The sequence below is a fragment of the Rhinolophus sinicus genome, linkage group LG05 (genome assembly GCF_036562045.2).
Source record: "Rhinolophus sinicus isolate RSC01 linkage group LG05, ASM3656204v1, whole genome shotgun sequence".
NCBI classification, from domain to species: Eukaryota; Metazoa; Chordata; class Mammalia; order Chiroptera; family Rhinolophidae; genus Rhinolophus; species Rhinolophus sinicus.
The window spans coordinates 28738096-29808146 of NC_133755.1; the positions used below are offsets into that span (position 1 = coordinate 28738096).

The 1070051-nt window shown below is 42.4% G+C and overlaps 8 protein-coding genes, 6 long non-coding RNA genes, 3 other non-coding genes and 4 pseudogenes across 40 annotated transcripts; 9 read left to right on the top strand and 12 right to left on the bottom strand.

Moving 5' to 3' along the window:
• Nucleotides 1-50295: 50295 nt before the first annotated feature.
• Nucleotides 50296-83185, bottom strand: KCNG3 (potassium voltage-gated channel modifier subfamily G member 3). 2 transcript variants are annotated; one of them, XM_019757059.2, is made up of 2 exons: nt 82542-83185; nt 50296-54276 (listed from the first exon to the last, which is right to left on the bottom strand). In XM_019757059.2, exons 1-2 carry the CDS (start codon nt 83171-83173, stop codon nt 53631-53633), a joined length of 1278 nt encoding a protein of 425 aa, XP_019612618.1. In that variant the 5' UTR covers nt 83174-83185; the 3' UTR covers nt 50296-53630. The 2 variants fall into 2 exon arrangements, with proteins under 2 accessions (XP_019612618.1, XP_019612617.1); XM_019757058.2 differs by having other exon boundaries at nt 82509-83185.
• Nucleotides 83186-84626: 1441 nt separating this feature from the next.
• On the top strand, nt 84627-109841 carry LOC141571529 (uncharacterized). Of its 2 annotated transcripts, none has more exons than XR_012496311.1 (2): nt 84627-84749; nt 109406-109841. It is a non-coding gene; the product is annotated as an uncharacterized LOC141571529 (long non-coding RNA). The 2 variants fall into 2 exon arrangements; XR_012496312.1 differs by lacking the exon at nt 84627-84749 and adding an exon at nt 105419-105579.
• Nucleotides 109842-120739: 10898 nt separating this feature from the next.
• On the top strand, nt 120740-262372 carry MTA3 (metastasis associated 1 family member 3). 4 transcript variants are annotated; one of them, XR_012496310.1, is made up of 18 exons: nt 120740-121239; nt 122900-122967; nt 129048-129141; nt 165905-166031; nt 180706-180769; nt 183774-183891; nt 193767-193869; nt 197624-197723; nt 212517-212705; nt 225192-225266; nt 227043-227101; nt 231932-232056; nt 234627-234778; nt 235638-235860; nt 242942-243028; nt 245746-245892; nt 257892-257965; nt 258726-262372. XR_012496310.1 is itself a non-coding variant. In XM_074331928.1 (17 exons), exons 1-17 carry the CDS (start codon nt 121212-121214, stop codon nt 258749-258751), a joined length of 1785 nt encoding a protein of 594 aa, XP_074188029.1. In that variant the 5' UTR covers nt 120742-121211; the 3' UTR covers nt 258752-262372. The 4 variants fall into 4 exon arrangements, 3 of the variants coding, with proteins under 3 accessions (XP_074188029.1, XP_074188030.1, XP_019604156.2); XM_074331928.1 differs by lacking the exon at nt 257892-257965 and having other exon boundaries at nt 120742-121239; XM_074331929.1 differs by lacking the exon at nt 257892-257965 and having other exon boundaries at nt 120742-121239; nt 231935-232056.
• A 1045-nt stretch (nt 262373-263417) lies between these two features.
• On the bottom strand, nt 263418-264306 carry LOC109456354 (large ribosomal subunit protein uL30; annotated as a pseudogene).
• Nucleotides 264307-269119: 4813 nt separating this feature from the next.
• Nucleotides 269120-270542, bottom strand: OXER1 (oxoeicosanoid receptor 1). The gene has a single exon (XM_019748650.2). It carries the CDS (start codon nt 270405-270407, stop codon nt 269259-269261), a length of 1149 nt encoding a protein of 382 aa, XP_019604209.2. The 5' UTR covers nt 270408-270542; the 3' UTR covers nt 269120-269258.
• Nucleotides 270543-272883: 2341 nt separating this feature from the next.
• HAAO (3-hydroxyanthranilate 3,4-dioxygenase) lies at nt 272884-286445 on the bottom strand. Its single transcript, XM_019748651.2, has 10 exons — nt 286288-286445; nt 283417-283495; nt 279304-279387; nt 278862-278968; nt 276404-276493; nt 275990-276033; nt 275559-275704; nt 273701-273769; nt 273452-273534; nt 272884-273345 (listed from the first exon to the last, which is right to left on the bottom strand). Exons 1-10 carry the CDS (start codon nt 286365-286367, stop codon nt 273267-273269), a joined length of 861 nt encoding a protein of 286 aa, XP_019604210.1. The 5' UTR covers nt 286368-286445; the 3' UTR covers nt 272884-273266.
• A 13663-nt stretch (nt 286446-300108) lies between these two features.
• Nucleotides 300109-300201, top strand: TRNAI-UAU (transfer RNA isoleucine (anticodon UAU)). Its single transcript is given in 2 exon segments — nt 300109-300146; nt 300166-300201. It is a non-coding gene; the product is annotated as a tRNA-Ile (tRNA).
• A 40135-nt stretch (nt 300202-340336) lies between these two features.
• LOC141571822 (uncharacterized) lies at nt 340337-356302 on the bottom strand. Its single transcript, XR_012496879.1, has 4 exons — nt 356184-356302; nt 354375-354482; nt 343057-343182; nt 340337-340512 (listed from the first exon to the last, which is right to left on the bottom strand). It is a non-coding gene; the product is annotated as an uncharacterized LOC141571822 (long non-coding RNA).
• On the bottom strand, nt 354118-354216 carry LOC141571964 (small nucleolar RNA SNORD16). The gene has a single exon (XR_012496998.1). It is a non-coding gene; the product is annotated as a small nucleolar RNA SNORD16 (small nucleolar RNA).
• Nucleotides 356303-429131: 72829 nt separating the features above from the next.
• LOC141571531 (uncharacterized) lies at nt 429132-544632 on the bottom strand. Its single transcript, XR_012496313.1, has 6 exons — nt 541390-544632; nt 540570-540639; nt 520425-522677; nt 439359-439459; nt 438326-438540; nt 429132-430615 (listed from the first exon to the last, which is right to left on the bottom strand). It is a non-coding gene; the product is annotated as an uncharacterized LOC141571531 (long non-coding RNA).
• Nucleotides 437660-452540, top strand: LOC141571533 (uncharacterized). Its single transcript, XR_012496315.1, has 4 exons — nt 437660-438502; nt 440392-440471; nt 449291-449395; nt 452299-452540. It is a non-coding gene; the product is annotated as an uncharacterized LOC141571533 (long non-coding RNA).
• On the top strand, nt 519566-534646 carry LOC141571532 (uncharacterized). Its single transcript, XR_012496314.1, has 4 exons — nt 519566-519745; nt 521831-521969; nt 529510-529674; nt 533898-534646. It is a non-coding gene; the product is annotated as an uncharacterized LOC141571532 (long non-coding RNA).
• Nucleotides 544633-556245: 11613 nt separating the features above from the next.
• Nucleotides 556246-610533, bottom strand: LOC109456339 (uncharacterized). Of its 12 annotated transcripts, none has more exons than XR_012496318.1 (10): nt 609421-610533; nt 608200-608457; nt 605360-605470; nt 598782-598884; nt 575390-575437; nt 572919-572999; nt 571070-571198; nt 558948-559035; nt 558689-558843; nt 556246-557308 (listed from the first exon to the last, which is right to left on the bottom strand). It is a non-coding gene; the product is annotated as an uncharacterized LOC109456339 (long non-coding RNA). The 12 variants fall into 12 exon arrangements; XR_012496319.1 differs by having other exon boundaries at nt 556247-557308; nt 571105-571198; nt 608331-608457; XR_012496316.1 differs by having other exon boundaries at nt 556247-557308; nt 571105-571198.
• LOC141572031 (U6 spliceosomal RNA) lies at nt 605193-605299 on the bottom strand. Its single transcript, XR_012497042.1, has one exon. It is a non-coding gene; the product is annotated as a U6 spliceosomal RNA (small nuclear RNA).
• Nucleotides 610534-610950: 417 nt separating the features above from the next.
• On the bottom strand, nt 610951-615225 carry ZFP36L2 (ZFP36 ring finger protein like 2). Its single transcript, XM_019748653.2, has 2 exons — nt 614869-615225; nt 610951-614342 (listed from the first exon to the last, which is right to left on the bottom strand). The coding sequence occupies exons 1-2, from the start codon at nt 614917-614919 to the stop codon at nt 612912-612914; spliced, it is 1482 nt and encodes a 493-aa protein (XP_019604212.1). The 5' UTR covers nt 614920-615225; the 3' UTR covers nt 610951-612911.
• A 2692-nt stretch (nt 615226-617917) lies between these two features.
• THADA (THADA armadillo repeat containing) lies at nt 617918-910322 on the bottom strand. 2 transcript variants are annotated; one of them, XM_019748640.2, is made up of 38 exons: nt 910102-910322; nt 906573-906668; nt 906184-906278; nt 905398-905528; nt 904185-904333; nt 904034-904066; nt 903750-903798; nt 900544-900731; nt 898469-898563; nt 897284-897504; nt 895385-896091; nt 893278-893429; nt 892251-892406; nt 891401-891523; nt 888667-888790; nt 881673-881824; nt 878505-878718; nt 874524-874659; nt 874132-874268; nt 871151-871309; nt 869606-869763; nt 861622-861731; nt 842407-842539; nt 839113-839226; nt 834119-834241; nt 822693-822784; nt 781572-781661; nt 780327-780458; nt 748973-749141; nt 707123-707238; nt 685602-685696; nt 667908-668287; nt 667497-667615; nt 667075-667147; nt 664130-664283; nt 661017-661148; nt 620777-620946; nt 617918-619719 (listed from the first exon to the last, which is right to left on the bottom strand). In XM_019748640.2, the coding sequence occupies exons 2-38, from the start codon at nt 906646-906648 to the stop codon at nt 619324-619326; spliced, it is 5853 nt and encodes a 1950-aa protein (XP_019604199.2). In that variant the 5' UTR covers nt 906649-906668; nt 910102-910322; the 3' UTR covers nt 617918-619323. The 2 variants fall into 2 exon arrangements, with proteins under 2 accessions (XP_019604199.2, XP_074188031.1); XM_074331930.1 differs by lacking the exons at nt 617918-619719; nt 620777-620946 and adding an exon at nt 644859-644998.
• LOC141571823 (small ribosomal subunit protein eS24 pseudogene) lies at nt 715609-716109 on the top strand (annotated as a pseudogene).
• LOC109456383 (large ribosomal subunit protein eL30) lies at nt 828339-828736 on the top strand (annotated as a pseudogene). Its single transcript, XR_002138847.2, has one exon. The product of XR_002138847.2 is annotated as a large ribosomal subunit protein eL30 (transcript).
• LOC109456342 (large ribosomal subunit protein uL3) lies at nt 844840-850269 on the bottom strand (annotated as a pseudogene).
• Nucleotides 910323-934880: 24558 nt separating the features above from the next.
• Nucleotides 934881-1026852, top strand: PLEKHH2 (pleckstrin homology, MyTH4 and FERM domain containing H2). 6 transcript variants are annotated; one of them, XM_074331932.1, is made up of 30 exons: nt 934881-934997; nt 940764-940893; nt 950809-950871; nt 962149-962298; nt 963436-963519; nt 964120-964201; nt 968489-968707; nt 970473-971434; nt 974065-974140; nt 975479-975573; nt 976176-976320; nt 977792-977928; nt 978049-978159; nt 978321-978407; nt 979194-979352; nt 986099-986179; nt 993696-993875; nt 997023-997131; nt 998076-998188; nt 1001792-1001971; nt 1002866-1002963; nt 1004876-1005053; nt 1005972-1006127; nt 1007964-1008061; nt 1013951-1014092; nt 1018612-1018757; nt 1019753-1019882; nt 1020634-1020720; nt 1023189-1023326; nt 1024698-1026852. In XM_074331932.1, exons 2-30 carry the CDS (start codon nt 940771-940773, stop codon nt 1024881-1024883), a joined length of 4515 nt encoding a protein of 1504 aa, XP_074188033.1. In that variant the 5' UTR covers nt 934881-934997; nt 940764-940770; the 3' UTR covers nt 1024884-1026852. The 6 variants fall into 6 exon arrangements, 5 of the variants coding, with proteins under 5 accessions (XP_074188033.1, XP_019604200.2, XP_074188035.1 ...); XM_019748641.2 differs by having other exon boundaries at nt 968522-968707; XM_074331933.1 differs by lacking the exon at nt 934881-934997 and adding an exon at nt 935803-935909.
• A 5140-nt stretch (nt 1026853-1031992) lies between these two features.
• DYNC2LI1 (dynein cytoplasmic 2 light intermediate chain 1) lies at nt 1031993-1064863 on the top strand. Its single transcript, XM_019748632.2, has 13 exons — nt 1031993-1032125; nt 1034326-1034443; nt 1036266-1036300; nt 1040748-1040817; nt 1043244-1043332; nt 1047468-1047654; nt 1048546-1048614; nt 1049246-1049323; nt 1051957-1052033; nt 1052660-1052730; nt 1055925-1056022; nt 1056439-1056531; nt 1064554-1064863. Exons 1-13 carry the CDS (start codon nt 1032118-1032120, stop codon nt 1064614-1064616), a joined length of 1056 nt encoding a protein of 351 aa, XP_019604191.2. The 5' UTR covers nt 1031993-1032117; the 3' UTR covers nt 1064617-1064863.
• The last annotated feature ends 5188 nt before the right edge of the window (nt 1064864-1070051 follow it).

A 1070051-nucleotide genomic window follows, 5' to 3' on the forward strand; every position in this document is an offset into this window, starting at 1 on the left:
GCCGAGCTCCTCCGGCAACCTGGGAGTTGGGAGCAAATAAGAAAGTTTGGAAGCCCCTGCTGAGAGCTGTGTGGTGCAAGGGCTGTTAGGGGTTTCGCCCCAATAATATAAATATACCCTCCTGGGCTTTGTGTACAAGAAGTATGTAGTGATCTAAACTTCAGGCACCAGGACATAAATGTTGCAGCTTCTCAGAACTAGTTTTTACTCTTACCTGAGTTGTATGCGTATTGGTTACTCATCCTTTTCCTGGCCTCTTCCCTTTGAGATTAATGAAGTGGGGATGTGAGGACAGTAAACTAGAAACACTTGAAAAATCTGAACCTTGAACCTGAAAGATTCAGGACTACAACTTTTAGTTCCGGTAGTGTTCAGTTCAGTTCAATTTAAAGATGTTTTTTGAGCCTTCACTATGTGCAAGATACTGTACAAAAGGAGGATACTAGCTTCCTACCTTCAGGGGTGGAGCAAGGCTTTTCTTAGCTTTATCATCTAACCGGAGGTTTTCACAAGCATATTATACATTCATTTATACGTGCATTTATGAAAGCATGTGACAAACTGATGGGTGATACTAATCCATATATAACATTTTCCACAAATAAACTCATTTAATCTTCACAACGGTCCTATAGGGTAGGTGCTATTATCATGTCCATCTTACAGTCCAGGAAAATGAGGCCCATAAAACTTAAGTATCTTGCCCAGGTCAGCTATTAGTTGGTGACAGAGCTCGTCATCTGCCTCAAGAGTCTGTACTCGTAAGCACTACATTATAGATAAGTAGATATAAATCCATTCCAAGCAGGGGAGGATGGAGGCTGAGTACACCAGAGCTGGGTGTACATCAGTATCCCGGCTTTGGCAGGTGTAAGCCCAAGAGCTCCACAGGTTCAGCACTACCAGTGCTCTGAAGAGCAAAGGTTTCAGCTTCTTCGTATGATCAGCCAATCCTAAGTCATTGCTTTTACAAAGCAGCATTGTGATACAATGGAAACAACATGAGATTTGGGTTTGATTGCCATTTCTTCAGGGCTGAGTGATCCACAACTAGTCATTTCCATTTTCTGAGCCTCACTTGCCTCTGCTGTAAAGTAAGAATTATCATCATCATAATATCGTCCCTCACTAGTGTTCTGAGAATCAACAGTTCAGTAGGTTACAAAGCTTTGCACAAATGTTACATTGCTGATCTTTGAGTCATTTTACTTTTTCATAGTTCTTGGCTATATGTAAGAACCTTAGTTAATTGTTCTTGGTTACTCTAATTTAAATTATTTAAATTAATTAATTAAATGACAGAATAACTCATACCAAGAAAGGGGAATGAGCTTGCTAGCAATTATTGGATGGAAGGAAAGATCTTTCATGCAGTTTAAATTGCAAAGAGAAATTAAATGACGTAGGACAGCTCCCGAGCTCCATCCCACTGTCTTCTAGACATTATTTTGTAAGAAGTAGAGACGTTACCTAACTTTTAGCACTAAGGTGTACCAGCTTCTAGAAGTATAAAGGTGCCTGTCAACACTGGTTATTTTCTTAAAGTTCCTGCCATCTGATTTTAGATCCTGCAAGACATAAATTAAGAATCCTGAAAATGTTACAACAGTCGGGCTGTTCAGTGGGAGATAAAATGTCAGTAGCAGAGTGTGGGTTGGGATGTCACATGGAGTGGCTCATCAGAAGATTTTGTCTCATTTCCCAAATAAAACGCAGCACACTCTGACAGCACTAAAGCATCCTATTCTCATTCTTATTTGCATATCCCACCTAACATCAAAGTATGATCTCCCTTTATATCATAATCCCTTCAAGTTGTTCCCTAGATCCTCATCCGAGGGAAAGTGATCACAATTCACAGTGCAGAGAAGCTTGTCAGTTGCCCGTGTGATCTGAGTGAATGCAAATGCCAGTCTGGCTCCGTGAATGCCAGTGTTGCTGCTTCTCTGTTTGTGAGGCTGGGTGCTAATGGCCTCTGGCAGGCCTCTTTGGGAAAGCACTCAGGAACGGACGGAAGGCCAATATAAATTTTAAATTGGGTTGTACAGAATGTAGATAGGAACTGCCTCCTTGTGAAATAGTTCTTAATTTTTTCTAATTCTCCAATTTTGTCAGAATTGATTTAAAAAAAATTTGATGTTTGGTGGGTCTGGCAGTTAAAAAGTGTAGGCCCTATAAGGAGGTGAGGTCACTGTGGGCTCCTCTTTCTGATTCCTTCAATCCTTTCCTGTCTTCAGAAGGGCTCATATATCACCTGGCTTTGGTGTCACCAGTTGGGAGCAGAAATATGAGTGATGAGCATTTGTCCTGAGCTGATTTACCATGTGGCAGGCATCTCCAGGATACAGGTCTCCAGGAGCCGTGCTTTCCCCCTCTTTACTGTTTCTTTGCTACCATATCTGAAAACTGAAGAAACTTTCTAACCTGAGGAAACACGTTTGTGCCCGTAGATTTTTCCCATTCTAATTTCCCTGATGGAAAACAGACTATAATAGTGTCAGGTTATACTGCAGTGTTACCTTTTTTATTCTGGATTATGTCTACCCTCTCTTTGGCAAAAAGGAAGGTAAAGGGAAAACATTTTTTCCAACATTTAAAACTGCTACTGATATCCCCAAGAAAAGCACCCCCAATAAATTATGAGAAAGCAGAATGGAGAGCTACACGCACTTTATGATTCTCAGAACAATGACACCTGTCATGCAATTATTCAGTAATTTTCATGTGGCAACATTAGAAATCTCAGCTGTCATTTCTTAGTCTTTATCTCAAATGAAGCCCTATCTGGTGTGGTAATTTTAAGTTTGTCTTTGAAACCTGCAATCTAGATTATATCAATATTACTGAAAAACAATTAAACCTTTGTTAAAGCATGGTATCTTCATAGCGAAGGAGTTGAGAGTCTGAATGGTGCATTTCTCACCCAAAGGAGGGGAAATGGCAGCTGGGACTGCAGTTTCTGGGACAGCTTTATTGCAGTACGGGATGAACATATTGACATCAACTCCCTGCTCTGACCTTCTCGTTGTTGAATGTCAATATGGTGTGTGAAGCTGCCTCACTTTTGCCTGCCTGCGTTTCATTATGTGCAAGTCAAAAGCACATCCACAAAGATTATGGATTTAACTCAATTTTGACACATCACATTTCATTTCACTGGTGAAGAAAGGCTGAGGTATGACTCATAATTTATTTTAAATCATTTCAAATACACTTAATTATGCTTTGAGAAAAGTCGAGATCCAGAACAAAAATCATGCAGTTTTACATTAACATCATGTATAAAAATATAGTATATACAATGTTGTCCTATATGTAGAATGAAAGGATAAGCAGTGGGTTTCTCCAGCGTGGGGTCAGCGGGTGGTTCCTCGTTACTGGAGAGTCTTACTCTCTGCAGTACTGGAATATTTTACAATGAGCACGTATGACTTCTGTAAGCCCATATACACACACACAAATAATATGAAATCCCCAAAAGGCATACAAATTAGAATTGTTAAAATGTTTCCACATACTTAGACCCAAAATTACCAATTAATTTAGAATATTCTTTAATTGTGCAGATGTGAGGATCCTACTGAGTGACGACGGTCTCCAAGTGTTAAGCCACAGAAAGGGTCACTCGAGGACACTTCTGCCCATTAAGAGTGAACACTATAGCAGTTCTTCACCAGGCTGTCGAATGAATGAGTGAATGAATGAATGAACAAATGAACAAATGACAAAGGAACATCATCTCTACACATTGCTGTGAGAAATGAGCAACCATCCTGGGTAGTTATTTACATGAGTGCCCTGATTACATGAAAATTGGTGATCAGGTGGAAAAGGAGACTAAGAACCATACATTTGGGTCTCAAGATGGTGAATGGTGATGGGTCATTTACTTTTGAGGTAGTAGAACTTTCTGTCTTTGGAAAAACCTAACTCTACCCAATACCAATACATGGGCTGCTCCATAGCCATTTAAAGTCATTAGACCCAGATCCCACCTCTGCACTAGATTTGTGACCTTAGACTACTTTCTTAACCTCTCTCGGCCACAGAACAAAAATTTCAACGTACCAGGGTGATTTAAGGATTAAATACGATACACGTTGAAAAGATAAAAGCAAATACACATAAATATATAGATGTCTACATGGAATAATGTTCACTGAAAATAGTACAATTGGGTCTATAGTCACTGATAGAAACCAAAAATTAATTTAGCATGGTATAAAGTATTAGAATGTTAAGTCTATTCAATTTTGTGTTTGTGTAATGTGAAGTGGTTATAATAAAAATTGTAACTTAAAAATCTTTCCATTTCCTCAGTCCCCACCCCTTTCTCCCTTTTGCTCTGCCCTCTTCCTGTCTCCTTTCCGCAAGAGTAGTAAATATTAGGCCAGAAGTGTCAGGTGGAACCCAGTATGAAAAGAGCCCCCAAAGACGTGGACTCTATCTTTAAAGCTCGAAGGTCAAAGAGAGGAGTTGAGTGTCCCACTAAAATCACAGCCAATCTTTCAGCATCCACATTAAAATAACAAATGCCATCATTTTCAAATGCCAAACCCGTAATTTTGCTGGCCTCTCCTTCCACCTCAGGTTCTTAAACAGGAGAGATTTAGCATTTCTTTAGTTCTGCCACATAGAAACCCAAAGTCATAGTCCTAACTTTAGATCACCTTCTGAAGACAATGACAGGTACGTGGGCTGTAACAACAGACCAGCCTGGATTTGAATCCCAGCTCTTCCTACCGACAAGCTCAGTTACCTTGGGAAAATACTTCCACATTCTGCGTCTTAGAGGTGAAATGAAGGTTCTAAATCACAGGATTATCAGTGTATTATCAGGTAGCAAAGTTCACTAGTACCTGGACTCAGCCTCCAGGTGATTCCACAATGGTGACTTGGGAAGGAGGGCAGGCAACATCAGCCTGCGTCCTGTTCTGAGAAATGGACAGGCCTGTGACTGCCACTGTTAGAGTCTGGGAAGCAAAGTCTTGGAAAAGAAGATAGGAGAAAGTTATAAATCTAGGGACAGTGTCTAATGGAAGGCAAATCTCCTCCCCCCTTTAAAGAAAGGGAACTGGAGACAGTATGACATTCTCAAAACCACAGCTGAGGAACTCAGAAAGCCCGAGTCAAGTGGCACTGGCCCAGAGCTTGGCACCCCACAGCCGAACCCTTGCCCTCCACCGACTCTGACTCAGGGAGGAATTTGCTACAGCACCAACCCAAATAACCCAAAGATATCCAGTAAGAGACTTATGCTGAAGCCCAGCTTTCTAACAGTGGGGTGAACTGCAAAAACCTATGATTATTTGTGTTTAATTATGTGATCGTCACATCTCATTCAACTCCCAAACTTCTAGGCTACCCTGTCCTCTTCCCTGGCACCCACTCTTATATCTTAACAGCTTACTGATGCATATTGGAGAATATGCCTCTGTTTTTATTTACATCATGGTAAAGGTAAAAATCAAAGCAAGGTGTTAGTGTTTTCTCCCCTGAGCAAAAGCAAGCGCTCTGCAAACACACATAGCCTTGTTTCGGCACAGATGCCAGGAACGTGGAACCTGTAAATCTGCCCAGGCAGTTCTGTTCTTGAATCATTTAAGAACAACCGAGTGGGTGGAACGAGAACATGAAATTGCTGTGTGCACTCATGTTTTGTTTATGGAGCAGTCATTTCTTGATGTGTTTTCTTTTTTGAAGAAGACTCTTTTCTGTTTGCCTTTTAATACTCCACCTTCCTTCCTATCCCCAGCTCTCCCACACCCAATAAAAAGAAACACTGAGAGCTTTACAAAAATCTCCACACATTTAAAGAATAGGTTATGTTAAGTGTCTCTACAAACCAATTCCATTTACTCAATTGAAATAAATTATTTAGTAATATAAATAACACAGGTAACAGTTGAACATGAACTTGTATTGTTTAACAAGCTCGTAACAACTGCTCCCAAATCATAAAAGTCCCTTCCCTTTTTCCATCATTGTGCAACAAGGACCTTGTAAGCCCAGTGAATTGAAAGTTCTGTGGTACAAGGAATGTAAAATACAGCACAAGGAATATGGTCAATAATAATGTAACAACTATGTATAGTGTCTGGTGGGTACTAGACTTACCAAGGATTGTAGGTTATATAAATGTCTAACCACTATATAGTACACCTGCAACTAATATAGTATTGAATGTCAATTTTAATTTAAAAAAATTTTTAAGGTTTTTTAAAAAAGAAATTTCAGTGGTGCTGACTATCAGCAGGATTTAATTAGTAGTTGTTTATGCACCTGCCACAGGATTCTTCACTTAACTTCACTGTGCCTCAGTTTCTTTATCTATAAAATAGGCATAATATCCACTTTGTGAGGATTCAGTGTCTAGAACATAGTAAATACTTATTAAGCTGTCGCAGTTACTGTTATTACTAACAGTTGTAACAACTGGGCAGACAGGATGGAGTAGGTTTTTGCCAAACACTTTTCTCTGATACATCCTTCCCCCAACTGTGGCACAGAGCCTGACACCCAAGAAATAGAGGCTCTCAGACTTCTCGTGGTGATAACATCTCCAGTTAGTGCCCCAGCTTGCCAGGACCCCCAGCAGTTTCTGTCCGTCTCTAACTTGACCTGCCTGGCTGCTCTGCTCTACATTCTCCCCACTCTAGGAGTGGGTGTGTTTGTTGAGCTGTGGTGCTGTGTTTACCATCTGGGCGATTCTTACTTTGTTTTTTCTCTCCTTGTTTTTGGCTTCTGGGCATGGTCCAGCCTGGCACACACCCCCGGACACGTTCTCTGTGGCACATTCCTCATTATTGGTAGCTGGCTTCCTGCTAGAGGCAAGAGAATGGTGGCATCAGGTGCTTTAAAAGAAGGAGCGATTGCATTAAATTTTCTCTCAGGAAAACGAGCTTACTTGGTTTTTAAAAAATGTTCCATGGAACGGATCTAATAACTTAGCTCCATAATAATTTCTCCTCTGTCTGCTCTACTTGCAAGGATTCTCTCAGAAACAACAGAATATTACTGCTTTTCAATAGGCTAATGAGACTGCATTTCCAGGGTGTTTTCATCCAGAGGAGGGCTGTGGGGACAGAGCCCCAGAAAGCAGTTTCCAGGCTCTCGGCCTCACATAGAAAGGTGCTGGTTCAGGTAGTAAATGGCCATCAACTGTGATTGGATGGCCATCAGCTGTGGCTAGTTGGCCATCAGCTGTAACCAGTGAGCCATTGGCCACTAATATAACTGCTGTGGCTACGCTAGCAAAAAAAAAAGGGGGGTTAACAAGAAGATGGTGGCTGGGCCTGCAAGCGGCGTAGTGAGGGTTGAGATTGTGTGGCTCCTGTTTCCTGTTTCTCCAACCCAGCTGCCAGCGAGAATAGAGTGGTATGACTCCCTTACTTATGGCTCCGTGGGTGTTCCTTTTTGGCCTCACCATGTCCTGCATTCTTATGTGGGGAGCGGGAGCAGAAACCCCGCCTGACTCCCCGCGTGACACATGGCGCAGTGAGCAGGGTCTTCTGCACGACAAGGGCTTTGCAGACTTTACCCACAAAACAGGTACAGGGAAGGCTTCCCAGCCTGGAAGTGGATGGCGGTTGGGGGTATGGCAAAGCAAGACCAGGGCCAGTCCTAGAGAAGGCCTCAGAGGCTCCTCAGGTGCCATGGGCCTCCAAATCCTTCCCTCCCTGGGAGGCTCCGTAGAAGTACTTTGCCTTTTGTTCTGAACGCCTGTCCAGCCAACATTCAGTGTCCAGGACAAGGTCTTGACTACAGGAATGCTAACCAGGCCAGCGGGCCTACTTCCTTTAAGTTCTGGGAGTGCTGGGAGCTGTCCATCCCCAGCCAAGCCCCCTCTAGGAGCTGATCAAATTAGAGAACTGAGAGCAGCAGCCACAGATTTTTTCCAAGAGAGCTGTAATGCTGTCAGTCAACTAGCACTTAATATCCGGTGGGTTGTAAAAGTGCCATTTATCCTGCAAGCTTCAGGGCCAGCAGCCCAGTAGGATTCTAAGTTAAATGATGCAAGAATAAACTACTCTCTATGAGGATTTTGTGCTTCAGAATTAAAAACAAAGCAAAAAAGGCCAAATCTACTTTTACATTGATTGCAAATATTGTAACAAAGGACTCACTTCCCATTAAATGTCCACGATGAGGCCATGTGTAACTGAGTAGGCCACTGGAGGCCCGCAGCCATTTAGCAGCACCGAGAGGGCACAAACGGAGTTTTGCCCTTATAACCCACGCAGGCTGCTCAGGCCAAGTTTTAGCCCCTTTGACAGTGTCCTGCCAAGAAGGGGGGAGTCCCCAGGAAAAATGGGTGGAGTCAGGCTAAGAAGGCTCTGCAGCGGCTCCCGGGGCAGTTGGAAGAAGGACAGCAGCAGTGGCCCTGACGCAATGAGATAGTTGGCTGAGGGATGGCCGGATGCTGGTCTGGTGCAGTTGGACATTTATACCTTCTCCTGGACTTGTAGACCTCTGACTTAGAAAACCACGGGGGAACTTTTCATTTCTAAGAAGGGCCACCTAAGAAAGAAACAACTGCACGTAGCCACACAGCTGGGCATTGCGTGATGGAGTCTGTGTGTGTATGTGTGTGTTAGGACTTGAGGAGGAGGAGATTTAGGGAAAAAAATAATACAGAGTGTTTCATTGACTTATTATTTAAATTACCTATAGGATACAGAAATGCTATTCAATAAGCTTTACCCCAACATGCACAATTAACTTTGCTAATAAAGGTAGATTAGCAGTGCAATAGAGCACTATGGTGATGGTAATATTCTATGTCTGCGCTGGTCATCAGTGGGTATTAAACACTGGGAATATGGCTATCATAACTGAGGACCTTAATTTGTAATTTTACGTCATTTTAATTTTAATTTAGATCGCCACACATGGGCTAGCGGCTTTGGTATTGCATAGCACAGGTTTAAGGGAACCAAGGGAAGAAAGAGAAAGGAGACATAAAAACAACTTCCCTGTTTTGTCCAAGTCCTGAAAGAAGGAAATCCAACTCATTTGCTAATGAATTCCGGCTGCAGGAGTAAAATAATAATTTCAATTTCTATTGAAAGTGCTTTAATGCCTTTCTAAATGTTAAACCATAATAGCTTTTCTTTTTCATAATTTCGGTGGGGAAAATACCATTTTATGCTTCTGGAAAACGGCAGTGTCATATTTGGCATGTGCCCACCATTAATTTCTCCATCTTCCAGCCACATAGAGCTTTGCCTCTGTAGGCTTCTAATGTCATGTTATGATTTTTACAGCCAGAAGCACATGCAAGTTCTTCTGTTGCTAATGACAGGTCAGGCTTCCCACCCTGAGTTAGACAACCACGCCACCCGAGAGTTCACTGCATTTAAACATTTGCGCTTGTGAAGTGACAACTTAGTCCTCTGAGAAACGTTTCACAAGAGGCTGATTGCAGTTCAGCATCCAGCTCATGGCCCAGATCTGAGCACCACCCCTGGGCCTGGGCAAATCCCCTGAGGATGAAATGGCCTCTGTACACAGACAGTGGGCATCAGGACAGTATATGGGCCTCACTGCTGTCCCCCTCCCTGCATGGCCCAAGCCCCCAACAGTCCCTTTAGAGCAGGCCCTGAAGCTCTTAGCCTCAATTCTTGCAATGGGCAAAGGTCAAGCAGAGGGGACATGAGTGAGGTGGAACGAAGGTATCTCAAGCAGGGCACAAGCTGGGAAGCCTGGGAGGAAAAGGGGGTGAGGCTCTTCTGGTTAAAAGCAAACAACTGAAAGATCCAGTAAGCTCGCAGCTTAGAGCCTCATGTCTGAGCCAGACAATAAGCTTTTAAAAATACATAAAGTGCAAACACTGCACAACACTCTCTGGTGTCAGAGCTCTGCCCTGGTCCTGTGCAAAGCACCCGGGCCCCTAAGTGGTGGGGAGGCATGAGGCGTGTCCCAGCCAGCTGTCTGGCGGGAAGAGCACAGACAGGCCAGCCCCTGAGATGCGGGCCTGGACAGGCAGCTCAGCCAGGCCTGCTTAACTGATACAGGCTCCTAATGAGCAGGATAAACACCATTTGGGACCATTTGCTGTGAAATGGACTGGGGTGAATGAAAAATCGGCCTCATAGCAACAGAAAACACACACGTTGGCAGAAAATAATGTGCTGGAAAAGTTTTAAATCGAAGACGTGCCGTTCTGAGTGTGTAGAGGCATTAATGCATATGTAATTAATCATTTCATATTTGAAAATTGGGATTCTTTTTCCTTTTAATTAATTAGCCGGTAGACTCATTGTAGTACATTTTTCATGTCAAAAAGGCAGTGGGTTCTAAGAGAAGGGAGGGGGGCCGTGAAGGCAGCACGAGTGATATCGTGTGCTGTGAAAAGTACAGGGAACCACCATCATCTCTGCCCAAAAATACCCTGTGGAGGCACTGGGAACCCAGAACTGGTCAAGATGCATGGGATTTACCCACATCCCATGAAAGCAAGACTCCACGGGTGCTCACTTTTTCAGAACCTGCATTTTACACCTTACCGAGAGTTGTGGCCTGCTCAGCCATGGATTTGTCTTTTACTAGAAAGAGGGTGTAGTGTGAGGGCCAAAGATTGGGCTCTGAAGCCAACAACTCTGGATTCCAGTCCTACCTGTACTTTCTTAGCTGGAGACTTTGGGCAAGTCACTTAAACCTCTTCATGCCCCAGTGTGCTGCTCTGTACAATGAGGATAATTGTAGTACCTACCTCAGGGTGTTGAGAGAAGGAAAAAATAATGCATATAAACTGCTTGCTTAGGTGCCAAGCACATACTGAAGATTCAAAACTGATTAGGCTTTATTACTAGAACGTCACCCTTGGCTACTCCTTCACAAAGTGTGTGTGTGTGTGTGTGTGTGTGTGTGTGTGTGTGTGTGTTGCGGTTAGGGTGACAGAAAAAAACACAAAACTAAATGTAAAACACCTATAATTCTACCCCCCTTATCTTCCCATTTCATGAAACATATAAAGTAAAACACAGCAGGAAAAACTCTTGACTACTAGTATGTCTGCCTTTCTGTTCAAAACCAGCCCGCACCCACCCCGGGGTCTGCTAGTGGGCCAAAGGGAAGACCACAGAAGTGGAAGATGTTTGCAGCCTTCTTGCAGCTCAGCTCATACAAAAGATGGTGGGGGCACCACAGAAGGCTTAACAACAGTATGACTGTGGCTGTGGATGTGATCTAGGTACTTTTGAGACAAGGCTGCCCAGAGTCTGCCTCAGTTTTCCAAGGGATGAGGACCCTGAGGAGGCTTGGGGACTCAGGCCTAATCCCTGATGGAGACACTGTCCAATCCAGCTACTGATAGGGTTGCCAGATTTAGCAAATAGTAATACAGGTCACTGTTAAATTTGAAGTTCAGATAAAAAACAAATAATTTCTCAGTATACTTATACCAAAAAATATATATATATTATTAAAAAATTATTGTCTATTTGAACTTCAAATGTAACTGGGTGTCAGGTTGGTACCCTTTCCAGATTCTCGAGGATGCCTCCATTCCTTAGTTCATGGCCCCTTACTCTGTCTTCAAAGCTAGCAGCGTAGCACCTTTAAATCTCTCTCTCTCTCTCTCTCTCTCTCTCTCTTTCTCTCTCTCTCTCCTCTAACATTTCTGCCTCTCTCTTATAAGGACCCTTGTGATTACATTGGGCCCACTTGGATAATCTCTCCATCTCAAGATCTGTAATTTAATCACATTAGATGACTCTTTTACCATGTGAAGTAACATATTTACAGATTCTGGGGATTAGGACATGGAGTTTGGGGGTGGGGGGTACTTTTCAACCTATTACACCTGCTGGCAACCATCATATATTACATTATTTCTATTACAAAAGGCATTCTGAGTTCTGGGCTCCAATACCAACCTTCTTCCCCAATCTGTATAATAGCACCTGGGATACTGTACTGTAACTATTTCACAAATGTCTGTCTCTGTCTCCCTACTCCCTTGCTTTGAGGCTAGAAACAAAAGCTATTCATCTCAGTCTGCCTACACTTGACACAATGATGATTGACTCGTGCTTGAGCAAACAATGATTGAATATACGAGTATACTGAATTGTAAATTAGGGTGTGCCTCTAAAATGTATTTACATTAATGGAAATAAACAAGAAAAGCTGTGTTGGGAGGGAATGTGACTCGATGGGAAGAGAGATGGGCCCTGGACCAGATTGCTGAGCAGCAAATGGAGCACATTAGTTATGAGAGGTTGGGTAGGAGAGAAAAGAATGAGGTGGAAGGGAAGGAGTACCCCGAACCGTGGCCCTTCCCTGGGTCTTGGGTGCAGACAGTATAAATCTAGGAGGTGGTTATGAGCGTGGTAGGGTTGCCCAAGCATACCCTGTGGCAAGTATTTGGGTGCAAGCACTTTATTTGGGAGATGATCCAGAAAGCACAAAGAGGGAGTGGAGTCATTAGGCTGGAAAGGAGACAGTGAACTAAGGCTGTGCTAATGGGCTCTTTGGGCACCTGGGGCTCCACCTCCTGGGGGGCCCTCAGAATTGCCCTACAGAGATGGATCTACAGGGACATTCTTTGCCCCTTGCTTGGGCTGTGCATATGAGACCTGTCTCAGGTGTCTTGGGGGGACCCCAAAGGGATAGGGTAGGATACCAACATTATCTGCTCCACATGGTTATAACTACGAGGTAGGGTTATATGGATGTACACTTTATTTACTTTTGTGATATTTTTAAAAGCTTATGACATTTTATGAAAGACAGGAATATTTCCATTTTGTAAAAAATACAGAAAATTACAGGAAATATATATTCTCTACCCCTTAAAGTCCTACTGTGTAGTTGCCCTCCTGCCCCGAATGACGGGTTTTCATCCTCCAAGGCAGCTGCCACCTTGACTCTGCTAGTCTGATGTAGACAGAAAGCCTCCCACTGGCACTTCTAACATTGGCTAACTAAAACGCTCCTCATTACCCCCGCCCCCACACCTCCCAGGATCTTTACAGTTTTCAGTTTCCAGTCACAGTTCATCAGAGTCCATCTCTGAAAATTAATTGTCTCTTCTGAAAAGAAAATAAATCTCAGTAATTATAAATTCATAGAGTTCATTCTGTTAGGATGAACTCTTTTTCTTTTATTTTCTTGTTATAATTAATTTTTTTTCAATCTGACTGTTTTCTGACAATGAACACCCCACACGGGGAATTGTCTATTTGAGTATCTGCAGTCACTCCTTGGTTCTTGATTGCAGGCCATGAAGAAAAAGGCCACTAGCTGGGATAAGTGACAGGACCCTTCTGAGTATGACAAGAGAAACACTGGAGTCATAGCCAACTGCTGACTGCTGGTGATGGACAAAGTTTAGAAACGTCTGGGATCGCATGCTATCTAAAACCTTAAGGAGCACAGTGTTTCCACAAATAAGCCACACACACACAGACACGCACACATTCCGCAACACTCTAAAAGCCTGTCACATACAGTGGCGAAGGAGCGATGCATCTTTGTTTACTCTGGCAAATCTAAATTTGGATCTGGAGTCTCATCACAAGGCCTGCCTCACAGACCCTGGTCCCTGTCAGGCATTGTCACTCACGCATCAGGCCCTGGCAGTAGGGGGAGCAGACCAACCCACTAACATGGTCTAGAGCCCAGGCCTGGGGTCCCCTGCCAGCTGTCCTCTGACTGTCCACCATTCTGCCCTTCAACTGCGCCATCTGTCTGTGCAAAAACAACTGGCATTCAGTTTTCAGGGGATGGGCACCAAATGCAAAATATTTACCATCCAGAAGTTAAGCTTTGGCACAATATTGGTTGCCTCCTCAGTGAATTAAATTCAATTAGCTGCCTCCTTATTTAGCTGTGCATTGTAATAATCAGCGACGCCCTCCCCCCTCCCCCCACCCATATCTATGTAAGGGAGTTCAAGGGAGGGCGAGATGGGCATTTGGTAGGATTCTCCACTGGCAGACTATTGCTGCTAGATGATCATTCTCTCAGAGGCAGAGGGATAGTTGGTTCTTCCTCCACATTTACTTCCACTAAGGATTTCTCTCCCCCTCGCCCTCGCAGCATCCACACCCAGCACTCTGAGAGCGGCAGGAAACCACTGGGCTCTGACAACTTTCTCTGCCACTGACATTATCTCCTAATTACTTTCTCAGCAGTGATGGCCTGGTACCAGTCCTCAAATGGTGCAAGATGATTATAATAACCGATCTGATTGGGCGGAAATGAAAGTGTGTTGTTCTTTGAGTTTCTTGGGGCCATTACCATTTTTCCAAAGGAGACTAAATATTCACAATTATCAGAAGGGGAAAAACACACACATTACTTAAACCGATCATTACTCAGAAAACAACTAACATACGTTTTTCAGCCAGATGAATAGACTCCCCTTAGTTTCATAAACCCAGAATCCTGGTCCCCAGTAAAGGGCTTGGAGTGGAGTTGCGCTTCCACACCAATGGAAGTGCCACCCAAAGAGTTTGCAGGCCTGATACCTTACCTGATACAGGGTAAGGACCACACACGGAGTTCCACTGCAGGTCAATAAGCTGTCCTCATGCACTTTCCTCCTCAGGGATTCCCTGGAGACAGTCCCAGGGAGGGGCAAAGGCCGGAGAATTCGGTATGAGGAACACCACAATGCTTTTTAGTTCTTAAATATATAACAATAGCTTTTAGACCTCCAGACCACAGCAGCCTCGAGAGTTTCCTGTAATAGCCTTGCTGTTGGATCTTCAATTCTGGTTTGAATCTGAGCCTCCTGTGCCGTTTGTCTAAACACCACCTAGTTCTGGGGGGCCATTTTCTTTCATTTTGCAAAAATAAAATGATTGGAACCACCTTCCAAGCTATCAGCTCCCTGGTCATTAAACCTCAGAACTGCTCAGGTGAAAGGGACTGTCCAAATGAAAAACTATCATTAATGATTCTATTACTGGCTTTATGAGAAGAAATGTCAGTGGAGTGTGTTGTAAAGCTTAAGCTGAAAAGCTCCCCTTCCCAAAATACAGCAGCTGGGTGCTTCTCCAGGCCTTCCATCCCCCTCCTGCCCACCTGCCCCCCTATCTCTGTAGGGTGCCAGCCTTGCCCGTGTCAGGAGCTTCTGGAGTGTGGTCCTTAGCAAGGCTGCTGCTGCTGTTGCAGAAAGCTGGGACACACGGGCCATCAGCTGGGCTGCCAGCTGTCATTTATAACTTCAGGCCTCTGCTATTTCTTGTAAATAATTGAGGGAACAAACGCCTCCCTAATGCTTGTCTTTCCTCATTCCTTCCTCAAATCAATTCCACAAAGATTTGTCAGCCAGTTACTAAGTGTCACACACAGTGGAGGAAAGAAAAATTTAATCCCAGTGAAGAAATATTTATCTTTACTGAGAATATGCAAAGCACGGAGGCTGGCCCTGAGGATGCCATAATGAACGTCATACCAGCTGCCTTTGCGATGCTGACAAAAGACACAGTCCTTACCCTCAAGGAATGTACAGCCCAAGGGACAAATGGTAGGTGCTAGTCAACAAGGTGGAACAAGGTGGCAACAAGGTGGAACCAGCCAGGCCATGGCCAAGTGCTGAGACACAGCAGAGGGAGCCCTTCCCAAGGCAGGAATTGGGAAAGCTTCATGGAGACTGAGGCATCTGAACTGGACTGAGAAAGATGCATGGTGTTTCAGCAGGAGAAAAGAGGTGACAAGGGAACGGGATGCAGAAAGGCCGCGTCAGCAGCATGCAGGACAGGAGGGTTTTAAGGAAGGCCAGCAGGGAGTGTGGAGAGGAGCAGGGAGAGACGGACTGTGTCTGCAGGTCAGGGAGGGCCAAGGACGCCTCGCTGAACATGATTCTGCCATATTGGGCAGCCATGGGGCGTTTTGGGGGGGGGGGCCTCCAGCAGATCATTCTTGCTTCCTCTGACTGAAGTCTCTCTCCCCGTCCTGCCTGAGGGCCCTCCTGCCTTCCAGGCATGAAAACTAAAGTAGGGAGGGGCCAGCTCTCTCCTCCCCTGTGGGAGCATGCAGGAGAGACAGAGGCACAGGTTCGGACATCTGGCTCAGTCCGGACTCTGATCACATTGCCCCACTGGGTAACACTAGGCCAGCCCCACTCTGATCTGAATTTCCTCCTCTGGAGAAAAGAGTACAGAGTAGGTTGACCTCTGAGGTTTGTCGCACTCCAAGGACTCCTCATGATTTAAGGACAGCCCATTTGGGGACAGGGATGAGGTATGGGTTCCAGCTCTGCCTCTTCTAATTCCCCAGTGGGAAGGAAGGTCAAGGGGGAAAGACCAGTACGGTCCTCTCGCAGCCACTAACACACCTGTGTGCCAAGACATGCCAATGTGCACATCTATGGTTAGTTTTATTGGCCAGCAGCTGGTAGAGGTAGCTACAGGAACTGATAAACCCAACGCCACAAACAATAACCACCACCATTTACTGGGCCTGTGCAATGTGTGCTGGGCATTTTACATACAGTATGTCTCCTTTAAGCCTTACAACAATTTGCATGCTAGGTGTTTTGCAGATGAGACAACCAAGGCCAAGAGAGGTAAAATAAAGCTTCCCAAAGTCACAGACCCCAGAAGTGGTGGAGCAGACTTCTCCACCTGGTCCCACACACTGCACCTGGATTCATCCTTCCTCAGCATGATTTTGCTCCTGTTCCTTCTCTTATTCGTGAACTTTCTTCTAGAGCCCACCCACTCCCCAGGAGATAAAATCCAAACTTCTTATTAATAGCATGGCACTTCAAGACTTATTGTATGTTCCCAATCTTACTTCCACTTCCCAAACCTTGAGCTATCTATCATTCTAAGACTATGTCCTGTGTGTTTTCCCTTCTGGCTTTGGCTCACCTTGCCCCTCCACATACAAAATCCTTGTGTGCCCCATCTGTGCCTGTCAGGACCCCACCCACCTACGGGCATCAGCTCAGCATCCTCTCCCAGAAGCTTCAGCCTCTCCGCCCGGCCCTGTGCTTCTCCTTTCTCTGGATCCTTACTCGAGACACTCGCAGCATTTTGAGCCAAACAAGTTTTGTCATGTGGAACTGTTTCCAAGATTGTAGAACGTTCAGCATCCCTGGACCTGCCCAAATGCCAGAGCTGACCCCCAGTGACTATGCCAATTCAAACAACTCCCCTCCCCTGAAACCATAAAACTCCTAGAAGAAAACATGGTCAGTAAGCTACTTTAATCAGCCTTGGCAATGATTTTTTGGATTTGACACCAAAAGCAAGGCAACAAAAGCAAAAATAAACAAGCGAGGCTACATCAAACTAAAAAGCTTCTACACAGCAAAGGAAATAATCAACAAAATGAAAAGGCAACCTACTGAATGGGAGAAAGTAATTGCAAATCATATATCTGACAAGGGATTATATCCAAAATATATACAGAACTTATACAACTCAAAAGCAAAACAAAACAACGAACAATCCAATTAAAAAATGGTCAGAGGATCTGAACAGACATTTTCCAAAGAGGACATACAGATGGGCAACAGGTACATGAAAAAGGTTTTCAACATCACTAATTATCAGAGAAATGCAAATTAAAACCACAATGAGATATCACCTCACACCTGTTAGAAGGGCTAATATCAAAAATTTACAAGTATTGGTAAGCATGTGGAGAAAAGGGAATCTTTGAAGTGCATTGTTTATGGGAATGTCAATTGGTATAGTCACTATGAAAAATGGTACGGCATTTCCTCAAAAAAAATAAAAATAGGACAATTCCACTTCTGGGTGTTTAGCTGAAGAAAATTTTAAAAAACTTTAAAAGATATATGCACCCCCATGTCCATTGAAGCATTATTTACAATAGCCAAATGTGAAAATAACCTAAGTGTCCATCAATGGGCAAATGGATATTTGTCCATGTGGCAAATATATGTGTGTGTGTGTGAATATACACAATGGAATATTACTCAGGCATAAAAAGAATGAAATTTTGCCATTTGGAACAAAATGGATGTAATGTGAGAACACTGTGCTACGTAAGTCAGAAAGACAAAGACAAATACCACATGACCTCACTTATATGTGAAATTTAACAAAACAAAGCACCCAGGCTCATACATACAGAGAACAGAGGCAGCGGGTGGAGGGTTGGCAGAATGGGTGAAGGTGGTCAAAGAGTACAAACTTCTAGATATACAATAAAATAAGTCCTGGAGATGTGATGTACAGCTTGGTGACTATAGCTAACAATACTCTACTGCACATTTGAAAGTTGCTATGAGAGTAATCAAAGTTATCACAAGAAAAAGTATTTGTAACTATGTATAGTGACTGATGTTAACTAGACCTACTGTGGTGACCATTTCACAATATATACAAATGAATCATTATGCTGTATATCTGAAATGAATATAATGTCACATGTCAATTATACCTCAAATTTTTTAAATCTCATTTAAAAAATAAATAAATCATTCCCCTCACTTTTCCAATCATCTTTTGGGATTGAAAACCTGACTGCCATGGGCAGCAATTATGTGTGAGTGTGTCCATCAGTGGACTGTATGCAGATAGCAGTATTATTTTTGCACTCAGCTTTGCGTCTCCTATGAGCTTATCACAGTACCTTGCACATGTCACGGGCCGATATGTCTGTTGAATCCACAAACAGTACATTGTTCTTTTTATTTTCCTACTTCATAAGTAAACTGATTTTTTTAAGTTCCATAGTCAAAGAGAGAAGTAGCAATCCCCATGCCAATACAAACTCTTCCTGGTCCTTCTGTGTAGTCACTTCAATTTTTACTTAACTCTCTGAACATTAAGAAATCTAGCAAATAGTGCTGATGTCTCCAACTGCTGTCATTCACTAATGCAGAAACTGCAAAATTCCTAAGAGAATTTAAAAATGTTTATCCAAGCTCATACTTGCCGATACCGAGCCAATGCATAAACAGATAGATCTCAAGCTAGATCCCAACACTGACAGATTCTGGCTTTTCTAGATCCAGCAGAGCCAGCTTCAGAAAGTGACACTTTCTTCTGGGACCCAGGGTCCAGGCTTCACCTTGCAGCCAGGTGGATGCCCAGGATAAGTCAAGGCTGGCTGCTCAAGACTCTTTCAAAGTCTGCACCGCCTTTGAGGTTCTGGAAAACACATGACCCAGAAATAGTTCGTGGCTCGCATGGAAGTGGGACGATGTAACATCCGTCTATTTCCAATATGAAATGTATGAGGACCAGAATTGGCCTGGGATAGGATTCTGGAGAACTGAGCCAGCTCCCTGAATCCTGCTAATGAGATAGGCCAGGACTGCTGCCAAAGAAAGAGCTAGACAAGCAGTAACTGATGGCAGAGACCAGCACTGTTCATGGAGTCATGACATCTGGTCCCTGGTCCTGGCTCCATCACCGCGAGGCACGTGACCTTAGGCAAGTCTCATAACCTCCTCTAACCGCGCTTATGAGGAGCGACATGACCTGCTTTGCTGACTACTTATGGCAGTCAGCTACGTTAGTATATACAGATGTACATTTTAAATGATAAGTCATGCACAAACTGAACTGTAAATTACCGGCCATGACAGGAATATAGGGCCCCATCCTGTCTCTGAGGACCTGGGGCACACGGAGGCTGACAGCCGGCTGACTCCATGAGGGAAATGATCTCTAGGGGATTTTACTCTCCCTTCTCAAAGGCTGTGCCCGAAGAAGACCTAGGGGTTTGTGTTTCTTTCTGTCCATAGTAAAGTGAAACTCTAAGAATAAAATTTTCACATTTATTGTTCTCCACATAATAAAGCAATTCATATTCACCACAGAAAAGCAAGACAGCAACACCAAGAAATTTTAGAATACCCACTGCCTTAGTCAGCTCAGGCTGTCATAACAAAATACCCCAGACTGGTGGCTTATAAAGAACAGAAATTTATTTCTCACAGTTCTGGAAGCCGAAGGTCTGAGATCAGGGCACAGTTGGGTTCTGGTGAGAGCCCTCTTCTTGGCTTGCAGATGGCTGTCTTCTAGCTGTGTGCTCACGCGGCCATTCCTGGATGCACATGCATGAAGAGAGAGCCCTCACTCTCTTTCTTCCTCTTCTTATAAGGACACCAATCCTATAGGCTTAAGATCCCATCTTTAGGATCTCATTTAACCTTAATGACCCCCTAAAGGCCCTGTCTCCAAATATAGTCACAGTGGGAGTTAGGGCCTCAACCTATGATTGGAGGGGGACACAATTCAATCCATAGCAACCACAATTTCACCCACCTAGAGAAAGCTACTCTTTATACTTTGGTATATCTTCTCCCATTCTTCTAAGCACATAGAGTTCAGAAAGAGAGAGAGAGAAAAAAAAGAGATCATACCATGAGGAATACTTTGCAACCTGATGTTTTCACTCAACAATATATGGGGACAGTCTTTCCACGTTATCAAATTTACTTCGCCGACATTGCTTTTAGTAACTTCATCAATGCCTCAGTGTGGGTACATCATGGCTCCTACGGTTCCTAATTTTGGCCTTGTACTTCGTAGCCAACTTTCCCAATTATAGAAGGAGCTGGGATGAGCACCGTTGACTATTTCCTTAGGACAAATTCCTGGGAGTGAAATTATAGGTCAGTGAGCACGCACGCTCCTAAAGCCTTTCACGAAAAGTGTCGAACATTTGTACCCATTTATAATCCCACAAATAGCAAATGAAAATGTGGCCTCACTTTTTAAAAAATAAGCTTTACTTTGGAATAAATTTATATCTACAGAAAAGTTGCAATATAATATCAAATACAGAGAGTGTCTAAACAGCCCTCACCCAATTTCTCCTAATGTTAACATATTACCCGACCGTGGTGCATTCATCAAAACTAAGAAATTAACAGTGGCACATCACTGTTAACTAAACTTCAGGCTTTACTCCAGGCATTTCACCAGTTTTTCCACTAAGGTCCTCTTACTATTCCAGGATTCAATCTAGGCCACCACGTTGTGTTTTGTGTGGCATCACTTTTAATTCTTACTTTTTATCCACCGCAGAAAAGTCCCTGGTGTTTGTGGGGGCTTGCCATCTCTCATGCTAACCAGCGGTTATTGCTCATTGCTTCAGGGTATGACATGTTCCAGGCTATGCTTGTTCCATCAGTGAAGATACTGTTGTACAAGGCAGTGAAGGTGATTTAGGGAAACTGGCCATTGTGGTTTATTCTCCCAAACTTTGCAAAGAGCCAAGGGGAGGGCTCTTGATGTGACAAAGGGCACACGTGTGTTTCCACAGGGTCTCTCGTGCCAGGGTTATGCAGGAACATAAACAGCCCCACAATTGGATTTTGCTCTATATTTGGAAAATTTGGCCCTTCATTACAAAGCAGGCTGATGCTATCTTATTTAGTTCATTCTTTTGCTCATCTCCTGTAATCATTAAATTATAAAGCCATATTTCCAAAGCTCTAGGGGAAAAAAATGGATTAGGAATAAAATCTTTTAAGCTCCTGTAGAAAGGCTCTGGATTCATTTATGAGTGGTGGGTGCAGAGCTCAGAGAATGATCTGTTCTGAGCCGTCCTAGGTGAATGATCTGCTTCATTTTCCGTGGCTCTACAATGTCCTCTCCTTAATGCGGAACAAGAATCTGTTTCTGGATGTATCCCTCATTGCTCCATGACCCTATCCCCGAGGGTAAAAGTGAATGAAGCAATGAGAAATCACAAAATACAGAATGATCAGGAGGGAGAAAATAAAAGCTGAGAAGAAAAGGCTGCTGGGTTGTTTATCATATTCCCCAGAATAAGGCCGTTTTGATCCAGTGGAGCAGCTAGCGTGCCTTTCTCAGAACTGCCTATTTGAAAATGTTTGTTCTTCCCTTAGGAAGGCCCGTTTCTCACAGGTGATTCAAAAACTAAACAAATATTTAGTGAGCTATTAAAGCAACTCTCGGACCAGCATTTGTAGGCCTAGTTATCTTCTAAGCACCAAATCTGTCTGAAAACATGATTGATTCACCTATATTTTCATTTTCTCTGAGAGTCCAATTGGACTCTCTTCGGCAAGGTTCCTTGGGGACACCTATTTGTTTCTCTGGGCAGTCCAGCTCTGGGTTAGGATTTCCCCCAGGCTGGTGCCATCCCCCTCATTCAGAGGGAAAATATTGTGGGCTGAGCTCATACCCCATGCTCCTGGGGAATCTTCTAGAATGACTCTTCTGGTGAGAGCTGCTACCACTCTTTTCTCCCAGGGCAGCTCTATCAGATATGGCTCTGCAGGCCAGATTTGCATTCCAAATGCAGGGCCTATTTGCTCCACTATATTTTGTGTCTTTATTAAGAATGAGGGAGAAATCAGAGTAGAAGAGCATCTCTAAGATGGAGTTATTGACCCTATACCCTCCTCATGGCGCCCCTCCACCCCCACCCCACCCCCACACATACACATAGGAAGCCTTCTCTCTTCAACTCTTCTCCTTTCTGTGAGCAGGATATACCACCTGAGAGCTGCCTAAGGACCCAGGAAAAACTGACTCACCTAACTCAGACCCCTCAACTCACAGCTAATCAGGTTGAGCTCACCTCAGCCCCAAGTACCCTCTAGATTGCACAGGTGTCCTTAAAGTTGGCCTCCTTGCAATCAGCTTGGGGATCTAGGACTGGAACTTATGCCCCCGAGTATAGGAAACTTCAGAGCTAAGGCAGCAATGCGAACAGCCCAAATTTCTCACTCCGTCTTCCTAAGAAAGCTGTGCCTCTGTGCCTCCTCATTAATCAAAGGAGTGAATGTCTCTGTTTAACACTTCACATCGCTTGTCTTTGATTAATTCAGTCAATAAAGATGGCTCTATGGGGCCAAGCGCTCTTATTACTATCTTGAAATTTTACCTACCAGGGCTAATATAGCAGAATCTGTGGGGATCTCTGCGTTCATAATGAGTACAGCATCTGAAATTGGCTAAAGAATTCTTTCGTCAATTCAATTCAAATGAAGTCAAGCTGTACCGAAGCTCACACCTGGGAATCAGTCCTGAGGAAATTATGCTAAATATTGGAAATGCTTTATAGGCACGAATGTTAGTGTCTCTCTGCCGCCTTCCTCTAATGTATTTGGGGAAATCTGCTGCAGCCCACATCTCCCTGCCCTTCCAGGTCACCTGGTTCCTTCCTGAAGTCTCTGCTTCTCCTTGGGCCTTTGCTCACACCACATGAGTCATAACATGCAACTCCAGGATCTCTTTCCTTCACGTCAGCCAGAGTCAGGGGCCAGGTGACTAGGGAGGTTGGGGTGGGGGAGGGGGATTGTGCTTACTGTCATGTGTCCTGTAAATCATTCACCAGAAGTCCTGGAATCCACTGATAACACGTGACTGTGGTAGGTGGCAGATTCACGGGTGGTACTGCACAACTCTAATGGCTGGTAGGGAATGGTCTCCAGATACACTGTTACATGAAAAAAAGCAAGGTACAGTACCGTATATATGTTATTTTTCATGTGGGAAGGAGGGGTAAGGACTAATATATATAAGCACTTGGAAAGACAAATCATAGACAAATAAAAATGACTACCTATAGGGGGAAGGAGGGAACAGGGTGGGAGAAGAAAGAGATAGATACACACACACACCTATTATGTATTTCCAACTTCGGAGTCATGGTTTACATAATCAAAAAATTAAATTGAAAAGGAAAAAATGGGTTTACAGAGAATGAAATAATGTGAGAATGTATTGTGATATAGGTGTAATGGTGACATACAACATCTTATGTTCCATCTGCTTACAACAATATGAAAAATAAGCCCAAGCCTTTGCGTAGAGTAACAAACGAAAGACGTACATTACAGTGTTCTGTGGTTGCTCTGAATCGCGGGACTCCTCTTTCTACTTGCTTGTATTTTCAAAACTCTCTCCCATGACTCTGAATTCATTTAATAATGGGGAAAACAAAGAGAATCTGTTTTTAAGAAGACATGGCCAACTACGCTATGTATTGGAAAACCTTGCATTTGTACGGCCTTTTTGGCGTCTGCAGTTCATTGGCATGCATATTCCATCATTTATTAATAATTCCCAGGACAACTCTAACAGGCAGATACTGTCTTTAAAATCAAGGTAAGAAAATAGCCCTTGGAGTTGGACTCTGAGAGCCGTGTTCTTTGCCATGGCTGCCTCCACCATGCTGGTGACCTTTGTTTTGCTCAGTCTAGTCTTGATGGTCCATCTCCATCTCTGGCTAAAGTGAGATGACAGCCCCCAGGAGAAGCCCTGGGAAAGAACTGAGACTTGGTTCCGCCACCCATAACAAATTTAAGTTCTACCATGAGTTTCTGAGACACACAACATTATGGAAGACTCAGACTGGTTTTGATAATTAGTATAACCTTCCAAATTAAACAAACAATCTTCCAGCAGAAGTCAATCCTTTAGAGACAAAGAACACAGAAAAACAGCAATGTAGCAGGTGCTTCCACAGGAAACCCCATTACAATTTAAAGCACGGGGTATTTTTGACACATGTAATCTGATTATTAATTCTGAAATGGCCTTGGAACAATACAATTTGGAACAGTAGGTTTATCCCCTCTGCTCTGCAAATGCATGAGTTACAAGATGCCCACAAGCTGCAGACGTGCTTACAAAGATGGGAGATAGAGGGATAAAGGTGCCCATGTGTCCTGGGGGCAGGAGAGGGGCCTCATTTTGGGGAGTCAGGGCCAACAGGACAGACCCTCAGGAATTCTGCTTGCACTAGGATCCCAGAGCTTCTCAGAAAAATGGGAAAGGCATTTCTGACACATGGCACCGTGAACAATACTTGTCCAAAGAGAAGAGACAAAGGCCTTCTTGGAGCTTTGTCTGGGCAGGAACTTTTTTTTTTTTCTTACAAGTTTTACAATTTGATGTTAAATGTATTGTTTTTCTTTTTTTGTATTTTTTCAAAGAAATATTTTCCTTTTAATAGTTGTAAAATTTTGTTTTTCATGCTCAGCTCTTTAATTCATCTGGAGTTTACTTTTTTTTGTATAGTATGGAATAGAGATTTGTTTTTATCTTTTTACAGAAAATCAATTTTCCTACTGCCATTTATTAAACAGCCATGCTTTGCCCCTGGTTAGTAAGACCACATCTATTATATACCAAGATCTCACAATACTCGAGCTCTCTGGTTATGGGCTCTGCGTTCTGTTCCATTCGTCTGTTTGCTTATTCCTACATTCATATCCACCATTTAAATTACATTAGACATATGTTCTGGTATTTATTCTTTCGGTATTTATTCTTCTTTTTCAGAATTGAGTTTGGAGTGTCATCACTATTCATTTTCCATATGAATTTAAGAAATACCTGTCAAAGGGCCACACAAAAATCTACTGGGAAGTTTTGTTAGGGTCACGTTGAATTTATAGATTAATTTGGGCAGAATTTCCATTTTGAGATTACTGAGTCTTTCCTGCCATAAAAATTATTTATTCAATTTTTCTTATGTCTTTTAAATGCATTTATATAGTTTTTAATAGGCGTTTGCATTTCATGTCTAACTATTTTATTTATCTTGCTAATGTTAATGGTGTCTCTCTTATTTATATTTTTTTACGTGTGTTCTAATTGGTTATTTCTCATGCAAAGAAATGTTATGGCTTTTTTTATGTTGAGCTTGAATTCAGCCAACGAGCAAAAAGGCTTCTGAAGTCTAACCACAGAGAAAGTTTGCTGTGAGCTTTTGGTAAATACCCTTTATCAAGTTAAGAAGGCCCCTTTGATTCCTAGATTGCCAAGAAATGTTATCGTGAATGGGTGTTGAAATTTGCTAACTGCCTCTTCTGAATCTATTTAAAGCATATGGTGTTTCCCCATAAGGAAGACATCGAGCGCGTGGTCCTGGAAGCTGAAGAGTAAAAGCTGAAGATCAGAAGCAGCAGGACAAAGTGTCTTCCAAGAATTCACTTAATCCTATATATTCAACATGAAAGCAACAGTTAAAGATGAAACACTTCAAGCAAGATCAAAAATGAAGACAAACAGAAAATTCTTGACAAGTGTAATGAAATCATCAACTGGCTTGATAAGAAGCAGACTGCAGAGAAGGAAGAATTTGAACATCAGCAGGAAGAGCTGGAGAAAGTCTGCAAGCCTTCATTACCAAGCTGTATCAGAGTGCAGGAGGCATGCCAGGAGGGATGCCTGGGGGCCTTCCTGGAGGTGGAGCCTCCCAGCTGGTGGTGCCTCTTCTGGGGCCACCATTGAAGAGGTTGATTAAGCCAACCTGAGCATAGAGGTAGCATTGCTCCACTCAATAAAACATTGAAGGCCCCAATTTTGTAGCAAATCCATGGCAGTTTTAAAGATGAGCTGCTCTAGTAAATAACTGGGCATTCCTGATACTTGAATATGGAATATGTGCACAGGGAAAGCAAAGAACATTGTCAGGAGGAAAATACAATGTCTTAAATAAAACTGTATTTAAAATTGGCAAAAAAAATTTTAAATAAATAAATTGGCACCAAAAAAAATCTGTTAATTTTAATATATTTTCCATTAATTTATTTAACATATTAATTAGTTTAACATGTTTTCTAATATTAGCCTGAAATAAACCTTGCATGGTCAGGAATTTTTTTTTAATACAATACTGGATTTAATGTGCTAATAATTTAATTTGAATTTTTGCATCTATGTTCTTGAAATTGGACTTTAATTTTCTTTTCTTGTCCTCTCCTTATTCAGTTTTGGTACTAAGGTTATACTATCTTCACAAAATGAGTTGAAGTTACTTTCCCTATTTTTCTTCTCTCTAGAACAATTTGTATGACACAAGGGTTATCTTTTTCTTGGAAAACTGGCCCATAAACTGTTTAGGCCTGGCAGCCTTTGTATGAGTTGGGAGGGGAGCTGGCAGTTTTGACTACCTATCCAGTTTATTATTGTCTATTCAGGTTTTCATTGTTTCTGGGGTCCATTTATGTAATTTATGTTTTCTAAGAAATTATCCATTCACACAAGTTTTCTAATTTCGTGGCATAGAATTATTGATAATACTCTTTTCATCAGTCATGTCTGAGTGCAAGGAATAGGAACCACTGATTTTACTACAGGGAACCAGGTGTTTACCCAATTGTTGAAAGGGCTGGGGGAATAAGCTCTGGGTGGGGCCCCAAGAAAAGACTCCCAGAACAGTCTAGAACTGACCCTTCAGAGGAACTGCAAACTATACCACCATCAGGAAGGTGGGGAGCCAGATATTGCCATAGGGACAATGGAATTCAAGACACATCAAAATAGGAGCAATCCAGGATCAGGGAGCCACGACTAAAACTGCCTCCCAACCCTCAAGGTGAGACTAGCTTGAGACAGCTGACTCCAGCTTCCACAGTTACAACTAACTCTGACACCTTCAAAGCTGGGTCCTGGACTTGGAATCTCCACCACCTTGTTTGGGGGGAAGGGGAAAGTGAATCAAAAGCTGCAGGATTACACTTCCCTTCGGCCAACCAAACATCTCACACAAGTGCAGCTATTGCAAACCCTAATTCTCATACAGAAACCAGTTTAAATGCAGTTTTCATTTTTCTAGCCTCTGTAGTCAAGAGACACACCAGAAGAAAGTGGAAATAACTGCTGAGTGCCAATCAACTAAATCAGTGAATCTCCTCGTGATTTTTTAAAATCGCCACTATTCACGCAGTTATGTGTACTCTGCTATCCTGACGTTGTTTATCTCTGCCTCCTCTCTTTTCTTTCTCAATCGGTTTGCTAGATATCTGCCTATTTTATCTTTTCAAAAACGCTGCTTTAGGTTTTATTGATCCTCTTTTTTATTTTCTGTTTCAATTTGTGCTTTTATCTGTAGCCTTTCATCTGTTTGCATTCGTTGGGTTCAGTCTCTAGCCTTTTCATTCTCTAGCCTTAAGCTGAACACTAAATAACGTTTTCAGCCTTTCTTGTTTCCTGATAAAGGCACTGCTTTAACTGCATCCCTCAATGTTTGATATATTGTTTGTGTGTTTTATAGGGTCCTGTTGTCATTCCATGTTTTTTCTTAGTTTCTCATTTGTCTTTTGACTTTGATTTGCTTATTATGGTGGCCTCTCTCGCTTTCTCTCTCTCTCTCTGCTATGCAGAACTTTGCAAAGTTATGAAGAGCTTCTTCACTCCACGGTTGAGATGGAATTTTCCTATGTTTCCTTCTAGTACTTTTATGGTTTTATGTTGTACATTTATCTTTAATCTTTTAACCATTTGGAGCTTTTCTGGTGTATGTTTTCTGGTAGGGACTCAACTATTTTTTTTTTTCTAGATGGCTCCCTGATTGTCTCAATACAATTTATTGAGTAATCTTTTTTTCTCACTGATTTGACACAGTTCTTGTAACATATATAAGTATTTTCTTATATTTTTAAATCTTTTAATTTTTTTATTCTGTTTCATTGCTTTGTGTCTATTCATTCATCAACACTCTATTATTCTCATTTTTGAGAGTGTGTGTGTTTTAAGATCTGGCAGGGCTAGTTTCCATTCACTGATCTACTTTTTCAGTTTTCCACCCTCTTCTTATTTGTTTAGTTTTCCAGGTGAATCATAGCATCGGCACTTTTAGTTCTAAATAAGAGTTAGCATTTTTATTGCTTCTGCATCACTTTTATAAATTAACTTACAGAATTGACCTCTTTATGGTGCTGAGTCTTCTCATCCAAGAACATGGAATGTTTTTCATTTGTTCGGGTCTCCTCTGAAGTCCTTCAGCAATATTTTAAAGTTTTCTCCATGAGGATCTTTGTGCGGACAGAGCCCCAGAAAGCAGTTTCCAGGCTCTCGGCCTCACATAGAAAGCTGCTGGCTCAGGTAGTAAATGGCCATCAACTGGGATTGGATGGCCATCAGCTGTGGCTAGTTGGCCGTCAGCTGTAACCAGTGAGCCATTGGCCACTAATATAAATGCTGTGGCTACACTAGCAGAAAAAATGGGTGCTAGCAAGAAGATGGTGGCTGGCAAGCGCGGATTGCAGTTAGGATGGCAGGTCGTGGACAGTGTGGATCCAGCCTCCAGCGAGAATATGGTAGTATGACTCCCCTACTTATGGCTCCGTGGGTATTCCTTTTTGGCCTAGCCTTATCCTGCGTTCTTGTGTGGGGAGCGGGAGCAGAGACCCTGCCAGATGCCCCGCACGACAAATGGCGCAGCGAGCAGGGTCTCCTGCATGAAAATCTTATACACTCTTATTGAGTTGATTCTTAGGTATATGTACTTAATACGGATCAATTGGCACTTGACATTCATTCTTATCTACTTCTTTGTTCCCCTCTGAATTACAAGGGCTGAAAGGCAAAAATAAAAATTTGCATTTCCCAGACTGTGACAGCTAGAATTCTGGGTGTGACTTAGCTTTGACCAATCACATGCAATGTATACAAGAGCAGAAAGGTGGAAGCCCAGGGGAAACCCTGCTGTTGCTGTGATGGCTGGCAGGTTAGCTTGGACTGACGCAAGTGTTCACAGCCCCTGGACTCAATATTCTGGTATCTATATAATCACCAACTATACGGACATGAGAAAATTGTGATGGCAGCAGCAGTGACAGCTTCCTGACCTCTGAGTTATGGCTAGGATGATTTGATTTTGAAATTATTAATCTCGTGACAGCCCTCAACTTTATATACCTTTTAAATTTTATTTACTACTCATATAACACATACTGTCTGCTAGAAACTGGTATAAGCAAATTTTTTAAATGGTATCTGTAATTACTTACACTACTTCCGTAGCTGGCAATGACTTTAGAAGCCCCTAATTGCTTGTGTTCCTTTGTGCTTGAAATACATGGGAGTGGTTTTTGTTTCTTGAACGGAACACTGACTGATTCCATATTTTGCCTTTTGTGTGACTAGTGAATAAGAGGGTGTCCTTCTGTCATTTTGTCTTCTGTTTGTGTTTGTGAACACAAAGATCTATCAATTCTTTGCATAGCTGTGTTAAAAATCTCCTGGTATGATTGTACATTTGTCAAACTCTATTAGGTCTGCTTTGTATATTTGTATTTTAACACTCTTTTGTGGCGGCATAAAGTACATGGTTATTATAGCTTCTTCATAATTTCTTTCAGTAGTATAAAATAACCTTTGTGCGTATTAATTCCTTTCTCCTTAAATGATATTTGGTCTAGCATTATTATGTTGTTACATAAGATATTATATTGTTATACAAAGCTTCTTTAGGCTAGCAACTGAGGGTTATTTTTTGCCTTTTTTTTTTTTTAAGCAAAACATTCATACAGTTCAAAATTTAAAAGGGTACTCAGTGATGTCTTCCATCCCTGACCTCAGCTACCTAGTTCTCCCCCCTCGTGGCATCTGGAAACTTTCCATTCTTTTATTTTTAACCTTTCCATGTCATGTTTTTCTTTTTCTTTTTCACCTTCTATTAAACTGATAACATTTTTATTCCTTTTCTTCTTCTAGTGATTAAGAAGTTATATATTCTATTTCTATTCTTCCAGTGAAGAATTACCAGCTTGCCCTTAAACACATACATACAAAAAATGTTGCAAAATAGTAATCATTACATTCAAGGCTTGGCAACATGGTTTACCGATTCCTTTTTCTCTCCTTTCCTTTCAAGATCATGCTCTTTTCCTTTGATTCATTTTTACTACTGCTGAAGCATAATTTTTAGCTGTTCTTATAGTGAGAGTCTGTAAATTCTCTGTTTTGGAAATAAGTTCTCGTAGTCTTTTCATGTCTTAAAATATCTCTGCTTTACACATACTATTGATAGGTTAGCTGGGTATAGAATTCTATGTCCAAATTATTTTCCCTCAGTAGTTTGAAGGTGTTATTTCATTGTCTTTTGACAACTATTTGTGCTAATAAGAAGCATACTGTTATAATTTATTCCTTTCTAGACAACCTGTCTTTTCCCTCTGGTAGCTTTTAAGATGGTTCTCTTTTCTCCTAATATTTTGTAGTTTAATTACAATGTTCTAAGTGTAATTTCTTTTTTTTCCCCTGTTATTCTTTTTGTAGTCTGCCTCAGCATTCAGTAAGCATTTTCAAGCTTATAACTTGTACGTATTTTGTCTTCAAATATTGCCTCTTCTTCACTCTTTCTATTCTTTCCTTCTGGAACTCCTAGTTCACATAAGCAGAAGCTTCTCAATCTTTCCTCCATGTCATTAACTATTGCCTTTCTTTTCTGTCCTCTAAGACAGTTCCACCTTCCAATGTACTCTCTTTAAATGTGTCTAGACTAGTAGTTTTTCATTCCAAAGGCTATCTTTTCCATATATGCCCATTCTTATGTCATAGCCTCTTGATCTTACTTCACTGATACTAGTCCCTCTATTATAGCTAAGCATTTTAAATATCTTTTTATTTTAAAGTCTTTTGGATTGGTCTAGTATTTCTATTTCCTGACAGAAATTCTCTCATTTGTTAGACTTCTTGATTCTTTTCCATAGGACTGGACCTTCTCAAGTGCCTTGTAATTTATGTTTGAGAGCTTATCTTAAAGGGAGTTTAATCCTGCTTGTGCCCCTTTCTGTCAAGTAGTTTTCTGGTGCTATGATCCAGCCCAAGCTGATGCAGGGATCTGAGCTAGAACGCACATTAGGACTCAGGGCTCTTGCCTCATTCGGGTAGTGGAATTCCAGAGCCTGCACCAGCTCAGTGAGGTCTCACATGTATAGGTGCCTTGCCTTCCTCCCATAGTCACAGACAAGTGCCAAATTCCTGGTTACAACCCTATATTAATTGTAATATTGCTCCCAAATATTCACTGCTTCTCCCTATAGAATTATATTTCCTCACCCGATAACATCAGGCTGGGTCACATAACTAGCTTTGTCATTAAATATAAATAAAAAGTGTGACACTTCCAAGTAGAAAATTTAAGAATCTGCATGCTTCCACCACCTTCTCTTTTTCCTCTGACACAAGAATAGCAACATCCCAGAATTTAGGGCTGTTGGTTATCACTGCATAACTTAGTCCAAGGTGACTAATATAAACTTCAAGCTGTCAAATATAACTACATTTAAAAAATACTTTTATCACGTATTTTATATTATTTCTAAGTGTTTAGAAGATGTGAAAGTTACATATTCACTGTGCTTTCCTTTTTTTATCATGGCAAAATATACATAAAATTTACCATTTTAGCCATTTTTAAGTATACAATTCAGTGGCATCAAGTACACTCAAAATGTTGTGCAACCATAACCACTATCCATTTCCAAAACATTTTCATCATTCCAAATAGAAACTTTACATCCATTAAACATTAATTCCTCATTCCTTCTCTCCCCCATTCCCAGACCCTGTTCTCATAGTCTTTTCATGTCTTAAAAAGACATTCTACTTTCTGTCTCTACACATTTGACTATTTTAGGTACACCTCATACAAGCGGAACTATACAATATCTGGCTTATTTCACTTAGTATAATGTTTTCAAGTTTCATCCATGCAGTAGCATGTATTAGAATTTCATTCCTTTTCAGGGATGAGTGATACTGTGTTTCCCCAAAAATAAGACCTAACCGGAAAATAAGTCCTAGCATGATTTTTCAGGATGACATCCCCTGAACATAAGCCCTAATGCGTCTTTTGTAACAAACCTTAATATAACACCTGGTCTTATTTTCGGGGAAACACCGTATTCCATTGTATGTACCACATTTTGTTTATCTATTCATCTGTTGATAGACATCGGTTTCCACCTTTCTGGCTTTTGTCACTGTGCTTTCTTGATCAAGTAGTAGCCACATACTCGCTATTATAGAAAAAGGCCTGAAATATTACACAATAAACCACTGTCAGTGGCTGCCTGTTGGGTTCAAGTTAAAACGGAGAAAACTTTTAATCTTCATTTTTTATATTCCTATATTATTAATATTTAAATTTGTTATAACAACTTTTACGCAATTTTTTAAACTAAGGAAGAGTTTTCAAAATAAATGCTTCCTTTTGATAAGAAGAGGTATGAACAAGAGACATAATGAATCTCTGCAAATGTGTTTTTAAAAATTATTAGTAGAAGCTTTGGGTGGTTCCCCTAATCGTCAGCCACAGAATCTTCATAAATGAAGAGCATTTATTAAAAATTAAAATCACACTGCTGGAAGCTGTGTATGACTAAATGAAGACTCTTGCACATAATACTATCACTTTTTTCTCCTTTAATTCTCCTATTCTTCTGTATCAGATTATTATGGCTCATAATTATTGTTATTAGTAATTAACAGTCCTTTTGAACAAAGCTTAACCTTATTAGAGTACCACATTCCCGAGTCTAAATGTGATTAACAATTCACTCAGTTTCAGCATCATCATTTGTAGTAAAATGCTACCCTTGTGTAACTGCCCTTGATTTTTAACTGAAAACACAACTGTGATTTTAGCTGTTCAAACTATGTAACAGCATTCCTAACAGGCCCAGGGGAAGTTCTCACATGCTGCGATTTTCCAGGTGATTAAAATAAAGTTCAAATGACGCTTTTCAGTAGGCCTTGGCAAAAAGGTAGACTCAAGGACGTGGAAACTATGAGCCAAGATTTGCTATATCAGAGTTGGAAAGCCTGACCTTAGCACTCGGCTACTTTCATCTTTCATTCAATACAACTTGAACTTTCAGCCCTTTGATTAAAAGGATCACCCATTTATTTCATGTTCTGGGCTTGTTGGACACAGCTACAACAGTATAAATAACTATTCATGACCAACCAACGGTAGCCCCGAGGGAACAACAGTCCTGAGCTTCAGGGCTACATCCCAGCACTGATTTCCAGGCCAGCACGAGTCACAAGAGCAGCGGCTGCCAGTCATGGTAACCAGAGATTTCCACACTGTGATGGGGCAGTGTGTATAAAACGAGGATTCAGGGTTAGAAGACCTAGTGTTGAATTTCAGCTAAGCCACAAAGAGCTAGTGTGCTTCTGAACAAGTTATCTAACTACCCTGAGACAGTTTCTGTATCAGTAAAAAGGGGCTAATAATGCCCACCTTACAGGATCACTGCAAAGTGTGGGGGCAGAGCCCCAGAAAGAAGTTTCCAGGCTCTCGGCCTCACATAGACAGGTGCTGGCTCAGGTAGTAAATGGCCAACTGTGATTGCATGGCCATCAGCTGTGGCTAGTTGGCCGTCAGCTGTAACCAGTGAGCCATTGGCCACTAATATAACTGCTGTGGCTACACTAGCAGAGAGAAGAAGGATGGGGGCTAGCAAGAAGATGGCGGCTGGGCTGACAAGCGTGGATGGCGGTTTGCGAACAGTGTGGATCCAGCCTCCAGTGAGAGTATAGTGCCGCCAGAGAGAATATAGTGGTATGACTCCCCTACCTATGGCTCCGTGGGTGTTCCTTTTTGGCCTCACCATATCCTGCGTTCTTGTATGGGGAGCGGGAGCAGAGACTCCGCAGGCCGCCCTGCATGACAAATGGCGCAGCAAGCAGGGTCCCCCACACGACAAAAGGCTAAGCAATATCATGTGTATGAAAGGGCACTGGAAAGGCTGGTCATCACTGTCCTTCCTCCTTGGTCACTTGATATGGGTCTCCATGGGGCCACCATCCACAGTGACAGATCATTCTGACCTTTCCAGCAACTAATCAGTATAGACGGTGTGACCTTTTTAAAAAAACTGAATGACCAATTATTTAAATCCCAGCTTGTATTTTTAACCCAGACCAGCCATTGCTCAAATGTATGTTATTAGAAGCAAAGAGAACTGTTTTATGAATGAGGGTGGATCATCACAAATCTATGGCTTTCCAGGCAAAAATGACTCGATGGGAGTGAAAAAACAAGTAACAAAACAGTGGTATACACTGATCTCATTTTTGGAAGGAAAAAACATCTTGGTAATAGACACATACACAGAGAATAAGCACAAAAGCAAATATGCCACGATAGTTTTGAAGAAGGATTATCTGAATCCATGCATTGAACAACTATCGAGCACCAGTTATGTATGTGCTGGCCTCTATGCTATGTATGGAGATACAGTAACTAATTACCCACAGAAGGTCACTGTTCTGATGAAACGCATATAATTCAGAAGTGATTATAATAAAGGAGGGCCAATGGGATAACAGTACATCTAATGAACCTAATCTATTACAGGGGTCAACAAGGCCCTCTGGGCAAGGGACATTTACACTAAGACCTGAAAGGTAAGTGGGAGTGAGCTGGAGAGCAGGGTAGAAGTACGGTAACAGCCATATAGATGATTTTTATTTTCTTCTTTCTGATTTTCTATAAGTTATCATTTTTCTCAATGAACATAATAGAGTCCTTATTGTTCTGTTGGTAATGTCTTCATACTCCAAGGCAGAATATGTTTTCTGATTATACCCAAAGTTTCAGTCAATTTCCTGGTGTTAAATTGAGGCCAGCTAGCGGCCCCACACTCGGAGGCACTGGAAGAGGCAAAAGGAGAACAGAGCTAAATAGTCCAGAATCTTAAAATTGGAAAAAACCTTGGAAAACATCAACAGATTCTCTTAGTCCAAAAACAGACCCAGCAAGATTAACCAGAGCATTTTAACCAGAACCACACTGAAAGCGTAGCCAGCCCCACAACACCCGTCAGAATGATTTGACAAGTTTGTTTTCTGTTTCATTTTAAAATCTGCAATGCTCCAATATGTAGTGTTTGATTTGGTTGACTAGAGACTAAAAGTGACTATGAGACATGGCAATTGGTAACCAAGGTATTATTGCATCTGACACAGTAAGAAGCTATTGCTCATTTATTACATTAGGAAAATTATTTAACGAGGTAAAATCCAGTGCTAATGAGGGTGTGGTGAAACTGACACCATCAGTTCATTGTTAAGAACACTGCAAATCAGTACACCCCAACTGAAAATCAGCATGGCAGTGTATTTCAAAAGCCATACAAATAGGACTCTTTGGTCCACTTATTCCATTTCTGGCAATCTTATCCTAAGGAAACAGTAAGTTCTGATACATCCATAAAGAGACATTAAAAGCAATGACTATGGAGATTGGATACTAACGGGAAAGTTTACAAACTAATGTTGCATCTGTGCCTTAAGCCACCAGCGTGGCTTTCTCCAAAGTCCCTAGAGCGCCTAGTTACTGAATCCAATGACTACATTTCACTCTTCCACTCACCTAACTGTTGGGAGGCATTGAACATCCCCCTTCTCCCTGCTGGACCCCTCAGTCTCCTTCCTCTCCTTTCCTCCTCTTGCCCCATTTGGTTGTCTCTTGCAGCTGAGCCCAGGTTATTTCACCTACTCCCTCGACACTCGTTTTTAGAGGAATTTCTTTCATATCCTATTCCAGACTTCTATTCCAGCTTCTATTTCCATTGACGTGCTGAGGAGCCCCACATCCTGACCATTTGGATAACTCTAAGTCAAAGCTGTCCCTCGGGCTCAAGGCACAGTCACTAGCCTGTTGGATATTTCCACTTGGAGGTTGCTCAGGCTCTTCCAATTTAGTAAGTCTCAAACGGAACTTACTCTTTTCCACCAAAAGCTGCTCACTCTCCCTATGTCTCTCATCTTCACCACAGGCTCCTCTCTCATCTTTTCCTGCTACCCAGATGCCAACCACAATAGTTTCCTAAATGGTCCCACTGTCTCCAGTCTGCACCCTTGACTTAGCTGAAAGAGTCAAGGAACAAACCTGTCTCCTTAGGAACAAACCCGTCTCCTTAGGAACAAACCCCTGCGAAGGTCATTCCCTCGCTTAGGTCCTTCAATGGCTCTCTACCTCCAGTGTAAAGCCCACCTCCTTGACCAACACACGAGGGGCTTTTCTTAATCTGGTCCCTGCTCCCCCACTAGCACCCCTCACACATTCTTCTCTGGGCGCTTGCCTGACCAAGTGCAATTGCCAGAACAAACCACGTTTGCTTGCTTTGGGAGTGTCCCAAATCCTTCAGGGCCTGTCACCCTAAACTAAATTTAGGAATCACTCCTCCAGGAAGCCTTCCTTGACTCCTGAGCTGAGTGAGATGACTGTGTTCTGGGATCCACAGCAGCCGTCTCATAACATTTACCCTCCCCCTAGACCTCTTTAATGTATTATTACTGATCTCTTTCCCTACCAGGAACCCTTTAAGGACAGAGAATGTGTCTTCCACATGTGTGTCTAGAGCCCAGCACTAGAGAGAAATGATGCGAGAGGAAGAAAATAATGCAAATGATGACAGTAACTTGTTACCCTGATAGGGAAGTGTGGGGACAGAGCCCCAAAGAGCAGTTTCCAGGCTCTCGGCCTCACGTGGAGGGGTGCTGGCTCGGGTGGTAGATGGCCGTCAGCTGTGGCTGGTTGGCCGTCAGCTGTAACCATTGAGCCATTGGCCACTAATATAACTGCTGTGGCTACGCTAGCAGAAAATGGGGGCTAGCAAGAAGATGGTGGCTAAGCTAGCAAGCGGAGCAGTGAGGGTTGCGCACAGTGTGGCTCCTGCTTCCTGTGTCTCCAACCCAGCCGCCAGCGAGATTATAGTAGTATGACTCCCCTACCTATGGCTCCATGGGTGTTCCTTTTTGGCCTCACCATGTCCTGTGTTCTTATGTGGGGAGCAGGACCACAGACCCTGCATGACAAATGGCGCAACGAGCAGGGTCTCCCACATGACTCCCCGCACGACAGGAAGTACATGCTTATTTTTTTCTCTTCCTGTTTTGTATATTCTCTGGTCTGTGGATTATATTATTATTTTTATGCATTTTAAAAAATCAGTTCATTTTAAAGATGTGTCCAATCTCTCCTACATAGCTCTAAGAGAAGAACTCGCTGCCTAAGGAAAGTCCAGTTCCTCTCTCCCCAGACCTCTCTGACTCCTCAAGACGTCACAAATTCTGCAGAACTTAGCAAATTAGAAACACTTACTTCAACACTTTTAGCAGACAGAAGGACCACCCACACACACACAAATTCCTTGGCCTTGGAAAGGTTACATTGCGATAGTAGCTGAGTGCCAAGACACATTTTTGGCCAAACATTCATCAGAACCTCATCGTATTCACAGCCCACCCCAAATGAAGAGGTGCTTTCACAGAACCCACCTAACATTTATAGAGGACAGAGATGATGGAACTTCTGAGCGACATATCTATCACCTTGTCAACTTGAGGCATCAATGAAAGCTGGGGGGGGGGGGAAGAATTCTCAAAATTCTCCCCTCTACTCTTTTCTTTTACCAAAATATTAATTATCTTTGGATATCAAAATTTTTCAATTAGGTACACTGGCTTGTAATTCTTTTAAATTTGTGGAAGATAATCTAACCATATAATGTTCAGTCTGACAATTCTTATTATTTTTCCTTAAAAGTAAACAAAAACCTGATGAGTTCCAAAAATAAAACAAAGAAAAACTCCGTGGAGAAGCAAACTGTGTGGCTCAGAAGTCATCACTCTGATTAACAGCACATAAGTGTTACCTGACGAATGGATTCCTATCTTCAACGCAATTATCACAAATCTCTTGTGATCCCCACTGTTTTTAGAATTTAGGTCCAACTCTTGAAGCAATAACTTTAATAGCAATCAATCAAAGGAAAGCTCGCCTTAGCACTAGGCTGTTTTCCACTCAGTCAGCAGAAACCCTGGAATGAAAGGGTTGGACCCTGGCTCAACAGCTGTCCAGGAAGGTATGTACTTGTCTGTCCTCAGAAGTCCTTGCATCTACTCCTGGAGGGATGTTTTCCACAACGAAGCCCATTGGCAGAGCCGACTGAGACAGTCAGGATAAGGAGGCCTCTGCCCTCCGGAAATCCCTGTCTGAGGCCCTGCTGGCCTCCATCCTGGGACGACTCCACCATGCTGTCGGCAGTGCCAGAGCAAGGCGCTTCAGACAGTGAGGATAAAACACCATCCTGATTAAAGGGCCACGGAAGTACAATAATGTCCAATCTGAACTCACTTCCTCCAGGAAGTCGGGGGTGTAGAGTGTGGAGAGAGAGGGTTGTGTGGCCTTTCCACTAGGAGAACTGAAAGCGTCTGGCAACCATGTGTGACACTGAGAATACACTGTAAACAGGCAGGAGCATTTTGAAGGTACCACGTCCAAGGTTTTTGATTCAATTCAACACATATTATGCACCAATAGGTACCCATCCATCATAGCCTAGAAACTTACCTCATGGAGATTATTTATGTTCTTACCACAGAGAACAGGAGTAGTTAAAACGGTAAAAAAGAGAATGTGAAATCAGGGCAGAGGAAGATCAAATGCTTGCTTCAAAGCCACATGACCATCAGAGGTACTGTCACAGCCAAGAGACACCTGTTGTGCTTCATCCACCATTAGTTTATTGCAAAGTGAAGTTTTGGCAGGAGAAAGAAGAAATAAGTCCACCAAGAATGAGTTACACTAATTAATGTAGTCAACTCAACAGATAGTAACATGTATTTAGTATCAGCTGTAGTTCTCAAAGTCAAAATTTATTAACTATTCAAACGTTCAAGCTGTACAGATTTTTTTTCAGATGTACATATAACATACTTGTATCAGAACAAAGTTAATTTTTTTATAAAATATCATTTCCTTAAGGACTAAAGATGCTAAGAAGCTTCAACCATCAATTAATTAAATATTTGATATGCATTTATAGGTACCATTAAAGCTCTGACATAAATATGTAAGTCACACAGCTGAGAAAGAAAAGCTATGACTCATATAATTGCACACTTGACCTATCCCATATTAAAGTAGAAAACAAAATTATGCCACATAAATTGAGCTGATTTTAAGAATCTTTTTATTAGAAGATAAAAGCTATGTCCATTTAAACCATCATTCCTAAAAGAGCTAGCAAACAATAAAATGACTACCTTAAGTCCCAAACTAGAATACAATCTTTACTGTTCAGATTATCTTCCCTGTTGGTTGATAAAGTACATCTGATCCTTCCATGATACGTGCAGTGGCGATGTCTGATGACAATTAGCAGTCGTTACGTGTACACAGTGGAATAGTAGAACTGCTCATACACACATTTGAATCACTACTCCCATTGAGAATAGGGTCAACAAAAATAATGGTTGAAAGCAATACACATTTCACCTGTTCAGTCACTTGCTCTCTTTAGCAGTAAATGCCACACAATATACATATTATTTGTTCCATAAAATCTTTACATGTTGAATACTTTTTAATCCAGGTTCAGATTATCAACAATGAAAAAACGTTCCTCGTCTTTCTTCCCTCTATGGACTTGGGCAGGCCTACATTCACTGGGCACGCTGAAAAATGAGTAACTGGATAGACAACTTGACCAAAGACTGTTTACAAAACAGAGATGCTCTATTTTAAGGCAAGTATCTTTATCATATATATACATAGCAATTTATCCATTGGTGAACTTTATCACATGACAGCACAAAATTAACAAAAAACTGAGGTATAACTTAACATAAATACAAATGTCAGAAAGTGTAAAGACATTCTCAATGTACTTAATATATTTTGCCCATAACTAAATAGAGAACTCTTCTCAAAGTTTTATATGTCCAGAAATACCCAAGATTCTGAATTCTAGAAAAAAAATATTAGAAATTAAATATTCTAAAATTCTTTGCAATAAGGCTCTTCACATAAGGTTACCTTTTGCTATAAGGCTACTTTAACTTGGTTCCTGAAAATAGCAAAAAACGTGTGCCAAAGTTCAAGCTATTCTGAACTAAAGAGAGAGGAAATGGTCTCATGAGAGATAGTAAAGTGATAAGTTTATTGAGTGAAATTAAACTTAGGAAATAAGCAAAGTTTAAAATGCATCAAATAAAACCTTTTCCTATCGTATTTCACCATAAAACTGATCTATTGTGACATAAAGATGGTTGAATGTGTAAAGTACTTTTTAGTGTACAACAGACATACATTTACCTTTACCTAAATAATTTAAATGGAATATAATCTATAACTTGGTATGTAAAATATATTTAAAAATCTACATTCTGTGACGTTTACAAAAGTAGATCTATTCTTTACTTTCAAGTTAGAAATGGTTTAACAGTTTATCTTTGGATGGATCTAGTCAATGGGTGTATAGAACCAAAGACAATACAAATCTCAGTCACAGGCCATTCAGTGCATTAAAATGCAAGCCATCAGTTTTGGGCCCTAAAAGTGAAAAATGATTGGTATTACATAAAGTGAAAAAAAATATACCCCAGATTTCTGCTCTGGTCCAAAAACTTATAGTCAATATGTATTTTTAATTATTGAATAGTTTCATGCAATGTCATTCAGTGAAAAAAATCTGATTACTAATTGTACTCACATTAAAAATGTTTGTCTTAAAATGAAAATAGCATTCATTATGCCTAAAGACAAGATAAAATACTGACAGGCAGATTTTCTTTTTAAAGTTTGATTATTACTGCACTCGTTTCCTCTGCTAAACTCCCAGTGACATTAAGAGGGAATAAAAATTCTAACTATGGCCACCTAATAATTTAATCAAGTACTCTAGAAAAATATTGTTCTGAGGGGAACTTACACAGGAATTGCCTATTAAATTTCCAAATTAGATCAAAATAAGGGAAACAAAATGGGATTCAAAAAGTTAAGACTGGATAGCTGAATAAATTATAACAATAGAGACAAATGATATCCAAAATTTGGAAAATTCAAGAGCAAACATTTTGGTCACCTCATTCTGAATTGTACATGATGAAAAGGAATTTCAGATTGTGGGTGGATAAATGGAAGTTTCCACTAAAACAGCTCCACACAGAGTAACCAGAAAGATCCACAAGCCAGATTCCACATCCTCACCAGTGTCAGCATCATGTGGTTTGGTTGTGGGGCCTCCTGCTGACTCCTACAGAAAAGGCACGAAGCACCCGCAAGTTTTCCCTGGCACCAAACCCAGACAGTTGCTCCTTTGCAAAAATGTCCTGATATTGGTTAATAGTGGGGGTGAGAAAAGAGACGCTGTAAGTGTCAATACCAAGTCAAGTGCTGCTTCATTTCAAGGGACCTAGAAATCTGCTTATTTAGTCATTAACCGAACAGGCCACTGACTTCAAACACCCGCCCTTCTAGAGATGGCCACAAATTAGCCACAGCTTCTGCCCACAGAATGAGTCACCTTGTTGTAATTGTGGCTAATCACAATAGCAATCTGTGCTCAGGGTAAAATCAGTTTTCTGCTTTGAGTACACCAGACATGGCCAGTCACGAAGTCCTTGCCACTGACTGCTCACCATGTGCAACCTGCTACGCCATAAACGTGGCGGCCCAGGGTGTGGTTCTGGGCAATATCTCTGCAGGCCACATGATGGCAATTCCAGCATCTCCTTCTAAAGGAAACCGCCCTGCTCACAACAATCTCCCCACCTCAAAAGACTGCACCCCAACCCAGGTGTCGGTAAGGTTAAGTTAATGCTACTCTGGAGTTTGAACAGGAAAGAAGAATCAACAAGCAGTGACCAAGTGGAGAAGACACCGGAAGAGGTGCAGAGATGCCACGCTGATGCCAGGGAGAGAAACATTAGATCCACAGGCTCAGTCTGGCAGCTGCTGCTGTGTCTTTACAATAAACACCCATTGTCTCTGATGCCCTACATGTTTCCTGTAACAAACGACCTACAAATACAGTAAGAATGGTACATCTTTGAGTTACTGCTAGTCATACATTGTTTTCCTCGGCAAATTTTGTTTTCTTAGGCTGACCAACTTGGGCCAAATTGATTTCCAGAATATTTAATGAAAGTATTAAACAAAAATAAAGGAATTATAAAACATCAGTACATTATTTTTTATGAAAAAGGTGCCATAATTTTCATTACTCTATAAATTTTAGGAATGGTAGCCATTATTTGAGCTTCCAATGACTATTAATTGGGAATCCTACTATTTCTAAGAATATTTGCGATGAATAACACTGCATACACTTATTTTACATTTGTAGCAAAGTATACGTCTCTTTAAAACCTTTTTTCCTAAATATTTTAGTAAAAATGTAACATTACAAATGTAGTGTACCCCAAATCTTAGATCATAACTCCATTAGGTTTGAAGATTATTAACATTTGAAGATTATTAACATTCACCCAGCATGTTCATGAGATTTATTTAAAATGTAGCCATTAGTCAAAGGCCTTTGGGGCATATGTACAAAATTAGAGAACTGTAACTATTTAGTCAGATACCACATTAGCAATATTACTCATGAAAAACAAAATGGGGGCCCGGCCCGGTGGCTCAGACGGTTAGAGCTCCATGCTCCTAACTCCGAAGGCTGCCGGTTCGATTCCCATATGGGCCACTGGGCTCTCAACCACACGGTTGCCAGTTCAATTCCTCGAGTTCCGCAAGGGATGGTGGGCTCTGCCTCCTGCAACTAAGATTGAACACGGCACCTTGAGCTGAGCTACCTCCCGGATGGCTCAGTTGGTTGGAGCGCATCCTTTCAACCACAAGGTTGCCGGTTCGACGCCTGCAAGGGATGGTGGGCTGTGCCCCCTGCAACTAGAAAACGGCAACTGGACCTTGAGCTGAGCTGCATCCCGGATGGCTCCTCTCAACCATAAGCGCGTCCTCTCAACCATAAGGTTGTGCCCCCTGCAACTAGAAACAACTGGACCTGGAGCTGAGCTGCGCCCTCCACAACTAAGACCGAAAGGACAACTTGAAGCTGAACGGCACCTTCCACAACTAAGATTGAAAGGACAACAACTTGAGTTGGAAAAAAGGCCTGGAAGTACACACTGTTACCCAATAAAGTCCTGCTCCCCTTCCCCAATAAAATCTTTAAAAAAAAAAAAGGGCTCTATGCATTAAAAGTTAGACTAGAAAACTCGATCTTGCAGGTGATCTTCTAAACCAGTTGGGGAAGTATTGTTTACAGATAACATTGAACTCTTCTCCAATTATTTTACTGACATTATTTCCTAGAGGAATTTTGGAATGATTATTTTCATGGTGAGAGATTACATTAAAAAATCTGGGCTTAGTATTTGTGTAAAGGACCCTCAAGGTTAAACCAAAGAATGGATCTTTTGCACAGAACAGGATGGGTTTTTCAAAGGGCATCTGCCAAGGTGAGACCAGCTGATGGTCATCTCGGTATACCCACAGGGTTTAGCACAGCAGTTACACTTTTTAGGCAAATGCTCCTACTATGTGCACACACAGGATTAAAAGAAACAAAAGCAAAAAACTTTTCCTACAGCAATGCCGCAGGTTAATTAACTATCTATCAAGTCTTATTTGTAAGATGACTTCTTCCCCATCACAGTAATGCAGTGATACTTGCACTTCCTGGAAAGACACAGACTTTAAAACACTAGGAAACCCAATTCCAGAAAGCTCAGATAGGCTCTCTGCTTCTCTAGCTTTTCTACCATGGTATTCCTAAAACAGGAGGAGAACTGCAGCAGCTCTAGCTCTGACTGTTCAGGGAGAGAGAGCATTCTCCTAGTGCTCCTGGCATATCTGAGTACGAGAAACACAAGGTCAGGTAATAAAGAGGAATTAAAATAAAGCAATCAACAGAAACAAATTATCTCTTTTGTGTCTGCATCTTTAGGCAAGTGAACACAAACTCAAATTAACTTGGGTTAATGAAAAGACTCAGTCAAATAGTCTTAGAATCCATTAAATGTATATCAAATGACAAACTGTAAAAACCATCAACAAGCACTACTATGGATTTAATCTGCTCAGTATCTTGTATAGATTTAGAAACTCACTTAAACAAAATTTATTTCCTGACACAGACAGCACAACAACTCAACTCACAGCAAAATCTGTCCATCTCTTCATTAAAACACATCATTAGAATCCAACAGCCCTTCATAACAAAAACACTCAACAAACTAGGAATACAAGGAAACTTCTTCAACCTGATCAAAGGCAACTATGAAAAACCCACAGCCAGCATCACACTTAATGGAGAAAGACTGGAAGTTTTACCCCTAAGATCAGAAATAAGACGAGGATGGCCACTCTCACCACTTCTATTTGACACGGAAGTTCTAGGTGGGGTAATTAGGCAAGAGAAAGACACTAAAAGAAGGAAGCAGTAAAACTATCTGTCTTTGCAGATGTCATCACCTTATACATAGAAAACCATAAAAAATTTTTCAAGAAACTATCAGAGCTAATAAATAAGTTCCACAAGGTTGTAGGATAAAAAATCAGTATACAAATATCAGTGTGCTTCTATACACTAGCAATGAACAATCTAAAAATAAAATTAAGAAAACAATTCCATTGACACTGAAAACTATAAAATACTGAAAAAAAATAAAGACTACTTAAATAAATGGAAACACATACTGTGTCCACGGAGTGGAAGGCTTAGTATTGTTAAGATGGCAATACTTCCCTAACTGATCTAGAATCCCTATCAAAATGCAATGCCATCCTTATCAAAATTCCAACTGCTTTTTTTTGTAGAAATGGACAAGCTGATACTAAAAGTCATATACCCGTAGTAATGCAAGGGACCCAGAATAGCCAAAACAATCTCATAAAAGAAGAAGAGGAAATCACACTTTATGATTTCCAAACTTACTACAAAGCTATAGTCTTCTGTGTGGTTCTGGCATAAGAATAGACATATAGATCAATAAAAAAGAACTGAGAGTGCAGAAATAACCCACATATGTATGGTCATTTGATTTTTGACAATTATACCAACACTGTTCAATGGTGGAAAGAACAGCCTTTTTAACAAATGGTACCACCTCCAAAAAAGAATGAAGTTGGATCCCTACTGCACACTATGTACAAAAAGTAACTCCAAATGGATCACAGACCTGAAAGAGCTAATAACTATAAGAAACTTTATAAGGGAACAGGAAGGAATAAATCTTCAGAACCTTGAGTTTCTTAGATACAACACCAAAAGCACAAAAGACAAGAGACAAAATAAATTAGACTGCATCGAAAATTAAAACCTGTGTGCTACAAATGATATCATTAAGGAAGTGAAAAGACAACCCTCAAACTGAGAGAAAATAGTTGCAAATCATGTGTCTGTTAGGGGTCTAATATCCAAAATATATAAAGACTCTTACAATTCAACAATGAAAAGATACATAACCCTTTTTTTTAAAATGGGCAAAGGACTTGAATAGACATTTCTCCCAAAAGGACACACAAAGAATAAAAAAACACATGAAAAGATGTGCTAGATCATCAGTCATTAAGGAAATGCAAATCAAAATCACAATAACATACTACTTCACACACACTAGGTTGGCTATTATTTTTAAAAGAGGAAGTAAGCGCTGGTGAGGACATGAAGAAATTGAAACCCTCATACATCACTAGTGAGAATGGTAAGTGGTTCAGCTGCTTTAGAAAACAATACGGTGGTTCCTCAAAAAATTGAATATAGTATTACCATATGACCCAGTAATTCATTCCCAGGTATATACACAGAGAATTGAAAACATATGTTCATACAAAAACTTGTACATGAATGTTCACAGCAGCATTGTTCGTAACATCTAAAGAATGAAAATAACCCAAATGTCCATCAACAGAGAAATAACAAACGTGATATATCCATACACTAGAATACTATTCAGCACTAAAATGAAGTACTGACACATGCTACAAAATGGATGAACCTTGAAAACATGGTAAGTGAAAAAAGCCAGACACAAAAGACCACATTTCCATTTCTACGCATTATTGCTGGTAAATCTATAGAGACACAATGGAGATCAGTGTTTACTGGGGGACGGTTGACGGGAATGGGGAGTGACTACTATTAATGAGAAAGGGGCACATGAAAATCTTCTGGAGTTAGACAGTGGTGATAGTTGCATGGCTCTATGAATACACTGAAAACCACAGAATTGTACACATGGAAATGATAAATTTTATGGTACATGAATTATATCTCAATTTTTAAAATGCATTGTTATGACCACCTCTTATTTGTTTAGTTCCACTTTTTAACTTCCCTAATTAGTCTTCCAAAATAGCCTAAAGCTTACACACACACACACACAAAACCACAACACTAACAAAAAAAATGCTTAACCTCACTTGTGTGGTTTTTTGCCTGACTAGGATGTGGGTCACTGATTTGAAAGAAAGGCAGAAAAAATTTAGAACAGTTAATAAAAAAGTAGGTATCCCATCTATCCCTTAGAAAACTTTTATGGGCACCAGAAAATCACACCTTTTTATTAGTTGATAAAAATCCTCATTATTAAGTCAAATGTCATAATTCCCCAAATCTGATTTTAGAAATAGCAACTTTCCAATAATTTGACCTGATTCTGATCCCCATCCAGGTATGGCCTTCTCAAGAGACCTCATCCTTATAAAACATGAAAAATCAAATCTAAAAAATCATATACTTTAGAGGATAATAACACAACAGAAGGATGACTCACGGGTTAAAAGGAATACCTAATTGAGTCCCTATACACACCCATATTGTGTATATGAAATACGATGTTTTCAAACCTTTTTTTTCATACAAATGTTTGGAAACATATTTATTACAAAAAGTGGGATGCACCTAATTATTTCCTGCGTACTACAGTGTCCCTATCTCTGCTTTGCACTACAGCACAGAAAGATCATAAATTTAAAAATGTATTGAAGAAAAGACACAAACATATATATGCTCGATTTCTATCTGACCTTTTTAAACTGTGTTGACTGGAAGAAGTAATAAAAGGTGATTTCCCTTAACACGTTGCGTACGGATCACGACAATCTTCACGAGGGATTTAAACCCTGCCGTACACAATGTGTTAAATTACTATAAGCCAGATGTTATCAAGAAGGGGACCATGACCCATTATTCTGATTTTACAACTATAATAATCGCATGTTTTATGTTATTTATTTTTTAAAAACCTCCCAAGTTGTAAGAATTACTGAATAAAAACACAGATTCGAAGAAGTTAGGCAATTTACCTCAAAAGCAAAATAACCTAAACTCTCCATTTCTGTCCTATGAACAAAATTAAACAGTTTTCATATGGCCTCGAGAGCTAAGCCTTATATCAATTTAATGATTTTGCATTTTACTTCCAAGTGTTTCGTATGAAAGAGTGGGTATAACTAAAAAAAAAAAAAATGAGATAAAATGATTATAACAATAGTGCGTGCTGGCACACACACACACACATACACTTCTCTTGTATCAGCGTTCAGGATTTATAACTCAAATGCTGCTCTCCACTAAGGAAGTGAAAATTCTCCTGACCTCTGTATTGTAGAAAAGGAAAGCACAGAATTCCATCAAACTTGCAAGATCAAGCTTGTAACATACAATTAAAAAGTAATATGCCATTATACTAAGTGAAATAAATCAGACGGAGAAAGACAAATATTATATGCTCTCACTTATATGTGGAATCTAAAGAATAGAATAAATGAGCAAACTAGTCAGAAACAGTTGCAAAGATATAGAGAAAAAACTGAGGGTTGCTAGATGTGGGAGAAGGTGAAGGGATTAGAAAGAACAAATTGGTAACTACAATATTGCCACCGGGGATACGAAAGACAGTTTGGGGATTATAATCAATAATGTTGTAAAGATTGTGTAGGGTGTCAGATGGGCACTTGTCTTATTAGGGAGACCACTTCATGGTGTAGATGCCTGATCACTGCACTGTACACCTGAAGCTGAAGCTGAATAATAATGAATGTCAACTATAATTTAATATATATATATATATATGGTCACAGGATGTGGAGTACAGCATAGGGAATAGAGTCAATGGAATTGTAGCAGCTATATACGATGTCAGAGGGGTAGTAGATTCAGGGAGGGGGCTTATCACTTTGTGAGGGGTGTAAATGTCTAACTAGTACATTGTTTTGTACACCTGAAACTAATAAAAATAAGTAATATGCAAGTTGAACAAATCATTGTATATTAACACAGCAAAAACACCTGTCATTACTTGTGCTTCCTTTCTTTAAAAAACAAAACACTTTAACAATACATCCTATAGATGGCCTCTACTCTGTCATAGGCAGAGCTATAGAATTATTTTAAAACAACTGAAATAACTGAAATCTATGGCGGGGAACCTACCTAATACAAAATTATGGGAAGTTTCAGTTTTAATACAAAGTTACATAAATAAAGCAAGAGCCATACTTCAGATACAAATGGCATATCAGTACTTAAGTCCTAGTAGGTGTAATCCAAATAATATTTATTCCCTCTGTCTTTCATCCACTAAATGTCATTATACTTTCACTATACATGATATAGTGCTGCTATTTTTAAATATAAATCAAAGGATTCTCATCAATGCAACATAAAATTAATTTGTTTAAATTACAGCATAAATGCAGATTGTCAACTGCAGCTTACCCTAAACAAATAATAAACTGGCTTGCGCTGACACTAACAGTCAAAAATTTAAGTGTTTATTGGGAAGGTCTGGTAGAATTGGAAAAACCTGAACATTTAGGCACAAGTGTAGAATTGCTAGAGGAAAAAAAGGTACTCAGAGAACTGGGCAGTGTAATCATGCTTGCAGATGACAGACACTTCACACGTCTTTAGAAGGCTCCACAGCCTGGGCTAGTAAATCATTAATTTCCTAATATGCCCAGTCCTCTAAGTGCAGATGGACCAGGAAAAGCAGGAAGCAAAACACCATATGAAAGCATGCTGAACAAACAGAGAAATGTATGCAACCTTCCCTGACCAAAATGGAACGTCTCCGGAACATTCCGTTAAGGCTCAAACCCATGTTACTTCCTATTCAGCTATGACAGGTCTCAACCTGTTCCTTGTAAATATTGCAATAACTGTGAACCGCACTTATCTGGATATATCCGAATGGGTGCACAGTTGTGAAGTTTTGCAATTTAAAAACTACTGAAAACCTGAGGTTTTTTACACACGGGTCCCAAGCCCTCCTTCCTGACATCTAGGGTGTCTAAAAGCGACATTTGCCTTTTATTTGACCTATTAAAAGGGGCCCCAAAGAAAATATTTTTAAAAGAAATCATTCACGCCTTCTGATGTTACAAATTTAAAAAGGTATGTCCAAAGAGTACTGAACTAGACGTCTGGAAACCAGGTTTCTGGGGCCTGATGTGACACTGGGATGCCAAGTCTCCAAATGTGCCTGAGACTAAGGATGGGGGTCTTTTAGTGCTACAACCAAGAAAGTCTCAGGCTAATCGGGACAAGTTGGTCTCCCTATGTGTGACGATGGCTAAATCACATCCCACTGGGGCCACAGTTTCCTGGTTGCTAACATCAGGATGAGAGATAAAGAGCATAGGAAGAGGACTAGAAAGTCTCCAGGGCCATTTAGTTCTAATTTCCGATGTACCTGTGAAATATTTACACTATATTTGATTATATTATATGTTATGTAACAAATAAATGTACTTTTTTCCCCCCTTCTTCCGCCTTCCCCACCCCCCCACCTACCCACTCCGGTTCAAGCCGTTGTTTCTCAGTCTAGTTGTGTGGGACACAGCTCCCTGGCCCATGCTGGTATTATGAGCCTTGCGCTCCCCAGCAGCTCTCGCTGGCTGCCAGCGGCTCACAGCAGCCCAGCTCCAGGGACAGCTGTTGTTCACAATCTTAGCTGTAGAGGGCGCAGCTCACTGGCCCACGTGGGAATCGAACCAGATACCTCTCTGCCTTAGAAGCACGGCTCTCCAACCACCTGAGCCACCGGGCCGGCCCTAAATGTACATTTATGTAGGGTTAGGGGGCTCTGGAAATACTTTGTGAAGCTATGCATTAAGTTTGGAGACATAGAAGCTTAACAATAAAACAGAGCTAGGAGTTTTCAGTTTTTTATTTCTATAGCAAAGAGGGAAAATAAGCTGCTTCTAGAAAATACCAAGCCAGCAAAGAAAATCCTTCCAACGCCAACATCCAACTTAACTCCATCTCCCCTCACTCCCAGATCATAGGAGACCAAGGCAAGACATCTGGACAAAAGTTTAAAAACAGGAAATACTACTCTGACTTACTGACAGCCACTATGAAGGAATATATTTTTACGTTTTTAAGGAAGAACTTACAAAGGTGTGGTTACAAGTAACTGCAAAACCCAAGAGCAAAGGAAACGCAACCGTTTCAACAAGCAAACCAGAATAAAAATCGTCATAAAAGAGAAAGGTAAGTAAGTCCTTGAGTTAGAGTATGTTCACTTTCAAATGTAGTCTCTAATTTGCATCTTTAATCCTGAAAAATCCCATGTGAACGGATACACAAAACCAGGTCTACATAAGATGAAGTCAAAATCTCAGGTGTGGTAAAATCAGAACAAAACATTCGGACTTCCTCTTTCTTCACTGGGCATTCTAATGAGGATAATATCTGACTCATGGCTACTAATTAATAGGCTCCTAATGAGAGCATTTGTGCCATGAAGATTGAATTATGAAAAATGTCTAAAAGCACAGCTAAGAAAAAAGTCCTAGGAAATGATCTTTAAAAGGCAGTAACTTTCAGGGAAAGTTAAAATAAAATGCTTCTGCTCTAAAAAAACTACAATATCCGTGATATTGTTTTTTCACTCATGACTGAACTACCCTATCATGTCTCATCACCATTCTTAGTAAGTGGGTAGCTGAATTGTCATTAGAATTTATACAACATGCTCCTTCATGAGAAGTCTGGCATCACCTTCAATGTTGATTCAAGGGCAGCCTCATTGTCTCTGTTTGTTGACACGTATAGCTATACATGTGCACATACAGGAGTTTGCTTCTCCTTGCCTCTTCACACAGAAGTTTCTCCCCCCAAATCAGTTAATAGTTTGTGCCCAAGTCTGCCGTAGATATTGCAGGGAAATGAAGGTGTGTACAAGAAACAGTCCCAGCCCTCAAGATAGATATAATTTACTTGGGGAGATGAGACATATTCCCATGCAGAGGTCCCACTGCCAGCAAAATGGATGGCTATGATATTTTAATTAGTAACATGAAGATGCTGTCATCTGCATATTATTTTCATGAATCACAAAGCCTTAATCTAAATAGGTAAGAAAAAATAAATCCATGCCATTTATTTGAAATTTAGTAAAACACAATAAATATACAATAAATAACAGGATTTATTTTGAGTATGTAATAAGCAGCATCCCAGTGTGCAGTTGTAGAGAAGATAGGGTAAGATTCTTAATGGCCAAAATATCACATAAACTCAGGAAAAGGAATTAGGGAAAAGGAACGGGTTTGCTACAATGACCAGCAATGGTGAAGAAGTGTGGCTTCTCAAAACCCAGAGGTTTGTTGAGAATCAGGGGCTGGGCTTGGTTTCTAAAGATCCCGTTTTTAGCCCCAACTCCACAATTGTACCCTCTTTTGCCCTAGTTTTTTACCTGTACTAGTTGAGGTTGGAACTAGATGATGGCTAATATTCCTTAATGAACACTTCTGGTAACCCCTTATTTGATAAATATATCAAGGTCCCAACCCCTCTCCACCCCTCTCCCCCCACTAAATTACAGTGACCAACATTAAATTATTCATGAATCTATGACTTTAATTTTTTGTGTTTATACACTGACTTCTTTATGGCAACTGGTTAACAAAGCAAAAATCTTAACTCATGTTGCTAAAATTTAGCACTATACAATTATCAGTTTTACATTATCTAGTTCTAATAATCTAGCAAGATTAATGTGGCATATTATTCACTATTGTAGCAAGAGGTTTGGTGTAGCCATAATTCAGGATGGTGAAGATCAGATCAAATAATTATGTATTCATTGCTTTTACCAGGCTTAAAATTGGTTTAGTTACACAGCAACCAAAAATAAGGATGTATTTCATTTCTTTTTTTATTATAATCCAGTGACATCTAAGTATGACTTTGGTATAAAATGGCTAAATATCCTTTCATCTGGTAAGACTTAAACCCACGTTGTTTGGGCAGGGGTGGGGGAGAGGAGAAGATAAATATGGGTTGCAATACCAAACTACTTCTATTATCATTTTTATGTGGAAATCTCATTTGGACATCTGAATGTTAGGACAAGTGTCACCTAGTAACAGCAATGAATTCAAATAAAATGAACTCTAATAAGATGCTAAACAATACACACTCTTTTCATTCTAAAATGCTTTTTTCAGTTATTTCAGTAAAGAGATAAAAGAAACCTAAAATGGAAAAGGAAGGACATACTCGAGCTTCCATGAAGCTCTGTGATAAAGTGATTAATAGAATCAAAAATAAATCAGAGAACTGAGAAATAGACTAGAAAACATATCCAAATACAATTCTTGCTTGTATCAAGCTCCATTACACAGTTTAAATTCAGCCAAGTTTTTTAAGTATTTGTTAAACAGTTCTTGCATGTGACATATGTTTCCAGGATACTTCTGACATTGATATGAGAGATTATAAAACATTTAGAAATGAAAATGTTGCTCTCCAACAAAAAACAACACTAACTTCCAAGCTTCTTCTGAATTCACAAGATGGGAAAACATTTGGAAAATACAGCTTCTCCATTTTAAAATGTTCAAATAATATACTTTAAAACGTGTAATTGTTCAAGGCAACAAGAGACAAGTCTAAATAAAATAAGATCCTAAAATTTACTCTAAGAGTCATTAATTTTCCTTTGCAGTCTCAATCTTATTTACTCCATAATAAGTAAATTGTTTTATCCCTTCAGCTGGGAAGGATAATTTTTACCCTACCAAGATAATAACAGAACCACTGCAGTGCTCACCGAATAAGAAATACATGAATATGAAGTAGCATCAACTCTTTCTATTGAGCAAAGTGTACGCAAGACTTGATTTGCAGTACATTAATTTAGGAACTCAGCAGAGAGGCTCCTACTGTATCTAGCTGATCTAAACTTAAGCTCATGATAACACTGCACAAAGCTATGGTAGATAAAAGTGATAGGTAACGCCAATAGAACAATTCCACTGACAACACAAACTCCTCCAAGAATTCTTCCAGGCATTGTGATAGGATACATATCTCCATAGCCAACTGTAGTCATAGAGATAATCACCCACCAGCAGGCAGCAGGGATGCTGGCGAAGTCCTTGTTGGATGCTTCCAGGTCCAACCCATGTTCAAGAAGCTGAGAAAGTGCACTAAAGATTGCCATGGCAACACAAATGAAGACAAGTAACATAACCATCTCTCGGTAACATCGTTTGAGAGTCAAACCAAGTGTCTGAAGACCAATGAAGTGACGGGCAAGCTTAATCACCCAAAAAATCCTCATCATTCTAAGCACCCTCAAGGTGACTCCAGCCCTCTGGAGTTGAGAGTTCTCGCCTGTAAATACTGTCATTAACACGGAGATGTAATACGGCGTGATTGCCAATAAATCAATGATGTTCAGGGGTCTCTTGACAAACTCACACTTGTTTTTGGAGATGATGAACCTCACGATGCACTCAGCAGTGAACCAACCTATGCAGATAGCTTCAATTATCCTGTCAAGAGAACAAAAGAAGAATTGATCATTTCATTTTTAAGCATTTTAATAGCTCTTAGAGTTCTTCAGACAGTACTACACTGACATATTAATGCAGTTACTTATTCCAGAAAACATAAAGAACAGATAGTATTACCAACATCACCGGGACGCAACGGGACAACAAATATTACAGTTCAAATGAAAACTGAACTTGATCAAGTTTTTATTTACATAATGTATGTACTACCATTAACATTGTTTTTGCTTGTCACTAATTCTTTTTTCAAAAATCTATTATCTTTTTTGGTGGTTTGAAATTAATTTGCATTCAGGTAGCCAGAATATGAAATGTTACTTACTCTGTGAGGACAGTGGTTCTCAACTGGGATGTCAGTTACGATATATAGGTCAGAGGACGTGGTCCCCAGACAGTGGACATACCCAAGTTTTCAATGATGTATTTCTTGGTAAGTAAGAGTGAACTCAAGATCATTACCTACAGTGTTAGTTATTCTGCCTTCTTTTCCTATAGGTTTTGTGTGGGATCCACTGATACTGAGCCAGCTTTTGGGGCTTTGCAGAAGTGCTAGTGTCTTCATCAGCAGAGTGCCACCATCCCCATGCGTGTCACGGTGGAAGAAAGGCTGAGGACGCCTACACTGGAGCAAAACAATCACCACCATTTTCCCAAAGACCCAACTACTTTGTGTTCCATAGCTATTTGTATGCAACATACAGTTTAAAAATATATGGCCACGTTTTAGCTAGAGCAGTATTTACCAACCTTTCCACATCACTACACACATTGCAAATAACAATTACATAGCATACTGGTGTCACGGGGTTAAATTCTGGAGGTGGAAGCCACCAGTCTGGGGCCTCTGGCTATCCTGGCCCTTGCCCGCACTCCCCAAGGCAGAGAAGATGAAATCTCAGCACGCCAGTCAGAAAGCCTTGACCCAGAGTGAGAGGTAATTCTGAGGTAATTTTTAATTAAATTACATTTTAAAATTCAAATTAAAAGTTGTAATTATTACAGCATCATTCATTTTTCTCCATATAATTCTTTCCCATCACTGAACAACACCCAAATATCAGAAGTACAAAGGAGAGAGAAGAAATTTGAGTAAGTGAATGGGAAGGCCCGTGGGCAACATTTTGAAGAGAATTACTCAAAGTGCATTACACAGAACACAAGTTGTATTGGATGTTACCCGGGGAAATGAATACATAAAATAAACCATGTTCCCCTACTATAGGGTTGCAGGGCTATAAAGATTAATTATATTTATTATTTGAATAGGTAGTACATTCATATGGTTCAAATTTCAAAGGTAAAAAAGGGGGGATATAAAGAAAATTCTCACTCACCCCTTTCCTCAGCCCCCCAGTTTCCCAGTCTTCACTGTAGTTACCAATCCTCAGGGCACTGGTTATAAGGGTGGCTGCCCACCAAGAAATTGGGAACCTAAGTACACATTAGTTTCCAGTGGCTGTTATAAAAAATTACCACAAACTTGGTGGCTCAAAACAACAGAAAATTATTTTCTCCAAATTCCAGAGGCCAGAGTGCAAAATCTGTACCAACGGGCCAATATCAAGTGTTCGGAGGGCCGAACGCCCTTAGAAGGTTCTAGAACAGCAGCCACTCCTTGCCTCGTCCAGCTTCTGGTGGCTGTTGGCATTCCTTGGTTTATAGCCATGTCATTCCAATCTCTGCCTCCATGGTCCCACTGCCTCCTTCTCTTCGGTCACTGTGTCAAATCTCCCTCTCCTTCCTTCTTACGAAGAAATGTGACAGCATTTAGGGCCCACTGGGATAATCCAGGATAATCCCTTCATCTCAAAACCCTTAATTTAAGCACATCTGTACCATCCCTTTTGCCGTGTATGATAACATCCACTGGTTCCAGGGATTAGGACCTGATGTCTTTGCAGGGAAAGGGTATTTTTCAGCCTACTACACAGTAACCACACAAAGTCAGCAGATGAAGTCACGGCTTCCCCCACTATTTCTCTACCGTGTTATCTGCTGCTCTGCTCATGGACCCCATGACCCTGGGGCTGGCAGCAGCTTCCCTGTCCCCACTAGACTATCAGTAAAAGCTGCTGCCGTGATAGCCTCTATGAACCTGGAGGCTTAGAAAACCGCGAGAGTAATGAAACTTGGTAGATCTACAGAATAGGAAGCTATATTTTTTTCAACATACACTTTAAACATACCTACTAGCATGTATCACTCCTCCCTGGTAATTCTCATCAAATATTCCATATGTTCTCCCATATTTCCATCCCCTTTGCAGTCAGACAGGGTCATATGACCAGTTCTGATAGATGAACGGTGAGCAAAATGACTCTGTCACTTCTGGGCAGAAGCACAGAAGAGTGAGGGTTAATTCTCTTCCCTGCTATGGCAACCTGGAAGGTATGTGTCCTAAATGGCTACAAGATGTCCCTGATAGCCCAAGTCTCTCAGTGTCTATGTAGAGGAGAACAGACATTCCCTACCCAGACTCTGATTGGACATGATATGTGAGCAACAAATAAATCTGTGTTGTATGAAGCCACTGAGATTTCTAAGTGGGTTGCTATCCTAGGTAATAAACCAATAACTATAGTAAGCAGTAAGATACACACTCAAAAGGGATTGCAGGAGCATACAGCAGTAATAGTAATAGTTTTCTTAGATTGGCTGTGGTTAACATGTCCCCGTTTTCCAGCGAAAGCACTAGGTCTCTTCTCTAGCCAGACATGAGCAAGAGGGCTGCACCTGATGCCGAAGGTCTGCTGCTGCTCCCGCTCTGAAGGAGGACCCTCACCTGTCAGGTGGCAGAACTGCACAGATCTCCTAAGGGCTCTCCCAGCAACAAAATCCTAAGATTCTATTAAATTAAAAAGAGTAAAAATTTTAATTGTGCCAAAAATACCGGAACAGTTTGTTTATTTCCACCAGCAGCCAAAGTTGTTCAGATTAAAAAGGAGAAAATCCAAATGGTGCAGAATTATCCCTCCACAAGGGAATTTCAAAGAAGTAAGCTCCTCTGTAATAAGGCCCTCTGGGCTCTTCCTGCCCACCCCCCAAGTCAGATACAGTTTATGCAGAATTCTGCACTAAAGGGATGAATCAGTGAGAAACCCCAGACATGCCTCTCACACTTAGGATTATGCCAAAGCAGTCTCCAACAGCAAAAACCACTAAGCCTGCCAAAATTCCCCATATTTCCAAATGGCACTCTTGCCAAAACTACCAACAACTGCTGGAAAACTGAGCACTGTTGTAACCGAACCTTATAGCCAACAATTGGGTACTCACGAAGATTATTTCCATGAAAAACAAATAGGGAAAAAGAATTAAAGAAGATACTGAGGGACAACATATTTTTCTGAAGCCCATTCTGATTTCTTTTGAGGCCCAAATATATAGAAATTCGTGAATTCATGGCTAATAAAAATATGTACCACTTATTGAGGCCTTTTATTTGGCCGAAGTGTTAAGCACTTTACAGACATCATTTAATCCTTTTCAAGAATTCTCTAACGTGTGTACTTTCCCTACTATCTCCATTTTACAGATGACAAAACTGAGGCTGCAAAGTTAAACATCTCTGCCAAGGTCACACAACTAAGAAATTACAGTGGCACATGTAATGAAATTTGGATTTATTGCGTTTGAAGCTCTAAGGAACATTTGAAAATGCTAATGATTTTTATGACAATGTTCACTGTTAATGTTAAATGATAGCTAGCTAGATAGATAGATAGATAGATAGATAGATAGATAGATAGATAGATAGATTTATATCTCTATCTAGATAGATCAATCGATCAATCTTTTGGTCTCCCTGGTTTACGTGTTAGAGTAGCATTTTTCAAACTGTCAGTTCTTAACCCATTAATGGATCAAAACTGACTTTTTTTTTCCAGAAATTAAATAGAAAATATCAGAGTACAGTGAAGCATAGTTTCATGAAACTTTTTCAGTTAGATATAATTGTATAGTAAGTTACAATGTAAAATGTATTCCTTTCTCTAGGTACTGGAGGACCCCAACAATGATATCAGTCATTCAAATTACTCTGGCTGACCCCTCATGACAGAAGGCACATGACTTAGTGGTTTAAAAACAGCCTCAAAAGGGGAGTAAATGCTTTTAGTGCTGACCAGATTCTACCTCCACACCCTCCCACCCCACCAAAAAGACTAGGACAGGACATAAGAGGCCATTGCCTATATGGTGTGAGGTAAGGATCAGTCTCCCTCTGGGTGCTAGTTTCTCATCTTGTTCCATCAGCAGTTTATTATATAAAATTTCAAACATCAAGCGTATTAATTCGTATTTTAAATATACATGCTTATCACCTGTTCACCCCTCTCTCCATCTGTGAACCTAATTTTTTGGATGCATTTTAAAGTAAGTTGCAGACATCAGTGTACTTTCCTCTAAAAACTTCAGAGTATATTAAAATTAACTAGAGTTGAATATTGGTTTCACTTTTTTTCTTTTGATGTAAACTTTGCATGCAATGAAATGGACAAATCTTAAGTACATTCTCTGAGTTTTGACAAATGCATAACCTCTAAAATCCAAACTCCTATCAAGATATTGAGCATTCATATCACTCCAGAGAGTTCCCTTCCTTATTCATCTTTGTATCTCCTGCCCTCACTTCCCAAACCCATCAGACACTTAGCAAGTGATCAACAGATGTTTGTTTAGCTCAATATAAGTGACTTTGCTAGAACTCAAAGACCTGGGATAGTCACTCCACAACCACAAGAAACCTGTTGGTTCTTTTGGGACCTTTATGAGATAAATGAAGACTACCATCAAAAATGGTGCAGAATTCAGTTATACCACATACAAGAATGAACGCAAAATGGATTAAAGATCTAAATGTAAGCCCTGAAACTACAAAACTCCTAGAAGAAAACATAAGGAAAATGCTTCATGACGTTGGATTTGGCAATGATTTCTTGGACGTGACCCCAAAAGGACAGACAACAAAATGGACAAATGGGACTACATCGAACTTAAAAACTTTTGTGCATCAAAGCACACAATCAACAGAGTTGAAACAGCAACCTACAGAGTGAGGGGAGCTATATGCAAATCTTATATCTGGCAAAGGGTTAATATGCAGGCTATATGAAGAACTCCTACAAGTCAACAACAACAAAATCAAATAACCCGATAAAAAATGACCAAAGGGGGGCCGGCCCGGTGGCTCATAAGGTTAGAGCTCCGTGCTCCTAACTCCGAAGGCTGCCGGTTCGATTCCCACATGGGCCAGTGGGCTCTCAACCACAAGGTTGCCAGTTCAATTCCTCGAGTCCCGCAAGGGATGGTGGGCTCTGCCCCCTGCAACTAAGATTGAACACGGCACCTTGAGCTGAGCTGCCTCCCGGATGGCTCAGTTGTTGGTTGGAGCGCGTCCTCTCAACCACAAGGTTGCCAGTTCAATTCCTCGAGTCCCGCAAGGGATGGTGGGCTGTGCCCCCTGCAACTAGCAACGGCAACTGGACCTGGAGCTGAGCTGCGCCCTCCACAACTAAGACTGAAAGAACAACAACTTGAAGCCGAACAGAACCCTCCACAACTAAGATTGAAAGGACAACAATTTGACCATTGTTCCCCAATAAAGTCCTGTTCCCGTAAAAAAAAAAAAAAAAATGACCAAAGGACTTGATAGACATTTCTCAAAGATGATATACAAATGGCCAACAAGCAAATGAAAAGATGTCTAACATCATTAATCATCTGAGAAATGTAAATCAAAACCATGACGAAGTATCCTTACACCCATTAATGACTACTATAAAATAAAATAAAAAAAACCAAAAGAACGAAAAACAGAAAATAACAAATGTTGGTTAGAATGTGGTGAAATTGGACCCTTTTTGCACTGTTGGTGGGATTATAAATAAAATGGTGCAGCCACTATAAAAAAACAGTATGGAAGTTTCCTAAAAGAGTAAAAATAGAAGGGCCATATGACCCAGCAACCCCACTTCTGGGTATATACCCAAAAGAACTAAAAGCAGGGTCTTGAAGAGAGATTTGCACAACCATGTTCATGGCAGCATTATTCACAATAGCCACGAGATGGACGCAACCCAAATGTCCATCAGAAGATGAATGAAAAAACAAAATGTGTTATTTACATAGAATGGAATATTATTCTGCCTTACGAAGGAAGAAAATCTGTCACATGCTACGAAATGGATGAACCTTGAGGATTTTATGTTAAGTGAAAGAAGCCAGTCACATACACACACAAAAAATACTTCATGATTCCACTTATATAAGGTATCTAACATAGTCAAATTCATAGAAATAGAAAGTAGAACAGAGGTTACCTGGGACTGTGGAACTTTGGATGAGCTATTTAGTCTCTCTCTTCCTGAATTTTCCTCACTTGGTTAAATGGTGATAATAATAGAACCTACCTCTCAAGTTGTCATAAGAATTAAATGAAGTAATATGACATGGTAGATGCTCAATAAATTATGGCTATAATTATCATTATTATAAACCATCTCTGGGCTCATAGTCCTCCCTTTAACACTCAAAAGGTGGTCAGTTCAGTGCCTTTCTGAATACAAAGAGAAGGCAAGCATGAAGGCCCCATCTTTTCGTTCTTTCTTCTCTCAAGAATTCTGCCTATATTCTCATCCACTGCTGGTTGCAGCATAAATTGGCAAAATCACTTAAAAGGGAAATTGGCAGGATCTATCAAGGTTAATACTACCATCCACTCTAGAAAGTTACCCTCCATCCACACCCGCATATGTACACAAGAACATGTACAATGAGGTCCACTGTTTGTAATACCCAAGGACAAAAAAGATATCTAAACATCTATCTATAGGAGATTTATTATATAAATTGTATTTGCCAAAGTTATTAGGTTGAATCATATGAAATTGATACTGGCAATTTTATGACTCTACCGTCTACTACACAGGCATAAAAAGGGGCGAGGTGAGTTACGTGCTTTGATGTGGAACATTCTTCAAGACATACAGGTGCAGAACAGTACATATATTATGCTATAATTGTGTGCCTGTGTGTGGTGTGCATGCACACGTTTGTGCTAGAAGGACACTCAAGAAACCGTTAACACCAGCTGTGGCCTCTATGGAGGGAGCCTGGGAGCCTGATGCAGGATGGAAAAATCACTTATTTTATTCCTTTTTGTACTGTTAAATGCTTTACCATGTCACATATTATTTTTCCAATTTAAAACGTATTTTAAGAAAAAGTAAAAAGCATGCCCAACTAGAAGAGTAATCGCCACGATGGAATTGTGAACAGCTTGAATCAACCGGCACAACTCCAGGAGTATGACCACAGGGAAAGTGACACCCTTCAACCCCAAGCTTTCAGACTTAAACGCACAAGGCATTTCCAAACACATTTCTAATAGGCACGTACAGTGTAATAATACACGGTGTGATAAAAATTCTCAACAAACTGCATACAAATGTCTACCACATTACCTACAGTCTCTTTCGTGTTCTTGCAAGTTTTCTCCACAATTAAGTTAAATGGAGGGAGAAAAGCAAAAAAAAAAAAAAAAAAAAAAAAGGAATATTTAACTTGATTTTTTTCTTCTGCACTTTAATTACCTCACCGAAACATAAATACACACCATTCATATCTTTTTATCTTCCAATCTAGACTAATAATGAAAATAAAAACACACATTAAACACTAATCAAGAACCAAGCATCTTTCTACAAATGTACACAATTCAATTCTCACAACAAATGTCTGCAATAGGTTTTGTTACTTTTCCCACTTTTACATGAGGAAAATGAAGCAAATACAAGTGGCCTGTTCATGCCACACAGTTAATAAATAGCAGATTAATAATATGTACTCATTGATTATGTAATACATTGAATCCTGGCTGGGATTTATGTATCTCCTTGTAGCTGTAATCAACGTATACTTGTTATTTTAAGTTTTGTCTACAAATGCCCCTATTTGGATGGCCATTTCCTTAGAATACATAACAGGATAAGAATACTGAGGAATAAGAAATGCCACTCTTCTACCATTGGGGATTGGCTCCAGAGGACAGGGATCCCCCTCAGAGTTTTTAAGGGACTGCCATTATTCTGCAGGGTCTCCTCTCCCTATAACCACCTCCACTGGGCTGCCCTTGCTTTTTTCGCCCTCCCCATAGCAGACAGAAACACGCAGCTTTCTCCCTTATCTGAGTAAACTGGGGCTCTACCTCCTAATTGCATAGCAGCTTCTCCTGTTATTCCTCTGGCCTCTGTTTTGGCAACAGAGGCACCAGATTCATATACTTTCTTTACAGATAAACAGAGAGCAATGACCCGCTACAAAGAAAGAACCAAGTTCTTGACTTACACATCGAAGGACCACAATATTTGCTCTGCTAAGACAGGGGGGCTACTCATTGCATATCAATCTCCATCAAAGATCAGAGTGTGTTTCCCTGAAAACTCACAAGTAATTACTACAAATAATCCTTACCTTCTTTGATTCCTTCTGGCATAATCAACTCCATTTTCACCCCAAATACATGAATTAAGTGCATTTCGGGTAGAACCTAAAGTACAGGCATACCTCGCAGATATTTCAGGTTATCTGCCCTGCTAATGTGACTGAGTAGAGATGGATTCTAAAACCTAAAAAAGAAGTGGTTATGATGTTTTGTCAATGTGGCAGTATTTTTTTTTTAACTGCTGAGATGGAGAATTAAGACCATTCAACCTACCAAAGAAGACAGAATGGTATCACAGACCTGCAAGTCCCCAGGCCCATCAACCATCAGCCTACAGCCAATTCCGCTTCCCTGTTCAAGTATTATTTTGAAATCTCAGGGGTGTGGGCATGTATTCTAGAATGCTTTCTCATCTTTCCTGCCCAATGGGTCAACCAAGTGTTCACAAACGGAGACAAGAAATGTCCCTAGCTTCAGTCTGGGTCTCATGAGACTGGTCAGTTCTAGCCAATACTGGAGTAAGGATGCGATGGCAATCTATTAACTTGGATGTGGTCCTAAGCTCACGGAGAACATTAATTCATTCATCAAGCAATAAGGCTTATGAGGACCTACTGCATGCCAGGCTCTACAGAGCAACCAGGAGATCTAGACAGAGGAATGAAAAATAGAACTTAACTGTAGTTATGTAAGATGTTATCATTGGGGGAAGCTGGAAGAAGGGTACACTGGAACTCACTATATTCTTTCTGCAACTTTTTATGAGTACAGATATTTCAAAATAAAAAATTTAGAACAAAAATTACAACTTAGCTTTTAAAAGTTCACAACTTAGTGAAAGATATCCCCTCTTCTACCACATCCCTATCCACATAAACTCAAATGTAAAATGTAGACAGTGACAAATGTTGTAATCAATGCACATTAAGTTCAGAAGAAGATAAGTTTTCCTTCATCTCCTTCATCGGGGGATGATGGAAAGCTTCTTTGAGAAAGTGGCAATTTAATTATTATGGAAAGACCAGCAAAAGCAAAGGCAGGAAAGTGCTGGGGAAATTTGGAGAAGTGAAAGCAATTACATTTAAACAGTAAAAAAAAGGGGGGCCGGCTCGGTGATTGGAGCTCCATGCACCTAACTCCGAAGGCTGCCAGTTCGATTCGCACAAGGTTGTCGGTCAATTCCTCGAGTCCCGCAAGGGATGGCAAGGGATGGTGGGCTCCGCCCCCTGTAACTAAGGTTGAACACAGCACCTTGAGCTGAGCTGCCTCCCAGATGGCTCAGTTGATTGGAGTGTAGGCTCTCAACCACAAGGTTGCCAGTTTGACTCCTGCAAGGGATGGTGGGCTGCGCCCCCTGCAACGAGGAACAGCAACTGGACCTGGAGCTGAGCTGCACCCTCCACAACTAAGATTGAAAGGACAACAACGTGACTTGGAAAAAAAAGTCCTGGAAGTACACACTGTTCCCCCAATAAAGTCCTGTTCCCCTTCCCCAATAAAATCTTTAAATGTATATCTATATGTATTATAAAAAGTAAAAAAAATAGGAAAACCTACGGGAGGTAGCAGGTGATATAGATGGAAAGGTAAATTGGAGCCTGAAGTTTGATGATAATCATGGGTACCATTTATTGAAATGACGGCTATGAGGCTGGCACTTTAAATATATATACCATGTCCTACTTACAGGTACATTCGTACCCAGAAAAGAAGCCAAGTTATCAAACTGTTCAGTGGTTATCCCAGAAGAAAGAGGGAGATTGGCAGGTAGAGGATTATAAATGTAGGAATCCTTTTTTTTTTGTTTTGTTTTTTTTAATATAAGCATCTGTAGTTTTTTTTTTTCACAATTAGAATGTAGTCAAGTATTTACTATGTGATTTTTAAAATAACTTAAGTTATTAGTATTACTATTAAGTATATAGTATTACTATTTTTCAGGGCCCACAGGTTTATCATTACTGTTGTATTATCCCTATTTTATAGATGAGGAAACAAGCTCCAGGCTCAGTCAGTGGTCTAGCTGGGGTCCTGGGTCTGCAGCATGAACCTTTCTGCGGGGGGAGAGACTGAAAACAGAATGTCTGGTTAAGGAACTACTAAAACACTAAAAAGCAAAATAAAGGCCAGAAATCAAGCAGTGATAGTGGGGAAAAGGTGAACAGAGTCCAGGTCAGAAAAGGCACGGAGGCAGCAAAGCATCATGGTGCTCAGAGAACATAGAGCCTGGCTTGGCAATAAAATAAGGAGTGCAGTGGGGTGAGGGGGTGACTGCAGGAATCCGGGTTGTGTGTGTGTGAGGACAGAGCCAGGAGTGCAGTTTCCAGGCTCTCGGACTCATGTGGAAAAGTGCTGGCTCAGGTAGTAAATGGCCATCAACTGTGATTGGATGGCCATCAGCTGTGGCTAGTTGGCCATCAGCTGTAACCAGTGAGCCATTGGCCACTAATATAACTGCAGTGGCTACACTAGCAGAAAATGGGGGCTAGCAAGAAGATGGTGACTGGCAAGCGCGGATTGCAGTTAGGACGGCGGGTTGCGGACAGTGTGGCTCCTGCTTCCTGTATCTCCAAACCAGCCGCCAGCGAGAATATAGTGGTATGACTCCCCTACCTATGGCTCCGTGGGTGTTCCTTTTTGGCTTCACCATGTCCTGCGTTCTTATGTGGGGAGCGGGAGCTGAGACCCCGCAGGCCACCCCGCGCGACTGTGTATGTACACTGAGGCCTTATGGCAAAGCTGATGCGTCTTGAAAGTCAACTTATAGTTTTAAAAGGAAAGGGAACCATTGAAGATTTGGCAACAGGTGGATTCATTAATTCAATAAGCATTTCTTAAGAGGTTACTATATGCCAGGCACACTGCCAGGCTCACAAGCTGGAAAGAGGCCAAGTATACTGTGGGAATAACCATCGGGCAGGAGTTTATGGGGTGACTGGAGGGCGCACACAGTCAGGAGACTAGGACGCAGGCAAGAGAAATGGAAGGCCCAAACTGGTGGGAGATACTGGAAATGAAATGATGGAGGATAGATGCCAGAAGGCTTCAAAAAGACCCTGCCACTGGCTGGCTGTCAGGGGTACAGAGAGTCATAGCTACGAGGACATGAGCAGACACCTAGCAGACATTCATCACCACCCCAGACCTCCCAGAGAGATATAAATGTCCGAGGGAACCAGGCAAAGCCCCTAAGGCTGTATCTAAACCAAAAGGCAAGTGAAGAAAGGAAAATCACCCAGAAAAACCTTATTACAAGAGATGGCCACTCTGAACCATTTTCTTTTCTTAACAGCTAAAAAGACAGAAATCTTTTCCGAGCAAAATTATGTAAAGAATTTCATCAGCACCATGCTTCAGCGTTCATTTCATTCCCCTATAATCCGTTCTAGGCTGCCTCTGTGAAGAAACCATCCGCGTTTCCGTGTGTGATTCACCGGAGGCTCTTAAAGTCAGGTCACCAGGATAGCTTCCCTTCACCAGATGCTAAGGAATGTGTTTTTAGAAGACTACCGTGCACTAGGTGGATGTACACATACGAGTGGAGAGTCCCAAAACCTGTGGCTCTGGTTCTCATTACTAAAAACTTCCCAGAGATAAGAGCAACAGAAACTCAGACCCCTCGGCACCTGTCCTCCCAGGCCGCCTGCATTCTCCATTCCAGGTGGCCCCTTCATCCTGCAGGTGCAATAATATCTCCCAGCACCTTCACAACCACCCCAAATAGACACACATGCATCTAAATAATGCTACTAGAAAATCGATCTCGTCATGATAATTAATCTGTTCCCATTCCACATATAACTACCAGATGGGTTCTACTCCCTTTTTATTTAATTGGTATTTTTGTTAGTAAAAGAATTAAGAAACTAGAAAATAGAAGGGATATCAAGAGACCATTCTTCTTTTAAGACAAGATCATCTTATAAAAACTGATACCAATTCTTTTTTCTTTAATAGCATTTTGTTATTTTGATGTCAAAATAGTTTTTACCTAAAGAGTCACTCAGAAAATTAATTTTAAAAGAGCGGTATTTTTTTAAATGAGGTATTTCATGCGAATATCATTATTGCAAAAGAGCATCATTATTGCTCTTTTTCTAACCATAGGTAAATAATATGCCCAGGGCTCAACTTGAGTTTTTTCTGCTTAATTACCATATACCAGGTACTCACATGCAAACATCACAACATAAATGACACTTCTTCCCAAATAATGTTTCCAAAATACACATAAAAACAAAGGATTTAATGAATTATAGGGTTAGTCTAAAATATCCAGATGTAAGGTCTTTTCAAACAAGTGTTTTTTCTACAGTTGTAGAATACAGAGCAGTCAAAGCACTAAAAGCAGCCATACTCAGCTCCCAATAATAAGTTACTGACTCCCAACTGTCATCAGATAAAAGCTGAATTCATGATCACGTCACACAAGGCTCCAGATGTGGCCACTCCTGCCTTTATACCACACACAAAAGTTAATGAGATGGAGTATAGTCCCAAAGGTAAAAACTAAAACCATAAAGATTTTAGAAGAAAACGTAGGAATCATCGCTGTGACCTAGCAGTGGGCAAACTTTCTTATGCAGGACACAAAAAGCAGTCATCACGAAAGAAAATATTGATAAATTAGACATCATCAAAATTTAAAACTTCAGCACAGCGAAAATAAATAGGTAAGCCAGAGACTTAGAGGAAAATAGTCACAAGACATTTATCGGACAAAGGACTGACATCTGGGCTGTATAAAGAACTCCTAAAACTCAATAATAAAGACAAAAAGCCCAATTTTTAAAATAGGCTAAGTATTTGACAAACACTTCACATAATAAAATACATATAAGGTCAAGAAGCACATGAAAAAGATGATCAACACGCTCATCATCAGGGAAATGAAAATTAAAATCATAGTAAGATATTACTACACATCCAACGGAATAACAAGATCGGTAACACCAAATATTGGTGAGGATGGGAAGCAAGTGAACCCCTTACACATTGGGGAGGAGGGTACGGAAATGTACGACCACTCTGGGAAGAGGTGTGGCAGTGACCCCAATGCCCTAGATGAACTTTTGATGTGCCGAAACATACGACACTATCAATGAGTTAAAAAAACTTTCCTGAAGTGTGTTTTCATTAAAGAAAATTTTGCTTGATTTAGCAACAGAACAACTGGTGGGGAGAAGTAAAAAGAAAGAAGAATCAAGAAAATCATGAAAATTTAAAAAATAATAAGAAGAAGAACACAGAGATACAAAAATGAGAACAAAACTATAAACTACCTGTATTTGCACACCATACCCCTCTGGAAGTACCAAAAGAAAAAGAGAAGGAAAAAGTTTCCACAGCTGTGTTATCTATTGCTGCCAAGGCTGAAAAGAAAGAAAAAGGAAAAGGAAAAGAAAAAAAAGAGGAGGAGAAAATGGAAGTAGATAAGGCAGAGGAAAAGGAAGAAAAGGAGAAGAAAAAAGAATCTGAGCCAAACTTCCAGTTATTGCATAACCCAGCCCGAGGTACACCTGCCCAGTTTAAGGTTCCGACCATGCCAGAGCCCTATAGATACCAGCCTTTCAAACAACCCTCCACTGGAGGCATCATCATTCCGAAGGAGACCAGTGATGACATGGAAGAGCTGGTGGAACCTGTGGCAGCCCACGGCCCGAAAACCAAGGAGCAGGAACAAGAGCGAGAACCCCCAGAACCATTTGAGTACAGTGATGATTCAGAACCAGAGGGTCTCATCGTTCATCTGAAGAAGACTGTCCAGGCGCATATTGCAAATGCTCTGAGGAAATTCCTCTGGAGACCTGCTGTTCACTGCATGTATCACTGCATCGGCGCTGACCAGAAGAACCATGTCATCAAGGTTTTGGGTGAAGAAAAGATGTATGACTATTTGGGGCATTCTTTCACAGAAACTGGTTTTCAAATAAATATATTACAATCTCCAGATGGACAAAAAAAAATTTTTATACATATGTAGTACTTCTATAGAGAAGGTCTGACTCTAATATAATTATGATGAAACCATTGGACAAGTTCAAATTAAGGGACACCTACAAAATAACTGGCCTAGAGTCGTCAAAAACATTAATGTTAAACAATACCGAGTGTGATCACTGTTATCGTTAGATGGGAAAATGTCCTAGTTTTAGAAGGTTAAGTGTTTAAGTACATAGGGATGAAGGGTCAAGATGTTTGCAACTCTCAGATTTTTCAGCAGGATAATAATAATCACAGATAGATAAATAGAACAAATTAATAATATTATAATAATTATATTATGAAAGATAGACGGTAGAACAAATGAGGCAAAATCTTCACAACTGGTGAACCTGGGTGAAAGTTCTGTTCATTGTATTTTTCTTGCAAAAAGAACACCTTCTCATCAAGGTTTGATATTTATAAAATTAAAAATTGGGAAATATTATTTTTAACGATTTATCTGCAGTGAAATCAATTATGTTCTTCAAACCTGTTACAAGCAAAAAGTGATAATCACCTAACTTGCGATAGGATTAATTGCCCATCACTAGAGTCATTCACTTTCTCACTTCCTAGAAGTAGTGAGTAAGAAAACACTTAGATCCCTATCCAGTGACAGCTAAATACACAGCTTACTCTTTTATATTTTGAGGCACCAATCCTAAATCTGGTAATATTAGAGGGTTGGAATATTAAAATATTACAGCACATCTTTGTCAATACAACATTTGTATTAAATATTTGTATCTTATCATGTGCTTTACATATATTTTCATCAAAACCTTGGAATTGTACACCTAGCTTATTCAGCTTATGGGAAATGCCCACCATGTAACTAAATTTGGAAAGTCAATCCTCACTGTCAAACTAATCATTCAAAACAGACGTACTTTCTTAAGGAATAGGCTGATTTATTTTTCAGTTCAAACGATGTATAAGTACATTTCCCTATGATAACCTTCTCACTTTTGAATTCTACCACATAGAGGGAAAAAGGAGGGAGGAAGGAAGGGAGGAGAAGGAGAAAGAGAGAGAGACAGAGAGACAGAGAGACAGAGAGAGAGAAGTGGGGGGGGGGAGAGAATTTAAAGAAAAAGAAAAGATGATTGATATTTTAAAAAAGAAAAAAATAATAAAGTGATATTGGATTGTAATTTTTTTGAGAAAAGAATGAAAAGATGATTGAGCATTGCCAGGAGTCTGCTGGCTGGATGAAATAAGGTACTTCTGGATACTTTTTCATGGATCTTACTGATTCTCTCAGTATTTCCTACCAATGTCCTCTTTGTTTTACTGTCAAATGATTCTTTTTCAGAGAATGGCAGAGGCAAGATTATTAAAAGAAAAATATTTTGAGTCATCTCTTTCATTGGCATCCATAGGTTTTTATACCCTAAGACAATGCACCTTAATACGCTTCAGGAAGGTAGGAGGAATGCTCTTTGTAAAATGGGAGAAGGGATTTTGAAAGAAGAACGATGCCTTTATCACAGGCACGTTCTCAACTAGACTGGGCTTATGAAAGTGTACATACTGAAGTTGAGGGCTTGGAAACCGGCAGCTTTAAAATTGTGATTCTCAAACTTTTTGGTCTCAGGACTCCTTTACACTTAAATATTACTGAAGACCCTAAAGAGCTTTTTGTTTTATGTAGGTTATCTCTATCAATATTTACCATATTATATATTAAAACTAGGAATTTAAAAAATATTCATTGATTCATTCAATTTAAAACAAAAATCTATTACATATAAATGACGTATTTTTATGAAAAATAAGCATATTTTCCAAAACCAAAACAAAACCAAAAAAAAGAGCAAGCAAACTGACATTCTTTCACCTTTCTGCAAATTTCATTCATGTCTGGCTTCATATAGGACAGCTGAATTATCCTGTTTCCACATAAAATGTGTTGTGCTGTTGTTTTAAAGTATATGAAGAGAATTTAGCCTCACAAAATAGGTAAAAGTACTCTAATACCTTTTTTCTGATAAATGTGGATGTACTTCTTTGATATTACACCAAAACTCAAAAAGTGGTAGTTTCTTAAAGGTGAGCTGCAATGTGGAAACTGAAATTGTATCACTGAACTTTTGGTAGTTGGTTACATTAAAACACACTAGTCCCTCTGACACTTAGAGTGGATCTTTTTGCCCACCCATAGTTTTGTAACATCAGGTATTATTCAGTTAGGATGTACCGGTTACTGAACGATGCAGATCTTCTAATGTTAACACATTTCATTCTACGATATTTTACAAATCACATTTATTAATATCACCACCAGTCTCATCAGAAAAGTTGTTAAGTATTGGAAAGCTGGCAAGCATGCACTGGCAGATTCAAGTTTTCTGAATGTCTAATTGTTACTTGAAAGCTCTAATTTTATCACTGGCAACAAATACTGTCCGTGTTTTCCTTGAAGTGACAGACTCACCTAATTCATTTATGAGAAAATGTCTGCTATATCAAGTCTGAATAACCACAGTTTATCATTCTTCTTTCAAATAAAAATGGTGTTTCGTGAAAAAAGCCGCTAGTTCAGCTTGCAACTTATCCAATTGCACCAGTGCTTTCCCTCCAGGCAGCCAGTAAAGTTTCAGGGTGCAGCAGAGCGCTTTCTGCAACTCCCCATTTCACCACATAGAATATTTTTTAAAAAATACTTAAGGATCAAGGTGTGATAAAAATTCATAATTCTGACTGCTTTGTCAAGGGCATTCTCTGGTGAACCTTTTTGTTTTAACTGTATGTGGTGGTGGAGAATACAACTCCTACTAACACAGTATGGTGCCACTGCCACCGTCTTCTCGTGCCTGGCATTCGGAGAATGCAGTGTAGACTTAAAATGAGGCTATCCCAAAAGCCGTTCCATGACACCCCAGGCTGCCCTCGCTTTGTCCCACACCTGTGTTTCCTTCTGCAGCAGCACCATCTTACCTCCTTCATCATCAATGACTCTGGCTCTTCCTCCCAGTGCACAGGAAGCTTCTGGACCAGGGCAAAGGCTGTCTTGGTTATGCCTCAAGGCCGACTGAGTTACTCCATATATTTATCAATATGACTCACTTCCTTTGTTGGAATGTACTTCCCATTTTATTTCTTATAAAAGTTTTAATACGATACAAAACTGCAGCCCCTGACTTAATAGAACCTATCTTGTGAATCCCAGTTTTGATCATCCATCCTTTCCCCAGCCACCGCCCACATTTACCAATTCAGAGTAAACTGGAAAATCTAAATCTAATCTGAAATCAATACGGACAGTCCCTCACTTGTTTTCCCACACCAACCATAAATACCAATAAAAGCCCCCACTCTACCAGAACGCCTATGATTAAATAATAAGCTCTGGTGAGGGAAAGTTCTTTGGGAAAACAGAATAATCTATGAGTCAGGGTGGGCCTCACTGAGATCCAAGGGCAGCATTTGGTATCAGGTGTCTTGTCCAGAAGATAAGAATCAGCAATCATATCCTCCACCTTCAATTCTCCAAACATATCCTTACTTTACAAATGGGGAAACTCAGACTTAGAGAAGGAATGTGCCTGAAGAAGCACAGCCGGGCAGGCCCAGGCCCTGTAACAGGCTACTGCAGACCAGGGGTTGGCAAACTTATTCTGTAAAGGGCCGAACAGTCAATGTTTTAAGCTTTGCAGGCCATATAGTCTCTGTTGCTACTACAGAGGGGGCTAAAAAAAAATGTATACACATTTTAAAACAGGAAAAAAACTATTAAAATTGTAATACTCAATACATACCAATAACAAAAGATAAATACAAGTCATGTGTATACATTTTTTTGGCTCCCCTGGTGTTCAACTCAGGTGAAGTCGCAGGAGAGCTGCCATAGACAATATGCAAATGAATGAGCCTGGCTACGCTCCAATAAAACTCTATTGTGGACACTAAAATTTGAATGTCAGATAATTTTCATGAGTCATAAAACAGTATTCTTCTTTTCGTTATTTTTCACCATCTAAAAATGTAAAAATCATTCATAGCTCAGGAGCTGCACAAAAACATGGAGTGGGTCTGAGTTGTCTGCAGTTTCCCCACCCCTTCTCCAGACCACCACCAGTCCTGCCACAGAGAGAGTGGGGGACAAGGAGAGAGTCTTTCCACAGAATGATCTCATAGGCACACTTGGCTGATTACAACAATATCTTTACCCAGAAAATGAAAAAAGAAACCCTGTCATCAGAGCCTGAACCAACATGGCCTGGACCTAGGACTAAGGCAGCCCCTGAGAGCTTCGAGGTGAAATGGTGGTCCCACCTGACCTCACTGGCTCCACCCTTTCCCCCTAGAGCCTGCGCTCTGCAGTGGGGCCAGAGTGATCTTTTAAAATTAAGTCAAATTATGTCTTCCGCTTAAAACCCACATGCAAATACAAAGTCCTTACCATTTTCTCTTTTCAAAAAGACAACTATCAAAAATAAATCCTTTTAGGTGGTGCATCTCCAAGGCTGTACAGGATCTACATTCCCCCACCTTCACCAATTCCCTACTGCTCTGCTTCCTTGCTGTTCCTCCAGCAGACCAAGGGCACACCCACCTCAAGGGCTTGCACTTACTGTGCTCTATGCTTGGGACTCTCTCACCCAGACATCTTTCCGCTTGCTCCCTGCATCCTTCCCAGTCCTTGCTCAGACGTCCATCATCTTATCAGAGAGAGCTTTCCTGACCATGGCTCATTCTTATTCGGTAAAACCCTTATCCTGCTTTATTTCTTCATAGCACTTATCACCATGTGTTATACATTTATTAGAATGGGTGGTTCTTAAGGGCAGGGACTGTTTTGCACTGCCATATCCCCAGCACCTAGAACAGTTCCAGCTACTTAGTAGTTGTTCAATACATGTTTGTTGAATATAATCGATAAATGACTGGGGAGCCATAACCAAAATGATTTCTTGAAATATGTAACCTACTCATAGATTGAAGACAATTTATAAATACACAGTCTCCTATCAAAAATGAAAATGCTGCTGTAGTTGTATGGTTATTTCACATTTATAATTCATCTAAATCATATATTGTCTACCCATGTGCAAGATGTTCAGATACATGTTGTGAAGCACAGAATTTCTGTTCTCAAAGCACTTCTACACTCAAAGGGAGTTACGACATGCTCACAAGCAACCTCAAGAAAAGATAAAGTGAAAAGAGGTCCAAGACAGGGAACGATAAAGAGCTAAAACAGTTTAGCTTCCTGTTGAAGGCTTGGTCTTCATTCTCTCATTTCACCTTCTGTGTGATATCCCACTTAAATGCACGTACAGGCCCAGAGTAGGGCAGTGAATTAACTGCCCAGGGTGGTTTCCTGAGTCCTTTCCACCATAGCCTTTTCCTTTTGACAGTTTTTGCCTGAGAAAGTCCAAGGACTGCCTCAATTACATACTTCCCTCTGCCAGTACAGGCAAAAGCTGAGGAGTCATTGCTATTTGCAGGCTAAGAAAATCATGTAAAATATACGTATCTATTTCAAACACTCCAACAGAACCCATCAGTTCGCAAATGGATTAATTCAAACACAAACGCTTTGTCTGATTCATTTGCTGAGCCAAAACTCCTGGGTCTCTTTCTTAACCACTGATGGACTCCAGTTTTCTAACACATTTTATACTCCTTAAAACATACCACCAAACCATAATGCTTAAAACAGTTGGATGGTGATGGTTGTACAACTCCATGAATACACTAAAAGTCATGAATTGTGCGCTTTAAAAGGTGAGTTCTATGATATGTGAATCATACCTCAATAAAGCTGTTACAGTTTTTAAAAAGAGGTTAATTCCAAATGTTTTTTATTAAAATATTAGTAATATTAGTATTCTAGTCATTATTTTTGCATTATTATAATGGCTATTATTAATAAAGAGTACCGCTGAATTTCATTCATATTTTAGACAGAAATTTGGCAATATCTAGCAAAAAACAATTTTTAAACACAATCCTTTGACCCAGCTATTTCCACTTTGGAATTTATCCAACATATACACTCAAACCAATTTGCAAAGACATATGAAAAAGATTGTGCTCTGCACCCCTGCTTGCCTTTTTCAAAAACTAGGGCTGGCCTGGTGGCTCAGGCAGTTAGAGCTCCATGCTTCTAAATCCGAAGGCTGCCAGTTCGATTCCCACATGGGCCAGTGGGCTCTCAACCACAAGGGTCCTGGAGTCCCGCAAGGGATGGTGGGCTCCGCACCCTGCAACTAAGATTGAACACGGCACCTTGAGCTGAGCTGCCGGATGGCTCAGTTGGTTGGAGCGTGTCCTCTCAACCACAAGGTTGCCGGTTGGACTCCCGCAAGGGATGGTGGGCTGCGCCCCCTGCAACTAAAAACGGCAACTGGACCTGGAGCTGACCTGCACCCTCCACAACTAAGACTGAAAGGACAACAACTTGAAGCTGAACGGCAAGCTCGACAACTAAGATTGAAAGGACAAGAACTTGACTTGGAAAAAAGGCCTGGAAGTTACACACTGTTCCCCAATAAAGTCCTGTTCCCCTTCCCCAATGAAATCTTTAAAAAAACAAACAAAACAAAACAAAACAAAAAACTAGAGTCAAACTAACCATTCCACAGCAGAATAGAGCAGGGACATGGGAATCAAATGCCAGGTGTCACCGCTTACCCACTTACATGGGTTTGGACCTACTATTTAACCTAATATCTAAATCTTAATCACAAAATGGGGATAACAACAGTACTGCTTCACAGGATTGTTATGAGACTTAGGTGACAAAATATCTGTATAAACTTAACAAGTGACTACTATATATTAAGTAGTCATTAATTATTGACTATTACATCTATTAATATTATCAACTGAACAGATACTTGTTGAACGAACTGTGGCCTATCCATACAATGGAATACTATACAGATTTTTAAAATAAGGAAAATTTATACACTGATATAGAAAGAGTGCCAAGATGTTAACTGAAAAAAGCAAATTGCTAAACAAGATTATAGAATGATCTCACTTATAAATTGTTTAAATCTATACAATATGTATATGTAATTATCTATGCATATATGTGTGAGTGTGTTTATGTTTAGACCTATGCATAGAAAATTTCTGGAAGAATACTCAAAAACTGGGTAATGGGATTGAAGAGAAAGGGGCATGTTTACTCTTCACTTCATAACACTTAAAACCATACTTTTTTCCAATGAGCAAAGTTTTCATTTAAAAATATATTTTAAAAAAATGTTAAAGATGACTTGCTTACTTCAAGGGAGGGGGAAAAAGCACTTGGTTAAAGAAAAAGAAAGTTTCCACTGAATTCTAAAATTGGCAGCAAGTAGAAAAACCCTATGCACATACTAAAAGAAACAGTCCACTATGAAAGAACAGAATTGAACTGAGGTTCTGGGTTATGTTCTGTCCTATCAGAGATCTATTAATTACTGGCTTCTGAAAATATCCACCTTATCTGCTCAGTAAAATCATTGAGACTTCCATCTTCACCTTCAAAGATTGCCTTTTATTTTTAAAGTACTTAAAAACCTATTGGATTTATATAATACTGACCCAAAAGGCAATAGAAATAATACAATTGATTTTTAAGTTTCCATCACCTGGTGTTTCATTGCGATTATTTCATTTTTTTAAACTTGGGCTTAAAATAACACTTCAAGAAATTTAAACATCTTTCCATCTCCTCCAACTCTCACCACCACAACACAAAGCAATACAAATTAAAGATCAAAGTTCCAACATGAAACAACTGTTAGAAATAATTTCTAAAGAACAGATTAAAACTGCAGCACGACTTTGCATGCCAACGAGATGCACAACTCAAAAGAGAACACTGCTGCTGAGACTGACTGAGGCACAGAAATTCAGAGGCAAAAGGGACCAAAAAGTCAAAGGGACAACTATTTCATACCTCACCCTCTTTCTCCAAGTTTTGACTAGGAAAGAACATCTTTTTATGAAACAGCCAGCAATGGTTAGTAATTTTAAAAGATGACTACATCGGTATGTTAAAAATACCAAAAGAACACTAATCCCCTTGGCAGTGTTGGAATGATACTCAGATGTTACTGGAAGGCAAACTGCCGGAAAAATCTTTGGTTTGTCTAATCAATCAGATATAACATTAAGAACATCATCTCATCATTCTAAGATTAGTTACCAGAACTGTTCATTACGAAAGGTTGTGAATGAATGTCTTCACCAAAGATGTTTAACAGAAGGGGCAGTCCTCTCAATGAGATGGTTTGGGTTATACAGAAAGAAAAATGGTATGTGATCCCTCTTCCATTGACCCTCAGAGATCCCTCTTTCAGAGCCTTCTCCTCACAATACCCCCAAACGGGAAGCAGACCCTGCAGCAAAAAACCTGGATTCCCAGCTCACTACATGTGGGCCAAGGCAGTGAAAACCAGAGGGACCCCAATGTCTGTGGGCCCTAGCACCACTTCTCTCAATAAACAGTACGTCACACACTGGCCTCGTACTGGCAGATGAATCATCATTAGTAACATAATAAAAATCCACATTTTTACCCAAATCCAATCACTTCTCACCATCTCCATGGCTACTCCCCTAGATGAAGCCCCACATTCTCTCATCTGCCGGGTCTTGACACTTCTACTGTGGCCCCGTCAGTCCATTCTTTACCCAACAGTCAGTGGTGTTTTTAAAACACATCCAGTTTGTTTCTTCTGCTTTAAAACCTTCCAAGGGCTTCACTGTCACACTTGGAATAAAAGCCAACTCATTCCCAGGGCACGCAGGCCCTGCCTCCCTCGAACCTCATCTGCCCATCTCTCACCTTTGGACTAAATGCTAGCCCACATAGGACTTTCTTCTGTTCTGTAGATAAGCCAAGCTCTGCCACCTCCGAGCCTCTGCATCAACCATTCCCTCCGTCCAGAACCTTCTTCCCTTCCTCTTCCAAGACTGGGTCTGTCTCGTCATTCAGGTCTCAACTTACACATCACCTTCTCACATCCCATACAAAGGAACACCCCTGCTGCACTCTATACTGTTTGATTTTCTTGAACTATTTGAAATTCGTATGTATTTGCTGACGTTATTGTCTGTCCCCTGCTCCTACTACTTCCATTAGTTCACCAGCTCCATGAGAGCAGAAACCATCTTACGTACCTCTGTATCTATAGAGCCTGGCAGTCACAAGAACCAAAAAACGGTTGATAAACGGTCAGAATTCACAATTAGTTTTTAATCATTATGCATTTTTTCTCAATATAGAGATATTAAAAGTACACTATGTTCTAGGCAATTGTGGTTTTCTTTCAGCGGCGTCCTAAACTAGAGTACAAAATATTTTAATCCATTTCATAAACAAAGGGCTAATGTCTTAATATTTTTAAATCTTCAAACTGAAAGTCATTGACAAATTGAGCAAAAGGTATAAACTGCTCACCAAAGAGAAAGATAAATGACTCCTAAATATATGTAAAGATGCACAATTTTCCTCAAAATAAGGCAATAATAAATTAAAGCTACTAGATATCATTTTTTACCTTTCAGCATGGTAAAGATCAAAAGTACAATTAACACTTTATGAATAATTCACAGATTATGAATCAGCATGCTCTCTCACACATTGCTGGTGGGAGTATAAACTGTTATAATCTTTTTGGAGAGTAATTTGGAATTATCTATGAAAATTAAAAGTACATGTGCCCTTTGACTTAACTTTCAGGAATTTATCCTATGGATATACTTTCATAATAGCAAAATAATGCATACTAAGCATATTCTACAGACAAGAAACAATGTAAATGTCCAGAAATTACGGGGCATCCATACAATGGAATATTGTATGGATGTCCCGTAATTTCTGGGAGCTCTTACAGACTCATATGGAACAATCTCCATGACATGTTGGTTAGTTAAGAAAACAAGTCTCAGGATAGCGTTATCACACTGTTTTTTGTAAATATATATATATATATATATATATATGCTTGTACATGTACAAAAAGTCTCTGAAATGACACAGAAAACTATAACTTTGGTTACATCTACGGAAAAAAACTGAATGGTTGGGGAATGGAGAAGGGCTTGCTTTTGTAGCTTTTGGCCTTTAAACTATTATCTACATGATGTTTACCCACCTAAAACAAATTAACTTAAATTATATTCACACAAAATGTTCTCAAATTATTGATTTGGAAAACCTCTCAAGATTTCTTCCAAAGTTCAGATTGTGTGCCATTCCAAAATTTCAGAAGTTAATGAAAAGAAATTATATTCTCTTATTTGTTTTTGTTTTGTTTTTAATTAAAGTTTATTGGGGTGACAATTGTTAGTAAAGTTACATAGATTTCAGGTGTAAGAAATTGTATTCTTATCTTTATTCCTTTTACACAGTAAGTAGGTGATAAATAGTTGTTCCTTGATTTAATGGACTTTTTTCTTATTCTAGCACAGGATCCCATCCTCAACTAAGAGTCCCACCACCTTAAGTCCACAGCCTTACCCCACACAGCTCTTCAATCTCTGCAAGAAAAGATATATTCCTGGAAGGTTATATTTTGAAATGTAATATAAACAGTAGATATTTATTTTGCCAGATTAATAATTTTGTTCTAAAAGCTATCATAATAAATAGTATAATAATTTAGCTGCCTTCTAGGGCTTTTCAAGTCATCTAATTTAGAAGCTAGGACATGTTTGTATGAAAAAATAACTACCATGCTAGGACGGATATTATAGATGTCAAATAAGTAGCACAAGTAAGCAATCCCTCAAGAAATTCAGGAAGAAAATCACATTTACCAGGGTAATCAGGCAAGGCTTCAAAAGAGAAATAGAATCTGAGTTGGGCTTGATGGATGATACAGTTTCCATAGGTAAGGGAATGCACACTAAGGGACATCTAGGTAGTTTGCGAACAAGTCAGCAGGCCAGCCTGGAAAAACGGAGCTTGCAGGTGGCAGAAGTGCTCTTAGCTCCTGGAAGTCTACTTACTCAATCCCTGAGCCTGTACCTTTCCAATGCCCTGGATTGTTTTGATTCTTTCTAACATTTCCCCAAGTTGTCATTACTTCTCCATTCTCACCACCTCAAAGCAATCCAAACTCTCATTTCCTCCCTCTGGAAAGATCTCCAAACTCATCCTCTTGTTTCCAATCCCCCCACCTCCAATTCACAATATACAACTCACAACATTACTTTATATGTATAACCCACTCACCTCAAACCCACCAACAGCTAACCATTCCTTGCAAAATAAAACAATTCTCCCACTCATTCCAGGTGTACTAATATCTGCTCTCTGTCCATCTCTCACTCTGTCACTGGACTCACATCCCCTAAACATAATATACAAATTTCAAGCCTGTGCCTAGGCTGTTTCTTTTACCTGGAAAATTCTCCTTATTTTGTCCCCAGATGGGGCACACATGGTTGCATATGTTGCAAACACGGTAGTTCATATGAATGATACCCCCTCCTTCTGTTGAGCAGTGTACAACCCCTGCAAGCTTCCATAGATGGCTTGTTTCCATCCTCCCCCACGTTGAAGGCCTTCCCAGAACTACGCAACTCAATTGTTGATCAATTGTGCCCGATTCCTCCATCACCAACTTGACTCCTTTTCTTTACAAATAAAAGTTACAATAGTTAGAACCCCAACAGTGCCTTGAACACAGCAGATACTCAAAAGATGTTTGCAAATTGCAATGGACTAAATCAAGAAAAGCAGATCGTGGCAGAAAGAATCTTAAAAGCTAAATATGGTCAAATGTTCAGAATGATGTTTCAGAAAGACTAATTTCAGAAACTATATGCAAGCAGAGGCTGCAAGTTTATACTCATAGTGCCAGCTTAGGGGCCCTCTTGGTTCCAGGAGGTCTGTGGGAGGCTCCCTCTGTAATGGACATCACTGTCATCAATCATTGTCATCCTTCAGTTTATCTGTTTGGGACTGCAGATACTGTTCTCATCTACCTACCCTCAGAGTGAGGCTTAAAACTGGGCCATTAAGCCAAGAAAAAGATGCTTTTGCCTGAAATATCTGTGTATCTAGGAAACAGCTCTGACTTGAATAACTATATACATACATAAACTACACATACACAAATTAAGCATTACTCTTACCTTCTTCCTTCACTTCTTTTGCATCTGTCTCTTCCCCTTTTCATTTCTTTCTCTCTCTCCCTAAAATTATTATTCATGTCTCTCATTTCCTTCCAAATGTTTTATATTAATGATCTCCAGACTGCCCCTCCCAAATTCCCTCCATCCCCCAAAAATTATTATTCAGGTTTATTGTTTTTGCTTATATACTGATTTAGCCAACTCCCCGCAGTATTTGTACTAGCAACTCAATTCTCCTGTTTTCTTTGCTAATGTACGAGTATTTTGAACCTACACTAATCTTAGCATACTACAATTACTAGTGAATCACTTCAAGGCCAATCACTCATGGCTCATTTTCCTATGCCCCTCTAAAAGAATCAAGGGCACTTGAATATTTAGGTATATAAATTAATTTCATTGTATTGCTGGAGTACCAAATAAGTAATTCTTATCTGTAAATTGAAAACTCAGAACCTAATACACTAAACAAAATGACTTTCCTAATGAATTTCCTTTCAAAGCATGTATTTTGGATTTCATGCCAAGATGGCATATCAGTAATGGACTCTGTGGTACTAGACAATTTCATTTACTTAGATTTATTTTAAAATCTTTAGTCTCCAAAGGAAGACTATTATGTGGAAGTAATCCACAGCAATATCAAGTCACCTAGCACCATCAGAAACTTGCACATGCTTATCAGGAAAAGATTACCAGGCACAATCTAATTTAAAAAAAATGAATGAAGGGGGAATCTTAAAACAGCACCAAAAGTAAAACAAAATATGCAATTCTATGTTTGTGCCCAAACAGGCTGTCTCCCTCGAAAGTCCAGCTTTCCTCTGCTTATTCATCTCACCAAACATGCAAAATAAACTCACCAGTACTAAAAACAGAAGTATATTATCACTATTAAAAGGTAAGAATGATCTAAGGAAAGATTTCAATATTTTCCATTCAGCCTAGTAAAGTGAAAAAAATATTAACTACTCAAATACTGTTTCTGGATTTAGGGCAGTTTTGACTTTTCTCCTCTCCCAAAGTAACAGTTTTTTTCCTCCACATATTGAAGATCCCTATGAATGAATGTCACACTGTGACTCTTTGGTGCCAAACGGTGGAGAAGTGTTTTGCTAACTCCATACTTTGTAGGAAAGGAGAGAAAAGGGCACAAACATCCATTATTTAGAGTTTATCGTTAAGTTAATCTCCTTTCTAATATAACAATTCCATTAAAGTACCTGTTATGTAAAGTGTATAGATTGTATAGCAATGTATACACAGCAGACCACATTCACGATAACAAGACTTCATCTTTTCAACCACCACCACAAATTGGCAAATTGGCTCTTAGCTCAATTTTAAATTGTTGAATACTAACAATAAAAAGTTTAAAGAAATCTAATTAACCAGTTGCTAATTGCTCAAAAGTAATCTACAACGATGGGAAGGATGCTTGTCTATATCTGCCCCTCCCCTTGCTCGGCGATTCGCCCACAAGAAAGGCGTCTACTGTATGGACCAGAGCAAGTTTGTGCCTGGGAAATAGGGGTGGGGAGTGAGGGCCAACCCGTCCTGGGGCCTCGCTGGGCTCGAAACCCAGAGTGGCTCGGCCGCCCAGAGGCATGCTGACATAGACGGGACCGACGGACGGTACGGACAGACGCGACAGGACGGACGCGACGGGCAAAGAAGCAGTGCGTCCTACCCGGAGGGTTCCCTCCCAGGGCCGTCAGAGTACCTGCTCCGGTCATCCAGGCTGCGGTTGTCGGCTGCCGCGGCGCGCCAATCAGGCAGTGTGCTAGCGCACAGCACCACCATGGACACGATCACGAACACGACAGACACGCTAGCCAGGATCTGCGCGGCCAGGGAGGACGTGGGCTCCTCGAATGTCCGCCGCATGCGCTCCAGCCAGCGCTTGGAAGGGGCCGCCTCGGGACTGCCGGGTCGCGCCTCGTCGCGGCCCTGCGCGCCCAGCTCGTCCGCAGAGTAGAAGGTGTAGGTGTCAGACATGCGGTCGTCGAGGCGCCGCTGGCAGCAGTATTCGAGGTGTGCGCCCTCCAGGCCCCAGTAGATCATCTCGTTGTAGAAGGAGAGCTCGCACATCCGTGGCGCGAAGCGCAGCTTGCCGTGGCCGCGCACATAGAGCAGGATGAATCCGAAGGCCTCCGAGTGCCGGTCGAAGAAGTACTCGTTGCGCTCACGGTCGTAGTCGTCGCACACCTCGAGCACGTCGCGCTCCGAGCGGCAGCCGTGCAGCCGGCTCACCCGGCGCAGTGGGAAGTCCTTCAGCAGCTCCCGGGACAGCGAGTACCGGGCGCCTCCCACGTTCAGCACCACCGAGGCCGCCCCACTGCGCCCGAAGGTCATGGCTGGCCGCCCCGAGGCCCCGTAAACCGAGGGCGCCGCCGCCGTCCCCCGGCCGCCGCGCGGGATCTGCCTGAGTTGGCCGACGCCGGAGCGCGCCGTCGGGGCCCGCGGGCTGTCTGGCCGGCTCTGCCTCGGGGCTCCGCTCTTGCCCTTCGCTGGCGCGGGGATCCCTCGGTTCTAGCTTCCTCCGCAGCCCAGCGTCACTCCTAGAGACGATTCCTCCGCGCCGCGGTACCTGCAGGTGGCCGGGGGATCCCCTCCGGCACCAGCTCTGCGCCCCACTGGCTAAGAATGAAGCTATCAGCACCGCTGCCGCTGGCGCCCGGAGGATGCCCCCAACGAGGCCTGGGTGCCCTTTTCAAGGCGGGGGCGCTGACCCCCCTGAGGGGCACGGGCGCCGAGAGGAGAGGCCGGTGCGGGATGGCTCCCAGTGCCCGGCGCTCCCTCCAGCCGCAGCTCTGGCAACCGCCCCGCCGCCGTCCAGAGGCGACAGGCAAAGTGAGCGGGTTCGGAGGCGACAAGGAGCGGGCTAGGAGAGGCAGGGGCGGGGCCTCCTCGGCTCCAGGCTCCGCTCGGCTCACCTCCCTCCGTGCGCCGCCCTCCTCTTCCCACTCGCGTCCGCACCTCCCGGGCTTGCTCCGGCTGGGATTCCCCGGCGCCTCGCCCTGGACCTCGGGCTCCCCGCCTCGTGACTCCGTCCTCCCCTTCCGCTCTCCCCCTCCACTCCCGCCTGCAGTGGCTGGGAGGGGTCCAAGGGGCGGGGAGGCGAGGAGGGGGAGCCCCTGGGTAGAGATGGGAGCCAAGCCCTGCAGCCGGGGTGCCTGCTCCCGCGTCCCGCCCGGGCCATCGGGAAGACTTGGACAGCCCCTAAGGGCCCTTTTAACAGCCCCCAAAGGGAGGTAACAAGATGGTAAGGAGGGGTAAAGACTGGGGTGCGGGATTTGAGGGGCGGGGACAGACAGCGTTTGGAGAGCTTTTTCCAGAAACTATCCAGAACCCAGCTCGATTTCTGAGACCGCCCAAAGGATTTCTCAGAGAAGGTACCCCAGCAACTGCTTTTCTTGCCGACTTTGCTCTTCCTCTCCTGGCTCGGAGATCACGTACCGCGTGCTCCGAAGGCGGCCACACACCCCATCACCCAGCCTCGGTGCCATCCTCCCGCGGAGGGGATCAGCCCCAGCCCCCGCTTTCTGGGACAGCGGTCCTAAGAGGGCGCCTACGTGTAGAGTGGCTGGACCCCATCTTGATGCTTCCTGTAGAGTGAGGTGAAAGTCTGAGGAGAATCGCCTTGCCACTGGCAAGTACAGAACTGCTCATTGCCTACATCTTCATCCTCCTTTTCATAAAGTCTTGATTTCCCCCGCCCACCACCAAGCCGACTGCAGCACCCGGCACCAGACCTTTAAGAGCCCCTTAAGACTCCGCAGAGCGAACTGCCCTGCACTCTGCTCTGGTCAATGCCCTGGCAATGGGTTCCACTTGGCAGGGATTATTTTAAACTGCTACCTACCACCAATTCACACGACACCCGACACCGGCAGCCCTGCCCGAGCAGTGCCAGCCAAAGGCGAAACAGGTGAGTCGTAAAGCAAACTATGTTAAATGCAAAACAAATACTGGAAGAAAAATTGAGGGTGGAGCAGGGTGGGATGCGGTCATCTGACCTGAGAGGAACCCAACCGGTTACTGGGAAGGGTTTTACTTTGTTCTTCACTTTTCATAATTTTGTATGATTGTCCCATGCCCACTAGAGGTCACCATAAAGAGTCATTTTGCTCTAGTTCTAGTATGGAAAAAGCAGACACCTAAAAATTGGAGTGCTCTCTCTCACAAAGTAAAATCACTCTATAAGTTGTTTACCTCTAGACTTGGAAAATTTATCTTAAAAGCACTTACTGTGATTAAAAGCTCAAAAGCAGGGAGTTGTTTCTTTGCTAAGTAGCAACTAAATCCGGAAAACATCCGGAAGGAAGTGAGTTTCAAGACAGAATTGAAGGAGGTGATGATGGTCTTGAGCTGGCACAGAGAAAGAGCAGAGCATTCCAAGGAGAAAACTCTCAGATGTGGAGGATTAAAGTCTAAAGAAAGTTAATCTATTTGCTTGGCTGAAAGGATGGGGATCTCAGTTGCAGAATTTAGGTTTCATCCTATAAGCAATGGGATCCCAGAAGGTTTTACTAATACAAATGTTTTGATGAAAGCCTTATTTCAGGAAGAGTCCTTTTCTTTTTGGGTTATTCTAGGGAGAAAGCTGTTTCTGCAACCCAGGAATGAGAACCCCACCCCCAAGCCTTTGTAAATGATAAAGGTTCAATTCTGAGAAACACTGAGACCAAGGGCTTAGCAGAGCTTGGAAATGGATTTGTAATAGGATATGAGGACGAAAAAGTTTGCAGATGAGTCTAGAGAAGAGCCTGGCTTCACACCAAAAGTCAATTCCTCAGGGAGTTGTTAAAAATACTTTCAAGAAGCATCACAAGCCTCAGAACAACTATTTTGTTGATTATTTGCTCCAACATTACTGTATTTCCTGTGTTCTCCATCTAAAATCCCTTTAAAGTCTGTTGATTGAACCAGTTAAAGAAATATCACAATTTAAATTAAATTTGAGCTAAGAAAACAAATTAATTTGATAGCAACACAATTTCTGCCTCCTAGGTATATTTTCAGAAAATTTCTTAGAGATGAGTTTAAATCATTTCATTTGTTTCAAGAGTGATATTCCAATGATTTTAATATCATCAACCACTGCTACAGCAGCAACACCCAAATCATTTTCTTAAACAAAGAAAACAGTAAGATGCAGAAACAATTGGCTTGTCTGGTTTAGAAAGCATTCTTAAAAACAATTTTACTCCTTGGTATTTGGAAAAGAAGACTGTGTTACGATTTATTATTATACATCTACATTCTTTTCTGGATTCTGGATGATATTTAGGGCCTTCATATATAAATTTTTAGCATGCATTAAAATTTAAAGGCATCGAGCAGAATTTTAGAGTTTGAAACAACCAAGAGATTTTCTCCTCTCAATTTATCAATCCATTATTTAGGGAGGAGTAAGGAGGCTTCAGAGATGTGCCTGCAACTTGCCTGAGGTTCCTCCGCCAGCAGCATTGTGGTAGAGACAAGGCTAGATCCAGGTTTCCTAGTTCCAAACTCTAGTCTCTCCATCTCCAGGGCCTGCATTGCTACTACAACCTCCTATCGGCTCTCTCTGCACTCCTGTTCTTTCCTCCCCCGTGTGAATCCTGTACTATGCTATCAGTCAGCTCTTCTTTCTGTTCATTTCCATCAAGTCATTCCCCAGTGGGAGAACCAAAAAGGACTATACATCTACAAAATTACAATATTATAGAATTACAATCTCCCAGTATTATTATCTGTACAATAAAGTCCAAACTGGTTATTAGGGTCCTCCCTGGATTGAAATCCTGGCTGCACAATTTGCTTGCTAAGTGACCTAGAGCAAGTTCCTTAACCTCTTTGAGCTTCCGTGTTTTCTCCTCCATAGATAATGGTAGTTCCATCAAAGGGGTGATGTGAGGATTAAATGAGATGATGTGAGGGTGGGCTATAGTTTAGTGCATTACTCTGGGAAATCTCACTTTCTATATGGTTCCACCAACCCAAACAGGCCATGCTCATTGTCATTCCTGGATTCCCAATACATAAAAATTGGACAAGTGAATTGATACATCTGAAAATGTGACCAATTGCAAATAAGTAACCTGAAATGTCAAATATTCAGTGAAAAGTTGTGACCCTTATACTGCTGACTCTCTGGATTGAACACAGATTCCTCCATCATTTTGCATTGCACGACTGGATGTGTTCAGGGATTCTGAATACCCTGTCCTGAAGTTTTATAAATCGAAATACGATGTTGGCACTACTGGTCCTTGCAGCATACTTATCGCTCTGCTGTTAAATCATATTTCCAAGTGTTTATGTTTATACCTCAGTTTATTTCTCAGCATCTGCAGAACCAGTGAATGACTTAAAAAGTCAGATTTTTGAATGGAAACATAGCCTGCCAATGTCTCTAGTTTTATATAAATAAAAGACTCTAATGACATCGCCCACTATGCACAATTACCCATGTAGAAGGTAAAGCTGTAACTTTCAATGAACTGCCCTTAGAACTATCCCACCACACAGACCCTATTCTCAAAGGTGAGAAGCCATCAGAGGGACATGTCACCCCACCCCACACCAATGTCCTTGCCTTTTTTTCTGCTCCAGGTCACTTTATGCTCTTACTCAAGGAAAAGGAACATTATCTTCCTCACATTTCCAGCTTTGAGAGGGTCACTGTATAATCATTATAAGGGAGACAAATTTTACCTCTACCCTTTTAGGGTTTTCAACTGGGCCTGAGAATTAGATTTACATAAAACATATTAGCAGGAGAAAAGCATGCAAATTTACTTAATATAAGTTTTACATTACATGGGAGCCCTCGTAAGGAAGACCCAAAGAAGTGGCAAAACCCAAAGCCTTTATACTACCTTGAACAAAGAGAGGCAATTGTAGAAAAGTAAAATATATGGGGAAGCTAACGGAAGATAAGAAATATCGTAACAAGATGTGTTTGTACAGAATTCTCGGCCTCAACTTGCTCTCCTTGATGATAAGAACGGTACTTTCCTCTTGATATCGGGAGGACATCTTCCATATGATGGTTTTACTTCCTGCTCTTAGGAAAGAAAGGGGGGTGGACCAGAGCACCCTTCTTGTACCTGATGAAGTTTTTTAAATGATTTCAGCTCAAAATAATTCTCATGCCAAAATTCCATGTTTTGGGGTGGCCTCATCATTAATAGCAAAAATATTTTTGATGCCATTACAGAATGGCCATTCTTCTCTGTCATCTTCACCCAAACCTCACTCCTATCCTGCTGCTCTGTTGGATTGGGACGGCCCTTCCCACCACCACTACATGTCCCTTGCTCCTTACTGTGACAAACAGCCCCTTTTATGTGTACACGAGCTCAGCTTTCCACAAAAGTGCTCTTACTATCACCCTCATTTTCCAGATGAGGAAACGAAGCTTCAAGAAGTTAAGACTTCCTCAAGGTCCCACAGCCACCTACTAAGTGCTGGACCTAATTCTGAAACACAAAATCCATGTAGGTTCTTTTGCTTCCCTTCTGGTTCACTGCCAACTCTCCACTCTACCCAGCATTAAACGCCCCTGGGGAGGGAGGAACAAGTTAGGTAATACCAGAGGAAGCAGTCTGACAAATCTTGAATGTGGGTCATTCTACAAGATAACTAATCTTCAAAAAGCCACTTTCATATCCTGAAATATTTGAGGAGATGATATAATGTCTGATACTTGTTTCAAAATAATCAAAGGCAGGAGCAAGTGGATGAGGACATAGATGAAACAAAATTGGCCCTGAGTTGGTAATTGTTGAAGCTGGGTAATGAGGGTTCATTACATTAATCTCTCTCCTTTTTTATTTATTTGAAATAGTCCATAATAAAAGAGTAAAAATAAAAATTTTAAAACTTGAACTTCAGTTAAGCTTATTTTTGAATGTTGACAGTTATTCCTCCAGATTGGACCAAAATGCACTCTTTCACAGTATCTATAATGAAGAGCCCCTTCAATTTCTCCGAAGTGTAAAAAAGCTCAGCGTACATTTGACCATGACTATTAAAATTCAATACGCACACACTTAGTGGTCCAGCAATTTTAGCACCAGGAATTTATCTTACAGATATTGTTGCATATTTCACAAAGAAGTACATTTAAGGATCTTTGCATTGTTTTCAATAGCAAAAGTCTAGAAACAACCTAAATGTCCATAATTAGGAGACTGGTTATTTAAATAATAGCATATCCATGAACCTAATACTGTTGTTCAGATAGGCTCATGGATAACCACTGCTAAGCCAGACTGCTAAACAAAAAAGCCTAGGTCCTGAGCGATGGCCTAAATTATTCCTTCTTTATAGTAAAGATGTATAGATATAAATATAGATATACGATAAGATTTCTGAAAGGATACGTACAATATAGTTACGCGTGACTGTTTCTTCGCTGAGGGACTGGGAAGGTTGGGGTAGATATGAGACCTACTTGTTATTGGTTATTGTAAACCTTTTGGCCTTTTTTTTTAACTGAGTGCAAAAATTATGTTTTCAGTTTTGAAAAAAAATAGTTTGAAAAAAAAAGGAAGAAAATCTCAGCATCTATCCTCCTACCAAATTTTCTCCTCTCCTTTTCCTCGGGCCCATCCTTGCTGGGTCCTCGGAAGATAAAACCTTGTGAGATGAAACCTGAATGCTTGTTACTCCTGGAACCTATTTTATTCCTTAAAACTTTTGAAGAGTTCTTGTTGGGTCTTATCAGAGTAATGTAGCACTATGGGGCAAAGACGCAGCCTAGTAATCCAGCTCTTGAAGCCAAAATAGAGATGTCCGTGGCCCATGACCTCGCCCTTGGTGCTATGGTAGACGGCGAGCAAGGGGACCCAAACACTGCAGCACATCAGCATGCTGGACATAGGGAACTTGGCCTCCTTCTCTGCTCAGTTACATCTGGGACTATGCACCTGCTGATCCCTCTGCCTAGAACACTCTGACCCCAGAGCATCACGTAGCTGACTTCTTGTCAGTCAAGTCTCATGTCCAATGTCACTTCCTCAGAGAAGCCTTCCCCAACCATCCATTCTTGCATGTCAACTTATTTTTGTATTCCCTTATTACTATAAAATAATCATCTTGTTCATCCACCTGTTTCTTGTTTATCGTCTGTCCCCCCTACCAGCCTCTGCTCGTCCCATACGAGAACAGGGACCCTGGGTCTAGTTCACAGCAGTGTTCCCAGCTCCTTGAACAGTGCCAGGCTCCGATAACTTTGTTGAAGGACTGAGTGACTATTACTATTGATTAAAATAATGTTCTCTGAGTGCTGAACTGGCAGTATTAGTGTATACATATAGTGAATCTGGAATTCACCAACTTGGGAAATCCAGGCTCTGTCTGAAAAACAACTTTAATTTTGTTAAATGGTTGTCATACTGGCAGAGAAGATCTTGGCACTGCTTTCCCTCTGTACCTACAGTGTATGCCAGCTTCCTGGCATTTAAGAGCACTGCAGAAGCCTACTCATATAGTGGGCCCCAATCCTAAATCAGTGAGTACCCCTATATTCCTTATCTGGCAAGTGTTTTAGTTAGAAAAGTTCATGGAATCAGCTTCAGTCATGTCTGGGTCCCATCATCCTTTCCTTCCTGTCCCTGGAGGAAGGAGATAATATGGAAACAGACCAGGGGCTACAAGGAAAGAACTGTCTGCCATTGAACTGAACACTGTAAAATTGTTTCAAAAAAAAAAAAAAACTGTCCAGAAGGTTTGGATGTGGATTCAGGAGGTTCTGTGTGTCTTGGCTCAGGAACTATAGGAAATATACAAAGAAATGTAAAAGGCTGTTGCCCTGACGGTAGATTGACATCTCAGAGACCCAACTACTTGACTGGGTGCTCAAGATCAAGAGGAGAAGCTTTCCAGCAAAGCAGGCCTTCAGCCCAGAACAGGAAGGGGGAGAGCCAAGCAGAGAGAGTGGGATTCCCCGACTCTGCCTCTTATCACATCACAGGGCATATTCAAACAGCCTGAGAGATGCTTCTACTCATAAAAATCAAAGACATTCTCAAAATAAATTCAAGTTCCCCACTGTGTTCTATTCCATTCTGCAAAGAGGACAGCTGCTTTTGTCAACATTAATGAACCAAAATTCACTACTTTAGGAGTCCATTTTCAAAAACACCTGCTGTTCTTATCCTTCTGTCCCTGTAACAATCTATTTCCCTGCCCCACAACCCCAGCCCTAACCCATTCCCATACCCAGTGCTGTTATTTCTGTCTGAGGAAAGATTGGGGCTGGGGTTGACTGAAGAGAAGCTTATGGTATTCCTGGAAATGATCTTATTGTAGATACAACCAAAATAGCACTGGCTCTGCACTTAATAATTGATGTACTCTTCAACAGCAATTGCATTTTTCTCCAAGGTACAGGATTTAAAATACAGACTATTTTTCTCCAGTTCTTAACTAGAGATCAAATAATCCAATTCTGGTGTGTGTGATCTCATTACCTTTCTATGGCAAAAACCCCAGGCATTTTGCCTCAGTTTTTCCTGAGACATACGTTGTTACAGGTTAGCAAAGAATATGTTCTTAGTGGAAAACTGAGAGCTACAGCAATCTGGAAGATTTGCAGTCTTTAAGGAGGTTTGGAGCAGAGACGGTTAGGTTGGTATAAGTCTGTCTCAGGCCTGCGACAGAGAACAGAGCCAATAGCTCAGCAGAAAATGCTGAAATGAGTGCCCGCTGTATATCTATGTGGTGGTATGGCCCAGAAACATCAGATCCTATCCCCAGGTAGGCCCTTCCTATGCCTGCAAGAGACCTTGCCTTCTGCTTCACATTTACTAGTACATTAAGTCTTCCAAGTAGGATTTTTTCTTTCCAGAGGAAAGTAATCACAAATAAAAATCTTATAGCAAAGGACACTGAGAAGCTTTTTATAGCCTTTCACTAGCTTCTAATGTGATGGATGAAACTGCAAGAATAATTAGAGCATATGTCAGTGTAAATCTCCAAAGAAAGAAGAAAATAGGCCTACCAAGTTTCCTTGGATGATGCCAAAGCATTCTCTCCTCTAGATACAGTGTGTATTTAACTTAGAGCAGACACTCAATGACTTTACCAGTGGTCTATCTCAATAGCGACAAATACAGAAAGGGAAAATTGTGAATATGAATTCCATTGAATCAGCAGTAGTCAGGGCTTGCAATTTATAATTCATTGTGATTTAACCCTAGTCACCACCTCAAGAGTGATATTTATATTCTATATAGATTAAACATTGCTGACACATCCCCTTACTTATAGGACCCTTAAAGAAACTCCAATTTTAATGGTGCCACTCAATCAATCAATTCTCTCAGACTATGAAAATGCAAGATATACAAGTAATAGTACCCATTCATCTGATTCCATCACTATGGGATTCCCTAGAAGAATGTTCACTCTGCTTTCCTAACTTGGTGCCATCCTTCCCGGAAAATAAGACCTAGCCGGACAATCAGCCCTAATGCTCCAAAATTTTTGCTCCAAAAGACGTATTAGGGCTGATTGTCCAGCTAGGTCTTACTGGCCGGGAAACACGGCAAATAATCGAACAGGCACATAGGAGAGGTTGGTGTTCGTTATCCCTTCAGTGGGCACCCCATTTCATCTCTGCCTTAGCAATCACCTTGTTAGTTGTTTAAGGTATTTTTTGGATGTTAAGTTGTAGTGATTTATACTGCAAAAACCAATTGGGGTCAGAGGGACTGTAAGGGATCAAATGAGAACTACTTGGAATAATTGGTCCCTGTTCAGAATTTGACTGAGAAAGGATTTTGCCATCATTGAATTTGAGGTCAGTCTTCTTGGTTTAACAAATACCGTTAGAACTGAACATTACAGGGGTGAACAAAGAAAAAAGAACCTTCCTGAGAGGGTCACTAGAAAATGTGGGAAGGAAAGAGCAGTGACTGCACCCTGGGGAAGGGGTGGACTCCAAGTGAAGAAGGCAGTGGCCTCCAGAAGCCAGCTGGCATTCATTGGTGACACTACACCTAAAGCTAGCAAGAGATCCAGCTCCATGGAAGAGTATAACCAGGTTTATCAGGGCCTTCAGAAGTATTCTTTGGAGAGTCATATAGAACAGAGAAAAAGGTAGAACTTCCAGGACAGAGAAAAAGGAACACCAGGAGGGACATTTGGAAAATTAGATGCAGCTGACTTGAAGCCCAGACAATGAGTGTGGAGTCAGTAAATTGGAAATTGAGGAGAACTTGAAAGGGCCAGAAAGCCACCAGGGTGGCCAGGCATCCCATGCTGGTCTGAGGGGCAAATGAGGGCTCATGCCCAGGAAGGTCCTGGAAGGATCTCAGATTCCCATCAGACCCAGCAATGCTGCCCACCCCCACCTCAGATTGAGGGATGGAAATGAGACCTTGAATAATCCCAGGTCTGCTGTAATGAAAACTGTGCAAATCGTGGTTATCTTAAGACAAGAAAACTGTGTTCTGTTACCTCACTTTGTCTATGCTGTTTGGAATAATCTATACTATTTTGTGTGTTTGTATGTGTTTTATTTAAAAGGTTTTTCTATAAAAGCTCAGTCTATGTTTGTTAAACTGAAGGGAAAGAGATTGTTGGCCATACTTGGGTTTCAGGGTGACAACAGCAGATATAAATTATTTTAAAAACACCATAAATACTACTCCCTTTTCCTTTGACCCAGGCTTTTTATTAAGCACAGAAAATGGACATATTTTTATGACATTCAAGCCTTTTCGGCTTTAGGTTTCCAACTTACTCCAGCTCCTTAGGTATTCTGGTGATTCCATCTTTCCTTCCCTAGCAATAGAATTCTCATTTTTACAAGCTCAGAAACTCAAGGCAAATGTCATAGTTTTATTTTATAAAATGGCAGTACTCTTGTATTTGGAAGGAAAGAAATGGCTGTAGGAGCTCAAGTCTAAAGATGAAACAGTAAATGTGATGAGGAATCTAGTGGTGACAACCCATGGACGTCAGTCCAGCCAAAGCCCATTTAAGCAGCATTAAATATAGAAAGCAGAAGAAAGAATGACCATCAAAGTATGCAAAGAAATTAGGAAGCCAACATGGAAACAAAAGTAGGCCGATGCAAAAGTATAGCACACTTTACCTTAGGTTAGGACATAGCAGAGGATGAAAATATATTTGAGCACACCCAGTGGTCAGATCTTGGTTTCTAATATCATTCTCCAATGAAAGGAACCAGGGCTCCTTAGAAAAATTGCTGATGCTAAGACTAGGGCAGGAAATATACACGATGAGCCTGGAGTCTCTTTTATTGCCAGAAAGTAAGTAAGTGCTAATAAAACAGGACCACCACAATGATGGCAGTATGTCAAAGGAACAGAGAAGCCAACTGAAAGAGTTTCCAATGGCTAAAGCTGAAATAAATTGAGCAAAACAATTAAGTCGTGTTGGATTAGAAACCAAAGTATAAAATACATACCCATGAGTGCATATTAATATAAATAAATGATTAAATAAATAAATGGGGAGGAAAAAACAAATCTCCCATGCAGAATAATTCTAAATAATTTGTGGTAGTGCTCCATCCTCAAGGAAGTGGAACGTAACTCCCCATGCCTGAGTGTAGGTTGCTTATAGTTACTTCCTCCCAAACAGTGCAGTATAGAAAGGTGGGGGCGGGGAGAGAAGAGTTACTCTATAAGGGAGGAAACTGGCAAATTACCTCAGCCAGATGATCAAGGTCAACATCACCAATGATGTATTAATGGTGATGAGAATGGCAGTTTACCTCTGTTTTCCTCCCCCAAACCCATAACACCAGTCTAATCACGAGAAAAACATCAGACAATTCCCAATAGAGGGTTATTCTCAGAAATACCTAACCAATACTCCTCTAAACTATCAAGGTCACAGAAAACAAGAAACTGTCCCAACCAAAAGAAACTGAAGGAGACATGACAGCTAAATGTTAATGTATCCTGGATGGGTGGCCAGGGACAGAAAAAGTTAAAAAAACAAACTAAAGAAATCTGAATAAACTATGAAGTTTAGTCAGTGACAAGGTATCAGTATTGGTTCATTAATTGTAACAAATGTACCACCCTAATGTAAGTTGTTAATAATGGGGAAACAGTGTGAGGCATATGGAAACTCTCTGTACTACTTTCTCAATTTTCCTGTAAATTGAAAACTGTTCTAAAAATAAAGTTTTATTATTTTCAAAATGCATTTGATTTCAAGAAAAAGGTAGACACAGATCAGGTTCATGACAGGTCTCAAAGAGGAAAGGTAAGTGTTAGAAACACGTTTAGTAGTAGTTGCCTGAGGATCTGACTGTTCTGCAATCGACAGGAATGGTCCCTGCGCCTGCCCCCGCCCCCGCCCCCATTCTAAGTGTTTATGCTCCCAAGCATGTACATGCTGCCCACTCTAAAGCTTCCATCCTTTTTCAGTTGCCCAGAGGACATTTCCACCTGGATGTTCCACAAACACCACAAAATGAACTTGTTCCAAAGCAAATCAATGACCATCTTTCTTTCTGGTCTTGTTTAACTGTACCACCACCCACCTGCATTACTTCTGCCCAGCTTTATGCCTCACAATGCTGTCCCATAAGCATTAGAGAACAGCTGTGTTTTAGGAGCAAGCTTCCCGAATTGATTCCTCAGTGCCCCATCAAAGCATGTGTACCTTTTCCTGTCTCAGGCCACTCTATTGTTGGCTCTCATTCATTCTTTGGTTCCTCTTCTGCCTGACCTCTCCACTCTGACATCCCAGCCCTTTAGATTTGCCTTTTGTCCTTGACTTTCATAAATATCTCACATTTCTCTGTCCTGGCATTTCCTACTGACAAACAAGTGACATTCCCCTGTTGGCATCCCATCTGCAGGACTTCCTGTGGTAGGCAGCCTGTAAGATGATTTCTTGGGTAATCCCCTCCTGTTGAGTGTAGACTGAACTTAATGACTCATGTCTAATGAAAAAAATACAGCAAAAGTGATGGGGTATTGTGGGGGCAGAGCCCCAGAAAGTAGTTTCCAGGCTGTCAGCCTCACATAGACAGGTGCTGGCTCAGGTAGTAAATGGCTATCAACTGTGATTGCATGGCCATCAGCTGTGGCTAGTTGGCCATCAGCTGTAACCAGTGAGCCATTGGCCACTAATATAACTGCTGTGGCTGTGCTAGCAAAGAGAGAGAGAATGGGGGCTAGCAAGAAGATGGCGGCTGGGCTGGCAAGCGTGGATGGCGGTTTGCGGACAGTGTGGATCCAGCCTCCAGTGAGAGTATAGTGCCGCCAGAGAGAATATAGTGGTATGACTCCCCTACCTATGGCTCCGTGGGTGTTCCTTTTTGGCCTCACCATATCCTGCGTTCTTGTATGGGGAGTGGGAGCAGAGACCCCGCAGGCCTCCCTGCATGACAGGTATCATTTCTAAGATTAGGTTACAAAAAGACTAACTTCCATCCTGGGTGTATTTTCTCTCTCTCTCTCTCTCTCTCTCTCTCTCTCATTTGCTTACTCTGAGAGAATCGAGCCTTATGCTGACTGCAGCCTCAGCCAGCGAATTGACTGTAGCCATGTGAGAGATCCTGAACCAGAGACAGCGAGCTAAGCTATGCCCAGATTCCTGACCACAGAAACTGAGATAATAACTGTTGTTTTATGTCACTAAGTTTTGGGGTCATTTGTTACACAGCAATGAATAATCAACATGCCTCCCAAACCCTTGTGCCACCTTCATGGGCAACTCAAATTGGGTGTAGCCAGTGTCACACATGGATGTCATTAAGCAGAGCCACAGATCCAGGGCCACACAAAGGAATGAATGGAGCTCATGAGTAGGCAGAACACTTTCCTGTCGTTAGTTCAGGTTAGTTTGGGAAGCCCTTTCTCAGACTGGCCAATCTAGGCTGGCTAGTTGCTATAATTGCATCTGATTCCTTCTAAGGCAGCCAGTCAAGCTGTGCAAATTCCTAATGGAAATACATCATTTCTTAACCTTTCCAGCTGTGTGATGGACGCTGACTGAGCAGTCTTCCTCATCTTAAACCCGAATAGGGAGACAGCATAGTTACAACCATCCTCCCTTCCTAACTCTGACGTGCAATAGGATCATAAGTGGTTATTCACTGCAGAATATAAGATACCTGTGTCAAGAGTACAGTCAGAGAGAGCACTGTGGCATCTTTGGGAAGTTTGGAGCAGGTGAGTTCTGGCTCTTGGTATGGCGCTTGCTCTGGAATAATGTTCTTTGCAACCACTTCCAGGAAGGAGTGGTCAGCCCCTCTGGAATGAGACACAGAGGCAAAACAAGTTGGCAGAGCTGGGGGCCCATGCTTCTGGTTTAGGGAAGGGCAGGAAGCCAAGTTGTGGTCCTCGTGGTGACACAGATACTGGACTGAGCCTCCATCTATCACTGGTTCCAAACACAGCCAGGAGAAGGCAGAAGATACAAGGCCTCCAGAAGGACAGAGATCCTACACTTATAGTGGGGATTCTTCACACTCTCAGGCTGCCTCCCAAAGCCTCCCGGGAAAGTGGGAAAGCACGCTGGGACGCTGCCAAGATTACCACTGCTTAGTGTGTATTCCAAGCTGTACTTAATTGCAAAATCACCTTCAAGACTCAGCTACTTTTGAATAGCATATCATACGTACTCTGGCTGCTCTATCTCCTCTTCTGGGCTCCAGGACCTAACAAACTACAGTTTGTAAGGCTTCCTGAATGAGGGTATGGTCAGGCATTTGGATAATAATTCATGTGACAATTTTCCCTTCTCTGGAAACAAGTCCAATACACTGGGGTGGCACCCAGGGGTCCTGTCTGTTTCTCCTTCCTGCTACTGGCTGGGGCTGAGTATTGGAGGTTGACCTTTGGCCCAGCCTGGAACAGCCACATTCTCCTGCCTGTAAATCTGGAGCATTCAATGAATCAGTATTGAGCCTGTAGGTTTAGGGAGCTGAATTCAGAGTATTTCCCTAGAGATAGTATCCATGACCTCTAGCTGCTGAGGCCCCTGTAGCTATGCTAGTTCCTGTTCCTTCCAAGACTTGATTGTTTTGCTCCTTTTTTTTCAATTCCAGAGAAGCTTCCACTAAACTCCCAATAATATTTTCTTGCAACTAAAAGAACCTTAACTAACACAAACTTCAACATGTATTTATTGGGCACCCTTCATATGAAGTCACTGTACCAGGTTCTAGGGATTTGGGATGCAAAGATGAATTTTTACTTTTTTTTATCCTAAAGAGTCTCATAGTTGAATCTATATTCCTTGAACTTGGTCTCAAAGTGCTAAATGTGGGCTGACACAGCGTCTCTTCCCTCCTCCCTGCTGCTGAAATCTGGACAAGGCAAATGGCCCAGCTTCAACCAGGGAGATAAGATAAACCGAGGGGATGAAGGAACTACAAGAGGAAGGCACCTAGCCCTTGCATGACTTCAAGAAGCAGAGTTACCTGCTGACCTCCACAGTAATCTCAGATATTGAGATGCAAGGGAGAAATCAGCTTCTTGGTTCTTTGAGCCACTGGATTTTGGGATTTGTTTTTGAACAGGAACTTAGAAATCCCCTCTCTCCACAACTAATACAATCACCTCTCCATTAACAGAGACACTGTGTTGTCACGGCCTAAGGTGGCTATCCAGGGTACAGTTTCAGCCGGGGCATGCTGATTCTAGCAAAGGCGACCGTGGTTCTAGATTGGAAACTCCTCAAGCCATCAAAGACCCAAACAGTTCCTGGATTTTACAGACTATTCCTCTGGTCTGATTTCTCCCTTTCCCATAAGTTCCCCTTGATTGACCTCCTGAAAAAAAAAAAAAAAAAAAGCTTTCTATTCAGCTGGACTGGTTGCAACCTTCATTTTCAGAAGTTTAAGGTCATCTTTCTTCCTGTGTCTATCTTCATGCAAGACTTGTGCTAAAGACAGATGCCTTCAATCTTGTGGTGGTGCTACTTTGTCTCAGAATCTGGAAACACTAAGGCCCTAAAATCCTGTATTTTGACACTGCTGGAAGAGAGGGGAAATGCTATATGGTTATTAAAAAGAAAAAAAAAATGGCACCTGTAGTAAAGCCTATCATCCAGGCCTAAAGGTCAACCTAAGGGGACCTAATACTCCATGACATACAATTGAATTACCAAAGCCTGAACCCCCTTGGGTCTCTTAAGGGTGAGGCATGGCAGATGCATTGAGTTCTATTACTTCTGCATTTCAATTTCAACCTCTCCTTTGCCAGAGAAAGAGCTACCATGTCAATCAATGCTTTCCCAGGAAGCCAGAGGACCCACAGACTCCAAATGCCACCTGAAGAAATCCACAGCCAGATAACCCCACACTGACCTAGAAATCAATGCCCACACCAATAATAATACCAGTATGATACCAAGGTGCTCCATCACCCAGACTCAGTTCCAGAGAAAGGCAGGTATAGGTGTGGCTGCCTACACTTATATGGTTGTTTGCCCTGCTGGGTAAGACCAAGAGTCATAGCACTGCTTCTGTCTGACACTTCTCTGGAGGCCTCCAGTTTCCTGACAAGATGATTAATGCATTCCTTGGAACTTCTATTCGCCCTGCCAATACTCAGTGTGCTCTGCCATGTGAACCCAGACAAATCACAGGCACCCTGACGACAGCTGCATTCACCCTCATCTCTGGGCACCCTGAAAGAAGGCCTGGGTAGAATTTGTTTCCAAACTCCCCGTATGTCTGGACTATAATTTGTTTATTTTGTTCATTCTTCCATTAAACATTTATTGAGAAATTCCTATGTGCCAGGCACTGTTCTATTACCTAAGGATATGGCAATGAACAAAACAAAGTCTCTGTAGCTTGGGAGCTTACATTCTAGTGGAGAAAGGGAAATGATATATTTAAAAGCAAATATAGACATTCTACAAAATACCTGCCAGTATTACTCAAAACTGTGAAATAAAATTTCATGATCATTTTTTAAAAGTAATTATACAGTATGTTAGAAGCTGATGAATGCTATGAAGAAAAAGTAGGGTCAAACTGGTGGGGTGCTCTTTTAGGTAGGGTTGTCAAGGAAGGCCTCTGCATTCAGCAAAGACCTCAGTGAAGGAAAGGAATGAGGTGCGAGGATTTCTAGAGAAGAGGGAAGGAGGAGTGTAAAGGTCCTGAGGTAGTAGCAACATGCTTGGAGGAATACTGAGGTTTGCTTGGCTTTGTCTCCCTCCCTCCCTTCCTCCTCCTCTTCCCACCCTTTTTTCTTCCCAGCCTCTTTCCTGTCTCCCTCCCTTTCTTCCTTCCTTCCCTTCTTTACTGAAAAAGTTTGTTTTAATGATCAGTTTGGAAGGAGAATGGCTAGATGTGGTCCTGAGACTATGCTCATAAGCAGCTATAAGCCCTTTCAGGCATAAGTCCTCTTGAGCTCCACTGTGTGACAGATAGAAAGATGGAGCTAATACAGGCTTGAAGAGTCCCAGGAAGGTATTTTGACTCAAACTTCAGTCCTCTCCCATATTTCTCTCCATTTTTCTTTTTCACACACACAAAAAATGCTGTTTCTTGATAAATAAAAATGTCAGAAATCTTTTGTGGAGTCCTAAGACTTCCTCTCCCCTGTTCATTGGGGCTACATTCTTAGTGGGAGTTCATTATGCAGAGATACTATTAATACATGATAAAGACTCATCCTTCCATGAGATACATGAGCTCCTTGGTCTCATGGCTCTCTAGGCAGCACTCATGTTTGCAGGACCCAAGGAAATTACCTAGTTCTCTTATAAAAAGGAGCTTAGCTTTAGGAGACAGACCTAGTCATGTCAATCCTGGCTTTACCACTAATTAGCTGTGTGATCTTAGGAAAATCACCTACCCTCTCTGAGCATCAGTTGTTTTCATCTATCTCAGCAATTTTCAGTCATTTTGTTTTGTTTTGTTTTCAGGTTGTAGAGCCATTTGAAAATAAAATAGTATGCAAAACCTTAATGTATAAATAGATAAATCACACCCTGCTCAGGCTGAGGGAGAGCTTGGGGAGCACAGAGCTCTCCCCACTAGGCTTCCCCTTTACTCCCCCTGCATCCTACCCCAGGCAGCCCCCAGAAGATCTCCACAAACTAGGTACTTCACAGGGCGCCGTGTGAAGATGACTGCTCACCCACAGGAATTGGCACAACTTCACCAGCCCCTGGTCTTAATCCTTCATGCTCCAGGTCCTCACCTTTCTTTAGGTGCCAAGGGACATATAGCAACCTCCCACTCTTTGGGAAATTGAGAGCCAAAAGAGGGAAAGCCCTTCTGCATCTGCCTTTGCCCTGTACCCCAGTTTCTATTGCCAGTCTGAGAACTTGCCAGTTTCCCAAGTGATTGTGATCAAGAATAACCTCACTCATCATATGATTCTGCCTCCCACTCTTTCTGTTTTCTTTTTACAAGACCTTAACTCTTGGCACGTGGGTACCACTGATGTGAAACTGCCTACACTGTATATGAAGCCATGTATTTAAGAAACACCTGAGGAACTTCACGCATCTGAACGTCCCCTTTAATCAACTGGGGTCGTCAGGCGAGTCACATAATGATTCTGTTTATATCGATTACATTGATTACATTGAAAATGATAATATTTTGTATATATTGGGTTAAGTAAACTATGTTATTAAAATTAATTTCACCTACTTTTTTTTAAATGTGGCTACTAGAAAATTTTAAATTGTATTACGTGGCTCGCATTATTGGGCAGCGGTTTTCTAGACTCTAGGCTCTAGAAAGACATCCTGAAGCAAGGAAACAAAAAAGCAGGGACATTTAGGGAACCTGAAGTCTTGCCCTCAATAAAGAGGCAAAGGTTAACAACACCCCTCTTAGCCTTCCTCCTCTCAGAAATAACTCAGATGAAGGCTCTCTACCCATTTGCTTGTTGGAAGGTCCTAACAAGTTCAGGAGGGTCCTGAAGATGGGAAGCTGATTCCCCTGGGGCAGTCCCCTTTACTCACAGCGGGCCTGGAACTGGCCCCACCATTACTGACTCCTCCAATATACTCTAGTGCCCACCCTAGGTTACTTGATGGATGATTAGGTTCAGTTACATATAATAGACAAAACCCTGTGAAAATCAATAAACAGAAACCTCATTTAAAATGATACATAGCATAGGGTAGAAAAGAGAACTTTCATGTGCATGTCACTCAACACACACTGCTGACCCCAACAGGAAGAGATGTACCTTGCATCTCTGACAGGAAGTGATACTGTTTTACTACTTTAGCAAGGTGAAGAAAAGATTTCTCCTTGCTCAGTAACAGTTCAGCCAATGGGAGACTGCCATAGTTCAGCCAATGAAAAGTCACTATACTTTGAACTTTCAGTTTCCTCCATTGGACTCTTTACAACAGCTTCTCCCAAGCCCATAAAAAGAAAGGTTTGTCTGGCCTTGGACTTGTGTGGTGTTTGCCATTAGACCTGCATGTCATAAACTACAATTCTTTGTTGTTCTGGAAGAAACCCATTTTGCTGGAGAAATATATGGCTGTCTATTTTTTTAAGGTCAACATCCCATAACAGTAGCATAAATAAGACAGAACTTAATTTCTCTCTTAAGGAGAAAAACAATTTGAGAGAAGTAAAGTTCTTTCTTATTTTGCTACTGTTTCGTGAACTTAGTCTATTATATGCAACTGACAGCCATCTTCATCCATGAGACAATGCACTAATTAGGGCCGGGAAGCAAGATAGAAGGAACCCAGGTCCTAGATGACAGTGGAGCTACCATTGGTTTAGAGTTTCATGGTTCAAGAAGGCTATTATAATTCCAGGATCTAGGGCAGGCGGAAAGAAGTAAGGTGAAAGGCAGGGCATAAGACCTTTTCCTTCTTTTAAAGGAGATTCCTCAGAAGTACTACACAACACTATTTGCATTTCATTGGCCCGGTTACATGGTTACAACTATCGTCAAAAGAGGATGGGAAATGCCTTTTAGATAGATGAATTGCTGCCTTGAATAAAATCTACCACTAAGAAGGAAGAGGAAAATGAATGCTGGAGGAAGCAACACATTTTTACCCCTTAGGTTCATGCTGATGACCTCCATGGCTCTGCAAGAACCCACAGAATGATACTGCAGCTTCTAGCCTGAGCACGTGGGTAAAAGATAAACCACAGAGCACTGACCCTCCAAAGATCTCCCCCTGGGTCTCAAATAAAGGGGGCATAGAGTTAATCAAGTCTGTGCACAGAGGCAGGTTGAAAACCATCTCTAAGGCAATCCTGCCTCAGTGGCAATTGGGTGTAATGGTCCCTTGTGCCCCACATTTGACCACAGCACAGCTGTCCCAATCGATGGCTTTATTTATTGGCTTATGTAACCAAACTGCAAGAAGAGCAGGGGCAGCTGGCCTCAGGAACAAATGGAGTCAGACACTCAAATGTCACCTCCTCTCTGCATCATCTACATCTTTCCTTCCTGCTGCAGACTGGCTTCTGCTCAGCTGGGAATTTGGCTGCCAAATCAGCCTCACATCTTCCACCAGAATGGAGCTGCACCTTCCTCCCTCTCTCTGGCTGGAAATTTTAAAATGCCAGGGGACAGCTCTGATTGGTCCAGCGTGCATCACGTACCCTGTCCAGACACGGGTTGAGTGAGGTGAACAGGGGGAGGAGGGGTCTGGCGGTGATGGACAAGATAATGCCCATTACAGTCAGTAGTGGGCGTTAGCTCTGTAGAAACCTTCACTAGAAGGAGAGGTGAAAGTATGTAGAAGAAGTATTTTCCCTTTGTTGTGAATTTCGCTCCAATTTGATGTTTTCCTTTTAGCCGTTCAATAAACACTGCAAAGCACCCATTTTGTGCTAGACTCCTGTACCTTTCAGAATTCTTTCTTCTGTCACAGTAACAGTTGATCAGGTCAGTTTTTACTAAATCCATTTCAGTCCTAAAGATATATTAATACTTCAGCCTCTTGATAGGATTTAAGTATTTCCCGAGTCTTCTCAGTAATACCTGCTAATCTAACCACTTCTCTCCTTGAGGCTCTTACTCAGATGGCTACTGTCAGTTAGTGAGGGCTCCTTGCTTGTAAATAGCGGAAGTCTGCTCAGATCAGCTTAGGCAAAAAGGATGATAGAACTTATGCGTCCAAAAAATGGCCTTGGAGGGACTGAGATATGGAAATGGAAGGCTGTGAGGTGCCAAGGCAGTCATTTTCTCAATTTTTCAGTGTGTTTTCTCTCTCTCTCCTACACTGATGTTCTCTGCTTTATTCTGCTTTCTCTGCCGATGAGCTTTCTGCTCATGAAGAAGATAGCTGCTCCCCACCTCACCATTCCAAAATGTGTTATGTACTTGTACATCAAGTACACCGACTCCCAAGTATCTGTGCCATCCCTAGATTCTTGAGTAACTGACCCACTTGAGTCAGGGGTCTTCCCCCGTTTTTATTTTTTTTTTAGGTTTACTAAATTTATTTTAAAAACCATAAAATGTTTATATGTTTTATTTAAAATTTTTTAATTAAAAAATTTTAATTTTATTTTAAGGGTCTTCCCCTATTCTGGTCAGCTATGGTCAGGGGAACAGGTTCTCAAATGATAAACACAGCCCTAGTCCCAACTATGTGCAGGGGGAGGGAATGCTGGTAGGTTCTCAGAGGATGCAGGTAGGTCCTGGCCTTATGCTGTTAGAATCTTCCTGAGAGCTTTCTGTTACAGATCCCCAAATGTGAAGAGAGTGTTACTGAACACCAAGGACCACCCTGTCCATTTCTTGCCTGGCTACTTGACAACCAACTAATAATTGACCTTGACTAGCCCATATTTTGATCAGCATAATGATTTATTTAGGGCTTACAGAGAGTAGAGGCCTCTAACACTCCAGGTCCAGGTGATGATAGAAGCAGAAAACAACTTTGTCATGAGATCATCAAGATTTTTAATCCCAAAGAATGCTGTCCTCAAAGTGAATTCTCAAGTGGATTAATGTCACTTGATTTATGGATTTGTGACATTATAACAAGAAGAGACATGTGGAAAAATGCTAGATTCTTATCTCACTCTACAATTTTCCCCTTAGTGATCCTCTCCACTTCTATTATTTTAACTGTCATCTCTATGGGAAAGACTCAGAAATCTATACTGTAGTCTTCCTCGCTACACTCAACTCTAGGTATATTTCCAACTACCTTGGATATTGCTATAAGTACACCTATAAGTACACAAATTCATTATGAACGAAATAAACTACCTTTCCCCACAAGCTTACCCTTCCCACATTACCAAACAAGCACTCAATGGCATTTCCTTTTAATTACTGCCAAGCTAGATGCCTCTCTGTATCCTCTCCATCTGTCCCCTTTCTCCAACCCCAGAACTGCCCCCTTTGGGTAACCACTCATGTTTTATCTGGACAATTGCAATGGCCTCCTCACTAACTTCCTTTCTTTTTATCTCTCTGTCCTCCCGTCCACTTTCTATGCTAGAATCAGATTATCTCATTAAAAACATCCACCTAGTGTTGCCCCCTGCACAAAACCTCCTGATCACCTACAGAGTCAAACCCAAAGCTTCTTAGCAATCAAAGCTTTTAAGATTTTTCTAGCTTTTGCTTGTCCAGCTTCATCTCCCATTATGTGCCAGGCATTACGCCTCACCTCCTCTTTACACCCTATTAATGTCAATTTCTCACCCTTCCTGAAACAAGTATTTTCCAACCTAGGTGCCAGAATGTATATTCCAGGGCACTGAACAGAAATGTGATATGCCATAATGGAGCTATGCATGAGTGCTAACGGAGCCCAGAGAAGGAACATCCATCAGCCTTCCTGCTTGGGGAAGAGAGGTACTTCCTAAACCCAGAGGAGGAATTGCCAGGTGGAGTCAAAGGGGAAGGCACCAGCAGATTCAAAGGCTAGGAGATGGAAAGAGCACTGGAGCAGCTTCCGGTGTTTAGCATGTCACTGTGGTGGTGCAGAGTGTGTGTGGTGGGGGAGGGTGGCAGGGGACTGGCAGTTCCAGCCCAGCTGAACTGTAGAGGAGGCAATGGAGCATGTTAGGGGAGTGGCTTTAAGAGATTTGCAGGACAAAGAGATCCCTCAGGAGTATAGAAAGAACCTAACAAAATGCAAGGCTTTGTCAGTAATTCAGGAGAGAAATGCTCTGGGAGAGAACTCCGCAATGTCCCTGGGATTGAGGGGCAAGTGGGGGATTCCAGAGAGAATCAATGAGTTGGAATAAAAATGAGGGAGGGGGCGCTCGTACACTGGGAGGGATGTCAAGGACGAATCTGGTTTCCTAAATGTAATAGTATGACATCGTTAAAAACCAAAATTCAACTGAGTAGATTTGAAGATCTAATTGACTTTATTAAGCAATTCATAAATCGAGCAGCATCCCATCTAGCAACTAAATGTGCGCTCTGAGGGGTTGTAGAAAATGGAAGGTTGTTTTAGGAAGAAGGGTGGGGCTTGGGAGCTATTAGCAGAAGAAAATATTATTTTTAGGCCAGGTCATCTACTTTTGGGGGGAAGGAAATAGCAAGGATTTTATCATGCAGATTGCCTCTTCTTCCTAAATGGGGATGAGGGTGGAGAGGGCCCACGTGACAGATTGCCTTAGTGGTGTTGACCAGAACATTCCAGACTGGTTGTTTAAGATTACCTTTCTGGTAAAGGTCAAAACTGCATTTAAGTCAGATATTAAGTCTAGGTTTGGTGTCATGAGCTTTAGCACAAGTGACACCATTGTGGGCCTGTATTTTTCTCTTTAACAATTTGATGCCTACCTCCCCAGATAAAATGTGGGAAGCCTCTAGTTTTGTACCTGGTACATGGCAGGCTTTCAAGAGGGTTTAAAGATTACAAACCATGTTCGATAGATTGTATGATATGATCCTCAGGGATACAAGGGCAGACAGCTTACAGATGTGAAAACTGAGGCCCACGGGTTCCAGCTCCCTGTCAGTGGGGGGTGGGGCTGAGATACCAGACCAGGCCTTGGACCTGAGACCTGGAGCCTTCCACAATGCCTGGCGGCCATTGTAAGAATTTCCAACTGGAAATTCTGGTTGTTGAAATTCCTTTAAACAGGGTATCTTGAATTACCCTCCCCAGAAAGAGTCCAAGAAATGAAAGAAGGGTAATCACAATTACAATGGTACATGGTGCCAATCCTAAAACGGTGATTGGCTGTTGAGAATACATTAGATAGATAACCTGGTGGGGTAGAGGAGGGAGGGCCTTAGGGTTTTAATTAAAAACCATTAACTTTAGCTAATAGCAATGACAATGGAAGCAGATGGTGATGGGGGCACTTAAATTGTAAATAGAAAACAGGAGGGTACCTTGGATGTCCATTGTTACATGCTAATGAGGTGGCGCCACACAAACAAAAGCCAAGGGAGAATTTGGAGGATGTGTAAGAAGTCAGCGTGGTTGCTGGCAGTACTGGGCCCAGAATTAGGATGTCTTCCTATGCTCTACTTGGTTTTGTGACCTGGAACAAGACCCTGTGCTTCCCAGGACCTCTGTGTTTTTTTGTTTTGTTTTTTTTTAAATAAAATGTATATAATCAACTCTAGGTTGGATGGCTGCCATCTACCATCCAACTTGGCAACCAGATTGTTGATCATCTTTTTTCCTAGTCAAACCAAAAAAGAATTGAAAATAATTACTTGTAGTTTCCTACATGCACTGCACTCTAGTTAGAGGCTTTTCCTGCTTTTATTCCTTATGCGTGTTGTAAGTCTTCCCCAAGCCTCCATATGCCTGGAATCTGTGGTGACACTTAATGAGGTCCCTGCCCTCAGGGCTCATGTTTAGGTAGGAGATAGGCCATCTGGGCAGACAAGAAGCTGGGTGGGATATGTAGGCAAATAACTATACAATATGGCGGAATGGGACACATGTCGCACAGATCTAACAAGAGCTGTACAGACATGGGAACAAAATACTAAGGGAGCCAGTGGGGTTGGTCCAGGAAGCTTCACAATGATGTGGTCTACAAGCTACAGATGGCCTCCCCTCCTGACTGATGACTACAAGTTAATGGAAAGCCTTATAAAATACAGATTCTTTTACCCCTTCCCCAGAGACACAGATTTTATAGGTCTAGGGTGGGGCCTGGGCGTCTAGTAAAACAACAACAAAACAAATTTTCGTGCCCGGTGTTTCTGTGATCAGCCAGGTTTGGAGCCCGTTGGAGCAATGGGAGGGACAGGCCCAAATAAATCATGCTATTACAATAGAGTGGTATGAAGGGGTGTTAGTGCTCTGGGGAGGAGGTTGTGTTTAAGCTGAGAGGTTCACCCAGTGGAAAAAGATGGCAGGCCAGTGTCACGCAGGGTCTCTGGTCTCGCTCCCTGCATAAGAATGCAGGACATGGTGAGGCCAAAAAGGAACACCAATGGATCCTTGGATAGGTAGTTCATACCACTATATTCTCTATGGCAGCTGGTCAAGACACAAAAACAAACATCTGCCAGTACCCCAACGAGTGGTCTTCCTACACCCCAGTCTTGCTGGCGGCCAGGTGAGACACAGGAAGTAGGAGCCACACAATCCGCAATCTGCCACCTGCTTGCTAACCATCCTTGCTAGCCGCAATCTGCCATCTGCTTCTCTGCCACCCAACCAACCCTTTGCTAACAGCAACCCACGCTTGCTAGATCAGCCACGGCAGTTATATCAGTGGCCGATGGCTAACTGGTTACAGCTGATGGCCAACTAATTCTAGCTGATGGCCATCTACTCCCCAAGTCAGCACCTTTCCACGTGAGGCCAAGAGCCTGGAAACTGCTCTCTGGGACTCTGTCCCCACAGCAAGATCCTGAGAATATAGGTGCAGAGGCTGAGGCCCAGGAAAGCCCATGCCCATTAAAGAGCTGACGGTGTCTCCAAGTTGGTGGCGTACATGAGGAGAAGGCTGGGATATGAGACAGAAGGGGAAGTTGGGGACAGATTGCAATGTTGTACTAAAGAGTCTGGACTTGACTGTGGACATACCAGAGAACCAGCAAAGATTATTTTTATGTGCACGATACCTTGATAGAGTAGTATAAGCTCTTGTAGCCATTGTAGGGATTTGGTTATTCCTTCCCTCTCTTGGATAAATCAATGAATAATTCAGAATGCAAGTGAATCTAAGTCAATCAGCAATTTTAGAGCAGAGTATGAAGATTCCTGTCTTAAAACCATCTCTCATTTGGACAATTGAAAAAGCTTTTTGTAACTGGACACCTTGCTTCAGTCCTGCCTTTCTCACATTTGTCTTTCTTGCTTGCTTCTCAGAGGTATTTCTAAAATGCTTGTCACATAGTTGCTTAAAACCCTTCTGTAGCTCCCTGTGGTCTCCACACAGTAAACCAGCCTCTTAACCTGGGGATTCAGGTGATTCTGGGGACACAAGCATTCATGATCTGGGGTCTTCTTAGAGTAGTTTTTTGAGTTTGTTTTTCTTTTTTTTTCTTTTGGTCTATGTAAACTACCTTAAGTTAATTGAAGCCAAAAAAGGGAAAATGTGTTGTTAAGGAGAGAAATGTTTCATGAACCTGGGGTGGAATGACACTATATCTCAGAAAGGGACAGGAATCTGAGGTGCACTGGAAAGTTGGGGAAGTTTTCTGCCTTTCTCCTCTGCCTTAATGTCTTCCCCCATCTCTTTCTGCCCAGCATCCTGTCTGGCTCCAGGATTGGTGCAAGGAAAAGGGCAAGCTGGACACTCAAGAGAAATTACAATCTCTGGACTGACACACTTAGCTTCAGAAAATTCTGCTCTGCGATTTTTGTGTCTATGTCTTTGTTCCCCCCTCCCTTAATTTAAAAAATGTTTTTGATGAAAATACATTCTCATTGTAAAAAATTTTGAATTATATGTAAGCACACCAAAGAAAATTGCGTAATTTTTCACATGCCTTCCACTTCTTGCCCTTAGAGGTCACTACTGTTGGGTGGCAAGATTCTAGCCAATCTTTTTACATTTATTTGCCTACGTATTTATACTACAAATATCTAATTTTGTTTTGTCCTATATGCAATTATACCATATGTAATTTAATCCAGCTTGTGCCTTTTCACTTAATACTATATTTTGTAACTTTTTTGGTCAGTCTTTTCCTCCATTTCTTAGACATTTAAATTCTTTCGCAAATGTTCAACCTTGTCTCTGTGAACAAATAAATTTTAAAATTGTGTTTCTGTACTTGATTCAGGAAAGAAGATTAGGGCTCCTCTACCTGGAGGTATAAACTCATGTATCTTTAGAGTCCAGAGAGAGATGGCAGAGGGAACACAAGGCCATATCCTTGGGACGCTTATAAATCTTGGTTAACCTTTACCCAACATTTCTTCTCAAGTTGCTTAATGTTTACTTTTTTCAGTTGTTACAATTTTGTTATCTGTTATCTCTTCAGTTAATCTTTCAAAGGCCTGGACAACCTCAGTCCTCAGATTTCTCACATTTGGATAATTTCAGGTTCCTACAAATCTCCAAGTTCCCATCATCTGGAAATCTCACAGGCCTGAATAATTACCTCTCTCAAGCTCTTCAGCCTAAATAATTGCCTCTCTTAGGAACCCCCAAATCTTCATCTGCTTGTCCTTGACTAGTATTCTCTAGGGCCTGGGTGACCTCATCCTCCAGGACCCCCAAGACCTCAGACATCTGGAATATCTGAAGTGGGGGCCTATACACAGGAGGAGTCCTCAGGTAATAATACTGCCTCTCTATGTATTTGGGTCATTTTTGCCTTTTCAAGTGCCTTAGACAATTCAGGCTGCTATAACAGAATACCATAGACTGGGTGACTTATAAACAACAGAAATTTATTTCTCACAGTTTTGGAGGCTGGAAGTCCAAGATCAGGGTACCAGCACTGTCAGGTTCTGGGGAGAGCCCTCTTCTGGACTGCAGACTGCCAAATTGTTGTATCCTCACATGGCAGAAAACACGAGAGCTCACCGGGGTCTCTTTTATAAAGCCACTAATCCCATTCTGGAAGTCTCCACTCTCATGTAATCATTGCCAAAGACCCCCACCTCCTAATACCATCATAATAGTACTAGAATTTCACATTAGGTTTTTAACATACAAATTTGGGGGGGGGGGTCACAAAAACACTCAGCCAATAACACCAAGATAAAAAAGAATGGAACTTGAGCAATGAGCTCTGATTTATCCCTTGTCTTCTCAAATACTTCTCTCTGTTGAATTTAAAGATATCTTATGGGAAGCCTGGCTCCTTTACCGGGTGGCAATATTTTATTTAATCCATGCTCTATTGTCAGCTCGGCAGGTCTAGAAACTTGATATATTGATGACAACCTAGCTCACAGGAGATTGTTGCATAAAACAAAATGCCAATTTATTACACTTTAGCCACCACTCTACTGCTTACTTAGATACAAATATAGTTGTTTTGGCTTCCCATTGCCTATAGGTCCTGTAGGTTAGGTCAAACTCCTTGGCTTGGCATTCAAGGCCTTTATAATCTGGCTTTGAACCAACTTCGCAGTTGGTTCTCATATGTCATGCATGTACTACCTCTATGCTGTTCCCTTTGTCTAGAATGTCCTTCCTGACTCTTTACCAGGCAAAGTCCTTATTTTAATTAAAGGTCCAGATCAAATATTACCTTCTGTCAAAGACTTCTCTGACCAGCTGTGCCCCTACAGCAGGCTATATTAACTGCTCCCAATTCAAGGCTCTTATGGCCCTTATTTGCATATAACTCATATATATTCCTGCCTCCCTCTTCCATTGTGTAGTGAATCCCAAGGACCAGAACGCTATTCCACCCATCAAGGTAACCCAGAGGATAGCAGCATATTGACTAAGCACAAGAATCTCAATAAATGTTGAACCGAATTGAACTTACACGTTTGTGTTTTCTGCAATTATTTCCTTTTATTTCCTAAGTTCTTATAAAAATTAATTTTGAAAATGTCAGCCTGTTTCAGCTGTCTTTAGAGGAAAGAAGGAAAAGGGCGCTTGCTTATGCTGAGACGAGAAAAACATCCCGGGGGACCAAGGAAAGTGCTGTTGAAATACAACTGAGGGACCCCACAGGGAGGGGGAAATGCAGCAGGAAAAGCCAGACTAATTAGCAACTGTTGCTTTGTACCAGGCAATTTCCTTTTGTGTGTTGTCTTTCATCAAATCTGGAGATTTCTGGGCACCACAAATGGAGGGCCAGGCTCCCTTGTGTCCTCTCTGTGTAGGTTCTCCTCTGTGATTGTGTGCAGTAGGTGGAGGTCATCTTCCTGACTGAGATCTGTCTCAGGGTGGGATAAGAGTAATCAAGACAAGAATGTTGGTTCATGGTTGCCCGGCATCCTACCACCCGCCTTCCAGCGAATCTAAAGGTAAGTGTGCTAATGGGAGTGAATGCAATAGAATAGATCTTGGGTGACCAGGAAATGGAGGTCTCTGGAGGAAGAAAAAGCAGCCAGAGGCATGAATCCAGCCTGACTTTTGTTCTGGTATCTCCTAATCTCATTCCCACAGTGGCTCAGACCATACCTCTGCTTCCCCATCTCCACTCCCCTACGGTGACTCCTCAGTCCTCTGCAAACTCTTTAGATCTCCTTCAGAGGGGGAGCTGGGAGCTGACTGGAGGAGAGCCCTAGACCAGGGTCCTCAGCGTTCCCTTATGATCTGTTTGGTGTTTACCCGGTCCTCTGTCTTGAAGGCATTTGTGGCGCTCTCTGCCTTACTGAAGAAAAATGCATTTTGCCTCAATTCCTGATTCCTGTTTAAATATTTAGTTTAATCAGCACAGGCCCAAGTGCCGTTTCCATTTCCCTTGGTGCCTGGGAGCCATGCTGACACCAGCATCATAAATAATACATCTTATCCCAGCAACATGCCACTGGCTGGGAGTCACTCCATCCCTCAAGTCTAGAGGCCTGCCCTCTGCTGCAGCTGCTCTGGGAGAAGCTGGACTAGAACAGAGATGTCAGTCTTGAGCCTTGAATGCTTTGCCTCAAAGCCACTCTTGAGAGAGGAATGGTAACAGGCAAGTAGTCCTGGTTCCAGCTCAGATGGGAGGGGCCTTGTGGGGGGTGTGAGGGTGGGTGTGTGGGTGGAGCAGAGTGGGAGGAAGTAGGAATACCAAGGCCGCAGTGTTCAAACTCTGCCTTCAGGGTTGCTCTGACCTGGTGGAGAGACTTTAGGGCCACGTAGAAAGATCCAACCCAGAGTCTGTGTGAATATGGAACAGAAGGCCAGGACACCAGATAGGAGGAGACAGCCAAGTTCAAGGGCAGAGAAATATAAAGACTCCATGAAATGCTGGAACCTTCTCTCCTCCCTCTGCCTCTAGAAGTCTAGCTTCTAATATGGGCTCCACTCTCTATTCCAAGAACACAGCCCAGAGTTCACCCCATTACACCAGAAGCCTGGGGGAAAAGTCAGGGCTTCCAAGGAATGGACGCTGTCTCCTATTATAGAAAGGAACCAATGACAGGATTTGGCTGGACAGGTCTTGGGCATCCTTTGCCAAAACCTCAAAAAGGTTACACTGCCTCCAGGTGCCTTCTCTTTGGAGCCAGCACCTCAGTGCTCTGATCTGTGCAATTAAACGGAAAACATTGTGTTGGTTGCCACTAATGATATGGTCCTGGCCGGGCTTTGTGAAAGAAGTTCCTTGGGGCAGCTCTGTAATACTCGTGCTTTTTTCTTCCAGAACTTTGCAGAGATAAATGGAGACATAAACAACGATTTATTTATCCAGGAGTTCAGAGTTTAGCTTTGAGTCCTCCAACATTTTCTGTCCTTTTTGAAATCAGGAGTGCAAATAAACTTCTCTGTCTCTTTGAAAGGGTAGCTGCTACAAACCTACAGATAAAGATAAAAGGAGCAAATTCTGGTCTCCATCCCTCTGTCTGGGGGGTGGGGGGTGTCATGAGCCTAACTGCCTGCCCTTGGAGTCATCCACACCGTAGAATATCTAGGGCCAGAACACTACAAATTTGTTTCGAGCTGCCTAGAACCTGGACAGTCAGGAACCACCAAAGGAAAGAGGCAAAAGGAGTTGGTCTCCAATGACCGGCACCTTGCCAAATCCAGTGGTTGATGTGTTGCTCTGGTTTGTCACAATTGGACTTGCCTTCTGGGACCTGTATTTCTCTGGTTTTTTCTTCTCCCTCTCTCATTTCTTCTTCAGTTTCCCTTTGTGGCTCTCCTCTTCCTGATCACTTCCTGATCCGGGCTGCACGTTACAATCGCCTGAGGTTTTTTTTTTGTTTTGTTTTGTTTTTCCAACTGAGAATCAGGGTCCACTCTATAATAATTAAATGAGGGTCTCTGGTGGGAACCAGGTGCAGCCAGAGTACAGAACCAACTTCTGCTCTCAGGGCTGATTTGCCCCAGGGACTCAGGCTTCTGCCCTCTTCGTCTACACCCTCTCTGTGGTGATCTGATCAGTCCTGAGCGTCATGGCCTGTTCACACAGCGCTGACTCCCAAGTTTGCATTTTTAGCCTGGGCCTCTGTGCTGAGCTCCAGAGCCCTGATCTAGTTGTCTATAGAACACCTCCAAACAGATATTTAGAAGCATCTGGAATCAATAGCCATTGATTTTGCCCTCTCATCTCCTACATCCAATCCTTCAGCAAGAGCTGTTGGCTCTACCTTGAAAATATATCTCTATTGGCCATGACAGCTACCATTCTATTCCAAACCTTTGTTTCTCTCTCTTCCTTGGACTATGTTACCCTCCTGACTAATCTCCCTGTTTCCGTTACCCACAGTCCATCCTCTGCACAGCAGCCTGTGACCTTTGTTGTTTTTTTGGTGGTGGTGATGGGGTGGGGGGATTTCAGAAAACTTTATTTCAGGCCATGATATTACACATAGCATCACTTATAACCAAGAAATTTTTTTTTAATATGAAAAAATGCTACAAGTAGCTCATACCCATGGAATTCACTTGTCTTCCCATGTGCCCATTACCAAGATGCAGTTCACCTGAAAAGGTGAATGGCCCATGAAAAGCTATTACAGTACCGGGGGTGAGGGAGAACAATGGCCTACATGATTAGGTGTTGCCCTATATGATTTGGTATAAGATTTTAAAAGGTGGCCAATATATGTTGCCATTTTTCCCACAGCCATTATGCTTAGGTCTCAGGACTACAGATAGATTTGGAAGTGGTCTCTTTCACTATTATACCAAATGAAACATAGGAGTTTGGGTTTTCTATCACCATGAATTTTGCATTGATGATTTTGAATTCCTAGTGTCCAAAGGAAGCTTGATGCCACCAGAGAACACAATCATGCTTTTTGAATTAAAATCAGGCCCCTTTTTATATCATGTTCCAACTGATCTTTTAAAAACATAAATGAGATCTTCATCACGCCCATGTTTAAAAGCTTCCAAAGACTTCCCATTACATTTAGAATAAACTCCAAACTCTTTACCATTGCCTACCAGGCCCTACCTGATCTGGACCCAGCTCACCTCCCTGATCTCATTTCCTACCCACACTGACCTTCCTAGGTCATGATCAGCTCAACTGAGTCTTGATTTGGGGAATTTGCACTTGCTATTCGCTTTTCCTGGGGTGTTGCTCCCCAGATATCTGAGTGACTCATTCCATCCCATCATTTATGTCTCTTCAGTTGTTACCGTGACCAAGAGGACTTTCCTGACTACCATTGTCACTTTTTATTCCCTCATTCTGATTTACTTTCTCTAGAACATTTATCATTCTATGTAGTATATCTACTGACTCATTTACTTGCTCAGAGTCTGTCTTCCCCACTAGACTCAATACATATTTGTTGAATGCAAAGGACATTTTTGAAGACAAGCTTTATATTCTTGGAGCCTCCCCTGCCCCGCCATAGACACATGGATTGGAATCTGAGGAACCAGAGTGCTTCCTGACAAAGGAACCCAATTAAGGGGTTAATATGCACCATTATATTGGTAATCTACTGCTACTCCTGGGGATGTGTGATACCCTTCAGGATGCTGCCACTGGCCCTTAGCTGAAGGGCATAACATCCAAGTGTTCTTTTAGCATGAAACCAACCAAGTCAGCTAGAAGGAGAGATAAACTGAGATAAGTTGAGCTCTGCCTTGAGGGTTTGAGACAGACTTAGATGGAGTGGTGCTGGGGCCCCTTCTTTCCCTGTGTATCTCTATTTTATTCTTTTATTGTTTCTGTGTCCCTTAGTCTCTGCATATAGTGCTCAGTGTTTTCTGGCTGATTCCATGTTTATCTAAAATTGAGGGGAGGATACCATCTGTATTAGTTTCCTAGAATTGCAGTAACAAATTACCACAAATTGATTCTCTCACAGTTCTGAAGGCCAGAAGTCAGAAATCAAGGTATTATCAGGGTTGTTCCTTCTGGGGACACTGAGGGAGAATCAATTCCTTATCTGGTGTTTGCTGGAGATCCTTGGCATTCCTTGGCTTATAGCCGTATCACTCCAATTTCTGCCTCCACCTTCACATGACCTTCTCTTCACTCTGCATCTTTTCTTTTGTCTCTTATGAGGTCACGTGTCATTGGATTTACGGCTCACCCTAATCCAGGATGATCTTCTCTCCAGATCCTTAATTTTATCTGCAAATACCCTTTTTCTAAATAAGGTCGCATTCACAGGTTCCAGGTAGGTATATCTTTTGGGGGACCACCGTTCAACCTACTACACCATCTTAGAGGCAAGAGAGAGAGGTAGGAAATAGTCAGATTTGCTTTTTCAAGCTGTGTCCTTTCCCTTCTCTTCCTGTTCTTTTCATCTTAACTCCTCCACCCCACCCGGGCTGCTTTTCTAGAATTGGGAGCAAAACTACCTCTGAGAAATTTGCTCCCTGGTCCTTGTGGGATCTTTAGCCTGGGACATTCTCCCTTGTCTTCAACCATCTGTCTCGGTCAGTGACTTGTGTGGCTCTCTGCCCATGCCCTGCATGTTTGCACATTTGGACCTGGACTCTGATCTTCTGAACCTAGACCTGCTAAACCTGTTTTCACCCAAGCTGAAGGACTCAAGGAACCTGCTTTTTCCCCTGGGGCCAGGGTTTGGCTTACTCCTTAGACCAGACAGGCTGGGCTCCTTGCTGATGGTAACACAGAAAAGGATATTTCCAGCCCGGATCTCTCGCTGAAGCTTCAAGCCTGTTCATCCATCTCTTTCCTAAAGAGGAAACATCTACCTGTTTCCAAAGGCATCTTGAACACAACCCATCCATCTAACACTGAACCTGTCAACTTTCCCCTTCCCCAACTTGCTTTCCCTCCCTTATTCTCTACTCACTAAATCGTACCTCTCTCCACCCAGTTGCTCATAACTTGGTACTACCTCTTCACTCCATGCCTCCCAAAGTCACCAGATCTTGAAACTCCTACCTCCTAAATCTCTCTCAAACTCAGACCCTACTTCTCTCACATTCCACTGACCCTACCCTAGGTCAAGACATCATCCTTTCTTACCAACCTCCCAGCCGATCTCCTGGCCTGGATTCTCTGCCCTCTGCACTCACTCTCTGCTGTAGCCTAGTCATTCCTATAAACACTGGCTGATATAGCCCTTTAGTACTTCCCACAGGATTCTGTTTCCTGCCCCACACCCTCTACTGCCCAACCATCTCTCAAATCCACAGCACTCCATAGACTAAAAAAAAAAGGAAGCACTAAGGTCAATTACATTAACCTTCTAGGGGTTCATCCCAGTCCCCACTGTGACTTCCAGTTCCTTTTCCATTACCTGGAGATGATGTTATTTCTAGAGAAGGAACCTCCTTGTGGATGCAACCAAATGGCTGAGCTAGCTCCTATTTGAGAACCTGAGGGAACCATGGAACCCTAAAATACACACTTCCAGAAAGTAAGACATTCTGGGATTGGTCCTGAGTTTCCTGTTTTTAGCACAGGGGATCAATGGAAGGAGGAGCGTCATGACTGGAGAAGCTACTGTAGTTTCCTTTCCTTTAGTGGCTCCCTTGCTTTGATTTTTGCTGTCACATACCTACCTTTCTCCTGGGATGCAATCATTCACCTTTAAAACCCAGGACCTTCTTGGAATAACTGAAACAGGCTAGCTGTTTTCCCAAAGAATTTTACTGTATAACAAAATAAGTTCATGAAAGAAAAAAAAGAGAGAAACAAATCACAGAAAACAAGCAAGATATAGCCCCTTATCTAAAGCCTGGCGTCTGGTTTCAGATTACTGTAATTACATTCTAGACCCCTAGGCTTTTTTCCTGAGTTCAATATCACAAAGCTCCCAGACTCTGGCCAGCCCCATCTTCTTTTTTTTGCATGTATAAAAACTCCATCCTGAAGTTGAAACAAAAACCAACTCTCTCTTTCTATAGCTCTCTTGCAGTGTCCACTTTTCTTCAGCTAAATGGTGGGACGCTGGAGACTGACATAGGAAAGTGTCCTCAGCTTTTAGGCAATCCCTTATCTGGCTCTTTAATCACATTAGTCATGCTAGGGAATTTTACCCATGGGAGGGCTGGATTTGCCCTGGGATTTCTGGCTTGGTCTGAGAGACACTTCTTCCTTTGTAATGAGGATGGCTGGATTAGAGAAAAGGGACCTAATAATTATGAAGCTGTTAATATGTGCTGAACACTTGTATACAGAGGGTGCCCAAAAAATGTATACACATTTTAAGAAAGGAAAAAAACTGTATTAAAATTGTAATACTCAATATATACCGATAAAAAAAGATGAGTACAAGTCATGTGTATACCTGTTTTTGGTACCCCCGGTGTTTAATGTTTGCACAAGCCTTTGCTGGAGGTGTCAATCACTATCCATATTTTGTAGAATTTGAGGCTCAGGGGGGTTAAGTAACTAGTTCAAGGTCTTCAAGCTAAACAGCCAAACTAAGAGTGAAGTTTGGGCTGGTTGATGACAAGTGTGTGATCTGAACCAGGCAGCATAAGGAGGCAGAGGTGCCTTTGCTTTCTTCGAAGGTGCCGGCTTCCACCTCTTTGTCCAGTGGGAGCGATTCTTTTAGTCTATAAACATTTGCTGAACTCCCTTATTGCATATTTCTTTGGTATTAAGAGGTATAAAAGTGTCATAGACAAAGTCCTTGCATTCAACTCTGCAATGGGTTCTCTAACTATATCAAGTCCATCATTCTCTGGCACATATTCTTTCTGATATTGAGCACTTACTACGTAGAAGACCCTGGTCCAGGAGCTTGAGGTGGAAGAAGCTAACTATGCAGAATCTAGAGGAAGGAAAGGGCCCGGGTTCTGTCACCATCACTACGTCCTGCTCTTCCCCACCAAGTCTCTGAGGCTTTGGGGGGGGGGGGGGGTTCTAGATAAGGTTGTTCCTAAGGGAAGAGGTCGGTATCCGCGGTATGGGGGGAGGGAGTTTTCTTGGCACCTTTTGTTCATTTATTGAAGTTAGTACAGTCATCACAAACACCTGGAAAGGATGCACAAAGCTGGGGAAATGAGACAGGCAGACAAGGGACTAACAGAAATGCAGGAATATTTTGATGGGGAGAAATTGCTCATTTATTTAAAACTAATAGGAAAACCCCTTAAAGCTTGTGATCTATCTTTTTTGCACTTTATGGATTCCAGGTAGACTTTTTATTTGGAGAAAGGCTTCCTGGGTTAGAGAATTCTAGGCCAGAGGAAAGGGCTGAATTATAATCCCAATATCGTTGCCAGTTGACTGGATGACTCCAGGTGAATTATTCAGCCTACTTATATGTCAGCTTAGAAATGCAGTGATGTCAGGTAAAGCACAACATGTTTTTGGTAGGATCTCAAATAAATGGATTTTAATAAATAACAACCATGCAGTGTGCATAAAAGAACACTTTTGCTTTTTTCTCTGGGTCAAAATAGCTGACCCAGGCTCACAATTTGACACATGGTGTAAAACCCTTGGGAATCTGAAACTTTCCGGAGTTTAAAAAAAAAAAAAGCAACGAACACCTGTTATTTGCATGGGGCTCTCTGCAGAATGGTTTACAAAGCATTTTCAGGTATCTTCACAACTGATCCTCATCCGACCTATGAAGTGGAATTAGTATCCTTATTTTATTCGAAGTTGAGAAATCTTGGGCCATAGTCAATAAAGGTAATTCAGGCAAAGGTGCTTTATTTTATTTTTTACTTTGCCTCAGCTAGCTAGAAAATTATTTTTTTCCTCTCAATAATTTGTAATCATGGACCATCACAAATGCCATCGCCAGACAAACAAAACACAGTCTGCTTTTCTGGGGACACCTCCCATCCCTGCGCAGACCCCAAACTCAGAGTCAACAACGCATAGCTGTATGTCACCAGAAACTTCCAACAATCCACAACAGTAAGGCATCATCTTCATGTTTATTATACAGCAATGCCTGGGAGTAGTTTGGAATGGACTGGCTTCTCTAAATAAAGTTGTTTGTGTTCATTTGGGGGATAGCCAGCTCCGATTCAACTCTTATTTGGTTTTCCATTTCTGTGAGGGTATGAAGGATGAGAAAACAGGGATTGTCTAGAGAATTAGCATGGGAAAATAACTATGTAAAAGCTTTAGGCACATAACTAAGTTCACTCCAACAGTCAACAGCAAGCTGATTGACACTGTCCCCTCCTTTGGGGGTGCTGGTGAAGAACTGTAGAGCTCTGCTCCCCTATGAACAAAGGAACACCCTGCCCCCATCCTCTTCTCCCAGCAGGGCAGCTCTGTATACAGGGGCTGTCTAGAGGCAAGTCTTCCCGATGTGTGTTCTGTTCAGCCCAGTTTTGGGGTGAACGTTGATAGACCTGCCACTGCAGTTAGGGTGGACTTGGAAGGGAGCCAGCTTTTCTAACCTTGTCCACAGCTGGGTCTCTGCCTGGGGAAGCTGGCAGCACCTGGTGTCCTTCTGGCCCTAGGGCCTACAAGCTCCAGGCCCGCCGCATTAACATCCGCACAAGGAAGGCGCCCTGCCGCGTGCACTTATTTGCATCCAAGTGTTTGCTTCGAGACAGGAACTCACGTGCTCGAGGTCACATTTACTGGGGCTCCCAGGGACGGAAGCAGAGGGGAAGACTGTCTCGGGGTGGGCAGGTGACAGGGTACGCTGGGTGGGGCGGTAGGGGCTCTGGGGAGGTCGAGCCCTTGCCCCCAGCCCAATTCTCCAATGGACCCTGGTCTGCATTTGCGAGTGCAAGCCTCCTGGGTCAGGACCCTTGCCCTAGGATCCTCGACTTTCATCAAGACCCCCCAAACCGGACCCCTCCCCAATTCCCTGCTGGCCCGGCTGCGCTCCAACCTCCCCTGGCCCGGCCCACTTGGCCTCGCTTGCCCGAGGCTGGGGGCGGGCACCTGCCCCCACCCGTCGGCGTCCCCTCCCCTTCACTTCCCCCTCCCCTCGTTCCCTCCTTCCCCTCCCCCCCGTGGCGAGGCGGCGGCGGCGGCGGAGGCGGTGGCGGACTAGGCTGAGGCGGCGGCGGCGGCAGCAGCGGCGGCGGGCGGGGCTCGGCTCGGGCTCCGCGGGCGGGCGGGCGGACATGGCGGCCAACATGTACCGGGTCGGAGGTAGGAAGGCTCGGCCCGACCCGGCCCGTCTGGGAGCGGGTTCCGGGAGTGGGGGGTCGGGGCGAGTTCACCCTAACCGCTGGGAGCCACGGGCGCCCGGACTGAGGGCGAAGGGGGTTGGGGGCGCCGGGGCCCGCAGAGGGGGCCGGGGCTCCCCACCCTACACCCTCCCCTTCCTCTACCCCCTCCCCCCACCGTGGCTCGTGAGGGGCCTAGGCCCACCTCCCCCACCCGCCCAATGTTTCAGGGCCGGGCCTGTACTTGGGGGTGTGAATTATCAGACGCCCCCTCCAAGAACTCCCATGGGGGTATGGGCTGTCGAGCCCCCTAATAGGGTGGTCTTTCCTCGCGTGCCTTCTAGGATGTGGGGGTTGGAGGGTGGGGGACATCCCCCATCTTCTACTTCTCTTCAGTGGGGTGGGGGTGGGGGCGATGGGGGCCCAGCCGGGGTCACAGCTGGACAGGCCTGTTAGCAGGGACAGGGCCCTGCACCTCTCCTCCCTCACATCCTCCGTTTCTTGTCCTGCTCCCCAAGAATGGGGCTTAGTGGGGCCAGGGCACCGCAGCCAGAGGTGGGGAGGTGATCTCTGCCTGGACGTTTGCTGTCCTGTCTGCCTCCTTCCCAGCCTTCTGCAGAAGAGAGAAATAAGGTCAAACAAACTTTCTCCCTACTCACGACGCCCTCCTCCCTCTTTCCTGGTAAAATAATAATTCAGATAAGTGGCGTGTTTGTGTGTGAGACTTGCTTGTGCTTCTGTGCTCATTAGCTGAACTCCTGATGGATGGTGTTGGGAATGGCCTGGCTAAATGAGGCCACTTTGCAGAAAAGAGACAGGAAAGAGCCACTAAGATAGACAATAACAATGCAGCCCAGCCTCTCAAATAAACACACAGTGGGAAATTTCCAGTGAGCCTATTAAATGAGAGGAAAAGCCACACTTGAAAATTTTTATTCTTTTTTGTTGAAAGGCTTCAGCAATTTTTTTATAACAGGACCCTAAATGGATCTGGATTACATATAGTAAAAGATGATAAAAAAGACTGATCCTACCTCGGAGAGCTCTGTCTCTCAGAAAGTGACATCCGCTCCTCTCCGTGTTTCCCCCTTATCTTCCTAGCTAGAGCTATGGAAAAGTTTTGTCAGTGTGCTTCCTCTTACCTGTTCTGCTCACCTGATGGTTTGTTTATTTTTTGTTTATGTTGATTGAAATGTACTTTGGGCTGCTGGGCCTTTCAGGATACGCGGAATTTGTCTTAGGTCAATAGTTTTATGTGAGAAGCATATTCCAGGGCAAATTGGATTAGAGGGAAAAGATGTTGAAGCAGTTATAGTATGAAAGACACATAGTTTAGTCATCCCTGACTACTCAATGATGACAAGAGGTGTTGTTTTGTTTTGTTACAAAAGAAATGACATGTGTGGGACAAGAGTGTAGGAGAACTTGATAAAACATTAATTGAAATGAAAATGTGGGAAAATCAGGGTCTGTGAATATAGTAGGCACATGAGAATACATTGAGGTTGCATTACTAAGTTTGTTTTTACCAGGGAATGAATTTACATGCTTCATTTTGAGTGTGAATTGCCTAACATAGAAAGTCATAGACTGACAAATGTGAACTTTCTGTTGAAAAGATTAAGCTCTTTCTTTAATTACAGATTACGTCTACTTTGAGAATTCCTCCAGCAACCCGTACCTAATCAGGAGGATAGAAGAACTCAACAAGGTATACACTTGGTGTTCTTGATTCTAATATTACAAAATAATTGTTTTCCATTGAAGGTAATTGGGTAAAGGGCATAAGAGGTGATTTTACTTTCAGTCCCAGACTCTCTGAAAGTAGAGATTTCAGATTAGAGAGCTAGTAGGGATTCTGAATATTCTTTTGCTTTTTATAATTACCTCTGATATTAAATGTTATTGAACATTTAATATCTGCAGATTTCTTCAAATTGCTTAGAACCTCTCAAGAGTCAGTCACTCCTCTAACTCAGTCCCTTTTTATATTTAGAGTCATAATTCGTGTTTCTACCTTTTTAGTGAATTAATTTTTTCCTCCTCTAGCTTTAGAAGAAGGACACTAGGAAATAGAATGTTGAAGGGAATTTGTAAAATCCTGGGCTAGGCTAACTAATAAGAATACGGTTTTGTACCTTAGGCCCAAGTAGCTTTGTACCTTAGGCCAAATAAGTAAAACTTTTACGTGAAGGTTTGTCCCTGATCACAGGTGTCTAGGACATCAGAAGCATTATGACTGTTTGCAGTAGATGAGCTTTCACAATGGAGGCTCACGAAAACAATCAAACTACACAAACCATAGATTTCAAATGATGCTCTGGTTTCCTCCAAATCACTTTGAGGGTTATTTGTGTAGCTTATGAGAATTCATAGTGTTAAAATGTTTGGGGCTGTCTGCTGATACCTTCCCCCCAAAATACCATCCTGGAGACTGAATCCCCTGGAGACTGAGTTCTGAGTCCCAGGAAGCCAGATCTGGCCACAGGCATTTCTAGCTTACCAGCCTGGAGGTCTTGGTTTGCTTCTGGGATTACCATAGGGGCCTTGCATTTTGAAAACTTCTGTAGTGTTTGAGACCACCACCAAATGAAGACGCTGGGCTGGAAGTGTCCCTCTTTGACTTTCCCACTTGCTGCTCTCCACCTCACTCATTTGTGTCCAAGCACAGTAGACGGCGCTGTTTCTCACATGTCCACCGTGGGATCGATTGATTGTTACCATTCCCTTTATCTTGCTCTTTTTTTGATATCTTTTATCACCTTCAAATATACTTAATTGTGTTTATTTTCATCGCCTGTTTTCCCAAATAGAATGTAAGCTGTCTGCGTGTAATGATCTTTTCTGTTCATTAATGCATCCCAAGTGTCTTAGAATAGTGGCTGGCATATAGTTACGGCATTCAGCAAATATTTGTTGAATTAGTGGATCTCTTAAAATGTCTGATATTAATACCTGTGCATAGTTTTCCTGTTTACGAAGTATTTTGATTGATTCATTTTGTAGATATTTCTGAGGACATTTCTGCCACTTGCCAGGCACTTTTAGATAGGCACTTGTAGGAATTCATGGGTGAACAAAAATAGGTCCAGTTGTGGAGTCAGACATCATCCAAACAATCCCACAAGTAGAAGGAAAATTGCAGCTGTGCTAAATTTACAAACATCAGAGCATGATGTTCTGAAAGCATGTAATCTGGGGATTCACATTTGTTACCTTTTTTGAGCCTCACAATAACCTTAAACCTTTAAGGTAGATGTATTATGAATTGTAACCATGAGGCACACAGTGGTTTAATGACTGGGTTACACATTGAGCTTAGACTTGGATCATTTCACACTCCTTTACCATTAAGTTACCATCACTTCAAAAGTACCCCCACTCCCCACCCCAGTCCTTACCTTCTCTCTGCCCCTCTGCTTTCAGTACAGAGTCATTAATATAATCATGGTCCTTTGGGGGCTGGGATGACTGAACTGTGAGAAATGGAATTTCAGGGAATAGCAGTTTGCCTGGATGGAGTACTGGTAAACAGGAACTGAGATTGGCTAAGTAAATCCTAAATATTTACATTGGGCCTTTATTTAGAAAGAATGGGAAAAAATATTTTAAATAAGTCATTAAACAAGTATTTATTGAGCACCTGTTATGTACTAGGCACCATGTTAGGTTTAGGACACAACCGTGAACAATATGGACATGGTCTTTGCACACACAGTCTACGTTCTGGTGAAAGAGATGAGGGAGACCCCTGGAAAGATAAGAGGCATAAAGAAAATAGTGAAAACTTCTAAGAAGGAAATAAGCAAGAACTTTGACAAAAGGAATAAAAGAAGTCACTTGCTTTGCATAGGGAAAGAAAGGACTTCTAGGATGTTGAGTTGAGGCCTATAGTATGAGCGAGGCAGCCGCGGGAGAGAGGCCACAATAGTGTTCTAGATGGTGGCCCGATGGCTCAGGTGGTTAGAGCGCGAGCTCTCAACAAGGTTGACAGTTCAATTCCCACATGGGATGGTGGGCTGCGCCCCCTGCAACTAAAGACTAAAAACGGTGACTGAACTTGGAGCTGAGCTGCGCCCTCCACAACTAGATTGAAGGACAACGACTTAGAGCTGATGGGCCCTGGAGAAACACACCGTCCCCCAATATTCCCTGATAAAATTTATATTAAAAAAAAAGAGTGTGCCAGAAAGGCCTTGAAAAGATCTGAGGTCAAGTTGGCAAAGTGGATTAGAAAATCCAAATAATTCTTTTAAGAACACTTGGTATATAATTGATAAGCAAGGAGAAGAAAGGACGTTATTATCTTCTAGATAGAAATTTTTTTAAGCCAAATTCTTAGGATAAGCTGTCAATCACCATTGTTACAGAAAATTCACTTTTACGGGATGGCTCCTGGTTTTTAAAAAAATCCTATTTGAAATGTTACTTGCTTAGTTTGAAATCTGGACTACAGTATTTCTTTTATAATTTCAGTAATATATTTTAGTCTCAATTTTTTCTGGAAAAGTTTTGGGAACTTTTAGGTGTAAAACTAAATACCAGTTGATGAATACAGTTAATATTTCTTATCTTATAGTCTCTCTTTTCCTCTCCTAATTTGTTCTCAGATATAGTGAAGATGATTTTTTGGAAGAAGAATATAAGGTTAAAATAGTAAACAACTTGGTAAATTTTATTTAGTCACTATCTAGGTTGGATGTTGCTCTTGTTTCTAAAGATTGAGTGCATATATGTTGAAAGAAATCTCTGTGCACATAATAATGAAGACGTAGTCTCAGGAAGTTTTGGAAGTTATGCTTGTGGATAAATTAGCATGTTATTTGCTATTGGGTTTTTTTGTTTGTATGTTGTATGATTTATCTGTATCTTCATATTCTGTGTATTTTAGTAGTCTTCTGACTTGCTCTGAGCTTCGTTTTAATGTTTAGGGTCTTATATTCTTGGTGGAGGAAGGGGAGTCGCTAACTTCTTTGACCATCTGATGAGTACCCCCTCCCGTCTACATTTGCACAAACAAGACTTTGCACATAATTTCAGGAGATTCCCTCAAAGCCCTTTTCATGGAACCCGAGTTAAGACTCCTCCTGCCATTTAGGATCTTTTGGGAACTAAGGACAGAAATTGAGTAAGTCCCTTTCCACTCATTCTTTGGGTAAACCATGGACTTTCTGAAATGGAAAGTGTTTTTTTAAAAAAATATTTTTTTAAATAATGTATTTTCTAAGTCTGGGATAGAAACAGACATGAGTATGAGGTTAACTAAAATGATTTTAGAGCTTAAGAAAAGCCTCTTATTGCTAGAGGTTATTTTAGTAAACGTGTTTGACAGAACAGAGATTTAAGAGGCTGCAAACTAAATGGAGAAAAGAACCCAGGAAAAACATTCGTGTTCCTCGTGGGTTCTTCTTTATTCGTGTCCCCATTTTTCCCACCTGTGTGTTTTTGCTCAGGGCATTCCTTTTTCTTAGACTAAGTCCTCCAGGCTTCATCTGTTGGACTCCTTTCCTTCTTTCCTAGCCACTCCATTTCCTCCTTTATGAAGCTTTTTTCTGCCCTTCCCCCAACAGGTTGTACTTCCTGCCTCCAAGAGTGAGAAGTGGAGTCTGGAAGGGAAAGGGGGAAGTAAAGGAAAATAGTGCTGGGAATATTGTCAGGGATAGTTTACCTTTATGCGTTAGTTGTGGGGAACCTGTGAAGGTTTCTGATCAGGTGAGGGACAAGATTACACCTGGTTTTTGGAAGGGTGGAGAGGAGATGACATGTGACCAGGCATCCTTGCCAGAGTGGGGGCTCAGTGAGGGCAGGCACCATGTATTTGCAGTGCTTAGCTCAGTGCTTGGGCACATAGGAAGGGTTCAAAAGAAACTTGGAGTCACCCCAATAAATTTAATAAAATAAAATTAAAAAAAAAAAAAAAAAGAAACTTGGTGAATAACCAAAGGGTGGTGGTGGGAGGTGGAATACATATACCAAATATTTAACCTACCTCTTAGAGCAGCACTTTTTAAACTGTTCATGGTGAAGGATTTTTAAGAATTTTCACTATCTAAGACTGCTTTTGTAAAATTAAAAAAGGTAGAAAAATGAAATTTAAAATATTCTTATAAAAATACGAGCCCCCATTTTTCATTGTTAGGTTCAATAGTATAAAACTTTCAAATACTATAATACTCTTATTCTCAATTCTGCACTTTCACTACAATCACTGTTGTGGACTGGGCCTTGGACCACAATTTGAGTAGCTTAGCTTTAGAGGGATGTCTGAGGTTTTGTGTGTGTGTGTGTGTGTGTGTGTGTGTGTGTGTGTGTGTTGTAGAGGCATACTATAGTTGTAAACTACCTCATGGCCAAGTGTATGCACAGTTCAGAAGAGAATATTTATTTTGAACTATGGCCTTCCACCCCAAGCAGGTTTAAATAAGAATTTTTTTTTTTTTTAAGGAGGGTGCAGCTCACAGTGGCCCATGTGGGGATTGAACCGGCAACCTTGGTGTTATTAGCCCCACACTTTAACCAACTGAGCTAACCGGCCGCCCCTAAGTAAGAATTTAATTAGCTTGTAGACTTTCCCTGTGGAAGGAACTCACTAGTGAGGCAGAAAAAGGATGCCTTGAAACTCTTGCTTTGGGTTTTCAACATATTTCTTTGTCAAGAAGACAATGATAAAGAGCTTATAATTGGAGTCATTGATAGATTTTATTTACATGGAAATATTGGCCTGTTCTTTTTGCAGATTGTTGGATCATTACTTCTGGAGGATGTATTTGATCACAATATTGTGAAACAGAGAAAGAAGCACTTTGGTTAGGATTTAATATTGTTTCAATTTTAAGGGGCAATATTTCTACAAGATGATTTTACACTCTAAAACATGCTAGACTTCATAAAATTGACAAATTTACTGTAGCACATACACTTATTTCTTTATATTTGAATATGTCTGTGAGCCCAGAAAAATTTTGAAAAGTTGTTTTCAATGTGTTTGAAATTGGAAATCACAATAGCATTTTTATCGTACTCTGTGTTTTTATAAGGAACTTTGTAATGAATGATTGACCTTCTTGAAAGCTCTCAGAATTCATAAAGGAGAGTTGGAGCCTGGGCCCAAGCTGCAGTAAATTACAACCTAACTGAATATTGATTTTTTTCTAGACTGTAGTCAGAAAGAAATAAGAGCGTCAGTGTTCATAACTCAAGGTTTTTAATACTTTCATATTTGAAGGTAAAGTAAGTACTCCTAAGATTATTGATTAGTATGGATTCATAGACTCCCTTGGGCTGGAGAATGCTTTTCCAGGTCATCTGGTCCCTTCTGCACGATGGCTGCACCACACCTACAGAGAGCTTCACCATCCGTCCAATATGGGGGTGTTCAAGAGAGGGCTGGATGATTCTACTCTTAACCTGCACCTCTGGGAGTGGTTTTGGAGGAGATACGTCTAACAGTCTTAAATAAGCTCTGTTGTGGCTGTTGAAGTTTTGGGGCTTAGTTCCTTAAGGCTAATCAGATTTAACCATGTCTGGCGTTAGTTATTAAAAGGGTCTGATCACTTTAGTTTAATTGATGCCAGTAAGTTATTTTATGTTGGACATTTCAGTTTCACTTGGAACCTGAACAAATGCTGCTCATCCTTATTTGAATTTTTCAGCTCTCTGATTATCCTGCAGTTGTGGTTGGCACAGTGTAAATGAGAGTGACCTTATAGTTGTGCTGTATCTAGTTTTGTTTTATAAACTATTTGAATCTAATATTCAGTACAGATGACTTTTATTTTTCTTATTTTTTAGACTGCGACTGGCAATGTGGAAGCAAAAGTAGTGTGCTTTTATAGACGACGAGATATTTCCAACACGCTTATAATGCTTGCAGACAAGCATGCTAGTAAGTTCATTGTTGTTGTTTTTTTGATTACCAAAAAAATGTTTTAAGTCTTTCATTTTCCATGATGTGAGAAAAAATACTTTTTTGTTATCTGTAGCTTTTTACTTTGCCATTTGTGTTCCTCTAGTTTAAATGGGAGTAATTTTTTGGGTAGTGCTTGGTGTTTTAGTATATATATTTTTTTAGGTTACATCATATGTTTATTAATTAGTCAAAATGCTGAAATAGAAGTCTTTGCAAGTAGGATTTAGCAGACAATTAGGGTAGTGTTTTGCCATCTCCTATTTTCGATGGTGGTTTGAGGATACACATATGAGGAGAGGAAATTTATACTTCACTGGTAATTTTTTGGAGGACTTTTTTCCCTTTCTAAACTGGGCAATGTTTACATTTAAAAAATTCTGAATAGTATATGTTTATAGTATTAGTATGTATGAAAAAATTGCTATGAAAAGAAGTGCAAAGTGATATTTAGATATGAATTCTTGTAGATGGTAACTCTGAGCACTTCTTTGTAGTATAATCTTTATTTTTTATTTTGTTCAATCAACAGCTTTGACATATTTTAGCACCTTTGACTTTTTTTTAAAACAACAATCATAAAGTGATTTAAATCTTAAGAATGAAGGAATATGTGGATTATAAGTACTCTATCTTGAAAGCTATTTTCATCCTGTGAAATACAAAAGGCCAGGATCATGCGTGTGTGTATTTTTCAGTTTGATACTGTGATCTGTAATAGTTTGGTCTTGGGGATCCTGAGGCTTTAGAAATCATTTGGTAATGAGTGAAGGGAGGCTATTGTGTTGCACAGATTGATCTGCGTCTGCTTGAGCAATCTTTCCCCATGTGTTGCCAGTTTAACCAGGTTGTCTTGTGAGTTAAAGTCCTACTGTATATTCTGCTATATAGTTCATAATGTTTTTCAATTTCTTTCTGTTTTTGTCTAGGAAGCATTCATTGTGATATGGGTTGTTGTATAATACTTAAAAATTATATATTGACAGATTCAGGGCATTCATATTTGTCCCTGATGTATGAGACCCAAATAAATCATTTTTTAAAATGACATACTAATCAGTTATTTTAACCATAGCCAAAATCTATAAATTTAATGTGTTGTGAACGCGTCTATGCAGAATTATTTGGATTTTATTCACTGTTAACAACATAAACTTAAGAAATATAAAATGTCTCATTTATATTCCTAAACTTTTGGATTTAATTTAGTTTCTAATGCAGCTTCTAAAGTTGTTGCTGCAAAGGTAGTGAGTGTAAAGATTGTCAGGGGATCTGCTGAGGTTTTAAGAGAGGATCAATGGAGAGAGTGTCCTATGTTAGAAAGATTTCAAATCTGGAGTCCAGGGTGTGGGTGACACTTAATTTTCCTGAGCCTTAGTTTATCCATTTAAGAAACTTTTCATTATGGACTCCTTTAAAGCTTTTATTACAGAATATTTCAGACATATAAAAGTGCAGAGAATAGTATAATACACCTGATGTTTCCATTACTCTGCTTTAACAGTTACCAATACATGACCAATTGATTCATCTAGACCCCTACTCACTTGTCCTATTATTTTGAAGCTCATCAGAGAAAGCTTACCATTTCATTTGTAAATATCTCATATGTATTTCTAAAAGATAATGGCATCATTCAAACTTAGAGTGCCAAGAATATACAAGGCACTTCCATATGCCCTTTACCTAGATTCTGCATTTAACATTTTGTTCTATTGACTTTATCATTCTTTATATATTTATATGTATAAATATGCATATTTTTTCCTGAACAATTTAAGAATAAATTGGAGACTTAAGTGAGTTTTTCCTACACACAAGGAAATTCTTTTACATATAACCATAGTATAGTAAACAAGTCAAGAAACCTAATATTTACTCAAAACTATTCTCATTCACAGTTTTTATTCAGATTTCATGTCCCAATAGTGTTCTTTATAGCTATGTATTTTTTCCTTAGTCTAGAATAAAATCCAGGCTTACACACTGTATTTTATTGTCACATCTTCTTTATAAGAAACCAGTTCCTCAGTCTTTGTTTTTTTGACCTTAACCTTTTTGAAGAAAACCTGCCAGTTATTTTGTGGAGTATGGCTCAAATTGTGTCTAATGTTTCCTCATGGTTAGATTCAGGTTATGTGTTTTTGTAGGTATGCCACAGAGGGACGATGTGTTCTCAGTGCATTGTGTTAGGAGGCGTGTAATTGGGTTTGTCCTAATGTTGGCAATGTTATGTTTTTGATGACTTGGTTAAGGTGGTGTCCCTTTGTCTTTTCTAAGTTATTTTGGGGGAAACACTTGGCAACTATATAAATATCTTGTTCTTGGTCAAACTTTAACCTACTTGTTTTAGCACCCATTAATCATTTAGGATTCTGTAAACATTAGTCTCGTTAATATCTAGTTAGCTGTCACATTTCTCCTCTTATGATATTTTTTCTTTTTTATGGTTTGTTTAAAATGGGATCCAAATAAGGTTAATAGATTATGATTGCTTGATAGGACTCTTAAGTCCCTGTTTTTCCTCCCATGGCCATCCATTTTTAAAAATTGAGATATATTCAGATAGCATAAAATCTTTTTTTTGTTTCAGTTTCAGGTGTACAAAACAATGCAATAATTAGACATTTCACCCCTCCCCCAATCTATTGCCACTCTGACATCATATATATCTATTACAATTCCATTGACTATTCCCTATGCTATACTCCATATCCCGTGACTATATATATATAATAAATTACAGTTGACATACAATATTATGCAGCTTCAGCTTCAGGTGTGCAGTGCAGTGGTCAGGCATTTACACTGTCCATGAAGTGGTCTCCCTAATAAGACATGTGCCCATCTGACACCCTGCAAAATCTTTGGTTATATTCCCCAAACTGTCTTTCATATCCCCGTGGCAATCTTGTGGTTACCAATTTATGCTAATTCCTTCCCCTTCTCCCTCATCTCCACCCCCTTCCCTTCTAGCAATCATCAGTTTTTCCTCTATATCTCTGAGATTATTTCTGTTTACTTTGCTCATTTATTCTGTTCTGTAGATTCCACATATAAGTGAGATCATATGGTATTTATCTTTCTCTGTCTGACTTATTTCACTTCTCATAATGTTCTCTAGGCTCATCCATATCGTTGCAAATGGTAAGATTTCATTCTTCTTTATAGATGAGTAATACTCCATTGTATAAATGTACCACAGTTTCTACTCCAGTCGTCTACTGATGGGCATTTCGGTTGTTCCCAAATTTGGGCTATTGTAAATAGCGCTGCAATAAACACAGGGGTGTATATATTTTTTCGAATTAGTGTCTTGGATTTCTCTGGATAGATACCTAAGAGTGGAATTGCTGGGTCATAAGGTAGTTCCATTTCTAGTTTTTTGTTTTATGGAACAGGTAGTTCCATGCTGTTTTCCATAGGGGTTACACCAATCTGCAATCCCACCTACAGTGTGCGAGGGTTCCCTTTTCTCCACAACCTCACCAGCACTTGTTGTTTGTTATTTATTGATGATAGCTGTTCTGACCGGAGTGAGGTGGTATCTCATTGTGGTTTTTATTTGCATTTCTCTAATGATTAGTGAGGTTGAGCATTTTTTCATATGTCTATTGGCCATCTGTATGTCCTTTTAGAGAAATGTCTCTTCATGTCCTCTAACCATTTTTTAATTGGGTTGCTTGCTTTTTTGGTGTTGAGTTGAATGTTTTATAATTTTTGGATATTAACCCATTATCAGATATAGACAAATATCTTCTCCCATTCAGTAGGATGCCTTTTTGTTTTATTGATGGTTTCCTTTGCTGTGAACAAACTTTTAATGTTGATATAATCCCCTATGTTTATTTTTTATTTTACTTCCCTTGCCCGAGGGGATATATCAGTAATAACATTACTCAGGGTAATGTCTGCACATTTACTCCCTGTATTTTCTTCTAGGAGTTTTATGGTTTCGGTTCTTACATTTAAGTCTTTAATCCATTTTGAATTTGTTCTCGTATGTGGCGTAAATGGTGGTTCAGTTTCATTTTTTTGCATGTATCTTCTTTTAAAGTGCACAATTCAGTGGTTTTTAGTATACTCACAAAGCTATATAACCAGCACCACTATTTAATTTGAGAATATTTTCATCATCCCCAAAAGAAACCAGTTACTCCCCATCTCCCCGTTCTCTCAGCCTCTGGCAACAGCTGTTCTACTTTCTGTCTCTATGGATTTGCTTATTCTGGACTTTTCATGTAAGTGGAATCATACAATATGTGTTTTTCTGTGTCTGGCTTTTTTTTGTTTTTCTGTGTTCTGGATATTTCATGTAAATAGAGTCAAACAATATGTTTTTCTGTGTTTGGCTTTTTTTTTTTTTTTTGGTTACTTAGCATAATGTTTTAAAGGTTCTTCCACGTTATAGCATGAATTCCTTTGTTCCTGTTTATAGCTGAATGATATACCATTGGATGGATATACCACATTTTATCTATTATTCATCAGTTGATGGACGTTTGCATTGTTTTCCACTTTCTGATTATTATGAATAATACTGTTGTGAACATTGATGTACAAGTTTTTGTGTCGACGTTACTAAGTCTTTTAATCTGTAGATACACATTCATTCATATCCTCTCTTTACCCTCCCCTCCTTTCCCCCTCCCCCTTCCGCCTCTCCCCTCCCTCTTAATATTTTGTTGAAGATACCAGGTCATTCATCCTGTAGAGTTTCCTCTAGTCTGGAGTTTGTTGATTGCATCTCTGTTGTGTCCTTTACCATGTTTCTCTGTAGATGAATAGTTAGATCCAGATTTTAGAGGACCTAATCCAGGATTTGTTTTGGGGGGTGGTGGTTAGGAGGTGCAGGATTACTTCATAGGTAGGATTGTGCTCTTCATGTACTACTTCATTATGTCTGTAATGTATTGTTTTCTGTCTTTTGTTTAACATTTTACTTTGAAATAATTTTAGATTTGTAGAAAAATTACTAAAAATATTACCAAAAATTCCCATATGCCCTTCACCCAGATTTCTCAAATGTTAAGATTTTGCTATATTAGCTCAATTATTCTGTCTATGTACATATTGTTAGTATTTTTGAACCATTTGAAAGTACACTGAAGACCTATTTCCCCTAGGCCCTAAAGATACTTCAGTGAATGTATTTTAAGAACAAGGACACTCTCTTATCTAACCTAAGCATTATGATACTATATAGGCTTATTCAGATTTTGCAGCATTTCCTACTAATGCCTTTTATAGCATAAAGTTTTAAAAAAAGATTCGTAAACTCTTTTTGTAATGTTTTCAACCACTGATTGATTGCCTTAATCTGTTAATTCATTACAGTTGCAAAAATTATGCTTTTAATTCTATCATGCCCTCATTTGCTGAGTGGAATATTTCTATGAAAAGAATATTTCCTCTGTCAATTATCAGGTTACTCCTCAGGTTCAGATCTTATAGGAAAGGTGTGTTAAATGCTTGATGTGGTTTTTCTTCTTGGTTAACAATTTTCAAAAATAATGAGGTGATTCCTGGTATCCTCCAAACATCATCAGTACATGTCTTTTTTAGTTTCATGGTGAACTTGAGGATTTGGACATACTTGATACTATCAATTATTATCCTTATTGATACTCAAGTTGTCCTATCTCCAACCACTGGAGCTTATGTAGGTTGGTTCTTGAGTCATTTTGAAAGAATCCCTGTAGTCTTTATTATCTTATTTATTTTGTGGTATGACAAGATATTCCAGGATTATCTTTTCCACTTCTTGCCCCAGACCTTGTCTCCATAGAGCCCTGGTTCCTTTTACTGGTAAGTGATCTTGACGACTACAATCTAATCAGGGATGGACTCTTTTTTGAGAGAGGGTGGTGCTATACCTAGATTGCCATTACTTCTAACAGGTTGGACTATCTTGTGGTGATTCTTTAGAATTAAAGAAACCTGACTTGAGTACTTGTTACTGATTCTTCTAAGGCAATTTTACCAAAGCCAGCGTACATACTTTGTGTTTTAATAGCAATCTTGGTTCTCTTAATCTATTGAAAATGGAATTTCAGATTTAAAAAGTGCTGCCAGTTTAAGATGAACGTGGTTCTCAGGACTGATGGACTCTTTGAGAATGTCATGGGTACTCTTTATGGCCTTTTTGCATTAGATGTTTTTGACATATTGTGTATTTTTATATTGTGATTCTTAAAATGTGACACTTTAGAATATTAAATTTTGTGTCGCCCCATCTTTAACCTGTTAGGCAAAAGGTAGTGTTTACTGTACTTACAGCTCATTTCCTTCCTTAGAATTTTCTTCCTAGCTTTTCAGTTTTTATGTCACTTACTGTGGGCTGAAGTTGGGACATAGGGAAAAATGGAATGAATAAGAATAATTTTTTTACTTACTAATGCTCATTTTCTTTGCCCTTGCTTTTCCGCTCCAACACTCACATAGTTGGAGCTTTGTGGAAGAAGTGGAAAGAAGATGGGAAAATTTATTTATACCTACTCAGAATTTTAAAACCAGAATTAGCTGTTGGAGAGGCTTGGGCATAAGCATATCCTGCCTATGTTAAGTCCTGTTCATATAGTTTACCAACTTAGTGATGATTCTGCCATTTTTATGTTCTTATAAGTAGAATCAGAAAATAGTGTTGACTCTTCTTAAAATTTTAAGTAATGAGACACTACAGGGTGTGGTAATATTATTAGGCAATAAGGTTATGATTTGTTTCAGGTAAAAGGTGAGGTGACTTCTGTACACAGTTCTTATCACATCCAGCTTTAAGTCGTGTACTTATAAAATGTTTTGGTGTCAAAGGGCATATTGGGAACTTTATATTTTGAGATTCATGCAGTATATGATTAAGCATTATTAAAAAGATGTGGAATGTTTAATATATTTCATGGGTTTTTGGTACTAAAATGGGATTTTATAAAAGAATTGACACCTTTTTAAAAAAGATTTAGAACCAGTAATCACATTCAAAGAACTGAAGTAGTTACCTCAAAGAACTGAAATTGGATGTTTTGAATACATCTGCTTTTCTGGCCTTGGCACATAATTTGTGCGTTCTGAGTGCTCAGTGTTAAATTTAATGTTGGGGTCATGGTCTTGATTATCTTTCCAGCCTTGACGTGTCATAGTTGCTCCAAAAATGTTTGTATCTTTAAGTTTGCCAGGGGGACAAATCTGAATAGTCAGGCTACCAGTTGTTTTGTTTTAGCATCTTGGTTGGTTGAAAAGAATCTCTGGTGGTTTTAAAATTGTGGTGCCCAGATTCTTTGACATTTCTTCCATTGATTGGTGGGGTCCCTTGGATTTGATCTGGGTGGGGTTGTAACCAATACAGCTTGGTAGACATAATGCTGTGTGACTCCCAGGGCGAGGTCATAAAAGGCCATGCAGCTTCCGCCTGGTTCTCTTGGAATGTTTGCTCTCTGTATATAACTGCTTGGAATTCAGCCACCATACTGGGACAAGGCTAAGGCACGTGGAGGGGCTATGTGTAGGTGCTGTGGTTGACAGTTGTTGCTGAGCCCAGTGCCAGATATGCGGCCGCAGGAGCCGCACTAGCTCATCCAGCCTCAGCCTTCTGAGTGAGTTCCTGTCGAGGCTCCCGTCATTGTGAAGCAAAGACAAGTCTTCTGTGCTTTGCTCTGTCGGGATTTCTTACCCACTGAACCTGTGAGCAAAATAAAATAGGTGCTGTTTTATGTCACTGAGTTTTGGGGTGATTTGTCACTGAACAATAGGTAACTACAACAGGAATCATAGTAGATTTTCTGTGTTTTTTTGTGTATTTTTAATGACAGTTTAGAATCAATATCTCAGCCTGTGACTATCTCCTAAAAATAACTAATGAAATACTATTTTTTAAAAAGTAAATCTCATTTTATTTTGACAGATTGACTAAATGCAGAGATCTTGCACTCATGCCTTAACCTGAATATTTTCCTTATAAATGATTTTTTCCCACAATGCGCCCAAGTCAGGAAAATTGCCCTCTTTATTCTGAAGTGAAATTTACCTGTAGCGTAACTTGTACATATAATGTAAAAAAACCCCACTAAAACATAATATTAGGTTCTTACTGAAACAAAAAAAGCTTATACTAGAATAACAATATTCTATAATAATAGAATGTATAATAAGATTATATGTACTGTATTTCAATATGTTTCAATTCTGGGGCATGACTAGTGAAAGATGTAATGAAATTGTGAAATGCTTGCATGTGTGCATATAATGACTATCAGTGCAGCAGTTATAAATTAGACTGATATGTTGTATTAGTACCACTAACATTTGTTGAGATTTTTCAGAATGGTACTCTTAGTAAGTTCTGAACAAAACAAAATGCAGCCTTTTCTCATTTTATGTGATGGCTGCATTCCTGGAAAATTCAGTTACGTTAAAACCATGCGCAAAATAGTTTGTGTTCCCATACATAAAATGGAATTAGCTCTAGTCGCAGATAACAAAATCATGTTTTTACCTAGATAAATGTCCAGAGGGACATTTGAAAGTCATTTGAATCAGTGCTTTGGTGCTGGACTGTCCTCCACTATATACCTATAGATCTATAGGATATCTAACATCCTCGTGTATGAAATGTTAGTACCATTCTCATTGTGGTCCCCCCACCCATCCTTTCCAAAGGACTCTTTAGGGTGGACTAGCACCCCTTCAAGAATCACTGTGTTAAACTCAATATCATAGAACAAATACTGTGTCTGTCTTGTTGACTAATATATTCACTAACATTCATCATAATGTTGGGAACATGGAAGTTATTCAGTGTGTTCAAATTAAAAAAGCTCTTACTGTTTCTCCTAATTTCCAAAAATCAGATTAAAGTTCCAAGCAAAAAATAAAAAAATAATAAAAATTAAAATTATTTATATTCGGCTGGAATTGATACTGTTTTCACCAGAGATAATTTTGGCAATACTTAGCAAAATTAAAACTCAATCTTTCCATTACTGCGCACTAATCTTGGTAATAGCAAAAAATAAGAGACACCTAAGTGTCCAGCAGTAATAGGGTGTTGAACTAAACAAAGTTTGTTTACTGCATGTATTCTGGATGTCTTATAGCCATTTAAATTAAAATAGATTTATACATATCAACATAGGTGGCACAATGTATGATTGAATTAAATAATTAGATAAAGATACAAGACATAATCCCCATTTTGAAACAAATATATGAAAAGTGAAATTTTATAGACATTTGTGTGAATTTCTATGTATATATGTGTATGTGGCATGTGTATACTTATTGATCCTACAAAATAAAAACAGTTCTTAAAGGACAATCAGAATAAGGAAGTGGGAAAATTAAAAATGGTTATTGAAATAAAATAATGAACAGAAGGACTGAATAGTAAAGACACTGATGGATTTAAGTAATAAAAATAAATGAGAGAAAAGGAGAAATTATTAAAAAGAACATTTCCCCAGAGACGAAGGACAAGATTGAATGGAAAAGACACAGATACTTCATTTCAGAACACCAAAGCGAAACTGAGGATCCTGTGAAGTTTTTAGATAGAAAGTTATCAATGAAGGAATAAGGATCAGATTTCTTAGATAGTAGAAGGACAAATTATTTTAAGTTGAGAATTCAGTAACACTATGAACAACCTAGTAAAGGTATTTTTCAACATATAAGAAGTGTGACATAAATTAATTTAGGAATAAAATTCCAGATTATCCAAACATTAGAATCAGGGAAGGGAATTAAAGCCTTTTAAAAAGTCTAATATTTTAAGGAAAGGGAAGGTTATAGGTTCTGTTCAATTTATTATGCCAGTAGAAAGTTCACCACATTGGTTATATCTCTTGGGATAGCCAATGGAAGGATACAGAGAAATCATTTGATTTTATGTCATCTACATTACTAGATTAATAAATTTAAAATGGTCCCAAGTAGACCCCAAATCAATACAAGAGAGAAGAACAATAAGGTAAATAGAAGAGGGTCATAATGAGTCCAGACATCTCAATAACAAAAAATGTGAATGGAATAAATTATCCTGTTAAAAGACAGACTGTTAATTCATAACATTTGTCTTTAAATGAGGCCCAAAGAAAACTTCAACAAATACCAAAAGCTGGAACTGCACAAGTAACATTCTGTCTACAAGGCAACGAAGTAAACAATTAACAAGCAAAGGAAAACCAGCCATATTACTATTCAACTTGTAAATTTAAAAAATATGCTTATAAGTAGCTTTTGTGCTAAAGGAGAAATAAAGTCTGCTATTGTGATTCCAAAAAGAATGACAATGAAAGTACTAGATCTTGAAAACATGTAGGATAAGGCCAGAGTGATACTCTTAAGAAAATTTAAAACCTTCAAAGCAACCCTTGAAAAAAATGAGTAAAAATAATTATTAAAGCCAGGCATTAAAGATACAAGAGAAAACAATAAAATCCAAAAGAAGGAAGGAATTCAATATAAAAGCAAAAATTAATGAATAGGGGAATTACAGGAGTTATAAAATCAGAGGCTGGTTGTTTAAAATGTTATTCAATATTGTAAATGTTTGAGTTTTCCCCAAATTAATCTTTAATGAAATTCCAATTAAAATCCTAATAGGACTTTATGTGGAACTTGATAGGGCGATTTTATCATAGGCCAGGAGGAAAAAAAAGGAGGGGAGGGTAAGTCATATTCATTTGTGTCTTTTTTTCCCTCTTACTTTCATGTTAAATGCTTTTAAGGTTACGTATTTATCTTTGAGAACCTGTGGTCATCTCCCATAGCTTTCACTGTGTAATGCTTTGTTATTCAAGAGCCCAATGAAACCCCCATTTAACCATCTCTCTTAGCTTCAACAGTTAATCAATGTAGTCTTATTTCATTTACACTTTGCTCCTGCTTCCTACAACTCAGATCCCAACTCAAATCACGGTCAGGACATACTTTCATCTTTTTTTTTTTTTTAACCTAGTGTGTGTTTACACAAATAGGCTTAGTTTGTCTGACATGTTGACTACTTCTGTTAAGTACATCAGTCCATTTTCCCTTGCATTTCTAACAGTGTTTGGTTTTGAAGTTATGATGTTATGATGTCAGGTACATAGAAGTTATTCTTCTAGATAGATTCCTTTTAAAAATAATAGAAAATGTCTTTCTCTAATGCTTTTCACTTTGAATTCTTTTTTTTTTTGCTGTTACTGTTGCTATTTCCATTTTTGTTGTTAGTATTTGTGTATTTATATATTTTTTTATTGTTTAGTTTTTAACCTTTTAGATTATTTTTTAGAGTGCAATGTCTCTAAACCACATACAGCTGCATTTCTTGTTTGCATTTTTTCATCTTTTTAAACCTATTCTAAGTGTCTTTAACTTCAGTAAGGATATTTAATTATTTTTTATTTAATCATATTTTAATTCTCGTGTGTGTGTGTTTCTCCTTTGTGTTGGTTTTATCAAGTTTTCTTTTTTCAAGGTATTCGTCCTAGTTATAGTCTTATAATGATTACCTCTACATTTTAATTTTATTGTTAAAAAATTTTGTGTTTTGAAAGGTAATATTTGAATATGAGTCAACACTTAAAAGGTACAAAAGTATACTCAGTGCAAAAACTCCCCAAACCAGGTCTCCAAAGACCCTGTTCTCTCCTACAGGTCACCATTGATTAGTTTCTGGTGTTTTTTCCTGAAGAAATCACTGTATATAGAAGGAAATCATACATACGAGTATGTGTATACACATATTTCCCTTCAATTTATTTGCTCTCAGATTTACCTTAATTTAAAAATCTTTTTTTTTAAATCAAAGTTTATTGGGCTGACAGTGGTTAATTTAAAAAACTTTAACTCCCATATACATTTTAAAGTTGCCATCTAAAATTTTTCATCAAAAACTTAAGTAGTTGCAAAGATATACCCCGTGTGTTATAAATACTGACACTTAAAAATTGCTGTATCACACTTTTAAGTATTCTCGTGGAAAAGAAATTAACAATTTGCCCATCACAGGTTAAAAAAATACATGAATAAGCTCTACTTTAACAATGTGAAATTGCACATGTTCCTTTTTTCCTCTTGAGCTTCTTTCCATTTTGCTTTCTCCACAGAATTTTTTAGCCTAATGTATTTTATGCTTGAAGTTTTATTGATCATCATATTCCCTGTTATAAAAATGCATATGTAAATTAAAATGTAAAAACTTATTTCCTGAATCCACAAGGCTCAAATTCTCAAATTTTTCTTTTGAATTTATTATAATTATAGTACAAATATTATTAAAATTTTGATAATTGCTAAACAGAAAAATACATTTTTACTGGAAATCATCTCAATGAACTCGATGGGGCTTCTTCTCATCCCAATTAGTTAATGAATCGTTGAATTAATGTAACTCATTGCTGGAATGAGACAGGTTTGACATTGATGCTTTTCTTGATTTTTGTGTTTATAAGTGTAAGTTCTGACAACGTATTTCCATCTAAGTAAGCAATGAGATGGAGTTTTGCTCATTAATTGATTTATCAAATATGTTTTGAGCTCCTGCTATGTTCTAGACACTCTTCTAAGCTCTGGTGATAAAGTGAACAAAGCAGCAGAAATCCCTGCCCTCAGTGCTTACAAATACCTCATTCTTTGTTCTTCTGAATTGTACGTGGAAAATCATATGGCAGTTTTTCACTGAAAGTGATTTTAAAATAATTTAGCAGCTGACAATTCAATTAGGTCCTCCTTCAGTTTTGCTGAAAGCAGAGAATTTGAAACTAGCAGAATTGGAAGAGGTTTGTTAGTCAGTCATTAGAGTCATTCATGGTCTCATTTTCTGAGAAGCACAGTAAAAAGGTTTTACCAAGACCTAACAAATGACTGTTAATTATACTTTTTACTGTTTCACCTATAGGGATTGTGTCTCTTAGGGTTCTACCAGAGAAACAATATATGTGTAAAACCACATATACATACACATGTATAATCTACAGAGAGAGAGAGAGAGAGAGAAACTCCAACTAGTTTATATAAATATATGAATAGATTTAGTGCAAGGAATTGGATATGATTGTGGGGGTTGGCCAGGCAGGTTAGGAAGTGGATTTTCTTCTTCCTCAGGTAAACCTCTATTTCCCTGGTGAGGCCTTTCAACTGAGTGGATGAGGCTCACCCAGATCACTGAGGATAATCTTTTTTACTTAACTACCTAGCTAATGCTAATCACATCTACAAAATACTTTCACAGTAGCACCTAGATTAGAGTTTGAATAACAATGAACTATAGCCTAGTCAATTTGACAAAACTATCATAGGTGTTGTGGCTGCTCACAGGTTGTGAAAGAATTCACAGGGCACAAAGGAATAGAAGTTAGAAAGTTTATCCAAGAAGAAAAGCGCTGACAGAGAAGCTGCCAGGGGCAGAGTCTATATAGAGCAGACAACTGCACTGAACTTCAGGTTAGCTTTTCTTATATAGGAAAGTATAGGTAATTTTCTTACAGCAGGGTATGTGACATAGAAACTCCGGACATTTGACATATAGACTGAGGTCATTTGACATGTGCAGGTTATATAACTGGTTTCTTTCCGCACATGCTTTTACCTAGAATGCATATAGAAAAACCCAGCGGGGTGGGGTCAAGCCATAATGTTCGTTTTATTTTAATTGTATTATAATGAGGCTGGAGTTCAGGCTAAGTGTAGACTCCAGCAGTCTGTGCAGGTGCCAAAAACTAGATAATTCTGTTTGGGGTCTTATCTCTCTTTTCTAGGGGTGTTTCGACAGAAAAATTTATCTCTAGGGGCTGAACCTGGGCGGTTCCCAGGAGTTGACTCTGACTTGGGTGCAAAGTACTGATCAAATTACCTTCTGCTAATTCCCCCGGGCTCACTTTTTGTTAACTCTTGTTCTGCCTCATCAATAGGGACCTTACTTAAACCAATATACTCAGAAAAGGTTTGGAAAAGTTGAAATAACACTCATTTAAGTATATCTTTGCATTTTAAATTTATATCTGATAAAATGTTCAAATCTTATGTATGTTCTTAAGTATATTTATTAATAAATATTTGATATGTAAAATGTAATATGAACTGTACTTAAATATATTTTCATCAGATTGTTGGAGCTGTGGATTTCATGTTTTTATTTATGGCAAAGGACCACCAATAAACCTTAATGGCAAAGCCAGTCCCTATCCACAAACCAGGCAGCTAAATCACACTGACTTTCTGGCAGAAAGTCTGACCTCTTTTTCCAATTTTAATAAATGAGTACTATGCCTCTCCAAGGCAACCATCTTCTTCTGAATTTCAAGATACACTGCTGGATAATGCTCAGTCTTGCTGTGATGGACGAAGGCCTTCTGTGCTTTTTTTTTTTTCCTTAACAGATGCTCTTTTTTTTTTGTTTTCTTGGGACTGTTGTTTTGGGAGCTATACATTTATTTATTTATTTATTTTTACCGTCATTCAGGGGTTGGAAAAAGTGAAGTCTTTTTATTTTTTATTTTTTATTATTTTTTTTAAGTGAAGGCTTTAAGTAAAAGTTGTTCATATATTTATCTATTGATTAATCAATAGGTAGAGATACCTGATGCCATAGTCTCAAATATTTTTTAATTCGTAATATCCCAACACTGGCCAAAATGCCTCAGTTCTAACACTACTTATCTATAACTGAAGTATGTGTAAGATGCAAAACCCTACTGTGAGTTTCTGATATCTTGGTTAGAGAGGCTTTTGTTTTGTCACCAATAGTCTCTTTGTTTGGTATCTGGAGATTTTTACTCCCCTAGGAGCCCCACTCTAAGATGTAGTGTGGTTGAGAGGTGAGGGAGACAAGGGCAGTGGACATGAGCCAGTTCTCAGGAAGATCAGTAGGGACTAGTGCATGTGGAAGTCGGTCTAAAAATTGATCTCCTTAAACCTGTGTTTCTGTGTACCCCATGGAATGTCTTCATGTATCCCTAAAGGGGTTCAGGTTGACCTTTTAAAGACTTTGGATATACTATACTACTTTTCCTGGGCTTTGTTTTTTTCTTGTTTTGCAGATTCTTGCATATCAATACTTTCTTTTAATGGCTGCATGGTATATTCCACAGTTTGATGTACTGTAGCAATTGAACTACTTTGTACTGGTGGAGGATGGGTCGGGTTTTTCATCTCTTGCTGTCACACATCTGCAGAGTACATCTCATTTAGCACATCTGTGAGTACAGCATCTATATTTAGGATAAATTCCTAGAATTGCAGTTGTGGAATCAAAAGGTTGTACACTGTAATTTTGATAGATATTGCCAAATTGCTTGCCTCAGATAGGGTACCAGTTTACACCTACCAGCAACGAATGAGTGTCTGTTTCCTCCCACCCTTCCCAATATAGTTTACTATCTGGCTTTTGAATTTTACGAATTTATTAGGTGAAAAATGATACCTTGGTATAGTTTTTTTTTTTACATTTCTTCTGAAAATGTGGTTTTCTTATAACTGCCACTTATAGTTAGTTCCTCTTCTGTAAACTGTTTCTATCCTTTGCCTATTTTATATTGAGTTTAACTTGCTAAATTAATTTTAGGGGAAAATCTTTAGTTAACGCAATAAAGGAAAAAAAGAAAATCAAATACCCTTATGTTTAAATAGACATGTTTAACTTCATATTTTTCTACCAGTAGTTCTCTCCTAAGCATAAGGATATCATCCGTTAAGCTCAACATTTTCTTCCTTCCTTGTACTCTACCTTCCCGTGTTGAAACTATACAGCATTTAGTTCTAGATTTTTACAATATAATAGTAATGATTTTAAAAATAACACAGAGCACCAGACACTATTTTAAGTGCTTTTACATACAGTAAGTTCACCTTACATTATGTAGCTACTCTGTAAGATTTATAGTTTCACTTATTTGTTGCCTCTCCACTGTTTTTTGTCATCTTTATGTTTGAATTACATTTGTGTTTTGCCTTGCTGAAATGTGTCCTCATCTAAAAAAAAAAAAAAAATTTTTCCCAGAAAGTATCTGTGGGTGGTGACTTTTTAAATCTTTGCATGCCTTAAAATGTCTTTATTTTACCATCACACTTGACTGCTAGCTTGGCTCTTTATAAAATTCTAGGTTCAAAACAAGTTCCTCTCAGAACTTTGAAGCTGTTGCTTCATTGTCTTATGGAATACAGTTTTGTTCATAAGAAGTCTGATGTCACTCTCATTCTCATTCTTTTGTAGGCAATATATGTTTTCCTCTGGAAGCTTTTCTCTTTCAGAATTGGCATTCTGAAATTACCTACATGTCTACATGTTAAACTTCAGTACACATTCTATGCATTTTTAGTGAATATATTGGTGTGAGGCAGGACTTTTGTTTTCAGCTCTGGGGTGTTTTCTTCTAAGATTTCTATTTCTGTGTTGTCCCTCTGTTCTCTCGTTCTCTTTATGGAGTTCCTAGTAACAAAAGTTTGTGACTTCTGTTAACTTGATCTCATTCTTTAATTTCTTAGACCTTTATGTGGGAGAATTCTTTGATATAATACTTGAGCTTACTTATTTGATCAGCAACTTGATTCTGAGATTTATTCAGCCCATTTGTTGAAATTTTAATACTTCCAAGAAGAACACTAAAGAGAAAAGGGAAAACAAAGCAACAACATAAAGTCACCCTGGCATTTGAAGAACTTTTTTATTTCTAATTTTTGTACTTTGACCACAAATTTTATTAGCAGGGATAAGGCAGAACACCGGGGGTGCCAGAAAGTACACATTTTAAAAGATGTTATCTATGTATTACTTTTCGAAGTTGAATTGAATTATGGTAGCAATGTGTAGTATCATGTTCACTCAAAAGATGGCGTTAATCAAATGAATGCTGGTGTCTCTCATTGTATTACAATTTTAATACAGTTTTTTTCCTTAAAATGTGTGTACATTTTTTTTGGCACCCTCTGTATATTTGATTTCTAGATGTCTGTTGTATTTTCTTATGAGACATTATGAGATCATAGCCCACAGTTCTGTTGTTTCTTAGTCTATAAAGTATATAGGTGCATAGATCTCAGCCTGGCACTCGCCTTTTCTGAATCCAGGGGCAAACTTAGCTTATCTGAGAGACTGAGCCCTAACTCTGACCCTGGAGACCCTTCTCAGTCCTTTCCAGTTGACTGGAGTTGGCACAGAAATTCATTTTCTGTCACAGTATTAAAACTAATAAACATTTTTTAATAGGGACGTTTTTGCTCTTGCTGTTTTATAATGTTTTTATTTTTGTGAATGACAGTTTATAATTAGCAGTTATGGCAGGTTTGTGTCCATTAACCACATTATTATCAACTGTAAATATTAAAGTTTTATTATTTGACAAGTTAATGATGTTTTGTGATACACATTTTCTTATTGATTTTTACTTTGATTGTTAATGATTATTATGCTTTTTCTAAACAAGCATGTACTATATTAGTACTTTAAAATTGATGTCACATTGTTTATTGATTAAACGAGGCATTCCAATAATTAGATATTCGTAAGCTTCTTTAAAGTTTTTTTTTTAAATAGACTTTATTTTATTTATTTGTTTATTTATTTAAGGAGGGTGCAGCTCACAGTGGCCCATGCGGGGATCGAACTGGCAACCTTGGTGCTATCAGCACTATGCTCCAACTAACTGAGCTAATCGGCCACCCCCTTAAGCTTCTTTAAAGGCTTTGTATTAGCTTTACTTAATTTGTGGTTTGGAAAGATGTAGATTAATATTTTATATTTTCATATGACTAGTTGAATAAAAATCATTTTTGTAGTCACAGTAGCTAATCTAAAAATTTCCAGAGGTTATCTTTTTAAAAGTCTTTGCATTAAAATGTTGTATGCCTACATACTGAATTCTGTAGTTTCCTCCTGCTGCCTCTGTTTCTACTAGTGCTTTTACCTTTATGTATTGTCTTTATTTAGAATAGTCCAAAGTATGTTTTCATTTAGCATTTCAAATTATAGAATTTTAGATTGGGAAAGACCTCAGTACAAAGTCTGTTTAGGTTCTCTGTATTTTATAGCTTGAGTCCTTTGCCTAAGGTTACCTAGATAGACTAATATTCTGTCCTTTCACTGCTGCTTTTCTATGTTTTGTTTTGTTTTTTTTTAATTTATTTTGGAGAAGTTAAATATGACTATGCACCATTTTGTGTTTGTCCAATTTGGCACTGGAAAAATGGGTTTTGGAGTCAGACTTGGGTATAAATGCTGGTTCTACCATTTAGTAGACAGTGGCCTTGGGCAGATTAATTAGCCTCGCTGAGCCTTAATTTCTTCATCTTTATAAGGGGCTTGCTAATACTTTCAACCCCCTATTACTCTCCCTGTCTTGAGGGTTGTCGTAGGAATAAAATGAGTAAAGTGTCTGGTAAAATGTGAGGTGTGCAGAAAATACCGTGTTTCCCCAAAAATAAGACTGGGACTTATATTAAGCTTTGCTCTAAAAGACGCATTAGGGCTTATATTCAGGGGATGTCATCCTGAAAAATCATGCTGGGGCTTGTTTTCCAGTTAGGTCTTATTTTCGGGGAAACACGGTAGTAGCTTTTTGTATTAGTCAGAGTCAGTGAAAGAAACAGAAACCAATCTGGATTTGATCTACTATTGGGAATTAGGTGCTTACGAAATGATGGAAACGGTTGATGGAACAGATCCTAGGCTGGGTTCCTGGAGGATTCCCAGAACAATACAGAGAACTGATCCACATGGGCAGCTGGTTCCTCTGAAGCCTTTTTTGGAGCTAAGCTAGCATCATGCTTTTTCAGTTGCCCCTCGTAGCCAGGAAGTTGGAAAATGGTCACCTGAAGTGTGACTCAGTCCGATGTTTTAGAAGTTATACCAAGAAGCTGCTGACGCTTGCCCCTTGACACCTAAGAACTTGGAGAATGGATACATTTCTGCATAAAAGCTTCACCTTTTTAGCTTTGTTTGCTAATGGCTAAGAGTCTCAGAAGATGGCCGCTGCCTCAGAGCCTCCCAGTGCGTCTCATACCGGTTCCCATGTGCAACTTGGAGACTAGAACTGGAAATCCCAAATCCAGTTATTTTCAATAGGGCACACTCATTCCAAACTTATTCTTTATTCATTTAAAACAATAATTCACTGATCATCTCAGTATGAGCAGTTGTCTGTTCTGGGTGCTGGGGACCGGACACTGTTCCTGCTCTTAGAAAGCCTGTAGCCCTGTGGGCCACAGACATGGTTCTATAGTAAGTGCTGTGGTAGAGGTGAGATACCCAGGAAGGACGCCTGACCTGTCAGGGCTTCTAAAGTGACTCTGAACACTTTTAGGAAGTGATCATTCACAAGTTTGAGTACCTCAGTTGCCTTTACATTTTATAAAAACAGTAAAGAGAATTGTTTCATGACAATTTTTGGTAAGAACAGGACAGTAGATGGGAAATTCTTTTTTCAGAGATGAATACTTAAGAGGACAAAATCCTCTTGGTTGGATCTGTTCTGTTGTATAGCTGAGGTGGGAGGTGTCTTTGATGGTTTCGGCCATCACCATGTATCATCACGTATAAGGCTTCCAAGGGCCATATTCCTTCCCTAAAGAGCCAAGCAGGCATTTATGGCAAGAGACAAATTATAGGCCCAGGGTCCAGATGTTCTCTGTCTTTTTTTCCGTATTGCCTTCGTTTTGTTTGTCCAACATAACAAGAATGGGCTCCTTACTTTTATTCTATGTGTGCAGTAAACCAAATTTTAAGGCACTGATGAGGGCCTTATTTGTTTGTTTTCCATTTTTCTTCACAGCCAGTTGTGATGTCTTCAGTCCTAGAGCACACAGGTGGAAAAAAAGATTATAGCTTGTGTCAAAATTGCTTCTGTATTGGAGAACAGATACAGATCATTTTTTAAAATAGAATTACAAATATCCTGGGAGCAATAATAAATGTACATTTTGTAAGATTACACCATTTTGTTTGTGCGGTCTTTAAGCTTACTTCAGATCTCTTTGCTCTGTGTGTTGGTTGTAGATCAGTAATATTTTATGTGGTCTTTTGTTCATAGGCTCTGCATTTCAGTAAATGTAATAATAATATTGTATAGCAAAAGAGATTTTACACTTTTAAGCCAAAAATAGTTTATCTTGGAGAGGAAGAAAAGCTAACACTTTTGAATTCTATTTCATCCTTTTAATCTTTACACCTAGAATTTGTTGATTTAGGTTATTATTATCTGTTTCTATAATGGCCGAAAGAGAAGTCAGTAACTTACCAAAAGTCACAGCAATATTAAGTCAAATCAGAAGATGAGCTTTTTGAGGTGGTGCCCCCCAGCCTTGAATCCTTCTGTTGCCATTGTCTCCACATTGTGGGCACTTAAATATTTGCTGATTAATGAATGTCAGGAGCCATTTCTGTCAGTCCAGCCTTTAGAAGTAACTTACAAATAAATAAGGTGCATTGCTTTGAATATGTTTGTACCTCTTCCATCAGTTCTTGTAGAGAGCTGTTGGGCTTAAAACATTTCCTCCTTTTCAAACGCATGTTCCCCTTTTCAGAGCCACAGTACTTTGGTCCCATTATATCAGAAAAACTATAAGACAGATAAAAGCATGGGGGTGTACTATGAAGTGTGCCCCTTGTGCCTTTGGGAAGCACAATGCCGCAAGCCTAGTTGGTGGCACTGCCTGTGCTTCTCCCCTGTGTGGGATTCTGAGTCCTCACAATGTGTCTTTCCTGGAGCACATTTCTATTCTACCACCACCACTTACCACCTCCACCACCACTACCACCACTACCACCACCCACCAGTTGGCAAGGGCAAGGAGTAAAGAGCTGTGGGTGGGCTGGAAGAGATGTTTTACTTTGTACATCAGCAGTTACTGCAGAGTTTAGCACATGGCAATTATGTGTTACACATTTCCTACTAAGGACGCTTATGTGGATCCTGAGAAAGAAGATAAGACACCTACCAAGAAGGGCTCCTGGTCGCTAACTGGGCTCCAGTTAAAACAACAACAGCAACAAAACAGAGCCTAGCAGCTGGTTCTAAACAGGGGCCTCTCACACAAGCCATGCTTCAGGGAGAAGCCTGCACTAAACTAACTGCCTGCCTGTGCTGTGTTTCTGTCATCTAAGCCAGCCTTATAAAGGAGTTCCTGGAATTGTATTTCAACCAATAGGATTGAAACTTTCTCCATCTAGTCAGAGCTTTGCAGCTGTATCCCCATTAGCATCTCTACTGACCAATCAGAGTGGCTTCATTCTGACCAATCAGGACAGTGCTTTTGGCTCCAATCAAACTGGGAGGATTTAGAGTCCTTATTTGCATGAGGACGGACCGGTCAGGAGCCAGGCGCAGGGACTTCTCTCTATATAAGTCAGCTAGTTCCCCTCTAGTTCAGGGAGCAAGACTTTCCCTTTCCACCAAAGACTGAAAACTGTTTCCTAGCTGGAGAGCTGAAATACTGAAGATGTCTCTCTGGAGCAGAGGGGAACAGAGCAGAGCAGAACTGAGCAGAGCAGAACTGTCTAGCCTGAGGTCTGCCTTGCCCCTGGGCTGCCTTGCACACATGCTGTTCCTCAGCCATGCTGTATCACAATTGAACTGTTCAATTGCAATGAATAGTTGTCTTCTTCACCACACCCCAAATTGGGGATTCCTGGTGCTATTGAATTGATGCCAACAATCATTGGTTGACCCATGTAAGGGGGAGTGGTGGTCATTCAGAAGCCCTCCTGGTGCTGTCTTTCCCTCAGATACCTCCCCTACTGCACTGTAAACTTTCTAAACTGATGCTCAGAATGATTGTTACAGAGCTCTGTACTGTAGCCTGTGAAAGGCCTCTTGTAAGTGCTCTTGGGCATAACATTAGTAGTAGTTTTAAATTTTTAACATTTCTTAGATGTAAACTTGTTTTGTAGTTTGAGTCTTTTTGGGGGGAGGGAAAGGCAGAAGTACTTAAATTGCAAAAATGCATATTTCCCAGTTGTTAGTGAGAGGACTTTCTCCTGCCCTATATCCTTTTGTTTTTTAATTGGTGAAAGAATGGGCAATAAAATCATCCCAGACTCATACTACTTTGGTAGAATAGGAATGATATTTTATGGGCTTTCATATTCTAATAGAAATAGCGTGATAAAAACTATTACTTTACGCGCTCACCCTAATCAGCAATTTTTTTGAATCCACACTAGAATGTGCATTAATTTATGGCATTAATTTTTGAAAGTTTCAAAGGATGTACCATATTTTCACTGGTGGAAGACCTTTAACTTTGAGGGCTAGATTGGTATATGATTTTGAAGGGAAATTAGAGGCTTAGTTTATTGTTTACTTTTATTTTGTGTGTTTTTCTGTCCTGTATTTGATACTGCATATCAGATCGACTCTTGTTGTTTGTTGTTTTAATTCCCTTTAATGAAAGAGTAGAAATTGTATTTTACCTGTAGGTCGAAGCAGAATAGTTTAGAGTTCTCACCTGGATGAAAGGGTTACCTTCCAACTATACCATAGTTGACTGGAATTCCTTTTGTTTTCACAGCCAAATTAAATTTTTCTGATGGCCAATATTTATAGATGGTGGAATAAAGTGTAACTTAAGACACCATCAGCTAGAATATCTTGGTAATATCCAGCATCTTTGCATAAATGTTTTTATAAATTCATCCTTCTTTACACACTTTCTTTCTCATGATCTCTTGCTTTGTTTTGTGTTCTCCCACCCCTGATCCAGTCTATAATACTTTCATTAGTCTTTCTTTGAAGCTGCATGAATATTTTCATATTGTGGGGATTTGTGAGTCTTTATGGCAAGATTGTAAAAATAACTGGTTAGCCAAACTTGCTTTACATTTAAGAGTATAGGTAATTCATGTGGGGGTGAAACTGCAATTCCTGATAGGAATTAATTTCAGCCTCTTAGAAAAATAATCGAAGATTGTTAGTGTGTTGGAAAAATGGTCCTAGAGATAACAAAATAAAATATTTTATTTTCTGTTTCTGTATAATTCTTTTTGCTTTTAAGGTGTAATGTGGTTGACTCCTTTGTTGGGTTTTTATAATTTAAGAAGCAAATCCATCTTCTTTTGTTGATGTTGTTTTCAGATTACTCAGCACTCCATACAGTTGGGGAAATGTTTTCCATACGTATTTTTTTCTTATTTGAAACTACTTTAAAAACTTGGTTATGCCTGTGTATCTTTTCATATAATTGACTATAAATAGGAAAGGAAAGGATGACAGGATTGTAAGAAATTTTTAGAAATGATGAAGCTTATTATTGAAAGGCTCCCAGAAAGAAATATACTGCAGAAAATATAAGAAATGTAGTTGTAATCCTGTACCCTGTGATTGATTCTTGTTTTTTATTTTGTCCACAGTAGACTGTAGATTTTCTGACCCTTGATTTCTAGACTGCATAAAGCTTTGAAAAAGATTATATCCTATAGTATGATACAGCTCATGTTTCTTATATTGAGAATTCATATATCACTTAACTCCAGCCTTAATTAGAATGTATTGTAGATTATTTAGTAGTTTATAGAAAATAAAGGAGTAGAAAAGTGCTTCAGTGAATATCCTAGTAGTTTCTCATGAATGTATCTGTCTTTTCTTTGGTGGAATGATTGGATCAGAGGGCATGTACAGTTTTTAAGGTTTTTAATATGTGTTCCCAAAGAGCCTTCCAGAAAGTATGAATCAATTTTATTTTCATACTTTGCTGTCATTTAGTCTTTTGCGTTTTCTTATAGAAGCTTTATCGTTTTAGATTTAACGTTTAAGTTACGACCCATTTTTATTTAGTTAATTTTTGTATATGGTGCAAGGTATGGATCCTAAAGTCTTCCTTTTCAGCATATGCATATCCAGTTGTTCTAGCACTGTTTGTTGAAAAGGCTATTCTATTACATTACTTTTGTGCCTGTGTCAAATCAGTTCATCATATATGTGTGGCTCTATTTCTGGACTTTTTTTTCTGTTCCATCGACCAACTTGTTTATTTTTTGTGGATAACGTGCTTTTGATTATTGTAGCTTTCTAGTACTTCTTGAAGTCAAGTAATGTTAGCCTTCTAACTTTGATTTCTCTTTTTCAGAATTGTTTTGGATATTCTAGGTCCTTTACACTTCTATATGAACTTTAGAATCAGTTTGTCAATTTGTACAAAAAAACCTGCTGGGATTTTGATTGGGATTGTGTTAAATCCATCAGTCAATTTGGGGAAATTTTGACATCTTAACAATATTGAGTCTTCTGATCTATGAACACAGTGTGTGTTTCAGTATCAGTAGTTTGTTCCTTTTTGTTATTGAGTAGTAGTCCATTGTATGGATGTACCACAATTTGTTTATCCATTCATCTGTTGATAGACATTTCAGTTGTTTCCAGTTTGGGCTATTACAAATAAAGTTGCTGTGAACATTTGTATACAGACATATTCGCTTGGTTTGGAGTGGAATGGCTTTATCATATGATGGGGTATTTTTAACTTTTTAAGAAACTGTAAACTGCGGGCCAGCCCGGTGGCTCAGGTGGTTGGAGCGCTGTGCTCCTAACACCAAGGTCACTGGTTCAAGTCCCACATGATCCAGTGAACTGCACCCTCTACAGTTAAGATTGTGAACAATAGCTCTCCCTGGAGCTGGGCTGCCGTGAGCAGCTGGAGGTCGGCGAGAGCTGCCGTGGGCTACCATATGCCACTGTGAGTGGCCAGCAGCCAGCGTGAGTGGCTGTGTGCTGCTGTATGCTGCCATGGGCTACCGTGTGCTGCCATGAGCAGCCGGTAGCCAGTGTGAGTGGCTGGTACCCATCGTGAGCAGCCGGCAGCCGGTGAGAGCTGCTGTGAGCGGCTGAACAATGACTGGCTACTGATTGCCTCAGCTGGGGAGAGCGCAAGGCTCATAATGCCAGCATGGACTAGGGAGCTGTGTCCTACAACCAGACTGAGAAACAGCAGCTTGAACCAGAGTGGGAGGGAGGCAAAAGCAGTGGGGAAAAAAAGAAACTGTAAACTGTTTGCGATTCCCATCAGCAGTTGTAGGAGAGTTCAGTTTCTTCACATCTTTGCCAACACACTTGGTATGGTCAGTCTTTTTAATTTTAGGCATTCTAATAGGTGTATAGCAGACATTGCAAATTGTACTTTTTTTCTTCCTATATATTTTTGCGTTCCTATAAATCTTGAGCTTAGCTCTGATACACTTAAGTAACTTGGAAATTGTTTGATCCTTTTGGTTGTGTTTATGACTTAGCATATGAGGTGTGATCAAACAATATGGTGAATGTTTAAATAAAATTATTACAGTAAAAGACACATTGCCATTAATCCCCCTCAAAATACTCCCCTTCGTTTCAAACACACTTATCCCATTGTTCTCGTCACTTTCTGAAGCAGTTCTGGAAGTCCTCTTTCGTGAGTGTCTTTAGTTGCGCTGTCATGGCTGCCTCAATGCCATGAATCATTTTGACTTTGGGGAAGAGCCAGAAGTTGCACGGTGCCAGATCCGGTGTATAAGGTGGATGAGGGCACACAGTAGTGTTTTTATTTGACAGTAGTGCTGTACCAGAAGCGATGTGTGACACGGAATATTGTCATGATGGAGGATGGAACCATTTGCCCATTTCATGTTAATGCATTGTCCGTTATCTGTGATTTACAGCACACTTTAAACCACACCTACTCTCAACCATAGCTCACACCCGACTGACTGCACTGAACAAGTTGAAACTTGTCACACACTGTTACTAAGTTTTGACATGCTGCTTCCTGTACTGAAGATCGATCCCTGCCTTTCCATTGGGTGACACTCAACAGCAGCATTCACCATATTTTTTATCACACCTCGTATATTTGTAAAGTGGGTATGGAGTAGTAAGTGCTTTGTCTAGGACTTAATTGTTCCCTATACTTAGACAAGACCTCTCTGGGTACTCTACCCAATATACTGTGAATTACGATTTTTGCAATGTGGCTCTTTGGGAAACAATCTGTTCACGGCCCCATGTGAGCGAGCACTGGGCATTGTTCCTTCCCCCCCCAGTGATTCTTTTCCTTGGCTTCTGGTAGTTTCCGTACATGCACTCACTGATTGGTACTGTGCTAAGGATCACCCTTTGCAATCTCCAGATTTTCTCTCTTCCCTGGTACTCTATCTTCTGAACTCTAGTTGCTTTGGTCTTCTTGGTCTCTCAGCTTTGTCTCCTCAACTCTAGGAGTCTGCAAGGCTTTGCCTCAGTTTCCCCTCTTTGCACTGTTTCCTGGAAATTCAAGACAGTAAGTAGGCCCAATGTTAGGACTCACCTTGTTTGTTTGCTGTCTCTCAGGGATCGTTGTTCTTCATTGCCTGGTGTCCAGTGGTCCAGTGTTGAGAAAACTGATGCTTTATGTATTCTGTCTGATTTTTAAGTTATTTATTAATTTTTAATTGTTTTGGTTTCAGGCAATAGGGTAGATCTGGTCCCTCTTCATTTGTCTGGAAGCAGAAGTCCTAGTTCTCTTTAAAAATTTTTAAATCAAGATATAAAATACAGTGGAATGGGTAAAGTGTGACGGTCAATAAGTTTTCATGCATGTGTGTGTTTCTATTACTACTCAGATGAAGATAGAGAAACTTTCTAATACCTTAGTAGGTTCCCTTGTGGCAATTCCTAGTCATTACCACCCTCTCCCTCCCTGAGTAATCACTGTTTTAATGTCTATCACCATCTGGTAGTTTTGCCTAATCTTTAATTTCATCTGAACAGAGTACCTATAGTATTTTCCCTTTTTTGCCTGACTTTTTTCATTCAACACCTTGTTTATGGGATCCAGCTAAATAACATTGCTTGTTATTTAATATTAGTTGTTTTCTTTCTGACCCAGTAGTATTCATTTTCCTATTGATGGACATTGAATGATTTCCAGTTTTTGGCTCCTGTGAAAAAAAGCTGCTATGAACATTCTAGTGCATGTCATTTGATGTGCTTAAGCTCTCATTGCTCTTAGTAAATACCCAGGGGTAGAATTAGTGGTTCATGGGGGCAGGTATGAATCCACTTCAGTATACATTGCCAAAAAGTATTCCAAAGTGATTGAACCAATTTTTACTTCCTCTGTTACTGTATGGGAATTCAAGTTGGTTCATATTCTTGATGAGAGTTGGTATTTTCGGCCTTTTAAGTGTTAGCCGTTATGGGACCAGGAGTGTTTTTAGTAGGCTAACGCGTAATCCTTAGGTTGTGTAATAGGAGGGCTAGGTGACCAGCCCTACTGGTTTGCCTGAATACCTTTCAGGGGGTCTGTGAGGACAAAACAATTTTCATACTAAGCTGTCATTTAATTATTTCATCAATTCTCTCATGACTGTAGTAGTTGAGTTTTTCCAGAGGCTGTATAACACATGATGACATCATCACTCTCGTGATAATGGATTGTGTGCTTGTGATATCCTGTGTTTTAAAAATTTCTCCGTTTTAAATTTGTATTGGTAGATATAACCCCTTATAAACCCAAAAAAAAGCCCTGTGAGGTCCTTAATAGGATTTAAGAGTAAAAAGAGGTCCTGGGACTAAATAGCATCACAACTGGCATAGGTGTTCTGCCAGAAAAACATTTTAAAAGTAGCGTTTTAAAATAATGGCTCTTAACTGAAGCTCCACTGGCCGGACTCTACCCCAGAGTTTCTAAATCAGGATCTCTATGGGTGGGGTCTGGATATCTTTGTTTATAAAAAGGTAAAACAAATTCTTAATTTGTTTTAATTTTACTATGATTTGTCCTCTTAATTTGGAACCGTTGTTTTAGGAGACAGGAATCGTGTTTCAGTTGTCAAAGAAAATCATTAAAATTCATTTAAAGAAAGTGATAGTGCTGTGTCAGTCACTGTGCTAAGCAATTTATGTGCATTCATCTTCACAATAACCTAATGAGGGAGGACTTATATACACATGTGATAGATGAAGAAACTGAGGCTTCCAAAGAATAATTTGCCCAAGGTCCCACAACTAGGTATGTGGGTGCGAGACTGAATTCACGTGTGACACTGAAGGCTAGTTTCCCATCCACCCTGTGTTAGATCTTGAAACAATTATGGAAAGCACTGGAGCGAAATGTGAAAAGGAGACCCCCTTGAACATTAGTAACTTTTTGATGGTTACTCTGTACAGTGTTTATGTCATAACTTTGTGAGTCTGCCTTTGAAGCCACTGACTTGAGCATTAGCTGATAATTCGTACCTGATCTGCTGTGAACACTTCTTGAGGTTCCAGCTCTTACCTCACAAGTAAAACAGCATGGATACAAAGATAAATGATCCATCTTTGTTCTCAAGGGACTCAGTGATTCCCATGACTGTATTGCAAGGCATACTGTGACACGTATGTCAAACTCGTGTGGGTGTTGCTTTGTAGCATAGAGGTGCGGACTCCTCCGCCTGGAGATTGGCGCAAGTTTCATGGATCAGGTGCCAAAATCTCAGGCTTCTTCCGACTACATTTGCTCTTCTTGCTACTGGTAACTTTTCGTCCACTCCAACAGTCTCCCTATTTATGTCATGCTTTTTTTATAGAAGCATTTGACTCTTAGTTCTTTTTGTAGTTTTTTTATCTCCCAAGATGGGCCACTTTTCTATTTTCCTCCCCGTCTTTTTTAATCTTTACAATTAAAACTTATTTATAAAGATGTATATTTGTATATATTTTAGAAATGGATTAATCTTATACATAATGCCAGTTGAAACTTGTGTTTTGGCATGATGATAGAAGGAGATGAAGAGAAGGGAGATAGAGGTAAAGAAATGATTATCAACTGTGGTGATTGTCCCCATTGAGGGAAAAATAACAGTTTAACATGGATTAGAGTTTAATTACAGGCAGAAGAAGTGTTTTCCTTCTGTTGGGTCCTATTCCCTTTTTATTTTGAAGTATTTTTAGGAAGCAGAAAAGAGAATAATGTAGTGCAAATTAGGAACCTACCAGCCAGCTTTGTCTTCTCTTAATATTTTGACGTATTTGCTTTAGATTCTTATAGTGCTGAGTGTATCCCTCCCAACCCTATTCGCTTCCTAGTTTCTCCATAGGCGAGTTGCTGTCATAACTTTGGTGTGTTTTTTTCCATTCATGATTTTATACCTCTGCTACATAGGTACGTATTTATATAAAGCACTGTTTTTGCATTAAAAATGTTATTGTACACGTGTCCTTCTGCAGATTGCTTTTTTTTTGCTCAAAATCAAGTTTTTGAGATCTGTAAATGTTTATATGTGGATTTGCTTGTTCATTTTTAGCTACTGAATAGAATTCCACTACACGACTATGCACTAGTCCCCTCTTATCCATGATTTCTCTTTTTACAATTTCAGTTACCTGTAGTCAACCATAGTCTGATAAATATTAAAGGGACAATTCCGGAAATAAACAATTCATAAATTTTAAATTTTGCACGGTTCTGAGTAGTATGATGAAACCTCACACTGTCCTGCTCAGGATGTGACTCATCCCTTTGTCCAACCATCCATGTTGTGTGTGCCACCTGCCCATTCATCACTCAGTAGCTATTTTGGTTATCAGATCAACTGTCACAGTATCTCAGTGTTTGTATTCACATAACCCTTAATTTACTTAATGCCACGTTCACATCACTTTTATTACAGTAAATTGTTATTCTATTTTATTGTTAATTTCTTACTGTGCCTAATTTATAAATTAAATTTTAGGTATGTATGTATAGGAAATAACAGTATAGATAGGGTTTGGTACTATATGAGGCTTCAGGCATCCACCGGGGGTCTTGGAACGTATCCCCCATCATGCGTAAGGGAAGGCGTACCACCGTACGAGAATTTATCTGTTCTTCTTTTGACCTTTTGCATTTCATTTGCTCCCCTCACCTTCACAGGTTTAGCTTTTTTCTTTTTGATACAATTTACACACCACATAATTTAAAAAGGTGAACAATTCAGTAGTTTTTAGTATATTCACAGATTTGTGCAACCATAACAATTATTTAATTCCAGGACATTTTCATCACTCCAAAAAGAAACCTGTCCCCAGTAGCAGTCAATCCCCCATTTTGCCTTGCACCCGTCCTCTGGCAACAACTGATCTACTTCCTATTTGTGTGGATTTGCCTATTCTGTACTTTTCGTATAAATGGAATCATACAGTATGTGGTCCTTTGTGACTTTCACTTTCATAATATTTCATTTAGTATGTCTCAAGGTTCATCCATTTGTAGCATGAATGAACACTTTATTTCTTTTTATGGCTGAGTAACATCCCATTGAATGGATATACTACATTTGTGTATCCATTATTCAGTCGATAAGACATTTGGGTTGTTTCTACTTTTTGGCTATTATGAATAATGCTGCTATGAACATTCATGTACAAGCTTTTGTGTTGACATTATTTTCACTTCTCTTGGATATATACCTAGGAATGTAATTGCTTGGTCATATACTAACTGTTTAGCAATTTAAGGAACTACTAAGTTGTTTTATAATCCACCAGCACCCTTTTACATTCTCACTGTTACTGAACTCAGGGGGTTCATTTTGCTTGCGTGCATCAAAGCCAAAGGAGACAGGAACAGGAGTTTGCAGCAATGAAAGTAAAGGTTTATTTAAGGAGATGGCGCCAAGCCTGGAGACAGGTGAGCTAACACTCAAAGACCCGGCTCTCTGATGATGTGTAGGTTACAGGTTATACAGGGCAAAATCACAAGACACTAGGTAAGGGGTTTAGAATCATGTTAGGAGCTGATTGGTTGGAGGTAAGGGTAATGAGTCATTTCTTCACATCTTGAGGACAGCTCTGAGGTCTTTTACGGAGTCCCTCTGTCTGGTCTCCTGGGAAAGTAGCCAGGGGGTCATTCCATCTTAAAACTCTGGAGCTGAAACATAACTTAGGTCAAGATGTTATCTTTAGCCAGCCGAGGTCCATATCATGTGACCATTAGGTTGGGCTAATGTCCTCTCCTGCCTTGGGGGTTACTGATTATCCAGGGGAAAGGCTAGATCTCTGAGGGGTATATATAGAGCGATATGATTTCTAGAGCTAGGATTTAAAACTAAATTTAGTCAAAAGTCATTAGGACTCGGTTTCACCACTAATAATGTACAGAGATGCCAATTTCTGCACATTTTGCCAACATTTGCTATCTTTTTTATTAAAATCATTCTAGTTGGTATGAAATATCTTATTGTAGTTTTGATTTGCATTTCCCCAGTGACTAATGATGTTGAATATCTTTTCATGTACTTATTGGTCATTTGCATATCTTGGGATACGTCTGTTCACATCCTTTGCCTATTATTGAATTGTCTTTTTATTCTCTTTTTTAAATGTTGCCAGATTCATTTATTGCATTAAAGCTGTTTTTTGAAAACAATTTTTTTCACTTAAAAGTTTTTTTTAAATTAGTTTCAGTTCTTATTCTTGAATTATAAGAGTTCTCTACATATTCTGGATACTAGACTCTTATCAGATACATGAGGTGTAAATATTTTCTCCCATTCTGTGGGTTATCTTTTTGCTTTCTTTTAAGCACCAAAATTTAAAAATTAATTCCAATTTATCTATTTTTCCTTTGGTTGCTTGTGCTTTAGGATGCCACAGTGAAGAAACCATTGCCTAGTCTAAGATCATGAAGATTTACACCTCTGTTTTATTGTAAGAGTTTTATAGTTTTAGCTCTCACATTTAGGTCTTTCTTTCATTTTGAATTGATTTTTGTATATGGTATGAGGTCCAACTTCATTCTTTACATGTGAATATCCAGTTGTTTGTAGCACCGTTTGTAGAAAAGACTATTCACTTCCCCAGTGAATTGTCTTGGCACTCTTATCCAAAATGAATTAACCATAAATGTGTGGGCTTATTTCTGGACTCTCAGTTATATTCCATTGATCTATATGTGTATCATTACATTATTAGTACCATATAGTTTTGGTTGCTATAGCTTTGAAATCTGGAAGTGTAAGTCTTCTTAAATTTGTTTTTTTTCCAAAATTATTTTGGCAATTATGGGTCGCTTATATGTCCATAGGAACTTTAGGATTAGTTTGTCAATTTTTACCAAAACAGTTCTAATTTTGGTAGGGATTGCATTAAATCTATAGATCAATTTAGGAAATATTGCCATCTTAATATTAAGTCTTCCAATCTGTGAACATAGTCTTTCCATTTATTTGGTGTTTTTTTTTAATTAAAGTTTAATGGGGGTGACAATGGTTAATAAAGTTACATAGGTTTCAGGTGTACAGTTCTGTAATACATCATCTATATAACACATTGTGTGTTCACCACCCAGAGTCAGTTCTCCTTCCATCACCATATATTTGATCCCTTTTACCATCATCTACCACCTCCTCCTCCCTTATATCTGGTAACCACTAAACTGTTGTCTGTGTCTATGAGTTTTTATTTCTTTATTTGTTTGTCTTGTTCCTTTGTTGTTTTCAGTTTTATATCCCACATTACCAGTGAAATCATACGGTTCTTGACTTTCTGTCTGACTTATTTCGCTTAGTTTAATAATCTCAAGATCCATCCATATTGTCGCAAATGGCACTATTTCATCTTTTCTTATGGCAGAATAGTGTTCCATTTTTTTCAATGATGTTGTGTGTTTTTAGTATACATGTTTTGTCTTTGGTTAAATATATTTCTAAGTATTTTTTTCCTTTAATGCTATTGTAAATGAAATTTTCTTAATTTCAGTTTTGGATTGTTCGTTGCTAGTAATAGAAATATAATTGATTTTTGTTTATTGATCATTTGCCTCTAGACCGCCAAACTGGTTCTTTCTTTTTATTCACATAGTTCCTTGAAATCTCAGTTGTCATAAATCCTTCTAATTTTACTCAGCTTGCTTATTCCTTTTTTGAGGATTTTTTTTTTTTTTTTAACCAGGCAGGCTTGAGTTGCACCAATCCTAAGCTATTTTCAGTCCAATATTATGCCTTCAAACATTTGGGTACTTGTTAAATGCATCTATAGACAGATTGTTAACCACTTGCTTTTCTGTATGGACTGCATCAGGTAACATCTTTTCACTGTGGGCTGATATTTCAGTAAAATAAAGATGAAAGGAATCTTGAGAATATCCTCTGGAGAACTCTGCTCCTGTCTGTTCCCCCCCTCCATTCCTCCTGACTAAACATGTAGGCATTACAATTCTGATCTGTTCTGAAAATACCCAGTTTCAAGTCAAGTACCTACCTAGAAATCAGTAATGGCACCTCCTTCCCTGCGTTCTGTCCCTTCTTCAGGTACCTACATTGATCAGTTGTGTACTCTGGTCTCATACATGTCACATGCCCAATCTCTAAAGCTTTGTCCGAGTTCCTGATTGCAACCTGCTACTGAGACTGGACTCCTGTACCTATAGCTGGATGCTCCGGCGCTCTGGACGGCTCAGCTAGTTGGACTTCCTTTCTCATCCTTGCTTCTTGGACATTATTTGTGCGAGTCTTATCCCATGCCCTCTCAGCCTGCATGTGTAATTAGCCTTACTGAGCTTTTTGGCCATGGCTGCTTCTCATCCTGCAGTCTAACTAAAACTTTGGAATTTGTGGAAAGTTCCACAAATGACCCATAATGCTGGGTCATGCATTATGTGGCACGTACTGCTAAAACAGAAGACATCAGTATTAAGTATAGTGATTTTAATAATGCTCCTTAAAACTTTATACAATCCCTTTGTATGGTTTACTTCTGTGGTCTTTCGCCCCTCTGTGCCCCAAGTGCCTTATTGCTAGTAAACTAAGTGTCCTGAAACTTTTCTAACTATAAAGAAACTACAGTAAATAATTGGGTGTCAAGTCTCTTCTGTCACTGTATATAGTATGGGACTTGTACTTGAATAACTTTTAGAAGGTAGCAAATGTGATGTTCCATCAAGCTTGGTAAAGTGGTTTCAGGAAGTTGTAATATAAATGTGTTATCATGCACATGATTTTTTATTTATTTAAGATTTTATTGGGGAAGGGGAACAGGACTTTATTGGGGAACAGTATGTACTTCCAGGACTTTTTTCCAAGTCAGGTTGTTGTCCTTTCAGTCTTAGTTGTGGAGGGCGCAGCTCAGCTCCAGGTCCAGTTGCCATTGCTAGTTGCAGGGGGCATAGCCCACCATCCCGCTGCGGGAGTCGAACCGGCAACCTTGTGGTTGAGAGGACGTGCTCCAACCAACTGAGCCATCCGGGAATTCAGCGGCAGCTCAGCTCAAGGTGCCGTGTTCAATCTTAGTTGCAGGGGGCACTGCCCACCATCCCTTGTGGGAGTTGAGGAATTGAACTGGCAACCTTATGGTTGAGCGCCCACTGGCCCACGTGGGAATCAAACCGGCAGCCTTCGGAGTTAGGAGCATGGAGCTCTAACCGCCTGAGGCACCGGCCGGCCCCATGTACATGATTTTTGATGAGGATAGTTATATTTGGCCGTGTCAAATTTTCATTCGCTAAATGCTGGTTTTTGCCATTGTGGTTGTTCAATGTTTTTAGGATGTTAGTGGCATGGGAGTCATTCCTGTTCAGAAGCCAATGTAAATTTATAGAACTATGTAAATGAAATTTAACTGTAAGTTTTAAAAAATGGGTTTCAGATGCTATTGTGATTTTTGTCTTTGGTTCGGTTGGATGTCAGAGATTTTCGTCGTTTTCACCCTGTACCAAGAGGTTGTATACAAAAATAAGAGTTGCTGCTGTTATTACTGTAGAGCTTGTTGCTGTGTAAGCTCTATAGGGTACGCATTAGAATTCAGTTAGCTGTGTTTTACAGGACAACAATTTATCAAATCCTAATTAGGTAAAGAGTATAATTTTATATGTGATACCAGTGCTAATAGCGCCAATGCAGCAATAACTTCATTGATCTCCACTGGTGAAGTGTTATTAGACTTGCAAGTAAATGACTCTTTTAGTGCTGTTTTTCTCTTTGAGTAGTTCATTAAAAAGAACATTCAGAGAATTTTAAATCACTTTATTCTTTTTTTCTGAGCTAGGTGAGTATTTTTCTAGGTCATTTTCTATTTAGGGTTTTCAAAATTTAAAAGTGGAAAAGACCTGACAGCCCATTCATGACCTTCACACAATTCAAAAGAACTGCTACAACTAGGGGATTGTATGTGATAAAAGCTCTCATGTGGTCCTAGGTCCATAAATAAGAATTTATAAGTATTGTGAGGAGCAGAAATGTGTTGTGTGTGTGTGTGTGTCTCCGTCCAATCAGTGTCCCCGAATTAAGGCTTTCAGCCTGAACTTGGGCTCTACTTGCTGTGTGAAGAGCCAGTCCTCCCAGCATTCCCCCCTCCACACACACACCTTAAAGCAAGCAGTCTTACTCTCTGAGTCTCAGAGCTCCCACTATTCTCATAGTCACATAGTCTGGTCCAGGTAAGGTTGCAGAGGATCTGTGAGCCCCTAGAGGTATTTAAAAAAAGTTTTGTATCTAAAATTATTTGCAATTATAGCTATAAATGAAATGTGGTCATTTTTTTCTTTAAAAAGAGTAATAAATACAGTTTTTAAAAAAATCCCATGTAAAACTTTGTCTCCTGTCTGTTCCATCCATTCCTTCCAAGTCTGCATCCCAAAGGCAGACACTTTGAATTGTTTCTTTTTAGTAACTTTTTTGCTCACTGCTTGTCTCCAATACCTTAAATAGTGCCTGTTTGGGCTCCTAATAAATCTTGGTTGAATGAATGAAAGGTTGTCCTTACTCTATTTTCAGACTTGGTAAATAGTTCACTATGCAAGTCTAGGTTGAATTTCATTTTTCCTCTAGGTTGGCATTGCTCTGCCATCTAAGCATTCAGTGTTGCTGTTCACATGTGATTCTACTCTGAGTCTTATTTCTTTGCATGTGACCTTTGTTTCCTTTCTGTAAACGTTTGTGATCTTTTCATGTTAGCAGTTAAAAATTAATTATGCTGGAAATTCAATCTGGACACTCATCTTGCTTAGTAAGGGGAAATTTTCTTGAATTATTTCTTTGGCAGGTCTTTTCTCACTCCCTCTCACCCCCCAAAAAGGTAAATAAATCTGTTTTCTCTGTTTCTTTCTGGAACTTTTATTATTGGGATGTTGGACTTCATGAATGTTCTTGAGTATTTTTTTATCTCTTGGGATTTTCAGTTGTTTCTTTCTTTGCCTTAGTGTCCTAATTTCTGGGAAATTTCCTTAACATTCCCTTCTAATCCTTCTGTTAGTTTATTTGTGTTATCAAATTTCAAATGTGTTATACTATTTCTTGTTTTTTGATTATTCTCTTTTTAAGTAGAGTATTTTTGTTATTGTTGTAGAGAGACTTTCAATTCTTTTCCTCTTATTTTTTATTTTTATTTTTTTTATAGCATTTCACCTCATTCCTCCTTCTACTTTTCTCAGTATCCTTCTCCATGTCATCCTTCTGTATGCACATCGATTGCCACTTCACTTGGCTAAATTTGTACTTTTTTTCTTTTAACATCTGCTTTCTGTCTTCTAAAACATTTTTTTTTTTTTTGGTTGAAAAAATCTTTCTTCCATTATTGCTTCATTTTTCATTGTCACTGAAATGCTAATACATTTTAATTGCCATTTTGGTGTGGTTTGATGGGGAAAGAGGAGATATATACATTATGTTCCATCTGCCATTTTTAAATTGGTGTTCTTCCTTTGAGGCCCTGGTAACTTAATATTATGGACGTAATTCAAATGAGAAGCTAAATATGTAAATTTAAAATTAGTATGAAGAAAATATTGAACGAAAGGTTGATTTGATCTATCTTAATATCCAGATAGATGATGTGCTTTGTAATAATAAATTCTCTGAATTTCATTTATGTAGAAGAAATTGAGGAAGAATCTGAAACAACTATTGAGGCCGACTTGACTGATAAACAGAAACATCAGTTGAAACATAGGGAACTCTTTTTGTCACGCCAATATGAATCTCTGCCTGCAACACATATCAGGTAAGAACTTTTTAGAAGTTAATTTGAAATGCTCAGTAATATTTGACAATTGAAAAAAACAAACCCTAAAATGCTTCTTTGAAGCATTTTCCAAACTCTCCTCATGATCTTGCTCAAATTAGTTTACTAAAAGCTTCATAGTGGAATTTGTCTTGGAAATTATGGTGTGTATTAGCATAGTGAAGCCCTGAAAATGTTCTGCAGTAAAGTAACCATTTTAACTTTATTTTCACCCAGATTTTCTCAATTTGTGTTTCTGTTAGCATCCTACAGAATAGTGTCCAACAGACACTATTTTGGGAAATGCTGAGCTTCCCAGATTCCTAGAACATTATAGAGTCATGAGAATCTAAGAGCTAGAACCCACAATCTGGTTCCCAGGCAGGTGACTCTTGACCTTGCAAAATATGTGGCGTTTTATTTTCTTTGGAGGACTTCTGGGATGAAAACTTTATATTCTTTTCTATTGACTTCCATCTGCTCTGTGCAATGATGGGATGCAAAAGTGAAAATGTTCAGTCCCTGGTTTGTAGTTTGGGGAATTGTGGAGGAAAGGTGGTGATCTTTTATGATCTGGTAGTGGTAAAATTTAAGCACAAACACAGTGGAGCAGTTTCTCATTGCTGTCTGTAATAGGTGTATCTTGGAGGTATAACAAAATGTTTGAACTCAGAGGATAGGCAGTTACTGACCTCATGGTCAGGAAAACTTCAGAAGAACCTGGCATATACTCAGCCTTTGAGAGACTGTGGGGCATGTTTCACGTAGAGGGAACAGGTGAGCATAGGTATGTACAGGAAGCAGCATATGGCCAAGGTGATGGGTATGAGGGAATGCAGTGTTTTTGTCTCCTCAGGTTAACGAAATTCCTTCAGCTCTTATTTACAATCTTTATTTCTTTCATTCAGCTCTCTATTAGTCATAATTATCTTTGAAAACAATTAATATACAGAAATAAAATATGTTAACTGTTTATTTCAATAGTTGCCCCTCCTCTTTAGCTCCCAATGTCACTACTGAATCTAAGTCTGCCGTTTTGGGCTCAGACGGACTTGGAGGCTTCCTAAAGCTGTGATTTGGTTCTTGTACGTTACACACCTGCTTACCCACCTGCCCCCACCTCACACCCCAACTCCAGGGACCTTTGTGTATACTTTTCAAAGTAGACATATAGATCTTTTAAGGCAGGAAGTGTATGACAGAGATAACTGTAATTCCTTTTTCTCCAAATCTTTTCGGAAATATCTTGATCCCCCACAATAATTAACATCATGTCATTGCTTTATTTGGGTTTTTTTAGGGGAGATGATGTTAAGATTGACTTGAGTTAGTAAATTCTGTGTGAATTAGGTCCTTTGCTAGAAAAGACATTCAGGCCAGGTAATTTGGGAACAGTCATTTAACCTACCAATAGGGATATTTCAAAAATTAGGAAAACTCAGTTTTTGCCCAAAAAGGTGGAACATGAAAACATTTTATAATTTTCTTAAAGACGTATGTAACTAATAAATGCTAAAGAGCCATATGCATCTATTATTTAATTGGAAGAAGCTAGAATATAAAGATTCATTTTAAGCTCAAGAAGTTAATGTGACCAGTTATAAGAATCTTGCCAGAACAAGAATCTGACAAATGGTTTTTAAAATGTATCCAAAACATGCAAGTATATTTTTAATTTACCCTTCTGATAGCTTGGAATCTGTTTACAAGTAATGCTGGTTTCCTTTAACAGATTGCTTGGAATGGAAAAAACTGGTGATGTTTTTCGTCCTCCATAAGGACTGAGAGAGTATATTGAAATGTAATTATCAAGACCTGTGTTGAGCATAGAAATTACATAGCATACATGATCAGTCACTGTTGAACACATTTCCTGAGTATATTCTAGATTAGGTAGCTTAGTAAGTGCTTGGGGAGTACGACAAGGTTCCTTCCTACCTTGTAAACTCAAGGAGTTTACCAGATAGCACTTTTTTTGAATTATGATGAAGAGACACAGACATTTGGGCTTTTTTTTTTTTTTTTGGAGAGGGAGAAGTACAGAGCCACACTGTCGCATCTGTGGCTCCCATTTTTAAACAGCTGAATGGGGTTAGGGGCAGTCTCTGGCCAAAGCATGGAGCCGTGCTGAGCAGCCCTCATGCTGATGTAGAACAAGGGCACGTTGGAGTGATTTTTGACATTTTGCTAATGTTGAAGTCATGCCCTATCTATTTCTGCTATAACAGGAGAAAATTACTGAAGCCCCATTGTTCTTTGGCAGCAAAGAGGGGTAATTTGGTGAATACTGGCTTTTTATTCTCAGGGACATTATCAAGTGCCCAGAATTTCCTTGTCCTATGTGGAACATGGGAGAAAACCTAACTGAGGCATTCCTGTGGTCCTTTGCAGTTTGTGAGCTCTAACACTCAATGGATACTATGAGTGTGAGTTTCTCCAAGTGTCGGGGAAGCAACTCTGTTTCTTCTGATTACATTGGAAGAGAGAGTGAACAGGGCTGGGACAGTTCTGGGTAGAGTTAGTGATTCACTTCTTGTTTGTGAGACAGATAGGACTTGAGTAATGAGAATGCAGTTGGAACATTTGGGGGGGGGTAGAGAGGGAGCATGCTTCATGCACAGTGCCTTAGGTCATTAATAATAATAGGTTATATGCTGCATACACTGTAAAGCATTGTAAAATTGATTGTTATGCCAGCTGCTGGACTTGTTATATGTATGAGGTACAGGGTGTGATCAAAAGATATGGTGAATGTTTGTAAATTTAAAAAAAATTATTACAGTGAAGACACATTGCCATTAATCCCTCTCAAAATACTCTCCCTTGCTTCGAACGCACTTATCCCATCGTTCTTGCCACTTTCTGAAGCAGTTCTGGAAGTCCTCTTTCATGAGTGTCTTTACTTCATCCTCCATCATGATAACGCTCTGTGTCACACATCACTTCTGGTATGGCAATTTCTGTCAAATAAAAACATTACCGTGTGTCCTCATCCACCTTATTTACCAGATCTGGCACCATGTGACTTCTGGCTCTTCCCCAAAGTCAATATGACCATGAAAGGTAAACATTTTGAATCGATTCAGGACATCGAGGCAGCCACGGCATGGCAACTAAAGACACTCACGAAAGAGGACTTCCAGAACTACTTCTGAAAGTGGCAAGAACAATGGGATAAGTGTGTTCGAAGCAAGAAGGAGTATTTTGAGGGGGATTAATGGCAATATGTCTTTTACTGTAATAAATTGTTTTTATTTAAACATTCACCGTATCTTTTGGTCATACCTTGTACATATAATACTGCACTCAGTCTTAAATATGGCCCATGTTTATTGAACTCAGCCTTTAAAAATTCTGACATTTATTAACCTTTATGATAGGTGCCATTCCAGTTGCTTTACATGTATCTCACTTAATTCTCACAATAACTTTATGAAGTAGGTCCTCTTATAACCTGCATTTTACAGATGAGGAGAGTGAAGCAAAGAAAGGTTAAGTAACTTGTCAGACTCACAGCTTTTACATGGCAGATTCAGAAATCGAACCCAGACTAACTGGCTGCAGACACACAATATTATGGTGTGTATATCACTGTACATATTAAATAAAGCATCAGAGACAGAAATAAAGCTAACTTGTCGAAAACCTAGGCTCTTTGATTTTCTGTGTTTTCACTTAATTTTCCGGTTTAGATGCTCAAGTCAAATGTGCAGAACTGAATTAAAAACTGAGTTAAGCAGATAAACTGTACTGTTATACTGAAAGATGTTACAATGCTAACTATATGGTAGCAACTGGGAGGCACCTACTTGGTTGGGTGCCTGAGTTTATGGATGTGTATTTTATATGATCCGTTGTCAGTTTTTCCACATCTGGAACACACAAAGCCTGGTTTTTTAAAAAGCTGCTAATTACTCCATTGTTTGTGTAATGAATGATTCCTCTTCCCAGCCTCTGGTGCAGCTAGTTAGTCATATTTAAAAAGAGCCAATCATTTCCTGCTGGCCAACCTCGGGATCTGGATCACAGCCTTTGAACTTATGCTTCAGTGTGTCTTAAAAGCATTTCCTTAGGTACCTATTGATAATTGGCTTAGTTACCCTACAGTAAGGAAGGGCTCTTGGACTGATGATTTGTTCTCTGAGAATGAGGAGTGAGGGGTGATAGAGAAACTATTACGTCCATGCTGGTCGACCTGGCCCTTGTTCAAAGCATCACTGGTGAAGATCCTGTCTACTTCATTGCTTAACCTTGAATATACTTTTGAAAAAGGCCAGAGAAGCCATTCCAGAACCTAAATTTGATGTCAGTGGTATGATAGGTCTTAGAGACATAGGTGCACATGGTGTTCAAGCAGTCTGTTAATGGCAGGTGCTTCATGGAAAACCTTACATTCTTTTCCTTTTAAACAGTTTTAGATTAGGATTCCAGAATACAAACATCATTATAATCATCTTTATTGCTCTACCAAAAACTGGCTATAACCACAATTTGTAGTGAACTTGTATCGTTTAAGTGATGCCATGTTGCTTCTAAAATGGTCTCCTTACTTCCAGAATGAGGAGCTTCCTTAATTTAGTTGAAAAAGTATCTTAGCTAATACAAATCTTGGGGCTTATATATAACTTGTCTAGATTGTTCTAGTCAGACATTGACTTTAGAGTTCAAGATCCTTGAATGTTGGTATCTTTTTTCCCTTCCCCCACCCACTGCAGCATAGTGAACAGTAGCCAGTCAGAACTTGAAGCTTACATAGTTTGCATTTCATTTTATTTTTGTTCTTTAAGGAAATAAAAGTCATCAACAGATAATACAATAATGTCGTTTCCATTACTACTGACCTTAAATGAAATTTTAGATTGTGTGTCTTTATGAAAATTAAAAGATTGGATATTTGGAATCACAGGTTGCTCAGGACTCTCAGGGAAAGAGCCACTTACTGAGAGTGAAAATCAAGCTTTTACCTAGAGGGTGATGCACAGGATAGCAAACCTTTTTTTGTGTACATATTGTCACGAAACAAAATAATTTTGTGAGCCGTATATATTATGGAAACCATGAGAAAGGAAAAAATAGAAAAGGTTTCTAGTCAACGAGAGTTATTTGAGGGATAGGATACTATAGTTCTTATCTTAATACCCAGTGTTGGTGAGGGTAGGGAAATAGGCAGCTCTTCTGTATTCTATCTGGTGTTAGTAGAATCAGAAAAGTCAGATTGTAATGTGTACATACCCTGGACCCACCAGTTCTACTTTTTGGATTTTATCTAACAGAAGTTCTTGTGCAACTTTGTAGAAGTATATATACTAATACTTTTACTGCAGAATTGTTTGTTTTATTTTTTTAGTTAATGATTTTTACTTTGTGGATAAGGGAGATGATTTTCATTAAATAAAAGCATATGTCTGTATCACAAATGTAGATAGGAACTTGGTATTTGATAGATTTCAAATTTATTTTAATATCAGAAAATGCAAGTAACTTTCATCTTTATGTTTTTCTATGTTTCTAACTTTTCTGAAATGAAAACACATTAGACATGTAATGGGGGAAAGTGATAATTTAAAATTTGGATATTAGAGAGGGAAAATGCCATTTTGTGTTCATTTTTATCCCCTTTCTTACCTGACAACATGGCTGGTCATGATGAAAACAGAATAGATGGAAATCGACTGAAACCTACTCTTTATATTCCCTTCCCCAGTAGTAGTAAAGTAGTAACATGAACTATTACCATTTGATAGCAGACCTGTTTCTAATTTAAGGGTACATTTTTCAAATGTTTTTGTTGCAAAATGGTAAATTTCCTTTAAGAATTATTCTGTCAGTTTATATTATATTTCCATCAGAGTATGTTATGAATATGCCATTTTGCCATTCTCTCATTAATACTGCATATTAAAATTTAAAAATAAGCTCTTATTTATTTTCTGATAATGAAAGAATTACAATTTATTGTTGAAATGTGGAAAATACAGAAAAAGACACCCGGCCCCTCCCTCTCTTCACGCGTCCCCCCCATAATTCCTCCACCCAGCAGCACTAATAATTTTAGTATATGATAAATATACTTTCTTTTCTAATCTTATGTGTATTTGTTGGATTTTGGCCGTACATTGCTGGAATTTACTTGAAATGGAAGGGGAGCTACATTACTTGTGTGTAACTTCCTCTCTTGTTAAGTGGTGCTTATTCTTCTGCGTCGCTATTGTCATCTTTGCTTTTGCTAGATTGGTTGGTTTCTTTTAAATATGTGAGAAATACAGTTGGAAAATGAATGATGGGACAGTAGAAGGAGGGGAGGATAGTTAAAGAAAGAGGACTCACTCAAAACTAATCCAAGTGCCACTGTCTTGGAATAGGCAAGGATTTCTTGAGATTTATCCCACATAGATTCTCCCTACTTTGTATATTACTTGTTTTTTCCCCCCCTCTCTTACATTTTCTTAAAATTCTCTTACCCATGTATCCTGAAATTTAAGTGATGCCTCAGTGGTGAGGATATTTGGTAGACAATTTCGGATACCTGTCTTCCTTTATTGCTGGGAATTCTTTTCCCTAATATTTCTTTCATGGTTTTTCCCCCACTCTCTTTCAAGTACTTCTATTGCTTATATGTTACATTTCCTTGATTGTCTTTGTCTACTGTCTTATATTTTCTGTTTTTTGTTCTGAGCTAAATCTTTGACTTTTATATTCCAGCCCATCTCGTTATATTTTAATTTTGCCTATCATATTTAAAAATTTTGGAAGCTCTTTTTTGTCTCCTGAATGTTATTTTCAGTGCATCCTATTTTTGCTATGAATGCAGTATCTTCACAAATCTTTTTAATAATTATAATTTGTATTTTTTAAGTTTTATTGCCTCAACCACCTGTTTCCTCCAGGTTCTGTTTTTGATCTTTGATTTATTTATTTATTTGTATTTATCTCTTGTGCTGTAGTCTTTCCTTAAATATTAGATGATTCAAAGCAGTCTGTTGTTATTTAAAATCAAGGGAATAATGGCAAAGCTGACCAGGAGCTCCCTTTCTGTGGGTGGACTTTGCTGGTTAGGCTGTCTGTTAGAATGGGGAGCTTGGTTTTCCGGGTCCCGTTCTTCCTGGAGCTTCTTTAGGGCTCTGCTCAATAAATCAGTTCCATTTTCCCCCCTAGCATCAGCTCTCTTTATGCATATTTTCAGCTTTGTTTTTGAATTATTTTCTCTTGTTTGATTGTATTAGCTAAAACCACCAGTGCCATGTTTAGTAATAAGGTATATGGTGGACACTTGTTCCTTGTTCTTTATCTTAGTGTTTCCCTGATGATGAAATGCTTATCTTGAACTTTGGTTTGCAATGCGCAGTCTCTCTTATCTGCCTTTGTCTTCCAGAATTTTCTGAACTCTTTCATATACTGATGACCCCCACTTTATAGTGATTTTAAGCTCTTTTATTTCTAATTCTCTTGCTATCACTTAAAGGAATCTTAGACGAGAGCAGATAAACACATGGGCTTTGCCCATCATTTAATTCATTATTATTCTGTTGAAACTGAAAAAATATTATCTTTCCTCCTTGCTATTGGAATGCTGTTAAACTTCTTTCAGTTAGGTCACTGAACAAAAGTACCTTACGATATAGGCATTTGTCTCGTTGTGAAATGGACTTATTAAACTGTTTGGGAAATGCATTGTAACTCGAACAAGATATTCAGTATTGAAAAAACATTGCTATCCATTTTCAAAAGCTGTAATTTGAAAAAAATTTGGTTCACATTTTACCTAGAACAATTAATATTTGAAGGTAGACCTTTTCTTCTTTAGATGGTCATACATATCAGAAACTAATAAATGAACAGAGAATGCCTGTCTATAAGCAGAGGTTTTGTTTTGTTTTGTTTTAATCAAAAAATGTTCCAAAGACTGCAAAGCTGTACTTAGAAGATGGGAGTTGATGGGACTAGATTGCCATACTGAATTTTTTGTGAATTACTGTGGTTGGGGGATGGTATAGCTGGTTTGGATGAAGGCTTGGAGTAACCTGGGGTCCAAAATCAGTGGGAAGTAGAGTCCTTTTTGTTGTCTGGATCAAAGAACACTGGTTCTCCCCTCAACATCCTTTTTTAAACATTTAAACTTTTTTTTTTGGGGGGGGGATATGTAATATATTGACATGGATCAGAAATAAAAATACGGGTTACACAATAAAATGCCTCACTCCTGTGCAGTCCCCCAGCCCATTAACTTTCTAGAATCTTATTTTTAAAGAACAAAAATTCAACTGAATAAATTTGAAGATCTAGTTGTCTTTATTAAATGGTTCATGAATTGGGCACCATTCCATCTAGCAAATAGAAGGGAGCTCTGAGGGGCTGTACAAAATGGAAGGTGTTTAGAGGCAGAAGGAGGGTGGGACATGGAGGTTATTTCAGGCAAGGTTACCTTATCTTCCTTAAGTCTGGGGGTTTTATTAGGCAGATTACCTTTTTAGTGTTGATCTGGAAATTCCAGACAGTTGGTTTAAAATTCTCCTTCTGGGAGAGACTGACACTGCAGTTAGATTAGGTAGTAAGCCTTGGTGGAGTATCACAAGTGACTCCATTTTGGGTCTGCTGTTTCTTCTTAATGCTATGGATACTTCTAGCAATTATATGAATACTACTTAGTATAAACTACATAACGTTTTATGTATATAGAAGCAATGAGATGTGTATGTGTTTGTGTCTGTAAGTAAATTGTGGAGTAGATTATAAATTAAGATGCTTCTATGTTGTACTTTTTAAATGAAATATCTTGGGCCTAGCTCCGTATCAGATCATAAAGATCTGCCTCATTCTTTTCTATGGCTGTTTTATATTTCTAATTTATTTAATCCTAATAGATAGAAATTTGTTTCATTTTAGTCTTTTGCTGTGAAAAATAATACTGTAAAAATAAACTTGTACATGGGTCCTTTTATATGTGTCATTGTGAGGATATGTACAAAATAAATTATACCAAGTAAAATAAATGAAAATATCCTAATTATGCTTTCTGAATTTTGTATTTCTTTCTTCATATTTCTGTATTAGTCAAAGCAGGGCGATACACCTGAAAGGATTTGTAATTTGTATATTTAATTTATGATAACGTCTGTTGAGACCTTTTTTGTTATCTTCAGAGAAGACTTATGTTTATTGAAAAGTAGGTAGTAATGCCAACTTTTAAGCATACATATAATAAATTAGAACTCCACTTGAATTAGTAGTCTCTCTTCAGTTGGCTAATAATGTCAAAGAAACTTACTTGGAATTGAATCTTTAAAAAATTTTTTTAATAAAGGCACTTTTCTTCCTTACATTTTATTATACCAATGTTTTTCTTTTAAGATGTTAGATTTTTGCAATTTTCTTGGTGTTTGTAATCAAAATTTGAATTAGCCTAAAGAGCACTTGATGACTATAAACAGTGCTACTTAAATGAATTTTACATAAGGAAGTTAATTACCCTGTATGCTTAGGTTCATAGGAGTGCTAGTAGAAGGAGAACTAGAGGGAAAATAACAGTAAGTGGAGAAAAATCATATTACAATTGAACATTTTAAAGTCTACATGTTTACCACACTTTTTCTTTCATGTTTTGTTTATACTATATGACTTTTTCTTTGAAATGATCGATTTAGTCCCTATGGGTTGAAATGTTTTCTTCTCCAGCCAAAATCACAATGCAGAAAAGAACTGGGTTAGATGAAAGTATATCCTACACATTGTTCTGAATACTGGTGTTCCACACGGTTGGGGAAAAGGCCTGAGATTTTCCTTGTAGTCAAAACAATTTGTCATCCTGTTCTGGAGAATAGGAACTTCCTAATCACCTAGTGCCTTTTGGACATTTCACTTCCTCCTAGCTATAAAAGGGAAAAGTGGCACCAAGAAAAGGATTTGTTTTGCCCCCTGAATTACTCTTTGACAGTTTCTTTCATATTTGTCAAATCTCCAGAATCATGGATTAAAGTCTTGTTCCTTTGGTAGCCTCCACGTGCCATAGACACAATGATCTTTCCAAAACACTGCTTGTCATTTTTCTTCACAAAATCCACATTAAGCCCAAACTTCTTTTCTTGGCTTTTCATTCCTCTCTACCTTATCTACTGAAACAGTTGTTACAGTTTTTTTGCTCCTCTTTTCATTTTTATCTCTTAAGACATGTTAAAACAATATTAACAACAGAAAACATATCTTTGAATAGAAATGTTTAAAGATTCCCAGAAACCTTTCACTTTGTCCTCCTTTTTATAATCTAAATATCCATAAAATTATATTCTTTTGATTGCATAGGCAGTCCTTAAATGTTTACTACTAAGATATAGTTAAGAAAACTATAGTTCAACAATTCTCTCATGTATAGTTCAATAACTCTGAATGCCCCTTAACCAGGGGCATTTTTGTCTCCTGCAGGACATTTGGCACAGTCTGGACAGTTTTGGTAGTCACACCTAGGTGTGGGGATGCTACTGTCATCAGTGGGTAGAGGCCAGGGATGCTCCTTAACGTCATGCGCGTCCAGGACGGGCCTCCACAACCAGGGAATTATCTGGCTCCAAATGTCAGTGATGCCAGGGTTGAGGACACCTGACAGTCATTGTAAATAATCCTTGCTCCCTTAATATATATTGTATTCATACAAATGTATGCACTTCATCTAATTAGGATCCCCTCTTTTACTTTAAATTTTATCTTTTAAAAGTAAAAAGTATGTATATAGCTGTATAATAATACTGAGCAATCGTATGACTGGTTTCCCCTCGGTAGTAATTTTCAATTTCTCCAACAGTGGCATCTTGATGTGTACACTCTTATACTGCTGCTCTTAAGTTTTCAACTTTAGAAATCTCTCTTTACTTTCTCTTGTGTTTCCAATATATCACAACTTTTGTTTAACTTAATCAGTCTTTATGTTTTATGAACATGTAAAAATATTCCCTCACATATTCTTTCTCATACAACCTTTTGTTTTCCTTGGAGTAATAATGATTGTTTTGACGTTCCTTTTTGATCAGTCATCTAAAATGTAAAAATTTTTCAGTCCTTGCTTATCTGAAAATATTTTTCACAGTTGGCTGGAGATTTGTTTAGGCAAATAAATCTGGTTTAGAAATGGTTTCCTCCAGAATTTTGAATCTTTCCTTTTGCCCTATCTTACAGTGTTGCTCTTGAGAGATGTAATTTTCTAAAAGCCTTTTGGATCTTTGAACTTGATTATTTTTTGATTTGGTTGTTCATTGTATTCACTGGATGAAATGCTGTATAAAACTGGTTTGGTGAATTTCCAACCACAGAACCTAGCATGGTTTTTTACCTGAAAAAATCTTCAGAATCTAGAACAAATATAAGACTCATAAGGCCAATAAGAAGAATGCCTTTTTTGATGAAGAAATAATGCCTCTGGTTGGAGAAGGACAGTTTAAAGTCAGACTTTGCATCTGTACTGGTGGTACCAAGTTCAGTGTGCCTAAGGATCACGTGGTGATGCTTGGTAACCATGTACATTCCTTTGTCCCCAAGAGACTTGGATTCAATGAGTCTGATGTGGCACTAAGAAATTTGCAGTTTTCCAGGGATGGTGGTCCTGACCCATTTTACAAGCTGCAGTTATTTGAAAGTGAAGGAAACTCTTCAGGAAGTGTGGAGATGGAGGCTAATGTAAACTTTCTCTTTTTTTCACTTACAAAAATTGGTACTATCTTTAGATAAAAGAAATATGTAACTTGTATATATATTTTTCATACGATTTTTGAGTCTATGGGATTATACTGGACATCCTCTTAAGCAAATAGTAGGCTGATCAGCACCTGCCATGAAACATGGGACCGTGTTGTTTAGTGATTATTTATTTACTTTCTCTCTGCCCCAGCATCCAGCACGGTCCTTCTGAAACAGTCTATTTTTAAGAACTTTTTGAATGATCTGTGGAAAAGTATATTATCTCTATAGAAATTCTTTGCTCTTGTGTGGTTCCCTGTATGAAAGCAGAATGAATAATTATAAGAGCCTGGAGCGATCTTTCTTTGTTATGTTCTTTGAAATGTTTTATAACATCATGTTTGGGTATCTTTGTTCCATAAAGATTATGTTGTGGAAGAGAACAATTAGGATCCTTGCTTGAGATTCAGCATAAATCAATCGGGTTATCTATATTCAGAGTTTAATAATGGTTCCCTTAGTTTGGGTTTAGTTTAAAATTTATCATGTGTTTATCTGTGAGCCAACATTTATTTGGCATAAAGGAAGCCAGCACTTTAAATCTGTTTTTAAACTACTTTTATCAACAACTCTTGGCATGTAGTACATGTGTTAATTACGTATTCATATTTACTTCATAAAATAATTCTGACTCAACCTCTTGCTTTGTTAGCTGTTAATATATGTACATAAAAATTTCAAGTGTTGGATTTTCATTTTTAATTTGGGGAAAAAGTACAATATAGTTATATAGTAAAGAAAATTTAAAAACTAAAATCACCTATTATCCTTTCATCTTTGCATAAAAATTCCATTCCCCCAAATAATTTATATTTTAGATTGGCTGGGGTATCCTATTGATTTTTTTTATTCCTGTGTCTCTAAAACAATATAATCAGTGTTTTCTTATCTCCTAATATAATTGTGAAAATAATGGTTTAATGATTCAGTTTAAATCCTCTTGTCATTTCAGACAGTATGGAGGAGACTTTAGGTATACTATAGTGTTTATAAGAATTTTCAGTGTCTGTTAACCCTTAAAATTCAAGTAGCTGTTAAAATGGTATCTATTAAAATAACATGTAGCTTCTTTTGCTCCTCCCATTAAAAAAGACTCAACTTTTGAGAACTTAAAAAAATTTTTTTTTAGTTCTTCTCAGTAATTCAGTATTAAATGTTAGAAATACTGCTTTGTCAGCTTTTATTGAAGTAAAGAAAAATCAATGGCATGTAATTTTGGAAGCCCCATTTAGTACTTAAGCATGCTGCATGTGTGAGCACATATTCACAGGTCATAGAAGTTCTGTGGCAGCTGTAGATATGCTAACAGCAACAGAGCCATTTCCCTGCTTATAATTCTGTTCTTCCGTGTTTGCCCAAAAATAAGGCTGAGCCAGGACAGTCAGATCTAATGTGTCTTTTGGAGCAAAAATTATATAAGACCCGGTATTATATACTTTATATTGTTATGTTATGTTATGTTATACCCGGTCTTACAGTAAAATAAGATTGGGTCTTATGTTAATTTTTGCTCTAAAAGACGCATTAGAGCTGATTGTCCGGCTGGGCCTTCTTTTCCGGGAAACATGGTATGTAAGAGCATGTCAGGTAATTGTTGACTTTTGAGTGTTGTTATGTGTGCTGAAGTAATAATGTTAAATTTTCTGCTTCAGTAATATGTATGAATAAAATATATTAGCAAAATGAAACCTTTGTAACTCTTGGTAACCAGAATAGAGATTTGATAGGATAATATGAAAATACCACACAGGCTGTCGGAGAAATCTTTTGAAGTGATGTTAACCTAAGATGATTACCAGAAAAAGATGTTTTTATGAGAAGAAATTTTTTTTAATTTAAGGACTATATTAATAGTATTGCAAAATGTTAGAGAACTAATTTTTTAAAAAACCTATTGAGCATTTTATTTTAGGTAATTTTTTCTTTGACGTGTTTTTCATTCTGATAATCCAACAGGCTGGGGAAGGCAGTTCCAAGGAGAAAGGACTGGCCCAGACAACCTGGCTCCTAATACTAATTCTTCTTCTTGATGTACTGGCATTTATTGAGTGCTTACCCCTAACTAGGCATTTTGTTGAACTCTTTACTTGAGTTATCTATGTAATGTGGTTGTTTTTGCTTGTTATTTTGTGGGGAGCAAGAAGTGACTTTTGTTTAGAAAAATCAAATGACATTATGACATTTAGAAAATTTTTTGTGAGCCCTGACCAATATCTATAACTTGAATAGTCTATTGAAATTCTCTTGTCAAATTTGTAGCTATATTGAATTCTTCAAGCTAGTGAGGATAATTTTAAAAGTGCTTGTCATAAGTGCCTCTACTTGGATAACCTTAATTTTTCTTAAATCTAGACAAGCCTTTTTTTTTTTTAAATAGACATTCATGTCCAAACTCACACCTAGGGCTTAGGATCAAAGGTAAATGCCATCAGACTTCAAGGTCTGTGAGCCTGTAGATCTTTATTTTGCCCCTTTGCTCTGTGGAATTTCCTTGTGTTTAAATTTTAACTAGTCTTTAGAACGATTTCAATAAAGGTAAGTTAGTTAATCCTGATATGAATGTGTATTGTTTTTGGTTCTCATATGCAGTGACTACTTTAAAAATCTGAACATTATTTTAGGCAAATCTAGGTTTCATTGTATTCTTCTTTTTTTTTCTTGAATAATTAGGAAATGCCTATAAAGTGTTTTATGTTATAAGGGTTTACTGCCTAATACAGTTTTCTTCCACGGATTAGCCTCCCAATAAATGTCTACAAAGACAGTCTTTTGTTTTAGGTTAGGCAACACCAGGATTGTAAAGCCAGTCTAAGTATATACATTCCTAACTGCCAGGTGGTTTCTTAATACCAACTTTTCGTTTTGAATATTCCTTACTTTGTATGTGTCATCACTGTGAAGGTGAAGTAGCCTTTGTTACATTTATTTATTCACTTTTTCCCTCTTTCAACAGGGGGAAATGCAGTGTTGCCCTTCTGAATGAGACAGAGTCAGTATTGTCATATCTTGATAAAGAGGTAATTCACAATTATACTTGTTTTGTGTTTTTTTCCCCCTTTGTTTCCCATGAAGCCCATACCTTTGAATTTATTACTTGTACCAAATTATTGCACCACAATAGCAGTATTATAGTAAAAGTGTAATGACTAGAATGCATTTGGGTAATTTGATTGTTTTTGGTTAACTGAAATGAGAGTTGGCAAAAACTCCCGTGTCTTGTGTGTCTGTCTCTTTTTTCAGTTGGTAATGAGAGGCTTTATAAAGTATAGCACATGATTTAGCTTGTAGTGGAAGAAACATTTTTGGCTTTATGAAAAAGTGACTTTACTTGGTGCTCCCTGGTTTTTTGTTTTGCTTCTACTATTTTGTTTTTTTAGTAAATAGTTTTCTTTTAAACTCTTTCCACATGATATTTTACCATTGGAGGTCTGCTTTCTTGTCTCGAACCTTAATAAACTTTGTCAACTAAAACTACTTCTTTCTGTAAATTTCAGCAAGAAACTTTTTAACATTTTTAACAAGTGCTTCAGTGAAGGGAGGAACTTCTTATAAACAGAATATTCCTCGTTATGCAGTTTTATGTGACGGATTGGCATTTGTATTATAGGGAAAATATTTTACTGTTGATGATGTTTTAGTATTTAACCTTTATAGTTTCATAGTGTTTTTGTTTTCCCCAAATCTTTATCACATATATGTATTTTTAAAAAAGAATTAAAGGGGCATTTTTTATCATATTCAAATATGACCCTCTTATCTGAAATGAAAAACATAATAAAAAAGATAGATAAAAATACGTAGAACTACTGTACATCAGAAACTAATAAACTAAAAGTAAATAAATATTCAAGGCAGAAAATGGCTAATAGACTTTATAACTTAGGAAGTTGTAAGTTATATGTGAAATTTAGAAAAGAAGGCAGTAGGGTTTGTCATCAGTCTGTCCAACAGAATGGTCGATAATAATGCTCAGAAATTAGCATTACTTCCCAGAAACAAATAAAAGGAGGAAACATTCAGTATGTTTCAGTGTATTTTATTGGTGTTTTTGGCTATCGAGAACGGATATTTTTTTTTAGTGGTAATTTTTGCCTTTTAATTTATTGTTAACCATTTGTATATGCTAAGGACTATAGTAAATGAAAATTTGCAAAGGTCTTTAGGAATTTTTTTCTATACTCCCCCCCGCCCCCCCTTCCCACACACACGCACACTAGTCCTTTATCAATCTTTGAATCTTTGGGCTGGGAACTGACCTTTGGCAGTGTATTTAAGGATTTTTTTTTTTTTTTTGCAGAGGAGGCAGTTTAGGAAAAATAAAACTGCTTACATTACATTTGTATATGCTAAGGACTGTATGTTGAATTTGAAATACAGTTTTGTGATGTATATTTGCTACTTTATCCATTATAAGACTGACCCTTGGGAAGTTTTCTTTAGTCATTAAAATACTGAGTTTGGCATATTTGAAGATGGTAACACTCAAAGGGCAGCTTTCCAGTCATCATTTTTTACTTGTTTTTTACTTCGTAATTCTCTGTGTTGTTGAAATTGACTGATTAAACAACTCTTAGAACACTTTCTTCCTCCTTTTTTACAACTTCTATTTTAACTAAACATATTTTGAATATATGCACATATCAGTACATACAAATCTAGAGTCTGAGCAGCTTATGTTGGCCCTAAATAATCATTTCATTTCATTTTACGGTAAAGTATGGCCAAACCTTGTTTTTATGGAATACTCTATTAAACATTTTACGACTAAAAGTGACCTGAAATATCTCTACTTGTAAAGCTGATGGTGAGCCAGTGGCAATAGCTTTAGTTACCTAGTAACAATCTTTGTTGCTCCTGTCTTATGAAAACAAAGAAACAACTCTGATTACATACTGCTCCCCTCCACCCCATCAAACTATTAAGCAGGTTGATTTATATATTCCTTTTCTTAGCATTTTTTCACATGCATAAGTGTCACATATTGGTGTGGCTTTTGAACAGTTTTACTGTTTAACCTTTTCTCCTGTCAGTGACCCATGATTAGAACACAGTGCAGAATTGCTCAGTGGATGGTATCTCCTCATCTGGTTTTCTCCTTGCCGGTTATCACACTCTGGAAGACATTGAAAGAAGAAAGAAAGCTTTATAATCTGACAGATTTTCTCTTATTTGCAGTTTGCTTGGTTGGGTCTTGGTAAAGAGCTGATGGTAAGGATAGGTCCTTCCAGGATATAATACAGAGTTGTGCAGTAAGTGACCCTCAGAATCATAGTGTGAAGCAGGGACAAGACTTTATGTTCAGATGACCTCCATTGGTTATGCAGAATTCAGCGACAGGTAGCCGTGTCATTTATCCATTAGGCTCAGAAACTAGGGCCTTTTGTGTTTCAAGGGACTCACAGTAGGTGTGCTGGTGGCATGTGTAGTGATGTTTATACACCTATGAATGCTTCAGAATTTAAAGGAGAACTGCAGAATTATAATTAATAGATATTTAATTAAATGTGTACAGTGTGACATTTTAATTAATAAACTGCATATAAGCTGAGTCTTCTATGGTTTATTTAATATGAATGTATGTGTTTTAATAGTTTGATAGAACGTGGGATGGGCACTCCAAAAGTAAGAGTGCCGGGTATCTACAAAGACATCCATACTGTGTAATGTGGGCTTTAGAGGGTTAAACAATGACTTGATTTTAGGTGTCTTACCTTCAACTTAGGGCTTAACTTTGCTAGCTTTTCAAAACCCTGTTTTAGAGCAGGCTTTTCTTTTAGACTAAATCAAATACATCTTTATAGCGTACTTTTATTGTAAACTCTTTGTTTTGGCCTGCTTTAATATTACACTGTTTTACATGATGACAGTAGCATCATGCTCTCCTTAAAGATTTATGAATTTATTCACTAAAATGAAATTTTATACACTGAAGTTTTATGATTTCATTATTGTGACATTAGATTTATTGCTTTATAAAAAGTTTACCTAGGTATTTTCTGCCTTCTTTTTTTTCTCCCCCAGGATACCTTTTTCTACTCATTGGTCTATGACCCCTCAGTGAAAACACTATTAGCTGACAAAGGTGAAATCAGAGTGGGACCTAGATATCAAGCAGACATTCCAGAAATGCTCTTAGAAGGTATGTTTTTCTTTGGGTTTCAAGTCCTATGAAAACATACACTATATCTTGAAAATCAAATATTCTTTTCCTCATATGGGAGAAACAACTTTTAGGCTAAAGTTTAAAAGTTATGAGTTCTTCCAATTTTAGAAATGCAAAAAATAGCAAGGGCATAATAATGTCATTAATTATTCATTTTCGATTTCATATTTTTATTTTCTGGCTGTGTTTTTCTTTTAAATACAACTTTAAGATTAATGTTAATGTTCTAGAACTTGTGTTTCAGTATGATCCTCAGTGCCTGTAAGCCATCTATCTGACAGGCCATGAAATCTAGAGAACAGTTACATTTTGGTGGGCGTTCTGGCTGATCTGGGTACTTTATGTACCAGAGAGATTCAATGCTTTGCATTTTAAAAACATCTTCCTAGCAAGACATAATTTATTTTTTCCTATTATAGTAAATGTACACTCAAAACCTTTATTTTCTGATTTCAAAAGTAAAATATTCGTACTATTAAAAAATAAAACACAAAATAAGAAAATGTATAACATAGGAAATGGATGCGATCCCCTTTCCTTCATTCCAAACCCATGTTTAATTACTGTGATTGTATAGAGTATGTTTGTTTTGTTCACACTTTGGCTTATATTCCATCCAGGAATGATTCCTGTGCAATGGCTAGTTGCACATGCTATTCTGCAACTGCTTCTTTCCGTTAATGGTATATCTTTAGCATCTTTACCCATGAATAGAGTGACTCTTTAGTGACTGTGCAGTTCTTATATCTGCACGGATGTGTCGTAATTTCCTTTTCCATTCACACTGATAGACTTTTAGGTGTTTGCATTTTTTGTTATTACAAATGATGCTACTGGAAAATCTATATATATATTACACAGTGTAAATACTTTTTGAGCATAATTTCTTGGAAATGAAATGGTATGTACATTTTAGATACTCAAAATGCTTCTTTGCCATTCAAAAAGACTATATTAAGTTATGAATGAAAGAACCAGATACCTTCACCAACACTGTGATTATCAGGGATTTTTTTTCTCCTCCATCTCCACCCTACGTTTTTATATCTCATTGTGTTCTTTTTTTTTTTTTTTTTTAGTTTTTAAAGTTGAGATTATGCTACCTTAGTTATCTTTAGCTCTTCTGTAAATTTCTTGTGCATTTTCTACTGGGTTTTTTATCTTTTCATGTATTGGCAAAAGTTCTTTGAATATTAAAGGTAAACAGATACAAAAGTATTTGCCTTTTGTCTACAAGTATACAATCCCCCAGTTTATTATTTGAGTTTTTTAAAATTTTAATAGTGGTTTCAAATTTAGATATATTTTATTTACTTTTTTATCATACAGAATTTATTTGTTTTTTTCCTTTAAGGCCTTTATGGTTTGCATTATTCACAGAAAGGTCTCCTCCACTTTTGTTTCTGCCCTCTGATTACTAAAACATACAAATTCTTCCATAGGTTCTTCTTTCTACCTTGCCTTACTTCTAGAAAATGTATGCAGAAAAGTTAAATCAACAGATACTCAGGATAGAGTTTGTGAACCATAGTCCACTTTCATGTTAGTGGTGGGAGGTGGTATTGGCTATGAATAATGCCAGGCTGCGGACTACTTCTGCATTTTCATGAACTTAAGTACCAGGAAAGGTCAGTCAATAATGATTAAGCTTGGAGACGAGAATGCTGTCTGTCTATGCTCAACTGTGTTTGGACAGTTTTTTTTTAACAGACTGTGAGTAGTAAATCAATTTATTACAGGCTGAGAGATTGCATTTATTGACATTCTGATCTGTGCAAATCAACTTGTCTTCCAAAAATAATTTTGGATGTTTATAGTCCTTAATGTTTGATGTTAGGCTTATATCACGGTACTTAAGCATCCACTGAATATTATTTTTAAAAACACACTTGATTTTTAAATTATACAAACAGTACTGCCATGAGTATAATGGGTAATTTTGTACTCTGGATGTAATTGGCAAGTATGTTCCTAAACGTGGAGTTGGCTATATCATAGGGCATGTGTGTTTGAAATTTTATACAAAATGCCAAATTGTCTTCCAGGTTGTCATTTACAGGTGGGTTTTTTTCCTTGTTTTAATTAAGGTATAATTTATATGTAGTACATACATTTCATCCTTTTTTGTGTACAGTTTTGTGAGTTTTTGACAGGTGTATATTGGCTTAGTGAGATAGTTCAGTAAGTCCATCTGCACAAGCCAAAAGCCAGGAACGCCCATGGTCTCATGTGTGACCGGCGCCCGGCCCAAGTCCTGTATCCCCTGACGGCCCAGAGGGGTGAAACAGCTCCTCCCTGGACTCTGATCTCTCCCTTCTTCAAACCATGCAGACCTGCTTTCATGTAATTTTTATGCTGATTTTATTATTTGACTTTAAAAATTTTGTACTGCCTGAGTCATTGATTGCGTGGTTCTCCCTTGAGCACTGAGCGTAAGTGTAGGCATATAGAAAGTCTAGAAATTTTTGTGTATTGCTCACCTAAAGATAAATGCTGAACCAAGTAGTGAAGTTGAGATGTTTTGAGTACCAGTGGGTAGAAAAGTCAGATCACAGAATCTCATGTGTTGCCATTCATCTGATAGTATCTGTCCCTGATAAGCAAAAGGCTAGAGTGGTGCAATTTGTGAAGCATACCTACCTACCTTAGAATTAAAAAAATAATAATAATAATTAAAAAATATATATATATATATTTTTTTTAATGAAACAATAATCCATAAAATGCATAATTTATCCTGTAATCCTTCTCACAATGGAATTGAGGTTCTTCTGGGTAAGAGGAAGGGTTCTTAACAGCTTGCAGCATTTAGGGAGTTATGCCAGTTACCTGACAAAGGCATTCTTTGTATTTAGAAAATGTGACTAGCTGTTCACTAATATAATAGATCTTACAGTTCATTAACAGTGTTAATTGCCTTTAACATAATATTTCTTCTGAGTGGTTTACAAACTTTCTTTAAATGAAATATAACACAACATGACCTTAAATAATATAAGAAAAATCAAGTTATTGTGGGTGAGGTGGGGTGAGAAGGCCCCATTGAATCTCTTGAGGTGCCCTAGGGAACCTTAGGATTCAGAGAATTACAAGTTGAAAGCTGCTGTTCACTATACCATACCTCTTACTGTGTTTCCCCAAATATAAGACCTAGCTGGACAATGAGCTCTACTGCATCTTTTGGAGCAAAAATTAATATAAGTCCCGGTCTTATATAAGACCTGGTGTTGTGTTGTGTTGTGTTGTGTTGTGTTGTGTTGTGTTGTGTTGTGATATGATATGATATATGATATGTTATGTTATGTTATGTTATGTTATGTTATGTTATGTTATGTTATGTTATGTTGTTATGTTATACCCGGTCTTATAGTACTGGGTCTTATATTAATTTTTGCTCCAAAAGACTCATTAGAGCTGATTGTCCGGCTAGGTCTTATTTTCGGGGAAACAGGGTAAATAAAAGCCCACCTTTTCATTACATAGTTGAAATTCCCAAATCAACTTTACTCAGTTAAAAGTGCTCATAATGAAACCCCTTTGTAATATAGCATGGCAAAGGGGCTCCACTATATTTTTCACTTCTTCCCATTTTTTAAATCTTAAAATTACTTAATTGCAAATAACAGGAATGTAGGAATGCAGTTATACTAGAAATATAAGTTGTAGTCCCTGAGATCATCCCTTCTAACCCTCTATTAACTGCTGTTACTAATTTAGCATATTCTCCCAGACTATTTGTTACACAAATATTGCATCGAGATCCATGAAATTATATTCTATGCAATGTTTTATTGTGTGATAGATCAAGTTCATTTTATCTTTTATTACAGGTTTTAGGTAGGGCAAGTTTTTCCTTATTGTTCTTTAAAATTTCTTAGCAGAGAGCTCCCATCTCATAGATTTTTCTTCTTACTGTTCAAGTTATTATCAATTTGTCAATTTCTTCCCTTCCAGATTTCATTAGGATTCTGATTGAAATTGTATTAATGTTACATATTACTTTGGGAGGAGGTGATTGATCATTTTATAATGTTGAGCAGTGTGTGTTTCTGAGGTTTCTATTCTGTTCCCAGGTCTGTTTTTCTGTTCCTATTCTAGTAACTCAATTTTAATTATAGAGGTTTTGTAGTATGTGCTAATACCTGGTGAGGCTAGCCCCCATCTCATTTTTCTAAACAAGTTTTATTATCAGCTTGACTAACACCAGGGGGAAAAAAAGCCAACTTTCCTATTTTTATTGGAGTTGCAGTTGATTTTTAAATTATTCTAAGGAGAACAGACGTTTTGATCATGTTGAAACATCTTAACCAGAAACAAGGGATGTCTTTCCCTTTATTCAAAGCTATTTTGGGTTCTTGTGGGAGTCTTTTGTTTTTTAATATAGATTTAGCCATATAGATTTTATGCAGCACTTGTTAAGCTTATTTTTAAGTTCAGAATTTATCTGCTTTATTTGTAAGTATTCGATTTTAACAAAGAAAGACATTTTTCATCATAATTGAAGAAGTCACTTTGGACTCTTATTTCAGCTTTTAAAGCATTTAGCATATCCACAGTGTTTCCTTTCAGTTGTCATCAGGTAATCAACTAGATGCAAGATTTAAAGAACCCATTTCCTTTTTCTAACATATTTTTGGGGGAGAAGGTGTAGGACTGCAGACAGGTAGGTATACCAACCGTGTCACCGCACTTGAAAAATGCGGACGTTGCCGTGCATACACAGCCAGTACCTGTTTGCAGGGAAGTTAAATGGTAGAAAACATGGTATTCAAGAACAGGTGTTTAGGACTTGCTGCAGCTGTCCTCATTAACCCTTTTGATATTCTCGAGTGGGTACGTTTTGACCAGTGGCCAGATTCCAGTTTGCACTGGCCTGGGATGCAGAACTTGAGTTAATATTCTGAGTAGGTGGTAGCATCAGCACCATGCCAGAATATATTAAAGGCTTGCTTTCTTTGTGAACGTGTCTGGATGAATTCTAAGAGACTGTTATGGCATTAGTCTTGCTAGTGAATAAATTTTTTTGTGACTTTAGAATTTTTAAATTCATTTATGACTGCCCACCCTCTAATGAGCTCTTGAGATCTGGAAAGATCAGTATGTAGTTTGCAAAGGAAGTTAAAGGTTTCTTTGAGATTTTAAATCTCTTATTGAATTTGAATAAAGCACCTAGGGAATTTTCCACAGAAAAAGATATCATAATGTGCGAAGTTTTGAATTATTAATTCACTGTATTTTAATACTGAAAATTTAAGAAAGAAATCTATTTACATATTAAATTAAAATTGTAACTTAAAAGTATAATAGTAACATTGAATTATTAAATTAAAATGACTGGATTCACAGGTTTGGTTGAAACCTGGCTGTGCTGTGTTTTAGCTGAGTAACCTTGGGAAAATGGTTTAACCCCTCTAGGTTCCCATTTCTTCCTCTTTAAAAAGGAAATAATAATGTATGTACATATATAATAGTGTGATGATCGAATGAAGTAGTTTATTTAGCATAGCACCCTACGCCCACTGTTAGCTATTACAGTTGCTTCTCCCCTGGTCACCATTGTCTGTTTGCTACTAATAATTAAATAACTCTTGTCAGTGTTTGGGAATTTCAGGAGGTCTCTATTTTTGAGAGTTAAAGAGCTGTTAGTATAATTTCTTCTGCTACGATACATGCGTTTTAAACCTGAATTAGCTCACATGCGGTTGGTGAATAGGAAAATGTGAGTATAGAGTAGAAGTCGGGTTGGTTAATCTGAGACTTTCTCCAGCTATCAGGGAAGCAAGTATACTCACAGATAGAGAGTTTAAGAAAAATAGATGGAAATTCTACAGAAATGTCTACCTCTGGTGTAAGCAATGGCTAATTTAGTGGCCTCAAAATCTGTGGCACTTTGTACCAGGTAAAGGCTCTATGGGGAAGCTTGGAGTTACAGATGAGGGGGCTATGAAGACATTTCCCCCAGTGTTCAAAAAACCCTGCACTCTGAATTCTATTTTTAATTTTGTTGAAACAGTGCACAATGACTTATGTCTCAGTGGAGGAAGCATGAATGAGTCCAGGGTTTAAGGAGATAAAAGATCGACTGACCTTTGTGCTTGGTGCAAACAAATGTCAGTGGAGCTTTAGCTGTGTTACTGTTTTTATTAATGATAATTACTTTTTTCTTTTTTTTTTTGACTGCTCTGGTTACCAAGTTCCATAGGTTTTCAAAGTTTTGTCCTATTTTTTTCATAAACCCTATTGTTTTCAGTGTGTAATTTTACGGAATGTGCTTTTCAACAATGTGGTGTTATCCAAATTTAAAACATCAGCCTATAACAATGAAGTGTAAGCAAGTAGTGACTGTAACTATCTAAACAGTTCATTCTCAAGCCGGGGCAATTTTGTTCCACGGGGGACATTAGACAATGTCTGTAGACATTTTTGGTTGTCACACTGGTGGTGGTGGCAGGGAGATGCTCCTTCCTGGCATCTAGTGAGTAGAGGCCTGGGATGCCACTTCAACATCCCTGTCCACAGGACAGCCCCACAGGCAAGCATGATTTGGCCCAAAATGTCGATGGTGCTGAGGTTGAGAAACCCTGTTGCAAAGGGTTCTTGGGACATAGTAAGCACCGAATAAATGTTAGTTAATATTTACATAATTATCGTAATACTTAAATTTTCAAATAAGTTATTTTTGATCTAGTGCTTTTGATTCTGTTGATTTTTGTGCCAGTACACCATTGTTTGATTGCTGTTGCTGTATATTTTAATCCATCCAGTTTAGCCAATCCTTTCTCTTACTATTCTTTTCATAATATTTGATTTGTAGAGATTAATATTTGGATCATTTTATTGGCTTCCAAGACTAAATTTGTTAAATTTAACCTATTGAGTTACTTGTAGAAAAATTATATCCTTAAGATTTTAAATCTTTTTTGCTCTTTATACTCAAGTCATCATGTAATTTCTTTTTACAAACATAACCTTCAATTTTATTTCTTAGTGTTTTATACTTTCGCCACAATGAATGTGATTTTTTAACATTATTTTCTTTTGTTTAGAGTACTGTTGAGTTTTTTATATTCATATTTCATAATTTAATACATTGGCCAGAACTTTCAGAACAATAGTAAATAAAAACAGTGATATATGGTATCTTTGTGTATTTGTGCATTAATTGTAACATAAACAGCATATAATATTCTGGTGGTTGGTGCAAAGAAAATTGTGTTTAGCACAAAGAATATTTCCAGTTGTCCAGGAAAGGGCCAATAGGATGACAGTTTGATATATTTAGCCTTAGCTCTTCAGAATCTTCGAACAACATGATGTGCTCTCAGAGGATATACTGAAGAAGTGCTTTGTCCATACTTTCTGGAAGTCTTAAAATATAGCTGGAAAGTTAAGGCTAATACATTTAAAATCATTGCTGAATCTGCATTTCTTCAAAATTATGGAAAAGAGCAGATGTAGCAAAAATAGGATGCTATATGCAATCATGCATTTAGCTGGGAAATATATTTTGTAGGAATTCGGATATTAGGAAGATCTTCATGAGCCGGGTTATTTAATGATATGAAACTTCAGCAGATTATAAATGGAGAATGGAAGTGATGAGATTATTGCAATGACTGGAATGAACATGACCAGGACATGGAATTAATCTTGGTCCAGTCTCTGACTCATAACACAGTTACCAAGACCATTCCAAGGATTACTGCTGGCTCAGCTGAGAATTCAGTTATAAGATTCTAAATAAGTTAATTCAAGAGCTTCTTAAAAGTCTTTCCACTGGGAAGAAGTGATCAAACTGTGATATAAATGTAATTATATGGGGAGTTCTCATCTAGTTTGAGTGACTGTTTGAAATGGAACATTTCTATATTTATTCTTTTTGTTGTTACGCTATTTTTGTTCTCATCCCGTGGTATTGTCTGTATCTCAGGTTTTAGTATAAGTGTATCCAGGAGTGTGTTTTTTTTGTTGTTTTTTTTTATTGCTTGCAGCGAATTTATACTAAATTCTACTGCAGTGTACTGCGGAATGGATGGATGGGATTGAAATATATCCATTTTATTAGAATTTGAAAATTAAATATCAGTTTTACCCTTACGTTCTGGAGTATATAAAATCATAACAAAGGGGATTAATACTGAATACTATTATCATTTCATCTGTCCTTTTTTACTATTACTATTTATCTTACTGAAACATATTATTTGAAGATACAGGGAAATTGTAATTGTGTCATTCTCCTTTCCTAAGTTTCACACAGTTCGCAAATTTTTCAGTTTTAGACTCTGAACCTAACCTAACATTGATGTGTTGGCTCAGCATGCGGAGAATTATAAACAGAAACAATGAAAAATGAAATCCTTTCAAACACTTAGAGCTCTTTGGCCTGGTACTCTTTCTGCTCTGCTTGTGCTGCTTTATGTTGGGGGTGGTGACCGCTCTCTGGTTACCTGCCTTTGAACAAGAGGCAGAGGATGGGCAAGTCCCCCACCTGTCGGCAGCGGCAGCGACTGACCTCAGAGACTGCAGGTAGAACAGCTGATTCTGCCTTCCCCTTTCTCCGTTTGCGCCATTGATACCTGCTTGTTCCTATACTAGGACTGAACACATTAGAAGCCGATAGCCTGGGTTTGTCAGTTAGGGGATGTTTAGCGTCAGAGTATGTTAGGAAGGCACTGCCTGATGTTAGAGATGGAGTGATTCAAAAGCAAAACAAGCCAAAACCAGTCCCTAGCCTAATAGGAAATCCATAGCTGTAAATCAAAATTCTAGTCAACTCCCAAGTCTGTTTTCCATTACTATACCTTGTCTTGACTTTGAGTCCTGCCTGATGGTTCTGTCTCCTTGTGAGGTATTCAGAAAACAAAGCATCCTGCATGATCGTCAGTCTTTTCCTCTGCCCTCACCACTTCATCTCGCACTTGTTTCCTTCTTGTTAATGCCAACATACCCATGCAGTTCCAGGGCTTGAAATCTACATGCTGCATCCGGGCTGTCACTGACATTCCTAAATCTTCTCTGTTTGCTCTCTATGGTCATTACCATGTCTGTCTGTCTTCATCCGGTATCTCTGTAGAGCAAATCATATACCATTGCTAAGTGTCAGATGTGAAGTCTGGTTCTGGTCTTGTCACTCCCCTACTAAAAAGGCAGGGGCTTCTCATTGCCTCCCTATTCAGAAAATCTGTGTGGCGTCTTCTGTAACATGTTCATAATCCACTTCTCTTAAATGTCTCTTCTCATCCCCCTTAATGTACTCCTGACAGAATGAGCTACTTTCCTCTGTCACATTTTAAAGCCCCATGACTTTTTTCATGTTCTCATTTCTTACTCCTAAGTCCTTTTCTTCTGCCAGTGCATTCATACCTTTCAGTTCTTAGCAGAAATGCCACCTCCTTCATGACATCTCTCCCTAGCTAGCCTAAAATAATTCCTTTAATCTTGGGAATCTTACAGTCGTATCTCTTCATTTCTTATACCATCTTTTTTTCCTGTTCGTATCATAGTTATTTATGGGTACGTTTTATCATAGTTTAAACATCTTGCAGCAGGAGTGCTTTCTTTTTTGTCTTTATCTCTCTTAGTCTGAGGCTTACTTAGGGCCTCACACATACAAGTACTCAGGAAATACATGCGAATGACTAAATGAAAATACTACATGGTTGGTTTACTTGTGTTGTTATCAGTGTTCACTTTACGAACTGTTCTACATCCGCCGTTGGAAAGAATGTACCAAAACTGCGAATATTTCCTTACATTTTTAATGCTGTGGTGACCACAGTCATCCATTGTATGTGACAGTGTGTGTGCTTTGTGTGTAACAAGACTCCATTTCCTTTGTTCTCGGACAGGAGAATCAGATGAGAGGGAACAGTCAAAATTGGAAGTTAAAGTTTGGGACCCAAATAGCCCACTTACAGATCGACAGATTGACCAGTTTTTAGTTGTAGCACGGTGAGTATGGCACTACTGAGTCAAAAACATCTTTTTATGAAACAATTTATACGTGTTTTCTTTGTAGTCTACTTTTTTCCATTGGTTACACTTTTCTTTTCCTAGTTAAGTAAAAAAGCCTAATAACATACCTTACCACTTCCTAAATAATATGGTTTATCATTAGTTTCTATTTGAAATATGAAAATAGATCTATTACATTTTGCTGATTAAGAAACTGAATACTTCTTGTAAAAATGTAAGCACTGCAGAAAAGTATAAAGAGGAAAATTCAGCACCTAAAATTCTGTATCTTTAATTAAAGCAGTGATTATTCAGGTGTCAATAATAACGCGTGCCTCAAATTCCTCTTACTGCAACCATGCAGGAGGAAGGCCTGTTGCCGAGTGTAGGACTTTCCTCTGAGAGCTCTAAGCCTGGCTGCCTGATTGGCTTGCTTCCTCTCTGCCTGCCCTCCTTTCCTCTTTTCTTGATAAAATGAATGGGGCAGAAATTTATTTTTCTGTTTTGCTTATAAAAGTAAATGATGTTCGTGGGGGAATTGCTGCAAACAGAAGGTAAATGATATCATAACATTGTAATAGAAAAATTGGAAAAACCTAAAAGTACATCAGCAAGCAATTAATGAATGCATTGAGATATATTTAATAATGGAATATTACTTCACAACAATCAAAATGAATGAGTTACAGTTATGTGTAGCAAAGAGATAAATCTCAAAAATAATATTGGGTGAGGATGCATACATTATGATCACATAAAAAGTTTTATAATGTAGTATCTTATTAATGGATATATATATACACATATATAAACTTTTATATATACAGAGGGTGCCAAAAGATGTATATACATCTTAACTCTTTTGCTGCTTTAATTGATTTCAAGTTTTTTTCCCAAAATGTGTCAGAAAGCCACAAAAAACAAAAAGTTGATATTTTTATTATTTTATGCATTTAATAATAACAATTTGAGCTGCTTTGTATATAAATAACATTATTTTTATGTATAAAAATTTCCTATTGCTATTCATTCTTGAAAAACACAAAAATATAGAAAAATATACATCTGGTTTCCTGAACTTTCTTTCTGGAAGTTTCCATCTGCAGTTAGTGGATGGAAACACTCATTTGGATATATTCAACCGTCATGGCAAAAGGGTTAAGAAAGGAAAATAGTATTAAAATTGTAATACTCAATATATACCGATAACAAAAGATGAATACAAGTCATGTTTGACTTCTGCAATCATAATTGGTGCTCAAAGTGGTTACATCAGCACCCAGACACTTATGATTATGGCGAACTACTGCTTGAGCAACGTTGACCAAAGTGTCCACTTGTATACATTTCTTTGGCACTCTCGGTATATAAAAGTTCTGGGACTCTGTGTAGGGGGCTCTAACAAAATTTATAATATTTATTTCCTTAAAGAATTAATCAAACATGGCAAAATATGAGGTGCGATCAAAAGATACAGTGAATGTTTAAATAAAAACATTTATTACAGTAAAAGACACATTGCCATTAATCCCCCTCAGAATATTCCCCCTCACTTCGAACACACTTATCCCATCGTTCTTGCCACTTTCTGAAGCAGTTCTGGAAGTCCTCTTTCATGAGTGTCTTTACTTCATCCTGCATCATGACAACAACGCTCCGTGTCACACATCCCTTCTGGTATACTGCAATATCTGTCAAATAAGAACATTACGGTGTGTCCTCATCAACCTTATTCACCGGATCTGGCACCATGCGACTTCTGGCTCTTCTCCAAAGTCAAAATAACTGTGAAAGGAAAATGTTTTGAATCAATTCAGGACATCGAGGCAGCCACAACATGGCAACTAAAGACACTCATGAAAGAAGACTTCCAGAACTACTTCCGAAAATGGCAAGAATGATGGGATAAGTGTGTTTGAAGATGGGGGGAGTATTTTGAGGGGGATTAATGGCAATGTGTCTTTTACTGTAATACATTTTTTAAAAATTTAAACATTGACCGTATTTTTTTATCACACCTCACATTAGAATCAGGTAGATTTAGACATGATTACGAAGGTCTTTATTATATTCTATAATTTTCTGTTGAACTTTTTCATAATGCAGTGGAAAAAGAGTCTTAACCCATCCTTAGCTCTGTTCATAGTGCCCGTCACAATGAAAGTCACACATCATATTGGTGGCTAGGCATTTGGACTCCAGAGCCCACGGGCCTAGCCACTGAGTGAGTAGATGAAGAGACTTGCTGTACATTGTTGGGGGAGGAGCCAGTAAGTGGAATGGACGAGATTGAAGATTCAGGAGTAGAAATGAATCTTTGCTGGAACCACTGGCCTAGAGACTCGGATAGGTTACCTGGATTTTGGTCTGTTTAGTAGACATTGCAATTTCAAGATATGAGTATCATTCTGTTTTTCCCTTGATTGCCAAGAGCCATCTGTTTCCTTTTTCCTTGAAGCCAGGATAAGAGGCACCGAGGAGATGCAACTAAGTATGTTTTTCAATTTTTGTTTTAAAAAGAAAAAATCTTCTAAATATAAATTAAGACCACAGCCAAATACCACTGCACATCCCACCAGAATGGTTAGAATGTAAAAACCCATAGTTTTTACACTAAGCGTTGGTGAAGAGGTGGAGCAACCAGCACTTATATCCTGCCTGGTGGGAGTATGAGTTGGTATAGCTGCTTCGGAAAACACCAGTATTCACAGTAGCCCCGAACTGGAAACACAGCCACAGCCAGCAGCCTGTGTGAATCCACAGGCGTAATTTTGAACAAAAGAAGATGAAAAGAATACATAGTGTGATTTTATTTGAGTTCTCAACTGAGCAAAATTAACCTGTAGTGTTAGAATCCAGGATGATGGTTCATTTGGGGCCAGAGGAAGGGAGTAATGATGGGGAAAGAGCACGAGGAGTCCTGGGCTTCAGTCACCTTCTGTTTCTTGACCTGGATGTTGATGACATGGATGCATCCCTTTGCCATAACTAAATAGCTGCACAATGTGTACTTTTCTGCACTTGTGTTATATTTTAATGAAAATGTTTATTTTATTTTAAAATTTATTGGGGTGACAATTGTTAGTAAAATTACATAGATTTCAGGTGTACAATTCTGTATTACATCATCTATAAATCCCATTGTGTGTTCACCACCCAGAGTCAGTATGAAAATGTTTTAAGAACTCCTCAGCTAACATGTTTAAAATACAGACAAGCAGCAAGTTTTGTCTTCATTTCATGCTTTATTTCTACATATCGGAAGTCCTTTTAAATCATTAAATGATAATCAGTGTTGTGGCAATTTTTTTTAAATGGGAATCTGTTAATATTAAGTCCTCATAGGACGAAGTTGATTTTCAAGGAAAAATGTGTATTGGGATTTTACAATTTGGGCTATGAAGAAAGGGTCAGAACTTATTTTGCCGTAATAGTCCAACTCCATGGTTAATTCTCGTTTGTGAGCACATTTGGATGCCAAATTGTTTACTCCATGGCGTTTCAAAATAGATCTTTCCCTTTATGCCTCACAGCCTTCTTTTTCTTAATTATAATGACTCATGGTAAATTGGCTTGTCAGTTCTTAAATCTTATAAAAAATACGTTTTATTTGATACTTGAGTGTCAAACATTCAAGAACTTGTTTGACTTTTACAATTTTACATTCACTGCCTAAATGTGTTTCTTTAAATATTAAAAGTAAATAAATAACAGAGCCTTGCTTTTCTCTTTGTTTCGGTGGTTTATTCAGTGCTGTTGGGACATTCGCTCGAGCCCTTGATTGCAGCAGTTCGGTAAGGCAGCCTAGTTTGCATATGAGCGCAGCTGCAGCTTCTCGAGACATCACCCTGGTAAGATGCTTTTGGAAATTTTGGAGTTATTTCTTCTGCTACTTGTTTAATTTTAAAGTCAAAATAGCAGTGTTGTAGACATGAGAGTTTTCTGGCTCTTAGCCCTGCTGACTGCTAGGTTGATTTGGCTTGGCTGGTTGGTTAACTGGGCTGTCTCATTCCTAAGTCACCTCTTGTGTTTGTGGGCTGAGACAATAAGAATGACTATTCACTGGAGTAAGTACAAAATGGTAAAAAAAGAATATTTTGGGGAACACAACTCAACATTCTGTCTCATCTGTTCTTACTTCTGTGTTTTTTTCATGTATTCCATCTATTACAGTTTTTTCAAGTGAAAGTGACCACATCTTGAAACCATGGTATTAGGAATTATTCCATTGTCATGACCATTATTCAGTATCAATATCTAAAGTTTTTCTGTCTGTTCATTAGAAAGAGGTTCTGTGTTCTTAACAGTATTTCATTACATTGTTGTTGCCATATTCTAAGACTATTTCTTTATTCTCTTGGTGATCACACGAAGCTTCCCATATTCAGTTTAATTACACTGCTAATGGCTGCTACGGTTGGGCATTGGGCTTGGTAGTTGCTTCTCTCTCTCTACCCTCCAGCAAAGTAGACCTGCAGGGTTTTTGCCAGTTGAAGTTAATTATTATATTCTGTTGCCATAATCCTTTGAGATAAGCATAAGTTATTCATTTTACAGATGAGAAAACTGAGGTTTGGTGAGGTTATTTGACCAATATTTATTACATGTAACAAAAGTTGCAGTTTCATTTTCTGATGGAACGGAATACAATAATATATTTATTACTTTTTATTCCAATTTGAAATGCTTTTCACAAAATATTTCTCATAATGTAAAAACTCATCCTGGAATGCACACCAGATTTGTTTCTTAGTATGCTTTCTTGTAGTTTTGTACAGTTATAGATGGTGATGAAAAAGCATTGATAGTCTATAGCCATTATGGAATCCCTTTCTTTATCCTTTCTCAAAGACTAGAATGTGTTTATAGAAGCAAATTTTGTTCTCTTCACTGGTACATTAATATTTCATATAAAAGTTTAGGGATTTCAAAATAAGTTTGTATTTTCGTTGTGTAGAACTTACAGAGTACTCTACCAAAGAAGCAAGAGTACAGTTGTCACATTTGTAAAAACCTTCAAAATCCTGTCGACATATTTATGGGAACCAGAACTACATGGAATCACCATCTGTATTTGTTTTTCTGTTCAAAAGATTTTTTCCCAATTCTAAAATTAATGTATGCTTATGAAAACTACAGTACAGCAGCAGCCAAAAAAAGTTTTGTTCCCATTACCCAGAGTAGAATGTTCTTTACCATTTTGTTTTTCTAGCCATTGTTTTGCATTATAAACAAAAATAATGGGGCAAATTACACAATAGTACAGAGGATAATGGCATAAAACTCCACGTAGTACCACTTAAAACAAGTACGAATAGTTTAGTTCTTTGGATTAAAAAATGTTTTAACCATCATGGTTAATGTGGAGGTCTCCAATATTTTCCCCCTAGTTCTACTCCCCATCTTCCATCTGTATTTCTTACCCCCACCACTCTTGCCTCCTGTCAAGAGATAGCCACTATAACAAATCTGCTATGTATCTAGTCTGTTTTTGTAGTTTTACTTGTGTATTTATGTATCCCAAAACAACATAAACATTTGTTTTGCATGTGTTTAAATTTACTCGAGCATTTTGCCATTTGCTTACTGAGATCCAGCTATATTAACAAATACATACCTACTTCACTCATTTTAACTGCTTTGTAGTATTCCTTTATGGAATACTATATACCACATTATTCATGTAGTCTCTTACCAGTGAACATCTGGAGTGCTTTAAAAACATTTTTCTTTTGCTGCATTGAAAATTACAACACATTTCCCTTTGTGAGAATGTGTGTGAATTTTCCAGGCTATAACTACAATCGAAATAGTAGTTCATAGAGCAGTGCTCACTTTGAATTTGACCACATGCAGCCAAATTATTCTTCATACCGTGGCTGAAATGTATAATCCCACAGCAGTTAATGAGTGTTCTCCTTTTTTCATCCATTTCCTTACATTATCTTCAACACTTGGTATTTTTAGACTTCAATTTTAGACTGAAAATGGAGTAACCTGATGCTCTGTCATTTTAATTTGTATTTACCTGATTACGTAGTGATGTTATTAAGCATGTTTTCATATATATGTTTATGGCTCTTCAGTTCTTTTTCTTCTTTGTAGTTTAGATTCATATCCTTTGTCTAATCTTCACTTACAATATTCTGTTTTTTCTAATAGTCTTAAAGTTTTAACATTTAGGACTATAAATACATCTGAAGTTTATTTTTAAGAATGGGGTGAAATAGGAGTCTGATTTTGTTTTTCTCCATATGAAGTATTAATAATACCATCACCTTTTATGGAATTTGTTGTTTTCCTCATAATTTTGTAATTCTCTTCTATCTTATTTTGAGGTTCTAGATATGCTTAGGTCTGCTTCTAGATTCCTAATCTGTTCTCTTCTGTTTTGTTAATCTATATGTCTATCCCTGCATAAGCACCTCATTATAATAAATTATGAGAGCTGATAAGACAAGTGCCCTGTGAACTTTGTTGTTTACACAGTTGACGTCATTTAGAACAGTTTTATTTCTTTGCTCCCACTGTCCCCCCACCCCATCCCCCACCATGGTTTCCTTAACAATCTGACATAAACACTATTACAAGAATCTGGAAAGTTTTTTTCTAATGTTGCATGATCTTGCCTTGTATAGATACACTGTTACTTACGAAGCCCAGTTTCTTGTGGTTTAATACTGTTCTAATGAGATAATGCTTCTCAGATTATAACTGGGGATTCTATCCCTGTTAGAGTACAGCAATTCCCTCTGTTTTGTCTGAGGAGTGAGAGTGGAAAGCCTGTTCCTGAGACGGTACAGAGCTATTATGACAGTTGGGACTGATTTGCCTGCCTGAAGATGAGTCTGCCAGGTGAGGAGCCCGTGAATGGGCTTTGGGTTTGCAGCCGCAATAACTCGCTGCTTCCCACTGCTGGTGACTGATGGGACAGCGGGTGAATTTCTTTGGGAAGAGGCAGTTTTTCCAGATTCACTCTCTGTTTCTGTCTGTGAAGACCATTTATAAAAGAAGCATTTTGAAGAGGACACAACCTATATACCTTAATTAGTTTAAATATCATTTTGTGTGTATCTTTTACAATACTTGGCTATTATGCTCCTTCTAGGCAGGTGCTTTCAGATCTGCCAGTGTTTTCAGCTCTTCTGTTTTGTTTTCTTTAGTATTTAGCAATTTGGAGGTCACTTTTGTATTACATCAGTTGTTAGCTTTCTAAGCAGAAGTGTCCAATTTCAGAAGCTCAGGAAATTATAGTTTGGCATGTTTGTACAACTGGTTTCAGAGGCAGGTTGGATCTGTTCGTGACTCCTACTGAGGCAGGCGTTCTCTCTACCAGATTATCTCTTCTGTTTCATTCTCATTACAGTGGCTTGGGTTTAAATACTATTGTCTGTCTTGGATTAGGTAGCACTGAAGAAGGGCTGCTCTTTTGTCTGCAACCTTTAAATGCCTTGGTTTTCTGGTCTTAACTACTCTAGGTTCAACTTTACTTGGACTCTTTCTATATGTTGTTCTTGTGTTGAAATTATATTTTCAGTGCCATAAAATTGACATCTTTCAAAAGTTGCAAAAGAAGGACTAAATCATGCCCTTGGTTGTATCAGATGTCATGACCTGCACCTTTCATCCTGTTTGCCTGGTATGGTATCCTGCCTTCCCCTTGGGTGTTAAAATAAAAGATCCTGAGGCATTTCTATAAAAATGAACGGGAGTGGTTAAAAATTGATAATCAATATGTTGATAATACGAGTTTTGCAGATTGTTTTCCAAAAAGAGCATGTGAAAGACTGATAAGTTGTTTCATGCCATTAAATGAAAACGGACTTACTCAGCTGAATTTGGAGAGTCAAGTTCTTATTTTCCGTTCAGTGTTTTCAGGCCTGTAACAAACACATCAGGTTAGTACTTTTCTCCATCAGGTGGCCAGACCATGGATCTGAAGACCTGCTGCAGAGAGGGCAGGGTTGGGGAACTGTCGGAACCTAAGAAGCCCGTCCGAGGGGACTTTCTTTGTGGCTTTTCCTGTGAGGACTGCATCGCACTTTCAGCATTCCTAACCCGATGCATCCGTTTATCCAGGACAATCAATGGATGCCACTTGTCAAATCACGAGAAATATTTTGGTAGCAGATAATGAAGCTGTTTGCAGACTGCTAGATCTAACTTCTTCATTTTGAGATGTTACAAACATAGCTGGACTGGGAATTTCAAGCACTGCTTGTCTAAGATATAGTAAAGTGTACTATGCACAATGTGCAAAGAAAAAACATCATTTAGCAACAATATCTGCATTGACCTTTCTTCCTTACCCCCTTTTGTGGAAACAAAATTCCTTAGAACAAAGTAATCCCTGAGGTGGTTAGTAAGTAGAAGTTAGTGGACATTCCAGCCTGTTTGCTGTCTGTACCCTCATGGCTAGAGGGGTGGAGTGCCGTGTACGTTGTTAGGGAGCTATTGATGGAGCAAAGCCTCAGTCTCTGAGAATGGGTAATTATATAGGTACTGGATTTCTCTTTTGCCTGGACTCCGAGGACTAAAGCAAGTTGTAGGGTAGTATCCCAGAAAAAAGAACTTTTTGTGGTGATTGGGGCTTTAGAAATCTAGGATAGACTATGTTAGACATAATGGTAAAGTAACTTATGTAAAGACTAACATTTAATTAGTGACAGAATCCGAACTAGAACCTTAGGCTACCTGATGCTAAGTCTGATTCTGAGAAAGGTCAGGCTATGTTGATTTAGTAGGGAGGAGATTTTATCCTGGAACATCTCTAATTCCTATATTATGTCTGATCTTTTTAAAATGCAGCTCTGATTTTGCTGTCTCCTATCTTATTTCCTTTTAGTGGCCTTGAATTGCATTTAGGGTAAAAACCCAGATCCTTAAACCAGTCAACAAAACTGTAGAGTTTTGCCTGGCCTGTCTCTCCAGTCTCTTGCCCATACACTCTCCTCTGTGTCCTCTGGGCTCCAGCAAGACTGTATCCTTCCTTTGGTTCCATAGTCTGCCTCCTGCCACAGGACCTTTGCACGCTCAGTTCCCTTTGCCTGGATACTCTCATAGCTCCACCGGGTCAACTCTTAGTCTTTTTTCAAATTTTGTCTAGTCCATCAGTTTAGGGCAGGTTACTTTGTGATGTCCTCATGCAGATAACCAATCACGTTCCTCCATGTGAGTTGTTTGTAATTAAACACCCGTTTTTGTGACTGTCTGATTAATGTCTATCTCCTTCCCATTCCCCACATGTTAGCTTGTAACATCCATTGATATAGTGACTATATCTGTCTTTCCTCGTTGTTGAATCCCTAGCACCAAACATAGTTCCTGTCATATATTCGAGGTTTTCACTGAACAAATCAATTTCTATCTTGGGGACAGATTCTTTTTAAAGTAGGTCATTGGAGTGTATTATTTCTATTCCATTGTTTCAAACATTTTAATATTTTACTGAGTGCATCACTAAAAGTAATGTGTATTTGAATTCTAATTTCATTGTATTACCAGAGCTATACACACAAGAGTTACAGAAAGATTTAGATATTGGATACACTTGTTTAAAAATTGTAGTAAATTCCATCCCCACTCCTATAAGCAAGTCTCCTGCTAGATGTTCATTGTCTCAATAAAAGGCAAAAAAATAAAATAAAAAATCTCAATAACTATGCATTAGATGGAGGACATTTCAGTACACTGAAATGCTATTAAACAAGATAATCCAAGATGAAAAAAAAATTGTAGTAAAATATACACAAGATAAAACTTACCATTTTAATCATTAGTAAATGTACTGTTCTGTTGCATTAAGTATTCACGTTGTTGTGCCACTATCACCACTGAACTTTTTCATTTTCCCCAACTGAAACTCTGTACTATTTAAATAATAACTCCCCGTTCCCTAGCCCTTGGCAACCACAGTGTTCTACTTTTTTGTCTCCATGAATTTGACTGCTTTAAATACTTCATATAAGTGGAACAATACAATATTTATATTATTGATTGTCTAAAGGGGGTTTTGTCATGCCATTTTTACTGTCATTATAGATTATCAGGTTTGAATGTGGTCATTTAGCTGTGATTAACCATGCATTTCTACATGATTGTCACAAGAAAATCACTATATGATTTCTCCTTAAAACAAGCTAAAATTTTTACACTAAAAATTTTTCCTTCAAGAAAAACTTTAAAAAGACAACTTATTTTCCTGATAATAGAAAGTTGATTTAACCAATAATAATTTTATTCTTCAGATATTAACTCTTTGTAAAAGTGCTAGCCATTAATTCTGCACTTCATTCTCTTAATGACTCCTGTTCAAATCACGCATTTCACTTAGGAGGTTGAGGGTACTGGCAATTTGAGGAGAGTTTGAAAATCACAGTCATTACATTGTTTAAACAAATTGTACTTAGCAGAATATATATGTCTTTTGGCTAACATTTTAGGCATCGACTTACACCAGAAAAGTAGTCTTTAAAATGAATATAAAATTGATAAAACGAGAATTCATATAATTTTTTAAAAGTCAATTTGCTTATGAGTAGTATCTATGTTTCCAAGGCTGTAAAATTAGATTAGCGCTAATGGACTACCACTGCAGTAAAAAATACAAAACATGAAATTTTCCTTCCTTCTCATATATCGTTAAGGCAATAATGTTCTACATTAGGCACACGTCTTTTTGTCTGATGCTCTATTATGGATAATAATTCTAAAATGATATTAAATGAGCTTAGAGACATTGCAAACTGTCCTAGGATAATTGTTTGTATGTGTTAAGGTCTATTTATCCACCTCTTTCTTTTAAATTTAAGCTTAGATTTTTTTTCTTTTTGTATATATAGCCTTTTACTTTACTTTTTCCCCCATGAATTTGATACCAATATAAGAAGCATCAGAAAATCACTGTAGATTTGAACTATGGGGAGATTGTTTTAACCTCTCTGTCTAGGGTTAATGGTGAAGAGATTTCTATTTACAAGTGTTACTGTGTTTCCCTGAAAATAAGACCTAGCCGGACAATCAGCTCTAATGCGTCTTTTGGAGCAAAAATTAATATAAGACCCGGTCTTATTTTACTATATTATAAGACCAGGTCTTATTTTACTATAATATAAGACCCGGTCTTATTTTACTATAAGACCAGGTGTTAGATAATATAAGACCAAGTCTTATATAAGTTTTTGCCCCAAAAGGCGCATTAGAGCTGATTGTCCGGCTAGGTCTTATTTTCGGGGAAACACAGTAATTAATGAAGGCTTGCAGTTATAGTTTCTTAAAACTTATCTTTGTGTTTCAACATAAAAAAAATAGTATTAAGACTTCCTATATTCCCTTCACCCAGATTCCCCTAATGTTAACATTTAGTACATTTCCTTTGTAATTCTCTCTCTATATATTATTATTTCTGAACAGTTTGAGAGTAAGTTTCAGAATGGATGTCCCATATTGCTAAATATTTGAGGAGGTATTTTCTAAAAGAATAAGGATATTGTCTTCTCTCACCACAGTATCATTGTCGGATGCAGGAAATGAGCATTGCTGTAGTACCATTATCTAATCTAGAGACTTCAGTCAGGTTTGCTAGTTGTCCCACTAATGTCCTTTATAACAAAAGAAAAAAATTTTTTTAATGGTTCAAGGTCTACTTGAGAATCACTTATTGTACCCATTGTAACTCTTTAATTTCCTTCAATTTTGAGCAGTTCTTTATTCTTTCTGTCTTGCATAACCATGGCATTTTGAAGAGTATAGGCTTTTTTTGGTTTGTTTTTGTTAAAGAATGTCCCTCAGTTTGGGTTGGTTATAAGTTTTTATTCCACTTAAATCCATTTGGGTCAATTATGTCAACCGAGGAGATGTTCCATTTTTTCCTAAGTTTTCAAATTTATCAACACAATTTTTTACCGTATTTTTTTGTTTGTTTGTTCATTTTGTTCTTTAGATTCCACATGTAAGATCATATGGTATTTGTCTTTCTCAGTCTAAACTTACTTCACTTAGCATAATACCCTCTAGGTCCATCCATGTTGGCGCAATGGTAAGATTTCATTCTTTTTTATGGCCAAGTAATATTTCATTGTATATATGTACCACACTTTCTTTATCCAGTTGTCTATTGATGAGCACTTGGGTTGCTTCCATATCTTGGCTATTGTAAATAATGCTGCAGTGAACATAGGGATACATATATCTTTTTAAATTATTGTTTTGGATTTCTTTGGATAAATACCCAGGAGTGGAATTGCTGGGTCATAAGCTAGTTCTGTTTTTAATTTTTTGAGGAACCTCCATACTGTTTTCCATAGTGGCTGCAACAATTTGCAATCCCTCCAGCAATGCACAAAGGTTCCCTTTTCTCCACAACCTTGCCAACACTTGTTGCTTTATTGATGATGGCCATTCTGATAGGAGTGAGGTAGTATCTCATTGTGGTTTTAATTTGCATTTCTCTGATGATTAGTGACATTGAGCATCTTTTCATACGTCTGTTGGCCATCTGTATGTCCTCTTTGGAGGAGTCTACTGAGTTCTGCCCATTTTTTCATTTGTTTTTTTTTTTTGTTTTTTTTTTTGGTTGAGTTGTATGAATTCTTTATAAATTTTGGATAACTCCTTATCAGATGTATCATTGGTGAATATCTTCTGCCATTCAGTAGGCTTTTTGTCTTGTTAGTGGTTTCCTTTGCTATGCAAAAACTTTTTAGTTTGATATAGTCCCATTTGTTTATTTTTTTTTCTTTTGTTTCCTTTGCCTGAGGAGACGAATCAGAAAAAATATTACTAAAAGCTATGTTACAGAGTTTACTGCCTATGTTTTCTTTTAGGAGTTTTATGGTTTGGTATCTTACATTTAAGTCTTTAATTCCTTTTGAGTTTATTCTTGATTATGCTGTAAGAAGGTAGTCCAGTTTCATTTTTTTGATATGTATTTGTCCAGTTTTCCCAGAACCGTTTATTGAATAGACTGTGTTTACTGTATATTCTTGCCTCCTTTGTCATAGATTAATTGACCATAAAGGTATGTGTTTATTTCTGGGCTCTCTTTTCTGTTCCATTGATCTATGTGTCTGTTTTTATGCCAGTACCATGCTGTTTTGATTACGATAGGCTTTTAGTATAGTTTGATGTCAGGTAGTGTGATACCTCCAATTTTGTTCTTCCTCAAGGTTGCCGTAGCCTTTAAGGTCTTTAGTGGTTCTGTATCAATTGTAAGATTATTTGTTCTAGTTGTGTGAAAATTGTATTTTGATATGGATTCCATTGAATCTATCGATTACTTTGGGCAATATGGACATTTTAATGATGTTAATTCTTCCTATCCATGAGCATGGTATATGCTTTCATTTATTTGTGTCTTCTTCAGTGTCTTACAGTTTTCTGAGTATAGATCTTTTGTCTCCTTGGTTAAATTTATTCCTAAATTAATTTCTTTGATGAAATTGTAAATAGAATTGTTTTCTTAATTTCTCTTTCTGATAGTTCATTATTGGTGTATAAAAATGCAACTGATTTCTGAATATTAATTTTGTATCCTGCTACGTTAGTGAATTAATTTATCAGTTCTAATAGTTTTTTGGTGGAATCTTCTAGGGTTCTCTGTATAGTATTTTTAATTAGAAAAATTTTCTGTCTGTAGCTATAAATAATTTTTCATTCCTGTTGCTTTCTGTGTTGTTTGCCATTTTTTTTCTTGATAGTTTCATCATATTTTTTATTGTCCCAAAAAATGAGATTTTAATTGATTTTCTTTAGTGTATGTTTTTCTGTTTAACTTATTTCTGTCCTTTATTATTTTCTTATATGTTTCTTTGCATTTACTCTGATATTCCTATTCCAGCTTTTTAAGACCAATTTTTAGTCCATTAATTTTGTCTACTTACTAGTATTTAAGAATGTCCCTCTAATTACCACTTTGGTTGTTTCTCACATATTTCGATATGTAGTATGTTCATTATCATTTGGTTCTAATTATAATTACTTTATAATTTTGTATTTGATTTTGAGTTAATTTCCTTGGAAATGAGGTTCATAAATGTATCTAAATTGCCTTGGGGGTTGTGGTCAGAAAGCAGGTATGCTACCAATCCTTTTAATATGTTGTGATTAATTTCCTTTAGGGCCTGGAATATAATCTCCCTAGAATTTTGTTCCCCAGGCCTTACCCACTTTCATCTCAGCCTAGTAAAAAGGAAGCTTTCTGTTTGGGTCTATTCTCCCTTATAAAGTCTAGAAAATGCCTTCAAGGTAAAAGTTGGGGTCAGTGTGGAAGCTCACCTCTCCTGCTCTCTCTTGCTGAATTATCTCAGTCTCTCCTTGCCTGTGTTGGTTGTTCTTTAGTGTCTTCACACAGTCCACAGTCATGGCATACGAGTATATTTGCCTGGTTTGTGTCTGGAGTCACAGCCAGGGGTGAAGGACCCATAGTTCTATTCTGCTCATGGTGAGTTTGGAAATGACTTTCAGGGCCAAGGAGCTGCCCCTGTGCTCTCTTGTGATAATGATCAAAAGAATGAATACACATAAGAACTTTGCTCAGGGTGTCTTATAGACTGATTTGAGTGAATAACAGTTAAGTCTTCACAAATGTAATGATGAATGAGGGATTTTGTTTTGAGTACTATGCATTGAAGCAAAAATTGGGAATGGATAGCATACTTCTCTTTCATATATAAGACATTTTGCCTTAATCATGGTTTGAGGTTTATTCATGCGAGCTTATATTCACCTTCTGCTTGGAAAAAGCCATATGGTCATTAATGTTCATTAATTTTTAAATAGATTTGATGTTCTGAATGCTGTAATTTGTGCTGGAGGTATACATATAAAGTTATTTGTAAAACTCTGAGCAAATCAATAGTATTGAATATATATGCGTATCAGTTAGCTGTTGTCAGAATAATGCTTCATGTTATAGGTTGGGTTCCTGGGAAACAGGCTCGAAGATGGAGATTTTCATGCAATAAATTTATTAGGGAGGACCCTTGGGATCAATACCTGTGGAAGAGAAGGGAAGGAAGCAGGATTGAACAGAGGGAGATGGTGGGCTGTAGTACAGTCTGAATGAAGGCCTCAGTTGACTCCATGGGATGCTCTGAAGAGTTGTCTCAAATCAGGGTGAAAGGCTGGGCCTTTACACTTCTGCATTATTGGATGCAGGCTGCCCCAGGAAGAAGGCATGGCCTTATGTGATGAATCTTTCTTAAATTAAGATTATTCCAAAGAGGAACAACAGCTGAGGGCTGTATGCTCACAGCACTTCCAGCAGTGGCTCAGTAAGTTCTTTATTCTCAAAGAGAAAAACACAGTATCCATTATACTGCTCAGAATTTCAGTGACTTATAACAGCAAGCATTAATTTCTTGTACAATCCTTTGCAGATTGTCTAGGATTTTGCTGAACTAGATTGGGCTGATTTAGTTCAGTAGAATCCTAGACACTCTGCAGGTTGTGTCCAGGTCTCCTTCGTGTGTATTTCATCTTCTGTTGACAAAAGTCAGTAGCCCAAGAGGGCAAGTTCAAATGCACAAACACATGTCAGGGCTCTGTTAAGTCATATATCTAAACATCCTATTGGCCAGTCAAGTCACATGTCTAGGCCCAGCATCAGTGGAGTGGAAGAATACCCTCCAATGGAGGTCCAGGGGAGGGAGGCAGGATTTGCTGAACAATAACCCAGCCTGCCATAGTGGGATTCTGCTTAATGAACAAAAAATGAGAATTCCACTGCCAAGATTTCATTGTCAGTCTTTCTCCTAAAATACTTCTGTTTGTCATCTCCATCTGTTATGAATGAGATAAAATGTGACAACAACTTCAGTGCTATTTGGCAAAGCGAACAGCTTGTGCTGAGTTCTTATGATTTTTAAAATTTAGATGTGAATGGATCTTGTGTGTATCTGTATAGCTATTGAAAAAAATGGTAACTTTGTAAGTATTTATCTGGAGGGAAGACTCAGTTTTTTTATGTTTAGTTTTTTAAATTCTTTTATCATATTTTAAATTGAGATATACATACAGTAAAGTATTACATTTTTACATATGTATACATTCGTGTAACCACCATCCGTTTCCAGATAAAGAACATTTTCCAAATACCGAAAAGGTTTCAAATGCCCCCCTGCAGTCAGTGGTCCCTTCTTCCAAAGTAATGACTATTCTGACTCTTCTTACCATCAGTTGTTATTCTTCTCAAAGTTTATATAAATGGAATCAGCCAGTGTGTTCTCTTACATCTAACTTTTCTAGTTTTTATTATCTTACTGATAAACCATAATCATTGGTTATCTGTGCCTTTCTTAGCTTATAGAAAGACTGTGACTCTTTATTGGCGGTTGTCTCTTCTGTTTGTAGAAAGAACCTTCAGTGTTTTACTTAAAGCTTTTTAGGGTAAGATTAGACTATAAAAAGTCCATTCAAGAGAAACTGCTAAGTATGTGTCAGAAAAATGGCATCAATACAGACTCCTAGCAAATAATGTGATCCTCTGGTTTCCTTTGTGAAGTTGGTCATTTATTTCAACCGAATTATTCCCTAGGAATTCCACAGTGCATGTACCTGATGGGATGTTTATTTTCTATACATATTATCACTGCACTCCTCTGAGCTATGGTATACATGTGGGTTTTGGAGGTTTCATAGCTCCTGGTCAGCTGTGAGTACAACCCATTCTCACCGTTTGATTTGTGGCACCATGCAAGAGCTAGTCTTCCCAAAGCAAATGCTTACTTCATTACTCAGTAATACAAACACATTCTGTAAAGAACAGACATTAAATCACTTGAGATTTTGGTCATAATCACTTACAAAAGCTAAGATATTACCCTGGTCTTTGAAGCCATAGTAGATAATAGCTCATCATCAATTTTAAAAGTGCCTGTATGAAAAGCATTTTCATTCATCCAACATGAACAAAAGACTGAAAATACATTCATACTTTGAGTGCTTGGTATAATATCAGCCGAGAAAAATTCATTTAGTTCTGTCACTTTTGGTTTCAGAGCACCTGTTAATTTATAAAAATTACGTCTACCTCCTATCAGCACAGTTAATGTATGTAATTATTGATTTTTGAATATTTAATCTTTTTAGTTTTGTTACCCATGGTAACAAAACTAAAATAATCATTTATGGAAATACATTATTAATTGAAGGGATCACTAAATGCTACTGAACTTCTCATTTTCATAGGTCAGATATTTAGAAACAATAATTACTTAGTTTCAGGGATGATATAAAAGTGTGTAACTGTGTATGTACCCGGCAGCTAAACTGCGGAGTCTGTCAAGTGAGAAGGTTGGCTAGAGAAGTGGAGTTTAATTCTGAAGTTTGCAGAGCACGAGCAAAGAATAAAGATTAATTCTACCATTTTTGTAACTCCTGGTGCAGAAGAGTGAGAAGAAAGTCACTTGAAAGTTGAAGTTGTTATTTGATGTTTGTGACACATAAAGGAAAAACCACACATGGTCAGTGGTCTTAGCTGTGATTATAACTAGGAAATTGATAGTGAGGTCTCTACTTGCTTTTACTTCGTGGAATCTAATTATGTATTTTAAGTGAGATGTGAACCCTTGTTAAAGCAGTTAGTTACTGTACCTAAACATGTCTACATGTCCTAATACCTGGCTTTAGCTCTGTCAACAAATTCATATTCTATACCTTTATTCAGTGTCTTGATGTAACTCAGTATAAATATGTATTTTAATGCATATATTTGCTAATTTTTTCTCTTTGCAGATTTTAGTTGATATTTGAGCTTGTTTTATGCTCTGTACAAATAGGGAACTGTCCACTGTCCCCACCAGATACTTAGGGATGACTCACAAACTAAATTTGTGAAAGACTTGTCACACAGATGTGACCCTTCCCCATTTGTGCAAAGTTTAATTAATATCAGAAGATTCTTTGTGTTAAAAAAATGTGCAAGACTTGACTTTCCTGTGTTAGAAAAGCCAACTTATATCATCCTAACCTATCTTTCCTCCTGTGAAATTATTCTTCAAATCATTCCCCTTTAAAAAATATAGGAAACTCCCACTTCTCTAGCTGTTTCAAGCAATCCTGTTCATCTCTTCTTGTTTTTAACATAATCTCAACCAAGTTACTCTTTTTAACATGAATAGATAACTTTTGTTTCTTAAACACTAATGTGTAATTTTGTTTTGTCTTACTATCATTCATAGTTTGTGTTTTCTTTCCTTTTCTCCTTAATAGTTCTTTCTCTTAATCCAACCTGATAATATTTTCTCACTCTCTGATACATAATCTATTTTTCCCTTGTCAAGGAAGGTTGTGCCAACCTTGTACCATAGCTGAAGTGACTTTAGCATTTTTAACAAAAAGGATGGTGAAACTTACTGGGTTCCCGGTTTAATGGCCAGAGGTCCTGGATCTTCATGGTTAGGTTGCTGTAACAAATGAATGCATGTTAAAAATACATACCTTAAAAAGCACAAGCCAACATTTTCTTAAATCAGTAAATGATTTTTTAAAATAAGTATTCAAATTTTTAAAAATTTTGTTAAAAAATAAATACTACCTAAGTGTATCATTGTTAACTAAGTACATAATTCATTTTGGTATTTCTGTTCTTAAATCGTGGAAGTTTGTATTTATGGCTGATCTTTTGTTTTATTTGTTTTCTTTAGTTTCATGCTATGGATACATTGTATAGACACAGCTATGACTTGAGCAGTGCAATTAGTGTCTTAGTGCCACTTGGAGGACCTGTTTTATGCAGAGATGAAATGGAAGAATGGTCAGCCTCTGAAGCTAGTTTATTTGAAGAGGCATTGGAAAAATATGGCAAAGACTTCAACGATATACGTCAAGACTTTGTAAGTAGACAATTGTGAATAAAATAAAAATGTTGAGGTGGGAATATTTTATTTGTTTAAGAAATCTGAGGGTGGCCGGTTCGCTCAGTGGGTTAGAGAGTGGTGCTGATAACACCCAGGTTGCTGGTTCAATCCCGCATGGGCCACTGTGAGCTGTGCCCTCCTTAAAAAAAAAAAAGAAATCTGGTAAACCTTGAAGTATTTATGTAGCAAGTCTATGACTTAGTGATTTTTATCTGCTCTGCATAGAATGAAGACCAGTCTTATGGAGGGAGGAACTGATATTTGTTCTGGGAAGTAATTGTGAGTAAGACCCAAGGTCAGGAGGCGCTGAGTTCTTGCGGTAAACCTTGGCAGTATGAACTCATCCGCTTCTCTGAGTTCCACATTTAAAATACAGACAGCTTGTCTAACCATTTGCACTAAACATGTCTGATCTCTGCTTTTTAAGCTTGTAGCCCTCCTTTAGACCTTTGATACTTTTCTAGTTGTCTGACTAATTGTTGAGCCTCGATTTGATGTGGGCCCTTAATACGGAAACAACCTGTTTCCTGATTTTGTTGAGTTGATTATCCATAATTTCTTATAGCTGAGTTTGCTTAAAACGATTACTTTGAATTCTTTTTCAGGTGAGTAGTAGATAATCCATTTCTTTGGATGGATTCATTTACTAGAAAATCACTGTGTTCCTTTCTTGCTGTCACGTTTCCTTAATTTTTCATGTTTCTCGTAGCCTTGAGTTGATGCCTGTATTTGATAGAGCAGTCACTTCTTCCATATTTTACAGACTGGGTTTAGAGGGGAAAGGCCTTTAGCAGCGGGTTGAGTGCACGGGCACAGGATGGTTGGGGTGAGATGGTTCCAGCTCCCAGGAAGGCCTGGCAGTGTAGTCTGTTTAGCTCCATCAGCTGAGGTCAGTGTTGGTCAAGATCGCAGGGGTCCTCCATGGCCAAGGCTGCAAGTGTCTGCAGTGGCAGCAGGGGCAGTTTTGGGTGGCAAAGGCTGCTGGGGACCTCCCGATCTTTTTTTTCTCCCATGGAGTGTGTTATGGCCATGGGGAACCCTCTTGGCAATGGGTCTCGCTTTGGAGTGCCCTTGCCATAACAGTGGTAACTGAGGCATTGGCATGCTTGGGTCAGCCGCAGAGCCAGGAGTAGGGCCTGTATGTGCAGAGAGTGACAGCAGTCTGGGGTCTGGGGTAGCGCCTGGCCTGCCATTTCAGTGGCTCTGGTGCCTGAGATGTGCATGTGTGTGGAGCAGCCAGAGCTGTGGGGTCCAGGGTGTGCGTGGAGTTGAAGGTAGGGGTTGGCAGCCCTGTTCCTGGGATGGTGGCACAACAGTGTCTCTGGGAGGGGCCCAGCAGCATCTCCCAGCGCAGCAGTGACAGTTGGTTACCTCAGTGGCAGAAGATGCTAGTTTCCTCTGCAGAGCAGGCTGCTGGGGTCCCTAGCAACAAACACACTGGAATCCTGGTCTTCTTCGTCCTCTCTCTTTTTTTTTTTTTTTTTTTTTAGATTTTTATTAAAATATAGCTAATATACAATATTATATTAGTTTCAGGTGTACACCATCGTTATTCAACACTTACATACCTAAAGAAGGGATCACCATGATAAGTCCAGCAACCATCTGACACTGTACCACGCTATCACAATATTATTGACTATATTCCCTATGCTGTACATTACATCCCCATGACTTGTTTTATACCTGAAAATGTTGACCTCTTATTCCCCTTCACCTTCCCCCACCTTTTTAATATTTCAATTACAGTTGACATTCAATATTTTATATTCATTTCAGGTGTACATCACAGTGGTTAGAGATTTATATAATTTAGAGGTGGTCCCCTGACTAGTCCAGTACTCACTGGGCACTTTACATCCCCAAGACTATTTTGTAACTACCAACTTGTACTTCTTAATGCCTTCTTCACCTTTTCTGTCCTGCCTCCTAACCACCCTCACATCTATCACCCTGATAAATCAAGTACCCATCTGACACCATAGTTCTTACCATATCGTTGACTGTATTCCTAGTACTATACCCTACATCCCCATAACTACTGTGTAATAACCAATTTGTACTTCTTAATCCCTTCCCCTTCTTCACCCACACTCTAACCCCCCTATCATCTGGCAACCACCAAAATGGGTCTATGAGTTTTTTTCTGTTTTGTTTATTTTGTACTGTAGATTCCACATATAAGTGAAATCACATTGCATCTGTCTTTCTCTGTCTGACACACTCCACTCAACACAGTACCCTCCAGGTCCATCCATCCTGCCACAGATGGCAAGAACCCATTCCCTTCCCTGGCTGAGCACCATTTCATCCGAGTCCTCTGCTCTGAAAGCTGCAGGGATTCTGTCATGGGGGCTGTTGAGGTCCTCGGTGGCAAAGGCTGCCAGCCTCCTCTGTAGAGCAGGCCACTGGGGCCCTCAGTGGCACCCACCTTGTGGCTTACACTGACACCCTCCACCCTTCTTTGTTCTCTCCATTTCCAGATTTCTCAGCTAAGCCGATCTCCACAGTGATCCTTTCTGAGCCGTTATTCATTATTTGCTACACAGTGTTGCTGTGGGTTCTTAATTTGACTCTTGCGCTATTTTCATTTGTCAATAGCTATCTGTTGGGTTTTATTTTTTTTGGGGGGAGGAGGAGACCAAGACTGGCATCTCCTATTCCTCTATCTTGCTGACATCTCTCTCCCTGTCCATTTCATCCTGTCTAGTTTGTTGTCATAAAGTTGTTCATAATAGTCTCCTATTTTCCTTTTAGGCCTGTCGGATGGATCTGTAGTGGTGACCCCTCTTACATTCCTGATAATGGCAATTTAGGTCTTCTCTCTTCTTTCCGCATCAGTCTGGCTTAGGGGTTGATCAGTTTTATTAATCTTTGCAAAGAACCAGCTTTTGGTTTGATTGACTCTCCTGTTTAATTAATTTCTGCTTTTATTTTTATTATTTCCTTCCTTCAGCTTGCTTTGGGTGAATGTGCTTTGTCTTTTCCTAGTGTCTTTTGTTTGTTTGTTTCTTTCTTATTTTTCAGTTGCAGTTGACATTCAATATTATATTAGTTTCAGGTATACAGCATAGTGGTTAGACATTTATATCACTTACAAAGTGATCCCCCCGATAAGCCTAGTACCCCCTTGACACCATTCATAGTTACTACAATATTACTGACTATATTCCCTATGCTGTACTTCCTAGTGTATTTTTACATTTCTTCTAATGCAGTTATTTATCGGTAGTATATATTTAGCTAACAATGATTTCAGCTTTGCCTGAAAAACTCTTTCCTGTTTTCTTTAAAAATATATCTTATTCTTTCTATAGTTCATTTTTTTCTCTTTCAATACTCTAAGTATATCTGTTTGGCTTATGTAAGTTCTGATGGGAATTTCCTGTGTATGTCAATGTTTCCTTTTCTTCATGTTCAGATTTTCTCTTTACTCTTGGTTTTGACCAGTATTACTACTACATTGTGCCTGGATGTGTTTTTCTTTGTAATCATTCTACTTGTAGTTCACTGCATTTCCCAGAGCTGAGATTTTCTTTTTGTATTAATTTGCCTTATTTGTATTGATTTATCTTCTAGTACACTAATAGTTTTCTCTGTTGTGTCCAGTATATTGATAAACTTGTTAAAGGAATTCTTCAAATACGGTAGCATATATTTTTCTAACATTTATATCTTATTCTTTTTTATGCTTTTTATCTGTTTAAATTCCCCATCTATTCATGTATGTTGTCCGCCATTTCATAGATCCTTTAGTACATTAGTCATTGTTATTTTAAAGTTCCTATCTGATATTTCTAACATTTGGGGCTGTACTGGGGTCTGTGTCTATTGCCTGATTTATTTTTTGAAAATGGGACGTTTCGTGCTTTTTTTAATGTCATAATTTTGGTTGGATGGGGAACATCTTGTGTAAACAACAACAGAGGCAGAGTTCGGTAGTATTTATATTCTGAAATGAGCATGCAGCTTCTCCTTCTAGGTCATCATTGTGAGGGATTGAGTCTGTCCATAGTTGGGCCACCTTTGGATTTTGTTAGTTACCTTCAGTGTACCACTATCTTGGAAGGCCGAAAATTTCCTGTACTTTCTTGACATTTTTGAGCCTCATAGGGCCCCAAAGGTTAATTGTAAATTGCCTAGTTCTTGCCAGATAATCCCCCTCACCCATTAGGAAAGGACCTCCACCTGACTAGTTCCCCTAAGACCTCACCCAGTCTGCAACCTAACAGGTTTCACTTCCCTGCCAGCCTGAAGAATTATTCAAGCAAGCCAGTCACACCCTCCATGGGAAGCTTCTTTAGGAGCCAGGGCACACTTAACCCTCTTTTCCACAAAGCCTCACTTCCATAACCCCTCCTGGCTCACTGTCCCCAAGTGCAACCCCCACATGACCCTGTATGGTATCCTCCTCCCCTAGGCTGTGAGCACATGACACTAATAAATTGCTGCCAGTCTCATCTGTTTTGGGTGTCGTGTGTTGTACGTTTGACCGTCTTGTACTGTTTTGAGGGGCAGATCCCTAACTGGGAGTGAATATGAGGTGCTCCGAACACCCGCAGACTTCCTTCATATGCTTCCCTGTGCTCCATGCGGAGCCTGGCATGCCCAGGCTTTTTTCAGTGTTTCTGTTCCAGCCTCAGCATGCCAGGTCCTACCGAGCCTCTCCGCATTGTTACCCTTCTGGTAGGAGCACGGGGTTGCTTGTACTGCCTGCGAGGTTCCTGGTGAGGGCACAGAGGGTTTCTGTTGTCCTGTGCTAGCCCCAGTCTGAGGCAGGCTTTCTGTGCCCGAGTCTCAGCACAGAGTCCTGCAGCAGTTCTGCTCTCCCTGCAGCTCCCGTGTGGCAGCCAGTCTCTGCCCTGGACTTCCCTTCATTGGCGGGGATTCATGGATGGGAGCAGGCTTCCTGCCCCTCTCCAGTGGCAGACGGCTTTTGCTTTGTGTGGAAGAAGGATCTCGGAGGCCAGCAGTTTTCTCGCCTGGTCCTCAGTGGCTGCTGACCAGCATTTTGTGCACACCCACATCACCATCAGTGGAGGTTTTCTTGGGTCTTTTGCCTTGTCCCAGTTCTTGCTGCTGAGCACCCGATGGAGGAGAGGGGTGTGTGGGTTCCCTCTGAGCTCTGCTTTATTTAGCTGCATCATACAACATTTGATAACGGTGTATTTTCATATTCATTCCTTCAAAGTAGTTTTCATTTTTCCTTTTGACTTCTTTTTTGACCCATGGATTATTTAGAAGTAAGTTCCACATATTTGGTGTTTCTTTCCATATATTTTTCTGTTAGTAAATTCTGATTTAATTCTGTTGTAATCAGAAAACATATTCTGTAAAAAAAACCAAATTTTACATTTTTGGGATTTGATTGATTCTGACCCAGTATATGCTTCATTATGGTGAATGTTCCATGTGCTCTTGCAAAGAACAGATATTTTGCTGGTTAAATGGAATGTTCTATAAATGCTACTTAGGTCAAGTTTATTGATTGTGTTGTTCACGTCTTCTGAAGCCTTACTGATTTTCCGTCCACTTGTTCTATTACTTATTAATAGAGCAGTATTAAAGTCTCTAGCTATAATTCTGGATTTTTCTGTTATTTCTTTCAGTTGTAATTAGGTTTTTGCTTTAATTATGTTGAAAGTCTGTTATTAGGTACATACACATTTAGGATTGTTATGTTCTCGTGATAAATCGACCCTTTCATCTTTACGTCATGCCTCTTTATTCATGGTAATATTCTTTGGAGTGAAGTCTACTTTATTTCCTATTAATATAATTACTCCAGCTTTATTTCATTGTTTACATGGTATATCTTATTTCAATCCTTTTACTTTTATCTTATTTATGCCCAAAGTGGCTTTTTGTAGACAGAATACAGTTGGGTTTTTAAAATAAACAACCTGACAGACTGCCTTTAGTTGTAGTGTTTAGATCACTTACCTTTAATACAATTGTCAATAATATAATTGTCAGTTTAAATCTAGCATCTTGGCATTAATTTTCCATTTGTCCCATTGTTTTTTGTTCTTTCCCCTTTTTTGATTAATTTTTTTATGGTTCCCGTTGTATCTCTAGTAACTTACTAATTAAACCTTTGTTTTGTTTGTTCAGCGGTTTACAATATGCATCTTTCATGTACCGCAGTCTACCTTCCAATCAGATACCACTTAGATCACATAGATTGTAAGAATCACGTAACAATATGCTTCCAGTTCCGACCTCCAATGACTGTGTTTTCGTTGTCATACAGTATATGGTTACTGTTCTTTGCTTTAGTCACTGATCTTTTAAAGAGTTAAAAAATGTCTTTTATTATAAATATATAAAATATATTTATATAAATAAATATATTTATTTCCTTATCGTTATTTCCTTTATTGAAAAGCGTGTTACCATTTCTGCCCCTCTTCATTTCTTTGTGTAGATTCAAATTTTTATCCCCACCAATGGGGGCTTTCTCAGGTTTCTCGCTCTGGCTCAGTTCTTCCTGATGGAGATCTGTGGATTCCCCTTGTCTTTAGAGCTTCCAGAGACGTTCAGCAGTGGTCCTAGCCCGCTGTTGACTTTTAATTATTTGGTAAATTTTTTGTTGTTTTCTTCTTACCTTCCTTTTTATTGGTCACCTGCATTTTTTTATGCTCTGCCAGAGTGAAAATAGTTTGTGAGTCCGGTGTGTCCTCAGAGTGACTTTGGAATTAGGTTGATTGTCTTGTAACCTTAGCTCTTGGATGGACTGAATAATTGTTAAGGTTTTATAGATCATCTGTTTTTCCCCCCTCATTTTTAGGCGTGGGAATGACATTCTCTTGTGGATTTCTACATCTTAAACAGAAACAGGACCTGAAATATGAAAAGTAACCTGAGAAGTTCAAAGTGCCGAATAGCAAAGTCTTTCTTTCTTCTTCATGTGATCAAGTCCATTGCTATAGAAACTCCTTTCAGCAAAGGGTGTTTCGTAGCTGTTGTATCATTTAGGCTTCAGTTGCAGATAACAAAATTACAGGCGCTGCTTTGAACAGAATGGGATATAATTTTGGAAATTTAGATGCTTAAAATCATTGATAGGGTTAGTTGAAGTAGGTCCCAGACTGGTATTCAGAACAGTTTCACAGAAATGGCCTTATAAGTGCGTTCCCACCTCTGCCCCATATAGAAGCTGGGAAGATTCTTGGTGAATTTCTGCTCCAGGAGTGTACTACTTGAACCATGACCTTGGGATCTGGAAACTTTCAGCAGAGCTTTTGGCTCTGGAACAATTTTGTGCTTCCTTGCTCTGCTGCAGCAAAATGATGCCTTGTGTACCATCTTTTCTTAACCGTGCTTAATTCACTTCTGAATTTAGGTCTTATACACTTGATTGGAAGAAATAAATCACAAGGGAGTCTAGGAAATAAAATGTTTGGATTTCTAGCCTATGCGTTATAGGAGAGTGTACTAGAAGGAAGTTGGAAAGGATACTGAGCAAACCATAATTTGAGTGAGCTAATGTGAGGAGAAAGATGTGTATTACAAGGTGTTAGAAGGCTAACAGAACTTCAAGGAGTTTCCAGAGATCCAAGTTTAGATGCTTCACAGCCAGGACTTGTGAAGCCAAGAGCAATATCTAACCCCACAATGGCAACATTCTAGCAGAAACCCCATTACATCTGCTGCCTCTGCCACCAGTCTTGCTTAATTTCTGCTCCACCTTGACTGTCAATAAATGCCACATCTCGAGGGTCTGTTCTTCGAACACTTCTTACCAATTTTTGTATTAGCTAGAGTGCTTTTGATTATGGGTGAGAGGAACTCAACCGTACCTAGTTTAGGATAAAGAATACACATATAGGTTATATTAGAGTTCTTAGTTGCTGACTACAGAATTCTCTATATCTAATATAAGCAGAAGGAATATAGGACATTAGTTTTTTTATAGAATCTGCGGGAAGACGAGAGAACCAGACTAGAATACTGCACTTGCAGGAACAGTGGACACACCCATGTCCTCCGCTGTTTGGCATCCGTGAGGTCAAGCATCGATGGCAGAAAAGGTCAACACAGATGACCCAGAAGAATATATCTCAACCGTTGTTCTTGCCAAACTATCCAGTCTCCCTGCATGTAGCTTCATCTGGTGTTGCTCACTTCTGCATCTAAATGTCACTCAGGTGTCTGCTTGGCTCACCTGACCCAATGTCTGCACCCTGTCCAAGGGTATGTAAGGAAAAGTTTAGAGCTTCAGGGAAGGCAAGCTAGGAGTGGGTTGGAAATGGGTTTGCAGTGTCTGCCACTACTCACTTCTCTGGCTACTCAGCACCCATCCTTGCTTTCTGCATATGCTTCCTTTCTATACGTCAACTTTTAAACAGTAGTAATTATTCCTGAGTCAATAGAAAATGTGGTGCCATTTCTTCACATGGGGAGGTCCAAATTTAATGTCACAACATTAATCTCTGGTTGATGCTTATTCATCCTTTGGTTTTAGTCACAACTCCATCTTTATAGCTTCAGCATTGAATTATGAAGGTAAAACTACCACCAACAGACCTTGTAAAAAATAAAACGGGAATTGGGGGGCATAGCTATACCAAGCAGGAAAGAAATATAGATGGCTTCTTTACTCTTCCTTTTTTCTTTCCTAAAACTCATCCTGAGGCCTTTGTTGGCATCCAAAATTGAATTCCCCTATATCTCCTCCCTGCAGTACCTTTGATGACCATAGTTCTTAATCCAGTTGGGTGTCCCAAACCTTCATTCCTGAGGGTTTTGAGCCCTGGGTCAGAAGCAGTGTTTTGTAGGAATAAGTCTTTCATAAGTCTGTGGGGTCGTATTGTTAGCCAATGCATCACAGGCAGAAAAGGCAAGTCATATTTAGAATAGTTGTCTGTTCAGTGAGAACAGATAGCTGCTATTCCAGGATGCCAAGAGTCTCATGTAACTGACATGTTACTAGGAATGGTGCCATGTTGGAGGCGCAGTGTGTCTGTTCCTTGCAGATTGGACACCTGGAGTGATCAGATTTGGTGAGAGGACATCCATGTAGTGGCCCCCGTGGGTAATCTCTGCCTCCGTGCCTCTTTGTCCACTTTGTTTATGTGTCCTTTAAGCAGTCATTGGTGTGGCTAGGAAAACAGGCCGATTGATCTCCATAGAGGAGATAACCTTATCCACATGATATATTAATGAGTATCTTCTGTGCAGAGGACACATGTGCGTGAGAATGGAGACAGAAATATCCTCACACGCAGTCCCATCCTGCTTCTCGGCCCCACAAACCTCATTCCTAAGCCTCATAGTTACCAGTCCTCTAACTTGTTCAAGTCCCTAATCGTTGTGACAAGTAAATAACCACAGTTCATAAATAGGTATGGATTAGTACCTCTGGCCATTTTGCCTTCAACCAGATGTTTAATGTTCCACCCTTCAAAGCACCTCCCTTCTTCACTATCTTCAGAGCCGCTCCTGCTTGGGGCTGTGAAATACTATAGCAGTATACTAGTGTATTTTGCTGTGTATAATGCACTCCCGTGTATAATGCACACCCACATTTTGGGCCTAAACTTGCAAGGAAAAAAAATCTTTTGTTTTAATTTTTTTTTTTCCTTTTTAGATTTTATTGGGGAAGGGGAACAGCACTTTATTGGTGAACAGTGTGTACTTACAGGCCTTTTTTCCAAGTCAAGTTGTTGTCCTTTCAGTCTTAGTTGTGCAGGGCGCAGCTCAGCTCCAGGTCCAGTTGCCATTTTCTAATTGCAGGAGGCGCAGCCCACTATCCCTTGTGGGAGTCGAACCGGCAACCTTGTGGTTGAGAGGATGCACTCCAACCAACTGAGCCATCTGGGAGCTCAGCGGCAGCTCAGCTCAAGGTGCCATGTTCAATTTTAGTTGCAGGGGGCGCTGCCCACCATTCCTTGCGGGACTTGAGGAGTTGAACTGGCAACCTTGTGGTTGAGAGCCCACTGGCCCATGTGGGAATCAAATCAGCAGCCTTCGGAGTTAGGAGCATGGAGCTCCAACTGCCTGAGCCACCGGGCCGGCCTTGTTTTAATTTTTAATTCAAAATTTTATTTGTTTACAGTTAGGTACTTGTTTTTTGTATTATAAAGGAATTTTAGCATTTATTTTTTTAGCGTATTACAGTACAAGAAATTTTATGTAACAAATAATTACACAAGAACAGATACAAGGTATAAGAAATTTTATGTACCGGTAACAAATTTACGATATTTACACATCATAGAAGGCCAAGCACTCTTTGTTGTTGCAAGTTTGTCATAAGTTCAACAAAACTGATTATCGGATTCCAGGGTATTTTGCATATGGATATCGTTACAGATCTCTAGAGTTACACTTTTAACTCATAAGCATAAATAAAAGAATTAAAAACATTTATATAGACACAGAATTAGTACTACCCATGTATCATGCGCATCCTTATTTTCCTGTCACAAATTTGGGCAAAAAGTGTGCATTATACACGGCAAAATACGGTAATCCTGGTTGGTGCCAGTATATCATGCAAAGCCATCTGCCACATTCAGGTTTTTTTCCCATCTAAATCGATCTGTCATAGGAACTCCCTTGAAGCCAAAAGTAAGGGTTGAGGGAGAAATGATGCTGCATCAGGAATAGACACGCCGGGGCGTGTTACTCGTGCGTTCACGAACTCCTCTTCTCCCTGATAAGGGAGCGGTGCTGCTGAGCACACCTGGTTAGTCCCTTATGGCTCAGATACAGTCTGGATCATGATGAAGCTCAGGTTACATGGTCCCTTAGTTTCCTTTTGTCAGGCTTCCAGGTAATTGCATGCTAGGGGGTTATTTCTCAAAAGAAGAATAGTTAGGAGATGAAGAGGTTTTTGCTTGCTTAAAACCGTGGGGGGCTATGCCAGTGACTGTCTTATGAGGTACCCTGTGAGGTCTTGCCATAAGCTGCTTAAACCGTCCCTCAGAGCCTTTCAACTCCATTAGATTGCTTGTTGGGTTGGAGACACCTGTTTGCTTAAGTTGCAAATGCCAATGACTGTGCTGATCTGGTCCTGTACGGAGACCACATTTGTAACTACTGTTGGAGTTGCCCCTCAGTTAAACTTAAAATAAATCCCTTTGCCTGAATTCCATCTGTTTGCTCTTTAGGCCACATAGGTGAGTTAAATGTGGAGGTGATAGAAATGGCATGGATATTTCGAATGTGGGTCACAAGCTGCAGCGTGGTCTGGGAAGTGCCGTTTTAACTAGGGTTTCCAGACGGGAATTCCCACCTGTTCTTGGGAATTTTTGTCGCTTTTCCATTCCCAAATCCTGAGAAAAGTTGGTCAGGAAATTGGGAAAATCAGCTACTCACAGTGTATCTCTTAGACATTTTTCCTATTTATTGCTAGGGTTTCTGGGTAGGAATTCCCACCCGTTCTTGGGAATCTTTCGCTTTTCCATTCCTGAATCCCGAGAAAAGGTGGTTGAGAAATTGGGAAAATCGGCTCATTGATCCCAGGTGGTTGGTAGTATTGGCCGTCGCTTTGTGGAAATGATTCATCGTGGAGAACAGAAAACAGTTTATATCTTGGGATTTGGGAACGGGAAAGTGAAAAAAATTCCTGGGAATGGGCGGGAATTCCCACCTGGAAACCCTAGTTTTAACCCTCAAACCCTATGGTGCATTAGGGACAACTTGATGGGAGTCAGAGACTGAGAGTGTTGAGCCACCTCTCTGTAAAATCTGCGACAACAGCTGAAAATCAGGCATTTTGTTTACAGGTTTGATGCACTCTGATTTGCATCTTAACACGTTGCTTAGGGTGGGGTTTAAATCCCTCGTGAAGATTCTCGTGATCCGTATGCAACGTGTTAGATGACTAACAGATCTCCCTTTACAGAGGGACGTATTGAATATATTTGGTTGTGGGTCTCATGAGTGGGAGCTCATTTGCCCATTTTGGAATAATGGAAAATAACAAAGGCAAGTTTTCTATTTTTCTAATACGAACCACACTTGTCTATATTCTTTTCAGAGATGTAGGTTTTTATTTTATTTACAACAAAAATAGGTCAACATAGAGCAGTTTTTAGAAGGACAAGAAATATTATGCCAGAGACCGAATGACACCCAGTTGTAGCTGACAGTTTTGGAATTTAAAGTAACTCTGTCGAAATCTGTTTAAATATCATTTCTAAAAATTATACTTCAACCCCACCTATAGCCCAAGAACAGCTCTCCTGAGTAAGTCATGAAATAGTATCAGTCTTAAGGTTTATAATTTTTAACAAAATGGGAAATGAGAAATGGAATGTGTTGTATTAGAATCTCTAACTGAATATAACTTGTTTGGGGTACCCTTTGCTCAGAATTAATTTCCGTTTTCTCAAACATTTCTCCTAGAATGAACTTCCATGTGGATAGTTGCCTGCTTTTACAGTAGTAGTTTTAAAGGAAAACAATTTCTACAGTAGCTTGTTTCCATTATCATGTTAAATATTTTTTCAGCTCCCTTGGAAGTCATTGACTAGCATCATTGAATATTATTACATGTGGAAAACTACTGACAGATACGTGCAACAGGTAACTTTTTTTATATTGCTTCCAGTACAGTTTGTTTTGTTTGCTTCATCTTTTCTAGACAATTTTAAGTTAACGTGATTTCATATCCTTAAGATACTATTTTAAGATTTTAGTCTTAATTTTTTTATACTTCAGAATTTTTAATGAAACCATTTTGAAAAGCCGATAGGCAAGATACCACTAGAGAGGCAGTTTTTTTCCTTGCAGATGCCTGCTGCTTCATCTCTGTGAGTATAGTTGATGGGAACGACCTGAACGACCTAAGATGCAATGTTGGCACAAACCTTTTAAACCAGTTATTTTTATGAAGTATTGAAAATTTATACCAGTCCCATCAACCATACAATTTGAGATATTTTAAAATGTCTTTGGAAACGTTATATGACATTTATGTGGATATGTCCCCTAAATCTTTGACCTTAACTGGAGTAGTTGGTCTTATCTAGTTTGATGCTTTGGTACTTACTATACATACATTTTTCTCCAAAATTATTTCCAAAAGCAGGCAATCATTTATTTTTGAGTCCTTCCCAAATGTTTCAAATTGAGGTAATTCTCTTAAGTTACTTACATTGAGTAATATTACTTTTGGGGAGAAGCACATTTCCCTGAAGTGAACTCAGTCAGCGCTTGTTTTTATTGTCTTCTAGTCACATATCAGAACTGGTAAAGAAAGGGGCAAACATATTTAACCGAGACGTTATTTTTCCCAAGTATGTGATTACACTGTGGCAAGTGTTGGATGTGTAAAAATACATTTTAAAGATCACTTTAAAAGTTAACCATAGTGAGTTGAGATCGTGAGTAGTGAATAGCCACCCATAGCTTGTTGAAAAATTTCCAGTGGCAACATTGTTTATAATTCAAAAAATGCTTACTTGAAATAACTGAAGTAGATGTGAAGACCATGTGCTCTGAAAACCCGTGTTATTCAAAGCAAAAAGCGTCCCTACAGATGGTGGAGATGATGTCATGAAGAATGGTTGAAAAGCGGATAAAATTATTTTCAGAAATTTTAACTCCATCCCTAAAAGTTTTAAGTTGTCTCCCTATAAATTTAGTTTTTGTTTTCTCCTCATTGGGAAAATGGAAGATTGCTTAGTATTTTACTTTGTCTTATTGTTTGATATCTACCACACATTATTTTTCTTCCCTATTTGCATTCATTATTGTGTTAATGTCTGGATTTGATGACATAGTCTTTTCCCGTTTCCTTTCTCTGCATTTGGTTCCTAATTGGTTCCTAAAATCTGTTGTGAGTTCAGCCAAGCTTTAAAGTTTACTCCATATCTATCTCCCAGCATTTGAGGGTGAACACTTATTTAATTGTACTTAGAATAGTTACTCTCTCTTTTTTCTGCCTGGACTTTGAAAACTAATCATCTCTGAGTATTTTTCTGAAACACTGCTTTGGTGTCCTAAAAACACAAGGATTATATGTTGGTTTGTTTTTTCTCAGAAAAGCAAAAAAGAAATAAGGTAGAAAGTAAGTTTGAAACGTGAAAATGGTTACTTACAAATCCTGTTAATTCACTCATGTGGGAAACGGGGTTGTTTTTAAATCTAAGTCTAAAATGTTATTAATACTTATAGTGCTGTACCTCAGTATCTAGTGACTTTTCTTAGAAATTACTGCAGTTTAAGAATATGCACATCTTAAAATGGCAGGTTTTAAATTATACTTTAATATTTCATTTTCTTATGAATTTTTTAAAGCAATGAAGTAATGATTATTAGGCACTGTATGTAAAATATTTTATCTATCTTTTGAATTAGAAACGTCTAAAAGCAGCAGAAGCTGAGAGTAAACTGAAACAAGTGTATATCCCAACTTAGTAAGTAATGAAAATCTTTTAAAATACTTGTTATTAATTCTGTCAAAACTAAATGTCAGTTTCAGCAAAATTTGAACTTTCTTCCACTACAAAGCATGAGACTTGCTTCCCATTACACCACTACAGTGATATATTTAGAGAGAAAAATGGCTTTTAGAGAGAGAAACTCCAAGTAGACTAACAAAAGGATGAGAGGAAGAATTTCATGTACTGCACTTCTATCACAGCTGCAGGGAAAGCATCAGGGAACTAACCTATGATACTCTATTATTTGAAGCAAATGCATTTCCGAAAGCTAACAACTTATGAAACTTCTGAGTTATAGAATGGATTAGTTTGGGTAATGCACATTGCCCATTTGAGATACGTTGTTTATTTGGTTGATGATTTTACATTGTTTGCATGGGGGAAGGAAAAGTTAGGAAAAATAATTAGAATCATACTTTGTAAATGTTGGATAAATAATGAATAGGTTTTGATTGTTCCAGTCTAGCATTCTGTCATTGTCCTTTGGATTTAGAAATCATTGTTATATCAAGCTGAATGGCAATTTTCTTTTCATCTACGTTTTAAATGAATTCTAATCTCTCTTTTTTTGAAGTCTTTAGAGTTTTTTGCATTTGTTCAGGAAAACTTAGTTTATTGAGCACCATGTTTATAGTGCTATCCTAGGTTCTTTGGAGATTAAAATGAAATTTACTACGAAGTTTTGTATGTGCTATTCCAAGATTTTTCTCACTCTATGAGCTCAGCACAGTTGTTTTATAGTTAGCCTTTTGTTTACTGAATTTTGATATGTTAAGACATTTTTATGTATAGGAAGGAGGCCTTAATATTTATTAATCTTTTATCTCAAGGCAGATAATATGTAATTTACAGGGCTCATAATTTTTGCTCAGAGCTGTAATGTCCCATTTGCAGAGTGATTTCTAACATTTTTTAAAATTATATATTTTATTTGACTAATTTATAAAAGTACAGCTCCCCAAAGAAAATACGGGTACTGTTGCGATTCACGTGTGTTAGATTTTCAAAAGCAGCATAGCAGCGTTCTAGTCCTTGGCAGTGCTACCGCATTGAATGGAAAGTGCATTTAGCCAGGTGTCACCTAGTAACCCACATAATTGTTTCTCTTCTGTTTTGTGTTGACTTTGGAGTCTTAATCTAAGTTAAAGACCAGCACACTGTAGTCTGCGGACCAAATCTGACCTGCTACATCTTTTTATAAATAAAATATTGTCGGAATACAGCTGTGTTGTCTGCATCTGCTTTTGTGCTAAAATTGCAGAGTTCAGTGGTTGCGACACAATTACAATATCCACAAAGCTTAAAATGTTTACTGTGCAACTCCTGATCTAAATGAATGCTTTTTTGGAGCCCAAGACAGAGTTTCTAATCACACTTAAAAAAAAAAAAAAGAAAAAAGTTACATAAATCATATATATAAATAGAATATATGAAGCAACACTATTGAGTTGAATAAGAATCTGAGTCCTTTGAAGAATTTTCCAGTTAACTCTGAAATAGAATATTTAAAAACAAATATTAGATTAAGAGTTATTTCATGCTGTACATTCTTTTGAGCCTGGCAGCCTCCTATATGAAGAGTACTCTGTTCAGTACAAGAAGTATTATAGAAAAGTTAAGAAGACAGGCTACGTTCTAATTACAGATGCCAAAGAGCTTGTCACCCGGTGTGACAAGTACTATAAGATAGAGAAGAGCTTTGATGTGGCTGGTATGATAGGTAAGGGCCAGGAGTTGATCCATCTGATGAAGAATGGAAATAGATTTTAAACAAGGAAGTGTTACGATCACATTTGTGATCACTTTAAGATGACTGGCTATCTTTTGGAGAATGGTTTGGGGAAGGGGAGTGACACTGGATGTAAGGAGACCAATTATGAAGTTCTTGGAGAGGAAAGGTGATAGGAGGTGACCTAAAGTCATGTCCCTGGAAGTGGTGCATTGCTTGGAGGTGACTGACTTGTGTGGAGGAGTGGAGGGCAGATGACAGGGTTGAGTCCCAGATTTCTGGCTAGCACTGCTAGGTGGGTTACTGTGCCCTTCACCAAGCTAAGAAACTATGGAGAGAACCAGCTTAGGTCATTTTGGGTTTGTTCTTGTTCACAAAGAGGTATCAAATATACTGGTGGCTATGTGGGTCTTAAACTCCGGGGAAAGTTCTGGGCTAGAGATACGAATTTGAGCTTCAGCAGCATGTTTGAAACCATGGATGGGATTTCTTAGGAGGAGCAAGAACAAAAAAGTGCCCTGGACCAAGCTTGAGGAAATGCAGTATTTATATATCAGGTATGATAGCTGAGTATGATGGCTGAAAAAGGAGAGTGAGGTGAGGGTATTATTATCAAAACAGGGGAATGTGTTTCAAGGAGGGAAAGAAATGAGCAGTGTCAGATGCTGGTGAACAGTAGCCAGGGAACTGAGTGACATTGGAGGACATTGGTGATCTTGAATGTATTAGTGAGGACCGCACGTGAGCCTGGGAGCTGCAGACGCTGAAGATTTGCCCCTCTCCAGACAACTAGCTGGAAAGGGCAGTTGAAAGCATTCTTGATTTTGAGGGGTAGGTTGAGATAGAGAAATGGGAAAGTTAAATAGGAGAAATATCTTTACAAGGTAATGAGGAGGGTCCAGGAAAGAGGATCAAGTATATATACAAAGTTCTCAAGAGGGCAGGATGGGTGAAATCTGGAGCACAGATGAGCAGGGAGGAAAGGTTCGGACATTAGATAAAAAGAAGGGCATTTCATATAATGCAGCCATAAAAACTTCTTTATATGTTTGTCTTTCAGTAAAAGTTTATTTAAATGGTCACATTGACATCAGTCATTTGTCCCCTGAGAATTAATCTGTAGGTATTTGGTTTTGCAAAACATATTTTAAGTGATTCATATTTTAAGTCTATATTTAGTCTTCACATACTTGTTTCCTTTTGTAATTATTATAATATTAAGGTCAGTGGTTTATTCAATCAAATAACATTGTAGATTCAGTTGAACAACTGAAGTTGTGTTTACTGTTACTCTTTTTTAGACAGCTCAACTGTAAATTTGTATTAGCTCTTTTTCAACACATATATTTAGCCCTGGGTTAAATGTCAGAAATTTTCATATTTTCTGGGAAGCCTTCTGACATTATATCAGTCATTTAATTTCCAACGGGCCAGCATTTCTATCTATATATAATATGATTTTTTAAAAGTCAGAAAGATTATTATATCCCTTGGAAATGTTAGTCATTCTAAACCACCACTTTTCATTTTGTACATTTTCACATGAAAACTATAAGAAGAGAAATATATTCTGTCTGGCTTAAAATGTGTTTTAAAAACCAGTTTGTCTTCAAAATGCATTGCTGGTGCAGGTCAGAAGTGGAAACAATAGCCCAGTTTCTAGAATTGGGACCTCCGTGTACAGGGAGGTTCAATGATTTCTTCTGTGGGTGGTGTTGGGGAGCCACCTCAGAGTTAACAGTAACAATGCCAGAAAGAAATCTTAATTTGCCATCAGGCCAAGCTTACATACTAAGTTTTCGCTGGTAAATGGAACTGTAGGAATGAGAAATAGCCACGAGGAAACTCCTGAGCCGACTCCGTGTTGAAACTCCAAGTGTCTTGACAGTAGTGACTGCTCATTACCTCAGTAACCACGGGATGATGCAGTCTGCATTTAGTCATTCAGCGTTTGCTTATTTTCTGTCTAACAAAGAGACATGAAAGCTCCTTGAGATCAGGCACTGTTGTTTATGTTGAATGAATATGAGTTTATTGAGGATATACTATACGTACCTGAGCAGTATTCTTGGGCGTGGCTTAGAAACAGGGGAGTTAGCCTACCCTAGATGGGGAAAAGTTAGCCAGGTTTGCCCAGTAAGAACCAGGGTAATCTGGGCTGCATGTTTCTGAGCAATTATGGCCTCTGGGAAATTTGAATGTACACTGCTGATGTTACCTTTCTTCTCCTCCTAAAAAATTTTTCTTGAAAAGAAAACCTGAAAATACATTTATTGGTTTTTCTAATTTGAAATGCTATGTAATCTTCCTCATAAAACTTCAAACATAGTAGAAATTATGATGAGGAGCCAAAATCTCCTGAAAACGTTAACTTAACCTCTAGAGCAGGGGTGTCCAAACTGCGGCCCACGGGCCAACTGCGGCCCGCAATCCATTTTTAACTGACCCACAGCAAATTCCAAAAATATATTTAGTTTACTTAAATAAACCAGGTGAGGCAATACGTACTTCACCTTGAGTGAGTGGCCCGGCTGTTTGTGTATTTTACCTCATATGGCCCTTGTTGAAAAAAGTTTGGACACCCCTGCTCTAGAGATATGCCCTGTTGACATCCGATGTCTGTGTTGAACATGTGGCTTTTGTACCATTCCCTCAAGAACCATCGCGTAGAGTCAGCAGGTACAGGGACAGTGGTTTTCTCTGAACATGATGCACTGCCTTTGGCTTAATTTATTTGATCCAAAAGAGTGTTTTATTTTTCTTAGGAGAATTGGTGATATCTTATAAAGCTTAATAACTTGTCTCTTTTAAACGCATCGGAGGGTATCCTAAGGAAATTGTATTTAGATGGAGAAGATAGATGGCTATCTTTATTTTGTGAGTGTCGGGTATTAGAGATTAGTTCTTACATAGCCTTGTATTGTAAAGATGAATGGTTTGGGTTCACTTTTACCAATTTATTTCTTTAAACATTCAGATGTTTATTTATATGTGGTTAAGATAAATCAGTAATGAGATATAAAGCTTTGTCGTACAACTCTATTTTATGACCTCACTTTACATTTCATTGAAAGCAGCAAACCAAATCCCAACCAAATATCCACCAGCAATGGCAAACCTGGTGCTGTGAATGGAGCCGTGGGGACCACGTTCCAGCCACAGAATCCCCTATTAGGTCGAGCCTGCGAGAGCTGCTATGGTAAGTTTTCTCCAGCAGGGCTTTATTTTCTCTTTGGGGGCCTGTTTTCAGTGAAGTGCAGGGAACCTCTGGCACGGTGGTTGGGAGGTGTTGAACAGCTTTCTCGAGGTATGTGAGGCCAGTACTTTGCAGGGGCAAGTATGGAGCCTCGGAGTGAACAGATGCCCATCCTTACCTTCCACCTGCACATTAAATTTAGGTAATGGGTTTCTCCTTCGATTTGCTTCTGTGGGGTCCTGTGTATGTCGAGTGTTCCACAGCCGTGTTAGCTATGCTGCATTTAGAGTTGTTACTAGCTTTGTGCAAACCATGGACCCATGAAATATACCAAATCCTCTTTTGGAGTTTCTCAGGATACTTTGACAAATTAAAGGCTCCAAATAAGTCTGTAGGAAAGACCTGTATGTGGATAAACTGCTATTTATAGTCTTCAGACCAGGTTCCCTCCGAGCACTGGTTTGGGACATGATGCTCTGTGGTATTTGCTTTTGGCTTCAGGGTCACAGTATCTTTGTCCACGTCAAAAACCAACCAGAGGCTGGCAGTATTACATATATAGTGGGTTGGTGAGATGCACTGTCCCATAGTTGATACACTTTTTATGTTAATTTAAAATCTCAAATAACAATATACTCTTAATGGGGTATTGGTGACATTATCATCTATGTTTGCTTACAGCCAAAGTGGCCTGTGTATGAGAGGGGAGAAACCTAATGTTTATTAAAAGTCTACTTGGTGCCTAGTTTGTGTCAGCAGCTCTTTGGGGGAGCCTGCTGCCTTAAGGACATGGGGATGAGGGACTCTGCTCCATACTCCACGCCAGGTTTCAGCATTAGAAAAGGCTTTTAAAACCAAATCATATAATTATCTCTCCTGAAACTAAGGAAGGTATGAGCCAGACAAAATGTTTACTTCATAGAAATGGTACATGTTTAACTATTTCTGCACCATGGGAGCACAGGGGGAAACAGTTTATGGAAAATTAGCTTCTTTTGGTCAAAATTTTTGTATTTCCATCATAAATGTCTTTGAATTGGGAATTCTTAGATTTTGAAGTCCATTTATATTTAAATGAAGATTAAAAGAATCCTGCAGATAAATGATAGTGGCTTAATCTATCTTATTTTTTATATACAAACCCCTTTCGCACTCATGTATTTTCATATATCCTTTAAATAATTATTTTGTCATTTTTATGTGCGTATGACAAGTAAGCAATTTTAATTTTATAATATTTATTTTAGATCCGTATTTTAAAATAATCTATTATAAAATGTATCTTAATATAGTATAAGGTTTATCATTATAGGGAAAATTTGGTGTTTTCTGTTTGTCACTTTTTAATTGAACGTAAGTTAACTATGGAGAAAGACATTTGTTGAAAAATATTAAATTACATTTCATTATTAGTTTGGGTAAAAATTTATATTTAAATATGAGTGAAATTATATTTTCAGAATCCAATCCATGTCTAATATGTAGAATTTTTATAATTTGTTTGTGCGTGTTTTTTAAAATAAACTTACTTGTTTTTCAAGTTACAAGAGGATAGGTTTTTAGGCTGTTGCTTGGAAGGAGTTCTCCAAAAATAATACATAAGGGCCACAGTATTCTCAATAAACTAAAAGGCAATGTGATTGTAATGATCCCTGTATTTTCTTTTTTTGACATTGGTTTGGTTTGTGTTAGTTGGAAGTGTTAGTTGACACCTTGCTGTGCTGTCTGAACATTTTGATCTGATGTAACAGATCAGGGGAAGAATATGCCAAGGCAAACATAGAATTATAATCATTTTTATGCACCTTATTAACTTAATGTTTCAATGTCAGAGTTTTCAAACTTCAGATGGGGATACTTTAAATGTTATATGGCAGTAATTTAAACTGAAGAACAAAACTAACACAGTTTTGCAGTGTTTTGATACATCAACCAAGTTATTATTAGGTCTTAAGCTTGCTGTGATCTCAGCTGCATATACTCACTTGATAAGGACTTACAAGTCTTGAAAGGAATTCTGTTTTTTAAAGGAAGAGATTTAAAATAATTATTTTTGTCTATTAATTGAAATACAGGAATGGAAAAGAGAGACCTGTTTCTGTCACAATCCTGCCTCTGGCAGCTGGGGGGGAGGGAACCCTCTGAGCACCTTAAACTCTGGGTAGTTTCTGAATGAACCATAGTTTTGGAAATCTGAATTTAAACTTTAAGCACTAATAATAACTTATTTCCAGAAATGTACACAATAGAAAACATTTTTTAATTAACAAACAAAAACTCCCTCAGCAGCATAATATATTCTATAGGCTACTTCACCTAATAGCCTCTTTTAATAGATACCGCAGGCACTTGCTATCTATAGAAATACATGGTTTTAATGAATTCTGAATCTTGAAATTATATGTACATATTAGACTTGCATGTTTGCTTGTAAGCTAGGGAAAGAAAGATAACATTGTAAACTGAAAGTGGCTTTGGAATTTTTTTTAAGTATTTGAATATATGTGTATTGGTCTTATAAATTATATATTAATAGCCTTCTTTGTTTTTTCTTATTTTTCCTCCATCATTAGCTACACAGTCTCATCAGTGGTATTCTTGGGGCCCACCTAATATGCAGTGTCGATTATGTGCAACCTGTTGGCTCTATTGGAAAAAATATGGTGGCCTGAAAATGCCCACCCAGTCAGAAGAAGAGAAGTTATCTCCCAGCCCCACTGCAGAGGTACACAAGCAGTAGTCCTTTTAGTGTGGAGAAATGGCATGCATTACAATGGCTGGATCAGTCCTTGAAAACAGAAGTACAGTGTTGGATAATTTAAAAGCAAACAAAGCTGTTTTTATAGCTAAACAGAACCCCAGTATTCAGGGCGGGTATGAAGAGGGGCAGAGACAAATCAAATCTTTTCAGGTATTCAAAATATTTGTCTTGTGAGATTACTGAGACAAAAGAAGAACAATGGGTGTGGGAGGCATTAGCATAAGAAGAGAGCTTACAAATTAAATGTTTGCTTTAATTGCTATTTTGCAGTCTATTTAGATACTATTGAAAACGTGTCTTATTACATAAAGTAGAAATACAAATTGAACTTTTTTCCAGGCCTGGGCTATCATCAGAGGGAGGAGGTATGGACTTAATCTTGAGGTGACCAACAGTTGAAACATGATTTTAGTAAAATCCTCATAGATTGCGGATATCAAGCACCTGGAGGGTCTACCAGAGGGAGACCACTCTTTGAGTGCTACCAGGATCTCAGCAGCCCTTCAAGGTTAAAAAAATAATAGTAATCGGATTAACCCCTTGGCAGTTTTTACTCTTGGGAATATGGTTTTGGATTGTTAAGGTCAATTTAAAAACAAATATAGGATCACACCGGGACCCCCAACCCAGTTTTCTCCCCTGTTCCCCACCCCCTTCCCAAAAGCACACACTTTTTATGTCTCTTCTTTGGGGGTAGGATGGTAAATTACAGATGCTTCAGTGGAAGATTTAAAACTGGCACTTTTCCTTGAGCATGATGCAGGTGGCAATGCCCCGTGACCCGTGCTGGGCTTCACGTGTTTGTTGGTGTCTGATTCCGCAGGACCCGCGCGTCAGAAGCCACGTGTCTCGCCAGGCCATGCAGGGGATGCCAGTCCGTAACACTGGGAGCCCCAAGTCTGCGGTGAAGACCCGCCAAGCTTTCTTCCTTCACACTACGTATTTCACAAAATTTGCTCGTCAGGTCTGCAAAAATACCCTCCGGCTGCGGCAGGCAGCGAGACGGCCGTTTGTTCCTATTAATTATGCTGCCATTAGGGCAGAATGTAAGATGCTTTTAAATTCTTAACCTTATGTGTTGTGCTTCTGACCATTTCCTCTCTTTCCCTCTCTTTTTTGTTTTGTTTTTTGTTTTCGTTTGCAATAAACATAAGTTCTTGTGTACAGCCTTTTATTTGGTTTATTTTTTTTAACATTGTTTTTGTCTGCTTCCATTTGTATCATTCCAACCTCAAAGAAAGAAAACAACATTGAAACCTCTGCAGTCTTGATGACAGAGTAGTGCTCAGCAAAAGACGGGTTCGAAGTGGTCCTATCCATCCAGTGGGTTTTGTGGTGGAATTGCCTGAAAAGCCCTTATTGAGGCACTTTTACCTGTAAGGTAGTGCCACAGTAAATCCCCAAGAGTGGTGGTGTTACAGGGAAATTCCATAACTGAGACACACTGTCCAGCCTTACGTGGATTCATTAGGTTTGAATAAAATTTGCCAATTTACACTGATTAAAAATTTTATGTCTTTGTAGACCTCTTGTTTTCTCATGAACCTTTTACAATTATATGGTATTATGGAAGTTCATTGTTTCATAACAACTGTTAGATTTATTAGAATATTTAGCAAATTATAAATGAATCTTAAAGTCTTTTGAATGAATGTTCCAAAAATACACATTTAGTTTTTACAAGCTAGTGTCAAATTTATTATGGTTGAGCATTCTTCCTGTTTGTCCAATTTGGTTTCCATTTCATAATCATATATCATATATATTACCACATAACATTTACATGACTTTATTACTCTTCATTTTCAATGCATTCAGTCTTGCTTATGTTTCAGTTTTTTGTTAGAACAAAAGTCATACGTACCAATGAATTGTGGATTGTTCTGTTATTACTAGGTACCCCTAAATGTGTCCATAATTTATGTGTTAGCTCTAATTCTAGTCTTGCTATTTTCAATCACATTCCTGGCTAGCATGTGAGAGCCATGCAACTTTTTTCCTCTAAAGGATGGGGAAATTTGCTGTCTGGCTTAACAGATAGGAAATCTTAAAGATACTCAGATGCTTTATCTGTGAGATAAGAAAATTCTGATTATGAGATGTTCCATTTAAAGAGGGTGTCATAAAAGGAGTAATGATTGAAAAACATTTTGTTCCTAAAGATAATTTAGGAAAGGCTTTAAAACTTACAGGTAAAAGCTTCGTAAGAAGACTAAAAGTGCTTTGTAAAGGGAGTGGAAATTGGTAGTAATCGCTGAGTTCCATGGAGGGGAAATCTAGCTACATCAGACTTACTTAGAGAATTTAGGCTTCCATTGACGTTTCGTGCTAGCATGTCTGAATTCATGGATTTGTGCTATTATCACTTATTAAATCCATTTTAAAGAACTGGAAATATTTATATTCATCTAAACTGCTTAGCTGATTTAAAACACATACCTTTATATGTAATTTCTTAAATAAAAAGAATAATAAAACATTTGAGAAAGAAAATGAATGACATTCTTCCACTAAAATTGGCCGGGATCCGGTATCATGTTGGTTCCTCTGAATGGAAAAGAAACCATTACCAACTAAATTGGCTGCTGAGGAAGCTTGTGTTTGTCATGGCTCCTCTGTTCATTTCTCAGTGAATTTGCAAATTGTCTTTGTCTTGAGTATTCTTCAATGAGGTATATTTTTCTGTTGCCTCATTTTAATTTTCCCCTCAATTGAAAGGCCATGCTACTAAAAAACAAACAAACAAAAAACATTAAATTACCTATATTTTATTTCTACAAACATGCTGATGCTGATAATAATAGTAGAATAGTCATTTGTTGTGATGAGAGTCACAAAACCTATTTTGTATTTAGCTTCATTGGTCGAGTTACATAGAGAATTAGATTCTCAGAATAATTTCACTTTGAGATTTAAAATTACAAAGTTTCAGCAGCCATTTTATCTACTCAGTTATTTTTTTCTTTTTCTTTTTTTTTTTTAGAGAAGCAACTAACAAACTCTTCCTAGCATCTCATTTATTCTTTTATCATCTTTTTCCTTCTCATATGTACCTTATTATAACCTCTTCAACAGATCCTTTGATCTTGGCTTGTTAGCAAGATTAGGTGTTAATAACTATTGATGTCCTTAAGCAATCCTGTCTTTGGTCCAGTGGGAGTGTATAAGGTTTGTGTGTGTTTGGGGTTGTTGTTTTTTTGTAAGCATTTCTTGGTTTCTCAAAGGCAGTGGTGAACCTGTCCCTCACCCAACAAGTTAAGAATCACTCTGATGCAGTATGAATGTTCTTTCAGATCAGGTGAAAGTTTAATTCTTGATATAAGTCGATCCAATTAATGCATTTTAGAGTAATTCATCAGTCTTGGGAACGGAAAGTCTTTCTCCCTGTGAATGTCAGCCTCTTCCTCTTATAAGGACTATAAAAGTTAACCCCGTTAGCAGAACCATCACAACCAGTATTATAGCCCGAGTTAATGGTGACAGATTGCATGAGAGCTGAGAGGTGAGAAGCTAAGGAGATAAACTTAATTAGATGGGGGAGAGCATACTCGTAACTGAGTTCTTAACTTAATCCTTGTTTAGAGGAAATTTTGGGGGGGGGTTAGAGCAGCATTCTATCCTTTCACTAAGAAACCCGTATTAAGGGCTACAATACAGTAAAATGGGCACTCTTGTGTAAAGTGTCCCAAAGAAAACACAAGATGAAATAACATCTGTGAGAAGAAAAATTGGGAGGCTGAGAGGGAAAGGGGGTTGGGAAGGAGACTTCCCACTATACATCCTTTTAGACTTTCAATTTTGAACCATGGGAATACATTTCCTAGTTTTAAATAGTCCAAAAACTGAAATGAATATATAGTATGACCAGCATGTTTTAAAAATATGTACATATACATATAGGGAAAATGATTTTTAAAACCCATTTTCCAAATACCCATTTTAATAATATACCTTTATATGTGAATATATAAGTCCATGCCAGAAATTACTAACATTAGATTTCCTGAGCCAGTTCTACCCACATAGATAGTGCTTATTAAAAATGCATTGGTAGACCAAAAACCAAACATTACATAAAGACAAGCACCGTGTCCTTGACCAGATTTGCAGACCGATAGCATGGTTGTAACACAGCCTCAAGTTTCAGACAGCTTGTCTCTTTCCCGTCTTGACATCATTCAGTAAATATTAAGCCTCGGTGTAATAATGGTGTTTCTCCTTGGTTATTAACCATCAGACATATTACCTCTGAGTTACCAGATGACTTCAGCCAAAGATCTAGAAAATCACTCAACACCTGATGAGCAAGGTTACTGTTTTAAGATTCATTCAGGAAGTAGGTGTTACTAGCATTCTATAGGTGACACTAGATCTTACAGAAGTGGGTCCAAATGATATACCCGCCACCTTTGTAGCTTGCATTAGTCAATAAGTGGGTTCTGAGTTGGTGACACACCAGGCTTGAATGACAGCAGCATTCTCCAGTATGGAAGTTCTCCAAGTGGCACCTGGAGTCCTTTTTTCTTGTTCAAATATGCTAATTTAGTTCGGAAATATCCCAAGGTCCCATTTTCACAAGACATGTTATATATTTAATGAGTGTTTTCTAGAGATGTCTCAACGAAACAATTTTATATGATCTTTTGTGATGTTTTAAGCTCTACCATTAGGAGAGAACAGTTTGGGTTTTTTTAATTTTGGTATTTTGGGTAGAGCGTTTATTTTTAATACAAATTTGTTTTTGAATGGATTCTTTAAATTTTTCTTAAGATACAAAAGTGATTACAGGTCTCATTGCCATTCCCAGTCCTACCCTCTTCAGGGGTAACCACATAAAGTATCCAGTGGTATTCTGGATTACGTTTTTAAAAATTAGATTAAAAAATTTTTAAATAGGTTATTTAAAAATTAACCTAAGAATTTTTAGGTTATTTTCAATCATTTTCTGTTATAAGTTACGCTGCAACAGATATCCTTATGGATATCATTTCATACTAATGTGTGAAATGTGAATGTATCTTACAAGATAGATCCGTAACAGTAAAACATCTGGGTCATGGAACATACATTTTGAATTTTCATAGTTGTTACCCAGTTGCCCTCAGAAAACTACAATTTACACTTCTACAATGTCTAGAGAAGAAGACCTTGCCAGCAATGTTGCCAATCTGAAACTCTTGACTAGTTGACAGACGACATGTAAGTTGTATTAGCTTGCAGTTCTCATTTTGAATGAGACAGGAATCTGCATATACATGAAAACCATGTGTATTTACTCCTCTGTCAACTATTTTTGCCCCAGCCTATTTTCTATTAGATAAACTTCTTACTGACTTGTAACTTTATATTTTAAGAAAGCTCTTGCTCTGTGGTATGTGATACAAATACTCATTTTTTCTTTGACTTTGTTTATAATGTATTTGCCAAGCCAATTAAAAAAAAAAAAAAGGTTGAACTTATCTTTTTTTTCATAGCCCTGGGTTTTGTGTCTTGTTTAGAAATGCCTCTACAATTTCTAAAAGAAAATTTTGTGGATGGTTTTATTTTAACAGAAATCTTGAAATCCCTTGTGAGATGTTTTTGTGAATTTTAATTCAGTGTTTACTTTTTACAGTTTTTATATTTTATTTTCTCCCTTAATATTTCCAAAACATTTTAGAAAAATGGCCATGAGTTGCAATAAAAGTAATAGTGTTTTTCCGGGTTTACCTCAAGGAGATGTAGATCGTCCTCTTGGAAGCCCAAGACACGTGCCTTGTATCCAGTCAAGTAACTTGAGTGAGATGCAGATGTTCTTCCTCTCTTTGGGCAGATTTTTGATTCCTTATAAGTTCTTTGGGCATTTCTCAGGTTGCTTTCTTTATCTGTGCACTTTTAATGCATGGTAATGAATTTGTTTAAATAGGTGAGTAATTTGGGAGCAAGGACTAACGAGTGGCACCACTGGCCTGGTCTTGAGTGCAGACTAAATTCTTTTTAACCAACTCAAGTGTGGACCTGATTATCCTGTTTTCGATCATTCCCTCTGGGCAGAATGTATTTTTCCCACTTGTGTTCAGGTATATCGCTGAATGGCTGCAATTATGTTAAACAGTAACTAGGTAGTCTTAGCACCTTTTGTCCCAATTTCTTCATAGTTGAGACTAAATCCTCACCACCAACTACTTTTTTAAAAATGCAATGAAGATTAGTAAAATATGGATCCTTCTAAAGAGCTTTGGTCTCCCACTCAGGTGCTCTGTAAATTGTCACTTGGCACAACACATAATGAATCCAACTAATTGAATGAGAAAAGCAGATTAGGACAGTTTCAAGTGAAATATTTTGGGGTAATGTGTTGGTGCCCCCTTTGATGATTCCTGTCAAGGTGATAGTTACATGGGAGGCCAGCACTTGAGCCACATGGGCACTTACCCTGTGGGCTTTGTAGACTGGAATAAAGAACAAAGTTAATCTCATTACTAGTAATACAGTGATTGCCTCTGTTCAAAACATGGAGGAAATAACCAAGATGATTCATTCAAGCTTTGTTTTATTAATAGAAAAGAGAAAATTTTCTCTTTTCCACATCCCAAATAGAACTTGAATTTTAGGTAAATTTATAATATGAGGAAGGAATTATTCAGTATTAACTCAGTGATTCGACAGGTGTTTAAATCTTGAAGGATTTGGGCTTCATTTTAGTATTTAGATTACTCTTCCAAAATATGCTTATCATATTTCCACCTGTACTTTCACTATTAACAGGTGCAAATCTTCATAGCTTAGTAATTTTATTCCCCAAAGGTAATCAACTGAATAGGAGGAAAAGAAATGGAATCATTATAGTTGACAGTGGTTGCATAATAATTAGCCAGTGTTTGGAATACCTATTCAGATTCCTATGATTTGACGATCTCTTTTGTATGTGCTTTGTCTTTTTCAATATTTTTAAAAATGCTATTTTCCCACCTTTTTCTGTTTAATAGTTATTAGAAAAGAGTTTCCTTGGTGAGGGGGCTAGAGCTTATGAAAAAGTTAATTTTAAATTATTTGAGGTTCCAGATCGAATTGTACATTTTAACACTTATAGTGCAAAGAACTCCTGTTGATGTCAAAGGAAATTTCCTGTATGTATACCTAGAAATGTGGTCTTCGACTGTGAAAGGACAAATTCTCTAGTAGAATCGGAAAACCTGTAGGACATTTTTGTACAATATTTGAAGGTGGGAAAAAGGCATAAACTTAGCAGAATCATACCTGCTAAAGCTACTGTTACGCTTCATAACAATATCTGCCAATTTAAGAAACTTCAATACGTTTTTTGTCCTTTCAAACTCTGTTTTTGTAGCGATTCTGATATGAGAGGCAGCCATGTTCCACATCTCTTCTAATGACAGCTAATTAAAATGCAGCGAGTGTTAGTGTCGTATACTTTATTCTTCTGTCTGAAATGTTTTATGGTAGGGTATGAGAAGTGTGATGTGAACTTTTATGAACTAACATCCATCCTCACAGTATCTTAACTAATTCTGACTATTGGATGAAATACTCTGCATACAGGTGACCTTTTAAATCTCAGCACCATTGACATAGTAGGATAAGAAGGATAGAAAACCAGTAATAAAGCCAAATGGCCCATTTTTACCCTTGGGAGGCTCTCATCTAACAGAATTGAGTTTCACCGAGCTAGATGCGGATTTCTCAGTGGAGCACCACACCATCTAGGTCAGCGGTGGCCAAGTGGGCTGTCTTTGTCAGCTCTTTTTTGTCTTCCATGCCAGATTAACCTTACATTAGGATTGATTCCACCTTGTACTTCATGGAAATTTTTCTAATATAGAAACGCCATGGCTAGAAAGGAAGCATATTTCCACTCCTTTTCAGATGGCCACACACAGAAAGTGTGTAAGATGTGTGGTAGCTACACTCACGGGGTTTCAAAGGGAGTGTTTCCAGGTAAGTCTCTCATTCATTAATTTGGAACTGGAACTGGAAATGGTTTTCTCAAACCCAAAAGGAAATTACGCAGGAATCTGATGATGAATATTTTGCACTGTTTTCCACTTGCACCTTTTGTTTCTGCGATGTGTGTAGTATAGGTAGAGAAATCGGCCTCATTGGTTGTCTCCATGTTTCTCTCCTCAGATGCAGACAGACATGCTGAACTATCTGGAAGTCCACTGAAAAGCAAAAGCACTAGGAAACCTTTGGCATGTATCATTGGGTATTTAGGTGGGTATTTTCTAATAGACAAAAAACTCAAAGAACCATTCCTGTATCTTATAAATATTTGGCTATTCTAAATTGACATACCTCAACTAAAGTCAAGCCTTTCAAATGCCTGAAATTGGATGCCTTCCTAAGTATAGTCAATTTATTTTGTTTTAGAAACTTTTATTACCAAAACACATAACGCAGTTATTAATATGCTTACTTTTTCCCAAAAAAAATGGAATAAAAATGGAATGTACATTTATGGATAAAAATACAGATGAAGCAAAAATAAGAAAATAAGAATCACTAAATTATTAGAGGATGAATAGTCTTAATATTTTGATTTAGATCCTTCCACTATTTCTAACCCTTAAATAGAGGATTATTTATTTGGTTTTTTAGAAAAAAGATAAAATTGATTTTCAACCTACCTTTAAAAAATACAGTTTTGATGTGCCAATTAAGGTTACTTTGAGAGGGGAATATTTGCATTGCTTTCTGAAAGTTGTCAAAGGTGATGGTTCTATTTATATGTTGAAATATCACAGTTAAGAATAGTGTAAAAAATTACTGCAATAACTTCTTTTTTTTTTTTTTGCAGTTATAAGATAAATGATTTATAAAATAATGGTTTCTAAAATGGTTCCTAATATACCTAGAAGCTATAATGGCATGTTTTTGTGCTTCTAATATTCTTGCTTTTTCATTTTCTCAGTGAAAGTGAAATATGTACTCAGAGTTGCATTGAACCTTATTGCTTTGTCAGAATTTATAGTTAGGAAGTGTTCAAACTTTAGATATCCAGTCTTTTAAAAATCAAAGTGTAGCCTTGAGCTTGGTCTATTGTCTGATCCTCATCAGAGCCTTCTAGGAGTCAGAAGCTCATAGCTCCCTCTTAGATTTTACTCTGCCAACTTATTTCTTATTTTATTCCTCAGGGGCTGAAGAGTTGCTTTGAAAGCCCCTGAAAACATCACATGATTATCATAAGCGTGACCCAGGTCATGGTGGTTGTTAAGTCCTTGAAGTTTGCTCTCTGCCTTCCCTTGCAGGCCCTAATCCTAGAAGCCCTTTCCCACCTGCAGGGGAAAGTATCTGCGCATAAAAAGTAGAATATAACATTGCATATTAGTCAGGCTTTCCACAGGTAATTGTGTATTCCTTCTGTGGACAAATTGGTCTCTGCCTCAACTAGATAAGCCCAAAGCTGTGCTGTTATTAGCTGAACTACATTCCTACGTAACATATTTTTGAGTATTTACTATGTCCAAGACACTGTACTCAGTGATTTACGTAACACCGAGATGAATAAGGCCTTGTCCTCAAAAAACCTTAGGCTAGTGGGGAAAGCACACAGGTTGGGACACTTAAAGGAGCGGATCTTATAACAGAATTACAGTAATATGCAGCGGGCAATTGGAGGAAGGAGTAGTTATTTCTGATGAGTGTCATGGCAGCCTCCATGAAGAAAGTAATAATATTTGATCTCAGCTTTGAAAGATATGTAGGTTTTGAATAGATAGAAAAATATGAAAAGAATATTTTCCCCCTTAGGAGGCCAAGAGATCCAGATAAACAAAGGTTTTAATGAGTCAAGGTACCTGAAGAGGTCAGGGAATGCAGATTGCCTGGGCTGAAGGGAGCATAGAGTGTAGAGGTTATAATGAAAAACAAAGTTGGTGGACCTTCAATGCCATGTTGAAAAAAAAAAACCACTGTATTCAATCAATACTTGACCCATTTTTCTAAATTTTGGCAAGTGTAAGATTTGTGCCAGAACAAGATGTAGCAATTCTAAATCCCAACAGCTCTTCCTAAATTTCAGTAAATAAGACTGATATCCTGGCCTTCACCTGAGAAGACAGGGTGGCTTGTGCATAGTTGGCACACTGGGTGTTGACTTTAAGAATCAGTGAGCAGGTTTTGCCTTGGGGAAGAGATTGCCCAATATTAGTAATAGATTGAGGTCCTTAAATCCAATTCCGAATAGTGCAATTTCTGCCCATCTACTCTATCCAGGAAGTACAGGTTGTTCTGGGATATGTGACTGACAACATACTTCACATAAACATGCGTATACCACATGCACATTACAGGTTTGTTTTGTTTTTTAATTAGTTTCAAGTTTTTTTTTGTGGTTTTTTTTTAGCACATTACAGTTTTGTGGTATATCCTCAGTGGAAGCTTTTCACCTACTACTGCTTGACTAGTATTTGGAGTTTGGTGTCAGATTTCATCTGCATCAAAATGTTCTGGGCTGGGAGGGACCGACCCTGATTGCAGAGCCAGAGGAGGAATCCTGTTTTCCAGAAAGCTCTTCCACACCAGACATGCTGCATGCTAAGTTCTGGTTTGATAGAACACAGAGGTAGTCTTCTCTGAGGATACCTCTCCAGATAACTTCTGGATTTCTAGTACCTTGAAAGTCAGATGCCTTACTGTTCCCTTAGTAAATATGTTAAATGACCTGTAGTATTTTTTTTGGTCCCTTGTATTCACAACATGAAGCTCAGAGCTCCAGCTAGCAGGGAAGAACCAGCTCACTTGTGATAAAGCAGCCATGGTAACAGCACTTGAAGCTGATTAATTATGCAAGTCCTTGGGAAAACAGGCCGGCTCATAAGGAACTGACTCTCAGCTCATTAAGAAATAAGATATGTGCCTATTAGCCAGTGAAGTTCACACAGATTTTTAATACCATGTTCTGAGTTGAGAAACCTTTTTTTCCCCGTTAGAGATCCATCCTTCGAAGAAACCTAATGTAATTCGATCTACACCAAGCCTGCAAACCCCAACTACCAAGCGGATGCTAACCACCCCGAATCACACGTCTCTGAGCATTTTGGGGAAAAGAAACTACAGTCATCACAATGGCCTGGACGGTATGTAAGCCCAGGGATTCCAGGGATGTTCTGATGGTCCAGGGCCCCTTCTGCCCTCGCCCGCTCTGGGCTTCAGGCTTTGTCTGCCAAGTCCAAGAGTGTAGAACAAATGGGTTCTACTCCCTGATTGAACGAAATGTGTGGTAAGTGGGATGAGAGGGAAGGCAGCCATGTGTCACGGTGAAGACGTTTGCCAGGTGACACTTGTTGATCTCTTCAGGAGGGACCTTTTTGCTCGTGTTTCCTCTAAGAAGGCTTGTTTGGAGAAGAATTCTTTATTTAGCAGGTTGCCTCTGCTGGGTAATAATGTTCTTGCTGTGATGCACTCTCACTGCTCATTTCTGTTTTCCTGCACGCAGGAGATTATTCTTCCTTCTGTCTGAGACAGCAGTGCTCTCGGGGGGTTCTTCAGCAGTCGGTGGATCATTTTGAATTTGGCATTTGTCCCCTGCTTCTGTCACTTTATAATTTTTTTTAATTGCTCAAGAGTTCTCCAAGTCAGAAAAGGAATTGCCTGGGTGATGTCCTAGATACAGGAATAATAATTTGTTTGAAACGGAAAAACTGAAAACTACCATCTCTCATCCAAGGTACTTCTCTTGGGCTTGGCCATATAATGACTCTTCAGGTGGAATTGAATTATGTTCCCATTTGGACTATAAACACAAGCATAATTAATAAATCATCCAAGCAGTATATATCGTTCATTTCAATAGTCCTGAAGTTTGAAACTATCTTCATTGTTTAAATGTTGGCATTTATTTATGAATGAAATTCTCTCCAGGCTTTTCATGTCATATGGAACTCTAAATTCCTTCAGTGACAGTAAATTATTTATAACGAGGCCCTAGAGCAAGGATGTGAAATAGACCTTTTAATAATAATTTCCCATGGTTGTGTTTTTTTCCAACATGACTTTTGATGGTCATAGTGATGTCAAAATGGATAAAAAATTGAGGACGAGGAGTTTAGTTTGCATTTATAGGCTATCAATGTGTTGTAGGTATGGCTTTTGAGAATTTAACTACACAATAGTCTTGCAGAAATGACTTCCTTGCTAAAGAACATTAACCATCCTTGCCACAATCTGCCCGCTGTCCAGACAGCAGAAGATGAAGGGAAGATTGTGTCAAAGCGTAGAGATTGGATTTCTTTCCAGATTTTCCTTGCCCATAACCTGGGGCCTTTGGATTCAGGCTTAAATTGAATCAGGAACTCATTTTGTTTCCCCCCCCATGTCGTCACCTCCTTGGCCTCCCTAGATTTATAGTCCTACTGTAGAAAGTAAAACATTCTGGTTCATTTGATACATAGACATATATATCTGTATATATCTATATGTATCTCTGTCATCTATCATCTGTTCTTTATGGCACAAGGACTTTCATGACTGATGTTGGAATCACCGCTTGCCAGAATGTTTTTCTACTCACACCCCATGGTTATGGTCATTCTGGGTCCCAGTCCTGAATTGCAGCTCCTGTTGCTCTTTCCTTGTATCACAGGTACCTGTATCCTTGGAATTTCTAGAAACAAACAAAAAACAATACTATCTGGTAATGTTCCCTCTCTAGGGCTGTTGGTCCCATTTCTTTCTAAATGAACGGTGCTGCAAGGTCATTGCTTCTCTGCCCTGAACAGGAGGAATGGGCAGGGCATACAATGAACCCTTGGCATTATCTTGACAGAGACCTTCAGCCTTGTTGAGGAAAGACACTTGTTTCATTTTCTGAAGAGACCTAGCTGTTGAATCACTTTTTTCTTCAAGACCCGTTTGTGTGTGCGCTCCTGTCATGGTACAGAGAGGAAAGCTGATGACGTGCCTTACCTGTGTTATCTCGTTTGAGTCACATGACAGAAAGTTCCAAGAGGTCAGAGAATTTAACTGTTTTGCATAACATTGTATCTTTACTGTCTAGCACAGTATATGGAACTTAGTAGGTGCTCAATAAATGTTAATTGAATAAATGAAAAGTGACTGAGAAAAATGAGACCTAGAGAGGGGAATTAAAATTTCCAAAGTTACCAGGTACCACAGAAATGGATTGGGAATCCCACTCCAGTGTGACTGATTTGAGAGTCTGCTCTTTTAACCACTGTTATTAATGAAGTCATGGCTCTCGACTGCACTGTACTGGTCAGCAAAGTAGAAACTGTGTAAGTTATTTTAACAACTAATAGAGGAAATCAATATGACAGATAGTGGAGGTCAGAATAGGTAAATGGGGAATACGGGGGTGGTGGTGGTGGTGAAACAGGAAGCAGCCATCATCCCTTGGGTTGGGAGAGCAGAAGGAAGAAGTTGGGGTTACCATGAGCTGGAAGCTCAAGGAGGGCCCTGAGCTGCTGGGGCTCACATGCCTGAGGACAGGGAGCTGCTCTGTCAGTGCTGGCGGCTCCCAGGAGATGTGATGAGGCCGGTTGGTTCTGGGAGTGTGAGGTGAAGCTGGGACCTGGGACACACTGGTGCCACTGCTTGGGGCCATGCTGACAGGAACAGGAAGAAGCGAGTCCCTTCTCCCTCCTCTAGCCTTGCAGGCTCCTGCTAACGCCCCCTACTGGAGTAACAGGGAGCCTGGTGGTTAAGGAGAAATGTGTTTGCAGAATCCCACCCCAGCATCATGAAGCCGAGTTTAGATGGATGGACGTGGAGCTGAGGCAAGAGTATAGCAGAAACACACATTTGGGAAAATGTCCCCGTTTTTGTATTCCCAGTGGACCTTTTCCTTGGGACGATGAGTCTGTTTCTTATTTCTTTGGGATATAGGATCCCGACTAACTTGAATTTCCAAGGTGAACTCAAAATACCAGAAAAAAATGTCAGGCTCCTAGTGGGTTTTCCTGGGATAGTTACTACCGTCATATACTGGAATCGATAGATACAAACTCATGGGAAAACCGTACCCTGTGTGATCCAACAATAAGATCAATCAATTATCATCGCCATACGATTATCAGCATGTCAGACAGAGGAGCATACCAAACAGCCTGTTGATAGAGGTAATTTAACTGGAAACAACATGTGATTATGCTGAAATATCCAGGTCTCAGCTTCAGGGCTTCCTGTCCCCTTCTCAGTGGCTTGGCTCCTTTACTCACCCTCTGTCTTCCGGTGGAGGTTCTTGATGATGGGAACCACTCTGGCTTTCTGCCGGCAGGAAGATTTTACCTGGCATTTAAAATAATGATGGACAGCTTCTCATTGTCTTCCTGAAAGCGACTATCTTCCACCTGGCCCTGGACTCTTAAAGGCCCTGCTGTGACTGGTGGCTGGGGGTCAGCACTGTGTGTGCCCTGTTAGGTTTAACACATGGCACCAGGCCACACACAGACCTTTACGACTACCCCAATGGGACTTAAATTCTGAAGCCAAAGACAAAATCTGCATATATAACAAGCTTCATTAGTTAGGGTCAGTAATGATAGGAAGAGTGACGTTTCATAGTATAGACCTACCCAGTACCCTATCCGTCACCCTACACTTCTGCGTCACCCTCAGGCTGTTGGCCCAGTCATGTGCTACCTGCAGATGCTTTGATGACATTTGTATCACCAGCAACCCAGTACCTAGCACACGTGGCCTATGTGGTTCACTCCAAGTGGCTGTGAGCAGAGAAGGCCCTGAGATCAGAGATGAAAGAGTCATTACTGGAAAATCTTTGCATGTCTGAGAGCTCAGAAGAGAGGGCAACAGGGGAAATGGACTTTGTGCCATGGGGGGAAAAAGGACATCTGAGTATTTGGAGTCAGATGGGATTAATTGCTGACTTTCTATGCCTTGGATGGATCACTTGGTTCCTTTCAATTTATTTTTTCCTCCGTAAAGCACAGATTTTATTTGCCTTAATGGAGTTGTTATAATGATTGGAAACTTTTCACCTCCTTTATATGACTTGATCTTCTAAACACTTTATGGGCCAGGTAATATAACCTGCATTTTAATAATGAAAAAACTGAACAAAGCTAAGAGAGGTTAAGGGATTTGCCCAAAGTCACACTGCTAGTAAGTAGCAGAGATGAGATTTAAACTTCACATCTAGTGTAGTTTTCACTGGGCCCAGATGTGTGTGTTAAGTGCAACACATGCCTGGGAGATGTTTATGTTTTTTGTGTACAGAAGATGAGTGTGTGTTTGTAAATAAATATAGAGAGGAATGTAGTGGGTATTTTTCTTTGCTTAGACTATGACGTACAAGCCATCACTGGGTAATCAAAGCCGTCACCTTCATTTCCTGCCTCTGTGAAGCTCCCCTGTCCGTATTGTACCCCCTCCTTTTTCTGGGATTTAGGGTGTAGGAGCTTTACTAGTGTCAGAGAAAGGAGAAAAAAGAAAGAAGAGAAAATTCACAGAATCACCTAGAAGCGAAATGTATTTAAATGAAATTATATGCTATTCCCAGCATTGACTTGAACTTGTCATACATGTTCATTAAGTGTTAAGATTCCATCCCCTTCTTTACAGAAGAGCTATTGTTAAAGTTTTATTTTGAATAATTTTAAGATATCAACCTGTTTTTGTAGTCATGTGTGAATTATATATAAATGTCAATCCTTTTCTTATAACTACATTGATTTCTTACCTAAGTGTATGATTCTCAAAAATCATACTTGATTTGCTTGAAGGTAAATGACTGCACATTAGAAGGCCTCAGTATCTATAAAATTGGGCTTGAGTTATTTAGAGGAGTATTGAAGACCATAAATTAGGTGGGGTTTTCTGGTTGTTGTTAATTTTATTGGGGACTATTGGGGAACGGTGTGTTTCTCCAGGGCCCATCAGCTCCAAGTCGTTGTCCTTCAATCTAGTCATGGAGGACGCAGCTCACTGGCCCATGTGGAAATCGAACCAGCAACCCTGTCGTGCAGAGCTCATGCTCTGAAGTTGGGTTTATAGAAGGAGCTCACTTAACTTCCTGCGGGCCTCTGTAATTAGAGACCCCATAAGCAGTGGGGGTGGGTGCATCATGATCCTGAAACAATCATTTTCAGAGTGAAGGCTGAGTCAGAAAAAGCCCAAGAGAGGAGAGGGGCAGATGAGCTGGACAGGTGTCTCTCTTCCTCTCCTGATCCCCTCAAAAGATGCCCTGGGTTGCCCCCTAGTGTCGGATGCTTGAGTTATGGTCAATTAGCAGATCTTTCATCCCGTTGCACAGAGACAGGGTCTGTCTCAGTCAATAGAGATTCTTGAAAACAACTTCTGCTGTGTAGTGATAGAGGCCGAGGAAGCATCAACTGGAGATACTCTTAAGCTTTTTCTAAGATGACACAGCTTTGGCCCCAGGGGCACTACTGAAGCAGGACTCTGTATGTCAGGAAAACCAAAGCGACAGGCTCGGAAGAGAGATGTTTTCAATGGGACAGAGTCGGAGCATCTGAGCCAAGGAAATTGATGAATTGTACAATAAGGCTCTTTTTAATCTTCTCTCCTCTGGCTACCTTCCCATGGGTATGTGAGTACACTGTAAATTTAGTTATTCTTCTTATCTGTTTTCTGTATTGAGTAAAGTCATTTCTCTTAATCTCCCATATAGAGGGTATCTAACGTTGACACCTCTAAGTACAATATTATGATCTGGGGTGTGAACGCTGTCCTTTTGATGATTTGTTTCTAAAATCAGTGATGCAATGTTCCAGCTATGTCCATCCCTGCCCTGGGAGATGGGTGGTGGTGAGGGCCCTTGTACCACTGAGAGAGCTCTGGGGATTTATCTGCTGCCTTCATAAATCCCAATAAAAATAGATTGCCAGCAACAGCTTCCTAGGCATGCTTCAGCCCAGGCTGCCTTCTGTCAAAATGTGTATGCCGTTTCCAAAGATTACAATTTATTTGGATCTTCTAAAACATTGCGGATTGAAGAACATTGAGTGCCCCTAGACTTACCTCTGCTCCCCTTGTCTCAAGGTGTAAAGTTCTATAACCTGGTTAAATATATGAAACTACCTTCAAGTTTTGTTTGGTTTTCTTTAGCATTTTGTAATGGATCATTATGGCCCCAGGGTTGACTGAATTTGAAGCAATTACAGCAGAATACCTCATGTATATAGAGAGTTTTCAGGATTGTTGAAGCATTACCTGAGGGCAGTGGATGTTCTCTCACCCTGGGAAGCCATGGGGTGGGGGTTGTAGATGAAGACAGACCCAAGTGCATTAGGCATGAGTAATCCACAATGTGGTGTTCTGGTATATTCTGGTAGGATGCCAAACCAACCATCTCCGGGACCAATACTGGGTTTACTAATCTCAGAGTTTCTCCCAGAGAATACTTCTTTCCTGTCCCTGAGGAAAATACTAGTGTGTGAGCCTGTAAGAGGTCTAGACCTGAGACCCTCTCAGTAGTATAGAGGTCTTCGAAGAGTGACAGGTGTTAATGGTAGTTGCCGAAGGGTCCTCAGCTGTGAGGGCCGGCTCTGGCCTCCTTGAAAAGTGTCTATTTAGCGGCAAGGGTCATTACAGGAAACGTTTGTAACCAACCTACCCCTATGTAATTCCATTCTCAGTGACATATCGAAGGTGAACCTCTGAGAAAGAAAGTGAACCTCTAACTCGAGAGCTGGGTCCAAAGTGTTTTGGAGGGAGGTATAGATGCTTGGGAAGAAACAGCAGAGGAAGGGGATTGGGTCCCTGAGAAAACACTGTTCTTTGGAAGAGCTTCAACTCCTCCATCAAGAGAACAGGCACAAATGTTTGAGCAAGCCATTGGGACATCAGTATTAGGTCTTGATGCCTCAGGGAAGTAAAGGCCGATCCCAGAAACCCATTCATTTAGGCATCCCCCCTGAGCAGTCTCTTTGGGTGCCAGTGAGCAAGTGAGAAGTTTTCTGAATCTGCAGAGCCCCCAAGGAAAGATTTGTCATGGTCTAGTTGATTTGGGGACTCCTACTGGGTTCATTTTGAGCTTCCCCACCTTGCTCATTGCTATTTTCTTTCCCCGTTTCGTATTTTCCCTTCCAGATGACTGAATACTCTTAAAGCTCAGAAAACATCTGAGTTATAATCTATGCGTTTTGCTCCCTCAACCAAATATTTATTTTTATTAGCAACTATTTACATATTAATGAATATGAAAAGTAATTAATGTAAAACTGAGGAACAAGCTTGAAGGCAACTCTGTTAGTGGAGGTTCCTAAAGAAGACAGCTGAGAAAACGCTTCATGACAGTCTGATGGCAGCTTCAGTGAGTGCCTCCAGGAGTCCCCAGGGGCAGTCAGTGAGCAAGGCCAGAGTAGTCCTGGGATGGAGGGCTGGCCGCAGTAAAGGTGTCTGAGACCGAGCAGTCAGCAGTAAAATAGTCAAGATACTGGATGTCAGACCTCTTGCCCCAGTCCTCTCATTTTCTTCTTGTTTCTCTCCACTTTTCTTTCTCTGTCTTTTTGCTTCACTTTTTGGGAGACTTTCTCAGTTTTATATTCCAATCAGATTTCTCGATTTCTCCATTTAGTCTGTCAATTTTTGCTTCATTTTAAAATTCTGTTATTGGGTATATATGTATTTAAAATTTGTATGTCTTTTTGACCCTTTTATCACTATGAAATTTTCCTTTCTATCTCTGTTACTATTCCTTGTCTTGAAATCTATTTTGTGTGATGTTAGTATTACCACACCAGTTTCTTTTTCTCTTGTTTTTAGTTTTTTAAATGAATTTTTTCTTGTTTTATTAAACTCGTAATAGAATGATTCTTTTTTTTTTTTTTTAAGATTTTATTGGGGAAGGGGAACAGGACTTTATTGGGGAACAGTGTGTACTTCCAGGAGGTTTTAATTTTTTTTCCCAAGTCAAGTTGTTGTCCTTTCAATCTTAGTTGTGCAGGGCGCAGCTCAGCTCCAGGTCCAGTTGCCGTTGCTAGTTGCAGGGGGCGCAGCCCACCATCCCTTGCGGGAGTCGAACCAGCAACCTTGTGGTTGAGAGGACACACTCCAACCAACTGAGCCATCTGGGAGCTCAGCGGCAGCTCAGCTCAAGGTGCTATGTTCAATCTTAGTTGCAGGGGGCGCTGCCCACCATATCTTGCGGGAGTTGAGGAATTGAACTGGCAACCTTGTGGTTGAGAGCCCACTGGCCCATGTGGGAATTGAACCAGCAGCCTTCGGAGTTAGAAACATGGAGCTCTAACTCCTGAGCCACCGGGCCGGCCCCTAGAATGATTCTTACAGCATTTCTAAAGGCAGCACGTGTTGTTGCAGCACAGATTTTAAAAGCCCTATAAAGCCATTTTCTATTATCATGTCTTTTTTAAATAACGTTATTGAGGCATAATTGATATTCAGTAAACTATACATATTTTAAAGTATACAATTTGATAAGTTTAACATATGTATACACCATCACTGCCATCAAGATAATAAACATGTCACCCTCAAAATTTTTCTTGCACCCCTTTATAAATCTATTCTCCCACCCTCCTCATCTCCCCTACCTCATCCTGGTGACCACTGATCGGCTTTTGTCACCACAGACTAGTTTACATTTTCTAGAATTTTATATAAATGGAGTCATATAGAATGTACTCTTTGTCAGTTTGAATAATTTTTAGAGATCAATATCTTCACGTTCACTCATCTTCTGCAGTATTGAATCTGCTATTAATCCCATCCAACAAATTGTTTATTTCAGGGTTTGTATTTTTTTAGTTTTAGAATTTCTGTTTAGTTCTATTTCTCCTAAAATACACCATCTTGTTATCCATTATATCTGTCTTTTTCTATAGACTCTTTAACATATTTATAGTAAGTAGTCTAAGTCCATATCTACTAATTCTAACATCTGAATCATCCAATAATCATTTTCTACTCTCTGTTTTTTCTGATTATGGGTCACATTTTCCTATTCCCAGGTCTAATAATTTTTAACGAACACTGGTCAGTGTAGATAAAAAGTTGTGGAGACCATGGATTCTGTTATTTACCTTTGCAGAGTGTTGATTTTTGTTCTAGCAAACAATTAAATTGGCAGATCACTCCAATTTTGTGGAGGCTTAGGTCTGATCTATTTCAATTTTGCTCTTAGTCCCATGAGATTCAAGAGGAAGACCACATTGTTTGCTCAGCCCCTCTAATTTGACAGAACTTGAATTCTAAACTCTGTATTCCTCGCATGGACAGCTGCTGAGGTTGCTGCTTGGCTTTTTTTAGCTTTCCAGCTGATGTTTTCCACTGGGTTTCTTGGAGTCTCACCCGTACATGTGTAGTTCAGAAATCAGCCAATGATATGAGGGCAGTGTCTACATATGTAGATTTGGGGGCTCTTCCTTCTGTGTCTTCTTCCTTTCCAGGATCTCCTCCCTCAATTTCCAGCTGCATTGGCAGCCTTGAACTCAGACCTCTCCTGGATTCCTCAGCTCCATTAGGCTGCAGCTTTCTGCTTGAGCTATATTCATGCACTGCATGAAACTGCTCACAAGGGCAAAGCCAGTGAAGAATGGATTTCACATAGTCTCACCATTTTTCAAGGGTCATATCGGCTCTAGGTTTTGCCTGATTTGGGTTGCTCTTGAGACCCTTCAAACGGTTGTTTTTCGTATCTTATCCAGAGTTGATCACTGTGCGTGGTTAGAGGCTTAGTCCAATACAAATTAGCCCACTATTGTAGGAAGCAGCGCTTCTATAGACTCCTCACCACCTCCACTTGCTTCTCTCAAGTTTTTTAATAGCGTGCTATTTGTGTTTCATGGATACTGTATCTTTTCTTACTTCTCTAAGGATATTAATGGTAGTGTTTTTTGTTTGTTTTTTAAGTTTCCTTCTCCATGAATAGTCTGTTTCCTCCACTTTCATGCTTCTCTTTGTTCTTTGTTTTGGTTGCTAGTAGTTAAACGGTTTTTCCTCGTGACCTTCGGTTTTCTGATAATGTTTAACAGTAGGAGCTAAAATCAGATTGAAAGCTCTGTGCTCATGCTTGTGAGTGGAGCCTGTAATGCAGTTCACAGTATGACGATTAGGCGGGGCTGTTTGGTGGGTGGTCCAAATGCAGATATCGTTAGGTCTTTTCTCATGGCCTGGTCAGATTCCCCATAGAAGATTCTTCCCATCTACCTTAGTCCATTCAAACTGCTCTAACAAAATACTGTAGACTGGATGGCCTATAAACAACAGAAATTGATTTCTCCCAGTTCTAGAGGCTGGGAAGTCTGAGATGAGGGTGCCGGCATGATTGGGTTCTGGTGAAGACCCTCTTCCAGTGCATTCCCTGTACCCTTCCATGGTGGGAGGAGCTAGGGGGCTCTCTTTTATAAGAGCATTCATCCTGTTCATGACCTCAGCACCTACCAAAGGTCCCACCTCCTAATACCATCACATTGGGTGTTAAGATTTCCACATGTGAATTTCAGGGGGACACAAACATTTACACCATAGTACCTTCTCTTCCCCAGAGGGTAAAGGTTTGGCTACCTGCATTCTGGGAGCTCAATGAGAAGAATCTGGAGGTGTCACCGTTCAGTAGGCATTAGTTCACTTGATCCCTTAGTTTTGGAATTTGTCACCCTGCCCTCAGCTCTGCTTGGTTCCATGTCCTGTAGACCTAAGGCCATCGGCTTAGTCCTCCTCAGAGAATAAACACCCAGATTTGTGGAAAGTAGGCAGTGGCCTAGAGCTATGGGGTCAGGGGAGCTTCTAGGGGTGCAGCTGCTTCTGAAATAGCCTTCAACTAACCTCCTTTGTTTCAGTTTCCCTCCCCCACTTCCAGAGGTACCTGGCGTCAGTTCCTCAGCCCTTTGAGGATTCTTTGGACAAATTGGGTTCTTGGCTTTTCACACTGCCAGCTTCAGGTTTGGCTTTCCTGTGTGCATAAACTGTTATTACTCGTTTACCTGCTTTCCAGCTTCCACCATTCTGATGGTGGTTTCTCCTCTGGGAGTTAGGAGGGAGAGAAATTAACTGAGAAGCTGACAGCTGGAAACCTTAAAAAAAAAAAGATTGTTTTTGTTGCACTGGTTGGTTAGAGTACAGAATCTTCAAGTCCATGGATTTCAAGTACTTGTGAATAGTCAAACCAATAGGGACAATTTTGTAAAAATTAAAAAAGTGCTTATGAACCAGGGTTAGTATAGACAAAAGCAGCAAATGTAGATTAATGAATTTCAAAATTTGTAAACAAAAAGGGAAATGATTTGGGCTCCATTGTCCAAAAAGGAGACCAGAGAGTTGGCCTGGATCTTTTCCTGGGGCCCTTGGCCCATGCTCCCGTGCTGGGAGCCTCTGCGTCTGGGACCCTGTGTGTCCTCTCATCCTTATTTCAAGGGAATGCCTCGAAGGAACTTCTGAGTAGAAGGGAGCACAGTGATAGCCTTACAAGGGCAGGTGGTAAGCGCTGGGATTTTTCAGCCTGGAAGGCAGACATACACATACGATGCGAAACAATGGCCAGTGTGGAGAGGGCAGTTGTGAACATGGCTGTCAGATACCAAACTACTGTAGGGAGAGAGTTGTTTTTGAAACTGGAACAGGTAAGTTGAGCACAAATCGAAGAAAACACAATTTTCCATGGCAGACCAGACATTTGGGAAACTATCACAAGTGGCCCTTCTGGCAGATGGCTTAATTCCATAGAAGTTTAGACAAACAAATGAATGACAGAGGCCACCCTTCTTCCCCCCAAAAAAAGAGAGGCTTCTGAGAGATAATGACATGTGTCCTTACTTTAATAAATCCTTAATTTAGACACTGAAGAGACCAGTGTGCTCTTACTGGGCTGGATGGAGAATGGGCAGCTTGGTATATAGTATGAAAAACTTGGTCTGAATTAAGAAGACCTGAATTCAAATCCTGACTCTGCAACTTATTTGCTGTGTGACCTTGAACAATTTCCTAACCTCTCTCACCCGGACAAGGTTCTGGTGAAAGTTAAATAAGGCCATTACATAAACTACAGTAAGCTCAATAAAGCAAACGTTAGCCTGGGTCCTAAACGGAATTATCTGTTGTGTTTTTTTTTTAATTTAATACATTATTTGCTGAGCCCTGTCAAACACCAGGCTGTGTACATATATCTCCCCTATTCTAGAAAGGCTCATGAAGTGAAGGCGCAGCTCTGCTCCATCCTGCAGACCTTCCTCAGGATGGCGGGCGGCTGTGAAGGTGAGCGTCCCTGTGTCCTCTCCCCATTGCAGAGCGCTGTGCATGACAGGAGAGAATATCACTGCTGCCTTGGCCGGATCCCTTCTCAGGAAACCCCCACTTCCCTCCTAGAGCCACTTTCCTCATAACCAAGCCAAAGGTTTCACAACCTACTGACTAATACCAGATAGTGATGATACGGTTTGCAGACACTTCTGCTTTCAGTTACGCGTTTCTGCTGAGAGTCTGTAGGTGCCCAACTCTGGGACAGGAGGTGTGAAGGTCTTTGGGGGACGTGGAGAGGGTGGGAATGAGGAACACTGGGTGTTTGAGGTTCATTCCCGTCCTACAGGAAACTGTTCCTAGCGTCTGAGTCCCCACGTCATTAGGGTTAGTTAGGGTTACCTCAAATCTGGTTGTGCCGTGTCCGGCCTATGGTGTTCCCTGTGCCTTAGCATCTGGTCACAGAAGTTCCATGATGTTAGTCTGATAAGCATATGAGTACTTGCCAGGGGTGCCACGGTGCCTTGCCAACGATGATGAAATCTGCCCATCCAAAACCCAGCTTTTGAGATATGTCAGTATCATTTACATGTTTTCCTGGCCGCCATTAAACTTTCCTCACACTACATTGTGAGCTTTTATTTGCGTTCATGCCCATCCTCCTTTCCTCAAAGGTTGTGACGTTGTTGATGGGAGGGCCGATTCCATCCTTCCTCTCACCTTGCCTCCACGATCGGAACTCGTTTTTAACGTTGGCCGTGTTTCCTTCCTTTTCCAGAACTCACATGCTGCGTGTCAGACTGAGCTCTTCCTGTTTCATCCTATAATCCAAGACTTGCTATACTGTCCTGCTGATGTTCACGGCTGTGCCTGGCGAGGGGGCAGCCCCATGCCCAGGACATTTCAGCGGGAGCTCTCCATGTGTGCCCGACGGAGACTTGATGGGGCAGGCGAAGAAACTGTAGGAGTGCACGTCCCGAAAGCAGAGTCTCCATATGTGGATCAGTGTCACCTCGCTCTCCTCCCAGAGACCTGGCTGTCCCAGCAGGACCTGCCTAAGAATTCAGGGGACGAGGGAGTCACTCTGCCTCGCCTGCGCCCTTCTCCAGCACACCGCACCCTGGGCACAGCGGCTCCTGGGGCAGCGGGGCAGCCGCGAGCTCAGAGCCGCTGCTGCCCTGCATGCGTCCGCCCAGCTCTGTTGTAGGCTGTGTGGTTGTGTACGGGGGAATGTGGCGTCTTGCTGAATGGATTTTCCCTAACGAATGTGCCAGTGTGGATGCAGTTCACAGTATTTCCCCCCGTCCTTGCTGTTACTGTCACTGGCTTTTTCTCAATAGGCTTCATGGTGTGTTTTTTTCAGTGGGGAAATTTTCTTCTTCATCCCCTGCACCCCCTATTTGACCCGACCCTCCCCTACCCCTCCAAGGTACAGAATTACCTGAGATTCTGACAAAAGATAAGAACACCATCATTGGTAAGCCTGCAAACTCTTCACATCGTCTGTATTTTGTCATTGAAAAGAGGCTGGTGTTCTACTTGGTTCTGCTTGGTCCCAGACAGCTCCCACAGGAGCCGGTGTTTAAACTGGGCCACGCGTGGGTATCACTGTGACAAGCCACTTGCATACGGTCCTGTTCCCTTCCAGCCAGACCAGCCAATGAGTAACTGCAGCCAGGTTGGTCCTTCAGCAAATCACCCATCACCAGGTTTCCTTTAAGCAGATGGAATCTGTTTGGCCTAGGAGGGTGAAGTGACAGAGCAGTGTTTGCAGGTGAGTCTGTGAATAGGACACCAGGAGCCCCGACCCTTCTGGCCCAAAGGCTTCTGTGAGCACATGTGTCTAGGCCCTGGGAGACCTGCCTGCAACCCCGTTTCCACTGGCTTGGGCTCTTCCTGTCTGCTCTCAGCACCAGCCCTTGTTGGCATCACAGGCTGGCCGCTGTGCAGCTCTGTGCACCCAGCTGCAGGGATAAGAATAGCTTAGTGCCCCATTGGCTCCCTGAGCAGATAGGAGTCTGGCCACTCCCCTGCCCTCCAGGCTGCAAGGCACAGGATCACAGCTCCTTGAAAGACAACTGGAGTTTGGCTGGCCTCCCAGCCGTCTCGGGGGTCTGCAGCTGGAATGCAGCTGGATGGCTGATAGTAGGTGCCCCAAATAGCCAGGTGGTTGCAGAACAGAGTGGCTACAATTGAGTTGACCCCTCCCCACCCTGCACCCTCCCCCTCCTGTGCCCAGGCAGAGTGAGTTATCACTGAAATGATGCTGACACTCTAGATGTCCGGCTCCTCAGAGCTGGGTTCAGCTTATAGAGAATGTGATGTATGCTGGCTGGAGGCGATGCTCTGAGTGTGAGCTGCCTTTTCCTTTTCTAGTTTTGGACCCTTTGTGGCTTCTCTTCTGAGGAGGAGTTGGTTCTCATCTTAGGCTTTTGCGGGGGTGACCTAGGGGTGTTCTCACCACTGCCAACTCATGCTGCTATTCTGGGTCTTGGCCTGGGGCCCCGAGGCTGGGCCTGTGTCAGAGATGCTCAGTGAGCCGGATGGAGGGGGCAGGCGTTGTCCTCAGGGTTCCCCACAAAGAAGCCCCTTCAGAAAAGACCCAGGGAGAAGAGGCAACTGGCTCTCAGCATTAAACACAACGTGGTGTGTTCTTCTCTAAAGAAACAGACACGCGAAAGCTGTCTCTCTGTGCCCCTGCCCTGGATTTATTGTCACACATGGATGTAGAAGGTGGAATGGTTCCCTCTTTCACGTTCCTCTCCTAACCCACATGAAATAGTGACTGTTGATTAGAGAAACAATTAGCTGACCGTGACTCTTCTGCCAAATTCATTCTCTCTGCCTGTTGGAAGAGGCCCTCCTTACCCAGGCCCAGGAGAATTGGAGACGGGGGCCAGGCCAGGTCAAGGAAGAACAGGGAGGCCCACCCCAGTTCCAGGTCACATTTAGCTTTGGGACAAGTGCAGCTCATTTTGAGCCACATGTAGCAAGAAAGCTCTTCCTCCACCTTGTTGTAAGAGCTGGTTCCACAGCCCCATCCTCCTCCAAAGAGGATGTTGACTAAGACGTCCTGCTCTCACTGCACCTCTGGAAAGTCTCCCATTATTCTGAGTGAGCACTCCAGGGAATGGAGGAAGGACGCCAAGGAGCCTCTAACATTTGTCTTTGCCGCTTGGGGCACTTGATGCTGAGAGGGTTTCCCAGCCACCCGCTTCCTGGGGCCACACTTGCCATTGTGTGCAGCAGTGGGGGTGTCACCGTTGTGCAGTGCGCTGGTGGGTTGGACATGCAGAGTGTGTGTGCGTGGTGCACAGCTGTGCGGAGCCTGCCCTGTGCTCCCTTGGTGAGAACGCAGAAGCTTGGCAAGTCAGCGTCCCTCTCCTTCGCCATCATCGCCCCTCCTCCCCCACCCCCGATTTCTGAGAGGAGGTTTTTGAGATTGGTTGTTCTGGCACACTTGTCAAGTCCACCTTGCCCACCATCCAGTTCCTGTCAGCATCCAACCAAGAAAACAGAAGCCACTCTAAGGATGAAAACCCCTCAAAGAGGGGGATTTAAATCCAGGTCATTGTTGAGCACAGTAACAAGAAAAGCTGAGAGGCCAAATGGGGGAGAGGGGGCAACCCGGAGATGGGAATGACAGCAGGAAGGCTGGTGGGACACAGGGGAAGGGCCATGGTGTGTGCCTAGAGCCTGGGGCGCAGGGACCCTGGGAGGAACCTGGTACCACAGAGGGCTGATCTGGTGGGAGCTGCAGCCATGAGGATGCCTGGTCCCTGCCAGAAAAAATCCCCCAGGCAGAGGGGCAGAAATGGCCTGGCTCCCCCTACCTGTGCCTTCCAGGGTTTTGCAGGTGCCTCTTGGGAGCCCCTGACTTGGGGGCCTGGGACAGGCAACCTGCAGCCGTCAGCCCCCCACCACTAAGAGCAGAGCAGGGGAGGACGAGAAGCAGGTCAGAGGGCAGGCAGGCCGGCCGGGGCACATGGCCTTGGTCTGCCCTGTGTCCCGTGGAGCCCGATGTTTCTGCCCCATGCTGTCCTGAGCCCCCAGTGAGGGGAGCGTGAGGAGCTGCCGCCTCTGCCTAGAGAGGGAAGTGCTTTGGGGAGGGAGGGAGAAAGCCTTTATTCTTAACAGTTGGGAATTTACTTTGGGGGAATTTACCCGTTTAACAGCCCCACCTCACCATGCCCCTCAGGAAAGCCATGTCCCAGTTTTCTGTCCACCCCTGCCCATGCCTGTCCCCCCAGTCTCTGATTTCCCTGCCAGAGAACACTGACCCAGACCATGCATCCGTGGTCATGAGTGTTTCCCCAGGATAATTCATTCACAGCGTGATATTACAGTGTTGACCGTCTGTCTGTAAGTAGATGCCATCTACTAATCAATTTGTATCGTGTTTCCAATAAATTTCTGGAAATTGTGCCTGGTTTTATGCTGTCCTTTGCTGGGACAGTGGCTCAGCTGTGAGGCTCGTTGCTCCCCGCCCCCTCCCCAGCCCTCAGCAACAGGTGCGGCGTCCCACTGCACAGCTCTGAGGGTCTTGAGGAGTCCGAGGCCAGGCCAGTTAGTCTGCTGTCCCTCCAGCCACGCTGAGACTCAGAGCCCTTTCCCCAGCGTCTGCATTTTCTGCTGTCTCCTAAGTCACATCCCTGAGGCCATGGAGGTTTCATGAGGCCAGGTCACCTCAATAGGTGGCCTTTGACCCCGTGTCCCCTAGGCCTGGAGGTATGATGAGCAGCACTTTGCACTGCTCTGCGCTGTACGGCCGTGGGATGTGTGCTGGGCCGCTCAGAGGGTGCGCAGGGGGAGTGTGCTGTGCCCTGTGTGAATGGAATGGATGCAGGAGCTGTACATTCCACAGGTGGAAGCCCAGCACCCTCTTCTCATACCATCTTCCTCAGGCCTGAAAGTCAGAGAGAGCCTGACCCAAACGCCTGGCATTCTCCCTCTCCCAGGCCCTGAGTGCTGAAACCTGCATGGTAGACATTCTTCTCTAGTGCATATTTTACTGGTTCAAACCTGTTTGACTGCAGTGTAGACTCTACCTCAGTTGCTGGCCTGGGGCCGTTGCAGGCTCACTTGGGCCCCCTGTAGCCCATGTTTGTGAACACCTGTTGGTGACCCTTGTTTGCTGGGATTGAGGGGCGGGGGGAGGGGGAGGAAGGAGGGAGAGAGAGAAAGAGATTCAAGAATTTCACTGGAGAAGCAAGACATACACGCGTGAGGTTACTGAAAAGCAGAAAAGGTAACTAAGGCTGTGTCGGTACTTGCATGAGTTCTGGGACAGCGAGCTCAGTAAGGCTGGATTAGTGGTCAGGGAAGGTTTTGTGGAAGCAGAGGGAACCTCCAAGGTGGAACACAGCAGCCCCACCTCTGTGAAATCCCTAAGGTGCCCCATGGTTCTTGTTGTGGGTTCTTGTGGGGTTTTTTGTTTTTTTTTGTTTTCAATTTGAAAGCAGATTACAAATTGAACTGTTTATTAACTGACCAGATTACAGAGCTACCCATGGTAGATGCCTTAGTTGATCCTTCTAATAGGCCTGTTGATCTGGTTTCCCCTGTTGCCAGCCTCTCCACCTTCTACAAAGCATGTGGTCTTTTTCTTCATTCCAATTTATCTTTCTTCAAAGATAATTTGAAGGCCCACAGGAAGTTGTTTGCTTCTTTGAAGTGTTTCCCAACAGTGAATCAGATCCTCCATGTGGCAGATGATGCATAAACCTAGCAATCGAGTAATCGATCAATGTGGTATCTGTCGGGGTAATTCGCTTTTTGCTGACTTTGCCATAAGTACGCTTGTAGATCAGTTCATGTACCGACTTCAGGTTTGGGTACCCCCATTCAGTATGTGGTTCCACAGTCCTCACTGTGTTCATTGGAGCCTGTTGAGCTTAACAAAGGTGCCATTGAAGATATGGAGAAAGCAAAGAAGCGGCAGCACCTTCCGGACCTTTGGGCTCACACCCTGGCTGCCTCTGACCCTGACGACAAATGCTAATCAGGGTCCCCCAGGTACATAGAAGTTGCCAGTTTTTCTTGCCATCCTCGCCATTCAAACCTCAGTCCTGTGCATCTGCCTGTGTTCTTCGTGATAGTGCTTCGCTTTTTCATAGATAAGCATTCTTCTTGCTGTTCGAAGCATCTTTTGGGCAAACTCTCAGGCATTTGATCTTCAGCTCTGCGACATTCCTTCGCTTTTTTCTAAGGGTGTCTGGCACAGCAGGTACCTTCTTCTCTTCTGCACCTTCCATGGTGCCGGTCGTAAAAAGAGTGGTGTCTTTTTATTATGACTTTTTATCCTGATTCAAATATCTCCCTCTTTCTGGAAGCTCATCTCTAGACCTCAGAGTGTCCCATCCCCTGCCTTCCATGGTGTATGGACCTTGGGTTCCATTGCCAGGACTGGGTTTTGTGGTCAAACTTCCTAAGAGGTTTCTTCTGGATCAGGTTCACCTTCCACCACTTGTTCTGATCTTGCTCCTGGACTGCAGGGGGTCACTGGAGGAAAGGGTACAAGCTGCAGGGACTGTCGCTACCCCAGAGCTTTGGGGGACCGACTCACCAGGTAACTTTGGGATGCTTGCTTCATGGCCCTTCCATATGTTCTTCGGGAGCTTGTTTTCTTATTCCCAGAAGCAGCTGTTCCAATCCTTTGTCACTCCCTAAGTCCTCACCCCTGAGAGTGAAGCCTTCTATGAATCCCTGTCTTTCCCCTCTGCCCCAAGACTGACTGTACGTAACAGTGCCTTTCTTCCAGCCCAAGGAGGCGCCCCTTGGCCTCTACAGGACCCTCCTGACAGCCACATGCTTAACCCATTCCTTCCCTGGGCCCCTCCCCTCCACACACACACTTTAGGGCCTTGTAGTAGAATGTCCTAACGTAAACCAGACTGCCACTTACTCAGCTGTATCACTTTGGGCAAGTTACTCAACTTCTCTGTGCCTTAGTTCTTCATCTGTAAGATTGGATGATGGTATCTACCTCATAGGACTAAATAAATTGCAAAGTGCTTAGCACGTGGCCTGGGACAGTGTTATTGCTCTGTCATCATTCTCTCTCCTCTCTCTTCATTTTCACCTTCTCTCCTTTCTCCTCCTACCACTAGATTTAAATTTTTCCGTTCAGTCAACAAAACAACAGCACAATCAAAGCACCGAAACGTATGTCCTCTACTTCGGTTCATCTCCCTCTGCTGGCACATTTGTTGGAAGAGAGAGGAGTTGTCTCCATTGCCTCAAATCTCATTAGTTCCTCAGCCCATTATAGTACTTTATGGCTTCCATTCTGCCCCATCCCCAGCCGCTCACTGAGATTGCTGTCAATAAAAGTATCCGTGACCTGATTGCCAAACCCAACACTACTTCTAGTCATCCGGGTTGAGCTTTCTTGAGCTTTTGAAGCTGTTGTCATCATATTACTTTCCTCGGTTCATGACACCAACCCCTTTATTCTCTACTTGGGGCAATGCTGAGTAACATTCAGATACTGCTCATAGTTCTTTTTTCAGATTTCTTTACAAAGATCATTTCAGCTATAGTGGTTGTCACCTGTGTACCCCCTTCCCATGACCCGCCATCTCAGAAGCAAGCACTCTCTCTAACTTGCTCATCCCAATGCATGATTTCATATAATTTACACATATCTATGAATCCATAACCAATATAGAATGTGTTTTGCATATTATTAAATTGTATACAAATGACAGTCTATCACTTCTAGGAAAGCTTGTGTTAATAGTACCAGACAATGCGTGGTTAATCCAGGTGGTCAGTCTAAGAGGCTTGACGCGACAGTGAGACACACACTGTAGTTTTCAGATCAACTTTCTTCAGCATGCAATTAGGTGTTTTGAAAATGCTTTATTCTTGCATGAAGCACTTTGCAGCCTGTCTGGGTGTTTTATGTTCGGCTTTTACCCTCATAAATGGTGCCTCTATTCTGTTCTTTTTAATGGGCAATCTCTTTACTTCGGCAAAGAGATTGCCTTGACTTCTTTTATGCTATTTTTATTGCTACTCCTGGTTTTCTTCCTATTAAAGGATTCTTCTGGGCATTTCACTGGGTCTTCCTCTGTGTGTCTCTCACTTGTGGAGATTTTTAAAAGCATGATTCTGAGTCCTCTTCACGCTCTCCCCTGGTGACCTCTTCCATTTCTATAAGCTCAACTCCCATTTCATAAGAGGAAGATTCTGAAACCCTATCTCCAGCCCAAAGGATGCGACTGCGACTGTGTGTGTTTATCTAGAGGACAACTTTATCTCCAAGTTGTCTTAACTCTTTATCTGCTCCTCCCAACCTGCTCTGCCACCTATGTCCTCGCTGTGTCACCAGCCACCCGTCATCCACAGTCACCTCTCTTCCTCACCTGGGCTGTGCCTCTCTGTCTGCCCCTTCACATTCTGTGCCACTGCCTTTGTTCAAGCCCTTGCTTGGAATACAGACTGTTTCCTACTGAGGTCGTCTCCCACACCCCATCACCCGTCTGTCCACAGCGCTACCAAAGTTAACTGATCAAAATGCAAAATCTCCGACTTCTTAAAAACCTCACACATACTCCCCTTCCTGCCGTATTGGATTGTCTGTGGGACCAACCCAGGCCCCTGAGCTTGCAGGGCCCCGTCTGCCTATCTTGTCTCCCTCCTAAGTATGTGTGTAGGCCTCCTTCTCTCCTGCCTCAGTGATCTTCTCACCCCTCCCCACACACCGAATCTGTTCACAGCTCTGTGCCGTTGCGCATGCTCTTCCCCGCGCCAGGATACCCTTCCCCGCACTGCTCTCATCCTCCAGCGTTCAGCTCATGTACGTTACCTCGCTGACACCTGGGCAGAGTTAGCTCTTCCAACCCTCTGCGCTCTCAGAGGTGCATTGCTACCTCCGATGCCTTGAGTTTCCCTGGCTGGGGTTGTATTTGATCCACGCTCAGGTCTGTGTCTACCAGGCTTGGCCTGGAGGGGCTCAAGGTCAGGGTTGTATCGTCTGCCTTTGTAGCTTAGTGTCTGGCCACTGGTGGGTGCCCAGTAAATGTTCGATGATTAGTGGCTACAGACCCATCAACCCGGCCTTGCCTGCTCTTTCCCTGCACAGGAATCCCCAGAGTTATGGATGCCATTTCCTCATCCCTTAGGGTGACAGCAGGTTACACTAGGAGAAAGAGGAGAGAGAAGGCACTGCCCAACATTCACACTGAATAGTGCAGCCCACCCCAGGGACCAAGATGCTATTTGGAACCCAAATGTAGGAGATGGGGTCTTTATTCAGCCTGCCTTTACCTCACCTTGTACCACCATGAGCATTCCCTTCCCATTGGTCGAAAACCCTGCACTTCAACACAATTTGCTTTTTCCTCCTCCTCCTCTTCTTCTTCCTCCTCTCCCTTTCCCCCCATCGCTTCCCCCAATAACTACCTTCCTCACTGAGTGCTCTGGCAGCACACCCTGGGCGTGGGGGCTGCGTGAGAAAGTGTTCAGTCCCCGGTCTCCATAGTGTTTGGGCCTTTCATAAAAGTGTCTGACTTGGAAACTACAAATCTCAGGCTGAGGTTGGGCTGGCCCAGGCTTGGCCCACTTCTCCCCATGGTGCCAAAGGGCGGAGAGGTGGGAAGTTCCCTGGGAGCGCCTCTACCAGCAATGAGTGGAGGGATGGAGCAGGGGGTCATGGGGGACAGAGAGACATGAAGAGTCACCTTGGAGGGGCCCTTTCCACATTTGGTCTGTGTTCTTCTGTATCTGGATTTCTAAGAGCAGCTGGTAGTTTTCAGAAAAGGGAAGAGGACAGAAGATACAGAGGAAATGGGTTTCAATATCCATCCCACCCATTGTCCCCCAGGCCACTCCCTCTGCCTGACACCTTCTTTCCATTTCGCACCCCAACATCCACACTTCCTGGATGCCTCCTGCCTGGAGTGTAGGTGACTCTCCAGGACTTTGGCCTCCATTCCTGGGGGCTTCTAACAGGGAGAGCGTCCTTGTCCACAATATGAGAGGGTGGACTCAGTGGATCAAAACTCCAAAAGGAATTGGGGAGATAGGATTTGGTCCCCATCATCAGACTCTGTACCCTAGGACTAGAAGTCTGGGGTGATGAGTGGAGAATCATTCTGCTCCCTTCTGTTGCCCCCAGCGGGAGGGGCATGTGTGTTGTGGGGAGATGTTCATTTTGTGAAGTAGCCAGAGCTGAAGACACGGGGTTCAGGAGGTGCACGTCTGGGCTTTAGTGACCTCTAAGTAGCCCCTTGGGAAACTTGAAGGCTATGCCCCCACCCTATGACTTCCCTTGTGGACAGTATGGCCAACCACTACTCCCCCCACAAAAGAGAACAAACCCTAATTCATGCCAGGTACACTCCTGTGCCTGGGGGGGCCAGGCCAGTGGATGGTTAGCCCAGATGGTCTCAGACTAACCACAGGCAGATGGAAAGAACAGAAAGGGGTAGAGGTGAGCATAAGGGTCTTAGGGGAGAGCTGTGGGCCAGCTCTGGTGACCTGAGGCCCCTGCCTTCTCTCAGGGTCCTGTCTGGTGGCATATCTACCACCACAGGTTCCACCGCCAGGAAGTGCACTTGGGGCTGAGGAAAGCGGGGCTGGCGCTGAGCTAGGACCGTGCAGGTGGTAACCTCCAAGGCTGAAGATCCCCACATCATCCCAGGGGAGAGGAGGGCAGGGCCCTGTGTACCTTGGGCAGGACCTCGGAATTAAGAAGGGGAGCTGAAGGCCAGAGGGGAGCAGGACCTCACCCAGGAAAGCATTCTGCCTTAAAGGACCCCTCACGGCTCCAGGAACAATGTGGAAGGACAGTGCCCTGCACAGCTCCCACACTCTGTCCCCAGTTTCCCTTCACCTTCGGGTACTCACTTTGAACACTGCTGATGCCCGGGCTGGATGGAACCAAAGACATTTATTCAAGTTCCTTACAACAGCCAAGACAGGCTTGCGTTTTCCACAGGAAGTGGACTAGTATTGAAAGGGACAAACGAGATCACAGAAAATGCAGTTGTCCCATTTCTGAAGCAAGACTTCTTTCACAGTAATCAGCTTTGACCAGGAACTGGGCAGCTTTGCTGCCTTGCGTCTGAGCTGCGGCTTCCATAACCCCTGCCTATCTCCGCCTGCCCTCTGCTCTTTCCTGCATTCTGGGGCTGTCACTTGGGACATAATACTCTGTAAGGCCATGACCTTTCTTCTTCCTGCCACGCACCTGGCTTCTGGCAGATGTCCCTTGTCCAGTTGGTTCAGGCAGGCTGTGCTAGTAACAGTCTAGGGAGTGAACTCGTGCCTCCTGGCAGACCCCAGTCCTGGGAAGGGCCTTTCCTTACTCCTGTGATACCTCCGCCTGCAGCTTCCCTGTGGCCTCTGCCCTCCTGGAGGCCTGGAGCTGAGCTGCGGGCTGGCAGGAGCTCTCATTGCTGGCTGAGCCCTGCCAGCCCTGGCGGACGCCCAGCATGGCCTGGCCCTGGCGGAGGAAGTTGGGGCTGGAGAAGCAGTAGAGCACGGGGTCCAGGACGCTGTTGAGGTAGGTGAAGGCTATGGAGCCATGGAAGAGCTGTGTGCAAATGTTGAGGGCAGGGCAGGCATTCAGGCGGAAAGCCACCAGGGACGCCATGCCGAAGAGGACGCTGGGCAAGAAGCAGACGATGTAGACGGTCACCACCGCCGCCAGCATGCGCACAGCCCTCCGCGGGCCCTTCTGCTCCACCAGGCCGCGGCGCCGGATGGTCAGCCCGATGCTCACGATGGCGAAGAGGATGATGGCCAGTGGCAGGAAGAATTCCAGCACGAACAGTGCCTGGTGCCAGCGGAGCCAGGGCGAGGGGGCCACGCCCAGCCGGTAACTGAGGCAGGCCCGGCTGGGATGGGAGGTCAAGAGCAGGTGCCCGTTGAGGAGCAGGATGCCCACCCAGAGCACCCCTGTCACCCGGGCGGCTGCCCACGCCGAGGCCCGGCTCAGCGCGTGGTGGGGCCACACCACCTTCAGGTAGCGGTTGAACGCGATGGCGGTGAGGAAGACCACACTGGCCGTGCGGTTGGTGGACAGCAGGAAGAGGTTGACCTTGCAGGTGGTGACGCCGAAGCGCCAGGTCTCGTGGAAGAAGTAGTAGTCCACGCGCAGGGGCAGGTTGATGATCAGGAGAAAGTCCGCGATGACCAGGCTGACCAGGAACACCGTGTTGGAGGTCCAGGGCCGCATGCGCACACAGAAGATGAGGAGCGCAAGGCTGTTCCCCACCAGGCCCAGGACGAACTCCACGCCCAGGACTGGCACCAGGAAGGCAGACACCTTCTCAGAAGAGGTGAGGAGGCAGTGAGCCGGTGACCCCGATGCAGTGGTGAAGGCAGAGGGAGAGGGAGGGAGGGAAGGAGGCAGAGAGGAGGGAGAGGAAGAGGACGGAGAGAGAGAGGAGGGAGAGAGAGATGGAAGGGGGGAGGGAGAACTGAAGTTGTAGAATCCCATGTGCTGCATGGGCTGTGGACCTGAGAGAAGTTTCCAGTCTTTCTACCCCTGAATCAATGTTCAGAGATGAGTGCTCTCTGTCAGCTGGCTACCACAATGACTCAGTGTCCCGGGGTTTTATCTGCTTCCGCAATGCCACTGAGAAACACCCAGTGTTCCCCTTTGCTAACCAAAGGGAACCCTTCAGCCCTCCCTCCGTCGGCCCCACCCCATTCCCTGCCCCATCCATCCCTTTCTCCCTCCCCACCTCCCTGTGTTGGGTGACCCCTCAGCCAAGTCTCTGAACCCAGACTGCGGGGTGGCATCTGTGCTGCCCCAGGCAGAGGAGAAAGCAGGGCTCCACAGGGGTGACATAGAGGCCCAAAGAGACCCTGAAGTGAGAGGAAGGCCCAGCTGGGGTGAGTTGGGGGGAGTGTACACAGCTCTGAGTGGTCAGACATTTGCTTGCTGAAGGCAGGAGCTGGTCCTGGCAACCCATAGCTCCCGGGATCATGCAGACCACCCTAGATATCCGCCCACCCCCATCATCTATACAGGCTGGGTGGCCGCCTCCCTGCCCCCACCAGCTCTGGCCACTGGGGCTGTGGAGCCAACAGGCTGTTGTCCTGGGGAAGAGAGGTGGGGAGTCCAGTCTACACCTGACCATCGTGTACACAGCCTGTAGGAACCAGCCTGTTTGTGCTCTGCCAGTTGCAGTAGTTACTCCCCGATTTCTGATGGTTCCAAAGTCTGTGATGGGCCAAGTCCATGGATATGATGAAGTACATCCCACAGGCAGAGGGCTCCCCTGCCTATTTCTACTTCCATGATCGGGGGATCTGGGTGCTTCTCCCCTGAACAGAACAATCTTGAGAGTCCTTGAGTTTCCCTGCCCACTGCCTCCCCACCTCCACCTTCACCCAGCATTCACTTTAGAGAGGGGAGTAGTGGGAAGCTGGGGCTGGCTTTGGGCCAGGTACAAGTCCTGCTGTCCTACTGTGTGGTGTTCTTAGGAGCCCAGTGGCCAGGCCTGTGGACAAAGATGAGGGCCTCAGGCTCCGGATAACCTGCGACAGCACCAAGGGAAGCTGTGCTTCCAGGTTCCAGGACCTGACATCCACTCTTGCCAACTGGCTGTGGTCAGCAGTATGCCATGTGCTGCCTACTCTGCTTGGTCTCTGGGTTTCAGGCACAGAGGCTGCTGGCTCCTCTCCCATATCCTCCAGGCCTCTCCCCTGCCCTGGCTCCCATCTGTCCAAAGCTGAGGGCAGACAGGCTATGCCCACAGTGTGCAGGGTGGTGAGACCACCATCCTAGCTTTGAATATAGACAGACTTCAGTTGGAAACAGAGCTGCCTGCTTTCCAAACCTCTCTGAACCGCATCTATAAAACGGGGTGCTACCACCTTCCTGGAGAGTTGTGAGGATTAAATGCAACAACGTATGTAAGAACTTCTAGGCAATTCCCTGGCACAGAGCTGTGTTCAGAAAAACAGAAGATCTAATCTTCATTATTTTCTCTCTGATTAGGCACTAGGGACCAACCCCCTCTTGTGGCCACTCATACCCAGCCAGGGGGCCTCCCAGGGACATTCCCATGTTCTCATCTCAGCTTCCCCAGAGAGCCACACTTTGCTGCAGCCCAAGCACAGGCCAGGCCTCTGCCCTCATCGCCCTGGATGGTTTGTAAATTTGGGGGAGGCTGGTAGTGTTTTTTCTTTGCTTAAAGGAGAGGAAAGCCCTCAGGGGTAGAGAGGTGGCTGAGCAGAGGCACAGCTAGGGCCTCTGCTCTTCAGTGGAGTGTATCGAAGCAGTGAGCCACGGGGCTGGGGTGGAGAAGGCAGGGTTCAGACCCCAAGTTTTCCGTAGGAAGCTTTGACGCTAACCAGGGACCTGTTTTATCCAGATCCAGCCCCCACATGCGAGCCCTTTTCAACTTTTCATTGAAGTCAGGATACTGAGCCCAGATCTCCTAAAACATTTCCATGTTGTGCTTCCACCCACTGTTGCTTCTGGGTCTCCCAGCACTCCTGACCCCACAGGAGGCCCAGGAGTCTTTGGACACAGTAGCCCAGAGCAGGGGGATATGGACAGACACCCCTCCCCTGCCAAGCTCCTCAGACGGCTTCATGCCCTTTACAGGTTCATCAAAATCTTCAAGTATTAACAGTGGTTAATGCTGGATGGGGGATTTTGTGTTTTTATGCTTTCTACAATTAGCAGAAATCCCTCCTGTTATTGGGAGAGAAAAACCTAACAGATGCTATTTTTTAACATGATGTAAAAAGAGTAAGTGGGAAAGAGACAGAGAGATGACATCAGCTGTGCCCCCAGGACAAACATAGGAGCCTGTGTGGATTGGGCTATACACACAGTGAGGAGAGCCCCTCCAAACAGGGACACCCCCGACCAGACTCTGCATGTCCATAGTCACCCAGTGCCCTGACACCCCAGACAACACACAGTCACAGAAACACATGGGGTCCGCCATAGACCACAGCTTGGGTGTGTGCAGACCCACAGGTGCTCGCCCACCCGGAAGGCTTTATTGAGGGCCGCCTTGGTGGCAGACAGGTGCTGAAAGGAGCCTGTGAGGACGCAGGATGGAGAGGCAGCCCAGCCTCAGGGTGCAGACCACCTGGTAGAGCTGTGGGGCGGTGGGCTAAGGGCTGTTAGAGGAAAATGGGAGCGACTGGCCCCTCAGGAGCCTGGTGTCTGGGCCAAGAGGATGGGAGGAGAATAGCAACAGTGGTGTGGAGGACCCAGCAGCAGGGGATGCTGAGTGACTCAGCAGCAGTACACCTAGAAGCAGTGGGGGCTGGGAGAGCAGCTCGGCAGGGGTGGCACTCCGGCACATGCTGTGGCTGCTTTGGGCCCACAGCAAGATGATCACCCCAGGGGCTTCTTACGAGTGGGGTCCTGGGTCACAGCTAGGGCCACAGAGCCTTGCTCTCGCTCCCAGACATACCTGTGGTGACACAGGTGAGCAGGGGTCAGACAAGGCTGGGCCCTGAGGATCCCAAGGAAAGGGAGGCAGTCCCACAGCGGGGGGGAAAGTCCTCCCATGGACTCACGCAGTCCCAGCTGGCACCAGGAGGCTGTCATCAGGGGTCAGTCTCAGGTGCTGGCCCTCCATCATCACCACGGAGGAGCCCTCCTGGGGGAGAGGAACCAGAGAATCGAATGGAGGCTATTGGGCCTCGACACCTGTCCGAGCATCCTGAGTCTGCCTTGGCAAGGAGGCCCTGGGAACTGGACCGGGTATAGACTGGTCCCCATGGGCAGGAGGTTGTGCCCCCCTCTTTCCTGGGGGCCCCACTTGCCAGCTGCCACAGCCACATGTCCACATCCTGCTTCGGGCCTTTGCTGCTGCCTTGTCCGTGGACGATCACCTAGTGGAAAGTGACACAGGTTTTTCTGGTGCTTCCTGCCCCACACAGTATATGGCCTTGAACCTGGCCCCCAGACACCAGGTCTGTTTGGTGAGGCCTGAAACAGCCTTATCTCTACGTGTGGAGCAAAGATGGGACTTGGAGAGCAAGGCTGCCTAGGATCAGGCCTCCTTGCTGCCTCCATCACAGTGGGTGCTGCCCACCTGCCATTTGGGATCACTCATGCTGCCCTTCACACACACATGCATATCTGCCCTTCGTAGCATGTCACAACGACCCTTGACCTGTATGACGGCGTGCCTGCCAGGGGCACACTAGGGACACACCCATGTAGCATGCATACGTAGTTCCCCAAAGCATGTCTACCTCCCTTTCTCCATGAGATTCTGGCCTAAGGAGCAGGAGGGAGAGGGGAGGGGAAGGGATGAGCGACAGCGAGAGCGAGGCTGAGCCTCTGACATGCGTCAGCCTGGAAGCCCACAGCTGCTGTGCAGGCTGTGCTCCCACTGGCCCAGAGGTATCTGTCGGCATAAACCCAGTAGGTATCTGTCGGCATAAACTGAAGCAGATGGGAGTAGGGGTGAGAAAGAAGCGGAAGGCAGGGCCGTGAGGCCCGCTCAGTACTCAGTGATGTCGCTGTGATGGCTGGCAGGGGCTTTGTCATGTGCACCTGCTGTCATAGCCCTGCCGAGCCCGGTGTCTGCTGGCCAGGCCTCCAAGGGCAGGTCTATATCCAGTAAGCGTCTCTCCATGGTGCTGCCTAATTCAAGCTGCAAGGATGTGCCAGTGGCAATTGTAAAGGACAAGTGAACACGAGCCTCCTCCTATCAGGTCTCCTTGCTTCCACACTTGCCCTCCCGATCCTGCCCCAAACAAAGTACAGTGGTTTTCCTGAAACACCACTCTGGCTTTGTCCTCTTCCTACTTCAGTGCTTGGGTGAGGCTCTGTTATCTCCAGGATAAGTCCTTTCACCTTGCCCAGGAGACCCACCAGGACCTGGGCACTGCCTGCTACTCTGGCTGTCTAGCAATCACACCTGCTGCCCCATTCCTCTGCCCTGGCTCCTGCCAACCTCAGCTACTTGCAGTGCCAACCTGTTTCAAGCTTTCAGGTCTTTGCTTGTGCTTCTCCCTCACTCAGAATCTCTATCTTCTGCCTTTTGCAAACTGCTATGTTTACTTAAAAATGCAGTTTACGCATCACCTCTTCCAGGAAGCCTTCCTTGACTACCTCCCAGCCTGGATTCCTCCTTTATCCTCCTGTGGCTTCCTAAAGTTTCTCTACCAAATAACATACCACATGATTGTGGTAATTGTTGATTAACTGGTTCTTTTACCAGATCATACACCTTTTGAGGCAGTGATTCTAATTTTCTACCCAAGCCTGAAACATAATAGACAGTCAATAAATACTGAATGAATGGAGGCCAGCTTTGTTTGGGTCTCTCTCTATGCACCTCTCCACCCAACCCTCACTCCCAAACACCTCTCTCCCTTCTGGCTCCCAAGTTTGTGACTGGCCAAAGACTCAGGAATTCCTACCTGGGGTATAACCCTAGAAACCTTTTCACTGGATGGGACAACCTCTTACTCTGAAGGCAAAGAAAGGTTGCTTGGGACAACATAGCCTCCACAGGTTTCCCCTCATCGCAAAGCCATCGTTCTCTGAGTTAGGGAAGAAACAGGAAGGCCTATACTCCTGTGTAAAGTCTCCAAAGTGTGTGTGTGTGTGTGTCTAATTTCCTGGGGCTGCTGGGTAGATGTGCTGGGTGGCCCAGGGCTGCATTACCTGGGTCTCATAGTTGTCTCCAAACAGGCTGAGGGGTGTGCCTGCCTGCAGCTCCCTGCGGTGGCCATCCAGCCAGGCTTCCAGGAACATGGGCTCCATGACGGATCGTGTGCTCAGGGGGAATGGTGGTTTCTTGAGCAGCTGGTCTGCATCCACAGCCCAGCTGTGGTTAGTGTCCTCTGGCCTAGCCTGCCCAGCCCCTGCAAGCCCAGTTCCCAGGAGCCCCAGCTCTCAATTGCCAGAATGGGCACTGGATCCAGCAAAAGGACCCAGCAGGTCTGTGGTGGGTACAATTTAGTGCCATCTTGCTGTACCTTGGGTACTGGGCAGAGTACTCAAAAGGGGACTCCCTGGAACCCTGGGACAAGATCTATCCTGCTCTGGGAAAGGAGGGAGGTAGGGAGAAAGAAAGGCAGTTCCAGTGGCCTCACCAGGAATGGGCTTTCCTGTTTTGTGCTGTTCAGAGCTGAAGAACCTGTGGGGACATACAGGGAAGGGGAGAAGGGGCCAGCATTCCTGACTGAGCAGCCAGTGAGAGACACACATGGACACACACTCATACATTCTCAGGTGCAGGAGCCCACACACACTTGCGGGGCCATCCCATGACTCCTGTGGGCCACCCACTTTCTCACAGCCCCGTGGAGCAGCCCCTTTCCCTCCCCAGGGGGCTTTCCAGCCCGGGCCTCCCACCCTGGGAGGGGCAGACTTTCTCCCTAAATCCTGGGCATCATGGTTCTGGGCTGGCAGGTCCTGCATGGAGCACTGCTTGGATGGGTCTGTTCTCCCCAGCCAGAATATGGGGCTTCAGGACAGAGAGAGGGAGGGGCCGGGTTGGGCCTCACTCCTGGATGATGGGGGCCAGCTGTGTGCCAAGGTCCTCGCAGTAGAACCACTTCTCAAACAGGACATCCGTGGTGCCTCCCACGTAGTATCTGCCAGAACAAAGGATGGGCAACCCAGCTCTCCATCTGGGCGGCCTCAGGGCAGCCTCTCTTGGGCTCTGCACATGGACGTTTGGGCCTGGCTGGCCCTGAAGAACGGGCCCTGCAGAGCTGGCCGCCTGCTTCACTCGTTAGCACAACCTAGTGGCCACACCTAAATCTCCAAGAAGCAGCATGTGCCCCCAAAGTGAGAGGGCTATTATCCACTCCATTCGCCTCGCTCTTCCTGATTCCCAAAACTTGACCGTTTACAAAGTGGATAGAACTCTGGAGCTCAGAGAAGCTGCGCAGTTTGGGAGGGGTTACATAGCCTGTAAGTGGCAGAAGCAGGGCAGACTGGAGACAACCTTAGAAGGGCAGAGAGCATCAATGACAAGCATCTTCATTTTTCCCAAAGCGAAAGCTGACGCTGAGCTTGCATCCAGGGGCAGTGGCTGGATGCTCTGCCTGCCTGCTGGTGCTCCAGGTCAGAGCACATGGAATCTTAAGGAACCAACACGTGGAAGATGCCCCCAGGTGAGGGGTCCTTTTGCTTTCAGGGTCATGGATGCCTTTGAGAACTGGGCCAAAGTGCGGGACCGAACTGGCCTCTCCTCTGGAGGAAGGTCCAAATGCATGTACATATAGCCTCTAGTGGACTCCCAGAAGCCCACCCAACCCAAGCCCCCAGTCTGGCTCAGAAAGCGCCTCTGCTGGCATGAGGAGTGCCCGGCAGAGCGAGGCCATGCCTCAGGCCCCGGTGTGTGCAGCACATCTGTTGACTGCATGCCTAGTACTCAGGCTCTGATCCCAGGCCCAGGCCGGCTGCCGGCTCTTCATCTCCTCCCCAGAAAGAGAAGTGGTCCTGCTCATGGGACATAATTTACACACAGTGTACCCACCCTGCCCTGCACCCTAAGTTCTGTCCTGGGATGGAGCTGGCCACCAGAAAGCTTCATAACTGGCTCGTGATGTCCTCCAGAAATTGCTTTCAGAGTGGAATTTTAATGTCGAGTCCTTGGCTTTTATTAAAGGTCAAAAGCAGCCAGATGAAATCTGTTATTGAATTTGCTGTAAAAATGTTATTGAGGAAACTGTGCTTTCCATCACTGAAGACTCCCTAGATAAAGCCCCAAGAGAAAAATTCCTTCTAGAGTTTAGGGCCAGGCATCTACTTCTCCAGCAGACGATTATGCAGTACATCAGTAAGTAGTTATTAACATGGTGTGTTTTTTTGAAAAGCAGTTAATGGTATAAGAAATACTCGTGAGTTTTTTCATGTAAAAAACAAACAAAACTCAAAGCCATGCTTGCAATAAGCCTGCAATGCTGTCAGGTGCAGCATAGAAAAAAGAAACGATGGAAGTTTAAGCGCCTTGTTAGGTTTAACCAGTGGGATGACAATTTTTTTTCTCTTTATTATTGTTTGTTTGGTTATTTATTTTGAGATATCATTCCCTGTCACCCTTTTCCTGACAGGTCCTTTTAATGTTCTTGCTTTCTTGTACTTTTCCAGATTTCAAGAATGAATGTGTATGCCTTTGGTAATTAGAAAAAAAGGGAAGCATTTTTTAAAAAGTGTCCATTGTAACAAGAGATGTCACTAACCTGTTGGGAATTTTTAATTTTCTTATTTAAAAAATACAAAAAGTAGTTTCGCTTTTGGAACACTCCTGGCCCCCCTGAGCCAGAGGCTGTGCCTTCCTTTCAGAGGATAATAATCAAGGTACTGATTGGACCCAAAGGGGAACTCAGCTCTAGGAATGGCGTGGCCGTCCCTGCACCGTGTTGTCCCCTCCCTGGGGCTGACTCCCACTCCTGTCCTGACTGTCCTGGCCCGAATTTTGTATTTCTCTATCATGCCAGCTCTGCCATTATCTAGCAAACTCAACTTCCCTGTGCCCTGTTTCCTCGCTTGTAAAGGACAGATGGTAACGGTACCTGCCCCATAGGATCACTGTGAGGATATTACAAATAAATACACATAAAGCGCTTAGCCCGGTGCCCGGCCCATAGCAAGTGTTATGCAAATGTTAGCACTGGTTGTGGGATGAGCTGGTGCAGAGAAACAAGCAGAGGGACGCCCTGGCAGAGACTGAATAAACTCTGGAGACACAGGCTGTGAGAAGCACCGGTTCTGGTCCCAGCCAGAAGGTCCTCAGGCTGAGGGGGTTCTCAGGGGATCCCAGGGGGTCACATCCAACCCCACCATCAAACCCACCTACCCTAACCCCTCTTCCATTCGCCAGCAAATACTGGATCTCCATTATCTCCAACCCACTCCGTGGCAGGCAGTGCTTTCTTGGGTCTATCTAGGATCCTTTCCTCTGCTGATTGCCCCCCCATCTCTGCCCCAGACCCCCAGACAAGGTCCATTTACCTGAGTCCATCTAGCTCGGTTTTCAGCCGCCTCCGCTCAATCACCAACCCCACAGTGTTGGCAAACCTCTGTGGAGAGTGGGGGACCCCAGCAGGCAGGAGGAATATCTGTAGTTGTGGGGACAAGGTACAAACAAGGCTGCAATCCCCCACGGAGACCTCAGGGCCTGCAGCATCCTGTCCCTCTCAGCTGACCCACAGGGTCCAGCCCAGCCCAGCCCAGCTCTCTGCCCGGCCTCCCCTGACCAGAGAGAATGTCAGGCTGTGATGAGGAAGGGGCAGCCCAGAGGAGAAAGTGCCAGAGAATGGGGCCAGAGCTGAGTGGGCGGGCAGGAGGGCAGGAAAAGGCAGGAGGATAAGACCCACCAAAGCCGGGATGCGTGGCAGGATGGCTTCCTGTTTTGGTGGCCCTTTGCTTCCCGACCCCTAGGGCCCAGCCTCACCTCTCCCTGCCGAATGACCACATCCCGATGTTTCCCTCGCTCCAGGACTTGGAGAACCATGTCGCCCTCCAGCTGATAAAACACCTGTGGGACAGGACAGCAGACAGGCTCGGATCCTCCCTCTTCCAGGTTCTTGAGTTCTGACTGGGAAACCTGAGAAAGGTCCTGAAGGCCTGGGAGTTTATGAGCAGCTGTCACTCCTGTCCTGAGGCCCCACCCTCCCCTGACACATGCCACAGACAGGAGTGCTGGGAACACACAAGGATCACATCTTGACACGCAAGTGATGACCAGAGAAGCCAGGACACGACAGCTGGCGTCTGGCTTGGGGGCAGGAGGCTGGCTGAGCTGCTCACGGGAGAACTCAGTGACCCTTCAGCAGGTAAGGAGAACCAGCCATGGACTGTGTCCTAGGGGCTGTGTAAGTACTTTCCTGTACATGATCCGAAATCTTACCAACCACCTCCAAAGATGTTATTAGTCCTATAATACAGAAAAGAAAACTGAGGCTCAGAGAGTAAAGCAACCCGCTCAAGGTCACAGAGTTAGTTCTGGAGCCCCCGTGTGGACCCAAGTCTGAATGTAGCTCTGGAGCCTGTGCTGGTTCCTTTGGCAACGGTGATGCTGTGCCCGTTCACGTCCCTCTGGAGGTTGGCCGTGTAAACTGGGGACTCAGTGATGCCGGAAGCTGTGGGGGATGGGAGCACTCCCCTCCTGCTGCCTCCCTGGGGTGGGGTGGGGTGGGGTGGGGTGGGAGGGGGCCCCTACCGTGTTTTCCCTCTTCTGTCCTAAGTCCCTAATTAATGTGTTTGCTGCGATCACCCAGCGGAGCTGGGAAGAGGACGAGGCAGGCACAGTTTTTCACCACCAGTCACACTTTACACTGATGTTAAAACCACAGCCAAATAGTTGAAGGGGTGTTAATAATAATATTATTATCATGTAAGGAGTTAGAGGTGATAGAAGTTCTTGTCACAGCATCTACTAAGAGAAATCAAGCCAAGCTTAGGGAAACTAGAGCAATGTGGTCTGCGTGAGACCAAGTTGACACAACTCTTCTGAAGGGCAATTTGGCCACAGGAAGGAAGAACTTTCACAGCTCACACCCCTGTGGGTTGGCCAGAGGGGTTTCTTGAGATACAGGATCTTCGGTGCTGAAACTGGAAAAGTCCAGGACAAACCAGGACAGTGGCCATCTTATGCTTTTGACCTACCACCTAATTCCGTGTCTAGGAGGTGGCTGCAGTGAATCAGACAGGCACCTGCCTCAGGGCGCACATACATGGCTGTTTTGTCACCTGCATGGTAGTTAAAAGCACAGATTCCAGCATTACCTGGCCCTCAGCTCAGCTAAGTCACCGTGTGCCCTTGGTCAATTCAGTTAGTTTTTCTGTGCCTCTGTTTCCTCATCTATAAAATGATAGTGCCTACTCAGAATGTCGCTGTGAAGTCTGCTGGGACACTACACAATGTACCGGCCACATAGTCAGCACTCGTATGCCAGTAGCTATTAACATTAGTGATGGCAGGAATAGCAAAAATAATGCTAATAATAATGAGGGGAAATGTCACTATTTTATGACAGAGTCAAAATATGGAATATTATGCAGCCACTAAACACGATTTTTGAATAACTGTTAATAAGGTGGGAAAATGAAAAATGCTAAAGTTATCATGTTAACGCAAGATTCAAAACTACACCCAGCAGGGTTCTACTTATATAGCAATAAGTGTGTAAACCTAGGGAGCGTACACAGTGGGGATTCCCTGCGTGGTGGGATTATGAATGAGGGATGCATTTGTCTTTTTTTTATATTTCGCCTGTTTTCTACAAAAAAAACAGTATTCACTTTTATTATTGGAAATAACCCATGCAAGATATTTAAATACACAAGAAAAAACCTACCAGGTTCTCTTAGGGAGCAATTCTGCAACCCCACCCCAAATCCCAGGTGGGAGGGAGCAATTCTGCAACCCCACCCCTGTGTATGTGTGGGGTGGGGAGGCACTTCTTCTGCTGCACTGGGAGAGGAGGAAGGGCCCAGAAAGTTCTAGGGAGGGGGACATAGCCCTTGGGCCTTGCAAATATCAGGGAAGGCGGTCTGATGCTGTGGGCAGATTCAAACCTATCTGGAAGGTACAAAGTGTTAGCAGCTATCCAACAAAAAACAGGAAGGAAGTGGAATTTTTCTCAGTCCTGCCTCTCTGCCCAGAGGCTTTCCTTGTGATGAGGGTCAGGCCTGGCCTGGAGCAGAGGTTCAGATCCTGAACAATAGAAAATCCAAACCGCCATTGGCAATCCAAAAGGAATTATGCTGGAAAGGGGCTGAGGGGGCTGAGAACCAATGTGTATTAAGCACCTACTGTGCGCCACCAGGCAGGGCCAGTGTCTCCATGTGCCACAAGGAAACAGGCTCAGAGAAGTGATGTGATGTGACCTGTCCAAGATCACATGGTTAGGAAGAGGCAGACTCCCAACCCAGGCTACCCCCTTCCTGTCCCCCCCACACCTATGCTCCCCAAGGGAAGGACTCGGGTAAGTGAGGTATGTGTGGTGTATGGAGCTGGGGCACCTGAAGGGCTGATGCTGAGGCTTGAGCTCAGCAAGGAGGAAATTTTGGTTCAGTGACTCCCCTTCTCTCATCAGGGTGGATGGAGTCTGGGATAGAGAGGAGGCTGACGCCCTGCCCTGTGGCTTTCCAGGGCCTGTGGCTGGTATTCTCCTTCGCCTCAGGGGTGGGTCCAACCCACCTCTAGCCAAATTCCTCCCCGCCACCCTCCACAGTGGGGAGACCTGCTCAGGCCAGCCCTCCTCATCTGTCAGCCACCCTGCTCAGTCAGGGCTTGGCCTGGGTCCCTAAGTGGACACCCATCCACCAGAGCAGTTTGGGGAGACCCCAGGGTGGGGCATGGGGCAGAGGTGGTAGAGGGGCAAGAAGGGACGGAATGAGGGAGGGAGACAGGAGAAGTGAGATCAGGGCTACAGAGTGAAAGCCTCTGGAAGACAAGATGGGGGGCTTGAAGCTGACTGAGGCAGGCAAGAGAGACACTGCATCCAGCCTCGTCTCCCCTACCCAGTCTCCTCTTTGCAATTTTGGATTTTCCTGTTGTTTTTCTTTTCCCAGAGGAAAATGGCCTCCAGTAAGTTGGGTTGTGAGAAGGGGGTGGCCAGGGGAGGTGTGGGCCCTGGAAGTGTGAGAGGGGAGGGGTTGGCCAGCTTTGCTCTGCAGAGCTGTCCCTGCTGGCCCGGGGCCTCACCCCTCTGCCCCTCACACATTAGGTGCTCAGGAAACATTTGTTGAGTGAGTGATTCTCTCATGCTCCCTCCAGTCCCCCCCCCCCCAAGCTGTGGCTGAGTCGCCAGCAGTGGGGGTGGAGGCTGGTGACCAAGTTGGACTCCGGACCTTGAACTCCAGTGCCAGGCCCCCCCGGATGATAGGTAAGGGGCCCCATAATTGGTCCTTTGCCACCAGAGATTCTGATAGCTGGAAACCCATCTGTGTCCCTTCGTAAGAGGGCCCATCTTTTTCTTTTAATTTTTCTTCTGTTTATTTACTTTGATGTGGTAGAATAGAAACACAATCCAAAATTCAAGGTACAAAAGGATATTCAGTGCAAATTGCAGATTTCCCCTCCTACCTGCCCTCCTCTCCAATAGCTTCTAGCAACTGATGTGTCTTGCACCCTCTACATAAGGAGGGGCCTCCCAGTCCCAACGATGCCCAGAGAATTTGGCTCCCAAGACCAGAGTGGAGCATCCAGGTCCCTCCCACTGTTTGGGTCTCATTTTGGAGGCCAATCTTGCATATTCAGATTTGTGAGAGAGGACCAGGGCATCCCACCTAGAGCATGGACAGCCCATGTCCAGGGGGTGAGACCAATAGCTAGAGCCTCTCACACCTGCAGAGGCTGGGATCTTTCTGAGGATGGAGCTGTCAAAGGCGTCACTGGTGCTCACATCTCCCAGGCAACAGTATTACCCTGTGATTTCGGTTGAGCGCCCTTCACCCATCAGCCATCTGACCACCCCGTCTCTGTCCACAGGCTCTGGTTCTACAGGAGGCACCCTCTGCTCCCAGGGCGGGGTAAGGGGAGGGCAGTCGGCAGGCCTACCTCCTCACCCTCCTCGATGTGGTAGTCCTTCCTGATATTGGGGCCTCCGACGAACATGACTTTGAGTTGCTCCTGATGCCTGCAATGGGTGTGGGGGAAAAGATGCTGAAGCAGCTCGTGGGAGAAGACAGCAGGGGTCTATGGGGGGCCCAGAGACTGGATACACCTGGGAGAGGTAACAGGGCTATTTCTGCATCGTTGTTCCTGTCAGTCTTCAACATTTGTCCCCTTCCAATCTCATCCCAGGGTGCCCATGTGTATCTGAATGCCTGTCAGTGACTGTATGTGCCTGTGTCTTTCTATGTCTGTGTCTTGGAGTGTGTGTATCCCTCTGTGTGTGTCCCCCTCATCCTCTGACCCAGTAGGGGGAACAGTGTGGTGGTGGATCTGTCTCTTCATCAATCAGGAACCCTGGGCTGTGCTCAAGACCTCCACACACAGGAGCACAAACTGAAGGCCCACTTCCTATAGGGGTAAAATGACCTTTATCTACCCCCCACTCGCCAGAGCTGTCTGACTATGAGACTGTCTGTTCCCCCCAAACTGCTGGGCTTAAAGCTCTGAGGCACTTGAGGGAGGAAGTGGAAGAGGAAGCTGGGGGCAGAGGCCCTGAGACGAACGTATTGGGGGTCCTGGTGGTATGGGAGTGGTCTTGGGGAGTGAGAGAGAAGGCTGGATCAAGACAGGGGACCAGGTCATTCCAGGCGCCTCGAGAGCTCAGCCGAGGAGTTTGGTCTTGGCCTGAGGGGGTGCCAGGGAGCCTAGGATATATATTTTTTCTTTTTTAGTCATCTTTACTGAGATATACTTTAGGTACATATGGAAAGTTCTTGAATGAACTCACTCAAGAGCTATTTCAACCCATCAATCAGAGTACATAAGCCAGGTCATGTTCTTCCTCTGCTCACAACCCTCAGCAGATTCATATGTACCCCCTGCCCCAAATTCATATGTTGAAATCCTAACACCTAGTACCTCAGAATGTGACCTAATTTTGAAAGAGCGTCATTGCAGATGTAGTTAGTTAAGCTACGATGAGGTCATACTGGAGTAGGATGGGCCCCTCATCCAATACGACTGACGTCCTTATGAAAGGGGAGATTTAGAGACACACACGAGAATGCCTTGTGAAGATGAGGGCAGAGATCAGGACGCAGAAGCCAAGGAAGGCAAAGATCGCCTGTAAACCTCCCGGAGTGAGGAGAGGCCTGGAGCAGACTCTCCCTCACAACCCTCACCAACACGGGGGGGAAAACCACAGCCCTATTCTGTCCTGTGGCCACCAGGTCTGCCTGCGGCCTCCCACCAGAAGGGACTTTTGTCAGTTTGTTTCCTGCTGTCTCTCCAGTGTCCGGAACAGTGCCTGGCATGCAGCAGGTGCTCAGTGAACATCTGCTGAATGACTAAAGGGAGGGCCTACGTTTTGAGATTACTAATATTGGAGCAGCGCTGGAGGGCTGCGTGGGGGGCGTGAGGCAGGGGAGGCCTGAACTGCCCAGGCTGGAGGTGACAGGGCGGTGGCCCTGGGACAGGAGAAGAGTAGGTAGATCGGAGACACGGCTGATGGAGAAACTGGAGGCATGAGAATGAGACTGTGGACAGGGTGGAGGTGAGGAAGGAGGTGAGGGTGACGACAGTGGTGGGAGAGACGAGGCTTTGGGGAGAGGCGGCTGTTAGCCCTGGCAGTGACCACGAGTGTGGACTTTGGAGTCAAACTCTTGCATGGGCTTGAGACCGGACCCTGTCCCGCCTGAGCTCCATGACACTGGCCAAGTTACTTATTGTAAAAGTCCACCTCCTGGGGCTACTGTGAGAATTGAATGAGATGATGTAAAAGCACTGGGCACAGTGTCTGGCTTGTCAGTTCAGTGATTGCAGTGTGTGCTTTGAGGTTGGAGCTGTTCTGTGGACACAACAAACATGGGATTGTGCGCCTGGGGCTGGGGAGCATACCAGGCCAAGCCACAGGAGCCCAGGGAAGGGGAGTGGGGTGAAGGGGCGACAGGGGAGAGCCTGAGGGGTCGACTGGAGAAAGACTACCATGTTTCCCTGAAAATAAGACCTAACCGGAAAATAAGCCGTAGCATGATTTTTCACGGTACTCGTAATATAAAATAAGCCCTAATGCGTCGTTTGGAGCAAAAATTAACATAAGACCCGGTCTTATTTTCGGGGAAATACGGTAGGGCTTATTTTATATTATGAGCATCCTGAAAAATCACACTAGGGCTTATTTTCCAGTTAGGTCTTATTTTCGGGGAAACATGGTAGCTGGACCACCATCAGCCCTGTGGGGGGCTGTGGGCAGAGATAGCTGGTGTGTGTGTGTGTGTGTGTGTGTGTGTGTGTGTGTGTGTGTGTGCCTGCCAGCAAAGATGAAAACTGGGAAGAGTAATAATCCAAATCCTCCTACAGGAGCTGACCAACCCTCTGACTTCATTGTCTGACTGTGGCTTCCTAGACAGGAGTGGGGGTGTATGGTTGGGCTGTCCCCAGACCTGGGTACTACTGTAATTCTGGGGCATGGAAAACCACCCTCCCCAAACTTCTGCGAGTTGCTGGCGGGAGGAGGGAGAGCTGTTTCTCAGCCCTGGGGGGCAGGGCTGCCACCTGCCATCTGCATCTCCCCTGGCCTCAGTTCACCCAGCCAACCTCAGGACTCAGGCTAGCAGTCTCCACAGTAGACTCGAAAGAGGAACAGATGAAGGTGGTGGAACCGGAACACCCGCCCTGAAGACGCCATGAGGACCACAGCCCCCTTTCTGCACGCTTCTGGGTCAGGGAACTCGGAGCTGAAGGTTGAGGGGTGCAGATGGAGAAGGAGAAGGTGAAGACAGAGGACAGGAGGAGGGGGGCGTGCCTGGGACTCACAGGAGCTTGTTGCAGACGGGGGGCAGGAATGAGGCTCGGTTCTCCTCCACCCAACTCTTCACTCTCACGGGACGTTCCATGGTTTCCCAAGAGCTGTGCTCTGAGCGGTGTCCTGGAGCCGTCGGAGGGGCGCATCTCCGCCCTGCCGCCTATTGGCCGCCTCGGTTAATCAGCATCCCAGGGGTCAAAGGGCGGGGCAACCCCGGTGTCAGGGCTGGGGACCCGCGCGGTGGCCACTGTCAGCCTTTGGTCCGATGCCCCGGCACCGCCCCCCACTCACCGCTTCCCCTCCAGGCACCTGCTCGGCCCTGCCGCACATCTGGGGGCGCTCCGCACGCCCGCTCGGGGGTTGGGAGCCTGAGACAGGCGTAAGACATAGGATCGAGAACCTTCCTGGTCCTTTGTCCCCAGACTTTCCTCCTGGGCCCCAAAGAAATACTGTAGTGGAGAGCAGGCGGGATTGGAAACCCGAGCGCTTGAGTCCAGGGGAGCTGGCACTGGATCGAAGCCTCAATTTCCTCATCGGAAATATGGGAATGTCTACGAAGTCATCTCAGGGTTGTGGAGCGGCCACCACAGACCCCGATTAGGGTTATCCTTTACCCTGTCACGAGGATGGAGTCTGGCCAGAGCCCCTAGGTTTACTGAGTGCCGCTGGCTGCCCTGATTTTGGCTGGGTGACGGGTTCAGGAAGGACGCGAGGAGAGGCCGTGAGCGCAACGCTGCGGGGGCCCCGGCGCACGACAGGGACCCGCCGGGCCGGGCTGGAGGGCGCGTTCCCCTCACCTGCAGTAGTGGTGGTGGTGGTGGTGGGGGTACAGACACCGTCAAGCTGCGGGGCACTGTTCTAAGCTCCTTCTGTGCCTTAGGGGTCACACGACAATTCTATGAGAAGTTATACAGATGAAGCACCGACTCTCGGTGTCCTAGCTCTTAGGAACCTCGGGGTGCGGGGGTGGGGAGGGCGTGCAAACCTGTGCTAATGTTATACCCCGTGTGAGAGGCTCTAACCCAGTTACCCCGGGGGCTCAGAAGAGACCTGGTGTGTGGGTGTGAAGAAGAAACGGGTGGGGTGCGGAGGAGGCGGAAGGGCAATCGACACCGGCTCGCTTCTCTTTTTTCCGAACTCAGAATTCTTAGGAAAACTGCGCGTGTGTGTTGGAGGAGGGTGGGGTGCAGAGCTGGTAGGTGGGGGCGAACGAGAATAGCTCCGGCTCGGGCACCAGCAGCCTGACTGCAGAGTTCAAGAAATTAGAAATGTCTCCAACTCCTGCTCACCCCCACACCCCAGTGTGTCTTGCCCCCTCCCTGCTGCCTGGGGTAGGCTGGTGTTCTCAGCACCCCCAGACACGGAGACGCCCCCGTGCAAATCAAAACCCAGACTGACAGCAAATAAGATTCCCACCCGCCTTTGCTGGGACGTACCCTCCTGTTTCCTCTCCACCCCGAGTCCCTTTTCCCCTTTCTCCCTTCTTTTTTTCTTTTTAATTACTCATTTAGAACTTTTCAACTGAGCATTTCTTTCTAGAATATTCTTTGGCATCAAAATAACTCAAACCATATTCTTTATCTTTCTCATTAGGAGTAATCGGTGGAAATCTAAGCAGTGACACATGAAACCCCCCAGGATCTGTGATGTGCTAGGTTTGGATGTTTGTTAAACCTATGGATGGGTGGGTTGGTGGATAAAGGCATGCGTGAACTCACAGTAAAAGGCAAGAAAGAAAAAACGAGTTCAGCTCAACAGATGTTCTGTTGCCTAGTACAAAGAAAAGAATGATAGTTACTCTGTATTTTAATATATCTGGTCAAATAACATGAATAATTGAGGTCACAAGTGAATGTTTGGGGTCTGAATTATCCAGATGAATCCTAAACACAGGCTAATTAATCTGCTGTACAGTCACTGTCAAATCTGCCCCCTAGTTTGTGCTGTGTAAATAAATCACCATGTCTATTCAACTGGCAAGCCTCCTAGCTTGGGTGTTGGGCACTGTTTGACTGCCTTCTGGGAATATTCTTCTGTCTAATCTTCCAGTTCACTATTTTTCTATTTAGTTGACGTATTCTATGGTTCAGCTCATCTACTGAGTTTTAAATTTCAATGGTTTCATATTTTTATTTACAAAGTCTTTAATTGGTTCCTTCCTACAACTTCTTTTTATGGATGTGATACACTCCCTTATTTCTCCAAGGAAACTGTTTTAAACTGTAAACTCTCTATCAGTGAAGATAATATTAGCTGCTGTAACGGGGTGGGGGGGGACGGACCCATCCCAAACTCAGTGGTTTAACACAACGGAAATTCACGTCTCATTCCTATGATGTGCAGTGGCGAGGCGGCACTTCCCCGGCACACTTAGGGACCTCATTTGACAGAAGTTGACACAGGATCTTGTCTCCTTCATCATGCAACTTCCAATATCACCCTGGGCATTGAAATCCAGCCGGCAGAAAGAGGAAAAGGGAGAGTGGAGGTACTTATAGGCCAGATCTGGCCAGAAGTGGTGTGCACATTTCTGTGCCACAGTCCACTGGCGGACACTGAGACTGTCAGTGCTCTCACCTAACCTCAGGGGAATCTGGGAAAGGTTCTGGCTCATCTCTTTTTGATGATATTGCTTTTTCTCAAATGTTTAGGGATCCTTGGGCAAGGTCATCTTTATGGTGGATGCTCTTTGTTAGGCTGTCTCTGCAGAGCCCACTGAGGTGAAGAAGCACAAGTTGTACTGAGCTATTTTCAGAGTGGGAGTAGGCAGGACCTGCCACTAGGTAGGGTATCTCAGCAGCTGGTCTCCTGGGCTTGGGCACTCCCAGTTTCTCCTGGGAGATCCTCGCCATCCCAGGTACTGCCTTGTCTTTCTGCTCTAAACTCCCACATTCATTGCTCCCTCCCACCTGGAGCAGACATCCCATCACAGTTTCCTGGGCTATGACAGGGATGCATGGGGACCATGTACCACCTGCTCCTGCTTTGGTGCCCCAACTAAGTACCCAAGCAGTCCTTCCTGGATCTCCTCTCACATCTTCATCCCCCCTCTGATGGCTGCTCCCAGTCCCCTGGGGAAGACTCTCTTCTTGGATCCTGTATGCACTGGGGCTGAGATTTCCTTCTTCAATCTAATTTTTGCCTTCTTTTAGTCATTCCTTGCAGGTTCAGCTCCAGGTCTATTGAGATGTCCTCTTCCTGTGCTTTAGTGTGTTTAGGTATTTATTTATTTTCTATTTATAGCTTTCATTTTCTGGATTTGGTGTTTAACCTTTCAAAAAACAAAAACAAAAAACACGCCAGACTGTTTCCCAAAGTGGCTGCATCATTTTCTATTTCCACCAGCCATGTGTGATGGTTCTGATTTCTCCACATCGTCACCATGGTTTGCTCTTGTCGGTCTTTTTGGTCCCAGCACTCATACTCTCAATCCCATGCTTCCTTCTCTGGGAACTCAGTGGGAACTATTGAGAAAGTCTTGACACTTCGACCTGCTGTTACCCCCCGCTGCTTCCCTTAGCCAGTTCCCTCTTCAAGTAATCATTGAAGAAAAATTTCTCCCTCGGATCAGAGTATGGTGTGAGGTCTCAGGAGCCTAACTAACTATGACAATAATAGCAGTGACACTGTCTCTGGTTTCCATTACGGAATGAGTACTGCATGGCAGACTCTGTGCTAATCCCCATACATTCTCTCATTTAATCTCCATATACGGATGAGAAAACTGAAACCCAAGCTCAGAGCATGAACTAGCGCCCCCCAAAGGTCCACAGCTGGTAAGTAGGGGTATCAATATGAAGAACCTGTGCCTAACTGGAATCGAGACCTGTGCTTTTTTCCACTGTGACATTATGTTTCTTGTTAAGAGTTCTGCTCCGATTCACTCCAGGGGCTCTAGTGTTTGGCGGTGTTGGGGGATTAGGGATTTGATTCTAAAGTTAGTAAAACAAAAGTTCAATATAGTTAAAATCAAATCACAAAATTCTTTATATCACTTATATAAAGTACAGTCTGCAATAATTCTTAGACATGAAAGCTTAGGAACCACTGAGCTAAAACCTCCAAAGGAAGTAATAAAGGGGAAATCTATATGGCAGAGGCTTGGACATTTGGTCTGGTCTGCTTATAAGACAACTCTCACATTTCTGGGTGGCTAGAGGATGGGTAGATTATTCTCAAAACATTCCTCTTTGCCTGCAGGGTGGCTGCATTCTGTATGATATTAAGCCCTTTGGCCCAGTAATTAAGTTCCCGCCTTTTGGCCTGAAACTCACTTTCTATGCTCTGCGTTGTGATGCAAGGCCTGGGATTCTGCAAACTCCGTTTATGACGTACCAGCTGGTCTAGCAGGCCCCATAGGAGGAAGAAGGAACTTGTTCCTTCCCGATTGCTTCCTGTTTGTCCCCTGTCTGCCTATGGTTCTTGGGCTTATCATCTTGCTTCCTTCCCTTCGTGGTTTCTAAATCCAATTTGCAGTTTTCCCAATTCTTGCAGAATCAGCTTTAAAGTGATATCAGAAGCTGGCGTGCCCTCTCAGCGGCTGGGTTTCAATTTCACAGTCTCCCTATTACTAAAACTTCCAAGTTTTAGTAATTCAGTTTCTTCTTAGGTTCCCTCAGCCACAGGGGTTGTACTGCCTCTTACAGTTGCTAGTTCTGTGGTCCTGCAGAATTCTTCTTCTTTTTTTCTTTTTTGACTTTTCAGTTACCTAGTTAATAACTTTAAACCTAGTTAACAGTCCTCTGTATTACACTCTTTTTGTTAAATAATGGATGTGGTTTCTGTCTCCTGACTAATATACTTTCATAAGCTTAATTCTGTATGTTACATGATTTGTTTATGGTTGTGATTTGTAACTCAGAGAGGGTTAGATTCTAAGATGGGCACATCAGGTAATAAAATCGGTTGGCCCGCCAATATACTGCCTCTCTAATGTGATCAAAAGTGGCTGTTGGTCCTGGGATGGAGCCTGCAGCCTCAGCCAAGACCCTACTGGATGGACAGGGCAGGGAAGGATAGCAAAGTGCTATGGTCACTGCCAGCTTTTCAGGGTTCTCTGCAAATAGAACAGGAAGCTCTGTCCCCCTGTCACCTCACAGGTGGAAGGACCTTGGGGAGACACACTCACAGGCCAGCTCTCTTACGAGCTTTCGGTTTAGCTGATGTATTAGCTGCATTTCCATTTTCTCTGGCTCCAGGGCTGTGTGGGCTCTCCCTCCCTTGCCTCCCTCCTTCTTCCCATGGAGATATTCTATAGCTTGATGCTCTTCTTTCTTCTCTTTGCCAGGGACCACTGAATGCTCCCTTCCTTCAAATTGCTCTGTGTTAGACACTCCCCACTGCCCCTCCCCTCCACCCCATTATTCTTCCTGGCATGATCCCACATGCCTTGGATAGAAGCAGACATATGTGGGCTTTTATGAGTTCAGGACACTGGATGGCCGCTGAGCTTGGCATTTCTTGTAGCTCAGATGTCATGGCATTATTCTTACCTGCTACCTACAGATGAGGAAACTAAGACATATCAGCCACTCCTACAACTTAATAAAAACATGATCAAAACCTCCAAATATAAAACAAACTGAAAAAAAAAAAAAAAAACACCCAAAAAACAAAATGATGGGCTAAAGATTTGAACAAATATTTCACAAAGATATACAAATAGCCAATAAGTACATCAAAAAATGCTCAACACCGTTAGTCATCAGGGATATGTTGCCACGCAGCAGCCTACCCATCTGTCCCCTCGTACCAGCCCCTAAAGAAAGGAGAGTCTGTGAGACGGATCCTTTCATGGACTTTCTTCACCTTTGTGCTTGCACCTTATGTCTCCCTGTTTGGCCCCAAAGGATGGCTGGTTAGTCAGTGACGGGTAAGATTCCTCAAGGGAGGAAAAACCTAAGACAGTCACAGTCACATAGGGGACATCGGGAGAACTCATGGGGTTGATAGAGGTGGGCACAGACCCCCACTGTCCCCCTGCTAAGGAGAGCTTCTGCCTCTGTGGCTACATTCCTTCCCACATCCTGCTTGGGAGAGAATCAATGATGTGATAATATCAGCTCTCCATCTATTCATATGCATAAAGGTTTTTTCCCTTGGGGAGGTACATACATCCTGAGACTTATGGTTCTGCTGTCTGCAGGCAAGGGTGATTGGTTTGAATCGGTTTCCTAGTATAATGTGGGAAATTCACAGATCTTGAGATTAACAAGCTTTACTTCCTCATTTGTTAACCAATAAAAGCTATGCGTTGGCCCGATTCAGGGCTCAGTCCTTTGAGGCTGGAGTCCCTTGGCTCCGCTTGCACTCTATTCTTGGCTACAGTCTTTCTTAACCCTGCGCCGCCCTTCTCGCTCCCCACAGCTCTTGTTGTGCTGGACACAACGGGGACATACAAACAAAATCTTCGTTGAGATACTGTTACAGACTCGCTAGAATGGCTAAAATTAAAAAGACTGACAGCACCAAGTGCTAGCAAGGATATAGAGCAATTGGAACATCCAGCATTGCTGGTGGGAGCATAAAATGGCACAACTACTTTGGGAATAAAGGGTCTGGCAGTTTCTTATAAAACTAAACATAGAACTTCATCAAAATAAAAAATTTCTGTGCATCAAGGAACACAAGAGAGTGAAAAGGCAACCCACAAAATGGGAGAAAATATTTGCAAATTGTGTATCTAATAAAGGATTAATATTAAGAATATATAAAGAACTTCTAAAATGCAACGACAAGAAAACCAAACAACCTAATTTAAAAATGGGCAAAATATTTGAATAGACATTTCTCCAAAGAAGTTACACCAATGGCCAATAAGCACATGAAAAGATGATGAACATCGCTAATCACTAGGGAAATAAATACAAATCAGAACCACAGTGCGATACTTCTTCACACCCATTAGGATGACTATTCCAAAGGGAAAAACAAACAAACAAACAAACAAACCCAAACAAACATAAAATAAGTATTGGGGAGGATGTGGAGAAATTGGAACACTTGTGAATTACTAGTAGAAATGTCAAATGGTGCAGCTGCTATGAAAACCAGTATGGTGTTTCCTCAAAAAGTTAAACAGAATTACCATAGGATCCAGCAATCCCACTCCTGTGTATGTATTCAAAAGAAGTGAAAGCAGAAACTTGAACAGAGATTTGTGCACCCATGTTCATAGCAGCATTATTCACAATAGTCAAAAGATGGAAGCACCTTATGTGTCCATTAACTGATGAATGGATAAACAAAATGTGGTATGTACATACAATGGAATATTATTCAGCCTTAAAAAGGAGGGACATTTTGAGCCATGCTACAACATGGATAAACCTTGAAAACATTATGCTAACTGAAATAAGCCAAACACAAAAGGATGGATATTGTATGAGTCCGCTTATATGAGGTACCTATGAGACAGAAAGTAGAATAGTGGGTACCAGGGGCTGAGGGGAGAAGGGAGAGGGAGTTATTGTTTAATGGGTACAGATTTTCAGTTTGGGAGGATGAAAAAGTTCTAGAGACGGATAGTGGTGATGGTTGCATAACAACGTAAATGTACTCAATGTCACTGCATTGTACACTTAAAAATGGTTAAAATGGCAAATGTTATGTTATGTATATTTTACTAAAATAAAAAGTGCCTTAAAACTATACATAAGTCTACATTATGACCCAGAAATTCCACTCCTGAATTTACCCCAAAGAAATGAAAACAAAAAGACTTGTAAAAGAATGCTGTTAGCAGCTTTATTTATAATAGCTTCAAACAGGAAATAACCCAAGATGGCCATTAATAGGAGAATGGCTAAACCAACTATGGTGTTTATGTGTAAAGGGATATTATCAAAGCCACTCAGTAGTTGTTGGCTAAACAGAGATATAAACAAACATCATTTTACTCCAGTTCCTTGTCTTTCTTCAGCCCCACAGGGTGAGATTTCCTACTCACCTGAAAATTTTGACCTAAGGACAGCCCTGAGTGTTACAACTGTTGAGGTCCATGGCTGCCTCTGCTGAAACTCTTTCTTCCACCTCGCACAGGGAAAACCCCATCATTATTTATACTTAATCGCTAAGCCCTGCCATCCTGTACCTGGTCTAGTAGGTTCGGGTTTAACTGTTGCCAGAACTGAAAGAGGAACTACCCTATCTTCTCAGCAGGGGGGCTTGAGGCATTCGGGTACCCCAACGTAGCTGGGTCCCAGTTTTCATCTCTCTAGTGATCCTAGTTCTATCTGGTCTTTCCTATATATCAGGTTAGGACCCTTTGGTCACCATCATTTAGGGTCTCTGTGAGCCCCAATTAGTGCTTCTCTTGAGGGTAACCCCTGAGAAGCACAGTTCTAAATGCGAGGCACTGTCACAGGTGTCCCTCTCCAGTGGCAGACTGACCACTGTGCTCTGTATAGTGTTGAGGGCATGGACCCTAAGTCACACAATCTGTATCTGAACCCCAGCGCTACCACTTACTTAAGTCACCTCACTCTGCCTCAGTTTCCTCATCTGAAAAAGGAAATAATAATGCTACTTACTTCATAGGGTTGGCATGAGAATGAAATTAGTTAAGAAGGTGTAAAGTTCTTAGAACAGGGCCTGGCCCTGTATAGTGTGTTATTTTTACCTACCTACCACTATGTTCTCCATAGTCTTTGAAAGATTTTGTTCCAAATGGCAAGTGAAAAAAATCATGAATGCATTCTGTATCAGCCAGGATCCAGTCAGGAGGCAGAAAGCACACTAGTAATTTGAACAGGGAGAATGCAATATAAAGAATTGTTAGCTAGTAAATGAGAATTAACTACTAAGGGGGCAAATAGAATTCTAAAGAGTACAGGAATAATCCATAAAGGGAACAGCCATTACTTCCAGGGATGACATAGAAAACTCATGAAAGGAATAAACTTGGAATGGTCCTCCGTCTCCACTAGAACTCATTGGTGAGGGCGTGGTGGTGGCCCACGGGATGGCAGAGAAGTTTGTTGAGGTGCTGCAGGCTGGGGTTGTCAAGGAGGAAACTGTGTGCTGGGTGATGAAAAACTCTGTGAAGCTGCCTACTGGCAGCTGTGCTATAGGAGCCAGAAGAAAAGCTCTGAAACTAGAAAGAGTAGCCCCTTCAGTGTTCTTCTAGCACCTTCCACTGACAAGGCCAAACCGTGGCACTGGCTGGCAGGACCACACAGGAGGGCAAAGAAAGGCGTATTTGGAGCAGAGAAGCACTAAGTTGATAATTGGCACACTTCTATGTTCTCATAATTAAAAAAATATTAACAGGGAATCGTTCCCATTTTTGTTTTATGTATTTATAACTGCACAAAGGGGCTATGATTAGAGTGGCTGTGTGTTCCTGGCTGTCTGCGACAGTCATAAGGCACGTGCCGCTCGGTGATTCAGTATTATTAACAGTGACCCCTTCTACTTTCAGAAATGTCCCTGTTTGGAGGATAAATTATGTTGTCATGCTAACCCTTGACATATCAACTCTATCAAACTACTTCCACTGATAGTAGTTACACACACACACACACACACACACACACACCCTGCTTCAAGGTGATGAAGAGCTACTAAGGCAGTCCAGGGGTTGAGGGGCCAAGATTTCAGGGAGAAGTGCCATGAGGTGAGTTGATACCCTGAGCTGCTTTCCTCCTTGAAGTGTTGGCTGGTTTGTAAGTGGAAGAAATTAAGGGTCTGAAAAGCTGAGCAGAAAGCAGTAGTTCTCAAGAGGAATATATGATTTTAAAACAATGTATATCTGAGCTGTCTAAAAGCTCTTTTAATAAGTATAGAATACAAAGTCTAAGTGATATGAAAGAATCGCATCCCAGGTAAAATGGCAGCATTTTTTTTCTTAATGGAACATGTTACAGTTTAGGGTATCTTAGATTTGATGAAATATGGTATATTTGTTCACCTGTATGAGTGTCTCTACAGGAGAAATTCCTAGAAGTGGAACTGCTGGATCAAAGGATATACATTTGGTAGATTCTGCTAAATTGTCTTAAAAACAAAACTGAACAATGTCCACTTCTGCACACACGCGTACCAACATTGGGTGTTACCAATCTTTTAATTTTTTTCTCATTGGATAGGCTCTCACCAAATCTTCATTTCAGCTTCAATTCAGAGTGAAGGAATCTGCGCTTCCCCAAATTATCATGCTCCGCTGTTAATAATGTGTGAATGGTTCAGATCTGCATCACACTTCCCCAGAGTTTAGCCCTAGGGACCCACACATCTTTCTCTTCCTATGGGAAAATAAAGGGCCTCTTCCCCAGGTGGTGCTGGTGAGGAACACGGACTGTCAGGACAGGGAGGGAGGGATCTTAGGTGCTGCCAACCCCCAGGGGTTCTGTAAAGTGCTCAAGGCGGTTCTCACTGTTACAGGTGGCAGTGGCATCTTTTAAATTTCTATTTAGAAAAATAATAATTAAAATAATTCTTCAGACAACCTCTTGCTCCATTAAAATAGGATCACTTTGGGAGTCTCTTTATACTGGCTAAAAACATAAAAAGTTTGCTAAAATAAAGTAAATAAGGGCCATACAATGAAAGTTCTGCAAATTTGACCCAAGATGATGTTTATCCATTAGATATGCAAATTGCATTCAGTTGGTCAAAATGTTTGTTTGGCTCATCCTGATGTCTCTTGTCAGAAACCAAAGCCAAAAAGAGAAAATATAGTGACCGTTATGTCCAATTCAGCCTTTCATGATTAAGAATAAAAGCCAACCATACCTTCTTCATGTTACTTGCAAAGCAGTGCTTGCATATAGCAGTCTGAACCCTTCTGTTCTATCTCATCATTTAAACACAAGAACATGAAAGTAATAAAAATACACCAGTTTTTTTTTAAATTGTAAAAAGCATAAATTCCAAACATTCATTTAGGAGAGCAGTTTTTGCCTATTTTTGATGCTACAATGACTCATTAAATTTCATACACTTTAATATACATTTCCCCAATACCCAACATATCTTCTTTTAAAAGTTATTTGTTAAAAAAACCTCCTGTAGCAGAGGTTTTTCCTTTACACCATTAATTTAAAGTAAATTAAACATTTCATGTTGCATAGTAAATGGAAATAGGTTCAGGCTAGTCTTTTTATATTATGGGTATTACTCAAGATTGTTTAAAAAATATACATATATCTAAAATAAGTTTAGTTAAAAAAATCACTTCTTTATTAACATCACACAAATTATTAAATGATTCAATAATCTTAAGATGTTGGCATGAGTATAGCCAGTAAAAGGAGCTCTCCCATCAAGATAGGCTTGAAAGCTCTTATCTGGTCTAGATCCCGCAATTTATAGATGAGAAAACTGAGGCCCAGAGAGGGTGAGAGATTTACTTAAGGTCACACAGCCAGGGAGGGCCACAGCTCAGACTCTTAATCTATTGCTCTTCAGTCAGTCTGTTAAGTGATTTGAAGGTCTCAGGGGACTTTTTGATGGAAAATCTCTCTGGTAGCAGAGGTTCTGACACCGCCCCCTTCCAGGCTCAACATTGCAGCTCATTAGTTTCCTCCTTTAGAGCTCCAGTTTCCTTGGGGACTAAGCTATTTTAGTTTCCGAAGGCTTTATGAGGTGCTGCCTCCCCCTCTTATGAAACTGGAGATCAGTCAGTATCTGTTAAACCAATAAGGGAATAAATCCATAAATGGCCCTGGGGGAGTGAGAAGGGAAACTGGACCACCAGGGGCCAACTCTGCTGCTCACAGTTCACCAGGTGGGTTGAGGGACTCAGGAGAGAGGAAGAGCAGACTCAGCAAATGCTACTGGACTTGAGAAGACACTGTGTATGGGTCTACACCTTACTTTATTGTTTATCATGAAATTAACTCCTTTCAATTTAGGGGAAAAATTATTCCCACTTTAGGGCAAACCATGCATCTACCTTTACAACCTGTTCCAATTTTTGGGAGGGACTTATTTCAAAGCCTCACTCTGCTGTCTTTGATTTATCCTGGATTCACTCCAGAACTTTCCAAGGAGCTCCAATCCTGTCATGTTATAAACAGCTCTGCATCCTGCCACCTGCCTAGCGCCTGATGGAATCTTGCAGGAGTGCTGAACATCCCCTTTCTGAGCTCTTGCTCTGGACGTGTGTCTCTCACAGTTTAAAAAACCATCTGGAGAGTCTCACCTACCTCCTTTTTCTGGGTGGATAACCCAGTCTGCACATGACATTGAGCTTCCTGAAAACACCTTCAGGAGGCCCCTGCTTTACACAGAGCCTGTTGCTGTCCCTCAATATCTGCCTGGTTACTGTATAATCTCTTCTGCTCAAATTTCAAGGCTTTCTACAACCCTATTGCACAACACTCATCACAACCTGCTAGTGTGGGCAAGTCACTATCATGGTAACCACATACATGATTTTTATTCTGCCCCTTCACTTCCTCACCAATGGAGGGCTCCCCCAATTTATTGCCATAAGTGTTCTGTTGTTTGCTCTTCTGGCTCTTCCAGGAAAGCAGAAGTCACCAAATATGGTGACTAAAAATCACTTATTAAAACACACAAATTATTATCTTTATTAACATCACCCAACGGGCCCAGGGGACAATCAGGGAGGCACCCATGGAGGAAGAGACTGAGGGGGTAGAGGGGACTGCGGCCGTGGCTGCAGCTAGCTTCCAGGGGGATACAGGTTCCCAGCAGACTTATCAATTAGTTACAATAGGCACAGAGCCTAGAACCTGAAAAAAATGTTTACGTTTTAAATTCTTTTGAAATAAATATAATAAATGAATGTAACAATAAACCCAGCCTGGATTATATTTATTTTTCAGCAGTAAAATGTAATTTAAAAACAATTTCAATTACAGTTGACATACATGATTAGTTTCAGGTGTACAAAAATGTTTTTCTTTTTTAATGGGGGGGCCCAGGAAGACAAAAGTGCCTAAGGCACAGGACAGTCATAATTCAGCCTTGGGTACCGTGTTACCATGTTCTGGTCTTTAAAAATGAAATGAGGATATCCAGGTATTTGTTGTATGAGACTTCCTGACTTTTAAATATTAGGTACTAGTTTTAACATTAAGCAAAACAAACATGTTGTGGCCCAACAAACCCCGCGCGGCTTAGCCAGCATCCTGTCGAAGGCCCGGGCGGGATTCGGGGACACGCCTTTCTGCCTGGAGTGTTCTGAGCACCCCACTCAGGCCGGCGCAGGAAACCTTCCGGGTACAAAGCGCCGCTGCCGAAACCTGGCCTGTCGGGTCTCGGAAGCTCAGTTGCCGGCCCGCGCTCCTGCGGTGGAGGCCGCCCCGGCTGCCCCCTCGGCAGTCGCGGGTTTCGCTCACTCCGGGGTCAGGCCCACCCGCTTACTGGTCACGCGGGGTCTCGGGGCAGGGGGCGGCCGCCCGAAGCATCTGCGGCGGGTGAGCCGAGGCCGCCCAGCTCTGCCCCACCCCGCCCGCGTCACCACCGCAACAAGGCCCGCCCGCCGGCCGCCAGTGCCGCTTCGAGGGCGAGGCCTGCTCTCGCGGGGTCCGCTCACGGAGGGCGAAGCTCCACGGAGGACGCGGAGATGGTTTCAGACCGCAGCGGCCCGGGCTCCTTTCACGCTGCCCAGCGAAGCGGGGTGGGCTCGTTTGTAGGCCCCAGCGGCCCGCCCGGTGCGGCCCTGCCAACCAGCCGCTCCAGCCCGCAGGGAGACTCGCGCACGATTCCCGGGCTTATTCCGCCGGGGCCGCGGGGCTGGAAACTGCGGGGGACTCGATTCCGTGGCTCGTTCCCGCCGAACCGCACGAAGTGTGGATGCGCATGCTCCGCGCCTGCCCGGATGAACCCTGATAGAGCCATAGTCAGGCCGCCTAAGCGGAGCTCCAGTGGCGCAATCGGTTAGCGCGCGGTACTTATACAGCAGTACATGCAGAGCAATGCCGAGGTTGTGAGTTCGAGCCTCACCTGGAGCACGACCCTTTTGGATACCGGAACCCCCTTTTATCTCCTTGCCCAAGGGAAGGATTTAGTCTCTCTTTAGCCCTCTCAGTTCCCGTCTGACCGCTCAGCGCGCACGTCCCGCTCCGCCGCAGGCAGGAAGCCGCTCGCATTGGCGCTTCTCACCGGCTTTCCAAGCTACTTGTTGCCCACGAGCACCACCAAGCTGCTGGAACGTGGACGTTTACCTACTGCACCCTGCTAGTTCACTTCCTAGGCGTTGCCTTTAACAGCACCCAGTCCCGGACCCCAGTACCGGGGATGCAGACAGGAAGTCACGGGGTGCTGCACCGGTGATGGGTCCCTCCCTGGGCATCGAGGTCGAAAATGCGGGGCTCCCCCCCTCTACAGGGCATGCCCCATCATTGGGCGCTGGGACGAGCCCCGGGTTCCCGGCCGATGTCCCTCGCCCAGGGCAGGGCGCGGCGCGTGCTGGGTGCCGAGGGCCGAGCCCGAGGACCACTCCCGGGAGTTAGGGCCAAGGCCCAGCGCGGGCATGCAGGTGGAGCAGCCTCTCCCCTCCGTTTTAACTAGTAATTACTGGCCATTACCCCTCTCTCCGACCTGCGGAGACCCCTAGGCCGCGGGCCCTTCCATACCCAGGCACCCAGGCTTCCCTGGGCGCATGTGCAGTTTGGGAAACGTGCCTGGGGCGTCTCCCTCTCCTCATTCGGTGCCCCTTCTCCCGGTGTCAGTTTGGAGTGGTGGCACTCGCTGGCACACCAGAGAGCAGGCGTTTTCTAGTAATACCCGAGTGGCGGGTGTCCTTTCTTGCATGCCACAAACCCCAGGTTCAGAAGTCCCCCGAGGTGGGGAAGGGGGACAGGAAATCTGCACTCCACCGCCGTGGCCAGCTAGTTTTTGAAGCCACCGCCGAGGAGCGGGGGTTTCTTTGCCAAGAGGTGGATGGGTGCCCCACATCCCCAGGAGGGGTGAGTGAAGCAGGGAACAAATTTAGTTGGGGTGGGAGGCCCCTCAGATGCCTTCTCCCCAAAGAATGATTTTAGCTGTTTTTGTGGTCATAATAGTAGTTAAATCCTGCGATGGAAATACTACCCACAGTGGTGACAAACAAGACCTAGAAAGCTCAGAGAAAGTGGGTGGAGAGTGGGGCTCATGTCAGTCTCCTCAGCTACTAACCCCCGCCCCAGATTTAGAATGGGGAGCCTCAAGCCAACTGAAGTCTGCCCACCTCACCTGGCCTGCGGGCCAGTTCCTCACCCAACCGGAGTGTTTCACAGGCTCATCCTCAGCAGATGGTGAGAGCTCCTCTTTAGAAATCTAGCCCAGGCCTGGAAACAAATATTTATCCAAAACAAAACAAAACCACCAAAAACAACAACAAAAAATCTTTATTGAGATATAACTCACATACCATACATACAATTTCACCCATTTAAAGTATATAATTCAAAGGATTTTATATAGTCACAGAGTAACCATCACCATAGTCAACTGTGGAACATTTTTATCACCTCAGTAAGCAACTTTGTATCCTTTAGCACCCCCCTAGCGCCCCCCACTCCAGCCCTAAGTAACCACTAATGCACTTTCTGTCTATACATTTCCCTATTGTAGACTTTCATATGAATGGAATCATATAATAGTTTTTTGTGACTAGCTTCTTTCGGTTATCCTAATGTTTTCAAGATTCATCCATGCCTTACCCTGTATCAATACTTTTTAAAGATTTTTATTAAAATACAAAGGTCTGACAATTAAGTTCGTGAACTCATCCTAGAAAAAGTGCTAGATACAACATTGCTGAATATCACTATGGTCACCCTCGAAGTACTCACCTTGGGAAGCTATGCACCTACGCCAGCGCCTAGTCCACCCTTCAGAGCAATTTTAGAAATCTTTTTCTGGAATGGCCATCAGAGCTGTCGTCGTATTACCCTTGATGTCCTTAATGTCATCAAAATGTCTTCCTTTCAATATTTCCTTTATCTTCAGGTAAAGAAAGAAGTCACTAGGGGCCAGATCAGGTGAGTAGGGAGGGTGTTCCCCTACAGTTATTTGTTTACTGGCTAAAAACTCCCTCACAGCTGTGTGAGCTGGTGCATTGTCATGACTTAAAAGCCATGAATTGTTGGCAAAAAGTTCAGGCTGTCTAACTTTTTCACACAGCCTTTTCAGCACTTCCAAATAGTAAACTTGGTTAACTGTCCAGTTGGTACAAATCCATAATAAATAATCCCTCTGACATCAAAAAAGGTTAGCAACATTGTTGCAACAAGTTCTCGAACTAAATTGTCAGATCTTGTATAATTTAAGAAGTGATCCCCCTGAATAGTCTAGTACCTTGGCACTATACATACTTATTGCCATATCATTGACTATATTCCCTATGCTTTACTTTACATCCCCATGACTATTTTGTAACTACCAATTTGTACTTATTAATACCTTCACCTTTTTCACCCTTCCCCCAACTCCCTCCCATCTATCACCCCAACAAATCTAGTACCCATCTGACACCATACATAGATTGGCTATATTCCTTATGCTATATCCTACATCCTCATGACTACTTTGTAACAACCAATTTGTACTTCTTAATCCCTTCCCCTTTTTTCACCCACACTCCCAGTCCCCCTCCCATCTGGCAACCATCAAAATGTTCTCTGTATCTATGAATTTGTTTCTGATTTATTTTGTTCTTTAGATTCCACATGTAAGTGAAATCACATTGCATCTGCCTTTCTTTGTCTGACATGTTCCACTCAGCACAATACCCTCTAAGTCCATCCATGCTGCCTCAGATGGCAAAAACCCATTCCCTTCCATGGCTGAGCAACATTCCATTGTATATGTTTATGTACCACCTCCTCTTTACCCCTTCTTCCATCAACAGTCACCCAAGCTGGCTTTACATCTTGGCTAATGCTGCAATGAACATATGGATGCATACATCCCCTTGAAGTAGCATTTTGCATAAGTTCTTGCAGAAATACCCAGAAGAGGGATACTGGGTCCTTCTTTGTCTCTTGTTGTAGCCTTTGTTTTAAAGTCTATTTGTCTGGTATAAGTATGACTACTCAAGCTTGTTTGTTTGTTTCTATTTTCAAGAAATATCTTTTTCCATCTCATTACTTTCCTTCTGTGTGTGTGTCTTTCAGTCTGAAGTGATTCTCTTGTAGGCAGCATATGTAAGGATTTTGTTTTCTTATCCATTCAACCCTCCTATGTCTTTTGAGAAGAGCATTTCATACATTTACATTGAAAGTAATTGTTGACTGATATGTAGCTATTGCCATTTTATTATTCATAATTTCGATTTTTTTTTCCATTTTAAAGAAGGCCCTCTAACATTCCTTGTAATACTGATTTGGTGGTGATGAACTCCTTTAGCTTTTTCTTGTCTGAGAAGCTCCTTATCTGTCCTTCGATTCTAAATGATCAATTCTAAATGAGCTTTGCTGGGTAGAGTAATTGTGGTTGTAGGTCCTTGCTTTTCATCACGTTGAATATTTTGTGCCACTCCCTTCTGGCCTGCAAAGTTTCTGTTGAGAAATCAGCTGACAATCTTATAGGGGCTCCCTTATAAGTTACTAGTTGTCTTTCTCTTGCTGCTTTTAGGATTCTCTTTGTCTTTAGCCTTTGTTATTCTAATTATAATGTATCTTGGTGTGGGCCTGTTTGGGTTCAGCTTGTTTGGGACTCTCTGTGCTTCCTGGGCTTGTATGTCTATTTCCTTCACTACGTTAGGAAAGTTTTCAGTCATTATTTCTTCAAATAGGTTCTCAATCCCTTGCTTTCTCTCTTCTCCTTCTGGTACCCCTATGATGCAAATGTTGTTATGCTTGATGTTGTCCCAGAGGTCTCTTAAACTATCCTCAGTTTTTTGGATTCTTTTTTCTTTTTGCTGTACTGATGGTTGTTTTCTGCTACCTTGTCTTCCAAATCGCTGATTTGATCCTCTGCTTCACCTAGTCTACTGGTGATTCCTTCTAGTGCATTCTTCATTTCAGTGATTGTTCTTCACTTCTCCTGGTTCTTTTTTTATGGTTTCTATGTCCTTTTTTATGCTTGCTATCTCTCTGTTGAAGTTCTCACTAAGTTCCTTGCGCATTCTTATAACCATTGTTTTGAACTCTGGTAGGTTGCTTGCCTCCATTTCATTTAGTTCTTTTTCTGGAGTTCTCTCCTGTTCTTTTATTTGGGATGTATTTCTTTGTTTCCTCATTTGGGCTGCCTTCCTGTGTTTGTTTCTATGTATTAGGTAGATCTGCTATGTCTCCCAGTCTTGGCCGGGTGGCTTTATGTAGTAGGTGCCCTGTAGGGCCCTGGCACAGTCTCCCTGGTCACTTGCTCCGGGTGCTCCAGGAGTGTCCCTTATGTGGGTTGTATGTGTCCTCCTGTTGTAGTTGAGACTTGATTTCTATTGGCAAGTCAGGGGGTGGGATTGACTGTCAGGCTGATTGGCTGCGGGGTTTGGTCACATCCACAGTTATGGGCTACTGTGTGAAGGGCTTACCACACTGAGTGGGATTTGTCCCGGCAGTTTCTGGTGCCTGTTGGGACTGCCCTTTGTGTGTACCCCTTGTGGGGCTAATTGGGCGGTGCTCTGCTGTAGATTGAAGTCAACCTCCCAGTATGTTGGTTCTGGCACCTCTTGGGAGGGGCTCTGGTGCAGGCCCAGGTCATCCACTGCCTGTGACCAGCCACAGACTACCTGGTAGGAGCTACAAAGTGATCCACAGTGTTTTGCTAACTGTGCTAAACCTGGAGGCATGTGGGAGAAGGCACGCTGTGAACTGAGGATGACTGCCACTAGTACCATGCCTAGGGTAGCTCAGCAAAATGCCAGGACACCCCCAGGCCTGCTGCCACCTGCCGGCTCTCTTAAGGTTCAGCCACTGATAAAGCCTCATGCAGTATGTGAGTTGGGAGAGGCAGGTTCTCAGGGAGTCATTACAGTGGGAAGCATTGTGGTCACCAGGTTAATGTAGACCCTGGTTTGGTGCCAGTGCTGGGTGTGGAGCTACTCAGCAAATGTCTCAGAGCACACCGAGGCCAGTTGCCACCTGCCTGGGGCCCTAGGACTCATAGTTTCCCAAGAAAAAGTGCAATGCAGGTAGGCAGAGTTGGCTGGTGGCAGAAAAAGTGCCTCTGGGCATTGGAGGAGTTTGGTGGGGCAGGGTCCCAGTGAGTCAGCAGGGCGGAGCCCTAGAGCTCACCAGACGAATCAGATTCAGATTTGGTTGTAAGCGTAGGGGGAGGGCTCAAACCATTAAAGATGGCGGCCTGCTGCCTGCTGCCTGCTGCCTGCTGCCTGCTGCCTGCTGCCTGCTGCCGGCTGCACTCAGGAGTAGGACCCCTCACCGGGAAAATGGGACTGTCCTCCAGTCCTGGCATCGAAGCTACACACCTCAGTCTGCTCCCTATATGCTTCTAACAACTCCTGAGTCACCATCCCTCAGCTGGAGCCTGAGGTGAGTGCCTGTGAACGATTGAGTCTGTGCGTGGGACCTTTAAGATGATGTCTGGGTTTCCCACAGCCTTCCATCCCACCCAGATGGTTGGAATCCCCATTGTTTTTCACAGCCAGATGTTATGGAGGCTCCTCTTCCCAGCACCAGAGCCTGGCGTGGGGCTGGGGTCCTCTGCTCATCTGGAGGGAACCTCTGTGGCTGAGGTATCCCTCCCAATTTTCATCCACCATACAGAGGTTGGGGGCCGGCCCATTTCATGTCTCTGCCCCTCCTACCAGTCTCGATGTGGCTTCTTTTTTATATCCTCAGTTATAAAACTAAGAAGGCACTTTTTCTGCCAGCAGCCAGACTTCAGATGGTTCTCCAGGTTGATTGTTCTATAATTTCGTTGTAATTTTAATGTGTTCATGAAAGAAAGCAGGCACAGTGTTTATCTACTTTGCCATCTTGGATCTCCTCTCATTATTTTTTAATGGTTGAATAATATTCCATGGTATGGATTCTCTCCATTTTTAAACAGTGGAGAAAATGTCGGCATTTAAAGAAAAAATTTGCTGAGAACTGCTTTTTAAAACGGTATTAATTTTAAAATGTACAAAGCATAAAAATTACCAGACTTGCCAAGTACACCTTTCTGACCTTCAGAGGGTACTCACTGCACAAACTGGTCAGATACTTCTGAGAGCTGAGCACAGAGCAGGTTCCCCACATGGGCAGAAATAAATGAATGAAAGATCATTCTGCCCCACTTCCTATCCGTGTTGGAAGCCCTTCTAGAAAACTCCAGCTCCTATTTGAAAACTTTTAGCATCAAAATGTTATTTCTTCACAGGGCAACCCATTCCATTTTCTGTCAGCTCTTATGGTTAGAATATTCTTCCTCTTAAATATTATTTCTGTTCTTATTGGTTATTGCCAGAATGGTGTTGGTTTGAAGAACTATTTTTCTAGGAAGATGGTAAGGTGGGAAGGAAGGAAACTCAATCAGTCACCCTTTCTCTATTTAATCTAGAAATCCCCAGCTAGGAGGTTATTAGTGGGTTACAAACAAATAAATAGACTACTGGCAGATTTGTAGTCCAACTTCTAAATGTGATCGTGATAGGATTTTTTAAGGTTGAGATGTGTGATACAGATCAAGTCAGAAAATTAGGGGAAAATGTTTTAAAAACCATCAAGTTCTATACAGATGTAAGGAGGTGGCATTATTATCACCACAAGACTAGTGGATTAGACATATATAATGTATGGTGGATTCAAGGAGGAATATGGGTAAATATGAGATGGATGAAGTTGGAAGGTAGGTTGAAGTTATAGCTGATCTCTAGCAGGAGAGAAGCTTGATATACCCTAGGCTGATATGAGCTTTGTAGTTGGCTTAGATGAAAATAAGCTTATTAAAACTGTGTACTACAAAGTCAGAAGGGAATGTAAATTCAGTAGAATTTGGAGGAAGAGTAAAGCCAATCCAGAGACAAATGTTTCTGACAAATGACAAGATGCAATTTGATAGAGACAATTGTAAGCCTACGTTCAGTTCACAGTTCAGTGCGGGGGAATACCTGGCTTGACAGCTGTTTGCATGTAAAAGATCTGGGGATTTCAGATGTGTGCAACCTCAGTTGTCCCAGCCATGTGACCCAAATGCTAAGAATGTCAACCAATTATCAATGTATTACCATATAATGCATGACACAGTGTGGTGTCAGAGATCACAAAACAACAGTCTGTGGAACAAATTTAGCCTCCACATAGGTTTTGTTTGGCTTTCCAGCACTGACTTGCGAAGTGTTTAAATTTTTTGTCTTTTTTTAAGTCATTTACCTACATACTGGGAGATTTTACTGAAATGTCCAGATTTCAAATTTCTAATGAAAATTCGGAAGACTTGGCCACATGGGGCCCTTATTCCCACATGGCAACATTGGCTGCCCCCTTTGGATGGGCATCTGATCTTCCGTTTGCCACAGCCTCACCACTCTCCATTAATCCCCAACACAGAGGTGGGTGCCAGCTGCTGCTGCTTCCCTCACTTGCTTTACTGTTTTCTTAACCCTGACTCATTTCTCTGATTTGCACACTACGGACATTTAGCATGTGGCCTCCGTGTGAATAAAGGGAGGGAATACTGTTGAATTCTCAGTAGGTCAGATCTGTATGAACACAGTCCATTTAAAATTCAACAAAACAAAACCCCAGATCTTTGTTATGGAAAATTTCAAACATACCCAAAAGTAGAGAAAATAGTATATTTAACCCCATGTATCCATCCATCATGACATCCATCATGACTTTCAAGAATTGTCAACGTTTCGTCTACCTCGTTCCCTACTCCTGTACTGTCACTGGGCTATTTTAAAAGAAATCCCAAATATGGTTTAATTTAACTTGTTAATACTTCAGTGTGTATACTCGACAGGTAACCACTTTATTTATCAATATTTGTCATTATTACACCTAATAAGATGAATGATAGTGCCTCTGCATCATCTAATACCTAGTCTGTGTTCAAATTTCCACACTCATCTCTGAAAGGTATTTTTACAGTTTGATTTTTAAACATCTTTTAATTTATACGAATTCCCTCTCTGCCTACTCCCTTTTATGGTAATTATTTGTTGACCTGTAGAATTTCCCGTAGAATTTGGCTAATTGCAAGGCTTCCTTTAACAAATTCTTCATCCCACAGGATTGAATGGATGAGATTCTTTCATCCAGTCACCTGGGTTCTAAGCGAAAAGCTTAGGAGGCAGTGTTCATTATATTCTTGCTCCCACCTACATCTAATCCACCAGCAAGTTCTGTGTCTCCCGCTGTATGTATCCTGAATCCTTGCAGTTCTCTCCATCTGCAATTTATGTCATCTGCTTGGACCACTGCAGTAGCCTCTTAACTGACTCTCTACTTCTACTTGTTGTCCTTCTCCAGGCCCTGCTCCACACAGAAGCCTAAATGAGCCTTTAATAACACAAATCAGATCCTCTCGTTTCCTCACTTAAAACCATAGATGGCTTTCCATTGCATGCATAATAAAATGCAAAGGCCTACAGTGGTCCAGAAGTGTCTGAACTGGCCCCCACCCACCTCTCCAACTTCAGCTCCTGTCTTTCTCTCCTGGCTTACTATATTTCAGCCACTCTAGTCTTTCTAGTCCTTGTTTCTGCCTTGGGGCCTTTGCAATGGCCATCCCTTCTCCTTGATCACCTTCACTCAAATCTTAGGGTGACTGGCTCCTCAACTTTCAGGGTTCAAATATCACCTCCTCAGAGATGCCTTTGAATATAGTATAGTCGTGTTTACTACTATCTAAATTATGGTGTTTCTGTGAGTGGTAATTGTTTATCTCCCATCATCAGGATAGAAATTCCAACAGGGCCAAGCTAATAGGTGCTCAACAAATGTTTAATAAACGAATGGAAGAACAATCGAGGAGCAATACGTGGGCATAAACCCTGAAGCAGAGTAGAGAACATGTGCCCCGCTGCTGCTGGTTTACTTTATAGATTCAGGTCTGGAGCCTTGGTTTTCAGAAGGTTCTTCAGAGTCTTTCCAAGGTCACATTACTGAGTGTGTTCTGTGCCTCAGGTGGCTTCCTGCCTAGTTGGAGTGCAGAAGCCAATGAGAAAACACAGGTGGTGTTGGGGCAGTGACTTGGTATTTATAAGAATCATCTGGGGAGCGTCACAGTGCAGATTCCTGGGCTACAGCTCAGTGATTCTATCAAGTCCTAGAACCTGAGTGTGAGGAAAGGTAAGGAGTGGGTGACCGACTCAGCCAAGTGGGCTTGGGACATCCCCAGTTTTAACACTGAAAACTCCTCAGTTCCTGGCAAACTAGGTAAGTGGGTCACCGTAACCAAAGGGGTTCAGAGAGGCAAATAGTTGTCCAGTGAAGCAGCGTGGAATGGCTTCTTGGAGGAACTGAAGTAGAAATGCTTCTCATCCTAGGCTTTGGGTGTTGGCTGTCCACTTGGCCCTGCCTTGGAGGAAGCCTAGGTTTTCAGGCACCTAGTCCAGACGAAAGGGAAAGGAAACCATTATTTCTTAAATACTTGCAATGAGCCAGTTGCTGCTCTAGGGCCTTTATTACCTAATCTATTCATCAGCAGCCTTTTTATTGCTCCCATTTTAGAGGCAGGGCTAAGACTCATGAGGTTATGTAAGGCTCAGACATCTGCCAAACACAGAGGGGATAAGAGTGACAGAGTTGGCCTGGTAGAGAAACCCAGGCCTTTCCTAGGTGTTTTGCTTGGGGGATGGGGTCAGATGTGGCTGGGACCTCAGCTTGACAGTTGTCCTTCAGTCCCCTTCTGGGATCTAGGGAAGACCCTAGCAACTGGACAGTGAAATAGTGAAGGAAGAGGCAGACACCCAGGAGGTTTCCTGGGTTGGTTCTGGCCTGGCTGCACAGGTGGCACTGTACCACGAGGTGGCACTGTGGCTCTGCCTTGCACTGGAGCCTCTTCAGGACCAGCCAAAGGATGAGCCATCGAGCCTTGTTTTACCTGCAGCCTGTAGGGCATCCTGGGCCTGCCCTTAGCTTTCTGCCTTTCCCGGGCTCGGCCAGGCCAAAAAGAGAGAGGAGAGAAGGGCAGGCAGGAGGTCTGGAGAAGAGGAAGCTTGGCCCAATGCAGAGTCCTGGCAGCGAGGGTGAGCAGAGCTGTCAGGAGGAGGGGCAGACTGTCTGTCCATCCAGGGAGCAATGGGCTGGTAACACTGGCCCACATCATCTCCCAGCATGTGCAAAACACATAGGGAACGTGAACGTGCTCCCCCATGGTGGGTGTGGGTGGGGAGGGGCTTGGGTAGAGAAGAGGTACTTTTTCTGTCCTATAGACTGTTTTGGCCAAGTGAAGGCCTGGGCTGGAAGAACGGGGAGCCAAACAAAAGTAAGGGGTTCTGGGTGCCCCAAGTGAGGCAAGAGTGACAGAGAGGGCAGCTTTTGGAAAGGGGCAGGGGTGGAGGGGTGCCTGGAAGTGGGACAGGGAAACAGAAAGCAGAGGATGTGGGCTGCTAGAGACAAACTTACTCAGCTTTACAGTTCTCTCTTTCCCTGGTCTCTGGGCTGAGGGCTGTAGCAAAAGTTTCTCTTAGGAATTCTTTTTATATTAAATTTTCATTCATCAACCGTTTACCATAGGATCAATTAAAACATTTTTTTGATTTATATTTAAACTGTCATTTTTTTAATTCAACAGGTAATATACTAACAGATTCAAACTTCAAAGTGTTCAAAATAAGTAACCTTTTAATATATAAATAAACAAACAACCTAATGCTCCCAACAGAAAAGAAGCAAGGACATTAAAAGACAATTCATGGAAAAAAACATGTTAAGGGTGTCACCGTTAGTGTTGCAAAAACTCTCCTCCCGAGTCTGGCTTGCCTTTAATTTTGAGATAGTTTTGCTGTGTAGAAGTTTCAACTGTTACGAAGCTGTGGCTTTCCCTGTGTGATCTCTTCCTTGTCTAGAAAATCATTGCCCATCCTGAGATAAGTTAAATAGTCCTTTTCTTTCATTGCTTTTTCATGGCTTCATAGTTTGCTGTCTAATCCACCTCAGAGAGGTTTCTATCAGTAATGTGATTACGTGATACGTTGAGGGCTGCTGTGGCTATCTGAGGGTCACGCCTTCGGAGGCCAGTGGCCTCAGTCTTCAGCTCCAGCTCTGACCGTCTCCCCACTTGGCGGTTATTCACAGTAGGACGAGCAGGCCGAGGGGGGGTCAGCCTCTGGCATTGGACCTTTCCAACTGGAGAAGAGGGCCTGGGGGCACTGACCCTGCCGTGGGGACCTGGGATGAGGTCACAGTCTGGGTGTGCTTGTCATATGGTCTGAGATGTGGTTGTCCCCAAACATAGGGGAGCCAAATGGGGGGAATCTTGGCAATTCCAGAGGACAGGCTGTGACTTGGGGAATCCTGCCCACCAGGGATCAGGGAGAGCTGGAATCCAGCTCCTGGGGAATCAGGGAGGCCATAAGACAGAACTCTGAATAGGGACCAAGGTGGGGTGAGCCCTCTGGTGTGTGGAGGAGCCCAGTGAGTCAGGAAAGGGATCTGTCAGGTCCCCCTGGCAGCCTTTGCGGCATTTCCAAAAATGGCACCTAAGGGACTGAAATGGCCTGTGTGGTAATGTGTGTGTGAACGCTTAGGAAACAAAGTCTCTGGGTCCATATATCGGGCCCTGAGCCAACTGCAAGGTCACTACTACTGCCTAGTGCCTCAGTGACTCAGCCCCAGCACTAGGATGTAGATGTCCTCTTCTCCCCTCACACCGTCTCCCTAGATGTTAGGGATAGTCCTACCAACCTTGTTCATAAAAGGGTCCCTCTCGTTTCCTGGGACACCCTAGTTTGAGCACTAAGGAGGGGGTACAGCTCTTGGCTGGATGGCAGAAGACTAAAAGTTGCCTTCAAGCCATTCCCGGTCATGTGACTTAAGACAGTGTTCTGTTCTTTCTTGGGTATCAGTTTTCCCATCCATAAAAACGGGGTGATGATCTTGCTCCAGCCAGCAAACCAGATGATCAAATGAGGGACTAGGTGAGACACTGTTCTGGGAAAAGGAAAGTGAATCACCTGAGTGCAAGATTCTGAGGTGGTTCCACCCAAGGCCGGTGGAACATGGTCTCTCCCCGAGACTCCAGCAGGTGCTGGCATCACCTTCTGCATGTGCTGACCCCACCCCCCCAGCCCCCAGGCACACAGTATATAGGACCTTGGACCTACTCAGTTCATATCCCACATGCCCACTTCTCTGGGGAAGGAGGGATCTCAGTGGCCTCTGACACAGCAGCCAGGCCTGAGAACCTCCATGCCCTGGATGGGAAAGGCCTGGAAAGAGAATTAAAACCTTATTCTTTCCCTCAAAAAAGCACAGGTAAGCCAGTGCGAGGAGACCCAATGTGCATGAGCCCCAGAAAGCTGATATGAGCACTTGGACTGAAAGGAAACTTTGCCCTGTTCTGCCATGACCTGTCCCACACCACCTAGAGGAGGCAATTTGGGATGCAGAGGCCAGGACTAGACCCCTGCTAGGGTCATTGTCTTTCGTCGGAAGGGCCAGCTGGCATTTCTGTGGGGGCAGGGATGGGCCCTCTATTTTTGTGTATGCAACAAGAATGACAATTTAACTCGCAGTTCAGTGCATCTGAGCAGAAAACCAGGAATTTTCTTATTTATTAGTCTATAAGTAATCTGGCACTTCTCCCAACCCCTACCTGATGAGCAGTGAGAAAAACAATGGAGTGGTCAGCTTGATGTGAATGTTGTGGGACCCAATAGTGTAGCCTGTGACGTTAAGTGATGTTTCATTTCTCTTGGATAAAAGTGCTCAGTTCTCAGGTCACCTTCCCCGCTTCTCCCACCAAGATGGCGTTGAGGTATGTGGACAGACCAGGGCAGCTGATGTGACATCTGGCAGGAGTAAGGAGTTGGGATCCTGGGGGATGGTGTCCTTATGTTTCCAGCAAAGTCCCTTGTCCCCTCTGGCCAGGAGTTGGACTTGAAGCTGAGTTTGTGTAACTCATGGTCCAATCCCTTTGGTTTGGCCAGAGTCCCCAAGGTGCCCCTGGCTGACCAGCCCACTGCACCTGGGTTCTTCCTGGCTGCCTTCCCCAGGCTCCCCCACTGCCCCATAGCACCCCTCAGGGGTCTTCTCACTGTGCCTGTGGCCCTGGATGGCCGGTTGGCTCTCAGCTCAGCAACTGGGCCCGAGGGAACTGCAGCAGGTTTGTGAATCTGGACTTCTGAGGCTCCTCTGCTTTACCCCAGAGCCCTGGTGTTGGAGGCAGCTGGGGGCTTCCGTTGGTTCAAAGCAGCCTGATATGCCGCTTCCCAGGCTGGGATAGGGTTCTCCCTCTGGGGTTCCCTCCCTGGAGCAAAGCCAGGTCTGACTGCTTGGTTTCCCTGTTGCTTTCCTCCTAGTCCCTTCCCAGCATCCCCTGGGCAGGAAGGAGAGAACTGGAGCATGTAGTCTCTTTGATGGGCATCCATTATATAAACTCCATGGTTACGCCCAAGGAGAGAAATGAGGGCATCTAGAAAATATGTTCTTAAGAGAATAGCCTCATTTAGAAGACTTTAGACCTGCTACAGAGCCCTCGTTTGCATGTCAGATGCCAAGCATTACTGCATTTTTTTCTTCTGTGCAGTTTATCTATGTCAAACCTTCATCCTAGTCTCTTCTTAGGCAGAGATGGAGGCATTGGGCCCAGGAAGATGAAAATCATGAACTCTTATAGGCAAGAAAGAAAAGCACATTCATAAATTTTCACATATCCTTTTACACTTGACATGTTACCAACACTGGATAATGGAAGCAAAGAAAACAGAATAGGTAAAATGTGAAGGCTTTATCCACAAGGGGAATTCACTGTCTTGCTCATATTAGTCTCTGTCCTTCCAGGGAGGGTACACAGTGATTTAGAAGTAGATGCCACTCAGCAAAAAATGGCACACACTTTGAGAAGATAGCCTAGCTGGGGAATCCCGTCTGAGCTCCCTGGGGCCAAGGCAAGACCAAGGATGTTGTAAGATGAAAGGAAGTTTGTGATTGGTGGGCTTCTCTCCAGGCTCCTTGTTTGCCCTCTCCGATTGAAGGAGAAAAAGACCCAGGCGATTCAAGCTAACTGGGAGTCTGGGAAAGGGGTGGGGGGGCGGGAATACTTCACTGGCCCTCGTCAGTGCTGTGGTCAGGCCAGCTGTGGTGCTTGTCTCCATCTCTCGCCCAGCTCACTAAGGAAGGGGGTCTCACTGGGCAGAGCTGACAGGCCACACTCACAGGTACTCACTGGCACATGTGTCTGGACACATACTCAGCTATTGACATTCACGTGTGTTTCCCCGTGAATACCTGTGGAACTCTTAGAGTAAAGCCTGACACAGTAAACCCAAAATGAATGCCAGCTGTTGTCATCATTGGATGCACAGAAAGGTCTCCTACACCCAAACACACATAGAAAGACACGCACACTCAGATGTGTACATTCTCATACTCAGAGATGGGCAGATACACATCAACGTTTACGTAGTAGCACTTGAATCTACATCTGTAGATGTGGATCTACAATCACACATAGTAACTTTAATTAACACCTATTGGAAATTTACTACACAGTAGGCATTGTTCTAACATTATACAAGAAGATTAAGCAATTGAATCCTTACAACACCTTTATGAAGTATGTGTTGTAATTTATCCCAATTAACAGATGGGTGAATTGAGTCACAGAGAAGTGACATCTCAAGGTCACAAAGCTAGTAATTGGCAAACTTGGAATTCAAGCCCAGGCAGCTTGGCCTCAGAGCCTGCACATGGAACCACCAGCTATTCTCTGTCTTCCTCACAGATACCCATGGTCTTCCCAGTAAAACGTTGTCGCAGTTAAAGATAAAGTCCAGGATGTGGCTGTAAGACCCTTTGCTAAGACCTCAGAAAATGTGACGGAATGACTTTAGACCCTTTGGATAGACAGCAGGGCTTCTAAGAATGTTAAGGGTATAACTCTTAGATCCTGTCTGCTGGACAATAGGAATAAGAATCCCACAGCAACCTCACGGGTGGTGTGAGGTCAGAAGGGCTCTTTGAAAAGGGCTTTTGTCTAATGGAGTAGGTTGTCATTTGATATATTAGAAACCCACAAGGTTTTTAAAGAATTGTATCAGCTTGGATGGAAAGGGACAGAGACAGTTTAAGATGAAAAGAGAACGTTTTATGGGCAGGAAACGGCTACAAAGTCTGTTTGTCTGCAAACGCTGACCATTTTTTTTGGAAAAGGACGGATAGGTCAGAGTGTGGAACCAAGGGCCATGAACAAACACTCCCAGACAGCAGGACCAGGCCCTAAGGAAGGAACTGTGTGATTTCAGAATTGCTTCACACATGTTTCTCCTCCTTTTTGCATAGGAGGATCTATTGCAGTTATGCTGTGCCTTCCTCCTTGTTGTGTGTTAGGATTGGAGGGAAGATAAGTTGTGTCCAGCTCACAGATCTGTAGATCAAGAGGAACCATCTCCAAGGCCCCTGAGGGGCCTCCTGTGTACTGGACCTGATTTAGGTGTCAAGGTCCTGGATTTGGAGCCTAAGCCTAAGGCTTCACAGACTTCGGGGTCTCTGAGAGAGAGTATATTTTAAATATGTGAGGGCCATGATTCAGTGGGGGCCAGAGGGTAGAAAGTGGTAGCTGGTTTTCAGAGCTAGCTCGCAGTAAACCCCACCTCCTGGTATTCATGACCTTGCGTAGTTCTCTCTCCTGAATCTGAGCTGCCCCTGTGACTCCCTTTTGGCCAACAGAAAGCAGTGACAGCGATACTGCGTGATTTTTGAGGAGAAGTCCTAGGAAAGACCTTTTGGCTTCCACCTGGGTCTCTTAGAATGCTCGCTCAGGGATAAGCCAGCCATCATGTACGAAGTCTGATTTCTTTGAGACTGCCATGCTATGAGGAAGTCAAGCTAACCGTGTGGAAAGGTCACATGGATAAAACAATATAGCCAGCCAGAGAGCAGTTGTTTCAGCCGTTCCAGCTGAGGCACCAGTTTGGACAGTAGAGATGCTGCCATCTTGGATGTACAGGCCATTTAAAGCTGCCCTTGACTTCTGACTTTGTTGCTATTGGCCTGCAAGATCCTCCGCCCCCAAGTGACCACTGAGCCAGTCAATCCACAGAACTATGAGAGAGAAAGATAATTTATTTTAAACCACTAGGTTTTAAGATTTGTTATGCAGCAACAGATAATTGAAACAGTATAAAAATTATGTTTTATTTTGATAAAAATGCAAATTAAATGATAAAAGATCAAAACTTCAAAACTACTTTTCATATGTTTTTAACAAGTTATTTGTCTTTAAAATATTCAAAATGATCTATTACAGTCCAAATATAACTAATAAATTTGATCTAATACATACAAAACTATAAATAAAATATTTAAATGAATCTGAATTTTTTATTTTAGTTTTGAAAATTTAATGAGATCTCAGTAAACATTTTTATAAAAATCACATCTTTCATAGTTCTAGAGTTGTTCTACGTCTGTCTAGCTGCCAATATAAAGAATTAGTATCATACTTCATGCATGTTCCATCTTGACCTGCATATGTGCAAATGTAGGAGAATTATGAATTATTTATGTTGGAAACTGCTCCTCAGCTGTCACTTACATCTGTAGCAAACACTGTGCTAATCTGTGAGTACCTCTGGAACCACAGAGAAGCAAGAAAATGCATGCTTGCCACTGTTGGGACACACTACTTCTAGTGCATTCTTGTTGTCTGAGAGGAAGGGTTTGATAAGTTAACGTGTCTTTTCTCTTACCTCAGTGCTTCCACCGTTCAATCCTCCCCACCACACTCCAGAGCAAGGCCCATCTCCGATGTCAGGAGCAGCATAAAGCACAAGTTTTGATAGCTTTAGACACTGTCTTCTTTTGATTCAAGGACATGACGCCAAGGATGTGCAGAAGCATTTCCTGGGGCCTAAATGATGTGACCCATGGAAGTGGATGTTTAGGGTGAGAGGTCATACTGTGCTAGTGCTGAGTGCTGGGTCCCGAGGCAGAGGTATCCCTGTGTTTTTTAATTGTGTGTGTGCATGTGTGTACATGCATGTGTGCATGTGCGTGTGTGTGTGTAAAATGTGGGCCCTCTAAAGTGTGGGCCTCAGAGAAGGGCCCTCTTGCCTACCTCTAAGGGCTTTACGGCTTCCAGGCGTCCTGTATGGGGCTGGCAGAGGCCTCTTGTTCCTCTCTCTTGAAGGTCTATGGAACTCTGACCCTTGGAAGACTTTCTCATTCTTATTTAGTTCTTTGATTTAAAGCACATTCAGTTTTTGGCCTGGTGTATCAATTGAGACATCATCAGCTACAAGTGACAGGAGACAAATTCAAACAGGTCTATATAAGCAAAAAGCTTATACAGGTGTGCCTCACTTTTTGAAAGTTCATGTTATACACTTTGCTTTTACGAAAGACCTACAAGACCTAGGTTAGTACCTGTTTCACTAGCTGAAAGAAATCCGAAGAGGATTTTGACTTTTATGAAAAAAGGCAAAAGGCAAAAATAGGGTTCAGTGTTTGTTTTGCAGCAGCCATTACAGGGGCAGCACACACCTGGAGCAGTGAGAGTGGCCCCGCCAGCTCCTTCCGCGGGAACCACACTCAGCATCTCAGCAGCAAGTGCCGCAGCTGTGAACGGTGTCTATGATTTTTCTTGATTTATTTTGTGTATCCATTAGCAAGATGTGTCCTAAGGTATCAGAAAAACCCAAGAGAGCTCGGAAGGGTGTTATGCTCAGTGTAAAACTGGACCTAATTAAGCTTTTCGATTGTGGTGAATGAAATAAAGACACATAAATTAATACTAATTGCTTCTTCGCATTATGCCATTTCAGCTTACGAAAGGCTTCTTAGGGACACTCTACTTTTGGATAGCGGGGGAAACCTGTATTGGGTCCCACAACTGGGAAGTCCAAGGATAGACATAGGGCCCAAACTTAGTTTTTAGGGGTGAGGGTTGGGGAACCCCATGATGGACAGATAGCCCATCAAGAGTCCTAGAGTTGGAGTGGGGGGAAGCATGCATGATTCCCCCAAGTAAGGGAGGCAGCCAGAATGCAACACCCCCTCCACACCGGGTTGTAACCTTTTGTGAAATTCCATTTCTTAGTCTATTGTGCTGGGCACCTGGGTCAGATTTCTCAAGCAGCCCAGGTGGTGAGCACCATCCTCCTGAACCTGCTGCTACCTGAAGCAGATTCTTCGCCCACTCCTGTTTCAAAGATTTCAACCCCTCACCAAACCCCCAGCGCAGGTATGACCTAGCATGAGCAAAGCAGAAATGATCGGCCTACCCTGAGCCCCGGTGAAGGCAGAAGACTTTCTAGATGGGGATCACCATTTCCTTAGGTCTTTTCAAACACTCCACAACCCTCAAAGATGGCTTCACTAGAATCGTATCACTGCAATTGTGCAAAATAGAAATGTCTGTACAATGAACACTACAGATACCATTTCTGCCAGACAGGAGGGTTAGTCACTTCCCCCCCCCCCCCCGAATTCTACTGATAGGCTCTCCATAGATGGCAACCCCTGTAGATGGCCTCTCATAACGTTTCACTTTAGACGGAGTGAAGATAGAGTTCCATCTCCACATGGAACCCCCCAGAAGCCCGGCAAGTGGGACAGATTACCCTCCCGAGGCCCCACAGGGACCCCTCCCTCCATTCACTTTCAACTGATCCTCCCAGCTGAATGGAGCTGCTGCTCCTTCCTCCCTTCTCCCTCCATCAGCCCAAAGTCCCCAGTATTTCTTGACACACACTCCCACGGCTACTTAAAGTTGGCTAAAAACCAACCCTGCAAGGAAGAAAGGAGGGCCTGAAAGGCATGTCTTGAGGACTGCTTGCCCAAGCTCCATGAGGCCTGTTGCCCACCAACAGTGAGTCTACGGATGTGTGGGGGCCACACTTTGGCCAAGACATTCTCGATGGGCTGGGGTTCCTCCTGGGGGCTCAACGCCCTGCTCAGGTCTGAGCGATGCTTCCTCCCAACCTTCTTTGTCTCCCTCTCCCTTTTTTCTTTCTCCTCTTTAGATCTCCTCATCTCTCTCCCTCTCACCTCCTGTGCTCGCTCTCTCTCTCTCCCCAACATAAATGAGGTTGGTTAAACAAACTTGGGTACATACCCACCGTGAACATCATAAGCCAGATCATGTTTTTAAAAATGTTCTTTGACATGAAACTACCTGTAATATATTGTTGAGGGAAGAGAGCTCACAAGGTATCAGAGGCAGTGTGAGCTCAGTTTTCTAACCGCCCCCCACAAAAAAGACAATGAAAACCACACAACACAGAATCATATATGTAATACCACAGTGTCCACTTCCTTTCAACTCTGCTCTTTGGGGTCTAGGCCTGAGGCCCTGGGTCAAGGCCCTTTGAAGACACCAGGAATGGATGATCCAGCCAGAGCCAGGAATGCATTTCAAAGACTGCCTGTCCCTCCGCCCCATTGCCCCACTAGAGTGTCACTTCCTTCTCTTGGGAGCATCCGGAAGGCAAAGGGGAGAGATGAAGGCAGAACTGTTGGATCAAAGTCCAAACACATAATACAGGCATCTCCCGGTCCCACCTAAGGACACGATAATGTACGTTTATTCATACACAAACACAGAGCAGTGGGTTGGCCTGCCATAAACCATCTCTTATTACAAAGCTAGAATCTTTTCCATCTGTGTTTAAGCTTCAGCCTATGAAATAATGTCTATAAAAATAAGATTGGAAACGAAAATATTGAATGCAATAAATTATGGCTACATTGTGTTCCCTCCGGAGGGATGTCCTGGCCAAAGAGCCTTCAATATTTCTATCCAGGGCTATGCTTTGCAGTATTTCCTCATAAAGCATTCCATTTGTTGATGGGAAGAAAGGGCCTAGACGGCTGAGATTTATTCAATAGAGCTATGGTGCTTGGCTGTCTGTACCTGCCTGGCATCTTAATTTCTCTTCCAAAGCAACAACAGCTCGTCTTGTGGAACTGCAAAGTGAAAGCCAAGAGGGGGTTGCCCGGGGGAGGATTTGCTGGCCAGTTTCCATCACTGCTGTCATCTCCTTCCTCACAACCCCACCACCACATCCCCACCACTACCACAGCCATGAATCCAGGCGCCATCGCCATTTTCCTTCGTGGCTTCAACACACCTACCCTTTCCCAGGCATTTGCTAGAGGCCTGGGAGGGAGGGGAACCTGAAAGATTAGGACGATGCAGATTTGAGAGTTTAAAATCTTGAGGGGGATAGGCCAGATTACAAATAACTTAGAATGAGAAGGAAAGTCAGCAACAAGGGATTGAAAAGTTCTCCCGGAGTTCAAAGGAAGGAGAGATGAGGTGGCTTTTGAATTGAGTCTGGAAGTGTGGGTTGGATCCGGACCTGCAGGACTGAAAGGAAAAGACCTTCTCAGAAGAGGATTTGATGTAAGAGAAGGCACAAAGTTGTAACACGGGGATGAGGGCGGGGAGTAGTGAGTTCAATTTGGCTGGACCTCAAGGTGCGTGAGGGGCAGAGAAGACAATCAGGTCGAAGGGTAAGTGGGACTAGATCAAGAAATATGACGGACAAAGGAAAAGGCCACTCAGTCTAAGGATTTTGGCCTTTTATGTTGTAGAAAGTGGAGGACAAATACGAAGTTACTGAGCTGTGGGAAGATGGAGCTGGTTTTGAAGCTAAATCACTATAATGCAATATTAGGGCCAGTGAACATTCTCTTTCTCTCCATATTCTCTTCCCTGAAAAGATCCCAACTCTTCCTCTCTCTTGCTGATTCAAAAATTCAACAAAAATTTTGAGTGTTAGCCATTTGCTTTAAATCCTAACCACTTTGTCTTAAACCTTGTCCCTTTGTCTTAAACATCTATGACAGGGAGGAGGGAGAGGGATAAGAATGAAATACATACAGCCATTAACTGTTCCTCATACCTCAGGGCACATAAGGGCATCAGATCCTTTCTAGAGAGTGGATTTTGGTTGGGAGAGGTATGGAGTATGAACGTACTGAATGCTTGTTGGTTTGACAGGTACCACAGGAGGAAGAGAGAGGGCGGACGGTGTCAGCTCACACGGCCTGTTTTGCCCTTCTTTCTGGGATCAGCTAGGTGTGTAGAAGTGTCCTACTCAGAGGAAGAACCCCAGTCCCCAAGGTAAGGGCATCTCCAAGAGCCAATGGGAGGAAGTCCAGGCTCCCTGTGCCCTGGATGGTACCACCTTCTGTGGCCTTTGTCCTTGGAGTGAGGGTGATACTGACCTCATCCCACTTTCCCACTGGAGTTGGATCCAAGGAGGCATTTCCAAGCTCTTTTTAAATTCCTTACTTGGCTTTATTTAATAACCCAGCCCCGAGAGCAATTACTTTATTTCCCTGAAAATAAGACCTAACCAAAAATAAGCCCTAGCATGATTTTTCAGGATGCTTGTAATAAAAGCCCTACCCCCAAAATAAGCCCCAGTTAAGATCGTCAGCCAGATGGACGCATTTAGTATGCCCATTGCAACACACGATGGATGTATTAAATTATAAAATAATAATATTAATATATAATTAAATATGAATAAATAATATTATTGACATTAATACTTAAAATAAACGATAATATAAATTATAATTAAGTATTCATAAATACCCAAGCGGGCGCCTTTGGATGAGAGGTAAATGCCTATGTAAACAGATGAACTTGAGACTTATTGCCAAATGACCAATCGGAGTACAGACACAACGCGCGAATAATGTGTGCACTTGATAATGAATGGACGTGGTAGTGTCTCATATGAATCTTCATTATTCAATAGAAGTACTTAATTGCACTCATGTGAAATAAAGAAACGTTTTCTGAATTTTGGTGCCTGCAATTTTTCGTTGCTTTTGTGTGGACCATCATTCTTAGCTGTCATCATTTTTGTTGCCATTTCTGTCTTGTAAGTCTTCAATTAACATTTGATTTAATGGTAGATTTAAAGGGAATAATATTTTGACTCCCAGACAAGATGAGTGCAAAAAGAAAGAGCTATTCCATCGAGTACAAGAAAGGAATCATGGAGGACTCCCGGGTCAAGACTCTTACGGCTTTCTGCAAAGAGAAGAAGCTGGATCTCCGATTGGTCTGAAAATGGCGAGCACGGTACGATAACCTCAGTCAACAGGTGGACGAGGGAAATGCTAAGGAGCGCAAGTGTGGATCAGGTGGGCAACCATTATTTCCTGAGCTGGAAGACATCATTGGTGAATAGGTTGCTGACAGGAGAGTGAAGGCTTTGGTTGTACGCAGGGCTGATATTCAAGCACTTGCCCTTGCAATGGCACCACAGTTAGAAATATCCCCAGAAGAATTTAAAGCATCACAACACTGGCTGGATGGCTTCCTTCAGCGATATGAACTGTCTGTAAGATCGACAACACCGTTCAAGCTGGAAGATACTGAAGTTATTAAATGTGCACTTGCTTTCAAGTCCTTTGTTGATGGCATCGACTTTTCTAAATACCAGCTCTCCAACATGATTGCTATGGATGAAACTGCAGTGTTTGTGGGCCAAGGTTCTCAAACGACAATTGATCGGAGGGGTACCTCGTCAATCTGCATTCCCTCCACTGGTTACGAAAGTGCATGTATTACCTGTATTTTGGCAATTTGTCTGGATGGAAAGAAAGCCCCATCTCTAATCATCACTAAGGGCAAGAAAGATAAGGTTGAACGTGTTTCAGGCATTTACATTCTTGAAACTGAAAAAGCCTGGTGCACACAGCAGTTATAAGGAAGTGGGTCGATTTAATGCTGCCACTTGTTTTGCGAGGTGGCCAAAGAAGTCTGCTAGCCTGGGATTCCACCAGCACTCACCGCACTAAAGACATGAAGAACTTCGTTGCAGAGAGAAGAATAGATCAAATAATGATTCCACAGGAATGACTGCCTATCTCCAGACTCTTGATATTGCAATAAACAAGCCATTCAAGGACCATTTGTGCATGGAAATCAATGACTGCATTGAAAATAGAATGGAGAGAAATCAGCGTGGAAACTTGTGAAGCCTAGCCTGCAAGAGGTCGTGACTTGGGTGAAGAATTCATGGGATAAAATCACTGACAGCTGTGTTGCCAATGCACTATGAGCAGGCTACATGGACAAGAAGTGCTCATTTAAGGAGAGCTCTATTGCTGGACATGAGAGATTGGGGCCAATGGTTCTACAGGAAACGGAGTCGCAAGACGTTCAAGCTGGAATTTGGGGTTTGGAGAGTTATGACGATGTTCCAGAAGAAGATAACATGACTGTATTTGAATAAATGTCGATTTTTGTACATGAATAAATGAATAAATGTAGATTGTTGTACATGAATAAATGTAGATTGTTGTACATGAAAATAAAACCTAATGGATCTTTTGGAGAAAAAATTAATATAAGACCCGGTCTTATTTTCAGGGAAATATGGTACATACCTTATTCTCTCCTATTCTATTCTATTCTATGTAGAGAGAGGAAAGTCGACCAGTTGTCCTGTTGGGGCTGGGTCTCAACCCTCCTTCTGTGGCAGGCATTTAGGATGGAGCTTGGATCTCTCCCACCATCCCACAGCTCAGAGCATGAGTCTAAGGAATTGGGACCATGGGAGAAAAGGCGTCTGTGACCCTCCCCCACCCTCAGTATTCTCAGAGGATGGGGAGAGGGGTCTTCCAGGCCGTGCTGGCAGCCAGACCAGCATTTGTGGTAGGCGGTGTTTATGTGAACGCACAAATGTTTATGTGAGATTGCCAACGGGTTATTTATGAGTCTCCCAGCCCTTCCCCAATAAAAGCTGTTCCTTCAATGTTCTGACAGGCCCCGCATCTGTAACTAATGTGTCACTCGCTCAGCTAATGCAGTTCACTTGTGTTTATTTTTGCACAAAAGCAATTTATCCAGCCGCTCTGAAAAAAAAAAAAAAAACGGTCCTGTCAGGAGCCCTCTTTGGAGCAGAGTGTTTTTCCTCAAAAGAAACTCTAAATGGCTCTCAGCACAGGGTGGGCTTCTGGCGTGTGTGCCTGACCATGTCCATGGGTCTGTCCTGAGTGTGAGAGAGTGTGCAGGGTGTCTGTTGTGAACCCTCGCTTTGTCTTTGAGTACATGGATGTGTATATTTATGCCTGTCTGTCTGGGACTGGGTGGGTTTGAGTGTTTGCCTCTGATTCGATGAGTTCTGCCTGGGTGTGTTTGGGTTACTATTTAAAAAGGTATTGGGGGTGGGGCTGGATCTAACTTTGCATTCCCTCTGGTGGAGATAAATCTAAGTTGGGAAAGTACGTTGTTGGCAGTTAAAGGGCCTGGAGGACAAGGTTTTAGGAAGGAGGGGAGGAGGGCGAAGGTTAAAAGGGAGGATGATTTAGCTTCAAGGCTAAAGGAGCATTAGCACTGGCCAGCAAGGACTGTCACTATAAAACTGCAGAGAAAGGGTGCCCACACATCATTCTTTCCTGTGGTTGGTAATTTCATCATTCCCACTGTTTTGCTTCAGAATTGGCAGTCAATCTTTGGAGTGAGAAGGATGCTCTTTGGGCTTGTTCTGGGGATGGGGTAAGAAAGGAGGGAGCCTGAGAAGTGATTTCCTGCTGCACAACCAGATTTCTGGGAAAAGGAATCCAGAAGTGGGGGGTAGGGAATCAGGAAGAGGGGGAAGGTGGGAGGGGTATGTCAGTAAATAGGGGCGGGTCAGGAGTCAGGCTGAGTGCTTGGGGTCTGTGGCCAAAAGGAAAAAGAGACGCTAACTTGGGCAGAGGAAGGGTCTGGTGCTCTCTGTGCTCCTCAGTCATCCCACAGATGGTCACTGCGACCCTGGCCAGTCAGGGAACCGGTTTGGGCTGGGTAGGAGAGTCCGGAAGGGTTCATGCAGACCCTGGGTGCCCGCGGTCAACTGGCATGGAGGGGATGGCCCTGATGGCAGATGTCTTTCTTGTCATAGCTAAATCGCCCAGCAATAGTAACAGCATATTAGAACAGTGGTTTCTAAGCCACGTCCCCAAGGGACCTGGGCACTCATTAGCTAAAACAAGATGTCTTCTCACAGCTCAGAGCAAATCTTGGCTGCCTTGTCCCAATTTGCAGGAAATTAGTAAGTTAACAGTTTAAAGTTGTTCCATCTTGGGTTTTCTTCCAATAACATTTCATTAAACCTTTGGTGCCTGCCGAATGATAAGTCAGTCAATATTTGTATAAACATAGAATAGACAATTGTGCTTTTTCATGATGGCTTGTTTTTTACGGACCTGGGCAGTTCTGAAGGTGATTTTGTTAGGCGTCCACAGCCTGGCCTTGCAGTGGGGCAGTCAGGAAAATCTGACTGTCTGGCTTATGGTTTCTCCGGCCAGGTAACATTCATGGTCGCTCCTCTGTCTTTCTGTGACTTGACTGAATTTGACTTAGAGACCTGCATGTGGGAGTAAAGTGAGGAGCAGAAGGATGTCAACTGATTCTGTGCTCTGATTTCCAGCAAGGGAATTCAAAGTGGGCAGAGAGGAAGAGACATTTGCAAAGTCAGGATTTGCCCTTTCGATCTAATACCTTCTCCGAGTGCTCTGTATTCAGAATAGGCTTCCCTGCCCCTTCTTCCTTCAGTGCCCTGGGAGTACATGTTTCCCTGGCCCCCACGCTTAGAGCCCCTCCCTTCCTCCTGCTTCTGCTTTCTCCCCACCCTTCTGTCACCCTGGGATTTTAAATTTCATGCAGTTGAACTTGTTCCTAGGCTGATGGCTTTCCCTTGGTGGTGAGTCTCCCAGCCACTTCGAACTCTTTGGAGCAGGCTCAGGCCTCCGGCTTGGATTATAACTCCCAGCCCTTCCTCTCCTCTCCTGTGGCACTGAGCACAGAGAGACGGGGAAAGTTTTGGGTCTAGGAGTGGAGGCAGAAGTGCCAAGGGGATATTCTTGTACTATAGAAAGAGGCTTACTTACTTACTTTATTTATTTTTTATTAGTTTCAAGTGCACAAAACAATGTAATAGTTAGACACTTATCATTGAAAGAGGCTTACTTTAGAATCTAAAAAGAAAACCACTGACCCACCACCCTCTGTGGGGACAGAGCCCCAGAAAGCAGTTTCCAGGCTCTTGGCCTCACATAGAAAGGTGCTGGCTCAGGTAGTAAATGGCCATCAACTGTGATTGGACGGCCATCAGCTGTGGCTAGTTGGCCGTCAGCTGTAACCAGTGAGCCATTGGCCACTAATATAACTGCCATGGCTTCGCTAGCAGAAAATGGGGGCTAGCAAGAAGATGGTGGCTGAGCTAGCAAGCACGGATTGTAGTTAGCACGGCGGAGTGTGGGTTGCAGATTGCAGAGAAATGGACAGCAGTTTGCGGATGGTGTGCCTCCAGCTTCCTGTGTCTCCAACCCAGCTGCCAGCAAGACTATGGTGGTGTGACTCCCCTACCTATGGCTCCGTGGGTGTTCCTTTTTGGCCTCACCATATCCTGCGTTCTTCTGTGGGGAGCGGGAGCAGAGACCTCGCAGGCCACCCCGCACGACACCCTCACAGGTTCAAGAATCAATCATTTCCTGTCTCTAAATTGCACAGGGGCCTGACTATTAGGCTCACACAGCTTGTCCTCCCTGCTTGACTCTAGGTTATATAACAAACCTGTGTGGCTGTAGGGTTGCTGCCATAGCCAAGCTCTCTCTTCCTTTTCAGCCCTTATCTCCCACCGTGGCTGCTGAAGACCAGGGAATGGACTGTCCCCCTGAACACACACGTCATGGAGCCATATTTCCCACTAGCACCATTGTCCTCAGGTCCTAAAATGAGGATTCGCAAACTCCACTGCTTATAGGGACCCAGGAGGTAACGGAAGGAGAGGAGAGACAGGACCCAGGAGAGATGGTAAATGGCACTGGGCCTCCAGGTGGGGGAGCAGTGGGGCGTGGTGGGCATCGAGGTTACTGGAAAGCCCCTGCTCCATCCATGAGGTGACCGCCTTCTCAGCAGGATGGTGTCACAATAGGGGGATGCCAGCCCAGTGAAGCCAGCTGTTCTATTTTTAAATCTGGATTTTTATGTGAACTCTCCTAATGTTACATGTTGGCAACAAATTCCAATTTAAAACAAGGCGTGGGCCAAGCAAAACAGTCTGCTGGATGGTTGTGGCGGGTTTGCCCCCCTGCTGTTGTGAAATGTGGTAGAGCTGTCTTCTGGATGTTGAGAGACGTGCATTACAACGTCCAGGCCCTTGGCCCTGAACTAATTTTGGAGTCTCTGTATCAGGTGCTGTGATAGCTCCTGCCTTGTGTGAAACGTTGAACACAGCTGATTTTCTGAGAGCCGCGTGTTTAGCCTGAAATGGCCAGTGTGAGCATAGGTTTCCTTGTTCTCCAAGGAGGGACACAGACTGTTTTTTCACTGAGCATTGTCCTGCTGACGGCCCCTCTGGGCTGGGCCTCTGGGGAAGGAAGAGCAGGTAGTGACCATCCTGGGTCAGGGGGACTTATCCAGGCAGGTGACAGATGGAATGTCAGTGATGGCTTCTCGGTTTCTGCTTTGTGCTATGGAGGGATGTGGTGGTGGCTCCCCAGACAGAGGGAACACGTGTGAGGGGAAGGTCCTGAAATCTCTGGGTTTCGCTGTTTTCCTAGGTTGGAAGGAGGGGAAGGGCAGCTGAGATGTGGCATTGTGAGAATGGCCCCAGTTTCTCTCCAGCCCCAGGCCACAGCCTCCAGGTGAAGGGGGTGTTCTGGACTCCGCCTGGCTCCCTAAGGACTGCCTGGCAATGACCACCAAGCTCAGGTCCACTCATATTGGTCCCAGGGTCACTGGGGCTTGTGGGATCATCTAATGGCATGGAAAGAGCTCTGGTCCAAGATCTGTCTGACCTTAAGGCAATGATGTCACTTCCTGGGTGTCAGTCCCTTGTTCATAGGAGGTTTCCACTAGGTGATCTCTAGTCTCCATGCAGCCTCCAAGTTCTGTGACAACGACTCTGCTTCTGGCTGCTGCCGTCACGCCATCTGACATGTCTTTCAGAGCAAGGTTGTGACTGTTGCTTTATCACTGACTCCCTAGTGTCCAGTAAGGCACGAGGCACATAGTAGGTGCTGCTATGTGTTTGAGGAATGAATGAGCAAGACAAAATCCCTGGCAGCAGGGAACTAGCCATGTGCCCAGAGCAGGGAGGAAGCCCCTGGGACTAGGAAGACATTTGCTGTGCCTTCATCCAGGCTCCTGGTGGCAGGTGGGTACGAAGGCACTGTAGGCCGAGGGCTACTCAGGCCCTAAGGCTGGAGCCTGTCTCCCATCCCCAGTATCTCCCATAGCCTGGCTGCTGGGTGCCATTGGCCAGACTGTTGGAGTCCCATCCCACCCCTGTCCCTGCCCTACTGTCTCCCAGACTGCTCCACGGAGACCACCTTCCCAAGTCCTTCTATGTCTCTAAATGCTTGAAGTTTTAAAAATGCAAACCTTTGGCGATGTCTTGGGGAGCAGCTGGGCTCTGGGGCAGGTCAGGTTAGACGGGTGTGTTGGACAGTGAGACTTTAGCTAGGCCACCCCTAGTTGCCAGAGGGCTGCAGGAGGTAGCAAAGGAGCCATCCCCCGCCTTGACCCCCAGTTCTTGGAGGAGTTGGAGAGGAAGCAGGTGATGGCTCTACCCAGGGCTCTACCCCAGGGCTGTGACTGCAGCTGTGGCCCAGGCCTGGGTTCTGGGCTAGCACAGCTATGGAGGGAGGGGAGAGTCTAGGGTATGTGAGGGTTGGGTCATCTGGGAGAATCATGTTATAGGGTGACCGTGAAGCTCTGGGACCTCAGGCAGGAATCCTGGGGTACATTTCCTCATCCTAGCCTTGAGTACAGTGGGGGTTTCATAGTTGCTTGCTAGCACCCCACTGTGTGCCTGAGCTCCCTCTGGGAGGGTGGGGGAGATCTTACCGGCCCTTCCTAGCCTCTTCCCTGGGAGATAGAAGAGTGAAGTGAGGGACCCAGGCTTGGCTGCGTGTGTGTTTTCTCTCCCCATGAGTGTTGCTCCAAGAGTCTCTGAGTCATTTGGAAAGTTCCTTGGGGACTTCACACTGGATGTGAAGCTGGAACATTTTCTTTTGTCCTCCTTCAGGTCTCGTTTTCCTAAAAATACTGTTACTATAAATTGGTTCAGATATACCAAAACAAATAGTGATAGAATGAAGAACCATAGGGCCATAGACCAGTTTCAGACATTAAATCACACATTTAATTGAAGCCCTCGGGAGCAGCTTCCTGATATGCCACACTTGGGCGCCACTACAACCCCCCATGCCCCAAGAAGAAAGCACCATCCAGTATTTGTAATTTTTCAATCTCACGATTCAAGTTTTCTTGAGGTATTTACAGAGTGGTTTTGCATGCTTTGTATAAAGTGTCATCTTAATATGTATTCTTGTGCGGTAAGTTTTTTTCCTATCAATATGTTTATGGGATTCTAGTGTATATAAACCTGGCTCATTTATTTTTAACGCTGCATAGACTTCCACTGCATGCCTGTTTCATTTCTCCAAGGAGGCCTCCTGGAGGCCCCCGGAGGGGGAGGCTGTGCTCCCTGGGGGATACTCCCTTGTGCAGAGAGCTCCAGTTCTGTGGATGCTCCCCCCTCCATCTCCCTCACCCCCTTTTAGGGTGCCAGGGCCCTTCCTTCCCTCTCAAAACCATTGCTTCATGGAGGAGGAATTTGAGTGGCTTTCAGGCCACCTTGTGTTTTCCATAAACCAACGTTAAAAGGGAAATCCCAGCACAAGCGGCGATTGCAAGCAGTTGGGTGCAGACAGGCGGGCTGATCTGAACCTGGCCTGGATGGAAGGCGTGTCGTGGTCCCACAAGGAAGTGCTGCCACGCCCTTCCCGGCACTAAGGGGAGATACTGGGCACAGTTGCAGCCTCTGGCCAAGGCCCTGCATTGACCCAGGCACGAGGCCCCCCCTCCTTTCTGCCCTGACCCCTCTTGCTTGGCTCAGTGACCTCCAGGGTGAGCTTTGCCACATGGATATCAGGTTGTTGTTGTGCCAGCTTTGGGGAGGGGAAGTGGTTCTGGGGTGTGCTGGGGGCAGCCTGTCCTGAGGGCCTCCCATGTGAGACCCCTGGGAAGGAGACAGGCCGTTCCAGTTCAGACCCCAGCACTGGAGACCTGCAGGAGCCAGAGCTCCCCGGGCCCTCTGATGACTTCCATGGGCCTACGTATTAGGTTGGTGCACAAGTAATCATGGGCTTTGCCATTATTTGTAACCTTTTAAACCGCAATTACTTGTGCACCAACCTAATACTGTCGTTGTGGAACCTCCCTCCATAAAAAAATGATAAAATAAAATAAAAATTAGATTCTATGATTGCTTTGCTATAAAGATTGTGGGAGGCAGAATAATGGCTCCCGAAGATGTCTATGTCCCACTCCTTGGAACCCGTGCGTATGTTACTTTAGATCACAGGTGTGATTGACAAAAGGATCTGGACTATCCTGGATTAGTCGGGTGGGCCCAATATGAGCACAAGGTCTTCACGAGTGGACGAAGGGCCAGAGACGCAGAGTCAGAATGATTCCATGCGAGGACTCAACCCACCGTAGCTGGTTTTGAAGTCAGAGGGAGGGGACGCGGAATCCCGGAACTCCAGAAGCTAGAAGAGGTAACGAAACAGTCTCCCCGAGGGCCTCCAGAAGGAACGTAGTCCGGCTGACACCTTGATTTTAGCCAAGTGAAAAGCATTTGGACTTCAGATCTCCAGACCTGTAAAATAATACATGTGTTGTTTTATGGCACTAAATGTGAGCGACAAGAAACTGAGAGGAGAGAGCCAGCAAGCCCTCATGCTCGTCCAGCACCCGGAACTGCCATGGCATGTGTTTTTGCTTTTGTGGGACTCTTCCTCCATTAAAACTTGTTACAAATTAGGCTTTAGGACTATGCTGGTATATAGATGCATATAATCCAGGCAGGATTCATTGTATATTCATTATTATGATATTTGCTTTTTTCTGATTTTAAAAGAAATGAAAACAATGTGGGGGGCTTCTAAAAGAATCATAGGCCCCGGCCCCTGTGTCTGCTGGGGCTAAGAGAAACCTCGGCCCTGGTGGCTGCCACGGAGCCTCCGATACCCTCCCTTTACAGAGACTGCAAACCTCTCTGTGCATGAGGACGCCTTCCCTCCTTGACTGGCGGGGATATGAGCATGACTTCCCTCGGTCCCAGCCTCCCCAGGCCTCTCCTTCTCCTGTCATTCGACTTAGGTGCCACGTGAACAGAACAGGGGGCTTTGTGGGCTTGGCCCCTGGTGGAGGAAGAGGACAGCCCGAGTGGATACTGGTCTGAGTTGTCTCCTGATCAGTTGCTTTGCATTGTCACAGCTCAAAGGCATAGGACAGATCCTTTGAGGGGCCTTCGTGGGGTTGGGTGGGTGGCAGGAAGCTGTCCTCCTTGTTTTCAGGATTGTCAGGGGACGGTCGCCTGTGGTGGGAACCCACCCTGGGGAAGGGGAAGGTGTGGTACTTCTACGTGCATGGCAAGTGTTGGTTAGTCTGCATTTTCAAGGCTGTCCGATTGTCCCCCATCCTGAGGAGTTTATGTTGAGGGAGATTGTCTTGGGGATGGGAGGAAGGGGACACTTATAGTAACCAAGGAAGGGCTGTACTGGTCAGCTCAGGCTGCCACAACAAAGGGTGGCTTAAACAACAGAAACGTATTTTCTTATGGTTCTGGAGACTGGAAGCCCAGGATCAAGGGGCCAGCAGTTGCTTTCCTCGGAGGCCTCTCTCATTGGCTTGCACATGGCCACCCTCGGGCTGTCTCTTCACATGGTTCTCCCTCTGTGTCCACGTGTCCAAGTATCCTCTTCTTATGAGGGTACCACTCAGATTGGATTAGGGCCCACCCTCATTGCCTCGTTTTACCTTAATCACCTCTTTAAAGACCCTGTCTCCAAATACAGCCACATTCTGAGGTACTGGGGGGTTACGGCTTCAATGTCTGAATCTGGAGGGAGGCACAATTCAGCCCATGATAGGGGTGATGGAGGCCCACATGCAGGGCCACCCCAAGATAGCATGAGGGCACCACACCTAAGGGAGCACTATTCATACCACAGACACTTTTATTATTGGGAATCTTTTCCATCTTTTTATAATAATTTTGTTGACTCCAAAGGCGGGCATTTCATATATTTCTTGCGGAAAGTGTCCTGCACATGGACATACAGTGCTTATTCTGACACTGTCAGTGTGTTGCGGTACTTTCCTGACCAATGGAAATGAAGTACATTGAAAAAGGAGTATCTTTTTCTACGTCAGTACCATAGTTTTTAGACTGGCAGTGACCAGGTCACCTGACCATCCAGGGCTCTGGGCTGGCTTGGAGGAGACCGTGTGACCTCAGTTAGCCATATCGACCGAGGCTGAGCAGGGTCATATGACTGTCAGAGTTTCACGCGCTGAGTTGAAGGGGGGAGGTCATATGATTCCAACAGCCTTGTAGACTGGGCTGGTCATGTGACTATGGCTTCTCTTGACCTTGTAATGACCATGTTCCTTCAAACATTGATAGAAGCTACTTTCAAAAACTTGCCCAGTCTATGGAAGAAATATGAGGGGTGATCTTAAACAGTTCTTGCTCTGACCATCTAGAAAGGGGCTGGGAACCCTGTGGCCAAAGCTGGCATGACCCCCCCCCAAGTCCTCCTCAGGGCCCCTAGGCTTCCAGAACCCACTTACCTCTGCTAGAAAGCTCTATCTCATTGCCCTGTGTGCAGGGCCTGATAGCCTCATTCAGGGGCCGGCTAGTACAAGGGGGGTTGCGAGAAAAGAAGGGTGCCTACTTCTTGGTGGGTTGAGGTGGCAGCGTAAGGCGTATGTGTTTGGCCAGTGTGTGCTGATGTCTGCGCAGGGTGCATTTACGTGGGTGTCTGTGTGTGCACGTCTTTCTGTGTTTCCATGTGTCTGTGTGCATACACATATGTGGATGTCTGTGTACGTTTTAACACGTGTGTTTGTGTCTGAGACCATGTGCATGCTTATGTGTTTGTATGTGCATGTGTGTCCATGTTTATACCTGTTTGTGTGTATGTCTGTGTGTTACATACATGTGTGTATTCCAGATGTGTGGCAGGATGTACTGAAGACATGAGGAGGCCAAGGGTAGAGTCTCAGGCCTTGTCTCAGGTTTCCAAATGGCCCCAGATGTCACCCTTCACCCTCCTCTGTGGCTGTTGAGGTCTTTGTCCCCGGAGACCAGAGAACTTTCCTCTGGAGCTAAGTGGGCCTCACTGGCTGGGGAGGGCAGAAAGCTACTTCCAGAAGCAAACAGGATCATGGTCATGCTGGGGAGCCTGGAGCCAGCGGAACCTTGTTTAATTCTGAAGGAATGCGTGTGGGTTCCCGCCCAGCAGAGCAGGCCCCAGCCTGACTAGGAGCCTCGGAGCACCCGGCCAACAGCGGTTGCCTTTGAAACAGGGAGGTTGGCTGGCCAGGGACAGACAGTCACACAAACTTCTGTGGCTAGAGTAGGCTAGGGGTGAAAGAGGCCCACAGTGCCTTCCTTAGAGCCTCGGCCAGTGTGCCCAGCTCTGTGCCAGGAAAGGACAAGCTGGGAAGAGAAGGTGGCCCAGTTCTGACCCTGAAGAAGCTTGGACTCTATCAGGGGAAAGCAAATTTCCCAGCAGGGGACAGAACAAAATGGTGTATCATGGTGGGGGTGGGCAGCATATGGCACAGAGGAGGAGGCAGACAGGAGTGAACCCTGGGGACTGTGGTCATCAGGGAAGGCTTCTTGGAGGAAGTGGAGGTTCAGCTGGGTCCTGAAGGCTGAGGAGGATTGGAGAGAAAGAGGACATTCCAGGAGGAGGCTTTGCAGAAGATGCAGAGATGGGAAAGGCAAGGCCTTTATGGAATGACAGTGCTAACACTGGTCTAAAGGGAGTTTGGGAAGGGAGAAGAGGGAGATGTCAGTTCCTGTCCATCAAGAGAGCTTTGAATGCCAGCCAGAGCTCATCCTTCAGCAATGGGGAGCTATTGAGTATTCTTGAAAGAGGGACTGACCTGAAGAAAGTGAGGGCTTTAAGAAGATAGATAAGCCTGATGATTAAGTCACGTGGTGGGTGGAGGTAGAGGCTGTGAGAGCAGAAGAGTGGAGGTGGGGGATGTTTGGAGTGAAGAAGTTTAGGGCTGTGAGTGGGTACAGTGGCTGAGGCCTAGGGAGCAAAGATGGCAGAATGGAATCCACTTCACATTTTGTGACACTTGGACATGCTTCAGGCCTTGTTTCTGTGTTTCGGTTCCCCTGACCTGACAACACCGTGTCAGCCACAATAGCTCCTCACCCACAGGCCTGTGGAACCAGATGGGCTTGGGAAACAAAATCTGGGCTGTAACCTAGCCCAGGCCCCAGCCCCTCCTTTGCAACCCTGCCTAGAGTGGCCCTGGCCTCTGCAGTGGGCCTCTGGGTATCTCATCTACTCGCACCAAAACTTGGCATTTCTCACTGGAGGCAGGTGTCAATCCAGGGGCCAGAGGCAGGAGACCAAGGGAGCCCTTGAGCATAAACACAGCCAGTCTAGGTGAGTGTGTGAACGCCAGTGTGGCCCAGGCTGGGTGTGAACATGAGCGTGATCTCTGTCCAGTCCTTGTGAGGGGTACGGGACACCCCCTAGCCCGGTGTGTACAGAATGTGCTTTGTGTGTGTGCACCGCTACATGAGTGGGCACAGCCTGGCCTGCATGGGCTGGGGCCTAGCGGGTAGTAATTGTGTATGTCTGCTGAGTGAATAAGTATCAGCCTAGGCACAGCCCAGGCTCCTGGTGCAGACAGAATTCTAGACATGGTGGCATTGATGGGGAAATTAACCTTATTATGGTTCCCTGCCACATGGAACTGAGCTAAAATGGTGGCCCCAGCCTAAGCCCCAGCCCACTTCCGCATAACCCCCTCCAAGCCACACCTTGTGCCAATCACCAGATGACACCTACCCCTTCCCCGACTCAAGGAAGTCCCCAACCCATAAAAACCTGCTCAAAACCTTGCTAGGGGCTCAGTCTTTTGGGAAGGATCCCGCTGAGCCCGCCGGCGTAATAAAGCTGTGTTCTCCCTGATCTCTGTGTGCCGCTTGAGTTTCTTGGTCCTTGCCATTTTTCTGCAACAGCATAGCCAGCTGAAGCTGTCCCCACTAGAGGATTGCATCATCTGGGTTAAGGCTGCCTGGGCCCCCTCAGTGGGTGCACACCTGCCCCCCCTTCGGCCCCACACAGACACAATACAGGTTTGTGGTGCTGTGTGGGGTTGGGGCCATGAGTACACTGTGTCCTTCCCCATGTCACCCTGGCCTCTGCAGGCTAGAATCATAACCTCCTTGACCCATTCTGAGCTCAGTGCTTCCTGTAATTGGGAGGTAAGGCGAGAGAACATCCTGCAAAATGGCTCTGACATCGCTGGGCAGTTCCTGTCCTTGGGGTGATGGGAGCAGGAGTCCAGCCTCTTTGGTCTGGCTGAGCAGACACAGGCTTTCCTCTGTAGACGAAGGTGATTTCAGTCTTTGAGAGGCAGAGTCATGAGCTGGCTTGAATTTTTCTAAGCTGGGAAATATGATCCTCTCTGGCAGGCATGATAATAGGCTGTGCCAGCGGGAGCCTGAGGCCCCCTGAATCATGAGGACCAGGAGCTGGGCTCCAACACTCCTGGGCCCTGGCCTGGGTCAAACTGTGGGGGCTCCTTGGCCAGGGAACCCCCTTTCCTTCCTGGGTACCTGACTGTCCAGGCACAGATTGCCCCAGTCCCTGCAAAACTCATCACCTGACTGGTTGCAGAGGCTTTTAAAATCCACTCTGATCTGCATGTTACTTCATCCTCTTGGCACTTTTGAGGAGCACCTTCCTGCTTGTGATAGTTTCATCTAGAAGTATAGTCAATGCCGTGCTCTGCTCCACCACATGGGAGCCTGAGGCAAAGGAAAAATCAGAAGCACTGATCCTGTCTTTATTTAAGATGTGATATTTCAGTCACCCATCACGGACATTTTGCATTAGTCTTCATTTTAAACAATATTGCGTTAACATATGATTTGTCTTACCTACTGCGTTTTTTGGTGTCCTTTAAATTTTACACCTGAGGCAGATGCACAGAGAAAGGATTCCTTGGTCTGGGTCAGGGTAGGCCCTAGGATTGGAAGTTGACTGGGATTCTTTCCTTTAGGAGTGGCTTTCGGAGTCTGGTGAGTGTGGGTGGGTGTGAGGAGATAGGGAAGTAGGGAGAGAAAGATTTACGAATTTCAGAGCTTCTGCTAATGCTTGCGTGGAGCTGAGGGGCAGGCCTGGAAGTGGCAGCCCAGCCCAGGGTTCAGCCAAGCAGGACAGTGAGTCTGGACAGTATAAAGAGAAGCAGGGAGCAGAATAGGGATGGAAGAGAAAAAAAGAAGTTTGTGAAACAAAGTGAAAAGAATTCCTTTCTAGGGAGGGGGACTTGAAGGGATGGGGCTAGAAAGTGGGAATGCTGGGAGGCTTTGGAAAGGGGCCAATGAAAGGATCAGAGTCCTCCATCAGCCTGACCTTCTGTGGGGCCCGCTCCACACACACTTGTCCTGTGTGAGTAGTATTTTGGTGGGGAAGTGAAGGAAAGGGGTGGATTCTGGCGCTTGGACTTGTCCTCGTGGAAGTGGGGCAGGGGTGTTATCTGCCCACTGAATGGTTCAGCGGAAGCCAGTGCTCTAGAGGCAAAGGCGTGTAGGGAAAGTGTAAGTGACAGGAGGTGGGCCAGTTTTAGGATCTTAAAGGGCAGGCATCCCTGCGTCTGCATCTATATCTTGTGAGTTTGAGAATTCCCTGGAGCCTGATTTGCTGCCCACTTTCTGGGAACGTTGAACATTTTCTTCCTCATTAGCTCCTTCTTCAGAGGGTGGACAGGCATGATCAGGGGAGCCACAGGTTGTGGTGAGAGGATAGGGCCGTGGCCTGGAGCCTGGATGGGCATGTGTGTGTTCTCTGCAGCAGCCGTTCCTGCCCCCTGGGGCCCAGCCTGCGTCCTCAGCACCTTCCTAACCCTGCTTGTGCTACAGGCACAGGCACATTCCAAAGGCCAGCGTGTGTGTGAGGAAGGAGATCAAGAATGCCTGACCTCTACTGTCCACTCCCCTCTTCTTGGGTTGTCACTCCCTCCCCTCTCGCTCCCCCTCCATCTTGGAAGGGGTGGGGAGTCTCTCTTTGGAGAGGGTCTAAGGGATCGGGGGGCACACAGCTCCCAGCACACCAGCTAAATAGAAGTTGCTTACGCTGATCCTACAAAGGCTGAAGGTGGGTTAATGGTGGAGAATTGTGGGGGCCTGACTCCCATTCCCTCTGTCTGGGATCTTTGGTTGCATTCATGTGAGCCACCAACCCTGTCCCTGATCCTGAGGACGCCACTCTCTCCCTCCATCTGTGGGCTCCTTCCTGGTTCTGCCAGAGGTGGCGGGAGGACCCACTTTCTCCCTCCACCCTGTAACCACCCTGCTTGTTGGGGTTCAACCAAGAAGCTTGTCTGCTGCAGGATACAAGTTTAGGCACATGCTCCATCTCTGATCCACAAACTTCCTGTCTTTTGTTTATTCTAATGTTTCTCTGGATATAAAACTCATTTTTGCTAATTGTAGGAAATGTGGGAAATCAGCAAGCATAAAGCAGAGGATCTAAGTGGCTTAAGCCTGTGACTTAAAGATCACATTTGGCGCGCCCGCAGTGTTTGAGTTCTCACCGGTTATGAGTGCCCTTTCCTTGTAACTGCACTTTCCTGCCCTGTATCACATTCCATCTTCTCATACAGCCTTACAAAGTGCCATCAGTAGTCACCTTTTCCTCCTTTCCCGGCTGGGGAGCTGAAGCAGAAAGGTGACACTTGTCCCCATTGTCCCTGCACTGTCCCAGGGGGTCACTGGAATGTCATTCCAGGCTTCCTCAGCATGCTCTCCCACTGGCTTCTCACACCCCAGTCTCAGAACCTGCTGCCTGAGCTGGGCACAGCGAGCCCCACTGCCCAAGGCCCACTCCTGGGTCTGCTGTATGGCTGCACAGAGGAAGCCCTTTCCAGCCCCCTGCCTGCTTGCAGGCTGCCTTGCGGGCTGGCTTTGAGCTTCATCCACCGCCCTCAGAGGCACTGCCATGCAAACGTACATGTTCCTTCTGTGGGCAAGAGGAGGGGGCAGATTTCCACGGCATGCCTCCTGGAAACCACATCAAATGCTGCAGCTAGGATTTAATAAATAAATTTGGGAGACAAGTCAATTACCCTCCCCCTGTGCCCTGTCCCTGGGGGCAAACAGCGGCATGTGGTTCCCAGCCTGAGCACGCCTTCCCAGGGGCAGGCCCAGCCAGAGCTGCAGCTGGCTTCTGTCAGATTAGCTGGGCGAGATGTGACAGGCCCTTGTCCTCTGGGGAAATGGCTCCTTTCCTGGGAGGTGGTGAGGACATTCCCAGGTTGCTCTGTTTCTGCCCTCTCCCTGCACCCCTCCCTGTCTCACTCCCCTCATGGGTGTCCAAATCACTCCTCCATACCCATGGAGTCTCCTGCTCAGCCAGACATAGGCCTGATGTTCTGCCATTACAGCTGTCAGGTGAAGTTGCCACGGCTTTTGCAGATACCTGTTAAATGTATGTGTTATGGGAGGGTTACCTCATTAGTCTCTTCCAGACACAGCACTATTATTATTATTATTATTATTATTTTTAAAATCAGACTGACTACTTGTTGCCATGGAAAACATTTATTCACCTAACAAATATTTTAAAATGCCTTCTTTGTGGTAGGGTTTTTGCTAGGTCAAGGAGATACGGAGAAAGGAGACGTACCCTGTCCTCTAGGAGTTTATAGTCGTGTGGGGCAGTCAGACACTGCACAGACAACCAGCAGAAGAGGCCCTTTGGGAGGAAAAGTGGAGGGCACCGCCTGGAGGGCTCCCGAGTACATGACACCCGGGCTTCATCCTGAGGCGTGAGTTGTCTCTGAGGGCATAGGAGGGGGAATGCTGTTCTAGAAGGAGGGAACGGCACTGCAAAGTCTCAGAGGCAGAGGAGGACTGTGAGTTGGATTACAGGTGTGGAAGGAGCAGGGGTGAGAGAAGAGGCTGGAGGGGCCACAGAGGCTGGTGACCTTGAGATATATCTATGTAGCTATACATTTATATCCGTTAACAGGGTTGCATGGAGGTGGGGCCCTGGAAGTGATTGGATAATGGATTCTTTTCAATGTTCTGTGTGTGTTGGGTGAATGGGTCAGTTTTATTGTTTGTTTGTTTGTTTTTGTATTTAGAAACAACACAACTCCACAGAACCCAATCAGACTACAAAGAAAAAGCATCAGTCTTAGAAATATCATTGGAGTGTACTTTCTCTTCTAATAAAATGCTCTTTCACCACTTTAAAAAAAAAAGAAATATATCAGAGCATCACGGAAAAATGAGTCCACCCCTGACGTTTGCTGCTACTGAATTTTCATTATATAGACATCAATGATTCTCCAGTTTTAATCTGCCTGATCACTTGGGAAACTTATTAAAAATATGGGTATTTGGGATCTGTCCTGGGAATTCTGATTCAGTGGGGCTCAGTAATGTGCATTTTAAAGAAGTTCCCATGGTAAATCAGATGTGATCTTGCTTTGAAAAACACATTTCTAGATTCTGATTATTTCATCTTCAGGGAGTTGCTTGCAATTCAAGAGATTGCCACCAGATGGCAGTAGTGCTTTGTGATAGATCTAAGCAAAGATCTGCTGCGAATAGTTGTTGGCTGGAAACAGTTCTTTATGGCAAGAATGTATAGAAAATAGGTAATTATTTTAGATAATTTATAAAATTATTAGTCATGAAATCTGAAATTTCAGAGTTTAATTTTAAATTCAAATTTACTTTTCAAACGTTAGTCCAATACTGTGGCAACTGGCCATGAATGGCTTTTGAGCACCTGAAATGTGGTTAGTCTGAATTAAAATGTGCTAGACGTGTAATAAACACACTGAATTCCAAAGGAAAAAAAAAATAAAGTAAAATATCTTATTAATAATTTTTTCAGGATAATATGTTGAAATTAAAATATTTTGAGTTAAATTTTTATTATTAAAATGAACACCTGTTCCTTTTTACTTTTTCAAAATGAATAATAGAAAGTATAAAATTACATATGTGATGCACATTCTATTTCTATTAGGAAGCACTGTATAAGAAATCATCTAAATTAATTTCTTCATTTTGAAAGTAAGGGAATTGAGGGAAAGGGACCAGACTTGAAGTCGAAAGACCTCTATTGAAGTTCCAATCCAAACACTCATTGTATATTCCTTTGGGCAAGTTGTGTACCTTCGTTTAGCCTCCATTTCATCATCTGTAAAAAAAAAAAAAAAAGGCATAATTATAGCAGCACTACTTACTTAAAAAGAATGATTTAAAAGACCAAGTGAGATAATGTGGCTGAAGGAGCTTGTGTAAACTCTGAAGCATCACAAAGAGATCAAATTACTATTGTGGTTACTGATAACCACTAGAACCCAGGTCACACAGTCTCACAATTCATTAAAGCACCTGGTGTGGGAAGGTCACTGGAAGGGGCACTTAGGAGGTTACAACTGAGTTAAGGAGTTGTAGGCTACGGACACTTAGGAAGGGTAAGATGACAACACATGGTTAGAATGGTGATGGAAGTAAGTAATGGAAAACTTGTCACAAGGCATATTTGGTTACCATTGAGAGTCATTTCTCTTTCATTTTTAAAATATGAATTTATTGAACTGAGACAGCAGGATTGGAAGGTTGGAGGGGGAGGGAAGACAGTAACAAAAATGAATAACGTGTTGTCCCTATTTGCAACAGGGTTTATCACCTGGGGGGGTGGGGAAGGCAGGCACAAACGATATGAAAGAGGAAAGACTGAGTGTGGAAGCTGCCAGCCTCAGGGCCTCTAATGGGAGCTTTGGTATTAGGAATGAGTGACAGGGGCTGCCAATTCCTCACCAACTCTCCCCTCTCCTCCTCTTCCTTACTATGCAGAATCTTGACTTTGTTGGGGGTTGGCAATTGGCCCAACTAAAATGCTACATTTCCCAGCTTCGTTTGAAGCAAGGGTAGCCACACAATGCAGTTCTGGACAATGAGATATAAGCAGAATTTGGACTGGGCCTCCACGAAAGCTGCTTAAAAGCAGGGGTTGGGGGGTGGGTGGTATTCAGCCAGTGTGCACACAAAAGCGCTTGGCCTTCTCTAGTGCGTGGACTGTGAGTATGATGGTGGCGATCCCAGCAGCCATTTTGTGAGCATGAGTTTAAAAGTCATACCCTACAACAGCAGATGAGAAAACTAGAATGAGCTTGGGACCTGGAAAACATCATGGAAATGCTAGAATACCCTGAATTTCCCACCTTTAATCTTCTCATTCTGTGGGGAAAAAATGATCTCCTATTTTCTGTAAGCCAGTGTTATTTGGGTTTCTGTTCTATGTGGCCAACTCAGTTTCTGAATGACGCTGAGCATGTTAGTGCATATATCAGGGCTCTTAGCTCCATGTGCCTATGGCAGGGAGCATATTAGAAAATGTTATTGTGTCTGGGGCCAGAAGGTCACATGAGATGGATAGGACAGGGACACTTTTAAGCTCTATGCCAGCAGGCAGGGTGGTGGTGAAGCCTCCTTCCCCCTCCTCAGGAGGACACAGATAGTAATAGCTCCAGGCCTCCCAAAGAAAGAGAAAACAGGAATACCACAAGGAGCAACATTTAAGAGAAGTGGGTGTTTAGGTGCCGACTGGTGCCAGCCCACCTGACTTCATCTCTTCTGCGTATACGTCTAGGTGATGTAAAGGGGAAATTGATTGGTGAGATATATTGAGTTTGAACTGATTTATTTTTTTAATTGTGGTGAAAACACATAGCATAAAATATATTGTCTTAACCTTTTGAACTGATTTCTTTTCAATATCACCCGTCCGATCATGTTTTCTTGTGGCTCCCACCTCAGAGGGTGACAGCACACATGGCCACAGGGAAGTGTGGTGGCAGGGACAGGGTGGTCCCCTTTGGGGCTCTAGGCTGACTTTTTTGAGTTAATTATTGACATGATAGTATGGAAATCTAGGCTTTGTGGAAATGGAGGGATGCCTCACAGATCTTCCTTTGGCCTAGTAAGTGCCAGGGTTGGTGGCTTAGGTAAGGGAGTTGACCACTCCACAGGTGGGGAGGGCCCAGGTAACAAGAAAAAGAAGTGGAGAGCGACTCCATTCTGGCCCAGGGACGGTGGAGGAAGCATGGTCAGAGTGGCAGGCTGTGAGAGGTGAGCGCTCTGATTTCCTCCACCCAGGCCCAAGTGCTGGCTTGGCTAAGGGGATGCTACAGGTAGAGGAGTCTTGCTCCGCCTTGTAGGGGCTTAGAGGAGGTCACCTTGAAGTCTGCCCCTTCACCAACCTGTGAGTGGCCACATCAGAGTACACGTGGAGGCAGAGTGGAGGCAGGCAGAGCAAGGGCCTGAGCTCAGCTTCCTCCAGCTGCCGTGGGTGTCTGTGCCCTGTGGATAGTTTCTAGAAGTGTCCCCGTGAGCCCAAAGGAGGCTGGAAATTAGTTGAGAGTGGGAGTGGGAAGTCTACCAGACGGGTTGTGGCAACAGGTCAAGTGCCCTAAAGCTGAGGGTCAAGGGCAGACCCCCTGTGTTGGGTATTAGATGAGAGTCATAGCCGGACCTTAGGGGATGGTGGGTGAGGTGAGGACTGACCAAGACAAAGAAAGCAGAGCAGGACTCTCTGGCCGAGAGCTTTCGGCAAGTGGACAAGAAACATTCCTGGAGGATTTGGAGAAGGACAAGGACGTCAGCTCTTGCTAGAGAAGGCCACCATAACAAGCAGACCCACATCGCTACCTCTGAAAACATGGCAGTTATTTCTCACTCATGTTACGTGTCGGTGGCTGGGGCCAGTGGAGCTCTCGCCGCACAGGTCTTCTCAGTCTGGCTGAAGGAGCAGCACCAGCGTGTGTCAGGCCCTCCTCAGGGCAGGGAAAAGAGAGAGAGAGACCTGGTGGGAATCGACATTGGCTCTTAATGTGTCTGCTTTCACATGTCACTGGCCAAGGCAAGTCACACACTGGCCATATCAGTGGGGTGGGGAAGGACATTCCTCCCTCAGAAGTCACTGCAAAGCACATGGCGACAGAGCAAGGATGCATCACCCTCTTTCAGGGCAGGGGAGAGAGCGGTTGAGACTAAGACTAGAAGGTACCACAGGACTGTACCGCTTCTCCTCCAACATGAGTTCCCTTCAGCGGGCCCTTCCCCTCCCTTTGTGTCCCCAGACACTTGGTGGGAGCTGAAAGACTGACGATTTACCTGCAGAGCCCGAGTCCCCAAAAGGACAGGCTGGCTCATGGACTCAGGCTTTTTTTGCAAACCCGGACAAATTGCGGGATGCAAAGCGCTTGTAAAGACCAAGATCATGGAGGAGAAAAGCTGTCGCGTCTTCTGTTCGCCTGGGCGTGAGTAACTTTGGCTCCCAGTGACAGCACTGAAGGTGCAGGACAGAGAGCTGCCGGTGGGCCTCAGGGTCACCCCTCCCTCCCTCCGAGCGTGAACACGCACATTCATGGACTTCTTTTGGTGCAGGAGGGGGTTTTCCCCCAGCTAATAGGATCAACCTGTCCTTTACCTCAAACCTGTTTTTAAAAGGACATTCCTGTTTTTTTTTCCTTTCTTTAATTGCAGAATATTTTTATAACATACTTTGAACAAAATAAACAGAACTAGCAAAACAGTTATTAAAGTGCTATAAAGTGGTTTCCTCACACGTTCCCTCCTTTATTTCTTCCTCCTTCAGATGGGTCGAGCTCAGTTGGGCTGGGCTGGGTGAACCTAAGTGAATGTGCTGTGAGTTAGTGAAGGGACATCGGATAAGGTGCCGTCATACACCTACTTCTAAAGGAGCTGGGACACCTCCTCCCGCATCCCTTCAGGCAAATTCTTGCTCAACCACATTTTGTTAATTTATAGGCTGCAGAGCGCTCAGTTCTCAGGACCTGGGGCAATGGGCTGGGCTGATTTTACAGCAGGTGCAGGTGTTCTCTTTTCCCATTACTTAGCCCCTCCGTGTCATCCTCACGCCCCTTTCGAGGTGTCTGACTATATGCCACCATTAGAATCCCATGCCTTTGGGCCTAGCATTATGTTGAAAGGTCCCTCACTAAACCCTGAGGACCTTGGTATAACGAGGCCCTGGTGAGCACCAAAGTAAGGGCTGGAGGAAGGTAGTGGGGTTTGGAGAAGTGGGAGAGGTGCTCAGAGGTGGGCTGGTGGAACAGAGGAGGTTGGGAGAGTGACCCATATGGGAGACCGACTCTGACAACTGCTGCTTTGCTTGCTCGCTGGCCGTGGCCACCCGTAAAGCTGCAGCAGAAAAGGGTGTAGCCCAGAATGAGCACAGGGCTTTTGTCCCTGGGTGGATGGAGGACAGGAACGGGAGCATATGGGGGCAAGCTGGGCCTCGTTCCTCCCATCTGGGTCCCCGTTGGAAGGGTGGGGTCTGAGTGGTCCCACACCGCCCTGGCCCCATAAAGTATCCTCGTTGGGGGTGGGTGGTTAGGAAGGACGGCCCTGGTCCCAGGAACACTTCCTGCCCTGGATGAGGCCTGGACATCGCTATGTGGGATGTGGGAGGGGGGCTGGGGGTGTTGAGAAGGAGGAAAGCTCTTCCCTATTCTCTGCTGGCCCCTCTCTCAGAACGCTCAGAGTGCGGAACAGAAAGTAAGCTCCCAGAGCCCGACACACCATTCTGACCATCTCCTGTGTTAAATATCACATGGTGTTTTTTCCAAGGTAGACACGATACTCTCTGCTGTCACTTTCCCCAGAGCCCATGATCAGTCATGAGTTCCTCAGACGAACACTGACGAACTCATGACTGATAATGGTCAGAGATGTATCCTTGCTCAGAAGAATCTGCCCCTCGATAAAGAGAAGACTCGCTAGAACCTGGATTTCCAGTAGAAGGGAGGAGAGGGAGAAAATTTGAGGAAGGGAGACTTTCTCTTCACTCTCATAATGAAGGTCACACTAGTCAGCCCCCAGAGGTAGAGAATGCTAGAATTTGCAAAGCTGTTTCCCATATGGACCCTGATTTGATCTTCCCACCCACTGATATTAGTAGGCAAGGAAAGGGCAGTTATCACCACGGGCAAGTGAAGAAACGGAGGTGCAGAGAGATCAGGGCCACACAGCCAGATGGTAGCAGAGCTAGGACAGGGAGTGATTCTTTTCGCTCTAAGCCAGGCCTTTTCTGTGATGCTCGATGCAGAGATGCAGCCTGAGCACAAGAGTGTGGACCAGAGAGGACTGGAGGTGGTGGATAAGGCAGGGCGTTTGGAATCAGAGGACCTACCTTAGGATTCGAACTGCATCTCTTTCTCAGAAGTTAGTTAAAACCTGAGAGCCTCAGTCTCCTCACCAGTAAAGTGGGGACAATAACCCCACTTTTGTTTACTTAACAGGGTTACTGTGAGGATCAAACATGAGATAATGTGATGGAAGAAAAGTTTGCAAACAGCTGCCCACACGCGAGCTTCCAGGATGTGAGGGCTGGACCCCCTTGGTACTGCTCACACCCTTCCTTTGGGGGAGGCAGCAGGCTCAGAAATAGCCGTCACTTCTGTCCTCCCCATTTCCCCCGGGATTGAGGCTGAGTATTTTCTTCTTGAAAAAACAAACAAAAAAAAAATCAAAGCAGTTGCAGAAATATCAAAAGCTCATTTCTGCTTCCCCTCGGCTGCCCTCTGCTCTGTGAGGCCAAAAGGAGAGGATGTTGCTGGAGACCTGCGTTAGGCTGGGGCCTTCCAGCGTCCTCCCGGCCCACCAAGGGCCACCAGGAAAGACCTGGACAATGTTAGTCATCTGTTCACAGGCCAACACGGGTAGCACTCTGAGGTGTGGAAGTGTGGTCTTCCTTGGGAGATGGGGCGGAGAGGAGAGGAGCCCAGCTCTTTCAGGCCAGGCTGTCACTGCCTGGGAGCACCAAAGAACCACCTGGATATGCCCAGAGAAATGTATTCTGTCCTCTTCACCAGAAATAATTATTCGTTTCAACTGATACCTTTCTGGCCATTTGCAGAATGGAGTTCAGAAGCCTGTGAGTCTCGTTTTTCTCCCTCTAATGATCAGCAGATGAGTTTCCAGGTATGCTTATGTTTGTATAAAATGGAGAGACCAGCTTCAAAGGAGAAACAAAACCCACAGAGCGCATGTTGTGTGGCACCGCCAGGCAACCTCAGATGGGAGCAGGTAGGGTTCTGGTCCTCTGTCACGAGGTGATGGCTGAGGACCTGTCCTCCCACCCCTGACCCAGGGTCTTCACCTGAGTTGGTTAGGTGGGCCCACTGGTTCATCTGTGTCTCCCAAACCACACTCAGAAATTCGTAATGGCAGCAAAAGGGATTCACTGAGAAGAACCTAACCTACGGTACAAATGAACTATATATCGTTTGCCAAACAGTTAGGTGCAGTCCTATGTACCCATAGTAACTTTAGACAATACAAGGTATGAGTCTGGTGTTAATTACTAATCCCTCCTCTACGGGGGACAGAGAAAGGAATGTTACAGTTCATATTCTAGCCCAGGTTTTTGGCAGTGTCCTGGTTCTGTCCTTTATTCTGACCCTCGTCTTGTCCCAAACCATTTGGAGTCCCATGTGGTTCCATGCCAGCTGACCCTTTTCTTCTTAGGGCATGCAGCCTAGGGATTCTTAGTTTCTTTAATTTCCCAAAGTTAGATTTCGAATACAGGGTTCAGCAGGCATGTTTTCATAGCTCTCTTTCTTTGCTGTTTGCTGCACCACAGGCTTGTCTGGAGGCTAGAAACACAGTGGGTGGGGCTCTCGGCCAGAGTACATTCTGCTAAATAAGTCGCTTGTGCCAAGAACCTTCTTTCTGCCACCGCTGCGGTAGGTGCCGTTCTACTGGCAGCCTTGGATTTTAATAGGAAAGGCACAACTTCTGACTATTATATCATAGGGTTTTCCTCTATTTTATAATAAAAACATTTTCTAAACTAACTACTGTATGGCTAGTCACCACCAGCTGTCTGTATATATGCCCACATGTGTTACTGTAATATACTCACCCAAAGGTCAGGTATGTGGTGAAATTTGAGGCTACAGGCTTCTCTCTTAGCATGTGTTATGAGGGCTGAGGAGAGGGTGACCAGGGAGGATCTGGGAAGGCAGATCATGTAGTCACGGAGTTTTGTTTGAGGGGCTTGGGAATTCATTAGGAGATGGGAAGAGAGCTGGCAAACACATCACCTGCCTGATGGGGGAAGGGGAAGAACCTACTGAGGCAGAACCCAGGATTTGATCCATTTAATTTATTTGATAAATATGATTTTAGCACCTGCTACGTCCCAGGCCCTCTTCTAGTAGGTGGGGATACAGCAGCGAACAAAACAGACAAAAATCACTATGATCATGGGGCTGAATTTCTACTGCTGTGCTGTGACTCCATTCATTGGATGAGGACTTTAGGTATCAAGGTCCTAACCTTATCAATATGATTGGTTGTAAATGGCTCAGATGGTGTCTTTCCTCCCCCACCCCTTCCTTCTTTTCATCCTCTTCTACACACCCTAGAATTGTTATCTTGCTCCTTAGTGAAAAGACCCAAGATCCCCCTTGGGAAAGACCCCAAGTTCTGGTGGCTACCACCCTAGGGCTCCCAGGTATATGGAGACTATCTCTCAGGGCTTCCCTTAGCCTGTATGACTGAGATATCTTTGGATCTGAGGTCACAGAAGCATCCCTGCCTATCCATCTCTCAGATTTCTTCTCATCCCTTTCACGTTGAAAATCAAGCAATAAAGATAAAATCTTGAAAGCAAGCAAAGACACAAAAGACTGACAACTGACTTCTTAAGTAGAACAATGGAAGCCAGAAGACAATGAAATGATACCTTCAAAGCTCTGAAAGAGAACAAATGTTGCCTAGTAAAAGTCTGTGGAAGCACAAATATCCTTCCAAAATAAAGGGAGGAAATGATACTTTCAGAAAAAACAAAATTTGATAAATCTCATCTTCAGCTGACCTGCACCAAAGGAAATATTAAAGTGTATTCTTAGTCAGAAGGAAAATGAACTCAAATGTAATCTGAGAGATGAAAGAAGGAATGAAGAACAATAGAAAAGGTAAATAGGGCCGCCCGGTGGCTCAGGCAGTTGGAGCTCCATGTTCCTAACTCTGAAGGCTGCCGGTTCGATTCCCACATGGGCCAGTGGGCTCTCACCACAAGGTTGCCGGTTCAACTCTTTGAGTTCCACAAGGGATGGTGGGCTGCGCCCCCTGCAACTAGCAATGGCAACTGGACCTGGAGCTGAGCTGCGCCCTCCACAACTAAGACTGAAAGTTCAACTTGAAGCTGAACGGCACCCTCCACAACTAAGATTGAAAGGACAACAACTTGACTTGGAAAAAAGTCCTGGAAGTACACCCTGTTTCCCAATAAAGTCCTGTTCACCTTCCCCAATAAAATCTTTAAAAAAAAACAACAACAAAAAACTACCTGGGTTTCAAGTGTACAATTTTTAAAAAAAAAGAAAAGGTAAATATGTGTAAATGTAAGTGAATATTGACTACGTATACAATAATAATATCTTGTATAGTGAATTAAAATATCTGAAATAACATGAAAATAGCATATGTTGGAGGATGGTGGTAGAGTTAAAGCAGTCTGAGGTCCTTGCATTATACAGCAGTGGTAGAAATACTTACTTGTATCTAATTTTAATTAGACAGATGTTGCAACAACATCACATAAAAAAAAGGAAAAAAACTTCAAAATCACCAACGTGAATTGTTCTCAAAAGAGTGAATCAAATGGCACCATAAAAATATTGACTCAATCCAAAAGAAGGCAAGAAAGGATCATAGAACCTGAAGGACAATTATAAAGTAAATAAGATGGTAGATTAAAACTCAACATAACAGTAATTACAATAAATATAGAAGAATTAAAAATTTCACTTAAAATACATAATTGTTAGAGCAAAAACAAAATGAAACCTAACTGTATCCTGCTTATAAGAGGTATGCTTTAAATGTCACTTGTATATAAAAAGATTAGAAGAAAGAAATGATAAAAAATACTGTACAAAGAAAGTTGGGGTAGCTGTATTTATATCAAATGAAATAAATTAAAGCAAAAAATCATTACAAAAACAATTCTAAAAAAAGCTAAAACATTTCAAAAAGCTAAAACAATTCTAAAGTTATATGAATCTAATAATATTACCTCAAAGTAAACAAAGTGAAAATGACAGAACTAAAAGACAAAATAGAAAAGCCACAATCATTTATGTAGGAGATTTTTTACACACCTCTCTGTTACTAATAGATCAAGCAGAAATTACCCGGTAAGGATACAAAGGATTTGAACAAGATGGTTCACAAACTTGAATTAATTGGTATATACAGAACATAGCTTCCAACAATGGCAAACATACAATGTTTGCAAGTGCAGGTGGAACATTTGCTCCTATGTGAGACCATGAAGCAAGTCTCAACAATTTTCAAAGGATTGAAATTTTCACTGACTACATTAGAATTAAACTTAAAATCAGCAACAGAAAAGACAATTAGAAGGTCCTCAAGTGTTTGGAAATTAAGCAATATTTTTCTAAATAACTGATAACCAAAGAAGAAATCACAATGGGAATTAGAAAATGTTTTGAACTGAATGACAATAAGAAGACTACATTTGATAAATGCAAGACAGGTAGGATGCAATTAAAGCCAGACTTCAGAGGAAATTTATAGCTTCAAATGCTTATATTAGAAAAGAAGGGCTGAACATCATTTATGTAAATATCCAACTCAAGTAGTTAGAAAAATAAACTAAATCCAAAGAAAATAAGATGATAGAAATAATGAAGATGGGGGCACATATTAATGAATTAGAAAAGAAACAAAGAATAGAAAGAACCCACAAAGTTGATTTTACGAAAAGACCAATAAAGTTAACAAGCGTCTGGTAAAATTAATCAGGAAGAGAGAGAGAGAGAGAGAGAGAGAGAGAGAGAGAGAGAGAAATTGATTTATTTTAAGAAATTTGCTCATTGGCTTATGCAACTATGGAAGCTGACAAGTCAAAAAATGCAGAGTAACCCCGCAGCTAGAGACCCAGGAAATAGCCAGTGTTGCATCATGACTGGTAATGCCAAGCATTGCCAAGGATGTGATGCAACTAGAGTTCTTATGCATTGCTAGTGTGAGTGTACGCTGGAAACTATATGAACACATACATATCCTGTGACACAACATGGCCACTCTTAGGTATACACCCTGGAGAAATGTACTCATGACACCAAAAGGCATGTATGAGAATGTCCTTAGCTTTATATAGTAGCCCTAAATCAGAAACAACTCAAATACCCATCATCAATAGAAGGGATAAACAAATGTTGGTAATACTCATACAATGGATACTTTCCAGCAATGAGAATAAATCTAGCCACATCCAACAAGAAGGATGAGACCCATAAACATAACATTAAGTGAAGAAGCTAGACATGAAAGAGTACACATTGCATGACTGTGTTTAGATAACGTTCAAAATCAGGCAAAACTAATACACAGTGTTAGAGGTCAGGACGGTGGTGACATTTGGAAAGGAGGAAGTGGGAAGTGATTACAAAGGGCCTTGAGAGGGCTTCTGAGATATTGCTCATGTTTTATTTGTTTGAGTGTTTGTTATATGGTGTGGCTACTTCGTGAAATTCATTAAGCTTACATTTTAAAAATTATAAAAAGAGAAAGAACAAGGGAAAGGGGACTGGAGATAAAAAGGGTAGATAACAGTTTCTAGAAAGTTCACTCTAAGGGAATAAAAATGAGAGGAGGTGGTCAAGAGTGTTTTCTTTTCCTTTAAAATATATTTATATTTTAAAGTAGGACATGTTTGTATACTGATGAGAATAATCCAGTAAAAAGGGGAGAATTGACGATGTTGGAGGGAGAGGCAAGAGCTGCGGGAGAGACATCCACGGGTAGTGGAGGGGGGTGGTATGTGTCATGCAGGAATGGAGGGCAGTCCACCCAGGCCAGCAGACAGGAGTGGAAGTGTGGAGGGGCGCTGACACAAGAGCTTCCTTTTCTGTTGCTCAAGCCTCCTCCCTCGGGGTACCTGCACCCACACTCTCTCATTCCTAATCTAGTTCATGAATTAAATGAATGGATTCTCTGCTTCCTGAAAGGGAGACAGGGACTGGAAGGCGGGAACTGGTGGCCTGGCCTGTTCTTTGGGTGAGGCACTAGAGGAGTTTACGGCTGGGCAGGAGGTGCAGGTCCCAGCCTGAAATAGGCTTTAGGGGGTTTTCTGTAGATTTCTGCCATTAGAAGCGCCTTTCCCAAGTGGCTGATTCTGGGTAAATTGGGATGGTAACCCAGTGCTCGCTCCCTGCTCCCCTACCCTCGGCCCCATCTCTGACCCACTTTTGGGGGCAGTGACCTCTGGCCACTCGCCATTCTCATAGGACCCCAGGGCTCTCCCTGTGAGCAGGAGGAGGGAACCTCAGCTTCAGGAAGGGCAGGAAGCCAGCTTAAAAAAGCACATTCCTTGGCAGGTTAAAAAACATTTTTTTTTTTAAATGTAGAAACTTAACCTTTGCTAGGAAATGGTTGCGGTATTTTCTTTAAATGAAAAGAGACCATTGTGAGTCGAATTTTGGAAACTACACAACATCCTGGTGCTGTTCTCCAGGGCGGTCTCAGGCAGCCCTCATCAGGCCGGCTCTGGTCTTTTCTCCAGATGGCCTCTCCTTGCACAGTTGGAGGGACTGGTCCCCAAAAAGACCACCAGAATGCTGAACAGAGGACCTCCGGCAGAAGGGGCTTCTCATTTCCTGCAGTGGCCTCCACTTAGGACCAGCTCCATAATTTGTGGGACCCAGTGCAAAGTGAAAATGCGGAGTCCCTGGTTCAAAAACCATTAAGACTTTCAAAATGGTGACAGCAGAGCACTAAACCAAATGTGGGCCCTTCTGAGCACAAAACCGTCTACGTGAGGGATCCTGTGTAACCACACAGGTCACAGACCTGGCCTCCACTTGATTCTGGCAGATAATATCACTCATTCTGCAGGCCAACTGCGGTTTTTGAAACTGCTCTCTTAGGCGATACCACCAGGGCTAGATGCGGACCCCCAATGATACAGGCAGCACTCAGAGCTTCCTTCTGGGGTCCCACCTCCATCCCCGGCTCCCACATACCACAGCTGGCAACAATTTCCCAACCTGGCTCTTCACTCAAATTTCTTTCCCGTCACATTTCATAGACTGTGCATCTCGGTCATGAAAACATTCTGGGTTTAATCTGCGCTTGCTTGTAACCCAGGATCTGGGTAATCAGGGGACACAGAACAGCTGAAAGGAGTGCGGGACTCCTTGACTCTCCTTGAGTTGTTTACAAGCCTCCTGATAGGACCTACTGTAAATAGGAAAGTATAGTCACATGCCAACTTTGCAGCAAATTAAAATCATCCCCGGCTTTCCCTGAATCTTAACACATAGCAGTTTCTGTTTGTGCAGCATTTATTACCTTGCATGCTACTTACAGACTTGCGTAGTTCTCTGCTTAGCCAGGCCTAACCATTTGTGCACTCCGGGCTCTGGGAGGCCCACCATGTTCCCAGGGTCAGCCTGACCTCACAAGCCCGGACCCTCTCCAGACCTGCACTGTCTAATAGAGTAGCCAGTAGCCACTTGTGGCTCCTGAGCACTTGAACTGTGGCTCGCCTGAACTGAGACATGTTGCTCATGTAGATAGAATACACACTGGACTCTGAAGTCTTAGTACGAAGAGAAGAATGGACGATATCTCATTAATAATTTTTTACATTGATTACATGTGGAAAGATAACACAGTCACATGACCATAATGACGTTTTGGTCAACAGTGGATTGCATATATGACAGTGGTCCCATAGGATTATAATGGACCTGAAAAATTCCTGTCGAGCTAGTGACGCGGCAGCCATCATAATGGCATAGGGCAACGCGTTACTCACGTTTGTTGTGATGCTGATGAATGGTGTGCAGTAATGTCCTCGGCCTTCACATCCACTCACCACTCACTCAACTGACTTACCCACCGCAACTTCCCAGCCTGCAAGCTCCATTCATGATAAGTGCCCTACATAGTGTACCATTGGTTACCTTTTACGCCATATTTTTACTGTACCTTTTTTAGGTGTAGATGTGTTTAGATGCACAAATACCTACCATGGTGTTACAGTTGCCTACAGTATTCAGTACAGTCACAGGTGATACAGGCCAGTATTCTGTGAGCAAGAGGCTGTACCATACAGCCTAGGTGTGCAGGGGGCTCTGCCATCTAGGTTTGTGTGAGTGCACTCTGCGATGTTCACACAATGATGAAATCATCTAACAACAAGCTGATTTCACATTTCTTAGAATATATCCCCATCATTAAGTGACACATTATTATTACTTATATACTATTACTTATATAGCATTACTTATATAATGAATAAAATAAAACATTATTAAAGTTAATTTCATATTTCTTTTTCCTTTTTTAATGTAGCTACTAGAAGATTTAAAATGATGTGTATGGCTTGCACTTGTGGCTTGTGTCATATGTATGTTGGATCGTACTACTCTCACACTTCTTCTTGTTGTATTTCCATGTCCAAGCCAATGTGGATTTCATACACATGTGACTGACAGAACCTTGGAAGGAAAACAAGATACAGAGAGATCATATGACCTGACCCCAAATGCCACCTTCTCCAGGAAGACTCATCAAAATGTCCCAGGGCCACCTAACACTACTAGCCCAGGGGCCTTTGTTTGGCCATTGGGGATCTATCTGCCATGTGTTTTCTTTATTTTTATTTTATTTTTTCTATTTTCCCAGTTAAGAACCACATTTTTCCAATGTTAGGAATTTAAAAAGGTTGTCTTGCTCAGTGAGAAATGTCATCATCCTTCCGAACCAGCTTACTGACAGCAGACAACTGTCGCTGAGAACAGAGTATGACGCAAATTATGACATCATGGCAATGCCATGTGTTTTCAACCAACACACATTTACTAAACATCTACAGCTGCAAGGCAATGTAGCATAGTGACGTCAAAGCACAGGCTCCATCTAGAGTCTCCATCACCTAGGCCTGACTTTACTACTTATGAACTACATACCCTTGAATGAGTGACTTACCACTTCATGCCTTAGTCTTCCCATCTGTAAAATGGGAATTCTAACACCCAAGAGCAGAATCAGGATGGTGATTCAAGTGTCTACCTTCCAGGCTTGTTGTGAGGATTACTAGAATGAGGAAAAGAAAGCCGTTAGCACAGAGATATGTGCTCCACTGTGGCCCTGCTATAGATAGTTCTGGACCTGACCTGGCCCCTGGACTTTCACAGGGTCCAACAACCTCTGAGGAAGAAATGGGCATGATTGAGGGCACCAAGTAAGTGTGGGAACCATGATCTTGGAGAGGTTCCAAGGAAGAGTAGAGACACCCTGTGCCAGCTAGGACAAATGCCAAAATTTGGAGTCCAGAAAGGTGTCTGTCCAGTCAGGATGCTGACCTAGAGGGCCTGGCATAGATGGAACTGGAGGGTGGCTGGAAGATGAGTGAGGAATGGACAATTCCACTCTCAATTGTTTGAACTCAAAATATCCCCCCCCCCCAACTGGGGCTGAACCCATAGACAAGACTAAGGGAGTGGGCCCAGATCACTTTCCAAGTCCTAAATTGGGTCTCAGTAGGCAGATCTGGGGTGTTGAACCCATTTTTTGCCTTGTAGTCTTGTTCCTATAAGGCAACTGAATTAGGGTGATGTTTGTTAATGAAGCAAATAAATTCCAAAATGTCAGTGGCTGGACAAAATAGACTTTAATTCTCACAGACAGCAGTTCAAGGTGGGTATTCCTAGCCAGCAGGAGGCCTTCCACGTGGTGACTCAGGGATCCAGGCTTCTTGCATTAAGTGGCTCTGCCCTCCCATATGGCATTAGAGTTCTCTGCCTCCAGAGGGAAGACAGGGAAGAGGAGAGGTAGAAGGCACAACTGCTTTTAACTACCTTGGCCTGGATGTGACAGCTATTATTCTATGCACATTCCAGCCACAAGAACGAATCATACAGCCTCTCCTAGATGCAAGAGAGACTGGGAAATGATGACTTCATGACAGAACGGAGAGCACAAATTTCTGGTGGCTGTCTCTGCCCACCCCGACTTGTAGAGAGAGCTAACCCAGCAACCTGGACTTCTTTCTCCCTACCAGGCCCCCAGCCCTTCTCTAAGCCACCTGCCAGTCACCATAGCCAGGCTGGGTTCTGAGAGGACTCCTGAAGAGGAATGGAGGGGGAAAAAAACATGGACACTCCCTAGGGATTCCTAACAGTGTTCCCCATGTATGGCGCTTTATTGTTCCCAAAGCCAACTACGCAGGTAAGGCAGAGAGGGAGGCAGGGACAATCACCTTCATTTGACAGGCAAAGAAGCAGAGGCCCAGAGAGGCTGAGCTCCTGGCACAAGGTTGCACAGGAGTGTGTGAATGAGAACACAGATGTTGGTCTACCAACTCTGGACTCTCTGTATAAGCTTGATAAGCATGTTTCTGTCTTATGGCTGGTCAGAGCTAGGGCCCCAGGTGGGGCTGGGAAACTCACATCCAGGGAGCAGCAGGTCCTCCCTGGGGGCTTCTCTGGGCTGGGTGCTCAGCCTTCCCTACAGAACATATGTTTCCTGTTTTCCTTCTACCTCTGGCTTAGGGCAGAGAACAGGGTTTTCCTGAGCGGAAGAGCCTCAAAGACTTGGCTCACTACCAGCTAGTTCTGCTAGATCTGTCCGCTCATGGCTCTTATTATTCAGGATAATGAGCCCCCTCACCCACCCATCCAATGATCTTTGTGGCCATTATCTCCCCTCATCCTCCCCAAACTCTCAAGACCTGGAGTTCTAAAGAACCCAGGCCCTGACTCCCACCTTGGTGTTCTGTGAAGACACTTTGCTTACCAGCCAAGCTCCTTGGCAACAGCTGGGGATCTGTGCCGTCCTGGAACCTACAAGCCAGCTAGAACCATGGAGCAGGTCTCTGGGTCCCAGGGCTTGCGAAAGGCAAGCCAGGACTTTGGCCAACCCTGCAGCCCTGGGAGGTGCCAAGCCCTAACACCTCCCCTCCGACTGTTTCCCAGTTGTCCTGGAGTGGAGGCTGGGGCCAGTGGGTGACATCATCCAGCTCTCCAGCCGGCATCATGTGAGGCTGGCATGACCTGGGGCTCCGTGTGTAACTCTGCTCTAAAGCACAGAGTCAGCATCTTCCCCACTGTCTGGTCCAGGGCTCTCCTTTGTTTCCTGGATGAAAGAAGAGGAAGGGCAAGAGAACATTTCAGGTCTGCCGAGTCTCAGACTCCGGTGCTGGTGTGAGCCTTAAAGGAGAATGGCAGGATTTGATTGAAAGAGAGAACAGAATGGTGGTTGCCATGCTATTTATTGGGAGGAGGGGGAAATGGGGTGATGCAGGTCAAAGGGTAAAAACTTCCAGTTATAAGAAGAATAAGTTCAGCGGATCTAATGTACAGCCTGGTGTTGTCCATTAGTTAATAATACAGTATTGTATACTTGAGGTTGCTGAGAATCGATCTTAAGCATTCTTACCACACACACACAAGAGTTAACTATGTTAACCAGGTGAGGTGATGGATGTGCTAATATTTTGATCTTGGTAATCATTCCACAATGTATGTGTGTATCAAAGCATCACGTTGTGCACTTTAACTACATACAATTACATTTGTCAATGATCCCTCAATAAAGTTAAAAAAGAATAAAAAAAAGAAAGGGGGCAGCTAGTGCTCCCCACTGGCTTCCACCCTATGAGTGAGTGTGGGGGCCAAACCCCAAAAAGCAGTTTCCAGGCTCTCGGCCTCACATAGACAGGTGCTGGCTCAGGTAGTAAATGGCCATCAACTGTGATTGCATGGCCATCAGCTGTGGCTAGTTGGCCGTCAACTGTAACCAGTGAACCATTGGCCACTAATATAACTGCTGTGGCTATGCTAGCAGAGAGAGAAAAATGGGGGCTAGCAAGAAGATAGTGGCTGAGCTAGCAAGAGTGGATTGCAGAGAGGTGGATGCCGCCAGCGAGAATATAGTTGTATGACTCCCCTACCTATGGCTCCGTGGGTGTTCCTTTTTGGCCTCACCATATCCTGTGTTCTTGTGTGGGGAGCGGGAGCAGAGACCCCCAAGGCCGCCCCGCATGAGAGTGAGGAATAGGAGGAAAGGCTTTTCTCCATGTTTCTCCTGCCCTACCCACCCCACAAGAAGGAGGGCCTGCCTTCCTCAGGCCCATGAGACCCTGGTCCTGGACTCGGGAATAGCTCTTAGGGGTGTGTGTGTGTGTGTGTGTGTGTGTGTGTGTGTGTTGTGTCAGGTGAGGTGCTGGGTACAACAGGGCTTTGTGGGGGGCAGAGGTGTGTCTGAGTATGGGAGTCACTATGAGTGTTCCTGTGTGAGCTGGGTCCCGGGGCTTCTGAGAGGTAAGATTCCGGCCCTGCCTTGGCCTGCAGCCCACGGACAGGCCTGGGGCCCTGAGGGGAGACAATTGCTTCTGATGACCCAGCCTTGGGCCTTTGAAGTCCTCCTCCTTCCTCAGGGCTCCAGGCACAAGCAGCCCAGGTTTATTAGGTACAGGTTTATCTGGGCTAATTTAACTTGTTAAGATAATTGTTCCAGAGGCCGCAGCCCTGGGGCCCCCGCCACAGCAATTACCCTTCTCTTTGCCTCTTTCATCTCTAAGGGCTGCGCCTCTTTGCAGAGCCTTACTGGGTCCTTCCAAGACCTCGGGAGGGGCCCTGGCAATGCTTTCAGATGGTCTCATGTTTTTGTAAAACTTGCAAGAGTACTTATTTTGACCACAATCATTGAAGGCTGCTGTTTCTTTTCACCCTGACTTCCCCTTTGTCACATTTTGCCTCCTGTCAGGGTGTATTGTAATAACTGTGGGCATTCTGGGGATCCAGCTTAGGGAAACGAGTTAGGGATGCAGTTAGTCTGGGCAAATGAGGTGTATTTATGTGGGATGCAGTATACCTATCTAATATTTCATGAATGTGGTTCTGGGTCACATCTGTATATTGTTCTAGTTATTATGGGAGGCACGGTTTCCAGGAATTCTCCTATTACCCACGGTGTTGACTCACCTGGTGTGAAGCAGTGTGAATATGTCCTATGGCTCTCAGGACAGGAAGCATGTAGGAAGTGGTAGAAAATCAAGATTTGAAATGTACAGAGCCAGAAGCTAGTCTGTGGAAAGTTCTTTTAATCTTACAGCTCATGTATGAAATTTGTTAAGGATTTACCCCAACCCACAACAATCCTAAAAATTCACATGACGGTAGTTGAGAAGCTGAAATAAACTTTTCTAAATTCTGAATAACAAAGTGCATATTGTGATCAACCATGTTAGAGGAAAGACCATTCTCTACTCTCTATAGAAAATGATACGAAATCATTGGCATAGGATGAAACAGTCAAAAACACGCAGCCAAAAGGTAAAAAGTATTATAAAGATACATCAGCAAGTTAATTTATTAAAACAGTGTTTTTCTGGTTTTTGTGTATTTGTCAGCTTTTAAAAATGAATGAGTTTGTGTGACTTCTAGAAAAGAATGAGCAGCATTTTAAACAATGTTCACTTTTTAACCGAGTTTTGTAATTTTGTGTTTGGTTTCTTAAAGAGGACCCCTAAGTTGTTTAAGTTTCAGGTCCTGTAACACTTGGATCCACCTTGGCTCTGCTATTTGTGGAGATGGTGGGCATGTGGGAGAGGAAGCTGCCTTGCGATTCCCCCGAGGGTTCCCTGAGTCATGGAGGCAGGGCTGGGAGGGGCCTAGGGGACTGGCCACTGGCCATGTGCTCTCTGTGGTCCAGGAGGACCTGCTGGGATACCTGGGCTCCTTTGCAAGGCTCCTCAGGCTTTCAGAACTTCCTGAAGGTAGGAGCTGGGTAAGCTGGTATCCGAAAGGCCCTTAGGTCTCAGTCGATGTGTGTGTCTGCAGGCAGCACAGAAGAGCCACAGAGAGTGGAGAGGCATTCTTATACTCCTGTCATCAAGTATTTCTATCTAATAATTATTTCGTTAATGTTCATTTCCCCTACCAGACTGTAAGCTCCATGAGGACAGGAATCTTGTTTGTTTGTCTCACTCACCACTGCAATCCCAGCACCTAGCACAGTAGCTGGCATAGAATGGTGCTTAATAAACCTTTATCAAAAGAATGAACTGAATATAAAAATAAATGCACGAGGGCAGATGGAGGGAGCCAGACAGGGCTGCCAGGCCCGTCTCTCAGCTCTAAGTCGTGAGCCCGGTGAAGCCCCTTTGCAGACTTGTAGATGATGATGGTGATGATGAATGTATGCCTGTCCATGAACGTGCCCTTCTTAGGGACATCTGTGCCATTGAGGTCGACTGGAAGGCTGCAAGGGGATGGGGGAAGAGGTGATGACAGAGACAGAGGAAGGAGGAGGGGATGAGGTGATGAGGATGATGAGAGAACAAGGGGTTCTTGTAAGATCTGAATGCAAACCCTGGAAACCAGGAAGAACCATATGGCCTTAAAGATGGCATTAGCCATCTGGCCGGAGTGAATGAGCCAGGACACACCTGACTCATCAAAGTTCAGAGCCAGAAAGGGCCTAGAGTTCACCTCAAATGTTGGGTTAGTCTCCACAGGGGCATTTGGGGCCTCATTCCTCCCCTTGCCATGTTAGTGTGTGAGTGAATGAAAGGGGAGTGAGGAGGAGGAGAGCTGGACTCTGAGACCTTCCACCCTCTTGATTCAGGGACTCCTAGTTTTGTTGGTTTTCTATATTCAGGTTCCTCAATAAAGGGTCCTGACAGTAGAAAAGATCTGGAAACCACCTATTTAGAACAAGCCATTGCAAAGCCAGTTTTTATTAGTCTCTGTGTGTATGTTTTAAAAGTATCACACATCAATTGCTTTTCAGTATGATACTATTAGTTTATATTTTAAGTAATCTAAAATGAGAGTATTTGTCTTCAAACCATCCAGAGAGTTATATGCTACATTAAAATTCCAAACAAAACAGAGGAACACTTATTTAGAAAGCATTTTTTGGGGGGTACATTTCCATAAATCTCAAGAGGAGAAAGAAGACGCTAATCAACACAGCAAAACTTCTTCTGAAGCTCTACTTCAAAGAACACTAGAGCATTGAAATGGATGTAACCAATGGTGCGGGAGTCTTATCTATATTGAGGAGAGTAAAGAAGGCTTTTATTAAACAAACAAACAAAAATGAATGTTTGCTCTCAATAAAAAGGTCTCAGTCCCTCCCCACTTCTGCCAGAAAAAAAGAATTTAAGAACTTTTCTCAAATTTATTAAACAAAAGATAGATGTGTTTCCCATGATGATGGTAGTAAAAGAAGATATTTCATGTTAGTTTATAACTCTCCATGCTGGTTCCTGAATGGTATAGAATTAGAAAGAACTTTGTAGCAGTGGGAAAATTTGCACACAAAATATGCTTGACTTGACGCCTTTAATTATTGTTAGGATTGCACTACAAAAGATCAAGGAACATTTATGTTTCACAGTTAATGACAATTTCTTTTCTTTTAAATAATAATTCATGTAAGTAATTATTTGCATAACAATTTACTTTTAACATTTTGTCTCCTAGTGATTTATATTTCTGTAAATAAATGTTTTACTTAGTTTTATCCATTCATTACTTTTTGAAATGGAAATAAATTTAATATTAATTTCACTGGTACAAAAATTTATTAATGGTTTTGAACACTTCAAATAGAATACATTAATTAACTCCGTGTTTCGTTATTATACAGAAGTAGGTACAGTCCGTATTGCAGTCTCTACGTGTAAAAGAACCCGGTCCTTAGGACAAAGCTACTACTCAGAAGTTAGAGGACTTACCCCAAGGTCACATGACTATTAAGTAAGTTGCAGAGGGTGGATGGTATATGAATTCAGCATGTGTCCCCCTCCCACACAGCCTCCGGCCCCTCTGACCCAGGACATCAGCTCTTTTTCTTCTCATATGTCTCCCGGGTCATGTTTCTGTAGAAACTCCAACCCTGATACAGGACCGAGAGGTTGAGTTCCACGGCTCTTCGAGATGATGAAAACGTAGCACCCAATACTCAATCTCTCTGGCCCATTAGCTCCCAGGCACCCAAAGGCCACATAGGAGGGATGCCAAGGCCCAAAAAGAGGGAGAAATAGGAGTCAAGAACCAATAAATCAGAGAGGCGGGTTTGTCCTTCCGGGAGGACAGATGCAGAATGGGGTGGTTTCTGCCGTTTTCCCTGCACATTGTGGTGCTGTGTGTGTGGTGGAGTCACACACTGTTTTCTATGCATCAAGTTGGTTCTGTATTCTCACTACTGGGTGATGTGTTAGAGGGAGTGGGGGCCATTGCTTGCTGCCCAGTCCCTGAGGGGCACTGTATGTCACATGTGTCATGTGAAGGTCTGGCTTAGAGTACTTTCCAGAGAGACCCCAGGGCTGGGCTTGGCGGCCCTGTTATATCCCATAGCTTCATCTGGGTCTGACTTGCTCACAAACATCTCCGCCCTCAACTCCCAATTCGAAACAGAGGGCCCCATTCCTGGGCAAGCCTAGCTTCTGGTCTTTCTGCTAATTAATGACTGCTGATTGGCCCAGAGAGGCTCACTCATTATGCCAAGGAGAGATCAAAGCCAGACCCAATAATCTGCTAAATGAGATGTCAGATTAGGACATTCTTCTGGGCTATTAGGAAGATTTTTCTCCCTGGGTAAAGGCCTGTCAGGGCATATGACCCTATCACCCACCATGAGCAGAGCCAGAGGGGACTTTGCAGCCTTTCTGCTCCTCTTAGTTGGGCATGTGGCCATTTAATGGGACAGCCCCACCCCAGGGGCCGAGGCAAGGCATGATCTCTGGGGAGGTCACAAATGGGGAGGGATCCCCCTAGGAAACTCAAGTTTGGGCAGAGTCACCTCTGCCTCTTTATCCTGGGGGTTGTTGGGTGATTAAGGGAAACTGTAGACTCCCTGTCTCTGGGCTTTCAGCTGTACTAGGGGCATACTGCCTCAGTTTACCTCCTAGGGCTGGGGGTCAAGTTTTATGTTGATACCACTCCCTCTTCCCAGGAACTAGCTCCAGACTAGCAGCCATTTCAAACTGCAAGACCCAACCAAAATTTCTCACCCCAGGGGTGGGCATGGAGCCCCAGATTTTAGTGTTAGTAGTAATAACTATTAATGGCTACCAATGATCAAATGCAGATTGTGTCTTGTACTAATCTAAGTGATAAAAGTGGTTTTATTTACACTATCTGAAAATATTACAAGTTAGGTATTATTAGCATTCTGTATAATACATGAGGGAGTGAGGCTCAGTAATTTGTCCAAGTCACTCAACTTAGCAGAAGCTCCAGGCCTGGGCCCTGATTGACTGAAGTCCATCAGCATGTTGATTGGTTTAAAGACAGGCACATGATCCAATTTTGGCCAATGAGAAAGCACTAATCACTAGACTTTAAGGGAGGTCCTGGGAAAGGAACTCTTTCTCCCTGAGTGGTGTTGGGTGAGGATGCAAATTCTGACACTGCTAACACCATTTTGCTCTCATCAGAGAAGACCCTGAAGGTGTTGGAGGGAGAGGTAGCAGGGGACCATGTGGGGCCAACCTGTTGGGTATTTGGAACTACAGTTTGAGCTGTTGGATCCAGCTAAGCTAAATGAGTGACTCAATTGTCTCTATTACTGAAACCAATTTGAGTGGGGCTTCTTGGGACTTGCAAATGAAAGAATGGTACATAGCCCCTGTCCAAGAGGAACCAGACCTGTCCAGGGTTCTGGCCCGAAAAGGCAGCCCTGGGATGAATCCACCTGGGAAGCCAGGAGACTGTTGAAAGCATTCATGGCCATTTACTGTGGTCACTACTTGTCCTGCTGGCCACTGTCCCAGCTGCTACCTCAGCTCAGCGTAGCTATGGCCTCTGTGTTACTTAATATTAGGTTTGATTGCAAAAAACAGGCACCCAAAGTGACAGTGGCTTAAACAAGATCAGAGGCTATTTCTTTTGTACATAACATTCTGGAGATGGGGGTCCATGGCTCTCTCCACCAGAATGTTCATGTGTACCTTTACTCTTTACATTGATCAGTTTTGCCAGAGATTCATCTATTTATCAGTCTTTTCAAAGGACCACATTTGATATTGTTCATTCTTGCTATGCCCACTTTCTCTTTCATTAATCTCTTTCTTCATCTTTATTATTTCTTTCCTTCTACTTTATTTGCTTTTACTTTATTGTTTCTGTGGGGACAGAGTCCCAGAGAGCAGTTTCCAGGCTCTCGGCCTCACGTGGAAAGGTGCTGGCTTGGTTATGGGGTGGCCATGAGCTGTTACTGGTTAGCCATTAGCCACTAATACAACTGCCGTGGCTACGCTAGGGGCAAGTTGGGTTGCTTTGTTGGCAGAGACATGGGCTGGGGATTGCAGCTAGCAAGTTGGTTGGTTGGCAGAGAAGTGGACGGCAGATTGCTTCCTGTGTCTCCAACCCAGCCACCTGCGAGAATATAGTGGTATGAACCCCCATCCATGGCTCCGTGGGTGTTCCTTTTTGGCCTCACCATATCCTGCGTTCTTGTGTGGGGAGCGGGAGCTGAGACCCTGCGTTATAGTTTCTCTCCTCCCTAACTTCTTGGACTGGATGCTTAACTCTTCAAATTGTAGTCTTTGCTTCTTTCCTTACATAAACCATAAATGAAAATGCAATTTTCTCTCTAACATCCCTGTGGCTGCATCAAGAAATTTAGAAATGTTATGTTAATTATTGTTAGGTTCTGCATATTTTCTCATTTCCATGATAATTTCTTCTTTAACCCTTGAGTTACTTAGGAATGTGTTTATAAATTTATAAAATAACATTTTAAATGTTATTTTTTGCTATCAATTTCTAATATGTGCATAATACATGGTCAATTTATGTAGATGTTCCAAGGGGAAAGGATGAATTATACAATGACTGAGTGAAGGGTTATATATTTATCCATTACACTAAGCTAGTTAATTTAAATTATTACTAATATTGTCTCCTTGCTCTCTCAGTTGTAGTTTTTTCCTTCAGAAAGCCTCTTGTGGTTCTGCCCCACTGTGGAATGCTGTTTATTTCTCTCCTGTTGTGTTTATCTTCACTCTGCCATTGTTAATATGGATGTCTCCTCTCAAGCATGAGATTCAGTTTTCCTGGAGCACACGGACCCCGGCTTATCCATCAGAGTGTCCTCCACAGAATCAGGTACACAGTCGTCACTGAATTGAATTATTCACACCTTCAATACCTGTTTTCTAGATCTGGCACAGGCCCAGTCCCACAGGGCAACTTCAGCTTTCCCTGTTTCTCCGCTGACTATGGTACCTCCTCCAGTATTTGGGCGCACCTAAGTCTGGACACACTCACTTTGAGATGGGTTATGGCTGGGATCAAGGTTGTCTTCATGTGGAAATTTTGGCTAAACTCCTTTTCCTGCTGTGAAATGCAAGCTTCCCCATGCGCTGCCAACTCAGGCTAACATCTTTGATTGTGGAAAGGGGGTCATTTGAGGTTTGGAATAATGTGGACGTGACTGGGAGGAAGTTGGCCTTTGATTAGTCAACCCTTTCTTCATGGTAGTACAGAAAGACAGTGAGTAACGATGTTCGGAGAGACAGTCAAACAAGAAATTTAAAATCACATTTGAAGTTGGACTATTCACATATAAACAACTGCTTTGCTGGTTACAACTCATTCTTAGCTGGTCCTTGAAGTCGTTCCCCAAGGACCTCTCCTGGTCACACCTGGTTCCCATTACTGTATCTCCTTGAAAGCCGTAAAACTGCCTTTCTTCAAAAGTAGTAAAGCACAATAATTCACTCTGATCTGCCCCTACGTTGTCCAGATCAGCTCGTCTGACAGTTTCATGGGATCAGTTATCCACAGGCCCTCGTGAAGGCACATTCTGTCCAGGCAGAAAACGAATCAATGCCCTGCCAGTTTAAAATGCCAACGAGATTCAGCACATGCCTCCTTGGGCAGATCCATCTGCCCTGCACCCTTGGTTGACAGTCTTGTTTCATGCCCTGTGCCCTGTAGGTAGGCACATTCACCTTGGGTACACATGGAACTGCTGGCCCTTGCCTGGGCCCCTGGAAGGAAGTCTCATCCCCTCGGTGCACTAGAGAGAGCTGGGAGTTGGTGGCATTTGGGGCGAGTGTGTAGCGCTCATAAAGAGAGAGGCTATTTGTTTTCCCTTCCAAAGGAGAGGGGCAGGGAACCCTTTCTCTTCCTTAAAACTAAAGGAAGGGGACACCATGAGACCCGTTCCTAAAGAACCCATTATTCATGTTTCCTGGTTCAAAAATCATTTGCCTATATTTAAATCTCTTCTCGGCAAGTTAAAATAAAATCTTTTGAAGGTGCTTGCGAAATGCTTTTTATATTTTATATTTGGCATAGGAGCATGGAATGTATGGCCTGCCTCTGTGTGACCTGAACAGAGAAGGACTAGAGAGAGCCGGCAGAACTGAGAGGGGGCAGCATCGCTCCCACAATTTGGCCAGGCCAGCATTCCTGAGTTTCCTGTGGGTTGAGTGGCTGCCAGATAAGGTAGCTAGCTAGACTGAGTCCCCTTGCTGTCATTCCCTTCTCCCTTCCCCTTCCTTTCTTCCTCTTATCCCTCCGCCACCAGCAGGCAGCCTGCTGAGACAGAAACACCAGCAGCAAAAGCCCTGAGAGTTGACTACTTTTGGTCTCCGCAGGGCCTTCTGAAGAGCGCAGACATGCATCCCAGGGGCGAGCCAGCCCATGGATGCCTGCCCCACCGAAGGCACCAAAGGTCGTTGGGCTAAACCGAATACTTAGCAAGGCAACCAACCCGCAAAGGACTTCACCCTAAGTTAAAGATGTTTGCCCGTCTTCCTCTCCCTCATCTTTCGGATGATCTGGACGGAGGAGGAGCCAGATGAACACTAACTAGATGGATGAGGAGGAAGTGGGGGAAAGTGTGTGAAGAGCAGATCAGATCCCTTCTCCATCTCAAGGGGCCATGGGCTCTGGCCCCTCCTAAGAAAGGGAGAACAAACAAACAAACAAACAAGCAGAACTGAGTCTTAATTAACAGAACCAGACTGTCCTGGAAACTCAAGGCAATTGAAAAGTGGATTTAATCAAATATAGTTAAGGGAGCCTTTAAACCAATGAGAGAAGGAATTTGTTATAGTATAGATAGTGAAGAGCAAAGAAATGAGACATTTTTGTGTGTGTTTATTTCCTATTAAATTGAAAGTCTCCCACAAACCAGTTATATCTGTGAGTTCTTTAAGGATCAGCATACAGTTCTATAGATTCATAAGCCCTAGACTTGATAACAACTCCACAAAGGTGAAACCACAATGAAGAGTCAAGAACAGCCTAGGGCTAAGCTTTAAAGATAAACAAAGCTTGCAAAGAGAGACTTAATTGTGGGAAAGTGCTTTCTGAATCAGGAAACAGGAATACAGTGAGACAGTTTACAGTGGGAACACAAGCCGGATTGCCATCATTCTAGAAAAAGGCTAAAGAGATGCTGCAGGTGGCCACGGTTATATGTGCCAACCAAAGTGCCAAAGGAGCAGAAACTCCTAAGAGTGAACAAAACAAGTGGGCGCATGCAAAGAAGAGAACAGCACACGAAGAAAAGCAAAGATGCCGGTGTCTGCTTTGCCTCAGCCCTGGCTTCCATTCCTTCCCTCATCTAGCCTTACAAATGTAATGCCTACAAAGCTGTGACTCATGAGGTCCAGTCTCAGTGGTGTTGGTTCCAAAGAACAGAGTTCAGAAGCCAAACGTTATGTCATTATAACTTCAGTTCTTTCCTTGCATTTCTCAATTATGAAAGGGGATACTTCCTATCCCACCCTCCATTTCTTTCTCAGTCCCGCTGACTCCCCAAGACACAATTCTTTCTCTTCGCCCCATAACTCCACTTCAAAGCAACCTCAGAGCTAATCCAGTGCCTCCGATCTCTCTCTCCTTTTCCCCTTCCAACCCTGCTTGTCAAAGTCCCAAAGAACCACTTTGCAGGGCAGGGATGTCTTTTAAGGGTGGGAAGCAGAAGCAAAGAAGTGGGCCAAAGTTTCCTTAGCAGGAAAGGGGAGGGGAAAGGCTTGGAACAATCACTGGTTAATGATTTTATCCCACCAAACAATAAGTATGTAGGTTCTTGCAACCAAACGGCCCCAACGAGGACACTGTGAACCAGAGGGAGTTATTGAATCTTTCTGAGCGGCAGGTTCTTTACGTTGAACTGGGTGTGATGATTCCTGCCCCACATGGAGGCTGTGAGGGTTGAATGGATGACTTGTGAGAAACAGTGTGCCCTAGAGCCCGGCGGCTAACCATCTCTGTGGATCCCTGGGAACACAGGAGTACAGACACCTACAGCTCAGGAGACATGACTCAGAGCCCCCCGGGATCGGGGGTTTCTTGTCAGCCCCTGGATCCACCTCCTCTGGGGCCAGAGCCCTCCTTTCAGCTGTTTTGCGTTCTGTTTGACTCCCTGTTCCTTCCTCAAGACCTGGCCCAGCTGTCTGGGGACTTCTCCTGCTTTCCTCAGGTGCCATCGTTGCATCTGATTTCCTGGCTAGTTTGATTTGATACTCCTTGATTGTAAGCTCATGGTGGCTCAGGCCTTGCCACGGGAGCTGCTGGCGTTCACTTTAGAGGTATTGATCGGGGGCTGGTTGGCAAACATTCCTTCTTGGGCACCCAGGCCAAAGGTTTTCTCTGCTTGGGCCAGTGGCCCAAATCTCTTACATGGGCCCAGGATCTCTGCATTTGCCCATCTCCTTCTGTTGCTCTGACTGGGTCAGGCTTGCTGGGTCCTTTCAGATGGCTGGGCTCTTCCTTCCTGCCCGAGACAGGGGTCCTGAGGCCAGCAGTCCTCCCTCCCCTGGCACTGCCCTGGCACTGCCCAGAAGTATGGCTTTTGGAACCCAAGGTGGAAATCTGGAGGAAGGAAATTAGTTGGTCAGTCACCACTAATTGTGCTGTGACGTGAGGTTCCCAGGATTCGATTTGTAAAGGGCGAACTCAGTGCCTTACATGTAGCAAATGCTCCACCAAAATGTGTCAATAGGTGGCTATTGATCTACTGTTGGTTTATTCATTTATGAGAGTCAAAAGAAGAAAATGCCTGCCGTACTTGCTTCCCTTTGCTTGGTTTATGTGAGGGCCAACACCACCAGCACTCAAGACAAACAGCCGAGGCTCAGTGGCTCTGCAGGTTCTCACCCAGGATGTGGGGCTGCTCTGACGCCTGGCATGGATTCACCTTTTCATCGTGAACAAAGAAGGACTAGTGTCAACAGGATGGGGAGGCCCAAGGAATGGAGAGTGAGAAGCTGTTTAACCCACTTAGCGAGAATCTGCTGCTTAGAAACACAAACAAATAACGAGTGTGCTAATTACTAACGATAACAAGGTTTGACAGTTTTCAACACTTATCAGTCACATCATTTGAATCTCCTGACAGCCTGTGAGATGAGATAAGTGTTTTTCCTGGATTTACAGATTTATGGATGAGGTGACTGTGAGCCAGAGAGTTTAGGGAACTTGTCCAAGTTTACACAACTGAATCCAGATTCAAACCCAGGGCTGAGTGTCACCACCTCCTGAGCCAGCTGCACTTTGCGCCACCTTCTCAGCTTCTCTCAGGTGGCCCTCCCTCGGCCAGCCAGGAAGCTGGTGGTAGTTCAGTGTGTCACTTTCTCCTGTTGGTGGAGAGGTGACCATTCTCAGCACCCACAGGAGAGAGACCCACCCCACGCTGGTCCTGGACAAGCCCTTAGGCCTGGGGATCATTCTGCTGGTGAACTGGGTGATGGGGGTGGGGGGGTGGGATAGGGCAGGGCAGGAGCACCGACCTTGGAGTGGGACAGACATTTACATGCCATGACTTCCGGTGGGTCACCTTCTGTGCCTAGGGCTGCTTTCCTTCAACTGTAAGGGAGGGGTGAAGAGGAGAGAGCATGATAATTCCAGTTCTCACATGCACTGTGAGCTTCTTTCCCCATAAATGTTCTTTTGTTTCTATGGCCACAGAATCTCCTCCAGGCCACCAGGAAGAGGCTGTGTACGGTGAGGGAGGCCTTATGGCTGATGGCAGGTGAGGGAAATGCTAAGTAAGGGGAGTGTGGAGGTTGGAAAGGGAGTCACTTATCAGTGTCTTCCCCAGCCAGAGGCCTCTTGCACACATCTATAGGCTGTGGCAGATTTCCGAGTGTTTCGTATACTTCACCGAGGATAGTTGGCACTCCATTTGTAATTGACAAAGCTGAGGCCCAGCGGTGGAAGGACGGATAGAGGTCCTACCCCATGCCCAGCTTGCTTGGAGCACTCTCGCATGTTGTTTCCCCCTTTTATAGACCTGACAGGTCAGTGCGATTGTCCCATTTGCCACTGAGAAGACTGAGGCTCAGAGACGAGTAATGTGCCCATGGTCACAGCTCCCAGATGGTAGAACTAGGATCGATACCTAGGGAACCAATTACAAAACCTCTGCTCATTCTGCCCCCCATGAGGACAGATCAAGGGCCCTGCTCAAGGCCAGCCTCTTGGACTCCCAGTCCAGTGCTCTTTCCTTGGCTCATGTTCCTCTTGTTTTACTCAGAGCCTTCAGTGGTCACTACGTTAGGAGCCAATGGCTGTGCTTTTGCCTTCTCAGGAACGTCCCATTTCCACTGGGGCTCTGGCTTGGCTTCACGGAGAAACCAGTGAGAGGTCAGTGTCCTAAGAACTGCCACTGGGGCAGCTGAACTCCACGATCTTCACCTGGCCTCTTCCTGTTTGGAAGAAACTGGTCCAGTGTGCAGTCTTGCTTCCCATCTAAGAGCCCTTCCATCACAGGTGCTGTTGGGCTGGACACTGCCTCGTTATTGCACTGTTGCTTACCCCCGTGCAGGATGGGCTCCTGACCCATCACACCTGCCTGGGAGGCCAGGTGTCCCTCTGGACACGGGAGCCCATTCTCCCGGGGCAGAGGCATTGCTTCCTTTAATGGTCATGTGGTTCAGTGCTCTTATTTCTGTGGTCCAGACAGGAAGGGTGGATGTGAGGGTATGAAAGGGTTAACTTCATTTTGGCTGTAATTCCTTTTTGGCATCTGCAAGTCAGCTTAATAGGATCTCAGCTTTCCTATTGCCTCACCAATGAAACAGAAACCAGACCACAAGGGGGTCTGGAGATGGTTAAATGGTGATGCCTCCCACTGGGCTGCAGAGCCTCCTCGGAGACATCACTAAGAAATGACTTCTAGAAATACTACGCTGGGCTCCCCTGTCACCAGCACGAGGGAAGGACCAGGGAACTGGGGGCTCCCCAGAAGGCCTGGCTCCAGGCAGAGGGGAAAGAAGGTGGGTGCAGGGTCCACAGATTTGTGCCAGAATCCTGGCTCTACCATCTTCATGAAATCCAGACTCTCAGCCTGTCAGGTTCCTGCTTCTCAGGATCCAGTGCATAAAAAAGCACCAAGCTTGGCATAGGGTATGCCTAGCTCAATAATTGTCAGCCCTATTGAATTTTTGATCCTTTGCAAGTCCTCTTCTCTTTGCAATTCCTCTCCTCTCCTCCTGAAGCACCTTTCTTTCTGTTCATTTCTTGGACAGCTCCTACTTCAGATCTCAGTCTGAATGTCACTTCCTCCAGGAAGCCCTCCGAAACTGGGCTAGGGGCCTGATGGTGCCCTGAACTTTCCCTTTCAGTCTGTCCCTAGTGGCCCTACCACAATTATGTTTCTCTGGCTTCCCCATGGGGTAGGGGTTGACTGTGTGGCTCTCTCACCTTGAAGCCCTGGCAGCGGCCCATAGAAGGTTTGCACTATTCACAACCTTGGGAAGGAGAGAGGAATAGGTGGGGTGGGGGGCAGGACAGGTTACCAGTTCTCTGACCCACCAAGGTGCCCTCTGGGAACCAGGAGTCAGGGGATTTAGCCAGTCTCAAGTTTGGGACTCTCCTGCCAGAATAGCTTTTCTCTCCACAGTGGTTTTCATTATTTTTCATTCCCAGACTATTTTGGAAGCTGGCTGCCATGGTAACTGAGTCTTTGGAAAGCCCCGGCCTCTTTTCCCCTCCTGCCCCCACCAGCACCTTCCATCTCCATTCCCTCTTAATTGGTTTTTAGTTCCCTGGCTTTCAGGCTGGTCTGTTTATTTTGATTGCAACTCGACAGAACAAATCTTTAATGAACCAGCTTGTGGGGAGAGCCATTAGCAGCCGCCTGCCTCGAGGGAGTGGGGGAGGCAGCCAGCCAGGGCCACAGCCTCAGCTGCCCCAGGAGGAGGCGGTGGCCAGGCTCCGAATAGCAGTGGTGTTTCAATTCCAGTTTTCCTTCAGGTATAGTCTGGAGATGCAGAGGCAGAACTTACCCTCTCCAGGCTGTCTGCAGCCTCAGACAGAAAGACCCCACGGCCATTTTAAACAATCCAGGGGCCTTCAATCCAGGGCCCTGCCCCCATCCTCCCAGTGACCCTGAGGAGTGCACTTTGAGTAACAGCACTTTACAGGTGAGGGGAGTGGGGCTCAGAAAGACTGAGAGACCCAAGTGACCTGGCCAGAAAGCCAGGCTCTCTCTCTTTACCTTGCTCCCACACACCCCCACCCCAGTTTCCCTGGAGTGTCACTCATCCTTAGGCCACATCGGCAGTCTATGGTCCAGCTGAGGCTCTTCCAAGGCCTTAGATTTCTGGAGCAAATGCCTCTTTGCTCTGTGCCTTGGTTTCCTCATCACTAAAATAGAGCCATCTGGGCCTTACACTACTCATAGGGCTGCTTCTTAGACTGGATGAGATCACATGTGCCCAAGATCCTGGCCATCAGGAATAATTGTATATACAGGTGTTGCTATTTTTTGTAGAGTGCAGAACAATCCATGTCATTTCTCTGGCTGTAGCAAGCCTGGGAGAAACCCCGAGACCCCAATCTGCCAGAGCCATTCATTAGAAGCAGAGAGCTATGGCGTATTAGAGTGGAAAGCTGCCTTAGAGATCAAGCCCAGTGGTTTTCAAACTGGTATAAAGAACGCCAGAGTTCTGTGATTGGAACTCGGAGGAACACAGTGGTGGGGAGGGGCTCTGGCCTCCTCCCCATCTCTGAGTGTAACCCAAGGAACTCTGCTTTTATCTGCTCTATGTCATGGGGCCGTGTGGTATTTCTTTAGAAAGGAGGGTTCCCTTTCTGTATTGGTCATGGTTGGCTCTCCAACATATATTCAAACCAGACAGTGATCTCACTTTCCTTTTTGGTGACTGGTTGGCAATAGGCACTTTTGGCCAATGAGAGGTGAAAGGAAGTCTGATAGGGGCTCGTTGGAAAAGTTTCTTGCTCCTAAAAATGAAACCCAGAAATACGGATTTTCTTCTTTCTTGGCTGGCGCTGTGCCTGGTGGTGATGCCTGGTACTGTGGAGCCATCCCATGACCCCGAGGAAAGCCAGAATGAGGATAAAGCTAGTGCATAGAGCAGCATGCCTGATGGCACGGATAAGCCGCTTTGGAGTGCTGCTGTCTCTGGACTGTATCAGATGGTGCATTTCTTTATTGTTTAAGCCAATTTGAATATGCTATTTTTGTTTTTTGGTCTTTGATTTTTTGATGTTCATTTGTTTGCTTTGGTATTTACAGCTGAATTCAAACAAATTGATATACTTTGAAAACTGTTGACCTAAGTCAGTCCCCACATTTCAAAGATGGGGTGACTAAGGCCCAGCAGAGCAGGGAATGACCACGTCAAGGTTATGCCAGTTAGTGGCAGAGGTGGTTCAGAATCCCCGGACTCTTGACTGCTGGCCTAGGACACTTTCCTTGGATTCACAGCTAGAGATCTGGTATCCTGAGGTTACCCTCGCTGCCACTGCCTCTTGGTCCCTGGAGGATCCAGGCAACCCAGGGAAGCCCTACAGGCTGAGAGACTTGGGAGCAAGTGGGCAGCAGAGATTGAGAGCTTCTTAGCTGTCCTTGTGGACAGCTTCTGAAAAGCACAAAACAGGTGCATAACCCATTCCTGTACCAGCTTGTGAGATCATGGAAAGAGGGAGAAACTGAGGCATTCAGGGTTGCCATGTATATCAGTTAGGATGATTACATTTGGCTATTTAAGATAAACCCTAAACAAGTAAGGTGTTATTTTTCTCACAGAATAGGAAACCTGGAGATAGGCAGTCTAGGTGGGTACAGCTGTGCAAAGGCATCGTTAAGCATCAAGACTCCTGCTATCTTCCTGCTCTGCCATTTTTGACTTGTAGCTTCTGTCCTCGTGGTCACAAATGGCTGCGCCACTTCCAAGCATCACATCTGAGTTCCAGGCTGGGAGAAAGGGTTACAGGAAAAAGTTTGTACCAATTGAACCTGTGTCCTTTTATCAAGAAAACAATACCTGTCCAGAAGCCCCATTATAAAAATCTTTATATGTCTCACTGGCCACAAATGAGTTACATGGACCTTCTGAGCTTGACTTGGAGGAGGCAAATATTTTCAACAAGGAATTTTGCTAATTTTGCTGCCCCAGACAAACTCAGGATTGTGTTAGAAAGGAGAGAAGGGGAAATGGATATTGGGAGGCAACCAGCGGTCTACGGCAGGATTTACACAGTCTTACTCAGTGAGGCAACCGGGCCAAGAAGAAAGCCCAGAGGGTGTGACCCCTCTCAGAAAGCTCTGAAGCCGCTCAAACCTCAATCTGCTGCCTTCAGAGTCTCCTCCCTCTTAATCATCTCCTGTCACAGATGCCAAAGTAATCTTCCCATAGCACCAGCTCCATCACATTACTTCCTGGCCTGAAATCTCCCTTTGCCCGTAGGATGCGGTCCAAATTCCTTGGCCTGGTATTTGAGGTCCTTCGACCAGGCTGCAAACCACCTCTCTGGCCCAGTTCATCTCCTATGTTCATCCTCCACTTATGTTCCTTCCCATTTGGGCACTGCCCCTTAACTTGTTCTTATGGGTCATGTCCTGTCTTTTTTGCCTGATAGAATCCCACCACTTTGGGGTCACCTCACTCCCAAAGCTGACTCCGTTGCTCTGGACCTTCCCTGTGGTTCCCTTGTGCTACTCAGATCAAACATTTTTCCCATACCAACCACCCCAGAATGTAAGCTCCCAAGGGGTGAAAATGGGCCCCATATTTATATAGTCAAGTCTTAGACATAAAAGATGCTCAGTAAATATTTGCTTTCCTTCAAAACACCCAGCGCTTCTGGTTTGAGGAACCTCAAACCTGGGGCTCTGGGAGTGCCCTTGGGTTCTTTGTGGATTTCAAAATACAGTGTTGGGCATCTGCTCCCAGGTAAGCTCATAGTGATTTGGAAAGTTGACAGCCTCTGAGTTTATTTGCACCGCTGTAGCCATTTGATAGACAGGGATCCTGTCTGTTTTGTGGGCCAGTGTTTCGCCAACACACGGCATGGAACCTGGCATTCGTAGGCAGGGAACAGGTACCTGTTGCAGATGACGTCAAAAGGCACTTCTGAATAACTCACAATTGGATCCAGTTTACCTGATTCCTTATCCTCTCCTAGGACTTGCCTTGCAGCCTGGGAAAAGCTCTCTCATCTCTCCCAATCCTAATGGGGGGAGTTGAGGAGCCAAACCCCTCCAGCCCCTCAGGAGAGTTCCCCCAAGGCCTCTCTCTCCCTGTAATTGTTCAGTCAGGTTTCCACAGTTGGCACAATAATGTCACCAAGAACACAAGTGCCCTCACATGCTTTCGCTCTCCCATTTTCTGCTGTTTGAAACGTCAGATGCTCATACCCTAGCACGTGGAGAGGCTGGGCAGTCACACAGCTGGTGTGTTCAGCTGTAGTGGAAAGCCAACAGATGGGAAGGAAGGAATTTGGGGTAGACTACAATAGCACGTGCTACCAGTTTGTTTCAAGAATAAGGAATAGGGGTACGGAGAGATAGAGTGACTTGCTCAATGTCCTGCGTTAGGTAAGTGGCAGAGTCTGATTCTCAAGCCCTGTGACTTCCAGCCAGTCACCTGCAGGGGGCCAGACAAAGGTGGGCACTGCAGAGTGTGTGCGAGGCTGAGTAGGGTAGTCAGATACCAGGAACCTTCATTCTAGGGACCAGTGTGTGAGAATTTCGGTCATAGGCCCTCCTTCACCTTTAAAAAAAGACTTCATTGGGTAGAGATGGATGGGGTGAGATAAAAAGGAGGGGATATACGCCTTTATCTTTTTTAAACTTTTATTTGTAAGTATAATATGCATTCAGAATAGTGTACAAATTATGAGAGCTCAACTCATTTTCACAAAGGGAACACCTTAATCTGTGTTTAGCACCCAGATTAAGAAACAGAACGTTCCCGGTACCCCAGAAGCCCTCTTTTTGTCCTCTTCCTGCCTTTGTATCTTCCCAGGCGAGGGTAATGATTATCTTGATCAAAACAGTTTTGGCTATCTTGATACTTCTTGTAAATGAAAGAATGCAGCATATACCCTTGTGTGTGAATTCTTTGTTCAGAATTATGTTTGACTCATCGATACGGTTATGTGAGTTATGGTTTCCCTCTCATTGCAGCACAGTATTCCATTTTGTGAATACTGCAATTTACGTATCCATTTTACTCTTGATGGGTATTTGGAGCAATTTCTCGTTTTTAGCTTCACAAATAGTGCTGCTAGGAGCATTTTGCACATGTACCCAATTCTGTGGGATGTGTATCTGGGGAGGTGGTGTATATTTAGCTTTAACAGGCACTGCTAAACAGTGTCCAAAGTAGCTATACCAGTTTACATTCCCACCATTATGTCAGTCCCAGTTGCTCCATATTCTTGCCAACACTTGGTATTATCAGTGCTTTTAATCTGAGCTGTCCTGTCTGGTGGGTGTGTAACAGTATCTCATCGTGGTTGGGTTTTCATTTGTATTTCCGGCTTGACTCATGAAATCGAAACACCCTTTGATATTATTGGTCACTTCCATGGCTTTATCTTTCAACTTTGAGCGAGGAGGGAGAGAGATGGGAAGAGGTCTTCTGAGTAGGAAAGTGTGAACTCCTGGGTGTCAAGAGGTTTGGGAGGTGCACCTCTGCTACTTGAAGACAAAGTAGAGGGGAGTTTGGTAACAAGGGCTTCCGTGTTGATGGAGTCACACTGACAAGAGAGGCAGTGAGATGCCGAAGCAGGTGAAGCACTAGCTTTGGCTCAGGCACTTACTAGCGGCCACACTTTGGGCAAGTGTCTCCATTGCTACCTCTGTCAAATGGAAAGAAAAATAATGCCAACTTAACAGTGTTGTTGTGAGATTTATGTGAGATGAAATGTGGACAGTGTCTGGCGCAGAGGTACACAGAGATAAATTGTCTACATGCCTGGCCCAGTAAGTGACAGCCAATATTACCCTAGCATGGTTGGGGGGGCACACCAGAGCAAGTGCCCCATCTGTGGTGTGGTAACAACAGCAGAATACCTTGGGACGTGTACAAGACTTCCTTTTTTTGCTTGGAAACTTGCCTCTCATACACCAACTCTCACCTTCAGAAAGTAATCAGTCTAAGTGCTTGTCTTATTCTGATATCCTGTCCTGAGAACTTCTGAGCCCCACACAAAAGAAAAAAAAATACAATGCACTCATTTCTTCTTATAAGAGTTCATTTTAAATGGTCAGTTTCACATTCTCCTTGCTGCACTAAGTCAATAAAAGTCAGTTTTACTTCCATCATAACAGTTTTCTCTAACTGAGCAGGGGCTTTCTCCCGTTTAGATGTTATTCATCTAATCTTGCCTTTGTCTTGTCCTGTTTTGTCATGAACTTTGTTCATAAAAGGAAAATGGTCATAGAATTGTCAACAGATGGATACCAATAAGTCCGTGGCCAAAATCAGGCTCAAGGACCAACAAGCTTAAGGTCTTGCTTGGCGGGTGGTGTGAGGATGAACTTTATCTCACATCACCATCTGAAAATGTTGCAAGTTCTCTTTGTCCTCCATCCTGAGTTTGTGTCCTGGACAGTTGATTTGGGAGACAAAATCTCCCAGACACCCTTTTGCTGAGGACTGCAGTTGGAGATAGCTGCCCTCTGCTTGGGAGCCCAAGACAAGAGACACAGAAGGAACACATTTGACCAACTATTATCAACTTATGTGGGGTCACCTCAGTCCAAGCCACAGTCCTCCTTGAGGCTAGAAGCCCACTCGGTAGGATTCGCATTGGAATCCAAATTGTTGTGCATATTTCACCAACTGGTTTGGAATTACAGTGGTCAGGTTGGGGGAATTTTCCCTATGACCAAATTGGCCCATCTTCATGGTGCCTCAGACTGGAGATGGACGAACTTTCTATAAAGGGCCAGATAGTCAATGTTTTAGGCTCTGTGGGCAATTCCTCAGGTCTCTGTTGCAACTCCTCAACTCTGCCGTTGGGATGTAAAAGCCGTGATAGAAGGGGCGGCCAGATAGCTTAGTTGGTTAGAGCGCGAGCTCTGAACAACAGGGTTGCCGGTTCGATTCCCGCATGGGATGGTGGGTTGCACCCCCTACAACTAAAGATTGAAAACGGCGACTGGACTTGGAACTGAGCTGCACCCTCCACATCAAAGGACATAGATTGAAGGACAACAACTTGGAGTTGACGAGCCCTGGAGAAACACATTGTCCCCCAATATTCCCTCCCCCCCAAAAAACAAGCTGCGATAGACAGCACACAAACAAATGGGCATGACTGTGTTCTAGTAAAACGTTTTTTTTGGGGGGGAAAAAAAAAAAGTCCACGGGCAAGAATAGGCCTTTGGGTTGTAGTTTGCTGAATCCTGTTCAGTGCACACCTTACCTCACCTGCCGACAACATAATCTTGGCAAACCTGTGAAGGTGGGACATGCATGGAAATCAAGACTTCAAGACCCATTTGAAACCTCCAGATGAATGTTATACAAGTATCCCCTGTAATGGAAAATGATATGTTCTGCTGTTTTTGTTTTTGTTTGTTGTTGGCTTTGTTTGTTTGTATGTTTGTTTTCAGGTTTGTTGAAGCCTTTCCTTGTTGAAGAGCTTCAAAACAAGCCATTCAATTTTGTGTGTCCTGCTGGGGGGTCCCAATCCACAGCTCTACTGATGAGTATTTTACTGAGAAGATCATTAAAATGCTCTATGAGATATTACGGCTCACTCAAAATTTCCTCTGTCTATGCTGTCCCCAATCTTCAGGCAAAGTAGGAAAGACGAGTGGAATTTGCAAATTAAACTTAATCAGGGCCACTGTGAGCTGTGTCCTCCTTAAAACAAGCAAACAAACAAACCTTAGCTCAGCGTTCAGAAACACTTGAATTTCCTTGGTCCAAAGTCCTGCCGTGGTCTTACTAACAATAAGATCAACTCCTTTGAGAGTACATCAGCTCTCTCTTCCCATAAGTTGGTAACAAGCTTACCTAAGCACCTAGGAATTTCACCTCTAATCCTGGACTCTGTCCTACTAGGAGCAGCAACAAATACTGCAAGGGATCCGTACAGTGTGCCAATTTTATTATTGACGTCCTCTCGATCTATCCCTGAACAACCTAAAATTTGCTTTCCTGAAAGAGACGTCACAGGACAGCCCTTAAACCTTGATGGAAAGACTTTGTCAGTTATTGTTAACACCTAGCATGGCAGTAAAACTCCAGTTTGATTTTTGGATCTATGCTTCCCAATTAAAGAAACACAAATCATCTCTGACAACTGGAAGACCATCCCAATCAGAAACTTCCCAGTGAAGACTCTTAAAAATCCTGCAGAAGCAGAAGACCTTCAGAAGGAGACTCTACTCTGAGGCCTTCATATTAAGCAGATGACAGCATAAAGTAGACACTTTATTCTTCCAAGTCTTCAAGACTGTCCAGATGTCTGGAGCCATAATTAACATACTCTCCTTTGTCTAGCATTCTTACATTCATTTTTGCCTATTTCTTTCTAGTAATGGCTTGCTGCTAGCATAGCTGCTCTCCATAACATATGTCTTATTGAGAAAATGCTTTTGCTCATTGTTATGTTTTCTTCTTTTTGTTCTTCCCAAAGGAGATGTCAACAGATTATCCGACTCTATCATTAGGCACCTATACCCTCAACACTGTCTATGCCCCACTAGGGTACTTTTTTTTTTTTTTATGTGGAAACCAAGCCTTAATTTGTTAGAAATGTTTAGGTATTTAAGATCTCAACACCCTCTGTGAAACATGTCTCACTGAAGCATGCCTCCAGGGACTGACAAAGCCAGAGGCTATTCTAGAAAATCACCTGGAGGAAATATTGATTCACATTTTATGTGCACCATCCGAATGGTGATTTCTATAATGACAGCTATGCCTCTGGAAAAGGATGACAAAATGTATTATTAACCTTAGCTGACGTTGTAAGTAATCTTCCGTAGCTTTTGAGATTCATCGGACAGATCTAAACTCTTTGGTCCCATTGGAAACAGACAAATAGCTTTAGATTTTCTATTAGCTAGTCAGGGAATTATCTGCCACTGACAACATTTTGTGTTCCACTTGGATAAGTATTACTGACCAAGTATAACAATCTATTTTGACACTGAAGGAGATGGCCACCTTTCTCTCTAAGGTAAACCCAAACGCACTCTGGGACGTGATTTGTAACCTGGGTTCAGTAATGTGGGACTCCATAAAACCTAAAGATCACCCTGCTTTTCATCTTCACATGCACAGTGGTTGTCACGTGCAGACTCTCCAAAGTCTTGACAGTGGACGCCCAGGTACTATCATATTAGATGATCCAACAACACTCTACTTGACAAATGGAACAGGGAGTCCAGGTTAGTCCGACTCCAAACTGTTCTTTCTGAGAAGATAAAGTCACCTAGCATTCTGAGTGATGCAGAGGTTGCTTTCATGGCTGACTCTTTGGTTTAGCCAGAGAATGGACAGTCTGGAGGACCAGAGCCAGTAACCCCTCCACACACCAGTTATGCAATTATTAGCACAGAATGTACGTGACTTCCGTAGCACTTTGTTCTTCACTCATCGCCTTACCTCACTTGAATCAACCTTTGCCTAAGAAAATTAGCAGTTCAAATACTGGTTCCTCTTCTGATATCCACCTTCTTCTACAACAATACAAACCATGGTCTTCTTTCTCCTAATATCTCATTTTAGGATTCTTTTTGCAGGGTTCTGCCCCATTGCAGAAGGTCAGCAACTCTCAGTTTCTCGTATCATTATATGTTACTTTTGGATGAGGAGGCTTTTTATACTAGTGACGTTTGCATCTGTTTTAATACCTTACGTATTTACCAATATCTGGCATAGAATCATCTGAAAAAAATTCACATTAGTTGTTCTTAGGGGGAAAAAAACTTTGAATTTCCTTTGAAAAAGAGCTATTTAAATCCTGACAGAGACCCAGCATGCATGCCTTAATTAATTAGTTAATTAATTCACTTATCGATTCAACAACCATTTGGGTACCTGTACGTACAGGGCCCTGTGCTAGATGACAGATGTGGTGCTACCCTCGTGTAGCTCTCAGAGGTGTTTCTTGAAAGAGTGAGTAGTGCTTAGCTTCCCTCATTGGGTCAGCCAGCTCTGCCTCACCCAGCCCACCCATGGTTGGGGGGCCCCCAGGGTTATCCAGGGCAAAATAATTTCCTTAATATGCAGCTGCTACAGTAAGTTCGCGTGCCCATAATTCTTTTTTTAAAGATTTTATTGGGGAAGGGGAACAGGACTTTATTGGGGAACGGGAACAGTGTGTACTTCCAAGATTTTTTTCCCCAGTCAAATTGTCCTTTCAATCTTAGTTGTGGAGGGTGCAGCTCAGCTCCAGGCCCAGTTGCCATTGTTAGTTGCAGAGTGTGCAACCCACCATCCTTTGCTGGAGTCGAGAAGTTAGGAGTCGAACCGGCAACCTTGTGGTTGAGAGCTCACTGGCCCATGTAGGAATTGAACCATCAGTCTTCGGCGTTAGGAGCATGGAGCTCCAACCGCCTGAGCCACCGGGCCGGCCCGCCCATAATTCTTTTGATTTCATAGAACTAAGAGCTGGACGCAACCTTGGACATGATTATCCTTTTATTATGTAAATTGTATTTATTATATAAATTAGTAAACGGAGGCCCAGGGATACTGAGAAACTTGTCCAAGATCACAGAGTGAGTGTAAGTGTGAGTGTGTGTGTGTGTGTGTGTGTGTGTGTGTAAAAGAGGAGGACAAAAATCATATTTTAAATAAAACAAGTCAGAATCAAGGTAATTAAAAATGGGCTTTCTGAGAGAACCCCAGTTGGTTATGAACTCTAAGGACTTCTTTTTAAAAGTAAAATATTACTCTGTTTGAAAAATTGAAGCATCTGTGTTTCCCCTGTTTCGGACAATTAGGATTTTTAAAATTTGGATAAAAAAACAATCTTATCAATTGCTCAAAAACACTATTCATACATAAGGCTTACAATCTTCCATTATGATGTCATAGAAATAGCACCATATAGCCCAACACTGATTTCTAGGGTGGGGAAAGTAAAACCCTTTTAAGAGGCATCAGGCCTCTCCCTGGACAGACTGGCAGTTCTGAGACAGAAGGGTCACCCAGAGATGGAGACCCCTCTGCCCACCTCTTCTGTGTGGAGTTAGGCTCAGTCTTCCCATGTTTGCTGACCCCTGAGTGATCTTTCCAAATCCAGATCATCTTGTAAGTTTCAACCCACAAGCCCATAACCAGCAGCTCCGTCAGAGCCTGAAATGTCCTGGGCCAGGGTGGAGAGAAGCTGGGGCCCTCAGGGAGACTGTCCCCCCTCCTTGCCAGTAAAGATGGTCTTCTAGATCTGGCGTGAAGGTCTGGCAGAGGCATCCCAGGCTGGGAAGTCAGGAGGGTCTCTTTTCTTTCTGAAGTTGAGATTGTTGAAGGAAGAGGGAATTCATTTAGAAAGCAGCCTGGACCAAAATTTGCTTTGTTCTTTTGGGATCTATTCTGCTTTGCAAAGTCACTCCAAAGGGATTGCTGAAAATGGCATAACAGTCATGCAAAGGGAATGGAAACATATGAGGGAAGCTAAACCCTAGAGAATCTGAAGCTGGTTCCCAGACAGAAGAGTTGACTAGAGGAGAGATCAACAGAGACAAACTTAATCCCTGTCCTCAGGGAGACCTGCCCACTGGGTTTTAGCAAAAGCCTCTGTGCTTTTTCTCTGTTTCTGGAGAATTTAGACAAAACAGCCCTGAGCCCCATGAGGCAGGGGAGGAAAAGGCCCTCCTCAAGCTAGAATGGGGCCTTTATGCGTCTGATGAGTTCTGTGTCTGCAGTCACTGAGGGGGGCTGGCAATTGGTAACAGGCCTGTTGGGGGAGGGAGACTGCAGAGTGTCCTCAGAGCCAGGAAAATGCAGAGAGATCAGCTAGTTCCAAACTTTGCTGTGCAGGGATGAACCCTGAGGAACAGAGACGGAGCAAACCCGGCCCATGTCACACAGGACCCGTCACATTTCAGACATAGAACTCTTGACTCCCAGTCTAACCCTCTTCCCAGATCCTCACCCTGAGTGGGAGTTTAGGGTTTGTTGTTTATTCGTTCGTTCATTCATTCATTCATTCATTCATTCATTGAATAGCAGCTTTGTGTCTAGCTCTGTGTGAGATCCACTGGAGGAAAGTCACCATATTATCTTTGCACCCCAGGAACTTAAACTCTAAATACCCATGCGCACACACACGTGAGTGCACACACACACACCCTCGCACATGTGCACATACACACACACACCAGCACGTGTGAACAATTACACTGTGATAGGGAGCAGTACATAGTCTCTTCCATAAGGAGCCATAGGGACAAAGAGTGTTATAAGAGATCAGAGCATGAGTGAGTGTGTGCTGGGGTGGGGGGTCCCTCTAATTCCCAAAGAACCCTTCTTAGCCTGTACCTCAGTGATGGTTTGTTTCCTCTGTCTATCTGCCCAGTGACCTGGGCCCTGGCTTATACTGCGCCAGAATTACTGTGATAGAATTGAATGGATATGGAATTGGTTTGGGGAGAACTGGGTTCCCTTGTGAGTGTGGAGTGAAGGCAGTGGGTGCAGGAAGGAGGAAACTCAGGGACCTTTTCTGCGTGGTCTCCTGGAATTCAGACCTTGCCTGGAGGCTGAGGCCTTCCTCCAGGCCCTCCAGACCCTGGCAAGCTTCTGGACGATGCAAAGGACACAAATAACAATAGTGTCAATTCCTAGACTGCCCCTTTGACAGCAGGGTGTCCAGCAATGAGCTTTTCCAGAGGAAGCAGTAGAAACAGGAGGAGGCACTTCCCAGCCATCTGCAGAAGTAGCTGTTCTCCAAGGTTCCCTGTCAGGGGAGGAGCACCCTTTATCCCACACTTGCGTGGGGTCTAGCACAGAGACATGAAGGGAGGAGGCACAGTCCTTTCCCAGTGGAAAGGACAAGAAAAAGAACAAATTAGAAATAAATCTGAAAGTGTAAGAACAAGTTAGAGATAAATAATGAAATGAGCTTTGTCTCATGGGACTGGCCTTACCAATGTTTGGTGGCAGCCGAACTTCTCAGCCAGGACAATCTCCTCCATCCAGACGGGCTGTGGAGGAGTCACCAGTGGCGTGCCATCTCTTTAAAAATTTTGAGAACTCATCCTGGGGACTTGCCCTTGAGTTTCAGCACATTCTTTTGATTACACTCAAGGAGCACATCTCCACCCTTTATAGATGAGTAGAGTTTTTGGAAATAATCAGAAGTCATCTCTAGCCAACGTGGGTCATTTGATTACAGTTTAGTTCAATTCAACAAATATTTATTGAGTGTCTGCAGCCTGAGAAGCTCTGTACTAGACTCTGGAAATCAGATCATCCCAAATGAGCCCTCGTGGAGCTGGCAGTTTGACAGGGAAGATAGATGGTAATGTAAAGACAAGTAATGATCCAGGCAGCGGGGTAGTGAGTGCATCAGAAAGGAGATGCTGAGGGAGCACGTGACAAAGGATGGGGCTTTTGAGCAGAGACTGGACATGTAAGCAAGAGGTTGTCAGATAAAGAGGGGACGGGAAAGAGAAGAGCATTCATCTTGAAGGACTAGATTAAAGGATAATAATATTAGCTGCATTTATTAAACACCAACTAGGCATCAGACACCATTCTAAGTAGTTTGAGTTCATATAGATGACCTTATTTAATCCCTACATTAAGTATATATGGTAGGTCTCATTACTACCTGCCAATTTTAGAAGGGAAAGCAGGCTCAAATTGACTTTACCAATTAGTAAATACAAAACGGGGTTTCAAACCCAGGCATTCTGGTTCCAGACTCTTCTCTGAACTGCGATGTGAGACAGCTTCTGTGTGCTCAAGTGGGATGGCATTGTTTGAGTGAAAATAATGAGAATTCCTCTCAAGAGTGCAGGAGGGGAGATCTGTGGAAGTATAAATCAGTACAATCTTTTGGAAAATTGTGTGGCAACATGTGTGTAAGGAGCGTCAAGGGTTTGCATGCTGTGTGACCTAGTATTTTCACTTCTAGAAATGTAGCCAAAGGAAATAATCAGAAACTTGCATGAAGGTGTATAATGGGAAATGGCCGAAATGTCCTTCAATAGGGATTGGTTAAATAAATTATAGCATATTTATACAATAAAATCTTATGCAGCCTTTAAAAATCTTGTTTCCTGCTCTTGGTTTGTGCCTTAAGGATGCTTTAAAGAAAGAAGAGAGAGGTCTGTGAAAAGAAAGGGGGGTGGGCCCTTTGTCAGGATGGCAAGAAGCTGTAGCAAGGACCCCTGGGTCGTTCTGGGGGAGGCAGGGAGGCCAGGCAGAGGTGAGGCCTGCAGAGGGGAAGTCAGACTCGGCTCCAAGTAATCGCGACCCGGGGAAGAGGTGCAAGCCAGCCAGAGGCCAGCCTGCACCCTGGCACAGGCTCCAGGCTCTGGGTTTAAAGAGCTTTAAAAGCTTATTAAAAAGGTTTCTTAAACATCAAATGGCTTTTAAAAATCAATATTTTGATGATTTAAGTGCAAGAGAATCAGAAACATATGGATCAAATTGCCCTCGAATTATACACACTTAAAAAAAAAAAAAAAGTGTTGGTCTTTAGCAAGCCCCAGATATTTGAAAAACAGATAGAGACATTGTCCTCATCTCCAGACAGAGCTCTGCTAGGTCAACTTGAAGAGCCCAAATAGGAGGTAAGTGGAAGTGGGGCAGGCCTCAGAGACATAGACTTTTCTAGCTGAAGCCTTCCAAGGTAGGCAGGGCTGCAGGGGGCAACTGCCTGTGTGTTCCTGTGTGCACGTGTGTGAGTGCAGGCACGTGCATAAAGCATACATGAGTGAGCATGGAGGCCCGTTCTGGGTCTGCCCAGACCCTCCCGAACCCACCTCCCACGGCCAGCCTCGTCCCTCTGTGTCCTGGGCATCGATATTTGTGTGTCCATTACTGGACTCAGCCTAAGGTTTGAGGGGTAGTTCCCTTCGGTTCATCCTTCCTGGGTCTGTCCTCTCTCACCTCCTGCAATGGATCCAGTGCTGCCTGACCCTGGAAGGTCAAAGCCAGATGGATACAGGCATCACCCAGCGCAGAGGTGACCACACGTTTCTCAGCTGTGGGCTCGTTCTGAAAATGAAACCTTAGGGATGAAGCCCAGTGCGTAACTGATAAGACCAGAGCTGCTGTGGCCGAGATTTGCCCCATAGAATGTCTGGGCGCTGAGAGCACAATTTCAAAACCATAGATCTTATTCCAAATTCTTATTTTAGGAAGAAAAGGAAACTGAAGCTTTAAGTAAGAAGTCTGAAGGCATCCCTGCAGGGCCAGAGGAAAAGCTCTCTCACACATCAGTTCAGCTTATCTCCATCCAAACCAAAAAATATTTACCGCACCCACCCTTCCTTCTGCCCCAGCACTAAATCCTACTTGGGGTGGTGGGTGGCAGAACCCACAGGACCCAGGTGCCAATCTGGAATGACAAAGAGGTTTTGAAGTTGACTCTGGCTGTGCGGGACCTCTCCTGTGTGGGCTCAGTTTCGCCTCTGGGTTGGGAGTCGGGAGCTCCTGCATTTGAACTCCGCTGCTAGAACCTTAAAGAGGAGGACACAGGCTACACCTGGAAGCCTGGGCTGAGGACAGCAACTCCAGAGGAAAGAGGTTGGGTGCTCGAGGGTTCCCCACCTCCAGTCCCTCCAGCTCGTGTGGGTTTAGGCCCTTTGTGGTCCCCTTCCCCTGTTGGCCAAAGGAGCCCTGAGTGAGCTGCAGGTAGGGCGGGATGAGAGATCAGTGCCCTATCAGGGATGGTTGTGACTCAGAAGGCCCTGAGGGGCATCCCTTGGGCACCCCACCTCCCTGGCTCGACCCATTTCTGAGCTGGGAGCTATCCCTCCTCATTGGAACCTCTGAACCTCCATTTCTCTTCTCCAAGAAACATGCTGGTTCCCAGGCCTTATGATGGCTCTGAAGGACAAGGGGCTCATTCTCTCTTTCACCCCCAAGAGTGGTTTGGGGAACACTGTCCTTTGTCTGGGGACCCCACTGGCCCATTAGGCAGCCCGTGTGTTGTCGGCCTTTTCTTCTTCTCCACCCCCACCCAAAACACTGCCAAGGAGGCTTATTAATTATCCCAGAGATTTTCACCGCGATGGGCAGGTCTCACTGGCCAGAATCAAGGCTTGGGTCTTTCCTCCCACCCCCCAGCTCCCTCACTTACACACACACACACACACACACACACACACACACACACACACACACACACGGGGGGGGGGGGGGGGGGGAAGGAATACCGGAAACAGAAATGAAGGTGAGCTAGGCGGGGGTGGGGTGGGGGGTGGGGCCGAGGGTCCCAAAGGGGATGGGGCCATCTGCTGGCATCTGAGATTGGCTAGGCACAGGCCTGTGACACTGAGTGGACCACTAGCGGCCAGCCACTGGCAATGTTGCTGTCGTTAGGCAGCCATGGGAGATAAACTGCTTGTGTCTGCTGGTCTTATGATTCCTCACAGCCCTGTACTCGGGGTCTTCTTCAGAGAGTGTCTGGCTGGAGTGGGAAGGCCAGGTAAAAGGTGGGAATGCACTGGGGTCGAGGTAGGCAGAGGATAGGGAACTAGCACGGATCCCAAAGCCTAGCCTGACTGCTATGGGGTGACTCAGGGAAAGGGGCTGAGGGCTGGTGACAGATTCCTGAGGACCATGTCCACCGTGGCTGGGACAAGCTCCTGGGCAGTCTGTGAAATGCAAGGAAGAAAAGGAGAAGGGAAGGAAAATTCTGTCGTCAACACCACAGGAAGAAAAGGGAGTGGGAAACAACACCGAGCTCCAGATCCCTATTTCCGGACATGTGCTTCTCCCTGTCACCTCAGCGCTCAGCCCCTGGAGACGCCACGTAGACCAGGCAGGCCCTGGCCTCACAGTCCCCTAAGGAGGGGCTGCCCCCATAGCATCTGGCCACTGTGTCAATGTGGGCTGGGGTCTGTTCCCTACCCCCCGAACAAAGGGAGGTCATTCTAAGCATCCAACCCTTGTTCCCAGGACTCCCCATGGGCTGCTGAGCGTGGCCAGGGCTGGCTAGGGAGACCCTTACAGTTCTGGAACATGGCCCCTCATTCTGCCTCTGCACCTTCGCTCCTGCATTCGAGGTCCCCCAATCTATCCTAATTTACCCCCCTTCAGACGGGATTCAAGTTGCCCCCTCCCTCTAGTCTTTTGAGTGTTCTGTCTCACACATAGCATGGGGTGGGAAGACATGAAGCCAATCTTGCAGGATGCTAAGATTTGATTTTGCCGAGAGACCGAGGGGTAGGTCTGTCTTTGGCCTTCGAGTCTCACTCAGCTCAAGGTCCCTGTCTCATCCTCTCCCTGGACAACACCCATGTCTGGGTTCAGACAACTCCAGAGCTCCAGCCCAGCACCTTCTGGGAGCTCCAAACCCACACCGCTAATAGCCAACCAGATACGTGGCCACGGTAGAATGACAGACACATCATCCTCTCCCCCTGGATTCCTGCCTGCCCTCTCCACCCAACTGAGCAGGCCAGAATCCTGAGGTTCATCCTTGACAACACCCTCGTCCCCTCACATCATTTCCTTAGAAGCCTCTCCCACTCACTCCTGATGGCTCATATGTCCCCTCACCTCCATCCCCAAGTCCAAGCCATCAGTGCTCAATGGGGGGATGAACACAGTCCCTTAACTTGTCCAGTCCTACTTCCCATCAGCCCTTTTACATATTTGCTTTTTGAAAAGCAAAGCTGCTAAGGTCTTTCCCTTCTTAAAAGCCCTGGCAAGCTCCCCGCTGCCCACCTAATGGAGCCCTGGCTCCTAGGGAACATGACCCATCCCTCCTCCAGCCCCTTCTCCGGCCCCGCCCCTGCCTGGACCTTCTGATCCAAGCCCAGGGAACTTCTTGCATGTCCCAGGCCCACTAGGTGCTTCCTTATCTCTGTGCCTTTATACATGCGTTCCCTGTGCCTGCACGCCCATCCTGGCCCCTCTGTCAGCTCGCGCCTGACCTCCCCAGCTCAGTGTGGCTCCCAGGCATCTCACTGTATGCTGGGTCTGAGCACATTTCACCAGTATTGTTCTTTAGCTGTCTTTCTGAAAAGTCTGGGTGCACTCTGAGGGAAGGCACCATGTCTGAGAACCCAGCTCAGCGCCTAGTAAATGTCTGTGGAACAGATGCGTGAAGGAGTGTGTCCAAATGGAGCACATCTGCCAGCCCCCTCTGGCCCTCCCTCTGGATGAGGTCGCATCAGATACAGGCCTCTGGGACACCCTATGAGCCAGGCATCTGGTCCTTGCAGAAGCAACGTGCAGCCTGGCTATGGAATCTGACTTTTTTTTTTTTTTTTTTTGAAGTTTAGGCTGTTTTAGATATAGCCCAGGGTGGGAGGGGAGTGGAAAGGCTCTGAGCATCTTGCCGACCTCTGTGTGGAGGGAATTTGACAGAAAGTACCACAAATCTTAGTAGGGACCTGGAAGTTGACTTGATTCCACCCACCAAGCTGTTAGCCACTCATTTCTTTATTTAATCCATAAACATTGAGCACCTACTGTATGCACAGCACTATCCCTGGTGCTGGGATATACACAGTGAACAAAATAGATGCAAGCACTCCCCTCCAGGAATTGACAGTCTGGTATGGAAGACAGACTTCGAATACACATACATGAACTCAGCATGTTCCCAACGGGGAGAGGAATGCAGGGGCGATGAAGAGCAGAGGACGGCAGACAGGTGGTTGGACAGGCCCTCTCGGAGGGACAGTGTTTACGCTGAGACCTCAAACATGGGAATGAGCAAGCCACTCAGAATGCTGAGGAGAGGCAGACACCTAGGGAGGAGGCGGCCTGTACAATGAATGGCTTGAGTGAGGCGCTTACTCTCTCCTTGAGCCTCAGTTTCCCCAGTTGTGGTGGGGAACAGAATACTTCTGCTGCCCACTCACAGGGCTTTGGTGGAGGTCAAGGGAGAAGAACATGTCTGGTCAGACTCAGAGGCCATTTGATTCTGTTCCTGTGTTTATGGCAAGATGGCTGCCCTCACCCATTCTTCCACAGGGAGTTACCACCATTGTCATCTTCCTTAAAAACTAAATACCTCTGGGAGGGTCTCCTTTCAGCCATTATCAGCCACCCACTTCTCAGTATGAATATGAGAATCAGAATCTATCAAGAGACCAGGTTTTCAGAGACAGATGAGAGTGTTGGCAACTGAGACAGAAATGGGTAGAAGACACCACGGATGGGTAAATGGGGAGACCAGGTATTTCTGACAGTGAATCCCTCACGGATCACCCCAGGGCTTGGCATGGTGCCTAGACCAGAGCAGGGGCTGCATACAGGATTGCTGAGTGAATCAACAATCATTTCTACAACCTCCTGCACAGAATGGAGGCTTCTGGGCAATGAGAGTTCTCCAGGGTTCCCACTCCTTTCTCTCTCCCCTTCTTTCCCAGTCTCCCCCCACTGTTTTTGCAGGCTGTCAGTGGTATTAATGTTCTCACTTTCCCAGTGGACCTTTGGCCGGGCCAGTGGCACACTGTGAGGGGGCTGTGAGCAGACAAAGGCTCCAGAGTGAGATTCAGGGCACAGCTGAACTGCCCTGAACTTTCCTTTTTGTTTTCAAGGAAATGCATAATCCAAGAACCACCCACGGCCCTGGAGGCCCTGCTAAGCAGGGCTGGAATGTGCTGCCTTTCCCGTTAGTAATTGTTTTTTCTGGTTAGCCTGTAACCCTTCCCATGCCATTTCCCTGCCACTGGGTCAAGGCCCTCTCTGTCAGGGCACCAGCAGAGCAGGGGGGAACAAGGCTGCCCTCTGCAGGGTTTCCCTAAACTCTCCCACCCCACTCCCCCAGGATGTGGCCAGTGGGGCTGAGGAACTGACCTTGGCATTGCAGCACAGACCATCTGCCTGCACAGTAATGCTTTTCTTACTCTGTTGTCTGCCTCTGCTCTTTCAAGAGGGGCTCGGGGCTGCCAAGGACTCGAGGACCCCAGAATGCAGCCTGGTATGGGGTCTGCCAGCCTCTCCTACAGTGTCTGTGTCTGATTGTTGCTGTGTCCGTGATTGTGAATGGGTGACAGCACCAGCCAGTGTAGAAATGTTTGTGTGGGTGGCTGTGATCTGGGACATCGAGGGCCCACTTGCGCGCGTGTGTGAGTGTGTGTGTGTGTGTGTGTGTGTGTGTGTGTGTATGTGTGTGTGTATGAGTCCTCGCAGGGAAAAGAGGCTCGCTCCTGAGCTGATTCAGCACTTCTCTTTCCCGCCCACCCAGTTGAGGCCCTGAGCCTTTGCCCCAGAAGACAACACCCTCGGCCCCCATGTTTCTGTCATTGGCTGTCCCACCCCCACCAGCCGGAGGGAACCAGCCTGGGCAGGTTCCCGTTAGCTCCCTGTCTTTCATTCACCGCGATTCCAGAGGTCAGAGGTTTGTGCTATTTGCTGACCCTCCCAGGCAGGCCCTGTGTGGTCAGGTCCTGCTCCTGGTCTGGGGCCCTCGGGCTGCATGTCCTGAGGTGGCTGTAGCTCAAAGCCAGGTTTCTGCTCAGATGGAGGTGGCCTGTGCAGAGTAAGAAGCGTCACGGGGTGTCCCTCACTACACCTCAATACCGCCCTCCTTCCAGGTTGACCATCGCTGCCTCACCCTCAGTCAGACTTTAATTCCTAGAATGAGCACTATCACCCTGGACAGCGTGGGTGCTGGGGTGGACTGGGGCTGCACCTCCAAAAGTGGGGCTCAGGATCACAGAGGGGAGAGGAAGTCGGGAGGCGGGGAAAGCCAGGGCCTGCTCCACTAGCCTTGTCCAACAAAGTCTCTGGTCACAGGCCTTGGGGCACAGGCCTGCCTATGAGCAGCTGGTGGGGATGCAGTGCCAAGGCCTGGTCCAGTGTGGCCACTGAACATTTGGTGTGAATCAAAGGCTTTTTCCAGCCAGGAGAGGAATGCTGCCGAGCGGGGTTTGGAAATGGGCCTGGCAGGGCAAACACTGCCCTAATTGAGGCCCTTCTAGACTTTTAATTACAAGCAGTGTTTTCCCAAGCTTCCTAATTGACCATGGAGACCCAGTGGTATTATTGCCCATGCCAGGGACAGGAAAAAAAAAATGTTGTTAAAGCTTTTTCAGCAAGGTTTATTCTAGCCATGTTTTGAGGTAGAAGAGCTCACACAAGTGGAGGCCAGAACCATTTTTCTCAGAGGGCCTCCTGTAGACACAGAGAGACCTACATCCGCAAATGTGATCAGACACTGAGAACATGCAAGCACACAGACACCTGTAGAGAAAGAGACACATACAGATGCAGTCACAGTGCTGGATGTGGCTGCAAACGCTGTAAACACCAGGCTGGAAATCCAGCCCAAGCACCCAGAGCGGTTTTTTTAGAAAGGAAAACATTGTTCCTGGCTCTGCCTGCTCCCCACCCCCACCTCCTTCATCCCTCCAGGCTGGCGGGACCTGGGCCTGCTTTGGAGCTCCTATGCCCTTCGTACAGCCTGTTTACAAGGCCCAGGACAGATTTCAAACCCCCAGCTGGGTGTTCCTTATGTCAGATTAGCCTTTGTCCGGTTCTTGTCCCAGGCCCCGTGGGATGTGACTGTCTGAGAAGGAAGGTCATGCTCTTGTCTGTGGAAAAGAGGACCCAACATTCAGCACCCCAGCTGAATCCTTGTGGCACCATCCAAGAGAAACATCCATAGGGCTCTGGGGAACAGCCCGTCCAGGTTACCGATGCATAAACCTGAGGTGTCTCTGGATACCTGAGCACTGAGACCTGCTTGTGCACGAGAATCACCTGGATTCCAGGAATCCCTTAGGGCAACAGAATCTGGATCCCACGTCTGGGGCCTGGAATGCTGTATTTTGTACCACTGCTCACCAGTGCATCTCGAACACTGGCAGTGCTCAACACATGTTTGTTGAATCAGTGAATGGTTAATGCTGGGCTCTGGGGGGTCCCTGACAGCTTTGAAAGACAGAGCAGGCCCCTCAATGTGGGTAATCTGTGAGAGAAGCCCCAGATGAGCCCCCTTCCCTTTCTCTTTCATTTCCCCTCATACTCCGTGTTTATGGGTTCGGACACCCAGGCAGCCTCCAGAATCCCTTCCTAGTGTCCAAATATGAGCCCAAGACTTGTGTATAGTAGAGAAGGGCAGGGGGAGGGCTCCCCAGGGGGAGAGAGGCCAGAGACGACTATGCCTGCTCTGACATTTTGCCAAGGGTCCCCGTGGGCCTGGGCAGTGCCCAAACACAAGGCAGGAGGCCAGAGGCCAAGAGCAGAGGGAGCAGCTCACCAGGTCCGGCGCAGCCAGCCAGGGCTCAGGCAGGGTGAGCCTTGGTGGCCGTTAAAGGCTGTTGCTATCGTTCCTTATCTGGGGCTCCTGGCTCTTACACCACGTCCCCAACGGCCCCTGGAGTCGGGGTGTGGGGGGCCGCTGCTCTCTCCCCAAACAGACCGTTACTGGGTTTCCGTTGTTTGGGGAGGGAGTAAGGGGCTGTCTGCTTAATTAATCATTTTGGGCCACCCTGGGAAACTCATTAAGCCACCTCTCAAGGCTGGGAGCAGGAACACTGCCCTCAAAGTTGAAAGTTTCTGGTCTGCCACATTGGGGTCCATGTTTCCTTCCACTCATGTGCACTCACATGCATGAGCGTATGCCTGTGTGAGTGTGAGAGAGCGTGCGCCAGTGTGCCCTTGTATCTACAATTGTGTGTGTTTGTGTTTCCTAGATTCTGCAAGGAACTTCCCCTGATTCTTCTTAATTACCAGCCTAGAAGAAATTCAAGATGCTTAGAGCAAAGGTCAAACTCCACCTGTTTTCCCTGCACTTCATTTTCTGGCAGTTCCCACAATAGTACAGATAAGTAAAAGATTAAGGCAATCTTTTCTAATTAAAGTAATTAAAAAACGGCGATGATTGCACCTTTCATCTGAAAGGGAAAATATTTACTCATCCAAACTGCAGGCCCTTAAAAGCATTCAGGAGGTCTATTTTGACAAACAGATCCTCCTCCCCTCCCCCAGTCCATTCTCTCTCCTCCAGGACACACACACACAAAGGCTGGTTTATTTAGCAAGAGCAAGCTTGACAGGGGCACCCTGAAATCTGGGTAGGAGGATGGGAGCCTGTGGCAGGTTTTGAGCAAGTGGACCCTTTAGCCCAATCCTGCCACGTCCTGTTGAGAGGGTTTCTGGGGCCGTTGGGGTTTTCATTTGATCAATGGCTGTTTTACAATTGTTCCTTCTGCTTCCCCCAAGGGCACACACCCAAGGGCCCCCTGCTTCCCTCTGACAGTTCCACTCTCTTGAGGTCTCTTCCCTCTGAACTGGCTGGCATGGAGAGCTCAAAAGGGAAGAACCTGTTGGAGGCTTGGATATAGTCTGTCCATCTGCCTATCTTCCCACCCTTTACCCAACACACATGTATTCAGTTGCTATTTTGCAAAAGCCTGTGTGCTTGACATACAAGTACTTCATCAACACGGAAAGGGTGCTGCGAGGGCATGTGACCTGGTCCCTACCCTCAAGAAACACAAAGTCTAACAATCTTTTGAGCAAACTGCCCTTGGCTCACACTGGAGAAATCAAACAGGAAGCAAGCCGCGGTATTTCACTTTGAGTTTTTGAGGGAAGTATAATCACCCAGTATCCTGGCTAATGTGTTTTGATCTTACAAATTACAACTTTTCCCTAAGTAGGGAGCGCTTCCTATGACATGTGAAAGTGGCGATAGAGGTGCTCTGGCATTCCAGGACCAGGAGTCTAGGGGCTCGGGGCTTTTGGGGAGGGAGAGGTGTGAAGGGGCAGAGGTGTGAAGACCCAGTCCTTGGCCTGAGGGTGACCTGATCTCTACCCCATATCACCCTCCTCCCTGTTCCCGCTGCCAGCAGACAGGACATGCTTTGAAGCTGGTGCAATTAGAGCTTGAAGCAGCCCCGATGGGATAATCCCACTTAGAGACTATTCCCCAATCCTCAGAATATGACATAAAGTAAAATTCTGGGAACCAGCTCCAGGAACGTTTGGGCCCAGCTGTCCCCTGAGAAGGGCCTGGTTGCCTCTGCCTGCTCAGGCCAGGCTAGACAATGTCCTCAGCATGAACCCGTAGCCCTCAGCTGTCCTTCCTGCAGAGGCACAGCCTCAAAGAGCCAGCGTGGGCAGATCATTTCTGCAGGGAGCCTACTGTGTAGGTGGGTTGGGTGGGGAAGAGGGACTGCATGCGCGTGTGTGTGCTTGTGTGCAGTGTCTATCCTGTTTGTGGACCGGCTTACTTTGCACCTATACCCATTACAGCCTGGGTGTCAGACAGTGAGGACACACCGATAGGGTTCTCCCTGTCCCACAAGCTCACCCAGTGTCAACCCTCTTTAGACTCTGGATTCTGGCAAAGCCACCCCAAAACTTCACTCTTTCCTGGCTTTGCCTCTCCAGTCACCACCTCCAGAGTGACAGCTCTCATTGTGCCCCTTCTCTGCCTGATTACCTGCAACAGCTTCCACTCTCAGAGAAACAGATTCACGGGCACACTTAAAGCAAAGGGTCCCCACCGCCCACTTCTCATCTCAGGGGACTTGAGTCGAGCCCCACCCCACCTGGACTCTTCCTGTTGGTCCAAGCCCCAGGGGAGCCCATGAGAAGCTGTGAAATCTGCAAACTCTCTCCCAGGAGTAGTATCGATCTCAGTGTTCACACACGCCCTCCATACGAATGTGCAGACAGTTGCAGGGATCCTGTCCCACAGGCCCAACTGCCGGGTGTGTCTCCAGGCCACCCCCACCCTGTCCTCCTTCCAGCCTCAGCCTCAGCCCTCCTCCCAGGGAGCTGCAGTACCAGGCCCTACTGGCCAGAGCCCTAGTGGTGGCCTTCAGCAAGTCCAGGCCAGCCTTGTGAATTGTGTTTGACCAACTTACACATGTGGTCATAAACTTGCTCAGTGGAAACAGTCCCCAGAGGACTGGAATTCTTGTTGCAAAAATAAAGTTTCCCTCTGAACCTAGCTTTTCTTCGTTTTTTCTGCATTCTGACTTTTTTTTTCTTTTTTTTCGGTCTTTCTACTATCCCAACCCACTTTTATCTTGTTCCTTTCCTCCCACTGAGACCTAAACAAACCTCCTCTAAACAAAGTCTCAGGCCACAATCTTAAAGAGACAGTGCATACTTATTGCTGGCTGGCCTCCCATTCTTGCTCACTGTCTGCATAGACCTGTGGCATCCTAGGCTGGGGATGTCACAGATCACTACGGGACACTCACAGGGAAGAAATTGGCTTAAAGCAGTTTAACCAAAAATTACCCTGGGAGATGCCTCTCCTTTCCCACACCTCACTAGAAGACACAGAACAGGAGGGAACAATTTGAGGGTTCACTACAGCAGAGGTCTCTGCCTGAGTGGTACTGGTGACGTTTGACGATGAGACTATTATTTTCTTTTGTCAATATGATCTGAAAAGGATTCCTTCCTTTTCAAGTACGATTTGAAAAAAAAAACTTTAATCTCCATCTCCTCCTGCCCCAAACACCACTAAGCGAACACATATCTGAAATGGTAATATCAAATGAAGGAAAAATATGATCAGAGGGACATATCTAATGTGCACACCACTTTCCTGGAACGTGGCTACTTTGTGACTTGGAGAGGCTTAGGTCTTAACTTGTATCGGTTGTGTACTGCTGGGTTGGCGTGCTGAAGTCACTGAGGAGACGCAGGGGTAAGGGTGTGTGCACATGTTGTCTCGAGTGTCTCTGCCCTGAGCAGGGTCCCCACAGAACTGGGTATGTGGACAAGCTGAGGACACTCATTACCTGAGGTGTCTGAATTGAAAAGACTGGTGTTGCAGAAAAATGGCAAGGACCAAGAAACTCAAGCAGCACGCAGAGATCAGGTAGAACACAGCTTTATTACGCCGGCGGGCTCAGCGGGATCCTTCCCAAAAGACTGAGCCCCTAGCAAGGTTTTGAGCAGGTTTTTATGGGTTGGGGACTTCCTTGAGTCGGGAAAGGGGTAGGTGTCATCTGTTGATTGGCTCAAAGTGTGGCTTGGAGGGGGTTATGCGGAAGTGGGCTGGGGCTTAGGCTGGGGACTTCTCTCTCTGCTGGGGCCACCATTTTAGCTCAGTTCCACATGGCAGGGAACCATTTTAAGGTCAGTTTCCCCATCACTGGCAGTTCTTGGAGGGCAGAGCGGTGCTCATTTCCATCCCCCAAGGGGCCCAGCCCAGCAAGGAAGGTGTTCGGGCCAGGATCCAATGCAGCAAGTCAGGAGGGGCTGAGATTCTGCATTTGTAACAGCTTCCTGCTGAGGCTGAGTTGCTGGTCCCAGCCTGTGTCTGAGGAGCAGGCCAGAGAGTGGTTGTCCTGGTCCCCTGCCCGCTGTGAAGGCAGGGCCCCCTGTGCCCTTTCTTTGGCCCCTGCTTCAAGGTCTGGCCTCACCAGGCGCGGGCACCTCCATCGAGATACAACTGCTGACAGTCCTAAACCAGAGACCTATGTGGAGGAAACAAAACTCTAATTAAGATGGTTTTTCCCCTTTAAGAGAATACATTCCTCAGCGACACAGTTGCCCCCAGGCATTTCTCCCACTCCCACTTGGAAGCCAGGCAGAAGAAAAGCCTGGTGGGCAGGATTATGGGATTAGTCAACTTTCCCAAAACAGGCCCAGAGGCTCTGGGTCCAAAATGAGTTTTGGTCTCAGCCTTTCCCTGTGATTAGTGACAGATGTGTCAGTCGGCCCTCCCTCCTCCCTCTCCTAGACTTGCCCCTTCCCTGAGTGCTAATAACGCACTGTGTTACCTTAATCACAGGCTCCAGAAGTTTGGGGGAAACGTGAGCCCTATGGTTCAGTGGCCCCAGGCCCAAGGAGGAAGGAATTACTGATTGAATCAAGGGGCTGGCTTTGCCAACACCTCCCCATCCCCACCGGAGAGCAACCCCCTTGATGTCCCTGCTGTGCTAGTAGGACCAAGGTGGGCCTATTAGGCCATGATGGTCTGTAGCCTGTCCAGCTCTTGCCTCATGTCCTGCTGGCCCTCTGGCCCCACTGGGTCTCTGGGCCCAGCTTCCAGGGTCCACCTACCCTCTGGGACAGGCTGGGTACCTGGCCCTCCTTGACCTGGGCCTGCCCTACATTCTGTTTGTAAGCCACCTGCACCAGTTCCAGAGCTGGTGTTTCCCAGGTAATGAGCTCTTAAACACCAATCAGCTGAGGCCACCGTGCTTGTGTTACCGGAGAGTGTGTCCTTCTCAGCGCGATGTCCAGGTTCTTGGTGTCTTGAGCAAAGAATGGAACGAGATACCGAGGTAAAGTGGTGAAAGAGCAGTTTATTAGAAGAAAAAGTACACTTTGAAGAGGTAGAAGCGGGCCTGAGTGGAAAGCAGTGGCTCAAGGCCATTTTTAGAAGAGAAAGTACACTCCAAAGGGATAGGAGCAGGCCTGAGCAGAAGAATGGGCTCAAAAGGCCCAAAGGCTCAAAAGATGCTGACTGGTAAGGACTTGGAGTTTTTATCCCTTTTTTTCCTCTAGAATGGGCTGTTCCTTTCCAGTCATGCGACCATTTGATTGACACCTGTGATTGACAAGAGGCTATTACCTCATCTCTTCAAACTGTGCATGTTCCTTCCCAGAATTCAGTCTGTTATAATAATATTAGTAAACTTCCAGGCATATATATGATATTATAATGATGGTATAATGAGGCTCAGGTGAAATGAAGGTCGTTGTGGCCTTTACTGCGCAGGTGCGAGTGACTGGTCTAATCTAGTTGCATATTTTGTATCCATTTGCTTCCTCATTGGGGTAGATAACTACCATATAGTGAGAAGGGGAAGTTTTGGGTGGAGAGGGGAGGTCTTTTGGGTGGTCGCATTCTGTGGGTTGTGTTGGACGTGCAGGAATGTAGAGACCCAATGCCTATCTCTAACTGCCTGCCTTGTTTTTCCCTGGAGAGATGCGATCCCCGTAAAATCTCTATGGGAAGTTGAGGGATAGGAGGTCTTTTCTTCTGTATCTGCTTCCTGCTGGGCAGAGGCATAAAGCTGTCCCTACCTATTGGGGGATTCACGGAACTCTCGCCCTATCTCATCTTAGATGAGAGGAAGGGGTCTCAAGATCCGCCTGGAAGACCGTGTTAGTTTCTTTGGTTGGGACTGGTAATCTTGCTGGGGTATCATCTATATCCCCAAGGCCCCTGAATGAGGAAAAATAGATTTTGGTTAAACAGAGTTCAAAGTGTTTGCCCAAGATGCAGGACCCAAAGTTAATGTGAGGTGGCTGTTGGATAGAAATTCTGTTTAGCTTTGTGGAGCCTGTGATCTTTTCCTCTGGTTAATCCGGTCATTCAGGTGGCGTGTTCACCCAGGAGCTGGGCCTGAAATGGCTTGGAGCAGGGGCAGGGGACTTCCTATGATTTGGGTTAGGTACAATCTTCTGTTTAAGATTTAAAAGCTGATTTGAAAGGTGATTAAGATCAGGAACTAGGGAGCTAAGAAACTCGTTTAGCCCGTATCACTTGGACAGTCGGACATCCGAAGATGAATGTGGACAGATCCAGGCCCGGTCTGGAAGTCAGGGAGGGATGCCTCATAACTCTTTGCGTGGGCCCAGCAGCCTTGTCTGCATTTAGAAGTTCCTTGCAGAGAAACCATATATTCACAGCCAGTGTCCCTATAGGGAACGTTCTCCTTGGAGCCTTTTTCTCTGCGTTAAGGCTGGTGGCAAGGAAATAAATTTTTGGTTCTCTCAATGATGCCTACGATCCCTAGAACCAGGATGGTCCCCTTGTTAGCACTTTGGCTCCTTAAAAATCTCCTAGTGGAGCTGACCTGGTAGTCTGTCTGGAAGTGAGTTTCGGCTGCCAAGTGACAGCCACTGGCGGCTGCCTGGATTTGGCTCCTCTGGGTTGTTACATCCCAGGCCACACCCGGAACCCCGAGTCCTGAGTCCAGGGCAGATTCCAGAGCACAACAGGACCAAAGGCTGAGTTCAGCAGAGCCCAGAGCTCTGCCGATGCTGACCCCAGACTGGCTGGGAACTAGGAACCAGGTGTCAATCCACTGGGCACTACTGAGTGCTGGCTGTTACTTAGAAAATGTGTTTGTGCCTGTAGCACCCAGTTGGTGCTGGAAATGGAAGTGACATGTTCTGGCGTGCCCTGGCCTCTAGGCTGAAAACTGTTTATTTGGACAATTAAGAACACGACTTCAGCTCAACCACAAAATCAGACGGAAACCTTTATCTTGGGTGGCAGTCTCTTAGTTTCCTCCCATGCCCTTGCAGATTTGCAAGTGGGGCCACACTGGACAGGGTGCAGCTGGAGTGATTCCAGTGGCTGTGGCCTTGCTCGGGAGCAATCACAAGCCTTCTTGGTTGTCTTTCGTGCTGATGAGGGGATGGGAATGGATATTAGAAGGGGACCCAAGCTCCTTAATCAGAGACCTTAAGGCCTCTGGGGTCCCTTGAGGTGAGGGTGGGGCTTCTTCTGCAATTGGCCATGAAATGCAATATCTGCTGGACCATCTTCTGTTACCGCAGAGATGACTGTCTCAAATTATCTCCTCATCCACTTCCTACGGCCAAGAACCATGTAAGCTCACACCACCCACTCCGCTCCAGCACACCAAGGGTTACATTGTCTCTGGCATCTCCTGGTCCTCCTTTCAGTCCTCACCCTGACTGTTCCTGGGCCGCTACTACAATGAGGGGTCCATGGGTAGATAAGTAAGGGATTTACTTATAACCTGCCTTGAAGTTTAAGCTTCTCCCGAAGCAAAACCCAAGCCTCAGCCTCTCCCAGTAGCTCTGAGAAGAGCTGGCCTACCTCGGCCACAGCTGGTCACAGTTGGTCACTGTGTTGACACATGGTCCCGTGACCGGATGCTTGGGGGATCTGTGGGGGATGGCCACGGATGGCCTGCTTCCCGACCTGCTCTCCCTTACCCACTCCCCTCATGGCAGGACCTTCCAGGGCTCCACCACACGTCCACTGGGTTCCTGCCAACACTGATAGGACTTGTTTCTAGAACCCCAGCTTTTAAAATCTTACATTTTATTCTGTTTCTAAATGATTCACATTTGTCAATCTCACCTCCCTAGATGCATGCTATGAAAACTTCTTGGAGCAAAAACTGCGTCTCCTGCCAATCACAAGTCCCACCCCCCCACCCCCCATCCCACCTGGAGTATGGGTTGGGGCTGATGAGTGATGTTGGCATTCACCACCTTGGCTAATGACCCTTGTCACAGGGTATGTATGTGTTGGGGGGTGGGGAGTGCTGGGGGGGCACTGGAACACATCTGACTTCTCTTTATGTGCCTCAGCAGCTACATTGGGATGTGCCCCCCTCCCCAAACCCCTTCCCCACATACCCTGGGTATGAGGTGCAAGGGCGAAGCACCTGAGAGGCAACAGGGTGATGTCTCCCTTTGAGAAATGTCTTCTCACACTTTGCGTGGATTCTAGCAAAGGCGGTGGAGGGGGCGGGAATCTCAATAGAAACAGTCAAATTCCTAATCTGTTTCTCCACCCTGGCTCCAATCCCAATTTTAAAAAAAGAAGTGCAGCAAAGAAAATAAGCCCGCCTGGTGTTGAGCCGAGGGTGGGGCGAGTTGGCAGTCCAGGGAGGTGAAAATTAGGCAAGAGCGTGAAGGATTCTGCATTGTTTCAAAACTGGTCAATTGCTTCCACATTCATGCAGACGGGCAAAGATGACACGGATTCGACATGGTAGGGACATAGGATTGTAATGGTAGAGGAGAGGAGAAACAGCAGAACACAACAAAAACCTGAGGAGGATACCATAGGTTAGCCCACCAGGCCAGTGGCTCAAGGAGGTGAGAGCATGTCCCTGCCGGTTCCCTTCTGAGCCTGCTGGCCTCGCCCACCTCCACCTCCCTCTGCTTCTACCTGGGCGGCTTGGAGGTTCTGACTGTGGGCAGGCCCTTTCTCCTGGGCTGGGCCCTCACCATGCCCCATTTCCTGGAGACTTTGGGAAGCTTTTCTGAGTTGCCAGCTGAGGGCATTGGGGAAATGAGGAAGGCCTGCTTGAGAGTACAGGCTGCAGCTCAGAGGTGGAGGAAGGAGGGACAGGGGATGGAAGACTGTGGGTCCCTCACCCCCTGGGAAGGAGACAAATGTAATAGGGGAGAGGGCTCAGCAGCTCCTGCAGTCTGACGTCACCCTCAGTAGAGGACCCCTCCTCTCTTCATGCTTTGGGGGAAGAGGGCCGTGGGCAATAATCATCACCCCTGTTTACTGAGTGAGTGCCATGCCCCAGGCCCTGGGCTTCATGTTTCACACAGTTATTTCATTTAATCACCACAACACCCTTGCAAGGTGGGAATTGTTCTCCTTCTGCAGAAGAGGAAACAATCTCAGGCCAATTGAGGAGCTTCACACAGTTCTTAAGTGGTAGAGCTGGGGCCTGAGGACAAAACCTTGCTCTTCAGTCCTGTGTTACCCCACTCAGCCATGGCCCTGGGGGGGGGGGGGGAGTTAGCCTGCCCCATAGAGTCCTTGTTTAGGGCGGTGAACTGTTGCGAGCCCTTGTCTCTCTGTCTCTCTGTCTCTGTCTCTCTGTCTCTCTCTCTCTGTCTCTCTCTCTCTCTCTCTGTCTCTCTCTCTCTCTCTGTCTCTCTCTCTTCCTCTCCTGGGGCAGCATGGAATGGGGAAGCCCTGGCTCTGAAGGGCTCCTTTAGGTCTCAGTGCTGCTCCCCACAGAGCTGAGCCCACATGCTAATCATCTCGCTCTGCAGGCCTGACTCCTCACCAGAGGTGTGAATGTGCCTGAGTGTTCGGACCAGAATGAGGCACTTTAATGGACAAGTTGGAATCAGTTTGTGAGCAGTAAATTGCCCCAGTCCCTGGGGCCATTTTCCATCATAAATCTCAACGATTTGGCTCTGCAGTACTCGGTGCTGGAGCCATGTCTAAGGCAACAGGAAGGTTTGTGGGAGCTCTAACGGGGTGGGCCTGCAAGGGTCTAATGGAGGCTATAAGCCCTCACCCATCTCCTGCCCTCCTTCCCCTACCATGTTTGACACCGAGGGTCCAGCTTTCCTCCTTGAGAGCCTGTTCTAGTCTTGTGGGACGTGCGTTTTCCTGATTATCCTCAGACCATTGAGCTGGCTGTTTCCTGTCTCCTTCTGGCTATTCGTTCTGCTGCCGCCCTCTAGGTTTTAGTCTAGGGTCTCTCTCCCAGGGGTGTCATCTGTGCCACAGCTTCAGGCAGCGAGATATGTACATGACCTCAGAGCTGCATCTCAGTCCTGACTTCTTTCCCGTGATTCTGCCTATAAGATTCTCCACCAAGGTGTCCCACAGGCACCCCAAACTCATACTTTCTAACTTGCACTCACCCTCCCTGTGTTCCCTACCCCACACCACCAGCAGGCCGAGAACCTCTCTGGAATTGCCTTTGGTGCCCCTTCCTCAGTCTCCCAGGTGACCCCAATCCTGCTTCTCAACTCTAAGAAATCACATCTGCATCTTCCCTTCTCCAACCCTCTTGAAATCCCACATATATACAGTCCCCAAATTACGATGGTTTGACTTATGGTTTTTTGACTTTATGATGGTGCAAAATAGACATGGATAATAAATTACATGAGATATTCAACACTTTATTATAAAATAAGCTTTGTGTTAGATGGTTTTGCCCAACTGTGGGCTAATGTAAGTGTTCTGAGCGTGTTTAAGGTAGGCTAGGCTAAGCTATGATGTCTGGTAGGCTAGGTGTATTAAATGCATTTTCAACTTACTATAGGTTTGTCAGGTTGTAACCCCATTGTGTGTCAAGGACAATCTCTACTGGATCATTTATTGCAAGAGCCTCCTGACTATCTCCCCCTTCCAGTCATGTAGCCCATCTTCCTGAGCAATCATCCTAAAGCCAGACCCAGAGCATGTTACTTCCTAACTCCAACATTCTCCATGGCTCCCCAGTGCCTCTAAAGTAACCCCAAACTCTTATCATAGTCCCCACCTTGAATCGACTGCCAGCTCTGCTTTCCAGCCTGGTTGCCCACTCTTGCTTCTTAGAACTTGTATGCTGCAACTGCTCCAGACACCCCAAGTCGGCCTTGAACTAACTGACTCTGAGACATGGCTCCCACATGCCTTCTGCTTGGTGTGGACAGTCCTGTCTCTGAGCGTCACAGTCCTACCCTTTGTTCAAGACCCAGCCCAGACACCAAACACCCAAACCCAAGTGATGGTTAAGACCACGGAAGCTAGAGTCAGACTGACCGGGAACAAGGCCCAGTTCTACCACTTCTGTTGTTTGACCTTTTTGTCACTTAACCCTCTGTGCCTTGGTTTACTCATCTATAAAATGAGGATAGCAGTAGTAGTATCTGCCTCGCTGGGTCTTTGAAGATTAAATGATACTATGTGTAAAGTGAACCGCTCTGGCATATGGTTCGCACTTTACGTGTCTGCTATAATACCCTAGTTATAAAGCCTCCTCTGATGCCCTTGTCCAAAACTTCATACTTCCATATCATTCCATTGAGACCACTAGCAGCACTTGCCACATTTGCCTGGTTGTGGAGTTAGAATTCTTTGATGGCAATTGGGCCATTGTCAGAAACTCACTGGAGCAAACAAGGGGATTTTGGTCACAAGCATATGGGTGGATCTTATAGCATCCAAGGGCAGGAATACATTAGCACCTCAGGGGGCCCTGGCATTGGCACCTGGAAATTCTGCTTGGGTAGCATTCTCTCTTAGAACATCCATTTAATGATTTCCTTTGTAGACTGTAGCCTTGAAGACGGCTGAAATCCATTACCCAGAGCACTCGAGGGTATATGCCACTGCCCAACATGGAAAGATGGAATGTCTCTCTTGGTTTCAGTTAAGGAACTCTGACCAGCCTCTCTTGGATGAGGGCATGGGTCATGTTAGACAGAATTATTGCTGTGGGTGCCCCACTATGGGAGAGGAAATTAATTTAGCAGGGATTCATGCCACAGACTGGAAGCTGGTCCCCAATATCTTTTTCCTCATCTTTCTTAGTAATAGAATTCTTGCTGTTTTCTGCCCTGAATGAAGACTACATTTCCCAGCCTCCCTTGCAGCTGGATATGGCCACATGATGAAATTCTGAACAAAGTGTAGTTAAAGGGTTGGGAATATCCTTTTTTCGTTCTTCCTCTGACTCTGGAGCCAGACTGCATTGAACTCCTGGCCTTGCGACCTATTTGTGTGATTTAGTTACTTAATCCTTTTGTGCCACAGTTTTCTTAGCAGTATAGTGGGGTAAAAATAATATTGCTGGGGCCAGCCTGGTGGCTCAGGCGGTTAGAGCTCCATGCTCCTAACTCCGAAGGCTGCAGGTTCGATTCCCACATGGGCCAGTGGGCTCTCAACCACAAGGTTGCCAGTTCAATTCCTCGAGTCCTGCAAGGGATGGTGGGCTCCGCCCCCTTCAACTAAAATTGAACATGGCACTTGAGCTGACCTGCCGCTGAGCTCCCGGATGGCTCAGTTGGTTGGAATGCGTCCTCTCAACCACAAGGTTGCCGGTTCGACTCCCACAGGGATGGTGGGCTGTGCCCCCTGCAACTAGAAAAATGGCAACTGGACCTAGAACTGAGCTGCACCCTCCACAACTAAGACTGAAAGGACAACTTGAAGCTGAACGGCGCCCTCCACAACTAAGGTTGAAAGGACAACAACTTGACTTGGAAAAAAAGGCCTGGAAGTATACACTGTTCCCCAATAAAGTCCTGTTCCCCTTCCCCAATAAAAAAAAATCTTTAAAATAATAATAATAATAATAATAATAATAATAATATTGCTATAATAGGGCTATTGTAAGGATTCCATGAATTAATATTTGAAGAGTGATTAGAGTGGTTCCTGGCACATAATGTGTGTTCCATAAGTATGGCTCTGGTGAAGAAGATGGTGATTGTAAAGAAGAGAATGGCTTGGTTAGAGCTGGAGTGCCATGTTGGGTGAAGAGATAAAGACATACTGAGGGTGGAGTGGACCTTTAAGGGTTGTTGAGCCAAAATCAGTCTGGAATACTTGCCTCTTGACTTTGTATAGAAGAGAAGAACAAACTTCCACCTGGGTTAAGCCACTGTCATTTGGGGTTTTCAGTGACTTGCAGCCTAACCTAATCCTAAATGATACAGGGCCTTGTAGATTCCGCATACACCCCTGTCCACTGCATCATGTCATTCCTTCAGACAAAGTCTTCTTGAGCCTTCTTAAGCCGTACATTCTTTCAGAACAGGGTAGCTTTCAACACTATCTTTGTGTCTTTTTTATACTCCTTATAAAGCCCTGCTCACCAGGTGCTCAGTAAATAAGTATTGAATGAATGGAAGAACGATGCTAAAAATTGTTGTTCTGGTTAGGTAGACAGTGTCTATATTCTGAAACATCCAAAGGATTCTTTGTGTTGGCAGGTGGCAGAAAATTGGTGCTAATAATAGAACAGGGTTTACCCAGTACAATGTCTGTGTTCTAATTACTTCAAGTGCATTGTGGTTAACCCTCAGGACAACACTATGAAATAAGTATTCTCATCAACTGTATTTTGCAAATGAGGAAACTAGGCTTCCGAGAGATCTGGAGGTCAAGATCTTAGATTCGGCCAGTAGAGCTAGGATTCAAACTCAGGCAGTGTCTTAAGCCCAGGATCTTAACAAATTTCTATGAAAATTTCTCCAGAGCTTTTCTCCTGTGAGCCCTTTGGAAAGGAGATTGAGATCATGGAGAACCTGTTCAGGCCCACAAGAACACATCGCTTTAGAGAGACCGCGCTTCTCTTCTCACTCTGGAGTTTTGTTTGAAGGGCTGAACTCAAGGAAGACTGAAAGGGAGATGTCAGGGTTTTCCTGAGGTCATTGGGGTGAAGATCCATACAGACCCTAATCCCCAGGACCAACCCAATCTCTCTCTCCTCCATACTGCCATAGCATTTTTTGTGTGAACATTATTAGCCGCTGATCGAACTGGCTAATCTTTGGCACAATGGTGACAGTGGCAGAGTTTGTCTTTATTCCACTATTATCTGCCTATTAAGCATCTAATGTCCCATTAGGGCCCTTGCTTATTACTTCATCAAGGACAGCTTCATTTTGAAAGATGAAAATAAAGAACGAAAAACTTAGTTCCCCCAAATGAAAATTTCATGGTGAGATTTTAGGCAAGAAAGATTTTGGGATTGGAGAACTTCCTGCAGCCTTTTAGCTCACGATTGTCAACCTCTCCTCCTTCTCCTTTCCTTTCCCCTCCTCCTTTCCCTTCGCCCTTCTCCTCCTCCTCCTTTCTGTTTTTAACTTTTTGAACCATTTTGCATCCCCTTCCCTTCTTCCCCATCCCAGAACCCACATGTCCTTCGTGGCCCACTTTCAGTCCTCTGGCCCGGGAGGGCGTCTCTGCTTATTCCCACACACACTGGCCGCCCCTGTCATATTGGCCATCTCTGTCGTCTTGGTCATCCCTGGCTCAGGACTCCCGTGGCACTTACAGTCTGGGCCGCATGCTTTAGCATTTCTTCATGTACTCGTCCAGCCCTCCAAATGCTGCTTCTGTCTTTGGTTCTGTTAAATTGCTGTCAGAGGGCAAAGGCCACATCAAATTGTTGCAGGTATTTCTACTTTGGGAAGTCGTTTTGGCCTCCATAACTGCTTAGGACTCTTTCCAACCTGAGATTTAAAGTTTCTCTACTTTTCCTCTCATTTCCCCCATGGTGCCTGATTCAATGTCGGGTAATATAGGTGCTAAGGAAGGATGTATTGAGCTAAGTGTTCCTTTTTCTGGAAGCAAGTGTAAAGGGCCATATAGGCAATGGTGGAGAAGCTGTCCTGTTTTCAAAGATCTCCCAACAAGGAGACAAAGTGCTTTCAGGGTCTGAAGATCAGCGTTTTCCCGAGGCCACCACATTACCTGCTCTTGGTTGTGCTACAACGGACGCACTGGCGCCCCTCTGGCATGGCTGGCCTCGTCGCTCCTCTGGTCCAGTCTCTGGGCTGGAAACCACAGCTGGCCCTCCCTGAAATGACTCAACATCAAACTTGGACTCAGCTTCAGCCTCCTCCCTGCTGGCCCCAGGCGGCCAGTCTCACAGGACCAGGCCAGAACCACAGAGTTCCCAGCTTTTCTCAGAAAGATCCTGCTGCCAACCTGACACAGCCATGCCAGAAATTCTGCTAAATGCGAATGCAAGCACTTTCAAGCCGTGGCTTCGTATTTCCTGTCCCCACGGCCTTGTTCCACCAAACTTCTTGATGCCCAGATGGACTAAGTTCATGACAGACAGGAATACATATTTTCCCCTGTGACTTTCCCCAGGACTCAGGTCTACAGCCACCAAGAACTTTTTAGGATGGGGTTGGGGGATGAAGGCAGAGCCCTTGGCATTGGGGCCAATGCAGAACATTCTGCCCCACTGGAGCCTGTAGCCTTGACCAGAACACCCCTAGAAAGCATGGCCCCTCAAGGGAAAGGAAGGTGTTTGACCTGGGTTTGGGTTTGAATTGTGACCTGGTGGGCAAAGGTCCTTTGACACCCTAGGAGATGGCATCCATATTTCCAGAATTCAACTCAGGGCCTTTGAGCCTACGTCTCTCCTTCCCGCAATACTCTGAGCCACAGGGTCAAATGAATGAAGGTGTGACTGAAGATACAGGTGGAAACAATGACCCCCTCCTTCACATTTGCTGAGACTGAGTTATTGCCCCCTTAGGACATTGAATTCACTACCTGGAATGTCCTTGACACCCTCAACCCATTCACATCGTCCCTGTCCGTCAGGGTGTGGTTCAGTCCTGCCTGTACCACCTCCCTTCCCTACCGTGGAATCCTCAGGTACCTCTTTTTCTTCTTTGAGCTCTTAGTTCTTGGCGTCTGCAGGACTCTTGTGAGGCATTAATCCACATTCAACATCATGATATTGTTTATTGTCTCAGATGGCTATGAAATGTTTTGTGTGTTCATTTTTTGCCAATTTCTGCACACACTTTAAACCAGCTCTGTCCAATAGAAATATAATGTGAACTACATAAGTCATTTAAAAATTTCCAGTAGTCACATTAAAAAAGTAACAAAACAAATTTTAAGAACATATTTTATTTAACCCAATGTAGCAAAAAATACATAGAACCAATATAAAAACTTATTAATAAGATAATTTACCTTTTGGGGGTATACAGTCTTCAAAATCTGATATGTATTTTACAATTACAGCACATGTCAATTTGGCTGCCAAATTTTCATAGAAAACTTTTGACCCATATTTAGAATTAATAATGACCTCTCTTTTTCCTTAATCTTCTAAATATTGGACCAGAGCCTCTCCTTGGCATTTCCAAAAATGGATCCATATGACCAACAGAATTCTGGGAATTGTAGTTCACAGCTTCATTCAGTGCCATGGAGGAGAGACCTTACGAAGGGTTGGTGGTGATATTGAGCTGGCAACAGATGATCTGATGTCCATTATTCCATTGGATGAATGCTCCTAGGAGTAAGTGGGACAAGTTGCTATGTGGAAGGAGCAGAGCACACACAGGGAGGAAAGGCAATAAGCAGAGCAGAGACCCTGAGTAAACCAAGAGGAGTCTCTGGTGGTGGTAGGGGAAGCAGAGAAGGAAGGAGATGGAGAGAGGAGAACAGTGGGTCTCTGTGGGGCTCCTAAAGTGTTCTGGGCATCCAGATGCTCCAGTGTCATGAGGTAGACAAGCCTACATCTCAGTGACACCCACATCAGGGGGAGGATACTTACAGTTGTCCCTCCCCCTGACTCTGGGTGCTAAGATTTGCTGGGACAAGGTCTCAAATACCCTATGAACTCAGAGGCCTTAGGAATCCCACCTCTTCCAGGAAGACTTCCCAGTCAACTCTCCCTTCAGCCTAAATCCCTTATTTGGATACTTGCTAACACATACATTGTCATGGTTTGTTTGCTGGTCTTCATGTGCTGTGTCCCATCCATGTAGCCCTTTAGACACAAAGGCTCAACCTATCTTAGAAATCCCACACAATCCTGGAAGGCACTCCACACATCTGGGCTAGACTGAGCTGCAGCAGAGGCTGGAAGGAAACATCTGCAGGCATCAGCAGAGCCACTGAAACTGCTCCTATCACTGATGGGCACAGCTCTGGAAGAAGGCACTGAAGTCCATCTAGGGCCACTTCCCTTCACCCCCAGGGCAACCAACTTAAATGAGGGAAACTTGCTGAAAGAAATCAGAGATCAACTGGAATCAATCCTCAGGTTATTGAAAGGAGTAGTAATACATACAAAACACAGTGTGTGTTTGGGGGATGGGGCAGGTCTCCTGGTTGCCATGGCGCCAAGAGTTCTGGGCTACACCCACCAAGGCTGGTTGGAGTCAGGGGTGAGACTCTGAGAGAGAAACTCCAGTAAACAACCAGGTCCTCTAGGCCCACCACCACATTAGAACAGCTGCCTAGTGATGAGGAGACCCCCAACTGAGGACACTAGCTTCTGACCAGTGGATGAGCCACTTACCTCTCTTTCCAGGCATTTAACTCCAGAATCTGGTACTTATGTCCCTTCTGTTCCTCTTTAGGGACTTTATGGCTGGGCTAAATTTATGGCCTAGAGCCCATCTCATCCAAAGCTATCATCTTACAGATGAGGAAATCAATGTAAATTCAAGGTCAGGTAGGGTCTGGTTTCCTGGCTCTTCTTCAAAGGCTTTTCCTTCTCCATCCGTTCCACGGTCTTTCTTACTAGTCTCACATCAAATATTCTTTCTTTCTTCCTCTGTCAGAGTAGGAGTCTTTTTTCCTGATATTTCATCTTCTGAAGAGATAGCATTCCCCATATGTTTATTGATTTTAGCAGCATTGGAGCATGCTTTGAGTGCCCGGTGTATCTGAGGATCTTATGTATGGTTGGTTAGTCAGGTTTTATCTAGTGATATGGAAGGGAGCACACATGGGACATAAAATTAGACCCAACAGGCCTGGGAGCCATCCAAAGCCAGACAGTGGTATCTGAAGCAATGAAATAAGGTTGATTTGACAAGGCTTGCTCCGGAGACTGCCCCCACAACCAAATTTTGTGCTTGCAATTCAAGTGTCTGGCACCAGATGGCAGTGTTGTTCTGTTATCAATTTTAGACAAACTATTTTGAGAAAGGTTTTAAATTTCATTCATTCATTCATTTATTCAGAAAGTATTTACTGAGTGTTTATAATATGCCAAGCACTTTCTAGGTACTTGGATACAGCAGTGAACTAAACAGAAAAAAGCTGTGGCTTCTTGTAGCTTATATTCTTCTGTAGGGCGATAATGAATAAACGAGAAAAACATTTTGTGTATAAGATGATAATAGATACTATGGTGAAAAATAAAGCAAGGGAGGGGGAAAAGGAGGGCTTGGAAGGGGGGATGTTGTCAGAGATTATAAGACCATAGAAACTGAGAGCTGGGGAAGGCTATGGAGGATTTAAGCAGTGGGTGAATCAGAAAATGAAAATGTTTGCGTAGAAAGGGGACTTAGATGGGGTTATGTTATAGTCCACAGATGGGGAGAGTGAAGCTCAGAGATGGAGAGTGACCTGTCCAAGGTGAAAAATCTGGAGGGCAGAGGCCAGTAGCCTTGAGTCTACCACACTCTACCCTGCTGCCCTGACTTCCTCCCGAACCCACCTTGGTTGTGAGGGACCCTCCCTCAGTTTAGCAGAGACTATGAACTCATCAAGTGCTGTTTGCTTCCAGGGCATATTTTCCAGCCTACCTTGCAGTTGTGCAGTTACTGAGTTCTGGCCAGTGATATACACCAATCCCAGGCCAGGCCCCTAAAGACTCCCTGTATGATCTTCCATACACTTCCCCTTTCCCCATCTGTGTGACTAGAAGCACAGAACTTCAGAATCTTAGAGAAAAAGGAAATCACTAACAGGAGGGAGACTGGGTCCTTGGGTGACCCAGTGCTTTGGTCTGTGACACGAGTGAGATTTGGTACGTTAAGCCATTGAGATTAGGGGGTTGTTTGTTACAGCAGCTAATTTACCCTAACTATTATACCCACCATGACCAAACCTAACTGAATACATGTTCCACCAGCCTGTGCTCCCAACACTGTAAGTAGGAGACATCAGCTGTTTCTGTCTGGCTATGCAGAGCTTTCTCTTTGCTTGGTCAACGTTCCTATTTTTATTAGAGGAGCCACCCCTCTTATTAGGGCCTCCCCACCACCACCCAGAGGAAGGCATGTGATCCAAGTGGCCATTCTGAATACACAATCCTCTTGGCCAAGTGATTGTATCAGGGGTAGGTACATAATATGATAAGAGACTTGCTTAAGATTCAGGCTATGGATGCTGGAAAGAAAGATACTGGAAAGAGATACTGAGTGATGAGGACCAAGATAGCCTGAAGCTGCTGGAGCCATTGCCCAAGGACACAAGGAAGAAGCTATTGGCAGAATGAAACCAACATGGAGATGAAAGTGGACCAAAGAGCCAAAGAGAAAATTTACCACATCTTTCAAATCGTGCCTGAAGCCAAGCCTACCTTCAGGCCTACCTAGTTTTCCCAGTTACAAGAGCCAATTATTTAATTATCTTTTTCATTTAAAAAAAAAGTGATCTAGTTTGGATTTCTGTCACTTAACATGGAATGAGTTCTGATTAATAAGTAATTATTGAATTAAGTTGTATTGAGACCTACTGCTCATGTTCTGAGCTAGAGACTGGGATCAAATTAGACACCAGCCATTGGGACTTCCCGTCTCCATGTATCAATTTGTGTGACAGGTAATCCACGCCAACGTGAAGCAGCAGAACAATCTGTTGAAAAGCTGGGTCTCATTTTCCACTTTTTAGGTGGCTGGCTTATCAAGATACAAGAGGAAATATGAGCCTTTTCCTTTACTCTTCTGGAAAAACCTGCCTTTTAAGTTCTTGAGGTTTGAGCTTTCCTTATCACCACAAGGGAAGTAACAGTCTTTGGTCTGTGTTTCCGGCCAAATGGAGAAGTTGCCAGGCTGGGGTGGGCTTCCCTGAGATTTGGATGGGCCTGTGCCCATCTGGTGGTTAAACAGAGAGTTTGTGTCGAGAGGGCCAGAAGAGGGGCATGGCCTTTAGGGGTTGTGGGGCCTCTTGGACTGAAGAACAGAAGTGTTGGTGATTCTGTGGGGCGAGGGGCATGGAAACCAGAGATGTGCCCCCATAGAATTGCTGAGGTGGTACGGCCTTGGAGAGGGCAGGGGCTGCTCTGAGCCTGTGAGAATTGGACCCCAGGTGCTGAGGCTCAGGAACTTGAAGAAGCTCCCCAGGACAAGTCTGCCTCAGAGTAGAGGGACCCTCTCTATATGGACCGTGTGGGCCCAGGGACAACTATGGATTCATAACTAAGCACCTACTGTCTATTTTTGTGGATGGGGCAAGTCCTGGGGTCCTTCTTTAACCTTCTTCACCAACTTTCTATAATCTCAACAAAAGCGGTTTTAGCTAGATGTGATTTATCTTGGGAAATTTTAAAACACGTTTCTTGACTCCTAAGTTTAGTGGAGTGATTGATATCTGTGTATGGCTAATTATGAATTGTTACAAACTATGAAGGGAAATTACCGAGCTCCGCGAATCCCAATAATGGGGAATCTGATCAATTCCTGGTCACCTTGTCTGATCTTCAGCTACCTTCTAATACATCATATTAATTGACCACCCAACAGCCATTCTCAACTCCCTTCGTCTTTACTCTCTTCCAACTGAGGAGGCTGAAAAAGTGACAGTTTCCTAGATGCCTTTGTGGCTCAAAATGGTCATGGAACACAATTTTGGCTGACAAGATGTAAGAAAATTTTGCTGGGAGTAGTAGAGGTTGTGGGGGTTTTGGGGAGTGGGAATGGAAAAGCTTCTGAGAAATATTTTTCATCCCTGATCAAATAAGAAAAAGCACATAAAGAGAGCTCTTCCCATGTTGAACATCACCCTACATCCTGACTTTGGAGGAAGTCTTAAGAAGATGCGATACCTGGAGCTGTGGCAGCCATCTTGCAACCATAGAAGGGGCGATGGAATTTGGACACTGACCTACAGCCCTGGCAACTTGGAGTAGTAAAGCCAGCTTGATAACTGCCCACCAATGGACTTCTTAGTAAGCACCTCTCTTTATGGTTTCAGCCTCTATTAGTCAGAGTTTCTATTACTTGCAGAGAAACACATAGGCTGTTACAGGCCCTGTGAAAGTTGGTGGGCAGGCATCCGTCTTTAGCACACAGATGAGTCCTAGAGAGGTTAGGGACTTGCCTGAGGTATTGTGATGTGGAAAGACACGCTATCTCAGGGGGTGGCTGAGCAAAGAGTGTGCATAGCTGTGGGTGAGGAGGGATGACCTGGGGCAGAGGTGGGGCATCTGGGATGCCAGGAGAGGAGTAGGGAGCCACTGCAAGTTCCTGAGCACAAGGTAGTCCGAGGAGGCACAGGGATGGGTCCGGGGGATTTGGCAGGTGAAACAACAAAGGGCAGCCCGCCTTCCAGCAGGGACTTCCTTGTGGCCGTCTCCAGAGAGCCTGCAGGAAGGAAGGAAAGGCAGTGGCTGGGATTCAACGTAGACTAAAAGGACCTAAATTTAGACCAGACATCCAGGGAGGTGCTAGGAAATCCATTCGTGATTCTCTCTCTCTCTTCAACGCTTTGCTCTACAGAGGCACATCCAGCTACAGTTTCTGTGTGACCCGCAGCAGTCCTTGATGGTAGGCAGGTGTGAGAGCACTCACTTACAGGTGAGGCCACCATGGCACAAAGCCTCATGGTGGAATAAAGGCGAGAACCCTGGTCTCGTGGGCCCTGGGCTCAGCTGTCTCTCTGGGAGGGGAGAAAAAAGTAGCCCAGATTTGTAGCATTTGCTGATTTCCATGGTGTAAATGCTCCCACTGTGGCTGATTTTTGCCAGTGTTTAAACAACTTTCTTGCAAAATTGCTGACATTTAAGAATCGACTCTTGGATCCATAGGGGCCTGTTGATAACAGCCCCTTACCCCCTGCCTCCATCTGCCATCTTAGTTCAGGCCCATAGGCCCCTCCTTCTTTCTGGTGGCAGGCCTGTCCCTCTCCCTCCCTGACCCTGGCTGTGGGGTTCCAGCTCTTGGCCTCACAACGTGGTGCTGCTGTGGGCCCTCGACCTCGCCTCTGGTTTGCTGCCTCTGCTTTCCTCCAATCCTAGCCCCAAATTCCTGACCCTAGGCCCTCTTGGTAACTTCTTGGACTGCCTTTGTGGAACCGAGTCCCTCCTGCCTCTGCCACCACTGTGTCTTGCCGTTGCCAGCCCGCCTGAATCAGCTCTGGTCATCGTGTGGGGAATAACGTTCAACCTCATGATTGGGACGGGGGTATCTGGGTGGTTACAGATGAAAAGGCCCTGGCAGCTCACTCTGAATGTCTTTCATGTTCCAATGTCACACTCTTCCCTCACAGAGCTGAGAGCCCCTCAAAGCCTGGATTCCTTCTTTTCTTCCTAAGTGCAACCCTCTCCCCGGCCTGCATTCGCTTAATTCGCTTACTCTCTTTCCTTCACTGAGAAAAAACAAAAAAACAAGAACCATCTCCAAAGTGGACCCACAGCTCCTCCAGCTCCTAAGGACCCTCTGTCCACCCACCGTGCCCTTCAGATCCATCCATCTGGTGACTGCATCTTCTGTGCCCAAACCCACTCCTCCATGCTCTCTCCCTGCTTTCAGTAAGGTTTCATCACCATTCCACACACAATCCTAACCAAAGCTACTGAAGCTTAGACCACCTCTGAATCCCACCCCTGAAGTCCCACTGCACTTCCAGCGGAGCTCCTCAGTATGCTCGAGTATTACTTCCTCCAGGAAGCCTTCCCTGATCTCCTTTCCTCTTCTCTCCAGGCTGGCTGTCCTATCTTTCTGCATCCCGATGGCAACTCTCTCCCAGTGAAATATATAGCCATTGACTTGCTGGTCTCTCCCAATAGGCAATGGTTTTGGGGGAGGAGGAACTATGTTACTCTGCCTTGGAACCTAACACAGTGCCTGGCTTGGGGTAAGGGCCCATAAACAGGGTTGCTTTGATGACTTCTGTGGTCATTTCTCTCGCAGCACTCTAAAAGCACTTCCTGTTTGGAGCACCTCCTAGCTCCTCTACTAGGGCGGAAGTTTCTCAAGGCCAGGAACCTGTCCTGTTCTTCAGAACCTGTCCTGTTCCTCAGGGCCCCTCTCAACTCGTAGCTTAAGATGGGTCCTGAGGCTGGGGCACCGTAGAAACTCGAAGCAGAAAGGTGAGCAGAGTCAGGTATGGGCCTCGTGTGCTTTCATTTCAGGCACACCCAGCTGTTGGCAATCAAGTTTAAGAAAAAGTTGTGTGTTTTTTTACATCACAAATCCTTACCCCATCTGATCACAAAGACCCTTGGAAGGGCAGGGAGCCGCCGAGTACTCTCTGTGAAACCTAGGTGGCAGAACAGCCACTTTGAGCAAAGGCAGGAGGGCTGGGAGCCAGGCAGGCCAGTTCCCAAATGGCCCACCCTCATCTCAGAGAGGCCAGAGGAATCCTTGAATCTGTCTGGAGCGCTAGGGACCACTCGTGAAGGTGGGACAAGTCCTGTCTTCCCTCTCCTCCACCCTTCCGCCCACTGGCCTGTCTCCTTAACAGGGACTATGGACTACGGCTCCCAGCTGGAACCCCACGAGCAGAAATGTTCTTTTGGTTTTCCTGTTGGAACCCCACGAGCAGGAATGTTCTCGTGGTTTTCCTGTTGGAATCCTCGGGGCAGGAATGTTCTCGTGGGTTTCCTGTTGGGTTTCCATGAAAAGCGCTTTCATTCTTCCAGCCTCATGCCACTGAAGTTGCAGGGGCACGGGATCCTGGGGGAGTCCCAAGTTCAGCCCCTCCTAGACTTTGTCCACAAGGCTCTGGGCATCCTGGAGGAGGGCCTCTTTGGCCACAGACAATGTTGCTACTGAGATTTCGGAACGAAGCTATGGTCACTTCCGTTCTGCTGCTATAAGCAGGGTCCACCAGAAGGAATGGCCAGATAGGTTTGGGTAGTGCTGCAATGGAGCCACACTGCCTAGGTCTGGATCCTAGCTATTTGGTAGCTGGCTATAGAACTATTGCAAACGCTCTGAGCCTCAGCTTCCTCAGCTAGATGGTAATCGAATCCATGTCATAGAGTTTTTGTGGGGGGAGGGAATAGATAAGACAACTCTCCCCATCTTCTTTCACTGAGCCCAGGGCCAGGTCATGCTTGCCACAACTTGGCATGGTCCAGGTGCCCCCTGCCTTTGCTGGGCAGAATCTCTCCTTTGCCTTTGTAATGTCTCATCCATCTCACAACTCTACGTTTCCAGAGCCCTTTCCTCCTCCCAGCAGCTCTGGCCTGGTGTCAAGAGTCACAGACAGGTCCCCATGGTCCCCACCCCAGCCCCACCCACCTGTAGGCACTTCCCCTGGAATGCTTGGCAGGCTGAGGGGCCTTCTTCAGACCATGGGTGTTTGATGAAAGAGGCCAGGTGCTGAGGCCAGAGCAAACTGTGTCTCGTTGGTGTGTCTAACGTTACTGAGGCTCAGCCCCTGGGACTATGGCTCAGTGATGGTCCCACTGGGCTCCTGTGTGAGCCGCCGCACCCAGGCCCCTTCCGCTTCCTCCTGCCCCTTCTCTCCCTCTCCCTCCTCTTCCTCATTCTCCTCATTGTCATCCTGACTTCCTTTGGTATCCCAGGGCACTTGCATATTCCCTTTCTCTTCAGAATAGCCCTTTCATTCACTGTGCTGCCTCAAGGTTCTAAAAGAGCCAACCTTTTGATTTTATCTACCCCCCCAGTGAGCAGTTTGGATGCACACACTCCCCTGGTTCTGCTAAAAGCCACTCTTTAGACTGCAAGCTAACACACACCCACTTGCATTATTTCACCACCCACAAAAGGAACGGTCAGAATGCTATCTAAATGGTTATACACATGCCATTGCCTCACTGAATCCCCAACATGTAAAAATTATCATTCCCATTTTCTGGATGAGGGAAATGAAGCTCCAAGAGGTTCAGCAAATTGTAAGGGATCCAGCCAAGATTACAGTCCAGGTCTGTGGATTTCCTCCCAGCAGCCCATGCAGACAGCTCCCGTTTCTCTGCTTGCCTCCTGAGATGGGGGAGGTGTTGGCTGCCAGGATCTCTCTCTGGGAGGGAGGTGGGGACTGGGCCTGCATCCCAAAATGGAAGCTATTGAGCAGAGCAGGTTCTGGGTTAGCCCAGGTGGGTGGGGGAAGGTGTTTTCTGAGGGTTGGTGGAAAGGGGTGAAGTCTGTCCTTTCTCCCCAACCTGGACCTCCTGGGATAGAAAGACCCAGACCCCTGACAGAGATGCTGGGGCAGCTGAAGTGGCTGCTGAGAGCTGTTCTTTTCAAGGAATTGGCTTATGTGAGGCAGCCAGGATGATGGCCTCTGCTTGGTTTCTTTCTCGCTCTGTAAATGGCTGGGGCTTGGGGGAGGCTCTGAGTCAAGCCTGCTGGCCTGTCTGGCTGCTGTTCTGCTCCTCTGGGCTCTAGACTTTCAAACTGTCCCATTAAAGGAAAGATATCCCCAGGATAGGGAGGTTTAGGGCTTGGTGGAAGGCTGACCTGAGCTGACAGAGTGGGGGACCAGGGAAGTGTAACCATCAGCAAGAGGGACCAGTTCCCCCCGACTCTCAGGCTCTTGGTCGTGTCCTCGGTGCCACAAATGGGTCAGGGTGGTCTCAAGATCCAACCAGCTTTGGAACATATGGTTCCGTTAACTCTGCATTGCCTTTCCCCGGCCCCTTCTCACCAGACATCTCTGCTTCTGCTTCCTCTACCCTTCTGCTCTCCTTCCCAACATTCTCAACCCTGTCTCTCCCTGGAAATACTAGCAATAACAGCCACCATTTACTGGCCACACGCCACATGCATTAAAGCTGCCATTTATCAAGCCCTCACTGTTTGCCAGGCATGTGTGAAGCATTTTACACACACACACATACACACATACACACACACACACACAAATGCGCACGCTATGTCAATTAATCCTTGCAACACCCATGTGAAGAAGGTACTATTATTATCTCCATTTTATAGATGAGATAATTGAGCAGTGAAGAGACCTGTCCAAGGTCACCCAGCCAACGACTACACGCACGGGCAGTGTGACTCAAGGCCAGAGTTTGTCAGTGTGGGCTGAGCAGGGGTTCCCAGGTATGTAGAAGGAAAGAGGAAAGCAGCTGCCCAGGGGGTTACCGAGGTGGGTGACTCGCATAATCTATCCTGATTCTAGGAGGTGGGCCATGGGGCTGATGGGGAAAGGAAATGGCCCATTGTAGGTGGCCCTGTTCTGGTCCTCGAGGGGTCGCCCCTCTGTCTGTGCTAACAGCTGTGCCCTACTGGTAGGGATCAACAAAGAACAACCTTCTCACTCCTCATCCTCACTATCTCTCTGCATCTTTATGTTTCTGTGTCTTTCATCTCTGTCTTTTTCTCTCCATCCATCAGGATTTCTCTATCGCTTTGTCTAAGCAGGGGGTGGAGGGAGGCCTCTGGAGCCCCAGTGGGGTTGTGTCCTCCCAGCAAGCCCCTAGATACCCCAAGAACAGAGAAGGTCCTGTTCTTACCGCTGGATTCTTTCAGCCCAGAGCCCAAACTTTGCCTCAGCCTGGTAGACCCATCTGGGGACCTCCTTTTAGCACGTGGCTGCACCCACTGCACAAAGTTTCCCACCCCACTGATTTGGGGCGATGGATGGCTATTGGGGAGCCATTTTCTCTGTGTGGGAGCTCTCACGCTTTTCTATTAGGGAATTCCGAGGGCAGGGGATGCCTAGTGCCCCATCACACAGGGCCCCATGGTAGGGCTGTGCTTCCCTCGCCCAGAGGAGGACCCCACCCTCTCTGATCCTCCATCTCTTTCACTCCCGCACTCCTTCCTGTTTCACTGGCTCTCCTCTGGGATTCCTGGGCCTTTCATTCCACTCCCTGGGCCCTGGACCTTGCTTGCTACTGACCAGTGCAGAGCAGAAAGGGCTGCTTCCCCAGACACTCCTGAGAGAGCATTCCCGACGGACAGAAGGGCACGCTGGGGAAGAGGTCACCCTTGGAGAGTGTTGCTTTTTTGGCTTTTCTGAAAGTTGCGAAAATGTGGCTTTGTCTGAGCAAGTTTTAAAAAAAAAAAAAAATCAATGCCACCTCCCACAGATACTGTTTCTCAGGCCGGAGCCTCACTTGGTAGACAAATAAGACATTAAAAATAGCTTTGTGTTTCCCAATCGTAAGGCCTCTGGGGGCTGCAGGGAGAGGCCTTGACTGGGCAGGGTTTTTCTGGCCCATTGTCTGCCTGCCCTGGGCTAGGGGTGGGCGTGGGGGCTGTTTGTAGGCACAGCAATTCCCGGTCAGAGAAGGGAGGAGAGGAAGGTCTTGGCGAGGATGAGCAAGATAAAGCACACTTGAATGGAGTAGCTGTTTGGTGTTTATTTTTCCTTTCCCAGGCCAAGCACTGGAGTACACTCCATTTTGAACTTTGGTTTCCACCAACTCTTTTTTTCCCCCACCCTCTGCTTTTTCTTTTTTTCAGAAGTGTGCAGGGGAGACTGAGATACAAGGTCTTATTTCCATCTGGGCTCTGGCCCAAGAGCCTCGACCAAAAAGTTACTTAAGTCATATTTCCATCATCTGCAGATGGCTGTGTATTTATTTCTCACCAAAGTAAAATCCCAAATGGACTGCAGATATTTGCACGAGTCAGAACTGCTTCCTCCTGGCAGGACTGGGATGGAGCTTTGATCCTTCTGAGAAAACAGAAATGTTGGCCCCAGCCCTGCAACCCTGGTGCCTTTGGGAGTTTGCAGAAGTACCCGAGAGCGAGGCTGTGAGGGGTAGGACGGGGGCTGAGGAGTCACAGGGGCCATATCCAGGCGACGGTGCAGGGACTTGGAGAAGCAAAGAGTATAGAAATCAAAGCAGGTAGGGTCACTAAGCAGGTGACTGGCCCAGAATAACCCTCCGGAGGATGGCAGCCACCATAGGAGCTCTGTGAGCACAACTGTGTGTGGAGGGAAAGGCAAACTGTGGAAAATTACTCGGGGAGAAACCGCTGCTCCTGGACACAGAGCCCTGCTGTTAGGTCTGTGTCGTCTGGCCCCCATTTCTCTTTTTGCTCTCTCACCCCCAGGGCGCTGAGCCTGGCATGGGGAGACAGCCCCTGGCCTGTGTGCCTGGCAGGGTCAGCCCTGGGTCAGGAGGGGCAGCCCAGGTTGCCTCTGACAGGCCCCCTGTCTGCCACCAGGGGACATGCTCATCTCCAGCATGGAAATCCTCTGGGTGCCCCTGTCCCCCTCCACAGCCCCCCACCTCCTGCTCCCATGGGGAGAGGGTCTGAGTGATGACGTGGGGGCTGCTCTCCAGGCAGAAGGGGACCCACGTAAGGGCTGAGGAGGGCGAATATGAGAGAACCAGAGAAACAAAGAGAATGGTGAAAGACTAAAAAAATTCACATTCTAATCTTTTCTTCCCTCTCCTTTTTCCTGTATCTCATTTTCATTGACGTCCAGTGTGTATGTACACTACTCCCCCTATTTCTTGGCTTTTGTACCTTGCAACAGCGCTGATTTCTGTGAAGTGAATCCTGTGTTGCCATTGTCATCCATTATAAAATCACAGATGTGTCCCCATGGTCATGGGAAGGTGGGCCTGCGAGCCCCCAGTTGGGAGTTAAAGACTTGACAGAGGAACAGGGCTTGCCCACTGAAGGAGGCAGAAAACTGTAGTGCTGTTGGACCACTTCTAGAACTTTCCTGTCTTCCTCAGGGCTGTCCTTCACCCTAAGCTTTCTCAGTCCCATACAATTCCTCTTAGCCTGGGCCTCTGGGCCTCACACACTGCAGGGCCGAGCAGGACCCTGTGCCCCAGGGTCTGCCTCTCTAGTGGAGGCACTCTTGTAAATTCAGCACCCCTGCATGGGGAGCCGGCTGGGACTCGGTCTCTAGTTTAATCCTTCCAGTTTATTTCTCTGGCTCTCCTTGGCTCCTCTCAATCCCGGTCAGTCAGCAGGCCCATTCCCCCACCCCAAACCCTCCCTCTCTCCCCCACATCTTGGCTCAGTGCTCTGTTTTCCTTTAAGACTTTCTTTCAACAGAGTGCAGAGTTGGCCACCAGTGTCTCTGGCCTGGCCCACCTCGAAGCCTGACCCTGACTCATGGTCCTGGGTCCCGACAGGACGTGGTTCACACCGGTTTAAAAAACTCTGGACGGCAAAGTCACAAACCATCTGCACCCTCTTCTTCCGCTCGAGACGTTATTTATGTGTGCGGCTTTGTACTCGTTGCTAAATGCGGCCTGTGTGAAGGCTGTTAATTAACCCTTTGAGAAATGAGCTTCCCATCGAGGCAGGGACAGGAACCAGGAACCTGTTTGTAATCAGGTAGTTAAACGCTGAAGATTTATCCCACTTCAGATTAATGAAGCCAGAGGAAGGGGTAGAGGAGATGCCCTCCAAAGTGGTTTAAATAAAGCCTGTTCTGTGCACACAGATTGTCAGAAAGGCAGGAAATTCTAAATCAACTGTGCTCCTGGGCCTTGGTGAGGAGACAGGAGGTGTGTATGGGAGGGAGTGGGGGTGGCAGGCTGCCAAAACCTGCCTGTGTGAGGCGTGGTGGCAGAGGTTAGCCATCAGGAGTCGGGTGCAGGCAGCTCTCCCAGGGATGGGTTGTGCGCTCACTTCCCCTCTTTGGCCATCTGTAAAATGGGACTATGTCTTGTCCTGCCTTCCTCATAGGGCGCTTGAGGGAGAGTGGAGGAAGAGGCTGAGGTGCTACCCAACTACAAGCCGTCATCCAAAGGGTGATCTTGTTGTGGAACCATCTTGGGAGGGTGGAGTGGGAGGTGACAAAGTAGGAAGTAGGGCTTTCATTCCAGTGGGGCCAGGACGTTCATAAGTTTTCCAGAAGGGGCCTCTATTCCCTCACTTGTGAAATGTGGATCATTCTAGAATCTCCACAGCTGGCTATATGATTAGTTTCCCCAATGCTGAAAACAGTTCTTCTCCTGAAAGAAGGAGAGGATAATTTGGGGGTGTCATTCATCCTTGGTTTCCCAGATGCACAAAGGGTGGTGCTAGCTGGGGATGGGGAACGGAGGACGGCCGCGGGCAGACCCCACCACGTCCCAGCTGGGTGTGGGGCTCGGGGACTGAGTGGGCCACCAAAACCTGCCGATATTTATAACTGGGCCTCTTTACATTCTGTGTAAAGGCAAGCCTAAAAAGCACCATTGAAAGCAAGGGCTCAGACGCCTGCACTCAGCCAAGCTTCCTGTCAAAGCCCAATGAGCCCAGAAAACAAAAAAATGTATTCACAGCTCTGAGCCTTCCCTTCTTCCCAGGCTTATTTCACTTGAAAATATTCAGAGTTGGAGAGAGGAGAGGAAAGGAAGCAGAGTCCAGCCTGATTACCTTAGTGACCCTGCATCTGCCGGGGGGTGGTATAACCTCTTGAAGCCACACATTTACCAACATATAACGGTGTGGTGAGGAGCAGAGGAGATAATGCACAGGTAGAACAACGTAGTAGGAGAGGCACAAAACAGTGGTTCCCCCGCATCTTCCTTCTCCCCCTTCCCTGTCCTTCATCCCGTCCTTTCTCTCCTGAGATCTGTCATGTCACCCTTCCACTGCCTCCTTTATCATGGGCCCAGATTAAACTGACCTAATGTCTTTCCATAACTTGACCCAGACAGACCCAAATGATAACGAACCCTAAGGTGAACAGAACCCAAATATCTATATTTCAACCTGAATCATGAACAAAGTAAAAGTGTATGTATTTTGAGTTTTCACTGAATTCGCTGTGCTTTAGCAAGCTTCTGGGTGATTCTGAGGCAGGCTAACATTTGAGAACCACTTTTCTAGAGCCTGCAAGGTCTCCCCAAGGCTGGCCATGAAGCAGGAGGGAATGATGACATCTGCCACTGGGTCATGGCTCTGGGAGCCCTTCGCTAAGAAGAGCTTCTGCTTTGACCACTTCTTCCCTGTCTAGGGCCTCTAATTACTCAATGGAGGCCCAGAAACCTGCTCTGCACTCCAGGAGTGGGGTCTTGAAGCCACCTTTGGTATGTCTCTACACCCAGTGGAGGTCACTCCTGACTCAACCTTTCTGGAGGGCCCAGCTCCTCGCTTTTGAGGTCCGGAGAAGACTGAGCATATCTCAAATGTTGTCCACAGCCCTCTCCCCATCTGGGGTTAGTAAAGCTACCAGTCACTTTCCCAACCGGCACGTACGTCTCAATAGACCTTTCTATTCTGACAATCATGTTCTGTGTCAATGCTGTCCAACAGGGCAGCCACAAGCCCTAAGTGCTCACTATTGAGCACTTCAAATGTAGCTCGAGTGGCCGAGGAACTCAAAATTTAATTTTCTTTCATTGACATTAATTAAAATTTTAATAGCCACATGTGGCTTGCAGCTACTGTACTGGACAGTAAAGTTCTGGAATTTTCTTCAATGCTTTGGTCTGAGGCCTACACTCCCTACACCCTTGGCATCTGTTCCAGCCCTACAGAATGCTGTCCTATTACATAGAGGGTAAACTGAGGCCTGAGAGACAGAGGGTACCATGGGACGCATAGGAAGCGAGGGGAGACTGGAACCCACCCCCTACTCAGCCTTCTAGCCCAGGCCTTTGGCCAGTGGCCCAATCAGACCCTGGCCTCTGGCCGAGGTGTGGGAAGTTGAATGTGATGAAACCCAAGCCCCCTTGGATGACGCCCAACTGTGGTTTCACACTTGAGCAGCAGAGTCGGGCGGAGGTGGCTGGAAAGGACTGTCAGAGGATGGGAATTCGAGTGGCCCAGCCAGCAGGCCCTGGGAGCAGAAGCTGTCCCCAAGGGGATTTGCAGACCAAGCAGGCTTCTAGATTCTGTTGTTACCTTCGGACCACTGATGGATCTGTGTGACCCAGGCCCTCCTGTATACACCACTGTGGGAAGGGACAGAGAGGGGACAATAGAAGTGGTGAATAAGTATGTGTGACTATGCGTAGTGTGTGTGCGGCAGGGAATGGGGATGATGGCACTAGCTTTTCTAGGAAAGAGACCAGCTAATTCGCTCTCTACCTTCTCCACCATCACTGCCAGCTACATAATTTGTGAGGCCCAGTGCAAAATGAAAATGCCCTGCCCTGCTAAAAAATGATTAAGGATTGCAAGAAGGTGACATCAGAGCATTAAATCAAGTGCAGGGCCCTGAGTGACTGCACAGGTAGCAAACCCATGAAGGTGGTCCTGCCACCAATGCCTGAGAGAGACCTGTGCGGGTCTCCAAAAAACAGAGGACCTGTTTTCTGAGCCAGGGTTAGGGCAAAAGCTGGCCTATTCCTTTGTCCCAAACCCCACAGGGGCTTCTGGAAGCAGAGGATTTGAGCCTTTTGTGTATCACATCTCCCCAAGTCTTCTCTTAGGCAGGTTGATGCCCACAGGCTGTCCAGGGAGAGGCTTCAGAGAGACCATCTCAGCGCCCCAGCCTCAAGGAGGGGACAGGGAGGCAGGATGCCACACCAGGTCATAAAAGCAATGCATGTTTACTGAGTGTTTACTTCATGCCCAGTGCTTTGTAAGTATCTTGCCTGGATTATCTCATTCGACCTTCCTAACACACCAGGAGGCAGTACTCTTGTGTGCCCCTTTGGCAGATAGGAAATACAAGCACAGAAGTGGGGGCTTTCTGCAGAGAGAGAAATGTTCTATATCGTGGTGCTGTGGTTGTTACATATGTGTATACATTCGTCGAAATTCACCAAGCTGTGCACTTAATCTGTGCATCTTTTGCATGTAAATCATCCCTCAATAAAGTTTATTTATTAAAAAAATATTTTTTAAAAACTGAGGCACAGAGACGTTGGGAACTTGCCGAAGGTCCCATTCCTAGTAAATGACAGAGCTAGGATTTTTAACTTAGGCACCCAAAAGTAGTGCCAGGCTGAGGCAAAGATCATGAATGGTGGGTCAGGAAGAGAGGTTTCAGATCGACTGACTTCTTGTTCTTGATCAAGTTACAGAGCCTCTCGGAGCCTTGCGTTCTCATCTTGGTCCTTATTTTTGGGGAAATTCTGTTGTTGTTATCCCCAAAGAGCCACCTTGGTTCCCAAATCCGAATAATACTTCCATAGTAGAGGAACACATTTCATATGTTACTCATGAGCAAGCTGAGGGTCAGAGACGTTAGGGAGTCCCCCAGGGACACACTGCTATGCCTTGACAGAGCCTGCCCCAAAACTCTGGCCTCCTGGCCCCCATCCAGCTCCACAACACACCTCATTGCCTCTAATGCTCTTAGTCTCCACCCCCCACCCCAGTAATGGAACCCAGCTGGGTGGGGTTGGCCACTGAGAGGCTCCAGGCTTGGCTTGGGCCAGCGGCTCATGGAAATTGGGCCCTTTTCCTGGGGCGGAAATGAGAAGCAGATGTGGCTCTGGAGCTGGGGTGCCGACTCATGCCGTATCAGGGGGCTCAGGTTACATGTAGGAACACGTGACTGTGGTTACAAAAACAGCCTGAAACCACAAAGGCCCACATCGTTGGGGGCGGGGGGTGTGGGGGGGTGCGTCCAGTTCAGGCCTGGGGAACCAAGCCCCACCCCTACCCCTTACCACCTTGGTAGCCCCTGAGATCCTCAAAGGAGCCAGGTCAGATGGGAGGGGCAAACCCCTTGCTCTAGGAGAGAGCAAGCCCCTGGCTGCTGTGCCTTCTGGCTCCCACTCTGTGTATGGAGTTTAATTTCTGTTCCTAGGCTCAGAGCTGCACCAAGTCCCTGGCTTTAGGACGCCCAGGAGGGCAAGGCACCCTCTACAGAGGCCACCTCCTGCCCAGGGCTGGTCAGGTGCCAAGGACCAGGCCCCTGGCTACCTTTTACAGCCTCACACTCTACCTGATGTTTCACCACTTTGCTTCAATCCTTTGAGCTAAGGGATTGGCCTCCAGTCACAATGCACACCTTTTCTTAGAAAGCATCAGGTATTATGTAGTATTCAGGCAGCCTTACCTGAATGTAGATTAATTTATCAACTTCTTCCAAACAAACAGCCAATGGGGCCTGGATGCAAGGGGGAGGGCTGTGGTAGGACTCCAGAGGAAGTAAGGTCCTGACCCAGGAAGAGCCCAGGAAAAATTTGGCAATAGTAGCGTTGGTGAAGAAGGGTCTAATTTCAGGCCAAAAGGGTCGGACTTCCTTCTTCCCTTCCTTTCTTCCTTCCTTCCTTCCTTCCTTCCTTCCTTCCTTCCTTCCTTCCTTCCTTAAGTGGTTCATGCCCACCGACTATGGCTAAGGCAGTGGGCTAAGCCCTGAGGATCCAGAGGTGACTGAGTATGGATTCAGTCTCTGAGACCTCACAGGCCCCAGAGGGAGCCCACCAATGCATAGTTTTGATTCATCCATTCGTCCCCTTAACCATTCATTATTGAGTGTGTACCATGTCACAGCACTATTCTAGGCTCATAGGATCTATCAGTGAACAAAACAGACATATTTGAAAGGAGACACAGACTATAAAAACAAAAAGTAAATTAAGTAATATGTTTAAAGCTTTGGAAGTGCTATGGGAAGAAAGAAGAATGGAGCAGGTAAGGGGGTCAGGAGGTGGGAGCCGGTTGCAGTGGTCCCAGGGCAGGGAGGGTACACTTCCCTGAGAAGGTGACACTGGAGGAAAGGCATGCAACTGGTGTGGGAGATGAGAATGGGTGTCTGGGGACGTGGGGAGGCCCAGAGGCAGGAGGCGGCCTGCAGCGTTCAGGAGCCGCGAGGAGACCACTGTGGCTCGGGTAGAGTGGGAAAGGGGAGTAGGAGGGGAGGCCCAAAGTCAGCAGGGACCAGGCCAGGAGGCTCTCAGAAATCACTGCAGAGTGTTAGCTTTTATGGTGAGCGAAATGGGAGGTGCTAGAGAGTTTTGAGCAGAAGGATGTGTATTGACAGGCTTTTTCAGAGAACCACTTGGGCTGTTGTGTCTACAGTAGCACAGGAAGGGGCAGGGGACCCCATCAGGAGACATCTACCACAGTCTGGGCAGGAGTGGTAGAGGAGGGGAGAAGCACCTGGGAGAAACCTGAATAAGATACCATGGGCACTCAGTAACTCAGAGAAGGGAATGGTTAACTCTGACTAAGGACTCTTTCCCAGGGGAGGTGACTCAAGCAGGATCTTAAAACATGAGCAGTTCAGCAGGCACTCAAGAGAGTTGGAGCGTTCCAACACCCTGTGTGACAGGGCTGAAGCAATTGAGAGCCAGGCCCGTCTGCGTAGCTCTGAAGAACCTCGTCACTGCTGGAGCATGAGGGCCAGGAAGGGCAAGGCGGGCCGAGCTGGATCAGGAAGGAGCTGCCACTCTGCCAACGGGTGTGACTTTGTGGACCCTGAGGAGCTCGTGCCGCATTTTACACCAGGGGCTAGAAATTCCTAAGTTTTCCAGTTAAGGAAAGGCCTGTGGTCACCATGAAGGGGTTCAAGGGAGGTGGAGAGAGGAGACCCAGGTGGGAAAAAGCAAATGACGGCCTGACCCAATGCAGTGGGAGAGAGAGAGGGGAGAGATGGGAAAGGTTTAGGGAGATAGAGGACCAAATGCATGTGGTTTTGGGGAAAGAGGAGCAGGCTCATTGAGGAGCAGGAGGAGTCAGTTTGGACAGGCTGAATCGCAGGTGCCAGTGGGAAATCAGATAGAGAAGCCCCAGAGTGGCTGATAGAAGAGTTTAAAGGGGACTGTGGCCATATCTCAAGGGGCAGGAGGCAGTTTAGGCTGTGGAACTCCACCAGCTGGGGGGCGTCTCCAGACTTTTATCTGTAGAAAGATCTGACTAGAAGCTAACTTCCTCCTCTTTGCATCCCTCCCAAGGCCTTCGAGAGACAGGATTAGAAAAATAATCTTGAGAGTTAAGAGAGGAAGGATCCAGGAGGGGGTGAATCTCCTGAGATAATGTTGAGAAATCATAAACACTTGCTCCCTGAACAGGTCCCAGCTCAGCTCTAGGGAGTTTGTGCTGAGTGCCTGGCTATGCAGGAGTCTTAGAATCAGCCTGGACATGGGTCTCTGCATACAGATGTGTGCTTCATGCCAGTGTGTGTGAAATGACGTATTTTCTTTCTTTTTTTTTTTTTTAAGGGGAACAGGACTTTATTGGGGAACAGTGTGTACTTCCAGGACTTCTTTCCCAAGTCAAGTTGTTGTCCTTTCAATCTTAGTTGTGGAGGGCGCAGCTCAACTCCAGGTCAAGTTGCCATTGCTAGTTGCAGGGGGCGCAGCCCACCATCCCTTGCGGGAGTCAAACCGGCAACCTTGTGGTTGAGAGGACGCGCTCCAACCAACTGAGCCATCCGGCAGCTCAGCGGCAGGTCAGCGGCAGGTCAGCTCAAGGTGCCGTGTTCAACCTTAGTTGCAGGGGGCACAGCCCACCATCTCTTGCGGGACTCGAGGAATTGAACTGGCAACCTTGTGGTTGAGAGCCCGCTGGCCCATGTGGGAATCGAACTGGCAGCCTTCGGAGTTAGGAGCACGGAGCTCTAACCGCCTGAGCCACCGGGCCAGCCCGAAGTGATGTATTTTCTCCTCCTCTTGCTCTCCTGCAGCCCTGCCTGGTGAAGTAGAGGGCAGATTCAAAACAAAACATCCAGTAGGGATGAAGTAGATGTGTGATGTGTTATGAAGCTGCTGCCACCAGAAGTGGGACCAGAAAGGAGACTCCAAGGAAGTGAAAATGTTAGTGGCAAAAACGCAGTGCTGTCCTTCACCCTGGAGGTGCCTCAGAGGGCAGTGTGGGAGAAACCCCACTCAGACTGAATCTCAATGCGAGGGGGTGAGTGAGACCTACTTCTCAAATTGCAGCTCTGGGAAATTTTACTAAACGCCCTTAGCATACCAGCGATTCAGCATGGTGCCAGTGTAATACGGTGCCATCCAGGAGGTCATTTGAAATGGCTGAGGAAGGGAGTCTAGGAAGTGGCTTCATGGAACCCTGCCTGTTCTGGTGTGGTTGCGGGTCCTAGGTACCAGGGGCCACAGTGGCAAGATCTGCACCACCAGCCACTTGTGGGAACCACAGACTTCAGCAGCACTCCTTCCCACTCTCACCATTGCCAGTGAACCTAAGGGGTCCTGGGGACCATCCCTGTTCCATCCATGTGTGTGAAAGAATGCAAGGCCTCCACCAAACCTTGGACTCCCTCTTCCCACCACCACGAGGTCCCATAAATATCTCTCTGTACTAGGAAATTATCTTGGCTGGGAGAAGTGAGGGGTAAGGAAACCCTGGAAAACCAAGCAATTTTACTCAAAGGAGACTGAATTAAACATACAGAAATGGAGATACCTGTAATGGGCAAGTTAATGGTTTCGTTTTTGTTTGTTTCCTTTTCTATTTTTTCACCTGTCAATAGCGAGAATGGTCTCATCACATTAAGATAAGACGAGTACAAGAAAAATTAAGAAAGATGCTGATTTTATCCATTTAAGTAGTGGTGTGTGATTTTCAATCTCACCATTATACATGTCTTTAAAGTTTGCCTTGACAGTTGTACACTTTCAGTTCCAGTTGTCAGACTTTTCTCTGAGGCTCACTGTGTGTTTCACTTTCGCCAGGAGTTGAAAATCATAAAATTATGAAACCTGTATTAATTACCTATAGCATAGTAAGTTACTCCAAAACTTAGCAACTGAAAACACCAATGAACATGTGTTATCTCACATTCTTCCTGTGGGTCAGAATTTGGAAATAGCTCAGCAGGCGATTTCTGGCTCAGGGTCTCTCCGGAGGTTGCAGTCAAGATGTCAGCCCGGACTGGTCATCTGAAGGCTTGACTGGGGCTACCAGCTCTGCTTCCAAGACATGTCTGCCAAGTGGGGCTATTGTCAGGAGGCTTCTGTTCCTCACCTTGTGGATCTCTCTACAGAGCTCCTTGAGTGACCTCATGATAGGGTGGCTTCCTCCAGAAGAAGAGCATCTGAAAGAGCAATGTCTTTTACTGTGTTTTCCTGAAAATTAGAGCTAGCTGGACCATCAGCTCTAATGCATCTTTTGGAGCAAAAATTAATACAAGACCCGGTCTTATTTTAATATAATATAATATAATATAATATAATATAATATAATATAATATAATATAATATAAATAGTCTTATATTAATTTTTGCTCCAAAAGACGTATCAGAGCTGATGGTCTGGCGAGGTCTTATTTTCAGGGAAACACGGTATGACAACCTAGCCTGAGAAGTCACATTTTCCTGTGTGACCCATGTTCTCAAAAAGGTTACGATATTACAGGATAAATGAGACGTCCCTACCACAAAACAGATGTCTGAGTTCCCAGAAGTTATTGGGCTTTCTGATCACAACGCAAGCCACTCAGTCAGGTGGTAGGACGCTTCCTGGGAATGGGCAGAAGAACTCCCGCCCCCATGTCCTGCCCAGAGTGGAAGGAGGACAGGACCTACATGACATGGGGAAGCCTGTGGGGGTCCAGCCAAGTGAGGGGGCTGGTTTCTGCTACTAAACCATCAGGGGTGTGTGGAGGGCGGCACTTCGTGACTGGAGAGAGACTGCTACAGAGCTCCCGGAGGGGGCATAGGCAGGGTAGGGCCCCTGAGGGACTTAGTAGTGAGGCGAGGAAGGGGTGGTCAAGTGAGGGACAGGGCTCAGAGGGAGGGAGAGGGCAGGAAACCCAGGGCTGGGCCACGTCGTCCTCTGCTGGTCAGTGTACCATTTTCCTGGCTGTCATCCCTGGCCACAGATTCATTCATTCATTCATTCATTCATTCATTCATTCATTCGTGTGTGTTACGAAAGCCAGGTCCCTGTCCTCAGTGAGCTCGCAGTTTAGTGGCTGTGAGTGAATGAGGCGTACACCCTCCTGGGAGAGTGTCAGGGAGAGTCAGGAAAGGCTTCTCACAGGAGGTAAGGTCTGAGCTGCTCCTTGAAGGGGAGGAGGAATAAGTCATGCAAGGGAATGCATTCTAGGTTGGGAAGCGAGTGAAGGCTTAGCAGGGACAGCTGGGAGAATGTTGAGAAGTAAAGCTGGAGGGGCCAGAAGAGGGGTGGCCCTGCTAGCCAGTAGGATGCTTTGGATTTCTTCCAGAAGACAACAGGGAGATTATGTAGTAATTTAAGCAGAAGCATAAAAGGATCAGCTTGGAAGTTTAGAAAGATTGTCCAGGCAGTAGGGAGGTTGATCTGGAGAGGGTGAGTCCCAAAGGAGAAGGCAGTAACCCAGGCTGTGCGTGTGAAATGGAGCAGGGATAGAAGAGAGAAAAAGCCAAGAGTTTTGCAGAAGGATGAGCAGCTCCCAGTTATGCCTAGAGACTGAGCCACCTCAGCTCGTCTCAGACACCCTGTCTAATTCAGTCTAACCTCTGATTTGGAAGCCCTCTTCCCCCAACAGCCTGGCCCCACACTGACCCAGCCAACACTACCCCAGTCTGCTGCCTTCATTCCAGAGCAACGCTCAGTCTGGTAGAACCCAGCCCTTGCCTGGAAGGTGGTGAGGACCTGATAGAGATCTACGAGTTGGGAAATTCTGGGGCAGAACGGGCAGGAGTGGAGAGGCTACTCAGGAGCTGTGGTCCTGGGGCAGCCAGAGGAAAGCAGGCCCAGTGCTGGGAGCAGCGAGCCTGGGGAGGTCCAGCCAAAGATGAGACCCGAGCTGGGTTTCAGGCCCCTTCCAGGTGGGCCTGAGTTGTGGTGTGGGGACCTGGAAAGTGAGGAGGAATAAGGAATCTGACCATCCAACACACTGGCCACCTAAGAGGCACCTGGGGGTGGTGGGAGGGGACGCCATACTGAAGCCTGTTTCCTATAACCCAACATAGAGGCTATGACCCCAGATTCTCAAAGCCCTCAATGAAGTCAGCAGTGCTGCTCTCTTCCCACAGCAGGTGGCGCCATCGTGCTGGGATTGGTGACGGAGTGGGCGTAGTGAGCAGGACCAGGAAACCCTGCCTGGGAGGAGGGAACAGGAGGATCCTATGCTGGGAGGGCCCAGGCCCCTTACCTCTTGTTTACCTGCTCCATTCACTGCTCCCCACCTAGTGGCCTGATCCCCAGCTCTTCCTGCCTCTCCTCTCTGTCCACCGTCCCCTCCATTCCTGCTTTTAGCTGGGGTCCAGGGTAAGGGTCTGGTGAGCTGATTCACTTTGAGGCATCATCACAGGATAAGGGAACTTCAGGCCCAGCCCAGCGGGGACGTGTTTTGCAATGGGAATGTCACCATGGGGGTCTTTTTGGAGCAGCTCCCAAGGGCTTGCTCACATCTTATGCCCTCAGAAAGTATTTGATGCCCCTAGCTAAGGAAGGGGTTTCCAGAAACATTTGCTAGTAGCAAGAGGGGCAGGGCAGAAAGAGCGCTGGCTCTGTATAAGTGAATGACAAAATGAATTACACCAGCTGTCAGTGTGGTGAGAAACCTGCTGATGAACGTGTCTTGTATCTCCTAATCTCTAGGTCTTTAGTCAAGAAGTCTCTGCCCACATCTTCTTTTCCTGTCCTTGGGGTGGGTCAGTGCCCTCTTGGCAAAGGGTGCATGTCAGTTGGCACTGGTGCTGGCCCCCGCGGTACACAAGGTTGGGGGTGGGCCCAGGAGGGCAGTGGAACATGGAAGCAAGGATGCCCATGTCAGAAGGACCAAGCCTCCCGGCAAACTTCCGAACGACCCCAGAGTCCCTACCTAGGGTGAGGTCTTAGAGGCACAAGGGCCTCCAGGGAGAAGAGCAGAGGGAAGAGGTGTGATGTTGGCTGGTCCCCGCCTGGGCACCACAGCCCTCTTACTTGCTATGGCTGTCATCCTGGATTCTTTAAGGATAGCTTCCATGTTTCTTAGACTCTAAGTTGGTATCACTGGTTTGATAAAAACGAGGACACTTGCGAGACAAAAAGGGCAGAATATTTTAAAGAAGGGCTGCCTGGCAGAAGAGGTGCCCACTCTCCTACACCCAGTTTGGACACCACTGGTCCCCCAGCTGTCACCCATTTCTTACCTCAGCTGGGGGTGATTGGGGTGCTGTGGGTCCCTACATCCTGGTTCTATGACAGCCTTTAAAAAAAAGCCAATTTGTCACCCTTTGTTTTCCTAAAAATGGGGTGCCGTCTCTCTGATAGTTTCTGGTTCACCTTGAACTTTTGGCTGGTCAGTGTAGCATAGGCAGCGGTGAGTCTCTGTTACATGTGAACTCTTCTTTCAAAGTCACCTGGGCAGGGACAGGTAGGTTGGTGCTGAGGAGGCTGCGAGGGGAAAGTGTGAACAGAGGGGAGAGACGAGAGGATATCAGAGAAAGGAGGACAGGAACAGCCAGGAAAGCAGAGGACATTCTTGTCACTGCTCAGGAAAGGATGCCCCTGGCACCCGGCAGTGAGCTTGGGGCTGCCACTGGGAGGAAGGGGCCAGGAGACAGGGGGGATGGCACTTAGGGCTGGATCAGGCAGGCAGCAATAAAGGCCTGCCAGAAGTGCCCTGTCTGCTCCAAAATCCCAGAGCCTACAGGGGGCGCTGGAAGTGCGGGGGGGCCAGGGGTGGGTGGGGGGGAAGGGGATAATGATAGAGTTCTCAGACATCTTACGCAGCTGGAATTGTCTGACTGGTATAGAAGTTGTCTCTGGAGTTGTTGTTCTGCAAGAAAGTAACATCATGCCTGATTTGTGTCTGAGGGTGGCATTGCTGATAAACTGACAAATGTTGCTCATTGCCCGTGGCGGGAGGGAGCCCAGAAGCTCACAAAGCAGCCAAGGAGACAGTACAAGTGCACGACGAGATAAGAAGCACAGAGGAGCATCAGCATGGGAGGAATCGGGGGATGGGATCAAGGGAGACTCCAGGAGGACTTCTTGGAGGAGGAAGGAGATTCAGATGGAAAGAGAAGAAGGGTTTCCAAGATTGTGGGAACAGGACAAGCAAAGGCACTGAGCAGGAGTGGAAGATTGAGGGGATGGGGAGAGATCAGGGGACACTATGGAAGGACCTGACACACAGAAGACACTCAGTGGATTTTCTAAAGAGGGTGGAAGGATAAGTAGGGGAGAAGGAGGGAGAAAGGCGGGGGCTGAGAGCTGCTCTCAGAGGCAGATCACCCACCCTCATTAGCCCCCGTAGCAAACAGCTGCAGAAGCAGCCCACCTGGGGAGCCCCACAGCCCCCACCTCAGGCTGCTCAGAAACATGAAGCTGAGGCTTGAACACAGGCATGTGGCCAAACCCCACCCAGCAGCCTCCTCCTCCGGGCCTATCTCCTCCACACAATTCCTTGCTGAGCAGCAGCCACTCCAGAGCCCTGCTGGAGGCGGGGGTGTTTGCCACCCTGGGGTGACTGACCGGCCAGTAACCCCCCACCAAGATGGCAGCTTAGTGAGACAGCAGGGCCTTTGTGTGGTCCTGACCCTGCTGGGAGGCCCTGTGGCCTGAGTTTGCTCAGTGTTAATTATTGACCAGGTGCCCAAGGAAAGGCCCCTCCTGCCAGCTGGATGGAGGACACTTGGGGCTGGGGCCTTGGACTCCCATAGCATCAGGTGGGGCTCACCTGGGGCTTGGGAAGGAGAGGACTCTGGCCTTGGGTGTGGATCAAGGAAGCCTGAATCTCTCCCCACTGCTCCCTGAGCCCAGTCTTAAGTGAGGTAAAGAAAGTGCTCAGCCCAGACTGGCTCCAAATTCTATGGGGAAACTCTTCATTCTGACCCTCCAGAAAGATGGGGCAGGGGCAGGAGAAACACCTTTACCCCCAAAAGGAAGGAGATGGAGGAAGGAGAAAAGAGCCCAGGATGAAGGTGCGAGTTTCCCTGAGGAGGGCATGGCTGGACTCTTAGGTCCAGTCGCCTCATCCCGAGTAGCAGGGAGCCACAGAACCCCCTCCTCAGGCCTTCCGATGACAGAGCTCTGGGAGTTGCTTCATTCTGGGTCAGAGGGAAGAAGGATACGGACCCCATGCCGGTTCTGACCACCTCTGGTTTCTGGCCCCAGGTGAGTCCGGCTCTGTCCACCCCAAAGCCACATCAAGGGGACTCAGGCAGGAGCTAGGAGGAAGGGACGTTAAAGTGATGTGCATATGAAGAGACAGGAGGTAGAGGAGGAAAGGAGAGAGAGTGTGGGCGCCTGCGCTCACTACGCTGTTAATGGAAGCACCAGCTCCTAGTGCTTCTTTATATGCGTAAGTGGCTTTGATCGTCATCCTAAACAGCCCTGTGAGCTGGGTGCTATTACTACCCCCGTTTGACAAATGAGGAAACTGAGGCTCACGTCGGTCATCTGTCCAAGCCCCAGAGCTGGGAAACAGCAGAGCAGAGGCTGTCTGAGTCCAGACCTGTGACCTGTACATCTCTCTTATCTGCTGGGGTCAAGGTAGAGGGGCGGAGTGCAGGAAGGGGAAAGGGCCCCCATACCTCCGTAGGGAGAGCAGAGAATAGTGCATGTGGGGGGGGGTAGGAGGGGGGAACTGGGCCTCTGGCTCCTTGATGCCTCTGAGGTGGAGGCAGGTGGGAATCCAGCTTCTTCAGATACCAAGGCCTGAACACCCAGCGTTCTCCCCAGGGAAGGAGACTGGGTGGGCTGGCCCCTGGGTGTCTCCAGCCAGGAGGGGGTAGCGGGAGGTGGCAAGTCTCCCCTGCCCCCACCCCTCCCCTTCCCCTTTGGCTTCACCTGTGAGAAGTCAATATTGATGTTTTATGACCCAGGCTAAACACACATTTTTTCCCTCCCATGGAGGGGTTATCTGGTCTGGAGGGTTAATCAGTGACCACTTGGGGGTGGGGAAGCCTCTGAGAAGAAAGCACCTATTCAATTCAATCCCCTCAGCCCAGCCCCTCCCCTCCTTTCCCACCTGCGCCCCTCCCCCACCATCTCCCCTGCCCTAGTGGGGATGAATAGGGCATTTGGGAATCTGAGGCCGCAGTTCCAGTGGGTATGTTTGGGGGACTGTTAAGTTGGATGTGTCCAGGGAGAGTATCCTTGAAGCAGTTTGCCCTGCGCCTGGTGGTTTTCACTACAACCTCCCAGTTCAATCAGTTAGCAGGACAGGTGGGCCCTGCATGCGGCCACTGTGGGCCCAGCCTGGTTAGGCATTGCGCTGTCCCTTGGGAGCCATACACAGGGGAAATAAGATTCATGTCACAGAGCACAGAGAGATGACCCATGAGAATATGGCTGCTCCCCAGGCAGAGGTATTGGAGTCTGACCTGTGGGCCAGCCCTGCCTCGCAGCCCCTATGTGGTCTTGGACAGTGGCTTAACACCTCTGGGCCTCACCTCTCTTTCCCTGATGGGTTTCAAGGATCCAAATGAGATCTTGTACTTCGAGTGGGGAGAAAATAAAGTAACTATTCAACATGCAAAGGGATCGTGGCCGCTTCTCACCTCAGGATTGGTGGCCCTTTTCCTAATTAAAACATAGTGATGGACCTTTATGGTTCAGACAGCTGAGTGCTCCTGGGCCACCTGGAGGGGTAAAGGCTGAGATGAAGTAAGAGCTAAATTGGCTGCAGGATGAAGTGAGGGGAATTGTGAGGCTGGGAGAGCAGCTCACAGGAGTCCTCAGTGGACCCAGGAATAGGTGAGAATAGAGAGATGCTGGGCATCTGGAGAGAAGGCTTGAAAAATACCATGTGGGGCAGAGTAGGGACCAATAGACGAACACTGCCAAGGAGAAATTCCCTGTGATGGGGAATAACCAACGCGTTTTGAGGATGTGACCTTGAATTTGGAGTTGTTTTCCACCCTGTGTTATAATCACCCTCCATTATTCCTGAGCTTGATTAAACATCTGCCACACATGTTAGCCTTGGGTTCTTGGCCCACGGGCAGGAAGAAAGGAGACTGGCATCCACTAGGCAAGAGGCATTTCCAAGAGGGGACCATAGGAATAGCGCTGAGGGTCACGATGAGCAAAGACACCTCTAAGGCACCTGAGTTGGGAGAAACAAAGTGCCCTCTTCGGAAAGGCCTCGGGAATATTGGGCACGGGAGGCGATTCTTAGAACGTGAAGACACGCAGGCTGGGGACACCTGGGTTACACTGGTGCAGGTGCCTTTCAAATAGGACTCATGCTACAAATGTCCGCTGTGATGGGATTGCATGATGGTCTGGGGAAATGGAAGTTGAACATCCATGGTCACAGATCCTGTGCTGGGCGCTTGGCTGGGCCTACGGATGATGAAGATGGTAAGGTGAGGTCCTTACCCCTCAAAGAGTTCTCTCAAGAGGAGACAGGCTGTGGCCGAGATGACTAATTATCTCCCTGTATCACTTTCTCCCCTCCTCTCTCATTATGATAAAACAGCCCAGAATAAAGACTGTATTTCATGGCCTATCAACTAAGTATGGCCATATGCCCAAAGAGAGGTGAACAGGTGTGATATGCACAACTTCTGGCTTGCACCCTCCCTTCCCCCTTTCCCTCTTCCTGTTCACTGGAACGTGAACTTGAGGGGGAGCCATGTTGGGCCATGTGCATGGAGACACCGTCCCGGGATGGTGGAACCACAAGACAAAAGAAGCCCAGAGCCCTTGTGACTTTGCAGAGCAGAACCATCACACCAGCGCAGACGCTCTCGTGGAAGAAAAATCAACTTTCAATCTTGTTTAAGCTGCTGTTATGTTTGGTCTCTCAGTTACAGCTGCCAAAATCGATTCCATAATTCATTTAGACTACCTGCAAGTAGAGTACTGTCATAAAAATACTCACGTATGTGGCGCTGGCTTCACAGTCAGATGAAGCAGACACAAATATGCAGCCTGGAGAGTTGGTGACCCTTGTGAAGCCCTGGCAGAAGACTTAGTAAAACTGGTATCTATGATTGATAGCTTGACAGGAAGATCATGTGTTCTCGGAGCCGGGAACTCTAGGAGAACTTGATAACTGGTGAGTATGGACTGCTTCTTGCTGCATTCATAAGATTCCTAAAACAGAGAATTGAGTTCAGGTGTGACCTAGCCAATTTGCAAGCAGAGATGGAAGGGAATACAGTTCGGCTAAGGGGGCACCTCGACCTGCTGCCTGTAATCTAGGTTGACTGAGAGTCTGGAAATTTGGAGACTTGACGGGTTGTAAAAGCCAACTGCTTCTGCATCCCAAATGGAAGCAGTGACCTAAGCTGGCTCTGAAAAGACAGCCTCCGTCAGAGTTAAGACTAAGGCCCTGAGCCTTTCTCAAGCTTTCCTAGTTAAGAATTCTCTGCCACACAATGGGAGCCAGCCCAGCAGCCAAGATCAGATTAAGGGTGGTTCCCTTTCCACCCAAGCCTATTGTCTCAGATGCCCTGAAGATAATAGCCATTAGGCCTAGAGAAGGGTCTGGGCAGAGCACGGAAGCCAGTAAAAATACAGCCAGAGTTTTCAGCCCAACAAACTTTGTCAGGACAAGACCTTTGGCTGCAGTTACTGACTAGAAGCAAATAGTCTGGAAGTCTGAGAGACGCAGATTCTTCAATGCCCACTTTAGATGTGGTTATGGAGGATAATGACCTAGTAACAGCCTCGCAGAGGCCAAAGCCAGGGGGCAAGGAGGACTGACAAGGGAGTTACTTCTAGAAAACAGAAAGGGAAGAAGCCTTTATAATTTCTCACTGGCATTCTTTGGTAATTGCTGTGGACTGGGGCCATCTGTGTAGTTTCCATTGTTTTATTTTCTGTATAAGAGTTGCTGTTTTTTAATTGTGGTGCGTAGTTCTTGGTCCATCATTGTGTGTTGGAGGAGGGTCAGGAGGTAGGTAACTTACCTTTTAGTGTGTTGGTCTCCAGGTCACAGGTAACCACATTCAGTCCTGATTAAAATGCTGGTGCAGGACGGCACGGTACTTGAAGCTGTATGCCTTTATGTCTGAAAAGAAAGATGATTATAGATATAGATAGTTGGGTTGCTAAAGAGATGGACTGTGGCAGAGATTTCTAATTTACCCACAGATTCATTTTTCCCTTCCCTCTCATAATATAACACCTGAATTTAGTGAAACACATGGCCACCCAGGATAAAGCTGAATTTCCCAGTCTCTGAAGTTATATGTGGCTGTAACAAAGTTCTGGCCAATGGAATGTGAACAAAGTGATGGCTCAAGATCATATCGTAAAAAGGCAGGAAACACTCTCCCTTCCCTTTTCCCCCTGTCCTGATGGCTTGAAGGTAAACATGTTGGAGAGCTGTGTTGGTCCATGCACATGAGGGCAAAACTCTAAGGGTGGTGGAGCAACAAGAGAGAAGTAGCTTGGATGCCAACATTGCAGAGCTGAGCCAACGTGCCAGTTAGGACTTTTATGTGAGAGAAACAAACTTGCTCAAACCACTGGTATTTGGGGTGGGGTGGGGGGGATTTTGGTCATTGTTTTTGTTATAGCAGCTGAACCTGGAACCTGACTAATACATATGCATCTTAATTATTATAGTACAATGTGCTCTAGTAGATGTATGTGTAAGGTGCTATGGGAGTGCAGTGAAAAGAGGGATTCTGTTTGGGGGAAATCTGGGAAGACTCTTAAGAGGGGGTGATATTTGAAATGAGTCTTGAAGAATGAGAGACTTTTCCAGATGCACAAATGAAGTGAAAGGGAAGGACATACCTGGAAATACCTGACAAATGATTCAGACGCATAAAGGAAGGGAAAGTCCTGGAGCTGGGACTGGTGAGGTAGATGGGTCCAATTGTGAAGGACCTTAAATGTCATGGTATGAACTTTAACCTTTACTATTTGGAACTACTGAGGGTTTAACAGGGAAGTAAATAATCTAATTTTTGGTTGCTGTTTGTTTTTTTAAAGGTAAGTCTGGCAATAGTATGTAAGATGGATTTAAGAAGAGAGAGCCTGGAGACAGAGGGAAGGAACCATGTCAATATAATGTAAGCCATTTCTAATTTTCCCACAGAAATAATATCATAATACAGGATTATGTTCCTGGCCAAAGGCCTCATTTACAAATTTTTATAGAACTGACCACAAAACCAAACTGAAGTAGCTATAATGATATACCCATAGTCTGTACATTACAAAGTTTCTAAATTGTATATGAATAATTAAATAGGGCCACACAGTAACTATCCACAAAAATATGTATGTATAATATACAATGTTAGTCTCATATTTCTGCCTGTTAAGAAATATATTTTGTTACAAAAGAAATCTGTTTATTTTTTAATAGATTTAGTGAGGTATAATTGACCTATAATAAACTTCACATATTTAAAGTGTCCAATGTGATAAGTTTTGACATATTTATACACACTTGAAACCCATCACACAATCAAGAAAATGTACATTTCCATCATCCTAAAAGTTTCATCCTGTGTAATTCCTTTCTCCCACCTCTTCCCCATCTCCAGGCTATCTCTGATCTGCTTTCTGTTTCTAGAAAATTGAATTTTCTAGAACTTATATAAACAAAGTTATACAATATTCTTTTTATCTTTTCTCTCAGAATAATTATTTTTAAGACTCATCCATGCTGCAGTATGTAGTAATAGTTCATTCGTTATTAATGTTGCACAATATTCCATTGTATAGATATACCACAGTTTGTTTATCCATCCACCTGTTGATGGACATTTGGGTTGTTTCCAGTACTTGGCTATTACAAATAAAGCTGCTATGAGCATTCGTGAATAAGTGTTTGTATTGACATATGCTTTCATTTCTCTGGGTAAATACCTAGGAGTGGAATGTCTGGATCACATGATAGGGTATATTTAACTTTTTAAAACCCCGCCAAAATGTTTTCCAAAGTGTTTGGTGGTTGTACCATTTTGCATTCTCACCAGCTTTGTACCCAAGTTCCAGTTCTTCCACATCCTTGCCAAAACTTGATACGGTTAGTCTTTCATTTTAGCGCTGTCTCAAATCTTTTACACTTTATTTATCAGACAGTTTTCTTATTATTAAGTTTTTAAGAGGTTTTAAAATAATTTTTGGATATAATTCCTTTATCAGATATATGATTTGTAAATATTTTCTCCAAGTCTATGGCTCTTCTTTTCATTCTTTTACTCTTCCCCAGTGTGAAGAGTAGACATTTTTAACTTTGAAGAAGTCCAATTTATCAATTTTGTTCTTTTATGGGTCATGCTTCTGGTGCTATACCTAAGAAATTTTTGTCTACCCTATGGTCCCAAAGTTTTCTTCTAGATGTTTATAGTTTTAGGTTTTGCATTTATATCTACAGTCCATTTTGAGTTATGTTTTGTATATGATACAAAGTATAGATAGAAGTTTACTTTTTTCCTCATGGATATGTAATTGTTCCAGCACCATTTGTTGAAAAGATTATCCCTTTTGCACCACAATGCCTTTGTGCCTGTGTTGAAAATCACTTGTTCATACGAGTATGGGTCTATTTCTGGTCTCTTGATTCTGTTCCATTGATCCATTTCCCTATCTTTATGCCAATATCTCACCATCTTGATCGACTGTAGCTTTATAATACATTTTGAAATCAAGTAGTGTTTGCTTTCGAGTTTTTTCTTTGAAAGCTGTTTTTGCTCTTCTAGGTGCTTGGCACTTCCATATAGACTTTAGAATCAGTTTTTCAATTTCTATTTTTTATAATGGAGTCTGTTTATTTTTATACACAGAAAACAGGAAGAAGAAAGTAGAAAAAAATCACAATAATCTTGTCACTTGGAGATAATCTCTGATACTATTTTGGGTGTATACTTCTAGACTTTTTTATGTTTAAAATATTTGCTTTATTAAATGCTTATGTAGAATTATATGCTAAGCACTGTTTGTTTTTCTGACATCAGGTTTGAAATACAAATTACATACAGTCAAGTTCACTTTTCAAGTGTAAGTTTGATGAGTTCTGACAAATTTATGCAGGCATGTAACTACCATTACAATCAAGATATAGAATATTTTCATTACCCCAAAAAATTCCCTCATGCCCTTTTTCAGTCATTCCTCTCTTCCAAACTCTGGGAACCACTGGTCTGATTTCTCTCCCTATAATTTTGCCTTTTTTCCAGAATGTCCCAAAGTGGAATCATTATGTAGTCTTCTCTGTATGGCTTCTTTCAGTTAACACATTACTTTTTAGCTTAATCCATGTTGTGTATATGGGTAGTTTGTTCCTTTTGGTTGTTAAGTAGTATTCCATTGTATGGACATACAGCATTTGTTTCTCCTTTCACCAGTTGATGGACACTTGAGTGGTTTCCTGTTTGGGGCAGTTGTGAATAAAGCTGCCACAAACACTGACGTACTTGTATTGTGTGCACAGGTATTTTCACTTCTTTTGAGTAAATACTTAGAAGCAGAATTGCTGAATCATTTGCTACATGAATATTTAACTTTATAAGAAACTGCCAAACTGTTTCCCTAGGTGGCTGCACTATTTTGTATTCCACTAGGAACATATGACAGTTCCAATTGCTTTGCATTTTCTTTAGCTCTTGATATTAAAATTGTAGCCATTCTAGTTAGTGGTGTTTCCTTAAGGTTTTCATTTGCATTTCCCTAATTACTAATGAAGTTGAACATCTCTTATCAATATATTTTATATGATGAAATATCTGTTTAATTTTTTTTGCCTATTTTTAAATTGGATTGTTTATCGTCTTGCTATTGAGTTCTAAGAGTTCTTTATATACTCTGCCAGGTACTGTTTTAAGTACTTTGCAAATGTTGACTAATTTAATCTTCTTAACATCCATGTGAGGTATGAACTATTGTTTTTCTTCTTTTACAGATGAGGAAACTATGGCACAAAAAAAGGTTAAATAACTAACCCAAGTTTGCTTAGCTAGAGAGTGGCCAGCCAGGATTGGTGCCAGGTAGCCCAACTCCAGAGCTGTGACGTGATACTACCTCTCTATGTGCATATCTTTTTCCTGCCTTAATCTTACAATGATTCATAAGGTGCAGGCGTGCTCACACTGGAGTGTTAGCATTTGGAAGTCCTCTTTTGGGGAGATTTTCATGGGAACTTTGGGGCAGTTGTTGAGACACCATTTGATGGCCCTTTGAGAAATGGAACAGGGTATCCATTCTCTTCGAGATGCAAAATTCCAAGGTTGGAACTCATGTCCTTAAATATGGGTGGATGAAGTTATGGTTGTCACTGCCAGTTGGAATGAACTTTATGGGTTGATATAAGTAAAGCTCAATAAGCAGACGTTTCTCTCAGCATGGTCTCAGCATAAGTGAAAAAGAGCCTCTCTGTTATCAAGCAAGAACACAAGGGTCAGGGGCCATGTGCTGTAGTGATGAAGAGTGAGCACCCTAGGCCAACACAACCTGTGTCCAAATACCAGCTATGAGGCTCGCAAGCTCTATAACTTTGGACAAATTCTCTATACCTCAGTGCCTTCACATGGAAACAAGGACGATAGCATTGCCTCATCCGATTGTTAGGAAGCTGAAATGAAATGACACAGGCAAAGCTCCTAGAATGGAGCCTGGCATATAGTAAATGCTCAATAAATATTAGCTATTTTATGTTATTGTCATTATTGTTAGGTCAAGGGCTAGAGCCATCTTAGAAGATTTTCCTGTTTTCTCACAGGTCTGATAAGGAGGGAGGCTCCAAATTGCCTGGGTACTTCTAGTATGATTGCTTCCCAATCTCACAAACTGCCCCTGGGATCTCCTTTGTGACACCACCCCAAGACCCAGTTCCAATGAAGTGCTTAGGCTGGAAGCAACCCTAAGATTTGAAGTGGTAGCTCAGGAAGCTTTCAGCTGCGAGCGATAGGAATTCTGATTCAAGCTGTCTTAGAAACAAGGTAGAAAGAGTCTCTATTATCAGGCATGAGAGAATAAGGATATTTATTATCTCATGTAACAGGGCGTCCAGGAGTAGGATAGACTCTTGCTGGGTTGATCCTTGGGCTCAGGGATGCTATGAAGGTTCTCTGTGAAAACGCTCACTACGCTGTCTGCGATCGCATGCGTTGCATTTTAAGTCATTTTCCAATACTTTGTGATACAGCAGTTTGAACATCTGATTTAATTTGTTTTGAGTCCTGGTATCCATAATGGCCATAGTTATAAGAGATACCTCACCCAGTGATAGGCCTGTGTCATTCACTGTACCCATTAACTCACGTTTATATTTCACATCCATCCATCCATTGTACAATTTGACATTTAGCTAGCAAATGTCTACCTTTCCTGATTTCAAACAATTATTCTGACAAAACAATTGGAAGGATTTGTGGTTTATATTTTTAACCAACAGATCCAAAGTGCTCTTAAATTCTTTAGAGAATTTTCCAAGCTTATTTTTTAACGGTGTAGAGTTTTTAATAAGTGACATATTTAGATAGTTTTCAGAAATTAGCTCACCTTATCATGAAAATATTTCCAAATCACCATTTTCAAAATGCTCTCTCTTTAGCATACATTTTACTTGAAAACATTGTTCCTCTCTCATTTATCATTAAAATGTCCCCTATAGCTTGCTAGAACTGATTTTTTTATTTATTTTTTTTTGTCTGAAATGGCCCCTGGGGTGGCACACTACCAATAGAAAAGGTGTTATAGAAAAGGTCAGTGAATCTAGAACCCATTCATCTTTCTGTAAAAGAAAAATGCACAAATTGCCTTTAAATTTGATTACCAGAAGATCTGTGGGCTAAGGAAGAGTTTCCTGTTACGTCCCTCTCATTTACAAAGTATGAAAATATTCTTCTGTTAAGGCATCGTTTTTACAAAACATACCACACTGGTGACACGTTGGAGCACTTACACAGTAATAAAGTTATTCGCTGAAAGTGAGCCAGAGTGGGAAGGTGCCCCCCAAACAGTCCACACAGAGGAGCTCACCCTCATTCCCAGGATTCCTAGAGAACCTTCAGTGGGGAGGGAAAAGGGGGGTCTGAAACTGGGACTGAGGGAGGACACAGTGACAATCAATTTATTAACTATTTGTTAAGTCTTCAATTTGTAGATTACACACACACACACACACACACACACACACACACACCAAAAACCCAACTCAATACTTTAACACTTCCCCCAAAGGATCATACTGCACATTTCAGTTGGGAGACTAAGATTCAGTGAGGGAGCTTCAGGGGGATAAGTTGAGAAATTGCATGCCTGCGGGTTGGACTATGAAGGCAGGAGGTCCCCTTTTGGAGGAGGAGTAGCTTTTCCTTCTCATCAGAAAGCAAGCCCAGCCTCCTAAGCTCCTGATGCCATCTCCTAAAGAGGGCAAAGGTCCTCGGCCCTCTCCTCCTTTAGCTGCCCCTCAAAGGGTTTCTCTGAGCCCTGGAGTAAGGGGAGAGAACCCTGAACGTGGAAGTGCCCAGTGCAGCCGGGCATTTTCTTCCGGAAGCTCTGAGTTTCCCCTCACCAGGCAGGCCTCCATTTACATAGCCAGTTTAGGGGAGGTGGGGATTGGGATGCAGGCAGCAGCTGTGGGTGTTGGTAGGGAGCAAAGCCCTAAGGTGGGGCCTCATTGCCCTAAGCCTGAAGTTATCAAGGAGGCGGACCTGGCAGAGGGCCTCTCCCTCCCGCTCACAGCGTTACAGAGCCTTGTGCTTGGAAGACCCTCTGTAAATGTTTGCTGGACTTAGTTGAAGGGAGTTGAAATCTCTTCCTGATTCCAGCAAGGTTGGAAGGGCAGGCTGGATTAGCTGGGCTCTGATTCGTGAGGGGGAGGGGCGGGAGATTGGGATGGGAAGGATGCAAGGCCGAATTGGGCAGCTCCTAAACAAGGAAGAGCTTCAGCCATTCCTGTCCTTCCACTGCCCCTACTTGTCTGAGGGTCCCCAACCCAGATGAGCGTCCTTGATCATCCAGGCTGCAGCGAAGCAGTAGGAGGGAGAAGCCAGGCGTTACAGGGAGGAGCCAAGTGCAGTTGGCCGCCAAGTCCAGAGCCCCAGGGAGTCTGTGTGCACCTGCGCCTGCGCAGAGCCTAAGTTTCAATTGGACAGAGTCTTAGTCCTGATATTACGGTAGTTTTCTCTGAAGAAAGAGTTACAGCCAGTTCTACTTTTCCTGGCCTGGTGCTTAGGGAAGACACCCTCTTTGGGCAGAGGAGAAGACTTAGGCACGTGTGCCCCCACATGCTCAGATGCATTACCTGCCCTCAGTGCACACACACAGGTCCACATGTGTATGTACTTTCAGTCTTGCTCAGCCAGCCCCAGGCACTCGTGTGTCGTCACATCCAGACGCACAAGCATATATACTTGGCTGCACCGGATCAAACCTAATGGTGTGAACACACGTATATGGACTACAAGAGACAGCCAGCACCCCCCAGACACAGGTGACCCTTCCGGCACTGAGAGCCAGCCTACAGGTCCCAGCCTACAGGTCCCACCAAGAGGGACATGAAACAGACAACGTCCTCCAGGCTGTGTGCTTCTCCAAGGCTGGTGTCTACCACAGGCAGAGCCACGTACAGCTGCTGGCATGACACAGGCTCCCATTGTGCTGCCAGGCCCAGGGGGACAATGGGAGACTATTTCCCCCCTCTCCCCAGAACACTGCCTGGCAGCCTCAGGCTGGGAGTGCAGCCGCCTGTTTCAGAGGCTTAGGGAAACTCCCCAGAGGCTGTTTTGCGTAAGGAGCCTTGAGGGAACCCTATTCTGAGGGGGTGATGCGACTCCTGACCTCAGGACCACGGGTGTTGGGGGCCCCCTCTGCTCCTTGGGCAGGGAGGGGAGAATCTGGGTTTGCACTTGTTCTGCCCCTTGAACATCAAACCTGGCTGAGGCCTGTGGTGGAAACCCTGCCCTGAGGAGGTCGCTCAGCCAGCTGGCCTGTGAAGGCCTCCGCTGCCTGGGCTGAGCTGCCCCTGCCTGAGGTGGGCACAGGCACCTAAATGCTTGGGAGGTGAGTTTCAGTTCCTCATCAAATCAGGATGTGGTCTCTCTGCAAGTCTAAGTTTTAAGGGTGTGGAGGTTGCAGCCTGTTAGCCATTTGACTCTCTCAAATACCCCAGGACCGAAGCCACTGTCATCACCACACCCTCCATTTCTGTTCTGACATCTTCACTATGTTTTCCAGCATTTAACACCACCCCCCTCACACACGTCTCTCAGTCACTATTGATCAGTACTGATTTGGTACAAGGACCTGCTCTGAGCACCGGAGTATGGAGTATGGGACTTTTCTCATTTTATTCTCTGTGACAGATGTGTCCATTTCATGTTCCAGGCAAACTGATTTTTCTTGCTTTCTTCCAAATACAAGCCTTTTTCTTCCTCTGTGCTTTTTGCTCATTTCTATATTAATGAATGTAATAAAGATTTATTGAGTATAAAGTTCCCGGATAAAATGATGCAATATTTTATTTATTACTATTAATAGTCAGTGTTTATCTGAAATACAAGGCCATCATGCAAGATTGGGCAAATAGAGACAAAGGAAATTCAAACTGTGCGTGTAGCCTCTGCTCTCTATAAAAGGCTGAGACAAAGAAGGACCCATGGTTACAAAATCAGTCCTTGGTGCTCAGAAGTGGAAAAGGCAGGTGTCACCTTGACCTTGTGCTGGGATCACCTTGACATCCTTCCATTCACTTAGAACGGTCCCCAGCTGGGACCTAGATAGCCAAGGACCATGGCTGAACATGAGAAAGGGGTCCATGGCCAGGCGTAGACTTGAGTGTATAAGTATGTGTACACGTGGCTGGGTGACGTAGCTGATTGCTTGTGTGCGTGACATTTGTTATGCCTCATCGGTTTGGGTTTGCAAGCCTCAGGCAGCAAAGAGTGTAATGAACATGGGCATCAGCTTTAGAAACACCCAAGTTTGAATCCTGGCTTTGTCACTTACTTAGCTGGATCACCTCCACTTAGTTACTTAACCCCTCTGAGCTTCAGTTTCCTGCTTTGTAAAATGGGGAAAAAAATCCACCTAACCTTTCCCTAAAACAAACAAGTCAACAAGTAAAGGGGACTAATGCTAATTTTGCAGGGTTGTTGGAAACATTAAATGAGATGGTGTATATAAAAGAACAGGCACATAATAGGCTCCATTGAGGTTTATTTTTCTTCCCCTGCAAGTACCACACCTGCTATTCACCTGACAGTCATCATATGAATAACAACAGCAATTAACCTTTATATAATGTGAACCAACCAGTTAAGATTTTCTAAGGTATTCATAATTAAGAGATGGAACATTGTATACTCTTTTTCTATCTTAGTGAACTTTTCTTGTAATTACAACCTTTCCTAAACTAAGAGGCATAAAGTCTTGCTACTCACCAATGGTTAAGATTTAAAGAAATACAAGCAACTGAGCACAGTTAGGTATTTCCATCATTAAGTTCCAACTGGTAATAAATGATTACAGAAGCTAATTGTTTTCCTTATTTGGATTTGAGAATTTCACTGGGAACTGTTCTCAGAGCTCCCAGAGAGCAATGGACCATCTGTAGCTCTTCTTTTGCTGTCAGCATTAATTGCCCCAAGAGGAGAGCTAAATCTGTGGGTCTGTTCTGCTAATCCCAGGGAAAGCCTTATTTCCTTGCATACTAAAGAAGGCCTCTGTTATGGACTGAATGTTTGTGTTCCCCTGTCCCCCCTAAATTCATATATTGAAGCCCTAACCACCCAGTGTGGCTGTATTTGGAAGTAAGGCCTCTAAGGAAGTAATTAAGGTTAAATGAGGTCGTAAGGGTGCAGCCCTAGTGCAATAGGACTGTGTCCTTATAAGAAGAGGAAGAGACCTGAGAGATTTCTCTCTCTCCACACCTGCACAGAGGGAAGGCCATGTGAGGATACAGCCAGAAGATGGCTGTCTACACGCCATGAAGAGAGCCCTCATCAGCTGGCACCTTGACCTAGGACTTCCAGTCTCCAGAACTGTGAGAAATAACAGTCTATTGTTTAAGCCACCCGGTCTGTGGCATTTTGTTATGGCAGCCAGAGTGGACTAATAGGCCTCCCTGTTTCTCCATGCCTTGTCCGCCTGTGGCAGCTTTGTTTCAGACCCACACTGGCACATGACAAGCACGCACGGGACATAAGTTCACCCCAAGGCCCCTTTCTAATCAGCGGGTTTCCCAGCAACCAGCCTTGCCTTGCACCCCGTCCATTCCCTTTCCTTTTAATCAACGTCTAGTCTTCATTGAATGGGCTTCTTTACTCCCTGCTTTGGGAGCAGCAGATTCTGCAAGCTGACATATTCTTGAGACGTTTAATCCTCAAAGTGCCCTTTTCTTCCAAATCTATATTTTAAAATGGCACAGTAGAATTTTTAAATAGTGATCACACTTGCTGTCTGTGGAGCGCTCACTCTGTGTTCTGTGGGGGATGGGCAGGCATGGGAATGACCCCACCCCCATCCCCACCCCCACCCCCACTGCCACCACAGGCTGGGCTCCTTGAAGCTGCCACTATCCTGCTCATGCTCTTCCTCTCCTCCGAGCTGCCTGCCTTCCCCACTCTTCACCAACTAACCCAATCCTAGCTCACCACTCAGCTTGGATCCATCCCACCTTTCCCATGTCTTACCTCTCACATTAGAACTGTCAGCCACCTACAAGTGGTGGCTGCATCTCACTCACCTTGGTGATACTGATTTACCCTGTGCCAATGTGCTGGGCACTGTGCTCACTGCTTACATGTGTTTCCTTTCCATCCTTAATATTAACCTCCTGACTGGTTTCTCTCATCATCCCCATTTTACAGATGTGGAAACTGAGACCAAGTTCCTTGCAAGCCAGGGAAGGAGCTGGGATTCACACCCACCTCCTGGTCATAATCTGCACTGCTCCCTCAGCCTCCAGCTCGGGCGCAGTCCTCAGTGCCTTTCCTGACTCACCACCACCCCCAGAATCACCATCATCCCAGAATCACCACCACCCCTTTCCCTCTGTCTGACCCACTATGTTGATGCAGAGAAATGTTCTTCCTTAGTCTTTAGGACTAGTCTTTAGGTACATTCCACTGGAATGTCAGCCCCCAGGAGTCCTTAGCACCTACAAACACAGCCTGCTCACGGTGGGCTCTTGACGACATTGGGTGAAGAAATGAACCATGTTTTTTCCTAACTAGACTTCAAGGCCCAGGCGGCAGAGTGCATGGGCCTGGCTTCTGCCCCCACAACAGCACCCAGTACTGGACTGGGCACCCCAGCTGGCCTCCTCCCCCACCCACTGGACACTCCTGACCATCCCATCCCTGCCTCCAGCTGGCTCAGTATAAAATCCCCAGATGGCCTTTGACCCCCATCCCAGCAGCCGGAACTGGCTTTTGCCATGATTGCTAATATTCCTTTCTTTTTGTTCTCTGAATCAACATTAGCTTTGTTAGCTCCCTTCCCTCAGCCTGATAAGGATGGGGTAACGGCATCTGTACGAACTTGGGGTGTGCTTTTCTTGCCTTGTCAGAACATCAGCTCCTATCTGGCTGGCGATGGGCTGGGAGCCAGACCCCAACAATGGAAGCTTTGTGAGCCAGCCCTGGGGGTGTGCTGGGAGCCCACAAGTTAGCACATACACAACCCTTCCTGGTGCCACCTTCTTATCTCCTGCCACCGAGCCCTTGCCAGTGCTGGGGCTGTAACCCAACCCTTGTAATTGCATGTCCCGATAGAGCATTCCTGGGCTCAGGCCACCATTAGACACTGACTTAGGGTGCTGGGGACAGTCACCACAGACTGTGGGAGCTCCTGATTGGGGGAGCCTCCTGCTGGGTAACCCTCACACTCTTCCAGTGGTCTTGGGCTGACTAAGACAGCCACAACACAGGGCAGGCGGTCTCGGCTTCCCATGCCTCTGAATCAGTGTATTGGGGAAAACCCCAGCCTGTTCAAAAAGAGTGGTTTCTCTTCCTCCCCCCACCTCCTACTGTCCCTAGCCCCCTTTTTCTCTGGATTTCTTCATCCCTCTTATTCTGCTTGTACTTCTTATCTTCCACTTTCTTCTACCTTCTTTCTCAGGTGCTCTCCCTCTTAGGCCAAGCCTGCCTTCCCATCCTCCTCTTTCTTCCTGGGTCCTTTCCTACGTCGGGACTGCGAACTCTGAGAAATCTAAGGTGCGGTGGGGGAAGCCGCTGGCTCCAAGACCCCCTCCTACACATCCCAAGAACATCATCCTGGCTTCACCAAGACCCCAGGGCGATGTGCTCCAAATGGTGGCTGGGATGTGGTGGGATATGTGACTGGCAAGACCCCTGCCCTCCCAGAGCTTCTAGTTTAGGGGAGGAAATAGGTGCTGAACAAGTCTTCAGGGGGCAAGTGCTGTGATAAGTGACAGGTGAATTGTAGTTTGGGACTCGCCCAACAGGAAATAAGAATTGGATGCTCTTATTTTGGATGCACCAAGGCCCATTTCTTCCAGGTACACCCCTAGTCATCATGTTATGTGCAGTCTCGTTTGTATGTTTCAAGAGGATGCCTGTGGTTGCCATGTAAGAAACAGCAAGAGTGGGAGTGAACATGTGGAGATGGGGGAAACCATAGGAATAGCACAGAAGGACGAGGTGGTGGAGGAAATAAATCTTTTTATTTCCCTGGGAGCTAATTTGAATACTGTCACACGCAACTGGAAGAGGCAACACAATCAGACTAACACAACATCCAAAAGGAGATGGCAGGTGGGCTTTCTGGAGCAAAGACAGATGCAGAAGTGGAGGAAGCCAGGTTCTGAGGAGGAGCAGGCAAATGGGACGATGGTTGGAGATAGACATCGAATCAAGGGATACGTGGCAGACACTTCCAGGTGACATCAATACTCACTTTTGCTTTCTTTCTTGATTTTTTTAGCTGAACACATGGCTCTTCCAGGTAGGTGCAACCACGTGGCTGCACCTGGCCAGAGGGATATGTGCAGAAATATTGTGGGAGCTTTCCATTGCCCACTGCGTGGGTAAACCTGGTGGTGAGACCCTCAGGAGTCCCTCCGTTGTGGCTGCACCACAGCTCCTCTCTGCACTGTGCCAAGTCCTACTTCCACACTTCCTTCCACAAGGGTTTATCCCAGAAGCACTCCCCAATAAAACACCTATCTGCAAATCTCTGTCTCAGTGTCTGTTCCCTGAGTAATCCGACCTGTGACAGAAGCCTTCTTAGACCACATGATGGAAGCAGGATGTTGAAAATCGTGAAGTCAAAAGATACAAGAAGCCCGAGTCCTTCAAAGCACTAAACCACTATATCAGCCCTGACCCATGACAGAAACACAAACTTTCTATTTTATTTCAGCCAATGTAGTTTGAGGTCTCTTTGTTACAGCAGTCTAACCCGTATTCTGATTAACATAGAATTTGATATCAGGAAGTGAAATGTTGGTGTGGCAAAATTTTAAATCTGACGTTGTGCTATTGTCAGGTTGGAAAACTGGTGACCCATATTATGCAAAACATGTGGTAACACTATCTCCTAGGATATCTTGGAATATAGTTGGCATGCCTATTGAGCCTTTAATTCTAGAGGAAGTGGTAAGAAAAGGTGCAAATGTTGGTGGGTATAGTCCTCATCCCACATTTAGCAAGGTCCTGTAAGAGAGAAAAACTCAGGGGAAAGGCAGCAGTTTCCAAGCAGAGATGAAAATGAACAGAGATCTGTGAATGGAGATTCCTCCTGCCTGGGGCCAGTCATCCAAGTTGACTGAGAATTCACATGTTGAGAAAGCCAACTGCTTTCCTACCCCAAACTGAAGCGGTAATGGGAAGGGGCCCTGAAGAGGCAGCTGTCCCAGGAGATCAGACTGTGGCCGGAAGCCTTTTCCAATCATCTTCAGTGAAGAATGCCCTGCCAGGCGATGGGGTCAGGCCCGCAGCCCACATCAGATGGAGGATGGTGCTCTTCCACTCAGGCCTATTATGTTAAGTAACCTTGTCAGTTAAGGGAGGGTAGGATGGACTGAGCCCAGAGGCCAGTAAGTAAATATGCCTGAGTGTGTCTTCAGCCTTAAGAACTATGTCTAGACCAGCTTTTTTGGCTGAGCTACTTGCTCATGGGACAGATTGGAAGGCAACGGACTGGAATTATACTTTTTTTTTTTAAATAATAGCTTTATTGAGATGTAGTCCACATATGCTGAAGTTCCTCCTTTTAAAGGGTACAATTCAGTGGTTTTTAGTTTGTTCGCAGAGTTGTGCAACCATCACCATGATCAAATTCTAGAACATTTCCATTATCCCCCAAAGAAACCCTGTCACTCCCCATTCCTGCCTCTCCCCAGCCCCTGGCAACCACTAATCTACTTTTTGTCTCCATGAATTTGCCTGTTCTGGACATTTCATATCAATGGAAATCTTCCAGGCTGTGATCTTTTGTGTGTGTGCCTGGCTTCTTTCATTTAGCATGATGTTTTCCAGGTTCATTCACGTAGTAGCATGCACCAGTATTTCATTCCTTTTTATGGCTGAATAATATTTCATTATATGGGTATATCACAGATACACATTTTCCAACGCCTTCTTCAGATATGGCCCTGGTCAACAACAGCCAAGGAGGGACCTCCCAGAAGACAGAGCCACAGGCCACAGAGAATAATGGACGAAGGAGATGTTTTCAGGTTATCAGAACCAAGGAATGTACCCCGGGAAGATGGGAACCTTTGGAATTCTTGCCCAGTGAGATCTGCCAGTTGCTATGTTCCTACTATGTGTGTCTTATCTTTCCCTTTCCAAATGGCAGTTGTAATTGTGATTATCCTGTTCCTACTGCCTATTGTATATGCATATATATTGTTGGCTGCTGGAGGGGGGCAAACAAATAACTTGTTTTTTTAGTTTTACGTCATTGGACCAATATCTGAACTTCATGTAAAGATGTGACAACCACCAAGAGGGCCTGGACTTCGAGATGGTTGCAGTAAAAGATGGGACCTTGTAGGTTTGGGGTTTGTGAAGAGGGTTAGTATGTTCGATGGGTGGCAAAAGAGTGTACATTTATTTGGATGGCCAAAGCTGCCAACTGTGGCAAAGATTATTGGCTTTTCATTGATAGTTATTCTCCTCTTCTTTAGTAGTGGTGAAATGTTTAAGTGGACTCATGGGTGCCCCATGAAAGACTGTGTTTCCTAACTTCCTTTGCAACTAGGTGTATGTTTTGACCAAGTCTGAGGGCAATGCAATGTGAGTGGACACAATGTACGTAACTTCCAGGCCTTACCCTTCAAAGGAAACAGGTAGATCTTCTCCTTCCCCTTTTCCCCTTTCCCTCTAGCTGGGAGGTTGAAGTGCTAGCAAGGGATGGAGCATCCATCTTGGAGGGAAACTGCGAGTTAAGGATGGCAGAGCGATAAACAGAAGCTATCTTATCAGCCCTATAACTGCCTTCCTAGACCTTTCATGCAAGAGTTAAACTTCTATGTGTTTGATACACTGTCCTTGGGGGTTTCTTTGTTAGAGCAGCCTAACTTTTATCCTAACTAATATAGGAAGTTTGTCTGTTTTAAAACGGGAGAGACTAGAGAGCGTTCATGCTTGTGGAAATTACCCACTAGAGAGGAAGAAATTGCTGAACAAAGAGAGTGAGGGGATAACCAACGGAACAAAGTTCTTGAGAAGATTAGAAGGAAGGGATCCAGGGAAGAAGGGATAAAATTATTCGCTGACAGAAGAAACTGGGACACTTCTTCCATTGTGATGGGAAGAAGAAGAAAATATCTGTTGAGAGGCAGGGAGATTTGTGGATTCGGGGGTGGGAAGGTGAGGGAGGTTCAATACATTTGCAAGAGAGTAATGTCATGATAACCCCTGGGACCTTTATTTGATTGGACGCCTCCACACAGCACTGGTTCACTGACACACTCATCATTGATCCGTGCATGATTTACATTTATTTAATTAGTTATTTGTAATGATGTAATAAGCACCTGTAAAACCACCACCCAAACAAAAGCCTTAACAATCACCCACATCTTACCATATGATTCCTCTTTTCCATCCCATCCCTCTGCTTCTCACCATCCACAGTAACTGTCATCCTGAATCTTATGTAGCACAGTCCCTTGCTTTCCTTTTTATATAGTTTTATTGCATCTATCAATATGTGTATTTTCAAACATTATATGCATATATCTTATGTTAATTATTTCTAACTTCATTACAAGGGTATCATTCTCTATGTAATCTTTGGGGACTTATATTTTTCACTTAATTGTATCTTGCTAGGATTTATTCCTATTGTTGCATGTTGCTGTGGCTCATTTGTTTAACTTGCTGTATAATATTTCATTGTATACATGGCACATATATATATATGCCACAGTTTATTCATCCTCAAGCCATAAATCTAAGCTGGGAAAGGAGAGAAGTGAAGGCAAGAGGATAGAGAAAAGTGAAGGAATCAATGGACTGTACAGTTCTATAAGGCAAGAGCGCTGCTGTAGGGCACTTGGGCCAGGGAGCAGGAAGGCTGGGAGGTGATGGATGGATAGATTGTGGGAGGTGATAATTTCTGATTTCAGAAGGTAGCAAGGCTTTTGGGGATCATGAAGTTTTCAGGGATAAATATAGCAGTGGATACCTAAGACCAGAAGTATCGGAGCGGAATGTGAAGGAAGCAAGAGGTCAGGGTATGGATGTAGGTCATTCTATTTGCAATAGTGGTAGGAGGTAGGGTAGAGAAAAAGATGATGAGTCTGAAACTGGGGTCTTCAGAGGGGGAAGGAGCATGCCTGGAAGCCTGGGAGATGACAGGGACAAAGAAAGAAGATGGTATCGCTGAAAACATGAGAATCAATAGTGCAAGACTTTATGAGTGGATGGGAATAATGGGCTGGAAACGACGCTGAGGAATAATGAGGACAAACTCCACCTTTGAGCCCTGACGTGCAGAGAATGTAAGAATAAACTGCCTCCACTGGAGAGGGTTATAGGGAGGTGGTGGCTCAGGGCCAGGAGGAGGAGGAAACATTCTAAAAAGTTGAAACTATAGAGGAGTGTGCTGACCGTGGTACAAGAGCTCTCGGGGCATTGTGCCAAAGGAGAGGGAGGCGTACAGCAGGTTAGCCACGCAGGGAAGTAAGCAGGCTGCAGTGGGAGAGGGTGACCCTGGATCTCATGGCTGGCCAGCCTTGGCGATCCCTCACAAGCTAGGAGCAGCTGCATGCTCCACGAGGCAGCGTGCATGGGAAGAGTCATCACTCATCATTCTTGGCCCCATGCCGCTATGTTACCAGCCCTGTTTGTCCCCCAGGCTGATTGTACCTCATGGGGTGGGGAGCAGAAAATCAATGCTTGAGTCCAATGCCAGAGTCAGAGGAAAGGAGTGTGAAAAATTGTCTTGGTTAGAGGTGGGGCCGGAGGTCTTGCCCCCATCTCTGAGGAGATCCAGCGATGCAGGATGCAATGTCTTCCTGCTGGTTCAGGTGGGGACTGCTAGCTCCCATGGCCCTGTGCTAGCCCAACTTGCCCTACAAAAAGTTTTCTGACCCCAGTCTGAGGGTAGAGATATCATCTTGTCTCTTAGGGAAGATCCTCTGAGGGAAGAGGTTTGGAGGGAAAGAAGAAAAGGTGAAACCAGCTGCTTGAGAGCCAAGGACGGCTCTAAAAAAGAAGTGGGCCTGCCTACCATTGTTCTTAAACACAATTAGTACAGAAAGAAAGGAAAAGCCCAGCCCAATCCCAACCTGTGTTTCTGCAGACCGAGGCAATGTTTCCTTTTGGATTTCCCAGTTGGGCTCAACTCAATTATCATTCTTCAGTTATAAAAGCTTGGAATGAGGGTGGAGGATCATCAGACACAAAGTCCTTCAATTATTTTTTGTGCCTCATCTCCTACTGTGACCTCAGGCATGATCCAGCCACTGCCTCTTCCCCATCCAAAAACCCAAGACCTACCCAGCTGTTGCTTTCTTTTCCCTCCCACAAGACCATGGACCGTGGAAGATCTGAGTAAGATCCCAGGGATGAGCACTTCCAGGCAACAAGAGAAAAGGCAGCTATCAGCAATTTCTACTGAGTCCTCCATTGCTTGGCTCTCAGTAAACCTGTGCCCTCAATTCCCTGCCTCAAGGAGAGATGGGCTGTTTTCTGTGCTCACTCTTACCCTAAGGGAAGGGGCACAGCTCATATCCTGCAGGCAGAGAAGGGCAAAGACTTTATATTTTTCCATGGCTCTGGTATGCAGGAGTCCTCAGTTTGATGAGGGAGGCATGGCCTGTACTCTGCAGGAATCCCTGAGCCAACTCAGATGGAATTAGTATGTGGGGAGACATGAAAATAACTTTTTCAGGTTAGGGAGAGCAGGTCCGGCCCTGTGATGTCTTGTCACACTCTCATTAAAGGGTAGGCTGGTCACAGGCAGGATTTTTCTGGGTCTGGATGGAGGTACACATAGCCAGGGAATAAATTAAATCCTGGATACAAGAAAGAGTTTTCAGCTCACAGCAGTGGGTACTGAGAAAAGGTCCCCAGATATATTACTTAGAATATAGACTTGGTTCACGTAACAGAAACTCAAAACAAGAGTGGCTAAAACAAGAGAGATTTTTATTTGCACTTGTGTAACAGTCCAGGAATAAACAATTTGGAGCCAAAATGACGTCAGGGACCCAGACTTCTAACTAACTTGCTATTGTGCCATCCCTATAGTCCTGTTCTTACCCATAGGATCCAAGGTGGTTCACCATGACATAGGCTTCCAGACTGCACGAAGGCGGGGCAAAGAGGTTCAAGAGGGGCTGTTTTCCTCTGTTTAAGGACACCATCTGAATGTTGCACACCTTACTTTTGCTCACATCCCATTGACTCTTAGACACATGGCTGTCCTTAGCTGCAAGAGAGTCTGGAAAATGTATTTTTTATTCCAGGCAGCCATGTATCCAGTAAACACTTTTTCTTCTATTAGAGAAAAGGGAAATTTTTTTACTAGGGGCCAACTAACAGTTCTGCCATATGAAACCCCAAGTTGATAGCAAGGAGGTTCTTTATTTGTCTGCCCCCATTCTCCCTAGCCACAGGGTTGGGCAAGTGACTCAGTCTGGGAAAATCACAGTAATGCATTCCCCAGCCACAGCAATTGGTCTGGAGCTAGGCACACGACTCAAGTAGAGCCAACCAGAGTTCTTCCTGAGGACTTTTTTCCTAACAAAATCTGAGAGCGGGTGATGCAATTTACTTTCTGGTCATGAAACTAGGAGACTATAACCCTGATCTGACTGTGGGCACAGAGCCAGGAGTGCAGTTTCCAGGCTCTCGGCCTCACGTGGAAAGGTGCTGGTTCAGGTAGTAAATGGCCATCAACTGTGATTGGACGGCCATCAGCTGTGGTTAGTTGGCCATCAGCTGTAACCAGTGAGCCATTGGCCACTAATATAACTGCTGTGGCTACGCTAGCAGAAAATGGGGGCTAGCAAGAAGATGGTGGCTGGCAAGCGTGGACTGCAGTTAACACGGCGGAGTGCGGGTTGCAGATTGCAGAGAAGTGGATGGCAGGTTGCAGGTAGTGTGGCTCCTGCTTCCTGTGTCTCCAACCCAGCCGCCAGCGAGGCTACAGTGATGTGACTCCCCTACCTATGGCTCCGTGGGTGTTCCTTTTTGGCCTCACCATGTCCTGCAATCTTATGTGGGGAGTGGAACCAGAGACCCCGCCTGACACCCTGCATGACACTGACCATGGTCATTTTCCCTGACGGAGTGGTCAAAACCTATCTGCAGAAGAAAGGGTGCCACCAGCCTCTGGTGGAGAGAAAGAAGAGAAGAACTTTCTAGTAGGGTGCGTAGGCCTCATTCCAGGCCTCCCTGAGGCCTGCTCCATCCTTGCCCTGATTGAACCAGTTAATCAATACCCCTTTTTGGCCAAGCCGATTCAAATTGGGTTTTAGTCATTTGCAACCCAGAGTCCTGATTTACATTGTAGTGAAAGTGATGCTTTTTCTCCCTGGGGGAGTCAGTGGGATAGAGGTTGGGGGAGGCATAGCTGAGATTAAAAACCTGAAAGAAAAGAATGTGGGCTCCAGCCAAGCTGAATCTTCCTCCTGCACATTTGCTCTGTGGCATCTTGAGTTCCCACACAGCGTCTCACAGTAGAGGCTGCTGGGTGTCTTTGCATTTTTCCAGTCAGCCCTGTTTCCTGCAGGGAAGCCCTCCTCTCAGGCCTGCTCTAGCCGGCCCAGGTGTGAGGAGGGGGCCTGAGGAGGGGCAACCCTCACAAAGAGCCCATTCTCAGCTGGTCCAGGCTGTTATCAGCCAAACCTAAACTCTGACTCACCTGCATCTGTGGGCTGCCCTGTAGGTGGGGCTGTTTGATTGCCCCTGGCCCTCCCTGCGTCAAGACCTATGAGTGGGGGCGGACTCAATAATAGTTCATTGTTTTCTGTCCCCTTACACTATCAAGGTTCTGTCCAAAGCTTTCCTGAGCCCCTCTTCCATTTCTCTTCACTCGCCCCCTCTCCCTGGCCACCATCCCTCTGGGCACCATCCCATCGCCACCCCGCCTATAAACCAGCATAAAGCCTTCAGGGTAGACTGGGTGGTGGCTGGAAAAGAAAGGGCCTGAGCGAGAGCACACTCTCTCCAACTCGGTCAGAATGAGGACCGAATCTGAGAATGTCCTGTACTTGGGAACCAATGACTCCCCGGCTTCCCTGGGGCCTCCCAAGTCCCCTCAACCTGCCACAGACAGCAACCAAGCTGTCCTGGGCCTGTGGTGTCACCTGGTGGCTGGCCTTGGAACTGTCTGATACCGAACCTTTTCACCGCCTTTTTCTCTTTGGGGGTTTTGGGAGGAAGGGTTCATATAGTATGTACCATAATCTCCCTTTTCTCTCTGTTTTTGTTCTTTGTTTTTTTTACCATGATCAGATCAGTTCAGCTCATTCTCCCTAAGGCCATCTTTAAAACCCAAATCACACACCCTGGAATCTACTTCCTTCATCTCCTTTCTAACAACTCTCTACCCCAATTACCTCGGGAGGTCCTCTCCCCACAGTTTATTCTATCTCCCCAAACAATCCTGGCTGACGGAGTGAGTGTCAGGATGGAGCCAGGCCCGCCTCTGTGTCAAGAAAAAGGCAGACTGAACGTCAGAAAGATTAATTAGAGTGATGAAGAACAAAGGCTTTCAGCCTTTCTAAAGCCCTTGAAAAGCACCTCAAAGTTTCCTCCAGAATGTCCCACCCATCTCCTCATACTCTTGTCAAGAAACCTGCTTTCCCTCAAGCACCAGCTTTTAAGAAAAACTAAACAGACTTTTCTAGATCGGCATTATTAGTTTTCCATTTCTACCTACAGGTCTGACAACAATAGGGTTTTCTTTTTTCCCCCATGTAGGTGTGTGGCAGCCCAGCTTTGTGAGGGGTTAAAAGGGCATTTATGGCTCAACCTGGAAAAGTGTGCCTCATCCATAAGGCCAAGCCCTCGATTTTCTGTTGGTTCATTGTCTGGAATGCCAGTTCAGTTCACAGAAACAAAGTTTTGAAATATAACTCATTGGTAAGCTGGGACTGCCTGATTCTAGACGTTTAAGACAGTGAAATACTTTCCAGGGCAAGATGGTGGCTGTTTGCTGTTGTTTTAGACAGGCAATCTATGAGAACTATCTGATTTCCCCAAAAATGGAAACCATGAGCCTGTACAAAGCCTTGAGGCTTCCAGAATGGGCTGGGCCAGTGGGCTAAGGTTGGAGGTATGGTGAGTAGAGCGAAGAACTGAACGATGCTGTGTCCACTAAGACCAGGTAGAGAGGAGATGAGAAGGGCTGAGCTGAGTGGAGGGGGCTGGAGAAATGTCTCAGGGCCACGAGTTGGAGACACAGACCCAATGAACTTTTATTGAGCATCCTGCACATGCCCAGAAGGGCCCCGTGGGGAAACACGTGGGTACCCTAGGCAAGCTAATCATTTTATGTCCCACCAAGCTGATCTACTTTTACTCTCAGTTCAACTTGAAGGTAGTGGCAACTGATCTGTGCTCAGAGGGATGAGGCAGTGGACGGAGACGCAGATCCCTGTGGGCAACGCTCCAGCTCCTCTGAGCAGTTTAGCTCTGACCCCAAACTTTCATCTCTGAATTCGACAAAAACTCTGTGGAAACCCTGCCCTAAGGAGGTTGCTCCTTAAGAAACAGCTAGAGACCAACTGTTAGTATTCTAGCCTGCTCTTTTGGGGTCCCCCCCACCCCATTGCAAGTAGCTCATGAAAGCAAAACATCCAGCTGTCCCTTAGTAGAGTTCCAGACATGGTTTGCTTCATCTCCTTGTATTTCCAGTGTTGTTTGAGAGCCTCGTAAAGAGGGCACCCTAGCTGCCTGCCTGGCTCAGCTCTTAGGCCAGCTCTGATGCTGGACACGGAGCGTGTTATCTCATGTAACCACCCTGCTGTATGAGTATCATGATCTCCGTTCTCCCTGGTGAAACTGAGGTTGAGGGCAGTTAGGTTAGCTGCCCAAAAGGCCCAAAGCTGGTGAGTAAATCCCCCCTTTGAGCTGAGATCTGAATTCATGTTCATCCATCTTATTCAAAAACCCAGCTCTTCTTCAGTTCCTCTTCCTCCCCGGGGAGAAAATGGAAAGAAGAGCTGTTGAGAGCAAGAGGGTGGGACCTATGAGGGGATACAGGAGGAGGAGGGTTTGAACAGGGAGTTACAACAAGCCGAGTCAGAGTCCAGTGGGTGGCAAGGAGGCTGGGCGCCCAGCACCGACAGCCCAGGAGGGGTGAGGGGAGCAGGGTGAGCCAGCGTGGGCTCCTGGAGTGGGGGAGGGTTAAGAAGACTTGTTCTGGCTGGGAGGGAGTGTGATACAGCCAGGCCATTGACCCTCCCTCGGCACACAGGCACACTAGGAGTGCCCAAAGATAGAACAGGGTGGGCCTGGGGTCTGGCAAAAGGGGATCTTTGCAGGAGAAATCTCTCCGTCAGTCCTAGATTGGAGGCTGCAGAAAGTCATCTGGACCTGGTCAAGACAGGGCCGGGAACTGGCCCTGGTTAGTAGTCCCCTTTCTCTCCCCATCTCCCTTTCCTCCAAACCCCTAGCACAGCCAGCTCAGCTCCAGGGACACGGAGGGCCAGGCAGCCTGTTCCTGGCCTCTCCAGCAGAGGGCTTCAGAGCAGAGCTCAGGAGAGTTGGGGTCTGGGACGAAATCTCCGCCTTACTCCCTGAAGGGAGGTGCAGAAATGTACTGGGCGTCTGTTCTGCTCACAGGTGTCCAGGTTTCCATATGTATGGGTGGTTTTTAGTTGTGCATAGGTGTGTCTGTATTTGTGTGCACCATGTGGGTGTGTGCAAGTGTGCAAATGGCTATATCTGCATTTGTGGGGGTGTAGATGTCTATACTGTGTGTGCATGACTGCTTGTTTGTGTGTGTTAGGTGGAGTCTGTGCATGTGTTTGGCCATTTCCTCTCTGCACATGCTGGCACTGTTTGTAGCCTTGTGTGTATTTGTGTGCATGTGGGTGCCTGGATGATTTATGCATAGGTGTCTATGTTTGGACTTGTAAGGAGATAGGAGGAAAATAAGTGATGGGGGTGTGCTGTGTGCTGTGGAATCCCAACAGTCTTAGGGACAGCAATGTAGAACCCCTGTACTGTCCCATGTCCATGCCACTGATCCAGCCTGCTCACCTCATGCTCTCACTCGGCACAGCCCCTGAGTTTGTTTATTAAAACCCCATTTCCCGCAAGTGCTGCTGACGTCCAGTTCCCAGGAAGCAAGACCTTCCAGAGTTCCGTGTGTGTGTCTCTCTCTGTTCTGGTTCCCTCCTTTTCATCTTGAGAATGTTGTTTTCCTTGTTGGGAAGGGGAAGTGGAGCTCCAGAGTGTGGGGGGAAAGGAGAGAGACCTGAGATGGAAGAACAGGTGCATGGCTGATTCATCCATGAGTGAAGGAAGGCAGTGGCCGTGAGGCAAGGTCCTGGGCCAGGAATCTAGGAGCCTGGGCAGGGCCCAGCTCTGCCATCAGCTGGAGGCCCTGGTTGGTGGGAAGCAGCCTCTCCTGGCCGCCTCACAATAGTCCGGGCTGGGTCTCAGCCATATGGGGAACTCCCCTCACCCTGTGTCATGTTAAAAAGACATGTCAGGTCGTAGGCCAGAATCTAGCATCCACCACATGACGGGAGGGTGTATGAATTTCCTATGGCTGCTATAACAAATAACCACAAACTTAATGGCTTAAAACAACACACATTTATTATTTTATAGTTCTGGAGGTCACAAGTCCAAGATCAGCCTCACTGGTCTAAAGACCAGCTATCAGCAGGGCTGTGTTACTTCTGGAGGCTCTAGGGAGAATCCGTTTTCTTGTCTTTTCCAGGTTCTAGAGGCCACTGGCATTCCTTGGCTTGTGGCCCCTTCCTCCATCCTGCCATCACATCAACTCGTCTATTGCCTTGACCTCCTTGCCTCTCTCTTACAAAGCCCCTGTGATTACCATGGCCCCTCCCAGATAATCCAGCACGATTTCTCCACCTCAAGATCCTTAACATGGTCACATCTGCAAAGTCCTTTTGCCCGTCAGGTATTCACAGGTTGTGGGGATTAGAATGTGGACATCTTTGGGGGGTCATTATTCTTTCTGGTAATGAGGGCAATTACAGAAAGCTGGCAGAAGGAGGTGACATTCTTAATCCTCCTGCAGTCTCACTAAGGCACCCAGTGGGACCCTCACTTCTGCTGAGGAGCTGTCTGATCCTGGCAATCTTGTCTGGGGGCCTGAGCACCAGGAACCAGACCATGCTGGCTGGGTAAGACGCCTTCCCCTGTGCCCATCTTCCCAGCTCCTGGCCAGGCACCAGCTATGACCTTGGTTCACACTGACCCTTTAGTTCCCCGAGTCTCCTTCCCCCTTCCCAGCCTGCTCCAGACTTAACATCTGGCCTTGTCTACAGGCTAAGAGTTCTCCTCACCAACTTCATTCCTTTGCTGTCATAGCCCCCACTCCCAGCCCCAGAGGCAGGCTGCTGCCTCTTGAATGACGGTGGGGCTCTCCAGCCTGACAGCTCAGACCCACCCCCCGCAGCCCTCTCCACAAGTGTGAAAACTGCACACATGGGCTCTCTTCAGCTCACTACAGAAAACCCAACCACAGGACCCAGAGTCAAGGAGGGGATCGTGCACGACCATGTAGGCCAGCACTGGGGAGTCCCATGGGACGACTGGTCCACATCTGGAATTAAGCTGGAAATTCCAATTGCTCTCCTCTGCTAACAAACGTGTCAAATCTTCCCAGAGATCCCGTGGAAGTGGGAAGCAGTGCAGAGATGGGGGCACTCACTCCACAGGATCCAAGAGCTTCAGGGAAATCCAGATGTCACAATATGTCCACAGTCCTCTGGCTGATGGTTCCCCTGGCTCTCCTCGGCTCTGCTCCCTGCCCCCCAGAAAATTAAAGAAGCCTGGAGTAGACAGAGTAGTTCATTTCTCTCTAGGACTCACAAGTCTGTCTGTGTGTGCGTGTGAATCTATGACTTTTTTGATAGGGATTGAGTTATTTTTTTCCTGGAAAGAAAAACGTTGACATGCCTTTGGAGGATTGTCTGCCCAGAAAATCCCCTAATCACGAAGAAGGCATGTTCTTCTCTCTCACACACACACACACACACACACTCCCCTCTCTCTGAGGCCCAGGATCTCACCAACCACGTTATCTGGGCCCTTCGGGGCCTCCCCTGCACTTTCAGCCCAGCCCCATCCAGTGTTGAATGGAGACTCCGTGCATCTGGGCCTGCAGGGTTAGAGACAGGCTTGGCCACTTGTTAGTTCTGTGTCTCTAGGCAAGTGTATGAGTTTCTTGTTGCTGCTATAACAAATCACCACAAACTGAGTGGCGTAAGACAGCACGAATGCATTCCCTTCCAGTTCTGGAGGTCAGAAGTCCAAAATCAATCTCACTGGGCTGAAGACAAGGTCTTAGCAGGGCCGGTTCCTTCTGGAGGCTCCAGAAGAGAATCCATCTCCTTGCCTTTTTCAGCTTCCAGGGGCCCCCTCTATTCCTTGGCTTGTGCCCCCTTTCTTCATCTTCAGAAAACACCACTCCAATCCTGCTTCTGTTATCACATCACCTTCTCTAATTCTGATCCTCCTGCGTCCTTCTTGTAAGGATGCTTGTGATTACATTGCCATCTGAAGATCCTTAATTTAATCAAACCTACAAAGTTCCTTTTGCCGTATAAGAACATTCACAGGTTCTGGGGGTTACTTGAACATATTTGGGGACCATTATTCAGTCTTCCATGGCAAGGGTCCCTCTTTGGGCCTCATCTATGGCTTCAGAGGGTTGGTCTCCAATGGACTCTTCTAGCTCTGTCACTAAAGATATTGAGTCTCTGCCTTACGTGACCTCTAGTAAAACGAGCCTGGACCCCAGCCTCCCTCTACTCATCGCTGACTCTCTGGGGCTCCTATTGTCTCCTGCCCTTTGTCATCCTATGGCTGACATAGGATGTCCTGCCCTGTCTACCCTGCTTCAGCACCAGGCGTCTGATACTCAGTCTATACCTAAGAAGCATCCTCAACCTGTGAAGAATTCACTTCAGCCCCAGCTTAGTTTAGGATCCGAATTATACCTTTCTCCAAGGCAAGGTCTGCAACTGCTCATCTGTGACATGAGGACAAGAATCCTGGACCTTATTCAAGGATGTTGGGTTGGCATCCAAGATGTCTGAATGGGAGTGGCAGGGATGTAGAAACTCATTTCCAACAGCAGTCCTCACTGGCTCCACTTTCCAGGGTTCAGGCTGACCCCATCACAGTGTGACCTTAAAAATCTCTCACCAGGGAGAGTCAGAGAGGGACACTATGGACCCAGCTTCGGCAGTCTCATCGGACAGGTTGGTACCCTCAGAGGCCTCCTGAATAAAGTGCCACTTAGAGCCAGACCTTCCTTCCCTCCTTCCCTTTCTTTCCTCCTTTTCCTCTCCTCCCTTCCTTCTTTTTCTTCCTGTAGAATCCAGTGCCCAGTCCTATGTCAGGCATAGGATACAAAGCTGGAAAAGGTCAGTCCCCTGGCGCTTAAGAAGCCAGTGGGTACACAGCCATCTTCTCCCCAGCAGTGTGCTAGGCAGGGTCCCTGGAGTTCCCAGAAGCCCTGGGGAAGCCAAATGAGACTGCCTAAAGTGTCAGGAGGGCTTTCTGGGGCTGGTGGTCCCACATTTTGTACCTTAAAACATTGAGTCCAACTGTACATATCATGTGAGGAGAGGCAGCCATGCTTGGCTCATGCTGTTCCCACTGCTTGATATTTTTCCACTCTCCTTTTCTGCATAACTCTGACTCAGGTGCCACCTCTTCCAGGAAGTCTTCCCTGACGTCTGGAGAGGCTGAAATCCTTCTTGATGCTCCCAGCACCCCTACAGAGAGTCTCATCTTGTCCAGGAGAGGAACTGATTTTATCTTGCAGATAACAGAAAGCTACTGTCTTGGAGGAACCTCAAGTGGAAGAGGGACTATGTCTGGTGAGATGATGTTAGGCTCTGCTGAGCCTACTTTTTAAGAGCTGATGGAGCTCTACAGCTCACCTAGTCCATCCACTCCTGTCTGCACAGAAAGAGCACCAAGACCCTTTTCACAGCTCTGGTTGGTGGTGCTGGGACCAGAAGCCCTCTCTCTTGGTTTCAGCCCAGTGCCCTTTCCATGAACCCTCCTGTCTTGATGGTGGCCATGTCCCGATCACCTCTGTGTCATGACATTAGGGGTATGAGCCCACCAGAGACAAGTGTCCAGAGAGTAAATTGTTTCACCATTTGGTGGTGTACTGGCCTAATACCCAAGGTGGTGGCCAGGTTTCACATTATCCCTTTCATGGCAGAGATGTTAAGAGAAAGACCTGGATCTGAGTTCTGGATCTGCCTCTTCCTAGCCGTGTGACCTCTTTGAGCCCCCATTTTCTCCTCAGCAAAATGGGGACAATAATTGGACATGCCTCACAAGTTTGTTTTGACAACAAAATAAGATAATGTATGAGACATCGGTGATTCTCTGGCTGGCACACCGATATGCCTCTGACTGGTGACTAAGTATTCTCTGTCATCAGAGCCCCCACCCTTCTCTCTTCAGGCTCTCATTCTACAGGCTCAAACTTCTGGAATCAGGAAAGCAGTCTGATTAAACTGACTTATACCTATTCCAGCCCTAGTTCTACCCAAAGTGATTCTGATTTATTAGGTCTGAGATGGGCTCCCCAAGTCATTACTTTTATTCCTCTTTGTTTTTTTAAGTAAACATCCTTAGTGGTGTTGATGTTTAGCCAGGTTGAGGAGCCGCTGGAATAAGTGAGGATGGGATTCTATTTTAATAAATGTCAACTTGTCCCCTCAAAAATGGAGGGTTAGCTTGGAGGTACCTTCCCATGGCCCCTGGAGCTGCAGCAAGGAGGACCCTCTCCCTTCCCATCGGGAGGGTGGCATTGCTCCAGGGCAGCTCTGCTGGAAGGGGTGGGGGCAGCGCCAGCTGTGTCCCCTCCTGCAGCTGTTCCAGTGCCATGACCCAGTGGAAATCACTGTGAAATCCATTCTCCACATCTCCCACAGCGGGCCCAGTTGAGACTACGGGCTGTAGCAGCTGATCCCACTAGACAAGAGGCTCTGCAACCCAAGGAAATGTACCCACCCACCTCCACTCAGCTCCCCTAGGGATCCCCCAAATACCTGCCTTCTTGGGCCCACAAGTGCCTTTTGTCCCAAATCAATTCATGCCTTCTCACCAGGAGACTTTCTTGACTCTGTGTCAGGAAGCGCCCAGCTCTTGCTTTTCTGTAAGTTCACCATGACTGTTGGCTTTGGAAGGTGGTCGTGGCTGGATTCCACCTCAGCCCAGGGACACCCTGAGGCCTGGGACAGAGCTCTCTGTTCTGGGAGAATGCCAGCAGAGGCGGTAAGGAAAGCTGTAGCTTAGAACAAGTGTGGTCTCTGCGCATTTCACTCACCCCAGTGAATGGCAGCGGGTGGGGGTTTTCCCTGCATCAGAGAACTCAGCCTTTTTATTAGCTGCAGGGAGGTGCAGGAGCATGGGTTTGGCGGAGGACGAGGGGAATGGCCCAGACTGAGAGCGCTGTCCTCCGCCAAGGACACAGGACTGTTGACGTGGGAGAGATGGGCGCAGCCTCTGGAGCGAGGCCACGGTGAGGAGGAAATGGTTTTCACTGAAAAACAAAGTTGAAAAACAGTTTACTGAAGGGAAGAGAAAGAGGAAAGGGGGAGAAAAAAACACCTCAAACTGTCTGATCATCAAAATCACCTGGGTAGTTGGTTAAAAATACAGATTCCAAAACTCAGTCCAAGTCACTAAAATATTATTCATAACAGCTCTGGGTTTCTTTTCCTTGTGGTTTAAAAATATAGATCCCTTGTTGATTATATCTCAATAAAGCTGGGGGAGCATTAAGTTACATGTGAAAGCAGTGGAAGAATGAAAATCAGTTGTACAACAAGACAAATTTTCAGAAGGGAATTGAGTGGAAGTGGAGGTAAGGAATATGAATTCAATCTTTACTTTTTAAACTGGACATCAATATCTAAACTTAAAAAATTAATAATATAATGAGCTTTGTGTTGTAATTAAAGCAGAAACTGCTACCAGAAATAAAATAAGAACCAGTCTTTGAAAAATGTAGTTTTCAACTCACATAGCTTGGCAGACCCCTGGGTAGGTAGGTGTCAGGGTGGAGGGGAAGAAATACCTAAGGAATCAATATGGATTCTATTTCTAATTTTCTTACTGGGCTGGTGGAAGAAGGAAGGGAAGGAGACACAATGGGATTGGAAAAACATAAAATCCTACAGACACTTCTTTGCAGCCAGGCTGGGTCTTCCTCTACATGAATCTGTCTCATCCGTCCTTTCTCACTCAAGTTTCCGGAGTATCTCCATTCACCTTCTCCATTTCTTCCTCTTCTCCCTTCCATCATCATCTCCTTGCCACCTAGATAGTGGAAGGCTGAATAATGATCTCCCCCCCACACCATGTCCTAATCCCCGGAATCTGTCCACGTCACCTTTTAGAGGACTTTGTATATGTCATTAAATTAAGGACCTTGGGATGGGAAGATTATCTTGGGTTATCGGGCGGATCTAATGTACGTAATCACGGGGGTCCTTTAAGAGGGAGCAGGAGATTAAAGCAGAGAAGACAATGAGATGACAGAAACAGAGATTGGAGTGATGCTCTTTGAAGACGGAGGAAGGGGCCACAAGCCAAGGAATACAGGTGGCCACTAGAAGCTGAAGAAGGTAAGGGGAAAAATTCTGCCCTGGAAACTCCAAGGGTGAACTGGCCCTGCCAACACCTCACCTTGTCTTTAGTCCAGTGGGGCTGATTTTGGACTATGGACCTGCAGAACTACAAGAGAATAAAATTGTATTATTTAAGTCACTCACTTTGTGGTCATTTCTTACACAGCAATAGGAAAGTCATAACCCTTCTGACCTCGGCCCTGCCCACCCCATTCCACCCTCACTACAGTCTCCAGGGACCAAACCGTTGACAATACATAGGCCCTTCTCAGTGCTTCTCTCTCTTGACCTTTTGGCAATGTTTGATGTTTTCCTCATTGCTCTTTCTTAAATCTTGTGCTGGCCTACTGCTCTAGTGGTCCTCCCGCCTCTCAAATGCCCCTCCCCAGCACTCCAGCCCCACCTCCAACATGGCCTGTACTCCGGGATTTTCTTCTGAACCCACTTCTCTACATACTCTCTATTTTCTAGGAGAGGCCACGTCCTAGCAATAATCCCAAATGTGCTCCACACCCTAGTATCCAACTGCTGAATTGTCCCCCTGCCTCCTCCACAGCAAACCAGTATTTCTATCTGAAGTGCATTCCCCCGCCCCCATGCCTGTTGAAATCTGGTTTACCTGTTCATTCCTCAGGGTCCAGATCTAATAGTACTTCCTCCAGGAAGCCTTCCCTGTCTGTTTTGCCAAGTTTGTTTAAAAAAAATTTTTTTTAATTTATAAACTTTATTTTTTAGAGCAGTTTTAGGTTCATAGCAAAACTGAGTGGAAAGTACAAAGAGTTCCCTGCAGCATTTATTTTTCAGAAGCTATTGTGTGACCAGCTTTTACATTATCTTATTTATTCTATTCAACAACTCTGTGAGGTAGGGATGGGTTTTCTTTTTTGTCAGTTTTATTGAGGTATAATTAATTGACAAATAAAAATTGTATATATTTAAGGTATACAACGTAATGTTTTGATATATGTGTACACTGTGAAACAATTGCCACAATCAAGGTAATTAACATATTCTTCACTTCACATAGCTACCTCTTTTTTTGATGGAAACAATGAAGATCTACTGTCTTAGCAATTTCAAGTATGTAATATATTATTAACTATAGTCATTGTGCTACACATTAGATCTCCAGAACTTACGCAAGCTGCATAACTGAAACTTTGCATCCTTTGCTCCACATTTCCCCATTTCTCCCACTCCACCATTCTATGATCGGTTTCTATGAGTTAGACTCATAGTTTTTAGATTCCACATTCAATGAAATCATGCAATATTTGTCTTTATGTGTCTGGCTTATTTCACTTAGCATGATGTCCTCCTCCACTTTCATCCATGTTGTAGCAAATGACAGGCTGTCCTTGTCATGTGCTTGTTAACTGTGCCCATCTGTTGACCGCACAGGATTGTGAGCCCCTTAGAAGCAGAGTCGTGGCCTGGTCAACCTTGGATGCTCAGCACCCAGCACATTGGGATGGGTGGAGCTCTAGAACATACTGTCCCTCCACACAGACTCGATAGAAACACCTGACCAGGAGGTAGAACCCTGCCCCAGCTTCTCTGCCATTCTCTTGTCTTCTACCCTAGGGCAGGCTGCCACAGCCAGGTCACCTAACCTTAAAGGTTAATACCTTTAAGGTACCTGTGGTACCTGTGGCCCAGTGGGAGCTCACAAATGGTAGCCTCCCTCTTCTGGTGGGGGTGTTGCTGCTCTGTGACCTCATTCCGTACACTCTTCCCTTGTTTACTCTGTTCCAGACATACTGGTCCCTGAGTTCTACTCAAACACGGCAGCCTTGCTCCTGCCTCAGACCCTTTGCACTTGTTGTTCCGTCTGCCTCGGTGGGCTTCCTCCAGGTAGCCACAGGGCTCATTCCTTCTCTTCATTCAGTCCTTTGCTAGAGAGACCTCCCTGGATTAGTCCATCGAACGTTGCTTTCTCCTCCAAGGCTCTTTCTATCCACTTTACCCTTGTTTTGTTTTCTTTCACTACTGTTTCCTCAATGATTGGCACATAGTAGGTGCTCAATAAATATTTATTGAAAATAATTCTGGGTGTGAGCCCAGACTCCTCACAGGGCCGCTGCCTCAGGTTGTGCTGGGCCACTTTCCCACGGGACGCACCCCTCTGTGGTTTGGCAGTGCTGGCTAGTGGAGAGAGACTTAGGGCTGTGTCACCAAGTCCCAGGTACTGTCCTATCTCTCACATTCTGCTGGCCTTTAGCAAACCTTTTTACGTCTCTGAGCCTCGGATACCCCATCTGAAGAGGGAGAGGTGGTCCCTACCCTGTCCACTCCCCTGGGAGGCTATGAGGAGGGTCTTTCAAAGTGGAAAGTGGACCTGGGAAAACGACGCTCAAGATTAAGACGAGACAGAAGACTCTGGGTGTGTGGCCTCTGTCACCTCGTGGCCCTCCACAGAGGATGAACAGGACCTGGCTCTGGTGGGACTCTCCACTGCTGCCTAAGGAAACCTCATTGGTTTTATAGTTCTTCTAGACACCGTGTTTCTCTTCCTGTTGTACTCCTTTAGGGTTTATTAACCTCTATAGTGTGATCATCTCAGATTTCTTAGCTGTGTTCTGCTGCAAGAAGCCAAAGACTGGGGTACTAGCTATGGGTGGTCCAGAGAATTGAAAAGACAGTGGCATCCTAGGGGTTGGCCAGGGAAAGGCAGTGGGAATGAAGAAAAGTGCCCCAAGGAGGAGAGTGAGCATAGGGAGACAGAGTTAGGCCTATTTGATCCAGCTGGCCCTCCCACCTGGAAATTCCTCTTGAGCTAAATCTTGCAAGTTCTGGTTTGTTAAATAATAACACCAATAATAATTTTTATTATCTTTGTTCTTTGTGTCTACATATGACTATTCTAGAAAAAGTGAAAAGTTCAGATAAGCAAAACCAAGATAAAAGCAAACTAAAAAGAAGGAATCTAAAATTACCCTTTATCTTACAACCAATCAATGTTTTAGTATATATCCTTCTAGCATTTTTAATGAATTCACGTATTTTCAAAATCAGATTATTTTATATATTTATCAGCTTTTCATTTTTCTGCTTACTTTGCTGTAAGTTTATTTCTATGTGATTAACTGTTCTTCTACAACATCAGCTTTGAAAGTCTACATTACATTTTCTGTATGGTTCATAATTTATTTAACCAATCCCCCCTTGTTGGGCATTTAGGTTGCTTCCAGTTTTTCAGGCTCATAGATAAAACAGTGAAGAACAATTCTGTAGCTAAATCTTTACACATCCTATGTGTATTTCCCTAGAAGAAGTCTCTGAAATAAACTCCCTGAATTAAAGGATGCTAGGTTTTGGTTCCAGCCCATAGCAGACCCCAGGGAAGGCCAGGTGTTTATGGAGGTCTTGGAGCTGAGCCCTGCACACAAAGCTCCAGGGCCTACCGGGCCCCCAGGTCTGCATGCTCCACATACTCCAAACCTCTCCTCTCCCCACCCTATCCCCAGGCTGTGGCTCCCCCAGGAGAACGAATTACACCTCCCAGCTGGACATGAGGCCATTTGTCTTCTTGCTCTGGAATCCTGATGAGATAAAATCAGGGCAGAACACATCTATTTATCTAATGTATTTCTGGGCGGGCAAGCCTTAGCCCTTGGGGATCACCTTTTCCAGATCAGGATTAAGAGTTTACAGGAAGGAGGAGCAGGTCACAGGATGCTGAGCAACCAGCTCCAGGGCTTACCCCAAGAGGGCCAGAGAGAGGCCCACTTTCCCACCTCAGGCCCGCGCCAGCGCCAGTTCCAACCTCCCAAATCCTGCCTCCCAGCCTCAGGTACAGGAAACTTTAAGGCTCCTCCTCACCATACAGCTGAGGTTAGCAGCGAGGAGTCTGCTCCTCAGAGAAGGAACTGGGTGCCAAGTTATATGTCCAGGTCTCTCCTCCTGTGAGACCCTCGTTTCGGGGCTCTGGATACCTTCAAAAGGCCTCTCTGGTGCCGGCTCCTGGAGTGCTGCTCAGGCCTCTGGTTTCTCTGAGCACACACAGCACTCTCCTCTGTGGGGCTTTACCCATGTTTTAGGTTCAAGTTCTGCAAATGCCCCTTTGAGGCCCCTCAAAGATCGGGAGTTCTCTTGTGTTCAGACAACCACCTGCCTCCTGTCCTGTGTGTCACATCTTTGACCCTCTTCTAATGTGTTGTCTCTCCAGATAGTACAAGGAGCATGTGTCCTCTAGGCCAGAGCCCCCAACCCTGGTCAGATCATCTGGGGCGCTTTGTAAATGTGCAGGTTCCACGGCCTCTCTCCCAGAGATACAGATTCTGCAGGTCTGGAGAGAGGCCCAGGAACCTGTATTTCCCAAAGGGTAGCTCTCCTGGCTCTTCCCGCAGAGCTGTGATCTCTTCTCCTTCTCCTCCTCTTCCTCCTCGTCCCCTCCTCTTCCTTTTCAATTTATTTAAACAACAACAAAAAACAAAACAAAACCAAAAAAAACATTTCACCCCTTTCTCCCACCCCCACCCTGGCCTTTTACAACTACCAATCTGTTCTTGTACATCTAGGAGCTTTCGGTTTTGTTTTGTTTAACTTCCATCCTGGATTCCAACTTATTTCAGAACCAAAGCTCTCTTATTGTCCCTCATCTCCGCCCCGATGTGTGTGTTATGTGGGTTGGGGGGCAGGCAGGAGGGGTGGGGAGGGGCACATTTGGCCCCGGGCTCAAACAAGCCCAAGGCTTGTGAAATCATGAGAAACAGACGGCTACCAGGCTTCTTCCTCAGGTAACCTAAGTTCAGGAGCTTTGGCGGCCAAACCGGCCTCTTCTGGCAGCGGGACTTGGCTAGGGGCAACCTGAGCTGCCACACAAAGCCATCCTCACAGCCTCTCTGGCCGTGAGTCCCTGGGCGCTTGCTTGACCAGGATGCGTAGGCACGCCTCTGGCCAGCCCGGTCTGTAGCAGTTTGTGGCCAGGAGAATCAAAGCGGCGGTCCTCAGCTCCTGTGGACACTTCCTCTAGAAAGCTCTGGAAACAGCACACTGAGTCTGAGGAGAAAGAGCCTCTGTGGGCCTGAGGTGGGTCTATGCAGACAGAGGCCCACATACAACCCCTCCAGTTCTAACGCCACCCCCTGCCTGGGCCCCAGGTCTCCTGTGTCAGCCCAGGGAACTCAGTGGGTCAAACTCCTTGACATGACCACCCCTCCCCACACCAGAGGCAGGAAGGTGAGCTTCTTTCTTTTTCCACCAGGGCCTCTTGGGAACCCCTAGGACCACAGTGGATGGGATGATGGTCGGGGACCCCACAAATGCCCTGCTTGGTTCCAGCCATGCCTGATTTCTAGGCTTTTGACAATAAAAGCAATTTGTTAAATGTACAATAAAACTCATTCTCTATCAGTTAATGGCAACTCCATCCCTTCAAATGATCAGGCGGAAACCATGGAGGTGTCCTAGAGTCTTTTCTCTTGGACCCCATATCCAATCCATAAGAAAATTCTGTTAGCTGATTACAAATTATTCCAGAACCCAACCACTTCTCACCACTTCTGCGCTGTCGTCTCTTGCCTGGAACATTTCAGCGGCGTTCCACCTGGTATCCCCGGAGCCTCCAGGGGCCTGACAGCAGGGGCTGATATTGGGGGATGGGGGGGTGGAGAGGGGTGGAGGGGTGGAGGGGAGGCTGGTCCAGGGTCAAGCTATGCCACTGACCCTCTAGGTGTTTAGGACCCTCCTGTTCAGTTTGGATTTCATCTTGGTTATTCTTACCAAGAAAAGCAGTTCATGAGTCATCTAGAAAATTAGATTCCTTTTCTATACCTTCACTGGGTATCACAAATCCCAAAAACTCACCTTCAGAGCTCGTGTACTAATTCAGAGTTTATGAAATCTACCATCCTCACAGGGACTCCTCTCCAGCACTGGGACTTTGAGCCGTGAGCCAGAGCGAGACACTCAGCAATGCTGAGACCAGGGCCAGGGGAGCCACAGCACTGCAGCGCCCTTCTTGGAATACACTGTAAAGTGATTCTGCAACAGATGTGATGATGCAACAGATATGCGTGAGTGACATGGGAAAGCTGGGTCCCAGCCCCCAGGGGGACATGTGCACCATGTCCTGTCAGCAGGAGAGGGCTCTTCCTAGGAGCTTAAATCAGGACCCATCTTTCTGTGGGATGTCAGGCTCATAGCTGGGTGATACAGGCAGGAATGGGTTTTTCCTGGGATTCTGGTATGTGGGTGCATATGTGTGTGTGTGAAATTACATGCCCTGCCTCCCCCAAGCTCCTCCAACCTGTAGGGGACAGTAACCAGTGCGCCCTGCTCCCCCAGCCCCACCTCCATTCAAGGCCAAGCCCTGCAATGGTCCTCTGAGGGCAGCTATCAGGCAGCTCTTCCAGGCTTGTTTCTGCTTAGTCTTGGTTCCCAAGACACCGCTACTGGACCAGACTCGCTGGCTGTCACTGAGCAACCCCACATCGGCGCTTGGAGGAGCCAGGCCAGCTTGTCAAAGTGAGGACTGAGGCTCAGACAAAAGGAGGCACCGGGCTTGTGTCACCCAGCAGGTCCATAGCAGAAAGGGGATCAGAGGCCAGATCGGCTTCAGGGCCATCCAGGCCTGCTGAGAAAGGGGTAGGGCGGGAAGGGAGGGGGGGGGGCACTCCCAGGCTGGGAAGCTAGAACCAGCAGCTCTTCTCACCCCAACTTGGCCCTGAGGCCTGCCTATGCTCTCTCCCTGACAGCTGTTCTCCCTCTGTCTTCACGAGTCCCCAGGGCCCTCCAGAGGTTTCTTCTGCTGTCTTGTGTCCATCCACTTGTAGTTCTACCCTCTCTTGGAGGCTGCTTTTGCAGGCTCCAGACAAGGCAGCAAAGGCTGGTGGGGAGACGAGGGTCTGTGTTGGACTCAGCCAGACTCCATTCCAGCCAGGCAGGCTGCCTTCCCCTTGACAGACTGCCTAGAAGCCACCCCCACCTTCTCCATCCCCCCCACCCCCCCACCCCGCCCCGCTGCCCCCCTCCCTGACTCAGCCCATAAATTACCTGTGGATGGTCGCTGACTCAGCCAGGAAGCCCAGAGCCCCTCTCCCCACCCACAGGCCTCAGCCCCACAGCTGGCTCTCATTCCAGAATGCTTGGTCCCCTCCCTTCAGGAAATTCCTGGAAAATATCAGGCTTCTTGGAGGGGAGATTTTCTAACCACAGCCTCAGCAGGGAAGGGAACCACTGAAGCCTCATCCATCATCCTGCCCCTTGGCCCTCCTCCCCCACCTTGTGTGTTTGTCAAGGACTGAGCATGGAGGTGTCAGTCCCCATAAAGTGACAGGTACATGGCTGTGGAGGGACCACAGGAGAGGGAGGAGGGAGGAGAGGCCAGAATGGGGTGGGGCAGTGGGGCTGCTGAGAGGTGGGACTAGTCCCGGGCCAGGAGGGGTGGTGAAACTGGTAAGTGGAGAGATGGAAAGGGTACTGTAGGCCCAGGGAATGGCCTGAGCAAAGGCAAGAAGATGGAAAGACGCCTGGTATGTATGTGGGGTGGGAAGGGAGTTGGAGAGTAACCAGGCTGAATGAGTTGCTGGGCAGGGGAGCCTGGGCTGGTGCGGCGGGAGGCCAGGGTCAGGGCTAGGCTGTGGAATTTGCAGTGGATCTCCACAGCTCAGGTCTGAGAGACACGGGGGATTGGGAACATAGGAAAGCGGGGGAGGGAGCACAGAGATGGAGGAGGAGATGAATCTGGGAAGAGATGATCTTCACAAACAAGCCTCCAGGAACACCGGTCCCTGCAACATCCTGGGGCCTCCATGGGCTCCCAGGGCCTGCTCAGATGCGGAGAGTGGGTCAGGGCGTCTGCATCATCACACTCCAGTCAGACGGCAGAGGCAGGGCTCCAACCCTCAAGGAACCCAGATGAAGGAACATGGCATCAGGGAGCCGCCAGTCTAACGGAGACAGAAGCCATCCCAGACCCTAGCTCCCTACTCTGGACCCAGTGCTTCCTTCCTTGAAAATCCCATTAGTCTGTGAGGGAAAGCCACGTCCAGTCTGCAGATAAAACACCTCTTTTTATTTATTTATTGTTTTAAGCTGCTTCCCCTCAGATAATAACAACTTTTTAAAGTACAAAAATCCCTCTTCAACTTCCCCCCAGGAAGGATGGCTGAGTGATGTGACTGTAGCCATAGTAACAGAGTCACAGAGGAGAGAAACAAAGAGAGCTAGCTAACCCAAGGGGTGGGTCAGATGGGGGAGGCATCCTGAGGCCCCCAGGCCCTGGTGTATGGGACACCAAGCCAGGGCGCTCTGGGAGCAGACTGCTTTTCTCACATGTATTCACCTTTCCTGGGAATAGCAATTCTATAGGGGATGGCAGGAAGTCAAGGAGAGTTGGGGGTCAGAGACAGAAAAAAGTGGGGACTGAGCCAGCCGGACAAACAAAAACGAAAAGAGGGAAAGACAAGGGAGGGAGAGGAAGAGTGACACAGAGAGACAGTTCCTTGAAAGCAAAGACTGGGTCTCAGTTCCTCGGTATCATCAGCCCAGAAGCCAGGAAAGCTGCTTAATAAATGAGTGTTCCTTGGGGAAGGTGTTCCTTATCCTGAGTCGGGACTAAGTGTTTCCATTGCATGCATGTCTGTCAAAGCCCTGAAATATTATATTGACATTCTTTTTTTGTTTGTTTGTGTTTTGACTGTGTGAAAGCACTTTATTAACAAGTGGGAGGTTTTTCTAAATTAAAAAAAATTTTAATTTTTCAATGACAGTTGACATCCTATATTGACATTCTTGAGTTGCGTGTTGAACTACCCCACCCAACTCTGGACCCCCAGCCTTGTCCACTGCTGCATCGCATACCTATGGGGGTACCCTCCCCTCACTGTTTGTTCAAAGTATGAAAGAATGAGGGGAAAAACTATGGGCAAGAGGAGACCAGACAGGCCCACCCTGGGATTTGGCCTCTGGGGAGAGGCGCCAGGGTGCTTTCCCCTCTTTTTGGGCCCTGATGCTGGGTCCTGTCCTGTTCCTGGAGCCTGAGGAGGGGGAAGTTAACCAGGAAGGGGCTGGGCTGGACTCTCAGGGCTGGACCTCCCTGCCTCTGAGGAGGCACTGGCAGGCAGGAGAGAGTTACCTCTGTCGGCCCCCACCCCTAAGAGGTCTGGTAAAGGGGGAGGGCATCCTGCCTCATTGTCGCTGGCCCAGCTGCATTTCCAGAAATTCTTCCTGCTAGTAAGAGGAGGAAAGAAAAGCCTGGGCAGCCTCTCGGGCTGCCGGGAAGGGGGTGGCCAAGTGGGAACCAGGTTTCCCAGAGATCTCACGGGCCAGGCTGGAGCTGTGGGGCCTCCTGCCTGGGCCAAAGGGCCAGCTCAGCCCTGGAACAGAGGCTGGGCCCCAGCCAGAGGTGTCAGAAGAACTGACCAATAGAACTGGGGCTCGCCATATACGTGCCCTGCCAGGCTGTGTTTGTTGTTGCAGAATAGAAACAGGAAGAAGGAAGGCCGGCAAATCTCTGGGTTTCCCACAGGCCTTATTTAATTCTGAGGTCAGGGAAGACTTAAGCTTATGTTTAATCAAGAGCAGTATTTTCTCCCCCGCCCATTTCGGTGTCTAGCCGTATATTACTCTTCACGAGGAGACATAGGAAAAACAATAAATATTATTATCGGTGTTCTCCAATATAGATTTCCCTAATGTGTTCTGCACAGCACCAGCCTTCAGGGGTTATCCTTGGTAAAACAGGTAGGTTTGCAGAACTCAGTACAGCCGCTACCCTCTTAAAGACGCTTGGTGCACAATGTGAATATTAAAGTCACAAAGAAATTCTGAAGAGACCCCATTCACTTTGGTTAATCCAGTGTTTCTCAAACTATTTGACCATGGAACCCCTTTTTTATGGGATACCATGAAGCAGAGTTTCCAGAAAGACATTTTGGGGAAAGCTGCATTAAAGCTCTTGATGAGTGGTTTTCTAACTTTGTTCCAGTCAAGGTGCCCCAGGGGTGGCCTAAGGGACAAGGGGGAAATGTGCCAGCTGGACTCTGAGTCTCCATCCCACCCCAATTCAACCAGCAGCTCCTTTATTCTCCTTGAACTGGGTTGCCAACAATGCATTTTTATTTGATGAAAGGGCTTCTGCTAAAACTAAGTTTGAGAGCCATTGCTTTGTGGTTCTTCATAAACATATGAAGAAAAAGAAAAGAATAGGCAGAATTGGGGGTGGGGAGCTAGACATAAAAGCAGTTAAATTTAAAATGCAATGGATTATACAGAACAGGAACATAGTATCTGAGGAAACCATCCACTGCATAAATCTCATTGTGCTCTGATCAGGTATCTTGCCATCCTTCCTCAGTACCTGGCGTTAGGGGAAGGGTTCCTACCTCCAGGAATTTCCTTATTTCGTGGAGGAGGCAAAACTTGCTCACCAAAGAATGCGAATGGAAGCAGTCTAAGATCCAATGCACAAGCAAAGGAAGCATGGTTAGGGCTGTAGGCTGTAGGAGGACAAAGAAGAGGGTTTTAGGAGCAAGGAGGTCAGGAAGGCATCCCTTTGAGACCTGGAATTGCACAATGATATAGCCCAGAGCCTGGCATGATTCTGTTATATAAAAACTGATGGCTGTCTTCAAGTCTAGCGATTTCTTAGCCATTGTCTCTCTGAATATTGCCTCTCATTCTTCCCAGTCTCTCTTCCTGGAATTCTCCTTGGCATAGTTTGGACCATCTCATTCTAGTCTCTATACCTCGCCCTCTTCCCTGTTGTCCACTTATTTACCTCTTTGTGCTGCTTTTTGGGTGAATTCTCAGATCTCCTTTCCTGGCTCTGTTTATCCCTCTGAGTTTTACATTTCAACGATTAGTTTTTATTTTAGAAGTTCTACAGTCTGGCTTCTGAAACTCAAAATCCAAGAATTCTAGCCTATTCTCTGGAGCAACAAATGCTGGAGTGGTCAAGTTTAGGTTTGCCAACTAGCATCCTGCCCGGATGTAGCCAGCATCTTGCACCCTCACTAGGTCCCTCCCAGTGTGCCTCAGAGCAGACTAGCTATAGGAAGTGCACGGAGCTAAGCAGTATAAGAAAATATTGGCGGAAAAGGCAAGTTAATATTTTTTAAAAATATTACCCCATATCCCACTATATATAGTAGGTACTACTATTACCATAATTACGACGATCGTTATTCTACCACCTTTCCATGTCACCTTGGGAATGTCCCTATGTGTCTCTAAACCTTGGTTTCCTCACCTGAGGCTGCACTAATCAGCTGCATTTGAAATTTGATTGTTTCCTCATCAGTCCCTAAAGCCTCTCCTCCCCGCAATCTGCCTTCTTCTTTTCTTTTTCCTGGTCCAGTGAAGGATCTAGGCTGGCAGAGGCCTGGACCCTGATAACAGCTGAACAATGGCAGCCAAAGCCCCTGAGTGAGGGCGTGGGAATCAGCTGAGATGATGGGGAGAGAGGCCGGAAAAGGGAGGAGGAAACCTGACAGCTGGACAGGCAGACACGTCTGCCCCCAGCCCTGCCCTGGAAGCCCTGCTTGGCGGTGGGTGGAAATCACACTGTTTCTCTTGGATGGTCCCTCCTGGGCCACTCATTCATTCAACAGCTATTTACTGGACACCTACTAGGTAGCAGGCCCTGTGCCAGGAACAACTTTGCCCCTCGGCACTGTCACTTCAACTCTGCAAAAACATTCATGACTATTACTTCTGGGCTCACATCACAGTCCTGTGTAGCAGGAAGGGCTCAAACTGACAATCTTTCTTGAGAAAGCAGAGGCTCAAGCAGGTGCCATGAGTTCTGCAAGGACACACAGCTGAGCAGTCTTCACTCCCCCTTCTACCCCCAGGCCTGAAATCCTCTGGATTTCTTGCCTAAAAAGAGCTACAGCGATTGATTTGCCACATTTTGAGGCCTCCACTGTGTGTGTGGGGGGGGGGGGAGAGGGGGGGAAGGGAGGGAGGGAACAACCTTTACTGTGAACAGTTGTGTTAGAAGCTCTAGCAGTCTGTCAACCTTCCCCTAACAGAGATGAACTTTTTTTTTTTTTTAAAGATTTTATTGGGGAAGGGGAACAGGACTTTATTGGGGAACAGTGTATACTTCCAGGACTTTTTCCAAGTCAAGTTGTTGTTCTTTCAATCTTAGTTGTGGAGGGCGCAGCTCAGTTCCAGGTCCAGTTGCCATTGTTAGTTGCAGGGGGCGCAGATCACCATCCCTTGCAGGAGTTGAACTGGCAAACTTGTGGCTGAGAGGACGCGCTCCAACCAACGGATCCCTTGCGGGAGTCGAGGAATTGAACTGGCAATCCTGTGGTTGCGAGAGCCCACTGGCCCATGTGGGAATCGAACCGGCAGCCTTTGGCATTAGGAGCATGGAGCTCCAACCCCCTGAGCCACCAGGCCGGCCCTTAACTTTTTTTTTAATAGGGATGGGGAGTGCCTCAAATCCATCATCAATGGAAATTGTTCGACTGCCCAGTTAAAGACCATTGGGAACCTTTTCCATCTTTGCTGAAGTAGAGAAAGGGTCTGAAAAGTTTGATGAGCAATTTTTCTTGGACCATGCATCCTGCAAGTTTTTAAATCAGCCTTCATGAGCTGCCATCTGGGTTTCTAGTCACTTTTCTGCTTGTCTGGATTTCACAGGATGTATAAAGCAGACCCCAGAAATTCTTGATTTCTTCTTGGAAGAGCAAGCAAGCCCTGAAGAAGCCTCAGGGCTCTTCTCTCTCAAACTCTGATGTTACTTCCCGTCATTACCAGGCCATGTTCAAGGTCAGTGCATCAGGGGGCAAGGATACCACACACTCCCCAGGATGTATACAGCACAGGTCAGGCATACATACATGGTGCACACATCCTATACACATACACACCATACTTACCTATTCTATACTATACACAATATGCACATTGAATATACCCCACACACCACTGACATAGAACACAAATGTATACCTCTGTGCTTTACAGACACCTACTGCATACCCCATACACATGCTAAATACACACCCACATTCATGCCACATCTATACCACACAAACATACATATATACCTTGTGCATCAACATGCACTACACTCAAAAACACACACACACAGCAACATACACACATTTCATAAACATACTCTATTATCTGATTAATGTTCCCAAGATTTTAGTTTCTATTTAAACCCAGTTATGTAACTCATCAACTTCCATTGGTCTATTCTTTCTTTCTTGACAAATCTTATGAATTTTTCCTGTTTCAGCAAAAAACAAAGCAACAACAACAAAACTTTCCTTCTTATTACCTATAAAAAAAGAAAATGCAGCTGGGCACAAATTTCTCAAAATGCCAGAAAACTAAATGGACCAAGAGCTCAAATTTGGGGAGGGGGGTGTTACCCTCCTTTTTTCTTCTTTGTGAAACTGGCTATGCCTTTGTTTATACAAGGCCAACTGGTAGATGCTTGGAGATACCTCCCTTCCCTTTAGATGCTTGGCCCTGGTGGAATGCACATTAGATTTGTCACAGATACTTGGTATTCCCACCATACTAAGCCCCTGTTTCCCTGGGTCAAGCTGAAGGTCCCGGCTCTCTCAGATACAGCGCCCCTGGCCCTCTAACCCTGGGCCTCTGGCCTTCAGGATGAAGGTGGGGAGTGGAGGGCCTTTCAGGGTTGGTGGATGTCATCCTCCTGTAGTGCTCTTTCCTTCTTGTCCCTGTCTCAGACTTCCCAGTCCCACCAAGAGTCTTTCCCCTGAATCACCACACGTTACAAACAGATTTTGTCCATATGCTGGTACCTGCTAGCCTCTTAAGTGGGCACTGTGAGTAAGATTTGGTCTTGCACTGAAGCCAGGAGTGCCCATTCTGATCACCATGCCTTTGCCATTGCTGTGCCTCTGCCAGACTGCCCTTCCCACCTTTCCCATTGCCTCCCACCTGCCGTCAGTGTCACTCTGCTGTCCACAAAACATACATGGACCTCGCTCTGAATCACCCAAACTGGGTTTCTGGCCTTTTCTCACAACCCTGATCAGAGGCTGCTTACCGTTGTCATGAGAGTAAATGGTGTCTGGGTTTTATCCCCTCGATGCAGTGGTTTTGGGATTTGTAATAACCACAATACTCTTCTCCAAGAGAAGCCCCTCCCACCCCCAGACAACCCCAGACAACTCGGGTCTGGTGTGGGAATTTCTTTCTTTCTTTTTTTTTTTTTTTTAAGATTTTATTGGGGAAAGGGCTTTAATGGGGAACAGTGTGTACTTCCAGGACTTTTTTTTTTTCCAAGTCAAGTTGTTGTCCTTTCAGTCTTAGCTGTGGAGGGCGCAGTCAGCTCCAGGTCCAGTTGCCGTTGCTAGTTGCAGAAGGGCGGAGCCCACCATCCCTTGCCTGAGTCGAACCGGCAGCCTTGTGGTTGAGAGGACGCACTCCAACCAACTGAGCCATCCGGGAGCTCAGCGGCAGCTCAGTTCAGCCTAAGGTGCCATGTTCAATCTTAGTTTCAGGGGGCAGAGCCCACCATCCCTTGCAGGACTCGAGGAATCGAACTGGCAACCTTGTGGTTGAGAGCCCACTGGCCCACGTGGAAATCAAACCGGCAGCCTTTGGAGTTAGGAGGACGGATCTCCAACCGCCTGAGCCACCAGGCCCGCCCAGTGTGGGAACTTCTGCTCGCTGGCACTGGAAGCTCCTTGGCCAGGCCCCAGCTCCTGGTGCACTGTAGGTGCTGAGGACGTCTCTGCGGATGGGGCACCAAGGCCTGCACAGAGGACAGAGCACTGCCCTTCAGGGCTTCCTGGCCAATCCCACTCCCCTGGACGGGGCCTGGGACAGGACACAGGAAGGCTCCCGGGGACTGGTTGCCTGGTGTCCAGGCACTTCCTCTCGGGTCATTCCTGTCCGTCAGGGCAACAGCTGCAGCAGGCAGCACTGATGGGGGACGTGGAGGGAGGCTCCTCCTGGGCGGCCCTGTCGCTGAGCCAGCTGGACGCATCACCCCCCACCTGTGCTGATGCTTCCAGCCTCGGGTGGGCACTGCGGCTGCCAGGGACATTCTTTCCCTGGGGGAGGGATACAGCTGCTGTGAGAGCTGCAGGGTAACGTGGAGGGAAGGCGGCTGAGGGAACATGAGCCTCAGCATTTGAGTCACCTCACACCCAGACAGACAGATGCTTACACAGACAGACAGATGTGCCATCATGGGTGCTCGTCACACGCTCCCACAGATACCCCTATCCGATTGCAAACCACACAGTGGCACTCCACACATGGCCACCTGTACCAGGAATTTGGGCAAAACCAACACCGGGAAGGGCTGAAATGGTTTCAGACAATGAAGGAATCAAATACTGCAACGAAAGGCAACACAGGAGAAACTTTGCCTTTACCAATGGGAAAAGCCTCCTGAGCTGCTTCTATTCCAGCTCAGACTGGGGATTGTAAGGGCTGCCTTTATCTTCTCTGGACCCCAATGTCCAAAGCCCCAAACTCAGCCCAGACAGCCTCACCAGCAGCCGCGGGAGGTACGTGGTGGGGAAAACGTTGCTTTGGGACCCGGGACCTTGAACCAGCCCCTTGACTTTTCAGCTTCCTGCTTTCTGTGCAAAGGGCAGCTCCAACGTCCTTCTGGCTTTGAAATTATGTAAAAGGGGGTGGAGTAGGGTGAGAAGAAGGGGTAGTGAGGAAGAAGAGCTGGGGGAAGGGGAACCTTCTGACTGCCAAGTCTGGGAATTACGGAGAATGTCATAGACGGCCCCTTGAAGACCTTCTAGAGAGAGGAGGGGACAGGTGAGATTGAACCAGGGAGAAGGAGGCTTGGGGTGAGAGGAGCACAGCATGGTCTCAGAGAACAAGCTGCCAAGCTTGTTCCCTCTCTCCAAGGGAGGTCAGGAGGCCAGGCCCTCCCTCCGCTGGTCTAAGAGCCACTTCCTATGGCAAGTCTCCCCCACCTCCACCGTCAAAAGGCTGGTTAGCCACCCATCAGTGCTTCCAGCGATCATGCCCCTGTCTGACAACCAGCCTCTGAGGCTCGTGATAATGATTCAATATGATAATATGTGGAAAGGGTTGGATGTGCCCTCGGCGTGGTACAGTTGGCAATTCTCATTGTCCTGGTGCCTAAAATTGCACATAATTTCTTGTATTTCCAGGGACTTGCCTGTCCCTATCCAAGGTCTAGAATTTCCTGACATGAGGAAGGCGTCTGTTTTGTCCACTGCTCTACCTTAGATGTCACAGTGCTCAGCACACAGTTGGGTTGCTGGTCCGGAGCTGCATTTTGGTAGTGGGGTCCTGAGGGAGCCCTCCACGCTGCTGGGCTTTTCCCTTTCCAAGCCCCTGACTAGGGTCCCCACCACCAGCGCTCACCACTCCCCATGGGCAAGTTGGCGATGACAAGACCACCCAGAACCCCTTTCCAGGACCAGTCTCCCCAGAGTCCTGAGCCCTGCTTCAGGCTCTCTGTGCTTGGCTTTCAGAGACCCTCCTGGTATCTCTGGCCTTCCAGGAGCCTCCATCTCATGCCGTACTTGATTGGCACTGTCCTCTCTCTCATGGGGATGAGGCTTGGTGACTCAGGTAGACTCACTGCAGAGCCAGGACTAGTGTGGGGGCAGACAGGATGGCAAGGGTGTGCACCATTCCCACCCAGAGGGAGAGATGAGCTTCTGCCCTCAGGGTGGGTCCAGTCTGCTTCTAGGGTCTCCCCTGAGGGACTCAGTGCTGCAGTGCGGGAAATGATAACGATCCAGGAGCAACTCGTGGGCTTCTGTTTTCTGATCATTTCTTCAACCCAGGGCACTCACGACACTACTTATTTACAAACATTATCTCCTTTATCTTCACAGCAACTCTGTTAAACACTGTCTTCATCGCTGTTTTAAATACAAACTTGCCAAGGCTCGGAAAGCTTAAACCCCGTGCTTGAGGTCATACAGTAAGCGATGTACTTGGACTGGATTCCAGGCCTGCCTGACGTGAGCGTCTGGGTTGCACTCCACCCTGGCAATCCCACTTTCAAGGAGTTAGGGTTCTTTGGCCATTTATTAACATGTCTCCAATCATTTGCTCCTTTGATTTGACCAACAATCTAACATGGCGGGATTATTATCCCCATTTTACAGTTAATGAAACTGAGACTCAGAGAGGACAAGTGGTTATCCCAAGGTCACCCTTCCAGGAAGTGTGACCCCAGCCTGAGTTGAAATCACATATTTCTTCCCTCTGCCAAGATTCTCATTCACAGAAGAGAGAGCACGAAGCAAGCTTCCCTGCTAGAACGAGGGAAGGAGGAGGAAGAAGAGAGGAAGGAACGAAATATCCCAAATTTCTTTTTCTGGTTCCATTTTATAAAATTTAGTAGGTGTTCCCACTTTATCATAGTTCTCTGGAATGTTTTTTTCAGTCCTTCAAAGTGTGGTAGTGAGAGTTATATTTGGTTTGCTCATCAATGTACGATTGAGATATTTCTTATCTCTATGCAATGGTTGGTTTCTATGCACTTTGTATCACTTTCAAAGATTATTATTCAGTATAATCCCACATTTTATGTCAGCTTAAAACGAGATTCAGTGGACTGTCAGTGAGGAAGAGTTTATGAGAGAAGCCCTAAAGGCCCATAGAATTTTGCAACCTACTTTTTACATTTAATATATTTTGAACATAATTCCAAGTCAATCAATGTAGCTCTGAATGATTTTTCTTCTTTTGGTAAATATTTTTAAAAAATTTTCAGTATGTGTTAGATACACCAAAATGCAAAGATATGAAGTTTGATAAAAATTTTACATATGTGGACACTTACTTAACCACTACCCAGATCAAGGTATTGAACATTTCCAACATTCCAGAAGGTTCCCTCACCTCCTTCCTAGTCAATACCTCCTGACCCTTTAGGCAACTGTTCTGACCTCTATCATCTTAGATTAGTTTTGCCTATTTTGGAATTTCATCTTAGTGGAATCATACACTGTGTACTCTTTTGTAATTGGCTTCTTTCACTCATGTAATGTTTTTTGAGGTTAATCCAAGTAGTTGCATGAATCAGGAGTCCATTCTTTTTAATTGCTGTGTAAATTTCCATCTTATAAGTATACCAGAATTTGTTGATCCATTTTTCTGTTGACATATGCAGATTAAAACCACCATGCAACACCTTTACACATTCACTAGAAAAGCCAAAATGAAACAGGCTGACAGTACTAAGTATTGGAGAAGATGGAGAGCAAGTGGAGCTCCATAAACAGTTGGTGGTAGCGTTTGTTGGAATAATCACTATTTAGCAGCATCAACTCAAGTGTCACATACACATATCCTTTGACACAGCAATTCCTGACCTTGCTTCTTTCTGCCTGCTGAAAGACATGTTCATGGCAGCTTTATTGATAATTCCATCACTGTGTAATGGCTCCCAAGTGCTCCACTGTGTGAATGTACCAATCTCCCATTGATCGGTTCTAAACAAGGCTGAGATGAGCGTATTTATACACGTGCCTTGTAGAAACTTAACTATTATTCCCTTTGGATTAATTCTGAGTGGATTGCTAAATCAGAGGTAGGTATCTCTTTAGGGTTTGAGACCTACATCACCAAGCTGTCCCCAGAAGGATTGTATCAGTTCCCCCTCTCATTGGTCACATGAGCCTGTGATTGCCATGCTTTCAAAAACCCAGAAGTCACTCACTGTTTAAACACACCCCGCCCCCTCCCTAGAGCCCAGAGAGCCTTGACTTTCCTGGCTCCTGGCCATGAAAGGAAGGAAGATTTGGGGTAAACATTGCACAATGGCCACAGTTCTCAGGGCCAGGCCACTGAGGTTGCAGGGCCAGCACCCTCATTCTGCCTGCCAAGCCTGGGCTTATCAGAGCAGCCACTGGGGCCAGAGTGTCCGCTGGAGCTGGTGGTCTCCCATTGGCTGAACCCAGGAAGCAGTGGCTGCAGCACATAAGTGACCAGCTGCACTGACCCAGGAGCACGGACGCAGGCCAGCCCAACATGGGACCATCAGTAGTTGCATAAAACATACAGCCCTTCCTCCTCCTCACCCCATCAGCTGGACACTGAGCCTCTTTCGGAGCCTTCTGCAGATTTCCCTTCCCCAAATGCTCAGAGGTTGTCCTGATATTCATGCAGGCAGTGGTGTGTGCAGAGCACGGGGGAGGAAGTCAGAGTGGCCCATGTGTCAAAGGCCTTCCTCCTCTGTGATCAAGGCAGAATCTACCGGATGTGACATGAAGAGCCTCAAGAAGTCCCCATATGGACAATGACAATGCCTGAAACACCCCTGTTTTACCTCTGCCTTTGCATTCGAGGCTGCCCCACCTGCCCATCCACCCGGGGAGAAGCAGCAGAGTCAGCACGAGGCAGGGAAGTTATGAGACCCCTTCCTCCTAGCAGGAAAGGGGAAGGAAGGTCACAAGAAGCCATCTTCCTCAACTTCACAAGCCAGCTGCCAGCTGCAGTGGTCAGGCCAGCTGTTCCAACCATTTCAACACAGTCAGGTTCTTTCTCCACGCCAGGGGGAAAATCCAGTATTCAATTTCCCCCACGGTCTTTCCTGCCAAGGGTCTGGATTCTGCCAACTCTAAGATGGGACTGACAGTATGTGGCTCCTAGAGGCCAGGCTCAGGGTCGGGGTGAGGGAAGGGAGGAGGAAGGCTTAGCAATTCTTACCCTGGCCTTGCTCCTTTGCCCAGATGGGAGCCCCCAGATCAGGCTCCCAAGCAGCCCCTGTCCTTCTGCAGGGTGGGCCTGCTGGGGCCCTTCCATGGCTGCTTCCAACCCCTCACCTTTTCTCTGCAGGGACTCTCCCCGCCTCAACCAGCCAGCACTAGAGGACCCGTCCCGGGGCCCTGAGCAACCAAGACCTGTTTCCAGGGTGAGGGAGGGAGCAGCAAAAGGACCGGGTGGGTGCTTAGGGCTTTGAAATCTTGAACTAGGGCAGAGCTGGGGCAGCATCTCAATGAAGCTGCTGACAGATACTGGGCCTGGAGCCAGCTGCACACCAGACCTGTGAGGGGGACGCGGGCTGTGCCAGGCTGGCGGGGCCACTGAATTCAGGGCCAGGGAGCACAGAGCAGCTGCCCAGCCACCATTGCCTTGGAGGCACCCCAAAGGCAGCAGAGGCTGAGGGACATGAGGTCCTGGAAGGCAGAGAGCTTGAGCCTCCATTCAATGCAGCAACATCCACTGAGCCCTGCCAGGAGCTGGTGGCATCTAGATGTGCATCTGAAGGAGTGGGCATCTGATTTTCTCTCCCCAACAAAAACCTGCCTATGGGGACTGGGAGAGGTGCCCGTGGAGGAGGCTTCCATCAAATCATTTCCATGGACCTCAATCCCTCAATCCTGCCAGCTCATTAGAATCACTGGGCCTTAAAGCAATACAGCTTCTAGGCCCCACCAGGATTCCTTCATTCTGGAGAAGGATGAAGCATCATTTATCCATTTATTTTAGGCTCTGACATATTCTTCTGTGCAGCCAGCCAGAGTAGAGATCTAAATTGATCATTAGCTCCAAGACAGGTGTCTCTCTCCAGAAAGGGCTCCAAGACCAGTTAGGTTTGGGAAATATCTTCTATTCTAGCTCCTCTTGGTAATTGACAGGACACATTGACATGTAAAAGACCTGCCCAAGCAAAAAACTCTTTCCTCTGAAAACTGCTGTTGTTGGTTCTGTGTGTGTGTGTGTGCGCGCACATGCACCTGTGCACACACACACACATGCACAATATTGCCCCTGTTTTATAAATGAGACTTCAAGAGGTTAAAGAATTTGGGGCAGCCGGATGGCGCAGTTGGTAAGAGTGTGAGCTCTGAACAACAGGGTTTCTGGTTCGATTCCCACATGGGCCAGTGAGCGGTGCCCTCCACAACTAGATTGAAGGACAATGGATTGAAGACAATGAGCTACAGCTGAGCTCCCAGAGGGGCAGCCGGATGGCTCATTTGGTTAGAGTGTGAGCTCTGAACAACAGGGTTGCCGGTTCAATTCCCACATGGGCCAGTGAGCTGTGCGCCACAACTAGATTGAAGGACAATGACTTGATTGATGGGCCCTGGAGAAACACACTGTTCCCCAACATTCCCTAATTAAAAAAAAAAAAAAAAGATGAAATTATGGTGTACATGGTAATTAAAAAAAAAAAAGAGGTTAAAGATTGCCTCATGTTGTCACATGAACAGTGGCAGAGTGCCAATTCAGACCCAGGGTTCTCTCTGCTTCACACATCGCACCCACTCAACATACCCTGAACACCTCCTCCAGAAACGGGGCTCTCCAGAATTTCTCCTGGGGTCAGGTGGCCCCAGGGAGGGCTGTGGCAGACTGTTCCACACAGATCCCTCTCCCAGCTAGACCCCTGTCTTCCCCTGCAGTCAGGCCCCAGTCCTGCTTGGGGGCCAGGATCCTCCTGCTTCCTGTCCAGCCCCTCAGAGAGCAGAGCTGACAGAACCGGTCCTCCCTGCGTGGGTGCTCAGAGTCCTCATGTGCCCAGATCCCCTTGGTCTGGTGCAGACCCCCAATCCTTCCTGCTTTCTGTCTCCTTTGAGGGCAAGAAGTGAGAGTATGGTTTCCAAATTCCACTCCTGCTCGTCAACGTCATCAACATGGCTTTCCCAACACTAAGGACGGTCATTCTTCCGGGCGCAATGGTGGAACTGAAGGCATGGGGAAAGCTCAGGGGAGAGTTGCTGGAGCTCGTGTGGTCATCCTTAAGCAGCTATAGGCCCAGCAAGCTTCAAAACTCAGGCTACCCTCCTGACCCTCACCAGGTCCCTGCTCCCTGCTCCTCAGGCGAGGACAGTGGGCTCCTTTCCAAAGGAACTTCAAAGAAATTCCCCTGTGCCCCAGGTCACTGTGTTCCTTCAGCCAAAGGGAGCTCCTAGAGGGAGAGAAACCTGAGTCCTGGGGTGCTGCCTGGACACAAAGTTTGTCTGAATTCTCAGAACGAAGACACATGCGGGAAAGTCTCTTAGAGCATGTTCATTTTTCTCAGGCTCAATCTAATTAAGACGAAACCTTAGCTTCCTCGGGAGTCTGTCACATGCCATCGGCAGTTCCTGAGAAAGACTGTGAAAACTCTGTCTTCCTGAGAAGGCTGTGGCTTCCCCCTGGCAAGACTCACTCATACGGTGTCCCGTTCTCTCTGGACTCTTGTTCCCACAACAAATCAATGTCTTTCCATGCGATATGACTGATAAGCTCCGGCTTCCCAATGACGTTTATGAACTGAAGAACCACCCATCTGCGCGCTACCCCGCATAGTGGGGACTCTACATCTATCTGACAACTGTTTCTTATTCCCTGAGCAGTCCAGCCAAAGGGAAGTAAGACAGGCAGTCAGAATCAGAAAGGTGTAGGAAGAAGCCAGGGGCCCAGGAGAGCTGGGCCACAAGTGCTATGAATGAGCAAGGCACAGGCAGAGCGATAACTCATCATCCAGAGAGGCAAGCTGGTGGTACCCGGCAAGTCTGGTTGGGGACCCAAGTGGCTAGGCAAGGATACACTTAGATGACAGGCTCTCCAAGGTGGGCCCAGCTGGCTAGTACCCCAGGACCCGGGAGGGCTGCCACCTTGGCAGAACAATCGTGCACAAGCCCGGTGCTTCACTACGTACTTTATTAGCTTATTTAATCTTCCCAACAATTCTGTAATACATACTGTTACTATCCCCATTTTATAGATGAAGTAACGGAGTCACAGAGAGAGTAGAAAATGTGCCTAGAATCATACAATTGGTTTGTAATAGAGTCAGGATTTGAACCCAGGGAGTCTGGCTCCAGTCTGTGCACTACACCACCGCACCACAACTCACACACAGGGAAGACGATCCAGTCATTGGGCGCTCAGGTCCCTATGGCTGTACAGCTCCAGAACTCAGTGGCTTAAAGCGTCTTCAGTCCTCTCTTTAGCTCATGAATCTACAGTCTGGGCAGGGCATGGTGGGAAAGGTGAGGTTTTGTTCTACAGGATGTTAGTCTGAGGACAGGAGGACGATGGCAAGATGACTCACTCATATGGTTAACAAGTGAGAACTGGCTGCCGCTGGGAGCTCAGCCAGGGCTGAGAGTTGGGCTGTGCTCCTCTCCACGTGGGCTTCTCCACGGGCTGCTCAGGCTTCCTCACACCATGGTGGCTCGGTTCCAAGAGTGAGAATCCCAAGAGACAGGAAGCGAAAACAGATAGTTTCTTAAAGACTAGGCCCGGAGACTGACACAGGGTCACTTTTTGCATCCTCTATTGGTTGAAGTTGTCATTTATCCCGGGTTCAAGGAGCAGGGACATAAACCTCACCTCCAAATGGAAGGAATGGCAGAATTTGGGGACTGTGTTTTAAAACTGCCACATTGGGACTGGGATCCAGAGGAAGGACTGGATCTCAGGAGTGAGGGAGAAGTGGCCGACTGTTAGCCCTTGCTCAGGCCAGACCAGAAGGAAGGCAAATGGACCATGCCACACCAACCAAGTAGGTCTCCAGTTGGTGCCAGGTGTCGGCTCTCATGGGCCTTATCTCAACTTACCTTTGCAACAAACCCTGGACACAGGTTTTCTCACCACCCTTTATAGATGAGCAGTCTGCGGCTCAGAGAGGGCATAAGCCCTATCCAAGGACACATAGCTGGTAAGTGGCAGAGCTTTTCTGATTCCGGAGCAGAACTATTATCTCCTCTGGTAGGCTGCCCCCAGATGCAGAGTGGAGCTGGCCCCAGAGCTCTGATGAAGTTGGCTGCGAAGACGCAGGAGGGCAAGAAGCCAGGCTATCACTCCCCACCCCCTCACTCCAGAAGCGCCCCCAGATGAGGGAAGGGCTCCAAAACACCCTGTCCTAAGGCATCGTTTCCTCTGGCACGTCTTCTCAGGCTGGGGCATGTACAGAGCTTCCTCCTGGGCTCTGCCTCCCAAACCGTCTTTTTCAACCCTGAGAAGTTCCCGAAATCCTCTTTGTACTTCCTTGAAACCTTCCCTGAAGCAATGTCCCAATTCCACCTGTCTCAGCTATAAGCTGTAAACAATTACCAGCATAAGGCCTTCATTATTTTTAATAAAGTTTTGATTTTACAATAGGTTTAGATTCCTGCATAAATCGTTTGGATTCTCCTGTACAGTTTTGTCTCTTCTCCTCCATTTATTGTTTAATTAATTGTGAAATTATTTATTTAAGTATGACTCATGAACATTTTATACTTTGGGTAATAATCCAATACTAGCGTATTTATTTTGTTGCTCAAATTATTCCAGCTTTGGTCACTGGAGCTCCTTCAGCTGGCTCCTGTGTCCCTTTGACATGTTACGTACGACCAATTTTTCTTTTTTTTTAGCACTTCCTTGCTTTCTGGCACTACAAGACGCTCCAGACTCATCCTGTATTTTCCCTGCTCCGCTACTAGAATCAGCCATTTCTCCTTTTATCAGAGAATGGTATTAGAAACCAAGACCTGAGCACTAAGTGTGCTTGCTGCTACTGGTATCATTGCTTCTAGGCTCTCTCAGCTTATAGAGCAAGGAAATACATCAATATGTGTGTAAACTAACCTGTGTGTCTATCAAACTAGCTCGATACACACACACCTATAAACATTTCTATACGTAACCTTCTGTGTCTGCATTAATGTTAACCTGAGTTCATACGAATGTCTGTAACTCTAACCCATTATCACCAGGATCATTCTACATGTAGCCGCCTCCCCTTGCTTGTCTGTAAACTCTCACCTCCTACTCCCACAGTGGGAAAGGGCTCCCACCATCTACCACCCGTTGACTTAATTGTTCCATCCCAATATACATGTACAGTATTTTTTAATTGTTAGCCCATACTCCACAAGAAACAGCGTCATCAACTAGAATACAATGCTTCTACAGTTTCTTTTGACTGTAGTCTTATAGACTCTGCTCATTTCCAAAGTTACTTAACTCAAAACCTTTCCCTCCACCCACTTCTGTGAGGTTGTTTCATACATTGTAATACAGACAGGTTTGTCATAGTCGGCATTTCATCCTGGAATCCCCCACACTCCTAAATGATTTTTTTTTAATTTGCAAACATTAAGATTTACTCTGTGCTGTAAATTTCTGTGGGCTTTGACAAATGTATAGTTTCATGTATCCACCATTGAAATATTGTACAGAATAATTTCACCCTTCTAAAAAAATTCTGTGCTTTACCTATTCAACCTTTCCCATACCCTTAAGAAGCCTTCAACATTAAAGTATATTTAAATGTTTTTCAAAGTTCTTTTTATGTGCATTACTTCATTTAATCTGCAAAGCAACCTTGTGGGCTGGGAAGAGCAAAAGCATCATCCCCATTTTATGGAGGAGGAGACTGAGGCTCAGAAACATTTAACAGGCTCACCTTTGGCCACATGGCTTTATCCCTACTCTACTCAGGCTGAGGGCAGTTCCCAGACCCCAGAGGTGGAAGCAGGGGGGCTGGGTTTCAGTCAGGCAGAAGACTGGGCCATAAGTGAAAACAAGCTCTGTACTGACAGAGGGACACCTGAGCTCTAATCCTGGTTCTGCCACCTGTTCATTGGGTGGCCTTGATCTAGCCACTTGCTTGAGCTGGGCCTCAGTTTCCACTTCTGTAAAGTAAAGTGAGGGATGGGGTGAACCCTGAGTCTCATTCAGGTCTAGCAGGCTATGTCTGACCTTGGGCATGAGGCTGCCTGCAGTCAGCAGGGAGGTTTAGGGGGTGGCCCGGGGAGATAGCTAAGAATTAAGGCTCAAGGCAACCCCAGAAAAGAACAGTGGTGGGCCACGTTGGAGTCCGTGTCGGTGTGCCCAGGGTGGCAGCTCCCATGGGCACCCTGCTCTCCCTTCTAGCAAGTTCTCCAATTGGTAAAACCACAAAGGCTTTTGTAGCCCATTCCATGGTTTATGACAGTGCTCTTCAGACTGTAGCTGGAGATCTAGTGAGTCATGACCTGCAATTTTTTTTAAATAGAATGAAATAGAATAAGATAGACCAGTGTATTCAGCGTAATAAGGATAAGCACAAACTTTTGTTTCGCTTATAGGTGTGGGTAATGGGTCAAAATGTAAAATGTATTGGCCAGAAAAGCCTGGAAGTTGCTGGCTGACAGCACATTTCACATCCTTATCTCGTTTTATCCTTATTATAACCCTGTGAGGAGGGGTGATTAGTAGTCGTATTCCTATTCTCCAAGTGAGGAAACTGAGGCTCAGAGGGACCCAATGGTATACTCGAGGTTTCCCAGTTAGTGAGGGGCCGGTTATGAAGAAATTTCCCAGCTCCCAGACCCAGCTGGGGTTTCCTGCATTTGGCCCCAGACAGAACTGTGATACTTGTCTACTTCACAAAGTCTTGAGCAGTGCAGTCCATGGGAAGGAGGTCTAGGTTGGAGGGTGTCTGGACCCCTAAACCTGGCCGGCCCCACTTTGGCCTGGCAGATGGAGGGGTCGTTCATTTTCACTGTCTCTCCACCATTGCCCCTCAGAAGCTGACTCAGTGGAAGCTTAGCCAGGACCAGGCTCTACCAAGGTGGGCAGTTAGGTTGGGGGAGTGAGCTGGCGGGTGAGGCTGAGACTGGTCACATGGGCGTCCTCCCTCCACCCAGATGCCACACACACCACACATACCACACTTAGCAAACACTCGTGAAAGCATGCTCTGGCTGGGGTTCCAGACTCCCTTAGGGCCCCACATCTCAGCCCTGAGGCACTGTGGGTCCTACAGTGTGTCCATCTGTCCTGCTTATTTCCTAGGTTCTCCTGCTTCGTCGGAGATCAACATGCGCCCACTGGGAGCATAGTTTGCCCCTTTTCTTCTTGTCTCCCTGATCTGAACACTTACAGCAACGCTGTTGTCTTGTGATTTATGAACTCACAAAACTCAGTAATCCTTTTCCTCAGTTACCTTCATATAAAGAAGCCCTTGATTTCTCTGCAAACAAGAGGTCTCCACTTCTCCCTCAGACATGACCACCAGGCCCTGGCCAGGACCCCTCCCACAGGGCTGTGTGGTTTATTTGTTATCAGTCATTCAGAGGTGACCACGGTCGGGAAATCCTTCCTAAGGGACAGGAAGACTTTTCCTGCAGCATACGTCTTCCAGCCAGCCCCTCCCTGGCTCTCTGTCCCTTGGTGAGGCGACTACCTCCACCAGGCCACAGAGGGTCTCAGCATCTCCCAGTGACTGGGGTCTTAGGGCACCCAAAGTGTCACCTGGCAGCTGTGGTGGGGACTTGTCAGCAAGCCTAGTCACCCTCCTAAACTGAAAGCTCCTGGACCTTACTTTAGGTCTCTGCTCAAATATCACCAACTCAGAGAGGCCTTCTCTGACCGCCTCCTGACCTAACTCCCGACACCCCTTCCTGGTTTGCATTTTTCCATAGTTCTTTCTACCAGCTAGCTGTTTTCCTTATTTATCTGCAGTCTCTCCCACTAGAATGTAGAACAGAATCTTTGTTTTTGTCATGGCTTTTTCCCTTGAAGCCTAGAATAGTTTCTGGCATACAGTAAGCACTATAAATATTTGTTGAATGAATGAATTAGTGAATGAATTAATTCCTTAGGCCTTAAAGTGGCCAGAAGAACCCATTTCGTGGTCTGCCCAGAACACTTTAGACATGTACTTCCAATGAATTCTAGAAGAGCCCCTTTGGGGCTGGTGGCTGCTCCCAAGGCTGGGACTGCTTCAGAGTTGCTCGCCTTTCTGGCCCGGCCACAGGCTGCCATGAGCTGAGTGTCCTGGGTCCACACATTTCCCCATGCTCACACACTGCTGTAGGGCCCCACCACACCTTCCTGGCCCAGCACTGGACATCTCAGGTGCTTCTTGGAGCTGCTCCCTACCAGAGACAGCCCAGAGCTTCCCCCAAAACCATGAAAGACACATGGCTCAGGCTCAGAGTGTCCTTGGTTCCTTATACTTAGAAGGGGCCAGGATTCTGGGGTCCCCAGAAAGGAGAGAAAGGAGGGCCTGAGGCACACTTCCCACCCAATGGACCCATAGTGAGCAGGTGAGTTGAAGCCTGACCATGGGAAAGATACAGGGACCAGAGAGACAGAGATGGAAAGCCTCAGAGTGGACAGGCAGAGGGGTGGGGGGGGGGGCGGGAATGAGAGGCAGAGAGAAGATACAGAGAGACATGCACAGAAGACAGAGAAAAAGAATCAGAAATAGACAGTCGGGAGACAGACCTGGAGACTGACAGGCAGAGAGACAGAGGACAAGAGAGCAGAAGACGACACAGAGAGGGGTGGCAGCGGGGCCACAGGACGGGACACAGAAGGGCCAGGGGCTGAATTGCGGCTCTGTTCTTGCACTGCACTGAGGGGCTTTCTTCGCGGCCGTGGGAAAGCGGTGGGCGAGTGCACCCAACCGCCCTGCAGACCGTAATTAGCCGGATTAGGGCGGGAGCCTCGGCCCGGGGTGGACCCGGCTCTGGGAACAAAAGGCCCCTCTTTGCCTGCGCAAACGGCAGGGTCGTGAGGTCACTGGCAGGGTCCCCCAGGAGTGGGCAAAGGGACACGTATCTGGAGAATGAAGCCTCTGTGCACCTGGTGGGGCAGGCTTTGGGGTCTATACTTGGGGGTGCAGGAGAAAGAGGAGAGAGTCCAGAGGCGGAGAAAGGAGGCCAGGGACAGAGAGACACCCCAGAGGACAGGGACCTGAATGGTTTGAATAGTAATCGTATTGGTGACATAGGTAACATTTATTGAGTGCTTACTGTGTACCACCTCCATGCCAAGGCATGCATCATCTCCGTTAATGCCCATAACAACCTTCTGAGGCGAATCCTGTCCTGTCCCAATTTTACAGATAAGAGAGGTGTGTGCGGAGATTGTGACTTGCCCAAGGTCACACAGTAGGAATTGGTACCTCACACATTCGCTGGCCCCGAATAGGCTCACAACAATCACGTTAAATGACCGAATGACAAGGTCGGCCCCGACTTCAGCCCTGAGGTCACGCATGACCTGGAAGGTTTGCGAAGGGGGGGCTCCCAGCCTCACAGAGACGTCACTCCCTTCAGGAAAGCTGTTGTGGGACACAGGAGTGTGTCAGTACCGACACTCCTACCCACCCCGGGCAGTGCAGGGGACTCTGGTGACGAGGGTCCGAGGTCCGAGGGGTAGGAAAAGGGACCATTTGGTTTCCTTTCCAGTGGCCCCAGCAACATTGTACCTCCTTCCCTCAGTGGTGTTTGCTTCAGCCCCCAGCCCTCTCCAATGCACAGGACCTCACGAAGGCCTGATGGTGACCCATGAGGGCAGGAAGAGGAGGACCTGGGACCTTCGCATACCACCCAGGTCTCACCAGCCTCTCCAGCGGGTAAAAAAAATGCTCTAATTTTAAATAAAGAGCATGTGGCTCCCCAGCTGCCCAAACACCTCTCCTCACAGGAGGTACAGCCAGCCGGAGAGCATACTCTCCTGCCCACGACAGCCCACAGGTGATGAGACTGGACGACGTGGACAGGTGGGCCTGGTGTAAAGCATGAGGGGTGGTGGGGACCGTGGCAAAGTCTGTTGTCAACACGGCAGTCACTGCTCACTCTGGCCCATTTGTACCTTAGGGGCCAAACGGGACACACCGAAGCTTTTCAAGAGAAAAAGAAATTCAGCCTTTTAGATGGGATTTCCAAGTTTTAAACTATGCTGTGGGCCACACTAACACCGGTAGGGTCCAAATTCAGTTCTCAGGTGGGCAGTTCACAACCCCCTTCCCAGGTGTAGCATTGGAAATGCTCCTGGTCCTCTAAGGCTTCAGGAAAAAGGAACACCCCGTCCCTTCCCCCAGCTTCTCCAGGGTCAGTGAGTGAGGAAGGGGTTAGGTAGGGATGGGTATTGGAGGATGCCCAGCCCCTGCCCAGATCCCGGTGCCCTGCACCAGGCTGTCCACACCACAAAGAGGGTTCAGGCAGAAAGTCTCCAGGCCACTGAGCTCCGGGTAACCAGGCGCATGGCCAGAAGACAGAGCTGGTCACACCCAGCTTGGCTGGCGGATGCCCCGTGAACCTTTAAGTGAGAGTTTTCTTCTGGGACAGCAGCTCGGGAGTATGAAAGCTGCCGGTACAGGAGGAGGAAATGTCTGCTTCCGCCCACCTCTTCCTCACCTCCCACCTCCATTCACCCTCACAAACTTCTCATCAACTGTAGGATGAATATTATCCCACTTCTTAGATGAAGAAACCGAGGCACAGGGGGCTGGAGTATTTGTCTGAAGGAGGTAGAGCGTGAGCATCTGGGGGCATAGTTTGAAAGGGCCCAAAGTTTGAGATTTGTTTGAACTGTTGTGTTTTCTTAAACACTGATGTGAATTTTGCTTTCGACTTCATACCATACACATGACTATTGTGATATAAAAATGATGGTAGTCTTTGCTCCCATCCTCTGGTAAACCTGATCTTGGGAGGATGAGCCGTGTTTATCCTGAAGCATCTCAAACCCCTGGCACTTCACTGTGAAGCACAGCAGTCCACACCCACAAGAAACAGAAGCCCAGGGTGGGGAACCAGCCCCCCGCCCAAAGCCGGCTCCTGACAAAGTAGACCTGAACCCAGGGCCCTGAGTTTCTCAGGGGCCATAATGGGCAGAAAGGAGGTTTGGTTGCTGTTCCTGTCTCTCTTCAGTGCCCCATTTCTGCTTCACAGAAATCGGGGGGCAGGGGCCTCTCCTGCCTCCATGGGCCAGGCACAGTCCTGGCTCAGAGCCGAGTCCCTGGGGGGCCACTGGTTCTGCTGCAGATTCCCACCCCTGCAAAGCCAGGATGCAGTCTCCTCTTTTCTCCTTCCTTGGCTACCACCATGTTCTTTCTTTTTGCAGGCCAAAGCTTCTGCTATAGCAGCTGTTGCCTCTAGCTCCTGAGAGATGCAGGCCCGTGTGACAAAGCTTTCCCAATCCCCTGCATGGGCTGAGGTGTGGGGAGGGCCTTATGCCCTGGTGAATGGCTAAGAGGTGGTGGTGGGAGCCAGGGGTCAGACAATGCCCTCTCAGGCCCTAAAAGAGCACGAATCAGGGAGCCGGAGGCCACAGGGTCAGGTAGCCAGAGAAAGGCAGAGCTTCGTTCTGGAACCTCTGCCTTCAGAGATCATGGTGCAGTGCCACCGGGGTAAGGGCAGCTTAAACCCAGTGAAGGAGCTTCAGAACCAGGCAAGTGAGAACTTTCTCCTTTCCCAAGAATACCCATCACTGAACCTTGCCAGCCCAGTAAAGTGTCCACTTGCCCCTTCCTGATCCAGGGTGAATGCTTGCTTTCTGCCCCCACCCTTCCCCACATTAGAGTGGGGGACATGCTTAGGGGGAAGGATTACTGAAAAGAAACCAAGTTCTGGTGAGAAAGCTGTATGAGAAATGTAGGAAATGTCTGGAGCGGTTACAGTGCCCGATCAAATTTCCAGGATCTGCGTTTCCAGCCAGGCCCAGAACACTCACGTCATGGAGCCCCTCTCTTTGCCTCTTCCCTCACTTTGTATGTAACCAGCTCAGGGGCTCAAGTTCTCTCTCAGGAAGTACAAGGCAGCAGCTCAGCCCTTCCACCAGTGGGAAAGGAGGACTTCCATTCTACGGCTTACGGCTAATTACAGTGACCACTTATTCAAGCCTCCATCCTCAGGAAAACCAAATTCCCACAAGTGTCTCCCCTCGCCCAGCTCTTCACCCCACCCAACTCTTGTTCTGAGTCACAAGCATGGACACAGAGAACTCCTGGCCTAAATCACTCGAGATGGCCAGCTGCAGGCCTGGGTCTCACTCAGGAGGGGTGCAGAGAGAAACCTGCTGTACCCATCAGTGAATTTGACATCGTGGTTCTGGCCATGTTTCATGGAAAAATAGGTTTGTGCATCCAAAATACAGGAAGCAGTGAGCTCAGGACCCGATTCAGGTGGCTTTCGTGTTCTGCTGACAGGATGAGGGAGGACACCAGAATGTATAGCCTCCATGGCTGAATGCATAGCATCCTTTGCGATGAAGACCTGGAGGGGGGAGTGGTCCGTACCCTCAGGGGACAGGCCTTGAGGCCCATGGCAGCATGGGGAGAGCTTCCCATACAGCTTGGGCCTGGCCCCTTCTCCATGCTTGTCAGGGTCTTGGATGAAGACGTGAGGAGTAGAACTCCCAAATTTGCAGCCCCTCAAAGCTGAGGAGAGTAGGGAATACACTGAATAATAAAATCCAAAAGGTTTGGTCATACAGATGGACAGGCCACACTTAAGAGGTGAGTCTGAAGAAAGTTCAGTGTCAGGATCTAGACCTGCTTGTGGGGTCTAAGGAATCAACTGCCTCTGCACCTGTACAAAACCGAAGGATTTGAGATGTTCAGTTTAGTGTCAATCAACTATGGGATGAATCTGAACAAAACAGTGGTGTGATCTTCAGGTGCATTAAGGAAAGTCTTATTTTATGGGATTGCTTTGCCCTATAAATCCCATTGAGGGATTTCTTACCTGTCCACTGACAACTCCCATCAAAAACCTTGGGAGCTTGTCAAAAATGTCTAGGCCTACCCCAGACTGCTCAGTCAGATGGTATACGGATGGGCCACAAAGTATGCATTTGCCACCACCTCCCAGGTGGTTTTTGAGAACATTTTCAGCTCACCCTCTCTCTTTAGCCCAGGCTGGGCCCTCTTGGCAGGACTGTCATTCCTTTAGCAAACTAAGAGGAAGGAGTGGTCTGCCCAGAAAACTTCCCTCTACCCTAGAAATTCCCCTGGTGGAACTTTGCTCCTTGGGTTAGGACCCTGCCCCCAACAATGGCCTTGTCAGTGAAGATTTTGAAACATAAAGACAGATGGCTTCGAGCAAAATAATGGTGGGGGCACTGGGTGGGGATACAGGCTGAATTTCTCAGACAAAGAGCAAGCCTTAATCATACTGCTGCAGGGCCACAATCCAGCTCAGCCTGAAGCCGTGGAGAGCCTGCGAAATAAGTCATTTGTTCCTCACTGGCGTGGGAAGTGCGCAGGCTTTGGAGAAACAGCCTGACCTGAGTGTAAATCCTGCTCAGGCCCTTAGTAGCTGCGTGACCCTGAACATGACTTCAACTTCTCTGATGCTCTCTGAGATAATGACACCCAGCTGTTCTGAGGAGTAGATGAATAACAAATGTTATTCTATGTATGTAAAGTCCCCTGAGTATTTGGTAGGTTCCCTGAGTAGTAGGTGCTCAATGTTGCTTGTGGAATGCATGAATGAGTAAACAAATAGTGAATAGATGAATGGGTATATGGGTGGATGAGTAGATGGGTGGATGGGTAGATGGATTGGTGGATAGATGGATGGATTGGACAGATAGATGCCCTCTCTGAGTTCTTTCTTATTTGCAGACAATCAGCCTCTGCTTCTAAATTGATTATCCATAGTTTCCCTACCCCAGCATAATTCCCTGACATCTCACAGATGTCTTGATTTGGGGTCCAAGTCATGCCTCCTAGGAAAAGTTCTTCTCCTTTCTCCGTCCCTCTCCTCGCAAATGCCCTTCTTCCAGCCCCTGTCCAACTGCCCAGGCATTCCTGTGTGGCATTGGGTCTCAAATTCCACTCAGGGGCAAATCTCAGGGCACAACCTTTCTCAAGTTCCCCTGATATAGACTAGTAGCAATGCTACTGAATGCAGCTCGGTTCACCTTTCTGGCCAGTCTCTGGAACAGCTCATCTTCAGGCTGGCCGGGACCTGTAGAGGAAAATCAGCTGCATGAGGCCCAAACCCTGCTTTCCTGGAACTTGGACTTGAGGAGAACAAATACGAAACATTTAGAAAGAGGTAACTGCTGAGTGTGACAAAGAGCACGCAGCCAGCAGAATGAAGAAAGACTTCATGAAGGGGGTAACATTTGGATAAACTTGGACATGCAGCGTTCAGGGCAGAGCATTCCAAGGATAGAGAACAGGCTACACAAAGGCCAGAGAGGGCAGAGTAGGGGATGGATCTGTCTGGGAAGAGCACAAGTGAGGGGGAGGTGGATGAGGAGAACTGAGGCTGTAAGATCGGTTAGGGGACAGTGTGCACAAGGCCGTGAATGCCAAACTGAGATGTGTACTTGACCCCTCATATGAGTCCAGGAAGAAGCAGGGGCTGTGGTCTGGGTGTGGCCCCTCCTCCTCTCCCCTCAGGGCTCCAGCTACAGCCTCTTTCTGCACCCCGCTAATGCTCGCCCAGCAGGCATCTGGGGGCTCTGACGTGGGTGCCTTCAGTGATTCATCGCAGCCTGGTGGCTCACCCCTTGGGGGGCCATCTACATTTACAAAGCCACACTTACTCTGCCCATCACTGCTCCCAAAGGCATGAATGGAGGAAGTTCAGGCCTTGTGCAGGCTGTGGGGGGGTCTGCTCACGCCTGTGTAAGGGTGAGGGGGGAACATGCAGCTGCTCCTTTGGTGATGGGTTATCCTCACTCCTCCTATTGCCTGGAGCCTGCAAGTGGCAGGTCCTGCCCCTGCACTTTCCCCAGCTAATCCAAGCCACACAGAGAGCAGTCAGCCCGCCAGCGGGTCTTGTTTCACTGGAATGTTGGCATCAAACTTGAGATCGGAAATGAACTCATTATCTGATTATTTTTATTTATGAAAATGTAACTGCTCTGGGAGAGGTCTTTCTTGAACACTCTTCTTAGTGATGAGTAATTTTCTCCTCTTCAAACACAGAGAGAGAGAGAGAGAGAGAGAGAGAGAGAGAGAGAGAGAGAGAGAGAGAGAGGCAGGCAGCCGCACGTTCCAGCACAGACATTCCTTTAGGTACACACAATCACATGGAGACCCTAGTTCTGGGTCTGAAAAGCTCCTTTGAGGGCAGGAACCCTATCTCTTTTATTCACTGCAGAATCCCTAGTGTTACATAATAGCGATCAGTAAATATTTGCAGAATGAACAGCTAAGTAGTAGATGCACACACACACATTACTCAGACACACACACACACATGCATGCACGTACGCCCAACTGCTCTCCCTTCTTGGACAACAGTAAAGAGAGAATTAGGGAAGTCCACAGCCTGAATGCTTCACACCATGAACCACACCTGATATTACTTGTTGAGGATGTCCCTTCCAGTGGAGATGTTCATCACCAGTTCCCAGGAGGCCAAGGCAACTCTCCCCCTGACCTGCTAAGGCCTCACCAAAGGCTCAAAGCCATCCCTCCAGCCTTGCCAACCTGAGACCTAAGATGATGGTCTGGCCAAGAAAGCCTGAGGTGATTATGCAGGGAAAACTGTTTTCCAGGAATGTTCTTTGGGGGCTGCCCCCATTCACCCATGCCTGGCTCTGCAGCAGGTCCCGGCATAGGGTCTTGGGCAATGCCGGCCCCCAGGCTCTGTTTCTCTCTTTTCCAGCCAATGACCATGACTCAGACTGTCCAAGGCCTGTGAATGTCTCCCTGGGAGGTGACTGGGCCAGACGCAGGGCTGGTGGGCAGGCAGCGGTGGAGAGCCCGAGAAAGGTTGCCTAGAGTCTGATCTTGGAGTGAAGCACTCATCAGGACCGTGATCCTGACCCTAACTGCCCCTAAATGCCTCCTACAGAGAGGGTGGCCTGCTGTGCTTGAAAGCGCTCTGGGCTAGAGTGAGCGTCACCTGAGATGACAACGCTGCTGGCCACATACTGGCTCTATGACTTTGATCAGCTCAATTAACCCCAGAGCTTAATTTTCACCAGCATCTTGGGCAATTGAATTTGTCCTGCCTCAGTGCCCTAGGCTTCACCGTCTCCTGACCTGACTTCCAGCTCCCAAAGCAGAGCCCACAACTCCCTCTGACGTAGTATTTCAGGCCTCTTCAACTGTCTATTTAAAGGTGCAGAGCCCTCCAGGGTGTGTTGTCCAGTTCTTCACACCTATCAGTGAGTTAGCGCTGCCTAACCTTCCCAAGAAGTTTCACCCAGGAGGTAAGAGGGCACTGAGAGAAGGGGACAACCTGTTTTGCTAACATTGCTGTGTCCCAAATCCTAGCCAGTGAGAAGACAGTGCTGCAACCTCTTAACACTCCAAGTTCCCCAGCAATTTCACTCCTGGTTATACACCCAGGAGAAGCAAATACGCATTCACACGAACACTTGATTCATAGTACCTCAAAGTGAGACAACCCAAATATCCATCAACAGGAGAATGGTTAAACAAATTGTGGTGTACTTATATAAAGGAACACTGACACAGCGATAAAACACAACAAACGAGCTTCAGCTACACATAATAGCATGGATAACCATGTGTAGAACGTCAAGAATAGGCAAAATGAATCTATGGTGATAGAAGTTAGGCTACTGATCACCTCTTGGGGTAGTATTCACTAGGGAGGGACACAGAGACCTTCTGTGGGGCCGAAATGTTCATTATATTGACTGGTTATTCACGGGTATAGACGCATATGTGGCAATCCATCCAACCATACGCTTAAGCTCTGTTAACTCCATTGTAGGTAAGTTGTACTAGTGGAGTGACCCAAATCACAAAGGATCTAACCCACATGGAAAGGAGGAGTTCTGAAAGGAACTCACAGGGTTTTGGAGTAGAAGGCCGGGGAACAGGAAAAAAGTGACGCCAAAACAGTAGTAGAAAAGAGAAGGCCCAGAGCATTCTCCTCCAAGAGGCTGAGACTAAGAAGGGGTTATTGTGAAGGGGTGGGTAGGGACCTCATCCTCCAGCTGACCCCACTTGTGCCAGCCCAGGTCAGGTTACCTTTCAGTGGGTCTTCTGCACGGGGCTGGTGCATTAGGGTTGGAACCTAAGGTGGAGGCTGGTCTCAAACTATTGGTCTCCTCCCCTCTTTCTTTCCTGCCCACAGTTTTAGGGCAAAGAAGGTACTGAGCCCCCAAGCCTCTCTTTTCACCCCAGTTAATAGATAAACTCAATCTGCCCAAACATGCTTAAATAAAAGGTATAAAAGAGAGAGCTAATTCATTCTTCCTTGCTTAATCTTAAATTAAACTCCTAAACAGAATCTCTCAAAAGAAAGAACATTCCAGAAACATGCGTGCTGGTTCCCCACCCTCTGGGCCTCTTGATGGTGGTCTGTGGGCCTGTGAGTGAGCAGAAATGTATGTCTAGGGGTGTGTCCACCTCTGTATATTGTGTTCCCATCCATGGAGTCCTCTGATTTTATCTTCACGCACTCTAGTCCCTCTTCATTCCGCTCTTTTCTTCAGCACCCTCTGCCCCTCTTCCATGGACACCCCAGTCTTCCTGCCCTGACACTGGGGGCTTATCTTGTCACAGTGACAAAGAAAGACTAAGTCCTCATCCTTCTTGAATATTTTTTTAAGGAACCCAGGGAAGGCAAAACTTAACCTTAGGGCGTTGCTTTCAAGTGCTGTGACAGGCAATTCAAAATCTTATCACTCTGGGGGCCTTACAGGCTAATCACAGGGAGGTGGGTGCATTTTGAGGGCCTAGGAGTGGAAGGGCATGGCAACCACCCACCACCCCGTCATCCCTGGAGCTCCAGCATCTGTATGAGTGGCCAGGTGAGTTCAGTGAAGAGGAGGCTGTCAAGCCTTGGGCAGCTCTGAACACATCTGCCTCTCTGGAATGATGGAGGACACCAGGGGCCAATGGCCCAGCACTGGGGCTCCCTTCCCCCAGGCCCAGCCTTTCCCCTTCTCCTTCCCTGGGCGGTCCCTGCTACAGTCAGGCTGATCACCTCACATTGCCCTCAGCAGATGTCCTCATTCCTCCTCCTTCAATCCTTACTCTATGGCAGACATGTATTAGACATTTATGACAAAGTCTGGCGTTCTCTGAAAAGTGACTCAGGTACCTACAAGGCAGGTGTTGTTTCTATGCTCATTACACAGGTGAGGAAACCGCAGCTGAGAAATCAAATGACTTCCCTGAAGTTACACGGCCGGTAATTGGTGGAGCCAGTATTTGAACCCAGGCAGTCAGACCAGAGCCCAGGCCTGCTATCCCCTGACTGCTAACTCCTCTTGGATCCCAGTCCAGCTCACCCCTTCACAAGAGGCTATAGAGGGTGGTGGTTAAGGGCATAGGCTACACAGTTCATGTCCCAGCTCCTCCTCTTCCTGGATGGACTCTGGATCGGGTTACCCAGCCCCTCTGTACCTTATTTCTGCCACCCTTGTCCTCTGGATGAGATCAGATTGGGTGGGGCAGTTGCTCCTGGACACTCAGCGTTCTCACGTCCAGCTACCTCTCTGAAGGCTTTCTTTGGCTCTGGCCCCACCGTTGGTCCAATCTGTCCAGGCTGAGAGCAGGTCAATGGTACAATGCAAGGTAACGGTTTGTAGGGCCTACTCCAAAGGGAAACATGCCCAGGCTGAGTAAGAAAATCCAACCCTCTGGATGTCCCAGACCCCTCCTCAACACAGTGGCCAGCAAGTACGCAGCCCTGTGCCAGGGACCTTGGCCCGCTCTGAGCTCCCACTCCTGGCCCAAGCACCCCCACCATCCACACATACTGCACACTAGAGAGCCTTGACCAATACTTTTCCCTGGAAATTGTTTCCCCGGCTGGGTTGTGAATACCCCAAGGGCAAGAACTCTATTTTCCCCATCCTCCCTCTCCCTGAAAGCCCAGATACAGGTCAGTGCAGACACCAGGTGCTCAAAACACACTTGAAATGGATGGAATTGGGTTGGGGGCTTAGATACTACAACTTGGAGTTGCGGGTTAAATATTTAGTCTTAGGTGGTAAAAGGAACAGTATGGGTGGGTAGATGTGGACTTGGATGCAAACCACTGTAAAGTGATATGCAGATGTGCATCCAGGATTTGTGGGAAGGAGTCCCATGGCTTCAGAATCCTGGTTCTGGCGGGCTCTCGCGTCTGAGGTGTTGCGTGTCTGCTGGAGATCTTTCTCTGCCATGCTGGGAGCAGGCCCCTGTATGGCTCTCTAGTGCTGGCTGGTGGAAACCATCTAGGGAGCTGCACCCACCCCCCAGGGCAGCCTGGCCAATAGGAATGTGTCAAGACAGAGGACTGCCCTGGGAAAGGGCTGGGGGTGTAGCCAGATCTGGGGACCCCTGGGTTCTGAGGACATCACTCTGGGGGAGCACAGAGCACTGGACCAGGAAGGAAAGGCCACACCTGGTATCATTTCCAGGTTTTTAGACTCTGTCCCAGCTCTCTGCTGTGACCACCCCTGGGGAGCCGCTGGCTGCCTGCCATTTGCCAATACCACCCCCAGCCGTATGCTGTGCCACCCACCAACCTCCAGCCTGTATACCAAGTGGGTGGGTAGGCCATGGTAACTGGGGGATCTAGGGGCTCCTCACCACTGAAGGGCAACCTCTTTGGCCAGGCACTGGGACTGTGCTGTCACAGTCAAGGAATCTGAGGCTCTGAGAGATTGTAAGCGGCCCCAGGCCACACACTGGATCAGGGAAGAATCATATTAATACCCAGGTCTCCAGAGCTGGGGAGGGGGTTATAATGACAGTCTGAATCGGTGGGGTCCTACATGGCAACCCAACTCCGGAGGTCACTTCTCCTTCAGGTAAGGGACAGAAAGGTGGCATAAAGAGAGCCATGCTGGGCCAGCAGGGCCAGGAGCCCCAGAGCTTGGAAATCTTCAGGGGGTTTGCAAGGCAGCCCATAGCGACAGGTGGGCATCCAACAGGCCAGGCCAAACTGGGCTGGCACCAACTCTAGCAGGGTTGGAGGTGCCAACTCTCACCCGCCAGCCGGCCTGCCAGCTGGGGAAGCTTAATTAGAATTCCTCAGCCCTCCAACCCATTTCCTTCCTGGTGAACAGGACAGCTAATGGACCCTGTCGCCTGCTGCCAGGGTAAGGTGGGCCAGGCTGGCAGTTTCAGGCCAAGTTGGGGTGGGGGTGACCTAACAACCTCAGGAAGCGTGCCTCTCCCGTGTCTGGAGTAGGGAGCAGCCCCCACTGTGACCCTAAATTTCCCTAAGTCAGAGACCATCTGCCTATCTGCCTGTCTGTCTGTCTATCTATCCCCCCAGGGCCCAGGGCGGGTGGGGATGCTAGTGAGTGTGGACAGACAGACACAGGCTAGGGGAAGCTTCAGTGATTAATGGGTGATGAAAACCAGACTCTGTCAGGATGGGGGCGGGAACAGAGAGGCAGAGAGAGGCTGTCTGTTTTGTGCTTGGCTCAGCTTTGAGCCCACAGCCCAGGCGAGGAGGGTGGAGGCAGCTGAGGGTAGTGCCTGGCCCAGCCTCAAGGTCCTAGCCCGGGCAGCGGGCCTCCTTTCACCAATGCCCACCCAGCACCTTCTTCAGCCTCTGCCCCAGAAGGCAGCCCTGCAGGAAATCAGCTTTGCTGCCAATCCCAGGGACTTGTGGGGTCCCAGAAATACCCCCCATCCAGAAAACCTCAAAAACAGCCCCCCCAGTCCTCCATTCCTTCATCTTCCTCTTTGTTGTGGGGCCGACTGTCCCAGGGTACAGAGCTGAAGCTGCTCTTGCCTCTCTACCCTCAAATATATGACACCCCCATACTCTGTGCTCAGCCCTCACCATGGAAACTTTGAAAAGTTTAAATTGAGCAGATTTTCCCCCAGATATTCCTTGACAGCAAAAGCTACATCTAAGAGGATTTCGATCAAACCTCCCAATTCGCATCCTAGAGGAAATGAGCAGGAGGGAGACGTGCACAGCCATTTCTCATAGTCCTCACCAGACAGACACCTGGAGGGACCTCACAACACCCTCCTCCACTGTCCCCAAAATATCCCCCCCACGCCACTGGCCTGCGTGCCCTATGCCTGGGATTCCACCATTCAGTCCCCAGCGTGAGGTGCTGCCTTCCCTCACAGATACTAAACTGGAAGAGTCTTCCAGAGGCTTCCCAGTATGACCACCCCCAGGGCCCTGGGATCCAGCCAGGCAGGGCCTGAAAGAAGGAAACAGGATACAGATAGAGGAAGTGACTGGGAGAAGGCAGAGCATGAAGGCAAACTTTGCTGACTGAAGGCTTTTGTCGCTAACTGTCCCGGCCTGCCTGTCATCAGAATGAAAATTATTTTTTGGTTGTCAAAAACATATTTCCAGGGCAGCTGTTGTGTTGCAGTAAGGCAGGCAGGTAAGGAAACCAATATTTATCCCTTCCTTCTTGCCTACCAGGCATCTCGTGTGTATTTGGGGGTCACTGAATCTCAGAAACCGTCTGTCTGAAGAGACTGAGGCTCTGAGATCGCACATCTACCTTCAACTCAGAGCTGAGATCCCAGGTGTGTCAGACACAACAAAACCCTCTTCCTTTCTAAAGCCCTGCCCTGCCAGTGGCTGAGGTAGGGAACTGGACACCATCTGGGAAGAATCAGAGATTCTTAGAAAAGGCCTCATATGGGAATTAAAAAGAAAATCTTCATTAGGGCTTTTTAATCAATAAAGCCGAAATATAACCTTCCTCCTTGCAAACATTTTCGACCCCCAGGAACACCCGACTATGTGTCCAACAAATTATTAAAGAAGCAAGAATAAAATTTAAAAATCCCCATCTCAGCCAGTCAGAGAATGCTTTTTACTGGGGGTGGGGAAGGGTGCAGCCGAACTTGATTGCTCCTTATGTCCCAGCTCCTGTCTCTTGCCTTGACAGAGCCCAGACTTGTCATCTGAGAAGAACGGGGAGGACGAGGTCACTGCCCTTCTCTTGTTTCCGCCCAGAGATCTGCTTTTCTGCGGGGAATGCAGGCCTGAAACAGCTTTGCAGCCTGCAGGCTGCAACGTGCGAAGAGCTGTTGAGGGTTTAGGGGGTTGTTACAAAGGGGAGTGTAGGATGTAACTCTCTCCCTTCCCCCCTGAGTGGGACGACAAGACACCCTAGGCCAAGGCCAAGTGTTCTTGGTTTATTTGTGGCTGTAAATCTGGGCCCAAGCCTGAGCCCCTCGTTTAGACTGAGCTCCTCATTTAGTCTGCCCCACCTGCAAAGGGGAAATCATCAGACACCTCTTCTCAGCCATGAAACGAAAACGTTGGAGAGAAAGTGGGAGTGCATTCATTCTCTGTTGCTGCGCAACGAATTACCACAAAGTTAGCAGCTTAAAATAACACCTGTTTTATTATCTGACAGTTCTAGAGGTGAGAAGTCCAGGTGGGCTCAGCTAGATTCTCTGCTCAGGGTTTCACAAGGCCAAAATCAAGGTGTGAGCTGGCTGGGTTTGTGTCTAGCTCTGGAAAAGATTCTGCTCCTAAAGTTCACTTGGGTTGCCCCAGAACGCTGCTCCTGTGCTTGGTTGGGTGTAGGACTGAGTGCTGTTTCCTTGCTGGTGCTCTCAGCTCCTAGAAGCTATTCTGTCTCAGGTCCCTCGCACACGGTCCCCTCCATCTATCAGTCATCAAAGGTACGTGGAATCCTCCCCACCCCATGCTTCAAATCTGTGGCTTCTTCTCCTGCCACCAACCAGAGAAAACTGCTTTCGAAGGGCTCATGTGATCAAATGAGGCACACCTACCAGATAATCTCCCTTTTGATTCACTCCATCAACAGATGCATCATCTTAATTAGGTTATGAAAATCTATTTGCCATGTGATGTTACAGAATCAGAGGCTTGAGATCATATTTAGGGATGAGGGCGGGAAAACTTTGAGGGCCATATTTAGAGTTCTATCTACCACAGGGAGCAAAAGTGTGTTGGTTTTCCTGTCTAAATGCTAGACTAGATTCTTATCACAGGATTTCCTTCCCTCTGCCTCAGGTGCTCAAGAGGAAAGGGTGGCACTGGACTTGGCTGCTTGGGAACCCCTGGTCCTTCTCGCCTCCTCCTCCTCTTAGGCCAGGCTTTTCAAGACCTGAGGGGAGAATCCTACTTCAGAACCTCCGGGACTTTGCTGCTATCCATCCCCCTCTCCCTTCCAGAGCTTCAGCTACTCATCCTACCCAAGTCTCTGCTGGGCTCTGCCCTTCCCTCCACTCTCTCTCAGTACTGCACCTTCTACGTGATTTACGGAGCCTCCCTATACTCGCCTACTCTCTGCCCACCGGAATCTGGTCTGTATTGGTCCTCACGCCCTTAGTTTGCTCTCTCCCCATTATCTCAGTGGACACCTCCCAGGCCGTATTTCCCAGGTCTTAATGCGAAGGCACGGATGGATTCTATCTTGTACACTGTTGTAGTCCCAACAGTTGGTCCAGTGCCAGGAGCATAGCAGACACGTAGCAAACATTTGTAATGGTTTTTCTGGGTTCATGTATCTGTGGGATCCATTTGCTAAAGTGCTTTTCTCCCTGCCCCAAACCCACATATAGGTCACCATCCACCCCTGCAACAAGTGAAGCCTCATGTGACACTCTCCCTCAGCCTTGGTGTGTGGGTCCCTCAGGATGAAATGCCACTACTAACTCTGTTCTGTCACACACACACACACACACACACACACCAGAACCTCTGCATCCCCCTTGGCCCATGACTGGGGAGGGCAAGAGTCATTAACCTTAGGCTTCTACCCGTCTCCCAACCTGGGCCTCTGGTCAGTGATCTATCTAGGAGCTTATTTAGGCCTTAATCTCTGTTCATTTCATCCCTGAATTTGGGCCTGTGTTCTCATCCCCCAGTGACCCACCCACTTCCTCTTGGGAGTCCAGCTGAGGACAGTGTGGTTTGAAGAACATTCTTATCCCATCCCCAAAGCTCTGAGAGAAAAAAACGTGACTAAAAGCCTTGGAATGTGGAGCCTGCTGCTTCCTGCAAAGCATTTTGAATGAAACACGTAACCAACAGCTGCAGCACAGAGAATGGAAACTCTGAGGGACGTCATGGCTCCAGGTCCTCAAATAGCAGGGATGTGACCAGAACAAGCTCATTATGTCTGCCCAGCCTGGATGCCCTCAGCACCCACCAGCCCCTGCTCCCCTTCCATGTCTATCATGCCAAAAATATGCTCCTGTTGCTCACTTATTCCAAACACTGCACAGCCCCTCAAAATCCCAGGCTCTTTGTGAGGGGGCGGTAAGATACCCTTTTTACTCACCAGCCCCCAAGGGCATCTGGGACCCCATAGCCCAGGCACTCTGTCCTACAAGGAGCAAAAGGTTAGCTCATCTTCCAGCACAGTCCCCAGGCCAAGCTGGGCAGTGCCAGCCAGCTCATGCAAAGCACTAGGATAGCATTACCCAAGGCTGCTGTCAAGGTGGGCCTGGGGTATGGGGGGAACACATATGATCCCATGGGGAGCAAAAGCCCTAGGAGTTAGGGAATTCCTAAAGATCACTCCCGTGTGAAGGGAGGATATACTAACACTTTTTTCAACGTCTTTATTGAGATGTAACATACAGATGGCAAAATACATTCATCTTAACGGTATAGCTTGATGAATTTTATATATGTATACACCACCTGAAACAAAATATAGAACATTTCAAATACTCCAAAAGTTTCCCTGGAGCACAATATCTGTCCCCCTCAAAGGTAACCACTCTTAAAATTTCCTCTCACCATCAAAAACATTTGCCCATTTTTGGACTTCATTTAAATGGAATGCACTTACTCCCTTCCAACAATCCCCAAAAGTCTCATCTATGATAGCATTAGGTTTAAGCTAGAGGTCTGGGCTCCGATCATCTCAACCATTCAGGTGTGGAGAAAGTTCTTCCGATGCAATTCCTCAGGCCTAGCTCTGTAGCTGAAGACTTGTGAACTAAAGAGAAAACTTATATGATCATGTAGCCCCAATACACAATGATGAGACAGGCATAAGATAACCAATATAATCACTCCCATTCAAAAGCAGGGGAGAGGGAGACACAGGAGTCACTGGTCCATAGCACTTGTGAAATCCAGACAGACATATGTTGCCAGTGTCTTTACTGGGGCTAAGTCCTATTGCCTGGGAATGTCTCATTGCTCTTGGCTTTGTCCTCTGGGCTCTTGGTTCCACTTCTGAATCACCCTTCCTTCACTAGAAAAAAAGGCTGGTGGTTGCAACTGAGTAGTTTTCTCACCTTGCTCCCTTCTTACGGGTCCACAGTCCAAAACAAAAAATGGGTATTACTTTTCATTTTGTTCTACTCGGTCCCTTTTAGTCCAAGCTGGTGGTGCTTCTGACCTTCGTGGGTTTCCTATGGTTCCTAATGAGCTTCACTCCATTAGTCAAAAGCTAGACTGCAGATCTCATCCAGATCAAGTTTTCTCTACCCTGAGCTTTTTGTGAGGCTGTTGAGGGACGATCCCTTAATATTCTTTAAAATCCTATTGTTTAACAATGAGAATCTGTGAGGCACACTCTTGAAATCCTTAGAGGACCTTTATCTATCTGAAAGATTTTATAACGTATTAGATCGTCTGGAGGTTTAATAGAGGTTCTTATAAGACCACTCTCGATTTTACCTTTGTCCTGAAGCCCTTTCAGACTGAGAACCTTTTGCTCTCTGGGGAGGCTGAGAATGAGAAATAAGATTTACTGGCTTTTTAATATTTTGTATAAATTTGGCTTGAAAATTAAAGTTTCCTTTTTAACTCATCTTTCTCTATCTTTATCATATGCAGCTAAAATAGTCCAACTGGCACTTTCAACATGCAGCATAAAAATCTCCTCATCCAAAACCATCGAGTCGCTAGGTATATTTTCTGTTGTCTACATCACTTCAAGTGACAATGTTGCTAAAGTTTCTTCCACCATCTAATATGGGTCCCCTTTCCTTCTGTTTCCAAGAACGTTTTCCTCACTTTCCTTAAAGCCTTCACCAGCAGCCTCCTTCAGGGCCATCAGGCCTCCACTAATATTATCTTCAAAACTCTTACAATTTCTGCCCATCTCTCAGTCCTCAGCCACAGATTTAGGTTTTGTTATGGCAGCTCTCCATTTCTAGGTAATAAGAAGTCTGTGTCAGCTATTTCATTATTAATATAACACACCATCCCCAAAGAAAGGTCTTAAAACAATAACAACCATTTGTTTTGCTCTCGAATTTGGAGGTTGATTGTGAATAAGCCAGACAGTTCTCACTTTGGATCTCTCTCATGAGTTTGCAGTCAATTGATGGCCTGGGCTGAGGTCAGCTCAACTGCTTCTTCATTCACATGTCCGGGAACAAGGCTAGGAAGACTCAAACAGCTTGCGACGAGATGGCTGGGGGTCCTCTCTTGAATGTGGTCTCTCTACAAAGCAGCCTCAGGGTGGATGGATTTCTTTCATGGTGGCTGAAGGCCCCCAACATGAGTGTCCGAAAAGGAACCATCCTCCTGCCCATGCAGATATGAGTGGTGCCCTCAAGTTGGTAGTAACATTTCCAAGGTGATTTAGGTTTTGGTTTTTCTTTTTGTTTGCACCCCAGGTGCAGACTTGAGTCAATCATTCTCAGTGGCACAGTCTCATCCCTGTTCCTTCCCATAAAGGTCCTGACTTATTTATTTGATCCTCGCTCACTACCCCAGTCCTCCCCACCCTTAAAGGCAACCACATTAGTATGGTTGACATCACGTCCTTTTGTGTCCCTAAAAACACACATCGCCCTTCTGTGTGTATGTACTTTAGTTTACATAAACAATATTGTGCTGTAGATTTTATTCTGTTTCTTGCCTTCTTCAGGCAGCACTATGTTTGCAAGGTCCACCCATATTGTTGGGTGTAAATCTAGTTCGTTGTGCAGCCACCCCATTTGACTTATCCCATTTCCCCAGTGAGGTGGAGGAGAGAGGGGCAAACTGAGGAGATGGTTAGAAATAGGCTTCTCCTTCAGACTCTATCCCATCAGAGCGATGTGCCAACCCTCTACCCAACCTCACGTGTGCATGCATGTACACACACACACACACACACACCTTCAGCTGGTGACCCAGCAAGTGGAGGTGGAGGAGAGCAAGCTGGGAGTTCTATCAAAGGGCAACCTGTCCTAGAGCTCTGTTACTTTTAAATCCAAGTCCTTGCCTCCTCCAGGAAACCTGCCCTGGTCACTCTATTCCATGCAGGTCTGTCCCACTTTGGGGACTGTGACTCTCACTTAATCACAGCAGTCCTTCTGTTATTCTCTCCCTAATCAGATTGAACTCCTCTTGAAGGAAAGGACCATCTCTTGCCCTTTTTATCTCTCTTGCTCAAGATCTGGCCCAGAGGAAAGGAAGGCAGGGAGTGGGACGTTGAATAGTGATTTTGCTTAATTCAGGTCCTACTTTCTCTGTTTTAGGGACATGCCATCTTGTAATGAATGTTTATGTGCCAGATTCTTAGAAATCCAGAGAGGAAATATACACTGTTCCAGCAATTAGGGAACCGTTTTGGGGGATGGGAGGGGTGCAAAGATCCAAACATGAAGTTGCAGGGCAACATGAAGAATACAAAGGCTTGAGCATGTACCTGGCGTCCAGAGGGGGAAACTCCAGTGCAGTGCCCAGGGAGGCCAGGGGGTTCCTGGCAGAGGTGACACCCAAGATTAACCTGGGAACCTGGTCAGAACAGGTGCCCAGAAAGGAGAAGAGCTAAGTTTAGAAATGGGAGTACATGAGGGGGTTATGAAATAAGATTCAGAGGATGCAAGAAATATCAGTATTGTAAACATTCCAGTTATGATGGCTGCATAAGAAATGACTGTAATATTGGCATCAAACAAGCCATTACGTTTGCAGATTCTTTGGGTTTGTCTCTGCTCTGTGTTGTCTGGGGCCTCAGCTGGAAGCATTGAAGGCTGGACTTTGGAATGGTCTGAAGGAGGATTCACTCACAAATCTGGTGGCTGGTGTTGGTTGTAGGTTGGGGTACTCAGTTCCTCTCTACCTGGGCCTTTCCATTGATCTCTCCAGGGAGTCTAGTTTGGGCTTCTCCACAGCATGGCAGCTGGGTTCCTAGGGTAAGTACACCAAAAAAGAGAGCCATGTGGAAGTTGTAGCCTTTCTGTGACTGAGTACCCAAATCATCACTTCTGCCTTACTCTATTGGCAGAGCAGTCACAAGCCCCGGGCCAGACACAATGAGAGGAAACAGACCTCACCACCTCTCAGTGGAAGGAGTGTCAGTCACATGAAGAAAAGCATGTGGGATGGGATATATATTTTGGTGCCGCCATCTTTGGAGAATACAATCTCCATGGTATGTATTCATAGCGTGGAGGGATAATAATAGATGAAGAGGTGTCCATGACTCTGTAGTCCAATATGCAAGATGGAGGCAGCCAGACACAAGGCTACAAGGATAGGTCAGGCACGGTTCTGGAGGGTCTTAAAAAACCATACCTAGGAGAATGCTTATAAGCAAAGGAGGACTTTGGAAGCCCCAGGACTCCTTCCCCTCATTCCCAGCATCCAGTACATCCTCTGTGCTTGATCGGAAAATATCTAGGGCCCTCTAAGTGTGGCTGAAGCAGAGGGACTCTCAGGGTTGGTCTATGCCCTTGGAGTAAGAGTCAAGGGTAACCAGCCACCATTCCCCCACCCTTGTCCCTGTATGCACGTGTATGCACACCTACCTGGTCAAGCCAAATCTCTCAACCCCAGAGAGACATAAATGCTGCTGCTTGGGTGGCACGCAAGGGTTCTTCAGAAGTGACCTTCCAGGCCCATTCTGAATGGTCTTTGGCAGAGTAAAAACCATATTTCACACACACACACACACACACACACACACACAGCCCCACAAGGTGTAAGTTAAAGGAGCAGCATCCTATCAAGGAGAGAGCACTTGTTTTGTAGTCAGGAGTCCTGTGTTCTCGTCCTGTCTCCGTCCAACCATCTGTGGACCTCAAGGGAGGTCAATTATGCTGCTGGACCTTGCAGACAAACGCAAGAATTACAGTAGACAGGACTCTTCTTCAAGTATAGCCATTGAAGCTCAGCAGTAAAAGTCACCTGGCTTGAAAACTACACCTCTTCCTCACTACAATGGCTAGAAACAACAAGATTAACAATACCAAATGCTGGCAAGGATGTAGAGCAACTGGAACTCTCATACTTTGCTAATGGGGATGCAAAATTGGATACCCACTTTAGAAAACAGTTTGATAGTATCCATTAAAGCTAAACACCTTCCCTATGACCCAGCAATTCCACTCCTAGATGTTACCTCAAAGACATAAAAACGTATGTCCACAAAAAAAGACTGTGCAAGGTGATCATAACAGCTTTTTATAACAGCCAACAATTGGAAACAGTCCAGGTGTCCATTAACAGATGAACAGATAAACTATTTAATAGAAAGAAACAAACTACTCATACTCAACATGGGGGGATCTCAGACGCATTATGCTGAATGAGAGAGTTCGGAAAGAAAAGTGTATACGGTATAACTCCACTCATTTCTCATGAAGTCCAAAAACAGGTGAAACTTAACAGATGATAGAAGTCAGAACAGTGGTTGCTTGGAGGCGAGGAGGGGAGGTTGGCGTTGAGGGGAACATGAAGAGACTAGAAAAAGGACCCACGTGACTTTCTAGAGGGATAGGATTGCTCTATAGTTGATGGAATGTAGGTAACACAAATGCATACATTTGTCAAACGCATGGAATTGTACACATAAGATCTGTGCATTTCACTGTAATACTTTAATTTTTTTTTAAATAAAATCATCTCCGCTGCCTGTTAAAACGCAGCTTCTTGGGCACCCCAGACATACTGAGTCAGGGAGTCCGTGGAACTGGGGCCCGGGAATCTGCATTTGGAACAGGCTCCCGCTTCGGCCAGGGCACTAGATTTGAGACCCATGTCCCCAGGGGCGATACCCACACACTCCTTTCCCCACCCCGTACCCCCACTGCACACGATCCTACCCAGCACTGGGCGACTCCGGCTCTCGCCAAGCCCTCAGCCCTCTGCCCAGTCGTCCCTGGTAACCAAGAAAGGGCTTGAAAACCCTCCAAGTGCAGCCGCCTAGGGAGGGGCCGTCCACAGTGTCAGCGAGACAAGGGCCAATACAAAATGCCGGGTAATTGGCGGTTTTCTAATTCGCGGCCCTTTGTGCGGCGGCGCGGAGCCGGCGGCCGCGCTCCCCAGCCCGGGCCTTTCAGCCGCCGGGCCCGGCCGCCGCTCCCCGCGCTCCGTAGCGCATAATTAATCGGGCTTCACAGGGCCCAGGACAAAGGCGCCCATTCACCCCGCCGCTCCTCCCCCCGGGGATATTGTTATTCCTGAAAACTGCAGCCAGCTGGGCTGCAGAGAAACGTCAGCTCTGTTGAGAAGGAGCTGCCCGGCCGCGGAGGAGAGAGGGAGCTCTGTCTCTGCGCCCCGAGCGGGCGGGATTAGAGCGGCCGGGAGCCCGGGGTGGGCAGGGGGCCCGGGGTCTTTTCTGAAGGCTGCCCGACTCCTCAGAAAGCCTCGTGATTTCCATGGGGCCCTGGAGAAGAGCGCTATGGAAATGGTAATGGGGGCATTGAGGCTGGTTCTTAGGAAAGGAAAAGGGGGTGCATTCAGGCCAGCCCGACCGTGGCACTGCTCCCGGGTGGGAGGCGCCCGTGGATGGCCTGGTGGGAAGGCCAGGGTGTCCCCACCTGTACCAGGCCCTCCCGGACACCAGGAAAAGTCCGTCAAGGAATAAAGGCCTGAATCTGGGTCCATGGAGCCTGCAGTGAAGTCAGGGGCTGGGTGTGTGAGGACCCCACAGTCACCTGGCTTCTGTTCCAAGGACCTCCTGGGGAGCTTGTTCATAATGATACCTATACAGGCCCAGACCTCACCCCCAGAGAATCGGGCTCCCAAAGTCTGGGCTGGGGCCCAGGCTTCTGCATTTTTATATGGTCTTCAAGCATCTCTGGAGCCCACCCATGCTGGATTACCTCTCAGCACTGCCCAGGGAGGTGGCTCAGGTGCTCAGCTTCCCAGTTCACAAAGGAGGAAACAGGCCCAAGGAGGTAAAGGGACTTGCCCAAGTGACAGAACAGAGCTAGAAGTAGACCGGGTGTGCTTGCTCTGTGCATGAGTAGACTAGACGGGAGCAGCTGCTGAAAAGGGAGGCTGCACCGCCTCCCCAGAACATTTCTTGACTGCTCAGGCCTGCTCTGAGCTCTCCCCTCCCTCACCTCTACTTGCATGAGACTGACCTGCCAGTTAAATGCCTCCAGCATGTTCGGTCTCGTGGGTTCACTGGGGCTTCTCCCACTGGCTCCATCACAGGCACCCTTGAGAGCAGGCCGAGAGATCACATTGGTTTTGTGTCCTGGCCAGCGCCGGTAGCGTTCCAGCCAAGGCTTATTGGATGTGAACAGCATCTCACGACTCCGGGGTCGAGTCCTCTAGGCTTCGTTCCCATTCAAGCCCAGTGGCTTCTCCAGGCCCAGCAGAAGGCCTGGTCCTAGGTCAGCCGTGCAGGGCTTCACCTTCGCCACTGAACCCAAGGAAATGGGCACCCGTTCATTCCTCTTCCCAAAGCTGGGAGCAGTCATGAACAGCCACCATGGATTTCCAAAACCTCAGCATCCTGAACACCTCCCAGAACAAGCAGGGGCCTTTCCAAAACCCTGCCCATCCCAGCCCATCTTGAGGAGACATTCTGTCCATAGCCGTACTCTGGAAAATGTTCCCTCAGCCTAAGACTGCCAGTCCTTAGCAGGAAGGGCCACAGTCCCTAAAGCCAGACAGCACCACAGAACCTCGCTCTTCCCGTGAGACAGGGAATAGAAGCCTCCTGTATTTTTAGAGGAACCCAGGCTAGCCTCCAAGGCTTAGAGAGGGTGCCCAACCAAGCTTGCTGCTTCCACCAGATCATGCCACATATTGGAAAGTCAAATCACATCTGTGGGTGGGAGCGTTTGCAGAAAACTCAAGAACAAAGTGGAGAGAAAGAGAGCGAGAGTTCAGCCAAGGCCTGGCCAGGCCTCTAAGGGGGCAGATCAGCTGTCCAGTAGCAAGCCGACTCAGGCATAGCCACTGAAGCCATCAGTTTCCCAGGGGGACTCTGTGACCTAGACAGTCCCCAAAGGCCAGGCCACCAGTATGATATCAAGCAGAAAAACAAGCTGGCTGTCTCCCATTACATAAACTTGAGTGATCCGATACTGTCTAGAAATGAGAGGAAGAAGGCTCAGTTATAAGGAAACTGAGTTATAAGGAAACTGAGTTACAAGGAAACTACAAACTATGTAGAACAATGTCCTTGAACTAGACACTGAAGTGTTTGGGGAAATATCTCTGTTCGCAGATGATTCCACAAAAAGTAAATATTGGTGAATCTTGGGAAATGGCTTACAGAAATTACTTGTAATAGTCTTATAATTTTTCTGAAGTTTGAGATGTTTTAAAAAAGACAAGCACAGACACACACCAGCATCGATATTCCACATTCCATATCCAGGGATGGGACTCAACTCTCCTGTCATCTCCAGCCCCACACATGCACACCCACAAGCAGCTTTCTCGATTATCTATTATAGCAGTGTGTGAACCTAAGTGGGTTTGAAGGGGTTTAAGGGTAAGGTCTGTGTTGTTTATCTCTGTGATCCTATCCTAGGGCTGTGCTTTGTAAACCGGTAGACCTTCAACCAAACCTAGCATCCAGTCCTTTGCCATGGAAGGTTTCCAGCTCTGAGTGAGATGGAAGAAGGAGGAAGAGAAGGGAGCTGACCACCGGAAAGAAGGAACCAAGAAAGGTAGTAGAGTCCATATAGATTTTCATTCGTGTCAGAACTGGTTATCATTTTCAAGATTAGTAGTCAGGCCTGCTCAGTCAGTTCCTTCTACTTGGATTCTTCCACAAAGCTTGGGAAGGAGCTCAACCCCCGTGGGGCTGCCCAATACGGTCCCCCCAGAGCACGGACAGGCATACACAACCTGAACCTGACCACATTCACTTCACAATGTGCTTATCAGAATCAGCAAGCTATTTATTTAAACACTGCCTGGTTCTCTGAATGTCTCATGTAGGTGAATCTTGGCTCCCCATTGAGGCCACAGGGGTAAGGGCGTTGCCTCCTTCCACTCCCCACCGTGGCCACTGTCACAGGCTTGGAAAGACATAGACACACGATGAGCCATAAAGTGCCTCCACCAGGAACCGTGTCTAGTTTACTCTCTTCTACATCTCTAGCACTTAGTGGTTATCACATATCTCAGTACGTGCTCAGTAAAAACTCATTGAATAATGGAGTAAGTGGGAATCTTGAGTTGAGTTACACGGGCTCTTGGAGGCCTCAGATGCTCAGCCGTGGAGACAGAACCAGTGCAGCCCTCCCTTCTATGCCCATCCTCAGAGCAGGTCCCCCTGGCTGCCAGTTCTACCATGTCCCTGAGAAAGGCGGCCTCTGAGTCCTCTTCTCACGTGACAAGAGCGCAGCACATTTCTGGCGAGTCAGGACCTTCTGTAAGAGAGCTCCAGGTCAAAGTTATGGTCTCGCCACCCCCACCCCCTCACTCTGACCCCACATACAGAAATATGGACAGGTTCAGCATAGGGAAAGCACAGTGTAGCACCCTACAGGAGCCAGAGGCTGAGGGACAACAGAGGGCTTGGTGGGGGCAGGGAGAGTAAGACTAGAATGGAAATCAAGAGCTCCATTTTTCCTCCCTGGAGTTTGGGGCCAAGGTACTTGTTACAGGGCAATGGGGTTGCTTCTCCCAGTTGCTAGCAGGAATGGCAAATTGAGGCATAGGCTCTTTCATCAGGCCCTCAAAACCCTTCCAGGCCCCCGACCCCCAGGCTAAGAGCTTTATGCAGTATTTTTTCTGCAGTTACCATGAGGCCTGAGCCCCAGGTCAGTCCCGGGAGGGTTTGATGCATTCGTGGCCTTAGGGATGGGACATTTCAGGCTGCCCAGAGAAATCTCTGCACACCTTGGGGGAGGGGAAGTTCCTCTTTTAACATCTCCTACCAGGGGGCTGGGCAATCTTGACAAGGCCTCTTCTTTCTCAGCACCTCTCACCATCTCTCTGCGCCCCTTTGGAGAACCACTCCCTGGGCCTTTGAGGCAGGACTGCGCATGCTCCCAGCACATTCCTTGTTTGCTTCCAATCCAAGAAAAAACCAGGTTTCCTGGTTGGGAACTCATTCTCCCTCCCCCTTCTCCCTTTCTCTGCCTTTCCCTCCCCTTCACTTTCCCCCAACCCCCACTACCCAACCCCAAGAGCTTCCAAAGTGACAACATGTGGGCCCCTTGTCCTCAGGCCCCTGCTGGCATCTCTCCCAGCTCGCCCACCTTCCTCCTCCAGTTTCACAACCCGGCCACCTTCCTCACCCCACCCCCACCATTCCTCTCTGTGGACAATTTTCTAAATGCAGCCAAACTTCCCCTTTCAGTCCACAGGCCCCGTGAAACAGCTGCAAAAAGTCAGCAACTCTGCAGAGGTCTGCCTGCAGAGTCTGGCTGAGAGCAACGCTCTCTGGTTCTAGCCATTGCTTCGCTATCAGGCTTTGGAAGTCCAGTTTCCTCCTCCAGTAAACAGTGGGGAGACCACCCCCCAAGAGATACAATCTCCCCAACAATCTAATCTAGAGAGAACTCCCTGTGGGGCCTGAGAGTATAGTCAGCGGGAGGAGACACACAAAGACTGGCCTGGTTTCCTCGCCCTGCCAACCCCTGTGCCACCCTGGGCAATCCCCTTAATGCCCCTAGACATAGCCCTCTCATTTGAGAATGAGGGGATAGATCGACTGATTTCCTTTGTCATTTCTAAGTCTAAAGCTCCACACGTCTGTGATTTCTCCTTAGGGTGCCCCTGTTCAGTGACTGAAGAGAGAATAGGTTTTCCCAGGGACACACGGCCAGCTGAAGGTTGTCTAGACTCAAACCCACGTCTCCTAAACTGCATTCCAAGTTCTCTCTGTGACATTCGGCCCTCAGTCAAATAGTGGCTCCCACTCCTGATTCCTGATCAGAATCGCCTGGGAAAATTTTACAACATAACCCCAGGCTGCACTCCAGACCAACAAATTCAGAATCTCAACTAGGGACCTGGTCATCCATCTGTTTGGAAAGTTACCCATGTGATTCTGACTGAGCACTTTGGGTACTGAACCATGTGGAAAAGGCTTCTAGAAACTAAAGATGAAGCCCTAAGCCAGAAGAGCCTGCCTGCTCCCTACCAGGCGCCCAAGACCTCCCCATGTCCCCCTAGGGCAGACAGCCCCAGGGCTGCAGTCCTAGAGCTGGAAACCAACCTCACCAGAGGCAGGAGGCCATGGGGCAGCTCCAGACCTCTGACGGCTTTGTGTGAATTGAGAAAAGGAAAATAGAGAAGGGAAACTGAAGCAGCGCCAAATGCAGTGAAGGAGAAAAAGACAAGAGAAAGGGGAAGGACTCTGAGGTCAGAGAGTCATGTGAATGGCATTTAGGGAACAAAGCCCCTTCTACTGTGCCCCCAGCTCCCCCTTCATCAATCATCCCCTGGGCCTGATAAGAAGTACTCTTCTGCCAGGGCCAAAGCAAGGAGAACATTGCTGCCCGCAGAGGTCCAGGACAGAAAGTCCACATCCAGACATCTGTCAATTCTAAGTGTGTGAGGCCTCTACTTCCTCTCCCTAGGCAGAGCTAGAAAAGAGCCCTTCCCACACGACACGCTTAGATCCCCCATCATCTCTGCTCACCAGAGCCAGGGTCTCCTGGCGGACATTTAAGCACAATCACTTAGCCATTCCTAGGCCACAGTAAAGGCTAAATCCATCCCCCAAAACACTTGGCATCACTTCACGGTGATCCACGTGACGCTGTGTGACTTTGAGCAACCTCCACCCTCCCCTCCCCAGGCCTCAGTGTCTGAGCTTGTCTGCCTTACTGTGAAGGCGTATGCGGAAGGAAGGGATGTTGCTATAGCCCAGGGGTCAAGAGCCTGGGCTCCAGAGGCAGAGGCCTGAGCTGGGGTCCTGGCTTTGCCCTTACGGGCTTTGTAAGCTCTGTGCCAGTGTCCTCATCTGTAAGGTGAGAGTTCACTGATGACAGAAAGGGGAAGACAACAGAAGTCCAAACCAACATGGGACTGATATCTATCACACACAAGCACTGCCCTTTGCAAATCAAAAGACGGTAACCCATAAAAAAGTAAAGGAAGGATATGAGCCTGCGATGAACAGAGCTGCAAGAATACACACAAACGGGACTCATGTGTCAGAGAGATTTCTATCAGGGAGGGAGACACAAGTGAAGAATGGGACAAAAGGGATGGTGATTCCAAACCTGGGGGCAATTTTGCCCTCTCCCCACCCCCTACCCCCCACCACCAGGGGACATTTGGCAAAGTCTGGAGATTTTGTTGGTTAGGGGAATAGAGAAGGGAAACAAGCAGGGTGGGTGGGGGTGGGCAGGGGTGCTACTGGCATTTAATGAGCAGAAGCCAGAAATGCTGGAAAACATCCTAATATGCACAGGACAGGCCCCCACAACAAAGAAGTATCTGGCCCAAAATGCCAACAGTGCTGCAGTTGAGAAACCCTGGACCAGATAGATGGATAAATAGGTAGATGAAAGGGGCCTTGCTAGGACACTGACAAAAATGTGCTACGAGCTGCTGAGGCATGGGATTCATTAAAATAAACCCAATAAAAAGGCAATAAGAATGATTCCTTAATGTTTGGCACACAGTAGAGTGTTCAGTTAGTGGTTGCTGCTCTATCGCTACTCTTTCCTTGTGGGGTCTGAGCTCCTCAGCCCTCCTCTGCTCCAGCAGAAAAGCTGTGGGCCTCAAGCCAGAGAGACGCCTGTGTGGCCCAGAAGTGGGTGAGCAGTCACAGCGGGCAGCCCAGCTCTCGCCCCTGCACCCCAGCAGTGGAATAGAAGGAAGCAGTAGCTGCAGAGGGGCAAAGAAGGAAAAAGAAAAAGATGGGTGGGGAACAAAGAGGAAGAGAAAGGAGACACTGCAAGTTTCAATGTTTCACAACATCACAAAAATACCCAGCAAGCCGGTAGAGGGGAGGCACACGGAGGAGTTCAAATTGAGCAATGGCTGTGGTTCTCTTCTCAAATTTATGGAAAATTCTTCTTTCATACCCTTTGGTTCAGGAAAGCCAGACCCTTCAGAACCTCCACAGTGGCCTAGAAAGGGACATATCTCACAGTCACAATACCTTGCGCCATCTCCTTCCCTTCAAGTCCTCCTCCTTCTTCTCCCTCTCACCCTGGCCAAGAGATCCTCTAGGAGTCTTAAGCTGATCCCCAAATTTGGCTCTGAGCTCCCTGGCAGCCCAAGCAAAATGAGAATTGGGGTGAGCTTCATGAGTCACATTGCCCATAATCCAAAGCCCACCAGTTCCTCTGAGAATGCATAGCTTTGCCAGGAACTGGTGCCTAAAATATACTCAGCTCATAGGTCTTATAGAGAGCCCTGGCTGAGGCAGTGAGTACCGGCAACGGCAGGATCCCAAAATAAATGCCACAGTGGGACTCCTGCGGCCATTTTCCATGAAGCCCCATCATAAGGGAGAGACATAATAAAGATCTTGTGGTGGCTAAATAATGTGGTCCAAGAGCAACTCAGCTTCATGAGAGCCCGACTTGGTTCAGGGATAAGTCTCATCTGGAAGAATGGCTGGAATGCATGGCCTTTAAATAACCCCCATGAACTTTATTTCTCTCAACTGAGCTTTTGATAAAACTTGAGCAGAGGGAGGCAGTTGGAGGTTGTAACCGCTGACAAGGGTCTGGCAGGCAGTGCTCTAGTCCTGGGAGAGGGTGGGGCCCTGGGGCCCTGGCACCTGCAGAGACCTCATTCATGGATTCAGCTGTTCACAGACTCCCCCACAGGCCCAGAACATGCGGGACTCTCTTTCATTTTGCTCTGGCTGAAGTGGAACTAGGCAGAGAGGTTAGCGATGTAGGCGCCAGGGCTCGGAGCTAGTGGGGACACTGGCCATGACTGAGCGCCCTGCCTCACTTTGGGTTATTATTAAGGGTAATAACAGCTCTCATTTATTGGGGAGCTAGGCATCATTCCACCCCCTCAATCTTCACAGTTAAGATCTTAGGTAGATACTATGATTGTCCTCATTTGACAGATGAATAAACTGAGGCGCAGAGGGGCTTTGCCAACGGAACACAGCTAGTAAGAGCAGAAGCTACGATGCCTCCTCAACTCTGTCCAATTCCAAAGTTCACACACTTGTAACCACTATACCATGATAGCCCGCCACATGGAATGAGAGATAAAATCTGTGGGAAAAGTGAAAAGGCAGTTAATTTGTGGCATGAGAGCACAGGAAACACACGCCTCTCAGAATGTGAAGGGGAGAAAGCAGGAAGCCTGCAGCAACGTTTTGAATTTAAGACCATGGGGCTTCTCAAAGCCGCTCAAGCATCCAGAGCCTGCTGGGTTGTAAATATCAGTTGTACCCAAGTTTCTGTAAAAGTAGTGGGTGTTTCAGGGAAGAGCCCAGCTTAAACAAAGGCTGCAGGGCAGAGGATAAAGGACACCCCACTGCCAAGGTCAAGACACCATTGAGGATTCCTCTGCATGTCAATAAGCGAGCAATGCAGAGGCCTACACTCAGCTCTTATGGATCCCTGCTGGGTACAGCCATATATGCATCCTGTCACTTCCTGGGAAGCTAGCAGGTGGGCACATCCAGGACAGAAACTGTGATGTTGTCTTCCCTGCAGGTATCCCTGTGACTCACTAGCTCATGACACCAAAGTCCCATCTCCTATGATTAAATACACTGACCTTCTTTAGAAGATCTCTTTAGAATAAGGACAGGAGTGTCTATACCACAGGAAAGGTTTCCACATCAGTGAGCAATATGCTGACAAGCAGAACCTCAGCTCAGCCCCAGGAAATCTGATGACTCAGGAGGACACGCGTGCTCTCCACAGATGTGTTTACCAGGCACTGGCGATGGGCCCTCCCTGTGCCCGGTGTGAGGGTAAGGAGAGGAGTCAGGCCCAGTTCTTGCCCTCATGAGGTTTACAGTCTAGAAAAGGGCACAGACGTGGAAACATTTCAGTGTGTCTTCATAAGTCCCTTCTAGAAAACAGAAAAAAAGGATGCGAGGGAAGGAAGGATATACCTACAAAATAGATCCAGACTCTAACCACTTCTCCCCTCACCCGGTCTCACTGTTACCACCATCTCTGGCCTAGATTATTGCAGTGGGGTCCTGAACAGCAGGCCTGCTCCTAACCTAGGGCCTTTGCACTTCCTGCTCCCTTTGCCCTTTCACAAATAGCTTCATGATTCAGCATCGTCATGTCTTTGCTCAGATGTGCCTTCTCAGTGAGGCTTTCCCTTCATCAAAGCCACCTAAGGCCCCTTTCTCTGCCAGTCCACAAACTTTTTTTTTTTTTTTTTTTAAGATTTTTATTGGGGAAAGGGAACAGGACTTGATTGGGGAACAGTGTGTACTTCCAGGACTTTTTTCCAAGTCATGTTGTTGTCCTTTCAATCTTAGTTGTGGAGGGTGTCGTTCAGCTTCAAGTTGTTGTTCTTTCAGTCTTAGTTGTGGAGGGCGCAGCTCAACTCCAGGTCCAGTTGCCATTGCTAGTTGCAGGGGGCGCAGCCCACCATCCCTTGCGGGAGTCGAACCAGCAACCTTGTGGTTGAGAGGATGCACTCCAACCAACTGAGCCATCTGGAAGGGAACTCAGCTCAAGGTACCATGTTCAATCTTAGTTGCAGGGGGCGGAGCCCACCATCCCTTGCGGGACTTGAGGAGTTGAACTGGCAACCTTGTGGTTGAGAGCCCACTGGTCCATGTGGGAATCGAACCGGCAGCCTTCAGAGTTAGGAGCACGGAGCTCCAACCGCCTGAGCCACCGGGCCGGCCCCACAAACGTTTTAATAGATGCAATACTGGGGAGCTTTGCTCAGTAACTCCTCACTACCTGCTCTCTTAAGGAACCCAGGACAAGTTTTCCACTGGCCTGGCCAGAGTCTCTTTCCATGGCCATGAGAGTGCACCCAGATGTGGCCCTCCCTGCCAACCATCAGCCAGTGGACTGGGGCCAAGCCCAGCTTCTCCAAAGTGCTGATCCCAGGGCTGGTCCTGTCCCATCTTGGAGAAATTCCAGCAGAGCCTGGGCAGCCTTCCCCCACACCCCCCACACTCTTGACCAAATTGTAACTCTGACCCGTTATAGCCGGGCTGGGTAGCTGGTCACCAAGCCCATTTTTCTCCTCTTCCTGGGCACACATCTGGACTACATTTCCAGCTCCTTTGCCATCAAAGGTGGCCAACGGAGCATGAGTAGGAGCAACATGACTCTCTTCTAGGTTCAGGATGTCAAGAAGCCGATGTGCCTCATCCATCGCTCGCGTTCTGCCATGACCTCATGGTCTAGGAGATGGCAGAGCCACAAGACGGAAGGAGACTGAGTGCCTTCATTTCCGCTCCAACGAAGGCTACCTGCCAATCAGAGCACCCATCTTGGACTTTACGTGAGTAAAAAAAAAAACAAGCTTTGTGAGCACCCTGCATTTTAGAAACTGGCTACTGTATGAACTTGATGTTTCACTTCTTGCCCTGCTAAGGACTCGGGGCCTGCTTTCACTCCAATGTTCCTCCGTCCCTTCCCCAAATTGCATTTCCCACTGAACTTTGTCCCCTCTGCCCCACCCCATACCAGGCCTCCAATGATGACTTCAGCAGCCTATGAATGAATCCCTTCTGCTCTTGGGATCTGTGAGCTGAGGTTAAAGACAGCCTGGCAAAGGGGAAAGTCTCTTCCCACTACCTTCCCATAAGCCTGTTTCCAACAGTGTGTGAATCCAGGCGAGACAACAACCTTACAGAGGCTCAGCCTCCTCAGCCTTAAAATGGGAACAATAGTATCCGCTCATGCCACCTCACAGAGGAAAAATGGGAGGCCCTGGTATGCAGGGGCAGCTGCGCTGAGCCAGACCCTCTACAAGTATCATCTCACTTACAGCACTTAGATAGGGAAACAGAGGTACACAAAAGTAACAGCCAAGTTTACCCAGTTAGTAAACAGCTGCCCCGCTACCCCTGACTTGTCTCCTTCTCTTCTCTCCACCAAATGGCACTGCCACCACGCAGGTGCTCACGTCAGAGACATCAGGTCACTCTGAGTCCTCTCTCACCCTCACTTCCCATATACCATTCATCACCAAAGCCCTGTTTTACCTTAATACATAGCTTTTCAGTCTAGCCCTTCCCTTCATTTCTGTTGTTACCATTTTGGTCCAAGCCCTCTGCACGTCGCTCCTGAACTCCTTCAGCAGCTTCTTATTGGTCTCCACCCAAGTCTTTCAGAAATACAAATCTGACCCTGCCAATTTCCAGGTTAAGACAGCTCACTGGCTTCCTCCTACTCTAACGCCAAAGCTTTGCCATGGTCTGCTCAGCCTGAGATCAGCCTCTTCTTGAGACCCGTTCCCCTGTCCCTCCCTTCTCCACTCCAGTCAGAGCAGCCTTCTTCCGGTCCCCTGAATGCCCACCACCTCCCTCATTGGTGGGAGCCTCTTTTGCACATGTTCTTTCTGCATGGAACACCCTCCCTTCCCCTCTTCACTGGCTTACCCCTGATCACCCTTCATATATCAAGCCTGGCATATGTTCCTCAAGAACATGTCCCCGACCTCCTTGATTAAGTGACATTCCCCCTACACAGTGTCTGACACATAGGAGAACTTCAATGTCGGCTGAAGGATTGAATCAGTGAAAGCTAGAGTTGAAATCCAAGCCTGTGTGACGCACCAACTGGCGTGAGGAATCGTATTGTCAGCTCAGGCTGCCACAACAAAATGCCACAGACTGGGTGGCTTAAACAACAGAAATTTGTTGTCTCAGAGTTCTGGAGGCTGCAAGTCTAAGATCAAGGTGCCAGCCGATTTGGTTTCTGGTGAGACCTATCTCTTCTGCTTGCAGATGCACTTTCTGGCCTTTTCTCTGCACACATGGGGAGAGGGAAATCTTTGGGATTTCTGCTCTTTATAAAGACACCAGTACTATCAGACTAAGGCCCCACCCTGATGCCCTTGTTTCACTATAATTACCTCCTTAAAGGCCTGATCTCAAATACAGTCACGGGGGTTAGGGCTTCAACATACGAATTTGGGGGGACACAATTCAGTCTATAACAGTCTGCCATCTAGCTCTCCAAGTTCACATCCTTTTCACATGACAAACACATTCACCCCCATCCCAACAGCCCCGAAAGTCTTAACTCGTTCCAGGATCCGTTCCAAATCCAAAGTCTCACTAAATGTCATCTAAATCAGATACAGTAAGACTCAAGGGATGATTCATTCTGAGGCACTATTCCTCTCCAGCTATGGACATGTGAAACCAGACAAAGTATGTGCTTCTAAAACACAATGGTGGGACAGGCATGGGATAGACTAGGATAGATCCAAAGGGAGAAACTGGAAAGAAGAAAGGAGTAACAGGTCCCAAGCAAGTCCAAAATTTGCAAGGCAAATTCCATTTGATCTTAGAGCTCCAGATTAATTTTCTTTAGCTTGATGTTCTGCCCAATGGGGCAACAGCATCACTGCCACAGCCCTACGCAGTGGACCTGCCCTCTCAGCTCTGCTGGGTGGCCTTGCCCCTGAGGCACCAGGTGGTGGCATCCTGGCCCTCTGAAACCAGGAGGAAACAGCCTTGTCCCCCGTCCCCCGGGCCTATATTGGGAGTGGCACACAGGTGGACCACGGTGACCTCTGAATCGCCTTCAGGGTCATTTTTTACCTTTTCTTGGAGGACAACTGTGTTTGAAGCTGGGTAGCTCTATTGTCCTGTCCTGTAGATCCCAGAAAACCAATAGCCTTCCCTCATTCCATTTTCCTTATCCCCTTTATTCCCAGCCAGCAGTGCTTCTACTGGTATAATCCCATCTCTGTGCCTGGCTTCAGCAGACATGGCTGATTAAACTCGTGGGTCATCTCTTCATGGAATGCACACCTCTGCTGTTTTCTCCAAGACGCACTTTCTCATTTTTTGCAATGTGGACAGGCTGAGAATTTTCCATGTCTTCAAGTTCTGGTTCCTTTTTGCTTAATATTTCCTTCAATTGATCTCTCTCCTCTCACATTTTACTATAAGCAGTAAGGAGGAGCCAGACTGCACTTCCAACACTTTGCTTAGAAATCTCCTCTAACTACCCAAGGTCATCATACAGAAGTTCCACCTTCCACAAAACACTGGAACACAATTGAGCCAACTTCTGTGCTACTTTATAGCAAGGATTGCTTTTCCTCCAACTTCCAAGAACATGTTCTTTATTTCTGTCTGAGTTCTCACCAGAAGTACCTCTACTATTCATATTCTACCGACACTCTATCATGACATATGTGTTCTCTACAGCTCGCCTATTTTTTTTCTGTCTTTACCAGAATTGCCTGTAATGTTCATATTTCTACCAATAGTCTGTCCCAGGCAATCTAGGATTTTCCAAGCATGCACCTCAAAACTCTTCCAGCCTTCATCTGTCTTATTAGAGAGACCACTTCAGGGACGGTGTAGATGCCTGATAACTGCACTGTACACCTGAAGCTGAAGCTGAATAATAATGAATGTCAACTATAATTACATATAGATATAGATATAGCTATAGATATTCACAAGAAGTGGAGCACAGCATAAGGAACAGAGACAGTGGAAATGTAACGCTGTATGCGATGTCAGAGGGGTAGTAGATTGGGGAAGGGGGTTATCACTTTGTGAGGGGTATAAATGATAAATGTCTAACTATTACATTGTTTTGTACACCTGAAACTAATAAAAACAAAAACAAAACAACTCTTCCAGCCTCTACCCATTACCCAGCTCCAGCACCACTTCCACAGTTTCAGGTATTTGTTATAGCAGCATCCCATTCTCATACCAAATCTGTATTATTCAGGGTTCTTCAAAGAAACTAATACATCTATATCTATAGATAAAGAAATTTATTATAAAGAATTGGCTTATACAATTATGGAGGCTGGCAAGTCCAAAATTTGCAGATTCAATGTTCTAGTTTGAGTCTAAAGGCTGGCAGGTTTCTATAGAAGCTGGAAAAGCTGGTGTCCTAGTTTGAAAATCATCAGGCAGGAGAATTCTCTCTTACTCGGGGAAAGGTCAGCCTTGTTCTATTCAGGACTTCAACTGATTGGAGGAGGCCCACCCACATTAGGGAAGGCAATCTGCTTTACTCAGTCTACCAATGTAAATGTTAATCTCATTCAAAAATATCTTCACAGAAACACCCAGACTAATGTTTGACCAACTATCTGGACACTCCATGTAACCCAGTCAAGTTGAGACAAAAAAATTAACCATCACAGCAATCGTACCAGGGAACAGAGGTGAACAAGGCTTGATGAGTAGGCAGGAGCAGTGTAAGGGCTTAGCACCAGAGCTGGCATTGTGATTTGCCATTCACTCATTCCATGCACATTATTACACACCTACTACAAGCATCTCAGTTACCTACTGCTATGTAACAAACAACCCCAAAACTGAGTAGCTTCAAAAAGCAATGATTTATTCTTTCTCATGATTTTGTGGGTCAGGAATTTGGACAGGGCTCAGCTGGGTGGTTCTTCTGCTTCGGGTGCATCAGCTCATGTTAGTCATTCAGCTGGGATAGGCTGGAATCCAAGAGGGCCTCTAAAATATCTGGTGTCTCAGCTTGTCCCCATGGTCTTTCTCTCTCCAGGTGCTGTCTCATCATTCACTAGTCTACCCACACTTCTTTATAGCTTGGTCCCTGGCTTCCCCAAGAATGTTCCAAGACGACAAACCCCACAAGGAGAAGCAAGTGCTTGTCAGATCTACACTTGTTTCACACTCCTAATGGCATATTGTCCAAAGCAAGTCACAGGTCCAAGCCCATGTGTGGAGAGGACTATCCAAGGGCATGAACATGAGAATGTGTGGTTCCTTGGGGGCCTCCAGGATAACAGTCCACCAGCATGTGAGAGAATACCAGTCCTGACTCTTGCCCTCCAGGACCTCACAGTTCAGCCAGCATTTCCAAATGTATTAGAGTACACACAGCCTCCCAACATCATTTCTGTGATGAGTAAGCCCCAATATGAATTACTGACCTCTTCAGAGAGACTATCTGTTTCATAAAGGTGGATTATCATATGATAAGTGTGTGCACATATCTATCACTTTTTATTCACATATTTTTCAAAATAAATTTTTAAAGGAAAAATATTGCTAATTTTGTATATTTGTGGGAGAATACTTTATTACATTCTATGGCATGCTAGTGATACTCAGAAGACAGTTTGGAAAATGCTGGCCTGGTGACTTCTGGTAGAAATTTAAAGCTTGGTGGCAAAGGCCTCTAGCTTCTAGAACCGCAAGAGGCAGGAGGCCCATAGTGGATTGGAGACATTTGTCCCAGAGGGGTAGAAGGCCTGGGTTTTCTGTGGGACTGTTTTGTTTCCATGGCTACACATGTCAGGTGACTCACATATCATATTGTATCACCCTGTGCCCTCTCTGCACCTAGCACCAGAGGGTGTCACGTGTTACACACACTAAACACGCATCCCACTGTATCTCACCCCACTTCATAATAACTGAAACATCAGGTGGCAGCTCTCCAGAACTCAAAAGTTCCATCGCAAAGCCCAGAATTCCCAGCGGCTACTAGGAGATTCCAATGCATTTGTCTGGAAAGAGGCCCAGGAAACTGCATTCTTAGCCTCTGCCATGGGTCACAGGGTTTTAGTCTCTTCTTAGATTTAAGGTTTCCATGTGGTTATTGCTGAAAATTCCCCAAGGGGTAGGGACAGGGGAGGGACACCGAACCTGAGATGTGGGCCTAGTTGATGTCTACCACAGGCAGGACCCAGGTGGCCAGCAGCCGGAGATTCAAGTTGTATCACATACCAAATGGACTTTTTATTATATAAATTTCTCTTACAACTTCAGAGACAACTTGCCTCCACAGGTTTCCTTCACGGAACAATCCCCAGAGATTAAATCTGTTTTGAGTTGTATTTTGAAGAAAAAAAAAGAGGAAATTGGATCCTTGTTCTGGGTGGGAGGAGGGGTGAGGGGAGGTGAAGGAAAGTTCAGAAATGAGGCAAAAGGCACAAATTTCCAGAAACTTCCTCATGCTTTCCTCCCCCCTGCATTTTGTCCTGTGCACACCCATCCCACCAGCTCTAGCATGGACACCCTCCCTCCTTCCCTGCCACTGTCCTCCTCACTCCAAAGGTGGCCACAGTTCCTGTTAGAGCCACGGTCTAGGGAAATAAGTCAGACAGAGAACGACAAATACTGTCTGATCTCACTTGATGTGGAATCTAAAAAAACTAGAATTCATAGAAACAGGGGTCCTGTGGGTAGACACAGTCCACCTACAGCCTGACCCATGCCCTCAGGTTGCCCATCACTTTTCATGTGATTTCTCCACATTTCTGAGTATGGATGACTGTTGCTCATACTCCCTTCTAAGTCCTCTTTTGAACGCTCCCTCTAGAGCAGGTGCCCTTATCCTGACCTCCACTGTCATTTCCCAGGTCTGTGGATAGAATTCAGGGGTCCCTGACTTCGGGTAGGAAAAAAATATCTCTTTATTTTCACTAGCCTCTACCTGAACTTTAGCTTTTCCTTTCATTGTAAATGTAGGGAACAACCTACAGGAGTATTTGCAGAAACTGACTTTGTCACCAATAGAAATCCAAGACATTTTTAGATCACTTTAGAATTGCCGCATAGTTTTGAAATATCACATAGCTACATCACGGCTTTAAAATTATCACCACCAAAGTGTCAATAAGGAAGCCCGTATATTACTATATCCCAAAGCTGTTACCTGCATGTTTTGATATCTGTATTTTTATACCATGGGTTTCTTTGGCAGTCCTGTGGATTTAATGGCACACATGTGAAAACATTATTCCAAGAAGGGGTCTGTAGGCTTCACCAGATGCCCACTGGGTCCTTGGTACAGGAAAGGCCAAGTCCCAGGGTCCTCAGTCCTAGTAGTCCTCAGACTTTCTCCAGTATGAAAATCCCTAAAGTGTCCCTCTTTCCTAGTCATTACCCTTTGGTATTCCCTTGATGGAGGAAAAGCTTTACTAGCCAACGCCATTATGTTGATTGCCTCTAAACAAACGTGCTTTTCATTCATCATGATAATGATGACTTTTGAAAAGCATCTCTGGACATTTGAAAAATAGTGGCCACATCTGCAAGAGAGCGCTCATTGACCCATCTGGTTTCCAGACCCTGCGCCGACACTCGGGTCCACTGAGTGACAGCGTGTGGATCTACCAGGCAGATGGCGGGCGTCTCAGAGCAGGTCACCTCCATTGCTCCTGGCACAAGGCTGGCCCTGGAAACACGCAATAGGCACAAGCTGCCTTGGGCTGACCTGAACTGGCCATGCTTGGGTGGAACATGAGTACAGCTTCCTCACTTCTCCGCTCACCCTCATCCTACTGGCCCCGAGGTAGAGTTGCCAGAGTTGGCAAATACAAATACAGACAAGGTGCCGAGTTAAATTTGAAGTCAAGGGAAACAATGAATCCTTCTTTGGTGTAAGTATTTCCTATGCGTTATTCGGGATATACTAATACTAAAACAATTATTTGTTGTTTCCTGGGGAACCCTCCCCTCTGGGAGACTGTTCCCCTCTCCAGGCCCAGCTGAAGGCTGTGCCTGAGCTCAGGTTCTCTGCTGACACTCCTACTTTGGCCTGAGGTCTGGCCTTGGAAAGGGACCATTCAGGGTGGAGAGAGGGGCCAGTCCATACAGACCTCAAGCCATTCTGTCTCAGACCCATCCACCCCTCCTATCTGTAAGATAAGAGAACTGGTCCAGGGTGGAACTCTAAACTCCCTCCTTGCTCATAATTAGATTTAATAAGTACTATTTACTTAAGGAAAGGAGAATCTTTAACCTCTACTTGCATGGAAAGGACGCTTCCAAACCCAGCCCTCCTAAAGCAGCAGCTTGTACCCCCTCCATTCACCTCAGCCTGGGAGCCTCTTATTTGACAGCAGCTCCCACAAATCAAACCTACAAGGACACCATTAGAAAGGCCCCAATGTCCAGGTCCCCACAAAAACACATACAGCCACAGAAGCAGAGTCACACAGACACAGTCACTTAAGAAACAGTGAGGCAGATAAACTCAGAGAGAGCAGACACTCAGAGAAAACCCCACATGCACAGGACAGGGCAAAGTGCCATTTAGCACACACCCAGCACCCCCAACTCTACCCAAAGGACTCATAACATGTCATACTCACACCCCAAATGAGCACCAATCACATACACTCGCTGAGAGCAGCAGCCAGTTGCAGCTATATCCCCAGCCATTCCACATCTGGGTTGTCATCCTGAACCCCAAATACCCAAGGCAGTTCTGGGGTTAAAGCCTCTCCCAACTGCGCTTCCTCAAGCTACTCTTAAAAAAAAAAAAAATTAAGTGCTCTCAAAGACTTTTTATTTTTTCACAGAAGGCTGAAGCAACAGATGACCTAAAAGTTGGGTTCTGGAAAGATGTTATCCCCAAATTGTGATAATGATGATGAGAACAACGACAGCCCCAAATGCCAGCATTTACTGAGCACTAGATACACCCGAGGAACTATGCTAAGTGCTTTATATATTATCACCTCATTCAACCCTCGTGACAACCGGTAAGGGAAGAACTGTTATTATGCTCATTAACAGATGAGGAAACTGAGGCTCGGCGGAGATAAACAACTGTCGCGGTAGATAGTCCAGCATCTGGCTCCAGGACTACCTAACTCCAAAATACACTGTTTCCCCCAAGGCCACAGGGGAAGACCCTCAGATGGTCCAGCTCAAGCTGCATGCAGCATGAGTACACACAGGCGTGTACGCGCACACATGTACACCCCCCACCCCTCAGGAGGAGCTGGTGGGCAACATTTCCACTGTAGAAAGTGCCAAAGGGGTTCTGACCAGCAGAAAGGTTTCAAGCTAGTTCTGCCTCCTGCTAGTTCTCCTCAAAGACCAATTCTTTCTCCAGACAGGTCTGGCCCCTGGTCTATAAGTTCTGGGGAGAGGCTTGCTCACGGTCTCCTTGCTAAGCAAATCTCCAGGGACCTTCCTGGTTAAAGGGGCCGAGAAAGCTGGCTCCCCTCTTCCCCCCTTTATGGAGCCCTGCCCCAGGGAATCAGAGTCAGGCCTCTCACAATGAAAGAGTTCTTCGTAGGAGAGAGAACAGCCTCTGCTCAGCCACCAAGAGCCCTGGTCACCCGAGGCCACCCAGGGAGGGTGCAGAGAAGGACACTAAAGGGCCACTAGAGAGGGTAATGAGCCCCTGGGACATTCTTAACCCCAACCAAAAGGGAGACACCCTTTTCAGCCTCCATCTCTGCACTGGGGCCTGGCAAACAGCTGTTCCCAGCTGGAGGCTCTTTATGCCCCCCACCAGGCAGTCCCAGGGGACATGGGGGCAGCTTTGATGAAGCCTATCAAAGCATGTTTGTTCCTACAGTTACTTCCTGGGAGGGTATTGGAGCCACAGTGGCCCCCCATATCTGTTTAAGGGCCTGGAGGCTGGCACTCCACCCTCGGCCCTGCAGGAGGGCTCCTGCCCCTCAGCAGAGGGGAAATGACTGTGCACATCCGGGAAGCACAGTTTAGGACCTTTGACCGTTAACACTAGAAGGGGCCAGTCATCCCCATTTTACAGATGACTAAGCTGAGGCCAAGTCAACCCCTGCCCACATAGTGTTCTCCACACAGAGCCCACTTCCCCCACGGACTGTCTACATAGGCCCTGGCTCCTCTTCCTCTGCCTCAGGTCAGCCTCCACTTATACAAGATATGATCAGCCCAAGGAAAGGGTGTGGGAGGCACGTGGGAGAGTGAAGGCCACGTGGAGGGGAGGCTGGTATCTGTTCTGAGATGTCTGTCTGTCTCTTTCTCCTGCATGAGCCCTTGCCCCTTTCTGTGGATTCGTTGTAATTGGGGTTTCTTCACCTCAACACTAGTAACATTTGGGGCTGGGTATTTCTTTGTTGTGGGGGCTGTTCTGTACATTGTAGGATGGTTAGTAGCATCCCTGGAGTTTACCCACTAGTTATCAGTAGCACCATCTCTAGTTATGACAACCAAAATTATCTCCAGACATTACCAAATGTCCCCTGGGGGCAAAACCCTGCCCAGTTGAGAACCACTGATGTAAATGGACTTAAAGGAGCATGTATGGACTGTCCATGTCTTGCCAGGTATGCATGGAAGGAGGTAACATAGGTATTCCCTCCAGACCTTGAGTTTCTATGGGGCAGATAGGGTAACAAATGAACCCAGGACAAAGCAGTGTGCGCCAGGAGATCCTGCAAAAGCCTGAAGTCAAGAAAATCATTAAGGCTGGAATCCATCCAGGAAGGCTTTCTGGGGGAGGAGGAATGTGATCCGGGCTTTATATAGGCAGTCTGGAAAGGATGCTGTTTGAGGGCAAAGTCTCAAAGACAGTGAGCAGAGCACAAGGTGGGTGGAGATGAGTGGAGACTTTCCAAGGAGAGGGCCGGAGGGTGGCCACAGCTGGCTGGATTTTAATCGCAGGTATATTACAGCTGCCTTCCTCCAAAGAGGGTCTTACAGCCCAGAGCAGAGAAGATGTTGGGGATAAACGGGGAAGAGGGAGATGGGGGAGACAGTGGCGTGTCTGAGCTCCCGGGGGACCAGTTAGAGGCTTGCTTCTCCCTGAATCCCCAGTACCCAATACAAAACGAAGCTAAGGAAATGCTGAGATGATAAAGCTGCTGATGATGTGGAGAAAAGTTCTCATGAACAGGAAGGCAGACCCAGGCTCTGAAGGGCTGGGAGGACCACCACTGGATGGTGAGGGTGCGTCTGATGAGGGAGCCCAGTCTAGACAAATAAGGGACCTGACTGCTCCTTAGTCCTGATTTCTCATGGTCTGTCCTCACCTAATGTCTCCCCATCAGTTCATGTGGGATGAGGGATGGGGGGGGAAGGGGAAGGTAGCCCTAATCAAGGGGTAGCTGCTGGCCGTGGAGCAGACCTTTCCAGAAGATTTCAGCAGGTTCACTGGAAGAGAATGGTGAATTCCTTGGCCTAGAAAGCTCCCTTCTCAGACAGAAGCACTGGCTCCCCATCCCCAATATGAGCTTCCTGAGCCATGGGTGCACGCCCACCATCAGGCTGGGCTGCCAGAGGTTAGGGGTGAAATCTTCCTAGTGGTCATCATAAGAAAATGCAAACTGTGGGGCTGGAGCTGCCCACAGGGAGCTTCTGGGCTGACTGGCCAGCAGGGGGCACTGTGGACTCAGGCACAAACATCTGGAAAGGTGGAGACTGAGCTGGTCAGGAGGCTTCCCTCACTTCCTGTTATATCCTCCACCCCAGCCAGGCTTACCTGCTTTGTGCACAGCAGGGTCTCAACCTCCTCACAACTTCCCTTCCTGACCCTGTTCTTCTCCCCCACTCTGGATGAGGAAAAAAGAGAAGGAATTATCATACCCATTTTGCAGATGAAAGACTGAGTCATATACATGCCAAACAACAGACAGCGGCAGGGCAGAATGGATAGAATCTTGGCTCTGAAGCAGGAAGACCTGGGTTTACTAGCCTGTCATTTTATTATCTCACTCCCTTGTGTTGGGGGCAAACTCTGGGGCCTTGCCGAGCAAGCCACTGCTTTGTAGTAAGAGAGAGGAGTGTGGCAGCCCACACCAACCCCAGGCTGAGAACACTTCTGACACTGGGCATCAACGCAGTCCTGCGTGGTCAGCACTGGGTCCTGGAAGGAAGGGCTGGCAAAGGGGGACCAAGCAGCCTTGCCTAAGCCCTTGAGTATATGGAGAGAGCAGATAGCCAGAAAGGAGAGCAACAGGGGGGTCTGAACAAGGGTAGAGAGGCAAAGCAGTTGTGCTGGAGAACTCTGGGGAGTGGAGGGGAGGGCTGAAGTGTCAGCGTTCTGAGTTATATGCACTTTCTCCCAGGTCCTTACTAACAACATTGGAAACTATGGGTGCCATTTGGTACACTCTCATGGTGAGCCAGGCTCTGTGCCAAGCCCTTGACTGGCTCAATTGCCCATCCTTGGAAGCAGGTAATGGTATTAACCTATTTGATAGATGAAGAAAGGAAAGCTCAGAGAGATAAACTAACTTGTCTGAGTTCCCCAGAAGGGAAAGGGCAAAACTGGATACCACTCAAGTTTGCCTGGCACTTACCCACTGTGCTCTTAACAGAGGTCAGGATCTAGGTGGAAAAAGGATGAAGTCCCTCTGTGGCAGAGGTCCGTGCTGAGTCAATACCTGGGGAGGCACCCTCGGCATGGGATGAACAGAGTAGAGCGAGGCACCTAGGAAGGGGCAACCCACATGTATATCCAGGCTGGGAGGCTTCCTGGAGGAGGAGGAGACTACTCCCCATGTTGACAAAGAAGGGAAAGGCATTTCCGAGAGCCTGAGCAAACATAAGGAAGCAGTTTCGACCCGGCCATTTCCTGCATGCACATGGTCTGTCTGTGTCTTAACAGTGCTGGACATGAGTCCAGAGAAGTACCCAGAAGCCACCAGGAGGGGAAGGTGCCATCGCATCATCAGAGAGCCCCCGGAGCTGTGTGGAGGTCTGATTGGCTCCACTGGCCAATCTGAAGGAAAGAGATGGGGATCTAAACTATTATAGAAACTGGGGGTATGGGATGGAGGGGGTGTGGAAGAATGGATAAAGCCTCAAGGTAGCAAAACGTTAGACTCTACTAGATGAGAAGCCTAATCAGATATGGTGGACATTAGGCAATGGTCAAGGATGATTCAGCCTCTGGCTTCGCTGATGGGGGTCTTACCAGGAACTAAGAACCAAGTGGAAGAAGGAGCTAGTGAGAGAAAGATAACAAGTTCAGTCTGGAATAAATGAGTTTGAGGTACGTGTGGGCTATGTCACTGGAGGTGAGCTTTGGACTCAGGGTTAAAGGGGGATAAATGGTTCAACCTGTTAACCCAAATCAGGCTACACACTCCAACTGAAGAAATAGTCAAGGCTGAATAGCATTTGAGCTTAGTCTGCAGCCAAGGAGGGAAGTACTACAACAGAACACCCACTAGATTAAACTAAAGATCCTGTGTTCTCAAACTTGAAAAAGGATCCAGGGGTCTAAGTAGACCGCAAGCTGAATTCAGCAATGGTGCCCGTCATTCTCAAGGTGTGCACTTCACCAGAGCATTAATAAGAACTCAATTCAGGGCTTAAAAGGCTGAAAGATACAAGAGCAGATACTGTAGTCAACTGACATTTCTTAAACCACTGAAATGTGGCCTCTTCTCTGAAATCCTCCCTAATACCCCATTCCCTTCTCTACAGGACCCGAGCTTCTTTGCTGGCCAGTGAATACTGCCAAGCCCTTTCACATTCATTATCTCATTGGTTCCTTAATGGTTTCCCCCATTTGATATGTGGGAAACAGTGACCCAGTGAGATTGGGGTACATGGGGCTGAACGCAGGCTTGCTCCTCTAGGCCTCTCTGTGGGCCCACCCCTCCTTACAGTAATCTACAGTATTCTACAATGTTCCAGGATGCCAAGGTGGCAGTTGGTGTTGAGTGCAGAGCGGCAAGCAGAACTCTGCTGGCTTTCTTGTGGGGAGAGTGGTGAATAGGACTAAAATTGGCCCAGGTGTGCTGTTTGCTCTCGGGATCTGCTTGTCAGCTCTTGGGGAAATATAGTGACCTCATACTTTTTTTTTTTTTTCTTTTTCCTTCTAAGAACAGTTCATTTTGGTCATATTACTAGAGTAAAAGTGACTTGGTGTTGAGAAACCTCCGCCTCCCCTCTCCGCTAGCAGGAACATTTGAGGAGCTGTCTCCTAGGGCCGCGAAGGATACTGTTTGGGCAGTTCAAAGGGTTGGCTCTTCGCCCTGCCCAGCCCCACCCACTTCCCCTCACCACCTCCCTCGAATGCCGAGCTTGGGCAGCCTCCTGTCTCCCAGGCCTCTCCCTGCAGCCTCTCAGCCTCACCCCTTTTGCTGTCCATCGAACATGATGGGAAGAGGGCAGAGTAGGTGAGGGTGGGGAGAGAACACGAATCCCTCCCTTCTCATCCATGTCTCTGGTCACCTGTCACCACTCCTCTGGCTCATTGGCATCTTCCACGTGCCACTGACCACAGGTCAGCGTTGAGAAGGGCGACAAGGTGAAGGGAGGAGAGGGAATGCTAGGCTATGAAGGAGAAGGGCTGGCATAGGCTCACAGGAGGCTGCCCAAAGAGACGGGGGCAAAGGAAGGGGTTGGGGGACCTGTGAGGGAGCTGGACCCAGGGCTGAGTGGCTGCAGGCAGAAGGCCAGTAGAGCAACACAGTCTGAGCCTAGAAACCCAAAGGCCCATCACAGAGGCTCAGAGGCAGCTAAGCCTGCAGGAGACAGAACTTAAGGAGCAAAGATCTAAGCCAGCACAGGGCTGGACTTGGGGACCACACCCCAAGGATACAGCTAGATACCCTGATGGGCAAGCAGTTTCACCCACATCTCAACAAGGAGGGAGGAACTAAGTATGGAGCAAGGTGGAAAATCTCTCAGGATCTGATTCCAGACAGCATGTCCTGGGAGGTAAACTGAGGCCCCTAGGCAGTAAAACAAGAAACTAGGCCAAGTGCCTTGAGGCGAAAGGCCAAGTAACTGAGGGTCCCAATTTACTTGCCCTGGTAGCTTCTGGCAAGAGATCTCCACCACCTTGTTTTCCAGGATATGCCAGGCTGCAGGCAGCAGTGCTGAGAAGGAGAAGACGGAGGCGGTGGTGATGTCAACCAAGGAATTAAGTAAGCAGAGACATTGATAACATCTCTCAGCACGGCTGGCTGTGGGCAAGGTGACTCATCGAAGACGAGCCCCACAATCACAGGGTGGCTGTTGTTGTGCCCAGCCTGTGGCACTGGGGAGGCGAGGGGGGGCCGGGACAGGTTCCTCACAAGTCGTCTGCTCAGCAGCGAGGTCTCAGAACACAGTGTCCTCTGCCTTCAGAGCTCGCTGGGGCTCAGGAAACAGCCCTCCCACGGTGGTGATTAGCTTTGTCCACCAGGTTTGGTGTGTTGGGTGTGTCGGGTGATTTCCCCACCCGCGTCCCACTGGGCGCTCCAGGTACTGGAGATTGCTAATAGCAGAACAGTTGTTGCCCCTGGTTGGGTGACTGTCTGTGGAGACAAGCCACCGGATGGCAAACTGCTAACCGTGACCACATGGTGTCCTCGTGGAGGGTACAGCCTGTTCTTCCCGCTGCAAGTACCTGTAGAGTTGTTTCCACTCCTCACTCCCTCACGCCCTTGGGCAGGCCCTGCTGAGGGGGCCAAAACTGCTGTGTTCTTCCCCATCCCTAGCGGCACCATGTACTGTTGTCCAAGCTGGTAACTGGACAACTGGAGGGGACTCCATTCACGTGACAGTCTATGTGTCAGACCGCATGCTGTCTATGGTGGCCCTGCCCCTTCTCTATTTTGTTACTTCTCACTCCCCTCCTCCACCTAGAATTTTCTATTTAGCTTGGCCTTAATAAGTTTCATCTTCACACCAAACTTTACCCCAGAAGCGTAAGTTTCTTCCTTTATTTCCTGACCCAATTCATTCATTCATTCATTCATTCATTCATTCATTCATTCATCCATCCCACAAAAAATTGGTGAGTTTGTGCCACGTACTATTCTAGGCAAGGGAACAAAATAGACCCTCCCTGAGCTCATGGAGCTCACATTCTAGTCGGGGGGTGGGGGGGACGGGGGGCAATAAATAATTTGATACATAAAAGTACAAGTGACAGTAAGTGCCATGAAGAAAAATAAAGCCAGACTAGGAGATGGAGGGTGATAAGGCCCTATTCAGCTAGGACTTTCCAGACAGTCTTCTCCCTCAGGAGGTGGCTTCTGACGGGAGGCCTGGAGGCACCTTGGGGCAGAGACAACTCCTGCCAGGCATCTGATGCCAAAATAAAGTTCTCTACCCCTGCCTGGTGCTGCCAGGAGCCTGGGGCATGGCCTGAGGTACTCACTTCCCAGCGCTGGGTATCTATTTCCTTCTTCACAAACAAGAGGCCTAGTTGCACTGGCTCCCGGAGGGCTCTTCCAGTAAAAATTCACTCACCCATAGGCAGGAGGAACTTCTTGACAGGAGCCTGGGTTGAAAGGCCAGCTCAGCCTCCTATAAGCTGTGTAACCTCAGGCAACTTACTTAGCTTCTCTGAGCTGGTTTCCATATCTGTAAAATGCCTATTCCTCTGGGTATTGTGAAGGATTAAATGAGCTCATGGATAAGAAACCACCAGGTATATAGTAGGTGCTTGATAGATATCTCCCATGGCCTGGGAGAGGTGAGGAGATGGGGGTGGGGTGAAGAAGTGCTATTAACCGGTTGCCTTTCATAAAAAGAGCCTGGAGAGGGCAATGCTGACCTAAAGACACAAAGTTCTTCTGGCTTCCCAGGGGGTGCAGGGAAGAGCTGGGGAGCCCCCAGGCTAGGACGTGGCCTCTACAGATCCAGGACCTGGGAGAAAGGGGTTGGCTGTACAAGGTCATTCATTCTCCACTCACGTAAGCAGACGAGGGTGGGGTGGGGACTGTCCTGTGGGCCCTTGAACTGTCACACCATGGCCCCTTTCAACTTCCTCTGGGGCCCAGGGCGTGCTCAGCTCGTCCCCTCTTCCTTCCTCCTTCATTCAGGCTGTTTTGGGTAAGCACCGTCCACCCTCAAGCTCCAGCTGTTTTGCTCCCTTCTCAACTCAGAGCCTAAGACAGGGAGGTACAAAGTTCATTCCAGCCTACCCTCGTCAACAAGTCTTTTCCAAGGCCTGCAGTGAGTGTAGGCTGCTAGATCCTGCTGGGAGCCCCAGCACAGCAAGCAGGCCCCACAGGGTGGGAGGGGCAGGCAATACCAATAGTTAGCTCCAACTGGCTGCCGTGGCCATGCACTCATGGCTATATTTACTTGATGTGAATCCCATGATGTGGCAATTTTGATCCCCTTTCATTCCTGAGGAAACTGAGGCCCCAGGAAGTGTGAGCTGCGGGAGCTCAGGTAGCAGGGTTGGCAGGCATTCTTCCTGCAGGAGATGGTCTGAGAGGAGCCTGGCAAGGCAAGAGAGGACTTGGAGAGGCAGGGAGAAGAAGGAGGGTGCAGGTAGGTGGGCCAGCCTGAGGCTGGGAGGGGAGATGTGGCTGCACATGGCTGCAGGCCAAGGTGTGAAACTCCTCTTCTGCCACCCACCTGCTGCATTAGAGTCCCCAGCATGGCCTGGCACTGTGAGTCTCCAGTGAGCTCCCAGGTGGCCTAGAAGCGGCTGGCTCAGTCAGCAAGGCCAGAGCGCTGATCATAAGCCCTGATCAAGGCCATTTCTCAGGCCTCTCCTGGCTCTGAGGCCGGAAACCAGAATAGTGACATTTATTGACTACTTTTTATTATTGAGTACAGTTCATGTTTATTGACAACTTTCCTGCACAGCAGGTGCTATGCTAAGCACTTTGCATATATGGACCTGTTTAATCCCCAGAAAACTGGAGCACAGAGAGGTTAAAGAGAGTTGCCTAAGGTCATGCAGAGTCAACATTCAACCCAGGATGCCTGGTTCCAGAGGCCACACTCACCTCCCTGCAAAGTGGGTATTCCTGGAGCAGGGAAAGCACTGGGCCTGGGGTTCGGGCTGGACCTGGCAGGAACAGGGGAGCTCCACCCTACTGAGGGCTGAATGCCAGACCCCTCTCACAGGGATGTGGTTTTGACAGAAGGTGAAAGAGGGCAATGAAACGAGGGTGGGTGACCATGCACCGGGAGGTAAAGCACTAAAGGTGGAAGCTCAGGTGTGGGGAAGGGAGCCCGCAGCCACTTCCTTCTCCCCCTCTCTCTATCCGCAGTGGGGCCCAGTACAGATGGGTGCACAACTCCTGTGCCTGAGACCTAAGAGCAGCAGCCTGGTGTCCACCTGTCAGTGTGCACAAGTGTGTATATGTACAGAAGGGGAAAGAAGGGGCTTCGGCGTGTGCTTGTTTACAGGGGAGACGACCTGCCACCCACCCACCTGCAGCCATAGCCACAGAGAACAGGACGCCCTGACTCTAATCTACACTTATGGGTCCTGGAAACCACAGCCACGTCAGCGGCGCGTGCACAGACGCTGGGTGGGAGGTGGGGCCACGGAGGCAGGGTGAGCAGGTGTGTGCCAACAGGCACGTGCGGGCCAGTGTGCAGGGGTGGCTTCCTCCCCAGATACCCCCCGCCCAGGGAGGAGGGCAGGTGGGATAGAAAGGAGCTGGACCTCCCCCAGGGCAGTGGGGCATAGCGTCCAGCCTCTCTGGCCACAAATCCAGAGGTCCCACACCTGACCCCCTCTCGCCTCTGGGAGAAGCAGCCATTTCTCCCACAGGTTCTCTCTCCTCTCAGCAGTAGTCCCAACAGACCACCAAAACAAATGCCTACAGAGCATCTAAATGGCCCTATACAGTTCCAGGCACTTGGCAAACATCAGTGAACAAAATGAAGATTCCTGCCCTCAAAGGGCCAGCATTCTTACTGGGGAGACACCACAGACAGAATAAGTAAAGTCTGCAGTATGTCAGTAGGTGATGGGTGCTAAGGGAAAACAGAGCAGGCAGAACAGGGCTGGGAGGTGAAGAGTGCTGGGCAGGCAAGACGCGTGCGTGCGTGTGTGTGTGTGTGTGTGTGTACATGCACACACGCACACGGGCACAAGTCACAGTATGCTTTGAATTTGGTGATTTGGTGATTCAGGTAGACCCCATTGAGAAGGTGAAATTCAACAAACTCTTAGAGAGGGAGGAGCCAAGCAGGGTCTGGGGGAGAATGTTCCAGACAGAAAACAGATACAACAAAGGCCCTGAGGCAGGAGCTAGCCTGGCCAGGGCTGAAGGAAGGGAAGGTTGGCCTGGGGGATGAACTAAAGTGGCCCCACACCTCCTGGCATCTGCCCACCTTGCAAAAAGCAAGGGCCTGCTTTCCAGTGGGTTAAAGAAAAAGAACCCTTGGGTACCTATAGGAGAGGCCAAAGGGCTCTCAGAGGAACCAATGTCATGGGAAGAAGAGGACAGAGAGGGGAGAGGGGTTTAGACCAAGAGGGAGCCTATGACTATCTGGGGCCGGAACTCAGGGAAGAAGTCCTAGACCTGGGAGCCCCAAGGAGACAGTGGGGAAGGAGGCAAAGGATAGGACCAGGCTGCCCTGAGGTCCACAGGCCTCTAAGGGAGGGCAAGTCCGGGATCCCAGGGCTCCAACAACCTGGCCTCCAGGAGCTCACTGAGAGAGTGTAGTGTGGGATTCCATCTTGCTGCCTGGAGGGTCAGCTGGCCACCCACAGGGAGGAAGGGAGCCTGGGGGTACAACCACCTTCTATTCCACCTCTGTCTCCGCCTGCTGGAGGCCAGCAGACCCTTCTGAGGTCTGTGTCTCTGCCCCCATTAAAGCAACCCATGGGGAGGTGACCTCAGGAGATCTAGCTGGTGGTTGACCAGGGGGCAGGGGTGTGCATGCAGGCCGACCCTGCCCTGCAGTTTGTGGGAGTGGGCATTCTAGGTGATAGATGCCCCCTGAACCAGGCACACCACCATCGAAGGTTGGGGACTAGCCCAGTGGATGTTTCTGACAGACTGGCAGTGGAAGATCAGGAATTAGGAAAGGGAGGAGGGGGACTTGACCTGAGCCTTTAAGATGGGAGAATATCTGAATGGGTAGAGCACATTTGCACGTACACATCACGCACACTGTCATAGACATGGGTTGGTTCCCCTGGGTGCCAAAAGTACGTCAGGCACCTTGGAAACGGGCCTGGGAAAAAATGGAGATGTTTCTGTAAGCATAAAGAGGATGGGAGGTGGTGGTGGGGACAGATGGAGATGGGGTGACAAATAAGGAGACCCAGAGAAAGACTTGTCATGGACACACCCACATATAGACTATACACACACCCCATTATGAGTCAGCCTCAGCCAGACCCCACAGCCTTCCCGCCTGCCTAGGGACACCACTCAGCAACCATATGACATCGTGTACATCACTGCCTCGCCAAGGTGGTATTTTCTCTCTATAAAACGAGAATTTGATAACGCCCGCCTTTCATGCCAAATTGATTTACAGTGAGGTGACAGGTACTCCTTTCTGCTCTGTCTCCAAAACCTGTTCAGAATCCAGCCACCTCTCCCACCTCCACCATGACCATCCTGGCCAGGCCACTGTCCCAATGACATCCCTGCCCCCTCTTTTGCTCCCTGCTACAGTCTGTGGACTGCCCAGCAGCCACTGTCCCCTCTTCCAAGCCTGCAGTATGTTTTCACCTCATCCACAGTAAAAGCAAAGTCCTGACCAGAGCCCCTGGGGTGCTGCCCTCCCCAGCTCGCTTCTCTCTTCTTGCTCTCAACTCCAGCCACTTGGGCTTCTCACCATTCCACAGACACCCCAGACATCCCCTCTCAGAGCCGTTGTGCTGGCCGTGCCCTCTGCCTGGAATATCCCCATGGCTCTGCCTTCAGGATTCACTCAAATGACATCTCCAGCGAGGCTTTCCTGGCCACACTAGCTAACACTGCAGCTCCCACCTCAGCACTCTCTGTCCTCCTCCCCTGCTTTCTTCTTCTCCTTAGCATCTTCCACTACCAACATACTTCCTATTCCATTTATTTGCCTCCTCTTTTCGTCTGTCTCTCTTATCAAAATGTAAACTCCATGAAGGCAGGGACATTTGTCTATTTTATTCCCCACTATGATTCCAAGCTCCTAGAATAGTCCCTGGTCATAGGACTCAATAAATATTGAATGAATGAGTGAATGAATGAATGAAATGAGATAGCAAATAGATAAGTATTTATAAAGCAAGATTAAAGAAAGGGGGGGACCCACCCTGAGTGAGCCATCACCATGTTCCAGGAATTGCAACTATAATATTCCTTTACTCTCAAACAACCCTGGGAAATAAGTAGAATTAGTTCCATTTTATAGATGAGAAGCCTGAGGATCAGACAGATGATAACCTATGGTTGCTGTATATTGTCCTCATAGACAGCCACCAACCACTCCTCCCATGTCTATACTAAATGCTGCTCTGCCTTGAAGACTTGGAGTCTCTTTCCCTCTTCCCACCCCCTTGACTCTGGACTGGTCTTGTGACTTGTTTTGACCAGTAGAACGTGGCAAAGTGATGATGTGTCAGTTTTGGAATATGCCTTAAGAGACTTGGCCCCTGGGCCAGCTACATAATTTGCAGGGTCCAAAGACATGAAAATGGGGGGCCCCTTGCTTAAACAGCAAGAAAAAAATGTTAGAGGTACTAAAATAGAAAGCTCTCCTTTCTTCCTTAGTCTCTTTAAAGTCATTGTGGGCTTTTTTTATTTTCTACTTAATGTTTTCTAAGTAAAGAAAAAATTAAATATTTTAAAGACCATGAATTTTACTGTTCAGCTTCATATTATGCCATGCCAGTTTTAAATGCAAATATGAGAGCATTTAACTCATATTTGGTGATGTAGAATCACCAAAATTATGTAATTCATATTTCCTGGCTCATATATACAGATATATTTCATTCTTACTAGAACAGTGTAAACACTGCACAAAACTAATGTAACTTCTATTTCTCCTCTGGTTTATTTTTTCTGCTTTTACACTTGTTAGCATTTATTTGATACTCAATTTACTCCTAGGCCATAAGTTTTTGTTTCTTCAGCTTCTTCTGGGATATCTTTTTCTTCTGTGTAACCTCTCTTCTGATTTAGAAACAACCTGCTCTTTTTCAGTAAGGGTGTCAATATGGCAGGGAGAGCTCATACATGGGTTACTACGCCCATGAGCTTTGTAAGTTCTGCACTGCACCTTGGGAGCTTTGTTGACCTGGCTGTGCTCCGTGACCAGAGAATCTACATCTAAACTGTTAAGTTCAGCATTACTCTCTGCATTTTTAAGCATGTGCAACAAAATTCAGCACTCTTTTTGGGCCACTGACCCTGCGTCCAGCCCCAATGTCTGGCTGGGGCACGCCTACAACCCCCACCCCTGTAATGACAGAATGGCACACATTGCTTCCGTAAAGTGACATTCTTCAGATATTTGGTGGCTCTTCGGAAATGCATACCCCTTTAATGGCCTGGGCAGTTTCATGGCTGTTCTTAAAGTGAACATGAAGATTTGAACCTCTTGATCTGCATGACTTTGTGGGGGGTTCTGGGTCAAATGAATAGCAAACCATTTTCAACAATCCCTCAGGCCACTGAGAGGGAGAGCTTTTCTTCTTGATATGCACACATTCTACTAACACTCTCTACCTTTGGCTTGTTGACAGTAAGGAAGGACTGAAAGAAAGAGGAAATATTTATATAGGGATAGGGATAGGGAAGCAAGGAAAAGGGTGGGCACACATATTGCACATATGTCCTCTGCTCCTGTACAGGCTCCATTGTCCCCTGGACCTCACTTACAACACCATGTAGAGAATAAATGAGCTGTCCATCCAAGCCCTGCTCAAATATTAGAACTGTGAACAAATAAACAGTTGCTGTTTTGAGCTACTGTTTTGTGGTAGCTTGTTACACAGCAGTTGCTGACTGATACAATGGTTGAGACCACAAGGCTAACATGAGACTGCGCTGTGGTTGAACCCACATTGGTCTACTTCTCAGTCCACATTCCTCTCTGCCCCACCCAGGCTTCCTTGCAAACATTTCATAGTGTAACTCCTATTCTCTTTGGAGAGTTGGTGAGTTTAGGATTGAGCTGGGGGGCAAAGGTTACTTAACCACAACAAATCAAAATTATTATTAGAGATTAGAAGAAGCCTCATCTGGATTCAATTTGGGGAACAGGGGGTTGGTGGGTGGGTCAGGGCTAAGAACAGGCACAGCTTCTGTCCAGGCTGAGCCTGGGCCCAGCAGGGTGTTTGGACATCTGTTTTCCATCCTGATTCAGTAAATAAAGCTGCTTTTCTCTGCTGACCTTACAGGAAATGGGAGTCACAATTTCAGTTGACCAGGAGTGGACCTCTCTTCTGAGAGAAGCCCTTCCACATGCCTGAGCAAGATGCAGAGTGCAGAGCCTCAAGCTGCTGCACTCTCTCTCCTCTGAACCAGCAGAGAAAGGAATTCTCAGGGCCTCCCTTGGTCAAGGAATCAGGATTTCCTCATTTAACCAATGGCTGTTGCCCTCGCTGTCAACTATTAGCATATCAAACTAGTACATTGGGTGTTTATTCTTTTGATCCCATGGCTCTTGCATCAGCAAAAATGTTCTTAGTGGCTAGAAACAGAGAACTTCTATGCAATTGGCTTAGACAATAAGAAAAATATATTATCGCACAGAATAAGAAGTCCAGGGGAAGAGGAGCTTCAGCAAAGGTTAATCCTACAGCTCAACATCATCAAGTACCCAGCTTATTTCCTCTTTTCCTTCCCCTCTGCCATTCTCAGCATGTTGCCCTGTCCTTGGCTAGCTTGCCTCATGGTCACAAGATGGCTGCCACCACCCCAGGAGTCACACTGTCACACAACAATGTCCATAGCTACAAAATAAAAAACAAAACAAACAATAACAACAACAAAAAAGGGAAACATATATCTCATCCTTGTGTCCCATTTTAAGGTCAAGGAAAAATTTTCCCAGAAGTCCCCAGGAGACTGTCCCTCACTGCTCACTGGCCAGAACTGAGCAATATCTATGCCAGAATCTATCCCAAGCAAGGACAAGACGGGCACTATTACTGCCACAGTACAAACCCTGAGCCCAGAAGAAGAAGGAGGAAACCTGGAACAAACCCTGGCTTGGTGGGTACTGAGGGGTGGGTAGTGGGTGGGAGACAGGCCATTAGGTAGGCAACCAACTGTGTGCTGCAGCTCATTTGTTTGGACCTGGCTTTTTTACAGGTTGGGGAAGAAGAGAATTGGTACTTACTACAAAGTGAGCCAGGCCCCAGATACTATTTCTTGACTAAATTGCCTCACAAAGGCAATATTCTCCATATACAGGGAGTATACTTTTACTTAAAGTGCTCAGGAAGGGTATATAAAAACTCAAGGATTGAGGCAGAGACGTTGGTCCCTCATCTGAGCATCTGTTTCGATTCTTAGGAGCCTCAATGTTGGAGTTAGACAGACCCAGGTTTAAATTCTGGCCCTGTCCCTTTCTGCTTTTCTGATGTACAAGTTATTGTATCTCTCTGCATCGCCTTTCTTTACATGTAAAATGAGGATAACAGTACCCATCCCCAGATCTTTTATTAACCAATACACTGCCTGGCAGATAGAAAACGGTCAAAAAATGTTTGGGGCAGAAGGAACCGTGTGACCCAGCTTGGATGTCTCCTCCTACAAAGCACACCCCCCACCCCTTTTCTTGAGCTCATCTCCCTCCCTCCAGCCCCATCCTCAGGCTCCAGGCTCACTCCTCTCATATACCTTCCTACCCCTCACCCACAGCACTTCCTTTCTGGGCTACCTCACCTAGACAGGGTGTCCCATCCACATTCCAGACAAGGAAACTAGATCCCTCTGTGGCTGCCCCCACCCCACACACACACAGAATCATTGCTCACCAGGTCCTGATGTGTCCACACTCCAGGCCCCAGCTTCTCTCCATTTCCATGATACTGGCTTCTCTGTATTTCTTGGGCAGGGTTCTTGGTTGCAAGCACAGAACGCTCATGGACTTCCCCCATGGCTGGGGCTGGCTGGAGAGCCTGGCTCAGCAACTAGGGAGGACTGGACCACAGCCAGAACCCCAGCCTAAATCACATCTCAGAGCCAGACCAGGGAGGACAACAGTGGGACTGACCCTTAAGCTCCACTGCCCTTGAACACTCTTCCTGCTGCTGCTTCTGCAGCCATTTCTGTCTCATACATCCCACCTTTGCTATTTTATTCACCTGCTTAAGATTCAGAGTTCCCGGGTGAGTGTCTGATTGGCTGAGCCACGTCACATGGCTGCACTGCAGCTGCAAAGGAGGATGGGAGAGTGAGATCTAGCTTCTAAGGTGAGAGGAGGGCTCTGCCTCCTTGTGAGACTCACAAGGTAGGAGATGCCCCAAACAGATACTGGAGAGCCATGGAAAGCATAAAGGTGCACGCTGCTGGGTGGGAGATTATTTGTTTTCCCGAGGGTCAGGGCCTCTGCTATCCATCCCATGCCCCATTCCTAGCATTAGGAGCAGCTGTACTCTCAAATGGGCTTCAGGACAGTCGGATGATCTGACTTGCCTGGAATCACAGAACACTGGTGCTGGGGGGATCACACCTTGGGGATCCCTGCCAAAAAAGTTTAAGGACTAACAAAAGATCACCCACTTTTTATTTTGCCAAATAAGAAAATATCAAAAGCAAATAACAAATAAACCACTTTCTACTCTCACCATTTCATAAAAAAAGGTGACATCTTAAACACTAATTAAAATAAAAGGACGGGAGAGCATGATTTAGAATTAAGCACAATTCTTAAAGCTTAATACATGTTGGCTTTAAGAAAAACTCTATGTCATCCAAATTTTTCTACTTTTGCTGGCAACCTATGAAAAGGTCATGACACAATTCACTTTGAACATGGACTGTGGACTAGAGAATAGCATTGTATCAATGCTAAGTTTCCTGATTTTGTTAACTGCAGGGGTTATGTAAGTCTTACATTGTAAGAGAATGCCCTTGTTTTTAGGAAATAAACCCTGAAGTGTTTAGAGGTAAAAAGCATATGTCTGCAACTTACTTTCAAATAGTTTGGGAAGAAATTGTATACATACCACACATAAACACACACGTATACAGAGAGAAAAAAATAAAGCAAAAGGGGAAAAATGTAAACAATTGATATCTCAGTAAAAGCTATGTCAGAGTCTTTGTACTATTCTTGCAACCTTTTTGTAAACTTGAAATTATATCAAAATTCATGGTTACAAAAAATATTAGCAGTGAGTTAGAAGTGATTTTCAGTAAGATTTGGATTTCACTTAGCACATTGCCTATTTTGGTACTGTCTGAATTTTCATGAATATATGTGATGTCTGTAATCAGAAAGAATAAAACAAAAATTATAAAAATTAAAGGGGAGGGAAAGGCCATCACAGACTCAGTCTAGCATTTGACACTCGCTGACCATGCCTAAGCACCCATTCTGCAGAAGAGAGAACTGAGGCCAAGGCAGGAACCATGGCTTGCTCAGTAGCACACGGTGGTTTTCATCAGAGTCAGGACTCGCCAGGGCTCCTGCACGCCACACAGGTTCCTTCCATTCCAGGATGCTGCCCTCTAAACTGAGTTAGGGGCCTGAGGGCACAGAGGTCAGGCAGAACTGGGTGGGATTCAGGGATTTGTCCCCTCTGAGAATGCCACATCTGGTCAGGATGCACTCCTTCAACCTTTACCCCCATAAGATCCCTTCAAGCCAAGGAGAATCATCAAGAATTGTTCCCTACACATTTACTCATTTCTTAAATGGGGAAACTGAGAGAGGTTCTGGGACTGGCCAGGAACTCCAAGTTTCAGACCCTGTAGTTGAGGGACAGAATAATTAACCAGATTTGGCTAAACCACCTCAAGGTCAAGTTAGAGAGGAACAAAGGAGGGGAGGGGTTTTAGGAATTGGAGGGAAAGGGAAGGGAAGCCCTTACCCCTCTCATTCTCAATGTGGCTTCAGTTCCCCTGTGCCTGAAAGAAGAAAGTGTATGGCAAGTGCACCATGTCCTACAACTTCAAGAGGCATCCCTCACTCACATGCAGTCTAGGACTGCATGGGGTTGTGCAGTGCACAACCTGCACAGCTGTACATGTCAGCCCTGAGAGAGTCGTCTGTTGTTGTTGTTGTTGTTGTTGTTGTTGTTGTGTGGCGGGGAGGTGTTTGGGGAGGGACAGAAGTGTCTAACACTGTGGCCTGGCTTAATCAGTGATGGATTCCATCCATTCAGTCAACCACAGATTATATGCCAGGCATCAAGCTAGGGACGGGGACTTTCCAGGCGTGAAATAAATGTATCCTCTAGGAAAGGACTGGGGGCAGGGGCAGGGGCAGGGATGGAGAGGCAGCTCTTCCAGGACAAAAACCCACGAAGCTTCCCCCACCTCTCTTTCCCCTCTGTCCGTCCTTCTCCATCCTTCAGGCCCTCTTGGAGGAAGGCTCCAGACTCCTCCCCTCTCCTCCTCCCATAGTTGAATGGCATTTCTGCCTTTTCTGAGGGTCTCCTCGACCCGGTGGCAGGAGCCCCTTCGGGTTCAGGCTGCAGTGCAATTCCTTCCTGTATGTGGCACCTAAAATTAATTCACCCATCCATCTATTCATTCATTCGTTTGTTTGTTTTACTTCTTCTATTCCACAGGCATTTGTGTGTTAACTAGATTTTTTTAATGACACAAGAGATATGTACTGATGATTTTTTTAAATTAATGCTTAATTTTTTTTAATTAAGCATAGCAAAAGCAAAAAGTAGTTCTCCCTCCATTCTACCAGTTTCCCTCTCAGAGATAACCATTCTATCCAGTTTCTAAGTCTTCCAATTATTTGTAGGCATTTCCTACTATATAAATATAAATACATGTATGTCGTGTATATTATTTTCCTTTTTCTCAAAAAGAATAATGCAGTACACATTATTCTGCACCTTGATTTTTTCCCCCACTTAACACAGTATCTAAGTGCACACATTTTCCGGCGGCCACGTACAGTACTAGTCCAATGTGGGTCTGTCTCACCATTTTTGTCACTCTTCTATTGGTCGGTATCTAGTCTGTTTCCAGTTTTTCATGACCATGAAGATCTTTCTCCATTCTTTGTACGTTCAAAGGAACCTAGATTCCTTGAAGTGTAATTGCTGGGGCAAAAAGGGCATGTGCACTTTGTAGTTTGATAGATATCAATAGTCCTCCAAAAAATTGCACCAAATTGTACCCAAACCACTTTTCAGTCTTTGCCAATCTGAATGATGAAAATAATTATCTTGTTTTAATTGGCAGTTTTTATTATGAAGTATGTTAGCTTTTTTTTTTTTTTTTTTAATGTTTCCAACCCATTGTATTTCTTTCTCTTACTTCTTCTCTTCAGCAGTATTTAGGAGCAGTTGTGCGCCTCCCAGGCTGTTCATTCTTTCCGTTATACAGGCAAAGTATCTGGGACCTGTGAAATGTTCACGTTCCTGCAAAAACTTGAGACCTGGGGAGGAAATGTATTGGCTTCAAAATATTTTTAAAAGACTAGAAAACTGAAACTAAAATGATGTACTTTAATGTCAACCAACTATAATCTATGGCATGTTCATTAACTGGAAAACCTGGAATTCATGAACATTTCATTTCATTTGAAAGTAATTTGTTGGTTTAGATGTTCTCATTTCAAAGAATTCCTAAATAGGCATGATGCTTTTTAAAAAATTAGAGTCAAAAATTACAGTTAAATGCATTAACTGTACTTGGATAATTTTGCAATCCTAGTTGTTTGGAAAACCCGTTTTAAACATCTGCTATACAATAACATTCAATGTAGAACCAGAGTGTGTTTTCGTATGTTTCACATGATTTGGGTGGGGCCTTCAAAAGGAAGCATGTCAAAGGCCAATGGTGGTTTTTATTTGAAAACCTGTAAACCTCTGAACCAGACAGACAAGGTCTCTGCCCTCATGGAGCTTCTGGTCCAAGAACGCATTGACCTTCTCAGCAAAAGTTAATGACAATGAAAGCGATCAGATCTGAATCTTGGGCCCCTAACCAAGGACCCATGGCCTCTCTCCCAACCCCCTGATTGTTACAGAGAAGAAACTCTCTTGTGTCATCCCCACCCCCAGCCTGGTGGCTCAGTACTGGACACCAGGATTTAGGAAAGTGAGTGGGGTAATAGGCCCATTTTGGGAAAGAGGCTGGGGGTGATGCTCTCTTTGGTCTCAGAACCAGCCTAGGATGGGGATGGGGAGGAGGAGGACAGAGATAGGGAGGAAAAGGGACAAATTGTCCCCAAATGACATCGTGAGACATCAGAACAAAATGCGTTTTTCTCTTTCCTAACCCGTGCACTATTTTAAAGGGAAATAGAGCTCATTCCGTGAAAGGGACCATCTGGAGATGTAAGTCACAAGTGTGAAGGTTTTAAGACTAGGAGGTGAGCAATTCAGCACTTTCTCCTCCTCCCTGTCTGCCTTCCCTCCCCAAGTGAAACTAAGAGGGGAAAGGGTATAGGGGACCTATGGGAAGTGGTATTAGGGCCGTACAGGCGTTTTTGGCGCACGTGTGTGTGTGTGTGTGTGTGTGTGTGTGTGAGCTCCCTCCCCTAATACTGTCTCTATCCCCAATCGCTGGCATAGGATTTGGCACTGTCACACTCGATCCAATGGAACTGAACAGCATAGGGAAGTCAGATGAGTAGTGTTGAATCCCACTTGTGCTCTTTCTAGCTGTGTGGGCAAGTTGCTGCCCTCCTCTGAGCAGTTTCCTCATATGTACAAATTGCACAAGAAAACCTAGCTTGTAGGGACATGGTGTAGATTAAACGAAATGAAGTCTGTAGGTTCTTAGCTCCAGGCATAGGCTTTTTTATTCTTACCCTTTAGCTGCACTTGAAGGAGAACAGCGTGTGCAAAAGCCCGTGGCAGAGCAGGAGCAAGTGTTTGCCTGGTTGAGAAGGTGTTGTCAGGGAGGAGGAGATGGTGGTGGTACAGAAAAGGCTGCAGGCCAGTCTGAGAGGACTTTGAACTTGCCCTGGTAAATGCCAATAGGGAGCCGGTAAAGGTTCTGTAGCGGGGGAGGGGCCAACGCATGGGAGGTAGCTGGGATCCCCCTGGAGCATCTTCCATGGCCACTACCTGGATCCCAAATGTGTCTGTCATCCCCTCCTTCTGCGCACCGTGTCCACAGCCCTGGGCCACAGCTCAGCTCCCACCAAGACCATGTCTGAGAGGAAACAGCAGAGAGTGAGCCAAGAACAAAGTATAATGAAGGGCTTGCCTGAGCCTGGGCTTGAACCCCTAATCGGCGCCTTCCTCCCCGGGTGATTTGGATCCCTCCGAGGCGCAGCTTTCTCCCTGTGACGTGAGATAACAGCAGCATCTCACAGGTCATGATGAGGGTTAAATGAGATAATACGTGTAAAGCACTTAGCACCATGCCTTCCTGCCCTAGAGCTGGAGCTCAGTGCACCTTGTTAGTAACTTTTAGAAAGATGATGGGTGGAGAGAGAATATGAGACCCACAGAACACAAAGGGGAAGAGAATGAGGAGGGATCAGAGGCAGGGGAGGGCAACACACAGGCAGCCCAGCTTCTGCTTCTCTGGACAGTCCACTGCAGGAAAGAAGCCCCTTGGAAGGAGGAACTGGTGGAGGGTTCCAGCCATTTGGTAAGCAAGGATGTCACCTCTGACCTACTTCCCTCCTCTCCTCCAGCCTGGCCTAGCCCAACTCTCAGGGTAGCGGGGCTGGGCATAGTGGGCTGGCAGCATCCTGGAGCGTTCCAGAGCTGGGCCTCCTACAAAAGGTGGGTATGGTGGGGCATTCCCAGGAGAGAAGAGGTAGGACTTCTGACGTGGGGCATGGGAGCTGGGATTCCCCATCAATAGATCATGGGGGCCCCTGCTTAACTAGAGGCCAGAGGCTGCTCTGTCTGAAGAGTGGGCCTGTGTAGCAGAGAGCGGGTGGCACCGCCTGAGACAGTTTCACTCCTGCGGCAGTCCAGCTGGGCCCTCCTCAGCGGCTGGGCACCTGAGCAGGTGTGTCAAAAGATCTACAGGCTGTCACTTCTAAAAATAGAGGCCTGCAGCCTGGGAGTCAGCCAGGTGTAGCTGTCACACAGCCTCCCAAACTGGCTGATAGGCATGCGTACGCCTGTTCTGGGCCTGCACAGACATATTCCAGCTGCCTAGCACAGACCCCAGGGGATCCACGGACACCCTTAAACATACACACTCAAGTTTACACGCACACGTCCTTGCTTAGGCTCAGCCCTGGTCTAGGCCCCTGACCCACACACACCCTCTCACAACACTCATACCCCACACACACTGACACAGACCCAGCAGTTCCTGGGGCTCCCCGTGCTACAGCATCCGTCTACTGAGGGCAGTGCCCCTGCTGGTTTTGTCCACTGTGTGCTATTCCTTTAATGCCTGTAACAGTGCCCAGCACATAACTAGTGCTCGGGAAATGTTTGCTCTATATTTCATTACCCCCCATCCCCACCCCAGTGTTCAGTTCCATTAGGCCCCGGAGACAGCAAAACCAGGAGGCCTGGCCTTCTCTGGCCTGGCTCATGCCTCACAGCCAGAGTCCAAGCCAGGGCGAGGACTTGCGGGGAGGTGGGGTGGTCCCAGGGAAGCAGCAGTGTGGAGCCTTTTGGCGAGGGAGTGGGAGCCCTCTTTGGATACGAAAACTACTGTGCTGGAGTTCTGAATGGGAGAAGGCCTGGCTGGGCCACGTCAGGGAAATGCCCTGTTGTGGGGCCCCTGTTCTGAGGGTGGCCCCTCCCCATGTAGGAGCCCTGGGCTCTGCTCCCACAAGGCTGGGGCCGAGCCTCCCGTAGCTTCTAGGAGGCTATAGCAGAGTGAGGCTTAAGGAGGCAGGAGCAGAGCAGGGTAGGCTGGTAGCCCTTGGCTCGTGGTCAGGAGCAGAGGAGCCCTGTACGGAGAGAGATGGGAGGATCTTCTGGGAAGAGGACCAGAAGGGGCATGTGAGCATCTTTGATTCTAGGACTGGTGCAAGTGCACCGCATCTGGGCTAGGACTCCATGACACTCATGGGGTGAAGTGGAAGTCAACTGAGGCTGAGCACCAGTAATGAGGAAGGAGTACTGTGACGCAGGAGCCACTCAGGGTCAGGGCCAGTGTGATCACAGTCCAAATCAGAGCACTCAAGAATGAGGCGCCTGAGGAAAGCAGGCTGAGGAAGGGGAGGACCAGGGACAGATAGGTGGCCAATGAATGAACAACGGACACACTAGTAGATGGGCTGAAAGGCACAGGAGAATGGATGGGCAAATAGAAAGACAGAAATGGGTCAATGGCCACTGAACAGCTCTCCCTCCGTCACTCTCTGAAGCCCCACAAGGTCCTGAAGACCCAGCTACTCCCACCCCAGAACTCCCCCCCATCTTACTCCCCATGTCCTTCCCAGGCCAGGCTCCCAGGGCCAACACCTGCTTGGCCTTATGCCCAGACACACACCTTCCAGCCAGGTACAAGCCCAGATGTGGAATCGACTCCAGGTGTTCTCACTTGAACAGGTGTGTAGAGGATGAGGTGGGGCTAGGGGCCATATCTATGGGCTAACACCTCCAAAAACAGCCCTCCCCACATAGCTGGGGAGTGCCCCAACTATGGTAGACACACACACACACACACCCATTGGCTGAATCACAGCCCCGCACTCACTGACACACGCACAGGTAAGCACCCATTCACTGACACCCAGAACCAGACTCCCAAATGCCACAGAGCTACTGCGTCATACAACTCCAACGGTGTGGTCTACAATGTGTGGGGTAACCTGGACTCTCAGATACACCTGGACGCTACACTGTCACTAACCTGCACAGGTGTGTTGAACAGCTACTCTTCCCAGCCTAGAGGGATGTCGGAAACGCTTTCTCACGCTCTGGATATTTGAAGCCTCACCTTCAATGACTCCTTCCAGAGAAAGCCTTAGCCTGATTCACAGGGCACTTCCTGATGTCACCTTCTCACACTGTCTCTTGCCCTGCATTTTCCCTCCTTCCAGCCACATTTCCTACCTTGGGCGGGCTGTTTCCTTCCAATTCACCTTGGTCCACATTATTTCCACAGCCAGGAACCCCTTTTGTCTCTCAATCCTGGACTCCTAGCATTCAAGAGAGAGACCTCTGTATACCTCAAGTTTAATAATGGGACACAATAAGGCCTAATAAGTGTTTGTTGACTGACTAACCAACTGACTAGCTGGATGAAATCATTAGAAATATAAAGCAGCTAAGAATTAGTGCCCGATGGACTGGTATGGACGAGCTGCTATGGCGTTGTAGTCAGAGCAGGGCAGAGCCCATGGACGGGGGGCTGCTGAACCCCCACAAATACACATTCATCACTACAGCCACCATGGTGTGAGTCAGTATCCTTACACCCTCCACTTTCCATGGAAAAGATGCACAACTGACCAGTTAGCCTGTCCCAGTCCCACAGCGAGAGCAGGGGATGTCAGCAGACCATGGAAGGAAACTTTCACCAAGGCCAGGGTCTCCAAATTCATCCACTGACACCTTGGGAAACCCAGGCACTTTTCGAGGGCTTTCTTCAGGGCTGGGGAGTGCCAGGGCAGGCCCTCTGCCAACTCAGCAGGTCCAGGGACTTTGGATGTGCTGACGGTGGCAGTCCTGCCACACCCCCATGTGGGCTGAGCACTGGCCTGGGACTGGGCCTGGCACTGATTGATTGGCATGGAGTGGATCCCTTCAGCAAGGATCAATCACACCTGTGTAGTGTTCACTCCGTGTGTGGCTCATTGCTAAGCATTCCATGTAATGTTGGCAGTGACCCTGTGAGGTCAATACTATTCTGATGCCCATTTCACAGTTGTGGGAACCAAGACATGGAGGTGAATGAACCAACTTACCTGAAGTCACAGCAGCTGGGAGTGGGTACTCAGGATTCAACCCCAGGCTGTCTGGCTCCAGAGCCCGCGCTTTAAACTGCTACACTACACTGTGTCTCCTTTTAAACTTATGTTTAAACAAGAAAGAGTGAGATTATTTGGTCCAGGCTGCCTTCAGCATCAGGGGCCTGGCCATGCAACATTCCAGGTCATTCCCAATCCCACCCGTGTGTTCTCTCTCTCTCTCTCTCTCTCTCTCTCTCTCTCTCTCTCTCACACACACACACACACACACACACACACACACACACAGCTGCCTCATCCTGGGGCTGCAAACACATCCCAGTGACCTCTTGGTTCCTCCCTGGCCAAGCATCAGGCCTGTGGGAACACTGTGCTCTCGTGTTTGGGTCCAAGTCTATTCTGGAATATACCACCCCCATGCCCATCACCTCCCCTACCACCCTGGCTCCACCCAGGCCAGCATTCCTGGAAAGCTCAAAGGCGGCTTCTTTCAGCAGAGATTTTTCCACAGGGCTTTGATGGCCGGCATTGGGATACAATGAGAGCCCCACCCATAGTCCCACAGAAGCTGTATTTTGGGGCCACAAGGCTCGGAGTGGCTCCACGACCTCAGGGCTGATTCTCTTCTCTGTGGCAGGGGCCTTGGCAGGTGCAAGACCCACAGCGTGCCCCTTCCCACCCCAGCGTGTCTATTGGGGTTGCTTCTGGATGCTCAGAGGAATTCAGGCCTCCAGCACTTTCGTTGACCAGCCTAACTCAGGCACATCCCATTACCAGAGACTGTGTCACTGGGTGCCCAGCCCTGTTCTGGGTGCTGCAGGGCCTGCCTCTGATGGCTCACCATGCTGACGAGCTTCAGCCTTCCCAGGGCCTGTGACACTGTGCTGCAGCAAATCCTCAAAGACCTTCTGGGCCTGTGCTCAGCCATCTGCCTTGGATTTACCTCAGGGACCTCTGCCTGCTGCTGAGGTGGCCCAAGAGCGTGTCCCAGCCTGCTGACCCGCCCCTGCCCCAGTTCCCAGTAAATTCGAACCTAGGCGAGGGCCTAGGTGAGCCCCAGCAACACTGCCCCCTGTCCGGGGCTAAGTGTGGGGCCTGCTGCTCGGCAGATGACTAAATGGGATCCTCCCTGGCTCAGTCACTTCTAACGCCTCGCGAGGCGCTAGAAGTGACTGAGCCAGGGAGGATCCCATTTAGTCAGAGGCCTGTCAGCTCCCACTGCCCTCAAGGCCCAGCAGATTTGGGTAGGAAGGAACTGTCTGGGTGCCAGAGCCTGAGATGAGCCAGGCCCTCACTCCTCAGGGGTCTTTAGCAGGACCTTTTCAGATTCTTTGATCTAGAAGGGCCACATATACGTACATACGTACACACACACACACACACACACACACACACACACACACACACATATTCACTCTCATTCACACCCAGCCACGTCTGACCAGAGAAGAAACAGTCCAGGTGTGGGGCTGAGGCAGGCCAGGGAGAAGTACATGCCTGAGCCAGGGTGGGGTGTGGCCTCCTGGCCTCTCCTACAGAGGTCCCCGCACCTCCTGGTACTGAAGAGCAGAACCAGCCCAGCCTGGGAAAGAGGCCCAACCTTCTTGTGCCCAACCCCAGAATGGGCACAAATTCTGGCTACGTAAGGGACCCTGCTCTTTGGCATATGCCCCCAACCTGCAATTCCTCTGACACATCCACGCAATCCTCTAGACTCCTCCTCTGCAACCCTCAAGGTCTCCTCCTTGCCCCCACTCTAGCCTCATAGAAAGAGTATCCAAGCCACACAAAGCCCTGGGCCCCTGACCCAACCCCTGGACGCTGAGATCAGCCCTGGTGGCCCAGTCTCAGGGGCTTCCCCAATCGGGTCTGCCCTACTGGGCTCTGCTCTCCCTTGGCTGGACTTAGTGAGTGCTGAGTGGCCCGCCCACACCTTCACCGAGCTGCTCCTGCCCCTGCACATACAGTGGCTCCATACTACTTCCCAGGACCCGCCAGACTGCTTAGGATCAGTGTATTTTATTTTCTTTGGAGTTTGGGGGTTTTTTTTGCCCCAGTGTACATGCTGTTGGTGGCTCTGCCCAAAATGCCCTACCTTCCTGACCATAAAGTCAGCAGTCAACACAGCAACACATGAGCACTAACTACGGGCCAAGCCTTATACTAAGAGGTTTATGTATCTTCCTTCATTTGACCCTCACAAGAAGTCAATGAAGATGGTAACAGTAATTGTACCCATTGTTCAGAGGAGGACACTGAAGCTGAGAGAGGTTAAGGAATGATGCATTTCTACCCACCTTCTGGGACTCTCCCTTATCTTCCTCATCATATCCCTGCCCACTGCCCCCACAAAAGAAACTGTCCCCAGCCTAGAGCCACTGCCCCTTGCAGTGACTTCTGTTGAGGCTGTTACTTCAGTCCTCCGGCATTAATGTTTGCCCTCTTCCACCATCCTGAGCTCTGGGAGAGCTGGTGGGCAGGCCTGGATCTGAGCCACCAGCCTGCCTCGCAGCTCAGCACTGAACCTGGCAAGCTGACAGGGCAGGTGACTCTTTGCTGCCTGGAGAAGTGGACCACAGAAAGGATGGTCAGAGGCCTCCTCCTTTCTCACCTCCCTGTGACTCCCCCCTTCCCCGGCCACTTTCCTCCCCTCTCCTCACCCGGGCATCTACCCCTGGCTAACCCTGTCCACACATTTCCTATCAGTTCCCAGGAAAAGTGGTGACTCCTGCCTGCTCTCAGGTCGGGCCTTGCTAAAGGGAAGGAGAATCTGTGCTGGGCTGAACATGGGAGAGGTATGGATGGGGCTGAGCCCCCGAGCAACTCCCCCAGCTCGCAAAAGGCCCAGCCTGGACCTGTACACTGGGAACCCCCAGCACAGCACCCCTGCCACCTCTGGGCAGCCACTTCAGTGTGTGTGTGTATACTTGGAGAGGGAGGGGTGCTGGAGAGGGAGGGAAATGAACCATTGAGCCAATGCCACATTTATTTAAGGGGCACTGAGTTATAAATAGACCCCAAGTGCCCAAGAGCAGGCAGCAGGCACGCTGACCTCTGGCGCAGACAGGGAGAGGGATTCCATGGGCCCTGAGAACTGTCTGCGCCCTGGGGCCCTCCCAACGGCCTCCCTCTTCTACACACGGACTTTTGATTCTGTCAAGTGTCACACACACCCCAGCGTTGTTGGGTGGTACCAGCAACATGCTTTGTGTGTTTCGCAGATTGCAATGTTTTGTAGCAAGAAAAGCATGAACTTTAGACCTAGCCGAACCCCAGAGGGGAATTACTGTGTAACTGCCCTATTTTCACCCCACCTCCCACCCCCATTTTACAGAGCAGGGGACTGACTGACATTCCAAAAGACACGACTGGCTCAAGGTCATGTCCAGCAAGGCTAGAATTAGGTCTCTTGGCTCCCGACTCAGGACTCTTTCTACTGTGTTACATCATGCTAATCATGTAATGTTGCACAATATTTGAATATATTTTGTTCTTTCGTGTTGTGTTATGTAATGTCATATAGGCAAGGGTAGGGGTAGGGGTGGAAGTGGGGAAGTTATTGGAGGAAGAAGGTGACAGAAAGGCCATAAGGCTGAGGCACAGGCAGTGAGTGCATATCCTCCCCCACCCAGATCAAACCCCAGCTGTCCACCTTACAGTTCTCCCTACATCAGGTGCAGTGGGTGTAGCTCAGCACCCAGTACCCTAATTAGCGCGTGTTGACAGTTTCTGGTTTGTGTGTTATCACCTTAGGTCCACTTATCTTTATCAGAGCCAAAGGTTGATTGGAGCATTCTGGCCTGGGCTCAAAGCAACTCCACTCAGATTCCACGGAGCGTTTATGACCACTGTAAATAACAACCCTCTTTCCTCAAGTTAGTAGCCTGGCTTATCCAAGAGCTGCCTGTGGAGTCTTGGGCACAATCCCCACCAGGCCCAACAAGAAAAAAGTGCAGAGTTCTCTCCCTTGGCCAGGGAAGGAAAGTCATGCCCTGGCAGAGAAGGCCAGGCAGGGACCCAGGGCTCCTGACCTCTAGCCTCAGGCACCCCACAGCAACACCCCAGGCCCTGAACCTGCCAGAACCCCTCCCAGGGGCCTGAGCCCTTGCTCCTACAGCCAGACAAAGGTTTCTGGGCCTTATCAGCCCAAAAAGTGGACTATTAACCTGGCCATCTATGCCCCAGCTCTGCGCCCCCGCCCCCCCCCACAATGGCCTGCCCACCCCCCTGTGAACAGGAAGAGATGGGCCTGTGGAAGGGGCCTGTGTGAGCATAGCAGGCCCTGCATGTGAACTGATTGGCCACGGGAGGGGCTCATTCTCAGTCTATTTGCAACATTAGCCTCAGAGCCAAGCCTCCAAGTCCTTCCTAGCACCCCTTTGAGCCTCAGGGGAGATACCTTCCCAACCCATGACATTCCCACCTGGATGCCCTTAATGATGTCGGAAAGGACCTGGGTCCTACTCCCAGCTCAGCATCGCCTGTAAAATGGGACTAGATTTTGCTTTGTTTTAGAATACACTTCTTTCCACTGAGACTTGGTACCTGAGTCTGGGTGACCACCCCTCCTCCTCTGCATAGACCCACCTGGAACAGGATCCAGGGTGCTGGATGTAACTCTTTTGTGTCTCTCACCTCACTGGGCCCCACTTACAGGCACCCAAACGCCCTTAGCTCCTGGGCCAAGTCTCCAGGAACCTCCTGGGGGAGATGGAGACACCTGGCAAGGGTGTCCTCAGAGAACTCAGGCAGGGACAGGTCCCTGCCTGACAGGTGTGTGTGTGTGTCCACCCACCCTCCCAGGGCATTGTCTGGAGGGGGCATTGTCCAGGGGCTGGGCAGTTGCCTTTATGGCCAGGCATAAAAGGTAATCATTGACCACATCAATGCTGCCCTGCGCGTCAGTGCCCGCCCAGGCTCGACCCTGCCAGGCCCTGGATTATTTTACAGTCACATAAAAGGAGCCTCCAGACTGTCCCCTGGGGACTTTGGCCCTCAAAGGAGGAGCAAGAAGGAGCCGTTCCCTAGAGACGGGCTTTTCTTATAGTAATATTTACTTGGCCAGAGAAGAACCCCCGCCTTTTATCAAACACCACTGGGATTGTCTCACCTCAGCCTGCATCAGCCACGGAGTCCCCATCAGCAGGGCCACTCCTGTCCCCTGGCCTCCTCTGCCTCTCCTGTTAGGACCCACCAGCAGCCTGGATGAACCCAGCAAGGACCCTCTCCAGGGTGGGATTCAGGACACATCTTGGAGGTGTTGTTTCCTTCACAAGTTTTATTTCATTGAGCCTTCACTAACCCCATGGAGTAGGAACGATATTATTTCCATTTTACACACAGGGAAACTTGGGTTCGGAGAGACCAAATCACTTGTCTAAGTCACACAGTCAGTAAATGGTAAACCTCAACAACTTCCCGTAGTCTCTATGGCAGCAATCTCCAGACTTGTTTGATTGTGTACTGCTATCAGTAAAAACAACTCTTAGCATACACCTTTGATCTATTTATACAAATCCATAAATCAAAAACATGTATGACTGAAAATCTCTATATTAAATATTAGCAAATATCTGCACATCTTATCATTTAAACCAGATCACATGAACTCAGTAGACACCCCCCCAAAGCTGGATTCCAGGAGGGACACCTGGGGCAGAGAGAGGAGGTGGGAATTGGGCTGAACTCTGGAGGAAAGGTGAATATATTGGGAAAGGGCATTCCAAACAAATGCTTGAGCAAAACCCAAGAGGCAGAAAATAGGAGGAAATGTTCAAGCCCAGAAAAGAACCCTGGGAATGTGAATGAGTGTAGCCAGAGACAATACTGGAAAAGTCAGGAGGGGCCCAAAGTAGCCAGTCAGGCTGCCAGAGCTTGTCTCGAATGCATTGGGGAGCCATGACAGGCTCATAAGCAGGGGTGAGACTTTCCCAGAGCTGTGTTTGGAAGACGTCCCTCAGCCCACATCGCGGAGCATGGATACATTCTTAGAGGGATGTCCCTGGAGTGTAATGCAGCCCTTTGGGAAGCACTAGGCCAATGGCCAGTGAGGAGTTGCCACACCTCTGTGTCTTCACATGAACCAGCTGCCTCACCTTGGGCGAGTGCAGCACCCTCACTGGCCTTGGTTTTTCTCATTTATAAAATGGTATAACAATAGTACACACATCCTGGATATTGTTGTCACTCTGACAGTAGGGGAGACCTGGCTGAAGAGTCTGATTCAGTGTCTGGCACGTAGCAGACGCTTCATACCTGGCAGCTGCTCTCACTGTTAGAACACACCTTCTCTCTGCTCTGCCTGAAGAAATCAAAGCAACCCCTCAATAACCTAGTTCAGACTTCACGCCCGAGGACCCAAAAGACTTACTACTCCCTCCCCTGGGCTTACCTAGCTCTGAACTCACACTGGTAATGTAACACTTAGCACATCATGTGACAGTTACTTGTTACCACGACCATCTTTGTGCTCCTGTGCCAGACACTTAGTGGGCCTCGGTAAATTTTTGTGACTTGGTTCAAAGTTGCATACCAAGTGAAATACCATTAGAAGAGGAGGGGGAGAGAAAGAAAGAGGAAGCAGCATATGTAGAGGCACTCTGCTAAACTCTTCATGTGCATTATTTTATGAATCCTCTCATCCCCTTTATAGGTAAGTGTATGGGGCAGGTTAGGCTGGTGTATGCTGCGGTAACAAACATCCCAACATTTCGGTGGTTTAAAACAGGAAAGATGTGCTTCTTTCTCATGCCACATGAGTGCTGCGGGTCGCCTGAGGGTTCTGAACTATGCTATTCTTACTCAGGGACCCAAGCCGAAGGAAGCGCCTACCAATGTCATTGTTCACCATCACCATATCAGCAAGAAGGAACCTGAAAGTTCACCCATTAGCTCTTATTGTTGCTACCTGGAAGGGGCCTGTATCAATTCTACTCAGATTTCATTGGCCCAAACAAGTCACTCGACCACACTCACTTTACAGGGATAGTGAAGTACAATCCTGCCAGGCCTATATTCCCAACTCTGTGGCATGAAAGCCACACAAGGTACGTCAGGTCCATCCCCAGCTGTGTGAACAGCCACTCCCGACCGGGCCACCTAAAGCCCCCTTGTGGCAGAGAGTCGACCCCCTATCCAAGGACTAGCTATCTCCTCCCGCCCCTGAAAACCCCCTGTCAATAACATCAAAACATAAGAATCTGGGTCAGTCTTTATCTTCCAGCGAAACTGAACTCATCGAGGAATCAGCCTTGACTTTGGTTAGGCAACAAAATCACAACCATATTTCACATCCAATGCCGAGACATTGCGGCTCTGGCAAGGAGCACGGGACAGAGGGAAAGAAGCCAGGGGTAGCTGGCTTGGGGTTGGAATGTGATTTATTACCAAATAATTACATGCTATCTGCAGGCCGGAATCACACACTTGAGTTTGTGCCACAAGGAGAGTCTGCCCCATGCATTTCCTGGAGCCCATTGCCTGTTTTTTCCATCACCATTTGCAACAGGGCTTGTGTAGGCTCTGAAGGCAAGTTGGCTGTGGTGTGTGAGTGTGAGTCTGAGTGTGTGTGTGTGTGTGTGTGTGTGCGCGTGTGCACGCGTGCGGGACAGTGAGCAGCTACAAGCAGACAAGGAGCATCTCTTGTGTGCACAGTCCTTGCTAGGGCCAAAGACAGGGAAGGACAGGTCTCTGTCTAGAGCTTCTGATTCCAGGTTTAAGAAAAGCCTTCTACATGCAAACGTGTGTGCTAAGCTTGGCTCCCTATGAGAAATACAAACATCCTCAACCACAGACAAATTTCAGTCTGCTCTGGGCAAGAGTTAAAGGAGACATAGTCAGACAAAGGGGTAGAGGCTTGAGGGGAGGATAGGGACAGAAACAGGTAGCGTTTCAGGCAGACAAAGCAAAGCAAAAGTTCAAGGTCAGACACCAGTGAGATTCAGAGGGCAAACTGGGGAGAGAGGCAGGGACTGCTGAGGGTTGGAGGCCATGGGGGCAGGATGGTACCATGGGGAGGGCACAGGCTCTGGGGCTCTGCCACTTACCAGCTGGGTGACCTGGGCAATTCCCCAGGCTCTTGAAGCCTGAGTTTCCTCAATTGTAAACTGAGGCTGAGACCCCCCCCACGTCATAGGGCTACAATTGTGTGGTAAGTGAGCACATGAGAAAAGCCAGCACGGGCCTGGCTCTGAGTAGGTGTGCAGTAGGTGAGGCCCTGCCCTGCTCTCTGGAAACTCGTGTGGGGTGGGGCCTGGTAAGAAATCTTCCCTCACTGACCCCGCCTGTGCGAGCAGCAGAATGGGGAGGGGCTCTGTACTGGAGATTGAAGTCTAGAGGGAAACCAGTTACCGAGTGGGCCGAGATACAAGAAGAGCTCCCCTTGCCTTTTCAGTTCTTTTTGTCCCCTCCTGTCCATCACTCAACACCTTGCTGGGCACTTGCTGGTTTCCGGGGCCCTGCTGGGTCGGAGATGGTATTCTGCGGGCAGAAAAAGAAGAAATTTCAGTGCCTGCCCTTTGGGAGCCATAGTCTAACTGGGAGGAGGTTGGCACATTTCCCAGAAAATAAGGAATAGAAGCCATGGTTTGGGGGCAGGAAGAGCTCAGGGACAGGAGGTGGCATTAGGGAAGAAGCTAGAGCCCGGAGTATGGAGAGGACAAGTATGGGGGAGTGAAGGGGCACTGCAGGCAGGGAGCCCAGCTGGAAGAAAGGCCTGGAGGGCTCATGGGCAGCAGCTGGGTGGCACATATGGAATCCTAGAAATGGGAGCATGATGCCAGGCTGTGCATAGTGGGGACAACTGACCTCAGGATTATGAGGATGATAAACAAAAGGGCTCTGGGGCTTTGATGGGGAGCGGGGAGTGCAGCCAGAGCACCTAAAGGCAGGTCCTGGAGACAGGTGTAAGGAATGCAGGATGCTGAGCTCACACACCGCTGTGCAGACTGTCTCTGGAGGGGGTCCCCACCTTCTTGGTCCAATAGACCTGGGGACAGGACCTCACTTACCATCCCACAGCCAGGCCCTGGCTGTGTGGACACGTGGGCCCTTCCCCTGGCTGGGGAGCTGAGATGTGGCATTGTTAAGCTGGAAGTGAGTCACAGAGCTTTTCCTTCCTTTTCTTCCTCTCCACTTTGCTTGTCTGCATATTCTCATAATCTCTCTCTCTCTCTCTCTCTCTCTCTCTCTCTCTCTCTCTCTTCAAAACCCGTGAACTAGAAATAAATAGTCTATCAGCATAGACACCTTGATCCAACGCTAAGGGAGGTGAGGGGCTTGGCTCAGGGCTCTGAGCCAGTGTGTATCTGCAGAGTGTGCGCGCACACAGGTGTCGTAGCGTCTCTGACATGCTGGGTGTCTCTGAATTTGTGAGCTCATCTGTACGGTTGAGGTTAGGAGGGGGGTATCTGTGAAGTGAGCTGTGGCATACACGTGTCTGTGAGGTTGTGGTTGGAGGCAAGTTTCCACGGGGTGGGAGTGCTGTGTGTTCATCCGTGGTGGGGACGGCCATAGATGCCTGTGTTGTCTGTCTGTACAACACAGGACTGGCTGCGGTGGCAAGAGTATATTTGTGCCCGAGGTGTGTCCAAATGGATATCCGTGTTGTGGAGGAGATGGGTGCTGGGCGTGGGGGAAGTGTTTCTGTGTTTGTGTGGGAATTGGGAGCAGGGGGTGTCTGGGCCTGGACAGCCAGCCTTGCCTCTGGCTCTGTAGATTGTGTAAGGACTTGGGTTTGTAACTGAGGCCAGTGTCGCACTCTGCAGTTACATTTCATTCAGCCTGGCGAGCAGGTGGGACATGAACCCAAGTCAACGTTGGTGATTGTGGTCAGGAGTGGTGTCACATTCACAGGGGGTGTCCAGTGGGTAGGAAAACGCATCAGAGCACCTGGCCTAGGAAAGGAGTGAAGCCAGAGCCTTTCTCCCTCACTCCCTCCTACCGCCCCCCCACCCAGGTCCACCCACCACACAGAGCCCAGCAGAGAGAAGGGGTACCAGGAACACAGGGACGTCAGCTACCCCCAGGCAAGACTCAGCTCAGTCACCCCACAGAAGATGCCCATCCACGCAGCGCGTGGGTCTGTCCCTCGCTTATGACCCATCCCAGCTAGACTGCAAACCCCAGAAGGTAGGATCTCTGTCTCCTTAGTCTCCCCAGGTACAAAAGGCGGACAGTAATATCTACAGAAAGGGGTTACCTGCACCCGGGGTGAGCCTGGGAGTCACAGCCATGGAGTAGATTTCAGCATCCGTGCTCTCTTCCTGCTTAGCTCCCCTTCCTGGGGAGAAACAATTCAGTCTGATCCTCCCTTTGGGGGAGGGGAGTGTAAGTCACTGGGCTATCTCTAGGGGGCGCCGACAGGCAGCCAGCAGGTGCCTACACCTGTCCATGCATTAAATGGGCAAAAGACAAGGCAGGCCTGTGAGAGGGGGAGAGGGGCTTGAGAATCTTGGTGAATGGGGAACAGAATTCAATGGGACCTGACAGGAGGGTTTGTCTGTGAGGTGTGTGACTTAACCCACTGGCCCTAGGAAACGCACCAGGGGCCCCTCTGTGAATTCAATCCCAGGCTGACATGGACTAGGAACCAAGACGGGGACAGTCAGGTGGTCCCCGCATCCTTTATTAAGGTCCCACTCCTTCGGGGATGGTGCAGGAAGAGCCGTACAAGATCATTGGGGTCCGCCTGCTTTCCCCTCTCCTCTACAGCCTTCACCAAGGCCACACCCTCCTCTGAGAGCCCCTCAAGTTGTTGAAGATCCTATGCTTCAGCCCCAGGAGGTGGCAGCAGCCAAGGCAAGGGGACCATCCCCCAGCACAGGCCCTGGAGGGGAGGGTCACTTGAAAGACTTTGCCAAAGCTGGCTGCCTTCTCCTGGACTGTGCCCCATGATTGGGGGCCCCTGAGGGCAAAGCCATGCCTCTCCACCCCATGCACTCAGCCTCCCTGCATGGCTGCATTGCAGGAGGCTCCAGGGTCAATTCTGAATTTTGGGGGGTGGTCCCAGTCCACAGAGGTGCTGCCTTCCTCTAACTCTGCCCATTCATAAAGGGCATTTGTGCCCAGGCAACACCGCCCACCTGGGGCTGGGGGCAGGGGCTGCGTGGAACACAGTGCCACAGTGAAAGCGGGACAAATGCGCCTGTGTGCACCCTGGCCGAGGTGCCGGAGGAAGCGCGGTCAGGGCTGAAGTGTTAATGGGCCTCCTTCCTGCCCTGCCCATGCCAGCTCCTCGGTGCTCATCCCCTCTCCCCTGAAATACCCGCTTCCGTTCCAGTCCCAGCACACTCCCTCCATGTCCCTGGCCACAGATCTGTCCTGCTTTGACAAACATCCCTCTCAGCCTTCGGCTTTATGGCTTTTCTGTGTGCCTGCCTTCATGTGGTTGGGAACCAAGCTCTGGTCCCCAGAGCACAGGCTGGGCCTGGGGTGGAGGGGGCTGGGGCTGGGTGTGGGGGCTGGGCCCAGCCAAGCAGCCAAGCAGCGTGTGGGGAGACTGGAGTCCTAGTGTGAGGGACACAAGGCCCAGCCAGGGAACAATGCAGGAGGGGCACACTCAGCAGGGCAATCTCTGTCCTGAAAGAGGACAGGAGAGGGGAGGCCACAATGGCTGTGGGAGCCTGGAGGGGTCCCGAAGTTGTCGCACCTGCCCACATGATGGCAAGTAGCAACTGCAAGAAGGCATGCAGGGGGACTTGTGGGCTTGTTTTTATGTTTTATTTTTCAGTGGAACATTCCTTAAGCACCAAATGTGACCTGTGCTAAGTCCCATGAATTCACTGTCTCATTTGTTTCTCACAAAAGCTCACCCTCATTTTACAGATGAGAAAATTGGGGCCCAGAAAGGTGAAGTCACATGTGTTCAGGTCACACAGCTAGTTAGTGGCAGGGCAAAGATTCAAGCCCAAGCAGTGAGCACATGTTGAAGAAAAGCCACTGCATTGTTTGCATTCTTGTCCGTCACTGTTGGGCTTTTGTATGTTGGCCTGTGGCTGCCCAATAGGTGCCTGAGTCCCTGAGTCCCAGGAGGGCCAAAGAGGAATCACTCAATCCCAGGTCTATCTGTGCCCTCAGAGACTCAGACACCCTGGCAGGCTCAAGCCTCTGTAGGTGTCAGTGTCATTTGCAAGCTGATGTCTCCCTCATAAGGGGACACATTTTCAAATGCATGTAGAAGCTGTTGAATAAAACACACTCATTTAAAAGCATTACTGAATGTATATTTGCTTATGGTCTTTTGTATTTTTTTCTCAATCAGAGGATTTTAAAAGTATAACTGTGATCTTGGGGAGCAGAGGGCTGGTCTGCAAACCGTTTTGATTCTCTACGAGTGTATTCAAAAAATTCAGGAACCACTTTATGGACTAAGACACAAATGCCCTGAAAAGCAGCACATCTTGGCCAAGTTTCAGAGCGAGCTGGGCTCCAGGGAGATACTAAGAGTAGGGTGGAGTTCTCTTTCTGTCTGGTCAGGGCAGCTCCCCACCCCCCACCCCATTTCCTCAAAGGGGGCCTGCCCCAAGGCTGCAACGGTGGGCCCTGGGGATAAAACTCAGAGACGTATGGCGCTGGAGGGACTAAGGAGCTAGGAGAAATTCAGGGACTTCTGTTTCCCAGCAGAGTAGGGACCATTCCAGGAACCAAGAAACACCCAACCCCGAGCCTTACCTGTCGTTTACTTCTCAAAGCGTTTCCTAAGCCCGGCATTTGCAGGTCCTGCTGGGAAAGAAGCCGGCAATGTATGCACAAGCAGGAAGACAGTGGGGTGGGGGGGCCTCTTTCAGTGGAGAAGTTCTCCCCAACTCCACACAACTGGGCCGAAGGGATGTGGCGTGCGCGCACACACACACACAGGCACACACAATGGAAGGAAGCAAAGGAAAGGCATTTCGGGAGCATTTACTGTGTGCCCGATGCTGTTTTTACAGTATTTTTCTTTTGTTTTTAATCTCAACAATTCTATAAAGTTGATCTGACAACTCCCATTTTTACAGATGCGCCCCAGGGAGGTTAAAAGCTATGAAAAGGCAGACTAGCACCTAAACTTGAGCCCATATACCACAGGGCCTGACCTGTGGTCTGGGGGCTCTGACCGGCTGGAGAGAAGGCTGAGGGGGAGCTGGAGGTGAGGCCCAGCCCCCACCACAGCCCTAGCCCCAGCCCCAGCGAACATCCTCTCTGCCTGCCTTTGTTCATAAAACCGAAAAAGTGATGATGGTTTTCCTTCCTCTCTTTAAGAAAACAACAGAATCAAAACAAACAGAGAAGGGGAACTCCCCTCCTGTAGCTTTGCCAGAAATAAAAGGAAGAAATAGTTCCAGTCATGCCCTGGGTCTGGGAGGGGAATAGAGAGCACTCCTGGTGAAAACCCGAAGCTTCAGCGCCCCCCATTTCCTGGTCCTAATCTGAGCTTGGCCTCGCCTGCCCCTTAGCAGCCCTTCCCTCATTCGTCATCTCAGCTCTCAAGATCCCACACATTCACAGCTGATGCAGCTGAAAGTTCCCAGAGGGCTTCAGTAAATCCTAAGGAAGGGCAAAGAGGAAGTAAAAACATGCAAGTCCCAGAAATGAAAACAGCCCCCTCGCTATTTCCCACTTAGGGTTCCCCAGGCTAGTTCTGTACTCCCCTGACTAGTTCCCACTTAGGGCTCGCAGGCCCTGCCCCATTTCTCACTCCTGAGCTACTTGCACTGAAGCCCCCAGAAGGCAGAAAGAGCTTCACAGGGTCCCTTCCTTCCTAGAGCTGGGCATGTCTGTAGCTTAGCAGCCACAACAAAGTCTTGAGGAGCCTTGGGCTCCTTCTAACTCAGAACACCCATCCCAGCGCTGGCCAGGACCCTCCCATTCATCACCTAAATCAGCTTTGTAGTTCCAGATGTCTTGTGCTGATTGGCTCATTTGGGCTGACTGACAGCTTCAGAGATCTGCCCCCTGCATACAGGTTGACAGTCTTAAAGGCTCAGCCGTATCATCTTCAACAAGCCTGCAGTAACAGGATAGGATCTCACGGAACCAGCCCATCAGTTGGCCTCACTCTTTGACAGGGAGGGACTCGAGGCCCAGCAGCATTTTTTGAAAACTGCCTGGATAGATTAAGTTATTTGTAGTCTGGATTCAAGGTCAGACTGAAGAACAATTTTGCCTGATTGAGACTAATTAGTCTCAGCACGTACTAAATGCTTAGTTACGTACTCAGAACTGTACCTCGTCCTATGGGAAATGTACAAAGACAGAGGAGCCTGTCTCCCCGAGACCTGGGACAGAAGGTAGCAGGGAGAGGATTGCATCTAAACAATTAGAGAAGAGTCTAAATGGAAACCTCTCCTCTCTGAGCTGTGGGAGGTTAGACAGACAAAGTGCATGGGTGCTGTTGCTAACCCCTTAAGGATGACTGCATCGCACCCTGAGCTCCCTGAGGACAGGGATTATCTGACCCTCTTGTATCCCAGGGCTGACAGGTCCTGCACTTAGTAGGTGTTCAGCTGGTATCTGTCGGACAAATGGCTACTGTCTGGGCTTCACTGGCAGCAGATGGTCAGAGAAGGTCAAGCAAGGACTGGTCTCCCGGGGATGAGGTGAGGGCAGGGCCGAGGCTGGCTCTTCACCTCCCTGAGCAATGCATTTTCCTTAGCACCCCCAGGGCCCCACTTCATGCTTTCTCATCTGAACACGAAGGCAGTCACCTCCTTTGCTTGGTGCCTTAATCCAACCTCCAAGTGGCCTCTGGATTTATTGTGCCAAAACACAGGTCAGATTGGGCATGCCCTCCCTCATAAGCCTTTGCTGGCTACCTATGGCCCACCAAATAGTCTAGGACAGCTGCCTCCCTCCCAACCACTGGAGTAAGAATGGTGACTGGGGGCTCAGGATCCACAGTTGGCCCCTGGGTTTAGATTCGGTCTCTACCCCTTACCAGGTGGTGACCCAGGCTAAGTTACTGGTACTTCCTGAGCCTGTTTCCTCTCTGTAAAATGCGATGCGAAGAGTATTCACTCACAGAGATTTGGTGAGGATTAAGTGAGGTGCATCTTGCATCGGGATACACAGTAGAGACCTCCACACTTGTTGGCTTTCCTCAGGGTGACCCTTTACCTCAGTATGATAGTTTTGTCTTCCCACTGGCACAGGAAACTTCTTGAGGGTAGGCCCCACGTGATAATTGCCCTGTATTCTCTCCCAGGTCCCAGCTCCATGTTGTGTCATAACAGGGGTTCAGTAATGCCTGTAGACCAGGAGGTAGAACCCAGAAGGGGGGCCCAGAGATGGTGGATTTAATTTATTGCCAGCCCAGAACACCCTCCTCTGCTACTCCCCACTCCTGGTACATCCTACTCAGTCTTTAAGACCCTGCTCTGTCTGCCTCCTCCAGGAAGCCTTCCCCGCCGCTCAGGTTGGGTCAGGTCCCTTATTGTCCGCACTGCACTCACGGCAGGTAAGTCTTGATCAGTGCAGTATTGTAGAGTGGTTCTCAGCTTAGGCAGCTGGCTTGGAGGAGACCATGCCCCCCTCTCATTCCTCTGTGGGGTCTGGCTCAGCAGCAACCCAGGGAGGGTTTAATGAATTAATTAATGAATTTGCTCTGTGACCTTGAGCAAATTCCCTCTGTTCTGTTCTAACAAGGGGGAAGTACTATCTTTCTCAAAGTGAGAAAGGGTCCTGAAGGTAGAGGGGATAAGGGCAGGAGAGAAATGGAGTGTTTTGTGACACCCACTATGGCTAGATAGGATGCATCAGGGGCAATCACATTGGCTCATCCAGTGAGAACCAGGGTAGAGAATTGCTTCATCTCCTGACATCCCCTGGTGCGGGTCTCTCTCATGTTGGATGAAGGGTATGGTCCCTTGGCAAGGCCAATTTTAAAAAGGAGGTATATGTTTCCAGACACTTCCTGGCCAGTAACCTAGTCCCCGAGACCTTCCCACAGCACCTGCCCTACCCTCCTGGCCATCAGCACCAACTGTGACCTTGAACAGGTCACTATTTATCTCTGGACCCCCAAGTTCTCCTCTCTTCTGACCAGGGCTTAAGGTGCCATCAAGGGAAGGAGGCCAGAGATGGAGTCCTAGCTGGCTGACCACCACCCACTGGGGTGTTGGCGCAGGCAGGCGGGTTTCAGGTTTCAGCTTTCAGAGTGTTTTCCTGTCTAGGGCACTTTCTATTTTTCAATACTTTTCCTATGGCAGCCAAACAACAAAAAAGGAAATTGGTGAGCCTCCTAAGGGCTGGGAAGGGGGGGGGGGGGGAGCAGAACCCACCATGGGAAAGGCTGGAGGCAGGCCTGAAGAGACAGGGCATAAGGGGGAGAGGCCCTTCTACACCATTCCCCATCCTCCCGCTCCCCAACCTGCCAGGCTGACTCATTGTTTTGCAACAAAGAGCGGGCGGCCAGGCCCTGGCAGTTTCTCGAAATCCAGCCTCAAAGTAGGCTGAGTTCAATCCTGGCCCTCCCAACAGCCCAGCTGGGCCCAGAATGATTGGGTTATCTCTTCCAGCATCCCCTTTGTTTGGGGTGGCCTCTTGCTTCACCTGATGTCAACAAACTCTGGGCAAGTGAGAAAAGAAGGAACCCCATTATCTGTTGTTTCCAGAGGCCCAGAGAGGCCTGGGGCTGGGTGTGGATAGATGGAGCAAGATGTTCAGCGATCCCTCCCCCCCAGAGAAACTTCACCAGCGGAGAAGAAGGATTTCAGAGCACAGCACCCTGGGTTCAAATCCCAGCTCTGCCACTTACTGCTGGTGACCTTGGGCGAGTCTGCTTCAACTTCCCTATCTGTAAACCGTGGGGATCATAGTACTTAAACTCACTGAGGTGTTCTGAGCATCGATGAGATCATATTTACAAAGGGTTATCTATAAAAGTGGTGTTAAATTGGGGGTGGGAGCAGTAACAATGTTAAATAAAATAAACCTACCACCTAAGGCCAGGCTCTAAGGGGATTTCCCAGTTCCCCATCTCCCCTCACCTCCCCCAGCAAGCAGGGCTCCTTCATTCTGCAGCCCTGAGCTGAGCGCATTGATGGGCCTCAGCAGGGTAGGTGCACCACGGCCCCAAGCTCCTTTTCAAATGGAAGTTGTGCAGGAGAAATCCTCCGGGGAGGTAGGCGCCAGCCTGGGAGGATCTGGCCACCGGAGGCATTGCATGGAGAGGCTTTTTGGTTTCCTGCTAGAGCTTTTGGAATTTCAAAAAGATATCCTCCTGGATAGCCCGCAGGGGTGAGGTGATGGAGGGAGGACGGTGGCTGTAAGCTCTCCCTGAAGTCTAATCACGGGATGTCCTGCCACGTTTCTGGACTGATTTTCCCAAAAGCAGATTTCTCAGTCTCAAGTTCCAGATTCAGATCCTGGTTCTGACACGTACCTCGCTGGGGGACTTTGGGCAAGTTACTTTCTCTGAAGCTCCATTTCCTTGTCTGTAACAGGAGATAAATAAGCCTGCCACGCATGGCCTGCAGGGGATTAAATGAGGCAACACAGACAAAGCTCTTCACAGCGGTTCCTGGGTGCTAAACTCTCCTTACCGCCAGCCCGACTCCATTTGGCAGTAGATTGGTTTCCTCTCCTGCCCTACCCTACCCCCTTGCTTCCAGCATCCTTTCTAATGAGTCTGAAGCCAGCTTCTCAGCCTCTTCCTTCCTGGTTCCCCCAAAGGTGCCAATATTGCATGGAAGTTAACAGAGTTCACTTCAGAGCCAGAGATTGGGGTTGACATCCAGGCTCTTCCATCATTAGCATGTGACCCTGGGACTCAAGTCACGGATCCTCTCCAAGCCTCTGTCACTCTCTCATGCATTCAGCAAGTATTTCTGAGCACCTGCTCTGTGCCTGACACTGTAGGGTGCTGCGTGCTCAGTGATGAATAAAATATATCTGATCCCTGCCCTCAGGGAGTTATAGTCTAGCAAGGCAGACAAATATCAAATGCATATCCAAACACATAATTATTGAGTGATACAGACACTGAAGGGTACTGTGGGATAATAATACTTCCCGGAGGGCTCAAGAGAAGGTATCCCTGAGATTATGCCAGGACCTGAGAAGTTTTAAGGAGTGGGGGGAGTGGTTAGAGCTCTTTCAAAAATGTCTCTAGAAGCTGAACGGATACATGGCTCCAGGTGGATTCGGGAGACCAGGGAGGAGGCTATCTTTCCAGGAAGAGGAGATGTGGTTGGACGAGGAAGAGACAGTGGAACTGGAGGGAAGGGAGCAGAGCCAAGACATGCTTAGGGAGTGGGTACAATAGGAACTGGTGGTAGGGTAGTTATGGAGGTGAAGCAGAAGGTGTGTTAAATATAACCCTCAGGTTTCTGATGTGGGAAACTGTGTGGAGTGGAGGGCCAGTTATTGAGAGAGGAATCCCCAGGGGAGGGGCAGATTCGCTGGGAGGGGGGAGAAGAGGAGTCCAGTTTTAGAGATCTATATGTGAACTATCTCTATCAAATTGGCGGCTGGATACATCAGCTTGGTGTTTAAAAGGGAGATCTAGATGGAAAATGGGAAATTTTAGAAATGAAATCAACATGGGAAGAGCCAAGGTGGCCTGGGAGAGAGTAATTAACGCTAATCAAAGAGGACAAAGCCTGAGGGGCGCCCCATTTAAGTGTCAGGGGAAACGGGAGCCTCAGTTTCATCATCTCTAAAATAGAGATGATGGTCCCCATAGCTCAGAGCATAACGGAGGGTCACACTGTGAAGTGATGGACGTAAGGCACGTACCCAGTAGTATCCAGCACACAGCAATTTCACAATAAATGATGGGTAGGAGAGTAGTGATGACACACTTAGTCATCAATGTTCTTCACTTGCAAGTGATAGAAACTCAAACTAGTTTTAGAAAGGACTCGGCTACCTCCCAAAATCAGAGGGAAAATTCATTCACCACGCCACACACAAAGGGCAGGAACTTGGTCCTTCCAGGGACTCTCACTAAAGCCTCTCATCTCTGCTTCCTGTTGGGATCAACTTCTTTCTCCCACGGATTCTTGACTTCCCCTACGTGACAAGAGACACAGCTGCTGGTGGGGCCTGAATGTCAGTCATACTGCGATGTTCCCTCCGCCAGAGAGGGACTTACTCATATTCTCTCGGATACCAATTTAACAAAATCTCAGGGAAGGACTCGGAATGGCCCAGCTTTGTTCAGGAATCTACCTCTGTACAACTCAGCTCAGGGGAGCCAAGGGACTGGTGTCTACAAACACATTGCGGGGGGGGGGGGGGGGGGAGGGCTTCTAGGTCAGCAAAACAATAGGTGGCCCCCTCCAAGTATTAACCTAGAAATGTGCTTACAGTCAAGAAAGGGAGCTAATCTGGTACCTGCGGTTGATTAACAACAAAACAGAACACCTGCCTATGTTGTCATCTATTGATGGCTGACACTCCCTTAATAACCACCCCTGCCCCTGTCCCCCCAGCTCCCAATCACCTGGCCTCACCAGTAACCTTATCACATGTCTTTTAGGCCCAGGGTGTTTCCCCAGCACCTCTCCCCACAGGCGTGTCTTGCAGATGGACCTCCTTTTGGCCCCACTTTGAAGGGCCCCTTTGTCAGAGCCTTCAATGGCCATCTCAGACTCTAGGATTGAGGCTGGTTGCTTTGGCCTGACCCCTCCATCTATCACCATACTTCTTGTATTAGTCAAGGCCCAGCTTACCCCAGACCTTCTCCAGGCAGTGTCCCCTGACCTCTCCAGCTCCCTCCCACTGACCTCCAAACGGCCTGCTGCAATGTTCATTGCTCACATTCGGGAGTGCTTACTACATGCCAATTCCTGAAGTTAGGAAGTGCTTTTGTGTTTTTCATCTCACTTACTACCTGAATGACAGACATCACCACACCTATTTGACAGAGAGGAAACAGGCTTAGCGATTTTCCCCAATGACACTCTCAATTAGTGAAATAACCAGGACTCAAATCCACGACTGATGACCACCCTCAAAACCTTCACATGAAACCAGGACCCGGCAGACTGTGGCCCCGTGGGCCAAATTCTGCTCACTATTGACTTTGGTGCAGGCCAAGAGCTAGAATGATTTTCACATGGTTGGAAAAAAAAAATTAGAAGAAGCATAAAATTTTGGCACACATGAACATCACATGAAACTAAAATTTCAGTGTGCATAAAGTTTTATTGGCACACAGGCACACCCGTTCATTTCTATTGTCTCTGGCTATTTGTGCCCTACAATGGCAGAGCTGAGTAGCTGTGAGAGGGACCAGCCTGAGACGTTTACTATTTGGCCCTTCACAGAAGTTTGCTGACCGTTGCTCTCAAAGGCTTGACCACCAGCCTACCTTATCTTGCTGTCCCCACAGACACATAAAGTCTAAACTCCCCTCCTGCCTCTAGAGGTGCTGCTACCTTTCTCTGAGTGCTGAGCCTGCTGTGGAACTTTGGAGGGAACGCAAGGTGAGTTTTAGCCCTTTTGGTAGCCCCCAGGTACTCAAGATTGACCCCGGATGGGACAGAAGTTTCAAGACCTGAGAACGTCCAGAAAATGCTTCTAGTCCAACCCCAACTGGCATCCCCCTGGCTGACCCAGGCTGTGCATCCTGGGGTCAGCATGGGAGACCTTTGTCCCAACAGGATCTGACTCATCTGGAGTGCGCTCTGGGTCTTGTTTGGTTTTCCAGGAACCGGTGTCAAGAAAAGAAGCAGAAGGAATGGGTCTTATTCAGAAGAAATGAGTCGGAGAGTTGTCCTGGGGACTGAGTAGGATCACGAAAGAAAGCACTGAGCTTGAAGGCTGACACAGAGTAGGTGCTTGAAGACCAGCAGCTTTTGTGAGGAGGAGGAGGAGTTGAGAAATGGGAAATTCTGGAAGCTTCCAGCTTTTGCTTGCCTGTATGGGGCTTTTGTGTAAATTAGAAAAAGGCTCTCGTTCCTCCAGCACAGGCAGCCCTGCCCACACCAGGACTCCCGTGGTGAGTGGAGTGGGAGCTGCGTGACGGTCCTGTCACCCACCCTCAGGCCAGGCACCTTTGTTCAGTGTACATAATTCACAGCTGTCTCTGGCAGCCCTGCTGGACCTGCGAGTAGGGAGGCCCTGGATGGGTTTCCCAAACTTCCCCCCTTACTCAGCAGGCCAGTCCACAAACCTTTCTGGGCTTCCGTTTCCTCTTCTGCATAGTGGGGATACATGTCCCATCTTCCTCAGGCTGTTCTGAAGATAAAATGAGGGAGCAGATGTGGAAATCAAGGGTGGAGGGTTTTGATGTTAACGAAATGACCAAATGGAAGTCTGCCATTTGGGGTCCTCCAGAAGCTTCTATTTACAGAAAGGGCTTTGTCGTTGATGTTTTTAGAAATTATGTGTTGTAGAAAGTTTGGAAAGCAGAGGGCTATATTGCCCATAATCTACCATGGCTAATATCACTTCTATACTTTCTTTATCTTGGTTTTTTTGGGGGGAAGGGCGAAGATCCAGGGAGGGGAAGATACTAGGGTAGAACTTCTCAAACTTCACCTGGGGTTTGTTAAAAAGTAGATTCTGATCCAGCAGGTCTAGGGTGGGGCCTGAGAATGTGCACTTCTAACAGGGCCCCAAAGGATGCCCATCTGAGGACTATACTGCGTCACAAGGGCCTAGAAGACCTTAGAATAGCCTGAGGGGGAGGGCCAGGATTTCCTTACCCGAAGGGGACAGTGGAAGCAGTGAAAATTTCTGCCATCCCAGCAGACCTGCTTCTTAGAGTAAGGGGCAGGGGGAGGCCCCTAGGACCCCAGGGATCAGTCTGACTGCCCCCAGATCTGGAAACTGTGAGAGTGAAGGCTTCATGGAAGGCCCCACAGCCTCAACAGGAGTGGAGGGGACTAAAGCTGGGGAGGCAGGGAAGGGCTGGATTTCTCCAGATCAAAGCAGGGTCCCCAGCCTTTGATTCGCAAACAAGCAGCCTCTTTGCAGGCTGACTGGAGTTTGGGGCTGGCTGGCTTCGGGGCCTGAGGTGAGTGGTCAGAGGCCTCAGCCCACTCTCTTTTTGCATAACAGCTTGGCTGCCTAACAAAAGGGCGGTCCTTGAAAGGCTGTACGGGGCTGTTAAAAGCTTCCGGCAATGGTTTAATTGGGGGCGATTAAAGTGTCCTCCCCAGGAAGGCCTGCCCTTCAAAGGCCAACCTGGCCTGGCTCCCCTGCCCTCAGCACCTCTCCCCTCGGCCACGCCCCAAGTAGTAGCCCTGCCCCCAGCCTCTCCCCACCCCCTCCCCTGACCCCTTCCCGGCGGCTCCCTGCAGACCCAGGAAGTTGGCGATGAGACCCTTTGGCCAGCCTGTCTGGGGGGATTCCGTCCTGGCCCCTGGACCACCAGCACCATTTGTTCACACAGTTTGGTCTCGTGGCTGAGTCTGTGGTGGGAGCGCAGGAAGGCTGAGTTAGAGACACAAACGGCCCCAGAATCAGCCCACCTGGAGCACTCTTGATGTCTCTCCCCCAGAATACCTAGACTGGCCTATGGGCCCCTCCTTAAGCATCCTTACGAGCCCCCTCTCCAGGGCCCTTGCCTGTCTGGAACTTCATGGTCACTGTTGGGGGTCCCATGGCCTACCACATATGAGTCTTACAGACGTCGGCTGAGCACACTACCTGAGAGGCAATGGTGGTTCAGAGGTGACCAGACAAGGACCACAACTGGGGGGAGGTACGGGGGTTGGGTGGGGGGAGAGAATAGGCAAAATCATTAGGGCATGATCCAAGGTAAAAGGAAGTGTAAGCAGACACCTACCTCAGGTGGGGCTGGGGGAGTAGAGAGGTAGGGAAGACTTTCTGGAAGCATCCAGGACCCAGAGTTAGAACACAGTTGGCTCAATTTGGGCCATTGGTCAACCCTGATGTTAATAGCAAGACTACAGCTGGCTTCACGAAGAGATTTTGCCCACCCAACCAACTCGGGAATCCTCGGGAGGGGAAGTGGGGTAGAAATAGTTCCTTTGTGGGCATCTGGTTCAGATGCTTCCCCAGAGCCCAGCAGAGTCTCTCAAATACCTTCATTGGCTGAGCCAACCTATGGGAAGCTGTCCTGGGGGACACTTTGGGTGCTGTTTTCCTCTCTCATCCCTTCGGGCCCATCCCCCAACAGAAAGTCCAAGGCCTTTCCCATCAGGGGCTCTATTTCCTCCTGCAGGCCCTGCCCTCACCTCCCCCATCTGGCTTTGGCCCCATGTTGACTGGCCAGTGCCCCTCTGAGGACCAGGGAGCTGGGGCCAGTGATTTCTGGGATTTCCATATCCCAGGTGAGGAAAGTCCATCCTTTTTCCAGGGTGAGTATGGGATAAAACCAAGCCCTGAAGCGGGGAGGCAGGGAGGCCTAAGCCTGAACTACCTGCTACAGCAAGTCTCCATTTGACATCCCTGTCCTATTCTGAGTCCTCTCGAGGGAGGCGTCCCCGCCCACCTGCCAGCTTTCCTATCCTGTCCCCGGAAACTTCTCTGGCCTTCAGAGGCCCAGACAGGGCAGGGCCAAGGTAGCAAGGGGACAGAGGCGCAGAGGCCCTGAACAGAACCTTTTCACTATACCCCCAAACCAAGCTGGTGTCCTGATTTTGATTTTCAGCAATTTCTGATCTCAGAGATCTGGCTGCTAGTTATATCTCTGGTGGGGGCTCAGGAACTAGAGCAGCAAGTTGGAAGCGCAGAACCCATCCCAAGCCTCAGCTTTACCTCTGATGGCTCCTGGAGGACAGAGCAGCTGACGTCCCTGGCACATGAACTTGCCAGCTAGCCAGCCTCAGCCTGCCAAAGAAGCCCTCTAGTGAGGCAGCTTTGAACTTCCAGATTCGTCGACTGGAGAAGAAACCTGAGTGGTCCCCTCACACAGGGCACGTGGTGAGGACAAGTGGACGTGGTTGAGAATCAGGGATATGTGAACTTGGAAAGGAGCTGTCTGCTTCCCCCATCCTAGTCACCTTGCACCCCCGGACTCACTCCTTTATTCTTAAGGTGACCAACTGTCCTGGTTTCTCTGGGACTGAGGGGCTTCCCAGGATAAGGGACTTTCCATTTTAAAACCTGGACATTTCCCATCCTGATTTGCTTAGAAATGAGGGATTTCCTAGAACAAGCTTTCAGTGTTAAAACTGGGAGGGCCCTGGCAAACCAGGACAAGTTGCTCACCCTCCTGTTCCCCTGTAGCCTGGCCTCTGCCCCCACCAGTCCCCTGAGACAGTGTACAAAGGCCACCACCAACCTTCAAACTCCAGTTCCTGTGGCCTCTGCTCCCTCCTCCTGCCCTGAACAGAGGCCCTGAACAGAACATGGGTGGGAGGCATGGCGGAAGGCTGAGGCTGTACCCAACTGGCCTGGAGGGTGCAATGGGGGTGGGGAAAAGGGGCAGGGAAGTGACAGCCTTGCTTGTCCCACCCTCTCTAAGCCAGTTTCTGGGCCTGAGCCCTTTATCACCCTGTCACACTATCTGACCGTTAAAGGAGTATCTACTCCTCGCCCACTCCAGCCTTGCCCTGACTCAGATAAGTGGAGGGGCCACCTCAGGAAAACAGAGGTGAAACTGTAGCCTGGATCTTTCCCTGCTTTGAACCTCCCTGGCCAGAAAAGCAGCAGGGTCTCACCTTGGCGTTCACACATCCCAGGTGGACAGAAATCCCTATGTTCACTGAGAGATGAGAAAATGGAGGCAGGAGAAACAACATGACCAAGGTTGCTGGGCCAGACCCATAGAAAGTAGGGGCTGAAAGGGTCTCTGGGAGCACGCCTAAAGAAGGCTGCTGTGAGAGAGCTTCATGGAGGGTGTGTGTGGAGTCCAGCTGAGGAGAAAGACCCACCGATGAAGATTCAGTTCTTCTAACTCCCTGCTGGTCTCCTCAATCTCCCAGACCACCCCAGGCCAGAGCCTCGGGGCCTGCCTCCTACAGGGCTCTTGTCCCTCGGAAGGCCCTCTGCCTGGGTTTCTCCCACCAACAAGGCCTGCTCTTTGCTGCCAAAGCTCAGCCTTCGTGTTGTCAGGGTCTCACTCACAAGCCTCCCTGGGTCCCCATTGCTCCAGGACAGCTGGACACTTGTAAGCTTCCTGACCACTCTAGACCCCGAACACCCGTCCACTTCCATCCTCCAGGCAGTGGCTGTGGCTGCACGGAATTCCTCATGGACCCAAATATGCCATGTCCTTTCTCACTTCTGCTCCCTCTGGCCCCTCTGCAGGGTGGAGACCCTGCTGGTCCTTCAAGGGCCTGCTTACATGTCTCCTCCTCCAGGAAGCTGCCCTGAGCATGCACATCAGACACACGTTCTCCTTCTTCAAATGGCTCTAGCACTTATCATGCACCAGGCACTATGCTGGGCCTTGTGTCTCATTTAACCCTCCCAACAACTACCAGCAGCAAGTATTTCACTGTTATCTTCTCCACATTGTACACAAGACACTGAGGCATAGAGAGGGCGAGTAACAGGCCCCATAGTTGGAAACAGATGGGGGCAGGATTTAGGCTCCGGCAGTTTGAGTCCAGAGTCTGGGCTATAAACCACCAACGGCCTGCCCCTGGTGGTGTCTGTGACTCTGTTAGGTCCCCTCACACACCAAGTGGCATGTGAGCCTTTTATATCCTGTCTAGGCTACACTGGACTAGAAACTCCTTAGGGCAGAGATCATGGATCAGGACTGGCTTCCTAAGGAGGCTTAGTATTTGATTAGAGAGCTCAGAGAAGGACCTTCATCCCAGGCCCCTACACAGCCCTAAAGGAAAGGATAGAACTCTATTCTGATTAACCCTCAGACCAATTTCTAAGGAGTCTCTGCCTGGCTTATTTTTGGCTCTGGGGTCCCAATCCCAGCCCGAACCTGAGCATGGGATGTGGGTGGGGCACCTAGAGAGGGGCTGGGAACTTGGCTCTTGGGGGCTTCAGTAGCCTCTCCGATCCCTTTCTCTGCCCCTCCAACCCTTCCTCCTAAAGGCCAGCTCCACACCTATCTCCTCTAAGCCAAGCCTGCTGCCCCCGGGCCTGCCTCGGCCTGGTCTCTCCAGCTGCCTCCTGCCTGTGTCTTGTCACATCTGGAGAATGTGTGCAGATCTCCATGCTGATTCTAACCTGCCTGCAGCCACCTCACACACACACCGGTCTCCGGCTGCACGTCCCTGGCTGCACCTCTGCTAAAGTAGGGGACAGAGGAACAGTAACTCTGCTTTGGGGCAAACCCCATGGCTTCCTGATACACCCTGGAGACTTCAGTTTTCTGGTGGGTGTCAGCCAGTCTCAGAAATGCTGAGTTACCCAGAGGGTCTGAGGCGCATAACTGCCCAAGGGTGTGCCTGTGTGTGTCCACTCACCCACGGGTGACTGTGTGTGTGCAAGGGTGATTCATGTATACCCTCGCACAGTCTGCTTATATGCTTGCATTCCTGTGCTTGAATGCCCCGGGTACATGTCAGGATGCACGCAGGAGTCCTCCCTCCCACTACACACCCAGCTCCTACTTATCCCTCAGGATGCTCCCCGCCCACTTCACCCCTGCAGCCTGCTCTGACCCTCCAGCTCACACTGCCCTCCCCACTGACCCTGCAGCCCTGACCTGCTGACCTACATCACAAACACTGCCCATCTTGTTCTGGTTCAAGCCTGGAGTTTGGTCACCCTTGCTCCCTGAGGGCAAAGCTGACTCCTTTTCAAATTACCCCCAAAACCCAGTTGAGGGTTGGGGACATGGCCTTGCCAATACACACGCACTGACCTGAAATAAAACCAACTGCATTGAAAGGAACTGCGTTGAAGTGCATAGAAGCCAGGGCACTCTAGCTTTCCTCTTTCATCTTTGAAATCTTTTACTCTTTGTATCTTTTCATCTGTACTTTCTCTAACTTGTTTGCTGTCTTAGTCTTCAGCTTACAAAGTACTTCCTTGTACACCATGTCTCATTCAAATCTCCCGACAATCCTTCAAGATAACAATACTTAGCCTCATTGCACAGATGAGAAACTGAGGTTCAGGGAGGTGGAGGTTACGTGACTCACCCAAGGTCACAAGGCCTGGAAGCAGGGCCTGGAATCCTCATGCCTGAGTGGACACCACCTCCAGCCCCCTGCCACTCCCCACCAGTAAGTACTTCAGGGGTTAGAGGGTGATTATGACCTCATACCCTCTCCATGTCCTCAGGCCACCATGGGAAGGAGATGAAGCAGGGCCCCCAAGGCCAGAGCCAACCCCACCCGGCCAGCACTCCCAGCTACGGGAGAGGCCATGAGATCCGTGGACATTGTTCCCAGCCTGTGGTTACTGATTTGACAACAGTTCCATTTCTCTCCAGCCAAACGGAGAGTTAATGATTAAGGAAGGGATTAAATATTTACCACCTGTCGGGCCATGGCGTGTAATGTCTGTCTGCACCTGAGCCTACCTAAAAATATCTCCCACCTGCTGTGGGCCAGCCCCACGCAGGGCCTCTAAGCCATTTGATTCTGGCTAGCACTTCCCCATGTGCCCATATTGGCCCTGGCTCTACCCCACTTTCTTCCCTTCCCATCCTGCTCTCAAATACCACAGCATGAACCCAGGAAGTTTTCCTATAGCTTGACAGCTGCAAGCCACACTGCTAGAAGTACTCCTGGTGGGCTTTCTGGAGGAGGAAGATTTGCCTGGAGCTAACTGCTGTGTGTTCCTGGAGCTTGGAGGGTAGCCTGGGTCAGTAGGTTACATTCCTCTGTGTGATCTAGTTTATCAATGTTCTTATCTCCTCTCTCAAGTCCTTCCTCCACCAAAAGACTGCTCTGACTCTACACATACCAGGTCCCAAAACCCTGGGCTACAGCGGTTTATTTCACTAAAAAATCACAGAGGAGCAGCACCCTCCCCAACCAAGCCTTTCCTTTCTTTCCTGTAGCACTGAGGATCTGGGAGCCGCTCCAGGAAGCCTCTCAGACTAACCTGGCCCTGCTGGGCCTTGCTCCCCCACCTTCCCTCAGCCCTGGGTGATTCAGGCTGCTGTGGGCTGTTGCGCAGCTGCAGGAAACTGGCTGCATCTGTTAGAACGGTCCTTTGAAGTTCAACCGTGCAGCCCATGTGGCCCTCCAAAGGCTGGGGGTGGGGATAGCTCTATCACACCCAAGCCCAGGGCCTGCCCTCCAGCGAGCAAGCCAGCGGTCAGCCTCCCCACTGCAGGAACCACAGACAGTATGTCACAGGTTCCTCATTCAGTCTTTTTCTAGAAAAATTAAATTCTTTATCCAAGAAACAACTCTACTGACGAGTTCTCAGTTTCTGCTCACGGGGAAGCCCCAGGTTCGCCTGCCAAGGACCCCCAAGGGCTTGCACCTCCCTGCCTACGCATCATGAAGAATTGCATGTGCACTGCAAGCCTGGTGACAACCATTATCATCCCCATTCTACAGATGGGGAAACTGAGGCTGGGTGAGGTGAAAGAACTTGGCCAGGTTCAAATAGCCAGAAGGTTGCAGAGGCTGGCCTGCCTGACCTGAAAGCCACACAAAATGTTAAAGAACCTGATATGTTTCTTCCCATAGCTGCCTCAACCCCCAACTCAGTTCTTCTCCAAACTCATTACCGACTGTCTTTCCTTTTTCCTTTTAACTTTCTCTCACCTATATTGATACTTATACTCTTCCTCCTGTAGCACCCCCCATCCTCCCACTCCCACTTGGGACTCTTCCAAACAAAGGTGCTCCTTGTCTCTTAAGTACAGAGGATGTGACCCCAAGGAGACATGTGACATGGAGATTCGGGCGCTCTGGACAGGGATTTCCAAGTCCCCCCTATAACAGGGCTCATCACTTTAAGATGTTTTGTTAAGCTTCTTGCAGATGCTTCTCGAAGGACCCACCGCCTTCCTTCTTTCTGCAAGTTGTAAATCACATTATCAGACCTGGCCTGCTTAGAATCAGCACGGCACAGTGCTTTCCTCACACCACTGCCTGTGTTTACAGATGAGGAAACCGAGGCCCCAGGAGGTCAAGTGCCTTGCTGGCAGGGTGGCTCCCACATGAGTTCCTGAGGGCAGTGATGGCCCTGAATGCAGAATGGCCTCTGGGTAGCAACAATGGGGGCTTCTAGGCCAACACTTAAAAGGTTTCCATGGAGGTTACAGCCCCTGTCTCAGACTCGAGCAGAAACCCCACCCCGGCTCATCCTGACAGCCTCATCGTACTCCCCTTTGCCTGGCACCCCTGCCCAGAGTCTGCCTGCCCCCTTCCTTGACAGCGCCCCTGAGGTTTCCCAGAGGACATCTGGAAGCCCAGGAAACATGTAATTCTTAGCCATAAACAACATTTCCATCTCCCACCCCCAGTACACACATACTTGGATTCAGGCCTTCCTGTGGGAAGGGGGGTGCAGCTCAGACCGTGCCCTTTCACTCAAGCTCAGAGCCCCAAATAAGCACCCCATGGCCCCAGCTGGGCCCTCTACCCTGTCCTTTTGCTCTGCATTTCTGTTTCTGACTTTCTCACATACACACACAGTCACTGATACACTCACAAATTGAGATGAATCCAGCAGAACAGGAAGGAGGGAAGCAACACTCAATGCCCAGACTGGTTTTAGATGCAGGACTCTCACATTTTGTATTTGCATCTCCTTTGCATATATTTGCATGGACTGCTTTAGAGGCTCTCCATTTTCCCAAAGAACACAGAGAAATAACGGATTTGTGGGTCCCAGGGGGCACTGAGGCCCGAGTGAAGTTTCCAAACACCTCAGGTGGGTCTCAGGTTCCGGCTGCCAAAGTGCAAGAGGGAGTAGAGTCAGGGGCACAGCACCAAGTTGAAAGGGGGGAGGGGCAGGCCCACATTTTGAATGCCACTGTCCTCCTCCCTCAGAGCTTTGCTGGGAGCGGTGAGAGGAGGTGATGTAGGCTGCGTTTGGGGTTGAAACAGCAGAAGCTGGGTACCCCTTGTGCCCCCAACCCCCACCCTGCAGAGCTCTCGCTCCAAAAGCATCTCCAAGAGAAGCCTTTCTACGTACACATCCCACTGAGGGGACTGAGGCAGTGCCTTTCCTGTTTGCAAATACCCTCACTGCATGGGGTAGATATGCCCCTGCAGCTGCAGCCCCTGCTGTCTCCTTCCCTGTGGCCTGGATGAGGGCTGTTTTCCCTGTCCCCTGCCTTCCTGGCCCTGAGGGTGTGTGGTCTGGCCTCCCCAGGGCCTTCTGAGTCAGGGCCTGGAGCCCCTACGCTGGAGCCACAAGGTGGGGCAGTGGCCTGAGCCTGGCTCACCTGGCTGAGCCTGACTGTCATGTATGCAGTGGTGGGACAGCGAGGCCATATATGGGCTGGGCTGTGATACCACTGGGACCCAAGGGCAATGGAGTCTTTGGGCCAACTCTAGGCCCCGGGACTAGAGGAGAGGAGGTGGGATATGTGGACCATACTGTCCTAATTGGCCTCTGGCTTTTCCTCCCAGCACCGTCACAGCCCTGCCCACATCAGATACCTGCCTGCCTCTGGACCTCTGATAATGGAACATCTTTTCTTTTATCGCCTGGCTAACTCCACTCATCCTTGAATACCTGACTTAAGAGTGTCTTTCCCCAGGAAGCCTTCTCTGGACCTCAGGGTTGCTTTAAGTGTGCCCCGGGTATTTCCCAATGCTGCTCCCTCAGAAAGTACTTGCTGTGTCTGTCCCTAGCCTGATCAGCTTGGGGCTTCCTGAGAGCAGGGCTGTGTCATCTGTTCTCCATGACCCCTGGCAGGTCAACAGCTGGAGTCAAGCTCACGAGTGTGGCAGCGCAGCCAGGCTGGAGCAGAAAGTGAGGGGCAGGTGGCAGGGGGGACGAGATGGGGTTTCTTTCCTTCCAGCATGTGTGAAGTATGTGTTCCATGTGCCATGAGAATAAACGCTGCTTGTAAACCCATGTACCTACAGGGTAGGTATTCACAGGTGATGAAGCTGGGGCTCAACTGGATAAAATGACCTGCTCAAATCACATAGACCAGTAAGAAGATCTGCTTGCATGGGCTGCGTTGGGCGTAAGTGATGTCTGAGACCTCAGCTGCATGGCCCAGTACTGAGGAAGGGGGCTGAACTAACAGACGTCTCAAGGGCCTCAAGGTCAGACTTTGAGCATCCAGATGACCACAAGCTGAGGCTCCAACTGACTGGAGCCCAGCCCCTGCCAACTCCCTACTTGCTCCACGGCAAGGCAAGAGTCCTCCCTCCAGCTGCAGAAACTGCCAAACGACTCTTTGGAACCCAAACAGGAAGCCAGGGAGAGGGGGGCCAACGGCCTGGGGATCTCTGAGGCTCCTCCAGGAAACATGTGGGGAGATGGGAGGGACAACGACGGCCTGCTCACCCTGCAGCCCAGACACTGAGAGCCCACCGCAGGCCCTGAGCGTCCCCACCCCACCTCCTGGCTGGCAGGAAGCCGGGAGGGCCCCAGGGAAACAATGTCCTCTTATGGGAGACACCGTATGTAGAGAGGGTCTTTAGAACCCTCACTCCTGGACCACTTTGTTTTGTCATAGACTTAATTTTTCAGAGCAGTTTTAGGTTCACAGCAAAATTAAAGTACTGATATTTCCCATTATACCCCCTGTTTCCCACCACAAACAGCCTCCGCCATTACCAACATCCCTCAGCAGAGTGTGTATTTGTTACAAGTGATGAAGCTACACTGACACATCGTCATCACCCAAAGTCCATTAGAATTCACTGTTGGTGTTGTACATTCTGTGGGTTTGAACAAATGTATAATGACATGTCCACCAGTATAGTATCCTTCAGAGTAGTTGCACTACCCCTCAAATCCTCTATGCTCTGCATATTCATCCATCTCTCCTCCTTAACCTCTGGCACCCACTCTTTTTTTACTGTCTCCAGTTTTACCTTTTCCAGAATGTCATAGAGTTGGAATTATACAGTATGTAGGCTTTTCAGATTGGCTCCTTTCACTTAGCAATATACGCTTAAGGTGCCTCCATGTGTTTTCATGGCTTGATACCTCATTCCTTTTAGCGCTAAATATTTCATTGTCTGAATGTACCACAGTTTATTTAGCCATTCACCTACTGAAGGACATCTTGGTTGCTTCCAAGTTGTGGCAATTATGAATAAAGCTGCTATAAACATCTGTGTGCAGGTTTTTGTGTGGATATGTTTTAACTCATTTGGGTAAATACCAAGGAGCACGATGTCTACATCATAAATAGTATGTTTAGTTTTGTAAAAAACTGCCAAACTGCCTTCCAAAGTGGCTGTACCATTTGCATTCCCACCAGCAATGAATGAGAGTTACTGTTTCTCTACATCCTCTCCAGCATTTGGTGTTGTCAGTATTTTGGATTTTTGCCATTCTAATAGGTGTGCAGTGTTGTTTTAATTCACAGTTCCATAATGACATAGGATGCTGAGCTGGGTCATTTTTAAGGCAGGTTTTTCTTCAAATAATTCTGAGCTTAGATTAACTTCATTTCTTATCAGCTCACCCTTGAGCTTCGAGCAGCCAGGATGGAGAAATGCCTGAATCGTAGGCTCTGTTCTGTCACTGGCTCACCGTTGGCCTTGGCAAGTCACTTACCAACCTGGACCTCCATTTCTCAGCCTGTGAAATGGAGCTCACAGCACTCATCCCACTTGAGGGGGTTGTGGGGGTGTCTCTGCCCACAAGGCTATGGATCATGGCTTGGCATGGTGGTCAGTGGTGAGTGAAGCCAGGACCACAGGCTGCCTCACCTGGAGGTGGCCCTAGCAGTAACTGCACACTAGGGAGCCCCATAGTTCAGGACTGAGGAGAGAGTCAGGGCATCACCACCCCAGCCCTGCACCTTCCATCAGGTGCCCAGGCCCTCCAAGACTGGCCAGAGAGGCTTCATTCCTGTCCATGCATGTGCCACAGGGATGTAAGAGGTGAAAGGACAAGAGGGCAGGACGTGGCAGAGAACAGCTGGCCACAGAGCATGCTCCCCTAGCTTCCCAGGGAACACTGGAACCAGTGGCTCAGAAAGCAGGGCAGGTAGTGGTGTGACATGCAAACTGCAGGCAAAACTCAGGCAAACAGACAGAGGTCCTGGCTCTTGTCCCCATAGGAAAGGAGCCTGTGCTCTGGGAGGTTTAGCATAAATGGGAAACAGAGCTCTAAAATTTGAGGGCTAGCTGGGGCCCCGCAAATACCTCCTGAATCAGTTGGGGGTCGGGGGTGGAAGAATCGGCAAATCAGGACCACCCCTTTGCATCTCCTTTCTGGGGTCCATGGGACTCTAGCCTCTTGCTTCCAGCCAGGCCCTGCCCTCAACAGCAAGACCCAACAAAGCCATATCCCCTCTCCCACCAACATTCATTACATTTCTTTTTTGACACTGCAGAAGAAGAGCAGAATGGTTCATAATCCGAAATGCTCAGATAACATCTGCTGCCATTGAAAAAATGACACATGCACATGGTAGGGAAGTCAAACAAAAGAGAAAAGTTTAAAATAAAAGTAAAACTCTCTCCCACTTTATCCTTTCACAGCCTCTGTCTGAAGGTAACCAGTTAACAGTTTCTTGTGTAGCCTGACAGAAAAGTGTGTAACTGTTAAAGAAACTGCATAGGAGAAGAGGCTGTGCTGTAACACACAGATCTTCCCTTGTTCTTGCAACTTAACCTTCCAACCTAGAAGGCCCTCTGATCAGCACACGAAGACCCAGCCCATCCTTGGGCCATGTGGAATCTGCCATTTCACAGATGTGCTGTGGTGGGGCTGGTCCCTTGCAAACTGGCCTCTACATGGTGCCCAGTTTCTTGTTAGAACATTTTAAATGCTTCCCACTTCTTTCCCAATCACCCTGGTCTCCCCAGGGCTGGAAACTCTTTGGCTCTCCTCAAAGCCCAGAAATCAGAGTTGCAATGAACTCAATGTAGGTAAGGACAGGACCTGGAAGCAGGGGTGCTTGGTGGCCTTAGGCAAGGCATGACCTTTCTCTGAACCTCAGTTTCTGCCTCTGGAACATGGGGTAATGCTCTCTTAAAGTGGAGGTAGGAATTTTTAAAAGACAGTGTGGTCTAATAAATGGGCCCTCCTAGAACTTGGAGGCCATTTGATGAAACCAAACTTCTTGGACCTCCAAGGAACAGAGGAATAACAGATGAGGAAACAGAGGCACAGAGAGACTGAAGAATTTACCCACGGTCACATCGTTGGTAAGTGGGAAAATTGGGATGGAACCAGTCAGCCTGGTTCCGGATCTGTGCTCTGGAATACCAGGTGAGCAGCAACTGCTGTGGGAAGTCATGGCTAGTCCAGGGACTGGAGGGCTGGAGGATGCTGGTCAGAGAAGAAGGCGAATAGGGGCAAAGGAGGGCCCAGGGACCTTCCAGACTGGACAAGGAGCGTGAGCTCGGTCTCAAGCCCCTCTGCATCCCTCCTTCTGCATGGGGTCTGGGGCAGGCTAGCTCCCCGTGGACTCAGACTTCACCAGGAAGGATTGCAGGGATGGTGTCTGAGGAGGGGAGAGAGGGAGACCCTGACTTTATGTCGCGTCATTGTGTACTAGGTGTGGTGTATCTTATGTCATTTAATCCTTGTACAACAGACAGTTTTACTGCTGGGGGAGGCCAGCCGTTCTAGTTCATGGACCATCCTCCTCTCCCCCATCCCAGGGTGGGTGACCGCACGGGCCCAGCATCGCAGGGGGACAGAGGGCAGACAATGATGTGATCCTGGGTCCTCACAGGCCAGGTGAGCAGGCAAGATGCTTCCTCTGGTGGATGGGGGTGGGGGAAGCAGGTGACAACAGAGCCAGCCAAAGGCCACCTCTTGTTCTCCCCTGGCCTCCCCCTTCCTTCCTGCTGCCCTGCCCTGTCTTTGACTTCAGCCAGGATTATCGCTGTCTCCTGAGTCATCTTTGCTTTCTAGCTTTCTGGGTTTTACTCACCTGTCTCCCTGGTTTGCGTTGCTACCTTGGTAAGGAGACTTTTTTCTCTCTCTCTCTCTGCTTCCCTCCTGTATACTCATAAGGACACACAGGCTGCTTGGTGACAACATCTGCAAAGGACTCTCAGGGAAGGACTCCAAGATCAAGGGGACCCTAAACCTCCCAGCCCACTGGCAGCCCCCAAGGTGAACCTTGGCTGCACGGTCCCTGGCTTTCTGGGGGCTGAGCAGCCCACCCAGCTTATAAGCTACCTCCTGCTTCAACCATGTGCTTCCTTGCCACAGGCCTGGGCTGGTTGAACTTGGAGCCAAAGGCCCTGATGGTCAAAAGAGGAAAGTATAGGCCTTATCTCCTGCATTTGGGCAAACCAGTAGGAGCCCACACTTCCCAAGCCTTGGACTATTCACACTTGCTCCCTACATGGCCCCAGGCAGCTGGCCTGCCCACCAACCTTCCTCCTCTGAAATCAACCTGAGCTAAGAGAAGGGAAGAACAACTTGAGAGGGCATCTTCTGTACTGTGATGAGGTCAGAGAGGGGAGGCTGTGCCATGGGCAAATGTAATCCTGGATGCCTTTCTGCAAGAGGTGGCATGATACAGCCAGCCAATGGCATTGGGAGGACACTGCTGGCAGGGACATAACAGGACAGGAGTAAAGACATCTAGCATGAGTGTGCAATTGTTAGAAGGGTAGAGAGAATGCAATCATTCCTTCAAGTATTTGTTAAGCACCTACTATGTGCCAAGCTCTGTTCTAAGCACTAGGGACACAGTAAAAAAGACCAAAATGAAAAAATTCCTGGAGCTGACATTTTAGTGGGAAGGTCACTCTGAGGTGGTAGGGTTAACATTTCTGAAAGGGTCTAAAGCTCCAGTAAATGAGGATGAGAGGAAGGACCCATCCCACTGGCCCCTCACCCTATGACAGGTAGGCCTGTGGCCTCATCTCTGCCACCAGAGGGAAACTTAGCACAAATGGGGTGCATGGAGGCTCAGGCAAACCTACCTCCAAGTAACTGTGGCTTGTGCCATGGTGTCTTCCTCCTTTAAGGTCAGGGTTGCACTGATACCCACCTCCTCCAGGAAGTCTTTCCTGATTAACCCCTCCCTTCACTGGGTGGGAAGATGCTGGTGCCCATCTTCCTTAGAAGCACTATCCTCTAGCTGATTAGAAAGTTTTTTAAAGTCTAGAAGGATATCTTCCTTCAACTGATCTCACCACCTCTACCCACACAGCTCTGAATGCAAAACACTGACCTGTCGTGGTAAGGGTCTGAGCTAGGAATCGGTCATTTGCAGTTGTAGTCCAGACCCTGCAAAATCTCAGGAAAGATGTTTCTCTGGGGTTGGGTTTTCTCACCTGTAAAACAGGGAAAGAGGCTTGCCCAGCAATACCACTGAAAGGGGGAACAGCAGCAGCAGCAGACATGTAGTGACCACCAAATGCATGCCAGGCACTGAGCCAGCCTGTCACACATGGTGCTGTGTGTAATCCTCTCAGTAATCCTGTGATGAAGACACGATGGCCATTCCCATTGTAAAGATGAGCAAACTAAGGCTCAGAGGGATTCATGAGTTGCCTACAATCATACAGTGTGTGACTCCAAAATCCCTGCTCTTAATATAGCACTCTGTTGTTCTCAGTAAAAGATTCCGTTCGATTCTGTTAAACCCGTTATCCAGTCAACTAGCAGTAAAAGGGCACCAACTATATGCCAGCCACTGAGTAAGCCACAGCCTTTATTTGAGCATCTAGTGGGTGCCCAGCTGGCTGTATGTCAGGGGAGGTGGGAGGTGGAATAGCTCCTGCCCTCCAAGAGCCTGGAAGATGGGCTTAGCCACCCGGAGGTTATGCACATAGGCTCTGCCACCAGAATCTTCTAGGTGTAGCTGTGTATCCATCGTGAATTCACGATATATAATAGCTAAAAACCTTTCAGCTTTTGTGTGAAGATGATGTGATAATGAGGGCACCTCAAGGGACCTGGTTTGGCAGAGAATATACTGCATAAATTGTGGCCATTATTACTAAAATGAACAACTGGAAAACAGGGGATGATTGTACATGGCCAGATGTCTGGCTGTGTCCAGAGGGGCCTTAGGAGTTTAGAGCAGAGAAAGAAGACTCTGGTCTGGAGCAGGCAGTGGAGGCTTCTTGGAAGGGACAGCCACAGGTGGGGTGCTGAAGGGCTGAGCAGCGGGGAGCTGGCTAGAGGGCAGGCATCTGGGCTGGGGATGAGGTGTGGGCAGGGGGGGGTGCACCTTTGCACCCCGAGGCCACCCAAGAATGGGAGCCGGTGAGCAGCTAGTCCACACTGGCTCACTGCAGGCTGATGGGCTCCAATGCTAAGGAGAGGATTCTGGGATAAAGGGAACCCTCAGGCATTAAAAAGAGGACAGCTCTGGGGGTAAGGAGGGCTGCATGCCTCGTTTGTGGGGGATGAACAGCCTATGGCAGACACAGGAGAAGCCCAAGTCGATCTTGCTAGGCTCTCCTCCTGGTCCGGTCCTGTGCCTTGGCTATGGACATTCACTCCCTGTAGAGTTCTTATAACCCCTGGCCTCAGCCTCCTTGGCCTTCATTATCACTCCCTCCCAGGCCAGCCCACAGGGCTTAAGGTGGTGAGAAGGAAGGATTGGAAGAGCTGTGCTGTTCAGAGCCTGCTTGTGGTGGGCCAGGGAAAGGCCCAGAATGTGTTTACATTTTCCTTCCTTTCCTTCTGGTGGCCCCGCCGGCTGGCGGTTACACCACTGTGGTTTCTTGGCCCCAGGGAGTGTCTCCATTACATAACGCCTGACACAACCGCCCCCTAAAACACACTGGCACCCGCTCAGACACATACTCCTGCACACATACACACTCACTGACAGGCTCTCATAGAGACGTACCTATGGTACACAGTCTCACACCCTCATTGGGGAAGCACTATGGTCTCAGGAGGATTTCTGCGGCCCCCACCAACAGTCACAATTTTAGTGGGAGAATCTTCCTACTTCCTTGCCCTCAAGCCAGAGGAGCCCCGAGCCTGGTGGGACTGACCCAGGACTGCCCCGGGGTCCCCGCGGGCAGCCTGTCTTTGGCGACAGCCCAGGTGGTGGACAATCATGGGCTGCCCTCCAAGAGCCCAGAGGTCGGGGGAGATGAGGCTTTGTCACAGGAAGACTGGAGAACAGGACAGGGAGATGCAGAAAGACCAGACCCTAGAGGACAGCCCCCATTATGTGGACTCTAGAAACACAGAACAGACATACAGGGAACAAACAGGGGTAGAAATGGCATCTGAGGCACAGGGGGAGGTGGGAGTGGGTATTTAGTGCAACATTTTTGGAAGGTTACCAGGATGGCAGGTTTCAAGGTTTTAAATTTGTGTTACCTCCACAGAAACATGGGAGCTACCCTGCAACTCAGCAATGCTGCCTGTAGGCATTCATCTGATGGATACACTCACCCAAGGATCCGTGTATAAGGATGTGCGTAAAAATTAAGTAGTGCAGAGCCTAGGTGGCCATCACTAGGGCCCTCATAAATGGAACACCATGCCGCCATTAAAAGAAGGTGCTGGCATGCTGAGTGAGGGGAGTGGGCCAGTGGACAGGAGGTACAGCATGACCTTATTCATTGAACTGAAACCATACACAAATGTGTATGTGTAACATTTATAAGTAGAGCTGCACAATCACATCTCTGGAACTCCTTACACAAAGTGGTTACCAAGTGGTCAGCTTTGCTGAGTGGGCCTGAGGAGGAAGGGTAGGAGAGACGTTTCCATTTGTACATATTGGAATTCAGTGACTACAGTTAGGATATTCAGCACAGGCCTGCGCAAGTTTGGAATAAGAGGATGAACTCCACGAGAGGCCCCATCTACCAAGGAACAGTACATTTCTCCCCCTTCTGAAAGTCCGGGCACTCTGCCCTCACATGGTGTGGGGTGGCTTTCTGGTCCCACCATTCATGAGCTGGAAGACCTTGGGCAAGTGTTTTCATTTCTCTGAGTTTCATTTTCCTCATCTGTCAAATGAGAGAGAACATGATCGCTCTCATACGGGGTCTGGTTTTGTTGCACCAACAGTTACTGAGACCCTTCTAGGAGGTAGGTTGGGGTGTGCAAGGAGGAACCTGAGGGCTTTTGCTTTGAAGGAACTTCTAGGCTAGAAAGACACAGGTGTAGGACAATGTGTTCTTGCTCCTACAAAGGCCTGCACAGACGCCCTGGGAGCTGGGGCTGGCTGGGGGGAGAGGCTAGATGTGAGGTTGAGATTCAGCTGAGGCTGAGGAAGCAGGGGGCGGGGTGTAGGGAATACTCCGGGGCAGTTGAGGAGTGGTGAGCATCGAGGCAGAGCTTTAAAGAGCATGTTTGGAAGCTTGGATTTGAACTGGGGGTGGGTGAAGGAACCCTTCAGGGCATTCAGGCAGGAGAGGCATGATTGCTTAAGTGTTTGAGAAGCTGACTCCGGGGAATGGTGGCTGGAAGGAGGAGCAGCTGGGGCTCCTGGTTCTCCCCTTGTCCGCGTAAGAGGGGGAGCCTTAGTTACTGTGGTGGTAAAGACAGAGCAAAGGGGCAGTGTTTAGGCATGGTTAGAAAGCAGAGTCATTAGGTTCTGGAAGCCTACCATGTTTCCCCGAAAATAAGACATACCCCGAAAATAGGCCCCAGTTAAGATCATCAGCCAGATGGATGCATTTAGTATGTTGTGACGATGTTCCAGAGAAGATGACATGACTGTATTTGAATAAATGTAGATTGTTGTACATGAAAAAATAAGACATCCCCTGAAAATATGCCCTAATGTGTCTTTTGGAGCCAAAATTAATATAAGACCCGGTCTTATTTTCGGGGAAACACGGTAGAGGGAAAGGGTAGAGGGAAGCTAGAGAAAGACTTCGGGAGGATGTCGTGTTCGGGCGTGTGCCACTGGATGGATATGGTTCTGCAGCTGTGGAGAGAGGGTCAACAGGAAGGCTTGGTGTGCGAGTCTATATCTAGGTGTGTGGAGGTGGGTCCCAGGCTCCTGGGCAGGGCTGGGAGGTGCCACTACACGGTGGGCAGTCACTTCATTTCTCCTCCACTGGCACTTACAGTCTACCAGACAGAGTGTTAGTTTTGGAGTATAGTGGACCTTCTTGGCTTGTGAGGGAAGGGGAGTCATCAAGGGCATCATGGTTGTGCCCTAGGACTCGCTTTGGCAAAGGACAACCCTTGGACGGTCAGATGAGAGGCTTCCTTTTTCCCAGTTGCTCGCATTGTAATAGAACACTCAGGAACAACAATGCAGTCCAACAGAACTTCCTGTGATGATGGAAATGGTCTGTGCTGTTCAGCACACTGTCCCCTAGCTTCACGTGGGTACTGAGCACTTGAAATGCGGTTAGTACGACTGAGGAAGTGAGTTTTAAATTTTGTTTAATTTAAATTAAATGTAAACAGTCACGTGTAGCTAGTGCTCACCATATTGGACAGTGCCGCTCTCTGTAGAATGTCCAAAAGAAAGCAGTTGCCACTCTCATCTGAAGGCCCATGTAATTGGGGGAGTTTAGTGGGGACAGAGTAGGGAACTTTCTTGACTCCCCTCAGATAGGGAACCTATTGATTAGGTGTGAAGCTTAGAGTCTAAGGAAGGACAATATACACATTAAACAAAGGCATGTAAAATATGTCAGAGGATGGCAAATGCTAGGGAAAATGAAGCAGGATGAGAGAGAAGGAATGACAGACGGGGCTGTTTCCGAGAGGGTGGCCTGGGTGTCCCCTGAAAAGGTGACACTTAGCAATAAATTGAAGGGAACAGGCCATGTAGAGCACGGCAGATGGAATAGCAGGTGCAAAGGCCCTGAGTCGGAGAGCAGGCCCAGCATGCTGAAGAACAGATATTGCAGGACCTTGTAGGCCTTGCTAAGATTTTTATTTTTATGAAACTTTTTAAATTTATTTAAGGGTGTTCTTCCAGGACCCATCACCTCCAAGTCAAGTAATTTTTTTCAATCTAATTGCGGAGGGTGCAGCTCACAGTGGCCATGTGGGGATCAAACCGGCAACCTTGTTGTTAAGAGCACCTCGCTCTAACCAACTGAGCTAACCGGCTGCTCCCTTGCTAAGATTTTTAGATTTTATTCTGAGTGAGGATTTTGAGTGGAGGATGACTTGGACTAATTGAGTTTTAAAGCACAGATGTGGAAATCCGGGTTTATAGACAGTGTGGGAGGAAGGCGGGTAGAGAGGACTCAGAGGCAGCCTGCGGTGATTTGAAGGAGCAACAGCTTCAATTCCTTTGAATTCCACTTCAGCCTTTTCCCAGCTGCTTGGCCTCAGACATAGGACTTCTCTGAGCTCAGCTCCTCATCTTTGAAATGGGGTCAGTGACAGTCGTTGCTCGGTGTTGGGTAGCCACAAAGGCTGTTATTAACATATATATAAAGCTTTAGTACATAATAGGCCCTCCATAAACAGTCGCTATTAGCATCTTTAAGGCATTCCAACCAGGAGACCTGTGGGCATGGGCTGTGGGAAGAGGGGAAGTGAAGATGATAATAACATAATGATAATAATATCATTATTATTATAATAGTGATAATAGCATAGTGATAATAACAGCCAGCTAATTCTGGTTGAATACTTACCACCTCCAAGCACTGGGCAAAGCATTTTGCCAATATTATCTCATTTAGTCTTTACAACGAAAACAAGGACAATAATAATCAATCTTTTCAAAGGAAGAAACTGAAGCTCAAAGAGGCAGTGAAGTATGTTCAAGGTCACACAGTAGGTATTGACAGCAACTGGGACCCATTCCCCACCTCTGACTCCAGAGTCCCAGTTCTTTCCACTGGTGATGACCTACTGGGCTCTGGGGTGAAAGGTCCCAATGAGTCCCCCTCTAGGGGGTATTTATGTTTTTAGGGGGTCTCTGACGGCAATTTTTCTCATTGAAAAAGTTAATTGAAAACATTTAACCAAAACAAGAGAAAATTTCAAAGGATAATATAAGAAAACAGGGTAGAAATCACTGAAGCAAAAATATGATGCTTTAATAGAGGAATTGGTGGGGGGCAGAGGGCAGGCAATTAGTTCAAGTCGTCCTTCACTCAAAATCCTCACTCAGAATAAAATCTAAACATCTTAGCAAGGCCTACAAGGTCCTACATTGTCTGTAGGACCCTCCCAACCCATCCACCAGCCCCTTTTATTTCTGACCTTGACACCCCTTCCCTCATCCTGCTCCAGCCACACTTGCTTCCCTTCAGCATGCTGGGCCTGCTCTCCGACTCAGGGCCTTTGCACCTGCTGTTCCATCTACCATGCTCTTCTACATGGCCTGTTTCCTTCAATTTATTGCTAAGTGTCACCTTTTCAGGGGACACCCAGACCACCCTCTCGAAAACAGCCCCGTCTGTCATTCCTTCTCTCTCATCCTGCTTTGTTGCCTGCCCTTGAGGGCTGAGCTCACTACCCCAGCCCCACCCTGTGCCACTTTACTCCGTTCTCTACCCCAGGCACTGTACCCGGCTTTCTTTTCCTCTCTGGAACCATGTTCCCTCTAACCACAGGGTCTTTGCACTAGCTGCCTTTTTCCTTTTAATTAAAAAATTGTATAGTTTCAGGTGTACAACATAGTGATTCAACATCTATATACCTTACAAAGTGATCACCACAATTCTAGTAACCTTCTAAAAACATGGAATGCTTCAAAAACTTGCATGTCACCCTTGCGCAGGGGCCATGCTAATCTTCTCTGTATTGTTCCAATTTTAGTATATGTGCTGCTGAAAGGAGCACCGAGCTGCTCCTTTTACTTGGAAAACTCTTTCATTGGCTCTTTGCCTTATTGTTACTTACCTTTGCCCTTCTTACTTCTTTAGAAGCTTCCCGGACCCTAAGTGAGGTGAGTTTCTCTGAAGGCTCTCCCATACTTCCCTTGCATATCCCAGATTTCAACTTGTGAGCACACTTAAAAAAAAAAAAAAATTAAGATACAATTCGCATACAATACAATTCACCAGATTAAAGTACACAAATGTACAAATGCTGGTATATTCACAAGGTTGTACAACCATCACCACTATCTAATTCCAGAAAATTTTCATCAATCCCAAAAAGAAACACTGGACCTATCAGCAGTCATTCCCATTCATCCTGTAGCTCTGGCAACCACTAATCTACTTTTTGCCTCCACGGATTTGACTGCCTATTCTGGACAGTTCATGTAAGTAGAATCGTATAATATGTGGTCTTTTGTGTCTGGCGTCTTTCATGTCACATAATGTTTTTAAGGCTCATCCATGTTGTACTGTAAATCAGTACTTCATTTTTTTCTATGACTAAGTAGTATTCCATTGTATGGATAGACCACATTTTGTTTATTCATCTGTGATGGACATTTGTGTTGTTTCCACTTTTTGGCTATTGTGAACAATTGTACATGTGCTTCTCCCCCCCCCCCCCCCATATATGTTCTTTTATTGGGACATCACAGAGCATACCTCAGTCTGAGTAGGGGAAATAGACATTAATAAAATATGTACAAAAACCAATGTATTGCTTTGGAAAATAGTATGGCAGTCAGTCGTCACAAAGTTAAACAGGAGAGTTATACTGTGATCAGGCAATTTTACTTCTAGGTATATACCCAAAAGAACTGAGAACATGTTCATACAAACACTTGTACATGGGAGTTCATAGCAGCATTGTTCAACAATAGACAAAAGGTGAAAAGAACTCAAATATCCATCAACTGAAGAATGAATAAACAAAATGTGGTCTATCCATACAATGGAACATTATCCTTCCATGTGATGAAATGAAGGCTGATTCAAGCTACATCATGAGTGTACCTTGAAAACATTATGTACACTCCATGAAAGCATAGATGACATCTGTCAGTTCACCTGTTACCCCTGTGCAGGCATTTACTAGATGATCAAGAACTATAAGTGGGATGCATGAAAGGTCCCATCAGCAGTCCCAGCATCCCCAGCACTGCCCCCCCCCGCCCCCCTTTAATGTCTGGACTGAATCCCAGGGCAGTGAGGAGAACCTGCCAGCAAGTCCAGCCTTCAGTAAGACATGCCTCCTGCCCTGCAGAATTTCTGATTTCCATCTTCCCAACGTGTCACTGTGAAAGTCTGGGCATCCAGTAGGTGCTCAATAAAGCCCTGGCACATTGGCTTGACGGGACCTGAAGTTCCAACAGTAGCCAGGCCAGGTAGACAACCAGAGAGCACAGCATTACCTGCCACATACCTCAGCCAAGTTCCTCTCCCCTGAAGTGCAGCGTTTCTCTGCTCAGGGGTACAGGGAAAGAAACAGTAGTTTCGCAAGGACCCACCACCCCTTCTCAAGTGGTGCAGGGCTCATAGACTGCCCTGCAAGCAGCCTCTCACCCCAGTCATCACCGGATCAGTGGGATTTGGTAAGACAAGGCCTTGGGCCTGCATTTCAAAGGTTTCCCTACTCCCCATAAGACCAGCACTGGGCCCAGTGTGGGGGTCACAGGCTACCCCACAGCCAGGAACTCAGCCTTCTGTAGAGGTGGCCACTGGGAATTCTGTTTCATCAAATATTGCTGGGCCAAGGAGTTTTATTTGAAAATCATGTTAATTAGCCAGAAACTAGGAGTTTAATAAATGGAAAACAGAGAACTTTCCAAGGGTACAGCTGGGAAACACTTGCTTTTTTAAAAATTCTGCCTGGCTTCCCAGGCCAGCTAAGCACCCTGACACGAGGCCCTGATTGCCAGAGGAATCCACAAGGAAAACAAAGCTTATTTTTAGAGAAATATTTTAAACTCGGTTTCAAAGAACTCAGGAGTTTTCTTGTCTGCCCAAAATCCTTAATATCTTTCCTTCTATTTCAGAGCTGCCTCTAACCCGAGGGCACAAGAACTCCTATCTGACAAGAGCTATTTCTGCACAGATGAAAATAAATGGGCCCCTTCCTTCTCCAACTAGAGAATTGTTTCTAAATATGTCCCCGCAGTCAGGCACAGGATGCCTGTCCTTGGCAGGTGTGCCCAGAATAAGGTGGGTCTGGGGTCCCTGCAGGTCTGAAGGCCTGTCTGCCACCTTCCCACTCAGCCCTGCTCTGCCCACCGCCCTGCAGGAAGCTGTCGACAGCTTGGCCATCATTTCCGGGTTTTGAAAGCAGTTTTTAACTTGAAAGAGGCCTGCTAAAAAGGGCTGCTTTTCCTCTGTAGGTTGTTAACACTCCCCACCCCACACAGACACACTCCCTCCCCCCCCACAGAGACATCCAGACCCAAACATACAGCAACACCCGTGGATCCTTCCTCACCTCCCACAGAGCCACACATACCTACCCACACAGCATCAGCTACACAGACTCACTCACCCGCAGCAACAGGCATACCCACACTCACCCACGCAGAGATCCTACACACCTACATACACATACTCAGAGCAACACTCAAACCCACACCTACACTCACCCACACACTCACACAGATACACACACCCCCCCCATACAGATTTCCACATATATGCACACACAGCTCCACATACCAGCACTCCCCCACTAAACACCAGACACAGACCCCTGAGGACCTATGCACAGAGCAATACCCACAAACACGTGCACACCTAGTCAGACAAGGGACACAGATACATATATACACCCTCCATATGCACCCCCCCCACAGACCTCCCTCCACACAGACATACCCTTTGATATATATACACTCCTACACTTTCCAGGTCTAGCAAAAACTGTCAGGAGAGGTTGGAAGGACCCATCTAGGCAGGGGTGGGCCCTGGAGGTGCTGTGGCTTCCTGCTGCCTGGGCCCCCACCCACCTCCTTCCCCCAGGGCCCCTCCCAGGCAGGCCAGGCCCTGGTTCCTCGCTGGTCCTCCCTGTTTCCTTGGCCTTGCCAACAGCATGGAACTGGACTTGCCCTGGATGGCTACAGGTCTCCACATCCCCTGGAGTGTGAACAAGAAAAAATAAACACAATTAAATGTGGCAACAACAATGGAAAGTGGCTACTGGCCCCTGATGGAAGGTAAACCTGGCCACGGCTTAGCCTCTAGGGGCCACGTGGGCTCCCACTAACTCATAAGGCCAAGGAAGGCACAGACACCCAACTTCCCCTTTCAAGAAGATGCAGCTTGACTCACTTTTGTCCTCACTCTTGTCACCACAAGCAAAACTGAAGGAGATCCAGAGCCTGGGGACGGTTGCTTCCAGGGTCAAATGCTCTCTAATGGGCTTGCTCCCTGCACACATCCATCTTGGGGATTTTCTGAGCCCCCCCCCCGGCAGATTTTAACATTGAGCATCCTAGTGCTGGGCCAGACCTACAGCCAAGAGCTACGCCTGTTTGTCCTAATTGCATTGGGCCCTCCCAGGTCTGGACCTTTCATCCGGGTCTCTGAGCCACTGCAGAGCTCACAATCCTCCATCTATTCCCAAGGGCCATACAGAGCTTTCGCCTTCTCAATAGTTTTTTTGTGTTGTTTTTTTTCCCTCTTATGCACTCAGCAGTAGATTCAGAGTGAGTGGTGGAAAATATGTCCACTCATGCACTCCTTCTCTGAAATAATTTAGAAGGTGGTGTGCATTCATTGGGTTGCTTAAAAAACACCTTAGCTTTCAAACAGCCAGTGGAAATGCCACTATTAAGACATTCGAAACACCATCACATTCTGGGCTCATTTTCATACTGACTACAAAAGAATTTTATCTTGAGTATAATGCATTTTTGGAGCCAGAGTCAGTTTTAGTTCCGCTCCCTAGCCGGTGATAGGAATCCTGGCTTGAAACTTGCAATTTCTTTTAATTCTTGTCCCCTTCATTTATTTACACGAAAACTTTGCTAAGGGTGATCAAGCAATAGCAGAAAGTTTTGTGAATTCCAACCGCTGTAGAGACAATGACCTACATACCCTCCATTGATCTGCGGCAAGAGGAAATTTCTGAATGACTCCCCCCTGCTTTCCACACTCCACTGGGTCTAAAATACAAAATACCAGATCTTAGTTGGGCTTGCAAACAAACCAATTTAAAAAAATGAATGTGGCTTACCCCAAAAAGAAGTTTAATCAAGAAGCCGATCAAAAGTACTTGTTTAAGGAAAGTAAGTTTTGGAAAGAAGTGAAAACAAGGCCTTTGAAAAGAAGCCTGGCCTAAATAGCACCACATTTTAGACTTTTTCCTCTCCACTGCACATTCTTTATGGTGGAGGCCAGGGAGCCTGCAGGGTCTTCCTGGCCCAGCCCTCCTTGGCCAAATTTACCCTCCCCCGCTGCTGAGGCCCTCAGCCAGGGGCTGGGCATCTGGGAGAACTTTGAAACTGTTCCCCATCCCCTTTGGCAGCGTGTGCCAAGCACCAAAACGCTCCAGCTAACACCAGTGCAATCATCGTTAACATGAAACAGCTGCCTGAAACCTGGCCGGGCTCTGCAGATGGCCCCCACCCGGCCTGGCTCAGCTGTGAGACACAGGAGACCCAGCTAGGCAGGGAGGGAGGGGATGCAAGTATGGTTGATAGGGCCCAGCTGTTGTAGATAAGACAACAAACTATTGCTAAATCTCTTACCTACTTTGGAAAAAGTGTCTAAACTGTGCGGGGTGGAGAGTGAAGGAAAAACATGAATTGATTTATGAATCTGCTTTTTAAGTTTTTAAAGTGAACATAGGAAAAAAAACATACTAAAATTTTGTTTAACTGTGTTAAGAATCAGCAAATTTTTCTTCTTCCTTTTTCTAGAGACCTGGGTTGAATTTGCTTTCTGGCCATTCAGTTGTCTAAAGCAGACAATAATCCTTTTGCATGAATAACGTGTGTGCTCCCTCCCAGAGGAAGCTGTCCACATAAAACAAACATTATCCAGATATAAGTTTAACCTGTTTAATCTTGTCCCTTTCCTTCCTCTCCGGCCAAGGATACAACCAGGCTTTCCAAAGTCCAGGCAAATCCCAGACCTAACCCCCCCACCTGTTTTAGCATTCTGAGAGCCTGCAGCCCAAGGCCTGGCAAGACTCTCCTCCCTTCCCTACCCAAGCAGTTCTGTTCCCTGGGCATCCCAGCAAAAAAAAAAAAAAAAAAAAAAAAAAAAAAAAATTCAGACCTTCAGCTGCCACTACAGACACGTGACACTTGGTGACTCACAGGCAAGCCACACCCCTCCAGGCCTCCCAGCCAGGCCCTGCCACCAGCCAGCCAACACTAGGATGCATCTTATTAGCAAGGGTAACAGCTAATGCCCTTGACAGTCCAAATAATTACTTTTTTTCAGCCAAAAGAATTTGCTATAAAATACTGAGGGGCAAGCTCTGCCAGCTCTCCAAATCCTAGTCCCCAATCCCTCCAAGACTTGGGTGAGGCCTGACCAAGTGGTGGGGAACTAGAAAGCTAGATATTTTCATTGGAAACAAACAAACAAACAAAAAACTAACTTACAACATATTAATAATACCTTTTTTCCCAAAAATTTTATTGGGGGAAAACTACAAAACATATACAGTACAATGTTTACAGTCACAATTTGTAGTGAACTGATTCCCCAAAATATATTACAACTCAAGTTGACTTATCTTGTTACATTCAAATACCTACTTCTGTCAAAGTAGTCCAGAGTACATACATACATAGTGCTCCAACTGTACCTACGTACATACAAACTAAAGCTACTGCTCATTCATCTGCTGTCCAGGAAAGCATTCCTGCCTTTCTACGTGGGAAAAAAAAAATACTACAAGTTTTGGAAATTTCTGTTATTAAACAAGGCATATTCATGTAATACATACCATTTTAGCACTAAGAGTTGACCTCTTCACTTTAACTATATAAAAAAAGTGGTAAAAATCTTTTCCTTTTGTGCAGTTGAACCCATCCTACATTCAAATTCTCTCAAGCACTAATAGACAAAATACTTATTTGGTTGAGTAAGATTTAAGGCAAGTTCTGGCCCTTCCAAAGGCACTGTGAGACTACCCCCCATTATTGCTACATGTCTACACACAGTTATGTCACAGTAGAAATGGTGGAATAAGCAAACATTTTTTTGCTAATTTATAAAGTTGGAATGAGAAAAGCATGCCACATTTAAGCCTGATTGCAAAGTATGTGGTCACTTTTTTTCTTTAAAGTTGGATGGGCTACAACCATTATACATTCTAAGAAAACTCGTAAGATATTCCTTAAACTACTTCCACAGCATCAAGAATAGATTTCTATAAAGAAATCATGCAATCTTTCAAAATTTACGTAAACAAGGAAAGAAATTAATGAAATAAATATTACATACAATCTCTTAAATTAAGATTTTTTTTACTCATTTACAATAAAATAACCATGTGAAGTTACAAAAGGCATATATTACTGTGAAAAGAACATACACTCCACATTTTGCCGATAATAATGGCAATCATAATTTAACATAATAAAAGAATATATATCTATTGCTTTTCATCATACTTGATAAATACAGTATGAACAAAATTTTCAATGTATACTTTTCACAAGATAATAAATAAGTTAAATAGTTTTTTTCATATTGAGTTGTGGTGCAGTGGTGCGAATCAACTCAAAACAGCTAAAAATTCAGCAGTTATTCCCCCAACAATTATAAACTAAGCTCTGCCCAAGGCTTCCAAAGAGAGCAGACAAAATGGCTCTAAATTAAACACCCACTAAGTGGTGGCAACGAAATCAGGAACCAATATGAAACTTTGGAATGCAAGGTTTTTTTTCCAGACACATAAGTTGGTTTAGAAAAACAAAACAACATAACCTATGGAGCAAAGGGCTCTACTATCAAGGCATATTCATGGCAGAATATTAAATTCTAAAAGCTTATAGAATCCTAAAAGCTTATAGGTTTAGCAAGGTGGTGGCTTGGCTGGTTTGTTTACACTGTTCTGAAACAACAATGAGGAACTTCTCTCAAGATAAAGTTCCCACATCTGGACTAATGCTTTTCAAGTGAAGGTATGGAATGGTGGTTGGTAGCTGCTGGTGCTGGGTTGATTTTTCCTAAAGTCCCAAACTCATTTGAGACCTAAAAGTTAAGTGTTTGGTTTTTTGTTCTATTCGCATCACAACTGCCCTGTTGTGAATATTTTGTTCATCAATACAAAAAGTTCGTTGACTTTTTTTGCTCAACAAGAATGAAACTTCGTATAATAATAAAAATAATAAAAAACAAAAACTGGAGAAAACCGAAAGGGTAGGAGTGGGGGGCCCACCCGGCACACAAAAGTTCGAGTCCAAGTGCTCGGTCTGGCCTGCAGTCTAGTCTGCTTGTGGCCTATTTCACCCCCAACTCCCGTGCCTCCCTGCCCCTTAGTAGGAGCAAGGTGGCAGAGGCGCCCTCCAACACCCCCAGAACGGCCTTCCCTTCCTCCTCCTCCTCCTCACTGTAGCCCTCTTGCCTCAGTCGTCGGAGATGGAGAGGCGGCTGAAGATGGGCAGGCGGCGGCCGGGGTCGAGGCTGGGAGACTCGGAGCCGCTAAGGCTGCCGGAGCTCAGAGAGCCGCTCAAATAGCTGTCGCGGTCCGACAGCGAGTCCGGGGGACTAGGGGGCGCGTCGAACACTGGCGACTCCGACAGGCGGCGCGGCAGCTGGAAGTTGTAGGGCGGCGAGGGAGGCGCAGCGGCACTAGTAGGGAGGGGCGCGCTGGGCGGCGCCGGGGGCTGCGCGGGGGGCACCAGGCCCTGCTGCTGCTGCTGGCTGCGATAGTAGGCGGCGGCGGCCACCGCGGCGAAGTTGTGGGTCTGGATGGCGAGCGGCGTGATGAGGCTGCTCAGCTCCGGGCCGAAGGTGAAGGCGTTATTGGCGCACGAGGCCGATGAGCAGGCGGCACAGGGAGCACCGGGCGCCAGCAGGTCCTCGGCGCCCCCAGTGCCGTACAGGAGGGCGGCTGCTGCTGCCGCTGCCGCTGCCGAGGCACAGCACGTCGGGGCGCCGGAGGGCGTGGAGGACGCCGAGGCAGACGAGCAGGATGAAGCAGAGGAGGAGCAGGACGAGGCCGATGAGCAGGAGGGCGGGGGTGGCGTGCGCGACGTGGGGCTGTCGAGCAGCAGTGGCGACTCGAGGCCCCCCGGGGGCTGGTGGTGGCCCGACGGGAAGCCCGAGAAGCTGAGGCTATGATGCAGCTTGGGCCGCGGCTCCCGCGGGAAGCCCAGGTGCAGCGCATCACGCGCGCTGAAGGTGCGGAGGTCCCCAGAGGGGCCCCCAGATGGCGCGGGCCGCCGCTCATCCGCGTTGTGGATGAAGTGGCAACGCGGCCCGTAAGGGCAGAACCCGATAGTGTGGAAGGTTCGGCACAGCTCTGTCTTGTACTTGGGGTGGCGGGTCAGGCTGCGCAGCTCGTGGAAGCCGTGCGCGAACTGGCACTTCTCGCCGTACTTGCACGTGCCGCTCTCCTCGAAGGGCCGGCACAGCTCAGTTTTGTAGCGAGTCGAGTTGATCTGGGATCCGCCGCCCCCCTTCTGCTGCTGCTGCAGGTGCAGGAGATGCTGGCTACGCTCGCCATTCTCGCTGAACGAGCGGTCCCGGAATTTGTTTTCCTTGTTCAGCAGGGCCGTGCCGCCACCCCCCGAAGGCTCCTTGAGTGTGCCGTAGGAGGCTGGGCTGCCGGCCGCCGCGCTGCCGCAGCTGCTGCCGTTAGGCGCGCCCGGGAACTTGGGCGAGCAGCTGCCGGGGGTAGGCGCGGGGTGGGCGAGCGCGTGCAGGTTGCTGGCTGAATGCCGTCGGAGGAAGCCCGGCGTGAAGCCCGAGCTGGGGGCGGCGGCCACGGGCGTCCCCACCGCCTTCTTGTCCAGCATGTTGTTCAGATTGAGGTTGGCCAGGGATTTCTCCGTCTGCCAAAAGGTGGGGAGCAGGAAAAGGATGAAAAAGGGTAAGGAAGGGAAGAGTTGGGGCGAGTTGCAGAATTGCCAGCCTTCCGATTCTTTTTCCTTTTTGAGGATTTCGACTCGGCCCCCACCCACCCTCCACCCATACACGCGCAAAGAATCAAGTTCGCCTAAGGAGGAGCCAGACTACCACTTCAGGCCGCGCTGGGTTTCGACATGTGATTTTTGGCCCGTGGGCCGCCGGCCCGGGCGGCGCAAACTCCGTCCGGGAAGCACCGAGCAGCGTGGCCGCGGTCGGCTCCGGATAAACTAAACAGCTACAGCCGCTCCCTCCTGCCCTTTCTCCCTCCCTTCTCCTTCTCCCCGCCCACAAGGCACGAGCACTACTGCAAACTTCGGGATTTTTCTCGACCCCCAAAAAGTCAAGGTGGAGAGGGGGGTCCCCCAAAAGCCGAGGACAGAAGATAAAGTCTGAAAATTTGAAGGGCTTCCTGCTTGCCCGCCTTCTTCTTTCCTTGCTCCCCCCGCGTACCTTGCACAAGAAGTCGAGATCGTAGAAAGAGGGTAGAAGTGTGGTCGACATGTTTCTGGATCCTGTAATGGTCGGAGGTGCTGGCAGAGAGGTCCGGAGGAGCCCTCGGGGCTGCGCGGCCGGGCTCGAGCCACGACGAATAACGGGCGAGGGGCGCGGGGGGGGAACCGAAAGTTGGCTGGGTCGAGAAAAGCGGGAGAGGGAAGCAGCGTGGACTGGTTTGAGGTCGCTGGGAGTGCGGAGTGGGGGGAGAAGGAGAAAGAAGCAAAGAGCGCTCCTCCGCGCCCCGGGGTGCCCGGCCCGCCCCCCCCCCCGCGCGGAGCCGTCGGCAGCTCGCGAACTGCTGGAACTCCGCGGCCCGCGAGTACGCGCCCTATATAGAGAAGTGCAGCTGCTGGGCGGGCGTGCCCGGGGGAGGGGACAGAACGTTGACCCCGCTGGGGTCTCCAGGCAACGCCGCCCGTCGGCTCGTGGACGTCAGGCTCCTTTCTGGCCTCTCATTGGCCGCCGCCAATTTTTTCCTCTGGGGGAGGAGGCAGAGGCCTCGGGGCGGGGCAGGCTGCCGCGGCGCCCTGGGCGGCGTGGAGAGTTCGGTTTAGATGGGTGCTGCTGGGTGGCGGCGGGTAGATACGGCTCCCTTTTTCTGGGGCTGCACTATTGGAAATCCCCAGCACGTTTTACGTGGCCGGGGTTCTGCATCCCTGGACGTGTCTTTCCCCGCCCGATCCTGTTAGGCGAAATTGCGGAGCTTTCATCTCCCACCCTGGGTTTTATACGGGGCGCGGGAATTGCAAAATGCATGAATATTGCAGACATCCGTGCGGCCCGGCTGGTTTGCAAAGCGTTCTCCAGCTCGGGGAGGGAGAGGCGGGGGCTCTCGGCCTGAGTCTGGTGGGTGGCGGCTCCATCCCGACTGCACGTGGAGACACGATGGGGGTGGGGGCGGGAGCGGCCACGCGGGCGGCTGCCGCTGCAGTCTCGCCCAGAGGAGCCTGGGCCGGTTTCTCCGCCCCTCTCCCCGCCCAGGCTGCAGTAAACAGGGCTCGAGCGCCGGGGCCTGCCGGGCAAGGCTGAGTGTCTGAGGACAAGGCGCTGGCTTTGCTAATCACATCACAAGACCTTGAGCTAGGGCCAAAGGCGCGGAGTGGCGCGGGGCGTCCCGGGCGGGGGAGCCAGCTGGGAGGACGGGAGAAAAAATCGGCAGAGCCGGGCAGGCATGGAGGCGACTTGCTGCCGCCCCATCCGTCTGCTGGTCAGCCCGGCCTTCTCCAGCCCTCCCGGAGGTTGGGGTGCAGCTGCCAGCCAGGCTCCCCTCCTCAGCCTTGGGCTAGTGCGCTCTCCAAGCCCATTCCCTCCCGGCCATTGTGGGAGCCGCACCCCGCCTTAGCTCGTAGTGGGCCGCAGTCTCTGGCCAGGCAGGGCTGGGCACTGAGGACTCGGATGATAGACTTGTCCCCCGTTTCCTCTCGCCAGTTGCACTCCCATAAAGCCTGCGCTGGGAGATGGTCTGCCAACGGGAGTCCTCTGGTTATGGGGCAGACACACCCCCTAGCGCCCAGTGAGGCTAAAGCCGCTGATAGCCCCACTCTGGCACATCCAGTCTGGTGCAGGGCACTCGTCACTCCCAGTCCGTGTCTGTAAGTATGCTGCCAAAAAGCTGGACCCGGGCCCATGTTTTCCCATACCTGGCAGCCCAGGCTGCAACTGGGCACAAGTTGGAAGGTCCAGTACCCACCAGGGAAGGAAGTTATGGGACCCATGCTCCCTTCCCAAATTGATCTTATTTTTTGCTATTTCCTTGTCCTCATTTCCATTCGGTGCTAATTCCTTCTCTCAGTTAACTTGGAAGGAATGAGCTAGGCCTGTCACTCAGGGAACTGACTGACTCCTTAGAGTTCAGCTTGAATGCTGTGTCCACTGCTGTACTCCTCCCAACACCTGCCCAGGGACTTAAGAGTCAGGGTAGGGCTTCAAGGACTTCAGGATCAGAAATTTAGGGCTTGGAGTTCAGACCCTGCCCCTTACTAGCCAGGTGATTTTAGGCAAATCACATAATCTCTTTGGTACTTGGTTTTTTTGGTAAAACTAAGATCATTCCAGCTTTACTCATCTCTCACCTTTATCAAGGTGCAAATGAGTTACCTGTTAAGGTGTTTAAAAGATAAACAAGTATAATCCATCTTATTTATTAAAGCAAATTGACAAAGCATAAAAATGGAGAAAGCCAGGCCTCTGGACTATGGCCAGATGGATGGAGGTCCAAAGAATCATGAATGCAGAGCTAGGGGTCACCAAATCTTGGACCCTAGAGTAGTGACCTCAGAAGAGGTGACTGCTTCACTCTTATGATTCAGCCTACCTTAGCCCCTAGATAAGGCTGGGTTTCTGTGGCTGACACTTCAAGAACACTGACTGTTCTGTTTTGTTCTTTGTAGAAATGACCCCAAACAAAACATTTTGAAGGTGGCTCTGACAGGAGGATATGCTCCAGTTCCCCTGGGAATGCATTAGAAAAGTGTGAGATAGCCATTTCCCTAGTCATTGCTACTGGAGGTCAGCAACAAGATTTCAGATAAAAAACCAGTGACACATCTGTCCCTCCTGCCCTCCTGCCCTACCAGGCTGGCCATAGCCAGCCAAGATCAAAACCTGGGTAATTTCTAGCCAACAGCTATGAGAACACCCATTTTGCAGGCTTTGTAGGATTCTGGAGATAACATGTAAACATGCTATGGCATTAATACAACATGCTTTGGTACTGAGTACCTGCTGGTGTAAAATATTTTTATTATGTAACTGCTTTTATTTCATTTTAAACGGAGAAAAACGGAATCTTGGCCTTTTCCAATGACTGAGCTTTGCTGGAGCCAGTTTAATAATTACTTTATCATGGTTATCACCACATTATGCCAACAATTCCCTGATTTCTCACCACCCAGGTCTTCTCAGAACAAAAGAAATGTTAGGTTGGCAACTTTCCATCAAGTGTGGGCTACACAGATGCCTAACCAAGTAATTCAGGCGCACACACACACACACCCAAAACACATTTGCAAAACCACCCAGGGAATTTATTTTTCTCTTTAGGACAAAACTTTGGACACTAAGTTAACTTTTCTCCCCTGCCTCTTCTTATAGAGTCCTTTCTCTATACTTCCAGTATGGCTGTTGTTAATGCTAGGTGGTTTTCTTTCGAAGAGATACAAATTATATTTGAAATATAAGCATTTCTGCAGTAGGAAATGATCAAATCAAACTCTCCTCTAAACTACCCCTTCAGACTCAAACATCAATAAAATAATTCTGAGTGACTGTTCACCTGAAAAGTATTTAAAGATATTTACAGACCCGAAAAGCTGGACCAAGTCTACTATTACTGAAATGGCTTTTTCAGATAACTAGGATGAAAAACGAATGTGAATGAGGCTACGACCCATCCAACCTATGAATTTCAAGATAACTGTCTGTGGGTTATACTTATTCTGAAATTACAAATTAAAAATGACAAGCCAATGAAAAACAGGACCAGCAGCAAAATGTATACAAGAGTGACACCTGCTGGGTGTCTGAGGAAGAGGGCTGGGCTTGGGAAGGCAGAAAACCTGTAAGATTTCTAGATTCAATTACTGAAATGGTAAGTGTGTTTTCTGGTATCTTAAATGAGAAACTTCTTGTTATTGCCACCAAGAAAATGATAGTAAATAGTGTAGGCATCAAATAAATCAATTATTCTGGCTCTTCTTTCCTCAGTATCCTTCTAACAGCCAAGAGTCTATGCTTTCACTGGGTGGCAAAATCAGGTATCCCAGCATTAGCACAAACAACTTTTTTGGGCGGAGGGGGTAGGAGCTCTGAGTGGCTCTTTTAATAATTAGGATGTCACTGTCGTGTGTAGGTGACTGCAGGACTCACACATCCAGACAATAAAAACAAAACTATTTGTATGAAGTTGATCCTTAATATTCTCAATATTCTCAGGATCCAACATTTGGAACATATTTCTGCTTTTGCTATAAAATGGAATAAAATTTGGAATTCTGACCAAATGGGCTGTTTGCCAAGGAATCCAGCTCCTACATCCAGCCAAATAAGAGGGAAAAATCGTGTGTTAAAAACCAATTCTATGTAGTCAATTCATAGAAAATGCTGGCCAGCTATGGCTGGACATTAGAGGTCCTGGGGGACAAAAAAGGCTAATTCAGGCCTGCAGGTGGCCTGCACCTGGGAACAGAGTAAATATTCAACATGGTAGCCTCACTTCCTACAGTAGCTGCAATAAACCAGTCTGCCTTGAATGAGTGAACTGAAGAAAAACTCCTCTGTAAGAAGACTAGACTCACAGAAGTGGGGGAGGTGTGAAGGGGAAAAAAATATTTGAATTTATGTTCAACACATTTCCTGCAGGTTTAGTGGAGGACTCACCCACCTCACCCCCACCGCCAAAGTCTTCTATCTTCAACAAGCTGTTTGTGTTCCTGGAAGAGTTAACTGATTTGCTTCTGCCAGAGAGTCCAAAGAACTGAGAACTGGGGTGTCTTTCCCTTCCTTTCCTTCCAGAAAGGCCTGCAGCCTCAGGCAAGCCATAGTCCTTTCCTCTTGAATGCGTAGTCTTGTGAAATCCACTGTCTTCAAAAACTCGGCAGTTGGTGGCAGTTCTCTGAAGACCTGGGAGAGGAGGTGGCACTGTTCTGATGTTGTCCTCTGAAGATGACAGAGTGTCTCAGGGCTGAGGCGATTCCAGCTGGACTTGGAGAGGAGACGGAAGAGGTGCTTGTAGAGGTATTTCACAAAGATCAGGGTCTCAGCCCAAAAGTTGACTTCCACTTTTTCAAACAGATAGTCTTCTTCCACCTACATCAAACGAAAAAGCCAAAAGTCAACCTTACGGGGAAATGCTGACAAACCTCAGTCCAGACCAGCGTCCTACCAGATGCAGAAGAGGTTGTCCTCTCCCCCACCAGACAGAAGCCCCACTCTCGCCTGTCAACACCCGCGTGTACACACTACTTGCAACCTTGAAGGTCACCTTCTATTTTCACTTGTACTTCTCTACCGGAGAGGAACTTTTTCCCCCCAGACTTAACATGACCTCTGATAAAGATGTGTTTGTGGTTCCAAGCCAAGATATTTTGGGGGCCTGGTGCTGAAAAGGGGACCTCAACAAGGGAGTGGGCTCTAGACCAAAAGGTGCATCTAGGAAGCAGAGAAGAGGGAGGAAGGGAAATCTCAGCAGCAGAAAAAGAGCAAATTACCAAACCCGAGACACTGACTAGTCTCTGAGTATGAAATCAAATTTCTATAATGCTGGGGATTTTCAAGGTCATTTTATCACAGACACTTTATCTTGTCTCTGAATTTCCCATAAACAGGCTAGGCTGCTTTTTGAACTCTCAGCCTGCTGGTGATGCCAAGAGGGCCAGCTGAGTCAGACACTGGTGGATATGAATTTTCAGTTCTCCAGGTGCTTTTGCTGCTTGTCTTGGTCCTCAGTTACCCTGTCTGTTGAGTGCTCCCCCACCTGGGGGGGGGGGCTAATAGTTTTCTTTCTACTCTGGAAGGAACCCGATTCTCTGGAAATGTTTCACCTTCAGACCTCACCATGGGGAGCCCCTAGATCCTCCAATGTTGACTAATAAGGAGTCTCCATAATTCAGCTCTCAACTTCCAAGGGGCCTCTTTCAAAGTCCCCTCTCCCCACAGACCTGAACCCCAAAAGCCACATGAGAGCTGCCTGAGGCCCCCAGCAGGCTGCCATGGACATCTGGAGAGTTTCCTAATTGGTGATTGCTCTGAGCATCCAGTAAACTTGCAGCAGGCACATTAGGCCCAAGCAAGCCTGTAAGTGCTGCATCCAGTGGGCTTAGGACACTCCAACCTCACCCCCACTGCCCTGAGACCCCAAGACTACCTGATGCACGCTCTCCACACAGACCATGAGGTCATCACCTTCTCCCAACAGCCATCCCAGCAGGACTGGGAGTCCAGAAGCCACCTGGTCCCACTGTTGGAGCAGGTCACATAGCACAGCCAGGGCCAGATCCAGGGCGATGGAGGCATCCACCTGACAGAAGGCAAATTCTGTGGAAATAAGAGAGGCAAGTGATGAATAATATACTGCTCAGGGACAACTCAGGGAGGCCCTGTAGGGCTCTGGGAAAATGAAGGGCCTCAGGTAAAATCAATGCCACCAGCCTGGCAGGGAAGCTGGTGGGATAGGCTCACTAAAGGTTATTAATCCACTTGTGAGTCCTGCTATCCACACAGCTAGAATGAGTCAAAGGTCTGAACCCCACCACTTCCATGCCCCCCGTCCCAGTGTGGACAGAAGCAGCCTCCTCTGCAGGATTAGACATTTAGCTCTCCTCAGCCTATCTGGTGTGACTGGAATGGTATCTGGAAAGCTTCCCACTTCACATCTCCTCTGCAGGCCTGCCACAGTGCCTGAATTCCATTGGTTTGCCCCTTTCTCTGACAGCAAATCCCACTGGGCACACAACACACTGAATCTCTAACATCTTAGAGCAGTCCATCAGCAAACTTTTTCTTAAAGGGCCAGAGAGTAAATATTTTAGTTTGTCACAACTACTGAACTCTGCTGAAAGCAGCCACAGACAATATGTAAACAAATGGTTGTGGCTGTGTTCCAATAAAACTTTATTTATGGCCCAATAAAATTTAAATTTCATGTAATTTTCACATATCACAAAATACTCTTCTTTTGATTTCCCCCCAACCACCTAAAAATGTAAAACCCAAAGTGTTACAGTTCACAGGGCTTGGGCTGGCATTAGCTCATATTTTGGGTGCCCTCTGTTGTACAGTGAATTCGTTTTTTAGACACTTGTCTTCCTAGCTGGCTGGCAGACGGGTGCGGAAAGAGGAAGTGGGTGCCTTCGGGAAACCATGGCTTATTTCACCATTTTGCCTTAGGCTCCCGGTGTTAATATTTCTGCTCACAGCCCTGCCCCTCCCACCCCCAACCTGCAGGAGGTCTGAAACATGGGACTGGAATCCCAGCACCCAGACAATGAAATTCTGTAGATCCATCCACGCACCAATCCTTGTCTTTCAATGACCCACGTCTGTTGAGACCCGTCTTTCCCAAATCCACCCCCCAGACCTGTCCCTGACCATTTGGCCCCAAAAGAGACTTGCTCAGCACACAGGGAGAAGGCTCAGTGTCTGGACTGGACGGCTGAATTCCTCAATGTTGAACCAGCCTTCATGGGATGACCCTCTGAGGGCCCGTTACATGCTGGGCTCCAACCAAGTCCTTTCTCTCTCCTATGGATTGGGTATAACTATCCTTACATCACACATGAGGAATCCAGAGCTCAGACAAGTTAACCCATTTGTGTACAGTCACAGAGCTTTAAGTGGCTATGAAGAAATTGAAATCGGCAATGAGTTTCATGGTGCATGCAGAGCACCGATTTGGAGAATGAGCACCAATTTCCCAGAGATCTCACCATCTTTACGACGAGATAAGCAGGGTTGGTGACCACTCTGGCAGGGCCAGGAGTACTTAGAGCCCATGGGAGCAGAGCCTTGACTCACTGGAAACAGCCAAAGGACTGGTGTCACCACCGTCAGAGCCCCAAATCAATCTCCCAGGATGCCTGCACTTTAGTGCCCCTCCTCCCCATGCTGGGACTCTGCAGCCTGGAACCAGGATTTAAATGAGGAAACAGAAAAAGGGGTGTGTATGAAGGTACATTTTGGCCGTAGGTCTGAGTCAGGTTTTGGTCCAGCCTTTGCCTACCATACAGTCTTTATCTGACTCCTCTCTTAGTTCTCAACTGGTTCACAATCTGCATGGTAGAATTAACTGGTATCTTTCAAACTTGAAAGAATTGAAAACACACATGAAGACCAGCACAGGATTAAACTGAATAGCAGATGCTCAAAACATTCCAGTTTAACTGTCTCTGGAGATTCTGAAATCTTTCCTTTTACCCCACTTGATTTAGTTTGAACACGAGCATAGCGAATGCCACAAAGAAAGCATTCAATAAATGGTTAACTAGTATTAGTATTGATAATAACAAACATTTCCCTTCTATTGAACCCTTATTGCTTCAACCACCACGAGGGAGATGTCCCTATTTAACAAATGAGGAAGCTGTGCTCATAGAGATTGGGTAAATAGGTCCAAGTTCACAGTCAGTAATGGCGGCGCTGAGCTAAGTATGTATCGGTGCACAGCCTGCACCCTACCCTGCAGGGAGGCAATGGAGACTCACTCCCAGCACCCCATGGAGACGAAGTGTCACTTAGTTTTATCACTTTTAGTATCAAAAAAAAGCTCTGAGTAGGGGCCATATTTTGAGAAAAAGGTCAAAGGTGTAAGTCCTTAGTCTTGTGGCACTAGCAGCAGGTTAGCTTATCTTGAAACCTTTCTAAAAATTCTGCCGTCTGATTCAGCGGCAACTCAGCTCAAGGTGCTGTGTTCAATCTTAGTTGTAGGGGGCGCTGCCCACCATCCCTTGTGGGACTCGAGGAATCAAACTGGCAACCTTGTGGTTGACAGGACGCGCTCTAACCAACTGAGCCATTCGGGAAGCAGCTCAGCTCAAAGTGCCGTGTTCAATCCCAGTTGCAGGGGGCGGAGCCCACCATCTCTTGCGGGACTCGAGGAATTGAACTGGCAACCTTGTGGTTGAGAGCTCACTGGCCCATGTGGGAATCGAACTGGTAGCCTTCGGAGTTAGGAGCATGGAGCTCCAACTGCCCGAGCCACCAGGACACCCCCTTCAGCCCCCTTCCCACCGCCTTCTTTTTCTATTGTCTCCTTAAGGCAAGGACTGAAAGCTCCACAGGGAAGAAAAAAAAGTTTCATTTATCAGCCAAATCAGGGCCTGCAGGTCAGGCAACACTCCTGTTGGGTCCATAAAGGGTACGTGGAGTTGACCAGAGATGCCACCAGGAAGGCCAGACTGCCACACCTGCCCCACCTGATGGGGCAGATATCCCCCATCCTGCTCCATTTGGCCATGAAGTGCGATGGGAATGACCAGGCACAAGAGAGAGCTGGTGTGTTGGCTATAAGTGGATCTAGATAGGATTGTAGCTACCCAAACACCAACTCTGCAAGATGAGGACGGGAAGGAAAGTTGGGATAGGGTGGAGCAAGGATTTGTTGGATTTAGATTTCCTGCTTGAGGGGCCAGATGCATCCCACTAACGCCCTCTTTTAATACCTGCCCTGGACTAAGACAGTTCAATACCCAGATTTCTACTGACCAAATGCCTTGTAAAGGGGAAGCTGAAGAGGAGGGAGAGGAATTTTTCACCTAACCATGCAGGCCAACCAGGCTGTCATTGGCTCACCAGTCCATCGAGGAAACAAGAAAGCAAGTGACCAAGCAATAAGTGTGTCTGAAGAATCTGACATGTGTCCAGAACAGGCAAACAATTTGAAAAATTATTAACAAAACTGGAGGATGGACACTTCTTGATTTCAAAACTTACTTCAAAGCTACAGATATCAATGGGGGTGGCCGGTTAGCTCAGTTGGTTAGAGCGCAGTGCTCTTAGGACAAGGTTGCCGGTTTGATCCCCACATAGGCCACTATGGGCTGTGCTCTCCACAACTAGATTGAAACAACTACTTGACTTGGAGCTGATGGTTCCTGGAAAAACACACTTACAATAAATAAAAAGCTAAAAAAAAAAAAAAGCAAAAAAAAAAAAATTGCTAAAAAAAAAAAAAGAATTTAGCACCATTTAAAAAAAAAAAAGCTACAGATATCAAGACAGTGTGGTAGTGGCATAAGAGAGAGACATATAAATCAATGGAATAGAACTGAGTGCCCCAAAATAAACCCTCACATTTACAGTTAATCGATTTTTGACAAGGTTGCCAAAACAATTAATTGGGGGAAAGAATAGTTTTTCAATCAACGGAGCTGGGACAGTTGGATATCCACATGCAAAAGAAGGAAGCTAGACTCCTACCTCACAAAATACATAAGAATTAACTCAAAATGTACCAAAGACTGAAATTTAAGAGCTAAAACTATAAAACTCATAGAAGAAAAAATAGGAGTAAAACTTTCTGACCTTGTATTAGGCAATGTTTTCTTACATATGACATCAAAAGGAAAGCAACAAAAAAAAGTTAGACAAGATCAACACTGAAAACTTGTGTTTCAAAGAACATCGTTAAGAAAATGAAGACAACTCACAACTGGAGAAAATAGTTGTAAATCCTATATTTGACAGTGGACTTGGATCTAGAATACATAAAGAACTCTTAAAACCCAATAATAAAAAGGAAAATAACCCAATTAAAACATGTGCAAGGGATCTTAATAGACATTTTTCCAGAGAAGATACACAAATAACCGATAAGCACCTGAAAAGATGCTTAGCATTATTAGTGATCAGGAAAATGCAAATCAAAACCACAATGAATTACTACGAGTACATCACAGCCACTAGGATAACTATAATATAAAAGACAGATAATAACTTTTGGTGAAAATGTGAAGAAATTGGAACTCTCATGCATTGCTGGTAAAAATGGACAATGGTGCAGCCACTTTGGGACATAGTCCCAAAGTTTCTCCCACTCTTAGGCGTACACTTGAGATAAATTAAAAAAATATGTCCATACAAAAACTTGTACATGAATATTCACAGCAGATTTGTTCACAATAGCCAAAAAGTGGGAAAAAACCCAAATACCCATTAACCAACGAATGGATAAATAAGACGTGGTATAGCCATACAATGAAATATTATTCAGCCATAAAGGAATGAAATACTGGTACATGCCAGAACACAGATGAACCTTGAAAACATGATGCTAAGTGAAAGAAAGAAGCCAGACACAAAAGACCACATATTGTATAATTCCACTTATATGAAATGTCCAGAAGAGGGAAATCATAGAGACGTCAAGTAGATTAGGTGTTGCCAGGAGTTGGAGAATGGGGAAAATAAGGAATGACTGCTGATAGATACAGTGTTTCTTTTTGGGTTGATGAAAATGTTCTGGAATTAGATAGTGGGGATGGTTGCACAACCTTATGAGTATACTAAAATGTGTTCATATGTATACTTCAATATGGTGTATTTTAAGGTAATGTGAATTCAGTCTGGGCTGGGGGTATGGGGAGTGCGGGAGGATGAAAAATGGCCTCCCAAAAGGTATCCATGTGAAGTCCCTGGAACCTGTGAAGGTCACCTTACTTATAGGAAAAGGGTCTTTGCAGATGTGATTCAGGTGATGACATTGCGATGAGAAGATCATCTTGGGTCCTCTGGGTGGACCCTAAATACCATCACAAATGTCCTAATGAGACAGAGGCAGAGGGAGGTTTGACACCAGACACACAGAGGAGAAGGTGAGGTGAAGACAAGGGCAGAAGCTGGAGTGATGCAAGCGAAAAGGCTGACAGCCTCCAGGAGGAGCTGGAAGGGGCAAGGACTGGTATCTTCCCTAGAGCCTCCAGAGGGAGTGTGGCCCTGCTCACACCTTAGTTATGGACTTCTGGCCTCCAGAACTGTGAGACAATAAATTGCTGTTGTTTTAAACTATCAAGTTTGTGGTCATCTGTTATGGCGGCCACGGGAAACTAATACCAGGGGAATGAAGGGTAAATGCTAAAAGGTATAGAATTTCTTTTTGGAGTGATGAAAATGTCCTAAAATTGATTGTGTAAGAGTGATGGTCACATAACTCTAGGAAGATGCTAAAAACTATTGAATAGGTGACTTCTGTGATATATATACATGTATACATGTATATATATATATATATATATATATATATATATATATATATATATATATATATATAGTATCTCAGTAAAGCTGTTCAAATAAAAAAAAGAAAAATCCACTATGTACCCAAATTGGTTCCAGTTGCAGGGAGGAAACCTGACCACAGAGCCCGTCCTGAAATAGCGCACAGTCTACTTGAGGAGCCTGGACAAATGCTGAGCCCTCATGCTTGCTTGTAGGGCCCAGGTCTCAGGTGCTAGAGGACTGCAGGGGGAACAGTCAGTCAGCCAGAAGGTGGAGAGAGGCCCGAGAAGGCTTCCTGGAGGAGCTGGGACTCTGCCTGGCCCTGTACCAGATAGTCAGGAAGGAGGTGCTGGCCAGGCCAGCACTGTGCTAAGTCCTGTGGGAAAGCAAGGCGAACAGCTTCCTGTCCTCAAGAAGATGGTGGTCCAGGTAGAAAGGGAAGGCTAACACTCAGGCAACAGTAATGGTATCAGGTGCTCACTGGAGTGGTCTGGAGCCCAAGAGCCGCAGGAGTCAAGGGAGGAAGAGATCAGCGGGGTAATAAATCATCCCTGAGACTTTGCCTCCCACTGGCTACACAGCTACAGCAAGAGTGAAACACACCCCAGGTGCCTCTGGGAGTGAGTGCTTCAAATGGGTAAGGCGTGTGAGTACACACTCATGTCTGTGGAAGGCCTACAGAGGGGGATAAGCATACGGTCATTTGGAAGCAACTTAGAAACCCAACCAAGGAGTTTTCAGAACTGGTTAATCCTGTGCCTTCCACCCTTGTGAATGGATCACTGACTTGGATTGTAGGGGAGGGCTGCTGCAGTGTAGCCCCTGCCACTTCAGGGCTCACCTGCTAGGACAAACGCCCAGCTATCAGAAACTCGTACTTGCTCCCCTGCACGACTTCTTGCCCACCTGCATGAAGAGGCCACTGTGGGCTGGGAGCTGAAGACCCGGGCTCTTCACTCCAAGTCCCAGCCTGTGCCGCCGCCCCCCTCACTAAGAGAAGTGATCATTCATTTCAAGGCAGGGAGACAGGCAAGTCATAGGCTTTGAGGTCATTTTCAGCCGTACTGATTAAAATGAAAATGCCAAGACTGATTTTTTCCCATGTTGCCAGCCTTGGAAACCAATTCACATCATGGATTAAAAGCCCACAGTCTGACTCTAAAGTATCAAGTGCCTGCTAGGCTAAGGTGATTGGTCAAATCTCCTTCCTAGGCCTTCCCAAGAGCGGTCAAGGCAGTACACAGTACATGCTGAGTAAATGGTGACAGGTTGAATTCTCCCTGCTCCGAGCTCTGGAGAATCCTGTTTTAGGCATCTGGAAAAATCTCTCAACCTGCCATCCAACCAACTCTCCACCGACCCATTCATTCACCCAACAATTCAAGCTTTTATCTACCCACAAGTATTTACTGGTCACCTGCTGTGTGGGGGGCACTGTGAGAAACATGAGGAAAATCATAGCCCCTTCTGCTCTCAGAGAGCAAATAGTGTAGTCAGAGGCAAGGTGACACATAGGAAGTGTCAGGAAATAGTCTAAGGTGTTGTATGATGCAGACGAATCATACCACTACTTGCAGTAATGAAAAGACAGAAAAAGAAAAAATGGAGGGAGTAGGAAGAGGGGGAGCTTCACAAGAGGGGGAACTTGGGCAGAGGCCAAGCATGGCTGGGACAAAAAGGGAGAAGCAGGGAGATTAGACCTGCCCATTGAAGAGGGGTGTTTTTGAGGGGAACTGGAGGTGAAGATGGAGAGGCAGATAGGCTGGAGCAGGCCTGAGGAGGGAAAAGCGGTGTTTGATTGTGTAAGTATTACTGGGCCTTCTTCTTAGTGAAAATACTTTAAGGTTTCACTAGGCTGTTTCCAGACGACTCCATTATTTCGTCTTCTCTACAGATTTCCTCACTTCCCCTCAGCAGGGCAAGAAACTGAATTTTAATTAGTCGTGAGAAATAACTGTGGAGCTGAAGCTTGGTTCAGCTGCTGACTTTGCCCTTCACCTCTCCTGGGGGCTGCCAGAAGCTTCTCTGCCCCCCGCCTCTTCTGACCCCCCCATCTCTAGAGCCCAGGGCTCTCTGCTCTCCAGGGCTCGGGTGGGATTCCAGGCATGCCAATCTGTGAGAGGACGTCATGGCTACACCTGCAAAGGTCATCATCTTAGCCTTTACCACTAAACAGAGTTCCCAGGTGACCCTACCTGAGTAAGACAAATGGCCCAGAGGAAGGTCAGTGTCCTAAGGAATAGAGAGGGGTGGCACCTCCTGCTTTGAAGAACCAGCAGGAAGTCTGGGTGCAGGAACATGGATATTTGTGGTATTAGTCTCTCTTCTTTGAATATTCAAACCATTTCATCAAAGAAGAACCAAATGTGCCGGTCAGTACTCCCAGGGCAGCCCCAGCCCCAGCATGTACTGGGGCTAAGTGCCCGGGGCGTCGTAGCACAGAGACCACTGCTCACCCACTCACTGCTCTGAGTTGGTGCCCTTGGACGACAGCCAGTCCTTACCCCCCTATCCCAACCTAGCCATGCTATGAAGTCTAGAGCGGAATTCAAACTTCACCTGGCCCAGGTGGACCCCTCTTCCTCCTCCTCCTTTTTGTTTTGAAGTCCTGGAAACCATTGTTTAAAAGCAGTATACATGGACGCAGAACCCAACCAAACACACACATCTCAGGGGTTCCAAGGCCCCAGGGAACTTATCAGAATCATCTGGACAGGAGCGCAAATGGACTATCTGGTTTTTATACAAGTTTGGTACAGATCACATGGTTTTTGAAAAATCAGGAGATTTCTCATTAAAAAAATCCAAATTCCTAGCACCTTTTGAACATTCAGAAAATTAGAACCTGGTGTCTCTAGGGCTGCGTTTTAATGTGATAACAGCTGGCTGGAGCAGAGCACTGGCCGCGCCCTAGAGGAGGCACCTGTGCATGTAGTCTGGGACCAACCTACTGCCTCCCACCTCACCCCGTAGGCATGTGAGCCTGGGACCCTTACACGAAGGCACTGAGGACGGCAGCGGGCCATCCCTGACCTTTACAGACGAGAACGCTAAGACACTCCCTCTGCCACAGCTCTCCACTCACCAGTCTCCCCCAGGGCTCTCCGGGCCTTCCCTATCCCCCAACTCTCATGCCTTTGATTCCTCACTATTCCCCGTCTGATCTTCTTCCTCATCTAGGCTTAGCCAGGCCTACTTGTCCCTCAGGACCCAGCCTAGGTCCTGTGGTCTGGGTTTCTCCAGTCCCTGTGACCTCTCTCTGCTAACATCTGCACAGCACTCCGTGTGTTCTCAGACGGTGACGGAGGGCGTTCTGTGGCCGAACCCCACGTCCTTGCTTTTCCCAGGGTCCTTATACAATAGCACTGGGCACACAGCAGGTACCACCCACTTGGCACTTGATTAGAGTCTTGTCCTAAGCAGTTTACTTAGGACTTGTGTTTCCCCAATAGGAAAACTTCAAGGGTGCAAAAATCAGGTCACATAGGTACATACAATTATTGTTACCATGTTACATTCAAGGTTATTGAGGTTTAGAGAAGTAACTCATTCAAGATCAATCACACAGGTTGTAAGCGATAGAGCCAGACGCAAACCGAGGCCTGTCTGACTCCAAAGCCTATATTCTTAACCATTTTGCTAAGCTGCCCATCAATATGCAATAAACGGATGGATGATCGACTGATTACTTTTGGTTTGCCGCCCCAGATCCAGTCTTTGTCCTTCCCTATTCTGTCAGTGCCCCAGGAGGCTGACCTGTAACTGCAGTAGCCAGGTTTCCTTGCTACCTGGCTTCTAGCTGGATTCCTTTAACTGTAAGGGAATGCTGAGAGTTGGGAGGGTAGGAAGACAGAGAAGTTGGGTACTTCTTTCCCGCACCGTCCCTTGCAAGTCACCAAGGTTCTGGAGGCAGCTGCATCCCCCCCGTGCAGCTCTCACCAGGTTCTGGTAAACCCATGCCCAATGCTCTCAGCGGCAGAGTGGCAGGGAGGTAAAAGCTTCCTACCATTGCTAGGTGGCTCAACATCACTTACTGCTTCCCTTCACCCAGTGGTTCTGAACTTCAACCAGAGATGATGTTGCCCCTCAGAGGACATTTGGCAATGTCTGGAGACATTTTTGGTTGTCACGATTCAGAGGAGGTGGTGCTATTGGCATCTAGTGGGCAGAGGCCAGGGATGCTGCTAAACATCCTACAATGCACATTACAGCCTCCTCCCCAAACTGTCAATAGTGCCGAGGTTGAACAACCCTGTCTTAAGCCTACCCACGACCCTGTACAACTATGAATAGTCCGTTTCGTGAATTCTCTTCAACTGAACAGTCTAGTATGTGGATGGACGGCACTCTTCAGAGTTCATCAGGAAATAGAGGCCTAGGTCTCTATTTGGGGCAGATGCGAAGGAACTCATCCCTTTGTTTCCTTTTTTCTGGAAAGCATTTCCTAGCTCAGCCCCTTCTTACAAGCTCTCTGGGCAGAGAGGTGGCAACAGGTGAAAGCAGCCACTTGAGACAAACAGCTTGCTACAGAGCCCTTTCTGTCTGGAGGTGGAAAAATTTTCCAGGTCTGAAGGAAAAGGATAAAAACACCATCATTTGAAATTCTAAAAATACTTTGGGGAAAAAAACTTTCAAATATTAATTTGCTCTTTCTTAATTTTCTAGCTATTTTCATATGGAACAAATGACCTGGATTCCCAAAAGTTCCTTAGACCCAGCTCCCAAAGACTGGGATCCTCAGAGACGTAGTCATATGCCTAAATGTAAACATTTTCCTGGTGACCTATCATGAAACCAGAAATATATCAGCAAATCGTTTGTTTCCATTTTAAAGAAAAGATTTTTTTTTAAATCCTTTATTTTTAAAGTTAAAAAAAATACAATTAAAAAAACGTGGGCCCATCTCAAATCACTGAGGAAATACATATATATTTCCCTGATTGATTTTAAAAATGAATACAGCCAACATGAATGAAAATAAGCATTTCGTAAGAGTTAAAAGTGTGCACTTCTTATTCAGCAGGGCCATACTTCACCGAAAAGTTGTTGATAAGTTCAATTATAGCTGGTTAATAGTACAGTCAGCTCAAAGCTTATACAAATACTTGCATATGTTCACTTCCAACCACACCAAAGATTAAGGAATGGATTCAAACAAATATCACCCTTGGCAATAAGATCTGTGAAAAAGACCTGCTTCTCCTAGGGGATCTCAGCTTGGGGAGGTGGGAAGTGGCACCCACCAGCCATTGAATCTTTCAAGTACTGCAGTTATACCCAGTTTTGTGTGCAACTCACTGTCCTGTTTCTTGGGGCTACTACCCCCCAAGCTCAGCAGGAAAGAGTAAAGTGCATGTAGGGCTTCATCCAGGATCATGAAGGCCTGTCCCTGGGCCCCTGGTGTGTGAAGGGGCCACAGGGTGAGGAATGAGTTGGTTCCAGACCAGAGATGCTCTGGAGGACAGTGTCTGGGCCACTGGCATCCCTCCACTGGGCAAGGATTCCGTTGGCTTGAACTCCATTAGGCCCTTCCGGTGGAGGTCAGCCCCTCCCCCAGAGAAGCCCCGCCCTCTCCAGCGCTTCTGCACTCTGCTGGCTCCTTGGGGATTTCACTCTGCAGAGTGAAGTGAGTACCTTAGGCTTCATTCCTCTTAACACGGTCACTCACCCCAAAACACTCCTCTTGGAAGGGGCAAGCTGACCCCCTCTCCCCAATCTCCATGACCCTGCCCAGTGAACAAGTGAAGGCAGCAAAACAGCCTTTGATGGAAGTGGGGTACAATGAGGATTCCTACAGACTGGGAAGCCCTCTTGGGGGGCCCTGGGCTACTTGAGATCCACTTCTTCCACCAGCCTTCTCTTCCTCTTGCCTGGGCAGAGTTCAATGCCTCTGTAGACACATTCCACATTCACTGATGAACTTGAATCTTGCGATTTCTCTTTTCCCTTTCCCTGAAGTCACTCTAGTTTTCTTTAGCTTATTTCACTACTGGAACTTCTCTTACAGGGAATTTCTTCTCAGCCTGAGCTGTGAAGACTGACTAGCTCCTTTTGAGGTCTTCCTGAAGCTTCTCTGGCCCTCGGTGCCACCTGCCCCCATACTCTTCCCTGGTCCCCCACTCCCATCCTCACCTCTTTCAGCTTACCCAGGGCTTGAGGGAGGACAGAGGAAGAAACCCAATGACTGATTCATTTCAGCAAAGCTGTCAAGAGCACAAGGTGCTATGCCAGCCAAGAGCCAGAGCTCCCCTGAAGACGTCTAGTCCAGGCATAGGACACATAGTGCAGAGCTCAAGATGGCGGCTGCCCAGCTCCCCCAACACATGGGGATATGGAAGGTAGTGGATGCAGATGGTCCTGAAGTGTCACTGAAGACTAGAAATTTGAAATCAGAAAAATTCAAGGAAGATAAATTTTCTCTCTGGAGGGCTTTATCACTCAGCCTTATCCAGAATCCATAAAGCTCCCTTGTTGGTACCCCCTCCTCACTCCCAGGCTAGCTCTAAATAGAACAAAAACAGTCCATGGTAATATAACCAGCAAATCAAGGTATATAAGTAACTCCTAAACTCACAAAGTGATTTTAAGATTTATAAACAGTGCTCAATATGTTAAGTGCCTGTGATTTCAAAGTTTCTGGGAATTTTGTATCTTGAAACTATGTTTACTCCCAGGTATCCCAAGGCCTTTCCTATTTGTCCCTTGTGACCAACCTTCCTCAGCGGCCACCCTGGAATTAATGTCCACCTTCAAAAGGCATCAGAAACTGCCTGCTGCCAAGGCCCTGGGCCAATAGAAGTGGGTGGCTGAGGCCGGAGAAGCCTGGGGTGAGGGATGGGAAAGAGAAAACCTCTCTTAAGAACAGGCTCGGGAAGAGAAAGTTCAGAGAATACAGGGCAGCACGATTCTGGGCTTTTACCTAACTAAAAAGGAGAAAGATCAAAGTGTTGCACGGTGGATTTAAATTTGCTGCTAGGAAGAGCATGCGGGTGTTAAAGGTTTTGAGACTCCAGAGTCCATTGCCCAGAAAAGCTCCTTCCTTTTCAGCACCAGTCCTTCGTGGGAAGGGTGGGAGGAGGGATTAGGAGGAAGAGGAACTCTGAGAAAAAGCAGGTTGTTTTTGACCTTGAGGATGTTTTGATCTTGCCTTGAATGTTACTGGTAAAAATAGTCAATATAAAACTCAACTGATAATGGCAAACTAGCACATGATAAAATTCACAATAACTGATCAGAGAAGTCATTTTGTTAGTGACTCTGCAAACTGCAAATAATCACCACCATTACCACCACCACCACCAGCAGCAGGGGGGGAAAATGTGCAAACCAACATTAAAAAAATAAAATTGATGGTCTAAAACTGGATATGGTAAAACTCTTATTAAAATCTGTGACCAAAAATCAAATCTTCATTGTTAAATTTACACATAAAAGAGTTGATACTTAAGAAAAAAAGAGGGAACATTAGAAATGGTTTATGCGATCTGTACAGAAAGTTGATCAAGGAATTAAATTGGTTTGATGGAGTTACACTGGAAAATATTGATGAAAATTAATCATTGTTGGCATAATTCATATTAAAAAGTTATATTGACATAGAATTTCTGAATTTACTTCTTGCTCAAGAAGGTCAGTAGTCTGGCCAACTTCCACAGCTTTCCTGTCCCTAAACTCAGCCTCTTACCTCTTACTTCACTTGAATATTTGGCTGTGTGTGCTGTGCTTTGGAGCTCCCTGGGTCTCTTTGAAGCCTTCTCTTCTGCTACTTCCTGCCCTTTCTTCTCAGTGGCATCGTGGCCTTGGCCTTCACCTGTGTATCCACAGGAAGCTGTCCTGACAATTGTACCTGCCTCTCCACCCCCACTGCCACTCCTAGGTTCACCTGGACCAGTCTTCCTTTAAGAACAACAGTAACCTTCTAACCAGCCTCCTTGCTTCCCGTCTTGTCTTTCTGGTCTCCAAGCCATCCTCTCTACCTTGCGTTCAGGGTGATCTTTCTAACGCTGCCTTTTAAAAGTCTTCACTGGCTCTTCAAAGCCCGAACATCCTAACTCCTTAGCATGAAAGGCTCTTCCTGCCTGGCTCCCCTGCCCCCATTTTTACAGGAATAAATAAGCCCACAGCTCTCTTGTATTACTTCTCCATCACTAGTGCATGCGCCATCCCAGCCACGGTGTTTTAGGTTCACGTTTGTCTTCATTCTAGGCAACTGAGTTCCTTTCTCACTAAATTCTTCCCCTGCCTTAGTCCAATCTTTTCTAGTGGCCCCAAATCCTCTCAGCACCCTATCCCCAACCCACCCCCACCCAGACTCTTTCTTCTGATTATCAGCATCTCTTTGGTGACCTCATTCACTTCCAGAGAGATTCCTGGTTCCTCAACTTTATTCCTTTGGTTTATTTTCAAATCTAGCAGAAGGAGGTTGGCGTGTGTTACACAGTGGGGATGGGGTGGTATATGCCTATTCCTGGTCATAGCAGACCTAAGAGAATGACTACCTAGAAAGGACCTCCAGTTCCTCAAAAAGGTAAACATGGAATTACTATATAATCCAGCAATTCCACTCCTATACCCAGAAGAAATGAAACCAGGTACTGAAACAAAAGCTTACACATGAAGGTTCATAGCAGCATCCACATTAGTCAAAAGGTGGAAACAACCCCACTGTCCCTCAATGGATGAATGTATGAACAAAATATGGTGTGTCTACACAATAGAATATCACTCAGGCATAAAAAGAAATGAAGTCCTGACACATGCTACAACGTGGATGAACCTTGTAAACATTTTGCCTAGTGAAAAAAGCCAGGCACAAAAGGTCACAGATTATATGATTCATTTATGTGGAATATCCAGAATAGGAAAACTCATGGAGACAGAAAGCAGACTAGTGGTTGCCAGGGGCTGGGATGGGAGGGGACGACAGGGAGTGACCGCTTAATGAACATGGGGCTTTTGGCCGGGGGGTGGGGGTGGTGGTGGTGATGAAAACGCTTTGGAACTAGATAGTGGTGATGGTTGTACAATATTATGAATGTAGTAAATGCTACTGAATTGTATATTTTAAAATGGTTAATTTTAGGTTATGTGAATTTCACCTCAATAAAAAATAAAAATACAGAAAAAAAAGGACCTTCTTGGAGACAGAGTCAGAGAGTGTGCCAAGAACAAAGGATGATGGGTAATTCAATTCTGTGCCCCTGGGGCTTTATAGAAAAGGGGGTGGGTAAAAAAGTGTCCATTCAATGAGTATTGCTCTCCAGGATACATCTCCCAAAGACTGACCCTGAGCAGGGGTGTGAGGGGTATACAGATGAAGGCGTACATGGGTCCAGCCCTCCCTCTCCACGCTGGGGCTGGGCTCACACAAGGATAAGAGGTTTAGGGCTTGGAAGACTAGAAAGGTTACAAGTCTAGCAGGGTGGTTCGAACAGCCACTGAGGAGGGAATCCTTGCTCTCTTGTACCTCATCACATTCAGTAATAAAGCGAGATATTTTACGTCTGAAAGCACCTGCAAGGTAAGACTCATATATAAGTAGATCCCATGAAATTGTTTTATGCCAAGAGTGGCCGATCAGATCACAAAGCTGCAAGGAGAAATCTCTTTACCCAAATTACACAGACCTACTCGTCTGGTTTCCATTTCATTGCTTGAGTCTGTTTTATAGTTGTGCTTTTTCATGAAAGCTTTTAAGGGAGGCTATTCCCTGACGTCATGCAAAAAAAATGTCTGAATACAATTACATTACAGAGCAGCACTTTTGGAAGAGAACGCGGCCACGAAGCTGCTGGTGTCCTGTTTCCTTCCCTTTAAAGCCATTTGTCTGCTCTCTAAAAGCAGAAACCCCCAACCCCAGCTCTCCTAGTCCCTGTATCTGTCAGAGCACGGCGGTGGCACTGATCTGGGAAATGTATGCACAGTTGTGTCCCCCCCCCACCAAGAGTGGGAGACGCGGGCGGGCCGTCGGGGAGTGGTGGCCTGGGCCTGCTTGTCTAATGTTGCACATCCTACAATCAAGGTGAGGGAACAGAGCCTCCTTCTATTGACTTTCTCAGGAAACTACTCGAAAACCAACTTTCAACTTCCTCCCTACCCTCCTGCCTCATTCAGACTTGCCCCCAGGCCCGGGGAATGGTTTTTCTTAAAAGCTATTATGAGAAACAGCTCTTCTCACTCAAAATCTGTTCTACTGTGAGCAAATTCACCATGTTTTTCACCTTTTCCCTGTTGCTTTCTCCTCCTGGCAGAAGCTGCCATATTCCTAAATGTCCAGTAGAGGATGTTCCTTCTTTCCCTCGGTCTCTGACGGAGACAGATTACTTCGGCCACTGCTAGACAACCCTCTCCCACTTCTGACTCAACAATGGCTCAAAAGAATTGACGTTCATACTAACCACCCTTCCCATTCTTGCTAACCTTAGCTAGAGACCTGGCCTTTCTCATCGAGGCAGAGTCACTGCCACCCCACTGGTGACTTCAGCATGCATGAAGACGTCCCTCCTAATACGAGGTTTCACCATACTTCAACTTCCTCAACTCCAGTGCTGTCCGTCTCCAGGTCCACTCTACTCCCCATAACCATGCTGGCATCTGCGAACTTGTCATTACTTAGAACTGTTTCAACTTCAAGATTTCAAATTCTAAGCTTTTTCATTATTTTTAAATGAACATCATCATCGCTAACATTGATTGAACACTTATTATGTGCAAGAAGTATCACAAGTTCTTAGTACATATGACTTACACATGTATTCATTCCAACGACCTTTTGAAGGTTTTATGCGCCTCATTAGCAGAAACACAGGTTACGATGTGGGATTTAAATCACATAGTCTATACATTATGGCTCCTACAACACATACCCTCTCTAATCTCCTAACACAACTGTTGAACCTTCTACTTCTTCCACTGAAACTACCCCTCACTCTAAGTCTGACCACATCCTTGTACCTGACTCTCCTCATGGCCATTGGTTCCCTCTCTCGGCGTATCCTGAGCTCCTTGGGTCTCTGATGCGCTTCCTGGCCCCCCACCCTCTACCAGCTCAACAGTCCTCATAACCACATCTCCCCAAACCCAATGTACTGTTCCACGTTCAGCTACAGATTCTAATTAAAGAGAAGCAGTATGCCGATTAGGCTCTCCATAAATTCATGCGATTGAATCTCAGCTGGCCTCTCACTGACCCCCAGCAATTCTTTCATTCCTTTTTTTTTTTTTTTTTTGGTGACTCCTAACTGAACCTCGATATACTGTTCCAACCTTCTCCCTGTCCCCTATATCCTACTCCCTCATTCTTACAGATAATCTCGTCTTCTACAAAGGACATTCAACATAAACTCAAACTTCTGTCCTCCCCACCTTCAAAATTTCTCTAATGATTCTTTTAAAACATTAGTTTCAAGGCAGAGCAGGGTCTGGGAAATGCGGTTTTAAGACAAGGGAGTAACATCAATATTTACATGAGAGATAGCCCTCGAGAGCCTAGAGACACGTGGGAGAAAAGGGCACTGTGGAGGATAAAGGTCACGGAGATGGCACAAGGTGCTGTGTGAAGAATGTGTGGAGGTGGAGCTTTTTATTTTTGCTGAGTTTAAAGGAGGGAGGATGAAAAGACAGATGATGCTACGGAGTGAATCGACACGTGGGCCCTTAATTTCCTTACCTCCTCCTTCTAAACTCCTTGAAGTTGGCTTCTCACCTCCCATTACTGGATCTTTTCTCTGAACTCTCCTATCACATTTTCTCAATCCTTATCTCTGAACATGACCTTTGGACAGTGTCTGGCATGGATGACCAAAGCTGTCCTCTTGATCGTTTTTCCTTATTTGAGTTTCATGACAATGGAAAGGCTTGGTTTTTCTGATGGGTCTTCTTTACTTCCTTTGCTCGCTCCCCTCCCAAACAATCACAATGGCTTCCTAAGAATGCTCCCTACTTTAAATTTCTTTCTCTCCCTGCCCCAATCCATCCATTTATCTCTCTCATTCTAATATTTACAGAGCCCCTACCATGTGCCAAGCACATGGCTGCTATTAAACTGTAGCTGAATTAATCTTAATGCATAGCTCTGATCACGTTGCTTGTTTGTTAAAAAATCTTTACTGGTTCTTTGGTGCAAATGGTATCCAGATTCTTTGGCCTAGCACTCCAGATTTCAGTGGACATCTGTTGTTTTTGTGGCCTAGCTTCCATTCACCTTCTTTAGATAGCTGTACCCCAATCTTGCCCTGGAGAGCCAGCCTCTCCATGCTATTTAGTCCATGTGGTTTGGGTGGGGCTAACCCTGTCCCCCACTCCAGGCATGGGCATCTGCCCCAGGGAATCATGTTCCCCACCTCAGAGATTAGTTCTGGGATGGGCCTGGAACTCAACTGGAGCCATTTAAAGAGCAATGGAACTTTATGGACACAAGCGTTAAATAAGCAAGATGTAAAAGCTGGAAGTGCTACAGCCATCTTCCAACTCCAAAGGAAATGAGAGCCTGCCTGGAGACAGAACCAAACTAAGCACAGGGGGAGAACAGCAAGGAATCAGGTCTTTGGGACACTGTTTCAGCCCTTGAATTATGCCACATCTGAAGCCATCCCTGGCCCCAGAACTCGCACTTATATGCCCCTCTGTGCTGAAGTGGGTTGGGTTGGACCTTCCATCCTTTGCATGTGAAAGAGTGCTGCTTGATCCAAAGGTTTCATCTCACCCATCCTAGTCACGCACTTGACGCTTCTACCCTACGAATTTATTCCTTTCCTGAACAGGCCTCACAGTTGGCCACCCCTGTCTTTCTGGAATGCTCCGCAACTTTCCTCACTGAAATTATACCCATCCTTTAAGGTTCAGTTCCAATGAAATTTCCTCCTAACAGTCATTCTCCAATTTCCCCCTGTGACAAATGTTTGTCAAACAAACAACCAACTGAACAAACAACGACGAGAGAAACAGGGCCCAAGAGGGGGCAGGAGGGTGGTGGTGGAGGTGGTGGAGGGTGTTGGTGGGGGGTGGAGGGTGTCGTGGGGGTGGTAGTTCTCTAAACTGATATATAGACCTGGGTTCCAGAAATCATGTCCATCATCCCTCAGGGCTTGGGACTTGTTTTCCTCCATCTTCCGAGTGGTGTAAATCCCTACTTCTTACCCTCCTTGGCCATCCTTTCTTTGGGATACTGGCTTTTTAGAATGGTAGTAGATATTTAAAACAAACAAAATAAAAAAACTCCAAACTCCAAAACCAACCAAAGGGAGGGGGGAAGATTTGGCTAATAAATAAATTTGGAAAATTCTGGGTTAAACAAAGGTTTTTTTTTAATGCAGGGCAGTGGGATGGGGGCAGGGTATGTAGCTTTTCTCCAACTTACTCATAAAACAGGTACCAGTGCAGAGGGAAGTGCCACATTCTTCCCTGCAGACATGCGTCGGTTTAAGGTAATGTGGGTTATTTTATGTACACATATAAATATCCTACCCTTTGTTCAAGGTGCCTATTTGCTCTGCACAGCGACTATTATGAACACAGAAAACTGTTCCTTGTTAAATATGGCATGCTAAGTGGTTTTGCTTTCTGGCAAATCTCCAAACCATAATTATTAAGGGACTCGAGCTGCTGAGGAATTCTTGGGTTACAGGAAGCTTTGATCCTGCTGTTGCCTTCTTTCCCTGACAGAAGTTCCATGGGTGTGGCTGACTTGCATTGTTTTTCACTGCTATGGGGCTGCTTCGAAGGTGAGGACTGAACAGAACTTCAAGGCGACCAGGAGCTTGGGCCCCTCAGTAACTGCTGCATCCAGGCTCTAGCGAAGTATCCATGCCTTTCCGAGCCCCAAATGGCTGTAACCAAGGGAATGCACAAGCTCCGTCCAAGTATTGGAGTCGGAATGCTGTGGCCTCTAATATTCAGTTTCCCACACACTCTGCGAAGCCCAGATTCTTAAGCCTCACTCATTATTGGGTTTCCAGCTGGGGTAAAGCCTCTGTACGAAACGGCTGACATGACTTTGCTCAGCAAAAGGCAACAGGCTCCGGGTGGGTGAGGCTTTGTTATTTTATTCCCATCAAAGTTGAGAGATCTGATCCAAAATTCTCTGGGTAGCTACGGCCATTTGGCATGCAGTACACTCAAAACTCACGAAGCTGTCTCCTCTACAGAGTGAAGAAGATACATCAAGTTGGGCATAAACTGTCAGGTCAAACTTTTGAAAGAGCCAAACTCTTTTCTACTGAAACGTATGATAAAATATCAAGGGGGACATACCTATTCCTTCAGCCTCTTCAATGCTCCCCTGCCTGTAAAGAGAGCTAGGAAGGAACACCCAGATGTTCATTAATCTATGATAGAAGGAATAAAAGGACACCTCCAAAATAAAGTGGTAAGGTTCGCTACTTGGTGAAGGAAAAGGATTCTAAAACACATAGCAAGTTTCTGGTTTTCTAGGGTTAAAAAAAATTGTCATTTAGGATTTGGATTAGAGACGGAAACTTGTTCACTTTTTGACGTTTGTTTCCTTCATATTTTGAAACAGCTATTCTGCGAGATATGTGATAACTCCCATTTTACAGATAATGAAACTGAGGCCAAAAGAGTAGAACCTACTAGTTCAGGTTAGAAGCGACTCTCTGATTCCCAGATCACTATTCCCTCTCCAAGATGGCACGGACCTGCAAAGGTCTCCTTCTCAGGTAAGAAAATACCTCCTCATTTACGAGTAGAGGTCTCTCTGTTGGTGAGTGGAGGAGGGATGGAGAAATAATGGAGGGGCAGAGAGAAATCAGAGTCCCTCAGGGCAGCAACTAGAAATCAGAGGTTCTATTGTGGAGGTAGGGGGCTCCGAGAACTGCCCAGACCCCACCTGTTTTAGGGAGGGACCCAGAATAGTGTCCTTCAAGTGTCAGTTTCCATTGGGAAAGGCAGAGAATGGAAGCAGAAGGGTACTGGGGTCTTAATCATTAGCCCCAAACCAAGGTCTTCACTGTCAATTAGAGGCTGCTTCTCACTGGTAAGTTGTCAGGTGATCAGTCACAAAGAGGGAGGTATGTCCCACCCTGGGCAGCTGAAACCAGTTCCAAAAGGCTAGGCTTTGGGGCAGGAAGCTTCTGAGCAGGATTCTCCCTTGAATAGGTCAACTTAGCAGGATCCCCCTTTGGCTCCCCACTTCAATCTATTCCATTCACACCTTCCCTGCTGGCATCCATCTTAGGAAGATGCATATGAGCTCATTCTGGAAAGGGGAGACCTTTCTTCCCACTCCAGGAGAAGGTCAATGATTCACTTAGCTAAAAATGAACTTAAGGCCACTATCGATGAAAGAAAAATGAAACACGTGCAAAGGTTGAATTCCCCTGCTATTTCAATTACAGCAAGGAACATAAAACCTTATTTAGTAATTATAACCAACACTCAAATCGGTAAACTTTAATTACATGTTACATGGACCAGTGAGAGAAAAATGAGGAAAAAGGCGAGGTGAGGGTAGAGGAAAGTCACAGACTGATAAGAGAGAGAAAGCCCATAGGCAGGAAGGAAGGCCCAAGCTCAAAAGTAGGAAAGCAAGTGAGAGGAGGCAGGACGCCCCAAAAGGGGTGTGTTCAGTAGGAGGTGACCGTAGTGCCCTAAGGGCAAGGCTTACTCATGGGCAACTACCACAACTCCTCCTATTCTTTATCCTTAAACTGTCACATGCCTCCCTCTTGGAATGGGGGAGCGGTAGGAGCCCAGTAGAGAAGAACTGCTGTATCAAACAGAGGAGGCCCCGCTAAATTTGAATTTTAGATAAATAATGAATTACAACTTTTTAAGATAAGTACGTCTCACATCTGCCTGGGGGCATATGTATACAAAAAATTGTTTGTGGTTTATAAATTCAAATTTAACTGTATGTCCTGTATTTTTATTTCCTAAATCTGGCAACTGTACACCAGAGGCCAAACCCTTTTTTGCACTGGAGCCTCAATGACCAGGGCAATATTTACACTGACAGTCAGGGGGAAAATCAAGTTGAAGGTCACTTTGGGAAATGAGGAGTGAAGCAGCACAGAGATTTTTGCTAAGCAGGACTGAAATCAGCAACTGAGGGCTATCAAGCCTCAAGTATTCTCCTCCTTGATGAGTGCATTTCCTGCTACTCTCCTCCAGTACAGCTGAGACTGTCTTGTCCCCTCTCCCTGGAAAGGGTTATCAAGACTAAACAGAGTAACTCTACACAGGGTTCCATTGGGATTGAAGGTAACCTGGCCCGTGAGTGGCTTCCTGAAGGTTCTGAGGTGGAGCGCGAGCTTGCAGAACACTAAGGATCAAGTAAAGGCCAAAACAAAACAGTCCATAAATTCTAGGATGCTAAACAATATCTTCCACTCAGTTTTAGTCACTGTAACGTTGTGAGTGACATGACTGAGCCCGTACCACCAATGCCTGGGGGAGAGGGACAATAAAGCGCCCTCAATCAGAAGCTCCAGCACTTTTGAAGGGGACCCAAAGTGATGCTGCCAGGGGCCACTGCTACTGCTCTTGCCAAGGGATCCAGAGGCCATCTTGGGGCTGAAATAGAAAGAGTTGCTGCTGCTGAGTCCTGAGCCATGGATGCTGTGGGCAACCTGGCAAAGTTCTGTTCCACTACTTGCTTTTTTCAGATAAGGATATATATCATGGATACCTTTGCATGTCAGGTCATATGGATTGACTCCATGACTTTTAATTGCCTCATGGTATGTGGATGTATCAAAGTTTATTTAACTGATCCTTTGATGGACATTTAGGTCTCTCCTTTTCCTTGCTATAAGCAATGTTGAAAGGAATAACCTGGTACATATATCTTTGCCCATGTGCATGAATTTTTATAGGATAAGATCCTAGAAGTGGAACTACTGGATCAATTGGTATATGCATTTAAAATTTCTATAGATTATCATTAAACTCCCTCTAAAAATGTGCTAATTTACAGTCCCACCAGCTATGAACATACCTGTTCCTTCACAGCCTTAGCGATTGTGGGTGAGCGCAATCTTTTTATTCTTTGCCGGTAAGATATGGGGAAAATGACAGGTCACTGTTGTCCTAGCTGGCATTTCTTTATTAGTAATCAGGACGAGCATTTTTTTTCATGTGTACCGTTCACGGCTTTTGATTTTCCTTCCACAAAGTGCTTGGTTTTTGTCTTTTGACTTTTTCTATTATCTTCAATTTATTGATTTTTAAAGAATTCTTTGTATGTTAAGGATCAAATTCAATTGTCTGATATACTGCAATTATTTCCTCTGAGGAGAGGTTTGCCTACTTAAATCTTGATGGTGTTTTCAATTGTTTGGGCCTCAAAGGAGTCTTACATTTTTGTTTTATCATTGGTATAACTTATTTAGAAGATGTGTGTAAATATCCAAGTGGTATTTTGTTGTTATATTTTTATTTTAAATTTCAAGTGTGCTTGCAATCTGGTCAGAAGTGGCTTAGAAAGACTCCCACTTTATGGAACTGAAATCTTCTTGGTGACCTCAAATATAATCAAGTTTTGTAAATGTTATGTAGCTATTTGAAATGGATGTTTATTTTCTGTCTGCAGAGTGCAAGGTTTATACATATCCCAGCTATTAAACATGGCATTCAAATCCTTTATAACCTTATTGTTTGGTCTGTCTGACCTTATAAATTCTGAGAAATGTAGGTTAAAGTATCCTACTATGGTTGTAATTTTAACAAATTTCTTCTAATATTTCTTGTAGTATTTTTTTGCAGGGATGGGTGTATTTTGATGCTATTTTACCTGATGTTTACAGGTTTATGCCTGTTAACGTCTTCTCTGTGGATCGTACCCATTGCTGTCTGTCTTCCTACTTTTTGTCTGAAGTTTTAGTTTGCCTAATATTACTGTTGCCACCCCCACTTTCTTTTTGTTGCCATTTGCCCTTAATAGTTTTGTCCATCCCTTTATTTTCAACGATGCTATGTCATTTTAGGTATACCTCTTGTATCAAAGTGACATACAGTTAGAAGCACTCCCTTCTTCTCCCTTAGTAAGAGAACTATATAGGTAACGCGCCCAGGCCAAACGAACATATTTCTTTGCACATCTTGCGGCTAAATATGGCCACGTTATTAAGTGACAGCCAATGAGAAGGACACAGCAGTGGTCATGGGACTTTGGGAGGGTTCCCTAAAATGGAGAGGGCTTGATCTCTTTATTGCTCTCCTTTCTTCCTTTCCTTCTCATCCGCAATGAGGCCAGGATGGGTAATGCTTTTAGCAGCCATCTGGGACCAAGCGGTGACCTTGAAAATGGAAGCCATATGCCGGGTAGTGAAGCAGAAAGACAGAGGAAGCCTGGGGGCCTGGGTCCTTCATGACTGAAAGCAGCCAATCAGCTTGAACTCCTCCTTCTGGACTGCTTTAACTTGAGAGAGAGAAAGAAAAACGTCCACTGTGTTTAAACCACAGTTTTGCTTTTCTGTTACATGTAGACATTAGGATTCCTAAAAGCTACATTAGATTTTGCCTTTTTTGCGGGGGTGGGGGGGGTGGGGGCGGGGGCGGGGGTGGGGGGATGTAACTCAATCTAAGGGTTATTATCCTTTTTTAAATTAATTTTTAAAAAACTTTTAATGATTTAAGTGTGTTTTTCCAGGACCCAACAACTCCAAGTCAAGCAGTTGTTTCAGTCTAGTTGTGGAGGGCGCAGCTCACAGTGGCCCATGTGGGGATCAAACCGGCAACCTTGTTGTTAAGCGCACTACACTCTAACCAACTGAGCTAACCGGCCGCCCCCAAATTAAATTTTTTTAAAAAAATTATAGTTGACCTACAATATTATATTAGTTTCAGGTGTACAACGTAGTGATTCAACATTTCTATACCTTATGAAGTGATCACCACAATAAGGGCTTATTGTCTTCTTTCCTTTAATGATTTGAGTTTTAATTCCTTTTGCAGTTATATTAATAGTTATGTTAAAAAGCTTAACAAACACATTTGGACCTTTATTTCTGTAGACATATCCTTTAGGGTCTTGTGACTCTGACTATGGTCTCTTGACAAGCTGCAGCAACATCCCCTGAGAGTTTGTAAAAAAAGGTGGCATCTCATGCTCTCCTTCGACCTACTGAATCTGAAACTCTTGGTCATAAGAGCCTCAGGTGATCAATCTGTGTACAGACTGAGGTGTGAACACCACTGCTTTAGAGGGCACACGCGTCCCCTCCCCTCTTCTGGGCAACGTGTAATGATCTCTTCAATTTTTCACTTAGACCTGGGGAAGGTTCCCACAGAGAGCCAAGTCATCAGTAGGGCATTCTTGGCCTTTGAAGAACTGGCCCTCTCCTCTCTAGTGTGAGTTCTTGTCCTTCCCCCATCCCGCTCCCATTCTCCACTCCTCACGTTGCACTTTCAGCTCCCTACATGTGTCATGGCACTCCCTGGGTACACACGAAGCCCTCGCCGAGCAGCCCACCCAACAGCCAACCCCCTTCTTCCTTGCTAACAGAAGTCTAATTCTGTTCTGGGAGACGATGCATCCAGCTGCAGGTGATGTGTCTAGCCCTGTCTCATTCTCCTTTGCGTGATGCTTCCTCTCTCAGCCTACCTTTGTAGCTAAGAAACCCATGTACCCAGACTTGGCCAGAGAGGCATAGAAAAATATCTGCTGGGGGCTTTGGGGGACATTTTTTTCTCCTTGGATAAAATGAACCTTGTGATAAGAAAATTGTATGTTCCTGCTCCTTCCTTCCTACCTAGAAGATTGGGGGGCTATCTGAAGGTGCAAAGCCATCTTGTAACCATGAGCAAAAGCCAACAGGCTGAGGATGACAGAGCAGAAAGACAGAGACAGCCAGGTCCTTGACTAGGAATCTCTTTCTCTGCCCCACCCCTCACCCCTTTCCTCCTTTCTCTTCCCATCTGCTCCAAATTCACTCTCCCTTCACCTCATCTCTAGCTGGCATAACATGGAATTGAAGTATGTTCTAGCCCATTAGCTGTATTATACTATACTCCTTATTTTTAACTTATAGTAACAGCAAGATTAAGCCTTTCATTATAACTATCACCCACCTCCCCAAATCCGCCACTCTAAAACGAGCACAGTGGGTGTTTAGTTCTCTGAGACTCTGAAATTATTTTCCCCCATGGATTAGAGCCAGCCAGCTCCAATCTAGGTAAACACACCCTCATTCTCCCCTGCCCTCCCCCCTTCCCAGGTGGCTGGCTCTGTTTCTAGCAGGCTATGTCACAGGGCACCTCGCCTATTGGGACTGATTTTTAAAATTTTCTGTGGTTTCTGGGGAATGGATGTTGTAAAATAGAGTGAAAAGAAGTTGAAGCTTGAAATTTGGTGAACTTTCCCCTGCCCCTTACACGTGAATTATGACTTGCTGATAGAAGCGGCTTTTTCAAAGATGAAAAACAATCTAAGATTTATGGACAAGTCTGTTTCAAAAAGACCCAGAGCTGCTTGTAACCAAGGTGGGAAAAAAAATACCAGGAGATTCCTAGATCTATTCTGGTTGGAGGAAGGCAAGACAAGGGAGGAGCCTGGGGAAAAAGAGCAGGCAAGAGGACAGAGGGAGGGATTGGGATTGGCTGAAGAAGAACTTGGGAAGGCCAACATTTGGGAAGATTTCTTCTGCTCATTCTCTGAGTTCTGCAGTAGCGTGCATGTGACGGCCATTCCCAGCAAATAGGGGTGAATGAAACAGTCATTGTTTTTACCTAAGTGCTACGCTGCACACATAGATGGTGAAGGAAGAGGGGGTGCCAGGAGAATGGTACATACGGAGATGAATGAACCTTTTATCTGAAACTGGGAATTCTGCTTCTAAGGGTTCTGACCTCTCACTGCGTACTTGGGAAGCCAGCAGAAAAATATTCCTGCCAGTTTCTCAGAGTCAAATCTAAAGGACGGGGCCAAAATTCTGCTCACGGTTGGACCGGTCTCTTAAAGCAACTGCTACCCACGCCCCCACCCCTCCTTGAAAGGCCAGAGGTGGGGGAAGGAGAGCTGCTGGGAGCAGCTCTGACAGTGCATCTGGACAGCCTTGTGGGTCTTGTGGGGACAGAGCCAACATTTCTGAGTGTATATTTTATAACCACAGCTTCAAGTATAAAAATAGCATGTGAAAAATAAAAACAGGACTCACAATCAGAGCCTCAATCATCCTGCTGGTTAGAGAGGTTAGAGAAATAATAAAATTAGAGGAACCAAATTGAAAACTTGAAGAGTGCTCACTTGCCTTGGCAAGGAAAATTCCAGAGCCAGACTTACGCTCAGCCTTTCCTAAGTGCTTAAGGCAGCTCGGCTTCCACTTAAAATGTCTGTTATCACTGTCTCCCCAGGAGAGTTATTTATGAAGGAAAGTTTCCTGGTCAGCCTGCCAAGCAAGGCATCTTTAAGAGGGACGGGCCCAGGCAGGAGGAGCTGAATGAAAAGACCACAAAGCTGTGGGTCGAGGTGCTGCTCACTTCTGCTTCTTCAAACACGCCCAGGCGGTAACTCAAAACCTGAAAACAGCCCGAATCCTTTTCCAAACATAAACTGAATCCTTTATGTCAGCTTCCATATATTTTCCTAACTCCATTCCCCACCCCAACCCCACTCCACAGCAGAAACCAATTTGCTTAACAGAGTAGGTTCTGGGGGGTTTTCCTCCTCAAAGGTCTCATTTGGAACAGATTTAAGGAGGAGGAGAGTGCAAGAATCTGATTTTTTTCTTTTTTCTTTTCCCTTTTACTTTTGAAAAAAACACATTTGCAACTTTGAAGCAGAACCACTATGTTCTACCACTGGCTTTTAAAAGAGGAGAATTTCATTTTCTGGTAAAATGGAATTGGACTTCTTGGGGGAGCCCCTGCCAACTCCTCCCAATCTAACCCGACCCTGAAGGCCCAGCGCTGGCTCAACTGGGGCTCATTGTGAGGCTGGATGGGACCCCGACCCAAGGGGAACTGCCCACCTCAAACCTCATGTCCACATTCATCACCAAAAAACCTCACCATGCTTCAGCAGCAATATGTCAGTTGTGACCTACTCAGGAATTCAGCATGCCTCGCTTTGCGGTGATGGAGGCTCCTGTACTTCAAAAGCGTATGGAAAAGGGGGGCCTGGGGCTGGGCCTGTGGAACCAGCACCATTTATGTCGGTGGATTAGGACAGGGAGGTTAGGGAAAGAATACAGTTAGAGGAACCAAAATGAAAACTTGACGAGTGCTCACTTGCCTTGGAAAGGAAAATTCCAGAGTCAGACTTATACACAGCTTTTCCCCACCAGGAAGAAAACCAATATGCGCAACAGCATAGAGGAGGAAACGGGCGGGGTGCAGGTAAAGAGTGACCTCTGGACTCTCTCCTCCATTTCTCCATTCTTGGGTCTCTTCTAAGTGTGGTTTCTCCCACCTCCCCATGACAGAGATATCTTTCTAGTATATTCTAGCTATGGGTAATGCAATTGCAAGGCTTCTTGCAGGCTTATTTCCTAATAAAGTTTTTGTGTTTTGTTTTTTTTTTCATTTTGGGTGATGTGTGTGGTCCTAAGAAATTCAGTGGGGATAAGCAACTAAACTTATCAAGTTAGTGAAAACATTTAGATCAACATTCTGATTGTTGATTATTGAATACTTTTGTCTAATAAAATTGGCCTTTCTTATAAAATGTGAGTTGCTAAAAATAATAATTTGGATGCAACTAAAGGGAAACCTGTCGACTTTAGTTGGAATAACAAGGAAGAGGGTTGTTTCCTAACAGTTTAAAGCCAGAGGCTCTATCTTATTTATCTCTGTGTCCCCAGCTGTTAGCAAGCAGCCAGAACTTTCCAGGAACTCAGTAATTAGTACCTGTGTGAAAACAAGATGGGAGATAGTGAGAAGTGAAGGTCCTATTTCTCCAAATCCATTCCTCCCTCCTTACATAGAAGTAGACTTTTTAGTTGCGTACCTGTCCACTTAGATCAAAATCGTTATTTCTGAGCCTCTTTTGTGGCACATGACTAAGTCCTGGCTGGTAAGACGCCACCGGAAGTGGTGTATGTAACTTCCAGGTGGGCCTTTCCCTTCCCTCCATCCTCCTCCCAGGATTGTGGACGTCGCAGTGGGAGCGGGAACTGCCACCGTGACCATGAGAGGGACAGTACCTACTGGAAATGGCGGAGCACCAAGAAAGAAGGCGTGGGTCCCTGATAATTGTGGGCCATCACAGCAGGCCTCTGAGCCTTTTATGTGAGGAGGGAGAAATAAGCCGCTACCTTGTTTAAGCCCCTTTTAACTTGGTCACTGTTACAGGTGTCAGAGAGACTAAACAGAAGTTGACTCATGCTTGAAACCCCAAGAAAATACTTGACAAGTTAATTTTGAGAGATATGGACTTGGAGGTGGGGTTAGAGTGGAGAGAAAGGGAGGAAGGGAGGAAGAGAGAGAGAGAGAGAGAGAGAGAGAGAGAGAGAGAGGGAGGGAGGGAGGGAGAGAGAGAGAGAGAGAGAGAGAGAGAGAGAGAGAGAGAGAGAGAGAGAGAGAAATTGCTGTCAAGACCAAACTTTGTCTCTGATTCTCACTTGATGCTTCCTGCCTTGGCTCCTGCAGACCAGCCTTACAAGAAATTACTTTTGAAAAACTGAATTACTGAACTACAGTGAGACTTTCCTACTGATTTAGACATTGGAGTGGGGGCAGGCATTTCTTACTTTTGCTAATCATGATGCATCAGTGAAGTGGCCAAAGCACATCCTAAAATCCCATTCTCCTCTTAGCATCCACACACACACACACACACACACACACACACACACACACACACTCTATGTGCACAGGTAAACACTGTCCCTGTGACACCCTGGTTTGAGGGTTTGGGGCAGGATGTGGGCAGTATAGGTCTCTGACATCACTCTTCACACTTCCTGGGGTAACAGCAGGATGCTGACATAGGGGCTACCAGCAGTAGCCAGATATACTTACTCAGGGAGGAGTTACATTGTATCAGGCTGGGTTTGACAATCACATGGTTGTTGGGACCAGAGGAAAAAAATCAGTCTCCTGCCAACTCTAGCAATGGACTCAGGTGGGGAACGGGCAGGAGTCAGTGCCAAAGAAAGGCCTGGAAGGAGTAATCAGGAAGGGTGGGCGGGACTCCTCAGTCATTCTAAGCCGCTCAAGGCTGAATGAGGATGGGGCCCAGCTGGTCATCCCTAACAGAGAGGGGACCCTAACTCTTGAAACTGGCTTAGGCTCCAAAAGGAAGGCTGCTCTCCATAGTGAAGAGAGGACTCCTGTATCCTGCCATGGCCTGGCTGAGGACAGTGAAGACTCCTGAGGATGGAACAGGAAGGCAGAGGAGAGGAGAGTTGAGGCCACGAGCAGGAGACAGGATCACTGGGTTTTCCCTGACTAAGAGGGAAGACAAAACTCTGCCAGCCACGTCAGCGCCAGATGGCCTAAATCCCAGGCTGTGGGCTTATCATCACCCGTAAGGGTCAGTCACCGTGGGCCCAGGGAGCTTAGCTTTCAGGAACAGCAACAGGGGAGACAAAAGGATACAAAAATGACCCTCATTTCCTCGAGAGGAGACTGTTGTCGTCTCTGTGGGGCTTAGTCACTGGGAGGCCATGGAAACAATGCCATCCCCTTAGCAACTAGACCCAGCCAGGTAGGCAGTGGCAACCTGCTCCCACACTGCAGACAGGAGCATTAGTTTGCATCTGTTTTTGCACATGGGGGCTGGCTGCCAGTGACGCACTAGCTGAGATGCAAGTGAACGTCAGGGGCCCAGGCTTCCTGGGACAGCAACTGATGGCAAAAGGCAATTTGGTACATGGTAACGGGTTCCACCAAGACAGCCCACCGAAGCTAGGGGGAGTCGGGAGGGGGAGCTCCTGCCTTGATCAAGTACCTTCATTTTGAAGGAATAAATGAGAAAAGAGAGACCTAGGTCCTGCACAGCTGTCTTCCTTCAACAACCATTTTCCCTCACCCTCCATCAGGGCAATGCCAGATATTGGCCGGGCAGTTAGCACTGCAATTCCTAACTCCTTCCGTGTCCTTCCCTGGAACCCTACTGACAATATAGATGAACATGCAGACAATCCTGGGAGAGAGGTCCAGGAGGACCAAATGCTGACTGTGGCGTGTGGTTTTATTGCTGGGAGATGCCTGGTTTCACAGGACGCTCCATTCTTCCCAGCCTTGCAATGCTGGAGTGAGTTCTTACAAACCCTTTTTTCAAGGCTGTCTTCCATTTCCTCTGCTCTTACCCTGTGGCACCCATCCCACCCCGATGGGTTCCCTCCAGCCCAGGAGCCTGGATTATTCTCAGTGGACACCCCTATATTTCTGTCACCTCTTTTCTGTAAATCAAGGCTTGGGGAACAGTAGAGAGAAGTGCTATCCTGTGTCTCAGTGTGTCTGGGTTTTAGACCTCATTTCCCACTAATTATGTGACACTGGGGAAATCATTTGCCTTTCCCGGGTTTCAGTTTCCACGTCTGTAAACTAGAGGCTCTAACACCCACAAGTCATGTGACTCCCTTCGTCTCTGAAGGCAGACTAGAAAACAGGGGCACAATCAGCTGGGATGTAGGACCTTCTGCCATCCCTGGCTGCAACCGCCTCAGCCACCACCACTTCTGTTCCCTTCCCCAGGACACGCCGTTTCTCTGAGCTCATGGGTCCCAGCCCCGTTTCCTTGGGTTATGATTCCAGTGTCTTCCTTTCAAACACTGCTGTGTTGTGACCTTCGACATCCCCTTTCTATCAACTCTAGGTTCCAGACCTACAGGCTGGGTTTGGACTCCTTTCTTGCCTTAGAGGAGGTGCTGAGAGTGCAAGGTGTTTGTCACCACAGGAACGAGCTCCGATTCCGACTCAGGCCCTTGGGTGCGTTACTTGTGAACTCCAGGTTAACATAGTAAAATATCTCACAGAGTGGTTGTGAGGATTCAAAGAGGTGAAATGAAGTGGGAGCATCTAGAGCAGGGGTGTCCAAGCTTTTTTCAACGTTTTTCACCAAGGGCCATATGCGGTAAAATACACAAACAGCCGGGCCACTCACTCGAGGTGAAGTACATATTGCCCCACTTGGTTTATTTAAGTAAACTAAATGTATTTTTGGAATTTGCTGTGGGCCAATTAAAAATGGATTGCGGGCGCAGTTTGGACACCCCTGATCTAGAGGAACTACCTCCTCCCTCCATTGGCCTACTCAGAGCAGGAGGAGACTACCACGCAGGGGTTCCAGGAGGAAGGGGCCCCCCGTGCTTAGAGCTGCTCCCAGCAACCTCTGCCTTCCAGACAGGTTCATTCAGCACTGGCCCCAGTCCCGACTATGGCCTGATGATCAAAGAAAAGGTCTTCCCTGGGCTAGGCCCCTCGGCCCCCGGGGAGGAAACTCTTGCCCAAGCAATTCCATCCAGCACGGGACAGGATGGAATGGTGAGGAAAAGCTGGAATTAGTCTGGGATCTGCCACAGCGGCCTAGCCTTAGGAGTTGCCTATCAGCTCCTGGTCGAATTAAAGTCTCTGGGAAGAGGTGGAGCCTAAAGTAGTTGATTTAATCTGCCAGAGCAAGGACGGACCACCTCAGGGCAATTCCACAATCGAATCCAAACAGCTCCACTGCCTTAGGTTTATTCTAAAAACACTAATCTCTTTATTGTGTTTAATTACTGTGATTGATAGATTCCTCCATTCCTTCATTCAATTGATTATCCAACAGTGATTTTTGTTGAGCCTCTATTGTGTGCCAGGTTCTCAGACGACAGCAGCAAGCAAAACAGACAAAAATCCTAAACTCTTAGAACTTTTGTTCTGGTGGAGGGAGATAAACAAAAAGGCAAATAAACAGCAAAATGGTAAGATAGTGAAAGAACTATGCAGAGAATTAAGCCAGGGGGTGAAGTAATAGCAAATGACTGAGTGGCTACTGTAAACTGGGGTCAAGGCAGGCTCTCCGAGGAGATGACACTGAAGTTGAGACTGAAATGACAAGGAGTCAGCCATATAGGACCAGGGAAGGCCATTCCAAGTAGCCAGAGCAGCCAGTGCAAAGGCCCTGAGGCTTCAATTTGCTTGGCAAGTTGGAGAGCCCCAAAGAGGCTGTAGCTGCTGGTACAGAGAAAGAGAGGGAGAGGGCATAGCAGGAGATGAGGTTAGAGAGAGAGGCCGGTGAGGCTGAGTAGGGCTTTGCATGGTACTTTAGGAGTTGGGTTTTATTCTGAGCAAGAAGGGAAGGCAAAAGAAAGTTCTAAGCAACACCATCAAACCTGCTCCCTAACAAGCACCCTTTCTTAACCACATGGACAATGGGTTGCAGGCAGACAAGGGCAGAAGCAGGAAATTCAGGAGGATTTTGCAAAAGTCCAGGTGAGAGATGATGGCAGCTTGGACTACCACACAAAACAAGCCTGGTGGACAGGCACTTTGTAAGTGTTTGCTGAATAAATGAATGAAAGAACAGATAAGTGAATATGCTTGATGTCACCACTTTTTGCCTCATACTTAAATAGTAAGAGAAAAAGGCGTGGACCTTCTAGGTAGATATGAGAGAAGTGAAAAAAAAATTTAGAATTTAAAAAGAGGCACAAAGAAATGAGACAGACAAATAAATTTGTCTTGTCCCAAGAGGACTTTAGATCAGGTTTGGAGAGAGGAATGAGGGTATATTTTAGTGTTGTGGTTCTTAACTTTTTTGGGTCATTCTTCTCCAGAAAAAGGTACTTGGTACATGCATGTAACATTACATTTACCGAGCTTAAAGTCCCCCTAAAACTGAGTCTGGGGCTAGGCTCTGGTACCACAGAACAGAACAGACACTCTGAATAGATTAGGAAAGACCTATTGGAAGGCAGAGGAAGGAGGGAGGCCACACTCAGAGAGCCCTTTTTCCAGGACCTGAACCCATGAACTGTGGGAATTGAAAAAAAGCACAGGGCCTCCCATTGGGCGTGTGGCTGGGTGGGGAGGAAGACTTGCTGAGAAGCTCCAGAGGTTGCAGGGTGGAACCATCTGTGACTCAGCATGAAGCCCCACAGACCTGGGGCTTTGCTGCCTCGGTCACTGTGCGGCCACTGTGTAATGTCACAGTGACTCGCCCCCCCCCCCCCCCCCCCCGCCTGCTTGCTCAAGGCTCAGAGCATGTGAGATGTGTTGCTACTCTCACGCTGCCTCTCGGGTGCTGTGTGGGTGACAACGTGCACGTGTGTCTGTGTGCAAGGGGGGAGGGGTGTAGGGGGAAGGAATACCTATTTGGGGAAATGGAGCAGGAAATGGGTCTTTTCTTCTTCATCTTGCCCTGTTTCAACTCAGCCCCACAAAGCCACTTGCCTCCTGCCCCAATCTCTAACCTCCATCTCTCAGTTTTTCTACATCCCAGTCCTGTTTTCACTGTTCCAGCTCCCTGCTAAGCACCAGCTAAGTGCCATCATTATTCCAGAGTCTCTAGGGGTCCTCATGCCAAACACAGAGGCTCCTGCGATGTCTCCCGGTTAATCATGGGTGGCTCCCTGGCCCTGCAGCCTGACTCAGACCTGAGAGGTAAGAGTAAGGGAGGGACAAATCCTACAGGGCCGCCAACGCTTAGCCTGCAAGACCCAGAAAGTGAGTCACTCAGTTTGCAGGAAGGAAGGAAAACCATTGCCCCTTGAGCAGGTTCTAGCAGGGAGCGTCAGTCTGCCTGTGTTGGAGCTCTTTCTGGTTTCAAGGGGCACCCTGATCTCTTTAGAGAACTTAGGACTGACTGAGGCAATTGCTGTTAGGTGGCCTCTATGGTGAAAGGTCAGCCCAGCAACACAAACTGACCACCCACTGCGTACCTAATAGAAGACAGTCCCTAAGCCCATGGGCTACCTGGGAAGATAAAACCACATAAAGAACAAGAAAATAATAAAAGAGTAGAAAATCAAGGGCTGTTTGGGGTGATAAAATAACGAAATGCTGCCGGAAAGGGAGAACCTGGAGGGCTGAGGTGTTACAGAGAAGGTGGGATCTAATGTGTCACTACTAAACATTTGTATTTGGCAGAATCTGCAGAAGTTTTACATGATTTTTTGTGGGTAAGGGGCCTGTTGGCGGGGAGGGACAGAACTACTTGGAGCCAGCAGTCTAAGAAAAAGAACAATCAGCTGTGTCCATGCCTGCGGGTGGGGCCCTTCTTTCTCTCTCCCTTCCGCCTCCGTGTGTCTGTCAGTCCAGTCCGCCTCTTTCTTAAAAGTCTTTTACATTTTTTCGTAAGGAAATTTCTACCTTATATGTCAATTATATCTCAATTTAAAAAAAAGTTTCTACCAATAAGCCCTCCTTCTTGAACCTAAACTCATGATGGGTTTGAAGTTTGGAGCCCCTTAAAATTCCTTGTTAATTGGCTTTTCTTTCTTATCCTGCATCAGCTAAAGCCACTGCTTGTTTATCAGACACTGGTTCCTGAATCTCACAAATGGAACTGGAGAAAGGAAGGAGGCCACCTGACGTAGGCTTCCCTGGAGGGAAGCTAAAGAACAAGGACAAGGGACGGAGACCCATGCTAGGGAGGGCAGGGACCCTGAGGAGGGGGTGCAGAAAGCCAGCCCCCGTCCTGCCCTTCTCTGTCTCCTCCAGCTCACAGAGCCCTCACCTCTGCTAGGTGAGCATGTGGGGGTGCCACCTGGGGGCCTACAGATCTAGCCATCCCTGTGGAACCTCTCAGGTCTGTGCCATCTGTCCTCTTGTCCTGGGGTCCTCAAGTCTGACTCTGCAGCATATCAAGTGAAACCTGCCAGAGACCTCGCATTGGAGACAAAGGGCTCTACAAAAAGGAAAGGCTCGAACACCCCTGCTGGTGGGAGAGGCCATGGAATAAACCCTCAATTGCTGAATTCTGGTCAACTTCTAGCTCTCTGGGTGGGTTTTTTTCATCCTTTCTTCCTCCAAAAGCAGCCTGTTAAAGGTTGTACCTGCACAGGTTCCTCCCCTGTTACTCAGTCTAGCTGGAGAGTCACTCAAATTTCGTGACTTAAATTTAAATATTCTCCAGGTTGTTTTTTTCTCACATGGAAGCCCCAGTTCAAATGAAATCTGATGTGAAATCCTGATACAGTGGGTAAGACAGACATGAGTGAGCTGCTCAGAGGGAGGCGGGGAAGTGGGAGCCAGAGCTGATGGCCTCGAATGTTTCCTGTTCTTGAAACCAGACTCTTCCCAGAGCATTTCAAGGCTCCATGTAAAGTCAGAGCAGGAAAAGGAGAAAGATGGGGCTTCTCCTGAGTCCCGCCCACACACTTTCTTATCCAGCTGCAAATTTCAATTCCCTACTCTTGAGCCTTGGAAATGCCATTTCTTCTGTTCCTTAGTGAGCGCTGCGACTGGCATAGAGGAGCGGGGAGGGTCCCACTACTGGGGCTTCCTTCAGTCCTATTTCCAAAGCTGAGGGAGCCTCAGGTGGTGCTCAGAGAGGTGCTACTGGGCTGTGTTTCGCCTTCCCGGTGACTATGTGGGGTGAAGGACGAGCAGGAGGACAGCAAGAGAAATCAGCAGGCAAAAAAGGTGAACAACAAACCCATCTGCACGAGGGCTATCGAAACACAGAATTCTTCTCTCTGGGCCTTCCAGAATCATTAACTAATTCATACCGCACATCTACAGCTAAAGCCAACTGGGGGCGGCAAGGTGACACGCGAGGGTGATGAAGTCTGAATGACTGGGTGAAGGCCTGCCTCTTCTTCCATCGTTCCTAGCCAGTGTCCACTGGGACCAATCACTGGGCTCCCAGGATAATGGTGCAGTTCATTCTGTTCCTACACCAGATACAGGTCCCACTTTGCCCTCTCAATTTCCATTGCTGGTCTCTCCAAGGTCTAAGGAATACTCTGTCCCAGATCACAGTGCCTTTCCTGACTCCAGGTAGTTTCACTTCCTAGAACCACACAGCCAACTGCTACATCAGTGACAAAGGCACAACGAGGGCTTCCCCATGGCTACCTCACAGGTTTGCAACCTTGAAGTCATCTCTGTGTCCCCCTCCCCCCCACTTCCCACACGCACCATCTCCCGGATCCTGCTGAGTCTACCCCATGCTCTCTCTACCCCATCACCACTGACGGCAGCTAATGAGTACTTTCGCACCAGCTCCCTGCCTTGAGATTTCCCTCGCTCACCCCCAGCCCTGATCCATCCCACACACCGCTGCCAAGAAGAGCGTCTCCAGCACACATTTCTGGCAACATCACTCCCCTGTTGAAAACCCTCTCCAGCCTTCCTTCACCTACAGAAGGAGGTCCTTGGCTTGGCATTCAAACTCATGCCAAGAGTGGGGGCCCCTGCCTTTCTAGCTTCGTCTCCTTCTCCACTCCCCTGGCCTCTGCCTGTGTGCTGGCCACACAAGTTCACTTGCTGCTCCCCAATCAGCTCCCAAGTTCCCCTCAACTCCAAGTTTTGGCTCTGGCTTTTCCTTCTGTGTTGAATGCTCGTCTGTGCTGAAATGCTCTCATTTGTGTCCTGTTTATCCCTTCCTTTGGGCTAGTGCCACTCTCAGGAACCTCCCTACACCCCCCATCAAAACGCACCTCGCACTTCCCCATATCCCCAGCAGGCTGTGGGAAGTATGAGCGCAAAGCAATTTGTCCTCATCCAGCCCTCATTTATAGGATGAGATCTTAGAGGCAGGGAGTCCTCAGGTTTTATTTTTTTCTTAGCAGGAAAAAAATTAATTTCATTTTTTAAACAATGTTTAGTCTTCTCAAAGAAGATCTTAATAGTAACATAATTTAATAACATTATTTTACTGTGGCATTGATTAAATCACTGATTTGAGGACAAAAAATGAATGACATACATTTTCAAGGTATTCAAGATTCAATGGTGATAACTAACTTGGAACAGCAAAGAACAAGCCATCAGTAGTATATTCTACGAAATCCCTATATGCTGAAGAAATGTGAAAAGTTGCCGTCAGCTGCTAGAGATCCTTGAGATGTCTACACAAGACAGTCTTACTCTGATGAATCAGCCGGCTAGACTTCTGACAAAAGTGACAAATCGGCGGTGATCCTGTCTTCAGCTACTTTTCAGTCTAAAGTAGACAGATGTATATTTTTTGCTTAAGAAAAATCAAGCTGTAATATGGAAATTCTGGCTAAGCGCTGCTACCAGGCAGTCCAGAGAACAAACACCCCGGGAGAGCTGAGTGAGCGTCCCCACACAGTGACGGATGTTATGTTGCTGAGATCTTTGAACTTGAAAAATCTGGCTTGAGTTTGATTTCTTTGGATGCACAAATTTGCTCCAAGTGAGTTAAAAAATAAGGGGTGGGGCACTGTTTTCATGTAACTTAGGGGAAAATTATAGCAGTCACACGGGGGGCTGAATTGTTGATAAACCAGTCAGATGGTCTATCAAGAGATATACCATGTTGATTTTTTCTAGTTGTGGAATAGGATTAAAAAAACCCATTTTATTTTGGAATGATTTCATGCATACAGAAAAGATACAACTATAGCAACTCCATATCTGTGTTTACTATTTATGTGTATACATCGTTTTATTTTTTTCTGGACTATTTGGAAGTAACTTGTAGGCATTATGCCTCTTTATCCCTTAATATTTCAGTTGTGGATTTCCTAAGAACAATAATATTCTCTTAAAAAACCACAGTGTAGTCATCATGTTCAGGAAATTGAACACTGATTTTAATCTCTAGATAATATTTCAATGTTGTCAGTTATTCTCATAATTTACTATCTGGCTTTCTATCCCTCTAGTACAAGGATATGGTCCAGGGTAACATACATAGCTACATTTAGTTGTTATAAAATTCTTGTCTTTTTCACCTCAAATCCTTTTTTATAGACCAAGATGAGAAACACAAAGATAGACAAGTAGCGTTTGTCATTATTATTCCCGCAGAGGTTTTCACATGTGGAATTTTACATGCAAAGGGCACTCAATATATAATCACTGATTTCTATTTCTTAAGAAAAATTCAAACTAGAAGGAGAGAGAACATGGTAATATAGTTTGGCTAGAAATGAATTTGGGAGAATTCTGAAAGACGTAAAAGTAGTAGGGCAAAGACCATATATGACTAGGAGGGAAAAAGTCCACCTGGGAATTCCACCATGAAATGAGCTTTCCCAGCTTTGGTGGACAGGGTCCTAGAAAAATCTAGTATTATATTCCACCAAATATTTACTGAGCACTTGCCGAGTGTTCTGTGTGTGCTTCTATGGAAAACGCACAACTGGAAAAAGGAATGAAACCACTAATGGCAGAATTTTAGGTATCCAGGAACTCTGACAGGTTGGGATGGCGATGGGGGGAGGCAAAGACTGTTTGCCCATCACTTGCAGCACAAATGTGAATGTTTTCCCCACAGAGAGGGAAAGCTGATTCTGGCTGAATCTACTCTAGAGTAGTATCACTGAGAGATTATTAAAAAAGACAGGTTTTCTACATATGCAGAGAAAAATACCCAGGCCATGACAACAGAGGACTGAGGTATGGAGAAACTCACACATTCCAAGGGGAGCTTCCAGGCACCAAAGCTGTAGCCACGGGGATGAGGGGCACTGTATACAAACAGGGTCTGGCTATTTCCCTTCCCATCCTGCTATTCACTAAGGCAAACGTCTTCGCTCAGTCTGTGACCCTTTGCCTCAAAATGGTGTTCTTGCTTCTCTTTGGTATGGCTGACCCTCAGTCCTAAGAAGAGGGAATCCAAGTTCACCAGAGCACTCGCCCTCCTAGATGGCCATTTGTCCGGAGGTGTTCCCTTGCTTCTACTCCACCTGTCCTTTCCATCCAGCAGCCCATTTCCCACCCACAGCCAGCAGTTCCCTTTGGCTGCCACAGCATTTGCCATCACATACAGGTAACAAGAGCCTAGGGCTGTAACAATTCATCATCAGCTGAGTGGCTATGAGCTCAGAACTATCCACCTGGGCTGCTCCCCTTCTGCTTCCAGGGTTAACATTGCCACCAAGTGAGGAGCCAAGGCACAAAGAGGATAACTTGACTTACACTCATCTGTTTCTGTCACATATTGGAACTCATGGGGGAATTAAATGATGGATCTACAATTCCTGGGTTATGTAACCACACAGATAATCAAGACTTGGCCTTATTTTAAAAGGATGACAATGTAACTAACAAAAGGCACCGTGTATTAGATTTCTATCTTTGAAAACAATTTTTCTCTATGATGTCCTAAAGTAGGGGTCAGCAAACTCGGGACTAGCAGATCAAGTGCAGGCAGCTGCCTGTTTGTGTAAATAAAGTTTGTTGGAACACACTCACAGCCGCTTGTTTACCTATTGTTTATGGCTGCTTTCCCACTAAAACGGAAGAGGTGAGACAGAGCCTGAATGGCCAACAAAGCCTAAAATACTTATTCTCTGGCCCTTTACAGAAAAAGCGTGCCAACCCCTGCACAAGAGCAATGAGGCACTGCAGAAGCATAAGAACGAGGCAGGTACCTGTTGATTGGCAGGTGTTTTCTTGTGACATGGCGGTTGTCACTGTTTCCGTGGCTGCATCTCTGACGGCTTGCTCCTCACTCTGCAGGAGGGTGAAGACACACCTCCAGAGAGCAAGTGTATCCTGCAGTCCTAAGAAGACCAGAAGGAATCCGAATTACCTAGGGTGCAATTTATAAGCAAATACAAATACCGCTTCAAATCCATGATGGAGGAGACAGTAGTTAATGAGCAACGCCATCCTTTTTTTCTGGGTATTACAAGAAAGGAAGAGCTGAGATTCAGATAAACACTGGAAGAAAGAGGTCCCTAAGGGACAAGATTTGGAAATATCTTTTATTTTTTTGAGGGATGAAGGTTTCTGGAGGCAACCAGCCCCAGGCAAGGACCCCCAGAAAATATGCCCAGCTGACTAAGGCCCTGGGCTTAGCTGTCCACAATGACTCACAATTCTCAGGAATGAAACATTATATATCAAGAGTGCTTTGGGGAAACTAGCCCAGTGTTGATATGAGTGACTGTTTGAGCTTATAAATTCTGAAAGCAAAGTTTCAATCAAGATTATGCTTTGGGGGCAAAAATTGAAAAAGGGTAAGGAACCATGAAAAGGGTACCAGCCTATACCGTATCTGTGTGGGGCCCACTACCTGTCTGCTGTTACCCCTGGGCAGGGACTCTGTCTAGTCCCTGTGCTAGTTGCTCCTGTGGATGATGGAATAAGAGAAGATAGTATCTGCCCCTGAGCACCTAAAAAGGAACATCAAATCAAGAACAAGATAATGAGAAGTCAGGGATGGAAATGTGTAGTTGTGACTCACCACAGGGAAAGGTCACAGTGGACCTGGCGTACCCAGGGCAGATTTTATGAGGGAGGTGAGAGGTGGACAGGGCCTCACGGAAAGGATCCATGCTGCACAGGTGGGGTGGGCCAGGTTTGTGGAGGGTCACGATGGAGGGCCACGGAAGCCCACCACCCATCATCATCCCTAGCCTTCAATGGGGGAACCAACCCTGTCCCGAGAGCTCTCCTTAGCCTCCCCTCTCCCTCATTCATCCATGGAGAACCTGGTATCAGAGTCACCGACATTTTAGTCATACCAAGAACAGCAATGGCTCCCTCTGGGGTTTCGGTCTCTCTTTTCTGTTACAAATCTGGCTTTAAATTTTACTCAGTCTTTCAGAATCTACCCATGCTCATGTTCTCTAGGGTTTCATAGTTTCCTGTTTTAGTATTTTCCTCTTTAACATGGTCATGTAGGTCCTCAGGATCCTCAATCGCCCCTCTTTAGTCCATTTCAATTTTTCTTTTTCCTTTAATGACTTTGTTCTGTCTTTGATTTTCCCCCATGGACTTTTATGTCCTTTGTCTCTCAGTTCTGTACCCATTCTTCATGTTCTTGCAGGCCATCAGCCACAACCAACCTCCTTCATTACTGTCTATGATGCTATAATCAGTTCCAACAATTACGAACGAATGGCTTTTGCCGGGACTCAATTTCACTCAGGAATGCCAGGTGATTCTACGCACATTTTGCCTGATAGGAGCTAGGGGTAGAGAAGCTAAAGTCACACCAAAAATGTGCCACAAAATATTACCCTCACTGGAGAAGCTTCATCAAAGTTTACAAACCTTTGCTCTTATTCCTCTGCGTCCAGTGATTAAATCACAATCATAGAAGGTCCCCTTTCAGTCCCCCTTTGGGTGTAAGAAAAATGCTTGGAAGTCACTTAGAAGAAAAAATCAAAAGGACATCAAAGACAACGTTGTTCTCCAGAGAGATCCAGGGACATAAGACCCTTCATTGGTCTGATCCCCAGTAACACTTCACATTTGAATCTCACCATCTAAAAAAGGAATTCTCTCCTTGTTTCTGTAAATCCTTTCTCCAGAACTACACTGCAAGCTGCTTGGCCACAGGGACCATGGTTTATTCTCCAGGACTGGGCATTGAAGAGGTGAACAAAAACAGAATTCCAGTAATAGAGGGGAGAGAATCACAGTACAATAATACGGGAATAAGACAGCAGGAGAGGACAGGGTCGGGATGGAGGCATGGCTTTAGGTCCCGGGTTTTCCTTTTATTAAACCCTATGTTTAAAAATAAATCACCACAATTTACAAAAATCATTAAAAGTTAAAACAAAACAAAACCCCTATGCTGTTTTACTTCCTTAGGATTTCCTAGAGCTTGGTTTTCTCAAACACCACTGACATGACGTTCTTTCCTAATCATTATTCTTAATTGACAAGGGGTGGCAGTGAGGAAAGAGACAGGAAGGTAGAGGGCCTGGTTGGAAACCACCTAAGCTCCATACGTCCAAGTGATTTAAAAATTTCTCTACTATTGTGTCCCAAAGATGCCTTAAACTTAAAACTAAGTTCAGTGAAAGGCATCAGCAATCTTTCCAGTCACTTAAGCCAGAAGCCTGGATGTCATCCTTGCATCTATCTTCCTTTTTACATTAACCTCCACCCCGAGTCCTGTCGATTCAATTTCCTAAATGCCTTTCAAGCCTGTCCCTTCTTTTTCCTCAAAGACACAGCTTCACATTGACCCATTCATTTCTAACCAAGCTCATTGTAACAGGATTCCTGGAAGAGGTGACAGTTAGGCTGAGTTTTGAAAGACAAACAGAAGTCAGTGAAGCAGCAGTGTGTTTATAAAACTGTTCCCTACTGATGACGCACAGGGCCCATGTTGGGGAGTGGCAGCCGCCGAGGAGGAAGGGGCAGGCCAGGCACAGAACAGGAAAAGCCTTATAAGCCATGTTAAAGGGTGTTTTGATTTTATCCTGAAGGCAAGGGGAACCCACTCAAAGGCTGGAGTGAAACGATCATATCTGTATTTCAGAAGGGCCACAAAGGCATTTGGTAGCATAAGGGGAAGAGGAGAATGGTGTGGGGGACAAGACAGAAACAAAAGAGGCCACTGAAGAGGCTGTTGGTGAAAAATGATTGGAGTAGGAACTAAGAGGGTGGGAATATATTTAAACGATGTAAAGGTATAGTGCACATTGTCATTTTCCACCTTCCCGTCTTTTTAAATTGGAGGATCTAATCATGCTTTTTGCACATTGGGTACAATGGACATCCCCCCACTCAGGGCACTTACCAAGAATGGGGTGGGGGTTGGTGAGGAAAAATGGTGTGGTGCTGGTGAGGACTTCAGCAGCCGCCAGCCTGGACTCTGTGGGAAGATGATCTCCACAGGATGAGACGACCAACTGAACCCACTGCTTCAGCTTGGGGGTTACTGAGTCCCTGGTCTGAAAACACAAAATGTACAGCAGCTCAAAAGATGCCATCATGGGCTGATGTGGAATTAGAGATGAGCTACATACCCTAAAATAGACCGGCAAATTAGGTCTTGTCACAGTGGGAAGAAAGGTTTTTAATTGTTTTTCCATCCCAACTTGGGAGAAATAAACAAGCCCAGGGAAGAAAATCTGACTTGTCTTTCAGTAATATGGAGTCACTATAACTAGCAAGCAAGTTCCTTGGATCTTTTTTGATGCAAATCAGGTGATCAGAATATTGGCATATTTGATAGCTTCAGTAAAGACACATCTTTTGGGGAAAGACAATGGCAGCAAATAATACTTGTTGCCCCCAATAATCAGGTATTCCTTTCTATCTTTAATAACAGAATCTCAGATTGTTGGCTAGGAATGTGGGCATCCAGCTAAAGACTACATTTCCCAGATTCCCCTGAACTTGGGAGTAACACATGTGATTAAGTTCTGACTAATGGGATGTCATTGGAAGTTTAACTGTGTACTTTCAGGTCACACCTTAGGAAACAGGTGTGACCTTCACTTCCTGTTTTTTTTACTGTTTCTCCTTCCTCCTAGCTGAATAAGGACAAGATGATGCGAGCTGGAACAACCATCTGGGCCCATAAGGTGGAAGCCATGTTGAGGACAGCAGAACAACAAGGCAGAAGGGCCTGGGACCCAACACTGTCAACCCACCCTATCTGCTTTGGACTGCTTCTACCTGGTTTAAGCCACTGTATTTATGATTTTCTGTTACAACATTTAAAGCAGCATCCTAAACTAACATTACTGTTTAAACAAAGCTCTATTTTTTTTTATAGTAACAGCTTCATTGAGATATAATTCACATACCATATAGTTCACCCATTTAAAGTACATACACAATTCAATGGTTTTTAGTATATTTGCACATATGTGTAATCATCACCACAATCAATTTTAAAATATTTTCATCACCAGAAAGAGAAACCTTGACACTCTTTAATTATCTTTCCCATCCTGTCATCTGTCCCTTCCCCTAGCCCTAAACCAGTCATCTACTATCTCTATGGATTTGCCGTTTCTGGGCATTTCACATAAATTGAATCAGACAATATGTGGTCTTTTGTGACTAGCTTCTTTCACTTAGCATATTTTTAAAGTTAACCATGCTGTAGGATGTATCAAGACTTCATTCCTTTTTATGGCTGAATGATATTCCATTGTATACATGTACCATATTTTGTTTACCCATTCATCAGTCGATGGGCATTTGGGTTGTTTTCTATCTTTTAAATCCTGGTTTTTCACTTTTTCTAGAAAGGGAATTACTGTTCTAAATGTACTTTACTTCTACTATCGACTAAGACTCTATAAATGTTCAAAATGAGACTCTGGCTCCTCTGGTTATCTATGGGCATCTGTGGAACTAAACTGATGAGCATCTTAGACCTTGAGGAAGATTCTGACTCCCAACTCACAAGAGAAATCCAGGTCTTCCTGGGAACTTCTTTCATGTGTTTCTCTGCAGTTCTGCTAATTTTTCTCTCTCTGGAAAACTCCCAATTTTCATCACATATCACTTAATTCAAGTACCAAGCAGTGCCATTAAGATGTACATGACAACTGGTTAAAAATGGCTTTAGAAGAGAATGGTATCTTTTGGCAGACTTCTAGGCTGCCCTGTGACTACTTGCTTAGACTTGTTCTTTTTTCCCCCTATGCTGTAATTTTTTAAAGCAAATCCTCCCCCTTCCTTCAAACCTCCTTCTCTCTCCCAACATACAACTGACTTTTTTTTTGGCTTTTCGTATCTCCTAGTGACCACCTGGCTTTGGCCCCCTAGCCTGCCTTTGAATGACAGACCCGAGGAAACTGTTTCTGCTTACTTAATTCTCACCCTCTGGTTTACTCTCTGCCGGGCTCCAGGTTCTCTGCATTGAACAATCTGCTCTGTGAGGTCTTCCTCAGCTTCCCAAACATTCTCTCCTTTCTATGGATTCCAACGGCTTCCTCCCAACTAGGATATTTAATGCACGAGCAAACACTCCTCTTCTCTCATTAGACTGTCCCTCCAATCTCTACTCATCTTTGTATGTCCAGTGCTGCTTTATTGGAAGGAGTCAGGATCTGCAGTGTTCTGTCACCAGTCACAGTGCGGTGATGTGTAAACAAAGCCTTCAGGTAATGTTACTGCAGTATTGACGGCCATCTACTTAAAATAATTCTGTGGTGGTGGCACCTTTCTCATATGCCCCTACGTACGCATGTATTTGGCTTAAGGCTTCTTCCCATGAAGCTCTTTTGATTACGTTAGTTCCACCTCATCCCCCAAGAACATGAAGACAAGTGGGGAACATCTGGGCCTCCATGCAGAGCCATCTGGGCCAAGTTCTGGGGGAATAGTCAAGCCTCAGTGATGTATTTTCATACATAGTTGACTAGGATGCAATCCTAGTGACTTGCAATCCTTGGAATTGACTTGTTCACTCCCTCTTTAAATAAAGAGTCAAGCTAGAAAAATAAGAAAAAAATAAAGGATCGGTGTGTGTGCGTGCGTGTGTGTGTGTGTGTATGTGTGTGTATGTTGGTGGGAAGGAGGTTGTGTGATACTCATAGACTCCAATCCAATGTGTCCAGAACAAGAGAAATGTCAAAGGTGGTACTCAGATGAAAAATCAACATGAACAGTATTTTTGTAGAAGCCACACACACAATGCCACAGTGATTGTGCCTACTGACCCCTTCTAGGTAAAGAAGAGCCCCAAAACCTAGACCCCAGAACTGGCAGCATCAGCCTTACCTCGTCACACATCCCCATGTGGTGGGCAATCACTTTGGAGGCAAGCCTCAGAGCTGCACTTTGAATTTCAGACCTAGAAAAAGTAAGCCAAAAAAACATCCCCCAAATAAAATCAAATATATTTTACACATATATATATGGTTTTTGCAGCTAGTCGGAAATCCATGTGGATGTGAATGCTGGAAATCTCTACCTCACGGCTATACAAACACGTCCAGAAGTAATTACCTTGTTGTTATTAATATGAAAATCTAACATCATTCTATTGCTTGAGCTTAGAACACACTCACGCCTAGGCTGAGATTTAGACAGAAACACAGGGCCTGAGTCCTTAGGCCAGGACTGTGCTCAAGTTCATTACATAACTGACAGATGGGACCATACGTCATACAGGGTTTGCACAGGGAGCGTTGGGGGCAAACCTTTCATTGGAAGCAATATCCATCGTCCAGTTCAAGAACTCCTTTGGGGTTAGATGGATACAGCATTCCGTCTGGGGAAGCCACTCACTGGGGTCCATGCAATGGAGAATCTTCAGTATCTGTGTGAGCCAGATCCATGGACAAAAAAACAAAAAAACAAAACTCACGAAAAAGTTTTCAGAAGCAAAATAATCACTATTATCATCAAACACTTCGCTTAGTTCCCATCTATGCATAAAGCCAAGCCAAGCCAAGCACCATACAGACTCCTGGCCCACTGCATGCTGAATCTCCTTCCGATGGCTCCTGGGAAAGCCAAACCCAATCCTGCCTTCATGATCTTATCACTCTGGAGGGTTGGCCAAAGAGTGTGGGAGTGGAAGGGGACAGTCAGTATACCAGAGACTTTACCTTGCAGAAGCATTCTGGGTGATTTTCCTTCATCGCCAATATCAAGAACGTCCCTCCCATATTCCACAGCAAGGGTGGCAGTTCCTTCTCTCCTAATCCAGAGGTTGCTGCCGAAAACCTTTCCAACAGGGCTTCCAGGGTCAGCAGGCGCACTTCAGGGAAGGAAGAGTCTAACAGCTGAGAGAAGGAGATGGGAACATCCCTTGCCTGCTCTCTGGAAAGGGCTGGCACTGCCCACAGTGCGGCAATGGCTAGCTTGGTGATACTCTGGAGGTACTGGGGCAGGCCTGGCACTGTGAAGCCATAGGGGAATCCCGTCATCAGTTCTGATCCTGAGATGAGCTGTCTGATTTCCTCCCAGAAGCCAAGATGATCCAGAACTAAAAATCAAAAAATCAAAAGTATCACTTTATTTCAAGTTCCACAGAAGCTCATGGGAGAACACAAGGCTCTGGACATACTGGGTGGGACTATCAGATGTCTCTCCTGAGTACATGTCACACAAATGATATAATAAGTGACTTCTCACGAAGCTTCCGATTTCTGATGCAAAAGCAATTTCTATGTAAGTAATCTATAATTGTTTCCCTACGGGAACAAGAGACATTTCTATCAGCTGTGCTCCTGGCACCCCTTCCCAACATTCAGTACATATGAACTCAGTGACCTCTTGAATCACCAAGCCTCAAAGTTGAACAGGATAAAGGACATTTAGTCCAAACTTCTTTTAGGGGCCCCGATCCCCTCTACAGCACGTCTTCTCAGGGGGTCCTGGTTGATCCCTACAGTGACTTAGAGCTTACACGACAGACTATTCCATTGTTAGTAGAGCTACTGTCCTAATTCTGCAGTTTGAGGTTCCCAATGAGTCTTTTAGGCATTTGAATACAGTTACTATGCCCCCTCTGTCTTCTGTAGATGAAACCCGATTTCCTTCAACTATTCCCCATATGATGGGGTTCACCTTCTCCCACTATTCTAGCTGCCTTCCTTTGGACATGCTTCACCTCTTAAGGTATGGCCTCAGAAAATGGAACACGACCCTTCCATGTGGTCTGACCAGCAGGACTATTACTATCCCTGTTCTGAGAGTAGGTAACTGGAGTTGCATTGCACGGCTGACTCATGTGGAGCATCAAGTCAACTGAAACCACAGCCTTTCTTTTTGTTTGCATGGTCTGCTGATGGTGGTGAGTCATCTACTTCCAGCTTGTACTCAGTACTTAGATCTAGACTTGTTTTCCTTGTTTGTTTGTTTTAAACCCAAGTATATCCTTGTTAAATTTTATCTCCCTGTTAAGTTTTATGGTTTGCTTTTTAGATTGCCAAGATCTTTTTGTATTCTCAATGCTGATCAAAAACACTTAGTGCCTGCTTACTATATTCGGGGGAGGGGGGATGGTGGGTTGGGGGGAGGAGGAAGAGGAGGAGGAGGAGAAGAAGAAGAAGAAGACCCTTGAGGAGTTTATAGTCGGTTTGAGAAAGAGAATTAAATAGGTAATTCCAATATAGCGGTGTAAATGACCATCTGAGTCTTAAGGGGGAGAGAGAGGAGAATGGGTTGGAACCACCAAAGGCAGAGCGAAGGTTAAAGGCATGAAGCGCGATGGACCATGTGGGCAACTACAGGCAGTCTGATATCACAACAGCACAGAATTTGAGTTGGGGAAGGGCAGGCGATAAGGCCAGAGAAGTATTGTGGCCGGGACACGGAGAACCTCCCAGTCCATGGGAAGGCGCTTGGACATTCTTCTGTAGGCAAGGGAATGCCACTGAGGGGTTATGTTAAGCAACAAAGTCAGGTGAACATGTTCGCTGAAGTGTTCTTATTGCTGAAAGGGTATTAGAGGTAGGGAGACCACTTAAAAGACGACTGCAGTAGTCTAGGAGAGAAATGATGAGAGCCTAAAGGAAGGAAGGGATAGGGAGGAGACAGGTGTGAGGAGCATTGGAGGAATAAAACTGGCAGCGCTGGGGGACTGACTGGTCCCCCATTCTTCAATGCTATGAACAATTACTTTTAGAATGGACACTTATTGAGTATTATTATAAGCACTTCAACATGTATTAACTCATTTGATGAAGTAGGCACTATTATTATTCCCGTTTTACAGAGGAGGAAACAGAGAAGTTACTTGCTCCAGGTCACAGAGAAACGAGCCGGTAAAAAGAATATAAAAGCCGTAAGAATGACCAAAATGAATGCAATGGACACTTATCTGCTATTGGAAGAAGTAAAAAAAAGGGCTTTCAGGAGGGCTTTAAGACTTAGATGATCACTTACACTACTATATTGGAATTACCTATTTATTTCTCTTTCTCAAAATTTAAGAAGGGCTCTGAAGGCTGCCCAGAGATGCCGGACTGGGAGAGGAAAGGGCAGATGCTCCAGGGGGAGTTTGGAGAGAGTAGACAAAGAGAGAGCTGTGAATAGGTTCGCCGAATTAAAGTGTCAACAGAGGAGCAGCAGGAAAGGTTAGGGCAGAGCCACAAACTAGGAAATTATCAAATGACACTCATTGAGGCACTTTCTCCAAACTGCTGCTTAGACAAAATATTCTCTATCGGGCAGGAGGACCCAAAGAAATGTCCTAAAGCAGAGTTTCTCAAACTTGAGTATCTGAATTACCTGGAGGGTTTGTTAAACCCCAGACTGCTGCCTGGGTCTCACCCCCAACGTTTCTGATTCAGGAGATCTGGGGTGGGGGCTGAGAACCTGCATCTCTAACCAGCTCACAGGGGATGCTGCTGCTGCTGGGCCAGGAACTTTGAAAACCACTCTTCACAGGTGACAGTTCTTAGCCAGATGTCATGAAAACCACACAAGCCCAAATCCCAGTCTCAGAGATTCTGATTGGTTTCAAGGTGGGCGCAGACATTTGTAGGCTGAAGAAGCCAACAGGTAATTCTGCTGTGTACCCCAGCTGAGATCTGACTCTCATAGCGTTTCTGGATGGGGAGGTAGGGTTGCAGTTCCAAGCAGAGCACAGCTGATTCCAGTACCCACCGTGGTGAAAAACTAGGAAATTCACCACACTCCATTTTCCCTTACAAATGAAAACACCAAAGTCAGCAGGAATTCAAAAGAACGAATGAAAAAGCTATAAAAGCCCCTGGCAGGCCTTCGACACTGGCTCATGTGCAGGTTCAGTTCTAGGACTAGGATGTAGCCGAGAATCAGAAAGATCAGGCTCCGTTCTCAGGAAGTCCCCATTAGGTGGGGGACCACTGAACACCCTCTCCCTAATACCCAGAGTGAGGGGGTCTCTAGGTGGAATAGGTAGGAATTAGAAATCCCCACTACTTTAAGGAGGGCGCAGCCCACAGTGGCCCATGCGGGGATTGAACTGGCAACCTTGGTGTTATTAGCACTGCGCTCTAACCAACTGAGTTAACTGGCCACCCCACCCACTACTTTAACATAAACGGTTGCAGTTCCCGGGTCTTGCTGCACAACAGAAAATATTTTGTCTAAGCAGCAGTTTGGATAAAGTGCCTTCCATGAATGTCAAAAAAGATGTATTGCTTTCCTCAGCCCAGGAAGTACGTTAAATTCATCTGGAGAGCTTTAGAAAAACACTTATGTCAGGGGACACTTGACCGCATCTCTGGGGCGAGCCTGGTTTTAAAGTGACTCAGGTGAATCTAGTGTGCAGCTGGGTTGACAGTTACTGTTTCACCAGCTCTGCACCCCACAGCAGGTTGACTTCACCAAACGGTTTTCACCACCAGGATTTCGCAACCTGACGAAGCCCTGTTTTGTGTCCTGCCTTACCAAATGCATCTCACAGTCTAGATCAACACGGGGTACTTATTTCTGTTTCTATGAGTGCTTGCTGTCTGCAGGACACAAAAAACTGAAGTTAGTTCTTTGATGGGGTTCTTCAGTCTGAGATTTAGCAACCCTCTTCTCTAAAAGATAACCTTTCTATTTGCAATTTCAATTTTGTTCGCTTTGGGTTTCTTTCTATATTTCTTGGAAAGCCAAGTGTCCCAGTGAAAGAATCAAGTCCCCGTTTTAATGGCACCGTCTTATTTTTCACAAATTAGATGATTTTTGCCAGCTCTTATTAATTGGAGTTTTTACCAGCCATCCTTGTTTGGAAAGTCTTTGGATTTTTCCTATCACTACAGTCATTTTAGTCACCCAAGTATGTGTGATGGAGTCTAAATATCCAATTTGATTTCATTCTTGAAATTAACTTGCTTTCTTCTTTAGAGCAAGCATATTTCTAGTCTTCTAACAAATGGCTTGATGGCTGGATTCAACTGGAAGGACAGTACTTCCTGCTGTGCAATATGCTGGTTCAGTGGAGAAATGATTCCCAAGTTGGGAATTCAAGGACCAATAAAATGTCAAAAACAATGTGGCGGACTGGTATAAGTTGCCAACTTTTTATTTTGTAAAGATGTTAAAAACCTATGATCTATTATCATTTCCTGAAAGAAAGGCTCTCTTAACACCAAAAAAAAAAAAAAAAAAAAAACCCCACAAAAAAACAAAATAACAACAACAAAAAAAGTAAATTCTTAGTGTCATCAAAAGGACAATTCTTTAAAGAAATTTGGCTTTAAGAAAAATTTGTTATGTCATTTTGCTATGGTTTTACTGTGAAAACATCACTAGGAACCAGCATTAGGGAACTGCAGCTTTGGAGAAGTTAATGAGAATTTCCTGAGGTTGATATGTTTGTTTGGATAGTATGATTACCCTGAACAGACATTTCCTAGGGAGAAACTGAAGGGACTTTGCTGAGTGCCTCAGGACCATGACGGTGTGAGGAAGCAGTGGCCCATTCACATGGTCCCCTCTGATCATCTCAGATGTGTTCTTTTAGCAGCTCTTGGTTCTCTGGGAAGTTGCACATTTTAGTGTTACGCGTGCAACCTGAACAGTGGTTGCTAAATTAACTGGATTTCAAAGCTGCCACTCCCTAACCAACCAAGGTAGGGCGCTACCATCAACCGGGCTGCTGAAAGAGGATTTAAAAGCAGCACATACCTTGAGCAGGGACAGCGTCATATTTCCAGTTTTATTATTTAGGGAAGTCTGTCTCCTCCCGAGAGAAGGCACGTAGCCCCAAAGGGCAGGCCTGTGGGTCATTCCTCTTTGATTTTCTAAGCTACTCATATGGGTTTGTTAAAATTTCTTTTCAAAATATCAACATAATCTTAAAGGATACATGTTAATCTAAATAGCTTTAATGAGGGCATTCTGGAAAAAAAAAAGTGGATGATATCATTACCACATAATTATGGATACAGCTGAGTTTCACCAGAAGAGCATTTAATCCAGGTGAATTTAACTCTAAGTACCCAGCAAAGAGTGAGAAAGTGAGAGACTGGAAAATAATGAAAAGACAGAGGGGAGCTTCACCTGGCATTTCAATCACTGAGCATATTCCCAGAAGGGTGGTTGTGCTCATACCTGAGGCCAGTGTTTCTCAAAGTTTAGCATGTGCACCTCCAGAGTTCCGGATTCAGGAGATCTCGGAGCAGGTCCCGAAGAAATCACCTTTCCAACAAATTCCAGGTGATGCTGATGTAGCTGATCCAGGGGACCACACTTTGAGAACTGTGACCTCAGACCATCTGAGATCATCCATGCCTCTCACAGTGTAAGCATCTTGCCATGCTGAATGCGTGTAATTCTAGTGTGACGGGCCTGGTTTGTGTGGGCCATGGCCCGTCATCATAGGTCAACCCCTCCATCTACTGCTCCAAGAGCTCCTGAATGTTACGTAGTTCTTGGCCTTCCCAGTTATGTCACGAGGCAAAATAGCCTGTTTTTGTGCTGAACTGGCCAAAAGAAAAGGGGCAAGAGGGAATGAGTGGACAGATCCAAAGAGACAGCATTTTCTTGGCCTCAGCAGAGATGGCTATGGGAGAAGCAAAAGTCAGTCATCACAGCAAACTTGTAAGCAGTTATCGGTACTCACGAAGGGGGAAGGATCCGCCTGAGGATTGAAAAGGCCAACCAAACAAAAAAACATGGTTTCACTGTTACGGAGTAAGTCACTTATTGGGGATACTGTGTAAAGGGCAATACTGATTGTACCACGATGGTGGTCACTTGCCACTGAGGCTCAGGAGAAGGTTCTTTATTCTGACTGACTTTGCTTCTCCCTCTGCCTCGAATGAATGAATAAATGAACAAAGTTCTCTTTCATAGACTGTAAAGGTTCTGAATTCTCTGATACCACCAAGTCAAGAAAAATTTGCAAATGTAATTGTTCTGACGTTTCCTCCCCTCTCTCTCCCAGAATCTCTACCCTCCTTAAAAGAGTAGGGGGTGAGAAAATATGAAGCAGATTTCACTTTTAATGCATAGTGAGGTGGTCAACAGCTTTTTCTATTTCAAAGAATTGTAGCACTGGTCAGAGAGATCTGTAATCTGATCCAACAAAAGTTCTTATCTGAAACAGTTGATCAACTGGTTCTAAAAATAATCACAGATGATAATTTGTACACTCTGTGAATGTTAATGTCCTGTTATGCAATTTCTCAGTAAAAAATTATATTTGGCAAAAAAAGGAAACCATAGGAACTACAACAACAACAACAAAATCAACTGATTTAATAAATCTTGGCTTCTCCTTATCGAAGGGAAATTCCATTCTTCTATTTAATCTTCTGCCCCTCCCAGTAAACTGTAATCCTGACCCTAGGGGCCCCTCCAGTCACAAACATGTCGAATGACGTGCTGGAAGGCCCCGAAGACTAACTTGGTCTCTAGAAGCACTCGGAGCTGGTTGTTTATTTCTTGCCTACTTTTGTTCCCAGGTCTCTGAAGCCCTTCATGCCCTGCTTACACAGGTGTGACTCCCAACACACACCCCTTTGAAACACATTCTCTGCTTCCCTTGCTCCCAGCATATTCTCAAAGGCATGTGTTTTTAAGCACATAATTCCTTTTCTGCTGCTGAGCAAGGAGGAAGAGGAGGATGAGCTTCTCAGAAAACAATATGAAGACTATCTTGTCAACCCATAAAATAAAAACACAATTCTTTCAGAGAGCTCATCAGGCACTGGATGGAACCAACAGCTTTTACCTCTTGCTTCCACCCACCATCCCATTCTGCCTCTGCCCAAACAGGGAGGAAACTGGGAAATACTTGTGGATAAACACATGACAACCCAAAGACATGAACCTAAAATTTCTTCTAAGCATGTACTGCTTCTGGTTCTTTGTCAGTGAACTGCCTCTAAGGACAAGATAGGGAAATCAGAAATTTCCTTATCATCACTGTGGGGACAGAGCCAGGAGTGCAGTTTCCAGGCTCTCGGCTTCACGTGGAAAGGTGCTGGCTCAGATAGTAAATGGCCATCAACTGTGATTGGATGGCCATCAGCTGTGGCTAGTTGGCTGTTAGCTATAACCAGTGAGCCACTGGCCACTAATATAACTGCCGTGGCTACGCTAGCAGAAAGTGGGGGCTAGCAAGAAGATGGTGGCTGGCAAGCGCGGATTGCACGGCGGAGTCGAGGGGAGTCGGTCGGTTGGCAGAAAAGTGGACAGCAGGTCGCACATCGTGTGAATCCAGCCTCCAGTGAGACTACAGTGGTGTGACTCCCCTACCTATGGCTCCGTGGGTGTTCCTTTTGGTCTCACCATATCCTGTGTTCTTGTGTGGGGAGCGGGAGCTGAGACCCCGCAAGACACCCTGCGTGACAATCACAGTTTGGACATCCCTGTTTAATTTAACTAACCTTATCCCCACAAAGGACCTGGGGCTTCTCTTCCACCCATAGGCAATGAGACACAGTGTGAAACCAATTTGAGAGGAGGTAGATGGCTGGGAAGTGTCCTTTAAAGAACTGGGGCTTACCTCTGTTATCTCACCTGTGATAAGAGAGGCTAGAGCCACCTATCTCAGTCCCTTACCAGCACTACAGTTGACAGTTCTGGGAGAAACAGATGCTAAGATTGAAGAGGTCCCTGGGACCACTGCACTGCAGACCACCACCTGTAGGAATGATGCTGCAGAGTGCAGGTCACAGCTGGCAAATACAACAGAATCTGGGCGGGTTGGGAATGCTTTTTAATGTGAAGTCCAGCCCCAACAGGGAGGGAAGAGTTCAGTAAGTTCTGCCAGATGAGCAATGGTGGTGAACCTGGGAGTAAGTGTGCCTGGCCGTGGGACCAGCAGAAGCTCTGTCTCCTCCTCTGGATGTGATGAACATTCATTTCTTTGTTCTTGTGATCAATTTTACCTCCTGAGAGCTGCTTTTCTTTCAGTGTTGGATTTTCCTTTTCTTGTAACATGACTTTTCAAGGAGTTTCCACTACTTTTTCCATGTGACCTTCTCCCCAATCCTCTGACAGTATTATTTTCATTTCACAGTTGAGAAACCAAGAGGTTTCTTTATTTTTATTTTATTAAATTTACTGGGGTGACAATGGTTAGTAAAATTACATAGGTTTCAAGTGTACAATTCTATAATATATCATCTATATATCACAATGTGTGTTCACCACCCAGAGTCAGTTCTCCTTCCATCACCATATATTTGACCCCCTTTACCCTCATCTACCATCCCCCCTCCTACCCTCTGGTAAACACTAAACTCTTGTCTGCGTCTATGAGTTTTTGTTTCTTTGTCTTGTTCCTTTGTTGCTTTCAGTTTTATATCCCACATATCAGTGAAGTCATATGGTTCTCCACGTTTTCTGTCTGGCTAATTTCCCTTAGCATAATAATGTCAAGATCCATCTATGTTGTTGCAAATGGCACTATTTCAGCTAAATTTGCACTAACTAAAGGCTCCTCTTTAGGTTGGCTCCACCAAGACAAAGCTTAAAAGCAAGTCTTGGCAGAACTGTGATCTGAATATCTAAGGACATAATATTATAATGGCAGTACTCCTCAAATTGACCTACAGATTTAACATAATATCTATCAAAATCCTAGCTGGTATTTCTTTTCTTTTTTCAGAAATTGACAAGCCGACTCTAAAATTTGTATAAAATGAAAGAGACCCAGCCACAACATTCTTGAAAAAGAAGAACAAAGTTGGAGGACTCACATATCCTGACTTCAAAAGTTATTATAAAGCAATAATAATCAAGACAGTGTGGTCCTGGCATAAAGACAGACATATAGATCAGTGGAATAGAATTTAGAATTTAGAAATAAATCTATGTATTTATGGTCAAGGACTTTTTGACCAGGGTGCCAAAACAATTCAGTGGGGAAAGGATAAGTCTTTTCAACAAATGGAAACTACCTCACACCAAACACAAAAATTAACTCAAAATGGATCAAAACCTAAATATTAACAGATAAAAGTATAAAACTTGTAAGAAGAAAACATGGGTACAAATCTTGGTGACCTTGGATTAGGCAATGGTTTCTTAGCTATAATATCAGAAGCACAAACAGCAAAACATAAAAATAGATAAATTGGAATTCATCCAAATAAAAACTTCCATACATCAACGAACATTATCAAGAAAGTGGAATGACAACCTACAGAATGGGAGAAAATATTTGCACATTGTATATCTGATAAGGGATTAATATCCAGAATATATAAGCAACTCTTATAACTCAAGAATAAAAAGACAAACCACCCAATTTAAAAATGGATAAAGGATCTGAATAGACATTTCTCTAAAGAAGATGTACAAATGGCCAATTAGCACTAGAAAAGATGCTCAACATAATTAGTTTTTGGGGAAATGTAAATCAAAAGCACAACCAAACACTACTTTATACCTATTAAGGTAACTAAAAGAAATAAAAAAGATGGACAATAAGTGCTGTCAAGGATGTGGAGAAATCGGAAACCTCACAAGTTTCTGGTGGGCATGTAAAATGGTGCAGTCTGTTTGGAAACAGTTTGTCAATTCCTCAAAAAGTTAAACTTAGAGATGGCATATGTGCCAGCAATTCTATTCCAAAGTAAATACACAAGAGAATTGAAAACATATGTCCCCACAAAGAATTGTCCATGAATCGTCATAGCTTCATTATTCATAAAAGCCAAAAAAAGTGGCAACTACCCAAATGTCCATCAACTGATGAATGAATCAACAAAATGTGGTATATCTATATAACAGAATGTTATTCAGCCATAAAAAAGAACAGACTGTTGATTCATTCTACAACATGGATGAACCTTGAAAACACTATGATAAATGAAAGATTCCAGACACAAGAGGCCACATGTTGTATGATTCCATTCATATGAAATGTCTAGAAAAAGCTTTCAAAAACAACTTGCTTAATAACTACTTTAATTGACATGGGCCACTAGTTTCAGACCATCTGTGTGGAGGTGGGCTGGAGTGCGGCAAGATAGGAACACATAGAAAACCTGAAATCAAAGGTGCTCTGAAAGCCCAGTTGCTCATTTGAACAGTATTTCACTCTTGGGGTGGAAATGCAGGTAAGGAGGTTTCATGACATGGTTTTGTGACAGATCCAGACACTCAGCCCAACTCCCACACTATTATGAAAGAGGCTCTTAATTTTGGTGATGGAAATGGGCAGTGGACCAGGAGCCAGAGAAGTTTGACTATTTCACTAACCAGCTGTGTGACCTTGGGCAAGTCACCGAATTGCTACAGTTTCCACTCTACCTATTGATTAAATGGTCTCTGAACTTCAAAATTCTAAGGATTGTGGGCCTAGGTACTCAGCAGCAGGTTGGAATTAATGAGGGATAAGCACTACATGAACCTCGCAATCTAATAAGACATCCTGCATTAATTTGACTTCCAAAAGGCAGCTAGGAATCATCTGCTCATCTTAGGGGCCCACTGTTCCCTGGGAAAGACACTTTTGGCAAAAGTGACGGTTCAGATGACAGTTCAGTGTTTTGGTGAAAAGCAACTGATTTATTGACAACAAAGTGTGCTTTTTTTCCTTGAAATTTCATAGCTGCAGGCCCAGAAATACAAAGTCCCCAGAAGACTCCAAAAATATGTTCTCAATTCCCTTTTATCTCCCACTCAGAGCTGAGAGAACAGCACCAACTGTGTCATATTAAACACATCTGCATCCAACATCGATAAAAGTGCATGACCGAGGGAACAGATAAGAATTGTTTTCAATTTGTTCAGATGGGATTGGTTAAATTTAACCTAATTAGACCAAACAATCAAAGCAGGTGTTTGTAAGTTGCCAATGTGTTCATTCTCTGTAATTGTTTGGCTGTATTTCCCAGGAACTTAGGTAAAGGAAGTTAATATGTCATAAAAATCATTGACCTTACTTTATTCATGTCACACATATATTATTCATGTTCTAGGCACTACAAATACAAGGCATTGTTGAATAGTCCTCACAGGTTTTACCACTTAACCATCATCAACATCCAAGCTGGCCTCTGGGAGGGCTTCCATTACCTAACTTCCATTATATAAATACAAGCAGTAATAAATGAGAGTCTGTCTTCTAATCTTACACCGATCTACAAAGCACACTGACTTGGCATTTAGACTATTTAGGAATTCTGCCTTCATGCTTACAAGCTGGTCACTTTTAAGGCATTTAGAAGAAAAATAATAACAATAATAAAAGTTACATTCCAGTTAAAACAAAATGTTTATTGCACTTGGCAAAATGATGAGATCCGAACTATAAATCCCAACTAACAAAGAAACCACAAGATGCAGTCACCAGCAGCCTGGTATTGGGCAGTGTTTCACGCAGTGGCCGTAGGTCCACTTTCCAAAGGAAAAAGGGCAGGTGACTGCCCGGGAGCTGTCAAGCTTTCTCTTTCTAGTAACTGCTCCAGTCCTGGGTACACTCTCATGTTACTACACACACCCTTAGGATGGGAGACAGAAACACAGGCAAGAAAGTCCCCAGCAAAGCATGTATTCTGGAAGCTCCTATAAAGGGGATCCCTCTCTGAGGCCTGGGGGTTCTGAAGGAAGGGCAGAAGCCTGGGAAGTTGAATAAACAAAGAGGGTTCTAGGGTACCTCTCTCTGAGACAGTGAGTGGTTTTCCTGACTCTGCCCAATTGTGCTGTGGGGCTATGGTGTAGATGGCTGGAGAACTCAGGCTCTGCTATCTTACTACACACATGACATGAGGTAGTTCTCGCTGTACCTCAGTTTCCTCATGTCTAAAATGAAGGACCACTAGTACCTCCTTCATGAATGCATGTAAAATGCTTGGCAGAGTTAAGTGCTCAATAAATGTTGGTTATGATCATTGTGGTCCCTACAAGGAAGATGACATTGAAAATGTTTCCTGAAAATGAGAGTATGATGGGCATTCGATAGACATTTCAGGAGTAGGGAAACACTTACATGATGTGGAACAGGATGGACAAATCCTTCTCCACTTAAAACATTTCTAAGAAATTATTATTATGTCATTTCTTTACTTCTTTGGGATTAACTAACCCTCCTCAAGATTTACATTTCAATATAGTATCCATACATGTAATTAGAAAGAACCAGGTTGTACAAAATTAGTGAAACAGAGACTAGGAAAGGAAAACCCCTCATAAACCCACCAACGGAACTTAAGTTGAAAGTCAGAAAGTGCAAATAGGTAAGAGATTTGTTTAAATACTTCGTAAAAGAAAATGTTCAATTCAATAGTTGTGAAAAAAACACAAATTTAAGAGGTCTGGGCATAAAAGAGAAATAGAAAGTCCAGCTCTCAGAATAAAGAGGGTAAATATTTAGTCAAGTCTCAGATAGCATTTCAGTAAACAGATATTTCAATGGAAAATTTCCAACCTGAGAGAAAATAATTAAAATGAGAACGAAAGCTCTCCATTTCCATGTCTCTGCCCAGGCCTGTGACAACCTGAGTTCTTGTGGCAGTTAGGCTTTTCCTTCCTCATTCCCCTAACTCCAACCGGAGACTATAATTTTCTTTCCTGCAGGAAACTGATATATACTAATGATGACAGCTGGATTCAGAAGAGGAAAAAGAATACAGGGGACAGAGAGTCCTTGTGGGTTTAAATCACTTTAAAACTCAAAACAAAACCCCCAGATCTGGAATTTTTAAAACCTAGTTAATGGCTGAGAAAACCTCAAATGATTGGGAAGCACTAAGATAAAAGTTTGAATTACAAAAAAACACATCATTATCTTAAGCTTTTCTAATCATCTTCTCTGCCTTTCTCCTTCACTGTTTTTCTCCTTGTTTATGCCCCCAGCCCTTCAATGTGGTTCTAAGACATTTCAGAGGTAGGAATAGCCTTCCAAGGTCACTTACAGAATAGCATTTGAGAAGAGATGGACAGATCTTCCTCCATCCAAAAAAGTTTCCCTGAAATTGATGTTACTTCATTTCTCTGGGAACAATTAATCTCCTTCAAGATTCATATTTAGATATGTTTACTCTTGAAATACATATACATACACACATATGAATAAAACAGAATTATGTTGTGTAAAATGGAAAATAATAATAAGAAACCCCCCTATAACCACACCATTCTATTTATTTATTTATTTTAAGGAGGGCGCGGCTCACAGTAGCCCATGCGGGGATCGAACCGGCAACCTTGGTGTTATTAGCGCCACACACCATCCTAAAATAACTACTTATAGCATTATCCTGGTCCACCACTCCCCATCCCCCACCTTTTAAACCCCCAGTACTGATTTTCACAACGCCTGGACAAATCTCCTTGACATTCTGTGAATGAATTTTCAGTTCCATCGTTCTTTTTCAGTGACAACAGGAACTTAGCTCCATGTCGGTCCTAAGAATCCTGCATGGATGCAGGCACAGAAAGAAATGTCACCTTGTCTGAGCACCACACGGGCCCACTCTCTGTCTCCTTTGGAGCCCACTCCAATAATCTCCTTTGTCTCCAGGGTTGAGTCCAAACTCCTCAGACTTTGGCCTATGAGGCCCTCCATGATTGAATTCCTGGCTCCCCAGCCTCACTTCTAGTCACACCTGCCTGGCCTTGAACCCAAGACTCTGTCACGCTGTCCTAGCTCTCTGAAGGTTGTTCTGACTTGTGCCTCTGTGGCTTTGGCTGTGCTCCTTTCTCTGTCTATAATGCCCACCTCCACCTTGCCCATCTGGTGAATCTCTGCTCATCCTCAAAACTCTGCTCAACCACTTCCTCTGCTATGAAGCCTTTCCTGCCCTCCCAAGTAGAAATGACTTTTTAGTGCCTTAAATGTATTTCATATACACTTCCTTTATAGCATCTGTAATCCTGTATTGCACCTACTTATAAGCCCAAGACATATTCATGTGTATCTCCAGATAGAGGTGTTCAATGTGTCTGATGCTAGCATGTCATGTCTGATGAATGAACAATAACAAAAAATGATTCCTTTCTGGATCAGTCAGGGGGACAGGCGCATCCCCCGTCAAGTGGTTTCCAAAGTGGATTCCTGACACTCTTGTCAGGTATGCTGTGCTGCAGTGTTTTCCTAAGAAAGCAGGCATTTCTTTTTTCCTGAAGATATTTAAAAATATGAGAATTATGAATGTAAGGGGTAGAGCATAATTCTTCTGGGCTGCAGGGGATTAGAGTAGATGCATGGTTTCCAACTAATGATAATGATAGTGACGATAATAATACTAATATTAATGGGAGCTTATATTTTGAGCCCTTATTCAGTGCCATGCAAAGCATATTCTTTTTTTTTTTTTTTTTTTTTGGGGATCAAACCATTTTATTGAGAACCTCCGGGGGAGGGTCGAAGGGCTGGAAGGACGATGAGATCCGAAGTCTTCGGTTGGCCCGGATCTCTCAAGCTTTACGGCCGCCAAAAGCACAAAGCATATTCTTTACATGGGGCTTTACATGTATTAGTTGACAACCATTCTAAGATACAGATCCTATTATTAACCCTATTTACAATTAAGAAAAGGTGTCTCAAAAAGGTTAAGTGACTGGCCAGAGGTCACAGAGCTAGTAAATGGCAGACCTGGGAAGCAAACCCGGGGATCTGGCTTCAGAGCCTGTTTGGTATACTCCTTACTCTGAGCTTTGTAAGCCAATAACAGAGGTAGATCTACACATATTTATAAACATAGACCCAAGATAAACACATCTTATTTGAATTCAGACATGAATTTACATCGGTTGATACATGAATTTAAATAAAACTTATATCTTGATGACAACTGTTTCTATTCTAAAAACTGAGGAAAACTCTGCATTTTAATCAGTTAATAACAAACCCAGTTAAGGAGGGCCTGCTATGTGCTTAGCTGGGGGACAAAGAATCTAAAGCATGATCCATTTTTTCAAGGTACAGACAAGGTAAAACTACAATACCATGACGTTATTTTGAAATCATATTGAAAGCTACACATCTAAGTAAGTGATCACCTTCCTTGGTGATATAGCTATTGCTCAAACTGCCTTTGGAAATAATTTATCAAATACGTAAGAATAGTTTTCATTAGTTTAAGCTCACAGTTTATTTTTATCCTAAACAGTGCTATCCATCTTAATCACCATTGTATTTGGCATTTGGTTAGTTCTAAAATCTAATTCATCTTCAAAGGAGGAAAATTTGTTACCACTATTTGTGTGGATGTATCATATGAATACATTCATTCATACAGATAGACATAGATGCATATATATACACATATAGCCTGTGGTTTATGAGGGCAATTCCCAAAGGACCGGACAAAATCAGTACAATAGGAATATAATCTGTACCATATATGTAATTTTCATTTTCTAGTAGTCACATTTTTTAAAGTAAAAAGAAATAAGTGAAGCTAATTTTAATAATACATTTATTTAATCTAGTATATAAAAATATGATCATTCTGACATGTAATCAATATAAAACCTTGAGAAATTTTACTTTTTTTTTCATGCTAAGTCTTTGAAAGCTGGTGTGCATTTTATTCTTACAGAACATTTCAATGTGGAATAGCCAAATCTTAATTGTTCAAGAGCCACATGTCACTCGTGGCTGCCATACTGGACAGTGCAAAATAAAATATTTAGAGCAACGACGGTTATACTAGCGTAAAAGTGTCCCATCCTCCTCATAGTATGCTGCAAAGTAATGACTTTAAGAGGAATAGTACATCGATGCAATTGAAATACCGTTGGGTAATAAATGATAACTTTTGATCCCATTTAATTGGGGGTGTAAACTATAAATAACGTAAGAGTTTGGAGGAAAGGATGATTCAAAATGGCCAAAGTCATCGTCATGGAGGAGTCAGTAAAGGACAGGCAGCTGGAGAAGAGCAGAGGGTATTTTATAACATTCAAGGGTTAATGCTTCCAGATAAGCAAAAATGGCACTAATAAGCCAAGAAAAACTTAGTTCAAATAAACTAATGAGTACCATCAACTGCACAACTCTGATAGGATCCCACTGATGGGACTTGTGAATAGTGAGCAACTCTTTCCTGGCCAAGGCCCTTTAGACCCTCAGCAGAGAGGTATTATAAAGCTGTATGGAATGTGGAACCGAAATACAAAAATAGTGGAAACCCGTAACAGCTTACATCTGGTAACATGTGATTTATAATCTCTGGACCCCAGTGAGCTCAAGTGCAAAGTAAAGTGGATACAACCCTGAGGTCTCTTATAGGTAGGGTGACCTGTAATTTATTGTGCAAACCTGGACACTTTCAAAAGTAAAAGGGAGTACTATTAATAATTATGCTGAGACAAGAGGCATAAACTAGGACTGTTTTACAGCTATAAAACTATATGATCCTATTCTACCAAACGGATACAACAGCTACCCCTATGCAGGGATGCAGAGCTGATGAAAGTCCAGGCATGTTCTTATTACCTCTGCATGGCCACAGGGGCTTCGTGGGCTAATATGCATTGATCCGGGTGAGGCCGTTTCGCACCTCCCCCTCAAAGTATCTTAAATTGGTTTGAATTTGGGAACAGGGTTCCATATGGGCAGAGCTGAGCTCTGACAGCCTGAATATATTTACTGAAGACAACAAATCATTGACAGACTAAATTTAACAGAGGAAAGACCTGGCCTGCTTGTACTCAGAATCTGACTTTGTAATTGTAGCCTCCTTTAGACAGGCCTAATCAATTAGAAGAGGCTGATTTTAACCAGTTGTAGGCTCATTACCCTGCATTCCAGTTTGTGTTGACGAAAATCAGTTTCAGTCTGTGGCCTGGAACTCATGTACAGCACTTCCTGCGGCCTCTTATATAAACACATCAAAAAAATTTTTTATTTGGAGTTGCCCTTCTCCCTTTTAAGAAAACCACTTTGTGAATCACGATTAAAATAGAACAGTTGCATGTGGATCTGGGGCCCATACCAGGAAACATATATGACCAAGGAACACATATAAAGGGAGAGCTTAAGACAGCGAGGAGTGGATTTGAGACAGTCTCAAATATCCAGGCTCCAGCATTAAATGAGTCTAGTTCAGTTATCTCCACAGAATAGAACAGAAAAAACTCAGTTATTGAAAATAACGACCTTTCAAAGAAAATTCATGAAACAGGAAAGAGCCAAGGTCTTAGAAACACAGAGGATATCTGAGTAGACTCCACACTCTTCCCTGAACGACCAAACAGAAAATAAACAGGAAACTTCCAACCAAACAAGGACAAGATTCCTTGAGAAGCCTCTCTGAGAGAACCACATATATAGCACTATGTTTAATTTTGATGTGTGGTTAGTCTTAACAAAAGTAGGTGGGGAAGTGTGTGGTAGAGCCACTCAAAACCCCACCTACATTTCAAAAACCTGTAATCACTCCAAAATATGATATAACTATGAATCATACCTGGCTGGTTGCCTTTTGTGGGTTTGTCAAGGCAGCGAGTCAACAGGAAGAGAATATCAATATATACAGCTCTGGTCACCAAACATGGATTTTGCCTAGAAAGGGAAAGAACAGAAAATAAATGGATCTTTTCTCTCCCTGAGGCCTGGGTCACAGAAAAGATAAAATGGGTATTTTCTACCAGGCATGTCATGAGGCTTAGGGAGTTACAGCAAATGCTTTTAAAACAGATAATCACCAATGGTGAGAACACAGTAAATCAAGTGAGAAAATGAAGTCCTACAGCACGTGGTGAAGGCCAGGGCTAAGAGTGTACAAAACAGAAAAATTTCTACACCCTGGCTCCAAATAAAATAAACTGAAACAAACAAAAACCAATATCCTATCCCAGTTATTTGAAAATCAGGAGACAATTTAGAGGGAGGACTATATTCTATTATTTTCTTCTTAAGTGAACAAATTTAGGGGGAATATCATCGGTCATGAGCATCACCGATTTAGCATTTTGCAGAAGGAGATCTGCATTCACAGATGACAAACCATACCTGTGGACTTAAAGTAACACACACACACAAAACAAACACACAAAAGCATTAACAAATACTGGAGCAGACATTCCTTTCCTAATAAATGGAATTTTTTCTTCTCTCAATAAATGGAGTATGTTCATTTTACTCTTTGACCCACATGCTGGAAAAAGTTAGTGGGCTTGCAATTAGGAGTCTAGATAAAAAAGAAAGAATGAAGACTTTCTTTTGAGAACAGCACTGAAAGTCCCTCGCTCTGAGCCTCAGTTCATCCTGACCATGCAAAGAGCCTAACCCTCCTTGGAGTACTAATAATTCAGCACAAGTAGTAAAAACAGTAGGGACAGATCTGGGTTTGAATCCTGGCTTTGCCATTGATTATCTCTGTGGCCTGAATCAGAATTCTGACCTATACAGAGGGAACCCCAATCACCTCTGTGAGTTACTGTGAGCACTCAGTGTGGCACAGCAAACGAGGACCACCCATCTCGGTGCCTGGCCATGGCAGAGGCTCCCTAAGTGTTCATTCCCTGCCCTTCTCTGCCTCCAGCATAAGATGAGGGAATGGCACAGTGTTCTGGCTAGTGGATTTGCATTTACATGATACCTAAACCCGTCCTTCTCATTCCCTGTAAGTGAACAGTTTACCATTTCCCTGGAGTTTATTCCCAGTCTATCCTGAATGGCACACATCCAAGGCTAGCATGTTCTAGCATGAAAAGCAAATCAGACACTTTTAATTTAAAATAAAACAAAACTGTCTTGTTTCAAGGTTCTCTGTTGCTGACCTGTCCCACTCACTGGCTTCACCTACAGTATCTGCTTGCTCCCTGGCTCCCACCTTGCTGTAACTCCTACTCTATATGCATACCTCATGTTTGGCCTAATTTCATACCTGCACCTGGTTATCTTTTAAAAATTAGTTTTTAAAAATAGGTAACACATGCATATGGCATAAGAATAATTCAAACAGTACACTGTACAAGAGGGCATGCAGTGAAAATTAAGTTCCTTTTCCATGCCCCTACCTATAGTCTGTTCCCTGAGGCAACCATTATTCCTACTTTCTAGTATATCCTTCCAGGCACATTCTATTCATTTATAAGCATCTATCTACGCTACCCACTTGTTTCTTTTTACACACACTAGTGGTTTACTATATATAGTAAGTCCTAACTTAACATCGTCAATAGGTTCTGCAACTTTAAGTGAAAGGACAAATAAGGAAACGAATTTGACCACAGGCTAATTGACATAAACATCTCATCAACATTATAATGAAATGATGTTAAACAACATTATCTGAGGACTTGCTGTACTAAGTTCTGAGCATTACGTTGTTTTCACCAATATACTTTGGATATCAGTCTATTAAAAACAGAGAGATTTGTCCTCTGTTTTTAATAGACTGATATCCAAACTATTTCATTTCATGGATGTAAACTGTTTCATTTCATGGATGTACCAATCCCCTATTGAAAGAATTCAGATTAAGACACTTTGCTGAAAGCAATGCTGTATTAAATATGTATGCACATCGGTTTTGTGCATATAAATGAGTACTCAGAGAGAATTTCCTAGAAGCTGAATAAAGCTTCCGGAATCAAGACATTTGCACATTTAAAATGTTGGTTGCTTTTTACAAGAGGCTCTCCAAAGAGACTGTACCAATTTCACCAACAGTGTGTAAGAATTCCAGTTTCCCCACAATCTGGCAAACACAGTGCATTATTAAACTCTTGATTTCTGCCAAAATGATAAATGAAAAATAATGTCTCATTGTTTTAAATTACAATTATTTTATTATAGGTGAGGTTGAACAATACTTCATATGCTTTTCAAAAAAGATACCTGAATTTCCTTTCTGTAAACTGTATTCAAATCCCACGTCCATTATGTTATTAGTCTTTTTCTTATTGATTTGTAGGAACTCTTTGTATATTAAGGAAATCTGTCCTTTTTCATGTGTTACAAATATGTTTTTGCAGTTTATATTTGTCTTTTAACTTTATTTATAATTTTATTTTGCAATTCAAAAATGTTTAGTTTTATGCAGTCAAATATATTAATTTTTTATTTATGTCCCCTGGGTTTTATGTCACACTAACCCTTCTCCAAGATTTTATACATATATGTAAATTTTTCACCATAGTTTCTTCTAGGACTTTACAGTTCTTTTTTTTTTTTTTAAGTAATTGCGGTTTTTGCAATTATTCTTAACCTTTTATTTTATTTATTTATTTTTTTTAAGGAGGGCACAGCTCATAGTGGCCCATGTGGGGATCGAGCTGGCAACCTTGATGTTACTAGCTCTAACCAACTGAGCTAACTGGCCAGCCCCCATTTTTGTTGTTGTTATTTAAAACTTTCATCTATTTGAAAAATTTCCCTCCAATCTTGCCCCTATCTTTTGTCTCTATCCAGTTTTCCCTAGGTCTCTCAATCATAACTTCCTGTCTAAGCTCTTCTACTCACTATGAAAAGCCCACAGTCTATGAAAACTTCTTCAATGATATTTGTTTACAATTCTAGCATTTCCACTGTTTAACAGGTTGCACTTCTTCTTGCCAAAGAAAAGGTCACTCAAGAAAGAAAGTGAGAAAACCCACTGATGGTTAATGAATCATCAGATATTTAGCACAGGGCTGAGTAAATGGCCTGCAGATAGTAGATGGAATAGCTCCTGAGCTTTGAGTTAGGTGCTAGGAGGAAATACACAGGAGATGATTTGTGGTCTTAGAGAATGTCGTCTAGTTATCTAGGGGACAAAAATAAAGTCAAACTTTGGGACAGGAATTAAGGAGTTAAGAAAAAGAATATGTTTGGGTAGACTGGAGAAATATAAAGGGTAAATGAAGATGTAATTACACCTGAGCCGTGAAAAATGGGAAGAATTTAGACAAAGTTGACAAGGAAGGGCAATAGAGGTGGGAAGGAATTAGTCCATCTTGTCTAGGGACCTGGGGAGACCAGATTGAGAAGATAAGAGAATGTATTGGAAAGGTAGGAACAAGAGCAAGGCAAACCAGGCTTTCAGGAGATGGGATACTCTGTGCTAACTGGGTGCTTCTTGGTGTAAAAACGTACTGCCTGCTCCCATGTGACCTCATAGAGTAGCTTCTCATGCTGGATATTTTTCTGTTGGTGGAACCATAAGGGGAAGTTTTAGGGGAACTGGCTTGATTTTCAAGTCTGATGAGGAGCCTAGTTTCCATGAGATTTTTAGCTAAGTTAATACATATTTTTAAAATTTCTAAATGAATGTAGGAAAGGTTGGCAATCTGGGAAGCCCCCAGCCAGGCTGAAGTGCTCTGCTTCTTCTCTTGACCTGGTACAGGCTGGAGACCCTGCTCTCCTCGTGGAACACTTCAGGGACCACTCTGACCGCCCCCGTAACTGTGACGCTCTAGGCCAAGTCTTAGGTAGTCAACGACATCATGGGAGGCTCCCTTAAATGCTGCTGCTTTCGATTCCAGGAAAAAGAGAGGATCTGGATCACAGACAAGTCCCTCCATGGCTTCTCCTCCGAGACTGAGTCAGAGAGAAATTCTGGCATGCAGCCCACCGTTCATGGCTCCACCCGTGAGCACGCCACAGACACAGCCACAGCCATATAACATCCCTGTCTGGACTCAGAGTTGGGCTGCACTCTGAACTGGCTTCTAAGTCAGGAAAATAGTTTTTTTTCTCTTTCTTTTTTTCTCTCACTATTACTTGGTGTTTGTTCTGACTTGGAAATGGTACACTGTGAGTTCAGGGTGAGCCAGAGGTTTGTTCTCAGTCTGTCAAGCCACTTTGATGATGGGAATAGAATCCTGGGAAGAGCAAGCCAGCTGGACAGGAAACCAAGCCACAGGGTTTTGGTGGGCTCGGGGCTTTTTCCTACCCCCAGATGGAAAAACCCTGGCATGGGCCATGGTGTAATGAAGATTTAGAGTGTTTGAAAAAATCTGAAGTGGTCAGGGTCTAACAGATGGGCTGAAAACAGCATAACAGTGGCTTTAGAAGGAGTAGCAGGAATCAGGTACTAGGAGGACTAAGTGTACACATATAAAATGAAACAAAGGACTTGTTAAGAATCTTGCTTTCTCTCACCTTTTTAAATCATTTGTCCCTTGACAAATATCTGCCCAAGAACCTGATTAATACGTTTTTGCCTTGGGAAATCTCTGAACTTCATTAAACCTCCTGCCCTCTCTCCTGGAAATTGGGGGGAGGCAGAGGCAGGGCAGAGAGAGTAGAGCTTCCCAGACACGTCCACAATGGCCCTAGTGTCTAGAGGACAGCAGGAGCTCTTGGGAAATCTGTGATAAATTATTCACTTCTCCTGTCCTTTCTGGAATCCCAGTGGCTGCAGAGCTCTTGCACTGAGGCCCATTCATTCAGAAAACATTTACTAAGAGGTACTGAGAGCCAGGAATAGTGCCAGTGTGTGGAAATATGAAATGATTCAGGGACACTGTCACTGCCCTCAAGGAACTTAGAGTCCTGAATAATGTTTTTCAAACGGTAGGTTATGACCCATTTTGTTGGTTATGAAATCAACCAGTGGATGGAGACCAGTGTAAGAGAAAGGAAGGAAGAAAGGGAGGGAGGGAGGGGTAAGGAGGAAGGAAAAGGAAGGAGTGAGTGAGCTAGGGAAGGGAGGAAGGAGAAAAATATAATCAGAGTGCATCAAAGTAATAAAGGTAGCAGTGTTGTACTTGTAAAGTCCTGGCCCAGAATGAACTTACTTTTAATCAACTATCTTTGATGTAAGATGTAAAAAATTTATGAAAAATGCAGTAATTTTAAGTAAAAATATTGGTTGATTTGTTCTAACTCCTTTCTTTTTCTTTTCAGGTAATAAGCCACCCTACTTTATACTGAATGGTTTCAATAAGGTTATGCTTGGTATCCAAAATGATGGTGGATACGTTGAAAGAGAACATTCCTGAAATTAAATATGCTAAATCTTGAGTAAATTCCTCCTCTGTTGTATCTTTTTTTTTTTTTTTTTACAGACTGTTCATACCTTATATAGACAATATTAAAATTTCAAACTGTGCAAGATTTCATGTGTGTGTGTATACATATACACATACAGTACACACAGCACACAGACACACATTAGGTCCCACGTAAAATGTATTTTTTTGTTGTGAGTGGCTGTCAAACTTGAAAGCCACTAGCTTAGTAGAAGAAACATACAACAAATCATACTAGAGGATGATGGGAGGGGTTGACAAAGTGAAAATTAAAGATGGTGGAAGAGCCAACTGTTCCGTGCACCTGGGTGAGTCAGGAAGTCAGCGGGCAGAGAGCTGGAGAATGAGGAAGAGTCTGGGATCCACACCAGGTGCAGAGTGACCCTGGCAGGGGAAGCGCAGCATGTCCAAAGACTTGGGCACATGACACGTTTGGAGAATAACAAGAAGTGCAAAGGGAACATGAGAGGAAATGACAGATGAGTGACATGCCCCAAATAGGTGACCTTTAAGAGTTCCAAAAACTCCAAAGGGTTGAAATCTCCAGTGGCACCCCATTGACCCAATCCCCTCTAGTGAGCTGGGATCCTCATTCACTAGTGTGAAGCCTTGGTGGGCTCCGTGGAAGGGACAGACAGTTCACTTTGGACATACTAAACTCTTCCAGGAGAATGCACTGTCTGTCATCTTCAGAGGGCTGCTAACGGCTGTCCTGGCTTTAGGCTGCTAGTGTCTGTTAAGATCTCCAAGTCAAGAGACCGTATCTAGACTTCAACAGAGTCAGGGACTGAGGTCACTTCAGTCCCCAGAGAACTACTTACCCAGAGTCCTGATTAGATTCATGGCATGACTTTATTATCTAGAAACATTTCCTGAGCACCATGAGGGATATCCTACTTGAGACAGAAAAGGAGGGAGAGGACAAAATTCTGGCTTTGCAGAGCTTATGGTCTTATTATATGTGTGTATGGTGGTGGTGGTGGTGGTGGTGGGGTGTATATGGAGAAAAACAAAATACACAAAGAGCAATCAGAGGGAATGTCATTGAGGAGGGATCTGGAGACATGGAAAGATTTGGCCAGTGAAAGGAAAGAAGGAATTCTCTAGGCAGGAGAGTTCATTGGAGCAAAGATACAAAGGTGGTAACCTGTTCGCCACATTCAGGGAAGAATGCAGACCAGAAAATCAAATAGGTGCAGCTGACAAGCTTGGTGACTTAGGATGACCCTGGTCTCGAGTCCTAGCAGGGGCTCATCACAACCCACTGCATACTCTTCCTCTAATGTTGCCTCCTACCCAGGCCCACTCCTACCCAGGCCTGCTCCTACCCAGGCCTCTTCTGTCCTCAACCAGTGAGCAAAAAAGCACTTGCAGCCTCTTACCATAGAGCCAGCAGTGGAGTTAATGACGCTGTTATCCTGGGGACCACCCCCAGGCCCCAGATAGACTGGTAAGAAGAGAACCAGAAATGAGAGGGAAAGTGAGTGGGGAATAAGGGGAGCGAAGGCAGGTGAGAAATGGGGTGAAGGGGGGAAGAGAAACATAAGGAGTGAGGGAGAGTGTTAGTCAAGGGAGAGGGGAAAATAGTCTATAACATGTTCCCACATCCTGCCATGATGCCCCCACTTGACAATGTCCAGCCACAACACATCCTTTATTTAAAACTCACTTCAAAGTCTATCCTGTAGGAAACTTTCCCTGACCAACCATCAGAAAACAGCCTCTGAGGACAAACTGAATGGCTGACTTGACACAGGACATTTGGTTGACCTTCCTTTGGCCCCCCAGAGATCCCAGAGGTGGCCATCTTTGTGGTCCTAGGCAGTTCAAGTCTCTGCAACGGTAACTGTCTGCAGACCAGACGCAACTTCTCCTTACACTCGGTTACAAAGGAAGAGCTGCTGCGGTTAGGAGCCAGGAGGTACTTCTTTGATGTAGGCCACATGAAGTCACATAAATGTGGAAGTGTAAATTAAATAAAAAGAACCCCTTTCTCCCCTCTGATTTCCATTTTTACCACAGCCCCCAGCCAAGCAACCATCATATGGCATTCTTAGAGAAACAATAGGGGATTTGTTTAAACCAAGATGCCAAATGGTCATGAATTGCAGAATATACATTTTTAAACAAGCTATTTTCCCCCACTCTAACATCCAGAATTTAGATCGGCACGCGGGGCCAGCTGGCAGCAGCATGCAGGGCCTGGCTGGCTACTCGGGGCTGCTCGTTTACCTTGCCCTCCCTTGGGGGGTGGGGTAACGGCAGAACTGCATTTTTATATTATGCTCCAATTTCTATCCAGCCTTTCTTGGTCTGGAGCTTTGCAAGTGTTTATACTCATAACCCACATATATAAGCTGCCCCGTAGCCCTCCTACTTGGATTTTCCTTTTAAAGTGAAGCCATCTTCATGCCCTGCTCTGGTGGTTGACCAGTTTATGGGGAATTCTTACTGAGCTGCCATGCACAAAGCAAGAGAAACATGGGCTGTGAGTCTGTCCCGGAAGGAACCAAATGTCCTAGCCATGCCCTACTGAGCACAGGGGCTTTCCCTGGAAAAGCAGTTTTTGTTCCTGGGATGGAAAACGAGGGCCTTAGCCATTTTACCAGGGTCCCGAGTAGGAACTCAGCACGGCCCAGGCAGTCTGCAGAAGGCACTGGAGCACGTCTTAGGTCTGGGTTGAAGCCACAGCCACCTCTGCTTCCCTGGGAACGCCACTGCTTGAGAGGTGCCCATGACCCCAATGCCAAGGCTTTGCCTTTTCTCTCCGTTCAGGCTCACCTGCCTTCTCAGAGGGCCCCCAGGGAGCCTCCCACACCCCAGAGGCCTTCATATTTTTCCATCTTTCTATGAGGCATCTTTTTCTCATTAATGTACTAACACTCAAGTTATGTGCAGAGAATGAGGAAAAAGAGACCTTGTGTGGGGCTTGGGATTTGTTCAAAGCCTGGGGAAACCGTTTTAGAGGGTGTATGTTTTTTATTCTTTTTATGAGAGATGCATGTTTCCCCCCCTCTGTGACTTGTTTAAAAGCAAAGTTTAATATGCTGCCAGAGAAATTGCTGGTTAATAACTTAATAAGCTATGTGCTAGGAATTATGGGAGAAAAGTAGTATCCAAGAGAACTTTTATTGTACAGTTTGGGGCTTGGAGGATATATAGCTTCAGTTATTACATAAAATGTTAACAGAAGTCCCCTTTCTTTTCAAACCTTACTTTCTCCCTAGGATTACAGAAAAGGATAAATAAGTGATGTGAATGGAAACTTCTAGAAGCTGCATGAGGCGTCTGTATGTGGATCCCAAGGTGAGACTTTCTAACAGCGCAGTCAACAGAACTGTGCTAATGTGAACTTGGCAAAATACACAGTTGGAAATTAGCGCTGGCAATAATAGTAATAATGATAATAATATCAACTTCACTTTATTAAAAGTTTTATCTTTAAGAAAGATTCTTGTTTTATCTTTGTAACATTCTTAAGAGAGAAGAAAAATATTATGACTTTTAAAAGGCATCATTGTTCCCATCTTTATAAATCCACAAAGCAGCTCATATAGCTCAAGTGACCTACCAAAGATCAGGGCAAAAACCAAGAATAGAATCAAGGTTTTCTAGACAAATTGTATCTGTGTGTCCCAAACACACTCAGATGAAAAGTGAGACACTGTGCCAAACAATCGGAGTATTTTGGTTTGTGGCCACACGCTCTGGTGTTGTGCCCTCGCGGCCAGTCTGGTGAAATGCGAGGCTCCCAGCACAGCTGTTTCCGTGAGGGCCAACATAAAGGCCTATTTTCAACACGGCCGATTATGTTGAGAAAGAACTTAATGATCTGACAATAGATATTCCTATGTTTGCTTCACTGTTTTATACTTTCACACCCATTACTTACCATATCCTTCCCTGCCCTCATCTATTTCACACCATCATTTTTGAGCTTCCCACTTGACAGATAAAAACTAAAGATCCCTCAAATTACAGGCCACCCAAATAGCTGAGCAGGAACCAGAACTCAGACTTGCTAACTCGACCTCTCTTCAACATCAGGGAGGGGTATTCACAGGCAAGAGGCTTTTCCATTCACTGAGTGCCTCTCAAAGTGACCCTCCCTCTCGTTGGGAACAGAGGGTCCCTGCTGGCCCAGGGTGAGAGCTCTGGAATAAACTCTTGCAGTTGCGTGGGAAGGGGTTATTTTCAGAGGCCTACAGGCCAGTCCATTGGCCAACAAAGCCTGGGCATCACTGGTAGCAGGGGGGCAGGAAGGACAGTGAGGCTTTGGAGGGTCTCTCTCAAAGCTGCTTCCTTTGCTCATTCATATAAGACCAGCCCACATGCCCCACAAGCCCTCCTGGAGGCAGCCTGAAGCCTGGCCACTCAGGGCAAATGTACCAGGTCTGAATCAGTTCAGGAGGAGGGTGGAGAAGCAGGAGGCCCCGCTAGGCCTAAAGAAGCCCTTCCGCCAGGTGTGCGTGCTGCCTGAAAGCCTGCCTTCATTGCTGCTGACCTTAGTTTAAAGGTACTGTCTCCAGAAGATCACTACTGAAAAACAGTTGTACGACCCAGGAGAATAAACTTATTTACATATTAGAACTTAGTAACATGTTAGCATGATTTATTGGTCAGATCAAGCAGCAGTCAGCAGCTCAGAGTGGATTTCTGAGGAAAGGGGATCTAGAAACCTAAGTAATGACGGCAAGAAAGTCTAGAGCACGAGGAGGGCAGCGCTGGAGAGAGAGTCCTGGGCAGCCCAAAGGCACAGTGTTGCAGTATTTTCTATGAGGATGATCAGGCTGCAGTAGGGGAAGAAAGTGGTTCAAGAGGCAAAAAACAAATTTGCTATTTACCTTCCTAACTTGGGCCATCTCCAGAGCCAGCCACATCTGTCAAGTAGGAAGAAATCACCTGCTCTCTTGTGTTTATTTCCTTGCCTACAAATACTGGTTTGGATTAGATCCTTGTTTGACATAGGGAGTCAGAGTGCTCCTTTCAGTCTCTTTTGGGGCTCCCAATGCGGGTGGGCCTCCAGGCCCCCATCCCAGCTTGTGCCGTATTTCCCAATTCTTCTACCTTCAACATCTTGAACTTCCACTTATGCTTCTGTTTGAAGAAAGGATTCCATTGGATTAGATGATCTCTAAATGCCCTTTCCTGCTATAAATTCTGTGGTTCTATGGTCCTCTTAGCAATATTGAGAAGATGCACCACGCAGCACCTCTATTCCCATTACTGGTGGCCCAGGCCAAAAGCAAGGGCTTCCAGGTGACAGACAGTTGGTGGGTTGCTATTAGGGAACTTTTGGTAACCCCCAGGAAGGGCTGGGAATTTTGCTGATCAGTGGGAGAGGCTGGAAAGATTTAATACACGCTGCAGTGTATCTCATGTGCTTGGAGACAGCAGCCTATTTCCCAGTGTGAGCTTGAGCTTACTGACTGCCTTTTAACTCTTGGATCAAATCCAAATTCCTCTGGCTGACATTTAAGGCCTGCCACAACTAGTCTCTTATCAAATCTTGTACTGCTGTCCAAAACACACCAGGTCTTCTTCAGCTCTATCCTCTCACTGGCCCACAATATATCACATGCATTCTCTACATACAGGGTGACACTGCACGTGTTGTCCACCATCTTGAAATGCTCTTTCCCACCACTTCTGGTGTTTCTAAATCACATCCATGCCCTAAGACCCATCTCAAATACCTTCCCTAGAAAGCCTTCCCTGACGACCCAAACCCACATTCTTTTCTGAATTCCTGTGCTTACTATATGTGCTACAGAATTAGAAATTCTATATGAACATCACTGTTGGTTGTTTCACATGGATAAGTTTTCTTTTCCACTAGATTGGACAATCACTAAACTCTGATAACAGAGACTCTACTATACATGACTAAAGTGGTTCCTATAAGCTGAGCACTGTACGAAGAGTCCTGCCTTTGTACTTAGGCAATGAGACCTTCACAATTTATTTAGCTACACAGGCTCTATACCAGTATAACCTCACTCAATTCTACCAAGAAAATTAACCTTTCTAACAGTTAAATCTCACCGAGTCTTTAAAAACTCCCTCCTAGAAGAGTTCCTTGACATTCCACCCCCCACAAGCTGGCTCCTGTAACACACTCTGACCTCATTCCAGCGTTTACCTATTCTTACTTATTTATAGCTTATTAAATCCATACCTTATTTACTTGGTTTTTGAAATAGGGACGATATCATTCATGTCTGTTTCCCACTGTGCCTACAACACTGCTTTGTACTGGTTGTGAATCTGAACTGTCTTGAGTTCATTGGAAATGGCTCCAAGAAGGTAACCAAGGTGTTGATTTATCCAAAAGATGTTATAAGCTAAAGGAAAAAAACAACGCAGTATATCAGTTTTACCTAATATTGTATTGAGGACACTTAAGCCTGCATTCCCTTACAAGCTACGCAATGACAACATTGCCCAAATCTCCAACAGTAAGACCCCAATAAACCAACAGCTACAAGTGGAGCAAGAGATATTTCTGAGCCCTTTATCAAATGAATTACCACCTCCAGGTTAGATTTCCAGATATCTATATTCAAAAATAGAAAGCATCAGCAGTTGGGGATTGAATTCTTAATGTACAGTTGCATAAAAGGACTATTTTTATTTTTCACTGCAGTATGAAGAAACTTCGATCTTGGGCAACTCGCTCACAGGCTCAGTTTAGCATAGTGACCACTTCTGACTGCTCTTACCCAACTAGTTTCCATAAGCTCAGCCTATGAACAAGACATACCTCATATATTCTCAAGCTTCGCTTCCTCTCAAACAGCTCATTCTTTCAAGACTTGACATATTTTTAAAGGAATATCTAATGAAGAAAATGTTTTGCACCTTGTCCATTGGTTTGGGTTAAAATATGTTAACTTCATGTTTTTTCTGTTTTTGAAAATACAAACAGGATCTCATCCTGAGATATCATGACCTTAAACATTCCTGAGAAGTCTGAAAGGGAAGCGAACAAATGTCAACAAGCTTGGGTCTAAAATACACCAACTTCATTTCTCTCATCACTCAAATATGCATGAGGCTCAAGGAGGCTTCGAACAAGCTGAACTGGAGATTAAAGAGGGGTCCTAATGAGAACCTCCCTCTGCAATAAAATCTGGGGGTTGAAAGAGAAGCAATTAAAAAAAAGTGGGGTGGAGGGGAGTAGTGGGAGAACTTTTATTTTGATGAAAAAGAAAAAGAAAGAGTGAAGAAGAAACCAACCAAAAGCAAAACCCAAACCCCAGCAATGCCTGGAAACTTGCTATGTAACTAACCACCCTGTTCAAACTTGCTTCCCTTCAAGTTTTGGCAGGGACCACAAATGATAGCCTTAAAATACCACATGATCATCTGAACATTTTAACCATCCTTCTTGACTGGATTCATTTCAGTGGCTTGGGAGTGAAACAGCAACCTGCAGCTGTGGCAAAGGACTGAGGCCTCTATTTCAAGTATAGCAGTTACGAAAGAAGGACCTCTTACTTTGGAAGGGGACCAGTCCCAGAGGCATGAGGGATTTGGGAAGGGCTGAGGGACAGTGGGAAAATGGAATCAGACCTAAGCCCCAGTATTTCTGCCTGGGAAGTGTAGTCTCTTGTGTGAATAAATCTGGTGGTTAGAAAATAAACGCTGTTTTCAGCTGTAAAGCAAAACAGAATCCTAAACCAGAACTTCTGCAGCTGGCCACAGACCCCTCCCCCGGGGCAGAACTGGGATTGCCACACAAAAGCAAGCCCTAGCTTCGTCTCTATAAGCATATTTTTCCTTACAACATTTAAATCCAAGGCCCTCAAGGAACATACCATTCAGCTTAGTGGGGACAAGTAAGTAAGAGAGAAAATGGGGAGAAGAGATGAGAGCATGGATAAGGCGGTGTGCAGGGAAGGAGATGGGGAAGTGACTAGAAGTATTTGCAGCAGGGCAATGGAGGAGTAGATAAGGAGGACATGGAGGAGGGAGCAGGGGTGTCAGGAGCCCTGAGGGGGAAGCTGTATAGGAAAGTGGATGCATCATACAGTTAATGATGTTTACAAATAAGAACTTGGGGTAACAAATCATTAGGTCTAGTACAAAGAGTTGGTCTTCAACAAACATGAGCTCCCTCCACCATCTCTTCCCATCAACCCCCATCACCACTGTTTTATTCAAAAATGTGTTTCCCAAGGTTGTTTCCCTTGTAACCTTGGGGCCTGTTTTTATATTCCTGAGAGCCTGTTTTTCTCACCAGAATATCAGACTGTTATTTTTCAAAATGATAAACACTGCATGCCAACAAAGCATTGGTCCTACCCCAGACACCGAGGCCACTGGGATGGCTGCCCAGACAAGGGAGTGAGGACTCCCCACTGAGAGCCCTGAAGGGGACCCTGCGGCCCCTCAGTGCAGGTCATCCCAGGTGGATGGGGAAAGAATTCTGGGCTGACCCCTTCAGTAGCCTCAGTCCTGTTCTGAGGCCCCAAGCTCCAGTTACAGCCCTTGAGAGTGACGGTGTGAACGTGGGTGTATTCCAAAGAAGTGGCTGGATGATCATGGTGACTGGTACTCTGAGCCTTGGCCTCGAAACGTGTACTGTGTCCCAGCATCCGAATCGCCTGGGAGCTTGTCAGAAATGCAGGGTCTCAGGTAATCCACCCCACCCCCCGCTTCCCGCCTGACCTAATGAATGAGAGTCTTCATTTTAGGAGATCGTCAGGTGATTCACGTGAAGGCTATGGTCTGAGAAGCACTGTTCTGAAGAAAGCTTAATTACTGCCATCAGCAGCCTTGACATAGAAACACTGGACAGATGGAGGCAATGTGGTCCAGCAGAAACAGCCTGATGATGAGCAGGGAGCTGAGTCCTCAACAAATGCTAGCTGCTGTAGGTAGGTTCTCAGCCCTGGTCAGCTGTGTGCAAACACAAATCCTCCGGCCCCGCTGAGCTGCACGCTCCCATATGCGCAGGGATGGGAGTGGACTACAACATACTGGACTCTTTCCGGTTCTGAAGTTCTAGGTCAATGATTCTGTTTGACAAGACTCCACTTAGTTGTCCTCTCTACACTGCAGTTGTAGTTTTAATAAATAGCTGCACTATTTAATAGAGCCTGGCACACAGTGGGGCTCAATCAGTATTTGTTGAATGAAGTGTTACATGTAGAGTCTATTCTACTTAAGCCTCATCTCAAAAAATGAAAATGTGCCATGAACTTCTAGGACAATAGGCCATCCCAGAGTATCAGGTTGAAAGGGCACTTTTGAGAGCAACTGACATAAAATATCTTGCTAAGGCAGCTTTTTAGTAACCAGCCTCAGAAATTCACCCGTATATGAAACAGTAGTGTGTCCCTTCACACTGGCACATCTGTGGAATGAAAAGTTTCGTGGTTGTCTCTCCCGGGTAGCAGGCTAGAAAAACAGTCATTCCATCTTTCTTCAATGAATCTTTGGTCTCAGAAGAAAAATACAAGTGTCCTCTAGCATGTCAGCTATTTTACCCAATGTTCATCTTTTACGGTCTCCCTCAGGGAGATGGGAGATAAAAGAATGCACAAGAAAACATCAGTTCTCAATCTGGCTGCATTTTAGAATCTCCTGGAGAGTTTTAAAAATAACAGTGCTTGGGCCACACCCTAAACCAAAAAAAAAAAAAAAAACCAACCCAGAAATTCTGGAGGTGGGGCCTGGCATCAGTAGGTTTTAAAACCTCTCCAGATGATCTAATATGCAGCCATCAGCCAATCTGGTACTTAACAAATGCCAATACCAAGAATCACAAACTCCTCATTCTGTGGGAGCTCAGCAGGTAACCCAATGAGCGAAATGGCTGGGAGGGGACAGGGGTGAAGTACAGAGAGCATGGTCTCTCAAGAGAGGACCAGCAATAGTTAGCTCCGGTCCACTGCAGGATGTGGGAATTTGGCCTGGTGTTGCCAGATTAAAAAAAAAAAAATCTGGAAATCCTGATTTACTGTGAAATCTCCTAATTTTTAAATGCTAGCAACTAATTATACATATGGAGGGTGCCAAAAAAATGTATACACATTTTAAGAAGGGAAAAAAACTGTATTAAAATTGTAATACTCAACATATACAGATAACAAAAGATGAATACAAGTCATGTGTATACATTTTTTTGGCACCCCTGGGGTGTGAGTGTGAGCGCGTGTATATATGTATATATACGTATATATATTTATAGTTATATAACTATATAGTTATATAAATACTTGTATTTTATATATATATATATATATATATATATATATATATATGTATGTATGTATATGTTTGAACCCTACTCAAGTCACTGAAAACACGTCTATGGCCAATTTGACCTCAGTGAATTGTCAGTGTGACCTGTCTGGCTCAGAGTGCACAATATACCCAGGTCTGAGCAGTGCCCCACGGACAGCTCAGGAGAAGGCTGTTTATTAAGCTAAATAAAATAAAACGCTCAAGTATGTCAGCTTCCATCTCTGAAAAGTAGGAAGTAAAAATTGAAACAAATATCTGTGTATTTTTGACTTCTCTGTTAACTTATGCCAAGCTGAAATGCTGACTAAACTGGGTGTCTTATACACAGGGTTTGTCTCTTCAGTTGTTTCACTGCAGAAAAATTTTTTTATACTGAGATTTTCATATTAAGATTTTTTATACTAAGATTAAAAAGATTTTCTTTTACTAGGGGGGATTTGAGAACAGTTAATGAAATAATATGAATCTCCTAAACAGAGGTTGGCATGCAGAAGGCATCTAAAAAGGAAAGGAAAAATTTCCTTAACCTAATTTTAAAAATCTTAGTTAAAATATTGGTGGAGGTCTTCCATGTACTATTGGTGGAAAGATGAACTGATATATCGCTTTTAGAAATCAATCTGGCAGTGTGTATCAAGACCCTTCAAAATTTTCATATCCTCTCAATTAATTAATTTATTATATTTCTGGACTTCAAATCCAAAGTAATAACCCACAGTCACATACAATCACACATACCCATGCACACATAACAATCACATTTACAATTTTTCAGTGGACTGATATTTATGACATAAAAAAATGAGAAACAAACTGAATGGAGCAATCATTAGGTAAACTTAATGACATTATTCAGGTGACAAAAATATGCTACCTTTAACATGATATTTTCAAAGATTGCTTTTCTAATTCAAAGACAAGCAAAAGTATTTTATTTTCAGAGATGTATAGGTGGTAAAATTAGGAAGTAAAGCAAAGAAATAATTATAAAAAAGTCAGGACAGTGATAACCTCAGAGGAATGACAGTGTACAAAGAGTTTTTTTTAATGTTTGTTGTTAAAATTTTTTAAATTGTGGTGAAACATACATAATATAAAATTTACCATCTTAACTATTTTAACTATTCTTCATTTCAGTAATGCTAATCACATTCATACTGATATACAACCAATCTTCAGAACTTTTTTCATCTTGGAATACCAAAACTCTGTACTCATTAAACACTAATTCCTCACTGCCTCCTCGCCCACTCTCAGCCCCTGGCAACCACCATTCTCCCTTCTAGCTCTATGAATCTGACTACTCTAGGCACCTCATATAAGTGGAATTGTACACTATTTATCCTTTTGCGATTGGCTTATTTCACTTAGCATAATGTCCTCAGGGTTCATCCACATTGTAGCATGTGTTGGAACTTCCTTCCTTTTTAAGGCTGAATAATATTCCATTGTCCATATATACCACATTTTGTTTATCCATTCACCCATCAATGGACACTCAGGTTACTTCTACCTTTTGGCTATTGTCAATAATGCAGCTATGAACATGAATGTACAAATATCTCTTCGAGACTGCTTTCAATTCATTTGGATATATACCCAGAAGTAGAATTGCTACATCATATGGTAATTCTATTTTTAATTTTTTAGGAAATGCCATACTACTTTCCATAGAGGCCACACCATATAGCGTTTTTAGTAATAATAGCAAATGCTTTCATGATACTGTTAAGTGAAAAAAATTAGCTATTAACTATATAACTCACATAGAGTATAACCTCAACTATGTGAAACAAATAAAAAGGAAAAAAGGTGAAGTAAACTACATACATAAAACTGTTAACCAATTACAGTGGTTTCCACAGGATGTTGGTAAGATTAGTTTTATATTCTCTTCCAAATGTTATGCTTGACTAACTTTCTATGATAAGCATATACAACACAGGCAATCAAGAAAAAAAATTTAAAAATTTAGTAGGACACATTTTTGTGTCTGGTCATCACATCATCCATTGTACTTAGTCTGATAGTGCATTTAGTTCACTACATTTACTAAAGGAAACATACACACACACATTATTTCCTTTTATAACCAAAGGAGACACTACATAACCAAATTGATTTCCCCAAAATTTTAATCCCGATATAATAGTAATTTTCTCAATTAGAGGAAATAAATCTTTTCTCCTCTTAGTCCTACTTGACAGGGCTTTGAAAAGTCTTTTTCTCTTTAGGCAGGGCCTGTGATCCAGCTGGGACACTGGAGCTGGATGCTGCAAACAGCAAAGGCACAGACAGGGCCACATTGAGGGATTACGCTGATTCCTCTCTCACGGCGCCCACACCCAGTCTCTCCGGGCCAGCAGCGGACCCCTACTCTCGCTCAGTTTCTGGCCTGGGTCAGCTGAGTTTTCCTTCAGTAGTTGGTAAACTGCCTTTGCACCATGAGAGAGACAGTAAACTGGATTGAGGAGGGAGGAGTGGAGGAAAAAGGGGAAGGAAGGGACTTGAAGGATTAATGAGCTGATTTCTATACAGGCTTTGACATCTTGGAATGAAAAGCGGCCTGTAAGAGCAGAAGCCCAGTCCTCCACTCAGGCCATGTTGCCAGCTGGCCATTCATCACCAAAAATTCCCCAACAACTCCATGGCTATTGCTTAATCACCTCATATAAATCCCTATTAATCTTGCAAAGTCAAAACACAAATATATGACAAAAGTCTTTATTTTATGTGCCCTAATTTCAGGGTCAAAATAAAAAAAACTGAGTCGATTAGCCAATGGTTCCAATGAACTTAAAAAAAAAAATCTTCTTTGGGAATAAAAGGACAAATAAATGACACCCTCACTAATGTTTTTGTACTTACTGGACTGAATGAACTCAGGCTAATGATCAAATAAACTGTAGAAGGAAAAAGGTGTTGGTGCTAAAATTTAAACCAACAATTTTTTTTTTTTGCAATAACATTCATGTTTCATAGCTTATGCTCAAAAGATACAGAAAGTCCTTAGTGGCCACAGAGGAACATTTATTCTTCTTTCATGTGTGGATTCTTAGGGACATGACAGAGCCTCTTTGGCAGTGGAATCTGGAATACTGCGCATTGTAATGTCTTTAATGGGAAGGGCAGATGAGAATGTGAAGACGGGCCGGCTTTGAGAAGGGCCCACTAGGATCCCGACCGGGCTCCTGTGAGCACGGAACCATCAGTGGAGACAAACACCTCCTATGGCATCACTCTCAGAGACCTCAGGTGGACAGGCCAGGCGTGGGACGGGCCGAAGCGTCATCACTAACACCCAGGGCTACATTTTCCTATTCAGGAACTGCAAGGTTATTGTGTCAAGGATGTGGATGATACAGAAAAGGTGATCCACGGCTGTGGTATGCTCTGTGCTCGGGCGGTGTGTCTTTCTCGCAAACTTGATTTTAGGCTCTGAACACATCCGGATTAATATGGTAAAAGTATGTTGGGGAGCAAGCGGAAGCCCGGTGTTAGCAACCATCTACAGACCACCCACGAAGTGTAAAGTTCACACTTGGATAATAAAGTGTTGACTGTACTGGAAACATAAAAAAAGTGGCTTTCCTGGACTTTCGGCAAGGAAGGTGGAAACCCAGTGAATTGCAGTGATTCATGCCTTTGTTTTCGAGGGCTGGAAAATCATGGAGAAAAATCAGAGAATGTGGGTGGGGTGATGATGATGAAAAGCCGGATTAGAAAATTGCAATAGGAACCACAGGGAAGGTTAAAAGAGGCCAAAACGACTTCTCCAGCTGAAGAGGAGGTTCATGGCAGCTGTGTCATCCATCTTCAGGCATTGCACAACATGAAGGTCCATTCAGATGGCTGGCCTGTTATTCTCTCTCCTTGTTCCCATCCAAACAGAAGGAACAGGCTCATGAAGCCAGTGGATGATGGATTTCTATGAGACCCATGAAGGGGTACCAAGCTAAGGGGGCAGAAACTCCTTCCTTACAGCATTTTAATAATGAAGGTTTAGGGTTCTTTCCTGGGGCAGTCCTGCCTAGAAGCAGGGGTTCTAGTAGCATGGTTTCTGGAGAGCCCTGACTTCCCAATCCCTAGAAAACACAGCTGGAGGACCTGGCCTACAAATCGGTAAACAGATGAGAACACAAATGTGATCAGAATTCCCTGTTCTCCTGAAAAAGGCATCTGGGAGAAGATGTCTAAAAGCCACACAGAAGGCAAATGATACTAAGCTCATGGAAGTAGTTTACGGTCAATCAACTCCTACTCTTTGAATGAAAGAGAAGAACAAAAATTGGACTAAAACTGAAAGGTTAACCATTACTTTATTGGCATTTCAGACACTAGAGAATTTCCCCATCAATATCCCTGTCCAAAGCTATAGGTGCTCAGACAAAAATGGAGACTCACATATCCTTTACTGGCTCCCTTTTACCTAGGGGTTTCCTTTAGGAGTTTTCACTGTGCGGCCTCCAGGTATTTCCTCAGCCTCACTTTATGCCATATGTATCTCATCCTTTAGGTCCCAGAAGAGCTAACCTCTTTACTGTTCTCCACACTCACCATGCCATTTCCTACTGCCATGTTTTTGCCTATGACGTGACCTAAGTCTGGAATGCCTGCCCTGGACACTTGGCAAAATTCTACTCATCTCTTCAAGGCTGGTTCAGTGTCGGCCCTCCCCTACCCCTCCCTCCCCTGGCTCATTTCTGAACTTACTACATACATTTATTACACTTACCACATTGGATGAAAATTACTTATTTACACATCCCTCTTTCCTGTTAGATGTGAGTTCCTTGAAGCCAGGACTAATTCTATAGTTTCATCTCTACATCTCCTAACACAAAGGCTAGTGCGTAGCCTGTGCTCAACAACGCTTTGTTGAATTACGATAATTTTTGGGCCTCATACTGCCCATCACTTGCCTTGCTATATAAGGTGGGGGGCCCGACAAAAACGAACAGAAGCACACTTTTTGAAAAATAAAAAAAGAGCCTGCTGTATTAGACAACCAATATACTGATTCTTAATCAAATGCAACATACTACAGCATGGAATGTGGCAGCACGTGGTCCTCCTCTGGACCTACTCTGCTGGAACTCACAGAGGACATACGGGGGCGGGGGGTTTGCAGCGACACTGCAGAGTCTTGCGACATGGATTCTGAACACAGTGTTACAGAAAGGATTTCCTATGTAGTAAATGAGAAATTATTTTACTCCATCTTTCACATAAGAAATGTTCTAAGTTCTAGACTAAACTAACACTGCGAGGATGAAAACAACGTATGTATGGACCCTTCTTTGCCTTGCTTATTCAAGCTACTCTGCTACACACTTAAAATGGCAACTTCCACGTCTTCTTATTTATACCCGTCTGTCCCTCAATGCCTCCTCGAGTCTTACACCAATCTCTGATCTCTGAGTTGCCACAGCACCTAAGAGTTTGTACCACACGATATAGTCAATTACTGCCTTTCATTGTTATAGTATCTAACACAGCGTTGGACACAGAGCAGTTATTAATAAAAACAAGCTGATTGGTGGACAGATAAAAAGCCTTATTACATGCCCCCCAGCCACACAGCAGTTTTAGAAAAACTGTCAAGAAAATATTTTTCCTTCTTTACCACAACCCAAAGCTCTAAAAAGATAAATACTCCAATAAGTTTAGAAAACTCATGCCAGTGATGTTTCAAACTCCCACAACTAGAAACAGCAACTCTCCAGTGTACTCCTAACCTCTGATAACTCTGCTCACGAGGGGCTTAACATACCTCTTGGCCAGCCAGAGTTTGGCTTTGGTACACACAGCAACGTCAGCCAGCTCCTGCTGAAAGTATGCATTCATTCTGTACTTGGAGTCTGAGAAGGCTTGTAACAAATGAAATACCTAAACCAAAAAAGAGAAAACAAAATATCCTGCTGTGAAAATATATTTTTCCTAGAGGCAAGTTCCTCCCTTTTCGGTTTCCTCAAAGAAAGCAGACACCTGTAAAATAGAACATGGCTTTGGTCTCTTTGCAAAATGCGCGTTGGTTTTGGAGGGCGCAGCGAGTGGCAAGAAGCCCAGATCCTGAATCCATACCTGTGTCCTGTGTTCTGCGCACAATTCCAAAACCAGGGGACTACTCTGCAACCAGACAGTTATTCGGTACAAGAGCTTATTGGTTACAAACAACCTATAAATTCATTTTAGCAAAGAAAATGCAAACACCTTTCTCTATGTTAGCAGTTTCTTATAAAAAAAAATGTACCTTTTAAAGGCAATGTCTGAGAGTCTAAACTGGTTTACATGTCTGGGTTTATCAGGACAGGCTTGGCCAAAGAAGCAGGCCACAATGACCTAGCCTTTGCAAATACTGCACAGTGATGTTTGTAAACTAGATTTTTCAGCAGATCTTCGCTGACATGTCAGAAGTGGAGGCATCAATGCAGACGTACTCTGCTTTCTTACTCTTACATGACATTATGTATTAGAATTAAGCAGAGACAGACAAATCCTGTTGTATCTGTAGCATGAAGGCCACAGTTCCAGCAGAAACATGACACAGGCTGTGCATGTGTGTGTGTACGCACACACGCTCATGTACGTGTCTTAGATTCACACTCAGATGTGACATCAACAAGGCCTATGTGAGGAGTACAAACCTATAGCAGAGAAAGAAAGTGGATAAAGGCGTAGATGAGATCCTCTGACCTTAGTGCCAAGGAGAAAGACGCATGTCAGAGAAATCCTTCAGTAACCCTTATCTGAACCAAGGAGGGAAGGGGAGCAAAGCAAGTGCAGATAAACACATCAAAATTTTGAAAGCCTATTTTTCAGAATCAATTTGTTTTCTTTCCCTATTGTATCCTTCACCAGTGCTGCTGCTTACTCTTTCTAAGCAACAGGAGTCAACTTTTTCTTCTCTTTCTCTCCTGTCAGTGATGGGCATAATTGAGTTAAATGTGGGAATAAAGAGAAAAAGCAAGAGGCCAAGATGAAAGAGACCAGGAGTCATCAGCCCCTAACTAGGTATGATTCAGCAGGTTTTCTTGGGTCAGATATCTGCAATTACCAACCACAAATATATGCTGAACACCTTTTGTTTAGAGAATCAAAAGAAATTTTGATTAATTTACTGTATATAACTGCTTCCCCCCGCCCCCCAAACAGAGGTAATTGTACAGGAGAATGCACACATGTCCTGATGTGGAAACGCAAAAATGCTTTCTCTTATAATGGATCTGTTATTTCAGAAGCAACATATCAAATATCACTACTTCCACACTTCCACAGGGACCCAAATCTCCCAGAGTGAAGTCTGGAGAAAGGGGTCTGGCTGGGGCTTCTGTTCGTATGTGGTGACTGCCAGGGCGAGAAAAACATACCTCCCTCTGCCTGGATCCCTAAAAGCCTGAAAGAGTTGGCAACGCCATTGGGCCTCACTTTAGTTTCTCCACAGCTACACAAAACCAACCACCACGGCTTTTCATGGTGTCACAGGATCATAATTAATCAGCAGACACAAGCAAAATACATGACTTTGGAATTTACTTGAAAAGAAAGCTGTGAGGTTTTCAAATGCCTCTCATTTAGAAGCAATCACTTCAAAAATAACTCCTGATGGATGTTTAAACTTAGTCCTATATTTGCTCACCTTACTTGGCAAAAACAAGGCTGTTTTTGAAACGCTTGGTAGCTCTGGTTTATGAGAATCAGCCTACAGGTCCATCAATTCTGTCACCTTGGGTACAAAGCACACAACAATTGTGATCCTGGTTATTCCCCAGGAACGGAGAACTAAGAACGTGGTGAAGCCCAGGCCTAGAACAATTTGGAAACAGGCTATAACACGGGGCTGCCCTGAACCAAACACAGAGAAACCGAGACCTGCCAGCCCTGAGGACAATGGCTAACTGAATGTGCATGAGGGAGAAGGTTAGTGTCATTTTCAGTGTCTCAGATTTACAATAGCATTCAGATATTCAGTCCACAAATAGTTATTAAACAATTGTTAGCACCGCGCACTGTCCTAGGAGCAGAAGAGCAGAAAACAGAGTCCCTGCTCTCCTGGCAGCTTCCATTCTAGCCGGATAAACAGGAAACGAGTGGCTTCCCTGCCTCAGCCTGGCCAGCGTTTGTAACCTGTACGGGAGCGTCGCTGTCACTTTCCTCTGATACTTGACCTCATCCTCTGCCAAGTCCAATGTGTAGCAGGAATTCAACAACCATTTGCTGAATTGATGTCGATATTTGTTACCTTATCGTCTATTAACTCTGCCTTTAGGACATGCGTCCACGGGTTTGGGGGTGCAGTTGTACGTGCCAACTACTTCTTGGGAGTGAAGACATAGGGCTGAGAAACACTGCATTCCTCACTCCATAGATTTCTAATCCAGTGGGGAAAGCAAGAAGGCTAGATTAGTGGTAAGAATGCAGCCCCGTGGGAGCGCAGGGAGGAACACAAACTTCAGAGCCATGTGGACATGGTGTAAACCCATCAGTGGGCTTTGGGCAACTTAACCTCTGTTTCTTCATGGTAAACAGTGTACAATAATATCTATCTTACAGGATTATAGGGAGATTTAAAAGAATATAAATCTAGGCACACACTAGGCACCTGGAAAAAATGTTCTCTTCCTTGTTCTGTCTGCTCCTCCCTTGCAGGCCCCATTCCAGAAATAAAGAGTTAGAGAAGGCTTTGCAGAAAGAGTGATATGCATATTTGGCTTTGAAAAGAATCTTGCCGGTATTGGGAGAACAATATGCAAACAGAGAAAACGGAATTATAAATACATTTTTAAACGGTATTAAAATATTGGTATTCCCAACAAAAAGAATAAGCCTTAATGTAAACGATGGCCTTTAGTTAATAATAATGTGTTGATATTGGTTCATTAATTGCAACAAACGTACCACTCTAATGCAAGATACTCATAACAGGAGAAAACTGGGGAGAGGGGGCTGGGAGAAAAGGAATATATGGGAGCTCTCTGTACTACCTGCTTAGTTTTTCTGTAACCCTAAAATTGTTCTAAAAAGAATTATTAAGTAAAAGAAAGTATTGGGATTGCTCAGGGGACAGTAAGTGGTGTGTGGCGTGAGCACAGCCAGGGTGTGTGTAGGGTGGTAGGAGACACAGCGGGAGAGGTGGCCGGGTCAGAAGGATCTGAAACACAACATCAAGGAACATGTATTCTGTCCTACAGACAGCAAAGACAGCAAAGACCTCTTTAGAGAGGGAGTCCTTACGTGATCAGCTCTGTGAGCTGGAAAGAAAAGGCCTGGGGCAGTGTAGATGCTGGACTAGAAGGGGCAGGACGATCACGACTGTAACAGTCTAGACAAGAGGTGTGAGAGTCGGAACCGGAGACTGAAAACCAAGAGCCAATGAGCCAAAAGTGGCTGCAGATGTTGTATTTGGCCTACCCAGTATGTGTAAACTGTCATTTATGAACTGGGAGATTTCACATCAAAATCATCCTGATTTCCAACTTCTTTTGAAAAGCCAGAAGATGTGGCAATCTTGGGCCTACACTCCTGCAGAGCGACAGTCACCTGGCGGGGACTGGGTGGCAGCAGCTGGTCCCTTAGGTGAGAAATGCACATTCAGGTTCATCACTGTCCCCACGACTGCTGGGTCATGGTCACTGAGGGAGAGTGTCCAAGTCATTTATCACTGCTCTCGTGCTGCTTCTTTTGTAACTTACGGAGAATCAAGAGGAGAATGAAATATTTACTGAACCCAAATCTCTATCAAAAGTCAGAAAACAAACGACGGATCAAGAGGGCCGCGTGTTTGTACCCACACCCTTTCACTCACTTACTTGCCGGGCACAGAGAGGACTCCGAACTTGTGACACTCCCACCCCATCCCCGTCTGAATGATAGCAGCAGTGGAATGAAGAGGAAAGGATACATCTGAGAGACATTTTGGAGGTGGACCAGGCAGCACTTGGCAACTGCTTAAGACATGGAGTTGAGGGTCAGGAAAGAGACACGTAACTCAGGCAACTGGCGATTGAGGAACATCCTTCAAGAGAATATGTAGCAGGTTTGGGAATGAGGGAGGGGAATTGAATGAGTTCGGTTAGGAATATCTAGTGATGCCTTCGCTAGTTAGGGTAATGCGTTGTACAGACCAGGAATTCTTTTGAGAGCGAACAGGACAAACCAGGACAGTTGGTTACCTCTAGCTATGGTAGGCCCATAGCTAGAGGTTAGAGTGGATTTAGAGGTTATCTTCAGCAAAAGAAACAAAATAAAGCTTTGTTAACTTAAGATAGTTGTGATCTAGTCAGAAGGAGACAAAAAGCACACTGGAAACAACCAAGTGCAAACCAACAGCATCACCCAGGACGAGCACAGCCTTGCGACTGCCAAGAGATGAGGTGGTTGTGCCCTGCCCTGAGGAGGGGGTGGTCAGGAAGCAGCTAAGAGTGAACGCCATTTCTTGCCCCCGAGATGCTCTCTAGGAGGATCTAAGAAAAGTCTGGAAAACCTGGAAGTAGTTACCCTGTGCCCATCCCCATCCCCATCCCACTCTCAACACAGAGAGACTCAGGGGAGCCCCCAACCATCTGTGTAAAGCATGGGGTTCATTTTGGCAGCTTTGAATCTTAAAAGCAACTCCACAGAGCAAATGTAATGCTCTTTGAGTAAGTTCCACAGGCCTAAAAAGAGTCATGAGGCAGATCCCTGAAAAAAAACTTGCACTGCACTAGTAAAATATGTCTGGTTTATGCTGCTGGACTAAAATAGTGACTGTGTTAGACAAGATCAAGATGATAGATGGCTGTTTGGGAATGCAACGCTGAGATGGGTTTTCCTCTTCACCAAGCATGGCTTCCAGGCAATTTTCCCCCAAATAAAATCAACAGCAGCTGAGCTCCAGAAACCAGCAGGATCCAGCAATAACAGGACCAGGGTAGGCAGGCCATGAAAAAGGACAACTCCAATGAGAAAAAAGATGTTCATTCCAGAGGTCACATTTAAATGGAGTGAATGTATTGTAATCATGAACAATCCCAAACTCTGAAGATCAACCAATCTATCCATTTTTGCAACTGTTTTCTTAAAAGCACATTCTATTTTTCTTCTGCAGCCTGCAGACGGGGGGTAAACACTTTTGCCCCTATCACATCAAGCCAAGTATAAAATTTCAGTATCTGCCATTTTGCCTCCTCCCTGCATCGCTCCAACCCCCGCAGCTAAGTCAGAGCCACATTTTTCCAAGCTCAGTGTTTACACAGGATTTTATTTCGGCTGGTAAAACATCTGTATTTTTTCAGGGACTTAAATAAATGATCTATGCCGGGAATGTACAGTATAGGGTGATGTCAGGCCCCCTTTTTTTCTCGATTCACTGGGCAGAACAGGCAAACATTGTTTCAGCCTGTCGTTGGGAATGTGAATATTTATCCTGTCGACTTAATTCATACAAACAGAACTAAAGGCAGGCAGGCAGAAGTATTTTATGGCTTTAAGTCAGACTGAAGTGGGGGGTGGTGAGGAAGGGGATGGCTGAGGGAGAAATCTAAACTTTCTAATTCATAGAAACATGCCTAATCATACAACTGCCGGGAAATGGATAGAGCAAAAATTATTTAAAAAGCAGATTGTGTGTGTGTGTGTGTAGATGGGGAAGCAAGAGAGAGGAGCTCCCTAACTTCTATGTCATTTCTAATCATTACAATGCGGTTTAGGATTTACTTGTTTTCTGCTTCAATGTTATCCCCAACTAGACCACAGGCTTTCCAGGAGCATCCCCCTTGCCTCTGACTTCCACAGTGCAGGGCACGGTGCTTGTTGCGTACCTGTACCTCTCTAGGTCATCTGTACAGAGAGCTCGAAATAGTCTTTTTGATTGACAGCCCACTGTCACCAACCGTGGAGGGTCAGTGTGGACTGGAGGCCTGACCCTGGGATACTGAAGCTATTCAATCTAGTCATCCCTAAAAGAAAGCGCTTCGTGGGCCTGCACCACCCCCAGTTACCCACCAATCTGACCTCATGCTGGAGGGCAGGCCAGGAAGCATTTCAAGGGGTTGCTCCCCAAACTTCAACCTGTTTATCAGATGAGAACACATCCTTAGGAAGGTCTTGGTAAGTTCCCAAAGTGTAACACTTGTCTGTATTGTGTTGTTGCTGCCAGGAAAAGGACACCAATTACAAAGTGTAATTACATCCTAGCTGACTCTGGCTTGGGGAAAAGAATCACAGGAAATAGGCCATAAGTATCTCTAAGGACTAAAATGTACAAAAACACAAAGTCTGCAGAGGCCTGGAAATTCACTTTGTGTCTCAAATACATTCCCTCCTTTCTATTACCCCCCACCCCGTTCTAGCTCAGGAACCTAAACACCTTACACCTAGATGATTGGTCATTGCCTCCAAAACTTGCTTTACACATGGCTGCAGTGAAATTTTCTTCCTTTCCTTCTTCCCATCCTCCCTTCCTCCTGTCCTTCCCTCCCTCCTTTCTTCCTTCCAAGAGAAGTAAGCCTTTATTTCCTTGTTTTACAAATAAAGCTGGTTGTGCTGGAGAAATTTTCTTAAAGCCAAGCCCTGATCACATTACTCCCAAATTCAAAATCCCTTGATGATTTCCAACCTCCTAAAGAATTTGCTGGGCAAATGTGATTTTGCTTATATCTAAAGAACAAAACAAACAAACAAACAAAAAACAGAAAAAAACCTCATAGATACAGAGAACATTTTGATGGTTGCCAGATGGGAGGTGGGTTGGGGGTGGATGAAAAAGGGGAAAGGATTAAGAAGTACCTACAGAATAGTCATAGGGATGTAAAGGAAAGCATAGGGAATATAGTCAATAATATGGTAATAGCTCTGTATAGTGCCTGGTGGGTACTGGACTAGTCAAAGAGGTCACTTCTTAAATTATATAAATGTCTAACCTCTAGGTTGTACACCTGAAATGAATATAAAATAATATTGAATGTCAGCCGTAATTGAAAAATTAAAAAGGAGGGGAAAGGTGAAGGGGAAGAAGAGGTCCACATTTCCATGAGGTATATAGTCAATAATATTGTGATAGCATAGTACGGTGTCAGATGGTTGCTGGACTTATGGTGATAACTTCTTTAGGTATACAAATGTTGAATAACTGTGGTGTGCACCTGAAACTAATAGACTATTGCATATTAGCTATATTTTAATAAAAATCTTAAAAAAAAATTTGCTGGGCACTGAAGGCTCTACCTGCCTTTCTAGTTTGAGCCCCTCCTTCCTCCATTTAATGTACCTCTTCTGTGGCCACATGGGATGGACGATTTCCCATTCTTGACAACTAACAAATGCTTTTCTGTCCAGGATGTTCCTTCCATTTCTCCCCCATCCTCTCCAACTCCGCCTATTGAAATTCCATTCATACTGTATGGCCCAGTCTAAATACCACCTCCTCTATAAAACCTTCCTCAGCTTTCTTCAACAGCCCCCGTTCCCACCCTAAGACTTATTTACTCTTTCTACTCTGTTCATGTCATTTGATTTTTTTTTTAACTTTTTAAATCCTGTCATCATGGTTATCAATCTACAATTTCCCTTTCCTGGAGTATAGCTCTTTGAAGGAAAGTACTGTGTCCTGTTCTCCACAGCCCCTGGGCCCCAGGGACACGCAGCTTTGTCTGTTAGACAGAGGGGCTCGATAAAGAGAGCATTTATTTATTCATTCCACCTCCTTGCCAGGGGTGGCGGAGGCAGAATATATTTGCTGCAGCAGCTGGGGTGCTAAAAGCTACCTCTCTAAACTCTTTCCACACAAAGGGGTTGGGGGAAATACACAGTAACGAAAAGAGAGTTGAGTATACACTTGTCCTGGATCATCTCTGGCCTGGTGCTCCAAATTTTATGATGCGGTTCGGAGTCCCATCACTCAGAAGAAGGTCAAGAGCCCTGAGCTGTTGGGTAAGGGTGAGGTTTAGAAAGTGATGTCAAAGGTAGTCAATCTTAACCCGACATACAAAGACTTGCATTTAAAAAATTAACCATTTAATTAACAATATAATATCTGTCCTAATAAAGAGTTCCTAGCTTTAGAACACAGATACATTTTTGAAAAGCTATAGATAAAATTTTTAAAATTACAAATTATTTATTTGTAAAATAAGCCCCAGTTTAAATTCTTTAGGAGAAGCTTAATACTTGATAATTTATCTTTTCTATATATCTAAATCTTCACCTATTAAGTGTCCTTAAGACAATATTGAGATCAGTAAGAAACTCTTTGATGTAACAAAACTTATTAATGAGCTCTTTTACCCCCTGGCTACTTGAAGGCCGGCTGCCATCATGAACGACACAGTAACTATTCGGACCAGGAAGTTTATGACCAATCGACCACTTCAACGGAAACAGATGGTCATCGACGTCCTTCACCCTGGGAAGACAACAGTACCTAAGACAGAAATTCGGGAAAAACTAGCCAAAGTGCACAAGACCACACCAAATGTTATCTTTGGTATTTGGATTCAGAACCCATTTCGGTGATGGCAAGACAACTGGCTTTGTCATGATTTATGATTCCTTGGATTATGCAAAGAAAAATGAACCCAAACATAGACTTGCAAGACATGGCCTGTATGAGAAGAAAAAGACCTCAAGAAAACAGCGAAAGGAACGCAAGATCAGAATGAAGAAAGTTAGGGGACTGCAAAGGCCAGTGTTGGCGCTGGCAAAAAGTGAGGTGGAGATTGGATGACAGAAGGAGTAAAGATTCATCAGTGACTGTGGTGATTGAGCAGATTTGTCATGAGAGGACTAATAAACTAAGAATTAAAAAAAAAACTTATTAATGAAAAATAATACAGATAACTGGCTCAGTCAAGATAATTAACTTTAAAACACTATGGAAGGAGGGAAGTTGGTGATGGTATGACAAACAAAATTAGTCATCAATCAATAATTGTTGAAGCTGAGTGATGGATACATGGGATTTATTATATTATTTTGTCCACATTTGTGTATATTTAAATTTTTTATCATAAAAGTTTTAAAAAAAATTAGAGAAGGAGAGAACAAGGGAAAGAGAAAAGACAGCAGCTATACGACACAGCGATGAAATCAATATAAAAAAGTTTATGATCTATTGCAGGGAATAAGATATGTATATAAAATAACTAAAATTTGGGCCGGGCCGGTGGTCCGGGTTCAGGTGGCCGGAGCGCTGTGCTCCTAGCGCCGAGGTCGCTGGTTCGATTCCCACATGGGCCAGTGAGCTGTGCCCTCTACAGCTAAGATCGCGAGCAACAGCTCTCCCTGGAGCTGGGCTGCTGTGAACAGCTGGAGGTTGGCGTGAGTGGCTGGCGGCAACCAGCGAGAGCTGCCTTGAGCTGCTGTGAGCAGCTGACCTGAGACCGACTGCCTCAGCCGGGTGAGCGCAAGGCTCATAATACCAGCATGGGCCAGGGAGCTGTGTCCTACACAACTAGACTGAGAAACAACAGCTTGAACTGGAGCGGGGAGGAGGCAGAAGAAGGGGGAAAAACACACAAAAAAACTAAAATTCAAGGTGAAAAACAGTAAGTGCTGTAAGAGAGATAGAGGGTCAGAGATAGAGGGTCCAGAAATAAACTTGCTGGAAATTCAGTAGATGATAAAAGTAACATTTCAACGGTAGTGAAAAGATTGACTTATTCGGTAAATGGTATTAAGACAACCAGCTAGTTCTTTTGGAAATAATATAGTTGGATCCCTACCCAAAGCCTTGTACTGAAATAAATTCCAGATGGAGAAAATAATTAAATGTAAAAAAGAAAAAACTATAAAAATGCTAGAAGAAAACAGGAAAATGTTTTATAATCTTCAGGTAAAAAAGGGCTTTCTAAGAATGAACACACACACACACAAAAGATGTATGTCAACATAAAAACTGAAAACTTTTGTATAGTAAAAACTATATAAATATGCAAAAGTAAAGGCTGAAAGGGGTAAAGTATTTGCTAATTCCCCTAAGGAACAAAGCACTCACAAATTAATAACAAACTGAAAGTAACTGAATGAAAAATGGCAGGGAGTTACAAACTTTCTCTATTCATAGCACCCTTAGCACCTCGATAATGTTTTCATGGTACATCTAAGCCAAAAGAAATACCCAATAGTTCCACTTATTAAGTAGTTAGGTCTAAACAACCTAATAAGTATTTATGCTCTAACAACTTAGAAACTGTTTGAAAAAATAATACACATAAGTTGAAGGAAAACATTTTGATTTCATTTTTTAATAACCACAAATAACGTACAAATGGGATTTGTGTGTCTGTTGGATAGTTCATAACTTCCCAACCTTTGGTGGAATCATTGGACCCCAGCACCCTCATTCCTGTTCCACTATGATTTTCTCATGGTACTTGCTTTTTATCACAGTAACTATCAAATACTCAACTTTGCAAAGATATATAGCATCTTCAAAAGGAATGCAGTGTAAGCTAATGTTAATAACTGTAAATTCTTCAAGCTAGTAGTTCCCATAACATCTCACAGATGGCAAATGTCACTGTGCTTCTCCCCCAAATTTAAAATATCCCACAATGCTTTGGCAAACACTTTGGGAACTGCAAATATTTAGCAAAGAATATAAACAAGCAATTCACAGATGAACTACAAATAGCCAATCAACATATGAAGAAATGTTTAATTTCATTCATGTTTAAGGAAGGGCAATTAAAACAAATTTTTCAAAAAACATTGATTTGCACAGACTTTTTTTTTTATTTTTAAAAAGGGTACGACCCAACTAATAACTAGGTAAGGAAACGGATACGTTCATTCATCATTGGTGGGAGCATAAATTGTCACAACCATTTCGGGGGGTAACCAACAGGGCCATCTTGTTGCACATACAATTTATTCTATACAAGAGTCTCCCCTGCAGTTGGACAAAGCAGCAGCTTGGAAGTCGGGCAGTAGCTATAAAAATGGAAAACATACACTTTCTTCAGTCTGGCAATACCCACTTCTAGGAATTCACCTCACAGAAACACTTACAGAGATATGGGCAAAGATATAGATGCCCAGGGATAGGGTTTCCGGGCGGAAACTCCTGCCCATTCTCGTGAATTTTTTCATATTCCCATTCCCGAATCCCAAGAAAAGTTGGTCAGGAAATTGGGAAAATCATCTACTTGAACCCAGGTGGTTGGCAGTATCAGCCGTCACTTTGTGGAAACGATTCATCGTGGAGAATAGAAAACAGTTTCTATCTTGGGATTCGGGAACAGGAAAGCAAAAACAATTCCCGCCCAGAAACCCTACCCAGGGATGATCTTCAGCAGCACTGACTATAACAGAAAAATTCAGAAACAACAAACACAGGCCCAACTGAAAACATTATGAGATATTCCTACAGTATCCCATCGTATACAGCCAAGCTGTATAGCCATTAAAAAGAATGTTGTAGATTTATACAGATTGACATGACACTATCTCCAAGACATACTGATAAATGAAAAAGCAAGTTACAAAAATAGTGTGGTCCCATTTTTATTGATGCCAAATTATTAACAGTGGGGGTGGGATTTTTGTTTTTTATTATATTTTATTTACTTTTTGAATGGGCTTCCCACTGACCAAATTTGGGACGATTTTTTAAAATTTAGTTTTATTTTTTAATTAATTACTTAGCTTTATTTTAAAAAAATAATTATACCCTTATAACAAGTTGCAAAAGTAGAGTAGTACTTTTCAGCTTCCCCAGTTGTGACCTCTTGTATAACTGCAGTACTATATCAAAACCAGAAACCTGACAAGAGGCACATTACTGTTAACTAGACTACATATCCTATTCAGTTTTGCCATTGTTTACATGTATTCGTGTGTGTGTGTGTGTGTGTGTGTGTGTGTGTGTGTGTGGAGGAGGGAGCAATTTTACCCCACGTATGGATTTGTGTAACCACCACCACAATCAAGAATACAGACTATCCTATCACCACAAAGGAAGAATGCATTATTTTTGGATTCAGAAAACGATGAAAGCTAAATAATGTTCTTTTTATCATGTATTCCCTAACTCCATACTCAGTATAAGAATTCACATGCTAATTATTGGGGCAGACGGCTGTGCGTTATTTTTCACCAAGAGATAGAAATCCAAGAAAAGTAACTTTTCAACGCATGAAAGAGGATGTTACAACTTTTCCAAGGCTTCCCTTGGTTTCCTCCTTTGACTTTTCAGATCTGTGCCCAACGTGAGTGGAAGAGCAGTTCAGGGGAGAGACCTACTGAGGGTAGGAAGGCTGGCCACAGGGGAGGTGGGTAACAGCATTTTCTGGAGAGCTGCAATAATATCGCCAGTGTTGTCTTCAGCAAGCAAAGCCAAAGGAAATGCGAAATGCAAAGTGATTATATTAATTTGCGTTTCCCAGATTTTAAAGCAGCTGTAAAATTTGCCTTATAAAAGATTTGACCCTCAGAAAACCGTTTGGCTTTCAGCCTCTGGCCTTCAGACTGGGAATGCACATTACTCCAAGCTGCCCAGTGAGGGGGGTTGGGGGCAAAAGGCCCTGAAAACCTGGGCCTGGGCTGGAGCGAGTCTTGCAAGTCTGCCCGCTGCCAGCACACTGTGGTAACAAAGAGTCCTCTTTCTGAAAAGTGAAGATGGAAATTTTTTTTTTTTTTGACTCTTTGGGTTGTAGCTTATTTCAAAGGTCATCAAAGTAAACAAAAGGAAAAGACTGTGAATCTTTATAAGTCAAAAAGTGACAACTGTTTATAAGTCAACTGTTTATATTTTCACATGGAGGAAGGAAAAAAGGATTCCTCTGAGTCCCTAGGAATGGAGATTGGTGGTTCCCCCGCCCCCTCTCCTTCCCCCTCCCCAAGTTTGTTTGTTCATTTGCCATTCAACACCTCCAGCAGTGAGGTCCAGGAACATCTGTTACATCCATTTTATGTGGAATTATCCGTCTACGGGATGACTGGGATTGTGGAAGAAACCAGGCAGGGCCTTAAGAAGCACAGGCCTCTGCAGCCCGTATTGATCACTGTGCCTGCCACAGCCCTGCTGCGGATATGCAATGTCCACAGTCACACAGGCAGGCTGCACACACCCAGGCCTCTCCAAATCTGGAGCCCTGTTTCCTATGAAAGCATCTTTGTTCAGAGAAGGGTGATTCCGTGAGGGCTCATCAAAGCAAAGGGGTCACTGAAACCATTCCTATGAACCTCCCTCAGACAGTGAGCTAAACACCCTTTTCGCTTATGAGTTTTCTTGGTTGAGCAGACAATGAAGTCATCATGGATGGGCTTCTAATTGGATTTTTATATCTTATTAGACATATTCCAAAATGATGAAACTAGATGGCATTAAAATAATCTAAACGGTACTTTTTACATGGGATGCTATATTAATTAATCAAAGCTATTATAAAGATTATATATTATTTCTACTTATCCATTAAGGCTCAGCTCATCAACTGACTCCGTGAAGTTCTCCCTGACAATTCTAGGTTGTGGCAATCTCTCCATCCTCTCATCCCATAGTATTTATTATCTGAACCACTCATTTGGCACCTAAGATATGTTGCCTTGATTGCTATTTATCTTTTTATGTAAACCAAGTCGTTTTATCTCCTACAGAGCCTTACTGGAATGCAAACGTTTGTTGATTTGATTTTAAATTTAAGTCAATTACCATGTGGGCTGAGATAAACAGTACTTTCAAGGCAATAGTTAACTCAATAGTGAAAGTAAACACCAAGGCTGCTTGCAAATGGGTTGACTTACAAAGATGACCAATGAATGCAAGTCCTTGAGACTGGAATATGTTTGTGGCATGGGCCATCAGCCTGCTATTCCTAGCCTACTAACATGTCATGTTATCTGCATGAATTCATCATCCTCCAAGGTCATCTTAAGGAAACGCATAATCTTCCCTCTAAACTTCCTTCAGCTCAAACACTGGCGCCACTATGAAACCACTCTCCCAGGAACTGTTAGGTTTATTTGTTGAATAAGTGGCTGAATGAAACAATGACTCTAAGTAACCATCCATAATCCATTTTGGCCTGTCCTCGTTCACTAGATTGCTGCAAGGCTACCACGATCAGGTTTAGGAAAGTTCTAAGAGAAGTTGTTATGGATTTTCCCCCATAAACAAGACCTTCCAGCCAAATATTGGGACTAGCTGCAATGGGACAACAGGACATTCCTCTTGCTGCCCACAAGATTCATACTGAGAAATTTCAGTCTTTAGATCAGTGGTTCTAAACCTGGGGTGATTTTACCCCCCCGGAGACATCTGGCGATGTCTAGAAACATTTTTGGTTGTCACAACTGAAAGGGAGCGCTACTGGCCTCCAGTTGGTAGAGGGCAGAGATGCTGCTGAACATCCTACAGGACACAGGGCGACCCCTCACAACAAAGAATTACCCAGCCCACAACGTCAACAGTGCTGAGGTGGAAAAACCCTGGCCTACTGGTAAGAGCGCAGGCTTTGCAGTCAAGATCGAGCTGGTGACATTGGGACAAGTATTTAACCTCTCTGAGCCTTCATTTCCTCGTGTATCAAATGGAGTTAATAATACAACTCATCTCATGAGGGCACTGTGAAGTCTAAAAGATAACTGATGTGAAAAGTACTTTGTAATTACTCTTTAAGAATGAGTCATCCTTATTAATGAATGCCCATTATGTAATTTTAATTTTGCAGTGCACTTTAGGCCTCTCTCGGTGTTGGTTAGAAAGGAGACTCACCTCACGCTTCCCCATTCATCTGGGATATCATTAGTCTCCTGGGTCTGAGTTATTTACTAGCTTTCTTACTCTTCTCTGGTACCTGCTAATGTCCTTTTTTTGGCAGTTGTTTTTGCTTGGCCACTGGACTTCTGCCTGTTGCAGTAATGTTCCTCAGCAATACTTTTTTTATTAGTGATCTCTGATGATTTTCCCAGAAACTGTGCTTCTGACTAATCATCTTACTACAGCTCATAACAATGACCAAGTGTGTGGCAAGAAAAATTAATGATTATCCCTCAGGTGCTTTGAGAAGTGTAAGTATAGTACTTGTTATCAAGTTTGCCCTTTGTGTCATAAGCTAAATTTTCTGCATTTGTGATTTACAGCTAAGTGTAAGTTGTGCCAGACAGTATCTCAGCAGAATAATTTGGTGACCCCTGAAGACATTAGCTCTGTTAGTTATCACCATCAGGAGCTTTATCCCTGATAGTCTTTCCAACAGAGCATGCTCCATAAATTCACAGAGGTAGAATTTCCAGTTCCTTTGTCCTGCCTGCCTCATTCTTATTTTCCTAAACATTTCCTGAATGACCCAAATCAGGTATCACTTTGACAAATACTTTAGCTTCCACCCACATCATTTCCTGGGTGAATCTGGCCAGTTTTCTTTCATTTTATTCAAAGGAGGCAAAGCATCTTTACTGTATATATTTGTCTCATAAAAGGGGTATCTGGATATTTCATATAGAAAAGCCTTATGGTCTTACATTGTAGTCTTTGAAGGGTATGTGAATACGTGTGCAAGTATTTAAAATTCCATAGATTCTTGACTTTAAAAAGAGGCAATATGGTAGTTAGTCCCAATCACCTTGAAATTAATGGTGAACTCTTAGGAGAATGAATCATGTCTCCATAACAGGCAGAATCTTAGCTATCATGGAAATAGAGTTTACTCAGGAACCTTTGAAGTGGCAGAGGAGGGAGAGGGACATTTCTCACCTGATCCAGAGCGATGCCTTTAACTTTGGAGATTAGTGGTCATTTTATCATTGGAAGAACAAATGGAAAGTCTGAGCTCATCTTAGCATTGTGAGGAAGTGAGCAGGGCACTTACCAACAGGAGAATCTTGGTTCATAAATTAGTATAATAGAGACATTTCCTCTTATGGAAATAACACATGGTCCCTGAGGGTGGGCAGTCTTTCATCAAGGGGATTCATTTTTCTAGTATTATTTAAATGGTTTTTTATATAACGTGACAGACTTGAAGGCCCAGCAGAGCTATTAAAACTGACTTCTCCCAACTCAAATATATTTGTCTAAAGCTAGGTTTTTCAACCTCAGCACTACTGACATTTGGGGCCAGATAATGCTTGGTTGTGGGTCTTGCCCTGTGCCTTACGGGATGTTTACCAGCATCCCTGGCTTTTCCCCACTGGATGCTGATGGCACACTGCCAGTTATGACAACCAATAATATCTTCAGACATTGCCAAATGTCCCCTGTAGGGGGAAATGGCCTCCAGGTGAGGACTACTGCACTAAGCATTCTGATCGATATACGGATATGGTAAATTATATCTATTTTGGGGACATGATATTTAGTATAATCTATGTCCTTAAGAAGCTCTCACTCAGCAAATGTAATATTTGTTGAACAACTGATTATGTCCCTTCCAGGCAGAGTGAACAGTACGTACCAAGACCCTGGGGCAAGACAAAGTCTGGGTGTTGGAGGAAAGTTCACAAGGTGAGGGTTGAGTGAAAGGAGGAAAGCAGCCGGAGACGAGGTTAGAGAGGCAGGCTGGCCCGGTTAGTTTGGTGTTTATAAACTATTGTAAGAAGTTTGGGTTTGTTTTAAGTGTGGTAGAAAATGACTAATGAGCTTTAAGCAGGGAACTAAGTTCATCTCATCTGTATTTTAAAAAGGTCCTTCTGCCCTATATAGAAAATAGAATGAGAAAGGCAAGGGCATAAGCAGAGAGGCAAATGTAGATGTCTAAGCAGAAGATGAGGGTGGCGTGGAGAGACTGCGAGCATAGAAGATGATGATACTAGTGGATTAGACACCAAGCTAAAGAAAAGGCAGGAATCAACATCTGATAGGCAGGTTTCACCTCAATGAACTGGGTGAATGGTAGTGCCATTTAGAGAGAACGCTAAGATCGGCAGAAGGCCAGGTTTGTGGCTAGGCCATGGTGGGATTTGCTCTCCTGGTCCAATGGGGTGCAAGGAAAGATAATCTCTACTTGCTAGGAGTTTATGATTTGTTTGAGGAGGCTGTATACAAGTACAGTACAGTCACATCCTCTGTGGGAGCGGGATCTAAAGCCAGTAACGAAGGTGAACACTGTATACAAAAATTGCAGACAGAAGGCAATATTTAATAGGCAATTTTAAATAGTACTTTCCCCCCTCTCTTTTATTGCTTAACTTGGCATGGATTTAGCAAGTTAAATGGGTTTGACTCAATTCTAGCAAATAAAAAATAAAATCAATTTCACTTAAAAAGTTAAATACCAACCAATGAAAATTACTGTCTAGTAACTATATACAAATGCACAGGGATTCGATTAATAAAAGATTCAGTTAATGAAAAGTAAGATAGGGTAAAGAAAAGGCTCACATTCTGAAGAATGTAGTTTTACTTAGGAAAATGTCACAGATAAAGAGGCCAGGGTGAATGTAAATTTGTGTACATAAAATTGGGAGTTACCCTCCATAGCCAACTGGGTCTTCCTAGTTCTCATATCTACAAGCAATTTCAGTGAAAAATGTGGGAGATTTAATTTTGAATAGGATTGGGGTGTGACGATAGGTGGAGAGAGGAGGGATCCACAACACTGTGGAGGGATAAAATGAGAAGATTTAAGTTTATGCACAATATGTCTTCACACTGGAGGACAATGAGGCCAAGAAGTGAACCAGCAAGGTTCCCAATGAAGTTACCGTCCAACTAAAACAAGAAATTAAGATTCCCTATGTTTCTAGGGGAAAAAAAAATTTGTAGTAGGTCCTCAAAAAATTAAAAATAGAATTACCAGATGATCCTACAATTCCATTTCTGGGTATATATTTAAAAGAATTGAAAAGAGGGTCTCAAATAGATGTCATACAAGGTCTGACAATTAAGTTCGTGAACTTGTTGCAACGATGTGGCTAACCTCTTTTTGCTATCAGAGGGATTATTCATTATGAATTTGTACCAACTGGACAAAGAGTTAACCAAGTTTACTATTTGGAAGTGCTGAAACGGCTGCGTGAAAAAGTTAGATGACCTGAACTTTCTGCCAACAAGTCATGGCTCTTGTATCACAACAATGCACCAGCTCACACAGCACTGTCTGTGAGGGAGTTTTTAGCCAGTAAACAAATAACTATATTGGAACACCCTCCCTACTCACCTGATTTGGCTCCCAATGACTTCTTTCTTTACCTGAAGATAAAGGAAATATTGAAAAGAAGACATTTTGATGACATTCAGGACATCAAGGGTAATACGATGAGAGCGCTGATGGCCATTCCAGAAAGAGTTCCAAAATTGCTATGAAGGGTGGACTAGGCACTGGTGCCAGTGCATAGCTTCCCAAAGGGAGTATTTCGAAGGTGACCGTAGTGCTATTCAGCAATGAGGTATATAGCACTTTTTCTAGGATGAGTTTGTGAACTTAATTGTCTGACTTCATACAGCCATTTAATAGCAACATTATACACAATAGCCAAAGGTGAGGCGACCCAAGTGTCCACTGACAGATGAATAAACAAATATGGCAATATATACATACAATGGAATATTATTCAGCTATAAAAAGAAAGGATGTTTTGACACATGTTATAACATGGATAAAGGGGCATTATGCCAAGAGAAATAAGCCAGTCACAAAAAAACAAATATTGTATGATTTCACTTAGATGAGGTATCAAGAATAGTCAAACTCAGAAACAGAAAGTGGAACGGTGGTTGCCAGGAATCGCGGGAAGGAAGAATTAGGGAGTCACTGTTTAATGGGTAGAAAGTTTCAATTTTGCAAGATGAAAAAGTTCTGGAGATTGGTTGTACAATGTGAATTCATTAAACACTACTGAACTGAACATGTAAAAATGGTTAAGATGGTAAATTTCATGTGTATTTTATCCCAACTAAGATTTAAAAATTTTTATAAAGATTTCCTACATTCAAGTCACCAATACTCAATATTGTTGTAATATTGTATTCAGTATCATTTCTGGGACATGTCTTAAATTTTCTGATTACAGAGTTCCTCCATCTATTAAAAAGCCTTGTGGGTGAACACATTTACTTTATAGCATTAACTGGTATTGTGAGACTGCATTAATTAGATGCACTCAGAATCCCATTTTGATTTCTTTTAATCCTTAAAAAAACATCATCAGGTGCTAATTAAAAAACAGTCAAGTCTATCATTCATAAGAGGCAAGCTATAAGGTTGTACAAACTGTAGAGAAAGGAACAATTTTCAAGTGACACTGTGATACTGGAATGTATGGACAGGTTATAATAACCTGTTTTATTGCTTTTCTAGTCTCTACTACAACGGTGGGGGGGAAAATAGCACCATAGACTAAATTCTTAGACAACGTTTAATTTTGTAAAACTTTCTCCATTGCAGACTATTTAAAAAAGTATTATGTGTTCCAGAGAAGATGTGGTGGAGACTATTATTATGATCAGTATGTTATGTATAAGTCGTCGTAAACCAACAACGCTGGTTTTGTATCATACACTTGTGCTGAACCTGAAATTCTACCTCCCATGCAATATCTTTCTCTTTGCTCACAGCTAAAAACCCTCTCAACATTTCGGCCCCTTTGATTATTCCCTCTCCAGATCACTTTTTTTAACCTGTGGATAACTTTTTTTCCCATTTATCTATGCTGAAATGTGTTCCAAATTTCACAAACACACCAACTGAACACCAAGATAGTCCTTTCCGCTCTTCTCCATCTTCCCAACACTTATCCAACCTAACACCATAGGTGAGAAAATCTACGGGCTCTCATTTTCTTACTTTCTTCTCTAGATCACTATGGCAAGGACACCTCTCCCAGCATCTCTAGGTGTCCATCTGTAAAACTGAAATCATATAACCAACCTTCCCTCTGTATCTCCGGATGAGGATGTCATGAGGACCAAGAGTTTATGTGCACTACTGACCTTGATCCTTATAAGATGTGTTGTGTACAATTATTATTGTTATCTTTGTCTTGGTTTCCCACAACTCTCACTTCATGCCCCTTGATCTTGACCACAAAACATTGTATTACTAAACAGCTCACTCATTCTCCTGCTTCCTCCACTCCTGCGTTTGGGCAGTCTTGCCAGCTGCCCTTTAAACTTGGAAGAGTCTCCTCTTGCATCTGCCAAGATGCTATTTCCAATGCTTCCTCCTTACTCACGTCTGCCTGCTTGCTCTCCACATGAATGACCACTAGGAGCAACTTCCTAGAGCGGAAAAGAATGAGTGATGAAATGAAGTCCAGAATACTTTTTGCCCATTAAATAGATGAGCTTAGAAATTTCAAGATTTGCTTATCGCTCTTCATGGTCCTTTAACCTCAATGGCAAATTACCTAGAGATGTGTAATACCTATCACTCGGCAGGGGTGGTGGTGGTGTGAATCTCTGTTATCTCCTGGACTTGATACAAAAATCACTTGTCTCTTCTAGTAACTCAATTTTATACATTGAATCCCTCTTTTCGACACTTAACCAATGTTTTCCAAACTTGCCTGATCAGAAGTATCACCTTATTACACATCAAAAAGGCAGATTCTGGGGTCCTGCCTCAGATCTACGCAATCAAAATCTTCAGGACAGGAATTTGGGGGATCTGTATTTTAAACAGTACCTCAAGCAACTGTTGTGTCAGGTAGGTTTGGGAAACATTTGACAGCCTATCAAATCTTCCTGTTTCATATAGTCAGATGGCCTGAATTAGTTAGGATTTAATCATGAACATTCTACCTACTCCAGCCATGCTGATAATTTGACTAAAAATTAATATTACATGATTCAGTATTCTAATTTTTCTGTTTTAGATTTGTTGGTTATATTTCCCCAGTCATACTGCAAAATTCTGGTGATGAATTTATACTGCTTTATATCCACTAAGTGCTTAATTAGCACAATATTGAGCATTTAATTGGAACTCAATTAAAACCTTACTGATTGATTGGTACAGGCACCACCCGACTCAAAAAAAGACTAAAAAAAGGTCTGTCCTGAAGCCTTGCAGAGACGCACAGCATCCTTCCCTCACCAGCGGGTTAATGAGGATGAGAATGCAAACTTAGGGCTTATCTCTTGGACTGAAAGAGCAAGGCAATTATTCAGCGACTTGGCCAGATTTCTAGAAACTATTGTTATGCCTTGTCTGACTGCCTAGATTTCTCATAATAGAGTCAACTTTCTTTCATCCCTGAAGGATTACTACTTTGACCTTGTGTTCTTTCCACTGTCATGCTGAGGAGATCTCAGAGTTAATGATTTGCATCTGATAGAGTATCATAAAAATTCAAGTAGCAGGCAAGGACAAATAGGAACACTTCTCAGAAACGAACAGAAGTTTCATGTTAAACACTGCAAATGTTCAAGGATGCTTATTTTAAAACATCCTTATTCAAAACATGAAGCCCGTTCCAGATTAAAATATAAATGAATTATATCAATAACATTTAGGACCGTTTCTAAAAAGGAATATAACACCCAGAAAAATAAAGCTGAGCAAACAATAGGAAGGCAATTTATTCAGAAAGTTAATATTGAAAACAAAAGTTTCAATGGGGGTGTACTACAGCTATGTTCAACATTACATTTTTCAAAAGGATGAACCCATTCTCTGTTAAATAAAAAACTTCAAATGTAAACATTTAACGGACATATGATGAGATTCATCCCTAAAACGGAGCAGATTTCTAAATCGATGCACAGACCAGTCTATTTATAAACTCTGTTTTACCATCAACCTCAGCACGATGTCAACTAACGATAAACAACTTAATGTTTTCCAGTAATCTTCACTGTGCCATTAAACTGCCAGCACTCAGGCCAAGGTAAATGCGACAGTAACAAAAGAGCTAACATCACAAAGAACAAGATTAATGAATTTACATTTCTGCTTTGAAGTGAATGATGAAAATCATGCCCATAACATACTCTTTTCAGCTGCTGGACTTTAATTGTTCCAAATAGTCTATAGAGTGATTTGAAGGCAAAGTTTAAAAATATTGCTGTTTTTAACCAGAAGCTTCAGTCCTTGCGCAACTTTTTAAGGTAAAGAACATCCTCTCCATAGTATTATAAAGTGTGTAACTCTCCCAATTATCAAACACAATTTCTAAACCCTGACCACCACTCTTAAAGTTTTTAAAAAAGTTGATGGACAATTTAAAGTGCGAACACTGAAGTGTAAAGTTTGATGCGTTTTTATATATGCCTAATTATATAATTTCTACTTGTAATAACATAACTCAACAAATGATTCCATTACATATGATCATTATAAATCATCACACTTGTTCTAAAAAGTACATTATAGCATTCTTTTGCATTTGTGGTTAAATGATAAAATTCTCAACTCCTATATTTCCATAGTTAGCAGTAGATATTGATTGCTGATAGTACAACAAATAGCAGCACTCCCTTTTCATGGGGGGAGAGAGAGGAACCTTCAAAAGTAAATAATTTGCCTCTTTATATTAAAAACAAATATTCAGTGAGAAAATGCTCATATAATAATAAATTCTCTTCCATAAAAATGAAGACAAAAAAGGAAAAACCAAAATGTGTATCTTTTGCTGCATAGGGGAAAGAGCACTGACTGATTTTCAAACTCTCTGATTTTTTCATTAACTCATCCCTAAACACATCAACTCCTCAGTAAACAATGAATTAAACGTTCACAGATTTTCTACCTATTAATACAATTGTTTTATTGTCTATGGACTGAATCACTTCAGTCTGTTTTCCAAACTTCCACATACAATTTGGCCACTGAACTGCTAACTCCAATACTGTTTCCCTTTCCTGGTACACTAAGAAATCACTTGTCATTTCACCAGCTATGTTTATGTGCTAACTTTTCCCATTGTTTAAATATCTACCACCCAAGCCAGTGATGGATTATAAAACCCAGGCCCAGGATATACAACTCATCCTAGACTTCTGACGGTTGAGATAACTCATCCCTAGGTGTTGGGTTTTTGTCACCACTCATCCAAACACATTTCCCATCTTTTAACTGCCTGTTGATACCTCCTCATATATAAACTTCTTCCTTGGTAGGCTACGGCGATGATGTGCTCAGCTAAACAAATGTGTACATACCAGTGGCAAATATCTAAGAAACAGCCAACACTTTCTGGATACAAAATAATTGGAGAAAGACCAATCTGAATTCACAAGAAATCTTTTTGAACAAATATAATTTTTAAAGATCAGCTGACCTATCATATAAATATGATCAGTAATATGAACTACACTAAAACAAATGACTGTCAAGTAATATTTCTATTAAGCTGAACCTGAATAAATTCAGAAGATTCATTTGTAATGAACATTCATGGAGGAAGGTAAATTTGTCTGCAGTCTTACTGTCAGAATTTTTAAAAACAACAACTCTAAAACAGTAAAGCTCAAATTAATGAGATTTCCTCTTTAATCTAGAAAAATCTCACTCTTTTTAGGGTGGGTATTCTAATTAATGAACATAGTGAGAGTTTACATGGCTATTAAACCTGGAATTCTAATACCAGGAGTTTCTAACCCCTGAGAACTTTGTATAGCAGGGTGTGAAAGTACTCAAATCTCCACCACATCAAAACAGCTGATAGAGGGGAGTTTTCCACAACATGAATTTTCTTTTTCTGTTGTGCAGCATTCCTATGTTTCATGTCACCAAAAGGAAATGGATCATTCAAAATGGCAGAAATTTTAACCTCCAATGTGACAAAAATGGAGCACTGGTCCAATACGTATTTAAAATCTCCATTAGGTTATCCTGGAAACATTTCTAATGCTACCAATAGGAAAACAGAGAAAAAGAGGAAAACACGATCACAGCCTTTGGATTATTAAAAAACAGCATCGTTTTAGTTCATTAATTCAACAAAACTTTATTGAGGGTTTAAAGTCAAATGCTATGTGAGTGTACAAAATAACCATGTTAATTCTCACTACTCTTATTCAATACTGTACTAGAGGGTCAAGCCAATGCAATAAGACAAGACAAGGAAATAAAGAGCATGCCAACTAGAAAGAAAGAAATAAAACAGTCTTATTCATAGAAGACATCATTACCTATCTATGCAGTAAAACCCTGCAAAATCTATTAGAAAAAGATACAAGAGCTAAGTTTAGCAAGAATATGAGGTCAACACATGAAAATTAACTATATGCTCTAAAGCCTAGCAATGAACACTTAGAATTTGAAATTTAAAAAACATTATCATTTCTAATAGTATGAAAAATATGAAATATCTTAGGATAAATCTAATAAAATATTGCATGGTTGTGTTCCAATAAAACTTTATTTACAAAATAGGAGGCAGAATGGATTTGACCTGTAGATCACAGTTTGCCAACCCCTGATCTAGAGGAATAAACTTAGTGCATCTCTTTGTTTACTATGCATTAAGGTCCCAGACTCAGTGGAGTTACTTGTAAACTTGCAGGCTTTTGTGGAGTAGAGATACAAATAATGTCTATCCACTGGAATAGATAACCCTAAAGATTTATAATCCGTTGGACATTAAACTATCATGTCTTCTCCAGTAATCTTATTCTGACATTCTGTTAAATTGCTGATAAATGCCCTAATTTTGTCAGATGCTCTTTGAACTGATCATAACATCTTATTGATTCCCTTATTAATTTATGAATTAAATGGTATCTTTTATACATGCTCATTTTATACTTTCCTGAAAGTAATGATTTTACCTTTATGAAAATTATACTTTAACAATGCCAATTCTCCCTCAATTGCTCAAAAGATTCAATAGTCTCAATAAAAAAAAAACAAAAAAAAAACACAGATTTTTTTTTTTAATTGGAAATACATTAAATCCATGTTTAAAATTTAGAGAAATCTGACAACTCTATAATATTCAGTCCTATCAAAAACATGCGATATCTTTGGGGAAAACTGAAGAGAATCAACCAAAAACACATTGTAAAGGATCTTTACAAATATTCATACAAACAAGAGTTAGATAGCTATGTACGGTATAGGCTCTGAAACCTTGGATCTGCCACATTCTAGCAGTGTGACTTTGGGCAAGTTACTTAACCTCTCAGAGCTTCCGTTTCCTCAGAGTACTCAGTACTCACTTTCTAGGATTGTCATGAGGATTTAATGAATAAATGTATGTAAGTGCATAAAACAGGGTTTGACACAGTAAGTGTAATAGAATTGATGACTAATACCATCATTACAAAGTGAATATACAGAAATCACTTTCAATAGTTAAAACAACACAAGTCAGAAGAAAAACATAAGAAAACTGCTCATGATAATAGTAATAAGACATATAAAAAGAGAAATATATAATCTACATGAAGAAAGCTTTACAGTATAATGCTATTGAGGAACATAAACGGCAAATGGAAAGGCATGACATGTTCTTGAAGAGGATAACAGCATAATAAAGATGTTACATACAGTTGATAATTTAATGTATAAATTTAATGTAATCCTAATAAAAATAAACACACTGATAGATGGAGGATGGGGGAATTTGACAAGTTGACTTAAAGTTCTTAGGGTACTGAAAAAGAAAAGTAACGAAGGGGAATTAGTCTCCAACAAATTGTAAAACGTATTACAAAGCTACTCTAAGCAACTGGTGCATAAGCAGACAAACTGTTCAAAGAAACAGACTAAAAATCTAGAAAATAAGAGCAGGTGCATTCTGAAATTCAGTACTCATTGACAAAGACAGCCTTTCTGTTAGGAGAAATAAAACGTATTTTTCAATAAATGGACTTGGGACAAAAAACATGCAATAGCTCTCTATTTATTTGTTATTCCCCTTGATAATGTTAGGTAATCATCATAATAGTATTTTTAAACTTAGAATAATAATTATAAATGATAGTTAGTATTTATTAAGAAACTATGTCATAACAGCCATTTCTACTTCTTGGGTCAACCTGTAAATTATGTGTTATCATTATTTTACAGATGGTTAAGCTTCAGTTTAGAATTCAAGTGATTTGCCCTAGGCCAAATATCTAGAAAGTGGGGAAAGTGTGTATCAAACTTAGGTCTGCCTAGATTTAAAATCTTCATCCCCAAAATAATCCAGTTTGTCAATGAAACGCTAAGAATGGAGTAATAAAAACAGTGTTAAATTACAAACTGTGCATACCAAGCAGGAATGAAGTAACTGTAACAAAACACAGTATCTTCTCTTTATGATTTTTCGTTTTCAAACAGTAAATACGCTGGGGTCTGTGTGTTATTTATACTCTCCCATGGTAGAAGCCAGTCATTGGATGACATCCAAGGTGAATCTCCCTTATACCAAATTCCTTCCAATAAAGAAGAGAGTTAAAGTGAAGCTAGGGTGAGCCTCAATATATTTTTATACTGGGGAAAATTGTGTAACTTTTTATTTTCTACGTGTAAGGTTCCAATGTAGGGAACTGAAAATCCGTACGCCCAAAGAATATAACGCTGGTTATTTTGACTTCCTCTGCTGGGCAGTAAACCTCTTGAACTTCTGTCTATTTTTGGAAATTGAGGTATCCCTTTAATCCTGTTACAGAACTGCTGACGGTGGTAAGACAGCAAAGGAAAGTCGGCACAGGGCCTGTGCCAGTAAGGTCTCCAAGAAAGGAATAAAACAGAGCACAAGCAAGCAAAAGCATTTTGCAAGAGAATTTTGTGAAACTGGTGTCAGTGTTCACGACCCAACACAAGAAACGCCACCCAACTGCCAGCCATTTCAGACTAAAAGGGGCCCCTGAAGCCGGATCAATGTGAAACTCCTCTGGGGGCCGATGTTTACAGCATGGTTAAAGTTGTACTTGTAGAAAACAGAACAGTCTCTCTCTGTCCTCTCCAAGGATTCTACACGTAACCTGCAATGTTCTTTTCTACTATTTGGTGTGTATGAAGAACCGTGTAGAAACGGCAGGAACTTCCTCTGTTCAGACTGTCAGGTACAAAGGCTGCGGCATATACTGCTGAAGACCCTTCTTCTTCTTTTTTTTTTTTTTTTTAAGACCCTTCTGATGTTGATTTGTTTTCTACAAGCAGCTGAGATAATTGAGACAATTAAAAATATATTTTTAAAAATTTTCAATTATAGTTAACATACAATACTATATTAGTTTCCAGTGTACAACATGGTGATTAGACATTTATATACCTTATGAAGTGATCACCCCAGTAAGTCCAGCACCTGATATCATACAGTTATTACAGACAATTTTTTTTTTAATGAAAATCACCTCCTCTTCAAAAATGGTCTCCATTTAGCTCAAAGCATTTTCAAAATTCTCTTTGATTCTAAAGCTTTTGAAAATACACAGAACTAATGTCCTGTCCCCAAAATGAATTTGGTGTTAAGGATTTACCAGGATGCCCCCAGACAATGCTAACGATCCATATTCTAAACATTCAGTCGCAGGTACTGAAGGCCACGCTAAATGAATGAAGCCTAATTCTCTCCCACCTAGAAGCCAAACAACCAACACCTACTTGGGGTCAACGGTGAGGACTCTGCTGCTACTTTCCAGATACAAGGCCCAGATATCCCACTGGGATGAAGTCAGAGATCAGTAATTACTAACATTCAGAAAAGCTCTTTCAGAGGCTTTTGTGACCTAGATACGCACAGCATGCTTACCTCTACCCATCACTACTGTGAGAGAAAGAAAATCTGTTCTTCTGTGTGAGAAGACTAGAAAGTAGGGTGTAAGTTTAGATGTACCAAAAAGTTGCAAAGATGGAACAGAAAGTTTCTGTACATCCCTCACCCAGTTCCCCCATCATTACCATCTTACATTACTATGGTACATTTGTCGCAACTAAGGAAGTAGCTGGTACATTACTGTTAACTGAACTCCATACACTTTACTCAGATTTCACTTGTTGTTACCTACTGTCTTTTCTCTGTTCCAGGAGCCCATCCAGGTCACCACATTACATTTAGCTGTCATATCTACTGAGGCTCCTCTGGTCTGTGACAATTTCTCATACTTTTTTCTTGTTTTTGATGACCTTAACTGTTTGGAGGAGTACTGGTCAGATATTTTTTAAGAAGGCCATCAATTTGAGTTCGTCTGATTTTTTTTTTTTTTTTTGCTTAGACTAGGATTATGAGTTTTGGGGAGGAAGACCACAGAGGTGTCATATTATTTTCATCATATCATAGCAATGGTCCATATTATCACCATGACTTATCACTGTTGATGTTAGTTTAGCCTTGATCACAGAGCTCAGAGGTGGTGTTGGCCAGATTTCTCCACTGTGGAGTGTTATTCTCCTCCCTCCCTTTTTCCCTACTCTGCAGAAGCAAGTCACCAGGTGCAGCCCACACTGGGGACGAGGGAGGGGAAGTTCAGCTTCACCTTCTGGAGGAGACAGAGGAGTAGCTACATAAATTATCTGGAATCCTTCTGTGTGGGAGATTTGTCTCTTCTCCCTCATTTATCTGTTCAATCATTTATTTATTGACATCAGTATGGATATTTTATACTTAGGTTACAGACCCACTGCAACATCCTCGGAAAGGCTTATTTGGACTAGAACTTCTTCAACTTTAATGAGCATATGAGTTGAAGGGGGTATCTAGTGAAACTACAGGTTCCGATTCAGCAGATGTGGGCAGGCCCAGGAGTCTGCATGTCTAGCCAGCTCCGGGTGAAGCCGCTACTGCGGACCTGGAACTATACTGCATGAGTGACACGGCTCTCAACAGTGTTTGACTTCCTCTAGGAATGCGCGCTCACTACACCCCACAGCAAGCTACTCGGCCTCTGCAGGGTCCTTTGGGGAAGAAAAAGTAAAATGAAAACGTTTTCAACCCTCAGATGTACCCCAAATAGCTACAAATATCTACTTGAATACAAACCCTAAAGCAGACTTTTTGGTGTTATTATTTTTTTATTTGTTTTAAACAAACTTGTAGATTTGTTTTCAGGCGTCCATTACCACTCCCAGCCCAACCTCTAACACATCCACAGAGACCACCTCTACTTTCTCTGTATGAATTTGAAAATGACTCCACTCCTTGTGATCGATACGGCGGTATCTAAGCTACAACTTCTGAAATGGATAGACAGCTGGGAATTGTCCGTCTCAACTCATTCCATGCTCTCCTTGGAGGAGGGCGAAAGAGTAACAATTAGAGAAACAGCAAGGAAGGGAAAGTTAGGTCAAAGGAAGGTTAACAAAGTAAATCATACATTTATCCAGAACATATCCAGTGATTCTTGAAGACACATTTTGCAAAACAATATGGTCTTCCTTCTTTAAGGAGGCCAAGGAGCTCGTAGGGAGGAGTGGGGAGCATGAGCAAGAGCCTCCCCACTGCGTAGAGATTACTGGCTAAGGGGCACTGGGACTGATCTTCAGAATCTACCCCCTCGTGCCTTTTGATTTGGTGCGCATGGATTATACCGCATCTCTAATCGCTGTCAGAGTTTCCTTTCAAGAACATGGACACAAATTTCTAGAACATTAATTCTAAATACACACACACAAGTGTATGTTCAATCATAAATTTTAACATAAATTACTGCCCCGTATCTCTGTTCTCTCAATAAACATCTGAAAATCAAACCTGACGACTAAACTTTCGCTCAAATAGACTGATTAGTGAGTACTGCTTTTCAATATAAAAAGAACAGTTTGTTCGCTGGACTAGTGAATATCTCACATACTTGAAAAAAATCAATTACAAAAGAGGAAACTGAAACTGAAACTGCATTTTGGAAACATGTTAGATATAAAAATTACTATATATCCTATAATCCAAGAAGAAAGCGAAGGCATAAAGTCTATTTGCTATAAACTAACCTTTACTTACAAGTAAAACCGGTCTTACCATCTACATGAAATAACACTTTTTAAAGGCTTAAGTAATGAATAAGAGGAAAAAAATGTCAAACAGCACATTTAAGATGTTAATTATATTGATCTCTTTGAAGATTAACAAAGGTGATGGAATTTTCTGGCACTTATAAACTCTTCAAAGTCACAATTTTAAAAAAGAAAACATTAAATTCATTTGATATAAAAATAACTCCAAACAACCTAGTCCCCATCTGGAAATATGAATTCTCAGGAAGTTAATGAAAAACGTCCCTCTCATCAGAAATTTTACATTATTAAAATTAAAAAGGCATCCAAATAGGAGAATGACCAAGATCCTAGTGAAAATAGAGGATTACCTCTTCTATATAAATGTAAGTCCAACACTAAAGCATCTGACACCTGTACATATCTAACCACTGCTCCCGAGTACCATTAATTCAAGTACATAACACACATCCCTTCACTAATAAGAAAAGTGGAGGATGAAGCTGGAAGGCAAAAGTCTACCTTCTTTTGGTGAAAGAAGTGGACATATGGAGATTGAGACTTGCTAGGAATCTCCAACAACATGCCGCACTCATGGGCAGTCATGAAACTCCTCTCCACACTGCGGAGGTCACAGCCAATGAGGTTTTAGAACAGTTTCAAAAGACCTGCTTTCCGCCCAAAGAACAGTCTCCGACGATTCTCTTCTGGAGACAGAAGAGCTGGGCATTAGAATTACTCTGTTTTAATTCATTTATTTTTCACAACTATCCCCAGAAAACTATTTGTTTCTCCATGTTACAGAGGAGGGAATGAGGGCTAAGAAATCGAAGTGGACAGTGGAGTTGGCGTTTGAACCCAGGTAGTCTTACTCCAGAGCCTTTCAACATGACGACAGAACTACTAGTTGGGAAAAGCAACACAGATCACACAAGAGCAAAAATGAAACCTCATAATCTAAAGCAAAGGTTGGAGTATGGGACATAGGGTGGGAGGAAGGGGCCCAGGGCAGCCAGGGAATCAGAATGCTCGGCACGGCTCTGCTCTAGGAGCCGGGTGCACACACGATTTTGTTGAATAAATGCATTCTTATCTGAGGGTCTAGTGGAACACAGGGACAGACAAGGCAAAGAAGAGTAAGAAAGGCATTTATATGAACAATTGTATGCCAACGAATTGGACAACCTAGAATAAATAGAAAAAAATCCCAGAAACATGCCTGGAAACTTACCAAGACTGAATCAGGAAGAAACAGAAAATCTAAACAGACCAATAAATGACTAAGAAAACTGAGTAAGAATCAAAAACCTCCCCAAAATAAAAGCCCAGGACAGATTCACTGGCGAATTGTACCAAACATTTAAAGAATTAATGCCAATCTTTTTCAAACTCTTCCAAAAAAACTGAAGAGGAGGGAACACTCCCACACTTATTTTTCTGAGGCCAGCATTACCCTAACAAGGACACTACAAGAAAAAAAAACTACAAAAAAAACTACAGGTCAATATTGCTGATGAGTATAGATGCAAAAATACTCAACAAAATACTAGCAAATTAAATTCAATAGCACATTAAAAAGATATACAATACTCAAGTGGGATTTATCTCTGGGATGCAAAAATGGTTCAACACATGTGAATTAATAAATGTGATATATCACATGAATAGAATGGAAGATAAAAATCATATGATGATCTCAATAGATGAGTAAGGAGGAGGGGGAAGAGGGAGGAAGACAAGGAGAGGGAGAGGAAGAAGGAGGAAGAATGAAAAAGAAGGAGGAGGAGGAGGAGGAGGAGGAGGAGGAGAAGTATTTCCTTTGAGTGATGTATGTATTCCCCTCTTATTCCCTCATTCCTACGCACAGCTCATCATAGTCTGCAGAACTATAATTTGTTCATGGGTCAGGAATGGTTTCTTTCATGGTCACTGGGATTTAAAAGAGCTGCATCACACCTTGCCCACACAGGAGAAAATCCACAGGTACCACAGAACAAAGGTTCTCAACCAGGGGCGATTCTGCCTTCCAGGGGACATGCGGAAATGTCTGGGTACTACAGGCATCTGTTGGGGAGACGCTACCAAATATATTACAACGCAAAGTACAGTGCCCACAGCAAAGAATTACCAGGCCCCAAATGCCAATAGTGTTGAAGTTGAGAAACCCTGCCATGAAGGACAGGGTGGAGGGGACAGAGATACACAGTACAGGGAAATATAAGAATGTCATGAACAATAACATGGTTTAAAATAAAAGGAGTTTTATTACTTATTTAAACTTTCCTTTAGACCCATGGGCTGATTTTACTTCAGGCCTCTGGGGTGGCTGCCAAATTGTCTGGCTATACTCAACCATAGTGCTTTTAAACAGCCAACAGAATCCTCAGTCACTGAAATATGTTGGGTGCTCTAAATAAATCCAAAGGCTATGCAGCAGAGCAAGATATGCTCTGCAATCTCAAAAATGCTTCCCCAATAAAAACAATGACGTATTACTTTTTGCCTGTTAAGTTGGCCTATATAAAAACAAACAACAAATAATGCTATTTTCATGGCTGGAGACCCGTGAAACAAAGCACATCACATAATGGGACCACAAACCATCAGATATTTTATAAGAATTCTGGGAAACAACAGGAGCCTGCTAGTGTGTCCACAGTGTGATGTTTTGTGGTGTTTTTTCAAGTACACTCAGAATTATCCTCAGTCATAAAAAAATCTCAAACAATAAGGGTAAGAGGGGATGGAAAGTGGGTCTTCCAAGATGAAAAATGAACTCGGACAAGTGCTAGATTAATCTATCTAGGAGGATCCTATATCTCCCTGTCACATTATGAACTTCAAATTTCCCCCTTCGAATGGTAAAAGACTCCTTTGTGTGGGACAGTGTGACAGTGTTCCTTTCCTGATTCATTAGGTTTCTGATGAGGTCTGAGGGAGGGAGTGTAATTCAAAACAAAACAGGTGCAAGGAATAACAACGTGATAGGCAGGAACTCAACCCTGAAAAAACAGAACTCATTTCAGCTCTTATAATCTTTAATATGATCTACAAGAAGGTCGAGAACACTGACTGATCAGAGGAGCCTCTCCTGGGAGCGGGCTGACACATAAAGTCAAAATTGCCGAAAATGGACTTATTGCTCTCTTTTATGCACACACTCACAAATCAACATGAATCCTCACTATTTTTTTACAGTATTACTTCAATGTACAACACTGACTTTTCTAAAACACGGCTTTCTTGAACTCAAAATCTTTCATTCACCATCTGCGTCAGTGGTCTTTATATTCTGGATTGTACACCCCTAGCTGGGGGGGTGGTGGTGGCGGTGGCAGCTGCTGCAGCAAGAAGTAATAACAGCAACTGGCATTTACTGAGCACTTACTATATGCCTTGCTGAGCACTACCCATGTGTTAATTTATTTAATCCTCACAACCAAACTGTAGTGTAGTTTTATCTTCCCATATACAGAGGAAGAAGTGGAGGCACAGAAGTCAACTCACAGCTTGACTTCACAAATAACACAGCTAGCAAGCGGCAGAGCTGGCAGCTAGATGGAAACAAGCCAGTCCAGTCTATGCTCTTACTCACTACATGGAATGACCTCTCTGAGCACATGCTCCCAGTTCTTATGTACTTATTTAGTAAGGAATTCTATACTACTCTGTTAATATGCTATGTACATTATACATCAGATATAAAATAATAGTTAAGAGGATGAGAGAAAAGAAATGACATGCCAACAAATTCTTCTACATGCATTACGGTCTTGCACACCACACTTTGGAGGCCGCGGGTCTACAGCATCCAAACGGCCTGGCCTGGCCTTTGTGGCTTCTCACATGCTGGCCTGCGTCCACCTTGACCATTACACAGCCCACCTGTCCCGACACACTCCTTGACCCAACAGGCTGGTTTACTCACTGTCCCCTGCAAACACCTTCTGCCTGCCCTCCTCCAGGCCTTGGTTCACACCAAGTCCCTTGTCCCAACAGCAGGAAACCAGTTTAAAGTTTTATCCCAAGAACCAAGGTCCCCATGAAACCTTCTGCTCTCCTCACAGATGTGTGTTCTCAGCCACTTGCCTGGCACACACCACAGCCAGGTATTTCTGTGTAATTGTTTGTGGTGTGGTAGGCTGGTTTTCCACGGCAGCACATAAGCCTCTCGAGGGCTAATTTTTCTTTGTATTCTCCATGGTACCAGGTATAGTATTATGTACTTGATAATTACTCAATAACTGTTTGCTAAGTAAAAGAATATACAAACATTCTCCACATTTACTCCACATCCCTAAGGTCCAGGTACAGAGAGTTAGGTAAACATCATTCTAGAAAGCAGAGGAGAGGATGTGATGAATACTTTCCTCTTTGTCTGGGCGCATGGGAACCACGACAGACTGACTTGACTCTACAGGGAAAGGACTTCACATAGTCCCCAGTAATCTCCATGTCTAGCACGGGGACAGTGTAGAGCATACTAGTTTCTAAAGTAATGGCATCCTTCCCGGCCTTGTTTATCCCCTGCTGCTGACGCTGTTGACACTTCCCCATGGTAAAGACAGTCTTGAACATACAGATACATGTAACCACCTCAATTGCAGGAGAAAAGATGTTCACTCTTTAAAAAAGTTTTCCCTTGTCTTTTGGTGAGATTTCCTCAAAGATTACCTTTTCAACAATGACTATTCTGACACCTTATTTAATACTGCCACCTGCCCCTGTTTCTTACCAATTCTCGACTCCCCTGTCCTACTCTACTTGCCCTCTTTGTCCACAGCAATTATTACCTCCTAATAAATATAATTTGCTTATGCATTATAATTGTTAGAATAAATTTGACTATAGTATCATTTATTATTGCCTGGCTCACTGCCTCTAGAATGTAAGCTCTGTGAGGGCACTGATTTTTGAGAGCAAGGATCTGTCTTTTGTTCCATGATGTATTCCAAGCACCTGAAGCGGTATTGGGCTGGTGGTGCTCAATCAATAGCTATCAAATGAACAAATAAGTAGATAATGTCACTTCCCATTTTACCCCATACCTTGAAGGCCTAGAGTCATTCTTGCCTAAGAATGTTCATTCCTTCATCCAGAGAAGTAGTACAGTGTGGTGGTTAACTGCAGAAGCTTGAAAGCTTTGAATCCCAGCTCCACTTTTGACCACTTCTTCTTGTATAACTTAAGTCAAATCTCATCCTCTCTCATCCTTGCTTTTCTCATGAGTACAATGGGGATAATTCCAGAACAGCCTCCATAGGCACTCAACACACACACACACACACACACACACACACACACACACACGCACGCACGGTGCCAAAAAAATGTATACACATTTTAAGAAAGGAAAACTGTATTAAAATTGTAATACTCAATATATATCAGTAACAAAAGATGAATACAAGCCATGTTTGACGTCTGCAATTACAAGAGGTGCTCAGAGTGGTTACCATCAGCGTCCAGACACTTCGGATTACAGGGAACTACTGCTTGAGCAGCGTTGACCAAAGTGTCCGCTTGTATACACTTTTTTTGGCACCCCTGGTCTATACATACATACATATACACACATGTATTCTTTTTACCATCACTTTCCCTACTCTAACCCTGAACATTAAAGTAACAAAAGGCTGGAATACATCAACGGACAAAGCTCCAAATTCCACACACCCCTGCCAGATACTATGATTCCGGACGGCAGCCGTACATTGGCTAGTGAGTGACAGTGCACGACAGTCCATACTGGGGATCTGGCAGCTAAAAGTCGTCTTCCACACCCACTGAAAGCTCCCTAAGTAACACACCCAATAAAAGCCCTCTCGATATTTATAAGGAAAGGATTAATTCATCTTCAAAAGTAGCATTTTAATTAAAAATGACTTTTCTGGGCTTATATCCAGAAAGGAATATATTGCCAAAAGGTAAGATTTAACAAGGTTCATTTCTTTCTTTCTTTTTTTTTTAACAGCCCAGTGCATCCCAATTCTAATCATGCCAAAGCACACATATAAAATAATCTTTCTTTGGCATTCTGGGATAAACAGATGCTGCTACCCTCAGCTGCAGGTGACTACGTGGCTCTCTGGCCCTCCTAGGCCCCGAGAGCTGAAGGAATCAATAAATACGTGGCACATCTACAGCCAGGCCACTGAAGCAGCTCTGCCTTAGCCCTTCTGGACTGGGGACCTTCCAACAACACAGATTTTTCTCCTTTCACATGAACACAAGTTCTCAGAAAGAAAGAGTGAATCTGGCCACTAGTCACAAGAGTGAGCGTTTTCTTTATGACTCACTTCGGAAAAAAAGCATACTGACCAGAAATCCATTTACAACTTACAGCATCAGCATAATTTCATGCTTTTGTTTTTGATTTTCCATTCTGAAATTATATTTTCTGTGTGCAAAATAAACAACAAGGGAGATCGGGCAACCTTAGGTCACCAAATGGAATCTGTCAAGTAATGTTCCATTTCTGGAAAGCTTGTGCATTCCACTTTATGTTTCACAGTTTTGTACTTTTAAGACATAGGAAAAAGATATTGCAATTCTTTAAGCATAAATGTGGCCATATAATTATGGTTACATTTTTAAAAGATGGAACTGATTGTTCTCTTAAATTATACTTAATTCTAAGTTTCGGTGCAACAGTATTAGTTAAAATATATATTTTTTTTCCTAAAGAAATTTGTTTTCCTTATTTAGAAAACCCAGTAGAATTTACACTTGAGGGTATACCTCTATTACTAATTTCCTATTTGCTTTCAGTTCTTCTCTTTGTAGCAGAGAGTGAAGGATGGTTGATCTTATCCCTGTTTCTTGACCAGTGATTCCTTTAGACAACTAGCTGGCTGAACGGCCTACCCTTATTTCTTTCCTGGTTTTCTGCTTTTCTTTTCCACAAAGGTAATACTAAGATCTAGCTCTGTTTTTGTCCTCATACTGTCCCTGGCCGCACAGCACTCCTGTTCCCACTCCTTTAAGACTAACTCCAGCCCTAACACAAAGTGTGTCGGGGTGTGTCAGACTCAGGCAAAAATGACCTCAGTTTCAGTCTCCTTTTGTGCCTGATGCCCTGTGTGGTGGCTTTAGATTTTTGCCTCATTTTCATTCGTGTTACTCAGATGCTTCCTGGTCCCTAAGGGTTCAGCTGGGTCACTTACTTGGTTTCTAACCCACAAATCCCCACACTGGGAGCTTCAGACCCTTAAACACAAACTCCTGTTCTCACCTGCACCGAGAACAGGGTAAGCATATGATAGTGCTTGCTGAATAGAATTCAATCCTGACCACGTTTTCTGGGCCCCATCAGCTCCCAGGCCTGGGATCTACAATTTCCATGGTTGCCCATGTTTGAGAAGTTTTGTCATACCCTTAAGGATGAGAGAAGGTGTGGTAACTGCAAATGTGGCTATAATCTAGGTGCGAATGGAGGATTCTATATTCCTGTTAGGAGTATTAAATGGAAGACCAAAGAGAACTGCTGAGGAAGAGATGCGTGGAGGGAGAGAAAGTGAAAAGCACAATAAGAGTAAGTACTTTTCAAAGTCTTTTACCACTTGTAGCTTCTCTGGGTTTCACTGACTTCCTCTGTCCCTCTTTATAATACTGATAGACTTCCTTTGTTTCCAGTGTTGTATGATATCAAATTAGATTTAAGGAGACCAATGCACTGACAAGGAATTAAAAGCAGAACGAAGATGGATTCTTGGTTTGGTTTCCCTAGGCATTAAAAAGGTGTTATTCACATCAACTATCAGAGAGGCAGTACGTTTTAAAGAGAAAAAGAGCACAGGCTTCAGAGTTTAATATTTTATCTCTACCCCGACGACCTCTGTGACTTTACACAACTCAGTCTCTCAGGCTTACTTTAATTTCCTCATCAGATACCAGGGTGGGGGCGGTGGCGGTGGCACGAATAGCACCTATCTTGGTGGGTTGCTGAGAGTATTAATGAAATCACATATGCAATTCACGTGGAACACAGGAGGTGCTCAAAATGTTCATTTTACTTCTCTTATGGCAAACTTTCCAAATGCGTGGGCCTAGGCTGTCTGAAGTCCATCCCTGGCTAATATTTCACGTCAACCCAAGTATGCAGCACTGCTGCTTAGCTCCATAGCCAGAAAAGTGGAATTTTTTGACTCAGAATTCTAAAAGCGCAGAAATCAAGGTTCCAGATTTGTGGGGAATAAGATAATTTACAAAGTGTTCAACAGATTCTGCTGGTAAAAACTGAGAACGTTTAATACCAGCAAAGGGATGTGAAGAGCTTGGTGATTAGTTAGATTAACAGAAGAAAAAGGAATACCTTTGCCTGGAATGTTCAGATAAAATGCAAAAGTGATTTTTCTGCTTTAACAGAAGATAAATTGCCTGAACTACCCACTTTACCTTACCTATATAAAAGAATTCAATTAAATAAAAGAGTAGGGATGATCTATATTTCCTTATGAAACACCAAAGGGTGAGTTAAGTACCCAAGAATCAGAATAAATCTCTCCTCATGATTGCTGGCCAAACTCTTCCTCAATACAAGAGAACTTTTTTAGACTCCAATGTGATTTCTCGGGAGTGATAAGTAATCTAGTAAGAATCTTAAGTCCCCAACATGCAGAATTTTGGCAACAAAAACAGACGGATAATTCTATTTAAAAGACAGGGTAGCCCTGCCAGTGTTGTTCCCAAATGAGGTAATGTCCATGGCTCTTATCTAGCCTTTATTGAGATTTAATGTCATTTACCACTGGCTCTTGTGAACCTGCTGCAGAATCTCACCTTTTCTGATGTGCGTTATTTCCATCTATTTCAACATTGCAATCATGAACCTCTGGTTTTTAAAATGATTAAGAAACGAATCCCATGCGTTCTTTCTTTCCTTTTTTTTTTCCACGTCCTATAATTTGAGTCTTGCTTCCATGGTCCCAGAAAATCCAGAGATCAGCATATTTCTCATTTTTAAGGTATACTATAGAAATACTTCTGAGGTTTGATATATTTATGTAAACATTTTTCAAAGAAGTAAAAATGTATAATTCAAGAAAACGTTCTGTGAAAGAATTGCCTTTCTGATTACAAAATGATTTCCTGCTTTTGAAAAAGCAACAATTTTCTATTTATTTAGCTGGCTCTGAGAGTCCCATGGAGATTATCATTCCTTTTAATCCCTACCATCTCTTTTCCAGGTGCAGGCGTTTTACTGGTTTCAAAGGTAGCTTTATGTGGAGAAGGGATCTATAAGCTGTAGAAAAGAAAAAGAGCCCTCCCCGTCTTAACCCCTTATGTTTTCCCATAAAGAAAAACAGGTTGGAACAGAACTATTACAATACAGATGAGACATGCGAATAGACATGACAGAAAGATTTTCACATGCCTTTGACTTCCTTTTGTTCAACCAGGGTATAAACCAATCTTGGTAAAGACAGCAATCTGTTTGACAAACATGAACACAATACCCAGCAACCATACCGTTGTTGTTTTTCTTTTTTCCAACAAGCCCTTCATCACTCCAACACTCAGGAACAAAAGCAACAACCACAACCACCCTAGAGTAATGGGGTTTTTACCTTCCCACCCTATTTCACATTTTGGGTTGCAGAAAAAGTAAATTTGAGAATATCAAAGGCAGCCCAGAGACAGAGCAAATGACCATGTTTTGTTGCTGGGCAGACTGGTGAAACACGAGCCAGACCCGTTAGTGGTGTGTGTGGGAAACTCGGCTGGGAGGCCCATTTGTACAACTAGTGAAAGAGCCAAAGAAGCAATTCCAACCTCACCACTTCTGACAAAGTTCAGCCAAGAGTGGATTTTCAATAAAGAAGAGCTGATGGCTGATCCCTCCCCCACCCTTGATAATCTGAGCCTTCCTTCTAACTCAGATGCATAGTCTATGAATCTTTGAAACGCCTGTTCTGCATTACTCATTATGGCTAGCTCCTTCCCTTCAGAGAAGCAGCAGTCTGACAGAATCAAGAGATCTAACTTGTATGGGCCTCAGGCTCCCATCTTTAAAACCAAGATAATAACTGCTGATCCTCTCTTTCTGACAGGGACATAGTGAGGACCGAGGGGGAAGAGTGCTGAAGAATTTGTACTGAAGAAAGCACCAAAGATCCACACGGCATATATCACAGACCAGAGGATGTGGTCTGGGAGCCTTGGGGGTCGCATAATCTTTTTTAGGAGATCTGCAAGATTAAACTATTATCAAAATGACACTAAGACATTACTTTTATTCTCTTTTATTCTCATTCTCTCACAAGTGTACAGTGGAGCTTGCCAGAGGCTACAAGGTATGTGATGATGCCATCACGCTAATGACTAATGGAATGTGTGCTTGTGAGATCTTGCGTTTTAAGATTTTCTGTTTCAGTTTCTAATTAACTATTGATAGATAAAAGCTCTTTGGGATCCTTACCAACTTCCAAGAGGGTAAAGAGATCCTGAGACCAGTTTGAGCTCTGCCAACCTAGAACTTCAGTCCCGCTCAAACTTGCAATCCCAGATGGGCTGACTTCTCACCCCGCCTGAGCCTTTCTGGATGGGAGATGTTTTCCTCCCTGTGCTTGGCTAACTTCTGCTCTTTGCTTAGATGTCACTTTCTCTGGGAAGCTTTCCCTGACTTCCCCAAGATCAATCAGGTGTCCCTGCTACGTGCTTCTCTGGCACTTAGCACACTCCATGGTGATTGCCCATTTCTTGGTCTATTTCGTCCTCGACTCCTTCAACGTAAGAACTGATTTGTCATTGTTTTCACTGTGACACAGTAATATGGTAGGAGGCATTCAGCAAATACTTGTTGAATATATAAAATAACCAAGGAAGGCAGGCCAGAAGATAGGTCGATCTGCAGTCTCATCTAGAGGGAATTGATTTAGTTACTAAAAATATTAATTTTCATTATAGTACAGGCTCATTAAAACTGTTAATCATAACAATAACTATATCTCTATATCTTATTATGTACCAGGTACTATTCTAAGCACTTTATATGCATTAATTAATTTAGTCTTCAAAAATCCCTATGAGGTATACACCATCATTTTCATTTCAAAACTGACGACACAGATGTACAGGCAGTGAGTGGCAGATGTGAGCCTGACACCCAGACAGTCTAGCTCCAGAGTCCCATGCCATTAACCCCTGTACCCACTCACTGCCTTACCTGTCAGCAGTGTAGACCTCAAGTTAATAACATATATTGGGATCTCAAGGCCATCTCTCAACTCTACTCACAAATCAGAAAATGACCTATTTAAATCCCACTCCCAGCTCTGCTCCACAGTGAGAGACCGCAGCAGATCTTCTCAAATCTTTTCACCAATGTGAACATCAGAATACCACGTCCCCCAAGTTTATAGTTAGGGTTTAAAAGGGATTTCAATAAGAAGTCTATTTTTTCAAAATAGAAAGTCTCCTTTGCAGCACAGAGAAAGCTGGAAAGTAGGTTTGCTATTTCCAGGTACTATGGAATTATGCTGCAGAGCACACTCCCAATATAACTAACTTCCCTTGTGCTTCTTGGGCTAACTTCTCTTTCAAGGAATGCTCACGATTTAACTCTGAACAGGGAGTGGCTTAGAATGTTCTGCAGGCATACTTGATGGAACAGACGAAATTTTACCTGGTTCAGAGAGATAAGTACAAATGGGAAAGCATGCTGCAGAAAATAGGATTTAAAGCAGCAGCTGATCTGGGAGAATCATGGTGTGACACTGTATTCATGAATGTAATGAAAAAAATACACCTAGGAAATACCTGTTCTTTCAGCCATAGGAAAAAGTTTTTTGGATAAAATTAAAAGCCTGTGCATCAAATCATTACCTGCTAACAGTACATGAGCCACCAAAGTTTAATCCTGTGGTGTTTGACAAGTCACACAAAGTAATTTTACTTACCTGGAGAAGTGTCCCGTGAATATGGTTTTGCCGGAAACAATGGTCAGTGCAATTGGGGAGTTTGGCCAACAGAGTTTGGATGGTGGCAGGGATTTCGTCTATCATAACAAATGGGACCAAGGCACGAGCTGCCATTTCACGGGAGCGGTAGACAGGTGAACAACCGCATCTGGAAAGAAATAGAAAACAAGACCATTCAATACTCACTTCTACATCTGTGCCCTTGTGTATCTGATGATCTCTCTAGTTCTGGCTGGGACACCAAAGCTGACAGGGTTCTATTCCAAATGATATTTTTTATAATTCCCTTATTCCAAAAGATGTGGGGTGTGTGTGTGTGTGTGTGTGTGTGTGTGAATGCACGCACGCACACGCACACACTTCCATTAGTTCCAAAGGTGACTTTGCTATTCTTATAAATATCATTCACATCTATGATTCTATCACAGGGATAAATGCAGATAAGCTTCAAGAACAAGACAACACATAGGCAAAAATGGCTTATTACCTCAACAATCAAACAACTGTTTATTGGGGACTCACAAAGAACAAAAGCACCATGGTAAGTGCCATGAGAAACAGGACCGTCTTTGAGGAGCCTATACTCTGGTTGGCAAGAGGAGAAGTACATTTGAAGAGATGACTAAAAGTACAAGCAAGTACTGGAAAAATGATAAGCAAGTGATCTTGACATTACGGCTACTGAAGGATAAAACTGTGGTTTGTGGTTCTGAGAGGATGGAACTCTGGAAAGCAAGCACAATTCAAGTAATGCCAAAAGAAACAAGGCAGTTGTTTCGACCAGGAACAGTGTTATAAAGCAAGGGTAGAAATGCTCAAGGTAGACGTGTCTGGTTGAAGTAGTGGCTCTTGCATAACAGTGGAGATTAAGGCTGAGGAGTGGGTCAAGACATAAATGGCAGACAACATAATCTGAACCTCCCGTCAAGAGAACAAGAGATGGACCCTCAAGTCACCAAATCCTTGCCTCTGGGCTAACTCACATCCAAAGAGCTTAAAGAGAAGCCAGTTCTGAAATAAGTCAGTCATGGACAAGTGGTATCTTGAGATTCTACGCAGGTCATTGGAAAGGCAGGTCCCCATCGAAGGGCCTCTTGACTTTGTAAACACTCAGCCCCTGCGAGTCCACAAACATTTTGTTCAAACTGTGCACCTGAGAGCCTTCGCAGATTTGATATTATTTGAGAGGAAAGCCCAATAGGGTAGGTCCTGGCTTGAGTAAGTTCTTGACTAGAACTCTCAAGACTTCATGATCTTTCATCCAACGAAAAAAGAACTCACTCAACTTGCGGAAATGTCTTAGATGCCAAGACAAGAATGGGAAATATCAGAAGATAGCAGAGTCTACAGGGGAAAGCGATGGGCTCTTGTTTTTGTTTGTTTGTTTGTTTTTGTTTTATTTCCAAATTAATCAGTATTCCAAGAAGGAATTACTGGTAAAATCTGAGCCCTTAGGCCTATGTGGCCATGTAGGCTTAGCATGTGGAGGAAAAACCCTAAGGCTGAAATGTTTCTAACACCCCAGACGTATCACTGACATTTATCTTAATATGACAATGAAAGTACAGATAAAATGTCTGTACAAATAGAATGATCCAAGCAGAATTTCATCCTGGGGAGTAAGGTAGGGAGGAGGAGGTAGGCAACGAGGAGAAAGAGGTACCAGGTAAGTCAAAACATTGTGTCATTTTTTTTCCCTAAGCGTGTAGGTCCGTGAGATACAATAGGTCAATCAGCCCACACTTTCAGGATGGGGAAGAGCTCGTCTTACATCCTATTATGGGAAGACGCTGAGGGCGAAGGTTACAGTAGGTACCTAGAGATTCTCTAGTGGTCTTTGGCTAGGCCCTGCCAACTCACCCATTTTCTCACGTACTTTTTTCTTAAAAAAGATTAAATGTTTAATCTGTAATTGGCAAATGGAGTAAAATGTTTGCTTTGGCCCATGGGGGGTGATGGGGGTTAGTGAGAAAACTTCACTTGACAGAGAAAAGAAAATACTCTGAAAATGCTTTGAGATTTAATTAGCAAATGACCTCACTCAGCACAGTGATTTGTCGGAAGCTTCCCCTTCTGTCTGTCCCCTACTCCTCCAACACACACACACACTTTGTGTTATAGTGTGTTTTATGTTACCGAAAGGGCTCTTGTGTATAAATGTTTCTCTTCAAATACAAATAACTCTGACATGGTTACAGATGTTTAGTTTCTAATTAGTAGTAACTGTACACTACAGGACGCCCCTCCTTTTACTCCTGACCTTTTACAAATGATGATTTCCCAAAGGAATCTGGCATCCACACAGAAGAAAGAATGTAAAGTGGGAAAAGTGCCAGAATTTTCTGCTTTCGGATACCCTGTACTAGGGTACTTTCCAAAAGCACAATCAAGTTAAAGAGCAAAACAAACCTCCCCTCAAAAAAGTAATGCAATTACAGAAAAAGAGAAGGCTATTTTTAAGTAATATTTAATTAACATTCATTATACAGCAATAATTAAATGTAATTTCAAACTCCTCTCTATTGCAAATTGCTTAAATGGAAGGATAGATTATAGTCAAAACACACACACACACACACCACCACCACCACCACCACCACCAAGCAAAAAAAACATTTCCAGGTTACTGTTTTGTCAATTAGGGGCAAGGCAGGGGCCTGATGAGATTTTGCTTTTCTCCAGAAGTATCTGGCCTGGAGTTTGAGGGGATATAAACACAGTCTTTTCAGCCCTATGTGGACTATATATTTGAAGCTAAAATCTATCTTCCCCCTGGATAGACTCTTCTAGTTTGAGTCCGTAAATGTGCCAGAATCAAGCAGGGGTGCTCTTCAGGAACACAGAAGCCAGTGGCTCTAACGCTGGAATATTAGAGCATCTGGATTTTTCTCTTGCTTTGGACCCTGAGTTTTGTGACTTGGACAAGTCATAGGAACTTCTCTGGGTCTCGTCGAGCTGAGAGTGGTGGTAATAATCTACATAGCCAGTGCCCTGATGCGATGTCTATGAAAACATTCCAAGAAGAAAGGTGTTTTGAAAAGAGTTTTTCTTGTGCACTGCGCCTATTCACTGTAGTCTAAGAACTGCGGGCCTCTAAGTGACCCCAATGAGGGAATTAAGACTGTGTGGTGTGAATACTGTACCATTTTTTAAAGTTATTTTTTCAATTAGAGTTGACATACAATGTTGCATTAGTTTCAGGTATACAACATAGTAATTAGACATTTATATACCTTATGAAGTGATCACCCTGGTGTAAGTCAATAAATTCATGATACGAAGGAAAGATTTTTTGTGTTTTGGCCTCCACTGAAAGTGATGAGGAGGAATCTCAAGCCCTTCTGAAAAGAAGTGGGACAGACAGCCTCTGTTTTTCTGAATCTCAATTCTTCTGGAAAAATAAAGCAAATGGATTTGGAATCTCAAAGGTCATTTCTTTTACCATTGTTTGAAAATCATTTTCTCAGTACTCCTAGCTGTGTCCCAGGCCTGGATACCAGTTCCTCCACAGGACCTGTGGGACACATGGACACTAGTGTCTTTAAACCTCTCGCTCTCTCACTCCAGTAAGCCCATTCCATGGTCATTTTAATCACATATTTCTCTACTGCCTACTGTATTCTTGGCACTGTGAAACACGAGAAATGACACATTTTTAATAGTAATACTTGCATCCCCAATTGTACAGACCTTGACAGTTTATAAAATGCATGCACACCCATTATCTCTTTACTATGCAACATTCCTGTAGGACACGAGGATATTAGAAACCTAAATTCACAGATAAAAACATAAAACGAATCTCAGAAAGGCAGAGTGGACCCTCCGGGATGTGCAAGCGGCAGCGTCCGGGCGGAACCATCATCCATGGCTCCAAGATGGCGCCCGTGGACTATTCTAAGCGGTAGTTCACACCTGGAAATCGAGGGAGCATAAAAATATCTCCCAGCTAATAAAAACACAAGCTTTAATTTACAAGTATGTGGAAAATGTCTAAATGAGAATATTGGATTTTTTTTTTTTAACATTTGTAGGATCATGAAAACATTTTGGAATCTCCTGTAAACTGTGGCCTCTCTCACCAGAGAAACATATTTATGAATATATACACCCAATTTCCCATATAGTTTTAGGAGGTTCATGACGCACACCCAAAACCCTTGGGGCAGCGTTTCCCAGATCCCAGTCTAGAATCTCCAGGCGCTCCTTTGCACACAGCGTAACTGTCAAGTATGTGCTCTGCTTTAGAGAGATGGAGATGGAGAACTAGGACACTGCTCTCAGGGAACTGCCAGCTTAGAGGGGGAGCCAGACAGATAACCTCATGCTCACAAATCAGTAGTACCCACAAGACACACACGGGTATCGAATGGCACAGAAAAAAGAGCAGCAGGGGTGACTAGCTGAATGGCTTTCTGGAGGACATAAAGGACTTTCAAGTGAGAGTGACATACACCTTTGGGCTTCCAGGAACCCTGGAGATCCCTGAGCGTATTCTGAGCAGGGAAAGACCACCCTTCTGAGTTCATCCCCCCCATTTCATGTAGTTTCACAGTGGTGGCTAAACTTTTTCCCAGGTGTTTCCCTCTTCTATTTACCCTCAGAATCTGATCCAGTTTTCCTGAAAGCTTTCCTAGGTAAGTGGCTGGACATCACCCAGACTGTCTCTGCTCCCCCATCCCTGTAGGTTAGGTACGGAGACATCTACTGAGGGCCTAACACAAGCATGTACTGGGTTAGACACCAGAGAATCAGAGAGAAAAGTCGCTGCCCAGGCCATAGGGAACCTACAGTCTAGGAGGAAAGACAGGGCCAGTCAGCCACTGCTTTGCAGAGCCGTGAGAAATGCAGGCTGTTGTAGAACTGAGGCGGCACACCAAGAAAGCGGGGTGGGTAGGCTGGGAGATCATGGTCCAGCTGTGACTAAGTGGGGTCAGGCAGAAAGAACATTTGGGTTTGGCAAGAAAGAGGTGCCCTCCCCAGCCTGTGCTTTTCCCTCCGTGAACCCAAACTGCTCCTCAGTGCATCCAGTCAAAAGGAAAGGAACTGAGGTTTATTAAATGATTACTGTGTGCCAGGACTGCCTACCTACATTAGGTCCTCTTTTATTTACTTCACTAAATCTTCAGTACAAGGTCATTATCATCATCCTTAATTTTAAGATGACGAAAGTGAGGTTTCCTAACATCCTTTAGGTCATAAAACTAGCAAGTGGCACATCCTGCATTTCAATCAGGGTCTGTCTACCTGCAAAGTTCAGTCTTTCTAAGATTTCATAATACAGCTGCCTCAAAATCCTCAGAGCCCTGGAAAAGCCAAATGATTCCAAAGTAACCTGTTCAGCCTAATCACACTGAGGTATGAATGACTTCTGGAACCAACCCATCTCTAAGTGGTAGAATATGAAGCCGAACAATAAAGATGAAGCTGATAATAACTAATATTTACTGAGCATCTACAGAGGGCCAGACTTAGTGTTAAAAGCTTTGCATGGGGCTGGCCCGGTGGCTCAGGTGGTTAGAGCTCCATGCTCCTAACTCAGAAGGCTGCTGGTTCGATTCCCTCATGGGCCAGTGGGCTCTCAATCACAAGGTTGCCAGTTCTATTCCTCCAGTCCTGCAAGGGATGGTGGGCTTCGCCCCCTGCAACTAAGATTGAACATGGCACCTTGAGCTGAGCTGCTTCCCGGATGGCTCAGTTCGTTGGAGTGCAGGCTCTCAACCACAAGGTTGCCAGTTCAATTCCTTGAGCCCTGCAAGGGATGGTGGGCTGCGCCCCCTGCAACTAGCAACGGCAACTGGACTAAAATTGAACATGGCACCTTGAGCTGAGCTGCCGCTGAGCTTCCGGATGGATCAGTTGGCTGGAGTGCGTCCTCTCAACCACAAGGTTGCCGGTTCGACTCCTGCAAGGGATGGTGGGCTGTGCCCCCTGCAACTGGCAATGGCAACTGGACCTGGAGCTGAGCTGCGCCCTCCACAACTAAGACTGAAAGGACAATAACTTGAAGCTGAGCAGAACCCTCCACAACTAAGATTGAAAGGACAACAACTTGACTTGGAAAAAAGTCCTGGAAGTACACACTGTTCCCCAATAAAGTCCTGTTCCCCTTCCCCAACAAAATCTTTTTTAAAAAAAAAAGCAAAAAAAAGCTTTGCATGTATTTCTTCATTGAATCCTCACAACAAGGCAAAATGGCGGCAGAATGGCTGAGAGAGCATTTCCAGGCAATGTGGGGGAGGTAGCTTTGAACTGAGAAGATTCTAAGGCCCAACGGCCCTGAGTGAGTCCCCCATTTCAAAAGAACCAGTGTAAAAGTCTTCATAAAAATCTCAGAATGGCTTCAGGATCCAGCCAGTATCTCCTTACAGTCTCTCCCACTGACATAATTCATGTTCCCCCGCTTCTTCTGCATTCCCAGACCCAGATCCAGTCCTGATCCTCACTTTCCAGAGATCAAGCTGTACCTTGTACAAAACGGAAGCCCCCAAACCTCTGCTGCTGATGAAAACGATCACCCACTTTCTCTAGATGCCCTGGCTTGACCAAGGGATTAGCATCTTGGCAGCTAGACTGAGTCTGAAGAAGCTATGTCTGACCTACCTCTAAGCCCCTCACTACGTTTACCCACAAATGCCCTGCCATTATGGCCTGTTTCTCATACAGCTGTCTGCTCTTGGGGAATGACGATCTTAAAAGCTGAAACAACCCTACCTTTCAGGGTATCTCTGAAGGCTGGGTGAGGAGGAGGCTGAGGCCTCAGGTTATACTATTTTTTTTTTTTAATCTTTCTATATGTTTTGTCACACCAACCACTGTTTCATCCTTAGTACCTTGCACACTGCAGTTCACTCTCGCTGGAATGAATGTCCTTTCACCATTTTACGTTTTGGAAACTGCTCTTCATCCTCTGAACTCGGCTCAGGGATCACATTTTTGGCAAAAATCTTATTGTGCCTCTTCCGTTCCAGAATTAGTCAACTTTCTTCCCAATACCTTGTTACTGCAATTGCACATTTCGATCTGTCGGAGCAGGGGATACATGTCATTTGCCTTCTCCACAGTAGCCCTCAGGCAGCATGTTGGCTAGACCCAATGATCTTCAGAGCAGAAACAGGGTCTCTATAGTTACGAATAATAGAGCACATAGGACGGGAGTGAAGAAAATGTTCTGCAACCCAGCAGACCTAAGTTTCAATCCAAGTCCTGTCACTAGTGTGTGACCTTGGACAGGTCAGTGAACCTCCTAAGCTTTTATCTTCTATAAAATGGGGAAGAATAATGACCTCACAGGGCTGTTATGATGTTTAAATGAGATTAACGCATATAAAACACAATGCCTGTAAGTTAGTGATCAACAAATGGCAGCTATTATTGAACCTCGTAGGTGGAATAACTTTCAAACTTAAAAGATTCATCTGCATGTACAAACTCTCTAGTGTTCTCTAAACAACTAGCTGAGGACACAGAGTCTTGCTGTACCGTCAGGCTTCAAGTGCTCACAAAGGTCTACCCTCCCTCCTCCCCAGCGAAAGAGCTGGAAAGGAGAGAAGGAAGGCTGAGTTTCTTTGGGGCCAACTGAGTGTGCAACCCGCTGTGTTTATGCTTCAGGTCCAGGGCCCAGATTCTATTTTCTGTCAGTTCTAATGCTGTTTCTCCAAAGATGTCTTTTTCCTTTTTATTATATGTTGTTCTTGGTTTCAAATCTTGCCTTCAGGAGACATGTACATGTGTGGGTATGCGTGCATGCATAAAAGAGAGAAACCACTAAAAAAAAAAAAAGTGTGTACCAGTGAATCTGAAAAAGTAGACATTTCATCGTGTCCTGTGACGATTAAATGTTTTTGTTACAGACCTGGCATTCCTAGAGCCCTTTTTCCACATTCTCAGGTGAGTTCAGTGCCCATCAAGGTCGCCAGAGCCTCTTCGTGTCCTTCCTTTACCAATTTTCAGTCCATCAAAGTACCTACCACCACCTGAACTTCTTGTTCCTCTTCCTGCAACTCAAACCACTAACACTTAGAAGTTGCATTTACTGTAACCTTGCCCTCTGCACAGCTCATGGATTTCTTTATTCAAATATATTTCTTGGAAGGGTAATGGGTTCAGGACTTCTGAAGTTTGACTTTTTAAAAATCCTTGGTTTGGGTACTGAGGGGAAAATAAGAAGAGTAGACAGTAGCTAAGTGAAAAACTGCACATTTCCAGCTTTCATGGACAAAAAAAAAAAAAAAAATATCTATCTATCTATCTATCTATCTATCTATCTATCTATCTATCTATCTGCAGGTAGAACGTTTAGTTGAAATGTCTATTACTGGGTAGCTCAAAGCAGTAATTGCTCTTTACAAATTAACTCTAACCACTACATTAAAACCGTTTTACAAAATATTTTTATGAAGAAATGCCAACAATAATAAGTCACAAGAGAGCATCTGAAAACTGCAGTGTGTAGCCACCTGGGACAGCCCAACCAAAGCCTAAGCCTGAGAAGACGTATCCTATTAAGGCATCTACTCTGCCTCCAAGTCACCAAGGCTTTTACCAGGCTGACTAGCCACAGGCTGTTTCATCTCAAAGGGGTGAAAATGGCAGCTGCCAGGAGCTGGGAATTGGCCTCCATCACTTGCACATCCGTCCACTTGCCCCTGTAAGAACTGCTCACAGCACACGGTCACATGGCAAAGACACGGGGTCAGGCACGCAATGGCTACTCGCACTCATATCATTTCTTTTAGTGTTAGGAAATAAAGCGAGGGCATTTTCCGACGGGAACGGGGGAAGGTATCCAGTGTGCCACTTACTTTAAAAAGCTCTTTGAATAAGGCTCTTTAATTATTTAGAATTACAAACATGTCTTAAATAAATGAAAGGCTGCATGATTTCTGGATACTAATCCCTGGGTACTTGCTGATATCAAAATATAGGGAGGAAGTTGAAGATTATATTTCATCTGAAATTTCATTTCATTATTTTTTGCCTAGACAATAACAAATACAATTTGAAACTGAATTTCCCAGATTCTAACCAAATTGTCTAGACAGCTGGAAAGAAGGATTTTTTTCCTTTGGAGCACTGAAATGTGGTATATCTTAACAATGATTCTTTCCTGACTCAGAAAATCATGGAAAAGACTTTATAGCAGCATAAATACGAGGACTTTGGAAACCCTAGAGGTTAAAAGGGAGTCATTAAGTTCAGTCTTTACAACGGAGTACTATAAAGTGAAAAAACACAAATATCTAGCATACACAGTATAAAACTTTCCTAAACAATGAAAATAACCACTAGATTTAGTTTGAAATTTTGGCACGATCGTCCTTCCCAGTCCATCTGTGGTTTTCTCTCTGACCCTGGATCAACAAGCCACATACTGGTCCTCTGGTCTCCTCTTGGCCAGCTGGAAAAGCATTCTGGATCTACCCTCAGGGCGGTCAGGCTGGGATAAGCTGAGAGTAGGGCAGGAGCTGAGGGCTGCAGCTTGTGCAGACTGAGTGAAAGAGCTGTACATTCCTCTCAGCAGCCAAAGCCCTCGCATTGTTTCTGTTCTGGCTCCACAAAAGACCAAACTATGAACACATTCAGACGCTTTAAAGGGGTTGAACGGAATACCTGGCCTCAGCTCAGCCTGTCTTCTTCTCCTATCCTTGCAGGTAGCGGGTGGGTCAGAGAAAACAGTCCTGAACAGACTGGGTCTCCTTGTGGTGATGGCTTGAAGCCGAAGTTCTCAAAGTGATTTCCTACAGTTGAAACTCATTCCATTAACCTTTAGAGCATGTGGTTCCATATTTACAGTGAGTGGTTTTTAGTTCACAAACACAGGACTGGGTGGTCAATTTAAAAAACTACACAAAGATGTAGAGAGAATTTACCCTCTTCTTTTTAACCTGATATACAGAGGGTGTAAAAAAAATGTGTACACATTTTAAGAATGGAAGAAAACTGTATCAATTGTAATAATATATACTGATAACAAAAGATGAATACAAGTCACGTTTGACTTCTGCAATTACAAGACGTGCTCAAAGTGGTTACCATCAGCGTCCAGACACTTCTGATTATGGCGAACTACTGCTTGAGCATAGATAACATCTCTTAAAATGTATATACATTATTGCGGCACCCCTGGTACATACATATTTTAGGGAGAAGGTTTGGAAAAGAATATTTTTTGGTCCCATTTTAAAAAGGTTTTTTTGTTTGTTTATTTTTAGCTTTCAAGTGTTCCAGGATCTACAATAGCTTTCTATTGCCACATTTAATACAAATTCCTCAGTCTGGCACTCAAAAAGCACCCTAGATCTAGCCCAAAACTAGCTGGATAAATCATAGATGCTGAGTAAATTTTTCTTGGACCAACGGAACTTGACCTTCAGGTGACTGTTTCTGAAAAGATATTAAAATCTCGTAACATCTAACCATCCTCAGAGTTAAATGAGTGCTCAACATACACTGACAGTAATTTTAAAATAAATACTTTTAAATGTGAACAATTTTATTTACTTCTCTTTTGACAAGTATTTGTTACATTGCTGAAAGATTCCAATACCCATGCTAAAACCCAAGGAAGACAAAAGGAAGGGAAAGTAGGAGGAACATTTATTGAGTGTCTGCTACGTAAGGCAATATGCTAGGTAGTTTCAAATATTTTATCTCCTTTTTAGGACTCACATAAACGCTTTGAAATAAATATATAAACATATGTAGGTTTTTGCTCTCAATGATCTAGTGCGAACATATACAGAACGATGAACTACCAAATAAAAGTAACCACAATCAAATCAAGAACATTGCGCAACTCCTTTCTATTGCAGTAATGGATGTGCAATCCTTTATAAGCAATGTATCTCCCTAATTCCAATGGTTAGAACTTGTATTTGCAGATCCCATACACAATGAATAGGTGACCTACATATATTTCCTAATGCTCTAACTAGTGTTTAACAAAACCTAAAATTTTATAATGTGTTAACCTTTAAGGAAGGCAAATTAGTCACCAGGATATAATAACTAACCCAAAATCGTCTACCAAATCGCAGTCTTCGTAGTATAGCCATTAACGAAAGGTTTATGAAGAACCCCATATTAGACTGGGACAGCTCCCCCAAAACTGTGACAGTGTCCTTTGCTGTCCTCTATCAATATGGATCACCTTCGGTTAAATCACCAATAGTCTTTCAAAGTATAGTATTTATTTAGTGACAAGTTCAAAATGTCCAAGAATAAAAATCTAACGTTTTTAATGACAAGAAGAGACATATGCAGGTCAGTATACTGGCAGGATTTTCATGGGCTTAGGAAAAAATAATACACATAGTCATCAGCTTGAAGTGACTACTTTGGAGGAGTAAAATCTGTGAAGCAGAAACGCTTACATGGTCCCTGCGGTGTGTCGTAAGTGAGGCTACTTTTAAAACATCCTCGAGTTAAAATATTAGTATCTAGCAATCTGACCGCAGGTGAGTTACATAATGCCCTTTCACATCCTATTTCCAAAAGGAGATTAGAATAAGCGACCTCTAAGGTTCCATTCAATTCAATGGACATTTGAACATTCCAAGCAGATGTAGCTATCTTTTTATTTTAAAATATCTTTATGACCTCTCTTGACTTGTTGCATCGCTTAATCTCATAGTAATAGCAATGCCTATAATAAAAGTTTTATGTCTAACACTAACCACACTCATCATTCTATGGTCGGAGCCAATTTTCTCTAGTTTGAGCCTCTCTGGAGCTGGAGAACAAATGACCAGTGTTTTCTCCACACAGGAAAACCCTTCATTAACTATATTGGAATCCTGTCATTAAGTCACCCCTCACTCTTCCCTTCCGCAGGCTAAAACAACCCCAACTCCTTTAATCATGTAGAACTTCTTCTTTAGAATCTAGTTAATTATTTTACCTCTACAGAGAGTAAATTAATCTACCCAATACTATCAGCTAAAACAATGATTTGTGCTACTGCAGGATGAGAGAAATTTGAGCATTTCTTTTAATTTGATTACTTTCCAGAGATTGCCAATTTGTTTTTGTTAACGCTAATTAATGACCCTGAATCACCCTCGTCAGGTTTCATAACAACACTTCAAGCTAAAATCAGAAAGAAGGAATTTTAAAAGGACCATAAAGTACATGGAAAATTAAAATTCCAAGAACTTGCACTTTTTGGGGCCTGAAAAACAGAGCAAGGAATAGTGGGATGTGAGCAACAGACCCGCCCCAGGGAAGAGTCTTTTCTCAAACGAAGACTACAATTAGGTAAATTGAGTCATACATCAGCACGCCAACAGCATCCAAACAGACAACTGCCAGCCCTATTTTTAAATACCTTCAGGGAAAGTTTTACATCCTCCTTTGGTTGCCCCAATGCCCACATTAGTGCCACAGTCAGAAAGTACTTCCTTACATCTAATTATACTTTCTTGCTGCAACGTAAATTTGTTTTCCTGGTTCTACACGCCAGGGAAATAAACGAATCTATGCCTAACAGAATAACCTTTTGATTTGAGTCCAGAATATATTCCAAATGATAAGAAAACAACTCAATAAAAAAACTGGGTCAAAATTTGAACCAACACAGATATATGGATGGCAAATAAATATATGTAAAGATGCTCAACATCCTTAGTCATAGGGGAAGTTCAAGTTGAAACCACAATGAGATACCACTACATACTCACTAGAAAGACTAAAATTTAAAAAACCGAGCCTACCACGTGTCGGGTAGCATGTGGAACTATGGGAATGCACATCCTCTGCTGGTGGGAATACAGAATGGGACAATCACTTCGGAAAATAATTGGGCAGTTTCTTAAAAAGTTAAATGTATACCTCCCATACAACCCACTCATTTCACTCATAGGTGTTTATCCTAGTGAAGTGAAAGCACATGTGTCTATAGACTTGTACGTGAATCTTCCTAGCACCTTTATTTGTTATAGTCAAAAGTAGACAGTACAAGTCCAGCAACAGGTGAATATACAAACAAATTGTGCTTTACCCACACAGTGGAGTACTCCTTGGCGGTAGAAAGGAACAAACTATTGATATGGGTAATAACATGGATGACTCTCTAAATTATTATGCGGAGTGCAAATGCCACACAAAATAGAATGCATAATGCATGATTCCATTTACAGTGGACGCTTGAACAACCTATAGTGATGGAACAGCCGTTGCCCAGTGATGGGGCTGGGGTGGCTGGAGAAGGTTACACAGGCGTTCAAGGAAAATGTGGATGATGGATATGCTCTGTTCACTATCTTGAGAATGGTGATCGCTTTATGGGTGTATAAACTTATTAAACTGAACACTTTAAACATGTGCAGTTTATTTTATATCAATTACACCTCCATACTGCTGTTTTTAAGAATAACCTCTCACGTACATTAGAAAAGCTACACATCCTGTCTTGTTTTCCCTTCTCAGCCTCTAGTACCATCTCTAAAACAACCGAAGTTTTCTCTTCCTCAGATTAAACAAGCCCAGCTATTTCCTTTGAATTTTTATAACCAGTATTAACTTTTCCTTATGCTGTCTTAAAGAATCAAATCAATAAATACTTAAATCCTAACAATTAATCATATAAGAATTAAAAAAGAAACACTTTTTTTTTTCAGGACAATGTTCCAGGTTTTCCACAAGCTCTTCTAGGACTGGCTCAGAGACTTTAAGTGACTTGGCCAGGCCTACCAAGGGAGTGAATGGACAAGCTGTGACTGAAAGTCAGGTCTGTCTGACTCCAGAGCCTATGCTAGTTGCAAAACCCAGTAAGCCCCAACTGTAAGATATTTTGAACAACAATAACGCATATTAAAAGAAATTCATAGGATTGAACAACATATATGAAAAGAAATTCAATTTTATTACTCGTATGTATACAAACCATTCAACCAAGCGATGCCCAATTTGTTGGGACCCGCTTTAGTAAACTGATCTGCATTTAGCAGTAGGATTTTCCATTTGGTTATTAAGGCAAAACAGATTATTTTCTCCATCTTGAGCAGATTAAAGCTGCTTCCTACTATCTTTTTTCTTTCTTATTTTGATGTTCTGCTTACTCCATAGTGAAAAGGGTAATTTTCAACTCATCCTAATTTGAATCATAATGAATTCTGAAAAAACACAAACCAAATTAGTGTGCTATTTATTTAATATTTCCAAATGAATGCACAATGGAGACTGCTGTGCAAAGTTTGAAGATGAAACAAAACTGATTACACAGACCCTACCACTAATTAAAAATATACTAGTGTTACAAGTATACAGTTTCAGTGGTGGTGTTATCTCTGTTCAGAAACAAGGTACATTACTATATGGCTGAAGCCCTCCAGCATTTAATTAGGTTACTGATTATAAAGAGAATCACATTACCTTTAAGTTCTTCCCTGGATTGTGACTAAGGCTTAATCCATTAATTTCACGGTAACTACATTTTAAGATAGGGAACATGTTGATAAAGAATTCTAGTCACATCTTCCAACGTGTCTATATGACATTTACTAGGAGAAAAATCACTGCTCATTCCCATTGCTACTTTTAGTGGCTAAGAGATATATTTTATTCTGCATTTTAAGCATTAAGTAGCATTCAAGAAAACCTTCACAGAAGGTGTGCATATGAATATAAAAAGAAATGAGAAAATCATTAAGTGACATTCGCTATTTTCATTTGAATTCAATTAATAAATTTAGCTTCAATTCAGTATCATTTTACTCCCCAGCTTTCCTCCTCACCCATCAAACAAAAAAAGTCAGTGCAAATCGTATGAGTCATTCTTCAATCATGCCAAGGACATAACCTTCAATCTAAGATTAAAAATAAAGTGCTATGTGAGAAATTCAATACTGTTTAACTTCAGGGTGCTAAGATCTAATAAATATAACATTTCAAAAGAAAATTAAATAATCTAGTTCACTTCCGTTCATTTTCATGATTTTATCAGTAGATTTCTATGGCTTTGGCTACATTTGCTAGTATTTGGATCCAGGGAAAATTGGTGGAATTTGGCATCATTTAGTTTATAATCAGTATCACCAGTTTGTACATGGCACAGAAAAGTTCTCCACTCCCTTATATACTTCAAAGCATTTCATTTATTATTCAAATGATTATTCTGACAAAACCATTAGAAAACCATGGAGAAGAAAGCAGAAAAACCTTACATTTTTAAAACACCCCTTTCATACCAGACTGCTTGAACCACCCATGATATTTCTGGCAAAAATCTTTATTTCCTAAAAGAATACAGTTTTTTAACAAATTCCAATTTTTCTTACCAATGAGAAGGTCGGGGCTTGTTTTTATTGGTTTCACTCAAAGTGAGCTTTTATATTTTAAATTTACCTTAACTTCTTCCTAACTTCTCATACTTTCTTGCTTTTTCTAAGAAAAATACTACATTTATACATGAGAAAGGTATTGCTGAAACCATGGTGAATGTTTCACAACAACCTTCAAATGATGATGGGAATAAGTACACACACAGTCTTACAGGGAAAAAAGAAGCATCTTCTAGTCAGAGTTCTAAGTTCAGAGCTTTCACGGTTAACAAGGAAAAAAAGTTTCCTTATTTGGAATAGGGCTATTTTCAGACTTTCTTTTTTTCCTATCTTAAAATCCATATTGCAGCTATGTCGCAAGGTAATATGTTTGCAGCATTGGAGAAGTTTCTTGGCTTAACAAAAGAAAAATGGCCCCCTTTATCAGTGAAGCTGAAAGAGCTAGTTAGTTGAATCACTAGTCAAAAGTCGTATAGCAAAAATGTTTTGGGCTGAGGACCGAGCACCTAACAGGAAAACATAAGGTCAGACTCAAGTTTAATTTGGTAAAGAAACATGTGCTTGGCTACTTAATGGCAGCCAGATACCAAAGATGAGGTTAACCTAATACTACTTGTAGTCAGAGAGTGTTTCAATGCCACTGTTTGAGAATCAGAGCAATAGATGCTACTGTGTTTCCCAGAAAATAAGACCTAGCTGGACAATCAGTTCTAATGCATTTTTTTGAGCAAAAATTAATGTAAGACCCAGTATGATATGATATGATATGATATATTATAAAGCTCCGGTCTTATACTAAAATAAGACAGGGTCTTATATTAATTTTTGCTCCGAAAGACACATTAGCTGATTGTCCGGCTAGGTCTTATTTTCGGGGAAACACGGTACTATTCCATCCATCAAGAGACCCTATTCCCTTCTCTTTTGTTACATTTGTGGAAAATGTGTCTATAGTTTTTTTAGAATCAATCATTTTCAAGAGAGGGCTCTTTTCCAATCCCAAACTTTCCAAAAAGCCCATATGATGGCGGCAAAACAGTCTCTTCATCTTGTATTCATTAAGGTTCTCTATGATCACGGTCTCACCGTGATCTTAAAAAGATGCATAATGCTTTACATGCAACAGCAATCCCACTCAAACTAAAGCAGACCCTAAACTAGGGCCCACCCCTAAGGTATTTCCAACTATGACCGAAGTACTGGAACTGCCAAGAAGTAAGTTTGTTTCATTCATTCATTCATTCATTCATTCATTCATTCAATCATTTCGTGGTGAAATGCACATAACATAAAACTTACACATTCTTAAGTGTACAGTTCAGTGGCAGTAAGTACATTTACTGAGCAGTTTTAAAGCATTGTAGACTCTGGCCTCAGTGTCTAGTTACCCAGTCATTCACTGGTTGATACTCATGGCTTCACAGAGATAAATGTCATTCTATTTCCAGATAACCTCTTGGGTAAGTATTCAAAGTCAGAGTTCATTCAACACACTAGGGTCTGTATGCTTTGAGGTGAGAAATGAACCGCCAAAATCAAGCATTTGTCCATTTCCTTCCACATGGAAGATAGAAACTCCGATATTCTCTTCCTTGCCATTAAACCTTTCAGAAAATAAGGAGCCTACTATTCTCTGACCTTTGGGATTTTTACAATCATCAGACTACAGTTCAGAACACAGACAAGAAACTATCCAAGGAAAACATACCCCCAAATGAACAGGATAGAAACCAAGCCGTAACTAGGTAATTAGTGGTAGGGATTGGACCCTTCTCACTTCACTTCTCTGATAACAATCTGGCATTTTATCAGGAGGGTCTTTTATCTGGAAGGATTCACTGTGTTCTGCTGCTGGAACTATTCTGGGAGGGGACAAAGACAAGCTTTCATCTTGGAAAGGAAATGGAACTGCATCTAGAAGCGGTAATGAAAAGTCAAAGCTGTAAAAAGACTTCCAAGTCTTTCCTTGCCAGAAAGGAGAGGTAAATGAAAAACAGGATGCCCCATCTCACTGAAGCATAGAAGCAAAAGTCTGGTGGGGAAGAAGTCACTGCAATCCTCACCCTGGCCACATGTGTAAAGGTGGCAACTTGCTTCCTGCCTTTCGTCCAAGTTCTGTACCCTCTCCCCAAGACCTGGCCTTATCCCATCTCTAACACTTCACCCAACCAATGTCTTCTCTTCCCATCAAGACCAAAGAAACTTAAACTAATTAAGATTATGGTATAGAGGAGTAGCAATAACTCACAGTGGGATTTCCATTTTAGAAGAAATCAAAACCACATAACTTAAAAGAATGAAAGTCTAACTGTAAAACTTCAGGGTTCAGCTCAAAACGGAGCCATCATCCGAGAAAACTAGGTGGGTAGAAGGCACTGTTTAAGAAATCTCAAATCACTTCAAATAGCTTTCAACGACCCTAGCGATAAAGCTGGTCAGGGTGAATGGCTACAGTAGAGTTAGAATCTGGCCCTCTGAGTGGCTTCATTACTAAGGGAAAAAGAGACTGCTATGATAGTATCTATTTAGTAGTGGAAAGCATTTCTTTATCCCCCCTTCAAACATGGCCACTCTACTCAGACCTTGTAACACATATCACAAATTGGTTGTGGAAGGATTCGGGAAAACAGGGCTTTGGAGTCCCCATCCCACTTAGAACCCTGGAATATTTATCCAAAATTGAGACAGAGTGGCTGGCTAATTGTAATAGCCACAGCCTGAGGTGTATAATCCAGAGCACAGATTGCCCAGTGATACTGGTGTCCTCTGGCTGTGCAGCAATCCTGTGGAGCCTACTAGGTTCACATCATAACAGTTCACAGTGTTGCAGACAGGGGGAGGGCGCTAGAAAGCCGCTCCGGTGGCCAGTTTTCAACGGGGGAGTCTATCAGAACATGGCATTCTAAAGCTGCCACTTCAGGGACGTGTTCAACCATGCAGCAGAATGCAAATCCCTTTCTAGTCTTTTCAAGTTTTTCCTAAGTCCAGTTTTCATTCTGGCTGTGAATTAAATTCTGATGTCTTAAATCATGCAGAGAAAAAAAGGGGTAAGAAGTGATTGAATTATATTAATTATATGGCATTGAAGCTCAGCTAGAAAACAAGAGTTACATTTCTTAGGTTTCTCTTCGCTAGACTTATGCAGGTTATAATTAGTATGAAATGAATTTTACTTTTCTTTTTATCCAAGCTGAAAAGAAGCGGAGCTTTAAACTCTGGCTTTACAAGAAAAAGAGATTTTTCTGGAAATAAAAGTGCATAAACAGTCAAGCAGAAAAACAAACCAACACTACTCACCCATCATCTAGCAGGACAGCTTAAGGAACTTACTTGGTTTAGTGTTTGAAAATATTTTCTACCCACTGCTTTGTAAATTATTTTCTTGTCTGTGTGACATATCCTTCAGTAACAATTCAGCTTTTCCATGGCTACCTAGATATACTTCCATCGTTTCTACCCAAACAAATGGCTCTTTCCTGTATAATTGTAATAATAAAAAAGGAGCAGGCTTATTTACACAGTAGCACCCTTCAAACAAATACATATTTTGTTAATGCTCTGGACATTGTGGAGATGAACAGAACACTCTCATTCATGTGGGCCCATCTAATTCTGATTTTGTGAATATTCAGACTAAGGCTGAACTAACGTTTAACTTTGGAACTGAGAGTTTTCATTTCCAGTTAGGAGAAATGCGGCCATCTCTTGGGAACTGGTGGCCAGGACACAAATATCCCAGACCAGAAATTCTCCTTGATGCGAAAAAGAAGAAGAAGAAAAACCAAAACCAAAATAAAAAACAAAAAAAAAACACAACCCAGGGGGCGTATCTCACTGTCAGGGTGCCTTCCAGCAGGTTTTGGCTAGTAACTTTTGGTTAGTGAAGGAGGGAGGTGGGACGGTGCACATGAAAACCATAAAACTGAGAAACAAAGGGGGATTTCAACCCATCTCAGAGACCTCGTGCTATGGATTATCAATTAATATGTTAACCAGATGCCATTGTTATCCACCCATGACAGCAGTTCCCTGAAGTTACTAAATGCAATTTGGAGTAGTGAAATTTTCATTTCATAATATTCAGTAATTTGAACACTTCACTGATTCAGACTTGCCTCTTTTCCAAATAAGTTTAGGGTTATATATGAGAAAATACTGACAATTTTTTAAAAATTTCAACATGTTTTTATATTTCTGTGATTCTATTTTCTTTCTAAGAGAGTAAAAAGAAGATAATCACATAAGCTGTGTGTGAAAGTACTTTGTAAGCTTCAAAGTCTTACATAAATAAGTTTGTTACTATTATTTTTTTCTTTCAACAACCCTGAAGATTTTCAAAATTTTGTGAAGTTTCAATAGTGGAAACTTAGGATGGTAAAGACAGATGGAAAATATATTTTCTAATAGTTTAAAACTGTACAAAACTAGTAGCCCACAAATAATCTCACTAAGATTTGTGTTTCTTAGCCTCAAGACACATTTTCTCTTTGCTACGATACTTATAACTGCAATGACCCACGATTCCCTATTATAAGGAGAATTTCTTTTTTAACAAATTCTCAGTATTTCTCAAGAATCTCAGAACTTCAGTTGAGCCAGTTTTATTTAGCAACCTGTCACAACCACTTGGGCTTAACTGCAAGTTTTTCTTCCTTTTCTACTGATTTCAGATTAGAAAATGAGACCACTGCCAAAGCAACGCCTAAAAAGGGCGGTGGGGGAATATCTCAAGAGGGCAAAGTAAGACCAAATGTTATTTAAATTGCAGGTTAATTTTGGTATGTTGAGACTAGTTAGTCATATTCCACAGCTACAGCATCATATAGAGATGAGTAGAGGGGCATATTGTAGTGTTAAGCCCTAGTATAAATATAGCTAAGGGAGTGGCAAAGAGTGTGGGTTCTAAAGCCAGACTGCCTGGTTCAAATCCAGGCCTTATCACTTACTACTAGCTGTATGACTTAGGGCACTTTTCTAAACTTCCTACCAACTTTCCCTCTCCGTAGGATGGGAATAACAACATTATGGAACTCAAAGTGTTGTCATTATATTTAAATGAATTAGTATGTGTATGAGGTGTGATCACAAAATATGGTGAATGCTCCTGCCGAGTCCCATCCGACAGAAGGGCAGGGATCTTCGATATGGGAAGCCGTGTGTCAAACCTTAGTAACAGTGTGTGACAAGTTTCAACTTGTTTGGTGCAGTCAGACGGGTGTGAGCTACCGTTGAGAGAAGGTGTGTTTTAAAGTGTGCCGTAAATCATGGATCACGAACATGCATTAACATGAAATGGGCAAACGGTTTCATCCTCCATCATGACAACCCTCTGTGTCACACATCACTTCTAGTACACAGCGCTTTCTGTCAAATAAAAACATTACGGTGTGTCCTCATCCACACTTTGTTCACTGGATCTGGCATTATGCGGCTTCTGGCTCTTCCCCAAAGTCAAAATGACCATGAAAGGTAAATGTTTTGAATTGATTCAGGACATCAAGGTAGCCACGACAGCGCAACTAAAAACACTCATGAAAGAGGACTTCCAGAACTGCTTCAGAAAGTGGCAAAAATGATGGGATAAGTATTCGAACCGAGGGGGAGTATTTTGAGGGGGATTACTGGCAATGTATCTTTTACTGTAATAAATTTTTTAAAAATTTAAACATTCACAGTATTTGTTGAGCATACCTCATAGGTAGAGTAGGTATCTCCATGGAAAGAATCCATGCACGATGATGGCCTATATTTTCTCTTGTAAATAAGAGGTGATGAAAGCAGGGACATTGGGTTTGGGCAACAACACAAAGCAGGCCCTCAGCAAATATATTTAATGGAAGGATGAACTGGTGATGAAGAGTGGTCACAAAATAAAGTGAAAGACAAGAATGGATGACGGAGAGAACATCTGTAACTGGTTTGGAGAGGCGGCAAGATGAGCAGTCAAGAGTCTCCAAGTTCACGGTGAGTGACAAAAAAGAAGATACAAAGGGAAAAGTAAAAGGGTGAATGTCTCTGGTGCAGTTGATATGACTAACACAGCTTGTTTTAAGCAGAAGATTATAAAGAGACAGGTAAGGGTTAAGGCCCAGAGAAGAGGGAGGGAAAAAAACTGCCAGTCAGGGAAAGATAACCAAAACAGACTCTATCATTCTTTTTTCTTGTCCTCATTTTTAACCCTATTATAATTTATCTTTACATTCTTACTCTAGTCCCTAATTGATATTTCTGCCTAAAGAAAAAAAAATACATGTTTGATCTTAAAATGTTCCCTACCATGTAGGATAAGATGACTGTATATTAGCTAGCATACATGGCTTGGTACTGTCAAATCCTTCAATTCAGTATTATTTAGCTACAGTGTTTGAGAAAATAATTAAGACTAAGAAAATAAAAGCTCCTTAGGGAAAATATTAAAATGTTTTAAAAATTAATTATTACTAAATTTGCAATCACTTTCTCACTACTGTTCATTATTTCCATAAGACTTAAATGCAACACTTGGAGGAAATACTGTTCTTTATTTAAGTTACCAAAGATACATCATTGAGAGTTTCTCCTGTTAAGCAGCAACCCATTTATTTTGTTAATTTCCTGGGTCACCCTGGATTCAAGTGGAAGCAAAGCTCTATATGATGATTTCCAAGTTATAAATCATAAAACTGTCTCTCATAATCTTCCCCTTGTTAGATCTCACTCTCTACCCAGTGGACAGCATGACACTTCTGTCCTCTTGCATGAGCAGCTAATCACCATGGGGGATTTCTCAAAGTTCTTGAGATGGCAAACTGAATTCCCATATTCTTTTCCTGCCGTGCCACTTGGGAAAGTCTCCTGCACTTCTCCAACTCACTGGCGCGCTTCCCCTTGTTTATAAGCCCTTGGTCCTTGGTATATCTGTCACATAATTATGTGGTTAATATACCATATGTCAGGTTCACAAGCATGGGTTTTATCTCATTAACCAATCAGTAAGTTCTTCAAGGATGAAGATCTGTTTTCTTTGCTTTGCATCTTACCTAACACTAGCTAGGTACACAATGGATGCTTTACAACTGCTTGGTTAATCTATTAACTGACTGGATTCTAAATTTTAGAGTGAATGCCAGCAATAGGCCATGGATTATCATTATTGTCAGAAATTTCACCTAAGAATGAGGCTGTTTGCAGATCCAATCACTTGTTCTAACATGACTTGAATTGGCCTATTGAAGTCACAGATAACACTGAAGAAAAGCTGGTCCCTACAAGTTTTATTTTTCTAGCTTGCTTTGTCAATGCATTCCGTAAGAGGTGAACTCCTCATTCCTTTTGCTCAAAAATGTATTAGAAAATGGTCTTAAAGAGATCTGACACCACGGATGAAGGTGGCGAGGCCCCTCTCTAAGAATGGAGAGCTAAAAATTGGTGATAAATGACAGAGTATCTTTTTATGCCAGAACTCTTTCCAAAAAAGCCACACAACACAGAAAACATGATTTCACTCCACACGAGGAACCTCAGCTAGCCCAGGGTGGAGGTCTAAAATGCAAGGGCCATGAGCACAGCCCTCCAAATAAAGCACTAACTAGGCAGGGCCACAGTAAAAAGGACACCAAGTAGGTAGCTGCCCAAACTGGGATTTCACCAGCATAAGAAAACAATCTTCCAATCTCTGCTTTTAGGTCCTCCCTTATATAAGGCCTAAAATTCTACCGCCAGAGTTTCATTGCTTTATTTCAAAATCTATGTCTCTGTAATACAACAAATAGCTCCAAGGAAGGTAATGACTAGGGTCATTGACATATCTGTATGAAAGCAAGGAGTGGGCACAGGTTTGGCTTGTAGGCAAAGAGGAAAATTGAGCAGCTAAAAGAACCCCTGAGCAGAACCGAACACCTTGACAATCTCGCCCAAAGCCTGACCTAGTATCATAGTCACACAAGTAAAACCAAAGGGTAGGGTTTCCACACATTGATGGAATGGCAAGTCCTTTCTTTAACCCATCCATTGTTCGCAGATCAGGATGTTATAGGGAGACCTAACCTTTCATCCCATTCTCTAAGGCTCATGGAATTTAGCAGTAACCACAGGAATGGGGGAGCTCTGGACTTCTAGGCTGTCCGGCGGGAGGAAATTCTGCATTAACAGTACCAGCAAAGCCCAATTCTCAGCTGTTTCTACTTGTAATGGGCAAGACTTGGGATTCCTGTACTCTCACTACAAGCGTCTCTGTTCAAAGATGACCCTTTGGGAAGTTTGGACAACAAAGAGTTATCTATTTTAATCACTTTCAGGAAAGCATCTCTGACTTTTCTCAAAGACTCAGATGTTCCTTGTACTTGTCAGAAAACAAATGTGGCTTAAGCTAACATCTGGAATGAAGAAAAATATAGCAACAACAACGAAAAAAGATAATTAAATTAACAAGGAATGCTTTTCAGACATAACATCCCATAGGCCAAAAAAAAAAAAAAAAAGGATGTTTTTATAACTATCCAGAACAAAGTTATAGAAGTTACTTAGAAGCTAAATTTAAGTGGATTAACTGCTGGAGGGACCATGGAGGAGCAGACCACCATGACCTTGTGGGCCATCCCAAGAATGGCATCCCAACTTCTTTTCTTTGGAACATGAACTCATAAAAAATGTACAAACATGTGTCATAGCTTTAGAGGAAGGTTTCATTTCATTCGCTGCCCATTTAGACTCTACAGCTGAGTTGTTCAGCTATTCTGAAACAAGACATCTTAAAAAGACGCCTTGATGGTCATCTAGTCCAACCTCAGATGCGTTGCCCAACATGTAATCCGTTTTCCTTAAACAGCCTCAATGACTGGCAGCTCACTAGTATGGAAATCTGTTTATTCTCCTGATGGAGAATGCTAACTTTCACAAAATTCTTCTTTATACTGAAACTTGAAATCTATCTCACATTTTCCCATTGGGAACACAAGAGAGAAATTATGTGCCTTCTGCCATATGGCAGTGTCTCAAGTATGGAAAGACCATTACCATGTTGCCTTGACGTTGTTTCTAGTCTAACTATTTCCAGATGTTTAGCTTCCTCCTCATCTGGGTCACCTCCTCTGTATAAATACTAGTTTACCAGTGACCCTCCTAAAATGGGAAGCCCAGAGCAGAGTAACATAATAAGCAAAATGATGTGGGTTTGTCTGACCAACAGAGTTGAGGGGAACTGAAGCCTTCACTATCTGGAAGCAGCGACTGTCACACTGCTTCCTCGCGGCTCACCAGGGAATCCCACTCTCCAAGATTTTCTCATAAAAATGGTTATGAAGCCAACAACTCTCATTCTGTATCCACACCACTTTGACTTTTATTTAAAAAATCAGAATATGATGCCTTATTTCTATTACATGTTATCTTGATGGTCTCAGCCCATTCATCTAGTCTCCCAAGGCTATTTTGAATCTTATTTTTCAATTATATCACACATTAAATAAAAACGAGTATAGAGGATAGTATGACAGTCAACTACTTGCCCAGAACCCAGCTTAAGAACACATCACAAATAAAACTGAAGCCTCTAGAATAGGCTTCCTCGACTTCCTCCCCTTCCTCCCCAGCCACACAGAGTTAATGGCCACTAGCCTAAATTTGGGTTCATCACTCTCATGCTTAAAGACTATTTTGAATTTTTATTCCATCACTTGTTATATTTATGTTATATACAAACCTGATAAGCATGCAATCTAGCCTGTCTTTATTTAAGTGATTCAAATGTTGAATAAAGCAGCATTGTTCTCATCTATCAGACTAGTAATCCCATCAAAACAATGAGGTGACTCAGGCATGACTTATTCTTAGGGAATTTTTACTAGCTCTCAGCAAACAAAGTATGAATCTCTTGCAAGTAAGACACTGAATGAGCCAGTCTAAAATGATCAATATCAGCACAATTGTTTGGTCACTGATAAAATAGGCCTTTTCCCCTTTCTTTCAAAAATCTTTCTGTAAACTCCTAGAATATTGTGCCTATCCCACATTTCCCCCAAATTACTGACATGGTTCTAGGTTCACCTGCACCCAAGGCTGCAAGTTATCTGGGACCCAGGATTTGGCTTTCTGAGCAGGAGGCAGTGCTTTATTTCTGCCACCTCACCTACATCTGCCTTCAGGGCCTTCCTCCAAGTTTACTCTCAGGGACAAAACAAAGTAGGAATTTAAAAAGTCTGCCTTCTTGGGGGGTGGCCGGTTAGCTCAGTTTGTTAGAGCGTGGTGCTGATAACACCAAGGTTGCCAGTTCGATCCCCATATGAGCCACGGTGGACTGCGCCATCCACAACTAGATTGAAACAACTACTTGACTTGGAGCTGATGGGTCCTGGAAAAACATACTTAAAATAAATAAAAGTTAAAAAAAACACCCAAAAAACAGTCTGCCTTCTCTCTATCACCATTGTACTATCACACCCTTCCTCTCTCTAGAATTTTTCTTAACAAGCAAACCAAGGAACTTTCATCTGCTATTTTGTAAGCAGGATTATCCCCATTATACAGATTGACATCCTGAGGCACAAAGGGGCCCTCCTATTCACGTCCCATTAATCTGACAGGCTTTCCCCGTTTCGGCTTGTTTATAATTTTAGGACTTTCAACCAAAAAAATGGCACCTCCTACCTTCTCTATCCTTATCAATCCAGGCTCCTCTCAGCTAGTTCTAAAGCTTGCAGCAGGGTAGCTACAACGTGGACCTCCAGAGCAGTTCACTGGATAGCACTCAGGAGAGAGGAGTTCAGAGCCCAGGGAGGCCTCAGGGCACAGGCTCTAGAGGCCAGAGAGGACCTAGGTAATATCTGATCTTAATTTGATAGAAAAGGCAACAGAGGGTCAGAAAGGTGATTTCAAAATAAAAGTCAATGTCGGAGCTTATATTAGATCACAAGATTCCTTAAAGGCCAGGTAAAACCCAAAACCCACCCAAGCCTCCTTTCTACATAACCGGTGACGAGCGAGATATGAAATGTGGCTCTAATATTGTAGGACTAAAGTCCCTTAAGTATTTCAATGATACGCAGAACTGCTAAGACACGAAATGTTTCAATTCATAATTAGTTTCATTTTTAGGTTAATAATTCAGTCTCTGTTCCTAAACCTGGGCTAGGCAGAGAAAGATACCTGAAAACAAAAGCAAACCAAAAAACCCGTAACTGCTTCTGCATGCAAAGGGAATAAGATTTATTTGGAGAGAATAATCATGGAGGATATAAATTACAGTATGATGCAGTAATGAGGAATAGCAAGATGAGATTTAAGTAACAAAAGCTACAGCCAGCCATTCAGAGGGAGAGAGGATTCCAGCTGAGGTGGAGAAAATGAAGGGCATGTCTTCCTTCCCAGCATTGTTACACTGTTCTCTGCCTCATTTACCTCTCTATAAGGCAAATCCTGCCTTCCATTTATCTACAAACAGGGCAGATGGAAATGTGCCTACAGCCTTGAGGGAGAGTTCCCAGTATTACAATCACAAATGAAGGCAGAAGCCACCTATTGTCTACGGAAAAAACCCCAACTCTACACTAGGAAAAACAAGTTCTTTCAACTTCATAATCTGGGTAAGGAGTCAAGTGATAATCCTTGAATTATGTAACTTTCAAGGAAAACAAGAATCAATATTATTTCCCAATAGCATAGGCTTAAAATGCTTAACTAACTCTTCGTTTTTGTACCTAATCCCTTTTTAAGACTGGTACAATCAAAAGGTGCCATGAAATAGTTTAAAAACATATCAAAAATGTATTTTCCAAAAAAAATTTTTTTTAAATTAATTTTTACTTTTCAATTAAAATTGACATTCAGTATTATTTTATATTAGCTTCAGAATAGCGGGTAGAAGTTTATATAATTTGCAGTGATCCCCCATAAGTCTAGTACCCATCCGGCACCACCTTATTTTTTTGATTGTTGGCTAGATTCTTCAGTATCGCAACTAAAAAAGTTTCTACTGCCTAAGTCCCTACGGGTGATTTCCACTGCCATGTGTTTAATGAAGATTGTTATTTGCACCTCAATATTTTTCAGAAAGAAGAAAAGCAGATTTCACTGAAAATTTATCTAAAGTGAAAATGACTGAAATGATTTGGGGGGAAAACATCCTGAAAGTCATTTGCAATGAAAATAAGCAAAAAAAGGAAAAAGCGGGTGGGGGACCTCTTTTTAAAAGCACCCGAGTGAATAAAAGGCAGTGGAGGGATTTCTCCCGCAGATATTAATCTGATGCTGAGACTTCAATTACCAGCAATAGAAGGCATGTTCTATCTCAATTAATACCACATTGGTCCAGGATGGTAAAGAGTCTGGTTCAAGTGTCAAGCTCATGACTAGATGGCAGAGCTTAGACAGAAGCAGGGCTCTTGAGTCTAGGGCCTTTGCTCTGTTCAGGACTCCATGGTGTCACTTAGGTTTGGGGCAGACTTGGTTTCCTACAACTCTTCGATTCAAACTTGAAACTTGCTTGTGGAGGGGAATTCAAAGATACATGTCCGTAGTAGATATTTTGGTCTCTAGAAAATACCAGACAAGTGGGCACTGGAGCTGTATTCAGGGAGCCAGTTGGGGGTCCCTTTTGAAGCACGAGTAACTCTGCTTTCTGGTATATGAACTGAAGTGTGAATGATCTTAAATTGAAAGCATCATATTCATATGGTAAAGGGCTGTGTATCTGGATCCAGCGAAGCATCGGGGACATAAAATATACTGGATCAAAAACAAAACTTATAAACAAAACACTGGGATTAGCATTATCATCTCTGTTCCAAGATGATGCAATAATCATAACTGCACACATGCATAACTTTGGAAAATCCAAATCAGAAACATCTAAGATTTAAGTCAAAAAAGACAATCAACCAACATTTAAGTTTATACTCCCAAATGTGGGATGAGGGACCAAAATACTAATAATACTTACAAACACCTTACAGACAGGAAGGAAATGGCAGGTAAGTACATACATAAATCAAAAGGAAATAAAAAACTGCTGTTGGGCCTTCAATCTTCTCATTGTGCAATTCACTTTAGCAGTCAGAGCAAACTCTGTGCTACTCCCACGAGCTGAAACATTTCTCTTTAGCTAAACTCAAGAGTGTCCAAGAGCCTGATTAGAGCTCTTCCAAGTACATAAATTAACATCAGCAAAGCTACAAAATAAAACGCCGCCTATCCAGTTGGGTGTATATCCATCTTTGAAGCTATTGTCCCAAGTCAGAACAGCCTACTCTTTACCATGACTAGAACCACAAACACCTAAAAATTGCCTGGAATGACAGCTTTTATGACCGATCTTTCACTTTGTTTATGATGAATTTTCTCAGAAATAATTTAAATCAACTGTATACAGTTTTATCAGATACACTACTTTTTAAAAAATCTGTTTATGTTCACCTTCCCAGTGTGATTGTGAACACGTTAGGGTAGCACAGGGTTGGTTGTTCCTATATAGCACGTTGATGAAACACAGAAGTGGGTTTTCTAACTCTCAATCCAGGCCACTTCCACTGAACCACAGAAGATAATCAAGAAAGAAAAGCCAGCCTTCCTCCGTACCTGGCCATAGACCAACCCCATCACCCCAGGCAATGATCCCACAGATGTGAGCCTAAAGGAATGGCAGCATCTAATCACGCCACTGTCCCTACTGCAAAAGCAAAGTAAGGAGCACATCCCATTGCTGGTGGGGACAAGACTTCAATGTTCCAAAACTGGCCTGTACTCAGACACTGACTCTGTGTATAGGCTCCTCGTTGCTCCTAGTGGCACAAATTTCAGGGGCTATGGGCCCATTCGCTGTAGCTCAAGCTCTTGGCTACACAAAAGGGAGCTGGTTATTTTGCTCTTTATTTGCTCATATTCCAGCTCTATAACCGACTCTCTTTCTGAACCTCAGTTTCCTCAGTAGGAAAATAGGGGTGATAACACCTCTTCTCAGAGTCCTTGTAATCATTACGTCCAGTTCAGTGCCTGGCAAATAGTTAAGGCTCAACAAAGGCTGAGCTTCTACTACCTACTGACCTCTCTGCTCAGAATACTTTCTCTTTCTTGCTTGTTCTCTGCATTTTGGGTCAAAATCTACGTTTTATAACCCCCCTGAATAGCCTAACCAAGTACCAGGTATGACCCGATTACCATCCACTTTATTAAAATCACCTGTGTGTGGGCGGGGACCGTTCTGATAATGTGTAAGTTTAATATCCCAGATTTAATCTTGCTACTCAGAGTGATGCACAGACCAGCGGCATCAGCATTGCCTGGAAGTTTGTTGGAAAGGCAGACGGTCAGGCCCCACCCCAGACCTACTGGATCGGAATTCATGAGATCCCCAAGTGATATGTCTACATCTGAAAGTTTGTGAAACACTGTTCTATAACACACACAGACATTCAATAAATCAGAGCCTATTGACATTCTAAGGAAACAATTGTGGCAATTGTTTCTGCTGGAGGTGGTGCTCTAAGAATCTTTATTCAGGTAGAAAGCAACACATGACCAAAGCATTTTCACTGACTGGATGGGATAAATGTACACGTTTTTCTTTGTACCTTTTGAGTTTACAAATGATGCACTAAGTACACTGACCTTAAGGCGATATTTAAATCCTCTATATTAATGCAATCTTTCTTATGTGTAATAAGTGCTTTGAATATAATTAGTAATATGAGCATTCTGATTATATAGAAACTACTAAGTAACAGGAAGGATACTTTCAACGTAGTAATTTCTGGTTTCTAGGATGCAACACATAACAGCCTGATTAGTAATTGAGCTTCCACACATTGAATGTTCTCAACACAGGATGACAAAGTTCTAAAGCGTGTCTTTGTTTCTACTGTACACTGTGACCCTATGCATGTGCCTTTCCCCACTCCCGTCAACTTCCTGAAATGATTTTTAGTTCTTTGCAGTTATATGTGAAAGTACAATTTTTAAATGCTCTTGAAAGTAAAATTACGACCCAAATTCCTAAAATGAATCACCAAATGCTGGATAAGGAGACTGGTAACTTTGTGTATCAGGAAACAAAACCCAATCTGTGTGAGTCATCTCTGTGATCATAGATAACAGTCACAGCCAGGGCTTGCTGCAAACAAATGGTTATAGCAACCACACATCTGAATCTCGGGTTTAATGGTTTCTCACATTAAAATGCATCTGTCAGCTCTGTGAAACCAGGAAGTGGAACCCAGGACATCACATAAATAACAAACCTACTCTTAAGTTTGGTATATTTTAACCTTCTGCTCTAAGTCCATTTCAATTTTTGGTAGATACATAAAAATGAAAGTGCTGTTTTGTCAAGAGGTAAGCAGAAAGGTGAAAAAAAATTAACAGGGCTTCTGAAATAATCTCATAAGACAATTTCAATACTTTTTGGAAGCCTGCTTATTGAGGCCTTTGATCCAAAATGAAAAAGGTGATCAGAAGTTGGCAGATGTCTCGAAAAATATAACAGAGGAAGTGGTATGAGGCTCTAGAAGCAGAAAAACCTGTTATCATTTGACTCTATGCATAATCTGTAGGCACGGCTCTTTCTCAGGTACTCTGAGCTTGAAAGAGAAGATGAGTGGGTAGTGAACTCGTGCTACATGGCACTTCCATCTAGATGCTACCCCGTGCACACACTAGCAAACTCCCCTGTAGCGAAGAGCCAGAGTTGCTCTTGAACCCCTGGTCCGGGGATATATGCCAGGACCAGGTCTGCACTATTTTGGTCAGGCTGAACACAGGGATAATACAACACCCAGGTGATGCTTTTCAAAGGAGGGGTATCTCCTATCAACACTGCATATCCATTGGCAGGCAGGGCTCCAAGGAAACATTAGTTAAACAGTAGATATGAGCTCCTGTACCCACAATATAAGCACTTTCCTTTGAAACATTGGAGACTACTTGGGGGCAATGGCAATACCCCAGGTCCTTTCCTTCACTAGACCCCTCCCAAAGTAGAAACAAAACAAACAAAAAACCCTATAACTTGTAAAATACGAACAAGATAAAATACCCCCATAAAGCCCCCATGCCCACCCTCATTATTTCCATGAAGCATACACTACCTCATAATGAAGGGAATGAAAGGTGCCATGCTGAGAGCAGAGAACGTGCCATCCATCGGGGAAGGGTAGAGTCTGCCCAACACCAAAAGTAAGAGAAACATGCTTGGGTGACGGTTTAGTTCTCCTATATCACTGAAAAAAAAATGTACATAAAAGATTTAAAATTTAAGAGGTGAAGCACTATCTTCAACCATTTTTCCAATTAAATAATTATGTATATAAAGTGAGACTATGAATAAGGGAGAGTTTGTCTTTCTTTCATTTCTTCCCTCCGTTCCCTTGTTATATTCCTAATGTGCAAATGAGAAAGAACTACTGGCAAAGCCATGAATTGGGCTTTTGCACACGATTCTCTTCTCAAAGCTAATCATTTGATAATTTGAGTCTGCTGTTTTGATTTGAGCTATTCATACAGTAGAGAGGTGCCTATTCCACAGTATGAAATGTGAGACTTTCAACATCCAAATGTACCTAACAAAGCACGAAGAGTCACTTACTAGGGTCAGAAAGGCCTGTCTGCACAAATGACTAATGAGGAAACGTATCATAAACAGAGGTAAAATTCACTGATGTTATTTTATTTTTTCCATTACAGACTAGTATCAATTCATACCAAGTACAAAAGTGGCTTAGAAGAAAGTGTATGTTCTAAGATGTCCATAATAAAAATTCCACCACCAGCGACAGAATGTGATCGAAAGAACAATGGTGGACTCTTCTACCTGCCCTGATCTGGGTGGAAACTCTCTTACCATCTTTGTGTTTCCAAAGTCCCTGGCCATCTTTGCTCAGGAAGACCAGGACCATTTCTGATCACAGCTGACCAGACTGGGCAGCTAACTGCTGTAGTTTCACAACGGTCAGCCGTAACAGACCAGTGATAAAAAATAACAAGCGTGTGTTAACACTAACTTACTATATAAACACACACATTTTTACGTATAATAGGAAGAGAATCTTCACAGAAGAAATCACCACGTGCTTCTAAGAAACTTTCCTGTATAACACTGAAAACAGGATTTTTAAAATGTAAAATAAAATATAAAAATAGGATTTTATACAACTTTTCAGGTATAAATCTACTAGAGAGTGTCAGGCAATGTGACATAATAAAGAAGCACTTAAAAAAAAATCCATCCATGTTACAAGGAAGAAGTTGATTAAAAATTGTTGCCTGGAGGGAAAATCTCCATAAAGGAATTCACATACTTGTTTTCACTTTGCCCCACCCTACTCTCTTCTTACCTGTCCACAGTATTGGCGACAGCTTCCAACTGTTTGAGAAGAAAAGGATAGAGTTCCGGGAAACGAGAGAAAAATTCACTCCCTGTCATCCTACAGAGGGAGAAAAAAGAATAAATTACTATCATTTGTTTCTTCTAATTTGATAATAAAGCTTTTTTATTTTTATTTTTTTTAAAGAGATAACTAAGGTCATTTATTTAGATATTTAATGACATAAAGTTTAGATATTTAATGACATCTGAAGAATTTAACAACAGAAACAGTACATTTAATTTTGCTTTGGGAAGTGCTCTTAATGCGTGGAATTTTACCTCAAAATTTAAGATTATGTGTATTTACAAAAACTTGATATTAAATTCTGTCAGAAAAAAATACATAACTTGTGAAAATGCCAAGTTTCCAACAATTAATTTGGACTATGAATGTAGTCAACACCTAGTTGACTGAGACTGACTCAGCTTCATCAATAAGGGAGGGTCTAGGACAAGCTTTCTCAAAGTTGGCACCAATGACATTTTGGACCAGATAATTCTTTGTAGTGGGAGGCTCTGCTGTGCAGAATGTTCAGCAGCCTCAGTACCTTGTAGCCATTAGATGCCAGTAGTACAACACCTTACCCCCCACCCCCCCAAGCCATGACAATAAAAAATGTCTCTGGACATTGCCAAACGTACTGAGGGGGAAAAAGTTCCCTAGTTGAATCCCACTGATCTAGAGTTTGGTTATCAGAAGTATAAGCTTGGTGTGTGAGGTTCTGGGGATCTAATACCTATGAGGATTACCTTTTTCATCTTTATAAAAACTACTTTTAAACTCTGACAAGATTCTGAAATAGTTCCTCAGACTGCACAACTGACCAAAAAGCTCAAACTAAATATAGCATTTAATTAAATACTTTGTTTCCATAACTGTTAAAGAACTACTCTGAAGGGGTGACATAAATATTTCCTAACTTGCCCCATTATCAACTCTAGATGGATGCTATTAATAGAGACCCAAATTATCATATTTTTAAAACTGCAGTATACTTTACAGACACACAGCAAAAAGCTTAAATTTTTAGTGTACCAGTTGATCAGTTTTCACAAACGCATACACTCATGTAATCCACACCCCTATGAAGACTCAGAAAATTTCCATCATCCCAGAAAGTTCCCTTGTTCCCCTTCCCGGTCAACTCCCAATCCTCAAAGCAATCATGATTTGATTTCTAGCACCACAATTTGGTTTTCTCTGTTCCAGAACTTCCTATAAATGCAATAACACATTACATAATTTTTTTGTGCCTAGCTTTTTCACTCGGCTTAAAGTTTGAGATTTATCCATGTTATTCAGTGTATCAATAATTTGATGCTTTTTTATTGAGTATTATTCCATTGTATGATATACAAGTTTGCTTATCCATTCTCCTCTTGACATACATGGACTGTTTCCACTTGTTGGCTGCCATGAAGAAAGCTGCTATGACCATTCTTGTATAAGGTTTTTTTATGGACATGTATTTTCATTTCTCTTAGATAAATTTCTGAGAATAAAACTGCAGTATGTTTAATATTTTAGGAAACTGACAGTTTTCCAAAATAATTACTATAGCATTTTACACTCCCAACAAGAAGAGTGTTAGAGGCTCTACATTTTTCCAACATTTACTATTGTCTTTCTTTTTTCCATTTTAGTCATCCTAATGGGTATGAAATGGTATCTCCCTGTGATTTTGATTTACATTTCCTTGATGATTAATGATGTCAAACACATTTCATGTGCTTTGGTCACTGGTATGGCCTTTTGTGAAGTTTCTATTCAAGATTTTTGCCCATTTTTAAATTAAGTTGCTTATTTCCTTTGCCATACACATATATTGCATGTACTTTCTCCTAGTCTGTGGCTTGCCAATTTATTTTCTAAATGTATCTTGATGAACAGAAGCTTTAAAATTTTGATGAAGTCCAACAATTGGATCAATTTCTTTTCTTTTATGATTTATGATTTCTATGGCCAAAGAAATCTTGTTTATCTGAACATCACAAAGATATTCTGTTTTCATCCACAAGTTTTATACTTTTAGCTTTTATGTTAAGGTCTATGATCCATCTGAAATTAATTTTTGTGTATGGTGTGAGGTAGAGTTCAAGGTTCCTTTTTTCTACATTGGTGTATCATATTTTTAATAGGGAGATGCCATCAGGAAAGATATGTGCCTTAAATAGGAGAGATGGACCATGTTCATGGATAAGAAGATTCAATATTATATAAAGATGAAACTCTCCCCCAATTCAATGCAATTTCAATAAAAACAGTGTGTGTGTGTGTGTGTGTGTGTGTGTGTGTAACTGGACAACCACATTATAAAATGTATACAGACGTACCAAGGGCTAAGAGTAACAAAGATAATCTTGAAGGACAAGAAAGTTGGAGGACTCATCCAATCAGGTAGTTAAAAATATTATAAAACTGTAGTAATTAGGACACTGTGGTGACAAGTAGGCCAATGAAATAAAACAGAGAGCATAGCACCAAACATACATGCACATAAGAAAACTTGATTTATGAAACAGCTGTTACTACAGATGATAGTGCTATGAAGATCACTGGTGCTATGATAACTAATTATCCAGATGGATAAAATTAAAATTGGATCCCAACCTCCCACTATATACAAAATTAAATTCCAGTGACTTCAAGACTTAGAAGTAAAAGGTTAAACTGTTAAACTCTTTAAAAGACAATAAAGAATAGAATTTATTGAACAAGGCCCACAAAGTATCAACGAGTAGGGAAAAATTAATATAATCAAGTATATCAGTTAATATATTTTTTAAAATTTTGTACACCAAAGAAAAAGCATGAAGAAAATACAAAATAACATACACACAGAGTGTTTTTGGCTGAGGAAGAGTGTGAAATATGGAGACTTAAGAGACTTAAAGACTTATGAGACTAAAAAAGACTAAATATAACGTGTGGACCTTGTTTGGATCCTAATTCTAACAAACTAACTATAAAAAAAGACATTTCTACGACAATGAGGAAAATCTGAATACTGAGGAATTATTAACTTTCTTAGATGTGATAGTAACATGGCAGTATTTCTTTTTAAACTCTTATCAGTAACGCATACTAAAGTATTTATAGTAAAAATAACATGACGTCTGAGACCTCCTTTTCAGGAGGATAAGAAATGGATAAATAAAATTGGCAAAATGTTAGTAACTATTGAGGCTGAGTGATGGATATACTGGGCTTAGTTACACTAGTCTCTTTACTTTTACATGTTAAAAATTCCCTTAATAAAAACTAGTTTAAAAATAAAAAATAAAAGAATTGTACTTGGCAAGCCACAAATGGGAAAAAGTTTATAATACATCTGAGAATTACATAATTCGTGTTCAGACTATAGGAAGAACTCCAGTGAATCAATAAGTATAAGATGAATAACTCAATATATAAAAGGACAAAACCTACGAAAATACAATTCAAATAAGATAAACATTAGTGGACAATAAACAAGTAAACATAAGAAATGATGTTCAACTATACCGAGAGATCATTTTATATCTTCAAATTGGCAAAGATTTACTATAACAATTTTGAAAAATAATTTGGCATTTTCTGAAAGCCACGGATGTTTTTATTCAGTGACTCAGAAATGCTGTTCTTACATAAATGGCCTAATAAACTCTTGGACATGGACACCAGAAGGCTTGTGTATAAACATATGCATAGCAGCCATGTGTCCATCAACAGGAGAGTGAATAAACTGTGGTACACTCACACAACGGAATAATATATAGTAGTAAATCTGAATGAACTACGGATACGTGCAGCAACATAGATGAATCTCAGCGCCATAATGTCAAGTGAAAAAAGCAAGTTACAGAAGAATATGTACAATATAATCCTTCTCAAGTTTACCACAAAGCACCACTAAATCATATACCTCTAAGGGAAACAAATTTATGTGACAAAAAAAAAAAAGAAAAGCAAAGGGTAAGGGGGGATAGGGGTGGTAGATGAGGGTAAAGAGGATCAAATATGTGGTGATGGAAAGAGAATTGACTCTGGGTGGTGAACACACAATGTGATATTTAGATGATGTATTACAGAATTGTACACCTGGAATCTATGTAACTTTACTAACCATTGTCACTCAAATAAACTTTAATGAAAAAGAAAAGGAATAAATAAAAACAAAATTGACAAAAGTAATCACTTCACTCTAAGGGGGACAGAAAGGAAATGGAATTACGGAGGAACATATAAGGGGCTTCGAAAGTTATGTTCCATTCTTAAGCTAGGTGGTAGATCCAAACGTTTGTTGCATAGTTACTCTTTTAAACCATACATATATTTTATAAATTTTATTTTGTACCTATTTCATATTCAGTGAAATCAATTTATTTAAAAAAAGAAAGTCCTTACTCCATTCCAAATTACAGATCTATCGAAAACTTATTGAATATTTTGTGAAAAATGTGCTCATTTCCTCTTTTCATTTGTTAGATAACTTGATGGAAAAAAATAAATGCAAATGTTAAAAGAAACACACTAGACCCCTCCCACCCAGTACTCCTCCTCCTAAGAAACTATGCAAAAGCACCTTAGCTTTTCTTTTAAAAACCTCAGTGCCTACCAGTCCATACTTTTAGTTTGGCCTCCCACCACCCCCACAAGTACGCATATTATATATACTGTTATGCACCTTGATCAGTTTTCATCTAAACTATATCTGCAAAATCATTCAATATTAGGCACACTAATCTATTTCTTTCCATCTAATCACTGCAAAGTAATCCACTGTATGGTTGAATATAATTGATTTAATCCTTAATGATAGACCTTTTGGTTGTTACTAGGTAGTCTCTTGCTGTGAACAAACTATGACATAAGTAAATCTCCCTGTTAATAAACTGTAAACCTGGGTTTTGCAGGGTCAGTGTTTTACATAGGGAGAAAGCCAAACCATTCTACTACAGGCTATTGGTACATTTTTTACCATGTCCAAGAGGTAGTAAAGAATATCTGTTTCCATTTTTAGTAGTCACTTAAAGGTAAAACCGTTATGAGTGCAATACTAGGATCCCTGAGTATGCATATACTTGCCCGTACAGAATTTCTCCACCTACAAAATAAAGCCTGGTGAATATGATTTCTTGAGGAATCAGTCAGATATTAATTTCCAGGAGAGTAAGTCATTCCTTAATGGCCTGGTATCTCTTGGTGGAGTCAGACAGAGAAGTATTCTCACTTAAGCAGACCATATGATTGTATTCCCATGATCTAGAAATTGCCTTGATAAATAACTGGCTCTGCTGACCACAATACTGCCAGAGAAAAGGGCTCTGGAGCTACTATTCTAAAATTAAAGTCATGGTGCAGATGGTTAGCTCAGTTGGTTAAAGCACAGTGCTCTTAACAACAAGGCTGCCAATTCATCCCCACATGGGCCACTGTGAGCTGCACCCTCCACAACTAGATTGAAACAACTACTTGACATGGAGCTGATGGGTCCTGGAAAAATATACTTAAAATAAATAAATAAATAAATAAATAAATAAATAAAACTAAAGTCATTGTTTTAATTGAACTAAAGCTAATTGTCCCAAACAGCAAATTACCTTATTCAGTTACCTTAGCGAACATTTAATAACCAGTCTATCTTGGAAGATACATGAAGAAGGTACATTACTCAATTCGGTGAACATCTTAACTGTTTTGTTCTTAGTAGCTTGGGGGGTATTGACTACATCTTTTAAAAAATATTTAAAAGTATTGTGTCCATGCTTGATGGTGTAGGACTTTGAAGCATCAAATGGGCATCTGTCAGGGTTTAAGAAAAACCAAAATTATTTTCTAAGGAGAATTTTGACCTTGTTCAGATACTCTGAACACACAGGAGGTCACTCTTTATTCTAGTGTTCTGAGGCTCCCCGATATTGTTAAGAAAAGTTGATCCTATTTCTGGTTCAGCTCACCTACAAGGCCAAGGCTGCAATTTACTGCAAACACGCAGGAGTTGAGCTCCATGTCCCCGCCAGGTAGCATCATCTCAACTCGGCATTGGCCGAGGGCTACCAAAGACTTGGCTAAATATTTATGGAGTGCTGCCTGAACGATATGCAGTATTAACAATTCTTGTGTATTATAAAACAGGGCCTAAAGAGGCAACAGATAGGAGGATATCAGAATTATTTTAGGGGATTATTCAAACTTCACTCATCCCTGATTCTCCACTACACCAAAAGGTCTACAGCATCTTAAATCCAGAACTTAGGCTACTCATATATTCATTCCAGCCCTCAACTAACCAATGACTACATTTTAGGGATAAACTGAGTAGAGAATTGCTGTTTATAATAGTACCTCTATATGGAGGCAGTTCACAGTTTTGGGGCTGCCCGTATAGGTCTGTAATCTAGCCTTATTTTAAAAGGCTGAGGTCATGGAACCATTGTAGTTCATATTTGAATCTCCCTCCTCTGAATCCTGGGACATGTGAATTTTACCTCTCACTTGCTACTTAATTAAAACTGTAGTGGGATCATATTTTTCTCAAGAAAGTAGCAAATACATTTTTTAAATACCTCTATACTTCATGTTGAGTATTGTGCTAGGTCTTATGGGGGATACTGACAATATGAGGCAGTCACTGCTCGTAGAGCTTGAAATATGGTTAGGAAGGCAAGGCATATACATAGAATATAACTAATAATATAAAGGAAACCAGGGTTAAGGGTCAAATAAATGATGCTTAGAGTTGGAAACGATATCATTGGGGGCTGCAGAGGTTACGGAAAGTTTTGTGGGAAACATGGAAACCAAGATGAGTCTTGAAAAATTGATGAGTGGATTAAAAAAGATAGAAGACAGCAACTCGGTAGATAAATTGGCTGGATGAACAGAGGACCTCATGACAAGAGAAAGTAGAAGAGGTAGGATGGCATACAATTTTTAATAAATTTGAATACTAAGCTAAACAGCTTCACCTGTGTCTTATAGGCATTGAAAGCTCCTGAACAGAAAAGAGATGTGACAAGAGCAGATAGACTGGAGAGTAGAAACATGGGTGGTGACTCAATGAACAGTCATTAAATGTGTACCTTTTAACCTCAATTAGAGCATAAATATCTACAGGTAAGGGACTGTATCTATACTTCCTTGCATCTCTCTTGAAACACAGCACAGTACTATGTAAATGTCAGTGGACTGGTAAATATTTTGGCAATGAATAAATAAATAATATTAGCCAGAGAAGAAAAAAATTTAATATAGTTAACTGCAAAACTGCCTTAGGCCTTTTTTCTTCTCAGTAATTGGTATCCATCCAACTTCCCAAACCCCAAACTCTCCATGCATATAGTCAACAGGCAAATCTTGCTGTTTCTATCTACAGAGTATCTGCTGACTCTACTTCTTTCCATCCCCACTGCTGCCACCCCAAGTCTAACTGCTATTATCTTCTCTTGCCTAGATACTGTGTCAGACTCTCTCACCCGATCTCTTGGCCTCACATCTTCCCCCCTCTGTAACTCTGTTGTGATAAGAATTCTCTTTCTAAAATACAAATCTAATCATGTGATATTATGAGATTAATGGATCCCTACTGCTTTTTGAATAAAGTCTAAGCTCCTTAGCCTGATTTACAAAGTTCTGATTAATCTGACTCACTTGTCCAGTCATTTTTTTTGCCTCTCCCCCTTTCCAACCTACCCATATAGGATTTTTTTTGGTTCGATCAATATTCCATACTCTTTCTAGATCCCAGATCTTGGCAAATGTACTTTCTGCTAGGAAAACCTTCTCTCCTCCCCTATCCCTAACTCCAAATAATCCTTCAGTTTTAGGCTTAGGCCAACTTCTTCAGGGATACCTTCCCTGATGTCTCAAATCTGGATTGGGTACCTGTCACTGGTGTTACACTACAATCTCCCCATCATACCGTGTTTCCCTGAAAATAAGACCTAACCCTTGCATGATTTTTCAGGATGACATCCCCTGAACATAAACCCTAATGCGTCTTTTGGAACAAAAATTAATATAAGACCTGGTCTTATTTTCGGGGAAACACAGTAGCACTTGAAGCATGTCATATATATGGAACTTCCTATTTACTTTCTTATTTCTCCCACCAGATTATACATTCTGCGTGGGCAAAGACTGTATCTTATTTTTCCACATTATCTCAAGTACAAAGTGTGATGCTCAGTTCACAGCTGGTGTCTAATAAACAGTTGCTGAGTGAATGAAGCAAAACAAAAGGACAGAGTCCTTGATACAGTCAAGGAGAAAAGGATTTATCACTTAAGATAGTAACAGATTCATAATTTCTTAAAGCACCTCAGTAGCTATATCTGAGGACATTCAGCATCTCATGTGAATGAATAAACTGAGTATCCTGCCAGGGCTTGAAATTTTCTTAAACACAAATATATAAAGCTTGTCTCCCTGGTTTGCAAACAGTTCAATTCTAGTTCACCCACAGAAGCAAACAGGCTGATCTGTTACCTCCCCAGATATAGCAGGCCTGGGGGGTAAATTCTCCAGTGACAGGCATTTCAAACCTGTTTATCTATGTGGCCAAAAACTAGCCCGGCAACTTTATGAAAACAAGAGAAGTGGTAACCAAAAGGAAAAACTAAACCTCTTGTAAGTTCAAGCTCCTAGGAAGACAAAGAGGAGACCATCAAAAACGGTGACAGACGTAAGTGAAAACAAACAAGCCAGGATAGAGCGTAAGAATCAGATTTAACTTGGGACTGTCAGACTATACAAAAGGTGAGTTATTCCCTGTCCTCTCAGGTAAGATTATGCAGGCACAACTGATGAGAGGCCCTTGAGGAGACACAGAAGCCTCCAGAACAAATCTGCTTGTTTAGCACCACGAACAAGGTGCCAGGAGCACAGAGGAGTAGTGAGCTCTTCGAAGGCACACGCCCCTGCCTGACACAGGCAGTGTGGGACTCTCCCTGAGCCCAGCCGGGGCCCTGAACAAAGTAGCCAGGCATCAGAGGTTTACTGAATGAATGAAAACGTGGCCTGGCACTGTTTTGTTTGATTTAAAAAGTTTTTTAAAAATTATTCCAGCACTACTTGTTTGTTGGGGAAGAATCTGATAATAAAGAACATTTGGAAGAAAAACACCACACACTCACCACCCAAATGTAGCTGCCAGTCTATTTTAATGCCTATCCACACCTTTCTCCGGCTTATATTTTGCTCTATAATTTGCTTTTTACACTTAACAACATATCAAGAACATGGTTCCACGTCAATGTGAACCCATTTTAATGTAGTGGCTTCGGTGTGGCATGTTCTCTCTCTGTGCCTGTCCCATTTCTGAACACATGTCTGGGGCACTAACCCTGATGGACTCTTCCCATCTTGGCTAAGCCACCTGTGGGTGGCAGTCCCTACTCCAGCCACATTCAGAGCTACCCTTTGTCCACACACTCCACGTCTAATCTTGGCAATGCCGAGAGTCTAGTTTTCGAGAGCTTCTGAGCTTTCGCCATTTTCGTAGTCTTTGAATCCAGCCTGCCACCTAATACGTTTGAATCTAACCTAGCCTAGAAAAGACCTTCACTTGAATCAAGCTTCTGTTTCTCTTACAGACCCTGTCCTAAGATCTGCCACACATATAAAAAATTCAAATGCCAGAAGCACATGCTTTTGAGCTTAACAAAAGCATCCTGATGAAAACTATCATGCGATGAAAAGAAGCATTTGGTGAAATGTGTTAGAAGTAAAAATAAGGTCTCCCCATCCCCCAGTTCCTACATACACATTCCCCATCATTCTCAATCATCTCAGGAACAGGGATCAAGAGAATAACGCACAAAGGTAGAAAAAGAGAAAGCTAGCAAAGGCAAGCAAAAACATGCAGAACTAAGGAGTAGACAGCGGCAAAGGCATAGCTTGCACCTGGTTTGGAAAACGAAACAAAACAGAACTTATTCACAGACCATGGAGCAAACACTGTAAACCTGACTATTAGATGAAAACAAATGCTGAAGGCAAAAGCCTGGAGGTTTTCAGTTGGTATTTCAAATGGGAACCCAATAAACAATAAAAACCTAGATGCTCCCCAGATTCTGGCCTCTAAAACTACCCCAGAGGAGAGAAATCAGCTGAAGGCCTGTGTCTTCTTGCCACAATGACTGCTGATAAAAACAGCAAGTTCATCTTAAGAAAAACAGTACCCCAAATGGAAACAAACCTACAAAGAAGACAAAGCATGCCAGCCGCAGGCGGACGTACATTCACATGCGTGCACGCGCACAATCTTCAAAGGGTGATCAACTGCAAACTAACAAAACAGAAACAACTAATAACAAAAAAATCTGGGTTTGGAATCTCACAAGGAGGTCCATTTCTGACTCTGTTCCTAGAATCCTCTCCCTACCTCTGTCTGGGGCTGACAATGACATCTCTCCCTAGAGTAGTAACAATTTAAAAAGAACAAGTGATTGGACAGAAGAGATGACAGGGGTCCCAGGGTCAGAATCTCATACTCAACAAGCACTTGTAATCATTGTTATGGTTCCACCAGGAAGTCCTGTTATTAAATTTCAGGCAAAACATGTAGGAAGTTAAAGGAACGGCATCTTCCTCAGGGCCTCTGTTCTAAGTGCAATGACCGACCAGGTCTCCTGCAGTCTCATTTCCTTTCCTATCCCCTGTAGACAGCCATGACATTCATAGACTTGTTGAATGCTTTCCTAATCCTTCCCTTCAGGAACTGCTTTCCAGGTGGAGAATCTCCCAAATCACAATATTAGCCATCACTGTACTATCCCTAGGGGAGAAAGTGAAAGGTCTTGGTTCTGGAAGTGCACTGCCATTCCCCTTGTGGAATCATTAGCCAAGGGGTGGGCCTGGAAATACATTTCCACTCAAACACCCATCTCTTGAATTCCTCATGTGTGCAAGGTCCCTTTCCAGCAGCGTATATGGGTATTTTTGTAACAGAAATTTTCTTAGACAATCCCATCATCTATAAAATCTCAGAATCAGTCTATCTCTAAGAGTTAATTCAATAGTCATTTTCTAAACAGTTTAAGGTGGACTGTTTCCAAAGACAGCCAACAATAATTCTTACTACCCTCTCTAAGTGTTCATGTCCCACCCTTCAAGGGGTTGGCTGGATCGCCTCTCCCCTTTACTCTAATCTAGCCTTGTGACTTGTATCAACAGAAGGCTGTAGAAGCGACACTGTGCCAGTTCTGCCTTACGCTTCAAAAGGTACGGTAGCTTCTGTATTCACTGTCTTGAAGACTTGACTACTCTGCTAGAGAGACCCACTAGCCCTCCAGTTATTTATGCCCCCAGTAGAGGTTTTAGATAAGTGAATATGAAGCCATCTTGGTCATTCCACCTCAGCAGAGGTCTCAGATAATATAATGTAATAGCTATCTGAGTGATCCCAGATGATACCACATGGTAAAGAAGAACCACCCAACTAAACCCAAGCAACACACAAAATTGTGAGAAATAATAAACTGTTGTTATATTAAGCCACTAAATTTTGGGTTGTTTGTTATGCAGCAGTAGGTAACTGAAACACAGAACATTCAAGGTACTGAGTTAGACTCTATGGAAAAGGAAATACTAAATAAAAGGGAGGCTGATAACAAGGGACACACAAATTAACTTAACTACTATATTTATTCTCTCCCAGTTCTGGAGGCCAGAAATATGAAATCAGTATCAATGGTCCAAAATCAAAGTGTCAGCAGGGCACCTCCAGAGGCTCTTGGGGAGAATCTGATCCTCACCTAGTCTCGTCTCTGGTGGCTCTACGCTTTCCTTGGCTTGTATCTGTATTACTCGAATCTCTGCCTCTGTGGTCGCACTGCTTTCTCTCTTGTTTCTCAAATCTCCCCCTGCTCCACTCTTATCAGCAATTGCATTAGGGCCTACCCAGATAATCCAAGATAACCATCCTACCACAAGATCTTCGATTTCATCATATCTACAGACCCCTTTTCCTTACAAGGTAACATTATAGGTTCCAGGGATTAGGACCTGATATTTTTGGGGGTGATTATTCTGCCTATCACAAATTGCTAAAACAAGAGTTACGGCTCTAGGGGGCAAGATGAACACAGCTAGTTTATTCCAAGGCAGTTGTGTTTTCCAAACCTTTAAAGCAACAAACCACTTTGTTTTCAATTAGAATCCCAATATTTAAAATATAAATATAAAACAAAACCAGAACTGTTTTAGTTGAAGAAGAGTTGAGGTGAGTGGTCATCAGTTTGCCCTCCCTCTTATCCTGCACAAGCACAGGCCCTGATACACCTCATGAGCTCAAGAGGCAGTTTAGAGTTTGAAGGCTTTGAAAGACAAAGGGAAACTCAGACAGCTGTCACCCCCCCCACCTCCTTACTTCCTATTATTCCCATCTTCCCAACCTCTCTAGTTAAAGCAGTGCACTCTGTCCATCACGCCCACGATTTCCCACAAAGGTGATTTTCTATTTTTTATAACATTAACAGTTACTGTTGCTTTATTAAAACATGTTCAAGTCTGTCTTCTCTCACTAGGAAGTTAGCTCCTTGAGAACAGAAACTCTTGTTTCTGCTCTAACCCCAGTACCTAGAATGGTGCTAGCACACAGGAGACAGTAAATATCTGCTACCTTCTTACTGTTTTCTGAGCACTCCCTCCACAAATCTTGCCCCATTTAAGGTTTTCAACCACAGGGGTCTTATCCCCATCAGCCTGACTCTAAAGATAAATTATATATATATATATATACACACACACATACATACATACATATACACACATATATACATGTATATATGTATATATGTATATATATATTTATATTTATATACAATATATAACACATATATTATATATGTTATATATATAAATATATATATAATATATATTTAAAGAAACTCTTACTTGGTAATTCCAAAGAGCATTGTATAAGCATTAAAACCCTAGTTAGCACATGCACTAAACATGCAAACAGCTCACACGATGCTGAACCTGCCTCATCCAAAGTTCTAGAAATTTCTCTTTTACTCATTAACAATAGAGTATTTAGCATAAGGTCCAATATTAGCATAAGGTCCAATATTTCAAAATAAGTTTTTTAGTTTCCATCCCTGTAATACTTTTTGTTCAACTAATTCTTTCAAGATTCTACTCTAAACACCAGACATTTTCGTTAAGACTAATGTTAATACTACTAATTCATAGTATTCAAGCAAGGGAAAAATAGAAACAGAGTCCCAAACTTAAAGGAACACATTAGAACTAAAAGGACTCTCAGAGACGGTCTACTCCTTTAATCATTTAATTGTAGAGATGAAGGAAACTGATGCCCAGTGGAATTATGTGAGTCTCCTAAAATCAAAATACAAGTTGAGAGAGATGCAGGACTAGAACCCAGCTCTCCAGTTTCTCAATCTAGCCACCAGACTTTTCAGGGTTTCTATTACACAGGTAATCTAACCATCCTGCTAGGCATCCTCGTAACGAGCAGAGGACACTGGGCCAGGCTGACTACTGTTCAAAGGGGTACATGTCCCCATGATTGGGTCAGATAGTGATCTCTCCACTGTTGTCACTCAACCTGGGCAAGTTAGTTTAAGGTTCCCAACCTGAGTTTCCACTTCCAGACGCGGAGCCAGGCCCACCCACTAACTTTAATGGAGTAGATGAGCAGGCAAACTGCCAGCTAAACTAATCATCAAAAAATCTATCCATCTACTCATACAAAGTATTTTTGGAGCTCATTAGACCACAGATACTTCATTTGGTTTAATAGGTCTCAAGTCTCTTCCGTATTCAAATTAAGAGAATCTTACTAATAATACACTATAAGACCCTCCCCCCCACACAAAATAAATTTTAAAAACCTCTAACACTTATGCAAATCAAATGAGAAAAGACAAATGTATGTACTAGTTCTTATTCTGACTCAATACTTCCTTTTCCCAACTGAACCCCTGCATTTTGTAAGTTTGTGAAAACTCAGGCCAACGCTTATTTACAAGGGTGGCGGTGGGGGGAACCAAGAGGCAAACGTTACACTCCCAATTAATACACAATGTTGTCCATAACTAGGTATGATGTGGTGTCCGATGTACATTACCCAAATTCATAGCTAGAAGAAATAAAGACTCAGAACACAAAGTGTGATTTTCTTATGCTGCAGAGAAGTATGGAAAAGAGCCCGTTTCGTAGATGTACATCTCAGTCTGCAGGATTTAGTCTTCTCTCTGAACAACTGCCTGGAAGTACTCAAAAAAAAAAAAAAAAAAAAAAAGGGATAATTTTCAACAGATTGGCTGGATCTCCAGACAGAGAGGAAAAGCCAGCGTTTGGTGGAGTTGTGAAAGGAACATTTGGACATCTTAGCCACTTGTTTTTTGGAGAGCCAGAAAACTAATCTGGAATAAGTATAACTCATTACTGCTATTATTATTAAAAACCTTAACTTCTGGCTCCTGGGGTTGGCAACAGGAAGCATGTTGGTTTCTGTAGCAATGCAAATGAAGTTTATTAAATTAGACATTCCAAGATCAGGGTACTCTGTTTGGTGTTCTCACGAATGCTGATTTTTTAAAAGAACTCTGTAGTAGGCTGCCACCTCTTTGCAGACCCTGGAAAGCCATCTGCCTGGCCCTGAGAGCAGCCTGTACATTGAGATCACACAGAGGCAGACTTTCAAGCCGGCTGGGTACCATTCCCTTCCGTGCGTGTTTCCCCTTAACGGCCAGGCCCCAAAACCTTCAAGGGCTGAGGCTGTGTTTGCTATCTCAACTGTATCTCCTATAGCACCTAGTAGAGGAGACAGACATAGCATGAACTTCCTACATTTTAATAAATAAATAAAGGAATAAATCATGTCTCTTTTCTTCCCCTCATTTTAGTTACAGTCTATTAATTACAACTAGCGTATGCTCATTAAAAAAATCCGACAACATACAAATGAGTAACTAATAAAAGAAATTTCACCCTGCTCTATTTGAGACCTTTTCTATACACATATAAAAATGTTAAAATTAGACATGTAATATACACAGTTGTTTTGGAGGGTGGCAAACATAGGTGTGTTAAACAAATATTGTTCAGCAATTTGCTTTTTCAGAAATATTTAGGTGCTTCACTCATTTATGTTCTGGAAGTAAAAGGGAAAAATCTAGTTTTCCTTGTACTTATTATTTTTTTATTTATGTTTTGAAGGAAAGTACATTCTTCATATTTTATCTCCATGTTTGATCAATAAAGTCTAGCTGAATACAGAATAGAAAGAAAATTATCTTCCATCAGAATTTTGAAGATAATGCTCTATAAACCCCTCTTATCTTCTAAGTCTGTTGCCATTTTGATCCTTTATTCTCTATATGTGAATTGTTTTTGTTTTTCTCTCTACAAAATTTTGGAAATTTCATGATGACGTATCTTGGTATGGATCGCTTTTTGTTCATTATACTAAAACTTGTGTCCTTTAATTCTAGGAAAATTTCCTGTGCTACTTTGACAATTTCCTGCCCTGACTTTTCTCTGCTCTCTCCTTTCTGAACTCCTAGAAGTTGGATGTTGAACTACCTGAAATAATCTCCTGACTTTCTTTACTTTTTTTTATTTCCCATGTACCATCTTTCCTGCTCTTTTTAGCTTTACCTCTGAAAGAGTTCTTTTACTCTCGCCTATGTATTGAAATTTTCATTTGGGCTATCATATTTTGAATTTCCTAGAGTTTTTTCTTATTCTTTGCTTGCTCTTTTAAAATGGCATCCTGTTCTTATTTTATGTAATCGAGTTCATCTCATTTCTGAGAATTTTTTTTTTCTTCTGGTCCCTATTTATATCTGTTCCTATTTAATTCCTTTTTTTTTTTTTCTTAAATCTCTATTCTTTTTCTAATACTGATTTTAAAGTTTAGGCGGCAGCTGTTTCTTGCAATGACTGTAGTGCTTTTCTCCCTGTCATACAAACACACACATACACAACACACTCCAATGCAAAGACTAATTCTATCAGTTAACTACAGAAACATAAAGTTCTATAACGTGTCAAACAAGGGTTAGAAAACAGGCCAACAGGAAGAAGGCGCAAATGAAGACCACCCTGAATAAGCAATATAGCAGAAAAGCATTTTATTCCAAGGATAGGTTCTGGTTTATACTTATCCACAGAAGCTTTTCATCATATGAAGCTAACAAACAGCAATTCTAAACATAAAATAATTCTCCTTAAAAGATTTTCCCCTTCTTTCTATTTCTGCTATGACTCTAAAGAAACAGAGACACAATAGTTATTAAGGAGGCAGGACATCCTTCTAGCTAACCAACTTTTACATACTGTTCCTCATGGTCAAAATCTTGACCACACTGTGGTAACTCTTTTTGACTTTATGACCTTACTGCTAAGACTGTCAATTATCCTCACTGTTATTTGAGCAGAGGAGCTGCTTTTATGCCAAAAGACTACTCTGCAGTGCTATTTAACCTTTCCCAACAGCGATTCATGAAACGGAACGTTTAGTAAAATATTTTACCTAACCTTGCAACGACACTTCCCAGCAAATATTTGAAGTATATAAATACCTCCGAGTAAAGTCTTTAAACTCATAAAGACTTATGAGTAAAAACTTATGAGTAAAACTCATAAATGTTAAGCCAAACGCCCACCTTAATTATATAATCGCATTTAAAATAAAATAATGCCATGAGTTCAGACAAACTAAGGCAGTTCAAATATTATTTATCTGACTACATTAAGCCTACTTCCAATGGCAAAATATTTTTTGTATAATACGGACAGCATTTTATTTTAGAAAAGGCTGCTACTACATCATGGAGTAATATTTGAAACCACGTTCCATCGATTACTTACTCTGTGGTAGAGTGAGAATGAGGAAACACAATGTAGAGAAAAAACAAAGGTTTGGAATCAGCTAGACCAGAGGAACACGACTTACTGGCAGTGTAACCCTGGGTAAGTTGTTCAACCTTGCTGAGTACCTTTCCATTTTGTTTTCTAAAAAATGGGAATAATAGTGCCTACTTTGGGGAGTTACTGTGAGAAATGAGATACTACATGGACGAATCCAACACTGTACCTTCTTGACAAATTATACACATTGTTCTTTGGCCTTGGCTCCTGCTACCCAGCCTTCTTTGTTCCCCTCCCCACTTTAAAGAGGAGAAGAAAGGAATAGAAGGAGATTAGTATAAAGTACCATTAAGGTCAACATACTCTGAGAGTCTAAGATGAAAGAGTACGAGAGAACATACGTCACTTTCACTCTTGCTATACAAATAGCTTTTAAAAGTACATGAAGTGTAGGCATTGAAAATATGGTTAAAATTTGGGTTTGGCATAAAATTTTTTTTACCTAGTATTCTAAATGTGTTAATACCTATACTTTGCATTAAATTTTATATATATATATACATATATATATATATATATATATATATATATATATATATATATATATATATGTATATATATATGTGTGTGTGTGTGTATATATATATATATATATATATATATATATATATATATATATATACACATGCATGCAAGAGCCAAAGGCCAGGAAGAAAGCTATAAAATGGGATGGGTAGATCCATACTGGTACAAAAAACATAGGGTGTCTAAATACAAACACACACGCATGATGTGTGTGAGATGATAAAAATGATGGTATACAATGCTGCTCTCATACTCTTCCACTCACACATGGTAAGAAAACAGTATTTGTTTTTGATGTCCCTATACTAGTAGTAAAAATCAACACTTCCACAACTAAACATACACACAGATTTCCTTGGAAAAGGAAACCTTATTTCTGATAATTATTTGTTATTACAATAGAATGGCTAGCAGTTGAGTCTGTACAGAAATAATTTACAGTCATTATAACAGTTTTCCAAAAAGTCTCTAAATTTTCCAAAAAATAAGGCGCCTACAAAAATGATTGATATATAAAAACCAAATAAAAATAACTAATAAAAGGAACAGTCATTGATAGTTTTCATATGTAAATTTTGGCATTTCACCTTGTTTTTAATTAATTCCATTAAATTGGTGTTTTGTAGGTCGGAGGATTTTATGACTGCACACCAAAAATGTTGTTTATAAAGCCGTTCACAGGGAACTGCCCACAAATATTTTCTAATACATTTTTTCCCTTTTGTTCAATTCAGATTGTTATTGCTTCATTTTTTCCTCCTTTAAATCCAATTTTGGTCTTTTAATTCACTTCCACTTCCTTTCTTTGCCCTTCAAAAAGGGGTAGTCCATTATAAAGTCTATTCCATTCTTTTTGGAATTTATATAGCACCAAATTAAGTTAATCTGCAAGTACACTAAGGCATAAAAGGAAAAATAAAAACAACCCAGGTGGTAGAAGATAAATATCCTTACATACACACAAAGTCTCACTCCCTCCCACACCCCCCACAAAAATCCATAAATAGGGTGGCAAAGGCTTATTTTTAGAAAGGACAAAGGGCAACACAGGATACAAATGAAAATACAGCCAAGGAAGCCTCTTGGCCTCCTCTGGCCTAATTTAAATGGGGTTACTTAAGTTCATAGGTTGGTAATGGATGATGTTGCAAAACAAGGATGAATCAAAGAGTCATCACTAAAATATTGTTGTATTCTAAGGATGGACTATATCATATGTTTTGTCCTAAAAGACATGACTCACAGGGAGCTCATGATTCCTTTTCCTCTCTTCCCTGAAATTTGAATAAAACCAAAATTTTGGGGGGTGGGATGCGGGAGCGACATATCTAGAGTCCCACAACATTTCAATGGTGGTTTCAATTCTGCTGTTAATCAGATATGTGACTTGACTTAGATAAGTCACCTAACTTCTGACTCTCAGTTTCCTCATCTATTAAACGGGGATAATCAAACCTAACCTAACTACGTCACATGGTTACCATTAGGATTAAATGAGATAAAAGGTCTGAAAGTACTTTGAAAGTACCACGTTCTGCTGATTATATTGTCTCGCTCTCAATTCTATATACTTCTTTCAGTCTCCACTATCACTATTCTATTTCAGATCACCAACATTTTTCCTAGGCTAGATCACCAATTTACAATATCAGACCACACACAGGTGCCCCTTCATGACAAAAATGAGAAAAACCAGGGGAATGTAGTAAATTTTGCATAAAGCTAAATGTTTTCCATTTCAAATATCTAAAATTTATTTGAGATTCTTCTGTGTGTGTGGTATCTGTGGGTATGTATGTTAAAACATCCTCTGTTTTATGAAATGATTCTGACAAATGGTGAGTTTTTAATGTACTTAACAAAATGAAAGGTTAGCAACTCAATTACACCGATCCTCAAAATTAATTTTTTTGGCTGATTCATGAAATCCAAAACTCTGGGTATCACTAGTCTACATTATCTTAACAAACAAAACTATTCAAACAGACTGATTTCCCAGTCTTCAGCATTTGTTTCCAACCCAGCTACTGTGTGTTCTCTTCACAGCAGCCAAAATGATCAAATGAAAATAATTCTAATCCTGTTACACCTGTGTTTAAAATACCATTTCTTGCACCCGTGTCCTCGAATTGACTGACAAGGTCCCCATCTCATCTCATGCCACCCCTCTCGTGCACTCTGCACAGCAACCATGTTTTGTGATGGTTCACTGTCACCCCCAGACTTTTGCACAGGAGTAATCACCCCCCACATCACCTCTTCTTTCCAAGCTAACTATGCATATCCTTCTGCCCGCCACTGTCTTTCTTTCTCTGGGGTGTCTTCCTTGACTCCCCCAAGCCCAGATCACATGTATCCTCCATGTGCTCTTACAGTAGCCCTTCCCTCATTGCAGAACTTCATTCCTACGTTAATAAATATTTACTGGGCTTCTGCTATGTATCAGGCACTGATCTAGGTGCTGCTGGAGATACAGATGTGAAGGAGACAAAGACATCCCCCCAGGGAGCTGATACGTTAGTAAGAAGAAACGGACTAGAAATGAAAAATCGAAATAACAGAGAAGTAAAATATCTGGTGATTGCTTATCATCATATCCCCATGAAGCTAGCACAATGCCTGGCTCCTAGCTGGTGCTCAAAAAACATTTGCTAAATGAATAAATACAGGCGTGTCAAAAAGCACTATACAAATGTGAAGGATTGATTGCCGTGTGCACGGGTTCATGCTGCCTTATTAAAATCTCCTCTCAGAGTCTGGCCAGCGCTTTCAGAAGCCTTCAAGGCATGCTGTGTCAGTCACACCAGGGCATTCGCTACTCTAAGATTTGGTTTTCTACTTGGCAAAAGTAGTAATTTTACCAGTAATTTTCAGATCAAATGAGTTAAGCAGTGAAGACTCGAAAATCCCAACTTGGCATAATATGTATCTTCCTCAAAATTAAAACACAAAATTAAAAGGAAGCCAGTCCCTTCTATGGTTCAGACACCAGGATACTGGCTTCATGTTTTATCTAAAAGGTTAAAACTGGAAAAGTCAGTAACTACCGTGAATGAGGACCTTGTCAGATCGCTGTCAAGGCATAATCCCACCTGAGTTCTCACCTGCTGAAGTGAATTAAAGTCAAGAAAGTAAACATTTAATGAATATTCACTTGCCTTTGGTTCAAGGAAGGTCTTAGAAATAAGCTTTCCTTTAATTAAAAATAAAAGTAACCCAGAAAGTTGAAATGAGATCTAAGGAACCCTCAACATGGGTCAGCTAGTCAGCATAAGAAAGAGTTGGCAGTACCCAGGTGAAACTGCTCCAGGGTGTGACTGTAACACCATTTTGTTCATGAAAAGATTTGGAAAATAGATTTTCTGGACAGAACTTGGCCTAACATCTCCACTAGCAAGCTGACAAGCCAAGAATTAAACCTGGTACAAAGGTACCCAGCGGTTCTGAAAATAGCTCGATGTCTTTATTGACTACAAATATATCAAGCCTTGCGTCTGACACAGGTACCAAGCAACCGACAAACAGGTATTAAGCATTATGCTAAGTGCTCTCAAGGACCCTAGACATAGAATTCTAAGCCTCAAGAAACTTAAAATCAAGTTTGTAAAACAAGACAGACATTACTGGGGAAAAAAAAAATCAAACCACGATGGAAGGATGGTAAGAGCCAAAGAAGTGCAGAACTTTGCTCTGGAGGCCAAAGCAGAGGGGAGGACCTACAAGGGATGCTCAACCAAGGCGCGTTTCCCAAGAGGTGAGGCAACCAGGAGGCTGACAGACCTGGAAAAGCAGAGGAAGAGAAGTCCAAAACTAGTAGGTGAAGCGTGGCCTCGATGGACAGCTAGGGTTCACCTTTCCCGGGGGTGTGGGAAGGCTGAACGAGGAGGAAAGTGTGTGGAGAAGGGGATGGCATGAGGATCCTGTGGTGAGATGTAAGGCCTGCCTGGGGACAATAGGGGTGGCTGCAGCAAAACGTTCCCCTAGTGGAGAGCAGGTTGGACTGTGGAAGGCCCTGCATGCTAAGCTAATGAATTTAAACCTGATTTCTCAAATACTGGAAAGTTCTGGCAAGTGAGTATCATGAGGAATTGTGTTTGGGTCTGTCCTCAACATTTTCACATAAGTCTACATTGCCAGCCTACACAAAACAATTAGAAAGAGAATTTTTCCAAGCGATGTTCCAAAAACATGTAAGAACCAGCATGTTTTCATGGATCTTTAAATAAAATCCTATCACCGTGACTAAGTTTTATATCATTCAGTAAATCACATATACTTGAGTAAATGTGACAACCACTGAAAGGTCCATTTTAAGCAGCACCGAAAAAATGACTTTTGAAAGGCAAACCCAGTCCTAACAACACCCGCTCCCTTATTTCACCCTCCCCCCAACCTGACTAGGGTCTTTATTTTGCTTTAAGCAATAGAGATTTCCTTATGTACCTGGACAGAAGAGCTGTTAGTCATCAATACGGATGGAGTGTGTTAATAGGATCTTTGTTCAGAAAATTTAATTACAGGTTTCAGCCTTGGACGAATGGAAAATGAAAATGTTGGAGGGGACGTTCTCTCTCCTAGATCTGCCCACTAAGGAGTATCATGAGCCTTCTTTTCAAAGCTGTCCCTGAGTGCATCCCTTGGAGAGGCAGTTTCCTCCCTGGTGTTGGGGGCATGGCTGCCCAGAGTGGAACCCTACTTGCTTCTCTGGCCTAATCTGGGCTGCCCTGTACCACTCAAATTCCAACGGAGCCTCTGCAATCAAAAGCCCAAAGATACTCAAAGGTAATTTTGGCAGTTTCATACCTTTTAGAGGCTTCTGCCTCAACAAAAGCAACATGATTGCACTCGCTTGCACTGGCTCCAGGCAACCCCAGGGCTTTACCACCTTTGACCCCAAAAAAAGCTATGTAGAAGGAACACAAGAGTATAAAGCTGAGCTTGAATCTACCTTAAAAATTTACAAAATAATTTTACCCTGGCAAGTGATTATCTGGGAAGACTGCTGAGCCAAAGGTATTTGGGGCTGCATTTTATGCTTTGTAGAATCTCATATTGGTGCTAGCATTTATCAACCATAAGCAAGGAACCAAATAAATAGCAATAATACCAGTTAAAGACGCTGGATTTTTAAAGTTTTCTGAGCAACAACAAAGCAAGGAGAAAATGCTGGTTAATAAAAGACCTGCTTTTTAAACTTTAGGACATGTTTAGGCACTCTTCCACAAAAAAATCTAAGATACATGCCGGTGTCATGAAAACGAAAGTTGCTAACCAAAAAATGTCAGTCAAATCAATACGAAAGGTATAAAGAGAATTTCCCAAACTAGTAGGGTGAACAACTCCAAGTGCCTGAAAATCTCTAACAGTTCCTCCAAAAGCACTATAAGAATAATGGTAAAATTTCTAGTTTAAAAAAGGTAGGGGAAGCTTTTTAATTTCAAAGTAAAATAAAAGTTAACTTCTCCAATATATTCAAACATTCAGATTCCTAAAGAAAAGTAATATGTAAGCATAATATACAGGAATTATTACAGCAACAGTTAATTGAAAGAAACTAAACTCAATAGATCACTTTGGAAACAACACCAAAAGACTCTTTTGTCTTAATTTCTGCCATTCTTTCATTCACTGAGCCCTTATACTATTAGAGGTTCTATCTATATTTGGCACTGTGGGGGATACAAAGAGGACTTTGGCTTTCAGCTCCCTTCAGTACTGGGGAGAAACCCCCAATCAAAATCCTAAAACACACGACAAAAAACCATCCTTTTTTGAAACCTTCCTTACACATTAAAAGGCATTTCCAGTTCAAAATGCAAAGGTAACTATTCCACAGAGAGATGATTATTTGGATAGAGACATGTGGTAAACATTTCCTAGGGAAGGAGCAAAGGAAAAAAGGTCAAAGGTAAAAGTCAACTGAGAAGAGCTGCAACATCTCAGCAATTTACAAATTTAAAGGAGAGCAACAGTTTGAAGGGTGGAGATAAACACACCACCTCCATTCATTATAAACTGAGATTTAAGAGAGAATCTTTTTCCTTCTCCGGGGTGAATATCACAACATCTGTTCTCTTGTCACAACAGCAACTAAGTTGATTTAAGAAAATATTCTCTCTCGTTTTAATGCTGTTGGTGCATAATTACATGATTTCTCTTGAGCCTTGGTTTCCTTAAGACGTGTTTATTCTGCACATCTGCTCTCTCCATACCTGATTACACAAAGGTATCATAAATAGCAAACCAACAGGTATAAAGAGACCAAGCCCTCAAAACAGATCAAAGCAAACAGCCCATGGAGTCCTTTGGAAATCTTGGCTGGCAGCTCTTGTAAATAAAAGTGCTTCTAAAGCAGAAAGCATTCAACTACCGTATTTATATAGGGCGTGATTGACAGGTCAGTTATTAACTTCATAAAAACACAGGCAATGTTAACTAGCAAGAATGTTTGTTCTAGCTGTTCTATCTGAAGGAAAATGAAATCCAAGATAGAATGGCTTGCTCTCTGTTTCTTTTAAGTATTTATTTTAGAACCATGCAGTATAAAAGAATGTTTTTTCAAGTCAGTGAACTTAAGCTATTTTGCTTACTGTTCTGGAATTTAAGTATGTTGTTATAATTCTTTAGAAAACAAATGTTACATTTACCGAAGGCAAATTCCAATGGTGTACCATGATCTTTTCAACCCCTCAAAAAATTTTTATTCTTTTGAATTACTAAAATTAAAGAAATTTTACATTCATTAAGGCTTCTTTCAGTAACTAATGTATATTAAACTGGAGACTCCAAGAACAGCAGGATTCTCCCACTGCTCTGGAAGAAGGTGCTCCTTGAATTGTTGATGGGAGCAAGTCTAAAATTTGCCAGAAGGGGGTAAGAATAAAGTGGTCTGCATTTTATTAATATTATTTATGGGGCTTTTTTTCACTACTAACACATTCAATTATGTATGATCATTTACTTCAATATTACAATGCAGTATGCTTTATTTGAAAAATTCTCTCAAAAACTAACATCGGTTATATGCAGATAGGTGATCAGCACATCCTCAAAATTGACTTTTGCATGCGATGGTTTCCATCCTTGAGATGTAAAGTGGTGAGCGCCCACCACCGTCCCAGGGGAAAGTAACCAAAATGTCAGCCTATGTTTCTTCAATGTGAAGAGCAACTTCTATAATTGTAGCTTTAAGCAACTATACAGTAAAGAAATCTTAAAACCTTGTATTTAGCCAATCTATAATCTTATTCTTCCATAAAATGACTTTTTAAAAAGTAACAAAGACAAAGTAGAAAGAAAAGTTAGGAGGACAAGTTTTTTCTTCCTCTCTTTTGAATCAATCAGCCAATACTTTTAACACTGAAATGCTATAAAGTTGGCATTCCATAGCCAAACAAATGCTTATGAAGTGGACCGAAGTCTATGTGCATGTTTGTTTATATGTGTTTAATACCTTCAGGTCTGAGTTTTCCATGTAAACAAGTTTTGTTAAATGCCTCTTGAATTAAATTAAAAAGGTTATTTGTTAATCAAAACGTTTCACTCTTAGCAAAGGCTTGTCATCATATGAGCTAAATACCAAACACAGGAGCAAACCAAAAATCCCCAGAAAATTCATCCTTACTCATCAGTACATTTAATGCACTGCAATCATGCTTCCTCCAGCATTTCTACAAGGAACAATCTTTCAGAACACAGAATTCTTATAAATAAATAGGCAGACTCAGAACATGCCCTGGCCTCCTCCACTAGCCCCCACCCACCCACCCACCCCGCACAGGACTATATTTTCAAACTAGAATATTTGTTTTGACAGACTTCTGCTTGCTTAATTCTCTGGCAAAGAACTTCTGTGCACCCCAAGCCAGTAATGAACATTTTGCCAGAAATATGCAACTTTTGGCACAACAAGAATAGGAAAAAGAAAAAAAAAAAAAAACCTTGCCGGCAGAGACTTCCAGAACTGAAGATAAAAGCAGGCACGTTGAATGAACAGAATCCTTTCCCTTAACATATTATCATTTCCTCTTGCTTTCCCTGCTTCTCACTATCATGAGGAAAACCTTCATTTGGCAGTTACACATACCTTCTCTACACTATATAAGGCAATGGGAAATTATTCCCTAAATCTTGGTTTCTAATTAAAGAACTACTTATCCAAATGAAAAATGTAGGTTAGCTAATCCTACTCAAAGAGTAAATCTCCAAAACAATTTCTTAATAATAGTTTATCAGGAAAATTTAAATCCATTGAACTTGTTTAATCCAGTGGAATACTCCTCTTTCATTATTTCTCCAGTTACATTTAAAGACCTAACACTCAAAAACTTAACAATGCAAAATGACTCCACCTTCCCCCACTGAGCTCAGAAGGGTTGGGCGGGATATCACACAGCTCTCCTCAGAGAGCTTAGGGTGTGGGCAAAGTGCCTCTTTCTACAACTACCCAGATTCTTGGGAGAAGGAGTAGCCTACAAAGTAGATTTCTTGCCTGGGTGGAGTCAGGCACTATCCAAAAAAACAAAACAGAATACTCATGGACCTTGAAAGGGGAAGAGACAAGCATATCTCAAAGAATATCAGATTGTTGAAATATTCAATCTCTGTTAAGAGATCCTCTTCCTCCAGGTCACTCAAACAGTGCTGCCCCCAGGAGTCTATCATCTATACACAGATGACTCTTCCATCCAGGCCAGAACGCACTCCTACGCTCCAGACCCAGTATACTGAACTGCTTAATGAGTATGTTCCATTGGATGTCCATTAGGCACCTCAAAACATAGATATAAAACCGAACTTGGCAACCCCAATCTCTTTGTCCTAAATCTTCCCCTCTATAAATGGCACCATCAGCCCCAGAAACTGTCCCAAGTCAAAAATCTGCCATAATCTGTCTTTCCTCTTCCTTGTTTTCCCCATTTTTCTTCAAGTCCTGTCTTGCCTACTGTCTAAATATTTCTAATCAATATCCCCCTTCCATCCTCCTTGGCCATCCCATTTCTGACCTGAACTCACTTCTCACCACCTATTCCATCCAGTTTTCCATAATTAAAACATAATTCTTCATATGATACTTCATAAAAAAGGATTCCATGATTCAGTATTTTAAATGAGTAACTAGAGAGTCACAGTACGTATCAGCATATTAAAGACTTCAAGAAATCCTGGATTGAAGAAATATGTTCACACCAACCTTTCACCACCATCATCTGTCCTCCTGGCTCCCTTTTCCCCGACTGTTTAATTCACTTGGCTAATTTCTACTCATCCTTCAAGCTCAGGCCTTGACTTTTACAGGAAGCTTCCTCTGATAATAAGTACTCATCCCTACTCTGTGCTTCTAGATCTCTCCTTGCATGCAGAACGTTTAATGCTAACGTGTGGTGTGGAGTACGTCTCCTCTGCTTGACTGTGATTCTCTTGAAGGCAAAGACTTTGACTTATCTTCCAACGCCCAGTCCACTCACTACCTGGCACACAGCAGCGGGTTAATAAACCCTGCTGACTAAATGAATGCTAGCTAGCATTAGCTAGATGTACTGTTACTCTGTGTCAATCACTCTTGTAATCTCCTTGTATGTTTTAACTCAATCAGTCCCAAAACCCTACGAGGTAAATGCCAGTATTTTCCCCATTTGATATGAGGCAACTGAGGCAGAAAGAATGAATCCATTTTATTAGTCTCCCAATAGGATCTTATTTTCTTATCTCCAGCAGGGTAAACATGACTGATTTTGCTCTACTTCTTAGATAAGAGGATGTGACTGCAATCTCTTTGACAGGACTTTGTTACTTTTAGAAATACTGTACATTATAGAAAAAATCTTTAGTATAATGGGAAAACAACTGGATTAAGAGTCATATCTGAATTTGAATACCAGTTCATATTAAAAATAAGACATGTAACAAATTAATAATCTAAATTCCAAGTGTGTTCTTTAGAATGAGGACAATACTACTCATTAAGTATTCCTATTAGGATTACATGAGGTAAGTATATGAAAGTCCTTTGCAGCCTTCATATTATAAAGTTGGGTATACTGATGTCACTCTCACCAACAAAACAACGGAATGACGTCTGACTCCCCACATAGCAAATATTTAGAATTGATCATTGTATAGTTCTACTTTTATTTCCCTTGTCAAAATCAATGGAAAAGTTTTCAAATCTACATAGATTTCTACTGAAAGTTTAAAAACTTTCTACTAATATTCAACCAATCAAACTACATCTGTTTTGAGGCTCACAGTGTAAACTGGGAAATAAAAAAAATCACTGAGTATTAATAAAAAAGCTGGACAAAAGTCTTAAAAATTTCAACAAAACTACGACCAGTAAAACTGACTAAATTATCTATACTGTAGAGACTATCTACATACTCCTGTCACTAATGGAATCTTATATAATGTAGCCAGTGCTCTCAGCCTTACAAACTATGAACAGCTCAGTAGATAAATCTCAATAAGCCTCCACATCAAACAGACTGGAAGAAATCAAAAGACCGCTGAGCTAAGCCAGACCAGGCTGATATTTTGGTTTACTGGTTAACTGTTATGCTTGGAAAGGCATAAAGCTTAATTGCGAGGCTTGAGGTGTATGTCAAAAATGCCTGACTTAAGTAGAAATTCTGATCATAGCATCTGTCACTAGTTAAAATACATGGAGACCTTTATCCAGGATATTTTTTGTTGTTTATATTTTCAATAAATGAAAATAACCTAGTCACATGGTGACTAAATATGAATCATTGTTTCAGCTTTTTGAGACAGTTTGGAAATCCCAGGTGTAAATTAGGGAATAACACTGCTCTTAATCCAAGTCATGTGAAAGTTAAAAAGGGGGAAATCTGGTTTAGTTTATGACTTCTTGTGGTATTAACCAAAGGTTTCTCACAAATACTAATGAATACAACAATTTGAAACACTATATGGAAAAGTGAAATCCAGTGGTGTTACTTGGATATTTTTACCATTTTCTACTGAATAACTAACTCCATTTGGCTGAACAAGCAACAAAACTAAACATTTCTTAAAGGCCCTAGGAGAAAATAATTTATCCTTGTAAAATCCAGTACAGATTTTAGTAAAAAAATGAAAAAGGAGATCTTCGTTACTGCTTTGCCCTCATTTTCACTGCTACCAAAGCTACTGGACTATACTCATCTAATCAATATTTACACAGCGCTTTAGGACATGCAACAAACTTAAAACCCAATCCTTCCCCTTGAGAATTTGGAATTCATTTGAGATTACATAACGAATTCACAAGAAGCAATACCAACAAAAGAAAGAGATAGTACATATCATCTAGGGTACACCAGGAAGAGTCCTAAAGAAAGGGAAAACAATGAGTGCTGGGTGACCAGTTTATTCATTCAATTGATTTAAAAACAATTCTCACTAAGTGAGAGCTTCCCATATACCAAGTATCAATACAGCAAGCCCTTTATAAGCATTATCACATTTACTCCTCACAACTCTAGAGGCAGATCCTATTGTCATCCCCCATTTATGATGCTGCTGCGAGAAAGAAAATGAGGCTGAAGAGACTAAATAACTTGCCCAAAGTCAGAGCCAAAAGTGAAATCTGGATCTGCTTAACCGAATACGCATTTTCCTTTTATCCCCTATACAAGGCACTGGGGTGAAAAGGGGGAATCAGAACTAGGCCCTCTTTCAAGGAAGCTACAGACAGGTCAGGGAAGACTTCCTGAGGAGAAAAGATTCAGGCTGAACCTCAAAGAACTGGAAAAATCAGCATACTGTAAGTAGAAGAAAAGGGACAGGCATTTTAGCAGAAAAAGCATAAACAAAAGCAACAAAATGGAAATCATAACATATTCAAAAGAACAGTAGGGAGATTGGCTTGATTAGAGTATATGTATTTGTTGGTAGTTCATAGGAGCATAATAAATATTTGTGGGTTTGAATAATAGGAGACAAGGTGAAAAGGGCGGGTCCCAAATTATATAGGGCCTTGAAAACTAAGCTGAAGAAAATACAATTAACCACCAAAAATAACATGGGCAAATGTTCAACCTCACTAGTAATAAAGGCAATATAAATTGAAACAACATGGCAATGTTCCCCTTCATATTCCCGTAAACTTGTATTAAAAAATAATACCCATTACTAGGAAGATTATACATGCTGGTTAATTTGTAAACCGGTATCTCTTTATTTAAAAGAAGTCTGGCTACCAGTTTCATTGAATGTTTATATTCTTTAACCCCCCAGTATTTCCATTTATCATTTATCCTAAAGAAATAATCCAAAAACATGGGCAAACCTAAAATATATGAGGATATTCCCTGTGCCACTTTTTATAATGTGGAAAATTAAATGGAATGGAATGTATATGCTCCATGGTAGGCAGTTGATGAAAACAAAAAGAAAAAGGTTTAACAAAAAGGTAAAAGGCCAATTAAAGGGGATGGACGGCAAAGAGAGCTAATGAAAATTCCTGAGTAGGAAGGTGACAGGGAGAAAGCGTTTCTCAGGAAGGTCGATTTATCAAGAAATCTCACAATACATAAACAGAATCTGAAGACTAATTATACCCCCTTACCAAGAAATTACACAGAGGAGAATCTATCTGCAAGAAATAATCCTACATATTGAAATACTGTGTAAATAAAGATACCACACCATTATTAATAATATATTTAAAAAACTAGAAAACTAAATATTTAATAGTAAGAGAATTACTAAGTAGACTATGATTTGACCATTATAAGGAAGGTTACTTTAAAATGCTAGAGTAGTATTACAAAACCCTGAAGAATAATTAAATTTCAATTTAATGGGGCGTGGGTGGGGGGGAGGGTGGCAGGAGCAGGAAGAGATTTCTAGAGAAAGAAACCTCCACAGAAAATGTTATGAATCCCACAGAATTCAATTTTCATGGGTGAGCCAACCAGTTAGGCAGTTCATGGCAGCAGTTTTGAAGCCAGTCAGAGCTGAAAACAGGGAGGATAATGAAAGCAAGCATTTAAGAATACAATGAGGGGCTGGCCTGGTGGCTCAGGCGGTTGGAGCTCTATGCTCCTAACTCCAAAGGCTGCCGGTTCGATTCCCACATGGGCCAGTGGGCTCTCAACCACAAGGATGACAGTTCAATTCCTCAAGTCCCACAAGGGATGGTGGGCAGCGCCCCCCGCAACTAAAGATTGAACGCGGCACCTTGAGCTGAGCTGCCGCTGAGCTCCCAGATGGCTCAGTTGGTTGGAGCTCGTCCTCCCAACCACAAGGTTGCCGGTTCGATTCCCAAGGTTGCCGGTTCGATTCCCACAAGGGATGGTGGGCTGTGCCCCCTGCAACTAGCAACAGCAACTGGACCTGGAGTTGAGCTGCGCGCCCTCCACAACTAAGATTGAAAGGACAACAACTTGACTTGGAAAAAAGTCCTGGAAGTACACACTGTTCCCCAATAAAGTCCCGTTCCCTTTTCCCAATTAAAAAAAAAAAAAAAAAAAAGAATGCAATGACCGTCTGTGGAAAGGCCACAACTTATAAATGGTCATATGGCAACTGAAATACCTTTTTCCAAAGGCATAAATATTATAAATAGTGGCACTGCAGGGAGTCCACAGACATCTATTTACCTCCTCATTGAAACATTATACTTTTACAATGATAAAAAAAATTGAAACCTACACATGTTAGTGTAGTATTTGTAACTATTCAAAACAAGAGAACATCACCCAAAGATAAATTTGCTTTTATTTTCCTAAAATGTTGAAGTTTAAGGAAAAGTTGGCTTAATTAAAGGAGACAGATAATGATTTGTGGCTTGTTTCTGAGGAAAACTGGGCATTTACCACCTATATAGGCCAATGACACTGGTTTTTTCAGTACAGAGAATTTCATTCCCAAACACAGGCTGGGGTGAGGGGGCATACTGCTCTATTGTTTATCATGATTTGAGTCATTTATTGTCATAGAGATAGAACAAAAGGCAGCAAGGTAAAAGAAATGGTCAGGTGAGATTTTCCTGCCTAAACGGCAGAAGCACTGGGATGGGAAGGAGAAGGGGTTGAAAGAGAATGTGTGTTTGAAGAGTGTGAGAAAGAGCTCAGTGAGAGGTGCAATTATGCAGTGGCATGGAAGTGAGGAAATGGGAGTGAGGGCATGCAGAACCCCCGGGAGAGGAAAGGAGTTAGCAGAGTAGTAACGGCATTCTGTCCTGCATTATAGTTGAGTGCAAGACTTCTTTCTCCTCCTTGACTGTTTTTCTAATACTATCTAGACCACATTTTATAAATGTCTGTGCTCCCTCAGTGCTCAGAGCCTCAAATCTAGTAAGCGTATTTGTTGAATGATGAAGAAAAAAATGTTGGATCACCTAAACAATGATAGAAAATGGAATCAGTGGACTAAGAGGGCTTTGATTTCAGGCGGTGGAAAGAGGGGATCAAGTGAATTAAGTGTACAATTTATACATATCTAAATCAGTTGTTCATAAATTGAGTGATAGAAATAAATAAAAGACCAAGATATATTATACTACCATGTTTCCCTGAAAATAAGACCTAGCTGGACCATCAGCTCTAATGAGTCTTTTGGAGCAAAAATTAATATAAGACACGGTCTTATTTTAATATAATATAAGACCTGGTATAATATAATATAATATAATATAATATAATATAATATAATATAATATAATATAATATAAATATAAGACCGGGTCTTATATTAATTTTTCCTCCAAAGGATGCATCAGAGCTGATGGTCCGGCTAGGTCTTATTTTTGGGAAAACACGGTAAGAGCAATAGATGGCTCTATAATTGTACTTATCAAGTAGAAAATTCTAGACCTCACAGATTTAGCAATTGGATCAGACTTACGGATCCTTGTCAAATGTAGCTAATCCAACCCGATATTCTGTCCAGCCCAGCTGGTTTGCCCTGACTAGGGAACCTCATGTTCCACTTCTATGGACGCAGTTTGTACAGAACAAAACGGAAACAGTTTGGAGAAGAGAAAAGAGAGAAACTTGGCAGATAAAGAGATTGCTCAAGACAAATGGCCTAAATTGAGTTCAGAGGCCAACAATGTCACATCAAAACACTATGCTCAATTTAAAAGGAATAGGAATTTGTCATTAATAAATCAAAATAATTAAGTACCAATTCCAATAAAATTAGACAGATCATTTGACTTCACACCATTTGGTCTTACAATAACAAAATCAATGTTACAATATATGTGTCAAATTTCAAAGTGAATCAGAGTTTATAATACAAAACAATGTTAGCATTCTGTTAGCATGTTAGAGATTAGCTATAACTAGGGAGACATTTCATGTTGCAAAGTAGCATTTTCTGACATAGAAATCAGAATCTCTATTTTAATGCTCTACAGAACTTTTTTCATGAGTAAAGACAAATTATTTGGGAGGTAAGGGACAGCAAGAGTATGCTGCTTAATTTGTTAGCAAGACATATAGTCCAAAGGTACAACTCAGCCATACTAGGATCCTAAAGCCGTACCTATTATATTTCCAAGTTGGTTAGTTGGTTACTATGCCATTACCCTCTCCCTATCTGCCTTCCCTACACACACACACACACACACACACACACACACACACACACAATCACTGTCTAATGGGTTTGGTATTGACCTTGCTGACCAGTTCATCAACCTTGTTGTAGGACTTATGCCCCCCCATATCAATGACCAAGGCTTTGGGAAAGTGGACGTTATTTTCTTCTGACAAAATGGTAGAAGATTCAAATACAGACTATAAAGTTTATTCTCCCAAAGAGGCACTTTGAATATCCTAATATTTTTAAATGTCTAAAATAACAAAATTTTCATTGATTCATATTTGACTACCTATGATATGCTTAGGATACTATTTTAAATTTTTATCTGACAACTTGGGTAATTTATAGTATATTTAACTGCAAGTAAAACAGCCTTTCTGTGGCTGCCAAGATATATCTGAAATGAGTATTTTCCCTTCTTACAGATGGTGCTGCTTCTAACGATCAGAAACATGCCTTTCATTTGCCTTAATCAGTATCCCCCAAGCTATGTCTGACGGAACAGAAGATGTTAATAGATGTTCTTTAAAAAGAGAGTTTCCCATGGTCAAATAATTTGGGGAAATCCTGCATGTTATTACACCTATAACACTCCTGAAGATTCACAAAGTACGTTATAGCATATTAAAAGTTTTGAGAAGTTCTGTCGTAAAGAAACTTTTTAAAATCCAGTATTTCCAAAACTTCCTTGACTCCAGAATTTGATTTTCACTAAGTAGCTTTTAATATCTTGGTGAAACTAGTAATCCTTAAAACATAAATCATATTTCCCTCTAATATAGCCATTAATCAATTTAGAATCAACAAAAAGAATAAATGCTGAAATAATCTCACCAAGCTGGAACCATGCTATAAGAATCTAAAGAGAGTACAATGTATTCATAAGTAATTCTCTTCCAGGATCTTGCATCACATTCTCCAATCTCACCAGCCAAGAAAACAGAATGCAATCACTTCTCAAATAATTCTTAAAACAGTGAATTTATCCTGGAATACACCAATATAAAAAATGTATAAACTATTCCTAATGTCATGTACAATCCAGACTACCCTCCTTGGTAAGTCTGTTTTACGCACTGATGCAACCTCAGAACCTAATACAGTGCTTACACAGAGTAGGTGATCAATGGATCCTTGTTCTAGGAATTAATGACTGACTACCGAATGACTGACTGGATGAATGTTTTCATAATGTCCTCTCTGTTCTAGTCTGTCTTATCTTTTAACTTTCTCAAACACACACAATGTATGTTCCAACATCTGTATCTTTGTTCGTGCTATATAACCTCGTATCAATACACTGCTCTCTACCTATCCAAATGCTGCCCATCCTTTCAAGTCCAGATTAAACCCTGACTCCTGCCTGGAGCCTGACCTCACTGTCTTCTGACCCTTTACCCCTTCCCCTAGCAGTACTAGAGCGTTTGAGACTCATTTTTCCTAACTAGTTCACATATTGGTCTTATCTCTCAATAAGTGATAAACTCCTTGAAATCCAAGACCATGTCATAAATTACTTTTGTATATATTAGAGTGCCAAGGTACATAATAAGTATTCAATGAAAAAAAATCTCTTATTGATTATATTTTATAAAAAAGTTGTGTGTGTAACAAGAATAGTTGGAAATTCCTGGAATTTCTATACTATACATAACTAAAATCAATAGTTATAAGGACCACGTTCTGAATAAAGAAGAAATACTATCCCAGTTCTAAAGAAACTATTCCCTCTGGCTTTAACCTCTTTGACACCATTTTCTCATTTGGAAAATAGCTCTGTGGTATTTCTCTACAGGTACTGAAGGAGCAACATATACTGCTTGTAAACCCCCTGATAAATGAAGACTTTATCTCATAGTCCTGGAAGCAATCCTGACGTCTTAAATTATGTAATCCGGGTATTACATTATATTAGTCTGGTTCATATAAAATGTAAGCTACAAAAATACCAAAGCTAAGAAAAAAAAAATTTTACTCATGCTTTTACTAAGATGCAGAAAGAGGATGCATGCATTGCCAAAATTCCATAGAACATGCTCAAACTAAAGCAACAATGCCTTAGTTATTAAAGAAGGCAATGGCCTGGAGCAGTACTTAAGAACAAAGATTACTTGGTCCAGGCCGAGAGTCAATATTTAAGAACACAATGACTAATTCCCACTTCAAGTTCATGAACATATATTTTTTTAAGAGCTTCTTTTTGGTTAAAATTTTTATTTGTGGTTTTCCTACCTGTGATCCATGAACCTAAGAATGAACACAAACTTGAAACATGAAACTCTCCAGTAGGCCAAAGTGTCAGTATAGACTTCATTCTGCTTTTAAGAACTTCTCAACAAGGGTTACACAAGACGTGTCACCTTACTTTTCAGTCTCCAAAAATTCTCATTTATCTCCTCTGCCTAAAGAACTAGATTGGATGTTCTATTAACAACCATAGAAAATGCATGAATGACACCTCCGGACCATATCGAAACAATGGGGTGCTTATCTTAATTTCAAATTATTTGAATCCAAATTGGTATCATTGTTGCTAATAGAAACTCCATTTATAAATAATTGGCTAATTAAAAAAAATGTTCTAGTTGAGTTTACTGTAAGCTGAGAGTAACCATTAACTTTATTTCCAGCACTAGCTGTGTGACCTTAAACAACTCACTCAACTTTTCTGCATGTCAATTTTCACATCTGCAAAATGAGAATGCGACTAGACAGCTTCTTAGGTCCCCTCAAACACAAAAACTAATAATAATAGTTATTATCATTTTTTTAAAGATATGAATAAAAAATACAAGCACAGACTCAGAAAAACATTAGGTTAGCCCTACATAGGCAAGGATTATTGCAAAACGCCAAATGCACTCTCCATAGCACCAAACTATCACCAAATGTAAGAACTGGACAGAGGTAAATGTCTTACCGGCCACACTAATATCCTACTGGGGTAATTTCATTCATCCTCTACTTGCCAACCAAAAAACTAAGATTTCTACCTTCCTGGCTTTATAGTATATCAGAAACCTGGTCACCTGCTTCTCCCACACCTTTGTTTGCATGAAAACAGTGTAAAGCTCATGGAGGAAGAGAACATTCCTAGGACAAAAGGCATACAGTGTCTTCTTCCACCATCCACCAGGAAGAGTCTTAAAGTCACTTCAAAACAAACTTCTCCATTGGCCCCCCTCCCACATTTCCTCTTAAAATCAACCTGCCACATGGGAGATGTGAGATGCTTGGTCCACACTGAGACTTTGGGGGAAGGGGCTCATTTCCCACTTTGACAATGTCTAATGAAATCTAAAGCCAGACTCTCAAACAGTGACCCAGTGCTCATGAGGGGTTATGTGTGCTGATGTGCAAATCGCAGGTGCTCTGCAGATGGAACCGGATTTGTGTTCTAGTTCAACCACTTTCTGGCTGTATCACCGCGTGCAAATTAACAGTCTCACTAACCTTAGTTTACTCCTCTGTGAAATCAGGATGACTCTCCACTTCACAGTGCTGAAGGCTAAATTAGACACCTATAAAGTATCTGGTACGCGCCAAGCACACAAACAGGCACTGAAGATATGCTACCCGCTTCACAATTTCTCCCTTCCTTCTACACAAGTGGAACAGAAACTCCTGCACAGCAGATAACTGCCATAGACCTCATTAGACTGTCAGCTTCCCTAGGGCCGAGAGCATGTCTGACTCATCTTTGAATCCCAGTGCTTGTTACATGGAGACAATCAGAGTCCTTTAGGTCTGAGGATGTTAAGATTATCCCGGCCACAGTCAAAGAAAATTCTGATTTTCAGTTTGGCCAAATAGGCGCTTTGCTACAAACTACTACGTAGTTCAAAGCAAAAAGCTACTCTGAACTCTAATAATTACATTCTTTAAAATATAAAAACCCAATTGCCCTACAGCGCTCAATTTTAGCTTTGAGAATCCAATTCTTTCCTAAACAATGGCGTGGGTAACCACAGAAACTTGTGGAATCTCTTTTCCTAGAAAACATGAACAGGAGAGAAGCCAGTCTGTCTGGAAATTACTTCAAACTCTGTCTATAAGCAAGGGTTTAGACTCGATTAGACGCCCCTCAGAGGACCCTTCCAGACCTTCACCACTAAGATGTTAAGAGAAATAACTACAATAATTATCTGCCATTTACACCCAGGAAAATAAAATAAATACAATTCAACATCTCCTAAATTGTCATTAGACATGATTTTACTTGGACCTAGTGATGCTTTTACAAACATTTTCTTCTTAAATTGCACTAAACTATCCTCAGCTCTGAATTTGAATATGAACTCTCCCTAACAAGACAGCTAGAGATTGTACTTAACAACATAGAAACAAGATTATTATTCTTTTGTTCTTCTTCTTTAACCTACCTATTTCCAAATATCCCAATTTGGAAACACTACTTGTTCCCAAATACTCCACTTAAATCTCCTGTTAATGAATTTCTAATGCATCCATTACTCACATATATTGTGCAGCTATTATATGTTGCCTTCTATTTGCATGTTTCACAAATAACAATTTTTGTTGCCCTAGCTGAAATGTAAGCTCCTTGAGGAAGGTCCAAGTTTTATATTTCTCATGTACTCCTTTATCGTGTCAATATTGAATTCATGACAAATGCTTACAAATCCATACTGGGTGATTGATTTAAAAGGAAGAGAGAAGCAAGAGCTATGGAACATTGTGCACTGAGCACCTGTATGAAGCTTTGGCAAAATCTAAAATAAAGCTTTATATTGCTATATATTGATATGTCATTAACCGAGGATGAGAATAGTTAAAGTTTAATACACACAGGGGCCAAAGGGAAAGACTTAGAGTTAAAGATCACATTGGTTTAGCTCCTGCCCTGTACAGAATGAGGAACTATCAAAGGAAGCCCCCTCACATCGCAGGTAGAGGATATTCTGGAAAGCCCAGCACACTCCCCAGAACACAGAGCTGTGTAAGTTCTGATTCTACATCAGGTCAGTTATTCATTCTGTCAGGCCAAGTCAGTCAGGTGGTAATAAATAGAAAGGAAAGGAGCTTTAGAAAATTAAAATGTAATAACAGTATTTAAAATAAACATGTGAAACTTATGTTTTCTCATTTTTCATAATCCAAAGAACACATTTAGAACAAGACCAATGAGCTCTAGAGTTCAATCACGAAGCGTGCACGCTACATACTTGTAAGTGGAGAGGTAGAACCCCTGCTCCTTTCTTTATATATAAAAAAGGGACTTCTTAACCCTGCTGGGAGGCAGGTGCTGTTCTGGGCACTGGGAATACATCAGTTTACCAAACTCACAAGTCCAGGAACAATCATGTAAAGCCTTAGCTTAGTATTTTACAGAAATAAGAGACATCAAGGATAGTCCAAATCTCTTATCTTAGAGGAAAAAAACCAAGGCCCAGAGAGGTTAACTGGTCTCAGTTGGTTATCGTGGCTATATGGCAACAAAGGCAGTAGTTGAAACAAGGATTCTTCTGTCTCCTCTAGTAACAAAATTTACGTATCCAATAAGCAGGTATTTCTGTATGCCTATTATATGCCAGATACTATGCTAGGTACCAGGTACGCAAAAATAGACAAGATACCGACCCTGTCCTCGAAAAGCAGTGTGACTGCAAGACAATGAAATGAGTACAATAACAGAAGTGGTAACACAGAGAAAAAGCAAATTATGTCTCTAATTGCACAGGACTTCCAATCTTTTAAAAGAAAATGAACTGTGAATGGTTTGTTTTATCCTCACCACAGCCCTATGAGTACAGAGCACAGATCTCATTTTTCCTGTTACATAGATGGAGAAATTGAAATACAAAGCGGATAAGGGAGTCTAGTAAGGTCATCTCTAGTGGCAACAAAATGCCTAGAAACCAAGTCTGTTTACTCCTAGACATTTTTGTTCCACTAGATAGGAAAGGCAGATGTTCTTTTTATGTCCAATTCCCTTCTGAGCAAGAGCACACATTTGCAAGACTGTGCGCAGAACAATCTGTGGCTGTGAAAAGTGGACTTCACTGTCTGTGAGGTCTCATCAGCTGGGTTTACCCGATGGTTCAGTAACCAACCAACAGGCCACCATGATTACTAGCGTTCTTGAAGTGTCCATTACATATACACTGAATAGCTGGAAAAGGTTCTGTCCTCAAGGAGTTAATACTGGAGGTAACAGGCATATAAACATTTCAACAAAATGTGATACAATGAAACAAATTACACCTAGAAGAACCATTACAAATAATAGCAAATTTAAGACACTAAAGGTTTTGCAGAGCAACTCTAGCAGGCGCTGCCAAGAAATATACTCTTTAAGGGTTAAACAGAGAACAGAAGCCTTGTATACATAACGATATATACCAATTTTAGATTGTTGAACTAAAGACTCTTACCAAAAATGTTAATCACATTAAAAAATTACTTCTTAATTCCTTAATTTCACTTTTAAACTTTACTCAAAACAATTATATGAATATTCCATTTCCTTCTTTCTAGGAAAGTCATATATTTGTAACATTTCCTATTGAAGAGTAATGAATTTTTAACAGAGGTTCCCATCAGCATGTCTTAGACAAAAAGATTAAAATAGTGTGGTTTCACTGTGCTATTCTTCTACCCTCCTTCAGAAGCAACCTAAATGAAATGAAATGAATCTGATAATTTCCTTTGTACATAGTAAAATTTATACATACAACCAGAAATCACTTACTTCATAAAAAGTAAACTGGAAAAAAAGCATTTCTTCATTTTCATGTTCTGTTTTACACATTTATTTCACTCATTTGATAACCTCATATCATATTTTATTTACACCACTATTTACATGACCAAACTGTTTTAAACTTTTTAGCGTTTGTAGAATTATTAGCAAAACAAACAAAGCTAAGAAGAAACAAATATGTGATTTTAAACTACTGACAGGAAGAATTTCTTTAGGAACCAGCTAAATAGTGAAAATTATAATCATCCTTTGAAAGGAATGTTATCATTATTTCAAAAATACAACTTGGTATTTCTCTGGTATTTCCTGAATATACTCAGGGAATTCATACTTATAGACAGCTGTCTTCCTTTGAAATATTTATTGAATTTTATAGGGTGATAAGTAGCAATTTAAATGACAATTCAAAACTACTGCTAGGTTTCATTAGAATTACCAACAGTGCATCATAATATTATTTCATGATATTTTCTAATTCCCAAACCTTAGTTCCATTACAAGAAAATATATTTTAAGAAACAAAAGCTTAAAACCTAAAGTTAAATTTGTGATAATAAACTTTTTTAGGTAGAAGAGGAATGAATAGAGCCCGATTTATCTCAAGATCATCAAGAGAAAGACCACTGGGCCAAATTGTGTCCTAAATGAAGAAATTAATTAAACATGCAGCGACAGTGACATCTAGTGTTAACAACTGCAAGAAACTAGACTACCATTAAATTTGCCTAAGTGCTAAGAAACTATCCAAAGCTTCTCTTTTTTAAAAACCAGCAAACAGAACTTGTGCACAGTATCTAAAAATTACCCATAATCAAAGTGTTTCAATAGGTTTCCTTCCAGACATGAAAAAACCTTAAGAGAAAAACATCTTAGACAGTAAACAACACTAAAGATCTAAAAGTGAAAAGCATTGTTTATTCTGTGTGGCCAACATGTGTCATTGCTCCCCTTGGTTGCAGAGTTTAATGCAAAAGTAACCTGGGATATGTTCTGATGACTGTATCATAAACATTTAAACTTCCAGCTATAAAAGCAAACATAATACACAAGTTAGTACTTGATGACACATCAAGAAAAAGCAATTTAGGACATTTCAGGAATACCTGAAGAAGGTGCAAAGAAAAAGAAAAATTTTCTTAGCTGTTGCACTGAGAAACAAGCTCTACAATACCGCCCTTGCTACCTTGCTATATTTTCATTGGTTTGAAAGGTCTTATTAAACAGTAGATATTTTTGCCCAAGGACTTAGAATTTGGCCTCATAGGTTAATTAACTATAGTGTTTTTATAGTTTTATGCTCTAGATGAATCTATAAAAACAAGCAAAATTCCAAAAGTTATTTTTGGCCAGGACACTTTTGTACAAAGTAAAGTTAGCATTAGATGGGGCTTACTTACGTATTTTTTTTGAAAAGTTCATCTTTTCCCCTTTGAACTCCAAATATTCTTGTGATCAAGGTACTGAAGAGAAGTGTGGATGAATTTCTCACCTAATATAAAAATAAACACACAATAAGGGTTAAGAAATATTCATGGCATGAACCAACCTTTACAATGTTCAAACTAGACATTCAAAATCATTACCCAACTGCCTAGTACGGGGCTAAAGAAAATATGGTTTGTGTTCATAAAATAAGACAATTTTCAAAAACTTTACAGTAATTGACTCAATGATTTCCTCTTAAACTGAACTCTACAAACCAACCACTTGCACACAATATACCTCTTTCCTATACTTATATTAACACCAATTGTTTTCATTATTTCTTTGTACTTGTATCATCAAATAACACGTCTTTAAAAAACAAACAATAAACTCATTTTTCCATATCCTTTGTGACGATGAATATCCCAGTAAAGATCTCAGCTCTTTCCATTTATTTCCTGTAATCATTTACCTATAAGAGAATATTTATAAGGCCTAACTAAAAGAATCCACATTATTAATATGGCCAAGATAATATTTAATATCCTAAATGTTTATTAATGCCACAATGCCAGTAACCTAATAAAGTAATTTTAACCCTAAAATTATCTGACACAACTGGTTAATAAAAATAAAAGATCATTAATAAACATAAATATCTTCACAACGACAATAGCAGAGCGTATCTATTTCCAAACCAATGTCTACCATGATGCTTTGCTGTACATGAAAGTGTCTTGAATGGCATATTGGGGCTTCCTCAATTACCTTGCCAAATCAGTGTAGAGATGTACAACTATGTACTAACTTCCCTACAGGGTGTGAGGCACATACCAGCACCATGGAGAATATCCAGAAATAGAGGACACACTTCCTGCCAACACAGAGCTTATATTCTAATTAGACAGGTGTCATAATCATATGGCAAATAAGCATCAATATAAGAAGTAATTAAAAAGTGACAATGTGAAATTTAGAAAATAGCTTCCTGAAACCATTGCAGTGAGGGTCACAAACTCAAATGCTCCCAAGGACCAGTAAGTGACAGGAGCAGCAGAGGACTGGGTCTAATGAAGTCATTCTTCAGTTTCAGTTGAGTTGTTGTCACGAGGGAATGGAAGCCCGGTATTGCCAGATTTTCTTCTTTTTCAAGAGAAGCCAGAAACCCCAATTTTTATGTGAAATCTCACTATTTTGAAATATTGGCAACAAATTAAAAAGAAAAAAAAGGACACTGTGGAGGCCAAATAAAGCACAGTTGTAGGCTACATCTGACCTCTCAGCCACCAGCTTGCAACTTCTCCTCTAGAAGCCCAACGCTGACTCAGTTCATGTATGGTAACTCTAGAAGTGGGCGATACATACATTGGCACAATTCGTACAAAAATTGCAATGAAACCGTAAAATTGGACGAATTTGCTTGTGTCCATTCAAAAGTCAACAAACATTAATGAAGCCCGGCCGAATATCCCCAAAGGGCACATCAGTCCGTCCTGTTACTGTATCAGCATCGCCTCTACCGTAGCTCAGGTCTTGATGATCTTACCTAGTCTACTGACTGAGTTCCCAAAGACTCCCAGGTTTAAGATGACTTGGTCATCTAGGACCCTGTCCACCTCAGGAATCACACAAAAACATAAAAGGAAAAGAAAAATAGAAACACAACCTGCATCTTGCCCTAAAGCAAACTTTCTGAGAAAGGCTGTCAGGTGCAGTCAAGTGAAAACAGGCGTGCCTGGAGATGAAAGAGGATGCCTGCTGAGGCACACCTTAATCAAAACTGCAAAGGACTGTCTTATAAAGTGCATGGGCACCCCCAGAAAGAAAACTCCTTGCTGGAATCAGGAGGCTGGAGGAAGGAGACATACAACGTCTTTTAGTAACATTAAGCTGGATCTGTGGGTTTCACTATCAAGCTCCCTCATTAGCAGCCAATGATTATCATACCTATTCCAGTAGGTACAGCAAAATGGTGATAACTATTAGTTATAATTGTCAGAAAAACTACTATATAAAAAAAAGCTTTCCATCATCAGCTATTTGGTTACCCTGCTACGAAGTTAGTGCAGAATTAATTCCACAAATTTACCAGCTTGCAGAATAATGAGTTCATGCCATAGCAACCTCCAAAGGTGACCAAATGATGAGCTTTTAAGACATTTTTAAAAAGTAGTTTTCCTTTTATTGAGAGATAACTCACATACCATAAAAGTCACCATTTTAAAGGGTACTATTCAGTGGTTTTAGTATATTCGCAAAGAAGGAAACTATCACTGTTACCTAATTCCAAAATATTTTCATCACTCCAAAATGAAATCTTACACCATCGTCCCTTGGTATCCATGGGGGATTGGTTTCAGGATCCCCAAGGACACCAAAACCTCAGGATGTTCAAGTCTCTTATATAAAATGGCATAGTATTTGCAAATAGGCTACAAAAGGGTATACCCACACATCACTTTATTTGTGTGAATTCAGCACAGTGCTTGACACGTGGCAAATTCAAGTTTTCCTTTCTGAATCTTTCTGGGACTTCTCCCCCCAAATATTTTCAATCCACAATTAGTTGAATCCATGGATGCAAAGCTCACATATAAAGATGGCCAATAGTACCTATTAGTAGTCATTCCCTATCTTCCTGCACTAGGCAATCAATCTACTTTTTGTCTCTGTGGATTTGCCTATTCTGGACATTTCATATTTATGAGATCATATAATATGCAGCTTTTATGTCTGGCTTCTTTCACTTAGCTGTTCTCAAGGTTAATCCGTGTTGTAGCGTGTATCGGCATGTCATTCCTTTTTATGGCTGAATAATATTCCACTGTATGGATATACCTCATTTTAAAAATATGCTCGTCATTTGATAGATGTTCAGGATATTTCCACTGTTTGGCTCTTATGGATAATGATACTATAAACATTCATGTACAAGTTTTTGTGTGAACGTTTTCATCTCTTGGGTATACACTGAGAAATAGTATTGCTGGATCATTGGTAACTCTGTGTTAACCTTCTGAGGAACTGCCAAAGTGGCAGTGCCATTTCACATTCTCATCAGCAAAGTATGAGGGTTCCGATTTCACAATTCTCCAAACCCTCTCCAATAGTTGTTATTGTCCATCTTTTTGATTATAGCTATCCTGGTGGGTGTGAAGTGGTATCTTTCTGTGGTTTTGATTTGCATTTCCTTAACGAGTTAAGGAAATGTTAAGCATCTTTTTCTGTGCTTATTGACTATCATATATCTTTTTTGGAGAAATGTATTCAAATTCTTTGTCCATTTTTCATTGTGTTATCTTTCTATCATTGAGTTGTAAGAGTTCTTTATATATTCTGGATATTAATCAAGTATGTGATCATCAGATATATGACTTGCAAATATTTTCTCACATTCTGTCAGTTGTCTTTTCATTTTCTTGATGGTATCTTTTGAAACAAAGACAATTTAAATTTTAATCAATTCAATAATTTATCTTTTTTCTTTTGCAGCTTGTGCTTCAAGCATCATATCTAAGAAACCATTACCTAACTCAAGATCACAAAGATTTAGACTTAATGTTTTCTTCTAAATGCTTTATCATTTTAGCTCTTACATTTAGGACTTTGATCCGTATTAAGTCAATTTTTGAATATGTTGTAAGATAGGAAGCAAGTTCATTCTTTTGCATGTGGATATCCAGTTGTCCCAGTACCATCTGTTGAACAGACTATTCTTTCTCCCATTGAACTGTTGTGGCACCTTTTCTGTACTAAATGCTAGGTTTTATTTATGGACTCTTAGTTAATTCCATTCCATTGAATTAAATATGTCTATCCTTATGCCAGCACCACACTAGATTACTGTTGCTCTGTTGTAGTTTAAAAATGTTTCACATGTGAGTAAGTCTCAAATTTTTCACATGTGAGTCCTCCAACTCTGTTCTTTTTCAAGACTGTTTTGGCTATTCTGAGCCTCTTGTATTTCCATCTGAATTTTAGGATCACCTTGTCAATTTCTGCAAAAAAGTCAAATGAGATTTTAACAGAGATTGTATTAAACCTGTAGATCAATTTGGGAAGTACTGCCATCATAACAATATTAAATCTTCCAGTCCATGAACATGGAATATCTTTCCATTTATTTACTTCTTTAATTTCCTTCAACAATGTTTCGTAATTTTCAGTGTCTTACAATTCTTTTGTTAAATTTATTACTAAGTATTTTATTCTTTTTGATGTTATACATGGAATTGTTTACTTAATTTCACTTTTGGATTGTTCATTGCTAGTATACAGAAGTACAAATGATTTTTGTATATTGATCTTGTGTCCTTAAACCTCGCTAAACTTGTTTATTCAGCAAATGGTTTGTGTGTGTGTGTATTCCCTAGGATTTTCTATATATAAGATCATGTCATTGAAAAATAGAGAGCTTTGCATCTTCAAAAATCAGCAATTTGGCTGATTTTTATTTCTTATTCTTGCCTGACTGCCCTACCTACAATCTCCAGTACAATGTTGAATATGTGTGGCAAGAGTGGAGATCCTTGTCCTGTTCCTGATCTTAGGGGGAACGCTTCTGGTCTTTCAGCATTAAGCGTATTGTTAGCTATAGGTTTTCCATTGATAGCCTTCATCAATGGAAAGAGAAGAGAAAGTTCCTTTCCATTCCTAGTTTACTGAGTGTTTTTAACATGAAATGGTGTTGGATTTTGTCAAATGCTTTCCCTGCCTTTGCTTAAATAATTATGTGGTTTTTGTCCTTTAGTCATATGACATATTACATTAATTGATTTTCACACATTGAAAAATATATACTCTATATTTTAAAAGTATAGCAGTTATACAGCATAATAGTTTAAAAGGTTATTGTGAATGTAGAGCAAAATAACTACTGTGGAATACTCTACATGTTATTTAAAATAGAAGAATGCCCCCATGTTTCTGTGAGCCAGTATAAATCGTTCACAGATCTCTGTTTCAGGTACTCTGTTTCATAGTACCTGCTAATGTGAATCATTGAGGTTAAATCTTAATGTAGGCAATATATTTTGAAAAACTCACCGTAGTAACGGCAATGAAAATATATCTTGTCTGGGAAGGATGGATCAAGGAGAATGTAAGTAAAAAGTAGAGCAATAATAGAAAAGAGTTAGTTGTAGTAAAGTTGGAAATGGAGGGAATACAATGGCTACCAAATAACTCTAGCAATAATCAATCTTTATCACAAAGAAAACATCAGAAAACCTTCCTGTTCTCTTATCTCCTTCTCCACCAATATATGGTTGATAGGGACTTGGCATTCAGCTACAAATTGACAGCTGCTACCAAAATTCTTCCCTTCTATTAACTGAATATATGTTTTTTCTTTCCTTTCTAGTGAAAAAACTTCCATACAGACTTTTAAGATATAGAAGAGTTAGGTAAATAAGAAAAGAAAAATTAGGTTTCACAAAATAGTGTATCATGTGTGTAGAAGAGCATATGCAGTATCTACATATATGTATATATGTATATGGGTATATATGTACATTATATATTTTCTTATATATGTATGGCTTTTCTTATATAACATAAATGCTCCCTTGACAAATATTTTAAAATACGAAGGGAACTTTTTTCTCACTCCCTGGCCATCTTGGCGGCTGCTCTTGGTTGGGGGCCATCCCGCATCTAAGGCAGGAAGATGGTGGCCGCAAAGAAGACAAAAAAGTCGCTGGAGTCAATCAACTCTAGGCTCCAACTTGTTATGAAAAGTGGAAAGTACGTGCTGGGGTACAAGCAGACTCTGAAAATGATCAGACAAGGCAAAGCGAAACTGGTCATCCTTGCCAACAACTGCCCAGCCTTGAGGAAATGTGAAACATAGAGTACTACGCTATGTTGGCCAAGACTGGTGTCCATCACTACAGGGGCAATAATGTTGAATGGGGCACAGCGTGTGGAAAATACTGAAGTATGCACACTGGCTATCACTGATCCAGGTGATTCTGGTATCATCAGAAGCATGCCAGAACAGACTGGTGAACAGTAAATCATGCAAAATTTTTCTTTAATAAAACTGGCCAGAGCTCAGTTAAAAAAAAAAAAAAAATGAATGGAGAGCCTACCATGTATAACCACTATGTGGCATGCTCATTTATACACCATACACTTTCGCTCTTAACACGTTGCGTACGGATCAGGAGAATCTTCACAAGGGATTTAAACCCCGCGGTACGCAACGTGTTAATAGACAGTCACGTCCTTGAGGATGGGATCTGCATTTATTATAAAAGATTCTGTCTAGTGTACATGGTGCCAGTTTATAGCAGAAACAAATACTTTCTGAAAAAATTAAGTGAGATTTGGATTCTGACTTTTCTTCCATCACTTCTTAGCCTTACTGACCTTGAAAAAGACACTAAAAATTTTAGGTCACAAGTCCCTCATCTGTAATCCAGGAAAACTACTAGCATTTGCGGGCTTACAATTAAATGGAAGCGCTGCCATGTTCTGAAGTTCATGGTGACCTTCTCCCAAAGCAGCAAGACACTTTTCCCACGAGAAGACAAAAGAGACAGAGCTTTCACTAGCCCATATACTACCTATGTGCGAATTAGGGGGAAAATACTCTTCCTGTGCATGAATACAGCTCCATGCCAAAGCATGCAGCATAGTAAGTAGAGCATGGCTGGGTTTCAGCACCACACAGCCTGCATCCTGGCTCCCTTGTGGCATCCTCACCACTACCATAGGGCCTAGAGATGATGCCAACAGAGGCACAGAGCACATGTGGCGGTACCACTGGAAAGATCTGAAAGGCTCTTTTTCCTCTGAAACCCACTGCAAACTGTGAAGCAGAATTGGCCCAAGGGAAGCAAACTACAGATATACCAGACAGACCCAGTGTGTGCCTTGGAAGGACCCTAAAGTGGCAGTCTCAGTGCAGTCTCAAGCAAGCTAGAAAGATGAGTTACCTGTTCTGCAAGGAGGATGCAGGGAAAGATCAGATGTTCCATAGTCACTGAACAAAAAAAAAGGAATGCCCAGAAATGTCTCAGTTTCCAAAAACAACTCAGAAAATTCTGTTCCCATACATGTACCTATAAATTACTTTATTACCTAAATTTTTAACTAAACTAGCTTCATCTCCAAAATATATGTCAAAGATTATCATTTGTTACCATCTTCACTAATATTTCTCTACTCGGAGCCACCATCAACTTTTGGCAAAACTATTACAATAGCTTCCTGATTGTTCTTCCTCCATCCCTCTTCCTACCTTACAATCGAGTCTCTACTTTTAACTACACAAATCAGGTCCCATCACTCTTTTACTGTGTGAAGTGTTTTTCAACAGCAGTGGGAGACACAGTTTGAAACCCCAGGTCTGTCCCAACTACAACTATGGAGGCTGTGGCTCATTCAGCCATATCCAGACTCCGGTGAGATGCTACATCACAGGGCATGGCATGGGATCTGGCTTCTCTAGCCTCTGCCCAAGAGTTGTGCCAACACCTGCTCAAGTTGAGTGAACTTTGACCAGTAAGAGACAGGATATTGGACTGTTCCAAGAGGTGGTAGGTTTCACATGGCCTGGCTAGAAGATATATCACATCACCAGACAACCAGCTCAGTTTTACTGTAAGGTTAAGGCCCTCTTGGTAATGTCTTTCTTCTTTCCTTGCCTCATGTCCCTTTTTCCTCCATTCTTGCTGCTTTGCGTTTGTACCACTCAATAAAACCTTAGCACCTAGGCTATACCTCCAGATCTCTAAAGAATAGGGCCAAAACTCTATAAAGTAGGTCAAATGTATCTTTTCTGTATTCCTACAACACCCAAAACTTTCCCTTATAACAACACAGATTTTGGAGTCAAACATAACAGTTGGGAGCCCTTAGACAAAGTTATTTTGCCTCTCTGAGCCTTGTTTTCCTTATCTGTAAAATGAGAATTATAATAGAATCTACCTCCCAGGGTTGTTCTGAACATTAACTGAGATAATCAATGTAAATGATACCCGGCACATGGAAAATATGCAATAAGACAGCCATTATTATGATTATGTCTTATTGATCTCTCTATTTCTAGTGCCTATTATATTATCTGCAACACAGTACGTATACCTCAAGCCTAATATGTTTACACAGTAGGTATACCTAAAGCCTAATATGTTTACAATGACACATTTCCCCTGTATTTTAAAAATGCCCAATAGGTGGCAAAGAACAAGAGATTTGTACGGTCTCAATACAAAAGATTGAGGAGTCTGTAAAAACAAATACATACATGAATGCTTCCTGGAAAATGTTCCAGTACTGAAAAATTAAAATTAAGTTCATTTTACTTTTATCATTTTCCCTCTCTAACCTATCAGAAAAAAATAATTAAGTAAAAAGTACAGATGTAGTTACCTTTAAGCATAACATATAGTCCTGAGAAAATGTGTACAAATCAGATTTCTGTAAATCAAACCACATTCCACCTGCCTTCAGGGAAAAAAATCACTCTTTAAATGACTTCAACAGAGAATGCTGTGATAAATTGTTTTGTGAAACGAAGGCTTCTTCACATTCATTGATTATGTGGCGTTACAATTTTGGCGTATCTTAGATTAGTCTTTTATAAGGAAGGAAACATAACAATATATTAAATAAATATGTGGCTATATTAAATAAATACATGGATCATTACAGCTATGATGTTAATTTTCTCTAGTAAAGCAAACAAACAATAGAAACAAAAAGATTCCTTAATAACCAGTGTTAAAAAAGAAGATCCCCCAAAATAAAACTATAAATAAGCACTAATTTATGCAGTCTTTTGTAAATATAAATGTGCATCTGAGTATTATACACATGTAAAACCCACACAGAAAAAAAGAGGAAGAAAATGCATCAGAAAGTTCATAACGATTATATCTGTATGGTAGTTTAAAAGGGAACTTTTCAGTGCGTGTTACTTTAAAGTGGCCCTGAAAGCAGTTTTATAATCTGAAGAATAAACAGATTGCTTGTCAAAAAAAAAAAGGGGGGGGGACTTTTACTTTTTTTTATGCTTTCCTTTATTTTCAAAATTTCTGTAGTGCACATGTGTTACTGTTTAAAAGGTCTCAAAAAAGACTTTTTAAATAAATGAACTACTCATTTCTGATATTTTCAGTTTTGCTAAAAAGTTGGAAAAGTTACCAGGTTTCACTTTCTGAAAGCCCTTTCACAGAGAATATTTTTTTTGTTCACCTTGAACTAACAGCTTGAAGAAAACAATACTGATATTTCCGGCAATCAGTTTTATGATCTCTATTTTTCCTGATGGTCAAGCCACATTCCTACCTCCGTGACTCTACCGATGGTATACAGGTATTGCTCCACTTCCTTTAAATGCGTAAGGTAAACACTGTGTCCTCAGGAGTAGTTAGGCAATGCTCCCAGACAGAATTTCAGACGGCTGTCTTTCTTACAGGAAGATGCACAATTTTCCAGGTAAGAGTTGGCAACCTTGAGGATTCCTCTTTACATTGGGAGTCTGTGCCTCTGGCTACCCTACATTATACTGAGTCTCAATTAGAGGCTTATCATACAGTTATGAAATGGTTTGTGCAGCTCACTAATTGGAAAGCTTGCCTTTCTAGAAAATTCTTCTTTCTGCAGGTAATATATTAAGTCTAGCTTCTTTTCTCCTCTCCCTTTGCCAGCCTTGGTAGGTGTCAAACACCCACAAACCATAGATTTATCTCCTTTATTGTAGCAGGTACAATGATCTAGGATAACAATAAAACCATGGTGTTTTTCCCAGGAATCATGAAAAAAACATGTGAAAGTTTACTTTCTTCAATCTAACAACTATACTTGGTATTGCCTGCTATCTTTAGAGTTCTGAATTAAAAAGTTTCTGGAGAGTGATCATATTGCCAAAAAAAATAAATATGACTCAATATTTAACCTCCACCATTTTAATTGAATGCTTTATGAGTGTTTGTTTTTCCACCTTGTGATAGAGCATATTTATAGCAATCATTCAACACACTGCTACCCAGAGCCCACAGTATCCGAAAAACACATGAAGATACTAAGAGCCATTTTTCTTGCGGTTCGACATCACTAATCATTAGGGAAATGCAAATCAAAACCAGAATGAGATACCACTTCACACCCGTTAGGATGATTATTATCAAAAAAACAGAAAATAGCAAGTGTTGGTGAGAATTGAAAGAAAATGAAACTTCTAAGCATTGTAGATGGGAGTATAAAATGGTGCTGCCACTGTACAACACAGTTTGGCAATTCCTTAAAAAGTTAAATATAGAATTACCATATGATATACACAAGAGAACTGAAAGCAGGGAATCAAACAGATATTTGTATACGAATGTTCACTGAAACATTATTCAAATAGTCAAAAGAAGCAAACTAAATGCCCATCAAGCAAACTCAACGCCCAAGATGAATGGATAAACAAAATGTCATATATACATAAAATAGAATATTATTCAGCCTTAAAAAGGAATGAAATTATGAAACACGCTACAACATAGATCAACCTTAAAAACACTATGCTAAGTGAAATAATCCAGACACAAAAGGACAAATAGTGTATTATTCCTTTTAGATGAGGTGCCTAGAATAGGCAAATTCATAGAGACAGAAAGTAAAACAGAGGTTACCAGGTATTGGAGGAGGGGAGAGATGGAGGATTACTGTTTAATGGGTACAGAGCTTCTGTTTAGAATGATGAGAAACTTCTAAAAATGAATAGTGGTGACGATTGCACAACACTGTGAATGTACTTAATGCCACTGAATTGTATACTTAAAACGGGTGACAATGACAAATACATGGTGATAGAAGAAGAATTGACTCTGGGTGAACACACAATGCAGTATATAGATGATGTATTATAGAAATACACACGTGAAACATAATTTTACTAACCAATGTCACCCCAATAAATTTAATAAATTTAAAAAATTGGTTAAAAATTATAAACTTTTAAAAAGAGATAATTAACAGTTCAAACAAAAATAATAACAATGTAGTGTGAGTTTACAACATACATAAAAGTAAAATATATAATAACAGCATGAAGATTGGGAGGAGAGAAATGGAATAACATATTGTTAGATTCTTATACTTTAAGTGAAGTAGTATATATCATTTGTGGGTAGACTGTGATGTTAAAGAAATACAGTATAAATCCTAAAGCACTCAAGAAAATAAGAAAACAGAGTTACGGCTAATAAGCCAACAAAGGAGACATAATGCAATCATAAAATACCAAGAGTGAAAATATAGCTTCATCTAAGGATTTCTCCCCTTTAAGAAACTCCTTGATAAAATGCAGTACATATTTTTATCACCCAGGGAAAGATCAGTTTACTAAAACCTACTGAGAAGTATAATTAAGTCAATGAAAACACATGGCAAAAGCACTTACTGCCCAGACCGGTGATGTAAAGCCCAGAATTGCAGCCTTAGCTCCATCAGCAACATAAGGAATAATATTTTCTCCCAGACGTGTATCTCTGAACAAGGCTCTAAGGATATTTAAAGCATGAACCTAGAATAAAAAATTCAAAATTATTTGTGGGTTGAAGACTATGGTAATTCTAAACCTGTACATAGCTAATAGCATAACCTCAAAACAAAAAGTTACCAAATTACCAGAAGAAACAGACAAACCACAAATGAAGTAGCAGATTTTAATAAAACACATCCAATAATAAATTTTTTAAAGTTAGTAAGATTTGAACAATGCACTAAAAAAGCTTGATCCAATGGACATATATAGAATCCTGCATCTAACAGAGACAACACATTCTTTTCAAGCAAACATGAAACTTTTATTTTTTTAAATGACCTCAAACCTAGCCACACATGTAGTCTCAACAAATAACAAATAATTACTGATTATGCTCTGATAACAGTGGAATAAAGTTGGAAATCGATTTTTTAAGTTACTTATAAAACTGACACATTTTAAAACACTGGTAAAAAAATTTTTTTAATATTTAGAACTGAACAATAATGAAGATGCTACATATCAACACTTGTGGGATGCACTTTAAGTGGAATTTTAAAAAGTGTGTACCTTAAATGCTTGTATTAAAAAAGAAAAACTAAAAATGAATATGCTAAGTGTCTGATTAAGACGATAAAAAAAGAACAATAAACTCAAATTAGAGAAAATTTAAAAGAGCAGAAAATTTGAAAATAACAATGATGTAACTAAGAACATTAACAAAATCAAAAGCTGATTCTTTGAAACAGAAAAAAACCTCTGACAAGATTAACCAAGAAGAGAGAGGAGAAAATAAGCGGTATCATGAATACTAAAGAGGATATGATTACAGATACATCAAAGAATAAAGCAAGAAACTAATACTATGAATAATACTATCAAATCAATTAGAAAAATTAAAGCAAAACAAACAATTTCCTAGAACAGAGAATTTATCAAAACAAATTCAAGGAGAAATTGAAAAGCTAGATAGATACTACCATTATATAAAGAAAATCAATAGTTAAAAATCCTACCCACAGACCAAAAGGGAAAAAAAAAAAAACCCAACAAAACAACCACAAATATTCAAAGAATAGATAATCTCACTCTTCTATAAACTGTTTAGAGAAGAGAAGACGCCCAAATTTATTTTATAAGCCTAGTACAGTCTGGCTATCAAAATAATGTAAGAACAAGTACTTTGGGAAAATAGTATATCCACTAAAGCTGAAAATACACATACCCAATAACCATCCTAGGTATCTACTCAAAACAGATGTACGTGTATGATTCACCATTAGACATGTACAAGAATGTTCTTAAAAGTACTATGCTTAATTACTCAAAATAAAAAACTACCCAAGTATTCATCAACAGAAGAATGGATAAACTGTATAATACTATATAGCAATGAAAGTGAATAAATTACAACATGGATGGATATAACATACATCATGTTGATCAAAAGAAACCATATCAAAAAAGTATATAATTATGGTTCCATTTATATAAAATTCAGAAAACAGGTAAAACTAAAACTAAGATGTTAAAGTTAGGCTTTAACAGTGGTTACCGTTGGGGGAAAGTGCTAATTAGAAGGGCGCATGACGCTTAAAAGTTCTGTTTCTTGCAGGTTACGTGTGTTCATTTTGTAAAACTTTACTGAGGTACACATATGATTTGTACATGTCTTTGTATATATATGTTATAATTAAATAAGGATTTTTACATAAAAAATAAGGATGAAAAAGAAAACCACAGGCCAATTTCACTTACGAATACAGAAAAAATATGCGAAAATATTTTTTAAAAATTTTAAGTGAATTTAGCAATGTGTAAAAAAATTCATATCAAAGTTGGGAGCTAATTCTCTAATACAAATGCAAAGACTGCATTACATTGAAAAGTTAGTATAATTCATGACATTTGCAAATTCTAGAAGAAACATTTATTATATAATACATTTATTAACATTATTAAGATGCTTGAAAACATTCAATAAAATTCAATTTCCTTAATGAGACAGAAGACAGATTAAAACCTACGGCAAATGTCAGAAACAACGTAAGGATGTCTCTATTTCTATTTCTATACAAAACTATACTACAAATTCCAGTCAGAAGAATAAGATATAAAAAATGATTTAAAGAATAAATATTAGAAAGGTAAAACAAATTTAGCATTATTTACTGAGGATATGATTACCTACAAAGAAAATTCAAGTGAATTTACAGACAAGTCATTAGTTGTATTATAGCAAGTCAGGTAGGTTGCTGAATATAAGCACAACAATAACCAAAGAATTCATTACTTTTACACACACCACCAAAATACAATATAATTTTTAAAATACCATTTATAATCTCAAGAAAAAATATAAAATATGTAGATAGAAATCTTACAAAAGATCTGTAAGATTTTATGGAAAATTATTTAAAATAATGAAAGACGTTAAGAAAGAACTGAATAACAGAAGAAATAAGCCAGGCTCATGGACTGGAAGATTCAATATCAAAAAAGAAGTTGTTTTTCCTAAATAAATCAATGAATTTAAATTCTAAATTCCAACCAAAAGCCAAAAGGGCCTTTTGTTGAACTTAAGGTGATTCTATAACTTAATATGGCAGAGCAATGGGACAAATACAGCCAAGACAATTCTGAAGAAAAAAAGAGGGAGATTCAACCTACCAGACATCAAAACTTATTAGAAAGATACAGTAATTAAAATAGTGACTGTGGCCCAAGAATAGACTAATAGACCAATAGAATAGAGCACAGAAACTGATACGCATATCGATAGAAACAGTGCATGATACAGCGGTGTTATAAATCAAGGGAAAAGGATGTATCATATCAAAAATACTTGCATATTATTTAACAAGTGGAAAATAATAAAATTATTTTCTTATCTTACATATAAACAAAAACAAATTACAGGTAGTGTAAAGACAGAAATCTGACAAATAAAATTTTACAACTTTAAAAAGAAAATATAAAATATCTTTCTGACCTTTGAGTATGGAAGGATTTCTTAAACAAGATCCAAATGCATAAACCATAAAAGAAAAAGCTGACATACTCCATTTTATTAAAATTTAAAACTCCAATGCAATAATTGAGACCATAAGCAAAGGGACAAGAGAAGTTTAAATTGGGAGAAGATACGTGCAATTCAAATAAAAAGGATTTATATCAGGAAAATAATTTTAAAACAACAACAAAAAATCTAACTCCTGCAAAACAAAGACAAATAACCAAATTAAGGGCAGGCAATGTCTTTAAATAGGTAATTCACAGACGTAATCCAAAAGACTAATAAATATATGAAAAGATGTCAAAGCTAGCCAGTTAACAGAGAAACGCAAAATTTTGGAGAACACCAATTCACACTAAGCAGAAAGGTAAAATTGTATACAGTGTAGTACTGTTCAGAAATTAAAATGTACTTGGGGCTTAGTAATCTTAAAAACTAATGTTGATTGAAAAAACCCAAACTGTAAAAAGATGTGTAGATGACACCATTCATCTAAAAAAAATAAAAGGTCATAAAATGAACAAGTGTATAGGAATGATTTGTATTAGTGATTACATCTGAGGAGGAAGAAAGAGGAATGGGTTGGGGTAGGAATAGACAGTGTATACAACTGTATCTGTAATGTTTCACTTCTTAAACTTGGAATTGGTTTCATGGATGTTCACTATTCATTTAAATGTTTATATGCTGAAGTGTTTCACAGATACATAATAAAAATAATAAATAAACCATAGGAGGGGAGAAGGAAAGCAAATCATCAACTAAGAGCTAGAAGACTGGTCAGAGACAAATTGTTAAATTTGACCAATCTAATAAAAGTGATCACTAAAATGCCATTAATGATCTTGAAGCAGAGTAGGGCAATAATTACCCAGGACTCTTTAAAACCAAACTCCATTATTTTTATATATTCTTATAGAAAATAGTTCTTCTTTAAAGCCTAGGAAAATGGAACCAGTTATATTTTTCACATTTTCTTGGAAAATATCTTTAAATGATCATTTATGAAAGGTGATTAATAACACTTTATTTAAAAATTTAAAATACATTTGACATCTCACAGTCACAGGCCACTATGTGCCATATGTTAACAAACCCCATCCTTTTCTACCAGTCCACATTCTGGGCCCATGGGCCCCGCTTTAATACCTCCCATAGGCTATGGGATAAAAATCATATGTATTAATACTTATTGTACCTGATTGTAAAGTTCAGCTCTCAGTCTGTTCCCTGATCTAGCACAGGCCTCCCTCAGTTGGGTAGGAACCTCCTACTATGAAGCATTTACTGAGAAAGCCTAGACAAAAAGTCTAGGTATTGACTAGGTATTTGACAGATATTGACTATGGTGAAGTAAAGCAGAGCTGTGAGGAGTACTTAACCCAACTTCATACACTCACATACATACATACATACTTAACCCGACTTTAGCAGTGACTAAAAGGGACTAATAAGTAAGTATTAGCTAAAATTAAAATCTGAATATACCAAATGTCAAGCACTACGTTTCAGGGAAAGATTCAACTGCTGAATTATAAAATGTATATCGACCTCGAGGAAGCATACATGAAATTTTAAACTGATAGCATAATTATTTTAAAAATTTTAGATACAATGCTAAGCATTAGAAAATATCTAAATTGGATGTTTTCACCAGAGTTTAAAAGTAGTTCGTTTTGGTCAGTATATATCAACTACAGCAATGGTTTATTTTGTGGACAGGAAAGACCAAACTAAAACAAACAAACCAAAAAATCCAAATAAGTTTCAAACATCTGTCCTATCTTCAAGAGTTCCATATCTTTAGCAGGTTTTTTGTTTGTTTGTTTTTTAAGTACAACAAAGATTTCAAACCACTACCTTCCTAGCAGGGTTTGTGTATTTCTGTTCTTACCTGAGGGACTGTGCTCTGTGAGTCATCTGTAGGCCCAGCCAAAGAGATTAACTCTTTCATTGTTATTTTCAACAAATCCATTTTGCCTTTCTTAGGTTCAGATACCAACAGTGCCTAAGGAAAAAAAGGCAAAAAATTTATGTGCATTTATTTGCTACTTCCCAGAATCAATCCCAAAATGCAAAATCTTCTTTATAAAAATATGTGGTGTTAAGCAAGTTAATTAAGCCATGTGGCCATGGGCAGGTAGCTTAACATCTCTATCCCTCAGATTCTTCATCTGTAAAATTCGGTAAAGGTGATATCATGGAATCTCTAAGGTCACGTCTAGTTTGCTTAATAATGATATAATTCTAAGAGGTTGAGAATAGCTCTTATCAACAACTCTTTTAGGACCATAATTAGGTGGCAGGCCTCAGACAGAATAAGCAAGTCAGTTTTAGCAACAAATTTACCCAACAAGAAAATTCTCTTTACTTAAAAAAACAAAAAAACCTCTGGATTAAATTTCTTTCAAGAATTTGGAGACATCCTGGAAATTGATTAGTTATTTAATTCTTCACACAAGTGTTTCTACTTGGACAACTATCAAATTGTAGCATTGGCAACTCCATGAGACAGAAGAAAATACTACAAAACTCCAAAGGGGTCCTATATTTGAATTTTCAAGAGCTGTTTTGTATCGAACATTTTGCCAATGTTCAAAAAACATAAAAACAGGATATCAAACCACTTGAGGTGATGAAAACGAATGAAGTACTGACACATGCCACAATATGGATGAACCTTGAAAACATTATGCTAAGTGAAAGAAGAGAGACACAAAAGACCACACAGTATATGATTCCATATGAAATGGAATTATATATCCATTATATATCCATTCCATATGAAATGTCCAGAATAGGCAAATCTATAGAGACCCAAAATAGATTAGCGATTGTATAGGAACTTGGAGGAGCAGGGGTATTTCAAAGGTATGCAGCAACTGGCTCCCAAGAGTGACAAGTTTCAAGCTACTCAGTTTCTTCGGAAGCATTTATAATCCATAAAAGAGGAAAGTAAAGATACACACACAAAATAGGTTTAAAAGAGAAATTTCCCATAGTATATTTATGCTCCGAAAACATATATACTGTTTTATTCATGACCATTCAAAACTCTTTTTATCTACACAAAAGATAAGCTCATAAACTAAGTAGGAAGTTCTTCTCCACAGCGAACACAAACTAAGCAGAGGTTTCCACCAGAACAAGAATATAACTTTATTAATAAGTTATGCTAAGTGAAATGGGGCCTCTCTGAGCAGATTTTTCTAATAGTTTAGATTTTATTTAATTAAAATAAGAAAGCTACATGCAATTACTGAAATGTCTTCTGGGAACCATGGCTTTTATCCCCCAAGAGCTGTGTGCTGTTGTGACACTCTTCTCAAGGATGGGCTAATAAAATCCATGTCCTGATTGCTCTATCACTTTGAGCAATATTTAGTACTAGTCAGAGAGCAGAGGTGGAATAAGCATACAGCACAAACATGCAACCAGCCCGTGCTATTGTCTTAACATTTGTCCTCAGGCAGATGAATGAGGAAAAAACTCACTAGATCATAATGAATTACCAGTAGCAGAATGAACCATTCTGATCCAGAATGCATCAGATCAGAGAGGAGTTGATTTCTGAAGGGCGCCAAGACCCATGCTGCAGAAGTACCTCAATGATGTCTGAATCACATCAACAACCTCCATTGCCCCTTGTCATAAAAAGAATCATGACTTTGGGAATTTGAGGGGGGAATAAGAGAAGGAAAAAATTTAGGGGCACTAAAAAACAGACTTCACTTTACTTACCTTCATTGCTTTTATTATACTACTCCATTCCTGGATTTTATCTTACTGAATATTAAACAAAGACCTTTCGGGTCAGGGTGTGAGGACTTCGGTTTTTTATTCTTTGGATTCATGAAGGGGATAGCCTCTTAATTTTAATACTGTGGAAATAAAATATTTTTCTATCCAATAGTAATATCTGGGTGTGCTGATATAGAGCAATCTTTAAGGTATTAGGTTGGTGCAAAAGTAATTGTGGTTTAAAAGGTTAAAAACAGGGGCCAGCCCGGTGGCTCAGGTGGTTGGAGCTCCATGCACCTAACTCCGAAGGCTGCTGGTTTGATTTCCACATGGGCCAGTGGCCTCTCAACCACAAGGTTGCCAGTTCAATTCCTTGAGTCCTGCAAGGGATGGTGGGCAGCACCCCCTGCAACTAGCAACGACAACTGGACCTGGAGCTGAGCTGCGCCCTCCACAACTAAGACTGAAAGGACAACTTGAAGCTGAATGGCACCCTCCACAACTAAGATTGAAAGGACAACAACTTGACTTGAAAAAAAGCCCTGGAAGTACATACTGTTCCCCAATAAAGTCATGTTCCCCTCCCACCCCCCAAAAAAAAAACAAAAAGAAAAAAAATAAATAAAAGGTTAAAAATAATGGCAAAAACCACAATTGCTTTTGCACCAACCTAATGTTAAGTGAAACAAAGCAAGGTGCAAAACAGTATGTACAATAGCTTTCAACTGTGTTAAAAAAAGAAAACACTCTCTCTCTCTCTCTCTCTCTCTCTCTCTCTCTCTCTCATATGTAGAGGGGTTCAGGAGTCTGCTCCTGGGCGCAAGTCTCAGTTCTGTTCTTACTATCTCTGTGGCCTCTGGCATACCACTTAACTTTTCTAAGCTCCAGTTTCTTCATCTATAATATACGGATGATAACAGTATCTACTTCATAGGCCTTGAGGAAGGATTAAATGAGATTATATATGTGAAATAAGTACTTACAAATGTTAGCTACTATTAAGATTAGGATTATTTTATACATGGAAATTTTATAGAAGGATTCAAAAGAAACTGTTAACACTGGATGCCCACAAAGAAGATCTTAAGGGTCTTGATGTGACAGGAAGACTTTTTTTCCCCTAATTCAAAAAAAAAAAAAGGCAACACGTACACTTCCTGGAAGTGAGCAATGAATGTGCCACAGTGATGTCTGCCTACCTAATAAACAGGCGGAAATCTATACCACCCTCTGTTTACATTACAAGACTGACCTCTTAGACAGTTTGTTCCAAGAACAGATCTGTCACAGGAACACACTGTCCACACATTAAAACAAAGCTATGAATGCTATAGTACTGAAGAGACAGAAATGTACCTTATGCAATATGCTCCCTCACATGTCAAGGGGGTTAGAATACGCTATGATCAAAAGACAAACAAACAGCTATGGTCCTGTGGATAAGTACCTGTATGTAGAAAGGAATTCCAGCACTGCGCCTTGTAGCACAGAGTTTAGATGAAGGATCACTGCATTTAATTTCCTCTAAAACATTCCATAACCACTGCTCCGGTAGCTTTTGCAGACTCACATTAGGGCATCTAAAAGGCATACATAGAACAAACATTTGGAATTATCATGTACCAAAAGGTAAAAGTACAAACTCTTGATACATATTAAGATTGCTAGAAAAGAATGCATATCCTTACATTTGGAGGGAGGAAAATTAAAAATGCCTCACTTTCCACTTTTCACCTACTTTCCTCTTTATTACGGGTCTTAGGATTTGAAGCTATTAAAGATTCCACCCTTACAAAAGCATATAAAGCATATATCTTGTCTGCATAATAAGCTTGCATACCTAGGCTTGCACCCACACTTAAAATGTTCTAAAGATGGTTCATTAAGTTCTCACAGATGTTCTATACAACTGCAAAACTCCAGAGTTCCAACAAAGAGAACGTAACTTTATTGTAATTTATGTTCTACATTTATAGAAATTATACATATTCAAAGAAAACACATTCCAAAGTACATTTTAGTAATCATTTTCATCTCTCTCAAAATGTGGACTACCACAAATAAAATTTTCAACCAGATCCTATGGAGAATAAATAAAGGAAGTTATCTGGGAAGAGGCATAAACATTTTGAGGTTATTTGAATATTACTTAGTGAAATTTTGCTCTATTATATTAGGTGATATTCTAGGATGCTTAAGAACACTGAATTTAAAGAAAATGTTTTAAACTTATGCCCTGTAAGATTGTATAACATTATCCCAAGAAATAGGATAGTCAGTGGTAGACACACACAATGATTTTAGGAGGATCGTAACTGGATTTAACTAAAGTTAATACATGAAAGTAAAGACATAAAGTCCAAAGGAAAAATACAGCCGTCCGTCGCTGATCCAAGGGGGATATGTTCCAAAACTGCCAGTGTATGCCTGAAACCACAACAGTACCAAACCCTATACATGCTATGTTTTCCCCCCATATATATATATACCTATGATAAAGTTTAATTTATAAATTCGGCACAGTAGGAGATTAATAATAACTAATAATAAAAAGAACAATTATAACAATATCCTGTACTTAATAAAAGTTATGTGACTATGGTCTCTCTCAAAATACCTTATTACATGTACATACAGGGTGGATTCACTGGACAAAGGGATGATTCACGTCCGGGCAGAATGGGACAGCATGAGATTTAATCACACTAGTCCGAATGGGGCATAATTTGAAACTTATGAATTGTTTATTTCTGGAATTTTCCATTTAATATTTTCAGACTGAGGTTGAGCACAGGTAACTAAAACTCACAAAGCAAAACTGAAGATAAGGGGGATTACTAGACAGTCTTTTGTAAACTGAGGAAGATATTCTGCAGAAAGATAACTGACTTCTAATTTGTAGTGAGAAATAGATCTCTTAGAAACAATGTGGGATTTTTATTTTTTTTTAAATTCTGGTTTGGGATAAGTAGACAACTTCAGCTGCTGACTAAACATTCCAAATAGCAACTCAAATATAGTTGTTTATATCTTGCATAGAACAAAATACATATAAATAACATTACTCTAAAGGAGGCATTTTAAAAAGTTTCACATGGGCCTAAAAATATTATTTCCACCACAAATGTTAGAACCAAATCTCCCTGTTCCCAGGAGGCTCTGTAATTTTAAAGGTTTCCTTTTAGCATGGCTTAAAATCCATCACTTCAACCCTGCTTCTTCCCACGAAACCCCCCCCAGCCACCCAAATCAGCCATCAACAATCTGAACGACAAGATTAAAAGAGATTCAAAGGCATAACAACCAAATGCAAAGTGTGAACCTCGTTTAGATTCTAACTCGAACAAAACAAGTGTAAAAAAGATACTTTCAAATTAACAGAAGGAATTTATATACTTGTATGTACTAGAAATTATATGACACCAAGGAATTATTTATAAGATGTGCCAATGGCATTGTGGACATGGAAGAAAAGTGTCCACATTTTTTAAGAGTTGCATACAGAAGTATGTAGGAGTAAAAACAACAGATCGAGGATGTACTTTATAACACTTCAGCAAACCACAATGGAAGGGACAGATGGAGTGAGCATGACAAACCTTTGATAGCTCTGAAATCTGGGTGATAGGTAGTGATTCATTATACTATTCTACTTTATATATATGTTTGAAATTTTTACGTTTTATATATTTGTATATTTATGTTTGAAAACTTCCATAACAAAAATAATCCTCCCACACTTTATTTATAAGGATTGAAGTCACTTTCCATCATTGGATTTATATCTTCCCCCTATCCCCTCCACTGGAAAATCATTTTTATTGAGATCCCACCAGCTGCACAATCTGTTCTGATATTAAGCTCCTTCTTCCTTTGCAATTCAGTCTTTCTCAAGTGGTCCCATGAATGCTTTCTCCTCCTCCACAGTCTGGAAGCGGCTATGGCCAAACTTGGAGGTGGTACTGATGAAGGTCAACCTTCTCCAGGGCCCGCTGTTTGGTCTGCACCAGCAAGGACTTGTGGAAGGTGAGCACTCACTTCTTGGTTCCCACCACATAGCCTTTCAGCATGACAAAGTCATTGGTCACTTCCCCATAATGGACAAAGCCATCTAGAGGGTTGACGCTCCAGGTCATAATTGGTGGAGGCACTGTTCTCCATCAGTTTGCCGTCCTTGATGAGGTAGCCCTGGCCACTCTTGTAGACCTTCTTGCTGATCCCAGTGCGGTGACGGTAGCCTTGCTGCCCAGCTTGGACCACAGAGAAGGCCACCTGGGCAGGAGGCCACGCCCCAATACAGGCACCCTTGCAGCCCTCGGTGGGTCTTGCAGGGCAGCTTCTTGCTGTGCCAGTGGCTGGTGACCCCTCTGTACCTTTGCCCTCGGTCACCCCGATGACATCGATCATCTCATCCTGTCCAAACACTTGGTTCACAGGGACCTGCTGCTCTAGCTTCTCACGGGCCCAGGCCAGTTTTTCGCCCACTGTGCCTCCATTCAGCTGGATCTCCATGAGGTGGGCCTTCCTCTGGCGTAGAGGAAGCAGGCACGTCTGGGTGTGGGTGATGACGGGCATGACTTGGCAGTACTTCCTCACGCTGCTGAAGTCCTTCTCCAGCTGCTTCTTGCCGTCGTCATCCTGCCACTTCCTGCAGTACTTGGTGAAGGCCTCCTTCTTAGATTTCCATTTAATATTTTGCACTCATAGCTGATATGCTCAGCAAAGATGGTCTTGAAGGTATGAAGGTATGAGGGGTTTCCACATAGCCCACAATACCCACCACCGCCATGGGTGGCATCTCTACAATGGTCACGGCCTCCACAACGTCCTTTTTTTAAAAAAAAACTTTTATTTACTTAAGTGTGTTTTCCAGGACCCATCAGCTCCAAGTCAGTCTAGTTGTGGAGGGTGCAGCTCATAGTGGCCCATGTGGGGTTCAAAAAAAAGATGGTGGTGGCTTGGAGAGTTGGCCCATGTGGGCATCACCCTTTCTTCCCTCAACTCACAATGGCTCTTGACTGTTAACAAGTCTAACTCATTTTCCATCTTGATAACATCTTCCAACTTGAAAGGTCTCCTATGACCTAACTCCAATTCTCCTACTTGAATCCAATCTTAATTTTCCCCCCCAAATTTCTATACACATTTTCTGTTCTAGTAAGGTTTTCATACTAACATACATATTCATTCTCTCTCTCTCTCTCTCTCTCTCTCTCTCTCTCTCTCTCTTTTCATATTCCCAACTAAGCCTTTGCTTATGCTCTCCACACTTATCCCTATTCATATAAATTGGTGAAACTTTCTCCAAATATTGCACCTCACAAGGATCTTTCCTTTCTTGAAGCTTCTAATGTACTTAGAACTATTAGGCAGAAAGTGCACAGGGGACCAGTACAATGCCATGGAAGGGGTAGGATCTGAGCTGCACTTAGAAAGACGTGCAGGCAGAGTTGTGGAAGGCCCACATATGTGGGGATGAGGAAGTAGATGAGATGACTGAGGAAAGAGCCTAAGTTGCCCTAGAGGCAATTCCCTACTTTAGATTCTTGGTTATTATTAACTATAAACAGGCAACCCTGTTAAGAGCACCACACTCTAACCAACTGAGCTAACCAACCACCCCATAACTTCCTTTTTGTTCACCTTAGATCCTGGCCTATCGACCGCCCACACGATGTGGGTCATGCGAGCCTTGCAGTCCAGGAATGCTGGAGGTGGACAGGCTTGGAGGGGTCATCCTTGGGGAAGCTCTTCACCTTCCCGTGGTACTGGCTGCTGTGCTTCTGAAGCAAGAAGCCCAGAGACTCACGCCTGGGAGCAGAGAACTTCCTCTGAGATATCCTGCCACTGAATAGTGCCGGTAGAACGGATTTGTATCTTTTAAATTTTAAGATAAATGCCTTGTGTTTCACAGAATAATTTCTCTAGTTTATTACTAACATTGCCAGGTTGGTATAACCCTCACACAGTTTTTGCCCAACCAAAAACTGAAATCCGAACTCCTAAGAGCAGTTATTTAAGTGCTGGTGATACAGTTATAGATTATTGCCTCCTTTTGCTCATTCTTCACTGTCTTTTAAGCATAATTAGGTTAATTTACTCCATAATAGGGTAAAGAAAAAAAGAGAATTGAAGCGAAAGTCATCTTTTTGCGATCTACCCATTCAAAAAAAAAAAAAAAAAAGTTGGTGTCATAGAGCTGATATAAGCAAAATCTACTTGATCTAAGATTATATGTGGAATTCATTTACTTGTATTTTCTTTCCTACCACAGGACCCCTGGTAATGGAGGACTGGCTCACAGGTAATGCTGTGGTTTGAGGTAAAGTCTGTAGGAATTCACTATGTAAGGGCGAACAGGAACTGCAGGAGATGAAGGGAATTTCCTATTGCCTATTTTCCTATCACGTGCACTGAAATACCAGTACCACAAACACTAGCTCAGTGATGCTCCTCGACAGTGTCAGTGAGCCTCTCCTGGGCCTCCCTGAGCTGGCACACAGAGGTTCTGGCAAAACCAACCAATGTGAGAAGGCAGGCAGGTCTGGGATCAGAGCAGGCCACCTCGCCATGCATCACCCTTTCTTCCCTGAACTCACAATGGCTCTTGACTGTTAACAAGTCTAACTCATTTTCCATCTTGATAAAATCTTCCAACTTGACAGGTCTCCTATGACCTAACTCCAATTCTCCTACTTGAATCCAATATTAATTTTCCCCCCCAAATTTCTATACACATTTTCTGTTCTAGTAAGGTTCTCATACTAACATACATATTCATTCTCTGTCTGTCTGTCGCTCTCTCTCTCTCCATATTCCCAACTAAGCGTTTGCTTATGCTCTCCACACTTATCCCTATTCATATAAATTGGTGAAACTTTCTCCAAATATTGCACCTCACAAGGATCTTTCCTTTCTTGAAGCTTCTAATGTACTTAGAACTACTACTAGGCACAAGGTGCACAGGGGACCAGTACAATGCCATGGAAGGGGTAGGATCTGAGCTGCACTTAGAAAGACGTGCAGGCAGAACTGTGGAAGGCCCACATATGTGGGGATGAGGAAGTAGATGAGATGACTGAGGAAAGAGCCTAAGTTGCCCTAGAGGCAATTCCCTACTTTAGATTCTTGGTTATTATTAACTATAAACAGTTCACCAGGCCAATTTATTTCCTTGAGTGTTGCATGCTAAGACTAAATGCTCCTTGTTAAATTGGGGAATTTGAAAACAAAGGCCAGAAGAATGTTCAACAAGGTCAAGGCTGGCAAGCTGCCCTCAATAGAGCCTTCTGTGCCCACTGCCAAGGATCCAGGAACCTCAGGAGCTCTGGGAAATGCTCAAGGCACCAACTCCTACCAGCCAGTCCAGACCTTCTTGTTCTGCTCTGGAATTCCCCAGGATCATACCAACTTTTCTGCAGAATACTTCAATTGTCTGGTGTCCAATTTGGACTCTGCCATTGGACCTTATTTCTCTGATTCCCTTGCTTCCTACCTCTGCATCTCTCCCAGGCTAGTCCTGGCCCCACATCAATCCAATAATAGAACTCCCAACCTTTTTAGTAAAGTGAAATATGTTATGTTTTAAACAAAATCTACTCACCAGTTTTAAGTTATCATACTGAAAATACATTTGCCTGCCACTAAGGAAAGAGAACCAAACATTTATTAAATGCCTATTATACACCAGCTACAACACTAGGCTTTTTACACTTTACCTTACTTTGCAACAAACAAATCTGTGCGAAGGCATTATTTCCCCCAACTAACAGATGAGAGAACATATCACAGCGATTAGAGGACAGACAATGGAGCCAAGTTCTTCAGTTTAGAATCCTTGCTCTGCCACCTAATAGCTGTATGATCCAGGACATCACAAAACCTCTCCATGTCTCACTTTCCTTTTGCATAAGACGAAAGTTGTTGAGAAGATTAAATAAGTTTATTCTTGCAAAGTGTTTTCATAAGTTCTTAATAGTTGCTTTCTAAAATTATTATCTATTATTGTAAGTAAAGCAGGTTTTAAAGAATTTCAACTGAACTTCTGATAAAGATGAAACAGGTGGTTTTCCATTTTGGCAAGATATACTCCCACACACACAACACGTATTAATAATAACCAAAATATACAAAGAGAACTCCCAAACCAAATGAGCTCAAAAACAAGGTAATTATCTGGGTGAAACAGACTAGAAATGCACAGCAGCGAGTGCTAAAACCAGACATCTACAGGGTGATAGCTCTGGAAGTGGCAGTAATGGCAGGAAGTCAGTTGTGGGGTAACTTACCATACTCCCAGGAAATGGGGAATTTCGGCAACCTCCTCTCCCATGAAAGAGCTACTGCCAGAGCTGCCTTGGGATGCAGCAGTAGGAAAGCCATAGGCCCAGGGAGACTTGGAACCAGGCTGACTTCTAATTTGGTGACCAGATCTGTCATATCCCCAGTATCTCTGTAGATGGGGAGACCCAAAATGCCACTGTCTGATCTAGTTCCTTGATAGAGAGGAATGAGCCCAGAGAGATGAAGGAATGATTGAATCGTCAGAAAGACTCCCAATCATAGCTAGCAAATCAAAATTCAAAACACAGAAATAAGTTTTATATTAAGAAAGACAAACTAAAAAATCAATAATTAGAACACGAATTCACTCCACGTGAAACTTAATTTTATGGAAGTCTAAGAAAGACCTTAAAATAACTTTAGAGTACTCAAGAGATCAATGAAGGAATAACATATTTAAAAAGGGCAAGAAATTATGAAAAACAGGCAGTACTGAAGTAAGAACAGGGACATGAAAATAAAGACATTGGAAATACTAGAAATGAAAATGTACTTTCAGTAAAATAACAGATAAGGTGAATTCTAGGGAAGTAGTGACTTAGAAGACAGTTTTATGGGAAGTGTACCAAAGTAGTACACAGAAAGACAAAAATACAAAATAGATATATTGTGTATGAATGTATGTGTATGTAAGTAAGTCTGCACCCAGAGACCTGCACGTAAAGAAATTCTAAAGGACCTCCTTCAGCAAGTAAACCCAGAGCAGTGTCAGTATGGTGTCTACTAGACATCTCAAACTTAACATGCCCGAAACGAAACTCCTGGTTTCCTCAAAAAATCTACTCCACCCACAGTCTTTCCCATCCTAGTATATGAATAACACATCTTAGGCTAAACACGTTGGAGTCATTCTTCCTCTCAAGTACCAAATCCAATCTGTCAACATACCCTGTCTATTATACCTTCGAATTATATCCAGATTCAGGTCACTTATTACTCTCTCCACAACTCTCCAAGCCACCACCATCTCTTTTTTGAATTATAATAATATTGTAACCTCCTCACTGGTCTTTCTGCTTTTCTCAACACAGAAGTTAAAGTAATCCTTTTAAAACGCCAGATCATGATATTCCTTTGTTCGCAGACCTTCCCATGGCTCCCCATTTTTCTCAGAGTAAAAGCCCAAGTCCTTACTATGTCTTATACTACCTAGTCCTCAGTGCCTGTCTGAGCTTACCTTCTACAACTCCCTCCCTTACTCACTCCACTCCAGTCACAAGTGGTTTATTTGCTATTCCTTAAATACCCTAATTCCACGCCTCTCAGGACTCGGGCACCTGACTTTCTCTCTGCCTGGGATGCCCTTCCTCCAGCTAGACAACTGTTGATGACAGTGTTCGCTCTACTTGTCAGTATGTTCAAATCTTTCACGCTCATTTTTCAAATCGAGTAAATGAGAGAAAGAGGGAGAGAGAGAAGTTAAATAATTTGCCTAAAGTTGTACAGCTATTACGTAAGTGACAGGGAAAGAATTAAAATATAGATTGACACCAAAGCTTTCACTTAATAAAAAGACATTACTTCAAGGTGCCTGACCTAAATGCTCAGTTACACATTTGGCTTGATCTGGCTCATGATACAGACCCTATCAACTTTCTATGATTTGCTTCAGTGCATTTCATCCATTCATTTGGGAAAAAAGATCTATTAAGTACCCAGTAGTTGCTTGGCACTATGCTGTGCCCTACGAAGGGAGCAGTAGAATAAAAATTCCAGTTTACACGTAAGTCAAAAGCATGCTCCTGTGACTTTGGAATGTATCACCAGAATATAGTGTTTTTAAGAAATAAGCTTCCTAATCATGTTTTACTTAGCTTACCTTTCAGGTTGATTTTAATCCCTGAATATTTACCATCGGGATGGGGGTTAAAGTTGTTTTTATACAAACTGGATGGTTTGGATGGAAAGCTAGCTGGAGAATTAAAATATCCTACAGAAAATCCACCCAGCGGATAACCTACTTGTGACTGATGTGAGGTGAACTGTGTCGCATTCATTTTGGAGGTATTCCAGCTGCCGTGGACAACTGGGGACATTTATTACTCTTAATAAACTGTTTTCTTACTTAACTGAATGCCTCACTGCTTGCAAACACAAAGCTACTGATTTCACATTTTAAATGTGAAGTACACGTAAAGCCAATATATGAAGCAAAATTCCCAGAAAATCATCAAGACTCAATTGCTAGGAAACTAGTTATGTGTAACTTCAACCAAGTTTAAGCCTCTGCCCATATCTTCATTTCCCAAACAGTAAATTTACCATGCTGTTACCACTGAAGGCTTGTAGCACAAGAGGGAAAAACACCCTTTTCCTTTCCCATAAACACAGACTTCCATTTTGTCAGGTTTAAGAGCAACCCCAAAGGAAAATTCATTCTAATAAATAAGTTACCGGGTTGAGAAAAATAAATATCAATAAAAACAAAGCTAGTATATACTGATTGGTTGTTAATAAACTTTTACCTTACCATGGTTCCTTTTTTCTCTTTCCTTATTTTTCATTTGCTAATCATTAAAATGATTCTGAATAATGCAACAACAACAACAAAAGTTTATTTTGGGGACAAAATCAGAATGTGTCTCTAACCTTGATATAAAGTAAATGATATGTTTACTCAAGCTCAAGATCATCAGTCATCACCATCGTCATCTGACTGAAAACAGCTATAAACAATAATTTCAAAAATAACAAGCTCTTAGCCTGGCTATTCAGAATGACACACTTAGATTCCTAAAACACTGCATATCACATATCAGAGTAAATGATACACAGGCAACCAAGTGGGGGAATAATTAGTACTGTTCTGATGCACAATACAAAGATAAGGGTTTTATTCCTTCATACAGATGAAAACAGAAGAAACTGAAAAACATGTACCTATGTACATTTTTAAAAGAATGAAAAGGAGTGAGGCTTTCAGGGAAAGTAGAAGATAATGTGATAATTTTAGAATCTCCTCCAAATCTCTGCCATATTAATATTGTTATGAGGAATTCCACTTTTCTTATTCACCCAAGCCTAAGGTTTTGCTAAGCAAAGCTTCAACTGCCTATAACATAAAAATCAAGTCAGACTGTTGACTTTGAGCTTGTGGGGGGCAGGGCTACTTACTTATACCTGGAGCAGCATACCCTTTAGGTTTCAAAGAGAAAAATGATCCACAATTGTAAAAAAAAAGGTGTTTCCTTCAGAAGCTATATGCTTTAACTATTCTATGCACTAGCCTAAAATCACCTACTGACGATACTGAACAAACGGATCTAAGATTCCAAGTACAGGCAGGAAAAGAGTCAGGAGGAGGATAGAACAGCTTGGAGAGACGGTATACTTTCTGAGAACAGAAACTTGACCTCCGTTTATGTTACAGATTCATATCTAATAGTTTCTCATTTGTCCTATCCAGCCCTTCTCCCTCTTCTATGCGACTCTGTAACACATCTATGTACTTTACTTGTTGCTAATCTTAAAGCTACTTACTAGGGTCCATGCATATTAATGTCTGTACAATTTCCAGGATACCTTTCATTTTTATATCTATTTGGTTGGAGACTCTCAGAAAAAAAAAAAAAAAAAAAGATTTCCAGGGAGCACAAAATCTAAATTCCTTATCCTGGCTCACAAAGCTCTCCATGTTTGGACACCTCATTCAACTTCATCTTACACCATTCTGTTCTTTAAATACATCCAAGGGCTTGTGTATTGGCTGATCCCATTGCTTGGAAAGTTTTTCCTCAGAAAGCTGCTGCTTCTTGTGATTCAAGCCTTGATTTACTTTAGTGTAAAGAGGAAAGAGAGACTTCTCCTTACCACCAAACTTTATAACATCAAAAAACATATTGGTATCTGATAGGTTCTTATTATTTTCTAGATGTCCTTTAAAATATAAACTCCATGGTATCAGGGACACACTCTGTCCTACCCACTTCTCTAGTCCCAGTACCTAGAACAGGGCCTGAACAGGGAGCTCAAGAAATATCTGTTGAATAAATGAATGACCTGTAACTTACCGACTCCATTAAATGCATCATTCAAAAAGCCCAGGTTGACAAAGAGGGTATAGTAACTAGAAAAGAAAGTATAAACAAAAGTGCTTTCCAATGACAAGAGGTGCCACCATTACAGCCAGCAGGTGAGTCAGCTCCTTAGCTTCCTTAAACAGGTATAAACACATTCAGAATCCCCACATACCAAGGTCATAGCACTTAGAGGAAGACAGTTTCTACTGAAATCCCCAAGTAACCTATCAAAATCAACTCCCTTCACCTAAATGCTACCTCAAGAGATAATTTTTTCCCCCCGATTCAAGAACAAAACCAAATATAGGATTCAAAACCCAGTATAGGGTTCATGTTTATATAGAATGTTAACTGAGGTTTGTACAGTTGTCAACATGGGGTGGAAACTATGTTTCAAATGACCAATACCTCTAAATTTTAACAAATACAATATTTAATCCAAGGTTATAACTAACCTTTTCCCCTCTTTCTTAAGGCTCTTTGGAAGACCTTCTCCAGGCCTGCAGCTTCAACCACTTCCTCTGTATGGGTAACTCTCAAATACATACCTCCAGCAAGAATAACTAACTGTCCCTGTCTGTCTGGGACAGAGGGGTTTCCAGAACCCAGTGTTAAAAACTGGGGCAGTCCCAGGTTACCCTGTCTCTGAAACTGACCCCTCTCCCAATCTCTTGACCTGTATTTCCAACTGTCCGATATTTCTCTGGGCAGCCGCCCAACACCACCTCAAACTCAACATGTCTAAAGTATTATCCTGCCTGCCAGCAGGCTCTTCTTTTTGCCTTTTCTGTTAATGGCATTAGTTATTCTTCCCATTCCCTGGGATAGACAGCTCAGTAAGCAGAACTTTTTCTTGGTCTTTCATTTCTGCCTTATAAATTACCTAATTTATTTCTCTAATCTCCAAAATTAAAATGCTGGACTGGAAGTTCCTCTAAGAACAAGAACCATGTTTTACCAATATTTCATCCTCTATACTGCCTACCTATCACAAATCCCTATACAAAGCAGGTGATAATAAACTTTTGTTGAACTGCAAATCTCTGAAGCACTATCAAGTTCCAAAACAAATTGGATTCCAGTGCTGGCTCTTTCACCAACTACTTATGTGGCTGTAGACAAATCACTTGATTTCTCAGTACCTAAGAATACAAATAAAAACTATTATTAAAATGCTTTGAAATTCAATGAGATATTATTACCTGGGTTAATGTTACAAATAGAGAAAGCAATCACCCTAAATTCTGTAAGTACCTGAAGCTGCTGATGAGAATGTCCCCAAAGCACCTCCTCATGGCCCCCCACAAGCCTTACCTCCTTGTTCAGGCCTTCACACGACTCTCTTAGATCTAGTTAGTTTCAAATATAGACCCTAATAACTGTCTCTAGGTTCACAGCAACCTCGGCCTACCACCACACCATCCTCTCAATGGCCAAACAGTGTTTCTAACACTGCATCTTGCACACAGTAGATGTTCAAGAAACCTTTTGTTGAGTGATTAAATAAGGACCAACTAGGGTTGGTGCCAGCAGCTGCACTCGTCCCTGTACCTTCCGTTAGGCAGGTAATTGCAAAACCAGGTGTAGAAAAGGAGGGCTGGAACTTTAAGGCTTTGCCATGGTGAAGTCACTGTGCCTATAAAAACACAATAGCTTAATCTAGAGTTGACTCATCAATGAACCTTCTGTTTACTCCCAACAAGGAAAGATTACTTTATAAGGAAGTGATTTCAAAACTCCAGAGTTGCTGGTGTTTATCATATTGAAGGAATTGATAAGTAAAAATGGAACCACGCAAGGTTCCCAAGAACAATGCGACACACTTGGATTGTTTATTTTGGTTCCTCATCACACAATCCAGGGGTCAGCGAGGAAAAGGGAAAGGTTCCTGAGTAAAGCAGTACTTGGTTCTTTGTGCCAATTCTATGCAGTCACCAGCCACAGCCTTGGGGAATTCCAGGCCGGCTTTTGTGAGCAAGCGCCTCTCCACTAAAAGAGCAGACATCCTTTGTCTGAAGGCTCTTTTGTTTTATTTCACTCCCATGTCAAATTAATTCCAAATACACACCGTCTTTAGTCTCTGAGTACATCATAAAAACTGTAACTTTCTTACAAGGGATTCAAGGTTCTTCATAAACAACTCTCACTAAATGTTATTAATCCACAAAATACTCCTAAGAGATCAGTTTACCAGTTCTAAAGGAAGTTTACTAAAAATGTATCCAATTTCCCTCAATCTTTCATAGCCCAAATCCCCAGACTTTCCTAGTGAGAAACTAGAAAGCAGCACTGTATAATGAACAGAAAGCTGAGCTGAGAGTGGCCTTGGAAAGCAGAACTCTTTATTTTATCAAAGAGGACACAGCAGCCCAGAGAAGTTAAATGGCTTTCCTAGTGTCAAAAAAGTTGGTAGGTGGAACTCAGCGCTAATTCATACCTCATATTCTTTCCTCTACACTCCCAGGGCGGTGGTGGTTAAGGGTAAAGGTGGGGGAGGAACCAGACCACTCTAATTTTCCTGTTCATCACAGTCAAGTAGTAGTAGAAATGTAAAAAAAAAAAAAAAAGGCTGACAGAAAAGAGGCCCTATTAAAAGTAACTGAAATGGACAGACCAGACCATAGCTGATGTTTAGGCCCTTGTGTTGTCTTGAGCAGATCACTGGAGCAAATTATTGTTCCATAAACAGATTAGTTCAATTTCTATCCACAAGGCTATCTCACTCTTTGTGGATAAGTATTCTAAGATAAGCATAAAACCCACAGACTGAAATCAAATTACATATGCTGTATACCCAACTAATTGGTCATTAGACTATTTTGTGCCAATAAATCAGGTACCCTGACTAACAAAGTGTCTTTCCAATGGCTTCATCCATTCACCTAAGTATGGTAACACAGAGCTATTTTTTGTGGCGTTCTGATTAGTTATATTCCTGTTGTTAATTAAGAAATGTTACCTTCATTTCCTCAAACTCATTGAGTATGGTTATTTTTCCTACCTTAGAGATTTTCCCACTCTCCAATTATTTCTTAAGCTAAATTCTCCACTACATTTATTCTTTGGTCAAGTATTGTTTATTATTTCAAAATTCATGTTTATTATTGCAATTAAACTAAACTGACAGATGTGTAGGAAGGTTGTGTACATGTGCACACACATTTTAAAAAAAGAACATAACTCTGAAGCATGGAGAAGTTTTAAGCCTGAAAAATGATTTGCCCAAATGCGATCCACTGAGAAAGCTACATATCAGCAGAAGCCATCTCAGTCTCCCTCACCTTCAAATATGGTTGAGGTTTACTGCAGGCTCAGCTACAGGCACCGGCAATAATAACGATGACTGAATCTAAATTGAATTACTAATCAGAAGGTCATGAAAGGAAGGGCAAAATATAGTGGATTTAAAGAAGTGGTTAGAAGGATGTACCAGGTTCTTTTAATATTTAATATAACCATGCCCTGAGATCAAGGAGAAATACAAATAATATTAAAAACACTAGGACTTTACTAACAAAGCTGAGACACACGTTAGTCTCTGAAAACAAGATTCCTCTGTTCTGGTGTCTAAATGACTCAGTATGATTCTGAGAACTTTAAAAACGAGTATTCAAAGTTCCAGAAAGAAGGTAATATCTGACTCAACTATGGAGTGGTCTTAAAAGTACAAATCCAGGGGTCACAAACCAAAACAAAGATTTAGAATTTAAACATTAAGACATCCTAGTTTTCCCCACATCCTTTAAATCTACTATACCTAGAGATGGAAAATTTAAAGAATTTTCTCTGTCTATAAAGAATTAACATGGCTTCCCGGAGTGGATCATAATTTAGTTATTCTTTAATTATTAAAATTTCAAATAAAATTCATATGACACTTAGAAATAAAAAGTGTCTTAGTCACATTTGCCAAAGGAGATGAGAATAAAGATTCAGAGAAGATTTTACATTTTTTCATTTAGAATTGAATGACATATTCCAAAATCTCATACATTCCATTCCATATTTATTTCTTGCTCTATTGCATATTCTTTAGAGACTTGGTCTTTCATTCTCCAGTAAAGGTAGAGGAAATTATTTTTTCATTATATTTCAGTTGTTCATAAGAAGTTTCCTGTTGAATTTGAATTATAGTAGCTATAATTAACTGATGCAAGTTTAAATACATATTTAAATTACTTCTGTCCTCCATAATTGTTGATGTCCATGAGTCAGAACCAGCATTTAATGAGAAACACTGTTAAATGTTAGTAGTTCATTTTTTTCAGGCCAATAATATGAAAATGATTATAATTATTGCAATAAATATTTGTAGGTTAAGCTACATTTCGAAAAGCAGAGCAATTCAAATATATGAAGAATAAGACAATATCAAGTTCTAACGAACCTCCCTTCTAGATTTAGAATTATAGCCAGTAATGTAGTCCCTTTGTAGTTAAGCTTTTAATTTATAGTTTGACAAATGAACACTAGATTCCCTGGCTTAACACCTTAGTTTAGGATTCTGTTCATTTTCATTGAAAGAACAACTAAAATACAAAGGTCATAGAGAATAAACAAGCAAGCATGAATTTCATCAGAAACTTAATGCACTTAACCATCCAATCAAATACTCAGGCAGGTAATTATGCATTGGTAGGTAATTATGTTTTTATTTAAGAGATGAATATTTCATCAAGTTCTAAACAGAAAGCAGATTCTAGAAAATTAACTCAACATATTGTTTCTGTGTGTGCCCGTGCAACTGTTACTTTCAAAATAATTCCCAGAAAAAGAATAGTATTTCCCATTCCTATTTATTTCTAGATGATTATTTAATAGCGAATAATTTAATTAGTTCAATAGTGAATTGTTTAATAGATTGTTTAATAGTGAAGTCAGTTTACATCCAATTCAAACAATGTGGCTCATGTTTAACTCTTCAGTTATGTATCCATTAATCTCTTAACATGCTTCCTTCCTTAACACAGCTGTAGTTCAAGAGGTGGCCGGCAGCTGGCCTCCATTTCAGTGGATTTTCATGAATGCCCACATTTCTTTTTGCAAACTTTTAAAATGTTATATGCCTAAATAATTTTCCCGTAACTTAAGAGCTTATAAAAAGCTTTCAAAAGGATCCAAAAGAAATACATTTTCTTTTTAAAATAAAAACCAAACAAAAGGAAGCCACACACACTGTAAAGATGTTCTTTGTAAAACATTCTGTTCAGCAGACCTAAAATGTCGGCAAGGGGATCAAGAACCACTTGGTATGGAAGCAATAGTTGAGAACTCACAACAGGTTGGCTAAAAGCCAGTAGTGAAGGCCACGAGTTGATCTTTAAAGCAGATTTGGAGCGGCTGAGACACCAAGCACTGGGCCTTGCTACTACTCTGTATCACGCAAACCAATCCCCTATCTCCAATATTAAATATTAATATTTCTACCAAGATATGCCATCATCATCTCACACTCAACACATACCAAACAAATGTGTTCATTTTTATTAAATTAATTCCTTCTTTCCATTTCCTCGCCTTAGCTAATATCAATCCCATTTTTCTGGTCACCAAGAATTAAACCACAGGAACAACTGTGGACTCCCTGGTGACCTCCATCACTCACATTCAGTTGGTTCACGTACCTGACTGAATTTTTCAAAGATGGTCACCATAATATCTCCCATCCCACATGTATTTCTACAATATGATCTTGCCACTTTGCCATCAAACAGTGGAGTCTAATTCCTCTCCCCTTCATCTGGACTGGACTTAAGACTAACTAATTAACAAAAGAATGTGACTGAAGCAATGCCATAAGACTTCCGGGCCTAGGCCAGAATAAACCATGCAGCTTCTGCCTGGTTCTCTTGGAATACTCTTTCTGGGGGATGCACGCTGCCATATAAGAATTTCAATTACCCTAAGACTGCCATGCTGAGAGGCCACATGTAGTCCCAACTAGGCCCAGTCTTCCGGCTATCCTACCAAGGTGCCATAAATGTGAATACAGCTATCTGGGACCCTCCTGACCAGCTCACCTGCCAATTGAAAGCCACCAACTGAAATCAGTAAATACCCTGAGGAGAAGAATCACCCAGTTGAGCATTCTTTAATCCCTGAAACATAAAATCATGAAATATGTCCATAGCTTTCCTTCTAAGCATCCAATATGTCATGTGTGGAGCTATTACTGTGTGAGGCTGAATAATGAGACACCACCTCTTTCCCTCCATTCCCAGAGCCATCATCACAGAGGAAGCTCCTATCACCTCAAATCTAGATCATTATAATTAATTCCAGATTCTCCTCACTTCAATCTGTCATTATAATCTATCTAACCTAACACTTTCAACGGAAAAACTACGTTTATACAACCAACATCAATTTCATAATATTTTAGAATGTTTATAATGCAAAATAGAATGTTTTATAATGCAAAACGATCTTCATAAATATCTATTTTACTTGATCCATACAACAAAAGCCAGAGAGATCTGTCAATAGACCAAATATTCTTTTCCTTACTATAGAGATGAAGAGATCTGATTCTAAGGAGATTCACTTTCCTACAATCTCATTATCAACAAACGGAATGGATATAAAGAGAAGTGTTTGTGTCATAAACTACTGCTCTTTGTTTCTTCTACAATCCCTCCTCTCCTATTATCTATTTCAGGTCAAAAAAGTCTTCAATGCCTCCCTCAATCCCTACTACAGCAAACCTACTTTCTAGGTATCCATAATTCGGCTAACCACTCGTACGGTATTGCCTAGTCAACTCCACCACCACCACCACCGTAAGTCCAGCTTATTTATTCACCTAACAATATGCCATGCTGATGCTAGCCTCTGAACATTTGCTCACAAAGTTTCCTCCTTTCTACTTAAACCTTACTTACGCATTAACACAAATTTCACCTCCTCCATTAAGCTCTATCAGCCTATCCCTGTTGCTTTCTCTCTCTGATATTCCTACAGAATTTGTAAATTTCACCCAAATATTGACAATTATATTGGATTGTTTATCTTGTTCAAATGTGTTAGTCTCACTTTCCAGGCTTATACTCAGTTAACACACATCCACATCCGTCCATGTAGTGATGCTGGATGCTTATAGCCAGTGTCTTTCTAAAACAGTCAGTGCCCATGACATACCATTTGTTAAATATTTTGAATTTCATCCCTGCTTATTTCCAAACTAAACCATAAGCTCTTTGAGAAGAGGAACCCTGTCTTATAAAGAAGTATTATATCCTCCAAACCAAGCACAGTATTAAGCACACAACTAGTGTTCAATATATATTTGTTAATAGATTTGAAGGGAGTGAAATGTGTTGTGTTAAGAGAAAAACATATTCCTAAATCATGTCTACATTGGAAGGAAAGTGTTGAAAAGATAACAAAATATTTTTAAGATCAGTAGTTTAATGTCAGGAACACTTTTTAATGCATCATTTAAAGATATTCTGTGCAGCCCATAACTGCCAAAATGTTTTATAAATGTTTTTCCCAGGAGTGTGAAAAAAATGCTTCAAAAATATTCAAGGAGTGGATGTCTTAACAGCTCAAAATAAAATGTTTGCTGAGGCTACAAGGCTGGCAGAACTCTGCTTCATTTCAAAAAGTTTCCAGGCAATGGAAATGTTTTCCTGGAAAATACTACCTTTTATTTAGAGAACACTTGCCATGAACACTTAGTCATTAAGTAATTTAAGGTTTCCTCAGAAGCTCTTTGGAGGAAATCTAGTATATGAATGAATGAAATTATCAGCACCTAGAATGTAAAAAAAAAATTTTAAAAAAATACATTTGCCTAAATATATGAAATCTACCTATTTTTCCAAGCAAGGGGGAAAAAAATCTATTATATGTTTTGTTCTATTTACTGTCTTTTAAATTTTTCTGTAAGATAAAACTATGAAATAAAACCCCACAAAATCCTTAAGTGTTTGTCTGTAATACACACATCCAAAAAACTAAAGGAATGCCAAGTAATTTTCAAACAGAAACAATAGTCATTTCATTCAAAGAAAAGAAATGGTAACTTCAAAGCTATTTTTAGCAAAATCTTTGAGTTTGCTTCAAATCACCTTTCAATGAGAGAGCAACTTAGTGTGGAGATTTCACTCAATCGTCTGCAGTAAATCATACAATGAAACCTAAGAAAACAATTTCTTCTAAGAGTTCTGAAGCCAACTAAGTCTTGCTCTTTTAAACATCTAAATTCTAAAAGACACAACTAACTTCTACTTCAAGCACATGGTTGGTACATTAGGCTTTTAAAAATGTACACAAAAGGATTATTTGTTTTATTTTACCTGTTTAGTATTTCAGTGAGTTTCACAAAGCCAGTGTAAGCCAGTTCAAATGCTCCTCTGTGCCGGGACTGTAAAAGGTGTTGTTTAAAGTGATCTCCTATTTCTTTCACCTTTAAAACAAAATTAAAAATAAGTGTTTCATTTAATCTTACATTTATAAGTATATTTATGTCAGTAATATCATTTAGAACTCAGGTCTAGATGTCCACACATAGCATTCACTATGTGATAGGTAGTATTTGAAGCATTTTTATACCACATTTAATCCATACAATAAGTCCGTGAAATAAGTTCTATTATTTCTACTTTACAATGGGGAAAGTGAGGCCCAGAAAGGCCAAGTAACTTAATCAAGGTCACACAGCAAGGAAGTGGTATGAATAGAACCAGTACATAAACCCAGGCAGTTTGGAACCAGTTGGCAATGTCTAACTGCTACATTAGAATTGCCTCCCTATGCCAGCTTCACAAACCTCCCTATGTTCTTTGTTAGCACAAACCATTCAACACACCAACAGCAAATTACACAAGGTGACAACCCTCACACACCTAGGCATAGGTGAAATAATTATCTTTTTCTCCTTCTTAAAAAATGTTATTCTGTTGTGGTTATAATAGACATAATAAAATTCACCATTTTAACCATCTTTAAGGGTACAGTTCAGTGGCACTCAGTATATTCACATTGTTGTACAGCCATCACCACCATCCGTCTACAGAACTTTTTCATCTTCCCAAAACGAAACTCCAACCCATTAAACAACTCCCAATAATTACCTTTCAGAGATATACAAACGTTAATGGCAAGATATAGTGCAAAGGCTGCCTGAAAATTGACAGGCATCACTTTGAGTCGGAACCATGGAATGTCCTGAAATGCTACCTGCTTTCCTATATGTTGCCTTTCTGCATGCAAAGTTTGACAAGTAACAAATATGAGAATTTATTTTAAAGAAGACATGACTGACCGTTAGCTGTTGATGAGGTTTTATACAGAATTACCGTTAAATTGGTCGGGCTGACTGTACTTCTATACCACTAAGAGTTGGAGGCTGTAGGCTTTAGAAAAATCCAGATTTTGCATCTAACTGAGGATCAAAGCTATAATCGCCTATCTCTTGACTCAGGTCTCCCCAGCAGATCACAGTATGGTGAAAAGGCAAGCTGAGCCACGATTTTAGGTAAGCTTACCTAGAAACACCTTGTACCTCAGAGCAGTGCCTAGATTAGTGTTCTGAACACATTAGAGATGACAAACAGGGCAAAGAGTAGTTAAACAGGTGGCCATCGGCAAGTATATTAGTTTCCTTATCTATAAAGTAGGGATAACAGTACTTGCCTCACAGGTTGTGAATTAAAATGAGTCAATAAATATGGGAGCTCAGAACAGGCTCATAACGTATCATCCAGTTCAGTTCAATATGAGCTTTGTCTGGGTTTCCAAATAGAAGAAAAATAAAGACATACTCCATACTCAAAATATATCTGATCATAAAGACAATGAGCGATATATTTAGAGAAATAAGAATCAGATATAAAACCAACAAAGAACCAAAAAAACAGTACATCATAGAAAATTTTAAATTCTAACACTTTAAAATCCCAAAAAGTGGCATGTCATGTTCTTCAGCTAAAGTTACCAGAAAACTTACCTAAAGTTTTCAGGTAAAGATCTGATGATACTCCGAATTTTTAACATTTCTTAAAGGCCACATACTTTTAGTTGTCAAAAGTGACAGTTAGGGTAAGTCTTATCATTTTATCTTCAATATGGTAATTTCAGAGTGTATTATGAACCTATTGTAATTATCAAGCCTTAACTCTGAAATTAACTGCCAAGATAGACCGGAAGCTCAATAATGCCAAAAAACCGGCACCAGAAAAACACCCGTTAGTTAACTTCCATGACCATCATTTCTATTATTCAAGGAATAAAAGAAAATTTCTAAGGTTTTAGGCCACAGAATATACAGAAAACAAAACAAAACATGAAGTCACAGAGATGGAGTCTCTCTAATTTCCTTAATTTTTTGGAAAATATTATAGATATTAAAACATACTTCAGGAAAACATAAATGTTGCAGGTAAAGTGCTTGTCTTTACCACATTCTAGTTCTTAAGCAAAGATCCTCTTTTCATTGCTTCCTGTATCCTAACTCCCATCAAAGGGGCCTAAACCAAACAGCATAAAATAAAATCAAACACCTCAGAAGTGTGACCAGTGGCTAGTCTTCTCAAGGGTGGATCTGAACTCTAGGTAATCCTGGCCTCAGAAAAAAGAATGAGGTTCTAAGACACAAGTGAAAGGCAGACAGTTTTTCCTTGTGTTATTTTGTATTTAATTTCCCAACAAACCCACCCAGGTAATACCCAGGCTTATGAATTTTTCCCTTTAAAGAGTATAAAACTTGTTAATCAGACAGAAAGTATTTCTTTAGCACTGTCAAACGCTTAGCAGCTTAGTGCTAGGGTAGATAAGGAAGAACAAAACAAGATTGTCTGTCCCCAAGGTGTTTTCGGTTCAGAGAAAAATCAATATGCTGGGTGGTACCCATTAGAAGCTTAACAGCTCTAAGAAATGAAAGATCCCTCTGTACTAGAATAAATTATTAGAAGAAGCTTCATGTCCAGACCTGAAACAGGATATACTTGGGTGGGCCAAAATGGAAGAGAATAACTAACATGGAAAGAGGCTGGGTGGCTAGAATGAATGAATAAACACTTATTGAGTACCTGCTACCTGCCAGACATTTTACTGGGTCTTTTCATATGAAAGAACATAGACTATATAGGACAGGGTTAGCAAACCTGGCTGAATGGCCTGGAGGTTTTATGCTAGAAAACAGTGGAAGACAGAGTTGCAAGGTAGGGATGTATCCCCTTACCAAAAGTGAGAGAAGTTAGCTGGATAGTGTGGTCTACAAACAGCAGGACGGAAAAAGCGCCATGCTGATACCCTTCCACTGGAAAATCAGACTACAGGGAACAGAGCTGATGCAAACAACTCAGAAATTAATGACAACAGTCAGAATCAGAAACAGAATCTTTTAATTTTAAAAATGAAAAAGTCCTCTGAAAATTCCAACCCAATTGTCTTTCTGTTATATGCCACTGAGGTCCTCTTTACAGTTCACAAAAGCTTTCTTTTAACATGGATTATGTCCTTACAAAATATTTTCTTAATAAATAACATTCAAGGTTTTTGAAACGGAATTAAGATAAAAATGCAAAAGAAAAAAAGGGGGGACACTGATTTCTAGTCTTAAAATTAAATTCTAGTCGTTGTCTTTTTAAGTTTAGCAGCTCCTGGTCCTAACTTTTCATAAAACCTACTTCTATAGCAAATTAATATGCTTTATGTATTTACAGGGTGTAAATTTCTACAGGGTAAGACTGCTGCATATCATGTCTCTGGGCACCTATAATTCACCAGCAGACTACTTAAGGGAGTGAAACGCTCATGTAGAGCATAAAACTCACAAAGGACAAAAGTAAGTGTGTTTTTTATTTGTCCTTCATCTATACAGTAGATAGGAATACAGTAGAAAAATCAAAGCTAACCCCACTCATTATAAATTAGGTGAGCCCAAAGGGACTTAAGCATTGGTGGGACGTTTCTACAAAGAACATTGTGCAGTGGTTGTGATCTGAGACTCTGGAGCTGAGAGGGTTGAGTTCTTGAGGGTTGAGGCCCTACTTGGCCTCGTTACTAACACGAGCTAATGAAGTTAACACAGGCCCCTCATCTGTGAAATGGGGATAAAAGCAGAACCTACTTCACAGGATTATTCTGATGGAAAAAATGAGATTACACATATAAGCATTTAGCACAGTACCTGGCACAGAGTAGCAAACACTAAATGTCCATTTTTGGTTTTATTTTGTATCATCAAGTAGTTAAGACTTAATCCTACACCTTAATTTAAAGTTTGACTTTCAGGCACAGCCACTTCTTAGAACCTTAGGAATGTCAATAGTTAGGAGTTTCTAATTCCACTTTCGTTAAATGGAACAGTTTACAAAAGTTTACACCTCAGTAAGATAATTAATGTTTTAAATGGTACATTCTCTACTATTGTGATGTCTTACTAACACCTGGGATCTCTTCAAAGTCTAAACATTGTTCTCCTACATAATAACAACAAAGATAATAGTTTTCTGGTCTTCAGACATCTTACTGGAATGTTTATTCTTTGCTTTCTAGTAAATTCTTAACCATGTGCCATTTGAACTGTTGTCCCTTAGGCTGACTTTTTAAAATGAATTTTGTCTTGTATCTCCTATTATATTTCTAAGCCCTTTGAGGTCAGAGAGCCACATACTGTGTTTCTTTATGTTCCCACAACACCCTTATTGTAAGAGTCCATAAATAGGTGACTAAATGATGTCCTTAACTTCATCTGACAGCTCAAAAATGGTGCCTGCATTCAGTAGAATTCAATGAATGCTTATTTTTAATTTCTAAAAAATAAACCTTGGCAAAGAAAATACAAAAGGCAATTTCTTTAAGACTTATGAATGTTAATACACATACATCCCATTTTGTCATCCATTGCAGAAAATCTAAAACAGTAACAAAAGATACTGAGGGAATGTATAAACCTAGTTAGCCACATACATTATGCAAATTACAACAGAAAATAAAGTTTCTGTTGTAATTTTTTTGGTATTTAAAAAAAAACCAACGATAATTACTGTTATACAGGTGATTTCTGTGGCAGTAATTACTAGGAAGGAGAAAGCAGCTTGACAATCTACCCGAAAAGCTTCTTTTTAGCGATATTAGGGGAAATATATAAATATATGAATTGATACTCGAGGTAGAGGAAGTTGTTTAAAAAAAAAATCAGTAGGCACTGGGTATCCGATATCCCATGGAAAGAGGACCAACAAAATGTATCAAGCAAAAGCTCAACATCAGCAAAACATCCAGCTGGAAACCTAGACACAGACCAGTCAGGAAGTTGTGAGATAAGGTTGCATGGACCGCTCACTCCTTAAGGGTCTCGACTTACATCCCTCAAAGCTGGTTTTATCTCTGCCTCTTGTACAGGGACATTATGAAAGAACCTTTCATTATGTGATTACCTCGCAGGAGGAAAGTCAGACATGCCTCTGAATGGACACATTTTCCTCTTGGTGAAGTTGCAGAGGACACACTGCCTCACAAGAAGTGATTTAGGGAAATGAGTCATTTGCTAAAAAGTTCAGTAGCAAGTTGCCTTACTGTCCTGTTGCTTGCAAAAATTTGGTTGCATACGGGAAGTAGGGAAAATTCAATTTAAAGAAAAATTAAATGAACAGTTCAGAACAAAGCCAGCACTGTGCCGTGTCAGAAAACAGACTGGAAAGGAGAAGAATTGGGTTCCTGTCCCAGAGCTGCCACAAACCAGCTTTGTGATCTTGGGCAAACCAGGTACCATCCAAGGGCTTCAGTTTCCCCTTGTACAAGGGAGCTGGATAATATCATCTCTGTGATCCTTCCAGCTCTAATAGTTTGTGAATACAGCACTGAATACTCAGAATTATAAATGAGCACCAGTTCTTCTCATACAGTAACAAAAATCCCCCAAATTGTAATCTCACTACCTGCTGGCTGGTTAGAAACTCCACTCCACTCATGTATGCAGTATTTACGTGGTCACACCTTTAACAAAGGGCCATAAAATCGGGATGGGCTTCAAGGAACTGGGCTACAAAAGACATCTTCCCTGTCAACATTCAAGACACCAACTTCCAGATTGTAACAGAATTACACTACTTTTTCAAGAGTGAAGGGTGAGTGGAGAGAAGCATGAGACTGAACATCAGTATTTCAGGTTGTAGGGCACAGCCTCCTTCATCCATTGAGAGAAAAGCAGATCAGTTATTATTGTTCCTGGGAATAAGAAATTCAAGTTCTACATTCTCCCTCACAAAGGGTAGCATTTTGCCTGCAAGGCACTTCACTGCCTCTGCTCTGCAGGTTTGTTATGGTCACGTTCACCTAAGGTGTTGACTTTTAAATTCTTAGTTTTGGCACGAGGTGCACAGAAGAGCTAGTGTTGTCAGGGCGACTTGTGCCCTTGGAAGAAGGTGGACCTTAGGCGTGACCCAGCCACTCCAATGTACATTACATTCTTCTCTGTCACTTATGTGTTTTGCAACTCTTCAAAGTTTTAAGTACGTGGGAGTATTTTTAATTGAAAGGAATTTCGTGGAGCGAAAGTTTATGTTTAAAAGCAGGACTCCTCTAGTAACATGAATAACACTAATTTCTTGAAGACTTGGGGTTTCCACTGACCAAATGCTCCTAAACTGAGGCATTTCTTTGGTTAAAGTCAGCATGATCAAGAGTAAAGTTTTCCACAGAAGGCAGGGTTTCCATGTCAGAACAGTACTGTCACTGTTGATCATTCATTCAGTGGTTAATTTCTTCTCAAACCTATATATGTCACCACATGAATGGCAACATGGAAAAAGGACTGAACCTCATTAGAATAGAAACAACTATTATATAGAAAAACAGGATGCTATTTTTTATTCAAAACAGGTCATTAGAATGGTTCTTTGGGTTCTAAGAGCCTCTCTTTGTTATCGTCGCTGTTGTTCTTCTACAGACATCTTTCATTTGACGTTCATTCCCAATATTAACATGGTGATCCCACATAAGTTAAATTCTTAAGATTTGGGTACTCTGTAAAAGGTGGCAAGGCAAAATCATTTTCATAGGAAGCTTCAGGTCTTTCTCAGTTACAAAATATGTTTCCCTTCCTTTTTTTTTTTTTTTTAAACACTATCCAACAAACCCCCCAAAATTAGATGTTTTAATTTGTCCTTGAAAAGTTGAGAAGCTAAGGGACTCCAGCACATGTTTACTGCTTGGGAAGATGGTGAACATCAGTGAAGTCACCATTAATCATAGCTGGATTCCTCAGCAAAGATGTTGGCATTGGCACTGCAGTCAGTCACCAGCAATGACTGCAAGTAACGTTAAGACACTAACGCCTATTTGATTTGGAAGAGAATAAGGAACAAGGAACATAATGATACTGGCAGAATCCTGTTCCGCTTTGCCGGTCTCCATCTCAGGGGCCTTGCAACATCACAAGCCCAGCTGTTAACCAGATGCAAGCACATGAACCAGAGAGAGTGTGAGAATAAAAATATTAGCATTATTTCCATGGAACTCGTCACATGGTTATTAAAGACACAGTCAGCATTAGCATACTACAATGTTTGTTTTGTTCTTTAACGTGGTAACACCCTCAGGGAAAAATTATCTTTATTTGTAAAAGGTTAAAAATGAAAGTACATGCTATGTATCTTTGCTGGAAAATGGTGGGAAATGAATTTGTTGAAACCATATGGAGAGGAACTGAGAATCAATTAAAAACAGAAATCTAATAAATCTAAAATATTTCCAAATGAAATGCTTGTGGTAAGCTAATTTCTTGTAAACACTGCACTCAGGTCACTTGAACAGTCCCAGATGGTGAACTAACTTTGTGGTCTTAAAATAAACGTCAGCCAACAAACCAAAGTGACTACAACTTTATTATCAATGTAGTGGGAAACAAGAGATCCATAATCAACCAATATATTACTATTTTCCTTTGCAAAATTGAAGAGGTTTGTGGAGTTTTACTAAGTTAGACAATTTCATTGAAATTTAAAATTTTAATTTATATGTTAATTAAAATAAAAATGACAATGAAGTTAAAAGTGAGGTAAAAATCTAAAGTTATTTATATAACTTAGAAAAATAAAAATGTTTCTAAAAATGCCATACTTTTGAAATGTATTGCATTTAATACATAGATTAAATGTATGTATGTTAAGTATTTAATTCTTAAACTATCATAAACTTTCTTCAGTTGATAGCTGAATGATTTTATTCAACAAATATTCAAAACTCTTCTTTTAAAAGTTGAGTTACCAATAAAAGTTTGTGTTCTGTGCTTTGACCAGAAATTATACTGGGTGAAATAAACATCTACCCTACCTGCTCCACCGTCAATAATCCATCAGGAGATTCTGGCACAGGCTGCATAGGCAGAAGCTGGCATAGTGTGCCTAAAAGTAAAGCAACTTCCTTCATACTTCTCCAACAGCATACCAGCACCATCTGAGCAGTTACATCACATGTTTTTCCTTCTTTACCTTGAAAAAAAAAAATCTTTTGCAACACTGACAGCTCACAACCCAGGTTTCTTAGAACAAGCTTATTCATAATTTCCCCAAGAATAATCTGCTTGAACAAACCAATTTGTCCTAAGCTATATTTACTTAGGAGAGAATAACTAACATTTGTCGAGCATGTGCTACGAGCAGGAATCATGCTCAGTATTTTTTTAATATACTATTTTCAAAATAAATTAAAAAACAAAATGCAATAGTGTCTCAAAACTTAAGTCTAACCTTTGGAAATTAGTGAAATAAATAAACTCTCTCTGCTAAACTCAGTCATCCATAAAACATGACTATAACAAATATACTTCATTACTTACTTTGGGGAGGGTGGCTGTTATATCGGTAAAAAGAGTAAGATAGGACACTGAAAGTCAAAGGAAAATACAAATTCTCTTTAAAAATATATTTAAATTCCAGGGCCAATAAGCTATAATTATCCTTACTCTTTTTCTAGTTTTACAAATATTTTAGTACTGACATTAAAAAAAACACACAACAAAATAAAACCCAAGACAAATGACTAAATTTAAAAGGTAGGTAAACAAAACAACATTTATAATGCAATCCCACTTGTGTTTTTTAAAAGCCCACCAAACTTAAAGAATAAATGTATGTATACATAAATATACAGCACAGGTCTAAAAGGATATACACTCAAAAGGGAGAGTGGGGTTGGGGAGGAAATGAAAGAGGACTTTATTTTTAATTCATATTTACCTCTGATTTGTTTGAAACTATTATAAGCATATACTTATGCTATTTCGTGTAATTTAAAAGAAAAACAGAAATTTTTACAAGACAATACCCCCATCTAGTGGAGAATGCGGAATATGTAATACATTTCTAAGATACTGCTTCCGATGACTTTCTGTAGCCTTACAGAAAATTATAATATAACTAATGAGAAAATAAGCAGTTAAGAACTCAAATTCTGGAGGCTTGCTACAACACACAGGCTCACATTTTCCTGACTAATATGGTTTGTTTCCTTTAAGAGGCTGCTTGACTGTATGGACTCTCACAGCAGACAACAATGAACCATACTGCTGCCCAAACCCAGTTCAGCGGGCATCACTGCTCTTACATCACCTGGCTGTCAAGACAGGTTTTAGCACTCAAAGGCTTTTTGTTGTTAGCACCTTATATGCTGCACTGAGGCACACCATTTTCTGGTAAAAACTCTTATAAACTCATTCCCTAAAATAATTCATTTATAAGCTCAAAAGAAGACTTTATTTTCTAAAAATGGTCTGTACACATCTGCAACCCCTGGTTTACCATGTTAAAAGGGCACTTTGTACTTTTTTTTTTTTTTTCACTTAAAGACTGATTGTAAAGCACTGATTTGATATGTTACCTTTGATTTCTGCAGAAGTATCAATATTCGGCACACTGGTATTCAAGTCCTCCAAGTCAAAGCTGTCACGTTCTTTCAATATTTTGGCTTGATTGAAGTAATCATTAGTGTCTCGTGGCTGAATCTCATTCAGAATTGTCTGTAAGCGGCTTGCTGATTCTGAAGGAGAGAGACTAGAGTACGTAAAACCCCTGTTTCATGCCACAGGCCGACTTCCCTTGGGGGTATTTGCCCTCAAAAATTTTGTAATTTTCAATACTTGATAATCACTTCTATTAGAAAGGACTCACAGGGTGGATAATGTGAAGATTATTTGTATAAGATCTTTATGACACTTGAGTGTACTTTTAAAATGTGGCAAATATTTTAAGTAGGTTGAAGAAAGGACAAAAAAACACAACAGAAACCGTCCACAGGACAAAGGCTGCCATCCCATTTACACTGCTTGTCTTATTGTTATCTAAGAACCTCAAATACAGTGCTCAATCACGTGAGAAAAGAGCAGTACACTTTTATAAATCCTGTTTCAACATGTTTCTCTATCTACAACATAAATTATCAAGGTTTAAAGAAAGAAAGTTAAAAAGATACAAACCTGGCCAACAACAAAAACAATTTTCTATAGCCCAGGAATATCATAAAGACCCCGTATGTGACTCTGAAATGCATTATGTAATATACTGCTTTCTAAGTATGATTTACAGCCCTAGTGTTACATTAAACTTCATTTTTATTCCCTAAGCACTCAGTGGATCAGGAAATGTAAGCTCCATGAATGCAACACTTTGTCTGTTCACTGCTGAATTGCCAGTGTCTGGAACAGAAGCTGGCTGGTGGCAGAGGTTCAGTAACATGGGCTGAAGCAATGAATAGATGACTAGGTAATGAAGAGCTAGCCAGGCTCAGAGTTTTAAAGAAAATAACAACGGGTAATCATCTGAAACCAATGAACAAACCAGAGAACAGGTATTTACTGTATACCTATTATATATACTTATAGTTTACGTATTATGGAAAATACAAAAACCCAAACTGCTATCATGATGAACTGGCCAATATCTTATGATCACTTGTGGCTTCCATGAAATTTTGCCAAAAACAAATTTTGACAGCCATGAAAAAGTAACACTGGCCCAAAAAGAAACCAGGGAAAGACTAAGAAAAAAGAAGGATGATCAGAGTAAAATTTTAAGAACCCTGCCATTCATTTTTATGGCTTTCGAGGCAGACTTTTTTCAATAAACTCAGAGTGCAGGGCAGTAACGTGGGAAAGAAACAGGGAAAATGGAGAAAACCAGAGGAAAAAAGAAAAGGCAAAATTAAGGAAAAGCCGGAGGGCCATCGGCAGTTTTTGAGACCAACAGACTTGAACACGTGAATAACAAACATAATTTTAGCGTACGCTGCAGGCCCTACCCACAACAGGTAAAAAATATTCAAGATTTCTCATCCAGAATATACTGGTATTTGCCTGATCCAAATATTACCTGTAAGATGAGGTATTCCTTATTCCCATGCACTAATAGGAAAACTAAAGCATCAAATTTTGTTTTCAGACTATCAATCAAAATAAATAAATAACTATGCCTTAGTATTGTGAACCATCACTCATCTTCCAACTCATTTTTAGTAAAGAACACAACCTAACATTTCCTATGCAACTATACACCTCCAGGTTACTTTAATTATCAGCCCAAGATATTGCCTTGTGGGAGGCAGTGTGCGTTTATGATATATTCTGAGTGTTTTTAATACAAGCCTCGCCCTTGGACTCCAAAATGCACTCACTAACTTTATTTCAACACCAAATGTAAACTTATTTTGTGATTTTCTAGGTGCTAACAGCCAATCCCTTCTGGCCCATTCGAGTACCAATATGTATAAGCCACCTAAGGCATCCCAGGCACTGAGTTTAGTTCCCACCCTTTCAGAAATTATTCATTCATTGATTTATTCATTACAACAAGTATTTATTGTGTACCTACTTCTACCAGGCACAGTGATAAGCAAAGGGAGGGAAAAATGGATGTGATCCCCGTTAAACTGTACCAACTCCATGAAGGGGCACTCTATGGGAAGGGGAAAGTGTTAAGAGATTAGACTGGCAAGGTAGCAGGAGCCAAACTACTATTAATACAAGACCTGGTCTGAGATCACTAAAGTATTTCAAATAAGGGGGGGAGGGGCATAGCACAAGGGTCAAGTAAAGATTATGTGTAACATGATGAATTATATGGTTAGAAAAGATTGCTTTGGCTGTATCAAAAAGGAGATAAGAATAGATGTGGGGAAACCAGTTGACAAGCTCCTGGAGTAGTCCTAACAAGAGGAGATAAAAGCCTGGAATAACGTAAGAAGATGCAGGTAAAAAGAAAAGAGATCGGAAATATATTTAACGGTAACGTGAAAGAACGTAGACATAGGCTAGATACAAGGCGCAAAAGGGGTCAAGCAGCCCTAGGCTCCTGACTTGCATGAATAGATCTTTGGTAAAGATGCAGGGGTTGGGAGGGAAAAGGCAGATTAAAGTTCATGAGATCAATTTGGGGCGTTTTGGGTATCTCTTCCTATTATTACTATTTTTTAATTAAATGGTCTTTGTATGTCCATTGGTCTTTGCCCATTTCAGATTCCTAGCAAGTTGCCTTCTCTGATGGAATCCCATCAGCTGCCCACCTCTCGAATTTAAACTGCCAGCTCTCCCAGTCCCAGCAATTACCCGGAAGGTTGTGTTCTGAAATGACAATATTATAAAACCCAACTTACCCCAGGGGAGGAAGTGGCTTGATCATCACCTGGTTATTTATTTATTGATTTGAGTTATTTTTTAATAGTTACAAATATTACTAAAAAGGTAGAAATATCACTACCAATAATTTTTCTCCCCGATTTAGAATTTTTAGCTCTCCAAAGAAATGACTAGGGAAAAAAATTAAAAGGAGAGGAAAATCTGTTGATTCTACCTTTCTTTGTTTGCTGACCTGAATCAGTGTCCATTGGGATGAGGCCTTCTGGGGATGAGCTCTGAATGACTGGAGATACCACAGCAGAAAGCCTGTAGGACATCGAAAGGAGCTTCTCCACCACAGGTTTCCACTCACTCACCAACTGCAGGCTGCTGCAAGAGGGCGTAAGGGAAATTTATACTAAAAGCAAAAATCCCATTTTTTTAGATGGACATGAAAGGAGTTGGGAGAATTTGGGTTTCAAACTACGAAATATTTAAGACGATATATAACATTTATATGTATGCACTTCTTTTAATCTATTTTTAATTATCTTGAAGGCCACACATTCCTTTCTCAGGACATATTCCAGCAGGAGCTGAAAGCCTAGAAATGCGTGTTCAGGAGGTAGCTGCAGACACACTTACTTGAGCGGTAACCTCTGCAAGGCCCTGGTTATACAGTGGACTCGCCCATACACTGGAAAGGACGCGGCTGCCTGGAGCAGAGAATTTTCAGCCTGACATACTTCTTCCTCAAGATTTTCCAACAAGCATTTGATAACTAGAAAAAGCAAACAAAAAAAACAGTTTAAATGCCAGTTTAAAAACACACTTATAAATTACTGAACAGCAAAACAGTTCCCAGGAAAACATCCAACTCAATAGAACTTTATACTAGAGGTTTTGAATTTTAAAAAACAGAACTTTCAGGGTTATCCGGCCTGTTATTCTTGTACAATGAGGTAGAGCTGAATCTTTTCCTAACTTCCTGGATCCACTTAAAGCATTCACTCTGAATCATTCCTCCTAGACATCCTCTATCTGGGGTATCAGACCCCTAGGCCCAAGTACCATTTTTATATTTAAATAGTGGTTCTACTGAGATATAATTCATGTACCACATAATTTGTACATTTAAAGTATACAAGTCAATGGTTTTTAGTATATTTACAGATATATGCAATCATCACCACAATTTTAGAACCTTTTCATCCTCCCCCCTCTAAAAACCCTCATCCATCAGCAGTCACTCCCCTCCCTGCACCTGTCACCTTCCCCAGCCTTAGGCAACCACTGATCTATTTTCTGTCTCTATGCATTTGCCTATTCTGGACATATCATATGAATGGAATCATATAATATGTGGCTTCTTTCACCCAGCATAATGTTTTCAAAGTTCATCCATGTTATAGCATGTATCTATATTTCATTCTTTTTTTTACAGCTGAATAATTGTCCATTGTATGGATGGATATACTACAGTTTATCAATTCATCAATTCATAGACATCTGAGTTGTTTCCACCTTTTAGCTATTATAAATAATGCTGCGATGGACATTCGTGTACAACTTTGTTTGGACATAGTTTGCATTTCTCTTAAATATATGTCCATTACGGACTGACTGAATGTGTCCCCCTCAAATATGTGTGGAAGCCCTAATCCCCAATTTGATGACATTTTGAGGTAGGGCCTTTAGGAAGTAATTAGGTTTTGATAAGGTCATGAATGGGGGACCCCCATAAAGGGAATAGTGTCCTTATAAGAAGAGGAAGAGAGACATGTGAGCACAGAGCAAGAAGGCTCCGGTCTGCAAGCCAGGAAGAGAGTCCACACCAGGAACTGAATCAGCACTTTAATTCTGAATTTCCAGCCTCCACAAATGAGAGAAACAAATGTCTGTTTTTTAAGACACCCAGTCTATGGTATCTTGTTATAGGAGCCTGAGCTGACTAAGACAATGCATAAGTATAGAACTGAGGAGTCACATAACGATGTGTAATCTTTTGAGGAACTGCCAGATGGTTTTCCGACGTAGCTGTACCATTTTACATTCCTACCCAGTGTATGAGGGATTGATTTTCTCCACGTCCTAGTCAACACGTGCTACTATTTTTTTTATTATAGCCATTCTACTGGGTGTGACATGCTTCCTCATTGTGATTTTAATTTGCATTTCCCTAATGGCTAATGATCTTGAGCATTTTTTCATGTGCTTATTGTTCATATTTTGTTTTGTATATTCAGATTCTTTGTCCATTTTTAAATTTTTTTACATCCTTTCACTAGTGAGCTGCAAAAATTCTTTATATATTCTTGATTTAAGTCCCTTATCAGACAAAGCATTTGCAAGTATTTTTCTCATTCTGCAGATGGTTTTTTTCACTTTCTTGATTGTGTCCTTGACACAACAAAAGTTTCAAAAGTTTGAAGAAATCCAATTTATCTATTTTCTTTGTTGCTTATATTTTGGGTAGCATATCTAACAAATCATTACCTAACTCAAGATCACAAAAATTTATACCCATGTTTTCTTCTAAGAGTTTCATCATTTTAGTGCTTACATGTGAATAATCAATGATCCCAGCACAGCAGATGTTTTCCCTCTCTACTCAAAAGGAGAAGGTTATATTTTAAATTTTAGAATTGTGTATAACTAGTAAATTATTAACATTAGGAACATATCAAGAACTCCTACAAATCAACAGGAAAAAGACAAACAACACCATAGAAAACTGAACAAAGGACATGAACAAGCAGTTCACAGAAGGAGAAAAGTCAGGAGCTTAGAAACATGTAAAAAGATGCTCAATTACATTAGCAATCAGAAAAATGCAAGAAAAATCACAATGAGATACCATTTCATATTCTGCAAATTTTCAAAATCTGACAATACAAGTTATGGTGATGAGATCATGTACCACAACTCAAAATTTATTGGTGGAAGTCTAATTTGAAAATTGACTTGGTAGAGAGGCCCAATGGCTCAGTTGGTTAGAGCGCGAGCTCTCAACAAGAATGCTGGTTCAATTCCTGCCATGGGATGGTGGGCTGCGCCCCCTGCAACTAAAGATTGAAAACGGTGACTGGACTTGGAGCTGAGCTGTGCCCTCCACTAGATTGAAGGACAACGACTTGGAACTGGAAAAAGACACTGTTCCCCAATATTCCCCAATAAAAATAAAAAATATACGTGTGTGTGTGTGTGGGTGTTGTGTGTGGTATATATATAATCTACTTGGCAACACTTAGTAAAAGTGAAGATGCACATACCTTATGACTAGGCTACTCTACTTTTTTATTTACTATAAACCCTTAGACATATGCATTAGAAGATCTATATGAGAATGTTCACATCAGCATTATTAATTTAGAAAAAAGAAGTCCAGCAACAGGAAAATGCATTAATTGTAGTAAATTTGTACCATATATACAGTACTATTTATACAAAATTCCACAATCATGTAAAAGCAAATCATATATTGTTTAATGATATATACACAGGTGGTAAAATCTGGGTTAAAAACAAGATGAAAGATTAATATAAAACATAAGACAGTAATTACATGGTGGGGAGAGGAAGCTAGGATAAAGGAGAGCCTTTAAAAGGTACAGCTGCTATTATATCTCTTAAGCTAGATGTTATCACCTCCCTTGGGAACAAAATTCGTTAAATGTTTATATTATTACTATTTATATCCTATATATATATTTAACTATTCTTTGTATGTTTGAAATATTTCATAGTTTTAAAATATCTTGAATTTGAAAGCCTTTCCGTGAAGCGTGAACTCTCCAGTTCACCCCAACTGCAGACCTCTTCCTAATACCATCTTATCAGAGCCTCCTTTCAAACCCAGCCCTAAAGCAATTAGAGTGGGCTAGTGTCATCTTCCATGGTACTGTCATCTCTCCATCCCCAGATCCATGGCCACATTCCCACCAGAATTACCTATGGCGTCCTAATTTTCTCCCACTATTAGTTCTCTTTTTTTGTGGCTTTTTTCTACCACCTTAAAAAGAAAACTCTACATCTGACTTCTTTTAAAAAAAATGAAAATCCCTATCTGTCCTTATTTCCAGTACAATTTCAAAATGAAGATTTACTAGCATAAAATGAAGTACACGAATCCCCCACAAACATTTGTTAAAAATCACTATATCTAAACCAACTCAGACCCTAAGTTTTGGAACTGGCGGTATGGAAAGTGAAAAGGTAGGAGTATAACAGCCAGTCAAAACATAAACCCTGACAAAGGAACTCTCCGTTCTTAACAGAAATAACCAAGAATGATCTGCCTATAGTCACGGTAGTTTCCACAGAAAAAAAGTACATTTTCAGTAGAGAAAGAGGTCAGCAAGAGCTTTATTAACGTACATTTATGGATCATCTTATTAATCATGAATCATCTGTTTAAAAACAAGTGTTATAGCTGAGTAAACTATTTATTTGCATAAGAGAAATTCATGGCAGTCTTACGTACTGGTAAACTACTGTGCTGGTAAACTCAAATAAAAAACCACAAAGAAATGTTTAACCATTTAGATATTCTCACCAAATGAATAGTGAGAGCGTAAGATACTGGTTTTGATAACAAGAGCAAAAGGTCATTTACTCAATACAAACCAATTAACGTGTTCCTTTCCACCACAGCAGCAAACTTATCTCCATCGCTGCATGCAACCTGCTGAGCTTTTAAGTAGGCAGACAGTGATGACGGCAGAGCGTTCTGCCAGATTAAGAAGTTCATCACGTAGGAAGCTGTTACACAGTCGTATGGTTTGGTGCTGGTGCTGAGTGCCAGTGCTGCCTGGAATAAGCCTTGCAGTTTCTCTGAATCCTAGAATAAAGCACAGACTCAGTAATTGTCACTCAAATGTTTCTTTAATGTGAAGGAATAATACACATTTAAAAACAGAGCCTGCCACATAACTGTAACTCAATATGAACATTAATTCCTGTTCTCCCTGAATATAGGATAGTTTTGATTATAGTAATTAATGATTATTATGAATCAGTTCTAGTGATGAGGGTCTTGACAATAATCAGTTGGGAACCAACACTGATAAAGCTTTTTAAGAAGAGTACCTCTTTCTTCAGCAAAAGTGTACTTTTTCCTGTAGAAATTCTGCTATGACTATAGCCAGATCATCTGTTATTTGTATATAGACCTGAGTTCTTTTGTATATTCAGGGTTGTTTTACCTGGGCATCACATTCCTGCCCTTCTCCCTTCCCCTTCCCAAGGAACTAGTTCCAAGGAGAAAAATACAAATCCACACAAAAATATAAATCCAGCAGGCTGTTTCTGGCGGAGTTCCATGCATATGCATGGAAAATAAAGTGATCAGATAAGCTCTGAGAAATTCTGCAGAGCTCCCACACCTAAATCTCATATACTCATCCACTTACATAGCCCCTCCTAAAGTGACAGAACAAAAAGGACAGTTCACCGTAATAGGCATGAAAATAGGCACTGGGCTGAGGGCAGGGGTTATCGGTCCTAGTCCCAATTCCACGGTTGACAAGACACATGTGCACCAAGCTGCAACTCACGGTGTCACTGCTCTATAATATTGGTTTGACTAGGATTATTCCGTAACCGTCTAATAGAAGGAAAAAGTCATTATAAACTTAATTATGAATTTCATTATAGGTACACTAATATTGAATGATGTCTTAAAATTTCAAAATAATAGATATCAAATATACTAATTCAAATATCAGTTTATTTCAATATAAATTCTTTGCCATTTGATATTTAATTTTCTATCACCTAAAAATCTTACAATAGTAGCCAAAAGCTCAAATCTAAATAAATATTAGAAAGAACCAACTAAGCAACTAAGTCATTTTTTTTTGTAACTGACAGCTAAGTCCCTGAATTCCTTAACTAATCAACTAGTAAGAAACACAATATATAGCCTTAGGAATCTAAAATATCTTTGTTCTGTCATCTGAGGTCAATCAAAATATAATATAAAAGCCTTGGATATGTAGCTCCACAAGAAAGGAGGGCAATAGACGAGGTAAATGATAAAGTCATATACTAGAAAGATATGCCATCAAAAAATATATACACAGGTCCTTAGAGAGACTAGGTTAGCATTCGAAAATGTTTTAAAGTTAACTATACTAAAAAGTTAATTATGTGTTAATATAAGGTATACCCAAAGAAAGACTTTGGAAATATGTAATTAATACTTTAAAACCTTGAATGCCTATTCCTATGATCATTTTACTAATATGCAAGCCAGACCAGACAATATAACCACCAAAATCGTACAACAAGCTGTATGTGCTATTCATTTCCTGAATTCTAGTTAATGTCTACATACCAAGCACCTGTTTATCAAATTATAGAGATACAGATCCTTCATAGTTCATGTAAGGACAAGGTCTTTCATATAGGTGCTATAATATACCTTCCCCACTCCATATATTCTCAAAATATTTGTCAGGAATGAGGCATAGTTTTACATATATATATATATGTATGTGTATATATATATATATATATATATATATATATATATATATATATGTATATATATATGTACATATATGTATTATATATACAATACATATTATATATGTGTGTGTGTGTATATATATATATATATATGAGATAAGGCTACAGTGTGATGAAAGGTAAGGCAAGGGAGAAGGGAGGTGTGGGAGAGAAGAAAGGAAATAGAATGAGAGAGTCTCTTCTTTAAAAACTATATGATATAAAAGTTGCAAGTCGAAGCACCAAAGAAGCTTCTGCTCACCAGGGCACTGGAAAGACCACAGGATAGGTAGACACTGGAGAGCAAGTCCAATATGGACCCAAGATAGAAAAGATGCTCTGAGATCTTGCAATTCCGTCCAGAAGCCATGAAACAGACACCCTGTGCTCTCTGACATGTGCTCCTACAAACTCCCCCTGCATCTGCCAACTGTCATGCCCTAAATAGAGCCTCATAGCCGGAGCCCAGACCACAGCTCAGTTGCAGCCCATATAGGCGCCCTTGGACTCTAGACAGCTTTACGAGAAAACCATAGCAAAGCTCTAGAGCAAGCAACCCCACAGCTGCTGGTGACCTCACAGCCCTAGAATATGCCTGAAGGGCAGAGCCCAAGGCCTGGGTTGAGGAGTTCACTGCAGACCCATCCCCATGCTGTGCCATTCCGCCCCTCACCCCCAGCCCATCTTTGGTTCCCACCCCAAGGGGTCAGGAAGAGAGTGGGAGCTGGGGATGGAGTAGACCGCCTAGGCAGCACACAGCTGTTAACCTCAAGTATTCTGAGTTTCAGTCTCAGTTTAGCTATTGCTTGCTGGAAGATCAGAAACATGTTTTCTACCTCACTTACACTCAACTTCACAGTCTACTAAGCAGGGAGATTATCTCAAAAAACTCAAGTTACTGTAAGTGATGTGTTTTGATCAAATATTAACATATCCAAGGAAACTGGAGCGGCCACAGTTAACTGAAATCTACCGATAATCTTGTAAACAATAAAACCTACTGCTTCCTACAGCTCTCTTTTTTGCAAAACGATAAAGAAAACAAAGTTCACTGATTTGGACTTGGCCTTCTCTTACAATGTTTCCTCCCTCCCCATCACCCATCCCTATGACCTCCATCCCACCACCCCACAACAGTGGAGGTATTAAAGGTAACTGAAACAGCCAGAAGGTGTAAGAAGGCAGATGCAAAGACCTTGGACAGCCCACAGATTGTTCCATCTGCTGCTTAAGTAGCAAGTTTTCATGCACACACATTTATTTACACAGGAAAAGTCCACATACCTGAAATTGCACAACTGGTTTTGGCAACTTCATTAGAAGATCAAATGCTAAATTTTTCACTGTTTCAAAAGTGCTGGTAAAACATTCCATTAGGGTTTGGAAACGTCTAACATCAATATCATGACTCAGCTGATACACTGTTTGGCCTTGACCTATAATAAAAAAAAGATTAAGTGAATAAAAGGAAAAGGAAATCAACATTTTTAAGTTATTTGGCAAAATTTATAGAAAATTAGTACAAAAATTCACACTTTGTACTTTACCCATAATAGCATAAAAGAGTAATTTTCCCATTAATTTCCTAAAATGATAAAACAATAAGTATTAGTCTTCCAAATAGAAAACATTTTTTTGAAAATTTGTTTAAAACCACTTCATCCTCTTCCAAAAGGTTATATGTTACATAACAGACATCTAAAGTATTTTTTTTAATAAACAAAAATAAATACATTTAGGAATACACCTTTTAAAAAAAATCTTCATAAAACTCCTTGACTTAAAATCCAAAGTCCTACCACGTCTTGGTTGAACTGACACTGAATAATCAATATGCCATAGCCTAACATAATTACTGGGTGTCAAAGATCAAAAACGCTTTTGGCCATTTAGGCAAAAAACTCAATTCATCTAGAAAGTGGAGAAAACTAGGCTGGCTTTACTCTTCACCACAGCATCATGTAATGCTAGAAGACAGCAAAGCAAGGCTTACAAAATCCTCAGGGAAAGAAAGTGTGATGAAAAACTACATATCAGAATCATACTCCAGTATCAAGTATAACAGCAACATAAACATTTTTGAATGTGCAAGAAATTAAGAACTACATTTCCCCCACTGTTCTCAAAGAAAGACAATTTCAGCCAACCAAGAAATGAACAGAGAAACTATCACAAAAGAACAATGGCAGTCACTGCATTCATTTAACTCTAAGATCAAGACTAAACAACTGTGGGAAGAATGGGTTTCATAGCAGAATGTGAAGAACATTTAACATGTAACGAAATAAGCCCTGATAATAACTGAAAACATTCCTATGCTTACTTAATTTGAGGAATGTTACTCAGTGTAACTCAGGATGTGAGTTTTTTTTTTATTTAATCTTAACTCACAAGTTAGTATGACCCTGTGAAATTCCTAAAGCAAGCAAACGAAGTTTTTGTCACTTCATTAACACCTCTGCTCAACTTTGTTTCTTCTATTCAAATTTGGGCATCTTTCCTTTCTCTGGCCTAACTGTTCTGACTAAAACGTTCACTACAATGGGGTAGAGCTCTGAGTAAAGTGAGCATCCGTTCCTGATCCTAGGACAAAGGCTTTGTCTTTGCCGAATGACCATGGTATTGGCTGTGGGTTTTTCATGAATGTTCTTTATGATATTGAGGAAGTTCCCTTCTATTCCTAGTTTGCTGAGTGTCCATTTAATCATTAAAGGGTACTGAATTTTGTCAGTGTTTTCTCTAAATCAACTGAGATTATCATATGTGTTTTGTTTTTTCCCCCCTTTGTTCTAATGTAGTACATTACATTGACTATTTTTTCTTATGTGGAACCACTTACTCAGTCAAGGTGTATAATACTTTTAATGTGCTTTGGATATGGTTGCTAGTATGTTGTTAAGAATTTTTGCATCTATATTTATAAGGGATACTGGCCTACAGTTTTCATTTCTTGTGGAGTCTTTGTCTGGCTTTGGTATCAGGGTGATGTTAAGCCTCATAGAATGAGTTAGGAAAATGTCCCTCCTCTCCAAGAGTTCGAGAAGGATTGGTGTTAATTCTTTAAACATTTGGTAGAATTCACCAGTGAAGCCACGAGAGGCTTTTGATTACTGACTCTATCTCTTGTTATAGATCTGTTCAAATTTTCTTTCTTCTCGACTCAGTAATTGTATGTTTCTAGGAATTTGTCCATCTCATCTAGGTTGTTTAATTTATTGGAAATACAATATAATATAATTGTTCATAGCATTGTCTTATAATCCTTTTTATTTCTGTAAGGTCAGTAGAAATGTCTCTCATTTCTGATTTTAGTTATTTACGCCTTCTTTTTCTTCCCCCTTTTTCTCAATTCTATTCCTTTGATCTGTGTATCTGTTTTTCTGCCAATACCAACTGTTTTGATTATTGTTGCCCTGTAGCTGAAGTCAGGGAGTGTGATACCTCCAGCATTGTTCTTTTTTCTTAGGATTGCTTTGGCTACTTGGGGTCTTTCGTGGTTCCATACAAATCTGATCATTTTTTGTTCTATTTCTTTAAAAAATGCCATTGGGATTTTGATGGGGATTGCATTAAATCTGTATATTGTTGGGTAATATGGCCATTTTAACTATGTTGATCTTCCAATCCATGAACATGGAATGTCTTCCCATTTCTTTGTGTCTTCTTCAATTTCTTTTAAAAATGTCTTATAGTTTTCAGTATACAAATCTTTCACATCCTTGGTTAAGTTTATTCCTAGGTATTTTATTCTTTTTGCTGCAATTGCAAAAGGAATTTTTCTTTATTTATTTTTCTGAGATTTCATTGTCAGTATATAGGAATTCAATGGACTTTTGTACATTGATTTTGTAGCTGGCAACTTTACTGTATTCATTTATTGTTTCTAATAGCTTTTTGGTGAGGTTTTTAGGGTTTTCTATATATAGCTTCATGTCATCTGCAGAAAGTGACAATTTAACTTCTTCATTCCCAATTTGGATGCCTTTTATGTCTTTCTCTTGCCTGACTGCTCTGGCTAGGACTTCAAATACTATGTCGAAACTTTCTTTTTTTTCTTAATTACTATAGCCAAAACTGTCCATTTTGTTGATCTTTTTTAAAAAACCAACTTTTGGTTTCATTGATTCTCTGTATTGTTTTTCTATTCTCTATTTTGCTTATCTCCACTCTAATCTTTATTATTTCCTTCCTTCTGCTAGCTTTGGGTAAGGTTTGCTCTTCTTTTTCTAATTCCGTGAGGTATAAAGTTAGGTTATTGATTTGAGAACCCCTGTTTTTAATGTAGGTATGTATAGGTATAAATCTCCCTATGAGCACTGCTTTGCTTCATCCCATGAATTTGGCTGTGTTTTTAGTTGCATTGTTCTCAAAGTATTTTCTAATGTCCCTTGTATTTTTCTTCTTTACCCCCTGGTTAAGAGCTCTCCTCAACTATGAAGCCTTCTCTGAAACCACTGTATGAAATAGCTAGCACACCCTATCCTTCCAGGCGCTCTATAGCTCCCTCCCCTTCTCTTCTTGAAATACCTTTTCATAGTACTTATCTCCATCTGAAATTCTATGTATTACTTGTTAATATACTGTCTGACTTCCTTCACTAAGATTAAAATCTAAGCTCAAGAATGGGAAACATTTTGTTTTGTACATTGCATATCTTTGGCTGTTTGACATATAATAAGCACTAAATAAATATTTGCTGAACAAACCCCTTTAATCTAATTGTAAAATCCAACTTTTCATCATGAATACTGTGATATTTTATTCCGAGTAAGACAGACGCATGTGACTTATTTGTCTTGAACTAGGACATACTTGAGGAAAGGCGGATAACATTTTGACCAATCCCAAATCACAGTCCTTCTATAAAATAAAAACCCACATTAAAGTTCTTGCGATAAATATAGAATGAATTTACATTTCTCATCCTGGATTTCATGATCATGCCTCTTTAACCTCCTTTAAAGTTAATGGGTATAGTATGGCTTCCACCGTTTTCATTACCTCCCAGTTGTTTAATTAACATAATTACTGGGAGATCCTCACTGCCCAATTACACATGACTCATTCATTAGGAAGATAACTCAGGTTTTTCACTATTAAAGTACATTTAAATATATTAAACTATTCCCTCAACTGAAAACTTACCAGTATAATTTAGCCCAGTGTTACTTCCCCTACACGTAGGTACAACTGTAACTACATTAAATATGCAGAAAACTTTGTTAAATGGATACTCAATCACTCTCAGGTAAGACTTTATTTTTTCAGTTCAGTTGTAGTACCATTGAAATCCTCTAAATTGATGAATGCCCTATATACATTTTCTGTGGATGTTGTATAATAACAAATTACCACAAATTTAGCAGCTTAAAAACCACAGAGGGGTCGGCCTGGTGGCTCAGGCGGTTAGAGCTCCATGCTCCTAATTCTGAAGGCTGCCGATTCGATTCCCACATGGGCCAGTGGGCTCTCAACCACAAGGTTGCCAGTTCAATTCCTCGAGTCCCGCAAGAGATGGTGGGCATTGCCCCCTGCAACTAAGATTGAACATGGTACCTTGAGCTGAGCTTCCACTAAGCTCCTGGATGGCTCAGTTGGTTGGAGCGCGTCCTCTTAACCACAAAGTTGCCGGTTTGACTCCCACAAGAGATGGTGGGCTGCACGCCCTGAAACTAGCAACAGCAACTGGACCTGGAGCTGAGCTGCGCCCTCCACAACTAAGACTAAAAGGACAACAACTTGAAGCTGAACGGCACCCTCCACAACTAAGATTGAAAGGACAACAACTTGACTTGGAAAAAAAAAGTCCTGGAAGTACACACTGTTCCCCAATAAAGTCCTGTTCCCCTTCCCCAATAAAATCTTAACACACACACACACACACACCACAGAAATCTATTCTTTCACAGTCCCGAAAGCCACAAGTCCAAAATCAAGGTGTTGGTAGGGCCATGCTCACTGTAGAGGCTCAAAGGGAAAATTCGTTCCTTATCTCTTTCAGCTTCTCGTGGCGGCCAGGATTCCATGGTTATAGCCACATCACTCTAATCTCTACTGTCACATTGACTTCTCCTCTTCTATGTGTCACATCTGTCCTTGCCTCTCTCTTATAAGGACACTTGTGACGGCATTTAGGCCCATCCAGATAATCGAAGATTATCTCATTTGAAGATCCTTCACTTAGTCACATCTGCAAAGACTCTTCCCAAGTAGGGTTCACATTCACGGGTTCTAAGGATTTGATGTGGGTATCTTTTGGAGGTCATTCTTTTAGCCTACCACATCTTAATCAGCTGATCAAATTTATCATCATGAATAATGGCACAAGCAAATATCATGTACCTCCTGATATGATGCTTTGAAAAGAACACCACATCACCACCTATGCAATATTGCTAATAAAAATGCATAACCTGAATCAAATCATGAGAAAACAATAAGACAAACCCAAACTTGGATACATTCTTCTAAAATTTTAATGTCATGAAATAAGATACTTTCCAGATTAAAGGAGGCTAAGGAGACATGACGAAATGCAATGTGTGATCTAGGATTGGTTTCTGGATCACAGAAGAATTTTTTTTCTAAAATAGGTCACTTGGTGGAACAAATGGCAAAATTTGAATATGGACTTTATATTAGATAATAACATTGTATCAACATTAAATTTCCTGAATCTGATCACTGTATTATGGTTAGAAAATTAATAAGAGACACAGAGATATATAGCAAATACAGCAGGTACTTGAATAACGTCCTTTCATTCAATATCCCTTCATTATAACATTGACGAGGGGGAAAAAATGATTCCTGGCCAGGGCCGCTTTCTGTGTGGAGTTTGCTCGTTTTCCCCATGTCTGCATGGGTTTTCTCTGGTGATTCCAGTTTCCTCCCACATCCCAAAGATGTGCATGTGTAGGAAACTGGCATGTCTAAATTGTCCCAGACTGAGTGAGTGTGAGTCGCCCACACATGGAAGGGCGTCCTGTCCAGGGTGGTTTCCACCTTGGTGTCCTGAGCTGTAGGGATAGGCTCAGGCCACCCATGACCCTGAACTGGAATACACAGGTTAGAAAAGAATTACCTTAGTTGTTTTTATTAATCTATCTTAAATTTATGTATAGCTCACATTTATTTCAATGGTAATATCAGAAGTGTTTGGGTCTTTTTTTACAAGTTTGGCGATGTTTTTGTGACCAAAAATATGCTGCAGGAACTTAACTCTTGTTTCTATCAATTAGCCTGTGGTAAAACTGGTTTCGTTATACATCATTTCACTTAAAGTCGCTATTTACAAGAACCCACTGACGCCATTAAGTGAGGACTTAATGTATGTCAAAATATAAACCAATGAATCTAGGTAGAAGGTACGTGGCTGTGCACTGAACCATTCTTGAAAGTTGGCTGTTGGTTTGAATTTTTTTGTTAATAAAAACTTGAAAAAAATGGTTTTCTTCAATGAAGCAAACCTGTATTAACATCAAATAACTCTCCTCCCGCCGAAGTTATATTTTGCCTAAGAATTTTTTAAAAATCTGCTATAGTGTTAAGCATCCTGGTCCTCTAGCCATTTCCTGCGAAAGAGTGGCTGAGCAGGATATTTTTCTATTTGACCACAATCAAGAAAGACTGCGCACAAATAAAAAGATCGTACTAAACCACTTATGTACAGGGATAAAAAGAATAGTTTCTTGTAGAAAAGGAAAAAAAAAAAACCAACTCAAAGGGAAGTTAAATGTTCAGCCTCTTTGAGTACCACACAGAGGAGAAACAAAGGGCATCATTAAATCAGAATGCCTGGAAATGATATCCTCATATAGTCTTTCTGAAACCAGACTGAGACTTATGAAACAGATAGCATGTAAAGGGAAACCACATTTTAACCACAGAGACTCACTGAGGGATGCTATACATAAGAGAAACTAATTTTTTTTTTTAATTTTTAAAACTTAAAGAACAGATTGGGCATTATATTAAAACAGCATCATATATATTTGGTGGGGTGAGAGCAACAACTCTTCTCATAGTAAGCATAGTTCATGAAAACTGTTGTTTTGGGTCAGCAAACGATTAACTGAAAACAGTTTCTCTCCCTCATGTCCCTTACTGACACATTTAATTATGTCCAAATAAGAATTTTATAGTGAAAATAAAACCTCCCATAAGAACCTAAAAAGTCAAGAAAACTCAAACTTCAAGTAAAACAAAACATTAAAAAAGTATGTGTCTTGAAAAAACAATAACAAAAAACTTTCCCCAAACATTATTGAAAACTTACCTTCTAGGACAGGAAAAACTTCAGCAATTGAGCCTAAAATGGTTAAAGCTGAAAATCTAGTTGGGTAGGAAGAGCCAGGAAACAATGCTTCAAAAAGACTGTTGCAAATGGATGACATGAAATTCTAAAAAAAAAAAAAAAATCACAATAAGTATAATTGAGTTAATTCACAACAAGTTATCTTCAAAGTATCATCTTTAAGAATGGGTTTTCTTCTTTTAATTAAGAGAAAATATTTTTTAAAACAATACCAGTTAACTTCCCTTGACAATTCAATGGCACTCTTGACCATGAGCTATATGATGACTTTAATAAAGCCCTTCCCCTTCTTTGTAGAATCAACAAGAAGTACGATTCCCATTGCATACCACACAAGAAAAAACATATTTTTAGTGAAAACAGATCCATTCTGTCCTAACTTGTATAAAAGTTATATGAATATTGATTTTCTTCATCAGAGGCATTCAGGCATCAAAGGAATGTATACTTTTTAAATCTGTAAATGTAACACTTATGATAGCATGTAAAGGGAAACCACATTTTAACACAAATGATAAATTTGGCTATGATGACATAATTCATAAAAAAGTGCAACTATTCCATTGTCTTCTATGTGCCCCTTTGAGATTCCTGCTCTACCATTCTGCTTTATACAAATGATAAAAAAAATGAAAACTTTTAGTAAAATGCAGCTGTTAAAAAAAAACAAAGTGAGAAGTACTTTATCCATGACAATCTTCTCTTCTTCCTCTAACTAAAAATATATATATTCTTATATTGTTATTTTCATTTTTATTTCAGTGTAATATCAAAGAGAAAAACTGTAAGGAAAAGCTGTGATTCTCAAGCATCTCCTATACTGCTACGCCCTGAAGACGTGTTTGCAACTGAGCAGCATACATAAGAAGCCCTAGTCCCAAATGACTCTATACAGGATCCCTGCATTCATTTCTTTGGGCAAGGACATACAACTTTGGAAATTTACCCTGTAGGCCCTTACAAGCCCTAAGTAAGGGTTTATTAATTTATTCTGTTGGGTTTCAAAGGAATAGGGCAGTATTGAAAATATCCTAGTTAGTTTTAATTATAAGTGAATAGTATAAAACTCATCTTAAAGGGTAACAAGCTCATCCTTTAGGAATGATAGTATCCTAATTGCAGTATCATTTACATATTTAGTTCTTTCCCTCAACCAGACTGGAACCACAATGGAGGCATGGATACAGTACATTTATATCCCCAGTCCTAAGCATACTGTCCTACACACGCAGAAGAGGCTCAATGTATGCTCTAGTCACTGTTAATGGCTCCCCATGAGGCTTCCAAATACCTGGGCTTAGCACTCAAAGCTCTCTACCACTCATCCCTAATTTGATTTTCTAACTCATTTCCTATTACTCTCACCTCCTATGTTCCCCCAAGTATCATATGTGATTCACACCAGTGAATTCACCTTTCCCCAAATTCTCCCTGTACTTTCTTACTTCCAGGCCTTCACTCAAGCTGGTACTGAGAAAAAAACTATTCTGATTTTGGACTCAAGAGCAGACCTGGGTCCACCACTTACCAGCTGAGAGATTACTTAATTTTTCCAGGCTTCAGTGTTCTTACTGTTGAGTGGGGCTAATCATGCCTATCTCATAGCCTTGTTATGAAAGGTTAAATGAGAACATGGATATAAAAACATTTTGTAAATTTAAAACTACTCTAGCTATTAATGTCAGTTATTTACGTATGAAATAGTCTCCTTCACTAGACTTCTAAAGACATCTTTTCCAACTAACAGCCTCCTCTTCTTCCCCAGCACTTAGTCTGTTGACTGGCACTGAGTGTACCCCACACACAGTTATGATACGTTGATAATATAGTGCCAAAGTTGCAGCCTCTAAAAGCCACATGTGACTATAGTTGGGGGAAAAAAATCAGAACCACAAGATTGACTCAGTAGATTAAGTCTCTAAAGGACTAGTTTTCAAAAAATATATATCCATAAGCACAAATGAAGAAACCATCCATGGATCCATGAAAATTCAGAATGTCAATCCACAAAACAGGTTTTGTGTTTCTAAGCACTCAATTGAGACAAAGGTCATTTTACCCCTTGCAAAAAGAAGTAAAAGAGATCTGTTTTCTTAGATCATCTAACAATGATCTAAGAAAGGCTAAAAAATAACTGTTCCATGTCCACAGAAAGTGCTGAATATACAGTTAAGTCACTTTTAATGACTCCCAGCAAGGCTTTTTAGAGTGATTTAGAGTTTACAAAGAGATTTCTCATTTAATACTCACAACTAACCTTTTCAGAGAGGTTACTAATCCCACACATAGTTGAATAGACCCATAAAGTAAGCCAACGAGGCAGTGGCAGAATCAGGACTAAACCTATGTCCTTAAAGTTTAGGTTGTGACTTTTCAATCTTCGCTGTTGGCATTTTACAAACATGAAGCTGACTTCAGCCTTTATATAAGAATATATTCTTCTTTAAGTGATGTTTTACCTTTCAGATAAAAAATTAAAAACTAAGGACCATCCATTTTAATGCTTAGAGTGGGTAGGTATTGAGGCTACCTCAAGAGAAGCACCAAAGCATCAAAAGGAATATGTAAAACTCAGTTCAAAGAAAAAAAGCACAGAAACACTATTCACCAAGAGACTTCCATTTATTTCCCTTTAATGCTTATTCATAAGTGTTTTAGGTTTCTTAAAATTCCATACATCTAATACATCACCTACCTTATATTGTTGTAAAGAAACAGATGGGTGTTGTTTGGTTAACTCATTCTCTGGTTCTTGTTTGGATTTACTTTGCTCCAGTTTATAAAGTACCTGAGAACTTTCCTGTATCCTACAAAACAACTTTTCAGAAGAAGAAAAATGAAGTATATGTGAGCCACGTTAACCTTAAATGTCAGCTTCCAAGGCAAAGGAAGAACTTTCTAAATTCTTTAGACTAAAACTTCAGGCCAGAAGAGTACTGGTTTTCAATCCTTAACGTTTACAGTGTTTCTTTTTGACATAAAACTAACATTTACATTTTTAAAACCAAAATCAAACTATTACCGCAAACCAGAATATAAGTCATTAAACCACAGTGCTGTTTCCTTTAGGTCAGCATGAACCTGAAGATGATATACTCACTTCTATACTGTACCAATTCTTCACCCCATAAATGTGTCATGTGATTAATTCAAGTTGAATTCTTCAATAATAACCATTTTATGAGGCGTTTCAAGAAACTATAAAAATACAAGGGCATCCATCCTTCCTCTTCTTAACAAGTTTCTTAAAATAACTTACACCCTGAAAACCCATCACTAGATTTTTTTTTTTTCCCTTTCAAAAAAAGAGAGCCCCAGTTTGATGTATTATACCAAAATAAAAGACTTTCCACTCTGGACTTTAATGCCAAATGTAAACGTTATGGAATCATGGAACAGTTCACAGAAAGGCCATGAAGAGATGTGGTAGTATTCTAAGCCCATGACCATAATATTCACGCTCTCCCAAAATCTGGGTTCGTTTCATAAATGATTTTCAGAGCAAAGTGTACCACTTTGCTTTACTTTCTGATGAGAAATTCTACCTTTTTAAGAAGAGAACAGATCTGTTGCCGCACTCCTGGAGACTGACTGTTAAGATTGTATGTGATAAAGAATTGAATCCACTGCATTTCTTCTGTGGAAACGATTTCTGTGCTTCTATTACTTTCGCAAAGCAAGCCTAATGTATCTATCCGTACCTAAAACACATCAAGCAATAAAATATGAATTTTTCAATGAAGTGAGTGAAGCCTAAACCACTTAACATACAAACCTCCATTTACCCATATGTACTTCGTAAGTTTCCCCTATCTCAAAGAACTTGTGGTTATTTGCTATGAAATTATTTTATTAAATGTGTAAACTGGATATTTATAAAAGTTAACAACCTTAAAGACTCTTATTCCACAGTAATGCTCAACTTCATTCTTTTTCCCTTTTTTCTCAGTGACCACTTACCCCAGGATCTCATCACCTTACCCTTACATTACTGTCACGCACATCTAACTGGTCTCCCATTTGGCAAAGTAATCTCTGTTTCCATTAATATCACTTCCTTACTGAAGGCAGTAAGGCCCTGGTTCCCAGTTAGCAATAGAATGAAATCTGGTCCATGGGAGTCTTCCCTAAAATGGACACAACACTCCACTCCAGCCAAACAATGTCCTTAATCCTCTTCCAGACCTTGTGTATTTGTGTCCTTCCATTTTCTATGCTGCCCCAATGCTTCCTCTCCTCTAACCACATTTATCATTTTCCTAATCAACCACCACTACTCTGATCAGTCTCTTCCCCTGAGCCTCCCAAGTCTTTATGCAGAAAGGCACACTTGTATCTGTATTGTCTTCTAAGAGTTTCCAGTTGTGTTATGTAGATTTTTTTATACCATCAAATAAACTTAAAGTAGCCTGAGTACAAGGTCTATACTTTTCATTTTCTATTCATCCTCCTTATAAACCCCTTCAAACGGTGCTGGGCATAAGGTAGGGGCTTTTATATTGGACTATAAAATGAACAGATAAATCAAGGATCCATTGCACATATGAATTCCCACCTATCCTGTGTACTTACTTGGCAGTGCTGATGAACTAAGCCTTGCTTTATTCTTGCACTGGACACAAGATTCCGCCAAGCATCAGTTGCAGACTGCAGATGTCCATGAGCTCTAGCTGTTCGTAGACATGCCATCAAAGCTCCCAGAGCCCCTCTGCTATTATTAGACCCTAAGAATGGAAAAGATTGCTCTTATCTCAAAAGCACAATAACAAAGACCACTCACTAGTAAGCTATGTAACAACCACCACAATTTTCATGTTTCATGTATTTCAAGAAATAGAAACAATTTTAAATAAAATTCTAACATGAGTTCAAGTACCTATTATAAAATAATCATTATTCGAAAGATTTCCTCTTATTGTTAACTTAAAGAAATAATATTATTTATAACATTTTTCCTTGTTCCCTGACAAAATAAATCAGGGGGGAAAAAAACCAGGTGGAGAAATATTTAAAACAATAAAAATAACTAACATCATTTTCAACCAAAAACAGGAAAAACACTCCAGTGGCTGAAGACCATTATTTCTCTAAACATGAACACTGACTCTCTCTGCACACTCTGGAGTTACTGCTTCTCCCTTTACTAGAAGAGACAAGGGGGATCCCAAGAACATGCCGCTTTCAGTGGCCGGGACATCAGCCATTACTGAGGGGAGAGGGTGCTCAAGGCACGGTGATATCAAAATAAAGACTGCCTTACTTCAGAACAGACTCAGGAATCCTGAACTTCAGATGGCTTCTCAAAAGGCAAGATCAATTATTTCAAATGACAAATGATGGCTCATTTTTTTGTATAGGAATGAATCAAATTTTTCAGCCATCTCATGGTTACTCTTTAAAGTATTGAACGTTTTTAACCATTTTAGTTGGAAATATTCTGAAGATGTGAGGTAGGGTACCATATTCCTGCTGTGTTAAGCAGAATATAATTAATTTTAAGATTTGCATGATGAGTCAGGATCACAAGCTTATACTGCATTATGCTTTAATGCAGTAATTCCTCCAGGGTTACGGAGCTTCAGTAGAATGTTTACCCCTATTCTAAATGGCTACAGACAGCTGTTTTCTTCCCCAGAGACAAAAACTTGCCACTGCCAATTTACCTGTCTTTAACCTTGCCTACCTTGCCTGAAACAGTTTTTAATTATTGCTTCAGTTCAATAGCGAGTTATATAAAACACATAAACTTTTACTTCAGTCTGACAACTAAATAACAAATAAGAACTTGGTAAAATGAATTAAAACCTAGTATAGTAGTCTCCCCTTATCCATGGTTTCACTTCCCCTGGTTTCAGTTATCCAAAAACATTAAATGGAAAATTCCAGAAATAAACAATTCACACGATTTAAGTTATGCACCGTTTGAGGAGCATGGGACCTCTCGCCATCCCACTCTGTCCTGCCTGGAATGTGAATCATCCCTTTGTCCAGCGTCTCCACACTGCAGATGCTCCTAGACGGTCCCCGCCCATTAGTCACTTAGTAGCCATTTGGTTATGAGATTGGCTGTCATGGTATCACAGTGCTTGTGTTCAGGTAACACTTATTTTACTTAATAATGACCCCAAAGTTTAAGAGTAGTGATGCTGGCAATTCGGATATGCCAAACAGAAGCCATAAAGTATTTCCTTTAAGTGAAAAGGTGAAAGTTCTCGACTTAATAAGAAAAGAAAAAAACTAATCGTATGCTGAGGTTACTAAGATCTACAGTAAAAACAACTCTTCTATCCATGATTGCCTAATTAATAAATTAAACTTTATCATAGGTATATACGCATAGGAAAAACGTAGTATATATAGGGTTTGGTACCATCCACGGCTTCAGGTATCTACTGGGGGTCTTTGAACATATCACTCACACATAAGGGGGCACTACTGTAACAAAAGAAACATCATAATCATAACTAGAATCAATCCTTCGCTTGTAGAAATGACTTCAGCCAAAAAAACCCTATGTACAAGAGCATGTGTTTCAATCTGAAATCTCTATCATTAATACCCTCCTTTACTATTTACAGAAGTGATTAATATTTAAATTGAATGTGGTCAACATCTGCCTGGGCAATTACACTTAAGCATCCTAACTAGAAATTACTAAAACAAAAATTCATTTTCTTACCAGTTTTAGCATCAGCAGAAGTCTGAAGAATCTTTACCATGTAGCTTAAGCTTTCAGGGTTGCAATTTAATAATTTTGGCAAGTAATAATCAATCACATAAGATTTTTGATCCAGATTTCCTTCACACAGTATGTAAAGGAGAGGAGAAACCCAAGTCTCATGCCATTTGTCAATCCAAGTACTGTCCACAGCCTGAGATTTCAAATGACTCTTATGATTTTTAAACATGGTTTCCAAGAGGTCACTTGCATAAGGTACCAGGGACTGGTCCCCCATCACCTCTAAGATTTGAGATGGAATAGTTTCAGCTAATGCCAAAATATGTTCAACTCCTATGCAATCTACTAGACAACCAAGGCATATGTATTTTCCTTTAATATGCCATTCCAAATGCAGAAGACTCTCAGTCAGTTCAAAAAGGAAACGATCAGCAGCCAAATCTGACCCTTCTAAACCTGACTTTCCTACAGTGAGCTGGTGCATTTGGAGAATGTTTCTGAATATGATTTTGGTTTGGTGTCTCAAAGCGTCCAATGGATGTTCCCAGTGGGTGTAGACATATTCCAAAAGTCTCCTAACTATGCTTGAATTCCCATTCAGACTGTCCTTTAGGCTCGACGAACTTGATTCAAGGACATGTATGGCTGAATTAGTCCAAGATGCCAAAATTCTAGACAGAAACATTTCCAGAGTTGATTCCTTGATCCTGAAGACAAATGAGCCATATTATTATAAAGTAACTAGTAAATGAAATTTCATTTTATAATTTTAAACTTTAAAAATATAAAATAGAAAAAATTGACCAGAAAATTCAATCATTATTAAATTTACAACAACAAAAAATTACAAACAAGGCCAAAACAGATCTCAAATTTGTGTATGAATCTATTCATCTTATAAAATATAATCCAAAAAGGGATACGAGGAAACTTTTGGGGGTGATGGAAATGTTCATTATCTTGATTGTGATGATGGTTTCACAGGTATTTTAAAACATAATGAGGGGCTAGAGTTGGGGGAAACCCTGTAAATTATATCTCAATTAATCTGTATAAAATAACACAATGAAGAATAAATTTTAAAATACGCACAATTTTAAAACATGTACTATTTTAAAATATACATAAACTGAAAATATGTAAAATTTATTTTAGAACATGGTAGTTTTCTTTCTTTATCTACATGTTTATTACTATCAAGCTGTATCTATGGTTTGACATTTTAAGAACATGATCACTTTCAGGCATTATTGCAAAAACACCAAAAAACACAAAATATAATCCAATGAAGTCAAAAGACCTGGTTATAATTCTGGCTCGGGTGCCTATTAGCGATATGCTCTTAGGTTAAAGCATTTACTAAGTTTTACTTTACTCATTCAACAAATCAGATTTCTTATCCTATCTATCAGACATGTGAGGATGACACTGAATTACGGTGCTTCCCCCAAAATAAGACCGTGTCTTATATTAATTTTTGCTCCAGAAGATGCGTTAGGGCTTATGTTCAGGGGATGTCATCCTGAAAAATCATACTAGGGCTTCTTTTCCGGTTAGGTCTTATTTTCAGGGGAACACGGTATCTATGATGAAGTTGTTCATAAACTCTAAAGCACTATACATACAGACATTTTTATAGTTTTTTTTTAAATGCTAGCATCGGAGACTGAATGTTAAAATTAATTTTCGCCATGTTCACCACAGGTTAACCTGCATCAATAATTTCTGCAACTCTCTGCCATCATTCCATACCCACTTCATTCCCTGTACCTATCTCCCTTTTAATTTAGGATTATCCTGACCACTTTTCATTGAATTACTAAATACGCTGGCTCAGTTGTCATCTTTTAAATACCTGACAAGGAAAGCAAAATATGAGACAACAGCATCAAGACTCACTGTGAACTCAGGGTGAACAAAACATGCCCAGTATCCAAGAGCAGGGCTTCCCCACTCGGACCCATCCTCCCATTCTGCCAGTCCAACATGGTGAGTGTCCCCTGACACAGGAATAGGAGCGCCGACTCGGAGACATCAGCACAACAAAGACTCCCACAACTGTTCAAAAACCACTCGGGGACACTTGTGCAGTCCACTGAACGGAGAAGCAAACTGCTAATCTGAAAAATACAACAAGAGCTAATACATCTAAAGCTTCTAAAACTTTTCAGATATATTTCAAAACATAAATCCAAAATTCTCTCTCTCCTGAAACATCCTAGGAAAAATAACTGAACCTAAAGGTGGAAAAGCCCCAAGTGTTAAAATTATTATGACAAAAGGAAAAAAATTAAAGCGAAATACATGAACCATTTTTGCTGCTTTGAATGAACTGATAGAGCACAACACATCGCCACCTGCAGGTGGATGAGCTTCATTAATGCTTTTAAGAGGTGACTTAGACATAACATTTTTAATTTTATCCAATGACAATTACTTTGTGTGATGTCAGAGGACAGCACACACCCATTTTTGCATAAAGTCAAGCAAAGAGCTAAAATAAGTTTCTAGATAATACAGTAAGGAAAAAGAACCGCTCACCTGAAATTAATATAAAAAAATAAAATAAAATAAAAATTAAAAAAGAACTGCAAGTAGTAAATACAGGGATTGTGGCCCAAATCATACTTTACATATAATCAAATTCACTGAACAATTGAGTCTAGCATGTTTCCTGTTTAAAGTACAATATTTGGGTTATTCTTAATAAAAAATACATTTATCAAAAAGTTATTACTATATGTATCTGTATGTTAATCTCTGCATAATTTTAATATTACAAACATCTTTTATTATATTGAGAGATGGAACTGAACAAACAGCACTAGAAAAAAACTAGAAGGATATACACCAAAAAATGTTGATAATGATTAGCTCTGTGAAATGGATTTACAATTGACTACTATCTTCTTTCTGCTTTATCTGTATTTTAGGAACTGTCTCGTTATACATAAGACAGAAAGGTCATCAGAAAGATTATGACGATGTAAAAACATATTTTTTAATTCACTTTCTTTAAAAATATTTTTAAAACTTGTGTCAAACTACCAATAACGTGCAATTCTAAAAAGGAGATGCACTCACCAGATCAGGAATCTTTTCCTCTGGATGAAACATAACTTTAATAAAAAGAATAACAGCTAATCCAGATGTACTCTGAATTGTTTGTAAAAGGTCATCTATTTGGCAAAAAAAAAAAAAAAAAATAGAAAGCATGTATTAAGTGACAACAGACATTCTGGTACAGGGGAAAGAACAGATGCTGCAGGGTCACGCAGCCCTGGTTGCAATTTCTAGCTTGAGCACTTCCTAGGTGAGTAGGCCTTGGGCAAGTTATTCAACCTCCCAGGGACTGAGCTTTCTCTTCTGTAAAAGGGGAAAATAGAACTGCTAGCTGACACAGCTGCAAGGTTTAAGTGAATAATGAACATAGAGGCTTTTATGCCCAGCACATAAATACTTAATAAATGTGATTCCTTCCTCTCTCCTCTAACATCCACTCTCTCTTCCTTTCCATCTACAGCCTCCCAGCATATGCAGCAGCCACACTGCCTGTCCCTCTCCTCCACTGATGTCTCTGCATTCCAACCCCACACAAACATTACTTTTTTTTTTATGTCTTTGAGGGGTTTTTTGTTAAAGTTGTGGATAATACATAAAGTTCTTTTTTTTTTTTTTTTTTTAAGATTTCATTGGGGAAGGGGAACAGGACTTTACTGGGGAACAATGTGTACTTCCAGGACTTTTTTCAAAGTCATGTTGTCCTTTCAATCTTAGTTGTGGAGGGTGCAGCTCAGTTCCAGGTCCAGTTGCCCTTGCTAGTTGCAGGGGGCAGAGCCCACCATCCCTTGCAGGACTCCAGGAGTTGAACCGGCAACCTTCTTATTGAGAGCCCACTGGCCCATGTGGGAATCAAACCGGCAGCCGTTGCAGTTAGGAGCACAGAGGAGCTCCAACCGCCTGAGCCACCGGGCCCGCCCCCTACATTACTTTTTTTTATTTTTAAAGGGATTTCAGGGCTTGTGTAAAGAGCCTACGTCATTGCGAATTACAAACTCTGCTGTTGTTGGCATTGTACCCGGACAATCTTGATTGGCTATCTTCTTTTTGTGTTCTATTAATTAGCCTCTGGTTTGTCAGAAAGTATACAAAATAATACGGTGATTAATTGGACCTGTTATAAGAATCATAAATACGAGTAGTTCAGTCTTGTCCATTTTAATAAAAATTGGGTATGTCTTTAAGTGTCTTTTAATCTACATGTGCCCTCTCTGTCCCTTTCTTTTTTGTTAACAATTTCTGTGTTGAAAACTCTGGCTTTCTGACCTGCTGAGTTTCCCACAATCTGAATGCTGCATTTGTTTACTCCTCATGCAGTTCAACATGTTCCTCTGTCCTCTGTACTTGCTGTACATTGGTGGGTGACCTAGAGAAGGGATCAGTCTCCAATTAATCCCTTCGGGAAAACTATAGATGGTAAAAGCAAGTCTCTAAGGGTACATGTCTGGTTGTCTGTTTCTGTGATGTTAGCAGCTGTTGATACTGAATGCCTACATCAGCTCCTTGGGGGTTACTAAATACGGATATCTGAATTCTATCATTTCATTTTAGTTCATTGATTGAAATACTTTTTATAAAGAGACATTTCCTCTCATTAATTATTTGGTTTCCCAGTGGTACAGTTCATATGGACAGAAGCAACCTATGAGCCATAAGGAGAAATAACCATCAGCCCCACAATGACTACTGTCATTATTTGGAGATAATACCTGCTGCTAAGGAGAGATGTACGGGTTACACTAATATTTCCAGATCTTTCCTCACATTTGGAAATTTCTTCTCAAGAATTTTCTTTTGCTACTTAAAGTCTGTGACCTTTCAACACTGAGATTGTTAGGTTTCGTCTTTGTATACAACACACACACACACAAACACACACACACACACACATTTAGAAAAGACCTTCATCATGATCCCTTGCTGAATTAATACATTTGAAAGAAAAAGCATTAAAACCTTGTAATCCAGTTCCTTTCCCCACTTTGAAGGGGTGGGGGAGGAGAAGTTTTACATCTCAGTTAAGTATCATATATTTCATACCATTATTAGCAAAAGCTGAGTGACAATTATAATCATCATTTGTATGTTTTTACACTTACCATCATTTAAAAACTTGGTGAAAATACTCAGCAATCCACACATACTCTGCCATGTGGGAGAACCAGAAATCTTCAAATGAATTCTCTGGAGGCCTTGTGCTTTCTGTACTAACAGCACTGAAACTCTAATGCCTACCAACAAGTCATTCATCAACTGTGTTTGAACAATATGATTTCCAGCAAATTTTCTACAACACAGAAAAGGCATTACAAAAGAAAAGTCAAATAAAAATGTCACCATTTCTATTCCATTCCAAAATAACACATTCCCCAATAAGGGGCCAAAATCAGTTTTAGATTATAGTAGACATTTATGCCTCTCTCTTCTATTCCCATAAACATTCCAATTATGTAGACATTTATTGGGAAGTTTCAATATTCTTAACTTACCACATTTCCCCTCTTTCTCAGCCAATGACTAAAGTCACTTCTCTTTTTTTGGAGTAAAAATAACAAACTAAGAATGAACGACACAATTTATAAACTTGAACACTCCCTCAACCTTCATACACTATCTTCACTTGGCTTCCAAGATGCCAGGCTTTCCTAGATTTCCTCCTACTTCCTCGTTGCTTCTTCTTAGACACCTTGGCTAGTTCATCCTCTTCTCCCTGATCTCTTTATGTCTGAGCTCTCCACAACTCAGTCCTCTTCTTTTGTCTAATTCCTTTCCTTGATGCTGAGCATATCTAGCTCATAAGCTTTAAATCATAACGTATATGCTGACAATTCCCAAATTTTATATGCAGCCCAGATCGCTCTAATTCCAGGCTTGTATATGAAACTTCCTACTATCTTCACTTAGATGTCTAACTTATCTTCAACTCCAAACCTGTACCACCTGCTATGATCTCTATCCTACAAAACCTCTGTAATCATCCTTGATTTCTCTCCTCCTCATCCCATATTGTTGGTTCTTCCTTCAAAGTATATCCAGAATTAGACCACCTGCACTGTTACGCCTGTCCTGAACCACTCTTATCTCTCCCTTGGATTACTGTGTTTTCCCGAAAATAAGACCTAGCCGCACCACCAGCTCTAATGTGCCTTTTGGAGCAAAAATTAATATAAGACCCAGTCTTATTTTACTATAAGACCAGGCCTTATCTAACATAATATAAGATCAGGTCTTATATTAATTTTTGCTCCAAAAGACACATTAGAACTGATGGTCCAGCTAGGCCTTATTTTCAGGGAGACACGGTACTACAATAGCCTCCTAAATAGTCTCCCAGATTCTATCTTTGCTCTTCTCAGTCTATTCTCAACATAGCAGGACACAGAATGATTGTATTAAAACATAAGTCAGAGAAAACAGTTTGGGGAAATCCTTGAAAAGTTCAACATAAAATTACCGTATGATCTAGCATTCTATTCTTAGGTATATGACCAAAAGAATTGAAAATAGGGACACCAACAGATGTTTATTCTACTAATGTTCATAGCAGTATTATTCACATTAGCCAAAAGGTAGAAACAACCCAAATATTCATTGATAGATGGATGACCAAGCAAATTATGGTATATACATACAATGGAATATTATTCAGCCACAAAAAAGAGTGAAATTCTTATACATGTTACATCATGGCTTAACCTTTAAAACATTATAAGTGAAATAAGCCAGACACAGAAGGACAAATATTGTATTCTACTTATTTGAGGTCTCTAGGATACGCAAATTCAAAGAGACAGAAAGTAGACTAGAGATAAAAAGACAGTGAATTTTCTTTTGGACACACTGAATTTGAGGTACCTGTAAAACATCCAAGTTAGGATGTCCAGGAGGCAACTGACTATATGAATCTACCACTCAGGGAAGAGATCTAAGTTGAAGTGATATATTTGGGAATCCTAAGTACAGAGATGTGGATGATATTTAGCAATTGGAACAAACAGAATAAAAAGGACAGAACCTACATTTAAGAGATGAGCCTAAAAGGAGACACAGAAGGAGCTCCTTCCTGGTAAGGCAAGAGGAGACATTGGGTTAAAGATGGCACACAGATATTCCTTCTACTCTCCCCAGCATTTCCCTAAACCAACAGTCAAGGGATTTAAGACACAAATACACAAGGACAACGAACAGACAACGAGACAATAATAAAATTATAGAAGCTACAAAGTAGATGGATGAGTGACAACTGACTTAGCAGAATCAAGAAAGGTGACTACTAAGCCAGAGAACAAACCTGGAAGCAACCTGATTTGCAGACCCAAAAGGCTAAGAAATTGTGGGCACTAGATAGTCCTTGATGTGGAGGTGAATGTAGGGCTGTAAACAGGAAGACTGGCTACCAGTTTGTTGGAAAAAAATTAAAACTATGGACCATACCTCCAAGCCAGCAAAGAACTGGTTTAACTCTAGAGAAGGTAAAACAGCAGGTGTCTGGACAGAAAAGATAGCACACAGATAAGGCAGCAATACCATATTGCAAACAGGAGAATTAGGTAAATATACGCGAAATGAATGCAAAATGGCAAAACTTCAGCTTTCTAATCTCTCACTCAGCAATCAGAATGTTAAGCCATTCTTAACCTTCTTGTAAGATTCTTCCAAGAATCTTTGGAAGATTCTTCCACGGTGAATTCGCTAAGCATGCAAAAAGACCTAAAGATATTGACATCAGGGGTTCCCCAAAGAAAGAGCCCAGCTAGACTAGCTTAGAATAAAACCTGCAACCAACCACACCCATATGCACAGAGATTCAAATCAACTCTCAGTGCTCTATTCTTAAATATGAGTGCTCGGCTCGGCCAAAGATTACCAGACTTCTGAGGAGAGCTTCTAGTAACAAATAATAGCAACCAAAAATAGCAAACAAAAAAAAAGCAATGTGGAAGAAATAAAGACTATGTAAAAATTTTAAAAACTTAAATAAAAAGCAACTATCATTAATATACTCAGAAAGATAACAGAGCATACTTCATCCATGAAATAAGAACAGGATGCTATGAAAAAGGAACACTCAAGTAGAGGAAAAAGCTCTTCCCTTTGTCATTTATTCTCAAAATAATTTATTTGCTTTTTTAAAATTAAATATTGAACCTCTAAAAAATAAATTTAAACAATTAGGTCCAATATTAATGGAGAGAGACAGAAAGGAGCACATTCTGGAATGTTTTAAAAGTTTCTTTGTACTAAAATAACACACAACTGCAAGTATGCACACACACATGCACAAGCACGCAAATATAAAACTTGCCTATTCTCTTCCGAGATTTCAATTAAACTCTTCTGCAGAAAATGAAGCACTGAAACAAAAAGAATGACAAACCAGAATTTTAAAAAACTGTGCAGTTTAACTTCAGCACAAGAAAATATTTTAAATCTCTGTTACTTAAAATGATACCATAGTATAGAAATAGGAATGTACCTTAGTTATCTGCAGTACTCTACACACTGTCAAGAAACTTAAAAAGAACCAGTTCTAAAATGACTCACACAAGCAGTCACCTCTCAGAATAAAACAAAAGTAATAGGACTTACCATTTTTAAGAAGATTATTAACACTTGTTATACCTGTGGGAGGAAAATTAACACTGGTAAGGAGTTTCAGGACCACAATTAACATCATTTAAAGACAATGATGTAATGACAGGTGTTAGCCAGAAGAAGTAGTAGAAAAGAGCTGGCTTACCCAACTTAAAGTTCTCTAGACAGGAAGATATATTGTCAATCACTTTCCTATAAGAGTACAGATCAGTAGTGTTCAATTCTTCCTGAAGACGAGAAGTAAAACTTTGTATGGCCTCAGTTAGAAAAAATTCAGGTAGGCAATTTAGGGAGCTAGAAAAAGAACCAAATATTAAAAATCTGACAACCTTATAGTACAGGATATGTTGGGAGGAAGGGGAATCATTACAAATGAAGAAATATTGAACTAGACTTTAACAACACAGGCAGAAAATAACGTCAGACTATCCTCAAGAGAGTAGTCAGAGTGATAGTACCAAAACACCATGTTATTCTATTCCTCTGCCTCAAATTATCCAACAACGTCCCTCCCAAAGTAACAGCCAAAGTGCTTACAATGACTCACAAGACCCTGTGTAATCTGGCCCCACTATTAGCTCTGACCTCATCTATGTTCCCTCGGCTCTAACTACCTGGCCTTCCTCTGTTTTAACAACATGCCAAAGCCTTTGCTTTTTTATTTCCTCCACCTGGAATACTTTCCCCTCAAATATACCCAATAATCATCCCCTCACCCTTTTCGGGTCAATCTCAAATATCATCCTATCAATGACTTTTTGAGCAAAGATATCTGAAGTGACCACTATATTTTAAACTGTAACGCTTACCCCACGCTTGGATCTTCCTTCCCCCCTTCTCTGCCTTACTGTTCTCCATTAGCACTCACACCATCTAATCCTATGTATTTTGCTTATTTATTTTGTGTATTTTCTATCTTCTGCTTAGACTAGAACTCCATTCTAGATTGTTTTATTCACTGTGTCCCCAATGCCAAGAATATTTGACACATAATAGGCGTTACATAAAAATTTATTGAATGGATAAATTAAATTTAATTCAATTTTACCTCAATCTAAATCAAAACCAGCAGGATTTTTTTTTTCAATTTGACTAAACAATTCTAAAGTTTTTCTGGAAGAAAAAAAAATCAAAAATAGAAATATTCTGAAAACAAAGCGTCACCAGAGGGATGACTTGCTCTAGCATATAATTAAACCCCCAAATTATCAAACTATAGTGAATAAAAGGGTGGTATTGGCGTATAAACAAATACTCCCAACTCTAAAACCAAACCAGGAAAATAATTTTAAATATTGGTTACTTTTGATCAGATTGAACATTTGTAATGCCCAATTTCCCTTCCCTTTTTTCCTTACCTTGCCAAGACTTTCTTCAAGGGATTCTTTAGACTCAAAGAAAGATAAATGCCTGCTAAAATATCCAAGCAACTTCTAATAGTGGGATCGCACGTGCCATTTTTATCTGCCTTCTCCAGTAAAGGCACAATCTATAATCCAAAAAATTCAAAGTCATAGTAATTGTTTTCTAATATCAAGTACAGCAAAGTAACATGGATTCAAATACTCTTTTAATTCTCAATTATAATGTGAAATATTTTCCACACTGCACTGTTAACGATACTGATATAAACACCTATTTCAGTATTTATTAATCTTTTTAACACATGCCCTCAACTCCCACTTTATGCTCCAGACCCACCTTCATTGAGAATTACTGAGTTATTAATGACATTTAATTGCTTTCTAAAAAAATATTATGCAAGTTCAAATGGCAAATCCTAATATTGAAATACTAGTAAAGACAGTCTTTACGTTTTAAATTAACTTTTTAACGTGCTTGCTAAAAAGTTTTGAAGATTCAGATTAATAGAAATATATTTTTTTAATGTATCTCCACACAAAAGGTGTGTACAATTATCTCATCCTATCTATTTACAGTTCCAGTGGTGGTGGAAGTCTGAATATGACTTCTACTGCTACTTTGAATAAAAAGGTATTATAAAATGAACAGAAAAAAAACCCTATTCTTTAATGATACATTGATATTAGACAGCAGGAGCCAAAAATTATCAGTTAATTTAAAAGGTCCCTAAAAGCATGATAATCTACAAGATGCATCCATGAATGTCAATTCAGCCTTACCTGTTTAACATAAGGGATCTGTGACACTCCATCGGTGAGTTGTACACAATGTAACAGCAAAGAAGCTAGATTTTTCTCTTCCGCATCAGCCAGAGCTACATAACACACACACAAAAATTTCCTCAGTGATTTAACAATATATGGATATGAATTTGCCTTTGGTATTCATTCTACAAAATTTAAATGTTTATAAACTCAAAAAGCCAGGCAGAACTTAGTCTGAAGTTGAATTTCAAGAAAACCATTTTACATTTAAAATTAAATATAAAAGAACATGGGAAAAATAAAGAGCAAGAGTTTCAACATTTAGGTGATAGGAAGTCCCAGAGATAAAAATTCTGTTTGTAGCCTAGAAAAGAAATAAACAAATAAAGTCAGAAATCACTTACATCTCAACGTTTCAAGGTCCTGATGACAAATGGTCAATGCAGTAACTTGCATTTCTTTCTTTTTCTTTACAACCATTTTAAATAGAATAGCAGTCACTGCAAGAAAGAAAGGTCGAAGGCATTGTTTAATGCAGGGTTCCTGAATGGCAGTACTACTGACATTTTGGGCCGGACAAATCCTTTGCTGTGGGGTGTTTTTGGCCTGTGAACTGCAGGCTGTTTAACACATCCCTAGCCTCAGCCCACTAGCTGCTAGTAGCATCTTCCTCCCACCAAGGTGTGACAACCAAAAAAAATCTCTCGGGGCCGGCCCAGGGGCTCAGGTGGTTAGAGCTCCATGCTCCTAACTCCAAAGGCTGCCGGTTCGATTCCCACATGGGCCAGTGGGCTCTCAACCACAAGGTTGCCAGTTCAATTCCTCCAGTCCAGCAGGGGATGGTGGGCAGCACCCCCTGCAAGTAAGATTGAACACGGCACCTTGAGCTGAGCTGCCTCCCTAATGGCTCAGTTGGTTGGAGTGCATCCTCTCAACCACAAGGTTGCCAGTTCAATTCCTTGAGCCCTGCAAGGGATGGTGGGCTGCGCCCCCTGCAACTAGCAACGGCAACTGGACCTGGAGCTGAGCTGCACCCTCCACAACTAAGACTGAAAGGCCAACAACTTGACTTGGAAAAAAAAAGTCCTGGAAGTGCACACTGTTCCCCTTCCCCAATAAAATCTTAAAAAAAAAAAAAAAAAAATCTCTCAACATTGCCTAATGTCCCCTGAGGATCAAAGATGCCATAGGTTGAGAACCACTGATCTAAGGATTTTTGCTTTGAAAAAGAAAAACTTTTTTAAGCTCAAGAAGAGTTCATTATTGTCTAAAGTTACTTTTACCTACTAAACCCAGTCTTTGTATTTTAAAATACAGCAAACCTTCATTTTAGTAATAACAAAAGAAAGCAGCGTAGTTTTTCCAAAAATAAAGTGTCTAACCTCACCAACGTCTTAGAATGGACAGATCAGGAGGTGTCATAACACGCTGCAGAGTATTTGATAAAGGAAACTGTCAAATACTATCCTTGTGAATGTGCTTTTAGTTAACAGTTTTCAGTTAAGAGTTTTTAGTTAAGAGTTTTCTTTTAGTTAACAGAGTTCGTTTTCGTGAACAGGGTTCATAATGGACTGAACAAATGTACTCGAAAAATATACACTGATGGTACCATGCCATCTGGAGACAAGTTGCTAGGGACATGCCACCCAGGGCTCTTTTCTTGATGCTGTTAGCATTTTCAGCAGTATATATGATGCATATATTAGAGGATGTAACATAGTGAATTTATAAAAGAATTTATATGTGAATTTATGAAAGACACAAAGCTGGAAGGACATGTTGGATGATGGAATTAGGAATAGAAAAGAGCCAACGAACTGGAATAAACTTACCAAGATGAAACAGAAATCAATGTAAAATGCTACGCTTAGATTAGAAAAATATAACATAGAAATACAGGATGAGGGGGATAAAGTGCAATTTGAAACATCTCAATGTGTGAGCCAACAGCACAACATGGCCGCCACAAAGCACATTAGAAGTTAGATAGATTGAGAGATTGTATGATCCCTTGGTCATCCCACAGATTGGGGGACATGTGGAGCATTAGGTTCAGTGCTAGTGGCTATATGTTAAGAATCATAATAAATGATGGAGCTTCCAAGACTCAAAGAAAGATAAATGCCTGCTAAAATATCCAAAGTAACATGGATTCAAATGCTCTTTTAATTCTCAACCAAATTTCTGAAGGGCCTAAGAAAGCACTTCTGTTCAGCTAAGTTAACCAAAGGTGTTTGGCCTGGAGAAAGAGAATAGGACAAGTGTCTTACATAGCTGCTGGACTGTTTTGGAGAAAAGGGGAGTAGATGTCTTTGGTCTTGCTATAGGATTAGGAAAAAGCACAAGCTTCAGGGATGCAGATTCCAGCGCAAAACAAAGGAAGAACTCCATGTTCCAACTATGGAATGGACTGCCTTTTAAACAGAATTTTTCAACACCAGGAATATCCTAAAAGAAACGAAACGAACCCTTTTCACCTGGACTCCTCCAATAGCCTCCTCCTACCTGGTCTCCTTGCTTCTGAAGAGTCCATTCTCTTCGCAATCATCAAAGCAATCTTTTAAAAGCTCTAATAAAATCTAATTATTCTCAGGCTTTCCAAGGACTTCCAATTACACTTAAAATTCAAGCTTCAGACACCGGGCTTCAAAGCCTTATATAATCTGGTCCTGACTTACTTCTTCTGCACTCCATCTCAAATCAATCTTCTCTTCATCAGCGAAGGCACTCTGCACTTCCTGATGCTCCTGTTCCCATTAAGGGGCTTTGCACTTCCCGGTACCTCTGCATGTTAATGCTCGTTCCACCAGAACCAGGCTGACTTCTCAGGTCTCTTCTAGAACATCCCCTCCTAAGAGAAGCCTTCTGTGAGCACTCTATATAAAACACCACCACTCCTACTCACACACACCATCTCCACAGCGTTTCTTCTTCATAGTATTTCCTACCTGGAATTACACTGACTTGTTTATTTGTACATTGTTTGTGTCTCCTAGTAGGAAACTCCATGAAGGCAGCAACTTCCATCTGTTTTGTCCACTGGTTTCTCAATTCCTAAAACAGTACCTGGTGCACATTAGGTGCTTAATAAATATTAAGTGAATGACGTATGAATTAACATTTGTCAGAGATGTTCTAGAAGGCATGTATGCCTTTAATGGCAGAAAGGTGGACTTGCTGGTATCTGAATTATAGTCCATTTGTAAGTGACAAGCTAGTCCTCACACGGATGAAATCTGATCCATTTGCAAAATAAGGTATCAACATAGCAATGGCATGTGAAAAACCACTGAACAGAAAATGGTAATAAAAACGGACACAGCTGAAAAAAGGAAACAAAAAAAAAATGAACACAGCTAGAACGGCATCGACAAGGGAAAGAACTTGAAAAGTGACATGATTAGATCCAGGGAACCACTGGAGATCATCGCTTCCTAGGGAAGCGACCACTGTACAAAGTCTAAAAGGGATGGAGGCAGATAATGGGGAGACTATTCTTTGTGAATGGCGAGCAAATTTGCAGCAGGATCTGATCTTGGAAACTTCAAGCCTAGACAAAAATAAGCGCGGTGCTTCCGCGTTCTCAATGGATGCCTAAACGTTTGACCTGACCAGGCCTTCCCAATAGGGGAAAACCCCACGCCCTCCCTAAGCACTGCTGAAGTGGCCAGAAGATGCTCCGCAAATCATACGCCTCCTGGGTCTCCAAGCTGCTTCCCTTTTTAACGCTGCTTCACTCTCATCCACACCTTTCTGGCTGAATTCCCCCAAACACTCGCGGGGCAATTTCCGAACCACGTGGAGTCCGTGGAATGACAGATGCAAAAAAAACACTGGTTAAAATGCTATCTCCAAGGAGACCTGAGCGACCGGAAATCTGTTTCATAAAACTAAATTCTCGCGATACCACAGACGGGAATTGGTGTGAATCACCTGGTGGCGTTAATAAAGTGGCGGAGCCGAGCGGTGGAGTCACGCGTGGTGGAGGGACTGGCAGACAGGGCGCCTGAGAGCCAAACCTCGTGCCCGCCGGCGTCTGAGAAGAGTTGCGGCCGTGTAGATTAGTCCCGGAAGATGCTATAGTTCTACGGTGTCTCGATGACGCTCAGCATGGTCTGCAATCGACTACCGGGTCGCGGTAAAGAGAACGAAGCAAGAGGACCTGGAGGAGGAGTCATCGCGATAATTCGGCTGATGCGCTCCTCCAATCAGAAGTCCGAAAAAGTGATGTCACCCGGGAACGGGCGTTGGAGAGTGGGTTCGGTGAGAGTCCGACTTGAAAGAGGGTGACTCACCTCCAGCGCTGCTGGATCGACCCCTCGGGCTGGAATCCCGCTCGCCTAACCCCCTTAGGGCAGCTTACACCGTGGCCTCCACACCCCTCAGTGAGTGGGAAGCACCTTTTCCTCCACCCAGGCATTCCACTCTTTTCCCATTCAGCTTGCACAAAGCAGAGTCGGGGAGAAAACTGCCTCCGGGTCTGAGAACGAGGAGCCTAAAGACTTAAGCCAGCGAGATGGGTAGGGGATGGAGCAGGCTTTGAACCGAATCCGCAATAAGAAGTTTGAGAAAAATGAAAAGTATTGAAATGAGCTAACGTATGCCAAAAGTGCATTGATTCATTCTGCAAATAGTTAACGAGCGTTATTGTCGGAGCATTGTCAGGCGTGGGACTTGAAAGTTAGCCACTATTTAGGATATACATATATTTTACACAGATAATATAAATTGTCAGATGGCTCAGATCTTTAAAAATAAGTAAATAAAATAACGGGGTGCTGAACACCATCCCAGGAGCTGGGATAGGGGTAAGATCAGGAAATAGTTGTGCTTTGTTCAGGTGCAGTTAATTAGAGAAATACTGAAAAACATTAGTTCCTCAAACCTTTAGTCACACTGATGATTTTTTAAGTCTTTATTACTTTTCTGAGTTTTATTCACCTTCTCTTTCTTTGTGTATGTATATATATATATATAATCACTAAATAATATCTTATTTTGATTTTTGAGCTTTATTTGTGGAATTGTGTATGTTTTCTCTAGGGCTTTGTTACTTTCAGCCTTGCTTTTGCCCTTCATCCACATAAAATGGAGTGTTTCTTTCATTCTCTATTGTATTCCATTGTTTAATATTCCACATTTATGTATCCATTTGTGGGGACAGAGCCAGAAGTGCAGTTTCCAGGCTCTCAGCCTCACGCTAAAAGGTGCTGACTCAGGTAGTAAATGGCCATCAACTGTGATTGGACGGCCATCAGCTGTGGCTAGTTGGCCGTCAGCTGTAACCAGTGAGCCATTGGCCACTAATATAACTGCCATGGCTACTCTAGCAAGAAAATGGGAGCTAGCAAGAGCGGATTGCAGAGAAGCGGATGCCGCCAGCGAGAATATAGTGATATGACCTCTACTTATGGCTCTGTGGGTGTTCCTTTTTGGTCTTACCATGTCCTGCGTTCTCTTGTGGGGAGCAGGAGCAGAGACCCCGCCAGACGCCTCCCACGACACCATTCTACTGCTCTGAAGATTTGGATTGTTTCCAGGTTGTGCCCTTAAGAATGCTGCTGTGAACTTTCTTGTACATGTCAACTGATGAATGTGTACAGAATTTTCTCTACAGCGATTTTTTGGTAATATTTTTGACCATGGCTGATAGCAAGAAATACATTGTACCTTGAACCAAGTACATCTAAATATTCGCACATATATAACTGTTTTGTTTTGTTTTGGGGGAGGCAGCAAAATGATGCTCAAGAAACTAGTTCTGTCTTTGTCAGCAAATTATTCACCACAGGTTCACCATGTAAATTATAATGATTTCACAAGCATACAGGATATCATCTCTCAATAAACCAACTAAAGAAATAACATACTCCAAACAAATGACAGATTCATCACACTGTTGATCCCAGCAAGGGAAGATAAAGGAATAAAGTCCAAATTTAATGAGGTATAACTTTTTATACAAGGAGGCACTCCAGGAGAGAAGTCAACCAACGGAGAGTTGGTCTCCAGCTGCCGGGACAAAAGAACTCTGTATGGTAGGCTAAATAAAGGCTCCCCAAAGATATCCATCTGATAGTAATCCTGGGACCTGTGAATTTTACCTTATGTGGTAAAAGGAACTTTGCAGATGTGATTACGTTACGGATTTTGAGATGAAAGTATCCTGAATTACCCAGGTGGGCCCCATCACGAGGGTCTTTATGAGAGGGAGACAGGAGGATTGGAGACAGAAAAATGTGACAACAGAAGCAGGGGGTTGGGTGATGTGTTCTGAAGATGGAGGAAGGAGCCACGAGCCAAGAAATGCAGGCAACCTCTAGACACCTGAAAACACTGGAACACAACCCTGCTGACACCTTGATTTTAAACCCCACAAAACCCATTTTGGACTTCTGGCTTCCAGACCTATAGTAACATAAATGTGTGTTGTTTTAAGCTAGTAAGTTAGTGGTACTTGTTACAGCAGCAATAAAAAATTAATACAGTCCCTAACTGAAAAAGAGAGTGGAAGCCAGGCTGCACACCTCCATTGATCTCAGTATCCAAACCTGATGGAGGCCAGGGTACTCACCTGTACAGTTTAGGTTTTTGTCTTTGTTTTTTGGTGGGGGTGGGGGGAGGGAAATCTTGTCTTTCTTTTTTTAATTTAAAGAATAGATTTTGAGGAGAGAAAAAACATAAGGCAGAGAAGTATGGAATAGGAAATAAATACAAATGGCAACTGTATTGCTAGTTGTTTTATAACCACAACAAACTAGTACAGAGAGAACACATGTACAAAACTTCACAATAAAGTTTCAAAGATCGAAGTGTTTCCTTAGCAAGCCTGAAGGTTTCAGGTGCTGGTCTTTCGAATTTAGGCTGCAGTTCTTGTTTGGGAGTGGATCACCGGGTGCATGGCACAGTCCATGCTTTTAACCAGATTTAAACAGAAGAACGGCCACTTCACCCAGTAGAAGTGGATGAAATGGTAGATTTTGTGTGTTATGTGATGACCAAAGTTCTTCACTCCTTGTAGTACTAGGCGGGGCTGTACTTGTCAAACTCCTTCCCCATATGGGCCACAGTGCCCACCTCTAAGTTGCATTTCTCCAACACCCGAGTAGAGAGCAGTCTACACATCCTCGACAGATCTGCATTTTTTGATCATGGCCTTTAAGCATGTGGTTCTGATGGAGCAGGGACCAGCTAACAGACAGCTGCAGTCTCTGGGGGAAGAGGCTAGCACGGCTGAGGTCTAGTGGGAGCTGTCCTCACTACCCTAGTCCAGGCACATCTAAGCCTGGGCCAAACTATACTGGCTTTGCTGGTGCTTGTCTCTTCCCGTGACTTGACACTGGTTGGTGTGGGAATGGGTGAATTCAGGCAGTGAGGTGACCATCCCATAGCAGTGTGAAATATTAGTCCAAACTCGGCTACCTATTCCTGTTGTCATAACACAAACAAGCAAGGAGGACAGGAGTTGTGGGCTCTTGAAAGAAATAAACTATACTGACTAAACTAAACTATACTGCACCCCAGCATGCAGGAAACCTCTGTGCTGTTTCAGGAGGAGAAACAAACTTCAGAGGGCCTCACAAGAGGAGGAATAACTCCCCAGCCCGGGAGTATGCTTTAGACCGGAGCGCACTGTAGTAGGATGTCTCCTTAGAGAACATCACACACTAGCCTCTCAGGGAAAGTCCCTGGACCTGCAAGAACTCCCTCCCAGTCTCCGACACCCAGGGCTGGCCTAGACTAAGGACGAACACATGTGGTCCCTTTGACCACGTCCATTCCCTCAACCCCAATAATTTTCATTTGCTCCTTGCAGTAGACCTGTGAAGCCTGCAGAACTGGGATTCTCCTTTTACTGATGAAGAAGCATGTTCAAATGGAACAAATGCTGGGCTCTTTCCATTATATATCGAACTCTCCTTTTTATATGCAAATGAGGCCAAGTGTGAATGACATTTTCCTACAAAATGAAACAATGCCATAATTATAAAAGCTTAGGAAGTAATGGTACGAAATGGGTAACTCGGTTTAATGTTAAATCCTGAAGTAGGTGACCTAGGGCCAGAGAGGGACCTTTCAAATTTCACTTCTGCCATCGGGTGGCCAAGGGACAATATAACTAAAACAACTGGGTACTGATACTGTCATCATATGAAAGTTATGCATGACCCCGAGGCTGGGTGAACAATTTGAGTGTGGGCTCTGACTGAAGGCCTGAGATGACAACATAAAATGTTAAATGTACAAACAAAGGTCAGACGTTTGCCACAATTATTTTTGCTCAGGGTGAGGAACCTCACAGTTGACAATGGAAGAACCCCTTCATCCATTTATTCAACAAATATTTGTTAAACATTGTCTTAAGTCAGTGTCCCGGGAAACAGAGTCTAGGCAGAGATTTGTGTCAGGGAGGCTTACTCAGGAGTACTCTTGTAAACAACCTTTGTAAGGGTTTAAGGGAAACAGAACTGAACAGAAAGCATAGAACTGAGATGAATTTGCCACACAGGCCTTAGCCAGTAGTCCTGGGAGCTCTGGAGTTGGCTTGGTAAGGGACAAAGGGTCTGTCCTACATCAAGCACTTTCGGGATCAGGCAGTGAACAGCAGCAGTTGACACTGGCAGCATTTGGGGAAATGTGTGCCTTGGTCCTAAAGGGGGGATCTAGGCAGCACATTGCGGCATCCATTACAGACCCCTGCTGTGTTCTGGGCACTGTACCATGGCCTCAGGATAGGATGTAGAACAAGACAACTTCTCTGTCTTTAAAGTTACCCAGGGGTGCAGGGTTAAAGAACAAACAAACAAATGTTTAAAAAAACAGGAAATAGAAAATGATCTTGTAGCTAGAAAATGTATTCCATAAGCTTAAACAACAAAGAAAAATCCATGCCTTTTATTGATGTCAACAAAGAATGTTGAAAATATTTAGGGTGGAAAGTGAATTCACTCTCTCCTGGGTAAAAACTGAAGGAGAGAAAAAGCCATCCAGAAAGCGTTCTGTAGAAACTTGCCTATGAAATGTAATCAAAGCAATGGGAGATTACTTTGGCATTCACCTGTAACGGACTGCGGATCTCTTCAGTCCGTGATAGGATTTTTCCTCTATCCTGGGGCCTACACGTGTTTTTCTCTGCTTTGGAAAGGAGGGCTGCCCATAAGCAGGCGTGCTGCCTGCTGATCTTGGTTGTTTTCCCCAGATATAGCACCTTGGTACAATCAGGAAGGGCAGCTCCTTGTTACCTGCTTGGGTGGAGCAGGGTGGTCTTCATGCTGACTCTGCTCTTACCCATTTGGTGCCTACAACCCAATCCCATTGTCCCAGCCATTCCCTCCTCTACATCCCCTTGGTCTCTCCTCTTCCCCTACCTGTGGAATCTTGATTTCATCTCAGGGAAAAAGTGCTTGGATGTGCCTGTTACCCCAGCCTGCTACTTATAGCAGGACAATGAACTCTAGAACTTGAGAACTTTAGGGCTTAAAATATTTGAAATGCACAAAACTCTGCTACAAGTTCCAGAAAAATCATTTGGTACTCAAAAAGCCAAAAACTGCCCTCCTCGTCCCCTAGTTTAGCTGTGGTGTCCATTCTCTGAGGCAAGTGGGATGGAATTGTCCTCGGGGTTTGGGTGGGGCACAGGATCACAATAGAAGTACTGGCTGACAATTCTAAAATATCTCTTTTCAGAGCTTCAGAAGCTGACCTTCAAATCAACATCTCCATTTGGATGTCCTGACTCATGGCTTATTTCTGTTTGCCTCACTTCTACCTAACTGGATTTTCCTTTTGAATTCTTTATACCAGCTTGTGCCCTGAGCAAGCAAAAACTCTGAGTCTTTCTTTCCCTCAAACTCCACTTCTCCCAGCTGACTAATCCTCTAGTTCTAGATTGTTCCGTATTTACTATCATTGCCCCAATTCAAGACACTGCTAACAACCTTCTGACTTGTCCCTGTAGAGCAGAGTTTCTTAACATTGGCACTATTAACGTTTTGGACGCGATACACGTTGTGTGGAGGCGTCTGTCGTCTGCACTGTAGAATGTTTAGCCGCATCGCGGGCCTCTAACCACTAGATGTCAGTAGCACCCCTCAGTCCTAACAATCCAGACTAGGACTGTGTTGAGCCATGTTGGAGCATGAGGCAAAAGGAAATGTTGTGTGCCCTGTATACACTTATTAAAACGTCCTCTCGCATTTTGAACCAAGTGTAAAAAGTTAATGAAAGTTCTACAACGACAACAAAAAGACTGAATACACTGCATGCAGATGTAAAATTTGAAGGGGAAAAAAAAAAGACACCCATGAACCAATCTAGAGAACTTTGCAGGGCCCAGTACAAAATGAAAAAATAGGGCCCCTTCGTTAGAAATTATGAAACATTTCAAGATAGTGACAGAAGAACATTAAATCAATGTGTGGCGCCCTTCTAAACGTTGGTTCCTTCTGAATGCAGGGCCCCGTTTGACTGCACAGGACTCACACTCATGAAGCTAGCTTTGAACCCCACATTACCCAAACTGCCTGATGGGAAATGTGACAGCTATTTGGGCTCTGGGAACTTCAAGCTGATTGGAAACAACTGTTCCTATTGCATAATAACACAGAGTCCTAAAACAAACAATGTTGTGAATTCTTGGCATTAATTTTGACATTAAAAAATATTGCATTAAAATAATATTTATCTTCATCACTGAGGATTTTGGCACCCTCTGAAATTTTGCACCCGAGGTGAATTCCTCCCCAATCTGAGCCCCAATCCAGACTTTATTAAACGTTCTCTACTGATTTAGAGCAGTGGTTCTCAAACTTTGTCCTGTATCAAAATTACCTGGAGGGCTTGTTAAAACACAAACTGATAGAATCCCACTCCCAGAATTTCTGATTCATTAGGTATGGGGTGGGGCCTGAGAATTTGCATTTCTAAGTCCCCAGGTAATGCTAAAACTGCTGGCTCAGGGCACATTGAGAACCACTACTTTATAACCCTCCTTCATGTCATGTCAGTGAGACTATTTCTAAAATATAGGGTACTTCTCTGCTTAAAACTCTTCGATAGGTCTCCAGAATATGGCTATAGAATATGATAGATGCTCCTAGGCATGGCATACATTGCTCCCACGGGCCTCCTCTCATGCCCCCCACTTGATACTCTAGTAATATGGGACTGAATGACATTTAAACATCCTTTAATGCTCAAGTCAGCTGTCATCACTTCTAGAAAACTTTTTTTTTTTTTTAAGGAGGGTGCAGCTCACAGTGGCCCATCTGGGGATTGAACCAGCAACCTTGGTCTTATTAGCACCACACTCTAACCAACTGAGCTAACCAGCCACCCCTAGAAAACTTTTTAACCTTCTACATTGAGCTAAGTGCCTTTTCTTTGTCCTCCCATTGCACATTGAGTGTACCTCTCTGTTAGCATTTAATTTTGTATTGAAATGATCTGTTAATATGAATGTCTACCCCTTCAGATGGCAGAATCCTGGAGGGCTAGGATTATCTTAACTCCTGTAGTCCCTGATGCGGTCTGTGGCAAACAAGTGCTCCAACTGCATCTAAAGAACTGAGCTGAACTAACCCGAGTGATATTCTGTTTAGTGTACCAGTGAAACACAGAGAAAAAGAATACAACCTCACATGATGGCTAGAGATGTAAGTGCACAGGGGGAATACAGCTGCGTCTCAAGAGTCTTGAGGTTTTAGGGTCTGGCAGACAATTTTTTAATGATCTCTATGAGCCTAAAGTTTTTTTGTGCACAATTAGCCCTTAATATGTTATTGGTGACCTCTAGATCCTATTGATGGCAATAGTCATGTAAACTGTGAAAATGAAAATACAGCTAGGAAAGGAAAAACGTGAAACATTGGTTAGAAACAGTAAGAAATGCCATCAGAAAGAAAGAGCAACAGTATAATAGAATGGTTTAGAATGACACAGGTAGGAAAAAAAGAGCACAGAAGAAAAAACAATTCTTAGATTCAGAGGAAAAGTGTATTTTTTTCCACTAAAAGGTAATTTTTATAATGTTAAAATTCTTCAGTAATATCTATTATATTAAAAAAGTTTCAAGAAATAAGTTGGCTTCAGAATAGGTGTGAAGACTCATTGTATAATAGAAAAGATTAACACTAAACTTCAAGGTACAGAGTTACCATATGAATCCATTTAAGAAAAGTTTGTTTGGATGGTTGGCTTCTGATGTCATGGAAAAGGGATGGAAACGATGAAATTCACAATCCCTCAAAAGAGAGAGTGATCTGCCATCTGCCACGGGAAATGTTAGATGGCTTTTAGGACAAAGTAAGTCAAAATTCTGACATAAAGGTGTTACCCATCAAACTTAAAGAAAGGAAGCTGCATGGCAGTGCTTCAAATTCCAATAATATCTCCAAACAAATGTATTTGTAGTAAGTTTCCAGGATCCTGATTTCCATCATATGTCTTTGATGTTTTTCCACATCTTTTTAGATACATATATTCTGGTTAGGGAAATTTGAAAGTAATCTACCTCATTTGAAATTGTAGCTATACGTTTATGGAATAAAACTTTGGTAGATAGAAAAGTCCTACTTCAAGGAAGGACTTGCTGCCTCGGCTGCTTGGAATTCAGTCAACTGACAGCGTCCAGCTGCCACTCCTATCAGGATTTCCCTAAACTGTTGCCATGCCCTTGCACACACTCTTCCATCCAATTACTGATAAACTGATGGCATTCTTGGTACATTTCAGGTGTCTGTGGGTAACTGACTGGAATCATATATACTCTAGGACCTCCCCAAGGCATTTCCTGCGGCTTGGGGAGCCTACATCGCAGTTCTCTCTCCAACCTACATCCTACCCTTCAAACAGGAAGTTGATCCCTAATAAATATGAAGCATGCCAAGCCCCCTCTTAGCTTCTGCGTTCACAGAATTAATTGGAGACAAATATTAATGAGTTTATGAAATAAGACACATTTGTAGTTCTTCATCTCCTTTACTAATCAAGCGAGAGCTAGAATATGGATAGATGGATAGAATGATGGGTGGATAGATAGATGAATAGATAGATAGATAAGATAGATAAAGTAGATATACCTATATGAGGTCAGACAATTAAGTTCGCAAACTCATCCTAGAAAAAGTGCTACATACCTCATTGCTAAATATCACTACGGTCACCTTTGAAGTACTCCCCTTGGGAAGCTATGCACCGACGCCAGCTCCTAGTCCACCCTTCAAAGCAATTTTGGAACTCTTTTTCTGGGATGGACGTCATATTACCCTTGATGTCCTGAATGTCATCAAAATGTCTTCCTTTCACTATTTCCTTTATCTTCAGGTAAAGAAAGAAGTCATTGGGGGCCATATCAGGTCAATAGGGAGGGTGTTCCAATACAGTCATTTGTTTACTGGTTTAAAACACCCTCAAGACAGTGCCGTGTGAGCTGGCGCATTGTTGTGATGCATGAGCCATTAATTGTTGGTGAAAAGTTCAGGTTGCCTAACTTTTTCACGCAGCCTTTTCAGCACTTCCAAACAGTAAACTTGGTTAACTCTTTGTCCAGTTGGTACAAATTCATAATGAATAATCCCTCTGATATAAAAAAGGTTAGCAACATTGTTGCAAGAAGTTTGCAAACTTAATTGTCAGATCTCAAATATCTACATTTATATTAGTTTTTATTCTGCAATCATTCTTTTCTTGATGTAGGAGAGTCCTGGGATTTTCCATTCATTATCTTCTCCAAGTAATAGAATCAGGAAACTACATTCAGAAGCAGAACTAATTATTCACTCATTCACTCAACAAACATTTAGGGAGTGCCTACTCTATGCCAGGCCCTTTAGGTTCCTAGGGCCAAAGAATTTAAAGTATATGAGAGAGAGTTTCTGCTCTCTAAGAATTCCATCTAGTGTTAAGGAAAAACTTTGCTACTGGCTACAAGGGAGGAAACACTGATTATAGTGAGGAGACAGAGAAGGACTTGATTACTTTGGCTTATGTGAGGCAGGAGAAGCCACATAGCAAAAAGTTTTTCAGGATGTAGAGGTGATTAAGTGGTAAATAGGGTGGCATTCCAGTTCTTCTCAGCAGAGGGAACAACACATGCAAAGACTAAACACATGAAACAAATCAGCACCTTTGGGGAGGGTAAGTCTTTAGGTCTGGCACCACCCTCTCTGCTCAGCTTTTCCACATTCTCTTTGCATGAAACACTCTTGACTCTCCTAATTTTTCACCTGGATTAACTCCTGTCCTTGTATCTTTGTTAGGATATTACTTCCTCCAGGAAGTCTTCCTGGATTCCCTCAAGACTGGGTTAGATGAGTCTGTACAGTCCCACAGTGTCTAGTACTTCTACCTATCACAGAATTTATTAGACCATGCTTTAATTGCTAATCTACTTGTCAGTGTCCCTCTGACTAGACCATAACCTCCTTGAAGGCAGAGGTTATGAAATAAGAGATCATTGCCAGATCTCAACACAGTGCCTGAAAAATAAAAGGTACTGTTTGTTGAACGAATAAATGAATGCTGCTAAGTGCAATGAAGTTAGGAAGGCTTGTTTTATTTATTTAATAAACATTTATTCAGTGCTCGTTATGTACTAGACATCTGTAGGCACAGGAAATAACAAGGAATGAATGGAACAAGAAATCTCATGAAGCTTACATTCTAGTAGGGAAAGCTAGACGATAGACAAACTGCTATAAAGAAATATAAAGCAGAATGGAGGAGAAGAAACTTCTTATTTTATAGGGTAGTCAGGGAAGACCTCGCTCATAAGGTTATATTTGAGCAAAGTCCCAAAGGATGTGAGGGAATGAGCTATAAATATTTGGCAGCTAGTATTTACATGTACATTGGAACCACCACCAGCAACACTTCTTAAAAATTACCCCACTAATTTTGGTTCTATATGAGTGTCATGGCTAATAGCTCTCAGCTATGTGGGTAATGTCATCAAGGATTTTTGTTAAACTCTCACTTTTCTTGTGACTATTTCTTTAGGTACTAGCAAAGCATCTCAAGTTTATTATTTTACAGTCCATTTTATAAGGGTTCTTGTAGTGGTCAGGAAATCTCTGTTTCTAAAGCATTTCAAAATAGACTAACCCAAACAATACCTACTATCAGCACAAATATTTTATCTTTTGTTCCCTGGCATGTCTGGGCAAGAGCAATTAATATGGCCATCCGAACTCATTTAATTTCTATGAGAAGTTTACATTTCAAGGGTAAATTCAAATCCGTGATTGCCTAGCCTTCTTGGCAATGTTTAGTTTTTCTTTTTCAGTATGAACCATTACGAAATTAAATCAGGGATACTCAAGGGAATCTCTTCAAGGTCTGTAAGGGACAGGCAGAGTTCCCTAAAAGAGGTCAAGCAATCATAGGTTTCTCTTTTTTTAGGTAAAAGAAGGAGAGTGGCTATATTAGTGATGTGGGAAGAGCAATACAACAATATTTTATAAAGATTAGGTGACTAGATGAAAAGTGATGAGCACGTTCTATCAGTAAAAGAGCCTATATAGCATGGGAACCATGAAGTATAGTGGAGACCTTAAAACAAAACAATTGAAGGTTTTACATATTTTACTGTTGTTGTCACACTTTAAGACAAGGTTTGTTTTGAAACCTATGTTTTGGTTACTCAATGAAATGCTGAAATAAGCAATAAGCCTCTAATGATTATTACGTATTTAAATTAATACAACTGTACCTCTACTGCTAGTATTTATTCAGACTTTTTATGAACAAAAGGGAAATTTGAATTGTGAAGACAGAATCCTGGAAAACACATTTTGATAGACAGTTATTGTACCAGGCTTTGCGCTTACACATGAGCATGCTTTTTTAAAACTTGAAAAGTACACAATCATAGAAAGATATTTGTATTTAAGAAAGATATTTTCCTTAAATATGGTTTGCCTAAGAAGATAAACTCTCTTTTTCTTGTCAGGTGTGTGTTTAGGATTTTTTTTTTAATCCTAAATTTATTAAACAAGAGAAAACTCTCATATCGGTTTTGAATGAATTAAAATTTGAAAACTTTTGGACAAACCTAACTATGACTGTTTTCCTTACTTTTATAGGATGATGGAGCAACTCTTTGTGTTACCTAGTAGTCATTTTAGGAAACTGAAAGATACTTCAGGCATAAAAGGCATCTTAACAGTTTTAATATTCTGAATTTGAGGATTGAATTTAGGGAAGGCAACATCAAGAATGATTAAAGGAGACAGATTCATAAATACCTAAAGACAAAACAATTTTCAGCAAAGTTGTAAAAACACAGCAATAAACAACAATGGTTGCTAGGAATTTAACTTTTTTTCAAAAGTAAGGACTCAAAAAAAAAAAAAAAGATTTAAGACTACATCAAGAAACACAAAGAGTTAGCTGAATAATTTGATGACCTCTACTGATCTGCACATAAAATAATGTATTCGTTTTACAGAAAAAAAATCCAAGTTCTAATTTTATTCCTTTTGTATTTTATTCATGTAACAACCTACAGTAAAGGACTTATTGATATACCTTTATATGTATTCATTTCCACATACATATACAGATATATAAATGTACAAATAGGTATTAATTTGAAGCCTTTAAACTATAATTTTAAAATATAATTAACTTAATAATCGAGTAAATAAACAATGCATATATCATAGTAAATTTACCATCTAAATAAACTATAACTTTCTTTATAAAAAACAGAAAATCATGTATTACCACTTGATATATATTTGTATTTTAAAAATATTATCTAGTGTAATTAAACATTTATATTAATTGCTGTATTTAACCAAAGTTACCAACTTTTATTTTCTTCAGACACAAAAGACAACTAGAGAATTGAAAACCAAAATTTGTTTAGCTATTATTTTCTCCTTCAGCACTAGTTTCATGTAATTTTAACAAATTTGAGGAGTCAAAACTAACAAACAAAATTGTGTGTGTGTGTATGTGTGTCTGTATGATACCATCTAAATATATTTGCATATTTTGTTAATCTAGTGTCAATTTAAGTAATAAGGGTAACTTAGTATTATGTTTAGTGACGAATGTTTGTATCTGTTTTTTTGGTTTTGTTTTTTTTTTTTAGAAACTGTCCATGCATCCAAAGATTATTAATTAACTTAAGAATTTCTCTAAAGTTTTAAAGTTAAAGATTTGGAAATTACTAAAATTCAGCTAAAAACATCAAATCCTTATGATTTGTAGCTTTGTAAGAATTTCATAAAATTAAACCCTTTGAACAGACATTCATTATCATTCCATTTAGTTCAAAACAATTTTATATGTATAATTTTTCACTTAAAGCAAGCTATGAAAACAGTGGTAATTCATTTAATTCATAAAACCAATATAGAAAACTTGAGAAATTTGAATCACAAGAAATTTAACCCTTGTCTTGAACAAATCAAACTATTATGTTGACATTATTTTTATATACTATACTAATTTTTAAAGATGCAATCATGACAAAAATTCTGCTTTTATCTTAAAATTGAAGGCTTTTCTTCTTATATCATAGCTGTTATGCAGGCTATTATGTAAATATACTTTTTAGTGTCAACAAGAAGAAACACAGTTTAATAACTTTTTCTTTTAGATATTTTTGACTGCTTATCTTGACTATTCCTAGAGTGAAAACATAACAACTGATTGCTTCTTTAAAATTAATTAATCTTTAAATTTTCCTAAGAGAAGGAAAATAGAGAGGAAAGGAAACAAAAAATGTGAGGGAGCCAGCTTCAGAGAAATATGAAATTGTTTTTGTAAAATGCTAATTATGTTCCTTCTGTAAGGAGGTGGAAGACAATTTAAATATAGAAAAGTAAGTTTTATATATACACAGACAAAAAAGAGTGCCGTGCAGTTGGTTTTGACATAATTTGAATCCTTTACAATTGTATCAAGCAATCAATTAAAATATCAGGTCTCATTAACCTCCAAAGTATAAAAACCAAAGAGGGGATATTTCTTGAGTTAAACATAATTTTCTCTCTTTTCGACAAACAAGACAATCAATCTCTGTAAGGAGGTTTCTTCATTCTTTTTTTTTGGTCTGAGACACTTCTCAAATGAACAACTTTGTTCATGCCAAAATTTCCCGCAAATGGCCACTGCGTTCTAAATGTTCTAAATTGTGCCAATCAGAAAGTTTAGTGTACGAGTTAGCATAAAAAAGAAAACATGAAGACAGTGGATGGTTAGCCTGGAAGAGGCGCAGTTTTATATTGGAAAAAGAAATCCTGAGAACACAATGGTCTATTAGCATGGATTCTCTAACTTTGTGTCTCCAGAGCTTGGCCAAACGCTAATTGCCACTAATCCAGAGCTAAACAGAATCTCCCAATTGGGTGCAGATTTTGAAATTCAACAGAGCAATTCTCAGGAAAACAAGGACAAGACTGAGGGAGAAATCCTTATAAGGTTTGTAAAGGTAAAAGTTCATTCCAACTTCTCAAGCTGGTCTGTGGAGACTTTTGAACTCCTTAGCCTCCTTACTCAAAGGTGAACTTGTTAGACCTCCTCTCCTTACAAATATGAAAATGTTTTTGTACAAAGCTAATTAGGTTCCCTCTGCAAGGAAAGGGAAGAAATTTTAGATTCTCTCCATATAGAGTTTTCCTTTTGTAGACAGCACTCAAATGCTTGTTCAGCAGGAGTAGATACGTAGGTGTTGGCTAGAAACTAATTTTGCCAATGAAAAGTACAAAACTGGTTAGGTGTTTTTGTTTTTTCAAATCTCAAGGGAACTTATTCTTATGGAAACAAAACAAACCCAACACTAAAGGGCTTCAAGGCAATGTTGGAGCTCAAATTAGCTTGGACAGGTAGAAACAGGGCTCTCAGATGTGCATAGGATTCCTGACTTGTGGGTCCTATCCAGGGTGGTAAGGGTTTCAGCTACCGTGTTTCACTGAAAATAAGACCTAGCTAGACAACAGCTTTAATGTGTCTTTTGGAGCAAAAATTAATATAAGACCAGGTCTTATATTATATTATATAAGACCAAGTATTATATTATATTATATTATATTATATTATATTATATTATATTATGAAGACCTGGTCTTATATTATATATTATATTACAGTAAAATAAGACAGGGTCTTATATTAATTTTTGCTCCAAAAGACGCATTGGAGCTGATTGTCCAGCTAGGTCTTATTTTTGGGGAAACATGGTAAGTCTGGGTGAAACATCGATTTCTGTCAATTCCCTCCAAAGACCACTGGGTACACACTTGTAGTTGAACAAGTTGGGTGTGTTGCTTGTTGCAGCTGTGATGAACACACACTATGGGAAACCACGAAGTCTCAGTAGGTAAGTGGGTATAAAAAGAACTTACAGGATGTGGGCTTTAATAAAGCAAATGAGGCAAAGAGATGGGTAAAGTGAATATGGGTAAAGTCTATATGGATTTTCTATGTACTATTTTTATTCTTTCAACGTTTCTTTGTTTGGAATTTTTCTAAAAGTAAAACTTAAAAAATAATAAATCTAATTAGGCTGCATATGTATATACAGAGGGTGCCAAAAAATGTATACACATTTTAAGAAAGGAACAAAACTGTATTAAAATTGTAATACTCAATATATACCGATAACAAAAGATGAATACAAGTCATGTGTATACATTTTTTTTAGCACCCCTGGTGTATACATATAAAAATTTAAACAACCAGATGTCAGCTAGGCCCTCTCCAACCCTTGAGATTTAGATCAGTTTGGCACACTCTCTTCTCCTTGTGGCCCAACCAAATTCCATAGCTGTGGAAGAATTAAGGCACACCTAAGACTTCTGTGATTTCTCTGGATGCAAATATCCTTGTGGTCACCTCTGCCTCTGGGCTTCTGTTATTGTGTTTTGTTTCTGCCCTAAGCATCAACTCAGACGTGAAATGTGGTCCCATCCACTTACATACACAAAGTATTTGAGTGTTACAGACGTTACAGGGTCCACATTGTGCACCATGGAGCGAACAACTTAAAATCACACGTTAGACTTCCTGTTCTTAAAAGTCTTTGGGACCGCCCCTTGGGATTTGTCACTGCCCCTTCACCCTATGCCATGCCAGCTCTTTGTCAGCCTGCTGTCTTCCTGTGCCTTCTTGGTCCCTCTCTTCTCTTCTCTTCTCTCAGAAATAAATAAAATTCCTTTCATTTTCTTCTGCTCAGCACTTTAATCATTCTTTTACTCCTTGGGTTCCTGCTAATATCAATAGCTCTCTTAAGTGGCTCTTTAAATGATTCATCCTACGATTATACAAATTTCACCACTACCCAAAAGCCCCTCCCAGGACTGCCCAGCTATGGAGGGATGGATGGCCACCAGTTATCAGTTCTTTCAGAGTCTGCCTCAGTGGCAGAGAACCTGGATCAAGGTTATGCCCAGGCTTCAATGGCAACCTAAAGAATTGGACTGTCAACTGATGCCAAACCTTTCTTTCCAACTGAGCAAGATGGCTCCGTCTCCCTCATGGACACCATCTTCATCCATTGATTGACTTATATGCAGGCCTCCCACCCCCACCCCAAATATGAAGAAACCAGTTCCTTCTGATTAACCCAATCTTTCCCCAGCTCAATCTCCAACTGGTTCATCACCGAGTATTCTGCGCTTGTTACCATCCTGTTGACCTTTGCTCTCTTCAAAGTCTTTTGATGATCCCATTTCATTTTACATTATACAGCACCTAATAATGTCCTTCCTACGTATCTATTCTCTAATTGTCAGTGTAAGGGGTTGTTGTGGTCAGTGGGCTGTGTTTTTTCATATCTTTACTTCTGGCTTAAGTTGTCCCTCTATGCAATATAAAAAGAAGGAGGGAAGATTGTTAGTTATTAGCTGTGATAAGGATCTATACCAGAATGACTGCCTCTGCCTGGTACTAGGTACTAACCTCAAACATAATAAAAGACCCGTTCACATTTGATGTTGTTTTTATACTGTCTGGGTCACTGTTTTCCTGCATGACACTCATGTGTAGTGTCTTTTTTCTTTTTTCAATGTCATGGGTCCTGACAAAGCCATTGCTGACTACCTCTCAACCTGCTTCCGTGGTTCTTCTCTTTTCAGTTGCCTTAAAATAAGTGATCCACAAAGCTCTACGTCCCCGCTTTTCTTTTCCTCTCTGCAGACTTGTTCTCTATTATCTTTACTGACACTCATTAAACTCTCACCTTTACTAGTCCTTGCCTTGGCCCGGCCCCACCTACAAGCTTCTACCCACACCAGTTAGTGACAGTGAGTCCCAGCTCACGTGGTAAAGTGAGGTAAGATGGAAGAGATTTCTACCTTCATTGCAAACCCAAAGGACTGAGCAGCCTATTAAGCTCTGGGCACTGAGGACATACCAAGCAGGATATCTACCTGGTCTACCCCCACAAGGAGGGTCAGGTTGCTTGTCTGTGCCCAGAGTTTGCTGTTCTCCTATGTTGTAGGTAAATTGCTTGGTGTGCTCAGGTCTACACTCATGGCTTGTATCCAAGTCAGCTGGCGACAGCTTGTTTTGCCAGCTTTATATCTTTTCCCCAATCATCTTCCCCTCATCTTTGGTATATTTCCCCAGGAGCTGGGGCTTCTACTTTCTGAACTGGGGTTTCCACTCTTTCTGTTCCAGAAGCTACATGCTCATTTTAGTGGAGTCAGTGGTAGCTCCTCCTTTCTTGTTTCTTCTTGGATTTTATGTACAATTAGATTAAAGAGTCAGACACTTCTTCCCTGATATTTACTCAGCTCCCTTACCCCTGCTCCCTCCAAACTCTCTGTCCTTGCTCCCCGTATGTCAAGTGGCTTAGTGGTCAGCCAAATTTCTTCAGTTTACATGAATCTCTCTTCTACACATATTACCTTGAAATATATACCTAAACCCAGTCCTTTCTCCCCAATTCAGCCTGACTAATTTTCTGCTGGCTCTATCCTCCTAATAGATATTTCACTGGCATCTCAGGTTGTGCTTAGCACATCCAAGCCAGATCTCATTCTTCTTCCTCCTTGCTTCTTTTTTTTTCCCCCTAGAATTTTTATTAAAACATAGCTAACTTACCATCTTACATTAGTTTCAGGTGTACACAAAGTTATTCAACATTTACATACAAAAAGAAGTGAGTTCCGTGATAAGTCCAGCAGCCATCTGACACAGTACCACACTATCACAATATGATTGACTATGTTCCCTATGCTGTACATTACATCCCCATGACTTATTTGTTTTATACCTGGAAATTTGAACCTCTTATTCCCCTTCACCTTTTCCCCCCTTTTTAAATTTTTCGATTACAGTTGACATTCAATATTAGTTTATATTAATTTCATGTGTACATCACAGTAGTTAGATATTTATATAATTTAAGAAGTGACCCTCCTGACTAGTTTGTACCCACCTGGCACTATACCTAGTTATTACCATATTATTGACAACATTCCCTATGCTTTATTTTACAACCCCATGACTATTTGGTAACTACCAATTTGTACTTCTTCATCCCTTCACATTTTTCACCCTGACTGCCTACCCGCCTTCCAGCTATCACCCTGACAAATCTAGAACCCATCTGACACCATACATAGTTATTACAATATTATTGACTATATTTCTTATGCAATACCCTACATGCTTATGACTACTGTGTAATAACCAATTTGTACTTCTTAATCCCTTCCCCTTTTTCATCCACATCCCCAATCCCCCTCCCATCTGGCAACCATCAAAATGTTCTCTGTATCTGTGAGTTTGTTTCTGTTTTGTTTATTTATTTTGTTCTTTACATTCCACATATAAGCAAAATCACATTGCATCTGTCTTTCTCTGTTTGACATACTCCACTCAGCACAATGCTCTCCAGGTCCATCCATGTGACTGCAGATGGCAAGAACCCATTCCCTTCCCTGGCCGAGTAATATTCCATTGCATATATGTACAGCATCCTCTTTATCCATTTATCCATTGATGGACACCCAGGTTGCCTCCAAATCTTGGCCATTGTAAACAATGTTACAATGAACATAGGGATGCACACTTCCCCTTGAAGTAGCATTTTGGGTTACTTCAGATAAATTACTGGGTCCTTCTTTGTCTGTTATAGCCTTTGTTTTAAAGTCTGTTTTGTCTGGTGTAAGTATTGCTACTTCAGCTTTTTGTTGTTGTGTTTGTTTGCTTGTTTCCATTTTCATGAAACCTTTTCCCCATCCCTTTATTTTCAGTGTGTGTGCCTTTTGATCTTAAGTGAGTCTCTTCTTGTAGGCAGCAATGTAAGGTTTTTTTTCTTATTCATTCAGCCACCCTATCTTTTGATTAAAGCATTTAATCCATTTACATTTAATGTAATGGTTGATAGATATGTAGTTATTGCCATTTTATTTTTCATATTTTTAATCTTTTTTTGTGTCTGTGTCTTAAAGAAGTCCCTCTAAAATTCCTTGTAATACTGGTTTGGTGGTATGAACTCCTTTAGCTTTTTCTTGTCTGGGAAGCTGTTTATCATCCTTTGATTCTAAATGATAGCTTTGCTGGGTAGAGTAATCTTGGTTGCAGTGCCTTGCTTTTCATCACATTGAATATTTTGTGCAAATTCCTTCTGGCCTGCGAAGTTTCTGTTGCGAAATCAGTTGACAATCTTATGGGAGCCGTAAGTAACTGACTGCTTTTTTCTTGCTGCTTTTAAGATTCTCTCTTTATCTTTAAACTTGGCATTCTAATTATGATGTGTTTTAGTGTGGGCCTGTTTGTGTTCATCTTGTTTGTGACTCTGTGCTTTCTGGGCTTGTAGGTCTAGGTTAACCTTCACCAGGTTAGGAAACTTAGAGATCACTGAGCATTCTTACAACCAGTGTTTGGAACTTTGCATCTGGTAGATTGCTTTTCTCCATTTTGTTTAGTTCTTTTTCTGGAGGTTTGTTCTGTTCTTTGATTTGGGAAATGTTTCTTTGTTTCCCCATTTTGGCTGCTTCCCTGTGTATCGTTCTATTTTTTAGGTAGGTCTGCTATACCTCCCAGTCTTAGTAGAATGGGTTTATGTAGTAGGTGTCCTGTGGGGTCCAGTGGTATAGTCTCCCTGGTCACCTGAGCCAGGTGCTCCAAGTGTGTCCCTTGTGTAGGTTGTTTGTGCCCTCCTATTGTAGTCCTTGAAGGACTTCCACAGCTGAGATATCCTTCCCAATTTTTAATGGTTACATGTGGGTGTGGGACCAACCGGATCTGCATCTCTGCTCCTCCTACCAGTCTCGAGGTGGTTACTTCTGTATGTCCTTAGTTATAGGACTTCTGTTCAGCTAGACTTCAGGTGATTCTCAATGATGGTTGTTCTGTAGTTGTAATTTTGATGTGGTCATAAGAGGAGGCAAGCACTGCATTCACCTACTCTGCCATCTTGACCAGAAATCTCCTTGCATCTTTACTTTAGTTAATGGCACCATCATTTCCCAGTCTCACAAAGCCTCCCAGACCCTCATGTTCTCCCCTTCTAATCAGTTGTTAGACCTGGTAGATTTAATTTCTTGAAAGAGCTTGAGCTGCAGCAGAGTGGTGGTTACTGTGAAGCCAGGATTCCCAGTTTCACTAATTAATGTCTATGTAAACATGGGGTAGTTATTTGACCTCTATATGCCACAGTTGCCCCATCTGTCAGATAGGAATAATAATTACATTTATGAGGTCTGACAATTAAGTTTGCGAACTCATCCAGGTCTGACAATTAAGTTTGCGAAGTATGTAACGAAAGTGTTACATACTTCATTGCAGAATATCACTATGGTCACCTTCGACGTATTCCCCTTGGGAAGCTATGCAACAATGCCAGCACCTAGTCCACCCTACAAAGCAATTTTGGAACTTTTTCTGGAATGGCCATCAGAGCTGTTGTTGTATTATCCTTGATATCCTGAATGTCATCAAAATGCCTTCCTTTCAATATTTCCTTTATCTTTAGATAAAAAAAGAAGTCATTGGGGGCCAGATCAGGTGAGTAGGGAGGGTGTTCCAATACAGTTATTTGTTTACTGGCTAAAAACTCCCTCGCAGACAGTGTCGTGTGAGCTGGTGCATTGTCGTGATGCAAGAGCCATGAATTATTGGTGAAAAGTTTAGGTCATCTAACTTTTTCATACAGCCTTTTCAGCACTTCCACATAGTAAACTTGGTTAACTGTTTGTCCAGTTAGTACAAATTCATAATGAATAACCCCTCTGATATCAACAAAGGTTAGCAACATCCTTGCAACAAGTTCACGAACTTAATTGTCAGATTGTGTATATCACAGGGTTGTCATGAAATTATATATGCTAACACACTTGGAACAGTGCCCGATGCATTGTAAGTGCCACATGTTTACTATTTTTATCGATTCCACACAGAGTCTTTTAATTCCCTCTATGACCTCTATTTCATTCTCACCATCATCACCCTAGTTCAGATGGTCATTGATTATTTTTTTAGCCTCCTAAAAAAATTCTTCCCTCTCTTAGCTAGTTTCTTCACCATGCTAGACAGAGCTTCCTAAAGCACAGCTTTGGTCACCCATTGCTTCTGTCCATCACCACCACTACCCAGCTGCCACCATCTTTCACCAGGATGACTCAAATAGTTCCCCAACTGCTCCACTGAATCCACTCTTGTTCTTTTGCAATCCACTCTCTGCACTCCTGCCACATCTGATATTGTCACATGCCTATTTAAAACTCTTTTGTGGATTCCCAGAGCTCTTGGAATAATGTAGTCACAGACTTGCTACTCAAAGTGTATCGCTGGAGCTTGTTTAAAATGCAGAATCTTGGTCCCCATCCCAGACCTATTGAGACTGAATCTGCATTTTAACAAGATCCCCATTGAGGTTTGAGAAGCTCTATTCTTCAAGGCCCCAGACTGCCTGGCCCTCTTCATGCCTCCTCCTCTTCTATCCTCCCCTCCTCCTGGTGCCCCTGCCTCACTGGCCTCCATTCAGTCCCTCCCATGTCTCAGGCCCATCCTCACTGCAAGGCCTCATACCCATAGTTCCCATGACCTGGATGCTTTTACTATTATCCCTTTGCTTTTGCCTGGCTAATTCCTTCAGACCTCAGTTCAACTTGTCTTTTTCTCAAAGGAGTCCTTCTCGACTCCTAGGACCAGGCCAGATCCCCTTATTATTTAGTTGCACAACACTTCGTGCTTTTCCTTCAAAACAGCTAATGCAATTTGTAATTATATATTTATTTGTGTGGATAGTTAATGAACGTGCATCTCTCCGCCTAGACCACAGGTCCATGAAGACAGAAACCATGTCTGTATTGCTCATTTTGTATTCCTCAGATATTCCTAGTACAGTGCCTGGAATATTCCTCAAATATTCCTAGTACAGTGCCTGGAATATTTTAAGTACTTAATAAAATATATATCCCTTGCTACCTTCATTAATTCATTTAACAAATATTTATTGTATACCTACTACATGCCAGGCATTGTGCTGGATGCTGGATATATAGTAAAGAGGAAAACCAGACAGTTTCTACTCTTATTACAGTTCTGTGGGGGAAAACAGACAACCAAATAATCACAAATAAGTATAATATTACAACTTGAGGTAAATACTATGAAACAAAGATACATAATGCCATGGATGCTTATGAGGACTGGTCAGAGATATTTTCCAACTGCTGATACTTAATATAAAAAACATAAAATTCAACAGGTATTTTTCTCTTTTAGAACAGCTTAACTGAGATATTTCATATAACATACAATTCACTCACTTAAACTATACCTGCCAATGGCCTCTAGTGTATTCACAGAGCTGTGTAATCATCACCACAAGTTTTAGAATGTTTTCATTTCCCCCTTAGGAACTCCGCTCCCCTTAGCCATCACTCCCATCCTTCCCAGCCCCTCATAACCACTAACCTACTTTTTGTGTCTATTAATTTGCTTATTCTGGACATTTCATGTAAATGGGATCACACAAAATGTGACCATGTATGATTGGCTTCTTTCTCTTAGCGTAATATTTTCAAGGTTTATCCACGTTGTAGCGTTTATCAGTACTTCATTTCTTTTTATTGCTAAATAATATTCCTTTGTACCATGTATTTTTCTTAGCACAGCCAGAAACAGGATGTCATTCCACCATATTCTCCACTGCCAAACAAATTTAGTTTGTCATGTTTCTAGAAAAAGGTGACAGTAAGTAAATGTTGGCTGAGCCTTACATGGGTGGTAGCCGTGTTTAGAAAGCTTCTTTTCATGAGTGACTTTATTCACTCAGCTCTCTCAGTCTATTTAGTATTCTGACTCACAAACGGAAGTGATTCTATTTTGGCATTCTTTCTCTCTTTCTCCTGCTCTTAGTTCTTTGGTCTCTACTGCCTTGCTGTGTTAAATTATGCAAGTTACTTAAACTCTGTTTATTTAACTCCTGTGTGCTCTGTAAAATAAGCCCGGTCCAGCCTGCTTGTTTGCCAAAACTGTTTGGAGACAATTTTTCATATGATCTGCATCATCAGCTCCCTCAGAAGGCAAAAGGAATTTGATGTGTGGGGGTAGTCTGGGATCCAGTCCAAAATTAGTGCTCATCTGGAAGAAATATGGAAGCCTGATACTTGCTTGCTGGCCTTCTAGTCATATTCACTTATTGCCTTCCCTCTAAGGAACTTTGTAAACCTTTATCTTCTTTGTGCTTTTCCTATATAAGGTGAGATGAGCTTAAAAAGAAAAAGAAAAATAGAGGCTGTAATGGAAAAAGCCTTCTGACACCCTCTAATGGCCAACTGTGAACCAGAGGGAGTAATTTGTCTGACCCAGCTTCGTGAACTTGGGGAAGGATTAACCATAACATTCAGATCTCTCTCTCTCTCTCTCTCTCTCTCTCTCTCTCTCTCTCTCTCTCTCCATCTCTCTTCCCTCCTCCCCCAAATTGGCCTCTCCAGACCCCCTCTTGGGATGTAAAATCCAACTCGATTAAAATGATCACTCACCTACTTATACAAGGCTCTGTGCTGGATGCTGAAGAGGATGCAAAAAGAAAGAAAACAAATGCATAGTTTCAAAGGACTCAGGATCTAATGGAGAGATAAGGGGTGCTACACGAGGCAGAATGAGCTAAGAGCCAAGAGGAGGAAAAAACTTAAATACTCAGAGCAGAAACAAGAGAAGAGGTGGGGCAACAAGCATGGTTACACGGAGAAGATGATTTCAGCTGTGTCTTAGAGGATAGCTAGAACTTTTTAAGGTGGATGTAGCAAATAGTAGGTAAACGTTCCGAAAGGACTTCCCTGGAGCACAGCAACAGTCTTAGGAAGGGCAGCTGTGGAAAATAAACCTGAAAAAAATAATAGGATGAAGGCCTTGAATACTAGAGTAGGGAATCTGTTCTTGACAATTTAAGTAAAAGGAAGCCAGTGAAGGTCTTTGGCAGGGCTCAAAACTGCACTTCAGAACAGTTAACCTGGCAAGAGGGTGAAGGGTAGATTGGCAAGAGGAGAGACTTCAGGCTGGGACAGCAAAAAACAGGTGGGTGCCTAGTCCAGGTAGAGGGAATGGAAAGGAGGTAAGTACTATGACAGGCTCTGAACTCGACGTGTGGCAAAGGCTAGACAGACTCCTGGACAAAACTCCCTCCGGCTGTAGGGACTGGGAGGAGTCAAGGCCATAGCCACACCCTCAGGTGACGTAGGGCTCTCGACTGCGACCCCCGATTGGAGACTCCTGCCGCCAGTCCCGGGAGGAGGCGGTGCCTTGTCCCCGCCCGCTCCCGGCTCGGTGTGAGGCGGCGGCGGGCTGAGAGCCCCAGAAGCCGGGCATCGGTCGCGGCCGGGGACAACGTGCTGTGCCGCCGGGAGCCCGTAGCAGAGGTAGGCGGATGAGGAGGGCCGGGGGCTAAGGGACGATCTCAGCGCCTCCGATGCCCGGGGATCCCCGCCCCCTTGAGAGCGCGCGGTCCCGGGGGGCTCGCTGGGCGGAGGTTGGGGGCGGCGGGCGGAGCAGCCCGCGAGGACCCCCGGGATGGAGCCGGCGGGCGCAGGACTCACCTCCCGCCGCAGCCTTCAGACATCGACCCCTCGCTGCCCCCCAGAAGAGGGGTCTTGTCTGGGGGCGGTGGTTGGCGGTTCCTCGCCCCCTGGTCTCCTGTGACATTTTCTTTGAAAAAGAGGGGCCTGGGTTTGTGGTGCGGCGCAGGCGCTCAGGGGGGCGCACCCCGGAGCCCCGCGTCCCTGGCCGAGTGGCCCACGCAGTTTGGGATGCTGTAGGTCGGCCCCGGCTTCTTGGGATCTCCGGATCGAAACTTCTCAAAACTTTAAAGCACCATTTTCTACACTTCGAGTTGCCGGAATGTCAAAGTGCCCTTAGGTGACCTGCCATGAAACTGCACTGTCCCTGAAGTTATTAGACCACTTTTTGAAAGACCCAACATTGGAGCCACAGATTTTGATGTGCGAAACGCAGTGGAAAGAGAGATTGAACCATTCATGCTATAAAAGCTCTAGTGCTGTGCTACCTGCAAGTCACTGCTTTCTTTGTGAAAATGCCAGTCGCAAGCCTCGACCGCACAGCGGTGTGTGTCCCTGAGGAGCTGTGGAGTGGACAGTGCCATCCAAGGGCAGGCTTTGTCCAAGTGGGGCTGTGTGGTGGTCGGGGGGTTCCTTAAACAAGGCACATCTTTTCTGCTTTAGGGAAAAAAAAAAAAAAGTTACCTGGCCCAGTCAAGCTGTTCCTTAAGAGGAGAGAATTAAAGAATACAAGTGGCTACCCTGAGCTTCATCAGGGTAAGCTTAAGGAGATGAATTCGTTCTTTTCTTTTTCTTTCCCTTTTGGGATTTGGAAAAGAAACAGGAAGTCAAAGATTCAGAGAAAAGGGCATTCAGTCCACAATTGTAAACAGTTAATTCTGTGTCAATAAATATTTCCAAAAGTCATGGTGGGGGGGCCAGGGGAGGGTGCATTTGGAAAACTGGGATGTTTTCCTGTCTGCTGCAGTGAATGAAGATAGATGGCTTTCAAATTCAAAATCTAGAAATGACATTTATTTAGCAAATGGTTATAGCTCCCAAAGCTATATAGTTGGGTGTTATAAAATCAGTGGTAATGGAAAAGGATGGTGGCTATTGTTCAAAATTAGAATCTTTAGATGGTGCATTAACACAACAGTACTTTATACTAACTGAAATTACAGGATGAAATGAGGAAATCAGGTGTCTAGACCTCAGGGCAGACCGCTTGCCAACCATTTTTTTAAAAATTATGATCCTATTAAAAGGGAATGCAGACAGTAAATACCAATAATATTCTGAAGGTTTCACCACTTCACTGTAAAATAGGTAATTAACATAACTAAAGAAATGAATAGGTATGTTTAACTTATAATTTATGCATTGTGTCATTTTCATAGCAAAGTACTCTTGGAAAGATAGGTCTGTTTCTTGTCATATTTGAGGTTAACATTACCTCTAAATTGAGTCAATGGGAGAATTCTTGGGATGCTTAACCACAAACAATGGATCGTTAAATTTGTAAGTGTTAATATACAACCACTTAAACTGTTACTTTTTCTTTACTCATTCCTAAATACTACATGCCCTTTTTTTAAATTGAGGTATAATTCACAAACCATAAAATTTATTCTCTTAAATTATACAGTTCAGTGGTTTTTAGTATATTCACAAGGCTGTGCAACCGTTAGCACTATCTAATTCTACAATATTTTCATCACTCCAAAAACAAACCCCAAATGGATCACCCTTCCCCTCACTTCACAGCCTTTAGCAACCACTGACCTACTTTCTGTCTCTAGATTTACCTGTTTCATACAATATGTGGCCTTTTGTGTCTGGCTTCTTTCATTTGGCACTTAGGGTCATGTTTTCAAGGTTCATCCATTGTAGCATGTATTAGTACTTTATTCCTTTTTTGTGACTGAATAATATTTCACCATATGGATATACCACATTTTGTTTATGCAGCCATCTGATGATGGACACTTGGGTTGTTTCCACTTTTTGGCTCATTGAGTAATGCTGCTACATTTGTGTACAGGTTTTGGTGTGGATTTATGTATTCAGTTCTCTTGGGTATATACTTAGCATTGGAGTTGCTGTGTTATATGTCACTTTATGTAAAAACTTTTGAGGAACTGTTAAACTATTTTCCAAAGCAGCTGTACCATTTTTACATTCCTCCAGCAATGTGTGAGAGTTCCGATTTCTCTACATCGTCACCAACACTTGTTATTACGTGTCTTTTCCTTATTATAACCATCCTATTTGGTGTACAGTGGTATGTCACTGTGCTTCTGATTTTCGTTTTCCCTTATATTAATAGCTAATGATGTTAAGCATCTTTTCAAGTGCTCATTGGCCATTTGTATATCTTCTTCAGAGAAATGTCTATTTAGAGCCTTTTCCTACTTTTACTTGTTGTTGAGTTATGAGAGTCTTTTACAAGTCCCTTATCAGATGTATGACTTGCAAATATTTCTTCCAGTTCTGTGGGTTATCTTTTCACTTTCTTATTGGTGTCCTTTGAAGCACAAAAGTTTTAAATTTTGATTAAGTCTAGTTTGTCTGTTTTTTTTTTCTTTAATTACTTATGCTTTATACATCATATCTAAGAAACTGTCGCCTATCCAAGGTCACAAAAACTTATGCCTATGTTTTCTTCTAAGAGTTTTGATCTTAAGCTCTTATATTAAGTCTGATCCATTTTGAGTTAATTTGTATATATGGTATGAGGGGTGGGAGGGGTCCAAATTCTTTCTTTTGCATATGGATATCCAGTTGTCTAGCACATTTGTTGAAAAGACTATTCTCTCTCCATTGAATGGTTTTGGCATCCTTGTCAAAAATCAATTGACTATAAATGTGTTTTATTTCTGTAGTCTTAATTTTATTCCATTGGTTTGTATGTCTGTCTTTATGCTAGTACCACACAGTTTTGATTACTGGAGCTTTGTAGTAATTTTTGAAATTGGAACATGTGAGTCGTACAACTTTTCAGAATTGTTTTGGCTATTCTGGGTCCCCTGAATTTCCACATGAATTTTAGGATCAGCTTGTCGATTTCTGCAAAAAAAAAAAAAAAAAAAAAAAAGCAGTTGGAATTTTGATAGTGATTGCATTGAATGTGTATACCCATTTGTAAGTATTGCCATTTCACACAATATAAAGTCTTACAACCTATGAATGTGAGATGTCTTCCATTTGTTTAGGTCTTTAATTTCTTTCGATGATGTTTTGTAGTCTTCAGAGTATAAGTCTTACAGTTATTTTGTTAAATTTATTCTTAAGTATGTAATTCCTTTTGATGCTATTATAAATGAAATATATTCTTGATTTCATTTTTGGATTTTTCCTGTCTATCTAGTGTAGAGAAAAACAACTGATTTTTGTATATTGATCTGGTTTCCTGAAACTGCTGAACTTAAATACTTTTAATAGTTTTTTCTGTGTGTTTCTTAGAATTTTCTATGTACTAGATCATAACATTTGAACATATAGTTTTAGTTCTTCCTTTGCAATCTGGATGCATTCTATTTTATTTTCTTGCCCTGGGTAGAACCTCCAGTACAATGTTGACTAGAAATGGCGAGAGCGGACATCCTAGTCTTGTATCTGATCTTAGGTGGATCAGTCATTGACCATTAAGTATGATATTAGCTATGGATTTTTGTAGATGCTCTATCCGGTCGAGGAAGTTCTCTTTTATTGCCAGTTTGTTGAATGTTTTTATTATGAAAAGGTGTTGGATTTTGTGGAATATTTGTCTGCACGTATTGAAACGATCATGTGGTGCATTACACTGATTGATTTTCATTTGTTGAAAAATATGTTTGTTATTTTTAAAGCTGTGGAAATTTTATAGAACATAAACAAGTTATTTTGTATGTAGCGCAAAGAAAAAGACTCTTCTTGTTGCGTAAATACAGGAAGAGTATTCCTGTCTTTCGTGCAATGATATGAATGGTTCAAGACAAGCATGTCCACTTCAGGACTGCTTTTTTATTCTTAATGTTTTGTTCATATTTTCTTCTCTTGTCCACTCTATAGCTAATCAGGACAGAGATGAAGTAGCAGTAGAATTGAGAAAAAGTTTGTGGCTGACAAATTGCATTATTTGCTCCTAAATCATTGATAGTAGATGTTAATGTGGGTAATGAAGAGGTCATTAACAGGGCTAATATCCTTAGAAAAAAGCTCAGAAAACAATGGACTGAAGTTCTATAAAAACAAAGAAATGAAATTTCACCTCTACAATGATGTTTCCCTTAAATTAGGGCTAGAATTTAGGAGCTTCCGGAGGCTTTCAGATAGTTGGGTTGCCCTTAATAAAGTTGTAGCTTTGTAGGACAACTTTACGTATATTTATTTTTAAATTATTGAGTGAAACCGTAAGCATTGACTTGAAAACTGACTTAAGAGCAAAACAATATGCTAGGAAAATAATCTTTTGTGAGGTTTAGGAAGGGGTTATATTACACTATATATTTGGACAATAAACTTGGTTAATATGTGAGGGAGATACATTTTTGTAAAACAAAAGAACAGAATAGTACACTTAAACTGCAGTTCTGTCCCGGGGTTCTGAGAGTTTTGCTGAAAGTCATATATTCCATGACTGGGGTTTGGCTTCTCCAGAGGATCCATTCCTAATGCAAATTTTATTGGTTCATAGCAAGACCAATTCAGAAATACATTATAAACCATTTATTAAATGGCCTGATAAAACATTAACAAATATTTTAAACTACTTTTATGAATCCTGGAGCCAGAAACAACCATACTTCCAAAATCAAGTAATAGTTTTTTATACTGTAGAATTTCAAAACCACTTTCCTTGCGCCTTACACTGCTTCTTTCTGGGATTAATCGCCTCCAAAAAGAAAGTTAATGTCATGGAAAACACTGATTCGAGATTTATTTAATGTAGGTGATTCCAAATTTTACATTTATATGTTTTCTTTTCTTGCACCAAATAAAAATTATGCAAACTTGGCCAGGGTTATAATACTTTGCCCAGTTAAATATGCCAAAGGACTTTTGGTTTGAAAGACAGCCTGTACCTGGACAAGTTTAGGGTGGTGATAAGTAATATTTGCAATATAAATCTAAGCCCTAATTGTAGCGCTGGTATAAAGTTTCTTTAGGTTATGCTATTGTGCTACCAGTTAAATGAAACTGTAATAATTCTGTAAATTTAGAGTAATGGTAAAATTATGAGCTGATAGATTTTTAAAATCTTACTTGATGAACGGAGCAAAAATTGTTAACACTACTCTGTGTGGTGCTATTATACTGTCCGAAGTGTTATTAAAAACAGCAATATTTAATTGGTTCCTCACAACATACCCATGAAGAAGAATGGTTTGTTATTATTGTGTTCCCCTTTTTCTAGATTGGATAAACCGAGACATAGGAAGCTTAGGTTACATAGAAAGTTTAATCAACACAGTTGGTTCAGCCTCCAACCCTGGCTTACAAAGTTCTTTCCATGAGCTATCACCAGTTCTGAAATTTATCTTAGAATTCAAAACTTGTATCTGGATATCATCAGATGGTAACTAGAATGTGTACATTGGATGATTTAATGAATTATCCTGAATGGTATTTGAATGCTTTCTTTTATAGAATAAATATGGCAGAGCTTTCTGAGACAGAAGGACCAGTAGACTGGAAAGAACGATGCATAGCTCTGGAGTCCCAGCTCATGAAATTTAGAGTTCAAGCAAGCAAGATAAGAGAGCTCTTAGCAGAGAAGGTAAGCTTTTCTCCCTAACCTTTGTGATTGAACATCAGCTATTTGAGGCCTATTTCATTTATGATAAATAATCTTAGGACTTTTGGGGTAACCATTAAAAAAATAATGAATATAATTTAACTTTTTTGTCAGGGTTTTGAAGCTCTATTTGACATATTCTTTTAGAATGTTTTAGAATGAATTGGACAGTAACATAAAAAATATTTTTTTGCAAATATGTAAGAATTATGTGTATTTGATAAATGTGGAGTTCATTCATTCCAGAGAGAAAGGGTATAATTTATTTGATTTTACTAGAGGCATGTGACAGCATTTTGATCTACTAAATGTTTAGGAAAATCATGAAGAACGTTCCCTATTGATAGTAAAATGTGTTTACACTGTATTTGAAAGTATGCAATTTTTAAAAATTTGTATTGACTAACTATATATATCTCTAAACTATCATCTCAGCTAGAGTTGAATTTAATATAATTATATGCTTATCTTAATAGTTCTAATCATGTAATAAAAATTTCATTTATGTTATAGGAATTTTGGGGGATATGTATATATGTATAAATCAGTAGATAAATTCATTTATCTGTTCATGCCACAAATATTTATTGAGGGCTGATTATGTGACAGACATCATTTTGTTTTAGTAATTTTTTAATTTTGCAATTACAGTTGACATACAATATTATATTAGTTTCAGGTATACAACATAGTGATTAGACACTTACATAACTTACGAAGTGATCACCCCGATAAATCTAGTACCCATTTGACACCATACATACCTAATTCTTACAATATTATTGACTATAATCCTTATGCTATACTTTACATCCCTATGACTATTTTGTAACTTCTAATTTGTATTTCTTAATCTCTTCCCCTTTTTCACCCACCTCCTCCACCCCACTTCCAAGCTGGCAACCATTAGAATGTTTTCTGTATCTGTGAATTTGTTTGTTTCATTTGTTTGTGATTAACACAGTTCTTAATGCTACAGTTACATTTGTGAACAAGAAAAACCCATGTTCCTATGTCCAGGGAACTTGAATTCTAAGCTGACACTGTTCAATACACAGCCATTAGCCACAGTGGCTGTTGAGCACTTGAAATAAGGCTAGTTAAAATTGAGATGTGTTTCAAATGTAAAACACATACTAGATTTCAAAGATTTAGTATGAAAAAAATGTAAAATATCTCAGCAATAATTTTTATATTGATTTCATGTTGAAATGATAATTTTCAGATCTTGGATTAAATAAAAATACTAAAATTAATTTTACTTATTTCTTTTTAGTTTTTAAATGTGGGTACTAGAAAAGTTTAAATTACACATGTGACTCGTATATTTCTATTAGACAGTGCTGTCTGGGTGAATGGATAAATGATAGTAATGGTCATTCAAAACTGATCAGAATTTATAGGTGGTTTCTTAAACTCTAGTCTGCATAATCCTTTGGGATGGAAGGCTGATACATGTATCACACCTGTAAAATAGATCTTAAATTTTCCTTCCATTGCTAGCTAAGCATCTCTTAGTATAGCAGTATTCTAATAAAATCCAGTAAAACATCATTCAGTTTCACTTTCCTATATATCATTTTAAACCTTGTACTTCAACATCTTTTAGGTGGGAAGATTGAAGTTATCCTATTCACTTTGGGTCAGAGGGTGCAGTGACAGGCTTTGTGGAGTAAATCCCCAATATCAATTTGCTTTATTTATTGCTATTAGAATTAAAATTATAGCTTGAGAAAAAAATACCAGTTTGAATATCTCCAAGTTGGGGAAGCTTATCCTATCCCAACTCAGTTAGTGATTCATGCTGTGTCTTTTGTTCCTCTCTCTACAAAAATCATTTCCCAGGTTGTACTATGATGTATTTGGTATTTTCCACAATCACAACCACCCTATACAATAATATTGTCAAGATTACAAATTGTATCCTTGTTGTAAACCTCATGGACACTTCCCAAGTGTGCTTTAGACTTTTAGCAGTTGGCACACTGTTGACCATAGCTTCCTTCCCCCAATTTTCTTGTTTCCCTTGACTTCCATATTCTCCTGGTTTCTTTATGAATGAAATAGTAGTTATGCTTATTTGGTTTCCAATTAATTGACGTTTAAGTTCTGAATTTGATGGCAAAATTTGATCTTCAGAAGTCTTGTTGCCACAAATTTTCATTTAAAAATTTTTAAGTGTCATTTTGCTCTACAAGTAAAATTGTCAATAGCTTTTTGATCATTAATTTGTTAGATTTTCATTTTTCTTTTTCAGTGAATGAATATTGAGAGGAATATTATTTCAAATTGCTGTTTTAGTTGTGGTTTCTTTTTTGACTTCTTTTTTTTTTTTTGGTCTTGTATTTTTTATTTGTGACTTAAATCCTTTGACACATCTATGAGATGGAATTATTCAGATGTGTTTCATACAGTGGAAAGTGGATAAGTATGCCAAGTTACTCATGGTTTCCCAGTATACATATTCAACACCAAAATAGGAATGTTTTTTCACAATATTTTCTGTTATATTCCATTATGAAATATTTTTCTGTAGATGGAAAATTATTTTTGGTACCCACCCATGTTTTAATAAAAATGCCAAGTATTTATTGATTTATTATGTGCTAAGCATTTTATAGATATGATTTATTTAATTTTTCTAACAACCTGTGAAGTAATAAATTTTATTGTCCCCATTTTACAGATTAGAAAACTGATACTTACAATATGCCAGGCAATCTTCTAAGTGCTTTATATAAATTAACTTTTTAATCCTTACAACAACCCTATGAGTTAGGTACTAATATTATCCGTATTTACATAGGAGGAAACTTAGGCACATAAAAGTTATTTAGCTTGCCTGACTTCATGCCAAAAAGTAAGTGCTGGAGCCAAGATTTGAAACCAGGCCTTCTGCTTTTAGAGCCTGAGTGCTTAGCCATCCCCCTATATGGCCTCTCTCATCTAGTTTTATTACCACATTCCTTGCTTTCTCTTATATTCTTACCCACTCATCTATTCTATCTTCTCCTATTCAGCCATGCAACATATAAATCTATCTTTGCTTGGAGGCAGATATCTCTGTGTGTTAGGGTGTGTGTATGTATGTAGTAATAACTATATAATATTACATATTTTTCAAAGCAGACCCTGTTGCATTGCTACTACATGCCAACTTGAGTCAAATATTGCATTCCAGAGGCTAGTCTGGTCCCATCCATAACCTTTGGTTTAGTGTTAGGACCAGTCTGCCTCAAGGCTTTTCACTAATAATTCTGCAGACCTTCCCCCCAAATGGATGCAGGCCCAAGGCTGAAGATTCTTGAGAGAATACTAATTTGATTATTCAGCTCTTTGCCAGGAATTCTAGCCAACTCTTCTTTCCTGCAATGGTTTTGGTTCTTAGTTCTGTTTTATTTGTATTGGCTAAGGGCAGCTAACACTAAGTGCTAACTATGGTTCCTAAGCCTTTAGTACAACCATTAGCTAGTTTAAACCCCAGAGTAACCCTCTGAGATAACTATTATTATCCCCAATCTAAATATGTTGACATTAAGACAGAGTATTTGAGTAGTAATATCACACAGCTAATAATTGCAGAGCTGGCTTTATAAACCTTAGATCTTTAACACTTTTTTGTGATGCAGCTAATAGAGTGCCAGCACATACAAGTAACTAATTATTCTTTTCCTGTATCTTTCTAAACAGACACACTGGTTAAATGTACAAGGAGATGACTTACCGATTAATAGGTGACATCTTTCTGAGTTTTTTTAGGGAAGATGTGTGAGATGATCTGAGTGTTTTTATAATTAAAGGTAGATTTCAATTATATACACCTGATGTTTCTTTTGGATATGCAGTCATAAAATACATGGGTTGTTTTGTGTGTTTTTTAAAAAGAACTATTTTGCATCTATTTTTTTTCATCACAATTTCCCAGTAACTTAGAATATTGAAGCTCGTGAAGAAAAAGACCTTATTGAAGTCTTGAGCAAATACGGCTGTAAGTGGGAGAGGTCTTTAGAGGAATTTAAGGAATGGTGTTGGAAATATCTCTAGTATGCCAAACATAAACTCTTCAGGGAAGCTGAGATTTAAGTCGTTTTTCTAACTTTACAGTATTACTAGTTTTCTGAGTCAGGAAAGGAAAGGGGAAAGTTTCGTTTTAAGTACAAATGAATGTTACTTCCTATGGGCTAGATTTTCAGTCACATGGAAAGGGTGAAAAATATGAAGAGTTTTACCGTGGTCCACATCACCTAATGCTGCTTTTACCTGATACAGCATTACTGTCTGGGGTTTCCTGCCACTTGACCTTCCTTTTGTGAATACGATTCCCCTGAGGTGGTCTAGAATTCCCTCATAGCAGTGAGGAGTCCTTGGACAGCACAGTGTTTGCTTTCATACAACAGTCCAAGTACAACACCACGACTGCCCTATTTAAATTACACATCCCCTCAGTCACTCTGTGGCCTTACCTAGTGGTATTTCACAGTGACTAACGAAAACTATACATATACTAACCATGAGACTTTGCAGGCTAATTTAAATGTCATTTTTTGAGGTTACTGACTGAAGATATTTAACATAACAAATTAAAATGGTGATAGAATCTTTCGTGTGTTCTATGGGGAAAAATCAGGAAGAGAGCTACTTGGTGGGGAATTGCCATTCACATCAGTAAGTGTAAAGATCCTAACGTATTGTGTCTAAAGTAGCCAGTGTATGAAACAAGTTTGTTTGTATACGGTACTTGAAACACTAAATATTAAGTGTGGTGGTGTTACGATCCGAAAGCAGTGACAAATTTCCTTCTGCCACTTGCTGCTAGGTTCACTCTGGCTACAGAGGGCACTTCTGCAGTGGTGAATCAAAACACTTGGTTTAGAATTTGCTACTTCTTTTTGTTATGGTAAAAGTGGCCTGTTCATGAAATATTTATTTTGTCCAAATCCTGATATGGGCCAGCAGATCATTTCAAGTTTCTTTTAGTGACCTACGTAGTATGGATTGGTTGTGGAGTTGACCCAAGCTTTACGTGATAGCCTACATTGCGAAAGTAAAAGCTTACATGTGTATTTCCTGCATTGCATTTTTTTTTTTTTTTTTTTTTTAGTGTTTTGCAGTTAGTTTCCAGCTTGAATGATAATAACAACAATTACTTGAAATCAAGTATTGCCTTTCTTACTATTCTCATGTTTAAGCTGATTTTACAGTGTTCTAAACTTTATTGGATATACTTAATGCACATTTACATTTACTCAATGTGAAATGTTCAGTATTTATGATCTGTAGTACAGACTGAAAATGTAGTGATTTTCTTTTACTGTCAGAATTTATTCTTGCTTTTCAATAATTTTTTGGAAGGAGTTGAAACCTTCATCTCTTCATTCATTTGTTCTTTCATTCATTTGGTTAACAAATATTTATTGGATTTCTGTTATGTGGTATTCCTTACCCCCGCCTCAACCATTGTTATGTAACTAAACAACACATTCAAAATCTGAGGCGAGACTACCTAGTAGCTTATTTCCTATTCAGTGGTAGAATTTTGTTAAATTCTCAAAATCCAAATTTAGCGACTTTTGGTTATACCTCTATCCCTGTATTTTCTTCTGCAGTAGGTTCCTTGAGAACATGCAACTTATTATAAAATTGCTCCTATTATGAATGTTAATGTGATTTTAAGTTACCAATAAAAGATTCCTAGACTGAAAGAATAGCATCCAAGGGACAGAAATAAAGACAAATGTCAAAAATTTTGTGGTTTCGTGTATTTGGGACTGATTTTCATATGGTTCTGTATAACCGTACATTGTATGTGGATTTTGTAAACACCAAAGCAGCTGTGGTTCAACTGAAAGAGCACTAGGAAATCAGAGCATGACGACTCAAATCCCAGCCATGTCACCAGCTGCGAGCATAAAGCATATTCATTCTGAACTTCAATTTCCTACTCTTTATAATGGGAATAACAATTTTCATCTTATTATGTGGCTATAAAATAATGTATTTGAAAGTTCTCAGATCCTAAACATTAATTCGAATTTAAAAAAAATTGTCTTCTATTCTCTGATTTCTCTTTCTTTCCTTAGGATACTTTCCTATTTTTATGTTTGTTTGTTTCAAGTTGCAAGCTTTTCTCAAATGTCCAATGACCTTTGGTGGCCCATCTATATTTAAGAATGGGACATCTAAAACGTTGACTGGGAATTGTGTATAAATACACAGAGCTGGTCAACTGTTAATCTCTGTGTTAGGGTGAGTGGGTGGGAGACTGCCTATTATACCATGAGCTGTAAGTACCACAGGTGTTGGGCTAGTACCTTCCAAACAACTTAATTCGATTTTATAAGAGAAGAAATGTTTCAATTTTTTAACAGGAAGTACATGCTTAGCTGCTAGACATTTAGTACAAGGGGATGTCAGAAATGGTTTCAGAGAGTTAGTTGACTCATAGTTTTCATTAATACCCACTATTGTCAGCCCCACACCTCCCTCCCTGCTCTACATCTTTACAGGGTTCTGCAGGGCATTTAGTTCTCAGGAGGAAAAGCTACCGTGTTTTCCTGAAAATAAGACCTAGCTGGTCCATCAACTCTAATGCATCTTTTGGAGCAAAAATTAATATAAGACTGAGTCTTATATTATATAAGACCCGGTCTTACAGTAAAATAAGACCCGGTATTATAGTATATTATATTATATTATATTATATTATATTATATTATATTATACCTGGTCTTATAGTAAAATAAGACCCAGTATCATATCATATCATATATCATATCATATCATATCATATCATATCATATATCATATCATATTATACGAGGTCTTATAGTAAAATAAGACTGGGTCTTATATTAATTCTTTCTCCAAAAGATGCATTAGAGCTGATAGTCCAGCTAGGTCTTATTTGGGGAAACACGGTAGGAGGGTTCCAATTCGTATTCTAGGATGTGGTTTCCATCACTCTGCTTTACCAAAAACAAGGGAATTCAGTGAATATATGCATATTTAGTAGTGAGATTGTCTCCCCTCTCCCCGACTCCCAACCTTCTTCTCCCATGTGGCTTCTAAAATGCTGGTAGCCAAACATTTATCCTAGGAGGAGATTGAAAGTCTCTTGGGAGACTTATTAATCCAGGAGGAAAGAGGTGATAATGCTGACATCAGTGGTTTCCCAACAGAAAGCCTAGCTAGATCACCTATTGTTAAATATAGTCATGGTAGACAAACTACATATATGTGCTAAAGCTGTTTAGTCCCTTACCCTTAAACATAAGTAGACATCTCATGTATGACAGACATCTGAAGAAAGCCTCTAACATGTGAGATAGAGAATAAACAATCAGAACAAAATAATAGTACCTATGCAGGAAAAAGAAAACAAAACAAGCAAAATCCTATCATTTAATATTTCCAGAGAGAAAAGATATTGCATCCATGTAAACAATAATATTCAGATAATAAAAACTTTTTAAAAATTTAAAAAACAGGGTAGAAGAGCTAGCAAATTTAAAAGAAAGGTTGAAATATAAACTTAAGGTAAGTTCCTGGGAAGTAAAGAAAAATGTTAAAGAGATGGAAAACAGGAGAGAAAAGATGAGAAATTTAGAGGATCAGCCCAGTAAGTCTAAGATCTGACTAATAAGAGGTCTGGAGGGGAGAAAATTAATGAAACAATCCACAGAGTTTCGCAGAATGGGACACAAGATTCCACATTGCAAAGGTCTACCAAATACCTAGCATAACAGGTGCCAATACTTGCATCCCAAGGGCCATCATCATGAAAATTCAGAATATATATACCAAAGAAAAGATTCTACAAGCTTTCAGAGAGGAAAAAAACAAAACAGGTCATATACAAAGGATTAAGAATTTAAATGAATTTTTAAGATCTGTACGATCCCATGTAACCTTTCTGAGGAATCCTTAGAAGGATGTGCCTTATTAGAAAGAGGAAAGCATAGGATGTAGGAAATAGGAGATCCAAAGTGGGAGAAAGTTGAAGGGTCTCACCAAGAAGATAGCTGTGCCAGTCACAGAGGGGAGCCAGTCCATAACAAACATCTTCAGAGATGATTTAGATAGCAGTGGGAATTTGGATTTGAATTACTAAGTTCATAGACAGCTAAGTAAATAAAAGAACAAGACACTTAACTACAGGGAAAAAAAGTTATGTGGCAAAGGGAAAAATAACCATAGTTTACTACATGGTTCATCTCTGAATATTATACATAATCACAATAATACTAATCAACAATAATAATCTAACCAAAGGTGAGATATAAACATATTGGAAGAATAAGAGTGTATCTGTGTTTATGGAGAGATCAAAGAGCTACATCCTCATTCTCCATGAAGGAAATAAGAAATTACTAAACTAAAAAATTCAACAGAAATAGAAGCATGTTATTTAGAACATGAAAGTAAATATTAAGAGAATCGACTAAAAGTGCATTTATTTTTATCCATAAATCCGATGGTACTAGTTGATGCCTCATGTGTATTTATGGCATTGATAAACCTAAAAACAAACAGAAAAATTAAAATGTTGAAGTAAATGGACTTGTTCAGTCTTCGGAGGGGACCTCTTCTTAATAGGATGTTTCCATGGAAACCACTGTCTAAACCAAACAACAATTTATTTTGTATTTTCAGAGTATATCAAAAAGAATCAAACCTTATGGATTACATATTTTGAAGTTAGGTGCATACAGGATCAGGATTGTTATATCTTTTTGATGAATTGCTTCGTTTTCAATGATTGACTCTATTGCTAGTAAAACTTTTGGTGTTAAAGTCTATTTTGTCTGATTTTGATACTGCTTTTAGTTAATATTTGCTTGGTATATTTTTCTATCCCTTCACTTTTATCTCTTAATGACATTTTTCAAGTATGGTCTTTTAAATAGTATATAGCTAGACTTATTTCTTTATCCAACTAGTGGGATAATCTCTTTAACTATGTCTGAAATAATAATAAATATATTATGTTCCTATATATCATATTGTTGAAGTTTTCTTTAATTCTCCCCTCCCATGCTCCCCCAACGCCCGATACTTTTGAAACTACAGACTAGAATTCTATTAAGTGGTTATCCTAAACTTTTAAAAAAAATAAAGGCAATCATAAATTCTTCATATGGTAATAATAGAAATTGAAACTGAAAGTGGTTAAGAAACCTTAGAGAGTTGGTGATAATTTAAAGAAAAATCTCTGTGTAAGGTGGCATTGTGGTGGTGGAGTTTGGTGAGGGGAAGGATGGGAAACCAACAGCAGTGGAGCGCTGAGCATAAAAGCAGGAACTGCTTAAACTGTTAGAATAGCCAGCACTAATTTTTCTTTAGAAAACACTCTTTAGAAACTGGGTGTTTTCTAGAACAAAAAACAGCAACTTCAATTTAAACTTTCACTTAAGCCCTTGAAATTTAGGTAGTTATTCAGCTTTGATGGATGCTGGAAGATACTAAATATTGTATAAATCCATTAGAAGGTATAGGATGAGATAGATCCTTCTCTTCATTGTGACTTTTTGATAAAAAAAATCAAGTATGACATTTGAGGTCTTACTATTCTCTTAAATTTAATATATTGTTTTTCCTACATGTTGACCAGTAATTTTTAATTTATAGTCCAATGAAGAAAAGTCTACTGATGAATACTCTCACAGTATATATTACATTGTATTAAAAGTATCAAACCTTTGGTGTTTTGTTTGATCAATTTTTAAATATGTATTGAAAGCCTTTAATGTGATAAATTGTATGTAATTCATACCCATTGAACTACTTTAAATAGTCTTAAAGAATTTGATGATTGAGATTTCTAAATCCCTTTCAAAAGGGAAATTCAAGTATATATATATATATATATATATATTTGTATTTTTCCTTACTTTACAGATGCAACAGCTTGAGAGACAAGTTATTGATGCTGAACGGCAAGCAGAAAAAGCTTTTCAACAGGTAAGGTAAATTTTAGTTAAAAATATCTTTTTTCTGCCTCTACCAATATAAACATTGTTTTGCCCAAAACCATCCTCAAAATAGTCTTCAGCCCTCTTCTATATCTTAGCATTTTGACTGCTCATGAGCTGGAGCCACGGAGTAAATGAAGAAAATAGCTTTATTTTGCCCCTTAACAGATTTTCAAAAGGACAAACATACTTTTGTTATGAAGTCTTGTCTTTTGAGAAAATCAAATATGACTTTTACGGTAATCCTAACCATAATGAAGTTTTGTATATAAATAATGTTCATAGCAACCTTATTTATAGTAATAAAGAATTGGAAGTCATATGAATGTCATATTATAGGAGAATAAATAGGTGAATGATATCCACTTCATGAAGTATTAAACAATGAAAAATAATTATTACCAAGGATACATACTACTAATGTGAAACAATGCTTAGAGTTATAGTAGGAAAAATATATAAAATTTTACATTGAATATGTTAATAGGTACGGGGGAGAAAAGTCAAACCTTTGGTAAGTCACTTAACCCTTTATTGGCCTTGCCAACAACAGAATGAGTAGTTTGGATGAGGCCATCAACCTTAAAGTTTGTCTAATGTTCTTAGGTCCATAGCTTCACATTTTTGAAAAGATCTCAGTCAGATTCAGTCAAGGCAAGAATTTCAAAATTATTATTTCTTCCAACAAGTTTATATTAAATTTCTTATATTTGGTAGTATTTGACTGCAGTCCTACCAAATTTTGTTTTCACCTAAAAGATTTAACTTCACACAGTAGCTTGTTTTCGTGGCCTGACAAATTTCTTTTTCTTTTTAAAAAAATTTTTTAAACTTTTATTTATTTTTTTAAGTGTGTTTTTCCAAGGCCCATCAGCTCCAAGTCAAGTAGTTGTTTCAGTCTAGTTGTGGAGGGCACAGTTCACAGTGACTCGAACTGTGGGGATCGAACTGGCAACCTTGTTGTTAAGAGCACTGCGCTCTAACCAACTGAGCTAACCAGCTGCTCCTGCCTGGCAAATCTCTAAATAAACCCAGTCTAACCTAATCCTTGATTTTTCTTAAATTAATAATAATTGAAAAGAAAATCTTAGAACTTTATTTCACCAACTTTCAACCACTACAAGAGTAGAGAAAATAGTAATGAACCTCTATTACCAACTTCAATAATTAGTCAACTTATGGTTAGTCTATACTTCCATCTGGTTTTTCCCTTCCCACCCCACACTGAGTTATTTTCAAACAAATTCCAGACATCATATTATTTCACCCATGAGAATTTCAACAGCTACTCTAAAAATAAATTAAATATTAAATACATTAAAAAATTACCAATATTTATTTGAAACCTCATATTTAGGTATTGGTAGTAATGCTAAGGATCTATGCTGTGCTTAGTTTTTATATTCTGTAACTGATAGGACCAAAAAGTATCTCCACTTCTATCTATAAAAAAAAGCCACTAATTAATAGTAAAATCGTGAAAGGTCACTTATAGCCTATGAAAGACTCATATTTATGCCACTCTATACCACATGTCTTTTTCTGTACTGGGCCCTACATGTATGTCCCTGTTTAGCCCCACACCTTGCAGCACACATTTGTTTATCTACCTCTCTGACTTTCATGTCTCCCTTCTTGTCTTTTCCTTTCTGACGTTGGCTTTTCCTGGTGACATCTCTCTTTACCTCTACACCCATGGCTGTCTCTATATGTCTGTCTACCTGTTCCCCCCCATCTCCCCCGTACCTTTCTTTGTCTCCTTTAAGTGCTCATATTATAGGGGGGGAAAGAGACTGAGAATAGCTTTGTTTTGCCTTTTCTTAAGTTAAAATAGTTAATTCATATATGTGGCAAATTGATTTATCTCTGAAAACTAAACTAAAGTATATTTTATTTGTGGTTTTTCAGGATTTTTGTCTCTGATTCATTGGGTCTTAAGAGAAAAAAAAAAAAAAGAATCCCCACTGCCAATTCAAGGGAAGCAAACCATGGCAGTATTAGCCATCAGGGCTCAACCAGATTTGATAAGTTATTAGGAAGAATTTTTTATTTGAAGTTGTCCTTTGAGGATACCATATGTAAAGTTATTTAATTTTGTGTGCTACATTTTTAAGCAGTAACATACCATTATTGGTTATTCTAGACAGACTGCCTTAAATCAACCCCCACCACCCCAAAAAAGTGAGATTTGAAAATCTCCTAGTTTTTGTATACTTTAGTGAAATCTGTACATGTTTCTTTATTGTAACAATACTTTAAATTTATTCAGTACCTGTGCACCCAACATAGGAGCACCTAAATATATAAAACAGATATTAACCAACATAAAAACAGAGATCAACAGTAACACAATCATAGTAGGGGACTTCAACACCCTATTGACACTAGTGGACAGATCCTCCAGACAGAAAATCAACACAGAAACAGTGGTCTTAAATGACACATTAGACCAGATGGACTTAATCGATATTTTTAGAGCATTTCACCCCAAAGCAGCATAATATACATTCTTTTCAAGTGCACATGGAACATATTGCAAGATAGACCACATGCTAGGTCACAAAACAAGTCTCAATAAATTTAAGAAGATTGAAATCATATCAAACCTCTTCTCTGACCACAGTGCTATCAAACTAGAAATCAGTTACAAGAAAAAAAACTGGAAAACACACAAACACATGGAGATTGAATAACATTCTACTGAATAATGAATGGGTCAACAGTGAGATTAAGTAAGAAATCAAAAGATACCTTGAGACAAACGAAAATGAAAACACAATGATCCCAAATCTATGGGATGTGGCAAAAGCAATCCTAAGAGGAAATTATAGCAATGCAGGCCTACCTAAAGAAACAAGAAAAATCTCAAATTAACAGTCTGTCTTTACACCTAAGGGAACTTGAAAAAGAGCAGCAAAATAAGCCCACAAGGAAGGAAATAATAAAGATCAGGGTGGAAATAAATGAAATAGAGACCAAAAAAAAAAAAAAAAAACCCACAAAAGATCAATGAAACCAAGAGCTGGCTTTTTGGAAAGATAAACAAAATTGACAAACCTTTAGCCAGACTTATTAAGAAAAAGAAGAGAGGACCCAAATTAATAAAATTAGAAATGAAAGAGAAGTGACAACAAACACCACTGAAATACACAAAAATTTAAGAAAATACTACAAGCAACTATACGCCAACAAATTAGACAATCAGGAAGAAATGGATAAATTCCTAGAAGCATACAATCTTCCAAAACTGAATCAAGAGGAAACAGAAAATCTGAATAGACCAATTACTACCAACAAAACTGAATCAGTAATCAACAAGCTCCAAACAGAAGTCCTGGACCAGATGGCTTCACAGGTGAATTTTACCAAACATTTAAAAAAGAATTATCACCTATTCTCCTCAAACTATTCAAAAAATCCAGAAGGAGGGAAGGCTCTCAAGCTCATTTTATGAAGCTACTATTACCCTGATCCCAAAACCAGACAAAGACATTATAAAAAAAGAAGACTATAGGCCGATATTCCTAATGAACATAAATGCAAAAATCTTCAGCAAAATATTAGCAAACTCAATTCAGCAATACATTAAAAAGATCATATACCACGATCAAGTGGGATTCATTCCTGGTATGCAAGGTTAGTTCAATATCTGCAAATCAAGTAACATGATATACCACATTAAAAAAATGAAAAATAAAAATCATATAGTCATATCAATATGCAAAAAAAGCTTTTGACAAAATCCAGCATCCATTTATGATAAAAGTCTTAGCAAAGTGGGAATACAGGGATCATATCCCAATATAACAAAGGCCATATATGATAAACCCACAGCTAACATCATACTCAATGGGGAAAAGCTGAAAGCATTCCCCTTAAGATCAGGAATAAGACAAGAATGCCTACTTTCACCACTTTTATTCAACATAGTTCTGGAAGTTCTAGCCACAGCAATCAGACGAGAAAAAGAAATAAAAGGCATCCAAATTGGAAAGGAGGAAGTAAAATTGTCATTATTTGTAGATGACATGATATTATATAGAGAGAACCTCAAAGATTCCACCAAAAGACTATTGGAACTGATAAATGAATTCAGTAAAGTACCAGGAAACTAAATTAATATTCAGAAATCAGTTGCATTTGCATACACCAATAACAAACGATCAGAAGGAGAAATTAAGAAAACAATCCTTTTTACAATTGCTTCAAAAACAGTAAAATACTTAGGAATAAATTTAACCAAGGAAGTAAAAGACCTGTACTCAGAAAATTATAAGACATTGAAGAGAGAAATGTAAGAACATACAAATAAATGGAAACATATACCATGCTCGTGGATAGGACGAATTAATATATTACATTGGTGCAAAAGTAATTGCAGTTTTTCTGATTATTTTTAACCTTTTAACTGCAATTACTTTTGCACCAACCTAATAGTTAAAATGTCCATACTACCTAAGGCAATATGTAGATTCAACACAATCCCTATCAAATTACCAATGACATTTTTCACAGAACTAGAACAAATAAACTTAAAATTTACATGGAACCATAAAAGACCCAGAATAGCCACGGCAATCTTGAGAAATAAAAACAAAATGGAGGTATCACACTATCTAACATCAAATCATACTACCAGGGTATAGTAATCATAACAGCATGGTATTGGCATAAAAACAGACACATAGATCAATGGTACAGAATAGAGAGCCCAGAAAAAAATCCATGCCTATATGGTCATTTAATCTATGACAATGGAAGCAAGAATTTACATTGTGGTAAAGACAGTCTATTATATAAATGGTGCTGGGAAAACTGGACAGATACATGCTAAAAAAATGAAACTGGACCACCTTCTTATGCCATATACAAGAATAAATTCAAAATGGATTTAAGACTTAAATGTAAGACCTGAAACCATAAAATTCCTAGAAGAAAATATAGGAAGTAAATTCACAGACATTACCCTTAGTAATATTTTTACTGATATATCCCCTCGGGAAAGGGAAGCAAAAGAAAAAATAAATGTGGGACTACGTCAAACTAAAAAGCTTTTTCATAGTGAAGGAAACCATCAATAAAACAAAAAGACATCCTACTGAATGGGAATGGGAGAAGATATTTGCCAATGATACATCTGATAAGGGGTTAATATCCAAAATTTATTAAAAAAAAACCTCATACAGCTCAACACCAAAAGAACAAACAGCACAATTAAAAAATGGGCAGAGGACATGAAGAGACATTTCTCTAAAGAGGACATACAGATGGCCAACAGTTATATGAAAAGATGCTCAATGTCACTAATCATTGGAGAAATGCAAATAAAACTACACTGAGATACCACCTCACTCATGTCAGAATGGCTATCATCAATAAATCAACAAACAACAAGTGTTGGTGAGAATGTGGAGAAAAGGGAACCCTCGTGCACTGTTGATAGGATTGCAGATTGGTGCAGCCACTATGGAAAGCAGTATAGAGATTCCTCAAAAAATTGAAAATAGGACTACCTTGTGACCCAGCAATTCCACTCCTGGGTATTTATCCAAGAAATCCAAAACACTAATTGAAAAAAAATATATGTACCCCTATGTTTATTGCAGCACTATTCACAATAGCCAAGATATACAAACAACTAAAATGCCCGTAAATACCGTAGATAAAGAAACTGTGGTTGGAGTATTACTCAGCCATAAAAAAAGAATGAAATATTACCATTTGCAACAACATGGATGGACCTACAGAATACTATGCTAAGTGAAATAAGTCAGACTGAGAAAGACAAATACCATATGATCTCATTTATATGTGGAATCCAAAGAACAGAAAAAAGAAATAGACTCAGAGATATAGAGAAAAAAATGATGGTTTTTAGATGGGAGGGGGTTAGGGATGGCAGAGAAGGTGAAGGGATTAGAATGTACAAATTGGTAGTCACAGTACATTTATGGGGATATGTAATACAGTATGGGGAATATAATCAATAATGTTGTAAAGATTATGTGGGGTGCAAGATGGGTACTGGACTTACCAGGGGGATCACTTCATGGACTGTGTAGATGCCTGACCACTGCACTATACATCTGAAGCTGAAGTAGAATAATATTGAATGTCAACTTTAATTAAATATGTATACACACACAGTCAAATATATATATGCGTGTATATATATATATATATATATATATATACAGAATTTACAGAATGTAAAGTACAGGATAGGTGATATAGTCAATGGTATTGTAACAGATATATGATGTCAGAAGGGTAGTAGATTGGGGGGGTAATCACTTTGTGAGGGGTGTAAATGTCTAACTATTATGTAGCTTTGTACACCTGAAACTAATAAAAGAAAATTTTATTCAGCACCCATTTTTTATGCTTCCGAAGTTTTTCTTTTCTTAAATACTGTATAATGGATATAAAAGTTAAAAGGAAATATAGAGAGCAGATGAATTCTCAGGCACCAATTGTATCAACTTTTTTTGGCCTTCACAAGATTAAGTAAATATTATTAAGTTAGAGTAACTGAATCCTTTGCTATCTTTAACAGTTTCCATGGGACTGTGGCCTATCTGCTGTTTGTGTTGCTTAAATTCAGTTTGTCCTTTGTCATTGAGCCATATCCTATGACTTAAACTGTATTTATATTAACCAAAAAGGAATGTTTCACTATTAAAAGCAGTAGTCAGCTGAAACAAGTTCAACTCTACACTTTTTAGCTTTGTACATTTTCCTTCTTGTTTATTAATGAGTGGCATCACCGGCATACACATTAAATAAGTTCGCTACAGAAAAAAAATCACAAATTTTTCCAGAGAAATCTTGGCAATCTTTGTACTTAATGTTGTAATACATTTTTATTGTTGTTGTTCGCAAGTTTTGAAAGCAGTATATACAAAGAACATAGTACTACTTTGGGGTGTTCTTTTGAGAAAGGAGATCAGCAAATAGCACATTTGGAAGATACTGATACACAGAATTAATTCTCGAGTATCGGATTAGGTGCATTTTCCAATCTACCACCCTATTTTATGCTAACCAAAGAGGGGAAATAATTTCTTCTGTAGAAGTTTGTGTTTTTATTCTGTTCTCCTGGGTTCAATCACTTGCCTGTGTTTGTTTCAGACTTGGTAGGAACTGGATATAAAATTCCCTCTGACCATTCTAATATGTGAGCTGATCTGCCTTTCTGTAAAATTGGTTCTTGGTATCTAAGTCATTTTTTTGGTCTTACTAAATAATTACTAATCGGTCATCCTACTCTCCAGGACCTTGTGATGAGTTACTTCATTACATGGAAAACTACTTTATCCAGTGCTGTTTCATTTTCACCTTCAGTGAGAATGGTTCTGGCCTAACTACATAAATTATGAAGCTCTATGCCAAAATAGTTGTGTTTAAGATGATTAGAATGATTAATTAATTTGCAATAAATGTCAAATAACTGCAAAATAGTCTGGGATTCAAAATGCTCCTAAAATTCCTTTCTTCCTTCTATTTTGGATGACCAGGTATCTTTGTCATCCATTGCTGTATATGGATAGAAATAGAAGGTTTCAGCTCTCACTCAAAAATACAGTTGCATCTTAACTACCTGTGTGGAGGTGATGAGGTTAGAAATGAGAAGAAGGAAATGTTGATATAGGTATTTACAATGGGAACAATATTTGCAGCTCCTTCCTTCTTTGGGATGGGCAGGAAAATGGAAAATATATTGCAGTTGTGTCAGGTTCCCCAAGACTACCCTCAGGTTTGATGATTCACCACAGAACCCAGAAGAACTGTTACCTTCACGGTTATGGTTTATTACAATGAAACAATACCAATTAAAATCAACAAAGGAAAAGTGCACCTAGGGCAAATTTTAGGAGAACCCATGTATGAACTTCCAGTTGCCCTCTCACAGCAGAGTTACAACAGGGATGTGTTTGATTATTCCATCAATGATGTGTGACAACAGGTATGAAGTATCGCTAACCTGGGAAATTCGTCCAAGCCTTGGTGTCCAGAATTTTGATTGGCCAGGGGATCAGTCTCGTAGGCATGGAATACACATGTGACTGACCTTAGCTACTCAGTCTCCAGGCCCCTCCAGAGGTCAAAGTGATACAGCATGGCCTAGGACCCCAGGTCCTAGCCTAATGAATGAAGAAAGAAGGCACCTACCATCAACTGAATTGTTATCTGGTGTGGCCCAATATCTCAGGTACATAAGGACAGTCTTATCAGGCAGGATATTTGAAGGGCTCAGAGGTTATTTCCCAGGAGCCAGTCAAGGGCCCATCCTTTCTTTGGAAAAGGTGTGAACACCCCATCTGCTCAGTTAACCCTTTACTGTGCAATAGCTTAGGAACCTTAGACTCCACAAAAGCTTTGGAGAAGTGGCTGAGGAGTGTGCTGAGGTAGGTGGATGCAACCAGGGGCTCTCCTGGAAGTAAAGGGGAAAGGTGGCCTAAAAGCGTGAAGTAGTCCTCGCTGGAGGATAGCCACGTATCGGAAATGGCAAGAGTTTCTTTAACAACCAATTTGAATTCATATATGTTTGTTATTGGCCAGTCTTTGAGTAGTTAAAATTCCTATATGGTTCAGGTTAATGAATTGAGAAAGAACTGGGCTATTTTTCATGGACTTGTGGTAAGGTATTTTAAAAGGCTGCTTGGTTTTTCTATAGGCCTTTTACCTTTTATGTAGACTTCTTGTTCATACCAATTACCAAGGAAGGCTGGTGAATCCTGTGGAACTTGGTCCTCACAGGACCAGTTGGCAAGTAGGTTGCCTGTAACTACTTTGTGATCACTCTCCCTAAGAGACTCTGCCATTTTTGCCAGTATTTTTTCTTGCTTAGGAAAGTGGTTATCCAAAAGTAATTGTCGATTCAAACAGTTGCACGTGGCAAAGATGATCCGAGGAGCTCTGACTGTGGCATGCATTCATAAGACGAGAACACCTTTCAAATTGAATACGTTTTTCAGGGAAGAAGACTACTCCCAAATCACAGTGTCTCAGCATCATAGACCTTTTCTAAGCAATAATAGCACAGCTTTATGTGGCAGCCTTTCATGTCTGACTTAATAAAAGGAGGTTGTAGGTGTAGGGTTTGGTAATATTTATTTCTATTCTTATTCTGTTATTCTTGATTTTCCTGAGGTTTATAGAGGTGAAAAAATGTTTTCCCTTCTAGGTTCTTTGGCTGGTATAATAATTAAATTGACGTAAGACAGATTAACAGGAGAAAAACAAATGTAATTTTCTACGTATGGGAGCACCATAAAAATAGGAGACTCAAAGAAGTGACCAAAGCAGGTGGATTTTATACCTTTTAGACAAGGAAATAATACATTTGTGAAAAATTGACAAGACAAAGGGGTTTGGGCTTCACTAGATTATTGAAGAAATAAGATTTGTTTATACAGCCTTCTCAGCCCTGAATTCCTTATTCTAGTGATAAGGATGCCTGAAGAAGGGTTTCTTATACAAGCAGGGTACCTTCCATATTGGAGATTTATTTCCTGCTTTTAGGGGACAAAGAAGGGTCGGGTGTCCTTCTTGCACTGGCTGTTTCTCAAGTAACTTGAATTCAAATCATCTATATGCCAAAGTCGCATATTTTGGGGTGATATATTTTGCTCCCCTTCATCTATTACTGTATTCTCAGAGGAGAACTACCATTTTTGGGCTTGATGTCTGCTCTTCTCTCTCTGCTTCAAAAGCCACAGAATGCCCTGTGTGGAACTGGCTGTACCATCTTAGGATTGATTCTTGGTATTGACTGTCCAGCTCTGTGTCCTGCTCCAGCTGTTTTTCATGGCAGCATCTCTCTCTAATGTAGACCTTTGTCCTTGACCTCTGGATCTGCAGTTCCTGCAGAAAGCCTGCTATATTATGTTTAAAAATCAAACTCCTAAAGTTATCATTTGGATAGTGGAATCCGTTTTCTCTTATGTATGATCTTTTATTTTCATAGTTTTCAGCCATGTGGGTGGTATTTAAATAGGGCACTTTTGGCCCCTGAATTGAATTTATAGTTATACAGTGAACCCACAGATGAAACCTTGTATTCATGGTTAAAAGAGCAAAACCAAACTAACCTTAACATCATCCTCTTTAAAGCCCTCATTAAGTATTTTTAAACGTTAAGTAAGGACTTATTGTGATTTTTCAAAGGTGTTTTTGATAGTTTAAGATTTTTCATTGTAACTATAATCTTTAATTTCTTAAATGCTTTTACACATTCTTCCTTTTTGCCCCTATAATCTGAAACATTGCTAAAAATTACATTTTACCTATTTGGAGTATATACAATACAAGTCTTAATATTATATAGAGTGCCCAGTACTTTATTTTCTTTCTTACTATCATTAACACTTACACATCCCTAAGATTTCATATGCCAAATGCGTTTTACAGAAAACCAAGCAGAGCCAATATATCTTAGATATTAAATTTGATGCACTATTCAACCCCCAAGCACACTTTTATCTTGCTGTATTTTTCCCCATTACCCTTATCATCTTGTGCAACGTACTATATGATTTTTACATCTTTATTATACTTGTGATCTCTCTAACCCATTAGACATTAATTTCAACGCAGGTAGAGATTGTGGGTCTGTTTTATTCACTGATGTCTTCCCAGGACCTGGAACAGTCCTGGCACTTGGCAGGTATTCATTGAATATTTATTAAATTATTGAATCAATAAACCCTCACTGAATATATTCTCCTACCTATGTCTTGATAGTCATACTTTTTTATTTTTTATGATTCCATCATTGGGGCTTACGGTTCTTTTATTTTCCTTTTGTTTTCCATGGCATATGTGTTTCTTTTTCATCTAAATTCATCCCCACCCCCAAATATGTTATTATACTAGGTCATCCAATTTGAGTCTTATCTCACCACTCACCTTCCTTACTTTATACTCCTATTTAGTTTAAAACATGAAAAAGTTAGGGCTGGAAACTTTCTGATTCTATACGTGTATGAAATACTTTGCATATTATTATTGCTCTGCTAAACATGTACATTACTTTATATGATAGCAATATTCTACGACTCTGTTGTGTCCCCTGTTGGTAACATCACTTGGAAAAATAATGTGCAGACTTTATAATTGTTAAATACATTAAAATGTGCTGTTCAATATTTTCCTTTCATAATGATACGTTTTAGGAACCTATTTCATGTTAAATAAAATTGTAAATAATACTATGATGAATTAAGTACAGGCATAATTTTAATATTTTATTCTCTGAATTTAGGTACAAGTTATGGAAGAGAAATTAAAAGCAGCTAATATTCAAACCAGTGAATCAGAGACGAGGTTGTATAAAAAGTGTCAAGATCTGGAGACCCTAATACAGGAAAAAGATGACATCATCCAAAACTTGGAACTGCAACTTGAAGAGCAGGTTAGGAAGAATTTGATCATCAAACAGTTCTAAATATGTTCATTTATTTATGCATAATCACAAAGATTAAAAACAACGAGCCTAAACTTCTAAGTTTTGATCAGAAATCTTACTTATTTGGTCAACCCATTGGATCACATCACATTTATTGGCGAAAGATGCATGTAAAATGGCTTTCACCTTTAAGTCTTGGGTGATTCCAAGGCACTAACCCTTATTTACATGTGACAATGCTCTTTATCACTTGAAAACACTTGGTTATTGGCAGACATTTCTGTCTCTAAAATGTTTGAGATAAATCTTTGCTTTAGATTGTTAGGGTGTTGGAAATGTCGATGGAACATTATATCTTAAATATATGTTTGATGCTAATCTGTCTGCTTAGAAATGTGTGCATTGTTTCAAAACTGCTTTATTGAGATCAAGTATTTAGTTTGCTGTAAATTTTATTAGGAAAAATACTGCATTAGGGTTATTTACTTAAATCGTCATTCACCATTGCTTACATATGGCCACTATGAAATTGTTAAATATGTTAAATTGTTTATTTTCAGTAGTTTTATTTCTGTAGGAATCAGTATTTTATTAGATCTGTGGTTTTAAGCTTTTCATCACCCCTAGCCCCCACCGGCTGTGATTTTTACGATAGTCACATTCTCAGTAGTTTTGTGACCATAACCAGATTTTAAAGTTGGTAAATGCGAGCTAGAGGTTTTCAATCTACATTTTTTCTGAATCTTTAAAAGCTAGAGTTTGAGAAGAAACCAAGCCATGTCCCAGAGGAGATTCTGATTCTCTTCTCCATAACCTGGTTGACCCCCCCCCCCCCACTGTTATAAACCCTAGACCATTTCCAGAAATGGTTTACTTTTTTGATTAGCTCAGGGGATTGATTTCAGTATATGATCTTTCAGAGAAAGAGAATAGCAATTGTTAAAACTAGTAATATTTGTATATGCCTTTATGGTTTATGGTATCTGCGGGGCAGTTCTCATTTTCCCCTCTATTTGGTGATTTGAAGGTAGAAGTATTAACTTGGAAACAAGTTGAGTGGATTTGCCTTTTTAATTTATGATGTAACAGTTCCAGACCAGTGAGCTTATATTTGAACTAAACAAATTGCTAATGTTATTTCAGAAACAAATAAGGATACAAGAAGCTAAAATAATAGAAGAAAAAGCAGCTAAGATCAAAGAATGGGTAACAGTTAAGTTAAATGAGGTATTTATCGCTATATTTTGCCTTTTCTGTACTTTTACTTCTTTTAAATAGATAAGTCATCAGCGTATATAATTAGTTGAGTGAAACAAAATTCTGATCAGTTGGTGGTGCTGCTGTCTCTTGGTAAACATGAGATAGTTAGCTTTTAATGTTCGATGTATTTTTAACATGAAAAATACTGATAGGCTCATGGTAATCAGTGTAAGTAGCCGCTTTCTAGTTAGATAATTTTAGTTCTAATTAGATAACTATAGAACATATATGTATATCATAAAATTATGTGTTCAATATCTGAGAAGTATACATTGTTTAGTTTATATGGCAGATTAAATGTTGAAATAATGTGGTTTAAAATAATTTTATAGTGAAAAGGCATAGTGGGTAAAAACATTTAAAACTCTTAGTTCTGGAAAAAATGCACATTGAAGCCATAATTATCTAGGTTGATAACCTATTTTGATTCATATGATATTTGCTTATCAGTTCTTTTGTATTATGCTTATGTGTGATTAAGTATTAACACTTTCTAAATATTATACTTTACTAATATATTTTAAAAGTATTATTCCTGTATAGAAGAATACCATTATGTTCTTTTAGCTGGAATTGGAGAATCAGAATCTTCGTTTGATCAACCAAAACCAAACTGAAGAGATAAGAACAATACAGTCAAAACTACAAGGTATGAGTACTTTGACTGAGATAGCTTAATTGAATTTATTTGGCTATGTAGAATTTCACTACTGAGCACTTGAAACATGACTAGCACAACTAAGGACTGGCTTTTACATTTTATTGCATTTGAATTGATTTAAATTTAAATAACTGCATGTCCCTGTTAGCACAGGTAGACAGCGAATAACACAAAGGGGGTAATGCTGATTTCAATGTTTAATTTCAGGTCTGCTTAAAAATATTAGTCATGTTATTTTCTGTGTTCACTTGTGTCATGGTGATCAACAGTGATTGAAACTCTCACAACCTGACTATGTAGAGCAGATTTTTACAATATGCATAAATCCTTTGCATTTCCCAATGCTTAGGGTTACTTTCTTTTCAACTTCCACGCCGAGATGGGTGGCAGAGTTAGAGATAGAAGTTTACTTAATACGCTATTCTGGCTATAGCCACTCAAGTGTAACATGAAGCTGAAGAGGAGGGGAACCAGTGGGATTAGTAGACCAATATCCTAGAACAGTGGTTTTCATACATATTAAGCAAGAGAACCTCTCTTAAAATATTTTTTTTCTGTAGAATCTCAAGAGATAAAACAGGTAAAAGCAATTTTGGGTCCAGAATGCTGCAGACTTGGCCTCACTCATGCCTCTTCAGCCCGCCTCTAGGACTTTTTCACAAAGCCCTGGGTTTTGCAGAATGCAATGGAAGAATACTGGCATGGGCTTTGAAGTCCTTCTTAATGCACTGCAATTTAATAACTGTGTTAAAACTCCAGAATTTTTTTTTTAAAATCAGTAAAATGGTGATTGTTATAGTGCCTTCCTGGTTTCGTGGGGGTTTGTTGATTATAGAACACGAAATTATCTTGTCTACCGCATCATAGTACTCATTGCCATCATTTTGTAAAGGGAAAAAAGTCCTCTGTGCTACTCAATGCTTCTGACACCAGATGTGGGGCGTTTTTCCCACACCAAGCAATTTTTCGTATTTTAGAGGACACCAACTGGCTTTCCTACAAATTTAACTCAATTCTGACATTTACCTACGTGGCATTAGCGTCAGATTCCACAGACTAAGAGCTCAGTCCCACAAAATTATCCTATCCCCCTACTTAAGACACAGTCCCAAGTACAGATTGTCACTCCTGCTTCTGCCCAACTGGTTCTAAATTGGAGGTTCCCATGCCCCTCTCCTCGGGTTTGATAATTTGCTAGAGCGTCTCACAGAACACAGGCCAAAAGTTTACTTACTAGATTACTGGTTTATTACAAAGGATACAATTCAGGAACAGCCAAATGGAAGAGACCTGTAGGGCAACGTATAGGAAAAGGGGCACAGGACTTCCATGTCCACTCTGATTGAGACCTCCAAGTGTTCACCAACCTGGAAGCTCCCTGAACCCCATCCTTTTGGGTTTTTATGGAGGCTTCACTATACAGACATGATTATTTGATTAAATCATTGGCCTTTGGTGATTAATTCAGCACCAGTCCTTTTCCCTTTCCCTGGGGTCAGGGGTAGCAGGTAGAGGGTAAGCCTGAAATTTCCAACCCTCTGATCACTTGGTTGGTTCCCTGGCAATCAGCCCTCATCCTGAGGCTATCTAGCAGCTTTCTAAAAGTCTCCTCATTAACATAAACTCAGATTTGGTTTAAAGGGCTTGTTATGGAAACAAAAGACACCTTTATGGCTCTTAGTTAGGAAATTCCAAAGGTTTTAGAAGCTGTGTGCTAGGAACCATGGATGAAGACCAAAACACATTTCTTACATCACACATTTCCTCCACCTATATGATGAAAAACAGGTGTTCCTATAGTTTATCCAGAATTTCATATTTAGAATTAAAGTTTCAGGTCACTCTGATGTTTACCCTCATTGGAATAGACTGGATGTACTTAACCCACTCTGAAAAGGCTATTTTCCCTGATATTCTTAGCTTGCAGTTCTAGTTTTCATTGGCAGTCTCTTAGGTCATATATACTAAGGGGTATTGATCCTGGGAACCTAGGCTTGGACTGGAGAAAAATAGATAATCATATATGTAGCTGTAATGTAGTACAGTTTGTTCTTGAACATCTGCATGGGTTAGGGGTACTGACTCCTGCACTGTCAAAAATTCACATATAACTTTTGACTACCCCCACACTTAGGTTGTCCCTTAGTATCCATGGGGGATTGGTTCCAGGACCCTGTGCGGATACCCAGATCTGCAGATACTCAAGTTCCCTATGTGAAATGGTAGATCAATGAATACAGTCGGCCCTCTGCATCCAAGGACTCCCAACCACGGATGGAAAACAATACGGGTATTTACTGAAAAAATTCCACATATAAATGGACCCGTGTCCTTCAAACCCCTGTTGTTCCAGGGTCATCTGTCCTTTAAAAATATATATGCATGTACGTAATTATTAAACTATTGTGAATTAGTTCTGTGAGAGATAATCAACATGGAAATCATAAAACATACATCTGAAAGTATACACTATATAAAGATTTTTTTTCTTCTATCATACATAATTATCAGTTGCTATTTAACCCTTTGGTGCTCTCCCAGGGTTAAGAATTTAATTTGCTTGAAAACTTTCCTTTCTATCACTGGGATCTCCATGGTATTGATCTTATAAGCAGCAATGTTACAAGTCCTAGAAGATGAATTAAACCTATGATTCGGTACTTGCATAAACACTCCACTAACTTTTTAAATCCTCTATCTAGACGCTGCCGTTCCCTCCTTTTTTTCTCTGAAGTGATTAAGAAGTGGTTAAGGCTCTCCATACTGTGGTCACCATAGACCAAGCCCCTCCATCTGCTTTCTTATGAAAAGCATACTGAAAACTGAAAAAGCAAACATTGTTATGTGATCATGTGATATTTGCTCCAATGATGATCTAAATTTTCTTTGGTTGTCTTAACAACCAGAACCTTACTCCCACACAATCAAATTTTACCAGTGCTTGACTGGTTTTTACCAATCCTTGATTTTGCAAGAAGCTGTAACTTTCCAGTTGTTTATAATGTGTTGTTTTTTTTTAAATTTGTTTGAGTTTGTTTTTGTGTGAGAACTAACTACTTTTAAAGGGATTAGATTTTTTTCACTCTACAGTTAAAAATATTTTGAACATTCAAAAAACATAACCAGATTTTAAACATTGGCCTGCCATGCTAGACAGTGAGGATTCCATGTTACTATACATGCATAAATATGAACTTTATTTATGTAAGGTCCTTGACATAGGTCTTGGCAATGATTTTTTGAATCTGACACCAAAAGCAAAAGTAACAAAAGCAAAAATAAACAAGTGGGACTACATCAAACTAAAAAGCTTCTGTACAGCAAGGGAAACCATTAACAAAAAGAAAAAGAAACCTACTGAATGGGAGAAAGTATTTGCAAATCAAGTATCTGATAAAGGGCTAAAATTCAAAATATATAAAGAACTCATACAACTCAATAGCAAAAAAGTAAACAATCTGATTAAAAAATGGGCAGAGGATCTGAATAGATATTTTCCCAAGGAAGACATACAAATGACCAACAGGTACATGAAAAGATGCTCAATATCACACTAATCATCAGGGGGATGCAAATCAAAACCATGAGATATTACCTCACATCTGTCAGGCTATTATCCAAAAGTCAAGATGTAAGTATTAGCGAGGATGTGGAGAAAAGAGAACCCTTGTGTGCACTGTTGGTGGGAATGTAAATTGGTTCAGCTCCTGTGGAAAAGAGTATGGAGGGTCCTCAAAAAATTAAAAATATGATCCAGCATATTTCTTCTGGGTATTTATCTGAAGAAAATAAAAATACTAATTCAAAAAGAAATATGCACCCCCATGTTCATTGCAGCATTTACAATAGCCTAGATGTGGAAACAATTTAAATGTCCATCAATGGGTGAAGAGATAAGGAAGTTATGGTATATATGTGGAATATTATTCAGCCATAAAAAAGAATGAAATCTTGACATTTGCAACAACATGGATGGACCTCGAGGGCATTATGCTAAGTGAAGTAAGTCAGACAGAGGAAAACAAATACCATATGATCTCATATGTGGAATCTAAAAATAAATAAAATTTAAAAACCAAGTTCATAGATATAGAGAACAGATTACTGGTTGCAACAGGTCGTGGATAGGTGAATTGTTTTGTTTTTTTAGTTTAAATAAATTGAATAGTAGAAAAAAAATGATGACCTTTAGGATTTTCAGGCTTTCTTTCTGGAATAAGGAGTGATTTGTCCAAGTTTTTATGTGCTTTGGTTCTGTGTGTAACAAACTTTTAGGAAAACTTCAAACCTTGATTAATGATCTTGCAGAAGTTCAAGGGAAGAAATCATGCAGTGTTTCCACACCAAAGCTTTCAGAAGGCCAGCGCCTCAGCAGCTTGACCTTTGGCTGTTTTCTATCTCGAGCAAGGAGCCCTCCTCAAGTAGTAAAATCTGAGGAAATGAGCAAGATACCATCTAAAGAACCTGAGTTCACTGAAGGAAAAGACACAGAAGGTATTTATGGACTACAAGAATTTGCTTTGACATTTTTTTAAAAGGAAAAAGCCATTTGCTACGATTAATCCGTATGTAGCTTAATTTTCCTTTTTTAAAATTTTTTATTCTTCCATCACTCAAAAGGGTAAATATACAAAATCTATCTGGATGGTTCATCCTAGGTTCCTTATTTTTTTTTCTTGCAACTTCATGTCTTACGAGAATATTTCTAAAGAGTAATATAGCATTTCACTTTCTGTATCTAGTTATTTTTGTATGTTTTATGAGAGTCTTTGCCAGTGATACAGAGGAGAAACTGATTTCCTCTCTCAGTACTTTTTCCTGAATTAGGTAGCAGTGATATGTACAATTAAAAGTTTATAGTTGTACCTACAAGGTAATTGTTTTAACTTTAGTGTTTCAGATTAGAATTATGAACTTTCTATTATTTACTTAAAATATTAAAAATTACCTAATATTAAATATAACATTGAAAACCGATAAAGAAAAAGAACACTAGGGGACAATTTCATAACTGCTTTGATTTTCCCTTTATTGCTTCATAGAGGAAAATATTTACCTAGATGTTCAAACCCTGGACCCGTGTCCAGATTTCTACCCTTCTTTTAGTCTTAAGGCCCCTCTAAATTTTGCTTTGTTGTGCAGTTGCTGGCTTTGCCACATAGTATGACCTCTCCCAAGTATTTTATTGAGGCTCAATTTTGTATCTTCTCTCTTTTCAGTTCCCGATTCCTTCCTCCAAAGGAGAAAAATTATAGCCCTAAAAGTCTATGCTTGATTATGAAATTCTGAAAACTACATAATGTTTTTCCAATCAGAAGGCTCCTTTGCTACTCCCTTTTATGCTGTTACTTGCATTTTTTTTTTTTAATGAGAAGTCATTTTAATTCCCTTCTCACTTTTTAGCAGTCAGTTGAGTATAACAGTACAGCTGAGGTTGCCTGTACTGAAGTTCTTGCTCATTTGCAAATTTACCAAATTGCCTGATACCAAATTGTAGAGTTTGTTTAGTCTCTGCTTTCTTAGTTATGAAGATCATATCTATGTTTTTATGTTTTCAAAGTTCCTTTTGTACTCTTCAATCTGAATTTTTAGTTCACTGTTTCTGCAACCAATGGTTTATTCTGTTAATTATGTTATAAACAAAAATAAGCCATATCTAGACATTTTTAAAAGAAAGTTATTCTTATTATATAAACACATTTTGTAGTTATGATTAAACCAAAAGTAGAGAAAAGAAAGCTTTTCTGTTTTCTCAGTGGTTTTGCATTTTTCAAGTATTGAAGTTTGTGAACAAAGTTTGTTTTTTAACTATAGCTTTATATTTATGTTTACATTTACTTATGATAATTTTGAAATTTAGTTGAAAGAAGATTGTCATTTTCTTTGCTTCTAAAATAGAATTAATGTTCTTTTTTTTTAGTAGCTGCTTTCTTTGATAGTCAGCATTGCCCGTTTTCACATTTGGCTTCTTTTATTATGTCTCTTTAGACTATTGTCATTTTTTTCCCCCAATATATTTATTTGTAAAAAGCAGTTTAATTTTGATACTATTCTATTGAAGTGTTAGGTCTCCATGTTTTACATAATGTTTATAGTTACCAAAGTTGGGTTTAAAAAAGACATACAACTACAAAAAGATAATGTAAATTAACTATTCTTACGAAAATTCCAGTTTTCACAATGTAGTTACATAAAGCTAAATGTACAGAAAGATTATATTATTAAAGGCAACATGCCACTATGATGTATGCTTTTCTAGAAATGGAAATTCCAGAAAAGTCTGTCGATAACCAAATTCAAGGAAACCACCAAGGTCAGAGAATGTTGTGTCAAACCCCTTGTGTCTCAGACCAGAATCAGAAAACAAGAACAAGCTGTGTAACAGATGGTGGCATATCCCAGAATTCTGGGGCTCCGGTGAGTGACTGGAGCTCTGATGAGGAAGACGGGAGCAAAGGAAGATCCAAGTCCAGGTATACGTCCACCCTTTCAAGTCACACCTCAGAGGAAGGGGTCCAGTGTAGCAGAATGGGCAGTGAGACGTATTTGACAGCATCTGACGACAGCAGTTCTATATTTGAAGAAGAGACTTTTGGCATCAAGAGACCAGAGCACAAGAAGTTGTATTCTTGGCAACAGGAAGCACAATGGAAAGCTCAGAATAGTCCTCTCGGAAAGGGAAACTGTGAATCAAGGAAAAAGGAGCATGATAGTTCCTCAGATGAACTGAATAAAAAATTTCAGTCTCAGAGACTGGATTATTCATCTTCATCGAGTGAGGCCAACACCCCAAGCCCTATTTTGACCCCAGCTTTGACGCCAAAGCATCCGAACCTACTCCCTGGAAAAGGAACACAACTAGTGCCTTCATCAAACCTGCCACCCCCAAAGTTAAGGATTCCTAATGTTTTCAGTATAAGTGTAGCCCTGGCCAAAAGACACTTAAGCCAGCCACAGTTAAGTTCCGATAGGATGTTTGGTACAAACAGAAATGCCATCAGCATGATCCGACCACTGAGACCTCAGGAAACAGATCTTGATCTAGTTGATGGCGACAGTACAGAAATTTTGGAGAATATGGACACCAGTTGTGATGATGGATTGTTCTCCTATGACTCTCTGGAATCCCCGTGTTCAGACGACCAGGAAACCTGTGACTCAGCAAAGAAGGCGGCATGTAGCAAACCTCCAACTCCTCCGCTGCACCGTTTTCCCTCCTGGGTAAATTATATTGCTGTGTGCGATACATGCATACTAGTTTTTTGCTAAACACTCATTTTCAGGTTTTACTTTACTTCTTTTCCTGTTTCTTTTCAAATCCAGCTTTGTTCTGACAATGCCCAGTTTTCAGAATTTCCCCTTCTCTTTCCCACTGAGTTCTGAATCAATTGAGAAATAAGACAAGGATAAGACAGATGAGAGATCAAAATATTATTGTTATTACTGATAAAACTGATTTTAGAGAATTGGTGGCATACACAGGTAGCACTGGACCACCACAGGTTTCTGTCGGTGAGTCCCTAACCCTCTAAAATGTACAACCTAGAGGAAAAATAAATGGTTGTTTCCTGCATGCAGCTACTTGTCAAGAGAAAGGACAAAGGAAGATGCTGAGCTCTGCATGTCCAGTTTCTCCTTCTAAGCTTACCAATCACATTAAGCCACTCTTCCACCTTGGGGAGGAGAGAGTGAATGGTTGGAGAGCGATCGGGAGTGTTCAATAACTGGAGCTCCCTCCATGTGGAAGGAAACATCAGGAGTGGGGAAGAAAGGTTCCTCCTAACTGTGTAATACTTTCGGGTGAATTCTTGACCAGGACACTTAACTCTGGTAGGTCATTGGTTTTTTTCAACTCAATCATTTACTTGATTGGCTTTAAGAGAAATTTAATTTTACTCTTGATGAGCTTATAACTCCACTGTTTTAACTGAATGCATTTTCGTATATATCCAGAATAGATTGAAATTTCTTCCATTGAAACATTAACCATTAGTACAATAATTACCCCATCAATTTTGTGATTCTTCTTAGGAATCACAAGATTTAAAAAAAAAAAAAAAATCTTCCTGTATTTGAAACCAAGTGGAATAGTGGAATAATCTGTTTTGTAGATTTAAGTTTTCCTTCACATATTGACATAATTTAACCTTTGGCCTCCAGAGAAACATTTGGGTTGCAGGATTTTTTGGTTTTCAGGATCATCTTCTGCTATTATTATTTTTATTTAGAGACCAATGCAATTTTAAGCAAAGTAAGGCAACCATATTTTCCTAGTATAAATTCAGACCTTAAGACGTGTCTGCTCTTATTTACTTTCAGAAGAGTATTTTCTTGCAGTGTCCACATGAAACCGTCCACAGTTTATTACTAAATTCTGGATATTTTTTTAAAAGTGGATGTTACTGGCATGCGAACCTCTGGAATTCCAATTATGTTACCCTTTAGGCAGCGAGGAGTTGAAATTTTTGCTTCTTTTATTATGTTGAGATTTTCAAAGATTTAGGGTATGCTTTTAAGTTTGTTTTAGTTGGCAAACCATTTTACTACTTTTTTGCCTTTCTCGTTTCTCCTCATCTTCTGAAGCTATTCAGTCCTGAAAAACTACTATTGCTTTTCGAAAACCTTTTAGCAGACTGGCCAAGTTTGAGGTTTTATTTCTGTTTATTGGGTATTTTCAGGTTTCAAGGAAAAGAGATGTATTTGAGTTACCTCAATTTATGAGAGTTTATTTTAAGGATTTTTAAGAGTTTAAGACATAGTCTGTCTTTATTGAACTTGAATATCACTCAAAATACAATAATCACTCTAGTGGGATGACATGTGATGATTCAGCTCTTTCAAAACAGGTGACACCCATTGGCCCTGGTCCAGGGGCTCAGCTTGTCTTCCTCACCTGTCTCCAGCGACTCTCTGCTTCTCTCGCTACTGCTAAGTACTCTCCTCCACTCTCTCATGGCTTCTAACTGCCTCACAACTCCTGCTTACTGCCTTATTTTCGTATGTTTTTCTGTTCTGCACACTCTGCTGTATGTCTCTCTTGAGTGTATCTCACAATCACACTATCAAAGAAACTGCATCTGAATCATTGTCAGACACTCTTCCATCTAAAATGGTTCAGGTAGTTAGAGACCTCATGCCCATTACCTCACAGGCCACTGGCTAGCACAGTCCTGAACAGGACTGCCTCAGTTGTCCATGTGCCCTGGTCCAGACACCTGCGTCCAGATTAAATGCATTACAAAGTTCAGGACATGGTGATCTGTGCATTAGAACAATCTGGAGTCCCTTTTCTCGTAGGGGGAAGGCCTGATAGCCTTTTTAGTACTCATTTCAGAGATCTCTTTTAGAGAGGAAGAGGAAGCAAAATAACAGCCTACTTTTGGAACAAGATAATTATTATAAATATTATTGCAATTCTCAAATTGACCTCAGGTATTTCTTCTACTTCATTGAAATATGAGTGATAGCAATTTAATGCTCCTCTCTCTGTGATTTCTGACACTAAGTTTTTTATTTCTCTTTTCTTCAAACATATTCTAGAATGGTAGACTAATAAAGGTGGTGTGTATGTATAGTCAGTGATTGTGAATAAACTTTCCCTTACTTTTTTTCCTATTTCTTTAAAAAATTTAAAATACTAAGCAAAAATTTGGGAACAAAAGTAAATAATGGAATGACTAATGGATGGAAAAAACTTGTGCAGTGCTATTCAGTGGCATATTTTAGTTGACAGTTTTATAATAATGTTGTATTCTAGTGAATATTAAGTGAAGAACAAATGAAAAACATGTGTATTGAAAGTAATCATTCTTTGCTTTAAATATCCAGTTTAAATCTTTTTTTTACATTAGGAAAGCAGAATTTATGCTGTAGCCAAATCAGGCATTCGAATGTCTGAAGCCTTCAATATGGAGAATGTTAATAAAAGTAAGTGAATTTGCATGCTACAATATAGATGAACCTTGAGGACATTATGCTAAGTGAAATAAGCAGTCACAGAAACACAAATACTGTATGATTCCACTTATATGAGGTATCTAAAGTAGTCAAATTCTTAGAAACAAAAAGTAGAATGGTGGTTACTAGTGGCTGGGGGAAGCGGTGAAAAGGGAGTAGTTGTTTAAGGGGCATACAGTTTCAGATTTGCATGGTAAGAAAAGTTCTGGAGATCTGATTCACAACCCTGTGAATATATTTAACACTAACCGAACTGTGCACTTAAAAATGGTTAAGATGGTAAATTTTATGTTATGTGGGTTTTTTTACTACAATAAAAATGTTTTTAAAAAATAAGTGATTTTGTACTGCCATTTCACTAGCCAGGAACTTCCTAAATATCTAAAGTAATTGGAATAAATAGAATTATGTAAACTTTTAGAAAATTATTTCTAGGATTGCTGATTTATATTTTTAACTTGAAATTCATGTTACTCAGTATAGGGGCACATATACATTCAACTCTCACATAGAGAGTACTTCATTATGTTTTTACCTGAAAAATGCTAAAGCAAAGAAACTACGGCGTTTCAGCTGTTTAAAGTAAAATCATTGGTCTCTATGTCCTCTTTTCCCAGAGTTTAAAATGCATTCCTCCTTTCCTTCTTTAAGAAATTATTATAGTGGCAAGGCATGCCCATTATAAAAAATAAAACCAAACAACAGAGAACTGTCTGGAATAAAAAGAGAAATTTTCCTGTGGTTCCTTTTCCTATCCTACTATCCCCTTCCCTATCCTACCACTAATTCATATCTCAGAGGTAACCACTGATGTTCTATTTCTTTCCAGCTGTCTCATGTTCTTACCATTTGGGAAATTACATTTAACCTTTCAATATAAGGTACACCTGATAAAGGCTGATGATATTTTAACACCATATCAATAATAGGACTATGAGTGGTCAGAGACTATCTTCATTGGGTACTGTGCACTGAACCAGTCAGTTGGTATTTATACTTATTTCTGCCCAGTCTGAGCTGGATGGAGATGCCATAGAAATTAGAGCTCTGATCCTTACTCCCAAATTGCTTACAGTCTGGTTAGGGAACTAGCACACGTGAGGAAATAATGAACCATGGAAGAGTGTGTACTCCTATAATTAAATCCGCAAATGCCATAATTCTTAAAGTAGACTATGTAACAAATAGTTGTGTATTGATCCCATTTATCTTTTAATTGGAAATTTTGTTAATTCACATTCATAAGAAAAAGACACAAGTGCTGGTTAGAAAATATTTTTTACCAAGTCATTTTGTTTTCTGTTTCAGATTCAATTGCAGTGCTTTCCTATACCACATCAGGACTTTATACATCTCTGATATACAAGAATATGACAACCCCAGTGTATACAACTTTGAAGGGGGTAACTCATTATTGTCAATGTTAAACATGTGGTTTTCTTCATGATGGATCAAGAACACTGTTGGTTCAAGCTCCAGATTCCATTCTTGTCACTTTACACAGATTCTCCCTTTCTAGGGAGGGAGGTTTAGAAGTGCACACTAATATATCATGAAAAGAGAAGAAATGGAAAGATCTGGAGAAGATATTTATTCTTATCAGAGGTCTGAGTCCATTTTTGTTATGTCCCGTGTGACACTCAACCCCCCTCCGTGGCTGTTAATTGTTTAAAGGAAGCATATGATTAATGATGTAATGAAAACTTCTACTTTAGAAAGATCTTTTTATCACTGCCTGGGTTCCCTTCCCTAGCTCAAAGTACCTAATTAAAATAAGTATCGTCAGGTATTCGCGGCCTTATGTTTTTAGGAATCTTTGATAACTGGCAAGTGCCTTGCTAATTTGAATTTGGGACTTAGCAACATGACTGGTAATGGCAAAATATGTTATTGTATTCCTTTAAAAAAATCTTATTGTATGATGTCGTCTGGTAAAACATTCTATATCTAAAGACAGAAGTGACGTTAGAGATGTACACAGGAAGGCTATTCTACTTTTCTTTAGAAGGCAACCCAAATAAGCAGCAGCCCGTTCTTGGATGACTCGTCAGGGTCAGAGGAAGAAGGTAGTTCCAGGTCAAGCTCCCGGACTTCCGAGTCAGACACGCGCAGTCGGAGTGGGCCAGGCAGCCCCAGAGCCATGAAACGAGGTGAGGGAAAGTCTCAGGCATACAGACAACTCCAAATAATTCGGAATATGGAATAGGAATTTCATCTCCATAATAGGATTTAAAAAAAAAAAAATCTAAAGTACTTGTTCCAAACCACAGTGAAAAGAGAATTCGCCCAGGACTAAGACACTTATATGCTCTTTGGGATTCCTGATAAGCCATGGACTCTTTGTTGTTTAACCTTATCTTGTCTATAAAAGAGAGATCACTTTATTATGGGAATAAAATGAGGTACCTGGCTAACATGAAGTTTGTCTTTTATAGTTCCTGTGTAGCATTTTGGATAATTTATGGGATAGACTTATTTCAGCTAAATTTGTTCCACTGCTAAATGGCAGAAAATACATCGAAAATTTTGGAGGGTAGTCTGATAGTAAGATGGAAACCAATAAAAAATTTACTCTGAATATGTTTATGGTTTTTAGTGGACTTTGAAGAACTTTTTGGCATAAGTAGAGATTACAAAGAGATCTCTTCACCCTAAAGTGATGTCTGTATTTACAAAAGCCTTTAGTGCATCATGATATGTCTGTAGATTTTCAAACTGTGTTCCCTGGAACCCCTAGGCACTCCCAAATCCCTCAGCTTCAACTGGAGCTGTTCACCTTTCATAGATTTAGTATTTTGGGCTTCCAATGGTTTCTGCTCTTACCTTGACCCCCAATAGCTAGAATCAAGTTATATCACACTTTTGCTCAAAACACCACAAGGACTCATAATGGCGAGAAGGTGCTACATGGTACTTTTATGTCTTTCCTTATCTTCTTTTTCCTCCTCCTTTACTCAGCGCTGGCCACTCTGCTGTTGCTAGAACATCCCAGGGGTGCTTTTATTTCAGGCCCTTTGCCCTCGACTTGGTTGTTTCCTCTACTTGGTATCCTTCACCCAGATGTCTAGATGGCTAACTCCCAAAAACCTTCAGCGGTTTGTGCAAACACTGCCTTCTCCCTGAGATCTACCCTGACCAACCATCCACATGCAGTCCTTTGCTCTCCTCCAACCGCTGGATTTTTAAAATTCTCTTCAGTCTGCTCTGTGTGTTATTCTCACACACACTTACTGCCTGGTTTTTGTCTATCTCCCCTGATTAAAATCTATGTTCCATGAGGGCAGAAATTTTTCTGTTTTGTTGTCTGTTCTATTCCTAGCACCTAGGATAGTGCCTAATACACTGGCCCTGGGGCTGGGAACATTCATGGAGACTATGGCATATACTTTATATATGTAAAAATGACTATGCTTGTAATCGTCCTTGGAGAGTTGCATGATAGTCCTTACCCTTTAGTTCTGTTTTCTGTTTTAAAAGTTCTTCATGGCCAAAAGCATGAGAATAAATCTGGTGCGGGAAGGTTTATGATATAGGAATAGCTGTATTCCTTAGATTTCACAGCTGGCTTTTGGACCACCCAATTACTAAATATTGACCTGATTTATTTCTTTGTTCATCCAGGTGTGTCTCTCTCTTCTGTGGCTTCTGAAAGTGATTATGCTATTCCTCCAGATGCTTACTCCACAGACACAGAATACTCACAGCCAGAGCAGAAGCTCCCTAAAACTTGCTCGTCTTCCAGTGATAATGGGAAAAATGTAAACACTGCATCAGGTTTTTTAAAAAATAAACAAACCAACAAGCAAACATTAATGAATCCATTAGTTTGAGCCTCCAAAAGGAAACTTAAATAATTTTTTAAATCTCTTTTTAATTAGGAGCCACTGGAAAAATCTGGCTATTTATTAAAAATGAGTGGTAGAGTCAAGACTTGGAAACGGAGGTGGTTTGTTCTTAAAGGTGGTGAATTACTTTACTACAAATCTCCGGTGAGTGGAAAGTGCTTACTATTTAGAACTGAATTCGTCAAACTAGAAATCAAACTCCTGACTGATTTTCTTCCCTGTAATGCAATTAATTATGCAAAGCATTTCTTATTGCTACTATTATAGGTAATCATGTTGCATTTGGTTTTCTTCCTTTTATACAGAGTGATGTAATTAGAAAACCCCAGGGCCATATTGAACTTAGTGCATCCTGCAGTATTTTAAGAGGAGATAACAAACAAACAGTTCAGGTACTTTAAAAAAAACAAACAAACTGTTTTTGTTTTTGTTTTTTTTTATCATGCAAAATTAAATTTTCAATTATCCAAGGTGACAGAGAGGAGATTGGATGAGTCAGTGTTTCATTAACTTTGGGTTAAGTTTAATGCTCAAAAATGTGTGAAACCTGAGGACTTCTTAGTGAAAACTATGATATAAGCTACGTTTGTGTTGAGTAACTCCCTACTACATTCCTTTTCCCTTTATCTCTTACACTATTGTTTCCCTGTACTTAATTATGTATTCTCAGCTCTCAAACTGTCTAGCTATTTTAGGGGAATTCCCAGTATGATGTTAGTAGTTTAATGTGCTATTAAATTCAGGAGGGTTTGCATTTTAACACAGAACCAGAAAATGGCAGTTCTATAAACTACAGATGCTATAACATGTAAATGGGAAAGATATTGGTGAGCAGAGGGGCTGTACTATAATAGTTTCCACCAGGTCACACCATAGAGGTAGCTGCTGCCCATTTCACTCACACATAGGCTAGTCTTTCCAGAAACCTGTTAAATTTAAAAATGCAGGCTGCTGAGATAGTTTGGTATATGTGATTAAGTTATTTAATTATCTGAAGTGGTTAAAATATGCTAAATTACTTACGGAATCATTTATTTAAAACCTGGGAGTCAAGATGTATTACTCCTTAACATGTTTTTTCCATGTTAAGTAGTAATGTTTGAAGAATTGACAAGGAAATGCTAATAATCCTCAACCTTCAGAGTTTGCTTCCCTATGTCTTTCTCATCCCATTCTAGTTGACCACTGAAAAACACACCTACTATCTGACTGCAGATTCTCCCAATATATTGGAGGAATGGATTAAGGTGTTACAGAATGTTCTTCGAGTGCAAGCTGCTAACCCACTTTTCCTGCAGCCTGAGGGCAAACCAGCGGTGAAGGGACTGCTCACTAAGGTAGGGATTTTATGCAGATAGCAGTGTCCCAGGCAATGGAATTAGCCCCACTGCTCATGAAAAGTGGGTGTCAGAGAATATAGATACTGAATATTTATATCATCTTGGAGTGTTTTAAATATGATACCAAAGACCAAAACCATAAAGAGGAAAAATGACAAGTTTGACTACTATACATAAAAATGTAAATTTTGTTACTCTCAAAAATGCTCTAAGCAGAATTTTTAAAAGGCAGATGAAAAGTTTTGAAAAGGTGTTTGAAACATCTGAAATCCAAGTTTTTCTAATCAGTAAGGAAAGGATAAACACCAATGGGGGAAAGGAACAAAGGACACAAAGGGAGGGAAGTAGAGCTAGTAGAGATAAGAAATACAAACCATCAGAAAGCATCATTGGTAAGAAGTTTTGCTCTCACTAATTTCTTAAAAAGCACAACTTGAAAGAATAGATATTTTTAAAAATCTGGTCAAAGAGGGGACATTTTTTAACATTATGAAACACAGTATTGACACAAATTAAGAAATCTGCTAGTGAGAGAAATCTGCTAGGAGGCAATTTGGCGATGTCTTGGCCAAATTGTTTACTCAGTAGATATTCTTGAAAGAACAAATGAGTAAATGAATATGAAATGTTTTAAAAACATATATACATGCTCTTTGATCCAGTAATCTCAGTCCAAGAAATTTATGCTTAAGAAATGGTCTTAATTTGCAAAGATGTGAGCATAAAGCTGTTCATCACAACATAGTGTATTTTTTTCCTGTTTTTAAAAAATAAGCTATAATAGCATGGGCTGAAATGCAGATTTTAAGTGTAGACTTTGATAAGTTTTGACAGATATTTACTGTCACTATCAAGATATAGAACATTTCCATTACCCCAGAAAGATTACTTGCATGGCACAGTTTATAATAATAGAAAAATATGAATCAACTTAAATGTAGAGTAGGGGGTAGCTTAAATAAATATTTATATAACAGATCATGCTGTACTATGCAGTCATTTAAAATGGTTTAAAACAATATTTAATGTTCTAGAAATAGGATGTATTATTGGATAACAAAACAAGTAGAGTTCAGTATTATAATCACTATACATATACTCGTATACTAGAGTGACTGTAATATGTAAAAGCACAACTTTTGTTAAACGCATTCATAGAAAAATGAATGGTCGAATGGTCAATTTACTAAGGTATCTTGAATACCTCTACGTGATTTTATTTTTGCTTAGTTCTGTTTCCTAACTTTTTTTAGAATGAGTATTGATTTATGCTAAGATAAATGTTATTTAAAAATTTTGAAAGTCCAGTTGGTTTTGACAGATATTTACTGTCACTTTTAGAGAAATAACAAAGTATTACACACAAAAATAACCTCTGCATACTCATCACTCATGTGCTTTGTTTGTGTAAGAGGTTAAAAATATAGATGTTAATGAGCTATGCCACCATGTCACCATGTAATCTATACTTAATATAATAACGTAGGTGGGTACTATCCAGTAATATTTATAAAGACTAACCAGCTATTCCAAAAGTAAGAGAAATAATTCACCAATACATTCAACAAAGCAATGACCTATGTCTTTTTCCCCCAAAATATTACATTACCACAAAAATGTTTTTTCAGTTACTGATGGGTTAGAAAACTCCCTGGTACTGTGCAAATATATATTTACCAGTGAATACAGTGCTACTTTGAATCACATGCTTTTATAATTCATAATGACTAGCTGTCCCCCTTTTTCAAGGACCATGTATAGCAAACCCTTAGAGCTTAATATGATTCCATGGCCGGGGGTTTGTTACTTCTCCCACAGTTAGTTTTTTTGTTTGTTTGCTTGTTTTTACTTTATCATCATGGCTTATTAATTTTCGCTCATATTATATTTCTGCTATTCCCTGCTTCTCATTTCACAACTGCGTTTTAAATGAGTATAAGTAAGTTGATGTGACTATCAGATGACTAAACCATCAGGGTTTGCAGACAGGGTGCTTATTAGGTTTTCTTCTTACCATTTGTGAAGCCTTGTCCACGCCCATATTTTCACCCTCAGAGCCTTATAAGAGAGAAACATCCCTCAGTTATTCTGAGTGACTTGTTCTAAGCTCACATTCAGGCTACAATTTGAGATACTGTGGAACAGCTTTGAATACTTTAGAGGGGAGGAGGGTTTTTCCCAGTTGTCACATTGTTAAGTGCAGAAATATGTAGGTAGATAGTAAGCACTTGACTAATTTGATTCTGGATATTCACTTTTAGTTTACTGCTTAGGAAGAACATTTTCTATATAAGAATTCATTTATTTAAAAAATGTATTGGGCAGTTACCACATGCCAGGCAATGGGCTGAGAGATACTAAAATGTGGGAAAGGCACAGGGGGAGGGCTAGACTGGCAGGAAGGTGAGGAAGAATGAATACCTACGTTTGTGGGGCACTGACTGAGCACATGTCTGGTGTCCCCAGTTTTCTTGATGAAGATTATGCCATAAACAAAGTTATTTACTGGGCGCGGGGAAGGATTGACAGTAATCATTCAGGGAAGTGGGACACCGTACCCAAGGAAACATAGGATTGATGAATTACTGAGGGCCCATCTGACTAGAGTGATTTGAATTCATATTGGTTATTTTTCTTTAATGTCTTCAGATGCCCAGAAATAGGAGCAGATAATTTACATTGTAGTGATGTGAGGATAGTGATTTTTGCCTAACATTTTATTATGTAAATTTTCAAATATGTAGAAAACTCAGAAGAATTTTACAGTGCTTACCCCTATTCTACCACCTACATTCTACAATTAACATTTTACTTGCTTTAGACATATTTATCAAGATGATGATTTAAAATCAATGTTTTATGATAGGCATTTTCAAACATATGTGAAAGTACAAGGAATAATAGAACGAATCCGCAGACAGTCATTACCCAGTTTCTACAGTTATTAACTATGGTTACTGTTGCTTCCTCTAACACCCACCACCCCTGCCCCCCATCATAACCTTCTCTCTCTTTCCACACTCTCCACCAGGTTATTTAAAAGCAAATGGAGATGAAATTTTGTTGGGTGGATTTGTCAGAAGCATAGGGATGCAACCTAATCACAGACCTTAGAATAAGAGTTCTTTGGTGATCAAACACAAGTTCCAAGATTGGTGGAGAAGGAAGAGAGGCCGGAAGGAAGAGAAGGAAGGGGGGAACCAGTAAATGAATAAAATGGGAGGATTAGGGCACTCAAAGTTCTGAATGACGTTAAGAATTGAGTGGTGTGAGTGAGGAGAGAAGGACGTGGAAGGACGTTGAGATGGGAGAGTAGAATGTAAATTTCAGAAGTGGAGCAGTTCCCAGGGAAGAAAAAAGGACAAGGTGTGGCCGAGCCGATGGATGGTGAAAATGGAGGGATCACAAATGTTGTTGGACATGAAGAGGAGAAGGAACTGTGAGTTAAGCATGTAGAGAGGCAGTGCAGCAAAGAGCTAGGGCAAGAGCATGGGGGAAAATCCTGACTCTGACCCTTGCCACTGTGTGACCTTGAATATGTTTCTTACAGGCTCTGTGCCTTAGCATCCTCATTTGTAAAGTGGGGGGAATAATAGTGCCAATGTCCCAGGTTGTTGGGGGGATTCAGTGAATTATTTAAGCAGGTAACGTTCTTTAGAACAGTGGCTGGCACATCATAAACACTTCAGAAATGCTAGCTATTATTACCACAGGAGTTTCACAAGGCTACAGGCGTGAGAATATAGGAGAGAAGGGAAGACCATGGGAGCTTATGTTTTGCGTGATTGACAAAGGCTAATCAGGATATGATACACTGTTTGTCTTCAAAGTTTCAAACAGAACTGATAAGAAGTACCGTTGTTATGGATGCAAGGCAAAATATTATTCTTTGAATTATTCAGTTTGCCAAAGGCTTGATGTTTGAGATTGGCTTTAAATCTTCATGAGGGTTCTTCTGGTGTGATTTGTTTTTTTATGAGTTTTTCAGAGTAAGTCACTTTCAAGAAATCCTAATATAATCAGATTTACAAATGAAGATAGACTGCGTTTTCAAAACACAGTTTTTGCAGTGAATTGGCAGAGGTCTTCATTAATTTTTAGTTCTTCAAAAGTACACATTGTTCTATTTTTCTTTTTTTAAAGATTTTATTGGGGGAAGGGGAACAGGACTTTTATTGGGGAACAGTGTGTACTTCCAGGCCTTTTTTTATTTCCAAGTCAAGTTGTTGTCCTTTCAATCTTAGTTGTGGAGGGTGCTGTTCAGTTTCAAGTTGTTTTCCTTTCAGTTTTAGTGGAGGGCGCAGCTCAGCTCCAGGTCCAGTTGCCATTGCTAGTTGCAGGGGGCACAGCCCACCATTACTTGTGGGAGTCGAACTGGCAACCTTGTTGTTGAGAGGACGCACTCCAACCAACTGAGCCATCCGGGAGCTCAGCGGCAGCTCAGCTCAAGGTGCCCAGTTCAATCTTAGTTGCAGGGGACGCTGCCCACCATTCCTCGCGGGACTCGAGGAATTGAACTGGCAACTTTGTGGTTGAGAGCCCACACTCCAACCAACTGAGCTATCCGGGAGCTCAGTGGCAGCTCAGCTCAAGGTGCCGTGTTCAATCTTAGTTGCAGGGGGCAGAGCCCACCATCCCTTGCAGGACTCGAGGAGTTGAAATGGCAACCTTGTGGTTGAGAACCCACTGACCCATGTGGGAATCGAACCGGCAGCCTTCCGCCTGAGCCACCGGGCCAACCCACATTGTTCTATTTTAAAGATAAATCATTTCAAAATAATGCTCTCTACATCCAGACGCCTTATACTCCATTTTTGATGAGACTTCATTTTGGAGTTTGTTGAAAAGAAGAAAACAAACAAACAAAAAAACTGCGTAACACAAACTATTTAAAACTTCCAGGATATTTGTCTGTAATATATGTTTCTAAATTTAATTAAACTGAAACATGTCTTGCCAAATGAAACATTTTTTTGTTTTTTTCTCAAGCAACATTCTAAATCCTTCAATCTGAGATGGTTGAGTTGTTTGCTTAAACCATAGCTCTGAAAGCCCAAAAGCCAGCTGTGTTTGTGGGTTTAAATGAAACATGTGTTTTTCTTCTCCTTTTGCATAGTGAGAAAGGAAGCATTTATTGAGTAACTACTATTATCCTTTATTTACATTTTTCTCCTTTGGTTGTCATGATAGCCCAATGAGGTGTACAGTAATCCCATGATACCCACAGAAGCTGAGAGCTTGGGTCAGTTGTGTGAGGACGTCCATCTGGTACATGGTAGAACTGGAATTTAACACTTGGTCCATTGGACCTCAAAACCCAGGCCTTTTCTACTATAGTGACTTGCCTACTGGAACATCGATAGAGGCAATCATTTGTATTCTTCTCAGTGCATTACTATCGGAACAGTCCATTTTAATGTACATCATTGTAGGGGTCCTGCAAAATATGTGTGCCTCCCACCCTCACCTCCCACCCCTTCCCTAATGACCTCTCTCCTTGCTTGCTCAGTCTCCGACACACAGGTGGGCACACATATCTCATGGCCTTGGGACTTGCTGCTTTCTTTGCCCAGAGTGTCCTTCTTTCAGATGACTGCGTAGCTCATCTACCTCTTTCGGGGCTTGACTCAATCAGTGTCAGCGAGCGTCTTATTTTAAGTTGTAAAATGCACTCCTCTCTTCCCCCAAGCACTTCCTTCTCCTTTCCTGCTTCACTTGTATCCTTAATACTTATTACCATGGGCAGGCATGACGAACAGAATGTTGGGCTTTAGTTTTACTGGCTAGTGTCTTGGTTTCCAGGTGCTGGGCCTCTCCAGATTGAGCCCACTCTAACTATGGCAGGAGAGGGTCTAGTCTCAAGGCAGAAGTTGGCAGGGCTACCAGGGTAGTGGGATTATAGGGCAAGCTCAACGGCCACCCCACATTCTAGGTCTGGGGCACCAGGGTTTGTTGTAAATCTACTCCCTGGCAGGAATGGGGTTCTTGGTGTTTTTCTAGTTTTGAGGGTATACTTGGGACTGACTGGCAAACGTCTTCCGTGCCTGTACCTGGGCAGGACTGGGGCAGGGGGGAAGCCACAGTAAGGATCTTCAAAAAGCCACCAAATGATGAAAAACCTATAATACTCAGTCAAAATTTTGGTAAAATGTCTTCCATCAAAAATGCTTAGAAAGTCAAGAGCTAGATTCAAATTCGGTCCCAGTCACTTAACATAGTTCCTGACATATAGGAAGTACTAAATATATAATATAAGCTTTGAATGTTATTTTATTATTTTGTAAAAATCCTTCTAAAGAAGACATCAAATTCATTTTGAAGGAATGAATCTTCTACATTTTGGAAATCACTAGAATGTTTAGGTTCTAACCTTCACATTGCTAAGGTAGGGTGTTAACCCAGAGACCCACCAGGTTATCAGAAAACTAGGAAATACGGAAATGATGAAATATACTTGTGAAATTGGCATCTTGTTTTATCCATCTTTGAATCCTCAATCCCAGGTGTAGTATTTGATACATAACAAACACTTATTAAATGTTTAGTGATGAACACTAAAGCAAAACATATCACGCTACCTCTGTAACAGGTAAATCTTTCACAGCATCTGGACAGTCTAGTTGGACTATCACTTATACCCTGAGCAAACTGGATACCTGCAGCTTCCAATAGAGCATATATGCTATATTTTAAGGTATCAAAGTTCTGAGCTACGTTTTTAATTCCTTGAAATATGTTTTCAGGTAAAACATGGCTACTCCAAGAGAGTCTGGTGTACACTTCTGGGAAAAACATTATATTATTTTCGCAGTCAAGAAGATAAGGTATGTATGTATTTTTAATAGGTAACTAGAGAAGTGTTTTGTTTGTTACGTGTTAAAAAAAAATTTTCCCTATCACTCTTCAGTTGCTAGCTAAAACTTTAGAATTTTTGATAAGGTTGAAATTTTGCATAAAATGTATTACTGAGGTAATCCTATACCTACAAGAGTCTTGGTTCTTAATCATAAATCTTAGCAACTTTTGATTAATGCATTTTTTTTCCTGAAAGAGAAAACTCTTCTTATACTCCACTCCCAACTGTCAATTTCTCATACTTTCCACGTCTGACTGAGTAGGTAAGGTTGAATGAAGGGAACGGCAAACTAGAAAGAAGGTCTGCGGAGGGAAAAGAATCTAGTCCTGTCCCAGGCCCTCAAATCCCTAGATACTACGTATCTATCCGTCCATCCACCTATTTTTTTCCTGTTTATTCATTTTTTAAACCAGTCTCCTAGAGAGACTTGCGTTATCGTCACTTTCAGAGTAAAAAGATGGGGTATCTTCCAAAGGTGAAATGTATGCCCCGTTATCATTATGGATACTCCATGTCACCTTTGGGTTACTGCAACTATAAAAATTGACCCAACCGGGGCCAAGAATACTAACATAAAATACTGATCCACAAAATAGTAGCCTGTGACTGATGACTGGGTTTATGAGACTAAAGTTCTTGGTACAGTGACCCCATGGGTCAGTTAGCACTTCTCTGTTCCATATGCACTCTCAGTTCTGAGTAGCTGTATTTCAGATGCGTACCAGTGTTGTCAGTATTGCTCGGGGGGTGGGAATGACTACAGGGCAGCCATTAAAAATGATGTCTTCGAAATAATGTGGGAAAATGCACATAGAAAAATGCTGCATGAATAAGCACAACATAAAATTATACATTCAGTATAATCCCAGCTAAATTATAAGTCAGGAAAATAGAAGCTACTCTGTGTATTCTAGGTATAACCATTTTAATATGGAATTAGGGACATGCATAACTTTTTAAAAAGTTGGGGGAATAGAGGTCAGGGAAGCTGCCACTGGAGGCCTGAGAAGCCTATACTGAAGATCTGAACCCAAAGCACTGAGGCAGCTGGTCCTTAGTTTACCAGGAAGCAGTGACTCTCACATCAGCCTAGGTATCTGACAGCAACTGTCTCAGGAGTACGATGACTTCTCTTTCCCATTTCATGCAAATTGTCTCATAGGCAAACTAACTCAGAACCATACAGAAAGGGGATTCTGACGAATATAGTTCCCAACTTCTCATCTGCAATTATGGGTGACTTTGAAAGAGGGTGGTTAGGATGCTGAGTTTATAATTCTCAGTCTGGCATATCCATGTAAAAATATGCATAACAGGAAGATCAGAAAGAACTATACAAAAATGTTGAGTAATTATCTGTGATAGTAGAATTATGGATGATGATTTTTTTCCTTCTTTATTTTGATACTTCCCGTACTTACTAAGTTTCTATAATAAGCATGTGCTTTATAAATAGAAAATAATTTAAAGTTTGCCAAGACTCAATCTTAAATGTTCCCACTCATAATAATAATTATTATTTAATAAAAATGAATAGCATTGGTCACAGAAGAAACAAGTCAGAAGAATACAGATAGATGAGTAGAAATCCATTATAATTACTGGAAAAGTACTGAGAATGAATGTGAATTAGTATAGGCCTAATTCATTTTGTGCTATAGCTATTTCAGAAACAATCTGCTTTTAATCTGTATCAGTGTCTTTTTTTTATTCAGTCAAAATATTTAAAAGCACTAGGTCTATTCACTGTTTATGGAGCTATGGTGAATCCTTTGGTAAAATGAACAATCATCTTTAAATATTGGGGTGGACGGAACCTTGATTTTTATATGATTAGATATGCCTAAAGCACATAATTGTCATGTATTATCATAGCATAATTAATTTTCTTTATCCCATTTTTAAAGCTTGCTTTTTATTAGTGACTTTCTGTCCTAATATTTTGCTTTTGCTTTACTACCTTCTTCTGAAAGTATAGATGAGTTAATTTTGCATTTTTCCTTCAGAAATAAATTTTCTTCATGCAATGCTCAGAGTAGTACTTTGCACATAGTAACTCCTCAGAAAATAATTGTTATTAATTTAATGGGGAAAAAGACATGTTTCTCATGAAAGACAACACATTAATTAAATGAATTAATTTTTTACTATTAGTCAGCTACTAGGCAGATAATATTGCATTTTAGATAAGACATCCAGATGAGACCTCACTGAGAAGCTGACATTTTAATTAGGTCATGAACTAAGCAAAAGAGCGGCCATGTGGATATTTCCGGCAAGACCATTCCAGGCAGAGGGAACAGCAAGTGCAAAGGCCCTGAGTCAGAAGCATGGCTGGTGTGTTTGAGGAATAGTGAGAAGGTCAGAGTGACTGGCCTGGAGTCCATTAGGAAGAGAATCATAAGAGATAAGATCAGAGATGTAATGGACTAAATCACATGGGGCCTTATCATAGTAAAGACTTAGACTTTTACTCCACGTAAGATGAGAAGAAGCCTTTGGACATTTTTGAGCAGAGAAGTGACATGATCTAACTTATGTCTAAAATGAACTCCAGCAGCAATCTGAAGGGAATAAGGAGGAGAATAGTTGGGAAGGCTGTTCTAGTAATCTAGGTGAGAGATGATTGTGGTTTGTGGTGGCAGTGGAGTGTGAGAAATGACCAGATTTTTGGGTATATTCTGAAAGTCTTGCTGACAAGATTTGCTGACTGAAAAGGTATGGGATATGAGAGAAAGAACAGGTCAGCAATTATGCCGAGGTTTTTGGCCAAAATAGCTAGAAAGATAAAGTTGCCAACAGCTGAGATGGGGAAGGCTGTGCAGAGCAGGTTATAGGGGATGCTATCAGACATCTAAGTAGAAGTACTGAGTCTGGAATTATAAATGTGGACGTAGCTAATACAAGCTGGCTAAAGCCATGAACTTGGATGAGTTCACACATGTGAATGTAGATGGAAAAAGAGTCTAAGCACTGAACTCTGGGCCTGAACATGAAAATGTACGACGGTAACCTTGGTAGAATGAATGTTTTCAGACTGCAATTGCAAACCTGATCAGATATAGAAGTTGTAAATCTGAAGCAGACCGTGTGTTTTCTGGAAATAAATATACTTAAATAAAGCAAAAGTTTTAAATAAATATTCAACACAGCAGATATAATTGTTTCTGTCAATAAATGACTAGCTAAAATTAAATATAAATCAGTTTTATATTTATATTAACCCTGAAATTAAGATGGATGAAATTATGGCATTGTTTTGTGACATATTATGTGTACATATGTTAATAGATACCCTCAGAACACCGTTTGTTTATTGGGGTTTACGGTGATAGTTAATCACACTTCTTTGCACCAGTTATTTAAACTTGTTACTTTTTCTATGAATAGTATTGAGGCTATGTCTATACTTGTCCTTTTGAGCTAATACCTTAATCAAATCAATTCTATAAAGAAAAAAAAATCAAATGAATATTTTGACTGAGTTACATAATTGCTTGACTAAACTACCTTCTTGTTTTTTTTCACAAAAGTTAAATGTCTAGTATTCAAATTGTTTTTTTTTATGTTACTGTTGCATATTTTGGTTGTGACTACTGCTTTCTCAACAATGTGGAAATGCAATGTGTTTAGGCATTCATTAAAAAAAGGTATGCTTTATCTGTAGATTCAATACAATCCCTATAGAATACCAATGGCATTTTTCACAGAACTAGAACAAATAATCCTAAAATGTATATGGTACTGTAAAAGACCCCAAATAGGGTAGTCCTAAGAAAGAAAAACAAAGTTGGTGGTATTACACTACCTGATATCAAACTATACTACAAGCATATAGTAATCAAAACTTTCTTACACCATATACAAGAATAAACTCAAAATGGATTAAAGACTTTAATGTAAGACCCCAAACCATAAAACTCCTAAAAGAAAACAAAGGCAGTAAACTCTCCGACATTGCTCTTAGTAATATTTTTTCTAATATATCTCCTTGGGCAAGGGAAACAAAAGAAAAAATAAACAAATGGAACTATATCAAACTAGAAAGTACACAGAAAAGGAAATCATTAAGAAAATGAAAAGATAACCTACTGAATGGGAGAAGATATTAGCCAATGATATATCTGATAAGTGATTAATTTCCAAAATTTATAAAGAACTCATACAACTCAACACCAATAACACAAACAATCCAATCAAAAAATTGGCAGAGAGAGATCCAAGACGGCCGAGTAGATCAACACTGTGCCTGCTTCCTTTCATGAACAAATTAAAATTATAACTAAATTAGAGAACAGTCAACCTGGAGAACCATCTGAAGTCTGGCTGAACAGAAGTTTTATAACTAAAGATATAAATAAGAAGCCACACTGAGACTGGTAGAAGGGGCAAAGACCCAGAACTGGCTAACCACAAACCTCTGTGTGGCGGGTAAGAACCAGGAGGGATATCTCGGCTGTAGAGGTTCCCCCGAGAGCAGTGAAGGACTCTAGCCCCACAACGGCCTCCCCAGTCCAGAGTACTGGTACCAGGAAGACGAGCCCCTTTTCTGGCTGTGAAAAACAGTGGGGATTCCGACCATCCAAGTGGGAGGAAGGCTGCGGGAAACCCAAGCGTCCTCTTAAAGGGCTTGCGCACAGACTTGCTCACTCCCAGGCACCCACCTTGGACTCCAGCGGAGGGACAGTAATTCAGGAAGGTGTTGGAAACCTACAGGAGTCAGACTGAGTTGCGTTGCTTTGGTTTGAGCACTGGAGGACAGTTGCCATTTCCCTGTGAGGAGGTCCTCCCATACAGCTGGCAGGTGAAAGCCATTTTTCCTGTGTCGAGCCCGCCTCCACATGGACAAGTCAGAATCTGATTGGTCTGGTGAGCTCCGAAGACCTGCCCTGCTGACTCACAGGGACCCCGCCCCACACTACTCCCCCAATGCCAGAGGCACTTTCTCCAAAAGCAGCCAGCCCCACCTGCATTGCACTCTTTCATGGGAAACTGTCAGAGCTGTCAAACCTACAGACCCCAGGTAGGCAGTGACTGGCCTCGGTGTGCTCTGAGACTTTTGCTGAGTAGCTTCAGGCTCTGCACTGGCGCCAAACCAGAATTTACATTAGCCTGGTGACCACAACTCTTCCCACTCTAATGGCTCCCTGAGACCCTGCCTCACCCAACTTGTGTATTGTTCGAGGCTTTATCAGTGGCCGAACCTTAAGGGAGTTGGCAAGTAGCAGCAGGACTCAAGGTGTCCTGGCATATGGTGGAGCCATCCTAGGCACAGTACTGGTGGCAGATGTCCTGGGTTCGCAGCGTGGCCTCTCCGATGTGCCTCCAACTTTAGCACAGGCAGTGAACAACCATGGATTGCCTTGTAGCTCCTACCAGGTAGTCCCTGCCTGGTCACATGCAGTGGGTGACCTGGGCCTGCACCGGAGCCCCGTGCAAGAGGCCCCAAAATCAACATACTTGGAGATTGGCTTCAGACAACAGCAGAGCACCACCCAATTGGCACACAAAGGGTGGTCTCAGTAGGCACCAGAGCCTGCTGGGGCAAATCCCACTCAGTGGGGTAAGCTCCCTGCACAGAAACCTGTAAGCTGTGACATGGCCAAACACCACAGCCAATCATCTTGAGGGTCAGTCCCACTCACTGACATGCCAATAATAACCAAGGCTCAACTATAACAGGAGGAAACACGCAACTCACACAAAGGACACTCCTGGAGCACCTGGAGCAGGTGACTAGGGAGACTGTGCTACTAGGCCCCAAAGGGCACCTACTACCTAATGCCACCTGGCCCAAACTGAGAGACATAACAGATCTACATTATACACAGAAACAAACAGATAGGCAGTCAATAGGAAGCAAAAAAAAAAAAAAAAAAAACCTCCCAAATGAAAGAACAGGAGAAACCTCCGGAAAAAGAACTAAACAAAATAGAGGCAAGCAACCTACCAGATATAGAGTTCAAAACAATGGTTATAAAGTACAGGCAATATAGTCAATAATATGGTAATAACTATGTATAATGCCAGGTGGGTACTAGTCTAGTCAGGGGTATCATTTCTTAAGTTATACAAATGTCTAACCACTATGCTGTACACGTGAAATTAATATAAAAATTAACTGTAATATAAAATAATATCAACTGTAATTGAAAAATTTAAAAAGTCAGGGAAAAAAGTGAAGGGGAATAAGAGGTCCAAATTTCCAGGTATAAAACAAATAAGTCACAGCGATGTAATGTACAGCATAGGGAATACAGTCAATAATATTGTGATAACATGGTACGGTGTCACATGGTTGCTGGACTTATGGTGATCACTTCTCTAGGTATATAAATGTTGGATAACTATGGTGTGCACCTGAAAGTAATACAGTATTGCATGTTAGCTATATTTTAATAAAAGTATTTTTAAAAATAAAATAAATTGGAAAAATTGGGCAGAGGACCTGAATAGACATTTCTCCAAGGAGGACATACAGATGGCCAATAGACATATGAAAAGATGCTAAATGTCACTAATCATCAGAAAATGCAATGAGATGTCACCTCACAGCTGTCAGAATGGCTATCACCAATTAATTAAAAAACAAGTGTTGGTGAGGATGCAGAGAAAAAGGAACTCTCATGCACTGTCGCGGGATTGCAAATTGGTGCAGTCATGATGGAAAATGGTTTGGAAATTCCTCAAAAAATTAAAAATAGAACTACCTTATGACCCAGCAATTCCACATCTGTGTATTTATCTGAAGAAATAAAAAACAAGACTTCTAAACGATATATGTATCCCTATGTTCATCGCAGTATTATTTACAATAGCCAAGTAATGGAAGCAGCATAAGTGCCCATCAGTAGATGATTAGATAAAAAAGATGTGGTACATATATACCATGAAATGTGATTCAGCCATGAAAAATGAAATCTTACCATTTGCAACATCACAGAAGAACCTGGAGGGTATCATGCTAAGTGAAATAAAGTCAGACAGAGAAAGACAAATACCATGTGATTTCTCTTACATGTGGAATGTAAAGAACAAAATAAATTAACAAACAAAACAGAAACAAACTTATAGATGCAGAGAACAAACTGATGGCTGCCAGACGGGAGGGAGGTTGGGGGACTGGGTTAAAAAAGTGAAGGCATTAAGAAATACAGATTGCTAGTTTCAGAATGGTCACAGGGATGTAAAGTGCAGCATAGGAAATATAGTCAATAATATTGTAATAACTATGTATGGTGCCAGGGGTTGCTAGACTTGTCAGGAGATCACTTCATCAGTTATATAAATGTCTCACTACTATACTGCACACCTGAAGCAAATATAAAGTAGTATTTAATGTCAACTATAATTGAAGAATAAAACAAAGAAAATAACAGAAAGATAAAAAGGTATGCTTTAAAAAGAATGAAAAGGAATATGAAAGATTTTACTAGGAAAAGACTTAAAAGTGCCTTCCTCACAATTACTAACATTTACTTTAGTTTCCTTTAGGTCAGATCAAACTCTGGGAGGCTAAAGTTGAAGAGGTTGACAGATCTTGTGATTCAGATGAAGATTATGAAGCCAGTGGGAGGAGTCTGTTATCCACACATTACACCATTGTGATCCACCCCAAAGACCAAGGGCCAACTTACCTCCTAATTGGATCCAAGCATGAAAAGGTATGTAAGGCCTTATTGATTGATTTAGAATGATGTAGATTAATGTCATTAAGTACTGGTAATAATTTTCAAATCATTTTTATGGAAACAAGGAAGCAAACTTGGCTGAGGACTTTCCGCTCTATTTTCAGATTCTTTGTATCGCTGGAAATGAGCCTTGTTCAAATGTGAATGTGTCATTTTTCAATCCTATTGATAAAAGTGGTCAAGGCTGAAATTAGTGCATGAAGGTATAGGACAAAGGAACCTTATGTTCAAAATGTGGATCTCTCAGACTGGATTTTTGGGGGGTAAATCTAAAGCCTCCATCTTACATTTTGACTCATTTTAACAAAATTTTGGTTTAGGTAAAATTGAAAAATGTGTTTTATATATATTATAGTTGTATATATAGCTATATATAAAAATATAAAAGTTAATGTAATATAAAAGTATGTAAATTAATTTGTGTTAAAAAAGGCATCACAAATTAATGGGGAAATAATGGACTATTCAATACATGGTATTATGTGTGTCATATATTGAGGAGATTAGCTAATCTCCTCAAACAAAACATTAATTTTGTTTGTCATCTCACACATATAGCAAAATAATTTGCAGATGAATTGAAAGAGTTAAATGAAATGATTTTTAAAGGAGCCTTTGTCTGATCTCTGAATAGAAAGTACTTTCTTTAAAAAAAGGCAATGTAGGAAATCACAGTAAAAATGGTTGATAGATTTGACTACAAAAAAATGAAATACTTCTTTATGTCAAATAAAATCATAAATATAACTAAAAGGAACATATAAAAAAATATTTAATGGCTACTATATCTTTAACACATAAACAACTTTTATAAAATATTTCTTCTTTTTTAAGACTGAATAATACTCCATTGTATGTATATACCACATTTTCTTTATCCACTCATTTGTCAATGGACATTTAGGTTGCTTCCATGTCTTGACTATTATGAATAATGTTACAATAAATGTGAGAGCGCATATATCTCTTCAAAATTCTGATTTCAATTCCTTTGGATATATACCCAGAAATAGAATTGCTAGATCATATGCTAGTTCTAGTTTTAGTTTTTTGAGTACCCTCCATACTGTTTTCAGTAGTGGCTGCAACAATTTATATTACCACTAACAGTGTACAAGGGTTCCCTTTTCTCCACATCTTCACCAGTGTTTTGCTTTTTTTGATAAAAGCCATTCTAATGGGTGTGAGGTGATACCTTATTATGGTTTTGATTTGCACTTCCCTAATGGTTAGTGATATTGAGCACCCTTCATAAATTTGTTGGCCATTTGTATGTGTTCTTTAGAGAAATGTCTATTTAATTCCTTTGCCCATTTTTTAATTAGATTATTTGTGGGTTTTTTTTTGTGTGTGTGTTTGATTTTTTTTTTTTTTCTATTGAGTTGTTAAGAGTTCCTTACGTATTTTGGATATTAACCCTTTATTGAATAAATGGATTGCAGATGTTTTTCTCCCATTTCATAAGTTGTCTTTTCATTTGATTGATTGTTTCCTTTGTTGTGCAGCAGCTTTTTAGTTTGATGTAATCCCACTTGTCTATTTTTGTTTTGTTGCCTGTGCTTTTGATATCATATCTAAAAAATCATTGCCAAGGTCAATGTCCAGAAACTTAGTCCCTATGTTTTCTTCTAGGAGTTTTATAGTTTTATATTCAAGTCTTTATTTCATTTTGAGTTGATTTTTGTGGGTCGTGTAAGATAAGGGTTCAATTTCATTCTTTTGCATGCAGATGTCCAATTTTCTCGACACTGTTTGTTGAAGAGACTATCCTTTCCCCATTGTGTATTCTTGGCATCCTTGTCAAAGATCAGTTGACCGTATATGTGTGGGTTTATTTCTGTGCTCTCTATTCTGTTTCATTGGCTTATGTGTCTTTTTTTATGCCAGCACCAAATGGCTTGATTACTGTAGCTTTGTAATATATTTTGAATCAGGAAGTGTAATGTCCCAGCTTTGTTTGTCTTGCTCAAAATTGCTTTGGCTATTTGGGGTCTTTTGTGGTTCCATAGGAATTTTAGGGTTGTTTTTTTCTATTTCTGTAAAAATGCCAGTGGGATTTTGATAGGGATTGCATTAAATCCATAGATGCTTTTGGTAATATGGACATTTTAACAATATTAACTCTTCCAATCCGTGAACACTGGTTGTCTTTCCATTTAATTTTGTTTGCTTTAATTTCTTTCATCAATGTTTTATAGTTTTCGGTGTATAAGTCTGTCACCTCCTTGTTTAAGTTTATTCCTCATTATTTTGTTCTTTTTGATGCTATTGTAAATGGGATTGTTTTCTTGATTTCCTTTTGGGATAATTCGATGTTAGTGTATAGAAATGCAACTGATTTGTATAGAAATGCAACTGACTTTTGTACATTGATTTTGTATCCTGCAACTTTGCTTTTATTAATTCTAACAATGTGTTTGTGGAATCTGTAGAGTTTTCTACACATAAGATCATGTCATCTGCAAACAGAGATAATTTTACTTCCTCTTTTCCAAGTTAGGTGCCCTTTATTTCTGTTTTTTGCCCTATTGCTATGGCTGGTACTCCCAGTGCTATGTAGAATAGAAGTGCCAAGAGTAGGCATCTTTGTCTTGTTCCAGATCTTAAAGGAAAAGCTTTCAGTTTTTTACCATTGAGTATGATGTTAGCTGGGGGCTTTGCTTATATCGCCTTTATTGTGTTGTAGTAAGTTTGTTCTCGATATTATTTTCTTTAAAGTTTCTGGATTTCCTCAGTATTTTGTATATGTTATTTGTATGTATTGGGAGTCAGATTTTAAACTTGATAGAATTTATGGTAATTCTTAAAGGAATACTCACTGGTTGTATTTATTCTAGTGTCTTAACATCATATTACTTTTCCTCAATTTTACCATGCTTTTCTGAGAAACATTTATACAAAGTAATAAAAATGTGAACAGTGGGGAAAGGTATTATGAGCACAAGTCAAGTGAGTCTGCTTCAGAACTCTTTGACTAAGTGGCTTTTAGTTACTATTGAAAAATTAAAGTTTTTGTGGTTCTTTTTTAGTGCCAAAGTTTTCTACTGTTTATGCAAGTTGGTTTTTTTTAATTCATCAAAAATTATATCTTGGTTAACATCTTTATTAATATTTTTTAAGGACACTTGGCTTTATCATCTGACTGTTGCAGCTGGAAGTAACAGTGTAAATGTTGGATCCGAATTTGAACAATTGGTTTGCAAATTACTGAATATTGAAGGGGAACCTTGTAAGTTTATAACATATAAGGCTTTATGGTTTATGAAATGGACCCTAACCACCTGTAGTCTAATGGAGTTTTCACTTTGTGGTTCCTGTTTCTCTGCAGTGTACCCACCTTTTCATTGTCTTTGCTTGTCATGGGCTAGGATTCTCACTGTGGTTGTTAGGCTCCAGGGACACCATCATTCCAAGATATGCCATGTCCTGTGACACCTCTGCCTTTGCTCACATTACTCCTCTGTCTGAAATGCCCCCCTTCCTTCACATTCCTCACCAACCTGATACAAATCCTACCGACCTTAGGAGCTCCCCCAGCCAGCCCATTCCAGCTCAGGAGCTGGCTCATAAAAGGTATTTAATAAATGTTAAAATTATGTCCCAATGCACTTTGCCATTTAACTCTTTTATGGCATTTATTGCTTGCATCTTAATGATTTTTTATGGCTAAGGTTTCCCCATTGAGAATCTAGATTCCATGTTATGCTTTACCTAATTGCAGAGATCACACTTTATTTTCAGTATCCAGCATAGGAATTTCATAAATGTTGATTTTTAGGAATATATTCAAGTTCCTCTGTATCGTTCTATCTCCTCCTACTTTGTTTTCTCCTTTCCAGATCTTTCTTCTCTCCTTCTCATGTATAGTCATCTCCCTACCTGAATCCCCAATGTTTATCATATTTAAGCAACATAATAGTGCCCTGGTAGATTTTTTTCAGCCAGGACTCTTAGGACCAAACTCTTCTAGATTTAATTTATCCAAAGCAGAAACATGAGAATCCCAATGGCCTAGAAAATGAAGTAAAATAATGTTGCCAAAGGTTTTTTCATGACCTTTATGACTTAAAGTAGTGAGTCAGGCCTGAATGAGTTAATTTCTAATGGGTTAGTAAACGGGAGGCCAAAATAAGTGATCCTTTCTGTTTTCTATTCATATTTTTCTGTATTTAGCCTCTCAGATATGGAGACATCCTACACTGTGTCACAGCAAGGAAGGAATCGTTTCCCCTCTGACAACACTACCTTCTGAAGCTCTACAGACAGAGGCTATTAAATTATTTAAGGTAAAATTTTGTATGGAATTGTATGTTGTAAAATTTTTTTAATTGTAAAAAATAAATAATTTAGGTTAGAAAGTGTTAGTCTTTCCAAGAAAATTCAAAATGTGATTATTATTAAGAAAATCCACTACAATAAAGTTAGGTGAATTTAATTTGATTTTTTGAGTAAGGATTTGGGATTTACTGAAATAAACTATGTATGGTTTGGGCAATGTGAAACAATATCGGAAGAGTAATTTCCCCATTAACCTCTCAAGTGGAAGAATTTCACACATCACACCTACCTCAGTGTTGGGAGAGGGTTCAACATCCTTCTGCTTCTCCAATGCTACCCTCAAATTCTTACCATTCAACTTCTAGTAGAAATCCCTGAGCACTTGAAACTTGTCATTCAACTATATCACTCTTTATCCAGCCATCTTTGTCATCAATCAGGTTCTGGTAACTTCAAATTTCATTAAGGATTTTGGCTTCCAACTCACATGCTTTCTCTATATGTCAAATCTTACCTGTATGCTGAATGACTATTATTACTTGCCACACCAATGCCATGGTCTTAAGATTCCTGACTTTCTTAATACGAGTAAGCTTCACCTGTAGTCTGCTTCACCTTCCCATTCACCATGTCCACACCCTGACGTCACCATTCCTTACAAGTACACCACCTCTAAAAGTTTAAATTCTCATATCTCTTTCTTTAACTATATTCTCTTAGCCTACAAGCTCTTATTTTCTTACTCTTCCATTTTTCATCCTCACTAAGACCTCTGTTTTGAGGCATTTATTATTATTATTTTTTGAAATCGAAAGAGCATGGTAAAAATCAAAAGAGCAAGGAAGCTTTTCCTCCTTCTTATCCAGCCTAGATTACTTTCATTAGTACTCATAGTTCCTTGGGACCCAAAATTCCATGCATTCTTCACCCAAACCTCAACCTAGATAAATGCTGCTGTCTTGTCTGCTGCCACGTTAATCAATCTGCACGGCTAGAGAACATTAAACAACCTTGTGGCCTGGAGCCCATATAAATCTGTGGTGTTCAGTCCTCAGAGCCAACTGTCTCTCCTTTTGCTTCATTGGTTACATTCACCCTCAAACTCTCTACTCAATTGTGTTCCTCATAACAAACTTACATACTATTTCATTGAGAAAATTAGAGGGCATCGGACATGAACCCCTCAAGTCTCTCTCCCCAACAGACATTATTTCATCTTTTTCTCCTCCATTCCTTCAGTCTCCAAATACATTGTACCTTCTATGGCTTCAGGTCTCCACTCCACAACAGAACCTTGGTACTTCATTTTCCCTTAGTCTCTTAGAGTCTCAGTTTTTGTCTTTCTTTTGGCTGCTTCTTGCCTACATTCCTCTCATCTCAAAAAAAATCATCTGGGGCCGGCCCGGTGGCTCAGGCGGTTAGAGCTCCATGCTCCTAACTCTGAAGGCTGTCGTTTCGATTCCCACATGGGCCAGTGGGCTCTCAACTGCAAGGTTGCCAGTTCGATTCCTCGAGTCCCACAAGAGATGTTGGGCTGTGCCCCTGCAACTAGAAAATGGCAACTGGACCTGGAGCTGAGCTGCGCCCTCCACAACTAAGACTGAAAGGACAACAACTTGAAGCTGAACAGCACCCTCCACAACTAAGATTGAAAGGACAACAATTTGACTTGGAAAAAAGGCCTGGAAGTACACACTGTTCCCCAATAAAGTCCTGTTCCCCTTCCCTAATAAAAAAAAAAAATCTAAAAAAAAAAATCATCTGTTTATTACATAATACTAAGGAATTATTGTTAATTTGGGTCGGGGTGCTATGACCTTGTGGTTATGGGAAAAAAAAATCTTTATCAATTGGAGGTCCATACTGAAGTATTTATTGGTAAAATAACATGATAACATTAAAATACTCCAGAAAAAAAAGTAGAGTGGGGATTGAATGAAAAAAGTTTGGCAAAATGCTAATAATTGTTGACACTTGGTGATGAGTACATAAAATTGATCATTATACTATTCTCTGTACTTTTGTTCATGTTTTAAAATTACCATAATGCAACATTTTTAATAACCCACCCGTAGAATACACAAATACTGAAAGCAAGAAAGACTCTATGCAAATATATTTAAAAATTGGGATGAAGTAATCAACATTATAACAAAATATAAAGGGCCTAACTTGATTCCACGGAAGAATGAAAATTTAAACTGAGAATTTATTAAACTTTATAAGTGTAGATAATTTCAATGCTATTTAAACTGTCACAAGGCATAGAATAAGGAATTTCCCAAATTCTGTTTTTTACTTTTACTTTTTATTTTGGAAAATTTCAAACATATATGAACAGAGAAAATATTATGAGGTCCAAGGTACTCATCACCCAGCTCCACAGTCATCAGCATGTGGCCGATTTCGTTTTATTCTCCCCATCCACACTGGATTATTTTGAAGCAATTCTCAATCATCATATCACCAGATTCTTTTTGTGACGTGAGTATTACTTTGATACCAAACCCCAGAAATGATTATACAAACACAGCATTTTGTGCAAAAACTAATAAAACATTAGTACTCAGAATCCAGCATCATATTATAAGAATACTAAATAGTGACTAAAGGAGATTTGTTTCAGGAAATCAAGGATGGCTAAATATTAGGATATCTATTAATATTATTAATTATTAAGTAGACAGTCATCTCTTCGGAAGAGGCATTTGACATATTTTAACTTCCATGTGATGGGTACTTCCTCAACATGATAAGATTTAATGGTGGAAATCTTTTCGTATTAAGTATTTCATGTAATGTTTGGGCAGCAATGCTTTAAGTTAGAGAGTAAATTTATTTGCTTATATTCTGTCCTCAGAAGAGACAAAGACTACTTACTATAAAACAACACAATGATTAAAGCCAACCATTGGTGTTTATAAATACTTCCCTTTAATCTTTCTTAATAGATATTTATTTAATCAAATTTTAAATCCGTTCATTCATGAAACATTTACTCTGTCACTTTATGCTGTGTGAAGAATCCAGAGATACATAATCCAGAGTCCCTGTCTTTATGAAGTATATAGTCTGGAGGACAAGAGTTCACTAATGTCCCATATACCCTTAAAAATGAATGCATACTCTGTTCTTGGGTGGAGTTTTCTATGTCATTTAGGTTAAGGTGGTTGATAGAGTTGTTCAAGTTTTCTAAATCTGTACTGATTTTCTATGTGTTCTCTCAATTACTGAGAAAGGGGTATTGAAATCTCCCACTATAACTATGCATTTGGCTGTTTCTCCTTGCAGTCCTGTCAGCTTTTGCCCCATATGTTTTGAAGCTCTGTTATTCAGTACATAATCATTTAGGATTGTTATGTCCTCTGGATGAACTGACCCCTTTATTATTATAAAATGGCGCTCTTTATCTCTGTCAGAATTCCTTGCTCTGAAATCTACTTCGTCTGATATTAACGTAGCTACTCGGACTTCTTTTGATTAATGTTATCGTAATATATTTTCATCCTTTTAAACAAAAACTGTTGCTAAGAAGACAATTGATGTAATTCATGAGAGTAAATCTAATAATTTCTTACCTTGAGACTATCTTTTTTTTTTCCTTCATTCAGACCTGCCAGCTTTTTATAAATGCTGCAGTTGACTCCCCTGCAATTGATTACCACATATCTCTAGCCCAGAGTGCTTTGCAAATCTGTCTGACACATCCTGAGCTACAGAATGAAATTTTCTGTCAGCTCATTAAACAGACAAGACGGAGACAGCCACAGAATCAACCAGGACCATTGCAGGTATGTAGTGATACATATACATGCAATTTTAAATGATGTTGTTGTCCTAATTATAAGAATGACACATATTCAATAGAGATATTTGGAAAATACAGAAAGTAGGAAAAGGAAAAATAGCTATAATATTTTGATGTGTATCCTTTCAGTTTATATATATATGTTTTTATAGAAATGTATATGTGTATATTTATACACTTTCATAGTTTTTCACATCATCAGGGTTACAGTGTGCATACTAATATTTTAAAACTATAGAGCAATCATTTCCCCTATGTTCTTCAGCATTCCTCAAAACATGAATGATCGCGTTAATATCAATTACTATACATTTAGGTTTATTATTTTCCTATAATAAATACCTCTACAGTAGACATCTTTGCAAAGGAAAAGTAAAAATCATATTGCCTAAAGATAATCTCTGTTAATATTTGCATACTTGCCCCTTATTTATATATATCTGTGTGGGTATATTGATTTTTGTTTTGGGATACATGATTTTTTACTGTTTTTGATTTATCCTTTCTCAAAGCCACTTATATTTCAATGAAGGAGTAAATACATAAATAAACAAAAAAGGAGCAATGTCCCTAAGTCTTTGAGTGTGATGTCAAAAAGGACTGCCTGTATCTACATACCTTTTGGTACCTCAGTTGTAGACAACGGTATACATAACTAGATGGATTATGCATCTGACCCAAGGTGGAGTTTTTATGTTTAGAGTATTATACATGCTCTAAACAAGCAGATAATGTATATGTGGACAAAACAAAAACATTTTGGGGTCAAGAAAGATTATCATCCCTTTAGTCTTCCCACTTCTGTCAGTCACACCCTTCTGACGTGGATCTCTGACTGGCATGTGATGTCTAACCTATGCTGCTTCTCTTTGCCCAGGCCTGGCAGCTCTTGGCGCTCTGTGTGGGGCTCTTCCTGCCTCATCACCCTTTCCTATGGCTCCTCAGGCTTCACCTAAAGAGGAATGCAGACTCCAGGTGTGCAGAAAACTAGCCAGCTGACCCATTGATGTGACCTCTTAGTCTGCAATAAGTCATACGTGTTTAGTAAACTGCCTGGTACATTTATGGAAGAATGTGTGAAACAAATGTTGGTACAGGCAACCTTTTGTTATCATTTTTGTGGAACTTGGAAAATATTTCCTTTGTTCTGATAAATCTCTCATGGAAGATTGCAGTGAAAGCTTAAAATGTGGCAAAGAATATTTTTTAATGAAAAGTCTATGTACAATTCAAGTATGAATGATTTATTTGTTATTGTTATAACAGCAACTATTTTGTTTCCTTAGTTTTCGTATTACTGTTTTTCTCCACATTGAATTCTTTTATGTGGAAAATTTCCCTGATGGTCTTCCCTCCTTTTATCCTTGTGTGTATCTGAATTACTTCAGAATTTTTATCCCCTCGAAAAATACATTTAAAATCCAACTGTCACAATGGCTTTCTTACATTGGTACCCAGGACACCCAGCCAACGGGTTATCAGGGTCATTTTGTCCAAGAGGTTCATGTTAGGTTGCTCAAATAGACTAGCACTAAAAGAATCAAACAAACAAGCACAATTAAACAAAAAACAACTTTGAAGCAATAGAAAAATAGTCTGTAGTTCCTGATATATTTTAGGGACTATGATCAATGTCATGTGATTTCAGTTGCAGTTACTGACAAATCACTCAGATAAAGGGTGACATGTTAAAGTCTGCCTAGAAGACACTTGAATACAAATATATTTAGAGGTGTTATCGATCTTCCTTTATTAACGGAACAAAAATTATACATAAAAATGAGGCCAAATGAGATTTCTATCCAGCTGTTACATTTATTTATTCCCATGTTTTGTTTAAAGCTTAACACTTTAAGACATGCATGTTTTCTAAGGTAAAGAAGGAATTTATATATGGCAGAATTTTTATTTCTGTTTAAAGATATTTTGTTACCTTGTTTAGCAGTCAAGCACTAACCTCCAAATAGAACTCTGCTACCTTGTGTGTTTCTTACGTGATCCTGTACTATTTTTTATACAATTCTTTATCTTTGTTGAAACAATGATTATATATTGACTATATAATGGCTGGTAATTTAAAATTTATCTTGTGACTGTAATAGTATCATAAAGATGAAGGATGCTTTGTGAGGAAGTTTGATTCCGTCAGTGGCAAAAGTAAGGAAACTAGAACAAGAACTAATGTCACTGACCTAAGCAAATAAAGCAGCATTGATGTGTCTACATCCAAAGCACTGTTTGCAAAGGCTAAGAAGATCAATAAAGCATAGCCCCTGTCATCACTGTGAGGAGACGCACATGTAAAGAGCCAATAATACATGGAAAATGCCCTGAAGTGTCGATATCAAGAGTATATTCGGGTAGGGGTGGCCGGTTAGCTCAGTTGGTTAGAGAGTGGTGCTAATAACACCAAGGTTGCCGGCTCGATCCCCACATGGGCCACTGTGAGCTGTGCACTCCTTATGAAAAGAAAAAAAAAAGTATATTAGGGGTAGTTTGGTTGTGTGTTTTTTCATTTTCCCAAAAGAGTCCTTATCATTTAGAGATTTCTTTCATTTGAGTTTTCCCGGAAGCCGTCCCTGAGATAAGGATTTGAATGGAGGTAGTTTTTTTGGGAGGTGCAGTAAATACCAGTAGGAGGTAGTATTATGGGCTGAATTGGGACCCCACACCAACCCCCCAAAAAAGAGGGAAAAAAAGCTAAAATTTGAGAAAAGTTACAGAAGTTTAATATTACATTCAAAAAGAAAAGTTACTGTCAAAATTAGCATAATACAGTGTAGTAATGTACACCCAGGGAAGCTTTCTTAATGGTTATATATACATCTATTTTAGGTTGTCTTAATTAAATTTATCCTTAGGCTTTATCTTAAGTTTTATATTATAGGACAGAATTTGGAAAATATGCCATTTATTGCCAGCGATGTGTAGAAAGAACACAACAAAATGGAGATCGAGAGGCAAGACCCTCAAGAATGGAAATTCTTTCAACCCTTCTTCGAAATCCTTATCATCATTCTTTGCCCTTCAGTATCCCCGTGCACTTCATGAATGGCATATATCAGGTAGGTTAGACTTTGTACTCTGAAGAAAACATGCCTAGCCTAGAGTCCTATGTGTTACCTCTGGGCATCAGGGACGTGAGACGGTCTACCTACCTGTGTCAGCAGCTGGCAATGATAAACATGTAAAATATATTAAATCTTTTTATCAGGACAGCTGAGTTTTGAAACAGTTTTCCTAAAAAGAATTCACCCTAAAAACAAATCCATATTGAACCAAATAAGGGAGGAGTTTCACTGCCATTACGATTCTAATGGAGATAAACAAAAATACTTTGGTTTGAAGCCACCAGTGCACCTGCTACTGAGGAAATAATAACTAACATTGGGTGTGTACAAGTTCAATCTCTTTAAAGTCTCCAAATCTCTGAAATTGTCTGGGAAAACTTATCGAGGCCCTCCCAACTCTCAGACCTAGATGCTCGCTTATTAACTGAAGCCACCATGTTCCAAAGCTAGCAATTAGTCTTTGTAGCCATCAGCCTTTTATCACGGAATTCAGATACTTAACTGCTTATTAAAGAATCAAACATTAAATGCATAAAAGTCCATTTGTTTAAGTGCATTTCTTGTTGTTTTTTTCATGTGCTTACAGATTATACATTGTACTGTAGTTCTTGGTTTGCTTTTAATGGATAGGCCTAATATCTCTGCAAGATGTTTACAGCTGTCAAATGATCTTACTTTGAATTCATGTCAATTCGCTGTAGCCAAAATTTATGAATTCCTACAGCAAGCTAATGACTAAGATGACATTTATGTTCTCCAGTTGCACTTTGGGGGGAAAAAAGTTAAAGCACCTACATAAATATATGTTACCATTAATCACACATCAAGTATGTCTGGTTTTCCCCCTGGAAATCTAAGTTTGAAGTGTACATACTTTTTTATTAAGAGAACAACTTTGTTATTTCTGTTTAGGTAGTTGGATTTGATGCATCCACCACAGTGGAAGAATTTTTGAATACTTTGAACCAGGATACAGGAATGAGGAAGCCTGCACAGTCTGGATTTGCACTGTTTACTGACGATCCTTCTGGCAGAGATTTAGACCATTGTCTTCAAGGAAACATCAAGGTAATACCAAGTCCTTTGAAGGAGGCACAGGCACACCCTGCAAACAGCAAAGAAACTATGCTTTGCTATTTGCAGCAAGTTTAGTTCAGGAGTTTTCAAAAAATTTAAGCAATCTAATCTTCACAACAAAAAAATAAACAAACTTGCAGGATTTTTGTTGAAGCCATAGGATTCTTAATATACAATCAGCACACACATATTCCATATTAAAGAGAGAAAAATAATAATAGTAAGCATACCCTAAATATTAAGGTAATAAGAGTGGAGGAGAAACTATAGCTCTGATAAAATTGCTTTCCATTTTATTCACTCACTCAGCAATATTTGTTGAACTATTTATTGTGTCGCAGGAGCTGAACCAGACCCTGTGGGGAATACAAAGAAGGATCAGAAATGGTCCCTGCCCACAGTGAACTTATACACAGAGCAGTCTTGTACCCCGACAACCTTTAACAAGAGTTGAAAGTGATAAATGTTTTAAGAGTGCTGTGAATATTCCACAAAGGGAGAGATTAAGTTCAGCGTCGGAAATGAGGGAATCTGAACTGGACTTTGAAGGATGGAGAGGAAATGGACCTGTGGAAATAAAGAGGGATTTCCAGACATAGGGAAAATCATGAGCAAAGACAAAACTGGAAAATTTTTAACAATCTCTTCTAGGTCATAGTAAAATAACTTTAATAAAGTTTCTAGGGATGGCAACAATTAGAAATGTAGAATTACAGAACCATAAGGAAGCTTAGAGAAACACTTTTGCAAATGAGGAAAGTGAGGCCCAGGGCGGGAAATGATTTACCCCAAATCAAACAGCTAGAGCCGGGTCTGGACCCTTTCCTTACTTGATGTGGTCCTTGATTGCTCTTGGGATTAAGTGCCTAGTTATGGGGTGAAGGTATTTCTATGAGTTGGACATAAAAGATTGGGTCAGAGTAGGGGAAGATCTAGACATATAAGTAATAGCTCTCAAGCTTAAAGCTATGAAACATCAGGAACTCTCAAAGCCTAGCTCTACTTGCAAAACAATCGGTTGGGGCTTCATGGGGTTCTACAGATTACTGTTAAAGACCAGACTTAGTTCCCTAGGATAAAACTTAGTAGATATGGTTTCTCCCCACACCCCTTTGCCTATTTCTTCCACTGCATATTGAGAAATCTAGGTAAATGAATGTCTCGTTTTCTCCTCATCTCAAAATATATCCTGGTCGGTTCAACAAATCCAAATGTAAAGTTTTGAGACAGACATTGCTAGGGCAGTATTGTTAATAATTAGTCAGGAAGATAAACTGTATTTTTGGCTAACTTGAGCTAAGTAAATATCAGGGGCTTTGGTGAATTACTACTTACCACATATTTTAGAAAACTTTTATTTATAGCTCTGTAAATGATCAGTTAAATAAACAAACATTTATTTGGTTCCTGAAGAATTTTTGTTCTTTCCCAAAGAGTCTTAAGATTTTATTCCAGATTTCTTTGGTATGACTTCAGTTATTTCAATATTTATAAGTCAGAAGGTAAAAAAGTTGCTTCTTCAGTGACTAAATAATGAAACAATTCCTGGAATCCTCTTCTTTGCAGTCTCATGCAGTCCTTCATTAAGATTCCTTTTTCAGTAAAAAAATTATTGCCATAGTCCAAAGTTAATGTGTGACCAAAAGGATAAGTGGACCAAAGAGCAATTTATAGTTAAGCCCTAAACTCAGAGCTGCACAGAAGCTTAAAACAAAAAGCTCCGGTCCATTTTCAGTAATTGAAAATTTTCAGTGTACAAACATACTTGTCTTCAAAATATACCAGTTTGAAAAATATTATAAATCTCCATTTTTCATTGCCTTCTAGATTTGTGACATTATTTCTAAGTGGGAACAGGCTTCCAAAGAACAGCAGCCTGGGAAATGGGAAGGTACGAGAACTGTTCGTCTAACTTATAAAAACAGGTGTGTAATACCAACGCCAAATGCCAAAGTAGGAGTATATACACTTATGTTCAAATTATGCACCTACTGAATAGGCTTACGTTATATTTATCTGTATATTTGTTTTTCTATAAATGGTAACTGTACTTCTGGAGGAATAAACTGCCACATAAAATTTTGTTTCTAATTCAGCCTTTTAATGTCATGAATAATTATATTTTATAAAAATTTGCATTTGGACAAAGATGAGAAGAAAATTATAGAAAAAATAGCTGCTGTCTTAGGGTGAATTTTCCACTTCAAAGTTTCCTTTACCACTATTATTTCATTTTTCATAAAGACTAAATACTCAAATACACTACTGAGATCTGTAGTAAGAAGACATATTTATGTTTACCCAAGACTTTTAGAAGTGATATACTCATTCATTCTCATTTTTTCATTACCTCTCTCTCTCTCTCTCTCTCTCTCTCTCTCTCTCTCTCTCTTCAATTAAAGCCAGGGACTTTGCTAGATGCTCTGGATAAAATAGTAATAAAAACAGACACAAACACAGTCCCTGATTTTGGGGAATTTATAGGCTAGTGGGAGAGACAGTTTTTAATCACACAATAACTCTAATGAATCTATAATTACACATTAAGTTCCCTGAAAGAAAAGAACGTGGTCTGTGAGAGCACGTAACTAGAAGCTGGACCCAGACTGGAGACATCGGGAGACTTCTTTGAGGAAATGATGCTTATGTCAAGGTCAGAAGAGGCCTGGGGGTCGGAGCATTGAAATGGATAGAAAAGAATGTTCAAAATCCTGTACAGGGAGGCTGTGCAGTATTTCAGGAATTGGGAAAAAGCCAGTGGGGCTGGAGTACATACCTTCTCAACAGATAAAATTTTAATACACTTTGGGATATGGTCAGAAAACAGATTTTCTTTCTCTCTGTCTCTTTTTATTTGAAATATTTTTTATTTAATTATAGTTGGTATATATTTAGTATATATTAGTTATGTTAGTTATATTAGTTATATTAGTTATAGTTTAGTTATGTAAATATTAGTTATATTTAGTATGTATTAGTTATATTAGTTTCAGGTGTACAATAGGAGGTGCGATCAAACTACAGTGAATGTTTAAATTTAAAAACATGTATTACAGTAAAAGACACATTGCTACTAATCCCCCTCAAAATATTCTATATAACATCTTTATCTGTTCATCTATCGAACGAAACTGAGGTTGCTTTCACATCTTGTTTTTTGTTTTTTTTTCAATGTCTTTTTTTTATCTAAGTATTAACAGAAGGTTGTACTTAATAAACAGTGTTCATTGACCAGGTCATATCAACTGTATCCTCCCCTGTCCCCCCAAAAAATGTAGCTTACTGGTTTTGTTGGGTTCTTATACCCCATAAAATAAGGAATCTAAGATATCAGACCAAGAGCCCTGTGGAATTATTGCTGTAGTACTGATTTCTTTCAGAGGCCTACTTTTTGAAGATAGTGATAGACCTGAAATTGGAACGTAGGAAGTAAAGCCACTATGTAACGTGAAGAAAGTACTAGGCTTTGATCCAGTTAAGGATTTCTTTTTCTAATAATCTATCCCACAAAAATACCCACATAAGTGGGCAAGAGTATTCCAGTATGTCCCAGTATTTTCTCTGCCATAGTGTGTAGAACAGTGAAAAATGAGTGTGTGTGTGGCGGGGGGGCGTGTGGTGCTCATAGTATGTTGATTAATAGGAGAGTGGTTAAATAAATATGGTGCATTCGTATTGTGGACTCCTCTCAGACAGTCACCCACCGGGAGAGACAGACACGAAATCTTAGCAATGTGATTAATGCTATTACAGAAACAGCCATCCACTGTGTTTTTAAACAGACTCCTTTGATCTGAATAATGGTAGTGTGAGCTATTGGAACTTCTCTATTCGGGGGCTCATGAGCTGTGGTGATTAGCAAGAGTCCTGAGAGCCTAAGAAGGTGACTATTAAGCTTTGGTATCCAAAGGTTTAAAAATCATGCTTTCCTCGCTATAAGGATTACTTAGATAACGGACGTAGAATCGACTCTGATCCTGGAGCAACCTGTTTCCACTAATGACAACCTTCATCTGTGGCCCTTTGGTGACTGGCAAGAGCAATGGACTGGAATATTTGTACCTTCCAGATGATTGTTTCAATTTTGTGATTGCTGGAGCCGTGGTCCTCAAAGTGGGGGTCCTGGACCTACAGCTTCAGTATCCCATGGAAACACATTAGAAATGCAAATTATTAACATCAGACCCAATGAGTCCATCTCTGGGGTAAGACCCAGGCGTCTGTGTTTTGAACAATTCTTATCCATGCTGCATTTTGAGAAGCACTGATCTAGAGGTCCTCATTGCTGCCCCCGTCTCTTGATCTTACCTGTTGTGGAAGGGAGCCAGCTGCTCTGACCTGACCTGCCATACATCTTTATGTAGAACGGGTTCAGGAATTCTCATTTCGTTCTGCTGGCACTACATGGAATTCCGTTCATGGCTAAGACTATTTCTATTAATGCATACTTTATGAATGTTTATTTAACACATACTGATTCCGCCTATGATGGCTACAGTTGAAACCAAAGTTAAATTTGGAAGAAATGGGGAAAGATGTCCTGAAAGACACAGATGAGAATAATGCTCCAAGGCTAGCAAACACCACTAGGAAGGACAAAGAGTCATGAATAACACATACCAAAGACTGCCTTGTTAAAAAAAAAAAAAAAAAAAAGCCTCACGACAATATCTTTGACATCAGGAAAAAAACACAACTCAACAAAAAGGTTTAATTTTTAACAGAAGTCTGAAATGCCTGGATAGCCGCAGCAATGAGAAAGGACTATATTTCTAAATATGGTCTTGCTTTGTGTATGTGTATAAATAACTTAGACAATGAGCCCTCATTTCCAGTGACACAGTCAGGAGGGGAACTGGCTGTGACCTATCGTGCAGCCACGGACTTGATTCTTCAGCTGTCAAGCAACAGTGTCATAAAAACTAAAACACCATCTCTCTTCATCATGGAATTTTTGTTTATATTTACTAAGTTATGGAATTTTAATTATTTAGATTCAGAGGTTAAATATGTAATTAACAGGTTTTGAACTTGTTCTCATAGATGACCATTTGGGAACTAATGTTTAAATTCTGTTGATATTTATGCTGATTATTTAATTTGGTTTCTTACCTCAAGCTTTTTTTTTTTTGCAAATAATTCCCATATTTAGCAGTTCTCACTACCATGTATTTATCCCTTCATGCAGTAAATATCTGTTCAGTGTCTGCCAGAGCCAGGCCTTGCTGAAGCACTGTGGATTCAACGGTGCATCAAATTCCCTACCCTTTAGAGTCTTACAATTTATAGGGAGACACAGACACGAAATCTTAGCAACGTGATTAATGCTGTTATAGGACCAGTATAGCAGAGTAGTGAAGAACTTGGGCCCTGGGAAGAAACTGCTTGGGTTTGAATCCTGGCTCCTCCATTCACTGTATGGCTTTGAGCAAGTCATTTACCATGTCTGTGCCTCATACGTTCTATGTGAAATGGAGATGAAAAAAGTACCTATCTCTCAGGTTTTCTGAAAGACTAAACGTCAGCAAATGTGAAGCTCTTGGGTCCGCGTCTGCCGTGTAGTAAATGTCCCATCCATATTCACTCATACCATGAATTTAACAGGGATGTGTACACACTGTTGTGGAACAGAGAGGAGGGCTTGCAGAGTGATGACTTCCAAGCAGATGACTTGAGGTGGTGGCCACTGAGACAGGAAGAGAACAGGGAAGGGTGGTAGCAGCTGCGATTTTAGTAGAGTGCTGTGAGCAGACCATGATGGACGGAGAGTGGAGGGAAGGGAAGTGTGTTGGGAAGGCAGGCTCTCAGTATGTTTACAAGATGATGAGAAAGGCGGCAGTAGGAAATAAATGCTCTGAGGAATGAAATATGGCGCTACTTAGAGGCACACAGAAAGATTATCCAGCAGTGCTGGGAGCTTTGCTGAATTTGGAACAGGGTTTGTGTCATGGTACTGGTCCACATAATGGTGAAATTTCCATCTCACAGTATTCAGCTTCCTGGGTGTCAGGTGAGGAGGTGGACATTTGGGACTACCCTGCTGGCTCACCTGTGCCCTGCCTGCTGTGATGGAGGCCCACTTTCTCTGCTTCAGGCCTCTTTAGGGTTGGGAACTGGTCGTATTGGGAGAGACCCAGATCCCATTCTCCTGCTGCCTTTCCAGTCAAGATCCATGGGTTTGATTTTCTGACTCCTTGATCATTTTTGTGACTCTTTAGTTCCTCTCCACATTCTCTCCAAATACCTGTATAGCTGTTAGAGCCCAAAGTGTTTCATTAGGGGCTTGAGCCTACGGTTCCTACGTGTTGTATTCCTATATAAGTGTCTGGGATTCGTTTTCCCTTTTTTGCTTATAGGACTTTGTTTTCCCTTCCCAGGTTAAATCTTATTGGCATGCCAGAAATGATAAAAAAATGCACATTAGCTCTTCTTGCCTGTAGCCATTTGTACATTTGGTTATTTTTTCCCCTCCTAACTGTATTACCAATCCAAACTTTTATTAAGAACCTTCCAGGGGTAACACTCAACTAAACTCTCATGGGTTACAGTGATGAATAAGACATAGTTCTTAACTTCAAGTGGAGAAAAGAAACTATGTATAAAAATTTTAGCAGGCCAAAAAGGGAGGGCTTTCCTCTTTATTCTCTTTGTTTCATAACATTTCACTTACATCATTCTGAATTTAGACTCTATTTCTGTTGCCCAGCCATATTCTTTTACCAGTTAACAACTTGTCATCATGCAGTCACAGATAAAAATGGGGCTTAGGAATTTATGTTTTACAAGAAACCATTCTGAATGGTTGCCCAGGCCAGTGATTCATAAGCTGGGGTAGGTGAAAAGAATTATCAGAATCATGGGGAAGAAGAGCTTTTCAAAATAAACTCCCCATGCTTCCCCTGCGATTCTGACTCGCTGCCCTCAGTCCCTGCTATTTGATATAACTACTGCGAGAGATTCTGTAACCGATGGCCGTGGGTCCTCTCCCTCAAGAGTATAGGGAGCAAAAGGCTAGAAGTCCAGTTATAGCCAATTGGGCACACACCTAAAACATACTGGACCTAAATCCCTCTTTTCCTGCCACTGTGTTGTCATGACAATATCCAGGTATCGCTTACCCACCCCACTGTCACAGCACTTACAGCACCCGTGCCTGATCTGCAGCCCGAAGTCAGACCCCTGAAATCTCACATATAAAGGAACAGCATAATGAATAAATAAAGAGGTCACTGAATTGACGAAGACTGGACAAACAAAAGCCATGCCGTATTTCCACAAGTAATAGTCAAATAACACGCAAGCAATTTTTGAGCTCCTAAAGCTGCTTATCAGAATGCCGTAACAAAGTCAAAACATTTAAATGTACAAATACTATCTTTTAGATTCCGAGAGAAAACTGCCCCCCCTCCAAAGTGATGCTGATTTTGAATTGAAACCTTCATTTCCTGTTCTCTGGTGTCTCCAAGATATTTAGGAAAGATCAGGAGTGTTTTGAAAACTGGGTTTTGAAGGGGCACATTAGTGTTCCCCACAAGAAAGGGCGTATTTAATTTTGCTCAGTGTCTTCATGTCCTTCCTCAGTAACCCTTCAGGATTTGGTATTTCAGGGCATAAAAAATAACACAGCATTCCTCAACCTCAACCTCAAAGCAGTTTTTCCTCAATTTGCTGAAAATGCTGTAGAGAACAGAAACAGAGTTCATTAACGGATAGTAATGGTCTAAGTTTGTATCACGTAGAGAACTGTGTTAGAACAACCCTTTCTTCCACTGTCAGAATTTCATTTAATGAAAAATTTCCTCTTTTTTTTACAGACTCTATTTCTCCATGCAAGCTCGTGGAGAAACTGATAGAGAAAAGTTGCTGTTAGTGTATCAGACAAATGACCAAATAATAAATGGACTTTTTCCTCTGAACAAGGACCTCGCATTAGAAATGGCAGCTCTTTTAGCTCAGGTAACTTCCATGTTATATGGAGTAGTATTTTGTAAAGACAAAAATACTAATTTCAACACGAACTAAATGTAGTAACACAATGTACCTTCAGTAATTCTTTAAATTCATTTTGCTATGATTAACACCTTAAAAATTACGCAGGCATTATAATTACAGTTTGACTCCAAATTGCTGACAATTGCAACGCTGTGGAATGGGACAGTATTCCATAAAGGGAACCTCGTTTCGTAATTATCTTGAAAGTATATCACCAGGCTTTGCGTTTGATAAAGGCGTTTGAGTGCACAGCTGTGGGGCTTAGGATGCCGTGTTGACATCGCTCAGGAATGTAACAGGAATCAGTCTTGTAAAAAGCTGAAGCACTTTCTTTTAGTTACTTATTGCATCAATTAGGATTAAGTTCAGGCTTGTATAAACACACACATGCAAATTAATAGTGACGATCAAAAGAGAAGTATATTTGTCTCTCACATAGAGAGACAGGCACACACATCTAACAAAGCCATTAGGGCCCAAGGCTTTATCTTGCTCTCCGTTCTCCTATCCCTAACATGCCATCCTGGAGATGTGCCAGAGCTCCAGCTATTACATCAGTCTTCCGGGCTTCAGGATGGAGGTAGGGCTCAGCAAGGGCATGTCCTCCCACCCTGGAGAAACTTCCCAGCAGTGACATAGAGCACTTCCACTTAGGTCTCTCTGGCCAAAACTTACATAGTCACATGGCCTTCCAACATACAAGAGAGACTGGAGAATGGAGGTTTAGATGGGCAGCAATGAGCTCAGACACATGCAAGGTTTTTACTTCTCAGAAAGGAGAGAAGGACCATCAGAGGCAACCCAAAGTCTTTACGACACCTGAGTCTTTGCACAGGTTAATTCACGGACAATGGAACAGCAACTCTGTGATAGGTCATCAGTTTGTAGCCTTCTCAGTTGGCACACCATCCCAGGACATCTTATTCATTCTCTTCATTTTATCTACCACCTACACCAAAGATCCCCCCAATTTTCTCTCCAGTTCATACTTCTTTCATGGGTTCCTTAAATTCACCATCTCAAGAACCGACCTAACTGTCTTCCCTCACGTTCAGTATTTTCACTGGGATACTCAGTCCCCAAAGCAGCTTCAGACCCAGCCCTCACCACTGACTCCGCCCCCTCTGCCCCCCCAACACACACCCATCACCGTGCCCACTGTACCTCTCAGACACATTTACTCTGCTCACTTGTCTTCATGCTGAGCGCTGTTGCTCCCACATCCTGACCATCATCACATCTGCCTGCGCACCTGTATCAGGCCTCTAACTAGTGTGTTTTCCTCTGGTCTGGTCCCCCACAAATGTATCCTCCATGCAGATGCTAAAGGGATTGTTCCAGTTATCTATTGTTGCATAACAAATGACGCCACGACTCAGTTACTTCAAACAATAACAGTTTGGGCGGGGATGTGTCAGGACAGCTTGTCTCTGCTGCGTATGACATCACCTGGCACAGCCTGAAGGCTGGTTTGGACTCTACAGCTGAGGGTTGGAATCATGTGACGGTTTGTTCACTCACCCGTCTGGTGGCTGATGGCACACCTGCGAGGGGTCTCCCCATGTGCTTCCTCACAGAATGGTGGTTGGGTGGCAAGAGCAATATCCTGAAAGAGATAAGAAGGGGAAGCTGCCATTTCCTTAAGGCCTGGGCCTGGAAACTGTCACGATGGCTTGTTATGCAGCACTAAGAAATGGGATGGAGATACAGCAAAAATGTGAATCTAGGCATGTCATTCCCATGTTTACATGGAAGGACTTTCATGCTCTAAACTCTGCCTACCTCTCCAGCCTTCTCTCTTAATACTCCCTACCTTGACTTATGCTCCAATAAAGCATACACTATGGTTCCCTACACTGTTCCCTGACTTGCATATGGTTCACTTTTTCTTATCTCTTAGGCTTTACTTGTCATCTCTACCCCCGTCCCTTGTTAACTTCTGCATATCCTTTAATTTTTCATCTTAGGTGTCATTTATTCCAAGAACACTTCTGGAATTCTGCCTGTGTGGGTTAAAGGTCCCTCTTGGGGTTTCTGTAATGTCCTGCATATATCTATTACCATGCTGATCTCAGTGGTTTATTACTGGTTTGTTTCTGCTCTGACCACTGACTGTGGCCTCGCTGAGGGCAAGGGCTGTCCCTACTCATCCTTATCGCTCGCCTAGTGCATCAACGCATGCATAATCCATTCTTCAGAAAGGTCTCGAAGGAGTGAACAGGGAATCATTTAGTTTACTTCTATAAAAATTTTATCGTCATCCAAAGTCTAAAGCATAGAACACAGTACTGTTTTCTTTCTGTAATTAGTGAAACGCTGAGGAAAGGAGGAATAGGTCCCATATTTTCTTGGAGATAGGATTAGGAATGATTTCCTATCATATGCTATTCTGGGCTTCAGTTCTCTAAAGGCACAGATTCTGTTAAAATCAGTCTCGTTTTTACTAAAATTTAAGTTAGTCTTCTCATTTTAACTTTTTATTTAGTCAAGAAAGCTTCTCCAAGGAAAATTATACTTTGGAGATAGGTACTTCTAACATTTTTTTAGGTGAATTTGAGGAAAGGCTAGAAAGATAAGACCATACACCTAGAAAATTCTGAACACATTGCCAACTAGAAAGTATAATCTCTCCAATATGTAGAAGGAAAATTAAATAATGCCTCTGATGACTTTTCCTCAGAGTAGTTTTGTGAAAAATAAATGAAATAAACTAAAGCGATGTGAGCCCTTTTAAAAAAAAGGAGTTATTTCTGTTGTCGATTTGAACATCTGTAGGTCCTTGTTGATATTCTCTCTCTTAATTAGGAAATCTTGGCGCTGACTGTTAGTTAGGTGTACATAGTGTCTGGTAAGGCATCATGTTGGTGTGAGGCATGTCGGGAATTATCTGAGTTGACTTTCAGTTATTCTCCAAACATTTGTTGTGTTCATTCTGTGCCACATAGTATGCCAATTACCAGAGAGGGGAGGCACTAAGCTTGGAGATAACACTATAGGGTTCCCTAAGAAGCAAGGTTACCTTGAACAGCCTACTATTTTTAAAACTATTGTTTGTCCAGCTGCCATATCCTTGGAGGCTAAATCCTGGTCTCAGGTTTCACAGGTAGCTGTGCTGAGTACTACCTGGCGGCAGGTGGGGACAATAAAAAGCTTGCTCTGGGAGAAGGATTTCAGTATGTTTGAAGAGAAGATGGACAACGTTTATTTGGTGTGAGGAAATTAGGAAGGTACCTGACTAGATAGGAGATAGGGATGACAACTGAACAGCAAAGCCAAGCCAGGAAACCAAGTGAGAGACAGGAAACCAAGAAAGTTATAAGAATAGACTGTAAGGATGAAGCTCACCTGAGGAATCTAGATAGTCACTGGTCAGATTAAGAGCTAAGACAAGGGAAGCCACAGCGGTCAGAATCTCAGAGGCTGAATGTGCTAACAGCTTACCCGGAGGCAGAAGGCCTTTTTGAAATGGAGACCTGGGACTTTCTATGAGACCATCCCAGTCTCGATGGAACCCTCCATCTGCTTTTTGGAGAGGGTTATAGATAATGATGTGAATGTTCTGTAGGACTCTCATCTGGATATCCCCCACCCCATCTTGCTCTTTGAGCCCTCCTCTGGTACCCTGTACAAGGCACTTACCACAGTTTATCATAAGTATTTGTTTATACTTCAGTCTCCCTACCAGACAGCAAACTCTTTGAGGATAGGAACTATGCTCAACTTTTCTTTCTCACGTCACTTAGCCCACTGCCTGACATGTAATGGGGGCTCAGTATAGGTTTGGGTGAATGAATGGGTGGTGAGTGAATAGAGAGATGGATGGTGGGTTGTTGGATGGGTGGGCAGGGAATGGCATCTTTGTAGCCTGTTACTAGAGAGAAGGATTGAACATTCTTTCATTCAGTGAGAAAGGGGCTCTATTCCCAGGAATATCAGAATAATAAACTGAGGGGATGAATACAGTAACATTTATGGAGAAAACCTAGGAGAAAGGAATGAGAATATAGTTCTTGCTCCCATTATATTCAGTAAAGACCCTTAAAAAGTCCAAGTAACACTTTTATGAGATTTCTCTTATCTTTACAACTTTTGTTGTCTTTCATTTTTAACTTCTATTTTGCTTAATTATCAATTAAAATAATACCTTAAAATGAAAATTGTTTTCCTGTGCTATCATAGGCAATAATAGAGCAGTGTGTTCTTTAGCAAATACTACTAGATGGTGATAGTAACCTAAGTTGGTGAATGCAGAAACAGAACTGAAATGTTTGTTATAGATGTTTTTCAAAATTCGCATGCAAGTGTACCTCAGATTTTAATAATAGTACTTACATATGATTATACATTCCGTAATCACACAATCATGACAAGCTGATGTATCTGTTATGTGTTATAGAGAATGTTTATTAAGAATAAAGCTGATTTTCTTTTTAAAAAGTCTTTTCAATATCCTGTATTTTCTCTTTTTCGGATTTCCAATTAGGTAGAGATTGGAGATTTTGAAAGACCTTTTTCAACTCCAGCAGGGCACGTGACTAATCAGTGCAAAGCAAATCAAACTCTAAAACAAGTGATAGAGAAATTTTATCCTAAAAGGTATAGAGATGACTCCTCTGAAGAACAGTTAAGGTAAGGAACTACTTGCAGCCCTTTAAAGGCAAAGCCACACTTGTTTTTGGTGATATTTTCCTGTTGTACATGACCTTTTTTTCAAGACCTTTAAATAGTGTTGAATCCCAAGAGGTTTATTTAAGCTGGACCTAGAAACTTTAGAATCTAGGCTTAAAATTTTTTTAATGAAAAAGAAAACTTACTTTAATTTAGAAGATCTGCTTTTCATTTGATCATATTCATTCTTGTCTAAATTAATCCTGCTAATAAATAAAAGAAAAAACTGGCCAGTCGTATCTTTAATTTTATGAAGTGTTTACCAATTTTTAATTTTTTTACCTCTTAGGATATTACACTATAAACAAATTGGACTAAAAATAAACTATCTTCTCACATAAAGTATTTTAATATAAAGTTTTTTTATTAAACTCAACTAATTTGAAATTTTGATTTTTGAGAGCATATAAAGAAAAGCTATAGATAAAACATAGGGGCAAATCCGATTCACCATAATTTTTTTCAAAATAGAAACATTTGAGATCAGTCTTTAGTCTATGTAAATTAAGTGACTGTCTTCGTGACTTATTTAAGAGGTGTCTCCTGCATCCACCACCTCTCCAAGCCAGGACTGGTAGTGCCTAAAATTCCACTGTTAGGGATTCATTCTTTGGTCTCGACTTCTTGTGCTTTTCCTTAGAAGTGAAAGTTATTCCCATGAGAAATTAAACTAATTTACACTAAAGCTTGATGTTAGCTGATCAGATTTTTTAAAATGTACCTGAAGTTGGTGGTAATAGGAAACCTATGTCGTATTGAGAGCCCTAATACTGAGAATTTGGTGAAAGGAATGCTACAAAGAGGACAATGGGTGGCCAGTGGAGAGATGAGAGGGACAAAATAACAGCCTCACTTAGTTATGCCTAGGTCCCATTTGTGCCTAGGATTGGATTAAGGAGGATGATGCACTGTTTATGTTGTTTGCTTTTGTGTTTTTGTTTTTGGTCTTTTTTTAGGCAGCTTTGCCAGCGACTGTCAACCAGATGGATGGCCCTCCGGGGTCACAGTGCTGCCGACTGTGTTCGAATTTATTTGACAGTAGCCAGGAAGTGGCCGTTCTTTGGTGCCAAGTTGTTTCTTGCAAAAGTAAGAAAGAATGGAGAGACTATTCAGTCAAATAAAACAGTGGTAACAGTAAACCCAGGTTTATATGTTCGGCTTTTAAAAAGAAAATAAGAAAATTCCCAACAATTTAAAGAAAACAATAAAGGGGCACTAAGGAAAGGGCAGGAAAGCCATCAGCTTCTCTATCTTTTCCCCTCTGCTCCACGTTCCCCTGTCATAAATCATTTCTTACACTCATTAGACTCATCATTAGACTGAAAACAACAGCTGAATTCTGCTTTCTTCTCTCCATTCATTCATCCATTCACTCATTTACTCTTTCATTCATTTTCTCATTTAGTTAGCATCTATTGAGTTCTGTTTGTCAAACACTGAGCTAAGTTCTAGCAATACACAGCCCATGGTTCCAAATGGGTTGTACTCAACCTTCCAGGAACTCACAGTCCAGTGTCGCAGTAGGCCTGGAAACACCCACTGTGTTGTGAATATGGCTAAGAGTGCTGCAGAAACAGTGAGGATGGAGAGACGAACCCTGCCGGGGTGTAGATGAAGTAGCTCATCCAAGTGCACATGTTAATTAATGGTAGTTTGGGGTCTCAAACCCAGGTCCCCTCATATCAGAGTCACTGCTGTTTCCATTATACCACAGGCCTCCTCTCTAAAAAAAATATTTAATAAGCTGTTGTTTCAAATGTTGCATTGCCTTTAGGCTGAAAAATATCTTTAATTTTGCTTAGCATTTATGATAGAGTGTATTTTCACCTCTTCATAGCCCATAACTCCATCATCGCTTGGAAATACTTTCCTGTGGCTGGCTGTACATGAGGATGGTTTAAGCATCTTAGAATACAACTCCATGGTAAGATTAAATCCTAAAGTTCTGCATTGAGTCAACTATTTAACATTGCTCAGTGTGCCGTAAACAGAGGGTAATGATACCTTAATCTGATTTTTCTCATACACAGAAAACATTCTTCCTAATACTATATAATATATAATGATGACCACAACTAATCTTTTAAAACAAGATAGACAGGTTATATACAGGCATACCGCGGAGAGACTGTGCGCTTGGTTCCAGACCACTGCAATAAAGCGAATATCACAATAAAGCAAGCCACTCGAATTTTTTGGTTTCGCAGTGCATATAAAAGTTGTGTTTACACTACACTGTAATCTATAAAGTGTACAGTAGCACTGTGTAAAAAAAAATTGTGCATACCTTAATTAATACTTTATTGTTAAAATGCTAACCATGATGTGAGCCTTCAGCAAGTCATAATCGTTTTGCTGGTGCAGGGTTTCACCTTTAATTGGTAAAAAAAAAAGCAATATCTGTGAGGCACAATAAAATGAGGTATGCCTGTATCAGGTATGAGAAAAATATGAAGATACCATGACTAAATTGCAATCATAGTTGTATTCATGAAATAACTATTCATTTATAGTTTAGGAAGATGGTTTCCAGTGTAAAATGAAAATCTTTAAAATAATATTAAAGTAGAAACTTTCATTACCAAAGTTTAAGTTCAGTTTCACTAAAGCTTCTATAACAATTTCTATCATTTCCCTTAATACCATTTATCAGTTCACCTGTACACATACAGTATCTTAGAGCTTTTTACATGATTAAATATAAAGTCCAACTATGCTTTCTATATGTTCATTTACCTGAAATGTACTTTATTTTCTGTAATATTTCACGTCATATTGCTTAGCAAACATTTTATTCTTTTTGTTTTGTTTTGTTTTTTTCTCTAACCTGGAGGGCAGCAATTGCTAAATTCACCTGGTAGGTGTAAGGCTCTTCTACCTGTGGGTCGTCAGGGATCACTGAGAATGTTTTGGAAAGCAAACTATCCCTTAGTGTTATAGTAACTGTTTCTCCTTATCATTGCTAAAACACTTTTTTTAAGTTTTAAGTTTATACTTTTGAATGCCTCCTATTTCTTGAATGGATAACTTGAAAATAGATGATCAAATTAGTGATCTAAAGTCAACAGAAAATTGTACACTCGTATGAGGTTACCTTAGCTAAGTAAAACGGTTGCCTAGATCCTGGGAGACAGACGTACAGGCCTGGAGGTTCATAGACACTGATAGGCTGTAGCTCCTGAGGCATTTAGTGCTGGAATGGTCTTGCAAGTTAATCATTAGATGTGCAGATTCCTTTACTTTTAGGCGGTATATCTTTGAATTATATTTTAAAACTTGTCTTAGCAACGCACTGTGGAAAATATTGGCTACATGTATGACAAAGGGTTCATATCCTTTATAAACATGGATGTCTTATGAAACAATAAGGAAATGATGAACACACCAATAGACACATGGGCCAAGGCAATTCACGGATGAAACACAAATTTTCAATAAATGTATTTTAAAATGTTAATGTTACTACTAATCAAATAAATTCAATTTAAAACAGTGAGATTCTATTTTTCACCCGTCATGTTGGCAGAGATTCAAAAGAATGATGATACCCAGTGTTAGCAAGACTGTGGTGCAGGGAATGTAAATGGGTATAACCTTTCTGAGGAGAGTTTGGGAATATTCTCAAAATTGTCCTTACTTTTCTGAGGTAGCAATCCCAGTTGTTGAGGTCTATAACCAAAGAAATAATTATGTATGTGTATTATGAAATATATTGAAATATATGCACTGGAGTATTGCTTAAGATAGTAACAAATAAAAATGACTTAAATATCCTGCAGTAGGAGTTTAGTTAAATAAATAAAAAATTGTCTATCAAGTCATTTAAATGATGTTATACAAGTACATTTGTTGTCATGGAAAGAGTTTCACAGTATGTTATTAAGTTAAAAAAAGAAGCAGCATGCATGATACTGTTTCTGTTTGTGTATATCAAAATCTGTATATCAGGGTGAAACGTATATATTTGCCAATATTTGACCATTTTTTTACCTTAAAAATGATCAGTTTCATATGGTTCAACCTAGTGTGTGTGGTGCGTGTGTGCGTGTGTGTGTGTATCTTAAAGGATATATTCAAAAATATTAACAGTGGTTTTCCATTGGCTGCTGGAATGTAGATACTTTTTATTTTCCTCTTGTATTTTCTCATTTTCCTGCAGTGAGTTATTTGTTTCAGAATCAAAATGTATTTTAAATATAAAGGTAAATGATGCCTAAATAAAATTACTACCCTAGTATCTATTTTGGATCATAATAAATTTGATTTGAGAAAATAACTTTTGCATTATATCATAATTAATATCAGCATTTTAATGGAGATATGTTATTAACCATTTCTCCTCTTTCTTTGAAAATAAAGAGCATATAACATATTTACTTCTTCTCTTTGAAGAGGTTAGTAGTCAGCTATGTGTACAAGAGTCTAATGACGTTTGGAGGATATCAAGATGATTTTATGATCGTCATTAACAATACACATTCAAAGGACAAGCCAACAGAGAAATTACTTTTTGCCATGGCAAAACCCAAGGTGAGTAGAGCAGCCTTTTCACCAACTTTTTTATACTAGTTTCTTTCTACTAAAACATTTATTGCGCAAAGACTAAGTGCCAGATGGAAATACAGACAGTCTTAGGTCCAAATTTGGGCTTAACCTCACCTTTCTACAGTCTTGGTTTCTTCATCTAAAAAAAACGGTATAATGCTACCTTTGTTTGTTTGTTTGTTTGAGAATTAAATGAAGGAATTGCAAAGTATTTAGCCCAGTGCCTGCTATACAGAAAGTTCAACGTGGCCTTGGTGTAGGTCGTCGTTGTCAGGCACTTTATATATGTTATCATATTTACTTGGAGTAATTCACTTTATGGACTCATTAGTGGGGAGACTGAGGTTTTATAACCCAAATGTACTTGTTTCTTTACTATTTTTAGCAAACTGCCTAGTTTTACTGTTTCTAACTAAAAGCAATAAATAAAATAAATAAAATTGCATCCTAATATATAATTGCAATTTTAGTGAAAAGAATGAGAACTTGATTTTTCTAAAACTTTAACTCAAAATTGTCATCTAAAAGAGACTAGTGCTTTAGAATCTGAAGCTTTTAAAAAATGGTGGATATCTTTCATATTTAAATCTATACTTAAGTGAAAGCAGATAGTAAGTGTGCACTCAGTACTTTAGTTTAAATAGAGTTGATATAATATACTGAATTTTTTGGGATTGTTAAACTGTAGTTGACATACCACATCACATTAGTTTTAGGTGTAAGATACAGTGGCTCAACACCTATTTACCTTATGAAGTGAACACCATGATAAGTCTAGTAACCATCTGTCACCATAGAAAATTATTTATTGTATTCCCTATGCTGTACATTACATCCCTGTGACTTATTTATTTTGCAACTAGAAGTTTGTACCTCTCAATCCCCTTCACCTTTTTCTCCCTTTCCCTTACTTCCCTGCCTTCTGGCAATCATGTTTGGTCTCTGTATCTATATGTGTGTTTGTTTTGTTTTGTTTGTGTTGTTTTTTAGATCCTGCATATAAGTGAAATCATTTGTCTTTCTCTGTCTGACTTATTTCACTTAGCATAATACCCTCTAAGTGCATCTTAATTCACATATTCACAGTGTGGTTTTAAGATATCTGATGAAGTTATGCTACTGACTGTCAACATGTTCTAATAGTGCCACTAAGTTGGATTGTTTTTTAAGAATCTGGTTCTGCTGGTTTAAGTAATGAAAAAACAGGTGAGTGGCCTGATGGTGCTGAACATGTAAATACTTCATTGTTTAATCTGCAGAGAAGGGAATTCTGGTAGCCTGGGTGCTTGCAACTGTAGACCACCTGTGGCCAGCCCGCTTCTCAGGAGCCTAACAATTCTATTTTTCTTGTTTTAGATTCTTGAAATCACTCTTTTGATCGCCAGTTACATAAACAACTTCCATCAGCAAAAGGCGGCATTTCACCACCTCTCTGCTCCAGCGCTGCTCTCAGCTGGGACTGGGGGACCCCAAGGCAGAATGGTGGGAAGCCAGCCCCTTCTGTCAAGCAGCAGACCAACCAAAGGCCCCACTCTACTCTGAAAGCTTGGGGACCTGAACATTCATTCCCTGTCCCCAAGTAATGGCTGTATCAGCTCCAAATAAGTGCATTTACATCCTGGCAATATGGCACCCACACACTAGTATTCCAAACTTTAAAAATAAGGGGTGGGGGTTACTCACTTTTAATTAATTCATAAATATTCAAATGAATGCTAATAGTAAACCATAAACACAAAATTTGCCCACACACTGATTTTCTTAGATTAAATGGGTTAGAATTTGTCTTTGTTTTCATCTCCCTTCTCCCTTGCCATCAGACACATCATGCAATATAGTTTGTCTGGTTGTTTTTTTTTTCTTTTGTAAAAAAATATTCTGGCAATCTTTAAAAAGGGAGATTCCAAACTCTCATTTGGCAAACCAGTTGATATTAGGAAACGCTCACTGCCAAAAAAACTAAGGACTATAATTAAATGTGCTTTTAATTAATGATATGGTGTTTGGAAAGAAAAAGAGTACCCAGTATAAGAAACAGCTGCAGGGTAGTGTTTATGGGTAAACTTTTAGAGCAAGTACAGTAAATCTTTTGGCTCTGTGAATCATTGTGTGAGAAAACAGGACTTAGGTAAGCAGAATCTCCTATGTGGTATCAGAAAGCATAATCTGTCACCTTTTCAGATAACTGGAGTGTAAAATTTAAAACAAGACAGTGATTCCTGATATTCCTTCGTTGTCAACATAGCCTGAATTCACTGGAATAGTGCCTGCATTTCATTGCATTTGGTGCTGGGTTATCTTGACCTTGCTTTGTTAAATAGTAATATCTTTGAAAACAAAGACAATTCTTAAGGCTTTGCTTCCTACAGTCCTTTTTAACTGTAGTTCGAAAATAAATTCCCAGAAATATTTTTTAAAGAAAAGAGAAAGTAATATTTCTGTCAAAGGAGGTAAAATTTTAGTTGAAAAGAGTCTAGAAATATATTACTTTACTAAGTTACATAAGTGATCAGTAAATTCCAGCATGATTCAGAACAAAGTAATTGGTATTCATGATTAAAATGAAACTGTGATAAGACATGAAAATTATATTATAAAAATGTTTAATTGCAACAGCAATCATGAGTATACTTAAATCTTATTTATGTATAGAATATTGTATTTATTTTGGGGACATATTTATCACTTTGTGTATGGTATTTTTTTAAACCAGTTTGGAAAAAAAAATGGTAGCTGCTGAATTAATTTGTTGGCAGAGCCTTCATGTTTCTTTTGCTGCTTTCTCCCTATGGCAATATACTGTTCTCACACTAAGCCTTTTGAGAATGTTCTATCCCATATTAGTTAGCATCCATAGAAAAGGCAGAGCCGAGAAATGCACTGCTAAAGTAAGATGTTGCTTTATTGGTAATGACAAAAAAAAACAAAAACAAAAAACCCATACAAATAGATTTCCATGTACTATTTCCCCTAAATCTTTTGAGTCACAACCACTCACTGCGTAAGCAAATTAGTTTTTGAGAATAAACTGGTTACAAATTTGGGATGAGTCTCAGGAGGCTCTTGGCTGGGATACAATAGAGTATCTAAGTTCCCAGAAAACCATTTAAAAATCATTAGTTGGTGAGCCAGAGGCTTGGCAGAGCTGTTACATATGTGTGAGGACTTTATTCTCAGGCAATCACTAGGTCACCATTTGGTAAGCCCCCAGCCCCTCATCTCTTCTTATTTAAACAAGTAGTGAAGGCTTAGCTTAAACCGTAGTACCCTAGACTTGGCATGTATTTTTGATAGAGCAGAGGTAAAATATTTTGATGGAAAGAAATCAATTTTCTGTAACTGATGATGTGAAAATTTTATTTTCTGGGAAATTACTTATATAACCATTTAAAAAATTCAAAGTATGTTATTATGATTGGTTACAAGAGAATAATGTTACATGTTTAATTGTAATATTTGTCTCCTATCATTTTCTTCCCTTTCAATCATAATAAATGATTTACAAAACCCATTTTGAGCATTATCTTTTGAATAATCTTCAAGAAATACCTAATGTTTTCATTGTCAAAGCTGAGGTGTACTACTAGTGAAAATGGTAGTTATTCCCTCTTTCTCTTGCATTCATGCTTTGTCTTCAGTGTTGCTGTGTTTTATCCATATAAAAAGAAGCTGTTTGGGCAAATTGCAATTTTAATACCTATGTATGTATGCCTATTGACACATATACAATATGTATAAATCATGGGGTCCTCCCATGATTTCATACTAAGCTCCTGAAGGGAGTTTATTTCATACAGGTGAATTGAGTGGATTGTTTTCTAAAAATTTATTTTAAATGGCTCTGAGTTTGTATGCGTGGGTCCTTAAATACTGCCGCAGCTTGAAAATGAATTTAACTCTCAATTTACAAGAAAAGTTGGTCACAACTTATAAAGAATCTTTGTTCTAAAAATGTGTTTATTACATGGTTGTTTGGAAATTTTTTTCCATAGGAAAAAATACGTGGTGGTCAGGTTGCTGGAAGAACACATTTAACCCATAATTGTACTGAAGTATGATCCTGAAGAAGTAACCACCCTGGGTAACCATATTTCTCTAGAAAAACGCTTTCAGGGTTCCTGGGAGCCAAGAATACATTTCACCCATCACCCCCCCAACTGCCATGGAATTTGGACTCCCTCCCTGCAGAGTCTCGGCTGATTTCTGTGGAGCAAAGACTCCAGGAATGTGGGGGCTGAGGATAGGGAATGAGGAGCAGGAACAACCTGGGAGAAGCTTCTCTGCTAACTGGTTCATGTAGAAATCAATGCAGGATCTCAAGGCAATATTTACACACCCATGTTCATCACAGCATTATGTACAATAGCCAGGAGGTAGAAGCAACCCAAATGTCCATGTATGGATGAATGGATAAATAGAATATTATGGATGAACGGATATAATGGAATATTAAGCAGCCTTAAAAAAGAAAAGGAAATTGTATTAATGCATGGTTTTAAAAAATGAGAATTTCAACTTTAAACAATTTTTTAAAAAAGAAGGAAATCCTGTCATATACTAGAACATGGATGAACCTCAAGGACATTATGCTAAACAAAATAAGCCAGTCACAAAAGGGAAAATACTGTACGAGACTATTTATATGAAGTATCTAAAGTAGCCACAATCATAGAAATGAAAAATAGGAAGGTGGTTACCAAGGGCTGGGGGAGGTAGGAGGGAGCATTAGTGTTTAATGGGTATGTAATTTCCATCTTGCAAGATGCAACATTCTAGAGATCTGTTGCACAACAATGTGAATATACTAACTGAACTGGCTAAAATAATTAAGAAGGCAAATACAATATTATGTGTTTTTTACCACAAAAAGAAATTTGCATGACTCTTCTTTAATAGTGTCAGTGGCTAGAGACAGCCAATTCCCTCTCTCAGTATGTGGGCCCAAGGAATCCCCAGATAGCGTCCCTACGAACTGAATGTTGGGTATCAGAGGTAATGGCTGGGAAGTTACTAACTTCTGGAATTTCTAGAAAATACTATAGGCCTATCCAACTCCAGTAAGAGTTTCCTTTTATGAAAGTTTGTAGAAAATGAGTAACCTTAGAAAAGCTTAAGGAGGGTTCTTATTATTAGGTTGGTGCAAAAGTAATTGCGGTTTTCGCAATTATTTTTAACCTTTTAAACCACAATTACATTTGTACCAACCTAATAACTTTTGGATTATATATCAGCTAGAAGATTATTTTTTCCTGGGATGTGGTATCATCAACACTGATGTCACATCCCACTGTTCTACTGAAACTTCTTTATGTAAGGCTACTATTGACCTCCTGACTGCCAAATCCGATGGTCTGTCTATTGGCTGTTATCTCAAACTCACTATGTCCTCTAAACCTGGTTCTCCTACTCTCTGTCTCCAACAATTGGCTAATAGGATCATCAACTCATCAGTCATCCAAGAAACATGGACTTTTCTCCCTTTTACCAAGCCCCACTTTTATAGACAGCACTTTTTGTTGTAAATTCCAAAATTCAACTTGAACTTAGACCAAAAGGAGAAAATTGCAAAAATACTAGGATGTCTTACATAACTAAAGAGAGAACTAAAGTCATAAGAAGGGTGAGGACACAGAAAAGCCTCAGAGACAACTGGAACCATGAGACATGTGCCAGTACTTTCTCTTCATATTGCTCGGTGTCTGCTTCAATTAGCCCAATTCATGTTAGGTGTTTACTCTGAACCACCTCAAACACTCAATATTAGGAGAATACTTAAGTGTATCATTTAAAAAATCTATGCAGTGGATATTATGCAGCCATCAAAGTTATGTTTATGGGGTTTTTAAAAAAAATTGATATGGGGAAATACATGTCAAAAATCAGAATTTTAATTAACTTTAGAAATCTCAACTCTATAAGAAAAAAGTAGAACGAAATACACCGAAATGTTTAATAGTTATTACTTCTGGGGTTTGCTTATTTACTCTTTTCATTTCTTCTGTATACTACTTTTTTTCCTACAATAAGCTTATATAACTTTGAAAACAAGGTGAAAAATGTAAAAAATCTGACTGTCACTTTCTGGGTTATTGTTAATAGCCTCCATATGGACATCCAGACTGAAAAACATCCTTCACGCAGCTGCAAAAAATTATCTCATTGAAACTCAGGTTTAGTCATGGCATACCCCTATTTAAAATCTTATTTGGGCAAAGGGAATATTAATATATGTACAAGCCCAGGAAGCACAGAGAGTCCCAAACAAGATGAACCCAAAGAGGCCCACACCAAGACATGTCATAATTAAAATGTCAAAGGTTAAAGACAAAGAAAGAATCTTACGCAAGAGAAAAGTAGTTGGTTACCTACAAGAGAGCTCCCATGAGACTATCAGCTGATTTCTCAACAGAAACTTCACAAGCCAGAAGGGAGTGGCAGAAAATATTCAGTGATGAAAATCAAGGACCTCTACCAAGATTACTCAGCAAAACTATCATTTAGAATCGAAGGACAGATAAAGAACTTCCCAGACAAGAAAAAGCTAAAGGAGTTCATCATCACCAAACCAGTATTACAAGGAATCTTACAGGGACTTCTTTAAGATAAAAAAAAAAAAAAAAGTGAAAAAACAAAAATAAAAAATATTAAGAATAAAATGGCAATAACTACATATCTATCAACCATTACTTTAAATGTAAATGGATTAAATACTCCAATCAAAAGATATGGTGGTAGAATGGATAAGAAAACAAGACTCTGGACTGCAAGATCCTTCACTGTAGCGCAATCTACCTGTCCAATTTGCTCTCCCATCTTAGCCCTGCCAGACACTTCATATGCGTCCTCCCTAAACTACTCACAGTTCCCCAATTATACGCTGAACACATCTTTATCCTTCTGCACTGTTGCCCATTCCATCCAGCAAGCAGCATAAAATTGTCTCCTCCATCACCACTGTTGAAATCCTTTGAGTCTTCTTTGGGTGATCCAGTAGAGGAGCTCAAATTTTGTATATTCTTACCTTGAAAACAATTTTTATCTACCAAGGAAGGCCACTTTGTCCATGTATAAAGCCTCAGGAGACATAAGTGTAGAAAAGGAAACTTACCTGCTCAATCAGATCAACTGAGTCAACTGAATCAACGCTGGTGAACAGGACCCATTCAGAGAACCTTCACTTTTCTTATTACCAGGCTCCCTCCTTCAACCACCTATCCCAGTTACTGTGCCTTGTACATAGCAATCATTTGGCAAAAAGCTGCCATTATTATTTCCGTATCAACAGGGCTACCCAACTAACATGCAAAGGGATTCCAAAGTTCCAGATCTCAAATCACTGCAATGCATTACAATCTGTCCCACGTCAGTTTGTGAGCTTATAGGTCCCAGGGTATGGACGCTGATCCAATGATAGATATATCAACCTTTTGCAATCATCCTTTCTCCATGGAACTCCACTCCCAGTACATCCCTTCCTACACGCAACTGCAGTCTTCTATGTCTCCAAAATGTACCTAGGTGTTGGGAGGATTTTGTCTCCAAAGATTTTATCTGAAGTGAGTATCTTTTTTTTTCTTTCTACCAACTATCTGCTTCATTTCAAGGAATGTGATCCTTGTGTTTCTGTGTTCAAAGTTGCTGATCAGCAGCTTACCACATGATAATAACAAGCATTAAGTCCTTATAGTGTGTCAGACACACATAAGGTGTGTTTTATATACATTTATCTCTTTTAAAAGTCATAATTTCCACCCTGCTGTACAGGATCAGAAACTAAAGCTCAGAGAAATTGAGTAATTTACCCCTTGTGGCAACGGGGCAACTCAGCCAGTGTGGCTGAGTCAGGACTTAAATCTACGTCTATCTTACTCTAAAGTCCATGTTCCTGAACATTACACCACAGAAACCAAGCCAAGTGGCAGAAGGGAGGAAAGCAAGTATCTCCTTCAAATATCCAGGACATCTTGGGCTAGAAAGCCTGATCAAGACAAATAAAATACTGTCACTGCCATGACTACTTCCCCAACCCCACTAGGCATAATTAAGGACTTATTCTTCTGTAATTTTTTTGTACCTCTCTGCAAAAGCTATGTCATTGGCTTCCTCGTATGTCTTTCTTAAGGGTTGAGATCTTGTCTTACTCATCTCTTCATTTCTTACTCTGTGTAGCAGTCTTGTATATAGTAGTAATAATATTTGTTAATGATTTAGAAATAAAGTAAATGAAGTATTGTGAAAATGCATTTCCTTTATTAACTTATTAATACACGATGTGCTGTTGCATAAAACCTGAAACAACTAAACAAGCAGAAAGTTGGAAAACACTAAAACCATAAATATTCTTTGCCTCTAGTAAATTACTAGAAAATAGCTCAGGAAATTGCTTTAGCCTCCATTTCCAAATCTTTGCTATTGGGGAGAGAAAAATAACTGACGAGAGAGAGCAGAGAACCCTGGCATAGATTTGGTGCTCAGTAGAATATTTTTTTAATAAAAAAATATTTCCAGCCAAGAGCTTTTAGGTCCTAGGTTTATTACCACATGTAACCTCATTCTCTCACATCCTGAGGCGAATGAGGCTGACTGAGCATTAGACTTGAAAAAGCACACTGAGAACTACATTTCCCATGATACCCCGTTCTGTACGTAAACCAGACTGAGACGTCGCTCCTATGGCAACCAAAGAGCCAGCACTCCCAGGCCCATCTTGGAGTTTGTGGTCTGATTCTAAGCTGGGCCCTACGCGGAGCCCCCGCCACTGGGCAGCCGGACTACGATGCCCAGGTATTCGCGCAACCCTGCTTGAGCCCGGTTTACGCTCCCCCCTCGATAGCTTCCCCTCTTTTCCAACCTAGCCTGGAAGCGGTAGGGAGGGAGAGGCTGCTGGGGGCGTGTATTTGGGGAGAGGAGCCCACGCGGGGCCAATTGGTGGAAGATAATTGTGGGTCTGTCCTGCTTGCAACCTTTATCTGAATGATCAGAGACCCGTAGGAACTACTCTTGCGCCTTTGGATTCCGACAAAAGCAGGTAGAAAAGTAATGACATTTTGAAACATCATTCAACTCCAACCTTTTACTTATTCAATAAAAGTTTTTTGTGGGCCAGGGGTGTTCTAAGAGCAGGGGTCAGGCGGCGAACTAGACCACAAAGCCACTTTCTTTGGGACTCCCCTCCTGATGCAGAAATTCAGAACAATAAACGAGGGGAAACTTGAAAGCGTTGTGAAAGTGTAAGGTCACGATTAAAAGGGGGTGTGTGTGTGGGGGGAAGGGGGCTGAAGGAGAGGCTTTCGATGACCTGTAAAGTATATGTTAGCTCTTCAGTTCTATGATGCGAATTTTAATTACCTATTCTCAAGATCATACCTAAACCTTCTCTGAACAACTTATAAGGATATCAGGGAGACAGGGATCCTAGAGTCCACCACAGAGCAGGATAAATCGGTTTTTCTCATCGTGTGGATCGGTGGTGTGGTCTCTATTGAGCTTATGAACCTTAGTATGAAAAGTTGTCAGCTTCCCATCACTGTATACTTGGTTACAGTTATAAAGTTCTGGCTATAGTTATAAATTTCCACCGGTGGCATGACTGGTTGCAGCACCTCCTCTCCTCTCTGCTGGGAACTCAGAAAGCAGATAATCACGTTTTGAAAGAATGGTGTGTGCATAAAGAGCAGACAGGCCTGGACTGAGTCCCTGGGGCTCACCTGGGACATAAATGTATGAATTTTAGTGCAAATCTTTAGGGACATCTATTTTTGGTCTTCTATAGTCCCTTTCTTCATCCTTGGTTCTTGAATACCATGTTTCCCAGAAAATAAGACCTAGCTGGACCATCAGCTCTAATGTGTCTTTTGGAGCAAAAATTAATATAAGACCTGGTATTATATTATATTATACCCAGTCTTATAGTAAAAATATATTATTATATTACATTATATTATTTTGTATAAGACCTGGTCTTATAGTATGGTAAAATAAGACCTGGTCTTATATTAATTTTTGCTCCAAAAGGCGCATTAGAGCTAATGGTCCAGCTTGGTCTTATTTTCAGGGAAACATGGTAATAATTATTATAAGCACTCAATAATTTTAGGTAATTATATATGGGCCAAGCCCTAAACTAAATGAATGATCACATTTTAACAATCAATCATGACAATCTTATAAGGCTGGTATTCTTTTTTATCAGCATTTTAGAGATGAAGAAACAGAGGTAAGCCTGGGGACTAGCACAGAAGCTTGCATATATTAGGGACTCAATAAATATTTGTTGAATTAATAAAGGAATGAGGGATACAGAGAAGTTAGGTAATTTGCCCAGGCTGGCATACATAGAAAGTAGCAGATTCTGGCTTATAGTACATAAGATCTTGCTCATATTTTTAAAGTTCAATACCCCATTTTTCATTTAGACTTTAAGTTAAAAAATGATATACTCTTATTTGTGTAAAATTGTATATGCATGTAGAGAGATGAATGAAGGATTTTCAGAATGTGATTTTGGGTGATTTTTTTCCTTCTTTATATTTTATATATTAAAAATGGGAATCTTGAACCAAAAGTATAATTTGAAAAAAAGCAGAAATATTTCAGGGTGCAAGAATTATTTAGTACGCTGGTTTTAAGGATTACTTCATTTTCCTAAATGTAGTTGGTGTTCAGGTTGTATGTTTCCAAAAGTCGTACATTCATGTGTGTCTGAGAAGCTAACACACACAGTTTTCAACCTTGCCTGGAAGCCCCAGAATAAGAAACCTTCAAGTCCTGGTGATAAAGGCTCTGCATTATCATTTTCATGTTTCTTTGATGAACCAGTACAAAAAAAAATGACTAATCCTCAGAAATTTTACCAGCTTATTGTCCTCCAGAAAATGATTTGTTTTGTAAATTTGACTGACATATAATTTCTCTGAGTTTGACGTAAAAATTGGAAAGGATTCTTTTTGTTTCCCTGAATTTTGTTTTTCTGCCTCTCATTTAGTGAAACTCTCTGGGAAATTGCAAAAGCTGAAGTGGAAAAACGGGGATGTAATGGAAGTGAAGGTGATGGAGTTGAAATTGGAGAAAAATCTGTTTTCTTCATTGGCAGTAAAAATGGGGTAATGCATTTTTCCTACTTCTTTTTCCATCAAGTATTGTGATGATTTAACAACCAGTGGTAAGATGTATACATACTTTGATTAAAATGTGACTGCTTCAGTGCTTTAACCAGATGATCCAACTTTGGCCTGCTGGTTCCTTTGGAGCCCGTTGTGCCATGTCTGAGGGCGTCCTGCTATTGGGTGAGTGGGTACTTGACATCCAACCTGAACACTTCCTGTCAAGCAGTGCACCACAGCAGCTGGAGGAAGGGGGCACTTGTTTCTAATTCGACTGCCCAGAGGAGTCCTGTCTTCCCAGTTTGCACAAAGGCACCACAAATGCTAAGCTGATGGTCATATTTACAGGTCACAACCAAAATAAGCATATAGATAATAAAAACATGAACCATATAGGGTATGATACACTTAACCTTCACTTATCTTAACTACAGTCACAGCAATGGAAGGAAACTTGGAGATTCTCTAGTCTTCTGCAATAAGGATTCTTCCCTGGGGACCATGAGGTATTTCTTGGGGTCAGTGAACTCCCTAGAAATGTAGGCAGAATTGTGTGTGATTGTGCATCACTGCATTTCTCTGGGAAATTAGATTTTCCCAGAATTCCAGCACCTCCCCCAAAAATGTTAAGAGCCACTGCAAAAAGTGATTGTAGAGTTTAGGTTTGGCTGCCTCCAGCAATGGGGGAGTTCTCTTCCACAAGGCAGCCTGTTTCAACTTTTGTTCATTCCTAGTTACTAGAAAGCCTAAGCCTGTTTCATTGTAACTTCCACCACTTGGTCCTAATTCTGACCTGTAAAAGTATGGGAATAAATCTAATTCCTCTTCTACTTGTTAAATTTTCAAATATTTTAAAACTGCCCTTCAAAGAGTTAATGGCCCTTCAAATAATTAACAGCCTCGACCTTTTCTCCGTGAGTCTTTCTGCTTCAGCTTTATCTTCCCTTCTTTCAGCCATTCCTTCTGTGTCACAGACTCTGTGTCAGTCATGGATTCTCTGTCATGATCTTAGTAACTCTCCACTGGAATTATTTGAACGTGTAATTCTCAGGATGGAACAGAATTTTTGAGGTTTTGCTTAATTACAGTAGACAAGAGCAGCTCTGCCAGCCTCTCTATTTCCAGATGCTATGTTCTTGTTATTGTATAGAAAACATTTATTAATCACATTACTCTGTTTACTAAGTTGAGCTTGAGATCTGTCTTTTTCATTTATGGTGTTGTTTTGTCCTTACTTATAATAGGTTGGGCCCTTTGTTACAGTGTGTTTTTATTTTTACTTTATTAAAATAATTCATATATGTGGTCCTAAAAAGAAACTTAGAGTAAGTATATCCTGTAGAAATAAAACAAGCAAAAAAAGTACTCTAACCCAGTATCTGGATCGCTTACTTTGAACATATTTGGAACATGTTCTTTATTTGTATGTTATCGTTTTTTCTTTATTTCCACTTCAACAATTGGAATTCAAACATTTTAGAAGACACTAATCATCAGCTTAACTAGTGATTAGCGTTGATGAGTAAAGAGAAAATTTAAGACAGCTGCCAAGTTGACCACTAAAGTGAGGTATGATTTGCCACTATTTGTCATGTGTGGGACTTTGTAATTATAATAATAGCAGTGTAGTTACACTGTGATGGAAAGTTGACAGTTAACTTTTTTCACTTATCAAACTTAGGAACAATTCTGAAAGTTTCTAGTTTCCAGGTAATTTATCACTCAAGTGATTAAAAAGCTATTTTGGGCCACAATTATGAACAATAGTAAAATTTTACATATGGATGACATTAACGCAATGTGTTTTTTTTTTAATTTCCAGGGAAAGACTACTATTATTCTAAGGTGTCTTGACAGGTAAGTGTTATGTTAACCTTTAGACTACATTTTTTTGCTTATTCTAGTTGCATAAGGCAAGTTAGATTCTAAAAGACATATGGAAGGAGAACAATTTTGAGGCACAAACAAAATAATTTAATTCTTAGTGAATCCTTGGTATGGCATTTAAGATCTTCTTTAAAGATAAAGCCAACAACAGCCCCCCAAAATTATACAGGATTAATACTGGATTTCCCTATTGGGGGAGAAATGAACATAACTACATGGCCTACTTACTTTCTTTTTGCCTATGCTACTGTGAGATTTAAATTCTTTTTATTCTACCTCGTCCGTGATTATTTGAATGTTAGTTGTAATCTTTAAATTACTCAGGGATACAATTTTGAAGCACAGTGTTGGTTCTCAAACTGTGCATTTTCCCATTGTTATATATACTTCCTAACCTTCTGTACTGTAGAAATATTCCATCAGATCAAAATTTAGTATTATAATGTTAAATGTTGCAGGAAGTTGATAAGGAAAGGTTCCAACCAATTTTGGAAGATATTTCTCTCTCCCTTCATTCCAATGCCTCTTTCTAATACCTCCTCCAAAAACATCAAAAGAGATGGAATTTGGTCTTAAGGTCACATTAAAGAAATCATTCATTTCAAAAATATTATGAAAGAATATAAATAATAGAATCTTGGCTTTGTGTAATTCCTTTTATAAGCAAAATTGTTTCTTAGAAGAACCATTCTTAGTGATACATACATCATTTTTCATCCCCAGGAATCATGGCTCTCTTTAGACCACTTGTGTGCTCATTACAAATAAGTCATCCAACACAACATCAGCTTAGAATAAAATACTACCATGTTTCTCAGAAAATAAGACCTAGCCGGACCATCAGCTCTAATGCATCTTTTGGAGCAAAAATTAATATAAGACCCGGTATTATATTATATTATATAGGACCCAGTCTTATATTATATTAAAATAAGACCGAGTCTTATATTAATTTTTGCTCCAAAAGATGCATTAGAGCTGATGGTCCGGCTAGGTCTTATTTTCGGGGAAATATGGTATGAAATAACAAAACTGAACCGAAAGTTGTGAATTTCAGTTCTCTGAAAGTCTACTTAGAAGAGAACAATTCTTCAAATTGTAGGTTAAATATCAGAGTTTATAAAAATGGTCTTAAAAGCAGCATTTTGTTTCATAAAAGGAAATTTTTATCTTTCAGGAAATACAATCAAATAGTACTCTATATATGTATGAAAAAAGATACCTGCAGGGATGATATACAAAATATTCAACAAACATAAATATATAAATCACAAATAAAAATTATTTCTTTTTGTTCTCCAAATTAAAAATAAATGTATACTAATATTATTCAGCCTTAAAAAGGAAGAATGAACCATGAACCATGAACCATGAACAATGAACCATGAACCATGAACCATGGATGAACCATGATGACATATGCTAAATGAAATATGCTAGTTACAAAACAACAAATACTGTATGATTTTACTCATATGAAGTATCTAGAGTAGACAGGTTCATAGAAGCAAAGTAGAATGGTGTTTGCCAGGTGCTGGAGGGAGGAGAAAATGGGGAATTGTTTAATGGGTTTAGAGTTTCGGTTTTCTAAAATGAGAAAATTCAGAAATTTGGTTGTACAACAGTGTGAATACATTTAACACTACTAAACTGTACATTTAAACATGGTTAAGATCATAAATTTATGTTATGTGTTTCTACTACAATAAAAAATTAAATAATTAGCTATATACCATAAAACTGCTTACCACGCAACATAAGCTATAGGGTAAATAGTTCATCAAATCATTTTAATGTTTTTCAAATCATTTGTCAATTTTTAGGACTTACTAATAATATAACTTGTTTGCAGCTCTCACTAAATAAAGGATGCCCACATTTGAGCCGTGATCTAAGATAGAGAACTATGTTACAGTCTTCCACTGATGTCTTCATTAAATTGATAGTTATTAGGTTCCCAGCTCCCCATGCCGTATTTCCCTGAAAATAAGACCTAACCAGAAAATAAGCCCTAGCATGATTTTTCAGGATGCTCATATCATAAGCTGTACCCTCAGAATAAGCCCCAGTTAAGATCATCAGCCAGATGGATGCATTTAGTACTCCATTGCAACACACGATGGACGTATTGAATTATAAAATAATAATATTAATATATAATTAAATATAAATAACATTATTGACATTAATACTTAAAATAAATGGTAATATAAATTATAATTAAGTATTTGTAAATACCCCAGTGGGCACCTTTGGACGAGAGGTAAACGTCCAAAGGTGCCCACTTGGACGAGATGTAAACAGATGAACTTGAGCCTTATTGCTGAATGACCAATCAGAGTACAGACACAAAGCATGAATAACGTGCGCACTTGATAACGAACGGACGTGGTTGTGTCTAACATGAATCTTCATAATTCAATACATCGTGTGTTGTAACAGACATACTTAATGCACTTGTGTGAAATAAAGAAACCTTTTCTGAATTTTGGTGCCTGCAATTTTTCCTCGCTTTTGTGTGGACCATCATTCTTAACTGTCATCATTTTTGTTGCCACTCCTGTCTCGGAAGTCTTCAATTAACACTTGGTTTAATGGTAGATTTAAAGGGAATAATATTTTGACCCCCAGACAAGATGAGTGCAAAGAGAAAGAGCTATTCCGATGATTACAACAAAGGAATGGTGGAGGACTCCCAGGGCAAGATACGGCTTTCTGCAAAGAGAAGAAGTTGGATCTCTGAATGGTCCGAAAATGGCGAGCAGAGGACGATAACCTCAGTCAACAGGTGGAGAAGGGAAATGCTAAGAAGCACAAATGTGGATCAGGTCGGCAACCATTATTTCCTTAGCCAAAAGACATCATCTGTGAATGGATTGCTAACAGGAGAGCAAAGGCTTTGGTTGTATGCTGTGCTGATATTCAAGCATTTGCCCTTGCAATAGCACCACAGTTAGAAATATCCCCAGAAGAATTCAAAGCCTCACAACACTGGCTGGATGGCTTCCTTCAGCGATATGAACTGTCTGTAAGATTGACAACACTGCTCAAGCGGGAAGATACTGAAGTTATTAAACGTGCACTTGCATTAAAGTCCTTTGCTTATGGCACCGACTTTTCTAAATATCACCTCTCCAACATGATTGGATGAAACTGCAGTGTTTATGCGCCAAGGATCTCAAACGACAATTGATCAGAGTGATGCCTCATCAATCTACATTCCCTCCACTGGTTACGAAAGTGCATGTATTACCTGTATTTTGGCAATTCATTTGGATGGAAAGAAAGCCCCACCTCTAATCATCACTAAGGGCAAGAAAGATAAAGTTGAACATGTTTCAGACATTTATGTTCTTGAAACCGAAAAAGCCTGGTGCACACAAGCAGTTATAAGGAAATGGGTTGATTTACTGCTGCCACTTGTTTTGCGAGGTGGCCAAAGAAGTCTGCTAGTCTGGGATTCAGCCAGCACTCACCGCACTAAAGACATGAAGAACTTCCTTGCAGAGAGAAGACTAGATCAAATAATGATTCCACAGGAATGACTGCCTATCTCCAGACTCTTGATATTGCAATAAACAAGCCATTCAAGGACCGTTTGTGCATGGAAATCAATGACTACATTGAAAATAGAATGGAGAGAAACCAGTGTGGAAACTTTGTGAAGCCTAGCCTGCAAGAGGTCGTGACTTGGGTGAAGAATTCATGGGATAAAATCACTGACAGCTGTGTTGCCAATGCACTACGAGCAGGCTGCATGGACAAGAAGTGCTCATTTAAGGAGAGCTCTATTGCTGGACATGAGAGACTGGGGCCAATGGTTCTACAGGAAATGGAGTCGCAAGACGTTCAAGCTGGAATTCGGGGTTTGAAGAGTTATGACGATGTTCCAGAAGAAGATGACATGGCTGTATTTGAGTAAATGTCGATTTTTGTACATGAATAAATGAATAAATGTAGATTGTTGTACATGAAAAAACAAGACATCCCCTTAAAATAAGCCCTAATGTGTCTTTTGGAGCAAAAATTAACATAAGACCCGGTCTCATTTTCAGCGAAATACAGTATCAAGGTTGAGCATAAGCCTGACATCATTGCTTCCCAATGGCCTGTGCTCTACCTAGCACAGTCATCACCACTGCCAGCCTCACTGCCTTTTCCACTTGCCCCAGCACTGCCTCTAGGTGCCATCTCACCTCTGCAGCTGCCACTAAAATCTATTAAGATAGTTTTATAAAGGCTTATTGGTTTTTTATATAAATTTTTAATCATTTTTATTAATACCTCAACGCTATTATACAAGATAACTTCTGTACTAACAAAATTTTAAGAGGAAGCAAACATGAATCAGGTAAGAGGATAACGTAAGAAAATACTGCCACCCATGATGATAATACTGTCTGTGTTTATTGTACAGGGATGAGCCACCAAAACCGACCTTAGCTTTGGAATATACGTACGGAAGAAGAGCAAAAGGGCATAGCAGAGTGAGTGTCTTTTTAAGTGATATTGCTATGTCCATAGATGGAGAAGTGATAACGCTGACTATGTTTTACATTTTCTATCTTATCTACAATCAGTAAACATATCCAGCTGTACACTTCATAGCTATGTAGTTTTAAATTTCAAATGCAATTCAGCAGATATGAAGCCAACCCAAACTATTTTAGTTTGGCTATTTTAGAAGGTTATTTTAGCCTTCTCATTTGTTATGTCTTAAAATGCTAGAATTAGATTCCTTTGTAACTTCATTGTACTTTTTTTTGCATATTTTTATTAATTGTATTAATGTGATTTTTTCTTCTTTCAAATGAGAATAATATTGTGAGTTACCTTCTGTCTCCCAAAATATCTGCCAAAAATACGAGCTTAAACGTGTAGAATATTTATGAAAATATACTTATCAAAATCTAAATTATTAGCATCTGGACAAATACATCTTTTTTTTTTTATTAGTTTCAGGTGTACAAACAATATAATGATCAGACATTTACACACATCACAAAGTGATGACCTCAACAAGTCTACTGCCCCTCTGACACCATAAGTAGCTATTACAGTACCATTTACTGTATTCCCTATGCTGTACTGTACATCCCATGACTATATATATATATAAATTATAGTTAACATTCAATATTATTTTATATTAGTTTCTGGTGCAAATACATCTTGAAGTTGATAATACTATTTGAGACTACAGGCCCTAATTGGTTATAATCCTATCTTCACTTGTTTTAGTGTCTTTCAGAGGAAAGTTAGAAATTATTCAGGATCAAAGGAGAATTTACAGTGTATGTTAGGGGGATAAAAAAATCCTAAATAGAATTTTCTTTTGGAGTTCTCACATGAAAAGAGGTCATTTCTTAAATAAAGTTAGCTCTATGGAAGAACAATCTAGTATAAAAGGTCCCACTTCTAATACATAAACAAATTTTTACAGATTGATCTGGTACAAATATTTGATTATTAGACAATGTATAAAGAGTTAAAACTGCCTATTGTCTCCTGGTTTCACCAGTGAAAATTAGTTACTAAAAAGATGAAACTGAAAAGAAAAGAAAAAGTATAATACATTGAGATGGAGGAGGAATTTACTTTTGTGACTCACATGAATTTTGACATGATAAGCCTAGAAATGGAATTTTCCTCTTTGTTGGAAACTTTGAGACAACTTTTATAAGCTTAACTTTTGAGAAGAACTCAAAAAACTTTCCTCCCTCAAATTATAAATCAAGGGAGATTTTCCAATGAAATATTATTTCACCCTCAAACAAGTGATTCAAATATCAATGATAAAACAATTTTCGTTATTATAAGATGATAATTTGTTGTCAAAAATGCAACTATATATATATATATATATATATATATATATATATATATATATTCATCTAAAACTTGCCTTTAATGACCATCTCTCTCTTCCAAGTACACAGTAACAGATACATAAAACCCATGTGATTCTTTTTCACCTATTTTTTTCATTAAACTTTGGGCTATCAGGTTGGGCTTGTCCATATTCATTCTAGAAGATTCTTGTCTTTCTCAAATTTAATATTCCCTAAGAGGTTTTTTTTGTTTGTTTTTTTGTGTTTTTTTTCCTAAGAGTTTTAATGGAAGCACAATCTTGGAGTCCTGAAGGCTCCTTGGCATCACAGTGGAAGCAGAGATGCCATTAACTGTCACAGTCTTATTTCCAAGCTGCTTTGCTGCCTGGCCCTTTCAATCCCCTAATGTTTAAGCGTCCTATAAAATGGGAAGCAGTTAACTTAGTCTCTTCTTGTCCCCCCACCCACCACTTCTCTTGCCAAGGGTAGCCTGTCAGATTCCCCAGGGGCGTCAGGCACAAATTGTCTCCTTACACTGTTGCGTAGGTGATACTGACGTGCAGCTGGGACTGCCATCTCTTCGTCCCATTTCCTCATGCCTTCCCAGTATGTCTAATTTATTCTGTGAGCTTCTGCCTCCCTAAATTAGGACATTTTCCTAGTCAACTAGTCAACCGTTTTATTTCTATCCAGAATTATAACTATTTTCAAAAAGATAACCCCAAATGTTTTCAACTGGTTATTTTTTTTCACATTTGAATGTCTACTACGTATAGTATTTATAGAATTGGGCACTGTTTATGTCTTTTATTAAGGTATTAGTAGAATCAGGGCATTTATGTATACATATATTATTCTTAATGTTTCACCTCTTTCTTGGGAATATCTGTTTTGGTGCATTTTGAGGGATGGGATAGAGAAAGAGGAAAGTTTTGATTGCCAAGAAAAGGGTAATGGAGGACTACAGTATTTTGTATTCATAATTATTACTGGCTGGTGCTAATGAAGTATAAGAAGTGTTGAAAATTCAAAAACATAAATAAATACAATTTTAATATGGAAAAAATCCTGTTTTTTTCCAGCCAAAAGATATTGCTCACTTATGGGAACTAGGTGGAGGAACCTCCTTATTGGACTTAATCAGCATACCAATCACAAGTGACACCTTAAGGTAAGTGAGCCAGCTCCAGGAACAATTTTTAGTAAGTGCCCAGTAGGGTCCACAGGATGAATATGAGTGGGCTTCTGTGAATCAGAATTTGGGGGGCCGTTTTATGTTGCTTAAGGCTTGTGCTTACTTCCTATGTGCTTAAACTGTAATGCTTTCAAAGAGGTTTAAAAAGAACTAAGGTTCTGGTCTGGGCTGAAGTGAGATAGCTGGCATTCCAAACTAGTAACATTTTGCAAGCCTGCAAACAAACAAAAACTATGTCAATTAACACTTGGGCAATGAATACAATTGGCAAAAATAAATTTGAAAAGCTTAATTCTTTCCAATACCCATCTAAGTAGGAGCTAATTCAGCCCTGACTTTTTCTTTAGCTGGATATTATAAGTCTACCTTGGAGTTTAATGCTCATTAATAATTGAAGCTTCATCCAAGGGAAGACTATGAGTTAGAGGAGGGAGAAAGTCTCTCTATTTGCTGACCTTAAGGAATAGAACTTTGAAAAAAAGAAAAAAGAAATAGAACTTTGGGGAAAACCTCAAACTCTTTGGTGATGTTTTTCTGACAATGCCTCCCACATGTGGGCCAAGTCAGATGTGGAAAATTGTGACATTTCTCAGTGTTCCTGGGAACCCATCTTGGCCAAGGAAAATAGCAATTTTTAAATCTGAAATATCTTACTCTTGTCAGAGTTTAACACAAACCATCGCTGTTGCTTGGACCAAATACAAAGGGCCTGACAATTATTTGTTGTATTTCAGCCATTAAGATCTTTAGAGTATGCAATTATTTCTTGTTAACAGGACAACTGTTTTTTTCCATAACTGGCTGGTTACAGGTAATGTTGGCTTTCTTTTTCCAGTGACTTTTTTTTCTTTTAAAGAAATAGAATTTGCTGTCTTTTACTTGTTACAAAAGTAATGTATGCTCATATAGAAAACTTGGAAAAATACTGAAAGGTACAAAGAAAAAGCACTCATAATCACATAAAAAATAACTGCTGTTAACATGTCAAGGTATTTCTTTCACTGTTTTCAGTGTTTGTAAATATACTTTATAGAGATTTAGGATGTTTTATACATACATTTAGATTTTGGTTTTTCACTTATAAACCATTTCACTTATAAACCCTGACGTTATTTTTCAGAACTATGGAATTTTACTGCTATTTAGTTTTTTTCATTTGTCCTCCTTTAACAGAGATGAAAAATCAAAGCTGCCTGGGAATTTGGGTGCCTCATGGTGGTGTGGTTGAGAAGAGATGGGCAGGGGGAGGAGCTGAAGGAACCCTAGCTGCCATTTAGTGTGGCCTGAGGCTGAAAGGAGTTGGGCTTTTTTTAACCTGGATTGTGAACTGGCTCCAATTCAGGCCCTGACTTGTCACATCACCTTGTCATAATGTGACATTACCTCTCTCCCCTCTTTTAGGCCCAGCAGGATTTGGGCCTGATGGGCTTATGGAAATTCTGATTTCTATAGGCAACCAAATCTTTCCACAACTTTTTAAATACTTGACTTTGTGAGTTCTTGCTCTTCCTTTCCCTGGAACCCCAGGGCAGCTGGAGCCTGCTTTAGGAGAGAGGAGAGGTCAAGGTTATGAACAGAGAGAAGGGGAGCCATAGGCTTGGGTCCAAAGTAGGTTGCTGAGTTGTTAAAGAATTCATGGAAAACATTTCACTCCTAATGTACTTGCAAATCTCAGAGTGTTTTGTGACTGGAATTAATTTGACACATAATTTCCTCGTGTTGGACAAAGTCCAGCAACTTGGGAAAATAATATTTCCAAATGCTGTTAGGTACTGTTTATCTTTAAAGTGACTGTTCATAGAATAATTATAGATGCATTGAACATTTCCACAGACTTTATATGAATTATAATAGAGCATCTCCTTTGGTCTGATTCCCTGTTTAAAGAAGTTGGGTTGTTTTGTTTTGAGCTTTTTTTTAGCTGTTATTTGCTGTGAGGGTAAAAGTGACACAAGTATTGCCAGTGCAATGAAAAAAAAATTTTAATCTTGGACGAAGTTTAATAACCCATTTCTCTTTTGCTTAAAACAAAGTTATTTTTCATTTAGAAAAAAAACAATAAACTTTACGTTACATATATTTCACCACAAGAAAAAAAGTTAAACCCTAGTTACCTTTTTTAAAACATTAACCATACGAAATCCCTGAAAATAAAATGAGTTTAATAGTATGTTATATTGTTGTTGCAGCTAAGGAAAACTGCTTATGAGCTTATGAAAATGACATAGATATTATTAGCTGGACAATTTGTGGCACAATAATTTTATAGGCGATCTTGATAATTAACGTCTAAAAGACTACTTTCTGAATTTAGACCTGTAGTATAAGTATAGAATTGAGTTACTGTTTTGCTCGAATTACACAAAACAGCTTGTTTGCTCAAATTAAGCAAAATAACTGACTCTACTATAAAGTAAGTAACAGAATTCCTTGCTGTATCTACTAACAGAATGTTTGCCCTGTTGATCAAGGATATACAAGTACTGGCCCCTGATTATGACCCTACATACTTATTGTGACTATTTTCCGAAATACTCCTAGATTTATGTTTGTTTGTTTTTTTATCGTGGTACAATATAACATAAAACTTGCCATTTCAGCCAGTTTCAAGTGTACAGTTTAGTAGCATTAAGCATATTCACACTGTTGTGCAACCATCATACCATCCATCTCCAGAACTTTTTTAACTTCCCAAACTAAAACCCTGTACCCATTAAACGATAACTCCCTATTTCTCCTTTCCTCAAACACTAACAACCACCATTCTGCTTTCTGTATCTATGAGCTTGACTACTTTCGGTATCCAGTATAAATGAAATCATAAAATCAAATACTCCTTTTGAGTCTGGCTTATTTCCCTTAGCATAATGTCTTCAAGATTCATCCATGTTGTAGTATGTCAAAATTTCTTTCCTATAGAAAACTGAGTAATTCCACTGAATGTCTGTATCACAGTGTGTTTATCCATTCATCCATTGATGGGCATTGGGTTGTTTCTACCTTTGGGGTATAATGAATAGTGCTTTGAGCATTGGTGTGTAAATATCTGTTTGCATCCCTGATTTAAATACACCCAGAAGTGAAATTGCTGGATCGTATGGTAATTCTGTTTAACTTTTTGAGGAACCACCATACTGTTTTCCACAGTGGCTGCTATATGCTATACCATTTTACATTCCCACCAGTGATGTACAAGTGTTCCAATTTCTCTATATTCTTACCAACACTTGTTATTTTCTGGTGTTTTGTTTTGTGTTTTAATGATAACTATCATAATGGATGTGAAAGAGTATCTCATTGTGGTTTTGATTTGCGTTTCCCTAATGATTAATGATGTTAGGCATATTTTCATATGCTTATTGGCTATCTGTAGATCTTCTTTGGAGAAATGTCAATTTGAGTCCTTTGCCCATTTTAAAATTGGGCTGTTTGTTTTGTTGTTGTCGAGCTCAGATTTATGTTTGATGTACATGAACATGAGCACATATGTATGTGATGATGGTGGTGGTGTGTGGTGGTCAGGTGTGAGCAGCATGGGATAGCAGAGACCTGGGCCTTTGGATCTAAAAACAAGTTCTACAATGTACTAGTTCTATAAATCTTTACTTCGATTTATAACCCATAAAATGGACATTGAAACATCTCCTAGGAGGGGTTGTTGTGGAGATTAAATAAACTAGGTAGTCCCCTAGCAAGGGCCATCAGTAAATCTGTTTTCTTCCCCTTTCCTGATTGTGCTGCTGTTATTGTTATTTTCGTTTCTCTTCTTGGGAACACATAGTAAAACTGGATCTAAACATGGCATCATTGGACTCAATTGCTTACAGATTATTTGAGCTGAATTATTATTAGTTCAAACAAAACTTCAGTGCCACTATTGGTTGTAACACATATATCACTAGAGAAAAGCACTTGAATAAATAAGGCTATTACTATTACTTTGGAGTTCATTTTCTTTTCTTTTTTTGGTCTTAGAAAATTCCCGATGTTTTTTGTTTTTGTTTTTCCTTAAGCTATAGTGTTATTCTTAGATAATAACTTTCAGGATAATAGGCTTTCAAAATGATAATTATTTAGAGTCTTTTTTTAATGATGTTTTTTATTTCTTTAGGACATTTTCTGTTGTTCTTGTCTTGGATCTTTCAAAACCTAATGACCTTTGGCCCACCATGGAAAATCTGTTGCAAGCCACAAAAAGCCATGTAGATAAACTGATAATGAAACTGGGAAAGATAAATTCTAAAGCAGTTTCTGAAATGAGACAGAAGATGTGGAGTAATATGCAGAAGGACCATCCGGTGAGTTGCTGTTGAAGAATTCCTGGAATCCCTAGACCCATACACTTGCAGATAACATCACAAACAACTTTTCTAGATTTTATGCATGACTTGAGATTCATCTGATGTAGATGAACCTGCTCACTGGCAAATTATAGCAATTTGATAAAACCTCAGTAAGAGCAAAACAAGGAAAAAGATTTCTTACGTCTTCTTGTTAGACATCTGCTGTGACTGTTATGGCATATTACACCAATCAAAGGAAATAGTTTTAAAGTAGCAGTTTGCTATTGATTTTATAAAATGAAGATTAAAAAACCAGACTGTACAAAAGTCACCTGGCAAAAACTAGATGAAGCTACCAATGTGAGCAAGGAGTTTAAACAGCCTTCAGTGTCACTCTGTATTTTACATTCATTTAGTGTCACATATTCAATACCTTTTATCATCTGACAACTAATTATAGTTCTTTAAATACAATCACACATATCATCTTCTAGAAAGCTAAGATCAGTATTTTATATCGCCCAGAGTTAATATGAATGTGTTTTACATAGGTAGTATCAGAATAAAACTGATAGTTTAAAGTTCCCATGTATGCAATGTAAGTGCTATTGCAACAGTTAATACAAAATAGTAAAAAGCAAGCAAACAAACGAAAAAAACAACAACATGTTATATGGGAAAATAAAAAGGCAGAATACAAAAAAATAAATGCCACAGTAATTTAGGGACTTGCCATTTCTAGTTTCATTCTTGAGAAATACAGTTTAATAAGTGAAATTGTTGGAACAACTTCTATGTTAAGTAAACAAAGTCCATCTCTACAAAGAGACTTCAAATGGTATATTTTTGAATATATAGTAATACACAATTAATTATAATAAATCAATGAAATGTGTTTGTTAACAGGATCGTGAATTAATTGACCCATTTCCAATACCTCTGGTCATAATTGGAAGTAAATATGATATTTTTCAGGTATGCTCTTCCACTTCTAGTTGAGTTTGTTGTACGTGCATGTCTGTGCTTTATGGGAGAGGAACCAAAGTAATAATGAAATAAGAAAAGTCTCTCTCTGAGGGAGAGGTCAAGGAGTCACACATCTTAAAGATGTTGAAAAGAGGATTATAATTGGGAAAGAGAAAATGGGTGAAGGACAATAAATACAGTGGAATGAGGATAAGGCTGCAGCGTAGGGATAAGGTAGAAGATTTAGAAACTGTTTCTTTAACCCAGTCACCAAGGGATGGGACTCACTTCCCAACTTTTAAATTGAAGAAAGCAGAAAATTGGTTTCTACTTATCTTTGCTTGTCAGAGAATCCTTAGGGTATTCCACACTGTAAAACGTGTGCTGATATCTAAATTCTACTGAGCTAAGTGTTTAAACAAGGAAAGATCTGATAGCTGTAGTTCTGGAAGGCTGCAGCTATTGTTCAGCTCTCTATGGAAACAAATATCAAGGTAATGGAATCCTACTCCTGAAGGTGTGTTCCAAAAAAAAAAAAAAACTAAGAAATTTTCTCTCTATTTCATAATTTGCATCTTCATGCTACAGATATTAAAGTTATCTCAACTTGTTTTTCCATCTTCATAACCTATTTCTTTAGGATTTCGACTCTGAGAAGAGAAAGGTAATATGCAAGACACTTCGATTTGTTGCACATTATTACGGAGCCTCGTTAATGGTTTGTACCTTTCCTGTCTTTGGGCTTGAGTGGACAGTGCCAAATTTGGAAAGATTAGCAACTTGATGCACAGTTGCAGATACTAATGCTTTTACTAATGCACATCATCCCCTCTTTTCCTTTCCCATTGGCCCCTAACCCTCGTGTTACAGAGTATTTGATAACATATCTATACAACACACTTCTAGATGGCTTGCTGTTTCTTTGGTGCTTAAGTTCTAAATTGCGATAAACCCCAATCAATCTTAAAGAGATAAATTGGTTATTTATTTATTCATTTTTAGATTCTCCTTAAGAGTTGGAATCTGTATTCTCTTAAACGAAAAGGGGGGTTGAGCCTTTAACAGTGTGTTCGTTTTTAAACTTAGAAAAATGCTGTCTGTTGCACCTATTAAAAAACGTGAACTTGGAGCTCATGCTGTGTGAGTTCAAATCTCAGGGCAACCAGTTACTAGATATGTGCTCTTGGACAAATCACTTAATTTCCCTGAAGCCTCAGTGCCCTCCAGAGTAAAATGAACAAAAATAGTACTTTCTTCGTAGGGTTGTTGTGAGGATTAAAAGAGGGAGTCACGTGAAATGCTTAGCGCAGGGCCTGGAACAAAGTGTTGCTCAATAAAGGTTGGTTATTATAATTACTGTTATTATTTTCCACAGCAGGACCTCATTTTGCTGGATACCATTTAATGTAATAAAATATAAAAACATTTTTTATTTAAAAAAATTCTTATTTTCCCATTTGAAAGGCCTCTTTCCCCTGAAACAAAGTGGTCAGAGGATGGAGATAACATGGCCTAACCCCCGGCCTTCATAGCTAGTATATTATGCATGACAGTGACAAATACAACCTATATTTAAAATTTTTATACTTTTCATTACATCTTTTCTTTAAAATCATCACCTTTTATGTTTGTACTATATTTGCTTACATGTTAGGTTGACAGAGTGCTTAGGAAATATTCTCTTTTACTGTTTTGTAAAGATACAGAGAATTTAAAGTGAATGAGTCACCTAGAAGCAAAGGCCCTGGATCTTGTCGTTTCTTACTTTTGCCACTAGACAAGGGCTCACATTTAGTCCTGGTTAGTTAGCTAAGGGAAATCCCCGTCATTCTTTCGGAACAGATCATATTTAACGATTACTCAGGGCCCAGGCTGGTCTTATGGGAACAGATTTAGATGAAGTCAGTTCACTCAGGCCACAGCAGGCCCCAGAAAACCCTAGGAGATCAGGGACAAAGGAAAGGATTTGAGAAGGGCTTCATCTCAGCTTTCAAGAAGCCCGAGGGATCAGAGGTTGGGGTTAGAGGAGCATTTCTGAACCACCAAAGGAACCATAAAACTTTCCTAGCTTCCCAAGCCAATGCCCCATCTTTCAGTTTCACTGCCACTCTTACCCTATGCCCCATTCAAGGGAGACAATCTGCTTTACAAGATTCAGTGATACTCAGCAGTTTTTTTCTACACTATAGTTGCTTTGGGAGATAATGAGTCCCCAGGCGTCAAGTTTCTCCAAGCAGAAGTTCTGAGGCTGTTTTGGAGGATGTTTTCAAGGTGGTTGATGCAGTACATGGTAGGGTTGAGTTAGAAAACTTCTCATGTCCTCCCAGCCCTACAATCCTATGAAATACATTTGTAATGAGGTTTTTTCCTCTCCATATAGGGAACAAAATAAATAATAAGAAAAAGTGAGAAGAAAGTGTTTTTAAAATTCAACTAAAATTTCCTATATTTAAAAAAATTATATCAATAGAAACATTAAAATTGTTTCAATTTTTAAAAATAAATGTGTCAAATCTTATATATTCATATGAGTGTTCTCCACTGAATTCTTTCCCTGAGACCCTGTTCTTAACCCAGAATGAATTTTATCCTGAAAAATTGATCTCTTTGCTTTATAATTACATTTAATTTTGGTTCAAGGTTGCTTTCCCCACTTTCATACATCTTAGTCATTCTGATTCGGCTGAGTGACTTCGGGTATTTTCAAAAATCAAATTTAGTTATAAAAGATTTGTATGTAGGGTGACTATACGTGCTGGTTTTCACCCGATATCTCTGCTTAATTATTAATAGTACCTCATCTCACTCTCTAAAGTGTTCTGGTTATGGTCACTCTAGTTATATACCACCACTGAGAATATTCAGTAGCTCATTTTGCAGGCTCCAAAGGCAATTGAGAAGAGAAGTGAAAAAATCATTTTCGTATCAGCATTGTTGGACTAGTCTGCAGCTCCCATGTTAATTGCTTTGAAGGCAGTAATATGTTCTAGATGGAAGTTATTTATGATATATACCTCCTATTTTTTAACCAACCAAGTTGAATTTTGACAATGATTACAACTCATATGTGGGAGTAGCTGAAATGATTAGTGCATAAATACAAGGTCCTTTAATATAGTGCTCTCGTGAAGTTTGAAGAGTCAGTTCAAATAAATTTTCAAGATTGATTTCTTTTCCTTTATTCAGGTTTTGTTTTGTCTAAACATAAATATTTGGGGGGGGCAAATAAATAGTAATTCTCTCTGCAATCTCTATGTGTTTAAAACTATGTTTTTATGTTACCTGTTTCTGTGATTTGAAAGCAGAATCTTTATTACCCTGATTTTTCTTTCTTTCTTTCTTTCTTTTTAGTTTACCAGTAAATCAGAAGCTCTATTACTGAAAATACGGGGAGTTATCAATCAGTTGGCTTTTGGCATTGACAAAAGGTACTGTTAAAATGTAATTTTTATATCTTTTTATTTTATTATTTTTTGGCCAGTATTGTCTCATCTGACTATTGTTCTCACCAGTGTTTTGTTTCTTGACCAGGGTAGGAACCCCAGATGTCTGTTCTTCAGAGAGATAGTTTTACTTCTACTTCTTATATTGTTTAAATTATCTTCTATTTCTTATATTGTTTAAATATTTCTCAAATTTGACAACTAAAATGTTACAGAATACTTTCTTTGAGACTAGAACAGTGATGCTATTATACTTGTTTCCCTGATTTCTTTTACTTCTTTGCCCTCATTTTAATAACTTTCACTCTATTATCACTTTCTTATATGATTACAAATGGAATCAATAATGTTAGTATGTAGTTTTCTTAGCCTTGTGACTTTTCCTGGTTTTGATTTAAGGTAATTTGGGTCTGTCACTTTTTTTCTCCTGTAAAACTTTAATAATGCTATACTTTAATTTTTGAAACCACATTAATATTCACTCATTCATTTGGGGCAATGCTCTCACCAGTGGCTAGATATAAAACTTGACTCTTGTATTTACAGTAGAGTATGGCAGGATATTCGATTGCTGAACTAAATTAGATTCTTTTTTCTTTTTATCCATGTAGCAAATCAATATGTATGGATCAGAATAAACCACTGTTTATCACAGCAGGATTGGATTCTTTAAGTCATATAGGTCGGTGAACTTATTAAGATTGATCAATCTTTTTTTAATTGCTTATTGATTTTATCCTACTCCATGTTCACTTCATCTCCAACATACAACCATTTCTGGTTTCATTATCATTGCTGTCATTTCCTATGTATTTATTTGTATATACAATATTGATTCAACATACGCATATAGCACATTGACATATTTGTGATGGAAGGGATGTTGTCATGTGAGACAGATTTCTGATCTCTATTCCACTAAAAAAAGTGCATGTATTTCCTTTCCCTCACTGATTTCTAGGTACCTTTAAATTTTAGCTCCTTAGGTTTAAAAGAAAACCAAGAACATAGAGGGGTCAGGAAATTCAAAGCTATCTATTATGGGCCATAATGAAAATTAGAGAATCAAGTGATAGAATAAACCAAAAAGAATACTTTTACTAATTAGCTTGCCTCATTTAATGGGATATATTTCCTAAACTTATAGATGCCCTAGGCTCATGGAGCAAAATGAGTTTACCTAGACAAGTTCCTTATCTTCCTACAGAAGCTATTTTCATTTTGAAGATCTTTGGGCCTAGCAACTCTTTATACTCTAAGGTTGTCATAGTTTGGTTTTAAACTCTAGTGGGCTTGAAAAAAAAAATCTCTAGCGGATAGTACTTTTCTTTTTTATTTCTCATTCCTCATCAATCTTATAAGCTAAAGTTGACTTAACCTCAAATTTAGAGATCTTTGTAATGAGATTATAGAGTGAATTGGAATGAAAGGAATAGAGATGATTAATCAGTGATCATGGAGACTGAGTTTTTATTTTTATAATTATCATTAGTACCAACTTAATTTCAGTAGCAGTGAGAATCACTCTGTGTACTGATAGGTAATGCTTATGGAAATATTTTGCCCGTATGAGTAATTGGAAGTTAGAAAAGGATTAAAAAGTACTGAATTTAAAAATCATGGAGCTTGGACCCATCAAGATTAAAAAGTTTTGCTCTTGATAGTCCATGTGAAAAGGATGAAAAAACATGTTATAGTCTGGGGGAAAATATATTCAAACCACATATCCAACAAATGACTAGTATCTAGACTATATAAAAAGCTCAACAGTAAAAAAACAAACAGTTCGGTTAGAAAATAGGCAAAAGACACAAGCAGACATTCACTGAAGAGGATATACAAAGGGCAAATAAGCACGTGAAAAGATGTTTAATATCATTAATTATTAGGGAACTTCACATTGAAACCACCCAGAGATATCACCATACACTATCAGAATAACTGAGATAAAAAACAGTGACAACACCGAGTGCTGACAAGGATGCAGAGCAACTTGATCGCTTATGCATTGCTGGTGGGATGTAAAATGCTACAAGCATTCTTGAAAACAGTCTGACAGCATCTTATAAAATTAAGCATGCAGCTACCCTATGAACTAGAAATTGCACTATTGGGCATTTATCCCAGAGAAATGAACATAAAAATCTGTACAAAAATGTTCCTACCCTGTTTCCCCCAAAATAAGACCTAGCTGGACAATCAGCTCTAATGCATCTTTTGGAGCAAAAATTAATATAAGACCTGGTATATCATATCATATCATATCATATCATATCATATCATATCATATCATATCATATCGACCGGGTCTTACAGTAAAATAAGACCGCGTCTTATATTAATTTTTGCTCCAAAAGATGCATTAGAACTGATTGTCCATCTAGGTCTCATTTTCGGAGAAACACGGTAAAAGCTTTATTTGTAATAGCCAAAAACTGGAAACAACCAGATGTCATTCAATAGATGAATTAATAAACAACACTGTGGTACATTTCTACTGGAGAATACTACTGAGCAGTAAAAAGGAACAAAATACTGATACACATCACTTGGATGAATCTCCAGGGAATTATACTGAATGAATAAAACCAATCAGAAAAGGTTACATACATTATGATTCTATTTATATGAAATTTTTAGAATGGAACATTTTAGAAATGAAGGAAAGATTAGTGGTTACCAAAGGTTAAGGACAAGACAGTGGGTGGGGAGGTAAGAGGGAAGAAGTTGGGAAGGAGGTGAGTGTGATTATAAAAGAGCGACGGCTGGGATCATCGTGGTAATGGAATTGTTCAGTATCTTGACTGTGGTAGTGAATACATGGACGTAAAGTGATAAAATTGTACAGAATACACACACACACAGACAAGTAAATCACTTGGGAAAGCTGAATACAATGTCTTCCCACCAAAGGAATAGGAGGCCTTGAAAGAGCAACAGTGAAATAATATTAGTGAACAATACAGATGTTGAGCCACAAGAAAAATCCCAGATTATAGCCTGAAAATTATTAAGAAGTGGCAGCAAGTTTTTAAAATTTTTCAAATTAAATTATACAAACAAGACATAAATACGTCCTCCTTATAAAATATTAAAATATAATATATAAGGATTGAGTTTGGTATGTATCTTTCCAGATCATTTTCTGTATATGTGTAAGTGATGTAGAAAAAAAATACATATTTGTTTTAACATAATTATATCATTCTGTATCATTTTGAAATTTGCCTGTTTTACTCATTATGCCTTAGTGATTTTTCCACAGTAATACCATATACAGGTCCATTTGGTGTTTTGACTGGTGGATAGTGTTACATAATAATTTAGTTCACTATTCCTCTATTGATGGACATTTTGGTGGTGACCAGTTTTTCACTGATACAAATGATGCTGCAGTGTGAAATCCTTAATACATGTATGCAGGTGTTTCTAGGATAAACACCAAAAACTGGAATTGCTCGTTAATAGGGCATGACCTTTTTTGGTATTTTAAGAGTATTTATTAGTGCCAAATTACCTTGCAAATTAATTATCCCAGTTTGCACTCCAACCAGCAGCACATATGAGAATCGGTTTTCTTACAAATTCACAAGCACATGAGATTATCAAACGTTTATATTTTTGCTGGATAGCAATTTAAGTGTGAGGAAAGAGAATTACAGTTTACTCATTACTCTGTCTCCTCTTCTGGTACGGGAACCTGCCCCGTGGCCTTGCTACACTGGGTTGGGACACATTTTAACAGTGACTGTGTTAGGGAGAGGGGAAACGGGTGATCAAAGACCTATACTTTTATAACTGCCATCAATTTTATTGATGATAGAGTTTGCAGTGTTTTAATCAATGCAGTCATTGGAGTAAAACTTCCAATTTTAGGATCTCCTCCTGTTCCTGATAATGACATTGGAAAGCTTCATGCCCATTCACCAATGGATTTGTGGAAAAAAGTGTATGAAAAGCTCTTTCCACCAAAGGTACATATTTCTAATTCTTTTAAAGCAAGAATTTTCAGCACTATTCAACAGTTATTGGGAAATGTTCCAATGGGCCTACTGTGATAACTTTATTTTCAACTCTCATGCTCAAAAATTAAACCGTCACTTAAAATCTATTGTATATGAGGTACTGTGGGGATTAAAAGGTGGGTAAGACACAGTCCTTGCTCCACTTTCAAACAGAGTTCTCTGGATATTAGACAAGAGAGTGACATGAACGGAAAGGAGAGGGAGGAAAGAGGACCTGGTGGAATTTGAATGGCCCTTTATGGTGATGATAAAAGCTCAGAAGACCATAGAGAGCTGAAGAGTGGGACCTGGGTTTGTGAGACGATGGTAGTCACTGAAGGTTTTGGCTTATGGGCATGAAATGATTTGAAGAATTGTAATTTCAGAGTATCAACACACTAAAAGATATCAAGGACCCCGCAAAAGACCCTCAGTATGCTGAAAGTGAAGTTGATGAAATGAGAATTCAGAAGGATCAGGTATTATGCTAAACATTTATTTTATTTCATCTTGAATTATCACAAAAAAGCTCTCGAATGTCATAGATTTTTCTCAATTTACTTGCTTAATTTTTTTTACTTTATAATTATTTAAATAGTACATCTATACTATAGAAAAGAATCAAATTCTGATACGCATAAAGAATTAAATATCACCTATTCTACCACCAAAAGATGTCTTAATGTTCACATATCCTTTTGGATTTTCCAGTTTATGTTAAAGATGGGTAGTGATTCTTACCTTGCTGCTGGGGAGACACTTTTATAATATTCTTTTGTTTGTGAGATTACATAAAAGGGTTTGATTTTTATTAGGACATTCAGACATACCTGTACTTTTTTTGTACCAGTCTGACAGCACACAAACATAGCAGACAAAATCCAGGATCTCTCAGAAAGTGGTTAAAAGTGGAGACTGCATTCCACATATGCCAAATAGCACTGTTTGTGATATACAAGTCTGATATAAGAATGCAAATGTTGGAAAATTCATCATGACCCACTACTTAGATTTTTTCAGATCTCCTTTTACTTTGATAAAATGAGACACTATGTGGAATCTGACCTTATATAAGTAAGTTTTTGTATAGTAAACACTATAAATTGCCCTGACAACCTATTAGGTGGGATTTGTAGAGCTGTATAACTTGGGCAGTTGCACTGTTACAAGGATAACCTGAACACAACCATCCAATGGGAGCAGTGACCAGGGTATTTTCCTCCACACTAGCCTTTCTCCTTAGTGGGCCCTAGAATAAGTAAGCAAAACATTTTATTTAGACATAGTCTAGAAGACTTTTGAAAAATCTGTCATTAATATTTAGAGGGTTTCTAGCTGTAGCAAAGTAAAGAGGCATGTTGCAATCCCTATAAAAAATTCCAATGGCATTTTTCACAGAAATAGATCAAACAATCCTAAAGTTTGTATGAAACCACAAAAGACCCCAAATAGCCAAAGCAATCTTGAGAAAGAAGAACAAAGCTGGAGGCATCACGCTCCCTGATTTCAAACTATGTTACAAAGTTTTAGTAATCAAAACAATATGATACTGACATAAAAACAGACACATAGATCAATGGAACAAAATAGAGAGCCCAGAAATAAACCTAAGCATATACGGTCAATTAATTTACAACAAAGGAGCCAAGAAAATACAATGGGGAAAGGACAGTCTCTTCAATAACTTGTGCTGGAAAAACTGGACAGCCACATGCAAAAGAATGAAACTGGACCACTATCTTATAATGCAAAACCATACTCAAAAATTAACTCAAAATGTATTAAAGGCTTGATTCTAAGACCTGAAACCATGGAACTCCTAGAAGTAAACATAGGCAGTGAGCTCTTTGACATTGATCTTGGCAATGATTTTTTGGATTTGACACCAAAAGCAAGGTTAACAAAGGAAAAAATAAATAAGTGGAACTATATCAAACTAGAAAGCTTCTGTACAGCAAAGGAAACCATAAACACAATGGAAAGGCAGCCTACTGAATGGAGAAAGTATTTGCCAATCATATATCTGATAAGGGTTAATGTTCAAAATATATAAAGAACTCTTACAACTCAATAGCATAAAAACAAAAAACTAATTAAAAAACGGGCAGAGGATCTGAATAGACATTTTTCCAAAAAGACATACAGATGGCCACAGGTACATGAAAAGATGCTCAATATCACAGTCATCTGGGAAATACAAATCAAAACCACAGGGAGATATCACCTCACATCTGTTAGAATGGCTATTATAAAATAAATCAAGAAATATGAAGTATTTGAGAGGATGTATTGTTGGTGGGACTATAAATTGGTACAGCGACTATGGAAAACAGTATGAAGTTTCCTCAAAAAATTAAAAATAGGACTACCATATGATCCAGCAATTCCACTTCTGGTTATTTACCCAAAGAAAATGAAACCACTATTTGAAAAAGATACATGTACCCCCATGTTCATTGAAGCATTATGTACAGTAGACAAGATATGGAAACAACCTAAATGTCTATCAACAGATGAATGGATGAAGAACAAGCTTATAGATACAGAGAACAGATTGGTTGTTGCCAGAGGCAGGGGGCGGGGAGTAGCCCAAATGGGTGAACAGAGTCAAAAGATACAAACTTCCAGTTACAAAGTAAATAAACCATGCATGGTGACTATAATACAGTATTGTATATTTGAAAGTTGCTAAGAGTAGATCTTAAAAGTTCTCATCACAAGAAAACAAATTCTTTAACTATGTATGACAGATGTTAACTAGACTTACTGTGTTGATCATTTTACAATATATACAAATATTGAATCATTATGTTGTATACCTGAAACAAACATATGTTGTATGTCAGTTATACCTCCATTTAAAAAGAACTGGGAGGCATGTTGTAGGAAGAGTAAAGTGACTTTATGTAATCCTTATGTGCACCTTGGCTAGACAGATTAGTTGGAAGTCATCCTTGAATTAATATTTACCTGGGAGTCCATGACTAAATGCCATTTTTGATAAGAGTATCCATTTATATTGCACAGTGATCCCTTTTATTACATTTATATACATACCTAGTATTATCATGAGATTTCAAATTCAAATCCATGTTCCCTAACTGACATAAAACCATAGGACTATTGAGAGGAACTGGAAAGCCACCCCACAATACCTGTATCCTTCTTCGCTCAACTCCTGCTACCTCACTAAATTCTGTACTGTCTTGGCTGACAGATTTTTTTTAACCTATCTGAAAGGTTATAATATCCTAATTTTGTCTCTAAACCGGTTTCATTTATGGTGTTTCAATAGATAAATGCATTGATCTGTTTGCATACATGGTAACTTACCATAATTTTATGCTTCTGCCTTAAAGTTACCCTAATGATTACTAGTTGATGCTCAATTATTTAATTGATTTCCAAATTTTGATATTCTAATATCTAAAATTTTAAATTTGTGTATTATTTCATGCTCTCCCAAAGTAGTTTCAGAGCCTTACGTTTGTTTCCAATTGTGTGCTGATACACACAAAAGCTGACTCAGGTATGAAAAAATTCTCTATAGATTAATTGTGAAAGATTCCTATCACTTCCCCTCTAAACATTTAAAAACACATTGTCATTTTTTATGTGGTCAAGACAGTCAATGCCAGTTTTATTAACACAGCATATAAAAGAATTCACCTGTGTCAATGAAAATCTAGCCAGTTGTCTACAGCTCTGTCTTGATATTGACTATCTTTTTTATCTTTTATCAATATTATGATTATTGCCACATAACACTTTTCAATAAAAATAGCATTATAATCTTTAGAGTTGATCTGATTTGCCATTTAGAACAATAATAATATTCATTTTTTAAAAAGTTTTACTCAGTGTTCTCCATAATTACAGAAAAGTGTGTCCTTACTTAAAAACAACTTGGAAATGCCTAAGTCTATACTATGTGCTGTGTCTGCACGTTTAACCCAAATAGTTGCTTCTGATTCTTGTGCTTCTTGGGAGGAACGACGACATCCTGTTTCATTCAAATATAATACAATCACATATGAGTGGTGGACTGGCCTTGAGCCTGTCTGAAACCAGTGTGATCCTCCTTTTGACTCCCTCCCCATCCCCAAGCTGCATTACTACGGGGTTTCCCCGAAAATAAGACCTAGCTGGACAATCAGCTCTAATGTGTCTTTTGGAGCAAAACTTAATATAAGACCTGGTCTTATTTTAATATAAGACCGAATCTTATATAATATAACATAATATAATACAATATAATATAATATAATAATGTAATAATATAATAATGTAACATAATACCAGGTCTTATATTAATTTTTTCTCCAAAAGATGCCTTAGAGCTGATTGTCCAACGAGGTCTTATTTTCAGGGAAACACGATAGTGGCTTAAATAATCATCAGGAATAAAACAAAAAATAAGTTCGGGGCCTTAAGCTTTGGCAGTGAAATTAGAGCACATCTCTTCTAAGATGGGGAGGCTGACTCATGAGTTCCATTCAGTTCCTCCAACACCTGAGCCTTCAAAAAAGCCCCAAGTCACATAAAATCAATAGGCAAGATGTGATAAGAAAGATGTGTCCATCGCTCTGCCTCAGAAGGCCCGCACTTAAGTTAAATACTCCTGCCAGCAGAGGAGGCACTGAGCCACAATATCCCTTAGCAGTAAAACATGTCATTTATGACAGCTGTCCAGAATCACTCTTGCTCCCAGTCCCCAGATGCGTGGACTGGGAAATCAGTCCTCTCAGGTCTGAGGACCCGTCTTACGACCCCTCGCAACTTTCCTGTAGACTTAAGTATCTGTCCTAATTAGCTCTCTTTTCTCTAATTACTCAGAGTTGCCTTTTGGCAGACTTCACATGGGCACCAGAAAATACTTCATTAGTATTTACTATTTTTAAAAATTTTTATTAATTTATTGGGATAACATTGGTTAGTAAAATTATATAGGTTTCAAATGTGCAATTCTATAACATATTATCTATATATTTCATCATCTGTTCACCACCCAGAGTCAGATCTCCTTCTGTCACCTTTGACCCCTTTAACCCTCTGGTAACCACTAAACTGTTCTCTGTGTCTATGAGTTTTTGTTTATTTGTTTGGTTTTCTTCTTCTGTTGTTTTCAGTTTTATATCTTACATATGAGTGAAGTCATATGGTTCTCGACTTTCTGGCTGACTTATTTTGCTTAGCATGATAATCGCAAGATCCATCCATATTGTGTCAAATGGCAGTATTTCATCTTTTCTTACGGCCAAGTAATACTCCATTGTATACATGTACCACAGCTTCTTTATCCAATCATCTATTGAAGGACACTTTGGTTGTTTCCATGTCTTGGCCACTGTGAATAGTGCTACAGTGAACCTAGGGGTACATATATCTTTACAGATAAATGTTTTCAGAGTTTTGGGTAGATACTCAGAAGAGGGATTGCTAGGTTGTATGGTAATTCTATTGTCAAATTTTGAGGAACCTCCATACTGTTTTCCATAGCAGCTGTACCAATTTACATTCCCATTAATAGTGTATGAAGGTTCCTTTTTCTTCACAACCTCTCCAACACTTGTTATTACTTGTCTTATTGATAATAGCCATTTTAACAGGTGTGCGGTGGTTATCTCATTGTGGTTTTGATTTTCATTTCCCTAATAGCTAGTGAAGTTGAGCATTTTTCATATATCTGTTGGCCATTTGTCTTCTTGGGAAAAATGCCTGTTCAGGTCCTCTGCCCATTTTTAATTGGATTGTTTGATTTTTTCATTGTTGAATTGTATGAGTCCTTTACATATTTTTGGCTATTAGCCAAAGGTGTTGTTTGCAAAACAGCATGGTATTGGCAGAAAAACAGACACAGACCAATGGAATAGAATTGAGAAACCAGAAATAAACCCACATATATATGGGCAGATAATTTTCAACAAAGGAGCCAAAAACATACAATGGAGAAAAGACAGCCTCTTCAATAAATGGTACTGGGAAAATTGGAAAGCCATGTGCAAAAGAATGAAACTAGACTGCTATCTGTCACCATATACCAAAATTAACTCAAAATGGATCAAAGACCTAAACATAAGACCTAAAACAATAAATTGCATAGAAGAAAGCATAGGTACTAATGGACTTTGGGTTCAGAGAGAATTTTATAAATTTGACCTCAAAGGCAAGGGAAGTGAAAGCAAAAGTAAATAAATTGGACTATATCAAACTGAAAAAACCTCTGCACAGCAAGGGAAACCATCAACAAAAGAAAGAGGCAACCAACAGAATGGGAGAAGATATTTGCAAACAACACCTTTGCTAAGGGGCTAATATCCAAAATATAAAGAACTCAACAACAAAAAAACAGTCCAATTAAAAAATGGGCAGAGGACCTGAATTGTATTTACTATTTTTTAAAAAACCCTCTAGTTTTAAAGCATTCCTGATTTTTTTTTAAATTTATTGGGGTGACAATTGTTAGTAAAATTACATAGATTTCAGGTGTACAATTCTGTATTACATCATCTATAAATCCCATTGTGTGTTCATCACCCAGAGTCAGTTCTCCTTCCATCACCATATATTTGATCCCCCTTACCCTCATCTCCCACCCTCCATGCCCCTTACCCTCTGGTAACCACAGCATTCCTGATTTTAAGGGAATGTGAGTATAGAAAGCACTTATTAAACACTTCTACCTCTTTTCTGTATTTTTATTGTCAAAGAAAACAACAACAAAAAAATAAAATATTTGGGTAAACAATTATATTTAAGGTCTTGGCCAACCACACATATCTATTTTGAATCCCTTTTTTAAAAATCAACTTGCTTATAATCCCTGTGCTTATAATGTAAACACATACTGATTTACATGTTTAGGGGGAAATGTTCTTATCCTTTACTGAAGATGCTGTTTTAAGTATTGTAAGACTGTGTCCATTTATATTTGAAAACTTAGAGGTTTTTAAGGGGCAGGGTGGAAACCTTTCTTGGTTTTACTTTCACTTTTAAAATGCCTCTCTAAAGCAACCATGAAGAATAGCAGTGTAAAGAAAATCCTCCTCCTTGCCTTCCTTTGAAGTATCATCGTGTTATTTTGAGTTGACATGATAACAGTACTGAAAGTCTAGTGGACACGGTGAGTTCTGTAACACGCTAGTTAGCTATTCTTTAGCCTTCCTCCGGCATGGCCTGTGTGACCAGCCCCATTCTTCTAAGTTTGCTGTCTGCAAAAAGGAGACACTAGTAGCAAAGAATCCCAAGTCCTCATCTTTATCACTGGTAAAAATAATTATTGGGGTTTTTTTTTTTTAATGAGTTAACAATCTTTGAAACCATAAATGGTAGATAACTGGTGAACTCAATTAACTTCATTAGAAAAAATAAATCCAGCTGTAAAGACTACTTTGGAGTTAATGACTACAAAATTTTTTCCAAAGTCTTTATACAGTTTTGAAACTTTTAACATTTAAATTTTAATAACTTAGTGTGTAAGTATGAATGAGACAATCTGCAATTTTTCTGGAAACGAGAATGGAATTTTCTTTTCATAGGAACTATGAACTTCAATGATGTCAGTCAAAGGGCAATGATTGCCTTATCTTGCAGAGCAACCACTTTTTGCTTATCTGATATAATGATATACCTGACACAGGTTAGACACTGAACAACGTATAAGAGACTAGGAGTCATTCCCCTCAGATAGTCCTTTTTGCATGTCAGTCGTCTCATGCAGGATTTCCACTCCCACTAAAATTTATCTTTATTTTATGAATTGTAAAAGTAACATATACTCATTATGAAAAAAATCAAAGGATATAGAAGTATATAAAATGGAAACTGGAAATGTCCTGCTTTCTCTTCATCTATATGCTTGTTTCACGTATGACCACAGTCATTTTGCTAGCTGTCCATGAAGCCACATGTGAATGAGTGCTGATGCATTTAATCAGTCCTAACTGGGAGATAATCTGAGTTGTTTCCAATTGTGCGTCATATTCATACTGCAGTGAATATCCTTCTATTTACATCTTTGTGCTCCTCTCTATTATTCTATATGATAAATTTCTAAAGGTAGAGTTGCTAGGTCAAAGGGTATGTATACATTTTAAATGTACATTGATACTTTGCTAACTTCCACCAGGTTTTCGCAAGAGTTGAATAGCAAAATACTAAAAATAAGATAACTTTTAAATACTTAAAGTATGACAAATGCTTTATTTCATTAGTTGAAAGACAATTTGTATGTACTATATTGTATATAATTTTGTCTGAAATTTTATTAAATTCATCTCTAAATGCTGCTTAGTCTACCCAGGAACTCCAAAGATTCTATATTCTAAAAAATAAATCCTAAGTATTATTTTTTTTCAAAACAATTGCCAAGAAATTTTGAGAATGGTAATGCTATAAAGGATACATTGTTATATCTAAAACTACTAAGAGAGCTTTACGATGCCTAGTTTAATTCTTAAAGTTGATTTTTTAAAGTCCTATAATACATATTTCTGTCTTAGGAACTGGAACAGTACAAAAGAAGTTCTTCCAAGTCTTGGAAACAAATTGAGCTGGATTCTTGAACCTAATTCAACTATAGTGTGTTTATTTCTTCTTTCTCAAATACAAGTAACATTATTTTATTAATATTAGCTGATTAATAAATTAGATATTATGGTAATAAATGAAGAAAGTTAAGATGTATGATTTGTTCAAGGAAAAATGAATTTATTACATTAGTGCCACCCCTGGATATTTTTAAGTCATTTAGAGAGGAAAACATTTGTGTAACTGTATAACATTTTTTAAAATAAAAAGGATCTTCTACTATCTTCCTCTCACATGGTTAAGTAATGTATACTTGGTTCAGCATTTATAAGTTTCTGCTTACAGGATATCAGGAACATGAAAGAAAGAGCATTTAGTAACAGTTATGAATATAAGGTTAGTGCTCATATTAGACAAATCCTCTAGGAGTTCTCAGATGTGGATGGTTGGAAACTAGAACTGGGTTCACTTTAACAAGCATCATAACTTTACTCTAATGGTGAGGCACAAAAAACACCACAAAAAGGACTCATTTAAAATGCATATTCCTGGAGATCCAATATGACAAAGTAAACACTACCTGCTTCCTCCCATGAACAAATTAAAATTACAACTAAATTTGAGAACAGTCAACCTGGAGAACCATCTGAAGTCTGGCTGAACAGAAGTTTTATAACAAGGGATATAAATAAGAAGCCACGCCGAGACTGGTAGGAGGGGCAAAGACCCGGAACTGGCTAACGCAAACCTGTGTGTGGCAGGTGAGAACCGGGAGGGATGTCTCGGCTGCAGAGGTTCACCCCAGAACAGTGAGGGACCTCAGCCCCACACCACCCTCCCCAGTCCAGAGTACTGGTGCAGAGAAGCCCGCATAACATCTGACTATGAAAAACAGTGGGGATTCCGAACATCCAGGTGGGACGGAAGGCTGCGGGGAAACCAGGTGTCCTCTTAAAGGGCTCGCGCACAGACTCGCTCACTCCCAGGCACTCACCTTGGGCTCCAGTGGAGGGACAGTAACTCGGTGGTGGTGGTGGGGTGTCAGAGACATAGTAGGGGGCAGACTGAGTTGTGTTGCTCCTGGTTGAGGGCTGGAAGACAGTCGCCATTTCCCTGTGAGGAGATCCTCCTCCCGTGCAGCCGGCAGGTGAACCACCTTTCCTGTGTTGAGCCCACCCCTGACGCTTACGTCCAAATCTGGATCTGATTGGTCTGGTGAGATCTGGGGCTCCACCCTCCTGACTCACTCAGACCCCATCCCACCCAACTCCCCCAAAGTTGGAGGCACTTTCTCCAAAAGCAGCGCCTCTGACACTTTGCACTCTTTCTTAGAAAACTGTATCAGAGTCCTATGGTGTACTCTGAGACTTGCTGGGTAGCTTCAGGCTCAGCACTGGCACCAAACCGAATTTACATTCACCTGGTGACCACAACTCTTCCCACTCTAGTGACTCTGAGACCCTGCCTCAACCAACTTGCATACCACCCGAGGTTTTATCAGCAACTGAACCTTAAGGGAGCCGTCAGATGACAGCAGGCCTTGGGGTATCCTGGCTTTTTGCGGAGTTACCCCAGGCCTGGTATTGGTGGCAGCCATCCTTAGTTCACAGCATGGCCTCTCCCATGCGCCCCCAGGGTTAGCACAGGCAGCAAACAACTGTGGATTGCTTTGTAGCTCTTACCTGAGAGTCTCCAGCTGGTCATACATGGTGGGTGACCTGGGCCTGCACCATAGCCCCTTGCAAGAGGCCCTAGAACCAACATACTTGGAGGTTGGCTTTGGGCAACAGCAGAGCACCGCCCAATAGGCTCTACAAGCAGCACACCCAAAGGGTGGTAATGGGCACCAGAGCCCACAGGGGCAAATCCTACTCAGTGGGGTAAGCCCCCTGCTGTTGTGCTGTTGTGGACATGGCCAAACCCCACAACCTATTACCCTGAGGGTCAGTCCCACCCACTGACATGCCAGTAGCAACCAAGGCTCAACTATAACAGGAGGGCACACACAATCCACACAAGGGACACTCTTGGAGCACCCGGTACAGATGACCAGGGAGACTGTGCCACTGGGCCCCACAAAGCACCTACTTCATAAGGCTGCCGAGCCAAGACTGGGGGACATAGCAGATCGACCTATTATATAGAAACAAAGAAAGAGGCAGCTAAAATGAGGAAACAAAGAAATGTGTCCCAAATGAAAAGAACAGGAGAAAACTCCAGAAAAAACTAAATTAAATGGAGGCAAGCAACCTACCAGATACAGAGTTCAAAATAATGGTTATAAGGATGCTCAAGGAACTTACTGAGAACTTCAACAAAGAGATAGCAAGCATTAAAAAGGACATAGAAACTGTAAAAGAACCAGAAGTGCAGAATATAATAACTGAAATGAAGAATACACTAGAAGGAAACACCAGCAGACTCGACGATGAAGCAGAGTATTGAATCAGCAAATTAGAAGACAAGATAGCAGAAAACACCCAATCAGAACAGCAAAAAGAAAAAAGATTTTAAAAGAATGAGGATAGTTTAAGAGATCTCTGGGACAACATCAAGCATAATAACATTCGCATCATAGGGGTACCAGAAGGAGAAGTGAGAAAGTAAGAGGTTGAGAAGCTATTTGAAGAAATAATGACTGAAAACTTTCCTAACATTGTGAAGGAAATAGACATACAAGTCCAGGAAGTGCAGAGAGTCCCAAACAGAATGAACCCTAACAGGTCCACACCAAGACACATAATTAGAATGGCAAAGGTTAAAGACAAAGAGAGAATCCTAAAAGCAGCAAGAGAAAGGCAACTAGTAACTTATAAGGGAGTTCCCATAGGATTGTTAGCTGATGACTCAACAGAAATTTTGCAGGCCAGATGGGATTCACCCAAAATATTCAAGGACCTACCTACAACCAAGAATACTCTACCCAGTAAAGCTATCATTTAGAATCGAAAGACAGATAAAGATTTTCCCAGGCAAGAAAAAGCTAAAGGAGTCCATCACCACCAAACCAGTATTACAAGGAGTGTTAGAGGGACTTCTTTAAGATTAAAAAATATATATCTATCAAAATTATGAAAAATAAAATGTCAACAGCTACATATCTATCAATAATTACATTCCATGTAAATAGATTAAATGCTCCAATCAAAAGACATTGGAGGGCTGAATGGATAAGAAAACAAGACCCTTACATATGCTGACTACAAGAGACTCACTTCAAATTGAAAGACACACAGAGAGGGAATGTAAAGGGATACATAAAGATATTTCATGAAAAATGGAAATGAAAAACAACAACAACAACAGCTGGAGTAGCAATATTTATACCAGACAAAATAGACTTTAAAACAAAGGCTCTAACAAGAGACAAAGAAGGACTCAGTAATCCCATTTCAGGGTATTTATCTGAAGAAACAAAATTGCTACTTGTAGGGGACATGTGCATCCATATATTCACTGCAGCATTATTTCAATGGCCAAGATATGGAGGCAGCCTGGGTGTCCATCAATGAATGAATGGATAAAGAAGAGGTGGTACATATATACAATTAACTATTACTCAGCCAGGGAAGGGAATGGATTCTTGCTATCTGCAGTGGCATGGACGGACCTGGCGGGGAGGGGGTGGGTATTGTGCTGAGGCATATGTCAGGCAGAGAAAGACAGATGCAATGTGATTATGCTTATATGTGGAATCTAAAGAACAAAATAAATAAAACAGAAACAAACTGATAGATACAGAGAACATATTGATAGTTGCCAGATGGAAGGGAAGTTGGGGGTAAGTGAAAAAGGGGAAGGTATTAAGAAGTACAAATTGGTTGTTACACAGTAATCATGGGGATGTAGGGTATGGCATCCCCTATATACAAAGTTATGACATTGTAATAACTATATATGGTGTCTGATGGGTACTGGATTTGTTGGGGTAATAGATTGGAGGGGGATTGGGGGACAGGGTGAAAAAGGTGAAGGGATTAAGAACTACAAATTGGTAGTTACAGAATAGTCATGGGATGTAAAGCACAGGGAATATATAGTCAATAATATAATAACTATGGGTAGTGCCAGGTGAATACTAGGTTAGTCAGAGTGATCAGTTCTTAAGTTATACAAGTAAAAAGTATCTAATACTATGCTGTACACCTGAAATTAATATAAATAATATTGAATGTCAACTGTAATTGAAAAATTAAAAATGTGTGTGGGGGCGGTGGGGGGAATGCATATTCCTGAGTCCGCACACCTAGAGATCTGGAATCAGTGATTGTGGAATGGAGCTCAGTAACCTGCATTTTTAATCAGCACTTCCAGTGATTCTGACATACTTATGTTGAGTATAATTTTTTGAAAAACAGGCAATTTTAAGGAGGTATTCTAAGGTGGTATCACTAACATTTAGTAGCTTGAAGTCACATGCTTTGCCAATAAGCCGGCAAAATTTCATGAGTTGGTTATAACCACGATAATCTTTAAGGTGGAATAGCTTTTAAGAAGATTTTTCAGTCCTGTAGGTTTGTGTACCTGCTAGCCAAGTTCAATTTGGAGTAAGTATAATTACTGTTATTAACCAGGAAAGTTATTTGCTCTGTGTTCTTTTATTTCCACAATAAAATATGTTGATTCCAATATGCCACGCACGCAGCTTCATATAAGCACACCCACTAACCCCAAGAATACCAAGATTGCTGAGTGGTATCTGAGTGAATAGCAAGCTCCCTGATGATTGCGATAAAATAAGAATTCCTAAACTAGTGGCAGTATATGTGGTTCCAACACTCTTGAGCACAGGATTTGTAGCACATTTCCAAGAAATGTATATCAATTTAAGGAGCAGACAGGTGCCATGCCTGACAGCTGTTGAGAAAGAGCTCCTTTTAAGTTAATAGTAAGCATTATGAGCTCAGAAGCGTCACTGACATGCTGGGAAGAACAGCCTATTCCACAATAGTAACAGGAATTTTTATTACATAATTTGATTTTCTTACACATCTCTGTCCATTTTTAACTTAAGACTCAAATTGTCACATGTTGAAAGTCATTGTGTTTTTCTAAGATGGTTTCACTAACATTTAATAGCTTGAAGTCATGTGCTGTGTCAATTTTCCAAATGTTTCTGAGCGAGAATGAAATTCATCTACATATGAATAGTAGAAAATGTTCCCACTTACATTGTACACCCATATCTTCAGTAAGTTGAAATCAGTTATTTCAAAAGAGGTTCCTGTGGGACTCTTTAAACTACTTTAATAGATTATCATCTCCAGAATTGTCTATAATTGATGTGACATATATAATCTGTAGGGCATTATGTAACTATTATGCCATAATCATCAGTGTCAAAGACCTTTTATAAAAATTGACAATACTATTCTGGTAATTTACCAATGTCTCCAGATTCTTAAATACTGTTCTACAAAACAGAATTTTACCGTGGTTTCCTTAATGAAATGATCTTTTCTATTATAAT

Coding starts and splice junctions, on each gene's coding strand:
- KCNG3 (XM_019757058.2), bottom strand. CDS start 83,173: ATGACCTTCGGGCGCAGTGGGGCGGCCTCGGTGGTGCTGAACGTGGGA. Junction 54,277..82,508: donor CCTGGGAGGGAACCCTCCGG/GTAGGACGCACT, acceptor TTCTCTTGACAG/GATAATTGAAGCTATCTGCA.
- MTA3 (XM_074331928.1), top strand. CDS start 121,212: ATGGCGGCCAACATGTACCGGGTCGGAG. Junction 180,770..183,773: donor TGTCATATCTTGATAAAGAG/GTAATTCACAAT, acceptor TTTCTCCCCCAG/GATACCTTTTTCTACTCATT. Junction 245,893..258,725: donor TCATCACAATGGCCTGGACG/GTATGTAAGCCC, acceptor TTCCTTTTCCAG/AACTCACATGCTGCGTGTCA.
- OXER1 (XM_019748650.2), bottom strand. CDS start 270,407: ATGCAGCACATGGGATTCTACAACTTCAGTTCTCCCTCCCCCCTTCCA.
- HAAO (XM_019748651.2), bottom strand. CDS start 286,367: ATGGAACGTCCCGTGAGAGTGAAGAGTTGGGTGGAGGAGAACCGAGCC. Junction 278,969..279,303: donor TGGTCATTCGGCAGGGAGAG/GTGAGGCTGGGC, acceptor CCACAACTACAG/ATATTCCTCCTGCCTGCTGG. Junction 275,705..275,989: donor AACAGGAAAGCCCATTCCTG/GTGAGGCCACTG, acceptor CTGTGGATGCAG/ACCAGCTGCTCAAGAAACCA.
- ZFP36L2 (XM_019748653.2), bottom strand. CDS start 614,919: ATGTCGACCACACTTCTACCCTCTTTCTACGATCTCGACTTCTTGTGC. Junction 614,343..614,868: donor ATCTCGACTTCTTGTGCAAG/GTACGCGGGGGG, acceptor ACCTTTTGGCAG/ACGGAGAAATCCCTGGCCAA.
- THADA (XM_019748640.2), bottom strand. CDS start 906,648: ATGGTTGTAAAGAAAAAGAAAGAAATGCAAGTTACTGCATTGACCATT. Junction 896,092..897,283: donor TTGTTCACCCTGAGTTCACA/GTGAGTCTTGAT, acceptor ATTTGTCTTCAG/GATCAAGGAATCAACTCTGG. Junction 620,947..661,016: donor AAACACCTGCCAATCAACAG/GTACCTGCCTCG, acceptor TTATTTCCACAG/AATTTGCCTTCTGTCAGGTG.
- PLEKHH2 (XM_074331932.1), top strand. CDS start 940,771: ATGGCAGAGCTTTCTGAGACAGAAGGACCAGTAGACTGGAAAGAACGA. Junction 974,141..975,478: donor TATGGAGAATGTTAATAAAA/GTAAGTGAATTT, acceptor TTTCTGTTTCAG/ATTCAATTGCAGTGCTTTCC. Junction 1,019,883..1,020,633: donor CCAAGTTGTTTCTTGCAAAA/GTAAGAAAGAAT, acceptor ACCTCTTCATAG/CCCATAACTCCATCATCGCT.
- DYNC2LI1 (XM_019748632.2), top strand. Junction 1,034,444..1,036,265: donor TCATTGGCAGTAAAAATGGG/GTAATGCATTTT, acceptor TTTAATTTCCAG/GGAAAGACTACTATTATTCT. Junction 1,043,333..1,047,467: donor ATCACAAGTGACACCTTAAG/GTAAGTGAGCCA, acceptor TTATTTCTTTAG/GACATTTTCTGTTGTTCTTG.